The following is a 1,153,433-nucleotide window of genomic DNA, read 5'->3' as shown; positions in this document are numbered from 1 at the left end:
GTTTTTACGCATTTTTTTTTTTTAACTCTTTCTGTTGGTCAAATAGCGGCTGGATCCTCCATCTTTATATTATTTATTATATTTTTATTAGGCCTTCTTTATGCTCTTAGTGCCACTTAACCCCTTTCCAACCTCGTCAGTAATACTACGTAGCTGCGCCCTGGACCTATAGGGCCAGCTACGTACTATTACGCGAGCGGTGATCGCGCCCGCACACAAGCTGTGTGGGGCGATTGCCGCTGGGTGTCAGCTGATTATTACAGTTGACACCCAGTGCTGTGTGCCAGGAGCGGTCCCGCACCGCTCACGGCACATTAACCCCCGCAATGCTGCGATCGAAGTCAATCGCAGCATTGCGGAGGCAAGAGCGATACTCACCTCCTCCACCGGCGTCTGAGTCAGATCCCGGGTGTTGTCATGATGACCCGAAGTCGTCATGACAACATCCGGGTCACCAGAAGGCAGGAAGTTACTTTGATCATGCGCAGTGCATAACCAAAGTAACTTCTCCCGATGCAGATGTGATATCCTGTATAGCACAGGGAAGCTGCTGCATTACTGTGCTATACAGGCGATCTGAAAGTTAAAAGTGAAAGTCCCATGGTGGGACATAGTGTAAAAGTTAAAAAAGAATCAGTAAGTGGAAAAAAAAAAAAAATTTAGTAAAAATATTAAAAAAAAAAATGAACAAAAATAATCCCCCAAAAATAAAAATATAATGTACCCATCAATAAATATTATGAAAAAAAAAACAAAATAATAAAAGTACACATATTTGGTATTGCCGTGTCCGGAACGACCTGACCTATAAAAAACTATCCCACTAGTTAACCCCTTTAGTTAACACGGTAAAAAAAAAAAAATAAACGAAGCAAAAAACGATGCTTTATCATCAATACCACCAAACAAAAAATGGAATAAAACGTAATAAAAAAAACAAATGTAAATAAAAATGGTACCGCTGAAAACATCATCTTGTCCCGCAAAAAACAAGCCACCATACAGCTCCATTAGCCAAAAAATAAAAAAGTTATAGCTCTCAGAATAAAGCGATGCAAAAACAATTTTTTCTTCTAGAAAATTGTTTTTATTGTGTAAAAGCGCCAAAGCATAAAAAAAAGATATAAATGTGGTACCGCTGTAAACTCACTGAACCGAAGAATAACGCTGCATTTCACCACATGCGGAACGGCATAAAAAAAAAAACAATTCCTGAATTGTTGGTTTTTGCTTATTCTGTCTCCCAAAAATCGGAATAGAAGGCGATCAAAAAAGTCACGTGCCCGAAAAAACAAGTTGTCACATGACTGTCAGCCAAAATATGGAAAAATTATAGCTCTCAAAATATGGGCATGCAAAAACTAGTCTTTGCAAAAAAATGCGTCTTTTAGTGTGTGACAGCTGTCAATCATAAAAACCCGGTATCGCTGTAATCGCACAAACCCGAAGAATAAAGTCGTCTAATCACTTATGCCGCATGAAGAACGGCGTAAAAAATAAACTCTAGGGTTAGGGTTGTACTAGGGTTAGGGGTGTGCTAAGGTTAGGGTTGGGATTTTTTCAAAAGTAAAGAAAAAAAAAATGATGATGATATGGCGACCAGTGCTTGCTACTTGAACTTGAATCGGGTGCTCAGGTATGCACCGAGTATCCTGTGTGCTCGAGTGACATGCTCGAGTCCCCGCCCCATATGCTTTCCGGCCAAAAAAAAAACAACTCATGGGGATTGCCTGCCATGCACGAGTGATCCCCGCATGTTTTTTTCTCGGTGTCTAATAACCATGAAACATACGGGGCGGGGACTCGAGGATGTCACTTGAGCAGCCGCGATACATGGAGCATACCAGAGTACCCGATGCAAACTCAAATAGCGAGCACTTGAGCTTAAGATTAATGACAACTTATTCAATATGATGATCTAATGTTATCAAATTCTGTCGTACCTCTGGGTTCAAAATGTTCACTATACCCCTTGATAAAATCCTTGAGAGGTGTAGCTTCCAAAATGGGGTCACTTGTGGAGCATTTCCACTATTTAGGCACATCAGGGACTTTCCAAACGCAACATGGCGTCCGCTCTCAATTCCAGCCAATTTTGCGTTCAAACAGTCACACAATGCTCGTTGTTCCCTTCTGAACCCTGCCGTGTGCCCAAACACTGTATTTTCCCCACATATCGGGTATCTGCGTACTCCTGAGAAATTGCACAAAAGTTTTCGGGCTCCATTTTCTCCTCTTACCCTTGTGAAAATAAAAAATTGGGGGCCAAAACATAATTTTTTAGGAAAAAGTTAGATTTTTTTTTATTTTTACGGCTCAATGTTATAAACTTCTGTGAAGCACCTGGGGGTTCAATGGTGCTCAGCACACATCTACATAAGTTCCCTGAGGGGTCTAGTTTCCAAAATGGTGTCACTTGTGGAGGGTTTCCACCGTTTACGGACATCAGGGGCTCCCCAAACACGACATGGCGTCCGCTAATTATTCAAGCAAATTTTACAGTCAAAAAGTCAAATGGCACTCCTTCCCTTCCGAACCCTGCCGTGCGCCCAAACAGTGGTTTTTCCCACATATGGGGTATCTGTGTGCTCAGGGGAAATTGCACAACAAATTTTGGGGTAAATTTTTTCCTGTTACCCCTGTGAAAATAAAAAAAATTGGGTCTAAAGTAACATTTTTGTGAAAAAAAAATAAATGCTCATTTTTTTCTTCCACATTTCAAAAATTCCTGTGAAGCACCTGAAGGGTTAATAAGCTTCTTGAATGTGGTTTTGAGCACTTTGAGGGGTGCAGTTTTTAGAATGGTGTCTCTTTTGGGCATTTTCTGTCATAAAGGCCCCTCAAAGTCACTTCAAATGTGATGTGGTCCCTAAAAAATATTGTTTTATGAATTTTGTTGGAAAAAAAAAATAAAAAAAATAAAAAATCGCTGATCAAATTTTAACCCTTATAGCGCACTAATAAAAAAAATTTTTGGTTCCAAAATTGTGCTGATGTAAAGTAGACATGTGGGAAATGTTATTTATTAACTATTTTGTGTGACATATTTCTCTGATTTAAGGGCATGAAAATTAAAATTTTGAAAATTGTGAAATCGGAAATTTGGCGAAAATTTTGAAAATTTCACAAATAAACGCAAGTGATATAGAAGAAATTTTACCACTATCATGAAGTACAATATATCACGAAAAAACAAACTCAGAATCAGGGGGATCCGTTGAAGAGTTTCAGAGTAATTACCTCAAAGTGACAGTGGTCAGAATTGTAAAAATTGGCCTGGACATTAACGTGCAAACCACCCTGGGGGGTAAAGGAGTTAATGCCTCTTGGGACATCTTACCCTATTTCACGTTTACAATTTTCGGTATCTCTAATTTACTTAATAGATGCAGAAATGGTGTAGAAAATCTGCAACTTCAAAAACTCACCAAATACTTATCGTGGGAACGTAGCCTTAAAAGGGTTTGTCCGGCCTTGGGGTACAAGTTTGCAGTTACTGTTTGTGACTGCAGACTTGTTAATTCTCACAGCACACGCACTGCTCACTGTGAGGATTCTCCGGTGCTGGAAGCAGATATTTATGTCACCGCAAGGATGTGATTTGTATACTTCCAGCCAAATTCCAACTAGACATGTAAGGCCTCACTTGCATCGAATGATACCGTGCGCGTCTAACAAATTTGCGCGCCTGCAAATAACATACTTGCAGTCACGCACCCGCAGCAGCCGGAGAATCCTCAGTGCGCACGCTATGAGGATCCACTAGTCTGCATATACATAGAGTGAGTGCAGACTTGTACCCGAAGGTTGGAAAACCCCTTTAAGGTAAAGTAGACTATATCTTTATCTGCCAAAGACACCTTTCCTTATGTTTATGCCAATTGAAGTAAAGGAAATTATTTTAAATTCCCAAATTGGTCTTTAAAAAAAAAAAAAAGAAAGAAATTTTATATTCACATTAAGTATACAACACTAGCTACAGTATATAATAAGCCAAAAAATAGGGGACAGTAATACGGACCTGTCCCTGTATTGTTTATTAGGGCAAAGTTCCCAACGACTATTGCGCAGTTATCCAATGTAGAGACAGGTCAATTCGTAGGAGTGATACCAGTGTATTGCCTCTGCCATCTAAGAAGTGCCATCCGGAGCACTGTGCACTCATAAGACAGAACATGAATCCTAATGTGTAATGTATACACTGCTAGGATTCTGCTCTTGTTGCCTATTCCAGTGGCCATTATTTGACCTCAAATATGCGATTTCCATAGTTGTAGTCACATGCAGACTAGAGTCTTGGCCTCTTCAATGAATAGATTGTATTGAGAGACATGAAGAATCTAGTCAACACATAACAGTGCAAAATCACATACTTGGGTCTCGTGAAGAAAGACCGCAGGATTTGGCTAGTGAAGCTGAATCCTAGCAATGTATATATTTCACACCAATGAAAATTTCCTCATAGTGGACAACCTCTTAACTTATAATCTAGCAGATTGCTGCATATGTTATCAGCTGTGCCTCTTCATGGGATAATTACGTTCCGTCCACTAGGGGCATAGTGGATGCTCTTTTTGTATGAGAGGGAGGCAGAACATTAAGGACAATACAGCAGCACATATAAAACATTATTTTGTGCCTTTGAAGCTGGATATTATGACGCAAATTTGTTTTATTCATGCTTGTATAATATTAGCCATGTTTTACTCCTTAATTCATAACATATAGGAGTATATTGTAAAAAATTAATTTGACCTTACATACAATAATGAGGGGACTTCAGTTAATTTTTCCCTTTAAAGGGAACCTGTCATGTCCAAAAAACACCATTAACCTGCACGTATGGGGTTAATCTGCAGATAATTCACGTTATGAGGCAGTGCGGCCGCTGCACTGAAAGCTTGGGTGGAAATTAATTGTACTCCTTATGGCAGCCTTGGGCTTTCATTCATGGAGGCAGGGCTACAGTCACCGCTCAGTACTTAGTGAGCGATGGCTGGAAGCACACCCTCAGCACAAACAGACAGCTGGCTCAGCACTGAAGCACTCCTAAGCCGGCTGTCAGCCAGTGCTGAGGAGTGGCTATAGCCGCTGCTTACTATGTACTAAGCTGTGACTGTAGCCGCACCTCTATGACTGAAAAGTCGAGGCTGCTGGGAGGAATAAGGTTAATTTCCTCCTGGTCGCTAGGCTTTCAGTGTGGCAGCTGCACGGCTTTACAACACTATTAACCTGCAGAGTAACCCCATATCTGCAGGTTAACTGCATTTGGGAACATGCCAGTTTCTCTTTAACAGTTATGCACAAAAGTGGCTGACATCTTGACATCAGGGCCAACTGCACTTGGTCAATTATTAACAGCAATGAAGCACTGAGGGTCTCCTGACTTGAACTCAAGAGCCTTACTGGCATACAGTGGTGTGAAAAAGTGTTTGCCCCCTTCCTGATTTCTTATTCTTTTGCATGTTTGTTACACTTAAATGTTTCAGATCACAAAACAAATTTAAATATTAGACAAAGATATCACAAGTAAACACAAAATGCAGTTCTTAAATGAAGGTCTTTATTACTAAAAGAAAGAAATCCAAACCTACAGGGCCCTGTGAGAAAAAGTGATTGCCCCCTAAACCTAATAACTGGTTGGGCCACCCTTAGCAGCAACAACTGCAATCAAGTGTTTGCGATAACTGGTAATGAGTCTTTTACAACGTTTTGGAGGAATTTTGGTCCACTCATCTTTGCAAAATTGTTGCAATTCAATTCAGCTACACTGGAGGGTTTCCAAGCATGAATTGCCTTTTAAAGGTCATGCTACTGAATCTCAATCAGATTAAGGTCAGGACTTTGACTAGGCCACTCCAAAGTCTTAATTTTGTTTTTCTTAAGCCATTCAGAGGTGGACTTGCTGGTATGTTTTGGATCATTGTCCTGCTGCCAAGAGAGCTTCTGCTTGAGGTCACGAAACAGATGGCCGGACATTCTCCTTCAGGATTTTTGGGTAGACAGCAGAATTCATGGTTCCAGTTACCACAGCAAGTCTTCCAGGTCCTGAAGCAGCAAAACAGCCCCAGACTATCACACTACCACCACTATATTTTACTGTTTGTATGATGTTCGTTTTCTGAAATGCTGTGTTACTTCTATGCCAGATGTAATGAGACATACACCTTTCAAAAAGTTCTCAACTTTTGCCTCATCAGTCCACAGAGTATTCTCCAAAAAGTCTTGGCAATCATCAAGAGGTTTTCTGGCAAAACTGAGATGAGCCATTAAGTTTTTTTTGCTCAGCAGTGGTTTTAGTTTTAGAACTCTACCATGCATGCCATTTTGCCCAGTCTCTTTCTTATAGTGAAGTCATGAACACTGACCTTAACTAAGGCAAGTCAGACTTCTTTGGATGTTGTTGTGAGGTCTTTTGTGACCTCTTGGATGATTCATCGCTGCGCTCTTGGGGTTATTTTGGTCGGCCGGCCACTCCTGGGAAGGTTCACCACTGTTCCTTGTTTTCGCCATTTGTGGATAATGGCTCTCACTGTGGTTCACTGGAGTCCCAAAGCTTTAGAAATAGCTTTATAACATTCCAGACTGATAGATCTCAATTACTTTGTTTCTCATTTGTTCCTGAATTTCTTTGGATTATAGCATGATATCTAGCTTTTGAGGATCTTTTGGTCTACTTCACTTTGTCAGGCAGGTCCTATTTAAAGGGATTTTCCCACAAACAAAAGTTCATTTTAAATCAATGGCTGTGTCTGACCGTATGTGGAACATGGTCTCATCATACCACATCTCCAGGGCAGGGGAGGAAGCAAAAAATTATACTGACATTACAGCAGGGGATCGCAGAGGATTCATTTTGTGAGGTAAAATATGCCTGTTTTAAAACAATATTTTACCTCACAAAATGAATCTGCAGAGTTTGGGACAGGAGACTAGTGACCAGTCAGTGTTCCATAATATAAGCACAGACTTCAAAACATGGATGTGTGAAACGGACTTTGCGTTTTATAGACTATAAGCCTATATAGGAAGATTTGTGCCTAAATTTAAGAATACAGTCTTGATATCCAAATTGCTCTGGAAGGTAGAAAAGACAAATATCTCTTTCCCAGATTTATGGAAACGTGCATCGATTTGTGCATCTTGATAATATAAAAGACTTGGCTGGAGCTAACTTCAGGCTACTATTATTTTGATAGGCCCATATTTATTTTTTATTTTGCATATGAGGCACAAGTCACTTAAAGGGAACCTGTCTCCTCAGAAAAGGCTATTTATTCTATTCTATCAGTGCCGAGCCGGCTGTCAAAGTGCCGGGGCATGCTTACCTCTACCGCTCACAGTATAGTGAATAGTGCTGTGAGCAGCGACTGATCGCTCCCTGCTCCACCCCTATGACACAAATACGGTGGCTCCTGGGAGGAAAGAAGTTCATTTTCTCCCGGTAGCCACACTTTCATTAAGATATCCATGAAGCATTGTAATATTATTTACCTGCAGATAAACCCTATGTCTGCAGGTAAATAGCAATTTCCAACGTGATATGTTCCCTTTTAGGATGACTCTGGTGCCCAAAAGAGTATTATATCAGTTAGTGATCCCATTAAAAGGAGCTGTCAGCAGTCCTAACATGTTAACGTAAAGATTTGCACTCACCATAATATAACGTTTCTGGGGCAATGTTTAATTATGCTACTTATTTGTTATTCCTCCTGGACATATATGAAAAACTGACAACTGGGTGTTAACGTTCACTTAGACAATGGGGTATTTCCCTGCACATCTAGACAATGACCACTTTTTGCTGCTATCCTCAGACTCGACGTCAATTAGTATAACACAGTTTTAAGTAAAAAAAAGCCCCATAATTATTTATTCATAGGGAATACCCTTAGGCTGTGTTCACACATGTTGTGTTTTGCTGCATATTTTGCAGCAGATTTTTATGCAAATTTTCAGCTGCGTCTTGCAGTACCAGCAAAGTCTATGAGAAACCAGAATTCTATGTTCACACATGTTGCTTTTTGTTTGCTGCGTATCTTCTGCCTTGCTTGCGTTTTTTGGAAAATAGAGCGTGTCACTTCTTTCAGCGTTTTTTCACCCATAGAAAGTAATGAAGTAAAAAAAATGCTGCAAAAACGCTGCAAAAAATGCTGCAAAAACGCTGCAAAAAATGCAGCAGAAAACGGACATGCCTTTTGGATGGCAAACTAGAATGAGGTTCTTTTTTTTCACAGAACTTTATGTACATGCCTAAATAGAGACAGGAGGACAGTGAAAAAAACGCTGCAAAAACGCATCAAAACAACGCAGGAAAACGTGCATTTTTGAAGCAGTTCTTTTCCTGCCAGAGAAAAGTTGTCAGCAGATTTAGCTGCAGAAAAAAAACACAACGTGTGTGAACATAGTCCCAACAGACTTATCAGGAGAGCAGACAGGTTGTCTCTAATAATATTACATCAGGGAATTGTTATCCATTCACATAATCATCAAGCACCAAATCAAAGCTGTGGCAAGAGATAGCAAAAATGTAGCAGCATATTACAATGCCCAATTACACATACTTAATAAAAAATGGAGAAGTCGGAGCAGATCGAAACTTCAACATTGTTAGACAATTCACATGCACATTTGCACTTTGAGCTAATTTATGAGAAGATGAATTAAAGGAGACTTTGACATCATTTAAGACCAGATGGCAGGAAAAGTATGCAGATTATTGCCTTAATGTGTCTTGTCAGTGGTAAATCACTTGCATGCAGTTACTGGATATACATAATACATGGCTGCTTATGACATCTGAAATCTCCTCTTCCTCATTTGCCTCACATGATGGGGATCCTCAGCTGACATCGCTCATAATGTTCTTTTTACCACATTCCCTTCAATATGTCTGGGTTATTTCAAAAGTGAATTCTTTTTTAACACGCTGATGGCTAGATCATTAATATACGGCATACACAGGCAGAACCCTTTTATTAAAAACAAAGAAGCAAAGGTCATGTTTCATATTTAGCAATGCCATTTACTAAGGGGAAGCAGATCACATCATATCCAGGATCTTGTATATGAACAGACTCCAGAGGACAAGGTTATCAGTGGGAAATATTGATTAAAATCGTTAGGCTATACCCGCTGATTCACTTCTCTGCTCTTTTCCTCACTTCGACTCAATGTGACATTTTACAAATCAAAGATGTGCAGAGCTGTAATTGCGGTCTCAGAGAGAGACATAGATAATTCCTAGCAAGACACAGATTCTCCTTTGGCACCAATTTATCAAGCTCTCCATGGTAAGTTTGACCACACAACATGGGATTTATTAACTATTCCAGATACTGGCAGGCAGAACAGCACAGCTTCAGAACGGAAATTCTAGAAATGCAAAGTTCTTCCCACGGTGAATCTATCTCTCTGCAGACTTACCATAAAACTGCCCAGCTTCCTTAGAATGGAGGAACTTGTTTTTCTGATTGTTAGTAACACTAATTTACAGGTCACAGTGATAATGTGTTCAAATTACCTAATGACCTACAGTAGTGTTCAAAATAATAGCAGTCCAATATGACTAACCAGATTAATCACTGTTTTGGTAGAAATTATATTATGTTGGTACAGTAGATTCTAAGAAAACCAACAGACTCCGCATTCATGATCTGCATGTTTTTGTGTCTGTGTATTTGAATAATTAATTGTACGGGGTGTGTTCAAAATAATAGCAGTGTGGAGTTCAATTAGTGAGGTCAACCATTCTGTGAAGAAACGTGTGAATCAGGTGGCCCTTATTTAAGGGTGAAGCCAGCACATGTTGTATATGCATTTCTCCTTGAAAGCCTGAGAAGTATGGGTCATTTGAGACATTGTTCAGAAGAACAGCGTACTTTGATTAACCCCTTTCCGACCTTATCAGTAATAGTACGTAGCTGCGCCCTGGGCCTTATGAATCAGCTATGTACTGTTACGCGTAATATAATCGAGCCGCACACAAGCGGTGCGGGGCGATCGCCACTAGGTGTCAGCTGATTGTCACACCTGACACCTGGTGCTATGTGCCAGGAGCAGTCCCGGACCACTGCTGGCACATTAACCAATGCAATGCTGTGATCAAAGTCGATCGCAGCATTGCGGGGGCAAGCAGAGGTAAGCACCGGTACTCGCCTCCTCTGCCGGTGTCCCGTGCTGTCTGCGGCGGCTCCCGGATGTTGTCATGGTGACCCAATGTCGTCATGACAACATCCGGGTCACCAGACAGCAGGAAGTTACTTTGGTCATGCGCAGTGCATGACCAAAGTAACTTCTCCCTGTGTGCAGCGCTGACAGGCTGCATAGCAAAGGGAGCTGCTGCTCTCTATGCTATACAGCTGATCAGGCTGCAAAAAGTGAAAGTCCCATAGTGGTACAAAGTGTAAAAGTAAAAAAAGTGTCAAAATAAAAAAAATAGTAAAAATATAAAAAAAGAAATTGAAAAAAATAATCCCCAAAAAATAAAAATATATTGTACCCATAATATTTATTTATAAAAAAAAATAAACCAATAAAAAGTACACATATTTGGTATCGCTGCGCCCGGAACAAGCCGACCTATAAAATTGTCTCACTAGTTAACCCCTTTAGTGAACACGGTAAAAAAAGAAACAATGCTTTATCATACCGCCAAACAAAAAATGGAATAAAACGCGATCAAAAAGACAAATGCAAATAAAAATGGTACTGCTGAAAACGTCTTCTAGTCCAGCAAAAAACAAGCCACCATACAGCTCCATCAGCCGAAAAATAAAAAATTTATAGCTCTCAGAATAAAGCGATACAAAAAAAAAAAAATTTTCTATAGTTTTTAGGCTGCGTTCACACATTGCGTATTTCCCTGTGTTTTTTTACGCGCGCGTATTTTCCTGCGTTTTTTTACGCAGGTAAAAAAAAGCACCTCCATTCAGACACTGCGTTTTTTTACGGAGGTGCAGGAGAAATGAAGTGTGACGAGCATGGACACCTGTATGTAATGTAATGTATGTATGTAATGTAATGTATGTGTCTGTGTGTCGTGTGTGTACTGTCTGTGTCTATGTGTCGTGAGTGTGAGTGTCCCCCTAGCAGTGTATGTACAGACATCTTCTGGCTGCAGTACATACACTGCTTAAGTTATTAAAAGAAAAAAACTATGGATACTCACCTATCCGATGGATGGGAGAGGCGTCCGGTCCGGTCCTGCGGTTTCCAGCATCTGCCGTGAAGCGATCAGCTGACCGGCCGGTTACAAGTCGGTTAGCTAACAGGTGATCGCTTCACCGACAGATGATGGAAGCGCGGGATCGGAGCGGACGCCTCTCCCATCCATCGGATAGGTGAGTATCCATAGTTTGTCCTGCGCCTCCGTAAAAAAGCGCTGGAATTACGCAGTGTGTGAACACCGTTGCGTAATTCCAGTGCTTATAATGGGCACAATAGGGAGAAAGCGCAGGACGCAGCTGCGTAAAGAATTGACATGTCAATTCTTTACGCAGCTGCGCTTTCGCGTTGCGTAAAATCACACAGTGTCTGAACGGCAAAGTGAATTTCCCATTCACTTTGCTGGCAGACACAAGGCACATTGCGTATTTCCATGCTTTTTTTACGCTGCGTATTTTCCTGCTTTTTTTACCTGCGTTTTTTTAAGCAGGTAAAAAAATCACCTCCATTCACACACTGCATAAAAAAGCGCAGCAAAAAACGCAGTGTGAAAATGAAGGGTGACATGTGTACTGTCTGTGTGTCCTGTGTGTGTCCCTAGCAGTGTATGTACAGACTATGGATACTCACCTACCCGATGGATGAGAGATGAGTCTGCTCTGTCCCGCGCTTGCAGCATCTGCCGTGAAGCGATCAGCAGACTGTCAGCTGACCGGCTAGTAATCAGCTGACCGGAAGCCGGTTACAAGCCGGTTAGCTAACAGCTGATCAGCTCACAGGCAGATGCTGGAAGCGCGGGATTGGAGTGGACCAGACCGGACGCCTCTCCCCTGACATCGGGTAGGTGAGTATCCATCCTGCGCCCCCGTAAAAAAGCGATGGAATTACGCAGTGTGTGAACACCGCTGCGTAATTCCATCGCTTATAAAGGGCACAATAGAGAGAAAGCGCAGGACGCAGCTGCGTAAAGAAATGACATGCCAATTCTTTACGCAGCTGCGCTTTCCCGCTGCGTAAAATTACACAGTGTCTGAACGGCAAAGTGAATTTCCCATTCACTTTGCTGGCAGACACAAAGCACATTGCGTATTTTCAAAAAGTGCGCGCAAAAAAGTGCGCAAAAATACGCAATGTGTGATCGCAGCCTTAATGTGTAAAAGCGCCAAAACATAAAAAAAAACAATATAAATGTGGTACCACTGTAATCGCACTGAACCGAAGAATTAAGTCATCTAATCACTTATACGGCGTGAGGAACGGCGTAAAAAACAAACTCTAGGGTTAGGGTTGTGCTAGGGCTAGGGTTGGGGTAAGGTTTGTGTTGGGGTTGGGATTCTTACAAAATTAAAGAAAAAAAAATGGACGACAATATGGCTAACAGTGTTGAGCGCAAGTGCGCACTACTTGAATTTGCATCGGGTGCTCGGGTATGCACAGAGTATCGCAGGTGCTCGAGTCTCTGCCACATATGTTTTGCAGCGGTTACACAGCCAAAAAAACCTTGCGGGGATTGCCTGCCATGCACGAGCGATCCCCGCATGGTTTTTTTTTGGGTGTCTAATAATCGTGAAACATGTGGGTCGGGGACTCGAGCATGTCACTTGAGCACCCGAGATACACAGTGCATACCCGAGCACCCAATGCAAACAAGTAGCTAGCACTTGCGCTCAAGACTAATGACAACTTATTCAATATGATGACCTAATGTTATCAAATTCTGTGTCATACCTCTGAGTTCAAAATGTTCACTATACCCCTTGATAAAATCCTTGAGGAGTCTAGTTCCCAAAATGGAGTCACTTGTGGGGGGTTTCTACTGTTTAGGCGCATCAGGGGATCTCCAAAATCAACATGACGTCCACTAATTATTCAAGCAAATTTTACATTCAAAAAGTCACACAGTGCTCCTTCCCTTCTGAACCCTGCCGTGCGCTCAAACAGTGTATTTTCCCCACATATGGGGTATTGTCATATTCAGGAGAAATTGCAGTTTTCAGGGTCCATTTTCTCCTCTTACCTTTGTGAAAAAAAAATAAAAATTGTGGCTAAAACATCATTTTTGTGGAAAAAAATAGATTTTTTTATTTTTACGGCTCAATGTTATAAACTTATGTGAAACACTTGGGGGTCTAGTTTCTAAAATGGTGTCACTCGTGGGAGGTTTCCACTGTTTAGGCGCATCAGGGGCTCTCCAAACGCAACATGGCGTCCGCTAATTATTCAAGTAAATTTTACATTCAAAAAGTTAAGTGGCGCTCCTTTCATTCCGAACCCTGCCTTGCGCCCATAAAGTGGATTTCTCTCACATATGGGCTTACTCAGGAGAAATTGCACAACAAATGGTATGGTGCAATTTCTCCTCTTACCCTTATGAAAATGCAAAATTGGGGGCTGAAAAACATTTTTGTGGGAAAAATGTGAAAATGTTATTTTTATGGCTCAATGTTATAAACTTCTGTGAAGCACCTGGGGGTTCAGGGTGCTCACCACACATCTAGATAAGTTCCCTGAAGGGTCTAGTTTCCAAAATGGTGTCACTTATGGGGGGTTTCCACTGTTTAGGCACATCATGGGCTCCCAAAACTCTCCTTCCCTTCCGAACTCTGCCGTGCGCCCAAACATTGGTTTTCCCCCACATATAGGGTATCGGCGTGCTCAGGGGGAATTGCACAACAAATTTTAGGGTCCATTTTTTAATGATACCCTTGCAAAAATAAAAAAATTGGGGTCTAAATTAACATTTAAAAAAAAAAAATGATCATTTTTTTCTTTCACATTCCAAAAATTCCTGTGACGCACCTGAAGGGTTAATAAACTTCTTGAATGTGGTTTTGAGCACCTTGAGGGGTGCAGTTTTTAGAATGGTGTCACTTTTGGGTATTTTCTGTCATAAAGGCCCCTCAAAGTCACTTCAAATGTGATGTGGTCCCTAAAAAAATGGTTTTGTAAATTTATTGTAAAAATGAGAAATCACTGGTTAACTTTTAACCCTTATAGCTCCCTAACAAAAAAAAATTTTGGTTCCAAAATTGTGCTGATGTAAATTAGACATGTGGGAAATGTTATTTATTAACTATTTTGTGTGACATATTTCTCTGATTTAAGGGCATGAAAATTCAAAGTTTGAAAATTGCAAAATTTTCGCCAAGTTTCCATTTTTTTTTTAATTTTTTTATTTTTTTTTACAAATAAACTCAAGTGATATCGAATAAATTTTACCGCTAACATGAAGTACAATATTTCATGACAAAACAATCTCAGAATCAGTGGGATCCGTTAAAGCGTAATTACCTCAAAGTGAGAGTGGTCAAAATTGTAAAAATTGGCCTGGTCATTAACGTGCAAACCCCCTTTGGGGGTAAACGGGTTAAAAAGTAGATTGGAGAGGGTAAAACATATAAAGAAGTGCAGACAATGATAGGCTCTTCAGCTAAAATGATCTCCAATGCTTTAAAATGGAAAGCAAAACCAGAGAGACGCAGGAAAAAATGGAAGACTACCATTCGAATGGAGCGAAGAATAGCCAGAATGGCAAAGGCTCAGCCAATGATCTGCTCCAGGATGATCAAAGACAGTCTCAAGTTACCTGTGAGTACTGTGACTGTTAGAAGTCACCTGTGTAAAGCTAATATCTTACCAAGACGACCCCACAAAGTTCCACTGTTAAAAAAGACATGTACTGAAGCGGATACAGTTTGCCAGAGAACACATCAACTGGACAAAAGAGAAATGGAGAAACATTTTATGGACTGATGAAAGTAAAGTTGTTCTTTTTGGGTCCAAGTGCTGCAGACAGTTAGTCAGACGTCCCCCAAACTCTGCACTGAAGCCACAGTACACTCTGAAGACAGTGAAGCATGATGGTGCAAGCATCATGATATGGCCATGTTTCTCTTACTATGGTGCCGGACACATTTACCACATACCAGGGATCATGGACCAGTTTGCATATATTAAAATACTTGAAGAGGTCATGTTGCCTTACACTGAAGAGGATATGTCCTTGAAATGGGTGTTTCAAAAAGACTGACTGTAAACACACCAGTAAACGAGCAAAATGTTGGTTCCAGTTCAACAAAATTGAGGTTATGGAGTGGCCAGCCCAATCCCCAGACCTGAATCCAATAGAACACTTGTGGGGTGAAATAAAAAAATATGTTTCTGAGGCAAAGCCAACAAATTCCATAAAATTGTGGGATGTAGTCAAAGCATCCTGGGCTGGAATAACAGTTGACAGGTGCCAGAAGTAGGTTGACTCTATGCAACATACAGGTGCATCTCACAAAATTAGAATATCATCAAAAAGTTAATTTATTTCAGTTCAATACAAAAAGTAAAACTCATATTATATAGAGTCATTACAAACAGAGTGATCTATTTCAAGTGTTTATTTCTGTTATTGTTGATGATTATGGCTTACAGCCAATGAAAACACAAAATTCATTATCTCAGTAAATTAAAATTATTAACAAAAAACTTCCAAAGGCTTCCTAAGCATTTAAAAAAGGCCCCTTAGTCTGTTTCAGTAGACTCCACGATCATGGGGATGACTGCTGACTTGACAGATGTCCAGAAGGCAGTTACTGACACACTCCACAACGTCCCAGAGTACCAATTTTCATTTGGAAATCAAGGTCCCAGAGTCTGGAGGAAGAGTGGGGAGGCACACAATCCAAGCTGCTCGAAGTCTAGCGTGAAGTTTCCACAATCAGTGATGGTTTGGGGAGCCATGTCATCTGCTGGTGTAGGTCCACAGTGTTTTATCAAGACCAAAAACAGCGCAGCAGTCTACCAGGACATTTTAGAGCGCTTCATGCTTCCCTCTGCCGACAAGCTTTTTGGAGATGGAAATTTCATTCTCCAGAAGGACTTGGCACCAGTCCACACTGCCAAAAGTACCAATACCTGGTTTACAAACAGTATCACTGTGCTTGATTGGCCAGCAAACTCGCCTGACCTTAACCCCATAGAGAATCTATGGGGTATTGTCAAGTGGAAGATGAGACACCAGACCCAACAATTCAGACAAGCTGAAGGCTGCTATCAAAGCAACCTGGGCTTCCATAACACCTCAGCGGTGCCACAGGCTGATCACCTCCATGCCACGCCACATTGATGCAGTAATTGATGCAAAAGGAGCCCCAACCAAGTATTGAGTGCATTTACTGAACATACATTTCAGTAGGACAACATTTCGGATTTTCAAAACATTTTTCAAGCTGTTAAAAAGTATTCTAATTTACTGAGATAATGACTTTTGTGTTATCATTGGCTGTAAGCCATAATCATCAACATTAACAGAAATAAACACTTGAAATAGATCACACTGTTTGTAATGACTATATAATATATGAGTTTCACTTTTTGTATTGAAGAACGGAAATAAATTAACTTTTTGATGATATTCTAATTTTGTGAGATGCACCTGTAGATGTGAAGTAGTTCTAAAAATAACTGTGGGTATACAACTAAATATTAGGTCAGTGATTCACAGCAATGCTAAATCCTCAAAAAAAGAGCACATATTGTGAGTTTGTAAAGACAAATGCAGACACTGCTATTAATTTGAACACTACTTTATAGACATTTATCATTTAAACAGAAAAAACTGACCGGCATTTCCAAGACAAGAAATAGGTGTGTACAGGTGCTTACTAGGAGCAGCTACCTCCATATACAACTAAAAAAGTGCACTGGAAGTGCCGGTCAGTTTTTTCTGTTTCTATGTTTAGGCTTTGACTGAGTACTCCACCTCTAGGCCACAGGCGGCTTTAATTGCAGCAGAATCTTACTTTCACACACATAAGCAGACGTATGTCTCTTAGAGAGGAGTTCACATTGGTAGGGTCCTGGTATTTTGAGAAGCGCCTTATTGTGGCTACCAGGTACACATGAATTGGCCAATTTATGTGCTAAGATTTCTCATTTATTTCTATTTTTCTAGAGCATTAATGCTATTCAAATTTATTATAGTTCATGTTCGCATACTTAGCGTTGCAGTGTGCTGCTTTGTTTCTTAGTTATTTAGACATCATTATTTCATTTTAGTTTTCTAATTCAGCCACAGTTTGCAACCTATCCATCTCATATCTATCCATTTATATCTCATATCCATTTCCTATCTAAATACAGTTGAAACCAAAAGTTTACATACACTATATAAAAAGACCCACATGCATGTTTTCTCTCAATATCTGACATGAACTCAGAATAAACCTTTCCCGTTTTAGGTCAATTAGGATTACCATAATTTTTAATATTTGCCAAAAGCCAGAATATGAGAGAGAGAGAATGTTTTAAGGAATTTTTATTACTTACTGCAAAGTCAAAAGTTTACATATTAATGAAATGTATTTGGTACCATTGCCCTTAAACTGAATGACTTGGGTCAAACGTTTGGAATATCCTTCCACAAACTTCTCACAATAGTTGGTCGGAATTTGGGCCCATTCCTCCTTCCAAAACTGGTGTAACTGATCCAGGTTTGTAGGTCGCCTTGCTTGCACCTGCCTTTTCAGCTTTACCCATAAATTTTCAATAGGATTGAGATCAAGGCTTTGTGATGGCCACTCCAAAACATTGACTTTGTTACACTTAAGCCACTTTGTTACCATTTTGGCAGTATGCGTCGGGTCATTGTCCATTTGGAAGACCCATTTCCGCCCAAGCTTTAACTTCCTGGATGTTGTCTTGAAATGTTGCTTCAGTATTGCCACATAATTTTCTTTGCTCATGATGCCATCTATTTTGTGAAGTGCACCAGTCCTTCCTGCAGCAAAACAACCCCACAACATGATGCTGCCACCGCCGTGTTTCACAGTTGGGATGGTGTTCTTAGGCTTCCAAGCTTCTCCCTTTTTCCTCCAAATGTAACAATGGTCATTATGCCAAAAAAGTTCAATTTTAGTTTCATTAGACCACAGGACGTCTCCAAAAATTAAAGTCTTTGTTCCTGTGTGAATTTGCAAACATTAATCTGGCTTTTTTTATGTTTCTTTTGGATTAATGGCTTCTTCCTGGCAGAGTGGCCTTTTGGCCCATGTTGATACAGTACTTGTTTCACTGTTGTTATTGAGACAATCTTACCAGTTTCCGCCATCATCTTCACAAGGTCTTTTGCTTTTGTCCTTGGGTTGATATGCACATGTCGGACCAAAGCAAGTTCATCTCTTGGACACAGAACCAGTCTTCTTCCTGAGTGGTATGATGGCTGGACATTCCCATCTTGTTTGTACTTGCGTATAATTGTTTGCACAGAAGAACGAGGCAGCTTCAGGTGTCTTGAAATTGTACCCAAGGAGGGGCCAGACTTGTGCAAGTTCACAATTCTCTTCCTGATATACAGAGTAACATAGTCTTCCTTCAATCTTAAAAACTAAGTCCATCTAGTTCAACCCATAGCCTAACATGTTGATCCAGAGGAAGGCAAAAAAAAAAACCATGTGGCAAACACTAAGCTCCACATTGGGGAAAAAAATTCCTTCCCGACTCCATACGACAATCAGACTAGTTCCCTGGATCAACGCCCTATCAAGGAATCTAGTATTTATAACCTGTAATATTATACTTTTCAAGAATGGCATCCATGTCCTTCTTAAATTTTAACAGTGAATCACTCATTACAACATCATGCGGCAGAGAGTTCCATAGTCTCACTGCTCTTACAGTAAAGAATCCCAGTCTGTGATTATGACTAAACCTTCTTTCCTCCAGATGTAGAATATGCCCCCTTGTCCCCGTCTCAGGCCTCAGAGTAAAAAGATCAGTAGAAAGGTCTTTGTACTGTCCACTCATATACTTGTACATAGTAATAAGACCACCCCTAAGCCTTCTTTTTTCCACAGTAAATAACCCCAAGTGTAATAATAACCTGTCTTGGTATTGCAGACCCCCCAGTCCTCTAATAACCTTGGTCGCTCTTCTCTGTACCCGCTCTAGTTCAGCTATGTCTTTCTTATTCACCGGAGACCAGAACTGTACACAGTATTCTAAGTGTGGTCGCACTAGTGACTTGTATAGAGGTAAAATTATGTTCTCCTCATGAGCATCTGTGCCTCTTTTAATGCATCCCATTAATTTGCCTTTGCAGCAGCTGCCTGACACTGGCCACTAAACGTGAGCTTGTCGTCCACCAATACACCCAGGTCTTTTTCAGTTACTTTTTTGCCCAGTGTTTTACAATTAAGCATATAATTATACATTTTATTTCCTCTGCCCAAGTGCATTACCTTACATTTATCCCCATTAAAGCTCATTTGCCATTTATCAGCCCAAGCTTCTAGTTTATATAGATCCTCCTGTAATATAAAATTGTCCTCCTCTGTATTGATTACCCTGCAGAGTTTAGTGTCATCTGCAAATATTGAAATATTACTCTGTATGCCCCCTACAAGGTCATTGATAAATATGTTAAAAAGAAGGGGACCCAATACTGACCCCTGTGGTACCCCACTGTTAACCGAGACCCAGTCTGAGTGTTTTCCATTAATAACCACCCTTTGTTTCCTATCACTGAGCCAATTCTTAACCCACATACATATAATTTTCCCCTATTCCCATTGTTCTCATTTTATGTATCAACCTTTTGTGTGGAACCGTATCAAAAGCTTTTGGAAAAGTATCAAAAGCTTTTGGCTGATTTCTTTAGACTTTCCCATGATGCAACATAAAGCAGCAGTGTGTTTCAGGTGTGCATTAAAATACATACATGTGTCTCTAACTCAGATATTGCCAAACCACCTATCAGAAGCTTCCAAACACATGCCATCGTCAAATGGGCAGTCTAGAATTGCTTAAAGGCATAGTAATCTTAGTGTATGTAAACTTTTGACTTTGCAGTAAGTAATAAAAATGCCTTAAAACATTCTCTCTCTCTCATTATTCAGGCATTTGGCAAATATTAAAAATTATGGTAATCCTAATTGACAAAATGGGAAAGGGTTATTCTGATTTCATGTCAGATATTGAGAAAAACATGCATATGTGTCTTTTTATATTGTGTATGTAAACTTATGGTTTCAACTGTATATCTGTCTCATATCTAGCTATATCTTATATTTAAATATGTCTCATATCTGTCTCCTATTGTCTCCATCTCATATCAAATTCAAAGAAGCTTCATTGGCAGGACTAAAGACACATTTGTTTAGTCAAAGCAATTTTAAAGTAGGGATAGGGACTGTGGGGATGATGCGGAGGTGCTAAAGGAACGATGGATGGGGGCACATCCAGGGGGGGCGAAGGAAGTCCATGGAACATCAGTTCTGTTTCTCACAGCCTATGGCATGCGCTCACATGCTGTGCTGCTTTATCGGTTGCACGCTCTTCTTACCCCAGCAGGATATGTTTGCTCTCCTCCTTCATGGAGCTGAAATCCAGGAAGAGATTGGAGAGTTTCCTGCAGTTAGAGTGTCCCTCACTGGTGATTATTTGGTGCAGTGTAGAAGGAAGTGGGTCTCATTATCCAGGTCACAGTGTGTGCACAGTGTCTTCCCTGGGATTGCAACTGTCTGTGCCGGCCTGATTCAATGGCCAGACTGTGGGCATCGAGTATATAATGGCTCAGGATCTTGTGGCCCAGGAGGTTCTACAGATATGGGGCCAGTCTGTAGTCTCTCTGTAAACTCCAGTACATGATCAGTTTCTTTGAGATGATGATATTGTTTCTTTAGTCACTGACACCTCTCCAGGGTCACATCTACCATGTTCCTGGTTCTGGCATTTGTCAGGCTGCTGTAATTGGTATTTTGGCCAGGTTGGATTTGGGTGAGCTGTTCCAGGCGTCCTGGTTCGTGTGGCCCACCTACATGTAATAGGACTTTATGGTGATGGGAGCGTGGACAGCTACTATGTAGGTGAGCTTGGTATGACTGTGTCCTCTTCATAACTGCTAGGTGTAGAGGGAATCTGCCCAGCTCAACCTGACAGGCACTGTTGGACGTGCTCCGATAGACCTGGAGAAGGTGCTTACAGAATTCCAAGTGGAATATTTCTGTTGGGCTGGAATTCAATCTTGACCAGGCTGGGTATGTGTGAGGGCCACAGACTTCACGCTGCAGTATAAGAGGATTGTGATGATGATGGCATCAAAGATTTAGAGCCAGACCCTCACTAGGAGCTTCAGATTGTTGAGTTTCCTTAAGATGGCATAGAAGGTTTTGAAGGGCCTTGTCCTTCAGGGTCTCTATGGTTTGTTTGAAGCTCCGTGACTGGTAAATTTCCAGGTCCAGGTAGGTGTATTTATCCATTCCTGTAAATGCGCAGTGAATGAAGGGTGCTGGTCCAATCTGGTCTTTTTCCTCTGGAACACCATGATGTTGGTTTTCTTTGGGTTGATCAGTAGTGCCCATGTGGAGCTGAATTTCTCCAAGATTTCAGGTTATCTTGGAGGCCTTTCCATCTGTTTCATAACTATCTTATACCCATCTCATATCTACCTATCTATCTATGCTATCATATATCTGACTACTCTATCGATTATCTGCAGTGCATTGAAAAGGTATTGTTACCCTGTTAACTTTCCCACATTTTTTCACGCCACACCCACAAACGTAAAATGGATTTTATGTGATATACTAACACAACATAGCAAGCATTTGTGAAGTGTAAAGGAAATGATACATGGCTTTATAAATATTTTAAAAATATAAATCTGAAAGTTGTGACATGCATTTGTATTCAGCCCCCTTTAGTTAATACTTTGTAAGACCACCTTCCGCTGTGATTACTGCTGCAAGTGTTTTAGGGTATGTCTCTACCAGCTTTGCACATCTAGAGGATGACATTTTGCCCATTCTTCTCTGCAAATTAGCTCTAGCTCAGTGAGATTGGATGGTTCAGCATCGGTGAACAGGAATTTTCAAGTCTTGCCAACACATGTGTATCCTTCTAAACCATTACATTGTCGTTCTGGCAGTATGTTTAGGTGCAGTGTACTGCTGGAAGGAAAACCTAAGCCCTAGTCTCAAGTCTTTTGCCACCTTTAACAGGTTTTCCTTCAGGATTGCCCGGTGATTAGCTCCATCCATCTTCCGCTCAACTCCAATCAGCTTCCCTATCCCTGCTGAAGAAAAGCATCCAAACAGCATCATGCTACCACCACATGACTTTGTGGGTGGTGTTTTCAGAGTGATGTGCAGTGTTAGTTTTCTGCATTTAGCCCAAAATGTTCTACTTTTGTCTCATCTGACCAGAGCACTTTCTTTCATATGCTAGCTGTGTCCACTACATGACGTTTTGCAAATTGCAAACAAGACTTTTTATGTCTTGCTTTCAAAAATGGCTTTTTTCTTTCTTGCCACTCTTCCATAAAAGACAGATTTGTGGATTATGCGACAAATAGTTGTCCTGTGGACATATTCTCTTAACTGAATTGAGATATCTGCAGCTCCTCCAGAGTGACCACTGGCCTCTGGCTGCTTCTCTAATTAGTGCTGTCCGTTTAGGTAGACGGTCAAGTCTTGGTAAGTTTGCAGCTGTACCCTACTCCTTCCATTTTTAGATTATGGATTCAACAGTGCTCCGTGAGATTTTCAGAGTTTAGGCTATTTTTATAACCTACCCCTGCTTTACTATTCTCCACAACTTTATTCCTGACCGGTTTGGTGTGCTCTTTTCGGTGTGGATTTTCATAAAATAATAATGATGCTGTTTGATCCCTAATGTTCTCAAACAAACCTCTGAGGCCTTCACAGAAGAGCTGTTATACGGAGAATAAATGATACACAGGTGGGCTCAATTTACTAAATTATGTGACTTCTTGAAGCAATTGGTTACTCGGAATTTTACTTAGGAGTATCAGACTACAGGGGAATGAATACAAATGCATGTCACAATTTTCAGATTTATATTTTTAAAATTATTAGAAAACCATGCACCATTCCGTTTTACACTTCACAAATATTTGCTACTTTGCGTTGGTGTATCACATAAAATCCAAATAAAAAAACATTTAAGTTTGTGGATGTAATATAAAAAAACTGCGGAAAAGATCAAGGCACTGTATCTTTCTCATATATATCCATTTCACATCTCTGTCTCATATCTATTTATCTCATATATACAGTGGTGTGTAAAAATGTTTGCAACCTTCCTGATTTCTTATTCTTTTGCATGTTTATCACACTTAAATGTTTCAGATCACAAAACAAATTTAAATATTAGACAAAGATAACAATTAAACTCAAAATGCAGTTTTTAAATGAAGGTCTTTATTATTAAGGGAATAAGAAATCCAAACCTACAGGGCCCGGTGTGAAAAAGGGATTGCCCTCTCAACCTAATAACTGGTTGGGCCACCCTTAGCAGCAACAACTACAATCAAGCATTTGCGATAACTTGGTAATGAGTCTTTTACAATGCTCTGGAGGAATTTTGGCCCACTCATTTTTGCAAAATTGCTGTAATTCAGCCACATTGGAGGGTTTCTGAGCAAGAAACTTTTTTAAGATCATGCCACAGAATCACAATCGGATTAAGGTCAGGAATTCGACTAGGCCACTCCAAAGTCTTAATTTTGTATTTCTTAAGCCATTCAGAGGTGGACTTGCTGGTGTGTTTTGGATCATTATCTTGCTGCATTAACCAAGTGCGCTTCAAAGGTCACGAACAGATGGCCGGACATGCTCCTTCAGGATTTTTTGGTAGACAGCAGAATTCATGATTCCATTTACCACAGCAAGTCTTCCAGGTCCTGAAGCAGCAAAACAGCCTCATACCATCTCACTACCACCACCATATTTTAATGCTATGATTTTCCATTTGTGAAATGCGGTGTTACTTCTACGCCAGATGTAATGGGATTTACACCTTCCAAAAAGTTCAACTTTTGTCTCGTCAGTCCACAGAGTATTCTCCCAAAAGTCTTGGCAATCATCAAGAGGTTTTCTGCCAAAACAGAGATGAGCCTTTATGTTCTTTTTGCTCAGCAGTGGTTTTCATCTTGCAACTCTGCATTTTGCCCAGTCTCTTTCTTATGGTGGAAGCGTGAACAGTGAACTTAACTGAGGCAAGTGAGGTCTGCAGTTCTTTGGATGTTGTTGTGGGGACTTTTGTGACCTCTATGATGAGTTGTCGCTGTGCTCTTGGGAAGGTTCACGACTGTTTCATGCTTTCACCATTTGTGGATAATGGCTCTCACTGTGGTTCGCTGGAGTCCCAAAGCTTTAGAAAAGCATTTATAACCTTTTCCAGACTGATAGATCTCAATTACTTTGTTGCTCATGTGTTCCTGAATTTCTTTGAATTGTAGCATGATGTCTAGCTTTTGAGGATCTTTTGGTCTACTTCGCTTTGTCAGGCAGGTCCTATTTAAGTGATTTCTTGATTGAGATCAGGTGTGGCAGTAATCAGTCCTGTGTGTAGCTAGGGAAATAGAACTCAGCTTCCCAATGATGTGATAAACCACAGTTGATTAATGTTTTAAGGTGGTGGCAATCACTTTTTTTTTTTCACAGGGACCTGTAGGTTTGGATTTCTACTTCCATTAATAATATAAAGACCTTAATTTAAAAACTGCATTTTGCATTTACTTGTGTTATCTTTATCTAATATTTACATTTATTTTGTGATCTGAAACATTTAAGTATGACGAACATGCAAAAGAATAAGAAATCAGGAAGGGGCAAACACTTTCACACCACTGCATCTATTTTACCACTTAGCTATCTGACTAATCTATCACATATCTATCAAACCTGCACTTCCTCTACAGGCATCACTCACTCTTGGCAAGCCATTGTTGTCAATCAACAGAGAGGAAGACAGACAAATAGAAAACCTATGGGTGGAACAGTGCACTGAGCACCCTAATTAGCATATCTGATCAAACTACATTTTATGGAAAACAGAGAAGCAATTAGAAAATTAAAAGTATGCTTTTATAGGGCATACATCCATTACCAGGCTAACTGCTTACTTTAAACTATCAGTTTGGGATGAAAGACTCATTTGAACATTTTCAAACAAATACCTACTTTATAATACACTATCTGGTCTTTACTCCATTTACATGAATCTACTCCACCCTTAATGACTTCCTTCATAGATAAGACTTAATTTACTGTGCAAAAGTTCATGTTATGTTATTATCAACAAACTTTGCAAAAATCAATAGTAAGCAAATGAAAGAAACTTTGTATTCTATCTCATGGGAGGAATCGGCTTCCTTCCCTACTTATAAGCCACTTCTCCGTCGTACCTCCTCAACTTACCATTCACATTGAACAGCAGCTAAAAAAACATCTTGGTAAAAACAAGATGGACAGCCAGCTCATTGAAGTATCAAATTATAGCTGCCTTTAGAAGTCTATGGAGAGCAGAGGGTTGGGAGGGAGGAGCAAGGAAAGGCAAGACTGGCAAAAATAGATCGTATTGCACCTTCCTAGTATTTAGTTTTTTATTATTTTACTTGCTTATATAGCACCATTAATTCCACAGCACTTTACAGACATCATCATCACTGTCCATACAATCTAAATTCCTTATCGGTAGGTCTTTGGAGTATGGGAGGAAACTGGAGTACCCGGGGAAACTCATGGGGAGATCATATAAATGACGTCGCACATGTTGTCCTTGGAGGGACTTGAACCCATGACTGAAGTGCTGCAAGTCAGCAGTGGTAACCACTGTGCACCCGTGCTGTCCAAGTTCACACCCATGCTGTCCAAGTTCACACCCATGCTAGATTCAGAGCAACATTGCCCAGTACTACCAGGGCTGTGGAGTCGGTAAGCCAAACCTCTGACTCCGACTCCCTCATACATGGCTCATGTTTAACCCCTTTACAGCCTGGGGCGTAATAGTACGCACCAGGCTGTCACCCCCTGTTCAGCACAGGCTCCAGCGCTGAGCCCACACTGAACCGGGCACGTCAGCTGATTTATACAGCTGACATGTGCCCGCAACAGCTGCAAGTGTAATCGCCATCCACCCGCGGCTGTTAACATGTTAAATGCTGCTGTCAATCTCTGATAGCGGCATTTAACAGCGCTGCGCCGGAAGCGCGTCACTTACCCCGCCCCGGAAGCGCGTCCCTTACCCCGCCCATCGGTGACCCATTGGATGGGCATGACAACCCTGGGTCTGCAGCAGACTCCAGTGGTTGTCATGTACTGCTCGCTATGAGCGCCACCTAGTGGTCGGCGCTCATATCACAGGAGCATTTCTGCTACAAAGAGGTGATCTGTTCATCACCTTTATGTAGCAGAGGCGATCGGACAGTTGCTGCTTCCAGTCTCCTATGGAGACTATAGAAGCAAGCAAAAAGTGTAAAAAAAAAAAATATGTTTTTGAAAATATTAAACAAATATAAAAGTTTAAATCACCCCCCTTTCACCCCATTCAAAATAAAATAATAATAAAAAAAAACACATACACATTTGCTATCGCAGAGTTCAGAATCGCCAGATCTATCAATATAAAAAAAGAATTAATCCAATCGGTAAACGGCGCAACGAGAAAAAAGAATCTAAACGCCAGAATTACGTTTTTTTGGTCGCCGCAACATTGCAATAAAATGCAATAACGGGTGAGCAAAACATTGGATCTACCCCAAAATGGTATCAATAAAAACTTCAGCTCGGCGCGCAAAAAATAAGCCCTCACCCGGCCCCAGATCCTGAAAAATTGAGATGCTATGGGTCTTGGAAAATGGAGCCATTTTTTTTTTTTGTTCGTTTGTTTGAAAGAAACTTTGGATTTTTTTTTCACCACTTAAATAAAAATGAACCTATACATGTTTGGTATCTTCGAACTCGTAATGACCTGGAGAAAAATAATGGCAGGTCAGTTTTAGCATTCAGTGAACATGGTAAAAAAAATGTAAAAAAACACATCTATGGTACTGCACTTCTTTTGCAATTTCACCGCACTTGAAATTTTTTTCCCGTTTTCCCGTACAAGATATGGTAAAACCAGTAATGTCGTTCAAAAGTACAACTCGTCCCGCAAAAAATAAGCCCTTATACGGCCATATTGACTAAAAAATAAAAATGCTATGGCTCTGGGAACAAGGGGAGCAAAAAAGGAAAATGCAAAAGCGGAAAATCCCAGGGTCCTTAAGGGGTCAAGTTCAAGTGATACATTTACTGTAGTAAAATGCTAACATCAGGCTTTTAATCATTATTATGATACAATAATCAAGCTATTTAGATAGAACATAAAATATAATTATTGGAATACAATTTTAGAACAAAAAAACTTTTGCATATTTACAATTAATTATACACTATGCAGTAAGTGGAAAAAAACAGTTTTCAACAAAAACGTACTGAACAACATTTGTGCAGTCTATGAATTTGTTCTGAGAAATATTATAGCCTCCATCAGATCCTCCTTCATAGATGACCTCAAATCTGACCTAATTATTTTAAGGCTAGAGAACAACCTCTCTACACTAACTTGGGTTGGTCACAAAGCAGTAACCACATGGGCAACTTCTTAAACAATTTCAGGGTATAAAGGAATTGCCTCGTGCACAGTCAGTTTTGATGAACGATTGAACTCTTCTACTTCTTTGAGAGCTAGTGAAAAATTTTGTAATTCTACAACTGCCCCTTGTCCAGCACATATCTTCAAGATGGAATCGATTTTAGAGGTTCTGGCAGCAATAGCCAATTTCCTCACTTTGCTAATCAGAGTTGCAACATGTCCCTCTTGCAGACCCTCTCTTATTGCCAGCTGCAGCGTGAGCACAATACAGCGCTTGTGATGAATAGGAAAGAGGTGTGAAGTAGCTTCAACCAGATCATCTAATTGTAAATAGATATTACTACAGAAGAACAGCAAAATGATTGTCTGTTCCTCCGTTATGGGAACAGGACTGTAGCCTTCCATCCAGGGCTGTGGAGTCAGTAAGCCAAACCTTCGACTCCGACTCATCAATTTCCATGACACCAACTCCGAGACTCCGACTCCCTCATACATGGCTCATGTTTAAGTGATAAATTCACAGTAGGACAGCTAAAAGTCTAGACCCTTAGATCAGGAATAGGACAGACATTTGTAGGTCATTTCAGAACTTTCCCAGATTCTTATGAAAAAATATTCCTCACAAACTGCATTGAACTGCTATACCCAATTTATTATATATTTTAGTAGTCGGTCCATTTTATACCGACTCCAACTCCACCAAAATGGGCACCGACTCTGACTCCACAGCCCTGCTTCTATCTCCAACATATTGAATCTGAAATGTTCTTCTAGCTGCTGTTCACCTTCATTATTCTCATTAATCAGTTTATTTGTACTTATCTTGTTTGAAGCATTATCAGTTATAATAGCAAGAACCTGTTCTTCTTTGTTCTTAATCCTGCTTTCCTGTTCACTCCAACAGTTCTGAGATGAGTGCAGGTATTCTTTCCCTGTGTGTTTGTTTTTTCCCCTCATCTGTAGAGGAGGAGCTTCACTTCCATTTTATACCGACTCGGACTCCACCAAAATGGACACGGACAGACTCCACAGCCCTGAGTACTACTGACTGCTGTTTAATGTCCTTCATTCTGCCGTTTTTCAGCATCAGCTTGTATAGAAACTGGAAAGCAGGAAACCCTCCTGTCTGTGTACTGTGTAAGGGAGACATTATAAAGACGAGCTCAAAGACAACTGGGGCTATGTGCCCACGATGCAGAAATGCTCCGGAGTTTTTCCTGAGCGTTTCTGCATCTACCTGGCACAAAAAACGCATGTGAATTGAACATGCGTTTTTCCTGCCAGGGACAACCGGAAGTGAAGCGTTCTTCACATGCATTTCCACATGCGGGTTGTCAAGAGCTTTCCAAGCGATTTTAGCATCACTTGGAAAGTGCTTGACAACTTGGTCACACTATATAAATCCATGCAACCGGCATTAAAAAAAAAAATATATATATATATATATATACTTACCTTCTGATGGCCCCCGGTGTCCTTGTCTTGGCTTGATGGCAGCTCGAGGTAGACTAAAGGACCTGCTGACGTCAGCGGTCGCGTGACCCGTCACATGACTAAATTACATCATCGCAGGTCCTTTAGTCTACCGCGAGCTGCCGGCAAGCCGAGACAAACACACCGGGGGCCATCAAAAGGTAAGTATAATATTTATTTTATTCTATTTTTTACAGGTACTATGGTACCTGGGTCCGGAGGAGAGTCTCCTCTTCTCCAAACCCGGGTACCATCCGCATATTGAAACGCATGGAATCCGCATGTACAGATTCAGTGATGCGGATTCCATGCGTTCCAATGCAAGTCAATGGAGGCGAAAACGCAGCGCTTCCGCAAAATAATTGGTAGTGCTGCGGATTTTTCCGCAATGATAACCAGCAGCCGAAATTTCCACAGCACATGCGGATTATCATTGAGGAACATGGCAGACCTTCTACCAAGTGTTTTTTAAGCGTTTCTGCAGCGGAATTGCCGCTGCGGAAACGCTTAAAAAACGCATAGTGGGCACACAGCTTGGGAATTAGAATTAGGGCACTAGCAAAAATGGAAGATAAGGTATAAAAATTGTCCAGAACTAGTGATATTCCTCAAGTACTGTATACAGACACACCAGATTATCTTTGGAAGACATTTTAAATCACAGGTACATTTTAAGGCCCTTTGAAGCTGAAAATTTGCCTTCTACATGAATTATTAGCCTATATAGTCAGAGCAGCGATAAGTCAGTGGACAAGCAGATGCTCATTTGTTGGGTAACAGCAATGTTTATACATCCTAAAATAAATTTTTGTTAACAGCATTTCTTCCTGTGTAATCAGGAGGATATTGTGCCGACAACATGCAAACTGTATGAGGACACCACCATCTTATTACCCATCATTCGTATCCATACAGGTTACATCAATTTGTGTAAAATATACTTCAAAAAGAAACCACAATCAACTTATCAAACAGTCAATTGGTATTTGTTATAGGCAGAAATATTATTGTGTAAATTAGCTTTTACTGGGTAAGAAGGTCAAGAAAGTTTTTATTTCCCCATATCGGGATCCATTCCCATTTTTTAATGAATCCTAATATGCAAGTCATATAGTTAGTGCCAGCAACAAAATTTAAGCTCTTTAAAGAGATTCAAAATGTATGCAAAATGATTTCAGTAGCACTTTGCCAATGCCTCTGTAGCACAAGCTTACAGTGCACTTTAAAGAAGCAAACAAACTACTAGACTGAAAATAAAGAATGTTTAGTAAAATATGTAGAAACTTCAAGAACAGAAATGTAAATCTTAAGACAGTAATGAATTTAGATTACGACTTGTAACATCTACCGGAATGTAGTAGGAATCCTACTAATTATGTTGTTTATAAAGTAAAAAACACTTTGCACATAGAAATAGAAATGGTTAATTATAGCTGCTGGAGACCAATATTGTTCCGCTAACACAATCCTGTTTAAATCTGATCACCGAGTGTTTTTTTTTCTTTTATGTCAGAATGCAATTGTGTTTGTCCGTTCCACTTCTCTTTCATCTGAATGGGAAGCAGGGATAATGGCATTTGATGCAGGCAGGTGTTGTCCTTGCTTCAATATACAGATTCTATTTCCCAGGGAGACAGGTTTCATTTCATTATATCACAAGCTTATTATAATACGCTGATTAAGGCGCACTGGAAAGCCTGCAAAGCCGGTTTATCTCTAGGCAAGTTTACAGGTTGTTCTTGTAGACACTAAGAATTATATGCAACAAAACAAAATCATTGCCCTATGGAAAATATGACTTCAAAGCTTCTCAAATCCTGTGTAAGCAGAAAAAAAGATGGTCATGGATATATGTTTACTAGGTGAGAGTCTTACAAGACAAAAGGAATAAAACTGGATATGTGTGTGTCTCAGCCAAAGTAAGAGTAGCACACTTGACTCTATAAACATTTCACTAAAAGTTATGCCTAGTAAAATACATGAAGAAAGAATGGAGATAATATCTCAACAAGAAACTTTATGAGGTCATACTAAACTATGTCCTTACACTGGAAGTAAGCTAAATGCTCGTTCTTCATGATGGGACAAAAAGCACCAATGAGCATTCAATGTTTGTAATGTGGATCTGCTGATATTCCAACTGCCTTTACCCATTGCCTGTGAAGTAGCCATAATGGCGAAACTGGAGAATCAGCGGATTTGCCTTAATCCCAAAATCTTATGGGTACCTGCTATCCCAGCATGGAGAACAAATGTAGATTGGTGATTTAACAACTACTTTTGTTACTGGTTGACATAATATTGCTTTTGCAGTTACGTACCAGTTGGTGCAGTAGCCGTATGTTTATTTCTAGTAAAGTGCAGAAGGATTCCATAAAGAGAGAATAATTCTAGACTTTATAAGTTTCATCAAACAACGAGAAAATGTAAATCTATATCTATCTAGTTATTTAGACGTACAAACCTATTGTTGTAGAAGGATGTCTGTGTGTATGTCACGAAGAGAATTTAGGGACAAAGCGAAGGAAAGCAAGACATTAGGTGAACATTATGAAATAAAAATGTCCTACATTTTAAAAGGACTTACAAAAGCATTCCTGTCATTGAAGATATGTCATTTGTTTGACGTCTTTCCTACGGCATTTCACAGGTCATAGCATCATTCTGTTAAACAGTATACTTTTTCCCACACTGCTGTCAGTGCACCACCTGCTCCACGCACAAAATAAGGTTTACAGGGGACTGTACAGCATGTCTACTCACGGAAATAAAATAATAAAAGATGTGGAAATCAAACATTTTGAGTAATGAGATGCTTTCAAGGGCTGCAAGACGTGATGTAAAAGCACATGTGCAAGGTAGAGACACAGGAGTTCTGGAAGTGCTTGTCTTAAGCAACAGCTAAGAAAATGATAGCCACAGTGTGGTGCAGGCAAGAAGAAAGGAGAAAAAGGAAGAATTGCATATTCGTGACCACCTATAGTTTGTGCCTCTAGTGGACATTGCTAGCAAAAACTGATTTTTACAAATTGGGCCATGGAGAACAATGTAATAAATAAAAGTGTTGAGTGGTCTTATCTGAGTATTCTCGGCGTGCTCGGCTACTATGTTTGCCTCCCCGCGGCTGCATGTATAAGGCGGTAGAAAGATGCAACACATGCAGGGACTGCCTAACTGACTACAGCCAGAAACCAGGCAGCCACAGGGATATAAACATAGTAGCCGAGCACGCCAAAAAAACTCGGATAACACCGAGCATGCGCGGATAGCACATTATCCGAGCACATTCGCTCAACACTAGTAAATAACTATGGATTGGAAAGGAGCATTTAAGTCAAATAATCAATTAAATTATAGACAGAAATAATCTGAGGTTTATATATATATATATATATATATATATATATATATATATATATATATATATATATATATATATATATATATATATATATATATATATATATATATATGAGCTACATTTATCTCAGTGGAAAAAATACTACCAGAGATACTGAATCCCTGTACAATAAGGCACAATTACTATAACTATTGAAATAATTGAAGCTTTATTTAGGTTTCAAATATATAAAATAAATTTTATAAAAAAAAGTAAAGGCATCCCAAAATTTAGCGGACAGATATGTCAGGTCTCAAAATAAAAATCAGTATATTCTCCAAAACTACAATAGGATAATGATAGATAAAAGGTGATGGAACTCTATAGATGAATTAATAAAGTGCTATAGTGGTTACAAGAATTTTACCTATTTCATTTCTCTTATGTATCGTAAAGTACAATGCCACAGTAACAAATGGGATAGGGAGGAAATCTGTGTATCAGTAAATAAAGTGCAAGTGCCTTTCTAGTTACAAGAGTTCAATAACTTTAGTTTATATAACCTCCTTGATTACTATGGACAGCCTAAAGTATGATTCAGTAGGATAAACAAGAGTAATCACATTTTGTTGCTTACTATTGTAGCAAGAAAGGCCTGTGTATACCTGGGCTACCACCCCGACTACGCGGTTTCGTCAGATTTTCCAAAGAGGCGTATCTGTGCCTTCTTGTACAGGGATTCAGTATCTCTGGTAGTGTTTTTTCATTAGTATCTTGGAGGTGTTTTGCATAAACTTATGACTTAATGTGCTAATCTAGTTAGCTCAGTGGGAATACCTGTTTAAAGGGTATGGGTCAGCGGATTCCTGGTGTCCGAACCAAGGGCACCATGGATCAGAGACCAGCTCCACTATGTTTTATGAAGTGTGTATGTGGCTTGGAAATTGTTGCATTATTTGCTATTGATATATGCCAAATATCAAACACCACAACCAATGTAGAGCTGTGAAAAAACCCCAGCATTTTTTCAGATATTTTTTTGTAATAGTTGAACTTTATTCCATAACCACCATGTGGAAAATAAACTGTCCTGTAGCAATAATATTTCAAATCAATTTTTACATTCTGTATGGGCACTTTTCTACACAAATTTTAGGATTCCTATCCCGTGTTACCTATAGTATGAAAGTCCTAATCTGCATTCTTTACTGTGATCATGGAAATATGAGCATAGAAATAGCCTGTGACCTAGTTGTCACAGCTTAGATAGGCTCAGCTTATGTAAGGTGCCCCAGCGAGGTAGTCGTGGGCGAGCTTTAGCCCCCTCTCGCTCTGGCACCCTACAGACAATACGTGTCCTGCCTCTGATGTGTGGCTGTGTACGTGGGGCTCTCCACTTACTTCAAACAATCCGATCGCGGCTGTCTCCAGGCATTTCTCTTCTGGGACCAGGGCAGCAATAAATTCAGAGGACACGAGGTTCTTAACCAGAACTTGAACTTTACTTGGGGAAGAGGAATATGTACAATATTTACAGGCAGATATAATGGATAAGGCCCGACAGGTTATTATCTCTCTCACAGGCGCTGTCAACTTCTTCAGCCCTGGTTCCCTCTTTAAGTGAAGCATCTGTGTGACTCTAATCTCTAGCCCAAGAGACTCTTCTGCAATACCAACAGTGATCTGGATCCGATATCTCTCCCCCACGTCTTAGCCTGGAGTCCTATTTATCTTCCTCTGCTTCCTGCAGACTAGAAGTGCCCTGGGTCCTCACTACCTCTGATGAGTTTCTCCGGCCAGCTAACAGGACTCTTGCTCTTGCGTAGGGAGACTTTTACACTGGTGATCCCACTGTCTGAGGGTATGGAGCTCCCGTCTACCCTAGCAGCCAATATATATTCAGGCTGCCCGTAAGGTTCATTGTCCTATCTCTTACTGAAGAATCACTTCCTAAACCTTGAAACTAACAGAGATTTTATTAATGTGCCCACCCTCGGTGAGCTGTCATCACACAGCATTAACTCATCACTGTCTGTAACACTGCTAGCAGACTCAACCTGACATCTGCACCCAGGACAGTGGCATCTTGTGGCTGTTTACAGGTACTGCAGCCCATGAGGAATTATGCCAGGAACAAGCGCTATATCATTCAAGGCTTGATCAGGGCACTAAGTTCCCACTCTACTCTACTGACTGGACCACTAAAGCTAACCCCATAGCTTGGTCTACCAACAGTTCAGAGAAGTCTAATTACGGGAACACTTTCTTTAACTACTTCAGTGCCAAAGGAAGGCTACGTCCTTCCCCACTATTACACCTACATAACACCTACATAACACACAGGGCATTTAGCTTTGTCTGCATTTTATTACACTGGTATACAGTGATTTTGGTGCCAAAGATGTCTGAACCGTTTTATATTAAGTTTATGGTGCTGATTAAAGGGGTTGTGCGGTACTTTAGATTAGCCCTCCGTGTATCCCCCTCGGGGTCCCTAAGACTTTTTGTAAATACCTTCCGTTGCAAATAATGCCTGTGAGCGGCGCTATCGGAGGCTGCTCACAGGCATCACGTGACCCCGCGCTGACATCACGACAAGTGAGGCGTGACTCAGCGCTGGGGTCTGCGTGGTGGCTGCTGGGTTGTGGGCGGGGTTACCCCCCGCGTCACACCCGGCATCATCGCGCGCTTTCTAATGAATGGGGAGAGGCATGTAACCCCACCCACAGCCTGGCATCCACCTGGAACCAGGAAGATCATGACCACCAGCTGCTGCCAGCACTCATCGTGATATCAGAGGATATCAGCCGTGGGTCACGTGATGCCTGTGAGCGGCCACCGATAGCGCCACTCACAGGCATTATCAACAGCAGAAGGTACAGTATTTACAAAAAGTCTTAGGGACCTGGGGGGGGATACAAGGTGGGGGGTAATATAAAGTACCATACAACCCCTTTAAGAATATGACTTTGGTTTAGCCAGATTGGCTCTAGTTCCTGAGATATTTAATAATTAATTACAAGCCAGAATAGTTGCTTTTATAGCATTTTGCATTTTAAGCCTACAAATTGAAATACAAAGTAATTCTAGGGGATATTTCATTACCTAAGACACTGTTAAAGAGTCAAAAGACCAAAAGATAAGGCATTTGTTATCACACAAGTTGCATTTGGGGAATGCATTATTTTCATGGATGAATTATCTCAAAAGATAAAACCAATTCAGCAAAAGTAATGGGATTTTTTAAATCAGCGCCCTCAAAATAATAATAATAATTTTTTTTTTGTTTGTAGACCTGTGTCATACAGGGTCTTAACCCCTTAGTGACGGAGCTAACTTTAATCTTAAAGACCCAGACAAATTTTAGAATTCTAACCAGTGTCACTTTATGTAGTAATAACTCTGGAACGCTTTAATGAATCCAACTGATTCTGAAATTGTTTTTTTCGGGACATATTGTACTTTATGATAATGGTAAAATTTGTTTGATATGAATTTTGGCTGCATACCCTTTCTTCCTGCATGCACACACGCACGCACAACAGAGCCAAGCATGCATGTGTATGGGGATCATTTGAAATAGTTTTCATTCAACTATCTTGAGAGTCTTTGAACATGGACTACTTGTTTCAAATTGGACTTTGGTTAGTATCCTTCCTACCTTTACGTTTGTTTCTTTCCTAACATTGAGATGTAGAATTTAATATTTCATTTCTGACATGGTAAGGCTGCGTGCCCACGATGCGTTTTTGGTGCGTATTTGCAGCGCGTAAACGCTCCAGAAACGCAATGCATACCTTATCCCATGACTTCCTGTGACATTCTGCAAGTTCTGTGCACATGGTAGGGATTTTTTTTGCGACGATTTTACTTGCAGAAAAAATACGGACATGACCAATTCTTGTGCGTTTCTGCATGCGTATTTGCCTATACAATGCATTGGAAAAACGCATGGCAAATACGCATGCAAATATGCATGTAAAAAAAAACATGCGTTTTTCTGCCAAGGAGATTCAGAAATGCTCAGGAAAATTTCTGCTTCATTTCTGCATAGTGGGCACTAAGCCTAAAGTATTCATGGTTGCATAAACTAAGGTAAGACATTTTAGTCTAGAGGCCACCATGTTTTTTTCACTGTGAAATGCTGTATTTGTCTTCCATCTGATTTCCAGCAGATATAATGGACATTGTGTTCTCCATGAACTTTACCCTTCTGACTCTTATGTCTATGGAACATTATAACAGCTCCTCTTTGTTCCCTTATACTTTTCCTATTACTGTACATGGGACATCTGACTGAGTGATTTACTGACTAATAGATTAACAAATAAATTGTAAAATACAGTTTTTTTGTAAAATTCAGTTTTTTTCTTTTTTTAAATAATAGTAGTTTCTATACGGAGTAAGCCAAATCCACATAAGACTGCCATATCCCAAAGGACATTATTAGTGCATCTGTCTGATGACAGCCAATAACGAACTTCAAATGCCTTGATTTTGTCAGATGATCCACCACACTGGAAATAAATCCAAATCTTTGTAATGTGGAAATCTAAAATCGCCATTAAAATGGCCAGGAATGACTAAAATCTCAGTAGAATCATTCACTCAATCTTTGCCAATTTTAACTGGAGGAAGATGATAAATAGCAATTTTAGATTAAATTATCTAAATTCATCAAATCTGTCATGACTATTGTAAGATTTCCATGACACTCGTAGGTCTTTTTTTTTTTTTTAAGATGGCTTTTATAAATACAGTAGCGTTTTAAGAACCCCGCTGAGGGTCAAAAAAGCAATACAGCCAAAATGTAATTAGATTTTCCCAAACAGCGCATAAAATAGGTGCTTGGGGAAAATTACCTTTGACTGCCCTGGGTAGAACAAATCTCATTAAAATGTGCCTTATGTTCTGTATTCTATATACACTGCACAGCTCCCCCATTTGGATTCCAAAATTTTGGTTCAGGAAAATGCATAACATCTTTAGAGATCTGGTATGGAAAAAAAGGAATATCTAGGATTAAACTTGAAAAACTAGTTACCCAAAGATCAGGGGGGATTAGCATTGAAGCATACTTCTTGGCCTCTCAATTTTTTATAGGATGGGCTCTGGAGGGAACAAAAAGGTGGGGGCACTAGTGTTGAAATTTGGAGGAATGGGGGACACAACTTGCTGGAGCTCTTGGAAACCAATAAATGTAGCAACTTTTTTATCACCCAAGCCTGTTTTCACCTTCATGACCAGACCAAATTTTACAATTCTGACCAGTGTCACTTTTAGTGGTAATAACTCTAGTGGTAATAACTTCAATGGATCCAATCATTTCTGAGACTTGTTTTTTCGTGACACATTGTACTTCATAAGAGTGGTAAAATTTGTTTGATATCACTTACGTTTATTTGTGAAAACATTTTTTAAATTTGGTCAAAATTTTTGCAAATTTTCAAACTTTTAATTTTTATGCCCTTAAACCAGAGAATTAGGTCACACAAAATCGTTAATAAATAACAGTACCCACATGTCTACTTTCCATCAGCACAATTTTTGAAACAAGTTTTTTTTGTTCAAAGTCAGAAGGGTTAAAAATTGACCAGCAATTTTTCATTTTTCCAACAAAATCATTTTTCTTTTTTTTTTTAGGAACCACATCACATTTGAAGTAACTTTGAGGGGCCTATATGACGGTAAATACCCTAAAGTGACACCATTGTAAAAACTGTACCCCTCAAAGTACTCAAAACCACATTAAAGAAGTTTATTAACTCTTCAGGTGCTTCACAGGAATTAATGGAATTAATGAACACTTTACTTTTTATTTCCACCAAAAATTTACCTTACACCTATTTTTTTTTATTTTCACAAGGGTAAAAGGAGAAATTGCGCACCAAACTGTGGGGCCCATTTTCTCTTGAGTACTCCAAATACCCCATATGTGGGGGAAAACTACTGTTTGGGCGCACAGCAGGACTCAAAGGAAGGAGTGACGTTTTGGAACACAGACTTTGATGGAATGGTTTGCGGGAGTTATATGGAGTTTGGAGAAACCATGATGTATCTAAACAGTGAAAACCTCCCACAAGTGACTCCATTTTGGAAACTAGACATTTATCTAGACATGTGGTGAGCATCTTGAACCCACAGGTGCTTCACAGAGTTTTACAATGTTGATCTGTGAGAATTTTTCCCACAAAAATGTAGTTTTAGCCCCAATTGTTTTTCATTTTCACAAGGGTAGAAGGAAAATGGGCCCCAAATTTGCTGTGCAATTCTCCTGAGTACCCATATGTGGTCGAAAACTACTTTTAAGGCACAATGCAAAGCTCAAAAGGGAAAAAGTGCCATATTGGAGTTGAGATTTTGCTGGAACAGTTTGAGGGTGCCAGGTCACATTGGCAGAGCCCCTGAAGTGCCAGAACAGCAGAACCCCCCCCCCCCCATAACTGAAAGCATTTTACAAACTATACCTCCCATTGTAGGGGTGCAGGGATCATATTGATACCACAGGTGTGTCACAGAATTTTACCATTGGGCAGTGTAGAAAAAATAATTGCATTTTTACCACCAACATTTTGTTTTAGCCCCAGATTTTACATTTGCACACGGGAAATGGGTAAAAATTGCACCAAAATGTGTTTCTGGTGCACTCAATAGCTTTAATTTTCCTCCTGTTGTGACATCGGCAATACTCCAAATGTACTCTCATCCCTCAGCTAAAATTAAAATCAACAATTTCCTCTCTAAACCTTTTACCATCCATAATGGAACTAGGCAAGCCAGCCCCCTTTCACCACCTTTATTTATTATGGTGATGGAACCCTTGATCCATTAATTTATGTGAGGACAGTGGGAGTCAATATAGATGGCATCCACCATAAAACCATGGCCTTCGCTGATGACCTTCTCATCTCAATGACAACCTCCACAAAGGGATCCCGGCCCTTATGCAGATTCTAGACAAATATGGTTCCTTGTCCAACTTCAAAATAAATCTTTCCAAATCTGAAGCACTGTGAAAAAACATACCAATACACACCATAAACCGCTTTAAAACCCTATTCCTGTTCAGGTGGCCAGAAAGTCACATCACTTATTTGGGCATCAAGATTAGTGCATCTTATAAAGATTTATTTAAACTTAACTATAAACCTCTTCTTGTTACAGTCCCAGACCTCATCAAGAAATGGAGGGCTCCTAGTCCTCATCTCTCTTGGTTTGGTAGAAAAACCTAATTAAAAGCATTCTTTTACCCAAATTAATTTACCTTTTTCAAATGCTTCCCATTTCTCTGTCCAAAACATACTTATCCAAAATTAACTCACTCTTTTTTTAATTACATTTGGAACAAACACCGACCAAGACTGAACTCTCTAACTTTATCGCTTCCCAATAGATCGGGCGGTATGGGAGTACCCAATATCCATAAATACTACTAAGCCGCCATACTCTCTAGAACTACGGATTGGATCAGAGAACTGGGGAAGAAGCTATCCATAGAAGAACATATGTCACCTATACCACTGCGTTCAATAATACTGTCTAACCTCATTTTAACACATAAAATTACATTTCACAACCAACTAACCCACATGACGGTCAAACGTTGGTTAACAGTCGCTGACTCTTTTGCTCCCCTCCTATCTCCATTATCTCGAGCACAGGACTTCCTCACCCCAAGCTTAGGCAAACCCAAATCACTTAATACAGAAAGACATATAGAAACCTCCCCCTTAATAGATCAATTACTGAAGGATGGCTCCTTCATCACCTTCCAAGAAATGATATCCTTGCCTACAATGTCCAACTTTAATTTTCTTCATTCCAAATCCTTAAAAATGGCAATTCATCAAGCCTTGATAAAGGGAGATCCCTCTAGACCACTCACTGCTTATGAATCTCTATGCGCACAAACAAACCCGCCAAAGAAAATCCTCTCTTCTCTCTATAACATCTTACTCTTGAAGGATATTTCTCAGAAGAGAGCATTCTTGTTAAAAATTGGAAAAAGAGTTAGGTATCTCTTTTACTGGTTCCCAAATCAAACAAATATATAATTTCTCACATGGTCCTTCACAATGTGTCAGGGTTCAAGAGAATTCCTATAAAATAATGTCAATGGTACACAACACCCATCCAGACTCATAAATGGTTTTCTACTACCCCAGACCTTTGTTGGAGGTTTGAAAAAGATAAGGGATCATACTTACACATATGGTGGAATTGCCCGGTTATTCAAAGATTCTGGAAAATGATAGCTCAAACCCTATTTGAATTACTACACATACCTGACCTTAACCGCTGAACACATTCTTAAACCTCCCAATTAAATCGGACAAAAAGTTTCCATCTAAATTAGTCTCTTTTGTTCTATCACAGGGTAAGCTGTTCATACCACCTCTTTGGCGTACACCTGATTTATCAAGCAAGAAGCAATTGCTTCTAAAAATCGACCAATTATTCCAAACTGAACAACTGGCAGCCTTGTCAATGCAAAATCTCACCTCCTTTTATCGGGTTTGGACTCCTTGGCAGAAATTTAGAAACTCCGCCTCCTACCTATCCCTCTATCACAAACATTTTAATATATGCTATTTTTTTTTTTTAACCTCTTCATACAGTGACTGGACCTTTCCCCCATCCCTCCACCCTCTTCACTTTCCTCTCTCATTCTCTTTCTCCTACCTTGTCTATCCCCCCTTTTATATCCAAGTTTTCTCTCTCCTTATTACCCAGTTGATTTTTTGATTCTCATTTCTTTTTTACGCATCCTTATTCTTGTTTTTCTTATATTGTCATTACTTATATATAGAGACAATTACGTCTCTCTTTTATGTTATACATTGATCATATATTCAAATTGCATCATCTGTATTACTATGTTTTGCTGCAATCTTCATGACAAATCCATGTACATACATTTCAAATATTTAAAATTTGTTGTACACTTTTCTTTATCCGATTTGATTCGGATTGAAAAATGTGTGTATGTTATTTATCTGTTATGTCTATTTCTTCAATAAATAAAACATTGAAAATAAAACAAAATGTGTTTCTGGTGAATGTAGAAATACCCCATATGTGGTTGTACAGTACTGCTTGGCCACACGGCGACACTCGGGAGGGACGGAGCGTTATTAGCCTCCTGGAGCGCAGATTTTCCTAGAATAGTTTGCAGACTCCATATACAAAGCCCCTAAGTGCTAAAACAGCAGAATCCCCTTCAAGTGATCCCATTTTGGAAATTATACCCCTCTGGGAATTTATCTACAGGTGTAGTGACGATTTTGACTCCATGGGCGTTTTCCAGCAGTGGATGCTGCTGAGTGGAAATTGCAAACTGCCATTGCAGTGCCCCGTATGTTGTAGTGCCCAGCACTTTATGCCCAACTTGTGCATCTGGAGACACGCACCTGTAAATTAGGCAGGCTCTCATTGCTACTGAAATGCTAAACATGTGGACGCTAAATATGGTTAAGGGACACTGTGAGGCTCAGAAGGGAGGCGACATTTGGATTTCAGAGATCAGAATTTGCTGAATTACTTTTGGGGGGCTAGGAGCCATTCAGCTTTTCCAGAGCCTTTGTACTACTAGTAACATGGAAGCCCCCTATATTTCCGTTAACAGATGACAGACCTGAGTGTGGTCTTGCTTTTTTGTGGATTGATTTGAAGCTTTTATTAGGAACATTTTACTTGACATATTGGATCACATTTATCCTGCGCTCTATGCTGAGCATTTGCATCTAAATCTCCAAGTGACGAGAGTCAGATGAAACCTCCCGAGGGATCCATTCACTATAAATAGGCAGAAGACTTATTTTTGGCTCCATCTGGCCTCTGTTCAGAGTTGTCCTTCTGTTCAGAAGTTTTCAAAACTGTGGCGGACTGCGTTTTTATGCACGCCTAAAAAGACGGACACCGCCGGATCATAGGCCAGACGGCTTCTACAGTGCCTCCATCTGCCTCATTATAAGGACTCTTCTGCCGGGGGGTTCTGTCTGAATCGCGTATTTCAGAGATTTACACGGAAACCCCAGTTTTATTCACATTCATTTTGTTGATCGTGTTTTATGCCACTTTTTGTTCGGTGGTATGATTAAAAAGCATAGTTTTTCCACTTTTTTTTTTTTTTTGGGGGGGGGGGGGGGGGGGGTCAAACACTTGATCATGCTGGAATTTATTTGCCAGGGACAGTTTTTGGCCATGAACAATTCTATGTTGCCTTTTCAAGATTAAGGAGAAGAGCAGATTTGACAATGTTTTAGATCCCCCTTGCAGGGAAGTTTAGTGAAAAACAGTGACAATGTATTTACCCAGAAAGCTGTTTAATCATGAAATATTTTAATAACATGAGCGAACAATAAAAAAAAAAAAGCTTAGGAAACAATCCATCAATGTCTACGAAAGTAGGCCAGTTGGGCAACACACAAAGAAACCTCTACATTGGTTTATCCTGGGTATTTTGTGTTTCCAAAACAGCTGATGCCTTTGCATTACAACTATTATTACTATTTACTAATTGCATTAAATAGTTTTCGTGAGCATGGATATTTCTATATTTATGGATTGCAGTCGTTGTCCTAGGACAAGAATGCTGCCCTTAATTGGATGCATTGTCTATTACCGTCACCGTCCTGGGACCAGCCATCTACAAGTACGGTATATACCTGGATGGGTATTGCATCTTCAAGATGTGCTACTTGAAAACCTTCGTTATTAATCTACCTTAAATAATCACTAACACTGGGTTAACTTGACACTGATACAATGAATATAATATTATGAAGAGGAGATACATTTTCATATTTGACAAAAGTAATGAATATATTAAAGTTAAAATTTTGTAAAAATATTGTTAAAAATGATAGTTTTTGTTCTTTATATAGATTTTGTCGTGCGTAGACAGAATGGTCTAGTTACTGGTATATAAAATGCTAAAAAGTAGACTTCACATACATCATAATGTGGCAGTTAACATGCTGGTCTGACGCACATAATTACCGTGGATAAGTTAATGAAGCATAAAGACTGGATATAAAGCATCAGAGAACTGGTACAGTTCATGTTCATACAGGCTCATGCACAAGAGGAAGGCTACCCACTCCTTCCTTCAGGAGAAGGAAGCCAGATAACAAAATATAAATGAGTTCTTATCTTCTCACAATAAACTAATTTAATGATGCGTCTGGGCAAAGGTCACAAAAGCCCAGTGAAGGAAGCTTAACACAGCTGCCTAATCTCTGTTCTGCAGGATGACATTTGCCAACTCTGAAACTCCAGTTAATCTCCCAGTAAAGAAAATAACCATCTCCTGCTCTGATTCCAGTTGTTTGGCTTTCCACATGACTGCTATATCACATGAAACTTCATATGAACTATGCAAAATACCTATGTTATCTCTTTTGAGACTAATGCTGGTTATTGGTCTGGTTTTCTGTGCCCTATGTTCCAATCCAATATCATTTAATGCCATTGATAATCTCAAAGCTGAGATTTATCAAACCGGACTTTTATACAGTGCTTGCACTTCACAGAATTTGCAGGCTGATTGCTTTTTACTTCTGCTCCCTTAGAGCGGAGCGGTGGTAGGACCCGATAAACAGTGCTGGCATCGGGGCATTGTCTAGTAGGAATAGGAGGCATCCTGTACAGTCACTGGCTCAGGCTGCTGCTCTGTCTATACCTGATAATACAGTGGGACTGATTTGGATTAGCTGCTAGGCATATGCACATTTCCATTTCATACTTGGGAGAGCATGTCAGGATCATTTCCATTATAGCATCAAGAATGGTAATAAACTATAAGAAACTTAGTGAAAATGATTCCACTTGTGTCGAACACTGTCGGGTGGCAGTGGTATCTGTTGGGCAAAGGATCCATCACAGCTTTAAGGCTGAGTTCACAAGATGCGTTTTTAATGCGTTTCCGCGGCGCTTTTGCAGATGCGGAAACGCCGCGGAAACGCATTAAAAACTCATGGTAAAAGGGCAGCAATGTTCCCCAATTGAAATCCGCATGTGCTGTGCCCATGATGCGGATTTCTCCGCAGCGTAAACGCTGCGCTCAAAAATCCGCAGCATGTCAATTAATTTTGCGTAAACGCGGCGTTTTTGCCGCCATTGACTTGCATTAGAACGCGCCAATTCCGCAAGACTGCATTTGTACTTGCGTTATTGGCGCGTTCTAATGTGCGGATGGTACCCGGGTGTGGAGGAGAGGAGAGTCTCATCCACACCCAGGTACCATTAAAAGCTGTAAAAAAAGAATAAAATAAAAAATAAATGTATATTTACCTTCTGTCGGCCCGCGCACCACTACTGCTAGGTTCCCGGCACTTGGCAGTGAGTTGAAGGACCTGTGCTGACGTCAGAGTCATGTGACGGGTCACGTGACGCTGACGTCGGTAGGTCTTTCAATTCAAAGTTGCCAGCGAGGGAGAACGGATTGAGCAGGACAGCGCGGGCCATCGGAGGGTAAAGTATACATTTATTTTTTATTTTTACCATTCTCTCGGGTCACACTATATAAATCCATGCCGGTTGCATGGATTTATATAGTGTGACCTAGTCGTCAAGCACTTTCGAGGTGATGCTAAAATCGCCTGGAAAGCGCTTGTCAATCCACATGCGGAAACGCATGTGGAAACGCATGTGAATCCGCATGTATTCTGCAGGAAAAACGCATGCACAATCTGCATGCGTTTTTTCTGCCAGGGAGATGCAGAAATGATGCAGAAATTTTCTGCTTCATTTCTGCATCGTGTGCACATACCCTTAAAAGAATGTCTCAGCAGATTTATGCCATGTAAATCGGACAGCAGCATGATGTAGGGGCAGAGACCCTGATCCAGCGATGTATCACATAGTTTACTCGGTGCAGCAGTTATAATATTCACAGTTTTCTCTGGTGCAGTTCTAGCAGAGCTCAGTTATCGAGCTGTATATAACCCACGACACAGCTTTCTGTTTACATTGTATAGTGACAGAGAGCTACTACTCAGTGCTGGGAGCGTGGTTGGACCAAGTAAGCTGACCTCTTGATAATCTGCTGATAAAATACTGATTGTACTGAAAAAGCAAAATACAGCCTAGTAAATGTCACATCGCAGTAATTGGAGTCTCTGATCCTACAGATTACATAGCAAAAACCTGCTGACAGATTCCCTTTAACTCAGTTTTCTGCTTCTATGACCGAACCGAAATGTTGAATTTACAAAGTGGATGTAAATATACAAAGACCATCTCTTTTGAAATTCTGCTGTAAATTGACCACATAAGTGTTTAGAAAAAGACACATGGCTAAGAGAAGTCATACAAGGAGCCAAATTTATTAATGCATCATTCTGATAAAAGTGTTGCAATGTTCAGCATACATGCCAGCCCTTAAGTTGCTGGACAGGTACAGCCAAAATGGACTCTAAACCACTTAGAACATTAGAAATGCACCAAAAATATCAGCCTCACAGACCCTTGTAGCGAGGCCTAGATTTTCAGATCTAGCTAGGTGTGACCTACATCTAATAGGCTTCAAAGCTGGCAGCACATGGAATGTGTCACATGTAGTGTTGAGCGAGTATGTTCTGTCTGAGTATGCCAGGGCCGAGCTCAGAGTAGTTACAGCTGCTCGGTGTCATGTTTGAATCGCTCCCGTGTGCATGATTTGCAACGGTTTGACAGCTTTATTACATGTGAGGAATGTGTAAGAAATAGACATTCCATACATGTAACTAAAACGGTCAAACAGTCGCAAATCATGCACACGGGAGCGATTCAAACATATCACCGAGCAGCTATAAATACTCGGAGCTCGGCCCGAGCGTACTCGGAAAAAGGGTTAACAGAACATACTCGCTCAACACTAGTCACATGATAATGGTGAATGTTATCAAATTAAGAAGTGTAAAGGAGACGCCAACCTCTGTCACTAAGTACACTATGGAAACAGAGCTTACAGTCTGACTTCCATCCGTATCATTCCACTGCAACTGCCCTGACTAAAGTCACCAATGACCACCTAACTACTAAATCAAAACGACACTACTCTGTCCTCCTCCTCCTAGACCTGTCCTCTGCCTTCAACACAGTGGACTATTCCCTCTTACTACAGACTCATCTCTTGGCATCACAGACTTGGCCCTATCTTGGATCTCCTCATACCTAACAGACCGGACCATTCATTCAGAGTCTACCACTCACACACCACCTCCTCATCATCATCTTGCCCCCTTTCTGTTGGTGTCCCCCAAGGTTCAGTTCTAGTACCCCTGCTCTTCTCCATCTACACCTTCGGCCTGGGACAGCTCAGAGTCCCAGAACTTTCAGTATCATCTCTATGCTGATGACACACAGATTTACCTCTGTGGACCCGATATCACCTCCTTACTAACCAGAATCCCACAATGTCTGTCCGCTATTTAATCTTTCTGCTCTGCTAGATTTCTAAAACGTGACATGGATAAAACAGAATTCATCATCTTTAGCCCATCTCACTTAACCCCTCCCAACAGACCTATCCATCAGAGTTAATGGCTGCTCAATCTTCCCCCAGTCCCGCAACCGCACTGTATCGGGGTAACCCTGGACTCTGACCCTCCTTCAAACCCCATGTCTAAGCCCTTTACACCTCCTGCAGACTAACTCAAAAATATCTCTGTAAATTCCTTAATCAAGAATCTGCAAAAACACTAGTCCATGCTCTCATCATCTTCCACCTCGACTACTGCAACCTCTTGCTTTAGTTGCCTCCACTCTAACACCCCTCCAATCTATCCTAAACTCCGCTGCCCGACTAATCCACCTATCCCCCCACTATTCCCCAGCCTCTCCTCTCTGTCAAGCCCTTCACTGGCTCTATATTGCCCAAAGACTCCAGTTCAAAACCCTAACCATGGCATACAAATCCATTCACAACTTGTCTCCTCCATACATCTGTGATCTAGTCTCCTGGTACTTACCTGAAGGCAAACTCTGATCCTCACAAAATCTCCTGCTCTACTCCCCTCTTATCACCTCTTCCCACAATTGCATACAAGATTTCTCCCATGCATCCACCCCTACTCTGGAACTCTCTACCCCAACACATCAGACTCTCGTCTACCGTGGAAACCTTCAATAGGATCCTGAAGACCCACCTCTTCTGACAAGCCTACAACCTGAAATAATCCTCGCTCCACCATACCGCTGCACGACCAGCTCTACCCTCACCCATCCCTTGTAGACTGTGAGCCCTCACGAGCAGGGTCCTCTTTCCTCCTGTACCAGTTGGTGACCTGTATTGTTCATGATTATTTAACTTGTTTCTTTATAATGTATACCCCTTTTGACATGTAAAGCGCCAAAAAATAAAATGTAAAATAAAAAATAAATAAATGTAAAATAAAAATAAAATAAAAAATAAATGGCGCTACAGTAATTAATAATAACAGAGTGGATTCATTTAGATTAATAGGAACATGAGAATAAAGAGGTTTGGATATGGTACCTTAATCTTCATCTGAAAACAAAAAGAAGAGATTCCTAGCGCCACTATACCATGACCGCAAACATTGGTTTTTTTTTATAAGTGAGTATAGTTTTCGAGGAAAACCACTGAGGAAAAAAGCAGGGCTGTAGAGGAAAGAGGGTCTAGATCAAAGATAAAATAAAGCTCCCTTATGGTGCTTTACAGGAACCGGTCATTATCTTTTACTTACTTAGCCAAACAAGATATTCTGCCTTGAACTGAAAAGGGGCAAACACTCTGAAACACAAGTCTGCAAATTAAGTTTCTGTTTGTGTTTTTTATCTCAAGTCATGTGACATGGCTCTCAAAGGGGGTCGATATTAACTTTTATAATTGCTACATCTAATAGGTGGCACTAGAGTTCTAGTCCTCTTCCTCTCTCAAGAGGCTATTTGTATACTTATAGAAGTATTGATATGGCTGTCAGGGGCGTACATAGGAATCATGGGGCCCCATAGCAGAAGTTCTAATTGGGCCCCCCCCCCCTCCTGGGCTCCCCCTCCCCCCCCAAAAAATGTAAACCTCACAACTTTCCAGCCTTTACGTAATTTTCTTCCTGCTGAAGTCCTAGATTCCTTTTTTTCTTTGCCCCATAAAGTGTGATGCCAACAAAGGTGTCCCCCAAACTCAGTATGATACCCCCATGGTGAATTCCTCCACATGCGCAGTATAATGACCCTACTGTACCTCACCTCAACTGCCCTGGCAAAGTATGGTGACCCCAACACAGTATGATCCTCCAACTGTGACCCCCACACAGCCCTCCATGCAGTATAATGGGCCTATATACAGTATAATGGCCCCGCACAAACCTTCACACTCTACATAGTATAATGCACTCGCCATGGTCCTCCACACAGTATATTGCACTCCCCATGGTCCTCAGCACAGTATATTGCACTCCCCATGGTCCTGTATGCAGTATAATGTAGCCCCCCATAGGATAAAAATGCAGCTCCCACCATAGGGTAAAAATGCAGCCCCCACCATAGGGTAAAAATGCAGCCCCCACCATAGGGTAAAAATGCAGCCCCCACCATAGGGTAAAAATGCAGCCCCCACCATAGGGTAAAAATGCAGCCCCAGTCCTCCAGTATTATCAGTACTCACTGATTTAAAAATAAATACATACTTACCGCTCCTCGTTCCCTGCTGCTTCAGTCTCTGCAGCGCGTCTCTGTCATCACCTCAGCAGCTGCCAGCTCCACTGTCTGACAGAGTGTGGCGCGTCATCATGCCGCTGCGTCAGACGCAGAGGAGGAATGATGAGAGAGGGAGTGTCACATGACGCAGAGAAATATAGGTTTACAACACAGGACCCAGCCTGCCTCCTCATCCTTCACATATTCAAACATGCGCACACACACAGTACGCAGACATGCACACCGGCACACACACAGTACGCAGACATGCACACCTGCACACACACAGTACGCAGACATGCCCACCTGCACACACACAGTACGCAGACATGCACGCACACGGTAAGCAAACATACACACACATGCACATGGTACACAGATATGCACACATACAATAAGCAGACACGTGCATACAGACATACATACATATTTGAACACATTCTTAAAAACACATAAAACAGACAAATATATACACACAGTCATACACATATGTGGCACCCCAGGGGTCTGGTTTCTACAGTAACGGCAATGTTATGTCTGAGAGCAGGTGGGAGGTCTCTTGGTCAGGGATCCTGTGCATGCCACACCTCCTGCCCAGTCCTGGGAGGGGAAGAACTTCCCCTATATAAACCTAGGGCTGAGGCAGGGTTGGGGAGTAGAGAAGAAGTAGAGACAGAGAAGAGAAGCTGTGATGAACCTGTAGCCGCCATCTTGGTAATGATAAATCATATCCAGGGATGGCCACACTTCAGCAGCCCCCACCCTTGGGACCTTCTGTTAAAACGTCAACTAGATAGTTTCCCCCCATCCAGGCTCCTGTAAGATAAGAAGCCTACTTAACACTTGAATGCTAGGAGCTTCAAAGACTTCGAGAGGAAACACAGCCAGCAGGGGGGGGTGCGTCGTCTATCTGTACCTGACCATTTGTCCCATAGGACTAGTTTCTTTGTCTGTCACAAGCATGGAGGCATAAGATATAGAAACATGAATAGTACACGCATGTTGCGTGGGATGGGCCAATAAAAAAATATCACGGCGTCCCGGAGCCATTGCGCACACAAGCCTCCGCGGTAGACGTTTGTACGTGCTCTGGAAGCCAAGATATAGCGCGGAGCCATTCCTGAGGACCGTATGGTATCATAATTGATATCAAAAGGTCGGTTACGGCGGCCCGAATCCGTGGGAACCCCTGTGGGTATCCTGAGACCATCCCAGAAGAAGTTATTGGGTTCCTTAGAATTTGGGCTTCTGATCGAAGTTAGACCTGAGGGTGGAGACTGAGCCAGCTGACCTCACCAGCCGTGGGCGGGACGGGGCAGGTAAGATAGCAGGACAGACAAGAGACAAGTCAGTCTTGACCCAAGAGTGGTGTGCTGAACATCTGAGCACCAGCTGAGGCCACCAAGGGGAGGAGCAGTTTGACCATGCGGTGGTAGGCCTCAGCCTGTAACAAAGAACCGTGCCTGCGATCGCAGAATCCTCTCCCTGCGTCACAAGAAAATCAAGAAACCGGTAACTGATATGCTGTGGTGATTCTGTGTGTTGTATTCCATTGTTGTATAGTTTAGCCTGACCTTATACCTGTGTATATTTAGTTGTATATCGTGTATCTAGTGTATTATTATAATCAATTACCTCAAGTAATTGTGGGCCTGCCTTTTATTCTGCATAACGAACGCACGTCCGTGTGAGCTCGGCTCAAGCCAAAAACGCTACCCAGGGTTGGTTCCTGACCCGATATAGGCCCATTCACGGACTGGGCGTATATCTAAAATAGGGACTGGTGGCAGCATACCAACTGGGGATTGGGGAAGGCTGGTAGTGACGGTCGGAGGTTCAGATATATATATTCCTGGCGCGGCCAAGGAAGATATATATACCGCCCTCACTACAGAGGGCCCCGATACCCAGTAGGTTACAGGACAGTCTCCCTGGCGACCGCTTATCCTAGGTGCAGTTCCTTGACTGACCTGAGGCTAAGAGGGCGCTAGCGAGTTGTGCTGTGTAGTGACGTTACGGTTTAGTGACGTTGAAGGGATAACACACTACCGTGTTCCCTGCGCTGGTTGCAGCTTCCTGGCACTACTTTCTCTAGGTGCAGTACCTTGACTGACCTGAGAGGTAAGGGGGCGCCAGAGAGCTGCACCCACCGGCCGGCTTTCATCACATTGGTGGCAGAGCGGTGGGATTGCAGAATAATAGTGTTGTGGGACCCCTACTCCCAGGCACTAAAGACTGCCAGTGGTAACTTCCACTGCTGGAGTCTTAAGGTCAGCCCAACGTTAGACGGTCAGGCTAAAAGTATAACAAGGTGTGTGCAAACTCAGGGTTGCAGCGGTGTCTGTTACCAAGATGGCAGACGGCACCAGGAGCAAGACCCTGCAGGAGGCTAATGCTACGGTCCGTGTGGCAGGAGGGGAGGACATTGTTACTCATGGCGAGGAGGAGTCCAGCCCGGGCACCTCAGGGAGCCAGTCCCCAGTATACGGTCCCGCAGTGGGCTGCCCACCACCTACCCAGCCCAGCCTGTCCAGATCACAAGCCCTTTTACAAGCGGCTATGGCAAGTCTCCAGTCTCATGGCGATGCCGTCTACAAAACCCTCCTGGCAGCATCAGAGAAGGCAGCGGAGGAGGAGCGCGAAGCTGCGGAGCGCCGGGAGGCTGCGGAGCGTGCAGAGCGGGCTGCGGAGCGTGCAGAGCGAGCTGCGGAGCGCCAGCACCAACTGGACCTGGCCCAGCGGGGGCTTCCGCTAGAGCAACCAACCCATCAGGAGACCAAGTCGTCCAAAGTCCGAGCTGAGGACTTCCCTCTACTGGAGAAGGATGGGGACCTGGACTCCTTTCTGGTGGCATTTGAACGGACCTGTCTTCAGCACCATCTGGCCCGGGATCAGTGGGCCAGATACCTGACCCCCCGTTTGAGGGGTAAGTCCCTGGATGCCTTGGGGGACTTACCTGCCGGGGAGGTACAGAACTACGACTGCATCAAGCGGGCCCTGATCCGGCAGTACAACCTCACTCCCGAGTCGTACCGCCAGAAGTTCCGGAGCCTGCTGCGTGGCCCCAAGGACACCTGGACCGATCATATGCGGGCGCTGTTGAGAGCCGCAGAGCACTGGACCTCGGGTCTAGCGCTTACTACCCGCCAGGAGGTCCAGGAACTGTTCGTCACGGAGCAGTTCTTGTGGAACTGCCCAGAGGACCTCCGACAGTTCCTCCGTGACCGAAAACCAACAGGGGCTTCTGCTACAGCCGCCCTGGCAGACGAGTATGCCAATAACAGGGCGCCTGAGCTGAAGAAGTCTGCCAGCAGCACCTGGAGAGGGGGTAAGCCCAGTCATGCCCCTGTTTCCCCGGCCCCTAGAACACAAGGGGTGTATCCCCCTGTTGCCCTCTCCAGGCAAGGACCAGACGTAAGACGTTGTCATCTATGCAACAAACCAGGACACTTTAGGGCTGAGTGTCCCCAGCGCCAAAAGACCCCATCCCAGTCCCAGAGAGCGCCCAATGTTTTGTGTGTGGGAGGGGGTGGTGGTAGGTCCCTGGACAACATCCAACCCGTCACCATAGGCCGTTCTGCGGTCATGGGACTGCGGGACACGGGCGCTGAACGAACACTGGTACGGCCTGAGGTGGTGTCCCCCCAGGACTTGGTACCAGGAAAGACTCTTTCCGTCTCCGGGGTTGGAGGCGTGGAGCCGGCACTTCCCGTTGCCATGGTGTATTTGGACTGGGGTGCCGGAAGGGGGATGCGGGAGGTGGGAGTAACGCCAAATATTCCCGCAAATGTTTTATTAGGGACCGACTTGGGGCGTCTAGTATCGCAGTATGTACCCTCTGAACCCCCAAGTTCGGCCCCCCAAGAGTGTATTGATTTGTCTGCTGCTAATGCCAACCATGTTGTATGTAGTGTGTGTCCTGCTGAGGAGGAGGGAGTGAAACCTGAGGGTAACACCTGCACAGACACAACACAAACAGGGTTAGTGAAAGCAGGTGGGGAGTGTGGGGATGCCCGCAGAGGTGCTCAGCCGGCGTGCCGTGACCTCTTGTCCTCCGGTGAGGGAGGGGGCGGGCAGGATTCTGTAGAGGGAAGCTCAGGGATGGAGAGGGGGGCAGCTACCGGCAGTGTAGGGCTCCCAGGGGTATCCAGGCTGCTGAGTATAGGCCCACTGCAGGGGGAGGAACAGGCCATGGGAGGTGGGGGTGTCCCAAGAGAGGAGCCGCCAGGTAAGACCCCAGGGCAGGAGTTCCCCACATCCGAGATGTCCAAAGGCCTAGGAAGCCTGCCTGATCGGGCGGCTTGGTCAGAAACAGAGGGGAAGCAGGCACTACCCACGGTCACAGCGGTCATAGCCGCTGTCACCAGGAGTGGGAGCGCCGGAGCCCAAGGAGCCTTGCAGAGGTCCGACGGCTTCCCCACTTCTGACCAAGTGTCTGCCGGGTCAGACAGCGGCCAGGTGACATGCCCGGAGGGGCTGACAGAGGATGTGGCAGTTTCGTCGATTCTGGCCACATCAAGTCAGGAATTTCAGGCTGCGTTGGAAGCAGACGACAGCCTGAAAGCTCTCAAGGAACAGGCGGCACAGCCTCCCATGGAGTCAGACTGCGAGCGGGTGGTCTGGGACCAGGGACGGCTGTACCGGGTAACGGTCCAGCAGGGTTCACCGGAGGCGTGGCCCAGGGACCGACAGTTAGTGGTACCCTATCCGTTCAGGGCGGAATTGTTGCGGATCGCACACGAGATTCCGATGGCCGGACACCTAGGGATCGCTAAAACCAAGGCCAGGATAGCTCAGCATTTCTACTGGCCTGGGATGGGAGCCGCGGTGGGTGCCTACTGCCGTTCGTGTGACACCTGTCAGAGGGTGGGGAAGGCGGGGCCGCGCCCCAAAGCCCCACTGGTAACTCTGCCAATCATCGAAGAGCCTTTCTCGAGGGTTGCTGTGGACCTTATTGGACCTCTGTCCACTCCCAGCCACTCCGGGAAATGCTTCATACTCACGGTAGTGGACTATGCCACCCGGTACCCGGAAGCGGTAGCTTTGTCGTCCATTCGGGCCGACAAGGTGGCTACCGCCTTACTGGAGATCTTCTCCAGAGTGGGTTTCCCCCAAGAAATGCTCACCGACCGAGGGACCCAGTTCATGTCGCGGCTGATGGAGTCCCTCTGTAAGCAAATGCAGGTGCAACATCTGGTGGCCAGCCCGTATCACCCACAGACTAATGGCCTGTGTGAGCGGTTCAATGGCACCTTAAAGCAGATGCTTAAGATGTTGGTCGACTCCCACGGGAGAGACTGGGAGCGTTACCTCCCACACCTCCTATTTGCTTACCGGGAGGTTCCGCAGGCCTCAACGGGGTTCTCCCCCTTTGAGCTCCTGTACGGGCGACGGGTACGGGGCCCCCTGGCTCTGGTGAAGGAAGCATGGGAAGGGGATTTGGCCACCCCCGAGGTGTCGGTCATCGAGTATGTCGTGCGCCACCGGGACAGGATGATGGCCTTGGCAAAGCTGGTGCAGGACAATATGGCCCAGGCCCAGGCCGACCAGAAGCGGTGGTACGACCAGAATGCTTGTGAGAGGACCTACCAGGTGGGTCAAAAGGTGTGGGTACTGGTCCCCGTACCACAGAACAAGCTTCAGGCAGCCTGGGAAGGTCCCTACTTCGTGCACCAGAAACTCAACGCCGTCACCTATCTGGTCACCCTGGATCACGCCCGTGGAAGGAGGAAGGCCTTCCACGTGAACATGATGAAGGCTCATCATGAGCGGGAAGCGACTGCCCACCCAGTGTGCAACCTTCCCGAGGAAGGAGAGGTAGAAACCCTCCTGGATCTGCTCACCCAAGCCAAGGCGGGTGGGTCCATCGAGGATGTGGGGGTTGGCCACCAGCTCACGGAGGACCAACGGTCCCAGCTGGGGACCACCCTGCACCCCTTCCGGGGGCTGTTCAGCAGCCTGCCCGGAAGGACTGAGATGGCTGTCCACGACGTGGACACTGGCGATCACCCGCCGATCCGGCGTTCAGCATATCGGGTCTCTTTCGAGGTGCAGGGAAACATGCGCCAAGAGATAGACGAGATGCTGAAGCTGGGGGTGATCCAGGCATCCAGCAGCGCGTGGGCCTCGCCTGTAGTCCTCGTACCAAAGAAGGACCGAACTACACGGTTCTGCGTGGACTACCGGGGGCTCAACGCTGTAACGGCCACCGATGCGTTCCCCATACCACGCATCGATGACCTGCTCGATCGGATGGCCGGGGCTAAGTACCTGACCATCATGGATCTGAGCCGGGGGTACTGGCAGATTCCTCTGACCCCCGCGGCAAGGGAACGCTCTGCCTTTATCACCCCTTTTGGACTGTACGAGTCCACAGTGATGCCATTCGGCATGAAGAATGCCCCTGCCACTTTTCAGCGGATGGTCAATACGCTGCTTGAGGGACTTGAAGGGTACGCGGCTGCGTACTTGGACGATATTGCAGTCTTCAGTCCCACTTGGGAGGATCACCTAGAGCACCTGCGGCAGGTGCTCGGTCGGATCCACCGGGCAGGCTTGACCATCAAGCCGGAAAAGTGCCAGCTGGGCATGAGTGAGGTCCTCTACCTGGGTCACCGGGTAGGCGGGGGGGTTCTGAAGCCAGAACCGGGGAAAGTGGATGCCATCGCATCCTGGCCCACTCCTAGGACCAAAAAGCAGGTGATGTCCTTCTTGGGGACCGCCGGGTACTATAGGAGGTTCGTCCCACACTATAGCACCCTGGCCAAGCCCCTGACGGACCTCACCAAGAAGAAGCTGCCCGTCGCAGTCGACTGGACAGTCGCCTGCGAGACAGCTTTCGGGGCACTCAAGGCCGCCCTAAGTAGCTCCCCTGTACTGCAAGCTGCCGACTTCGACCGGCCGTTTGTGGTACAGACCGACGCCAGTGACTTTGGCCTCGGTGCTGTGCTAAGTCAGGTCAACACGACAGGCCAGGAACATCCTGTCTTGTACCTGAGCAGGAAGCTACTGCCCCGGGAGGTGGCTTACTCCACGGTGGAAAAAGAATGCCTGGCAATTGTATGGGCCCTGCAGCGTCTGCAGCCCTACTTGTACGGGAGCCATTTCACCGTGGAGACGGACCACAACCCCCTCAGCTGGTTACACACGGTCTCTGGGTCGAATGGCAGGTTGCTACGCTGGAGCCTCGCTCTCCAGCAGTACCACTTCTCCATTCGCCACAGAAGAGGCCGTGACCACGGTAACGCTGACGGGTTATCCCGGCAAGGGGAGGGTGCAGAAGGACGCACGGGGGAACACAGGAATGTGCTACCCCCTCGCGCCCTCGTATAGGGGGAGGTGTGATGAACCTGTAGCCGCCATCTTGGTAATGATAAATCATATCCAGGGATGGCCACACTTCAGCAGCCCCCACCCTTGGGACCTTCTGTTAAAACGTCAACTAGATAGTTTCCCCCCATCCAGGCTCCTGTAAGATAAGAAGCCTACTTAACACTTGAATGCTAGGAGCTTCAAAGACTTCGAGAGGAAACACAGCCAGCAGGGGGGGGTGCGTCGTCTATCTGTACCTGACCATTTGTCCCATAGGACTAGTTTCTTTGTCTGTCACAAGCATGGAGGCATAAGATATAGAAACATGAATAGTACACGCATGTTGCGTGGGATGGGCCAATAAAAAAATATCACGGCGTCCCGGAGCCATTGCGCACACAAGCCTCCGCGGTAGACGTTTGTACGTGCTCTGGAAGCCAAGATATAGCGCGGAGCCATTCCTGAGGACCGTATGGTATCATAATTGATATCAAAAGGTCGGTTACGGCGGCCCGAATCCGTGGGAACCCCTGTGGGTATCCTGAGACCATCCCAGAAGAAGTTATTGGGTTCCTTAGAATTTGGGCTTCTGATCGAAGTTAGACCTGAGGGTGGAGACTGAGCCAGCTGACCTCACCAGCCGTGGGCGGGACGGGGCAGGTAAGATAGCAGGACAGACAAGAGACAAGTCAGTCTTGACCCAAGAGTGGTGTGCTGAACATCTGAGCACCAGCTGAGGCCACCAAGGGGAGGAGCAGTTTGACCATGCGGTGGTAGGCCTCAGCCTGTAACAAAGAACCGTGCCTGCGATCGCAGAATCCTCTCCCTGCGTCACAAGAAAATCAAGAAACCGGTAACTGATATGCTGTGGTGATTCTGTGTGTTGTATTCCATTGTTGTATAGTTTAGCCTGACCTTATACCTGTGTATATTTAGTTGTATATCGTGTATCTAGTGTATTATTATAATCAATTACCTCAAGTAATTGTGGGCCTGCCTTTTATTCTGCATAACGAACGCACGTCCGTGTGAGCTCGGCTCAAGCCAAAAACGCTACCCAGGGTTGGTTCCTGACCCGATATAGGCCCATTCACGGACTGGGCGTATATCTAAAATAGGGACTGGTGGCAGCATACCAACTGGGGATTGGGGAAGGCTGGTAGTGACGGTCGGAGGTTCAGATATATATATTCCTGGCGCGGCCAAGGAAGATATATATACCGCCCTCACTACAGAGGGCCCCGATACCCAGTAGGTTACAGGACAGTCTCCCTGGCGACCGCTTATCCTAGGTGCAGTTCCTTGACTGACCTGAGGCTAAGAGGGCGCTAGCGAGTTGTGCTGTGTAGTGACGTTACGGTTTAGTGACGTTGAAGGGATAACACACTACCGTGTTCCCTGCGCTGGTTGCAGCTTCCTGGCACTACTTTCTCTAGGTGCAGTACCTTGACTGACCTGAGAGGTAAGGGGGCGCCAGAGAGCTGCACCCACCGGCCGGCTTTCATCACAGAAGCAGCATAGGAAGAAACAACAGGAGCTCTGTGGGAGCAGTACTACAAAGAGTCAGGGGCTGGCAGCTGCAGAGCTCGCCCTGACTGAGAAGCTATCACCGGACCCGGAGTCCGAGGCTGTGGGGACTAACTCCTATCCAGCAGCAGAAACCGACCGGCAGGGGAATTCAGGTCCTCTGGCCAAGAAACCCGAAGGCACGGTCACACGCGTGGGACCAGCACCGCCGTCGTGGAGCGGAAGCTACTAGAAGGCCCCGAGTCACCGGCCATACGGGTGAGCACCACACGGTACACTCAGGGACGTGGGCTACTTATACCCGCCTCTAGCAAGGTAGCCAGAAGAGTACAGTTAGTTTGGGAGGCCTACAACTCCGCCTGGCCAGGGGAGATCCCATCTGCTCAAGGACTGACCAGGCCCCAATCGCTAGCCAGTACTCCGGGAGGGTCTATCTTTGTCACCAGTAAAGACCCTGAACTACACCGTACCGTCTCCGAGTGGTTCCTGCTACCCCCATCATCCACGTCGGCTGCCCTGAGGCCATACCCCTCCCGTTGGGGGTGATACTATCACGCTGCACAATCCTACCACCGGCCTCAGCGGTCTGCCCTGCAGCGGCAGCTCCTTCGCTGCATTCAACGGGTGGCGTAGTCGTACAACATCTACCACTAATACAGCGCCATGGTCCTGCACCATCAGGGGGGCCCACTTGCCGTCGGGGCCCGGGCCGCTTCCACAGCATTTGTGTAGGACCTCTGGCGCTGCTTGATTGCCGACACTTCACCTGACATGGCCGTGCCCAGTGCGATGTGCCACTGTGTCTGGTAGTAATGACGGGGCAGGGGCGATGCACACAGCCACACAGCACACGGCCATGTCAGGTGAAATGCCGGCAATCAAGCAGCACCAGAGGTCCTACACAAATGCTGTGGAAGCGGCCCGGTTCCCGACGGCAAGTGAGCCCCTCTGATGGTCCAGGGTCCCGGTACCTGCCTGGGTGCTGGCGCCGGCCCTGCATATGTGAATATATGGATGTACCCACAGATAAATACATGGGCATCACATACACATATGTACACAAATACATAGACATGACATATTACACACTTCTATACAAACATATTAGACATTCTATATTTATAACCACACATTGCACATGGACTTACCCTTTCTGTAGATGGCTGCACATGATGCAGGTTCTTCCATCTTCTCTATAATGTAGCCTCCCTTCCTCCTTGGGCCCGACTGCAGAGCTCTCTTGGTGTAATTGCAGGGCAGGAGGGGGAGAGCAGAGCAGGGGAGGGGGCAGGGAGAGCAATGGCCATACTGTAAGCTGGCTCTGTGCTCAGCTGGTGGGCGGAGCCTCCTCTCCTTCTCTGCACTGCAGCTGGGGAGTCACCCTCTGCTGCCCAGGATGCACAAGTTTTACAGAGCGGATTTCATCTCCCGACTCCGGGCCCTGATGGCTCACGGGCCCCATAGCGGCTGCGTGGTCTGCATCTATGGACTGTACGCCATTGATGGCTGTATAGAACCTTGTCACTGTATAGAACCTTGTCACCAATAAAAAATAATACCTTTTTTTTGTAGAAATTCGATGTGTCAGTCATGAGGAATCTAGTCAAATGCAAATCAGGCAAGAAGTGCATTGAAGGAACAGTGAAGAGGTGTTTCAAAGTCACACCATTGTTTCTATTTCATACTTTTTTTTTTTTTTTATAATCAGAGTGTAAGTATAAATCGATCTTACAATCTCAATGGTCAAACTTGCATCACTTTTATCATGATGTAAAAGATCCAAATATGGGAACTTGTGGATGAGGTGGTGTATCAGAGACTGAACGGCCACACCTGGATGACGTTTCGAGGGTCCACCCCCTTCCCTTCCTCAAGCACACAACTTGTTGAGATAATCTTCCTTAAAAAACGTAAGGATACTTGATACCCAGCACCAACATAATAAATGATATATATATATATATATATATATATATATATATATATATATATATATATATATATATATATATATATATATATATATATATATATATATATATATATATATATATATATATATACACACACATACACATATATATATCTACAGTATATTCAAAGTATTCTAACTTTCTTGTATTAATATGCAAATATTTACTGCCACTATCACTGCAATATTTCAGGTGCAGGATAACTGCACTGCGAGTGCAGAGTTCTATAAAAACACACTAAAGTTGCAATTTTTCTTCATGCCCTTAGCTAACTGTATTTAAAGAGTAGTATTCAATTTACTTCTCGTTGTAATAATTTTCTTGAAGCTGTAGAGAATTATAACTTTGATTTCCTCCAAAATCATACATTTCAAATCAAAAGATTTATGTCTAGATTCCCAAAAATGTCTTGCGACAGTAGTCTCATTAAAGGGGAGGTCCAAAATATTAATTTTCATCCTAAATCCCTATCTATTTAATGCCAATACTAATCTATTTTCTTATAAACTTTAATTAAAAATTCCCTATCCATCCCTAAATACACAATCTATCTGCTTTTCTATTTATTTTTCCCCACTTCCTTTCTGATGACGCTTTGGTTGAGAATCCCAGTGCATGCTGGGATACTCAAATGAAGCATTGTCAGGAGGTGGAGGCTGTAGTCACTGTCACAGACCCTGCCCCTCCCTGAAGTGAAACATTATCTGTGACTTGTTTCAGGGGCTGGGCTAGTCCTTTCTCTGTCACTGTGTGATGTGCACAATGACCGCACGCACACTCTCTCGCCGACTCAGTTCAGTAGTAACAAGCCGGTAACAGAGTGCACATTGTAAGAATAACTGGCGTGCAGAGGCTAGCGCCGCCCGGCAAGTGATGTCACTGAGATTCTCAAACGAAGTGTCATTAAAGAAGGAAATTGAAAAACAAAAAGTAAAGCAATTAGATAGTGTAATTCGGGAAAGATGGGAAATTTTTAATTAAAGTATATTATAAAATAGATTAGATTATGGCATTAAATAGATAGGCATTTAGTATGAAAATTGATTCGTATTTAGGACCACATCTTTAAACTGTTTAACAGTTGTTTCTCCCTCCTTCATCTATCTGTGATTTTTTCTTTTTTTCATCAAAACAGCCTTATAGCTGATTGGTGTTGTGCAAGACTTATTTTGATTGGTCTTGAAGTATGGCCCATGTATCTAATCCCACAACGGCATTTTAAAAAGAAAATCATATTGCTATTAGCTACTAATCTCCTAAGCTTAAACTATGAAAAAATTAAGATCGCTAGCTAATGAGTTGGTAAAAGCAGATATTTTGACACCCAAACTATCTAAATAAGTATTTCTTCGGTGCTGTTCGTGCCAAAATTGTAATTCCATTGATTTTATCACATAGTGTACTGGAAAACGGGAAGAAAATCCCAAGTGCAGTGAAATTGCAAACACCCAGCAATTCTGACATTGCTTTTTGGGAATTGTTTCTACGGCGTACATTAGGTGGTAAAAATGATCTAGCAATATGATTCTTCTTATCAGTACGATTACAACAATACCAAGATTGTCCAATTTTTTATTATTATTTTAGTAGTGAAAACAAAAATTTGGGTAAAAAAAAAATTAAAAATTAAAGTCGCCATTTTCCGAGGCCCATAACATTTTAAATTTTCAGTCAATGGAGTTGTCTAAGGGCTTTTTTTTTGCGGGGCAAGACAATGTTTGTATTAATACCATTTTTGGATAGATATGACGTTTTGATCGCTTCTTAAGGCATTTCTTTGTGGTGTTCCGGCAAGCAAAAACCCCACAATTTTGGCGTTTTGAATTATTTTTCTGTTTGCAGTGTTTAAATTGTGTATCTTGATAGATCTGATTTTTATGGACTTGGATAGAGATAGAGAGAGAGAGAGAGATACACATATATATACACACATACAAAGCTCTGTGATGACATCCATTGAGGTCTGCAACAGACCACTAGCTCTCATTGCAACCTCTCAGCGCCCCATGATCACGTCGCGGGTCAGCCAATAGGTGCATGGAACGATGCGCCCCCATACCGGCACACTTTTAATGCCGCTGTCAGAGATTAACAGTTGCATTTAACAGGTTAATAGTCGCAGGCAGAGCCCCGCACCACTCGTGGCTGAAAAAGGCAGATCCTGGCTGTGTTTCACAGCCATTATCAGCAGGGTATATACATGTATGGCGGATTTAGGGAAGAAGTTAAAAAACACTTTTGGGAATCTAGACCTAAATCTTTTGACTTGAAATGTATAACTCTGGAGTGAATCACAAATTATAATTTTGCACAACTTCAAAAGGAAATTATTAGTATATTGGATATAATCTTTACATATAAATACAGTTAGCCCTAAAGCATGAATGAAAATTGCAACTTCAGTGTGTTTTTATTGAACTCCGCATTCACAGTGCGATTATCCTGCACCTGAAATAGCGCAGTGATCGTGGCAGTAGATAACAGTATATTAATGTGAGAAAGTTAGAATACTTTGAATATAAATGGAGCTTTTATTATGACAAAGAAAGAAATTTTATTGTCACCATGTGCAACAAGTTTAATTCGTTCTATAATCTTTTTAAAGACTTGTCTCAGGAATAGTGCTGGGTATCACACGGTGTTCACTTTTAAAAGGAAGGCTATGAGGACATGATGCGTGCTTGAGAAAGGGGGTGGAACGTCTCTGATATGGTGCCTCTACCCGACCTGAAATTTTTGGCTCACACCTTTGAAATCCTAACCATCTGGAAAAGCAGAATTCTGTTTGTGTAAGAAGTGTGGACTGGACTGTCGCGTTCCTATCCCTGAAGAACCAATCGCGTCATGTATATAGTGACCTGCATCTTTTGTATATATTGTGTCATGTGAAATTTGCCTATGTAATGTGTAGCAATGTATAATGTAGGATGTGATATCATAGTATAGCCTAGGGCGAGACATATCGTAGGATTTAGGACATGAGATAGGTAGGATAAGATGGTGACTATAGTTAGGTAGTGACATTAGGGTAAGGATATAGTTAATGTTTGGGACTAGCCCATAGTGGGGGGGGGACTTACTATTAGGGAAAGAGAAGACTTCCTGTAGATAGATAGGGACAAGTTCAAGTTAAAGTAGGAAGTGTCTGTGAGCAGTGCTGCCATTTGGGTGAACTACTACGAAAAGGAGACTAAGGGACAAGGGAGTAGCGCGACCTGGATATTGCTGAAGACTAGACAGAGTGACCTTCCACCTTGAAGTGTTCCTTGGATAGGACGACTTGTCACAAGAAACCCTGAGCTTACTAAACGATGAAGGTAACGGGCCTAAACAGGACTGAGTTTGTAGGACTAGTGGGAGTCCCGACCGGTAGATCCAGGGTGACAGCGGTTCCACATCCTATTTCTTCCACTACTGAGCATGTAGAGAGACGTGCTGATCAGGACTGTGGCGACAAGCAGGCTGTGACGAAGTTGGGCAAAACAGTGTGCTTCACCGGCCATGGAGTAGATTACAGTGGAAGGATACTGTGTGTATAAAAATGCTTTACACTGTGACAGAAACCATAAGACTTTGTACTCCCTACCCCTTGTACATAACCCTTACCAAGTTATCGTTCAGTAAAGACTGTTTTAGATCGGGAGTTTCCTTTATCGAACTCAGAAACCTATGGTCCTGGCCAGCCAACACCATCGGCTACAGGCGGCCTGCACGAGCGCAAAGCCCTCAGAGCACCAACACCCAGCCAGGACCCACTCTTTATTGTAGAATGTCGGGAGGTGACAAGAGAAGACGAGTGCCTCACCTGCGGCTAACGGCCCCGCACCACACTATATCTGCGCAACATTTTTTTTCCAGGAATCTTGGGTTCATTGTAGAACCTAAAGACCAGTTGACCAGCACAGATGATCACGACAGAAACAAACATCTGGAATTTTTTTAATTTATCTCCTCTTATATATGAACTGGCTAATAAACAATTAAAGATGTTGTCCGGTCCAAACCGCTAAGTCTGCAGTCACTCTGTGTGACTGCAGACTTGTGAATCCCCCCCAGTGCAGACACTGTGCACTGCGGAGATTCGCCGGTTTCAGAACCGGGAACAGAGGATATGTATGGGTTATACAAACCCCAGGCCAGTGGGTGCGGCCTCGCTCCATACATTTGAATGGAGAAAAGGCTGCACCCTGTCTAGTGATGCGGCCGTCTAGTGTATGGAGAGCGAGGCCATGCCACTGGCCGGCGGTATGTATAACTCATACATATCCTCCATTCCCGGGTCTGAAACCGGTGATCCCCACAGCGCACAGTGAATGAGCTGAGGGGATTCATAAGTCTGCAGTGACACAGAGCGACTGCAGTCTTATCAGTTTGGACCGGACAACACCTTTAAAATACAAATAGTAGCCTACAAGTAAAATTGTCTTTTCACGTTTTATACATAGTTCATAACATGAAGCTAAAATTGTCCAATGTTACAAAAGAAAAAAACCCATAACAATAATTTCCGGTGGCAAGTAGCATTATTGTATGACTAGTAGCAGCATTAGTTGTTAGGGAGTCAGTCTAGAAATCCAACTACACTTACCCATACAAGAAGTATAAGATTGCTCTTCACGGCTCCACAGTAACCCAGCATGCCCACTATGATAAGGAAACAACACACAGCAACCATCACAGGGTGGAACACAGGGAAGTAGATGAGAAGAACCGCATCCTCCACTCTAGAATGATAAGCCAGATGCAACGGGGTAATACAACGGTGTAGTATCAAAAGAAACAGCCAAAAGGAAAGCCAAAATATTCAAAAAGAAAACAAAAATGGAAATTCAGACTATTCTAAACTGACTTTGCTTGTTTTTTGTAAAAAAAAAGCGTCTTTCAGATCATCCCTAAATAGTTTCAATGTTAAATCCGCAACTTTTAAAAAATTCAATGTATTTTCTTTATCATATAAAAGCTGTATACACGTTTACAGACAGTTTTTAGCGCTCCAAAGCAGATAAAATAAAAAAAGCAGCAACTTCACAACTTGTATTTTGAAAAAAATATTTTACCATTTTGTATCTAGAGCTCCTACGTATATGGTATCCATGTAAGGCTATGTTCACATGTGGCATTTTTGCAGTGTTTTTTTTTCTGCATCCAAAACCTTCACTCTTGGCAGTAAAAAAGCTGTGTATAAAACGCAAAAAAATAGCTCAATTTGTGCAACTTTTTTTTTTTGCTGCATTTTACAGGTGGATTACATGTGTGATTTGCCTACAGTACATGTTAATAAAAGTTAGCTTTATTTACCAAAAATGCAGCACAAATGTTATGCTGTCTTTTTTTCAGAATTTTTACACTTTCATTATTTTCTTTGGGAAAAAAAAAAGCAAATACGCTGAAAGAATTGACACTGCAGATTTTCAAAAACGCAGCAGTGCTCAAATTCATGACTACCAACATAAAGAGCATAAATTCTCAAATAATAATCACTGGAAACACACCTGAACTATGGATACCCCCAAAAGAAACAATAGGTACAGTACAGACCAAAAGTTTGGACACACCTCATTTAAAGATTTTTCTGTATTTTCATGACTTTGAAAATTGTACATTCACACTGAAGGCATCAAAACTATGAATTAACACATGTGGAATTATATACTTAACAAAAAAAAGTGTGAAACAACTGAAAATATGTCTTATATTCTAGGTTCTTCAAAGTAGCCACCTTTTGCTTTGATTACTGCTTTGCACACTCTTGGCATTCTCTTGATGAGCTTCAAGAGGTAGTCACCGGAAATGCTTTTCACTTCACAGGTGTGCCCTGTCAGGTTTAATAAGTGGGATTTCTTGCCTTATAAATGAGGTTGGGACCATCAGTTGTGTTGTGCAGAAGTCTGGTGGATACACAGCTGATAGTCCTACTGAATAGACTGTTAGAATTTGTATTATGGCAAGAAAAAAGCAGAAAAGTAAAGAAAAACGAATGGCCATCATTCCTTTAAGAAATGAAGATCAGTCAGTCCGAAAAATTGGGAAAACTTTGAAAGTGTCCCCAAGTGCAGTTGCAAAAACCATCAAGCGCTACAAAGAAACTGGCTCACATGAGGACCGCCCGAGGAAAGGAAGACCAAGAGTCACCTCTACTTCTGAGGATAAGTTTATCCAAGTCACCAGCCTCAGAAAACGCAGGTTAACACCAGCTCAGATTAGAGACCAGGTCAATGCCACACAGAGTTCTAGCAGCAGACACATCTCTTCAACAACTGTTGAAGAGAGGAGACTTTTTGCAGCAGGCCTTCATGGTAAAATAGCTGCTAGGAAACCACTGCTAAGGACAGGCAACAAGCAGAAGAGACTTGTTTGGGCTAAAGAACACAAGGAATGGACATTAGACCAGTGGAAATCTGTGCTTTGGTCTGATGAGTCCAAATTTGAGATCTTTGGTACCAACCACCATGTCTTTGTGCGACGCAGAAAAGGTGAACGGATGGACTCTACATGCCTGGTTCCAACCGTGAAGCATGGAGGAGGTGTGATGGTGTGGGGGTGCTTTGCTGGGGACACTGTTGGGGATTTATTCAAAATTGAAGGCATACTGAACCAGCATGGCTACCACAGCATCTTGCAGCGGCATGCTATTCCATCCGGTTTGCGTTTAGTTGGACCATCATTTATTTTTCAACAGGACAATGACCCCAAACACATCTCCAGGCTGTGTAAGGGCTATTTGACCAAGGAGGAGAGTGATTGGGTGCTACGCCAGATGACCTGGCCTCCACAGTCACCAGACCTGAACCCAATCGAGATGGTTTGGGGTGAGCTGGATTGCAGAGTGAAGGCAAAAGGGCCAACAAGTGCTAAGCATCTCTGGGAACTCCTTCAAGATTGTTGAAGACCATTTCCGGTGATTACCTCTTGAAGCTCATCAAGAGAATGCCAAGAGTGTGCAAAGCAGTCATCAAAGCAAAAGGTGGTTACTTTGAAGAACCTAGAATATAAGACATATTTTCAGTTGTTTCACACTTTTTTGTTAAGTATATAATTCCACATGTGTAAATTCATAGTTTTGATGCCTTCAGTGTGAATGTACAATTTTCATAGTCATGAAAATACAGAAAAATCTTTAAATGAGAAGGTGTGTCCAAACTTTTGGTCTGTACTGTATATGCAGTGTCAAAGTCTTTAAGTTTATTGAAAATCACCAATAAAAACAAATATATGCTCCAGACGCCCCCTGATGAAGCAAGGGTGAAATGTACATTGGGGCACTAGGACCACATATCACACCAATCTGCAATATATGCAAGTTATTTCATTGGTATTTTCCTGCATTCAAAATGATTCATACTATCAGTTTAAACAAGTTAGAATCTTGCGCCATGCAATATATATCTGTAGCCATTGAGGCTTTGATTTTTGGGCGTTGTTGAATAATATCTTAAAATAAATACTTGGACTGTCTGTGATTTAACACTATTGAAACTAGACATAACCATGTAAATTTATTATGTGATCCTCCATTGAATTGCTCTGTTGAGTCTAGATTTGTTTTTATTGGTGATTTTCAATAAAAGTTTAATAATTTTAGAGACTGCATATGTGGCGCCCCTGAGGATTCGACCGCCACAGGGATGCTGCACTTCCTTGATGGAGTGTGCTGTTCCTCCTCTGAGGTAAGAACAGTGTGATGGTCAGGACTCCGCCTCCACGTCCAACACCACATTTCTCCACCAGAGGGGGCTAGAATGCACTAGGTGCTGCCCTCCTGGTTACCGGGAGACTGGGGAACCAAGAGCTAGGGGAAACATTTAGTGGGTGAGGATGGAGGACTCACATTTTAGTGCCACTTAATATTTCATATTTAATACACAGTCATCTTGGTTCATGGTCTTTTGATGGTTCTTTTGACTGTTCTTTTTACGTGATCACCCTCCCTGAGAGTGGATCCTGTGTGGACCTGCAGAGGACGGAGTCACGGCCCTCGTACCTTAGCCTTGGGGTTGAGGGGCAGGTTGCAGATAATGAATGTCTCAGCCCGGTCAAGGACCATGATCAAGAAGGCCCGGAGCTTAAGAGTGTAGCTCCATAGCAAATGGATCCCAGGGAGGATGCAGACGGAGCGGTGTACGCCACCTGTCCTCGCCACCTGATATAATCAGAGGGAGTCTGGCTGCAAGAGGGGTACCGGCCCCCGACCTTGCTACTCCACGTCCTGGTCGGGAAAGCCCGGTAGGCCCTGAGGATCCCATCGGGTATCGGAAGGAGCGGAGCTGCCACCCGTGCCCTTTTTCTGAGTGAAGTTCAGAGGGAGACCCGGCCTTTCTACACATACGCAGACAGGAAAGGATAAGGTCTGTAGTTCAGGAACACTCTGGTGCGGGGTCCTGATCTAATGCTGGACTTACTCGGAGGTTGTCGGACCCCCGTACCTGGTGACCGCAGAACTCCGCGAGGAGCAGGGAGTCGCCTTCCTTCTGCCATCTCTTGTGTGGGTAAAGCCTTGGAAGTTCACCCCTATGGCCTCTGGACTCTTTATTCTGCGCTACACCGCATTACGCAGCACCTGGTCTCCTCTACTACTACTACCCCCTCCATCCTGTTTCGCTGCCCTGAGACCTTGCTCCGCCTGTGGGGAGTAGTAACATCTACGGCCGCTATACCACCATGCCTCAGCGGACTGAAGCGGCGCTGGTGGCCCTTCACCAGGTGCCAGAGGTGGCGTAGTCGTAACCAGCCACTCAAACAGGATAAGCCCATACCATCCTTTTTAAATTGTGACGGCCCTGAGCACGGAGCGGGTCCGGGCCACGTCTGCACCCCATCTCTCCATCTTAGGACCCGACTCCGAGTCCCCCATCTCCCAGGGTAAACAAAAAGTGCTTTCGAGTAGAGGCGTCACACATACACCTATTGTTTCTTTTGGCGGTATCCAGTGCTCAAATTCAGTCAGGAAAAAAAAAAAAAGATGTGCGTGCATGACATTTCTGAAATCTCAGAGATTCTGCTGGTAATGTAAAATGCAGCAGATTTTCTGCAGAAAAAAGGGGAGAGACAGCAAAAACATCACGTGTGAACATTGCCCAAGACAACTTGTATATAGGCAGTGTATAGCACAATCCTTTAGTCATACTGTCCTCCATCTGTCCTTCATTCTAATGAATGTATGTTTGCAATTAGTAGAGGAGAGATGAAAAGGACAATTTAGGCTAAGTGCCCACGATGCAGATTTGAAGCAGAAATTTCCTGAGCGTTTTTGTCTCTCCTTTCCAGAAAAAACGCATGTAAAAACTGCATTTTTACATGCGCTTTAAGCGTTTTTGAGCATCAATGAATTATTTTTGGAGCTAAATAAAGTTGGTGGGACATTGCTTAAGCCCTTGGAATACCTTAAGAACTAGGGTGAGTATATTGGTTCACTTAAATGATTAAAGAATGGGTCTGTAGTATTTCAAATAAAGTGTTTACACTGTGTCTGCGTGTTTCTTTAATTTGTTTGGTCATGAAAAGGTCTGATTGACACCTTGACATCACCAAACAAAAGAGTTAGTCCCGTTCACCCAATCTTCATTAGCATTTCTATTCACATAATTTATGCGGCTGCTGTGAGACGTTTTTTTTTTTTTTTTTTTTTTTTTTTTTTAGCCTGGGAATGTGCCACTAGACAAACATTTTCCCTGGCCATAACTAACATCTCACAGCTGGTTCCTTAGCCCCTACGTCCCACCTCCCCGATCAGCACTCAGCAGCGCTTTGCACACAACGTATTTATGCTGCGTCCAAAACGCAGAGTTATAATGCCGCACTTTTGTTGTCGGTAAATGTGAATCCACCGCATATGACGACACTTCAATCGGTCAAAATCTGCAGCGGAGACTAGCATGTCCGCTACAGAAATTCACATACTGCGGGTGAGTTTGGGTACGTGGCCACGGTCAGGAGTCGCTGCAGGTTTGATGCTGCGTGTTTATACAGCGTCAAACCCGCAGCGTCCAGATGTTACAGCATAGTGGTTGGGATCTCTAGAAAACAAATGTCCACTATGCGTGCATCGGAGGCTGCGAATCACCCGCGGACACTGACATGCGGTGCGTCTTTCAGGACCGCAGCAAGTCGAATTCTCTTGTGCAGTCGCTAGTCTACACAACAGAAATTTGACCACTAGAAAGTAATGAATGTGGTAAATCTGCATGGTTCAATGAACACATGTGGATTTACCAGCGTTCAATAGAATGCAACGTTTTGGACGCAGCAAAAATTTGCGTCCAAAGCGGTGCTGTGTCTGAATTATGGGCACAAAGCCTAAAATAAAAAAAAAAAAAAAGGCGTGGGATCCCGCGTCATTTTTATAATCAGCAGAGGAAAAGCTGACCGCTGGGGGCTGATATTAGTAGCCGCGGAAGGGGCCATTACTCAACAATGTTCCATGGCTATTAATATCAGCCCACAGCTGTTAGTTTGGCCTTTACTGGCTAGATTACAGTGGGACCCCAGAAAAAATTGATGTGGGGTTCCCCTATAAAATCTAGCCAGCAAAGGTTAAACTAGACAGCTGCGGGCTGATACTAATAGCCAGGGAAGGGGCCATGAATACTAGCCCCCCTCCGTGGCTATTAATATGGCACCTCAGCAGTCCCAGAAATGGCGCATCCATAAGATGCGCCAAATCTGGCGTTTAGCCTCGCTCTTCCACGCTGCCCTGTAGCGGTGGCAGGGGGTAATGGGGTTGGGGTTCACGTCAGCCTTGTATTGGTGGCTGACGTGAGGCCCAGGTTAGTAATGGAGGGCGTGTATAAGACGCCCCCATTACTAAACGCGTAGTAAATTGGTCGGCGCATTTTCAATAAAAGACATGGCCAGAATAAAAAATTTTAATGAAATAAAACAGACATGGTTCTACAATTTTTTTTTAATTTTTTTTTTTTTTATTACCCGCCTCCGTGAAGCCCTCGATCTCCTGAAAAAAAAACAACAATATTCCTCACCTGTACGCCGTCAATGACGTAATCCACGTAACACCAAGGTCCCAATACGATCCAGATCATTTCTACAGCTGTGACATCAGCAATCACTGATGTCACAGCTGTAGAATACAACACTGTATACTGACAGGGGTGTAAAATTACCCCGTCAGTATACAGAGCTGCAAGGGGTCACTGGGGTTCATTAGCTGAAGATCAGCTTATGAGCCCCGGTGAGATAGAGAGAGTGGGAAAATTCTTGTGAATCTTCCCACGCTCAGCATGAGCCGATTGGTCTCATGACCAATCAGCTGATAACCGGCTTCAGCAATCAGCTGATCGGTCGTGAGACCATCAGCTGATTGCTGCGGCACTGATCACCTGATGGAAAAAACGCCGCGGAAACGCATAAAAACAGCATCGTGGGCACACAGCCTTAGACTGCTTCAAATATTGGGTAGGCAAGTTTAAGGGGTTGTCGACTGTCTAGATACTGATGGTCTGGCCTTGATACAGCTTATCAGATTGGCTTAGCACCTCCACAGGTCAGCTGTGTGCAGCTGCAGGAATGGTTGGATGTAAACAGTGTGCAGAGACGGATGGGCAGTACCCTGTACACTGTGTAGTGGCCGTTCTCAGGTAGTGCAGCTCAGCTCCTCTGCACTTCAATAGGAACTGAGTTACAGTACCTGATAGCGGGCACTAAACAGTGTAGAGGGCTGTGTCATACACAAATCTCAATTCTTAACAAAGACAAATATACAAATCAGTAAACAAAATATCAATGAACAAATGCTGGTTCAAGCTGGAAAGACAACCTTTAGCTCTTGACTTTGGTGCTGATCACATGTGTGTTGTGGCCTTCATTCATAACGGAAGGCACAATGCTCTTTAATGAATCCCCATGATGCCCTATGGTTTTCATTGTTTTTATGGCAAGAACATTGCTGCATTCAGCCTTGGACAGTTAAAAATAGCCATATTCTTCTTCTTTTAGCATTTACTAACTAGCACTAGCACACAGACTGTACACACTATATTGTGATATTATTTAAAGAGTAGCAGTCACCTCTTTTATGCGTCTAGTGTTCTATTAACCATATTAACCTATTGACCGCATACAAATCCAATATTGCGATGTGCACTTGTTATTTTCCTACTGCAGCACATAATATAACTGGAAGCTAAAAGTACATTATAGAAACTACAATTAGATCCAGTCAATTAGTCTGCACATTACAATGCGAAAATAAACAGAAAACAATTTCCAACTGCATGGATGAAGGGAGACGATCAAAAGAAGCCGACCATCACAGCATATTTCGTAACTGCAGCGCAAAAGCCGCTTTATACTAAGCAGAAGATATTTCATGCGGAAATTGCCTCAACTGTACTACTGGCTATGCTTAAAGAAAATACAGAAGTGCCAAAAAGCGGAGACTTCTCCAGGGGGATCTGAATGGCCCTGGTGCTATCAGCCCTTTCTCTTTTGAAGTTACTTGGTAGGATGATTAGGAAGTGCTTACCTTGTTTCAGCAGTCAGCGTAAGTACATTATTTATGTAGTCTCTCATCCAAGCGGAAACTCCCAAAACGCATATCGACATCAGCTAAAGCAAACAGAGAAGATGTTATTAGCATGTATAGTGCCACACACAGGCAATCCGCTGCGTGCAGCCATGCTCTATCCTCCAGGATACGTCCCCACGGTGGAAGCTAACACTTGTCATTTCGGGCACCTATTTTACATTTCATTGTCTATTCAATCACGGATAAGACCAAAAAAAAAAACAATAAATGTATGCTAGTGGAGAAAAGAGACGGCACTAAACCCAATAAAATTATTAAATTGGCATAAAGAAAAATAACTACAGATATTTAACTAATATAACTACAGCAGCTTTGCATCTAATAAATAAAATCAAGTTACAAAGATATTTTGTGATTAATTATGCCACAATATTTTCCAATTGTGTATTAGGTAATGAACAGGTAATAGATTAGCAATAATAATAATCAGCAAAAATTAGCTGTGCAGACATATGATTATAATCCCCTACAACCAGAATGCACAACAGACAATAATGAAAATCAAAAAAACTTTATTGAATAAAATTAGACATACAAATATAGGATAGTACAGGATCCAACAGGTGTTGTATATAGGGTAAAGTGCCAAGGTAAATAAATAAACAAATACGCACGATCATGGGGATATGTATAATATTGTACAGATGGCAATTAATGTTTAAAACATGAGATACCCATGAAAATGTATTTAAATTTCCACATGGTGGGTAAATGCAGACAAGACCACAAAATGCATGTTATCAATATAAATAAATTAATATATTCAAAGGCTCAAAAGTGGAAATATAGAGAAAAAGAGGAGGAACTCTTCAAAATGTGTGTAAACCACAAAATAGTGGAATGAACAATCGTAATTATTTCCCCTAGTGGTGAAAAGGTAAAGTGACAGTGCAAATAAAGTGCAGGTATGCAAAAAAAAAAAATAAATGAAGAGAGAACAGTTCATGGAATAAAATAAAGTACCCACAATTTGAGCAATGATCCCCTCATATGATAGGAAGGGGAGCAGGTAACGGATGAAATGAGATGAACATGCTTACCACCGGTGTATAGGCACTGAACACCGCATATCCCGACGCGCGTTTCGCCTTTGCTGGCTTATAAGCTAACTATCAGGATGTCGAGACCAAACCTCATTGTTGCACACACCAGAGGTCACTGGAGCGGAAGTCACAGTGACTGCACGGCGCCTGCGCACTAGAGCACACCAGTAAAATAGGGCAGGGAGAAAAAAACGCTCCTAAAGTGATCGGGGCATGCACAGGATGTGCGTATCTAGAGCGCACGTCACAGGGTCCTGTGACGTGCAGGGGAGGGGGGGGAATGTTTAAATTAAGTAGGTAGGCGGGCATTTCTTGGCATCCCCCCCCCCATCGCCAAGCCTAGGAAAACGGATTTTTATAAAAAGATATATCAAAGCAAGCAGACCTCTAATATGGGCCATACAGGTATGTATAGATTTACATTTCTATCACCTGTATGCCCATATTAGAGGTCTGAAAAGTCCCAGGGGGTGACAGATTCCCTTTAAAGCAAATGTCCAGTAAGGTGTTCAAAGAAGATATATAAGCCAGTATCTATAGGTAATGCTCACCAGATCTTGCTTCATGACTTATTCTAAGGATCGGTGAGTGATATCCTAGTCTTGGCCAACCGCTTTAAACATTCATGGCCTTTTCTCAGTCCGGGACAATTGCTATAATACCTACAGTGGGGTATATTAGTATATCTTTGAGCTTTAGTAATCAGAAGGTAGCTATTCTGATAGGCAATACATATTTTAAATAAACTTACACTTTAACATTAAAGAAAACTTGTCATATGATTTATGGTGCCTGTAGCACTAATCACAGCATTAATCAGAGACCAGCTCCTGCATTACAAACACATATGCTTTACTCTGAAACACTGGGGCATGCAAGAGAATAACATAAATTAATTAAAAGCGCGATCGGCAACGAGATTAACAGTTCAAAAAGTTTGTGCCTGCCGGCTTCTCCCCGACCGCTACGCTAGACTGGCATATCATGTGACAGGTTCCCTTTGACAATATCACAAGTGCACAAACTTATTTTGCGACTTAAACAAAATAGTTATTTTCCAGAAAGCCTTAGCATTTCTTACAGCAGACAGCATAGCCAACAGAATCTTTTTCTTTATATATAAAACATCAAGTACTAATGTCATCCCTCCTGTAAAAAGTGTAAATATTCACAGACTGGTACAAACACACGGCAACAGCAATCTGCCTTTGTTTTTACTTTGTTCTTTTCAGAACTAAAGGCGGCTTCTCATTTTTCAGATATAACACTTCCTTCCAGTACATTAAAAAACCTCAGGCACTTTTACCAGAATTTTGGGAATTGCTTAAAGAGGTTCTGTCATCTGATTTCACAATGTAAGACATAATGAGGTGTGCTCTTTTTTAAAATCTATTTTAAAAATTACTGAATAATTTTTCTTCACCCCTTCCTGATTTATGATGTACTAGTACGTCACATGTCTGGTCTGAGTCTTTGATGCCAGCTCAGAAACAGAGATTGCATAATTCCCGACAAATGATGGTTTTGTCACATAGCAATCGTCTACAGTACCTTTAATAGCAGCAAGGGTAGAGGTGCTGTTAATCACTTAAATGTCACTATCAATATCTGACAGAGGCATATACAGTGCACAGCTCCGAGGGCACACTGTTCCACGAGCCCATTGACCCAACAGTCCAGAAATGCCAGCATAGTCCGTAAAAATAAGGCACTTTTTTGCCCTGTCAGTAAAAAAAAATGTAAGGCGTTCGTGATTTTTTTTTAAGCTGAAGAAACATACAGATTATTTTGACTGTAATTATCATCACTTCACAGTTTTCAATGAACGCATCTGATTTCTTCATATCAGAATTATGGGCTGTAGACATGGATCACTTATAATCATAATGATTTATCATAGTTTTCCAATGTTTCTGTAAAAAAAAAACAAATAGTCTGTCTGTGATTTTCTGGTAACCTGTCAAGAAAAATTATAAAAGTAAAAGTTGGCAACCCGGCCTCCCATGACACAGGCCTACTGAATGCCACAATGAAGGTCCTAAGAAAACCAGGCTGTGGTTGGCATTCATAGTAGACTACGATTTTTACTATATAATGCAATAATATGGTATTATTGTATATAGTACAAATGATCAGATGTTTGCAGGATCAAAAGACTAAAAAAATTAAAAAATTGTATTTAAAAATTAAAACTATTAAAACTATATAGCAAATGTGAGTTTTCCCTCATTAAAAATAAAAAATAAGCAAATTTGGTATTGCCAAATCCGTAAAAGTCTGGTCTATCAAAATATAAATTTACTAGCTATTGGGCCCGCTCTACGCCCAGGTGGCGAGCATTTTTATTGGTATATGGTCTCCCATGCGGTATGTGCTGCACCCATCATGGTATTTGTGCTGCCCCCATCCTGGTATTTGTGCTCCCTAATCCTGCTCCCCCATCCTGTTATGTGCTGCCCTCATCCCTATCCTGGTATGCATGGTACCCCTCATCCCTATCCTGGTATGCTTGACCCCTCATCCCTATCCTGGTATGCATGACCCCCCCCCAGATCCCTATCCTGGTATGCAGGGTACCCCTCACCCCTCAATCCTGGTATGCATAGCACCCCTCACCCCTCCTCAATCCTAGTATGCATGGCACCCCTCTTCCCCCAATGCATCAATAACAAGAGTCCATGCATTTGTGTGGACTGCTTTGTTTGAAGGAAAAAATGGACATGTGAACGGCCCCACAGACTGTCATTAGTATGAGTTCTACAGTAATCATGTGTTGTGCATATGTGACAAGCAGAAGTAGTGCTGTTGCTTCCAAAGCATCCAGCAACTGTTACAAACAACACAAGCACAGGAGACAGGAAGTGTTGTGCTTCAGAAGCATCCAGCAACTAGAGGGGTTAACACAGTCACAGGAGAAGGGGAGTGTTTTAACAGAGCCCCAGGGGGATTGTGGGGAACTTGTTATTGTAGTCTGGCTGAAGCCGAAGAGAAAGGTGGTGTGTTATCTGGATCTGACAGAAGGCAACTGAACAGGATTCAGATCAGGAGAGAAACTAAATACAGGTCAGATAAACTCCCTGAACTAACAGTGCAGAGTATTTTCGGGCAGGAAGATAGGGACTGGAAGGAATTGTGTCACAGGGATCATCTCCCTCATCAAACCCTCCCCCCTCCATCTCCATGTAGGATAAAGAATGATGTACTATTGTGACATTGTGAAGAAAAAGCCTGTGGTTGTGTATGAATAGAAGTATGCTGGTAAGAGATCTAAACTATCCTGAATTATGCTACTGAAGAGACTGTAATACTGTGTCTTGTGAAGAAACTACTGTATTATTACTGGAGCCGGTTGCTCAAGAAACTCAGACTGTACTGTAATGAAGATTGTTGCGGTAATATCCCTGAATTGCACTGGCCGTTCTTCAGATTAAATTCCACTGTTAAACTGTTGAAAAAGACTCTTGTCAGATGTGTCTGGTCAGCAATTGAATCTATTGTGTGCCTGAGAGAAGCTTCAGCCTATGGTCTCCCTGAGTAACAGTTCCCTCCAGGATTCCAAAGAATTCATGAAACCCGTCTCCCCCTTTCTGAACCCAGCGGCGTGCGTGTATCACACAGGACAATACAACTGCAGCACTGTGAAAAAAAACTTGTGAGAAGCAGTGATAAAGTGGATCTGGAGAAGTAAGGAATCTAGCAGGTAAGTAATGCTTATTGTGGGATTTCTTTGTCCAAGTTTCTTCTATCTTGGATAGCCTCTTAAAATGCATCTGGCTGCAAGGAAAAAGCAAAAAACAAAAAAAAAAAAAAACAAAGTTAAACACAAAATATAATGTCTGCAAAACTGGCCTAACAATAGGTTTTCTGCCTCCAGGAAGTAGTTCTTCGACAGCTTTTATAACTATGTAATATCTTATAGGCTGCTGTTTATGTCACTGGGGCATTCAGAAACTTCTCTGGCATATCTCATGTGTTTCTAGGTAAAAAAAGAAGGTTGATCGCATTGATTGTGGCACTGTGTGTGAGAGGTTGTTTGATTCCCATCCTAAATGGATAGCTATATGGAAAATTAAAAGGGAATCTCTTAGAATGATCCAGTTCCCTAAACGGTTTATATGTTGCTCTCTGGCAGGTAAAGCATTATTAACCTTTACTGATGCTCACTGACTGAGAAAACGTGTTGTCGTAAGAAAATGAGGCTGAAGTGCTCTGGGAGTGTCAAAGCACTTCCCAAGCCTCTTCCTCCTTGACTATTCACCACCTAGACCAACCTTCTTCTGCTTGACTGACTGGCTATATAGTCAAGCTTGAGAGCTATCAGTCAAGCAGAGAAAGGTGGGTCTGGGTGGGGAATGAAGCCAGGGAGACAAGCTGGGGAAGTGGTTTGACACTCCCAGAGCACTGTAGCCTCATTTGAATATGAATTAATACTCAATGACAAAAAAAGTGCTGTAACAGATTCCATCAGTGAAGGTTAATAAATGACATTATCTTCTAGTGAGCAGTATAATCATATAAACAGTTCATGGGGCTAGATTGTTCTGACAGATTCCCTTTAACTTTCCTTGGAGAAATCCAATTAGGATTGCAGCCAATGACCGGCCTCAGCAGTGTTGCGCCATGTACCTTGGCAGCACCACCGAGGTCAGTGATTGTCATTTTCTACAACACAAACTGCCAAAGAAAAAAACATGGCACTTGTGGTAAGGAGGTGCTCAAGTAGGATCTAGTCCTGTAATATGGTGCCACTCAAATATGATGAAGAAGTAGAATTTTATTAGACAACTGCAATCCAGGACAAGACGCCGTTTCAGTCTAAACAGTAAACCTTCATCAGTTTACGGATTGCACAGGAGAATATGCTTGACTTCAGGTAAACGAGCTAAGATGAACATGTGGCGTCCACCGCAGTGTGGAGTGAAAAGGTGTGAAAAATTATTGATATTTCACAACAGTACCTGCTTTTGCCCCTATTTTGTCTGTTCTTAGTCAACCACTTTATCCCCTTCACCACCCAAGCCTGTTTTCACCTTCCAGACCAGGCAAATTTTTAAAATTCTGAACGGTGTTACTTTATGAGGTAATAACTCTGTTACACTTCAACATAGACCAGTGAATCTGAGACTGTTTTTTGTGACACATTGTACTTATTGTTGGTAGTAAATTTTGGTCAATATAATTTGCGTATATGAAAATATCGAACGTATTTGACAAAAAATTTGAAAATTTAGCAATTTTTAAACTTTACATTTTTATGCCCTTTAACTAGATAGTTACACAACATAAAATAGTTAATAAATAAAATTTACCACGTCTACTTTACAGATGCCCATTTAGAGAAGAAGTTGCCTTGACGAGATAACTCCTTTATGTTTCAAATGATAGTCACTTTCTCAAATGAATGGTATGAGTTTTGGATAATTGACCCCCAAACAGTCTCTAGGTAGGGCATCTTACTTTTGGAGTGTCCTAATAAGCAGCTTTAAATAGAATTCTACTGAGCATTAACCCCTTGCTTGACTCAAGGTAATAGAGCCAAGATGAACATGTGGCATCCACCGCAGTGTGGAGTGAAAAGGCGTGAAAAATCATTATTGATATTTCACGACAGTACCTGCTTTTGCCCCTATTTTGTCTGTTCTTAGTCAACCACTTTATCCCCTTCACCACCCAGCCTGTTTTCACCTTCCTGACCAGACCAATTCGGACCAGTGTCACTTTAAGAGGTAATAACTCTGGAAAGCTACAACATAACCCAGTTATTCTGAGGATGTCTTTTCGTGACTAGTGTTGAGCATTCAGATACTGAAATATCGGGTATCGGCCGATATTCGCGGTATCGGAATTCCGATACTTAATTCCGATACTTTTACTATATCGAATACCGGAATCGGAAGTTCCCATAATGCCTGCGCTCTGCAGTGTCTCTGAAGTATGACAAGCTGGATGGCAGCGCTCAGCTGCGATCTAACCCGTCATCAGAATGCCATCCCAGCGTGGGAGAATTCTCCTGATTGTTTAAAAGCCGGCGGGCGGTAAAAAGCCGCCGGCTTTTAAACCATCACACAGCCCCATACTGCTTCCCCGCAGCCTCCCACCCCGATCCTCCGCTCCCCTCATCCTGATCGTAAGTTAGGACCGGGCGGGGAGCGCAGCACCAAGGAGCGAGGAGCGAAGGACCCGGGCGGGGAAGCCGGCAGTGAAAAGACTTCACCGCCGGCTTTCCCGTTCTGTGCTGCGCTTTCCCGCTGGTTATTTCAAATGAACAGCTGAGGTATCAGGTGATGCTGATCAGCTGTTCATTTGAAGTAGCCGCGGTGCTCTCAGAGGGTTCATGTGAGTTCATGCTTGACTGCATTGCATGAACTCACATGAACTTTCCCACGGCAGCACAGGTCAGCCTCACCTCCCAGACCATCAGCCCGTCATGATTGGTGTGTGCGCGGTGTCTGTGCGATGTCTGCGGGTGTGTGCGTGCAGGCAGACATAGGCCGATGTGACACTACTACTCCCATCGGCCTATGTCTGTCCCCCGTCCACTCGTGCCCAGCAAGATCAGCTCGATGGGAGCAGTAGTTCCCATCAGCCTGATCCTGCTATTTAAATTGCCCTACTGTGTCCCCAATAAATTTTAAATACATGTCATTGGTGGCCAGTGGTTACCTAAAATAAATTAGTTCATACATTACCTGTCCCCGCCGATTGCCACCTAAAATAAAGTAAAAAATAAAAAACTACACCTATACTCACCTAGACACCTAATTCCCCGAAGCCATCGATCTCCTGTAATAAAATGTAAAATAATAAACCACAACCTTATCCTTACCCCTCCGTAGTAGTCCACGAGTGTCCCACGATGATCTCCAGTTTAGAGCAGCCACATAGAATGTGACCGCTCTGAACCGCTGCCGCCGCTAGAATGATGGGGCCGTAAAGCAGCCCCGTCATTGCATAAGCGAGTTCACCGGAGTTCAAGCAGCGCTGCTCCGGTTAGCTGCTTTACGGCCCTGCTGTATCGTGAGAAATTCCCACGGTACAGCAGTGCCGTAAAGGAGGTCTCGGGAGCAGCGCTGACTGAATGCACTCCGGTGACCTCAGTCAGGGCTCACGCTGCCGGGAGCGGACGTGTTCCCGGCAGCGTAAGCTTACAGCAGCCATGCACAGCTGTCACCATCTCCAGATGTGACAGCTGTGCATGGGAAATCAGCGCAGGAACGTGGACAGGTAACTATTTTTTTTAGTAAACTAAGAATTAAATAAAATGGTGTGTTTTATTTCAAATAAATTATTTTTTTCTGGGTGTAGTGTGTGTTTTCTTTTTAACACTTTGTAGGTTAGTAATGGGGGTGTCTTATAGACGCCCATAATTACTAACCTGGGCTTCATGGAAGCTGGCGCTGACATGAACCCCACCACTATTACCCCCTGCCACCGCACCAAGGCAGCGTGGAAGAGCGAGGCAAAGCGCCAAAATTGGCGCATCCTACGGCATAAAGATGAGCCGAGTCTCTCACGCTCACCGCATGCGTAGGAAAATTCTCCCACGCTGTCAGTGACGTGCATGAGGTGAGCTGAGTTCATTGTCGGCTCATCTGGATGCCGTCACAGCCAGACACTGAGGAGCGCAAGCATGCCTGCGCTTCTCAGTGTCCGCGGGATGACAGGCTGGATGGCAGCGTTCTGCTGCGGTCCAGCCTGTCATCTCGATTTAGCAGAGCTGAAGCTGTCCTGGGAACCATGGGAAGGTAAGGATGATGTTGCTTTATTATTTTTCTTTTATTGCAGGAGATCGTTAGCTTCAGCTAGAATGGGCGTGAAGGTAAGTATGGTTTAATTTAGAACAATAAAGAATTGTGTGTTTATTTCAATTAAAGGATTTTATTCTGGGTGTGTGTGTTTTTTTTTAACTTTGACTATGGGGTTAGTAATGGGGGTGTCTTATAGACGCCTCTCCATTACTAACCTGGGCTTGATGTCAGCTGGCATTATAAGCTGACATCAACCCCAACCCTATTACCCCACTGCCACCGCTACAGGGCAGTGGGAAGAGCGAGGCTAAGTGCCAGAATTGACGCATCCTATGGATGCGCCATTTCTGGGGCGGCTGACGGCTGGTGTTTCTAGCCTGGGAGGGGGCCAATATTCATGGCACCCTTCCTGGGCTATTAATATCAGCCCCCAGCTGTCTGCCTAGCCTTTGCTAGCTATTAAAATAGGGGGGACCCCACGTCATTTTTTGGGGGGGGTCCCCCATTTTAATAGATAGTAAAGGCTAGGTATTCAGCTGGGGGCTGATATTAGTAGCCGGGGGAGCTCCGTGGGTATTACCCCCTTCCCAGGCTTCAAACATCTGCCCCAGCCGTCTGCTTAACCTCCGCTAGAGACTAAAATTACGGGGAACCCCACGCCAATTTTTTTTTAAATAAATCCTTTATTTTAACACTAAATGACAAGTACAGTAATCAACACTATCACTGTACTTCATATATATGTGACTGACATGTTTCTATCTATCTAATCTATGTGTGATTCTCTATTCTTTCTATTCTAAATTGTCGGGTACAGATGCTGAATTGCCGGCCGGCTTTTCTTAAAGAGACGGTGCATGAAAACACTAATATTTTTTTTAATAAATCCTTTACACTAAATGACAAGTACAGTAAGCAACACTGTCACTGTACTTCATATATATGTGACTGACATGTTTCTATCTATCTAATCTATGTGTGAAGCTCTATTCTTTCTGTTCTAAATTGTCGGGTACCGGTGTATGCCGCTGCTGAATTGCCGGCTTTTCATGTTTCACTGTGAGCACTGTTCCCATCGATTTGGGCAACCACCTCCCCCAGTACATTCTGCATTATTGTTAGTTGTTTTCCTTCATGTAGAATTAACCTACAAGGAAAGAAAGGGTTTATTTTCATTCCGATATTTGTGTCCCATTGACTTGCATTGGTTTCCGGTATCGGAATCGGCGATATCCGATACTTTTTGGGTATCGGCCCGATCCAATCCGATCCGATATTTCCTGATATCGGAAGGTATCGCTCAACACTATTCGTGACATGCTGTACTTCAAGATAGCAGTTTAGGTCAATATGATTTGCGTTTATTTCTGAAAATATTGAAGATTCTACAAAAAATATTTTTTTTAACATTTCCAATCTTCAAACTTTGAATATTTAGTCTCTTAAACCAGATAGTTATGCCACACAAAATAGATAATAAATAACATTTACCGAATGTCTACTTCACATCAGTGTAATTTCTGAAACAATCTTTTTTTTGCTAGGAAGTTAGAAGGGTTAAAAGTTTATCAGCAATTTCTAATTTTTCCAACAAAATTTACAAAACCAATTTTAATTTAGGGGCCACATCACATTTGAAGTGACTAAGTGGTCTAGGTGACAGAAAATACCCAAAAGTGACACCCGCTTAAAAACTACACACCTCAAAGTGCTCTAAACCACAGTCAAGAAGTTTAATTAACCCTTAGGGGGCTTCACAGAACTTAAAGCAACGTGAAAGGAAAAAAATACAATTTTACTTTTTACCCTCAAAAACGTTGTTCAGTCACAAATTTTAAATTTTCAAAAGGGTAACAGGAGTAAATGAAACATAAAATTTGTTGCGCAGTTTCTCCTGAGTTGATGGATACTCCACATGTGGAGGAAAACCACTGTTTGAGCGCACGGCAGGGCTCAGAAGGGAATGAGCAACATTTGACTTTTGGAGTGCAAAATTGGCTGGAATCGATAGACGCAATGTCTCTAGGCACATCAGGGGCTCTGCCAACAACAGTGGAAGCCGCCCACAAATAACCCCATTTTGGAAACTACACCCCTTCAAGGAATTTATCTAGAGGTGTGGTGAGCACATTGAACCCGCAAGTGCTTCACAGTACAATTTGTTGTGCAATTTCTCCTGAGTACACTGAATATCGCCGTATCGCGTTTGCAGAGCTCCTGATGAGCCAAACCAGCGGAAACCCCCGACAAGTAACCCTATTTTGGAAACCACACCTCTTGATGAATTTATCTAGGGGTGTAGTGAGCATTTTTAACCCTCAGGGGATTGACAGAATTGTATAACATTGGGCTGAGTCAATGGAAAATTCAATTTTTTCCACTAAAATGTTGCAATGGCCCCAACTTTTCAATTTTCAAAACGGATAATAGGAGAAAATGAACAGCACAATTTGTTACGAAATGTCTCCTAAGTATGACACATATGTGGTCATAAACTACTTTTGAGGCACAGTGCAAAGCTAAGACGGGAAGGAGCGCCATATTGGAGTTCAGATTTTGCTGTAATGGTTTGAGGGTGCCATGACCCACTGGAAGTTCATGGAGTCCCTTAGGTGCCAGAACAGCAGACCCCCCCCCCCCCATAAGTGACCCCATTTTACAAACTACACCTCTCAATGAATTCATTTAAGGGTGCAGTGATCACATTGACACCACAGGTGTGTGTGTTTATACCATTGGGCAGTGAAGAAAAAAATATTAAATTTTTGCCACAAAAATTATATTTTTTTCACAAGGGAAAGTGGATAAAAATAATACTACATGTGTCACAATTTCTGCTGAACGTTGCAATATCCCATATATGGCTGTATAGAACTGCATAGCGACACGGCAAGACTCGGGAGAGAAGGAGCGCTATTTGACTCTTGGAGAACAAATTATTGTAGAATGGATTGCAGACTCCATATACAGAGCCCCTAAGTAGAATCCCCCTTAACAGACACCATTTTGGAAATTACACCCCTCTAGGAATTTAGCTACAGGTATAGTGACTATTTTGACTCCATGAGTGTTTTCCAGAAACAAGCAGCAGTGGATGTTGCTGAGGGAAAATTGAAAATCTGCCATTGTAGTGACCGTACATTGTAGTCCCCATACATTGTGCCCGGCTCATGCTTCTGGAGACATGGACCCCATAAATTAAGCTCTTATTGCTACAAAAATGCCAAACGATGATGTTAAATGCACACTGTAGGACTCAGAAGGGAGGTGGGCATTTGGATTTGGGAGCGCAGAATTTGCAGGATTTGTTTTGGGGAGAAAAGGGGGTGGGGAGCCATAGAGCTTTTCTAGAGCCTTTGTGCTACCAGTAACATGGAAGCCACGTATATTTTAATAGACAGATGAAGGACCCGAGTGGGGACTTGGATTTTTTGTGAATTGAGTTGAAGCATTTATTGGGAGCATTTTACGCAATATTTTGGATCACATTAATCCTGCGCTCTACACTGAGCACTTACACATTGCGTATTCCATCTAAATCTTCAAATGACGTGATTCAGATGAAACCCCCGAGGGAAGTATTCACTGTAGTGAGGCAGGAGAATTACTCTGGATTCTGTTTGGCTGCTGTTCAGCGGTGTACAAAACTGTGGTAGACCTTGCTTTTATACCCACCTAAAAATACGGACACTGCTGGATCATAGGCCACTGCGTTCACAGTCTCTCCATCTGCCTCATTATAGGGAATCTTCCGCCGTAGGTTCCGTCTAAATCACGTATTTGAGTGTTTTACACGGAAACCCCAGAGTGAGCGCTCAGTGAAGAGCACAGGATAAATGCGATTTTCGTGTGAGCACAACTCTTATGCCTACATGATCACCATAATGCAAGGTTACGTCAGAAGTCGTGAACCCTTTCCCAACCTATGACGTAAACTTACATCAAAGGTTGTGAAGGGATTAAAGTTTATGTTGAAATATTAAATGCACGTTTATCATCAGTGAGATTTTTTCAAAACACAGAGGGTCAGATTTATTATTGCATTTGCACCTGTCTTTTGTCCATTTTTTTGTATTTTGAGCCATTTTTGGTTTCTGCCAAATTAATTTTTCCACTTGCTCCTATTTTGAAGTCTATTTTATATGTGAAAACCTTTTTTTTTTAAGTTAGGCTCTGAGGGCAAAGTTCAGATGGTTTTGCCCGATTCTTAATTTGTGACTTTTCATACTTAGTAACAAATGTATTTCAAACCCCCCATGGAGTGATTTTACGTGCGGAAGATATTGTGGCACAATTTTTGCACCATTTTGCAAGATGTGTGAGTTTTTGCTTTAAAAATTAGCAAAAAAAGGATAAAGACAAAAATAAAGACCAATTTTGACTTAAGACGTATAGGTACATCATAGGTCGTGTATCCCCTTTTGATGCAGGCTTCAATGCTGAGCCTGCATCTTTTCCCCCACATGACAGCTGATTTGATCAGGTGTCATGTGCCCCTAACAGCCGCAAATGGAATCACAATCCACCCGTGGCTGATAACATGTTAAATGCCCCCATCAATCTCTGACAGTGGCATTTAACATGATCGCGCCGGAAGAGAGTCACAAACCCCACCCCTTGGCGCCCCTGTCCCATGATCAAGGGGCGTTGATGGGTTGGCATGACAACCCGAGGTCTGCAGAAGACATGCTTGTCATTGCTGATCTGCTATGAACGCCGGCCCGTGGCAGGCGTTCATAGAAGATGATGATTTTTGCTACACATAGCAGGGCGATCAGACGACTGCAGCTTCAAGTCTCTTAAGGAGACTATTGTAACAAGTAAAAATTCTAAAAAAAAAAAAAAGTTTTTAATATAATTTAAAACATATAAAAGTTCAAATTACCCCTCTTTTGTACCATTCAAAATAAAAATTATAAAGAAAAAACACACGTTTGGTATCGCTGCGTTCAGAAAGGCCCAATTTTTCAAAATATAAGAATAACTAATCCAATCGGTAAACGGCGTAACAAGAAAAAAAATCAAAAAGCCAGAATTACTTTTTTTGGGCTGCTGCAACATTGCAATAAAATGCAATAACAGGCGATCAAAACATCATATCTACCCCAAAATGGTATAAATAAAAACGTCAGCTCAGCAGGCAAAAAATAAGCCATCAGCCAGCAAAAATCTGGCGCAAAAAAAAAAATATCACAAGACCAAAAGGAAAGTGACTTTACCCATCATTTGCTCGTTTTTTAGAGTGGGCTTTTTTTTCTGCCATTTTTCTCACAGGTTTCTTTATAGGAGTTGAAAATGGATAAAAAATATTTGTTACAACTTTAGATAAATATAAATGCCATTAAAAACTAACATACTGATAGCACTTTTACTATGAGAAAAAAATTTGATTCAAGATAAAAGAGGGTCACAAATCACAGCGCACTCGCGGCCTCGGGCCCATGTGAAGGATATGTGCGATTTCCATTGGACTCAACTACAGATATCATCTACACATGCTCGGCCATAGCAGGAGAAGCCTGACTAGACAGTTAGAATCAAATCAGAGGACCAGTGATCAGGCTACATAAGTATGCCTGATATAAAAAAAAGGAAATTTCTGGAAGTGAATTCTATTTTAAGAGAATACAATTTTTCCAAGATCTTAAAGATAGAATGGATTTTTTATTAAGGTAAAACCCCTTTAAAGGAGTAAGAAGCAAAATCAAGTTCCCATTGTTACTGTGAGGTACATTGAAGTCTTTCATGAATTTTATATATTGTGGAGAACGAAAAAATAATAGAAAATGTCTGACTCCGATGGGGGCCATAAAGCCAGCAGAAACACTTAGCATTCTTTCTGGAGAGCATTAAATTTCCGAGATCGCTTTTTTAAAGTATCAATCTGGAAAAAGAAAAATCTTCGGGGGTGGACATTATTTTTCTATTTCTTTGCAGGAAAAAAAAAAAGATAATTATACGTATTGGGCTCGTTTCCTTGTGTTTTCTTTTAAATTAGTTCACATTCAGAAATAATGTATTGAAACCAGTGTGATCAGCTGAGCTCAGCAGGAGCCGAGGGTTGGCTATGGATTTCTGCTCGACAGTTGTCATCAGTAAGAGAGTGATGTTGTGCTTTATTAAATGTCTCTGCTCTGTAGGGAAAGAGGATCAACTGTACTGATCCCCAAATGCAATCGCTTCCCATCTAATTATTTTTAGTTATAATGCAAATCATTTTAAAGACTTTCCTTCGTAATAGAACTCGGGATACTTTAGAAAGCCGTGTTACACCTAATGCTGCTACTTCTCATTAAACAGATTACCGTAGAGCTTTTCTGATATGTGCTACAAAGACTGTAGGGATGTGTGTGTTCGTCTGTTCATAATGGATATTCTAAAACTTTGTTCTGTTTCTCAAGTAGTGTATGCCAAGTTCAACGCTTTTGTTTAACTAGTCTTATAGGAATAATATGTAACGTTTATAATGATTTAGAATATAAATATTCCAGGAAAGAAAGCAAACGTGTAAAGTTTGAAAAAACTATATACATTTTACACTTTAAGGGTATGTTCACACAAGGCAATCCTGCTGTTTTTACCATAATTTATCCAAAAAGAAATTCAAAACATACCATTTGAGAAAGACTTTGTGATATTTAGTATGCAGCATTTGAGAAAGAGGGGCACAATTGGAACAATAATCAGGTCATCTATAACAACATGTTATTAAGTCATAGGTGATAAATGCGCACTTAGATCAGGGGTCGGGAACCATTTTCCAGCCATGGGCCATTTGGATTTTTACAACAATATTCCGGAGCCGTACTAAATTATCAACTTTAAAATGATCCTGGTACAGTAAGTTGGTCAAACAATTAATTCACCCCTAATGTGATGGCTGGAGCTGCTTCTCTTTGGTGAGATTGTGATGTTAGGTAGTATGGATGATATTGCTACTTGTAACTGCTTTTTCAGACTGGCATCAGTCTGGAGCGAAGGCGACTTTTTGAGATCAATTTTATAAAGAAATCGCAGCAGTAGTCATTTCAAACACAGTTTTAGATTACACTACATGTCTCTTCAAGGTGGAAAATGTAATACTGCTTATGTGGGACTGGTACATATACATCACATAGGACACAACTGGACTGGAGTATATACATCACAGGAGACACTTGGGCTGGAGTATACAGAACAGGAGATATTGGGGCTGGAGCATATATTCATCACAGGAGGCATTGAGGCTGGTGTGGACATCACAGGTGGCATTGGACCTAGAGCATATATACATCACAGGAAACATTGGGGCTTGAGCCTATATACATCACAGGAGGCATTGGGGCTGGAGCCTATATACATCATAGGTGACATTGGGGATGGAGCCTATATACATCACAGGAAACATTGCGGATGGAGCCTATATACAGTACAGACCAAAAGTTTGGACACACCTTCTCATTTAAAGAAGTTTCTGTATTTTCATGACTATGAAAATTGTACATTCACACTGAAGGCATCAAAACTATGAATTAACACATGTGGAATTATATACTTAACAAAAAAGTGTGAAACAACTGAAAATATGTCTTATATTCTAGGTTCTTCAAAGTAGCCACCTTTTGCTTTGATGACTGCTTTGCACACTCTTGGCATTCTCTTGATGAGCTTCAAGAGGTAGTCACCGGAAATGGTCTTCCAACAATCTTGAAGGAGTTCCCAGAGATGCTTAGCACTTGTTGGCCCTTTTGCCTTCACTCTGCGGTCCAGCTCACCCCAAACCATCTCGATTGGGTTCAGGTCTGGTGACTGTGGAGGCCAGGTCATCTGGCGTAGCACCCCATCACTCTCCTTCTTGGTCAAATAGCCCTTACACAGCCTGGAGGTGTGTTTGGGGTCATTGTCCTGTTGAAAAATAAATGATGGTCCAACTAAACGCAAACCGGATGGAATAGCATGCCGCTGCAAGATGCTGTGGTAGCCATGCTTGTTCAGTATGCCTTCAATTTTGAATAAATCCACAACAGTGTCACCAGCAAAGCACCCCCACACCATCACACCTCGTCCTCCATGCTTCACGGTGGGAATCAGGCATGTAGAGTCCATCCGTTTACCTTTTCTGCGTCGCACAAAGACACGGTGGTTGGAACCAAAGATCTCAAATTTGGACTCATCAGACCAAAGCACAGATTTCCACTGGTCTAATGTCCATTCCTTGTGTTCTTTAGCCCAAACAAGTCTCTTCTGCTTGTTGCCTGTCCTTAGCAGTGGTTTCCTAGCAGCTATTTTACCATGAAGGCCTGCTGCACAAAGTCTCCTCTTAACAGTTGTTGAAGAGATGTGTCTGCTGCTAGAACTCTGTGTGGCATTGACCTGGTCTCTAATCTGAGCTGCTGTTAACCTGAGATTTCTGAGGCTGGTGACTTGGATAAACTTATCCTCAGAAGCAGAGGTGATTCTTGGTCTTCCTTTCCTGGGGCGGCCTTAATGTGAGCCAGTTTCTTTGTAGCGCTTGATGGTTTTTGCAACTGCAATTGGTGACACTTTCAAAGTTTGCCCAATTTTTCGGACTGACTGACCTTCATTTCTTAAAGTAATGATGGCCACTCGTTTTTCTTTACTTAGCAGCTTTTTTCTTGCCATAATACAAATTTTAACAGTCTATTCAGTAGGACTATCAGCTGTTTATCCACCTTACTTCTGCACAACACAACTGATGGTCCCAACCCCATTTATAAGGCAAGAAATCCCACTTATTAAACCTGACAGGGCACACCTGTGAAGTGAAAACCATTTCCGGTGACTACCTCTTGAAGCTCATCAAGAGAATGCCAAGAGGGTGCAAAGCAGTCATCAAAGCAAAAGGTGGTTACTTTGAAGAACCTAGAATATAAGACATATTTTCAGTTGTTTCACACTTTTTTGTTAAGTATATAATTCCACATGTGTTAATTCATAGTTTTGATGCCTTCAGTGTGAATGTACAATTTTCAAAGTCATGAAAATACAGAAAAATCTTTAAATGAGAAGGTGCCCAAACTTTTGGTCTGTACTGTACATCACAGGAGGCATTGGGGCTGGAGCCTATATACATCACAGGAGGCATTGGGGCTGGAGCCTATATACATCACAGGAGGCATTGGGGCTGGAGCCTATATACATCACAGGAGGCATTGGGGCTGGAGCCTATATACATCACAGGAGGCATTGGGGCTGGAGCCTATGTACATCACATGAGGCATTGGGGCGGGAGCCTATGTACATCACAGGAGGCATTGGGGCGGGAGCCTATGTACATCACAGGAGGCATTGGGGCGGGAGCCTATATGCATCACAGGAGGCATTGGGGCAGGAGCCTATATACATCACAGGAGACATTGGGGCGGGAGCCTATATACATCACAGGAGGCATTGGGGCTGGAGCCTATATACATCACAGGAGGCATTGGGGCTGGAGCCTATATACATCACAGGAGGCATTGGGGCTGGAGCCTATATACATCACAGGAGGCATTGGGGCTGGAGCCTATATACATCACAGGAGGCATTGGGGCTGGAGCCTATATACATCACAGGAGGCATTGGGGCTGGAGCCTATATACATCACAGGAGGCATTGGGGCTGGAGCCTATATACATCACAGGAGACATTGGGGCTGGAGCATATATGCATCACAGGAGATATTGGGGCGGGAGCCTATATACATCACAGGAGATATTGGGGCGGGAGCCTATATACGGTACATCACAGGAGACATTGAGGTTGGCCAGCATCAAGACAACAATAGTGAACGCTGTGTGAGCATGATCGCAGTGCAGGAAGGGTTTAAATGGCCGTCAGCTGGCAAAGTCGGCCCATACACTGCTGTCCCCGGGAATCTTTCTGGGGGGCCAGAGAAAAGGTCATCTTTTTGAGGGCTGGGGGTTCCCACTCCTGACTTAAATGATCACTTTGATACACTTAATACTGTAATTTTACACTTTATTGTATTCTTTATTTTTTATATTGTGCTATTCCAGAGCGCCAACTGTGGCTTTAATATTATTGAATTTTTTTTAAAGTATGATAGAGTGTACACCATGTATTGTATACTGTTACATGTGGCAGTTTACCGTATTATCGTTTGTAATGTGTGTACCAATTCCTGCTCTTTAGCTGTCCGTTTGCCTCGGTTTTGCAATAAATCATAACTTTTCCTGTATTCTGGTGTCTGGCCTTCAATGTGCTTGTTATCCATTTTCTCTTATTTTGTGGGGCTATATTGAAATTAAGTTTGAACAACACCTTATATAGAATTTTGGCGGTTCGATTATATTTATACATTGGTCAGGTGATAAAATTATATTACATATTCTCTTCAAAAACAAATAAAATCACACACAGTGGTCAGACTTGTAAAATTTGCCCTGGTCAGAAAGATGAAAACAGGCTTCGGGGCGAAGGGGTTAATAAAGATATGGATTCCCTTCTGCACCACAACCAACACACATGTAATTTTTTTGGGAGGAGGTAGAAGACAGATTCCCTTTCCATCAAACTGCCCAATATTTAAATTTCACCTACACCATATTATCTGTTTGCGTACAAACCGAGAGGATCCCATACACATTGGATAGTTGGCTGATCCTGCGGAAATCTGCAAGTTGGCCAACTTTAAATGAACGTGCCTTTACAGACACAAACTTTCTGAAACTACCAACATTTGTAACTTTTAAGGTGGCAGCAGGCCATTTTCCAATTTCCACCAATAGTTAATGTATATGGACAACTTTATATAGATACAAATTGACTGTGCTACTGCATGTACACAAATCCTGCATTTTATATAGCAAATTGTCACACTGTGTTCTCACCAGTAATGCATGTCTAAACAGAGGTTATATTAAGTCACAGACTCCAGTCACTCTTCTTTGCACAGTATACAATGATCATTACAATTCTCTCACCAATAAACTATTTCTTTCTTGCTCCAGTGATTCCACATACGTGGCTGCATTCTGCTGAATCAAGGACCTTTCACTAAAACCAATGGAAATAAATAAAAGTGCCTCCTCAATGCCCAGATTTCCTGCTGTTCTGCTCTACTGGAAATGACTATATTATAAAGAATCTTTAAGAAAATCGGATTATACTATAATTCAATGTATTGTCTGTGGTTTAAAGAAAACACAACACAGGCAGAACTAAACTAAGCAAAGTAGACATATCCTTTCTTGTGTGAGTCAAACCAGACATTAAGTAAATGTATCACAAATCACAAGCAAATAGCCTTGCAAGTGATATGCCCAGCGTCAGACAATAACCAGGGACAGAGCTGCAGAAAAGAAATGTATATACAATGTACATTGAAGCAGATTCCAATGTATCAACAAGGAGCTATTTCTTTTAATGAAATAACGCTATCACACATTGGGCAAACATACTATATGCTAAAAATTAGATCAAGACTTGGCTATTTTTCCACTTAATGACCAGGCACAATTTTTCCTTTTTAAGAGCTCTAAAATAATTTTTTTCAGATATTCAAATAGTTTTCATGACATTTTTATATTTATTTTTTACGGTTATTGAGGTAGAATATAAAAAAAAAAATTGCGTGTCTATTTTTGATATATTTTACATTTTTTCCAACAACTTAGGACCACTAGAATACATTTTAAATGGTGTTCCCTTTTCGTACCATCACTAAAATCGGCAGAGCCACTGAGCTCAGTGATTGGCCTTCACGAAGGGGGCGATGCTCACAGGATTCTCTGGGGCATGTCTTTGGACTGCTCTGCATTATTACCCTGTGAGGAACACCCCCGCTGTAAAGACCATAAAATTACTACCAAATAAAAAGGCCCACACCTCTAAAACAGCACAGCGGCTTTAAAAGAAAAGAAAAATAGTGAAGCAGTGGAAAAAAAACAAGAGCAAAAACTTTTCCCTTTTGACCAGGTGACCGGTTCTGTTTAAGTAATGAAGCTCTTCACCTGGAGAAATCTGATTCACACTCTGACCTTTAGTTATAATTTCTCAAGCCACCAAATGTTTTTCGCTGGTTTGAAAAATTATTATATAAATATATTTAAAGAAATCTTATCTTGGGACTAATACAAGTGCAGTAATGCAAAGTATCCACAAAGTTACTTATAATATTACTATTATGTAATAACTAGACACTATAAACAATTTTTTCACTTCTTAATGATTAGTCCGCAGGCTCACAGCTAGCACTCTTCTGTATCTGCGCCTATGAACACCACTTACTGCTTAGATACAATATAGTTATACTGAAGCTGAGTAAATTTGAGAACACATTGCATTAATTATATTGAAATGATACCAAGTTATAGCCTGTAAAGTAGTCCAGAGTTATATTTAGAGTTTTGGTGGTTATCACTGAAAACAGTGAAGAGGCAATAATGTGAACCATGACCAAGAAAGCACTCACCGCAGGCTGTTGGTCTTAGAATCCTTTAATACAGATCATGGAAACACGTAAGCGGTGGACACGGGGGATGGGGGTGAAGGAGGACGACAGCAGTTTCGCGCAGACCCGTAGAAGAGAGACTCACTGCACGAAATGGCCATCGTCCTCCTTCACCCCCGGCATCATGGTTTATAATTATTGTATCTGTGGAAGAACCACCATATACAGGCATTTAGTAGCCATCGTTCCCATAAGGGCCACAGGAGTCAAATGGTAAATATAGAAACTGGTGCTGGATTAGCTTCACCTGCCTGAATACAAGTCAAGAGTAGTGTTGAGCGAATTTGTTCAACATTTCAAATTCGGGTTCGTGTTCGGGGTTCTGGCTTGTTCGCGCCGCAAAAAATCAGCTTCGCCCATGAACATCCCTGATTTGCCATGCTCCGGGATAACAGTGTGAACAAGCCAGAACCCCGAACACAAACCCAAATTTGAAATGCTGAACAAATTCGCTCAACACTAGTCAAGAGGCAATTATCACAGGTCTGCAAGGGCGGCTAAGACCTGGACACCTAACTTTCCTGACACTGCTTCCACCATTCCTCCCTTGACAAAAGCATCAACAGGCAAAAACGTCAGTTCCTAATCTCTATCTCATTGGTCAGAATTTATTAAATATTACTTATTCAGCAATTTTTTGGAGCATCTTCATTCTTCAGTGCCGAAGTCGTTATCCTGTTATTTAGACGTATGTCTGTCTTCTGTGCACGAAATCATCACGGTTGAGCAGATGTTCTATTTTGCTAAAACAATGGCATGCATCACAGACTACAATGGTAAATACGATTTTCAGATGGAAAATACATTTATTGTGCTTTCATTCATGGTTGGGCTCCTGAAGTGGATACTTGTTAACTAACAGAAGTGGAATCCTAACTAAACAGAAGTAAAATGACAGTATACCTGTGAGGACAAGCTTCTGGCACACTGGACTAAATCTGACACCAAGTTTTTGCTACCTAATATGAGAGCAGCATGATGTAGAGACAGAGACCCTGATTTAAGCATTATGTTACTGGGCTGCTTGCTGTAGTTTTGAAAATCACCCTGCAGATAAAACTGTGATTTTATCACTTGAGGACTAGTGTTGCCATGTAGTCCTCCATATTCATGAGCTCTGCATAACCCCACTCCCACCACTGATTGTGCATAGGCAGAAAGCTGCCAATTAGCCTCAAATATGCATATACGGTCAAAAATCATGCATGACAGAGCAAACTGTCTGCGTCATTACAGTCAATGGCCCTTAAATGCAAATGCCCGAATTAGGTTTTGCGGGGATTCAGATGTAAGTGCCGATGGAGCAAATGAACGTAGGGGGAAGATATGATGTGAATATAGCCTATGTTAGACCAATTAATCAGCAGGTATTAGCTTTTACACCAAAACTATATTATCTGTTACAGTATATAGTATACACTGTCCTGATGGGCAGTTTTACAGCCATGATTGCATATGTGTTTTGACCAGGGCTGTGGAGTCTGTAAGCCAAACCTCTGACTCCCTCATACATGGCTCATGTTTAAGTGATGAATTTACTGTAGCACAGATTCATCTCCGCTAAAAGTCTAGACCCTTAGATCAGGAATAGGACCGACATTTATAGGACATTTCATAACTTTACCAAATTCTTATGAAAAAAATATTCCCCATAAACTGCATTGAACTACTGTACCCAATTCATTATATATTTTAGGAGCTGGAGTCGGTCCATTTGATACCGACTCCTTCTCCACGACTCAGATTCCACAGCCCTGGTTTTGGCAAGCCTTTCTTAGTATTGGTTCACTGACCTTAAGATTATATTTTTCGACACAAAAAAGGAGCGCCTGGTCATAAAAATTATCTAAATAATCTATACTACACAAAACCAGTTGTAAACAATGGGTGAACTTCAAGTGACTCTAAAGTTAGCAGGTTATGAACTTTGTAACTTATACATAATGATAAGCCGCACTAAATCTTCCAGCAGAATAAAAATACTCCTTTTTTTCCATGTATAAAAGAGTATTTTGAGCTTGGAAGGAGTGTATTAATTGTGGTGATTTAGTTGCAGGCATACGGTATTGATGACCTATTTACAGAATAGGTCATCAATAGCAGATCAGTGAGGACACCCGGCGGCCCCCCACTGTGCAGCTGGTTTTCGCTCTGGCGTCGATCAGATGTAAACACTTCGAACGGAGCTGCTGAGCGTAGCTCTGATCGAGGTGTAGCAGCTGCTACCGGGTACTGCAGCACAGCTTTCATATAAAAGAAGAGAAGCTGCACTGCAGTGTCCGATCAGTGCTAGTCAGTGTGGATGCTTGGTATCAAATCCCCACTGATCTGCAGAGAAGTCGTCAATAACATATGCAGATATAGTGCCTTCACAACATATGGGCCAATGTGAACCTAAAAACTCCCTATTTATACAGATAAAAACTAGAGATTGATAAGACTTCCCATTGTGCACATTAGGCAATTTATATTTTTGATGATTTTATTATTGAACAACTACAGTGCTGTCAGACAATCCAAAAGGTTATTAAACCTGAATATTTGAGAATGTAAAAGTGAGGTTTTATCTTTCTTAGGAGAGTGTGTATGTGCATAATTATTGGGCAATTATTAGTATGCAGAATTATTATGCACTTAAACAAAAAATGTAAATTTTCCTATTTCAATTGTTTATTTTCGTCTGTTAAAGCGAAAGTAATAACCAAACAACTCAAAATGTACAAAAATACATTTCTGACATTTAAAAAAATATCAGTGACCAATATAGTCACCCTGCTGTTCAATAACAGTCATAAAGCCTTCCAGCCATGGAGTCTGTCAGTTTCTTAATCTGTTGACGATCAACTTTTTGGGCAGCACCAACCACAGCCTCCCACTGTTCAGAGAGGTGTATTGTTTTCCTTCACCATAAATCTTCCATTTAAGAAGATCCCACAAGTTCTCTATAGAGCTTAGGTCAGGTGAGGAAGGGGGCCAGCCATGTTATTATTCTTCCATCTTTAAGGCCTTTACTTGCTAGCCAAGAAGTTGAAAACTTTGATGCATGCAATGGAGCATTGTCCTGCATGCAAATATTGGTTTTCTTGAAAGATGCATACTTTTTCATGTACCGCTTTTTAAATAAACTGTCTTCCAAAAACTCGCAGTAGGTTTGAAAGTTGATCTCGAGTCAGTCTCAAACTCGAAAAAGTCCCACTAGTTAATCTTTAATACTACCAGCCCATAGCCATACAACATATCTACCTTGCTGGCATGTGAGTCGACGTGGAGGTCTGTTCCCGTTAGTGATCCATCCATCTGGTCTGTTAAGAGTCCATCTCACCTCAACAGTCAAAAAAAAAAAACCTGTCTTCAGATATTTCTTGGCCCAGTCTTGATGTTTCCACTTCTGTGTCTTGTTCAGTGGCGGTCAGGCTTCAGGTCTTCCATAGCTTGGACATGTCTCTGAGCACTGAACACTCTGTACCCTTTATATATTGTAGCTAAGCTATAGACACAGATCACAGCTCTAGCCTAATGGAGATGAGCTTAAAGAGAATGTGTCAGCAGGATTTAGCACTATAAAGTACAGACATGGCAGTAATGGCACTTTTATGCTGAATAAATTGATACCTGCAGTGAAGAAATCCGATCAGCGGTTGTTGTTTAATCAGTCTCTAAAGTTTTCTTCTAATGATAAATCTATGCATCGGGGCGGGCCTAGGGGGTAGGGTCTTCTCCTGGTCCTTAGCCCCACCACCGGCCTCCTGTGTTTCTTTTACAGGTAACTGATTATTCAGTGACCTGCCTACTTTTTCAAATTCTGCGCCACCACTGCAGTCATTGTGGAGGGGGCGTGTGCGCAGTGTGATTCCAAAACCGGTCGTCAGGCCTTCAATAAAATGTCGCCGTAAGTGACGCATGCGCAGATCGAGATTTTAGCTCAATGAAGACGCCATTGAGCTGTAATCTCGACCTGCCGTGGAATCAAACAGTGCAGGCGCCCCCACCTCAATGACGGCAGCGGTGGCGCAGAATTTCAAAAAGGAGGCAGGTCTCCATAGGCCTCAGAGAATAATAAACGTAATATGTAACAATTGAAAAAAATCATTATACTCACCACATCACAAAGTTTACTTCTCTGGCCTCTCGGCTCCTTACCGCCACCTGACCATATCCTTGTCACAGCTTCAGGCTACCATCAGCTGCACTGAAATCTCCAGGCCTCTTATGCTAGGCTGGGGCTTCTGGGTTTGGTAGGCCTGGGAGGGCTTTGTGCATGCACCTGCAGAGGTTACAGCCAACGCCGAGACGTCATAATGTTTAGTTTTTTAGTATTTTTTAACGTTTTTATGGACTTTTGCAGTTATACAAAATGGTGCTCAGTGTCCACAATTTTGAGAAATCAGTGCAGAATTGAATTACAAAAAAAAAAAATTGGGGCAAAAGCGGATTTTTTGTAAAAATTCAAGCACAATTCAATTCCAATCAAATTTATTCACTCATCTCTAGCATAGCTTAAAGATAAGGCCTGAGACGAGTCCTGTTACCAGGAAAGAAAGTGGCCAGTTTTTGCTCTTATGTCATTTCTGCTGCTCCATGAGCATTTATGTTTTTATTTTATTTTTTTTTAAATGCGCCATACAGTTCCAGATAGTTGGGCCTTTTATTTAGCGTACCCAAAATGCAAATTTTTGTCCTCCTTACCATGAGGGATTGTCTTTAGGCTGCTCAGAATTATTACCTTGTAAGAAAATCACATCAACATCCCATCACGCTGCAACTGTACTGCGGATAAAAAAAAAAATATTTGAAAAAATAAAAAATACTACTCAGAAGGGTAGTGGAGATAAAATAAAAGCGAAAACTGGAAAAATTATTTTTCATTCTTCTCCAAAAATCACGAACGGACAACTTTTTTTTTATGGACACTTTTTTTTATTTTATTAACGGCCTTCAGCTCGATCTCTAGCCATGGTGACTTGATGGATGAATGCTCTACAGGAAGATCGATATTGTGCAAGCCTAGATAGGTCCACCAGGGTTTTCTCTGTTTTCTTGCTTGCGTTCAGCCATCAAGTTGCTGGTCTTTCTCTTCGCCTAGTTCATTCTATTCTTCCAACCATGATGTCCTTCTCTTCATATAAGGTGTCCAAAGTCGGCAAATTATTAAGATAAGTGATATATGTCTACAGCCCATAACTCCTATATATTCAGACAGTAGTACCTTTGCTGTGAACTGTAAAAGGGTGATATGTACAGTCATAATAATCTGTACAAGTTTCTTCAGCTTCAAAAAAAAAAAAAAAAATCACGGACACGTCAATTTTTTTTTTACGGACAGTGCAGCAACAAAGAAAAAAAAATTGCAATTCTGGAGTTCCAATTTTTTTCCTCTTTCTTTAAAGTGTTTACTTTCTTTAGAACTTTATTACTGAGCCAGGAAAAGTGGGGTGGTTAATTATAAACAGTGGCTTGCAACAGTATTCACCCCCTTGGCTTTTTACCCATTTTGTTACATTACAACCTCTGTTAAAATATTTTTGTAATCCGATTTGCGTGTGATGAATCAGCACTAAATAGTCTAAGTTGGTGAAGTAAAGTGAGATAAATATAGGCATAAATTTCATTTATGGGATCAAATAACTAAAAATTGGCATGTACAAATGTATTCACCCCTTTTGCTATGAAGACCCTAAAAATTTCTGGTGCGAGCAATTACCTTCATAAGTCAAATGTTTAGTGAAAGGAAGTTCACCTGTGTGCAATCTAAGTGTTACATGGTCTGTTAGTATACACACACCTTTTCAGAAAGGCCACAGAGGCTGCAACACCATTAAGAAAAAGGCACCACTAACCAAACAACACCATGAAGACCAAGGAGATCTCCAAACAAGCCAGGGACAAAGTTGTTGAGAAGTACAAGTAAGGGTTGGGTTCTAAAAAAATATCCCAAATCTATGATGATTCCCCAGAGCATCATCAAATCAATTATCATCAAAAGGAAAGAACATAGTACCACAACAAACCTGCCAAGAGAGGGTCGGCCACCAAAACGCTCAGCCTGGGTATGGATGCCATTAATCAGAGAGGCATCACAGAGACCAAAAGGTAACCCTGAAGGAGCTGCAAAGTTTCCAAGCAAAGACTGGATTATCTATCCATATGACCACAATAAGCCATACACTCCATAGAGGTGACCTTTATGGAAGAGTGGGCAGAAAAAAAGTCTTTACTTACCCCCAAAAAATTGGAAGGCTCATTTTGACTTTGCCAAAAGACATGTGGGAGACTCCTCAAATGTATGGATGAAAGCGCTGTGATCAGATAACAACAAAATTGAACTTTTTGGCTACCAAGGTAAACGCTATATCTGGGGCCAAACAAAACACAGCTCACCGTCCCAAAAAACACCATCCCCATAGTAAAATATGGTGGAGGCAGCATCACACTGTGGTGCTGATCTTCGGCAGCAGGGACAGAGAAAATGGTCCAAGTTGAGGGGAAGATGTATGGTGGGAAATATAGGGATATTCTTGAGCAAAACCTGTTTCAGTCTGCCAGTGATTTGAGACAGGGACTGAGGTTCACCTTCCAACAAAATAATGACCCAAAGCATAATGCCAAAGCAACGCTTGAGTGGTTTAAGAGGAAACCTATAAATGTTGTGGAATGGCCTAGTCAAAGCCCAGACCTTAAAACCAATTGTCAATCTGTAGTCACCAGAAGAAACCATCTAACTTGAAGGAGCTGGAGCAGTTTTGCCTTGAATAATGGGCAAAAATCCCAGTGGCAAGATGTGGAAAGCTCAGAGACTTATCCAAAGCGACTTGCAGCTGTAATTACCACAAAAGGAGGCTCTACAAAGTACCTACCTTAGGGGGGTGAATAGTTATGCACATTGAAGTTTTAAGCTTTGTTCACAAAAAAAGAAAACCAAATGTTCAAAGTTGTAGGCATGTTCTTTACATGAACTGATGCAAACCCCCCCAAAAAGTGAAATTCTAGATTGTGCGGTAGCAAAACGCAAAAAATGGCAAGGGGGGGGTGGGGAGGGGGGTGAATGAATACTTTTGCAAGAGCTATACATGTATACACACACAGGATTATTTTATAGTCTCCTAAGGGAACTTGACCCAGAGATTGTTTGTTCTATATACTGCAATAATACAGAGGTATTTTAGTAAAACCCACAAGTAACAACAGCTGAAAATCAGGACTCTCTGAAAACTAGCGGTGTGGCTGTTTCGAGATGCAAAATAAGGAGGCACTTGAAGAAAAATGGGATGCATGGTCGAGTCGCCAGAAGAAAGCCATTACTGTGAAAATGCCACAAAGTATCTCACCTACAATATGCTAAACTGCACAGAGACAAGCCTCAAAACTTCTGGAACAAGGTAATTTGGAGTGGTGAGACCAAAATTGAACTTTTTGGCCACAACCATAAATGTTACATTTGGAGAGAGGTCAACAAGGCCTATGGTGAAAGGAACACCATTCCTACAGTAAAGCACGGAGGAGGATCGCTGATGTTTTAGGGATGTGTGAGCTACAAAAGCACAGGAAACTTGGTAAAAGTTGAAGGAAAGATGGAGGCTTTTTGCCAAGAAGAAATATCTGAGAAAATAAAGAACCTCATCCACAACTACCACAAAAGACTTCAAGCTGCCATTGATGTTAGAGGGGGCAATACACGGTATTAAGAACTGGGATATGTGAAATTTTGATCAGGGCCATTTGGATGTTTTTGGTTGTCATTAAGATTTAAAAAGAGAAAACACAGTAGTTTGGCAATAAATGGCTTCATCCAACCAATAACCATGAGTGGAGTAAAAGTTTTTTTGTTATCATTCATATTCTCTGAACCAAGGCCAAAAAAGGAAAAATTCTGCCGGGGTATGTAAACTTTTTAGCACAACTGTATCTCTCAGGCAACATCCTCCCCATATTCTGGAAGCGATCATTAACAAAGTGATAAAAGATGATTTATCAACAAAAAGACATCTGATATGAGGCATACAAGTAGGACTGTTTTCAGCAGGGAATGTGGTGACAGATTCCCTTTAAAGAGTTGGTCTGGCACCTAAAATGAATTATCTAATTATCTTTACACCCTAACAACTTTTTAAATTTGCTTTATTATTACACAATTCACTACACTTTTCCCTATTTAGCTAATCCCTAAATGTGTTTTTTTTCCTGTGACGTTTCGTTTGAGAAAAGGCTCAAATGTGATGTCAAAGGAGGCAGGTGCTGCACTGACTCCTGGCAGCGCCCATCGCCCCTCTTGGAACAGGACGTCACAAGGAGCAGCGCTGCACTTACTAGTTTTTTGCATCGAGGCCCCCTGTGAAGATGTCCTGGATACTGGTGATTGATTCAGTGGGAGATGCGAGTGCAGTGCTGGCTCTCTGTTTCTATCTCAGCCGTCGTAGGATCCATGAAAGACGACGTCATCAGGGGGTGGAGATAGAAGCAGTATTGTATACCAGCGCCGCCCTACAGCTTCTAGCACCACCCTCAAATAAGCAGTCATCAGGGAATGGTGATAGAAGCAGAGAGTGACACTAGTGCCTCCCATGATGACAATTTGTTTGAGGGTGGTGCTAGAAGCTGTGGGCAGTGCTGGTGTAACACACTGCTCCCTTGATGATGACTTATTTGAGGGCGGTGCTGATGTCACTCACTGCTTTGATCTCCGCCCCCTAACAACATTTTCTTTGACAGAAGCGATGGAGATAGAAGCAGAGGGATGGCTCTGCACTCACATTTCCCAGAGCGTCCATCACCCAGGATGTCTTCAAAGGGTAATGCAAGAAACTAGTCAGCAACTGCAGCTGCTGCTCCCTATGTGGTCTTGCTCCAGGAGGGGCGATGGACGCTGTGGGGAGTGAGTGCAGTCCCAGCCTCCTCTGACATCATGTTTGAGACTCCTCTCAAACGAAACATCACAGGAAAGAGAGAAAAAAAAGCATTTAAAGATTAGGTAGATTAGGAGAAATGTAGGGAATTGTGTAATAAAGGAAATTACAAAAGTGGTTAGGGTGTAAAGACAACTAATAAGAAAATACATTTTAGCTGCCAGCCCACAACTTTGACACCTAATATAAGATATAATTCCAATACGTCAAGTCCATGCTTAATAAATGTACTTGATAGTACTTTGTACCTCTCTGCCACTAAGATGATGCATCTTGTGTCCTTGCTCCATTTACAAATATATGTTACCAAAATAAATAATCAGTGACATGAAAAAACTGTTCCTACATATACCAGATATTGCCTGCTGAAGAAAATTTTAGGGGGATATACAAATACACGGGGGACTTTATTATGAATGACATTTCATAAGAGGTGCCTATTTCATTCACACCTATTAACACAATAAAGTGTATTGCTGTCCATCCAGGTTGCAGAAACTTATATCCATCCACACCAGGTATAGCATTGTGTATATTTGCACTATAATTTACTTCAATTTATAGTGTAAATTATATTTAATTCACCTCTGATAAAACCCCACACCTTTAGAAAAAAAGGCCAAAAAAAAAAATTGTGCAAATGGCTGGTGTGAAATAATCTCGGGTTTTGTCATCCACAGTTCTGGCGCGCAGTGCTTAATAACTTCCTCGCACTGTGCACTCCTGTAAACCATACATTCAAAACATTTTTCCTGGAATAAACTGTATCTTACCACGGAAAATTATAGTAACTCTCAAAACATACTGTTATTATTATTGGCCTCAACGTTCAGGGTTAAACAAGCACAATCCAGTCCAGATAAGAAGAAATGCTTTTCTCATTAAACCAGCGAGGATGTGCTTCCTACCAATGAATGACATGGACAAGGACAGCAGAACCCAGTTCTCTTGGGATTTTTTTTTTTTTAAACCCTGCACAATGTTAATAATGGAACAAAGAGTAGCTCATAGTTATCTCAGCTGTTTGGAACTACAAACGCCAGCATTCACTTTCAGTAGACTTTTACCATCTTGCATGCCAATGGAAAGTCCTACTCTATCACTTTCAAATGAATGCAGTCGAGGGCTTGATCAGGGTCTGAATATTCATTTCACACTTAAGAAGTTAATGAATAATTCTAGCTATGGCTGTAGAGCATATGACTGGGACCATTTAGGAGGATGATGAAAGAAACATACTGCTTCTATAATTCCAGGGCAGTTATTTATCACCCTTTCCCTTTGATAAAGGAGAAAAAAGCTGGCACGAGAAATGGCACATGCGGCAGCAGTGGATATTGATCAAAGGAGCTACTAGAAGACAACCCTTAGATCTTCGGAAAATACATAGTAATCCTGCTAAATGAATTCATGCTTAGCTGTGCCCTTTGGTGCTTGCTCTCTTGGCCAGCTGTAACCCGAGTCGAGGCATTGCCACCTGCTTGACGAACTGGAACTGCCTGGCCCTCTTGACTCACCCAGAAAAGCAAATTGAGGGCGTAGAGGAGGCAGCGCAGGCACTTCACAGAGTCCTCTCTGGCCATTGTGCAATCTCGCAGGAGAAAGCCCCATCCTTTCACCACTTCATCCTCTCCAGGGACTACCGCAGGTTCAGAGCACTTCAAAAAAGAAAGAGGAGGAAAAGGATCAGCTTGCAAATAATTATATGACTTGTAGCACATGAAAGACAAGATCATTTTATCCAGAAGAGTGCGTAACGCTGCTGCATACCCCAGCCAGACACTACACTGCAGCTCTTATTTATAGACGTCTCTCTGTAATTCTACATCATTAATATCTGCACAGAAGTTATAACTCAAAAAGTTAATCAATCATTTTATCTTTGCATTACAGAATAATAAATCTCACTTTCTGAATTATTCCAGGATTGAGTCTTAGGTTTGGGATAATAACGTCAGGATCATTATAAAGTTGTACATTTGCATACGGAGGAATGCGGCAATTTAGGTTGATCATCAAAATCTCTCCTTTTACTAGTAGAACTTTCCTCATGATTTAGGTGACAATGTGATAGATATGGTCACCTAAGTAATGCGGCCTATTATGTCAGACACAGACAGGTAAGGTTATATGGTCACGACACCTTTTATCCCAGCAGAAGAGCCGCCAGGTTTTTCTATGCAATGCTGCTTCAGGAATAAGCTGGAGGTCATTTTTCTCAAGCGGTTTCACTGCCAGCTTTGCTGTGGTTTTTTGCAGCTTCTCTTCTTTGTACTTTCCAACATAAGGGCAGGTGCAGACGAGGGTATTTTCAGTCCAAGTGTGATCCGACAGAACATCGGATCACATTCAGACAAATGTTAGCCTATGGGGCCATGTACATTTCAGATTTTTTTCCTCACACCAAGCTGGACTGAGAAAAAAAAAAATTGCTGAATGCTCAAGTTTGATCCAATATTCAGATCGCACTCAGCCATGCAAGTCAATGAGTCTGTGGAAAACATCAGACTGCACTTGGACGACATTTGAGTGCAGTCCTATTTCTTCGGACTGACACAATGGAGAAGATGGAGAATTTTTTTTCTCCATTTTCTCCTCATCCAAAATTATAGGATCACACTATACTAACTATGACCAAACTCTGATCAGAGCTTGATCAGAGTGTGATTTCCATAAATGACCTGATTCTCTTGGATAAGAGCATACACGGTCGTCTGCACGTGCCCAAAGGGCGAGAATGAACAAGCTATATCTTTTGATTCACTTGGAATTTTTTTCACATCACATGGAATTTTTCAGTCTATTATACGTCTATTAAATGTATTCAGCCCACATACAGCTCTGTTGAAGGAAAAATAAAAAAAAAAGTTATGGCTCTTTGAAGAAGAGGCGGAAAGAATGAAGGTGCAAAAACTAAAATAGTCTGCATCCTTTAGGGGTTAAAGAGCCAAAATAGACGCTGCAATAATTAGCATTTTGATTGTATCTGTATCAGATTGTATCTGAACTTATTACCAGATTACATATAAAAACTGTGATCATAAGTAATAAGTGTGTGATAAGCACCCTCTTGTCCGGCCTCTTACTCTGCTCCTTCCATTATTGTAGGCAAGATATACTTCAAGACACAAGCCTGCGGGCACGTTGGGATAGTCGATGGTATAACCACACAGTGAAATAGGAGTAAGATGTATTATAACAGTAATACACACATAAAAATATAATATGTCATGAAGCTCACTAATAAATTATAGGATAGTGATAATTAAAGGAAAGTGATAATTAAATGGGAAGGTTTTTCCCATATACAGTAGGGTCAGTATTCTAGAATGCTGTATATATGTCCCCAATCTGCTCTGCATAACACACAAAAAGAGCTTTTATTATACTCACCCATAGGGCGGTCTGGCCTGATGGGTGTCGCTGGTCTTGATCTGGCGCCTCCTCTCTTCTTGCAATCGCTGTCCTCGTTCTTGCTTCTTGAGGATAACGCATCCAACATCATTCACACAGTGTTCTCCATGGGGCTCCTGCGCAGGCGCACTTCTCCCTGCATTGCCGAGGGCAGAGCACAGTACTGTAATGTGCATGAGCAGGGAAAGGCCAGAGCGCTGCGGTGCATGCGCACTAGAATACTGTGCTCTGCCCTTTGCACGGCAGAGAGAAGTGAGCCTGGTCACGAGCGCGTTAGAGGACACCATATGGATGAAGTAGGAAGCGACACCCGCATGAAGCAAGGAGGACAGCGTTTGCAAAAAGAGAGGAGGAGCCATAAGCGAGTATAATAAAAGGTATTTTTTTTGTGTTATGCAGAACGGATTGGGGACAGATCCAGATTTCTAGAATGCTGTATATGAGGGTTTACATGTGCTGGCCCTACTTTATATAGGAAAAACCTGGTGCCAGGTTCCCTTTGAGTGTTTTACTCATACCATTTAAAAAGTCCAAATTGTGACTTTTAGGCTGAGTTCACACGATGCGTATTTAATGCGTTTCCGCTCAAAAATCCGCAGCATGTCAATTAATTTTGCGTAAACGCGGCGTTTTCGCCGCCATTGACTTGCATTAGAACACGCCAATTCCGCAAGACTACATTTGTACTTGCGTTATTGGCGCGTTCTAATGTGCGGATGCTACCCGGGTGTGGAGGAGAGGAGAGTCTCATCCACACCCAGGTACCATTAAAAAAGCTGTAAAAAAAGGAATAAAATAAAAAATATATATATATACTTACCATCTGTCGGCCCGCGCAGCGCTCCTGCTTGGTTCCCGGCACTTGCAGTGAGTTGAAGGACCTGCGCTGACGTCAGAGTCATGTGACGGGTCACGTGACGCTGACGTCGGCAGGTCTTTCAATTCAAAGTTGCCGGCAGCCGGGAGAACGGAGTGTAAAGCAGGACAGAGCGGGCCATCGGAGGTAAGTATATACACTCTCTCGGGTCACACTATATAAATCCATGCTGTTTGCATGGATTTATATAGTGTGACCTAGTTGTCAAGCACTTTCCAGGTGATGCTAAAATCGCCTGGAAAGCGCTTGTCAATCTACATGCGGAAACGCATGTGGATCCGCATGTATTCCGCAGGAAAAACGCATGCACAATCTGCATGCATTTTTTCTGCCAGGGAGATGCAGAAATTTTCTGCTTCATTTCTGCATCGTGTGCACATACCCTTAAGGCGGATGTTTTCAATGGAGCTGTAATAAGGCTGCATAAAGATGAATGAGCCAGTAACCCTATACGCTTCTACACTGTGTTCCGAATTATTGTGCAAATAATATTTTCTCAGATTTTCCCAAATTACCTATATGAATTGCAGTCATTGTAATTTTCCAGTCAAATAACTATTAGAGTACAATTGAAAGGTTTTTGTACAAACTGCCTATGATAACAGTATATTTTTTAAAAAATAAAACACTCAAACTGCACTCAAAATGCATGTTCCAAATTATTATGCACAGCAGAGTTTTCAACCTTTTCATTTTAATAAAGAACAAAAAAATGGTCATTTTTTAAATTCTAAGCATTAGCAGGTTATTACAAACTGAAATCAAACAGTTTTCAACTCAAAACTTTATTCTAGGTGATGTAACATTTGCACATAGGACCCCTTGTTCGAAAGGAGCTTCTGAACTCTCTCGTCCATTGAATTTGTCAGGTTTTGGATGGTTTCTGCTTCAATTGTTTTGCATGAGGACAGAATACCCTCCCAGAGCTGTTGCTTAGATGTGAACTGCCTCCCACCATCACAGACACTCCTTTTGATGATGCTCCAGAGGTTCTCAATGGGGTTGAGGTCAGGGGAGCATGGGGGCCACACCATAAATTTGTCCCCTTTTATGCCCATATCAGCCAGAGATGCAGATGTGTTATGTGCAGCATGAGACGGTGCATTATCATGCATGAAAATTATCTTGCTGTGGAATGCACAGTTTTTCTTCTTGAGCCATGGCAGGAAGTGCTGTTTGAGAAACTCCACATACATTATGGAGTTCATCTTTACCCCTTCAGGGATCATAAAGGGGCCGACAATCTCTCTCCCCATGATTCCAGCCCAAAACATTACTCCACCTCCTCCTTGTTGGCGCTGTAGCCGTGTTTGCATGGGGTGTCCATCAAGCAGCCATCCTCCACTCCATCCATCTGGACCATCGAGCGTTGCACGGCACTCATCGGTGAACAAAACAGTTTTGAAGTCAGTCTTCATGTATTGTTTGGCCCACTGGAGCCGTTTCTGCTTGTGTGCAGTGGATAGAGGAGGTCGACAGGATGGCTTACGCACAGCTGCAAACCTCTGAAGGACCCTGCATCTTGTTGTTCGGGGGACGTTGGAGGCACCAGCAGCTTCAAAAACTTGTCTGCTGCTATGACAAGGCTTTTTTGCCGCTGCTCTTTTAAACTGACGTAATTGCCTGTAGGAAAGAGTCCTCAATTTTCCCTTATCAGCACGCACACGTGTGTACTGTGAATCAGCTACATACTTCTTGATTGTGCGATGATCAGGATGAAGTGTCTTGGCAATGTTGATTGTAGTCATGCCTTAACCTAAACACTCCACAATTTGTTGCTTCTCAGCAGCCGACACATCCTTTTTCTTTCCCATTTTGCCAGAAAATGTAGGCTGCTTAATAATGTGGGACAGCCTTCTTAAGTAGTCTTGCCTTTCATTGGACACACCTGCCAAACTAATTAGCACAGGTGTCTGCAATTGCTTACAGTGATATAAAGAGCCCTGACACACATCACCATCAATGAGTTTAACTGACAAACAAACAAATTCTTCCCTTATCACTCCTAAACACTTTTTGCATAATAATTTGGAACACAGTGTAATTTCAAAATTGTGGTAGTATGTAGCATTCAGACTCCGTATTACTTCTAGGGAAGAACATCTCTGTACAACATACAGGCTCTGTGCTGAGGTCTCTGCTGGTGCTTCCCTTATTCACAATAATGCAGACATTTTACCATAACTCGCTTTTTAGAACAAAACAGATTTATTTTATCATTCTACACACTTACGTACTGTGTATATTTTCTACACATCACTAGACAACAAGGAACAAAATTGGCCATCGGCTAGTATATTTTCCATAAGCAGGCAGTGTAATATGAATGCAATAAGGAAACCCTGCAGCAGACCATTATATTTAACAGGAAGTACAAGCGAGATAAAGTTCACTGGACATAGGATTCACTATTGGGGACATTTTCTGCTCTATTAACTTAATGTGATTGCACGTCACATAATTCACAACACAGGATGCAAAGTAGCACAATACCGCACCTATGCATCCAGATGGAAAAGGAACAAGCGGTTAAATTGTATTATGAATAAACCTAACTGTAGAACTTCAGGGCATATTCACGTGTTAGATTTGTTGCAATAAGTTTTACAAATCAGGTTAATTATTCTGTTGCTTTCTTTCGGTGGCAAGCACATATGTATGTTTTGCAGGCCTCATTTAAAAGAATGGAATAGCTGAAAAAAGTCAGCAACAAATCTGCCACGTGTGAATATACCTTCATATCTCCCCCACCACAGAATAGGTTATGTCAGCAATAAAAATATTTTAGATTGCAAAATTATTTCTAGGCAAAAGCAAGTTATAATAAAATAAATTACAGGTTAGACTTTCCCACTCCATGAAGTGCTAAAAGGGTATGTGCTCACGACGCTGCAGAACAGCGGCACCACTTTCACCCTCATTATTCAAAGGAGCGGCCGCATTTTATTTTTCATATGCAGACTTTCCCCATAGATGTTAATCTATGGAGAAAGTCCACTAGCGGACCCTCAAGAAAAATTGACATGCTGCAGAACTGATTTGGAAAGGCACAGGTGCGTGCCTTTCCAAATCAAGTCCTATCAGTTTAATTAAACACAGCTGGACTCCAATGAAGGAGTAGAACCATCTCAAGGAGGATCACAAGGAAATGGACAGCATGTGACTTAAATATGAGTGTCTGAGCAAAGGGGAATACTTATGACCTTGTGATATTTCAATTTTTCTTTTTTAATAAATTTGCAAAAATTTCTACATTTCTTTTTTTTCAGTCAAGATGGGGTGCAGAGTGTACATTAATGAGAAAAAAAATGAACTTTTTAGAATTTACCAAATGGCTGCAATGAAACAAGGAGTGAAAAATTTAAAGGGGTCTGAATACTTTCTGTACCCACTGTATGTTATTCAATAGAGAAACAAAGGAATCTAGACCTGCCAAACATCACACTGATGACACTCTTGGCATACTCTCACACTATAGAACTCCATACATAACTCCATACGTAGGGCACAGTATACACCTGAAAACTTCATATATCGGCATATACACCTGATGTATGTACTGACAAGATATGGTGTAAAGGAAAAACAAAAATATTGTGCATATGGCATTATTAAATATTTATCCATCCATACATTTTGAACAAATACTTGTACAAAGACAGACAGCTCCAGAGTCTATGAACACACACTAAGGCTATGTGCCCACGATGCAGAAATGCTGCAGATTTTTTCTGCATCTCCCTGGCAGGTAAAACGCATGCTGATTTTACATGCATTTTTCCTGCCAGGTAGAAGCGTTTGTCAAGCGTTTTTGCATACATTTCTGCATGCGGGTTATCAAGCGCTTTTCCAAGCGATTTTAGCATCACTTGGAAAGTGCTTGACAACTTGGTCACACTATATAAATTCATGCAACAGGCATGTATTTACATAGTGTGACCAAGTTAATAGTTAAAAAAAAGAACAAAAATGGTAAAAATTAAACATTATACTTTCCTTCCAATGGCCCCCGGTCGCGTGACCTGTCACATGACTAAATGATATCAATGCAGGTCCTTTTAGACCATCGCGAGCAGTGCAAGAGACAGGACGCACCGGGGACCATCGGAAGGTAAGTATATGTTTATTTTTTATTTTAAATTCTTTTTTTTTTAACAGGTTCTATGGTACCCAGGTCTGGAGGAGAGTCTCCTCTTCTCCAGACCCGGGTACCATCTGCACATTGAATCGCTTAATATCCGCATGTTCACATGTAGTCATGCCGATATTAAGCGATTCAATGAAAGTCAATGGTGGCAATTACGCTGCGTATCCACAAAATTAATGGACATGCTGCGGATTTTTACGCAATGATAATCCGCAGCGGAAATTTCTGCAGCATGTGCACAGCACATGTGGATTATCATTGGGGAACATGGGGCACGTATTACCAAGCGTTTTTTAAGTGTTTTCGCTGCAGAAATTCCGGGGCAAAAACGCTTGAAAAACACATAGTGGGCACGCAGCCTAAGCATGAGGTTTCATTAATTCACATCACTTCGCATGAACTGTTACATTTTCTGCACAAAAACCGCAGGATTTACATTATATGGAAACATGGCCTTAGGGATATACACACACATACATACACAGTTGAAACCAGAAGTTTACATACACTATATAAATTATGATTACAATAAGCCAGTAAGTTAAAGCTTGGGCGGAAATGGGTCTTCCAAATGGACAATGACCCGAAGCATACTGCCAAAATGGTAAAGTGGCTTAAGTGTAACAAAGTCCATAGTTTGGAGTAGCCATCATAAAGCCCTGATCTCAATCCTATTGAAAATTTATGTGCAGAGTGCCGCAGGCTGAGGGGGTGCCGCAGGTTACCGCGGTGCCTGTGCAGAGTGCCGCAGGCTACCTCGGTGCCTGTGCAGAGTGCCGCAGGCTACCTCGGTGCCTGTGCAGAGTGCCGCAGGCTACCTCGGTGCCTGTGCAGAGTGCCGCAGGCTACCTCGGTGCCTGTGCAGAGTGCCGCAGGCTACCTCGGTGCCTGTGCAGAGTGCCGCAGGCTACCTCGGTGCCTGTGCAGAGTGACGCAGGCTACCTCGGTGCCTGTGCAGAGTGACGCAGGCTACCTCGGTGCCTGTGCAGAGTGACGCAGGCTGAGGGGGTGCCGCAGGTTACCTCGGTGCCTGTGCAGGCTGAGGGGGTGCCGCAGGTTACCTCGGTGCCTGTGCAGGCTGAGGGGGTGCCGCAGGTTACCTCGGTGCCTGTGCAGGCTGAGGGGGTGCCGCAGGTTACCTCGGTGCCTGTGCAGGCTGAGGGGGTGCCGCAGGTTACCTCGGTGCCTGTGCAGGGTGCCCGCTCCGCTGTCACAGCCCTGTGCCGGTTGTGTGAGGCTAGCTGGGCTGTGCACTTTCGGAATGCCGGCTCCTCCAGCCGGGGGCTGTGACCTGCAGCCATTTGTGTCTGCAGCTGTGGCGGAATACAAGCTCAGACACTTTCACACTCTGCACTGAGCGCTCATTCATTAGCTGCGCTATCTCTGCTGCCAGCACCAGCAGGAATGCGACCCTCCGTGTACATGCAGTGACTGGCACAGTACTCCGGCACTTCTCCACCAGTGACAGCTTCCCAGCCTACCCCCGTCCCACACAACTGTGACAACTCCACGTGCATTACCTGATCAGTGCGCTGCTGATAGAAGAACTCTGTGCTTCTCCCCCGTGTGCAGAGAGCCGCATCTCTCTACCTTTCCTGTACGGAGCAGAGTCTTCTGCAGAGCTCTCAGCTGCTCCAAACTCTGCCAAGTCCCAACAGCAGGGAAAGTAGTGCATCGCGCATGCGCGGCCGGCCTCCCACAGTCAGGGTTGGTGCTGTCAGACATTTGATAACTCTAGGAATAACTCACCCCGGGACTCTGCCTCTTACTGGGCACAGCACGATTTCCCACATGCATGCATATGTTTCACAATACTGACACTAGACTTCCAGGAATAGCTTTCTAAACTGCTGCTGGAAATGCATTTGTGAAGTTTATTCTGACATGGAGGTGTCCTGCTGTGGCCACCCGGGGTAGTAGTCATATCAGGAAGGCATCATAACCATAATGCATATTATTGGAGGAGATAAAGTACTAGAAAAAAACAGGCAACAACCTAAAACTCCAGCTTTCATTGACTTCATTTCTATCACGCAGAGTCCACTTGTCTTTCTATCCCCCCACAGTCTAGTGGATCAGACACGAGTGCTTTTCACACGGGGCAATAATAACCCATAGGATTGCAAAACCCGTCGTTCACAACCATTTTCAGTCCAAACACATCCATGATCACTTTCAATGATTGAATTGTTTTTTGCAGCCTTTAAAATTATCTTATGTAGTCAGCACATCCATTCGTGTTAACAGGCACCTGTGTGCAGCAGCAGTAGATAGCTTTATATATGTAATATATATAAAGATTACCTCTACTGTACACAGGTGCCTGTTTACACAAATAGTTAGATCATGTATTTATATAGATAAATATTTATATACTCTTCTCAACAATGAAATTGCAGTATTAACAAGGAAAAGTCGTGGAATTATGGAAATCACAACATTGATAAATTTGTTGTGCAAATTATGAAAAAATGGGGGGGGGGAATTAAAAACATCTCCATTTATTTAGTATAGAGTATGAGCACCACGTGCCAAAAAACATGCCCTTACACACCTTGGCATACTAGCAATGAGGTTATTAATGGTTGTCTGAAGAGTATTCACACAATGAATGCACTTGAGAAATCATCAAAATCCACTGCTGGCAGTTCTCATTCAAATTTTCGACCAATGGCCTCCCAGATGTGCTCAATAGGAGATAATTCCAGAGACGCTGCAGGCCATGGTAGTATGTTTAGTGCATGCAGGATGCTCACAGTAACACAAACAACATGTAACCTGGCGTTGTCATGTTGAAGAAAACTCCTGGGACACTCTGGAGAAATGTCCGTACGTCTAGTTCCATGATTGATCCATTTTATACTGCAAGTGAAATTCAGCATCACATACCAAGTCTGCGGCACCAGACAGTATCTATTAAAGGAAGGAAGGCATGTGTTTAACTTTAGGCTATGAGCGAGACACTAAAACTTTGTTCCAGTACTTATTGCTTGTTTGGTACTCGTTGACTAAGCTCGAACTTATCGGTGTTGGTTGCCTCACAACACGCTACCCTGTCCGGCAGAAACAAAGGCTCATGCATTAGTCAATCAGTAGCTCTTGCTCTGTTCACATCTTATTAGAGTCAGGCAGGAGAGAAAGAACACCTGACATGCAGGCGCCCAATCTTTTACTTATTTATGTAACTCACTTACATAGCACCATTAATTCCACAGTGCTTTACAGACATTGTCATCACTGTCCCCATTGGGGCTCACAAACTAGATTCTCCATCAGTATGTCTTTGGTTTGCAGGAGGAAACCGGAGAACCCGGAGGAAACCCACAAAAACACGGGGAAAACATACAAACAGTCTGCACAGAATGACTACAAATTTGGTATCACCATAATTGACCTGCAGAATTATATTGCCAGGTCAATTTTACTGTATTTGGGTCAGTATTTTTTCTCAGGAGTGGGAGACAAAACCAGGTGAGGAACAATCAGAGAGAAGGTATAATAGAAACAAGTGCACCAATTCTGCATTTATCACCCACTCTTGGTTTTGGCTCCCACTCCTGAAAAAAAATACTGAGCGAATACTGATAGTGGGGCCGTGGCCTTAGGCAGGTTTCACACGTCCGTATATTTCCGGTACAGGAAAAACCATACAGCTCCATCAGCCCCCCCAAAAAAAGTTATAGCTCTCAGAATAAAGCTATACAAAAAAAATATTTTTTCTATAAAATAGTTTTTATTGTGTAAATGCGCCAAAACGTAAAAAAACTATATAAATGTGGTACCACTTCTGACCCAAAGAATAAAGCTGCCTTATCAGTTTCACCACACACGGAACGGCATAAGAAAAGAAACAGAAGAAAACAATTCCTGAATTGTTGGCTTTTGTTTATTCTGCCTCCCAAAAATCGGAATAGAAAGCAATCAAAAAATGTCATATGCCTGAAAATGGTATCAATAAAAATGTCAACTTGTCCCGCAAAAATCAAGCCATCACATGACTCTGTCGGTCGAAATATTGAAAAATTATAGCTCTCAAAATATGGCGATGCAAAAACTAGTCTTTGCAAAAAAAAGGGTTTTTTAGCATGTGACAGCTGTCAATCATAAAAACCAGATATGAATTTGGAATCGCTGTAAAGTCGTCTAATCACTTATTCCGCACGAAGAAAGGCGTTAAAAATAATTGTGGTAAAATTGTGGTAAAATTTCTTCGATATCACTTGCGTTTATTTGTGAAAAAAATGGAAAATTTAGAAAATTTTGCAATTTTCAAAATTTGAATTTTTATGCCCTTAAATCAGAGAGATATGTCACACAAAAAAGTTAATAAATAACATCTCCCACAAGTCTACTTTATATCAGCACAATTTTGGAACCAAATTTTTTTTTTTATTAGGGAACTATAAGGGTTAAAAGTTGTCCAGCGATTTCTCATTTTTCCAAGAAAATTTACAAAACCATTTTTTTAGGGACCACATCACATTTCAAGTCACTTTGAGGGGTCTTTATGACAGAAAATACCCAAAAGTGACACCATTCTAAAAACTGCACCCCTCAAGGTGCTCGAAACAACATTCAAGAACTTTATTAACCCTTCAGGTGCTTCACAGGAATTTTTGGAATGTGGAAGAAAAAAATTAACATTTAATTTTTTTCACAAAAATGTTACTTTAGACCCAATTTTTTTATTTTCGCAGGGGTAACAGGAAAAAATGGACCCAAAAATTTGTTGTGCAATTTTCCCTGAGCACGCAGATACCCCATATGTGGGAAAAAAAACTGTTTGGATGCACGGCAGGGTTCGGAAGGGAAGGAGCGCCATTTGACTTTTTGAATGTAAAATTTGCTTGAATAATTAGCGGATGCCATGTTGCGTTTGGAGAGCCCCTGATGTGCCTAAACAGTGGAAACCCCCCACAAGTGACACCATATTGGAAACTAGACCCCTCAGGGAACTTATCTAGATGTGTGGTGAGCACCTTGAATCCCCAGGTGCTTCACAGAAGTTTATAACATTCAGCCATAAAAATAACATTTTCACATTTTTCCCACAAAAATGTTTTTCAGCCCCCAATTTTGCATTTTCATAAAGGTAACAGGAGAAATTGTACCATGCAGTTTGTTGTGAATTTTTTCCTGAGTAAGCAGATACCCCATATGTAGGGGAAAACCACTGTTTGGGCGCACAGCAGGGTTCGGAAGGGAAGGAGCGCCATTTGACATTTTGAATGTAAAATTTGCTTGAATAATTAGCAGACGACATGTTGCATTTGGAGAGCCCCTGATGTGCCTAAACAGTGGAAACCCCCCACAAGTGACACCATTTTGGAAACTAGACCCCTCAGGGAACTTATCTAGATGTGTGGTGAGCACCCTGAAGCCCCAAGTGTTTTACAGAAGTTTATAACATGGAGCCGTGAAAATAAAAAAATCAAACGTTTTCCACAAAAATTATGTTTTAGCCCCAATTTTTTTATTTTCACAAGGGTAAGAGGAGAAAATGGACCCCAAAAACTTTTGTGCAATTTCTCATGAGTACGCCAATACCCCATATGTGGGGAAAATACAGTGTTTCTGCGCACGGCAGAGTTCAGAAGGGAAGGAGCACTGTGTGACTTTTTGAACGCAAAATTGGCTGGAATTGAGAGAAGACGCCATGTCGCGTTTGGAGAGCCCCTGATGTGCCTAAATAGTGGAAACCCCCCACAAGTGACCCCATTTTGGAAACTACACCCCTCAAGGATTTTATCAAAGGGTATAGTGAACATTTTGAACCCAGAGGTACTACACAGAATTTGATAACATTAGGTCATCATATTGAATAAGATGTCATTAGTCTTGAGCGCAAGTGCTCGCTACTTGAGTTTGCATCGGGTACTCAGGTATGCACCATGTATCGTGGGTGCTCGAGTGACATGCTCGAGTCCCCGCCCGCATGTTTCACGGTTATTAGACACCCAAAAAAAAAACATGCGGGGATCGCTCGTGCATGGCAGGCAATCCCCTCGAGTTTTTTTTGGACGCGAAGCATATGGGGCGGAGACTCGAGCATGTCACTCAAGCACCCGCGATACTCAGTGCATACCTGAGCACCCGATGCAAACTCAAGTAGTGAGCACTTGCGCTCAACACTAGTCACCATATTGTCATCTTTTTTTGTTTTTGTTTTTTTTTACTTTTGAAAAAAATCCCAACCCATAACCCTAGCCCAACCTTAGCCCATCCCTAACCCTAGCCCAACCCTAACCCCAACCCTAGCCTAACCCTAACCCCAACCCTAATCCTAGCCCAACCCTAATCCTGGCCCAACCCTAACCCTAGCCCAACCCAAACCCCAACCCCAACCCTAACCCCAACCCTAGCCCAACCCTAACCGTAATCCCAACCCTAACCCTAACCCGAGAGTTTATTTTTTAAGCCATTCCTCATGCGGTATAAGTGATTAGACGACTTTATTCTTCGGATCGGTGCGATTACAGCGATACCAGAATCATATCGGGTTTTTATGATTGACAGCTGTCACACAGTAAAAGACGCATTTTTTTGTAAAATCTAGTGTTTGCATCGCCATATTTTGAGAGCTATAATTTTTCCATATTTTGGCCGACAGAGTCATGTGACGGCTTTTTTTTGCGGGATGAGTTGATGTTTTTACTGATGCCATTTTCAGGCACGTGACATTTTTTGATCGCTTTCTATTCCGATTTTTGGGAGGCAGAATAAACAAAAACCAACAATTCAGGAATTGTTTTTTTTTTTAATTTTTATGCTGTTCTGTGTGTGGTAAAATTTATAAGATTAGAACATACCACAGACTAGTCCGCATAATCATGCAGCTACTGCACCACCTCAATAGGGAGACTTATGGACAAATAACAAAGGACAACGCAAAGGCAACTGAACAGAATGATCAAGGAAAAAATAGCGAAATAAAGCCCATAAACATTGCTTAGGTATAAAAATATGTAAATTTTATTAAATATATCTTAATTAAAAATCCATCAAATTACATAAGGAGAATCCAACACCGATAACCATGTGCAAAAAAAGAAAAAAGAAGAACGGACATATCACACAGCCAGCCCTTATGGCTTAACAACATTATCAATAGTTGAATTAAGATGCTCCAATCCGTCACACTACTCTAATATTCTCCTGCATCTAGAGTAGTTTATACGTCATGATTTCATATATGGATAAAGTATGTAGCTACCTTAAATGCGGGAAGCCAGGAGCATGCCAACAGCTGGGTGGTGTATATCCACCCCAACGCATGTTTCGGTGAACCTTCGTCAGGGGGTATGTGTCTGTGTCAATGTGATCCCTTTTTAAATGCACCCACGCCAATCACCACGTGTATAGAATGACCGGATGTCCATAGTCTAATCCATTAGTCTGAGGACCTTTGATGACGCTAGCCGCTTCACGATGGGCGGGGCGGCCCGCGGCGTCGGCATCACGTGACGCCGCGTCACGGTCAGCTGACCGTGGCGCAGGTCCTCGCGGTGAGATGCCGAGGGCCGGGGGGGCGCGCCTCCAGCATGACGCGCAAGCATACTTCGGTCCCCAGAGTAACAATCTGGGAACGAATCATATGGATTAACATAATTATACCATGCCTAAACCTAAGCCACAATAAAGCCATGGTTATATCATACCCATCGACCCAAAAGCCAGGCTAGCTTACCTACGGATCGATCAAGTAGGTCAGATCCCTAAACATATATCTGCACATAAGATCAAGGGAAGATGTAATGTAATATACATACAGTACAGACCAAAAGTTTGGACACACCTTCTCATTTAAACATTTTTCTGTATTTTCATGAAAATTGTACATTCACACTGAAGGCATCAAAACTATGAATTAACACATGTGGAATTATATACTTAACAAAAAAGTGTGAAACAACTGAAAATATGTCTTATATTCTAGGTTCTTCAAAGTTGCCACCTTTTGCTTTGATGACTGCTTTGCACACTCTTGGCATTCTCTTGATGAGCTTCAAGAGGTAGTCACCGAAAATGGTTTACACTTCACAGGTGTGCCCTGTCAGGTTTAATAAGTGGGATTTCTTGCCTTATAAATGGGGTTGGGACCATCAGTTCTGTTGTGCAGAAGTCAGGTGGATACACAGCTGATAGTCCTACTGAATAGACTGTTAGAATTTGTTTTATGGCAAGAAAAAAGCAGCTAAGTAAAGAAAAACTAGTGGCCATCATTATTTTAAGAAATTAAGGTCAGACCAGGTCAATGCCACACAGAGTTCTAGCAGCAGACACATCTCTACAACAACTGTTAAGGGAGACTTTGTGCAGCAGGCCTTCATGGTAAAATAGCTGCTAGGAAACCACTGCTAAGGACAGGCAACAAGCAGAAGAGACTTGTTTGGGCTAAAGATCACAAGGAATGGACATTAGACCAGTGGAAATCTGTGCTTTGGCCTGATGAGTCCAAATTTGAGATCTTTGGTTCCAACCACCGTGTCTTTGTGCGACGCAGAAAAGGTGAACGGATGGACTCTACATGCCTGGTTCCCACCGTGAAGCATGGAGGAGGAGGTGTGATGGTGTGGGAGTTCTTTGCTGGTGACACTGTTGGGGATTTATTCAAAATTGAAGGCATACTGAACCAGCATGGCTACCACAGCATCTTGCAGCGGCATGCTATTCCATCCGGTTTGCGTTTAGTTGGACCATCATTTATTTTTCAACAGGACAATGACCCCAAACACACCTCCAGGCTGTGTAAGGGCTATTTGACCAAGAAGGAGAGTGATGGGGTGCTACGCCAGATGACCTGGCCTCCACAGTCACCAGACCTGAACCCAATCGAGATGGTTTGGGGTGAGCTGGATTGCAGAGTGAAGGCAAAAGGGCCAACAAGTGCTAAGCATCTCTGGGAACTCCTTCAAGATTGTTGGAAGACCATTTCCGGTGACTACCTCTTGAAGCTCATCAAGAGAATGCAAAGAGTGTGCAAAGCAGTCATCAAAGCAAAAGGTGGCTACTTTGAAGAACCTAGAATATAAGACATATTTTCAGTTGTTTCACACTTTTTTGTTAAGTATATAATTCCACATGTGTTAATTCATAGTTTTGATGCCTTCAGTGTGAATGTACAATTTTCATAGTCATGAAAATATAGAAAAATCTGTAAATGAGAAGGTGTGTCCAAACTTTTGGTCTGTACTGTATATTGTAACAAATACAAGTAATACAGATTTTGACAATTAAGTCATTGTACAATAATAAATATTAATAGTTTACCACACACATAGAGATCTTTATCAGAAATAATACCTAACACTACATAATATAGTGTCAGTAATTACATGTTTATAATGTTACAGTCCTCGATCTTGCAGCATTAATACTTCATAGTAGCTTGGACTTTTTAGCTCTATTGGGTAGTTGCAGATATAGGTATCTTCTTAATTGTAATACGTAACATGCATAATGACGACTCCCACATAATATGCAATTGAATAGTAGAATAATGGCATCCATAATACCCCACTCCAAATGTGACAATTAGGAGATCAAAAAACCTACGTGACTATTTGGTACGTAGTCATTATCAAGATACGTCAGAAAGGACTTTTATTGATGGGGTTGGTCCTGCGCCCTGGATGCAGGCCGTGTGGACGATGTTTAGCATGCCCAAATGTTGACCATGTTACTCAATTTTATGATTCATCAGGCTCTAAGACCTATGAGATCCGCAAACGTATTGATTGTACATCTAGGTATATCATATATTTTGCAACATGTCCCTGCGGACTCATATATGTGGGTCTAACTTCTCGACAGTTTAAAGTAAAGATCTGAGAACACGTATTGGGCATTCAGGCAGCAGTCGGCCACTCGGATGCGTCCACGCTCAGGACCATACCCCGTCATTTTAAATTGCATCACGATTGCGATAGTACACAACTTAAAGTTAGAGGCATAGATCAACTTGGTAATACCACACGAGGTGGAAAGGCAAACCAACGTTTGGCTCAATTAGAAGCTTGCTGGATTTGGATCTTGGATACCGTTCATCCCAAGGGACTTAATGAACATTTGAGCTTCGTCCCATTTTTGTGATCACCCACTGCAAATATATGTGCATAATTGAATTGTTGTTTTTTAAGTGTTTTTAATTATGTTTTCCTTTTTAATTATCCCTAGATGTTAACGCGTTTATCTACATGCCTCACTTTGATTTATTATGGATGCCATTATTCTACTATTTATTTGCATATTATGTGGGAGTCGTCATTATGCATGTTACGTATTACAATTAAGAAGATACCTATATCTGCAACTACCCAATAGAGCTAAAAAGTCCAAGCTACTATGAAGTATTAAAGCTGCAAGATCGAGGACTGTAACATTATAAACATGTAATTATTGACACTATATTATGTAGTGTTAGGTATTATTCCTGATAAAGATCTCTAGGTGTGTGGTAAACTATTAATATTTATTATTGTACAATGACTTAATTGTCAAAATCTGTATTACTTGTATTTGTTACAATATATGTATGTTACATTACATCTTCGCTTGATCTTATGTGCAGATATATGTTTAGGGATCTGACCTACTTGATCGATCCGTAGGTAAGCTAGCCTGGCTTTTGGGTCGATGGGTATGATATAACCATGGCTTTATTGTGGCTTAGGTTTAGGCATGGTATAATTATGTTAATCCATATGATTCATTCCCAGACTGTTACTCTGGGGACTGAAGTATGCTTGCGCGTCATGCTGGAGGCACGCCCCCCGGCCCTCGGCATCTCACTGTGAGGACCTGCGCCACGGTCAGCTGACCGTGACGCGGGCGTCACGTGATGCCGACGCCGTGGGCCGCCCCGCCCATCGTCACGCTCATCAAAGGTCCTCAGACTAATGGATTAGACTATGGACATCCGGTCGTTCTATACACGTGGTGATTAGCGTGGGTGCATTTAAAAAGGGATCACATTGACACAGACACATACCCCCTGACAAAGGTTCGCCGAAACGCACGTTGGGGTGGATATACACCACCCAGCTGTTGGCACACTCCTGGCTTTCCGCATTTAAGGTAGCTACATACTTTATACATACATGAAATCATGACGTATAAACTACTCTAGATGCAGGAGAATATTAGAGTAGTGTGACGGATTGGAGCATATTAATTCAACTATTGATAATATTGTTAAGCCATAAGGGCTGGCTGTGTGATATGTCCGTTCTTCTTTTTTCTTTTTTTGCACATGGTTATCGGTGTTGGATTCTCCTTATGTAATTTGATGGATTTTTAATTAAGATATATTTAATAAAATTTACATATTTTTATACCTAAGTAATGTTTATGGACTTTATGTCGCTATTTTTTCCTTGATCAGTCTAAAATTTATAAGGTAGCTTTATTCTTCAGGTCAGTATGTTTACAGCGTTACCACATTTATATTGTTTTTCTATGTTTTGTTTTTACACAATAAAAGCTATTTTATAGAAAAAATTATTTTTTTGCATCGCTTTATTCTGAGAGCTATAATTTTTTTATTTTTCAGCTGATGGAGCTGTATGGCGGCTTGTTTTTTTTTGCGGGACAAGATGACATTTTCATCGGTACCATTTTTATTTATATTCGTCTTTTTGATCACGTATTATTCCATTTTTTGTTTGGCGGTATGATGATAAAGCATTGTTTTTTGCTTCGTTTTTAATTTATTTTTTTTACCGTGTTCACTAAAGGGGTTAACTAGTGGGACAGTTTTATAGGTCAGATCGTTCCAGATGCGGCAATATCAAATATGTGTAGTTTTATTGTTTTTTTTTCATAATAATATTTATTGATGGATACATTATATTTTTATTTTTGGTGGATTATTATATATGTATTTTTTAAATATTTTAACAATTTTTTTTTTTTTCACTTTCTGACACTTTTTTTTTACTTTTATTCTTTGTCCCACTATGGGACTTTCACTTTTTTATTCTGATCGCCTGTATAGCACAGGAATGCAGCACCATCCCTGTGCTATACAGGCTGTCAGTGCTGCAGATGCAGAAGATATTTTGGTCATGCACTGCGCATGACCAAAATATCTTCCTGCTGTCTGGTGACCCGGATGTTGTCATGACGACATCGTGTCGTCATGGCAACATCCAGGAAGCCGCGGCAGACAGCGCTGGAGGCCGGCAGGAGAGTTGAGTATCCCGATCACCTCCCCTTGCCACCGCAATGCTGCGATCGACTTCCATCGCAGCATTGCGGGGATTAATGTGTCGGGAGCGGTGCGGGACTGCTCCCAGCACATAGCAGCGGGTGTCAATTGTGACAATCAGCTGACACCCGGTTGCGATCGTGCCCGCACAGCCTGTGTGCGGGCGTGATCGCAAAGATGTATTAATATGTATCAGGCTCTTAAAGCCCAGGGCGCAGATATGTATTAATACGTCTTGGGCTTTAAAGGGGTTAACATCAGTGGGGGCAAGCAAAGCTCCACCCACGGCTGCTAGAGGCAGATGATTAAATAACACAACATCATCTGGGGGTGCGAGCTAAGGCCACGGCCCCATTATCAGTATTTGGTCAGTATTCTTTCTCAGGAGTGGGAGCCAAAACCAGATGACGAACAATCAGATAAAAGGTATAATAGAAACAAGACACCAATCCTGCATTTATCACCCACTCCTGGTTTTGACTCCCAGTCCTGAGAAAAAAATACTGACCGAATACTGACCAAATACTGATAGTGGGGCTGTGGCTTTAGGCCGGAGACACACCAGCGTATCACATCCGATGCGAGTAGAGTACATGTACTTTAGACAAGTGCTGTACATGTAAAGTCCTCGTTGTTAAGGGATTAATGTCCATAATGGATACGTTGCATAACTTATGCAAGTGGAAGCAGAGGGACACGGTTGATTATTATGGAATCTTTCTGGGTTCTGTTATGTTTCCGTTTTCAAAATGGTAGAAAAAGTGCATCATGCAGAAGGTTTTTTTTTCATTCTAAAAACTGACAGATAGCAGAATCCAAACAGACACCATAATATAATCAATGTGGTCCTTTTGTTTCTGTTTGCCTCCGTTATACTGTACATGATATAGATAAATTCTGTTTCTTCTAAACAGAACAGACAAAAGGAATGTCCAAATGTAGGTATAAACTATTCTTGTAGTGTAGTGGTATTGTTTGGTGACTTTTTTATTATAATATCAATGTAATTATTTAGAGCTGTATTATCACAAACAGAAAATTCTTATAGCTACAGTGCTGAGCATAAATGAGTACACCCCCTTTGAAAAGTAAGATTTTAATATCTCACTGAGCACAAGAACAATTTTCAAAATTATTGGCAAGACGACATTTTGTTAACACATAAGATGAAAGTAAGGTTAATAACATAACTTTCATTACAAAATCTTATAGGGAACCTGTCAAGCCAGGTTTTCCCCATAAAAAGTAAGGCCAGCACCTGTAAGCCTTCATACACAGTATTCTAGGATGCTGTATATACAGTGGGGAAAATAAGTATTTGATACATTGCCGATTTTGCAAGTTTTCCCAAAGAATGAAACTGTTGCCAGAATTAACAGATTTAAAAAAGGTAGCATGGCCAAGCGGTCTAAGTCGCTGGATGTAGGCTCCAGTCTTTTGAGGTAGTAATGGCTGACACTATAACAACTTTCAAAAAAGGGCTGGATGATTTCCTTGATACACATAACATTGTGGGTTACAGTTAAATTACACAAAATGTACATTTGGGGGAGGAAGGTTGAAGTTGAGGGACATAGGTCTTTATTCAACCTAAGTTACCTAGAAGTCTGTAATCTTTATCATAGGTACACTTCAACTGTGAGAGACGGAATCTTAAAAAAAAAAATTACATTGTATGATTTTTACATAATTCAATTTCATTTTATTGCATTAAATAAGTATTTGATCACATACCAACCAGCAAGAATTCTGGCTCTCACAGACCTGTTAGTTTTTCTTTAAGAAGCCTTTCTACTCTGCACTCATTACCTGTATTAATTGCACCTGTTTGAACCAAAGAGCTGTCTAAGGATGCCAGGGACAAAACTGTAGACCTGCACAAGGCTGGGATGGACTAGAGGACAATAGGAAAGCAGCTTGGTGAGAAGGTAACAACTGTTTGCACAATCATTAGAAAATGGAAGAAACACAAGATGACTGTCAATCTTCCTCGGTCTGGGGCTCCATGCATGATCTTGCCTTGTGGGGTAAGGATGATTCTGAGAAAGGTCAGGAATCAGCCCAGAACCACATCGGAGGACCTGGTCAATGACCTGAATAGAGCTGGGTCCACAGTCTCAAATATTACCATTAGTAACACACTACACTGTCATGGATTAAAATCTTGCAGGGCACGCAAGGTCCCCCTGCTCATGCCAGCACATGTCCAGGCCCATTCGAAGTTCACCAATGAATATCTGAATGATCCAGAGGAGGCATAGGAGTAGGTCATGTGGTCAGATGAGACCAAATTAGAACTCTTTGGTGTCAACTACACTCGTAGTGTTTGGAGGAAGAAGAAGGATGAGTACAACCCCAAGAACACCGCCCCAACCATGAAGCATGTTTGAGTATACATTATACTTTGGGGGTGCTTTTCTGCAAAGGGGACAGGACGACTGCACCATATTGAAGGGAGGTTGGGTCATGTATTGTAAGATTTTGTCCAACAACCTCCTTCCCTCAGTAAGAGCATTGAAGATGGGTCATGGCTGGGTTTTCCAACATGACAGTGACCCGAAACTCACAGCCAGGTCAACTTAGGAGTGGCTACATAAGAAGCATTTCATGTCCTGGAGTGGCCTAGCCAGTCTCCAGACCTGAACCCAATAGAAAATCTTTGGAGGTAGCTGAAACTCAATGTTGCCCAGCATCAGCCCCGAAACCTGAAAGATCTGGAGAAGATCTGTATGGAGGAGTGGGCCAAAATCCCTGCTGCAGTGTGTGCAAACTTGGTCAAGAACTACTGAAAACTTCCGACCTCTGTAGTGACAAACAAATATTTCTGTACCAAATATTAAGTTCTCTTTTTCTATTGTATCAAATACTTATTTGATGCAATAAAATGCAAATTAATTATGTAAAAATGATACAATGTGATTTTCTGGTTTTTATTTTTAGATTTTGTCTCTCACAGTTGAAGTGTATCTACGATAAAAATTACAGGCCTCTCCATTCTTTGTAGGTGGGAAAACTTGCAAAATCGGCAGTGTATCAAATATTTATTTTCCCCACTGTAGGTGTTACATCAAAGTCACCGCTGCAGTCTTCGGCAACCTCATAGTTACACAACAACTGCAAATTAGCCCCTCTGTTTGGTCTTACCCTAAGGCCACTTTGACAAGGCAGTAAATTGGTCAGTATTCTTCATTAACATTTATAAGACAAAACCAGTGGGGGACCATAAATGGAGAAATAGCAATAGATCTGCTCTTGATTTTGCAGCTCATTTGCAGCCTACACTAGGCTATCACATTTGATTGGATCACAACGAATATTTCTGCAAGCCATTAACTTCAGTCTACTGGAGAGAAGCATACCCACAGCAAGATGCTGCAACTATTATGTTTTACACACGGGGTCAAAATTGTTGGTACCCCTCGTTTAATCAAAGAAAAACCCACAATGGTCACAGAAATAACTTGAATCTGACAAAAGTAATAATAAACTAAATCTATGAAAATGAACACATGAAAGTCAGACATTGCTTTTCAACCCTGCTTCCACAGAATTTTTTAAAAAATAGGCCTGGACAGAAATGATGGTACCCCTGAAAATAATGTGTCAAAAGGGACATGTTAAATCAACAATGATGTGAGAGGGAGCATCTGAGCTCTGTGACGTCTCAGTGCAGAGGGCATGATGACATCACTACAGTGCGGCCTCTGTGCCGAACAGTGCAGAGAGTCAGAAGACGCTGAGGAGACCAGAGCAGCGGGGGAACGTGGAGAGGTATTTGATTATTTATTTTTTATGTATGGATCAATATATGGGTCCATTATACTGTATGGAGCAATATATGAGGCCCATTAAACTGTATGGTGCAATATATGGGGCCCATTATACTGTATGGAGCAAAATATAGGGCCCATTATACTGTATGGAGGACTATGTTGGGCCCATTATACTGTATTTAGTAATATATGGGGCTCATTATACTGTATGAGACAATATATGGGGCCCATTATAGTGTGTAGAGCACTATGTGGTACCCATTATACTGTATGGAGCAATATATGGGGCCATTATACTATATGGAGCAATTTATGGGGCACATTATATTTTATGGAGAAATATATGGGCTCCATGATACTATATGGAGCACTATATGGTACCCATAATACTGTATGGAGCACTATGTGGTGCCCATAATACTGTATGGAGGACTATGTGGGCCCATAATACTGTATGGAGGACTATGTGGTGCCCATAATACTGTATGGAGGACTATGTGGTGCCCATAATACTGTATGGAGGACTATGTGGTACCTATAATACTGTATGGAGGACTATGTAGTACCTATAATACTGTATGGAGGACTATGTGATACCTATAATACTGTATGGAGGACTATGTGTTACCTATAATACTGTATATTAAAGTCTATGTGGTGCTCATAATACTGTATGGAGGACTATGTGGTGCCCATAATACTGTATGGAGGACTATGTGGTACCTATAATACTGTATGGAGGACTATGTCGTACCTATAATACTGTATGGAAGACTATGAGTTGCTCATAATACTTAAAGGGGCCCACTGAGACTCTTTCGCCCAGGGTGCACGAAAACCTGGGGCTGGCCATGAGACTCCCTCTTATGTAATAATCTACACAAATGCAATAAGTCATAAAAGTCATAAGACGGGAGTAACACACCAAAAATTGATTTGTATGTAGTAACAAGGACAGCTCTAAACTATATATTCTGCAGATTATAAAAAATAATTATATTCATGTAAATTGTATCGGTTGGGAAAGGCACATTCATTTTTTTGGCTTTGCATGAAATTACTATTTAAAATAAGTTATTACTTGTGTCACTTAAATGGGTTGTCCACTACTCGGACAGCCCTTTCTGAATCCTTGGGTTTCCCCCCAGTAAAATAATAACACCTATACTCATCTCAAGTGCTGGAGACGTTCCTGCGGTGATGGCACTGACTCTCCTTGGGCTCGCGGGCCATTTTTATCCAATCAGTGCTGGCTTCACTTTCTTCAGACAAATCAAGACATCAGGAAGAAGTCAGAACTGCTGCTGTCCTCTCACTTCCTCCGGTTGTAAATTACGTCAATAGAAAAGGAGAGTGAAGCTGCTGCTGATTGGACGCAGAGATTGCTTGACGTAACATTGCTATGTCACGCAAGCCCCTGTGAGCCAGAGCCGACATCGATGGAACGGCGCCGGCACCTGAGGTGAGTATAATTGTTATTATTTTAGTGCAGGATAACAGAAGGGGTTGTTTGCCTACTGGACAACTCCTTTTATGGCCCTAATAATCTCAAATAAAAGAAAAAAAATAGAAAAATCAGCACTCACCATTTAATTAAAAATAGTGTCCTTTATTTTACGTGGTGGGACAATCCTTTTAGAAAAGTAGGGGGAGTGGGGAGATGGATCAGGACAACAGCCATTTCGCGCCTATCCAAGCGCTTCTGCGGGTCCAAGATACTTCCAAGCTGGAAACTTGACTGCGCATGCGCCGGGAGCAGCTCGTCATAGCACATGCGCAGTGAAGCTGGAAAGTACACAGCCTCACTGCGCAGACGCGGGGAGCCACTCATCATAGCACATGCGCGGCTTGCAGCGTTGGAAGCTTTACTGCCTGGCTGTGATACTGTGCAAGCGCCCCACAACTTCAGTGCTCGCCGGAAGCAAAATTTAAATACGTGGGCGGCGCCAGCACTGACTGAATGCTGTGCCCGCCCATTACTGAATGTGAGAATCACACCCCTATGACTGAACACGCAGGTATGATTATAAGTACATAACATGTTATGTCCTCATTATTTTACCACTAATTTTAATTAAAAAAGCGTGTTAGTGATGCACATTGCATCAATAACAACGCTATGGAGGCAGTTTAAATATCAGATAAGACATGACAGGTTCCCTTAAAAGTGGTTGTCCCACGAACGAAAGTAAATTTTAATCAATAGATCTTGGAATAATAATAACTTCCACAATTGGATGTGTTTAAATATAATGTTCCTGTGCTGAGATAATCCTATAAATGTTCCTCTGTGTAATGGCTGTGTCTGACTGTGTATGGAACATGGCCTGATCATACCACAACTCCTGAGCAGGGGAGGAAGCAAAATAGTATACAGACAGGGCAGCACTGGATCACAGCTGATTCATTTTTGAGGTAAAACATTTCCCAGCCTGTTTTTAAACAATGTTTTTCTTCAAAGAAAGAATCAGCTGTGATCCCATGCTGTAATGTCTGCATATGCAGATTATAATGAGGGCAATCTGGGCTATCGCCTGGGGCCCGAGGCTCCAGGCGGCCCATGAATTTCCCCCATTATCATTCGCAATCCCATGTGCCAAGTCACCACTGGGGGCCCGCGGCCGCAGGCAGCTTGAATGATGCTGAGCCCGCCCTGCCGCATGACGTCAAGCAGAGCGGAACCAGCATACACAGCGCGAGCGGCCGGGCGAGTCTATTTAACAGTTATGCCCACTCACGTCACGACGCAGCCTCTCCTAGCCAGCCGCCGTGGCCGCATATTGTCACTATCACGCGCAGATGCTGTGCCCGCCCTGCCTCATGACGTCAGGCAGAGCGGGAATGGCCCCAGGTACCATCTGGAGCACAGCATCGGGGGCACGGGAGCAAGGTGAGTATGTGTTGTGTGCTCATACAGTATGAGCTATGGGGGCTCATACTGTATATAACCAGGTATGGAGGCTCATACTGTATATAACCAGCTATGGGGGGCTCATATTGTATATGTTATGATCTGCAACATGTACTAATGAAAGATTGGGGAAGGCTGTCCCTACAGTAAGACTATGCTGAATCCCTACGATGTAGCGGGCAGCCTGTTCCTTGTGAACAGACCCGCCTTAGTCCTCGGCTAGTCTGAACGAAGACCTATAGAATTAAGGGAGGGGTCCCTAAATGAACTAAGGACTGGGACAAAAATGGGACACCTCCTTAACAGAAGTTGTTGCAGAGCACAAAAGACAAACTGACAAAAAGTACTAAAGGTCCCAGAGGACCAAGCGAACTGACAGAGATAGGCACCGAAGCACCTGGCTAGAAAGACAGTCAAACAACATTGAAGTCCAGCAAAGCCAGAAGGGCGGAGCAGGAATATATAGGCAGATGGTCACATGACCGCAAAACACAAGATAGCAAAAACTAACAGGAGGGTTCTAACAGTACCCTCTCTTCTATGAGGATCATCCAGGCCCAGGCCTATCAAGAAACCTGGGGAAAGCTTTAACAAGCCTAGGAGCAGACACATCATCCGTCCTTACCCAGGAGTTGTCTTCGGGACCGAAACCCTTCCAGGAGACAAGATACTGTAATTTTCCTCTATGCCATATAGAATTCAAAATACGAGAAATTTCATATTCGCCATCTTCCACCACAGGAGGAACTGTGACAGTGGCGTTTCTATTAGATAAGTCAGCCTTTTTCTACAAGGAAACATGAAACACAGGATTAATCTTCCAGGAAGTAGGGACATTCAACCTAACAGCAGACGGGTTAACAACCTGAAGCACTTTAAATGGACCCACAAACTTAGGACCCAGTTTTTTAGAAGGAATCCTCAACTGCAGGTTCTTCGAGGACAACCAAACCATGTCACCCACAGTAAACAAAACCTCTTTACGTTTCCTGTCAAAATACTTCTTGGACTTCTTGTTAGCCTCTTGCAGGTTACAATGTACATTAGTCCAAACTCTCTCCAAATCACCGGAAAAATTCTCCTCCTCCGGTACCGCCGACCCCAAATTGGAGAACGAACCAAAAGACAGATGTCTCCCAGTACAACAAAAAAATTGTATGATGTATGATTGTTAAGAGCAAATTCTGCGAGAGGCAGAAACTCAGACCACACCTCTTGATTGTCTGCCACAAAACAATGCAAAAACTGTTCAACATCCTGGTTCTTTCTTTCAGCCTGTCCATTCGACTCCGGATGATAACCAGATGAAAATGACAAATGGACTCCCAACCTGTCACAAAAAGCACGCCAAAAGCGAGCCACAAACTGAGGTCCTCTATCAGAAACAATATCCGTGGGAACGCCATGGAGCTTGACAATCTCCTTAACAAACGCCTTAGCGAGTGTCTTGGCGCAGGGCAACTTAATGAATGGAACCAAATGACACATCTTACTAAAACGGTCCACGACCACCCAGATGACAGTAAAACCCTCGGACACAGGAAGATCAGTAATAAAATCCATAGTGAGATGCGTCTAAGGCGCACTAGGAACCTCCAGAGGGCAAAGCAACCCCGCAGCAGGAGTATGTGAAGCCTTTGACCTAGCACACACAGTACACTGACGCACCGACTTGATGCCTTCCTTCTGCCATCCAGGCCACCAAAAACTGCGACTGATAAGTCTCTTAGTCTCCGAAACTCCTGGATGATCTGCCAACCGAGACTCATGACACTCCACAAACAAATCTCTCCTAAAGGCTCTAGGCATGAACAACCTCCCATGGGGAGTGTTAGATGGAGCATCATCTTGAGCATTCAGAATCCCATTCTCCAAAACGGAGTCCAAAGCCGCCACCACAACTCCTTTCTGTAAAATGATTTCCTCCTCCTCGGCACCGACTGTAGGAGAGAAGCTGCGAGATAAAGCATCGGCTTTAACATTCTTAGAACCAGGGATATAGGTAACAGAAAAATGAAACCTAGAAAAAAAAAGTGCCCACCTAGCTTGACGGGCATTCAAGCGCTTAGCAGCATCCAGATAGATCAAATTCTTATGATCTGTGAACACCTGAATAGAAATCTAGCGCCTTCCAAAAAATGACGCCAGTGTTCAAACGCAAGTTTAATAGCCAGCAACTCCCAATTTCCAACATCATAATTCAGTTCGGTTTCAGAAAATTTTTTCGAAAAGAAGGCACAAGGATGTACTCCACCCTTGTTCTCTTGAGACAAAACTGCTCCGACCCCCACTGATGAAGCATCGACCTCGACCAAAAAAGGCTTGGTCTCATCAGGCTGTATAAGGATAGGGGCAAAACTGAACCTCTCTTTGAGATACTCAAACGCTTCAATGGCCTCAGTAGTCCACTGGGCCGTATTCGCACCTTTCCTGGTGAGATCGGTTAGAGGTTTAACAATTACAGAAAAATTCTTAATGCATTTCCAGTAATAATTGGCAAAACCCAAAAATCTCTGTATAGATTTCAAACCAATAAGCCTAGGCCATTCCTGCACAGCCTGAACCTTCACAGGGTCCATCTCAAAGCCCTCGCTGGAGACAATGAAGCCCAAAAAACTAATTTTATGCACAGCGAACTCACATTTCTCCAGCTTAGCAAAGAGTGAATTATCACTCAATAACTGCAAAACTTCACGTATGCTCTGCCAATGGGACTCGAGATCTGGTGAATAAATCAAAATGTCATCCAAATACACAACCACATTCTTACCAATCAAAGGTCTCAGGATGTCATTAATAAGGTTCTGAAAAAATGCAGGTGCATTGGTAAGACCAAAAGGCCACACCAGATTCTCAAAATGACCTACCGGAGTGTTAAAAGCCGTTTTCCATTCATCATCCTCCTTCACACGTAACAAATTGTATGCCCCCCGGAGATCAATTTTGGAGAACCACTTGGCTCCCACTAACTGGTTAAACAAGTCAGGAATTAACGGCAATGGGTAGGAATTGCGTACGGTAATCTTATTAATTTCACGAAAATCCAGACATGGACGTAAACCGCCGTCCTTTTTTTTAACAAAGAAGAATCCAACTGCCACAGGTGACATAGAAGGTCTAATGTGACCCGCAGCCAGGCTAGTCTGTATGTACTCCTCCAAGGCCTTTCTTTCAGGGATAGTCAGATTAAACAAGTGACTTTTGGGAAGAGTAGCACCTGGAACAAACTCAATGGCGCAATCATAATCCCTATGAGGAGGTAAAACTTGCGACTCCTCTTCCGAAAAAACCCTCCAAAAATCTTGAATAGGTACCGGTGATTCCCCTTTTTCCACAGCCGCAATGCGACCATTACAACATTGATCATAGCACTTCGGACTCCAAGACTTAATCACATTAGTAGACCAGTCCAATAAAGGATTGTGCAGTCTTAACCAAGGCAACCCTAGAACAACTGTAGAGGGCAAATTATCCAAAACAACCAAGTCCAAAATTTCTTGGTGACCTCCATTGATAGTGAGAGGAAATGCAGCAGTCTTGTGAGTAATACATTTCAAAGGAGTGTTGTCAATTGCAACCACAGAAATAGGTGATGACAAAGGTTTGGATTTCAATTTAAGGTTTTCCAAAAACCCTTTATCAATCACATTAAGTGTTGAACCACAATCCACAAATACCTGAAATTCAATCAAATCTCCCTGCAGAGTAGTACTCCCAGAAAGAAACACTCCTGCAGAGCGTAAACAAGCTATATGGGCGTAACTGACCCTTTTTTTTTCTTTACTTAAACGACGCTCACAATACTTAATCAAATGGTCAGCTTTACCACAATAAAGACACAAACCCTCGGCGAATCTCCGATCTCTTTCCTGAGAGCGGAGTGACATCACCCCAACCTCCATTGGTTCTCCGCTGTCAGAGCAGATTTTCTGGGAACTAGGACCTGAAGTTACAGGAGTTTTTACATCATTAACGCTGGACCTCAGGCTCCTGTCCACACGAACAGCTAACTGCATAGCTTCCTGCAGAGTCTCAGGTGCAAGGAATGCAATTAGCAAATCCTTAACCCTTTCACTCAGACCAGCAAGAAATAAACATCTCAGCGCAGAATCATTCCATTTAACTTCTGAGGCCCATCTCCTGAAGTGTGTGCAATAATTTTTAACATCATCTGACCCCTGATTCAAACGTCTAAGTTCTGATTCAGCAGATGAGATTCGATCAGGATCGTCATATAATAGCCCCATAGCAGAAAAAAATTCTTCAACAGAACTTAAACACGGATCATTAGGTTGGAGAGAAAAGGCCCACCCCTGTGGTTCTTTGCGCAAAAGTGACATAATAAAACCAATGCGCTGTGATTCATTCCCAGAGGATCTTGGTCTCAAACGAAAATATAACAAACAAGCATTTTTAAAGGAAAAAAAAAGATTGCTGTTTACCATAAAAAACATCAGGCAGTCCTACCTTGGGTTTGACAAAATGCGCTCCAGGACAGCTACTCACGTGTTGCTGAAGCTCGGCCACCTCCAGAGACAATACCTGCAGGCGTTGAGCCAAATCCTGGACGGAAACCATACTGATCCCCGAATTTCTTTCCTTTTAGTTTTTTTTGGGCTGGACTTACTGTTATGATCTGCAACATGTACTAAGGAAAGATACGGGAAGGCTGTCCCTACAGTAAGACTAAGCTGAATCCCTACGATATAGCGGGCAACCTGTTCCTTGTGAACAGACCCGCCTTAGTCCTCGGCTAGTCTGAACGAAGACCTATAGAATTAAGGGAGGGGTCCCTAAATGAACTAAGGACTGGGACAAAAATGGGACACCTCCTTAACAGAAGTTGTTGCAGAGCACACAAGACAAACTGACAAAAAGTACTAGAGGTCCCAAAGGACCAAGCGAACTGACAGAGATAGGCACCGAAGCACCTGGCTGGAAAGACAGTCAAACAACACTGAAGTCCAGCAAAGCCAGAAGGGCGGAGCTAGAATATATAGACAGATGGTCACGTGACCGCAAAACACAAGGTAGCAAAAACTAACAGGAGGGTTCTAACAGTATATAACCAACTATGGGGGCTCATACTGTATATAACCAGCTTTGGGGGGCTCATACTGTATATAATCAGCTATGGGGGCTCATACTGTATATAACCAGCTATGGAGGCTCATACTGTATATAGCCAGCTATGGGGGGCTCACATTGTATATAACCAGCTATGGGGGCTCATACTGTATATAACCAGCTATGGGGACTCACATTGTATATAACCAGATATTGGGGGGCTCATACTGTATATAACCAACTATGGGGGTTCATACTGTATATAACCAGCTATGGGGGGCTCATACTGTATATAACCAGCTATGGGGGGCTCATACTGTATATAACCAACTATGGGGGCTCATACTGTATATCACTAGCTATAGGGGAGGCTCATACTGTATATAACCAGCTATGGGGGGCTCATACTGTATATAGGGGGATGTCAGCATACTTAATAGTGCTCAATATTAAGTTATACAATTAATGTAAACAAATAATTACAATTAATATGTTAATATTAATTTTGAGCACAATGAATTTCAGTCTATTGGTGCGGCCTCCACAACAGTCACGGTCTCTCATGTGGCCCCTTGGGAAAATTTATCTCCCACTCCTGCTCTATTTTGTATAACGCTATGTTATGTATAATGCTGTACACAAGGGAAAAATTTGCGCTATCTGCTTTTTTTTCTATATCTACAGATATGCACCAAACCACCTGTGTGTTGCTCACATGACCTATCACATGATTTATCAAAGGGGATCATGTGACATGTCACGTGACACGTCATGTGACACATCAAGTACCTGGGGGGGGGATGCCTGCCTTCTAAGCTGCCTGGGGCCCTGGCTACTCTTAAGCCACCCCTTAATGTCTGTATATTCTCTTTTGCTTCCTCCCCTGCCCAGGAGCTGTGGTATGACCAGACCATATCCCTGTACGGTCAGACACAGCCATTACACAGTACACAGCAGGGGCACATTTATAAGATTATCTCAGCACAGGAACATTTTATTTAAATACATGCAATTGTGGAACTTATTATCATTCCAAGAACTATTGATTAAAATATTTTTTTGTATGTGGGAAAACCCCTTTAATTCACTGCTCTTATCTCAGTAATTCATTTGTAAACCTGTCAGATGAAGGAGCCTCTGTGCTCTGAAACTTGCAAATATAATTTTCTGGTTAGCCAATAAAGGTATCACTCCTAGAATAATTTAGATTTTTTGGGGGGGCATAAAAGTATTTACATCAACTAGTTAAAGGCAGAGATGAATGTGGATTGGATTATCAGTTCACTGAGAGATCAAGTTACAACTGCTCCCATAGAAGTCTATGAAGAGGGAGGAGGAATAGGATGGATCAGATGCAGAAAGAGAGCGAGGCATGGAGACATTGCTGTTGCTTCTAATAAGTGTTCTATTGTTTCATAATAGTAGATAGAATGTCCTTCATCTATATGCGACAGATATGGCAGCAGAGTCTCCTCTTTTCTTTGTCTTCCGTGTATGGGAGACATAATAACAGCTAATCCCAGCTCTCTGGAGCTTGGGAAAAACGAAATAATTAAGGTGCCTGCATAGGAGAAAATTGCTTAAAAATGGAAAATACAAGTCATATAATGGTCACAAATAAAGTCATTACTAAAATACACATAGATTCTAAAAAGTAACCTGAAACGAGTTACACATCAATCTCTTCCCGATAGGCACTTACATGTATGTCACATGTCGGCTGTGGGTGTATGGAGCTGGTTTAGTAGTTCAGTCTGCTTTGTACATTGTGGGTGCTTGCTGTATTATACAGCTGACAGTAGTAACCCCACACAGGATGCTATGAATTGCCCTAATGTTGCCCATCACCAACTGACAACTCTCCATCCACTGATATAACCACTTTCTATATACCAATGTGTTGCAGTGTAATGTTGAAGCAAGCACAGGTTCAAGTCCCCTGTGGGAACTTCAAAAATATGTACAAAAAACAGTAAAGATTAAAAGAAAAAATATTGAAAACAAATAAAAAAAATAAAGGTTACAAAAACACCAGAAATGCTGTTTTTTCAGTCACTTCACCCCTATAAACATGGAATAAAAAGTCATATGTACCCCAAAATTGTACCAAAACAACAGCAACTCGTTCTAAAAATAAAAAAACAAGCCCTCACATAGTTACATCACTGAAAGAATAAAAAGTCAACTATGGGTCTCAAAAAATGGCAACACAAACCAATTTTTTTAAAGTTATACATTTTTTAAAAGCAGTAAAATAAAAAAATAAATAAAAACTTGGTATTGCCATAATCGTACAGACCTGAGCATAAAGTTATCGGGTCATTATTACACCCAAGTGGTTTTTACATCATTTCACCCCCCCCCCCATAGAATTTGTTTTACTTTTTTTAGTACATTATATAGTGTGAATGGTGTCCTCAAAAACTACAACTTGTCCCATGAAAAACAATTCTATGTCGACGTAAAAATAAAAAAAAAATGTATGGCTCGTGGAAGAAGGAGAGAAAAAAATAAAAGTGCAAAAGCGAAAATTGGCCACAGAGGGAAGGGGGTAAGAGTGGGCAACTCAGGGATCAGGTGATCTATATATATAATTGTCTTATCCCACCTGTCTGTCTGTCTGTCTTTCTGTCTGTCTGTCTGTCCTGGAAATCCTGCGTCGCTCATTGGTCCGGCAGCGGCCAATCAGCGCCGCGGGATTTCTGAAAAAAGATGGCAGCCGTTAGCAGCTCATCTGCGGGACGGAGATGCAGCCGGGAGAGGACCAGCGCGAGGCACTCATCTCCCGGCCGATAGCAGCAGAAGGACCTCGACCTGCGGGTCGGGATACTTCTGCTGCGAGCGGCCGCTCATCTCCCAGCTGCTCGCAGCGGAAGTAGCCGTACAGGCAGCGGCGCTGACATCCTTGCGGCTAAGGAGTCAAGGGAGGATCAGGGAGCGGCGCTGCGGGTTGGGATACTTCTGCTGCGAGCAGTCGCTGATCTCCCGGCTTCTCGCTGCAGAAGTAGCCGCACAGGCAGCGCCGCTCCCCGATCCTCACCGATACAATTCCGCTCCCCGGTCCTCACCAATACGATTCGCTGATTGGTCGCGCTCTCCGCCCGTTACCAATCAGTGATCTTCGCGCTAAAGGTAAACACTGCTCTGCTGATTGGTCGCGGCCGCTGCCCGCGACCAATCACTGATTTGGGCGCCACATTTAAATAGCGGCCGCGACCAATCACCGATCTTGGCGCCACATTTAAACACTGCTGTGCTGATTGGTCGCGGACGCTGCCCGCGACCAATCAGCGATCTTGCCGACACATTTAAACACTGCTGTGCTGATAGGGCGCGGACGCCAGCCGCGACCAATCAGCGAGATTGGCGCCAAATTTAAACAACGCTCTGCTGATTGGTCTCGGCTGCCAGCCGCGACCAATCAGCGAGATTGGCGCCAAATTTAAACAACACTCTGCTGATTGGTCGCGGCTGCCACCCGCGAACAATCAGCGAGATTGGCGCCAAATTTAAACAACGCTCTGCTGATTGGGCACGGCTGCCAGCCGTGACAAATCAGCGAGATTGGCGCAAAATTTAAACAACGCTCTGCTGATTGGTCGCGGACTCCAGCCGCGACCATTCAGCGAGATTGCCGCCAAATTTAAACAACGCTTTGCTGATTGATCGCGGACGCCAGCCGCGACCAATCAGCGAGATTGGCGCCAAATTTAAGCAACGCTCTGCTGATTGGTCGCCGACGGCAGCCGCGACCAATCAGCGAGATTGGCGACAAATTTAAACAACGCTCTGCTGATTGGTTGCGGCCGCCGGAGGACCGAGGAGTGGCGCCGCCGGTCAGGATGCTTCTGCTGCGAGCGGCCGCTCATCTCCCAGCTGCTCGCAGCGGAAGTACCCGCACAGGCAGCGCCGCTCCCCGGCGAATAATCAGCGATATGGGCGGCAAATTCAAACCCCGCTCTGCTGATTGGTCGCGACCGCCGTGCGCGACCAATCAGCGATTTTGGCGCAAACTTTAAACCCCGCTCTGCTGATTGGTTGCGGTCGCCGGCCGCGACCAATCAGCAGTATTGGCGCAAAATTTAAACACCGCTCTGCTGATTAGTCGCGGTCGCCGGCCGCGACCAATCAGCAATATTGGCGCCAAATTTTAACAACGCTCTGCTGATTAGTCGCAACCACCGGCCGTGACCAATCAGCGATATTGGCGCCAAATTTAAACACCGCTTTGCTGATTGGTGGCGGTGGCCGTCCGCGACCAAGTAGCGATATTGGCGCAAAATTTTAACACCGCTCTGCTGATTGGTCGCGGTTGCCGGCCGCAAATAATCAGCATTATTGGCGCCAAATTTAAACACCGCTCTGCTGATTGGTCGTGGCCGTGACCAATCAGAATTATTGGTGCCAAATTTATGGGTGGAGATACATTCGGCAAAAAACAATAATAAAATTATCATAGGAGTCTGTTATAAACCACCAAATATAGCAGAAGCCACGGAAAGTCTATTAATGAGACAAATAGACGAAGTAGCAAAAAATAACGAGGTGATTATTATGGGGGACTTCAACTACCCCGATATAGACTGGGAAACCGAAAGCTGTAGATCTCAGAAAGGAAACAGGTTTCTGTCAATTATCAAATACAATTATTTGTCACAACTTGTGCAGGAACCAACTAGAGGGACGGCCCTTTTAGACTTAATATTAACTAACAGGCCAGACAGAATAACTGAGGTGCAGGTCGGGGAGCACCTGGGAAATAGTGACCACAACATTATACAATTCCACATGTGCTTCAGTAGGGTGCCCAGCAAGGGAGTCACAAAAACACTGAACTTCAGGAGGGCAAAGTTTGATCAGCTAAGAGATGCCCTTCACCTTATAGACTGGGATAGTATCTTTAGTAATAGGAGCACGGATAGAAAATGGGAAATTTTCAAAACAGTCCTACATAGTCACTGTAGAAGGTACATACCTTATGGGAATAAAAGGGCTAGGAATAGGAGGAAGCCAATGTGGCTAAATAAGGAAGTCAAGAGGGCAATGAAAAACAAAAAAAGGGCTTTCGGTAAACTTAAACAAGACGGCAGCGAGGAAGCGCTAATATCTTATAGGGAAAAAAACAAAATCTGTAAGAAACAAATAAGAATAGCAAAAGAGGAGACAGAGAGACTAATTGCCAAGGAAAGTAAAACGAATCCCAAACTGTTCTTTAACTATATAAACAGTAAAAGGATTAAAACTGATGGCGTTGGCCCATTGAAAAATAACCTGGGTAAAATCATAGAGGGCGATGAGGGTAAAGCAAACCTACTCAATGGCTTCTTCTCCACTGTTTTCACAAAAGAAAACAATTTATCGGAGGAAATGCAGAGTGATAAAGTAAACCCTCCGCTAAATATCACCCACCTAACCCAGGAGGAAGTTCAGAAACGCCTAAATAATATCAAAATAGACAAGTCACCAGGCCCAGATGGCATACACCCCCGGGTACTAAAAGAATTAAGTAATGTGATAGACAGACCGCTGTATCTTATATTCAAGCACTCTTTATGGACAGGGACTGTCCCACTAGACTGGCGCCAAGCAAATGTGGTACCAATATTCAAAAAGGGGTCTAAAAGTGACCCTGGGAACTATAGACCAGTCAGCTTAACGTCTGTTGTGGGTAAATTGTTTGAAGGATTTCTTAGAGATGCTATTGTAGAATATCTTAATGATAATAACTGTCTAACTCCATATCAACATGGATTCATGAGGGATCGCTCCTGCCAAACAAACCTGATCGCCTTCTACGAGGAGGTGAGCTCACAGCTGGACCGGGGAGAGTCAGTGGATGTTGTATACCTTGACTTCTCCAAAGCGTTTGATTCCGTGCCACACAAAAGGTTGGTATATAAAATGAGAATGCTTGGTCTGGGGGATAATGTGTGCAAGTGGGTAAATAGCTGGCTGAGTGTAACGGGTCTGGGAGGCGGAACCTCTGGGCTACTATACAAGGGAGCTGTCCTTGTAAGGGAGCGGGTGGCGACCAGGCAGGCAGTCACAGCAGGTGACCGGGACAGTCTCTGGGTGTACGGGCAGGAGGTCAGGCAAGTGATCAGGGCAGTCTCTGGAAGAACGGGCTGGAGGTCACGGCAAGTGACCGGGGCAGTCTCTGGAAGAACGGGCTGGAGGTCACGGCAAGTGACCGGGGCAGTCTCTAGGTAAAGGGTAGGTACGACCTGTGATGGCTGAACCTCCAGGTAGGCTAGCAAGGCAGATGGAGGATGTGTGCTCCCAGGTGAGCAAGCGAGAGTCTCTGGAATAGCAGGTGGTCACAGCACGTGACAGCGGAGCCTCCAGGTAGGCAAGCAGGCAGGTAGCGGAGAAGCGCTCCCAGGTGAGCGGGCAAGAGTCTCTGGAATAGCTGGTGGTCCCAGCACGTGACAGCGGAGCCCCCGGGCAGGCAAGCAGGCAGGTAGCGGAGAAGCGCTCCCAGGTGAGCGGGCAAGAGTCTGGAATAGCTGGTGGTCACAGCACGTGACAGCGGAGCCTCCGGGCAGGCAAGCAGGCAGGTAGCGGAGAAGCGCTCCCAGGTGAGCGGGCAAGAGTCTGGAATAGCTGGTGGTCACAGCACGTGACAGCGGAGCCTCTGGGCAGGCAAGCAGGCAGCTAGCGGAGAAGCGCTCCCAGGTGAGCGGGCAAGCTGGTCCATAGACAGACTGACCGGAGTTGTAAGGCAGACCGTCGGACCTCAGGCAAGCAGGCAGGTAGCTGATGTGCGCTCCCAGGTGAGCGGGCAAGTTGGTCCTTAGACAGACTGACCGGAGTTGTAAGGCAGACCGTCGGACCTCAGGCAGGCAGGCAGGTAACAGGAAATCAGGCAGGATTAGGACAGCAAGCTGGCAGGAATCTGGCAGGTAACTGGCAGGTAACTGGCAACGGGACCTGAGGGCTGAAGCAGAGTAGAACGGTGCAACAACATTGCTCGGGCACCTCCATTTTGGAGGAGGTGCCTTATATATGGTAAAGTCCTCCGGCCATTGGCCGGGGACTCCTTAGGACGGCGCGCGCGGCCCCTTTAAGAGGGAGGGAGGGCGCGCGCGCGCGCCCTAAGCACAGTGGCCGGGAAGGAGCGCGCGCTGCCAGCAGAGCGGGAGAGGGACGCCGGGCACGGAGCAGAGCGGTGAGGGGAACAGCGTCCCTGCCTAGCAGAGGGCAGGGACGCCGGCACTACAGTACCCCCCCCTTTAGGCCCCCCCTTTTTTAGGCCAGATAGAAATTTAGCTAGGATGAGAGGGGCATGGATGTTCTCCCGGGGCTCCCACGTTCTCTCCTCAGGACCAAACCCCTTCCAATCTACCAGAAAAAAGGTCTTTCCTCTTACCCTTTTGGTGGCAAGAATGTTCTCTACCTCAAACTCGTCCTCAGCAGAAACCGGAGCAGGAGGCGTACCTGTAGACTTGGAAAAAGAGTTAAGCACCACGGGTTTGAGGAGAGATACATGGAAGGAGTTAGGGATCCGTAAGTTGGCCGGGAGTTTCAATTTATAGGCCACCGGGTTGATCTGACTGATGACCTCCAGAGGACCGATGAACCGAGGCCCTAACTTGTAAGAAGGTATCTTGAGTCGAACATATTTAGATGAGAGCCAGACTTTATCTCCTGGACGAAATTGTGGAGGATCCAGGCGTTTTTTGTCAGCGTGTCTTTTCATACGCTCGGATGACAGAAGGAGTGCGGACCGGGTACTCTCCCATATGGAGGAAAATTTGCTAACGAGAGATTCCGCAGCCGGGTTGTCCACAGAGGTGGAGACAGGAAAAGGAATCCGAGGATGCTGACCAAAGACTACAAAAAACGGGGATTTGGAGGAGGATTCGCTCTCGTGATTATTATAAGAGAACTCGGCCCATGGTAGGAGATCCACCCAGTCAGAATGGTGGGCATTAACGAAGTGCCGGAGGTAACTGGTCAGGTTCTGATTGATCCGCTCCACTTGACCATTGGACTGTGGGTGGTAAGCGGAAGAGAAGTCCAGGGTGACGTCTAGTAGTTTACAAGTGGCTCTCCAGAAACGTGAGGTGAACTGTACCCCACGATCCGACACGATGTGGAGGGGCAGGCCATGAAGACGGAAGATGTGGCGGATAAAGTCTTTAGCCAGCTCGGGTGCAGACGGAAGGCCTGGCAGGGGAATAAAGTGAGCCATCTTGGAAAAGCGGTCAGCGACCACCCAAATGACCGTACAACCGGCAGAGACGGGGAGATCAGTTATAAAGTCCATTGCTATATGCTGCCAGGGGGCAGCAGGTACAGGAAGCGGAAGGAGGCGTCCGGCTGGCAGATGTCTCGGGACTTTGTTGCGGGCGCAGGACACACAGGCAGAAACAAAGTCTATTATGTCCTTGTGCAGGGTAGGCCACCAATAGTGCCGGGCAATAAGCTGGAGGGTCTTTTTCTGACCGGCGTGGCCAGCTAGTTTAGACGAATGGCCCCAGTGTAGGATCTTCTCCCGATCAGGTACTGAAACAAACGTCTTACCGGGAGGGAGACGATTTAGACTCACGGGAGCCACCTGCATTACTCTGGCGGGATCGATGATATGTTTAGGTTCTTCCTCGAGATCGGACACCAGAAAGGATCGGGACAAGGCGTCTGCTTTGACGTTTTTGTCAGCCGGGCGAAAATGAAGAACAAAATCAAAGCGAGCAAAAAACAAGGACCACCGGGCTTGGCGCGGGTTAAGTCTCTGGGCATGCTGGAGGTAAGCCAAGTTCTTGTGGTCAGTGTAAATTATTACCGGATGAAGAGCCCCCTCGAGTAGGCAACGCCACTCCTCCAACGCCAGCTTGATGGCCAATAACTCTCGGTCTCCTATGGAATAGTTGCGCTCAGAAGAGGAGAAGAGTTTGGAGAAGAAGCCACAAGTTACCATTCTCCCGGAAGATGATTTTTGAGTAAGTACCGCTCCGGCTCCAGAGGAGGAGGCGTCAACTTCCAGGAAGAACTGCTTGTTGCCGTCCGGGCGATGCAGCACCGGGGCGGAAGAGAAGGCCTGTTTTAGGGAAAGAAAGGCCTCCTCTGCTTCGGGCGGCCACTCTTTGGGATTAGTACCCTTACGGGTGAGCGCGGAAATTGGGGCAGTCCGGGAAGAGAAGTGCGGGATGAAGAGGCGGTAATAGTTGGCAAAGCCCAGGAACCGTTGAATAGCCTTCAACCCCTCTGGTCGGGGCCATTTCTCGATGGCAGACAGTTTCTCAGGATCCATTTGTAGGCCGGTCTGAGAGATAATGTAGCCCAGAAACGGAAGCGAGGTCTGCTCAAAGAGGCACTTCTCATATTTAGCGTAGAGATGTTTCTGCCTGAGCCTGAGCAGGACCTGACGAACATCCCTCCGGTGAGTCTGGAGATCCAGAGAGAAGACCAAGATGTCGTCCAGGTACACCACTACGCAGGAGTAGAGAAGGTCCCGGAAGATGTCATTGACCAACTCTTGAAAGACGGCAGGAGCGTTACAGAGGCCAAAGGGCATTACCAGATATTCATAGTGGCCGTCCCGGGTGTTGAATGCCGTCTTCCATTCATCCCCCTGACGGATACGAACCAGGTTGTACGCCCCACGGAGGTCCAGTTTGGTGAAGATTCTAGCCCCCCTCAGACGATCAAATAACTCCGGAAAGAGCGGAAGGGGGTACTTATTCTTCACCGTGATCTGGTTAAGGCCTCTATAGTCTATACAGGGACGGAGAGAGCCGTCCTTCTTTTTGACGAAAAAGAAGCCTGCTCCCGCCGGGGAGGTAGATTTCCGGATGAATCCCCTGGCCAGATTCTCCTCAATATATTCGGACATCGACCGGGTCTCAGCAGCGGATAATGGATAAATACGCCCACGGGGAGGAGAAGTACCAGGTAACAGGTCGATAGGGCAGTCGTATGGTCTATGAGGGGGTAGTGTCTCTGCCTCCTTTTAATTAAAGACATCAGCATAAGACCAATAAGGAATCGGAAGTCCAGGTAGATTAGCTGGGGTAGGAGAAGGACGAACGGGATGAACGGGAACCAGACAGGTCTTATGGCAGCCCTGTCCCCAGCGAAGGACTTCTCCGGTCTGCCAGTCAAGAACGGGTGCATGTTTCTGGAGCCAAGGTAGGCCTAGCAAGAGGGCGTGAGAGAGTCCAGGCAGAACATGGAAGGAAATACTTTCAGAATGCAGCATTCCCACCTGCAGAGTAATGGATTCGGTGATGAGTTGGATGGGGCGTGGTAAGAGCCCCCCATCCACGGCAGCAACAGACAAGGGTACAGCCAGAGGTTTGGTGAGGATGCGGTATTTCTCTACCAGGGACTGTGAAATAAGATTCCCGGCTGCTCCAGAGTCCAGTTGGGCTAGTTCGAAATAACGGTTCTCCCCGTAGACGATTGAAACTGACAACAGCAGGGATGGAGAGGATTTATTCTTGTCTAGGTGGACCTCTCTGAGCGAACCTAGACACAGGCGTTTCCCGACCTCTCCGGGCAGGCACGGATCCGGTGCTCCTTACTGCCACAGTAGAAGCAGGTCCCCTCGGCACGGCGTAAGTCCTGACGGGTCTTGACCATCTTGGTCTGGTCGACCTGCATAGGCTCAGGAGGGTGTACCTGGTTAGAGACAGAAGGAGTGACGGGTTTCTGAAAAGTAGGAGCTAGACGTGGTAACCTCCTCTCACGGGTGACCTCTCTGGCACGCTCCTGGAACCGTAGGTCAATCCGGGTGGCAAGAGTTATTAAGTCATCGAGAGTGGTAGGAATGTCCCGACCGGCAAGTTCATCTTTAATACGGCCGGACAGACCCTCCCAGAAGACGGAAACCAGAGCGTCGTTATCCCAGGCCAGCTCCGAGGCAAGGGTACGGAACCGTATGGCATATTGGCCCACGGTGAGACTTTCCTGACGGAGGCGTAGCAACAATGATGCGGATGAGGTCTTTCGTCCGGGTTCGTCGAAGACTTTCCGGAAAGCCGTGAGAAAAGCAGGCAAGTTGGACACCAGGGGGTCTCCTCTCTCCCATAGAGGATTTAGCCAGGCCAGGGCCTCCCCGGTGAGATGGGACATGATGAATGCAATTTTGGCTCGGTCGGAGTTAAACTGGTGGGACAATAGTTCAAAGTGCAGGGTGCACTGATTTATGAAGCCCCGAGCCTGGGCTGAGTCGCCTCCGAAGCGAGGAGGTGCAGAAAGCCGAGGTCCGGGGTAGGATATCATGGTGTTAGTGGACAGCGGAGCTGCCGGATTGCGAGACATGGCACTGGCGGAGGTTGTTGGTGGAGCAGTCAGAGTGTCCAGGCGAGTATTGACATTCCGCAGGTGACCCAGGATGGACTCCTGTTGGGACCTTTGACGGGACAGTTCATGACACAGGTCCGAGAGCGAGGGAGCTTGGGTGCCACCGGGTTCCATGGCCCGAGCAAACTGTAACGGGTCTGGGAGGCGGAACCTCTGGGCTACTATACAAGGGAGCGGTCCTTGTAAGGGAGCGGGTGGCGACCAGGCAGGCAGTCACAGCAGGTGACCGGGACAGTCTCTGGGTGTACGGGCAGGAGGTCACGGCAAGTGATCAGGGCAGTCTCTGGAAGAACGGGCTGGAGGTCACGGCAAGTGACCGGGGCAGTCTCTGGAAGAACGGGCTGGAGGTCACTGCAAGTGACCGGGGCAGTCTCTAGGTAAAGGGTAGGTACGACCTGTGATGGCTGAACCTCCAGGTAGGCTAGCAAGGCAGATGGAGGATGTGTGCTCCCAGGTGAGCAAGCGAGAGTCTCTGGAATAGCAGGTGGTCACAGCACGTGACGGCGGAGCCTCCAGGTAGGCAAGCAGGCAGGTAGCGGAGAAGCGCTCCCAGGTGAGCGGGCAAGAGTCTCTGGAATAGCTGGTGGTCCCAGCACGTGACAGCGGAGCCCCCGGGCAGGCAAGCAGGCAGGTAGCGGAGAAGCGCTCCCAGGTGAGCGGGCAAGAGTCTGGAATAGCTGGTGGTCACAGCACGTGACAGCGGAGCCTCCGGGCAGGCAAGCAGGCAGGTAGCGGAGAAGCGCTCCCAGGTGAGCGGGCAAGAGTCTGGAATAGCTGGTGGTCACAGCACGTGACAGCGGAGCCTCTGGGCAGGCAAGCAGGCAGGTAGCGGAGAAGCGCTCCCAGGTGAGCGGGCAAGCTGGTCCATAGACAGACTGACCGGAGTTGTAAGGCAGACCGTCGGACCTCAGGCAAGCAGGCAGGTAGCTGATGTGCGCTCCCAAGTGAGCGGGCAAGTTGGTCCTTAGACAGACTGACCGGAGTTGTAAGGCAGACCGTCGGACCTCAGGCAGGCAGGCAGGTAACAGGAAATCAGGCAGGATTAGGACAGCAAGCTGGCAGGAATCTGGCAGGTAACTGGCAGGTAACTGGCAACGGGACCTGAGGGCTGAAGCAGAGTAGAACGGTGCAACAACATTGCTCGGGCACCTCCATTTTGGAGGAGGTGCCTTATATATGGTAAAGTCCTCCGGCCATTGGCCGGGGACTCCTTAGGACGGCGTGCGCGGCCCCTTTAAGAGGGAGGGAGGGCGCGCGCGCGCGCCCTAAGCACAGTGGCCGGGAAGGAGCGCGCGCTGCCAGCAGAGCGGGAGAGGGACGCCGGGCACGGAGCAGAGCGGTGAGGGGAACAGCGTCCCTGCCTAGCAGAGGGCAGGGACGCCGGCACTACACTGAGTGATAGAAAGCAGAGGGTGGTTATCAATGGAGTAAGCTCAGGGTGTGTCAGGGTTACGTTCGCTGCCCGCGACCAATCAGCATTATTGGCGCCAAATTTAAACCCCGCTCTGCTGATTAGTCGCGACCGCCGGCCGTGACCAATCTGCGATATAGCCGCCAAATTTTAAAACCGCTTTGGTGATTGGTCACGGTTGCCGGCCTCGACCAATCAGCGATTTTGGCGCCAAATTTAAACACCGCTCTGCTGATTGCACCCGGTCGGCCGCATACATATTCTAGAATACCCGATGCATTAGAATCGGGCCACCATCTAGTATATAATAATGCACAGAGGTTTTTAGTACTAATATAAGTAGTTGGGAGAGCCATGATCGGACTATAACTATATATTGGGAATAAATGAGGAAAATAGGTCTTACTAGAATGAAACAGGCGACTGCAGAAAGAATATTTTATTTATAGTTTTCAGAAGTTTACTTTTGCTCTGTCTGCCCATCCTGTAACACTAGTGTCCTACTTATCTGAAGTTCATCTTGCTTTATCTATTTATATCCATTCTGAAAATGGGGTTTAAATAGTTTTTTTCTGTAGATCCTCATCCTCTCTCTGTGCAAACAGTGAAATTCATTTCCATCAGAATTATTGAAAATGACTTTAGGAAGCTCAAGTCACTTTCTGACACAGTCATCAAATATTTAGTTAAAAATATAATGGGTGTAGTGGAGAAACAGTTCAGGTGGTGTCCGCCCAGCCAGCTTTTCAGCTCTTCTTTTATAAGTATTTTATGGTAAGCTTTTTGTTTTGTACATGCACTTAGCCCTGAGACTGTGGCTATTGAATTGTCATATGCTGAGAATCTCCTGTACAGTGAGTTTAGAAAAAAGTATCAGATGTCCCATCATTGTACACCACATTCATCTAAGACAGGGGTGGGCGATTCATTTTACCGAGGGGCCACAAGAGAGACCGTGACTGTTGTGGAGGGCCAAATCTATGGGCTGAAATTAATTCTGCTCAATATTAATATATTAATTATAAAATTATTAATTGTATCACTTAAAGCGTAACCATAGTACACATGAACATAAGAAGCTTAGTAATATATCTTATCTGAGAAATCAGAGATGAGAGCTGCTACGGATATAATTCTATGTAGATAGGAGGAGGGAGGAGCGAGAGGTAACTGCCATCTCCTACCTCAGTATTGGGAAAGTTTGTCTTCACTGAATCCAGATTTTACCTCAGAATTGAGAATTTTGATAACGACTGATCAATTCTGGCAGAGAAAGAAGCACATTTCTCTAATAAGATATATTACTAAGTTGTCTATTTTCATGTGTACTATTGATTTATGAAATAAAAATTAAAACAACGGTTACGCTTTAAGTGATTTAACAATATTAATTGTAATATAGTAATATTAATATTGAGCAGAATTGAGGATGCAGACATCCCCCTATATACCATGAGCCTGCACACAACCCCCCTATATGCTATATGAGCCCACACACAGCCCCATACATACAGTTAGAGCCCACACCCCGCCCAATACATACAGTGTGAGCACCCACACAGCCTCTCTATATACAGTATGAGACCACACATAATCCCCTATATACAGCATGAGATCCGATATAGCCCCCTGTATACAGTGTGAGCTGCTGCATATCCCTCTACATACAGTGTAAGTGCCCACATAGCCTCTCTATATACAGAATGAGCCCCCACATAGCCCCTTATGTACAGTATGAGCACCCACATAGCCTCTCAATATACAGTGAGACTCCCACATATTCCCCTATATACAGTATGAGCCCCCACATAGCCTCCTATATAAAGTATGAGCACCACATAGCCCCAATTTATAGTATGAGCCCAATATAGCCTCTCTATATACAGTATGAGCCCTCACATAGCCCCCTATATATCGTAAGAGCCTCAATATAACCTCCTATATACAGCATGAGCCTCCACATAGTCTCCTATATACAGTATGAGCCCCCACATAGCCTTCTATATACATGTAAACATCCCATACACATATAAAAAACAACAACATATGCTTACCTCACTCCTGTTCCCCTGGTACTCTGCTCCAGTCTCTTGTGCACTGACTCTCTGCACAGCAGACGCAATGAACTATAGCGCTACAGAGTGCTACTTTATTTGTTCGTTATATATAGAGATGGCTTCTCTTAGTAAGCACCTGCACACAGCAGTTTTCTGTTTTGGAAGTGAAGGTTAGTCTGTTGACATTGGTATACATAGGCTTTCTGACTGGGCACTCCACCCCTAAGCGGTTTTAATTATAGCAGGATCCTACCTTCCCATATACATGTAGACTTCAGTCTAAGAGAGGATTCAAACTAGGCAGGTTTCCAGCAACGAGAGCCGCCTTACCGTGGCAACCAGGTACACATGAATTGGCCAATTTATGCTCTAAGAATTCTCATTTATTTCTATTTTCTAGAGCAGTAATGCAATTAAAATTTCATATATTTCATGTTTGCTGTAACATACCTGGCGGCGTACTTTCATAGTGCACCATCTCCCACTATGCAAGATCGCAATCTTAGCCTTCAGTCCAGTTTGTAAGCCGTGCTCCTGTTCATACTGTGGGCATGCTCTGGTCTGACTGCTTAGGGCGGCGGCCCCGTTACTTCCTGCTTCTTATAGCTGCTGTGGGCGCACCCCTATTGCGTCTCCAGCCTATTGCTGTGAGTCTCTGGATATTTAAACCCCCTCCACCCAGTAGGAGGTGCCTGAGCAACACCTTCACTCAGTTTGTCTTTGCATTCTGTATTGCCAGGTCTTGTCACCTCTGTCTTCTAGTCTGTTTCCGCCACTCTGGGGACTGTATTCCCAGACTGGCTCCTGTATCTCTTTCAGTAGCAGTTCCTGTCTGAACTGTACCCTAGCCTGTTTGTCCGCCATTCTGGGGGCTGTATATCCAGACTCTCTCCTGTACCTCTTGCAGTAGCAGTTCCTGTCTGAACTGTACCCTAGCCTGTTTGTCCACCATTCTTGGGGCTGTATACCCAGACTCTCTCCTGTATCTCTTGCAGTAGCAGTTCCTGTCTGAACAGTATCCTAGCCTGTTACCTGTTTTGTCTCTATGTCCGTACCCTCCCTTTCTCCTGCATTGTCTGAACCTGCACCTAATTCCTACTCGTTGTCTCTCTACTTCTGTTGTGAGTTTAGAGTCCACTCGCTACTTCATTGCAAGTACCTTGTGTTTATCTGGTTCTGCTTGTCCCTTCCAGTCTGTTCAGTGTGAACAGAGCCCTGTCCTCTCTGCTCTGCCTTGCTGACCGCTCCGGCGGTTCCTTCCTGCTCTGCCTTGCTCACCGCTCCGGCGGTTCCTTCCTGCTCTGCCTTGCTCACCGCTCCGGCGGTTCCTTCCTGCTCTGCCTTGCTCAACGCTCCGGCGGTTCCTCCCTGCTCTGCCTTGCTCACCGCTCCGGTGGTTCCTCCCTGCTCTGCCTTGCTCACCGCTCCGGCGGTTCCTCCCTTCTCCGCCTTGCTCACCACTCCAGCAGTTCCTCCCTGCTCTGCCTTGCTCACCGCTCCGGCGGTTCCTCCCTGCTCTGCCTTGCTCACCGCTCCGGCGGTTCCTCCCTGCTCTGCCTTGCTCACCGCTCTGGTGGTTCCTCCCTGCTCTGCCTTGCTCACTGCTCCGGCGGTTCCTCTCTGCTCTGCCTTGCTCACCGCTCCGGCGGTTCCTTTCTGCTCTGCCTTGCTCACCGCTCCGGCGGTTCCTCTCTGCTCTGCCTTGCTCATCGCTCCGGCGGTTCCTCTCTGCTCTGCCTTGCTCACCGCTCCGGTGGTTCCTCTCTGCTCTGCCTTGCTCACCGCTCCGGCGGTTCCTCTCTGCTCTGCCTTGCTCACCGCTCCGGCGGTTCCTCTCTGCTCTGCCTTGCTCACCGCATCTGCGGTTCTGTTCCTGAATCCCAGTCTGTACTGGACCCTATCCTGCCTGTGCTCCAACCTGCTAATACCCCCCCTGTCTGCATACCAGCCGTGCTTGCCAGTATCCACCTGTCTGCATACCAGCTGTGCTTGCCAGTATCCACCTGTCTGCATACCAGCTATGCCTGCCAATACCCACCTGTCTGTATGCCAGCCTAACCTGCCTGCTCCTGCATTCCCCGGTGCGGGCCAACAGCTGTGACCGGGGTCTGACCTGGAGTCGCACCTGGTCCCTCTGCTCAGTTCCTCTTTGGTTCACGGAGTCGTTAGCCTCCGTGCGACCTTGGTCGGATCGGGTAGATACTTAGTTACGCCCCTCCAGGCACTCCTCGGTTCATGGTACAGTGGGATCACTAAATCACGCACACGCCAGTCAGCCCGGGCGTGTGCGTAACAGTTTGCTCAGGCCATGGTTCCCGTTGTGCCCCACTGCCCTTCGCTCTCAGAGGCATTTTGAGTCCGTGTCCAGCGAATACGTGCATTAAAAAAAAAATAATAATAATTTTCTCAAGCTATGGCCCAGGCAATTTATGCACAAGCCCAAATGGATCTATCAGCACTCGTTCCTGCGGATTCGCCACGGTACTATGGGAATCCAAAATGAAGCCGTGCGTTTGTGGAGCTGCATTTCAAGTTCTATGCTCACTATTTTCCTACAGATCGGGTTAAAGTGGCATTTATGATGTCCTATCTAGCGGGTGATGCCTTGAAGTGGATCACCCCCCTTTGGGAAGCATGGGATCCTATCATCTTTGACCTGCAGGCCTTCCTGGTGGCCTTTCTAATGGTCTTCGATGACCCTAATCCTGAAGCCTCTGCTAAAGCTTCCCTTCCCAATATCCCGGAGCAGCCCCGATGGGTAATGTGTGTGGGTAGCCTACCAGTCCTCCAGCCCGAAAAGACTGCTGCCCACCCAGAATCCACACAGGGTGACTATGCTCCACAGAATACTTCTCTTCCCAACCTCAAGAGACAGTCCAGACGTGCAAGGCGTAGAGGTAAACCGTCACGCCAGGTTCTGTCCTCCCAAAGACCTCCTGTTCCCCAGCCTGTAGAGGCAGCTTTCCGCACAGAATCCATGAAGGATGACTATGTTCATCAGGCAAAGCAGAAGCCAGAACTCAGTCACAAAATCGGATTGCGGTCCCGCTGCGGTGGTCTGGGACCCCCTGACGGTCTTTGTCCAGCGAAGGTTGGAGTATCCCAAGACATTAATCCTGTAAGAGAGGCTGCCCTTGGCATTAGTGTTTCCTCTCCACAGATGACCATGACTGTCTCCATGACAAGTGAAGGCCTCGGATTAACCGGAAGTTTCAGGCTTAAAGCCTTGAATAGTCGGTGTCTGATTCCCCTCTGACAACTCCAGAAGCCCGGTTTGGGCATTGTCAGCAGAAGGACGAGCCCTACTCAGAAACAGTCAAAATATGTCTGTACAAATTAAGCTCCAGATTGGAGCATTACACATGAAGAAGTTCACATTCCAGGTGCTGACTGACTTACCCATAGGTCGTCCAGAGCCGAGAGATCTTGTGCCCGCTCAGGTCTGGAGATCCTGCATGGGGTATCCTGGGGGACTGCTAAGGTACAAGGGGTATCCAGTCCCCATATCTTCAGGACAGTCAGCAGTTTCTTCTTCTTCACCAGATCTTCTAGTCGCTGACTCGCTGTGCGCTAAAGTCTCCGAAGGAAGAGAAGCGGAGGCGATGTCCCCACACAGTCTCGACGATTGTACCAATAATCTGGCTTCAGGTACCGTCCCACCTTACAGACATGTTATCCTTGAAACCAGATTGAAGATGGTCCCTAAGCAAGGACCCTCCATCTCTAATAAATCTGGTCTCAAGTCCATAAAGGCGGTACCTACCTCCAAGTCTCTGGCGCCCTCCAACCAGGCGGAGGAACCCCAGTTGCCTCCTGAATCCTCCGGGGTGCTATTTCATAATAAATGGAGAGAGACTTTTCTGCACCCTGTACCTTGTTCTTCGCCCACTTCTTCCAGTAAGCCTGGCAAAGTGAACTCTGAAGCAGTGATTACCCCCGAGTCTCTGCACCCCTCCAACCAGGCGGAGGACCTCCAGTTGTCTCCTGAATTCCCCGGGGTGCTACCTGATAAACAGAGAGAGACTTTTCTACACCGGTACCTGGTACGCCACCCACCTCTTCCAGTAAGCTTGGCAAAGTGTATGTCATGGCGGTGGTTACCCCCGAGTCTCTGCACCCCTCCAACCAGGTGGAGGACCTCCAGTTGTCTCGTGAATCCACCAGGGTGCTACCTGATAACAAATGGAGAGAGACTTTCTTGTGTGCTGTTCCTGGTACTTCACCCACTTCATCTGTTACTGACTATGGCTCGATGGGAGGAAGCATCCTATTCACGAAGGTGATGAGACCAGTTTCGTTTCCTCTAGTGGACAGAAGAAGTAATCCTCTTGAAAAGAAGGATTGGCCTCCAAATTCTCTACAGATGACCCTTGCAGGCTTGAAGAAGAGGGGGCGTAAGGGGGGGGGTACTGTAACATACCTGGCGGCGTACTTGCATAGTGCACCATCTCCCACTATGCAAGATCGCAATCTTAGCCTTCAGTCCAGTTTGTAAGCCGTGCTCCTGTTCATACTGTGGGCATGCTCTGGTCTGACTGCTTAGGGCGGCGGCCCGGTTACTTCCTGCTTCTTATAGCTGCTGTGGGCGCACCCCTATTGCGTCTCCAGCCTATTGCTGTGAGTCTCTGGATATTTAAACCCCCTCCACCCAGTAGGAGGTGCCTGAGCAACACCTTCACTCAGTTTGTCTTTGCATTCTGTATAGCCAGGTCCTGTCCTGTTACCTCTGTCTTCTAGTCTGTTTCCGCCACTCTGGGGACTGTATTCCCAGACTGGCTCCTGTATCTCTTTCAGTAGCAGTTCCTGTCTGAACTGTACCCTAGCCTGTTTGTCCGCCATTCTGGGGGCTGTATACCCAGACTCTCTCCTGTATCTCTTGCAGTAACAGTTCCTGTCAGAACTGTACCCTAGCCTGTTTGTCCGCCATTCTTGGGGCTGTATACCCAGACTCTCTCCTGTATCTCTTGCAGTAGCAGTTCCTGTCTGAACTGTACCCAGCCTGTTTGTCCGCCATTCTTGGGGCTGTATACCCAGACTTTCTCCTGTATCTCTTGCAGTAGCAGTTCCTGTCTGAACTGTACTCTAGCCTGTTTGTCTGCCATTCTTGGGGCTGTATACCCAGACTCTTTCCTGTATCTCTTGCAGTAGCAGTTCCTGTCTGAACTGTACCCTAGCCTGTTTGTCTGCCATTCTTGGGGCTGTATACCCAGACTCTCTCCTGTATCTCTTGCAGTAGCAGTTCCTGTCTGAACTGTATCCTAGCCTGTTACCTATTTTGTCTCTATGTCCGTACCCTCCCTTTCTCCTGCATTGTCTGAACCTGCACCTAACTCCTACTTGTTGTCTCTGTACTTCTGTTGTGAGTTTAGAGTCCACTCGCTACTTCATTGCAAGTACCTTGTGTGTATCTGGTTCTGCTTATCCCTTCCAGTCTGTTCAGTGTGAACAGAACCCTGTCCTTCCTGCTCTGCCTTGCTCACCGCTCCGGCGGTTCCTTCCTGCTCTGCCTTGCTCACCGCTCCGGCAGTTCCTTCCTGCTCTGCCTTGCTCACCGCTCCGGCGGTTCCTCTCTGCTATGCCTTGCTCACCGCTCCTGTGGTTCCTCTCTGCTCTGCCTTGCTCACCGCTCCGGCGGTTCCTCCCTGCTCTGCCTTGTTCACCGCTCCGGCGGTTCCGCTCTGCTCTGCCTGTCTACCACATCTGCGGTTCTGTTCCTGAATCCCAGTCTGTACAGGACCCTATCCTGCCTGTGCTCCAACCTGCTAATACCCCCCCCTGTCTGCAAACCAGCCGTGCTTGCCAGCACCCACCTGTTTGCATACCAGCCGTGCTTGCTAGTATCTACCAATCTGCATACCAGCCGTGCCTGCCAATACCCACCTGTCTGTATGCCAGCCTAACCTGCCTGTTCCTGCATTCCCCGGTGTGGGCCAACAGTTGTGACCGGGGTCAGACCTGGAGTCGCACCTGGTCCCTCTGCTCGGTTCCTCCTTGGTTCACAGAGTCGTTAGCCGCAGTGCGACCTTGGTTGGATCAGGTAGATACTTAGTTACGCCCCTCCAGGCACTCCTCGGTTCATGGTACAGTGGGATCACTAAATCACGCACACGCCAGTCAGCCCGGGCGTGTGCGTAACATTTGCATACTATAGTGCTACTTTATTTGTTAGTTATATATGGAGATGGCTACTCTTAGTAAGCACCTGTACACACCTGTTTTCATTTTGGAAGTGATGGTCAGTCTTTTGATATTTGTATACATAGGTGTGAAGACCCTGGGTCTTCCGTGGGCGTAACACTACTCAGACAACACAGGGTGAGGGTAAAACAGCCTGGCAATACTTTATTAAACCACAAAGCGGACAATAAAACACATAGAATAGTCCCAGCAAATACCCAAGATGGTACAACATTACAAAGTCTTGCCCGCCTGGGATAGAACAGCTGCGACTTTGGAGACTTCCAGGGCCGACTACCTCAACTTCTTTGTTCCACCCTGGTCTCTCCAAAATGTATCCATGTCTCTCTGATGGTCAATAGAGCAGATCTGAATCTTTCCAGTCAGGGCCGGTACCCTTAGGCTATAATCATGTAGAATTCTAATCTGTGTCTCTTTGGGTAATGCCATGCAATCCATCTGCTGTCCTGAAGGATGTCTCTCATTCTCCTTGTAAAGTCTTTCAAATGCTCCTTGATTCTGCTTGCAGCACTACAGACATCACTGTTTAAAGTCTCTCTGCTACAGAAGCACATGTCCTTTTTAAGTACACATCCACAGGTCAAGGGTCATTAGTCACAAGTAAGTGGTAAAGGTGCAGGGCTCACCTATCATTGTTTGAGCTAATCTATTTACATAGTTGGTATCACAGGGGCTGTAATAAACCTCTAGCTAGCTTTTAGTACAATTGGTCATTAGCATAGTAAACATGATTGTTTCCAAAGGAATAGAATTCAACATTCAGGGTTATACAATTACTGGTGTTCTTATTGACCAGACACAAATACACAAAGATAATAGAGTGTTGCTCTTGGATTAACAAATCTAAATGTCTGACTTTTTAAGATTTTAGGCTGTATCGTCACAATAGGCTTTCTGACTGAGCATTCCACCCATCAGCATCAGGCGGTTTTAATTATAGCAGGATCCTACCTTTCTACATGTAGACTTCAGTCTAATGCCACAGCCCCTGTACACACCGGTTTACTGTTTTGGAAGTGACAGTCAGTTCTTTTGATATTTGAGAATTGATCAGTCATTATCAAAATTCTGAATTCTGAGGCAAAATCTTTATTCAGTGAAGACGGACTTTCCCATTACTGAGATAGGAGATGGCGGCTGCTACTGAGGAGATTCTATGTAGTCAGGAGGGAGGAGGTTTGCCTCTAGCTCTTCCCTCCTCTCGTCTACATAATTATATCCGTAGCAGCTGCCATCTCCTACCTCAGTAATAGAACAGTGTGTCTTCACTGAATGCACATTTTACCTCAATTTTAATAATGACTGATTAATTCTAGCAGAGAAAGAGGTAGATTTCTCTGATAAGATATATTACAAGGCTGCTTATTTTCATGTAATAAAAATTAAAACTGTTATGTTTTAAGTGATACAATTAATATTCCTATAATTAATATAGCAATATTAACCCCTTTAAAGCCCATGACGTTCTAATACGCATCAGTGCCCTGGGCTTTAAGAGCCTGACCCGTATTAGTACGTCATCGCGATCGCGCGCGCACACAGGCTGTGCGGGCGCGATCGCCGCCGGGTGTCAGCTGATTGTCACAGCTGACCCCCAGGGCTATGTGCAGGGAGCCGTCCCGCACCACTCCCAGCACATTGACCCCTGCAATGCTGCGATCGAAGTCGATCGCAGCATTGCGGTGGCAAGGGGAGGTGATCGGTATACTCACCTCCTCTTCCGGCCTCTAGCGCTGTCTGCCGCGGCTTCCCGGGTGTTGCCATGACGACCCGATGTCTTCATGACAACATCCGGGTCACCAGACAGCAGGAAGATTGTTTGGACATGCGCAGTGCATCTCTAAACTATCTTCTCCCTGTCCAGCGCTGACTGCCTGCATGGCACAGGGATGGTGCTGCATTCCTGTGCCATGCAGGCGATCAGAATAAAAAAAGTGAAAGTCCCATAGTGGGACAAAGTAAAAAAACTCCCAAAAAGTGAAAAAAAAATAAAATTGTAAAAATATAAAAAAAAAATAAAAAAAAGAATCCACTAAAAATAAAAATATAATGTACCCATCAATAAATATTATTATGAAAAAAAAACAAACAAACAATAAAAGTACACATATTTGGTATCGCCGCGTCCGTAACGACCTGGTCTATAAAACTGTTCCACTAGTTAACCCCTTCAGTGAACACGGTAAAAAAATAAAATAAAAAACAAAGCAAAAAACAATGCTTTACCATCATACCGCCAAACAAAAAATGGAATAACACGCGATCAAAAAGACGAATATAGATAAAAATGGTACCGCTAAAAACGTCATCTCGTCCCGCAAAAAACAAGCCACTATACAGCTCCATTATATGAAAAATCAAAAAGTTACAGCTCTCAGAATAAAGCGATGCAAAAGAATAATTTTTTCAATAAAATAGCTTTTACTGTGTAAAAGCGCCAAAACATAAAAAACGATATAAACGTGGTACCGCTGTAAACGTACTGACCGGAAGAATAAAGCTACCTTATCAATTTTACCACACCCGGAGCAGAATAAAAAAATGTAAAAAAACACAATTCCTGAATTGTTGGTTTTTGTTTATTCTGCCTCCCAAAAATAGGAATAGAAAGCGATCAAAAAATGTCACGTGCCTGAAAATGGCACCAATAAAAACATCAACTCATCCCGCAAAAAACAAACTGTCACATGACTCTGTCGGCCAAAATATGGCAATGCAAAAACTAGATTTTACAAAATATGTGTCTTTTAGTGTGTGACAGCAGTCAATCATAAAAACCCGATATGATTCTGGTATCGCTGTAATCGCACCGACCCGAAGAATAAAGTAATCTCATCACTTATACCGCACGAGGAACGGCGTAAAAAAATAAACGCTAGGGTTGGGGTTGTGCTAATGTTAGGGTTGGGGTTGTTTTTTTTTTCCAAAAAAAGATGACGATATGGCGACTAGTGTTGAGCGTAAGTGCTCGCTACTTGAGTTTGCATCGGGTGCTCGGGTATGCACTGAGTATTGCGGGTGCTCGAGTCTCCGCCCCATATGCTTCACGGCCAAAAAAAACCTCGCGGGGATTGCCTGCCATGCACGAGCGATCCCTGCATGTTTTTTTTGGGGTGTCTAATAACCGTGAAACATGCGGGCGGGGACTCGAGCATTTCACTTGAGCACCCGTGATACATGGTGCATACCTGAGTACCCGATGCAAACTCAAGTAGCGAGCACTTGCGCTCAAGAGTAATGACAACTTATTCAATATGATGACCTAATGTTATCAAATTCTGTGTCGTACCTCTGGGTTCAAAATGTTCACTATACCCCTTAATAAAATCCTTGAGGGGTATAGTTTCCAAAATGGGGTCACTTGTGGGGGAGCTCCACTGTTTAGGCACATCAGGGGCTCTCCAAACGCGATATGGTGTCCGCTAACAAATTGAATGGAAAATCGGCTCAAATTATTAGCGGACACCATGTTGCGTTTGGAGAGCCCCTGTGTGCCTAAACATTGGAGCTCCCCCACAAGTGACCCCATTTTGGAAACTAGACCACCCAAGGCACCTATCTAGATGCATAGTGAGCACTTGGAACCCCCAGGTGCTTCACAAATTGATTCGTAAAAATGAAAAAGTGTTTTTTTTTCCACTTTTTAATTTTTACAAATCAATTTGTGAAGCACCTGGGGGATCCAAGCACTCACTATGCATCTAGATAGGTGCCTTGGGGGGTCTAGTTTCCAAAATGGGGTCACTTGTGGGGGAGTTCCAATGTTTAGGCACACAGGGGCTCTCCAAACGCAACATGGTGTCCGCTAACAATTTGAGCCGATTTTCCATTCAATTTGTTAGTGGACACCATGTCGCGTTTGGAGAGCCCCTGATGTGCCTAAACAGTGGAGCTCCCCCACAAGTGACCCCATTTTGGAAACTAGGCTCCCCAAGGCACCAATCTAGATGCATAGTGAGCACTTGGAACCCTCAGGTGCTTCACAAATTGATTCGTAAAAATGAAAAAGTGGAAAAAAAAATACTTTTTCATTTTTACGAATCAATTTGTGAAGCACCTAGGGGTTCCAAGTTCTCACTATGCATCTAGATAGGTGCCTTGGGGGGGTCTAGTTTCCAAAATGGGGTCACTTGTGGGGGGGTTTCCACTGTTTAGGCACATCAGGGGCTCTCCAAACGCAACATGGCGTCCGCTAATTATTCAAGCAAATTTTACAATCAAAAAGTCAAATGGCGCTCCTTCCCTTCTGAGCCCTGCCGTGCGCCCAAACAGTGGTTTATAAAGTTCTTGAATGTGGTTTTGAGCACTTTGAGGGGTGCAGTTTTTAGAATGGTGTCACTTTTGGGTATTTTCTGTCATAAAGACCTCTCAAAGTGACTTCAAATGTGATGTGGTCCCTAAAAAAATGGATTTGTAAATTTTGTTGGAAAAATGAGAAATCGCTGATCAACTTTTAACCCTTATAGCTCCCTAACAAAAAAAAATTTGGTTCCAAAATTGTGCTGATGTAAAGTAGACATGTGGGAAATGTTATTTATTAACTCTTTTGTGTGACATATCTCTCTGATTTAAGGGCATAAAAATTCAAATGTTGAAAATTGCAAAATTTTCAAACTTTTTGCCAAATTTCTGTTTTTTTCACAAATAAACGCAAGTGATATTGGAGAAATTTTACCACAATCATGAAGTACAATATGTCACGAAAAAACAGTCTCAGAATCAGGGGGATCCGTTGAAGCGTTCCAGAGTAATTACCTCATAAAGTGACAGTGGTCAGAATTGTAAAAATTGGCCTGGTCATTAACGTGCAAACCACCCTCGGGGGTAAAGGGGTTAATATTGAGCAGAATTGAGGATGCAGACATCCCCCTATATACCGTATGGGCACGCACACAGCCCCCCTATATGTGCCCACACACAGCCCCATATATACCATTAGAGCCCACACACAGCCCCTTACATACAGTATGAGCACCCACATAGCCCCTCTATATACAGTATGAGACCACACATAATCCCCTATATACAGCATGAGATCCGACACAGCCCCCTGTATACAGTGTGAGCCGCCGTATAGCTACTCTATATACAGTATGAGCCCCCTCATAGCCCCATATATACAGTAAGAGCACCCACATAGCCCTCTACATACAGTGTGAGCACCCACATAGCCTCTCTATGTTCATTATGAGCACGCATATAGCCTCTCTATATACAGTATGAGCCCTCATATAGCCCCCTGTATACAGTATGAGCTCCCACATAGTCTCCTATATAAAGTATGAACCCCACATAGCATCAATATACTGTATGAGCCCCAGATAGCCTCTCTATATACAGTAAGAGCCCCCATATATCCTCCTATATACAGTATGAGCCCTCACATAGCCAGCTAAATACACTATGAGCCCCCACATAGTCTCCTATATACACTATGAGCCTCCACACAGCCTTCTAAATACATGGAAACATCCCATACACATATGAAAAAAAAAACCCAAAAACAACACATATTTACCTCATTCCCATTCCCCCGTTACTCTGCTCCAGTCTCCTGTGCACTGACTCTCCGCACGGCAGACACAATGAAGTGACATTATCGTGTCTGCTTTCTCCGTTATACACACTGATTGGTGGAAGAAGGAACCGATAGCTCCATCCTCCACCAATGTATTCACTGCTGTCTAAATCCCGAGGATGCGGATAGTGGTCACAGTGGGCGACGATGGGCAGACGGCGGATGAGGGCATGGTGCAGCCCGTGGGCCACTGTTTCAGCCCTTTGGCTATCTCGGCCATGGAATGGAACAGCCAGAGGGCCGGATGGGGCCCACAGACCGCACTGTGCCCAACTATGATCTAAGATGTTAAATATATATATGGGCAGCATGGTGGCTAAGTGGTTAGTGCTGCAGCCTTGCAGCACTGGGGTCCTGGGTTCAAATCCCACCAAGGACAACATCTGCATGGAGGTTGTATGTTCTCCCTGTGTTTACATGAGTTTCCTCCAGGTTCTCCAGTTTCCTCACACATTCCAAAGACCTACTGATAGGGAATGTAGATTGTTAGCCCCAATGTGGAACGTGATGATGATGTCTGTAAATTGTAAAGCGCTGCAGAATATGTTGGCACTATATAAATAAAAATATTATTATATCATTCTTGATAGTAGTGACAGTCATTATGTTGTTCAAGCATTTTACTAAGATTTAGTCATCTAGTAGACATTTTATGAGACCAGCTGTTTGTCTTCTGTAACAATGGCTGACATAATGCCCCAATATATAGGTTGAAGGGGATGTCCAAAATATCCACTCTGTGACAGTCACACGTTCAGTATTTCACATCAGTATTTGTAAGCCAAAATCAGGAGTGGGTAAAAAATGCAGAAGTGGTGACGTGTTTCTATTATACTTTTCCTCTGGCTTTGGTTTACAAATACTGATGTAAAATACTGACCAAATACTGAACATGTGACCGTGGCCTTACTCATTTGGAGAATATCCTCCATTGTTCAAGCGATGTCATTCTAGTGATCCTGATGGTCTTTGTAAACTGTCATGCAGTTGTGATATGCTGACAATGTGCCTGTGATTCCTGCAGAAAGTCAATGTCTTCAATGATTGGCATGTGACCGCTGATGACTAGTGTGATAGATCCATTTTTAAAAAGATCCCATCGAAGCATTGAGAAAAGAGGAAGAGAAAGTGGTCAGCATACAAGAATACAAATCACATATCAGAGATCACGCGTTGACTGCTGGAACTGTGAAACATAACATACATTACATTCTTAGGATTGCCAATGTTACACTCCCCCACAAGTTTTTACTTCACTCGGAATATCCCCTTTAGGCTATGTTCCCACTATGAGTTTTCGTTGAATTTTTCACGTTGCATATTTTTGTTGCAGCAATATTGTAGCATCTTACAATTCCAGTAGAGAGGATGTAATTTATAGAAATCGAATGCCCACTGTGATTTTTATTAAAGGAGTTGTCCACTACTTTCACATTGATGCCCTATCGGTAGGCTAGGGCATCAATGTATGATCGGCCGGGGTCACGCACCCGGCATACCCGCTGATCAGCCATTAGAAGTGCCGGCGGCTGTAGGCCGGAAATCCTTACCTGCGGTGCTTGGCCGTCCATCTGTAGTGGCCGCAGTGGGGTTCTACACATCCGCCTCCCATTCAATTGAATAGGAGGCGGATGTGCAGTAAGCACGGCCACTATAACTTGACGGCCAAGCACCACAGGTAAGCACTTCCTGCCTGCGGCCGCCGGCACCAGTAACAGCTGTTCGGCGGGGATGCCAGGTGCGGGACCCTGGCCGATCATACATTGATGCCCTATCCTATGGATAGGGCATCAATGTGAAAGTAGTGGACAACCCCTTTAAGCAGAGTAAACTGACTTGTGGTGCATGTTTGAAATATGCAAAATGTCACTTTCTCTTGTAGGTACGCTGATTTTAACGTGTGGATTTTCTCCATAAGATTGCATTAGATGCAGAAAATCTGTAGGTAAAGAAAAAAAACACACTAATAACACGTCATTTGCATATGACTGCATCTCTAAATTTTGGCAAAGCTAAATACTAGTAAGTATAAAAATCAAAGCAGTTTTATATAAAACATGACACACCAAAAGGAGACTCAAGACGCAGTGTCAAAAACACGATAAAAATGCATGTAAAAAAATGCAGTAAAAAATTAAATGAGAAAACGTGAGTAACTTAATTTACCTAATAGATGCAGAGAAATGGTGCAGAAAATCTGCAGCATCAAAAACTCACCAAATACTTATCATAGGAATGTAGCCTTAATGCCCCAATAACAGGCCACAATTTTAAGGTTGCGTGCCCACGATCAGGAATAGCAGCATTTTGGACGCAGCATATTTTCGCTGCGTCTAAACGCTGCATTCTATTTGGTGTATAACAAGCAAAGCTCATAGTGCAGTACAATGGATAGAGCAAAAATAAAGATTCTACCCCTGAGGAAGCCACTAGGCAGGTGGCGAAACGCGTGAGACTCTTCACCATCTTTATTTTTGCTCCATCCATTGGACTGCACTACGAACTTTCTTATTATACACCAAGGTTTTTTTTGACCAGAGATCAGGATTGTGTCTGTATTCAGCAATCTTCATATCTATATCATCATACTATCCACAGAGGATAGCTGTTCATTATTTTCTTTACCATTGCTCTATTTGATCATTAGTGGGGTTTTGGTATGATATGATCCCATTGGTATTCAGTAGTGCCCTTATTTACTTTTTCTCACACTATTCTAAAGATAGGTCATCAACATCCTCACTAATCAGCCATTATTGGTGTCGGCGGCTGCCGCCGGCCGGAAGTACTTACTAGCTGAACTGCTCTGTTTTCTGGTAGTTCAAATCAATAGGAGGCGGATGTACAGTACCCGGCATCCAATATTAGAAGACGGCAAGCTAAGCAAGTGAGAACTTCCGGCTGGAGACGCCACCACTGATAATGGCTGATCGGCGGGGGTGACGGGTGTTGGACCCTGACCAATCATCAATGTTAAAGTAGTGGACAACCTGTTTAAGACCCAGAATGGAAATCTGTCGCACTGTGTGAATGCACTTTAATTGTCTGGATTGATGACAGACATTTCACAGCAGGGCACATATCCATGTAATGGTTTTGCTGCGTTTTGGCTGTTGCTGTATTCTTCATGTAGTAGAACAAAACTCAGCCCACATTTGAGGGCAAATTATTCTGTGTGTGTTCAGGGTATTCTGCTTCATATGTTAGTCCCAACATGGTTCCACAGGGTGTGGACCTAAATGGCTGTGGGGTTGGTTTATCCAAGTGGTTGTGTCTTCCTTAATAAAATATAAAATAAATAAAAAAGACGCAGTATTACTTAAAAAAACTGTTTTATTGAAGTAAAAGAAATATCTCTCTACAACAAAGTTGTCCTATAATTTTGAGAACTCGGGGATATAAACATAAATGTAACACAATATTGTATTTACAATAGCAGAAAATAATCCAACCTCACCATGTAGCCCAGGGATGGCAAACTCAAACACACAGAGTGCCAAAATTAAAAACTTGGACAAAGTCAGGGCCAACCAGTATACACGATAATGGACCCCACAAAGTCCTCCATACAGAATAATGGACCCCATATAGTCCTCCATACAGTATTATGGGTACTACATAGTCCTCCATACAGAATAATAGCCCCACTTAGGGGTGGTGGTTCTGGTGTCGCGGGCCAAATAAAACCACCCTGCGGGCCAGAGTTTGGCATGTATGGTGCAGTCCCTGCATTAAGCTATTAAGAAACCTGTCCTTGGCAAGTTAGGCATGGCTTACAACAGCAGAAACCCCAGATCTGGGAAAGTCGATAGATAGGATCCATTTGATGGTAAATATTATTTTTGCATTTATATAAAAACAACATTATGGGTCAATTCAAGATAATTCTAACTAGTGCACGAGTGATTTTTCACTCGGCCTTGGGTCTGTGTGTAAGAAATTCACAGCATGCACTAGTCCCATCTGTTTTTTGCATGAAACATTGCTAGATTAAGATCATGTTCACACGTTCAGTATCTGGTCAGTATTTTACATTGTATTTGTAAGCCTAAACCAGGAGTGGGTGATAAATACAGAAGTGGTGACGTGTTTCTATTATACTTTTCCTCTGATTGTTCCACTCTTGATTTTGGTGTACAAATACTGATGTAAAATACTGACCAAATCCTGAACATCTGCACATGGACTTAAAGGAAATCTATCAGTAGGATCAATCCTCCTAAGCCGTCTGTATGTGAATGTAGGTCATAGGAAACTGAATATAATGATACCTTGATATCTTCGATCTGATGTCTTACTTCACAGAAAGCCATGTTTATGTTTTACTTATATGTAAATGAGCTGTTTCAGGCTATGGGCAGGGCATAGATCTCCCTGAAAATTTGCCTCCAGAGCTTATAATTAGGGAGAGATACCAGTGTGATGTGTGATGGCCGTTCTCTGCTCTCCTGATCTCACTGCAGAGCTGTGTGTGATTATACCTGACACATCTGCAGGTTCCTCTCAGCTTCCAGCCTCACAGGCAGACGGGGCTGCAATATTGTCGTAATACAGCAGAGTTGGGAGAGCTACAGCTGCTAACGTGTTTGTTATGAGATAGTTCAGTTCTACAGTTCTTTATCAGTTACATGTCTCACAATGGTAACTCACCATTTCATAAAAAATAAGCTCTGGAGGCAGATTCTCATGCAGATCTGTGTCTGGCCCATAGATCTTAACAGCTCATTTACATATAAGAAATACATGGATTTCTCTGGAATAAAGGCACCGTCACACTAAGCGAGATCTCTGAGTCACAAGTTCTGTGACGCAACAGCGACCTCAGTAGCGATCTCGCTTTGTGTGACAAGTAGCGACCAGGCCCCTGCTGTGAAATCACTGGTTGTGTCGGAAAGGTCTGGACCTTTTTTTGATCGTTGAAATCCCGCTTTCATAGTCAAGAAAATATAGAAAAATCTTTAAATGAGAAGGTGCGTCCAAACTTTTGGTCTGTACTGTACATACGTGTACTCATATGTATACAGATACATCCATATACACATACATATTCAGATACATAAAAATCTACATATATACACACATACAGTACAGACCAAAAGTTTGGACACACCTTCTCATTTAAAGATTTTTTTGTATTTTCATGACTATGACAATTGTACATTCACACTGAAGGCATCAAAACTATGAATTAACGCATGTGGAATTATATACTTAACAAAAAAGTGTGAAACAACTGAAAATATGTCTTATATTCTAGGTTCTTCAAAGGAGCCACCTTTTGCTTTGATGACAGCTTTGCACACTCTTGGCACTCTCTTGATAAGCTTCAAGAGGTAATCACCGGAAATGGTCTTCCAACAATCTTGAAGGAGTTCCCAGAGATGCTTAGCACTTGTGGGCCCTTTTGCCTTCACTCTGCAGTCCATCTCACCCCAAACCATCTCGATTGGGTTCAGGTCTGGTGACCGTGGAGGCCAGCTCATCTGGCGTAGCACCCCATCACTCTCCTTCTTGGTCAAATAGCCCTTACACAGCCTGGAGGTGTGTTTGGGGTCATTGTCCTGTTGAAAAATAAATGATGGTCCAACTAAATGCAAACCGGATGGAATAGCATGCCGCTGCAAGATGCTGTGGTAGCCATGCTGGTCCAGTATGCCTTCAATTTTGAACAGTGTCAACAGTAAAGCACCCCCACACCATCACACCTCCTCCTCCATGCTTCACGGTGGGAACCAGGCATGTAGAGTCCACCCGTTCACCTTTTCTGCGTCGCACAAAGACACGGTGGTTGGAACCAATGATCTCAAATTTGGACTCATCAGACCAAAGCACAGATTTCCACTGGTCTAATGTCCATTCCTTGTGTTCTTTAGCCCAAACAAGTCTCTTCTGCTTGTTGCCTGTCCTTAGCAGTGGTTTCCTAGCAGCTATTTTACCACGAAGGCCTGCTGCACAAAGTCTCCTCTTAACAGTTGTTGTAGAGATGTGTCTGCTGCTAGAACTCTGTGTGGCATTGACCTGGTCTCTAATCTGAGCTGCTATTAACCTGCGATTTCTGAGGCTGGTGACTCGGATAAACTTATCCTCAGAAGCAGAGGTGACTCTTGGTCTTCCTTTCCTGGGGCGGTCCTCATGTGAGCCAGTTTCTTTGTAGCGCTTGATGGTTTTTGCAACTGCACTTGGGGACACTTTCAAAGTTTTCCCAATTTTTCGGACTGACTGATCTTCATTTCTTAAAGTAATGATGGCCACTAATTTTTCTTTACTTAGCTGCTTTTTTCTTGCCATAATACAAATTCTAACAGTCTATTCAGTAGGACTATCAGCTGTGTATCCACCTGACTTCTGCACAACACAACTGATGGTCCCAACCCCATTTACAAGGCAAGAAATCCCACTTATTAAACCTGACAGGGCCCACCTGTGAAGTGAAAACCATTTCCGGTGACTACCTCTTGAATTTCATCAAGAGAATGCCAAGAGTGTGCAAAGCAGTCATCAAAGCAAAAGGTGGCTACTTTGAAGAACCTAGAATATAAGACATATTTTCAGTTGTTTCACACATTTTTGTTAAGCATATAATTCCACATGTGTTAATTCATAGTTTTGATGCCTTCAGTGTGAATGTACAATTTTCAACGTCATGAAAATACAGAAAAATCTTTAAATGAGAAGGTGTGTCCAAACTTTTGGTTTGTACTGTATATACAGATACCTACATATACACATACATAGTCACAGACATACAAGTATGCATACCTATCTAAAAATATAGATATATATCCATACATAAAACCACCAACACACCAGTCTTCCCGTGTGACCAGAGACGCTGTATTAATCATCATTTTTTCGAACGCAGCAGCGTCTCCAGTCTGATGGAGATACTCTGAATTCAGGCTGCTTCCTTCGCGCACGCAGTAGCATCCTCTAATAAGCCGCGCCCCACTATGGGCGACGTTGATGCGTCATGGGCGTAGTTTATGGCGTTGATGCATCGTGGGCGGGTTTTAAGACGTTGTTGCGGCCTAGCTTGTCAGGAGAGGCGGCAACATGGCGGCCAGGAGACGGGCAGCTCCATGGGGGGATGCAGAGGTGCACTACCTGATAGCACAGCTGGATGTCAGGGACTATGAGTGCCATGAGCACCCAGGACATCCAGTGCTCCATAAGCAGGCTGTGCTGCGGACGATAAGTCGGGGCCTGGCCCGAAGATTTGGGGTTCAGCGCTCCAGTACCCAGATCCGAAAGAAGCTGGCAGATCTGAGGTACAGATCTAGTGACCGCATCACCAGAATCCGGTCACAGACCCTGCCCCATCGTGGTGAGTGGTGTTAACATAGGTTAGCACAGTATATGGTAGCACATTGGTTACAACTGTAATTACAGTGCAGTACCTCAGGTATGTAATAAGTTATTGTTTCTCCAATAACCCCCCACGACAGCACCAAAGAAGGAGGATGTCACCCCACCCTAATATGGACAGGAAACACAAAGAGGTTAAATAGCCCCTCCCTCCAGTGTTTTTTCCTGTCCCTATTGGGATGAAGAGGTCATCCAGGGTGCTCTGTGCCGGCGGCAGACACCCAGTATACTTTTAAGCCGGGCAGCTGGGAACAGGCAGTTTTTTTTCTCCTCCCCTTATGCTGCTCCCGTCTCCTCCGGGACTCGGGACCCCTATCTCCACCGAGTCCGCGCCTGCGGGTAAGGTCCGATGGGTGTTGGGCTGGAGGCCTCCTCGAGCTCTCCAGCCCCGCTCCTCCCCCCTCTCAAGGCGGCCTCCGGCGGTCTCCATAGTGGAGAGACGCGCGCTGGATCCCGGAAGTGACGCGGACCGCCGATAACGTCACTTCCGGTGTGCGTTCCAACCTGGAACGCAAGAACTTAGGAAGAGGCCGGAAGTGACGTGGGACGCCGGAAAAGGGTCCCCCAGGTCACTTCCGGATCTCTCAGCAGCAAAAAAAAAAAAAAAAAAAAGAGAATAAATAAATAACCCCGCAGGTGATCGCAGGTGTTCCTGCTTCACCAATTGGACCAAAGGGAAGGAGCCTTGCCACCCCCCACCCCAGGGAAAGAGGGAGAGCGCTTAGTCGAGTCGCCTATATAAGAGCCCTGGACTGAAGACATCTAAGGTAGGACCTAATCCGTTTTGTATTCTTACACTGGATGGTCAGGAATTTACCTTCTCCATGTCTGCGGAGCCCAGCGCAATTCCAGTCCCAGTAAGTCTGGCACTGGGGGTCCTTTCCTAGGTGCAGGTTAGAATTGATACATAAATTACCCTTCTCCCTCTTTTTTAGGGGGACAAGGATCCTGCACCAGGAAATAAATCTAGCCGGAAATGTGCTATATGTTCAAAAAAAATTATCTTCTTCAAGCAAAAGATATTTATGCCAGAAATGCACGGAGAAGATTATTAGGGAAGAGCAGCCGTCCCTCATAGACGAAATTAAAGGGATAGTCCGTCAGGAGGTTCAGTCTTCATTGGCCTCCTTTTCCCGATCTACTTCTGATTCGCCTCCAAAAGCTAAAAAGAGGAAGATTTCCCTGGAAGAAAAAAGAGACTCAGACTCCCAGGATGAAGTATCCCTTCCAGAAGAACTTATAGAGGAAGGTGAACTCAGCCCAGCAGAGGAAGGTCTGGAAAATAAGAAATATTATTTTTCAATGGAATTTATGGAAGACCTCCTCTCGGCAGTAAGAAGAACAATGGAAGTGGAAGAAGAGAAGCCCACTAGATCAGTCCAGGAAGAGATGTTCGGTGGTCTCCGCTCAAAGAAAAAGATGGTGTTCCCGATACATAAAAACATTCAGGATCTAATCCTGGACGAATGGGAAAATTCTGAAAGACGACTGAATACACCAGCAGAATTGAAAGACAGGTTTCAGATAGATGAAGAGACCTCAAAATGTTGGACCGAGATACCTAAGGTCGATATTCAGGTGGCAAGAGTCGCTAAAAAGACAGTATTGCCATTCGAGGACTCGTCGCAACTAAAGGATCCTCTGGACCGCAAGATGGACAGCCTTCTCAGAAAATCCTGGGAAACATCAGCAGTCCTTCTGAACACAAACGTAGTCTCCACGTGTGTTGCACGGTCCATGTCAAGATGGCTCAACCAGCTTGAAGAGCATCTGGCTATGGGCACATCCAGAGAGGAGATACAAGCTTCCCTACCTTTACTGCAGAAGGCCACTGACTTTCTGGCGGATGCTTCAGCAGAATCTGTGAGGGTAACCGCCAGGGCCGCAGTCCTATCAAACTCCACAAGGTGAGCACTATGGCTGAAATCGTGGAACAGTGACGTGGCCTCTAAAATAAAACTTTGTTCCATTCCCTTTAAGGGAGAATATATGTTTGGCCAGGCCCTTGACGACCTCCTGGAGAAGGCGGCTGATAAAAAGAAATCCCTGCCTGAACCCAGACACTACATGAAGACCCCCTTGGGAACAGAATCCCCAGTACAAGGGGAAAGGCAAGTCCGGTCGATGGAGCTACCCCAAAGGGGGGAAAGATAGGAATAATTTTTTCCCAAAAGGACAGCGACAACAGAAGCGGTGATGCCAGAGTAGTGGGGGGACGAATCATGAAATACTTTCCCCAATGGCAAAAGATCTGCTCCAGTCAATGGGTCTTGAAGGTAATTCAAAAAGGGGTAAAGATCGAATTCTCCTCATATCCTCCAAGAAAAGTAAGGATAACTCGTCTAACCTCCCCGAGATTAAAGACCGCACTGATGTCCAGCCTAAAAAACCTACTATCCTTGGGGGCTATTTCACCGGTCCCAAAAACAGAAAGACACACAGGCCACTATTCACGCCTGTTCATGATAAGGAAACCAAACGGCACCTACAGAATAATAATAAATCTGAAACCCCTAAACCAATACATCATCTACAGAAGATTCAAAATGGAGTCCATCAGATCAGCAGTTCCCTTGATAGGACAAGGATATGTGATGGCAACCATCGACTTACAGGACGCATACTATCACGTCCCTATACATCCAACATACTGGAAATTTCTAAGGTTTGCGGTGGTTCAAGAAGATCAGACATTACATTTTCAATTCAACGTATTGCCGTTTCGGGATATCCGCAGCACCGAGTATATTTACCAAAATTATGTCAGAGGTAGTGGCTTCAATCAGAAAAGAAAAAATCTGCATCATTCCCTACCTTAACGACTTCTTACTAGTAGGTCCCTCAGTGGAAGCACTTCAGGAAGATCTGCAGAGAACAATCCAAATCCTGACCACCCTAGGGTGGTTGATAAATCATCAAAAGTCAGACCTGGTCCCTGCCACAGAAAAAAAGTTCCTGGGTGTTCTACTAGACTCCGCCAGACAAACCTCCTTCCTACCAAAGGACAAACAGATACTTTTGAGATCCAAGATATAGAATCTGAAGACCCTGAACAGGGTGTCCCTAAGGTTTGCCATGTCAACCCTCGGCTCCATGACAGCCTGCATCCAATCCGTAGCCTGGGCCCAGGCTCACACCAGGGTATTGCAAACCCATATTCTTGCACAGTGGGGCAGATCCCCAGACTCCCTAAACAGGAAGATCATGATCCCTCATTATGTGAAAACATCCCTGTCATGGTGGCTCAGCCCAAGAAACCTAGGAACAGGGGTTCCATGGTCTCAGTTCCCTCTGGTAACAGTCACGGTAGATGCCAGCAAGATAGGATGGGAAGCTGTCATTGCTCAAACTCCTTTCCAAGGGGTCTGGACAGAAGAGACCAGCAGGAGATCCTCCAACTTTCGCGAGTTAAAGGCAGTAGAGGAGGCACTCAAAATGTCGGCTCCAATCATTTCGGGCAAACACGTAAAAGTCTATTCAGACAACATGACTACCGGAGCTCACCTGTCCCATCAAGGGAGTACAAGATACGAGAATCTAAAAAGTATCTCAGCAAGAATATTCTTCTGGGCGGAAAGACATCTTCGTTCCTTATCAGGTCTGCACATAAAAGGCTCAGACAATATCCAGGCTGATTTTCTGAGCAGAAGGAATATCCATCTGAGGGAATGGGAGCTGGACTCAGACATTTTCCACATGCTGACCAGACAATGGGGTCGTCTGGAGGTGGACCTCTTTGCAAGACGCCAGAACACCAAGGCAGAAAAATACTTCTCCCTAGATCCAGATGACGTATGCCTGAGGATCGATGCATTCGCTCACCCGTGGCGTTTCCATCTGGCTTACGCTTTTCCCCCAATTCCTTTGCTACCCAGGACCTTACAGAAAGTAAGGACCGAAGAGGTCAAAATAATTTTGATAGCCCCACTTTGGCCCAAAAGGAGCTGGTTCTGTGCACTGAACAGTTTAAGCATAGAAGGACCTCTCATTTTGCCAGCAATCAAAAACCTTCTCCATCAGGGTCCAATAATCCATCCAGATCCAGAGAACCTCCATCTAGCGGCCTGGCTTCTGAGTTCACAATCCTGAAGGCAAAAGGACTCTCAGACCGAGTAATTCATACCCTACAAAAAAGTAGGAAACAAATCACAAACTCCATATACAGCAAGATATGGAAGACCTTCCTAACATGGTATAAACCAAATGTACCAGATCTTCGGCATCCTGACATGACCCAAATCTTGGATTTTCTACAAGAGAGGCTGGAAAAAGGCCTTAAACCCAGCAGTTCAGATCGCGGCGCTAAGTATCTATTTTGACCAGAGCCTAGCCGAACACCGATGGGTAAAAAGGTTCATGACAGCAGCTACTCGTCTGCGTCCCAGAATAATCAACCACATTCCCTCCTGGGATCTTAATATCGTCCTTAAAGGTCTGACGCTACCACCGTTTGAACCTTTGGCCTCAATAGAGCTGGATAAATTAGCCTGGAAAACAACATTTCTAGTAGCGATTACCACTGCCAGGAGAGTGGGAGAAATCCAGGCCTTTTCGGTGAATGACCCATATCTGAGAATCCTGGATGATAGGATTATTCTACAACTGGGCCCATCTTTCTTGCCAAAGGTAGTCTCAGACTTTCATAGATCTCAGGAAATAATTCTGCCTTCCTTTTGTCAAAACCCAAAAATAAAAGGGAAGAAGAATTCCATACTTTGGACGTAAAGCGGGTTGTTCTTCACTACCTCCAAAAGACAGAGGCCTGGAGGAAGGATCAGAACCTCTTTATTCAGCCATCTGGTCAGAACAGAGGGAAGAAGGTCTCAAAGGTGACCATCGCTACTTGGATCAAGAAAGCAATTGTGGAATCATATCAAATCCAGAATTTCTCACCACCAGAGAAACTGAAAGCACACTCTACTAGAGCCATGTCCGTCTCCTGGGCAGAAAAGGCTAGCGCTTCCCTCAAGCAGATATGTAGAGCAGCTACATGGTCCTCGGTCCATACCTTCACCAAGCATTACAAACTTAATTTAATGCCATTAAAGACTTGGCCTTTGGGCGGAAAGTGCTTCAGGCCATTGTCCCTCCCTAAACATGAGTCTTTGGTACTCCTCCTTTGGTGCTGTCATGGGGGGGTTATTGGAGAAAATAGAATTAGACTTACCGGTAATTCGGTTTCTAATAACCCACCACGACAGCACTGGTAATTCCCTCCCAGGCTTGGTTAGCCAATCATTTAATATGAATAAATATAATTTGAAGCATCCATACTTGTGTGGTCCTTTATAAAAACACTGGAGGGAGGATGAGGGAGGGGCTATTTAACCTCTTTGTGTTTCCTGTCACTATTAGGGTGGGGTGACATCCTCCTTCTTTGGTGCTGTCGTGGTGGGTTATTAGAAACCGAATTACCGGTAAGTCTAATTCTATTTTCTCCAGCACCTGCACACCCGGAGCCCCAGCAGGAGTCACCTGCTGATCCAGAGCCCCAGCAGGAGTCACCTGCTGACCCGGAGCCCCAGCAGGAGTCACCTACAGGCTCGCAAGCATCACTCCGTGATATGGGTGTAGCTTTGTCTTCCGGTAATTCTTTCACATAAAATAAGGTCCATACAACTTGGAAAGTATAGGGCTGTCATGTACTATGAAGTGTTGTGTCTTTCCCTAGCCGGTGATGCCAGAGGATCCGGGTGGTCCATCAGCTCATCATCACCCGAGCAAACCGAAAACCGTAAGTGTTAAATAACAAACATGTACCTGTTAATTAGATGAATGTACAGAATTATTCGTCTTAAGTTTTACCATTCCCTCCGTAGAAATCCCTACATTAGACGACCTCCTGGCGTCACAGCGGACACTAACAGAAGCAGTCCAACAGCACAGAGTGATGCTGGCAAGGTTTGTGGCGGCCCAACAGCGGTGCGGCAGCCACTAACTTTTTTGTTTTTTGTTGTTACTATATTTTTTTTTTTTGTTGTTATAAAAAAAGTTAAAGTTTATATCCGCTGTTGTGTACGCTGTTACAAACAAATAACATGTTTCATCACTCACACCCATTATATGTATGCATCTGTATAGATGCACCCAGTCCATTACCCCGCCTAGTAGACCTGCTAATAACTATATGCTGAATTCAGTAAAGCAGGCTGCAAGTTTTAATCCAAAAAACATTTTTATTAAGAACAAATATTTTAATAAATAAACAATTAAATTAACTATTAAATAAACAATAACTTAACAATTTAAACATTAAACTTAAACCCTAAGAGTAAAACGTCATTAAAGATCTTGATATTGGTTTTCTGCATTCAAAAATCATTGCCTGGGCGAAGAAGACAGTTCTGCAAGGAAAGAATGAGAAAACCTGGGATATTGTAGGGGGGGGGATGGCAAGCGGCAGGTTTTGCTGAGGTACAATCTGTCGCACTGGTGTGCTATGCAGTGGCTCAGGCATTTGGGTCCATGACTGCCTTGCACAAGGATCACGGTCGATCCTACTATGTACAGTTGACATTTCATCCAGTTGACCGGCTGCCGCTTTACTTAAAGGCTCGAAAATGACCCTTTCGGCATGGATCCTCTGTGTGTCATCCAGCTTCTGAAGTCGATTAGCGGCGAAGTTGGCAAAGCTGTCCATGCCGGTCTTGGTCTGCTGGCTTAAAATTTGCTTTGCCAAAGAGACTAGCTCTGTTGATGGCGACAAGGTGGTCTCTCTTTTACGTGAATTGATTATTCGCCGAGGTACAGTAGCTGAGTTGAGGGTGTAGGGTCTTCACTCGACCCCTCAGTAGCCTCCGCCAGCCTAGGTTCATCACCCAGGATGTCGTCACTTGTTGTGGTTGACAGATCTTGCTGATGTTGCTGCGGGAACAGAAAATTAATGTTAAAGCTAAACCCAAAAATTATTTTACAACATCCAGCACCACACCACAGAAATGTGTTGGCATTGGATATATCATGACCAGCATGGGTAAACGTGCACTGGAAATAAATGTGAGGGGAAGCACTAGCAGTACAGGATATGAAATGTCATTTAACGGTATGAGAACTGAGTGGGGTGAAAATAGTAAAGGAGTGTACTTATCTGAACTGGAAGGGATAACTTTTGTAAACTGCAGAATTAAGCAGGTAAAACATTAGTTAATATTTTCTATTCAACTATGACATGTACATACCAAGTTTAAATGCTATTTACAGGGAAGCACGCAAAGAAGGTACTTAGATCTCCAACAGGGGTGTCAGTCGGGATCACAGGGTCTTGATCCAGGGTCTGCCGCATTGAAGATACTATTGTGCGCGGCAGCTCCTGGTCACGGGTGAAGCCAAGCAAGTCATAGTACCATAACAAAGGCACATAAACCTCATCTGTGCCGGCACCAGACTTAATTGACGTCTCCACCTTGTTCAGCTCTTTTTTATAGACTGTGCGAAGACCCTGGATCTTTTTCCGAACAACAGTCTCATCCACCTTCTCGCAGGGATTATGCTGCTTAACCCCTTAAGGACCGGAGCATTTTCCGTTTTTGCGTTTTCGTTTTTTGCTCCCCTTGTTCCCAGAGCCATAGCGTTTTTATTTTTTAGTCAATATGGCCATGTGAGGGCTTATTTTTTGCGGGACGAGTTGTACTTTTCAACGCCATTACTAGTTTTACCATATTGTGTACAGGAAAAAAATTCCAAGCTGGTTACTGAAAACTAGATGGTGGTCCGATTCTAACGCATCGGGTATTCTAGAATATGTATGCGGCCGACCGACCGCAACCAATCAGCAGAGCGGTGTTTAAATTTGGCACCAATATCGCTGATTGGTCGCGGCCGCGACCAATCAGTGAACCGTGTTAGTGAGGACCGGGGAGCGGCGCTGCCTGTGTGGGTACTTCCGCTGCGAGCAGCCGGGAGATGACAGGCTAGCGCCGGTCATCTCCCGGCTGCATCGCCGCTGACCTCCATGCGGCTACCGTCGGGAGATCAGCGGCTAGGGCCGCTGATCTCTCGACGGCAAGTGTGAAGGGAGGACCGGGGAGCGAGGCCGCCGGTCGGGGTACTTCTGGTGCGAGCAGCCGGGAGATGACCAGCTAGCACCGGTCATCTCCTGGCTGCGTCGCCGCTGATTTCCCGACGGTGGCCTGCGTGTTTCAAATCCGGCGCCAATTCGCAGCCGGGCTGCGCCAATCAACGCACCGTGTTAGTGAGGACCGGGGACCGGTGCTGCCTGTGCGGGTCATCTCCCGGCTGCATCGCCGCTGACCTCCATGCGGCTACCTTCGGGAGATGTGAAGGGAGGATCGGGGAGCGGTGCCGCCTAGGCCGCCGGTCGGGGTACTTCTGCTGCGGCAGATGAGCCGCTAATGGCCGCCATCTTGTTCTAAAATCCCGCGTCGATGATTGGCCGCGGCCGGACCAATCAGTGATGCGGGATTTCCAGGATGGACAGACAGACGGGATTAGTCGATTATATAGTAGATAGGGGGGACGCCACGTCATTTTTTTTTTTAAATTATTTAATAGGTTTAATAAGACTAAACACATAGGCACTAACAGATGCTACTTTATTACATGTAGGCTTGTGACATTAAATTTCTACATGACATCTATCTATTCAATCTATTCTATTCTGAACTATTCTGACGGTTCGCGCTGTGAATTTACTGTGCTTGGCTAATGAAATGTCTGCTTTCCTTTGAGATGTGTGCGTAAAAATTGAATGGACGCGAATGGTCCATGTGCCGTGTAAATTTTTTCTCGGACCCATTGACTTGCATTGGCGAGTGTGATCAGATTCTCGCATCCACTCGTAGCAGGCTGCAATTTTTTCCTCAGTCCGATTAGATCGGAGGAAAAAACTCACAGATGACCGCTGACTCATTTAATAACATTGGTCAGAGTGCAATGCAATGTTTTCTCGCATTGCACTTGTCCGATTTATACGCTCATGTTAGCGAGCCCTAAGGCTGTATGCCCATATTTTCACTGCATCAAAAACACAGCGCCTTACAGTTACATCAAAGTGGTTGGGATAGACACTGTGTTCCAAATTATTATGCAAATAATATTTTCTCAGATTTTCCCAAATTACCTATATGAATTGCAGTCATTGTAATTTTCCAGTCAAATAACTATTAGAGTACAATTGAAAGGTTTTTGTACAAACTGCCTATGATAACAGTATATTTTTAAAAAAATAAAACACTCAAACTGCACTCAAAATGCAAGTTCCAAATTATTATGCACAGCAGAGTTTTCAACCTTTTCATTTTAATAAAGTACAAAAAAATGGTCATTCTTGAAATTTACAGCATTAGCAGGTTATTACAAACTGAAATCAAACAGTTTTCAACTCAAAACTTTATTCTAGGTGATGTTACATTTGCACATAGGACCCCTTGTTCGAAAGGAGCTTCTGAACTCTCTCGTCCATTGAATTTGTCAGGTTTTGGATGGTTTCTGCTTCAATTGTTTTGCATGAGGACAGAATACCCTCCCAGAGCTGTTGCTTAGATGTGAAATGCCTCCCGCCATCATAGACACTCCTTTTGATGATGCTCCAGAGGTTATCAATGGGGTTGAGGTCAGGGGAGCATGGGGGCCACACCATAAGTTTGTCCCATTTTATGCCCATAGCAGCCAGAGATGCAGATGTGTTATGTGCAGCATGAGACGGTGCATTATCATGCATCAAAATGATCTTGCTGCGGAATGCACGGTTCTTCTTCATGAACCATGGCAGGAAGTGATGTTTGAGAAACTCCACATACATTATGGAGTTCATCTTTACCCCTTCAGGAATCCTAAAGGGGCCGACAATCTCTCTCCCCATGATTCCAGCCCAAAACATTACTTCACCTCCTCCTTGTTGGCACCGTAGCCGTGTTTGCATGGTGTGTCCATCAACCAGCCATCCTCCACTCCATCCATCTGGACCATCGAGCGTTGCACGGCACTCGTCGGTGAACAAAACAGTTTTGAAGTCAGTCTTCATGTATTGTTTGGCCCACTGGAGCCGTTTCTGCCTGTGTGCAGTGGATAGAGGAGGTCGACAGGATGGCTTACGCACAGCTGCAAACCTCTGAAGGACCCTGCATCTTGTTGTTCGGGGGACGTTGGAGGCACCAGCAGCTTCAAAAACTTGTCTGCTGCTATGACAAGGCTTTTTTGCCGCTGCTCTTTTAACCTGACGTAATTGCCTGTAGGAAAGAGTCCTCAATTTTCCCTTATCAGCACGCACACGTGTGTACTGTGAGTCAGCTACATACTTCTTGATTGTGCGATGATCAGGATGAAGTGTCTTGGCAATGTTGATTGTAATCATGCCTTGACCTAAACACTCCACAATTTGTTGCTTCTCAGCAGCCGACACATCCTTTTTCTTTCCCATATAGCCAGAAAATGTAGGCTGCTTAATAATGTGGGACAGCCTTCTTAAGTAGTCTTGCCTTTCATTGGACACACCTGCCAAACTATCTAGCACAGGTGTCTGCAATTGCTTACAGTGATATAAAGAGCCCTGACACACATCACCATCAATGAGTTTAACTGACAAACAAACAAATTCTTACCTTATCACTCCTAAACACTTTTTGCATAATAATTTGGAATACAGTGTATAGAAATCTCATGCCCATTGTGCATTTATTTTACTCAGCGTAAACTGACCTGCGGCAACATGTCAATTTCTCTTGCGAGTACGCTGAGTTTTATATGCAAAATTTTCCCATAGATTTACATTAGATTCGGACAATCCGTAGGTAAAAAACGCACATGAGTTTTTAGTGCTTCTCCACAGTGGAAAAACATCAAAAATGCATGTAATCTGTACATATGACTGTATTAATAAAGTTTTGATAAAACCAAATACCAGGTAGTACCAAAAACAAAGCAGCTTTATTTATAACATGACATAGCAACAAGAGACAAAAACCACAGCGTGAAAAACTCGATAAAAATGCATGCACAAAAACCAAACTTAAAAATGCAAGCAACCATATTTACTTAAAGGGGTATTCCGATCTCCAAGATCCTATCCCAATTTGTAGTAGGTGTAATAACAATAATATTAGCAAATGCCTCCAATTAGAAATGTAGTATAGTTTTTCTGATTTGCTATGTCTCTTTCCTCATGTGCAGGTATGGTAGGACCTTAGGTATCCATGGTTACAACCACCGATATAGTAACAATTATTTAGCTAGTTGCTAGTGGTCGTAACCATAGATACATAAGGTCCTGCAATTCCTGCACATGAGTAAACAGACATAGCGAATCAGAAAAACTATACTACATTTCTAATTAGAGGTATTTGCTAATATTATTATTATAACACCTACTACATATTGGGATAGGATCTTGGAGATGGGAATACCTCTTTAACCGCTTCCCGACTGCCCACTGTATATAAACGTCGGCGCTGCCTGGGCTCTGTGCAGCGCCGACGTTTATAAACGGTTGGTGGTCCTGCAGCGCTCAGGACCCCCAGGGTCCTGCAGGTGCTGCAGTTGCGGCTCAGATCAGTAACAGTGACAGGGGACATCATCGGGACCTGATTGGATCAGGTCCCAATGATGTTAACCCTTTGCTATCTTCTAGATGCCACGATCTATAGTGATCGCGGCATTTAGAAGATAGTGAGAGGAGAGGGGGTCATCCACTTACCTCTCCGACGGCCCCCTGATGTCCGACAGGACCTGCTGTTGTCATGGCAGCCGGAGGTCACATGACCGCCTCCTGGTCTGCCAAGTACGGTGTCCTGCTAGACTCAGCCTGCAGCTGAAGTCTAGCAGGAGACACTGACAGTATGAAACTGTCAGCAAAGCTCTCATGCAATTCAATGCATCTCTATTGCATTGCATGAGAACAGTAATTAGAAAAATAAAAATTAACCCCTTTCCAACCCATGACGTCTTAGTACGCACATTTGCGTACCCCCCGTTCAGTGAGGGCTGCTGCGCTGAGTCCTCACTGAACCGAGCACATGTCAGCTGATTCTTACAGCTGACATGTGCCCGCAACAGCCGCGGGTGGAATCGCGATCCACCCGCGGCTGTTAACATGTTAAATGCCGCTGTCAATCTCCGACAGCGGCATTTAACGCGCGCTTCCGGGTAGCGCTTCATAAGCCCCGCCCATCGGCGACCCCGTCACGTGATCGCGGGTCACCGATGGGTGGGCATGACAACCCAGGGTCTGCAGCAGACGCCTGTGGTTGTCATGATCTGGTCGCTATGAGCGCCACCTAGTGGTCGGCGCTCATAGCACAAGACCATTTCTGCTGCATGCAGGGGATCTGCTCGTCTCCTGTATGTAGCAGAGACGATCAGACAACTGCTGCTTCTAGTCTCCTATGGAGACTATTGAAGCATGCAGTAAGTGAAAAAAAAAAAGTTTTTAAAAATATAAAAAAATATAAAAGTTTAAATCACCCCCCTTTCACCCCATTCAAAATAAAATATATATATAAAAAAAAACTACATAGACATATTTGGTATCGCCGCGTTCAGAATCGCCCCATTTATCAATATAAAAAAAGAATTAATCCGATCGGTAAACGGTGTAACGAGAAAAAAATTCTAAACGCCAGAATTAAGTTTTTTGGTCGCCGCAAAATTGCAATAACGGGCGATCAAAACATCGGATCTACCCCAAAATGTTATCAATAAAAACGTCAGCCCGGCGCACAAAAAATAAGCCCTCACCCAGCCCCAGATCACGAAAAATGGAGACGCTACAGGTCTCGGAAAATGGTGCTATTTTTTTTTTTTTTTTTTTTTTACCAAATTTTGGAATTTTTTTTCACCACTTAAATATAAAAGAACCTATACATGTTTGGTGTCTACAAACTCGTAATGACCTGGAGAATAAGAATGGCAGGTCAGTTTTAGCATTCAGTGAACGTGGTAAAAAAATAAAATAAAAAACAACTGTTGTATTGCACTTTTTTTGAAATTTTACCGCACTTGGAATTTTTTCCCCGTTTTACCGTACACGATATGGTAAAACTAGTAATGGCGTTGAAAAGTACAACTCGTCCCGCAAAAAATAAGCCCCCACACGGCCATATTGACCAAAAAATAAAAACGCTATGGCTCTGGGAACAAGGGGAGCAAAAAACGAAAAAGCAAAAACGACAAAACCCAAGATTGCGAAAGGGTTAATGTCCCATAGAGGGACTAAGTAAAAATGTAAAAAAAAAGTCTAAAAAATGTTTTCAAACTGATAAAAACAAAAAACAAAAACACAAGATAAATAAAAATTGTTATGCACACGCCCGGGCTAAGCGGCGTGTGCGTGTGATTGGTAGTGATTCCACTGGACCGTGCTGGAGAGTGAATGCCTGGAGGGGCGTGACTAGGTATTCACCCGATCCGACCAGGGTCGCACGACGGCATACGACGCCAGTGCACCAAGGAGGAACCGAGCAGAGGGACCAGGTGCTACTCCAGGACAGACCCCGGACACGGCTGTTGACCCACACAGGGGAATACAGGAACAGGCTGGTAGGCTGGCACACAGACTGGTGGGTATAGGCAGGCACGACTGGTATGCAGGCAGGCGGGTATGCAGGCAGGGGGGTAAAGACAAGCACAGCTAGAGTGCAGACAGGGAGGCACTAGCAGGTAGGAACACAGGCGGGATAGGACCCAGTACACACCGGGACTCAGGAACAATACAGGCAGAGGGTTACAGGCAAGCACAGCTAGAGTGCAGACAAGGCAGAGCAGGGAGGACAGGGCTCTGTTCACACGGAACAGACAGGAAGGGAAAGACAGAGCCAGATACTCACACAGTACTTGCAGAGACAACAAGCAGGAGTTAGGTACGAGTTCAGACTCTGCAGAAAAAGGAAGGGAACGGACATAGAGGCAAAACAGGTAAAGGAGAGGAGAGAGTTCAGACTGGAACTGAGTGTACGGAGGAGACCGACACTGCAGAGGGATACAGGAGCGGGTCTGGGAATACGGCCCCCAGAGAGGCGGAACGAACAGGCAAGGAGCGTGTTCAGACAGGACAGACCAGACACAGGAGCGGGTCTAGGAAATCGGCCACTAGAAGGCGGAACGAACAGGCAAGGAGCGTGTTCAGACAGGACAGACCAGACACAGGAGCGGGTCTAGGAAATCGGCCACTAGAAGGCGAGAGGAACAGGCTAGGAGCAAGTTCAGACAGGTCAGACAAGATACAGGAACGGGTCTAGGTAATCGGCCCCTAGAAGGCAGGAGGAACAGGCTAGGAGCGTGTTCAGACAGGACAGACAAGAGAACACAGAAAGGACTCAGTTCAGACACGGGAGCTGATACCGCAAAGCAGGAGACATACAGGACTCAGTTCAGACACGGGAGCTGATACAAAAAGCAGGAGACAAGAGACGGGACCTGGCACCTTCAGAGTGCAAGCACACACTGAAGGAAACACTATGCTCAGGCAGGGATAGAAGGGAGCTGCTGAGCTATATACCAAGTGACAGACAGCAATAGGCTGAGGACGCACAAGGGGTGTGACCCACAGCAGGTACAAAAGGCAGGAAGTGATCGGGCGCCGCCCTTAAGCAGCAGAAACAGACACAAACAGACAGCATGGAGGGAAGCCAGAGAGACATTCTGGACAGGAGATCAAGTGCGCCCTCTTGCACAGTGGGAGATGGACCACCATGCAAGGACGCCGCCAGGTATGTTACAGTACCTCCCCCCTTACGCCCCCTCTTCTTCAGGCCTGCCAGAATCTTCCGCAGGGAATTCGAGGACCAGTCGTTCACTGGGTTGGAGGGGGACAGAGACTTAAGGGTAATCTCTGCTTCGAGGTACATCTTGTCAAGCTCACAGGAAGAAATAGACGGGTTATCAGGTACATAATGAGGAAAAGTCACTGTCTCTTTGTTATCTGGTGGTATCCCGGAGGATTCAGGAAACAACTGGAGGTCCTCCGCCGGGTCAGAAGAGTGCAGAGGCTCAGAGAAAACAACTGCTTCAGAGTACACTAGGTCGGACTCACTGGAGGAAGCAGGCGAGGTATCGGGTACCGAGTATAGGAAAGTCTCTGTCCATTCACCACCAGGTGGCACCCCGAAGGGTTCTGGAGACAGCTGGCGGTTCTCCGCCTGGTCAGAGGGGTGTAGAGACTCACGGGTAACCTCTGCTTCAGAGTACACTAGGTCGGACTCACTGGACGAAGCAAGCGAGGTATCAGATCCAGGATATAGGAAAGTCTCTGTCCATTCACCACCAGGTGGCACCCCGAAGGATTCTGAACACAACTGGAGGTCCTCCGCCTGGTCGGAGGGGTGTAGAGACTCAGGAGTAACCTCTGCTTCGGAGTACACTAGGTTGGACTCACTGGACGAAGCGAGCGAGGTATCAGGTACAGAGTATAGGAGAGTCTCTGTCCTTTCGCTACCAGGTAGCACCCCGAAGGGTTCAGGAGACAACTGGAGATCCTCCGCCTGGTCGGAGGGGTGTAGAGACTCGGAGGTAACTACCACTTTGGGGTACCCATTGTCAGGCTCACAGGACGAAGCGGACAAAGTATTGAGTACCGGGTGTAGAGAAGTCTCTCTCCATTTGTCATCGAGTGGTATCCCGGAGGGTTCAGGAGGCAACAGGGGATCCTCCGCCAGGTAGTAGAGGTGCACAGACTCTGAGGTAACCACAGCTTTGGAGCATCCTTGGACATGCACACCGGTTAAAGAGAAAGAAGCATCTGATGCCGGGTGCAGGAAGTTCTCCTGTGTGGAGTCTGGATGGGCAGAAGTCTCTTCGGCCAGGAGAACTGGTGCACTACCCACGCACATTACCCATTGGGGTTTCTCCGGGATACAGGGAGATGAAGCTTCAGTAGGGACTTCAAGGTTGGGGTCAGGAGGTCTCAGGGAGGACAGACCCTGGCGTGACGGCTTGCCTCTAAGTCTAGCACGTCTGGACTGCCTCTTGAGTTTGAGAGAAGTATTCCGGAAAGCGTAGTCACCCTGTGAGGATTCTGGGTGGGCAGTAGTCTCATTGGGCTGGAGGACTATTGCGCTACCCACACACATTACCCGTCGGGGCTGCTCCGGGATATTGGGAAGTGAAGCTTCAGCAGGGGCTTCAGAGTTAGGGTCCTCGAAGACCATACGAAAGGCCACCAGGAAGGCCTGCAGGTCAAGGATGACAGGATCCCATGCTTCCCATAGGGGGGTGACCCATTGCAAGGCATCACCCGCTAGGTAGTCAATCATAAAGGCCACTTTAGCCCAATCGGAAGGAAAATAGAGAGGGTAGGCCTTAAAGTGTAGCATGCATTGCTCCACAAATGCACGACACTGTCTTGGATCCCCATAGTAACGTGGCGGATCCGCAGGAACGAGGGCTGATAGATCCATCTGGACGGGTGCGTAATTCGCCTGGAACTCAGCTAAAGGGGGAAAAAAAATTTATTTATTTTATTTTAATGCATGTATTCGCTGGAAAAACTTCTCAAAGAGCGAAGGCCGTGGGGCTCAACGGGAACCATGGCCTGAGCATGCTGTTATGCACACGCCCGGGCTAAGCGGCGTGTGCGTGTGATTGGTAGTGATTCCACTGGACCGTGCCGGAGAGTGAATGCCTGGAGGGGCGTGACTAGGTATTCACCCGATCCGACCAGGGTCGCACGACGGCATACGACGCCAGTGCACCAAGGAGGAACCGAGCAGAGGGACCAGGTGCTACTCCAGGACAGACCCCGGACACGGCTGTTGACCCACACAGGGGAATACAGGAACAGGCTGGTAGGCTGGCACACAGACTGGTGGGTATAGGCAGGCACGACTGGTATGCAGGCAGGCGGGTATGCAGGCAGGGGGGTAAAGACAAGCACAGCTAGAGTGCAGACAGGGAGGCACTAGCAGGTAGGAACACAGGCGGGATAGGACCCAGTACACACCGGGACTCAGGAACAATACAGGCAGAGGGTTACAGGCAAGCACAGCTAGAGTGCAGACAAGGCAGAGCAGGGAGGACAGGGCTCTGTTCACACGGAACAGACAGGAAGGGAAAGACAGAGCCAGATACTCACACAGTACTTGCAGAGACAACAAGCAGGAGTTAGGTACGAGTTCAGACTCTGCAGAAAAAGGAAGGGAACGGACATAGAGGCAAAACAGGTAAAGGAGAGGAGAGAGTTCAGACTGGAACTGAGTGTACGGAGGAGACCGACACTGCAGAGGGATACAGGAGCGGGTCTGGGAATACGGCCCCCAGAGAGGCGGAACGAACAGGCAAGGAGCGTGTTCAGACAGGACAGACCAGACACAGGAGCGGGTCTAGGAAATCGGCCACTAGAAGGCGAGAGGAACAGGCTAGGAGCGAGTTCAGACAGGTCAGACAAGATACAGGAACGGGTCTAGGTAATCGGCCCCTAGAAGGCAGGAGGAACAGGCTAGGAGCGTGTTCAGACAGGACAGACAAGAGAACACAGAAAGGACTCAGTTCAGACACGGGAGCTGATACCGCAAAGCAGGAGACATACAGGACTCAGTTCAGACACGGGAGCTGATACAAAAAGCAGGAGACAAGAGACGGGACCTGGCACCTTCAGAGTGCAAGCACACACTGAAGGAAACACTATGCTCAGGCAGGGATAGAAGGGAGCTGCTGTGCTATATACCAAGTGACAGACAGCAATAGGCTGAGGACGCACAAGGGGTGTGACCCACAGCAGGTACAAAAGGCAGGAAGTGATCGGGCGCCGCCCTTAAGCAGCAGAAACAGACACAAACAGACAGCATGGAGGGAAGCCAGAGAGACATTCTGGACAGGAGATCAAGTGCGCCCTCTTGCACAGTGGGAGATGGACCACCATGCAAGGACGCCGCCAGGTATGTTACAAAAATAAATAAAATATTAAACCAATAAATCCGTATATTTATGCAAAAACAAAAATAGTACACATATTTGGTATCGCCGCGTCCAAAACAACCCGGTCTATAAAACTGTCACACTAATTAACTCCTTCTGTGCATACCGTAATAAAAATAAATAAAACACGGAGCAAAAAACTGTGCTTTTCATCATATCGCCAAACAAAAAGTGGAATAAAATGCGATCAAAAAGCAAAATGGAAATAAAAATGGTACCGCTGAAAACGTCATCTTGTGCCGCAAAAAAAAGTCGCCATACAGCTCCATCAGCCGAAAAATAAAGTTATAGCTCTCAGAATAAAGCAATGCAAAAAAAATATTTTTTCTATAAAATTGTTTTATTGTGTAAAAGCGCCAAAACATAAAAAAAATACGGTAAGTGTAGTATCGCTGTAAACGTACTGACCCGAAGAATAACGCTGCCTGATCACTTTTACCACACGCAGAACGGCATAAAAAAAACCCTCAAAAAACAATTCCTGAATTGTTGGTTTTTGTTAATGTTACCTCCCAAAAAATGGAATAGAAAGCGATCAAAAAATGTCACGTACTCAAAAATGGTACCAATGAAATGTCAACTCGTCCCCAAAAAACAAGCCGTCATGTGACTCTGTCGGCCGAAATATGGAAAAATTATAGCTCTCAAAATATGGCGGTGCAAAAACTAGATTTTGCAAAAAAAAGCGTCTTTTAGTGTGTGACAGCTGTCAGTCATAAAAACCCGATATAAATCTGGTATCGAAGTAATCGCACCGACCCGAAGAATAAAGTAATCTTATCAGTTATGCCACACGAGGAACAGCATAAAAAATAAATAAAACCAATTCTTCACCTGCTACTGATTTGTTTATTATGTCTCCAAAAGATTGCAGTAAGGCTCTGCTCACATTTATCCTGCGCTCTGCGCTGAGCACTTACACCAGAGTTTCCGTGTAAATCTCTGAAATACGTGACTCATGACGGAATATTCCCTGTAATGAGGCAGATATAGGTCACTGTGGATGCCAACTGGCCTGTGATCCCATGGGGTAAGTTTTTTTAGACATGCATAAAAGTGCGGTTGGCCACAGTTTGGTGCACTTCTGAAAAAAAGGACACCGCTAAACAGAGCCAAGACGGAGTCCAGAGTAACTCTGCTGCCTCATTTCAGTGAATGGATCCCACAGGGGTTTCATCTGAATTACATCATTTGGAAATTTAGATGGAAACCCAGATGTAAGTGCTCAGCATAGAGCGCCGAATAAATGTTATATAAAATGTTCCCAATAAAAGCTTCAACTCAGTCCTCAAAACAAAGCTAGTTCCCACTCAGGTCCGTTATCTGTTAAAAATATAAGGGACTTCCAAGTTACTGGTAGCAGAAAGGCTCTGGAAAAGCAAAATGGCCCTTGCCCCCCAAAAGAAATTCAGAAAATTTTGTGCTCCCAAATCCAAATGCCTATTCTACAATAATTTGTTCTCCAATTGTCAAATAGCGCTCCGTCCCTCCCAGATCTCGCCGTATGGCTAAGCGGTACAATACAGCCACATATGGGGTATTGCCACATTTAGAAGAAATTGTGTGACGCATTTCGGCACCATTTTTACCCATTGCCCTGTGTGAAAATGTAAAATCTGAGGGTAAAACATTTATTTGTGATAAAAATATAATTATGTTTTCTTCACTGCCCAATGGTATAAATTTAAAAATTAAAAAATACTCACTACTTCCCTAGATGAATTCCTTGAGAAGTGTAGTTTACAAAATGGGGTCACTAGTCGGGGTTTCTGCTGTTTCGGCATGTCAGCAACTCTTCAAATGTGACATGGTGTCTACAACCTATCCCAGCCAACATAGCACTCCTTTCTCTTCCGAACCCTGCCGTACACCAAAGCAGTGGTTTTCCCCCACATATGGGGTATCGGCGTACTCAGGAGAAATTGCTCAACAAATTTCATGGTGCAATTTCTCCTGTTATCCTTATAGTAATGCAAAATTAGGGGATGAAAAACATTTTTTGTGGGAAAAATGTGAACATTTTATTTTTACGGCTCAATATTAGAAACTTCTGTGAAGCAGCTGGAGGTGCAAGGTGCTCACCACACATCTAGATAAGTTCCCTAAGGGGTCTAGTTTCCAAAATGGTGTCACTTGTGGGGGGTTCCCACTGTTTAGGCACATCAGGGGCTCCCCAAACGCGACACAGCGTCCGGTAATTATTCAAACAAATTTTACATACAGAAAGTCAAATGGCGCTCCTTCCCTTCCGAACCCTGCAGTGTACCCAAACAGTGGTTTTCCCTCACATATGGGGTATCAGCGTGTTCATGAGAAATTGCGCTACAAATTGTGTATTCCATTTTTTTCCTGTTACCCTTGTGAAAATAAAAAAATTGGGTCTAAAGTAACATTTTCGTGAAAAAAAGTTAAATGTTCATTGTTTTCTTCCACATTCCAAAAATTCCCGTGAAACACCTGAAGGGTTAATAAACTTCTTGAATGTGGTTTTGAGCACCTTGAGGGGTGCAGTTTTTAGAATGGTGTCACTTTTGGATATTTTCTGTCATAAAGGCCCCTCAAAGTCACTTCAAATAAGATGTGGTCCCTAAAAAAATGTTTTTGTAAATTTTGTTGGAAAAATGAGAAATTGCTGGTCAACTTTTAACCCTTAGAACGTCCTAACAAAAAAAAATGTTGGTTCCAAAATTGTGCTGATGTAAAGTAGACATGTGGGAAATGTTATTTATTAACTATTTTGTGTGACATATCTCTCTGATTTAAGGGCATGAAAATTCAAAGTTTGAAAATTGTAAAATTTTAAAAATTTTCGCCAAGTTTCCAATTTTTTCACAAATAAACGCAAGTAATATCGAAGAAATTTTACCACTATCATGAAGTACAATATATCACGAAAAAAAAAATCTCAGAATCAGGGGGATCCGTTGAAGCGTTCCAGAGTAATTACTTCATAAATTGACAGTGGTCAGAATTGTAAAAATTGGCCCGGTCAAGAAGGCGAAAACGGGCTCTGGAACGAAGTGGTTAAGGCCACGTACGCACATTGTGTATTTGGTCAGTATATTACATCAGTATGTGTAAGCTAAAATCAGGAGTGGCGCAATCAGAGGAAAAGTATAATAGAAACACGTCACCACTTCTGTATTTATCACCCACTCCTGGTTCTGGCTTACAAATACTGAGGTAAAATACTGAACATGTGAATGTGGCCCAAGTTTGTTGGGTTTTACACTTGTTTTTTTATGTGTTTTACAGGTGTTTTTGCTGTATTATTTGGTGCATTTTCCAGGGGGATTTAATGTGTGCTTTTGTCAACAGTATATGTTAATAAAGTTTGTTAACAGTATATGTTAATAAAGTTTGTTAAAAGAAAAAAGATGTGGGCAAAAATGCTGCAAATATGCAAAAAGGCTGAAACAAGTCGTATGCTGCATTTTGGCATAAACACAGCAGAGCTCCAAAAAAAGTCGAAAAAAGAAGCAGTGTGTACACGAGATTTCAATACTTTGCTGGTACTGTAAAGTGCTGCGTATTTTATGCACTAGATATGCGGCTTAGGATCAACCCTTCCAAGATGTCTATATAGGCATGTCGGTCATAGGAAGCTGAATAAAATGATACCTTGATAATTGCGATCCGATGTCGTATTCCAGAGATATCCACGCTTTCTCATATGTAAATGAGCGGTTCCTTACTATGGGTCGGGCACTGATCAGTATTTGAATCTGCCTCCAGATTAGAACCTGTCACCAGGTTTTCCACATGTAAAGTACGGCCACCACCATTAACATATAGCTTTTACAGTATGGTAGAATGCTGTAAAATGGTCCCCAATCCAGTCTGCAGATTTAAAAAAAATAGCATTTATTATATTTACAGACAGGGCAGTCCGGTCCTATTGGCGTCTCTGATCTTGATCCGGTGCCTCCTCTCTTCTTATCACTGTCCTCCTGTCCTGCTTCGTGTGGATGACACATCTCACGTCATCCACACAGTGTCCTCCATCACGTTCCTGCGCAGGTGTATTTCTTTCTGCCCTGCTGAGGACAGAGCAAAGCACTGTAGTGCGCAATGTGCCGGCTTTACTTCCAGGTCATAGGTGCTCTTTGGCCTTTCCCGGCTCATGGGTATTACAGTACTGCGATCTACCATCGGCAGAGTAGATAGAAGTGCGCCTGGCAGGGGCGTGATGAAGGAAACTGTGTGGATGACGTAGGACACATCATCCACACGTAGCAGGGAATGAGGGAAGTCCATCGGACTGGACCACCCCATCTGTAACAAAACTAAAAGCTATTTTTTTAAATCTGCAGACTGGACTGGGGACTCTTTTTTTTTAAGCATTGTTGTAAAAGAGAACCTAATGGTGGTGGTCGTACTTTATATGGGAAAACCTGGTGACAGGTTCCCTATGAATGAAAGCAGGCAGTACTAGTTTCTACTGTAAAGGATATTGCAGCACAGAGCCAATCAGCCTTGTGCATCTACACTGCCAGAACCACTGAGCTCAGCGATTGGCTGCAGGGGTCATATGCACTGAAGTCATGATGACGCAACCACTGCAGCCTGTCACCATGGACCAAAGCAGCGGACGGAGGGTGTCACTTATGTTTTTTACCTATGAAAATGGAAAACTCCTTTAAGACATTATTTTGTATTAATACATTATTTTATCACAATTTCCAAGAACTTGTTGAATACAGATATACAGTAAGAGATGTGAGTGCTCGGGTGAATAGCTGCCATCTTCAGAGCCTGTGGGAGCTGGAGACCGCTGCAATAGTGAGGCAGTGGCCGGTGACAGCGCTCTGTAGTGAGGTATAGAGGCCGATGACGGCGCAGTGTAATGAGGTATAGCGGACGGTGACGGCGCTGTGTAGTGAGGTGTAGTGAGGTATAGTGGCCGGTGACACCACGGTGTAGTGAGGCATAGCGGCCGGTGACAGTGTAGCGAGGTATAGCGGCCGGTGGCGGCGCTGCGTAGTGAGGTATAGCGGCCGGTGACGGCGCTGTGTAGTGAGGTATAGAGGCCGGTGACGGCGCTGTGTAGTGAGGTATAGTGGCCGGTGACGGCGCTGTGTAGTGAGGTATAGTGGCCGGTGACGGCGCTGTGTAGTGAGGTATAGTGGCCGGTGACGGCGCTGTGTAGTGAGGTATAATGGCCGATGACAGCGCTGTGTAGTGAGGTATAGTGGCCGGTGGCGGCGCTGTGTAGTGAGGTATAGTGGCCGGTGACACCGCTGTGTAGTGAGGTATAGTGGCCGGTGACACCGCTGTGTAGTGAGGTATAGTGGCCGGTGACACCGCTGTGTAGTGAGGTATAGTGGCCGGTGACACCGCTGTGTAGTGAGGTTTAGTGGCCGGTGACGGCGCTGTGTAGTGAGGTATAGTGGCCGGTGGCGTCGCTGTGTAGTGAGGTATAGTGGCCGGTGGCGTCGCTGTGTAGTGAGGTATAGTGGCCGGTGGCGGCGCTGTGTAGTGGGGTATAGTGGCCGGTGACACCGCTGTGTAGTGAGGTATAGTGGCCGGTGACACCGCTGTGTAGTGAGGTATAGTGGCCGGTGACACCGCTGTGCAGTGAGGTATAGTGGGCGGTGGTGGCGCTGTGTAGTGAGATATAGAGGCCGGTGGTGGCGCGGTGTAGTGAGGTATAGTGGCCGGTGACGGCGCTGTGTAGTGAGGTATATAGGCCGGTGGCGGCGCTGTGTAGTGAGGTATAGAGGCCGGTGACGGCGCTGTGTAGTGAGGTATAGTGGCCGGTGGCGGCGCTGCGTAGTGAAGTATAGTGGCCGGTGGCGGCGCTGTGTAGTGAGGTATAGTGGCCCGTGACGGCGCTATGCAGTGAGGTATAGTGGCCGGTGGCGGCGCTGCGTAGTGAGGTATAGTGGCCGGTGGCGGCGCTGTGTAGTGAGGTATAGTGGCCGGTGGCGGCGCTGTGTAGTGAGGTATAGTGGCCGGTGGCGGCGCTGCGTAGTGAGGTATAGTCATAGGCGGATTATAATTAGGGCAATCCGGGTGACCGCCCGGGGCCCCGAGCCTGCAGAGGCCCCGCGGCTCCGGGCGGGGTGTCTAATGCCGGATTGCCCTCATTATATGTGCGGGCCGCCGCGGCACATACCGGTAGCAGTGGCGGGAGGGGGGGCCCGGGAGGGGGGGCCCCGTACCGCTCCCCCAGCAGCAGCCGCCGCTACTTCTTCATCGGCCGGGCCAGCACTGCAGCAGTTAACTTCCCTGTGCTAGCCCGGCCGTGTCACTGCTAGGAGACACGGCCCTGTGCGCGGCTGTGTCTCCTAGCTGTGACGTCACGCAGTGCGCGCCCGGCCTGCACTGCTACTTACCACGGGAGAGGAGCAGGAGGACTGGAGCCGAGCCGGGGGATGGTGAGTGAGTGTGTGTGTGTGTGTATGTATGCGTGTGGGCAGATGTCATTGTGTGATGTCTGTTTGTGTGTGTATGTCTGTGTGTGTGTGGGCAGATGTCATTGTGTGATGTGTATGTGTGTGGGCAGATGTCATTGTGTGATGTGTATGTGTGTAGGCAGATGTCATTGTGTGATGTCTGTTTGTGTGTGGGGGGGGTAGATGTCATTGTGTGATGTCTGTTTGTGTGTGTGGGGGGGCAGATGTCATTGTGTGATGTGTGTGTGTGGGCAGATGTCATTGTGTGATGTCTGTTTGTGTGATGTCTGTGTGTGTGTGTGTGGCAAGATGTCATTGTGTGATGTCTGTTTGTGTGTGTGTGTGTGGGCAGATGTCATTGTGTGATGTCTGTTTGTGTGTGTGTGTGTGGGCAGATGTCATTGTGTGATGTCTGTTTGTGTGTGTGTGTAGGCAGATGTCATTGTGTGATGTCTGTGTGTGTGTGTAGGCAGATGTCATTGTGTGATGTCTGTTTGTGTGTGTGTGTGTGTGTAGGCAGATGTCATTGTGTGATGTCTGTTTGTGTGTGTGTGTGTGTAGGCAGATGTCATTGTGTGATGTCTGTTTGTGTGTGTGTGTGTGGGCAGATGTCATTGTGTGATGTCTGTTTGTATGTGTGTGTAGGCAGATGTCATTGTGTGATGTCTGTTTGTGTGTGTGTGTGTAGGCAGATGTCATTGTGTGATGTCTGTTTGTGTGTGTGTATGTGTGTGTAGGCAGATGTCATTGTGTGATGTCTGTGTGTGTGTGGGCAGATGTCATTGTGTGATGTCTGTTTGTGTGTGTGTGGGCAGATGTCATTGTGTGATGTCGGTTTGTATGTGTTTGTGTGTGGGCAGATATCATTGTGTCATGTCTGTTTGTATGTGTGTGTGGGCAGATATCATTGTGTCATGTCTGTTTATATGTATTTTTGTGTTTCAAATGTGTATATGTCTGTATATGTTTGTGTGTGTGCATGACTGCGTGCGGCCTCCTGCTGAGTATAGTTGGCGCCGTGCGGCCTCCTGCTGTATCTGGGGGGGGGCGCCGTGCGGCCCCCCGCTGTGTACAGATGGCTACGTGTGGCCCCCCGCTGTGTATAGATGGCTACATGCGCCCCCCCGCTATGTATAGATGGCGCCGTGCGGCCCCCCGCCGTGTATTGATGGCGCCGTGCGGCCCCCTGCTGTGTAGACATGGCGCCGTGAGGCTCCCCGCTGTGTATAGATGGCTACGTGCGGCCTCCCGCTAAGTATAGATGGCGCTGTGCAGCCTCCTGCTGTCTCTGGGGGGGCGCCGTGCGGCCTCCCGCTGTGTATAGATGGCTACGTGCGGCCTCCCGCTGAGTATAGATTGCGCTGTGCGGCCTCCTGCTGTCTCTGGGGGGGTGCCGTGCGGCCTCCTGCTGTGTATAGATGGCTATGTGCGGCCTCCCGCTGAGTATAGATGGCGCTGTGCGGCCTCCTGCTGTCTCTGGGGGGGGGGGCGCCGTGCGGCCTCCCGCTGTGTATAGATGGCTACGTGCGGCCTCCCGCTGAGTAAAGATTGCGCTGTGCGGCCTCCTGCTGTCTCTGGGGGGGGTGCCGTGCGGCCTCCCGCTGTGTATAGATGGCTACGTGCGGCCTCCCGCTGAGTATAGATTGCGCTGTGCGGCTTCCTGCTGTCTCTGGGGGGGGGTGCCGTGCGGCCTCCCGCTGTGTATAGATGGCTATGTGCGGCCTCCCGCTGAGTATAGATGGCGCTGTGCGGCCTCCTGCTGTCTCTGGGGGGGTGCCGTGCGGCCTCCTGCTGTGTATAGATAGCTATGTGCGGCCTCCCGCTGAGTATAGATGGCGCTGTGCGGCCTCCTGCTGTCTCTGGGGGGGGGCGCCGTGCGGCCTCCCGCTGTGTATAGATGGCTACGTGCGGCCTCCCGCTGAGTATAGATTGCGCTGTGCGGCCTCCTGCTGTCTCTGGGGGGGGGCGCCGTGCGGCCTCCCGCTGTGTATAGATGGCTACGTGCGGCCTCCCGCTGAGTATAGATTGCGCTGTGCGGCCTCCTGCTGTCTCTGGGGGGGGTGCCGTGCGGCCTCCCGCTGTGTATAGATGGCTATGTGCGGCCTCCCGCTGAGTATAGATGGCACTGTGCGGCCTCCTGCTGTCTCTGGGGGGGCGCCGTGCGGCCTCCCGCTGTGTATAGATGGCTACGTGCGGCCTCCCGCTGAGTATAGATTGCGCTGTGCGGCCTCCTGCTGTCTCTGGGGGGGTGCCGTGCGGCCTCCTGCTGTGTATAGATGGCTATGTGCGGCCTCCCGCTGAGTATAGATGGCGCTGTGCGGCCTCCTGCTGTCTCTGGGGGGGGGGCGCCGTGCGGCCTCCCGCTGTGTATAGATGGCTACGTGCGGCCTCCCGCTGAGTAAAGATTGCGCTGTGCGGCCTCCTGCTGTCTCTGGGGGGGGTGCCGTGCGGCCTCCCGCTGTGTATAGATGGCTACGTGCGGCCTCCCGCTGAGTATAGATTGCGCTGTGCGGCTTCCTGCTGTCTCTGGGGGGGGGTGCCGTGCGGCCTCCCGCTGTGTATAGATGGCTATGTGCGGCCTCCCGCTGAGTATAGATGGCGCTGTGCGGCCTCCTGCTGTCTCTGGGGGGGTGCCGTGCGGCCTCCTGCTGTGTATAGATAGCTATGTGCGGCCTCCCGCTGAGTATAGATGGCGCTGTGCGGCCTCCTGCTGTCTCTGGGGGGGGGCGCCGTGCGGCCTCCCGCTGTGTATAGATGGCTACGTGCGGCCTCCCGCTGAGTATAGATTGCGCTGTGCGGCCTCCTGCTGTCTCTGGGGGGGGGCGCCGTGCGGCCTCCCGCTGTGTATAGATGGCTACGTGCGGCCTCCCGCTGAGTATAGATTGCGCTGTGCGGCCTCCTGCTGTCTCTGGGGGGGGTGCCGTGCGGCCTCCCGCTGTGTATAGATGGCTATGTGCGGCCTCCCGCTGAGTATAGATGGCACTGTGCGGCCTCCTGCTGTCTCTGGGGGGGGCGCCGTGCGGCCTCCTGCTGTGTATAGATGGCAACGTGCGGTCTCCCGCTGAGTATAGATGGCGCTGTGCGGCCTCCTGCTGTCTCTGGGGGGAGCGCCGTGCAGCATCTATACTCAGCAGGAGGCCGCACGTAGCCATCTATACACGTATACTCAGCAGGAGGCCGCACGTAGCCATCTATACACAGCGGGAGGCCGCACGGCACCATCTATACACAGCGGGAGGCCGCACGGCGCCATCTATACACAGCGGGAGGCCGCACGGCGCCATCTATACACAGCGGGAGGCCGCACGGCGCCATCTATACACAGCGGGAGGCCGCATGGCGCCATCTATACACAGCGGGAGTCTCAGTGCTTTGCAAGAGCAGTCAATAAATTCTGCTTGACTAATTCTGAGCACCATAAAGTCTGGTTCGCTTCTAACCTGCTGTCTTCATTTTGAGCTTGCTGAATTCTATCTCATTTACTGTCATTCGAGACTATGCCTTTGCTGGTCTCTTTCACCTTGAATACCTGTAAGTGCTCCACTTAATGTCATATTTTTGATTCTGTTCTTCTTCATCTTTTGGCATGTGAAATTGTATGAGCAAGTATTCATATGAATTTATGACCTACTTAAACCTTGGAGGACCTTAAATTTTATTCAATCAAATTTTTTTCCAGTTTAAAACTATGGGACATATATGTGCCTTGGTCCTCAAAGGGTTTTTAAAGGGGCTGCAAACATAAATACGAAAAAAATAATTCAATTAGTGCTTTTTGTGTTCATTTAATTTTTATTTGAAGTCCATTTTTTTTCATATACCTTGAAATTAAGCCCTACCCCATGGAATGAAGCCCTACCTACATGACATCTGAGAGCTACATGGATCCCGCTTGTGAGGTGCCTGTCCGTCACTACTATTCAGTTTTAGGGTCCACTCACTAAGCCATATATTCTCTCATGCAAGAGAATAGGGCCAATTATGCTAATGACACTCGGCTCAAACTCAGAGCTTCAACTGAGTGTGATCCGATTCTCTCGCAGCACAGATATGGAGAAGATGGAGAACTTACTTTCTCCATCTTCTCCATAGTCTCTGTGAGTGTTCATCGGACTGCACTTGGATGACATCCGAGTGCAGTCTAATGTTTTACGTGCACCCATAGACTTGTATGGGTGCACATGGTCCGAATATCGAATGAGATTATTTTCTCATGCCAATAATCGCACAGTCCCATAGTATAACATAGGGCCGAGTCCTATCCGATAAAACATCACATAGCATTCGGCCGTGTTATACGACAGTGTGAGCGAGCCCTTAGAGTCAAGGAATATTTACATGCAGATGATGATATTACTCTCCAAGTGTATATTTTTTTAGGCGAGTTCATAGTAAATGCTTTGCCTTTTTGACATGTGATCAACTAAAGAACAAGAAAGATTTAGGACCTCCCCTATAGAGAAACGGAAAATAGTTTGGAGGACTTGCATGTCCTTTTTTATTTATTATGAGAAAATCATAAAAGATCCCGTTTTTTCACCATGCTGTGACTTTCTGCTGAGGGAGAGGGAGAGCGCTGCCCTATTCAGAGTCTGTAATAAGACCTGCTGACAAAAGTGTTGAAGATACAGTCTAATGTGAATTAACAATGAAAAAAAGTTAATTTCACAAATGGCTTGTATTTTTTTTAATACAAACCTTTTTGTGTTTACAGCTCCTTTAAAGGGAATCTGTCATCAGGTTTTTGCCACCTAATCTGAGAGCAGCATAATGTAGGGTTAGAGGCACTGATTCCAGTAATGTGTCACTTACTGGGCTGCTTAGTGTTGTTTTGATAAAATCATTGATTTGTCAGAAGGTAATTATCACTAGATGACTAGTAAGTTCTGTAGGACCCCACCCCCATCACTGATCAGTAGATTTCTGTGTACACTGAGCATGGGCAGAAAGCTGCCAATCAGTGGTGTGGGTGGGGCTATACAGAGCGCAGCATTCAGAGAGCTGCTAGATCTGCAGCAGATAAAACGGTGATTTTCTCAAAATGACAACAAGCAGCTGAAAAAGTGACACATCTCTGGAATCAGGGTATCTGCCCCAATATTGTGCTGCTCTCAGATGAGGCAGCACAATTAATATTGTGGCAAATTAATTTCCCGTGAACTATCACAGGGGATCATGTGACATGTCACGTGATAAATCAGGTAGGTGTGTGTGTGTGTGTGTGTGTGTGTGTGGGGGACGCGCCTTCTAAACTGCCCGGGGCCCTTGCTATTCTTAATCCACCCCTGGGTATAGTGGTAGGTGGCGGCGCTGCGTAGTGAGGTATAGTGGCCGGTGGCGGCGCTGTGTAGTGAGGTATAGTGGCCGGTGGCAGCGCTGTGTAGTGAGGTATAGTGGCCGGTGGCGGCGCTGCGTAGTGAGGTATAGTGGCCGGTGGCGGCGCTGCGTAGTGAGGTATAGTGGCCGGTGGCGGCGCTGTGTAGTGAGGTATAGTGGCCGGTGGCGGCGCTGTGCAGTGAGGTATAGTGGCCGGTGGCGGCGCTGTGCAGTGAGGTATAGTGGCCGGTGGCGGCGCTGTGCAGTGAGGTATAGTGGCCGGTGGCGGCGCTGTGCAGTGAGGTATAGTGGCCGGCGACGGCGCTGTGTAGTGAGGTATAGTGGCCGGTGGCGGCGCTGCGTAGTGAGGTATAGTGGCCGGTGACACCGCGGTATAGTGGTCGGTGGCGGCGCTGTGTAGTGAGGTATAGTGGCCGGTGGCGGCGCTGTGTAGTGAGGTACAGTGGCCGGTGGCGGCGCTGCGTAGTGAGGTATAGTGGCCGGTGGCGACGCTGCGTAGTGAGGTATAGTGGCCGGTGGCGGCGCTGTGTAGTGAGGTATAGTGGCTGGTGACACCGCGGTGTAGTGAGGTATAGTGGTCGGCGGCAGCGCTGCGTAGTGAGGTATAGCGGCCGGCGACGGCGCTGCGTAGTGAGGTATAGCGGCCGGTGACGGCGCTGCGTAGTGAGGTATAGCGGCCGGTGACGGCGCTGCGTAGTGAGGTATAGCGGCCGGTGACGGCGCTGCGTAGTGAGGTATAGCGGCCGGTGACGGCGCTGCGTAGTGAGGTATAGCGGCCGGTGACGGCGCTGCGTAGTGAGGTATAGCGGCCGGTGGCGGCGCTGCGTAGTGAGGTATAGCGGCCGGTGGCGGCGCTGCGTAGTGAGGTATAGCGGCCGGTGACGGCGCTGCGTAGTGAGGTATAGCGGCCGGTGGCGGCGCTGCGTAGTGAGGTATAGCGGCCGGTGGCGGCGCTGCGTAGTGAGGTATAGCGGCCGGTGACGGCGCTGCGTAGTGAGGTATAGCGGCCGGTGGCGGCGCTGCGTAGTGAGGTATAGCGGCCGGTGGCGGCGCTGCGTAGTGAGGTATAGCGGCCGGTGGCGGCGCTGCGTAGTGAGGTATAGCGGCCGGTGACGGCGCTGCGTAGTGAGGTATAGCGGCCGGTGGCGGCGCTGCGTAGTGAGGTATAGCGGCCGGTGGCGGCGCTGCGTAGTGAGGTATAGTGGCCGGTGGCGGCGCTGCGTAGTGAGGTATAGTGGCCGGTGGCGGCGCTGCGTAGTGAGGTATAGTGGCCGGTGGCGGCGCTGCGTAGTGAGGTATAGTGGCCGGTGGCGGCGCTGCGTAGTGAGGTATAGAGGCCGGTGGCGGCGCTGCGTAGTGAGGTATAGCGGCCGGTGGCGGCGCTGCGTAGTGAGGTATAGCGGCCGGTGACGGCGCTGCGTAGTGAGGTATAGCGGCCGGTGGCGGCGCTGCGTAGTGAGGTATAGCGGCCGGTGACGGCGCTGCGTAGTGAGGTATAGTGGCCGGTGGCGGCGCTGCGTAGTGAGGTATAGTGGCCGGTGGCGGCGCTGCGTAGTGAGGTATAGTGGCCGGTGGCGGCGCTGCGTAGTGAGGTATAGCGGCCGGTGGCGGCGCTGCGTAGTGAGGTATAGCGGCCGGTGGCGGCGCTGCGTAGTGAGGTATAGCGGCCGGTGGCGGCGCTGCGTAGTGAGGTATAGTGGCCGGTGGCGGCGCTGCGTAGTGAGGTATAGTGGCCGGTGGCGGCGCTGCGTAGTGAGGTATAGTGGCCGGTGGCGGCGCTGCGTAGTGAGGTATAGTGGCCGGTGGCGGCGCTGCGTAGTGAGGTATAGTGGCCGGTGGCGGCGCTGCGTAGTGAGGTATAGCGGCCGGTGACGGCGCTGCGTAGTGAGGTATAGTGGCCGGTGGCGGCGCTGCGTAGTGAGGTATAGTGGCCGGTGGCGGCGCTGCGTAGTGAGGTATAGTGGCCGGTGGCGGCGCTGCGTAGTGAGGTATAGTGGCCGGTGGCGGCGCTGCGTAGTGAGGTATAGTGGCCGGTGGCGGCGCTGCGTAGTGAGGTATAGTGGCCGGTGGCGGCGCTGCCTGCCTCTTCCAGTCTACAGAGGTTTATGTCGAGGGCAGCGCGCGCTCAGCTCTAATTGATGAAATACACTTCCCAGATCTCCCCGCGCCAGCTGACGTCATCGCTCCTCGGAGCCTATCAGATCGTCCGCTGGCCGCCTCCTCGTCTCGCCCAGTGTTTTGTTGCTGCTGAGTAGGCGCCATTTTGACTCGCAGTAATAAACGGCAGCTGTTGTTTCTGTGGTGACTTGAGAGGGAAAGATGCTGTACCTGGAGGATTACCTGGAGAGTGAGTGTGCCGCCGTGCGCCGGGACCGTCCGCCGTGCGGTGCGGAGCGGGTTGTGACTGTTGACGGAGCTGCCTAATAACTGCCCTCTCCCCCTCCTGTCTCTCCGCAGTGATCGAGCAGCTTCCCATGGATCTGCGCGACAGGTTTACGGAAATGAGGGAGATGGACTTGCAGGTGCAGAGTACGTGATCACCTCCAGCCGTTGTCTCCCCGCGAGCAGCGCCGTGTACCTTGCACTCGTGCTGCAAGTGTGTATTGTGCCCTGTATGTACAGCCAGTGTGTGTGTGCCGGCGGGATCTGTCATATCAAGGCTCGGCAGCAGGGGGCAGTGTATACAGCCAGAATCCGTCATACCAGAGCTCTGCAGCAGGGGGCAGTGTATACAGCCAGGATCCGTCATACCAGAGCTCTGCAGCAGGGGGCAGTGTATACAGCCAGGATCCGTCATACCAGAGCTCTGCAGCAGGGGGCAGTGTATACAGCCAGGATCCGTCATACCAGGGCGGAGGGGGGCAGTGTATACAGCCAGGATCCGGCATACCAGAGCGGGGGGGCAGTGTATACAGCCAGGATCCGGCATACCAGAGTGGGGGGGGGGGGGGGGGGCAGTGTATACAGCCAGGATCCGGCATACCAGAGCGGGGGGGGGGGGGGCAGTGTATACAGCCAGGATCCGGCATACCAGAGCGGGGGGGGGGGGGGCAGTGTATACAGCCAGGATCCGGCATACCAGAGCGGGGGGGGGGGGGGGGCAGTGTATACAGCCAGGATCCGGCATACCAGAGCGGGGGGGGGGGGGGGGGCAGTGTATACAGCCAGGATCCGGCATACCAGAGCAGGGGGGGGGGGGGGGGCAGTGTATACAGCCAGGATCCGGCATACCAGAGCGGGGGGGGGACAGTGTATACAGCCAGGATCCGTCATACCAGAGCGGGGGGGCAGTGTATACAGCCAGGATCCGTCATACCAGAGTGGGGGGGGGGGCAGTGTATACAGCCAGGATCCGGCATACCAGAGCGGGGGGGGGGGGGGGGGGGGGGGGCAGTGTATACAGCCAGGATCCGGCATACCAGAGCAGGGGGGGGGGGGGGGGCAGTGTATACAGCCAGGATCCGGCATACCAGAGCGGGGGGGGGACAGTGTATACAGCCAGGATCCGTCATACCAGAGCGGGGGGGCAGTGTATACAGCCAGGATCCGTCATACCAGAGTGGGGGGGGGGGCAGTGTATACAGCCAGGATCCGTCATACCAGAGCGGGGGGGGGGCAGTGTATACAGCCAGGATCCGTCATACCAGAGCGGGGGGGCAGTGTATACAGCCAGGATCCGTCATACCAGAGCGGGGGGGCAGTGTATACAGCCTGGATCCGTCATACCAGAGCGGGGGGGCAGTTTATACAGCCAGGATCCGTCATACCAGAGCGGGGGGGCAGTGTATACAGCCAGGATCCGGCATACCAGAGCGGGGGGGGGGGGGGGCAGTGTATACAGCCAGGATCCGGCATACCAGAGCAGGGGGGGGGGGGGCAGTGTATACAGCCAGGATCCGGCATACCAGAGCGGGGGGGGGGGACAGTGTATACAGCCAGGATCCGTCATACCAGAGCGGGGGGGCAGTGTATACAGCCAGGATCCGTCATACCAGAGTGGGGGGGGGGGCAGTGTATACAGCCAGGATCCGTCATACCAGAGCGGGGGGGGGGCAGTGTATACAGCCAGGATCCGTCATACCAGAGCGGGGGGGGGGCAGTGTATACAGCCAGGATCCGTCATACCAGAGCGGGGGGGCAGTGTATACAGCCAGGATCCGTCATACCAGAGCGGGGGGGCAGTGTATACAGCCTGGATCCGTCATACCAGAGCGGGGGGGCAGTTTATACAGCCAGGATCCGTCATACCAGAGCGGGGGGGCAGTGTATACAGCCAGGATCCGTCATACCAGAGCGGGGGGGGGGGGGGGGAGGGTGGCAGTGTATACAGCCAGGATCCGTCATACCAGAGCGGGGGGGCAGTGTATACAGCCAGGATCCGTCATACCAGAGCGGGGGGGGGGGGGGAGGGTGGCAGTGTATACAGCCAGGATCCGTCATACCAGAGCGGAGGAGCAGTGTATACAGCCAGGATCCGGCATACCAGAGCGGGGGGGGCAGTGTATACAGCCAGGATCCGGCATACCAGAGCGGAGGAGCAGTGTATACAGCCAGGATCCGGCATACCAGAGCGGGGGGGCAGTGTATACAGCCAGGATCCGGCATACCAGAGCGGGGGGGCAGTGTATACAGCCAGGATCCGGCATACCAGAGCGGGGGGGCAGTGTATACAGCCAGGATCCGGCATACCAGAGCTGGGGGGGCAGTGTATACAGCCAGGATCCGGCATACCAGAGCGGGGGGGGCAGTGTATACAGCCAGGATCCGGCATACCAGAGCGGGGGGGGGGGCAGTGTATACAGCCAGGATCCGGCATACCAGAGCGGGGGGGGCAGTGTATACAGCCAGGATCCGGCATACCAGAGCGGGGGGGGCAGTGTATACAGCCAGGATCCGGCATACCAGAGCGGGGGGGGCAGTGTATACAGCCAGGATCCGGCATACCAGAGCGGGGGGGGCAGTGTATACAGCCAGGATCTGGCATACCAGAGCGGGGGGGGCAGTGTATACAGCCAGGATCCGTCATACCAGAGCGGGGGGGGGCAGTGTATACAGCCAGGATCCGTCATACCAGACCGGGGGGGCAGTGTATACAGCCAGGATCCGGCATACCAGAGCGGGGGGGGCAGTGTATACAGCCAGGATCCGGCATACCAGAGCTCTGCAGCATGGGGCAGTGTATACTGCCAGGATCTGTTATACCAGAGCTCTGCAGCAGGGGGCAGTGTATACTGCCAGAATCCGTCATACCAGAGCGGGGGGGGCAGTGTATACAGCCAGAATCCGTCATACCAGAGCGGGGGGGGGGGCAGTGTATACAGCCAGGATCCGGCATACCAGAGCGGGGGGGGGGGGGGGGGGCAGTGTATACAGCCAGGATCCGTCATACCAGAGCGGGGGGGGGGACAGTGTATACAGCCAGGATCCGTCATACCAGAGCGGGGGGGCAGTGTATACAGCCAGGATCCGTCATACCAGAGCGGGGGGGGGGACAGTGTATACAGCCAGGATCCGTCATACCAGAGCGGGGGGGCAGTGTATACAGCCAGGATCCGTCATACCAGAGCGGGGGGGGGGGCAGTGTATACAGCCAGGATCCGTCATACCAGAGCGGGGGGGGGGGGGCAGTGTATACAGCCAGGATCCGGCATACCAGAGCGGGGGGGGACGACAGTGTATACAGCCAGGATCCGTCATACCAGAGCGGGGGGGCAGTGTATACAGCCAGGATCCGTCATACCAGAGCGGGGGGGGGACAGTGTATACAGCCAGGATCCGTCATACCAGAGCGGGGGGGCAGTGTATACAGCCAGGATCCGTCATACCAGAGCGGGGGGGGGGGCAGTGTATACAGCCAGGATCCGTCATACCAGAGCGGGGGGGGGGGGCAGTGTATACAGCCAGGATCCGGCATACCAGAGCGGGGGGGGGGCAGTGTATACAGCCAGGATCCGGCATACCAGAGCGGGGGGGGGGGGCAGTGTATACAGCCAGGATCCGGCATACCAGAGCGGGGGGGGGGGCAGTGTATACAGCCAGGATCCGTCATACCAGAGCGGGGGGGCAGTGTATACAGCCAGGATCCGTCATACCAGAGCGGGGGGGCAGTGTATACAGCCAGGATCCGTCATACCAGAGCGGGGGGGGGGCAGTGTATACAGCCAGGATCCGTCATACCAGAGCGGGGGGGGGCAGTGTATACAGCCAGGATCCGTCATACCAGAGCGGGGGGGCAGTGTATACAGCCAGGATCCGTCATACCAGAGCGGGGGGGCAGTGTATACAGCCTGGATCCGTCATACCAGAGCGGGGGGGCAGTTTATACAGCCAGGATCCGTCATACCAGAGCGGGGGGGCAGTGTATACAGCCAGGATCCGTCATACCAGAGCGGGGGGGGGGGGAGGGTGGCAGTGTATACAGCCAGGATCCGTCATACCAGAGCGGAGGGGCAGTGTATACAGCCAGGATCCGGCATACCAGAGCGGGGGGGGCAGTGTATACAGCCAGGATCCGGCATACCAGAGCGGAGGAGCAGTGTATACAGCCAGGATCCGGCATACCAGAGCGGGGGGGCAGTGTATACAGCCAGGATCCGGCATACCAGAGCGGGGGGGCAGTGTATACAGCCAGGATCCGGCATACCAGAGCGGGGGGGGCAGTGTATACAGCCAGGATCCGGCATACCAGAGCGGGGGGGGCAGTGTATACAGCCAGGATCCGGCATACCAGAGCGGGGGGGGGCAGTGTATACAGCCAGGATCCGGCATACCAGAGCGGGGGGGGCAGTGTATACAGCCAGGATCCGGCATACCAGAGCGGGGGGGGCAGTGTATACAGCCAGGATCCGGCATACCAGAGCGGGGGGGGGCAGTGTATACAGCCAGGATCCGGCATACCAGAGCGGGGGGGGCAGTGTATACAGCCAGGATCTGGCATACCAGAGCGGGGGGGGCAGTGTATACAGCCAGGATCCGTCATACCAGAGCGGGGGGGGGCAGTGTATACAGCCAGGATCCGTCATACCAGACCGGGGGGGCAGTGTATACAGCCAGGATCCGGCATACCAGAGCGGGGGGGCAGTGTATACAGCCAGGATCCGGCATACCAGAGCTCTGCAGCATGGGGCAGTGTATACTGCCAGGATCTGTTATACCAGAGCTCTGCAGCAGGGGGCAGTGTATACTGCCAGAATCCGTCATACCAGAGCGGGGGGGGCAGTGTATACAGCCAGAATCCGTCATACCAGAGCTCGGCAGCAGGGGGGCAGTGTATACAGCCAGGATCCGGCATACCAGTGCGGGGGGGGGGGGGGGCAGTGTATACAGCCAGGATCCGGCATACCAGAGCGGGGGGGCAGTGTATACAGCCAGGATCCGTCATACCAGAGCGGGGGGGCAGTGTATACAGCCAGGATCCGTCATATCAGAGCGGAGGAGCAGTGTATACAGCCAGGATCCGGCATACCAGAGCGGGGGGGCAGTGTATACAGCCAGGATCCGGCATACCAGAGCGGGGGGGCAGTGTATACAGCCAGGATCCGGCATACCAGTGCGGGGGGGGGTGGCAGTGTATACAGCCAGGATCCGGCATACCAGAGCGGGGGGGCAGTGTATACAGCCAGGATCCGGCATACCAGAGCGGAGGGGCAGTGTATACAGCCAGGATCCGGCATACCAGTGCGGGGGGGGGGTCAGTGTATACAGCCAGGATCCGGCATACCAGAGCGGGGGGGGCAGTGTATACAGCCAGGATCCGGCATACCAGACCGGGGGGGCAGTGTATACAGCCAGGATCCGGCATACCAGAGCGGGGGGGGCAGTGTATACAGCCAGGATCCGGCATACCAGAGCTCTGCAGCATGGGGCAGTGTATACTGCCAGGATCTGTTATACCAGAGCTCTGCAGCAGGGGGCAGTGTATACTGCCAGAATCCGTCATACCAGAGCGGGGGGGGGCAGTGTATACAGCCAGAATCCGTCATACCAGAGCTCGGCAGCAGGGGGGCAGTGTATACAGCCAGGATCCGGCATACCAGTGCGGGGGGGGGGGCAGTGTATACAGCCAGGATCCGGCATACCAGAGCGGGGGGGCAGTGTATACAGCCAGGATCCGGCATACCAGAGCGGAGGGGCAGTGTATACAGCCAGGATCCGGCATACCAGTGCGGGGGGGGGGTCAGTGTATACAGCCAGGATCCGGCATACCAGAGCGGGGGGGCAGTGTATACAGCCAGGATCCGGCATACCAGACCGGGGGGGCAGTGTATACAGCCAGGATCTGGCATACCAGAGCGGGGGGGTCAGTGTATACAGCCAGGATCCGGCATACCAGAGCGGGGGGGGCAGTGTATACAGCCAGGATCCGGCATACCAGAGCTCTGCAGCATGGGGCAGTGTATACTGCCAGGATCTGTTATACCAGAGCTCTGCAGCAGGGGGCAGTGTATACTGCCAGAATCCGTCATACCAGAGCGGGGGGGGCAGTGTATACAGCCAGAATCCGTCATACCAGAGCTCGGCAGCAGGGGGGCAGTGTATACAGCCAGGATCCGGCATACCAGTGCGGGTGCGGGGGGGGGGGGGGGGGCAGTGTATACAGCCAGGATCCGGCATACCAGAGCGGGGGGGCAGTGTATACAGCCAGGATCCGGCATACCAGAGCGGAGGGGCAGTGTATACAGCCAGGATCCGGCATACCAGTGCGGGGGGGGGGTCAGTGTATACAGCCAGGATCCGGCATACCAGTGCGGGGGGGGGGGGCAGTGTATACAGCCAGGATCCGGCATACCAGAGCGGGGGGGCAGTGTATACAGCCAGGATCCGGCATACCAGAGCGGAGGGGCAGTGTATACAGCCAGGATCCGGCATACCAGTGCGGGGGGGGGGTCAGTGTATACAGCCAGGATCCGGCATACCAGAGCTCGGCAGCAGGGGGGCAGTGTATACAGCCAGGATCCGGCATACCAGTGCGGGGGGGGGGGGGGGGCAGTGTATACAGCCAGGATCCGGCATACCAGAGCGGGGGGGGCAGTGTATACGGCCAGGATCCGTCATACCAGAGCGTGGGGGCAGTGTATACAGCCAGGATCCGTCATACCAGAGCGGAGGAGCAGTGTATACAGCCAGGATCCGGCATACCAGAGCGGGGGGGCAGTGTATACAGCCAGGATCCGGCATACCAGAGCGGGGGGGCAGTGTATACAGCCAGGATCCGGCATACCAGAGCGGGGGGGCAGTGTATACAGCCAGGATCCGGCATACCAGTGCGGGGGGGGGGTGGCAGTGTATACAGCCAGGATCCGGCATACCAGAGCGGGGGGGCAGTGTATACAGCCAGGATCCGGCATACCAGAGCGGAGGGGCAGTGTATACAGCCAGGATCCGGCATACCAGTGCGGGGGGGGGGGTCAGTGTATACAGCCAGGATCCGGCATACCAGAGCGGGGGGGCAGTGTATACAGCCAGGATCCGGCATACCAGAGCGGGGGGGGGGGGGCAGTGTATACAGCCAGGATCCGGCATACCAGAGCGGGGGGGGGGGGGCAGTGTATACAGCCAGGATCCGGCATACCAGAGCAGGGGGGGCAGTGTATACAGCCAGGATCCGGCATACCAGTGCGGGGGTGGGGCAGTGTATACAGCCAGGATCCGGCATACCAGAGCGGGGGGGGGCAGTGTATACAGCCAGGATCCGGCATACCAGAGCTCTGCAGCATGGGGCAGTGTATACTGCCAGAATCCGTCATACCAGAACCGGGTGGCAGTGTATACAGCCAGAATCCGTCATACCAGAGCGGGGGGCAGTGTATACAGCCAGGATCCGGCATACCAGAGCGGGGGGGGGGGCAGTGTATACAGCCAGGATCCGGCATACCAGAGCGGGGGGGGCAGTGTATACAGCCAGGATCCGGCATACCAGAGCGGGGGGGGGCAGTGTATACAGCCAGGATCCGGCATACCAGAGCTCTGCAGCATGGGGCAGTGTATACTGCCAGAATCCGTCATACCAGAACCGGGTGGCAGTGTATACAGCCAGAATCCGTCATACCAGAGCGGGGGGGCAGTGTATACAGCCAGAATCCGTCATACCAGAGCTCGGCAGCAGGGGGGCAGTGTATACAGCCAGGATCCGGCATACCAGAGCGGGGGGGGGCAGTGTATACAGCCAGGATCCGGCATACCAGAGCGGGGGGGGGCAGTGTATACAGCCAGGATCCGGCATACCAGAGCGGAGGGGCAGTGTATACAGCCTGGATCCGGCATACCAGAGCGGAGGGGCAGTGTATACAGCCAGAATCCGTCATACCAGAGCTGGGGGGCAGTGTATACAGCCAGAATCCGTCATACCAGAGCGGGGGGGCAGTGTATACAGCCAGAATCCGTCATACCAGAGCGGGGGGGCAGTGTATACAGCCAGGATCCGGCATACCAGAGCTCGGCAGCAGGGGGGCAGTGTATACTGCCAGGATCTGTTATACCAGAGCTCTGCAGCAGGGGGCAGTGTATACTGCCAGAATCCGTCATACCAGAGCGGAGGGGCATTGTATACAGCCAGAATCCGTCATACCAGGGCTGGGGGGCAGTGTATACAGCCAGAATCCGTCATACCAGAGCGGGGGGGCAGTGTATACAGCCAGAATCCGTCATACCAGAGCGGGGGGGCAGTGTATACAGCCAGAATCCGTCATACCAGAGCTGGGGGGCAGTGTATACAGCCAGGATCCGTCATACCAGAGCGGGGGGGCAGTGTATACAGCCAGAATCCGTCATACCAGAGCGGGGGGGCAGTGTATACAGCCAGAATCCGTCATACCAGAGCGGGGGGGCAGTGTATACAGCCAGAATCCGTCATGCCAGAGCGGGGGGGCAGTGTATACAGCCAGAATCCGTCATACCAGAGCGGGGGGGCAGTGTATACAGCCAGAATCCGTCATACCAGAGCTGGGGGGCAGTGTATACAGCCAGGATCCGTCATACCAGAGCTCGGCAGCAGGGGGGCAGTGTGTATGTACGGCCAGGATCTGTCATACCAGAGCTGGGCAGCAGGGGTGCAGTGTATACAGCCAGGATCCGTCATACCAGAGCTTGGCAGCAGGGGTGCAGTGTATACAACCAGAATCTGTCATACCAGAGCTGGGCAGCAGGGGGACAGTGTGTATGTACAGCCAGGATCTATCATATCAACGCTCGACAGCAGGGGGCAGTGTGTAGATACAGCCGGGATCCGTCATACCAGAGCTTGGCAGCAGGGGCCAGTGTGTATGTACAGCCAGGATCTGTCATTCCGGGGCTCAGCAGCAGGGGGCGGTGTATAGCATTTACATACAGTCAGGACATGTCCTGCCATCTCAGCAGTGCTCCAATCTCTGAACACCAGTCATTCATCTGCTACACAAGTGTCACAGATTCCGTCTGATCCCATAGACTTTAATGAGAGTCGACTGGTTAATGGCTAGAATAATCTATGCTGCCCTCTTTTGTCCCCCAAAGAATTATAAGGGTGGTCACTTTGAGTTGATGATTTTATATTTAGAAATATCCAATTTTAAATATAATGACACAGTATAATAGACTTACACTAAGGTCAGCCAAGCATAATGTGCACTACATGGTGGGGAAGAAAAGGATCGGCATAGTAAGTCTAAACACGTCTGATTATTGATTCTCAGGAGAGAGGCTGCTGATGGACCCCTCAGGCAGTGCCTCCGTCCCCTCACTGAGGACACATGCACACTTGGCCCAGCACAGTGTCGGCTTTAGTTCTTCCTGAGTGAGATGCTGCCTGGTCACATTTCTGCTGGTCGCTATTGTAAGTAGTTTGTGACTCTGTAGGACGTGTAAGGACACGCCGTACTGACTCAGGGAATGGAAACGATGCAAATCATACATTTCCAGGAGGAGTAACAGAGAGCTAACACACAATACAGAGTCCTCAGTAAAGATGCTTGGCATTCTGTCCAATACAAGTCTGGAGATCTGCCGGCTTCTTTTGCTTTCCTTCCACTCCTCACATTCTTAACTGCATCTTTCACTGGTAACGCTATTTTAAAACCTGAGATTTTTCTTCATGCTGTGAAATATTTTTTAATGCAGATGCCATGGACCAGTTGGAGCAACGCGTTGGTGAGTTCTTTGCCAATGCTAAGAAGAATAAGCCAGAATGGAGGGAAGAACAGATGACCTCTATCAAAAAAGTAAGTTCTCTCCCTGTCTTTCTTAACCTTCAGCTTTTCACATAGGTTGTAGGTTCTAGTAAGTAAGCGGAGTTCGGTGTACTGCTGATTAGCTTCATTCACGTGCAGGCTAGACTCCCGCATTATTGGTAGAGGACATGTGCGTAATAGCTGCGACTGCTGCATCAGTCCTGGCATTATGTGTAGACGCGGCTTCATCGGTGCTGCTCACACAATGATGCAGAAGTGCCCTGGGCCGACAGTTTTTGTGTATAATAAAGGCATCAATGCACAGGGCATCACAAAATAAGGATGCAAAAACCAGGTGACTGTGCTAACCTGGTGTCTTTCTACTGATTGTAAAACAGTGAACACCTGGATTAAATGGGTTTTCTAGTTTCAGAAAACCTCTGTCCCCATGTGGCATATTGTTTAAGAAAAACAAACTGTGCTTTACTCACTCTCCTTGGGTCCAGCACTGGGTGTCTGTAACTGCTCCCAGTGTCTGTCATTGTCTGCAGGGGAGACGTCACATTGACAACAGCCAGTCTGTGATCCCTGTGATTTGTGTAGTCTGCACAGGCATAGTTACCGAGCTCAGGGATTGGCCGCAGCAATTTGACTTGGGCATAGCTGAATCTAATGTGTTACAAGTGTCTAATCAATGAAGAGTTGTTATTAAATAATCCCATCTGTTAAAGAAAGTGCTATGTGTAACATGCTGATCTGTAAGAGTACATTATTATTTTTTTTCTTCAGGATTATTTCAAAGCTCTGGAAGATGCTGATGAGAAAGTACAATTAGCAAATCAGATTTATGATTTGGTAAGTAAAGACTGAAAAATAATAAAACTACAAATATTTATTAAAGGGATTAGCCTTTAACAATATTGCCGTACCCGGCACCTTTCTTTTTGAACAGATGCCATACCTAGAGTATGCTGCCTTTAAAGAGAACCTGACATCTGACACATACTGCCCAATCCATGGGTACCGTGTATCAGACACTGGCCGTATCACTCAGCCAGGTGTGTTGACTCTGAAATGCTGCTGCTTTAAAAGATGCCCAGGAACAAAGCCGCACATGTAACTAGTTGAGAAGGCCAGTCCCTGCGGCTGCTCCACACCTGCTCCTCTTGAGCAATGGATCGCTCCCTGCTTGGCATCGGGGGACGAGCCACATTGGAGACTAGTAAACCCGCAGGTTTGTGCATAGTTCCCACCCCCACCCGAAGTGACAGGTTTCTCACTACATATGGATATAGGGAGAGACCTGTCAGTCACTGGAAGTGGGCAGGTAGCATCCACTGGAGACCTGCCTGTCTGACTAGTCTCCAGTGTGGATCGGTCCCCGGCGGCTTTTAAAATGTTTTTCTCTGAAACTCCATCCACAGCGTTTCAGAGTCGAGCATACTTGGCTGAGTTCATAGATGATGGTACACGTGACTTGGGCAGCAAGTATCAGCTGTCAGGTTGTCTTTTAAGGGAAAAAAAATTTGCAACTAAAAAAAATATTCATTATTACTTTTCTATAACTTCCTATGGATTTTAACTTTCAGACATTGTGGCTTGAGGTGCATAAGTGTGGCGCCCCCCCCCCCCCTTCCATCCCAGTGGGGCTAATTTGCTAAAGCTCTCCAAGGGCTTGTTCAGATGAGTCCAGGAAAATGGCCTTGTAGCTCTCCTGCCCTCCCCTTGTATCTCCTTGGTCTCTTGTCTCAGTGACTTGCCTTTCCTGACCAAGATCTCTCTCAAGCACAGCCCGACGCACTGACTGCTTTTGTGAGGTCGCTGAGACATGAATGATCTGCCACCTAATCTGAGAGCAGCACAATGTAGCTACAGGGACTTCAATTCTAACAATATGTCACTCACTGGGCTGCTTGCTCTAGTTTTCTTAAAATCACTGTTTGATCATCAGGAGATTATCACGAGGGGACTAGTAAATCTGCTGCCATGTAGTTCTCCATATTCATGGTCGGCACTGTGCAAAGCAGGGCCGTGGAGTCGGTAAGCCAAACCTGCGACTTCTCAATTTCCCTGACTCCACAGCCCGGCCTCACTACTGAGCGTGTACATAAAGTGCAGCACAAATTCATCTCAACTAAAAGCCCAGATCCTTCGATCAGGAACAGAACAGACATTTATAGATCATTTCATAACTTTCCCAAATTCTTATGAAAACATTTACAGCACATCCTGCATTGTACTACTGTACCAATTTATTATATATTTTAGGAGTCAGTCTGTGCTGTACCTGCAGCAGAGCACCATTCGTTTGGAGGGATGGATATTTTTTTTTTTATTAAATATACTGTTACAGAAGGCTGTACTGATAATCCTGAGGAGCAGTTGGTTTTATAGGTTTTTCATGTCTCGTGATGCCATTATTAAAGGTCCATTTTGTTGTAACTAATTTCTTTGTCATGATTTCTGTTACAGGTAGATCGACATCTGAGAAAACTAGACCAAGAACTGGCTAAATTCAAAATGGAGCTGGAAGCTGATAATGCAGGAATAACAGAAATACTGGAAAGACGTACGTACCCGATCATAATTATATTGATTTTATGCTGATATTATTTGAACAATTTTGCCCCTATGTTCTCAGAATAAAGGAACCAGTTTCAGGTAAAAATACCTGCAGGTTCTGTTACAATTTACAAAACGTTTGTCAATTTGCTAAAATAATGAGACTTACCAGAAGAAATATTCCTAATGTGTCATTAACAGGGACAGATTTCGGGCCATTAAACGAGCGTCAGTCAGCTACATACAAGTAATTTACTGGCTTTTTTACACATCCTGATGAGACAGAACAAAATATAGTATCATATTATCAGCAGCGCATGTCGTGTTTACACTGGGCGATGTGCTGCCTATAACAATGAGATAGAGATATATAATTTTTTTTTTTTTTGCCAGCACAGTCAACTTGATCAGCTGATGAACGGTTTGCTCGTTTGTTGGTTGATTGCAGGCATGTTTTCATTGGCAGATAATCGCAAACAAGCATTTATATATTCTCAGGTTTTCCAATTTTCTACTTTTTTTTTATGTATATTTGAAAGGGGTTGTGCAAACGTAGTCCTCTGGGTGTCTGATGTTCAGTTTGTAGTGTTTTCTCTCCAATCCCAATGACCGATCAGATGAGAGTATGTGTTTGATGGTCTCTCTAATAGTCTTGAAGCCATCTATTATCCTCTATCCCAAGTCCTCAGATACAGGACAAAGGCAGAGGTTGCAATGTGGTGGTGATTTCATGACCTTTCTCATTCCCATTTCTGTTCACTTAAGATGGTGTGTAAATCCATATTACAATTCCTGTTATTGATGTGGGCATTGTGACAGTAGTTGGCACTCTTTTGGCTTAGTCAAGAATCCAGGAAAGAAAGTACCAGCTGTTCTCTGAATTTTTGCTTCGTGGTCACAATTGGCCCATATTCTTAGACTACTGCAGGCATCTGCAATATTGTAGAGGAAAAATTAAAGGGGTATTCCCATCTCCAAGATCCTATCCCAATATGTAGTAGGTGTAATAATATTAGTAAATGCCTCCAAATAGAAATGTAGTATAGTTTTTCTGTTTCGCTATATCTCTTTCCTCATGTGCAGGCATTGCAGGACCTTAGGTATCCATGGTTACGACCACTAGCAGCTAGCTAACTGTGACTTTATCAGTGGACATAACCATGGATACCTAGGGTCCTGCAATGCCTGTACATGAAGAAAGAGACATAGCGAATCAAAAAAACTATATTACATTTCTAATTGGAGGTATTTGCTAATATTATTATTATCACACCTACTACATATTGGGATAGGATCTTGGAGATGAGAATACCCCTTTAAGTTTTTAGTTTGATTCAGTCTTTATAATTTCTCAGTTGTTACAGTATCCTTAAATTGCCTTTTTTTATTTTATTGATTTTCTGTAGGGTCTTTGGAATTGGACACGCCAACACAACCTGTCAACAATCACCATGCACATTCCCATTCTACAAGTGAAAGTAAGTATCAAGCAAGTACATGATTTATTATTTTTTTTTTTTAAATATCTTCGCCTTTACATAGACCGTCTGTCTGTTTCTAGAGAGAAAGCACAATCCATCATCCCATCATTCTACTACAGACCATGTGCCAGAGAAGAAATTTAAGTCTGAGGCATTGCTGTCAACTCTTACATCTGATGCTTCCAAAGAAAACACTCCAGGCCAGTATTATTATTTAGCAGTGTAAGACAGTACACTTATGAAACTAGGGAGATCACCCCTAACCAAGTAGTTATGTTATCTAGTATTTGTGGTGTTCTGATGTCTATTTTATGAAAGGTTTGGAACACATGATGTTAGTTATTATATTTTCACTTGGTTCCCAAAGCATTTTTAACCCTTAAAACCACCAGAATCAAAACTGATGCACAAATTGTCATAATTCTAGGCAATATCAAATCTGCAGACTTAAAGTGGTATTTTAATCTCCAAGATCCTATCCTGATATATAGTAGGTGTAGTCATAGTAATAATAATATTCGCAAATGCCTCCAACTAGAAATGTAATATAGTTCTTCTGATTAGCTATGTTGCTTACCCCATGCTCAGGGCATTGCAGTAGCTTGGGTATCCATGGTTACGACAACTAACAGCTAACTGTCACTAATATGAGTTGTCATAACCATGGATACCTAAGCTACTGCAATGCCCTGCACATGAAGTAAGAGACATAGCTAATCCGAAGAACTAAACCATTCATTTTATCATGTGATGCACTGGAAAGCAGGGAAAATAATCCAAGAGCATTAAAATTGCAAAAAAAGTAAAATTCAACAATTGATTTTTATTTGCCATGTTCATTACATGGTAAAACTGACCTGGCAATATGATTCTCCCGGTCAGTACGAGTACGCAGATGCCAAACATATAGTGTTTTTTTTTTTTTTTGTTTGTTTCCCCCCCCCCCCACTTTTAACTGGATTTGTTAGTCCCCTCTGGGGACTTGAAGCTGCAATCGTCCGATTGCTTGTACTCTACAGCGCAGTGCTTCAGCACTGTTATATATAGCGGAAATCATGATCTATGAACCCCACCTAAATGCTGGCTTTCACAGGCGAATCATCATGACAAGCAGAGAGGTCTTCAGCACACCCCCGGCTGTCATGGCAACCCATAGGCATGAGCACATTGAATGACGTGCACCCACCCACCGATGTACGATAAATGCCAATCAGAGATTGACAGGGACATAACACATAACGTAATTGTACGTCATATGTTGTGAAGGGGTTAAAGGAAATCTATCATCAAGTTTTTGCTACCCTATTTGAGACCAGCACGATGTAGGGGGAGAGACCCTGATTCCAGTGATGTCACTTGTAGTTTTCTTTATAAAATCTGTGTTCTCTTCTGCAGATCTACTAGTTCTCTGAATGCTGAGCTCTGTATAACCCTGCCCTCACCACTGATTGCCAGCTTCCTGTGTACATTGCTTGGGCAGAAAGCTGCCAGTCAGTGGTGGGTGTGGGATTACACAAGGCTCGCGAGTATTGAGGACTACATGACCACAAGATTACTAGTCCTCTAGTGGTGATTTCCTGCTTATGAACTAGTGATTTTATGGACACTACAGCATGCAGCCCAGTAAATGACACAGCGCTGGAATCTGGTTCTCTGCCTGTATAATATTCTGCTCTTGGGTTAGGTGGGAAAAACATGGTGACAGATTCCTTTTAAGTATCTGAAATTCCTCTATTTCACGGTCATTGTTACGGTTGTTTCACAATTGCAGTGTGATTATGCTGAACACTTTTTGGTTAAACCTTATTTTTATGTTGTTTTTTTTCCTCCCTATGACAGGTTGTAGGAATAACATGGCTGCTTCAGCCACCACTAATGTTTACAATGTGACCTCCTCCCAGCCGCTTGCATCCTACAACCTTGGCTCACTCTCCGCCGGAGCCGCAGCTGGGGCAGGAGCTGGTGCTATCACAATGGCAGCTGCTCAGGCGGTACAGGCGACTGCACAGGTCAGCTTTCCTGCTTTTCATACCATTATTTTATGCCGCCATCATAAAAGGTTGATTTCATGACGCTATTGTATCGGTACACAGATGAAAGAGGGTAGAAGAACTTCCAGCATGAAAGCTAGTTATGAAGCATTTAAAAATAATGACTTCCAGCTCGGGAGAGAGTTTTTGTCTAGGGACTCGACAAGTTACTCCTCTTCAGCACTGGCTTCCACACTGACTCAGACATTGACGTCTTCGGCCACAACAGATTCACGAAGTGGACGGAAAAACAAGTGAGTTTTCATTTAATAATTTCAGTTTGTCTTGGTTGATGTGCAGCTCTGCTAAAATGATAATGAAAGCTAAGATGCAAATAGTGAATCCTGAAAAGTACATCTCAGAATCTGCAAATGGCAGAAGTAATTTATATTTATTACTGCCCTCAGATTATTTTCTAGGAATGTACATTTCTTTAGGCACTAATAAAGTTGGCTAATACATCTCACTTTATCCCCCCTCCACCCACACTGGCATATGAAGAGCCAGTCGTAGTAAATCTACCCCTATAATGTTTCTGATATACGATTGTGACTGATTATATTTGCTTTTTCTTCCCTTTTTTTAAGGAGCAGCAATAAATCATCAAGCCAGCAGTCATCATCCTCTTCATCCTCCTCTTCTCTATCTTCATGCTCGTCATCATCCGCTTTAGCCCATGAACTGTCTCACCAACAGACAGCAGCTATTCCAGAAACGGATTCTAATAACCAGGTTGATTGGACATATGATCCAAATGAGCCCCGTTATTGCATTTGTAATCAGGTCAGTAAATTACTGCAGTGGTAAATATGGCAAGAATTATTACATCTACATTAATGCAGGTTGGTTATAAAGAGCCATTCTAGTACAGATTTGATAGTATAAAGCTCATTTCAGCCAGCTGTAATATGGATGCACCTCCCACACTAGTGTTTCTGACGATCATAGGTTCTATGATGATTCAGGTTTGTTTCAGAGTAGTATTGCATTATGAAATTGACATAACTTGTTCCAATCAAGTACCCTTTTTTCACCCAAGCATAAAATCAGATCTCCGGAGGTCCGCTTGGATCCCAACTAATCGCCAGATCTGGGCACTTTTATTCTCATTTAAATAGTGTCAGTGTGCATGCTCAACCGACGCTCCATTCGTTCTCTATGGGATTGCTAGAGTGCTTAGTTTTTTTTTGGGATGGCCCATAGAGAATGAATGGAGTGGCAGTCGAGCATTTGGACTTCTGCTCCATTCTAACGAAGATGAAAATCTCCATTCTGGCGATCGGTGGAAGTCCTGGCCCCATAGTTATCATTGTTGCTTTGTTACCTGTTTCTATGATTTGTAGTTACCAATGAATCGCTTTGTGCAACCATGATCCAGGTCAGGGCTCTCTGGTCATGGACAGGAGTTGCTTGAATTTCCTGAACTTTTGGGTTCCTTGGTGTGTGGTTGGATTCTCCAGCTTGGCATCATATGAGTGACATCTCGTCAGCCAAAGCCTGGGATCCCGGAGGGTAAGGAAATTTGCTCACCTCCTGTCCACGGCCAGAGAGCACTGACCTTGGACCATGGACTGGAGTTGCACAAAGCGATCACCTCATCACTTAATTGTAACTGTCCAGTGCGTCTAAAATAATACAAAAAAATGCTGAACTTGCACAAATGAATCAATTTTTAATATCCGTTTTTGTACTTTAGACGTATCTCCATAGTTAGACTACGGGCAAGTCAGTATGACTATGGGCTTAGTCTTCAGTTATGGAGATGGATTGCTTCATTTTAGATGCACTGGAAGAATAAAGATAATTGTTTCAGAAGGTGACCTACTCTTCCAGGACATGTTGACTAAGTTCCAATAATTGGTTGGTTTCTGGGTAAAATCCTACCTACATTTGAACTTTGCCACTTTTACACAGTTTTTGATGTCCATAATTCACAGTTAAAATGAAAAAATCAGGCTGCACTCCAATAATACCAAAACTAAAGTGGACTTTACTTAGTCCTTGTGGCATGGCAACGTTTCTGTTGCAGTGAACCTTTTTCAAGCAGCACTGTTTTAAAAAGGCTCACTGCCACCGAAACGTCGCCATGCCACAAGGACTAAGTAAAGTCCACTTTAGTTTTGGTATTATTGGAGTGCAGCCTGATTTTTGTTTCACCTTTACATATTTTGCAAAACTGAATATTTTGCTTGGGAGGCCTTGTACCCACTACTTTTATGTTACTAGTGCCCTGTTCCAATTTTCTGTTCCATAATTCACAGTAGCTGTTCAGTTCTCTTTTATTCATCAAGTTGTGAATCTCGTGTTCTAGGTCTCCTATGGTGAAATGGTGGGCTGTGATAACCAAGATGTAAGTATTCCTACTTTCTTATATTCAGCCAAACTTGTACAGTGTTTATTCTGGGAAATATTGGTGTCTCTGGTATGCATTTTATATGGAGGTAGATTCCCAAATAAAAAATTTTAGAATTAATGCTGTTTTTTTTCCTCTTTAATATATGTGTAGTTTGCTTGCTTCCTGTGTAAATCCCAAACTGCTTCTAGTATCACTTGGCATCTATTTTCTGTTTCAGTGTCCAATTGAATGGTTCCATTATGGATGTGTTGGATTATCTGAAGCCCCTAAGGGCAAATGGTATTGCCCACAGTGTACCGCTGCTATGAAGAGGAGAGGAAGCCGACACAAATAGCAGTCATATGGACTTTAACATCAATGCAAAGGCTTTTTAATATGATGTAACATGTTACAAGAGTCGGATTGCTTTGTCACCTGGTGTACTGACCCAAATACTACTCCAGTGGCTCAGCATCTCAAGATTTGTATGTATTGAATCACATTTCTGTCCTGAAAGGATTTCAATGTAGTTTTTTTTCCAATTTCAGTTTACATTTCTATATTTGAGATGTCTCTTGCACGAAATTCCAGGCTACGTATAAAGAATCTCCTCCCGCCAGAGTATGCCGTCATTTTTACACTTTGTAAACATGTTTGTTTCCTTTTGAAACAAATTTCAGCTGGCTGATGAAATGGTTGTTTTTGGGCTGGCATCCATTGTGTACAACATATTTCATTATTTAATATGTCGTGTGGAATAAAATATTAGCAAAATGTACTACACAAACTATAGTGTAGTTATTGTCCTTTTTTATCAGATGTAACTTTTGTTATATGGTAGATACATTGGTAAATAAAGCGACGCATTTTTTTTTTATTACATGTTAATCTGGAAAGTCTGGGTTTATGTTACATTCTTGATGACTTTGTTCTGTTTATTAAACCAGATTAGCAACAGATCATATTATATGGCCCATTTGATAAATAATACCTTACTCCAACTAATTCCTAAATATATAAAATATAGCATTTTATATAACCTCAAATACTTGCTATACTAATAACAGCAGTCTGAATAATGAAATATATATCACTAGAGAACACTAGCATCTATGTAATGTTTTATCACTGCTGGATTCTTAGATAGTCTTGTCACTGTAGTAATATACTGTTATCTGAGCAGTGTCTACAATGTCATCATGTCTGCAGTACACACAGATAATAGAATGACTTTTATTTGCAGATAATAACAATAAGATCACTGCCACCCTGACATGTTTCACCGCATCAGCGGCATTAAAGATCTGAAGGTCTATGGCTTTTATCAACGTTGTGATCCCTCCCATATAGTAAACCACAATAGCATTGTCTCCAAAGTTAGTTGACATTGGCTGATGACTAATCATCTTATAACATGTATGGAGGCTCGTCTTGTGACACAAACATCTGGTTTGCCTCTATTAGGCTGTGTGCCCACAATGCGTTTTTTTAAGCGTTTCTGCAGCGGCAATTCCGCTGCAGAAACGCTTAAAAAAACGCTTTGTAGAAGGTCTGCCATGTTCCCCAATGATTATCCGCATGTGCTGTGCACATGCTGCGGAAATTTCCGCTGCGGATTATCATTGCGGAAAAATCCGCAGCACTACCAATTATTTTGCGGAATCGCGGCATTTTCGCCGCCATTGACTTGCATTGGACCGCATTACATCCGCATCACTGCATCTGCAGATGTGGATACCATACGGTTCAATGTACGGATGGTACCCGGGTTTGGAGAAGTGGAGACTCTCCTCCGGGTACCATAGTACCTGTAAAAAAATAAATAAAAAAAAAAAAAAATACATTATACTTTCCTTCTGATGGCCCCCGGTCTCCATAGCGATGCGTCCTGGCTTGCCAGCAGCTCACGATGGTCTAAAAAGGACCTGCCATGACGTAATTTAGTCATGTGACGGGTCACGCAACCGCTGACGACGGTCGCGTGACCGTCACATGACTAAATGACATCATGGCAGGTCCTTTTAGTCTACCGCGAGCTGCCGGCAAGCTAAGGCAGATAGGATAAGGACACCGGGGGCCATCAGAAGGTAAGTATGTTTATTTTTTACCATTCTTTTACGGTCACACTATATAAATCCATGCTGTTTGCATGGATTTATATAGTGTGACCAAGTTGTCAAGCACTTTCCAAGTGATGTTAAAATCGCTTGGAAAGCGCATGACAACCCGCATGCAGAAATGCATGCAAAAACGCTTCACTTCTGCTTGTCCCTGGCAGGAAAAAACGCATGTACAATCCGCATGCGTTTTTTCTGCCAGGGAAATGCAGAAACGCTCAGGAAAAATCCAGAGCATTTCTGCATCGTGGGCACACACAACTTTTTGGTGATAGCCTTGGAATTATCTTCTTCTCATCAGACGAGAGCATCTTATTTCTCATAGTCTGGGAGTCCTTCATGTGTTTTTGAGCAAACTCTATACGGGCTTTCAGATGTCTTGTACTGAGGAGAGGCCTCCGTCGGGCCACTGTGCTATAAAGGCCCGACTGGTGGAGGGCTGTAGTGATAGTTGACTTTGTGGAACTTTCTCCCATCTCCCTACTGCATCTCTGGAGCTGGTAACCATGATAAACATCGGATTACTAGGGGCACACGCGCACCTAGTAACCCGCTGTTTATCATGGTTACCATTCTGCTACAGTGAGCGGGAGGTTACCGCTCACTTTAGCAGGCTCGTAACCATGATAAACAGCGGGTTACTAAGTGCGCGTGTGCCCCTAGTAATCCGATGTTTATCATGGTTACCAGCCTGATCGCTGCTCCTGCTGGTCACACACAGCGATGTGTGCTGACCAGCAGGAGAGCAACGACCAAAAAATGGTCCAGGACACTTTGCAACGATCAGCGACCTCACAAGCAGGGGCCTGATCGTTGTAAAGTGTCACACATAGCGACATCGCTGGTGAGGTCGCTGTTGTGTCACCAAAACCGTGATACAGCAGCGATCTCGCTAGCGATCTCTCTATGTGAGACGGGGGCTTTAGATTTCACTTCCAAATCACTTGGTTAATTAAGAGGTTTAAATATGTGCATCTTTTGGGTAGATGAAAGTGTGTAAATTGCATATCCCATTATTTTTAGAAGAATTGAACAGAATTAGAAAAACATGACCGCTTTCTTCCAAATATGCCACACCTACTCACAACATGTGTGGTTTTGGAGTTCAGTCCCATGTGTGCCGCTGCTTTTTGAAACAAGCCATATGTTTGTGATCATGAGCAAACTCTTTAAGGATTGTAGGCTTTATTCTTACTCTTTTAAACTTTTAATGTGTTTAAAGGGAATCTGTCACCACTTTTAAAGGAAACCTGTCATCAGGATTTAGCCCTAAAAACTAAAGACATTGCTATAATGGCGTTGTGATTCTGTTGTGAAGGGATCCGCTCAGTGGCTGCTGAACACTCGCCTTTATGAAGTTTTCAGAAAATGTCTTGTGTGCTTCAGGGCGGGACGTGGGGACAGGGTCTTTTTCTCGTTCTCTGCAACCCCACCAGCATCCTTTTTCTTGTGCAGTTCACTGATTATTATCTCAGCACTGTCGCCATCATTGTGTGGGTGGCGCGTGCGCAATGGGAGCCGGCCCCTGTGTCCAGGACTTCAATAAATTGCAGGCGGAGCATGCACAGCTCGAGATTTCGGCCTGCAACTGGGTTGGAAGTCATCCAAGCTTGCTTCCTCTGTCCCCTGCCGCCAACAACAGAGAGAGAATTATCATCCTCTTCATCTCCTGAATGTTGCCCGCCCATCACCTGTTCCTCCTCGTCGTCCTCAATTTGTTCTTCGGCTCCTGCACCTTCACTAACAGTTTGTCTGGTACCATGAGCCCCCCTCGATCGCTGTAATCTACCCTCCCATGGCACCTGTGTGTGCAGCGACAGTCTGGAACTTAGAGATATTGTTATCTGGGACCACCGCCTCTGACAGACTTTTCAAAGTGTGCTCCATCATGTAGATGACCAGAATAGTGATGCTGATGACAGCATTGTCAGCGCTAACCATCTTAGTAGCCACTTCGAAACTCTGCAGAAGTCCTTCAACTCCGCAAGCTTGATTTTCACCATATCCGTACTGCATTGACCCAGGCTATGCAAAATGACATACTGTACAAGGGCTTGTCGCTGCTGCCACAGTCACTGCAACGTGCAGAATGGAATTTCACCTTGTCAGCACATCGCATATCAACCGGTTAACCAGTATGCCTAAAGACCTCTGTAGCAAAGCAAGTCTATGACCCGTGGGGTGAGAACAGCAGAAGTGAGCACACAGCGACTGTGCTTTCTGCAGCAGTGCATCCAGGCCGAGATAGTACAGCAATTTCTCTGCCACTATCAGGTTGAGGACGTGAGCCATGCAAGACACGTGGGGGAGGTTTCCCCGATATAGGGCAGCTACCAGGTTCGCATCTTTATTGCACACAGCATTCCCTGTCTCCAGGTTCAGTGGAGACAACCATTGCTCAAACTCGGCCTGAATAAGCTATCCACAACTCTTGAGCTGTGTGACTGCGATCTCCAAGGCATATTAATTTAAACACTGCCTGATTGCAGTGAGCCCTGGCTGTGCAGTACGGAGGTGGTGGGGATTCTCAGACTAACACATGTTGATGGTACATGTGCCGGTTTATGCATGTAGTAGTCAAATTATTGCAATTTTTGCATTTACGTTTTGCCAGAGTAGTTTTTTTTACAATGTTGACTGATAATGTGTGTTGGGTCAACCAATGGGATCTACAACCTCATCGTCATCCTCAATGTTCTCCCACTCCTCGTCCTGAGAGTCATCCTCCTTTTCTTGCCCTGACAGCACAGTACAGTCTGCATCAGCCTCAGGTATCTGAGTCTCATCAAGATCACCTCCACACCTGGGGTTAACGTCTGGTGATGAGGGTCTGGATTTTGCTCGGACCCTACTTCGTCCGGCCCCTGATCCAACTAAAAAAAAAAATTCGGCATCGGTGCAGAATCTTTCCTCCTCTTGATGTAGAATATGTGAACAACTCTGCAGACTCGCCCATCTGTGGCTCCCCATAGTCTGTTGGGCAGCTGGAGAGTTGTGAGGCGGGGTGAAACAAGGGTAATTGGGGTGCCACCTCTGAGGACTCTACTTTGTGTAATGTTGAGGTGGAGGAAGAGGAGGAGGCGCCACTTGATGCCATCCACTGCAGCACATGCTCTTTTTGTCCCTCATCTACAATGCGTACCGCTGCCAAAGAAGGGGAGTCGTATAGCCCATCAAGTAACACAAGTTGTCAAAATGCTGCGCAATTATACTTTTTGTACTCTGGGTCAATTGATTCCACTTTTCCTGGTGTCTGCCCCTAATTGAGCTGTTTTGGCAGCTTTTGGGCCCCCCTAAAGGTGTTGTCTATACATTTTGGTTTTGCCTCCCATTGAATTCAATGGGGTTCGGATATGTTCGGCGAACATCGGGACGTTTGCCGATCCGAATCTTGAAAGGCTCGCTCATTTCTACTCATGACAATACCCTAGAGAGAGAGGATCTGCCCTTCAAGGACAAGGAAATTACAGAATAAAAGGAAGTAACCTCTCCAAACGCATTAGTTTCCAGTCCTTGAAGAGGGAACCCACACCTGGCGGCGGTCACAGCAGTAGGTGTCAGCCCAGCAGTGGTGGTCAACCAGTGAGTTTACTCTAGAATGGATGAGTCCCTAGCATCCAGAGGAGTTTAGAAAAATTGATTCCTCGTCCTAATCCGGTATTTGAAAGCTAAATGACCACTGTAAATGTGCTCCTTATGATGGGGGTTTTTGTTATATTTTTGTATGATAAACCTATGAAGTGCATCTCAAAAACTAAGCACAGGGAATGTGTGTTATGTAGATTGAAGCACCAAGTACATGGGAGTAAAAAATGTTTTTTTGTCGCCCCCCCACCCTCCTCCTCCATACAGGACTGTCAATCTGTGAAGAATCCCCTTCATTTGCTTTGGATATTAGATTAAGGCAGAGGTTAAAATTCCCTTAAAACCCTAATCCACCCTAAGTGCCCACGATGCAGAAATGCTGCATATTTTTTCCGCATCTCCCTGGCAGGAAAAACGCATGTGGATTTTACATGCGTTTTTTTGCCAGGTAGAAGCGTTTGTCAAGCGATTTTACATGCATTTCTGCATGCGGGTTATCAAGCTCTTTTCCAAGCGATTTTAGCATCACTTGGAAAGTGCTTGACAACTTGGTCACACTATATAAATCCATGCAACCAGCATGGATTTATATAGTTTGACCAAGTAATAGTTAAAAAAAAGAATAAAAATGGTAAAAAATAAAGATTATACTTACCTTCCGACGGCCCCCGGTGTTTTCTCCGCTGCGTCCGGTCTGTTGTATGGGACGTTAGCGGTTGCGTGACCTGTCACATGACTAAATGACGTCATAGCAGGTCGTTTCACACCACCGCGACCCATACAACAGACCAGACGGAGCGGAGAAAACACCGGGGGCCATTGGAAGGTAAGTATAATCTTTATTTTTTATTTTAAATTCTTTTTTTAACAGGTTCTATGGTACCTGAGTCTGGAGGAGAGCCTCCTCTTCTCCAGACCCGGGTACCACCCGCACATAGAATCGCATAATATCCGTATGTGCAAATGTGCTGACACGGATAATATGCGTTTCAATGCAAGTCAATGGCGGAAATTATTCTGCGTGTCCGCAAAATTAATGGACATGCTTATTTTTCCGCAATGATAATACGCAGCGGAAATTTCCGCAGCATGTGCGCAGCACATGCAGATTATCATTGGGGACCATGGGGCACGTATTACCAAGCGTTTTTTAAGCGTCTTCGCTGCGGAAATTCCGCAGCAAAAACACTTGAAAAACGCATAGTGGGCACGCAGCCAAAAGAGCAAACAACATGGATTTATATAGTGTGACCCGAGAGAATGTCAAAAAATAAATATATACTTACCCTCCGATGGCACACTCTGTCTTGCTTCGCTCAGTCCCTGCTGAATCACATGACTCTGACGTCAGCGCAGGTCCTTCATTCCATCGCGAAGTGCCGGGAAGCAAGGAGGAGCGCAGCGCGGGCCGCCAGAAGGTAAGTATACATTTATTTTGTATTTTATTCTTTTTTTACAGCTTTTTTAATGGTACCTGACTCCTCTCCTCTACACCCGGGTACCATCCGCACATTAGAACGCGCCAATTCCGCAAGTACAGATGCAGTCTTGCGGAATTGGCGCGTTCTAATGCAAGTCAATGACGGCGAAAACGCAGCACTTCCGCAAAATAATTGGTAGTGCTGCGTTTTTTTCCGCAATGATAATCCGCAGCGGAAATTTCCGCAGCATCTGCATAGCACATGCGGATTATCATTGGGGGACATGGCAGGCCTTCTACCATGCGTTTTTTTAAGCGTTTCTGCAGCGTTTTTGCCGCTGCGGAAACGCTTAAAAAACGCATCGTGGGCACACAGCCTTAAAGTTTGCTCAACAACATTAAGACAAGCCTGTGAAATACTGACAGAACATAGTCTGGTCATATGAGACCAAAATTGAACTCTTTGGATGCCATAATACACACGATGTTTGAAGGACAAAAAGGCACTGCATATTACCCCCAAAACACCATACCAACAGTGAAGCTTGAAGGTGGGAACATCATGGTGTGTGGCTGTTGTTCAGCATACGGCACTGGCAAACTTCATATAATTGAAGGAAGGATGAATGGACAAATGTACCAAAACATTCTTGATAAAAATCTGTTACCATCTACCAGGATGATGAAGATTAAACAAGGGTGTGGAAGAATGAGCCAAAATTACACCTGAGCCATGCATGCGACTAGTTTATCCATACAGAAGGCGTCTTGAAGCTGTCATCACCAACAAAGGCTTTTGTGCAAAGTATTTAATACATTTCAGTAAGGGTGTTCGAAACTTTTCCCCTGTTTCATTTCTCATTATTACACATAATTTAATTTATGGACATCTATGTTTTGATTTCTTTACATGTGTGGATTGGATGGGTTGTTACCAACATATGCAGTGACTACAAGGGCTACCAAAAATTTGGACGCACCCCAATACCCCTTTGAAGCGACATAGAGGAGGGCCTCAGTAAAATAAAAAGTTCCCATTATAAAGGAGTGGGTCTCCAATAGTGGTGTAATGCCCATGCAGTGACTGCAAGGGCTGCCAAAATTTGGGAAAAACCCCAATAACAATTTAAAGACACATAGAGGTGGGGCTCAGCAGCGACATGTTCCTATTAGAAAGGAGCGAGTCTGCTATACAGTTATAGGGTATGCAGTGAGTCCAACGGCTGCCAAAATTTAGAAAATACCCCAATAACGATTTAAAGACACATAGAGCTGGACAAAGTAACGACATGTTCCCATTAGAAAGGAGTGGGTCTCCCATACTGTTATTTCTTATGCAGTGACTGCAACTTCTGCCAAAAATTTGGAGGAACTCCAATGCCCCTTGCAAGAGACGTAGAGGTCAGAGGGCCTCATGAAAACAATTTTCCCATTATTAGGAAGTGGGTCTCCCCATACTGTTTGCCTATGCAGTGAATGCAATGGCTGCCAAAAATTTGAAGGAACTCCAATGCCCCTTGCAAGAGATGTAGAGGTCGAATAGCTTCCTGAAAACAATGTTCTCATTATTAGGAAGTGGGTTTCCCATACTTTTTGCCTTTGCAGTGAATGCAATGGCTGCAAAAAATTTGGAGGAACGCCAATGCCCCTTGCAAGAGACGTAGAGGTCGGAGGGCCTACTGAAAACAATTTTCCCATTATTAGGAAGTGGGTCTCCCATACTGTTTGCCTATGCAGTGAATGCAATGGCTGCCAAAAATTTGATGGAACTCCAATGCCCCTTGCAAGAGACGTAGACATCGAATAGCTTCCTGAAAACAATGCTCCCATTATTAGGAAGTGGGTCTCCCATACTGTTTGCCTATGCAGTATATGCAACAGCTGCCAAAAATTTGGAGGAACTCCAATACCCCTTGCAAGAGACGTAGAAGTCGGAGAGCCTCCTGAAAACAATGTTCCCATTATTAGGAAGTGGGTCTCACATACTGTTTGCCTATGCAGTGAATGCAATGGCTGCCAAAAATTTGAAGGAACTCCAATGCCCCTTGCAAGAGATGTAGAGGTCGAATAGCTTCCTGAAAACAATGTTCTCATTATTAGGAAGTGGGTTTCCCATACTTTTTGCCTTTGCAGTGAATGCAATGGCTGCCAAAAATTTGGAGGAACGCCAATGCCCCTTGCAAGAGACGTAGAGGTCGGAGGGCCTACTGAAAACAATTTTCCCATTATTAGGAAGTGGGTCTCCCATACTGTTTGCCTATGCAGTGAATGCAATGGCTGCCAAAAATTTGATGGAACTCCAATGCCCCTTGCAAGAGACGTAGAGATCGAATAGCTTCCTGAAAACAATGCTCCCATTATTAGGAAGTGGGTCTCCCATACTGTTTGCCTATGCAATATATGCAACAGCTGCCCAAAATTTGGAGGAACTCCAATACCCCTTGCAAGAGACGTAGAAGTCGGAGAGCCTCCTGAAAACAATGTTCCCATTGTTAGGAAGTGGGTCTCCCATACTGTTTGCCTATGCAGTGAATGCAACGGCTGCCAAAAATTTGGAGGAACTCCAATGCCCCTTGCAAGAGACATAGATATGGTGATATGGTAGATATTGTGATTTGGTGGTGGAGGATGAAGAGGACAAGAGTAAATAGACAAAATCAGGAAGCGTATACCCATGTCTGGATGTGAAGACAGAGGTGCATGGGAATAGAGTTAGACCTCCCCAAAAAAAGACACTGTATTTGAGTTTATGTTATGCTGCAATCATTCGCTGGTGTTGAGAAGTCTGGCCCAATCCAGCCCTTGTTCATTTTTATAAGAGTCCGCCTGTTAGTATTTTCAGTTGACAGGTGGATGCACATATTGGTTATAATTCCACCGGCGGCACTAAAACCCCACTCTGACAAAACGCTAGTGGCAGGGCAGGCCAGGACCTCCAAGGTATAGAGAGCCAGTTCATGCCACGTGTCCAGCTTGGATGCCCAATAATTATAAGGCACAGAGAAATCATGGAGGATGTTAGTACGGTCAGCAAGGTAGTCCCTCAGCATCTTCCGAAACTTTTCCCTCCTTGTGAGAGTACCCCGCGCCTCAGGGCCTGTGCGATGGGAGGGTCTGAGAAAACTGTCCCAGAACTTTGACAGGGTTCCCTTGCCTCTGCTGGATTGCATTTGTGTCTTCCTCGCCTGTACTCCTTGGTTGTCCATTGAACTGTGACCTCTGCCGCCAGCGTTTTCAGATGGGAATTTTTTTAATAATTCCGCAACAAGGGCATTCTGGTACTGCCCCATTTTATTAGGCCTGTCCGGCGTGGGAATAAGAGACAGAAAGTTCTCCTTGTAGCATGGGTCTAGAAGTGTCACCAACCAGTATTGACTGTCACCTAAAATTTGGACAACACGAGGGTCACAGGAAAAGCAGCGTAATATAAACTCAGCCATGTGTGTCAGACTGCTAACAGGCAAGACTTCCGTGTCCTCACCAGGAGGATGACTGACCATGGTCTCCTCCTCAATCTCCTCTTCCTCCTCAATCTCCTCTTCCTCCTCACTGTCCTCAGGCCATCCACCCTGAACAGACGGTATGACAGTTGTGCATGTAATACCATCTATAGCGCAGGAAACTAGTTCCTGTTCTTCCTCCTCCTCCTCTTCCTCATTGTCAACCAATCCACGTTGGGATGAGATGAGGCTGGGCTGTGTGGAATCACCCTGTATGGTTCCTTGCTCCATTTCATCGTGCTCCGCCTGCAATGCATCCTCTTTTATTGTGAGCAGAGAGCATTTCAGAAAACAGAAGTGGGATGGTGATGCTAATTATGGCGTCACCGCCGCTCACCATTCTGGTGGAGTCCTCAAAGTTTTGGAGGATGGTACATATGTCTGACATCCATGTCCACTCCTGAGGTCTTAGGTGTGGAGTCTGACCTGAATACCGATGGCCTTGTTGATGCTGTAGTCAACAACTGCCCTCTTCTGCTCACAAATCCTTCCCAACATCTGCAATGCAGAGTTCCAACGTGTGGGGACATTGCACACCAGTCCGTGAGCTGGAAGCTGCTGAAGCAAGGCAAGGGCAGCGAAAGCTGTAGCTGACTTTCTAAAATGGGCACACACGCGGCGTACTTTGACAAGGAGATCCGGATAGGTTTTGAGAAACCGCTGAACCACGAGGTTAAGCACATGGGCCAGGCATGGTACGTGTGTGAACTTGCCTCGCCTCAGAGCCGCCACCAGGTTCTGGCCATTGTCACACATGACCATGCCTGGCTGTAGGGTAAGCGGTGTCAGCCACAGATCTGCCTGCTCTTTCAGAGCTGTCCACAACTCTTCAGCGTTGTGTGGTTTGTCACCTAAACATATTAGCTTTAGCACAGCCTGTTGCCGCTGTCCGACTGGGTCTCGGCTTCCAGTATATTAACCCAGTGTGCCGTCAGCGAGATGTACCATCCCTGCCCACAAGCACTTGTCCACGTGTCCGTAGTTAGGTGGACTTTCCCAGTAACTGCGTTGTTGAGGGCACGGCTAATGTTGTAGAACACGTGCTCGTGTAATGCGGGGACGGCACACTGGGAGAAATAGTGGCGGCTGGGTACCGAGTACCGAGGGACGCTCGCCACCATCAGGTTGCGGAAAGCTTCCGTCTCCACGAGCTCAAAAGGCAACATTTCGAGCACAAGAATTCCCGAAATGTGTGAATTTAGCAGTGTGGCCTGTGGGGCTTTGGCTGCGTATTTGCGCTTGCGTTCCAAGGACTGGGGTAGGGACAACTGAACCCTGTGCTGGGACAAGGACATGCTTGCTGATGGTGCTAGTTGAGAGTGTACAACGACAGGTGCAGGGCGGGAGGCATCTTTGCATGCTCTGTGGACATGGGATTGGCGTGCACGCACAACAGCGGAAGAAGCTGTGATGTCACCCGCAGACACTGTTTCTGGACCCTGGGGTTTGGCCCACTTAGTCTGGTGCTTTGCTGCCATGTGCCTGATCATGCTGGTAGTGGTCAGGCTGATAGTTTTGCTACCTCTGCTGATGCTGGCCTGGCAGGTGGTGCAAATGGCCTTTTTGGGGTTATCTGCAGAGTCTTTAAAAAAACAACCAGACTCGGGAAGACCTAACAGTTGTACTGGCAACTTCCGTCATGTTGGCGTTACTGGGAATGCTTTCCTGCCTTGTGTCTGCAGCCATCACACTGCTTCTTCCTGCCTGTTGTGGTGCTAGGCCTCCCTCCCCGTGTGCTGCTGTCCTCGCTCTGCATGTGCCCTTGCCAGGTTGGGTCAGTTACTATATCATCCACCACTTTGTCTTCCACTTCCGTACCCTGATCCTCCTGACTTTCTGGCAATTGTGTCTCATCATCATCATCCACCTCTTGCGATAGTAATTGCACTTTCCCACCGTTGCCTTCGTGTGACTGTGGCTGCTCAGATATTTGGGCATCGCTACACGCGCTGTTCTCCTCTTGACTCGCTTGAAGCTGGCCAGGCGAGAGGCCCGAATCTACAAATGGAAAAGTGAACAGCTCTTCTGAGTGTCCAAGGGTGGAATCAGTTGTCTCTGGGCACTCAGCATGGTGGGAGGAAGGAGGATCAGGGTGAGGAATATTCGGTCCAGACTCTAGGCTACTGAGACTTGATCATGTCGAAGACAGGGTGATGGTGGTGGTGGCAAAGTGACTGAAAGCATTATCTGCTCTCCAACCAACAACCTTTTGACACTGCTCTGGGTACAATAGTGGCGTGCTGCGGTCCCCTAGCAATTGGGACAGGAAGGTCGAGCGACAAGATGTGGGTGTTTGTTGTGGCACAATTTCAGCTTGCCCACGGCCACGTTCTCAGCCTCTGCATGCACCATCACGTCCACTTCCCCGTCCCTTGCCACGCACCTTTCCCATTTTAAATGGATGACAATATTTTCCACGTTCACTAGAAATGGCTGATTTTGGAACGCTGTTATATGTGATACGTCTGACAGAGAACCACGGTTTTAAATAGCGCGCCTGTAGTTTACTAATACTATTCTTCACAGAGATCTAGTGTGAATAGCTTGACCGACACACTGCAACGAAATGGAAATGGAAGGCAGAAATGGCTGATTTTGGAATGCTGTTATATGTGATACATCTGACAGAGAACCACAGTTTTAAATAGCAGGCCTGTAGTTTTCTAATACTATTCTTCACAGAGACCTTGTGTAAATAGCTTGACCGACACACTGCAACAAAATGGAAAAAGAGGCCAATATTTTCCACATTCAGTTCAAATTTCTGGATTTTTATTGCTGTAATATGTAAAGATCTGGCTGTATTCTGCAGTGCTAACAAGCAAATGGAGAAGAAAAATGGTAAATAACCAGGATTAAGAAAAAATAATTTTGCCCTGACCCCTGATACCTGGGGCTATGTCTACAAATATTTGTCACAGCAGGATCACTCAGAAGTTGAACATGCAATGGACCCTCTTGTGCTTTAGCATGCACTGCAGTCTGTCACATAGCCTGCCTGCCTTGGTTTTGTAAGCAAATAACCAGGATTAAGATAAAAAAAAAAATTTGCCATGGCCCCTGATACCTGGGGCTATGTCTACAAATATCTGTAAGAACAGCAGCAGGAATGTGCTATGGACCCTCTTGCACTATATGCACTGCAGTCTGTCACATACACTGTGTGCCTGCCTAACTTCTGCTATCACCACTGAATATATGCAGCTCCATTAGTCCTCAGAAGGACTGTTAGTTCAGATGGATATATATATATGTTGTGGAATACCTATACTAACTATAAACAAGCAAATCTCTCCCTGACTCAGCAGCAGCTCTCCCTACTCTGCCTGGTTCCGGGGTAGACTGTGACGAGCATAGCGGCTCCAGGTCTTATATAGACCTGATGACGCTGAGCGGCCAGCCAATCACTGTAATGCCCACAACCAACATGGCTACGGCATTACAGTGCGTGGCAGGCAATCCCTGCATGTTCATTGGCTCTCTAAAGAGTGCCAAACATGCAGGGCGGGGGACCCGATTTCTTGCCCAAGCAACCCGGAAATACTCACCGAGCACCGAGCTTGTCGAGCACCGTGATGCTCGGGCAAGTACCGAGCAGTGGCGAGCACGTTCGCTCATCACTAGTAATTATTCAAAACTTATTTTTTTTCTCTTAAAATGAGATGTTTTAAATTGTAATAAAAAGGAAATTCTTAACTATGTTATATTCTACTGGAAGATCAAAACAAGGACTATTAAATTAATAAGGAAGAGCTTCATGATGTCAACTATAGAACTGAAAAACACCAATTCATAGTCTTAATAATTTTTCCATTTTACTCTTCAAGTAAACTGCAAAATCTTCCATTACAAGTTTAGATGCCTACCTTTTGTGAAAATCCAGGGAGCTGATGAATTTCCAAAAGTCATGGCGGAATGGGTAGCCAGACTAAGGTAGAGCTCCATAACTATTGTTTCTTATTTCAACAATGTCTTCATTGTTGCTCCTTCTAGAGAAGAGCTTTTAGATTTTCCAAAGATAAAGTTGTTTATCAATCCTTGGACTGGATTATTGACTGGGAGAAATCAGATCTGTTCCCAAACTCAAGAAGACTCAACATCTGACACAAAACCTTTAGGGTGTGTGCCCACAATGAGTAATACTAGCATTCTGGACGCAGCTGCTTTTTTCACTGCTTCCAAAACGCTGCTTTGTACAGTACAAGCACAGTGAATGGGAATAACAGAAATCTCATTCCCACTATGCTTTTTTATGTTGCATAAGATCACTTGTGGTGCAGATTTCCAAGCCGCAGCATGTCAATGTCCCTTGTGGGAACGCTCAGTCTTGTGTGCGGAATTTCCTCATAGACTTGCATTAGATGGGGAAAATCCGCAGTAAAATAAAAAGCTCATGTGTTGTAAGTGCATTAACGCTGGTGTTTTTAGCCTGGTTTAACCTAATAAATGAATAATTTAAAAAAATGACGTGGGGTGCCCCATATAAGCCCATACAGCTGTGGACTTATATTATAAGGCTAGGAAGATCCCTGCTTATTGGAGCCTTTCCAGACTAAAAATAAAAGCCCGCAGGCACCCCAGAATTGGCGCATCACATGAGATGAGCCAATTCTGGCACTTTGCCTTTCTCTTCCCGATTGCCCTGGTCCGGTGGCAATCGGGGAATGGTAGATGGGGTTGATAACAGCTGTGTTTTGTCAAAAATCATAGCTGGCATCAATCCCTGGGGTTAATAATAGAGAGGTGTCTATCAGATAAAAAATAAAAAAAACCTTGCAGGTCTGCAGTAATTCACCGAATCCGATGTAGTCCAGAAATGGATATCTGAAATACATGAAAAGACAGAAATAAACAGTCCCTCGTTCACCGATTTATTTGTAAAAATGTTCCCAGGAAGCTTCGATGTAGTCCACGTTCCCCGAATCTTGCTCCGGCGACTGTGAATAGCAGTAAAGTGACCGCTATTCACAAGCACTGAGTAGTGACTGTAATACTGTAAGGGTTGTTTGTATTTAAGTGGTGTAATTTACTGGGTGGGTTTTTGTATACAGGTCCCTCAAAGGCACTTAAGAATTGAGTTGTTCCCTAAAAAAATAAGTTTCTGCAAGTTCATTGAAATTTTTAAAAATTATTTCTAAACTTATAAGCCTTCTAATGTCCCCCCCAAAATAAGTGGATGTGCAAAAATGGATGCCAACAAAGTAAACATATGGCATATGTCATTTATAAACTATTTTGTCTGCTATGACTTTGTTTTTTTGGGCAGTCACATTAAAAGTTTGGAAAGTGCAATATTTTTCTTACATTTTTTTCAAAAATGTAAGATTTTTGTATAATAAATTTAAGACATATTGACCTAAATTTACTATTAACATAAAGTACAATATGTCATGAAAAAACACTCTCCAAAGCAGAGGGCGGAAGTAATAACATTCCAAAGTTATTGCTATATAAAATGACACATACCAGATTTTTGGTCTTTAGAATTTTGATGATTTGATAAAGATATATAAAATGTAGACATAGGCTTAGGTGGTATGTATGTACTCTGCACGTGTTAAACTTTTATTTTAAGGAACTGTGTTGTTTCTGTTTGAGTCACACTATTAGCCACTCATATCAATTTGCTTGCCCATTTTACAAAAAACTTCACTTTGTTACAAAATTGCATGAAGGTGCCTGGGTGTATAAAGCTCTGAGTGGCATTTTGACCATGTGGCAGGTGTCTACTTTCAGAAAATATTTAGGTAATGGGGGTTAATATAATTTTTTTGTAATTTTGGCTTTACAGTTAGGTCCATATATATTTGGACAGAGACAACATTTTTCTAATTTTGGTTCTAGACATTACCACAATGAATTTTAAACAAAACAATTCAGATGCAGTTGAAGTTCAGACTTTCAGCTTTCATTTGAGGGTATCCACATTAAAATTGGATGAAGGGTTTAGGAGTTTCAGCTCCTTAACATGTGCCACCCTGTTTTTAAAGGGACCAAAAGTAATTGGACAGATTAAATAATTGTAAATAAAATGTTCATTTCTAGTACTTCGTTGAAAACCCTTTGTTGGCAATGACTGCCTGAAGTCTTGAACTCATGGACATCACCAGACGCTGTGTTTCCTCCTTTTTGATGCTCTGCCAGGCCTTCACTGCGGTAGTTTTCAGTTGCTGTTTGTTTGTGGGCCTTTCTGTCTGAAGTTTAGTCTTTAACAAGTGAAATACATTCTCAATTGGGTTGAGATCAGGTGACTGACTTGGCTATTCAAGAATATTCCACTTCTTTGCTTTAATAAACTCCTGGGTTGCTTTGGTTTTATGTTTTGGGTCATTGTCCATCTGTAGTATGAAACGACGACCAATCAGTTTGACTGCATTTGGCTGGATCTGAGCACACAGTATGGCTCTGAAGACATCAGAATTCATTTGGCTGCTTCTGTCCTGTGTCACATAATCAATACACACTAGTGACCCAGTGCCACTGGCAGCCATGCATGCCCAAGCCATCACACTGCCTCCGCCGTGTTTTACAGATGATGTGGTATGCTTTGGATCATGAGCTGTACCATGCCTTTGCCATACTTTTCTCTTTCCATCATTCTGGTAGAGGTTGATCTTGGTTTCATCTGTCCAAAGAATGTTCTTCCAGAACTGTGCAGGCTTTTTTAGATGTTTTTTTAGCAAAGTCCAGTCTAGCCTTTTTATTCTTGATGCTTATGAGTGGCTTGCACCGTGCAGTGAACCCTCTGTATTTACTTTCATGCAGTCTTCTCTTTATGGTAGATTTGGATATTGATACGCCTACCTCCTGGAGAGTGTTGTTCACTTGGTTGGCTGTTGTGAAGGGGTTTCTCTTCACCATGGAGATTATTCTGCGATCATCCACCACTGTTATCTTCCATGGGCGCCCAGGTCTTTTTGCATTGATGAGTTCACCAGTGCTTTCTTTCTTTCTCAGGATGTACCAAACTATAGATTTTGCCACTCCTAATATTGTAGCAATTTCTCGGATGGGTTTTTTCTGTTTTTGCAGCTTAAGGATGGCTTGTTTCACCTGCATGGAGAGCTCCTTTGACCGCATGTTTACTTCACAGCAAAACCTTCCAAATGCAAGCACCACACCTCAAATCAACTCCAGGCCTTTTATGTGCTAAATTGAGAATGACATAACGAAGGGATTGCCCACCCCTGTCCATGAAATAGCCTTGGAGTCAATTGTCCAAATACTTTTGGTCCCTTTAAAAACAGGGTGGCACATGTTAAGGAGCTGAAACTCCTAAACCCTTCATCCAATTTTAATGTGGATACCCTCAAATGAAAGCTGAAAGTCTGAACTTCAACTGCATCTGAATTGTTTTGTTTAAAATTCATTGTGGTAATGTCTAGAACCAAAATTAGAAAAATGTTGTCTCTGTCCAAATATATATGGACCTAACTGTATTTGTATACTTCAAAGGGGCGAAAATGTTATGGCTATCAGAGACACAAAGTGTCAAGAAACCCAGGGCTGTGAAAAAAGTTAAAGACCTCCTACTAAGATGAATAACCAGTCTGATCTGCAAATCACATGTTCCAGTGCAAGAAGAGCCAAGTACATCCAATATATTGTTTTTGAGAAAATAATCAGGATAAGTAATTTTACTCATTTAAATCCCTGCTCATTCTATACTTAATAGTCATGTGGGCGGTCATATTCAGTGATGGCTTGAATAGGGCAGCTTTCTGGATTCCAAAACATAAAGTAGTGGGGATTTTAATTGAAAAAAATACAAGTTATACTGAATGTTGGCCCTAAAAAAGTGCATATCAACATTCTCCCATTGCAGTCAATGTGACAGGTTCACTTATTTTGACTGTTCATAACCGGTCATGCTCAGATAAATTCAGTTTCTGTGTCTTATATCATTAGATGCTGTACATTTTATATGCAGCAAAATGTTACATCTACTAGTTGTCATTATGTTGTACTGATTGCCTTACTCCAGTATACTTAACAGTTTCTACTTTATTAATGTGTACATAAAATATCTCAGACTGAATCCAAAAGGTGATTTTAGTATTTCCAGTGCTTGCGTTATTATTCTTCACTGTTGTGTATAATATGTAGTAAAGTGAACGCAGCTGGTATGATGTCATTTCCTTACATCCTCTACTGGCAGTGCGCATAGTAAAGCCTTGCCATACTCCTCTTCTATTACACTAACAGGTTTCAGGTTTGCAAAAACATGAAAAAAAGTTAATGCAAAATCATCTATCGATATACTTGACAACAACAATCCTTACATTCATCATAGCATACCGGCAAGGAACAAAGATATCTCTCGAAAAATGCCCCACTAGCACCTCCTATATTCATATACCTACAACTTTTTATTAATCCAGTCTAATATTGATTTCACATTAGAAATGAAAATATTTTGCAAATTCCCATGTACACAAACCCAAAGTTAGAAATTGAGAGACTTTTCGGATGGTGTTTCCAAGTTTCCATCCCATTTACCTTCTCAGTAGTAGAGGGAAACAGTCAATTTGGCACTGCTGGAGAGTATGCAGGAGTAAGAAGCATCAAGACAGACTCTTTATTGCATACATGTTTCACCGCCTCCACCAGGTACTTTACCCAACCACTGTGATCAATAACTAATGGATGCTGATTGTTCTTTACCCCATAGACTTTAACAGACTAAAGAAAAATATCTTAAAAATTATATCAAGTGGAAATATTTGCTTCTATATTTAGTTTCCTTTTTGTGCAACTTGTTCTGTTTTCCGTTCCCACGTCTTAGTTTGCTTGCTTTTGTAAAGTGTTGTGCATGGTGAAAAGACAAAACATATCTTAGTAACCACCAATACACCTTTTTAGGCAATAGCGGTCAATAGCGATCCCCTTTGGATTCCTTCTGAGTGGGTGTCAGTTGTATAGAGTTACCATATTTAGTAAACGGATCACTGTATCTAGAGTAAGGCTAAAACACAAAAAATTACATTTTTTTTTTAATTATGCACTATAATAAAGGTACTCATGAATTCAAATTCAACTGACTCTTTAATATTTAGTGTTTCTTAGATTCTGCTAGATCCATGTGCCTAAATAAAGCAGCCAATGCAAATCTGATCATTTAAGCAATGAGAGCAATATGGTTTCATTCCTTAGGAACCTTGTATTCCAATTACGAGGATATCATTCATACATGTTAACCATAGAGCAATCTTAGTGATACATAAATTCTGCCAGCCTCTATAAGAACACTATCGTATCCTCCCACCAGCCCAGGTACAGATTGGCATTTGATGGTGTATGTAGACTCACCATCATGGTGCTCATAACCAGCTTTGTGGGTGACCCCTCTTGTATTCTTGTTGAAATGCAGATTCTTAAACAGGAACATAATTTGTGTATACAGTACATGTTACAAATGTTCCACAGGATATGTGATAAGTCCAATCACGATGACAGAGGTCCCCGAGCTTCCTGCAAATGGAGTGGTAGAACACACATGTGGCCACCACTCCATTTATTGTCTGAAATATAGCTCTCAAATATGTAGGCATAAATTGATAGTTAACATGAAAACAAGAAACTGTGATATAAAGAATACCGCATTGGCTTATCCTTTCTGTAAATATTCAAGAACCCCCACTTTTACCAACATATCTGTCAACTAAGCTAAGAGATAGGATTCAACAGGAGTGGAGAGAAAATATCAACTTTAACACTTAACGACAACCGATACGCATTAAAACGGCAGCCACTAAAGGGTCTTATTCCGTCATTGCCGTTTTAAAACGGCGATCGGGAATAAGGGTATAGCACCTCCCAGAGTCGGAAAATCTGCTACCGATGGTAGCTGAGACCCTGGAGAATATGATCAGGGCTGGATTTTCCTGTCCCCGATCACGTGATCGCCGTAATTCAGTGAATACCGGAGATTGACAGGAAAAAAAAAACTGTGCCCAGTATTAAAATCATTTCTCTCTTCTGACATGATATACATGTCAAAGGAGAGAGAAATAATGTCCCCCGAGTTCCTCCTGGTACCTCCGCCATCCCCCAGTCCCTCCTGCGCCATCCCCAGGACCTCTGCGTCATCTTCCTGAAAAAAAAATGGCGAACACATGTGCAGTTCGCCAGCTGAGATCTCCTGGCCCGTGATAGACCCTATCACAGTGATAAAAAGCCAAAAAATAGTAAATCAAATCCCCCTTTGTCATCCCCTTAGTTAGATAAAAATGATGAAATTATTTTTAAATTTTTTTCGATTCTTTGCCATTGGAGTTAGGGTTTGGGTTAAGGTTGTGATAGGGTTGTGTTAGGGTTGGGGTTGTGTTAGGGTGGGGGTTGGGGCTAGGGTTTAGGTTAGGGTTGGAGTTAGGATTGGGGGTTTTTCAAAAGTAAAAAAAAAAAATAACGATGTGGCGACTAGTGTTGAGCGCAAGTGCTTGCTACTCGAGTTTGCATCGGGTGCTCCCAGTTACTCGAATGGCATGCTCGTGTGCCCACCCCACATGTTTTGCGGCTTTTAGACTGCCAAAAAAAACACGCGGGAATTTCCTGCCATACACGGGCCATCCTAGCATTTTTGGGGGGTATCTAACAACCGCGAAACATGCGGGATGGGGACTCGAGCATGTCACTCGAGCACCCTGTGATACTTGGTGCATACCCACACACCTGATGCAAACTCAAGTAGCGAGCACTTGCGTTCAACACTAATGATGACATATTCAATATGATGTCCTAATGTTATCAAATTCTGTGTAGTACCTTTGGGTTCAAAATTCTCATTATACCCCTTGATAAAATCCGTGAGGGGCGTAGTTTCCAAAATGGGGTCAGTTGTGGGGTGTTTCTGCTGTTTAGGCACCTTAGGGGCCCTGCAAATGCTACATGGTGCCCACCGTCTCTTTCAGTCAAATTTGTGTTCCAAAATTCAAATATTGCTCCTTCCTCTCCAAGCCCTGCGATTAGTCCAAACATAACTTTTTGACTACATGTGGGGTATCGCCACGCTCGTAAGAAAAATTTGGGGTTAAAGCAAGATTTTTGTGAAATAAATGTACTTTTTCATTATGACGACCTAATGTTGTCAAATTCTGTCGTACCTGTGGTTTCAAAATGCTTACTATACCCTTGGATATAATCCTTGAGGGGTGTAGTTTGCAAAATGGTGTCACTTGTGGAGGGGTTTCCACTCTTTAGGCACATCAGGGGCTCTCCAAAGACAACATGGTGTCTGCTCTCAATTCCAGCCAATTTTGCGTTCAAAAAGTCAAACGGTGCTCCTTCCTTCTGAGCCCTGCCGTGCAGCCAAACAGTAGTTTCCCCCACATATATGGGGTATCGGCTTGCTCAGGAGCAAATTTTGGTGTCCATTTTCTTTTGTTACTCTTGTGAAAATAAAAAAAATTTGGGTTAAAGTAAAATTTTTGTGAAAAAAAGTTGAATGTTCATTTTTTCCTTCCACATTGCTTCAGTTCCTGTAAAGCACCTGAAGAGTTAATAAACTTCTTGAATGTGGTTTTGAGCACCATGAGGGTGCAGTTTTTAGAATGGTGTCACTTTTGGGTATTTTATGTCATATAGACCCCCCAAAGTCACTTCAAATGTGATGTGGTGCTTAAAAAATTGGTTTTGAAATGTTTAAAGTGTAAAGTACACATGTGGGAAATGCTATTTATTAACTATTTTGTGTGAGATAACTCTCTGATTTAAGGACATAAAAATTAAAAGTTTGAAAATTGTGAAATCTTCCAAATTTTCACCAAATTTCTGATTTTTTTCACAAATAAACACAAGTCATATCAAACAAATTTTACCACTGTCATTTATTTATTTTACTCACTTATATAGCGCCATTAATTCCGCAGTGCTTTACATACATTATCGTCGCTGTCCCCATCGGGGCTCATAAACTAAATTCCTTATCAGTATGTCTTTGGAGTGTAGGAAGAAACTGGAGAACCCAGAGGAAACCCACGCAAACACGGGGAGAACATACAAACTCCTTGCAGATGCTGTTCTTTGTGGGATTTGCTAACCACTGAGCCACCATGAAGTACAATGTTATGAAAAAACTATCTTACAATCTGTGGGATCTGTTGAAGCTTTCAAAAGTTATTACCACATAAAGTGATACTGGTCAGAATTGTAAAATTTGGCTTGGTCATTAAGGTCAAAATTGGCTTCGTCACTAAGGGGTTAAATGAGCAAGAGACGGAAAAACACTCAAAAGCAAAGATTAGAATAATTTTGATAATTTAAACTGCAAAATATTTAAAGGGTTATCCAGGACTTTTTTATTTTTAACTATGGGCAAACTACCTGCCTGTTCTATCTGGCATCAGCTCAGTGCGGTCATGGCTCAAAGGTGTCAATAGAGCAGCTCTTCCTCTTCCAGGGTTCTCTGTCAAAAGGGCGTGACTGCTAACATCATGCTGATTGACAGGTACCTTCCTGCAGGCATACTGTCGATCACCCTGACATCAGCAGTCATGCCCTGTCAACAGAGCAGAGTGGAAGAGAAGCAGCTGATCTATCATTTTCTGCTGGTGATTCAGCTGCTACACATCAACAGAGCAGCTCTTTTTCTTCCTGGCTGCTCTGTCAATGGGGTGTTACTGCCGACGTCATGCTGATTCACAGTTGGTTCCCTGCAGTTAGGCACCTGGGAGCTAGCTGTCAATCGGCATGATGTCGGCTGTCACTCCCCATCAACAGAGCAGCCAGAAAGAAGAGCTTCTCTGTTGACGTGGAGCAGCTGAATCATCAACAGCACAGAATCTGCTGCTCTGTCAATGTGACGTCACTGGAAGCTGCTGAATCGCCGGCAAGAGTGATCTGTGACCACTCTGTGCTTGTGGAGATTGACAGCGGGCAGGTGGATACCTGCCTGTTAATACGTATGCTCATAGTAAAAAAAATAGTCCCAGATAGCCCCTTTAAGCGGGTTGTCCAGAACAGGACAACCCCTTCTTAAATGCTCCAGTGCTTCAAATAAAAAAACATACTCATTTCCTGGACCATCGATGATGGCACTATATTATGTGTGTGAGCACTGCTGCCTATCAGCGGACACTAAGGTTCTGCACCCATCACTGTTTGTGTCATTACAGTTTATGGCTAATGGATTCTGTCTGAATCCCATTTTTCATGTATTCAGAAGAAAACCTTGAATGCACTACAAAGCCGTAGCATGAACGGATTCTTATATTTGTGCTGTGCCATTCCTATTATTCCATCTGAATATTAATGAATAAATTGACACGGGGTGTTTTATTTTCCACTTGTCAGAGGGGTGTGTCCCTACACATTCAGCTCATTTATTCCATACATGTATACAAGAGGAACTTGTCAACTCTGTCAGAGGCCACAGGCTCAAAAATCTACCCCGGACAGTCTTGGCACATGCCACTCTGGCTGACAGATTCCAGAGGAACCCCGACCTTTATCCTTAAACCCCTGTAAAGGGATCTGGTCTTACAACGGGGTCCACAGAATGGCTGCCGGCTGAAGAAGTGAACCAGAGATGAGAGGTCGTCACACAGGGTCAATACCAAGAAGTCACATCAGGGATAAAATCAGGAGGCAAGCTGGTAGACCAAATACAAGCGGAGGTCAAACAACAGAATATGCAAAATAGCACACAGGAGCAAGAAATCACAGAGACATGTCTAGCTGAAACTAACTAAATAACTAGCAGCTAGAGACTGTTTGCTGGGATCTATAATATAACGGGAGATGCATGTCTCTGTCTGAAGCCTTTATAGACTGCGCAAGCGCGACACGCCTGCGCAGTCTGGCTCCAGACAGAAGAACGCATGGAGCCGTTACAGGTAAGAGGAGTGTATGGCGCCGGAGATCGCAGTATGCGTAGACACTGAATGCATACCGCAATCTCCGGCGCCATACTTACTTGACTGGGAGGAGCGTTGCCGCGGCTCCTCTCTTCGCTGGAGACCGGGGCAGGAGTGAGGCGTCGGAATCGGCACATGCGCATAGGGCTATCCGGTGCCATTTTACTGAAGACATATTTGCAGTGTGTCTTCAGCAAAATGGCGCCGGACAAGGCCGTATGGGCATGCGCGTTCTCCGGTGCCACACTCCTCCCCCGGCCTCTGGCAGAACAGGACACAGCAGGGGAAGAAAGGTGAGTATAAGTGTTTATTTTTTTGCATGTGTGTGCAGCGTGAAAGGGATGAGGGGTGCCATACATACCAGGATTGGGGGGTGAGGGGGCCACACATACCAGGATTGGGGGGTGAGGGGACCATGCATACCAGGATTGGGGGGTGAGGGGACCATGCATAACAGGATTGTGGGGTGAGGGGATTATGCATACCAGGATGAGGGGTACCACACATACCAGGATTGGGGGGTGAGGGGACCATGCATACCAGGATTGGGGGGTGAGGGGACCATGCATACCAGGATTGGGGGGTGAGGGGTACCACACATACCAGGATTGGGGGTGAGGGGACCATGCATACCAGGATGAGGGGTACCACACATACCATTATTGGGGGGTGAGGGGACCATGCATGCCAGGATTGGGGGGTGACAGGACCATACATACCAGGATTGGGGGTGAGGGGACCATGTACACCAGGATTGGGGGGTGACGGGTACCACACATACCAGGATTAGGGGGTGAGGGGACCATGCATACCAGGATGAGGGGTACCACACATACCAGGATTGGGGGGTGATGGGACCATGCATAGCAGGATTGGGGGGTGAGGGGACCATGCATACCAGGATTGGGGGGTGAGGGGACCATACATACCAGGACTGGGGAGTGAGGGGCCATGCATACCAGGATTGGGGGGTGAAGGGTGCCATGCATACCAGAATAGCGATGATGGGTACCATACATACAAGGATAGGAATGCGGGGTACCATGCATACTAGGATGATGGATGGGGTGCCATGCATACCAGGATGAGGGGTATCATGCATACCAGAATAGGTATGAGGGGTACCATGCATACCAGGATAAGGGATTGGGTGCCATGCATACCAGGATAGGGATGAGGGTGCCATGCATACTAGGATGAGGAATGGGGTGCCATGCATACCAGGATGAGGGGTACCATACATACCAGGATAGGGATGAGGGGTATGATACATACCAGGATGAGGGATGGGGTGCCATGCATACCAGGATTGGGGGATGAGTGATGCCATGCATACCAGGATGAGGGATTGGGTACCATAAATACCAGGATTGGGGGATGAGGAGTGCCATACATACCAGGATAAGGGATATGGTGCCATGCATACCAGGATGAGGAATGGGTTGCCATGCATACCAGGATTGGGGGATGAGTGGTGCCATGCATACCAGGATGAGGGATTGGGTACCATACATACCAGGATTGGGGATGAGGGGTGCCATGCATACCAAGATTGGGGATGAGGGGTGCCATGCATACCAGGATTGGGGGTGAGGGGTGCCATGCATACCAGGATTGGGATGAGGGGTGCAATATATACCAGATTTGAATGAGGGGTGCCATGCATACCAGGATTGGGGATGAAAAGTGCCACGCATACCAGGATAGGGGATGAGGGGTACCATGCATACCAGGATAGGGGATGAGGGGTACCATGCATACCAGGATTGGGGATGAGGGGTGCCATGCATACCAGGATTGGGGATCAGGGGTGCCATGCATACCAGGATTGGGGATCAGGGGTGCCATGCATACCAGGATTGTGGATGAGGGAGCCATGCATACCAGGATTGGGGATGAGGGAGCCATGCATACCAGGATTGGGATTGAGGGGGCCATACATACCAGGATAGGGATGTGGGGGGGCCATGCATACCAGGATGAGGGGCCATGCATACCAGGACAGGAATGAGGGGTACCATGCATACTAGGATAGGGATGTGGGGGGCCATGCATAACAGGATTCGGATGAGGGGCCTTGCATACCAGGATAGGGATGAGGGGTACCATGTATACCAGGATAGGGATGAGGGGTACCATGTATACCAGGATTGGGGATGAGGGGCCCATGCATACCAGGATTGGGTATGAGGGAGCCATGCATACCAGGATTGGGGATGAGGGGTGCCATGCATACCAGGATTGGGTATGAGGGAGCCATGCATACCAGGATTGGGGATGAGGGAGCCATGCATACCAGGATTGGGGATGAGGGGTGCCATGCATACCAGGACTGGGGATGAGGGGTGCCATGCATACCAGGATTGGGGTTGAGGGGTGCCATGCATACCAGGATTGGGGATGAGGGGTGCCATGCATACCAGGATTGGGGATGAGGGGTGCCATGCATACCAGGATAGGGATGTGGGGGGGCTATGCATACCAGGATTCGGTTGAGGGGCCATGCATACCAGGATAGGAATGAGGGGTACTATGCATACCAGGATGAGGTATGGGGTGCCATGCATACCAGTATAGGGATGAGGAGTGAATTGCTTGTCAGGATGTGGGTGAGGGGCCCATGCATACTAGGATGAGGGATACCATACATACCAGGATAGGGATGAGGGATGGGGTACCATGCATACCAGGATGAGGTATGGTGTGCCCTGCATACCAGGATAGGGATGAGGAGTACCACACATACCAGGATTGGGGATGAGGGGTGCCACACATACCAGGATTGGGGGTGAGGGGTGCCATGCATACCAGGATTGGGGATGAGGGGTGCTATGCATACCAGGATTGGGGGTGAGGGGTGCCATGCATACCAGGATTGGGGGTGAGGGATGCCATGCATACCAGGATTGGGGGTGAGGGGTGCCATGCATTCCAGTATTGGGAGTGAAGGGTGCCATGCATACCAGGATAGGGATGAGGGGTGCCATGCATTACAGGATAGGGATGAGGGGTGCCATGCATACCAGGATTGGGGATGAGGGTGCCATGCATTACAGGATAGGGATGAGGGGTGCCATGCATACCAGGATAGGAATGAGGGGTACCATGCATACCAGGATAGGAATGTGGGGGCCATGCATACCAGGATTCGGATGAGGGGTCATGCATACCAGGATAGGGATGAGGGGTACCATGCATACCAAGATGAGGTATGGGGTGCCATGCTTAGCAGGATAGGGATGAGGAGTGCCATGCTTACTAGGATGGGGACTAGGGGTGCCATGCGTACCAGGATGTGGGTGAGGGGCCCATGCATACCAGGATTGGGGATTCCATACATACCAGGATAGGGATGAGGGATGGGGTACCATGCATACCAGGATGAGGTATGGGGTGCCATGCATACCAGGATAGGGATGAGGAATACCACACATACCAGGATTGGGGATGAGGGGTGCCACGCATACCAGGATTGGGGGTGAGCGGTGCCATGCATACCAGGATTGGGGGTGAGGGGTGCCATGCATACCAGGATTGGGGTGAGGGGTGCCATGCATACCAGGACTAGGGGTGAGGGATGCCATGCATACCAGGATTGGGGGTGAGGGATGCCATGCATACAAGGATTGGTGGTGAGGGATGCCATGCATACAAGGATTGGGGGTGAGGGGTGCTATGCATTCCAGTATTGGGAGTGAAGGGTGCCATGCATACCAGGATTGGGGTGAAGGGTGCCATGCATACCAGGATTAGGGGTGAGGGATGCCATGCATACCTGGATTGGGGGTGAGGGATGCCATGCATACCAGGATTGGGGATGAGGGAGCCATGCATACCAGGATTGGGGATGAGGGGTGCCATGCATACCAGGATTGTGTATGAGGGAGCCATGCATACCAGGATTGGGGATGTGGGAGCCATGCATACCCTGGATTGGGGATGAGGGGTGCCATGCATACCAGGACTGGGGATGAGGGGTGCCATGCATACCAGGATTGGGGATGAGGGGTGCCATGCATACCAGGATTGGGGATGAGGGGTGCCATGCTTACCATGATTGGGTATGAGGGAGCCATGCATACCAGGATTGGGGATGAGGGAGCCATGCATACCAGGATTGGGGATGAGGGGTGCCATGCATACCAGGACTGGGGATGAGGGGTGCCATGCATACCAGGATTGGGGATGAGGGGTGCCATGCATACCAGGTTTGCGGATGAGGGGTGCCATGCATACCAGGATTGGGGATGAGGGGTGCCATGTATACCAGGAATGGGGATGAGGGGTACCATGCATACCAGGATAGTGATGTTGGGGGGCTATACATACCAGGATTTGGTTGAGGGTCCATGCATACCAGGATAGGAATGAGGGGTACTATGCATACCAGGATAGGGATGTTGGGGGGCCATGCATACCAGGATGAGAGATGGGGTGACATGCATACCAGTATAGGGATGAGGAGTGCCATGATTACCAGGATGTGGGTGAGGGGCCCATGCATACTAGGATGAGGGATACCATACATACCATGATAGGGATGAGGGATGGGGTACCATGCATACCAGGATGAGGTATGGGGTGTCATGCATACCAGTATAGGGATCAGGAGTGCCATGCTTACCAGGATGTGGGTGAGGGGCCCATGCATACTAGGATGAGGGATACCATACATACCATGATAGGGATGAGGGATGGAGTACCATGCATACCAGGATGAGGTATTGTGTGCCATGCATACCAGGATAGGGATGAGGAGTACCACACATACCAGGATTGGGGATGAGGGGTGCCACACATACCAGGATTGGGGGTGAGGGGTGCCACACATACCAGGATTAGGGATGAGGGGTGCCATGCATTCCAGTATTGGGAGTGAAGGGTGCCATGCATACCAGGATAGGGATGAGGGGTGCCATGCATTATAGGATAGGGATGAGGGGTGCCATGCATACCAGGATTGGGGATGAGGGGGCCATGCATACCAGGATAGGGATGAGGGGTGCCATGCATACCAAGATAGGAATGTGGGGGGCCATGCATACCAGGATTCGGATGAGGGGCCATGGATACCAGGATAGAGATGAGGGGTACCATACATATCAAGAAGAGGTATGGGGTGCCATGCATACCAGGATAGGGATGAGGAGTGCCATGCTTACTAGGATGGGGCTAGGGGTGCCATGCATACCAGTATGTGGGTGAGGGGCCCATGCATACCAGGATGAGGGATTCCATACATACCAGGATAGGGATGAGGAGTACCACACATACCAGGATTGGGGATGAGGGGTGCCATTCATACCAGGATTGGGGGTGAGGGGTGCCATGCATACCAGGATTGGAGATGAGGGGTGCCATGCATACCAGGATTGGGGTGAGGGGTGCCGTGCATACCAGGATTAGGGGTGAGGGATGTCATGTATATCAGGATTGGGGGTGAGGGATGCCATGCATACAAGGATTGGGGGTGAGGGGTGCTATGCATTCCTGTATTGGGAGTGAAGGGTGCCATGCATACCAGGATTGGAGATGAGGGGTGCCATGCATACCAGGATTGGGGTGAGGGGTGCCGTGCATACCAGGATTAGGGGTGAGGGATGCCATGTATATCAGGATTGGGGGTGAAGAATACCATGCATACAAGGATTGGGGGTGAGGGGTGCTATGCATTTCAGTATTGGGAGTGAGTGAATGGTGCCATGCATACCAGGATAGGGATGAGGGGTGCCATGCATTACAGGATAGGGATGAGGGGTGCCATGCATACCAGGATAGGAATGAGGGGTGCCATGCATACCAGGATAGGATGATGGGGACAGGGTGGGGGCAGCACAAATACCAGGAGGGGGGCAGCACAAACCAGCATGGGAGACCATATGCCAATAAAAATGCTCACCACCCGGGCGTAGAACGGGTTCAATAGCTAGTTTATATATAAGGAGAACTGTCCATGGCTGCCAGCAGAGAGCTAATCACATTCCAGCTCACTGCAGCAAAACACAGGTGGACAGGAAAGGGATAACTTGTTCCAGCAACTAGTCTCCCACATGCTGCCAATGTTCAGCAGTAACCGTGGTGTTAGTGCGGCACCGCCTAGCAATCAGTGCAGGGGTTGCAGCAGTATGTTCAGACACAGATGTGATAAAACTGCAGACAGCTTTAAAAAAACATGATACAAAATTAGTCACGAAAAGAGACAAATCAGGAGAGCTAACAGATCCTTATTAACTTTATTAAATTATTCAAAGGTGTGTTTGTATCTAGTTTTCATAAATATTTACATTTGCACATAATTCTTTATTCAGTAAGCAGCGTAATGACAACTGAAACTTTCTTCCTAGAACGTTACAATGGAAATGTCATGAAAATGTGCAGCATGTGTAATCCAAACAGCAATGGCAGCTGTATTAACCAGACACAAAGCTCCTTTTCCAGCGAGCCTGTGCACACTTCTATTGGAAACATCTGGATGTAATTTAATTTCGGAGTAGAATAATAATAAAAGCAATACTCGATTTAAAGCTTGAAAGTTTGCGACTAGTTAGCAAATTCTTTCCTCGCTGACTTGTGGATAAACCCTAAACTGCATTATTATTATTATCCTGTAGTTCCTGTGCTGGGACAACCCCACCCAAAAAGAAAGCAAGTCTTTCATTTATGATGCCTGTGGTCCAAGAGCTGAGATATGTGTGTGTGTATGTGCAGTGTTTGTGCTAGTCTGGAGGGGTGCATACATCAGCAGCCCATCAGGGGATAGACCAGAAGGTCCTGCTAGCGGACAGAGAGGACTTTGGAAGTAAACTCTACATTTCCACTAAGCTGAAGATAGAGAGTAAACTTTGCCACGCTCAGCTATTTTTACTCCTACTGTAATATGGATACAGATGTGAAACACTTCTGCTTCTGAACCTCCCAGTTTGAGATGATGAAGGACACTCAACATACAGGTCCCATGCAAACTTAATGAAGTTGGAAGAGTTTGGAATACTTTATCATTTAAGAAAAGTTAACCTCTGCTGGGTCAAGTTTCTGCCTGACTGCGTATGCAGGGAAGATGGAAGCTGGGTGCTGATAATAGGGACCCATGCTTGATCACATCACTATGTTGTCTAAAAGAGGTCTAAGCGAAGTGGTGGAGTAGAGGACATGGGCTGGAGACGCAGGTATTGCCCTAGTCCAGTATTTATTGCTCTCTTTGTGGCACTATGTGTCTTCTATCAGTGCCTGTCTCTGTTTTGGAAAAGCACATCATGGACTAAGGATTGTGACATAAGGAGAAGTTTGGGTCTCCTGGAGGTTGCCACAAAGAACAAGGAATGCCTCTGTACGTGGAATAGCATAGTCACAAAGATAAAGAATGTGAGTGGACTGTCTTTTCATTTTAAGACACAGTAATGCTTGCTAATTTGTATTTTCGTTGCAGTTATCAGTTTTGTATCTTGCATGCTATTAAATGATTCTACATACAGTAAAGTAATTGGCTAGCTAAAGGGGTTGTCCTTGAAACAAAAAATGCATAAATACAATATCCCTGTAATGAATTTATGAATTTATATACAATAATTGCATGATAATTTTTAAGATTCACAAAGGTTCAATGATCTTATTATGTTATGCATCTTGTATAAAGCAGTTTTCATGTAAGGGTATGTGCACACACGTTGTGTTTTTTCTGCACGTTTTCTGCACCAAAATCTGCATGAAATCTGCTGATAACTTTTCTCTGGCAGGAGATTAGCTGCGTCAAAAACGCAGGTTTAGCTGCGTTTTTTGTTGCGTTTTTGCAGCGTTTTTTTCACTGTCCTTCTGTCTCTATTTAGTAATGCACATAAAGTTCTGTGAAAAAAAAAGAATCCCATTCTATTTTGCCATCAAAAACGCTGCAAATACGCAGCAAAATACGCAGGTGCGTTTTTTGGTGTGTTTTTGCTGCGTATTTGTAGCGTTTTTTCATCCCCCCATTACTTCCTATGGGTGAAAAAACGCTGAAAAAACGCTGAAAGAAGTGACATGTCTCTTCTTTCAGCGTTTTTCTAATCACTGAAAATACGCGGCAAACAAAAAGCAATATGTGTGAACAGAGAATTCTGGTTTCTCATAGACTTTGCTGGTACTGCAAGACGCAGCTGAAAATTTACATAAAAACCTGCAGCAAAATACGCAGCAAAACACAACATGTGTGCACTTACCCTAAGGATGATAACGTTTCTGTATTTTTTTTTTGCCTTTATTTTATTAAGCTCAGTTGAGTTAGGAACAGATATATTATTATCACTAGTATGCTTTGTATAAAAAGCATGTAAGGTGAATTGTTTAAAGGATGCAGAAGCGGACAAAGACAAAAGAGGGCCCCTGTGCAAACAATATATGGGCTCTTCGCAGTCCAATAGCTCTTCATAAAACACAATACCTCCTGCTTTGGCGGTTACGGTTGTCCCCTTACCTCTTGGGCCCATGTACGGCTGCACAGGTTGCACCAATGGCATGTTCACCCCCGGAAGGATTTCAAGCACAGCCCACTTCATGGTAGGAGCTCTGACTAGTTGCAGGAGATTTCAGATTTCAGGGGCAGTCCTGCCATTGCTAAGTAGAGTGTATGGAAAAATGTCAATCACGCTCATGGGGGGAGTGAGTATAGGAACCGAGCCAGGACTACTCTGGAGAAAGCGATGCCATGTCGGAATAGTCAATTTACATGTAGGATGTTCATACTGTAGGTTTGGCTACTGTAGGTTTAGTGCTGAGATTCATCTGACAGTTTGAGAATATGATTACAGATTGTCTTAACCTCTATGCTTAGCTAGTTCTCTGTCTGCTGAGCATACTCACTAACCTGCGCTACTGTGGGGTCAATGGCCTCGCAGCTGATAAACCACGCTAAAAATCACAGCAGTCAGAGTCTCCTAGCTACTGCACTCATGTCCCATTAAATCAAAATGTCAGTGTTGGTGTCGGTTATTGCATGTAGTCATGTCTAGAGATTATTTTCCACTTTTATGCTGTGTTACAAGACTATTGACTGAGAATGATAATAGTATTAAGGAAAAGCAGAGACATTTTCCAGCATAATCAGTCAGATTGCATCTTTTATTGTTGGTTGCTTTGGGTATCATGAGCATTTGTATTTGATTGAACTTGGATTCATCCAACCACAACTGTCACGGGTGTGTCAGGTATGACAGACAATCGTTCTGGATCCGGCTGTAGAAGGTCACTACGCTTGGCATTGCAGACACCTTCTTGATCCTCTCGTCTCTGTAGTATAGTTATATCCTTCTCCCTTTAAGACCCAGCAGCTACCTCCACCTTGTGCTGCACACTGATTGACACACTCTTGCTTGGTAGTTAAAGACTCTCAGTTTCTGCCAGAGTGCTGGCAGTCGGCTAGTCTCGTCTTTGGTGCCCTTGGAGGACAGTTGGCATTATCTCTCTGGTATCTGTTCAAGCTAAGTGTATCCCCTTTGTTTGTTTACCTTGTTGTCTTTAGTTTGTAGTGGGGCCCGACTAGTGCTCAACCCATCCCTTCCCTATCTAGGGCCAAGCTCTAGGGACATTCAGGGTTTAGGTTCCTTCTCGGCGATAGTAGCAGAACCTATATAGGGACGATAGGGTAGGCAAGGTGATATTAGATCTGCCTAGGGGTCTCCACTCCCCCTTTCCCTAGTTGTTCGGCTCCCTTCCCCCTCTTCCCGTCGTTGTACACTTATTCCTTCCCTCACGTTGCGTGACATTATCACCGGCCATGCATAAAAAAGAAAAAACAAACAAACCGGACACGTGTTTTTTTTGTGTGTGGTTTTTTTTTGGGGCTGTGGTTTTGTTTTTTTTCTTCTCCCTTGGTTCATGGATCCCATTGCAATGCTGGCAGAGCAGCTGCACAAGCTGTCTCTGGAGGTGACTGACCTCTGCTCTGAGGTTCAGTAGCAGCAGCGGCTGCAGGTCCCTAATGTTGGGGTCTCTGCGGGTAGGCTTGAACCTAAAGTTGCCCTCCTGGACAGGTTTTCAGGAGGTAGGGACAATTTTTTTGTGTTCAAGGAAGCTTGCAAATTGTATTTTAAACATTGTTCTTACTCCTCTTGAGATGAGGAGCAGCGAGTGGGGATTGTGATCTCGCTGTTGCAAGGTGATCCTCAATCCTGAGCTTTCTCTTTGCTGCAGGGTTCTGTTTGTCTCCAGTCAGTGGATGTTTTTTGGGGGCTCTAGCCCTCATCTATGATGATCTTGACCATATCTCCTTGGCTGAGTCTAGGCTGCGTCACCTTCAGCAGGGGAATCGGTCAGTGGAGACGTATAGCTCCGAATTCCGCAGATGGGCAACCGATACCAAATGGAATGACCTGGCTCTTAGAAGCCAATTTTGTCAGGGCCTTACTGAAAGATTGAACGATGCCTTGAAGGTGTATGAAACCCCAGGGGGCTTGGAGGCTGCCATGTCATTGGCTATACGTGTTGATAGACGCCTGCAAGATAGGTGGGTGAGAGGACCTTCTCCAGGGCCCTCTTTTCGGGGTAATGGCCTTTTGTCGGGGGGGTGGGGGTGCTCTGGGGGTGAACCAGTATTGGTGGAGGTGGAAGAACCCATGCAGAAAGGGGGTGCCTCTGCATCATATGTTTCCCCTGAGATCTACAAAAGAAGGGCGTGTGTTTTTTTGTGGAAAAAAGGCACAGTTTATTGGGGCCTGTACCTCCATTCCTAAGCAAAATGAAGACTTATTAACCCTTGGTAGTCTGGAGTTGGATAATCAGAGGGTGTATTTGTCGTCAACCTGCAGTTCTTGGTTTGTCCTGACAGCAGAGGTGGTGCTAGAGAGCAGGACTGAGAAAACTTCTGTGTTTGTAGACAGTGGAGCTGGAGTCAGCATGGTTGATGCTGAGTTTGTGAGAATTCATGGGCTTGCTTGCTGTACTGTAGCTAAGCCGATTGCTATTTTTGCCATCGACTCAGCGCCACTTGCACACAAAGCTCTGACTCAGATTGTACATAATGTAAGACTGAAGGTGGAGTCTGTTCATTGTGAGATAATTCCTTGTTACGTCTGGGGACGGCCTCCCCACTCCAATTGTACTTGGTCTATCGTGGTTGGTGAAACATAAGCCGATTGTGGATTGGCAATCCAGAGAGATTATTGCATGGGGAGATTACTGACATGAGAACTGTTTAAACATTTCCCTTTCTGCAGTCTCTACAGAGACCTTACCTGTGTTTTTATCTGATTTTGAGAACGTTTTTCCTGAGAAGGGGTGTCAGGATTTGCCTCCTCATCGTGCATATGACTGTCCTATTACCCTGACCCCCAGAACTAAACTACCAAAGTCCAGACTGTATAATCTTTCTGGCCCTGAGAGACAAGCCATGAAGGATTTCATTGCGGAAAGTCTAGAAAAGGGACATATCAGACCATCATCTTCGCCCCTGGTGGCAGGGTTCTTCTTCGCGAAAGATGGCGGTCTCCGTCCCTGTTAAGATTTCCAGGAATTGAATCAAATTACCATCCGAGATCCATACCCTCTTCCTCTGATTCCAGGTTGTGGGAGCTAAGGTATTCTGCAAGTTGCATTTAAGGGGAGCCTACAATCTTGTTAAAATCAGAGAAATGGATGAATGAAAAACAGCGTTCAATACCCCTGAGGGGCATTTCGAGAGTTTGGTTATGCCTTTTGGTCTGACCAATGCACCTACGGTGTTCCAGCATTTCATAAATTATATTTTCCATCATTTGGTGGGAGTTTTGTGGAGGTCTATCTGGATGATATTTTGGTTTACTCACCTGATTTTGAGATACATCGGGGGCATGTTAAACAGGTATTTCAGATACTAAGGGATAACAAACTATATGCCAAACTAGAAAAATGTGTTTTCGCTGTCCAGGAGGAGCAGTTTTCGAGGTACCTGTTGTCATCTTTGGGTTTTTGGATGGATCCGGAGAAGATCCGTGCTGTCCTTGATTGGGACCGTCCCGAGAATCTGAAGGCTTTACAGCGTTTTCTGGGCTTTACTAATTTTTACCAGAAATGTATCCAAAATTATTCGGTAATTGTGTGACCCCTCACTGACATGACAAGGAAGGGTCTGATTTTTCTAAATGGTCGAATGCCGCCCTGCAGGCTTTTCCCTCCCTAAAGAGTTGTTTTGCCACAGCACCTATACTCAGTCAACCCTATGTTTCTCAATCTTTTATCATTGAAGTTGATGTGTCGGAGGTGGGGATTGGGGCTGTGTTATCTCAGGGTCTGTCCCCAAGTAAATGGCATCCATGCGCTTTCTTTTCCTAGAAATTATCTTCAGCTGATAGAAATTATGACGTGGGAATAGGGAGCTTTTGGCGATTAGATTGGCGTTCGAAGAATGGCAACATTGGTTGGAGGGGGCTGTCCATCTTATTACTGTTATCACAAACCATAAGAACCTGTCATATCTTCAATCAGCTAAACGTCTCAACCCTAGGCAAGCCAGATGGTCCCTGTTTTTAACTAGGTTCAATTTTGTTGTCACTTTTCATCCAGGGGTCAAAAATGTCAAGGCAGATGCTTTGCCCTGGAGATTCCCTGGTGGCGGTGACCATGAGAACCCTGCCCCGATATTACAGAAGGGGGTAGTCATTTTGGCATTATATCCTGAACTGGAGGGTGAGGTTTTGGAAGCTCAGGGGATACCCTGCCTCCTGCCCTTCAGGAAGGTTATTTGTACCATCTAATCTGCGCCGCAAAGTAAATAAGGAACATCATAACTCTGTGCTTGCTGGGCATCCAGGTGGTAAGGCAATCGCGGACCTCCTGTCTCGTCATTTTTGGTGGCCAGGGTTGCATCGCCATGTGATTGAACACGTATCTGCTTGTAGTATTTGCGCGCGTTCTAAGGTTTCGCATACTCGTCTGTCTGGTACTCTTTTTCCGCTACCTATCCCTAGCAGGCCATGGACACACTTGTCCATGGATTTTATTACTGACCTACCGGTTTGTGCAGGCAAAACGGTGGTTTTGGTAGTTGTAGATAGGTTCAGTAAAGTGATTCACTTTGTCGTATTACCTGCACTTCCAAATGGCAAAACACTTGCTCAGGTGTTCATAAATAAGATTGTGAAGCTTCTGGGGGTTCCCTCCGATGTGGTGTCAGATCGGGGATCCCAGCTTTCCAAGTTCTGAAAGTCATTCTGTTCTTGAATGGGGGTGCAGCTGTCCTTTTCCTCTGCCTTCCACCCTCAGTCTAATGGATAGACCGAGCGCATCAATCAGAATTTGGAGACCTACCTCAGGTGTTTCATCTCCGAAAATCAGGAGGATTGGACATCCTACTTACCGCTGGCAGAATTTGCCATTAGTAATCATCGTCAAGAATCCACTGGTAGGTCACTGTTCTTTTGTGCATACGGTTACCATCCACAGTTTTAGTGGGGGAGGAGCTTCGGGAGTTCCTGAGGAGGAACGTTTAGCTTCATCGCTCTCCTCGATGTGCATGAGGTTCTGAGTAATTTAAAGATCATGGGAGACAGATATAAATGTATGGCTGACAGAAAACGCTTGCCAGGTCCGGACCTGAATGTGAATGACTTTGTGTGGTTGTCTTCCAAGTATAAGATTGAAAGTTCCGTCTTAGAAGTTGGGACCTAGGTTTATTGGTCCCTATAGAATAACCACCGTCATTAACCCAGCAGCGTTTCGTCTTGAGCTTCCTCAGGCCCTTAAGGTCCACAATGTTTTCCACAGGTCCTTACTCAAGAAATATGTGGAAGCTCTTGAGCCCTCACCTCTACTGCAGCCCCCAGTAATGGTTGATGGTAATCTGGAGTTTCAGATTTAGAGGATTGTAGGTTCTCATCTCCAACGTCGTTCTCTACAATACTTGGTGCACTGGAAGGGTTATGGTCCAGAGAGGAGGTGGGTTTCAGCATCAGAGGTGAAAGCGCCCAGGTTGCTTCATTTCCCAGCTCTTATCCTGAGAAACCTGATCCTGAGTGTTAGGAGGCCAATCGTAGAGGGAGGGTACTGTCACGGGTGTGTCAGATGTGACAGACAGTCGCCCTGCAGTTTATTGCAGAAGATCTCTTCGTTTGGCATTACAGACACCTTCTTAGCTGTTTTACTCTAAGATCCAGTGGCTACCTCCTTCCTGCTAACTGACACCCTGGCCTGGGTGTTTAAATAGTTTGCAGCAGGAAGGTGCCGGTGATACTCACGTTTTCCTGTGAATGCTTGGAGCTCTCATACTGCTATCTTCCTCTGTGGTGCTAGGAGGACGCTTGGAGTTATTTCTCTGAAGTTGGCTAAAGCTAAGCTACTTTCCCTCGTGTTTGTCTCCCTTGTTGTCTTTAGTCGTTAGTGGGGATCGACTAGTGCTCATTCCTCCTTCCCTATTCAGGGCTAAGTGCCAGGGAAATACAGGGTTTAGGTTCGCGTGCGGCGATTGATGAAGAATCAATATAGGAACGTTAGTGGAGACAGGGTGATATAAGATCAGCCTAGGAGGTCTCCACTCCTCCCTTTCACTAGAGTCTGGGCTCCCTTTTCCCCTTCCCTTTGTGTTGCACTTAGTCTTTCACACACCTTGCATGACAAGCAGCAGCTGTACTGGCTAGGGGCTGGCCGCGGTGTGCTGTAGCAGCTGACGTACTGGCTAGACACCGGCCGCGGTGAACAGTAGCAGCCGCTGTACTGGTTAGGGGTTTGCCGCTGTGCGCAGTAGCTGCAGATGTACTGGCTAGTGGCCGGCCGCGGCACTTTTGCACCCCGCTTCCTCTTTTGCTATGTAGCTGAGGTAACATGACCACCACCTCTTCCTCCAAATTGCCCACATCACTTGGATGGCCTTGATTCCATGTTGGGTCTAGGACCTCATCATCTCCTATCGTATCATCGCACCTCTCCAGTGTGTCCTTAACTCTGCTGCCCTACTAATCCATTTCTGTCTTCGCTACTTCTTCGCTTCTCCCCTCTGCAAATCTATTCATTGTGTCCCAATTCCTCATTATATCCACTTCAAACTACTTACAGTGACCTACAAAGCCATCCAATATTTGTCTCCCCCATATAGCTCTGAACTAATCTCCCGATATCTCCCTCCACGTAATCTCTGGTCCTCCCAAGACCTCCTTCTCTCCTCCACAATTGTACGTTCCTCATCCAATCGCTTGCAAGACTTCTCCCGATTATCCCCCAGCCTGTAGAATTTGAAAACCCATCTCTTCAGAACAGTTTACAGCCTGTAATGACACCGCTGCCACCTCACCACTACCAGAGCTGCCGCCTCACCCACACTGGAGCTGCTGCAACCCCCGAACCTACGGTCTCCTTCTCCATTATCTTGTAGAATGTAAGGCCACAAGGATAGAGTCCTCTCCCTTCTGTACCTGTCTGTCACTATTAGTTGATTCTTTGTCATTTCTATTTGTTTTGCATGTAACCCCCTCCTCATGTACATCACCATAGAATCAATGGTGCTCTAAACACAAATAATAATAACCCCCCCGCATGATGTTCTACTCAGTCCTCACCCCTGTCCTCCTTGCTGGTTTACACACAGCAGAAAGCTGCAGCAGTTTGCAACTGTGTTTCATCACCATCCTTATCAGAGAAGTGCTGCAGGGGACTACTGACCGTTTGCCCTACCCTTCCCATGTACTCATTCTCAAACAAAACAAGTGGTTTGGCATCAGTGCACTCAATCTCTTCCACTTTTGGATCAGGACCAGGTGGATGGCCCACGGAATCACAGCCAGCAGAGTCATCAAAAAGCAGAAATGACTGCTGCATGACGTGGGGCTCAGACTGCTTGCCTGATTTGTAAGTTGGTGAGGTGGAAGACAGATGCCCATGGGCCGCTGGTGCAAAATCTGAGCTTTCTACAGGGGACCAGGTGGAAGACAAAGCAAAGGAACTGAAGGCACTCTCAGCTATCAAATATAAAACCACCTCTACTTGTTTTGGCTTCACCATTCATCCAGCGGTACTCGGGCCTACAAAATTACACAGAACGTACTGTCGCCTGCGTGCACCAGGGGAAGGTGTTTCACTTGGGCACGTAGCAGGCACAGATCAACCACGTCCTCTCTCTCCCTGCAGCAGCTACACCACCACCAGCAGCAACACGGCCATGTCACCTATTTGATGCTCTCCTCATTCTTTGCACTCCAAAAAAGTGCAGAGTATTACACGGCCTGTGTACAGAGAGAGGGTGACCAGAAGATTATTACACTGCCTGTATACAGAGTGCCCCCACAGAGCCTCCAAAAATAAATAAAAAGGAGATGCAAAAACATTGTTGGCTACCTCCGCCTCTTCCACCTACAACGCCACGTCCACCTCCTCCTGTACTTGGACTTCCGCTTCCTGGTTCAAGATGATTATTATAACTTTTTTTTCATTCCATGTCATTTTAAGTCATTTTCCTATCCACATTTGTTTGCACGGCAATTGTCCTGCTCTAACCCCCATTTTGCTTCCTTTTGCAGTCCCCTAGCACTTACTATGACCATTTTACAGCCATTTTAAAACACCAAAGTTTTGGTCCCCATTGACTTCCATTGGGTTCGGGGTCAAGTTTGGATACCGAACTTTGAACTACAGTTCGGCTGAACCAGATGAACCCGAACATCCACAGCTCAGCTTATCCCTAGCTATTGGTCTTGGAAAATGGTGACAAAAATGAAAAGAAATTTTCAGAAATTTCCATATTTTTCACCATTTAAATTAAAAAAAATTACAAGTTTAGTAAAGCCATAGCAGAACTCACCTGTAGAATCAAATTTCAGGTCATTTTTACCGAACAATGAACATCTTAAAAAAACAACCCAAAAGACAATTGTGGAAATGCATTTTTTTACAATTTTACAGCACTTGGAATTTGCATTGGGCTAAATATATAATAAATATATAATGTAGGGATTCAAGCTCTCTGGAAGCCATTAGGGTACAAACGGGCATCGGATTCTTGTGTCAAACAGTGTAAGATTCATTATACTTTATAAACTTCCATAATGCACAAATGAGAAACAAATAACAAAAACAATCCTTTCACTCAGTAGGCAAAATATTTCAAAACGCTCTCACTTATTTAGTTTTATGTCCCAGGCTCAAATTCCGGTCCAATAAAAAATCCTCTCAGGACTTAGATCACCGAGGCCAGCCACCTCAATGACACATATCTGCCATCCAGTGAATGTACTAATATGCTCTATGCCCAAAGCCGAGGGGCTGGGCACCTTCTGTCACCAAACAATCAACCCTTGACAGGGCATCAGTGTTCCAATGTAGCTTTCCAGGTCTATGCACTATATGAAAATTGAAATCATGCAGAGTCAAAAACCATTGAGTTACCCTGGCATTGTTCCCCTTTTTCTCCCTCATCCACCTTAGTGGGGCATGGTCCGATACCAGCATAAAACTTCAGCTCAACAGGTAGTATCTCAAAAGTCCAATGCTCATTTGATGGCCAGGCATTCTTTTTCTACAATTGAATATTTTTTTTCACACGGGGTAAGCTTTTGACTCAAGTAAATTATTAGGTGTTTCTCTCCATTGATCTCTTGAGACATGACAGCTCCTAGCCTGACATCCAAAGCATCTTGGAGAAGTTCGGTTATACTGTACCTACACAGGCTGCCTACAGAGGACTAGTTTGAGCTCCTGAAAGTCCCCCTCAGCTTCTGGAGACCATTTAGCCATCACTGATTTTGTTCTCTTTAGGAGATTGGTTAGAGGGACTGCAATCATGGCAAAATTAGGGACAAACTTCTTGTAGTAGCCCCCAATTCCCAGTAATTCTCTGATCTGCATTTTCATGAGGGGTCATGGCCAGTCCTGTTTTGCCTCCATCCCATGGCGCATTTTTTGGATTAATAGTAAAGCCAGCTTTCCTTAGGGCATCAAAAATTGCCTGGACTTCCCCAATCCCGGCTGAAGATTTTTATTTATTTTTTATTTATTTTACTCACTTATATAGCGCCATTAATTTCACAGCGCTTTACAGACATTATCAACAGAATGATGCGTCCCCCTGCCTGCCCATGTTAAATGCTGATGTCAAAGATTGACATCAGCATTAAACAGGTTAACAGTTACGAGTGGAGCTTGAAAAGTAGGCCGCTGCATACTTGTCGTGACGGGCTAGGACCCGGTCCATGGCGCTCTGAAAAGTCCCTGCAACGCAAAAGGCATCCTGACATATTGCTAACAACCCTTTGGCATTGAGAAGGCCGTCTTTTTCTTGGATAGGTGAAGCTGCCAGTATCCTTTTGTGAGATTTAGGGTGGTGATGTACCGACCTAGCCCTAGCCTTTCAATAAGCTCATCTGCCCAGGGCATTGGGTAGGCATCAAAATTAGAAACCTCATTGAGTTTTCCATAGTCATTACAGAATCTCAATTCCCCATATGATTTTGGAAATAACACTATGGGGCTTGACCACCTACTCTTGGATTCCTCATTTACCTCCCAGGTTCAGCATCCGTGTCACCTCCTTTGAGATTACCTCCTCGCAGACTTCTGGAATCCTGTAGGGTTTTAAATTGAACCAAACATGAGGCTCAGTGAGAACCTCATGTTCAATAACCCGAGTGAGACCTGGGAGCTCCTAGAACATGTCCATAGTTTGGTGTAACAACTCCCAACACTGCTGTTTTTGGGAGGGTGACAAAGTTTCTGCCACCTTGACATCTCCAATGTTGGTTTCTGAATTGGCCAACAAGCAAGGAGTTTTGAAAGTCTGCCTCTCTTTCCAGGATGTTATTAGGATGGCATGATATATCTGGAAGGGCTTCCTTTTTCCCTGTTTGGTGTATTTTGTAATTGACATCTCCCACCTTTTCTATTACTTCATAGGGTACCTGCCGCTTGGCAAGGAACTTGCTCTCCGCTGTAGGCACTAACACAAGTACTCCACCCCCCAGCGTAAACTGTCCTGTTATACACCCGGGACTGTGTTTCCTGTGCCCTGAGGAGATGCTCATTTACAGTTGGCTTAACTTTGACCATCTTCTCCTGCATCTGAGCCATGTTCTATTATGCTTTTGTAGGGCTTGTTCTCAGTTTCCCACATTTCGTTTTCTACATCCAGGAGTCCCTGGGGATATCAGCCATACAGTAGCTCAAATGGGGAAAATCCTATTAAGGCTTGTGGAACTCCCCTGATAGAGAAAAATAGGTAGGGTAAAATACAGTCCCAATCCCTACCGTCCTTCTCTACCACCCTCTCAAAATTAGACAGAAAACTTTTTTTTTCGCTCACTGTTCACCTCACACAGTTACTGTCACTGTGGCAGGTGGGAGGTGCTATCTCCCTGACCCAGGCAATTTCTGCCAAGAAAGCTATCTGCTGCTGCTGATCTTGTTGCTACTGTTGCAAAAACTGTTGCTGCTACTGCTGCTGAAATTGTTGCTGCTGCCGCTGCATTCTGGCCTGGACTAGTTGCTTAACAAGCTCCTCCATGCATATAGACAGTGTTTGAACTGCTGTAGCTGACTTTACCCGGGACATTCAATCTTTACACTGCAATCACCTGTGCTGTTTATGACTTCATGTTTGTATTATACGCCAATTGTAAGGATTCAAGCTCTCTGGCAGCCTTTAGGGTATTTCATAAATGTTCACAGCACTTAAATGAAAAAAACAACAGCCTTTTTGTGACACAAACGAATATCAAAAACAGTCCTTTCACTGGGTAGGCAAAATATTTCACAATGGTCTCACCCATTTAGTTTTATGTCTACCTTTCAGGCTCTGGCAGAGACTGTCTACCATTTTTCCTCTGCAAATACCACAGACACTGCTGAGCTAACCCAGCTGCTTGATATTAGATGAGCAAACCCCGGACTGGAGTTTATGGGGGTGACCTTTCCCACCCAGGCTCTTTTGATCACTCCTAAATCCTGGATCCAAAATCCTGTCCACTAAAAATCCTTTCATAACCTGTTGTTTCTGGTGTACTTTCTTCCGGGACTTACAGTACAGACAAAAAGTTTGGACACACCATCTCATTTAAAGATTTTTCTGTATTTTCATGACTATGAAAATTGTACATTCACACTGAAGGCATCAAAACTATCAATTAACACATGTGGAATTATATACTTAAAAAAGTGTGAAACAACTGAAAATATGTCTTATATTCTAGGTTCTTCAAAGTAGCCACCTTTTGCTTTGATGACTGCTTTGCACACTCTTGGCATTCTCTTGATGAGCTTCAAGAGGTAGTCACCGGAAATGGTTTTCACTTCACAGGTGTGCCCTGTCAGGTTTAATAAGTGGGATTTCTTGCCTTATAAATGGGGTTGGGACCATCAGTTGTGTTGTGCAGAAGTCAGGTGGATACACAGCTGATAGTCCTACTGAATAGACTGTTAGCTGCTTTTTTCTTGCCATAATACAAATTCTAAGTAAAGAAAAACGAGTGGCCATCATTACTTTAAGAAATGAAGGTCAGTCAGTGCGAAAAATTGGGAAAACTTTGAAAGTGTCCCCAAGTGCAGTTGCAAAAACCATCAAGCGCTACAAAGAAACTGGCTCACATGAGGACCGCCCCAGGAAAGGAAGACCAAGAGTCACCTGTGCTCCTGAGGATAAGTTTATCCGAGTCACCAGCCTCAGAAATCGCAGGTTAACAGCAGCTCAGATTAGAGACCAGGTCAATGCCACACAGAGTTCTAGCAGCAGACACATCTCTACAACAACTGTTAAGAGGAGACTTTGTGCAGCAGGCCTTCATGGTAAAATAGCTGCTAGGAAACCACTGCTAAGGACAGGCAACAAGCAGAAGAGACTTGTTTTGGCTAAAGAACACAAGGAATGGACATTAGACCAGTGGAAATCTGTGCTTTGGTCTGATGAGTCCAAATTTGAGATCTTTGGTTCCAACACCGAGTCTTTGTGCGACGCAGAAAAGGTGAACGGATGGACTCTACATGCCTGGTTCCCACCGTGAAGCATGGAGGAGGAGGTGTGATGGTGTGGGGGTGCTTTGCTGGTGACACTGTTGGGGATTTATTCAAAATTGAAGGCAAACTGAACCAGCATGGCTACCACAGCATCTTGCAGCGGAATGCTATTCCATCCGGTTTGCGTTTAGAATATAAGACATATTTTCAGTTGTTTCACACTTTTTTGTTAAGTATATAATTCCACATGTGTTAATTCATAGTTGTGATGCCTTCAGTGTGAATGTACAATTTTCATAGTCAAGAAAATACAGAAAAATCTTTAAATGAGAAGGTGTGTCCAAACTTTTGGTCTGTACTGTACATCCCTGAGGCCAGCCACCTCCGTGACACATTCCTGCCACCCAGTAATTTACCTCCTGCTTTCCTACAACACATAGTGAATTACTGCCCAGGATCCTGAGGCTAGAACCCACATCTGCAAATTATCACAACCCTGGGTCAACTTTTATACACACTATATTTGCAGAAGTATTGGGAAACCTACTTATTACATATTCAGGAGCTTTTATAACTTCTGATTCCAATCCACATGCATTATTATAGAGTTGGTCTCAACTTTGCAGGTCAGACACTGATGTTGGATGAGAGGGCCTGCCTTGCAATATCTGTTCTAGTTCATCCCAAAAGTATTTGATGGGGTTTTGGTCAGGGCTCTATGCAGCCCTGGCAAGTTCTTTTAAACCAAACTCACCCAACCATACCTTTACGGTCCTCACTTTGTGCACTGGGCACAGTCATGTTGGAATAGTAAAGGGCCTTTCACAAACTGTTCCCACAAAGTTGAAAGCATGTAATTGTCCAAAATGTCTTAGTATGCTGAAGTATTAAGAATTTGCTTTACTGGAAATAAGGTGCCTAGACAGTAGTGTAGCTACCGGAGGGGCAAGGAGTGCGGGCACCCTGGGTCCCCCGCTCAAATGGGTCCACCCGGAGCTACGCTACCCTTAACTGTATCGGTGTATGCCGAGATCATTAAAATGGGATCTAAATCTGCACATGTGCCGTCTTAGGCAGCCATTTTCCTGCAGCCCTCCACTCCTGCCTCACCACACCAGCAACATTTTCTTGAAGCTCAGGGCTTGCACCGCAGGAACACCCCCTCCTCCCAGCCCAGGGACCACAGCATCACCCCACTCCTGCCTCGCTGCCGGCTTCCTACAGCAGCGACCCTGCCACCTGTGACCCCGCTCCACCCCTGCCGCCCCCCCAGTAAGCTAAATTTGGACGATAAGACGGACCTTCATTTTAACATTTAACATTTTTTATATTCCTCCTCCAAAATTTTGGGTGTGTCTTATGGTCCGTTGCATTTTGTGGTCCGAAATATACGGTAATTATTTATGTACATACGTGGTCAAAATTGTTGGTACCCCTCGTTTAATGAAAGAAAAACACACAATGGTCACAGAAATAACTTGAATCTGACAAAAGTAATAATAAATTAAAAATCTATGAAAATGAACAAATGAAAGTCAGACATTGCTTTTCAACCCTGCTTCCACAGAATATTTCAAAACATTAAACTCATGAAATAGGCCTGGACAGAAATGATGGTACTCTTAACTTAATATTTTGTTGAACAACCTTTTGAGGCAATCACTGCAATCAAACGATTCCTGTAACCGTCAATGAGATTTCTGCACCTCTCGACAGGTATTTTGGCCCACTCCTCATGAGCAAACTGCTCCAGTGTCTCGTGTTTGAAGGTTGCCTTTTCCAGACTACATGTTTCAGCTCTTTCCAAAGATGCTCAATAGGATTTAGGTCAGGGCTCATAGAAGGCCACTCCAGAATAGTCCAATGTTTTCCTCTTAGCCATTCTTGGGTGTTTTTAGCTCTGTGTTTTGGGTCATTATCCTGTTGCAAGACCAATGACCTGCGACTGAAACCAAGCTTTCTGACGCTGGGTAGCACATTTCTCTCTAGAATCCCTTGATAGTCTTGAGATTTCATTGTACCCTGCACAGATTCAAGACACCCTGTGCCAGATGCAGCAAAGCAGCCCCAGAAAATAACAGAGCCTCCTTCATGTTTCACAGTAGGGACAGTGTTCTTTTCCTGATATGCTTCATTTTTCCATCTGTGAACATAGAGCTGATGTGCTTTGCCAAAAAGTTCCATTTTTGTCTCATCTGCCCATAGGACATTCTCCCAGAAGCTTTGTGGCTTGTCAACATGTAGCTTGGCAAATTCCAGTCTGGCTTTTTTATGATTTTTTTTCAACAATGGTGTTATCCTTGGTTGTCTCCCATGAAGTCCACTTTGAATCAAACAAAGACGGATGGTGTGATCTGACACTGATGTTCCTTGAGCTTGAAGTTCACCTTTAATCTCTTTAGAAGTTATCCTGGGCTCTTTTGTTACCATTCGTATTATCCGTCTCTTTGATTTGTCATCAATTTTCCTCTTGCGGCCACGTCCAGGGAGGTTGACTACAGTCCCATGGATCTTAAATTTCTGAATAACATGTGCAACTGTAGTCACAGGAACATCAAGCTGCTTGGAGATGGTCTTATAACCTTTACCTTTATAAATGTTTTTTCCCAGCAATATGCGCTCCTGAAGGATGATGATGGAGCTTGATATTCGGATTCAAAGAATTTTTATTTCAAACTAAAAATTCTTTGAATCCGAATATCAAGTTCCATCATCATCCTTCAGGAGCGCATATTGCTGGGAAAAAACATTTACAAAGTGGTATTGCCTATGAAAGCTCTGTCTAGTGCTCTCATCAGCTCCCAGATTTCTGCAGCAAACTGAATGGAAAGAGGAATGGAGTGATCCACTGATTGGATTTACATGCTTTACCTCAAGATACCAAATAGGTGAGTGGATTTATACTGAGTATATACCCTTGGAATCTAACTACTACACTTAGAAGCCTGCGCTTCCTATTTTCTCTCCCTACAATCCCCTCTTGTTTCAACCTTTACCTTTAACATGCTTGTCTATAATTTTCTTTCTAATCTCTTGAGACAACTCTTTCCTTCGCTTCCTCTCATCCATGTTGAGTGTGGTACACACCATGTCACCAAACAGCACAGTGAGTATCTGTAGCCCTATATACAGGTCCACTGACTGATTACAAGATTGTAGACACCTGTGTTGCTAATTAGCGGACACAACTTGATTTAACATGTCCCTTTTGTCACATTATTTTCAGGGGTACCATCATTTCTGTCCAGGCCTATTTCATGAGTTTAATTTTTTTTTAAATTCTGTGGATGCAGGATTGAAAAGCAATGTCTGACTTTCATTTGTTCATTTTCATAGATTTTACATTTTTTATTACTTTTGTCAGATTCAAGTTATTTCTGTGACCATTTTGGGTTTTTCTTTCATTAAACGAGGGGTACCAACAATTTTGACCACGTGTGTATATTCTCTTTTTATATTCTGGAGTGGTGACTCTCTTTCATTTTCTTTCATTTGTACTACTTACCTTTCCAGCTTTTTGTTGAACCGGTCTTAACTGTTCGGGCGAATTTGATCAATTTGCAATCTGATTTGTGCAAACCGCCAAAAACATGACTGCTGCTTTTTTACACATTGCAGAAGATTGCATCAGTCACAGAAGGTCTATATTACCTCAGGCACAACCGTGCAGCCTTCCCCCAAAGTGCCTTGTGAATAATACAGAAATCCAATTGATAGGAGAGATAGGAGAGGTGCCTTTGGCCCGCATCAGTGCCAGACTCAGTGTGATTAATCAGTGATATGGTGTAGCTGGCATCTCTCCTACAGTATTTGAAAGCAGAAACAAAACAGCAAAATATTTTTACAGGAAAAAAAATCTCAAATCAGTGTCACACAGTGTGAATGCTTGTGACAAAAAAACTGAGTTTTTTCATTTCTTGTGCAGTAATTTTTCTGAAAGGGAATAATTATTTATTAAATATGCAAAAGAAAATTATGTAAACTTAAGATGCTTAACTGCAATTTGATTACTTGCAAAGTGTGCATGTCTTGAACAATTTTTTTTTACATATCTGTTTTACATACATCATCAAATTTTACATCCATACACGCCACACCAATAGTGTTCTCTTTTGCAGGTGCTATTTTTTTTCTTTATGCACCTACCTAGCATTTCTTATTTTGTAATTTTTGGGAAGGGGGTTGAATTTTGTTGAAAGTGAAGAGCATTATGGAATATATGGCACATCACTTATCTCAGTCACAGTAGAATGATGTTACCTTTAACAGTGACACCGTCAGTTTGAGTTAGTGATCTACATAGAACGGTCTGCCTGATCACAGATGACACTAAGAGATAATTTTTGGACCTTTTTAAATTGTAAAAATAAATTGAAAAGTCTGTCTGTGCACTACGTTATTAAATGGGATGTTTGTTGCTATCCTTCATTTTTCACGTTGAGGTCACTTTGACATTACTAAGGCTGTGTTTGCATTAAAAAGATTGACAGGGTTGGATACAGTCTTAGGAAACCTCAGGGTGTTATACATATGTTTTCAAAGCAATTAAAGTACATATGATTTGCTGCAAATTTATTCACCTGAAATCAAACTTTTTGGATAAATTTGCCGAAACCTGCCTCTTTGAATTTTAAAAGATTAATTAATCTCTAATATACATATTTTTATTTTTTATTTTTTGTTACAGGTGTAATTCTGTGTTATTGAGTTACTTAAAACCAGTGAGCATAGGCACCGGGGTTTTGAAATATTGAAGATTCTTGAAACTGTTTTATAAACAAGAAAGAACAAATGGCAATGATACTTAGCTGCTGACACTGTGAAAATGTTCCCTTGTACTGTTCACACCTCATTTAGATATGATGCCAAACTGTTCTGTAATAAAAGCAATATGCGGACAGGCAATTAATTGTCTGCTTTCATGTCACTGAAAATTATTGAGCTCTAAATCACTCTTGCTATGTGTTATGCTCCTCTTTATACTTCAAATAAATAACATTTATAGTCCAAGGCTTTTTCCTAGACTTAATGCTTTGGAACAAAATTGGCAGTCATTTCCATCTTTTTGGGAGAAATGATTTATTAAATTGCTATGATAAGTTAAAAAAATCTAGTGAGATGTATTTTTAATGCAACCTGCTTGAAATCAGTATCATTCTGAACCCCCGGATCTTCTCTGTTGAAGGACAGGAAATAGAGCTTGAATTCCAGTCATCTCAACTTTAGCCTTCAGTATTGCTGCTGCCTGCCAGAATAACTCAAATTTTAGCTTAGTTTAGAAATAGCTATGAAATAAAATGCCATTAATATGATATCATTATGAGCCATGCCTGTAAGGTCTATGCTACTCTGGAAATTATGTGACATTTAATTTACAAAAATATACTTAAAAATAATGATAAAGTAAAATACACTGCTCAAAAAATAAAGAGAACACTTAAACAACACAATGTAACTCCAAGTCAATAACACTTCTGTGAAATCTACCTGTCCAGTTATGAAGCAACACTGATTGTGAATCAATTTCTCCTGCTGTTGTGCAAATGGAACAGACAACTGGTAGAAATGATAGGCAATTAGCAAGATACCCCCTATAAAGGAGTGGTTCTGCAGGTGGTGACCACAGACCATTTCTCTGTTCTCATCCTTTTTGGCTGTTGTTTTGGTCACTTTTTCATTTTGCCATTGCTCTCACTCCTATAGGTACAGTAGCATGAGGCGGTGTCTGCAGTACAACCCACAGAAGTTGCTCAGGTAGTGCAGTTCATCCAGGATGGCACATTAGTGTGAGCTGTGGCAAGAAGGGTATCTGTGTCTTTCAGCACAGTGTCCAGAGCATAGAACAGATACCAGGAGATGTGGAGGGAGCCATAGGAGGGCAACAATCCAGCAGCAGGACCGTTACCTCCTCCTTTGTGCAAGGAGAAACAGGAGGAGCAGTGCCAGAGCCCTGCAAAATGACCTCCAACAGGCCACAATTGTGCATGTGTCTGCCCAAACGGTTAGAAACCGACTCCATGAGGGTGGTATGAGGGCCCAACGTCCACAGATGGGGGTTGTGCTCACATCCCAACACGTGCAGGACGCTTGGCATTTGCTACAGAACACCAGGATTGGCAATGTCGCCACTGGTGCCCTGTGCTCTTCACAGATGAAAGCTGGTTCACACTGAGCACATGTGACAGACGTGACAGAGTCTGGAGATGCCGTGGAGAGCGATCTGCTGCCTGAAAAATCCTTCAGCATGACCGGTTTGGCAGTGGGTCAGTAATGGTGTGTGGTGCATTTCTTTGGAGGGCCGCACAGCCCTCCATGTGCTCGTCAGAAGTAGCCTGACTGCCATTAGGTACCGAGATGAGGTTCTCAGACCCCTTATGAGACCATATGCTGGTGTGGTTGGCCCTGGGTTCCTCCTAATGCCAGACAATGCCAGACCTCATGTGGCTGGAGTGTGTCAGCAGTTCCTGCAAAATGAAGCCATTGAAGCTATAGACTGGCCTGCCCATTCCCCAGACCTGAATCCGATTGAGCACATCTGGGACATCATGTCTCGCTCCATCCACCAATGTCACGTTGCACCACAGACTGTCCAGGAGTTGGCGGATGCTTTAGTCCAGGTCTGGGAGGAGATCCCACAGGAGATCATCCACAACCTCATCAGGAGCATGCCCAGGCATTGTAGGGAGGTCATACAGGCACGTGGAGGCCACACACAATATTGATCCTCATTTTGACTTGTTTTAAGGATATTATATCAAAGTTGGATCAGCCTGTAGTGTGTTTTTCTACTTTAATTTTGGGGGTGACTCCAAATCCAGGCCTCCATTGGTTAATAAATTTGATTTCCATTGATGATTTTTGTGTGATTTTGTTGTCAGCACATTCAACTTTGTACAGAACAAAGTATTCAATGAGAATATTTCATTCATTCAGATCTAGGATGTGCTATTTCAGTGTTCCCTTTATTTTTTTGAGCAGTGTATATAAATATACAGTCAATTTATAAGCAGCAGAAAAACACAATATTACTTGCCATAAGGCTGTATTTATTTCATAGCTTTAGGGTCCTATTTGTACAATTTTCAGTAAAGTTTGGAAGCAAATTTTTATGGTGATTATAAATTGGATATTGGATTAACAATAGTAGCAAAAACAGCACTTCTTATAGAAGTGGTAACATTTTGTTTGTTAGTAGTAGTTAGTTCAACAGTAATGCCGAACCAGTATATTTTTCATTACTATGTTATTTAATCTTTAAACTAAATGTTAAATAGCATAATAGTTAAATTACTGGAGCTAAGATAAAAAAAATGAAAAAAAAAATGAAAATTATTCACTTTTATACACATTCTTATTTTTAGACTTTTATACTATATTTCTCCTATGTTTATGTTTGTATTTTTATTTATTTTGTTTTTTTTTCTATCTAAGTTTGACTCCAAGCAAAAATAAAAATGCATAGTTGTTGGCCAGATTTGTGGAGTTATAAATTTAAAGGGGTTGACATTTTAATCAATAGATCTTTGAATAATAATAGTTTCCACAATTGGATGTGTTTAAATAAAATGTTCCTGTGCTAAGATAATCTTATGAAGGTGCCCCTGCTGTGTACTGTGTAATGGCTGTGTCTGACCATACAGGAACATGGTCTGATCATACCACATCTCCTGGACAGGAAAAGAGTATACAGACATTACAGCAGGGGATCACAGCTGATTCTTTCTATGAGGTAAAACATTTCCCTTCCTGTTTTTAAGCTCATGTTTTACCTCAAAGAAAGAATTAGCTGTTTAAATGAACTTTGTATGTGGAAAACCCCTTTAATTTTTCCGAACCAGGCCATTTTGAAGACTTCTCACTGTCCTTAATTGATCGCAGCTTCGGCTGAACTGGGCAACAAAATGGAACAGATGTATATATATAATGTGACAAAGTCACTGGTAAAGTGCTGGAGGGGAGGTATGTTTCACTGAGGCTATTAGCTTCAGTGATTTGAAATCCAGAAATCTAACTAAGTGTTGCAAGGGGTTAAGCAGCCATTTTAAAAGAGCTGGGTTTTTGTGAAGGACCATAGAGTGGGTGGGGGGCGTTCATCATATCTCCACCCCAGGGTGTGGTCTGGGCTTTAAATAGATGGCCTGTTGAGACAGTGTTCAGTAGATCTGGAGAGCCTAACTCCAGATAGGAGATGCTTGTGTTGAGCTAACCTGAACCATGTGGAGTTGGTAAACTCTGAGCGGGCAGATCCCCACTACCGCAAGGACTGTGCTTGGTGTGACTTTTTGGTTTTGTTTGTCCTCCTTTTTTGCCCAAAGGGCCATGTTTATTTTTACTTCACTTCACTTCATTTTACTTCACTATTTTTACTTATTATTATTATTATTACTTAACCATGGTTTATGATGCCTGTATAATAAACCAGGGAAGAATTTAAAGAGACAGTGTTCCTGTGTCTACCTCCGTGTACAGCTGAGTGAGCCGATCTACGACAATATATATCAAAAGGCATCAAAACTATGAATTAACACATGTGGAATTATATACTTAACAAAAAAGTGTGAAGCAACTGAAAATATGTCTTATATTCTAGGTTCTTCAAAGTAGCCACCTTTTGCTTTGATGACTGCTTTGCACACTCTTGGCATTCTCTTGATGAGCTTCAAGAGGTAGTCACCAGAAATGGTTTTCACTTCACAGGTGTGCCCTGTCAGGTTTAAAAAGCCTCAGAAATCACAGGTTAACAGCAGCTCAGATTAGAGACCAGGTCAATGCCACATAGAGTTCTAGCGTCAGACACATCTCTTCAACAACTGTTAAGAGGAGACTTTGTGCAGCAGGCCTTCATGGTAAAATAGCTGCTAGGAAACCACTTATGGGACAGGCAACAAGCAGAAGAGACTTGTTTGGACTAAAGAACACAAGGAATGGACATTAGACCAGTGGAAATCTGTGCTTTGGTCTGATGAGTCCAAATTTGAGATCTTTGGTTCCAACCACCATGTCTTTGTGCGATGCAGAAAAGGTGAACAGATGGACTCTACATGCCTGGTTCCCACCGTGAAGCATGGAGGAGGAGGTGTGATGGTGTGGGGTGCTTTGCTGGTGACACTGTTGAGAATTTATTCAAAATTGAAGGCATACTGAACCAGCATGGCTACCACAGCATCTTGCAGCGGCATGCTATTCCATCCGGTTTGCGTTTAGTTGGACCATCATTTATTCTTCAACAGGACAATGACCCCAAACACACCTCCAGGCTGTGTAAGGACTATTTGACCAAGAAGGAGAGTGATGGGGTGCTACGCCAGATGACCTGGCCTTCACAGTCACCAGACCTGAACCCAATCGAGATGGTTTGGGGTGAGCTGGACCGCAGAGTGAAGGCAAAAGGGCCAACAAGTGCTAAGCATCTCTGGGAACTCCTTCAAGATTGTTGGAAGACCATTTCCGGTGACTACCTCTTGAAGCTCATCAAGAGAATGCCAAGAGTGTGCAAAGCAGTCATCAAAGCAAAAGGAGGCTACTTTGAAGAACCTAGAATATGACATATTTTCAGTTGTTTCACACTTTTTTGTTAAGTATATAATTCCACATGTGTTAATTCATAGTTTTGATGCCTTCAGTGTGAATGTACAATTTTCATAGTCTTGAAAATACAGAAAAATCTTTAAATGAGAAGGTGTGTCCAAACTTTTGGTCTGTACTGTATATATTTATTTGTTGTCTTGTTTTGAACAATCCATGCTTAATGCACATATTTGCTTCCTTACTGTCATTGGATTTCAGTCTACTTTTGTCATAAATGAGAACTAAGTTGAATAATTTTACACTGTTTTTTTTTTTTAATTCACCAGGATTAGATTCCTATAGGTACCATAGCTATAAATATAAATTGCATGGGAGGCAAGTCGTTATGTGTAAATGTTAGCGAGAAAGATAAATTGTAGAAAAGAACTTGGCTGAAAGGTTATTTTGATCCTTGCATTTTTTCAGTCCCTAAAAGACTATAATTTAATTTGGCAGATTTGGTTAAATTCTTACTGTAAGGATTGTGGAGAGGTGACGGGAAGGTATGTGGTCCACTAACTGCATGCAATCATTTGTATAGACGTTCTTCTGACACAATGCTTCCAACTGTTCTGAAAAATAAAAGTGCTTTCACGGCAACAGAAAGTTATAGCTGCGAAGGACAGCTCTGTCTGTAAGTCATGGTAATATGTCCTCAACTGTTTTCACAATGTAAGATGTAAAGATCATAGAGGGCAAAATAAGATGCAGCAGAGCCTCATGTAAAAAGCAGTTTAGTAGGATGATCTTATGAGAATATTGCCTTCGATACTCTCAGGAATACAACTGGCAATATAAAATGTGTAGGATTGCTGTGAGTCTTGGAAGGAAGCTCAAAGAAAACGTGGCTAGTTGTTGCCCTATAAATAAGATATTGACAACTGCAAAAATAAAATCAAGATGAATATTGTTATGGCCTAGATGACCTACCTCATATGGACCTTTAGGGTATCAGGGGCTCACTTGGGAGGGTCTCTTGCCATGAGCAGATCATTTACTACTCATGTGAGCTGTTATCTTCCATAAACCAGGCCAAAAAGGGTCATGGATGCAATCACCTGATAGTCTGGTATCTAGTTGTATCGCAGCAGCCTGAGGGGGGCAGATTAAAGACAGGACTATAGCTGCTGTAAAGGACCCTGCATTATATGAACAGTCCGTTTATGTCATAAGTCAACGTGTAATGCTTCATTTCCGCTGCAGAATGTGACACTGGAGAATCAGCTCCCTCAAAGACTACAGCTGAGCTCTTTGGATCCCACCAGTAATGTTCATTTATTTTCATAAACTTTTTAATGAAAAGTAGATTTTTCTTATTTTCCCTCCTCTTGTAAATATATGAAATTTAACATTACATGTCTGACATTTACAATATTGTAAGAGCATATCATTTGCTAGCAGGTAGCACTAGCACATGGTTAATGCATGGTATTAGGAGCCTGTAATTAGCTATGGTAATTCATTATAAGGATTACAAAATAAACATGTTATGTGGATATGATAAGATCTTGGGAAAAGAAAAAGAGGTATATGTCCAAGCTGAAAAGAACAAGACAGTGGATGGAAACAAGCATAGTAGTGAGAACTAGTGTTGAGCCACCCCCGTAGTGTTAGGGTTCGGTTCGGTTCGTCGAACACCGGGATGTTCGAGGAACTGTTCGTCGAACTGTTCGTCGAACACCTTAGAACACCGTCGAACACCGTTAAAACCAATGGCAGGCAAACAAAAACACATAGAAACACATACAAAACACCTGCAAAGGTGTCCAAAAGCTGACAAACTGCTCAGAAGACACTCTCTTTAAAAAAGCCGGCCGGCAAATTCAGCAGCGGCATACACCGGTACCCGACAATTTAGACAAGAAGGAATAGAGCACATAGATTAGATAGATAGAAACATGTCAGTCACACATATAAGAAGCACAGTGACAGTGTTGGTTACTGCACTTGTCATTTAGTGTAAAGGATTTATTAAAAAAAAATTAGTGTTTTCATGCACCGTCTCTTTAAAAAAGCCGGCCGGCAATTCAGCATCTGTACCCGACAATTTAGAACAGAAAGAATAGAGCTTCACACATAGATTAGATAGATAGAAACATGTCAGTCACATATATAATAAGTACAGTGACAGTGTTGCTTACTGTACTTGTCATTTAGTGTAAAGGATTTATTTAAAAAAATAATAGTGTTTTCATGCACCGTCTCTTTAAAAAAGCCGGCCGGCAATTCAGCAGCGGTACCCGACAATTTAGAACAGAAAGATAGAGCATCACACATAGATTAGATAGATAGAAACATGTCAGTCACATTTATAATAAGTACAGTAACAGTGTTGGTTACTGTACTTGTCATTTAGTGTTAAAATAAAGGATTTATTAAAATAAAAATTGGCGTGGGATCCCCCATAATTTTAGGCTCTAGCGGAGGTTAAGCAGACGGCTGGGGCAGATGTTTGAAGCCTCGGAAGGGGGTAATACCCACGGAGCTTACCAGGCTACTAATATCAGCCCCCAGCTGAATACTTAGCCTTTACTAGCTATTAAAATGGGGGACCCCCCCAAAAAAATGACGTGGGGTCCCCCCTATTTTAATAGCTAGCAAAGGCTAGGCAGACAGCTGGGGGCTGATATTAATAGCTCAGGAAGGGTGCCATGAATATTGGCCCCCTCCCAGGCTAGAAACACCAGCCGTCAGCCGCCCCAGAAATGGCGCATCCATAGGATGCGCCAATTCTGGCACTTAGCCTCGCTCTTCCCACTGCCCTGTAGCGGTGGCAGTGGGGTAATAGGGCTGGGGTTGATGTCAGCTTATAATGCCAGCTGACATCAAGCCCAGGTTAGTAATGGAGAGGCGTCTATAAGACACCTCCATTACTAACCCCATAGTCAAAGTTAAAAAAAACACAAACACCCAGAATAAAGTCCTTTAATTGAAATAAACACACAATTCTTTATTCCAGCTGGGGGCTGGAATCCGCAGCGCAGGGAGGCCCAAGCTTTCTTGGCCACCCCCGCTGCAAATTGCAGTCCGCAGCCACCCCGGAAAATGGCGCGTTCATAGAAGCGCCATCTTCTGGCGCTGTACCCAACTCATCCAGGGCCCTGATGCGGTGGCTCACTGGGTAATAAAGGGGTTAGGGCCAGCTTGGCATTATCAGCTGGCCCTAAGCCCGAAATTCATGGGGGCACGCCAATATTAGACATGACCACCATGAATTTCTAGTAAAGTATTTAAAAAAAACACAACACCCAGAAAAAAGTCCTTTAATTGAAATAAACACACAATTCTTTATTGTTCTAAATTAAACCATACTTACCATCACGCCCATTCCAGCTGAAGCCAACGATCTCCTGAAATAAAAGAAAAATAATAAAGCAACATCATCCTTACCTTTCCATGGTTCCCATGACAGCTTCAGCTCTGCTACATCGAGATGACAGGCTGGACCGCAGCAGAACGCTGCCATCCAGCCTGTCATCCCGCAGACACTGAGAAGCGCAGGCTTGCTTGCGCTCCACAGTGTCTCTCTGTGAGGGCATCCAGATGAGCCGAGTTAATGTCCAATGAACTCGGCTCACCTCATGCACGTCACTGACAGCGTGGGAAAATTCTCCTGCACTCAGCGCTTCAGCGTGGGAGAATTCTCACACTGAAGCGCTGAGTGCAGGAGAATTCTCCCACGCTGTCAGTGACGTGCAGGAGGTGAGCTGAGTTCATTGGACATGAGCTCACCTTATGCACGTCACTGACAGCATGGGAAAATTCTCCTGCACTCAGCGCTTCAGCGTGGGAGAATTCTCACGCTGAAGCGCTGAGTGCAGGAGAATTCTCCCACGCTGTCAGTGACGTGCAGGAGGTGAGCTGAGTTCATTGGACATGAGCTCACCTTATGCACGTCACTGACAGCGTGGGAGAATTCTCCTGCACTCACCGCTTCAGCGTGAGAATTTTCCCACGCTGTCAGTGACGTGCATGAGGTGAGCCGAGTTCATTGGACATGAACTCGGCTCATCTGGATGCCGTCACAGAGAGACGCTGAGCAGCGCAAGCAAGCCTGCGCTTCTCAGTGTCTGCGGGATGACAGGCTGGATGGCAGCTTTCTGCTGCGGTCCAGCCTGTCATCTCGATGTAGCAGAGCTGAAGCTGTCGTGGGAACCATGGGAAGGTAAGGATTATGTTGCTTTATTATTTTTCTTTTATTGCAGGGGATCGTTGGCTTCAGCTGGAATGGGCGTGATTGTAAGTATGGTTTAATTTAGAACAATAAAGAATTGTGTCTTTATTTCAATTAAAGGACTTTATTCTGGGTGTTTGTGTTTTTTTTTAACTTTGACTATGGGGTTAGTAATGGGGGTGTCTTATAGACGCCTCTCCATTACTAACCTGGGCTTGATGTCAGCTGGCATTATAAGCTGACATCAACCCCAGCCCTATTACCCCACTGCCACCGCTACAGGGCAGTGGGAAGAGCGAGGCTAAGTGCCAGAATTGGCGCATCCTATGGATGTGCCATTTCTGGGGCGGCTGACGGCTGGTGTTTCTAGCCTGGGAGGGGGCCAATATTCATCACACCCTTCCTGGGCTATTAATATCAGCCCCCAGCTGTCTGCCTAGCCTTTGCTAGCTATTAAAATAGGGGGGACCCCACGTCAATTTTTTGGGGGGTCCCCCATTTTAATAGCTAGTAAAGGCTAGGCATTCAGCTGGGGGCTGATATTAGTAGCCTGGGAAGCTCCGTGGGTATTACCCCTTCCCAGGCTTCAAACATCTGCCCCAGCCGTCTGCTTAACCTCCGCTAGAGACTAAAATTATGGGGGATCCCACGCCAATTTTTTTTAAATAAATCCTTTATTTTAACACTAAATGACAAGTACAGTAATCAACACTGTCACTGTACTTCATATATATGTGACTGACATGTTTCTATCTATCTAATCTATGTGTGATGATCTATTGCTTCCATTCTAAATTGTCGGGTACAGATGCTGAAATGCCGGCCGGCTTTTTTAAAGAGACGGTGCATAAAAACACTATTATTTTTTTTAATAAATCCTTTACACTAAATGGCAAGTACAGTAATCAACACTGTCACTGTACTTCTTATATATGTGACTGACATGTTTCTATCTATCTAATCTATGTGTGATTCTCTATTCCTTCTATTCTAAATTGTCGGGTACCGCTGCTGAATTGCCGGCCGGCTTTTTTAAAGAGACGGTGCATGAAAACACTAATATTTTTTTTTATAAATCCTTTACACTAAATGGCAAGTACAGTAATCAACACTGTCACTGTACTTCTTATATATGTGACTGACATGTTTCTATCTATCTAATCTATGTGTGATGCTCTATTCTTTCGGTTCTAAATTGTCGGGTACCGGTGTACCGCTGCTGAATTGCCGGCTTTTCATGTTTCACTGTGAGCACAGTTCCCATCGATTTGGGCAATCACTCTAATGCCACAACCACCATGGCTGTGGCATTACAGTGAGTGGCAGACAATCCCTGCATGATTGGTGCTCTAAATAGCGCCAGACATGCAGGACACGCTTTTGGTGCACGAACAGTTATCGAACATAACCTCGAACAGCCGAATTTTTTGCAAATCGTTCGGGTTCGTCGAACAACTCGAACACCGCCCAAAACAGCTCGAATTTGAGATTGGCGAACAGTTCTAGTCGAACACCGCTCATCTCTAGTGAGAACGTGTGCTTGCATACTGTATGTATATTGTGGAATATGCCATGGACATTTTAATCAGGATTATCAAAACTATATCACTATAAATGGTGTCCATTTAGCATTATAGAGAAAAAAAGGATCCTCCAGTGTTGAAGCAGGTAAGTATAGTATAAGGCTGAGTTCACACGATGCGTATTTAATGCGTTTCCGCGGCGTTTTTGCAGCTGCGTAAACGCCGCGGAAACGCATGAAAAACGCATGGTAGAAGGGCAGCAATGTTCCCCAATTGAAATCCGCATCTGCTGTGCCCATGATGCGGATTTTTCCGCAGCTAAACGCTGCGCTCAAAAATCCGCAGCATGTCAATTAATTTTGCGTAAACGCGGCGTTTTCGCCGCCATTGACTTGCATTAGAACGCGCCAATTCCGCAAGACTGCATTTGTACTTGCGTTATTGGCGCGTTCTAATGTGCGGATGGTACCCGGGTGTGGTGGACAGGAGACTCTCCTCCACACCCAGGTACCATTAAAAAAGCTGTAAAACAAGAATAAAATAAAAAATAAATATATACTTACCTTCTGTCGGCCCGCGTAGCGCTCCTGCTTGGTTCCCGGCACTTTGCAGTGAGTTGTAGGACCTGCGCTGACGTCAGAGTCATGTGATGGGTCACGTGACGCTGACGTCGGCAGGTCTTAAAATTCAAAGTTGCCGGCAGCCGGGAGAACGGAGTGAGCAGGACAGCGCGGGCCATCGGAGGTAAGTATATACACTCTCTCGGGTCACACTATATAAATCCATGCCGTTTGCATGGATTTATATAGTGTGACCTAGTTGTCAAGCACTTTCCAGGTGATGCTAAAATCGCCTGGAAAGCGCTTGTCAATCCACATGCGGAAACGCATGTGAATCCGCATGTATTCCGCAGGAAAAACGCATGCACAATCTGCATGCGTTTTTTCTGCCAGGGAGATGCAGAAATGATGCAGAAATTTTCTGCTTCATTTCTGCATCGTGTGCACATACCCTAAAACTTCACATTAATTTATACATTAAAAGTATGACGGTTCCTCTGTTCACATAGTAAACCTACGCGTTTTGGCTACCAAAAACCATGAGTATGGCTCTGTAGCTGAAACGCGTAGGTTTACTATGTGAACAGTGGAACCGCCATACTCTTAGTGTATAAATAAATGTGAAGTTTTATACTATACCTACCTGCTTCAACACTGGAGGATCCTTTTCCCTCTTCATGATTGTTGCGCCTTGACCTGGGCGGCTCCATGCTATGGCTACACCGTGATTACTTCCACAGCGCACTTGGTGAGCTGACTCTCCTCATCTTCCCTCCACTCTACTGGATAGTAGGTATTACAGGTATTTTCACTTGCCTCAGTATGCATAGAATATAGTATACTAGGAACCTGGTATTGTAATTTACAGCATAATCAAGTAGTTATATATCTTTTACAAAACATAATACATGTTAATCTTTTTACTTTATTAGTATGAAGAGAGATTTAAGAAGAAACCTCTTTCTAATCTGAAGGAAATGATCATGTTGCATATTTATCAGTCTATTGGGATTAAAGAATCTACCCTGTACAAGCGGGTCCTAACAAAACTGGAGTACAGAATCCACCAGTTTGCAGATGTTGACAGCATCAAAGCATTTTTCACACACAACCAAAAGACGCTGGGTAAGTAAATCACTGTTAAAGAGTTGTTCTGGTTGGTAGTATGATGTCTGATAAAAGACTTTTATCTTGTGTAGAAAGGCAGGAGATAAAGTCCTGAATGGCAGGTATGTGTTACTGAGATGATTTTGGGTCCTGGATTTAGGAGCGACCAAAAAAACGTGGGTCGGAAGGGTCACTCCCATAATCCAGTCCGGGTCTTACAGGCCTAATAACTGGCAGCTGGGAATAGCTGGCTAGTCTATGCTAGAGACTGAGAAGTGTCTGTAACACCAAGATGGTGAGACCATTTGATTTACTTGGCAATACATCTGACAAACATCGTACACACAAAATATTGTTTCCAAACATGGATTCTTGGTTAACCACACATAAACGTGTGTTTGAAAATGAATACAGACTATCAGCAAAGTTAAACTTTTGTGATCCATGAGTCATGCTAGGTTATCAGGGACATATTAATATCCATAGTATAAATCCACAATAAATGCGTAATACAGAAAATATTGTCAGTGTTGTATCAGAAGAACAAATCAGTAATAGTTATGGCCCAAATTGAACTTCATGAGACAGCGTCGGATACTGATGACCGAGATACGGATCATCAGTATCCGAATGTTTACCATATCGGTGGTCATTTAGTGCCACCGGTCGGTCAATGTAAACGGAGCCTTATTGTTGCTGGATCTGGATTATTTGACATTGGTGGTATTCTTGTGTCCCTGACCTTGGATTGTGCTCAGTGAATTGCATAATACCAAATTTTTGCTTGCCTGACTCTTCTCTGGATCATTCTCTAAAGCCGAATATCTTTGCCAACTAGTTAGACTGTCCAGAACATGTAGATCCTCAGGCATATATTTGATGACCCTGGGTAAATTCGTATTAACATCTAGTGGCCCCCATACGCATTGTAATAAATTCAGCTAAATTCACAGATATAAACAGCTATCAAGGGTATGGGAGCTCCGAACAACTGATTGTCGGGGGGGTGTCAGGCATGTTTAATTTGGACTACCAATTGCTTTGTTCTTCCTGAGATAAGCCGCTGACAGACATGTCTGGTGACAGCTCTCTTATGGAGAACAGAGGAGCCCTTGGCCAAGCGAGTGCTCCTGTGTACAGCACAGCCGGTTGAGATGGCTGTCGGCCACACAATCCACCGAAAATAATTTCATATGTTACCTAATCATCACTGATAGCCGTTTCACCACTTGCTTCTATATATGTCAAAATGCATAGTAATTGCAAAGTCTGTAAAAGGTCATAAGTGAAGCCATCAGATTCCTACAGTTCGCTTTCAAAAACAAAAAGTTATTCAACATAATGTGTAAATTTATGGGAATCTGCAGTACACTCAATACAAGTTAAGGAGGGAAAACGCCTCTTGTATTTATTTTTTGTCTCCGGATTTGACTTGAAACGTTTGTTATCTTTCAGTTTCTTGTTAGAGTCCTATTTTGGAATCCGTTTAGACTGGATTGATGCCAGTAGTTTTAGTAAAGGCTTATATGGAAAATGTCTCAGAATTCCACAAGCTTTATAGTTAGTAGGCTGAAGTTACTATCTCCGATGTGTGAGGATTTATAAAGAATTGTATCTGTATACATCACTGTTCTCATATGATGTTTCCTATTAATAAATAAATCTCCTTGTGTAGTAGCAGCAGAAAGAAAAGCTGTATGCATGATGTTTCCAGCGTGGAAGAAAATTGCTTGGTATAGATTCTGATCCTTCTGCTTGGAAACAGACTTCTCACGGAAACTATTTTTGGATGGTCACAATAATATAACCCTTGGATGACCGTAATAATATTAGTTTTGGATGCAAGTAGAACTCTCACAGGGCAGATACACATGATGAACTGCAGACTATAATCTAAAATCAATTTGTTTTCTAGGTTATGGGCATGAACTTGTAAAACACAAATAAATATCCCAATTCATAAGAAAGCAGCTAATGACCTGCACAAATACACATAAAACCACTTGTCTAATATTGTGCAGACCCCATGTGTACCCCAAAACAACTCTGTAGAAAAACATGAGGTTATGGTGGTGCTGTAGTGGTGAGTACTATGGTGGTGGTATGGTGGCACCAGTTTAAATGCCCGTTCGGGGGTTGAGCGGGTTAGATATGAATAGTAAAACAAGGGAATAATCGGTGCACTATCAGATGAGAGTGTGGAAACACAGCAGCTGAATAGAAATACCTTTATTTGAAGTCTTCAGAACCACAAACTTTTTTTGGACTCCAGACCGGAGCCTTCTGAAGACTTCAAATAAAGGTATCTATACACCTGCTGTGTTTCCACACGCCTATCTGACAGCGCACCAATATTCCCTTGTTTTACTGCCCAAAACAACTCTGTCCTATTAAGGCATGTGCTACACAAGACCAGTGGGTGTTTTTTGTCGTCTTTGGCCCCTGAGACATCAGCAACAGATCCTTTATGTCCCGAGTTGTGAGGTGCGGCCTCCATAGAGGTATTGGACTGTTTTTTTCTAGCACATGCCAAAGAAGCTTTGATGGTCACGTCAACACCTTTAACTCTCTGTGATGTTCTTAAAACCATTTCTGAACAATATTTTGCAGGTGTATTGTCCTGCTAAGAGAGGTCACTGGCATTTGTAATATTTGGACAGGTGGTTCATGTGGCATGTTAAAAGAACTAGAGCATCACACTATGTTGTTTTGGCTTGCCTTGTTCCTAGAGAGCACCCTGAAGCCATCCCTTACCAAAGTGAGAGGCGCAAATGTGGCGCCCTGCTGCACATTGGTGCCACAGAACCCAGAAGGGTGCATGGATGGACTTCTCCACAAGAGGCCCTCACACATTCACACACCTCCACCCTACCACCTCAGACCAGCAGAGGGAGCCCGTTAGGGATATATATAGGGAGGGTGGAGTTAGGCAGCTGAGTTCAGTTTCAGTTTAGTGTTCAAGGACAGAGAGGAACACAGCTCAGAGTTGAGCAGAGAGAGCATGCTGATGCTCAGAGAGCAGCACGCTTGCTGCCGTGCTTAGGCGAGCCAAGGCCTACAGCATGTGTGAAGGCCTAGTGAGGGCCTTGAGTGGGCCGAAGGCGAGAGGAGAAGTAAGAAGTAGCGAGGGGGCAGAGGAGCATACCAGGCTCACCCCGATATATATACCAGACACCGGGTCCACGCCTACAGGGACTCCTTATACCCAGTAGGAACCACCGGAACCCCTGGAGGACTACAGGTCCCAGGTTTACCAAATGCTGACTACAGTACCAGGGCTAGGAGTCACGGAGGCCCCAGCGTCCAGGGAGAGTGATCTTCAAGAGAAGGCCCTACCACCAGGTCAGCAGGTGTGAAGAGAGACAGTAACCAAGCTAGGCCTAGTTCCAGGCAGGCCAGAAGCTTAGCGAATAAAGCAACGGATCAGGAGGCCCTATACCCGCTCACTGGGGAGAGTCCAAAAGTGCGCCCTTTGCCTGGAGTACTCTGGACCGTGCCTGCAACATCACCAGTAAAGGTACTGAAGCTTACCACCGTGTGAGTGTCCGTCTTTCCTCCGGGACCGTCCTGCCGTCTCTCCCCTGCACCACCATCCATTACACCCCACGCTGCCCTGGAGCTAGCTCTACCTGTGGAGAGCCATACTATCCCTGCTGCCATAACACCAGCTCCAGAGGACTGCTCCGCAGCGGCGGCACCCTTTTGCCACATCCCACAGGTGGCGTCACGAACTTTCCAAATCCCCTATATATATTTCCCCTTTTTACTGACCGCCCTGGGTCACGGACCGGGCCAGCCACCATGATATCCCCCCAGCAACCAGAGGCCTGGCTGCAGAGTGCCCCACGGCCCAGGGGGCGCGTCACACACACCACGCCAACCACGATATAATAGAAAATGCTCATCTTCCTACTCTAGGTGCTTTTAGCTGTGGGCAGGGTTCAGTTGGGGACTTCTGACCAGTCTGTAGCTATTTACCCTTTGTCCAGCAAGCAGTGATACACTGCATGTTCTGACATCTTTCTGCCCCACGGCCCAGGGGGCGCGTCAGCTTTGGCGTCACAAAAAGGATTGCGTGCCCGTTGCCACCGGGTACTGTGCGCCTTAAAAAAGACTGTAATACTCACTGTGGTGAAGGTTTCCCGCCATCTTCCTGTCACCACGTGGGAAGAAGAGGGGCGTAACCGCTGGAATCGGAGAGGCGTAACCGCTGGAAGTGCGCGATGCCCAGAACACGCCCCGCCCCTGACGTCGAACCAGGAAGCGTCAGGTCCTGGAAGGAGTCCAGAGGATGCTCTGACGTCAGACGCGAGTGACGCAAGGTCCTGGAAGAAGACCGTCGACCGCGGAGCTGCGGCCTACCTGATAAAGAAAGTGAAGAAGGTAGGCTCCGGTTCACTAGGGGGGCGCAACCATGGCCGAGGACCAGCAAACCGCCGGAGCACCGGTTAACGATCCTGATGTCCAACCTGCGCCCGGCCCTGCACAGGCCGGAGCGGCCGCTCCACCAGCAGGGGTCGTGACTCCGTTGATACCCGTGGCCCTGCCGTATATCCCTGGAGCGAAATGGCTTCCCCAGTATAATCGCAAACCAGACACCCTGTCCGGATTCAAGAGAAAAATATGCGGTGTGCTGGACATGTATTCTATGACCGGTAAACAGAGAGCTGCCGTTGTGCTGGGACAATTGATTGGTGCCGTAGAGCAGGAAGCTGAAACCTGGCCAGCCGCAGACCAGGAATCAGTATCCATCATCTTTAAGAGACTGCAAACTGTGTTTGAAAACCGCACTGAGACAGATCTCTGGATGAGGTTCTACCACTGTGGCCAGAAACCTGAGGACAGTGTCCGGGACTACGCCTGGCGCGTACAGGAAGCCCTGCGGGCCCTGAAACAGGTTAGTCCAGCCAACATACAAAATGAAAATAAAATGCTGACGGAACAGTTCATCCGAGGGTTGAGGTCCCAGGAGGAGAGCAGAACTGTACGGTGGTGGGCCTTAGACCATCCAGATGCCACCCTAGTGCCCGCAGCACCCACTGCTCCTTCATTAACGGCTGAAACAAAGATGCAAACCGTGCCTCCTAGTGAGCTGGACAGCCTACGCTCTGAAGTGCGTCAGCTAAGTAAAACCCTGGCCACTGTCCTGAGCACCCTGCAGCTACAGGAGGAGCCCGAGCCGGAAGGAAGGATACTACTCGCCGACAGCCCTGAGGATGTCCCCTAGATGAGAAGAAGAAGGAGGACAATGCCACCCCGGAGGAGGACAACGCCACCCCGTGGGAGGACCCACGACCAACGTCGTCCTCCAGGAGAGTTCATCTGCTATCGCTGCCAGAAGGTAGGCCACACAGCGCGGAACTGTCCTTTAAACGAGCAAACCCTGGGGCTGAGGGCCGACACCCAGGCGTAAAGCAAGCAGGCCCATCAAGCTGGTACCATCGGTTCGTGGGAGGAAGACCTTTCCTGTCCATTGTGCTGGATGGCATCGCGACACCTGCCCTGCTGGACACTGGATCTCAGGTAACCATCATGCCTGATGTCCTCTACAAATGGTTCTGGTCCATAGACGAACTCCAGCCGCCAGCCCCGAACCTCTCCGTATATATGCCTCTAACGGCCTTCCTCTTAACCTAGTAGGGGTTAAGGACGTGACAATGAAGGTGGGGAGAGCAGAACTAAAGGACCAAGGACTGATTGTAGTGGAGTCTAATCCTGGTGATACAGACTTGTATATGATACTTGGTACAAATATTGTCGGTAACTGTTTGGGAGAAGTGTTGTTTTTGCTCCAACAGATTGCTGACACCGCCAAACCAGGGCAGAGGAGGGTGCTCCAGAAAGAGAGTCGAGCCCTTATGTACCAGCAACAGGTAAAGCTATCAGGTGGTGAAATTGGTAATGTACGGGTGACAGACCCGATAACCATTGTGATTCCCCCAATGAGTGAAATGCTGATTTGGTGTAGAGCAGTAATAGGTCTCAAAGGACAGAACTATCAGGCGGTAGTGGAGCCCATTAGTTCGGAGCACAGACCTACACTCTTAATTGCCAGAGGGGTGGTTGATATACGCAATGGGAGGGTACCCTTACGACTCCTAAATTATGGGGAGGATGAAGTTAAATTACCAAGATATGCCACTGTTGCCAGGTTGTATACTGTGGATAACAACGCCATACACACAGTCGAATCCTTGACCCCACCAGATACAGTGGAGGACAATGACTCCGAAGCTCAGTTGGAGGATTGGTGTCAACAGCTCCATGTTGGGACTGACGCCACTCCTGTCCATCAAAAACAAGGAGTATACAGGGTGGTCCAGGAATACGAACAGGTATTCAGCAAACACCCACTTGATTTAGGGAGGATTAAAGGGGTACAACACTATATACCCACAGGTGACCATCCACCAGAACGTTACAGGCCAATCCCACCAGCACACTACCAGAAAGCGAAGGAAATGTTGCATGACATGAGGAAGGCAGGGGTAATAAGAGATAGCTGTAGCCCCTGGGCAGCTCCCCTGGTCCTGGTCAGGAAAAAGGATGGAAGCATGAGGATGTGTGTAGATTACAGACAGGTAAATCGCATAACACATAAAGATGCATACCCTTTGCCCCATATAGAGGAATCCCTGGCTGCATTAAAGTCTGCAAATTACATCTCTACAATTGACCTCACTAGTGGGTACTGGCAAGTAGCAGTTGCTGAGGAGGACCGGGAGAAGACGGCCTTCACTACCCCGATGGGACTCTGCGAGTTCAACAGTATGCCGTTCGGACTCTGCAACGCCCCTGGAACGTTCCAGAGATTGATAGAGTGCTGTTTGGGACACCGTAACTTCGAGACCGTGCTGCTATACCTGGATGACGTGATAGTGTACTCCAAGACGTATGAGGACCATTTGAAGCACCTGGCGGAGGTATTTGAAGCATTGTCCCGGTATGGGATGAAATTGAAGCCTTCCAAGTGCCACCTGCTCAAACGGAAGGTTCAGTACCTGGGGCACATCGTCAGTCCAGAAGGAGTAGCACCAGACCCGGAGAAGGTCACTGCCATCCAGAAATGGCCGGAAACGAAGAATCTCAAGGAGGTACGTCAGTTCCTTGGACTGGTCGGGTATTACCGGAGGTTTGTGAAGGACTACACCAAGAAGACAGCGCCTTTGCAAGATCTCCTGGTAGGACAGTCCCACAGAGGCAAGAACCCCCCCCTTCCAGTGGGGTAAAGAACTGGCTGAGTCCTTTGCAGTGATGAAAGAGATCCTGACTGGCGAAGAAATCCTGGCCTACCCTGACTACAACCAGCCATTCCTGCTGTACACTGATGCCAGCAACGAGGGACTAGGAGCTGTGTTAAGTCAGAAGCAGTATGGCAAAGAGAAGGTGATTGCCTATGCCAGCAGGAAGCTCCGTCCGACCGAGAGGAATCCAGAAAACTATAGCTCCTTCAAGTTGGAGCTCCTGGCCTTGGTCTGGGCCATCACTGAACGATTCAAGCACTACTTGGCCTCCAGTAAGTTCACGGCTTACACTGACAACAACCCCTTGACGCATCTAGAGACAGCCAAGTTGGGAGCCATGGAACAGCGTTGGATGGCCCGGCTGTCAAACTATCAGATCACCATCAAGTACCGGGCAGGCCACAAGAACGCCAACGCCGATGCCTAACCAGAATGCCTCACCAGTCGGACACTGAAGAAGAAGTGGATGACCTGGAGGAGATTGAGCTACCTGCCTTCCACACAAATGGGATGGTCCACGAGCAGCGCACCTCCAGGAGGTATCGTGGTAAGACATTAAACCCCTTACCCCATCACAGTTGGAAGGAGACACAGGACAGCGACCCAGTTGTCAGCCGTATCAAAGAACTGATAACCCAGGAAGGTTCCTCCCTGGAGAAGGACACTTCTCCACAAGCCAAGCAACTGTGGAATGAGAGAAGCCGGCTGTTCATCTATAGAGAGAAGCTGTGCCGAAGGTATGTCAACCCAAGGACCCATGAGATGGTGTGGCAGATCGTAGTGCCCAGGACAGACATCCAGATGGTGTTGGAGGCCTACCACGATCAAGCAGGGCACTTTGGCTGGAAGAAGCTGGAAACCCTCCTGAAGAATCAGTTTTATTTGGGTTGGAATGCTTAGTTCCATAGAGAGGTGGTGCCGGGATTGTGGACCCTGTAGTCTCGGAAGAAAAGACAACAGCAGCCAGAAGGCACCCCTGCAGTCCATCAAGACAACCCAGCCCCTGGAGATCGTCGCCTTGGATCATGTCAAGCTGTCACCCAGCAGGTCAGGCTACTCGTATGCCCTGACCATGGTGGATCACTACTCCCGGTTCCTGGTGGTAGCCCCCGTCAAGGATCTGACGGCGGAAACTGCAGTTAGGACGTTTCAAGCATACTTCTGCAGGCCCCATGGATACCCAGATAAGGTGCTGACGGATCAAGGCCCTGCCTTTGAAGCCGAGCTGTTCAAAGAGTTTTGCCATCTGTACGGGTGTAAGAAGATCCGGACTACACCGTACCACCCCCAAACCAATGGGTTATGGGAAAATATGAATAACATAGTCATCGACCTGTTGAAGACCTTACCTCTAGAAGAAAGAAACCAGTGGCCAGACAAGCTACCTGACCTGGTAGATCTGTACAATCACATACCTGTGAGTTCCACCAATTGTACTCCAGCGTACCTCATGAGAGCAAGACCCGGAAAGTTGCCCATGGACCTGGAGCTTAGAGTGGTAGAGCGAGAAGCAGATATGTCCACTGAAGACTGGGATGTGACCCGACAGGAGCAGTACAAGAGAGTACAGGCCTGTGTCGAAGACAGTCTAAGTAGGGTGAGAGATAAGCAGGAAGCACAGTACAACAAGAGTGCACCAGTCGAACCCTTGACACCTGGAGAAGTTGTGCTGAAACGAAAGAGAAGAAGCCACAAGCTTGACGACCAGTGAGAAAGGGAACCTTACACTGTGTTGAATTCCAGATTCAACAATAGAAAAACCTGTCTAATAAACAAAGACGGAGGAAGAACAACTGCAACGGTATCGAGAGACCATCTGAAGTTGTGCCCAAGTCCGCTGAAGCCCCAGGAGGAAGTGCCTCTCACCGTACCGGAGGAGCCTAAAGAAGAAGTACTCCATACTATCTTAGGAGATTTCCCGGCAGATTGGCCTCAACTGGATGGAGCAGTATTAATACATGTGCTACACTTCTACCAACAGCCAGAAGACTCTCCACTGCAAGTAGGACCTGTAAGTGCCCCAGAAGAGCCTGCTCAGGAAGAATCCCCGGAAGAAGGATCACCGGTAGAAGCAGAGCCAGTAGGCCCAGTAACCAATGTACTTGCCAGTCCCGTAGAGAGGTTAAGGCAGTCTTGCAGTCCACCAACACATAGAGCTGAGAATAGCGCAAGCATCCACACTACACACATTCCAGTACTACGTAGGTCATCGCGTAGCACAAAAGGCCAGACCCCTGTCAGGTATAGAGAGTGAATAGAGAAACACTGACAGTGTAAATAGTTACCCAGCAGGGTATTGCATAATGTTTATTGTATAAACTGAAATTAACTATATGTGTTTATTTAATCACCCGTAAGGGTATATATAAAGGACTCAGTAGCTGAGGACTGTGAGCAGCCCAAAAACTGTCATGTACATAGTTGCACTCCCTGGAGTGCCCCTTTTAAGTGACCACAGAACAAAAACCCGTTTGACGTGGCCGAAGACGTGGTCCAGCACCTGGATCACCTATGCCCTATAGGGCCTACGTTGAGGGTTTTCAGGCGGGTCCCTCATGTTCCTTCATCGGTGAAATGGACACCAGGTTACGGGACTTACCGTGACTTAATTAATGTTATTCATAATTGATATTATTGTATTATAATGTTACCTGTAACGTTAAAGAAAAGTGCCTCCCATAAATGGAAGAAATGTTATTGGTTAACCTGTTTTGAGAAAAAATGCTTCAGTCCAGGAGTACTGAGTTTTACTAGGGGGGAATGTGGCGCCCTGCTGCGCATTGGTGCCACAGAACCCAGAAGGGTGCATGGATGGACTTCTCCACAAGAGGCCCTCACACATTCACACACCTCCACCCTACCACATCAGACCAGCAGAAGGAGCCCGTTAGGGATATATATAGGGAGGGTGGAGCTAGGCAGCTGAGTTCAGTTTCAGTTTAGTGTTCAGAGACAGAGAGGAACACAGCTCAGAGTTGAGCAGAGAGAGCGCGCTGACGCTCAGAGAGCAGCACGCTGGCTGCTGTGCTTAGGCGAGCCAAGGCCTACAGCACGTGTGAAGGCCTAGTCAGGGCCTTGAGAGGGCCGAAGGCGAGAGGAGAAGGAAGAAGTAGCGAGGGGGCAGAGGAGCATACCAGGCTCACCCCGATATATATACCGGACACCGGGTCCGCGCCTACAGGGACTCCTTATACCCAGTAGGAACCACAGGAACCCTTAGAGGACTACAGGTCACAGGTTTACCAAATGCTGACTACAGTACCAGGGCTAGGAGTCACGGAGGCCCCAGCGTCCAGGGAGAGTGATCTCCAAGAGAAGGCCCTACCACGAGGTCAGCAGGTGCGAAGAGAGACAGTAACCAAGCGAGGCCTAGTTCCAGGCAGGCCAGAAGCTTAGCGAGTAAAGCAACAGATCAGGAGGCCCTATACCCGCTCACTGGGGAGAGTCCAAAAGTGCGCCCTTTGCCTGGAGTACCCTGGACCGTGCCTGCAACATCACCAGTAAAGGTACTGAAGCTTACCCCCGTGTGAGTGTCCGTCTTTCCTCCGGGACCGTCCTGCCGTCTCTCCCCTGCACCACCATCCATTATACCCCACGCTGCCCTGGAGCTAGCTCTACCTGTGGAGAGCCATACTATCCCTGCTGCCATAACACCAGCTCCAGAGGACTGCTCCGCAGCGGCGGCACCCTTTTGCCACATCCCACAGGTGGCGTCACGAACTTTCCAAATCCCCTATATATATTTCCCCTTTTTACTGACCGCCCTGGGTCACGGACCGGGCCAGCCACCATGATATCCCCCCAGCAACCAGAGGCCTGGCTGCAGAGTGCCCCACGGCCCAGGGGGCGCGTCACACACACCACGCCAACCACGATATAATAGAAAATGCTCATCTTCCTACTCTAGGTGCTTTTAGCTGTGGGCAGGGTTCAGTTGGGGACTTCTGACCAGTCTGTAGCTATTTACCCTTTGTCCAGCAAGCAGTGATACACTGCATGTTCTGACATCTTTTATTGTAGCCAGTTTTACATTTGTTATGTCTTTACACTTACCCATATTTTACGCTTTCAACACATCAACTTTTAAAAAACCCTCCTATCTTACTGCCTAATATATCTCACCCTATACCATTGTAACAACATAATATTATACATCAATAGCTTATTGTTATGTTATAGGAATATAGTATACTTTGCGATAATGGAGATTCACTACCTATAGATGAATGGCAACACTGTGGCTCTTCCAAGTTGTGTTAAAAGTTGCAGAATTACTCAATAAGTAATCTGAATATTTTTCTATGGGGAAAAGGGTATGTAAGCAATATTACGACCATCATAAAAACTAATTTAGATTCTCGCGGTAGTCCCAATTTTGCTTGGAATAATTTTTTTTTCATAGGGAAACATTTAGGTTTCAATGTGGTCACGATAATCTCGCAGATCTATTGTCACTTGCAGGTGCTGGTATATAACTGTAGACTGCTATCCATCCATGCAGTTTGGTCTTCCACGCAATGGCGGTTTTGTTTAACTTGGAAGTACAGGTATTATGTAGTGAAGGTATAATAAAAAAATGTCAATTTCACATGAACTTTATTATTAGAGCACATAACCCTATGAATATGTATTTTTGAAAGGTACATACAGTCAATAATTTTCCTAAATACTTTATTACTTATATACTGTAGACTTTGTTATATTCAGATTAATTTTAGCTTTACCTAATACCACAAAACATATTTGAGAACAGATGATTTTATAGATATATAAATTGTTTTTTATGCAGTCGTTCATTAAGGGGTGAACCCTTATGCACAACGCGGTCTTTTACATCAGTATTTGTAAGCCAAGACCAGTAGTGTAGCAAACACACAGAAAAGGTAGAATAGAAAGATTTACAATCCGTCCAACAGAAATAAAGAAATAGGTGGCACTCACCACTTATGATAATCTCTTTTTCAAATAAATTATTGTTTCAAAAAGAAGCAAAATGTATACTCCAGACCCCCGGGGGCATCGGGACCATTTTAAAGGCAGAAACTATCTCAATGTGTTTTTTTAAGCTTGGCTTTATATTTTTTTTTGTATAATTTTGTAACACAATGTAACATTTATGGTTACTGTGGTGTTGGATTGTATAAGGACTTATAAGAAAAAATGACGCAGTCAAGCCCAAAGAAGCGTAAAGAGATGCTAAAGTGCCATTGCCTGTGGCGCGCCTTGCTAATATCCCCTGGTCTGATTTTATTGCTTCTATTAATTTATACAATTAAAGTAGAAGTTATTACTTTATGTGGTCAGTGCTATCTATTTCATTCTTTCTTTAGACTGTATGGCAGAGCACCTCTGATATCATTAGTGTTGGTTGTCTACTTGACTTTTTATTTTTTCTGGACAGTTTATCAAAAAATCATGGATAGAGAATTTTTATGGAAACATTGGAAAACCAAAATAAATCATTATGATTATAAGTGATCCACATCTACAGCCCATAAATCTGCTATGAAGACATTATCTGCTGTAACAATGCTACTCACTTGGGAGCGATGTGAGGTATCACAGGAACCATTTCTATTTAAAAGTCCGGGTGGTTTATTTCACTCCTCATAAACCACATCACAGGAAACTCAAATACAGCCCTTGTCCAGCACAAAGTGAAACATAAATCAAAAGTCCATACAATAGTGCTGGTTTGCCCGCTTGGGTTAGAGTCCAGCTTCTTAGTCCTTTAGCAAAGCCACACAGTCCAGGAGGTCTACACACCTCCATACACAGGAACCATGTGTGAGATGAACAGGTCCCATTTTACAATGTGAACCACATAAAGGGGTGGAGATATGGTGAGCAGCTGTCCCTCCATAACTCTTCCGGTGCACACATTAAGACCTGGCCCTATCATGGCCGATTAACTCCTCTTAGTACTATGTGTGCTAGAGTATTACTCTAGGTTTTGCATCAGAGAGGACATCCACCTCTGTGATACATATCTCCCATGTGCTATGTGACTGGCAGCCACCTTACACTGCCTTCACTCTGAACTGTTAAACGATGATAATTACAGTCATTAAAAATCTGTATAAGTTTATAAGTTGCTTCAACTTCAAAAAAATCATGGACGCCTTAAATTTTTTTTCTATGGACAGGGCAAAAAAGTGTCTTATTTTTATGGACTGTCCTGGAATTTTTGGATGACTGGCAACCTTGTGATAGCACTCATTAGTGGAGTAAGCATGTAAAAGTTGCTCCATGTTCATGAATGGGAGAGACAGTAGAGCCAAGTGAAACTCTGTCGTTTGGATTATAATGGAAGATTGGCACTTCTTCCATGTTTTGGACCCACTTCCATCTTTGGTCTATATATATCAAATACTGACTAAAATACCACTGTGTGAAAGTAAGCAAAAAAAGTTTTTACTGTGTAATTTACATAGTTCATCACTGTCCTATCATTTTTGCTTCCAGTTTAAAAGAATGCAAATTAGAAATATAGATCACTTGTATGCCAAAGGCAAAAGGTTCTCGAAGCCAAGCTCACTCCAGAAGGGTCATGGTTAGGCTGGCTTTTAATGTATAAGCAATGCTATCAATCACTATAATGTAGAATATAGGTCGTAATACAACGTGGCATCCTCAGTGTCAGGCAAGATAGCTTCTTCAGTGACAATACCTAATAAAGAACTTTGTTTAATTTAATAGAGGAGGTATTATAGAAAATTCTCCATAGTGATCATTTATCAGTATAAATGGATAGTTCATCAAATCCTAACAGCACATTATATTTGGGGCTGACACTCCTAAACCTCTGGCTGGCTGTTTAAGTCTCTATAAATTACAGGTAAATGTATGATTGACCTTAACATTCTTTTGCTGACGACTTACAGGGCCTTGGTGTGGAATTCATATTTTAGATTAGAATTGAATTATATGTTTATGGATTAATTTTACATTCAATAACCATAGGTAATTTCAGCACAAATGCAGGGCAGAGGTTTTGGAAGCAAGTTGAAACATTAATGGTTTATAGAAATTATTGCCACTAATATATGACTACAATTATTACATGCTTCCAGACAAAATGAAAGCTTTAGGCTATGTTCACACATCATGGTTTTTTCAGCGTTTTTAGCTGCAGATTTTTATGTAAATTTTCAGCTGCGTTTTGCAGTACCAGCAAAGTCCATGAGAAGCCAGAATTCTCTGTTCACACATCATGTTTTTTTTTGTTCCGTATTTTGTGCCTTGCTTGTCTTTTTGGAAAATAGAGCATGTCACTTCTTTCAGCATTTTTTACAGCGTTTTTTCAGTGTTTTTTCACCCATAGGAAGTATTGGGTGGTGAAAAAAAAGCTGAAAAACGCTGAAAAAATGCACCAAAATTTACATCAGCATTTTTTCAGTGTTTTTGATGGCAAAATAGAATGGGGTTATTTTTTTTTTTTACACAAATTTATGTACATGCATAAATAGAGACAGACCGTGAAAGAAATGCTGAAAAAACACACCAAAAATGCATTAAAAAAGCACCAAAACTGCAAGAAAAATACTGATCAAAATGCCCCTGAAGATAAAGTTTTGCTGCAGATTTGTGATGCAAAAAAACCATGATGTGTGAACATAGCCTTAATGTGTTACTGATTCTTGTACAGTAACTTTATGGTCTCTCCTCTAAGTTCAACTGTTTCTGCTCAAGACCTCACCCAAATTTTGTTTCTAGGATCTCTTGCGGCTAAAATTGTCTGCCATATTTACTTTTAAGAAATTTGCAGTTAAAATGGTTATCTCATCAGGATATCTCACTTAACACCTATACACCTTAGAGAGGTATCTCTCCCGTCTCCTCCCTACATATGAATTACTGGCCAAAAGTTAATATGTTCTCTATGGGGGGACAGAATAAGCCACTGCCAGTCTCATCAGGTATCCACTTATCTAATTTAAGAACAGATTTCACCAAAAACTGAATGTAGCCCTAGCATTAGTTGATAGATGATGTCAGTGGAGAGGCAGGAGACCCCACCCATACATATCAGATGGCCAACCCAACCAGTTCAGCTGAAGTCAGTGGATGGGATCCCTTATTGTTCAGCTATCGTCTAGAGATACAACTGGTCCTATTACACAACACCCATGTTGTGTATGAATGATGGTCTTTTAGCACATGGTTGTAAGAATTATTCACTCTAGTATCTTTCCACACTTTCTCGCCCCACCTTCTATCACAGTGATATGCCCAAACAGGGAATATGAAAACAGGATGTCTTCTTAACAGAACTGTTCAGTGTGAACCATCATCTAGCATCTATGCTCGCTCTCTACCCTCTTTCTCTCTTCCTCACTCTCTACTCTCTTTCTCTCTCTCTCCTCTCTCTGTATCCCGTGCCTTTCTCTCTGTCTCTCTCTCCTTCCCCTTTCTCCTTTCTCTCTATCCTCTCCTTTCTCCCTCTCCTCTTGCCATATTCTCTATCTCCCTCACCCTCTCCCTATCCCTCTCAATCTCCCTCTCTCTCCTTTCTCTGCCTCCTCTTTCTTTCTCTCCTCCACCTTTCTCCCCTCACTCTGTTTCTTTCTTGTCTTTCTATCCACTCTCTCTCTCTTTCTCTATCTTTCTTCTCTCTTTCTTTCTTCTCTTTCTTTCTCTTTACTCTGTTTCTCTCTGTTTCTCTCCCCTCTCTTTTTCTCTCTCTTTCTCCCCTTTCTCTTTCTCTATCTTTCATCTCTTTCTTTCTCTTTACTCTGTTTCTCTCTGTTTCTCTCCCCTCTCTTTTTCTCTCTCTCTTTCTCCCCTTTCTCTTTCTCTATCTTTCTTCTCTTTCTTTCTCTTTACTCTTTTTCTCTCTCTTTCTCTCCCCCCTCTCTCTCTGTCTCTTTCTCCTATTTCCATGCTTTATTTACAGCTCTGGCCATACTAGAAAATTATCATTAACCTCCTTCTGCTGATCCTGTTTCAGTCTATACAGCAAAGCTAACAAATGAACTGAATAAACAGGAAATGTCAGCCTATTGCGATTATTCTAGTTGACAGGGTGTAATAATTAAAGATTTTTAAAGTGGTTAGCTACATAAATATAATTTAATAATATATACTGTATATGTTTTATTTTCAACTATAATAAAAACCTAGAAAATATGTAATTTTTTGATGCTACAGTCAAAGAATTATGCCTCTGAATGATAAACTGATCTGAGTGGTATTTTTCTACTGTTACTAGTTTTAAAGGTGAGCTAATATTATGCAGTTACCGAATGGAAATCTCTGAATGAACTGATCATTATAATAGGGAAATAGGAGTATATACAATTGCAACAAGTTCAGTTCTGCCAACCTTTATGCCCCATGTTATTAATAAATCATGAAGGTCACACAAGCAGAAACCATGATGAAAAGAAAGGAAAAGTAATAAATTAACTGAGTGTCTATCCAGCTACTTTTTGGAGACTTTTTATTTTTACAGTCATTAGATTCAAATATGATCTTCTGGTGACCTCCACGATTTTTCAGTTTCCTTTTCTTTCCCTGGCTAGAGAAAACAAAAGCCCTGTGTCTTGTCTGGCTTCCTCCAGATGACTTGAGCTGGATTGTAGAAATCATATCCACATGTTATTTACTGATGCTTGCATGGAAATAAAACCTAGTTGTTAAGATCTAATCTATTGTGGTGGTAAAAGTAGCCAAAATCTGACAACATTTTACTTTGTTCTTCATCATAAAGCTCACATTTAACGTCTGTCTTGACTTGCTCTTCATCGTTTGTATAAAGACGTTCAATATAATAACTAGTGTTGAGCGAGCATGCTGACACCGCTCAGTACTCGCCCGAGCATCTCACTACTCGGGATGTTTGGTGAGCACCGAGCATTTCCGGGTTACTCGGGCGGGAGCTAGGGTCTCTGCCCTGCATGTTTGGCGCTCTTTACAGAGCCAATGAACATGCAGGGATTGCCAGCCAGTCACTGTAATTCCGCAGCCATGTTGGTTGTGGGCATTACAGTGATTGGCTGGCCGCACAGCGTCACCTCGAGTATTTAAAACCGAGCACCGCCATCTTGGACGCAGTCGCTCCAGATCAGACGGTGTAGGGAGAGTGCTGCTGAGCTAGGGAGAGATTTATACTGCAAAATAGGTAGTGTAGGGTCTCTAAAGCCTGCAAAATCAAACAAACAGTCCTTCTCAGGACTAATATCCATCCCAGATATCAGGCAGGCAGGCTGTATAGGAAACGCAGTGGTTATACCAACAAACATTACAGTCCTGTGTGTTGCTGCTTTTCAAATTGCTAGACTTAGCCCCAGGTCTCAGGGGCCAGTAAAAATCCTTTTTTTTTCATCTAAATCCTCTTTTTTCTTTTTTTCCTCAGTCAGACTGTACAAATACCCATCTTATTAACCTTTTGGTATTTTTTCCATGAACAAAAAAAAATTGATTGTCTCTGTGAGTGTTCAGACACCAATGTATCTGTTTAAAAGAGTCTGGTGTAGGCCAGATAACTAGAACTGTGGTTTTGCAGTTCCACGGTTCAAATCTCTGTATTATCCACTTTTTTGCCTTTTTTGCATAAAAATAAAACATTTTGAGTGCCTCGTTGACTGTTCAGACACAAATATATCTGTTTAAAAGAGTCTTGTGTAGGCCAGATAACTAGAACTGTGGTTTTTCTCTTCCACAGTTCAAATCAGGGTGTAATCCACCTTTTTGCATAAAAAAAAACAGTGGTGATGGTGCGTGCAGAGAACGGGGCCGTGGCCAAGGTGGAAATGTGCCACAACCAACAGCCACATCTTCTCGCTCCGAGTTCTTGACCGAATTACTAGGGAAGCACACAACAGCACCACTATTGTGAACTGATCAGTGTGAACAGGTTATTAATTGGATAGCAGATAATACTTTCAGTCACCTGGGCACCACCACCTCCAGTCTGTCTTCCACACGGTCAAGTGTTAGTAGCCGTGAGTCTCGACTGCATACTCCTCCTCACCCTGATGCTCCTTCCTCCCACCATGCCAAGTGTCGTCAGACAGCAACTGATCCCACAGTTGGACACTGAAGAGCTGTTCACTGGTCCATTTCCAAATTTGGGCCCCTCGCCTGCTCCGCTTGAAGTGGTGGAAGAGGAGATCCTATGTAGCGATGGCCAAATGTTTGAACAGCCACGGCCACAGGAAGGCGACGCTTGCAATTTGTCACAAGAGGTGGACGATGACGAGACACAATTGCCGCGAAGTGAGGAGGAGGACCGTGGTGCGGAAGTGGAAGAGGAGGAGGTGGTGGATGATCTAGTAACTGACCCAACGTGGCAGGAGGACACGCAGAGCGAGGCCAGCAACACACAGGGGGAGGGAGGCAGAATACCCCAACAGGCAGGAAGAAGCAGTGTGGTGGCCGCAGACAGAAGGCGGTCAACTGCTCCCCGTAACACCAACATGAGGGATGTTGCCAGTACAACTGGTAGGTCTTCCAGAGTCTGGAATTTTTTTAAAGACTCTGCTGATAACCCCAAAAAGGCCATTTGTACCACCTGCCAGGCCAGCATCAGCAGGGGTGACAAAACTACCAGTCTGACCACCACCAGCATGATCAGGCACATGTCAGCAAAGCACCCGACTTTGTGGGGTGAACCCCAGGGTCCACGACCAGTGTCAGCGGGTGTCACCACTGCTGTTGTGCGTGTAAGAGAACCCCCAGTTGTGCGTGCAAGGCAATCCCCTGTCCATACTGCATGCAAAGTTGCCCCCTCCTCTCAGTCTTCACTTGTTATGGCAGTTTCTCAAGAAACAGCATCAACGTCCACGACCACATCCCACCGCAGCGTTCAATTGTCCATATCCCAGACCTTTGAACGAAAGCGCAAATTCGCAGCCAACGCCCCACAGGCCACAGTCCTAAATTCGCACATTTCACGACTGCTTGCGTTGGAAATGCTGCTTTTTAGGCTGGTGGAGACGGAATCCTTCCGCAACCTTGTGGCGGTGGCCGTCCCTCGGTACTCGGTCCCCAGCCGACACTATTTTGCCCCATGTGCCATCCCCGCACCACACAAGCACGTGTCCCAAAACATCTGCAGTACCCTCAACAACGCAGTTACTGGGAGAGTCCACCTGACAACGGACATGTGGACAAGTGCTTGTGGCCACCAGGGACGGTACATCTCCCTGACGGCACACTGGGTAAACATAGTGGAAGCCGGGACCCAGTCGGACCTTGGGACGGAACACATCCTCCCCACACCGAGGATTGCGGGCCCTATGTCAGTCAGAGTTGCCCCCACAGTGTACAGTTCCTGCGCATCATCCTCCTCCTCCTCCTCATGTTCAGCCTCCATCTCAGATATCACCACATCAGTTACAAGCTGGAAGCACTGCAGTACTGCCTCAGCCAAGCGGCAACAGGCAGTGCTGAAACTCATAAGCTTAGGTGATAAACCTCACACTGCTTGTGAGTTGTAGACAGCTGTGAAAGAGCAGGCAGATTTCTGGCTGAGACTGCTGAACCTACATCCAGGCATGGTCATGTGTGACAATGGCCGTAACCTGGTGGCGGCTCTGAGGCGAGGCGAGATCACACACGTACCATGCCTGACTCATGTGCTTAACCTCGTGGTTCAGCGGTTTCTTAAATCGTACCCCGAGTTGCCAGATCTGCTCGTCAAAGTACGCCGCCTGTCAGCTCATTTTCGGAAGTCGGCTACAGCTTCCGCCGCCCTTGCTGTGTTGCAGCAGCGTTTGCAGCTTCTGGCACACCGACTGGTGTGTGATGTCCCCACACGTTGGAACGCTACCCTCCACATGTTGCAAAGGATTTGTGAGCAGAAGAGAGCAGTTGTGGAGTACCAGCTGCAACAAGGCCGTTGATATTCAGGTCAGACTCCACACATAAGACCTCAGGAGTGGACCTGGATGTCTGACATATGTACCATCCTGACAAACTTTGAGGAGTCCACCAAGATGGTGAGTGGCAATGACGCCATCATTAGCGTCAGCATCCCACTTGTCTGTCTTTTGCAACGCTCTCTGCAAAGAATTAAAGAGGATGTATTGCAGCCAGAGTATGATGAGATGGATCAAGAAGCCGTAGTGGGCGATTACACACAGCCCAGCCTCATCTCATCCCAACGTGCATTGGGGGACAATGAGGGAGAGGAGGAGGAAGAACAGGAGCTGGTATCATGCGCTGTAGACGGTAGTACCTGTATAGCTGTCATACCGTCGGTTCAGCGTGGGTGGCCTGAGGACAGGGGGGAGGAGGAGGAGGAGAGCATGGTCAGTCGTCATCTTGGTGAGGACACGGAAGTCTTGCCTGTTACCAGTCTGGCACGCATAGCTGACTTTATGTTACGCTGCCTTAACCGTGACCCTCGCGTTGTCAAAATGTTGGGTGACAGTCATTACTGGTTGGTGACACTTTTAGACCCCCGCTACAAGGAGAACTTTCACTCTCTTATTCCTGAGGTGGAGAGGTCTACAAAAATGGGGCAGTACCAGAAGGCCCTTGCTTCAGAACTGTTAAAAAAATTCCCATCTGAACAAGCTAGCGATAGAGGTCACAGTTCGTTGCCCAACCAAGGCGTACAGGTGAGAGAGACGCAACTCCTATCCAGCAGAGGCAGGGGAACACTGTCAACGTTCTGGGAGAGTTTTCTGAGACCCGCCCAGCTTACAGGCCCTGAGACGCGGGGTACTCTCATAAGGAGTGGAAAGTTTCAAAAGATGGTGAAGGAGTACCTTGCCGACCGTACCAGCGTCCTTCGTGATTCCTCTGTGCCTTTTAATCATTGGGTATCCAAGCTGGACACTTGGAATGAACTCGCTCTGTACGCCTTGGAGGTCCTGGCCTGCCCTGCCGCTAGCGTGTTATCGGAGCGTGTTTTTAGTGCCGCTTGGGGAATTATAACTGATAAGTGCACTCGCCTGTCAACTGACAATGGTGACAAGCTGACCCTTATCAAAATGAACTAGGGCTGGATTGGGCCAGACTTCTCATTACCACCAAATGACAGCAGAGTAACATAAAGTCAAATCCACTGTGTTATTTCGGGAGGTGTATTCCCATGCACAGCTTCACACCCACACATGGGTATACGCTTTGTCATTTAGGCTGTTTTTTTGCTCTTCTCCTTATCCTCAGCCTCCACCACTATACCACCAGGGTGACCGTGTTGCCAACATTGCAAGTTCCTCCGTCCTAATTTTTGACAGCTTTTGCTTGGAAGGCATAGGTAAAGACTATGGGAGACCCACTCCCCACTAATGGGAATAATGTTTTTAATATGCTGTACTGCATGGCTCTTGTAAGGGGCATTAAAATCGTCTCGTTAAACCACTCTGAACTCCACGTCTCTTCCAAGGGGCATTAAAACCATCTTGTTAAGCTACTGTGACCTCCACGTCTCTTCAAAGGGGCATTAAAACTGTCTTGTTAAGCTACTGTGACCTCCACATCTCTTCCAAGAGGCATTGGTATTGTCTTTTTATTCCACTGTAACCTCCACCTCTCTTCCAAGAGGCATTGATATTGTCTTTTCATTCCACTGGGACCTCCACCACTCTTCCAAGGGGCATTAAAACTGTCTTGTTAAACCACTCTGAACTCCACGTCTCTTCCAAGGGGCATTAAAACAGTCTTGTTAAGCTACTGTGACCTCCACGTCTCTTCCAAGGGGCATTAAAACCATCTTGTTATGCTACTGTGACCTCCACGTCTCTTCCAAGGGGCATTAAAACCGTCTTGTTAAACCACTCTGAACTCCACGTCTCTTCCAAGGGGCATTAAAACCGTCTTGTTAAGCTACTGTGACCTTCATGTCTCTTCCAAGGGGCATTAAAACCATCTTGTTAAGCTACTGTGACCTCCACGTCTCTTCCAAGGGGCATTGATATTGTCTTTTTATTCCACTGCGACCTCCACCACTCTTCCAAGGGGCATTGATATTGTCTTTTTATTCCGCTGTAACCTCCACCACTCTTCCAAGGGGCATTGATATTGTCTTTTTATTCCACTGGGACCTCCACCACTCTTCCAAGGGGCATTAAAATCATCTTGTTAAACCACTCTGAACTCCACGTCTCTTCCAAGGGGCATTAAAACCGTCTTGTAAAGCTACTGTGACCTCCACCTCTCTTCCAAGGGGCATTAAAACCATCTTGTTAAACCACTCTGAACTCCATGTCTCTTCCAAGGGGCATTAAAACCGTCTTGTTAAGCTACTGTGACCTCCATGTCTCTTCCAAGGGGCATTAAAACCGTCTTGTTAAACCACTCTGAACTCCACGTCTCTTCCAAGGGGCATTAAAACCGTCTTGTTAAGCTACTGGGACCTCCAACACTCTTCCAAGGGGCATTAAAACCGTCTTGTTAAACCACTCTGAACTCCACGTCTCTTCCAAGGGGCATTAAAACAGTCTTGTTAAGCTACTATGACCTTCACCTCTCTTCCAAGGGGCATTAAAACCATCTTGTTAAACCACTCTGAACTCCATGTCTCATCCAAGGGGCATTAAAACCATCTTGTTAAGCTACTGTGACCTCCATGTCTCTTCCAATGGGCATTAAAACCGTCTTGTTAAGCTACTGTGACCTCCAAGTCTCTTCCAAGGGGCATCGATATTGTCTTTTTATTCCACTGCGACCCCCACCACTCTTCCAAGGGGCATTGATATTGTCTTTTTATTCCACTGTAACCTCCACCTCTCTTCCAAGAGGCATTGATATTGTCTTTTCATTCCACTGGGACCTCCACCACTCTTCCAAGGGGCATTAAAACTGTCTTGTTAAACCACTCTGAACTCCACGTCTCTTCCAAGGGGCATTAAAACAGTTTTGTTAAGCTACTGTGACCTCCACGTCTCTTCCAAGGGGCATTAAAACCGTCTTGTTATGCTACTGTGACCTCCACGTCTCTTCCAAGGGGCATTAAAACCGTCTTGTTAAACCACTCTGAACTCCACGTCTCTTCCAAGGGGCATTAAAACCATCTTGTTAAGCTACTGTGACCTTCATGTCTCTTCCAAGGGGCATTAAAACCATCTTGTTAAGCTACTGTGACCTCCACGTCTCTTCCAAGGGGCATTGATATTGTCTTTTTATTCCACTGCGACCTCCACCACTCTTCCAAGGGGCATTGATATTGTCTTTTTATTCCACTGTAACCTCCACCACTCTTCCAAGGGGCATTGATATTGTCTTTTTATTCCACTGGGACCTCCACCACTCTTCCAAGGGGCATTAAAATCATCTTGTTAAACCACTCCGAACTCCACGTCTCTTCCAAGGGGCATTAAAACCGTCTTGTAAAGCTACTGTGACCTCCACCTCTCTTCCAAGGGGCATTAAAACCATCTTGTTAAACCACTCTGAACTCCATGTCTCTTCCAAGGGGCATTAAAACCGTCTTGTTAAGCTACTGTGACCTCCATGTCTCTTCCAAGGGGCATTAAAACCGTCTTGTTAAACCACTCTGAACTCCACGTCTCTTCCAAGGGGCATTAAAACCGTCTTGTTAAGCTACTGGGACCTCCAACACTCTTCCAAGGGGCATTAAAACCGTCTTGTTAAACCACTCTGAACTCCACGTCTCTTCCAAGGGGCATTAAAACAGTCTTGTTAAGCTACTGTGACCTTCACCTCTCTTCCAAGGGGCATTAAAACCATCTTGTTAAACCACTCTGAACTCCATGTCTCATCCAAGGGGCATTAAAACCGTCTTGTTAAGCTACTGTGATCTCCATGTCTCTTCCAATGGGCATTAAAACCGTCTTGTTAAGCTACTGTGACCTACACGTCTCTTCCAAGGGGCATTAAAACCGTCTTGTTAAACCACTCTGAACTCCACGTCTCTTCCAAGGGGTATTAAAACCATTTTGTTAAACCACTCTGAACTCCATGTCTCTTCCAAGGGGCATTAAAACCATCTTGTTAAGCTACTGTGACCTCCATATCTCTTCCAAGGGGCATTGATATTGTCTTTTTATTCCACTGCGACCTCCACCACTCTTCCAAGGGGCATTGATAATGTCTTTTTATTCCACTGTAACCTCCACCACTCTTCCAAGGGGCATTGATATTGTCTTTTTATTCCACTGGGAACTCCACCACTCTTCCAAGGGGCATTAAAACTGTCTTGTTATGCTACTGTGACCTCCACGTCTCTTCCAAGGGGCATTAAAACCATCTTGTTAAACCACTCTGAACTCCACGTCTCTTCCAAGGGGCATTAAAACCGTCTTGTTATGCTACTGTGACCTCCACGTCTCTTCCAAGGGGCATTAAAACCATCTTGTTAAACCACTCTGAACTCCACAGCTCTTCTAAGGGGCATTGAAATGTTGTTTTTAATTACCTCTAACCTCCACGACTTTTCCAACGGGCATTGCATTTCCTCCTAATATTAGTCAGCTTTTGCTTTTCAATGCATAGGCGAACACTAAGGGAGACCCACTCCCCAATAATGGGTAGAAGGTTTTTTGTACGCTGTAATCCACGTCTGTTTCAAGGGGCATTGTAGTTCCTCATAATTTTTGGAAAGCCTTCCATTCACTGCTTAGGCCAACAGTGTACAGGAGACCCAGTTGCTATAAATGGAAAAAACGGTTTAGTTAAGGCCCTCTGACCTCCATGTCACTTCCAAGGGGCATTGGAGTGCCTCAAAATTTTTGGTAGGCATTGCACTCACTGTATGCCCTATAACTGTGTAGCCGAACCGCTCCTTTTGGTACAGAAACATATCCTACAAGACATGTGTGGTTGACTGGCATGATATTGATGTGAATGGTCCCTGTTCCTCCTGCTCTTTGTCCTTTGCCACCACCTCATCCATCATTCATCACCTGAAGCTTTGCTTTAACGGGAGTCATAGAACTGGGATAGTAGCAGGAAAACATCCAGCAATCCTCGGAGGAGGTAGGATATGTGCCAAAACGCTGACCACCTCAGGCCTAGCCGCTACTACATACATGCGCTTGCATTCCAAGGAACAGAAAGCTAAGGAGATGGATGGCCTCATGATCATGAATAATTTACTCGTTGTGTAGGAGGTCGACCACTGCTGCTGTCTACCTTCTGAACTTTGTGTTGAAGTCTGATTGACCCAGGACCCGCAATCCTCTATGTCTGGAGGATGTGTTGCATCCCAGTGTCCAACTGTGTCCTGGCTTCCACAATATTAACCCAGTGTGAAGGCGTCAGTGAGATGGACCATCCCTGGCCATATTCACTTGTCCACGTGTTTGTGGTTAGGCTATCCTTCCCACTAAATGCACTGGAGAGGGCACAGGTAATGTTTTGGTATGCACATGTAACGGGTCTGGGAGGCGGAACCTCTGAGCAACTATACAAGGGGGCGGTCCTTGTAAGGAAGCGGGTGGCTCCCAGGGAAGACGGGCAGGTAATCACAGCAAGTGACAGGGACAGTCTCTGGGTAGAAGGGCAGGTAGTCACGGCAAGTGACAGGGACAGTCTCTGAGTAGAAGGGCAGGTAGTCACGGCAAGTGACAGGGACAGTCTCTGGGTAGAAGGACGGGTACTCACGGCAAGTGACAGGGACAGTCTCTGGACAGGCAGGTGGTCACGGCTAGTGACGGCAGAGCCTCCAGGTAGGCTAGCAGGCAAGTAGCAGGTGAGCGCTCCTAGGTGAGCAGGCGAGAGTCTCTGGACAGGCAGGTGGTCACGGCAAGTGACGGCAGAGCCTCCAGGTAGGCTAGCAGGCAGGTAGCAGATGAGCGCTCCCAGGTGAGCAGACAAGAGTCTCTGGACAGGCAGGTGGTCACGGCAAGTGACGGCGGAGCCTCCAGGTAGTCTAGCAGGCAGGTAGCAGATGAGCGCTCCCAGGTGAGCGGGCAGGCTGGTCCATAGACAGACTGACAGGTGTCGGAAGGCAGACCGTCGGACCGCAGGCTTGCAAGCAGGTAAACGGATATCTGGCAGGTATCAAGCAGGAATCTGGCAGGTGACTGGCAGGTAACAGGCAGGAATCTGGCAGGTGACTGGCAGGTAACAGGCAGGAATCTGGCAGGTGACTGGCAGGTAACTGGAAACGGGAACTGAGAGCTGAAGCAGAGTGAAGGCTTTGCAACAACATTGCTCAGGCACCTCCATTTTGGAGGAGGTGCCTTATATATGGTGAAGTCCTCCGGCCATTGGCCGGGGACTCCTTAGGACGGCTGCCAGCAGAGCGGGAGGAAGACGCCGGGCACAGAGCGGAGAGGTGAGGGGAACAGCGTCCCTGCCTAGCACGAGGCAGGGACGCCGACGCTACAGTACCCCCCCTTTAGGCCCCCCCCTTTTTTAGGCCAGAGAGAAATTTATCAAGGATGAGAGGGGCATGGATGTTCTCCCGGGGCTCCCACGTTCTCTCCTCAGGACCAAACCCCTTCCAATCTACCAGAAAAAAGGTTTTTCCTCTTACCCTTTTGGTGGCCAGAATGTTCTCTACCTCAAACTCGTTCTCAGCGGAAACCGGAGCAGGAGGCGTACCTGTAGACTTGGAAAAAGAGTTAAGTACCACGGGTTTGAGGAGAGATACATGGAAGGAGTTAGGGATCCGTAAGTTGGCCGGGAGTTTTAATTTATAGGCCACCGGGTTGATCTGTTTGATAACTTCCAGTGGGCCGATGAACCGAGGCCCTAACTTGTAGGAGGGAATCTTGAGCCGGACATATTTGGACGAGAGCCAGACTTTATCTCCAGGACGGAATTGTGGAGGATCCAGGCGTTTCTTGTCAGCGTGTTTTTTCATCCGTTCGGACGACTGAAGGAGTGCGGATCGGGTACTCTCCCAAATGGAGGAGAATTCGCGAACGAGAGATTCCGCAGCTGGATTGTCCACCGAGGTGGAGACGGGAAATGGGATCCGAGGATGCTGACCGAAGACTACAAAAAATGGGGATTTGGAGGAAGATTCGCTCTCGTGATTATTGTAAGAGAACTCGGCCCATGGTAGGAGATCCACCCAGTCCGAATGGTGGGCATTAACGAAGTGCCGGAGGTAACTGGTCAGGTTCTGATTGATCCGCTCCACTTGACCATTGGACTGTGGATGGTAAGCGGAAGAGAAGTCCAGAGTGACGTCAAGCAACTTACATGTGGCTCTCCAGAAGCGTGAGGTGAACTGAACCCCACGATCTGACACGATGTGGAGGGGCAGGCCATGGAGACGGAAGATGTGGCGGATAAAGTCTTTAGCCAGTTCTGGTGCAGACTGGAGACCCGGCAGGGGAATGAAGTGCGCCATCTTGGAGAAGCGATCAGCGACCACCCAAATGACCGTACAACCAGCAGAGACAGGAAGATCCGTTATAAAGTCCATAGCAATATGCTGTCACGGGGCAGCAGGTACTGGAAGAGGAAGAAGGCGACCGGCTGGCAGGTGTCTCGGAACTTTGTTGCGGGCGCAGGACACACAGGCAGAAACAAAGTCTATTACATCCTTGTACAGGGTAGGCCACCAGTAATGCCGGGTAATGAGCTGGAGGGTCTTTTTCTGACCGGCGTGGCCAGCTAGCTTAGACGAGTGACCCCAGTGTAGGACCTTCTTCTGATCAGGTACAGTTACAAACGTCTTACCGGGAGGGAGACGATTTAGATTCACGGGAGCCACTTGCATTACTCTGGCGGGATCAATGATGTGCTTAGGTTCCTCCTCTAGATCAGATACCAGGAAGGATCGGGACAAGGCGTCAATGACAAGGCTTTGATGTTTTTGTCTGCCGGGCGAAAATGAAGAACAAAATCAAAGCGGGCAAAAAACAAGGACCACCGGGCTTGGCGCGGGTTAAGTCTCTGGGCGCTCTGAAGGTAAGCCAAGTTCTTGTGGTCCGTGTAAATTATTACCGGGTGAAGAGCCACCTCGAGCAGGTAACGCCACTCCTCCAGTGCCAGCTTAATGGCTAACAATTCACGATCTCCAATAGAATAGTTGCGCTCAGAAGAGGAGAAGAGTTTGGAGAAAAAGACGCAGGTTACCATTCTTCCGGAAGATGACTTTTGGGTAAGTACCGCCCCGGCTCCGGAGGAGGAAGCGTCAACTTCTAGGAAGAATTGTTTGTTGCCGTCCGGACGATGCAGCACCGGGGCGGAGGAGAAGGCCTGTTTTAAGGAAAGAAAGGCCTCCTCAGCTTCGGGCGGCCATCTTCTGGGATTAGTACCCTTACGGGTGAGCGCAGAGATAGGGGCAGTCCGGGAAGAGAAGTGCGGTATGAAGAGGCGGTAATAGTTGGCGAAGCCCAGGAACCGCTGAATAGCCTTCAACCCCTCTGGTCGGGGCCACTTCTGGATGGCAGACAGTTTCTCAGGATCCATTTGTAGGCCGGTCTGAGAGATTATGTAGCCCAGAAATGGAAGAGAGGTCTGCTCAAAGATGCACTTCTCATATTTAGCGTAGAGGTGGTTCTGCCTGAGCCTGAGCAGGACCTGTCGAACATCCATCCGGTGAGTAGGAAGGTCCGGAGAGAAGACCAAGATGTCGTCCAGGTACACCACCACGCAGGAGTAGAGAAGGTCACGGAAGATGTCATTGACCAACTCTTGAAAGACGGCAGAAGCGTTACAGAGACCGAAGGGCATTACAAGGTACTCATAGTGGCCGTCCCGGGTGTTGAATGCCGTCTTCCACTCATCCCCCTGACGGATACGGACCAGGTTATACGCCCCACGGAGATCCAGTTTGGTGAAGATTCTAGCCCCCCTCAGGCGGTCAAATAATTCAGGAATGAGCGGGAGGGGGTATTTATTCTTCACTGTAATCTGGTTAAGGCCTCTATAATCTATACATGGACGGAGTGAGCCGTCCTTCTTTTTGACGAAGAAGAAGCCTGCTCCCGCCGGGGAGGTAGATTTCCGGATAAATCCCCGGGCCAGATTCTCCTCAATATATTCTGACATGGACCGGGTCTCCGCTGCGGACAAAGGGTAGATACGCCCACGGGGAGGAGTAGAGCCGGGTATCAGGTCGATTGGACAATCGTTTGGTCTATGAGGGGGTAATGTCTCTGCTTCTTTTTTATTGAAGACATCCGCATAAGACCAATAGGGAACCGGTAGACCGGGTAGACTGACTGGGGTAGGAGAAGGACGAGCAGGATGAACGGGAACTAGACAAGTCCTATGGCAGTCCTGTCCCCAGCGAAGGACTTCTCCGGTCTGCCAGTCAAGCACGGGTGCATGTTTCTGGAGCCAAGGTAGGCCTAACAAGAGTGCGTGAGAGAGTCCAGGCAGAACATGAAAGGAGATGCTCTCAGAATGCAGCATTCCCACCTGCAGAGTTATGGATTCGGTGATGAGTTGGATGGGATGTGGTAAGAGGCCCCCATCCACGGCGGCGACAGATAAAGGTACGGCCAGAGGTTTGGTGGGAATGCGGTATTTCTCTACCAGAGACTGAGAAATGAGATTTCCAGCAGCTCCTGAGTCAAGTTGAGCCAGTTCGAAATAGCGGTTCTCTCCGCGGGTGATAGAGACTGACAGCATCAGAGATGGAGAGGGTTTACTTTTGTCTAGGGCGACCTCTCTGAGCGATCCTAGACACAGGCGTTTCCCGACCTCTCTGGGCAGGAACGGATCCGGTGCTCCTTACTGCCACAGTAGAAGCAGCTCCCCTCGGCACGGCGTAAGTCTTGACGGGTTTTGACCATCTTGGTCTGGTCGACCTGCATAGGCTCAGGTGAGTGTGCCTGGGGAGTAATGGAGGGAGTGACGGGTTTCTGGAAGGTGGGGGCTAGACGTGGAAACCTCCTCTCACGGGTGACCTCTTTGGCGCGCTCCTGGAATCGGATGTCAATCCGGGTGGCAAGTGTTATTAAGTCGTCGAGAGTGGTAGGAATGTCCCGACCGGCGAGTTCATCTTTAATACGGCCGGACAGACCCTGCCAGAAGACAGACACCAGAGCGTCGTTATCCCAGGCCAGCTCCGAAGCAAGGGTACGGAACCGTATGGCATATTGGCCCACGGTGAGATCTCCTTGACGGAGGCGTAGCAGAGACGATGCGGATGAGGTCTTCCATCCGGGTTCGTCGAAGACTTTCCGGAAAGCCGTGAGAAAGGCTGGCAGGTCGGACACCAGGGGATCTCCTCTCTCCCACAGAGGATTTAGCCAAGCCAGAGCCTCCCCTGTGAGGTGGGACATGATAAAGGCTACTTTGGACCGGTCGGAGATAAACTGGTGGGACAAGAGTTCAAAGTACAGGGTGCACTGGTTTATGAAGCCCCGAGCTTGAGCGGAGTCACCTCCGAAACGAGGAGGTGCGGAAAACCGGGGTCCGGGACAGGATACCATGGTATTGGTGGGCAGCGGCGCTGCCGGGTTGCGAGTCATGACACTAGCGGTGGTTGCAGGTGGAGCAGACAGAGTGTCCAGGCGAGAGTTGACACTCCGCAGGTGACTCAGGATGGACTCCTGTTGGGACCTCTGACGGGACAGTTCATGACATAGGTCCGAGAGCGAGGGAGCTTGGGTGCCACCGGATTCCATGGCCCGAGCAAACTGTAACGGGTCTGGGAGGCGGAACCTCTGAGCAACTATACAAGGGGGCGGTCCTTGTAAGGAAGCGGGTGGCTCCCAGGGAAGACGGGCAGGTAATCACGGCAAGTGACAGGGACAGTCTCTGGGTAGAAGGGCAGGTAGTCACGGCAAGTGACAGGGACAGTCTCTGGGTAGAAGGGCAGGTAGTCACGGCAAGTGACAGGGACAGTCTCTGGGTAGAAGGACGGGTACTCACGGCAAGTGACAGGGACAGTCTCTGGACAGGCAGGTGGTCACGGCTAGTGACGGCAGAGCCTCCAGGTAGGCTAGCAGGCAGGTAGCAGATGAGTGCTCCCAGGTGAGCAGACAAGAGTCTCTGGACAGGCAGGTGGTCACGGCAAGTGACGGCGGAGCCTCCAGGTAGGCTAGCAGGCAGGTAGCAGATGAGCGCTCCCAGGTGAGCAGACAAGAGTCTCTGGACAGGCAGGTGGTCACGGCAAGTGACGGCGGAGCCTCCAGGTAGGCTAGCAGGCAGGTAGCAGATGAGCGCTCCCAGGTGAGCGGGCAGGCTGGTCCATAGACAGATTGACAGGTGTCGGAAGGCAGACCGTCGGACCGCAGGCTTGCAAGCAGGTAAACGGATATCTGGCAGGTATCAAGCAGGAATCTGGCAGGTGACTGGCAGGTAACAGGCAGGAATCTGGCAGGTGACTGGCAGGTAACAGGCAGGAATCTGGCAGGTGACTGGCAGGTAACTGGAAACGGGACCTGAGGGCTGAAGCAGAGTGAAGGCTTTGCAACAACATTGCTCGGGCACCTCCATTTTGGAGGAGGTGCCTTATATATGGTGAAGTCCTCCGGCCATTGGCCGGGGACTCTTTAGGACGGTGCGCGCGGCCCCTTTAAGAGAGGGGGAGCGCGCGCGCGCGCCCTAAGCACCATGGCCGGGAAGCAGCGCGCGCTGCAAGCAGAGCGGGAGGAAGACGCCGGGCACAGAGTGGAGAGGTGAGGGGAACAGCGTCCCTGCCTAGCAGGAGGCAGGGACGCCGACGCTACAGCGCACTTGTGTATAATTTGCACCGGGATAAATAGGGGCGGCTGGGGACCGTTTATGGACACCTGGCCGCCGGGCGGCTGGGGATTGAGTATGGATACCAGGCCGCCAACTCAGCCATGACGTGGTGGCCTGATTCCGCCTCCACATGCCTAAAAGGCCCAATTTCAAGTGCAAGCAAGCAGTATGGTATTGCAGCCTGGGGGTGGGTGGGTGGCAGGCTGCATACTTGCGCTTGCATTGCAAGGAATGGGGGAGGTACAATTGAACACTGCCCTGGGACAAGAACTTGCACGGGGATAGTTGCAAATCTGCATCTTCTGATGCGGCAAGGATCACTTCTGATGGGCATACTTTTAGGCAGTGACCTGGGGGTCAGAAATGCTTCCTGGGGCGATGCCCATGCTGTCCCCATGTCATTTGAGCACTGTCACTATCGTTTTGGGCACTTTTTAGGCTTTCTACAGACTGGGGTGCCGCCGCAAAAATGCTCGGGTCTCCCATAGACTAACATTGGGCTCGTTGCTCGGGTCGAGCACCCAAGTATCACGGTGAGCTCGGCCCGAGCTTCAAGCACCCGAGCATTTTAGTGCTCGCTCAACACTAATAATAACAGAACCAGTGCTTAGTGATTCAGTTCTTGAATTAAAGGGGTTTACTGGAACACACTAGTGGTTATTTAGTGGCACCTGCTTATCATGGGAGACAAACTATAATACATGACAGCGACACACAAACAATGTGCGGAGTTTTGGTGTCCCACTTCATAAATTTCTTACATCTGCCTGCTGCCAGAGCAAATATCATTTGATCAAGGGAAGGTGAGGGTGTGTTTGGTCGGGCTGAGTGTTGGACCTCCACCAATCTCATATTGGTGACCTATCCTAAGGTATACTACACTGTCAATCTTATATAGCATTTAGCATTATATGCAGTAAGTGTTATATATAGTACTGTGCAAAAGTCTTAAGCAGATGCATAAAAAGTTTATTTTTATATTTAACAAAATGCAATGTGCCTAAAGAGAAATCTAAATCAAATCAATATTTCATGTGAACACTCTCTTTGCAATACCATCATAGAGGCGACTCATTGGCTCCAAATTTATTCTGCGGTGGGACAATGACCCCAATCACACAGTCAATATCATGAAGACCTATTTTCAGCATGAAGAAGAACAAGGAGGCCTGGAAGTGATTATGTGGCATCCATGAGCCCTGAACTCAACATTATCGAGTCTATCTGGGATTACATGAAAAAAAAACAGAAGGATTTAAACAAGCCTACATCCACAGAAGATCTCTGGTTAGTTCTCCAAGTTGTTTGGAACAACCTCCCTGCCAAGTTCCTTCAAAAACTACAAGTGTACCTACAAGAATTAATAGTTTGATACTATTTTAAGGGTAAAAGGTGGTCACGCCATACATTGATTTGATTTACATACCTCATCTATATATATACAGTGAAGGAAATAATTATTTGATCTCTTGCTGTTTTTGTCATGAACAGTCTATACTTTTAAGGGTAGGTTAATTTTAACATTGAGAGATAGAATATCCCCCAAAAAATCAAGAAAATCACATTGTATAAATTAGATAAATTTATTTGCATTTTGCAGTAAGAAATCAGAAATAAATATTTACATACTAACATAGTAACGTAGGTTGAATAAAGGCCAAGTTCAACCTTTCTCCCCCAATTGTACTCCCCATACCAACACTACACTAACTTACTGGAACATCCCCTACAAACGATTATGAGTTCTGGCTCCTACCGACCAGTTAGATGCTCCTAATCAACTCGTTACCTGCATTAAATACAGCTGTCTTAGGCTGTGTGCCCACGTAGCATTTTTCAAGCGTATATGCTGCGGAATTTCCGCAGCGTAAACGCTTGAAAAACGCATGTATATCCGCACCCCATGGTCCCCAATGGGATTCCGCAAGTTCTATGCACATGCTGCGGATTTTTCCGCAGCGTTTATGCCGCGTTCAAAAATCCGCAGCATGTCATTTAATTTTGCGTTTCCGCAAGCGGAATTGCCTTTGTCCAATGCATAAAAAACGCAAGGCAATTCCGCATGTGGAAAACGCGTGATAAACGCGCGAAAAATGCGCGATAAACGCGTGCGGAATTCCGCATGCGTTTTTCCGGGAGAGGACTTGCATTTATGCAGCAGAAATTTTCTGCTTCATAAATGCAACGTGGGCACATAGCCTTACATAGTAACCTGTATAAAAGACTCCTGTCCACAGACTCAATCAGTCAGACTCTAACCTCTACAACATGGGCAAGACCAAAGAGCTTTCTAAGGATGTCAGGATCATAGACCTGCGCAAAGCTGGAATGGGCTACAAAACCATAAGTAAGACGTTGGGTGAGAAGGAGAAAACTGTTGGTGCAATAGTAAGAAAATGGAAGAAATACAAAATGACTGTCAATCGACATCGATCTGGGGCATCATGCAAAATCTCACCTCGTGGAGTATCCTTGATCATGAGGAAGGTGAGAGATCAGCCTAAAACTACACAGGGGGGAACTTGTTAATGATCTCAAGCAGGGCCGGCTCCAGGTTTTTCTGGGCCCCGGGCGAAAGAGTCTCAGTGGCCCCTTTAACACATACCACGATTCATGATGCACAGATACTGCAGAGAAATATATATATATATATATATATATATTGTACAATGCAAAGATTTCACTTCTTACATTACATGAGTGATATCTATTGTAAATTCCACAATAGCTCAGAAACCAGCGAATCGCTCCACACAGTATACTGGCGCCCATATAAGGCTCCATACGGAATACTGGCCCCCATATAACGCTTCATACAGAATACTGGCCCCCATATAAGGCCCCATAAGGAATACTGGCCCCCATATAAGGCCCCATGCGGAATACTGACCCCCATATAAGGCTCCATGCGGAATACTGACCCCCATATAAGGCTCCATGCGGAATACTGACCCCCATATAAGGCTCCATGCAGAATACTGACCAAATATAAGGCTCCATGCGGAATACTGACCCCCATATAAGGCTCCATGCGGAATACTGACCCCCATATAAGGCTCCATGCGGAATACTGGCCCCCATATAAGGGTCCATACAGAATACTGGCCCCCATATAACGCTCCATACAGGATACTGGTCCCCTTATAAAGCTCCATACAGGATACTGGCCCCCATACAATGCTGCATGCAGGCTGTTACCCCCCACATAATGCCCCATACAGGCTGTCCCCCCCTTATAATGCTATAAGGCTCCATACGGAATACTGGCCCCCATATAAGGCTCCATATGGAATACTGGCCCCCATATAAGGCTCCATATGGAATACTGGCCCCCATATAAGGCTCCATATGGAATACTGGCCCCCATATGGAATACTGGCCCCCATATAAGGCTCCATACGGAATACTGGCTTCCATATAAGGCTCCATACGGAATACTGGCCCCCATATAAGGCTCCATACAGAATACTGGCCCCCATATAACGCTCCATACAGGATACTGGTCCCCTTATAAAGCTCCATACAGGATACTGGCCCCCATATAACGCTCCATACAGGATACTGGTCCCCTTATAAAACTACATACAGGATACTGGCCCCCATATAACGCTCCATACAGGATACCGGTCCCCTTATAACGCTCCATACAGGATACTGGCCCCCATATAATGCTGCATGCAGGCTGTTACCCCCCACATAATGCCCCATACAGGCTGTCCCCCCCTTATAATGCCGCATGCAGGCTGTCCCCCCCTTATAATGCCCCATGCAGGCTGTCACCCCTCCTCTTTATAATGCCCCATGCAGGATGTCCCCCCCTCTCTTTATAATGCCCCATGCAGGATGCCCCCCACCCTCTTTATAATGCCCCATGCAGGCTGTTCCCCACCTTATAATGCCCCATGCAGGCTGTCACCCCCCCTCTTTATAATGCCCCATGCAGGATGTCCCCCCTTCTCTTTATAATGCCCCATGCAGGCTGTCACCCCTCCTCTTTATAATGCCCCATGCAGGATGTCCCCCCCTCTCTTTATACTGCCCCATGCAGGCTGTTCCTCACCTTATAATGCCCCATGCAGGCTGTCACCCCTCCTCTTTATAATGCCCCATGCAGGATGTCCCCCCCTCTCTTTATACTGCCCCATGCAGGCTGTTCCTCACCTTATAATGCCCCATGCAGGATGTTCCCCCCTCTCTTTATACTGCCCCATGCCTCCATACATTAAAAAAAAAAAATCAAATACTCACCTCCCTTCTCCTCACCTGCTACCAACCGCCCGCTGCCCGCTGTCCACTGCTCGGGTCCGGGTCTCCAGCGTTGTCGGCGTCTTCCCGCTCAGCGCTCCCTGTGACGGCTCAGGGGAGGGCGCGGTGTAAAGGCGTCACCGCGCCCTCTGACCTGAGACGTCACAGGGAGCGCAGAGCAGGAAGACAGCTGATCTGCGGAGGCACGGGGAGAGGTAAGTATCCGGCTGCCGGGGCCCTGAGCAAACGGCGGAGAAGGGCGGGCGCTGGCACTGCTCTCCTCCGCCCATAGCCCAGCGGGGTGCGCGACCGCCAGTGGGCCCCTCTGCCTGCTCAGGGCCCCGGCATTTGCCCGGGTGCGCCGGGTGCTGACGCCGGCCCTGATCTCAAGGCAGCTGGAACCACAGTCACCAAGAAAACCATTGGTAACACATTACGCCTTAAAGGTTTAAAATCCTTCAGTGCCTGCAAGGTCCCCCTGCTCAAGAAGGCACATGTGCAGGCCCGTCTGAAGTATGCTAATGCACACCTGGATGATTCTGTGAGTTATTGGGAGAAGGTGCTGTGGTCAGATGAGACAAAAATTGAGCTCTTTGGCATTAATTCAACTCGTCGTGTTTGGAGGAAGAGAAATGCTGCCTATGACCCAAAGAACACCGTCCCCACTGTCAAGCATGGAGGTGGAAACATTATGTTTTGGGGGTGTTTCTCTGCTAAGGGCACAGGACTACTTCACTGCATCAATGAGAGAATGGATGGAGCAATGTACCGTAAAATCCTGAGTTGAAGCTCTGAGTTGCCAAGCGACAGCCTCAAAATCTTAATGATTTAGAGATGATCTGCAAAGAGGAGTGGACCAAAATTCCTCCTGACATGTGCGCAATCCTCATCATCAACTACAAAAAACATCTGACTGCTGTGCTTGCCAACAAGGTGTTGTTTGCCAGAGGAATCAAATACTTATTTCTCACTGCAAAATCAAAATAAATTTATCTAATTTATACAATTTGATTTCTTGATTTGTTTTTGGATATTCTATCTGTCAATGTTAAAATTAACCTACCCTTAAAATTATAGCCTGTTCATGTCTTTGTCAGTGGGCAAACTTACAAAAACAGCAAGGGATCAAATAATTATTTCCTTCACTGTATATAAACATATATACACATATACATACAGCGGGGAAAATAAGTATTTGATACACTGCCGACTTTGCAAGTTTTCCCACTTACAAAGAATGGAGAGGTCTGTAATTTTTATCGTAGGTTCACTTCAACTGTGAGAGACAGAATCTTAAAAAAAATGTCCTGAAAATCACATTGTATGATTTTCACATAATTAATTTGCATTTTATTGCATGAAATAAGTAATTGATACAATAGAAAAACAGAACTTAATATTTGGTACAGAAACCTTTGTTTGCAATTATAGAGGTCAGACCTTTCCTGTAGTTTTTGACCAAGTTTGCACACACTGTAGCAGGGATTTTGGCCCACTACTCCATACAGATCCTTCTCCAGATCTTTCAGGTTTCGGGGCTGTTGCTGGGCATGATGAGTTTCAGCTCCCTCCAAGGATTTTCTATTGGGTTCAGGCCTGGAGACTGGCTAGGCCACTCCAGGACCTTGCAATGCTTCTTATGGAGCCACTCCTTAGTTGCCCTGGCTGTGTGTTTTGGGTCATTGTCATGCTTGAAGACCCAGCCACGACCCATCTTAAATGCTCTTACTGAGGGAAGGAGGTTGTTGGCCAAAATCTCGCAATAAATGACCCCATCCATCCACCCTTCAATGCGATGCAGTCGTCCTGTCCTCTTTGCATAAAAGCACCCCCAAAGTATGATATTTCCTCCACCATGCTTCAAGGTTGGGATGGTCTTCTTGGGGTTGTACTCATCCTTCTTTTTCCTCCAAACATGGCAAGTGGAGTTGATACCAAAAAGTTCTATTTTGGTCTCATCTGACCACATGACCTTCTCACATGCCTCCTCTGGATCATCCAGATGGTCATTGGCGAACTTCAAATGGGCCTGGACATGTGCTGGCTCTCTTCAGGTCATTGAACAGGTCCTCCAATGTAGTTCTGGGCTGATTCCTGACCTTTCTCAGAATCATCCTTACCCCACGAGGTGAGATCTTGCATGGAGCCCCAGACCAAGGAAGATTGACCGTCACCTTGTGTTTCTTCCATTTTCTCACCAAGCTGCTTGCCTATTGTCCTGTAGCCCATCCCCGCCTTGTGCAGGTCTACAATTTTGTCCCTGGTGTCCTTACACAGCTCTTTGGTCTTGGCCATGATGGAGAGGTTGGAGTGTGATTGATTGAGTGTGTGGACAGGTGTCTTTTAAACCGGTAACGAGTTCAAACAGGTGCAATTAATACAAGTAATGAGTGCAAAGTAGGAGGGCTTCTTAGAGAAAAACTAACAGGTCAGAGACAGAATTCTTTCTGGTTGGTAGGTGATCAAATACTTATTTAATACAATAAAATGCAATTTACTTATTTAAAAATCACACAATGTGATTTTCTAGTTTTTTTTTAAGATTCTGTCTCTCACAGTTGAAGTGTACCTATGATGAAAATTACAGACTTCTCCATTCTTTGTAGGTGGGAAAACTTGCAAAATTGGCAGTGGATCAAACACTTATTTTCCCCATATATATATTATACGTGTGTGTATTATGGTGTATATACTGTGCTTCAGGTCTCACTAATAATGCATAGATGAGTGACATAGTTGACTTATATACAGATATCTTTTACAACATGCACTGAATCAATATTATTCTAACATATTTTTTATTCCTGTTTTAAGGAAGAGATGCCCTTATATATATCTCATTAAATAAAAGTATGGAGGCAAGATGTGAGGAAAGGCGAGAACTTTTGGAATTTGCACACTTTACAATAGTAAGTACTTTACAATAATTGTTGCAGATTTTGTGACCTAAGCTGAGTTTATATAAACAAAATATCATATTTTTATCATGTCAGTATAGAGCAGGGGTCATCAACTAAGTCTTGAAAATAAGCAAACATCAGATTATTGTGAAATTCAGCATAAATGTGAGTAGAAATATACAATCAGACTTAATGAAATATAGTCCTTATTAAATATAATGCTTGGCACAGATGTAAATAATAGAAGCAGGAGCAAGAAACTAATAGAATATTCTGTGCATGGAACTGGCAGTCTTGCGGTCAATGTCTTCCTGGACCACAGCAGTCAAACGCAACCCCACTAAAGCCCAGTGTGGGTGATGGGTGGTGATGACTAGGCAGCTAGTACAGTAGGTGCATTTTCTCATTGGGTATGATGCAGTGCGGATTGGGCTTTGTTAGAGCTTGATTTAAAAGATGTGCTGCAACGTGTGCCAAGTGAAACCTTGTTTATTAGTGTTTTCTTGGCGGTAACTATTGGTATTTTACAATTATCCATGCAGTACTGCATTCAAAGGCATTTTCATCCTACAGCTGTCCAATAATGTAAATATTAAGGGACATCTGAGCAGATTACAGGCCTAATTTTTATATCTTTCTAAAATTATCTAACAATAAGAAGCACTACATTTTATCGAGTTTGATCTGAGATAATAGCAAGGCAGTATTATATGTCCCTGGATTCCTGAGTGAGGACTTGTCAATATTCAGGAACTGTAATGTTCCTAAGTTAATCATAAACACTAAGCTAAGAGTCAGGAGTTGTCAGAGGTGGAGAAAGTCATTTACACTAGTGGCAGCTTCAGACAGAATTCTACATCTTGTCTCTGGTGCCTTTATGCTTCTTGATTCCTACCTAATTGTCTCCTCTCTCTAGTTGTTGATAATATATAACTTGAGGCACATATTTCAAAACATGTTTGTGTGGCTATGGTAGGTTTACCATACAGCAATTCTATTACAGTGACTTTTTCCAATGGAGAATTAAAGGGGTTGTCTACTATTGGACAGCTCCAGCTTAGTTAATTCCGGACCTCAATTAAAATAAAAAACAGTGGATACTCCCCCCCCCCCTCAAGCAATGGTGCAATTCCAGCTATGTCAGCGTCACTATTCCCGGACGTTATGTGACATTGTGTTGTTACATGAAGGCTGCAGCCAATGAGTTGCCGCTATTTGGCTGCAGCTCATCAATATTCCGTCATGGCGGAAGTGTGCTCTGATGAAATAATAATAATGATGATGATGATGATGATGATGATGATGATGATGATGATGATGATGATGAAGAAACATGAGCAATTAGAATACATATAAATCTGTGGGGTCAGTTCTAGCATTTAAAAACTACAAAGAGCTGAATAGAACGTGTAACAAAGTAATCAAATCAGTTAAAGTAGAAAATAAATGGCAGATAGCCAAGTAAAGCTAGACAAATCCCAAGAAATTCGTTATGTATATAAATACCAAAAAACTAAGATGGGTCCACTAAATAATGGTAATGGGGAGTTGGTCAATGAGGATCAAGAGGAGATAGTATTATTAAATTGGTTCTTTAACTCTGTGTTTACCAAAGAAAATAGGGCACTGGATGTTGTTAACCCCAGTGTTCTGAATAGGTCAACTAATGTACTCAGTAGCCTAAATGTGTACGTGTACGATTAGGATAAATATCACATGCAACTATGAATCACCAGGGCTGCCACCAGGAATTTCAGGGCCCCATACTGGCAAAATTTTTGGGACCCCTTGAGACTTTGGACAGGCTCCACCCCAGCTCTGCCTCCACCCCTCAAACCTTCCACAGTCCTGCCTCCCACTCTTGGAAAAACTCCACTTCTGCACCACGTCCTAACCAATCACACATTAACAGTTCCCATTGAACACCATATCAGATACATAGCCAGCAGCTTTTGTTTTGGCCACAACATTTTTAAGCTTGCCACCACTAAAAGGTAAAATCTTTTGGCAGAGTCCTACTCTACTCTAACCTTTTAAAAATTTCTTAAAATATACAATACTCTTTTTAGGTATATTTTTATTTATTTTTATTTAAGGGAATGTGTCACAAATTTTTTAAAATGACCAATAATACCACATACAAGGGACAAAACCTTCACACCATGGCCGGACCACATATTACCACCACATAGTGACCGAACAATACCACATACAAGGCACAAATGCCACCACACCATGACCAGACCTCATATTACCACAACACAGTGACCAAATAATACCACATACAAGGGACAAAAACCGTTACACCATGGCCGTACCACATATTACCACCACATAGTGACCGAATAATGCCACATACAAGTAACAAATACCACTACACCATGACCAAACCACATATTACCACCACATAGAGACTGAATAGTACCACATACAAGGAACAAATACCGCCACACCATGATTAGACCACATATTACCACCTCATGGTGACCGAATAATACCACATACAGGGGACAAATACCACCGTACCATGGCCAGACCACATATTACCAACATATAGTGACCGAATACTACAATACTGATCATTAATAAAAAAAACCACAATACTAATATTACCATAAATGCCATTATACACAGGAGCTCTGTACATAGTATACAATGTATAGTGTCAGTGTACAGGTAATACAGTAACTCACTAGTGACATACACAAGAGCTCTGTAAATAATGTCAGTGTACAGGTAATACTAGAATCACCAGTGACATTATACCCAGGAGCTCTGTATATATATAGTGCATAGTGTACAGGTAATACAGGAATCACCGATTTCATTATACACAGGAGCTCTGTATATAGTATACAGTGTATAGTGTCAGTATACAGGTAACACACTGACTCACCTGTGACATCTCTAGTTGAAGTCCTTAATCTTCGCTTTACTTCTTCAAACAACACAGACCGTTCAGATCGCCATCACTTCTTCCAGCCACGACTCGTCTCTGCAGAAAATAACACACAGTTACCTAGAGCACCGCTTCCAGAGCACATTCCCCACTTTTTCAGCAACTTCTACACTATGCAGCTGAATACATATGTGCACCCACCATTAATATATAATTAATTATTATGCAACCCACCATTCCAAATATAAATTGTAATCCACCACTGTGCCCCCACTAACTATAAATAGCCACTTTCCCCACCCAATAAATATATAAATTAATTAGCACCTGTACTCTTTCCCCAATTCAATACCAGTCAGACTCCTGCATCCTCAATGCCCCCCACTCTGTAACTCTTGCTCCCCCGATTCATTATATTTGCATGCCCCCCTCCGCCCCAATTCATTATGTCATGTCCTCCCCCCCACCCTCTATTCATTATCAACTGCTCTCATCCACCCTCAATTCATCATCATTTCGTCTCCCCCACACTCAATACAGCATCATTTACTCTCCCTCACACTAAATCCATCATTTACTCTCCCCCACCCTCAATTCATCATAATTTGCTGTCCCCCACCCTACACCCTTAATTCATTATCATTTGCTCTCCCCACCTTCAATACATAATCCATTACTTTCCCCGACCCTCAATTCATCATCATTTACTGTCCCCCATCCACCAGTCTCAACACATCATCATTTACCCCCCTCAATTCATCACTATTTGTTGTCCTCCACCCCCCACCCTCAGTTCATTATCATTTGCTGTCTTCTACCCTCAATTCATCATTTGCTCTCCCCATCCCCCACCTTCAGTTCATCATTTTCTGTCCCCCACCCCAATTCATCATTATTTGCGTCCCCCCACCTTAATACATCATCATTTATTGTCCCCTGTCCCCCACCCTCAATTCATCATCATTTGCTTCACCCACACCCATTTAAGTCATTTTATAAAAAAAAAAAAAGTTTTTCATAATTACCTCTCATACTATCCTCTGCAGCTCCACTTCTGGTATCCTGGCGCATGTACATGCCTGCGCAATGACATTATCATGTAGGCGCCGTCACCAGCACGTCACAGAAAAGGTGGAGGGAGCCGAAGGTAGCGCACCGGCGCCCAACACATTATTATACCCTGGGGCTCAGTGACCAGAAGCAAAAGAGGGGGCCCCCCTCTTTGCTTCTGCTCTCCGGGCCTCATACACCAGTAAGGGCAGTAATTCCCTGATGATGGCCTTGTGGATCACACAATCACATACAGATGGCTCCTATAAAAAATTTTGTATTATATAATGGAACACAATCACAGTGCAGAATAATAATGGGAGCTAATTGCCTTATAATAGAATACATTAACCTCTAAAGGTTGGAAAGTACAACTTATAATTGAGGTGTATCATCTAAGGATTGTGACCTTGGGAAATCACAGTAGCAGAAGGCATTAATAATCTGATAGTTATTGCAAATAAGTTAATATTAATCCTCATAGATCTATCGAAGCAGATTCAATGACTTCCAAGATGCATAAGGCCTAGAACACAACTTGGCCCTGGTGGCCAATGCATTGATTGTGACGGTACACTGACTGTTAGGCAAACACCATTTGTATTACTGCCGAGTGTCTTTTTGTCTGCCTTCCCAGCACCTTTTCCTCTGACCACAGTTAGGGTTCTGGGACGTTATTCTTGTTTCATTTATTTTCAGTTCTCCTTAGTTTTCCCTCTCTCCCTTTTATGAACGTGCTTTAAGTTTTCTCACCTTGGGTATTAGTGTCCACCTGCACACTTTCCTCTCCCCTTGTTAGCAGTGTGTAGTGGCCTCCCCTCTGGTTCCTCAGGAGGTACGAGAAACCCCTCATAGGCCTTTTAGGGAGTTAGATCCGAGGTGGTGTTGTTAGTTGTGCGGCTAGGCATTGTCTAGTTTGTGCAGCGACCAGTAGGGTGAGGGTGCGGATTCTCTTTGTAATAGGTCTTCTTTATTTCTTTTTACCCATATGTAAGTGTGTCACATTCATAAAAGACCTGTTTTCAACCACCATTGGATCCATATTGCCTCTTACTACTGTGATTTCCCTCTGGGTCATGACCCTTAGATGATAGTTGGACATGGTTATCTACGTAGATATGGTCCTTTATGGAACTGTGCGTTCCATAGTTATACATAGTTATCTAAATGTAGCTATGGTCCAAGTGAAGTTTGTTTTTTTGCCTTTGATGCTGGAAAATCAAAACATGGTCGCGTCCACAGAGAAGATCAGTGGTATATGCCCAGTTGGTTAAAGGCAAAATCTGCAGCATTATTACCAGGTGGCATGTCTTTACAATGGAGGGTCACAGAAAAAAAATGAAAAAAATGCTCCAAACTCAGTGGTGCAGCATCAATTGGAGAAGGTACTAAGTTTAAAAGAAAAACGGAGTGGCAAGCCAATCGAACCGGCAGGAGCACCTCCATATCCTATATTACAAACTGTAATTACACTGTTGAAAATACACAGTGGTCTGAAGATCCATGATGATGTAGAACATCGTCAATGTGAAGTCTGTTGCTTTTTATATTTGTAAACTTCTTATGGGAAGGTCAAAGTGACTGCATGCTACTGGAGCGGTTAGGAAGATAAGACGGCTGGTTAGCAGCTAAGTATTAACTGTAGAAATACCTCAATGTTAAATATCTTACATTATGTAATAATGTTTAAGCATCCAGCTTTTTGGACAACTCTTTGGAAAATAAATCTGCTTCTAATTTTGCAAGATTATGGGTGTGACTGGGTCATAGGAAGGAAAATATGATTAATCTAATGTCTTAGTGAAAACACTTTTACATTAGTCACTTGTAAAGAAAATGTAACTGTTCAACGGAGAAAAGGCGTCTACCGTATGTACAGTATCTTCCAGGATAGATCAACTTTGTCCCCCCCCCATTCTTATCACTGACTTCAGATAAAACTAACCTTCGGGTCAGAGGCTCTTTTTCCCATTCATTAATAGATTTAGGCCTGATTCTTTATTGCATTTTCTCTTTTTTATCTTGTTTTTGGAGTTCTTTGGCTGTTTTATCCAGTCCAAACCCTGAAGTGATTTTCTGTACACCAGTAATTGTGGCAGAAATTGTACGCCATTTTTTGAAAGATGCGACTATTCTGTTGCAAAACAGGTCAAGGACAAAAATAAAGACTTTTTGTTTCTTTCGTCATATTGAAGAATTTGACCCAAAAATCACTGCCAAATACCACAAAGCAAAAAAGAAAAGTGACTTAAGGTAGTAAGTGTTTCTATATTAAATACAGTAATTTATGTTTACTCCTAGTTAATTACATTATGTACATTTTTAATACTTCTGTGATTGACTTGCAATACTTTACGTGCTGCAGTTTTCATATTTTGCTTTGCCTTTGCTGGGAAGCCCCCATACACCTGTTGGAGAATATGGTGCAGGTAATGAATAGTGTTGAGCCACCCCCGTAGTGTTCGAGTTCGGTTCGGTTCGTCGAACACCCGTGTGTTCGCCGAACTGTTCGTCGAACTGTTCGTCGAACACCTTCGAACACCGTTAAAACCAATGGCAGGCAAACAAAAACACATAGAAACACATAGAAAACACCTTCAAAGGTGTCCAAAAGCTGACAAACTGCTCAGAAGACATAACTAACACATGGAAAAGTGACAAGTACATATAGTCATGCGAAAATAAAAGAGGTGGAGGAGTAAAAGGAGGGGGAGACACAGATATAGGCATGTCATGCCCTTCTAAAATCCAAAAAGTGAGAAGCCGACACGGCCAGTCCGCTCCTGCCCGTGCCACCTCCGTGTCGCCGGGTTTGTGCCAGAGCCGCGGTGAACCCTGACGGCCAGCGCCCCTCTCCCAATACTGGTGCCTGTCCGCTGGTGGGTCGAGCGAGCCCCCCTGTGGTGGAGGCAGCTCTAAGCTTTTTAATTTAAATTGTCTCTCTAATTTGAATGAATACACTTTAAATCCATTTACAAGGATCTATTGGAGGGCAAGTCTCATGCCAGCAGCCGCGGTAATTCCAGCTCCAGTAGCGTCCACTAAAGCTGCTGCAGTTAAAAAGCTTTTATAAGGATCGAGCTCGGCTGTCCACCGCAAGGCATCCTACTGCCAGTCCCAGCCCTTATGCCTTGGGGTGCCTCCTGATGCTCTTCACTAAGTATCCCATGGTCCCGAAGCATTTCCTTTGAAAAAATTAAGTGTCTAAACTACAGGTGGTGTAGCTTGCTTAACAGCCGGGATAATCCGCTGACTAGCAGACACTGCTACTAGGCACAAAGTATTTCCTGGGCTAGATGCAGTTAAAAATTTGTAATTAGATACTCTCGTTGGATGCTGAGAAAGCATTCCATAGAGTCTCCTGGCACGCCATATATGATTCTCTTAAAAAGCTTGGGGTAGGGGTCTAGGGGACCCTTTTATAGCCAAAATCACGGCCCTGTATCGCAATACGTCACCTAGGCTGAAGATAAATGGAACTGTAGCACCCTGAGGGCTCGGTTGCTACAGACGTATTGCACCTCACCCAGAGGTGTGATATCTCACTCTCAGGTAAGGATGGAGTGTGGATCAGGACCCGACACCTGCATGCATTACACCACATTGCCGTGGGGCAGGGCGACCAATATGCCCCTGAGATGGGCACGACAGTCCCTGGCTGGAGTGGGGGGAGGGAACACTGAGGAAGGGGAACCCTGTAGTGCAGGAGCAGGGAGGAAGCAGTTCCTGGGTGCATTGAGAAGGGAGTATAAAAGGTGGGCACCATCTTAGTTCAGTGCAGAGAAGTCTGAGCAGAAGTGGCAGGGAGCAGGGGCTCTGCATGAGCTCTGCTCCGGAGGCGGGCCTAGTAACAGAGGCCCAGGCCTGGAAGAGGGAGAAGGAAGGAAGAGGAGCGGAGAAGGCTCCAGGAACGAGGAATGAAGGGATCCCAGGGGTGCGGACGGGCGAGTCGCCACCGCACGCCCGAATCCACCTGCGTGGAGGGGTCAGGCCAAAGGGGGAGACCGGTCCCCGAACTAGTGGAGGCAGGAAACGACCCTCAGCTAGAAACCGGAGGCTCTGACATTTTATGTGGCGCAGCCCCTCGCTACACCCGCTAGGAAAGCACCACATAGGGTCAGGGAAACTGGCGCCAAGTTTACCAAGAGGAGGCCCGAGGCAGCCGGACAGAAGTGTTGGTAAGAAAGGCCAGACAAAGGACACACAAAGGGGGTCCTGTGAAGTGCTCCAAAGTTATCTGGGAGTTGTCTGAGCCCCTCACCTGGTGAGCACAGTACGACGTGGGCAGCCGTTACCTGCAGACGTGGTCTGGATAATAAGAACTGTGAGTAAAGGCCCTGGACTGCATCACTGACTCCGTGTCATTACTGCTGCTGCCCTGCACCATCACCCCCATCCTCCGCATACACTGCCCTGAGGCTATACTCCTCCCGTGGGGAGTTATGCTACGCTCTGCTGCACCCACAACACCAGCCTCAGCGGTCTGCCCTGTAGCGGCGGTTCACTCTGACCGCAATCCACGGGTGGCGTAGTCGGACATTTAAACATCAAAACCAAATAAATAGTTCCGCCACTGGTTTGACCGCCCTGAGCCACGGAACCTGGTCGCCGCCACGAAGACTACAACCACCAGCATCCACCAAAAAGGGTCCGGCTCCGGGTGTCCCAAGGCCCAGGGGGTGCGTCAGAACATTTTCATCACCTTTCACAATCACCAATGGGACAAGGCAGGGATGTCCTCTGTCCCCTCTCTTATACATCCTAGTGACGGAGCACCTGCTCTCATCAATTCGCCATAACCCCAATATTAGGTGGATTGAGGTGGGAGGCACCGAGTACAAGTGCTCTCTATTTCCTGATGATGTCCTAGTATATATCACTCAATCACATATATCCATCCCTGCTGTTATGGCTGAAATAGATCACTTTGTTACATGGTAAAATTTTAAAATCAATGCAGCGAAGTCTGAGGCCCTCGATGTCTCCCTCCCCAAATCCATATAGGATTCCATCCAGTCCAACTTTCCCTTTGCCTGGCCCTCACAGGGTATCAAATACTTAGGAATTCCTATTCATAGAGACCTCTCCCATATATGTTATCTTAATTTTGGGCCCTTTATTGAACAATTCCATACAGACCACGGTTGGCAAGTTAGAACTGTAAGATTCACTACGTGAACCATTGGTGTTTTGTGGAAAAGCACATGTACACTGCGTTCCAAATTATTATGCAAAAAGTGTTTAGGAGTGATAAGGGAAGAATTTGTTTGTTTGTCAGTTAAACTCATTGATGGTGATGTGTGTCAGGGCTCTTTATATCACTGTAAGCAATTGCAGACACCTGTGCTAATTAGTTTGGCAGGTGTGTCCAATGAAAGGCAAGACTACTTAAGAAGGCTCTCTCACATTATTAAGCAGCCTACATTTTCTGCCAAAATGGGAAAGAAAAAGGATGTGTCGGCTGCTGAGAAGCAACAAATTGTGGAGTGTTTAGGTCAAGGCATGACTACAATCAACATTGTGCGATGATCAGGATGAAGTGTCTTGGCAATCAAGAAGTATGTAGCTGATTCACAGTACACACGTGTGCGTGCTGATAAGGGCAAATTGAGGACTCTTTCCTGCAGGCAATTACGTCAGGTTGAAAGAGCAGCGGCAAAAAAGCCTTGTCATAGCAGCAGACAAGTTTTTGAAGCTGCTTGTGCCTCCAACGTCCCCCGAACAACAAGATGCAGGGTCCTTCAGAGGTTTGCAGCTGTGCATACGCCATCCTGTCGACCTCCTCTATCCACTTCACACAAGCAGAAACGGCTCCAGTGGGCCAAACATTACATGAAGACTGATTTCAAAACTGTTTTGTTCACGGATGAGTGCCGTGCAGCGCTCGATGGTCAAGATGGATGGAGTGGAGGATGGCTGGTTGATGGACACCCCACGCAAACACGGCTACAGCGCCAACAAGGAGGAGGTGGAGTAATGTTTTGGGCTGGAATCATGGGGAGAGAGATTGTCGGCCCCTTTAGGATCCCTGAAGGCGCTAAAGATGAACTCCATAATGTATGTGGATTTTCTCAAACAGCACTTCCTGCCATGGTTCAAGAAGAAGAACCGTGTATTTCACAGCAAGATCATTTTTCTGCATGATAATGCACCATCTCATGCTGCACATAAAACATCTGCATCTCTGGCTGATATGGGCATAAAAGGGGACAAACTTATGGTGTGACCCCCATGCTCCCCTGACCTCTACCCCATTCAGAACCTTTGGAGCATCATTAAAAGGAGTGTCTATGATGGCGGGAGGCAGTTCACATCTAAGCAACAGCTCTGGGAGGGTATTCTGTCCTCATGCAAAACAATTGAAGCAGAAACCATCCAAAACCTGACAAATTCAATGGACGAGAGAGTTCAGAAGCTCCTTTCGAACAAGGGGTCCTATGTGAAAATGTAACATCACCTAGAATAAAGTTTTGAGTTGAAAACTGTTTGATTTCAGTTTCTAACAACCTGCTAATGCTTATAATTTCAAAAATGACCATTTTTTTGGTCTTTATTAAAATGAAAAGGTTGATCGAAAAGTTTGGGGGATCTAAGAGTGTGGCAACCCAGTAGTCATGATTACTTCGAATTCTGACAATATGAGGGTCATGCTGCAGGTAGTGCAGCAAGAAGGCACTTATGTGTCTTGCGCATCTCGGAGCCCCAAAATTATTTTCCGGGCTAGATGCAGCTAAAAATTATTTTTAATTTTAAATCTGATGGAGCTTATTATAGATGGCCTAATAGGATCAGTGCTGCACACTGCTACAAAGCCCAAATTATTTTCCAGTCAAGATACAGATAAACATGATTAGTAATTTGAAAGCTTAAAACGGTTGGTAGGGTGATTTTAACCAATCATCAAGCTTTTACTCTCCCCAGGATGACACAGGGGTAGAAAAGTCGTTTCGGATCCATGATTTGTTCATCTTTATGAACGTGAGTCTGTCTACATTATCAGTGGAGAGCCGCGTGCGCTTATCTGTCAGCACACCACCAGCAGCGCTGAACACACGTTCAGACAGAACGCTGGCTGCGGGGCATGACAAGATCTCCAAGGCGTAAGTGGCTAGCTCCGGCCATTTATCCAGATTGGAAGCCCAAAAAGAGCAAGGGTCCAGTGACACAGTCGTGGCTTCAATATTTACTTGGAGATACTCCTGTACCATCGTCTCTAGGCGTTGACTATGTGTCAGACTTCTTGTCTCCTGTGGCCTTGCAAAGGATGGGCTAAAAAAGTGGTGAAATGATTCCGCAAAATTGATGTTACCAGCAGATACTGTGGTTCTGTTACGGTTTGAGTGCTGAACACTTGACGGTCCCACGGTTGGCAAGTTGGAACTGTGAGATTCACTACGTGCACCACTGGTGTTTTGTGGAAAAGCACATGTAAGATTCTGCAACAGTCTCTGCTGATACTCCTGCATGCGTGCATCCCTTTCTATGGCAGGAATAATTTCGGCAAATTTACTTTTGTACCGGGGATCTAACAGTGTGGCAACCCAGTAGTCAGGATTATTTCTAATTCTCACAATTCGAGGGTCATGTTGCAGGTAGTGCAGCAAGAAGGCACTCATGTGTGTTGCGCATCCAGGAGCACCAAGTCCCTGTTGTGTTGGTGGCGAGGTAACAATCATGCTTCCTTCCTCTGTCCTCTCCCCCCAACCTCGCACAACAGAAATGTGATCAAGGTCTCCCTCATCTGATGAGTCTTCCATCAGTTCGTCCTCCACTTCTTCCTGGGCTCCTGCACCTTCCTCACTAGTTTGGCTGCTACCATGCGCCCTGGTAAAACCATCTCCCCCACCCTCACATGCCTGCCACCTTGGTGCTGCCGACCGTCTGGACCTTGCAGATGTTAGCCCTTCCGCATACAACTCCTCCTCCTCTACTTCCTCCACCTCCTCTTGTGCCACCACCTGACTCCGAATTCTGTTTAACATGTGCTCCAGCATGTAAATCACCGGAATAGTCATGCTGATAATGGCATCATCAGCACTAAACATCTTCGTCGCCATTTCAAAACTGTGCAGAAGGGTGCATAGGTCCCTGATCTGAGACCACTCCTCCAGCGTGATTTGCCCCGCCTCTGGATCTCGTTGGCCCAGGCTATACGTCAGAACGTATTGCACCAGGGCTTGTCGGTGCTGCCACAGTCGCTGCAACATGTGCAGAGTTGAATTCCACCGGGTAGGCACATCGCATTTTAGCCGGTGAAGTGGCAGGCCCAACGACTTCTGTAGAGATGTAAGTCGCTGAGCTGCGGGATGCGAACGGCGTAAGTGAGCACACAGCGACCGTGCCCTCTGCAGAAGGCCATCTAGTCTGTGATAGTGGGCTAAAAATTGCTGGACAACCAGGTTCAACACGTGAGCCATACAAGGCACGTGTGTGACATTGCCCCGGCGAAGGGCCGCACCCAGGTTTGCAGCATTGTCGCACACGGCCTTCCCTGGTTTCAGGTCCAGTGGAGACAGCCATTCATGAAATTGGTTCTCCAGAGCTGACCACAACTCCTCAGCTGTGTGACTCACATTTCCCAGACATTTCAAAGTAAAAACCGCCTGATGACGTTGAGCCCTACTGCCAGCATAGTAAGGAGGTGTGCAGGATCCCTTCTGCGCAGTTAGAAAGCTTGTGGCATGACCAGACAGGCTTTGGGTGCAGGTGGAAGACCGAGAGGAGGTTGAGGAGGCAGAAGCAGTGGAGGAACTTTGACATAAAGAGGATTGACGCACAACTCGTGGGGACGGCAAGACTTGGACAGCAGCCCCTTGTCCTGCTGTCACCATAGTTACCCAGTGCCCAGTCAGTCAGGCCTGACAGGAAGTGGTGGAGGCGGAGCCTGCCGTGTGCTGCAAGAGTTGTGCTGTGTGTGGAGAGAGCTCCTGGGAAGGGAGGAGAGCCAGGCGGAGGTGACCGAGCGGACCGGGAGGACCAGTAGGAGGCGACCGGAGGGACGAGCGCAAGAGAGCGCTGTGGCAGCGTGCAGTGCCGGCCAGCGGAAGGTGCCAGGTGGTGGTGATCAGGAGGACCGGTAAGAGGCGACCGGAGGGACAAGCGCGCTGTGATAGCGTGCAGCGTCCCTAGAGGAGGTGAGTGAGGGGCAGGAGGTCGCGATAAGCGGCCCTACTGAACCCAAGTGTGTACTGTACTGTATTGTATTTGTATCTGTATCTGTATTGTAATTGTATTGTATTCCCTAGTCCATATTTAATTGATTACCCCCCCGTCCATATTTAAATTGATTCCCCTGAACACCCCCGTCCATATTTAACTGATCCCTCTGACCACATTAAATTGACCCCCCCGTCCTCATTTAATTGATCCCCGACCACCCCCGTCCATATTAAAGTGATCCCCCTGACCACATTTAAATGATTGACCCCCCCAGCCCATAATTGATTGATCCCCCTTGTCCTATTTAATAGATTCCCCTTGTCCACTTTTACTCATCCCCAGTCCCTATCTATTTGCCTTATCCCCCACCATATTTAATTAACCCCTGTCCATAATTAATTGATTCCCCAGACCACAATTAATTATTTCCCCAGTCCATATTTATTGATATTATTGATACTTATTGATCCCCAGTCCTTAGTTAATTGACCCACCGTCCATACCTATTTGCTTTACCCCCCATCCTATTTAATTAAACCCCCTGTCCATAATTAATTGATTGATTCCCTAGTCCACAATTAATTATTTCCCCAGTCCATACTTATTGATCCCAGTCCATAGTTAATTGACACACCGTCCATACTTAATTAATCCACCTGACCCACTCAGCTGATCCCCCGTCCATACTTAATTGATACTTAATTGATCCCCCGTCCATACTTAACTGATCCCGCGCCGATATCTAATCGATACACTTGCACATCCCTAATTGATCCCCGTCCATACACCTATATATAAATAATTGTGTTTTGTACTTGTACATATATACTGACTGTATCCCCATATTTAGAATGACGTCCATGTTGGCCGGAGCCGTGCAGTGTACATCTTGCGCAATGTATGCATTCCCTGAGCTACCGCTCAGGGATCCATACTGCTGCGAGAGATGTGAGCATATCGTGCACTTGGAAGCCCAAATCCTGGATCTAAGTGCTCAGATAGCGGTACTGAGGAGCATCGACAACATGGAACGGAGTTTGCTGCTCACCGAGCAGACACTCAATGGGTCAACACTGGGGGTGGAGCTTAGTGGGGAAGCGCAGGCTGAACAGGCAGGGAGCTGGGTAACAGTTAGAAGGGATAGAGGGAAGAAGTATAGGAAGGCTGGTTCAGAACCGGCATTATTGGAGCACGACAGATCCTCTGACCGCCGGGGGAGTGTATGCTCCAGTAATGAGGGGGAGGGGGGAAGTGTAGGGCAGGCTAGACAGGTCCTGGTAGTGGGTGACTCTATTATTAGGGGGACAGACAGGGCAATCTGTCACAAAGACCGGGATCGCCGAACGGTGTGCTGCCTCCCTGGCGCTCGAGTCCGGCACATTGCGGATCGGGTTGACAGGTTACTGGGTGGGGCTGGCGAAGACCCAGCGGTCATGGTCCACATTGGCACCAATGACAAAGTGAGTGGTAGATGGAGGGTCCTTAAAAATGATTTCAGGGATCTAGGTAGGAAGCTTAGGGCAAGGACCTCCAAGGTAGTTTTCTCAGAAATACTACCAATCCCGCGAGCCACACAGGAGCGCCAACGGGAGGTTAGGGAGGTGAATAAGTGGCTAAAGAGTTGGTGCAAGGCAGAAGGGTTTGGGTTCATGGAGAACTGGGCCGACTTCGCTGTCGGCTACAGGCTCTACCGTAGGGACGGGCTGCACCTCAATGGGGAGGGTGCAGCGGTGCTGGGGAAGAAGATGGCTAATAGGTTGGAGGAGTTTTTAAACTAGAGACGGGGGGGGGAAACCAAGGAAATAGGTGGGATGTGAGGCAAGCAAGGGGGAAGGGGAGAAGTGAATATAATGAGGGTGGAGAGGGGGGTGGGGATAGTACAGTTAGATCGTTAGAGAAGAATAGGATGCTAAATAACCCCAAAGTTTTATCTTGCATGCTGACCAACGCAAGAAGCCTGACCAATAAGGCGGATGAGCTGCGGGCGCTTATATCGGAGGAGAGGTATGACATCGTAGGTATAACAGAGACTTGGCTAGATGATAGCTACGACTGGGCGGTAAATTTAACAGATTATAGTTTATTTAGAAGGGACCGGAAACAGGGGAAGGGCGGAGGAGTCTGCTTATATGTAAGGTCACGTCTAAAGCCCAGACTAAGGGAAGATATAGGAGAGGGAGAAGAGGGGGTCGAGTCCATGTGGGTAGAGATAGAGGGGGCAAAAAATAATAATAAAATATTACTGGGGGTCTGCTATAAGCCACCTAATATAACAGAGGAGAATGAGAAACTGCTATTAGGACAAATAGACAAAGTAGCAAAACATAATGAGGTGATTGTAATGGGGGATTTCAACTACCCGGATATTGACTGGGAAACAGAAACCTGTAGATCGCAGAAAGGAAAAAGGTTCTTGACAAATATCAAGGATAATTATCTCTCCCAACTAGTGCAGGAACCAACGAGAGGGAAGGCCGTGTTGGACTTAATATTGACTAATAGGCCTGATAGAATAACTGAGGTACAGATAGGGGGGCACCTAGGTAATAGCGATCATAATATTATCGACTTCAAAATGCCCTTCAGTAGGGTTATCAATAAGGGAACAACAAAAACATTAAACTTTAGGAGGGCGAAGTTTGATCAGCTGAAAGAAAACCTTCAACTTATAGACTGGGACAAAGTTCTTAATCAAGGAAATACGAATAGTAAATGGGAAACCTTCAAAAGAATTCTGAATACTCAGTGCGAGAGGTATATACCGTATGGGAATAAAAGGGCCAGAAATAAGAGGAAACCAATATGGTTGAATAAGAACGTAAAAGGGGCGTTAAATAGCAAAAAAGAGGCATTCAAGAGATTAAAACAGGAAAACAGTAAGGAGGCACTAATGTGTTACAAGGAAAAAACGAGAACCTGCAAAAAACAAATAAAAATAGCAAAGGAGGAAACAGAGAGACGTATTGCTAGGGAAAGTAGATCAAATCCCAAACTGTTCTTTACGTATATAAATAGTAAAAGGATTAAATCGAATAATATTGGACCGATAAAAAGTGATGAAGGCAAAATCATAGAGAAAGATGAGGATAAAGCTAATCTATTAAATAAATTTTTTTCGTCAACTTTCACAAAGGAAAAAGAACTAACAGGCGAAATGAGAAGTGACAAGCTTAATCCTCCACTAAGTATGACAAATCTAACCCAAGCTGGGGTACAGAAACGCCTCAGTAACATTAAAATAAACAAATCACCAGGACCTGATGGCATACACCCACGGGTACTAAGGGAACTAAGTAATGTGATAGACAGACCCTTATATCTTATATTTAAGGACTCTGTTGAGACTGGGTCTGTACCACTTGATTGGCGACAGGCGAATGTAGTGCCAATATTCAAAAAGGGAGCAAAAAGTGACGCCGGAAACTATCGGCCGGTGAGTCTGACGTCCGTTGTGGGCAAAATTTTTGAAGGCTTTATTAATGAGGCAATCATGGAGCATCTTGATGCTAATAATCTATTAACCCCGAACCAACATGGATTCATGAGGAATCGCTCCTGCCAAACAAACCTGATTGACTTCTACGAGGAGGTTAGCTCTCGAGTAGATCAGGGGGAACCAGTGGATGTCGTGTATCTCGACTTCTCAAAAGCGTTCGATAGCGTGCCACATAATAGGTTGGTATACAAAATGAGAATGATGGGGCTGGGGGAAAATGTCTGCAAGTGGGTAGCTAACTGGCTAAAGGATAGAAGGCAGAGGGTGGTTATAAATGGAATATACTCAGATTGTGTAAGCGTCACTAGTGGGGTACCACAGGGGTCTGTACTAGGCCCAATGTTATTTAATATCTTTATTAATGACATAGTCAACGGGATAAATAGTAAAATATCAATATTTGCAGATGACACAAAGTTATGTAAAACAATTAATACAAAAGAGGATAGTGAAGACCTACAGAGGGATTTGGATAAGCTGGGTAGGTGGAGCATTAAATGGCAAATGAGGTTTAACGAGGAGAAATGTAAGGTCATACATATGGGAAGGAAAAATGGAAGTCACCAGTACTCACTGAATGGGAAATCATTGGGGAATTCAGAGATGGAGAAGGACTTGGGCATCTTGATTGATAGCAAACTAAATTGGAGTGCCCAAAGTCAGGCCGCTGCTGTAAGGGCAAACAGGGTAATGGGATGTATCAGAAGAGGTATAGCTGCAAAGGATGAGAACATTGTTCTTCCACTGTACAAAGCACTGGTCAGACCACACTTGGAATACTGTGCTCAGTTATGGGCCCCAATATATAGAAAGGATATAAATGAGCTTGAAAAGGTACAAAGGAGGGCAACAAAATTAATAAGGGGAATGGAGGGACTGCAATACCCAGAGAGGTTGGCAAAACTAGGACTATTCAGCCTGGAAAAGAGAAGGTTGAGGGGGGACATAATAAATGTGTACAAATATGTTAGGGGACAGTATAGAGACCTTGCCCGGGATTTGTTCAAAAGGAGGGATATTACGGTAACAAGAGGGCACTCGCTAAGACTGGAAGAGAAAAGGTTTCAGCACCAGCATAGGAAGGGGTTCTTTACGGTAAGAGCAGTGAGAATATGGAATTCACTGAGTGAGGAGACGGTAATGTCGGATTCACTACACCAGTTCAAGCGGGGACTGGATGCTTTTCTAGATACCAGGCAGATTTCTGCATATACTTAAAAATAAAATAAAATAGTAGGTTGATACAGGGATTTATTCTGACTGCTGGTTTCAGAGTCGGGAGGGAATTTTTCCTCAGGTGAAGATTGGCTAAATCATTTGGGGTTTTTGCCCTCCTCTGGATCAACTTTAGCAATTACAGAACTAACAGGTCGAACTTGATGGACGCAAGTCTTTATTCGGCTTTACTAACTATGTAACTATGTAACGCCCCTGTCCATGCCTACTCGTCCAAGTGTCTGTGGTGAAATGCACCCTGTCACACACAGAGTTTCTCAAAGAAGCGGTGATGTTGTGTGCGACATGCTGGTGGAGCACAGGCACACCTTTCTTTGAGAAGTAGTGCCGACTGGGCATCTGGTACTGGGGCACTGCGACGGACATAAGGTCTCGAAAATCCTCTGTGTCCACCAGGCGGAAAGGCAGCATTTCTGTAGCCAAGAGCTTGCAGATGGTGAAATTCAACCTCTTAGCTTTCTCATGGCTAGGAGGAAATGGTCTTTTACTTGTCCACATCTGAGGGACCGAGGGCTGGCTATTGTGCTTAGACGGGGTTGATAAGGGTGTCCCCGGCAAACTGCCGGTCTGTGAGGAAGATGCAGGCGGACATGTTAGGTTGCCTTGATCCAAAGGTGGTGCTATCGATGTCGGACAGCGCTCAACACCAGCTGGTGTTACCACCTCCAAAGAAAATGATGACCTGCCAATCACGCTGGCTGTTGCGGGTAAAGAGGTGGCAGGTCTGCGCCCCAAAACAGGTGTGACTGCTGTCCCCCCAGTCACAGAGGATGAAGAGGCCGCGGATGCACAAGATATGGCAGACGGTGGTTGGCCCGGCCGGCTAGGCCGCATTGTAGCACACTGAGCTTCCCACTGCAACTTATGCTTCATGTCCATGTGCCGGTTCATGCATGAAGTACTCAAACTATGTATTTTTTGGCCTCTACTTAGCTTTTGCTGACAAATGTTACAGATAACACGAGTTGGGTCATCTTTATCGATCTGAAAAAATGCCCAGGCTATGCAAGGCTTAGCACCCATGCGACCTGAAGAGCCACCACGACTTGTGGTGAGAGGCAGAGTTGTGTTTGAGGATGCAGTTGTTGACGTGCTTCCAGTACTACGTCTCTGTCCAGGAAGGCACAACCTGACCTCGTCGTCACTAGCATCTTCCTCCACCTCCTCTGCTGACCTCATCTCTTGGCTGACTGTGGGTTGACAGTAAGTGGGATCTCCAACCTCATCATCATCACCCTGTGTGTTATCACACCCGTCGTCCTCAGAGCCAACCTGTTCCTGCCCTGACAAAAAACTAAAGTTGTCGCTCCAATCAGGTATTTGAGTCTTATCATCGTCTTCCTCATTGTCTCCACCAACAGGAGTTACAGTTTGGGAATGAGGGTCTACATTATGGTCAGAACCTTCTGCGTCTGGTCCTGGATCCGACTCATAAAGATTCTGGGCATCAGTGCAGATCATTTCCTCGTCTGGATTCACAGAAGCGCTGGAGTCGACCTCTGATTCCCAGGCTATAGTATGAGTAAACAGCTCTGCAGACTCAACCATCTGTTCTACCTCATACTCAGACGGGCAGCTGGAGATTTGGGAGCTGTGAGGAAGCAAGTGCGATTTGGGTGACACCTTTGAGGACTGGAGTATTTGTGATGTTGAAGTTGATGTGGAGGAGAGCCCACTTAAAGGAGCACTTGATATCCGTTGAAGCACCTGCTGTTTTTGTGCCTCATCTGGAATTTGTAGCGATTGGCGTGGCCGTAAGAAAGGGATCTTATCACATTGTCCGCTAAAAGAAGTAGACATTTTAGTTTGGCTGGAAGATGGTCTTTCTTCTGCAGATGTTACTGTTGCTTTAACACCTACCCCACGGACACAACCTTTTTTCCCCTTCCCAACACGCCTATTCCCCTTTCCACCAGCAGCAGGCCTTTTTCCACTCATTTTGGTGGTTAACTAATTCACAACTCTGGAGTTGTTTGCACAAAAAAACAATGCATGGTAACCGAGCAGAGCTGAGTGGCCAAACTGTGGTATTAGGCCAAAACTATTGGCTGGGTTAGATGCAGAAAAAAATTATATTCAATTTGCAACCTGATGGAGGTCAGTATAGATGGACTAATACAACAAGTCCCACACACAGCTAGAAGCCCAATATTTTTTCAGAGGTAGATGCAGAAAAAAATATATTCAGTTTGCAACCTGATGGAGGTCAGTATAGATGGACTAATACAACAAGTCCCACACACAGCTAGAAGCCCAATATTTTTTCAGAGGTAGATGCAGAAAAAAATATATTCAGTTTGCAACCTGATGGAGGTCAGTATAGATGGACTAATACAACAAGTCCCACACACAGCTAGAAGCCCAAATATTTTTTCAGAGGTACTGTAGATGCAGATAAAAATTATTTTTAATTTGCAACCTGATGGAGGTCAGTATAGATGGACTAATAGAGAAAGTCCGACACACTACTAGAAGGCCAAATATTTTTTCAGAGCTAGATGCAAAAAAAAATTATATTCAGTTTGCAACCTGATGGAGGTCTGTATAGATGGATTAATAGAACAAGTCCCACACACAGCTAGAAGCCCAATATTTTTTCAGAGGTAGATGCAGAAAAAAATATATTCAGTTTGCAAGCTGATGGAGGTCAGTATAGATGGACTAACAGAGAAAGTCCCACACACTACTAGAAGGCCAAATATTTTTTCAGAGCTAGATGCAGAAAAAAATTATATTCAGTTTGCAACCTGATGGAGGTCTGTATAGATGGATTAATAGAACAAGACCCACACACAGCTAGAAGCCCAATATTTTTTCAGAGGTAGATGCAGAAAAAAATATATTCAGTTTGCAACCTGATGGAGGTCAGTATAGATGGACTAATACAACAAGTCCCACACACAGCTAGAAGCCCAATATTTTTTCAGAGGTAGATGCAGAAAAAAATATATTCAGTTTGCAACCTGATGGAGGTCAGTATAGGTGGACTAATAGAACAAGTCCCACACACTGCTAGAAGGCCAAATATTTTTTCAGAGCTAGATGCATAAAAAAATTAGATTCAGTTTGCAACCTGATGGAGGTCAGTATAGATGGACTAATAGAATGATGCTATGCCCAAAAGATTTTACTTCACTAGGTGCAGTAAAAAAATTGGTATTCTATACACAGGTGGTGTATCTTGCAACACAGATAGGCTACTCCACTGACTAACACACTCTGCAATAGGCCAAAAAGGATTAGCTTTGCTAGATTAAGCCAAATGCTGTGAAAAAAACTTGCACAGCACTGGCACAGACCTGCCTGGCAAAAACTGATAGGAACTGATGTAACCTAGTCCTGAAAAGGACTCCAATTACAATTAGTCTTTACTCCCACAATCTATCTATTTAAGAGCACAGACCTCCCTGATAAAAGTCGTAGGAAATGCTGTGACCTAGTCCTTAAAAGGACTGCAATCACAACTATTCCCTACTCCCAAGCTATCTGTAGATTTGTGCGAAAATTGGCTTGAAATTAACAAGGTATAGCGCACACAGCAACAGCGGTGCCGTCTAACACGCAGCTGCAGCAGTGAGAAAATGGTGGCGACGGGGAAAATGGCTTGGTCTTATAGGGCAAGGACATGTGACATACACTGCCAATGACACATGCCCTTGCTTGTGTGAAAAAAAGCAGTTCGCTCCGTGTGTGCGCTGCTGATAGGCTGACAGATTTCACCTCCCCACTGCAAATGCGGGAAAGAGAAAAAAAAATGGAGATCTTCATTGTTCCTGCAGAGATCCATCCCCTGCCCCTCCCCCCACCCCGCTGTACACTCAAACTGCGTATTAACATTAATTTTCATCATTACTGAGAAAAAATCCAGTTATGATTTTGGTGCATGAACAGTTATCGAACATAACCTCGAACAGCCAAATTTTTCTCAAATTGTTCGTGTTCGCCGAACGGCTCGAACACCGCCCAAAACAGCTCGAATTTGAGATTGGCGAACAGTTCGAGTAGAACACCGCTCATCTCTAGTAATGAACAATGACTGGGTTTACTTACAGTTACCCAATGATGACATTTCTTTTTTGAAAAGTGACAAACTTTATTAAATTAGTCGCAATTTGTGGAACATGTCCATTTCAGCATTCTCCAAACACCCAGCTCTTTGCACATTGCCAGCCTTAGGCTAGGGTCACACGAGCGTAGAGTCTCTTGTCCTAGAGAATCGAAATGATTATGGTAATGACACTCTGATCAAACTCTGATCCGAGTTCAATCAGTGTCAGCTTGGCACAGTTAAGGAGGAGATGGAGAACAAAATTTTTACATCTTCTCCATTGTGTGAATCCGCGGAAATTGGACTGCACTCATATGTCACCTGAGTGCAGTTCGATGATTTCCACGCACCTATAGACTTGAATAAGTGTGTGCCATCTGGTTTGTGATTAATTTCTCATTCCAAACTGGTATTGGACAATGTCTACTTTCAATATGTTTCAAAGAAATGGCATACACTTCCTTTTCTCCCATGAGGCGTTTTTCAAAACCTCTTAGGCCACGCGCATTTGTTGAGTATTTGGTGAGTTTTTTACCTCAGTATTTGTACATCAAAATCTGGTGAGGAACAATCAGAGAAAAAGTATTATAGAAACAGGTCGCCACTTCTGTATTTCTTACCTACTCCTGGTTTTGGCTTACAAATACTGATGTGAAATACTGAACAAATACTGAATGTGTGAACGTGGCCTTAAGAAAGAAAAGCTCAAAAAGCCTTCTCATTTGAACAGCAAAGTGGATTGCATATAAAAATGAATTGGAATAGTTTTCCAAGAGTTTTTGAGAAGGATTTTGTAGCGTTTCCATTCAATCTTCTGAAAATACCCAGTGTGAACATACCACTTTGGCTCTGTATGCAACTCCCAGTCACTCCTTGGTCTTTAAGGGAGGAGGCTTCACTACAGTTAGTCACCGACATTAAAGAAGCACTCCTCCCATAAAAGTTTTTATCCTCTTAATATATTGCAGTCATCATGTTATATAGCACCTTGTACTTACAATTGATCATTTTGCATTTCTACCCAGCTATTTCTTCTGTTTTCCATTAGGTTTATGATATCACGTGATTAAAAACAGACTAGCTGAATCCTTCTAAGCTTTTTGTAGAAACCGGAGGTCGATTTTCCCTGTATTAAAGAAACTAGGGAACAATAGCGCAAATAGGGTGATAGCCATGAAACAAAGGGTGAAAAAGGCGGGTGTATGCTCACCTTCTTTTGTTGCAATTGCTACAATGAAGACACTTGAACAGCTGCTGCAGACCGTGGGTCATAGACCATAAGAATAATGGAAGGAAATAGACAGCTTTCCTGCGCTGTTGTCAATATCCCACAAAGGATAGCGGAGAATCAATAGGATCAAAAATATTTGTTTATTCCGTGGCATGTATATACGCGTTTCGAGGTACTCCAACCTCGTCTTCATGTATGTGGTTGTTTCCTGAGGACAAGGTTGGAGTACCTCGAAACACGTAGATCCATACCACGGAATAAACAAATATTTTTTATCCTATTGATTCTCCGCTATGCTTTGTGGGATATTGACAACAGCTCAAGAAAGCTGTCTATCTCCTTCCAATTTTGCCTGTATGACTCATGAGTCACTGCAAACGTCCCTGGCAGGACGGACAAGTGAGCAGCTTGGTCAGGAGTAGAGATGAGCGGTGTTCGACTAGAACTGTTCGCCAATCTCAAATTCGAGCTGTTTTGGGCGGTGTTCGAGTTGTTCGACGAACCCGAACGATTTGCAAAAAATTCGGCTGTTCGAGGTTATGTTCGATAACTGTTCGTGCACCAAAAGCGTGTCCTGCATGTCTGGCGCTATTTAGAGCACCAATCATGCAGGGATTGTCTGCCACTCACTGTAATGCCACAGCCATGGAGGTTGTGGCATTACAGTGATTGCCCAAATCGATGGGAACAGTGCCAACAGTGAAACATGAAAAGCCGGCAATTCAGCAGCGGCATACACCGGTACCCGACAATTTAGAACCGAAAGAATAGAGCTTCACACATAGATTAGATAGATATAAACATGTCAGCCACATATATACGAAGTACAGTGAAAGTGCTGCTTACTGTACTTGTCATTTAGCGTAAAGGATTTATCAAAAAAAATAATAGTGTTTTCATGCACCGTCTCTTTAAAAAAGCCGGCCGGCAATTCAGCAGCGGTACCCGACAATTTAGAACAGAAAGAATAGAGCTTCACACATAGATTAGATAGATAGAAACATGTCAGTCAACTATATATGAAGTACAGTGACAGTGTTGCTTACTGTACTTGTCATTTAGTGTAAAGGATTTATTAAAAAAAATAATAGTGTTTTCATGCACCGTCTCTTTAAGAAAGCCGGCCGGCAATTCAGCATCTGTACCCGACAATTTATAACAGACAGAATAGAGCTTCACACATAGATTAGATAGATAGAAACATGTCAGTCACATATATATGAAGTACAGTAATAGTGTTGGTTACTGTACTTGTCATTTAGTATTAAAATAAAGGATTTATTATTAAAAAAATTGGCGTGGGGTTCCCCTTAATTTTAGGCTCTAGCGGAGGTTAAGCAGACAGCTGGGGCAGATGTTTGAAGCCTGGGAAATAATTAAGAAAAAAAGGCCTTCCCTATATTGTTGTGTCCGGCCAGGTACAAATAGGCAGCTGGTGGTTGGGGGCAGCCCGTTCCTGCCTGCTGTACCTGGCTGGACACAAATATAGTGCGAAGCCCCACGTCAATTTTTTTTAAATTATTTCATGAATTTCCTGAAATAATTTAAAAAAATTGAAGTGGGGCTTCGCACTATATTTGTGTCCAGCCAGGTACAGCAGGCAGGAACGGGCTGCCCCCAACCACCAGCTGCCTATTTGTACCTGGCCGGACACAACAATATAGGGAAGCCCTTTTTTCTTAATTATTTCATGAAATAATTTAAAGAAAATTGACGTGGGGCTTCGCCCTGTTTTTGTGTCCAGCCAGGTACAACTAGGCAGCTGGGGGCTGGAATCCGCAGCGCAGGGAGGCCCAAGCTTTCTGGGCCACCCCCGCTGCAAATTGCAGTCGGCAGCCACCCCGGAAAATGGCGCGTTCATAGAAGCGCCATCTTCTGGCGCTGTACCCAACTCATCCAGGGCCCTGATGCGGTGGCTCACTGGGTAATAAAGGGGTTAGGGCCAGCTTGGCATTATCAGCTGGCCCTAAGCCCAAAATTCATGGGGTCACGCCAATATTAGACATGACCACCATGAATTTCTAGTAAAGTATTTAAAAAAAACACAACACCCAGAAAAAAGTCCTTTAATTGAAATAAACACACAATTCTTTATTGTTCTAAATTAAACCATACTTACCGTCACGCCCATTCTAGCTGAAGCCAACAATCTCCTGAAATAAAAGAAAAATAATAAAGCAACATCATCCTTACCTTTCCATGGTTCCCATGACAGCTTCAGCTCTGCTACATCGAGATGACAGACTGGACCGCAGCAGAACGCTGCCATCCAGCCTGTCATCCCGCAGACACTGAGAAGCGCAGGCTTGCTTGCGCTCCACAGTGTCTCTCTGTGAGGGCATCCAGATGAGCCGAGTTAATGTCCAATGAACTCGGCTCACCTCATGCACGTCACTGACAGCGTGGGAAAATTCTCCTGCACTCAGCGCTTCAGCGTGGGAGAATTCTCACACTGAAGCGCTGAGTGCAGGAGAATTCTCCCACGCTGTCAGTGACGTGCAGGAGGTGAGCTGAGTTCATTGGACATGAGCTCACCTTATGCACGTCACTGACAGCGTGGGAAAATTCTCCTGCACTCAGCGCTTCAGCGTGGGAGAATTCTCACGCTGAAGCGCTGAGTGCAGGAGAATTCTCCCACGCTGTCAGTGACGTGCAGGAGGTGAGCTGAGTTCATTGGACATGAGCTCACCTTATGCACGTCACTGACAGCGTGGGAGAATTCTCCTGCACTCAGCGCTTCAGCGTGAGAATTTTCCCACGCTGTCAGTGACGTGCATGAGGTGCGCCGAGTTCATTGGACATGAACTCGTCTCATCTTTATGCCGTCACAGCCAGACACTGCAGAGCGCAAGCATGCCTGCGCTTCTCAGTGTCTGCGGGATGACAGGCTGGATGGCAGCGTTCTGCTGCGGTCCAGCCTGTCATCTCGATGTAGCAGAGCTGAAGCTGTCGTGGGAACCATGGAAAGGTAAGGATGAGGTTGCTTTATTATTTTTCTTTTATTGCAGGAGATCGTTGGCTTCAGCTGGAATGGGCGTGATGGTAAGTATGGTTTAATTTAGAACAATAAAGGATTGTGTCTTTATTTCAATTAAAGGACTTTATTCTGGGTGTTTGTGTTTTCTTTTAACTTTGACTATGGGGTTAGTAATGGGGGTGTCTTATAGACGCCTCTCCATTACTAACCTGGGCTTGATGTCAGCTGGCATTATAAGCTGACATCAACCCCAGCCCTATTACCCCCTGCCACCGCTACAGGGCAGCGTGGAAGAGCGAGGCTAAGTGCCAGAATTGGCGCATCCTATGAATGCGCCATTTCTGGGGCGGCTGACGGCTGGTGTTTCTAGCCTGGGAGGGGGCCAATATTCATGGCTCCCTTCCTGGGCTATTAATATCAGCCCCCAGCTGTCTGCCTAGCCTTTGCTAGCTATTAAATTAGGGGGGACCCCTCGTCATTTTTTTGGGGGGGTCCCCCATTTTAATAGCTAGTAAAGGCTATGTATTCAGCTGGGGGCTCATATTAGTAGCCTGGGAAGCTCCGTGGGTATTACCCCCTTCCCAGGCTTCAAACATCTGCCCCAGCTGTCTGCTTAACCTCCGCTAGAGCCTAAAATTAAGGGGAACCCCACGCCAATTTTTTTTAATAATAAATCCTTTATTTTAATACTAAATGACAAGTACAGTAACCAACACTATCACTGTACTTCATATATATGTGACTGACATGTTTCTATCTATCTAATCTATGTGTGAAGCTCTATTCTGTCTGTTATAAATTGTCGGGTACAGATGCTGTATTGCCGGCCGGCTTTTTTAAAGAGACAGTGCATGAAAACACTATTATATTTTTTAATAAATCCTTTACACTAAATGACAAGTACAGTAAGCAACACTGTCACTGTACTTCATATATATGTGACTGACATGTTTCTATCTATCTAATCTATGTGTGAGGCTCTATTCCTTCTTGTCTAAATTGTCGGGTACCGGTGTATGCCGCTGCTGAATTGCCGGCCGGCTTTTTTAAAGAAAGCGTCTTCTGAGCAGTTTGTCAGCTTTTGGACACCTTTGAAGGTGTTTTCTATGTGTTTCTATGTGTTTTTGTTTGCCTGCCATTGGTTTTAACGGTGTTCGACGGTGTTCTAAGGTGTTCGACGAACAGTTCGACGAACAGTTCCTCGAACATCCCGGTGTTCGACGAACCGAACCGAACCCGAACACTACGGGGGTGGCTCAACACTAGTCAGGAGTTGAAGAGAGGAATGATTTCTGCAGGGAAAAGAGACTTCCTGTTTTTACATAGAGCAGAGAAAAGAGAAGAAATAGCTGGGTAGAAAGGCAAAATGAGCAATTGTAAGAATACAGTGCTGTATAATATGATTGCAATATATTATGAGGATAAAAAACTTTGATGAGAGTGCTTCTTTAAACAATTATGGCTTCTTAAATGGCCAGTGGCGCTAATTACTGTTGTCATCAGCCAATGTCGTTGTTTTATAACGATCTCCCCCCTGCCAAGCAACAAGGTCCATTTGGTTCCAGTATTTTGCTAAGGTGTTGTCTGGCCTGATTTCCTTTTTACTAACCCGGCTTGCATATTTCCCTACCTTTTTTTTGTCTGACCAAATGCTGCCAGCCATCAGCCTTGTTCAAGCTGACTACGAATTCTACCTGCCTGCTTGGTACTGGGACTTGATGTTTTCAGGTCAGCTAGAATGACTTCTCCAGTTAGCGACTAGGGAATTCCCAAGTTGGGACCCCGTTACAGGAGTTACAAGTATACAATTTCCAATCCTTTAGTGACCCTGCATGTGGATCTCTTTGCCAGCAGATAATATTTATTCTGTGTTGCTGCATTATGGATGTTTCCAGTTGCAGTTGCTGGTTCATACTCTTAAAGAAACGGTGCATATTTATACTTGAACTCAAATGGTGTAGGTCATCGGGAGATCTAGATGCAGTACTCCAGTTGCCTAAGGTGTTGGGGACATGCCTGTTTGTATATACTCAGCTGTGTATAGTTAGAAAAAAAATTCGGGAAGTGGCCCAATGGTTGCAAAGACCAACAGAGGTGCAGACCTCCCAACTTTTGAAGAATAGAAAGAGGGACATATCATGGGCGCGCTTAGCGCAACCCGGCAAATTTTGGCCACACCCCAATTCACACCCATTTACCATTTCTTTCTACCCCGAGAGATGTCAGAGGGTCGGTGATAGTGAAGGACATTCAGATGGCTGAGACTGCACGGGACTGCAAATCCGGGACTGTCTGCTGTATGTGGGACAGTAGGGACTAGATATCAAGAAAAAAAATACAAGAAAACAAATGTCGTTGCATTTTTAAGTAGAGAATCAAAGCTTTTCTGTAATATTAAAAATGCGGATTCACATCTGCACCAAAAACGCATCAAATATGGGGGAACACACATAAAAGAAATGCAGCAAAAAGAAGAAGATTGTTATTGCATCATTTGGTGCGGACACCTGCAGAAGAAAAGCCGTAGAAAAAACGCAGCACTTACACTACGTGTGAACACGACCTCAGCATTATATTTTTATTACATTTTTTATGATTTTAATAGAGAAAAAATAACAATCACGCAATATTTTTACACCATTTACCGATCCCTATAAATAATCTGATCACTGTGTTGTGCGGGTCGTTATGATTACAAGGCACAAAATATATCTGTGTTATTTGCTGATTCGTGGTGTTCATTATTTTTTAATAAAGAAAATATAAATAAAACGCTATTGTAATTGTTTTTCATTATATTTTAGTAATTTTCTAGGAAGAAAAAAAAATATTTTACTCTCTCTAGAATCCAGGGACATTGAAATTCACTGCTGTTTACAATGTCTCAGTACAATCTGCCAAATTCTCCTATGCTTATACTTGTGGGCTGTGGCTCCCAGCTAGAGCTGCTGCCTGAGAACATGGAGATGTGAGTTCGAGTACAGGTGAGACTGGATCACAGGCGAAGGAGAAGGGTGAATATAGAATTTAAGATTGCTCTGAGTGGGAAAAAAAAGATAATCTTGTAGTTATGATACATTTTAATGGCTAACAAATATAAAATAAATTATGTTGCAAAGCAAGCTTTCGATACTTCTCTTCCTCAGGCATGGTATAGCAAAGTATCTGAAGAAACACAAACTCGCATGAGAGAATCATAGAACACGCTCGGAGAAGACAGAGAACTTAATTTCTCCATCTTCTCTATTGACTTTGCGAGTACGTCCGCACTTAGATGTCATCCGAGTGCAGTCCGATGTTTCATGCGCACCCATAGACTTATATGGGAGTGTGTGAGCTGAGTCTCGCAGCCACTCACTGTATGCTGTGATTGTTTTTTAATGTTGAATCAGCATGAGAAAAAAATTACTGATCTGAACTGGCCAAAGAATAACATTAATAAAACATCACATAGCACTTGGCCATGGTATACGCTTGTGTGAGCGAGCCCTTATGGTGTATGTGTTCTTGAAAGGCAGCTACTTCTCCCAGCAAAAACAGATGATTTTCAAAGTTTAAGCTGCAGATGGGCCAACCCTTCCAAGGCCCAGTTCACACATAGCATATTTTGTGCTTTTTGAAGGGGCAAAATACAATTTCCAAATATGCACATGTTCAACAGAATCAGGCTAAGGGACAATGAAGTTAACTCGCTAATGACCTGTGACGTACATTTTCGTTGTAGGTGACCATTAAAGCTGGCTCAGGAGCTAAACCTGCTTCACGCTAAGCAGATGTCAGCTTGTATTAACCTTCATACCAGGCATATGTAGGTGCCTTTTGAGGTAGTCTATTTTGGATTTTGAAGTGTGTTTAGGATCATTATCCATTTGTAGAAGCCATCCTCTTTTCATCTTCAGCTTTTTTACAGATGGTGTTATGTTTGCATCAAGAAATTGTTGAAATTTAATTGAATCCATTCTTCCCAATAGTTTACCCCCACATATGGGGTATTTGCGTACTCAAAAGAAATTGCAGAGCAAATTTTTGGGTTCCATTTCCTCCCGTTACCCTTGTGAAAATAAAAAACTTGGGACTAAAATAACATTTTTTGTGGGAAAAATTAGATTTTTTTATTTTCATGGCTTTATGTTATAAATGTTTGTGAAGCACCTGGGGGCTCATGGTGCTCTCCACACATCTAAATAATTTCCCTGAGGGTTCTAGTCTCCAAAATGGGGTCACTTGTGGGGGGTTTCCACTGTTTAGGCATGTGAGGACCTGGCCACTTGCTAAATACTTTTCCAGCACTGACCACCCATTTTCATCGATCTTATTTTTGTATTTTGTTATCTAAGGGGTAACAATTCTCCTTGTGGAGAGTGACATACCGGCTCTGGCATGCCAAGGTAAGGAGACTTATTCACCGTGCAATGCTCCTCTGGGAAATTTAACATGCAAATTGCCTCTTCAGAGAAAAAGAGGACTTGAACTCTATAGCGCCACCTATTGGAAGCAGCAATCCTACAAGTCACAATCAACCCTTTAACGAGTCGTGCAATATGACTTAGGTAAAAGCTGGTGTGTCACTCTCCATAAGGAGAAACGTTACCCCTGAGACCTCAGTCCAGAGCCTCTCACCTAGCCAAATCAGAGCTCATACTTTGCACTGATGAGGGCCAACAGCCTGAAACATTGTGTGTACAAATTGAGATTCTGATTTGGCTTTTATCCTAAGTCATATTGCACAACTCGTTAAAGGGTTGATTGTGACGTGTAGGATTGCTACTTCCAATAGGTGGCGCTATAGAGTACAAGTCCTCTTTTTCTCTGAAGAGGCAATTTGTGTATTTTGTTAGAAATTTGCTTGCTGTGTTTTGTTAGTGATTTGTTTGCTCATCGGTTCAACCTCAGGTATCAATTCCATTCAGTGACCTTATATCAGGGTCCTTGGGCCATTGTTCTTTCAGCCAACGGACCCCTTATGTAGATGGAAAGAGTGGACACAGTGGAGCCTTCACCACAAGAGGTCTTGCATGCAGTCTCATGTTAAAGTAAATGCTTAAGGTGGAGGGTGTCATCACTTCTGACCTTTGGAGGGGGCTGACCCCAGGGAGGAAAACAGACACATGCTTTAGTAAGAAGTTGTGTGGAAGGACATTGAAGGAAGAGGATGGAGACCGTGGACTTGGAAGGATGGTTGGATAAACGTTACCATGGATTTAAACTTTCTTAAAAGGACTGCTGCTGCTGGATACTTGTGCTTTAATCCTTTTATCTGCCGTCTAGAGGATCATGGACTGTGGCTACAGACTATATTAGCGGAGATACGAAATCTGTGGGCCAACCAAAAGTTGGGAGACAGTGAATATGGCCTTATACAAAGCCAGTGGAACTACTGAACCCAGATTGGGAATTTAAGGACTGAGAGAACAGTATTTGGGCCATTCTCCTGGAATTGCTTTATTACCATGGCTGTGATTAATAAAATATTGTTGCATCATTAACCTGCCTAGGTGATTACTTACAACCCACAACCTCAGATATCTACATGGCACATCAGGGGCTCTCCAAACATGACATGGCATCCTCTAATTAGTCCAACAATTTTTACATTCAAAAAGTCAAATGGTGCTCCTTCCCTTCCGAGCCCTGCTGTACACCCAAACAGTGGTTTTCCCACACATATGGGGTATCGGCATACTCAGGAGAAATTGCACAACTAATTTCGGGGTCTATTTTCTCTTGTTACCCTTGCAAAACTAAAACATTTGGGTCTAAAATAATTATTTTGTGAAAAAAGGTTAAATGTTAATTTTTTCCTTCCACATTCCAAAAATTCATGTGAAGCACCTGAAGGGTTAATGAACTTCTTGAATGTGGTTTTGGGCACCTTGAGGGGTGCAGTTTTTAGAATAATGTCACTTTTGGGTATTTTCTGCCATATAGACTCCTTAAAGTCACTTCAAATGTGATGTGGTCCCTAAAAAAACGGTTTTGTAAATTTTGTTGAAAAGTTAGAAATCGCTGGTCAACTTTTAACCCTTATAACTTCTTAACAAAAAAAATATGTTTCAAAAATTGTGCTGATGTAAAGTGGACATGTGGCAAATGTTATTTATTAACTATTTTATGTGACATACCGTAACTCTGAGATTTAAGAGCATAAAAATTAAAAGTTTGAAAATTGCAAAACTTTCAAAATTTTTCACCAAATTTCAATTTCTTTCACAAATAATATCGAAGAAATTTTACCAATATCATGAAGTTCAATATGTCACAAAAACAGTCTCAGAATCAGTGGGATCCGTTGAAGCGTTCCAGAGTTATTACCTCATAAAGTGTAAAATTTGGCCTGGTCATGAAGGTGAAAACAGGCTTGGGAGGTGAAGGGGTTAAAGGAACCCTTTTATTTTATTCCATATTGCCTTCTAATTTATGATCTAAAGGAAAACACTGGACGCTGTACTGAAATTCCTAACAGCGATAAACTTCCAGTTCCAAGTCACCACCTGACCCAATAGGAATTAGAGCGCTGACAGCAGGGAATTTTAACATTTTGCAATTAGATTTTTGTTCCAAAAATGCTATGTCCACAAATGCTTTTGTTCACATTAATGGCAAAGCTACTAAAAATGGAGCTGCATGGAGTTGTCCGAACTCTACCACCCCTGTCTAAATGCCTTATTTGAGTATATGATTGTGAGGATGGGAAAAACAGCTGATTGCTCAGGGTTTTAACTTCCAGACCTATAACATTCCGCATTTAAGTAAGATGGAACCACACCTGTAACACACATGGCATATTACAACGCCCAGATGTGCATATTTTCCATAGAATCAAATTGAGGAACTTTTCTTAGAAAAGTCTTTCTGTTACAGAACCATCCTGAAAATCACAGCAATGGACACATCACACAAGGCTTCTTGCTATAATTTTATTTATATCTTTATTTTTGAGGGGGTAGGGGGTTAATCGTCCACATCTTAATGCTACTGCAACCAGTTCCAACATGTTTGAATGTCCTTGACTACTTGGACTGGTCCCCTTCAAGCTCTCAGGCTCCAGTGACACAAGAAGGCTCAGGTGTAGAAATGTACACATTTTATACCAGTTGTGATGTTATGTGTTTTGTGATGCCACTTGTTACGGTTAAATTAATTCTAAAAATATATATATTGGGAGTTAAAGTAGCTTTTGATAATTTTACATACTGTTGTTATAATTATTTGTAGGTGTTAAGTCATGTCATGCTTTGCTTCCTCCTACCCTGCACCTTATATACAGTTTATTACAAAGGTGGACACAGATAGTGGAACGCCCCTGTGCAAGAAAAGCATATGGATCCATTAAATTCGAATAATGATGGCCTGACAGAAGCCATTTGCTAATTTTAAGGTGAAAGTGGAAAGCTTTACCTCTTGGGCCACTGTGCGGATGCACATGTTGAACCAACGGTATATCTGCCCCTGATTATTATAATAATGTACACCACCAATTCCAAAAAAGTTGGGACGCTGTGCAAAATTTAAGGAAAACAATAATGTCATGATCTGAAAATCTCTGATAGCCATATTTTATTTACAATAGAACTTAGAACACAGGTCAGAAGTTGAAAGTTAGATTTTTTTTCATTTAATTAAAAAAATATATATTTAGGAGAAGCCGATGGGTAGTAACACATTTCGAAAAGTTGGAACAGTTGACAAAAAATTGTAAAAGTAAATGGTATTAATAAAAATAGCTGGAGGGTCAATTTTCAACAAAGTTATATGACTGTATAAAAAAAGCCTATTAGAGAAGTAGAGCCTCTCAGAAGCAAAAATGGTTTAGAGGATCTCCAATCTCTGAACAATTGCGTCTAAACATTGTGGAACAATGTCAGAAAAATGTTCCTCAATGTAAAATTGCAAAGACTTTGGATATCTCACCATCTGCAGTATATAACATAATCCAAAAATTAATAGATTCTGGAAAATTCCACATGCACAAGGGACAAAGCCGACGGTCAATATTGAATGTTTGTGCTCTATGTCGTGGCACTGCATTAAAAACAGGCCTGATTCGGTCATGCAAATTACTGCATGGGCTCAGGAATACTTCCAGAAATCATTGTATGTGAACACAGTTTGATGTGCAATTTCAAATGTAAGTTAAAACTATCAGGCAGAGCAAAGCCATATACAGTGGCATGCAAAAATTTGGGCATCCCTTGTCAAAATTACTGTTATTGTACGGTTAAGCAAGTTGAAAATGAAATGATCTCTAAAAGGGCTAAAGTTAAAGATGACACATTTCCTTTGTATTTTAGGCAAAAAAAATAAATATTTTCATCTTTTACATTTTAGAAATGACAAAAAGGAAAATGTGCCTATGGAAAAGTTTGGGCACTCTTCATAGTTAGTACCTAGTAGTACCCCATTTGATAATATCACAGCTTGTAAACACTTTTTGTAGCCAGCCTAGAGTCATTCAATTTTTGTTTGAAGGATTTTTATCCATTCTTCCTTGGAAAATTCTCACAGTACTGTGAGATTCCTGGTTCGTCTTTCATGCACTGCTATTTTGAGGTCTAGCCACAGATTTTCAATGATGTTCAGATCAGGGGACTTGTAAAACCTTCAGCTGGTGCCTTTTGAGGTAGTCTATTACGGATTTGATGTGTGATTAGGATTATTATTATTATTTATTATTATAGCGCCATTTATTCCATGGCACTTTACATGTGAAATGGGGTATACATAGCAAATACGCTTACAATAATCTTGAACAAAATGAGTCAGCAACTGGTACAGGAGGAGAGAGGACCCTGCCCGCGAGGGCTCACAATCTACAAGGGGTGGGTGAGGATACAGTAGGTGGGGGTAGAGCTGGTTGTGCAGCGGTATGGTGGAGCGATGGTTACTGCAGATTGTACCCTTGTCGGAAGAGGTGGGTCTTCAGGTTCCTTTTGAAGGTTTCCACGGTAGGCAAGAGTCTGATATGTTGGGGTAGAGAGTTCCAGAGTAGGGGGGATGCACGGGAGAAGTCTTGTATGCGATTGTGGGAAGAAGAGATAAGAGGGGAGTAGAGAAGGAGATCTTGGGAGGATCGGAGGTTGCGTGCAGGTAAGTACCGGAAGACTAGGTCACACATATATGGAAGAGACAGGTTGTGGATAGCTTTGTATGCCAAGGTTAGGGTCTTGAACTTGAGTCTCTGGGCAATGGGGAGCCAGTGAAGGGATTGACAGAGAGGAGAGGCCGGGAAATAGCAGGGGACAGGTGGATTAGTCGGGCAGCAGAGTTTAGGATAGATTGGAGGAGTACAAGAGTGTTAGAAGGGAAGCCACAGAGCAGGAGGTTACAGTAGTCAAGGCGGGAGATGATAAGGGCATGCACTAGTGTTTTTGCAGAGTCTTTGCTGAAGAATGTGCGGATCCGGGAAATATTTCTGAGTTGGAGTTGGCAGGAAGTGGAGATGGCTTGGATATGTGGTTTGAAGGAGAGATCAGAGTCCAGGATTACACCGAGGCAGCGAGCTTGTGTTACTGGGGAGAGTGGGCAGTCAATAACTTTGATGGATAGGTCAGTTAGGGAGGTTGAGTGAGGTGGGGGAAAGGTGATGAATTCAGTTTTGTACATGTTAAGCTTTAGAAATCTGGCTGAGAAGAAGGATGAAATAGCGGACAGACATTGTGGGATTCTTGTTAGTAAGGAGGAGATATCGGGTCCAGAGAGGTAGATCTGTGTGTCATCAGCATAGAGGTGATACTGAAAGCCGTGAGACTCTATGAGCTGTCCCAGGCGGTGGTGAGGTGTGATTTGGAGAGTAAAGAGGAAACTTGATCTTCTGTAATGGTGGAGAAGCTGGTTTTGGAGGAGGAGGGTTGGGTAGATATGAGTAGGGGCTGTGGGGACTTAAGGCAAATGCTTTGTCTGATCGTGTCAATCTTCTGCTTGAAGAATGAGGCAAAGTCTTCGGCAATGAGAGGAGAGGGAGGAGGCACTGGGGGATGGAGGAGAGAATTGAAAGTGTTGAATAGCTGTTTAGGGTTGTGAGACAGGGAGGAAATGAGAGATAAGAAATAAGTTTGTTTTGCTGCAGTGAGTGTGGACTTGAAAATGGTGAGGTATTGTTTGAATGCGATGAAGTGCTCATTGGAGTGTGACCTTTTCCATCTTCGCTCAGCAACTCTGGAGGCCCGTCACAGTTCTTTAGTCCGGTTGGTGTGCCAGGGTTGATCATTATCCATTTGTAGAAGCAATCCTCTTTTCAACTTCAGCTTTTTAACAGATGGTGTTATGTTTGCATCAAAAATTTATTGAAATTTCATTGAATCCATTCTTCTCTCTTCCCGTGAAATGTTCCCTGTGCCATTGGCTGCAACACAACCCCAAAGCATGATTGATCCACCCCCATGCTTAATGGTTGGCAAGATGTTCTTTTCCTGAAATTCTGTGCCCTTTTTCTCCACACATACCTTTGATCATTGTGGCCAAAGAGTTCTATTTAATTCCTCATCAGTCCACAGGATTTGTTTCCAAAATGCATCAGGCTTGTTTAGATGTTCTTTTGCATACTTCTGATGCTGAATTTTATGGTGAAGATGCATGAGAGGTTTTCTTCTGATGACTTTTCCATGAAGGCCATATTTGTGCAGGTGTCGCTGAACCGTAGAACAATGTACCACAACTCCAGAGTCTGCTAAATCTTTTTGAAGGTCCACACCAGGGGTCTTAAACATGCGGCCCGAGGGCCGCATGCGGCCCCTGAGGCTGCTTAATGTGGCCCGCAGGCACCGGAGCCCCTGTAATTATTGCAGCCTGGTCCTGAGGGCCGTTGAAGTCAGCGATTCTTTTCAGTTGAATGTTCTACAAGTTAGGGACCAGGATGAGCCATTACTACAAGATGGGGACCGGGATGGGTACATTACTACAAGATGGGACCCAGGATGGGCACATTACTACAAGATAGGGCCCAGGATGGGCACATTACTACAAGATGGGGCCCAGGATGTGCACATTACTACAAGATGGGGCCCAGGATGTGCACATTACTACAAGATGGGGCCCAGGATGGGGGACATTACTACTAGATACGAACAATGATGGGGACATTACCACAAGATGAGGAAACTACTACAAGATGGGGCCCGCGAAGGGCACATTACTACAAGATGGGGCCCAGGATGGGGAACATTACTACAAGATACGAACAATGATGGGGACATTACCACAAGATGGGGAAACTACTACAAGATGGGGCCCGGGATGGGCACATTACTACAAGATGGGGCCCAGGATGGGCACGTTACTACAAGATGGGGCCCAAGATGGGCACATTACTACAAGATGGGGCCCAGGATGGGCACATTACTACAAGATGGGGCCCAGGATGGGCACATTACTACCAGATCGGCCCAGGATGGGCACATTACTACAAGATGAGGCCCAGGATGGGCACATTACTACAAGATGGGGTCCAGGATGGGCACATTACTACAAGATGGGGCCCAAGATGGGCACATTATTACAAGATGGGGCCCAAGATGGGCACATTACTACAAGATGAGGCCCAGGATGGGCACATTACTACAAGATGGGGCCCAGGATGGGCACATTACTACAAGATGGGGACCAGGATGGGGGACATTACTACAAGATGGGGACCAGGATGGGCACATTGCTACAAGATGGGGACCAGGATGGGGGACATTACTACAAGATGCGGACAAGGATGGGGACATTACCACGAGATGGGGAAACTACTACAAGATGCGGACATTACTATAAGAAGTTGGTCAGAATTACTATATGGTGCAAAATGTAAGAAAAAAAATCACTGTATGTGGCCAATTAGGGGACACAAAAAGGAAATAAAAATTGTAAAAACTGTAAAACTATAAACTTGTAAAAGCTATAAAACTGTACCATAGCCCATAAAATGAATGCCATGTAAAAGAATAAAATAAAAAAGCCAAAAATGTAAAAAAAAAATCCAAAAGTTGTATATAAAAGACAATATAGTATCATTAAAAATTTCATATCATTCTGCAAAGAATGCGGCCCTTCAAATACACATTTTTTCTACAGCCCATATACTTAGCAGAGTTTGAGATCCCTGGTCTACACTGTTCACATTTACTGCCAATTCTTAATTACATTTCGAACTGAGTAAAGGGCAACTTGAAAACGCTTTGCTATCTTCTTATAGTCTTCTCCTGCTTTGTGGGCCTCCACCATTTTCATTCCCAGAGTGCTAGGCAGCTACTTAGAAGAGCCCAAGGCTACTATTTTTTGGCACAAGGTTAGAGGAGGCTGGGTTTTTAAAAAACTGGGAAATTTGCATCACCTGGCCCTTCCTAATGATCATAATGAACAAGCCATAACCCTAACAGGCTAATTAAGGTCTGAAACCTTGTTCAAAGTTATCTGAGCACACAAATCTCCAAGGGTGCCCAAACTTTTGCATCAACCCATTTTCCTTTTTGTTATTTTCAAAAAATATTTTCAAAAAATGACAATATATTTTTTTTTTGCCTAAAATACAAAGGAAATGTGTCATCTTTAACTTTACGCCTTTTGGAGATCATTTCATCTTCAACTTGCTTAACTGTTTACAATAACAGTAATTTTGACGAGGGGTGCCCAAACTTTTACATGCCACTGTATCAACACAATCCAGAAATGCTGCTGGGCCAAAGTTCATTTAAAATGGACTAAGGCAAAATGAAAAATTGTTCTGTGGTCAGATAAATCAAAATGTGAAACTTTTTATGGAAACCACGGACCCCGTGTCCTGCAGACTCAAAAGGAGAGCAACCATCCAGCTTGTTATCAGTTCTGTGTTCAAAAGCCTGCAGCTCTAATGATATGGGGTTGCATTAGTGTCTATGGCATGGGCAGCTTGTACATCTTGAAAGGCACTAGCAATGCTGAGCATTATGTAGAAGTTTAAGAACAACATATTCTCCCATTGAGACAACATTTATTTCATGCAAGGCCGTGCATATTACAACCAGACAAAACTAAATCACATACTGCATCCATCACAACAGCATGGCTCTGCAGGAAAAGAGTTTGCGTGATGACCTGGCCACCTGCAGACCAGATCTTTCACCAATGGAAAACATTTGGAGCATTATGAAATGAAAAATACATCAAAGATGACCCAGGACTGTTGAGCAGCTAGACTTCTATGTCAGGCAAGAATGGGACAATATTCCTCTTCCAAAACTCAAGCAATTGGTATCCTCAATTCCCAGCCGTTTACAGACTTGTAAAACAAGAGAGGATGCTACACAATGATAGACATAGCATTATCTCAACTTTTTTGAGATGTGCTGCTGTCATCAATTTCTAAATCAGCTATTTTTTCTAATGGAAAAATGTGTAACTTTCTACTACTGATATGTGTTCTAGGTTCTCTTGGGAAAAATATGGCTATAAGAGACCTCCAAATCATTGCATTATTGTTTTCTAAACATTTTAGTAGACCGCATTCCATTTTTTGGGGGATTTGAGTGGTATTATATATATACAGTGCCTGCGAGTAGTATTCAACCCCCTGCAGATTTAGCTGGCTTGATAAGATGCAAATAAGTTAGAGCCTTCAAACTGCAAACGAGAGTAGGTTTTATGAACAGAAGCATAAATCTTACAAACCAAAAAGTTATGTTGCTCAGTTGAATTTTATTAAATTTTAAACATAAAAGTGTGGGTCAATTATTATACAACCCCTATGTTTAATATTTTGTGGAATAACCCTTGTTTGCAATTACAGCTAATAATTGTCTTTTATAAGACCTGATCAGGCCGGCACAGGTCTGTGGAGTTATCTTGGCCCACTCCTCCATGCAGATCTTCTCCAAGTTATCTAGGTTCTTTGGGTGTCTCATGTGGACTTTATTCTTGAGCTCCTTCCACAAGTTTTCAATTGGGTTAAGGTCAGGAGACTGACTAGGCCACTCCAACACCTTGACTTTTTCCCTATTGAACCAGGCCTTGGTTTTCTTGGCTGTGTGCTTTGGGTCGTTGTCTTGTTGGAAGATGAAATTACGACCCATCTTAAGATCCTTGATGGAGGAGCGGAGGTTCTTGGCCAAAATCTCCAGGTAGGCCGTGCTATCCATCTTCCCATGGATGCGGACCAGATGGCCAGGCCCCTTGGCAGAGAAACAGTCCCACAGCATGATGCTGCCACCACCATGCTTGACTGTAGGGATGGTATTCTTGGGGTCGTATGCTGTGCCATCCAGTCTCCAAACGTCACGTGTGTGGTTGGCACCAAAGATCTCGATCTTGGTCTCATTAGACCATAGAACCTTGAACCAGTCTGTCTCAGAGTCCTCCAAGTAATCATGAGCAAACTGTAGACGAGCCTTGACATGACGCTTTGAAAGTAAAGGTACCTTACGGGCTCGTCTGGAACGGAGACCATTGCGGTGGAGTACGTTACTTATGGTATTGACTGAAACCAATGTCCCCACTGCCATGAGATCTTCCCGGAGCTCCTTCCTTGTTGTCCTTGGGTTAGCCTTGACTCTTCGGACAAGCCTGGCCTCGGCACGGGAGGACACTTTCAAAGGCTGTCCTGGCCGTGGAAGGCTAACAGTAGCTCCATAAGCCTTCCACTTACGGATGATGCTCCCAACAGTGGAGACAGGTAGGCACAACTCCTTGGAAAGGGTTTTGTACCCCTTGCCAGCCTTGTGACCCTCCACGATCTTGTCTCTGATGGCCTTGGAATGCTCCTTTGTCTTTCCCATGTTGACCATGTCTGAGTGCTGTTCACAAGTTTGGGGAGGGTCTTAAATAGTCAGGAAAGGTTGGCAAAAGAGATCTTTAATCCACACATGTGAAGCTCATTATTCTTGGTGCCTGAACTACTTCTTAATACTTTAAGGGGACCAAACAGAATTCTGGGGGTTGAATAATAAATGACACTCAGAATTAACTTTTTACGTTTAAAAAAAAAAAAAAAAAAAAAAATTGCTGCAGTGCATTTCCCACTTCCAGGCTGATCTACAGTACAAATGTCACAATGCCAAGTTAATTCCGCATGTGTCAACCAGCTAAATCTGCAGGGGGTTGAATACTACTTGTAGGCACTGTATATATATATATATATATATATATATATATATATATATATATATATATATATATATACAGTACAGACCAAAAGTTTGGACACACCTTCTCATTTAAAGATTTTTCTGTATTTTCATGACTATGAAAATTGTACATTCACACTGAAGGCATCAAAACTATGAATTAGCACATGTGGAATTATATACTTAACAAAAAAGTGTGAAACAACTGAAAATATGTCTTATATTCTAGGTTCTTCAAAGTAGCCACCTTTTGCTTTGATGACTGCTTTGCACACTCTTGGCATTCTCTTGATGAGCTTCAAGTGGTAGTCACCGGAAATGGTTTTCACTTCACAGGTGTGCCCTGTCAGGTTTAATAAGTGGGATTTCTTGCCTTATAAATGGGGTTGGGACCATCAGTTGTGTTGTGCAGAAGTCAGGTGGACACACAGCTGATAGTCCTACTGAATAGACTGTTAGAATTTGTATTATGGCAAGAAAAAAGCAGCTAAGTAAAGAAAAACGAGTGGCCATCATTACTTTAAGAAATGAAGGTCAGTCAGTCCGAAAAATTGGGAAAACTTTGAAAGTGTCCCCAAGTGCAGTTGCAAAAACAAAGAAACTGGCTCACATGAGGACCGCCCCAGGAAAGGAAGACCAAGAGTCACCTCTGCTTCTGAGGATAAGTTTATCCGAGTCTCCAGCCTCAGAAATCGCAGGTTAACAGCAGCTCAGATTAGAGACCAGGTCAATGCCACACAGAGTTCTAGCAGCAGACACATCTCTTCAACAACTGTTAAGAGGAGACTTTGTGCAGCAGGCCTTCATGGTAAAATAGCTGCTAGGAAACCACTGCTAAGGACAGGCAACAAGCAGAAGAGACTTGTTTGGGCTAAAGAACACAAGGAATGGACATTAGACCAGTGGAAATCTTTGGTTTGGTCTGATGAGTCCAAATTTGAGATCTTTGGTTCCAACCACCGTGTCTTTGTGCGACGCAGAAAAGGAGAAACGATGGACTCTACATGCCTGGTTCCCACTGTGAAGCATGGAGGAGGAAGTGTGATGGTGTGGGGGTGCTTTGCTGGTGACACTGTTGGGGATTTATTCAAAATTGAAGGCAGACTGAACCAGCATGGCTACCACAGCATCTTGCTATTCCATCCGGTTTGCGTTTAGTTGGACCATCATTTATTTTACAACAGGACAATGACCCCAAACACACCTCCAGGCTGTGTAAGGGCTATTTGACCAAGAAGGAGAGTGATGGGGTGCTACGCCAGATGACCTGGCCTCCACAGTCACCAGACCTGAACCCAATTGAGATGGTTTGGGGTGAGCTGGACCGCAGAGTGAAGGCAAAAGGGCCAACAAGTGCTAAGCATCTCTGGGAACTCCTTCAAGATTGTTGGAAGACCATTTCCGGTGACTACCTCTTGAAGCTCATCAAGAGAATGCCAAGAGTGTGCAAAGCAGTCATCAAAGCAAAAGGTGGCTACTTTGAAGAACCTAGAATATAAGACATATTTTCAGTTGTTTCACACTTTTTTGTTAAGTATATAATTCCACATGTGTTAATTCATAGTTTTGATGCCTTCAGTGTGAATGTACAATTTTTATAGTCATGAAAATACAGAAAAATCTTTAAATGAGAAGGTGTGTCCAAACTTTTGGTCTGTACTGTATATATATATATATATATATATATATATAATAGCCTCTGGATAATAAGTTTAAGTAGAGATCACTGCACAATTGTGTATACACTGAGATACTATTAGGTGCCTAGCAGTCTACACTCCCTGACAGAAGTTATGACGCTTATCCATGTTATGTAAATAAAAGCTTATAACCCGACGTTAAATTCATCCATTGGTTTTATAAATTACTCTTTTGAAAGCTGAAAATAAATAAATTGGCATCAATTCTGAAATATTGATCATTTAATGAACACAGAATGGTCAGATTTTGGCAAGACAAAAGTTTTGTCGCCTGGTCATATAATGCACCCAATCCTAGTTTACATCCTCACCAGTGCTCAGTAAATGATCGGTTAATTAGTGGGTGTGTATAAAAAGAAACCCAGCACCCCAGACCTTTACTTGAACTGCAACTTGAGCTCTGACAACATGCCAAAAATCCACCCTGCGACCAAAGCCTGGATTATCAAGAGGCTGAAGACCAGATCCACTGCAGAGGTGGCTGGCACCTTTAATGTGTCTCAGCGTCAAGTACAAACAATTAAAAAAAGATTTGAAGAGACTGGAGATGTGTTTGACAAGCCCAGGTCCAGCAGACCCCGCAAGACAACTGCTCTGGAGGAACGTTTGTTGGTTAGAAAATCCAAAACAAGTCCCTCTTCCACTGCAGCAGAGTTCCAACAGGCCTGGTCACCTCAAGTCCTTGTGTCAACTAGAACAGTTTGTAGGATTCTGTCTCTAAATGACCTCCATGGTCGAATCAGTGCCCAGAAGCCAGCACTAAACGAAAGGCAAATAAAAAACCGTGTGGCATTTGCAAAGTCCCACTGCCTGCTAAACAGATGGACGCTGGAAAAGTGGCAGAAGGTGGATTTCTCTGATGAATCTTCAGTAGAATTACACCACAGCCGCCAAAAATACTGCAGGAGACCTACTGGAGCCCGTATGGATCCAAAATACACCCAGAAAACAGTTAATTTTGGTGGTGGAAAGATCATGGTCTGGGGTTACATTCAGTATGGGGGTGTGCAAAACATTTGCAAGGTGGAAGACAATATCAATAGCCTAAAATATCAAGAAGTATTAGCTACCTCTTACATTCCAAATCATAAAAGGGGTCAAATTCTGCAGCAGGATGGTGCTCCATCTCATACATCCATCTCTACAACAAAGTTCCTCCAGGCAAAAAAGATCAAGGTGCTTAAGGACTGGCCAGCCCAGTCACCAGACATGAACATCATTGAGCATGTTTGGGGTAGGATGAAAGAGGAAGCTTGGAAGACAAAACCAAAGAATCTAGATGAACTCTGGGAGGCATGTAAGACTGCATTCTTTGCTATTCCTGATGACTTCATTAATAAATTGTATGAATCATTGTTGAACCGCATGGATGCAGTCCTTCAAGCTCATGGAAGTCACACAAAATATTAAATATGACTCTAATAACACCACAACTACATTCACCAATGTTATGCAACATATATTTGTATTTTAAGATAATTATTTGTTTGAATATTACATTACTTTCTGTGGGCGACAAAACTTTTGTCTTGCCAAAATCTGACCATTCTGTGTTCATTAAATGATCAATATTTCAGCATTGATGCCAATTTATTTTCTTAACCTAAACCAAATTTGGGAGGGTTTCAGCTTTCAAAAGAGTAATTTATAAAACCAATGGATGAATTTAACGTCAGGTTATATGCTTTTAGTTACATAACATGGATAAGCGACATAACTTCTGTCAGGGAGTGTATGTTTGCATGCCACCAATTGTAATCTCCAATTAGGCTGAGTTGACATAATGCGGTCTTAATGCGTTTCCGCAGCTTTTTCTCCGCCGCGGAATCGCATTAAAACCGCTTGGTAATAGGTCTGCCATGTAGAGCAATGATAATCCACATGTGCTATGCACATGATGCGGAAATTTCCTCTGCGGATTATCATTGCGACACAAACCGCAGCACAACCAATTCAGGCGCGATTTCGTGGCAAAATCGCGCCCATTGACTTGCATTTAGTCGCAGCAAACCTGCATGTATAATATCTATACATGCAGATTTGCTGCATTTCAATTTAAAACCACAGGCGCAAAATCGCGCCAGAATCGCGCCGCGGCTGGTACCCGGGTCGGGAGAGGAGACTGCTACTCCTCTCATCCGACCGCTGCTCTGGCTGATAACAGCGAGAGCAGCGTGGATGGGAGAAGCAGCAGCCTGTTCCCCCCCAGCCCGCGTGCCAGCGCCAGTAAAAAAAATAATAAAAAAGTGAAAATTAAAAAAAAACCTTCATATTCACCTGTCCGGCGGCCCCCGGTCTCCTCCTCGGTGATGCTTCTGACGCGCCCCCTGGGCCGTGTGGGGAACCCGGAACCGGGCCTTTTGTGGGATGCTGGGGGTTGTAGTCACCGTGGCGATGACCCGGTCCCGTGGCTCAGGGTGGTCAAACCAGTGGCAGTCTATGGAGGTGGTTTTCATTATTTTCAAATGTCCGACTACGCCACCCGTGGATTGCGGTCAGAGTGAACCGCCGCTGCAGGGCAGACCGCTGGGGCTGCTGTTGGTGAGCAGCACAGGAATGGTATAACTCCCCACGGGAGGAGTGTAGCCCCAGGGCAGTGTAGGTGGATGATGGGGGTGATGGTGCGCGGGAATAATAACTCAGAGTCTCTGTAATGCAGTCCAGGATCTTTACTCACAGTTCGTTATTCCATGTTACTCCGGCCGGCTGTAACTTCCCGCGTCGCACCATGTTCACCAGGTGAGGGGGCTCGGTCAACTCCCAGATAATTTTGGAGCGCTTCGCAGGACCCCCTTTGCGTATCCTTCCACTGGCCTGTCATACCCCACCAATGACCACGCTTCTGTCCGGCTGCCTCGTGCCTTCTCTGGGTAAACCTCGGCGCCAGTTTCCCTGACCCTATGTGGTGCCTTCCTAGCGGGTGTAGCGAGGGGCTGCGCCACATGAAATGTCACAGCCTCCGGTTTCTAGCTGAGGGTAGTTCCCCCGCCTCCACCAGTTTCGGGGACCGGTCTCCCCCTTGGCCTGACACCTCTACGCAGGCAGATGCGGGCTAATGGTGGCTACCAGCCGGTCCACACCCCTGGGGTCCCTTCTTTCCTCTATGTTCCTGGAGCCTCCTCCGCTCCTCTTCATTTCTTCTCCCCCAACTCTCTCTCTCTCTCTTCAGTGCTGACTGGGCCTCACAGGCTAGACCCGCGTCCGGAGCAGAGCTCCACAGAGTCCTGCTCTGTCACATCTTCTCTCTCTGAACTCAACTCTGATCTAAGATGGTGCCCACCTTTTGTACCTCCCTCTAGGTGCACCCAGGAACTGCTTCCTCCCTGCTCCTGAACTACAGGGTTCCCCCTTCCACGGTGTTCCCTCCCCCCACTCCAGCCAGGGACAGGGACTGTCGCGCTCTACTTGGAGCATATCGGTCGCCCTGCCCCCCGGAAATGTGGTGTAATGCATGCAGGTGTCGGGGTCCTGATCCACACTCCATCCTTACCTGAGAGTGAGATATCACAGCTCTGGATGAGGTGCAATACTTCTGTAGCAACCGAGCCCCCAGGGTGCTACACTTCCTCTTCGGTGGATTGCGGTACATTGCAGGGCACGGGCTTGCGCCCCGCAGTGTACTTCCAGGACCTGCGGTGACGTCACTGATCACCTGATGGTCACGCGACTCCAACCCCATTATCCTCTGCCACTGCTACAGGGCCGTGTGGAAGAGCGAGGCTAAGCGCCAGATTTTGCACATCTTATGGATGCGCCATTTCTGGGACTGCTGAGGGGTGATATTAATAGCCGCGGAGCGGGCTAGTATCCATGGCCCCTATCCTGGCTATTAATATCAGCCTGCAGCTGTCTAGTTTAGCTTTTGCTGGCTAGATTTTATAGGGGGACCCCACATCAATTTTTTTCTAGTGTCCCCCTGTAATCTAGCCAGTAAAGGCTAAACAAACAGCTGTGGGCTGATATTAATAGCCAGGGAACATTTTTGGCTAATGGCCTCTTCCGTGGCTACTAATATCAGCCCCCAGCGGTCGGCTTTCCCTCTGCTGGTTATAAAAAGGACGTGGGAGCCCACGTCATTTTTTTCTTTTTATTTTAGGCTTTGTGTCCATAATTCAGACGTAGTAGTGCTTTGGATGCAAATTTTTGCTGTGTCCAAAACGTTGCATTCTATTGAACGCAGGTAAATCCACATGTGTTCACTGAACCATGCAGATTTACCGCATTCAATACATTCTAGTGCTCAAATTTCTGTTGTGGAGACTAGGGACTCCACAAGAGAATTTGACATGCTGCAGTCCTGAAAGACGCGCCTCATGTCAGTGTCCACCAGTGATTTGCAGCCTCTGATGCACGCATAGTGAACATGGGATTTCTAGAGATCCCATCCACTATACTGTAACATCTGGATGCTGCGGGTTTGGCGCTGTATATACACTTGTAAATTTCAAAAGCGTCCTTAAATATATATACCATTTAGCACTTCAACATTTCAAATGCTTATACACTATACTCATTGGATACTGCTATCCAATGAGTTCAAGAAGTGACACACATGTGTTTGAATAAAATATACATTTTATTAATAATTTTTTAAAAACCATATATTAAAACAGAAAGGAAGTAAAAAGTACACTGGGGCATAATCATTAATGCATTTTTATAATATTAGGCACAATTGGACTATAGTCTAAACAAGAGAGAGGTATAGATGTGCTGAAGTAGAATCATATGTAGATATAACAATCCCTCTACAATAGGAGATTACTGCATAAAGGGTAAATATCTAAATTGTGACTACAGAGAGTCTATACTGCAGATAATCACCATTGAGGGGAAAAGTCACCACATATATAATTGAAAACAATAGTCAAAATATTACTGCCATCAGTTCCTCATAAAGTACAAGACATGAAGTTTATATCCTGTATTAATTTCTACACCAAATTGCTCTATGTTATTTATCAGCCATATCCTCATGCCACATAGGTGAGCAGAATGATGAGCGAAGGCTATCTCCTCACGCTAATAAGAATACATTGCTTATATACATGACCAAAGTCAAAGAGGCTATTTACCTAATGTAATTGCTTGATGTAGACCTGCTCCTCAGTGCAGCCCCGACGCGCACGTTTTCGCCCTGTTTGCTTCTTCCGGGGGCTCTGTATATACACGCAGCAGCTCCTGATCGTGGCCACGTACCCAAACTCGCCCGCAGCATGTCAATTTCTGTAGTGGACACGCTAGTCTCCACTGCAGATTTTGACCGATTGAAGTGTCATTATATGCAGTGGATTCACATGTACCGATAACAAAAGTGCGGCATTAGAACACCGCATTTTGGATGCAGCATAAATACGTTGTGTCCAAAGCGTTGCTAAGTGCTGATCGGGGGGACGTAGCTGCTAATGAACCAGTTGTGAGATGTTATTTAATGGCCAGGGAAATGATTGCCTAGTGGAACCTTCCCAGGCTAAAAAAAAACAGCTCACAGCAGTCGCATAAATTACATGAATAGAAATGCTAATGAAGATTGGGTGAATGGGACTAGCTGACACCCAGCTCTGTGTCAATCAGACCTTTTCATGACCAAACAAAGTAAAGAAACACATAGACACAGTGTAAACACTTTATTTAAAATACAACAGACACATTCTTTAATCATTTAAATGAACCAATATACTCACCACAGTTCTTATTGTAATTCAAGGGCTTAAGCAATGTCCCACCAACTTTATTTAGCTCCAAAAATCATTCATTGATGCTCAAAAACGCTTAAAAAAGCATGTAAAAATGCGTCAAAAACTCATGTAAATCCACATGCGTTTTTTTCTGCCAGAGAGAGGCAAAAACACTCAGGAAATTTCTGCTTCAATTCCTGAACATGTTCACATACCCTTAGAGGTAAGATTCAAAAGGTCGCCACATATCTGTTCATAGATTGGTTAAGCCTTTATACCAGGGATGGGGAACCTTTTTTCCTGCCAATGGACATTTGGATTTTTATATAACCTTATTCGCGGACCCCATACAAAATCATTAACTTAAAAATTAGCCTTCAATACTTGATCAAACATTTAATTAACTCACTCCTAATGTGATGGTTGTAACTGCTTCTCTTTGGTGAGACGTTTGATGTTAGATGGTATTGATTATGTTGCTACTCACAATTGCTTATCCAGGCTTGTGTCGGTCTGGAGTGCAGTTGACTCTTTGTGATAAGTTTTGTAAAGAAATGCTTGTAGCAGTAAGTTGTTCCAAACACAAATGGATATTACACTGCTGGTCTCCTCATAGTTGGAAATTCATCACAGCTTGCATAATATTTCTAGAACTCAAGCAGTGGGAGGTCTGCTGTACACATCACATAGGGGACACAGAGACTGCTGTCTACACATCACATAGGATACACTGAGGCTTTCCCGAATATACATAACATAAGATATACTTGGACTGGTATAAATTCATCACACAGGATACACTTAGACTGCTATATATACATCACATAGGAGACACTGAGACTGCTGAATATACATTACATATTATACACTGAGAGTGCTGTATATTCATCACATAGGAGACACTGAGAATTGCTGTATATACAGTGAAGGAAATAATTATTTGATCCCTTGCTGTTTTGTAAGTTTGCCCACTGACGAAGACATGAACAGTCTATAATTTTAAGGGTAGGTTAATTTTAACATTGAGAGATAGAATATCCCCCCAAAAAATAAAAAAAATCACACTGTATAAATTAGATAAATGTATTTGCATTTTGCAGTGAGAAATAAGTATTTGATCCCCTACAAACCATTATGAGTTCTGGCTCCTACAGACCAGTTAGACGCTCCTAATCAACTCATTACCTGCATTAAAGACAGTTGTCTTACATAGTCACCTGTATAAAAGACTCCTGTCCACAGACTCAATCAGTCAGACTCTAACCTCTACAACATGGGCAAGACCAAAGAGCTTTCTAAGGATGTCAGGGACAAGATCATAGACCTGCACAAAGCTGAAATGGGCTACAATATCATAAGTAAGACGTTGGGTGAGAAGGAGACAACTGTTGGTGCAATAGGAAGAAAATGGAAGAAATACAAAATGACTGTCAATCGACATCGATCTGGGGCACCATGCAAAATCTCACCTCATGGAGTATCCTTGATCATGAGGAAGGTGAGAGATCAGCCTAAAACTACACGGTGGGAACTTGTTAATGATCTCAAGGCAGCTTGGACCACAGTCACCAAGAAAACCATTGGTAACACATTACGCCTTAAAGGTTTAAAATCCTGCAGTGCCCGCAATGTCCCCCTGCTCAAGAAGGCACATGTGCAGGCCCATCTGAAGTTTGCTAATGAACACCTGGATGATTCTGTGAGTTATTGGGAGAAGGTGCTGTGGTCAGATGAGACAAAAATGTAGCTGTTTGGCATTAATTCAACTTGCCGTGTTTGGAGGAAGAGAAGTGCTGCCTATGACCCAAAGAACACCATCCCCACTGTCAAGCATGGAGGTGGAAACATTATGTTTTGGGGATGTACTGTAAAATCCTGAGTGACAACCTCCTTCCCTCCACCAGGACATTTAAAATGGGTCGTGGCTGGGTCTTCCAGCAAGACAATGATCCAAAACATACAGCCAAGGCAACAAAGGAGTAGCTCAAACAGAAGCTCATTAAGGTCATGGAGTGTCCTAGCCAGTCTCCAGACCTTAATCCCATAGAAAACTTATGGAGTGAGTTGAAGCTCCGAGTTGCCAAGCGACAGCCTCAAAATCTGAATGATTTAGAGATGATCTGCAAAGAGGAGTGGACCAAAATTCCTTCTGACATGTGCGCAACCCTCATCATCAACTGCAAAAAACGTCTGACTGCTGTGCTTGCCAGCAAGGGTTTTGCCACCAAGTATTAAATGTTGTTTGCCAGAGGAATCAAATACTTATTTCTCACTGCAAAATGCAAATAAATGTATCTATTTTATACAATGTGTTTTTCTTGATTTTTTTTGGGATATTCTATCTCTCAATGTTAAAATTAACCTACCCTTAAAATTGTAGACTTTTCATGTCTTTGTCAGTGGGCAAACTTACAAAAACAGCAAGGGATCAAATAATTATTTCCTTCACTGTACATTACATAGGATACACTAGTACTGCTGCATATATATCACATAGGAGACACTGGGGCTGGTGTATATTAAACATTACATAGGAAACACTGGGAACGGTGTATATACATCACAAATTATACATTGAGACTTCTGTATATACATCATATAGGATTCTCTGGGACTGCTGTATACATCACATAGGAGACACTGGGACTAGTGTATATACATCACATAAGAGATACTGGGACTGCTGTATTTACATCATATAGGAGACACTAGGACTGGTGTATATAAATCACATAGGAGACACTGAGACTGCTGTATATACATCTCATACGATACACTGGGACTGCTTTATTTACATCACATAACAGACACATAGGATACACTGGGACGGGTGTATATACATCACATAGGATTCACTGGGACTGCTGTATACATCACATAGGAGACATTGGGACTGCTGTATACATCACATAGGAGACACTGGGACTGCTGTATATACATCAGAAAATATACAGTGCAACTGCTGTATATACTTCATAAAAGACACTGCGACTGCTGACTTCATCATTAGGAAGAGGACAGGAGTGCAGAGCATGCTTACTCCATCCATAATGTTATCCTTAGTTGCATGTGCTGCAGTGTTTTTTTAGTGAACACAGTGTTCAGTGTGCAGTCTTCAGTAGTGAACACTGCATGTTCGTGCTCGCTCGCAGTGTAAGGAAGAATTAAAGGTCCGACAGCCGCTAAAACGGTACCCATGGCCCAAGCACTGGAGTCACTGGAAATCTGCCCGAGGGCTGAAAGAAATGTCACCTCACTCCTGCTTTATACAACACTATTTCTGGCCATTTCTGAAATGTCAAGATGGTCACAGGGCTTTATGAACACTTTGTAAACATTTTCTGAACACTATTGTGCACACTGTCTTCCCAACTGAAAGTCTGTTTTTTAATGTCAACTCAAATGGCGTCAGCTGTCCTGTTTCTAGAGCGGGTTTCCATTGCAATTGTCTTAGAGGTAATGAAATCATGAAATATATTACTTTGCAGTACGCTAATGGAAAACATGTAAGAGACACTCTTTAAACTGTCACTTATTATAAATGCAACTCTGTTACTAAATAGAAATATAAAAGTTCCTGGCATCTTCTCTGAAACCTTACTATCTTTACATTTCTTTTACATAATGTGCAATATTCTATTCAGCAATAATCTGAACTGACTCATTGACTTCATACAAGGATTCAAAAAGACCTAAATAAATTGGAGCAGTGGGCAGCAACTAACAGAATGGTTTTTAACAGGGAAAAATGCAAAGTACTACATCTGGGCAATAAAAATGAAAAAAGCATATACAGAATGGGAGGAATAGAGCTAAGCAACAGTACATGTGAAAAAGACTTAGGTAATAGATCATAGACTGAACATGAGTCAACAGTGTGATGCAGCAGCAAAAAAGGCAAATACAATTCTGGGATGTATTAACAGAAGCATACAGTCTAGATCACGTGAAGTCATTATCGCACTTTACTCCTCTTTGGTCAGACCTCATCTGGAATACTGTGTCCAGTTTTGGGCACCACATTTTAAAAATGTCAGTACAAACTGGAGCAAGTTCAGAGAAGAGCGACCAGAATGGTGACCGGTCTGCAAACCATGTCCTATGAGGAACGGTTACAGGATTTGGGAATGTTTAGCCTGCAAAAAAGAAGACTGAGAGGAGACTTAATAGCTGTCTACAAATATCTCAAGGGCTGTCACATTGTAGAAGGATCATCTTTATTCTCATTTTCACAAGGAAAGACTAGAAGCAATGGGATGAAACTGAATGGGAGGAGACACAGATTAGATATTAGAAAAAACTTTTTGACAGTGAGGGTGATCAATGAGTGGAACAGGCGGTCACGAGAGGTGGTGAGTTCCCCTTCAATGGACGTCTTCAAACAGAGGCTGGACAGACATCTGTCTGAGATGACTTAGTGAATCCTGCTTTGAGCAGGGGGTTGAACCAGATGACCCAGGAGGTCCCTTACAACCCTACCATTCTATGATTCTATGATATATTCGTGTTACCTTCCATTGCTATCATGTCTATGATAATGAAGTGAACACTGTTACTTGTCCGCCACTCATTGTTTCCTAGGGACGAAGTGAGTGACAGCTCAGCTACCCAATAGATGGCAGGGGCGCACTGGGCTGTCAGTATTGTGAATGGTTTATAGATTGAAGAACGGCACTGCTTTAGAATATGGTGCACGGATAGGATCCCATTCCATTCAATATAGAAATACACTAGAATCCGGCACTCATATGCAGGTATTTATTGGTAATTACAGTATCGTGTATATACAATTCATCGACGTTTCGGTCTCTATGACCTTCTTCAGTTTATACACTAAAGATCATTTCAAGTATGCATAAATGATTAAATGATAATATGTATATATAGAGATTCCGGCTCAACAGGACTCAAGCGACAGCCCTTTATATGATCACAGGTTCCAATAGTATTAAATGTAAGGTGCATTGGTGACACTTGTAGTAGAAGGGGCGGAAACGAGTCTAAGGTCTCCCCATGGATATGGATCAGGGTTCCAAGAGTCAGGAGAGGATGACTCTGTGGCATGTGGAGCCGTTACGGAAGCGCCGTCCGTACAGAGGAAACAGTGTAGGCGCGGGATCCGGATGGGAACTGCACGTCACAGGGCCCTATGATTTGCAGGGGAGGTGGGGTGAGTATGGAAATAGGGCTAGTAGGCGGGCATTTCTTGGCGTATGGGGAACGCGAAGCTTAGCTTTTTTTATTAAATTATTTGTGCTATTACACAGCAACCATGTTGGCCGGAGCCGTGCAGTGTACATCTTGCGCAATGTATGCATTCCCTGAGCTATGTGTGGGGGAACCCAGAAGCTCAGGAAATTTGCTCCATTCCTGTCCACGGCCAGAGAGCACTGACATGGATCTACTCATCTCTAGATAGGGGATAACTTTCTTATAGCTTGTGATCCCAGCAGTAAAACCAGCAGTGATTCCAAACATGGGGCTTTGGACCCAGCAGTTGGGCTCTGCAGAACATTGTTTGGAAAGTAGCGAGGAAATAAGTCACTGCTAGTGTTGAGCGAACATGCTCGACACTGCTCGGTACTCGCCCGAGCATCACGCTACTCGGGATGTTCGGCGAGCACCGAGCATTTCCGGGTTACTCGGGCGGGAGCTCGGGTCTCCGCCCTGAATGTTTGGCGCTCTTTACAGAGCCAATGAACATGCAGGGATTGCCAGCCAGTCACTGTAATGCTACAGCCATGTTGGTTGTGGGCATTACAGTGATTGGCTGGCCGCACAGCGTCACCTCGAGTATTTAAAACGGGGCGCCGCCATCTTGGACACAGTCGCTCCGGATTAGACAGTGTAGGGACAGCGCTGCTGATTTAGGGAGAGATATAAACTGCGAAATAGTTAGTGTAGGGTCTGTAAAGGCTGCCAGAACAAACAAACAGTCCTTTTCAGGACTAATATCCATCCCAGATACCAGGCAGGCAGGCTGTATAGGAGACACAGTGGTTATACCAGCAAACGCTGCATTACAGTCCTGTGTGGTCCTGTTGCTGAAATTGCTGGACTTAGCACCAGGTGTCGGGGGCCAGGAAAAATCCTTTTTTTTTTCATCTAAATCCTCCTTTTTTTTTCCTCCTTCACACTGTACAAATACCCGTCTTATTAACTTTTTGGTGTGTCCCCCCCTCCCCCAAAAAAAGGCGTGTCTCTGATTTTTCAGACACAAATATAACTGTTGAAAATAGTCTGATGTAGGCTAGAGAAACAGAAGTGTTGTTTTGCACTTCCACGGTTCAAACCTCTGTATTATCCATTTTGGGCCATTTGTATCTAAAAAAAAAAACAGTTTGAGTGTGTCGCTCACTGTTCAGCCGCAAATATCTCTATTTAAAAAGTGTGGTATACCCCAGTAAACAATAACTGTGGTTTTGCCATCCCACGGTAAAAAATCTCTATTATTCAGCTTTTGGTAGTTTTTTCCGTAAAGAAAAACAGTAGTGTCTCCTGACTGTTGTGACACAAAAATATATCTGTTAAAAATAGTCTTGTGTAGGCCCGACATCCCAGTGTGGTTTCGCACTTCCACGGGTCAAATCGCTGTACTATCCAGTTTTGGGCCTTTGGTATCTAAAAAAAAAAAAAAGCAGTTTGAGTGTGTCGCTCACTGTTCAGCCGCAAATATCTCTATTTAAAAAAGTGTGGTATACCCCAGTAAACAATAACTGTGGTTTTGCCATCCCACGGTAAAATATCTCTATTATTCAGGTTTTGGTATTTTTTTCCGTAAAGAAAAACAGTAGTGTCTCCTGACTGTTGTGACACAAAAATATATCTGTTGAAAATAGTCTTGTGTAGGCCCGACATCCCAGTGTGGTTTCGCAGTTCCACGGGTCAAATAGCTGTACTATCCAGTTTTGGGCCTTTGGTATCTAAAAAAAAAGCAGTTTGAGTGTGTCGCTCACTGTTCAGCCGCAAATATCTCTATTTAAAAAAGTATGGTATACCCCAGTAAACAATAACTGTGGTTTTGCCATCCCACGGTAAAAAATCTCTATTATTCAGCTTTTGGTAGTTTTTTCCGTAAAGAAAAACAGTAGTGTCTCCTGACTGTTGTGACACAAAAATATATCTGTTGAAAATAGTCTTGTGTAGGCCCGACATCCCAGTGTGGTTTCGCAGTTCCACGGGTCAAATCGCTGTACTATCCAGTTTTGGGCCTTTGGTATCTAAAAAAAAAAGCAGTTTGAGTGTGTCGCTCACTGTTCAGCCGCAAATATCTCTATTTAAAAAAGTGTGGTATACCCCAGTAAACAATAACTGTGGTTTTGCCATCCCACGGTAAAAAATCTCTATTATTCAGCTTTTGGTAGTTTTTTCCGTAAAGAAAAACAGTAGTGTCTCCTGACTGTTGTGACACAAAAATATATCTGTTGAAAATAGTCTTGTGTAGGCCCGACATCCCAGTGTGGTTTCGCAGTTCCACGGGTCAAATCGCTGTACTATCCAGTTTTGGGCCTTTGGTATCTAAAAAAAAAGCAGTTTGAGTGTGTCGTTCACTGTTCAGCCGCAAATATCTCTATTTAAAAAAGTGTGGTATACCCCAGTAAACAATAACTGTGGTTTTCCTCTTCCACGATTCTAATCTACTCTTTATTACCCTTTTTCTATTGATAGTGCAAGTGTAAGCTATTTTACTTCATTTACAATGGGCAAGGCGCGTGGCAAGGGACGTGGAAGTGGACGTTCTGGTGATGGTTCGTGCAGAGGACGGGGCTGTGGCCAAGGTGAAAATGTGCCACAACCAACAGCCACATCTTCTCGCTCCCACTTCTTGACCGAATTACTAGGGAAGCACAGAACAACACCAGTATTGAGAACTGATCAGTGTGAACAGGTTATTAATTGGATAGCAGATAATACTTCCAGTTACCTGGGCACCACCACCTCCGGTCTGTCTTCCACACGGTCAACTCTTAGTAGCCGTGAGTCTCGACCGCATACTACTCCTCCCCCTGATGCTCCTTCCTCCCACCATGCCGAGTGTCGTCAGACAGCAACTGATCCCACACTTGGACACTCTGAAGAGCTGTTCACTGGTCCATTTCCATATTTGGGCCCCTCGCCTGATACGCTTGAAGTGGTGGAAGAGCAGATCCCATGTTGCGATGACCAAATATTTGAACAGCCGCGGCCACAGGAAGTCGACGTTGGCAATCTGTCACAAGAGGTGGACGATGACGAGACACAATTGCCAGGAAGTGGAAGAGGAGGAGGTGGTGGATGATCTAGTAACTGACCCAACGTGGAAGGAGGACATGCAGAGTGAGGCCAGCAGCACACAGGGGGAGGGAGGCAGAGTACCCCAACAGGCAGGAAGAAGCAGTGTGGTGGCCGCAGACAGAAGGCAGGCAACCGTTCCCCGTAACACCAACACGAGGGACGTTGCCAGTACAAGCGGTAGGTCTTCCAGAGTCTGGAATTTTTTTAAAGACTCTGCTGATAACCCCAAAAAGGCCATATGTTCCACCTGCCATGCCAGCATCAGCAGGGGTGACAAAACTACCAGCCTGACCACCACCAGCATGATCAGGCACATGGCAGCCAAGCACCCGACTTTGTGGGGCGAAACCCAGGGTCCACGACCAGTGTCAGCGGGTGTCACCACTGCTTCTTCCACTGTTGTGCGTGCAATAGAACCCCCTGTTGTGTGTGCAAGGCAATCCCCTGTCCATACTGCATGTAAAGATGCCCCCTCCTCTCAGTCTTCACTTGTTATGGCAGTTTCTCAAGAAACAGCATCAACGTCCACGTTCACGTCCCACCGCAGCGTTCAATTTTCCATATCCCAGACCTTTGAACGAAAGCGGAAATTCGCAGCTAACGCCCCACAGGCCACAGTCCTAAATTCGCACATTTCACGACTGCTTGCATTGGAAATGCTGCCTTTTAGGCTGGTGGAGACGGAATCCTTCCGCAATCTTATGGTGGTGGCCGTCCCTCGGTACTCGGTCCCCAGCCGACACTATTTTGCCCGGTGTGCCATCCCCGCACTGCACAAGCACGTGTCCCAAAGCATCTGCCGTGCCCTCAACAATGCAGTTACTGGGAGAGTCCACCTGACAACGGACACGTGGACAAGTGCTTGTGGCCAGGGACGGTACATCTCTCTGACGGCACACTGGGTAAACATAGTGGAAGCCGGGACCCAGTCGGACCTTGGGACGGAACACATCCTCCCCACACCGAGGATTGCGGGCCCTATGTCAGTCAGAGTTGCCCCCACGGTGTACAGCTCCTGCGCATCCTCCTCCTCCTCCTCCTCATGTTCAGCCTCCATCTCAGATATCACCACATCAGTTACAAGCTGGAAGCATTGCAGTTCTGCCTCCGCCAAGCGGCAACAGGCTGTGCTGAAACACATAAGCTTAGGTGATAAACCTCACACTGCTTGTGAGTTGTGGACAGCTGTGAAAGAGCAGGCAGATCTGTGGCTGAGACCGCTGAACCTACATCCCTGCATGGTCGTGTGTGACAATGGCCGTAACCTGGTGGCGGCTCTGAGGCGAGGTGAGATCACACACGTACCATGCCTGGCTCATGTGCATAACCTCGTGGTTCAGCGGTTTCTTAAATCGTACCCCGAGTTGCCAGATCTGCTCGTGAAAGTACGCCGCCTGTCAGCTCATTTTCGCAAGTCGGCTACAGCTTCCGCCGCCCTTGCTGTGTTGCAGCAGCGTTTGCAGCTTCCGGCACACCGACTGGTGTGTGATGCAAAGGATTTGTGAGCAGAAGAGAGCAGTTGTGGAGTACCAGCTGCAACAAGGCCGTCGATATTCAGGTCAGACTCCACACATAAGACCTCAGGAGTGGACCTGGATGTCTGACATATGTACCATCCTGACAAACTTTGAGGAGGCCACCAAGATGGTGAGTGGCGATGACGCCATCATTAGTGTCAGCATCCCACTTGTCTGTCTTTTGCAACGCTCTCTGCAGAGAATTAAAGAGGAGGCATTGCAGCCAGAGTGTGATGAGATGGATCAAGAAGCCGTAGCGGGCGATTACACACAGCCCAGCCTCATCTCATCCCAACGTGCATTGGGGGACAATGAGGGAGAGGAGGAGGAGGAGGAGGAAGAACAGGAGCTGCTATCATGCGTTGTAGACGGTAGTACCTGTACAAGTGTCATACCGTCGGTTCAGCGTGGGTGGCCTGAGGACAGGGGGGAGGGGGAAGAGGAGGAGGAGGAGGAAGAGGAGGAGAGCATGGTCAGTCGTCATCTTGGTGAGGACACGGAAATCTTGCCCGTTACCAGTCTGGCACGCATGACTGACTTTATGTTACGCTGCCTTAACCGTGACCCTCGCGTTGTCAAAATGTTGGGTGACAGTCATTACTGGTTGGTGACACTTGTAGACCCCCGCTACAAGGAGAACTTTCACTCTCTTATTCCTGAGGTGGAGAGGTCTACAAAAATGGGGCAATACCAGAAGGCCCTTGCTGCAGAACTCTTAAAAAAATTCCCATCTGAACATGCTAGCGGCAGAGGTCACAGTTCGTTGACCAACTAAGGCGTACAGGCGAGAGAGATGCAACTCCAATCCAGCAGAGGCAGGGGAACACTGTCAACGTTCTGGGACAGTTTTCTGACACCCGCCCAGCTTACAGGCCCTGAGGCGCGGGGTACTCTCACAAGGAGTGGAAAGTTTCAAAGGATGGTGAGGGAGTACCTTTCCGATCGTACCAGCGTCCTCCGTGATTCCTCTGTGCCTTTTAATTATTGGGTATCCAAGCTGGACACTTGGAATGAACTCGCTCTCTACGCCTTGGAGGTCCTGGCCTGCCCTGCCGCTAGCGTGTTATCGGAGCGTGTTTTTAGTGCCGCTCGGGGAATTATAACTGATAAGCGCCCTCACCTGTCAACTGACAATGGTGACAAGCTGACCCTTATCAAAATGAACAAGGGCTGGATTGGGCCAGACTTCTCATCACCACCAAATGACAGCAGAGTAACATAAAGTCAAATCCACTGTGTTATTTCGGGAGGTGTATTCCCATGCACAGCTTCACACCCACACATGGGTATACGCTTCCTAATTTCGGCTGTTTAATCTTCTTCTCCTTATCCTCAGCCTGCACCACAACTATACCACCAGGGTGCCAGCATTGCAAGTTCCTCCATCCTTATTTTTGGCAGCTTTTGCTTGCAAGTCATAAGCAAATACTATGGGACACCCACTCCCCAATAATGGGACTTATGTTTGTAATATGCTGTACTGCATGGCTCTTGTAAGGGGCATTGCAAGTTGCTCCGTCCTAATTTTTGGCAGATTTTGCTTGGAAAGCATAAGCAAATACTATGGGACACCCACTCCCCAATAATGGGACTTATGTTTGTAATATGCTGTACTGCATGGCTCTTGTAAGGGGCATTGCAAGTTGCTCCGTCCTAATTTTTGGCAGCTTTTGCTGGGAAAGCATAAGCAAATACTATGGGACACCCACTCCCCAATAATGGGACTTATGTTTGTAATATGCTGTACTGCATGGCTCTTGTAAGGGGCATTGCAAGTTGCTCCGTCCTAATTTTTGGCAGCTTTTGCTGGGAAAGCATAAGCAAATACTATGGGACACCCACTCCCCAATAATGGGACTTATGTTTGTAATATGCTGTACTGCATGGCTCTTGTAAGGGGCAATGCAAGTTGCTCCGTCCTAATTTTTGGCAGCTTTTGCTTGGAAAGCATAAGCAAATACTATGGGACACCCACTCCCCAATAATGGGAGTTATGTTTGTAATATGCTGTACTGCATGGCTCTTGTAAGGGGCATTGCAAGTTGCTCCGTCCTAATTTTTGGCAGCTTTTGCTGGGAAAGCATAAGCAAATACTATGGGACACCCACTCCCCAATAATGGGACTTATGTTTGTAATATGCTGTACTGCATGGCTCTTGTAAGGGGCAATGCAAGTTGCTCCGTCCTAATTTTTGGCAGCTTTTGCTTGCAAGGCATAAGCAAATACTATGGGACACCCACTCCCCAATAATGGGACTTATGTTTGTAATATGCTGTACTGCATGGCTCTTGTAAGGGGCAATGCAAGTTGCTCCGTCCTAATTTTTGGCAGCTTTTGCTTGGAAAGCATAAGCAAATACTATGGGACACCCACTCCCCAATAATGGGAGTTATGTTTGTAATATGCTGTACTGCATGGCTCTTGTAAGGGGCATTGCAAGTTGCTCCGTCCTAATTTTTGGCAGCTTTTGCTGGGAAAGCATAAGCAAATACTATGGGACACCCACTCCCCAATAATGGGACTTATGTTTGTAATATGCTGTACTGCATGGCTCTTGTAAGGGGCAATGCAAGTTGCTCCGTCCTAATTTTTGGCAGCTTTTGCTTGGAAAGCATAAGCAAATACTATGGGACACCCACTCCCCAATAATGGGACTTATGTTTGTAATATGCTTTACTGCATGGCTCTTGTAAGGGGCATTGCAAGTTGCTCCGTCCTAATTTTTGGCAGCTTTTGCTGGGAAAGCATAAGCAAATACTATGGGACACCCACTCCCCAATAATGGGACTTATGTTTGTAATATGCTGTACTGCATGGCTCTTGTAAGGGGCATTGCAAGTTGCTCCGTCCTAATTTTTGGCAGCTTTTGCTGGGAAAGCATAAGCAAATACTATGGGACACCCACTCCCCAATAATGGGACTTATGTTTGTAATATGCTGTACTGCATGGCTCTTGTAAGGGGCAATGCAAGTTGCTCCGTCCTAATTTTTGGCAGCTTTTGCTTGGAAAGCATAAGCAAATACTATGGGACACCCACTCCCCAATAATGGGAGTTATGTTTGTAATATGCTGTACTGCATGGCTCTTGTAAGGGGCATTGCAAGTTGCTCCGTCCTAATTTTTGGCAGCTTTTGCTGGGAAAGCATAAGCAAATACTATGGGACACCCACTCCCCAATAATGGGACTTATGTTTGTAATATGCTGTACTGCATGGCTCTTGTAAGGGGCAATGCAAGTTGCTCCGTCCTAATTTTTGGCAGCTTTTGCTTGGAAAGCATAAGCAAATACTATGAGACACCCACTCCCCAATAATGGGAGTTATGTTTGTAATATGCTGTACTGCATGGCTCTTGTAAGGGGCATTGCAAGTTGCTCCGTCCTAATTTTTGGCAGCTTTTGCTGGGAAAGCATAAGCAAATACTATGGGACACCCACTCCCCATTAATGGGACTTATGTTTGTAATATGCTGTACTGCATGGCTCTTGTAAGGGGCAATGCAAGTTGCTCCGTCCTAATTTTTGGCAGCTTTTGCTTGCAAGGCATAAGCAAATACTATGGGACACCCACTCCCCAATAATGGGACTTATGTTTGTAATATGCTGTACTGCATGGCTCTTGTAAGGGGCAATGCAAGTTGCTCCGTCCTAATTTTTGGCAGCTTTTGATTGGAAAGCATAAGCAAATACTATGGGACACCCACTCCCCAATAATGGGAGTTATGTTTGTAATATGCTGTACTGCATGGCTCTTGTAAGGGGCATTGCAAGTTGCTCCGTCCTAATTTTTGGCAGCTTTTGCTGGGAAAGCATAAGCAAATACTATGGGACACCCACTCCCCAATAATGGGACTTATGTTTGTAATATGCTGTACTGCATGGCTCTTGTAAGGGGCAATGCAAGTTGCTCCGTCCTAATTTTTGGCAGCTTTTGCTTGGAAAGCATAAGCAAATACTATGGGACACCCACTCCCCAATAATGGGACTTATGTTTGTAATATGCTTTACTGCATGGCTCTTGTAAGGGGCATTGCAAGTTGCTCCGTCCTAATTTTTGGCAGCTTTTGCTGGGAAAGCATAAGCAAATACTATGGGACACCCACTCCCCAATAATGGGACTTATGTTTGTAATATGCTGTACTGCATGGCTCTTGTAAGGGGCATTGCAAGTTGCTCCGTCCTAATTTTTGGCAGCTTTTGCTGGGAAAGCATAAGCAAATACTATGGGACACCCACTCCCCAATAATGGGACTTATGTTTGTAATATGCTGTACTGCATGGCTCTTGTAAGGGGCAATGCAAGTTGCTCCGTCCTAATTTTTGGCAGCTTTTGCTTGGAAAGCATAAGCAAATACTATGGGACACCCACTCCCCAATAATGGGAGTTATGTTTGTAATATGCTGTACTGCATGGCTCTTGTAAGGGGCATTGCAAGTTGCTCCGTCCTAATTTTTGGCAGCTTTTGCTGGGAAAGCATAAGCAAATACTATGGGACACCCACTCCCCAATAATGGGACTTATGTTTGTAATATGCTGTACTGCATGGCTCTTGTAAGGGGCATTGCAAGTTGCTCCGTCCTAATTTTTGGCAGCTTTTGCTGGGAAAGCATAAGCAAATACTATGGGACACCCACTCCCCAATAATGGGACTTATGTTTGTAATATTCTGTACTGCATGGCTCTTGTAAGGGGCATTGCAAGTTGCTCCGTCCTAATTTTTGGCAGCTTTTGCTGGGAAAGCATAAGCAAATACCATCGGACACCCACTCCCCAATAATGGGACTTATGTTTGTAATATGCTGTACTGCATGGCTCTTGTAAGGGGCATTGCAAGTTGCTCCGTCCTAATTTTTGGCAGCTTTTGCTGGGAAAGCATAAGCAAATACTATGGGACACCCACTCCCCAATAATGGGACTTATGTTTGTAATATGCTGTACTGCATGGCTCTTGTAAGGGGCATTGCAAGTTGCTCCATCCTAATTTTTGGCAGCTTTTGCTGGGAAAGCATAAGCAAATACCATGGGACACCCACTCCCCAATAATGGGACTTATGTTTGTAATATGCTGTACTGCATGTGACGTGCCCCCTGGGCCATGTGTACACGTGTGTGGGATACCCGGTGCCGGGTCTCTGGGGTCTGTAGTCTCCGTGGCAGTGACCCGGTCCCGTGGCTCAGGCTGGTCAAACCAGTGGCAGTCTTTCTTAGGTTTTGAGGTTAATTGTCCGACTGCGCCACCCGTGGATTGCGGTCAGGGAGTACCACCGCTGCGAGGCAGACCGCTGAGGCTGGTGTTGTGTGCGCAGCATAGAATGGGATAGCTCCCCTTGGGAGGAGTATAGCCTCAGGGCAGTGAGTGTGGATGATGGGGGTGATGGTGCAAGAGCGCAGCAGGAATGACTCAGAGTCTTTGCAGTGCAGTTCAGGGTCTTTACTGATGATTATAAGGTAGACCCTCCTGGGAGTACTAGCTAGCATAAGAGGCCTGGTCAGTCTGTGAGCAAGCAGGAGTTCCCCTGGCCAGGTGGAGTTGTAGGCCTCCCCGTCTGTCTGCACTCTTCCTGGCTACCTTGCTGTAAGCGGGTAGAAGTAGCCCACGTCCCTGAGTGTACCGTGTAGTGCTCACCCGTATGGCTGGTGACTTGGGGCCTTCTGTTAGCCTCCACTCCACGACGGCGGTGCTGGTCCCTTGCTTGTGACTGAGCCTCCAGGCTTCTATGGCCAGAGGACCTGAAATCCCCTGCCGGCTGGTTTCTGCTGCTGGATATATAAGTCCTCACAGCTTCGGACTCCTGTGTCCGGTTCCTATTGTCTTCTGCCAGGGCGAGCTCTGCTCAGCTTCCAGCCCCTGGTCTTTAGCTCCTAGCTCCTACAGAGCTCCTTGCTGTTACTTTCCCTTGCTCTCACTCTCACTCTGACTCTGACTGTTCTCTGACTCACTCAACCCCGCCCCAGATCCAGTTTATAAGGGCAGAATTCTCCAGTCCCAGGATTGGGGCAGGAGGATGTTGCATGTTTAAGGGATCCTGACCAGGAAACCTCCCACTTGATCTCTGACGTAATATCTCTATTACTGTGGTGACCAGACCCCTGGGGTGCCACACATGGCTCTTGTAAGGGGCATTGCAGTTCCTCATAATTTTTGGAAAGCCTTCCATTCACTGCTTAGGCCAACAGTGCACGGGAGACCCAGTTGCTATAAATGGAAAAAAAGGTTTAGTTAACGCCCTCTGACCTCCATGTCATTTCCAAGGGGCATTGGAGTGGCTCGAAATTTTTGGTAGGCATTGCACTCACTGTATGCCCTATAACTGTGTAGCCGAACCGCTCCTTTTGTTACAGAAACATATCCTACAAGACATATCTGGTTGACTGGCCTGATATTGATGTGAATGGTCCCTGTTCCTCCTGCTCTTTCTCCTTTGCCACTACCTCATCCATCATTTATCACCTGAAGCTTTGTTTTAACGGGAGTCATAGAACTTGGATAGTAGCAGGAAAACATCCAGCAATCCTCGGAGGAGGTAGGATATGCGCCAAAACGCTGACCACCTCAGGCCTAGCCGCTACTACATACATGCGCTTGCATTACAACAAAACAAAGCAGATGCTAACTTCTATCATCCTCATCATGCTCCTCACCTTGGCACTCTCAACTCCCGTGATGGAGAAGCCAGGACCCACCGGAGGAGTCTGATAGTCCGGTGGGCTCGGCCAATGCTGCCCTAAAGCAGGCCAGGCTAAGAAAAGTGTGGGAAAGTTTACCGGGACAAATAGGGGTGGCTGGGGACCGAGTATGGACACCCGGCCACCCCCTGGAGGCTGGAGAGCAAGCGGGGACACCCGGCCACCAGGCGGCTGGGGACTGAGTATGGATACCAGGCTGCCGACACAGCCATGGCGTGGTGGCCAGATTCCGCCTCCACATGCCTAAAAGGCCCAATTTAAAGTGCAAGCAAGCAAGCAGTATGGTATTGCAGCCTGGGGGTGGGTGGGTGGCAGGCTGCATACTTGCGCTTGCATTGCAAGGAATGGGAGAGGTACAATTGAACACTGCCCTGGGACAAGGACTTGAATGGGGATAGTTGCAAGTCTGCAACGACAGGTGCAAGGTGGGAGGCATCTTCGCATGTACCATGAACAGGGGTTTGGCATGCACACACTACAGCGGAATAGGCTCTCCTTCCCACTAAATGCACTGGGGAGGGCACAGGTAATGTTTTGGTATACGCGCTTAATCTTATGTATAAGGCACACCAGGACAAATATGGGCGGCTGGGGACTGAGTATGGATACCTCGCTGCCGAAGCAGCCATGAGGTAGTGGCCAGCTTCGGCCTCCTCCAAACTAAAAGGCCCCATTTCAAGTGCAAGCTAGCAGTATGGAATTGCAGTCTGGGGGTGGGTGGGTGGCGGGCTGCACACTTACACTTGCATTAAAAGAAAACATAGCAGATGCTAACTTCTGTCATCATCATCATGCTCCTCACCTTGGCACTCTCAACTCCACAGATGGAGAAGTCAGGGCCCACCGGAGGAGTCTGGTTCTCTGGTGGGCTCGTCCAATGCTGCCTAAAGCCGGCCAGGCTAAGAAAAGTGTGTGGGGGGATGTTCCAAGGAGAAATAGGGGCGGCTGGGGACCGTTTATGGACACCCGGCTGCCCCCAGGCGGCTGGGGACCGTGTGTGGACACCCGGCCGCGGGGCAGCTGGGGACCGAGTATGGACACCCGGCCGCCGGGCGGCTGGGGACTGAGTATGGATTCCAGGCCGCCAACACAGCCATGACGTGGTGGCCAGATTCCGCCTCCACATGCCTAAAAGGCCCAATTTAAAGTTCAAGCAAGCAAGCAGTATGGTATTGCAGCCTGGGGGTGGGTGGGTGGCAGGCTGCATACTTGAGCTTGTATTGCAAGGAATGGGGGAGGTACAATTGAACACTGCCCTGGGACTAGAACTTGCATGGGGATAGTTGCAAGTCTGCATCTTCTGATGCGGTAAGGATCACTTATGATGGGCACACTTTTAGACAGTGACCTGGGAGTCAGAGATGCTTCCAGGGGTCTTCCCCATGCTGTTCCCTTGTCTTTTCAGCACTTTATGCATGTGTCACACAGCACATGGCCAGATAAGGCTGTAAAATGTTAAAATTACATTTCCCGGTGAATGCATTTGTCATAGTTGAAAGCAATACAAAAGTGGAAAAACGCATAAAAAATGCTACTTGTGAACATAGCCGAAGGTGTGGAGGAGTATTTTTGTTTTAGGTAATTTATTTTAACTTATACACAAGTCTTTACCCTGGAAAGGATGTTCCTTAACATATTTCACAGGAAAAAAGTTTCACTTTCGTTTTTGAACGTTTTATTGTGAGCCTGTAAAAGTGGCTTAATACCTCTGACCACGTTGTTGACAGCAGTGACCTGGGGATCAGAAATGCTTCCTGGGGTGATCCCCATGCTGTCCCCATGTCATTTGAGCACTGTCACTATCGTTTTGGGCACTTGTTAGGCTTTTAAAAGACTGCCGGTGGTGCCACCGCAAAAATGCTCGAGTTTCCCATAGACTAACATTGGGCTCGTTGCTCGGGTCGAGCACCCGAGTATCACGGCGAGCTCGGCCCGAGCTTCGAGCACCCAAGCATTTTAGTGCTCGCTCAACACTAGTCACTGCCAGAGGAGTCAGACAGCAGAACTGTCAGAGCACGCAGTAGCTCGGCTGAGCCAAGCATTCATTTGTATATGAGAGTAAGGAGAAATGGCTTGCCTATGCCACTTAAGTAAAATTTTAGGGCCCCCTTGAGACTCTGCCCAAGCTTCACCCCTGCTCCGCCTCCATCCCGCAAATCTTCCCCAGTCCCACCGCCCACTCTTGGAAAAACTCCACTTCTACATCACGTCCTCACCAATCACACATTAACAGTTCAACACCAGATCACATACATAGCCAGCAGCTTTTGTTTTGGCGAAAAGATTTTTTTAAGCCACCACCATGACAAGGAGAGACTTCTGGCCAGGCCCTACTCTACTCTAACCTATTAAACATTTCTTATAATACCCAATATTCTTTTTAGGTATATTTTTATTAATGGAAATGCATCACATACATTTTTTAAAATGACCAATGACCAATAATACCACATACAAGGGACAAATACCGCCACACTGTGACCAGATCACATATTACCACCACATAGTGACCGAACAATACCACATACAAGGAACAAATACCACCACACCGTGACCAGATCACATATTACCACCACATAGTGACCAAATAATACCACATACTAGGGACAAATACCACCACTCTATGACCAGATTACATATTACCACCACATAGTGACCGAATAATAACACATACAAGGGACAAATACTGCCACATTGTGACAAGATCACATATTACCACCATATAGTGACCGAATACTACCACATACAAGGGACAAATACCGCTACACCGTGACCAGATCACATATTACCACCACATAGTGACCGAATACTACAATACTGATCACTAATAAAAAAACAAATACTAATATTACCATAAGTACCATTATACACAGGAGCTCTGTACATAGTATACAGTGTATAGTGTCAGTGTACAGGTAACACACTGATTCACCGGTGACATCTCTAGTTGAAGTCTTTCATCTTTGCTTTTCCTCTTCATCCAGCGCAGATTGCCATCACTTCTTCCAGCCAAGACTCGTCTCTGCATAAAATAACACAGTTATCTAGAGCAGCTTACAGAGCACATTCCCCAATATTGCCCCAACTTCTACACTACACTAGATGAAGAAAAAAAAGCGACATAGTGCCACCCTGCACAGTAACAGGATCCCCCCTCACTGAAAACAGTATCCTCAAAAATAAAATACATCACAACAGTAATAATATCCATAATTAGCCAATTAGCCCCTACTGTAATATCCCACATCCTGCCCCCATTATTTCCATCCTGTCCTCATTGTCTCCATCCTGCCCCCAATGTTCCTATTCTGCCCCATGTCTCCATTCTGCCTCCATGTCTCCATTCTGCCTCCATGTTTCCATTCCGCCCCCATGTCTCCCATTTTGCCCCATGTCTCCATTCTGCCGCCATGTTTCCATTCTGCCCCCATGTCTCCCATTTTGCCCCATGTTTCCATTCTACCCCCATGTCTCCCATTCTGCCCCATGCCTCCCATTCTGCCCCATGTTTCCATTCTGCCCCCATTTCTCCATCCTGCCCCCATGTCCTCATTCTGCCCCCCATGTTTCCATCCTGCCCAAAATGTCTCTGATTCTGCTCCAATATTTCACATTCTGCCCCTATGTCTCCCATTTTGCCCCCATGTTTCCATTCTGCTCCATGTTTTCATTCTGCCCCCATGTTTCCATCCTGCCCCCATGTCCCCCATTCTGCCCCCCCTGTTTCCATCCTGCCCCAATGTCTCCCATTCTGCCCGATGTTTCCATTCTGCCCTCAAAGTTCCCCGTTTCACATTATGCCCCCATGTTTCACATTCTGCCCCATGTTTCGATCCTGCCCCCAATGTCTCCCATTCCACCCTCAATGTTTCACATTCTGCCCCCATGTCTCCCATTCTGCTGCCATGTCTCCCATTCTGCCCTTGTCTCCATTCTGCCCCCATGTCTCTCATTCTGCCCCCCATGTCTCCCATTCTGCCATGTTTCACATTCTGCTCCCATGTTTCACATTTTTCCCCCCATGTTTCCATTCTGCACCCCATGCTTCCATTCTGCCCCCATGTCTGCCCCATGTCTCCATTGTGCTCCCCCATGTCTCAATTCTGCTCCCCCATGTCTCCATTCTGACCCCCCATGTCTCCCATTCTGTCCCCATATGTCTCCATTCTGCCCCCCCCCATGTTTCACATTCTGCCCCCAATGTCTCCATTCTGACTCCAAAGTCTACCATTCTGCTTCTGTGTTTCACATTCTGCCCCCATGATGCGGCTTTAAAAAAAAAAAAAAGTTTCTTCTTACCTTGCTGCTTTCCAGCGGAGCCGGTCTGTCCAATCACCGGGAGCACGATCGCTGGCACAGGACAGTGACGTCATATGCCAGAGACGTGTGTGCCGACGTCAGCCGCCGGCCTGTAATTGGCTGGTGGCTGTTAACTATTGCCGTGACGTTAACTATTGACTCACGTTCACTGAACTAGCAGAATGCTGCCGCTGGGGCCCCCTCTACTCACCGGGCCCCATACGTCAGTAAGGGCAGTAATGTCCTGATGGCGGCCCTGTATATATATATATATATGTATGTGTATATATATACGTATGTATGTGTGTATATATATATATATATATATATATATATATATATATATATATATATGTTTACTGTACAGATCAAAAGTTTGGACACACCTCATTTAAAAATTTTTCTGTATTTTCATGACTATGAAAATTGTACATTCACACTGAAGGCATCAAAACTATGAATTAACACATGTGTAATTTTATACTTAACAAAAAAGTGTGAAACAACTGAAAATATGTCTTATATTCTAGGTTCTTCAAAGTAGCCACCTTTTGCTTTGATGACTGCTTAGCACACTCTTGGCATTCTCTTGATGAGCTTCAAGAGAGTCACCGGAAATTGGCTTCCAACAATCTTGAAGGAGTTCCCAGAGGTGCTTGGCACTTGTTGACCCTTTTGCCTTCACTCTGCGGTCCAGCTCACCCCAAACCATCTCAATTGGGTTCAGGTCTGGTGACTGTGGAGGCCAGGTCATCTGGCGTAGCACCCCATCACTCTCCTTCTTGGTCAAATAGCCCTTACACAGCCTGGAGGTGTGTTTGGGGTCATTGTCCTGTTGAAAAATAAATGATGGTCCAACTAAACGCAAACCGGATGGAATAGCATGCCGCTGCAAGATGCTGTGGTAGCCATGCTGGTTCAGTATGCCTTCAATTTTGAATAAATCCCCAACAGTGTCACCAGCAAAGCACCCCCACACCATCACACCTCCTCCTCCATTCTTCACGGTGGGAACCAGGCATGTAGAGTCCATCCGTTCACCTTTTCTGTGTCGCACAAAGACACGGTAGTTGGAACCAAAGATCTCAAATTTGGACTCATCAGACCAAAGCACAGATTTCCACTGGTCTAATGTCCATTCCTTGTGTTCTTTAGCCCAAAAAGTCTCTTCTGCTTGTTGCCTGTCCTTAGCAGTGGTTTCCTAGCAGCTATTTTACCATGAAGGCCTGCTGCACAAAGTCTGCTCTTAACAGTTGTTGTAGAGATGTGTCTGCTGCTAGAACTCTGTGTGGCATTGACCTGGTCTCTGATCTGAGCTGCTGTTAACCTGCGATTTCTGAGACTGGTGACTCGGATAAACTTATCCTCAGAAGCAGAGGTAACTCTTGGTCTTCCTTTCCTGGGGCGGTCCTCATGTGAGCCAGTTTCTTTGTAGCGCTTGATGGTTTTTGCAACTGCACTTGGGGACACTTTCAAAGTTTGCCCAATTTTTCAGACTGACTGACCTCCATTTCTTAAAGTAATGATGGCCACTCGTTTTTCTTTACGTAGCTGCTTTTTTCTTGCCATAATACAAATTCTAACAGTCTATTCAGTAGGACTATCAGCTGTGTATCCACCAGACTTCTGCACAACACAACTGATGGTCCCAACCCCATTTATAAGGCAAGAATTCCCACTTATTAAACCTGACAGGGCACACCTGTGAAGTGAAAACAATTTCCGGTGACTACCTCTTGAAGCTCATCAAGAGAATGCCAAGAGTGTGCAAAGCAGTCTTCAAAGCAAAAAGTGGCTACTTTGAAGAACCTAGAATATAAGACATATTTTCAGTTGTTTCACACTTTTTTGTTAATTAACACATGTGGAATTATATACTTAATAGGTTTGATGCCTTCAGTGTGAATGTACAATTTTCATAGTCATGAAAATACAGAAAAATCTTTAAATGAGAAGGTGTGTCCAAACTTTTGGTCTGTACTGTATATTATAATGCATTTATGTATGTGTGTGTGTATATATGTATATCACACACATACACGTAGAATATACCCATATACTTTATATACAGTCATGGCCAAAAGTTTTGAGAATGACACCAAAATTATATTTTCACATGATCTGCTGGCCTCTGTTTTTTATTAGTGTTTGTCTGATGTATATATCACATACAGAAATATAATTGCAATCATATTATGAGTACCAATAGGTTATATTGACAGTTAGAATGAGTTAATGCAGCAAGTCAATATTTGCAGTGTTGCCCCTTCTTCTTCAAGACCTCTGTAATTCTCCCTGGCATACTCTCAATCAACTTTTGGACCAAATCCTGACTGATAGCAGTCCATTCTTGCATAATCAATGCTTGCATTTTGCCAGAATTTGTTGGTTTTTGTTTGTCCACCCGTCTCTTGATGATTGACCACAAGTTCTCAATGGGATTAAGATCTGGGGAGTTTCCAGGCCATGGACCCCAAATCTCTATGTTTTGTTCCATGAGCCATTTAGTTATCACCTTTGCTTTATGGCAAGGTGCTCCATCATGCTGGAAAAGGCATTTTTGGGCGCCAAACTGCTCTTGGACGGTTGGGAGAAGTTGCTCTTGGAGGACATTCTGGTACCATTCTTTATTCATGGCTGTGTTTTTAGGCAAGACTGTGAGTGAGCCGATTCCCTTGGCTGAGAAGCAACCCCACACATGAATGGTTTCAGGATGCTTTACAGTTGGCATGAGACAAGACTGGTGGTAGCGTTCACCTCTTCTTCTCCGAATAAGCTGTTTTCCAGATGTCCCAAACAATCGAAAAGGGGATTCATCAGAGAAAATGACTTTGCCCCAGTCCTCAGCAGTCCACTCCCTGTACCTTTTGCAGAATATCAGTCGGTCCCTGATGTTTTTTCTGGAGAGAAGTGGCTTCTTTGCTGCTCTCCTTGAAACCAGCCCTTGCTCAAAGAGTCTCCGCCTCACAGTGCGTGCAGAAGCACTCACACCAGCCTGCTGCCATTCCTGAGCAAGCTCGGCACTGCTGGTAGTCCGATCCCGCAGCTGAAACAGTTTTAAGATACGGTCCTGGCGCTTGCTGGTCTTTCTTGGGCGCCCTGGAGCCTTTTTGACAACAATGGAAGCTCTCTCCTTGAAGCTCTTGATGATGCGATAGATTGTTGACTGAGGTGCAATCTTTGTAGCTGCGATACTCTTCCCTGTTAGGCCATTTTTGTGCAGTGCAATGATGGCTGCACGTGTTTCTTTAGAGATAACCATGGTTAACTGAAGAGAAACAATGATACCAAGAACCAGCCTCCTTTTAAAGTGTCCAGTGATGTCATTCTTACTTAATCATGACTGATTGATCGCCAGCCCTGTCCTCATCAACATCCACACCTGTGTTAATGGATCAATCACTAAAACGATGTTAGCTGCTCCTTTTAAGGCAGGACTGCAATGATGTTGAAATGTGTTTTGGGGGTTAAAGTTCATTTTCTGGGCAAATATTGACTTTGCAAGTACAGTAATTGCTGTTAAGCTGATCACTCTTTGACATTCAGGAGTATATGCAAATTGTCATTACAAAAAATGAAGCAGTAAACTTTGGAAAAATTACTATTTGTCTCATTCTCAATACTTTTGGCCATGACTGTATATGCTATATATATATGTGTGTATAATTGATCTTTATGAGTATTTATTGTAACTGTGTATATTTATATATATAATACACAGGTATAGCGTGTATGTTACAGGTACAGTATTTATATACAGACTTCACTGCATGAGAGGTAGGGTCAGGCACAGGGATCAGTCCCAGCCTAGATTCATCACAGCAGCAGTGACAGGAGGCCATCCAGTCAGAGATTAGAATCCATGATATGATGACCTTGTGCTCAGAGCTCCATGCTGATGAGCTGTGTGGCTGAGAAACCTGATCCTGCATTGAGGAGCATGAAGCTCTGAACACACAAAGTCACTATATCAGTGTAATCTCAGACTCTGCGACCATCCTGCTGGGATAAAGCTGACAGGCAGCAGGAAGCATTCTCACCTCCATCAGTAGAAGAGTCCTTGGGTGAATGAGGGAGAACATGCCGTTCTGCACAGGCTGGAGGATGGGAGGAGGCTCTTTGGTTGCAGTCTGAGGAGAGCAGTAGCCAGGAGGAGGAGCAGCCTGATTGCCTGGACTGAGACGCTGGCTTGTGAGTGTAATAGTGGGGAAGGACGTAGCCTTCCCTTGGCACTGAAGTAGTTAAAGGAAGTGTTCCTGTAGTTAGACCTCTCTGAACTGTTGGTAGGCCAAGCTAAGGGGTTAGCTTCAGTGGTCCAGTCAGTAGAGTAGAGGGGAAACTTAGTGCCCTGATCAGGCCTTGAGTGTTATAGAGCTTGTTCCTGGCATAATTCCTTGTGGGCTGCAGTACCTGTAATCAGTCACAAGATGCCACTGTCCTAGGTGCAGATGTCAGGTTGAGTCTGCTAGCAGTGTTCCAGACAGTGATGGGGTTAATGCTGTGTGATGGCAGCCCACAGAGGGTGGGCACTTTAGGAAAGTCCCTGCTTAGTTTCCAGAAGTAGGAAGTGATGAGTAGTAAGAGATAGGACAGTGAACTGTACGGGCAGCCTGACTATATGGTGGCTGCTAGGGTAGACGGGAGCTCCATACCCTCAGACAGTGGGATCACCAGTGTAAAAGTCTCCCTACGCAAGAGTCCTGTTAGCCGGCCGGAGAAACTGAACAGAGGTATTGAGGATCCGGGGCACTTCTAGTCTGCAGGAAGCAGAGGAAGATAAATAGGACTCCAGGCTAAGACGTGGGGGAGATATTGGATCCGGAACACTGTTGGTATTGCAGAAGAATCTCTTGGGCTAGAGATTAGAGTCACAGAGATGCTTCACTTAAAGAGGGAACCAGGGCTGAAGATGTTGCTAGTGCCTGTGAAGGAGATAATAACCTGTCGGGCCTTATCCATTATATCTGCCCGTAAATACTGTACATATTCCTTTTTCCCAAGTAAAGTCCAAGTTATGGTTAAGAACCTCGTGTCCTCTGAATTTATTGCTGCCCTGGTCCCAGAAGAGAAATGCCTGGAGACAGCCGCGATCGGATGGTTTGAAGTAGGTGGGGAGCCCCACATACACAGCCACACATCAGAGGGAGGACACGAATTGTTTGTAGGGTGCCAGAGCGAGAGGGGGCTACAGCTCGCCCACGACTACCTCGCTGAGGCACCTTACATGAGTTCAGCTGATCTACACAGCATTGCTGTAGCAACCTACCAATGCTCCTGTCCTGATTCGCGGGCCAAATATAATCAGCCTGCGGGCCTGATTTGGCCCACGGTCCAGAGTTTAACACATATGCTCTAACCAAATCCTCTTCTCTCCAATCCATTCTGAATGCAGCAGCCATGGTCATATTTCTATCAGTCCGCTTCACCGATGCCTCTACCCTGTGGCAGTCATTGCACTGGTTACTCATTCGCTACAGTCCAATATAAACTCCTCTTTCTCACCCACAAAGCTCTCCACAGTTCTCCTCCCTCATTTCTGTCTATCGCCCCTCCCATGCCCTCTGTTCTGCAACTAATCTAAGACTAACATCCTCCATAATCCGAACCTCGCACCTCTTGCTCCAAGACTTCTCTCATGGTGCGCCAGTATACTGGAATGCACTACCCCAAATGATCCGACATATATCTAGCCCCCATGTTTTCAAGCGTGCTTTAAAAACATATCTGTTTAGACAAGCCTATCACCTCAACTCATTAAACTAACTCTCCCCTGTTCCTTCCTTCTAAATGTTAATCAAAATCTGCTCCTTCCTATTTATCTGTCTCCACATCCTCCATGCACCCAGTAGCACACAGTAACTGCACTCAGTCAGTTCCTGGTTGATGTCCAGATCATGCAGCTTAATATGAATACCCTTATTACAATAATGATGGCTGGATCATACATAACAGAATGTTCTACCTATGTGTCCCCCTTTTTCCTTATAGATTGTAAGCTTGCGAGCAGGGCCCTCACTCCTCCTGTAACTGTTGAAATGTGTTAGTCTGTGTGCCCACGATGCGTTTTTTAAGCGTTTCCGCAGCGGCAAAAATGCTGCAGAAATGCTTAAAAATGCATGGTAGAAGGCCTGCCATGTTTCCCAATGATAATCTGCATGTGCTGTGCACATGCTGCGGAAATTTCCGCTGCGGATTATCATTGCGGAAAAAAACGCAGCACTAGCAATTATTTTGCGGAAGCGCTGCGTTTTCGCCACCATTGACTTGCATTAGAACGCATGTATTCCGCTTCACTAGATAAGGACATGCGGAATGCATTGCGTTCAATGTGCGGATGGTACCCAGGTCTAGAGAAGAGGATACTCTCCTCCGGACCCGGGTACCATAGAAAACTGTAAAAAAAAAAAGAATAAAATAAAAAATAAAGATTATATTTACCTTCTGGCGGCCCCCGCTGCACTCGTCCTTTCATGCCGGCAAATCGAGATGGACTGAAGGACCTGCGCTGACGTCATAGTCATGTGACGGGTCACGCGACGCTGACATCGGCAGGTCCTTCAGTGTACCGCTGCCGGCAAGGGAGAACGGAGGGAAGCAAGACACTGGGGGCCATCAGAGGGTAAGTATATATTTATTTTTTTATTTTTTACTATTCTTTCGGTCACAGTATATAAATCCATGCCGTTTGCATGGATTTATATAGTGTGACCAAGTTGACAAGCACTTTCCAAGTGATGCTAAAATCGCTTGGAAAGCGCTTGTCAACCCGCATGCGGAAATGCAAGTGAAGAACGCTTCACTTCCGCATGTCCCTGGCAGGAAAACGCATGTACAATCCGCATACGTTTTTTTCTGCCAGGGAGATGCAGAAACGCTCAGGAAAAAATCCTGAGCATTTCTGCATCATGGGCACATAGCCTTACATTGTATTGTCTTTATTGTCTGCACATGTCCCCGCTTAATTGTAAAGTGCTGCGGAATATGTTGGCGCAAAGCATAGCAAAGCCACCCAATCAAGGGCTGGGGTGTGCTTGACTGTTTCCACACAAATTTAGTATTGCCCAGCAGCACAATCACAAGTTGGGCCTGCTGGGTTCCTCCAGGCGTTATCCTTTCAGGATGATCGCCTGAATATTTAGCTGGCTGGCAACGGTCAAACCATTGTCAGTCGTACCTTTGCTCATTGGAGTGCGTACCTTGCGCTTTTGTGTTTTGCTGTTCTGATCTTTTGCTGCTTGACCTTGGACCTTGCCTTTGACTATTCGTTTGCCTAGCCCCCCTCTCTCGATCCGCACAGGTTTGGACTGCTGACTTCGGATTGTGACCTGTTTACTCTTTTTGTCTTGCCCTTCATCCTTTAGGCTATGTGCCCACGTAGCAGATTTGATGCAGAGCGTTTTCGCCTCTCTCTGGCAGAAAAAAAACGCATGCAGATTTACATGTGTTTTTTCTGCCAGAGAGAAGCGTTTTTTCAGTGTTTTTACATGCGTTTTCGCATTCGTTTTTTCAAGCAGTTTTCCAAGCGATTTTGAGCATCACTTGGAAAAGTGCTTGACAAGTTTGTCACACTATATAAATCCATGAAACCGGCATGGATTTATATAGTGTGACCAAGTAATAGTTAAAAAAAAAGAATAAGAATGGTAGAAAATAAAAAATAAAGATTATACTCACCTTCCGTTGTCTTCCCGGTGTCATCTCTGCTGCGTCCGGTCTCTTGCAATGCTCGCGCTGTTGTGAAGGACACATGACTCAGTGATGTCATGGCAGGTCCTTCACAACGGCGCGAGCATTGCAAGAGACCGGACGGCGTGGACAAAACACCGGGAGGACATCGGAAGGTGAGTATAAACTTTATTTTTTTATTTTAAATTCTTTTTTTTTACAAATTCTATGGTACCCAGGTCTGAATGAGAGTCTCCTCTTCTCCAGACTTGGGTTCCATCCGCACATTAGAATGCGCCAATTACGGAAGTACAGATGCAGTCTTGCGGAATTGGCGCGTTCTAATGCAAGTCAATGGCGGCGATTACGCTGCGTGTCCGCAAAATGAATGGATATGCTGCGTACTTTTGAGCGCAGCATAAACGCTGAGGAAAAATCCGCAGCATGGGCATTGAAAGTGCGGAATTGCATTGGAGACCATGGGGGAAGGTTTACCAAGCGTTTCCCAAGCGTTTACGCTGCGGAAATTCCGCAGTGTAAACGCTTGAAAAACGCATCGTGGCCACACAGCCTTAATGTATACTCTTGGTTTTTGACTCCAGACTTCTTGACTCCCCTATCTCACAGCTTGTCCGTGAGAAGTGACGATAGCCAGTGTCACAACTACGATGACTACCGAATTAGTGTAATATTAAAAGGACTCTATAATAAGAAAATGAGCTATTGTTTCAATCAGATTTTTATGTTAAATGTTCTTTTCAAACATTTTTAGCAATGTTTCTTCTTAACATATCAAATTTTGCAATAAAAATAGAAACCTTTCAATTTTCACACTGATCACTGAAGCTTTCTTATATTCAAACTTCCTGTTTCAGGAAGCAACACATGTACATAACTACAGTGGCCAGACCCCGATCCTATCTCTTGAAGTGTTTAATGAGCATTTGCAAAGATCATTGTGAAATTAAGGGGAGCAGGGTCAGGTATGACATCCCCTATTGCGATTGTTGGTGGATTCTGTGTAATCAGCTGTGAATAAAGATGTTCCCCTTCATTATAATCCTGCCCATGATAATAAGGAGCCTGGCTGAAGTATGATTCTAAAAAAGGCTCAGCAGTTATTGTGTGATAATTATAACATTACTAATTTTGTTTATTTAATAAGGATCATGAAAAAAAATCCAAATTTGTTTAAAAAATACATGTAACCCAAAAACTTAATTTAAAGGGAACATGTCCCTATGAAAATACGGTGCAATCTGCAGGCACTCCTTCTCTATAACATAGTGCCTGCAGATTGGTCTGCATTTTCATGGTGACAGGTTCCCTTTAAACAATAGGTAATTTTCTGATGACAGTTTTCCTTTAAATCTTAGTGTACAGTATGAAAATTGCAAGATTTTTAACTTATTTTCCATATAGATACTGTAGTGATATAGGAAATGGAAAATAAAAAGTTTTGAAAAATGTATTTAACATAAAAACTTGAATGAAGCACTAATTTGTAGAAACATTCCCTAAAATTGCCTTCTCAATCATGTTCCAATTTGCAAAAGTTTGTGAATTTCACTTGATTTAATGTACAACACATTGGGACCTCCTTAGGTATACAGCGTTAGAGTATATTCAACTTTGTTCTATTTTGTGAAAGCACGTTTGCATTTCAGCTGAGAGTCATACCTCTTGGGCAATAAACATAATTTTATTTGTGTAAAGCAGTCAGTACATTAGTAAACTAAGCATGTGAGCCGGTTATCATAGCACAGCGTTCTTACTGGGATAATAGGTCAATTCATCCTTGTTGGGGCTGTGTCCCATAAAGATAATTCTGTGAATGTCAGTCACAGGACAGGAAGCCAGAAGTGCTGTTTTTTTTTGTTAGATCAATAATAAAACTTCATTTTAATTCAGAGAATTGAGATCAGAAATCTATTTTTCTTTATTACAAGATAGGTTTTAAAGATCTAGAGGCTAGAGCTAGTCATTCTCACACTGACATTCCAAATGTTTCTTAAACTGTCTCTGTGGGAATAACATAAATGTTTTTTTGCAGTTCTAAACTATATATGAAGAGTAAAGATGATCAAATCTGCGGAGATTAGAATTTGGCAAATCACTCAAATTTAACAGTGAAATTCGATTTGCATTGATACAGACTGATAATGATCTGGGGTCTCGGAGTATAAAACATGTAGGATCTAAAAAATTATAAAATTAAAACCTTACTGCTCATCTGCTGCTCAGCACCTGGTCACATCATGCGACGCAGCAGCACTACGAGCAGTGACATCAGAGGCCTACTCGGACCTGGAAGCCCTGCGACTGGGGAAGGGGAAAAGGATAGGTGAACTGGATAGTGGGCTACAGGGGTAACAGGACAGTTGAGCGGTGAGGTGAGTATTTTTTTTTAACCTGTTGCTGGTTAAAAAAAATAGTTAGCCACCATTTTGCTGAATTTGCTAGGAGCAAAATTGAAAAAAAAAAATCAGTATTCAAAAGAATACATATTTTTGTAAAATTCAGGGAGAATTCAATTCTATTCAAATAAATTTGCACATCTATAATGAAGAGTTATAGTTTAGAACATACAGATTTATTTTTGTATCATAGTATAGCCATTTAAAAATTGCCAGGTTTATGCTGCCTCATATGAGACCAACAGAAAATAGGGGCAGAGACCTTGATTAGAGCAACGTATCACACAAATGCTGTAGTTTTGATAAAATATTTTTGCACAGTATAGGCAGAATGTTGTCAATCAATGACACTGATGGGGTTAAAACAGTGGTATCAGAACTAATGCAAGAATCCAAGTAATGAACACACCAATGGAATTAGGGTTCCCGACTCTATTTTATGCAGAAACAATGTAACACAGGCAACAAGTGGAAAACAAATGCCTAGTTTGCAATTACTAAAAATACAGAAAAAAATGTTGCCCCTATTTTTTGATGCCTTAAGATTGAGAAACATAAGCATAGTAACAGATCCCTTTCCTCCTCCTTTAGACAGCTTATCTGCCACAGGCCCTGAACTGAACAGTAATATTTTTGAAGATTTGCCAATCTTTAGGAACCCTTAAAGGGATTTTCCCATGAACAAAGTACATTTTAATCATTATATTTTGGAATAAAAATAAGTTCCACAATCGGATATGTTAAAAAAAATGTTCCTGTGCTGAGATAATCTTATAAATGTTCCCCTTCTGTGTACTGTGTAATGTCTGTGTCTGACCGTGCAGGAACATGGTCTGATCATACCACATCTCCTGGCCGGGGAGGAAAGTATATAGATATTACAGCAGGGGATTGCAAATGATTATTTTTGTGAGGCAAAATATTTTACTGTCTTTCTGTGAGGCAATGTTTTATCTCACAGAAAGAATCAGTTGCGACCCTCTGCTGTAATGTCTGTATACTCTCTTTTCCTTCCAGCCCAGGAGCTGTGGTACGATCAGACCATGTTCCGTACATGATGAGATAGCCATTACACAGTACACAGCAGGGGCACATTTATAAGATTATCTCAGCACAGGAACATTATTATATCACATCCAATTGTGGAAATGATTATAACTGAAAGATCTATTGATTAAAATGTTGCTAAAAATTAACTTTGTTCGTGGGAAATCCAGTCAAAATCTATCAACTACCCTGATATATTTGGGAAGTAGAAACCGATTGACAATAATAAAAGACAATTACCTTTCACAACTGGTCCAGGTACCAACAAGGGAAGGGTGAAGGGGGGAAACTCCTATATGTAATTCTAACCAACAGGCCAGACAGTTCGGTTTGGGGGTCATTTGGATATTAGTGATCACAAAATAATATATTTTCACATATCTTTTAATAAAATGTATAGTAGAGGGGCTACAAGGATACTAAATTTCAGTAAGGCCAATTTACAACAACAAGAGATGATCTTAGTGCCATAAACTGGGACAATGTTCTTGAAAATAAAAGTACACAAAGCAAATGGGACACTTTTATAAGATTCCTGAATAGGACATGTGCACCACGGACAGACATACCATTGGTGCAACTTGAGCAGTTATACAGGAGCCCAAGAGGTGAGAGGTTCCACTTCCACCCCCAAAGCTGCTGGAATTGTGCATTATGATATGCTATTGTAGTGCAAAGGGCTTATGTATTATTCTTGCACAGGCAATAGTTCTGTCTGTGTCAGCTCCTGCTTTAAATGTTAAGTGTAGATAAATGTAAGGTTATGTACTTGTACCGAGGAAATATAATGTTCAATTATGTACTACGTGGCAAAACATTGGGTAAAACTGTCACCGAAAAAGATTTGTATGTATTGGTGGACAACAAACTCAGCTATAATGACCAGTGCCAGGCAGCTGCTACCAAGACAAATACAATCATGGGTTTCATTAAAAGAGGTAGAAATGCTCATGACAAAGACATAGTTTTGCCTCTATACGAGTCACTAGTCTGGTTGCACTTAGACTACTGTGTCCATTTTGGGCCAGTATATATGAAGGACATAGTTGAACTACACTGTTGAGAATTATTTGGCAAGTTGTATTTTAGAGGATTATTTTTATTATTGATCAACAACTATGTTCTCAATCAACCCAAAAGACTCATAAATATCCAAGCTTAATATTTTTGGAAGTTGGAGTGTTTTTTTTTTCGATTTGGCTATCTTAGGAGGATATCTGTTTGTGCAGGTAACTATTACTGTGCAGAATTATTAGGCAACTTAATAAAAACCAAATATAATCCCATCTCACTTGTTTATTTTCACCAGGTAAACCAATATCAGTGCACAAAATTTAGAAATAAACATTTCTGACATGCAAAAACAAAATCCAAAAAAATTAGTGATGAATATAGCCACCTTTCTTTATGATGACACCCTTCCATCCATAGATTCTGTCAGTTGCTTGATCTGTTTTTGATCAACATTGCATGCAGCAGCCACCACAGCCTCCCAGACACTGTTCCGAGAGGTGTACTGTTTTCCCTCCCTGTAGATCTCACATTTTATGATGGACCACAGGTTCTCTATGGGGTTCAGATCAGGTGAACAAGGGGGCCATGTCATTATTTTTTCTTCTTTTAGACCTTTACTGTCCAGCCACGCTGTGGAGTAGTTGGATGCATGTGATTGAGCATTGTCCTGCATGAAAATCATGTTTTTCTTGAACGATACCGACTTCTTCCTGTACCACTGCTTGAAGAAGTTGTCTTCCAGAAACTGGCAGTAGGTCTGGGAGTTGAGCTTCACTCCATCCTCAACCCGAAAAGGACCCACAAATTCAGCTTTGATGATACCAGCCCATACCAGTACCCCACCTCCACCTTGCTGGCGTCTGAGTCGGAGTGGAGCTCTCTGCCCTTTACTGATCCAGCCTCTGGTCCATCAATCTGGCCCATCAAGAGTCACTCTCATTTCATCAGCCCATAAAACCTTTCAAAAATCAGTCTTAAGATATTTCTTGGCCCATTCTTGACGTTTTATCTTATGTTTCTTGTTCAAAGGTGGTCGTTTTTCAGCCTTCCTTACCTTGGCCATTTCCCTGAGTATCGCACACCTTGTGCTTTTTGATACTCCAGTAACGTTATAGCTCTGATATATGGTAAAACTGGTGGCGAATGGCATCTTGCCATCTTTACGCTTGATTTTCCTCAATTCATAGGCAGTTATTTTGCGCCTTTTTTGGCCAACACGCTTCTTGCGACCCTGTTGGCTATTTGCCATGAAACGCTTGATTGTTCGGTGATCACGCTTCAAAAGTTTGGAAATTTCAAGACTGCTGCATCCCTCTGCAAGACATCTCACAATTTTGGACTTTTCACAGCCCGTCAAATCTCTCTTCTGACCCATTTTGCCCAAGGAAAGGAAGTTGCCTAATAATTAAGCACACCTTATATAGGGTGTTGATGTCATTAGTCAACACCCCTCCTCATTACAGAGATGCACATCACCAGATTTACTTAATTGGTAGTTGGCTCTCAAGCCTATGCAGCTTGGAGTAGGACAGCATGTATAAAAAGTATCATGTGATCAAAATACTCATTTGCCTAATAATTCTGCACACAGTGTAGAGCGGATGTAAGGTTATTGAGGAAATGGGTTTATATCAAATGGGTTTATTCTGTTTGTAAAAACTAATGCTTTGGCGCATTTTTATTACAATGTACACATATATCAAATAAAAAAAATAAGCCAAAGCATATGTTGGTATAAGTGCAATGAATAGGTCTGCATTCACACTGTGGCTATTAAACAAGCAGAACCCAAGATAAAAACAAAATGAGCAATTACTCTGTACAAAAGTCCTCCTCTGCCCTTATCTATTTAGCTGTTTGCTGACAGATAGTGAAGTGAACTACAAGAATTAGGTACTGTCACGATCGAGTACACCTTTTTTGATCAAAATAGTGCTAACTAAGTACCCTATGTTATTTACATGTACTATTACTATTCACTTATTTATTACAGGGTATTGGCTCATTTTGTTTTTATCTTAGGTTCTGAATGTATAAATATATGAAGGGACAGTACCTGGATCTTTCTAATGATGTTTTTACACCTAGGCCTGCAATGATGACAGCAGAAGCATCCTCTACATCAGGGATGTCAAACTTAAGTACACAGAGGGCCAAAATTAAAAACTTGGACAAAGTCGCCAGCCAACCTTGATATTTATTAAAAAAATGTGTACAATTAAAGAAGTTTTTCCTTATCATCTAATATGGAAACAAACTTAAAGGGGCTGTCCCACAAACAAAGTAGATTTTAATTAATAAATCTTAAGAGACAGACCACATGACCGGAACATTGGGTATTTCCTCGCAGGCAGGGCATACAAAGAAATCATGTGGCCTTATAGCAGAAGTTCTAATTGGGCCCAGTCCCCTTCAAAAAAGCACCTTAATACTCGGTGGGGTAACAGAAGAGCATAGCTCACAACTTTACTGCTCTTCCAAAGCAATTTTCCTCCAATTGAAGCCCCTTGATTGCCCTTTCTTTGCTCCCATAAAGTATGATGCCAAGACCCTGTATGATGATCCTACTGTACCCCCCTCAATTCCCCTAGCAAAGTATGGTGACCCTAACACAGTATTATGCCTCAACTGTGATCCCCATACAGCCCTCTATACAGTATAATGGGGCCCCATATAGTCCTCCATTCAGAATAATTGGCCCCACATAGTCCACTTTATGGCATTGCGGGCCAAATATAATCACCTTGAGGGCCAGATTTGGCCCGCGGGCCAGAGTTTGACATGTATGCTCTACATCTAGAGAAAAGAATGTTTAATTCGAATAATCACAGGCAGCAAATCCTTACTGTAAGAGCAGTGAGACTATGGAACTGTCAGGATTTATGTTGCCCTTCTACAGTTTGACCACTAGTGGCCACTATTCACTTTAATATTGTGCTGCAGTTTCACTCCTTACCACTGGAGGTTGCTGTAGTGTTCTGCAATTGCCCTTTACCAAGATGGCGGAGTCTGAATCTATGGAATCCATCTTGTTCCCTGTTTGGGCCTACTTAAAGCCGCATGGATCTCTCCCTCATTGCTTGAGTATTGTGTCTAGCTGTTAGCCTAGTTTTAGTTTCCATTCTTACCCAGACTTTTCTATTCATCTACAGATGATTGTTTCCTACAAGTCTTTGCTATCTCCAAGAACTTTTACTACCGCTTGCTGTCCCTGCTTGTGCTCCTTCGGCCATTGGTTTCCAGCAGTACTGCGCCTGTATCGTAACAGGAACATGATGATGTAATGGTTGATTCACTACAAAAGTACAAGAAGGGCTTGGATGCCTTTTTTGAAAAATATAATATTACAGGTTATGTTACTGTGATGGGACATTGATCCATGGAACTAGTCTGATTGCCGTATGTGGAGTCGGGAAGGAATTATCCTCTAATATGGGGCAATTAGCATCTGCCTCATGGGGTTATTGCCTTCCTTTGGATCAGCATGATATGTTATAGGTTAATCTCAATTCATTTATGTCTACTTTCAACCTTAAAACAACCAAACTATGAATCGCTCTGCTTTGTCTCAGCATGGCTCATGTGTTTCAAATATTGATGACATAGCCGCTTTGAATTGATCCCATATTTATTGGCTGTCCAGCTCACTATTGATTTGAGGAGTAAACCAATCACACAATATATAGTGAATAACAGCCATGAAATGCTGCTGAGACATAGACAACAGAGACTAATAAATTCTGAGCCAACTACTTTTACACATTCTGACAGTGCTCTGTAGAAACCCTGTAGTTTATTTATTTCCTTTCAACATAGAATAGATATATAGACCTGATGACTTTTATCTTTATCTGGTACTCTATTGTTACATTATAGGAATAACAAAATGAACATTTGCTTGATGACTGTTAGCATTGTTGTATTGTATTCCGTGGTGGAGCACTGGGATGTGGTATGCTGTGCGGCTGTCAGGTTGCAAAGTAGTGAGTACCAATAGAGTCTAATTTATCTGCTGTGTATGGCAGTTACAGTACAGTCTAAGATCTGACTGATCGCGGTTGACACAACCATATCCCTGACTGCAAGCAAAGACTTGGAATGCTAAGATGTGCATAACCTCACCCGCATCACTAATTGTCAGCTTTCTGTGTACAATGTATATTGACAGAAAGCTGCTAATCAGTGGTAGGCGTGTGGTTGGACCAGGAGGCACGGGACACCTAGTCCTCTAATGATAATCTCCTACTGATAAAACTGATAGTGATTTTATTGAAACAGCAATACACAGCCTAGTAAGTGACACATTGGTGGCATCAGGGTCTTTGCCCCTACATCATGCTTCTCTCAGATTACATAGCAAAAACGTAGTGACAGATTCACTTTAAAGAAATTTGTAATTTTCCGTTTCTAGGAGCGCACCACTCCCCAGCCTTCTGAGTTCCTGACTTCTGGGTGGGGGGTGCGCACTCCTGCTTGACTGACAGCTTCATTGCGCTGCTGGCTGGAAATGTACACTGCTGATGCTGCTATGTCTGGCAGTTTTACCTCTTCAAGTGCTGTGGCATTAAAGCTGGTCTGGATCCGGAGCTAACAGCATGATCCAGCTCCAGGGTAGTGCTTGGAATCTCAATTGGAAAGAGCTTGTAAGCACTGCGCTTGTTTGCCCACAACTGCTACATAATAGTCGTGGCAGGTCCCCCAAATAATTGGCAATATCAGGAGAGGAGAGACAAATTTTTATAATTTTAATATATTGTGAACTGAAAACATTAAAGAATAATCAAACATTACCTACCAAGTTGCACCTGGGAAGAGTTTATGCCATACGTAACAGAAGTAAAACCGCAGCGCCAAGTGTTGTGCTGCGGAAGATGTAAAAGTTGGGTACTTAAGGCTTCATTCAGACGTCCATGAATCATGTACGTGCTATACCGCGGGGTCCCCGCTGCTCCCAGTGTCTGACATTGGCTGCAGTCTTGACATCCTGTCTACAGTAAGTAAAACATGGTTTATTTTTTTATAACAAACTGCACCCGGAGACTGGTATTTTCTGAAAGAGGACAATTCCTTTAACCTTGTAATGGGTAAAAGAAGCTTTGAAGATTCACTGGTGAATGACTAATGATAAACACTGACGCACTGACCAAACACTGATGATAAATACTGACGCACTGACCAAACACTGATGATAAATACTGATGCACTGACCAAACACTGATGATAAATACTGACGCACTGACCAAACACTGATGATAAATACTGATGCACTGACCAAACACTGATGATAAATACTGATGCACTGACCAAACACTGATGATAAATACTGATGCACTGACCAAACACTGATGGTAAACACTGACGCACTGACCAAACACTGATGGCAAAGACTGACACACTGACCAAACACTGATGGTAAACACTGACGCACTGACCAAACACTGATGATAAATACTGATGCACTGACCAAACACTGATGGTAAACACTGACGCACTGACCAAACACTGATGGCAAATACTGACACACTGACCAAACACTGATGGTAAACACTGACGCACTGACCAAACACTGATGATAAATACTGACGCACTGACCAAACACTGATGATAAATACTGATGCACTGACCAAACACTGGTGGTAAACACTGACGCACTGACCAAACACTGATGGCAAATACTGACACACTGACCAAACACTGATGGTAAACACTGACGCACTGACCAAACACTGATGATAAATACTGATGCACTGACCAAACACTGATGGTAAACACTGACGCACTGACCAAACACTGATGATAAATACTGATGCACTGACCAAACACTGATGGTAAACACTGACACCCTGACCAAACACTGATGATAAGAACTGACCCACTGACCAAACACTGATGGTAAACACTGACACCCTGACCAAACACTGATGATAAGAACTGACACACTGACCAAACACTGATGGTAAACACTGACGCACTGACCAAACACTGATGATAAATACTGATGCACTGACCAAACACTGATGGTAAACACTGACGCACTGACCAAACACTGATGGTAAATACTGATGCACTGACCAAACACTGATGATAAATACTGATGCACTGACCAAACACTGATGGTAAACACTGACACACTGACCAAACACTAATGGTAAACACTGACGCGCTGACCAAACACTGATGGCAAATACTGACACACTGACCAGACACTGATGGTAAATACTGACACACTGACCAAACACTGATGGCAAATATTGACACACTGACCAGACACTGATGATAAATACTGACACACTGACCAAACACTGATGGCAAATACTGACACACTGACCAAGCACTGATGATAAATACTGACGCACTGACCAAACACTGATGGTAAATACTGACGCACTGACCAAACACTGATGATAAATACTGACGCACTGACCAAACACTGATGGTAAATACTGACACACTGACCAAACACTGATGGCAAATACTGACACACTGACCAGACACTGATGGCAAATACTGACACACTGATCAAACACTGATGGTAAATACTGACACACTGACCAAACACTTATGATAAATACTGACGCACTGACCAAACAATGATGGTAAATACTGATGCACTGACCAAACACTGATGGTAAATACTGACGCACTGACCAAACACTGATGGTAAATAATGACACACTGACCAAACACTGATGGTAAATACTGACACACTGACCAAACACTGATGGTAAATACTGATGCACTGACCAAACACTGATGATAAATACTGATGCACTGACCAAACACTGATGATAAATACTGATGCACTGACCAAACACTGATGGTAAACACTGACGCACTGACCAAACACTGATGGCAAAGACTGACACACTGACCAAACACTGATGGTAAACACTGACGCACTGACCAAACACTGATGATAAATACTGATGCACTGACCAAACACTGATGGTAAACACTGACGCACTGACCAAACACTGATGGCAAATACTGACACACTGACCAAACACTGATGGTAAACACTGACGCACTGACCAAACACTGATGATAAATACTGACGCACTGACCAAACACTGATGATAAATACTGATGCACTGACCAAACACTGGTGGTAAACACTGACGCACTGACCAAACACTGATGGCAAATACTGACACACTGACCAAACACTGATGGTAAACACTGACGCACTGACCAAACACTGATGATAAATACTGATGCACTGACCAAACACTGATGGTAAACACTGACGCACTGACCAAACACTGATGATAAATACTGATGCACTGACCAAACACTGATGGTAAACACTGACACCCTGACCAAACACTGATGATAAGAACTGACCCACTGACCAAACACTGATGGTAAACACTGACACCCTGACCAAACACTGATGATAAGAACTGACACACTGACCAAACACTGATGGTAAACACTGACGCACTGACCAAACACTGATGATAAATACTGATGCACTGACCAAACACTGATGGTAAACACTGACGCACTGACCAAACACTGATGGTAAATACTGATGCACTGACCAAACACTGATGATAAATACTGATGCACTGACCAAACACTGATGGTAAACACTGACACACTGACCAAACACTAATGGTAAACACTGACGCGCTGACCAAACACTGATGGCAAATACTGACACACTGACCAGACACTGATGGTAAATACTGACACACTGACCAAACACTGATGGCAAATATTGACACACTGACCAGACACTGATGATAAATACTGACACACTGACCAAACACTGATGGCAAATACTGACACACTGACCAAGCACTGATGATAAATACTGACGCACTGACCAAACACTGATGGTAAATACTGACGCACTGACCAAACACTGATGATAAATACTGACGCACTGACCAAACACTGATGGTAAATACTGACACACTGACCAAACACTGATGGCAAATACTGACACACTGACCAGACACTGATGGCAAATACTGACACACTGATCAAACACTGATGGTAAATACTGACACACTGACCAAACACTTATGATAAATACTGACGCACTGACCAAACAATGATGGTAAATACTGATGCACTGACCAAACACTGATGGTAAATACTGACGCACTGACCAAACACTGATGGTAAATAATGACACACTGACCAAACACTGATGGTAAATACTGACACACTGACCAAACACTGATGGTAAATACTGATGCACTGACCAAACACTGATGGTAAATACTGACACACTGACCAAACACTGATGGCAAATACTGACGCACTGACCAAACACTGATGGTAAATACTGACACACTGACCAAACACTGATGGTAAACACTGACACACTGACCAAACACTGATGGTAAACACTGACCAAACACTGATGATAAGAACTAACACACTGACCAAACACTGATGGTAAATACTGACACACTGACCAAGCACTAATGGTAAACACTGACACACTGACCAAACACTGATGGTAAAAACTGGCACACTGGCCAAACACTAATGGTAAATAATGACACACTGACCAAACACTGATGGTAAATACTGACACACTGACCAAACACTGATGATAAATACTGACGCACTGACCAAACACTTATGGTAAATACTGATGCACTGACCAAACACTGATGGTAAATACTGATGCACTGACCAAACACTGATGGTAAATAATGACACACTGACCAAACACTGATGGTAAATACTGACACACTGACCAAACACTGATGGTAAATACTGACACACTGACCAAACACTGATGATAAACAGTGACACACTGACCAAACACTGATGGTAAACACTGACCAAACACTGATGATAAGAACTGACACACTGACCAAACACTGATGTTAAATACTGACGCACTGACCAAACACTGATGGTAAATACTGACACACTGACCAAACACTGATGGCAAATACTGATGCACTGACCAAACACTGATGGTAAACACTGACGCACTGACCAAACACTGATGGTAAATACTGACACACTGACCAAACACTGATGGTAAATACTGACACACTGACCAAACACTGATGGTAAACACTGACACACTGACCAAACACTGATGGTAAATACTGACACACTGACCAAACACTGATGATAAACACTGACACACTGACCAAACACTGATGGTAAACACTGACACACTGACCAAACACTGATGGTAAATACTGACACACTGACCAAACACTGATGATAAACACTGACACACTGACCAAACACTGATGGTAAACACTGACCAAACACTGATGATAAGAACTGACACACTGGCCAAACACTAATGGTAAATAATGACACACTGACCAAACACTAATGGTAAATAATGACACACTGACCAAACACTGATGATAATAACTGACACACTGACCAAACACTGATGGTAAATAATGACACACTGACCAAACACTGATGGTAAATACTGACACACTGACCAAGCACTGATGGTAAAAACTGACACACTGACCAAACACTGATGATAAGAACTGACACACTGACCAAACACTGATGGTAAACACTGACGCACTGACCAAACACTGATGATAAATACTGATGCACTGACCAAACACTGATGATAAATACTGACGCACTGACCAAACACTGATGATAAATACTGATGCACTGACCAAACACTGATGATAAATACTGATGCACTGACCAAACACTGATGATAAATACTGATGCACTGACCAAACACTGATGGTAAACACTGACGCACTGACCAAACACTGATGGCAAAGACTGACACACTGACCAAACACTGATGGTAAACACTGACGCACTGACCAAACACTGATGATAAATACTGATGCACTGACCAAACACTGATGGTAAACACTGACGCACTGACCAAACACTGATGGCAAATACTGACACACTGACCAAACACTGATGGTAAACACTGACGCACTGACCAAACACTGATGATAAATACTGACGCACTGACCAAACACTGATGATAAATACTGATGCACTGACCAAACACTGGTGGTAAACACTGACGCACTGACCAAACACTGATGGCAAATACTGACACACTGACCAAACACTGATGGTAAACACTGACGCACTGACCAAACACTGATGATAAATACTGATGCACTGACCAAACACTGATGGTAAACACTGACGCACTGACCAAACACTGATGATAAATACTGATGCACTGACCAAACACTGATGGTAAACACTGACACCCTGACCAAACACTGATGATAAGAACTGACACACTGACCAAACACTGATGGTAAACACTGACACCCTGACCAAACACTGATGATAAGAACTGACACACTGACCAAACACTGATGGTAAACACTGACGCACTGACCAAACACTGATGATAAATACTGATGCACTGACCAAACACTGATGGTAAACACTGACGCACTGACCAAACACTGATGGTAAATACTGATGCACTGACCAAACACTGATGATAAATACTGATGCACTGACCAAACACTGATGGTAAACACTGACACACTGACCAAACACTAATGGTAAACACTGACGCGCTGACCAAACACTGATGGCAAATACTGACACACTGACCAGACACTGATGGTAAATACTGACACACTGACCAAACACTGATGGCAAATATTGACACACTGACCAGACACTGATGATAAATACTGACACACTGACCAAACACTGATGGCAAATACTGACACACTGACCAAGCACTGATGATAAATACTGACGCACTGACCAAACACTGATGGTAAATACTGACGCACTGACCAAACACTGATGATAAATACTGACGCACTGACCAAACACTGATGGTAAATACTGACACACTGACCAAACACTGATGGCAAATACTGACACACTGACCAGACACTGATGGCAAATACTGACACACTGACCAAACACTGATGGTAAATACTGACACACTGACCAAACACTTATGATAAATACTGACGCACTGACCAAACAATGATGGTAAATACTGATGCACTGACCAAACACTGATGGTAAATACTGACGCACTGACCAAACACTGATGGTAAATAATGACACACTGACCAAACACTGATGGTAAATACTGACACACTGACCAAACACTGATGGTAAATACTGATGCACTGACCAAACACTGATGGTAAATACTGACACACTGACCAAACACTGATGGCAAATACTGACGCACTGACCAAACACTGATGGTAAATACTGACACACTGACCAAACACTGATGGTAAACACTGACACACTGACCAAACACTGATGGTAAACACTGACCAAACACTGATGATAAGAACTAACACACTGACCAAACACTGATGGTAAATACTGACACACTGACCAAGCACTAATGGTAAACACTGACACACTGACCAAACACTGATGGTAAAAACTGGCACACTGGCCAAACACTAATGGTAAATAATGACACACTGACCAAACACTGATGGTAAATACTGACACACTGACCAAACACTGATGATAAATACTGACGCACTGACCAAACACTTATGGTAAATACTGATGCACTGACCAAACACTGATGGTAAATACTGATGCACTGACCAAACACTGATGGTAAATAATGACACACTGACCAAACACTGATGGTAAATACTGACACACTGACCAAACACTGATGTTAAATACTGACGCACTGACCAAACACTGATGGTAAATACTGACACACTGACCAAACACTGATGGCAAATACTGATGCACTGACCAAACACTGATGGTAAACACTGATGCACTGACCAAACACTGATGGTAAATACTGACACACTGACCAAACACTGATGGTAAATACTGACACACTGACCAAACACTGATGGTAAACACTGACACACTGACCAAACACTGATGGTAAATACTGATACACTGACCAAACACTGATGATAAACACTGACACACTGACCAAACACTGATGGTAAACACTGACCAAACACTGATGATAAGAACTGACACACTGACCAAACACTGATGATAAACAGTGACACACTGACCAAACACTGATGGTAAACACTGACCAAACACTGATGATAAGAACTGACACACTGACCAAACACTGATGTTAAATACTGACGCACTGACCAAACACTGATGGTAAATACTGACACACTGACCAAACACTGATGGCAAATACTGATGCACTGACCAAACACTGATGGTAAACACTGACGCACTGACCAAACACTGATGGTAAATACTGACACACTGACCAAACACTGATGGTAAATACTGACACACTGACCAAACACTGATGGTAAACACTGACACACTGACCAAACACTGATGGTAAATACTGACACACTGACCAAACACTGATGATAAACACTGACACACTGACCAAACACTGATGGTAAACACTGACACACTGACCAAACACTGATGGTAAATACTGACACACTGACCAAACACTGATGATAAACACTGACACACTGACCAAACACTGATGGTAAACACTGACCAAACACTGATGATAAGAACTGACACACTGGCCAAACACTAATGGTAAATAATGACACACTGACCAAACACTAATGGTAAATAATGACACACTGACCAAACACTGATGATAATAACTGACACACTGACCAAACACTGATGGTAAATAATGACACACTGACCAAACACTGATGGTAAATACTGACACACTGACCAAGCACTGATGGTAAAAACTGACACACTGACCAAACACTGATGATAAGAACTGACACACTGACCAAACACTGATGGTAAACACTGACGCACTGACCAAACACTGATGATAAATACTGATGCACTGACCAAACACTGATGGTAAACACTGACGCACTGACCAAACACTGATGGTAAATACTGATGCACTGACCAAACACTGATGATAAATACTGATGCACTGACCAAACACTGATGGTAAATACTGACACACTGACCAAACACTGATGATAAACACTGACACACTGACCAAACACTGATGGTAAACACTGACCAAACACTGATGATAAGAACTGACACACTGACCAAACACTGATGATAAACACTGACACACTGACCAAACACTGATGGTAAACACTGACCAAACACTGATGATAAGAACTGACACACTGACCAAACACTGATGTTAAATACTGACGCACTGACCAAACACTGATGGTAAATACTGACACACTGACCAAACACTGATGGCAAATACTGATGCACTGACCAAACACTGATGGTAAACACTGATGCACTGACCAAACACTGATGGTAAATACTGACACACTGACCAAACACTGATGGTAAATACTGACACACTGACCAAACACTGATGGTAAACACTGACACACTGACCAAACACTGATGGTAAATACTGACACACTGACCAAACACTGATGATAAACACTGACACACTGACCAAACACTGATGGTAAACACTGACCAAACACTGATGATAAGAACTGACACACTGGCCAAACACTAATAGTAAATAATGACACACTGACCAAACACTGATGATAATAACTGACACACTGACCAAACACTGATGGTAAATAATGACACACTGACCAAACACTGATGGTAAATACTGACACACTGACCAAGCACTGATGGTAAAAACTGACACACTGACCAAACACTGATGATAAGAACTGACACACTGACCAAACACTGATGGTAAACACTGACGCACTGACCAAACACTGATGATAAATACTGATGCACTGACCAAACACTGATGGTAAACACTGACGCACTGACCAAACACTGATGGTAAATACTGATGCACTGACCAAACACTGATGATAAATACTGATGCACTGACCAAACACTGATGGTAAACACTGACACACTGACCAAACACTAATGGTAAACACTGACGCGCTGACCAAACACTGATGGCAAATACTGACACACTGACCAGACACTGATGGTAAATACTGACACACTGACCAAACACTGATGGCAAATATTGACACACTGACCAGACACTGATGATAAATACTGACACACTGACCAAACACTGATGGCAAATACTGACACACTGACCAAGCACTGATGATAAATACTGACGCACTGACCAAACACTGATGGTAAATACTGACGCACTGACCAAACACTGATGATAAATACTGACGCACTGACCAAACACTGATGGTAAATACTGACACACTGACCAAACACTGATGGCAAATACTGACACACTGACCAGACACTGATGGCAAATACTGACACACTGACCAAACACTGATGGTAAATACTGACACACTGACCAAACACTTATGATAAATACTGACGCACTGACCAAACAATGATGGTAAATACTGATGCACTGACCAAACACTGATGGTAAATACTGACGCACTGGCCAAACACTGATGGTAAATAATGACACACTGACCAAACACTGATGGTAAATACTGACACACTGACCAAACACTGATGGTAAATACTGATGCACTGACCAAACACTGATGGTAAATACTGACACACTGACCAAACACTGATGGCAAATACTGACGCACTGACCAAACACTGATGGTAAACACTGACGCACTGACCAAACACTGATGATAAATACTGATGCACTGACCAAACACTGATGGTAAACACTGACGCACTGACCAAACACTGATGGTAAATACTGATGCACTGACCAAACACTGATGATAAATACTGATGCACTGACCAAACACTGATGGTAAATACTGACACACTGACCAAACACTGATGATAAACACTGACACACTGACCAAACACTGATGGTAAACACTGACCAAACACTGATGATAAGAACTGACACACTGACCAAACACTGATGATAAACACTGACACACTGACCAAACACTGATGGTAAACACTGACCAAACACTGATGATAAGAACTGACACACTGACCAAACACTGATGTTAAATACTGACGCACTGACCAAACACTGATGGTAAATACTGACACACTGACCAAACACTGATGGCAAATACTGATGCACTGACCAAACACTGATGGTAAACACTGATGCACTGACCAAACACTGATGGTAAATACTGACACACTGACCAAACACTGATGGTAAATACTGACACACTGACCAAACACTGATGGTAAACACTGACACACTGACCAAACACTGATGGTAAATACTGACACACTGACCAAACACTGATGATAAACACTGACACACTGACCAAACACTGATGGTAAACACTGACCAAACACTGATGATAAGAACTGACACACTGGCCAAACACTAATAGTAAATAATGACACACTGACCAAACACTAATGGTAAATAATGACACACTGACCAAACACTGATGATAATAACTGACACACTGACCAAACACTGATGGTAAATAATGACACACTGACCAAACACTGATGGTAAATACTGACACACTGACCAAGCACTGATGGTAAAAACTGACACACTGACCAAACACTGATGATAAGAACTGACACACTGACCAAACACTGATGGTAAACACTGACGCACTGACCAAACACTGATGATAAATACTGATGCACTGACCAAACACTGATGGTAAACACTGACGCACTGACCAAACACTGATGGTAAATACTGATGCACTGACCAAACACTGATGATAAATACTGATGCACTGACCAAACACTGATGGTAAACACTGACACACTGACCAAACACTAATGGTAAACACTGACGCGCTGACCAAACACTGATGGCAAATACTGACACACTGACCAGACACTGATGGTAAATACTGACACACTGACCAAACACTGATGGCAAATATTGACACACTGACCAGACACTGATGATAAATACTGACACACTGACCAAACACTGATGGCAAATACTGACACACTGACCAAGCACTGATGATAAATACTGACGCACTGACCAAACACTGATGGTAAATACTGACGCACTGACCAAACACTGATGATAAATACTGACGCACTGACCAAACACTGATGGTAAATACTGACACACTGACCAAACACTGATGGCAAATACTGACACACTGACCAGACACTGATGGCAAATACTGACACACTGACCAAACACTGATGGTAAATACTGACACACTGACCAAACACTTATGATAAATACTGACGCACTGACCAAACAATGATGGTAAATACTGATGCACTGACCAAACACTGATGGTAAATACTGACGCACTGGCCAAACACTGATGGTAAATAATGACACACTGACCAAACACTGATGGTAAATACTGACACACTGACCAAACACTGATGGTAAATACTGATGCACTGACCAAACACTGATGGTAAATACTGACACACTGACCAAACACTGATGGCAAATACTGACGCACTGACCAAACACTGATGGTAAATACTGACACACTGACCAAACACTGATGGTAAACACTGACACACTGACCAAACACTGATGGTAAACACTGACCAAACACTGATGATAAGAACTAACACACTGACCAAACACTGATGGTAAATACTGACACACTGACCAAGCACTAATGGTAAACACTGACACACTGACCAAACACTGATGGTAAAAACTGGCACACTGGCCAAACACTAATGGTAAATAATGACACACTGACCAAACACTGATGGTAAATACTGACACACTGACCAAACACTGATGATAAATACTGACGCACTGACCAAACACTTATGGTAAATACTGATGCACTGACCAAACACTGATGGTAAATACTGATGCACTGACCAAACACTGATGGTAAATAATGACACACTGACCAAACACTGATGGTAAATACTGACACACTGACCAAACACTGATGGTAAATACTGACACACTGACCAAACACTGATGATAAACAGTGACACACTGACCAAACACTGATGGTAAACACTGACCAAACACTGATGATAAGAACTGACACACTGACCAAACACTGATGTTAAATACTGACGCACTGACCAAACACTGATGGTAAATACTGACACACTGACCAAACACTGATGGCAAATACTGATGCACTGACCAAACACTGATGGTAAACACTGACGCACTGACCAAACACTGATGGTAAATACTGACACACTGACCAAACACTGATGGTAAATACTGACACACTGACCAAACACTGATGGTAAACACTGACACACTGACCAAACACTGATGGTAAATACTGACACACTGACCAAACACTGATGATAAACACTGACACACTGACCAAACACTGATGGTAAACACTGACACACTGACCAAACACTGATGGTAAATACTGACACACTGACCAAACACTGATGATAAACACTGACACACTGACCAAACACTGATGGTAAACACTGACCAAACACTGATGATAAGAACTGACACACTGGCCAAACACTAATGGTAAATAATGACACACTGACCAAACACTAATGGTAAATAATGACACACTGACCAAACACTGATGATAATAACTGACACACTGACCAAACACTGATGGTAAATAATGACACACTGACCAAACACTGATGGTAAATACTGACACACTGACCAAGCACTGATGGTAAAAACTGACACACTGACCAAACACTGATGATAAGAACTGACACACTGACCAAACACTGATGGTAAACACTGACGCACTGACCAAACACTGATGATAAATACTGATGCACTGACCAAACACTGATGATAAATACTGACGCACTGACCAAACACTGATGATAAATACTGATGCACTGACCAAACACTGATGATAAATACTGATGCACTGACCAAACACTGATGATAAATACTGATGCACTGACCAAACACTGATGGTAAACACTGACGCACTGACCAAACACTGATGGCAAAGACTGACACACTGACCAAACACTGATGGTAAACACTGACGCACTGACCAAACACTGATGATAAATACTGATGCACTGACCAAACACTGATGGTAAACACTGACGCACTGACCAAACACTGATGGCAAATACTGACACACTGACCAAACACTGATGGTAAACACTGACGCACTGACCAAACACTGATGATAAATACTGACGCACTGACCAAACACTGATGATAAATACTGATGCACTGACCAAACACTGGTGGTAAACACTGACGCACTGACCAAACACTGATGGCAAATACTGACACACTGACCAAACACTGATGGTAAACACTGACGCACTGACCAAACACTGATGATAAATACTGATGCACTGACCAAACACTGATGGTAAACACTGACGCACTGACCAAACACTGATGATAAATACTGATGCACTGACCAAACACTGATGGTAAACACTGACACCCTGACCAAACACTGATGATAAGAACTGACACACTGACCAAACACTGATGGTAAACACTGACACCCTGACCAAACACTGATGATAAGAACTGACACACTGACCAAACACTGATGGTAAACACTGACGCACTGACCAAACACTGATGATAAATACTGATGCACTGACCAAACACTGATGGTAAACACTGACGCACTGACCAAACACTGATGGTAAATACTGATGCACTGACCAAACACTGATGATAAATACTGATGCACTGACCAAACACTGATGGTAAACACTGACACACTGACCAAACACTAATGGTAAACACTGACGCGCTGACCAAACACTGATGGCAAATACTGACACACTGACCAGACACTGATGGTAAATACTGACACACTGACCAAACACTGATGGCAAATATTGACACACTGACCAGACACTGATGATAAATACTGACACACTGACCAAACACTGATGGCAAATACTGACACACTGACCAAGCACTGATGATAAATACTGACGCACTGACCAAACACTGATGGTAAATACTGACGCACTGACCAAACACTGATGATAAATACTGACGCACTGACCAAACACTGATGGTAAATACTGACACACTGACCAAACACTGATGGCAAATACTGACACACTGACCAGACACTGATGGCAAATACTGACACACTGACCAAACACTGATGGTAAATACTGACACACTGACCAAACACTTATGATAAATACTGACGCACTGACCAAACAATGATGGTAAATACTGATGCACTGACCAAACACTGATGGTAAATACTGACGCACTGACCAAACACTGATGGTAAATAATGACACACTGACCAAACACTGATGGTAAATACTGACACACTGACCAAACACTGATGGTAAATACTGATGCACTGACCAAACACTGATGGTAAATACTGACACACTGACCAAACACTGATGGCAAATACTGACGCACTGACCAAACACTGATGGTAAATACTGACACACTGACCAAACACTGATGGTAAACACTGACACACTGACCAAACACTGATGGTAAACACTGACCAAACACTGATGATAAGAACTAACACACTGACCAAACACTGATGGTAAATACTGACACACTGACCAAGCACTAATGGTAAACACTGACACACTGACCAAACACTGATGGTAAAAACTGGCACACTGGCCAAACACTAATGGTAAATAATGACACACTGACCAAACACTGATGGTAAATACTGACACACTGACCAAACACTGATGATAAATACTGACGCACTGACCAAACACTTATGGTAAATACTGATGCACTGACCAAACACTGATGGTAAATACTGATGCACTGACCAAACACTGATGGTAAATAATGACACACTGACCAAACACTGATGGTAAATACTGACACACTGACCAAACACTGATGTTAAATACTGACGCACTGACCAAACACTGATGGTAAATACTGACACACTGACCAAACACTGATGGCAAATACTGATGCACTGACCAAACACTGATGGTAAACACTGATGCACTGACCAAACACTGATGGTAAATACTGACACACTGACCAAACACTGATGGTAAATACTGACACACTGACCAAACACTGATGGTAAACACTGACACACTGACCAAACACTGATGGTAAATACTGATACACTGACCAAACACTGATGATAAACACTGACACACTGACCAAACACTGATGGTAAACACTGACCAAACACTGATGATAAGAACTGACACACTGACCAAACACTGATGATAAACAGTGACACACTGACCAAACACTGATGGTAAACACTGACCAAACACTGATGATAAGAACTGACACACTGACCAAACACTGATGTTAAATACTGACGCACTGACCAAACACTGATGGTAAATACTGACACACTGACCAAACACTGATGGCAAATACTGATGCACTGACCAAACACTGATGGTAAACACTGACGCACTGACCAAACACTGATGGTAAATACTGACACACTGACCAAACACTGATGGTAAATACTGACACACTGACCAAACACTGATGGTAAACACTGACACACTGACCAAACACTGATGGTAAATACTGACACACTGACCAAACACTGATGATAAACACTGACACACTGACCAAACACTGATGGTAAACACTGACACACTGACCAAACACTGATGGTAAATACTGACACACTGACCAAACACTGATGATAAACACTGACACACTGACCAAACACTGATGGTAAACACTGACCAAACACTGATGATAAGAACTGACACACTGGCCAAACACTAATGGTAAATAATGACACACTGACCAAACACTAATGGTAAATAATGACACACTGACCAAACACTGATGATAATAACTGACACACTGACCAAACACTGATGGTAAATAATGACACACTGACCAAACACTGATGGTAAATACTGACACACTGACCAAGCACTGATGGTAAAAACTGACACACTGACCAAACACTGATGATAAGAACTGACACACTGACCAAACACTGATGGTAAACACTGACGCACTGACCAAACACTGATGATAAATACTGATGCACTGACCAAACACTGATGGTAAACACTGACGCACTGACCAAACACTGATGGTAAATACTGATGCACTGACCAAACACTGATGATAAATACTGATGCACTGACCAAACACTGATGGTAAATACTGACACACTGACCAAACACTGATGATAAACACTGACACACTGACCAAACACTGATGGTAAACACTGACCAAACACTGATGATAAGAACTGACACACTGACCAAACACTGATGATAAACACTGACACACTGACCAAACACTGATGGTAAACACTGACCAAACACTGATGATAAGAACTGACACACTGACCAAACACTGATGTTAAATACTGACGCACTGACCAAACACTGATGGTAAATACTGACACACTGACCAAACACTGATGGCAAATACTGATGCACTGACCAAACACTGATGGTAAACACTGATGCACTGACCAAACACTGATGGTAAATACTGACACACTGACCAAACACTGATGGTAAATACTGACACACTGACCAAACACTGATGGTAAACACTGACACACTGACCAAACACTAATGGTAAATACTGACACACTGACCAAACACTGATGATAAACACTGACACACTGACCAAACACTGATGGTAAACACTGACCAAACACTGATGATAAGAACTGACACACTGGCCAAACACTAATAGTAAATAATGACACACTGACCAAACACTGATGATAATAACTGACACACTGACCAAACACTGATGGTAAATAATGACACACTGACCAAACACTGATGGTAAATACTGACACACTGACCAAGCACTGATGGTAAAAACTGACACACTGACCAAACACTGATGATAAGAACTGACACACTGACCAAACACTGATGGTAAACACTGACGCACTGACCAAACACTGATGATAAATACTGATGCACTGACCAAACACTGATGGTAAACACTGACGCACTGACCAAACACTGATGGTAAATACTGATGCACTGACCAAACACTGATGATAAATACTGATGCACTGACCAAACACTGATGGTAAACACTGACACACTGACCAAACACTAATGGTAAACACTGACGCGCTGACCAAACACTGATGGCAAATACTGACACACTGACCAGACACTGATGGTAAATACTGACACACTGACCAAACACTGATGGCAAATATTGACACACTGACCAGACACTGATGATAAATACTGACACACTGACCAAACACTGATGGCAAATACTGACACACTGACCAAGCACTGATGATAAATACTGACGCACTGACCAAACACTGATGGTAAATACTGACGCACTGACCAAACACTGATGATAAATACTGACGCACTGACCAAACACTGATGGTAAATACTGACACACTGACCAAACACTGATGGCAAATACTGACACACTGACCAGACACTGATGGCAAATACTGACACACTGACCAAACACTGATGGTAAATACTGACACACTGACCAAACACTTATGATAAATACTGACGCACTGACCAAACAATGATGGTAAATACTGATGCACTGACCAAACACTGATGGTAAATACTGACGCACTGGCCAAACACTGATGGTAAATAATGACACACTGACCAAACACTGATGGTAAATACTGACACACTGACCAAACACTGATGGTAAATACTGATGCACTGACCAAACACTGATGGTAAATACTGACACACTGACCAAACACTGATGGCAAATACTGACGCACTGACCAAACACTGATGGTAAACACTGACGCACTGACCAAACACTGATGATAAATACTGATGCACTGACCAAACACTGATGGTAAACACTGACGCACTGACCAAACACTGATGGTAAATACTGATGCACTGACCAAACACTGATGATAAATACTGATGCACTGACCAAACACTGATGGTAAATACTGACACACTGACCAAACACTGATGATAAACACTGACACACTGACCAAACACTGATGGTAAACACTGACCAAACACTGATGATAAGAACTGACACACTGACCAAACACTGATGATAAACACTGACACACTGACCAAACACTGATGGTAAACACTGACCAAACACTGATGATAAGAACTGACACACTGACCAAACACTGATGTTAAATACTGACGCACTGACCAAACACTGATGGTAAATACTGACACACTGACCAAACACTGATGGCAAATACTGATGCACTGACCAAACACTGATGGTAAACACTGATGCACTGACCAAACACTGATGGTAAATACTGACACACTGACCAAACACTGATGGTAAATACTGACACACTGACCAAACACTGATGGTAAACACTGACACACTGACCAAACACTGATGGTAAATACTGACACACTGACCAAACACTGATGATAAACACTGACACACTGACCAAACACTGATGGTAAACACTGACCAAACACTGATGATAAGAACTGACACACTGGCCAAACACTAATAGTAAATAATGACACACTGACCAAACACTAATGGTAAATAATGACACACTGACCAAACACTGATGATAATAACTGACACACTGACCAAACACTGATGGTAAATAATGACACACTGACCAAACACTGATGGTAAATACTGACACACTGACCAAGCACTGATGGTAAAAACTGACACACTGACCAAACACTGATGATAAGAACTGACACACTGACCAAACACTGATGGTAAACACTGACGCACTGACCAAACACTGATGATAAATACTGATGCACTGACCAAACACTGATGGTAAACACTGACGCACTGACCAAACACTGATGGTAAATACTGATGCACTGACCAAACACTGATGATAAATACTGATGCACTGACCAAACACTGATGGTAAACACTGACACACTGACCAAACACTAATGGTAAACACTGACGCGCTGACCAAACACTGATGGCAAATACTGACACACTGACCAGACACTGATGGTAAATACTGACACACTGACCAAACACTGATGGCAAATATTGACACACTGACCAGACACTGATGATAAATACTGACACACTGACCAAACACTGATGGCAAATACTGACACACTGACCAAGCACTGATGATAAATACTGACGCACTGACCAAACACTGATGGTAAATACTGACGCACTGACCAAACACTGATGATAAATACTGACGCACTGACCAAACACTGATGGTAAATACTGACACACTGACCAAACACTGATGGCAAATACTGACACACTGACCAGACACTGATGGCAAATACTGACACACTGACCAAACACTGATGGTAAATACTGACACACTGACCAAACACTTATGATAAATACTGACGCACTGACCAAACAATGATGGTAAATACTGATGCACTGACCAAACACTGATGGTAAATACTGACGCACTGGCCAAACACTGATGGTAAATAATGACACACTGACCAAACACTGATGGTAAATACTGACACACTGACCAAACACTGATGGTAAATACTGATGCACTGACCAAACACTGATGGTAAATACTGACACACTGACCAAACACTGATGGCAAATACTGACGCACTGACCAAACACTGATGGTAAACACTGACGCACTGACCAAACACTGATGGTAAATACTGACACACTGACCAAACACTGATGGTAAACACTGACACACTGACCAAACACTGATGGTAAATACTGACACACTGACCAAACACTGATGGTAAACACTGACACACTGACCAAACACTGATGGTAAACACTGACCAAACACTGATGATAAGAACTGACACACTGACCAAACACTGATGGTAAATACTGACACACTGACCAAGCACTAATGGTAAACACTGACACACTGACCAAACACTGATGGTAAAAACTGGCACACTGGCCAAACACTAATGGTAAATAATGACACACTGACCAAACACTGATGGTAAATACTGACACACTGACCAAACACTGATGATAAATACTGACGCACTGACCAAACACTGATGGTAAATACTGATGCACTGACCAAACACTGATGGTAAATACTGACGCACTGACCAAACACTGATGGTAAATAATGACACACTGACCAAACACTGATGGTAAATACTGACACACTGACCAAACACTGATGTTAAATACTGACGCACTGACCAAACACTGATGGTAAATACTGACACACTGACCAAACACTGATGGCAAATACTGACGCACTGACCAAACACTGATGGTAAACACTGACGCACTGACCAAACACTGATGGTAAATACTGACACACTGACCAAACACTGATGGTAAACACTGACACACTGACCAAACACTGATGGTAAATACTGACACACTGACCAAACACTGATGATAAACACTGACACACTGACCAAACACTGATGGTAAACACTGACCAAACACTGTTGATAAGAACTGACACACTGACCAAACACTGATGGTAAATACTGACGCACTGACCAAACACTGATGGTAAAAACTGACTCACTGACCAAGCACTGATGAAAACCGGATTCAAAACACTGATGAACAACAATCTGTGTTTTTACGTGCAAAAATGATCACGAACGTCTGAATGAGGCCTTACTGATCAGCTGGTCCTTTGGAGTAAAATGTTTTATTTATTCATATGCCTGTGAGTCCGTGCATTGCTGCATCATTTCCCTGCCCAATGTCCACTGCTTTAGCCCATCATCCACTTTCATCACATAACCAGTGGTAACAGAGAAGTAAGAGAGTGGTAAGGAATGGAGGATGGAGATCCATGACTTATATGATATCCTTTGTGTGACAGATCCCATTGCCTTATAATGAAGCTGTCAGGTATCATGTGAGAAATAAGGGTTAGGCTGGGGTCCCACTAGTGTGTGGCATTGGATGTGATATGGTAATGACACTCGGCTCCTGCTCTGCCACGAGCAGGAGCCGAGTGTCAGTGCTCCGTGCTCCTATTATCTTGCACAGAGAGGATCACAGCACAGCTGCGGAGGGGACTGAGACATCAATTTCTCTATCTCCTCTGTTGCTGGCGTCAGCAGGAATCGCATTGCACTCGGGTGTTATCCGAGTGCAGTGTGATGTTTCACACGCACCCATAGGCTTATATGGGTGTGTGCAATCCGAATCCAGCATGCTGTGATTTTTTTTCAGCCCGATCGCGATTCGATCGGAGCTGGAAAAAAAATGCCACTGAGCACACCATCATAGGATTAAATTGGTCCAAATGCAATCCGATGTTTTATCAGATTGCATTCGTCCGATTTAATTGCAAGTGAGAGTGAGCCCTTACAGATATACACTGTATAATAGCACATTAACCTGATGGAATCATGATGTCAGTGTGAACGCAGCCAAAGGTCATTGTATAATATGGAAAAAAAACAAGTCAGTGGAAGAATTCCTTTAAAAAAAACAAGTTATTGTTCCATTAGCTTCATGCTTGTTACATATTGATGCCACTCTAAAAGTTGTCAGAGTAGAAAGAATGAAGATGTATAGTATTACAAGAGAGTAAAAATGGAGAAAAGCAGGGGACGAGCATTGCCCATGGTCTTTAATACCCACCTGTTTTATAACACAGGCATTTCATATTTTGCAGGTGAATCTACTGCCACAAATGATGCAGACATTATGCATGAAGGATGAGATCTGTCGGCTGGCTGCACATTTCCCAGGTATACAGCGACATAAAACATTTCCCTTTCGAGATTCAACTGTTTGTATTATTCAATGATACTTGAAAAAGAAGCTTTAGCAGCGTCTCATTCCTCTTAAATATGTAAGAATCACTGAGCAAATACAGAATATAAAGTGTTTGAAAGCAATCCAGCAAAGCCTTCATGTACTGCTCTATCAGCTTCATTGTTTTGCATTACACGCCCCAAAAAATCCCTCTAAAGCAATGCAAATGTCATTGTTCCTTAACTGGATTCTCCACTATTAGACAACCTCAGATTAATCAATTCAAGACCCCTTATATACTAAAAAACGTGTATGGTCACCTCCTGCAGAGGCGCCGATCCAGTGTTGTCAACTCCGCTGTTCCTGGAGAGTGACATTATTGTGTCCTGTGCAGGCTGCAGCCAGTCACCGGCCGCTCTTTGGCTGCAGCTCATCCATATTCTGTCCGGGCGGCCGTCCACTCTGATGGACTAGTAAAGGCTGCAGCTGATGAGTGGCCGCTCACTGGCTACAACCTGAGTTCACTCTTCGGGAACTACGGCGCTGACATAGCTGGAATGGTGCCTCTGCAGGAGGTGTGCATACACTGTTTTTATATTAATTATGGTCCTGAATTGATTAAACTGAGGATGGCCAGTAGTGCACAACCCCTTTAAATTATTTATATTTTAGTTTTATATTGCTTCAATGCATAGGAAATGATAAGAGAAACAAACTACACACACTGTTCAGGTGGGCCTACATTCACGTATCACTTTGTCTATTCCCTAAATGTATGAATAGTGTGGTAAGAAAGACACCTTACAACGGAAACAAAATGTGCCAACATAACCAAAACGAGACCTGGTACATCATTTCTGTACATTTGGCAAAGCTCAAATTATTCTAAACTCAGTAATGCACCGTTATGTTTCATCTGGTAAGGTGGATCTTTGAAACCCTTGGTCCTGATAAGTAGTTGTTATGCAGCAGAGAGTGATGACAGGGAGGTCGGATGGAACAATGGAAGCCGAGGGGGCAGAGAGGAAACGGGATTTAATGAAGCAGATTAGACTCAACGATGAGATGAACTGCACAACATGTGGCTGATCTGACTTAGCAATATAGCAAAGCTGAGTTTGTCTCAGAGTCCAATGCAGAGCTGGCAGTGGTATAGCAGAATTGATGTAATGATTTAGCAGAGCTGAGTTTATCAGAGAGTCCAATGCCAAGCTGGCAGTGGTATAGCAAAATTGATGTCATGATTTAGCAGAACAGCGTTTGTCACAGAATCCAATACAAAGCTGGTAGCGGTATAGCAGAATTGATGTAATAATTTAGCAGAGCTGAGTTTGTCTTAGAGTCCAATGCAAAGCTGGCAGCGGTGCAGAAGAGTTGGTTCAGCTACATAGAAGAGCTAAGTTTGTCACAGAGTCCAATACAAAGCTGGCAGTGGTATAGCAGAATTGATGTAATGATTTAGCAGAGCTGAGTTTGTCTCAGAGCCACAAATATTCAGAGCTGGATTTGTCACTCTTTTAAATCCAGGAGAAGGAACATACATTATATGTAAGTCATACAAACCCATGGGTTTTAGCAAGACTGGGTGACCATCTTGTGTGTATGAGGATGTTGGGCACTTTGAAGTTAAGCATGCCCAATCCTTTTTTTTCTCAGGGCTGATAAGCCACAGCCTGAAGTGTCTGACAGTGTCTTATTCCCTCCTCCCTATTGAAAAACAATGAACACTCAGTTGTGCATGCAGCACCAGTATGGTGCGGTCCTGAGGAAGAGCTGTCAGCAGAATAAGTGTTTGGCTACGGCCCCACTATCAGTATTTGGTCAGTATTTTACATCAGTATTTGTAAGCTAAAACCAGGAGTGGGTGATAAATACAGAAGTGGTGACGTGTTTCTATTATACTTTTCCTCTGATTGTTCCACTCCTGATTTTGGCTTACAAATACTGATGTAAAATACTGACCGAATACTGATTGTATAAATGTCGCCTTATCTGAAGTATATATTCAGCCTTCGGCTGTGTACATATAGTTACATATAGTTTATAAGGCCGAAAAAAGACAAGCGTCCATCCAGTTCAGCCTATTTCTTGTGCACTGCAGCTATTCCGCAGCGTTGATCCAGGGGAAGGCAACAAAAAACCATGCGGTATAGGCCAATTTACTTCATTGAGGAAAAATTCACTTCCCGACACCAATCTGGCAGTCAGATTAAATCCCTGGATTAATTAACTAAGCATAAGATGTAATTTTATTGTTCTCAAGAAAGGCGTCCAGGCCTCTCTTGAACTCTTTAAGTGAGTTGGACATCACCACTTCCTCTCCCAGAGAGTTCCAGAGTCTCACGGCTCTGACCGTAAAGAATCCCCTTCTATGCTGGTGCAGGAACCTCCTTTCCTCCAGACGCATAGTGTGCCCCCTCATCTTTGTCACCATCCTTGGTATAAACAGGTCATGGGAGAGATCTCTGTACTGCCCCCTGATGTATTTATACATGTTTATGAGGTCTCCCCTAAGCCTTCTCTTTTCCAACGTAAATAGGCCTAATTTTGACAACCTCTCTGGGTATTCTAGTCCCTCCATTCCATTTATTACCTTAGTCGCCCTCCTTTGTACCCTCTCTAGCTCCAATATGTCTTTCCTGAGCACCGGAGCCCAGAACTGTGCACAATATTCTAAGTGCGGCCTTACCAGCGCTTTATACAGAGGAAGAACAATGTTCTCATCATATGCCCATATTCCTCTTCTGATGCATGCCATGACTCTATTTGCCTTCGCAGCTGCTGCCTGACACTGGGCACTCCAATTTAATTTGCTGTTAACCAAGACGCCCAGGTCCTTCTCCATGTCAGATTTCCCCAACGGTTTCCCATTTAATATGTATGGGTGACTGCTGTTTTTCTTTCCCATGTGCATGACCTTACATTTATCGGCATTGAACCCCATTTGCCATTTTTTGGCCCAACTCCCCAATTTATCTAAATCCTCCTGTAGCTGTGCCCTATCATCATCTGTATTAACTACTTTACAAAGTTTAGTATCATCTGCAAATATTGCTATTTTACTATGCAACCCTTCCACTAGATCATTAATAAATATATTAAATAATATAGGGCCCAAGACAGACCCTTGAGGCACCCCGCTAGTAACCCTGACACCCCCTGAGCTTACTCCATTGATAACCACCCTCTGCTTTCTATCACTCAGCCAGCTATTTACCCACTTGCACACATTATCCCCCAGACCAAGCATTCTCATTTTATATACCAACCTTTTGTGTGGCACGGTATCAAACACTTTGGAGAAGTCAAGGTATACAACATCCACTGACTCTCCCCGGTCCAGCTGTGAGCTCACCTCCTCGTAGAAGGCGATCAGGTTTGTTTGGCAGGAGCGATCCCTCATGAATCCATGTTGATATGGAGTTAGACAGTTATTATCATTAAGATATTCTACAATAGCATCTCTAAGAAATCCTTCAAACAATTTACCCACAACAGACGTTAAGCTGACTGGTCTATAGTTCCCAGGGTCACTTTTAGACCCCTTTTTGAATATTGGTACCACATTTGCTTGGCGCCAGTCTAGTGGGACAGTCCCTGTCCATAAAGAGTGCTTGAATATAAGATACAGCGGTCTGTCTATCACATTACTTAATTATTTTAGTACCCGGGGGTGTATGCCATCTGGGCCTGGTGACTTGTCTATTTTGATATTATTTAGGCGTTTCTGAACTTCCTCCTGGGTTAGGTGGGTGATATTTAGCGGAGGGTTTACTTTATTACTTTGCATTTCCTCCAATAAATTGTTTTCTTTTGTGAAAACAGTGGAGAAGAAGCTATTGAGTAGGTTTGCTTTACCCTCATCGCCCTCTATGATTTTACCCAGGTTATTTTTCAATGGGCCAACGCCATCAGTTTTAATCCTTTTACTGTTTATATAGTTAAAGAACAGTTTGGGATTCGTTTTACTTTCCTTGGCAATTAGTCTCTCTGTCTCCTCTTTTGCTATTCTTATTTGTTTCTTACAGATTTTGTTTTTTTCCCTATAAGATATTAGCGCTTCCTCGCTGCCGTCTTGTTTAAGTTTACCGAAAGCCCTTTTTTTGTTTTTCATTGCCCTCTTGACTTCCTTATTTACTGTAATGACAACTTGCAAAACATTACATGTGGATGGGGTTTTGATATAGTGGAAAAATCAAAGAAGATATCGGAGCATGCTGAGGATTTTGTTTTTGAAAAGCTTCAGATTTCCATCACGGATTTCACCCTTCTAATACATCAAGTAAAATCCTTAGCTAATGCCAGTTCAATCCGCGATATTGCTGTGGATTCACTGTGAGTTTCACTGCAGATACAAGGCAGAAAGAGTACATTATATGTTGTCTTAGCACTAGGTCACTATACTGCACCCACAAATAGAGCAGTTTGTTCAGTAATGCCCATGGTTCTTTTCTGAAACCGATTATACGCATTCTATAACAAGATTAAAAAGTCTTTCATAAATCTGTCACTTCCGCCTATTTTCTCTGGAGCTCATTATATGTTGCTTGTAAGCTCATTATATGTTGTTAAATGTGGCCCTACAATATTACACCAAAGAGCCCCTTTATTAGTTCTGGGATTAAGGGTGACTTGGAATATCTCTTATAGCAGTCTTTCTGTTGACTCTTCCTTATGTATGAAAACTGATGCTATCAACTAAGGGATTAGTCCATTCATAGTAACTGATTGCTCTGGCTTTTAGTAATCTAATAGCTATCATGAACATAATAATCCACAATTGTCCTGCATTTAGCCGTACAGATTGAATTCAAAGGCTTTCTGCACAAACTACATAAATATAAAAGCAGATTTGTCTAATAGATATTCAGAATTCTATTCTCAGTGTCATAAAGTTAAAATCCATTGTCGACTGAGACAAACACAAATGAAGTATGACGCCTGTTGGGTTTAACAGTGCAGAGATGACCTTCCGACTCCATGATGAAATGTACTTTTCAGCAGAATGATGAAATTTGGCAATGATGAGCCCATATTCAGGCTGTATTTATAGGAAAGGGTTTTGTTATGGCTTGAACAATAAATATTCTGCAAGCTCTTGTCTGCCACCTGCTGGCCTTTCAGAAAATGCAGTGAAAAAAATGTTCCTATATAGGGAGATGAATAGATAAATTATAATTTACTGTCAGCTATAGGGTATGTGATTATGTGATTGTGTGAAATCACAATCTTTTCTATACAATATTACAGTTTGTATGTTTATGTGTTTGTTTGTTTGTTGTTACAAATAATAAACTGATACTGGGTTTTTCCATCTACAGTTATGTAGATGCTGCATTAAATTTAAGTTCAAGGTTATGCTCACACAATAGGAATATTTATCAACATTTTTTTTAATTCTTATTAATTGCAAGCTTAGACTAGACAGTCTTAAAATGCATCAAATTTATCAAAGTGTGTCATGTTGCTTGACAAATTTATCTAATTTTAAGTCTGTCTAGTCTAGATTTACGCCACCTGTTAGTTGGGAGCATGGTGTCCCCTGTTATGCCATGTCCTGTTTCAGATAAGACCCACAAAGAAAGCGCAAAAAGTTTGTAAAAACATACCATAAAAATGGTGCAGGACATGCAAGACAGATTCATAATTATAATCCATTATTTTCAAATGGAAAAAATCTGTGCTGTCTGAACAGTGATGTGTATTTCCTATAGCTCTTATTGGGAGAAGGATTACACACTGTTCAAGCTTTGCAGATTTTTTTGCATCTTTGAAGATCATGTCATTGAAAAAATTAAGGCGACAAGTCAACTATTTAGGCTGATTCCATGCAGAAGAACTGGCAAAGACCACATATGAAATATACCCATTATATGGGGCTAATCTGCTTGTCTGCTCTGTGGCATCCCAAACTGCCCATCCATGGCAGAAATCAGTAATTCAGTTTTGCAGGTGCTGTAGGAAAGGAGGACATATTTGGCAAAACATTCATTGGGAAATAACAAGAAAATAAATCAGTGTAATAAAAAGTAATCCCAAAAAGTTCCTCTAAGGCAGGGATGGGGAACCTTTTTTTCGGCCAAGGGCCATTTGGATATTTATACCAGAATTCGGGGGCCGTACAAAATTATTAACTTGAAATTTTTCCTGCTATATTTGCATATACATCACAGGAGGGGCTGGGAGCATATATATCACAGGAGGGGCTGAGGGCATATACAGTACAGACCAAAAGTTTGGACACACCTTCTCATTTTAAGATTTTTCTGTATTTTCTTGACTATGAAAATTGTACATTCACACTGAAGGCATCAAAACTATGAATTAACACATGTGGAATTATATACTTAACAAAAAAGTGTGAAACAACTGAAACTATGTCTTATATTCTAGGTTCTTCAAAGTAGCCACCTTTTGCTTTGATGACTGCTTTGCACAATCTTGGCATTCTCTTGATGAGCTTAAAGTGGTGGTCACCGGAAATGGTTTTCACTTCACAGGTGTACCCTGTCAGGTTTAATAAGTGGGATTTCTTGCCTTATGAATGAGGTTGGGACCATCAGTTGTGTTGTGCAGAAGTTTGGTGGATACACAGCTGATAGTCCTACTGAATAGACTGTTAGAATTTGTATTATGGCAAGAAAAAAGCAGCTAAGTAAAGAAAAACTAGTGGCCATCATTACTTTAAGAAATGAAGGTCAGTCAGTCTGAAAAATTGGGAAAACTTTGAAAGTGTCCCCGAGTGCAGTTGCAAAAACCATCAAGCGCTACAAAGAAACTGGCTCACATGAAGACCGCCCCAGGAAAGGAAGACCAAGAGTCACCTCTGCTTCTGAGGATAAGTTTATCCGAGTCACCAGCCTCAGAAATCACAGGATAACAGCAGCTCAAATTAGAGACCAGGTCAATGCCACACAGAGTTCTAGCAGCAGACACATCTCTTCAACAACTGTTAAGAGGAGACTTTGTGCAGCAGGCCTTCATGGTAAAATAGCTGCTAGGAAACCACTGCTAAGGACAGGCAGCAAGCAGAAGAGACTTGTTTGGGCTAAAGAACACAAGGAATGGACATTAGACCAGTGGAAATCTGTGCTTTGGTCTGATGAGTCCAAATTTGAGATCTTTGGTTCCAACCACCGTGTCTTTGTGCGACGCAGAAAAGGTAAATGGATGGACTCTACATGCCTGGTTCCAACCGTAAAGCATGGAGGAGGAGGTATGATGGTGTGGGGGTGCTTTGCTGGTGACACTGTTGGGGATTTATTCAAAATTGAAGGCATACTGAACCAGCATGGCTACCACAGCATCTTGCAGCGGCATGCTATTCCATCCGGTTTGCGTTTAATTGGACCATCATTTATTTTTCAACAGGACAATGACCCCAAACACACCTCCAGGCTGTGTAAGGGCTATTTGACCAAGAGGGAGAGTGATGGGGTGCTACGCCAGATGACCTGGCTTCCACAGTCACCAGACCTGAACCCAATCGAGGTGGTTCAGGGGTGAGTTGGACCGCAGAGTGAAGGCAAAAGAGCCAACAAGTGCTAATGACGCACCCCCTGGGCCTGTGCTGTGCAGGGGAACCCGGAACCGGATCGCTGAGATGCTGGGGGTTGTAGTCTCCGTGTGGCGGTGACCCGGTCCGTGCCCAGGGTGGTCAAACTAAGTGGCAGTTATTGGTATGATGGTATTAGTGTCCGACTACGCCACCCGTTGAATGCGGCTATGAAGCCGCCGCTGCAGGGCAGTCCGCTGAGGCCGGTGGTACGGATGTGCAGCGTGGATGGTATAACCCCCAACGGGAGGGGTATGGCCTCAGGGCAGAGGATGAGGTTGATGTTGGGAGTGATGGTGTGGATGTCCCAGCACTAATGGTGCGACAAGGAAGCACGGAGACGCGAGGGTACAGTTCAGGGCCTTTACTGATGGTACAAGGCAAATTCCCCCGGGAGTACTGGCTAGTAGTTGGGGCCTGGTTAGTCTGCGAGTAAGCCGGAGTTCCCCTGGCCAGGTGGAGTTGTAGGCCTTCCCGTTAGTCTGTACCCTTCCTGGCTACCCTGCTTTCGGCGGTTACAAGTAGCCCACGTCCCTGGGTATACCGTGTGGTGCTCACCCGTATGGCTGGTGACCTGGGGCCTCCTGTTAGCCTCCGCTCTGGGATGGCGGTGCTGGTCCCTTCGTTGTGACTGAGCCTCCGGGCTTTTATGGCCAGAGGACCTGGAATCCCCTGCCGGATGGATTCTGCTGCTGGGGATATCTTAGTCCCCACAGCCTCGGACTCCTGTGTCCGGTTTTAGTACCTTCTCCCAGGGCGAGCTCTGCACAGCTCCAGCCCCTGGCGCTTCTCCTTGGCTCCTACAGAGCTCCTGATGTCTATCTGTCCCTGTTTCTGCGTGTCCAGACCAGACTCCGTCTCTGTCTGGAACTCCTCTCTCTAACCCTGCCTCAGCCCCAGTTTATATAGGGGAAGTTCTTCCCCTCCCAGGACTGGGCAGGAGGTGTGGCATGCTTAGGATTCCTGCCCAGGAGACCTCCCACCTGCTCACAGACGTAATACTGCTATTACTGTGGAAACCAGACCCCTGGGGTGCCACATTCCCCCCTAGTGAAATTTAGTACTCCCGGACTAAACATAACAGGGTATAAACAATAACAATTAAATACATGAGATGGTCACGGCGTGTCCGTAACCGGGAAGCAATAAGGGTGTCCATTTCACCAAAGAACAGGGAGCCGTAACCAGGTAGGGGTCTGTCCTGCCCCGAGTCTTTAACAGTCTGTAGTCCATTCCTGGGTTACGCTCCAAACATATTTACAACAGAGTTCCGGTTACTCACTGTCCATAACCTGTCAGTCCATATAAAGAAACCTGTAGCTGAAAAACATAATTAGCAACGGCTACAACAAAACAGGTAAACATAAAATAGTTAAAGCAACTAGCCAACTTAGATTCTCCAACGTACGGGCATCTGGCCTCTGGTAACCCTAGTGGACCTACGGAGCTCACTAACTGGTCCTGCACTACAGGGTGTAGGAGGTGTTATGGGCAGGCTGGGCAGCTTTCTGCGCACTCTTTGGCTCACTAGGGGCACGGCAGGCTCACTACTAGCAGAGGGTTGATCCTCCTGTACTGCTGGTGTGGACTCTTCTGCCTCTTGGGTCGGCTGCTCTTCCAGCTCTCCTGGTTCCTCTGTAGGCACTTGCGGGGCTGGCTGGAGAAAGGTGAGGACAGGTACCACGACAGCACCGTTTACTTGTGTCCAAGACCGGGGGAAGTCTCCGAGTACAGTCCTGATCATTTCTTCCCTTTCCTCTGCGGGTCGAGGGTTTTCTTGATCTTCTTCTTCAGGGTTTTGCAGCTGCTCGGGACACTTCTTCAGGTGGTCTCTGGAGACAACGGCTGTGGTTTCTCCTCCATCCTTACTGATCACGCAAATCTTTGGGTTCTCATGGCTTGATGGCAGTACGGTGTACGGGTCCTTCTCCCACTGGTCGTCCAACTTGTGGAGCCGTCTTTTCCTCTTCAAGACCTGCTCTCCAGGTACCAGGGGAACAGTGGGAGCATACTGATTATAAGCCCTCTCTTGCCGCTCTCTAGCTTGAGACAGACTTCGCTCCACGCTCTCCTGCACTTTCCGATACTGCTGCTGCCGTCCTGTATCCCAGTCTGCCTCTGGCGAGGTGTCCTCGGGCGTCAGGACTCCCATATCCAGGTCGATAGGCAGCTTACCAGGTCTCGCTCTCATTAGGTAAGCCGGGGTACAGTTGGTAGAACCTACAGGGATGTGGTTGTATAGGTCCACCAGATCAGGCAGCTTCTCAGGCCACATACTGCGTTCTTCCAGGGGCAATGTTTTCAGGAGGTCTATTACCACCTGGTTCATCTTCTCGCAGAGTCCATTAGTTTGTGGGTGATAGGGCATTGTTCTTATCTTCGTGCAGCCATACAGGTTGCAGAACTCCTGGAAGACTTCTGCTTCGAAGGCTGGCCCTTGGTCTGTCAGCACTTGGTCCGGGTACCCGTGTGGACGGCAGAAGTGCTACTGGAAGGCTCTAGCTGCTGTTTGAGCCGTTAAGTCCTTGACCGGGACCACCACCAGGAACCGGGAGTAATGATCTACGATTGTGAGGGCGTAGACATACCCAGATCTGCTTGGAGCCAGTTTCACATGGTCCAGGGCTACCAGTTCCAGTGGCTGTCGGGTGATGATGGGCTGCAAGGGAGTCTTCTAGCTGGCACGGTCCTTCCTTCTTAGGTGGCACGGTCCACAGTCTCTGCACCACCTCTCGATGGCTCCTCTCATGCCTACCCAGTAGAACCGCTCACGCAATAAGAACTCCAGCTTCTTCCACCCGAAATGTCCTGCTCCATTGTGGTACGCCTCCAGAATCATAGCCGCGTCTCGTCTGGGGACCACTACCTGCCAGGTCAACTCATGTGTTCGAGAGTTAACCATTCTCCGGCACAACTTCTCCCTCTAGAGGAACAGCCTACTTTTCTCCTTCCACAGTTGCTTAGTCTCCTCTGGGGCGTCTGGGTCCAGACTGGCATCGGCTTGGGTCAGCATTTCCTTCACCAGACGGACTGCGGGATCACTGTCTTGCGTCTCCGCCCAGTTGTAGTGGGGCAAGGGATTGAACGTCGCGGAGCGCCTGTCCTTCACACGGTGGGAATACAGGGTAATCCCATGACGGTGGAACGCAGGGAGCTCAACTTCTTCCAGATCTTCTGGATCTTCCCCTACGTCCGGTAAGTTCGGCATTCTAGACAGGGCATCCGCCTTGGCATTGGAGCGTCCTGCCCGGTATTTGATGGTGAATTCAAAGTTGGACAGGCGAGCCATCCATCTCTGTTCCAGAGCACCGAGCCTTGCAGTGTCCAGGTGTGTCAACGGGTTGTTATCCGTGTACACGATGAATTTGGAGGAGGCAAGGTAATGCTTGAAACGTTCGGTCACTGCCCACACTACTGCCAGGAACTCCAGCTTGAATGAGCTATAATTCTCAGGGTTCCTCTCGGTGGGTCGTAGCTTTCGGCTAGCGTAAGCGATTACCCGTTCTTTTCCTTGCTGGATCTGGGACAGCACGGCTCCTAGCCCGATGTTGCTTGCGTCCGTGTGGAGGATAAAGGGCTGGCTGTTGTCTGGATATGCCAGGATTTCATCCCCCGTGAGGGCCATCTTCAGCTGGCAAAAGGACTCCTCTTCCAGCTTTTCCCACCTGAAGGGCGGCTTCTGGTTTTTGGCTTTTCGAGATTGACCTATCAGGAGGTCCTGCATAAGGGCTGCCATTTTGGTGAAACTGGGAATGAATCTTCGGTAGTAGCCTACCAACCCGAGGAACTGCCGCACTTCCTTTATGCTGGAGGGTCTTGGCCAGTCCTTAATCACGGTGATCTTATCAGGGTCAGGAGCCACTCCGTCAGCACTCACCACGTGTCCCAGGTATTGCACCTTTGGTTTCAGGAGGTGACACTTGGAGGGTTTCACCTTTAGGCCGTAGTTTGCCAGAGCTTCGAACACTTCTGCCAGGTGTTTCAGGTGGTCCTCGTAGGTCTTGGAATAGACGATGACATTGTCCAGGTATAACAGGACCGTCTCGAAGTTCCGGTGTCCCAGACAGCATTCCATCAACCGTTGGAAGGTTCCTGGTGCGTTGCAGAGCCCGAACGGCATACAGTTAAATTCGCTGAGACCCATCGGGGTGGTGAATGCGGTCTTCTCCCGGTCTGCCTCTGCTACAGGAACCTGCCAGTACCCGCTAGTGAGATCCAAAGTAGAGAAGAAGTTAGCAGATTTTAATGCAGCTAAGGACTCTTCTATCCTTGGTAACGGGTACGCATCTTTGTGTGTGATACGGTTGACCTTCCTGTAGTCTACACACATTCTCATAGTGTTGTCCTTCTTTTTCACTAAGACTAGTGGAGCTGCCCAGGGGCTCTACAGCTGTCCCTGATTACCCCAGCCTCCTTCATGTCTCTAAGCATCCCCTTGGCGTGTTGGTAGTGTGCAGGGGGTACGGGTCGGTATCTCTCCTTTATGGGAGGATGGTCTCCCGTGGGGATGTGGTGTTCTACCCCCTTTACTCGCCCGAAGTCTAACGGGTGTTTACTAAACACTCTCTCGTACTCTTGAACCACCCGATAGACTCCTTGTTTCTGGTGTGAGGGAGTGGAGTCAGTACCCAGATGTAGTTGCTGACACCAGTCCTCCATTGGTTTCTTAGAGCCATTACCTTCCTCTGGTTGAGATGGAGGCAAGGGTTCCACGGCCTGTACAGAATTCTGGTTTATGGTGAACAATTTAGCTAGCGTGGCATACCGGGGCAGGTGTACTTCTCTCTCACCGATATTTATGATGCGAACGGGCACCCTCCCATGGCGTACATCGACCACCCCCCGTGCTGTCAAAATGGTGGGCCTACTGTCTGAGTAGACGGGTTCTACCATTGCTTGGTAGTCTCTACCTCTTAGACCAATAGCTGCCCGGCACCAAATCATCATCTCACTTTTTGGGGGCATGGCAATAGGGAACGGGTCACACATTCTCACACTACCTATCTCACCACCAGATAGTTCCACCTGTTGCCGCTTCATCAGTGCCCGGATCTCTTTTTGGAGCACACGCTGCTGGCCGGAACTGGCGTTCTTGGCAACCTGCTGTAAAATGAGAATCACCTCTGCAAGACAATTTTCAATTACATTGGTTCCCAGGGTGATTCTAGGGTGACTCTCATGACGGTCGATGTCCACTATAATCAGTCCTTGTGCCGCTAGTTCGACTTTACCGATTTTAATGGTCACCTCCTTGAATCCCACCTGCAGCACGGGCTGACCATTGCTGGCGATGATACTCAGGTCGTCGTCTGGGTAGCGGGTTATGTCCGAATCATTCCAGTACTGCTTGAAGAGCACGTACGGGATGGTGGTGACCTGTGACCCAGTGTCTAGTAGGGCACTCATAGGAATGCCATCCAGTACCACAGGCAAGATTGGACGTCCCCCTACGTATTTATCACGCCAGTTTGATGGGCCTGATGGTCTTATGCCTGGGGGTTGGCCCTCTACCCCAGGTTGTGCCCGTTTAAATGACAGTACCTTGCCACATGTCCGGGTTGATTGCAGCGGCGGCAAATAGGTCGTCCGTCCTCGTTGTATCGATCGCTGGGTCTTCCTCTGGCCGGTGGGGTCCTCCTTGGTCGGCGCCACGGGATGTCCTCCGGTCCGGATGCCAGCTCGATCTTCCCTGCAGTAGAAACCTGTAAAGACTGCACAGTTCGGGTTAGCGCGGCAACGCTTTTAGTTAGCTCTTGGACCTGATGGTGCAGGTCTGTAGCTGGGTCATTGTTTAAAGCCTGCGCATCAGCTCCCACAGGCCCTGCAGACAAGGGCGCCGTCTCCTGGTGATAAGTGATAGCAGGGCGCCTGTGGGTCACAGCGCCACCTGGTGCCGGTTCTCGGAGCACCCGGATGGCTCTGTCCTTGAACTGTGCAAAGTCCAGGTCAGGGTCCTGTAAGGCCATTGCCCGCAACTGGGTTCGGTGGGCATTGCACAGTAGACCCTCAATGAATTGTTCAGTCAACTGCTTATCTTCATTTCCCACGCTGTCAGGGTCTGCCTGCTTAATGGCTCTCAGGGCCTCTTGTAGGTTTAGAGCATAGTCTCTTATACTCTCATGTGCCCGTTGTTTGCACCCATAAAATCTTAGTTTTATTTCGGCTGAGGTGCGGGTGTCAAATGTGTCTTTCAGCCGGGTTAGTATGTCTCTGACAGTCCTCTTCCTCCCAGGTGGCCAGGACTTTACCTCCCTTTGGGCTGCCCCGATTAATTGGGCCACCAGGATGCTCACTTTTTGCGCCTCCGTGAGGGGATACACCTGGAAGAGGCTATCCAGCCTTTCTCTGAAGTCATTTAGGGTATGTGACTCCCCTGAGTACTGGGGTAGCCAGGCTGCCCCCGGGATATAGGGCATGGTGAATGGCATGACTGCTGCAGCGGTTGCGCTGGCGGTGGCTGTGGCAGTGGAGCTCCCCTCGGTGTCCGGCATCCTCCTCCCCCCTAGTGGACCGTGGCCTACCTTGCGATGCTCTTCTTCCGTAGGCCGCGGCTCCGCAGTCGATCGTCGGGGTTGAGGACCTGGCGTCGCGCTCCGATGACGTCAGCGTCGCTCTTCCTCCCTTCCAGGACCTTGCGCAGCGTCAGCGTGGGGCGGAGCTTCGGATCTCGCGCGCTTTCGGCGTCCACGCCCCTCTTCTTCCTGCTCGGCGTCCCGAAGATGGCGTCCGATGGCGGGAAGCAGCTGCGGATGGCGGGAAGAAGGCAGAAGACGGCGGGAAACGGTCCAAGATGGCGTCTGATGGCGGGAATCGGCTCAGGATGGCGGGAAACGACTCCGGACGGCAGGAAACTTCACCACAGGTAAGTATAAAAGTCTCTTTTTCAGGCACGCAGTACCCGGTGGTTGCGGGCACGAAATCCTGCCGACTACGCCAAAGTTGACGCACCCCCTGGGCCTGTGCTGTGCAGGGGAACCCGGAACCGGATCACTGAGATGCTGGGGGTTGTAGTCTCCATGTGGCGGTGACCCGGTCCGTGCCCAGGGTGGTCAAACTAAGTGGCAGTTATTGGTATGATGGTATTAGTGTCCGACTACGCCACCCGTTGAATGCGGCTATGAAGCCGCCGCTGCAGGGCAGTCCGCTGAGGCCGGTGGTACGGATGTGCAGCGTGGATGGTATAACCCCCAACGGGAGGGGTATGGCCTCAGGGCAGAGGATGAGGTTGATGTTGGGAGTGATGGTGTGGATGTCCCAGCACTAATGGTGCGACAAGGAAGCACGGAGACGCGAGGGTACAGTTCAGGGCCTTTACTGATGGTACAACGCAAATTCCCCCGGGAGTACTGGCTAGTAGTTGGGGCCTGGTTAGTCTGCGAGTAAGCTGGAGTTCCCCTGGCCAGGTGGAGTTGTAGGCCTTCCCGTTAGTCTGTACCCTTCCTGGCTACCCTGCTTTCGGCGGTTACAAGTAGCCCACGTCCCTGGGTATACCGTGTGGTGCTCACCCGTATGGCTGGTGACCTGGGGCCTCCTGTTAGCCTCCGCTCTGGGATGGCGGTGCTGGTCCCTTCGTTGTGACTGAGCCTCCGGGCTTTTATGGCCAGAGGACCTGGAATCCCCTGCCGGATGGATTCTGCTGCTGGGTATATCTTAGTCCCCACAGCCTCGGACTCCTGTGTCCGGTTTTAGTACCTTCTCCCAGGGCGAGCTCTGCACAGCTCCAGCCCCTGGCGCTTCTCCTTGGCTCCTACAGAGCTCCTGATGTCTATCTGTCCCTGTTTCTGCGTGTCCAGACCAGACTCCGTCTCTGTCTGGAACTCCTCTCTCTAACCCTGCCTCAGCCCCAGTTTATATAGGGGAAGTTCTTCCCCTCCCAGGACTGGGCAGGAGGTGTGGCATGCTTAGGATTCCTGCCCAGGAGACCTCCCACCTGCTCACAGACGTAATACTGCTATTACTGTGGAAACCAGCCACACTAAGAATCTCTGGGAACTCCTTCAAGATTGTTGGAAGACCATTTCCGGTGACTACCACTTGAAGCTCATCAAGAGAATGCCAAGAGTTTGCAACGCAGTCATCAAAGCAAAAGGAGGCTACTTTGAAGAAACTAGAATATAAGACATATTTTCAGTTGTGTCACAGTTTTTTGTTAAATATATAATTCCACATGTGTTAATCCATAGTTTTGATGTCTTCAGTGTGAATGTACAATTTTCATAGTCATGAAAATACAGAAAAATCTTAAAATGAGAAGGTGTGTCCAAACTTTTGATCTGTACTGTACATCACACTAGATGCCAGGGCATATACATTACAGCAGATGCCAATGCATATATATAACAGGAGGGGCTGTGGGCATATACATTACAGGAAGGACTGGGGGCATATACATCACAGGAGATGCTGGGGCACATACATCACAGGAGGGGCTGGGGCATATGCATCACAGAAGACGCCAGAGCACATGCATTACAAGAGACAACTGGGTATATACATTACAGGAGGGGCCAGGGCATATACATTGCAGGAAGAACTGGGGGCATATACATCACCGGAGGGGCTGTGGGCATATACATCATGTACATCACAGGAGATGACGGGGCATATATATTACAGGAGATGCGGAGTATACACATTACATTACAGGAGGGGCTGGGGGTATATACATTACGTGAGGGGCTGGGGGTATATACATTACAGGAAGGGCTGAGGGAATAGCTGGGGGAATATACATCACAGGAGGGACTGGGGCAAATAAATCACAGGAAGGGCTGGGGCATCTACATCACAAGAGATGCTGGGGGCACATACATCACAGGAGGTGCTGGGGGCACATACATCACAGGATATTCCAGGGCATATACATCACAGGAGGGGCTTGGGCTGCCGCTGCTGTTGTTATGGTCAGTGGGACTGGAGCGCAGAGTGCGCTGGCTCTGCCCACATAGGATGTCCTGACGCTGGCATACGTCAGCCATAATCTTCCATTGCATGCAAGGCAGCATTCAGTAGTAAACGCTGCATGTGCATGCACGCAGTGCCAGGAGTAATTAAAGGGACGGTGCCCGGCATTTTTCTGGCCATCGGCCCGAGCTCTGAGATCACCGGTCTGAGCACTGCGGTCCCCGGGAATCTGCCTTGGGGCTAGAGAAAAGGAAGTGGGGCAGAGGTTCCCCACCACTGCTCTAAGGAGTTGAGCCCAATGTAAGTCAATAGGAAACTCAAGCATTTTCCCGGCGGCACCCCCCCCCCCCCCCGGAGGTCTGGAGGGGGCCTAAAAATTGGTCAAATTGATGGAAACAGTGCTCAAATTACATAGAAACAGCATGGGGAAGACCCCTGGAAGCCTGGAAGCATCTTAGACTCCCAGGTCACTGCTGTGAACAATGTTGTCAGAGTATTACACCACTTTTACAGACTGATAATAAAACATACAAAAACAAAGCAAAAATGGATTTTCCTGGAAAAAATGTTAAGAAATATTCTTTCCAGGGTAATGACATATATAAGGCAAAATAAATAACCAAAAACAAAAATGCTCCTGCACACCTTGGGCTATGTTCACATGTAGATTTTTTGAGGTTTTCTTGAACTTTTGCATTTCTTTCAACGGTGAAAAATACATTCACCAGTAAATGTAATTTTAACATTTTATTACCTTATCTGACCATGTGGTGTATGAGACATGATCAGACACATCCGGAATGAACACTCATTTCCAGCTGATAATACAATCTAGCTCAGAGTATGTAATTATAAATTAGTCAGAGTGCATGGAAAATATCAAGTAATGCACTGTGGAAGAGATGTATTCGACGATAATGAACAACACTCATCTCCAACTGATATTACCTTGTACCTGTCCCTATTGTAAATGCAGCCAGTATCAATAGGGAATAGAATACATTTCTTTTGCAGCAGCAGTACATAGACAATAATACCTGGCTGGATGGGTGTAATACGATATCCATACTGCAATAACTCACCCGTAAATTAATTTCAGATAAGAGAGTTAATATTGTAGAATGTATCGATTTGAATTGACCTTCCCATTAAGGAGTGGCTCTCCTATACTGTTATTGCGTATATGTTATAATAACCCCGGTGGCTCTAGAAACAATCTCTGACAAAATGCTAGCGGCCAGGACCTCCAAGGTGTAGAGAGACAGTTCATGCCACATGCCAGCTTAGATACCCAATAGTTATAAGGCACAAAGGAATCACGGAGGATGCTGATATGGTCGGCAAGGTACTCCTTCAACATCTTCCAAAACTTTTCCCTCCTTGTCAGAGTACCCCGCACATCATGGCCTGGGCCCTGGGAGGGTCTGAGAAAACTGTCCCAGACCTTTGACAGAGTTCCCCTGCCTCTGCTGCATCTTGTTTGTGTCTCCCTCTCCTTTACTCCTTGGTTGTCTAAGAAACTGTGTCATCTACCGCCAGTGTTGTCAGCTGTGAATTTTTTAAATAATTATTATTTAACAAGGGTCTTCTGGTACTGCAACATTTTATTAGACCTCTCCGCCACGGAAAGGAGAGATAAACAGTTCTCCTTGTAGTGCGGGTCTAGAAGTGTGACCAACCATTAATTACTGTCGCCCAAAATGCGTACAACGCTAGGATCACGGGAAAGGCAGTGGAACATAAAGTTAGCCATGTGTGCCAGACTGCCAACTGCCAAGACTTCGCTGTTCCCACCAAGAGGACAACTGTCCATGTTCTACTCCTCATCCTCCTCCTGGTCTTCCTCCTCATTCTCCCTCTCCTCAGGCCATCCACGCTGAACAGAGGGTATGAATGTTGTGTGGGTAGTACCATCTGTAGCACATGGAACCAGCTCCTGTTCCTCCTCCTCTTCCTTCTCCTCCTCATTATTACCCAATCCACGTTGAGATGAGGCTGGGCTGTGTAGCATCACCCTGTATAGTTCCTTGCTCCATCTCATTGTGTTCTGCCTGCAATGCCTCCTCTGTAATTGTGAGCAGCGAGCGTTTCAGTAGACAGAGAATAGGGATGGTGATGCTAATTGTGGTGTCATCGCCGCTCACCATCTTGGTGGAGTCCTCTAAGTTTTGGAGGATGACACAGATGTCAGACATCCATGCCCACGCATCAGCTCTTATATACGGACGTTGACCTGAATACGGACGGGCGTGATGAAGATGGTACTCAACAACTGCCCTCTGCTGCTCACAATCCTACCCAACAAATGCAATGTTGAGCTCCAATGCATGGTGACATCGCACACCAGTCGGTGAGCTGGAAGCTGCAAACACTGCTGAAGCACGGCGAGGGTGGTGGAAGCTGTTGCTGACTTTCTGAAATGGGCACACACCCGGCGTACTTTGACAAGCAGCCCTGGCAGATCCTGGTAGGTTTTCAGGAACCGCTGAACCACTAGGTTGAGCACATGGGCCAGGCATGGTATATGTGCAAGGTTGCCAAGCTTCAGAGCCACCACCAGGTTCTGGCCATTGTCACACATGACCATACCTGACTGTAGGTTCAGCGGTGACAGTCACAGATCAGCTTGATCTGTTACAGCTTTCAAAAACTCTGCAGCAGTGTGCAGTTTGTCCCCTAATCATATTAGCTTCAGGACAGCCTTTTGCCACTTGGCCGAGGCAGTGCTGCAGTGCGCCCAGCTTCCGACTGATGTGGTCATTTCGAAGATGGAGGCTGAAGAGGAGGAGGAGGAGGTGCAGGAGCTGTCGAATGTGGGGGTAACCCTGATTGACCCAGGGCCCACAATCCTCAGCATCGGATGGACATGTTCCGTCCCATGGTCCCATTGGGTCCTGGCTTCCTAAATATTAACCCAATGTGCCGTCAGTGAGATGTACCATCCCTGATCACAAGCACTTGTCCATGTGTCCATGGTTAGGTGGACTTTCCCAGTAACTGCGTTGGTGAAGGCATGGGTAATGTTCTGGGACATGTGCTTGTGTAAAGCGGGCATGGCACACTGGGAAAATAGTGGCGGCTGGGTACCGAGTACCAAGGGATGGCCACCGCCATGAGGTTGCGAAAAACTTGCGTCTACTAAAAGACAACATTTCCAGTGCAAGCAGTTGAGAAATGTGGCAGTTTAGTGTTGTGGACTGTGGGTGGTTGGCTGCGTATTTGCGCTTGCGTTCAAAGGACTGGGTTAGGGACAACTGAACGCTACGCTGGGAAAAGGACGTGGACATGGTTGCTGACGGTGATGGTTGCAAGTGTGCAATGCCATGTGCAGGGTGGGAGGCATCTTTGCCTGCATCATGGATGGAGGCTTGGCGTGCACGTACAACAGGGGAAGAGGCAGTGGTGTCACCCGCAGATACTGTTTCTGGACCCTGGCATTCGGCCCAACTAGTCGGGTGCTTTGCTGTCATGTGCTCGAGCATTCTGGTGGTGGTCAGGCTGGTAGTTTTGCCGCCCCTGCTGATGCAGGCATGGCAGATGTTGCAAATGGCCTTTTTGGGGTTAACTAAACAGTCTTTAAAAAAGAGCCAGACTCGGGAAGACCTAACAGTTGGACTGGCAACATTCCTGATATTGGTGTTTTGGGAAACAGTTGCCCGCGTTGTGTCTGTGGCCCTCCACTGCTTCTTCCTGCCTGCTGTGGTGCTACGCCTCCCTCCCCCTCTGTGCTGCTGTCCTCTCTATGCATCACCTTGCCAGGTTGGGTCAGTGACTTCATCGTCTGCCACATCGTCTTCAACGTACACACCCTGGGCCTCCTCCTGACTTGCTGGCAATTATATCTCATCATCATTATTCACCTCTTGCGACAGTAATTGCACTTTCCCACCATCATCTTTGTGAGACCATGGCTGCTCAAATATTCGGGCATCGCTACATGCGATCTCCTCTTGCCCCGCTTGAAGCGGGCCAGGCGAGAGGCCAGAATCTATAAATGGAAATATAAACAGCTCTTCAGAGTGTCCAAGTCTGGGATCACTTGTCTTCGGGTGCTCGGCATGGTGGGAGGAAGGAAGATCAGGGTGAGGAATATGTGGTCCATAATCATGGCTACTGAGACTGGACCGTGTGGAAGACAGGGTGGTGGTGGTGGTGGCAAACTGACTGGAAGCATTATCTGCTATCCAACCAACAACCTGTTCACACTGCACCGGCTTAAAGAGTGATGTTCCGTGGCCCCCTAGAAATTGGGACAGGAAGGTAGGTCGACATGATGTGGGTGTTTGTTGTGCTCCCTCACCAGGCACAGTTTCATCTTGCCCATGGCCTCGGCCTCTGCGTGTGCCATCAGCATCACGTCCACTTCCCCGTCCCTTGCTACGTGCCTTGCCCATTTTAAAAGGACTATAATATTTTGCAGCTCGCAAAAAAAATCAGGATTAATACCGCAGTATTTCATCACGTCTGATAACCAATTCTTTTGCCCAGTGAGGGTATAGCGATGTTATTGGTCAGCGAACAAGTGTAAATATATTTTTGACACACAAGCAGCAGACTTTAAATGCAGTATAATATTTTGCAGCTTGCAAAAAAAAAATCAGGATTAATACCGCATTATTTGATCACGTCTGATTACCAATTCTTTTGCCCAGTGAGCGTATAGCGATGATATTGGTCAGCGAACAAGTGTGAATATATTTTTGATATGCAAGTAGCAGACTTTAAATGCAGTATAATCTTTTGCAGCTTGCAAAAAAGATCAGGATTAATACCGCAGTATTTGATCACGTCTGATAGCCAATTTTTTTTAGGCAGTGCCGGTATTGCGGTGCTATTGGTCAGCGAACAAGTGTGAATATATTTTGGACACACAAGTAGCGGACTTTAAATGGAGTATAATATTTTGCAGCTTGCAAAAAAAATTAGGATTAATACCGCAGTGTTTGATCATGTCTGATGACCAATTTTTTTTCCCAGTGAGGGTATAGCGATGCTATTGGTCAGCGAACAAGTGTGAATATATTTTTGACACACAAGTAGCAGACTTTAAATGGAGTATAAACTTTTGCAGAATGCAAAAAAAAACAGGATTAATACTGCAGTAATATTTGACCACCTGAGATGATGGACAAGTTTCTCTTCTTCCACAATGCATCAATGCAAGTCAAATCAACCAAATCTGGCTGTATGCTGCTAACAAGCAAATGGTACAGAAAAAATGGTGTATTATATTGTTTTTCACCAAAATTAGCAGGATTAAGAGCAAAAAGAATATTATCAGCCCTGATATCTAGGACTATTGATAGGAGTTCCAGCAGCAGAAAGAACGTGCAATGGACCCTATTCTGTACTATACTAGTTCTCCACAAACTCTGCCTGTCTTGTGCTATCAGCAGGACTAAAATTTTTTACAGACTTAGTTCTTAGAAGGACTGTTAGAGTAGATTTATAATAATGGTCTATGCAAATTGCCTCTTCAGAGAAAAAGAGAACTTGTACTCTATAGCGCCACCTATTGGAAGTAGCAATCCTACAAGTCACAATCAACCCTTTAACGAGTCGTGCAATATGACTTAGGATAAAAGCCAAATCAGAATCTCAAGTTGCAGACACGGTGTTTCGGGCTGTTGGCCCTCGTCAGTGCAAAGTATGAGATCTGATTTGGCTAGATGAGAGGCTCTGGACTGAGGTCTAAGGGGTAGCGTTTCTCCTTATGGAGAGTGACACACCAGCTCTGACACGTCAAGGTAAGGAGACTTATTCGCCATGCAATGCTCCTCTGGGAAATTTAATATGCAAATTGCCTCTTCAGAGAAAAATAATAGTGGTCTGGAATTTCTGTTTAAAATAACCGCCAATTCTCTCCCTCGCTCAGGTGCAGCACTCCCTACTCTGTGTCTTTGATCGGTAGACTGTGATGAGCATGGGGTCCTGGGTCTTATATAGTCCCGATGACGCTATGCGGCCAGCCAATCACTGTAATGCCACAACCAACATGGCTACGGCATTACAATGACTGTCACGCAATCCCTGCATAGTAATTGGCTGCCTAAAATACGCCCAACATGCTGGGAGGGGACTCGAGCTCCCGCCCGAGCATTTCAAAATTACTCGCCGAGAACCGAGCATCTCAAGCACTGTGATACCTGGCAATAATAGCTAATGGCCAGGAATTAGAATGGCCAGAAAATAAAAAATAAGTTGTCCTTATATATAGAAATGACACATTACAAATTTCCTTAATTGTTTTTAATCTTATGTCTATGTCCCTATAGCACTACAGAATTTTTCAATGTGTACATATCGTCCTGAAGAATCAAGGGACAGAAAAATAACCTCCGCTGATTTTCAGTCAAGCAGTGACAAAAAGAACAATCAATACTTAACCACTCCAGGCATGAACCAGCTATTTGAGAGTCTATACCAGTAGGTATTACTTTTATTTATGTATTATGCTTTGCTTATATAGCACCATCATATTCCGCAGCGCTCTACACTGTCCCCATTGGGGCTCACAATCTAGATTCCCTATCAGTATGTCTTTGGAGTGTAGGAGGAAACCGGAGAACCCGGGGGAAACCCACACAAACACAGGGAGAACATACAAACTCCCTGCAGATGTTGTCCTTGGTGGGATTTGAACCCAGCACCCCAGCGTTGCGAGGCTGCAGTGCTAACCATTTTTTATGGAAATTATTTATCAATTTCTTATTACTGTCATCATTCAAAAGTATATGCATGCAGGCAGGATTAAAAGTACTGTCAGAGGTATCTTTGTTATGGCTGTAATTTCTTTTCACTTTTTTTAATTGACTGATAAAATGACTGAAAGACGTATATTTTCAAGGAATTTTCTGCAGTATCCAGCTGCACATTAAATGGAGGTGCGCTTTGCAACTCATTCCAATATGTTTATATACCTGGTGGCCACTGGAGCAAATTACAGCTTATCACTATGTGTGTATGTGGGGGGGTGGGGGTTCAGGTGTAGGACCCCCATCAATCTAATATTGATGACCTATGCCTTGGTGGGGAGGGGTCATCAATTTGTTTTGCCCAGGCAGCACCTTTAACTTTCAGCTGTGTTGAAGTTACTTAAAGGGAACACAGTCTAATCATACCACATCTCCAGGGCAGGGGAGGAAGCAAAAGAGTATACAGATATTACAGCAGGGGATCGCAGAGGATTCATTTTCTGAGGTAAAATATTGTTTAAAAACAGAAAATGAATCCTCTGTGATCCCCTGCTGTAATGTCTGTATTGTCATTTGCTTCCTCCCCTGCCCAGGAGTTGTGGTATGTTCCATACATGGTCAGAGACAGCCAATTATTAGAATGAACTTTTGTTTGTGGGAAAACCCCTTTAAAGGGGTTTTTCCACGAACAAAGTACGTTTTAATCAATAGATCTTGGAATGTTAATAATTTGCACAATAATATTATAAATATGTAGCTGCTATGCGTTGTGTTATTTGCTGTGTCCAACCATGTAAAGATGCTGCAGTTCCTGGTCACGCATGCACAGGTTCTAACCAGGAAACCCAGCAGGCATTCTCAGCTGTTGGTTTGTGTGAGGGAACACATTTAGCTTCCTTTTTGTTTTATCACAGGAACAAGTGTTTTTGCTATGTCACCAGTCTTGTCACCACATTCTAAATCAAGTCAGTGACATAATAGCTCAGCAGCCAGCTCGTACATCACTGACTAGATGTTTCATCAGCTCTCAGCGCTGGTGACACAGCAGAAACAAAGGCTCCTATGATAAAATAAGCAGGCAGGGAAATGTGTTCACACACACAAGTGATATGTTAGTAAAAAAACAACAAAATATTGCCAAACATTTTTAACCCCTTCACGACGAGTGGCGTACATGTACGGCACATGGCGTGTTGTTCCCTTTGGCGTGGGCTCCGGTGATAAGCTCGCACCTTTCCGGGGACATGACAGCTGATCTAATCAGCTGTCATGTGCCCCTAATAGCCACAGGTGGAATCACAATCCACACGCTGCTGTTAGCATGTTAAATGGCGCTGTCAATCTCTGACTAGTCCCGCCTATTGGCACCCATGTCACATGACCGCGGGTCACCAATGGGTTGGCAAAACAACTCAGAGTCTGCAGGAGACCCCTGCGGTTGTCATTGTCAGGATGCTGAGAGCGCCAGCGGTCGGCGCTCATAGTAAGTGAGCATTTCTGTGAGCAACTGTGGAATTGCACTTTTTTTGCAATTTCATGGCACTTGGAACTTTTTTACCATTTTCCAGTACATGATATGGTAAAACCAGTGGTGTCGTTCAAAAGTACAACTTGTCCCACATAAAATAAGCTTTCACAAGGCCATATTGACAAAAAATAAAAAAGTTATGGCTCTGGGAAGAAGGGGAGCAAAAAACAAAAGCACAAAAACGGAAAATGGTCCAGGGGTGAAGGGGTTAACCAAGTCTTTGCGATCGCGCCCGCACACAGGCTGTGCGGGCGCGATTGCCGCAGGGTGTCAGCTGATTGTCACAGCTGACACCCGGTACTATGTGCAGGGAGCGGTCCCGCACCTCTCCCGGCACATTAACCCCCGCAATGCTGCGATTGAAATCGATCGCAGCATTGCTGTGGCAAGGGGAGGTGATCGCAATACTCGCCTCCTCTTCCGGCCTCCAGCGCTGTCTGCCGCGGCTTCCCGGATGTTGCCATGATGACCCAATGTCGTTATGACAACATCTGGGTCACCAGACAGCAGGAAGATAGTTTGGTCATGCGCAGTGCATGACCAAACTATCCTCTCCCTGTGCACCGCTGACAGCCTGCATAGCACAGGTATGGTGCTCCATTCCTGTGCTATGCAGGCGATCGGAATAAAAAAGTGAAAGTCCCATAGTGGGACAAAGTATAAAAGTAAAAAAAGTGTCAGAAAATGTAAAAAAAATAAATAAAAAAAAAATTGTAAAAATATAAAAAAAAATATAAAAAAGATAATCCACCAAAAATAAAAATATAATGTACCCATCAATAAATATTATTATGAAAAAACAAACAAACAATAAAAGTACACATATTTGGTATCGCTGCGTCCGGAACGACCTGTCCTATAAAACTGTACCACTAGTTAACCCCTTCAGTGAACACGGTAAAAAATAAAAATAAAAAACGAAGCAAAAAACAATGCTTTATCATCATACCGCCAAACAAAAAATGGAATAAGACGCGATCAAAAAGACAAATATAAATAAAAATTATACCACTGAAAATGTCATCTTGTCCCGCAAAAAACAAGGTGCCATACAGCTCCATCAGCCGAAAAATAAAAAAGTTATAGCTCTCAGAATAAAGCGATGCAAAAAAATATTTTTTTCTATAAAATTGCTTTTATTATGTAAAAGCGCCAAAACATAGAAAAACTATATAAATGTGGTACCGCTGTAAACGTACTGACCCGAATAATAATACCATATGCGGAACAGAATCAAAGAATAAAAAGAAAAACAATTCCTGAATTGTTGGTTTTTGTTTATTCTGCCTCCCAAAAATCGGAATAGAAAGCGATCAAAAAATGTCATGTGCCTGAAAATGGCACCAATAAAAACGTCAACTCATCCCACAAAGAGCAAGCTGTCACATGACTCTGGCAGCCAAAATATGGAAAAATTATAGCTCTCAAAATATGGCGATGCAAAAACTAGATTTTACAAAAAGATGTGTCTTTTAGTGTGTGACAGCTGTCAATCATAAAAACCTGATATGATTCTGGTATCGCTGTAATCGCACTGACTCGAAGAATAAAGTCGTCTAATCACTTATACCGCACGAGGAATGGCGTAAAAAATAAACTCTAGGGTTAGGGTTGGGGTTAAGTTTGGGGTTGGGCTAGGGTTGGGGTTAGGGTTGGGCTAGGGTTAGGGTTAGGGTTGGGCTAGGGTTAGGGTTGGGATTTTTTTCAAAAGTAAAAAAAAAAAGATGACGATATGGCAACTAGTGTTGAGCGCAAGTGCTCGCTACTTGAGTTTGCATCGGGTGCTCGGGTATACACTGAGTATCGCAGGTGATCGAGTGACATGCTCGAGTCTCCGCCACATATGCTTTGCGGCGAAAAAAACCTCACGGGGATTGCCTGCCATGCACGACCGATCCCCACATGTATTTTTGGGTGTCTAATAACCGTGAAACATGCGGACGGGGATTCGAGCATGTCACTCGAGCACTCGTGATACGTGGTGCATACCTGAGTACCTGATGCAAACACAAGTAGCGAGCACTTGCACTCAAGACTAATGACAACTTATTCAATATGATGACCTAATGTTATCAAATTCTGTGTCGTACCTCTGGGTTCAAAATGTTCACTATACCCCTTGATAAAATCCTTGAGGGGTGTAGTTTCCAAAATGAGGTCACTTGTGGGGGGTTTCCACTATTTAGGCACATCAGGGGCTCTCCAAACGCGACATGGCGTCCGTTCTCGATTCCAGCCAATTTTGCATTCAAAAAGTCACACAGTGCTCCTTCCCTTCTGAACTTTGCCGTGCGCCCAAACACTGTATTTTCCCCACATATGGGGTATTGGCGTACTCAGGAGAAATTGCACAAAAGTTTTTGAGGTCCATTTTCTCCTCTTACGCTTGTGAAAATAAAAAAATTGGGGCTAAAACATTTTTGTGGAAAAGTTTGATTTTTTTATTTTCACGGCTCCATGTTATAAACTTCTGTGAAACACCTGGGGGTTCAAGGTGCTCACCACATATCTAGATAAGTTCCCTGAGGGGTCTAGTTTCCAAAATGGTGTCACTTGTGGGGGGTTTCCATTGTTTAGGCACATCAGGGGCTCTCCAAACGCAACATGTCGTCTGCTAATTATTCAAGCAAATTTTACATTCAAAAAGTCAAATGGCGCTCCTTCCCTTCCGAACCCCGCCGTGCGCCCCAACAGTGTTTTTTCCCCACATATGGGGTATCTGCGTGCCCAGGGGAAATTGCACAACAAAGTTTGGTGTCCATTTTTTCCTGTTACCTCTGCAAAAATAAAATAAAATTGGGTCTAAAGTAACATTTTTGTGAAAAAAAGGTAAATGTTCATTTTTTTCTTCCACATTCCAAAATTTCCTGTGAAGCACCTGAAGGGTTAATAAAGTTCTTGAATGTGGTTTTGAGCACCTTGAGGGGTACAGTTTTTAGAATGGTGTCACTTTTGGGCATTTTCTGTCATAAAGACCCCTCAAAGTGACTTCAAATGTGATGTGGTCCCTAAAAAAATGGTTTTGTAAATTTTGTTGGAAAAATGAGAAATCGCTGGTCAACTTTTAACCCTTATAGCTCCCTAATAAAAAAAAATTTAGTTCCAAAATTATGCTGATGTAAAGTAAACATGTGGGAAATGTTATTTATTAACTATTTTGTGTGACATATCACTCTGATTTAAGGGCATAAAAATTTAAATTTTGAAAATTGCAAAATTTTCTACATTTTCGCCAAACTTTCATTTTTAGCACAAATAAACGCAAGTGATATCGAAGAAATTTTACCACTATCATGAAGTACAATATGTCTCGAAAAAACAATCTCAGAATCAGGGGGATCCGTTGAAGCGTTCCAGAGTAATTACCTCATAAAGTGACAGTGGTCAGAATTGTAAAAATTGGCCTGGTCATTAACGTGCAAACCACCCTGGGGGGTAAAGGGGTTAAAGAATATATTTTTAATACAAAGACATGATTTTAATAATAGGTAATTTTGTGCTGATAGCTTCCTTGTAAAAGGGTTATGCATGATTTAAAAAAGGGCAAGAAATGTGTTAAAATAAAATAACCATTACTCCCCAATTCAAACCACTTCTGTTCTAGCACATGAGAATAGGGACATTGGAGCAGAGGCAGATTATATATGTGCGATATGGTTGTTTTATTATCTTAACACATTTCCTACCCTTTCAGCCACAAAAAAAAAATATTGGACAACTCCTTTAACTTTAATAGCATAAAAATAGAATATTTGTTGCAAAATACCACTTGCTGGAATGAAGCGACAGCATGCTGTGAAAATGCCTCACAACTTAGATTCCTGATGAATTCATGACTTCATCTTTTCCAGGTAGGAAGGTCTTTGATTGTAGTATAAATCTTAGTGATGTGCCACCTATGGGTATGATGAGACAATTACTTTATATAGAGGAAATAAGTGACAGCTAATATCTACCATACTTTGTTTCAGAAATATAAAAGTCTACCACTATCACCATGATCATCATCATCATCACCCATTTCAGGACTTTCCAGTGATTCGGACATTTGTTTTGATCACATCCCTGTCACCACTGCGTGCATTTATTCACTCCATGGCGCTGGTGCAGACTGAGCCAAAGAAACTATTTGCTCCAATGCAGGTATTATATATAATATGACTATATAGATTGCATTATAGAAATAATATATTATTATATTACTTTTTTTTTTAATCAGAGGAAAACTAACCACTATAGCATCTAATGTACAAATGCCGTGCAGAGAGAATGACTCTAGTATTTAATGAGGTTGCTGACAATAAATCATGTAAAATTTATGCCATAAAGAACAATATTTTCACATTTTTATTGTCCAAGGAACTTCCATAGAAAGGTACACATATGTTTAAAAAATGTACTTGAAGTTTCTAAACTGCTTGTCTTTAAACTATTCTTCCTTCATATTGTTTGCTTTGTGTAATCTCTTTGTTTTCACAACTATATGTATTTATTTCTTAATACTTTCAAAATGAGTAATATAAAATGGTTTGTTTCCTGCTGCAGTACCACATGCTGGCAGTAGGTGGTACTAAAGTCTCACATGATTGTTATGTGTGCATAAATTGTCTTAGGTCGAAGTTTTCCTTTTCCTGTCATTTACTGTATGTTTTAGGCCCTTCTCTGAGTCATGTTTCTACTTTTAACAGCTGCTGTAAACTTTGCCTGAACCATTTTAGACTTTCAGTTGTCAGCTAATGTGCTACAGTGGCATGTAAAAGTTTGGGCACCCCAGGTCAAAATTACTGTTATTGTGAATAGTTAAATATTTTAGGCAAAAAAAAAAAAAAAAAAATTGTAATTTTTTACATTTTAAAAATTATAAAAAGGAAAATGGGCCGATACAAAAGTTTGGGCACCGTTGGAGATTTGTGTGCCAGATAACTCTGACCAAGGTTTCAGACCTTAATTAGCCTATTAGGATAATGGCTTGTTCACTATCATTGTTAGGAAAGGCCAGGTGATGCAATTTCCCAGCTTTATAAAAACCCAGCCTCCTCTAACCTTATGACAAAAAACAGCAGCCATGGGTTCTTCCAAGCAGCTGCCTAGCACTCTGAAAATGAAAATGTCAGAGGCCCACAAAGAAGAAGAAGGCTATAAGAAGATAGCAAAGCGTTTTCAAGTTTCCCCTTCCTCAGTTCGAAAGAACTGTATTTTTCGGATTATAAGACGCAATTTTTATCCCCCAAATTTTGAAGAAAAATGGGGGGGTGTCTTATAATCCGAAAATAGCTTACCTGGGATGGTGGCTGCGGTGGAGCGGGGTCCCTGGAGGCTGGCCGCTGCTGCAGGAAGCTGGGGGTGGCAGTAGAAGTGGGATGTTTTTGCTGGCCCCTGCTTGGAGAAGGGGGTATTCAGCGGTGCGAGGCTGCGGTAGGGCCTGGGCTTTCACAAAATATTGGTGCACTTCTCATCCTTTTCACTGCAGTGGACTTTGGGATAATGGTCCCCGGAGGCGGAGCATGCTCAAATTGAGACCTCGGATCTTAAGCTCTCGTCTCCCGAGATCTCGTCTTTCGAGATCTCAATCTGTGCATGCGCCGTCTTCAGTGGCCTTTTTCCCGAAGTCCACTGCATTGAAAAGGATAGGAAGTGCGGGGACTCCCATCATTTTCTGAAAGTCAGGAGCCCGCTGCAGCCTCGCACTGCCGGACACCCCCTGTTCCCTGCTCGGGACCTGCAGCATCGCCCCACTTCTGCCGCCGCCAGCTTCCTGCAGCAGCGACCCTGCCTCTTGGGATCCCTCTCCACCGCAGCCACCCCTCCCAAGGTAAGCTACCGTAAAATGGGACTATAAGACACACCACCATTTCATTAAAACATTTTTTTTCCTATTGTCCTCCCCAAAATTGCTGATGAGTCTTATGGTCCAATGCATCTTATAGTCTGCAAAATACGGTAATTAAGAAATGGCAGTTAACAGGAACAGTGGAGGTCAAGATAAGGTCTGGAAGACCATGAAAAATATCAGTGAGAGCTGCTTGTAGGATTGCTAGAGAGGCAAATCAGAATCCCCGCTTGACTGCAAAAGACATTCGGAAAGATTTAGCAGACTCTGGAGTTGTGGTACATGGTTCTACTGTTCAGAGATACCAGTACAAACATAGCCTTCATGGGAGAGTCATCAGAAGAAAACCTCTCCTGCGTCCTCACCATAAAATTCAGCGTCACAAGTATGCATGTAAACAAGCCTGATGCATTTTGAAAACAAGTCCTGTGGACCAATGAGGTTAAAATAAAACTCTTTGGCCACAATGTGGTATGTGTGGAGAAAAAAGGGCACAGAATTTCAGGAAAAGAACATCTAGCCAACCAATAAGCATGAGGGTGGATCAATCATGCTTTTGGGGTTGTGCTGCAGCCAATGGCACAGGGAACATTTAACGGGTAGAGGGAAAAATGGATTCAATGAAATTTCAACAAATTCTTGATGCAAACATAACACCATCTGTAAAAAAGCTGAAATTGGAAAGAGGATGACTTCTACAAATGGATAATGATCCTAAACACATGTCAAAATCCACAATAGACTACCTCAAAAGGCACAAGCTGAAGGTTTTACAATGGCCCTCACAGTCCCCTGATCTGAACATCATTGAAAATCTGTGGCTAGACTTCAAAATAGCAGTGCATGCAAGATGACCCAGAAATCTCACAGAACTGGAAGAATTTTTCAAGAAGGAATGGACAAAAATTCCTCAAACAAGAATTGAATGACTCTTTGTCTGGCTACAAAAAGAGTTTACAAGCTGTGATACTTGCAAAAGGGGGTTCTAGTAGGTACTAACCATGCAGCGTGCACAAACTTTTGCATCTGCCCACTTATGTTTTTGCAATTTTTAAAATGTAAAAGATTAAAATATATATATACTGTATTTGCCTAAAATACAAAGGAAATGTGTCATCTTTAACTTTAGCCCTTTCAGAGATCATTTCATCTTCAACTTGATTAACTGTTCACAATAACAGTAATTTTAACCAGGGGAGCCCAAACTTTTACATACCACTGTATATGTGAAATTTATGAATGAACTACTCATAAACTTAGTTACCTGTTGTTTAATATCAATAAAGGCAGCTCTGCTTTGTATGAGAGAGTGTAAATTTTAGAGTTAGGTTTGTTTTTTGTCTGAGTGCTGCCATATTAGTGTCCCAATAATGTAGTAGTGCACTAAAGTGCTTAAATAATACATCCACACAGTGCCAATGACAGATGGAATAATTGATTTTTAGAATATAAACTGCATACATTATTAAACAGACCTCTTAGACCTGATGAGGCTGGAGTACTTACTATGACAATCCATGTCAGAGAGCCTAAAGAGTGAAAAAGCTTATGATTCCAAGGGTATTCAGTCTCCAACTTCCCCAAATGCTCATTTTAATTGCATAAACGATGAAATAGGATTTTAGAGACAATGTAACATGGATTTTCAAAATAAGTACATCAACCTTATCAGGTCAACAAGATCTATTTAATTATGTATGCAGAAAGTGGCGGAACATGACTCATGACTCATACAGGGAGAATTGACCTCCTGTTTCTACATAGAGCTTAGAAGGATTCAGCTAGTCAGTTTTTAATCACGTGATGTCATAGACCTAACGGAAAACAGAAGAATTAACTGGGTAGAAAGGCAAAATGAGCAATTGTAAGTGCACAGTGCTACTGTATTTAATATGAAGACTGCAATATATTAAGAGAATACAAATTTTGATGAGAGTGCTTCTTTAATGTCAGTTTTATCATTCCATTTGAACAAAAATGAAAAGATCTGGCATAGTAGTAGTGTAAAAAGAACTGAAATTAAAAGATCTTCATGTCAAGGTCCTTTACAATAAGCATAGTGCATTCTGCAGTTTTATAAGCACAACTAAAGAAAATCTGTAGAGATCAAGCATCACTTTACCTTTGATTTGACCGTTTTAGTAATCTAGTTTGATTATCAATGAATAATAAAAGAGGACCTGTCACCAGATTTCATGATAAAAACGGAATACATTTTTATATTGATCTCTTAGACATGATGAGGTTGGTATACTTATTTTGAAAATCCTTGTCAGAATGGGTGTATAATCCTGATATTAAAATGAGCATTTTATGAGTCCAACTATAGAATGAAATCAGTCATGAGTAGTGTTGAGCATTCCGATACTGAAATATCGGGTATCGACCGATATTCGCGGTATCGGAGTTCCGATACTGAGTTCTGATACTTTTACAATATCGAATACCGGAATCGGAAGTTCCCATAATGCCTGCGCTCTGCAGTGTCTCTGAAGGATGACAAGCTGGATGGCAGCGCTCAGCTGCGATCCAGCCTCTTATCAGAATGCCATCCCAGCGAGGGAGAATTCTCCTACTCAAGCGCTGACATTACATTATCTCCCTTACATTACAATTAAATGGAATAGCAGGAATTAATATTTTTTTAAGACGTTAATGCCACAGCCATGGTTGTTGTGGCATTACAGCGGTTGCCCAAATCGATGGGAACAGTGCTCACAGTGAAACATGAAAAGCCGGCAATTCATCAGCGGCATATACCGGTACCCGACAATTTAGAACAGAAAGAATAGAGCTTCACACATAGATTAGATAGATACAAACATGTCAGTCACATATATAAAAAGTACAGTGACAGTGTTGGTTACTGTACTTGTCATTTAGTGTTAAAATAAAGGATTTATTAAAAAAAATAATAGTGTTTTCATGCACTGTCTCTTTAAAAAAGCCGTCCGGCAATTCAGCATCGGTACCTGACAATTTAGAACAGAAAGAATAGAGCTTCACACATAGATTAGATAGATAGAAACATGTCAGTCACATATATAAGAAGTACAGTGACAGTGTTGGTTACTGTACTTGTCATTTAGTGTTAAAATAAAGTATTTATTAAAAAAAAAATTGGCGTGGGGTTCCCCTAATTTTAGTCTCTAGCGGAGGTTAAGCAGACGGCTGGGGCAGATGTTTGAAGCCTGGGAAGGGGGTAATACCCACGGAGCTTCCCAGGCTACTAATATCAACCCCCAGCTGAATACCTAGCCTTTACTATCTATTAAAATGGGGGACCCCCAAAAAAATGACGTGGGGTCCCCCCTATTTTAATAGCTAGCAATGGCTAGGCAGACAGCTGGGGGCTGATATTAATAGCCCAGGAAGGGTGCCATGAATATTGGCCCCCTCCCAGGCTAGAAACACCAGCCGTCAGCCGCCCCAGAAATGGCGCATCCATAGGATGCGCCAATTCTGGCACTTAGCCTCGCTCTTTCCACTGCCCTGTAGCGGTGGCAGTGGGATAATAGGGCTGGGGTTGATGTCAGCTTATAATGCCAGCTGACATCAAGCCCATGTTAGTAATGGAGAGGCGTCTATAAGACACCCCCATTACTAACCTCATAGTCAAAGTTTAAAAAAAACACAAACACCCAGAATAAAGTCCTTTAATTGAAATAAACACACAATTCTTTATTGTTCTAAATTAAACCATACCTACCGTCACGCTCATTCCAGCTGAAGCCAACGATCTCCTGCAATAAAAGTAAAATAATAAAGCAACATCATCCTTACCTTTCCATGGTTCCCAGGACGGCTTCAGCTCTGCTACATTCACATGACAGGCTGGATCGCAGCAGAAAGCTGCCATCCAGCCTGTCATGCCGCAGGCAGACACTGAGAAGCGCAGGCATGCTTGCGCTCCTAAGTGTCAGGCTGTGACGGCATCCAGATGAGCCGACAATGAACTCAGCTCACCTCATGCACGTCACTGACAGCGTGGGGGAATTCTCCTGCGCATGCGGTGAGCGTGAGAGACTCGGCTCATCTGGATGCCGTCACAGCCTGACACTTAGGAGCGCAAGCATGCCTGCGCTTCTCAGTGTCTGCCTGCGGCATGACAGGCTGGATGGCAGCTTTCTGCTGCGATCCAGCCTGTTATCTCGATGTAGCAGAGCTGGAGCTGTCCTGGGAACCATCGAAAGGTAAGGATGATGTTGGTTTATTATTTTTCTTTTATTGCAGGAGATCATTGGCTTCAGCTGGAATGGGCGTGATGGTAGGTATGGTTTAATTTAGAACAATAAAGAATTGTGTGTTTATTTCAATTAAAGGACTTTATTCTGGGTGTTGTGTTTTTTTTAAATACTTTACTAGAAATTCATGGCGGTCATGTCTAATATTGGCGTGACCCCATGAATTTCAGGCTTAGGGCCTGCTGACAATACCAAGCTGGCCCTAACCCCTTTATTACCCAGTGAGCCACCGCACCAGGGCCCTGGATGAGTTGGGTACAGCGCCAGAAGATGGCGCTTCTATGAACGTGCCATTTTCCGGGGTGGCTGCGGACTGCAATTTGCAGCCGGGGGGGCCCAGAAAGCTTGGGCCTCCCTGCGCTGCAGATTCCAGCCCCCAGCTGCCTAGTTGTACCTGGCTGGACACAAAAATAGGGCGAAGCCCCACTTATTTTTGTTTTCTAATTATTTCATGAAATTCATGAAATAATTAAGAAAAAAAGGGCTTCCCTATATTGTTGTGTCCAACCAGGTACAAATAGGCAGCTGGTGGTTGGGGGGCAGCCCGTTCCTGCCTGCTGTACCTGGCTGGACACAAATATAGTGCGAAGCCCCACGTCAATTTTTTTTAATTATTTCAGGAAATTCATGAAATAATTAAAAAAAAAATGATGTGGGGCTTCGCCCTATATTTGTGTCCAGCCAGGTACAGCAGGCAGGAACGGGGTGCCCCCAACCACCAGCTGCCTATTTGTACCTGGCCGGACACAACAATATAGGGCAGACCTTTTTTTTTTTAATTATTTCATGAATTTCATGAAATAATTTTAAAAAAATTGACATGGGGCTTCGCACTATATTTGTGTCCAGTCAGGTACAGCAGGCAGGAACGGGCTGCCCCCAACCACCAGCTGCCTATTTGTACCTGGCCGGACACAACAATATAGGGAAGCCCTTTTTTTTAAAATTATTTCATGAAATAAGTAAAAAAAAATTGACGTGGGGCTTCGCACTATATTTGTGTCCAGCCAGGTACAGCAGGCAGGAACGGGCTGCCCCCAACCACCAGCTGCCTATTTGTACCTGGTTGGACACAACAATATAGGGAAGCCCTTTTTTTCTTAATTATTTCATGAATTTCATGAAATAATTAAAAAAAAAAAATACGTGGGGCTTCGCCCTATTTTTGTGTCCAGCCAGGTACAACTAGGCAGCTGGGGGCTGGACTCTGCAGCGCAGGGAGATTCAAGCTTTCTGCCCCCCCCCCCCCCCCGCTGCAAATTGCAGTCCGCAGCCACCCCGGAAAATGGCGCATTCATAGAAGCACCATCTTCTGGCACTGTATCCAACTCATCCAGGGCTCTGGTGCGGTGGCTCACTGGGTAATAAAGGGGTTATGGCCAGCTTGGTATTGTCAGCAGGCCCTAAGCCTGAAATTCATGGGGTCACGCCAATATTAGACATGACCGCCATGAATTTCTAGTAAAGTATTTAAAAAAAACACCCAGAATAAAGTCCTTTAATTGAAATAAACACACAATTCTTTATTGTTCTAAATTAAACCATACCTACCGTCACGCACATTCCAGCTGAAGCCAACGATCTCCTGCAATAAAAGAAAAATAATAAACCAACATCATCCTTACCTTTCGATGGTTCCCACGACAGCTCCAGCTCTGCTACATCGAGATGACAGGCTGGATCGCAGCAGAAAGCTGCCATCCAGCTTGCCATGCCGCAGGCAGACACTGAGAAGCGCAGGCATGCTTGCGCTCCTCAGTGTCAGGCTGTGACGGCATCCAGATGAGCCGAGTCTCTCACGCTCACCGCATGCGCAGGAGAATTCTCCCACGCTGTCAGTAACGTGCATGAGGTGAGCTGAGTTCATTGTCGGCTCATCGAAAGGTAAGGATGATGTTGGTTTATTATTTTACTTTTATTGCAGAAGACATTGGCTTCAGCTGGAATGGGCGTGACGGTAAGTATGGTTTAATTTAGAACAATAAAGAATTGTGTGTTTATTTCAATTAAGGGACTTTATTCTGGGTGTTTGTGTTTTTTTTAACTTTCACTATGGGGTTAGTAATGGGGGTGTCTTATAGACGCCTCTCCATTACTAACCTGGGCTTGATGTCAGCTGGCATTATAAGCTGACATCAACCCCAACCCTATTACCCCACTGCCACCGCTACAGGGCAGTGGGAAGAGCAAGGCTAAGTGCCAGAATTGACGCATCCTATGGATGCGCCATTTCTGGGACGGCTGACGGCTGGTGTTTCTAGCCTGGGAGGGGGCCAATATTCATGGCACCCTTCCTGGGCTATTAATATCAGCCCCCAGCTATCGGCCTAGCCTTTGCTAGCTATTAAAATAGGGGGGACCCCATGTCATTTTTTGGGGGGTCCCCCATTTTAATAGCTAGTAAAGGCTAGGTATTCAGCTGGGGGCTGATATTAGTAGCCTGGGAAGCTCTGTGGGTATTACTCCCTTCCCAGGCTTCAAACATCTGCCCCAGCCGTCTGCTTAACCTCCGCAAGAGACTAAAATTACGGGGAACCCCACGCTAATTTTTTTTTTAATAAATCCTTTATTTTAACACTAAATGACAAGTACAGTAACCAACACTGTCACTGTACTTATATATGTGACTGACATGTTTCTATCTATTTAATCTATGTGTGATGCTCTATCTTTCTGTTCTAAATTGTCGGGTACCGCTGCTGAATTGCCGGCCGGCTTTTTTAAAGAGACGGTGCATGAAAACACTATTATTTTTTTAAATAAATCCTTTAACACTAAATGACAAGTACAGTAACCCACACTGTCACTGTACTTCTTATATATGTGACTGACATGTTTCTATCTATCTAATCTATGTGTGATGCTCTATCTTTCTGTTCTAAATTGTCGGGTACCGCTGCTGAATTGCCGGCCGGCTTTTTTAAAGAGACGGTGCATGAAAACACTATTATTTTTTTTAATAAATCCTTTAACACTAAATGACAAGTACAGTAACCCACACTGTCACTGTACTTCTTATATATGTGACTGACATGTTTCTATCTATCTAATCTATGTGTGATGCTCTATCTTTCTGTTCTAAATTGTCGGGTACCGCTGCTGAATTGCCGGACGGCTTTTTTAAAGAGACGGTGCATGAAAACACTATTATTTTTTTTAATAAATCCTTTATTTTAACACTAAATGACAAGTACAGTAACCCACACTGTCACTGTACTTATTATATATGTGGCTGACATGTTTATATCTATCTAATCTATGTGTGAAGCTCTATTCTTTCTGTTCTAAATTGTCGGGTACCGGTGTATGCCGCTGCTGAATTGCCGGCTTTTCATGTTTCACTGTGAGCACTGTTCCCATCGATTTGGGCAACCACCTCCCCCAATACATTGTACATTATTGTTAGTTTTCCTTCATGTAGAATTAACCTACTAGGAAAGAAAGGGTTTATTTTCATTCCGATATTTGTGTCCCATTGACTTGCATTGGTTTCCGGTATCGGAATCGGCGATATCCGATACTTTTTGAGTATCGGCGCGATCCAATCCGATCCGATATTTCCTGATATCGGAAGGTATCGCTCAACACTAGTCATGAGTCTTAGTGGATTCAGCCTTTACCCAGCCATCCACCCAGCCTAACTGGCAGCTGCAGGTTGTATACTTATTTCTCATTGCAAAATGCAAATAAATGTATCTAATTTATACAATGTGATTTTCTTGATTTTTTGGGGATATTCTATCTCTCAATGTTAAAATTAACCTACCCTCAAAATTATAGACTGTTCATGTCTTTGTCAGTGGGCAAACTTACAAAAACAGCAAGGGATCAAATACTTATTTCCCCCACTGTATATATTCTTCATAGGGCGCTGAGTAGAGTAGAAGGTTACAATTGTGCAATACAGCTGCCAGCGAGGGACTATAGTTTGTTTCTGTGACTCACTGACAGAATTATTTATTGTACTAAGCCCTGTTCTGTTTTCTGTACATGCTGAAAATGGCCACCGCATGGCGCTCCTCTAACCTGTAAGAGGATGGTATCAATCATCACAGATGGCTGTTCAGATCTTGAATTAGATCTGGGTGAATCTAGAAATGTTTTAGTTTAGCGGAACCCTGAAAATGTTTATTGAACACCTTGAATACACTTGTCTACTTTACAGCCACCAGGTGTCTCTGTCAGAGTAGATATTGCATACACCATTGTACTTTGGTTGAAAAAGAGTGGTCTGAACATTTTTTAAAGTAAACTTCTTGAGTATTAAATTTAAAAAAAATGTAATTATCATGAAAAACCATCATCAATCATTCCTTATTCAAGTATAATTATAACTCTTTAATCCCTTTAGGACAAAACCAATTTGTTCTTCAGTAGTGAATACCTTTTTCTTTTTTCATCTTGGCATTTCGGATTGTACCTTCTATAGGTACCATTTGGGGTTCATACATCTTCATTTAATCTTTATGAATATAATTTCTGGCGGACGAGCAAACAACATATTCCAAAATGCCCAACGCACAGAGTATCTAGAATTTTATAAAAGATTCTGTCTAGAGATGAGTGAATTGAACAGTGGAGAATCAAAGTCACGTTGAATTTCCTGAAATTTGCGGTTTCAAACCAATTTGAATATTTTCAGATTTGATTTGAAGTTTGCGAAAAAAAAAAACTTGTCAAACACCATTTCCCAAACTGTGGAAGCATCAAAGAGCAGGCTAATGTCATTTTGCATGGCCACGCAGACCTCCCTATAATGCCCTACAGCTATGACATCTAGCGGATTCTCATACCTTGTACAGTGGTGGTCTGTATCTGGGCCATCAGAAATCAGCGGTTCCCAGTGTAGCACAGTTTGTACGGCAGAGTCATTTTCCATCTCCAGAGGCCTAGGGCAAGTTTCTCACTCCTATAGAGTGTAAGCTATTATAGTCAGCAGGGTTCGCTCTCTCTTTCTCGATCTTTCCTGTAGTGTGTAAGCTCTTATGGTAAGCGGGGTCCTCTCTCTGTCTCTATCTTTCCTGTAGTCTGTAAGCTCTTATGGTAAGCGGGGTCCTCTCTCTGTCTCTATCTTTCCTGTAGTCTGTAAGCTCTTATGGTAAGCGGGGTCCTCTCTCTTTCTCTATCTTTCCTGTAGTGTGTAAACTCTTATGGTAAGCGGGGTCCTCTCTCTTTTCTCTCCACCCCATGTATTTTATATCTAGACTTGAAGTCAGCAAGCTCTTTAGCCCTTTGGATTTTACCTTTGAAATTTCTAATGTCCAGGCTTAATTTGAAAGAGTAACTTTCATTTTAATTTTTCTTTCATTAGTCAATAGTACACATAAGCATAAAAAACATTGTAATATATGCTTGAGAAATCTGATTCTTTAACTCACAATTCATGGGTAAAATCTGTATTCAGTGAAACCAGTGAAAACAGATTTCCACATTACTGAGATTTGAGATGGCAGTTGGTGCTTGTAAAATTCTATGAAGAAGAGAGAGAGGAAGAGGCAGGAGCTAGAGGCAAACACAGACATTCTGCTTCAAGTTCTCATGAAACGGCAGTTACAGTTCTCCATAGTACTTTATGGAAAAGTCTGTACTCACTGAAGACAGATTTTACCTGTGAATTGAGAATTTTTAAATGAATGATCGATCAGTTCAATGGGAGTAAGAAGCAGATTTCTCTGATAAGATATATTATAAAGTTTCTTATTTTCAATATTTATGGAAAAAAAAGTTAAAACGATGTTATCTCTTTAATGGTGCACCCATATAGTAAGGCTGAGCATCTCTGAACTTAAGGCCAATAAGTAGACTCCTAAAAAATCTACACACCACTGTTAAAATGCCAGGTTTATGTCTTGTAAAGAAATCATATCAAGAAGAATCCTTTCAAAACTATTTTCACATCTAATGTCACTCAGAATCTGTATAATTCAGTTGAAAAATAAGCTAAAATCTTTTCTGGTGGAAAAATAAAAGTAAAAAACTAAAATAATGTGGCTGCATAAGTAAGCACATTCTTAAACTAATACTTAATTATAGTATCCTTTCAATTTATGATAGCAATCTGTCTTTATGGGTAGGAGTCTATTATTATGGCACATCTAGAATTGGCAATCTTTGCTCACTTTTCTTTGCAATAATGCTCCAAATCTTTCAGATTGCAAGTGCATCTCCTGTGTACAGACCTATTTAGGTCAACCAATAGATTTTCAACTGGATTCAGGCCTGGGCTCTGGCTGGGCCATTCCAAAACTTTGATCTTCTTCTGGTGAAAACATTCTTTTGTAGATTTGGAGGTATGTTTAGGATCATTGTCATGCTGAAAGGTGAAATTCATCTTTATCTTCAACTTTTTAGCAGAGGCCTGAAGGTTTTCATGCAAAATCAACAGACATTTGTAACTGTTCATAATTTCCTCCACCTTAACTAAAACTCACATTCCAGCTGCCGCACACAAAGCATAATGCTGCCTCCACCATGCTTCACTTGGGGTGTGGTGTTCTTTTGGTGATTCTCAGTGTTGGCTTTGCAAAAAACATACCTTTTGGAATTATGGCCAAAAAGTTCAACTTTAATCTCATCAGGCCATAACCTATTTTCCCACTTGATGTATATTTTGGCAAAACATAGTCATTCTTGGATGTTTTTCTTTGTAAAAATAGGCTTCTATTTTGCCACCCGACCCTACTCCAGACCTATGAAGTATGAAGAATACGAAGATTGTTGTCACATGCATTACATAGCCAATATGTGCTAGAAAGTCCTGCAACTCCTTTAATGTTTCTGTAGGCCTTTTGGACCAGTTTATTTCTTGTTTTTTTTAATCAATTTTTGAGGGATGTCCAGTTCTAGGTAATGTTACAGTTGTGACAAATTTTAAACCACTTGTTTATTGCAGTGTTACATGGAATATCTATCTACTGCCTTGGAATTTTTTATCTACCCTTATCGTGATTGATAACTTTCAGCAATGAGATCCCGCTGTTTACAGACCATGGCTTTCACTGTAAAATGCAACTAAGAAAATGTCAGGAAAAGCCTACTAGAACAGCTAAACTTTATATGGAGTTAATCAGAGTCTCTTTAAGGGAGAACTAATTAGATAAGAACTATGGGCATGACACTGATCTGCATGAGAATCTGCCTCCTGAGCTTATTTTAAATAAAAGGGGGAGTTACCAGTGTGAGACATGTAATTAACACAGAACAGTAGAACTGAACTTTGTCTTCTTGCAAGCACATTTTTGCAGCTCTCACAGCTGTGCTGTATTGCAACAATATTACAACCCTGTCTGCCTATGAGATAGAAGCTGAAGCTCTGCAGTGAGATCAGGAGAGCAGAGAGTGGCCATTACATGTTTCACTGGTAACTCACCTTTTTATATAAAATAAGCTCTGGAGGCAGATTCCCATGCAGATCAGTGTCCGGCCCATAGTCCAAAACAGCTCATTTACATATAAGAAAAACATGGATATCTCTGGAGTAAGACATCAGATCGCAGATATCAAGGTATCATTTTATTTAACTTCCTGTGACCTACATTCCCATATAGATTGCTTAGGAGGGTTGATCCTACTGATAGATTCCCTTTAATACAAACCTTAAAATGTAACTGTACAGATAAAAATGGTCTAAGTGGGCCATATCTATCAAACATAGTACCTTGTGGTCTCACTTTGTAGTCATAGCCCTCTCTTCCCCGCTTCATGTGATCCCCAGTTCCACAAATCCCATAGTGCACAACTAGGACTAGTTTATATGACTGCAGCCCTATACTCTGACCTGGGCCCGTACCATTTTTGCTAATCGACCTCCTTACAGCTAATCTCTGCAGCCACGCACATTTCTCTATATTGATATACAGTTTAATGAACACGTAGTTTGTGCTTTTGTTCCCTTTCCTAACTGAGGAAGTATTTTAGAGTATTTCCTTTCATCGGATGCCAGAAGAATGTAAAAATGAATATCTTAACAATTTCAAGTGCCTGACCAATTAATTAAACATTCAGTTATTTGCCCAGAAGCAAAACAATTATCACTGATCCAAAACAAATGTTAAGAATGTTTATAGTCTTAGATCATAAATAACCACAGCAGGGTAAAAAGAGCACGAACTCCAAGGAAGTCCGTCAGACGTCGGGCTACCTGCTTTAATGTATGACTTCCTTTCTTCTTTCCTCCTTATCATGTTTCTCAGCCATGCAGTATCTGGCGTGATCGATCTGTCTTAAGCCGTATCAACTCCTTCAGTGTTGTCATTTCACTGGACTCTACTAGTGTAAAAATGCCAAGGGATTGCTATGTGGTGATGTAGTTCAGACCACAGTATAGAATTTCAAGCAAATAACACTGAAAGTGTGGTGGTAATTGTATTGTATCTTCCTGGCGGAGCACTTAAGTGGCAAGTTGTTTTGTAAGTATCGTCTTACGGGAATTGTCTTGGAATCTGGAGACGGTTGATGACGGGAGGTTTGCAGGGTGTGAATGTGGAAAGTGATCGTGTTGCAGGAGAGTCGTCTTCTAAGTAGAGGTGCATGTGATTGACACTTTGTGAGGTGATAAATGGCAGAAAACGGCATCAATTAATCAGGGTAAATATCTTGATTTGAAATCTTCTCAATTTTCTAGTAAAAAAATGTTTGGTAATTATGTTACTCCCATCACAGCTTCACACGTTTTATCGACATTTCTTCAAGTCAGATTCTCCATTACAAGCATTTAACGCCTTAAAGGAGACGATAAGCAAATTGTTACTTACCTTGGAGGTGATAAGTGAAGCAGCTGCTACAGGACACAATTCATGGAGCAGGTAAATGAAACACGGGGATGTTTGTTCTCCCCAAGAAACACAGTTCTGTAACATAGTGTAATGTTATGTTTATCTACAAAGTGTAAGTATAAGGCCCTGTTCACACTGTGTTTTCGGCAGAGTGTACAGGTCACTCTGTCCCCCGACAGGGCCATAGTCTGCAATGGCATGAACGTGTCCGTCTGTTCAGGTGGGCACAGAAATAACTACGTTTAGAAAAAAACACAAACTGAGATCATTTGAGCTTGTGCCATTGCAGTCTTTGGCCCCATCAGTGGTCTGTCTGAATCCATTTTGTAGGGGGATTCAGACAAAATTATTCAAACGCACTGCTGAAGTACAGTGTGTACACAGGACTTAAGGCAATGACATAGCTGTGATCATTGTTTTTTTTTCCCACTATTTGTGTAAAAGTCATATTCAGCTTAATGCAGTTATAGTGGTGAAATACCACCATGAGAAGGCAATGGTAGGCTATGGTAAACAGGTTAATGAATCTGTAGTATAAGTAAAATTAATGTTATTCCCTTATATGCCCCATTAATCAAAACACATATATTTATAATGCCCCTCTAAGTGCTTACTCAACCCCTCCACTAATAACCGCCACCCAAAATGCTCTTGTGTGCGGAAACCCCCAAAAATAAAACTTATAGTTACCTAATTTGATCCCCCAAAGTCCATAGCCACAGAGTCTTCTTCTGAGTCTTCTTCTGTCTTTGCATGTAAGAAAGGGCAGTGCATTGGTGTCAGCCTGAGCCCGGATGCTTACTGGGGTCTACAAGTCTGAGGATGGGGGGACAGAGAGCCTGTGGCTCCCTGCTTTACCACAGGATCAAATATGTTGACACTGATATAGTTTAAAGTGGCCCTTGCCAGAGAAATGGACGACCAGGCCACAAGTCTGGGGGGAAATTCCAGATTTTTAGCAGTGGTGGCGCACCTGTATCTATCTATATTTTGCTCTATGATTTATTAAGAATAAAGTTATTTTCAAATTTGCTACCTTCTACCTTCACCGCCACAAGTAAAAATCATATCAGAGCTCAAGCCTCTATTTGGCCTTCTTCTGTCTGTCCATATTTTGATTGACTCCTTCACTCCTGAGTCTGTTTTCACCTTCATGACCAGGCTAAATTTTACAATTCTGACCACTGTCACTTTATGAGGCAATAGCTCGGGAACGCTTCATCGAATCCCACTGAATCTGAGATTGTTTTTTTGTGACATATTGTACTTCATGATAGTGGTAACATTTGTTTGATATCACTTGCGTTTATTTGTGAAAATATTGGAAATTTGGCGAAAATTTAGAAAATTTCGCAATTTTCAAACATTTTTCATTTTTATGTCCTTAAATCAGAGAATTATGTAACACAAAAGAGTTAATAATTTTCCACTAGAATTCTGAAACTACAATTACTAGACGGACATCAGTAAAAACAAATTACTGAGCGCCCGCAACTATCTGACGCTAATTTACAGCACAGTGACCGTCCTGCAACGTTTCAAAGCTGGAATGAGGAAGTGCAGGGCGGTCAACGGGAGGTCACACCGCATGTCTGCTCACTGATTGGTGCGATCGACGTCATCGTCTAATCACACCAATCAGTGCTGGGGCTGCTGACGCTGGGGTCTCCTAGCACTAGCCTATGATCGGTGCTGTTACAGCACCGATCATAGCTGGACCTCAGTGTTTCAGGCAGTTTCATTGCCTGAAGCACTGAAATTGCTGTGATGGCTGTTCAGAATTGAATATCAGATCACAGCGATCATAGTTGCGAGGGGGGCAGCACCACCCCCTGTGGTGACGAGTCTTGGTGCCCTGCTGTCAGAAACAGCAGGTATCTTCATGCGATCACCATGCGCTTAGTCATGGTGGTTGCATGAATAACATGACGTATATATACTGCATTGGTCTGGAACCCCTTCCCCTCCATGACATATAGATACATCTAATGTCGTGAATGGGTTTAAAGAGTTTACTGAACTACTGATTTTTTTTTACTTTAGGTACTGAAGACACTAATGATGGTCTTCATCCAATCTCCATAAAAAACAGCTCATTACTATAATCCTATACTCTTGTACTCTTGTTGCCTGAAATTACATAATACACAAATGTAATTGATCCTGGTCATTCGTAAGCCATACAATATATTGTAACCTTCATTTTCACAAGATTTATCATCAAACGTGACATGCAGTAAGCCAGTAACTCTTTAATGAACTAGTGGAAAAAATATGATTTTGCCATATGAGGTTTGCATGCATTTACTTGTAAAGTACTGAAAAATATATACAGGCGCTACAAAAAGCAGCAGAAATAAATACATATATTAATTTACTGCTTTCTATATGTATATATTACAGCCCATTTGCTGCTCTTCTCAGAACATTCCAGTATAAATATGATTGAATGGCAAATAAATTGATGGATGATTGATAACTTATTAAAAAAAATTTCAAATGTGTTTTGACACCAGGGAGCAATGAAAGTACACACTACATTCATGCTCAGTCTTGCAATTAATTTTGTATTATTCATTCCTTTTTAAGTTCCATTAGTGCTTTCTTCACCAAAGGATGAATGATATGGAACACATTTGTGGCTTGGGGTTCAGATATTCAAACATGTCCTAGGGTATTCAGTAATACATATTTTGGATTCCCTACTAGTAACATATGTGGATTCATCTCTGGTTTACCAATATGATAGATGCGCTTGTGGTCTAATGACGAAATTTATAAAACATTCACTATTGGCAAGACCCGAGGATAGGCCGGTGGTACAGAGTTCTCATCTCTAGCTGTTCAGCCCTAGCATTAACCATACAATTTATGATCAATTCTTTATTTGTGTCCAAATATCTGGGATTCTTTATCCATAACGAAAAAGATCTCACTCTATATCTTTATTCCTCAGTATTCACAGAATTCAATGATCCCTAATTTTAAATAATTGGCCCAAAAACTGGTCATGCTGTATATCTGTTTACTTAGATCACAGTTATTATTACTCTGTTATCACCTTTACAATTATTCTCCATGAAAGCTGTCATCAGAAAATGACCTATTGTTTAGATCAGATTTTTGTGTTGTATGTATTTTTTTAAAACATTTTTGGGAATATTTTTTTTAATATTGCGATCTTTATTAAAATAATAAATATTCATCTTGCAATTTTCACTCCGGCTTTTTTTTAGACCTTTACTTCTTGTGCTTTTTGGAATAATTTTTAGCAGACTCCTTACTATGCTGAAATTGCAGAATATTTATAATCTTAGAAGAAACTATAAATGCTGGTAACTATGTATATATGTACTGTATATGTCTCGCATTATATAACTGCTAATCTGAATGATTTCAGGTGCAGTGAATGCTTTCAGCTCTTAACTCTTGACATTGGATACAGCAGTGCTTCTCGTCCTTCCGTGCTTGAGGTCAGTGCTAGACTTCCATCTGTATGTTGAAGTTAAAGTGAGTCTAATTTCCTGTGAGCTCTGTTAACACGTAAATCACTCCAGTGTTATGCAGGATTTACACAAGCTAATCACATACTCTGTATAAGTCACTTCTATGTTGTTGTATCTATACCGTAACATGGCTTTCACAGGGCTTATTCTTAATCTGGAAGACTGATTTCATAAAAATAAGTTGAGTCATGCTTCTAGGTTTGTGAAAAGTGTAATGGTTTGGATGAATGATGAAAATATTCAGTTAAATATGGCATTATAAAGGAAACAACAAACAATTAAAGCCCAGCTAGGGATTCTGTATATATTCTGACAAAACGGGTAAAGATAAAAAAGAAATAATCCTACTGAAACTTCTTGACATATAATAAAATAATAAATATCCCTCGTCTCCCTGTCTAGGTAGTGCAAGTGAGCCAGCTGACCATCTAATGTGTATGGGCACTGACTTCCCGTGAGAGATGATGTAGAAGAGAGAAGGATCAGCCAATTTAAAGCGTTTTTTTTTATTGCAGCGCTGGAGTGGTGCTACTAATTTAAGTTCCCTGACCGTAGTCTCATACTTTCCAGCCGCCATTATCAGCTCTTCCCGGCGCTGCTCCTGTTAGTCTCCAGCAGTTTGTGACCTGCCAGAGTGTTTTCTGGAGCAATCCGGAAGTCACAACTCATTGTAAGTCTATGAGAGTCAGAACAAGGGTGTCATAGACTTACATTGTGACCATTACATCTAGCTTTCGGTCATTCAGAAGTAGCAGTCGCTAGATGGCGGTGCGGTACTGGAGCGGTGCCAGGAACAGCTGAAACTGGCGGCTGGTAACAGTAATACTAGGCTCAAGGAACTTAGATTAGTAACACCACTCCAACGGTGAAATAAAATAAATCAGGAGTGGTGCTTTGAATTGAAAGAATTAATCTTGGAGATGAGTTTTCCCCGATCCTCTTTAAAAACCTATAGGGCCCAATTCATTTTGATCGGTGTTGTTCATGCTGGTCTTGATGAGGGGGTGTGTTGGAGTCAGATGCTCCTGATTCATGAAGAGGTGCACGCCTTTTCATGAATCTGGAGCGTCTGACGAGTGGTGTGCGCCTCTTTGCGCCACACAAGAAATCTCATTCCAGTCAGGCCCCGGTCCTGCCCCTGCTCCACCGATTTTGGTGGAGCTGGGAGAAAACTGCTGTCATGAAGTCGCCAAAAGTCACAAAATTTAGACGCAACTAAGAGTTCTGGTGTGAACTCTGGTGTAAAAGCTTTATGAATGGGGCCCACAAAGATTGTGTATGAGGGGAACTGGGAGATTTAGCCATTGGCTGAACGAGCATCTCATTTGTACCAGCAAGTTTAGTGTTTCTAGTTTTATTTAATCCGCTGCATGTGCCAGTATACCTTTATTCATTATAAGTTGCTAGAATTGCACTGCATTATTTACACTTTCCTTTGAATATTCTAATTTCTGGTCGTCTTGATTTCTAGCTTTAGAATTTGATAAAGTGTTAATGTTCATGGACACCCCAGGTTAGGATTTACTGGCCTTTTCACTTATTGTGATCATTCCTGAACTGCAAACAAAACTGTTATTAAATGCGTCATTAGCAAATGTACCCAACCACGTCTTCTCCTTATTGTGAGAATGGAACGGCCATTCAATATGTTTACATTCCTATTGTCCTATGATGGCTAGGACATAGTGGCTTGATGGACCCTCATCATTGCCTGAGGGTTAAAGAGGAATATTCACATGTTCAGAAAGGTAACATTCAATTTCAATCCTAAACAGATTCATGTCACTTTCATTACTGCATGAATGAAAACGCATTAATCATTGTTGTTTATGGTAGGGACTTAACCATCTCTAATGAAAATGACTGTCTTTTAAACTTATGCTGGTCTGATGTTCCATTAATGGTACACTTGCCTAAGTAATCCAGTCCAATGGTTTTGACAAAAAAAATGCATAGAGGTAAAAATTGTCTTAATTCATTGGGAACTCATTCTTAATGCACCCGACTATCCACAGTCATTTGTAATCACATTTCACGCTTTGATATGGTCGTCCATCAGACTAAGTGACTAACTCTGCTCTACTACATCTATAAATCACCTTTCACATAGGGATATATAGGCCAGAATTTTGCATCAGTAAATGAAAGCCAAGACTAGAAGTGGAACCAAAAAACACGATGGAAATATTTTCATCTCTTTCATTTATTGGACCTACTCTGGCCCTGGTTTAAAAATACTGGTACAAAACACAGACCCAAATACTGCAGTATAAAAGTGGCTTATTGGAATATTCCTCAAACATGTTATCTAAGTCTAAAAGTCATAGGAAACTGTATCTAATCACTTGATGTATACAAATGTAATATTTTTTTGTAAAAATCAATTGTATATTATTAGTCTCAATTTAATTTCATCTTCTTATGTACATTACGAGTGTCTTATTTTTTTACTTTTTTTTTGTCATATTTTTTCCTTTGTTTTACTAATTGTCTCTTCAGACAAGAATCAGGATAATCACTTACATGTAGGTAAACACAAGAAGAGATCTAACATTGCGAGGAATTGTTATAGGAAACATATGAGAACATTGTATAACATTTTTTAAAATCAGATTCTTTAATTAAACATCATTTAAATAATAATATCAACAACAAATTATACGGCGGTCCTGCATAAATCACAAAAACAGAAAGAAAGTGATTTCCCCACCGGACCACAAGTCCTGTAACTACTTTTATAGGGAGAAACTGAAGAGTATCTTCTGTGGTATATAATGACATTACTATATGTCCAAGAATAAATCCATATGGTACAATGTACCAACGGAGGTTATCATCCAGCCAATGTCCATTTATACTATTTATATTGAGCCTAGGAAGGGAAAGTTAGCTTAGTGGGCATGTACAAATAGTTTTTCCAACAGTAGGATGCTAGATGGTAGACCAGGGGTATTAATCCATGGACCCCAAATGTTTTCAAACTTTTTCATCACATTTCTTTTTTTATACACAGTCTTTTCTAAAGCCCATTCCATTAAGAAATTCACCAGTAGATGGAGGAATAGATTGTATCCAATGGGAAGCAACAGTTTTTCTAGCGGTGTCCAATATTTTGGATATACCAATTGTTGCCGGGTCCTCCTCAGGAAGATCTGATAAAATACCCAATATGCAGAGTTTAAGCTCTGGGTTCATTGCTATGTCATAAATTCTATTAATTATATCTAGAATATCATTCAAGAACAAGCCAATATTGCTGCATTTCCACATAATGTGCATGAGATGGACATTAGGTAAATCACATCTCGGACTGTTAGAATTTTGCCTTACAAATTACATCAATACTGTGAAGAAATTTTGGAGTTTAATATTTCCCACGGAGCAATTATATTTGCGATAACCTTTGTGCTTCAGAAAGGGAGAGAAGAAGCGTTAAAAGGGTTGTCCACTACTAGGACAACCCCATCTTGAACTAAATGTTTTGCCCCAGTAAAATAAAAAAACCTATAATCACCTCCCATGCTGGCGCTTTTCCAGCAGTGTCAGCACTCGAGGTCCCTGTGATATGGTGGAATGACACGTGATTCCGGGTGCCCAATCAGCACTCACGTCACTGTCTCTGCCTTCATACGAAATTGTAACTGAAAAGGAAATCAGAGATCAGCTGCAGCCCGGACTTCCTCTTCATGTTCAAAGCATACAAAGGTGGGGACAGGGACGCCAGCACTGATTGGGCGCCAGGCACCACGTGTCATTCCACCGCATCACAGACCCGGGACCGCGAGTGCCGACACTACTGGAACAGAGCCAGCACTGGAGGTGAGTATAGGTTTTTTTATTTTATCGAGGACGAACATTTAGTTCAAGAATGGGTTGTCCTAGTAGTGGACAACCCCTTTAAGCTTAGTATATAATTCAATTGACCCTCCATGATTGCACCTACATTAGGTTCCCATTGAGATTTAATACTAAGAGGGAACTTATTTAAACATGCATTTAGCAGAAATTTGTATAGATAAGAGAGATGAGACCTGTCGTTGCTCCATCTCCTCTAACACAATCAGCCATAGCGTTTATGGCAAATGGCCAGGTCATTGTATGATATTTTTATTGTATAATGTGTAATTATTTGTGGATACAATAAAATAGCATAAAGTTATTATTAATGGCATTTTTTCAAATGTGTTAAGGTATTTTCACTCATCACATTTTTGCACAGTTTTTACCTTCTATTTTCTGTTAGTTTTTGTCTTGAAAAATATAGCATGTTACTGTCCCAGGAAAGTGAAAGAGATTTCTGAAATCTATAAATATGTAAAAAGAATACCATGCGCTGAAACCGTAGGGGTATGGTAGTACTAAAATTACAGTAAAGGGTAATGGCGATAATATGAATAATAGCTCAAGGAGTTAGATAAAAATATGCACAATTTATTGATTGATTTTTTTAAAATTTTTAAATGGGAAATAAAATCAGAGTAAAATCAAAGGATTTGCTGCAGAGGAAACCCTTTGGAGATATGGGAATAGAGGGTGGGGTTCATTCGTAGTTTCATGGCGGGAGATGTCCTTAGTTATCTGGTGGTTTTGGCAGAGCCTGGGGTACGGTTATCCCCTAGAGGAGAAAGAAATGCAAGAGTTCTAAGTATATAGAGTGATGGTCCGGATACCTGAAGATGGAAATAATAGTTACCTCACTGTCGCCAGTGGAGATGATAGATGGAGTAGCTTGGTTAGAGAGACCTTTTCCGGAGAACTAAGGAGGGAAGAGGGTAGAAGAATAAGAGTAAAGAGACACAATAGGTGAAGTGTATGACACAGCCCTTAAAGATTGGTATGTACCTGTTAGTGGCTGCTGGTAAAGTATGGGGGTGTCCTTTTGCTGGGGGATGGATGAACTTCAGATGCTGAAAAATTGGAAGACAGAGGTTGTGGGGATAAGGAGTATGAGATAAGTTGCAATTAGAGGGAATAAGGTATTTACTTATGTCTAAACTGTGAGTCTGTTAGACTGTGGTTCTTGTGTCTCTCAGTTGGTCAGGTTGGGCTGCATGACAAAAAGCTTTAGCAGTGACGGTTTATGAGAGCATAAACACGACCTGCTGGAGTGCTAGAAGTGTGCCCAGACCCAGGTTTGGGGTAGCTGTAGGAGTTGAGCACATTAAGGCTCAGGAGAGAACAGTCCAATATCCCCTGGTAGCGTTAGTGGGGGATAATAAGATACAGAAGTCTTATGGTTTAGACGAGCACCCCCTGGAGCGTAGAGGGTATGAGTTGTGCCTGTTTGAATGCACCACAATGCAGAGGCTCTGTGGATTAACTCATGATTCCTGGAGTAGGAGTGTTGCTGTTGTGGTGAGCGGCGGCTCATGAAGCGCTGAGAAGAGGATGGGGATGAGATGGCAGGAGGCAGTCTTCACTGGTTCACTTATCATACTGTCGTCCAGGTCCTTCGGGATCCTGTGTTCAGGTGGTAGGAGGTGCGCTGGAACCGGCGTGGTAGCGCCATGTGGCGGGCATGCTTCTAAAGGTTCCAGAGAGTGGATGGAGGTGGTGGTGGGGAGAGGGGAGGAGCAGAGTCCCGGCCAGTGGCTCAATGCTTCCCGCTTTCTTCCGGCGTCAGTACGATGGTGCACGTTTGCAGGACCTATGTGATGCTAGGTCACGTGGTAGCTCACGGGGTACATACCAGTATGGAAGCCTGTAAGGACCAAAAAACCTACGCGTTTCGGAAACAGCGGTTTTCTTCCTCAGGGTTCTGAGGAAACCGCTGTTTCAAAAATGGGTAGGCTTTTTGCTCTCATAAACCGTCACTGCTAAAGCTTTTTCTCATACAGCTCAGCCTGACCAACTGAGAGACACAAGAACCACAGTCTAACAGACTCACAGTTTAGACATAGGTAAATACCTTACTCCCTCAAATTGCAACTTATCTTACCCTCCTTAACTTACTTATCCTGATTCCCCACAACCACTGTGTTCTCCAATTTTTCAGCATCTGAAGTTCATTCATTCACCAGCAAAAGGACACCCCCATACTTTACCAGCAGCCACTAACAGGTACATACCAATCTTTAAGGGCTGTGTCATACACTTCACCTATTGTGTCTCTTTACTCTTATTCTTCTACCCTCTTCCCTCTTTAGTTCTCCGGGAAAAGGTCTCTCTAACCAAGCTACTCCATCTATCATCTCCACTGGCGACAGTGAGGTAACTATTGTTTCCATCTTCAGGTATCCGGACCATCACTCTGTATACTTAGGACTCTTGCATTTCTTTCTCCTCTAGGGGATGACCGTACCCCAGGCTCTGCCAAAACCACCAGATAACTAAGGACATCTCCCGCCATGAAACTACGAAGGAACCCCACCCTCTATTCCCATATCTCCAAAGGGTTTCCTCTGCAACAAATCCTTTGATTTTACTCTGATTTTATTTCCCACTTATATTTTTTATAAAATGAACCAATAAATTGTGCATGTTTTTTTCTAACTCCTTGGCCTATCTATTATTCACATTATCGCCATTACCCTTTACTGCAATTTTAGTACTACCATACCCCTACAGTTCCAGCGCATGGTACTCTTTTTACTTATTTATTAATTTTATTCCTCTGACAACCAGCGGTAGTTGTCTGTACCAGCAGCAGGAACAATTAGGGTAACCCAGTAGCGCCACTATTTTCTATACTTATTTATTGATTTATGAAATCTCACACAAATGTTGCTCATTTTTTTCCTTGCAGATTTGAAGCAGTTTCAAATATGCATCATGTCAATTCTTTCAATGTTTAGGCAGCAATTCTCACCCATTCTAATGAATAGAGAAAAAAGCATAACATGGCATAAAAATGCATACAAAAACGCAGGATTTTTATGCCATGCTTTTCCTACCAGGAAACGTATTTTTGATGCAGAAATGTCTGCAGCAAATATTTAACATGTGCACATACCCTTATGATTACTGGAAATAATATCGCACATAACAGTGAAGTTAGATAAATATAGAATATATTTAGCAAGAATGTATGATGTGCCAAGGGAAGGTGAAATTTATTTTAGTGTAGCAATAGAGAATTGAAAAATGATCTTCATTCTGTCGGAGAAGGGGTTTTTGCTCTTTACACTCTCCTCAAGTTCTTGGAGAATACACATATACACATTTCTTACTAGAATAATGGACACTTATAAGTACCATTACTAAGTAATTCCACAAATAAACTAGAGAAAAAAGTATATCTCCTTAGGATATCAAGTATCCACTTCTAAACAATCCAAGCTTAAAGAGTAACTGTCCTTTTCATAAATCAATAGTGCACATCAAAATAAGAACTTTTGTGATATATTTTATCAGAGAAATCTGCTTTTTTCTGCAGCATGACTGAATCGATCATTCTCAAAATTCTTAATGCTTGGGTAAAATCTGTATTCAGTGAAGACAGATTTTTACATTACTGAGATACGAGATGATACTTAGTACAGATAAGATTTTATGGAGAAGGGAGGGAGTAGGAGGAGAGAAGAGCTAGAAGCAGAGCCTCTCCCCCTCCTCAATCCTCCCGTCTACATAGAAATCTTATCAGTAGTAACTGCCATCTCCTATCTCAGTAATGTTAAAATCTGTCTTCACTGAATACAGATTTTTTCTGTGAATTGAGTATTTTGGAAATGAATGATCAGTCCTGGTGGAGAAATAAGCAAATTTCTCTTATAAGTTAGATTATAAATTTTCTTATTTTCATGTGTACTACTGATTTGTGAAATAAAAATGAAAACATGGTGGGTAGCACAGTGGCTCAGTGGTTAGCACTGCAGCCTTGCAGAGCTGGAGTCCTGGGTTCAAATCCAACCAAGGACAAACATCTGCAAGGAGTTTGTATGTTCTCCCCATGTTTGCCTGGGTTTCCTCCAGGCTCTCCAGTTTTCTCCCACACTCCAAAGACATGCTGATAGGGAAATTAGCTTGTGAGCCCCAATGGGGACAGTGCCAATAATGTCTGTAAAGCGCTGTGGAATTAATGGTGCTATATAAGTAAGTAAAATAAATAACTAAATTAAAACAATGGTTACTCTTTAAGGTTGGGGCTTCATACAAACCCATTGTAGAGCATGTCCATGCAGTTTTAACGAGCGTTTCATACAAGTATCTACTATTTGTAGGAAGTTATGGCGCACTTGCTTTAAACCTGCAACACTACATAATATCTACTTGTAGCCAAATCCAAGAGATAAATTAACAATTGCTATACATGAAAATATAGGTAAAAAAATAAAGTTTTGTTAAAGGGATGCTACACTTGCTTATTTTCACTTCACCATTCCTGTTTTGCATGTGTTTGCATTTTCTGACCTAACGTTCACACGTTCAGTATTTGGTCAGTATTTTACACCAGTATTTGTAACATAAAACCAGGAGTGGAACAATCAGAGAAAAAGTATAATAGAAACACGTCACCACTTCTGTATTTATCACCCACTCCTGGTTTTAGCTTAGAAATACTGATTCAAAATACTGACCAAATACTGAACATGTGAACTTGGCCTTAGAAGTCATTATTTGTAGTCACGTGCAACATTAGGAGTCCGCATTACATTACATCAGTGCCACCCTTCACCTCCCAGCACTCTGACACAGGTTGAAGTAGCCATGGGCAGTGCTGTTGATGTCTCCAAATGTATTTTGGCTGAGAACACAATTCTAATAAAACAGGGGAGATAAATCCATCATACTAAATGATCTCAGATTCAGTTATATATAAATCATCAGAAATGAGCCCCGATGGGATTTCTTTATTATTCTCACAGCTGCAGAATTGCTTAGTTATAGTCTATGAAATAGAATCAGATTTATCTAATAAAAAATAGTTTGGGTCCTGAATAGTTTCCAGGATGATGGTGTGGGAAAAGACAGAGACCACAATGGGCGCTGCTATTTTCCATTGTGAAATGGATTTCACAAACCATTTAAACCAGAACAATTGTCAAAATATGTTCAATATTTATTAACCCTTTTACAACCTTGGACGTATAGGTACTTCCAAGGTCATCTCCCCCCTTTCGATGCGGGCTCTGGCGCTGAGCCCACATCTTTCCCGGCGATCCGCTCGCAGCTGTTGACATATTAAACGCAACTGTCAAACTCCGACAGCGGCATTTAAAGTGGCCGCGCTGGAAGCTCTTCATAAGACCCACCCATTGGCGCGCCTGTCACATGATCACAGGCATGACAACCCGGGGTCTGCAGGAGACCCATGTGGTTGTCATAGCCGATTTGCTATGAGTGCTGCCCAGCGGTCGTCGTTCATAGCAGATGAGGATTTTTGTTAAACATAGCAGGGCTAAAGCCTGCTATATGTAACACAGGCGATCAGATGATCGCAGCTTCTAGTCTCCCATGGAGACTATTGGAGCATGTAAAAAGTAAAAAAAAAGTTTTTAAAAATATTAAAAAAGTAAAAAAATATAAAAGTTCAAATCACCCCCTTTTCGCCCCATTCAAAATAAAACTACTGTATTTTTCGGACTATAAGACGCACTGGACCATAAGACGCCCCTAGGTTGGGCGCTCCCCACGCTCCCCTGGGCGTGGGGAGCAGTGAATACTAATTTTCTTTGCAGGGGGCACAGTGTAGGATGCAGCAGCTGGCTACTGCCTCCTGTGCCCCGCTCCTCCACCACTGCAGCTCCCACCACACACCCCACCACACACAACCATAGTGTATATACATATATATATATATATATATATATATCTATCGGACTATAAGACGCACCCCCCACTATCCTCCAAAATTTTGGAGGAAAAAAGTGTGTCTTATAGTCCAAAAATATGGTATATATATATATATATATATATATATAAAAATTAAAAATACACATATTTGATATTGCCGCATTCTGAATTGCCCGATCTATCAATATATAAAAATAATTAATCCAATCGATAAACGGCGTAACAAGAAAAAAATCAAAATACCACAATTACGTTTTTTTGTCATCGCAACATTGAATGCAATAACGGGTGATCAAAACATTTTATCTATCTCAAAATGGTGTCAATAAAAACATTAGCTTGGCGCACAAAAAATAAGCCATCGCTCAGCCTCCCAAAAAAAGGAGATGCTACAGCTCTTGGAAAATGGCGCCATTTTTTTTTTTTTACAAAATTTATATATTTTTTTACACCACTTAAAAAAAAAATAACCTATACATGTTTTGTATCTACAAACACATTATGACTAGTGTTGAGCGATACCTTCCGATATCGGGAAATATCGGATCGGATTGGATCGGACCGATACCCAAAAAATATCGGATATCGCCGATTCCGATACCGGAAACCAATGCAAGTCAATGGGACACAAATATCGGAATGAAAATAAACCCTTTCTTTCCTTGTAGGTTAATTCTACATGAAGGAAAACAACTAAGAATAATGTAGAATGTATTACATGAAAAGCCAGAAATTCAGCAGCGGCATACACCAGTACCCGACAATTTAGAACAGAAAGAATAGAGCATCACACATAGATTAGATAGATAGAAACATGTCAGTCACATATATAAGGAATACAGTGACAGTGTTGGTTACTGTACTTGTCATTTAGTGCTAAAGGATTTATTTAAAAAATTAATAGTGTTTTCATGCACCGTCTCTTTAAAAAAGTCGGCCAGCAATTGAGCGACAATTTAGAATAGAAAGAATATAGCATCACACATAGATTAGATAGATAAAAACATGTCAGTCACATATATAAGAAGTACAGTGACAGTGTTGCTTACTGTACTTGTCATTTAGTGTTAAAGGACTTATTAAAAAAAATAATAGTGTTTTCGTGCACCGTCTCTTTAAAAAAGCCGGCCTGCAATTCAGCAACGGTACCCGACAATTTATAACAGAAAGAATAGAGCATCACACATAGATTAGCTAGATAGAAACATGTCAGTCAAATATATAAGAAGTACAGTGATAGTGTTGATTACTGTACTTGTCATATAGTGTTAAAATAAAGGATTTATTAAAAAAAAGAATTGGCATGGGGTTCCCCGTAATTTTAGTCTCTAGCGGAGGTTAAGCAGACGGCTGGGGCAGATGTTTGAAGCCTGGGATGGGGGTAATACCCACGGAGCTTCCCAGGCTACTAATATCAGCCCCCAGCTGAATACCTAGCCTTTACTAGCTATTAAAAAGGGGGACCCCCCCAAAAAATGACATGGGGTCCCCCTTATTTTAATAGCTAGCAAAGGCTAGGCAGACAGCAGGGGGCTGATATTAATAGCCCAGGAAGGGTGCCATGAATATTGGCCCCCTCCCAGGCTAGAAACACCAGCCGTCAGCCGCCCCAGAAATGGCACTTAGCCTCGCTCTTCCCACTGCCCTGTAGCGGTGGTAGTGGGGTAATAGGGCTGGGGTTGATGTCAGCTTATAATGCCAGCTGACATCAAGCCTAGGTTAATAATGGAGAGGCGTCTATAAGACACCCCCATTACTAACCTCATAGTCAAAGTTAAAAAAAAAACACAAACTCCCAGAATAAAGTCCTTTAATTGAAATAAACACACAATTCTTTATTATTCTAAATTAAACCATACTTACCATCACGCCCATTCCAGCTGAAGCCAATGTCTTCTGCAATAAAAGTAAAATAATAAAGCAACCTCATCCTTACCTTTCCATGGTTCCCAGGACGGCTCCAGCTCTGCTACATTCACATGACAGGCTGGATCGCAGCCAAAAGCTGCCATCCAGCTTGCCATGCCACAGACACTGAAAAGCGCAGGCATGATTGCGTTCCTCAGTGTCTGGCTGTGACGGCATAAAGATGAGCCGAGGTCATGTCCAATGAACTCAGCTCACCTCATGCACGTCACTGACAGCGTGGGAAAATTCTCCTGCGCATGCGGTGAGAGTGAAAGAATTCTCCTGCTGAAGCGCTGACCGCAGGAGAATTTTCCCATGCTGAGAGTGACGTGCATGAGGTGAACTCATGTCCAATGAACTCAGCTCACCTCATGCACGTCACTGACAGCGTGGGAGAATTCTCCTGCGCTCAGCGCTTGAGCAGGAGAATTCTCCCACACTGGGATGGCATTGAGATGACAGGCTGGATCGCAGCTGAACGCTGCCATCCAGCTTGTCATCCTTCAGAGACACTGCAGAGCGCAAGCATGCCTGCGCTTCTCAGTGTCTGCGGCATGGCAAGCTGGATGGCAGAGCTCAGCTGCGATCCAGCCTGTCATCTCATTGCCATCCCAGCGTGGGAGAATTCTCCTGCTCAAGCGATGAGCGCAGGAGAATTTTCCCACGCTGTCAGTGACATGCATGAGGTGAGCTGAGTTCATTGGACATGAACTCGGCTCATCTGGATGCCGTCACAGCCAGACACTGAGGAGCGCAAGCATGCCTGCGCTTCTCAGTGTCTGCAGCATGGCAAGCTGGATGACAGCTTTCGGCTTTATTATTTTAATTTTATTGCAGAAGACATTGGCTTCAGCTGGAATGGGCGTGATGGTAAGTATGGTCTAATTTAGAACATTAAAAAATTGTGTGTTTATTTCAATTAAAGGACTTTATTCTCGGTGTTGTGTTTTTTTAAATGCTTTACTAGAAATTCATGGCGTTCATGTCTAATATTGGCGTGACCCCATGAATTTCGGGCTTAGGGCCAGCTGATAATGCCAAGCTGGCCCTAACCCCTTTATTACCCGGTGAGCCACTGCACCAGGGTCCTGGATGAGTTGGGTACAGCGCCAGAAGATGGAGCTTCTATGAACGCGCCATTTTCTGGGGTGGCTGCGGACTGCAATTTTCAGCGGGGGGGGGGGGGGCCCAGAAAGCTTGGGCTTCCCTGCGCTGCGGCTTCCAGCCCCCAGCTGCCTAGTTGTACCTGGCTGGACACAAAAATATGGCAAAGCCCCATGTATTTTTTTTTAAAATTATTTCATGAAATTCATGAAATAATTTAAAAAATAGGGCTTCCCTATATTGTTGTGTCCGGCCAGGTACAAATAGGCATCTGGTGGTTGGGGGCAGCCCGTTCCTGAATGCTGTACCTGGGTGGCATACAAAAATATGGCGAAGCCCACGTCAAAATTTTTGGGAAAAATTAATTAAAAAATAATAATAAAAAATAATAATTTAGGGACTGCATCTTTATTAACCCCTCACGTGGAGGGATTAATAAAGATGCAGTCCCTAAATGTGTTTTTTTTTAAAAAAATGTATTGAATTTTTCACCAAAAATTTGACGTGGCCTTCGCCATATTTTTGTGTCCAGCCAGGTACAGCAGGCAGGAACGGGCTGCCCCCAAACCCCAGATGCCTATTTGTACCTGGCTGGAAACAAAAATACAGGGAAGCCCTTTTTTTAATTATTTCATGAATTTCATGAAATAATTTCAAAAAAATTGCCGTGGGGCTTTGCCCTATTTTTGTGTCCAGCCAGGTACAGCAGGCAGGAACGGGTTGCCCCCAAACCCCAGATGGCTATTTGTACCTGGCCGGACACAACAATATAGGGAAGCCCTTTTTTTTTAAATTATTTCATGAATTTCATGAAATAATTTAAAAAAAAATACGTGGGGCTTCACCCTATTTTTGTGTCCAGCCAGGTACATCCAGGCAGCTGGGGGCTGGAATCCGCAGCGCAGGGAGGCCCAAGCTTTCTGCCCCCCCCCCCCGCTGCAAATTGCAGTCCGCAGCCACCCCAGAAAATGGCGCGTTCATAGAAGCGCCATCTTCTGGCGCTGTACCCAACTCATCCAGGGCCCTGGTGTGGTGGCTCACTGCGTAATAAAGGGGTTATTGCCAGCTTGGCATTATCAGCTGGCCCTAAGCCCGAAATTCATGGGGTCACGCCAATATTAGACATAACCGCCATGAATTTCTAGTAAAGTATTTAAAAAAAACACAACACCCAGAATAAAGTCCTTTAATTGAAATAAACACACAATTTTTTAATGTTCTAAATTAAACCATACTTACCATCACGCCCATTCCAGATGAAGCCAATGTCTTCTGCAATAAAAGTAAAATAATAAAGCAACCTCATCCTTACCTTTCCAATGTTCCCAGGACGGCTCCAGCTCTGCTACATTCACATGACAGGCTGGATCGCAGGCAAAAGCTGCCATTCCGCTTTCTATGCCGCAGATACTGAGAAGCGCAGGCATGCTTGCGCTCCTCAGTGTCTCTGAAGGATGACAAGCTGGATGGCAGCGTTCAGCTGCGATCCAGCCTGTCATCTCAATGCCATCCCAGCGTGGGAGAATTCTCCTGCTCAAGCGCTGAGCGCAGGAGAATTCTCCCACGCTGTCAGTGACGTGCATGAGGTGAGCTGAGTTCATTGGACATGAGCTCACCTCATGCACATCACTGATAGCATGGGAGAATTCTCCTGCGCTCAGCGCTTCAGCAGGAGAATTCTTTCACGCTCACCGCATGCGCAGGACAATTCTCCCACGTTGTCAGTGACGTGCATGAGGTGAGCTGAGTTCATTGGACATGAACTCGTCTCATCTGGATGCCGTCACAGCCAGACACTGAGGAGCGCAAGCATGCCTGCGCTTCTCAGTGTCTGCGACATGGCAAGCTGGATGGCAGCTTTCGGCTGCGATCCAGCCTGTCATGTGAATGTAGCAGAGCTGGAGGCATCGTGGGAACCATGGAAAGGTAAGGATGAGGTTGGTTTATTATTTTACTTTTATTGCAGAAGACATTGGCTTCAGCTGGAATGGGCGTGATGGTAAGTATGGTTCAATTTAGAACAATAAAGAATTGTGTGTTTATTTCAATTAAAGGACTTTATTCTGGGAGTTTGTGTTTTTTTTTTTACTTTGACTATGGGGTTAGTAATGGGGGTGTCTTATAGACGCCTCTCCATTACTAACCTGGGCTTGATGTCAGCTGGCATTATAAGCTGACATCAACCCCAACCCTATTACCCCACTGCCACTGCTACAGGGCAGTGGGAAGAGCGAGGCTAAGTGCCAGAATTGGTGCATCCATAGGATGCGCCATTTCTGGGGCGGCTGACGGCTGGTGTTTCTAGCCTGGGAGGGGGCCAATATTCATGGCACCCTTCCTGGGCTATTAATATCAGCCCCCAGCTGTCTGCCTAGCCTTTGCTAGCTATTAAATTAGGGGGGACCCCACGTCATTTTTTTGGGGGGTCCCCCATTTTAATAGATAGTAAAGGCTAGGTATTCAGCTGGGGGCTTATATTAGTAGCCTGGGAAGCTCCGTGGGTATTACCCCTTCCCAGGCTTCAAACATCTGCCCCAGCCGTCTGCTTAACCTCTGCTAGAGACTAAAATTACGGGGAACCCCACGCCAATTTTTTTTTTAATAAATCCTTTATTTTAACACTAAATGACAAGTACAGTAATCAACACTATCAATGTACTTCTTATATATGTGACTGACATGTTTCTCTGTATCTAATCTATGTGTGATGCTCTATTCTTTCTATTCTAAATTGTCGGGTACCGATGCTGAATTGCCGGCCGGCTTTTTTAAAGAGACGGTGCATGAAAACACTATTATTTTTTTTAATAAATCCTTTAACACTAAATGACAAGTACAGTAAGCTGAGCGCTGCCATCCAGCTTGTCATCCTTCAGAGACACTGCAGAGCGCAGGCATTATGGGAACTTCCGATTCCGGTATTCAATATTCTAAAAGTATCGGAACTCAGTATCGGAACTCCGATACCGCGAAGATCGGTCGATACCCGATATTTCAGTATCGGAATGCTCAACACTAATTATGACCTGGGGAATCATAATGGCAGGTCTTTATGAGGTTTGAGGTTTTAGTATTCAGTGAACATGGTAAAAAAAACACACACAAAAAATTGTGGAATTGCACTTTTTTTGCAATTTCACCGCACTTAGAATGTTTTCCCATTTTCCAGTACACGATATGGTATAACAAATGGTGTCGTTCAAAAGTACAACTTGTCCCGCAAAAAATAAGCCCTCACATGGCCATATTGACCGAAAAATAAAAAAATTATGCCTCTGGAAATAGGGGAGCAAAAAACGAAAACGCAAAAACGGAAAAACCCAAGGTGGTAAAGGCTTTAAAGATGCCGTATTAAGAGGGAGTACAACCTAAATTAACCTAAATTAATAGATAATCAAGGCCACAATGACTAATGGCCCATTCTCAACCCACAAGCGTCGATGGAAATATACAAGTCGGTTGGTGCTGGTTCACTGGCCTGTTTAAATGAGTTGACCAAAACTAATGGGAACAGAATGATCGTTAGTGCGACTGTTTTGTCTGTTTACTGTTCACACCGGGCTATGGTTAGGAATGATTTTTATGCTGATATAAATGCTCTGATCACATTGAACCCCCCTGATTCAACCCCCCTCTTTTTCAAGTATATATATAATAGTTCATTTGCTCTTATCCTGTTTTATGAACCCTTACCATTAGCGTTGGTGTGACTGGTCCATTGGCTAAGTCAATAATCTGTGGCCTCTGGATGGGAGTCTTGAGAACCACCCCTTACATCTTCTTTTGTTTAGCCATCCTACAAATCAGCCAGCTAATCAAAAGAAGAGCCAAGGTTTTATATTATTATTTTGAGCTTTAGTTACACTTAACATGGAGCAACTAACCATGGCTGCTATCACTATAGAGAGACAGGTCATGTTATGAAAATAGGACTGAAGAAAGTTGTGGTAGCATATTCAGCATCCATATATATTTGTCCCTGATCACATAGTAAACACATCACCTGAATTGTATAGCTATATCTTGCTTTTAATGTACAACACTGTCATTATTAATACATATATAAAATGTATTTCTTTGACTGCAAAATATGAAATCTGTAAATGCTAGTATCCCCAGCTTTTTCAAACACTTTTTAAAAGCCTTAATTCGCCAATAATTAACTTTTAGAATTATACAGTCTTACAGTTACTTGTAGTAAAATGAATTGTATAGATTGCACATTTTCATATTCCTTCTGTATAGTGTTCCTTTAAGGGGTTGGTCCGAAGGCAAAGTCATTTTTATGCTAAGTCCCCCAAAGGCTGCGGCGCCCATCCGCACTGCTGCAGCTCCGGTCCTCTGTGCGGCTCCTCACCACCTGGACCACCGGTAAGTGCGGTGCCGCCGTCCCCGTCCTCCACACCCCGCCACTGCTGCAGGCCCGACCGCGGCCTGGCCTGCTCCCTTCTGGACTCCCATACCTGCGCCTGGCCCCCCGCAGTGCTACAGAGCTGTGGGCTGCGGAGGGCAATCGGTGCTCCCACAGGGTCCACCGCAGCACCCCAGCTGAGGACCAAGTGGAACGGCCAGCGCTGCCCTCGGGACCCTCCACAGCGGTACGGGACCGTGGGCTGTGCGGGGATCGACGGCGCCGCCTTCGGTGTCCTACCCTATCGGCCCCGGCCTAGCGTGGAACCCACTGCCCCACGACAGCTCCGAGCCCATAGACTGTGCAGCGGACCCCCCACACTGGCCTGCCCCACAGCTGCCCACACCGCAGCCAAGACCATCCAGTCAGGACCCTAGGCCGCACCGGGCCCCCAGCCACATCTGGCCACACCTGTCTTTGCCGGCCCGGACTGCACTGTACCCCAGGCTACATTGGGCCCAGCCACACCTGGCCCCTGGCTACACCTGCCTGCGCCGGCCCCGACCGCACCGAGCCCCCCGACCGCGCCTCAGCTACGCCTGGCCCACCCGCAGGTTCAGGCCCCTAGCTGCAACGTGCCCCTGAATGGACTGGGCCCTCGGCTTCACAGGACCCGACCGCACCTGACTCCCCACCACACCAGGCCCCTGGCCGCAACGAACCCCCTCTGGCCGCCTCTGACCCTGCTGGCCGCCTCTGACCCTGCTGGCCACCTCTGACCCTGCTGGCCGCCTCCGAACCTGCTGGCCGCCTCTGACCCTGCTGGCTGCCTCCCATCCTGCCTCCCACCCTGCTGCCTGCACTAACCCTGCCAGCCGCTCCTAAGCCCCTGGCTGCTTCATCCTGCTCCCGGCTGCATCATCCTATCCTCGGCTGCATCACCTGCACCATCCTATCCTCGGCTGCATCACCTGCATCATCCCATCCTCGGCTACACCATCCCATCCTCGGCTACACCATCCCATCCTCGGCTGCATCATCCCATCCTCGGCTGCGTCATCCCATCCTCGGCTGCGCCATCCTATCCCTCGGCTGCACCATCCCATCCTCGGCTGCATCATCCCATCCTCGGCCGCATCATCCCATCCTCGGCCGCATCATCACATCTTCGGCTGCATCATCACATCCTCGGTTGCATCATCCCATCCTCGGCCGCATCATCATCCCTCCCTCGGCTGCATCATCCCATCCTCGGCTGCATCACCATCCCATCCTCGGCTGCATCATCCCATCCTCGGCTGCACCTTCCCATCCTCGGCTGCCTCTTCCCACCATCGGCTGCTTCACTTCATCCTCAGCTGCCTCCTCACACCTCGGCTGCATCACCTCACCCCGGCTACATCACCTAATCTCTGACTGCATCATCCCACCACGACTGCATCACCTCATCTCCGGCTGCTTCATCTCATCCCCGCTGCATCACCTCACCTCCAGTTGCCTCATCTCATCCCTGCCGCATCACCCCACCCCTGCCATATCATCCTATCCCCAGCCGAACCCTCTCATCCAGGCTCCATAACCTCGTCCACGGCTGCTGCATCTCCCCCGGCTACTTCACTTTCATCTCTACCCCGGCTGCTTGTACCTCTCCCCCGGACAGCAACTCATCCCTGAACTGCTCCCCATCCCTGATCGCATCCTATCCCCCAGCACCACCTCTCATGCGGCCACCAATCCCCCACTAGGACTCACCCCACCTACACCGCTCCCGGGCTGCCTCCCATCCCTGTCACCTCTCGCCCACTACCCACCCCAGCAATGTTCCCGCTTCTTCTCACCCTCACTCCCATCCTTCTCCACTTCCTACTACCCCCACACATCACTCCTCCCCAATAATGAACTGCTCATCTCTCCCCCCATCCTACCTTCTCACCTCACCCTCTCCTCTGAACTGTTCCTCCATTTTCAACCCTCCACCTCCAAACAAACACGCCCGACACGCAAGCTCTCCTGCCTGCACCTTCTCACCCTCTCCCTGCTCCTCCTAATTGCGGGTGACATCTCCCATAATCCCGGCCCACCCCATCACACCACCCCCTCACTCCCACGACATATAACCAACCCCCGTATCCTCAACAACCTCAGACCCATACCTCCTGCCCCTGATTCCCCAGTCTCCCTTCCGGGCGCCCTCTGGAACACCCGCACAGTCTGCAATAAACTTCCATACATCCACGACCTCTTCATCTCCAAACAACTCTCCTTCCTCGGCATCACGGAAACCTGGCTCACCCCCTCTGACACAACCTCCCCCGCCGCCCTCTCCTACGGTGGGCTTACATTTTCCCACACCCCCTGCCCCAACAACACCCGCGGTGGAGGCGTTGGCCTGCTCCTGGCCAATACGTGCTCCTTCATCCCGATTATGCCGCCCCCCTCCTACCCCCTCCCCTCCTTCGAGGCACACTCCGTGCGCATCTTCTCCCCCTGCAACCTCCAACTGGCAGTTATCTACCGTCCCCCAGGATCCCCTTCCTCCTTCTTCGACCACTTCACAACCTGGCTCCTCCACCTCCTCTCCCCTGACATCCCCACCATCATCATGGGTGACTTCAATATCCCCGTTGACACCCCCTGCACCGCCGCCTCCAGACTCCTATCCCTAACCTCCTCCCTCGGTCTCTCCCAATGGACCTCATCCGCCACACACACCGACGGTCACACACTGGACCTTGTCTTCACCCGCCTCTGTTCCCTCGCTGACCTCGAAAACTCACCTCTCACCCTATCTGAGCACAACCTACTGAACTTCTCCTCCCTCTCCCCCACTCTATGATAAACCCCTCCCCGCTCACTCCACCACCCCCACAGAAACCTCAAACTCATCGACTTCCACTCACTCTCTGAGTCCCTCCTCCCTCTCTCCGACCTAGCTTCTTCCCAGGACGCCGCCGCCGCCACCCTCTACAACACCACCCTCACCACAGCCCTCGACCAAGCTGCCCCGCTCTCACACGTCACAACCCGTGCACACAGACACCCCTGGCTAACACCCCTCACGAAAAAACTTCGGCAGACGTCTAGAGTGGCTGAGCGAAAATGGAAGAAATCCCACTCCGCCGAACACCTCACCCTGTTCAACAGTCCCTCACCGCCTTCAAGACCGCTCTCACGAATGCAAAACATGACTACTTCTCCTCCCTAATAACCACCCTATCCCGCAACCCCAAGCAACTTTTCAGTACCTTCAACTCCCTACTCCGTCCCCCTGCACCCCCCCTCGCCTCTCATCTCAGCCGATGACTTTGCCACCTTCTTCAAGGACAAAATCGACAAAATCAGACAAACCTTCGACCTACAAGCCGCTCAGCCCCCCACCCACACCGCCCAGCCCCCCTCACCCAAACGTAGTTTCTCCCCCATGACAGAAGACCTCCTGTCCTCTCTACTAACTCACTCACACCTCACCACCTGTGCCCTCGACCCCCTCCCACCTCATCCCTAACCTCACCACAGTCCTCATCCCCGCCCTAACCCATCTCTTCAACCTATCACTTAAATCCGGCACTTTCCCTTCATCCTTCAAGCACGCCACAATCACACCCATCCTCAAAAAACCGTCCCTTGACCCTGCAATAGTCTCCAACTACCGCCCGATATCCCTCCTCCCCTTTGCCTCAAAATTACTTGAACAGCACGTTCATGCCGAGCTGTCCTCCCACCTCTCCTCCTCCTCCCTCTTCGACCGTCTCCAATCTGGCTTCTGACCCCACCACTCCACCGAATCAGCCCTAACTAAAGTCACCAACGACCTATTGACCGCCAAGAGCAAGCGACACTACTCAGTCCTCCTTCTCCTCGACCTCTCCACCGCCTTCGACACAGTCGACCACCCCCTCCTACTCCACATCCTAGAATCCCTTGGCATCACTGACCTAGCCCTCTCAAGGATCTCCTCCTACCTAACGGACCGGACTTTCAGTGTCACCCACTCCCACACCTCATCCTCGCCCCATCCCCTTTCTGTTGGAGTTCCCCAAGGCTCAGTCCTGGGACCACTACTCTTCTCCACTTACACACTTGGCCTGGGGAAGCTCATCGAATCCCACAGCCTCCAATACCACCTCTACGCTGACGACACCCAGCTCTACCTGTCTGGCCCCGACATTTCCGCCCTACTAGCCAAAATTCCCCAATGCCTATCCGCCATCTCATCCTTCTTCTCCGCTCGCTTCCTCAAACTCAACATGGACAAGACCGAGATAATCGTCTTCCCCCCAACCGCTCCCCCCAGGTCCACAACCTATCCATCACAATCAACGACTGCACCCTCTCACCCGTCTCCCACGCCAAGTGCCTCGGGGTAATCCTTGACTCCGAGCTCTCCTTCAAGCCCCACATCGAAGCCCTCGCCACCGCCTGCCGACTCCAACTGAGGAACATTGCCCGAATCCGCTCGTTCCTTGACCAGGACTCGGCAAAAACGCTTATCCACGCCCTCATCATCTCCCGTCTCAATTACTGCAACCCCCTGCTCACTGGCCTCCCCGCTTCTTCCCTTGCACCCCTCCGCACCATCCTCAATTCCGCTGCCCGACTCATCCACCTATCTCCCCGTTTCACCCCCGCCTCACCCCTCTGCCAAGCCCTCCACTGGCTCCCCATTGCCCTGAGATCACGGTTCAAAACCCTAACCCTAACATACAAGGCCATACACAACCTGTCCCCTCCCTACATCTCCGACCTTTTCTCCAGATATGTCCCCCCGCGTGATCTCCGCTCCTCTCAAGAACTTCTCTTTTTCTCCCCTCTCATTTCCTCCTCCCACAACCGCCTGCAAGACTTCTCTCGTGCCTCCACCATACTCTGGAACTCTCTCCCCCATCACATCCGACACTCCCCTACCCTGGGAACCTTCAAGAAAAACCTAAAGACCCACCTCTTCCTTCAGGCCTACAGCCCACACTGAGACCCATCCACCTCACTTTCTCACCCTCTCCTCTCCCCTTCCTCCTGTATCCCCATCCACCCCCCATAGACTGTGAGCCCGTGTGGACAGGACCCCCTACCCTACTGTACCAGTGCGCCTCGTTTGATGTCTCGTGTTCATGTCCCCGTCGGCCCCTACACTTGTAAAGCGCCATGGAACCTAATGGCGCTATATAAATATTTAATAATAATAATAATAATAATAAAAAATCCCTATCTATTTTTTGGAATAATCTAAACTTTTATGTTACGGATCCGGGTGGTGGAACCTCTGTGCTGCGGTGCAAGGAGGGACAAGAGGGGCGTAACTAGGTATCCACTCGGACTGACCAAGGTCGCACGGCGGCTCAATCGACTCCATGAACCAGGGAAGGACCGAGCTGAGGGACCAGGTGCTACTCTCGACCAGTCCTTGTATGAGAGCAGTTGACTCCAACGGCACAGAAGGCAGGGACTGGCCGGTACAGCAGATGAGCACGGCAGACAGGCTGACGGGTGATCCAGGAAGACGGACTAGCAGACACCTCATGTAACAGGCAGGAGCCTCCAGGTAGGCTGGCTGGTAGGCACGGGTAGGCAGGCAAGCCTGGCCCATAGACAGGCTGGCGGGTTTGGACCGTAGGCAGACCGTCGGGCTGGAGAGTGTACTTGGCTGGCGGAGACAGGTAGACAGACTGGCAGACTGGACTGGTACTCAGGCTGGCGGACTGGACTGGTTGTCAGGCTGGCGGACTGGACTGGTAGTCAGACTGATAGACTGGACTGGTAGTCAGACTAGCAGCGGGACCTGAGGGCTGAAGCAGAGTTTAGAATACAGAGCTACAACCTTGCACGGGCACCTCCATTTTGGAGGAGGTGCCTTTTATATGAGAGGTCCTCCGGCCATTGGCCGGGGACTCCTTACGACGGCGCGCGGCCCCTTTAAGAGGGAGGGAGCGCACCCTAAGCACAGTGCTCGGGAAGCTGCACGCATCGGCAGCAGCAGCAGGAGGGCCGGAAGACGCTGGGCCAGGAGCACGGCGGCAAGGGGGACGGCGTCTCTGCCTGTCAGGGGGCAGAGACGCCGATGCTACATTTTATAATATACAGTACAGACCAAAAGTTTGGACACACCTTCTCATTTAAAGATTTTTCTGTATTTTCACGACTATGAAAATTGTACATTCACACTGAAGGCATCAAAACTATGAATTAACACATGTGGAATTATATACTTAACAAAAAAGTGTGAAACAACTGAAAATATGTCTTATATTCTAGGTTCTTCAAAGTAGCCACCTTTTGCTTTGATGACTGCTTTGCACACTCTTGGCATTCTCTTGATGAGCTTCAAGAGGTAGTCACCGGAAATGGTCTTCCAACAATCTTGAATGAGTTCCCAGAGATGCTTAGCACTTGTTGGCCCTTTTGCCTTCACTCTGCGGTCCAGCTCACCCCAAACCATCTCGATTGGGTTCTGGTCTGGTGACTGTGGAGGCCAGGTCATCTGGCGTAGCACCCCATCACTCTCCCTCTTGGTCAAATAGCCCTTACACAGCCTGGAGGTGTGTTTGGGGTCATTTTCCTGTTGAAAAATAAATGATGGTCCAACTAAACGCAAACGGGATGGAATAGCATGCCGCTGCAAGATGCTGTGGTAGCCATGCTGGTTCAGTATGCCTTCAATTTTGAATAAATCCCCCACAGTGTCACCAGCAAAGCACCCCCACACCATCACACCTCCTCCTCCATGCTCCTTCATGCTTCACGGTGGGAACCAGGCATGTAGAGTCCATCCGTTCACCTTTTCTGCTTCGCACAAAGACACGATGGTTGGAACCAAAGGTCTCAAATTTGGACTCATCAGACCAAAGCACAGATTTCCACTGGTCTAATGTCCATTCCTTGTGTTCTTTAGCCCAAACAAGTCTCTTCTGCTTGCTGCCTGTCCTTAGCAGTGGTTTCCTAGCAGCTATTTTACCATGAAGGCCTGCTGCACAAAGTCTCCTCTTAACAGTTGTTGAAGAGATGTGTCTGCTGCTAGAACTCTGTGTGGCATTAATCTAATCTGAGCTGCTGTTAACCTGCTATTTCTGAGGCTGGTGACTCGGATAAACTTATCCTCAGAAGCAGAGGTGACTCTTGGTCTTCCTTTCCTGGGGCGGTCCTCATGTGAGCCAGTTTCTTTGTAGCGCTTGATGGTTTTTGCAACTGCACTTGGGGACACTTTCAAAGTTTGCCCAATTTTTCGGACTGACTGACCTTCATTTCTTAAAGTAATGACGTTCACTCATTTTTCTTTACTTATCTGCTTTTTTCTTGCCATAATACAAATTCTAACAGTCTATTCAGTAGGACTATCAGCTGTGTATCCACCAGACTTCTGCACAACACAACTGATGGTCCCAACCCCATTTATAAGGCAAGAAATCCCACTTATTAAACCTGACAGGGCACACCTGTGAAGTGAAAACCATTTCCGGTGACTACCTCTTGAAGCTCATCAAGAGAATGCCAAGAGTGTGCAAAGCAGTCATCAAAACAAAAGGTGGCTACTTTGAAGAACCTAGAATATAAGACATATTTTCAGTTGTTTCACACTTTTTTGTTAAGTATATAATTCCACATGTATTAATTCATAGTTTTGATGCCTTCAGTGTGAATGTACAATTTTCATAGTCAAGAAAATACAGAAAAATCTTTAACTGAGAAGGTGTGTCCAAACTTTTGGTCTGTACTGTACATGCATTAAAAATTCCCTAACTACACTTCCCTAACTATACTTCCCTCACTACTCCTTTTCTTTTTTTTTTCCATACTTCCTTTCTGATGACATTTAGTTTGAGAATCCCAGTGCATGCTACATACACGGCTCTGCTACACGCCCATAGATATAAACAGCCCTGCTACATGCACATAGACATACACGGCTCTGTAACATGCACATAGACAAACGCGGCTCTGTTAAATGCACATAGACATACATGGCTCTGCTACATGCACATAGACATATACGGCTCTGATATATACACATAGACATACACTGCTCTGTTAAATGCATGTAGACATACATGGCTCTGCTACATGTGACTCGCCCAGGGGGAATATAGGGGACTCGTTACCCGGGCCTTTACCTTCTGTGGGATTCACAGCAGTCGGCTCCTGGGCCCGTCCTCTGGGGTCACTCTTTAAAAGGGGGTTTTTGTTAACAGTTTGTCTCGTGACGCCACCTGTGGTTCCCGGTAATGAGTACCGGCGCTGCTGCAGACCTCCGGGGGTGATGGGATGGTAGCTGGGATGTTTCTGCTCCCCACAGGTGGAGCGGGCCCCCGGGGCAGGGTAGTTGCAGATGGTAATGCTGGGCGTTGTAGTGCAGGCGCGGTAGCGTAATGGAAATAACTGACAGAGACAGTGGAGTGCAGTCATCCGAGTTTACTCACAGTTCTTTTTAGGTTCCTCGGGTACACTGTCCAGGTGTCAGACTCCCGCGTTGCACTGCGTTTGCCAGGCAGGGGTTCAGCACTCCTTCAGGTATATTAGAAGCACTTAGCGGGAACCCCTGCCTTTATGTTCCTTCTTTGGCCGACTTCCAGTGCTGGGTCTTCTCCCTCCTGCCCTGCGCTCCCCACACACAGTCCCGATCGGGTGCTCTGAGATCCCTCTGGGCAACCTGGAGTTCCCGGACCTACTTGGTGCCCTTCACGGCGGCTAGCGTGAGGTTGTGGCAACTGCACCATGGAAGTGCAGAAGCCTCCATTTTTTCCAGCCGAGACCTGGAGTAACGCGGCTGGTCCAGGGACCGGTTCCCTTCCTGCGGCCTGATCCCTCTGACGCCTGGCAGATTCGGGCGTACGGGTGCCGTCCTGCACTCACCGTACCCCCTGGGATCCCTTCTGTTACTGGAGCATTCCTCCCTTCCTCCCCTCCTGCTCCTGGGCTTCCATCTTACTAGGCCCCACTCTGGAGCAGAGCTCCTGAAGAGACTCTGCTCCCCTCCTCTCCTCTTGCTGCCACTTACTTACTGCACTGCACTGCACTCTAAGATGGCTCCCCCTTTTTATACACCTCCTATTCACGTGCTCCCCTGTTCTACGTCCTCCACCCACACCCACTACTGGTTCCCCCTCACTTTTGGTTCCCCCCACTCCAGCCAGGGACGGGGCAGCAAAAGAAGTGCATAATGCCCTTCCAGCCGGCCTGGAGTAGTGTAGTGTTGAATGCGGGTGTTGGGGTCCCGGGCAGTACTCCATCCTTACCTTAAAGAAGAAGATGCCACACCTCTGGGTGAGGTGCAGTACCTCTGTGGCGACTGAACCCTCAGGGGCGCCACACATGCACACAGACATACACGGGTCAGCTACATGCACATAGACATACACAGCTCTTCTACATGCACATAGATATACACAGCTCTGCTACATGCCCATAGACATACACAGCTCTGTTACATGCCCATATACATAAAATCAGATTGGTTTACAGCTATCCTCCAGTATAAAAGACAACAGTGTAACTATATTCAATAATAGATCAACATCAAAGATTTTGCTAAATGGTTCTTACACCACTAAATACTAAATATGAGTCTTGTGCTCTATATGCAAATTTTGCAAGGATTAAGAGCTAAATTTATTTTTCCAAGGTAAGAGAACAAGTTATGTCCGATGATCTAAGCACGGATGGCTACACTACTATGGAAGCCATATTAGAAGATGCACTACATTTTGTATTATACAACCACTCATCCAGTGTGCTAGAGGTGATGGAAAAAGCACAAACCTGTCTTTCAATAAAGGTAAGTCTTTAATTAAAGTGTTCTTTACATTACATTTACAGCTTTGAAGCACTGCCATGAAAGTTTTTATTCTCTTAATATATTGTAAACATCATATTATACAGCACTGTGTACTTAATTGCTCATTTTCCCTTCTACCCACTTAATTCTTCGTTTTCCATTAGATCTATGACATTACATGATTAAAAGCTGACTCACTGAATGCTTCTAAGCTATATGGAGAAACAGAAGGTCAATTCTCCCTGCATGAGTCATAAGTCGCTGCAAAAGTCCCTGACAGGGGGAAATGGGAACAGCTTGGTCAGGAGTTGAAGAAGGGAATGATTTCTGCAGGGACAAGAGACTTCCTGTTTCTACATAGAGCAGAGTAAAGAGAAGAATGTACTGGGTAAAAAGGTAAAATTAGCAATTACAGTGCAATATATGATGATTGCAATAAATTAAGAGGATAAAAACTTTGATGGGAGTGCTTATATTATGGGTAAATTTGTTTCATATTTGAATAAATACATACATTTTTTTATGATTTTAAAGTATAATTTTTTACCAATTTGCCCAATTGTTTTTTATAATGATTTGTATAAGCGCTTTGTGTTATGCTTTATGGGTCTTCTATCCTCTGTTCACTTATTATGTATTGTACTCCGCTAGTCTTATAGCTAATCTTTCATGTTTTGTACATTAGATACCATTTATAATGAATATCTCTCAATAAATTAAATAAAAACATGTTTCTGCATTTCATTAATGTGAGGCCACAAGACATTGCATTCAGCTGTCTGCATGTATTACTGTTAAATGATATATTCTACAAGCGCAGAACCCCTAATGAATTTTATCAGGACACACTGATGAAATTCTTTAAAAATTTGGAACATGGACATGGAAAATGAGAAACTTTATAAACAGGTTTACATTCATTAATATTAATATATATGTTGTCATTTTTTAGAACACTTGCTGGATGGACTCCATTCTTGATCTTACATGGGAACAAGTGGATAACTTATGTTCTTTACTACTGGAGCAAACAAAACTGGGAAAATTTGAGATGGTATTGTATTTTTGTTTAACATTAGTCATGCCAGTAGAATTGATTGCTGCAAGTGTCGTTATAGCAGAGTTTTCCACATGCATCGCCAAAATAGTTATCTAACAATACTGTTAATTTCCATTATTGATTAAACAAGTAGTAAGTGTTTTTCAGGTCAACGGTTTAGAACAGTCTGTATATTAAAGCATCATATCTATAGCAGGTGAAATAAGTATTGAACATGTCACCAATTTTCTAAGTAAATATATTTCTAAAGGTGCTATTGACATGAAATTCTCACCAGATGTCGGTAACAACCCATTCAATTCATACAGCCAAAGAAATCAAATCATAGATGTCCATAAATTAAGTTATGTGTAATAATGAGCAATGACACAGGGAAAAAGCATTGAACACATAAAGCAAGAGAGGTGCAAAAAGCAATGGATAGTCATAACACCAGCTGAAATCTATCAGTAATTAGAAAGCAATCCTGCCACTTAGTGAAAAATAATATCAGCTGGTTCAACTGATGGTTTATAAAAAGATGTCTCATTACCAAGGTGCCACACAAGAAAGATCTAATGAGGGGTAAAACCAGTGAGCTGTCTCAAGACCTTTGCAACCTGATTGTTGCAAATTGAACAGAGAATTTCTAACTTCTGAAGGTTCCAGTGAGCACTGTTGTGGTCATAATATAGAAGTGGAAAGAACATCATTTCACCATAAACCGGCCACGACCAGGTGCTTCCCGCAAGATTTCAGACATAGGAGTAAAAAGAATTATCAGAAGAGTTGTCCAAAAGCCAAGGGCCACCTGTGGAAAGCTACAGAAAGAACTAGAATCAGCAGGTACAATTGTTTCAAAGAAAACCACAAGTAATGCACTAAACCTCCATGGCCTGTATGCATGCTCACCATGCAAGATTCCATTGCTGAACAAAAAGCATGTTCAAGCGTGTTTAAAGTTTGCTCAACAACATTTAAACAAGCTTGTGAAATATTAGGAAATTATAGTCTGGTCAGGTGAGACAAAAAATAAACCCTTTTAATGCCATAACACACACCATGTTTGGAGGCCAAAACTGCATATCACCCCAAAAACATCATACCAAATGCACAGCTAAGTAAACTCTCAACTGGTTTCAGAGACTGAGAAAATAAAGCTGCTAGAATGGCCCAGCCAAACACCTGACCTGAATCCAATAGAAAAATTTAAGGAAGGTACTAAAGCTCAGAGTTCATAGAAGGAGCCCAGGGAAGCTTCAGGATTTGAAGAGTGTTTGTGTGAAAAAATGGGCCAAAATTACACCTGAGCAATGCATGCGACTAGTTTCTCCATATAGGAGGTGTCTTGAAGCTGTTATCACCAATGAAAGCTTTTGTAAGAAGTATTAAATAAATTTCAGTAAGTGTGTTCAATACTTTTTTACTGTGTCATTTCTCATTATTACACATAATTTATAGACATCTATGGATTGATTTCTTTGCCTGTGTGGATTGGATGGGTTGTCACCGACATCTGGTGAGAATTTCCTGTCAGTAGCATCTTTAGAAATATATTTACTTATTGGTGACATGCTCAATACTTATATCACCCGCGGTATACAGTGGGTACGGAAAGTATTCAGACCCCTTTAAATTTTTCACTCTTTGTTTCATTGCAGCCATTTGGTAAATTCTAAAAAGTTCATTTTTTTCTCATTAATGTACACTCTGCACCCCATCTTGACTGAAAAAAACAGAAATGTAGAAGTTTTTGCAAATTTATTAAAAAAGAAAAACTGAAATATCACATAGTCATAAGTATTCAGACCCTTTGCTCAGTATTGAGTAGAAGCACCCTGTTGAGCTAGTACAGCCATGAGTCATTTTGGGAATGATGCAACAAGTTCTTCACACCTGGATTTGTGGATCCTCTGCCATTCTTCCTTGCAGATCCTCTCCAGTTCCGTCAGGTTGGATGGTGAACGATGGTGGACAGCCATTTTCAGGTCTCTCCAGAGATGCTCAATTGGGTTTAGGTCAGGGCTCTGGCTTGGCCAGTCAAGAATGGTCACAGAGTTGTTCTGAAGCCACTCCTTTGTTATTTTAGCTGTGTGCGTAGGTTCATTGTCTTGTTGGAAGGTGAACCTTCGGCCAAGTCTGAGGTCCAAAGCACTCTGGAAGAGGTTTTCATCCAGGATATCTCTGTACTTGGCCGCATTCATGTTTCCTTCAATTGCAACCAGTCGTCCTGTTTCTGCAGCTGAAAACCACCCCCATAGCATGATGTTGCCACCACCATGTTTCACTGTTGGGGTTGTATTGGGCAAATGATGAGCAGTGCCTGGTTTTCTCCACACATACTGCTTAGAATTATCACCAAAAAGGTCTATATTCGTCTCATCAGACCAGAGAATCTTATTTCTCATAGACTGGGAGTCCTTCATGTGTTTTTGAGCAAACTCTATGCGGGCTTTCATATGTCTTGCACTGAGGAGAGGCTTCCGTCAGGCCACTCTGCCATAAAGGCCCAACTGGTGGAGGGCTGCAGTGATAGTTGACTTTGTGGAACTTTCTCTCATCTCCCTACTGCATCTCTGGAGCTCAGCTACAATTATCTTGGGGTTCTTCTTTACCTCTCTCACCAAGGCTCTTCTCCCACGATTGCTCAGTTTGGCTGGACGGCCAGGTCTAGGAAAACTTCTGGTGGTCCCAAACTTCTTCCATTTAAGGATTATGGAGGCCACTGGGCTCTTAGGAACCTTGAGTAATACAGAAATTCTTTTGTAACCTTGGCCAGATCTGTGCCTTGCCACAATTCTGTCTCTGAGCTCCCTGAGCATTTCTTTTGAGCTCATGATTCTCATTTGGTCTGACATACACTGTGAGCTGTGAGGTCTTATATAGACAGGTGTGTGCCTTTCCAAATCAAGTCCTATCAGTTTAATTAAACAAAGCTGGACTCCAATGAAGGAGTAGAACCATCTCAAGGAGGATCACAAGGAAATGGACAGCATGTGACTTAAATATGATTGTCTGAGCAAAGGGTCTGAATACTTATGACCATGTGATATTTCAGTTTTTCTTTTTTAATAAATATGCAAACATTTCTACATTTCTGGGTTTTTTTTCAGTCAAGATGGGGTGCAGAGTCTACTTTAATGAGAAAAAAATGAACTTTTTAGAATTTACCAAATGGCTGCAATGAAACAAAGAGTGAAAAATGTAAAAGGGTCTGAATACTTTCCGTATCCACTGTATATGCCAAATATGTCCTCTTACCTGGTGCAAACTTGCCAGGGTGCAAACTGTAACCTTTGCATTTCCTGTGCTCATACCCCTCATAACAGCCAACTCGACTTTTACATTAGAATATAGCTGCAGAAAGCCATATCAATTTAACCAAAAGAATATTGCTTTAAGGCAACGTTCACACGGTGAGTATTTGGTCAGTATTTTACATCAGTATTTGTAAGCCAAAACCAGGAGTGGGTGATAAATACAGAAGTGTCCTCTGATTGTTCCACTCCTGGTTTTGGCTTACAAATACTGATGTAAAATACTGACCAAATACAGCCTTTTTGTACAGCAGGGAACTGCTAAGGTTTGAGACATTGGATAAGTGTATGGAATCCAGAATTTCAATGTGTGAATATGATTACTGTTATAAAAAAGGCAGGACTGTTCTGTTCTGTTAGTGGTTTGCATTGTCAGAAATGTTGCCTGAACGTCGGTTGAGTTGTAGAAATGGAAGCAGTAAATGTGGATCTATAATGCAAAATCCTACTAGCGGTTTTTCTTTGTGACACTGAGTAGGTATAAAACTCAGGCAAGGGACAAAAGAATTACAGACTGGAGTCCACATAATCAACTCCCCTTAGTATTCTGATTCACCAAATTACATTATAGTCAGGCTCGGACTGTCCCATAAGGGAACAGATGAATCTCCTGGTGGGCCCCCCCACCCTTTACATGAGCAGTAGTTGACGCAATGTACTTGATTCACCATGTCCAGATAAAGTAAGTATCTAATTATTCATTTAACAAACAATCCAGTGTATTATAATTATATCAGAGGTATATAAGAATAATATAAGAATAATGTATTATTTGAATGCAGATAAACAGTATGCCCCTAAAGTCAATATTACTGGTGGGCCCATGGCGCCCCAGTCCGACACTGACTGTAGTGAACCCATTTCAGTTTTTGCGACAGTCTGATTACGACTACGTGCAAACATCATCTTAAAGCTACTGTTATCGATTGATCCAATTTTTATTTAGTCTTAATCTGAAGTAGCAATTAGATCACTTATGTACTTAAGACAAAATGTTAGCTAAAACTGTTGGACCATTTCTTTTTTTTCGTAAGGATCCTTCAACATAAGTGGAAGGCTGTTCACGTGGGAATAATTCATATGGGGTGTGAAAATGTGAAAATATTTTTTCTAAATATAACAGCCCTTAAGATTTTTTTCAAAAAAATGTATGTTGTTCAGTCAACTTCTACCTCAGATCAAGAACAGATCAGCTTGTGTGTTGAACCTACTGAAACTGGTGATATACATATGCTTTTACTTATCAGATAAATCCAAAATTGTGCTGAGTTCCTATTAGTTTTCCTGAAAGCACCCTTATGGTAAAGCTCCAAATCAACAACCATGTGGGCTTCATTAATACCTCATATAATAAAAAAGTGATTTACTATAAATTTAGTTATGTACATTGCCCAATGACTGATTTACTAATAAATCCCAAAAAGAACATAGAGATATATTTTCTTTTATATAGATGTGTTCCAAGTTCTCCATTCCATTTTTGCATCACATATTTATAATGCTCCTGTTAACAGGACACTTGTGGAGTGATGTTGAACTCTTCACCGGCTCAGACACAATCATCAGTACATTATTAGCAAATACTTGGCTGATGATGGCAGTGATTAAAAACAGAGTGCTCAGGCAACACTGCCATTAATTTTCTGATGATATCCCACATATCTTTCAGCTAAATGATGAAGACGGGGCAGAAGAACAAAACTAATTATGTAATGAATGAACGCAAGGCCAGGCCAGTTACAACAGACAACTGCTATAACTCTTGAATCACCCTTAACGAAACCCAGACTGAATAAAAATAATGCAATGTATCTTAAAGAGGTCCTTTCCAGTAAAATATTGTCATGCCATGTCATGACCAGCTTATTATAGAATAACATGTATATCAAACTGCTGAAAAATGTCAGAAACTCTACCTGTACTCTGGGCATATTCTAATAATTACCAATGATTAGAGATAAGTGGATTGCTTCTTGCAACCCCGGTCCATAGTCCAGGTCAGTGCTCTCTGGCCATGGACTGGAGCTGCACAAATTTCCTGAGCTTCTAGGTTCCCAGAGCAGTGTTTGATTTTCTGGTCTGGCGTGACGTCATCTGTGTGACGTGTGGCACACAGGTGACATCTCGCCAGCCTGGCAAATCATAAGCCTAGCCAGAGGGTAATAAAATTCGCACAGCTCCTTATCCAGAGAGCACTAACCTGGACCATGGACCAGGGTTGTTTGAAGCAATCCACTCACCTCACATCAATGATGAGTCTGATCGCTTGCTGTTGGCCTGTTGCTTGTTAGTCTGACAGATACACCGCAGGCCTTGATACTGCTAGATCCCGGTTGTCCCTGTTTGGACCCCGCAGCTTGGACCCCTTCGACCTATGTGGATTGAACATAGCCTATACATCTAATAAAGGGTTTTCACCCAAAACGTTACCATAATATTGTACTTACCATGATGTAATCAATGGATATGAAATAATGACAATAAATCCTATTTGAAACAGCTCCAAGTGCTTTTAGGTGTGCAGTTCCTTCACTCTGTCTACTATTAGCAGACATTTTGTCTGAAGTCCATTTAGCTTTACATGGGTTGTCTGAGAATAACCAAAAATGATGGTAGAAAATGTAATAAAGTATAAAATAAATCTTCCTCAATAATAAATTCCCTTGGCAATCTAGCACCAGCTTTTGTTTTCATTCGAACACTGATGATGTGCGGCTCTGGCCCAGTGATCCCATGGCACACTCATTGGCTTTACCATTGCAGTACAAGAGCAAGACAGTTCTGCATTGACCTAAGAGCGTAATCTGAAAAATGTTAGAAAAGTGCCATCTGACAACATCGTTATAGGCTGTCTAAGCCTAGCATCCAAAATGTCAGATATGGCTCTGAAGTGCTCTTATCAATGCTGGATTGGTCTTTGCCCAAACATCTGATGTGCATTACTCAATATGTCATATGGTGTAAATAAATATTATAAATTTTATAGCAATTGTTAAAAACTGACATGTTCTATACTTTACAGCTTTATCCTTCCGATTCTGTTCAAGTAAAAGCATTAAGACATGACATTTATCACAGAACTGACCTTAGGGAAAATCTTGGCTCGATCCTGGCAGTACATGAACTGCTCTCTGACTTGTATGAATGTTTACAGTCCTTTCAAAAAAAATATTTGACTAACAGGTAAGTTGGTCCATGTTGCTATTTTGGAAAACTTCAGTTTTATATATACATTTTTTTCTAAGCCATATACAAAATAACTTTCCATACTTTGTGTTTTAGAACTAACTCAATATTTTTCAATGTGGGTTCACAATGTAGCTTGATATCACTGGTTAGATTACTCTTCAAATCAGTCGTTAACTTGTTGGCGGAATACGTGATATAATATACTTCTGTCTCCTGTCATTAAATACAATCTTTCCAATTTTAACAATCAAGTAAGGCTGGAAATTTTATAAAATGCTATATGGAATATTGGTACAGTTGGCTTGAGTCTTAAAAAAATGATAATGAGACGGTATTTTGTATAAACTGCTTTATGTTCTGAACTTGTGCCTGGTGCTCTAGATGGTACTGGTTTTATTATATCATGATACTTTTCTTTTTTCTTAGCTATTTTATATATATTCCATTTGCTACTTTAATGCAGGAGTGTTTGCTGCTAGAGTAAAAGTTACTTTTAAAGCCTATTTCCAGTTAAAATGTATTAATTCCCCTTGGATTCTCTAAGAAAGTGTTTATCGTGCTGGAGATACAATACATTGGTGTATAGTCTTTGGGTTGTCTTCCAGTGCTTTATAATTTTGCTGCTTTTATCTGATTTGCCATGTTTTTATAGAAATATTTATTTCCTATGTTTTTTTCATTTATAATTATTATACTTTGAAAAAATTCTTTGGATTATTCCATGTATGTCACAGTTACTTTAGTAGTACAGAGAGTTCTGTAACAAGTCTGCTGCGTGTGAATATATTCTTATATTTCCTGTGAAAGGTGTGTTGCAATTGTCACCATTGTACTATTGTATAAGGGACTTAGGGCCTGATTCAATAAGACTAGCGTTGTGTACACCAGTCTTAATGATCTGAACCACTGGAGTGAGATGCACCTAATTCATTAAGAGGCACAGGCCACTTAAAGAGTTAGGTGCATCTTATAACTGGTGTATGCCACCTCCATGTTACTCCAGTCAGTACATTTCTGGAAAAATTTGCACCACTAAAGTAGCATTCATTTTTATGTATTAGAGGTGTGGGCTTAACCATTTTCTGTACCATCCATGCTCTGCCCATTTTGGTGAAGCTGGCCGCGACTCTTGTAAAAATTACAAAAGTCTTTACATTTTTTGCATAAAACATTTGAGACATTCTAAGGTGTTTTAGATTAGAAAACTGGCAAAAAGGCTCCTTAAAGATTGATATTGGATTTGTGATCTTTATGTACACCCAGGAGGAGTATTTAACCTTTGAAAGTCGCTGCTGTTTTGTTTCCTAACTCTGGAGTTTTATTTGCAGGCAAAAATTTCAAAACACAGAAGAAAATGAATTGGCTTTTGTTTCAAGACAAATGGAAAGGAAATCAGGTTTGCATACATTCCCCTTCTTTGTACGTTTCTCTAAAAGTATATATGCAGGCAGTGATAATGGTACCATAAAAAGCTACATAATTTCTACACTGTGAGGAAAGAAAGCAGAACTTACTCGAGTCTCGGCATTGCTGCTAATTCAGTTGTGGTTGTTAGTGGGATAATTTGTGATTCAAAACTGGATCCACATTTGAGGGTTAATAGCAACAAAAAATTTGTAAATACAAATAATTTTTCACATTTTATTATGTAAAGTAGTGGTACAGGTTTCTGTGAAATGTATGCATACATTGCTCTTTATTAGAGATGAGCAAACCCGAACTGCAAAATTCAGGGTTTGTATCGGTCACCTAGTGTCTAGTGCTGAACTCCGAACACGGATTTCTCCCGTTTTAGTGTTCGGAGTTTGGATGTTCAATAAAGCTTGTTGAAAGGTGGCAGCGCAGCCAATCAACAAGCTTTTCAGCTGTGGGCACTTCCGCCGCCACCACAACCATGCCGAGTATGGGCAAAGCTGTGATTGACTGGCGCACCATGTGACCCAGCCTGTATAACTGCCGGATCACGGGTGGAGATGCCATTCTGATCTGACTAGCGTAGGGACAGGATGCAGCTCGAGTGAGGGACAGTGTTAGGTTCTGTGGGTGTAGTCTGCAAAACAGCCTGTGTGTGTACTCTGAAAAACAGCCCCTGTGGTGGTACTCTGCACCCGTCGCTGTGGGGTTACTCTGCACCCGTCTCTGTTGAGGTACTCTGCAAAACAGCCTCTGTGGGTGTACTCTGCACGCATCTCGATGGGGGTACTCTGTACCCGTCTCTGTAGGGGTACTCTACACCCGTCTCTGTGGGACTACTCTGCACCCGTCTCTGTGGGGCTACTCTGAACCCGTCTTTGTTGGAGTACCCTGCAAAACAGACTCTGTGGGTGTACTCTGCAAAACAGCCTGTCTGGGTGTACTCTCCAAAACAGCCTTCATGGGGGTACTCTGCACCTGTCTCTGTATGGGTACTCTGCACCTGTCTCTGTGGGGTTACTCTGCACCCGTCTCTGTGGGGGTACTCTGCACCCGACTCTGTGGGGGTACTTTGCACCCGTTTCGGTAGGGGTACTCTGCACCCGTCTCTTTGGGGGCATTCTGCACCCATTTCTGTTGGGGTATTTTGCAGTGTTAGATTGGATGGCTGAGAGTGTCTCCAGTTCCTTCGCTTTGTCTTCCTCCTGGTCCCCTGCTGAAAGTGCAGAGTTTGCACTTGCGGCCCATGGGCATCTGTCTTCCACCTCACTCCCTTGCAAATCAGGCAAGCAGTCTGAGCCCAAAGTTATGCAGCAGTCGCTTCTGCCTTTTGATGACTTTTCTGGCTGTCGCTCTGTGGGACATCCACCTGGCCTTGCCCCACAAGTGGAAGAGGTTGAGTACACTGTGGCCAACCACTTGTTCAGTTTGAGGATGAGTATGTGGGAGGGATAGTGCAAACGGTTAGTGGCCCACCGCAGCACATCTCTGATGATGGTGACGAAATACAGGTGCCAACTGCTGCAGCTTTCTGCAGACCGGCAAGGAGTGCAGGGGTGAGGAGAGGGTGGAAGATGATGTGGTCCTAGACCCCACATTGACTGAAGGCCATCTCGGTGACATTGGCAGATCAGAGGAAGAGGAAGTGGTGGTCACACAGCCCCAGCTGCACAGCAGAAGAGGGAGCAGGGTGCAAAAGCACAGTGGCCGGCCTCCAGCCAGTACGTCGGCTGCTATTGGCAACCGAGCCAACGAATTGAGCACACCAAAACCAGTTCAAAGAAGCTCCCTGGTGTGGCATTTCTTCAGGCAATGTGCTGACGACAAGACATGGGTGATTTGCACTCTGTACCGTCAGAGCCTGAAGCGATGCATAAATGTTCTTAACCTCAGCACCACCTGCGTGACGAAGCATCTGAATGCAACGCACGAGCTGCAGTGGCATACACACATGAAAAAAACAGATCTGAGGCTCCTCCTGCTCCCTCTTCTGCTGCGGTCTCGGCCTCTTTCTCATGCTCACGAGCAACTAGGCCACCTGGCTCCCCGCAAAGAGAGGATGTGACAGCACTACCACCAGCAGTGTCAACGAGCATGTCCACACCGTCCTATGGAAGCTTTCAGCTGTCTATCCCCCAAACATTGGAGAGAAAAATGAAGTACCACCCTACCCACACACAAGCTCTGGTCCTGAATGACACATTTCAAAATTCCTGGCCTTTGAAATGCTTCCATTCCTGCTGGTGGAGATGGACTCTTTTAAAAAACTTATGGCGATGGCTGTCCCACAGTACATGGTCCCCAGCCGCTACTTCTTCTTCGAACATGTTGCAGACAAAGTCAAGTGTGCACTGCGCAATGCCATCAGTGGCAATATCCACATAACCACCGATACGTGGACCAGTAAGTACGGGCAAGAACGTTATATCTCCGTAACTGCCCACTGGGTAAATGCAGTGACTGCTGGGCCTGAGGTGGAAAGTGTTTTGGAGCATGTCCTACCACTACCAAGGATTGCTGGATGTTTCTCTGTCCATATTGCCTCCTACTCTGCTTCCTCCACCACCTTCTCATTTGGTCACAGTAAGACCTGCACCACCAATTTCAGCACAGCCATGGGGAAACAACAGCAGGCTGTTCTGAAACTCATCTGTTTATGGGAAAAATCCCACACCGCGCAGGAGCTGTGGATGGGGATCAAACAACAGACCAATAAGTGGTTGGTGCCGCTGAACCTCAAGCCCGGCCAGCTGGTGTGTGATAACAGGTGAAATCTGGTAGCAGCTCTGGGCCTAGCTGGATTGACGCACATCCCTTGCCTGGCACATATGCTGAATTTGGTGGTGCAGAACTTCCTTAAAAATTGCCTCAAGATATCAGAGTTGCTGCAGAAAGTGTGGGCCGTCTGTGTGCACTTTCAGCATTCTCACTCTGCTGTTGTTCGCCTGTTTGTGCTGCAATGTCACTTCCTGCTCACTGCCTCATGTGCATTGTACCCGCAAGATAGTACTCCACCTTGCATATGCTGGAGAGAGTGTGCGAACAGCAGCAGGCGATAGTGGAGTTTCAGCTGCAGCACGCACAATTATTTACAAGAAGCAGTTTTTGGGCTGCGCATAGTCCTCAGCCACAAAGTTCTTGATGTACCCTTACGGGTAATTAGAGGCCAACAAGAAAAGTGTCCATATCACTTAAATTGTCCATTATAAGGCAAAACATAAGTTAATAAATACATACAGTACAGACCAAAAGTTTGGACACACCTTCTCATTTAAAGATTTTTCTGTATTTTCATGACTATGAAAATTGTACGTTCACACTGAAGGCATCAAAACTATGAATTAACACATGTGGAATTATATACTTAACAAAAAAGTGTGAAACAACTGAAAATATGTCTTATATTCTAGGTTCTTCAAAGTAGCCACCTTTTGCTTTGATGACTGCTTTGCACACTCTTGGCATTCTCTTGATGAGCTTCAAGAGGTAGTCACCGGAAATGGTCTTCCAACAATCTTGAAGGAGTTCCCAGAGATGCTTAGCACTTGTTGGCCCTTTTGCCTTCACTCTGCGGTCCAGCTCACCCCAAACCATCTCGATTGGGTTCAGGTCTGGTGACTGTGGAGGCCAGGTCATCTGGCGTAGCACCCCATCACTCTCCTTCTTGGTCAAATAGCCCTTACACAGCCCGGAGGTGTGTTTGGGGTCATTGTCCTGTTGAAAAGTAAATGATGGTCCAACTAAACGCAAACCGGATGCCGCTGCAAGATGCTGTGGTAGCCATGCTGGTTCAGTATGCCTTCAGTTTTGAATAAATCCCCAACAGTGTCACCAGCAAAGCACCCCCACACCATCACACCTCCTCCTCCATGCTTCACGGTGGGAACCAGGCATGTAGAGTCCATCCGTTCTCCTTTTCTGCGTCGAACAAAGACACGGTGGTTGGAACCAAAGATCTCAAATTAGGACTCATCAGACCAAAGCACAGATTTCCACTGGTCTAATGTCCATTCCTTGTGTTCTTTAGCCCAAACAAGTCTCTTCTGCTTGTTGCCTGTCCTTAGCAGTGGTTTCCTAGCAGCTATTTTACCATGAAGGCCTGCTGCACAAAGTCTCCTCTTAACAGTTGTTGTAGAGATGTGTCTGCTGCTAGAACTCTGTGTGGCATTGACCTGGGCTCTAATCTGAGCTGCTGTTAACCTGCGATTTCTGAGGCTGGTGACTGGGATAAACTTATCCTCAGAAGCAGAGGTGACTCTTGGTCTTCCTTTCCTGGGGCGGTCCTCATGTGAGCCAGTTTCTTTGTAGCGCTTGATGGTTTTTGCAACTGCACTTGGGGACACTTTCAAAGTTTGCCCAATTTTTCGGACTGACTGACCTTCATTTCTTAAAGAAATGATGGCCACTCGTTTTTCTTTACTTATCTGCTTTTTTCTTGCCATAATGCAAATTCTAACAGCCTATTCAGTAGGACTATCAGCTGTGTATCCACCAGACTTCTGCACAACACAACTGATGGTCCCAACCCCATTTATAAGGCAAGAAATCCCACTTCTTAAATCGGACTGGTCACACCTGTGAAGTGAAAACCATTTCCGGTGACTACCTCTTGAAGCTCATCAAGAGAATGCCGAGAGTGTGCAAAGCAGTCATCAAAGCAAAAGGTGGCTACTTTGAAGAACCTAGAATATAAGACATATTTTCAGTTGTTTCACACTTTTTTGTTAAGTATATAATTCCACATGTGTTAATTCATAGTTTTGATGCCTTCAGTGTGAATGTACAATTTTCATAGTCATGAAAATACAGAAAAATCTTTAAATGAGAAGGTGTGTCCAAACTTTTGGTCTGTACTGTATATGAAAATACACAATATAATACCCCAGGGGCAACTATTTACACTGTCAGAGTTTCCTTCTTTACTCTCTGTATCTGACAGGGGTCTGACCTCGTGTGCTGCTTGTCGATCTGCGTAGTACAGGAGTGTGGGTGGATTGTAAAACTGCCTTAACCGCTCTATGGGACTGGCAAGTGTACCATTGGCTGGGCCTTCTTGCTCTGCTCCAACCGGGGATTCTTCTTGAGCAGGCTCTTCTGAAGCACTTACAAGTTCTACTTGCTGTGGAGGGTCTTCTGGCTGTTGAAAGAAGTGGATCACAGGGATTATTACTGCTCCTCCTAGTTGAGGCCAATTTGCTGGGAAATCTCCTAAATCAGTATGGAGTACTGCTTCTTTAGGCTCCTCCGGTACGGTGAGAGGCACTTCTTCTTGGGGCTTTAGCAGGTCTGGACACAACTTCAGATGGTCTCTAGATACCGTTGCAGTCGTTATTCCTCCGTCTCTACTAATTAGGCTGGTCTTCCTATTATCGAATCTTGAATTTAACACCGTGTAGGGTTCTCTCTCCCGCTGGTCATCAAGTTTGTGGTTTCTCCTTTTCCTTTTTAACACCACTTCTCCTGGTGTGAAGGGTTCTGCGGGCGCACTTTTATTGTAGTGGGCTTCCTGCTTGTCCCTTACCCGAGTGAGACTGTCTTCGACACAGGTGTTGTCCTCAGTGGACATATCTGCTTCTGGTTCTACTACACCAAGCTCCAGGTCCATGGGCAACTTCCCGGGTCTTGCTCGCATGAGATATGCTGGAGTACAATTGGTGGAACTCACAGGTATGTGGTTGTACAGATCTACCAGGTCAGGTAGTAGGTCTGGCCACTGATTTCTCTCCTTTAGTGGTAAGGTCTTCAGCAGGTCGATGACGATGTTATTCATCTTTTCACAGAGACCGTTGGTTTGGGGGTGGTACGGTGTAGTCCTGATCTTTTTACACTCGTACAGATGGCAGAACTCCTTGAACAGTTCGGCTTCAAAGGCTGGGCCTTAATCCGTCAGCACCTGCTCCGGGTATCCATGGGGCCTGCAGAAGTACGCCTGAAATGTCTTCGCTGCAGTTTCTGCCGTCAGATCCTTGACGGGGGCGACCACCAGGAACCGGGAGTAGTGATCCACCATGGTCAGGGCATAGGAATATCCTGACCTGCTGGGTGACAGCTTGACATGATCCAGGGCCACGATCTCCAGGGGACGGGTCATCTTGATGAGTTGCAGGGGTGCCTTCTGGCTGCTGTAGTCTTTTCTTCTGAGGCTACAGCGTCCACAATTCCGGCACCACCTCTCAATGGAACTGCGCATTCCTACCCAATGAAACCGACACTTCAGCAGGGTTTCTAGCTTCTTCCAGCCAAAGTGCCCCGCCTGATCGTGGTAGGCTTCCAACACCATCTGGTTGTTTGTCTTGGGCACCACTATCTGCCGTACCATCTCATGGGTTTTGGGGTTGACGTACCTCCGGCACAGCTTCTCTCTATAGATGAACAGCCGGCTCTTCTCATTCCACAGCTGCTTGGCTTGTAGAGACGCGTCCTTCTCCAGGGAGGAACCTTCCTGGGTTATCAGCTCTTTGATACGGCTGACAACTGGGTCGCTGTCCTGGGTCTCCTTCCAGCTGTGGTGAGGCAGGGGGTTTAACGTCTTACCGCGATGCCCGGTACTTAATAGTGAATTGGTAGTTTGACAGCCGAGCCATCCATCGTTGCTCCATGGCTCCTAACTTGGCTGTTTCTAGATGAGTCAAGGGGTTGTTATCAGTGAAGGCAGTGAATTTACTGGAGGCTAGATAGTGCTTGAACCGCTCGGTGATGGCCCAGACCAGGGCCAGGAACTCTAACTTGAAGCTGCTATAGTTCTCTGGGTTCCTCTCGGTCGGGCGGAGCTTCCTGTTTGCATAGGCGATCACCTTCTCTTTGCCATTCTGCTTCTGACTCAGTACAGCTCCTAATCCTTCTTTGCTGGCATCAGTGTACAGCAGGAACGGTTGGCTGTAGTCAGGGTAGGCTAGGATCTCTTCGCCGGTCAGGATCTCCTTCATCACATTGAAGGATTCAGCTTGCTCCTTACCCCACTGGAACAGTGGATTTCTGCCTCTGGGGGACTGTCCCACCAGGAGATCTTGCAAAGGCGCTGCTTTCTTGGTATAGTCCTTCACAAACCTCCGGTAATACCCGACTAGTCCCAGGAACTGACGTACCTCCTTGAGGCTCTTCGGCTCCGGCCATTTCTGGATGGCAGTGACCTTCTCCGGGACTGGTGCTACTCCCTCTGGACTAACGATGTGCCCCAGGTACTGTACCTTTCGCTTGAGAAGGTGCCACTTTGAGGGCTTCAGCTTCATCCCATACCGGGACAGCGACTCAAATACCTCCGCCAGGTGCTTCAAGTGGTCCTCATACGTTTTGGAGTACACTATCACGTCATCAAGGTATAGTAGTACAGTCTCGAAGTTGCGGTGTCCCAGTCAGCACTCCATCAATCTCTGGAACATTCCGGGGGCGTTGCAGAGTCCAAACGGCATACTATTGAACTCGCAGAGTCCCATCGGGGTGGTGAAGGCCGTCTTCTCCCGATCCTCCTCAGCAACAGCTACTTGCCAGTACCCACTAGTGAGGTCAAGGGTGGAGAAGTAATTTGCAGAATTTAAGGCAGCCAGGGATTCCTCTATACGTGGTAAAGGGTATGCATCTTTGTGTGTTATGCGATTTACTTGTCTGTAATCTACACACATCCTCATGCTTCCGTCCTTTTTCCTGACTAGAACTAGGGGAGCTGCCCAGGGACTACAACTATCCCTTACTACCCCTGCCTTCTTCATGTCGTGCAACATCTCCTTCACCTTCTGGTAGTGTGCTGGTGGTATAGGCCTGTAACGTTCTTTGATGGGTGGATGGTCACCTGTGGGGATATGGTGTTGAACCCCCTTAATCCTCCCAAAGTCAAGTGGGTGTTTACTGAATACCTGCTCGTATTCCTGAACCACCCGATGTACACCCTGCTTCTGATGGGCAGGAGTGGTGTCTGTCCCAACATGGAGCTGTTGACACCAATCCTCCACCTGGGTTGCTGGGTCATTATTCTCCACTTCGTCTGGTGAGCTTAAGGACTCCGCCGTGTGTATGGAGTTGTTATTTACTGTGTACAGTTTGGCAACAGTGGTGTAGCGTGGTAATCTAACCTCATCCTCCCCATAGTTTAGGAGGCGTACGGGCACCCTCCCATTGCGTACATCCACTACCCCTCTGGCAGTCAAGAGTGTAGGCCTATGTTCCGAGCTAAGGGGCTCTACTACCGCCTGGTAGCTCCGTCCTTTGAGACCTATTGCTGCTCTACACCAAATCAGCATTTCACTCATCGGGGGAATCACAATGGGTACCGTGTCTGTCACCCGTACATTACCAATTTTACCACCTGATAGCTTTACCTGTTGCTGGTACATAAGGGCTTGAATCTCTTTCTGCAGCGCCCTTCTGTGCCCTGGTCTGGCAGTGTCAGCCATCTGTTGGAGCAAGAACAACACTTCTCCCAAACAGTTGCTAACAACATTTGTGCCAAGCACCATATACAAATCTGTATCATCAGGATTAGTGTCTACTACAATTAGTCCCTGGTCCTTCAGTTCCACTCTTCCCACCTTTACTGCCACATCCTTAACCCCGACTAGGTTAAGGGGGAGGCCGTTTGAGGCATACACGGAAAGATTGGGATCTGGCGGGTGAAGTTCGTCTATGGACCAGAACCTTTTGTAGAGGATGTCAGGCATGATGGTTACCTGAGATACTGTGTCCAGCAGAGCAGGTGTCGCGATGCCGTCCAGCATGATGGACAGGAAAGGTCTTCCTCCCACGAACCTGCTGTACCAGTTTGATGGGCCTGGGGGGTCTACTCCTGGGTGTCGGCCCTCGGCCCCTGGGTTTTCTCGTTTAAAGGACTGCTCTGGACGGCGTGGCCTGTCTTGTGGCAGCGGTGGCAGACAGGGTCTTTCGGCGGGTGGCGTTGGTCGCTGGTCCTCCCAGGGGGTGGCGTTGTACTCCTCCTCCTTCTCATCCAGGGGACATCCTCAGGGCTGTCGGCTAGCAGGATCCTTCCTTCTGCCTCGGGCTCCGTCCGCAGCTGCAGGGCACTCAATACAGTGGTCTGGGTTTTGCTCAACTGATGCACTTCAGAGCGCAGGCTGTCCAGCTCACTAGGGGACGTTGCTGGAACCTTGGCTTCAGCAGCCACCGGGGAAAAGATGGACGCTGCAGGCACTGGGGTGGCCCCTCCCTGGTAACATTGGATAGCAGTTGTCTCCAGGGGCTGCAGTCCTTTCATAGCCATGTCCTTAAGGGTGTCAAAGGTGGCATCTGGATGATCCAGGGACCACCAACGCACAGTCCTGCTCTCCTCTTGGGACCTCAGTCCCCGGATAAACTGTTCCTTCAGCATTTTATTTTCATTATTGATGCTGGTTGGACTAACCTGTTTCAGAGCTCGCAGGGCCCCTTGTAAACGCCAGGCATAGTCCCGAATACTGTCCTCCGGTTGCTGAGAGAAATTGTAGAACCTCATCCGAAGGTCTGTCTCAGTACGATTCTTAAAGACAGTCTGTAACTTTTTCAAGATTTCGGACACTGACTCCTGGTCTGCGGTCGACCAGGTTTCTACTTCTCGCTCCGCAGCACCAGTCAATTGTCCCAATACTACAGCGGCTCTTTGCTTGCCTGTCATAGAGTACATGTCCAGTATACCGCATATTTTCCTTTTAAATCCAGACAGGGTATCTGGTTTGCCGCTGTACTGGGGGAGCCACTTCGCTCCAGGGATGTACGGTAGGACCATGGGTATGACAGGGGTTACCAGCTCTGCTGGTGGAGCGGCTGCTTCGGCCTGCTCGGCGCCGAGCGCAGGTTGAGCATCAGGGCGGTTAACCGGTATTCCGGCGTTGTGCTGTTCTTCGGACATTCTGGCGCCCCCCTAGCGAACCGTGGCCTACCTTCTTTTCTTCCGGTAGGCCGCAGCTCCGCAGGTGACATTCTTCTTCAGGACCTTGCGTCGCTTGCGTCCTACGCCAGAGCGCTCACCGGCGCTCCTTCCAGGACCTGGCGCTGCGTCAGTGCGTGGGACGTGCCCTGGGTTTCACGTGGTTACACCCTTCTTCTTCCCACGAAGCAACAGGAAAAATGGCGGACCATGGCGGGAAACTTCTGAAATGGCGGGAAATCTTCACCACAGTAAGTTTTACAGTCTTTTAAGGCGCACAGTACCCGGTGGCAACGGGCACAACTCCTTCCATTGCCACGGGCATGCAATCCTGTTCGTGACGCCAGTTAGAGAGATGTGGCACCCAGGGGATGGGGACTACTCGGCGCCCAGGCCTTGATGCCAGGTCTTGGTGGATGTCGCGGTGGTCGGCTCCCGGGCCCGTACCCTGGGGTCTGTCTTAAAAAAAAGGGGAAATGAAATGTCAAAGTTTGTGGCGCCACCTGTGGTGTCTGGTGAGGGTCACCAGCGCTGCGTCAGTCCGCTGAGGCCGGTGTTGTGGCAGCTTAGATGGTATCGCTCCCCACAGGTGGAGCAGGGCCTCAGGGCAGCATAGGAGGGGGGATGCAGGACAGAGGGGACCCAGCCGGGTCATAGCAAGAATGGGAGCACACAAGAAAGTCACTTCTGTACCTTTACTGGAATTAGTTCAGGGACACCCCGGAGCACTGTAGGGTGAGGGGTGCATGTCCGGATTCTCCCCAGTGAGCGGGTGTACGGCCTCCTGTTTCTTGCCTCTCTGTAGTAAGTTTCTGACCTCCCTGGAGCTAGGCCTAACTTGGTTTCTGTCCTGCACCGGCTGACCTTGTGGTAGGGCCTTCTTTTGGAGAGCACTCTCCCAGCTTGCGGGACCTGCGTGACTCCTGGCTCTGTTACGTATCAGCTCTTGGGTGATCCTGGGACCTGAAGTCTTCCAGGGGTCTCCGGTTGTCTCTACAGGGGGGTATACTGCCCTGTAGACGCGGACCCCGTGTCCGGTAGATGCTTTCTGGGGTGAGCTGGTAAAGCTCCTCTGCCCCCAATGCTATTCACTCCTCTAGCCTTCGGCCTACTCGGGCCCTCACTAGGCTATACACACTGGCAGTTAGCTGGCTGCCTCTTCTGCCGCTCTCTGAGCGTCGGCAACGCTCCTAGCTCACTAACCTGAGCTGCTTGAGTCTAGACTAGCAGGAGCCTCGTGCTCCGCTGCTGAACCTTTAGCTGTGTTCTCTAGACTGCAAACTGAAACTAGACTGAGCTCCACAGCAGACTGACCTGTTTCTGTGTCTCACTCTGCAGGAACTGCTAGGCTCTGGCTCGACTGCACTGACTCCTTCTGTGTCTGAGCAGGAACTCCCTAGCTGCTCTGTACTCTAGCAGGCTAGGAACTGAACTGCCTAGCTCCACCTTCCCTTTTTATATCCCTATCCGGGCTCCCTCTGGTGGTCTGAGGTGGAAGGTGGAGGTGTGTGAATGCTACGAGGGCCTCTTGTGCAGGAATCCGTCCATGCATCCCTCAAGGATCTGTGGCACTAATGCGCAGCAGGGCGCCACAATCAGACCATGTTCCAGCATGGTAAAACACCGCCATTACACAGTACACAGCAGGGGCACAGTTATTAGATTATCTCAACACAGGAACATTTCATTTAAACACATCCATTATCTCATGGAGTACTTTACATTATTATTCCAAGATCTATTAATTAAAATCAACTTTAAAATTAAATTTGTTCATGGGAAAACACCTTTAAGTCATTTCCTTATCCACATTTGTTTGCAGGGCAAATGTCCTGTACTTACCCCTATTTTGCTTCCTTTTGCAGCCCCCTAGCCCTTATTACGACCATTTTGCAGCCATTTTACACCACAAGAGTTTGGGTACCTATTGACTTCTATGGGATTCAGGGTTCGCGTTCAAGTTCTGGTAGAGATCTAGTAACCGAACCGAACTTTGGTCTGCAGTTCGGTTGAATCCGACGAACCCGAACATCCGTTGGTTCGCTCATATGTACTCTTTATCACTTCCTTTTCATTTTGTAAGTAATAGTGTCCTGTGTGCGTGCAGTAGTAGAACCCTTTTTTGCATTTCTGATGACTTATACACAAGTTTGATACATCCAGATGTGTAAATGAATACAGATTTCCTTTATATCATTTCAATCCATTCAGTTTCAGATCAGTGTTTGTTTTAAAGGCAGCTAAAATCAAACCAGTGTCATAGAAACTAGTCCTTGGGTATCATTCATTTATAATGATTTCCAGAGCTGTAGTCTTACTGAACTGGTGTGAACTTTGTGCTTTACAGATGCATTTACTGATAAAATGTTGGAGAGCATCAATTTTATCTTCTTACTGAATCTCTAAATTGATGTGACTGTTCGAGTGTAAGAACTATGGTAGGATCATCACTATGGCATGACAGAATTTTGCTAAAGTGCTCTAGCATCTGTATAGAAATATCAACAACACATATACACTGCAAAATGAGTAATTCTCATTCTAATTCTAATATATCCATCCCTTGTTTTCGGCATGTTAGTTCATATACTGTTCCCTTTGCTTTTTACATTGGAGTTCTTTTTTTTTAAATATAGAACTACCATCTACATTTCAGTTCTAATATTTTTATTTTAGATAGTTTTACATAATATTTACTTGATGGTTTATCCTTCCAGTAGTCATTAATATATGATTTGTAGGTGTTTTAACACTGCTACGGCCCGATGCTCATTGAAGTACTGTAGCCCATTGACAGCAGTGATTCTTTGCCATATTCCTTTTCCTTGAATGGACAGATATTCATTTCCAGGCACTTACAGCTGAAACCAGAAGTTTACATACACTATATAAAAAGACACATATGCATGTTTTTTGCTCATCTGTACAAACAATTATACGCAAGTACAATCAAGATGGAAATGTCCAGCCATCATACCGCTCAGGAAGGAGAAGGGTTCTGTGTTCCAGAGATGAACGTGCTTTTGTCCGACATGTGCATATCAACCCAAGGACAAAAGCAAAAGACCTTGTGAAGATGATGGCGGAAGCTGATAAGATTGTGTCAATAGCCACACTGAAAGGAGTACTGTATCAACATGGGCTGAAAGGCCACTCTGCCAGGAAGAAGCCATTACTCCAAAACAAAAGTAAAAAAGCCAGATTAATGTTTGCAAATGTACACAGTAACAAAGACCTTAATTGTTGGAGACATGTCCTGTGGTCTGATGAAACTAAAATGGAACTTTTTGGACATAATGACCATCGTTACGTTTGGAGAAAAAAGGAAGAAGCTTGGAAGCCTAAGAACACCATCCCAACTGTAAAACATGGAGGTGACAACATCATGTTGTGGGGTTGTTTTGCTGCATGAGGGACTGGTGCACTTCACAAAATAGATGGCATCATGAGAAAAGAAGATTATGTGGCAATACTGAAGCAACATCTCAAGACATCAGCCAGGAAGTTAAAGCTTGGGTGGAAATGGGTCTTCCAGATGAATAATGACCCAAAGCATACTGCCAAAAAGGTAACAAAGTGGCTTAAGGATAACAAAGTCAATGTTTTGGAGTGGCCATCATAAAGCCCTGATCTCAATCGTATTGAAAATTTATGGGCAAAGCTGAAAAGGCAGGTGCGAGCAATGTGACCTACAAACCTGGATTAGTTACACCAGTTTTGTCAGGAGGAATGGGCCCAAATTCCGACCAACTATTGTGAGAAGCTTGTGGAAGGATATCCCAAATGTTTGACACAAGTCATTTAGTTTAAGGGCAATGGTACCAAATACTAATGAAATGTATGTAATTTTTTGACTTTGCAGTAAATAATAAAAATGCCTTCTGGTATTTGGCAAATATTAAAAATTATGGTAATCCTAATGGACCTAAAATGGGAAAGATTTATTCTAATTTCATGTCAGATATTGAGAAAAACATGCATATGTGTCTTTTTACACAATGTATGTAAACTTCTGGTTTCAACTGTACATGCTCATATTGTTGTGGCTGTTTTGGATACTACTGAAATATTAGTTCCATTTACTCATGAAATACAGCCTCCTGACATAATGTGAGCGAGGAGTATTCAGTGATCAGATAAACATAGATGGTTAAATACTGTGCTTTATTCACACCTTATAATGGCCAGCTCTCCTCTCATTTGGTGCATTTACAGTTAGGTCCATATATATTTGGACAGAGACAACATTTTTCTAATTTTTGTTCTAGACTAGTGTTGAGCCACCCCCGTAGTGTTCGAGTTCGGTTCGGTTCGTCGAACTGTTCGTCGAACACCTTCGAACACCGTTAAAACCAATGGCAGGCAAACAAAAACACATAGAAACACATAGAAAACACCTTCAAAGGTGTCCAAAAGCTGACAAACTGCTCAGAAGACATAACTAACACATGGAAAAGTGACAAGTACATATAGTCATGCGAAAAGAAAAGAGGTGGAGGAGTAAAAGGAGGGGGAGACACAGATATAGGCATGTCATGCCCTTCTAGTGAATCCTGCTTTGAGCAGGGGGTTGGACCAGATGACCCAGGAGGTCCCTTCCAACTCTACCATTCTATGATTCTATGATTCTATGATTCTAAAATCCAAAAAGTGAGAAGCCGACACGGCCAGTCCGTTCCTGCCTGTGCCACCTCCGTGTCGCCGGGTTTGTGCCAGAGCCGCGGTGGACCCTGACGGCCAGCCCCCCTCTCCCAATACTGGTGCCTGTCCGCTGGTGGGTCGAGCGAGCCCCCCTGTGGTGGAGGCAGCTCTAAGCTTTTTAATTTAAATTGCCTCTCTAATTTGAATGAATACACTTTAAATCCTTTTACAAGGATCTATTGAAGGGCAAATCTCATGCTAGCAGCCGCGTAATTCCAGCTCCAGTAGCGTCCACTAAAGCTGCTGCAGTTAAAAAGCTTTTATAAGGATCGAGCTCGGCTGTCCACCGCAAGGCGTCCTACCGCCAGACCCAGCCCCTATGCCTTGGGGTGCCTCCTGATGCTCTTCACTGAGTACCCCGTGGTCCCTAAGCATTTCCTTTGAAAAAATTAAGTGTCCAAACTACAGGTGGTGTAGCTTGCTTAACAGCCGGGATAATCCGCTGACTAGCAGACACTGCTACTAGGCACAAAGTATTTCCTGGGCTAGATGCAGTTAAAAATTTGTAATTAGATACTCTCGTTGGATGCTGAGAAAGCATTCCATAGAGTCTCCTGGCACGCCATATATTATTCTCTTAAAAAGCTTGGGGTAGGGGTCTAGGAGACCCTTTTATAGCCAAAATCACGGCCCTGTATCGCAATGCGTCACCTAGGCTGAAGATAAATGGAACTGTAGCACCCCGAGGGCTCGGTTGCTGCAGAGGTATTGCACCTCACCCAGAGGTGTGATATCTCACTCTCAGGTAAGGATGGAGTGTGGATCAGGACCCCGACACCTGCATGCATTACACCACATTGCCGTGGGGCAGGGCGACCAATATGCCCCTGAGATGGGCACGACAGTCCCTGTCCCTGGCTGGAGTGGGGAGAGGGAACACTGAGGAAGGGGAACCCTGTAGTGCAGGAGCAGGGAGGAAGCAGTTCCTGGGTGCATTGAGAAGGGAATATAAAAGGTGGGCACCATCTTAGTTCAGTGCAGAGAAGTCTGAGCAGAAGTGACAGGGAGCAGGGGCTCTGCATGAGCTCTGCTCCAGAGACGGGCCTAGTAACAGAGGCCCAGGCCTGGAAGAGGGAGAAGGAAGGAAGAGGAGCGGAGAAGGCTCCAGGAACGAGGAACGACGGGATCCCAGGGGTGTGGACGGGCGAGTCGCCACCGCACGCCCGAATCCACCTGCGTGGAGGGGTCAGGACAAAGGGGGAGACCGGTCCCCGAAACTAGTGGAGGCGGGAAACGACCCTCAGCTAGAAACCGGAGGCTGTGACATTTTATGTGGCACAGCCCCTCGCTACACCCGCTAGGAGGGCAGCACATAGAGTCAGGGAAACTGGCGCCAAGTTTACCAAGAGGAGGCCCGAGGCAGCCGGACAGAAGGGTTGGTAAGAAAGGCCAGACAAAGGACACACAAAGGGGGTCCTGTGAAGCGCTCCAAAGTTATCTGGGAGTTGTCTGAGCCCCTCACCTGGTGAGCACAGTACGACGTGGGCAGCCGTTACCTGCAGAAGTGGTCTGGATAATAAGAACTGTGAGTAAAGGCCCTGGACTGCATCACTGACTCCGTATCGTTACTGCTGCTGCCCTTCACCATCACCCCCATCCTCCGCATACACTGCCCTGAGGCTATACTCCTCCCGTGGGGAGTTATGCTACGCTCTGCTGCACCCACAACACCAGCCTCAACGGTCTGCCCTGCAGCGGCGGTTCACTCTGACCGCAATCCACGGGTGGCGTAGTCGGACATTTAAACATCAAAACCACATAAATAGTTCCGCCACTGGTTTGACCGCCCTGAGCCACGGAACCGGGTCGCCGCCACGGAGACTACAACCACCAGCATCCACCAAAAAGGGTCCGGCTCCGGATGTCCCAAGGCCCAGGGGGCGCGTCAGAACATTTTCATCACCTTTCATAATCACCAGTGGGACAAGGCAGGGATGTCCTCTGTCCCCTCTCTTATACATCCTAGTGACAGAGCACCTGCTCTCATCAATTCGCCATAACCCCAATATTAGGTGGATTGAGGTGGGAGGCACCGAGTACAAGTGCTCTGCATTTGCTGATGATGTCAATCACATATATCCATCAGCAGGCTGTTATGGCTGAAATAGATCACTTTGTTACATGGTCAAATTTTAAAATCAAAACAGCGAAGTCTGAGGCCCTCGATGTCTCCTTCCCCAAATCCATACAGGATTCCATCCAGTCCAACTTTCCCTTTGCCTGGCCCTCACAGGGTATCAAATTCTTAGTAATTCCTATTCATAGAGACCTCTCCCGTCTATGTTATCTTAATTTTGGGCCCTTTATTGAACAACTCCATACAGACCACGGTTGGCAAGTTAGAACTGTAAGATTCACTACGTGAACCACTGGTGCTTTGTGGAAAAGCACATGTACACTGTGTTCCAAATTATTATGCAAAAAGTGTTTAGGAGTGATAAGGGAAGAATTTGTTTGTTTGTCAGTTAAACTCATTGATGGTGATGTGTGTCAGGGCTCTTTATATCACTGTAAGCAATTGCAGACACCTGTGCTAATTAGTTTGGCAGGTGTGTCCAATGAACGGCAAGACTACTTAAGAAGGCTGTCCCACATTATTAAGCAGCCTACATTTTCTGCCAAAATGGGAAAGAAAAAGGATGTGTCGGCTGCTGAGAAGCAACAAATTGTGGAGTGTTTAGGTCAAGGCATGACTACAATCAACATTGTGCGATGATCAGGATGAAGTGTCTTGGCAATCAAGAAGTATGTAGCTGATTCACAGTACACACATGTGCGTGCTGATAAGGGCAAATTGAGGACTCTTTCCTACAGGCAATTACGTCAGGTTAAAAGAGCAGCGGCAAAAAAGCCTTGTCATAGCAGCAGACAAGTTTTTGAAGCTGCTGGTGCCTCCAACATCCCCCGAACAACAAGATGCAGGGTCCTTCAGAGGTTTGCAGCTGTGCGTACGCCATCCTGTCGACCTCCTCTATCCACTGCACACAAGCAGAAACGGCTCCAGTGGGCCAAACATTACATGAAGACTGATTTCAAAACTGTTTTGTTCACGGATGAGTGCCGTGCAACGCTCGATGGTCCAGATGGATGAAGTGGAGGATGGCTGTTTGATGGACACCCCACGCAAACACGGCCACAGCGCCAACAAGGAGGAGGTGGAGTAATGTTTTTGGCTGGAATCTTGGGGAGAGAGATTGTCAGCCCCTTTAGGATCCCTGAAGGGGTAAAGATGAACTCCATAATGTATGTGGAGTTTCTCAAACAGCACTTCCTGCCATGGTTCAAGAAGAAGAACCGTGTATTCCACAGCAAGATCATTTTCATGCATGATAATGCACCGTCTCATGCTGCACATAACACATCTGCATCTCTGGCTGATATGGGCATAAAAGGGGACAAACTTATGGTGTGACCCCCATGCTCCCCTGACCTGTACCCCATTCAGAACCTCTGGAGCATCATCAAAAGGAGTGTCTATGATGGCGGGAGGCAGTTCACATCTAAGCAACAGCTCTGGGAGGGTATTCTGTCCTCATGCAAAACAATTGAAGCAGAAACCATCCAAAACCTGACAAATTCAATGGACGAGAGAGTTCAGAAGCTCCTTTCGAACAAGGGGTCCTATGTGCAAATGTAACATCACCTAGAATAAAGTTTTGAGTTGAAAACTGTTTGATTTCAGTTTCTAATAACCTGCTAATGCTTATAATTTCAAAAATGACCATTTGTTTGGTCTTTATTAAAATGAAAAGGTTGATCGAAGAGTGTGGGGGATCTAAGAGTGTGGCAACCCAGTAGTCAGGATTACTTCGAATTCTGACAATCTGAGGGTCATGTTGCAGGTAGTGCAGCAAGAAGGCACTTATGTGTCTTGCGCATCTCGGAGCCCCAAAATTATTTTCCGGGCTAGATGCACCTAAAAATTATTATTAATTTTAAATCTGGTGGAGCTTAGTATAGATGGCCTGATAGAATCAGTACTGCACACTGCTACAAAGCCCAAATTATTTTTCAGCCAAGATACAGATAAACATGATTAGTAATTTTAAATCTGGTGGATCTTAGTATAGATGGCCTAATAGAATCAGTACTGCACACTGCTACAAAGCCCAAATTATTTTCCAGCCAAGATACAGATAAACATGATAAGTAATTTGAAAGCTTAAAACGGTTGGTGAGGTGATTTTAACCAATCATCAAGCTTTTACTCTCCCCAGGATGACACAGGGGTAGAAAAGTCGTTTCGGATCCATGATTTGCGAGTCTGTCTACAGACAGAACGCTGGCTGCGGGGCATGACAAGATCTCCAAGGCGTAAGTGGCGAGCTCCAGCCATTTATCCAGATTGGAAGCCCAAAAAGAACAAGGGTCCAGTGACACAGTCATGGCTTCAATGTTTACTTGGAGATACTCCTGTACCATCGTCTCTAGGCGTTGACTATGTGTCAGACTTCTTGTCTCCTGTGGCCTTGCAAAGGATGAGCTAAAAGAGTGGTGAAATGATTCCGCAAAATTGATGTTACCAGCAGATACTGTGTTTCTGTTACGATTTGAGTGCTGAACACTCGACGGTCCCACGGTTGGCAAGTTGGAACTGTGAGATTTACTACGTGCACCACTGGTGTTTTGTGGAAAAGCACATGTAAGATTCTGCAACAGTCTCTGCTGATACTCCTGTATGCGTGCATCCCTTTCTATGGCAGGAATTATTTCTGCAAATTTACTTTTGTACCGGGGATCTAACAGTGTGGCAACCCAGTAGTCAGGATTATTTCTAATTCTCCCAATTCGAGGGTCATGTTGCAGGTAGTGCAGCAAGAAGGCACTCATGTGTCTTGCGCATCCAGGAGCACCAAGTCCCTGTTGTGTTGGTGGCGAGGTAACAATCATGCTTCCTTCCTCTGTCCTCTCCCCCCAACCTCGCACAACAGAAATGTGATCAAGGTCTCCCTCATCTGATGAGTCTTCCATCAGTTCGTCCTCCACTTCTTCCTGGGCTCCTGCACCTTCCTCACTAGTTTGGCTGCTACCATGCACCCTGGTAAAACCATCTCCTCCACCCTCACATGCCTGCCGCCTTGGTGCTGCCGACCGCCTGGACCTTGCAGATGTTAGCCCTTCCGCATACAACTCCTCCTCCTCTACTTCCTCCACCTCCTCTTGTGCCACCACCTGACTCCGAATTCTGTTTAACATGTGCTCCAGCATGTAAATCACCGGAATAGTCATGCTGATAATGGCATCGTCAGCACTAAACATCTTCGTCGCCATTTCAAAACTGTGCAGAAGGGTGCATAGGTCCCTGATCTGAGACCACTCCTCCAGCGTGATTTGCTCCACCTCTGGATCCCGTTGGCCCAGGCTATACGTCAGAACGTATTGCACCAGGGCTTGTCGGTGCTGCCACAGTCGCTGCAACATGTGCAGAGTTGAATTCCACCGGGTAGGCACATCGCATTTTAGCCGGTGAAGTGGCAGGCCCAACGACTTCTGTAGAGATGTAAGTCGCTGAGCTACGGGATGCGAACAGCGGAAGTGAGCACACAGCGACCGTGCCCTCTGCAGAAGGCCATCTAGTTCAGGATAGTGGGCTAAAAATTGCTGGACAACCAGGTTCAACACGTGAGCCATACAAGGCACGTGTGTGACATTGCCCCGGCGAAGGGCCGGACCCAGGTTTGCAGCATTGTCGCACACGGCCTTCCCTGGTTTCAGGTCCAGTGGAGACAACCATTCATGAAATTGGTTCTCCAGAGCTGACCACAACTCCTCAGCTGTGTGACTCACATTTCCCAGACATTTCAAAGTAAAAACCGCCTCATGACGTTGAGCCCTACTGCCAGCATAGTAGGGAGGTGTGCAGGATCCCTTCTGCGCAGTTAGAAAGCTTGTGGCATGACCAGACAGGCTTTGGGTGCAGGTGGAGGACCGAGAGGAGGTTGAGGAGGCAGAAGCAGTGGAGGAACTTTGACATAAAGAGGATTGACGCACAACTCGTGGGGACGGCAAGACTTGGACAGCAGCCCCTTGTCCTGCTGTCACCATAGTTACCCAGTGCCCAGTCAGCGACATGTAACGCCCCTGTCCATGCCTACTCGTCCAAGTGTCTGTGGTGAAATGCACCCTGTCACACACAGAGTTTCTCAAAGAAGCGGTGATGTTGTGTGCGACATGCTGGTGGAGCGCAGCACACCTTTCTTTGAGAAGTAGTGCCGACTGGGCATCTGGTACTGGGGCACTGCGACGGACATAAGGTCTCGAAAATCCTCTGTGTCCACCAGGCGGAAAGGCAGCATTTCTGTAGCCAAGAGCTTGCAGATGGTGAAATTCAACCTCTTAGCTTTCTCATGGCTAGGAGGAAATGGTCTTTTACTTGTCCACATCTGAGGGACTGAGGGCTGGCTGTTGTGCTTAGACGGGGTTGAGAAGGGTGTCCCCGGCAAACTGCTGGTCTGTGAGGAAGATGCAGGAGGAAATGTTAGGTTGCCTTGATCCAAAGGTGGTGCTATCGATGTCGGACAGCGCTGAACACCAGCTGGTGTTACCACCTCCAAAGAAAATGATGACCTGCCAATCACGCTGGCTGTTGCGGGTAAAGAGGTGGCAGGTCTGTTTCCCAAAACAGGTGTGACTGCTGTCCCCCCAGTCACAGAGGATGAAGAGGCTGCGGATGCACAAGATGTGGCAGACGGCGGTTGGCCCGGCCGGCTAGGCCGCATTGTAGCACAGTGAGCTTCCCACTGCAACTTATGCTTCATGTCCATGTGCCGGTTCATGCATGAAGTACTCAAACTATGTATTTTTTGACCTCTACTTAGCTTCTGCTGACAAATGTTACAGATAACATGAGTTGGGTCATCTTTATCGATCTGAAAAAATGCCCAGGCTATGCAAGGCTTAGCACCCATGCGACTTGAAGAGCCACCACGACTTGTGGTCAGAGGCAGAGTTGTGTTTGAGGATGCAGTTGTTGATGTGCTTCCAGTACTACGTCTCTGTCCAGGAAGGCGCAACCTGACCTCGTCGTCACTAGCATCCTCCTCCACCTCCTCTGCTGACCTCATCTCTTGGCTGACTGTGGGTTGACAGTAAGTGGGATCTCCAACCTCATCATCATCACCCTGTGTGTTATCACACCCGTCATCCTCAGAGCCCTGACAAAAAACTAAAGTTGTCGCTCCAATCAGGTATTTGAGTCTCATCATCGTCTTCCTCATTGTCTCCACCAACAGGAATTACAGTTTGGGAATGAGCGTCTACATTATGCTCAGAACCTTCTGCGTCTGGTCCTGGATCCGACTCATAAAGATTCTGGGCATCAGTGCAGATCATTTCCTCGTCTGGATTCACAGAAGCTCTGGAGCCGACCTCTGATTCCCAGGCTATAGTATGAGTAAACAGCTCTGCAGACTCAACCATCTGTTCTACCTCATACTCAGACGGGCAGCTGGAGATTTGGGAGCTGTGAAGAAGCAAGTGCGATTGGGGTGACACCTCTGAGGACTGGAGTATTTGTGATATTGAAGTTGATGTGGAGGAGAGCCCATTTAAAGGAGCACTTGATATCCATTGAAACACCTGCTGTTTTTGTGCCTCATCTGGAATTTGTAGCGATTGGCGTGGCCGTAAGAAAGGGATCTTATCACATTGTCCGCTAAAAGAAGTAGACATTTTAGTTTTGCTGGAAGATGGTCTTTCTTCTGCAGATGTTACTGTTGCTTTAACACCTACTCCACGGACACAACCTTTTTTCCCCTTCCCAACACGCCTATTCCCCTTTCCACCAGCAGCAGGCCTTTTTCCACTCATTTTGGTGGTTAACTAATTCACAACTCTGGAGTTGTTTGCACAAAAAAACAATGGATGGGAACCGAGCAGAGCTGAGTGGCCAAACTGTGGTATTAGGCCAAAACTATTGTCTGGGTTAGATGCAGAAAAAAATTATATTCAGTTTGCAACCTGATGGAGGTCAGTATAGATGGACTAATAGAACAAGTCCCACACACTGCTAGAAGGCCAAATATTTTTTCAGAGCTAGATGCAGAAAAAAAGTATATTCAATTTGCCACCTGATGGAGGTCAGTATAGATGGACTAATAGAACAAGTCCCACACACTGCTAGAAGGCCAAATATTTTTTCAGAGCTAGATGCAGAAAAAAATTATATTCAATTTGCAACCTGATGGAGGTCAGTATAGATGGACTAATAGAACAAGTCCCACACACTGCTAGAAGGCCAAATATTTTTTCAGAGCTAGATGCAGAAAAAAATTATATTCAATTTGCAACCTGATGGAGGTCAGTATAGATGGACTAATAGAACAAGTCCCACACACTGCTAGAAGGCCAAATATTTTTTCAGAGCTAGATGCAGAAAAAAATTATATTCAGTTTGCAACCTGATGGAGGTCAGTATAGATGGACTAATAGAACAAATCCCACACACTGCTAGAAGCCAAAATATTTTTTCAGAGCTAGATGCAGCAAAAAATTATATTCAATTTGCAACCTGATGGAGGTCAGTATAGATGGACTAATAGAACAAGTCCCACACACTGCTAGAAGGCCAAATATTTTTTCAGAGCTAGATGCAGAAAAAAATTATATTCAATTTGCAACGTGATGGAGGTCAGTATAGATGGAATAATAGAATGATGCTATGCCCAAAAGGTTTTACTTCACTAGGTGCAGTAAAAAAATTGGTATTCTATACACAGGTGGTGTAGCTTGCAACACAGATAGGCTACTCCACTGACTAACACACTCTGCAATAGTCCAAAAAGGATTAGCTTTGCTAGATTTAGCCAAATGCTGTGAAAAAAACTTGCACAGCACTGGCACAGACCTGCCTGGCAAAAACTGATAGGAACGATGTAACTTAGTCCTGAAAAGGACTGCAATTACAATTAGTCTTTACTCCCACAACCTATCTATTTAAGAGCACAGACCTGCCTGATAAAAGTCGTAGGAAATGCTGTAACCTAGTCCTTAAAAGGACTGCAATCACAACTATTCCCTACTCCCAAGCTATCTGTAGATTTGTGCGAAAATTGGCTTGAAATTAACAAGGTATAGCGCACACAGCAACAGTCGTGCCGTCTAACACGCAGCTGCAGCAGTGAGAAAATGGTGGCGACGGGGAAAATGGCTGGGTCTTATAGGGCAAGGACATGTGACATACACTGCCAATGACACATGCCCTTGCTTGTGTGAAAAAAAGGACTTCGCTCCGTGTGTGCGCTGCTGATAGGCTGACAGATTGCACCTCCCCACTGTAAATGCGGGAAAGAGAAAAAAAAAATGGAGATCTTCATTATTCCTGCAGAGATCCATCCCCTGCCCCTCCCCCCGCCCCGCTGTACACTCAAACTGCGTATTAACATTAATTTTCATCATTACTGAGAAAAAATCCAGTTATGATTTTGGTGCACGAACAGTTATCGAACATAACCTCGAACAGCCAAATTTTTTTAAAATCGTTCGTGTTCGCCGAACACCGCCCAAAACAGCTCGAATTTGAGATTGGCGAACAGTTCGAGTCGAACAATGCTCATCTCTATTCTAGACATCACCACAATGAATTTTAAACAAAACAATTCAGATGCAGTTGAAGTTCAGACTTTCAGCTTTCATTTGTGGGTATCCACATTAAAATTGGATGAAGGGATTAGGAGTTTCAGCTCCTTAACATGTTCCACCCTGTTTTTAAAGGGACCAAAAGTATTTGGACAATTGACTCCAAGGCTATTTCATGGACAGGTGTGGACAATCCCTTCGTTATGTCATTCTCAATTAAGCAAATAAAAAGCCTGGAGTTGATTTGAGGTATGGTGCTTGCATTTGGAAGGTTTTGCTGTGAAGTAAACATGCGGTCAAAGGAGCTCTCCATGCAGGTGAAACAAGCCATCCTTAAGCTGCAAAAACAGAAAAAACCCATCCGAGAAATTGCTACAATATTAGGAGTGGCAAAATCTACAGTTTGGTACATCCTGAGAAAGAAAAAAAAGCACTGGTGAACTCATCAATGCAAAAAGACCTGGGCACCCATGGAAGACAACAGAGGTGGATGATCGCAGAATAATCTCCATGGTGAAGAGAAACACCTTTACAACAGCCAACCAAGTGAACAACACTCTCCAGGAGGTAGGCGTATCAATTTCCAAATCTACCATAAAGAGAAGACTGCATGAAAGTAAATACAGAGGGTTCACTGCATGGTGCAAGCCACTCATAAGCATCAAGAATAAAAAGGCTAGACTGGACTTTGCTAAAAAACATCTTAAAAAGCCAGCACAGTTCTGGAAGAACATTCTTTGGACAGATGAAACCAAGATCAACCTCTACCAGAATGATGGAAAGAGAAAAGTATGGCAAAGGCGTGGTACAGCTCATGATCCAAAGCATACCACATCATCTGTAAAACACGGCGGAGGCAGTGTGATGGCTTGGGCATGCATGGCTGCCAGTGGCGCTGGGTCACTAGTGTTTATTGATGATGTGACACAGGACAGAAGCAGCCGAATGAATTCTGATGTCTTCAGAGCCATACTGTGTGCTCAGATCCAGCCAAATGCAGCCAAACAGATTGGTCGTCGTTTCAAACTACAGATGGACAATGACCCAAAACATAAAGCCAAAGCAACCCAGGAGTTTATTAAAGCAAAGAAGTGAAATATTCTTGAATGGCCAAGTCAGTCACCTGATCTCAACCCAATTGAGCATGCATTTCACTTGTTAAAGACTAAACTTCAGATAGAAAGGCCCACAAACAAACAGCAACTGAAAACCACTGCAGTGAAGGCCTGGCAGATCATCAAAAAGGAGGAAACACAGATTCTGGTGATGTCCATGAGTTCAAGACTTCAGGCAGTCATTGCCAACAATGGGTTTTCAACCAAGTACTAGAAATGAACATTTTATTTACAATTATTTAATCTGTCGAATTACTTTTGGTCCCTTTAAAAACAGGGTGGCACATGTTAAGGAGCTGAAACTCCTAAACCCTTCATCCAATTTTAATGTGGATACCCTCAAATGAAAGCTGAAAGTCTGAACTTCAACTGCATCTGAATTGTTTTGTTTAAAATTCATTGTGGTAATGTCTAGAACCAAAATTAGAAAAATGTTGTCTGCCCAAATATATATGGACCTAACTGTATATTGGGTCCTGGTTATAGGTGGACCAGACTAATGTCTAAGGCTTTGTGCCCACGATGCAGAAATGCTCAGGATTTTTTCCTGAGCGTTTCTGCATCTCCCTGCCAGAAAAAACGCATGCGGATTGTACATGCGTTTTTCCTGCCAGGGACATGCGGATGTGAAGTGTTCTCCACATGCATTTCTGCATGTGGGTTGTCAAGCGCTTTCCAAGCGATTTTAGCATCACTTGGAAAGTGCTTGTCAACTTGGTCACACTATATAGTGTGACCTTAAAGAATGGTATAAAATAAAAAATAAATCTATACTTACCTTCTGATGGCCCCCGGAGTCTTTATTCGCTCCGTCCTTGCTTGCTGGCAGCTCGCGGTACAGGACCTGCCGTCACATGACTAAATGACGTCAGCTCAGGTCCTTCAGTCCACCGTGAGTTGCCGGCAAGTGAAGACAAGCGCACCGCTGGCCATCAGAAGGTAAGTATAATATTTATTTTTTATTTTATTCTTTTTTTCACAGGTTCTATGGTACCCGGGTCCGGAGGAGAGTCTCCTCTCCTCCAGACCCGGGTACCATCCGCACATTGAAACGCATGGATTCCGCATGTACAGATGCAGTGATGCGTAATCCAATGCAAGTCAATGGCGTCGAAAACGCAGCGCTTCCGCAAAATAATTGGTAGTGAAGCGTTTTTTTCCGCAATGGTAATCCGCAGCGGAGATTCCCGCAGCATATGCGCAGCACATGCGGATTATCATTGGGGAACATGGCAGGCCTTCTACCATGCGTTTTTTAAGCGTTTCTGCAGCGTTTTTGCCGCTGCGGAAACGCTTAAAAAACGCATCGTGGGCACACAGACTAAAGGAGTTGAGCATGAAACAACAAGTTTACTGATTGTAAGAGGCAGCAATTCACAGCTGATGCTGTACAGATTTTCTGAATCACTTCCAAAGACTAATTCGGGCATTAAAAGAAGGAGCTAGCCATAGCACACAATCAAGTAACTGCACCATTTAGTGTAGGTTAAAAATCTAAAGTAATTGATTTATTGCAAACAGTTAGCTCTTCAAAGGTGATCTGGACTAGGAATTATAAATGCATAAATAGCACCCTGGTCTGCTGTGTTTTAAACTGTATTAGTTATGCATACTGTAAATTATACTGTATATCATGCTGTATTTAATAACTTTTGTAAGATTCTTTAATAGACTTAGTGTCCTTTTTACTTTTGCAGAGACAAGAAAGTGGACAAACTGCAGTAATGGTAAGCATAGTGGGCTATTCCAACCTATTGTCTATGGGAAGTAAGATGAAATCAAATGAATGTGATTGATCAGAAATTCTAAACACAGATTGTAGACAAAGATGGTGCTGTTTCTGGGGAAAAAAAACAATGTTCTTCTTTAATCATTCCAGTACAGCTAAGGCCAGGTTAGCACTTTTGTTAAAGGGAATCTGTCAGGTAATTTTTGCTTACTCTACTAATAGTATCCTGAAATAGGGCTTGGGCAGCCCTTTCAGGATATGTAACGTTTATTGCTGTATGTTGCCCAGTTTATTGTCGCAAGTCAAGAGTATGCTAATGCCAAATTAATATTCACTCCTTCTCTGCCCATAATCCCATCCACCCCTCTGCCGGTGTCAATGATTCAGTCAGGCTGCCGTATGCCCGAGGATCGCATCACAAGCCTCTGACTGGCCATTTGCTCTCCTGACCTAAGAGTGACAGCTGCATAGAAATACATGCTGTCACGCTCAAGTCAGAGAGAAGACGGCGAGCCTCAGGATTGCGATGCGCTCCTCGGGCGAGTAACTCATCATTCTGACAGAATCAATGTGTTACGGATTCGGGTGGTGGAACCCCTGTGCTTCGGTGCAAGGAGGAACCAGAGGGACGTGACTAAGTGCCTACTCGGCCTGACCAAGTCCGCACGGTGGCTTAATCGACTCTGTGAACCAGGGAGGGACCAAGCAGGGGGACCAGATGCCGCTCTGGGACCGACCTTGTGTGAGAGCAGGTGACTCCCACGGGTCAGATGGCAGGAACTAACCAGTACAGTTGATGCGCTCGGCAGGAAGGCTGACGGGTTGTCCGGATAGATAAGCTGGCTGGTTCGGCAGATAGCCAGATGGGTGCTCCTGGTAGGCAAGCTGGCGGGCACGACAGGTAACAGGTAGGTGCTCCAGGTAGGCTGGCGGGCAGGCATGACAGGTAACAGGCAGGTGCTCCAGGTAGGCAGGCTGGCATGCACTACAGGTAACTGGCAGGTGCTTCCAGGTAAGCAGGCTGGCGGGCACGGTAGGTAACTGGCAGGCAGACTGGCGAGCAGGACTGACAGGCAGACTGGTGGGCAGGACTGACAGGCAGACTGAAGGGCAGGACTGACAGGCAGCGGGACCTGAAGGCTGAAGCAAGTGTTAGCACACAGAAAAACTACTTTGCACAGGCACCTCCATATTGGAGGAGGTGCTTTAAATAGGGGAAGTCCTCCGGCCATTGGCCGGGGACATTTTAGGCGCGTGCCCTAAGCACAGTGCCCGGGAAGCTGCGCGCAGTGCGCGCCACAGTAGCTGCGGGACGGGAGCCGGAAGACGCCGGACCAGGACCGTGGTGGTGAGGGGAACGGCGTCTCTGCCCGGCAGGAGGCAGAGACGCCGATGCTACCCAATGACGCTGGCACAGAGCATTATAGATGTCTTTCAGTTTTGCGGCGTGTTTACAACTCCTGCTTTTCCCGCTCACTATGCACTGAGCGGTGATAGTGAGCGGTGACTGAAGCCGTGACAGCCCACCACTATGGCTAAAAGCCCAAGGCTGTTGGGAGGAATAAAGCTCATTTCCTCCTGGCAGCAGGGCTCTCAATGCGGGTGCCGAGCAAATTCAGAACACTGGATAAATGAGCTAAAAATGAATAATTAAAAATGAATAATTAAAAGACATTTTATTAATATAAAATCATACAACTAAAATTGATAAAATATAATTTGGGATGCTGCTGCGGGAGAGAGAGAGGCGCACAGAGGAAGTTTCCAATATCAGATGCCGCGGTCTAGATACAATGCGCAGTCATGAGTATTGGCGACACCTGTGAAGAGAATCTTACCTCCGGTAAGTGCACAGTCCGTACGTAGCGTCTCCCGCAGCAGCCGCAACAGTATCACGCTGCTACAAGGGTCCGCTAGGAGCAATTTATGCCCGCACTACCTATGCAGCTATCTGGCAGTCCTGGAAATAGGGCCATACTATATTGACTGAACATACTCTCCATATATCTGCAAGGATCCATGCGGATCCCCCCATCATAAACCACCGCCTCCGAAGGAGGAAGCCCATTTTATGTAATACCTTACCAGCCTATTATATACCACCGCACATACGATCAGGTACTAGTATTATCATATCAATAGGCACTTTGCCACAAACACACCCCTATACCCTATCAAATAACGGTTGTACCTTTCATATTCCAGTGTCCAGCACTTCTGCACTTTAATTATCCTCAGTCTCCTGAGACTTCTAAAGGACATCACGCAGAACCCTCACCAACTAGGTAAATATTCTCTACCCAATCAGGATATTGTTTTTAATACTCCTTCCACCCACAGTCCCCCTTCTGAACCTATTGCACAGCTCTGCAACACCAGGCACTATTACGGGGACTTTCCTCTCACTACCCCATAAGGGTAAGTACCGCACGTGCTTATACTTAGGCCTCTTATCAGGATTAACCACTATCCTCATATCTAAAAAAACTTCCTCCCTCTATCTAGGGCCTACCACCAACCACCACTAGCTCCAAATCTATAGAACCACTCCTAGCAACAGGACTTAAACTCATCAAGTCGATGATATACTCAACTCTTTAGCATCGGAGGACAAATCATTCTTCTATTTTGTCCCAAATTATATTTCATCAATTTTAGTTGTATGATTTTATATTAATAAAGTGTGTTTTAATTATTCATTTTTAATTATTCATTTTTAGCTCATTTACCAGCAGTTCAGCGCGAATTCAACATATAATATTTATTTATCCTATCCCCTGGGCAAACTGTGGTTTTGCCTCCGAATTCGCAGCAGTCCTGCTGGCAAGATTGTTCCACCGCCACTGTCACATATTCCCTCAACTTCAGAACACTATTAACCTGCAGATTAACCCTGCAATTGTGGTAAATGCAAATACAGATTTAAATACAATTTCCTAATGTACAAATTTAAAAGTGCACCTACTTGCTGAAACAGAAGAAACATGGTTGCACCTGGACGGAAAGTAAAGGCGTACTGTGAAAATGGTTGATGGGGTGCGCTGATACACTGAAGTCCTACTACAGAAGAAATGCTGCTGCAGAACACAGGCAGTCTAATACAGGCTACTAGCAAGGGCTATTGGGTTTCGCTTTAAAGAGGACCTTTCATGTTGAGTATACAGTCTGGTCTGCAGGCATTTTTATATTTAACAAGAGGTAAACGAATATATAGGTTGACTGGAAAAGATTCAGTATAACTTTTAATTTATGAATATATTCTGAGCCTGGGTGTTTTGTGAGCGGTCCTAATCAGTACCTAATACATTGTTATCTCTGTATGCACACTTTTACATGGTACATTGTCAGTCACTGAGTGAGCATATGTTGACTATTAATAATGTAAATACTATTAACTATTTAATTGGACTCCCCTCAAAGGGTATCCTTAGATAGACAGCATAAAAATGCACGTTTGACAGAATCAATGACGCTGGCGCAGAGGGGTGGGTGGGATTATAGGCGGGAGAGGAGTCAATATTAATTTTGCATTTACATGCGCGCTGGTTAGCCAAGCGTATGTAAATGCATAATGAAAATTCACCCCTTCCCCCACCCATAATCCTGCTGACCCCTCTCGCCGGCGTCACTGATTCAGTCAGACTGCCATATTACTCACCCGAGTATCGCATCACAATCCTGAGGCTGGCCGACTTCTCTCCAGACTTGAGCGTGACAGAATGTATTTCTATGCAGCTGTCATGCTCAGGTCAGGATAGCACATGGGCCGTCCAAGGATTGCAATGCGATCCTCGGGCATACGGCAGTCTGACTGAATCATTGACACCGGCAGAGCGGTGGGATTATAGAATGGGGAAGGGGTGAATATTCATTTGACATTAACATACACTTGACTTGCCGATGCGTGACAATTAATTTTCAGGGGCTTACAGCTAGACAACGGGGCCATGTACAGCAATAAACATTACATATCCTGAAAGGGCTTTCCAAGCCCTATTTCGAGATAGTATTAGTAGGGTATGCAAAAATGGCCTGAAATATTCCCTTTAAAGTATCCATTATTATGCTCAGTCACATATTCCATCATGTTTGCTGGAAGAAAAAGGACAATGATGACTTCTAGAACGGAAACCAAACAGACCCCAATAAAGTGAATGAGGCCCATCTGGCGCCATTTGTATCCCTTATAGGACAGATGCATTGTTTTGCTGAAGTCCCTATAACAGAAAAATGGTATGTTGAACGTTATTGTAAATCCATCATTAGAAAATTAATGTAGACCTTTGACTGGTTGTCCAGGAAAAAAGGACACTTCTGAATATTTTTGCACAAACTAATGCAATCAAGGGCATGAACAGCACAGTGGGCAGCACAATGGCTCAGTGGTCTGCACTAGAGATAATCAGATATTTTGAAATTAAAATTTGACAGGTTCAGTTTTTCCCAAAAATTTGATTTACAGTAAATACATTTGTAAATACATTTGTCGCAAATAGCAGGTACTCTAATAGCACAGAAAAGAAAGTGTATAATATTCTTGGGTCTTACAGGACTGTATACAACCCCTTTCAATATCTTTAATGCAAAAATAGCCTTAGTAATATCAAAGTGACCTCACCATAGAAACAGATGGCAACCAATAGTCTATTTACTAACACAGTGCACTGACAGATTTTCCATGTTTTTTTAAATTGAAAAAAAAAACAGTCCAAAAATAATCCCTCTTAGTCATTTGTGATCAGACAGACAATTCTGTGCAGAACACTCAAACTGACGGTGTCCCTGTTAGAGGTAACATCATACTGCTTTAACTGAGATAAGTGATGTACCATAATGCACTCTGCTGCCACCCCACTAATATGCTTGTCAGAGGCAAAGGAGGTCAATTGTGGCCTGCATTTGGTTATACTATTGCCTGGACAGCTGGAGCCAGTGATGATGGTGCATCTACTGCTGCTAAGCTGTGGTATGGGTAATTTTTCCTTTTTCATTAACCTGTCCATTACTATTTCTACTTTTCTTTCACCATACATTTTATACAAATCTTTAACTTTTGACAATCTTTTCAACCCCAATTGTTAAACTTTGCCAAAAGGAAATAAGAAATGCTAGGTAGATAGGTACATGTACAGAAATCAAATTGGACTAATAAAGCAGGTGTGCAAAAATAGACATGCACAGTGCTACATCTACTTTTTTATTTTTTTGTCCTATTTTTATAGGAGTGCTGAAGACCAGCCGAGCACACCACTCTGCTATCTCCGGTGATCCCATAAAAAATAAATGGAGAGGCAGTATGTATAATATTCCACAACTCCATTCAATTGGGGCTCAATGGGTCTTGTAATCAGTGGGGGTCCTAGCAGTCCAAACCCAAGTGATTGGGAAGTTATCCCCTATTCGATGGATAAGGGATAACTTCTAAACTTCAGAATACCTCTATGTTATTGCACTGATGCGCAGTATACACACGTGGTCAAAATTGTTGGTACCCCTCGTTTAATGAAAGAAAAACCCACAATGGTCACAGAAATAACTTGAATCTGACAAAAGTAATAATAAATTCAAAATCTATGAAAATGAACAAATGAAAGTCAGTCATTGCTTTTCAACCCTGCTTCCACAGAATTTTTATAAAAATTAAACTCCTGAAATAGGCCTGGACAGAAATGATGGTACTCTTAACTTAATACTTTGGTGAACAACCTTTTGAGTCAATCACTGCAATCAAACGATTTCTGTAACTGTCAATGAGACTTCTGTACCTCTCGACAGGTATTTTGGCCCACTCCTCATGAGCAAACTGCTCTAGTTGTCTCGTGTTTGAAGGTTTCCTTTTCCAGACGGCATGTTTCAGCTCGTTCCAAAGATGCTCAATAGGATTTAGGTCAGGGCTCATATAAGGCCACTTCAGAATAGTCCAATGTTTTCCTCTTAGCCATTCTTGGGTGTTTTTAGCTGTGTGTTTTGGGTCATTATCTTGTTGCAAGACCCATGGACCTGCGACTGAGGCCAAGCTTTCTGACCCTGGGCAGCACATTTCTCTCTAGAATCCCTTGATAGTCTTGAGATTTCATTGTACCCTGCACAAATTCAAGACACCCTGTGCCAGATGCAGCAAAGCAGGCCCAGATCATAACAGAGCCTCCTCCGTGTTTCACAGTAGGGACACCGTTCTTTTCTTGATATGCTTCATTTTCCATCTGTGAACATAGAGCTGATGTGACTTGCCAAAAACTTACATTTTTGTCTCATCTGTCCATAGGACATTCTCCCAGAAGCTTTGTGGCTTGTCAACATGTAGTTTGGCAAATTTCAGTCTGGCGTTTTTATGATTTTTTTTCAACAATGGTGTTCTCCTTTGTCGTCTCCCATGAAGTCCACTTTGGATCAAACAATGACGGATGGTGCCACCTGACACTGATGTTCCTTGAGCTTGAAGTTCACCTTTAATCTCTTTAGAAGTTATCCTGGGCTCTTTTGTTACCATTCGTATTATCCATCTCTTTGATTTGCCATCAATTTTCCTCCTGCGGCCACGTCCAGAGGTTGGCAACAGTCCCATGGATCTTAAATTTCTGAATAATATGTGCAACTGTAGTCACAGGAACATCAAGCTGCTTGGAGATGGTCTTATAACCTTTACCTTTAACATGCTTGTCTATAATTTTCTTTCTAATCTCCTGAGACAACTCTTTCCTTTGCGGCCTCTGGTCCATGTTAAGTGTGGTACACACCATGTCACCAAACAGCACAGTGAGTATCTGAAGCCCTATATACAGGCCCACTGACTGATTTACAAGATTGAAGACACCTGTGATGCTAATTAGTGGACACAACTTGATTAAACATGTCCCTTTTGTCACATTATTTTCAGGAGTACCATCATTTCTGTCCAGGTCTATTTCATGAGTTTAATTTTTTTAAAAATTCTGTGGATGCAGGGTTGAAAAGCAATGTCTGACTTTCATTTGTTCATTTTCATAGATTTTGAATTCAATATTAATTTTGTCAGATTCAAGTTATTTCTGTGACCATTGTGGGTTTTTCTTTCATTAAACGAGGGGTACCAACAATTTTGACCACGTGTGTATTTCTATCTGTACAATTATAATGGAAAATATTTGCTGCTTAGGTTTTCTTTCTTGCTCTATCCTATAGTTGATGGTATATTTATATGTAAATATCGCTGCTGTTTTGCAGATAGCTTACTTATGTCTTACATGCCAGGGTTAATTGCTGTATTCAAGGAACAAATGCTGTCAAGCCATGTTATATTTCTTATAATACCAACTCATCGCTCCTTTGTGTCTTGGAACAGATAATGATACACTATCTTACATCAGTGGTATCTTCAGCTATCCACCTCTGGACTTGACTCCTGAATTCAACCCAAAGATGAAAGACTACTATGCAGAGCTGCCATTTGATGTAGTGACAGTAGAAATTGGAACAGAGCCTGCAAACTGCAATAGCCAAGTTCACCTGGATGACAAAAATGGACCACGGTAAGCAATGATAGCAGAAGTCAGAATGAAAAACAAATAATGTGGTTTTTTTTTGTTAGCCTCCACTATTTTAGATATAATATTTAGATTATATGCTCAAAATACTAACTAAGAAGTCCTATGCAGCTGCAGTAAAGGAAAATGTACATACTGACATAATGTATAATCCATCTTAAGTGAGTTTATGCTCAAGCTGCATTTTTGTTTTACATAGAGATGCAAAACTCCCTCAGTACATTAAAGGGAATCTGTGATGTGAAAAAGCAATATTATAATCTGCAGGTTTAAAGTGTTCTAAGCTGCCCAGCACCAACACTGAGAGCCCCGTTGCTGGGAGGAAATTATCTTTATTCCTCCCAACAGCCTTAGGCTTTCAGCCATAGGGGTGGGCTGGTATGACTTCAGTCACCACCCACTATCTCCACTCAGTGCATAGAGAGCGGCAGCTGTAACCATGCCCTAGCACTGACTGACAGCCGGCTCAGCATTATTGATGGCTGTCAGTCAGTTTCGGGGCGTGGTTACAACTCCCGCTTTTGCCGCTCACTATGCACTGAGCGGTGATAGTGAGCGGTGACTGAAGCCATGACAGCCCACCACTATGACTAAAAGTCCATAGCTGTTGGGAGGAATAAAGTTAATTTCCTCCCGGCAGCAGGGCTCTCAATGCGGGCGCCGAGCAGCTTCACAACACTATTAACCTGCAGATTAACCCTGCAATTGTGGTAAATGGAAATACAGATTTAAATGCAATTTCCTAGTATACAAGTTTAAAAGTGCACTGAAGTCCTGCTACAGAAGAAATGCTGCTGCAGAACACAGGCAGTCTAATACAGGCTACTAGCAAGGGCTATTGGGTTTCGCTTTAAAGAGGACCTTTCATGTTGAGTATACAGTCTGGTCTGCAGGCATTTTTGTATTTAACAAGAGGTAAACGAATATATAGGTTGACTGGAAAAGATTCAGTATAACTTTTAATTTATGAATATATTCTGAGCCTGGGTGTTCAGTCAGCAGTCCTAATCAGTACCTAATACATTGCTATCTTTGTGTAGCACCCCGAGGGCTCGGCTGCTACAGGGGTATTGCACCTCAAACCAGAGGTGTGGTATTCCACTCCCGGGTAAGGATGGAGTGTGGGCCAGGACTCAGTAAGCTGCATGCACCACACACACCCCATTTCCGAGGGACAGCTCAACGGTGCTCCCACTAGACAGAAGTGCAGGCACAACAGCATCTGTCCCTGGCTGGAGTGGGGAGGGGGTGGAATACCCAGTGGTGTAGGAGCAGATAGGGGTGGGACTCTGGGCAAAGGTAGGAGCCCATTGGTTGCTAGTCACCTGGGCTCACACATAGAGGGAGGTATATAAGGTGGGCACCATCTTAGAACAGTGTTCAGTCTGAGAGAGGAAGTGACAGAGCAGGGCCTCTGTGGAGCTCTGCTCCGGAGGCGGGCCTAGCCTGTGAGGCCAGAGCCAGCAGAAAAGACAGGAACAGAAAGGAAAGGAAGAAAGGAACAGAACACCAAGAGAGGCCCAGAGACACGAAGGCAGAAGGAACCTTAAGGACCCAGGAGATTGCGGGTGACGGGTTGGCAGAACAGGGTACCGGATCCCAAATTGGTGGAGGCGACTAATCCTCAGCCAAAGACCGGCGGTCGTGACTATATCTCGGTGCGACCCCTCACTACACCTACCAGGAAGGCACACCATATAGGGTCAGGGACGCAGAGATCAGCGTGCCCAGAGAAGGCCCGAGGCAGCCGGACAAACGTAGAGTCACTGGTGGGGCACGGCCAGAGAAAGGAAGAGAAGGGAGCCCTGTGCCACGCTCTGGAATTGCCTGGGAGTTGGTCGAGCCCCTTGCCTGGTGGACGCAGCACGGCTTGGGCAGTCACCGCCGGTACCGAGGTAACTAGGACCAGTAAAGAACTGTGAGTAAAGCATTGGAAACTGCAACCACACGTCTCTGTGTTTCATCGCCGCACCAGCACCATTAGTACTGGGACGCTCACACCATCACTCCCATCATCCACACTAGCTGCCCTGAGGCAATATTTCTCCCGTGGGGAGTTATCCCATACTCGGCTGCGCAAACTACATCAGCCTCAGCGGTCTGCAGCACTGCGGCGGTCCCCACTGACCGCAATCCACGGGTGGCGTAGTCGGACACTTATTATAACACCAATAGACTGCCACTGGTTTGACCGCCCTGGGCACGGACCGGGTCACCGCCACGGAGGACTACAACCCCCAGCGATCCGGCTCCGGGTATCCCCCTGCACAGCACAGGCCCAGGGGGCGCGTCATTTGTATGCACACTTTTGCATGGTATGTTGTCAGTCACTGAGTGAGCATATGTTGACTATTAATAATGTAAATACTATTAACTATTTAATTGGACTCTTCTTAAAGGGTATTCTTAGATAGACAGCATAAAAATATGCACATTTGCAAGTGACATACATACCTTTTCTATCTGCTGTCATTCTCCTGCAGTGAGAACTTTTATCTTACATAGTGCATAGATTGGTGCCAAGGAGACTGACCAGAGCCTGACTGAGTGTGCACATCTAAATTCCAAGTAGAGGAATTCATCAGATCCAACTATTCATTTCCATAGAGCAGTTAGACAGATGCTCACCTCACCGTCTCTGCCACCTTATGATCCAAAGCTGCTGTTATCCGTACTGCAAAATCACAATCCACAACCCCCACCATGGGCAGTTTCAAGACTTGTTCTCCTAATCACTGCTTTTACTCTCCCAAGCCATGTGCTTGTTCAAAGGCCCTGTTATCTCGACATTCAAACATAATGATAAAAGTGTAGACTTCAGAACAAACACTGACAGACCATTAATGTGTCGCAGGAGCAGTGGAAGAAATGTACTGAACTAGAACTTTCACTCAAGAAGGATTACCCGCCCCCCAGCAACAATGAAGTGAAAGTGACTGGAGAACTGTGTGCTGCTCAAGACACAACCTGAGAATAACCCTTTAAGAAGCCATGTGTTACGCATGTGGTTTGTGAAACCACTGTGCCATGGTCTGGGGAGATCTTGGAGGGGCATAACTAAGAGAACACCTGGTTCTTCACTAGAGCCCCTGATAGTGTGATTAGACTTGAACCCAGATGGAAGCCAGGTGCTACTGCAGGACGGACCCTCGGCGCCATGGCAACTGAACCCAAACTGGACAGTGAAGCAGGGTCGGCCAGGAACTGGTTAGCAGGAGGGTACGGCTGATAGACACGTGCTGGATCAGGCACAAGCAGGACTGGTACATGAACACGGGACAGCCACAGGTACGGGATCACAGATGCAGGTTCACAAGTGCTGGTTCAGACTGGGCAGGTGAGGTTAGCAGCACAGGTGCGGATCAGATGAATCAGGACTAGACACAGGCAGAGCGGATTTGGGTACAGGAAGAGCAGGACGCACTAGAACAGGTGCAGACAGGTGCAGAGTACACTGGTATGGGGAGCTTACAACCAGGCAGCAGCAAGAATACCGATTACTAGAAGTTGCTAAGGCACCTTCCAATATGGGAGGATGCCTTATAAGTCAAACGCCTTTCAGCTATTGGCTGGGGATGTTTTTAACAGCACGTGCTGGCCCTTTAAGAGGCAGGATGCGCGCTCACTCCCTAAGCACACTCCCAGGAGACCTGCCTGCTATGTGCCGATCCTGGGAGGAAGCAGACGCTGGGTGAGCACAGATAGGTACGTTAACACGCCGGCGTCCCTGCAGGGGGAAGGAAGGGTGATGCTGTAACACCATGCCATTATTGAGACCTTTAATTGGGCATCACAGACAATTTTGATATATGGAAAGCTAATATTTTTCTGAGTTATAACTTAGAACAAGATATTTGAAATAATATATTCAGATGAGAACTTTGGAGTATGTTCTTGGTTAAAATAAAATAATTTTTCATCATCTAATCTGTTTTCAAAAGGAGATAATGTTCATGTATATTGTTACTTGCCAGTACTATACAGAATATGACTTATAAATCTGTTTTGGCACATGTATGCGATCCATTCCTGATCATTTACACAAGCAATATGATCATGCAGTTAGCTAAGTAACAGCACTCCATGCCAAGCAGCAGCAGCTGCAAAGTAGTTCAAATTTAAAGGTGCATAAAAAGAGAAATCCGCAAAACTTTTCAACTATTTTTTTTAAAGAAATTGAGATTCAATTTCATATTACCTGTCGCTTCCAAAGATTTTGACAAGGTTTACTAGTGATGTGTAATTTTTTTACAAATGTGTATTGCCTAGTTTGCTATCATTATCATGCTGTCATTAATTCTTTAGTTTGAGAGCATAGTTGAAAGACATCTTATATTTTGACTTTATTCAGAAAATCAGCAAAAGCGGCAGTTGATTCACTTACATGCTTTCCACATTAGTTTTGATATTTGTGTAAGATTGTTCACATTTTCCATGACACCAACCAAAGATTTAGAAGCGGTTAATCAATTTGCCAATCTGTTTTGTGTTAATCTAAACTATGGGATTCAACAACAAAAATAATGTACACAACATTAGGAAAATAGTTTTATCTGGCAATAACATTGTGTTTTCTGAGCATTTATATCAATGGGATGTTTTGTTAAAATAAACACTAAATATAAACTTCGATACAGGTCTATACTTGTGCTTTTTTTCTGTATATCTTGTACATTATAGTTCTTGAAGAACAGGAGTGCACAACATTTTTTGTCAAACTGCCACATTGTCATACTGAACCAATCCGAGGGCCATAAAAAATGTAAAGGGCACTTACATGAATACATCACCAGAACCACTGTCAGTGCATGTATTCATTAACAGAATCAAGTTTTATGTTTTTGAGGAGAATTTGGAGAGTTTCTGCTCAGTTCCTGCTCTAAAAACTCATGGTAAACTAAAAATAACATTACATTGAGTTTTGGGGGCAGAAACTGAGCACAAACCCTCCAAATCCTCCTCAAAACTCCAAGCTTTGAGGAGTTTTGATTTTTACAATAGCAATGTAGCATATCATCTGATCAGGTATGGATTGCTACATGTGTACAAGAACACAACCACCGTCAGTACATAAATCCATTGTTACGGGGCCGGGTGGTGGAACCTCTGTGCCGAGGTGCAAGGAGGGACCCAGAGGGCCGTGACTAAGTATCCACCCGAACCGACCCTGGTCGTACTGCAGCTAACGTCACCGTGACCAGGGAGGATCCAGGCTGAGGGACCAGGTGCTACTCTGGGGACGACCTTGTAAGAGAGCAGGTGGCTCCCACGGGTCAGATGGCTGGGATTGACCGGTATGGCGGATGGACACGGCAAGCAGGCGGAAGTCTCTGGTAGCTGGCAGGTGGACACAGTTCAAGAAAGCAGGGCAGGTAGCAGTCTATAGGTTTTACCAGGAAGATGGTCTCAACAAGTGACGGCAGGATCTCCAGGCAGGCTGGCAGGAAACAGGCAGGTGCTCCCAGGTGAGCGGGCAGACAGACGAGGCGGGTAACTGGCAGGTAACTGGTGGGCGCTCCCAGGTGAGCGGGCAGACAGACGAGGCAGGTAACAGTCAGGTTACTGGTGGACGCTCCCAGGTGAGCGGTCTGACAGACGAGGCAGGTAACAGTCAGGTTACTGGTGGACGCTCCCAGGTGAGCGATCTGACTGACGAGGCAGGTAATAGTCAGGTAACTGGTGGACGCTCCCAGGTGAACGGTCAAACAGACAAGGCAAGTAACAGGCTGGCAGGCAGGACGAGGAATCAGGCTAGCAGCGGAACCTGAGGGCTGAAGCACAGGTGAGACACAGTGCAAACAACTTTGCTCGGGCACCTCCATTTTGGAGGAGGTGCCTTATATATGGGAAGTCCTCCGGCAATTGGCCGGGGACCCCTTAGGACGACGCGCGCGGCCCCTTTAAGAGAGAGGGAGCGCGCGCGCGCCCTAAGCACAGTGCCTGGGAAGGAGCGCGCCGGCAGCAGCGAGGGAAGGAGCGCAGGAGGACGCCGCGTGCTGAACAGGAAGGTGAGAGGGACGGCGTCTCTGCCTAGCAGGAGGCAGAGACGCCGATGCTACATCCATCACCAGAAGCACCATCAGTTCATAAATCCAGCATCAGAACCACTATCAGTACATGAATCCAGCACCAAAACCTATGTCGGTACGTGAATCCAGCACCAGAACCATAGTAAGCACATGAATTCAGCACGAGAACCACCATCAGTACATGAATGTTGCACCAAGCTTAGTTCAGCGATCAATTGAAATGTCAGGTCAGCCCCATGTACACTTGTTTTGCATGAACCTGTAACCTTAACAATGGTAAGGAGATGCTGGGATTTGTTGTTTACAGCCATTATCAGACTGCTCGCCATACAGGAACCACTACTGATTAGATATAGTCATTATCACAAATAAATATTTACACATAAGTATCTTACAAATGACATCTCCTCTGACTGAAGTTGTTCCCATCCCCTGTGACTCCATATATGTAGTACAGATGCTTAATGAGATTTCATGCACACAGCTCAAGTCTGCAGACTTCCATCTTCTATGGTCTTCTGCTGCACATCCTGAAACGGTACCCTTAAAATTATGAAGTATGATTATAATACCCTTTGAATAAAAATATCTCCAAAGTTATGTCCCTGATTAAATAACTGCTCCTGACTGTACTTCCTAGATAAAATATGACCCCCACACTGTCCCTCTTATAATAATATTTTAATTGATACATGGCCTCCACATTTTCCCCTCTTTCAAATTCTAACCAACACACTGTCCTTCCTTATAATTTATAATCTCCACAATTTCCTCATTTATGAATAACAACCACAACACTGTCCTCCCTTCTAAACTATAACTGCCATGTAGTCCTTCTTTATTAACCATGGCCTTCACATTATCCTCCCTCATGCTATCCCCATCTTCAGTGTCGCCCCACGGTGCTCCTTTCCACTGTCTCCTCACGCTACAACTCTCCATACTGTCCTACCATACTCCCACCTTTCCATACTGTAATCCCTCCCCCTTATACTGTCCCCTCAAGCTCCTATATTCCCATAATGCCTCACTCCATACTGGCCACACTACATAATGTCCCCCCACACTGCCCCTCCTCTCCATACTGCTTCTCACTCTCCATAATGTCTCTCCACGCTACCACCTCTCCATTCTGTCACCCTCATGCTGCTCCACTCCATTGCTGTCCCCCTACACTATCCCCACTTCATAATGTCCCCCTCACTGTCACTCTCCATAGTATCTCTCCACACTGCCCCTCTCCATAAAATCCCTCCTACACACAGCCCCTCTTTTCTGTGCCTTGTCTCACAATTTTCCCCTCACTGTCCCATAATGTGGCATATATTCAATCTTTGACTCCTCATAGAGCACTTTCCATAACCCGTTGTCTCCACCACCTCTGTAGCACTGCAATGATAGCAGCAGTGTGATGAGTTCAGCAGCGTGATGATCTCAGGGCAGGGAGCTGATGAGTGCTTTTTTGTCACGCCTTTCATATTTTCAAATGCATTTACATCTCAAAGATGCAGATGTGGCGCCCCTGAGGGTTCAGTCACCACAGAGGTACTGCATCTCACCCAGAGGTGTGGTATCTCACTCTCAGGTAAGGAAGGAGTACTGCCCGGGACCCTAACACCTGCATCCAACACATTCCACTTCAGTGGGAGCAGGGCGAGATTGCTCCAAAGGGAGAGCACAGTCCCTGGTCCCTAGCTGAAGGGTGGAACTATGTAGTGGGTGTGGGTGGAGGAAGTAGATTGTGGGAGGGGAGTCCAGTCAGAGCAGCGAGTCAGTCAGTGGAGTTGAAGGGAGCAGGAGCTCTGCAGGAGCTCTGCTCAGGAGGAGGGCCTGATGAGAGGCCCAGAACTGGAGAGAGAGAGAGAGGAGCAGGAGAAGGCTCCAGGAGAAACGAGGAGGGGACCCCAGGGGTACGGGCAGTGCTGAAGGCCACCCATATGCCCGAATCTACCAGGAGGTGGAGGGGTCAGGCCGCTCAAAGGGGACCGGTCCCTCAACTAGCGGAGTACTTTATGACTCAACTAGAAACCGGAGGCTGCAGTATTTTAAGTCCTGCAGCCAACAGTCCATATCAGTCTCACCAAGAAGGTAGCCATAGAGGACCCAGGGGACGGGACAGACGTCGCCCGACAAGGCCCGCGGTGTAGGAAGATGACCAGAGAGAGAGAACACACAGAAGGGGGTCCCGCTAAGTACTCCGGAGATATCTGAGGGTTGGCTGAACCCCTCCCTGAGTAAAAGCAGCACGACGAGGGAAGTTACACTGGTACCTGTAACTTGGATTGCAACAACCGTGAGTAAAAGCCCTGAAGACTGCATCCCACTGCCTCTGTCCGGTATTGCTGCTGCGCCATCACCCCTGCACTACAACGCCCAGCATCACCTATAACATCTACAACATCTCTACTCTGCTCTGGAGCTAAGCTCTACCTGTGGAGAGCCAAACCAACTCGGCTGCATTAAACACCAGCTCCAGAGGACCTGCTCGCAGTGGCGGCTCCTATAGCCGCATATCGCAGGTGGCGTCACGAACTTTATACATAAAAACTACAAAATTCCCCTTTTTTTTACTGACCTCCCTGGGTCACGGACCGGGTCACCGCCACTGTTACATCTCCCCTAGCAATGACCGGCCCGGCACCGAGTACCCCACGGCCCAGGGGGCGCATCACAGACACATTTATATAATGGAGGTGTATGCACAAATATTAAGGCTTTTTCAGATCTTTTTATTTATTTGCATTGCAATTGCCATTTTATTGTCTTTACTCAGTTACACCATCTTTTTAGCACTAAAAGTCAAGAATCCATTAAAAAGTTGCAAAAATTGTGCCAAATTTAAAACTCCTCCAGAAACCTTACTCAAGGCAGGAAATGCAGTAGGATGCAACATTTGGTAAACATTGCCTTTCATGAATCTGTCTAAAACATTTGGGTAAATTTGTTGAGGAAAAAAAAAAGACAGATATTCGCAAATCGTGTAGAGAATAAGGTGCAAATACTAAAGCCACTAAAAAGGAGCAACTTACTCCAGAAAAGTTGAGAATCAGCAAGGATGAATTGGGGCCTAAGTCTTTAGAAGAGTCCATGTTTGGCACTAAAGTCTGCATTCACTCTGTCACTTCAGGCTTGTGAATCCTCACAGTGTGCACAGTGCACACTCTCAAGATTCTCTAGCGCTGGGAGTGGGCAATCATGTGATTGCAAGTATGTGATATGCATACTCCCGACCACATTCTGAATAGACGTGCACAGCCTCGCGCAATATAAGTTAATACAGCAAGGCCATGCATGTCTAATGGGAATATGGCTGGAAGTATGAATACTTGCGGCCGCACAACCACCTAGTTTTCCGTCGGTGCGCAGTGCACATTGTGAGGATTCACCAGTCTGCTGTCATATAGAGTGACTGCAGACATTCGTGCCATACCTGAACACACTTGAAATATAGGAATACTAAATATTCCTACTACACAACCTTCTAGTTCCCTTCCAGGTCTGAGCTTTTCATTAAAAAAAAATCACTATCTCTGGCTGTAAGGAAATGCAATAAAATTTAAATGGGCTCACTACACAAAAGACAAAAACTCTAGTGAAGACCATGAAAGTATTTTATCCAAATGCCATGTAGAGGAAGCAATCAACTTGTTTGCAAAATTGTAAGTACACCATTGCATAATAAAAAGATCTGGTATACATTTCTTCATAGTCAAAAGACTTGGCATGTGCAATTCATAATGACATCAAGATGAATACATTTCTGAGTGCTACTGATATTTCAACAATATCTAAGAAAAAAAAAGTAAAAGTATTTCTATTAATTTTGGCAGTTCTGGCTAGTGAGACAATCCAATGGAAAGGTGCACATCAATAATTCTTTCTATATACTATCTGTACTTATGCCGTCTTGTCTACTTGTTTAGGATCTTTGGAACACATGCAAGGAAATCATTTTCTTGTTAATTTTCAATTATATTGTGTTTTTTTAATGTCCAGAAGTACCTTGGTTGGCATATAGTACAGTATGTCCTTGCTTGTTATGATGCAAGGAAATCATTTCTATGATTTAATTTTCAATTATATTGTGTTTTTTAATATCCAGAAGTACCTTGATTGGACATATGGTATGTCCTTACTTGTATTGCTTAGCTTAGGGCATATTATGTGATGGGCATACTGCCTTGTCATATCTGTAAACTAATAAATGATAAAAGTGTGTCAAAGGCTATAGCAAAGCTTACAAGAACACAAATATTCCTCCCCAAAAATAGAGGCACATGTTTTGGATTACTTGAGGCAGTACTGGCTTATTGTCAGTATAACTTTAGAACATCGCCAGAAAAGTACCAAAATTTGCACTTTCAGTGCTCCATGGGTAGAATTTGAACAAATATGTTAATTCGCGTAGTTTAAGTTTTAATTTTAGGCAGTAATTTGGAATTAGGTGCAAAATGATCTAAAATCAAATAATATATTAGTAAACAAGACATACATGTTTGCTTTGACTTTTTACCTTTATCACTCAATGTAAAATTAAAATATAAGTGACATGGTAATTAAAACATGTCCTGTGACAACGTCCCAGAACTTAACAGGTTATAACAGGTATTAAAGCTGAAAATACAAACGTAACTCACCATATCTAATATTTTCTGAATAATGTTTAAATGTTATTTTTTTCTAGCATTGCAAAATACCCGCTTGGACTCGGAACAAATCACATCACTTTACATGTTACTGATGATTCTTCACAAACACCAGTATTATTAAGAAGCTATAGGATAACTATCTATCGAGAAGATCGTCCAAGTCTGCCTTTATTTGACCACTACAAAATGTGTGGATTTGTACAGGTACAGATTGATTTTTATTCTGTATATAAGTATTTTGAAGTTTTCAGAATCAGCCGACTTGTGCAACTCTGCTAAATTCACACCCATAGATTTAACTGCGTTTAAAGCAGAAATTTCGGCTTTATATCTGCGCTATGAAAGTACAGCATGTGACAGCTATAGGTTTATACCCCCTGTAGCCAAACCCAAACAAAGAATTTTGCCTTTTGGCTACTAGGAGCTCTGAAGGAATATACCGGACCCTTAGTTTACTAGATCCCTAGTGTGACAAGAGATTAAGGAATATTACTTTATACAAGTAAAGAAGTCCATGTAAATAGAGCTACGCTACGCTGAATATTCAAACCCTTAATAAAGCATTATTTTAGCAGGAAGACACAGTCACCAGTGCCACCACTGATGTTGCTATGTGGTCACTGTCATTGATGGTAGGGTCAAAAACTAAGCACTACTAGATAATAGCCTTTTTCATGGATAGCAGTCAAACCTGATTCACTATAGCAGGACGACATTCATGTAGTCTAGTGCTTTGCAAATTGTGAAGTGACCTTACTGGCCTACATATTGTAATGTCTCAGTTGAGAATGCAGATTTCACAGGAAAGGCACATGCTTTTCTATGACAACAGTAATCTCTGATTAAAAAAGCAATTGATTAATTTTGTTGTTTTTTTTTGTCTTGTCGTACAAAGTTTGTGATACAAATTAAAGGTAAGCTGACTTTAGTTTTTTAGATAATACATTAACTTTGACCAACAGTGAAGCCAAGGCATCATCTTGTCATGGCCGATGAAGCCTGTGTAAAAAAACTTGAGATTCACTGATTTAGTGTACGACCCCAATTGCCAAAAAGTTGGGACACTGTAAAATGTGATCAAAAAAAGAACGTAATTTGGAAATCTCTTACAGCCAATGAAAGTAAGCTGACTGGACACGATTTTGATAAACTGCAATGGGCCTTCAAAATAAAAAAAGACTTATACTTGCCTTACCGCGTACCTCTACGGCTTCTCTGCTTTTCACTGCTCCAAATCAGGTCATCTTCTTATCACTGTGGCTGAGTGCTGAAACCCCAGGCCTTTTCACGCTAGGCCAGGACATTCTGCTCCTATGAAGGCCAGGACGTTTCCATGCATGGTCACGCAAGGGCACGGTGCATGTCGGGATTTCATTATGATTTTGTGATGTTACTCGCGCTTAAGCAGAAACATCTCAGGCCTCATCAGAGCCAGAAGTCCCGGCCTAGCAAGAAGAGGCCCTGGGTTTCAGCGCTCAGTGACGGTGAAAAGAAGATGTGCTGATGACTTTATGGGGGACTGTGAAGAATGGAGGGGCAGAGAAGTGAGGGTAATTTTCTAAAAAGTCACATGACTGTCTATAAAAAGAGCATGTTAGAGGCAGCAGAGTTTCTCAGGAGCAAAGATAATCAGAGGTTCACCAATCTGTGAATAACTGTTTAAAAATAGTGGAACAATTTCAGAAAAATGGTTCTCAATGTCAAATTGCAAAAACTTGGAATGTCCCACCATCTATAGCATATAACATCATTAAAAGATTCAGAGATTCTGGAGAAATCCATGTGCACAAGGCCAATGGTCAATATTGATGCACATGATCTACAGGCCCGCAAGCGTCAACAAATTAAAAAAACAGGCATGATTTGGTCATGTAAATCACTGCATAGGCTCAATAAAACTTCCAGAAATCATTGTCTGTGTACACAGTTCCAGTTGTACAATTAACAAATGCAAGTTAAAGGAAACCTGTCATGTGAAAAAATGCTATTAACCTGTGGATATGGGGTTAATCTGCAGGTTAATAGCGTCCTGAAGCCATGGGTACCCGCACTGAAAGCCCAGAAGCTGAGAGGAAATTAATTTTATTCCTCCCGACAGCCTCTGGCTTCCAGTCATAGAGGCACAGCCGGAGTGGTACGGTCACCGGTCAGTACATAGTGAGCGGTGGCTGAAACCACGCCCCAGCTTTGACTGACAGCCAGCTCAGAAGTGCATCAGTATAGAGTCATCTGTCAGTCAGTGCGAGGTGCTCTCTTACAGCTTACAATGCACTGAGAGGTGACTGTAGCCATGCCACCAGTGCCTCTGTAGCACCCCGAGGACTCGGCTGCTACAGGTGTATTGCACCTCAAACCAGAGGTGTGGTATTCCACTCCCGGGTAAGGATGGAGTGTGGGACCGAGCTCAGTAGCTGCATGCACTACACTCATCCCATTTCCGGGGGACAGAACAACGGTACTCCCACTAGGTAGATGTGCAGGTACGACAGCGTCTGTCCCTGGCTGGAGTGGGAGGGGGGGAAGAACATCCCAGTTGTGTAGGGGCAGACAGGGGAGGGACTCTGGGCATAGGAAGGAGCCCATTGGGTGCTAGTCACCTGGGCTCGGGTGTCAGAGGGAGTATAAGAGGTGGGCACCATCTTAAGACAGGGTCTGTTCTGAGGGAGAGTTCAGCCAGAGAGGGCTGACAGGGAGCTGTGGCTCCGGCTGGGCCCAGCTCCAGGGCCAGGCCTGAAGCGCAGAGAAAGAGGAAGAAGAGGAAAAACCCAGTGAAAGGCCCAGAGACACAAGCAGAGGGAACCCTGAGATCCCACAAGTGAACTAAGACGGGTGAAGGGTTGGCAGAAGAGGGTACCGGATCCCAAACTGGTGGAGGCTAAACATCCTTAGCCAGGAACCGGAGGTCGTGGACAAGTTTTGGCGCGACCCCTCACCATATCCACCAGGAAGGCAAACCACGCATAGGGTCAGGGAAGCCGGGAAAGGTTTCGCCACCAAAAGACACGAGGGAGCCGGACAAAGGTGGGTCCCTGGTGAGGACGGCCCGTAGGAAGGAATAGAGGGGAGCTTGGGACCACGCTCTGGAACTGCCTGGGGGTTGGCCGAGTCCCGCACCTGGTGGACGCAGCATGGCTCGGGTGGTCACTGCTGGCCGAAGTGACCGGAGCAACACCTGTGAGTAAAAGCCTTGAAACTGCACCACACGTCTCTGAGCTTCCTTGCTGCACCATCACTACCACTATCTTCCACATCTGCTGCCCTGAGGTCATACCCCTCCCGTTGGGGGTTCTACCAGCTACGCTGCACAATCTTACCACCGGCCTCAGCGGTCTGCCCTGCAGCGGCGGCTTCATAGCCGCATTCAACGGGTGGCGTAGTCGAACATTCTAACATCTACTGCTATACTAAGCCGCTCAGTTTGACTCCCTGGGCACGGACCGGGTCACCGCCACGAGACTACTACCCCCATCTGATCCGGCTCCGGGTAAGCCCCCGTGTGCGCGATGCCGCACGACACAGCAGGCCCAGGGGCGCGTCACCTCCATGCCTGAAAGCCAAAGGCTGCAAGGAGGAATAAAGTTAATTTCCTCCCAGCAGCCAGGGTTTCAGTGTGGCAGCAGTTTGACTTCAGAACACTATTAACCTGCAGATTTACCCCATATCTGCAGGTTAATAGTGTTTTTTTCACATGACAGCTTCCCTTTAAAGTTCTAACATGCAAAGAACTAGTCATATATCAGCACAATCAGAAACGCTGCTGCATTCTCTAGGTCAGAGATCACAGAAATTCTTTACGGAAATCATGGATGATGTGTCTTGTGGACTCAAGAGGAGAGGAACCGTCCAGTTTGTTTTCAGCACACAGCAGAAAAGTCAGCATTTCTGATGGTATGGGGCTGCATTAGTGTCTATGGCATGGGCAGCTTACACATGTAGAAAGGCACTATCACTGCTGAGCGTTATGTATAGGTTTTAGAACAACATATGCTTCCATCCTAACGTCTATTCTAGGGAAGACTTTACATATTTTACCAATAAAATTCTAAACCACATACTGCAGCAATCACAGTAGCATGGCTTCACAAAAAAGGAGTTTGGGTGATGAACTGGTCGCTGCAGTCCAGATCTTTCACCAACAGAAAATATTTGGCGCATTTTTAAATAAAAAATCCGGCAAAGACGACCCAAGTCTGTTGAGCAGCTAGGATCCTACATCAGACGAGAATGGGACAACATTCCTCTCCAAAAACTCCAGTGATTGGTCTCCTCACTTCTCACAGCTTTACAGACTGTTGTAAAAAGAAGAGGGGATGCTTCACAATGGTAGACTTGGCCGGGTCCCAACTTTTTTCAGATGTGTTGCTGTCATCAATTTCTAATTGAGTTAATTTTGTTTCAGATGAAATGGAAAAATGTCTAACTTTCTGCTTCTGACACGTGTTGTGAATAAAATATGGCTATAACAGATTTCCAAATCATTGCATTCGTTTCCTTACTATTGACACAGCATCCCAACGTTTTTGGAATTGGGGTTGTATGAATCTACCTGTGGAAATGCATGCATTCCAGCACAGTTTTATCAATGCAGTATGTATTGTACAAACATTTATAACTAAAATCATATGAGTATCATTAATACAGAGTAGTTCTTTCTACAATAAGTTCCTAAGATATTGAAAATGTATTTTCTCTTTATCTTTAATATTACAAAGGCTGAGGGGAGTTTCTCTTCAATGCAGAGCTACAGAAGGCACAGAATGCCATTTATTGCAACTGCTGTCAGCAAATTGGATTCAGTCCACATTTTAAGCTCGCCTAGGTAATATCTTTGTCTATGCTCTGTCCACATGAGGTGAAGACTCTGGAAATGGCCAAGTGAGCTGTGCTCTGCTGTTACAAAGTTGCAAAAACAGCGTAGCACAATCCTGTTTACTTCTATGAGAGTTTCAGAAACAGCATCGAGCAGTCCGCTTGGCTGTACCCATAGCTCTGACTACGTCTACTTGGTGCATAGACTCAGACATTCCCTTACAAAAAGAAAAAGTTTTCTATCCAGCTCACCTTGTGGTTAGTGTTCCTCGAGAGGAGCAAGGACTGGAAACCTGTGTTGGCAGCAGGGTAGAATAATTGCAGGAGAAAAGGGGGCATCCAGCACCAATTCCAGGGAAGTGAGTTTAAAAACTGAAGTTTATTCAAACATGATTAAAAAAATATCATATTAAAAAATAGCGCTTTTCAGGGGCATGCACATCTGACGCGTTTCGAACTGTGTTCTTATTCATAGTGTGACATAGTATGGCGCTAGATGTTAGTTAATAGTGTGGACCATAGGAAATGACGTAGATGAATCACTGATACTTCATGGATATGTGTGAGCGTGATAGAAAGTGTTTCTCAATAATAGATATTCATCAAATCATTCTTTATATTCATACCATTTGGCATTCTGCTGTTTCATTTTAAAATCCATGAAGCTTCTTTATATCTCAAACTACTCCATCTATCCCCACCTCTCTTAGGCGGAGGAATTTTCTCTATAGCATTAACCCTTAAATGGCTGACATCTCCTTTGTATTGTTTGAGAAAGTATTGGGAGGCACCAGAGAGACTGAGAGTAGTGTGATTTTATGCATCATACAAGTCTCCAGAAATGTGTTTTCGCAGTGTTCTTGGGGTACAACCAACATACTGTATTTCGCTTGTTCACAAGTAATAACATATACCACGTAAGAGCAGCTACAAGTCATAAAATTATTAAATTTATATTCTCTGTTGTAAGTTGCGGCAATTCATTTTTTGGTGTTGTACATAAAAGGACACGGTCCACACTTTTTTCGTCCGCATTTATGCGACCCGCTGGTGGACAACCAATTTCTATTGGCATTGCTTCTACCGTTGTTTGTGTGGTCACTGGGTGAAACTAGGTTGCCAATTGTAGTGCCTCGTTTGGACACAAATTTACGGCCTTTTTCAAAGATATTTTTAAGCGTCTTTCCTGTATATAAAATAGAAAGATTTCTTTTAACAATGTTAATAATTTGCTAATAATCAGCACTGTAGCTGGTGGAAAATGTCACAGGCTGGTTGTTGGTGGAGTAATTGGTTTTAGTTTGAGTCAGGTACTCCATTCTGGAATTAGCTTTTTATTTGGCTTCATTTAACACCTGATGAGAGTATCCATGTTTTTGAAATCGTGATTTAATAGTGGAACATTCTGTATCATAATCGTCCTGTAAGATACAACAATGCTTTGCCCTGACATATTCACCTACTGGTAAATTATGTACTACATGTCTCGGGTGGCAGCTTGTGGCAAACAGTAATGAATTACCCGCAGGCTTTCAATAGAGTACACATTTAACATTTCCATTATCGATGTCACCGTACATGAATATATCTAGTGTCCCATACCCTGATGATGCCGCATCTGCGGTGAAACATGTTGGGGGGACGTGTGCTATAGTGTGTGATTGTCCTATTCTGTTAAAAAGTTGGTGACTTCCCAGGCGTCACCCACAACCAACAGAGGAATATACCTTATCAGAGGATAATGAACAGATTAGGGACAATATTTTAGGTTAACCTGCAGTAATTTTGATTGAGCAAAAAATTAAAGTTATATTTTATGACTTACTAGTGAGGGATTCTATTGAGGGGTTTGTCCCCTTTTTTGTTAATATGTGATATATTCCTCCAAAGTCATTCCTTTCCTGTCCCAGGTTGTTGCTACCCCTTCTGAGAGCAGCATAATATAGAGGCAGTGACTCGTATTCCAGTGATGTGTCACTTACTGGGCTGCTTGCTGTCATTTTGATAAAATCACTCTTATCTGCTGTAGATCTAGCTGTTCTCTGAATGCTGAGCTTTATATACCCCCATCACTGATTGACAGCTTTCTGTCTATGTACAGTGATATTTGTTAGCTTCTCTCAGATTAGGTGGAAAAAACCTGGTGACAGATTCCCTTTAATAACTATACGTCTTTAATGATTTTTATTTACATAGTAACATGATATTAAATAATTACTAATGTTATGATTTAGGGCACCACACATTTCTAATCACTTCCAAACATATGGGAGATGTGTCTTTTTGATCATCTGACATGTCAAATGGTGAATAATGATTTATATTTTTTATTCATCAATGTAAGTTACATCTTGTAAGTAAACCAAAGCTTAGCACGAGTCTGTCGAAAACTTGAAAGTTCCTCATGATTTTACTCATGAAGTGTTTACTTTCATTTGTTTAAACGCATTAATCAAGACCCCCGGCATTAAAGATTGATGTATGTTGTTTACCGGTTAGGAGAATTGCACATATGTACACACAGGTGTAATTATGTCATTTAGTTGTGCACATATGTTATACGTTCACTAGTGTTGTAGCTAAGACAAGTCTAAGGTTATTGTGCAGAAATGTGATGCTATTAACAATGTCCATACAATCTACTATTTATAATTAATAATTACTGAATGGATACAAGTAACCATCAGATTAACTCAGGGCCATTCTTAGGATAGAGGGAGCCATGTGCCATACATATTCCTTTTTTGAAGTCCGTATTTGACGTACCATATAGTGCCTATAAAATATGTGATACAACACTATCAATAAACTAAAGAATGAGACAACATACTTGTAATGCCCTGGATATCATGCCCTGTGGTGTATCCCTTTCATTATTCACAGATTAAAGGCCCTATGACACCTGGATTGCACAGGACATACTGGTATTTACAGGCCAAATTAGCAATTTCGCAAATTAGATGGCTTAAAGGGGCTTTCTATTTTTAAATTGTAAGAGCACAAAGACTGGCCTCATTGAAAATTGCATAATAATCATTAATTAACCCCTATTCAAACACAACTTCTCCATTTATCCCATTGGTGTTGGTTGCTGCAGCAATATCACAACTACTGCACATGAATTCTGCAGCCAATCATTGTGCTCAGTGGTCAAGTCATGGTCAATGGTATGAGACATTCACTTTAATGTTTCCCGTAAACAACAGCTCAACGTTAACTGAGCCTGCTCATTTTTGTGGGATTGGACGATAATAAAATGTATGAGGACCTTTTCACTTTTTCCTGATGGTAAATGTTAGGTGAAAAGAAGATTGAGCATGTTAAGCCCTCCATAAACATTAGATAGCTGCTGGCTGGCCAAATGATTATTCGGCCAACAACTATCTGTCCCGACTCCTCCATATTCAAGAGAGTTGCTTCCAGACTTCTCTTGTTTTGGCTTATCTCCCAGAGAACAAAAGGATCGGCCATTGGAAATTCAACAATCCCTCTCTCCCTCTACGTCATCTGTTAGGAGAGAGTCAGGAAGCTCCCATACATAATAGTCTGCCTGCCGATCTCCCTGATATCAGTGGGTTCAGCTGACTTTAGTCTAATGTTTATGGGGACCTTTAGGCTATGTGCCCACGATGCAGAAATGCTCTGGATTTTTTCCTGAGCGTTTCTGCATCTCCCTGGCAGAAAAAAACGCATGCGGATTGTACATGTGTTTTTCATGCCAGGGACATGCGGAAATGAAGCGGTCTTCACATGCATTTCCGCATGCGGGTGTCAAGCGCTTTCCAAGCGATTTTAGCATCACTTGGAACGTGCTTGACAACTTCGTCACACTATATAAATCCATGCAAACAGCATGTATTTATATAGTGTGACCCGAGCGAATGGTTAAAAATAAAAAAATAAACCTATACTTACCTTCTGATGGCCCCCGAGTCTTGCTGCGCTCCTGTGCTGGCTGCGGGCAGCTCGCGGTGCTCTGTACTGAAGGACCTGCCGTCACATGACTGTGACGTCACCGCAGGTCCTACAGATCTGCCCGCGATCTGTCGGCAAGCACAGAGAAGGAGTCCGGGGGCCGTCGGAAGGTGAATATAATCTTTATTTTTTATTTTATTCTTTTTTTTTACAGCTTTTAATGGTACCTGGGTGTGGAGGAGAGTCTCCTGTCCACCACACCCGGGTACCATCCGCACATTAGAACGCGCCAATTACGCAAGTACAGATGCAGTCTTGCGGAATTGGCGTGTTCTAATGCAAGTCAATAGTGGCGAAAACGCAGTGCTTCCGCAAAATTAATGGACATGCTGCGGATTTTTGAGCGCAGCATAAACACTGCGGAAAAATCCGCAGCATGTGCATTGAAAGTGCGGAATTGCATTGGAGACCATGGGGGAAGGTTTACCAAGCGTTTCCCAAGCGTTTACGCTGCGGAAATTCCGCAGCGTAAACGCTTGAAAAACGCATCGTGGGCACACAGCCTTAGATTTTAACATGCACAATCTTTTGTTATCTTGGGGAATAAGATTCTGACAAGTTGAGCAGGTTACTTCTAGCCCTATCTCTGTGGAAATAAACATCCACACTTCATGACGCTAAGAGACTATTAAGACAGGTTGACAATAGTGAAGGAACATTCCTTGTAATGCTCGTTATCAGATTTTTGGCCTGTCTATACAGGCTGGCAATCATTCATACTTTTTATTGAGTGATTGGATTGTTCATGCCAGCAATAAAATTATTGTTCTCAGCAGCACATCATCCTATCTAAATATGCCTTGTGCTACCAATGGCTCATATGCACATAGGACACTCATATTCAGAATTCAGGTCAGCCTGTCTATACAGGCTGGTAAATGACTGCCGATTGCTTCTATGTAGCCTATCAGCGGCCCCTATGCAGCATAAGCCTTTGGATAACATCTAATGCAGGAGATAGGTGGCGGACAAAAAAGCCCAATAGAGTCTTATACAACAAAAGTGGTGTAAAAGCAGGGAAATTGCTCACCTGGTACAGTTGTGTACCACACAACAAGAAAGGAGCTTGGGTAAATCAGCTTCTGCAGATCCACAAGTAAATGAACCAGGGAAAGGGACAGAAGTATAGATACTATGTGGTTCCTCTGCGCTGCTAAAGAAGATCCAAGGGAAAATTCTAGGAGACACTATAAGACTTTACGCATTTTATTATCAACGCGTTTCGAAGTCATATGACTTTTTCATCAGAATATAAGCCTGACTATGGTTACATACTGATGAAGAAGTCAGATGAATTCGAAACGAGTTGATTGTAAAACTGCATCAAATTTTATAGTATCTCCTGGAACTTTCCTTTGGATCTTCTTCAGCAGCGCTGAGGAACCACATATTATCCATACTTCTGTACCTTTGGATGACATCTGTCTCCTCTGGTGACAGACTCTCTTGCCTGTTATTTCTCATGCAATTCATCCAACTTTTTTTTACAACTCTGTGTCTGTTATTCCTTATTCCCCTTGTCAGTGGGGTGTTTTCCTACATTCTGACACTATCAATCAGTGCAATGTCAGACTTTGTATAGGCATGCCGTATTCACAGGAGGATTGGTAACAACTAGTTAATTTATTTTCCAAAATAATTACGGCGGAACATGAACAATGCTAACTTGATGTACCGTATATTGGAATATATGAAAACTATTTGTGCTAACACTACTGGACACAACTACCAATTTACTGAACACCCAATACAGTTTATATATTGGAATATGCATAATTCTAAAAACATGAAATTTACTGACGATGTCTTTATGAGGATTATGTAACTGTGTGCTTTGGGGAGATATCACAATGCAAAGGCTTGCACTTATCCGCAGCAACATATGGGCTTTGTATGTTGATGGCTAAATCTAGATTCTGTTTTACAATGAAACAGTTATTATTAGCATTTATTGTGGAAAGGTATGTACCAAGCTGTGTGTTCGTTCTAAAATTGGTTACTAGCAATAAAGCCATGTTACATTGTATCAATACCTCTCACAGATCACTCTTTTAATGTGGCACCTGTCGCATCAGTGAGAGGGTAAATAAATGGGAGGGTTCCCTTCTGACACTTAAACGGGCTCAACTGGTATCATGCTTATGGAGGAAAAGGTCATTGACAGCAGTGTGGCCTTTCTCACAGTAGGCTTTAGTTAAATTTCTAATCCAAATACTTTTTCTAACTTTCTTTTATGTTTAATCCCATTACGTTCTTCAAGTTTCATTGCAAGTTGATACTGTGTTGAAGGTTACAATACAAAGACAGATCTAGGGATGTCGACTCCAGCCTTCTAACAATTCTCATGCATTTCAGTAATCCTGGATTAAGTTCAAGGCTATTCATATAAAAAGTGTGTGGCTCCTAGTAATGTCAGCATGAAGGGTACTAAAGATTGTCCTTGCTCCAGTCACACTTCCCAATCGATTCAGTATGACAAAACTAAATAGAATTTAACGACAAATTATATGTTATCTGTTTATGATGATGAAATATGTTTCCAAAACAATTTAAAAAAATGTAATTTTGATTATTTAAAATAATTATAAAGCAAATTACTGTTTAGAATCAATCAAACGAAAATCATTTTATCATGTTAACACTTGCATATTTCTTTTACAAATTTCGGTTACTGAAAAAACTTGTAGCGCAACCATCGTTTGAATTTTTATTTCATAAATCCATTGTACACATGGAAATAAGAAACTTTGTAACATATCTTATCAGAGAAATGTGTTTCTTTCTCTTGCAGACTTTCCCATTACTGAGATATGAGATGAGAACTTCTACTGATAAGATTCTATGTAGAAGGAGGGAGGAGGAAGGAGGAAATCTGCCTCTAACTTGTACTCCCCCCCACATAGAGTCTTACCATCAACAACTGTCCACCTCTTATCTCAGTAATGGGAAAGTCTGTCTTCACTAAATACAGATTTTACCTCAGAATTGAGATCTAAGGGGTAACGTTTCTTCTTGTGGAAAGTGACAAGCCAGGCCTGGCATGTCAGAGTGAGAAGACTTACCATATTTTGTGGATTATAAGATGCATCGGTTTATAAGACGCACCCCAAAATTTGGGGAAGAAAATAGGAAACAAATGGTATTTAATAAACCGGTGCGTATTATAATCAGCTTACCTAGGTTGGGGTTGCGTTGGTAGAGCGGGGCCCCAGGGTTGCCGCTGGCTGAGGGAGGAGATGCTGAGGAGGCAGGAGATGCTGCGGAGGCAGGAGATGCTGCGGAGGCTGGACAGGGTGTTCGGAGGCAGGAGTCGGAAGGTAGCTGCGGGCCCTATGCTGTCTGCCAAGTTCTGCTGGAGGCGTTCGGTGGTGCAGGGACTCCGCCAACATTTTGTGGAAGCCGGAGCCCCGCACCTTCCATATTGTCCATACTCTGTGCAGAGATCTCAATCTGAGCATGCGCTGCCTCTGGTAGCCATTTTCCCAGAGTCCACAGCATAGGACTGTTTGGAAGGTGCGGGGCTCCGGCTTCCACAAAATGTTGGCAGAGCCACCGCACCAGCGAATACCTCCAGCAGAACTTTGCAGATAGCATGGGGCCCACAGCCATCTTCCGACTCCTGCCTCTGAACACCCTGTCCTGCCTCCGTAACATCTCCTGTCTCTGTAGCATCTCCTGCCTTGCCAGCAGCAACCTTGGGACCCCGCTCCACCGCAGCTGGTAAGGTGATTTCGCTTTGTAAGACGCACCCCTATGTACCCCCCAAATCTGGGGGAAAAAAGGTGAGTGTTATAAAGCAAAAAATACGGTATATACGTGATAAATGCTCCTCTGGGAAATTAAATATGCAAATTGCCTCTTCAGAGAGCAAAAGAACTGGAGCCACCTATTGGAGGTAGCAATCCTAAAAGTTAATATTGACCCTTTAACAAGCTTTGCCATATGACTTAGGATAAAAGCCAAATCAGAATCTCAATTTGCAGACACAGTGTTTCGGGGTATTGCCCCCCATCAGTGCAAAGTATGAGATCTGATTTGGCTAGGTGAGAGGTTTAAGACTTGGATCTAAGGGGTAATGTTTCTCCTTGTGGAGAGTGACAAGCCAGGCCTGGCATGTCAGATTGAGGAGACTTATATATGCCATGCATGCTCCTCCAGGAAATGAAATATGCAAGTTGCCTCTTCAGAGAGGAAGAGAACTAGAACTCTAGTGCCACCTATTAGAAGTAGCAATCCTAAATGTCATATGGCAAGGCTCGATAAAGGGTCGATGTTGACTTTTAGGATTGCTACTTCCAATAAGTGGCACTAGAGTTCTTGTTCTCTTCCTCTCTGAAGAGGCAATTTGCATGTTTAACACCCCAGAATTGAGAATGAATGATCAGTTCAGGAGGAGAAAGAAGCAGATTTCTCTGATAAGGTATATTACAAAGTTTCTTATTTTAATGTGTACTATTGATTTATGAAATAAAAATTAAAATTACGGTTATTAGACATAAGCGGATCTGGTTGTTTCTAAAGCCTGTGCATGGATTCCTGCAAGCTCCATTTTGGTTTATGAGATAGTCACAGAAATGTTCACAATAAATCTGTCGCGTACAAACAGATTGTCCCAAAAATTCAATCAAACATATCTTAAAGGTCATTTTTTTGGTGGTCTGAAAGCTATGATCTCCCCCCATCTTAAGAAAGAACTGGCCCCAATTCCAATTCTGAAAGCAGAGCGGTATCTGCACATCGGAGGCCATACCATAGGTACAATTTGTACAGCCGCACAAGGGTCCAAAAGGTAAGGAGGCCACTTCTACCTCCAAAGCAGCCAGCAGCTTCTGTCACAGACACATTATGAGAAGCTATTGACCTGCGAAAGGCCCATGTACTGGTCTTACACAGAGGTCCTCTACTGTCTGTGTCTGTATCTGCTGCACATAAATGGTCCCCCTACTAAAACGTGTGAGAATTGCAATAACACTTTACATGAGAGTAGGAACAGCCTCATCTACCCTTAAAACATTGGTATTAGCCTGACTTGGAATCAGTGGTGGTTTTCTTGGTTGTTATAGCTTGACTGATCAGACTTTTATGACAAATTTGATTAGCAAAAATCAATGTTTTATGGCAAAAAAGACAACTCTGAGCAGACTAAAGAATATTTGTTTACATCTAATTATGAAGAGTCCGGGTATGATGAATAAGATCTGACATTGAGGCTTATTTGACTATAGGCATGATTAGTATATGCTAAGACTTAATCATGCAGTACCTGGTGTAAACTGCAAATTCTGTCTTGCTGACAGGTATACCATGAAGAACCTATTCCCAGGTCCAGTTTATAACACGGACACATATGTCCATTAACTGTATTCATTCTACTCCGCCAGAACTGACTGTAATGCTCAAAACATGTACAAAGGTTAAACTTAACTTCATTATTCACAAATACCTTTTTGACAAAGTTTGCTAAAGTGGAATAGGTGATAGTAACACGAACAGAGATGGATTTCGCCAAACCAAAAAATATCTTTTCTAACAAGGTCAAGAATATAAGCGATTGATGGGAAAAATATTAAAAAAAATAAACCCCCCAAAAAACAAAAATGAAACACTGTTTACCACAATGCATTTCTCGTCATCTTCAGAAAAGGTATTTTGTTTTATCCCCCTTCTTTCTTTTATAATCCTTTTTATTATATCATGTATAATTTACTAAATATTTTATATGATTACTTTATGATCTAAAATACAATATAATCTCCATTGTTTAACCCAAATACACTATGATCAATACAATACCATTCTATACAATAATTGATCCTTGTGATGTAATCCATAGGATTTCCATAGAGATCCAGCATTGTGGGCAACCCAACCAGGATGCCTGATCTCATAAAATTTGTTCAGGGCATGTCGTAACATTATCTTAGAAAAAGAATGTAACCTAATTTTTGGCATGTGAAAGCTCACTGCATAGGAATCTATAGGAGTTACAGAAAAAGACAAATTCCATGAGCTCAGCATCTACACTTATTGGAAGTGGCTAACATAAATGGCAGCTCATAGGTGATAAACGTCCAGGTGGTCCACTTTCTACTCTGCAGTGACATTCTAAAACATCACTGCATAATAGAGCAGCTACACACAATCATGTAGTTGCGGGAGCGCATAGCTGTCAGACACAGCCAGACTTCCCATAGAGAAGGCACAGATGGTTAAACAAGAGCTGTGTTTACAATTACAGGGAGCGCTAACAATGCTTCCGGCTCCCGACCCAGCGATCATGTAATCGCTGAGTATATGGAGGGATCAAGAGCTGCTGGGTCCTAGGAGACACAGTCAGCTCTGCTATGCATCCAGGAGGCTGAATTTCTCCTGTAACTGAGGCTAATAAGCAAGCCCCCCAATTACAGGGGGAAATCAGGTTAAAAAAATGTATTTAAATGGTAAAATGCTCCCAAAAGGTCTGTTTTGACCTTATGGGGGCGCAATATGTGCAATAAATGAAAATTCAATAAATATATAAGTAAATAAAAGCAGGAAAAATAAATCAGTAAAAAAGACACTGCCCATCCAAATACAGTCCAAATACAGTAGCTGTTACTAGACAGCCCCTATAAAAAAAGATTTGATATATAACATTAGTAACAAAACGGGGAACAAATTTTAAAATGTATTTCAGATTTCAGTGGTCCTTTGTGGTTATTAAAAAAGTGAAAAACAGATACATATTTCCTTTATTTTCCAACCAATTTTAGCAAAAAGACCAAAAGAAGCGAGTATGAAAATGATAAAAATTACACCCCATATATTGTGAAAAAAAAGATAAAAAAAAATATTTCACTACCCAATCGAAAAAAAAAAAATTAGACTCTTTAAATGACATGTTTGAAAAAAAAAGTGTCTGGTCAGGAATGGGCCTAGTCTTGAACTAGAAAAGGAGGTTAAGTTCCATTCTCCTAGTCAGAGTCCCAGAGATGGGTTCCCCACATATGCCATAAATGATTAGGAAGGGAATAACTCTTTAAAATCACCTGTCTTATAGTTCTAGTTTATGAGTACTCATAGTGAAAAGTTTAGTCTTGAGGTACAGTCTTTCTAATATTATAAAAAAGAATAACTGCAGATCATAGTTTGTATTCATTTTTCACGCTGATTCCATTTTGACATGCCTGCATTCGTAGAAGAATGACACATAAGATGCATACTTGGTCCTAATTCGCTATGAAAGCCAGAAGAGTGTTTGTTATTGAAGCTGTCTGACCATCACACCCAAAAATGTAATTCAGATGATTATCTATATTCCCAATAAACCTTGTGACCTATTGCAGTGTGTTTGATGTCTGCTTGCTTAAAGTGACTAATAAGAGTGATAGACAGATTAACCTAGAGGTCATTAAATTGGAAATCATTAAAGCAGATGTAAAGCTTCAGGAAAGATTTTCAGCTCTTTTTCTTTAGCTTAGCAGAGAAGCACCAAGTCTTAAGTGCTAGGTTGCCAGTGTGTGGTGTACTAAGGATGTATCATCTGTGAAGTGGTGCTGATAAACTGGAAAACACTTATGGTAATGTATTTGTATTGTGCTAGTTGGTTGGTCCGTAGATTCAAAAGCAAATTCTGTTTTTCAAAACAGAATTCTTGTTGTTCCAAAAAAATTCAAAACTTATCATTGTTGTGTTAGTGTATGTTCACATAATGCTTTGGCTACAAATATGTAACTGTTGAGGTAACTGCAAATAATAGTATTACTAATAGTGATGGGCGAGCACTAAAATGCTCGGGTACTCATTGCTCGGGTAGAGTAAATTGGAGTACTTGGGTGCTTGAGCCGAGCAACGAGCCCAATGTAAGTCTATGGGAAACTCGAGCATTTTTCAGGCGGCTCCCCCCGGCGGTCTGGAGATGGCCTAAAAATTGCCCAAATCGATGGGAACAGTGCTCAAATGATATGGGAACAGCATGGGGAAGTCCCCTGGAAGCATTTCTGACTCCCAGGTCACTGCTGTCAACAACGTTGTCAGAGGTATTACGCCACTTTTACGGACTCACAATAAAACATACATAAACGAAACCAAAATGCATTTTTCTGGGAAATATGGTAAGGAACATCCTTTCCAGGGCAATGAATTGTATATGAGGCAAAATAATTGCATTGCTTTCAACAAAGACAAATGCATTCACTGGGAAATGTCATTTTAACATTTTACAACATTATCTGGCCATGTGGTATGTGACACATCATCAGACACATCCTGTTTCATTTATGATGGAGAGACTCTGAAAGTCACAAAGCCTACCAATCCAACTAATAACCTTTTCACACTGCTCTGTGTTCAATAGTGGTGTTCTGCTTTCCTGTATTAATTGGGACAGGAAGGTCAAGCAAGAAGATGTGGGTGTTTGTTGTGGCACAATTTTAGCTAGTCCACGGCCTCGTCCTCTGCGTGCACCATCATCTCCATCACGTCCACTTCCCCATCCCTTGCCACGTGCCTTGCCCATTTTAAATTGAAGACAGTATTTTCCACGTTCACTACAAATGACTGGTTGTGAACCGCAGTGATATGTGATACGTGTGACGGAAAACCACAGTTTTAAATAGCTGGCCTGTAGGTAACTATTTTTTAACAGTGACCTCGTGTCAATAACTTTGCTGATACATTGCAACAAAATTTCAATGGAGGCCAGAAATGGCCGAATTTTCAGCGCACTTATATGTGATCCGTGTGACGGACAAACCACAGTTTTAAATAGCTGACCTGTAGGTAACTGTTTTTAACAGCGACTTCATGTCAATAACTTTGCTGGCACACTGCAACATAATTTCAATGGAGGGCAGAAATGGCAGAATTTTCAGCACACTTATATGTAATCTATGTGACGGACAAACCACAGTTTTAAATAGCTGGCCTGTAGGTAACTATTTTTAACAGCGACCTCGTGTCGTGTCAATAACTTCGCTGACACACTACAACAAAATTTCAATGGAGGCCAGAAATGGCAGAATTTTCAGCGCACTTATATGTGATCCATGTGACGGACAAACCACAGTTTTAAATAGTTGGCCTGTAGGTAACTATTTTTAAAAGCAACCTTGTGTCAAGAACTTTGCTGACACACTGCAACAAAATTTCAATGAAGGCCAGAAATGGCAGAATTTTCAGCGCACTTATATGTGATCCGTGTGACGGACAAACCACAGTTTTAAATAGCTGGCCTGTAGGTAACTATTTTTAACAGCGACCTCCTATCAATAACTTCGCTGACACACTGCAAGAAAATTTCAATAAAGGGCAGAAATGGCAGAATTTTCAGCCCACTTATATATGATCTGTGTGACGGACAAACCACAGTTTTAAATAGATGGATTTTTAGCGCTGTAATATGGAAAGGATCTGGCTGTATTCTGCAATGCCAACAAGCAAATGGAGCAGAAAAATGGTGTTCTCTGGATTGCTTTTTAAGAAAATAATCAGGATTAAGATCCAAAAAAAAATTATTCCTGGCCCCTGATACTTGGGGCTATTTCTAGAAATATCTGTAAAAGCACCAGCAGACAGAACTGGAATGGACCCTCTTGTTATATGAGGAACCAGGAAGATCCAGCTGAACAAATCTTCTAAAATCCATATTTTATTGGGTCATGCAAAAAATATTAAAAGTCCACCTTGGAGAGGAACAGCAAACGCGTTTCGAACTATAAGTTCTTAATCATTGCATAGCAAAAAAACAGCAAGGAAGTGGTATTTATATGTCATGTCCTGCTATGCACCTGTTCTAAGCTAGGTTAATCAAAAATTTAAACACACATACCATATTAAAACCGTATAGCATAGAAACAATGCATATAAATGTGAATAATCCAAGAGAAAAAAAAAAAGAACATAAACATAATAATCTATAAATAATCACTCATAATGATACATCAAATCATGTCTAATATTTAAACCTGCTGGTACACGTGTATTTAAAGTATAAATCCACCAACTTTCTCTATTAAAGAGTTTTCTCCTATGATCACCCCCTCTATGAGGTTTCAACACTTTTTCTATGCCCGTTACTATAAATGTTGAAGTATCTCCATTATGGCATAACGAAAAATGTCTTGATGCTGCAGAACACCTGATACTTCATTTATTATCTGCATCTGATAAATGCCATCTGATGCGTTTTTTCAAGGGAGTACACGTACATCCCACGTATTGGAGACAGCACGCACTGCATGAAATAATATATATGACATAAGTAGTGTTACAATTAATAAAATTTTTTATGTTATATTTTATATTGGTAGAAAAAGATGTAAAAGTCGCTGCATTTTTAACATGGCTGCAGCAAGTGCAAATGGAGTGACCACATTTATAAAAACCAGTTGTGTGTAGCCAGGTACTAGAATTAGAAGGATCTTGTTTGAGAAAAAGACTAGGGGATAAAGGATCACCCAAAGTAGGTGCCTTATGAGCTGTGAACCTAACTGGTGTCAGTAGTACTTCTCTCAATTTGGGATCTGTAGAAAGCATAGGAAGATATTTGTTAATAATATTTTTGATCATAGAAAATTGGTTGCTATACTGAGAGACAAAGGTGACCTGGTTGGATCCATTCACACCATCTGAAGGGTGATTACTGAATTTTGTTCCAATCGTAGACTATCAGCCAGACATTACCCCAAATGGACTTTAAAAAGAGCATACAACATAGTTAGCTCCAAAAACAGGAGTGATATGATTGGAAGAGTATCAGAGTATATGAGGAATATGATACTTAGGACAACTGCAAGTATAAGTATTACTAAGTTATGGAATGTCTCAGACTGGAAAAAGTTACCCTAATATTTCAGCTAGACCAGCAACTATACACTAAGCTACAAGGGATATTGTTCATTAGGCAACAAATTAATTCTATATTAACTATAATATCATCCTAGGCCTCAAGACATTTTCTATGTGTATAAAGTGGTTACAGAAAGTATTCAGACCCCTTTAAATTGTTCACTCTTTGTTTCATTGCACCATTTGGTAAAATCTAAAAAGTTCATTTTTTTTCTCGTTAAAGTACAATCTGCATACAATCTTGACTGAAAAAAATCAGAAATGTAGAAATTTTTGCAAATTTATTAAAAAAGAAAAACTGAAATACCACATGGTCATAAGTATTCAGACCCTTTGCTCAGACATTCATATTTAAGTCACATGCTGTCCATTTCCTTGTGATCCTCCTTGAGATGGTTCTACTCCTTCATTGGAGTCCAGCTGTGTTTAATTAAACTGATAGGACTTGATTTGGAAAGGCACACACCTGTCTATATAAGACCTCACAGCTCACAGTGCATGTCAGACCAGATGAGAATCATGAGTTCAAAGGAACTGCCCATGGAGCTGGAGCTCAGAAAAAGAATTGTGGCAAGGCACATATCTGGCCAAGGTTATAAAAGAAAAGAATTTTTGCATTACTCAAGGTTCCTAAGAGCACAATAGCCTCCATAATCCTTAAATGGAAGAAGTTTGGGACCACCAGAAGTCTTCCTAGACCTGGCCGTCCAGCCAAACTGAGCAATCGTGGGCGAAGAGCCTTGGTGAAAGAGGTAAAGGAGAACCTTAAGATCACTGTTGCTGAGCTCCAGAGATGCAGCAGGGAGATGGGAGAAAGTTTCCCACTGCAGCCCTCCACCAGTCGGGCCTTTATGGCAGAGTGGCCCGACGGAAGCCTCTATTCAGTGCAAGACATATGAAAACCTGCACAGAGTTTGCTCAAAAACACACGAAGGACTCCCAGACTATGAGCAATAAGATTCTCTGGTCTGATGAGATGAAGATAGAACTTTTTGGTGATAATTCTAAGCGGCATGTGTGGAGAAAACCAGGCACTGCTCATCACCTGCCCAATACAACCCCAACAGTGAAACATGGTGGTGGCAGCATCATGCTATGGGGTTGTTTTTCAGCTGCAAGGACAGGACGACTGGTTACAATTGAAGGAAACATGAATGCGGCCAAGTACAGAGATATCCTGGATGAAAACCTCTTCCAGAGTGCTCTGGACCTCAGACTTGACCGAAGGTTCACCTTCCACCAAGACAATGACTCTAAGCACACAGCTAAAATAACAAAGGAGTCGCTTCAGAACAACTCATTGACCATTCTTGACTGGCCCAGCCAGAGCCCTGACCTAAATCCAATTGAGAGACCTGAAAATGACTGTCCACCAACATTCACCATCCATCCTGACGGAACTGGAGAGAATCTGCAAGGAAGAATGTCAGAGGATCCCAGAAATCCAGGTGTGAAAAACTTGTTGCATCATTCCCAAGAAGACTCATGGCTGTACTAGCTCAAAAGGGTGCTTCTACTCAATACTGAGCAAAGGGTCTGAATACTTATGACCATGTGATATTTCAGTTTTTCTTTTTTATTAAATGTGCAAAAATTTCTACATTTCTGGGTTTTTTTTCAGTTAAGATGAGATAAAGAGTGTAATTTAATGAGATAATAAAATCAACATTTTAGAATTTTCCAAATGGCTGCAATGAAACAAAGAGTGAAACATTTAACCCCTTAAGCCCCGCGGGTGGTTTGCACGTTAATGACCGGGCCAATTTTTACAATTCTGACCACTGTCACTTTATGAGGTAATTACTCTGGAACGCTTCAACGGATCCCCCCGATTCTGAGATTGTTTTTTTCATGACATATTGTACTTCATGATTGTGGAAAAATTTCTTCGATATCACTTGCGTTTATTTGTGAAAAAAATGGAAATTTGGTGAAAATTTTGAAAATTTAGCAATTTTCAAAATTTGAATTTTTAAGCCCTGAAATCAGAGCGATATGTCACACAAAAGAGTTAATAAATAACATTTCCCACATGTCTACTTTACATCAGCACAATTTTGGAACCAAAATTTTTTTTGTTAGGGAGCTATAAGGGTTAAAAGTTGACCAGCGATTTCTCATTTTTCCAACAAAATTTATAAAACCATTTTTTTAGGGACCACATCACATTTGAAGTCACTTGGAGAGGTCTTTATGACAGAAAATACCCAAAAGTGACACCATTCTAAAAACTGCACCCCTCAAGGTGCTCAAAACCACATTCAAGAACTTTATTAACCCTTCAGGTGCTTCACAGGAATTTTTTGAATGTGGAAGAAAAAAATGAACATTTAACTTTTTTCACAAAAATGTTACTTTAGACCCAATTTTTTTTATTTTCACAGGGGTAACAAAAAAAAATGGACCCCAAAATTTGTTGAGCAATTTCCCCTGGGCACGCAGATACCCAATATTTGGGGAAGAAACACTGTTTGGGCGCACGGCAGGGCTCGGAAGGGAAGGAGCGCCATTTGACTTTTTGATTGTAAAATTTGCTTGAATAATTAGCGGACGCCATGTTGTGTTTGGAGAGCCCATGTGTGCCCAAACTTTGGAGCTCCCCCACAAGTGACCCCATTTTGGAAACTAGACCCCCCAAGGCACCTTTATAGATGCATAGTGAGCACTTGGAACCCCCAGGTGCTTCACAAATTGATTCGTAATAATGGAAAAGTGAAAAAAAAAATCACTTTTTCATTTTTATGAATCAATTTGTGAAGCACCTGGGGTTCCAAGTGCTCACTATGCATCTAGATAGGTGCCTTGGGGGGTCTAGTTTCCAAAATGGGGTCACTTGTGGGGGAGCTCCAATGTTTGGGCACACAGGGACTCTCTAAATACAACATGGTATCCGCTAACAAATTGAATGGAAAATCGGCTCAAATTGTTAGCGGACACCACATTGCGTTTGGAGAGCCCCTCTGTGCCCAAACTTTGGAGCTCCCCCACAAGTGACCCCATTTTGGAAACTAGACCCCCCAAGGCACCTTTCTAGATGTATAGTGAGCACTTGGAACCCCCAGGTGCTTCACAAATTGATTCATAAAAATGAAAAAGTGTTTTTTTTTCACTTTTTCATTATTACGAATCAATTTGTGAAGCACCTGGGGGTTCCAAGTGCTCACTATGCATCTAGAAAGGTGCCTTGGGGGGTCTAGTTTCCAAAATGGGGTCACTTGTGGGGGAGCTCCAATGTTTGGGCACACAGGGACTCTCTAAATGCAACATGGTATCCGCTAACAAATTGAGCCGATTTTCCATTCAATTTGTTAGCGGATACCATGTTGCATTTAGAGAGTCCCTGTGTGCCCAAACATTGGAGCTCCCCCACAAGTGACCCCATTTTGGAAACTAGACCCCCCAAGGCACCTTTCTAGATGCATAGTGAGCACTTGGAACCCCCAGGTGCTTCACGAATTGATTCGTAAAAATGAAAAAGTGAAAAAAAAAACACTTTTTCATTTTTATGAATCAATTTGTGAAGCACCTGGGGTTCCAAGTGCTCACTATGAATCTAGAAAGGTGCCTTGGGGGGTCTAGTTTCCAAAATGGGGTCACTTGTGGGGGAGCTCCAATGTTTGGGCACACAGGGACTCTCCAAATGCAACATGATATCCGCTAACAAATTGTCGGCTCAATTTGTTAGCGGATATCATGTTGCATTTGGAGAGTCCCTGTGTGCCCAAACATTGGAGCTCCCCCACAAGTGACCCCATTTTGGAAACTAGACCCCCCAAGGCACCTATCTAGATTCATAATGAGCACTTGGAACCCCAGGTGCTTCACAAATTGATTCATAAAAATGAAAGTGTTTTTTTTTTCACTTTTTCATTTTTACGAATCAATTTGTGAAGCACCTGGGGGTTCCAAGTGCTCACTATGCATCTAGAAAGGTGCCTTGGGGGGTCTAGTTTCCAAAATGGGGTCATTTGTGGGGGAGCTCCAATGTTTGGGCACACAGGGACTCTCCAAATGCAACATGATATCCGCTAACAATTTGAGCCGATTTTCCATTCAATTTGTTAGCGGACACCATGTCGCGTTTCGAGAGCCCGTGATGTGCCTAAACAGTGGAGCTCCCCCACAAGTGTCCCCATTTTGGAAACTATACCCCTCAAGGATTTTATTAAGGTGTATAGTGAACATTTTGAACCCAGAGGTACGGCACAGAATTTGTTTACATTAGGTCATCATATTGAATAAGTTGTCATTATTCTTGAGCGCAAGTGCTCGCTACTTGAGTTTGCATCGGGTACTCAGGTATGCACCATGTACAGCGTGTGCTTGAGTGACATGCTCGAGTCCCTGCTCCGCATGTTTCACGGTTATTAGACACCCAAAAAAAAACATGCGGGGATCGCTCGTGCATGGCAGGCAATCCCCGTAAAGTTTTTTGGCCGCGAAGCATATGGGGCAGAGACTCGAGCATGTCACTCAAATACCCACGATACTCAATGCATACCAGAGCACCCGATGCAAACTCAAGTAGCGAGCACTTGCTCTCAACACTAGTCGCCATATCGTCATCTTTTTTTCTTACTTTTGAAAAAAATCCCAACCCCAGCCCTAACCCTAGCACAACCCTAGCCCTAGCACAACCCTAGCCCTAGCACAACCCTAGCCCTAGCACAACCCTAGCCCCAGCACAACCCTAGCCCCAGCACAACCCTAGCCCCAGCACAACCCTAGCCCAAAACCCAGCCCTAACCCTAGCCCAATCCTAACCTAAGAGTATATTTTTGACGCCGTTCCTTGTGCGGTATAAGTGATTAGACGACTTTATTCTTCGGGTCGGTGTGATTACAGCAATGCCAGAATCATATGGGGTTTTTATGACTGACAGCTGTCACACACTAAAAGACGCATTTTTTGTAAAATCTAGTTTTTGCATCGCCATATTTTGAGAGCTATAATTTTTCCAGATTTTGGCAGACAGTCATGTGACGGCTCGTTTTTTGCGGGATGACTTGACGTTGTTATTGGTGCCATTTTCAGGCACGTGACATTTTTTGATCGCTTTCTATTCCGATTTTTGGGAGGCAGAATAAACAAAAACCAACAATTCAGGAATTGTTTTTTTTTCTTTTTTTTACTCTGTTCCGCGTGTGGTAAAATTGATGAGGTAGCTTTATTCTTCGGGTCAGTACGTTTACAGCGGTACCACATTTGTATCATTTTTCTATGTTTTGGCGCTTATACACAATAAAAGCTATTTTATAGAAAAAAATATTTTTTAGCATCGCTTTATTCTGAGAGCTATAACTTTTTTATTTTTCGGCTGATGGAGCTGTATGGCGGCTTGTTTTTTGCGGGACGAGATGACGTTTTCAGCGGTATCATTTTTATTTATATGCGTCTTTTTGTTCGCGTGTTATTCCACTTTTTGTTTGGCAGTATGGTGATAAAGCATTGTTTTTTGCTTCGTTTTTTTTTTTTTTTTTTTTACCGTGTTCACTGAAGGGGTTAACTAGTGGGACAGTTTTATAGGTCAGGTTGTTCCGGACGCGGCGATACCAAATATGTGTACTTTTATTGTTTTATTTTTTTTTATAATAATATTTATTGATGGGTACATTATATTTTTATTTTTGGTGTATTATTTTTTTTATTTTTTTATAATATTTTTGCACATTTTTTTTTTTTTTTTCACTTTCAGACAGTTTGTACACTTTATTACTTTGTCCCACTCTGGGACTTTCACTTTTTTTTCTGATCGCCTGCATGGCACAGGAATGGAGCACCATCCCTATGCCATGAAGGCTGTCAGAAGTGCACAGTGTGAAGATTGCTTGGAGATGCACTGCGCATGTCCAAGCAATCTTCCTGCTCTCTGGTGACCCGGATGTTGTCATGACGACATCGGGTCGTCATGGCAACACCCGGGAAGCCTTTGCAGACTGCGCTGGAAGCCGGAAGAGGAGGTGAGTATCGCCGATCACCTCCCCTTGCCCCCGCAATGCCGCGATCGATTTCGATCGACTTCGATCGCAGCATAGCGGGGGTTAATGTGCTGGGAGCGGTGCAGGACCGCTCCCTGCACATAGTACCGGGTGTCAGCTGTGACAATCAGCTGACACCCGGCGGCGATCGCGCCCGCACAGCCTGTGTGCGCGCGCGATCGCGATGACGTACTAATACGGGTCTGGGTCTTAAGTCCCAGGGCACAGACGCGTATTAGTACGTCAAATGTTGTTAAGGGGTTAAAGGGGTCTGAATACTTTCCGTACCCACTGTACATTTTTTTACAGCCACTATAGAAGAAAATGCATATTATTTAAAGACCAGCAAAAACAGAGTATAAAAATATATATCGAATATGTATAGTGTTTGTTGGGTCTTTCCTGGTAAGATTAAAGTTGGTAGTAGTAACAAATGGAATTATGAGCTGAAATTAACTATCCCTCCTTGGGTTCAGCACTGAATCTCCATGTCTGTTATTGTCTGCAGTGCTGATGTCATGTGAACAGGCACTGCTGCCAATCACCGTGCTCAGTGGCTCTGAGCAGCTCATGCAATGCCCATTTATTGGCTATCTGCCCTGCAAACAATACCAGACATTGGGAGAAGCAGAGTAGACTCAGCATTAGACCTGGTGGAACAGTTTGTTCGTTTTTTAAACAAACTGCAGTTGGAGGACACAGGTTTTCCAAAAGCAGAAAACCCCTTTAAAACTGGATTATGGCAGTTATGTGTTTAAGTAAATTTATCGCTCTTTACTCATTTCCAAGCTTCCTAAATATCCACTCTCAAGTGGTGCATAAAGAGTTAACAAGTTATGAAATATATACTATACGAAGATCAGGGAAGACTTCAGCCATTCTGACTTTTTTTCTTGCACATTACTCAAGCAGCTTGCTTGAAATGAGATTTGTGGCCTAATTGAATGCTTATCCAGAAATGTAATTATCAGAATGATTAGTGAGTGGAATACATTAAAGCGATTATGTTTGTTGTACAGAGACCTGTGAGAAAAAGTGCCTGTGGCTCTTTACATTAGCTCTTAACTCAGACCCAGCACTCCAAGGAAAAGAAATGGAGGCTGTCAGAGCTTAGTAATGATTATAAGGAATAATTTTAGTCTAAGAAGTCTATTAGGGCCTAAAACCTCTTTTTGTGTAATAAATGGACCTTGATACAAAGAAGCCTCTTTGAACATACAGCAAGCAGCAAACCATTGAACTCACAGTCATGGAATAGAGATTACCGCGAAGTGTATGTAACCATTGCTGCTCCTTAATATAACGTCTACAACATACTGTATATACAGCGGATGAAATAAGTATTGAACACGTCACCAATTTTCTAAGTAAGTATATTTCTAAAGCTGTTAATGATATGATATTGTCACCAGATGTCTGTAACTACCCATCCGAAACATACAGACAAAGAAATCAAACCATAGATGTTCATAAATTAAGTTATGTGTAATAATGAGAAATGACACAGGAATAAGGTATTGAACACATGAAGAAAGGGATGTGCAAAAAGCCATGGAAAGTCATGATACCAGCGGAAATCTATCAGTAATTACAAAGTAATCCTGTCACTTAATGAGACATAATATCAGCTGGTTCAACTGATGGCCTATAAAAAGGTGTCTCATTACCAAGGTGCCACACAAGAAACATTTCATGATGGGTAAAGCCAGTGAGCTGTCTCAAGACTTTTGCAACCTTATTGTTGCAAAACATACTGAGGCATTGGTTACAGAAGAATTTCTAAACTACTGAAGGAAGGTTCCAGTGAGCATTGTTGGGGCCATAATCCAGAAGCAGAAAAAACATCATTTCACCCTAAACCGGCCACAACTTAGATGCTTCCTGCAAGATTTCAGACAGAGGAGTGAAAATAATTATCAGAAGAGTTGTCCAAAAGCCAAGGATCACCCGTGGAGAGCTACAGAAAGATCTGGAATCAACAGGTACAATTGTTTCAAAGAAAATAAAAATAATGCACCTAAGCATGCACGCTCACCACGCAAGACTCCATTGCAGAAAAAAAAGCATGTTCAAGAGCTTTTAAAGTTTGCTCAACGACATTTAGACAAGCCTGTGAAATAATGGGAGAATATAGTGTGGTCAGATGAGACCAAAATTAAACTCTTTGGATACCGTAATACACACCATGTTTGGAGGCTAAAAGGCACTGCATATCACCCCAAAAACACCGTACCAACAGTGAAGCTTGGAGGTGGGATGGTGTGGGGTTGTTTTTCAGCATAGAGCACTGGCATACTTCATATAATTGAAACAAGGATGAATGGACAAATGTACTGAGACATTCTTCAACAAAATCTGATGCAATCTACCAGGATGATAGAGATGAAACGAGGGTGGAGATTTCAGCAAGACAATGATCCCAAACACACAGCCAAGAAAACTCTCAATTAGTTTCAGAGAAAGAAAATAAAGCTGCTAGAATGATGCAGACTATTACCTAACCAGACTCCAATAGAAATTTTATGGAAGGAACTAAAGCTCAGAGTACATAGGAGCCCATGGGACCTTCAGGATGTGAAGAGTCAGTGTGGAAGAATGGGCCAAAATCACACCTGTGCAATGCATGTGTTATGATCTGCAACAAGTACTAAGGAAAGAAAGGGGAAATAAATGTATCCACCAGACTTCTGCACAACACAACTGATGGTCCCAACCCCATTTATAAGGCAAGAAATCCCACTTATTAAACCTGACAGGGCACACCTGTGAAGTGAAAACCATTTCCGGTGACTACCTCTTGAAGCTCATCAAGAGAATGCCAAGAGTGTGCAAAGCAGTCATCAAAGCTAAAGGTGGCTACTTTGAAGAACCTAGAATATAAGACATTTTCAGTTGTTTCACACTTTTTTGTTAAGTATATAATTCCACATGTGTTAATTCATAGTTTTGATGCCTTCAGTGTGAATGCACAATTTTCATAATCATGAAAATACAGATAAATCTTTAAATGAGAAGGTGTGTCCAAACTTTTGGTCTGTACTGTATATATATATATGCATATATACAGTGCATTGTGAAAGTATTTGGCCCCCTTGAACTTTTCTACCATTTGCCACATTTCTGGCTTCAAACATAAAGATATAAAATTCTATTTTTTGGGGGAAGAATCAACAACAAGTGGGACACAATCGTGAAGTGAAACGAAATTTATTGGATATTTTAAACTTTTTAAAAAAAAATAAAAAATGAAAAGTGGGGTGTGCAATATTATTCGGCCCCTTTACTTTCAGTGCAGCAAACTCACTCCAGAAGTTCAGTGAGGATCTGTGAATGATCCAATGTTGTCCTAAATGACTGGTAATGATAAATGATAAATAGAATCCACCTGTGTGTAATCAAGTCTCCGTATAAATGCACCTTCTCTGTGATAGTCTCATGGTTCTGTTTCAAGTGCAGAGAGCATCACGCAGATCAAGGAACACACCAGGCAGGTCCGAGATACTGTTGTGGCAAAGTTTAAAGCCGGATTTGGATGCAAAAAGATTTCCCAAGTTTTAAACATCTCAAGGAGCACTGTGCAAGTGATCATATTGAAATGGAAGGAGTATCAGACCACTGCAAATCTACCAAGACCCGGCCGTCCCTCTAAACTTTCATCTCTAACAAGGAGAAGACTGATCAGAGATGCAGCCAAAAGACCCATGATCATTCTGGATGAACTGCAGAGATCTACAGCTGAGGTGGGAGAGTCTTACTATAGGACAACAATCAGTCGTACACTGCACAAATCTGGCCTTTATGGAAGAGTGGCAAGAAGAAAGCCATTTCTCAAAGATATCCATAAAAAGTCTTGTTTGAAGTTTGCCACAAGCCACCTGGGAGACGCACCAAACATGTGGAATAAGGTGCTCTGGTCAGATGAAACAAAAATCGAACTTTTCGGCCACAATGCAAAACGACATGTTTGGCGTAAAAGCAACACAGCTCATCACCCTCAAAACACCATCCGCACTGTCAAACATGGTGGTGGCAGCATCATGGTTTGGGCTTGCTTTTCTTCAGCAGGGACAGGGAAGATGGTTAAAATTGATGGGAAGATGGACGGAGCCAAATACAGGACCATTCTGGAAGAAAACCTGCTGGAGTCTGCAAAAGACCTGAGACTGGAACGGAGATTTATCTTCCAACAAGACAATGATCCCAAACATAAAGCAAAATCTACAATGGAATGGTTCAAAAATAAACGTATCCAGGTGTTAGAATGGCCAAGTCAAAGTCCAGACCTGAATCATATCGAGAGTCAGTGGAAAGAGCTGAAAACTGCTGTTCACAAACGCCCTCCATTCAACCTCAATGAGCTCGAGCTGTTTTGCAAGGAAGAATGGGCAAGAATTTCAGCCTATCGATGTGAAAAACTGATAGAGACATACCCCAAGCGACTTGCAGCTGTAATCCCAGCAAAAGGTGGCACTACAAAGTATTAACTCAAGAGGGCTGAATAATATTGCACGCCCCACTTTTAATTTTTTGTTTTTTTTAAAAGTTAAAAATATCCAATAAATTTCGTTCCACTTCACGATTGTGTCCCACTTGTTGTTGATTCTTCCCCCAAAAATTAGAATCTTATATCTTTATGTTTGAAGCCAGAAATGTGGCAAAAGGTAGAAAAGTTCAAGGGGGCCAAATATTTTCACAATGCACTGTGTATATGTATATCTTTTATTTTTGCACTCTTAAAATTTAATCACTAAACCCTTATAGTATATCAATATGGGCTCAGTTCATAGGCAGCCGATGCATTAAAGATTTAATTTGGACTATACAGAGACTGGATCAACATAAAATTAAGGAAAGATTTTTAGAGAGCAAAAATAAAAGATATATTTTAATGTAGGAAGATTTGATAGGGTATCTTTTTGCCAGAAAGGGTAACTATTGAAACGTTCCTAATAATACTGTATTTTATTACACAGCAGTTATAACTAGAGATGAGCGTTGTTCTACTCGAACTGTTTGCCAATCTCAAATTCGAGCTGTTTTGGGCGGTGTTCGAGCCGGTCGGCGAACACGAACAATTTGAGAAAAATTCGGCTGTTCGAGGTTATGTTCGATAACTGTTCGTGCACCAAAATCATAACTGGATTTTTTCTCAGTAATGATAAAAATTAATGTTAATACGCAGTTTGAGTGTACAGCGGGGCGGGGGGAGGGGCAGGGGATGGATCTCTGCAGGAACAATGAAGATCTCCATTTTTTTTTCTCTTTCCCGCATTTGCAGTGGGGAGGTGCAATCTGTCAGCCTATCAGCAGCGCACACACGGAGCGAAGTGCTTTTTTTCACACAAGCAAGGGCATGTGTCATTGGCAGTGTATGTCACATGTCCTTGCCCTATAAGACCAAGCCATTTTCCCCGTCGCCACCATTTTCTCACTGCTGCAGCTGCGTGTTAGACGGCACCGCTGTTGCTGTGTGCGCTATACCTTGTTAATTTCAAGCCAATTTTCGCACAAATATACAGATAGCTTGGGAGTAGGGAATAGTTGTGATTGCAGTCCTTTTAAGGACTAGGTTACAGCATTTCCTACGACTTTTATCAGGCAGGTCTGTGCTCTTAAATAGATAGATTGTGGGAGTAAAGACTAATTGTAATTGGAGTCCTTTTCAGGACTAGGTTACATCAGTTCCTATCAGTTTTTGCCAGGCAGGTCTGTGCCAGTGCTGTGCAAGTTTTTTTCACAGCATTTGGCTGAATCTAGCAAAGCAAATCCTTTTTGGCCTATTGCAGAGTGTGTTAGTCAGTGGAGTAGCCTATCTGTGTTGCAAGATATACCACCTGTGTATAGAATACCAATTTTTTTACTGCACCTAGTGAAGTAAAATCTTTTGGGCATAGCATCATTCTATTAGTCCATCTGTACTGACCTCCATCAGGTTGCAAACTGAATATAATTTTTTTATGCATCTAGCTCTGAAAAAATATTTGGGCTTCTAGCGGTGTGTGGGACTTGGTCTATTAGTCCATCTATACTGACCTCCATCAGGTTGCAAATTAAAAATAATTTTTTTCTGCATCTAGCTCTGAAAAAATATTTGGGCTTCTAGCAGTGTGTGGGACTTGGTCTATTAGTCCATCTATACTGACCTCCATCAGGTTGCAAATTAAAAATAATTTTTTTCTGCATCTAGCTCTGAAAAAATATTTGGGCTTCTAGCAGTGTGTGGGACTTGGTCTATTATAATGTCCATCTATACTGACCTCCATCAGGTTGCAAATTAAAAATAATTTTTTTCTTCATTTATCTCTGAAAAAATATTTGGGCTTCTAGCAGCGTGTGGGACTTGTTCTATTAGTCCATCTATACTGACCTCCATCAGGTTGCAAATTAAAAATAATTTTTTTCTGCATGTAGCTCTGAAAAAATATTTGGGCTTCTAGCAGTGTGTGGGACTTGGTCTATTAGTCCATCTATACTGACCTCCATCAGGTTGCAAATTAAAAATAATTTTTTTCTGCATGTAGCTCTGAAAAAATATTTGGGCTTCTAGCAGTGTGTGGGACTTGGTCTATTAGTCCATCTATACTGACCTCCATCAGGTTGCAAATTGAATAAAAAAATTTTCTGCATCTAGCTCTGAAAAAATATTTGGGCTTCTAGCAGTGTGTGGGACTTGGTCTATTAGTCCATCTATACTGACCTCCATCAGGTTGCAAATTGAATAAAAAAAATTTCTGCATCTAGCTCTGAAAAAATATTTGGGCTTCTAGCGGTGTGTGGGACTTGGTCTATTAGTCCATCTATACTGACCTCCATCAGGTTGCAAATTAAAAATAATTTTTTTCTGCATCTAGCTCTGAAAAAATATTTGGGCTTCTAGCAGTGTGTGGGACTTGGTCTATTAGTCCATCTATACTGACCTCCATCAGGTTGCAAATTAAAAATAATTTTTTTCTGCATCTAGCTCTGAAAAAATATTTGGGCTTCTAGCAGTGTGTGGGACTTGGTCTATTAGTCCATCTATACTGACCTCCATCAGGTTGCAAATTAAAAATAATTTTTTTCTTCATTTATCTCTGAAAAAATATTTGGGCTTCTAGCAGCGTGTGGGACTTGTTCTATTAGTCCATCTATACTGACCTCCATCAGGTTGCAAGTTAAAAATAATTTTTTTCTGCATCTAGCTCTGAAAAAATATTTGGGCTTCTAGCAGTGTGTGGGACTTGGTCTATTAGTCCATCTATACTGACCTCCATCAGGTTGCAAATTAAAAATAATTTTTTTCTGCATCTAGCTCTGAAAAAATATTTGGGCTTCTAGCGGTGTGTGGGACTTGGTCTATTAGTCCATCTATACTGACCTCCATCAGGTTGCAAATTAAAAATAATTTTTTTCTGCATCTAGCTCTGAAAAAATATTTGGGCTTCTAGCAGTGTGTGGGACTTGGTCTATTAGTCCATCTATACTGACCTCCATCAGGTTGCAAATTAAAAATAATTTTTTTCTGCAACTAGCTCTGAAAAAATATTTGGGCTTCTAGCAGTGTGTGGGACTTGGTCTATTAGTCCATCTATACTGACCTCCATCAGGTTGCAAATTAAAAATATTTTTTTTCTTCATTTATCTCTGAAAAAATATTTGGGCTTCTAGCAGCGTGTGGGACTTGTTCTATTAGTCCATCTATACTGACCTCCATCAGGTTGCAAATTAAAAATAAGTTTTTTCTGCATCTAGCTCTGAAAAAATATTTGGGCTTCTAGCAGTGTGTGGGACTTGGTCTATTAGTCCATCTATACTGACCTCCATCAGGTTGCAAATTAAAAATAATTTTTTTCTGCATCTAGCTCTGAAAAAATATTTGGGCTTCTAGCGGTGTGTGGGACTTGGTCTATTAGTCCATCTATACTGACCTCCATCAGGTTGCAAATTAAAAATAATTTTTTTCTGCATCTAGCTCTGAAAAAAAATTTGGGCTTCTAGCAGTGTGTGGGACTTGGTCTATTAGTCCATCTATACTGACCTCCATCAGGTTGCAAATTAAAAATAATTTTTTTCTGCATCTAGCTCTGAAAAAATATTTGGGCTTCTAGCAGTGTGTGGGACTTGGTCTATTAGTCCATCTATACTGACCTCCATCAGGTTGCAAATTAAAAATAATTTTTTTCTGCATCTAGCTCTGAAAAAATATTTGGGCTTCTAGCAGTGTGTGGGACTTGGTCTATTAGTCCATCTATACTGACCTCCATCAGGTTGCAAATTAAAAATAATTTTTTTCTTCATTTATCTCTGAAAAAATATTTGGGCTTCTAGCAGCGTGTGGGACTTGTTCTATTAGTCCATCTATACTGACCTCCATCAGGTTGCAAATTAAAAATAATTTTTTTCTGCATCTAGCCCAGCCAATAGTTTTGGCCTAATACCACAGTTTGGCCACTCAGCTCTGCTCGGTTACCATCCATTGTTTTTTTGTGCAAACAACTCCAGAGTTGTGAATTAGTTAACCACCAAAATGAGTGGAAAAAGGCCTGCTGCTGGTGGAAAGGGGAATAGGCGTGTTGGGAAGGGGAAAAAAGTTTGTGTCCGTGGGGTAGGTGCAGAAGAAAGACCATCTTCCAGCCAAACTAAAATGTCTACTTCTTTTAGCGGACAATGTGATAAGATCCCTTTCTTACGGCCACGCCAATCGCTACAAATTCCAGATGAGGCACAAAAACAGCAGGTGCTTCAACGGATATCAAGTGCTCCTTTAAGTGGGCTCTCCTCCACATCAACTTCAACATCACAAATACTCCAGTCCTCAAAGGTGTCACCCAAATCGCACTTGCTTCCTCACAGCTCCCAAATCTCCAGCTGCCCGTCTGAGTATGAGGTAGAACAGATGGTTGAGTCTGCAGAGCTGTTTACTCATACTATAGCCTGGGAATCAGAGGTCGACTCCAGCGCTTCTGTGAATCCAGACGAGGAAATGATCTGCACTGATGCCCAGAATCTTTATGAGTCGGATCCAGGACCAGACGCAGAAGGTTCTGACCATAATGTAGACCCTCATTCCCAAACTGTAACTCCTGTTGGTGGAGACAATGAGGAAGACGATGATAAGACTCAAATACCTGATTGGAGCGACAACTTTAGTTTTTTGTCAGGGCAGGAACAGGTTGGCTCTGAGGACGACGGGTGTGATAACGCACAGGGTGATGATGATGAGGTCGGAGATCCCACTTACTGTCAACCCACAGTCAGCCAAGAGATGAGGTCAGCAGAGGAGGTGGAGGAAGATGCTAGTGACGACGAGGTCAGGTTGCGCCTTCCTGGACAGAGACGTAGTACTGGAAGCACGTCAACAACTGCATCCTCAAACACAACTCTGCCTCTCACCACAAGTCGTGGTGGCTCTTCAGGTCGCATGGGTGCTAAGCCTTGCATAGCCTGGGCATTTTTTCAGATCGATAAAGATGACCCAACTCGTGTTATCTGTAACATTTGTCAGCAAAAGCTAAGTAGAGGCCAAAAAATACATAGTTTGAGTACTTCATGCATGAACCGGCACATGGACATGAAGCATAAGTTGCAGTGGGAAGCTCAGTGTGCTACAATGCGGCCTAGCCGGCCGGGCCAATCACCGTCTGCCATATCTTGTGCATCCGCGGCCTCTTCATCCTCTGTGACTGGGGGGACAGCAGTCACACCTGTTTTGGGGCGCAGACCTGCCACCTCTTTACCCGCAACAGCCAGCGTGATTGGCAGGTCATCATTTTCTTTGGAGGTGGTAACACCAGCTGGTGTTGAGCGCTGTCCGACATCGATAGCACCACCTTTGGATCAAGGCAACCTAACATGTCCACCTGCATCTTCCTCACAGACTGGCAGTTTGCCGGGGACACCCTTATCAACCCCGTCTAAGCACAATAGCCAGCCCTCGGTCCCTCAGATGTGGACAAGTAAAAGACCATTTCCTCCTAGCCATGAGAAAGCTAAGAGGTTGAATTTCACCATCTGCAAGCTCTTGGCTACAGAAATGCTGCCTTTCCGCCTGGTGGACACAGAGGATTTTCGAGACCTTATGTCCGTCGCAGTGCCCCAGTACCAGATGCCCAGTCGGCACTACTTCTCAAAGAAAGGTGTGCCTGCGCTCCACCAGCATGTCGCACACAACATCACCGCTTCTTTGAGAAACTCTGTGTGTGACAGGGTGCATTTCACCACAGACACTTGGACGAGTAGGCATGGACAGGGGCGTTACATGTCGCTGACTGGGCACTGGGTAACTATGGTGACAGCAGGACAAGGGGCTGCTGTCCAAGTCTTGCCGTCCCCACGAGTTGTGCGTCAATCCTCTTTATGTCAAAGTTCCTCCACTGCTTCTGCCTCCTCAACCTCCTCTCGGTCTTCCACCTGCACCCAAAGCCTGTCTGGTCATGCCACAAGCTTTCTAACTGCGCAGAAGGGATCCTGCACACCTCCTTACTATGCTGGCAGTAGGGCTCAACGTCATCAGGCGGTTTTTACATTGAAATGTCTGGGAAATGTGAGTCACACAGCTGAGGAGTTGTGGTCAGCTCTGGAGAACCAATTTCATGAATGGTTGTCTCCACTGGACCTGAAACCAGGGAAGGCCGTGTGCGACAATGCTGCAAACCTGGGTGCGGCCCTTCGCCGGGGCAATGTCACACACGTGCCTTGTATGGCTCACGTGTTGAACCTGGTTGTCCAGCAATTTTTAGCCCACTATCCCAGACTAGATGGCCTTCTGCAGAGGGCACGGTCGCTGTGTGCTCACTTCCGCCGTTCGCATCCCGCAGCTCAGCGACTTACATCTCTACAGAAGTCGTTGGGCCTGCCACTTCACCGGCTAAAATGCGATGTGTCTACCCGGTGGAATTCAACTCTGCACATGTTGCAGCGACTGTGGCAGCACCGACAAGCCCTGGTGCAATACGTTCTGACGTATAGCCTGGGCCAACGAGATTCAGAGGTGGGGCAAATCACGCTGGAGGAGTGGTCTCAGATCAGGAACCTATGCACCCTTCTCCACAGTTTTGAAATGGCGACGAAGATGTTTAGTGCTGACGATGCCATTATCAGCATGACTATTCCGGTGATTTACATGCTGGAGCACATGTTAAACAGAATTCGGAGTCAGGTGGTGGCACAAGAGGAGGTGGAAGAAGTAGAGGAGGAGGAGTTGTATGCGGAAGGGCTAACATCTGCAAGGTCCAGACGGTCGGCAGCACCAAGGCGACAGGCATGTGAGGGTGGGGGAGATGGTTTTACCAGGGCGCATGGTAGCAGCCAAACTAGTGAGGAAGGTGCAGGAGCCCAGGAAGAAGTGGAGGACGAACTGATGGAAGACTCATCAGATGAGGGAGACCTTGATCACATTTCTGTTGTGCGAGGTTGGGGGGAGAGGACAGAGGAAGGAAGCATGATTGTTACCTCGCCACCAACACAACAGGGACTTGGTGCTCCTGGATGCGCAACACACATGAGTGCCTTCTTGCTGCACTACCTGCAACATGACCCTCGAATTGTGAGAATTAGAAATAATCCTGACTACTGGGTTGCCACACTGTTAGATCCCCGGTACAAAAGTAAATTTGCAGAAATTATTCCTGCCATAGAAAGGGATGCACGCATGCAGGAGTATCAGCAGAGACTGTTGCAGAATCTTACATGTGCTTTTCCACAAAATACCAGTGGTGCACGTAGTGAATCTCACAGTTCCAACTTGCCAACCGTGGGACCGTCAAGTGTTCAGCACTCAAACCGTAACAGAACCACAGTATCTGCTGGTAACATCAATTTTGCGGAATCATTTCACCACTTTTTTAGCCCATCCTTTGCAAGGCCACAGGAGACAAGAAGTCTGACACATAGTCAACGCCTAGAGACGATGGTACAGGAGTATCTCCAAGTAAACATTGAAGCCACGACTGTGTCACTGGACCCTTGCTCTTTTTGGACTACCAATCTGGATAAATGGCCGGAGCTAGCCACTTACGCCTTGGAGATCTTGTCATGCCCCGCAGCCAGCGTTCTGTCTGAACGTGTGTTCAGCGCTGCTGGTGGTGTGCTGACAGATAAGCGCACGCGGCTCTCCACTGATAATGTAGACAGACTCACGTTCATAAAGATGAACAAATCATGGATCCGAAACGACTTTTCTACCCCTGTGTCATCCTGGGGAGAGTAAAAGCTTGATGATTGGTTAAAATCACCCTACCAACCGTTTTAAGCTTTCAAATTACTAATCATGTTTATCTGTATCTTGACTGGAAAATAATTTGGGCTTTGTAGCAGTGTGCAGCACTGATCCTATTAGGCCATCTATAATAAGCTTCACCAGATTTAAAATTAAAAATAATTTTTAGCTGCATCTAGCCCGGAAAATAATTTTGGGGCTCCGAGATGCGCAAGACACATAAGTGCCTTCTTGCTGCACTACCTGCAGCATGACCCTCATATTGTCAGAATTCGAAGTAATCATGACTACTGGGTTGCCACACTCTTAGATCCCCCAAACTTTTCGATCAACCTTTTCATTTTAATAAAGACCAAAAAAATGGTCATTTTTGAAATTATAAGCATTAGCAGGTTGTTAGAAACTGAAATCAAACAGTTTTCAACTCAAAACTTTATTCTAGGTGATGTTACATTTTCACATAGGACCCCTTGTTCGAAAGGAGCTTCTGAACTCTCTCGTCCATTGAATTTGTCAGGTTTTGGATGGTTTCTGCTTCAATTGTTTTGCATGAGGACAGAATACCCTCCCAGAGCTGTTGCTTAGATGTGAACTGCCTCCCGCCATCATAGACACTCCTTTTAATGATGCTCCAAAGGTTCTGAATGGGGAAGAGGTCAGGGGAGCATGGGGGTCACACCATAAGTTTGTCCCCTTTTATGCCCATATCAGCCAGAGATGCAGATGTTTTATGTGCAGCATGAGATGGTGCATTATCATGCAGAAAAATGATCTTGCTGTGAAATACACGGTTCTTCTTCTTGAACCATGGCAGGAAGTGCTGTTTGAGAAAATCCACATACATTATGGAGTTCATCTTTAGCGCCTTCAGGGATCCTAAAGGGGCCGACAATCTCTCTCCCCATGATTCCAGCCCAAAACATTACTCCACCTCCTCCTTGTTGGCGCTGTAGCCGTGTTTGCGTGGGGTGTCCATCAACCAGCCATCCTCCACTCCATTCATCTGGACCATCGAGCGCTGCACGGCACTCATCCGTGAACAAAACAGTTTTGAAATCAGTCTTCATGTAATGTTTGGCCCACTGGAGCCGTTTCTGCTTGTGTGAAGTGGATAGAGGAGGTCGACAGGATGGCATATGCACAGCTGCAAACCTCTGAAGGACCCTGCATCTTGTTGTTCGGGGGACGTTGGAGGCACAAGCAGCTTCAAAAACTTGTCTGCTGCTATGACAAGGCTTTTTTGCCGCTGCTGTTTCAACCTGACGTAATTGCCTGTAGGAAAGAGTCCTCAATTTGCCCTTATCAGCACGCACACGTGTGTACTGTGAATCAGCTACATACTTCTTGATTGCCAAGACACTTCATCCTGATCATCGCACAATGTTGATTGTAGTCATGCCTTGACCTAAACACTCCACAATTTGTTGCTTCTCAGCAGCCGACACATCCTTTTTCTTTCCCATTTTGGCAGAAAATGTAGGCTGCTTAATAATGTGAGAGAGCCTTCTTAAGTAGTCTTGCCTTTCATTGGACACACCTGCCAAACTAATTAGCACAGGTGTCTGCAATTGCTTACAGTGATATAAAGAGCCCTGACACACATCACCATCAATGAGTTTAACTGACAAACAAACAAATTCTTCCCTTATCACTCCTAAACACTTTTTGCATAATAATTTGGAACGCGGTGTACATGTGCTTTTCCACAAAACACCAGTGGTTCACGTAGTGAATCTTACAGTTCTAACTTGCCAACCGTGGTCTGTATGGAATTGTTCAATAAAGGGCCCAAAATTAAGATAACATAGATGGGAGAGGTCTCTATGAATAGGAATTCCTAAGTATTTGATACCCTGTGAGGGCCAGGCAAAGGGAAAGTTGGACTGGATGGAATCCTATATGGATTTAGGGAGGGAGACATCGAGGGCCTCAGACTTCGCTGCATTGATTTTAAAATTTTACCATGTAACAAAGTGATCTATTTCAGCCATAACAGCAGGGATGGATATATGTGATTGAGTGATATATACTAGGACATCATCAGCAAATAGAGAGCACTTGTACTCGGTGCCTCCCACCTCAATCCACCTAATATTGGGGTTATGGCGAATTGATGAGAGCAGGTGCTCCGTCACTAGGATGTATAAGAGAAGGGACAGAGGACATCCCTGCCTTGTCCCATTGGTGATTGTGAAAGGTGATGAAAATGTTCTGACGCACCCCCTGGGCCTTGGGACACCCGGAGCCGGACACTTTTTGGTGGATGCTGGTGGTTGTAGTCTTCGTGGCGGCGATCCGGTTCCGTGGCTCAGGGCGGTCAAACCAGTGGCGGAACTATTTATGTGGTTTTGATGTTTAAATGTCCGACTACGCCACCCGTGGATTGCGGTCAGAGTGAACCGCCGCTACAGGGCAGACCGCTAAGGCTGGTGTTGTGGGTGCAGCAGAGCGTAGCATAACTCCCCACGGGAGGAGTATAGCCTCAGGGCAGTGTATGCGGAGGATGGGGGTGATGGTGCAGGGCAGCAGCAGTAACGACACGGAGTCAGTGATGCAGTTCAGGGCCTTTACTCACAGTTCTTATTATCCAGACCACGTCTGCAGGTAACGGCTGCCCACGTCGTACTGTGCTCACCAGGTGAGGGGCTCAGACAACTCCCAGATAACTTTGGAGCGCTTCACAGGACCCCCTTTGTGTGTCCTTTGTCTGGCCTTTCTTACCAACACTTCTGTCCGGCTGCCTCGGGCCTCCTCTTGGTAAACTTGGCGCCAGTTTCCCTGACCCTATGTGGTGCCTTCCTAGCGGGTGGAGCAAGGGGCTGCGCCACATAAAATGTCAGAGCCTCCGGTTTCTAGCTGAGGGTCGTTTCCTGCCTCCACTAGTTCGGGGACCGGTCTCCCCCTTTGGCCTGACCCCTCCACGCAGGTGGATTCGGGCGTGCGGTGGCGACTCGCCCGTCCGCACCCCTGGGATCCCTTCATTCCTTGTTCCTGGAGCCTTCTCCGCTCCTCTTCCTTCCTTCTCCCTCTTGCAGGCCTGGGCCTCTGTTACTAGGCCCGCCTCCGGAGCAGAGCTCATGCAGAGCCCCTGCTCCCTGCCACTTCTGCTCAGACTTCTCTGCACTGAACTAAGATGGTGCCCACCTTTTATACTCCCTTCTCAATGCACCCAGGAACTGCTTCCTCCCTGCTCCTGCACTGCAGGGTTCCCCTTCCTCAGTGTTCCCTCCCCCCACTCCAGCCAGGGACAGGGACTGTCGTGCCCATCTCAGGGGCATATTGGTCGCCCTGCCCCACGGCAATGTGGTGTAATGCATGCAGGTGTCGGGTCCTGATCCACACTCCATCCTTATCTGAGAGTGAGATATCACACCTCTGGGTGAGGTGCAATACGTCTGTAGCAACCGAGCCCTCGGTGCTACAGTTCCATTTATCTTCAGCCTAGGTGACGTATTGTGATACAGGGCCGTGATTTTGGCTATAAAAGGGTCCCCTAGACCCCTACCCCAAGCTTTTTAAGAGAATCATATATGGCGTGCCAGGAGACTCTATGGAATGCTTTCTCAGCATCCAACGAGAGTATCTACTTACAAATTTTTAACTGCATCTAGCCCAGGAAATACTTTGTGCCTAGTAGCAGTGTCTGCTAGTCAGCGGATTATCCCGGCTGTTAAGCAAGCTACACCACCTGTAGTTTGGACACTTAATTTTTTCAAAGGAAATGCTTCGGGACCACGGGATACTCAGTGAAGAGCATCAGGAGGCACCCCAAGGCATAGGGGCTGGGACTGGCACTAGGATGCCTTGCGGTGGACAGCCGAGCTCGATCCTTATAAAAGCTTTTTAACTGCAGCAGCTTTAGTGGACGCTACTGGAGCTGGAATTACGCGGCTGCTGGCATGAGACTTGCCCTCCAATAGATCCTTGTAAATGGATTTAAAGTGTATTCATTCAAATTAGAGGGACAATTTAAATTAAAAAGCTTAGAGCTGCCTCCACCACAGGGGGGCTCTCTCGACCCACCAGCGGACAGGCACCAGTATTGGGAGAGGGGGGCTGGCCGTCAGGGTTCACCGCGGCTCTGGCACAAACCCGGCGACACGGAGGTGGCACGGGCAGGAGCGGACTGGCCGTCTCGGCTTCTCACTTTTTGGATTTTAGAAGGGCATGACATGCCTATATCTGTGTCTCCCCCTCCTTTTACTCCTCCACCTCTTTTCTTTTCGCATGACTATATGTACTTGTCACTTTTCCATGTGTTAGTTGTGTCTTCTGAGCAGTTTGTCAGCTTTTGGACACCTTTGAAGGTGTTTTCTATGTGTTTCTATGTGTTTTTGTTTGCCTGCCATTGGTTTTAACGGTGTTCGAAGGTGTTCGACGAACAGTTCGACGAACAGTTCGGCGAACACACGGGTGTTCGACGAACCGAACCGAACTCGAACACTACGGGGGTGGCTCAACACTAGTTATAACTGCGCAACCATTTTAAGTGATATTGTCACATGTGTGTATAGCTCCTGCCACAGTTACCCAAATGATAGCCCTGTCCAAACATTTTCAGCATAGCCACATATGTTAAGCTTGTGACCTTATCTGGTCCCGTTTGAGAATTACCAGGATTGACTTTCTTTTGTCATTTTAATCATAATCTGGTTATTTTTTTGTCAGTTTTGGAGTAGATGTTAAGTGTCTGATGAAGGCATGAGCAGGTTACTTATCGCGCCTTGCATTTTCAGCTTAGCTAGCGCATTATACCAAACCATCTTTGTGTTTTGTAAGAGCTGTGGCATGTATGAGAACTCATACTGGTTAAAGCTAGACTATGAATGAGAAAATATGGGATCTATTAACTAACAGTCCAGGAATGTATATGTAAGCACAAGTGGGGGGTAAGGTCATTTATTCCAAGAAGGATCACTTGACCTTTTAATCTAGTTAGAAATCCATTTACATACCTTTACATATCACATAGAACTAGACAGCTCAAACCACCAGTAAATCATTGGCCTCGACCAGTGCATTAGCTATAAGGAATGATCTTTTGGAACGTATTTTCATTTATTTTATTCCATGACATTTTTTTTTTGCAGGTGACTTCAGCATGGCAGGTGCAAATAATGTTAACCTAAAAGTTTAGTTGTAGAGATTTCTTTAGGTGTTCTGTTCTTCCTTTGCATCTTGCAGAAATCTATGTTATCGCCACCAAAACAATCAGTTGTAGAAATGGCTACAACAAATCTTCTGTGTGAATATTCCAAAAGGACACCCAAATACCTCTTTTAGAAGCATTTTTCACAAAAATTAGTTTGAGGTATGGAGCATAATATGAAAATGTCTACACTACACATTTAGTTTTTTGGGATTTAGTTTGCATTTAGGAACAAAGTGCAGCACACTGAAAGTATCACATTTTCAGGTGTATTTTCCATATGCTCTTCAGCATAACATTGAAAACTGTAATTAGTAATTAATTAATTAATTAATTAATTAATTAAATAAATACCCAAAGATCTAACATAACATCTACACTTTATATGCATGAAGTGAAATGTAAAAGTTTGGGCACTTCTGGGCAAAATTACTGTTATTGTGAACAGTTAAGCAAGTCGAACTTGAAATGATCTCAAAAAAGGCCTACAGTTAAAAATGACACATTTTCTTTGTAGATGAGACAAAAAATATATATATATTTTCATCTTTTACATTTTAAAAATTACAAAAAGGAAAATGGGCAGATGCAAAAGTTTGTGCACCCTGCATGGTTAGTAGTAGCACTACCTTTTGAAAGTATCACAGCTTGTAAACTGTTTTTGTAACCAGACAAGAGTCTTTCAATTCTTATTTGAGGGATTTTCATCCATTCTTCCTTGGAAAATTCTTCCAGTTCTGTGAGGTTCCTGGGTTGTTTTGCATGCACTGCTGTTTTGAGGTCTAGCCAGATTTGCAATGATGTCCAGATCAGTTGACTGTGAAGGCCATTGTAATACCTTCAGCTTGCTCCTTTTGAGGTAGCCTATTGTGGATTTTGACATGTGTTTAGGATCATTATCCATTTCTAAAAGCCATTCTATTTTCAACTTCAGCATTTCTACAGATGGTGTTATGTTTGCATTAAGAATTAGTTGAAATTTAATTGAATCCATTGTTCCCTCTACTCATGAAATGTTACCTGTACCATTGGCTGCAACTCAACCCCAAAGCATGATTGATCCACCCCCATGCTTAATGGATGGTGAGATGTTCTTTTCCTGAAATTCTGTGTCCTTTTTTCTCCACACATATCTTTGACCACTGAGGCCAAAGAGTTCTGTTTTAACCTCATTGGTCCAGAGGACTTGTTTCCAAACTGCATCAGGCTTGTTTAGATGTTCTTTTGCATACTTCTGAAGCTGATTTTTATGGTGAGGATGCAGGAGAGGTTTTCTTCTGATTATTCTTCCACGAAGGCCATATTTATGCAAGTGTCTCTTAACAGTAGAACAATGTACCTCAACTCCAAAGTCTGCTAAATCTTTCTGAAGGTCTTTTGCAGTCAAGCAGGGGTTATGATTTGCCTCTCTAGTAATCCTATGAGCAGCTCCCACTGAAATTTTGCTTGGTCTTCCAGACCTTATCTTGACCTCCACTGTTTCTTTTAACTGCCAGTTCTTAATTACATTTCAAACTGAGGAAAGGGCAACTTGAAAAACGCCTTGCTATTTTCTTATAGCCTTCTCCTGCTTTGTGGGCCTCCGCCATTTTCATTTTCAGAGTGCTAGGCAGCTTCTTAGATGAACCCATGGCTGCTGTTTTTTTGGCATAAGGTTAGAGGAGGCTGGGTTTTTATAAAGCTGGGAAATTTGCATCACCTGGCCTTTCCTAACGATGATAGTGAACAAGCCACAACCCTAACAGGCTAATTAAGGTCTGAAACCTTGGCCAAAGTTATCTGAGCACACAAATCTCCAAGGGTGCCCAAACTTTTGCATTGGCCCATTTTCCTTTTTGTAATTTTCAAAATGTAAAACATTACAATATATATATATACAGTACAGACCAAAAGTTTGGACACACCTTCTCATTTAAAGATTTTTCTGTATTTTCATGACTATGAAAATTGTACATTCACACTGAAGGCATCAAAACTATGAATTAACACATGTGGAATTATATACTTAACAAAAAAGTGTGAAACAACTGAAAATATGTCTTATATTCTAGGTTCTTCAAAGTAGCCACCTTTTGCTTTGATGACTGCTTTGCACACTCTTGGCATTCTCTTGATGAGCTTCAAGAGGTAGTCACCGGAAATGGTCTTCCAACAATCTTGAAGGTGTTCCCAGAGATGCTTAGCACTTGTTGGCCCTTTTGCCTTCACTCTGCGGTCCAGCTCACCCCAAACCATCTCGATTGGGTTCAGGTCTGGTGACTGTGGAGGCCAGGTCATCTGGCGTAGCACCCCATCACTCTCCTCCTTGGTCAAATAGCCCTTACACAGCCTGGAGGTGTGTTTGGGGTCATTGTCCTGTTCAAAAATAAATGATGGTCCAACTAAACGCAAACCGGATAGAATAGCATGCCGCTGCTAGATGCTGTGGTAGCCATGCTGGTTCAGTATGACTTCAGTTTTGAATAAATCCTCAACAGTGTCACCAGCAAAGCACCCCCACACCATCACACCTCCTCCTCCATGCTTCACGGTGGGAACCAGGTAGAGTCCATCCGTTCACCTTTGCTGCGTCGCACAAAGACACAATGGTTGGAACCAAAGATCTCAAATTTGGACTCATCAGACCAAAGCACAGATTTCCACTGGTCTAATGTCCATTCCTTGTGTTCTTTAGCCCAAACAAGTCTCTTCTGCTTGTTGCCTGTCCTTAGCAGTGGTTTCCTAGCAGCTATTTTACCATGAAGGCCTGCTGCACAAAGTCTCCTCTTAACAGTTGTTGAAGAGATGTCTCTGCTACTAGAACTCTGTGTGGCATTGACCTGGTCTCTTATCTGAGCTGCTGTTAACCTGCGATTTCTGAGGCTGGTGACTCGGATAAACTTATCCTCAGAAGCAGAGGTGACTCTTGGTCTTCTTTTCCTGGGGCGGTCCTCATGTGAGCCAGTTTCTTTGTAGCGCTTGATGGTTTTTTCAACTGCACTCGGGGACACTTTCAAAGTTTTCCCAATTTTTCGGACTGACTGACCTTCATTTCTTAAAGTAATGATGGCCACTAGTTTTTCTTTTCTTAGCTGCTTTTTTCTTGCCATAATACAAATTCTAACAGGCTATTCAGTAGGACTATCAGCTGTGTATCCACCAGACTTCTGCACAACACAACTGATGGTCCCAGCCCCATTTATAAGGCAAGAAATCCCACTTATTAAACCTGACAGGGCACACCTGTGAAGTGAAAACCATTTCCGGTGACTACCTCTTGAAGCTCATCAAGAGAATGCCAAGAGTGTGCAAAGCAGTCATCAAAGCAAAAGGTGGCTACTTTGAAGAACCTAGAATATAAGACATATTTTCAGTTGTTTCACACTTTTTTGTTAAGTATATAATTCCACATGTGTTAATTCAAAGTTTTGATGCCTTCAGTGTGAATGTACAATTTTCATAGTCAAGAAAATACAGAAAAATGTGTAAATGAGAAGGTGTGTCCAAACTTCTGGTTTGTACTGTATATATATATATATATATATATATATATATATATATATAATATATATATATATATATAATTTTTTTTTTGCCTAAAATACAAAAGAAATTTGTCGTCTTTAACTTTGGCCCTTTTAGAGATCATTTCATCTTCAACTTGTTTAACAGTTCACAATAAGTAATTTTGACCCAGGGTACCCAAACTTTTACATGCCACTATATATTACCTCTGACATACTGTAGTCGTGACTCTAAGAATTCAGGTTCCCGTGTAAATTTGAATGAACTCTCTGGCCTTTGCTGTGCCACGTTTGCACATGGAGGCAACCCACCTTTTCTAAACATATTTGGCTCATGCAGGCAGCCATGTTACATCTCTGTAGAAGCCATTTTTTTCACAGCTTCATAACTGGCACCCAAAGAAGCCTATGAGGTGATACTGAAAAGGTGCCCTTATACACAAGTGTTCATTTGTATCTCTCATGACTCTCCAATACAAATGAATGCTTAACTTATCAAAGGAGTAAGTGTTTCAATTCAAACTGTTCAATCCTTATCTTCTCCAACATCATCTGTGGGCCAGTAGTCATGAGACCCCAGTACACATTATATGGTCTACCTATTCTTATGAAATCAGTGGGTTCCGCTAGCTTTAAAGTGGTTTTCTGGGCTTTTTATGCTGTTGATCCATTATTAAGATGCTATGAATATGCTGTTTTCAGCTCCAGGGTTAGACGGATGTACCGGACATTGTGAACAGAGCCGAAGCAACACATTCATGTGTAGTAACTGTTGACAGGAATTGCAGCTCAGTTCCTATTCAGGCTGGCCAACACCATTATTTCAATGTGTATGGGGGGCTTTTACATCCTATGTCTCTGATTTCATATAGTGGCCTATGTCACACAGTGGGATGGGCAGTACTAAACCTTCTATTTTTCTGTTCGTGCAAGTCTTGTAACCTTTTCTACAGCTTTTGAATACAGCAATCACTCCCAATAAAATACAGCACTAGTTCCAATATAATGTATTTATTTATCAAGTTAAATGTGTATTATGACAACAGATGAGCGACATCTTGGGCCACATTTGTGAGGTTCTCTACCAAATTGCTGCTAGTTGCCTCTGAACCTCTCAACATAGAGAAAGTTCCCAATTATGGAGCTGTTCTTATAGATTTCATTCTCAATGTTGTTAGGGGAGAGTATTTATGTACAGTGTGTACAGTTATGTTTCTTGGGTGAACCCCTCTGAAGTAATGTATCCGATTAGTACTGAATTGAACATAAAAAAATCTTGGTATGCCTTGATATGAAATCAAAAACCTATTGAGTTACAGTAGGGTTCCATAAATGTCTATGGGCATTTTATTTTGGCTCCATACAACTTGAAAGTTTTGTGGAATCATAATACACTCCTGTGCCTTGGCCATTAAAGTAATGTTTCACTTGGTTATAGATAAGTTTGTTATAAATATTGTTCCATATTTTCTTGGCATCTGATCAGCCTGTTGAGCAATATCTTGAAATAACTTTTTGCCCCCAGAAAGCATTCATAAACATTTTATCATCATAGTATATCTGTTCCTTCTTTTGTGAAATGGTTTTCTCTTGCTGTATGGGAAACACATAGATACACAAGTAAGAAGTCAGGAGGGGACGTATATCAAAACACTGGAATTTGATAACTAGCTTGTTGAAAGTTTTTATTCTCGTACTTTGGTTTGCATCATGATTACAAGTCAGATATATACATGATTCATTATCTGATCCTCCTGTAGACAATACAAAAATTTGCAGCATTCGTAAATAACATAGAAAAATATTTGTATGGCTTTATATATTCCATATGTTTTGAAATAATGTAGGACCAGATTCACATGCATGTTCATCCCTACCAATTAATATACAGTTATGTCCAGAAATACTTGGCAGTGACCGAATCTTCGTGATTTGGGCTCTGCATGCCACTAACTTTTTATTTAAAATGAACCTGTCACCAGGTTTTTCCCATATAAAGTAGGGCTAGCCCCTGCATGCCCTCATATACTTCATTTTAGAATGCTGTATATAAATCCCAAATATACTCTGCATAACACAAAAAATGGCTTTTATTATACTCACCAACGGCGCAGTCCAGTTCGATGGGTGTCGCTAGTCTTGATCCAGTGCCTCCTCTCTCCCCCTGCAACCGCCGTCCTCCTTCTTGCATCATGTGTGTGGATGATACATCCTAAGTCATCCACACAGTGTCCTTCATCATGCTCCTGTGCAGGCACACTTCTCTCTGCCTTACCGAGGGCAGAGCAAAGTACTGTAAGGGTCAAGCGTGGGGAAAGGGCAATTGAAGTGTAGACTTTCAGATTTAATTAAAGGGGTTGAACAAAAATATCCTGTGAAACGTTTAAGAATTGCAACCATTTTTCTACAAAGCCTCTGCATTTCAGAGGCTCAAAAGCAATTGGTCAGATTAACTTTGCCATTAATAAAATGTTACTTTTTAATACTTTGTAGAGAATCCTTTGCAGGCAATGACTGCCTGAAGTCTGGAAGCCATGGATATCACCAAACACAGAGTTTCCTCCTTTGTGATGCTTCGCCAGGCCTTTACACCTGATGACTTCAGTTGTTGATTGTTTGTCTTTCTGCCTTAAGTTTTGTCGCAAGCATGTGAAATGCATGCTCGATGGGGTTGAGAAAAACTCCTAGGTTGCTTTAGCAGTGTGTTTTGGGTCACCTGTACTGTGAAGTGCCGTCCAATCAACCTTGCTGCATTTGGTTGAATCTGAGTAGAAAGTATTTCCCCGTACACTTCAGAATTAATCCGGCTACTTCTGTCTTCAGTCACATCTAGTGTTGAGCGATACCTTCCGATATCAGGAAATATCGGATCGGATTGGATCGGGCCGATACCCAAAAAGTATCGGATATCGCCGATTCCGATACCGGAAACCAATGCAAGTCAATGGGACACAAATATCGGAATGAAAATAAACCCTTTCTTTCCTTGTAGGTTAATTCTACATGAAGGAAAACAACTAACAATAATGTAGAATGTATTGGGGGAGGTGGTTGCCCAATCGATGGGAACAGTGCTCACAGTGAAACATGAAAAGCCGGCAATTCAGCAGCGGCATACACCGGTACCCGACAATTTATAACAGAAAGAATAGAGCTTCACACATAGATTAGATAGATAGAAACATGTCAGTCACATATATATGAAGTACAGTGACAGTGTTGCTTACTGTACTTGTCATTTAGTGTTAAAGGATTTATAAAAAAAAATATTAGTGTTTTCATGCACCGTCTCTTTAAAAAAGCCGGCCGGCAATTCAGCAGCGGTACCCGACAATTTAGAATAGAAAGAATAGAGAATCACACATAGATTAGATAGATAGAAACATGTCAGTCACATATATATGAAGTACAGTGACAGTGTTGCTTACTGTACTTGTCATTTAGTGTAAAGGATTTATTTAAAAAAATATTAGTGTTTTCATGCACCGTCTCTTTAAAAAAGCCGGCCGGCAATTCAGCATCTGTACCCGACAATTTAGAATAGAAAGAATAGAGAATCACACATAGATTAGATAGATAGAAACATGTCAGTCACATATATAATAAGTACAGTGACAGTGTTGATTACTGTACTTGTCATTTAGTGTTAAAATAAAGGATTTATTTAAAAAAAAATTGGCGTGGGGTTCCCCCTAATTTTAGTCTCTAGCGGAGGTTAAGCAGACGGCTGGGGCAGATGTTTGAAGCCTGGGAAGGGGGTAATACCCACGGAGCTTCCCAGGCTACTAATATCAGCCCCCAGCTGAATACCTAGCCTTTATTAGCTATTAAAATGGGGGACCCCCCCAAAAACATGACGTGGGGTCCCCCCTATTTTAATAGCTTGCAAAGGCTAGGCAGACAGCTGGGGGCTGATATTAATAGCCCAGGAAGGGTGCCATGAATATTGGCCCCCTCCCAGACTAGAAACACCAGCCGTCAGCCGCCCCAGAAATGGCGCATCCATAGGATGCGCCAATTCTGGCACTTGGCCTCGCTCTTCCCACTGCCCTGTAGCGGTGGCAGTGGGGTAATAGGACTGGGGTTGATGTCAGCTTATAACGCCAACTGACATCAAGCCCAGGTTAGTAATGGAGAGGCGTCTATAAGACACCCCCATTACTAACCCCATAGTCAAAGTTAAAAAAAAACACAAACACCCAGAATAAAATCCTTTAATTGAAATAACACACAATTCTTTATTGTTCTAAATTAAACCATACTTACCGTCACACCCATTCCAGCTGAAGCCAACGATCTCCTGCAATAAAAATAAAATAATAAAGCAACATCATCCTTACCTTCCCATGGTTCCCAGGACAGCTTCAGCTCTGCTACATCGAGATGACATGCTGGACCGCAGCAGAACGCTGCCATCCAGCCTGTCATCCCGCGGACACTGAGAAGCGTAGGCATGCTTGCTCTTCTCAGTGTCTGGCTGTGACGGCATCCAGATGAGCAGACAATGAACTCAGCTCACCTCATGCACGTCACTGACAGCGTGGGAGAATTATCCTGCGCATGCGTTGAGCGTGAGAGACTCGGCTCATCGGGATGCGGTCACAGCCTGACACTGAGGAGCGCAAGCATGCCTGCGCTTCTCAGTGTCTGCGGGATGACGGGCTGGATGGCAGCGTTCTGCAGGTCCAGCCTGTCATCTCGATGTAGCAGAGCTGAACCTGTCCTGGGAACCATGGAAAGGTAAGGATGATGTTGCTTTATTATTTTACTTTTATTGCAGGAGATCGTTGGCTTCAGCTGGAATGGGCGTGATGGTAAGTATGGTTTAATTTAGAACAATAAAGAATTGTGTGTTTATTTCAATTAAAGGACTTTATTCTCGGTGTTGTGTTTTTTTTTTAAATACTTTACTAGAAATTCATGGCGGTCATGTCTAATATTGGCGTGACCCCATGAATTTCGGGCTTAGGGCCAGCTGATAATGCCAAGCTGGCCCTAACCCCTTTATTACCCAGTGAGCCACCGCACCAGGGCCCTGGATGAGTTGGGTACAGCGCCGGAAGATGGCGCTTCTATGAACGCACCATTTTCCGGGGTGGCTGCGGACTGCAATTTGCAGCGGGGGGGGGGGGGGGGGCAGAAAGCTTGGGCCTCCCTGCGCTGCAGATTCCAGCCCCCAGCTGCCTAGTTGTACCTGGCTGGACACAAAAATAGGGCGAAGCCCTACGTATTTTTTTTTTTAAATTATTTCATGAAATTCATGAAATAATTAAGAAAAAAAGGGCTTCCCTATATTGTTGTGTCCGGCCAGGTACAAATAGGCAGCTGGTGGTTGGGGGCAGCCCGTTCCTGCCTGCTGTACCTGGCTGGACACAAATATAGTGCGAAGCCCCACGTCAATTTTTTTTCAATTATTTCATGAAATAATTTAAAAAAAAAAGGGCTTCCCTTTATTGTTGTGTCCGGCCAGGTACAAATAGGCAGCTGGTGGTTGGGGGCAGCCCGTTCCTGCCTGCTGTACCTGGCTAGACACAAATATAGTGCGAAGCCCCACGTCAATTTTTTTTAAATTATTTCATGAAATAATTTAAAAAAAAAAGGGCTTCCCTTTATTGTTGTGTCCGGCCAGGTACAAATAGGCAGCTGGTGGTTGGGGGCAGCCCGTTCCTGCCTGCTGTACCTGGCTGGACACAAATATAGTGCGAAGCCCCACGTCAATTTTTTTTAAATTATTTCATGAAATAATTTAAAAAAAAAAGGGCTTCCCTTTATTGTTGTGTCCGGCCAGGTACAAATAGGCAGCTGGTGGTTGGGGGCAGCCCGTTCCTGCCTGCTGTACCTGGCTGGACACAAATATAGGGTGAAGCCCCACATCAATTTTTTTTAAATTATTTCATGAATTTCCTGAAATAATTAAAAAAAATTGACGTGGGGCTTCGCCCTATATTTGTGTCCAGCCAGGTACAGCAGGCAGGAACGGGCTGCCCCCAACCATCAGCTGCCTATTTGTACCTGGTTGGACACAACAATATAGGGAAGACCTTTTTTTCTTTATTATTTCATGAATTTCATGAAATAATTTAAAAAAAAAATACGTGGGGCTTCGCCCTATTTTTGTGTCCAGCCAGGTACAACTAGGCAGCTGGGGGATGGAATCTGCAGCGCAGGGAGGCCCAAGCTTTCTGCCCCCCCAGCTGCAAATTGCAGTCCGCAGCCACCCCGGAAAATGGCGCGTTCATAGAAGCTGGATGCTGTACCTGGCTGGCATACAAAAATATGGCAAAGCCCACGTCAAAATTTTTGGGAAAAATTAATTAAAAAATAAATAATAATTTAGGGACTGCGTCTTTATTAACTCCTCAAATGTCATTTAGTGTTAAAATAAAGGATTTATTTAAAAAAAAATTGGCGTGGGATCCCCCATAATTTTAGTCTCTAGCGGAGGTTAAGCCGACGGCTGGGGCAGATGTTTGAAGCCTGGGAAGGGGGTAATACCCACGGAGCTTCCCAGACTACTAATATCAGCCCCCAGCTGAATACCTAGTCTTTACTAGTTATTAAAATGGGGGACCCCCCCTAAAAAACGACGTGTGGTCCCCCCTATTTTAATAGCCAGCAAAGGCTAGGCAGACAGCTCGGGGCTGATATTAATAGCCCAGGAAGGGTGCCATGAATATTGGCCCCCTCCCAGGCTAGAAACACCAGCCCTCAGCCACCTCAGAAATGGCGCATCCATAGGATGCGCCAATTCTGGCACTTAGCCTCGCTCTTCCACGCTGCCCTGGTGCGGTGGCAGGGGGTAATAGGGTTGGGGTTCATGTCAGCGCCAGCTGCCATGAAGCCCAGGTTAGTAATGATGGGCGTCTATAAGACACCCCCATTACTAATCTACAAAGTGTTAAAAAGAAAAAAACACACTACACCCAGAAAAAAACAATTTATTTGAAATAAAACACACCATTTTATTTAATTCTTAGTTTACTAAAAAAAATAGTTACCTGTCCACGTTCCTGCGCTGATCTGCCATGCACAGCTGTCACATCTGGAGATGGTGACAGCTGTGCATGGCTGCTGTAAGCTCACGCTGCCGGGAACACATCCGCTCCCGGCAGCGGGAGCCCCTGACTGAGGTCACCGGAGTGCATTCAGGCAGCGCAGCTCCGGAGACCTCCTTTACGGCACTGCTGTACCGTGGGAATTTCTCACGATACAGCAGGGCCGTAAAGGAGCTAACCGGAGCAGCGCTGCCTGAACTCCGGCGAACCCGCTTATGCAGTGACGGGGCTGCTTTACGGCCCAGTCATTCTAGCGGCGGCAGCGGTTCAGAGCGGTCACATTTTATGTGGCTGCTCTAAACTGGAGATCTTCGTGGGACACTCGTGGACTACTACGGAGGGGTAAGGATAAAGTTGTGGTTTATTATTTTAGATTTTATTACAGGAGATCGATGGCTTCGGGGAATTAGGTGTCTAGGTGAGTATAGGTGTATTTTTTTATTTTTTACTTTATTTTAGGTGGCGATCGGCGGGGACAGGTAATGTATAAACTAATTTATTGTAGGTAACCACTGGCCACCAATGAAGTGTATTTAAAATTTATTGGGGACACAGTAGGGCAATTTAAATAGCAGGATCAGGCTGATGGGAACTACTGCTCCCATCAAGCTGATCCTGCTGGCACGAGTGGACGGGGGACAGACATAGGCCGATGGGAGTAGTAGTGTCACATCGGCCTATGTCTGCCTGCACGCACACACCACCCAGACATCGCACAGACACCGCGCACACCCGCAGACATCGCACAGACACCGCGCACACACCCGCAGACATCGCACAGACACCGCACACACTCGCAGACATCGCACAGACACCGCACACACCCTCAGACATCGCGCACACACTAATCATGATGGGCTGATGGTCTGGGAGGTGTGGCTGACCTGTGCGGCCGTGGGAAAGTTCATGTGAGTTCATGCAATGCAGTCAAGCATGACCTCACATGAACCCTCTGAGGGCACCGCGGCTACTTCAAATGAACAGCTGATCAGCATCACCTGATACCTCAGCTGTTCATTTGAAATAACCGGCGGGAAAGCGCAGCACAGAACGGGAAAGCCGGCGGTGAAGTCTTTTCACTGCCGGCTTCCCCGCCCGGGTCCTTCGCTCCCCGCTCCTTGGTGCTGTGCTCCCCGCCCGGTCCTAACTTACGATCGGGATGGGAGGTGGCGAAGGGAGCGGAGGATCGGGGTCGGAGGCTGCGGGGAAGCAGCATGGGGCTGTGTGATTGTTTAAAAGCAGGCGGCTTTTTACCACCCGCCGGCTTTTTAACAATCAGGAGAATTCTCTCACGCTGTGATGGCATTCTGATGACAGGCTGGATCGCAGCTGAGCGCTGCCATCCAGCTTGTCATCCTTCAGAGACACTGCAGAGCGCAGGCATTATGGGAACTTCCGATTCCGGTATTCGATATTGTAAAAGTATCGGAATTAAGTATCGGAATTCCGATACCGCGAATATCGGCCGATACCCGATATTTCAGTATCGGAATGCTCAACACTAGTCACATCATCAATGAACACTAGTGACCAAGTGCCATTGGAACTCTTGCATGCCCATGCCATCGCACTGCCTCCACCATGTTTTACAGAGGATGTGGTGTGCTTTGGATCATGAGCCTTTCCAAGCCTTCTCCATACTTTCTTCTTCCCATCATTTTGATACACGTTGATTTTAGTTTTAGTTACATCTGTCCAAAGAATGCTTTTCAAAAACTCGGCTGGCTCCTTTAGATGTTTTTAAGGCCAAGTCTAATCTGACCTTTCTATTTTTAAAGCTGATTAATGGTTTACAACTTGTGGTGAAACCTCTGTATTTGCTCTCATAAAGTCTACTCTTTAATACTGAAACACTTACTTCCTGGAGCATGTTCTTCTCTTGAGTGGATATTGTGAAAGGGTTTTTCTTCACCATTAAAAGGATTCTACTATCATCCACCACTGTTGCCTTCTGTGGACGTCCAAGCCTACTTGAAATTTTTGCAGAATGTCATATACAAATTGCCTCTTCAGAGAAAAAGGGGACTTGTATTCTATAGCACCACCTATTGGAAGCAGCAATCCTACAAGTCACAATCAACCCTTTAACGAGTCGTGCAATATAACTTAGGATAAAAGCCAAATCAGAATCTCAATTTGCAGACACGGTGTTTCGGGCTGTTTGTGTTATGATCTGCTACAAGCACTAAGGAAAAACAGGAGATCTGTCCCTACAATAGAACTAAACTGGATCCCTACGATGTAACGGGGAACCTGATCCTGCGATCAGACCCGCTAAAGTCCTCAGCTAGTCTGTACGAAGACCTATAGATGCAAGGGAGGGATCCCTACAAGAACTAGGGACTGGGATAAAGTTGGACACCTCCTAGCAGAAATTGTAGCAGTAAAAGACAAACACACAACATAGAACATAGAGGTCTGAAGACCTAGCAAAACTAACAGAGAAAGGTAACAGAGCACCAAGCTAGCTCAAGAGTAGAAATTACAATGAAGTCCAGCAAGGCCAGGAGGGCGGAGCCGGATTAAATAGGCAAAAAAGGTCATGTGACCAGCAAACTAGAAAAAAAACAACAGGAGAGTTCTAACAGTACCCCCTCTTCTAAGAGGATCCTCCGGATCCCCTAGGCCCGGGCTTATCAGGAAACCTCCTGTGAAACGCTCTGACAAGTCTGGAAGCAGAAACATCATCCGCCCTCACCCATGAGTTATCCTCGGGTCCGAAACCCTTCCAAGCGACGAGATACTGCAAACTCCCTCTATACCGTCTAGAATTTAGGATGCGGGAAATTTCATATTCCCCGTCCTCCACCACCGGAGGAACAGTGGCAGATGCGTCACCCACCGACACATCAGCTCTTTTCAACAGAGAAACATGAAACACCGGATTAATCTTCCAGGAGGTAGGAACCTCCAACCTAACAGCAGATTGGTTAACTATCTGATGCACCTTAAAGGGCCCTACAAACTTGGGACCCAATTTTTTAGAAGGAATCCTCAATTGCAGATTCCTAGAGGACAACCAAACCATGTCACCAATAGCAAACGAAACCTCTTGCCGTTTCCTATCAAAGTACCTCTTAGATTTTTTGTTAGCCTCCTGAAGATTATCACGCACATCCGTCCAAACTCTCTCCAAATCACCGGAAAAACTCTCCTCCTCAGGCACAGCCGATACCAATTTGGAGAATGACCCAAAAGACGGATGTCTCCCAGAACAACAAAAAAAAGGCGAACACCCAGCAGAAGAGGATGTATGGTTGTTAAGAGCAAATTCAGCAAGTGGCAGAAACTCAGACCACCCCTCTTGATTGTCTGCCACAAAGCAACGCAAGAACTGCTCAACATCCTGGTTCTTTCTTTCTGTCTGGCCATTAGACTCAGGATGATATCCGGATGAAAACGACAAATGAACTCCCAACCTGTCACAAAAGGCACGCCAAAAATGAGCCACGAACTGAGGTCCCCTATCAGAAACAATGTCAGTAGGAACGCCATGTAGTCTGACAATTTCCTTGACAAAGGCCTTAGCCAGTGTCTTAGCGCAAGGCAGTTTGATGAAGGGAACCAAGTGACACATCTTGCTAAAATGGTCCACGACCACCCAGATGACCGTGAAACCTTCAGAGGGGGGAAGGTCAGTAATAAAGTCCATGGCCAGATGTGTCCAAGGTGCACTAGGAACCTCCAGAGGGCAAAGCAACCCTGCAGCAGGAGCATGCGAAGACTTAGATGTAGCACACACAGTACATTGACGCACCCACTTAATGACTTCCTTCTGCCATCCAGGCCACCAAAAACTGCGACCCACAAGTCTCTTGGTCTCAGAAATTCCTGGATGACCTGCCAACCGAGACTCATGACACTCAACAAACAAATCTCTCCTAAAGGTCCTAGGCACAAACAACCTCCCATGGGGAGTGTTAGATGGGGCATTCTCCTGAGCTTTAAGAATCTCATCCTCCAAAACAGAGTCCAAAGCAGCAATTACAACACCTTCTTGTAAAATGCTCTCCTCCTCCTCCTCAGCACTGACCATGGGAGAAAAGCTGCGAGACAAAGCATCCGCTTTAACATTCTTGGTACCCGGGATGTAAGTAACGGAAAAATTAAACCACGAGAAAAAAAGTGCCCACCTAGCCTGACGGGCATTCAAGCGCTTGGCAGCATCAAGATAGATCAGATTTTTATGATCAGTGAAAACCTGAATGGGAAATTCAGCACCTTCCAAGAGATGACGCCAGTGTTCAAATGCAAGTTTAATAGCCAGCAATTCCCGATTACCAATATCGTAATTAAGTTCAGTCTCAGAAAAAATTTTTGAAAAAAAGGCACAGGGATGTACTCCATCCTTGCTTTCCTGAGACAACACCGCACCGACCCCCACAGAAGAAGCATCAACCTCAACCAAAAACGGCTTAGTCACATCAGGCTGCATAAGGATGGGAGCAGAGGTGAACCTCTCCTTTACAAACACAAAAGCTTCAATGGCCTCAGAAGTCCACTGAACCGCATTAGCACCTTTCCTGGTGAGATCGGTCAGCGGTTTGACAATAATAGAAATTTTTTTTATGAATTTTCTGTAATAATTGGCGAAACCCAAAAACCTCTGTATCGATTTCAAACCAATAGGCCTAGGCCATTCCTGCACAGCTTGAACTTTAACTGGGTCCATCTCAAAACCTTCACTGGAGATAATGTAACCCAAAAAACTAATTCTCTGTACAGCGAACTCACATTTCTCTAGCTTAGCAAAAAGCGAATTGTCCATTAATAACTGTAAAACCTCACGTACGCTCCGCCAATGAGACTCCAGATCAGGCGAATAAATCAGAATGTCATCCAAATACACAACCACATTTTTGCCGATCAAAGGTCTAAGGATGTCATTAATAAGATTCTGAAAAAATGCTGGAGCATTGGTAAGACCAAAAGGCATAACCAGATTCTCAAAATGACCCACAGGAGTGTTAAAAGCAGTCTTCCATTCATCACCCTCCTTCATGCGCAACAAATTGTATGCCCCCCGGAGATCAATTTTAGAGAACCACTTGGCCCCAACTAACTGGTTAAACAAATCAGGAATCAATGGCAGTGGGTAAGGATTGCGTACAGTAATTTTATTAATCTCACGAAAGTCCAGACAAGGACGTAAACCGCCATCTTTTTTTTTTTACAAAAAAAAATCCAACAGCCACAGGAGACTTGGAAGGCCTAATGTGACCGGCGGCCAAGCTTGTCTGTATGTATTCCTCCAAAGCCTTTCTCTCAGGAATAGTAAGATTAAATAAACGACTTTTAGGAAGAGTCGCTCCAGGGACAAATTCAATGGTACAATCATAGTCTCTATGGGGAGGCAAAATTTGTGACTCCTCCTCAGAAAAAACTCTCCAAAAATCCTGAATAGGTACAGGTAATTCCCCTTTTTCCACTGCAGCAATACGTCCGTTACAACACTTGTCATAACATTTAGGGCTCCAGGACTTAATTTCATTGGTAGACCAATCCAGTACAGGATTGTGCAATTTTAACCAGGGCAACCCCAAAATTACTGGAGAAGGCAAATTATTTAATACTACCAAATCCAAATTCTCTTGATGAATACCATTAATAGTGAGGGGAAATTCACAGACCTTGTGAGTAACACTCTTCAAGGGAGAACCATCAACAGAAACCACAGCAATAGGGGATGACAAAGGTTTAGGTTTTAATTTAAGTTTTTCCAAGAATCCCCCATCAATCACATTCAGAGTAGAACCACAATCCACAAATACCCGAAATTGACTGACCATTTTTTTTCTTTGTTCATACACAGTTCTTAATGAAATGACCAGAATTTCCGCAATAGAAGCACAAACCTCCGGAAAGCCTGCGGTCTTTTTCCTGAGAGCGGGGTGCCATCGCCCCAATCTCCATCGGCTCTCCTTTGTCAGCACAGACCCTCTCAAGACTCGGAGCTGACATGGCAGAGGATTTACTCTCATTAACCCTTGCACGCAGTCTCCTGTCCACCCGTATAGCTAATTGCATTGCCTCCTGCAAGTTTCCAGGTGTGGGATAAGCAATCAGCAAATCCTTAACCCTTTCACCTAGTCCTGCAAGAAACAAACTTTTCAAAGCTGAATCGTTCCAGCCCACCTGGGCAGACCACCGACGGAAGTGAGAACAATATTTTTCCACATTACCTGATCCCTGCCTCAGATGTCTCAATTCAGACTCAGCAGATGAGACACGATCAGGATCATCGTACAACAAACCCAAAGCAGAAAAAAAACTATCCACTGATCTAAAGCACGGATCACTAGGTTGGAGAGAAAAGGCCCATCCCTGAGGATCTTGGCGCAAAAGTGACATTATGAACCCTATGCGCTGTGATTCATCACCAGATGATCTGGGTCTTAAATGAAAATACAATAAACAAGCATTTTTAAAAGAAAAAAAATCTTGTTGTTCACCAAAAAATAGATCAGGCAGACATACCTTTGGCTCCACAAAATGTGCTCCAGAACAGCTACTCATGTGTTGTTGGAGCTCGGCCACCTCCAGAGAGAGTCCCTGCAAGCGTTGAGCCAAATCTTGAACCGAGACCATGATGGAAACTGGAGGTCTTTCCTTAGAGAATTTTTTTTTTTTTAGGCTGTACTTACTGTTATGATCTGCTACAAGCACTAAGGAAAGACAGGAGATCTGTCCCTACAATAGAACTAAACTGGATCCCTACGATGTAACGGGGAACCTGATCCTGCGATCAGACCCGCTAAAGTCCTCAGCTAGTCTGTACGAAGACCTATAGATGCAAGGGAGGGATCCCTACAAGAACTAGGGACTGGGATAAAGTTGTACACCTTCTAGCAGAAATTGTAGCAGTAAAAGACAAACACACAACATAGAACATAGAGGTCTGAAGACCTAGCAAAACTAACAAAGGTAACAGAGCACCAAGCTAGCTCAAGAGTAGAAATTACAATGAAGTCCAGCAAGGCCAGGAGGGCAGAGCCGGATTAAATAGGCAAAAAAGGTCATGTGACCAGCAAACTAGAAAAAAACCAACAGGGGAGTTCTAACAGTTTGCCCTCGTCAGTGCAAAGTATGAGAACTGATTTGGCTAGGTGAGAGGCTCTGGACTGAGGTCTAAGGGGTAACATTTCTCCATATGGAGAATGACACACCGGCTCTGGCACGTCAAGGTAAGGAGGCTTATTCGCCATGCAATGCTCCTCTGGGAAATTTAATATGCAAATTGCCTCTTCAGAGAAAAAGAGGACTTGTACTCTATAGCTCCACCTATTGGAAGCAGCAATAAAGAGCCCTGCAGAATGTCACAAACTGTTGATTTGGCCACTCCTAACATTTCTGCTATCTCTCTGATGAATTTCTTAATTTTTTTTTCAGCCTAAGGATAGTCTGTTTGTCTTCCATTGAGAGCTCTTTTGACTGTATGTTGTAGGTTAACAGCAAAAGCTTCCAAATGCAAATGCCACACCTGGAATTAGCTCAGGTCCTTTCATCTGTTTAATTGAATATGGATTATGCATGGGCCCATGCAGCCCATTAAAGAGCTTTTGAGATAATTGTCCAATTACTTTAGGTCCCTTTAAAAAGAAGCAGCTACATATTAAAGATCTGTAATTCCTAAACCCTTACTCCAATTAAGATGTGAATACCCTCATATTAAATCTGAGAGTCTGCACTTTAAACCCATATTGATTATATAACTGTATCTTGAATATGTTTTTGTAAACAGCTACAATACTAAAACTTCACTTCGCTGTCCAAATATTTCTGAACCTAACTGTATACAGTACACTCATGAGAAAAACTAAGTACACCGTGTTTGAATACTATTCTTTTATGTATGAGGGCTTGATAAATGAAATCAGGTACATAAAAGGTCTTGATCCCTAAATGCTATTTATATGTTGTGCATATCCTTCATGAGTACAGTACATGTAACTTTGTGCTCCATGATGCATATGTACGTCATGCATGATGCAGCTTCTAAAATGATGTGATCAGCGGGGCCCTTGCTGTAACTGCTAGTATCATTGTTCTCCCTCTGTCAGCCCATTGGTACCAGTGCAGCTCAATCGTAGGGCCACCATGTTTGACATTGGCCTCCAGAGGCAGGGATCTGAAAGGCAACCTGTCATCAAGTCTCTTTGGGGAACGAATAAACATTGTAAGAAAAAGTAAATTTACTCTCCCAAAAATCCCAATTTTTTCCAATAAAAAAATAGTTTTATTTAGAAAAAATAAGCATCCTTTAAAACAACACATATTTGGTGTGGCTACATACATAAAGATGTACACTATGTCATTATTAATTATTATTATAATTGTCATTATTTATGCTGCATGGCGAATGATGCAAACATTTTAAAAAAAAACAATGAAATAAGTGCAATTTTTTTTTCATTCCACCTTACAAAATATGTCATAAAAAGTGATCAAAATGTTGTATATATCCAAAAATAGTACTAGCTACATAAAAAAATATATAAATTGGGTATCACTCTAATAGTATTGACCCATATAGTAAAACTATTCCATTATTTGTCATGAAAATGGAATGACAAGTTGAGTGTATCTAAAAACGACAACAGTGAAAAATACAGCTTATCTTGTAAAAAATAAGCCATCATACAACTCAGTGTATGAAAAGATAAAAAAAGTAATGGGAATATGCCAACTCCCCCAAAAAATAATGAAAAAAAAAATGTTTTTGATCTAATAGTAACACAGAACAGAAAAAAACTACATAAATATGGTATTACCATTAATGTATTGACTTGCAGAATATATTATATTAAAATCCAGAATTACTATTTCTTTTGTACATCCCAATTTACAAAAAGTGTAATAAAAAGTGATCGAAAAGTCGTATTTACCCAAAATGATAGTACTGAAAAGTACATCTTTTAACTCGAAAATCGGCCCTCACACAGCTCCTTTAATGAAGGAACGTATAGCTCTTGGAAAGTGATGACACAAAACCAAATTTTTTTTTCAAACAGTTTATTGTACAAAATTCATAAAACTTAAGTAAAACTACTTAAATTTGGTATCACCATAATTGTACTGACCCACAGAATAAAGGCACATAGAGCGCGCTTTGCTTCATCCTGGCCTCGTCTGCCTGTGCACTGCGCCGCAGGTTTCTATTGTGCAGGCGTTGGGGAGTCACTGTCACTTCCTGGCACCTGTGCAATAGAACCCTGCGGCGCAGTGCACGTAGAGACGGGGCCGGGGTGACGCAAAGGGCGCTCTATGTGAGCGGCGCTTTGCGCATGCCCGGGTAGTCAGGGAGCACAGTGCAAGTCACAGGACCTGGAATTAAGGGGAGGGGGGAATATGGTAATTAAGCATATCGGCGGGGATTTGGGGGAATAATAAGCACATAGGCGGGGATTGCTTGGCCAAGCCTGTACAAAATAGAATTGGTTAAAGCGCTTTTCTCTGCAATCAAACCTCTACTATGGGCCATACAGGTATGTATAGATTTACTTTTCTATACCCTGTATGCCCATAGTAGAGGTCTGATAACTCCAAAGTGGTGACCGATTCCCTTTAAAAAGTCAAAAAACAGCATAATTGCTATTTTTTTGTATGAAGATTTAATAAAAATTAGGTAATAAGGTATATGTTACCCAAAAAGTTGCCACTGACAAATCCAACTCATGCCGCAAAATAATGAGTCCTCTCACAGCTAAACTTCCGAAAAAATAATATTGCTCCTGAAATGAGAAAATGAAAAGCAGAAATAAAGCATGCTTTGTCCCAAAGGCCTAAAATGGGCTAGTCTTAAGGGGTTAAAATTAGGTAAATACAACCTCAAATGAACATCACATGACAAATTATACTGTGTTATTAATTATTTAACCACAATTAGTCCAAAATGTTTAAGCAGTGTGTGACAAATTAAGTATATCTCATGAATCAATAGCTTGTGGAACCCCCTCTAGCAGCTATAACTTGAAGTAATTGTTTTTTGGATAGCATTATCAGTCTCTCACATCATTTTGGAGGAATTTTGGCCCACTCTTCACATCTTAAGTTCAATAAGGTTTGTGGGCATTCGTTTATGCACATCTCTTGTGTGAAGTCTTGACTTTGACTTGGCAATTGCAACACCTTAATTCTTTGAATTTTGCCCATTCTGATGTAGAATTGCTGATGTCCCTGAGATCATTGTCCTGTTGCGTGCCCCGTCTCATGCTGCACATAAAACATCTGCATCTCTGGCTGCTGTGGGCATAAAAGGGGACAAACTTATGGTGTGGCCCCCATGCTCCCCTGACCTCAACCCCATTGAGAACCTCTGGAACATCATCAAAAGGAGTGTCTATGATGGCGGGAGGCAGTTCACATCTAAGCAACAGCTCTGGGAGGGTATTCTGTCCTCATGCAAAACAATTGGAAGCAGAAACCATCCAAAACCTGACAAATTCAATGGACGAGAGAGTTCAGAAGCTCCTTTCGAACAAGGGGTCCTATGTGCAAATGTAACATCACCTAGAATAAAGTTTTGAGTTGAAAACTGTTTGATTTCAGTTTGTAATAACCTGCTAATGCTTATAATTTCAAAAATGACCATTTTTTTGCTCTTTATTAAAATGAAAAGGTTGAAAACTCTGATGTGCATAATAAATTTGAACATGCATTTTGAGTGCAGTTTGAGTTTTTTATTTTTTTTAAAATATACTGTTATAGGCAGTTTGTACAAAAACCTTTCAATTGTACTCTAATAGTTATTTGACTGGAAAATTACAATGACTGCAATTCATATAGGTAATTTGGGAAAATCTGAGAAAATATTATTTGCATAATAATTTGGAACACAGTGTATATAAATCCATGCAACCGGCAACCGGCATGGATTTATATAGTGTGACCAAGTAATAGTTAAAAAAAAAGAATAAGAATGGTAAAAAATAAAAAATAAAGATTATACTTACCTTCCGATGGCCCCTGGTGTTTTCTCCGCCATGTCCTGTGTCCCCGTGTCTCACGGTGGTCTAAAAGGACCTGTGGTGATGTCATTTAGTCATGTGACAGGTCACGCGACCCCCGGACGTAGCGGAGAAAACACTGGGGCCATCGGAAAGTGAGTATAATCTTTATTTTTTATTTTAAATTCTTTTTTTAACAGGTTCTATGGTACCCAGGTCTGGAGGAGAGTCTCCTCTTCTCCAGACCCGGGTACCATCTGCACATAGAATCGCTTAATATCCGCTTGTGCACATGTAGTGATGCGGATATCAAGCGTTTCAATGCAAGTCAATGGTGGCAATTACGCTGCGTGTCCTCAAAATTAATGGACATGCTGCGGATTTTTCAGCAATGACAATCCGCAGCGGAAATTTCCGCAGCATGTGCACAGCACTTGCGGATTATCATTGGGGAACATGGGGCACGTATTACCAAGCGTTTTTTAAGCGTTTTCGCTGCGGAAATTCCGCGGCAAAAACGCTTGAAAAACGCATAGTGGGCACTCAGCCTTAGGTAAGACTAGTAATATCCCATACATTTTCTGCTGAGTCCACCAAAATTGGTAAGTTCACACCTCTTCTATGTTAATATGTATGGCCTTCCCATTTACAGTTCAGTTAAAAAAAATAATTGATTTTTAAAGGCATGGTGGGGCTTTTGAACTGTAGCCTGCCACATTTGTGCTGTTTTGGGGTAGCTGTTGCTATGCTATTGCTACGCTATAGCTCTTACCTCATGTACAGGGCATTGCAGTAGCTTAGATATTCATGGTTACGACCACATACCCTGACACTATTTATTTTGGTTCTCAAATATAGTGTAAACAAAACTGTTTCCATTCACTGGCAGCAAGAAGAGATCTTAAAAATGCTAAGAAATTGAAACTTATTTTAGAAAGTTTCAGTACATTTTATTATACAAGGCAGTTTTCTACTTTAAAAAAATCCATGTCCCCAGACACAGTTTTTTTTTTTTTTAAACTGTCCTTTACTCACCATCTCCAGGTCCAGCGTTGAGTCTTTGCCACTGCTCCCAGTGTCTGTTAATGCCTGCAGCACTAATGACATGCCAGCATTTCTACAGCCAATCAGTGAGCTCAGTGGCTCTGCCCAAGCTGAGGGCACCACCCATTGAGCTCCATTATTGGCTGCAGTGCTGTCAATGTGACATCAGCATTGCACACAGTAGGGCAGCAACGGAGACATAGCACTGGACCTGGGTAGGGCAAGTAAAGCTCAGTTTGTTAGTTATTTCAAGCAAGTTGTGCCTGAACATGTGGATTTTCTGAAAGCAGAAACACCTTTAATCTTTAACAATATAAAAACAATATACAACTGGAAAGTCCCTTTAAAACTCCAGGTTGCTCAACCCTAGCTTTGTGTCTTAATTATATTTGTCTCCTATAATGTGCTGTAATTGCACAAATAACATATGACAATGCTTATCTAGTGCAGGATTGTCCAAGTGTGGTTGTTATTTAAGAGTAACACAAACCAGAGAAAGCGGAGTGATAATTGAGCGTAATATAATGTATGAGACATGATATGAAAAGTCAGCACCATCACATTCATGGTTGCTCAACTCATTTTCACACTATTACATATCAATAGGGAAAATATGTTCTGTGATTAAGTTAATGTCAGGTTTATATAGAGCCTTCTCAATATACACTTTTTCCCATACTAAAATGATGCCAACCCTTCGTTAGACCTCTAAGCAGCTTTGTAAATCAGAAAGGGGTTAACCATGTCTCGCACCATATGTACATAATTGATGAGTTTTGTTGACAGCAGGCTCAGACTGTCCTCCTTGTCTTTTTCCAACCTGATAACTTTGTTTCTTTGTCAGTGATCAATATCAAGTAGGTATATCCCATATTTCATCCACATCAAGCTGGAAATCTTGTGCTATCACCATTCACATAAATGTGAATTTCACACTGTTGGACCATGAAATATGGACATGCGCTAGCCTCTAGATGAAAGGCTATGATGACAACGATGGGACATCATTAAAGAAGCACTCCCACCAAAATGTTTATCCTCTTAATATATTGCAATCATCATATTATATGGCACTGTGTACTTACAATTGCTCATTTTGCCTTTCTACACAGTTAATTCTCCTCTTTTTCAGCTAGTCTAAAAACTGACTAGCTGAATCCTTCTAAGCTCTATGTAGAATCAGGAGGTCAATTCTCCCTGCATGAGTCATGAGTCACTGCAAAAGTCTATGGTAGAGGGGAGGAAGCAGCTGGGTCAGGAGTTGAGGGGGATGACTCTGCAGGGAAAAGAGATTTCCTGTTTCTACATAGAGCAGAGAAAAGAGAAGAATTACGGTAGCTGGGTAGAAAGGCAAAATAACCAATTGTAAGTATACTGTGCTATATAATATGATGATTGCAATATATTAAGAGGATAAAAAATTTAATGGGAGGAGTGCTTCATTAATATCACAGGCAAAAGAGCTGGGCAGTAGTCGCCAGAGCCATTTCAAGCCCACCCATCTGGCCAATCAGCAATGATTTACATATGGTCGATGATACAGTTATATGAAAAAGTTTGGGCACCCCTATTAATCTTAAGCTTAATGTTTTATAAAAATTGGTGTTTTTGCAACAGCTATTTCAGTTTGATATATGTAATAACTGTTGGACACAGTAATGTTTCTGCCTTGAAATGAGGTTTATTGTACTAACAGAAAATGTGCAATCTGCATTCAAACAAAATTTGACAGGTGCATAAGTATGGGCACCTCACCAGAAAAGTGACCTTAATATTTAGTAGATCCTCCTTTTGCAAAAATAACAGGTATTTTTGACCATTCCTCTTTACAAAACAATTCCAGTTCGGTTAAGTTTGATGGTCGCCGAGCATGGACAGCCCTCTTCAAATGATCCCACAGATGTTCAATGATATTCAGGTCTGGGGACTGGGATGGCCATTGCAGAACATTGTAATTGTTCCTCTGCATGAATGCCTGAGTAGATTTGGAGCGGTGTTTTGGATCATTGTCTTGCTGAAAGATCCATCCCCTGCGTAACTTCAACTTTGTCACTGATTCTTGAACATTATTGTCAAGAATCTGCTGATACTGAGTGGAATCCATGCGTCCCTCAACTTTAACAAGATTCCTGGTGCCAGCATTGGCCACACAGCCCCAAAGCATGATGGAACCTCCACCAAATTTTACTGTGGGTAGCAAGTGTTTTTCTTGGAACGCTGTGTTTTTTGCCGCCATGCATAACGCCTTTTTGTATGACCAAACAACTCAATCTTGGTTTCATCAGTCCACAGGACCTTCTTCCAAAAAGAAATTGGCTTCTCCAAATGTGCTTTTGCATACCTCAGCCAACTCTGTTTGTGGCGTGCTTGCAGAAACGGCTTCTTTCGCATCACTCTCCCATACAGCTTCTCCTTGTGCAAAGTGCGTTGTATAGTTGACCGATGCACAGTGACACCATCTGCAGCAAGTTTATGCTGCAGCTCTCTGGAGGTGGTCTGAGGATTGTCCTTGACTGATCTCACCATTCTTCTTCTCTGCCTTTCTGATGTTTTTCTTGGCCTGCCACTTCTGGCCTTAACAAGAACTGTCCCTGTGTTCTTCCATTTCCTTACTATGTTCCTCACAGTGGAAACTGACAGGTTAAATCGCTGAGACAGCTTTTTGTATCCTTCCCTGAACAACTATGTTGAATAATCTTTGTTTTCAGATCATTTGACAGTTGTTTTGAGGAGCCCATGATGCCACTCTTCAGAGGAGATTCAAACAGGAGAACAACTTGCAAGTGGCCACTTTAAGTAGCTTTTCTCATGATTGCATACACCTGGCTATGAAGTTCAAAGCTCAATGAGGTTACAAAACCAAAAAAAGTGCTTTAGTAAGTCAGTAAAAAGTAGGTAGGAGTATTTAAAACAAGAAAATGATAAGGGTGCCCATACTTATGCACCTGTCAAATTTTGTTTGAATGCAGATTGCACATTTTCTGTTAGTACAATAAACCTCATTTCAAGGCAGAAACGTTACTGTGTCCAACAGTTATTACATATAGCAAACTGAAATAGCTGTTGCAAAAACACCAATTTTTATAAAACATTAAGCTTAAGATTAATAGAGGTGCCCAAACTTTTTCATATAACTGTATATATAAAGTGAATTTTCTTTGGTATACAGTGCTGCGATGGTGAATTGAGGGCACATTTAGAAAACTGTTTAGAGAGCTAATTTATTCATTATGCTTACTTATATAGAGACCTTAATTCCACATCATCATCACTGTCCCCATTGGCGCTCACAGTCTAAATTCCCTATCAGTATGTCTTTGGAGTGTGGGATGTGGGAGGAAACCGGAACTAACAGGGATTGCTGCAGTTTAATATTAGGGAAGCTTGATGACAGGCATATTAACTACTTCCATATCTAGCATGGATACAGTTCTAACTATACAATGTTCACAGAAATCATGAGTGGGATCATCAATGCCTTCAATACTCAAAACAATTTATTTATTGTGAATTTCATCTATAATGTGTTTCAGAACAGTGAAAAAATCTATCTGATACTATTCCTTGAAGGGTTTTATTCAGTTTCTTTACTAAACTGTGTTTCGCTGTACCCTAGAGGAAGGCCACAACACAACTAGAGGATGAGGTAACACCAGACTTGCGCACTATGACAGTGTGCAACTACATAGATACTATGTAAATATATAGTCACGTGTGGTCAGTGTGGTATAATAAGAATTTTTGCTGCTTATGTGTTCAGAGTCATATCTGTAATATGGATGTAAATCCATATGAGGAACGGTTGCAGGATTTGGGAATGTTTAGCTTGCAAAAAAGAAGACTGAGAGGAGACTTAATAGCTGTCTACAAATATGTCAAGGGCTGTCACATTGAAGAAGGATCATCTTTATTCTCATTTGCACAAGGAAAGACTAGAAGCAATGGGATGAAACTAAATGGGAGGAGACACAGATTAGATATTGGAAAAAACTTTTTGACAGTTAGGGTGATTAATGAGTGGAACAGGCTGCCACGAGAGGTGGTGAGTTCCCCTTCAATGGACGTCTTCAAACAGAGGCTGGACAGACATCTGTCTGAGATGATTTAGTGAATCCTGCTTTGAGCAGGGGGTTAGACCAGATGACCCAGGAGGTCCCTTCCAACTCTACCATTCTATGATTCTATGATTCTATGAAATCAGATTACTTATAATATTTTTATTTTCCAATTAACAAAGTTTTGGTTGTCTGTATTTTTTGGCGGTCATCTGGAAAAAAAACCAAAAACATAGGATGGTAATCCCTAGTGATCTTGCCACCAGCACAGCATTGTTGTCTTCATGCTTATTCCATTTATGTTACCTGAGCCTTTTTTGTGCCTGTCTATGAAGATGTGTATGTCTAGTTAACACTATTTGCGGTATATAGTTTTTGAGGCCCTGTCATTCCCTTGGTCATCATTAAAAGTTTATTCTCAAGTTCTTAAATGGGTAAAATTGCAAAGGGCTTGAAAAGACAAGCAACTTTACAATGTACCTCTTATTAACAATCTTCTCTAGTCTCAAAACCAGAAGAATTTTTAATTTTGTTTTGCAATATTCAATTTTAGATTACTGGCCACTGCTGCAGTTAATCTGTGGTGTCAATTTAGGCAAGAAGCACAGCGCTTACATGCTCTTTCCAATAGGGATTGTAAGAACTGCTCTGAAGTTGGCCAGATTGCTGCATCTGGCCAGCTACAGTACAGGGCCGCCATCAGGGAATTACTGCCCTTACTGGCATATGGGGCCTGGGGAACAGAAGGGGCCCGGACAAGGCCCCCCTCTGCTCACCGGGCCCCAGGGACAGGATTCTGCCGGTTCAGTAACTGAATGTGCGTCCTGGGACGTTGGACCACAGCCAGGTAAGGCTGGAAGAAGTGATGGTGGCCTGCGCTGGATGGAGAAGAATAGGACCTCAACTACAGATGTCACTGGTAAGTCAGTGTGTTACCTATACACTATATAGTATATATGGAGCTCCTGTGTGTAATGTCACTGGTGATCCCTGTATTATGTGTACACTATATACAGAGCTCGTGTGTATAAAGTTATTGGTGATAACTGTATTACTTGTACACTGACACTATACACTGTATACTATGTACAGAGCTCCTGTGTATAATGGCACTTATGGTAATATTAGCATTGTGTTTTTTTTTATTAATGATCAGTATTGTAGTATTCGGTCACTATGTGATGGTAATATGTGATTTGGTCATGGTGTGTGGGTATTTGTTCCTTGTATATGTTATTATTTGGTCACTATGTGGTGGTAATATGTGGTCTGGTCATGGTGAGGCATATTTGTTCCTTGAATGTGGTATTATTCGATCACTATGTGGTGATAATATGTGATGTGGTTGTGTTGTGGCAGTATTTGTCCCTTGTATATGGTATTATTCGGTCACTATGTGGTGGTAATATGTAGTCTAGTCATGGTGTGGTTGTATTTGTCCCTAGTATGTTGTATCATTGGTCACTATGTGGTGGTAATATGTGGTCCAGCCGTGGTGGTATTTGTTCCTTGTATGTGGTATTATTTGGTCACTATGAGGTGATAATATGTGGCATGGTCATGGTGTGGTGGTATTTGTTCCTTGTATGTGGTATTATCCGATCACTATGTGGTGGTAATATGCAGTCTGGTCATGGAGTGACTGTATTTCTCCCTTGTACATAGTATTATTCAGTCACTATGTGGTCGTAATATGTGGTCCGGCCATGATGTGATGGTATTTGTCCCTTGTATGTAATATTATTCGGTCACTATTTGGTGGTAATATGGCGTTTGGTCATGGTGTGACAGCATTTGTTCCATGTATGTGGTATTATTCAGTCACTATGCGGTGGTAATATGTGGTCTGGCCATGGTGTGTGTCAGGTATTCCACAGGGACGAGACTACATAATATCTCGCTGTTGCTGTCACTCTGTTAAGATTTCGCCAGGGATACGCTAATCGCTACATAGGTATCGGCAAGCGACCAGTGAGCGTATGGCATCACACCTCCGGATTCCAATGCATGGAATATGTGTATACACCCCCCGTACGGTCACTGTCAGCTTCACAATAGCCCAATTAATATTATTCTCTGCCACCACCATCCAGATTTTAAATATAATACAGGCCTGGGCGGACGCCTGCGTTCTGGTAGTGTATATGGCTTCGGGGGAGGGAACGATTACAGGACAAAAGAAACAGAACTATTAAATTTTACATTCAATCCAAAAGGGAGGCAGTGTTATGAAAAATATACAAGATTTTACAAAAGGGGACAATACAATACATAGGCAGTTACACAAAATAATAAGGATTAAAGAAGAAACTTACTCTATACAGTTCGCAGGGACGCATCAGCATAGGTGGAGGAGGGGATCCCCGATTTGAGCGTTATCGAACGCGATCCGTTGCTTATAGTATCTATACCCCCTGGCAAAGAATATGAATCAATCTTCAGTTGGCTCTTTTATGCCTAAGGGGAGATCTGCTCACACGCCCCCCATGCTGACATCATGGGGCTGGTCTCCAGCCTGCACATTTTATTTAAGATACCTGGTTTTTGGGATAACTTATCGCTGGTTGATCCCAGAAGCCAAAAAGTGATACCATATTTTCTATTATGATTTTACCTTCATTTAGAAACCACACATGGCGTAGTTATGATCTGCTATTTTGTTACTTCTGCGCCACAGCCCCCCGGAGAGGCTTACGGCTACGAAAAAAAAGCATCCTGTTCTTTGGCTGACCCTGCCACTAAAAATATGGGTCCCATCATTATCAGGATTATGGAATTTTCAATATTCCATATTTCGTATCGGTGCCCAATAGTCTGGAGATTTTGGTTAAATTCTCTTTGAAGTCCTGGGAATGAAACTTCAACAGTTACGTGTAAATTTATGCAAGCTGGTGTCTAATCGTCCCCTGCCTCGCCAGGGGAAAACACACTTGCATTTTAAGTAGGTTGGTGGCATCTCTTGTGTGCCAGCTTTTGTTTAAGCTACTTCGGCTGTGGGTGATAATATGCAGTGAGACAGATGCTGGACTGTCAGCTCTCCTCTTGTGACAAATGGGGGCTAAGGGAGGGGTGAAGAGGGGCTTCGGAGAAATGGTTAATATTTTCAATATTTCTCAATATTTCCCTGACAGTGTAACAGTATTTATTCCTTTTATGTGGTATTATTCAGTCACTATGTGGTGGTAATATATGGTCTGGTCATGGTGTGACAGTAATTGTCCCTTGTATGTGGTATTATAGGTCATTTTAAAAAATGTATGTTTCACATTCCCTTAAATAAAAATAAAGAAAAATAAACCTAAAAAGAGTATTGGGTATTTTAAGAAATGTTTAATAGGTTAGAGTAGAGTAGGGCTCTGCCAAAAGAGTCTACCTTGTCGTGGTGGTGGCTTAAAAAATCTTTACGTTAAAACAAAAGCTGCTGGCTATGTATGTAATCTGGTGTTCGATGTGAACTGTTAATGTGTGATTGGTGATAACATGGTGCAGAAGTGGAGTTTTTCCAAGAGTGAGTGGTGGGACTGTGAAAGATTCGAGGTGTGGAAGCCGAGCTGGGGTAGAGCTTGGGTGGACTCTCAAGGGGGCCCGAAAATTTTGCCAGTATAGGGCCCTGAAATTCCTGGTGGCAGCCCTGCTTCCGTAACCCAGAGCTTCTCCATTGATGAAGAGGCAAAGCTTCCTCACTAGTGTTGAGCGATACCTTCCGATATCGGGAAATATCGGATCGGATTGGATCGGACCGATACCGAAAAAGTATCGGATATCGCCGATTCCGATACCGGAAACCAATGCAAGTCAATGGGACAGAAATATCGGAATGAAAATAAACCCTTTCTTTCCTTGTAGGTTAATTCTACATGAAGGAAAACAACTAAGAATAATGTAGAATGTATTGGGGGAGGTGGGGGAGACAATAAAGGCATAGAGGTTTAGCCCAATCAAATAGAATAGCAGGAATTAATATTTTTTTTTAAGACGTTCTGAGTTACGGAAATATTGACTATGTTAAGTATTTTTATATTTTGTCAGATATTTATGTTTCACTACTGCTATGCTCTTCACCTTCTTTTTTACTTCTCCCACACTTTTTCCTTCATCATCCTCAGCATCTTTTTCATCCACTTCTTCACCTTCTTCATCTTCTTCTTCTTCACCTTCTTCGTATTATTCTTTTTTTTTACATTCTTCATATTCTACTTCTTCATCTTCTTCATCTTCTTCTTCTTCATCATATTCTTATTTGTGGCAGGCATTCCTGTAGTTGTTATCTATAAAAGGTTGGACATTACACCTTTCGTTCTGCCCGTCACAAAAGATTTACAACAGGATTTGTCCGCGTTCAGTTTGGCCTGCAGCAGCAGGTCTTTTCCAGGGGCACCACGAAGAGGAACGGACTCACCCTCATACACTGCTTAGTCATCTTCTGCTTATAATTTAGATATTATCTTTTGCTCTGATTTTTAGTCTTATGCTTAATGTTCTTCCGCTTTTTGTTCTGCAGCTTCTTGTATTTCTGCTTCTTGGTTTTCTGTCTCTTGTTCTTCTGTATCTTGGTGCTTGTCTTCTCTTCTTTGTCCTCTTGGTCAACTTCTTCAGGGTCATCTTCTTGGTCTTCTTCGGGGTGGTCTTCAGGGTCGTCTTCTTCGGGGGTCCTCGTCTTCGGGGTCCTCGTCTTCTTCGGGTTGGTCTTCTGGGTCCTCGTCTTTGGGGTCCTCGTCTTCTTCGGGGTGGTCTTCAGGGTCCTCGTCTTCTTCAGGGTGGTCTTCAGGGTCCTCGTCTTCAGGGTCGTCGTCTTCGGGGTCCTCGTCTTCTTAGGGTTGGTCTTCAGGGTCCTCGTCTTCAGGGTCCTCGTCAGGGAGATCTAGAGTGATTACCAAGAACCATTTCAAAAAGCTTGAACTTGGAAATGTAGCAGAAGGTACAAGAAAGCTGAGGAACTACCGAGGACCAGCTGACGGTACTGGAACCCGGATGGGTAGCAGAAGGTACCCATGTAAAAAAAAGTTCAAGGCCGCGAGCCGGCCGCAGTTACCAAAACCCACAGTCCTACAGGGGGTGCTTGTCCTATTGGCACTATGGAACCAGCCTTCATTGCCAGATCCCGCAGCCCACATAGGAGTCACCTAAACTGCAGGCACCATAGAGTCGGCTAACCCGACCGCAACACGACAGGACAACTCATTGGAGGCAAAGTGACGTTCACACTACCCGGAAACAGCTGGCGTGCTGGAACCAGGCTGGGCAGGAGGGAGTACCCGTGCCAAAGTCACTGCCGAGAACGAGCTGACGGTACTGGAATCCGGATGGGTAGTAGAAGGTACAAGAGCAAATGGAACTACCGAGGACCAGCTGACGGTACTGGAACCCGGATGGGTAGCAGAAGGTACAAGAGCCAATGGAACTGCCGAAGACCAGCTGACGGTACTGGAACTCGGTTACTAAGCAGGAGGTACCTGTGCCAGAAAGCACTACCAAGGACCAGCAGACATTGGTGGAACTTGGATACCGAGAAGGAGGCACCTAATCCAAAGGCACTGCCGAGAACCAGCTGACGGTACTGGAACCCGGATGGGTAGCAGAAGGTACCCATGTAAAAAAAAGTTCAAGGCCGCGAGCCGGCCGCAGTTACCAAAACCCACAGTCCTACAGGGGGTGCTTGTCCTATTGGCACTATGGAACCAGCCTTCATTGCCAGATCCCGCAGCCCACATAGGAGTCACCTAAACTGCAGGCACCATAGAGTCGGCTAACCCGACCGCAACACGACAGGACAACGCATTGGAGGCAAAGTGACGTTGACACTACCCTGAAACAGCTGGCGTGCTGGAACCAGGCTGGGCAGGAGGGAGTACCCGTGCCAAAGTCACTGCCGAGAACCAGCTGACGGTACTGGAACCCGGATGGGTAGTAGAAGGTACAAGAGCAAATGGAACTACCGAGGACCAGCTGACGGTACTGGAACCCGGATGGGTAGCAGAAGGTACAAGAGCCAATGGAACTGCCGAAGACCAGCTGACGGTACTGGAACTTGGTTACTAAGCAGGAGGTACCTGTGCCAGAAAGCACTACCAAGGACCAGCAGACGTTGGTGGAACTTGGATACCGAGAAGGAGGCACCTAATCCAAAGGCACTGCCGAGAACCAGCTGACGGTACTGGAACCCGGATGGGTAGCAGAAGGTACCCATGTAAAAAAAAGTTCAAGGCCGCGAGCCAGCCGCAGTTACCAAAACCCACAGTCCTACAGGGGGTGCTTGTCCTATTGGCACTATGGAACCAGCCTTCATTGCCAGATCCCGCAGCCCACATAGGAGTCACCTAAACTGCAGGCACCATAGAGTCGGCTAACCCGACCGCAACACGACAGGACAACGCATTGGAGGCAAAGTGACGTTGACACTACCCGGAAACAGCTGGCGTGCTGGAACCAGGCTGGGCAGGAGGGAGTACCCGTGCCAAAGTCACTGCCGAGAACCAGCTGACGGTACTGGAACCCGGATGGGTAGTAGAAGGTACAAGAGCAAATGGAACTACCGAGGACCAGCTGATGGTACTGGAACCCGGATGGGTAGCAGAAGGTACAAGAGCCAATGGAACTGCCGAAGACCAGCTGACGGTACTGGAACTCGGTTACTAAGCAGGAGGTACCTGTGCCAGAAAGCACTACCAAGGACCAGCAGACGTTGGTGGAACTTGGATACCGAGAAGGAGGCACCTAATCCAAAGGCACTGCCGAGAACCAGCTGACGGTACTGGAACCCGGATGGGTAGCAGAAGGTACCCATGTAAAAAAAAGTTCAAGGCCGCGAGCCGGCCGCAGTTACCAAAACCCACAGTCCTACAGGGGGTGCTTGTCCTATTGGCACTATGGAACCAGCCTTCATTGCCAGATCCCGCAGCCCACATAGGAGTCACCTAAACTGCAGGCACCATAGAGTCGGCTAACCCGACCGCAACACGACAGGACAACGCATTGGAGGCAAAGTGACGTTGACACTACCCGGAAACAGCTGGCGTGCTGGAACCAGGCTGGGCAGGAGGGAGTACCCGTGCCAAAGCCACTGCCGAGAACCAGCTGACGGTACTGGAACCCGGATGGGTAGTAGAAGGTACAAGAGCAAATGGAACTACCGAGGACCAGCTGATGGTACTGGAACCCGGATGGGTAGCAGAAGGTACAAGAGCCAATGGAACTGCCGAAGACCAGCTGACGGTACTGGAACTCGGTTACTAAGCAGGAGGTACCTGTGCCAGAAAGCACTACCAAGGACCAGCAGACGTTGGTGGAACTTGGATACCGAGAAGGAGGCACCTAATCCACAGGCACTGCCGAGAACCAGCTGACGGTACTGGAACCCGGATGGGTAGCAGAAGGTACCCATGTAAAAAAAGTTCAAGGCCGCGAGCCGGCCGCAGTTACCAAAACCTACAGTCCTACAGGGGGTGCTTGTCCTATTGGCACTATGGAACCAGCCTTCATTGCCAGATCCCGCAGTCCACATAGGAGTCACCTAAACTGCAGGCACCATAGAGTCGGCTAACCCGACCGCAACACGACAGGACAACGCAGTGGAGGCAAAGTGACGTTGACACTACCCGGCAACAGCTGGCGTGCTGGAACCAGGCTGGGCAGGAGGGAGTACCCGTGCCAAAGTCACTGCCGAGAACCAGCTGACGGTACTGGAACCCGGATGGGTAGTAGAAGGTACAAGAGCAAATGGAACTACCGAGAACCAGCTGGCGGTGCTGGAACCTAGGGTAAATACTAAAAACAGAGTGGAGCCAGAGGTGTAATTGGAGCAAGTTTTAAATCCGTAGTACAGTGGATGTGGACAAAGCAGGAGAATTTGCCGGACACACAGCTGGGGATCAGCTGACGTTACTGAACCCCAATAACACTGGAGCAAGCGTTGACTGTGCAGACGGCACTTCTGAGCAGCAACTAGCGGTATTGGAGCCCAGGGTAAATACTAAAAACAGAGGAGCCAGAGGTGTATTTGGAGGAGGTTTTAAATCCGTAGTACAGTGGATGTGGACAAAGCAGGAGAAATTGCCGGACACACAGCTGGGGATCAGCTGACGTTACTGAACCCCAATAACACTGGAGCAAGCGTTGACTGTGCAGACGGCACTTCTGAGCAGCAACTAGCGGTATTGGAGCCCAGGGTAAATACTAAAAACAGAGGAGCCAGAGGTGTATTTGGAGGAGGTTTTAAATCCGTAGTACAGTGGATGTGGACAAAGCAGGAGAATTTGCCGGACACACAGCTGGGGATCAGCTGACGTTACTGAACCCGAATAACACTGGAGCAAGCGCTGACTGTGCAGACGGCACTTCTGAGCAGCAACTAGCGGTATTGGAGCCCAGGGTAAATACTAAAAACAGAGGAGCCAGAGGTGTATTTGGAGGAGGTTTTAAATCCGTAGTACAGTGGATGTGGACAAAGCAGGAGAATTTGCCGGACAGACAGTTGGGGATCAGCTGACGTTACTGAACCCCAATAACACGGCAGCAAGTGTTGACTGTGCAGACGGCACTTCCGAGCGCCAACTGGCAGTGTTGGAGCTCAGGGATAATACTGAAAACAGAGGAGCCAGAGGTGTAATTGGAGCAACTTTAAAATCTGTAGTAGTGAGAATGTGGACAGAGCAGGAGAAATTGCCGTCCGCACAACAGGGGAACAGCTGACGTTACTGAACCCCAATAACACGGCAGCAAGTGTTGACTGTGCAGACGGCACTTCCGAGCGCCAACTGGCGGTGTTGGAGCTCAGGGATAATACTGAAAACAGAGGAGCCAGAGGTGTAATTGGAGCAACTTTAAAATCTGTAGTAGTGAGAATGTGGACAGAGCAGGAGAAATTGCCGTCCGCACAGCAGGGGAACAGCTGACGTTACTGAACCCCAATAACACGGCAGCAAGTGTTGACTGTGCAGACGGCACTTCCGAGCGCCAACTGGCGGTGTTGGAGCTCAGGGATAATACTGAAAACAGAGGAGCCAGAGGTGTAATTGGAGCAACTTTAAAATCTTTAGTAGTGAGAATGTGGACAGAGCAGGAGAAATTGCCGTCCGCACAGCAGGGGAACAGCTGACGTTACTGAACCCCAATAACACGGCAGCAAGTGTTGACTGTGCAGACGGCACTTCCGAGCGCCAACTGGCGGTGTTGGAGCTCAGGGATAATACTGAAAACAGAGGAGCCAGATGTGTAATTGGAGCAACTTTAAAATCTGTAGTAGTGAGAATGTGGACAGAGCAGGAGAAATTGCCGTCCGCACAGCAGGGGAACAGCTGACGTTACTGAACCCCAATAACACGGCAGCAAGTGTTGACTGTGCAGACGGCATTTCCGATCGCCAACTGGCGGTGTTGGAGCTCAGGGATAATACTGAAAACAGAGGAGCCAGAGGTGTAATTGGAGCAACTTTAAAATCTGTAGTAGTGAGAATGTGGACAGAGCAGGAGAAATTGCCGTCCGCACAGCAGGGGAACAGCTGACGTTACTGAACCCCAATAACACGGCAGCAAGTGTTGACTGTGCAGACGGCACTTCCGAGCGCCAACTGGCGGTGTTGGAGCTCAGGGATAATACTGAAAACAGAGGAGCCAGAGGTGTAATTGGAGCAACTTTAAAATCTGTAGTAGTGAGAATGTGGACAGAGCAGGAGAAATTGCCGTCCGCACAGCAGGGGAACAGCTGACGTTACTGAACCCCAATAACACGGCAGCAAGTGTTGACTGTGCAGACGGCACTTCCGATCGCCAACTGGCGGTGTTGGAGCTCAGGGATAATACTGAAAACAGAGGAGCCAGAGGTGTAATTGGAGCAACTTTAAAATCTGTAGTAGTGAGAATGTGGACAGAGCAGGAGAAATTGCCGTCCGCACAGCAGGGGAACAGCTGACGTTACTGAACCCCAATAACACGGCAGCAAGTGTTGACTGTGCAGACGGCACTTCCGAGCGCCAACTGGCGGTGTTGGAGCTCAGGGATAATACTGAAAACAGAGGAGCCAGAGGTGTAATTGGAGCAACTTTAAAATCTGTAGTAGTGAGAATGTGGACAGAGCAGGAGAAATTGCCGTCCGCACAGCAGGGGAACAGCTGACGTTACTGAACCCCAATAACACGGCAGCAAGTGTTGACTGTGCAGACGGCACTTCCAAGCGCCAACTGGCGGTGTTGGAGCTCAGGGATTACAGTTCAGGTGGTAGAAACATGAACACAACAGGAGACCTGGATACTGTTGCCAACCAATTATTTATTCTGGAAGAGGACTGGCAAATCCATGAGAGATCCAGGCCTTGTTCATTTTGAGAAAAGTAAGCCGGTCAACGTTATCGGAGGATAGTTGCATGCGACGGTCTGTTAGTACACCACCTGCGGCACTAAAGACGCGTTCCGATAATACACTAGCAGCAGGGCAAGCTAGCACCTCCAATGCATACTGACTAAGCTCTGGCCATGTATCCAGCTTACAGACCCAAAACTTGAAGGGAGAAGAGCAGTCTGGGAGTACACTAAGAGGGCAAGACATGTAGTCTGTCACCATCTGACGGAAACGTTGCCTCCAGCTGACTGGAGCCGTCTGTGATGGTGTAGACATTTGTGGCGGCGGGGACACAAAACTTTGCCACATTTTGGCCATACTGGTCTTGCCTTGTGCTGAGGCGCTGCTTCTGCTCCCTCTTTGTGCAGAGCTTCCTCCACTGCCTCGACGCACTGAGCTGCTTTGTAAAGCACTAGCAGCACTGCTCTCGGTTGGAATGGAGAACATGATGGAATGCACCAGTGCGTCTTGGTACTCCCGCATTTTACGCTCCCGGTTCAACGGTGTTATGAGGCTTTGTAAGTTGTCCCGGTAGCGAGGATCTAGGAGGGTGGACACCCAATAATCAGTCGTGTTGAGAATGTGGGCGATGCGGCGGTCGTTTCTCAGGCACTGCAGCATGAAATCAACCATGTGCTGCAGACTGCCAACTGGCCAAGAAACGCTGTCCCCTGCTTGAGGCGTGATCTCTGCCTGCTCTGCATCACCCCACCCTCGCTCTAGATACTGACTACTAGAGCATTGTGTACCTCCCTCCTCTGGACAGATGTCCTCCTCATCCATTGACTCCTCCTCATCCTCCTCACAAAGTGTCCCCTGCCTAGGCCTTTGTGAGGAACCACGTTGCGCAGACTGTAGAGAAGCAGATGGCATTTGTGACTCCTCATCCTCCACCTCTTCCAAAACCTCGTCCCTTAGTGCTTGCAGTTTTTTTCAAGCAGGCAGATAAGGGGGATAGTCATGCTGACTAGTGCATCATCTGCACTCGCCATCCGCGTGGAATAATCGAAGGCACGCAAAACGTGGCAAATGTCCTTCATAAAGGCCCACTCAGTGGTGGTGAAGTGTGAACGGCGCGCACTGCGACTTGTTTGCGCCTGCTGCAGCTGGTACTCCATTACTGCTGCCTGCTGCTCACACAACCTCTCCAACATATGTAACGTTGAATTCCACCTGGTGGGTAGGTCACATATGATGCGATGTTCCGGAAGACGTAATCAGCGCTGCAGAGCTGCAATGCGTGATCTTGCATTGCTGGAACGCCGCAAGTGAGCGCACTCTATGCGGACCTTGTGAAGCAGTGCATCAAGATCCGGAGAGTCCCTCAAAAAACTCTGCACGACCAAGTTGAGCACATGTGCCAGACATGGGATGTAAGTGAGGTTGCCTAGGCCCAGAGCTGCCACCAGATTTCGGCCATTGTCACACACTACCATGCCTGGCTGGAGATTCGCTGGCACAAACCACACGTCGCTCTGCTGCTTGATGGCATTCCAGAGCTCCTGCGCTGTGTGGCTTCGATTCCCCAAAGAAATTAATTTTAATACGGCCTGTTGACGTTTGGCCACGGATGTGCTCATATTGGTCACCATAACAGGTAACCGTTCACGGGTCGATGTGGAGGTAGACCGTGACGGCTCCTGCAGCGCTGATTCAGAGGAACTGGAGTATGAGGAGGAGTCAATGTGTACAGACTGGATTCCTGCAATCCTTGGAGTTGGCAGAACACGTACAGCGCCACTCTCAAGATCTGTACCCGGCTCCACAACATTTACCCAATGGGCAGTGAGGGAAAGGTATCGTCCCTGTCCATGCTTACTGGTCCACGCATCGGTGGTCAGGTGGACCTTGCTACTGACGGCGTTTTGTAGCGCATGTTTAATTTTTCCCTCCACATGATGTTGCAGGGCAGGGACGGCTTGCCTGCTGAAATAAAATCGGCTGGGCACGTTGTATTGTGGGACTGCCAATGCCATAAAGTTACGGAATGTGTCAGTCTCCACCAGCCTGAATGATAGCATTTCAAGGGCCAGTAGTTTAGCAATGCCAGCATTCAGAGCCTGTGCTCGGGGGTGGTTTGCCGAGTATGGGCGCCTTTTCTCCCATGCCTGTGCTAACGATGGCTGTAGACTGGCCTGGGAGTGTGAGGATGACTGGGAAAGTGGTGCTGTGGGTGGAATTACACTGTGTCTCTGTACAACAGTGCCAGAGATTCTTCCATGGCGATCCTGTGAGGAAGCCGAACCAGCTGTGTGTGAGCTGGAGGAAGAGGCTACAACACGAGCTGAAGAGGTGGTAGGTGGCGCTGTAGGTTGGCCTAGGTCTTCAGTGTGTTTTTGTAACTCCACCACGTGCTTGGTCCGCACATGTTTCCACATATTTGTGGTATTGAGGTTGCTGACACTTTTCCCTCTTTTCACCTTCTGATTACATAGCTTGCATTTGACAAAGCAAATGTCATCTGCAACTGTGTCAAAAAAGGACCAGGCACTGCAAGTCTTGGGAGCGCCCGCTTTGGATTTTTGAAGAGCCATGCTCCTAATGGGTGCCGAAGTGGAGGCTACAGGCAACCAAGTCTGCCCCCTCCCTCTCCCTCCTTTTTGGGCTGTTCGGGGAATCTCTTCCTCAGAGCTGCTCCCACCACCTTCCTGTCCCTCACGCCATGATGGGTCAAGGACCTCATCATCTACACCACCCTCTTCAAACAACTGCTTCTCCTGGGTAGTCTCGACAGCACAGTACGCACCAGAAAGTGGCACCTGAGTCTCATCATCAGATGCGTACTGAGGTGTGCTGCTGACCATAGGCACTGGCCCACCCGCCTCTTCAGATTCAGAGAGACAAAACGGTTGCGCATCACTGCATACTACCTCTTCTTCAAATTCTAGAATTCTGCTTGGCTGGCCCCCTCTTTCCAAGCCAAGAGATTCAGAGAACAGAAGTAGAGATGGCTCCTGTCCAGGGCTCTCTGACTGCCTGGGCAATTTGGCAGGTGGTGAAGAGACAGATGGGTGCTCTTCAGTGCTCAGGACCTGAGAGGATCTGGAACTAATTGAAGTCGATGCGTTAGCTGCCATCCATCCGACAACGGCTTCAATTTGGTCCTCGCGCAGCAGTGGGGTACGGCTAGCTCCTACAAAGCTGCGCATAAAGGACTGTTCCCTGGTAAAACTGGGGGATGCTGAGTCACTGGTGCCCGCAGCAGGCACAGAATCCCCACGTCCTCTCCCTGCAGGCACAGAATCCTCACGTCCTCTCCCTGCAGAAACTCCACGCCCACGCCCACGACCACATGCCTTACTCCCTGCCTTCTTCATCTTGGTAGACTGATAAAGATAGGCAGAAAAGTACTAAGGGCTTAGTGTGCTTATTCCTGAACAGCTGCTAACAGGTATAAGAAACACTAATTTTATAAAGTGTGGACTAGACTTTAATATGAGCTAATGTGGCCTACACAACTGTAAAGTGGAGTGTTTGGTGAACTTTATTTAGTTTTTTTTTGTCACAAAAAGACACTGGATGTGCCTAAAGATGTAATAACGATAGTATCACAAACTTTTTGTAGCTATTACAATGTAGGAAGGTAACCTACAATGCAATAGATGAGGCTGCAAAAAATAGGCTAATACTAATCTGGCTGGGGCTGCAGGGCCCAATGCTGCAGAAAGGCTCCTCTAACTACTCCTATATAGTGTGTTTGGAACCAATTTAGCTGAATACGGATGGAACCACCACACTAATAGGAGAAATCAGGAAAAATTATGAATTGGCAAAAAAGGACAATGTATGAGGCAGTGACACACACTGAGTGCACTACAACCAGACGTGGTTGAAGCACACACTACAGGGTGAGCTGCACTCACACACCAGACCTTGCAGACAGCGGTGAACAGTACAGATGCAGAGCACTGTGCACTAGCGCTGCAAGACCAAAAAAAATTCTCTATCTACTCCTATATAGTGTGTTTGGAACCAATTTAGCTGAATACGGATGGAACCACCACACTAATAGGAGATATCAGGAAAAATTATGAATTGGCAAAAAAGGACAATGTATGAGGCAGTGACACACACTGAGTGCACTACAACCAGACGTGGTTGAAGCACACACTACAGGGTGAGCTGCACTCACACACAGAGACCTTGCAGAAAGCGGTGAACAGCACAGAGAACTGTGCACTAGCGCTGCAAGGCACAGCGATTTATAAAGTAGCTTGGGTAAAGCAGAATAGACCAAATAGGTAGCTAAAACTGTCCCTCAGAACAACAGCATCCTATCCCTAACTGAATTCACAGCAGAGTGAGCTCAAAATGGCGGCGGCGGCTTTTATAGTGCATCATGACATCATTTCAGCAGCCAATCACAGCCATGCCATTAGTTAAGATGCCTACATGCCTAACAGGATGTGCCCACACTTCTTAGGATCCTCATTGGCTGAATAAAATGAAAATGGCTCATTGCATTATGGGAACTTCCGATTCCGGTATACGATATTGCAAAAGTATCGGAATTAAGTATCGGAATTCCGATACCGCGAATATCGGCCGATACCCGATATTTCAGTATCGGAATGCTCAACACTATTCCTCACATATCCACATTGGTGAGCTTATAGTTTGGGCTAGCTGCATAGCTCTGACGATCATTTGAATCACTGTTTCCTAAACTCCACTCCTCATAGTATTGCACAGGTGAGAGAATTCCTCATGCATTGATGATACTTCCTCCACCTGTGCAAATCAGGGATGTTCGTGGGCGGAGACGATTTTTTGGCGTGAACAAGCCGGAACCCCGAACACGAACCCGAAATTGAAATGCCGAACAAATTTGCTCAACACTAAACATGAGCTGTTGGCAGCTGTGAGGACTAGAGTTTGGGAAACACTGGTCTGAATCAATAAGGAGCACCGCAACAACTGACAAGCAGGGAGTTGGGAGGCAGAGGAGTGGGGCACTCCTGAACAATGAACGTGAGACAACCCTTTTAAGTAAAAAGCTTTAATAGTGACTACTTGACTCACTGCACATACAGTACGTACATAAATACTGCTAAAGCAATTTGAGTATTGATGAGTTAATAAGCTGCATTTTGTAAGTTAGTTAGGCTAAGTAAACACTACCATAACTACAGTATGTACTCACTGTAGGACGCACACACTCAGAACATATATGCCCGACACTGGTCACAGTCAGCATGGATGCTTAGGATTCTATCCACCGTAGGGACCAATTGTAAAAAAAACCATATATCACATGAAAAATGTTTTTTTTACAGTAGCCCTCTGCTTAGGAAAGTACAGTCTGCTGCACTGTACTATACAGTAAGACAAAAAATATTCAGGCACACACTTCTGCTGTTATGATCTGCAGCATGTACTAAGGAAAGATAGGGGAAAGCTGTCCCTACAGTAAGACTAAGCTGAATCCCTACAATGTAGCGGGCTGCCTGTTCCTAGCGAACAGACCCACCTTAGTCCTCGGCTAGTCTGAACGAAGACCTATAGCATTAAGGGAGGGGTCCCTAAAAGAACTAAGGACTGGGACAAAAAATGGGACACCTCCTAAACAGAGAAGTTGTTGCAGAACACAAAAAGACCAACTGACAAAGGGTACTAGAGGTCCTAGAAGGACCAAGCAAACTGACAGAGAAAGGCACCGAAGCACCAGGCTAGAGAAACAGGGACCAATTGTAAAAAAAAACATATATCACATGAAAAATGTTTTATTTACAGTAGCCCTCTGCTTAGGAAAGTACAGTCTGCTGCACTGTACTATACAGTAAGACAAATAATATTCAGGCACACACTTCTGCTGTTATGATCTGAAACATGTACTAAGGAAAGATAGGGGAAAGCTGTCCCTACAGTAAGACTAAGCTGAATCTCTATGATCAAAATTATGTTAATTAAATACCCTTTATTATTTATTATTATTTTTGCACTGTGCTATTTATACATCTAATTTCAGTAATTTGGGTATTTTTCTTGTTCTTGGTTTTTCTCTGTTTAATGGCCTTGTGTGAACATGCATTTACATTTTGATGGACATCAACTTACGTTTCAGTTCAGACCTTCAGGTTGAATCCCTACGATGTAGCGGGCTGCCTGTTCCTAGCGAACAGACCCGCCTTAGTCCTCGGCTAGTCTGAACGAAGACCTATAGCATTAAGGGAGGGGTCCCTAAAAGAACTAAGGACTGGGACAAAAAATGGGACGCCTCCTAAACAGAGAAGTTGTTGCAGAACACAAAAAGACAAACTGACAAAAGGTACTAGAGGTCCCAGAAGGACCAAGCGAACTGACAGAGAAAGGCACCGAAGCACCAGGCTAGAGAAACAGTCAAACACTGAAGTCCAGCACAGCCAGAAGGGCGGAGCTGGAATATAAAGGCAGATAGTCACATGACCGCAAAACACAAGATGGAAAAAACAAACAGGAGGGTTCTAACAGTACCCCCTCTTTTATGAGGATCCTCTGGATCCTCCAGGCCCAGGCCTATCCCCTGAAGTGTGTGCAATAATTTTCAACATCACCTGACCCCTGATTCAAATGCCTGAGTTCTGCCTCCGCAGATGAGATTCGATCAGGATCGTCATATAATAGCTCCATAGCAGAAAAAAATTCTTCAACAGACCTTAAACACTGATCATTAGGTTGGAGAGAAAAGGCCCACACCTGTGGTTCATTGCGCAAAAGTGACATAATAAAACCAATGCGCTGTAATTCATTCCCTGAGGACCTTGGTCTCAAATGAAAATATAACAAACAAGCATTTTTAAAGGAAAAAAAATCTTGCTGTTTACCATAAAAAACATCAGGCAGTCCTACCTTGGGTTCGACAAAATGCGCTCCAGAACAGCTACTCACGTGTTGCTGAAGCTCAGCCACCTCCAGAGACAATCCCTGCAGGCGTTGAGCCAAATCCTGGATGGAAACCATACTGATCCCCGAATTTCTTTCCTTTTAATTTTTTGGGCTGGACTTACTGTTATGATCTGCAACATGTACTAAGGAAAGATAGGGGAAAGCTGTCCCTACAGTAAGACTAAGCTGAATCCCTACGATGTAGCGGGCTGCCTGTTCCTAGCGAACAGACCCGCCTTAGTCCTCGGCTAGTCTGAACGAAGACCTATAGCATTAAGGGAGGGGTCCCTAAAAGAACTAAGGACTGGTACAAAAAATGGGACACCTCCTAAACAGAGCACAAACAGATAGAGTTGCAGAACACAAAAAGACAAACTGACAAAAGGTACTAGAGGTCCCAGAAGGACCAAGCGAAATGACAGAGAAAGGCACCGAAGCACCAGGCTAGAGAAACAGTCAAACACTGAAGTCCAGCACAGCCAGAAGGGCTGAGCTGGAATATAAAGGCAGATGGTCACATGACCGCAAAACACAAGATGGAAAAAACAAACAGGAGGGTTCTAACATCTGCTCTCTGTCTGATGATGGCAATGTTACAGTATACATTGAGAATAGCTTCCCACATACAGTACAGACCAAAAATTTGGACACACCTTCTCATTTAAAGATTTTTCTGTATTTTCATGACTATGAAAATTGTAAATTCACACTGAACGCATCAAAGCTATGAATTAACACATGTGGAATTATATACATAACAAAAAAGTGTGAAACAACTGAAAATATGTCTTTTATTCTAGGTTCTTCAAAGTAGCCACCTTTTTCTTTGATGACTGCTTTGCACACTCTTGGCATTCTCTTGATGAGCTTCAAGAGGTAGTCACCGGAAATGGTTTTCACTTCACAGGTGTGCCCTGTCAGGTTTAATAAGTGGGATTTCTTGCCTTATAAATGGGGTTGGGACCATCAGTTGTGTTGTGCAGAAGTCAGGTGGATACACAGCTGATAGTCCTACTGAATAGACTGTTAGAATTTGTATTATGGCAAGAAAAAAAGCAGCTAAGTAAAGAAAAACGAGTGGCCATCATTACTTTAAGAAATGAAGGTCAGTCAGTCAGTAAAATTGGGCAAACTTTGAAAGTGTCCCCAAGTGCAGTTGCATAAACCATCAAGCGCTACAAAGACACTGGCTCACATGGGGACCGCCCCAGGAAAGGAAGACCAAGAGTCACCTCTGCTTCTGAGGATAAATTTATCCGAGTCACCAGCCTCTGAAATCGCAGGTTAACAGCAGCTCAGATTAGAGACCAGGTCAATGCCACACAGAGTTCTAGCAGCAGACACATCTCTTCAACAACTGTTAAGAGGAGACTTTGTGCAGCAGGCCTTCATGGTAAAATAGCTGCTAGGAAACCACTGCTAAGGACAGGCAACAAGCAGAAGAGACTTGTTTGCGCTAAAGAACACAAGGAATGGACATTAGACCAGTGGAAATCTGTGCTTTGGTCTGATGAGTCCAAATTTGAGATCGTTGGTTCCAACCACCGTGTCTTTGTATGACGCAGAAAAGGTGAACGGATGGACTCTACATGCCTGGTTCCCACCGTGAAGCATGGAGGAGGAGGTGTGATGGTGTGGGGGTGCTTTGCTGGTGACACTGTTGGGGATTTATTCAAAATTGAAGGCATACTGAACCAGCATGGCTACCACCACAGCATCTTGCAGCGGCATGCTATTCCATCCGGTTTGCGTTTAGTTGGACTATCATTTATTTTTCAACAGGACAATAACCCCAAACACACCTCCAGGCTGTGTAAGGGCTATTTGACCAAGAGATAGAGTGATGGGGTGCTACGCCAGATGACCTGGCCTCCACAGTCACCAGACCTGAACCCAATCGAGATGGTTTGGGGTGAGCTGGACCACAGAGTGAAGGCAAAAGGGCAAAAAGTGCTAAGCATCTCTGGGAACTCCTTCAAGATTGTTGGAAGACCATTTCCGGTGACTACCTCTTGAAGCTCATCAAGAGAATGCCAAGAGTGTGCAAAGCAGTCATCAAAGCAAAAGGTGGCTACTTTGAAGAACCTAGAATATAAGACATATTTTCAGTTGTTTCACACTTTTTTGTTAAGTATATAATTCCACATGTGTTAATTCATAGTTTTGATGCCTTCAGTGTGAATGTACAATTTTCATAGTCATGAAAATACAGAAAAATCTTTAAATGAGAAGGCGTGTCCAAATTTTTGGTCTGTACTGTATACTGTAGACCAATTGCGCAGACACAGTGTACACTTAGCGTTACTTTAAAGAACCACTCCAATGCTGGAGTGGTGCTTTAAACGTAAGTCCCTTGCCCCCAGTCATATACTCACCCTCTGGTGTCTTCACCATTTTTCGGCGCTGCTCTGGTCCCGCGGCTCAATATTATGAGAGCAGTTTCTGACTGCCCGGAAGTTAGAAGCTCTTAATGCAAATCTATGAGACCCAGAAAGAGGCCAGAGCAAGGCTCTCATAGACTTACATTGAGTAGTGACCTCCAGCTCCTCCAGCAACCACTGGAGCTGCCAGCAAGTCACAAACTGCAGGTGACGGACTGGAGCGGTGGTGAAAACAGATGAAAACACCGGAAGGTGAGTATCAGACAGGGGGCAGGGGACTTGGATTTTAAGCACCACTCCAGCGATGAAATAAAAAAAAACACTGGAGTGGTGCTTTAATAAATAAGTCATAAAACGATCAGTCAGCAGAGTTTAGTCTGCTTGTTGACAGTTTCCATTTAGCAACAGGACATTTCTTTCTGCACAGCACACAGTAAAAACAGACAATGAATAAGTAAAAGCTACTAAATGTCGTATCATTTTTGCTGAACACAAGTGTTTCTTCCTCTTGATTTTTAAGAGACACATCTACATAATATTGCATGCCATCCCAGCATCACATAGAGGTTCAGAAGTACAAAACTCATGAAATTCATAGTTTGTCTTGTCAGCAATATATCGCTTGGCACACAAACAAGAACTGTTCTGTGGTATGCTGTTTCCTGAAACATGACCCAAATCTGTCATAGATTTCATTATTGGACGCATTCATTTTGAATTGCATTTCAACTACTAACCACTCCTAGGAATGATACACAATGAAGTATGTCATGCTGCCTGGACCTAATTATGGATCCAGATATACTTCATAACAGGCGATTGCCTTGTAGGATCTTAAACAATCATTGCGTTCAGAGCTGTCCAGCGGGAGCTTCATAGAAAGATTATTAGTGATGAGCGAGCACTAAAATGCTCGGGTATTCGTTGCTTGGGTCGAGCTAATTGGAATTCTCGGGTGCTCGATCCAAGCAACGAGCCCAGTGTAAGTCTATGGGAAACTTGAGCATTTTTCAGGCGGCTCTCCCAGGCGGTCGGCAGAGGGCCTAAAAATTGCCCAAATCGATGGAAACAGTGCTCAAATTACATGGGGACAGCATGGGGAAGACCCCTGGAAGCATTTCTGACTCCCAGGTCACTGCTGTCAACAACGTTATCAGAGGTATTATGCCACTTTTACGGACTCACAATTAAACATACCAAAACGAAACCAAAATGGATTTTCCTGTGAAATATGTTAAGGAACATACTTTCTGGGGTAATGACTTGTATATAAGGCAAAATAAATAACCAAAACCAAGAATACTCCTCCACACCTTGGGCTATGTTCACGCGTAGCGTTTTTGATGCGTTTTTGCACTTTTGCATTGCTTTCAACAAAGACAAATGCATTCACTGGGAAATGTCATTTTAACACTTTACAACCTTATCTGGCCATGTGGTGTGTGACACATCATCAGACACATGCATACAGTGCTGAATAGACATGGGAACAGCATGGGGAAGACCTCTGGAGGCATTTCTGACTCCCAGGTCACTGCCTAAAAGTGTGCCTATCATAAGTGATCCTTGGTGCATGCAAAGATGCCTCCCGCCATGCACCTGTCGTTGCAGACTTGCAACAATCACCGTCCACGTCCTTGTCCCAGTGCAGCGTTCAGTTGTCTCTACCCCATTCCTTGGAATGCAAGTGCAAGTATGCAGCCAGCCACCCACCCACCCACAGGCTGCAATACTATACTGCCAAATTTTTGACAGCTGCTTGCACTTGAATTATGGCCTTTTAAGCTCGTGGAGGCAGAAGCTTTTCACAACCTCATGCCGGCGGCGGCCGGGTGTCCATACTCGGTCCCCAGCCGCCACTATTTCTCCCGGTGTCGCCTCCGCCTTCCACAAGCATGGGTCCCACAACATTACCCGGCCCGCCCCAGTGCACTAACTGGGAAGGACCGCCTAACCACAAACACGTGGACATGTGAATGTGGCCAGGGACGGTACGGAGCCAGTCCACAACTTTTTTGCTGAGAGTTGTATTTAGCTCGGTGAAAGGACTGGCATAGAGGGAAATCGTATCTACTCCGGCAGTCATTTCTCCGTCACCAGGGTCCACCCATTGTCACACACAACCATGCCTGGCTGTATGTTCAGTGGTGAGAGCCACAGATCAGGCTGCTGTGTTACAGCTTTCAACAACTCTGCAGCGCTGGGCGGTTTGTCAATTAAGCATTAAGCATGTTATCTTCAGCACAGCCTGTTGCCGCTTGGCCAAGGCAGTGCTGCAGTGCTGTCAGCTTGTGACTGATGTGGTCATTTCGGAGATGGAGGAGGAGGTGCATGAGCTGAACAATGTGATTACATTGAGATTAAATTGGTGACGCTGTTTTTTATACTAAAGAAAGATCCTATTGTTTTGGTTTTTTTTACATTATTTTTTAAGACAAATGCATTCACCGGGAAATGTCATTTTAACATTTTACAACCTTATCTGGCAATGTGGTGTGTGACACATCCTGTTTTATTTATGATGGAGGGACTCTGAAAGTCATAAAGCCTATTTTTATAGGGACATCAGACGGCCCTTACTATTCTTAAAAGGCCAGCAGTCGGCCCTAGCTATTGTTAGAGAGCCATCAGCCGGTTATGCTTTGTTGTTCCCATTATTAACAAGTGGGTCTCCTATACTGTTATTGCGTATCCAGTGACTGCAAGGGCTGCTAAAAATTTGGACGCAACCCAATACCCTTTGAACAGACATAGAGGAGGGTCTCAGTAAAAAAAATGTTCCCATTATAACGGAGCTGGTCTCCTATAGTGGTAATGCCCATGCTGTGACTGCAGGGGCTGCCCAAATTTGGGAAAAACCCCACTAAGAATTTAAAGACACACATAGCAGGGCCACAGTAACAAGGTACGACATGTTCCCATTAGAAAGGAGAAGGTCTGCTATACAGTTATAGGGTATGCAGTGAGTCCAACGGCTGACCAATTTTAAGGAAAAACCCCACTAAGAATTTAAAGACACACAGAGCAGGGCCACAGTAACAAGTACGACATGTTCCCATTAGAAAGGAGAGGGTCTGCTATACAGTTATAGGGTATGCAGAGAGTCCAACGGCTGACCAATTTTAGGAAAAACCCCACTAACAATTTAAAGACACACAGAGCAGGGCCGCAGTAACAAGTACGACATGTTCCCATTAGAAAGCAGAGGGTCTTCTATACAGTTATAGGGTATGCAGTGAGTTCAACGGCTGACCAAATTTAGGAAAAACCCCACTAAGAATTTAAAGACACATAGAGCAGGGCCACAGTAACAAAGTACGACATGTTCCCATTAGAAAGGAGAGGGTCTGCTATACAGTTATAGGGTATGCAGTGAGTCCAACGGCTGACCAATTTTAGGAAAAACCCCACTAAGAATTTAAAGACAAATAGAGCAGGGCCACAGTAACAACAAATTCCCATTAGAAAGGAGAGAGTCTCCCATAATGTTGGCCTATGCAGTGAATGCAAGGGCTGCCAAAAATTTGGAGGCACTTCAATGCCCCTTGGAAGAGACGTGGAGGAGGGCCTCATAAAAAAATGTTCCCATTAGAAAGGAGCAGGCCTCCTATACTTGTAATGCCCATGCACTAAGTGTATGGGCTGACAAACATTTACCCCTGGGGGGTATACATGAACATACTGTATAAAAAAATTTTTTTACGGGCATCATAAACACCCTTTAAAAAAATGATGTGGGTGTTGCATCACGGACCACGGTCACCCTGGTGATATGGTGGTGGAGGATGAGGAGAAGGAGGAGGACAAGAGCAAATAGCCAAAGTCAGGAAGCGTATACCCATGTGTGGATGTGAAAATGTGCATGGGAATACACCTCCCAAGAAAAGACACTGGATTTGAGTTTATGTTACGCTGCTATCATTCTGTGGTGTTGAGAAGTCGGGCCCAATTCAGGCCTTGTTCATTTTTATAAGAGTCAGCCAGTCAGCATTTTCAGTTGACAGGCGGATGTGCTTATCAGTTATAATTCCATCAGCGGCACTAAAAACCCGCTCTGATAAAACGCTGGCGGCAGGGCAGACCAGGACCTCCATGGCATAGAGAGCCCGTTCATTCCACATATCCAGCTTGGATACCCAATAATTATAAGGCACAGCGGAATCACAGAGGACGTTGGTATGGTCGGCAAGGTACTCCCTCAGCATCTTCCCAAACTTTGCACTCCTTGTGAGAGTACTCCGTGCCTCAAGGCCTGTGCGATGGGAGGGTCTGAGAAAACTCTCCCAGAACTTTGACAGTGTTCCCCTGCCTCTGCTGGATTGAAGTTGTGTCTCTCTCGCCTGTACTCCTTGGTTGTCCAGTGAAGTGTGCCCTCTGCCGCCAGCGTTTTCAGATGGGAATTTTTTTAATAGTTCCGCAACAAGGGCTTCTGGTACAGCCCCATTTTTGTAGACCTGTCCGCCTCAGGAATAAGAAATATAAAGTTCTACCTGTAGCGTGGGTCTAGAAGTGTCACCAACCAGTAATGACTGTCACCCAAAATTTTGAGAACTCGAGGGTCATGGGAAAGGCAGCGTAACATAAACTCAGCCATGCGTGCCAGACTACTAACAGGCAAGACTTCCGTGTCCTCACCAAGAGGATGACTGACTATGCTCTCCTCCTCCTCCTCTCTGTCCTCTGGCCATCCACGCTGAACAGACGGTATGACAGCTGTGCAGGTAGTACCGTCTATAGTGCATGAAACTAGCTCATGTCCTTCCTCCTCCTCCTCCTCTTCCTCATTGTCACCCAATCCACGTTGGGATGAGATGAGGCTTGGCTGTGTGTAATCACCCTGTATGGTTCCTTGCTCCATCTCATTGTGCTCCGCCTGCAATACATCCTCCTTGATTGTGAGCAGAGAGTGTTTCAGAAGACAGAGAAGCGGGATGGTGATGCTAATTATGGCGTCATCGCCGCTCACCATCTTGGTGGAGTCCTCAAAGTTTTGGAAGATGGTACATATGTCTAACATCCATGTCCACTCCTGAGGTCTTATGTGTGGAGTTTGAACTGAATACCGACGGCCTTGTTGATGCTGGTACTCAACAACTGCCCTCTTCTGCTCACAAATCCTTCCCAACATCTGCATTGTAGAGTTACAACGCATGGGGACATCCCACACCAGTCTGTGAGCCGAAAGCTGCAAACGCTGCTGAAACACTGCAAGGGCGGCGGAATCTGTAGCTGACTTTCTAAAATGGGCACACAGGCGGCGTACTTTAACAAGCAGATCCGGCAGCTCCGGGTAGGATTTGAGAAACCACTGAACCACGAGGTTAAGCACATGGGCCAGGCATAGTACGTGTGTGAGCTCGCCTAAGAGCCGCCACCAGATTCCGGCCATTGTCACACACGACCATGCCTGGCTGTAGGTTCAGCGGTGTGAGCCACAGATCTTCCTGCTCTTTCAGAGCTGTCCACAACTCTTCAGCATTGTGCGGTTTTTCACCTAAGCATATTAGCTTCAGCACAGCCTGTTGCCGCTTGGCCGAGGCAGTGCTGCAGTGCTTCCAGCTTGTGACTGATGTGGTCATTTCGGAGATGGAGGCTTAAGAGGAGGAGGGGGCTGAGGAGGATGAGGTGCAGGAGCTGTAGACCGTGGGGGCAACTCTGATTGACCTAGGGCCCGCAATCCTTGGCGTCGGGAGGAAGTGTTCCGTCCCAAGGTCCGACTGGGTCCCGGCTTCCACTATTTTAACCCAGTGTGCCGTCAGCGAGATGTACCATACCTGCTCACAAGCACTTGTCCACGTGTCCGTGGTTAGGTGGACTTTACCGGTAACTGCGTTGTTGAGGACACGGCTAATGTTTTGGGACACGTGCTTGTGTAATGCGGGGATGGCACACCAGGAGAAATAGTGGCGGCTGAAGACCAAGTACCGAGGGATGGCCGCCGCCATCAGGTTGCGGAATGCTACCATGTCCTCGAGCCTAAAAGGCAACATTTCGAGCGCAAGCAGTCGTGAAATGTTAGAATTTAGTAGTGTGGCCTGTGGGGCGTTGGCTGCATATTTGCGCTTGCGTTCCAAGGACTGGGGTATGGACAACTGAATGCTGCGCTGGGACACGGACATGGACGTGCTTCCTGATGCTGCTACTTGAGAGTGTGCAACGACAGGTGCAGGGCAGGAGGCATCTTCGCATGCACCATGGATAGGGGATTGGCTTGCATGCACAACAGTGGAAGGAGCAATGGTGCCACCCACAGACACTGTTCCTGGACCCTGGGGTTCGGCCCACAAAGACGGGTGCTTTGCTGCCATGTGCCTGATCATGCTGGTGGTGGTCAGGCTGGTCGTTTTGCCACCCCTGCTGATGCTGGCCTGGCAGGTGGTGCAAATGGCCTTTTTGGGGTTATCAACAGAATCTTTAAAAAATAACTAGACTTGGGAAGACCTAACAGTTGTACTGGCAACTTCCTTCGTGTTGGTGTTACCGGGAACGGTTGCCTGCCTTCTGTCTGCGGCCACCACACTGCTTCTTCCTGCCTGTTGGGGTGATCTGCCTCCCTCCCCCTGTGTGCTGCTGTCCTCGCTCTGCATGTCCTCCTGCAAGATTGGGTCTGTTACTATATCATCCACCACCTCGTCTTCCACTTCTGCACTCTGGTCCTCCTCTTGACTTTCTGGCAATTGTGTCTCATCATTGTCCACCTCTTGTGACACTTTCCCACCGTCGCCTTCACGTGACCGTGGCTGCTCAAATATTTGGGCATCACTACACGCGATCTCCTCTTGCCCCGCTTCAAGTGGACCGGGCCAGAGGCCCGAATCTATAAATGGAAAAGTGAACAGCTCTTCAGAGCACTTGGGCACTTGGCATGGTGGGAGGAAGGAGGATCAGGGTGAGGAATATGCAGTCCAGACTCACGGCTACTGAGATTTGATCGTGTGGAAGACAGGGTGTTAGTGGTGGTGGTGGCAAAGTGACTGGAAGTGTGGCACCCCAGGGGTCTGGTTACCACAGTAAAAGAAATATTACGTCTGAGAGCAAGTGGGAGGTTTCTCTGGTCAGGAGCCCTAAGCATGCAACACCGCCCGCCCAGACCTGGGAGGGGAGGAATCTGCCCTTATAAACTGGGTCTGGGGCGGGATTAGGTGAGTCAGAGCCTGGAGACAGTTCCAGACACAGGGAAAGTGTCAGCAAGGAGCTCTATAGGAGCAGGAGCGAGTGCCAGGGGCTGGAAGCTAGATAGCTCGCCCTGGCTGAAGACATTAAGACCGGACACGGAGTCCGAGGCTGTGGGGACATCCAGGTCCAGCAGCAGAATCCAACCGGCAGGGGATTCCATGTCCTCTGGCCAGAGAAGCCCGGAGGCACTGTCACAAGCAAGGGACCAGCACCGCCATCGTGAAGCGGAGGCTAACAGAAGGCTCCAAGTCGCCGGCCGTACGGGTGAGCACCACACGGTATACTCAGGGACGTGGGCTACTTCTACCCGCACACAGCAAGGTAGCCAGGAAAGAGTACAGATAGGCGGGGAGGCCTACAACTCCACCTGGCCAGGGGAGATCCTGCTAGCTCTCAGACTGACAAGGCCTCTACTGCTAGCCAGTACTCCCAGGAGGGTCTGCTTTATAACATCAGTAAAGACCCTGAACTGCACTGCACGGACTCTGAGTTATTCCTGCTGCGCTCGTGCACCATCACTCCCATCATCCACACTAACTGCCCTGAGGCTATATTCCTCCCCGTGGGGAGTCATCCCGTTCTTAGCTGCACACACAACACCGGCCTCAGCGGTCTGCCTTGCAGCGGCGGTCCCCACTGACCGCAATCCACGGGTGGCGTAGTCGGACTATTATCTCACTAATAAGACTGCCACTGAATTGACCACCCTGGGCACGGACCGGGTCGGCGCCACGGAGATTACAACCCCCAGCGATCCGGCTCCGGGTATTCCCTGCACAACACAGGCCCAGGGGGCGCGTCAACTTTGGCGTAGTCGGCAGGATTCAAACCAACCCGCCCCAACGGGTATTGCGTGCCTGAAAAAAAAAAAGACTTTTGCACTTACCTGAGAGAAGTTTCTCGCCGTCCGGAGTCGTTTCCCGCCATCGGACGCCATCTTGGGTCGTTTCCCGCCATCTTCTGCAGTCTTCCCGCCATCCGCAGCCGATTCCCGCCATCGGACGCCATCTTCGGGACGCTGCGCGGGAAGAAGAGGGGCGTGGACGCTGAAAGCGCGCGAGATCCGAAGCTCCGCCCCACGCGCTGACGCTGCGCAAGGTCCTGGAAGGGAGAGGGAGCGACGCTGACGTCACAGGAGCGCGATGCAAGGTCCTCAACCCCGACGATCGACTGCGGAGCCGCGGCCTATGGAAGAAGAGCATCGCAAGGTAGGCCACGGTCCACTAGGGGGGAAGGAGGATGTCGGATACCGAAGGGAGCTCCACCGCCACACCAGCCGCCAGCGCAACCGCTGCTGCGGTCATGCCATTCACCATGCCCTATATCCCGGGGGCAACCTGGCTACCCCAGTACTCAGGGGAGTCACATACCCTAAGTGACTTTAGGGAAAGACTGGATAGCCTCTTCCAGGTATACCCCCTCACGGAAGAGCAAAAAGTGAGCATCCTGGTGGCCCAGTTAATCGGGGCAGCCCAAAGGGAGGTAAAGTCCTGGCCACCTAGGAAGAAGAGGACTGTCAGAGAAATATTAGCCCGGCTGAAAGACACATTTGATACCCGAACCTCAGCCGAAATAAAGCTCAGATTTTACGGGTGCAAACAACGGGCACATGAAAGTATAAGAGACTATGCTCTAAACCTACAAGAGGCCCTGAGAGCCATTAAGCAGGCAGACCCTGACAGCGTGGGGAATGAAGACAAGCTGTTGACCGAACAATTTATTGAGGGTCTACTGTGCAATGCCCACCGAACCCAGTTGCGGGCAATGGCTTTACAGGACCCTGACCTGGACTTTGCACAGTTCAAGGACAGAGCCATCCGGGTGCTCCGAGAACCGGCACCAGGTGGCGCTGTGACCCACAGGCGCCCTGCTATCACTTATCACCAGGACATGGCGCCCTTGTCTGCAGGGCCTGTGGGAGCTGATGCGCAGGCTTTGAACAATAACCCGGCTACAGACCAGCACCATCAGATCCAAGAGCTGACTAAGAGCGTTGCCGCGCTAACCAGAACTGTGCAGTCTTTACCGGTCTCTTCTCCAGAAAAGATCCAGCTGGCATCCGGACCGGAGGACGTCCCGTGGCGCCGACTGAGGAGGATCCCACCGTCCAGAGGAAGACACAGCGACCGATACAACGAGGACGGACAACCCATCTGCCGCCGCTGCAATCAACCCGGACATATGGCAAGGTACTGTCATTTAAACGGGCACAACCTGGGGTAGAGGGCCAACCCCCAGGCAGGAGATCATCAGGCCCATCGAACTGGCATGATAAATACGTAGGGGGACGTCCGGACTTGCCTGTGGTACTGGATGGCATTCCTATGAGTGCCCTACTAGACACTGGGTCACAGGTGACTACCATCCCGTACGTGCTCTTCAAGCGGTACTGGAATGACTCGGACATAACCCGCTACCCAGATGACGACCTGAGCATTATCGCCAGCAATGGTCAGCCCGTGCCACAGATAGGATTTAAAGAGGTGACCATCAAGGTCGGTAAGGTTGAACTGCCGGCACAAAGACTGATCATTGTGGACATTGAGCGTCGCGAGAGTCACCCAAAAATAACCCTAGGTACTAACGTAATCGAAAACTGTCTTGCAGAGGTGATTCTTATTTTGCAACAGGTTGCCAAGAACACCAGTTACAGCCAGCAGCGTGTCCTCCAAAAAGAGATCCGGGCACTGATGAAACGGCAACAGGTGGAACTATCTGGTGGTGAGATTGGTAGCGTGAGAATTTGTGACCCGTTCCCTATTGCCATGCCCCCGAAAAGTGAGATGATGATTTGGTGCCGGGCAGCTATTGGTCTAAGAGGTAGAGACTACCAAGCAATGGTAGAACCCGTCTACTCAGACAGTAGGCCCACCATTTTGACAGCACGGGGGGTGGTCGATGTACGCCATGGGAGGGTGCCCGTCCGCATCATAAATATCGGGGAGAGAGAAGTATACCTGCCCCGGTATGCCACGCTAGCCAAATTGTTCACCATCAACCAGAACTCTGTACAGGCCGTGGAACCCTTGCCTCCATCTCAACCAGAGGAAGGTAACGGCTCTAAGAAACCAATGGAGGACTGGTGTCAGCAACTGCATTTGGGTACTGACTCCACTCCCTCACACCAAAAACAGGGAGTCTATCGGGTGGTTCAAGAGTACGAGAGAGTGTTTAGTAAACACCCGCTGGACTTCGGGCGAGTAAAGGGGGTAGAACATCACATACCCACAGGAGACCATCCTCCCATAAAGGAGAGATACCGACCCGTACCCCCTGCACACTATCAACACGCCAAGGGGATGCTAAAAGACATGAAGGAGGCTGGGGTAATTAGGGACAGCTGTAGCCCCTGGGCAGCTCCACTAGTCCTAGTGAAAAAGAAAGACAACACCATGAGAATGTGTGTAGACTACAGGAAGGTCAACCGTATCACACACAAAGATGCGTACCCGTTACCAAGGATAGAAGAGTCCTTAGCTGCATTAAAATCTGCTAACTTCTTCTCTACTTTGGATCTCACTAGCGGGTACTGGCAGGTTCCTGTAGCAGAGGCGGACCGGGAGAATACCACATTCACCACCCCGATGGGACTCAGCGAATTTAACTGTATGCCGTTCGGGCTCTGCAACGCACCAGGAACCTTCCAACAGTTGATGGAATGCTGTCTGGGACACCGGAACTTCGAGACGGTCCTATTATACCTGGACGATGTCATCATCTATTCCAAGACCTATGAGGACCACCTGGAACACCTGGCAGAAGTGTTTGAAGCCCTGGCAAACTATGGCCTAAAGGTAAAACCCTCAAAGTGTCATCTACTGAAGCCAAAGGTACAGTACCTGGGACACGTGGTGAGTGCTGACAGAGTAGCCCCTGACCCTGACAAGATCACCGTGATTAAGGACTGGCCAAGACCATCCAGCATAAAGGAAGTGCGGCAGTTCCTCGGGTTGGTAGGCTACTACCGAAGATTCATTCCTGGTTTTACCAAGAAGGCAGCTCCTATGCAGGACCTCCTGATAGGCCAGTCCAGGAAGGCCAAAAACCAGAAGCCACCCTTCAGATGGAAAAAGCTGGAAGAGGAGTCATTCCGCCAGCTGAAGATGGCCCTCACGGGGGATGAAATCCTGGCGTACCCTGATTACAGCCAGCCCTTTATCCTCCACACGGACGCAAGCAACATCGGGCTAGGAGCTGTACTGTCCCAGATCCAGCAGGGGAGAGAACGGGTAATTGCTTACGCCAGCCGAAAACTGCGACCCACGTTTAAGCTAGAGTTCCTGGCAGTGGTGTGGGCGGTAACCGAGCGTTTTAAGCATTACCTTGCCTCTTCCAGGTTCATCGTGTACACGGACAACAACCCGTTGACACACCTGGACACTGTAAGACTGGGTGCCCTGGAGCAGAGATGGATGGCCCACCTGTCCAATTATGAGTTCATGATCAAATACCGGGCAGGACGCTCCAATACCAACGCGGACGCCCTGTCCAGGATGCCAAACCTACCGGACGGAGGGGAAGATCCAGAAGAACTGGAAGAGGTCGAACTCCCTGCGTTCCACCGTCATGGGATTACCCAGTATTCCCACCATGTGAGGGGCCAGCGATCCGCTACGTTCAACCCCTTACCCCACTACAACCCCCAGCGAACCGGCTCTGGGTATTCCCTGCACAACACAGGCCCAGGGGGCGCGTCAGAAGCATTATCCGCTATCCAACCAACAACCTTTTGACACTGCTCTGGGTTCAATAGTGGTGTGCTGTGGTCCCCTAGAAATTGGACAGGAAGGTCAGGCGAGAAGATGTGGGTGTTTGTTGTGGCACAATTTCTGCTTGCCCACGGCCTTGTCCTCGGCCTCTGCATGCACCATTACCATCACGTCCAGTTCCCCGTCCCTTGCCACCTGCCTTGCCCATTTTAAATGGAGGACAGTATCTTCCTCGCTCACTACAAATGACTGAGTTTGGAGCGAACTTATATGTGATCCATGTGACGGAGAAAACAGAGTTTTAAATACCTGGCCTGTAGGTAAGTAGTTTATACAGCAAACTGCTGTGAATTGCTTCACTGACACACTGAAAGAAATTTTTAATGGAGGCCAGAAATGGCAGTATTTTCTGACAACATATATGTGATAGAGAAAACAGAGTTTTAAATACCTGGCCTGTAGGTAATTATTTTGAACAGCAAACTGCTGTGAAATGCTTCACTGACACACTAAAGGAAATTTTTAATGGAGGCCAGAAATGGCAGTATTTTCTGACAACGTATATGTGATCCGTGTGACGGAGAAAACAGAGTTTTAAATACCTGGCGTGTAGGTAATTAGTTTAAACAGCAAACTGCTGTGAATTGCTTCACTGACACACTGAAAGAAATTTTTAATGGAGGTCAGAAATGGCAGTATTTTCTGACAACGTATATGTGATCCGCTTGACGGAGAAAACTCAGTTTTAAATAGCTGGATTTCTAGCGCTGTAATATGGAAAGGACCTGGCTGTATTCTGCAGTGCCAACAAGCAAATGGCGCAGAAAAACTGTGTTCTCTGGATTGCTTTTTAAGCAAATAATGAGGATTAAGATTCAAATAAAAGTATTCCTGGCCCCTGAGACCTGGGCCTTTATATAGAAATATCTAACAGCAGCAGAAGGCAGAATTGGAATGGAGCCTCTTGTCCTATATGCACTGCAGTCTGCTATATACCCTGCCTGCCTGCCTATATACACTGCCTGCCTGATATCTCTGCAGATGGATTAGTTAGTCCTCAAAAGGACTGTTTGTTAAGATGGATATGTGTAATGTACGGTTTTTCTCCCTACACTACCTAATACACAAGCAAATCTCTCCCTGACGCAGCAGCACCTCTCCCTACACAAGCAAATGGCGGCGCAGAAAAACTGTGTTCTCTGGATTGCTTTTTAAGCAAATAATGAGGATTAAGATCCAAAGAAAAGTATTCCTGGCACCTGAGACCTGGTACTTTGTATAGAAATATCTAACAGCAGCAGAAGGCAGAATTAAAATGGAGCCTCTTGTGCTATATGTACTGCAGTCTGCTATATACACTGCCTGCCTATACACCCTGCCTGCCTGATATCTCTGCAGATGGATTAGTCCTCAAAAGGACTGTTTGTTAAGATGGATATGTGTAATGTACGTTATTTCTCCCTACACTACCTAATACACAAGTAAATCTCTCCCTGACGCAGCGGCACCTCTCCCTAGACTGTCTGATTCCGGAGTGACTGTGACGAGCATGGCGGCGCCAGGTCTGATATAGACCCGATGACGCTATGCTTCCAGCCAATCACTGTAATGCCCACAACCAACATGGCTGCGGCATTACAGTGCATGGCAGGCGACCAATCAGCGAGCCGTGTTAGTGAGGACTGGAGAGTGTGTTTAAATTTGACGCCAAAATCGCTGATTAGTCGCGGTCGGTGGTTGCGACTAATCAGCAGAGCGGGGTTTAAATTTGGCGCCAATACTGCTGATTGGTCGCGGTCGCCGGCAGCGACCAATCAGCAGAGCGGTGTTTAAATTTGGCGCCAATAATGCTGATTAGTCGCGGCCGGCATCCGCGACCAATTAGCAGAGCGGGGTTTAAATTTGGCGCCAAAATCGCTGATTGGTGGCGGCCGGCGGCCTCGACCAATCAGCAGAGCGTTGTTTAAATTTGGCGCCAATCTCGCTGATTGGTCGTGGTAGGCTGGCAGCGACCAATCAGCAGAGCATTGTTTAAATTTGGCGCCAATGTCGCTGATTGGTCGCAGCTGGCGGCCGCGACCAATCAGCAGAGCGCTGTTTAAATTTGGCGCCAATCTCGCTGATTGGTTGCGGCTGGTGGCCGCCACGAATCAGCAGAGCGGTGTTTAAATTTGGCGCCAATCTCGCTGATTGGTCGTGGCCGCGACCAATCAGCAGAGCATTGTTTAAATTTGGTGCCAAAATTGCTGATTGGTCGCGACCAATCAGCAGAGCGGTGTTTGAATATGGCGCCAATCTAGCTGATTTGTCGCGGCTGGCGGCCGCGACCAATCAGCAGAGCGGTGTTTAAATTTGGCGCCAATTTGGCGCCAATCTCGCTGATTGGTCGCGGGCAGCGTCCGCGACCAATCAGTACAGCAGTGTTTAAATGTGGCGCCAAGATCGGTGATTGGTCGCGGCCGCTATTTAAATGTGGCGCCCAAATCGGTGATTGGTCGCGGGGCAGCTGCCGCGACCAATCAGCACAGCGGTGTTTAACTTTTGCGCCAAGATCACTGAATGGTCGCGGTCTCTGGCCGCGACCAATCAGTGAATCGTATTGGTGAGGACCGGGGAGCGGAATCGTATTGGTGAGGACCGGGGAGATTCGCTGCCTGTGCGGCTACTTCCGCTGCGAGAAGCCGGGAGATGAGCGACTGCTCGCAGCAGAAGTCTCCCGACCCGCAGCGCCGCTCCCCGGTCCTCCCTTGACACCCTAGCCACATGGATGTCAGTGCCGCTGCCTGTGCGGCTACTTCTGCTGCGAGAAGCCGGGAGATGAGCGGCTGCTCGCAGCAGAAGTATCCCGACCCGCAGAGCCGCTCCCCGATCCTCCCTTCCGCATGGAGGTCAGCGGCGCCGGCGGTCGAGGTCCTTCTGCTGCTACCGGCCGGGAGATGAGCGCCTCGCGCCGGTCATCTCCCGGCTGCATCTCCGTCCCGCAGATGAGCCGCTAACGGCCGCCATCTTTTTTCTGAAATCCCGCGTCGCTGATTGGCCGCTGCCGGACCAATGAGCGACGCGGGATTTCCTGGACAGACAGACAGACGGGATAAGACGATTATATATATAGATTCTGGGCAGGCAAACCACAAACCACCAATATTTTGGAAATTCTCTTTTGCAAGTTTATTATTAAATATGGGCAAAATAATTACTGCAATAACATTTTGTCCTCCATGTTGTTTTATATACTGCACGTGTTACACTGCAAGGCGTTTGTATGTTCTCCCCGTGTTTGCGTGGGTTTTCTCCGGTTTCTTCCCACACTCCAAAGACATACTCAGATTTAGATTGTGAGTCCCAATGGGGACAGTGATGGTTATGTCTGTAAACTGCTGCAGAATTTCAATGGCGCTATATAAGTGAGCATAATAAATAAATAATAAGTAATACGGTGCCAGTGTGAAGTACATAGAAGGAATGCGGCATGTGATGCTGTCTGACACATGCAACACATGAGAGAAAACTCTGTGTGCTGCTGATGTCCTTGGCTATAAAATGAAGGGGCCTATTGGTTATTATGGGCTTAATATTTGGAATATGTGTCATACAGATCCTTATTATGACATTCGATGTGGCTTTGTTCCCACAGTGTAAACCTGAATAATTTTTACATGATTAAAGGAGTTTTCCACATTTAAAAAAAGTAGTAGCCAAATGATAGCCCAGCATTGCCTCATCCCATTGCTTCTGTCTCTGTGTTTTTGTTGCAGCAGTAACGTCACATTGACATTGCACAACACCGCTGCAGCTAATCACTGAGCTCCATGGCTCATGCTATCTACATCAGCACAGACGCTAAGCTCAATGACTGGCTGCAACAGTAACGTGTGCAGTTGACCTTTGCCAACATCTGACGTACCTGTACATCAAAGTAGGTAGGTGTTCTCTCAAGATGATGTACAGATACATCACGGTGATCATATGGACAGATGACCTGTGCCTGGCGCAATTTCTTCAGGAGCTCAGCTTAACTGACAGCCAAGCTTCTCAAACAACACCCAAGCCCAATGTCAGCATTATCCTTAACGGTTCAACCCTTTAGATGCCGCTGTCGTTGGCATCCCACTGTGGCCATGGTCTGCCAGGTGTGGTGATTTGTTAGGCCCTGCCATATACAGCGTCAACCAGACCTCCTGCTATACAAAAGTATTGCAGAGGATTAGGCCAGGTTTAGAAAGCTGTACTACAACTCAGGCTGGTCACGTGGAGGTGACTGGCTCCGTGTGCCGCTCTGTATGTTTGTCTACATAGTGGAGAAGAGCAGAACATGCCTGCTATTTACATGAGCTAGTCTGGTCTTTAAGTTGGACCAAAATAGTAAATGCTGGAATTTTTTTCTACGCATCCTGTTGATCCGTGTGGAAAAATGGCCACGTGCCTGACACACTGGCTATAATGGGTGCATGTGTTCTCCTTATGTGGTCCGTTGTTCACATGGACAGCACACATACATGTAATACGCTGGTGTGAACAACATTTAGACCAGCCATCAGACAAGTGAAAGTTGAAGTCACATAATGGGATTAAGTAAAAATGTAAAAAAGGACAGATATTTTTAAGCAGAGGGCATTTTAATAACACTGTTATTTTTAAGAACAGCAGAGAAAAGGGACCCCTGCAGAGAATTGCTGTGGATGTGAAAAGTCATCATGGCATCTCAACAAGATAGAGACAAAAACAAACAACTCAGTCAGAGAAGATGTCACCTATAAGGTACCTGGATGTAAATGTCTATGACGCGCCCCCTGGGCCTGTGTTGTGCAGGGGAACCCGGAACCGGGCCTGTTTTAGAATGCTGGGGGTTGTAGTCTCCGTGTGGCAGTGACCCGGTCCGTGCCCAGGGTGGTCAAACCAGTGGCAGTCTTAATGTATAGCAAATGTCCGACTACGCCACCCGTGGATTGCGGTCAGTGGGGACCGCCGCTGCGCTGCCGACCGCTGAGGCTGATGTTGTTTGCGCAGCCGAGTATGGAATAACTCCTCACGGGAGAAGTATTGCCTCAGGGCAGCTAATGTGAGAGATGATGGGAGTGATGGTGTGAGGGTCCCAGTGCTAATGGTGCTGGTGGGGCAAGGAATCACAGAGACGTGAGGTGCAGTTCAGGGTCTTTACTGATGGTACAAGGCAGACCCTCCCGGGAGTACTGGCTAGTATAAGGGGCCTGGTCAGTCTGCGAGCAAGCAGGAGTTCCCCTGGCCAGGTGGAGTTATAGGCCTCCCCGTTTATCTGCACTCTTCCTGGCTACCTTGCTGTCAGCGGTTACAAGTAGCCCACGTCCCTGAGTATACCGTGTGGTGCTCACCCGTATGGCTGGTGACTTGGGGCCTTCTGTTAGCCTCCGCTCCTGGATGGCGGCGCTGGTCCCTTCTTTGTGACTGAGCCTCCGGGCTTCTATGGCCAGAGGACCTGGAATCCCCTGCCGGCTGGTTTCTGCTGCTGGGTATATATCAGTCCCCACAGCCTCGGACTCCTGTGTCCGGTTTTAGTAACTTCAGCCAGGGCAAGCTATATCTCTGCTCACAGCCCCTGGCCTTCTGCCTCTGTTCCTACAGAGCTCCTGTTCTCACTTTCCCTCTCCAGGCTCTGACTGCTCTGCTTGTTCTGCAGGCTCTGTCTCTGTCTGCAGCTTCACTCACTAATCCCGCCCCAGACCCAGTTTATAAGGGCAGATTCCTCCCCTCCCAGGTCTGGGTGGGCAGTGTTGCATGCTTAGGGCTCCTGACCAGAGAAACCTCCCACTTGCTCTCAGACATAATATCTCTATTACTGTGGCAACCAGACCCCTGGGGTGTCACATTCCCCCCTAGTAAATTTTAGTACTCCGGGACTAAACACATTTTTAAAACATAATAACAGGGTATAAACAATAATACGATAACATATTTACAAGAAGCTTTAGTTCTTTAAAGGTCACGGCGTGTCCGCAACCGGGTGTCCATATCACCCAAGGTGAAGTTTTTGAAACAAGAGGGGGTCCATGTCACCCAAGGTGAAACTTTAAGCGAAGTAGGGGACCTGTCCAAAGCAAACCCCTTGCGTTGGCCTTGGGCGTGGCTGCAAGGGTAGACTAACTACTTTGGGCCGCAAGGAGGCCACGCCAGACAGGTTTTCTCTTCCGCGGCCATCTTCGCAAGAGGCACCAAGGTGCAACTATCTACAAAACTGTTCCGGTTATCCAGCGTCCATAACCTGTTAGTCCATAAAAATCTGCAGGGTAACTGAGAAACATAATTAATAACAGGCAACAAACATAAACCATAAACAGTGAGCAGATAAATTCACAGTGCATTAGTTTAGATTCTCCAGCGAGCGGGCATCTGACCTCTAGTGACTCTAGTGAACCTACGGAGCTCACTAACTGGTTCTGCACTACAGGGTGTAGGAGGTGTTATGGGTAAGCTGGGCAGCTGTCTGTGCACTCTTTGGCTCACTAGGGGCACGGCAGGCTCACTACTAGCAGAGGGTTGATCCTCCTGTACTGCTGGTGTGGACTCTTCTGCCTCTTGGGCCGGCTGCTCTTCCAGCTCTACCGGTTCCTCTGTAGGCACTTGCGTTGCTGGCTGGAGAAAGGTGAGGACGGGTACCACAACAGCGCCGTTTACTTGTGTCCAAGACCGGGGGAAGTCTCCGAGTATGGTACTGATCATTTCTTCCCTTTCCTCTGCGGGTTGAGGGTTTCCTTGATCTTCTTCAGGGCTTTGCAGCTGCTCTGGACACTTCTTCAGGTGGTCTCTGGAGACAATGGCTGTGGTTTCTCCTCCATCCTTACTGATTACGCAGATTTTTGGGTTCTCATGGCTTGATGGCAGTATGGTGTACGGGTCCTTCTCCCACTGGTCGTCCAACTTGTGGAGCCGCCTCTTCCTCTTCAAGACCTGCTCTCCAGGTACCAGGGGAACAGCGGGAGCATACTGGTTATAAGCCTTCTCTTGCCTTTCTCTAGCTTGAGACAGACTTCGCTCGACGCTCTCCTGTACTTTCCGATACTGCTGCAGCCGTTCTGTATCCCAGTCTGCCTCTGGCGAGGTGTCCTCAGGCGTCAGGACTCCCATATCCAGGTCAATAGGCAGCTTACCAGGTCTTGCTCTCATTAGGTAAGCCGGGGTACAGTTGGTGGAACCTACAGGGATATGGTTATACAGGTCCACCAGATCGGGCAGTTTCTCAGGCCACAGACTGCGTTCTTCCAGGGGCAATGTTTTTAGCAGATCTATCACCACCTGGTTCATCTTCTCGCAGAGTCCATTGGTTTGAGGGTGATAGGGCGTTGTTCTTATCTTCTTGCAGCCATACAGGTTGCAGAACTCCTGGAAGACCTCTGCTTCGAAGGCTGGTCCTTGGTCTGTCAACACTTGGTCCGGGTACCCGTGTGGACGGCAGAAGTGCTGCTGGAAGGCTCTAGCTGCTGTTTGAGCCGTTAAATCCTTGACCGGGACCACCACCAGGAACCGGGAGTAATGATCTACGATTGTGAGGGCGTAGACATACCCAGATCTGCTTGGAGCTAGTTTCACATGGTCCAGGGCTACAAGTTCCAGTGGCTGTCTGGTGATGATGGGCTGCAGGGGAGTCTTCTGGCTGGCTCGGTCTTTTCTTCTCAGGTGGCACGGGCCACAGTCTCTGCACCACCTCTCGATGGCTCCTCTCATGCCTACCCAGTAGAACCATTCACGCAACAAGAACTCCAGCTTCTTCCATCCGAAATGCCCTGCTCCGTTGTGGTATGCCTCCAGAACCATAGCCGCGTCTAGTCTTGGGACCACTACCTGCCAGGTCAACTCATGTGTTCGAGAGTTAACCATTCTCCGGCACAGCTTCTCCCTGTAGAGGAACAGCTTACTTTTCTCCTTCCACAGTTTTTTGGTCTCCTCCGGAGCATCTGGGTCAAGACGGGCATCGGCCTGGGTCAGCATTTCCTTCACCAAATGGACTGCGGGATCACTGTCTTGCGTCTCCGCCCAGTTGTAGTGGGGCAAGGGATTGAACGTCACGGAGCGCCTGTCCTTCACACGGTGGGAATACAGGGTAATCCCATGACGGTGGAACGCAGGGAGCTCAACTTCTTCCAGATCTTCTGGATCTTCCCCTACGTCCGGTAAGTTCGGCATTCTAGACAGGGCATCCGCGTTGGCATTTGAGCGTCCTGCCCGGTATTTGATGGTGAATTCAAAGTTGGACAGGCGGGCCATCCATCTCTGTTCCAGGGCACCGAGCCTTGCAGTGTCCAGGTGTGTCAACGGGTTGTTATCCGTGTACACGGTGAATTTGGAGGAGGCAAGGTAATGCTTGAAACGTTCGGTCACTGCCCACACTACTGCCAGGAACTCCAGCTTGAATGAGCTATAATTCTCAGGGTTCCTCTCCGTGGGCCGTAGCTTTCGGCTGGCGTAAGCGATTACCCGTTCTTTCCCTTGCTGGATCTGGGACGATTTTGCTTGCGTCCGTGTGGAGGATAAAAGGCTGGCTGTAGTCTGGATATGCCAGGATTTAATCCCCTGTGAGGGCCATCTTCAGCTGGCAGAAGGACTCCTCTTCCAGCTTTTCCCACCTAAAGGGCGGCTTCTGGTTTTTGGCTTTCCGAGATTGACCTATCAGGAGGTCCTGCATAGGGGCTGCCATTTTGGTGAAACCGGGAATGAATCTTCGGTAGTAGCCTACCAACCCGAGGAACTGCCGCACTTCCTTTATGCTGGAGGGTCTTGGCCAGTCCTTAATCACGGTGATCTTATCAGGGTCAGGAGCCACTCCGTCAGCACTCACCACGTGTCCCAGGTATTGCACCTTTGGTTTCAGGAGGTGACACTTGGAGGGTTTCACCTTTAGGCCGTAGTTTGCCAGAGCTTCGAACACTTCTGCCAGGTGTTTCAGGTGGTCCTCGTAGGTCTTGGAATAGACGATGACATCGTCCAGGTATAACAGGACCGTCTCGAAGTTCCGGTGTCCCAGACAGCATTCCATCAACCGTTGGAAGGTTCCTGGTGCGTTGCAGAGCCCGAACGGCATACAGTTAAATTCGCTGAGACCCATCGGGGTGGTGAATGCGGTCTTCTCCCGGTCCGCCTCTGCTACAGGAACCTGCCAGTACCCGCTAGTGAGATCCAAAGTAGAGAAGAAGTTAGCAGATTTTAATGCAGCTAAGGACTCTTCTATCCTTGGTAACGGGTACGCATCTTTGTGTGTGATACGGTTGACCTTCCTGTAGTCTACACACATTCTCATGGTGTTGTCTTTCTTTTTCACTAAGACTAGTGGAGCTGCCCAGGGGCTACAGCTGTCCCTGATTACCCCAGCCTCCTTCATGTCTCTAAGCATCCCCTTGGCGTGTTGGTAGTGTGCCGGGGGTACGGGTCGGTATCTCTCCTTTATGGGAGGATGGTCTCCCGTGGGGATGTGGTGTTCTACCCCCTTTACTCGCCCGAAGTCTAGCGGGTGTTTACTAAACACTCTCTCGTACTCTCGAACCACCCGATAGACTCCCTGTTTCTGGTGTGAGGGAGTGGAGTCAGTACCCAAATGCAGTTGCTGACACCAGTCCTCCATTGGTTTCTTAGAGCCGTTACCTTCCTCTGGTTGAGATGGAGGCAAGGGTTCCACGGCCTGTACAGAGTTCTGGTTGATGGTGAACAATTTGGCTAGTGTGGCATACCGGGGCAGGTGTACTTCTCTCTCCCCGATATTTATGATGCGAACGGGCACCCTCCCATGGCGTACATCGACCACCCCCCGTGCTGTCAAAATGGTGGGCCTACTGTCTGAGTAGACGGGTTCTACCATTGCTTGGTAGTCTCTACCTCTTAGACCAATAGCTGCCCGGCACCAAATCATCATCTCACTTTTTGGGGGCATGGCAATAGGGAACGGGTCACACATTCTCACGCTACCTATCTCACCACCAGATAGTTCCACCTGTTGCCGCTTCATCAGTGCCCGGATCTCTTTTTGGAGCACACGCTGCTGGCCGGAACTGGCGTTCTTGGCAACCTGCTGTAAAATGAGAATCACCTCTGCAAGACAATTTTCAATCACATTAGTTCCCAAGGTTATTCTAGGGTGACTCTCATGACGGTCTATGTCCACTATAATCAGTCCTTGTGCCGCCAGTTCGACTTTACCGATCTTAATGGTCACCTCTTTGAATCCCACCTGCGGCACGGGCTGACCATTGCTGGCGATGATACTCAGGTCGTCATCTGGGTAGCGGGTTATGTCCGAGTCATTCCAGTACTGTTTAAAGAGCACGTACGGGATGGTGGTCACCTGTGACCCAGTGACTAGTAGGGCACTCATAGGAATGCCATCCAGTACCACAGGCAAGATTGGACGTCCCCCTACGTATTTATCACGCCAGTTTGATGGGCCTGATGGTCTTATGCCTGGGGGTTGGCCCTCTACCCCAGGTTGTGCCCGTTTAAATGACAGTACCTTGCCACATGTCCGGGTTGATTGCTGCGGCGGCAGATGGGTCGTCCGTCCTCGTTGTATCTGTCGCTGGGTCTTCCTCTGGCCGGTGGGGTCCTCCTCAGTCGGCGCCACGGGACGTCCTCCGGTCCGGATGCCAGCTGAATCTTTCCTGGAGAAGAGACCTGTAAAGACTGCACAGTTCTGGTTAGCGCGGCAACGCTCTTAGTCAGCTCTTGGACCTGATGGTACAGGTCAGTAGCCGGGTCACTGTTTAAAGCCTGCGCATCAGCTCCAACAGGCCCTGCAGACAAGGGCGCCGTCTCCTGGTGGTAAGTGATAGCAGGGGGCCTGTGGGTCACAGCGCCACCTGGTGCCGGTTCTCGGAGCACCCGGATGGCTCTGTCCTTGAACTGTGCAAAGTCCAGGTCAGGGTCCTGTAAGGCCATTGCCCGCAACTGGGTTCGGTGGGCATTGCACAATAGACCCTCAATAAATTGTTCAGTCAACAGCTTATCTTCATTTCCCACGCTGTCAGGGTCTGACTGCTTAATGGCTCTCAGGGCCTCTTGTAGGTTTAGAGCATAGTCTCTTATACTCTCATGTGCCCGCTGTTTACACCCGTAAAATCTGAGCTTTATTTCGGCTGAGGTGCGGGTATCAAATGTGTCTTTCAGCCGGGCTAGTATTTCTCTGACAGTCCTCTTCCTCCCAGGTGGCCAGGACTTTAACTCCCTTTGGGCTGCCCCGATTAATTGGGCCACCAGGATGCTCACTTTTTGCTCTTCTGTGAGGGGGTACACCTGGAAGAGGCTATCCAGTCTTTCTCTAAAGTCATTTAGAGTATGTGACTCCCCTGAGTACTGGGGTAGCCAGGTTGCCCCCGGTATATTGGGCATGGTGAATGGCATGACTGCTGCAGCGGTTGCGCTGGCGGTGGCTGTGGCAGTGGAGCTCCCCTCGGTATCCGGCATCCTCCTCCCCCCTAGTGGACCGTGGCCTACCTTGCGATGCTCTTCTTCCGTAGGCCGCGGCTCCGCAGTCGATCGTCGGGGTTGAGGACCTGGCGTCGCGCTCCGATGACGTCAGCGTCGCTCTTCCTCCCTTCCAGGACCTTGCGCAGTGTCAGAGCGTGGGGCGGAGCTTCGGATCTCACGCGCTTTCGGCGTCCACGCCCCTCTTCTTCCCGTGCGGCGTCCCGAAGATGGCGTCCGAAGGCGGGAAGCAGCTGCGGATGGCGGGAAGAAGGCAGAAGACAGCGGGAAACGGTCCAAGATGGCGTCTGATAGCGGGAATCGGCTCCGGATGGCGGGAAACGACTCCGGACGGCGGGAAACTTCACCACAGATAAGTATAAAAGTCTCTTTTTCAGGCACACAGTACCCGGTGGTTGTGGGCACGAAATCCTGCCGACTACGCCAAAGTTGACGCGCCCCCTGGGCCTGTGTTGTGCAGGGGAACCCGGTACCGGGCCTGTTGTAGAATGCTGGGGGTTGTAGTCTCCGTGTGGCGGTGACTCGGTCCGTGCCCAGGGTGGTCAAACCAGTGGCAGTCTTAATGTATAGCAAATGTCCGACTACGCCACCCGTGGATTGCGGTCAGTGGGGACCGCCGCTGCGCTGCCGACCGCTGAGGCTGATGTTGTTTGCGCAGCCGAGTATGGGATAACTCCCCACGGGAGAAGTATTGCCTCAGGGCAGCTAATGTGAGAGATGATGGGAGTGATGGTGTGAGGGTCCCAGTGCTAATGGTGCTGGTGGGGCAAGGAATCACAGAGACGTGAGGTGCAGTTCAGGGTCTTTACTGATGGTACAAGGCAGACCCTCCCGGGAGTACTGGCTAGTATAAGGGGCCTGGTCAGTCTGCGAGCAAGCAGGAGTTCCCCTGGCCAGGTGGAGTTGTAGGCCTCCCCGTTTATCTGCACTCTTCCTGGCTACCTTGCTGTCAGCGGTTACAAGTAGCCCACGTCCCTGAGTATACCGTGTGGTGCTCACCCGTATGGCTGGTGACTTGGGGCCTTCTGTTAGCCTCCGCTCCTGGATGGCGGCGCTGGTCCCTTCTTTGTGACTGAGCCTCCGGGCTTCTATGGCCAGAGGACCTGGAATCCCCTGCCGGCTGGTTTCTGCTGCTGGGTATATATCAGTCCCCACAGCCTCGGACTCCTGTGTCCGGTTTTAGTAACTTCAGCCAGGGCAAGCTATATCTCTGCTCACAGCCCCTGGCCTTCTGCCTCTGTTCCTACAGAGCTCCTGTTCTCACTTTCCCTCTCCAGGCTCTGACTGCTCTGCTTGTTCTGCAGGCTCTGTCTCTGTCTGCAGCTTCACTCACTAATCCCGCCCCAGACCCAGTTTATAAGGGCAGATTCCTCCCCTCCCAGGTCTGGGTGGGCAGTGTTGCATGCTTAGGGCTCCTGACCAGAGAAACCTCCCACTTGCTCTCAGTCATAATATCTCTATTACTGTGGCAACCAGACCCCTGGGGTGTCACATTTACATGTTAATACTGACTACATCTCATCTGTACTGTGGTTCCTGTATCGTCTGCTGTCTGATAATGACTGATAACAACAACTCCCAGCATCCCCTTACCATTGTTAAAGACACACTGGCAGATGTAGGTTCATGAGATACACATGGACAGTTGAAACAAGAAGTTTTCATACACTATATAAAAAGACACATTTGCATGTTTTTCTCAATATCTGACATGAAATCAGAATAAACCTTTCCTGTTTTAGGTTAGTTAGGATTACCATAATTTTTAATATTAGTTAAGTACCAGAATAATGAGAGAGAATGTTTTAAGGCATTTTTATTACTTACTGCAAAGTCAAAAGCTGATATACATTTCATTAGTATTTGGTACCATTCAGTAGCGTAACTACCGGGGGGACAGAGGGGGTGGTCGGGGGGCCGGGTCCAGCATCGGGCTCCCCTGCCTGTCACCGCTGCAAGTTAACTGATAAGAGAAGGAGCGTGACGCTCCCTCTCCCATCAGTCCCCCCTCTGCGTCTGACGTCAATGACGTCATCACCTGGCGCCCGGCCGCTGTGCTGAAGATGTGTGCGGTCCGGGTGCCCGGAGCACTGAGGGAACGAGGAGGAGAGGTGTTTATTTATTTATTTTTCCTATTGGGGGGTATTATGCTACAGACTGCCTATGCGGGGGATTATGCACCGGACTCTGCCTATGAGGGGATTATACTATATAAAGGACTAGCTGGTGCATTATACTATTTGCAGACTATTTATACAGTGTGGGGATTACAGTTAGGGTCATACAGTATGGGAGATAATGTGGGGTCTTTGCACAGTGTGGGGGCCATCATACAGTGTGGGAGATAATGTGGGGTCTTGGCACAGTGTGGTGGCAATTATACAGTGTGGGAGATAATGTGGGCAGTCCAGAATTGTTTAAAGGCATAGTAATCTTAGTGTATGTAAGCTTTTGACTTTGCAGTAAGTAATAAAAAAGCCTTAAAACATTCTCTCTCTCTCATTATTCTGGCATTTGGCAAATATTCTCATGATGTATTCATGTACTGATTATGGTTCTGATGATGCATTCTTTTACTGATGGAGCTTCTGGTGACGCATTAATGTACTGATGGTGGTTATAATGACCTATTTATTAATTGATGATGGTTTTGGTGCTGTTTTTATGTACTATTGATGGCTCTGGTGTTCTATTTATGTATTGATGATGATTTTGGCTTCATATTCATTTAATGATGATGATTCTGGTGATGAGTTACACCAACAGAACATGCATCACTGCATGAATACATCAAAAGAACCACCATCTATAAATGAATATGTCACCAGGACCACTAAGAGTACAGGATTATGGCACCATAACCACCATCAGTTTTGTTGCAAACTGTATTTGTCGCATGACGGACTTAAAATCCATCCAATGTATCACTTTATCTATAATGGGGTCTGTTTAGTTACCGTTAGTGTATCTGACAAATACTGGACACCTTAATTGGAACATGATCAAACAATGAATAATTCTATATCTAACTTTGAAAATACACTTCCTGTTGAGCCTCACCCCTAAAATACACCACTTTTTTAACTTTTGCTGGTATTTATAGATGAAAAAAAGTAACAATTCTAGGGGAAGGGGTCATCAGAGCAGGAGTAAGCATTAGGGGACCTGTTACCTTAGTTTCTGACCTATTCCTATATTTTGCGGTTGAGGGTTCATCGGGGTGTGGGGTATTATCACTGGCTTCATCTGCCTATGACACCAAAATACCTTGTCCCAGCCTTGTGTGTATATATGGCATTACTGTAGTGGTCAGAGTCCTCTTAACAATTTATGGGGTGCATGTCTCCAGAAGCACAAGCCAAGCACAAGGTATTGGGCATATTTGCAATCTTCACTGTGCAACACCATCTGCATGCTTATTTCTGGAAATATCTGTGGGTTCAAAATAGTCACTGTACCTATAGATGGATTGCTAGAGGGGTGTAATTTCCATAATCAGGCCACTTGTGGGGCAAGGAGTTTCTGCTCTGGTACAAGTGTGTCTCTGTAAATGGAGATAACAAACTAATCCAACCAAATCTGCACTGCTGTAGTCAAACAGCGCTCCTTCCCTTCTGAATCCTGCCGTGTGCCTTTGCAGTAGTTTTAGACCACATTTTTCTCCTATGACCCATGAGAAAATGGAAACTCTGGGGCTAAAACAATTATTAAGTGGAAAACTTGTATAATTTTTATCTTCATGTCCGTTTGTAAAATTGGGTAATTTTTTAGGTGGTGCTGCCGATGTGGCACCTCATGTTCTCTGCAAATGTGACATGGCGTCCGCAACACACTCCAGCAAAAGCTGCACTCTGAAATGAAAATCCTACGCTTTTGAACCCTGAAATGTACCCAAAGTGTACCCAAAAATGTCATAAAATTTTGGCATATCTTACATGAGTATGTACTATCGCTTAATGATTAGTGTGGTCTGACCTCTGGGATCGCTACCAATCTTGATATTGAAGAGGCTGCAATGCTGGTGTAGTGCTGTGTCCACTTCATAGTTTTGCATTGAACAGCAGTACCACTGCCACCCGCTGGCACAACTTAAAGAAGCACTCCCATCTATATATTTTTTTTATTAAATGTGAGTATATGTGCATGTAATGCAGTGTGAGTGTATTGATTTATTCACCTTCCACCGCCTTCCCTGGGATCCAGTGCCGTTCTGCACCACTTCTTAATGACGTCAACGCAATTACGACTAGCTGGCTCAGTCTATACTCTATATACGCTAGGCAAAAGCCGGAAGTCTCTTTTACATTGTAAGTCTATGAAGCCTAGTTTTGATGCTCCATAGATTTACATTGTAAAAGCAGAATGCAGCGTTACCCAGAGAATCTGCAGAGCGGTGACGTTACTGAGAAAAGGAGAAGAATGGCGCAGGACACCGGAGAGCAGCGATAGGGGAGTATATTAAAACACTTCTACACAAATTTAATAAAAAAAAATATATAGATGGGAGACTTTTTTAATGGTCAATATGTTACATTTTATTTACATGATTCATGTGAACAAACACTCTTTTAAGTTTGTATGGATTTATTATTGCTGTTATCAGTCATTGTCTGATGGAAACGGAATATTGTCTCAAATGTGTAACAGCAGTATGTAGGTGTAATGGAAAGGACTGGTGGAAAATAATAGACACAGTTGTTTCTTTTTAAAATGAAACAGGTGTTGTGGGTGAAGAGAGATTCAATGGGGCGGAGAGCAGCAGGATTGTGTGGGGGCGCCTGACATACTGGTGATTGATATATGTATTAGACACGGGAGCCTGCTATATACACACATGGGTGGGGTACAAAACAGAAAGCAGTACAATTGTTAGTATTGATTTATGTGAAGATAAGGTTTGTGTGGGTGTTGGGATAAGTCTTCATATTTTAATCATATAACAGGGCAGTCTAAAGGTGACCAAAGATGTTAAATAACTTTTAGCCAAATGCTCTTTCAACCAACAGATATTTTTCTCAACACCCCCATAAACATGCACGCTATGGTAATTTGTTGAGTTTACACTAAAAGGATCTGGCATGCCTATCAGTATTAAGCTATATTTGTTTGATGAGTTATTGACTTGCAAACATGCTTCATGTGTGTTTGCATCTCTGCAACTCTAACAGTAAGGTGGCCATACACATTAGATAGCTGTTGGTCAATTGTTTTGCTGAAAACTATCTACAAAATACATGTACACACTTGGGCCCCAATTCATCATATGCGGTTTTTTTTTAAGTCACTTTCCTTTTTTGTCTTGTGATATTAGTTGTTGTTTTTGAAGTCAAATTCTTCAAAATAGCGTCAAAAATGGTATTTTATTCTGTCTTGAACTGTTTTTCCGACTTTTGGCGCCAAAAGTCTCACATTTTACAAAATGCCACAAAAACTGTGCCAAAATACTTGTGTTCTCACAAATACACAACGGGGGGAAACGGAATGAAGTTGCACCAAGTATTGCAATTTTTTAAAAAGCAATTGATGACTTAAGCGAAAACATCCACACATAAAGTGGATAAAAGTGGAAAAAATGAAATAGGTGAGCAAATAGAAATTAGACTTCAAAAATTAAGCTTATAGAATAAGGATTTGGGTGCAAAAAAACCACATAAAACTAGACAAAAACAGGCGCAAAGACAATGATGAATCAGGGCCTTGGTGTTCTCTGTAGAAAGAGGGGAATAAACTGCTGCCTTACACCTCCAGTAGCGTCTGCCTGAGAGGAAAAGGATCAGGTAGTTGTAATCCACTTACCCAGCCCTTATCTTTGTGAAAGGTGAAGAGTTAAGTGGCCCCAATAGAAAACAGAAAAATAGTCCATAATTGAATCAAGAAATATATCTGAAATAACAACTTTCATAAACATTAGAGTTGACTGAATCTTTTAAAATTTCAATTTGCCAAGTTTTTCCAAAAACTTAGTGGTATTTCAATTACCCTAAAACGGTGTGTTTTAGGGTATCCTTAGACCCTATCCAACTCCTTAAATTTTTGTAATGCAAATGCAGCCTTACTAATATTAAAGTAGTCACAGGGGGGCCAACGGGTGTATGGAATATTGCACCCTCTTGATGCTACTGTGAATGCCACTGTCAGAGATTGCCAGCAGCAATTAATAGGTTACACCAGCAGAAGGAGCTCAGCTCCACCCATGGCTGTTAAAGGCAGATGATGACCAAATAACACAGCGATCATCAGCTGGAAATGGTGCTGGCGTAGCTCCTGAGAATGCTCAATACACTCACTCCTGATGGGCGCTGTACCTATTTGGCACACGTCGTGAAGGGGTTGTGGTATATTTCTCTGAAATACTGGTGCATTTAACTGGCTGCAATCATGCAAACCAGGCTCTGATTCATGCTGCAGAATGAATCAGGTGGCAGGTTTCCTTTAAATCGATGGTTTGTTACTACCGAGTTACCATCTGTTTCTATGGTGAGGTCACTTTGTCATTACTAAGGATGTATTTGCGTTAAATAAAATGAAGGGGTTGGATACAGTCCAATGACAAAGATTCCATTTAATAACAGTGCACTGACAGACTTTTAATTTTTTTTATTAACCCCTTACTTACCGGGGACGTATTAGTACGCATATTTGCGTACCCCCCGTTCAGTGAGGGCTGCTGCGCTGAGCCCTCACTGAACGGAGCACATGTCAGCTGATTCTTACAGCTGACATGTGCCCGCAACAGCCGTGGGTGGAATCGCGATCCACCCGCGGCTGTTAACCAGTTAAATGCTGCTGTCAATCTCCGACAGCAGCATTTAACGCGCGCTTCCGGGTAGCGCGTCATAAGCCCCGCCCACCGGCGACCCCGTCACGTGATCGCGGGTCGCCGATGGGTGTGCATGACAACCCAGGGTCTGCAGCAGACGCCTGTGGTTGTCATGATCTTGTCGCTATGAGCGCCACCTAGTGGTCGGCGCTCATAGCACAGGACCATTTCTGCTGTATGCAGGGGACCTGCTCGTCCCCTGTATGTAGCAGAGGCGATCGGATAGTTGCTGCTTCTAGTCTCCTATGGAGACTATAGAAGCATGCAAAAAGTAAAAAAAAAAAGTTTTTAAAAATATAAAAAAAAATAAAAAAATATAAAAGTTTAAATCACCTCCCTTTCGCCCCATTCAAAATAAAATATATAAAAAAAAAACCCACATACACATATTTGGTATCGCCGCGTTCAGAATCGCCCGATCTATCAATATAAAAAAAGAATTATTCCGATCGGTAAACGGCGTAGTGAGAAAAAAATTCTAAACGGCAGAATTACGTTTTTTGGTCGCCGCAAAATTGCAATAAAATGCAATAACGGGCGATCAAAACATCGGATCTACCCCAAATGTTATCAATAAAAACGTCAGCCTGGCACGCAAAAAATAAGCCATCAACCAGCCCCAGATCACGAAAAATGGAGACGCTACGGGTCTTAGAAAATGGCGCTATTTTTTTATTTTTTTTTTTACCAAATTTTGGAATTTTTTTTCACCACTTAAATATAAAAGAACCTATACATGTTTGGTGTCTATGAACTCGTAATGACCTGTAGAATAAGAAGGGCAGGTCAGTTTTAGCATTCAGTTAACATGGTAAAAAAAATAAATAAAAAACAACTGTGGTATTGCACTTTTTTTGCAATTTTACCGCACTTGGAATTTTTTTCCCGTTTTCCCGTACAGGATATGATAAAACTAGTAATGGCGTTGAAAAGTACAACTCGTCCCGCAAAAAATAAGCCCTCACATGGCCATATTGACCAAAAAATAAAAACGCTATGGCTCTGGGAACAAGGGGAGCAAAAACGAAAATGCAAAAACGAAAAATGCTCCGGGGCTTAAGGGGTTAATAAAAAAACAGCTTTGTGCAGAACACTAACTCAACACTATAATTAACTTTTGACAATCTTTTCAACCCAAATTATTCAGCCCTTGTCAAAAAAGACATAATAAGAAATGCTAGGTGGGTAGGTAAATAGCTACACATACAGAAAGCCTGCTACCCTACACACCCTTCTAAAAAACAAATCACACTTTCACCCCATCCAAGAATATTCAGAGGCCCTCAATACTTTTGAAAAAAATGTTATTGACGACATCCGTCAACTCAATGATAAGAAGTGTGCTAGATACAAGAAAAATCTCACCATACCTGAACTAACCGCCATGAAAAATTTACAACAAAACAATAACATAGTCATTCGCCCAGCAGACAAGGGAGGTGGCCTAGTCATCCTAGACTATGAATACTACCACAGAGAGTCACTAAGACTCCTGAGTGACCCACAGACATACCAAATCATTCCCCACGACCCAACCAACACCTACCTACAGGAATTGAAAACTCTAACGAATAAAGGACTGGAGGCAGGTTTCCTTACGAAGGACGAGTATGAGTATGTCAATTTTCCACATACAAGATTAGCTGCTTTTTACCACCTACCAAAAATTCATAAGGACCAAAAAAACCCACCAGGGAGACCTATCATCTCAGGAATACAATGCCTTACTGCGAACCTCTCTAGACTAGTGGATCACCACCTCCAGGACCTGGTGCCCCTATTACCATCCCACCTTAAGGACAGCAAACATACTATCCAAATATTAAATCAAATCTCATGGCAAAAAAACTATATCTTAGGAACATTAGATATCACCTCGCTATACACTAACATCCAGCACAAAAAGGGATGCGAGGCCTCCCACCGTTTTCTATTAGAAAAAATGTCAACCGAACAAAGTCTATTCATCACGGAATGTATGGCCTTCATCCTCACCCATAACTACTTTGTTTATCAGGGGAACTACTACTCCCAGCAGTGGGGCACCGCCATGGGAACAAGGTTCGCGCCTAGCTACGCTAACCTTTATGTAGGTGAGTGGGAAGCCACAGCCATCCACCCAGGTGGAGTCCTACACGCGGGCCTGGTCCTATGGCGGCGCTTCATAGATGACATACTCTTCATATGGTTAGGTGACCAACCCTCCCTTGACCAATTTTTATTAAATATAAATACTAATGACTACTTCCTACATTTTACATCAACTACCAGCACCCAAACGGTGAACTTTCTGGACCTAAAAATTTATATTGAGGATAACCATATCCGCACCCGCACATACTGTAAACCAACAGATACTAACGGATACATACCACTGGACAGCTGCCACCTTCCAAATTGGCTACTCAATGTTCCCCGTAGCCAATTTATACGACTACATAGGAACTGTTCTAAGGGTCCAGACTTTGAAGAAGAGGCCGACCAACTAACTAAGAAGTTCATTGAAAAAGGATATAACGCAAAATTCCTGAAAGATACGGTAAATTTGGTAGCCAAAATACCACAAGAAAACCTCTTGGGGATACCTAATGAAAATAAAAAAACCCTATATGAAAAATCGGTGAAACACCAGTTAAATATTCCAATAATCACACCATACTGCTCCAATACTCACCTGTTCAGTAAAATTGTCACTAAACACTGGCACATACTTAGGGATGATAAAATAATCGGAGGACTACTTACTGACAAACCAAAATTCATATACAAAAGAGCACGGAACCTAGGAAACATCATAGCCCCAACTATAAGCAATTGCCAACAACCCAACCAACCACACACCCCCTTTCAACAAAAAATTAAAGGTTTTTTTCCGTGCAAAAAATGTAAAATGTGCAAAACATTAAAAATACCCAAACAAGGTACTGTCAGTCACGGACTTGAGACATACCCCATTGAGGACTTTATCACATGTACCACTACAGGGGTGATATATAGTATACTATGCCCATGCAAAAAAATGTATGTGGGGAGAACGAAACGACCTATGAACGTCAGAATTAATGAACATCTAAGAAATATAAAAAACAAATATATCGGACACCCACTATCCAAACACTATATGGAGAAACATAAAGGATGCCCCAATGGGACCCAGATCACAGGGATCCAAATTGTGCCGAAACATTGGAGATCGGGTGATTTTATCAAAACTATGTCTAGAACAGAAAGTAAATGGATTTTTCAATTAAACACCCTCAAACCCAGAGGACTCAATAGCGAAATCGAATTATTTGCATTTACTGACTGACAGACGCACTCATGATTGACAGGCACCTATAGGACTACGCCCCCATCATGCTATATAAAGGTGCCATAGCGCTGTGTGGGACTATCCCTGAAGAAGAAAGCTGAGTCTTTCGAAACGCGTTGGAGACTGCCCCACTACAGCCACCGTATCCTGAGCGTCACGTGGCATCACGTGACCCAGGTCCTCAAGCGCTCTCTGCAGGGAGCATACTTGTATCTATATCCGGAAGACGCGGGAAGCGGTAGTCACCGGCCGGGACTCCGCTCTCGCTCCGGATCCAGGAAACCCCTGCCCGCCTCACCAGACAGCGGTACACCCTGGACGACCGATCGCCACAACACCCACGTAAGGCCACCTAACTGTGAGTATACTGTACGTCACACCGTCTCCCTCTGACCATTAACTATACTCCTTGACCTCCCCCCAGAACTACCTACCTCTACCAGGGGCGATTTCTCTAAGACGGTACCATCCACTTCCGTGCCCCACTGGACATACTGGACCAGAGGCTTTAAGCCACCACCAGCTCACTACTATTTTATCAGGAATACATTAGGATAACACCAAATACCAAGCGACCCAGGTAATCAACAACCACTTATTCCTCCTGAGCCTCATCTCTGCCCAATTCTTAATACTGTACTCCCATTTACAGGTGAACACTAATGCATTAATACTACCTGTGGAACCCTACGGCAATTTTAATACCAGACTCTTCTGGGCCACTTACAACCAAACCTCCATCTCCCCACTATTTCAGACCAGTATACCCAACCCACCACCCTCTCACTGGTCTCACCTATCCACCTGTTATCCTTCATAGGTACCACCTTCATTGGAACCAAACCATCGAGTAGTTTAACTAACCCCCCAACAGGTCGCATCCCTACTACTTGATCGACCAATTGGACCCAGGAGCACGACCCCATACACAGGTACTAAGGCCTCTACATTGTACCATAATACTGTATCACACCAGCTTCTCATGATATATGATATATGATACACTAACCATAGGTATTTACCTGAGGACCGCCTGAGACGACCCACCCGATCATCTCTACCCATCTGATCAGGTAATATTGCATTCACACCACCTCAAAAATTCCCCCATCACCACTTCTTCAAATATCCTAACCACCCACTCCTTCTCCCTACAGGTCCTCCTACTCTGAGCTACACAGAGGATCTATTTGAACCCAGCAATATTGTTTCCTCAGGATCGCTGCTTCGCTATACACACCCCAGTGTGTGCTTTTTAGACTCTAGACCCCCTATTTTTATCCATTTTTAAGCCCTTACTCGTAAAAGCCCCCCTCCTTATATATTCTCTATATATTTTTTATTTATATTTTAAGCCTTGATATCCTAATAAAGACCCACTTTTTAACTTCCAGCACCTCTCTCTGTGTCTGTATCCCTCCCCCCAAGCGCGAATTACTACTTGTCATATTGATATCTTTACTCATTGACACATAGTGGTTTGTGTCTCCCAAATTCGCTGCTGCAAATTGACTAGCCTGCTAGCGCCTCCTTACTCGTACCATAATGAATTATACTGGCGAAAACTTCTTGCCTAGATGTGGTGTTTTACCTATGCATTAAAAAATGGAAATGTAGCAGAATGACCATAATATTACTGTACATTTTCCTATAACCCTTTGTGAAATCTTTATGAACAGATAACCATTCATAGACTTTATTCCAACAAGAGATTAATGATGTCTTTTATAATTCTGAAAATATTTATTTTGATGAAAAATATAGTTTAGAGTTTTGTAAAATTAGACCTGAAAATGGATATGTTCCTAAATAAATAATTCAGTTGTCACAGAATATCACCATGTAGAAATTCTGTGCAGTGTGTGTCATTTATTTTAGAGTATTTTAAGATAAAGCCTAATATTTTCGATGCTCTATTAATTCCTCGGAAATGCAGTAGTAATATGTTCAGGTGTTTCTACTTAAAAGTTAAGGCTCAGATTAACATGTCATGCGTAGTGGAATGATATGGATGTCCTTTTAAGTGACTTGCTGTTAGAAGGTATTTCTTATGTCTTGAACTTCAAAGTATCATATTTTTAACCACTGCCGCATTAACAAGGATATAGCATGAATAATACATCCATGCAAGTATGCCGCACATGTGTTTTATGAAGAACTCTGGCAGACTGTAGCATGCTAACTTTAAAAGCAGTTGAGTGATATGACCCACAGAACTTTGATGTCCTGTTTGCACTCTGCATTAAGGCTTTGAAATGTTATGTATTTGCCCCAACAGAGTGCCATTTCATTTAATTAACATTTACATTGAATATGTGAATCTGAGTGCTTGAAAGTGTGACATTCAAACATAAATCACAGACAACAAGCTCTGTTGCATATTCAATAATTTTATTCTTTAAGTCCAAGTTCACACTTTTATTTTTTTTTCCTTTGCAACTAATCTAAAGTGATACATTTTTTTTTTCAAAAATTGATCTCCCATTGAGGACGGTGATAATTTTATCTTGATAAGTCTTTTTTATCACAAATGAGAAAGAGAAATGAACAATTTCAGTTCAAGTTGCATAAAAATTAATTGAATCTTTATTCAATCCAATATGATTTTTTTCTTACACAAATGCATAATCCAGTTAAAAATATAATAACCCATTTTGACAAATGAATCTTATGAAGAGTATGCCAGTATAATGATCTATGCACTTGCAACCCGTACATATAAACTGGATGCAGGTGGTCCGGTCAAAATCGATAAGTCTGCAGTCACTCTGTGAGATCTGTGTGACTGCAGACTTATGAATCCCCTCAGTGCACGCCCTGGATTCGCTGGTTTCTAAGCCAGGACAATTAGAATTGACAAGCATCGGTGTAATTATAATGGGAACAGTGGTTGCAGTCGAACACGGACACTAATGCCTAGGGGAGCCCAAAAGATCACTTTGGCCCATATGTTCTATTACAGACCCATGATAGTTGGGGGCCCTGCTGGAAATTTTGTATAGGGACCCATGAGCTTAAGTTGCGCGAATGTTCCCAAGTCTCTAGTAATATGAGTGCTTGCACTGGCTGCCATTATAGACCTTTAGCATCCTATAGCTATCTTATCCTGTACCGTACAGTAGACTATAAAATGACTACTTGCTTATTTGTCAGTTAAATAAGATGTCTGAACGATATATAAAATGTCATGTGCATACTTTTTTTATAAAACAAACTGTAAAATTAAAATAACAGACTATTTTTATTTTCATACAAGATAGTAGTGAAAGGGTTATCTGCGACTTTGTTTTTTTTTATATACATCTAAGAAGTTACCAGCAGATATTTGCAAACTACATCTCTGTTCTGCCCTGCGACATTTCTCTCAGCTCAGGTGGTAATTCTTTGGCTTCATTTGACTTCATGTTAACAGAATAGCTCTTTCTCTTCCGGTCTGCTCTATCGACATGGAGTCACGGCTGACGTCATGTTCATTGACAGCTGGCTCCCAGTAGATAGGCAGCTGAGAGCCAGCTATCAATCAGGATGACAGCAGCAATATCCCTTCGAGAGAGCAGAGTGGAAGAGAAGGAACTTCTCTGTTGACATGATGTCATTGGAAGCAGAAGATTCATTGGCATGAGCAGCCAATAACCGTTCTAAGCTGGAACAGGGTAGAACGGGCAGGTAGTGAGCAACTACCTGCCGGTAAGTCATTAGCCTGTTCACAGAAAATAACAAAGTCCCAGATAAGCCCTTTATTTAACATTGGTCACTCTTATATTGAGAATAAAATATATGACAAAGCTTTGGGCAGTGTTTTGATTTCTAAATAACAATAAAAGTTGGTGGACAATGCAATGAAAATGATTATTTTGCTGACTCAGGTAGTGCTGGCCACCATAAGGCAGCCAAAGCCCAACCATTGTTAGAACGATGGCATTTGTCATGTTGCAATTCAGCTATGAAATGCAATATCCCATCCCAGTAGACTTCAGGTGTAGCTGGAATATAACTTCACTTATGATATCTGGAGAAATAGATGTGTTTTTTTTTCCTTTTTTCTTTTCTGCCAGATTACCAGATTTTCAATAAAAATAAGTGGTGTAAAGAGACTGAAAGAGTAAAACATCTGCTGTAAAACAAACATGCAAATTTGCTTTAGAAGAATCAGATTGCCTATTGACATCAGCTGCAGTGCACATGTTACCCTGCGGCTTCTGAATATTTAGCAAATAAGTGAACATGTGCAAAGTATGTGCTATACTTTATTTACAGAATGCATTAAGATTCCAGAAAAAAAAAAATAAAAAAAATGTAAATGCCTACTTTCTAAATTATCTACCAATTTACTGTGCTGGAAATATAGAGTTTTTGTTCTGAAGCTTCCAGCACACATTTTGCATTGCTTTATGTTAGAAAACACTAATTGGCCGAAATGCGTAATGTGAGAGAGGAGAGAGAGAAAAGAGAGAGATAGAGAGAGAGGACTGAGGGGGGTTAATATTGCCCTCCTTGTTAGTCAGTGTGTGAAGAATAAAAAAGGCTGCTATTAAATAAATATATTTGTCAGATCAATCAATTCAGTCACAATGACTGACTATACAGCTACAGCACTTCCCTGTACATCACTTGAATCTTTGGATTACCATTCACAGACTATTACTTCCATTTTCAATGTGCTTCAGCACTCAAAGTAATACACTATAACCAGATTAGACTTTTTTTTTATCCCTATGTGCCCTCTGACCTCCTATCTCTACACTGTATAAACATAAAATGGCACTCCATGGCTGGCCCCCATCTTTTATACTACCTGTGGTAGCCCCCCTGATTCATAGCGCTAGACCATGTCATGTGATAACAGCAAGGGAATATTGTGAAGTCCGCGCGGCTATACATGGTGCTATTAACCCACTCCCTGAGCTTTCAGCTGTATGTGAAATGGCATTTTGGGGGAGTGATTCTCATGAATTAAATCACAGGGTGTTCAATTTTGCAGGGATCTGAAGATTTCAGAAAATTTGACTCAAAGTCAATCCTCCACGGATCAATCCGCTCATCTCTAGGTTTGACCAATTATTAAATCCACAGGACACCGTCACAGGTTAAAGGGGTTGTACAATTTCATAGAAAAATTTCCCAGAGACGTGTGTCGTCTGAATTGGCTGCAGTGGTCTTATATTGTAGAAGGGATTACACCTCTGCAACCCTGTCAACAGGGAGAGGTGATTCAATGTATGAGGGTTCATTTCATTACACTTCTTTTGCCCAATCTTGTTCTCTTAAAGTTACCGTTCTCTCAGTCCTCATTACGCTTTTGCTCCCTCCTTACCACTGTCCTACCTCCCAGCTGTAAAAATTCTCTTCTCCTTTTTCCCTGTCAATGCATTTGGCAAGAGATACACGTGTATTATTAGGATTTCTTTTGAATATGGGGCAGAACAAGGTGTGCCAACAGCCAGTACCCAAACAGGGTCATATTTTCATATTTTATATGAAGTTTCAGTGCCAAGTTATCTCTACAAATGAATACCTCTATGGAGCAGTCTCAAATCTGCTTGGGGCAAGGGCTTAGAAGTCTATAGAGTAAAGCCTAAAGTGGTTTTCTAGTATTTAAAAAATGGTTAAATTCAGTAAATGCAATAAAATAATTATTTTATTAAAAATATTAATAAAAAAAATTACCTGACGAATCATCATTCCTGTGCTACCTGCTTGTCTCTGTGTATTTCTGCAGCTATCATGTACTGGCTATGCACATGAATGCTACAGCTAATCACTGGTCTCGTCAGTCTTGTGCCAGCCACCGCAGCATCACTGCCGCAGTCTCTGCCCCCCCACCCCTGAAATGAAGCATCATCAATGACCTCTGTTTCAGGGGCTGGTCTAGTCCCTGCTCTACTGAGCATGCATTGGTTTTCAATTCCAATGGGTGTTCAGTAGGATCTTCTCACTGTGCACTCTTCTGATCACAGCTAGCGAGAGAGCGCAATATCACTGTGCACTGAGAAGAAGTGACAAGCAGGGAAGAGAGCGCATTGGTCTCTGCTGACTTGTTCTTTACTTACAATGTGCAATGACAGTGCGCTCTTGCCGGCTCATCATTTCTGATCAGAGACAGTGAGAGAGCGCATTGTCACTCTGCACTGAGAAGAGCAGTGAACAGTGACAAGATCCTGCTGAGCATCCATCGGACTTGCCCAACCCCTAAAACGGAGGTCATTGATGACGTTTCATTTGAGGGAGGGAGCAGAGGCTACAGCAGTGACCGCAACCTCTGCCACCTGATGATGACTAGTTTGAGTATCCCAACATGCACTGGGATTCTCAAACAAAAGGTCATGAAGGAGGAAGTAGTAAAAAAATACAGCTGTTCATTAATGAAGGATAAGGACTTTTTAATTAAACTATATTAGAAAAAAAGATCAGATTGTGACATTAAATAGATAGAGATTTCGGTTTAGAAGAAAATTTAGTTTCAGTGCACCCCTTTAATAGCTGAGTAGTGAATGTTTCGTTGTTTTATGGCTTTGCAGAGTCATATGATTAAAGGGTGCACGAATGTAAGGTGTATAATACAAATCTGTGCTATGATTCTGTATTCTTTGCAGTATATAATGTACAGAGTTGCATTGCAGCAATAATAATCACAAAAGTCTTGTAAAATGATTGTACTCACATAACAAAATTACAGAAATGGCAAAATTATGTATTATAAAAATGATTGTTGGCATTATTAAAATCATCGAGGAGGCTTTGTATAACAGACTAAAAGTGCAATTTATGCACAGTCTATTACCTCTGTGTGAGTTACATTAACAGTTTTGCTCCAACTACAAATTACACTGGTGAGTTTAAATGATCGTTCTCGTTACATGCAGAGCGCTGTGTGATAGTATGTTGCTTATGTCGGAATGCTTTTTATGTGCCTTGTGCTAACATCTGATACCCCAAATGACTCAGCATTTACTATGTTGTGTCCCGAGCCTGACTTCTGAATTCTTAAAAACTTTCCCCTTGTGAAGTTTCCAGCACCGCGGCCAGAACAGCTTGCGCTGTCTTGAATGGTTTGTAAGGTCTTTAATTAACTCTAGTGGTTTTCGATGAGATAGGAAACTGTTTTAATATCAGCTCTTTGTAGAACAGTGTTCAATGGGCAGATATTTTTGCAAAAGTTTTCTTTTATAAAATTAACTTGCACGAGAATGTTGCCGCATATTTATGCCATTCAACATGGCTGCAAAAATTCAGGAATCCGACACTCTATTCTGTAAGTTTTATTGAATCAGACTAGTGTACAGATAAAATGTTTCGGTTATCTGACCTTCATCAGTTACACACTATAGAAACCAAAAAGTATCCGAAAAAAACAATTTAATATCTCGATCTAACATAAAGGACTAGTGTACATAAAAAATAAATAAAGCAGAACAATTATGCAATACTGCACAAATCATGCAAAAATGAAATACAGATACAGCCATGATGTAGATATTTATCTAAGTAATTCATATAGATTCAGGAAAATTCATAAACAAGGCATAAGAGAATCTGGATCTTTATATTTCAAACAGTAGCCTACAGAAAAAATTAATATTAAATGATTGGAGCCTGTGTATGAACTAAAACACCCCTGTGTGTAGAGTATATGAGAATAGAATGAGATGAGGTCCATAATGCCCACTTTAATGTGTGATCATTTCTTTGCAGTTCAAATATCAATTGTAATGCTGTCACTGATCATGTTCAAACAGATTACAGGAAACCAAGGTGCAGTCTAACTTGGAATTTACATATGCCAGAGGGAACCAAGCCTGTAAGCCGAGCGCAGGGTAGCGACGTCTGACACTAGGGTGACCAGCCCGTGTAATGAATAGCACCGTTGGTAGACATTAAATATGTGTGCACACGCCAAGTTCCGGTTTGCGGGACCGGAAGTGACTATTTTCTAATGGATATTGCAATAATCAGATCTGTATGCGCTCGTGAGTCACATGTATCCGTATTTGATTTTTGTATGATTTGTGCATTTTTGCATAAATTGTTCTGCCTTATTTATTTTTTATGTACACTAGTCCTTTATGTCAGATTGAGATGTTAATTTTTTTTTCATATACTTTTTTGTTTCTATACTGTGTAACTGATGAAGGTCAGATGACCGAAACATTTTATCTATAAACTAGTTTGATTCAAAAAAGCATACAGAATAGATTGCCAGATTCCTGAATTTTTGTATCTTAAGGGTTGGGACACTATCCGTGCACCTACAAAGATCAGAGTGCCGTTCTTCTTCTGGTGAGAGGCATGCACATCCATGGCTAGCTCACCATACATTCCCCAAGTGAATGCAGGAACAATATCTCATCTTATGGGTGACTCACACTTAGGAGATTTGCGAGAAAACTACCAACAGTGTCAACATATGATAGATAGAAATTTTAGGTTGAATTTATAGATAGCTGTTATTTATATTTGTTTTGCAAGAATGTCATTATATGGCATTATTTTTCTAGATATTTTTTTCAACTATTTTCGGTGTAAAAAAATGCAACATATTGGTCTACACAGAATTAAGAAATCAGTATAAACATTTGATGGCCTTTTTTTCCTCAATGAGATTTGTTAAAATTGTCTGCGTTTTTCCAATAAATTTCACTGCTCCCACATGTGTTCTAGGAAAACTGAGTAAAAAATCAATATGGAGGTGGCCACTAAGAGCAGTTATGTAGAGGGCACCATTCCCTCTATGGTCCCCCTACAATTTAAGGTAAATTTTACATGCCTGACATTCATGGTCCGAGTACGGACCGCGATGTGCACACCAGTAGGGTGTCTCTTGATCCAAACTGAACAGACTTATTAATGTATGAAGATGTTGAGTTCAGGTCAGGAGACCCTCGGACGATCCAAACATCTGGAATTAGTCTATGACTTATGGGCGTGTGAGCCTAGACATGTACTAAGTAAGTGCTGAGTGCTCAATAGAGCTCCAAAGAAAGACAAAACCTGACAGGCAGAGAGATATTTAACTCCTGTAATGAGTGGGACATCCTGTAATCCCAAAAATAGTCTAGATCAGACCCAGGACCTAAATCACATATAACAGCTACATAACTAAGGTACAAAAATGAAAAAAAATAATGTTCATTATCAGCTGGACAAAAGCTCTAAAAAACATATAGATCACACAGGACACTAATTGAAAACCAGCAAAGAGGTGAAGGAACACAGCAATAAATGTTAGTCATTCAGCAAACAATAATGAGGAACTTCAAGGATTAATCCCTTGACTAAATATGGATAATGCAATTGTAGACGTGGACAATATCATCATATAGTATAAAAAGCCCAAAATATATCCACTTATTTAGAGATAAAAGTAAAATGATGGTGTTCAGTAGAAATGAGCATATCGATCTGCGGAGGATAGAGTTTGAGTTGAAGTTCCTGAAATTCACAGTTTCACACAAGTTCAAACATTTTGAGATTCACAACAAACAAAAAAAAACTTGCCGCTCAACCATTTCTTACACTGCTGAGCCTTCATGGAGCGCGCAAATGCCTTTTTTTCTTTTTTATTGGCCGAGCAGGTCTCCCCAATAATAGCCTGCAGCTATGACATCTAGCGGATTATCATGTATTGTACATGGTGGTGGTCAGTACCTGGACTATCTCAGATTAGGGGTTACTAGTAGAGCACATTTGAATGGCTTGTCTTATGGTCAGCAGAGTGCACACTTTCTCTCTTCGGTAGTATGTAAGCAGGGTCCTCTCTCTTTTCTTTAGAGTATAAGCTCTTATGGCCAGCAGGGTCCTCTCTCTCTCTTCTGTAGAGTGTAAGCTCTTATGGTCAGTGGGGTTCTCTCTCTCTTCTGTAGAGTGTAAGCTCTTATGGCCAGCAGGGTCCTCTCTCTCATCTGTAGAGTATAAGCTCTTATGCTCAGCGGGGTCCTCTCTCTTTTCTTTAGAGTATAAGCTCTTATGGTCAGCAGGGTCCTCTCTCTCTCTTCTGTAGAGTGTAAGCTCTTTTGATCAGAGGGTTCCTCTCTCTCCTCTCCTCCATGTGTATTTTCTGAGCAATTGCAAGCTTTCCAATGTTGAGATTTGCACAAACTTATTCTCCACAAATCAGTTTTTTGTGAAAAATAGTTGAAGCTGGCAAATTTAGATTTGAAAAGATCTGCTCACCTCTATTGCTCATAATAGATAGTCTGTATTTTGTAAGGTAATATCGTGGTCATCCCACACTAGTCATCAAAGCCATGGATAAGCCACAACCTGGATGAGCAAAGAGCTAAAACATGTAGAGTGGATACAGACGCCTGTAATCCAAGTTAAGGGTCATTGCTACGTTTCCTCCACCTTATCCTCATAAGCTCGATTCGCCTACGCTTCTTCAGGCAGCTTGACAGATTGTTTGAAAAACTACTATTTTATCTCTAATATAATAGAATACATGGTAATAATATTTATCATGTGTCACGTATAATGTCTACCAAGTCTGAAGCTCCTAATACTACTGAAGAGTATAGTGAATAGATTGAATTTCTGTGCCCATGAAAGAATTTCAATAAGCACAGTAATGCCTTTTGTACAATCACTTATAAAATACCCGTGATGTTCTGTTAATAGTTAATAAACCACACACTGCTTTTTACTATGATTTATTGCAGTGGATAAAAATGTCTAAACCACATAAAAGCACATTTCATCTTAAGAAAGAAGTGAACCATCCTCTAACTGCACACTGTAATCTTCCCTTGGAAGAATGATCAATGATAACTAAGCACTGACATTACGATTTCATTGTTGATAAAGATTGATGGATGGGAAATCGTCCACTTCTACAATACATTTACTCATCAGGAATCTTAATTTATAGATGAAGTAATCAGTGGCCTCATCTTATGTTAGAAGTAGAGTGTAGCTGGGATTACTCCAACAGTCTACCTGCCTATAGACATATATCACGGTCTGACCACAATCCTCTGAAACAATAACCATTTTATTATGGATACATTTTAAACAATATTATTACTTTTAAATAGTTTGCTTTTTTTGGCATGTTCAGCAATTCTATATATTAGTGAGGCATTACTGTTGATATGGTAGACTTTTAGAGGTTTGCCATTATGAATGTATATAAAAATCTTCGGAGCCCCTAGCAAACTTTGAAAATGCCCCCCTGTCCCACCCAATATCTTAAATACTTCTGAGAGTTATTTAAAATTTCCATTTTTTCAAGTAATACAGGAAATTGTTTCAAGATCTTTATTCAAGAGCACATTGCTCCCATGTCCATCTTACCAGGGTGAGTTAGCAATAGACTGCTGAATGATTGGGACCAGGGCAATGTGGCGCCACTGGCCCAAACTGTGCACTCTCCAATGCTACTTTGCCACTGCAGGTTCAGAAGAGCATAGGGTCACTGAGGCTGTCAGGATCCAGTGATCCTGCCAGATTCGGAGCATCGCTTGTAAGCTCTAAAGCAAAGATAATGCAAGATTTGCAATTCTTGCCTAAGAGATTTGTCACTTCTGTTAGACTGCAGAGGTGGCTGGTAATCTAGGCAAGTACTACATTCTGTAATGGGGCCGTTAATGCAGGGTACTACTATGATTGACGTATGTGGTGTCGGGAAGGAATTTGTCCCCTAATATGGAGCAAATAGCATCTGCCCCGTGGGGTTATTGTCTTCCTGTATAACTTGATGGACTTATGTCTACCTCAAACATTGAAAATCATGAAACTTTGAAGTACTTGAATATCTTAAGAGTATATTACTACATTATAAGCAGTTTTCCTAAAAGACCGTTGTTTCTTGACGTTGACTTATTTTGGCAGATCCACTGTATTTTGTCATTTTTTTGGCTTAAAAAGTTGAGAAATATAAGTACAAATCACATATGCACTAAAAATTGTGCAGCTTTTTGCCCCTTTGCAATGGGCACACCATTTCGACAAAGTTTAACAAAAAAGTACACAAGGGGTTGGACCTGGAATGGACATCCAATTTACTATTTAATAGGATATTATTCCAGCAGGCATTTCTTCAAGATTGTCTTAAGAAATCCCAGCCTTGATGACTTCTCACCTTTGTTCCATATATGTAGCATTTATACGTGTAGCAACTTCTTTAATTATTATTTATAATGATGATGATTTAAAGATTTTTATATTCTCTTTTTCCAAGTATAGTGATATGTTCTCAAATCCCACCTGAGATTAAACTAAAGACACAACAGGCAGAATAAAATCCATTTTTTTTAAACAGAGTACAGATATGAAGTCTCTTGCCAACATCTTAAGAAAACCTAATATATTCTTGTGTCAAGATTTTAATTTGCACCATACTTTAGGTCTAAAACATTTAAATAACCCTATGAATAATGTATGTAATATAGGCTAAATTGTAATCTTTAACCTGGATTGAAAATCTCCCCAGTGGCAAGTACAAATACACTTTTCTGGTTAAGCAATTTATAAAATATAGCCTTGATTTGCTCATGAGCCACAATTTTACTTAACTAAAAGTTTTAGAAAAGAACATAGTTAGCGGTATTCAGCTATAAGGTCATGGATAAAATGCCACAAAGAACTCTACAAGGAGCTTGTATATTCTCCCCGGGTTCTTCGGTTTCCTCCCTCACTCCAAATACATACAGATAGTGAATGTAGATTGTGAGCCCCAATGGGGACAGTGATGATAGTGTATATAGAGTGTGCGGAATATGCTGGCGCTATATAAGTGAGTAAAATAAATAATGACCAAACATGGCATAAACCTTACAACCTTGCCCATCATAATCGTATCTTTCTATGGGAAATTCTCTTCCAGGCCAGGAAGACTATAGACCTCAGGTGGATGGAGAATAGAACCCCTTCTTTTTCCCAATGGAAGAATTTAATTAATATGAAAATTCCCTATGAAAGTTTGGTATACAAAAATAGAGGATTCTCTCAAAAATTTACTAAAGCGTTGGGTGGATGTTGTGCATCTCCTAGGACCTCCTATCCTTCTAAACACCCTCAGGTCCCACCTGCCTTCTGACCTTGGTAGAGCGATCTCAAATTCTGATTCCTGATGCTGGAGAGGAGTTGGGTCCTGAGCTGAGGATATATACAGTACAGACCAAAAGTTTGGACGCACCTTCTCATTTAAAGATTTTTCTGTATTTTCATGACTATGAAAATTGTACATTCACGCTGAAGGCATCAAAACTATGAATTAACACATGTGGAATTATATGCTTAACAAAAAAGTGTGAAACAACTGAAAATATGTCTTATATTCTAGGTTCTTCAAAGTAGCCACCTTTTGCTTTGATGACTGCTTTGCACACTCTTGGCATTCTCTTGATGAGCTTCAAGAGATAGTCACCGGAAATGGTTTTCACTTCACAGGTGTGTCCTGTCAGGTTTAATAAGTGGGATTTCTTGCCTTATAAATGGGGTTGGGACCATCAGTTGTGTTGTGCAGAAGTCTGGTGGATACACAGCTGATAGTCCTACTGAATAGACTGTTAGAATTTGTATTATGGCAAGAAAAAAGCAGCTAAGTAAAGAAAAACGAGTGGCCATCATTACTTTAAGAAATGAAGGTCAGTCAGTGCGAAAAATTGGGAAAACTTTGAAAGTGTCCCCAAGTGCAGTTGCAAAAACCATCAAGCGCTACAAAGAAACTGGCTCACATGAGGACCACCACAGGAAAGGAACACCAAGAGTCACCTCTGCTTCTGAGGATAAGTTTATCCGAGTCACCAGCCTCAGAAATCGCAGGTTAACAGCAGCTCAGATTAGAGACCAGGTCAATGCCACACAGAGTTCTAGCAGCAGACACATCTCTTCAACAACTGTTAAGAGGAGACTTTGTGCAACAGGCCTTCATGGTAAAATAGCTGCTAGGAATCCACTGCTAAGGACAGGCAACAAGCAGAAGAGACTTGTTTAGGCTAAAGAACACAAGGAATGGACATTAGACCAGTGGAAATCTGTGCTTTGGTCTGATGAGTTCAAATTTGAGATCTTTGGTTCCAAGCACCGTGTCTTTGTGCGACACAGAAAAGGTGAATGGATGGACTCTACATGCCTGGTTCCAACCGTGAAGCATGGAGGAGGTGGTGTGATGGTGTGGGGGTGCTTTGCTGGTGACACTGTTGGGGATTATTCAAAATTGAAGGCATACTGAACCAGCATGGCTACCACAGCATCTTGCAGCGGCATGCTATTCCATCCGGTTTGCGTTTAGTTGGACCATCATTTATTTTTCAACAGGACAATGACCCCAAACACACCTCCAGGCTGTGTAAGGGCTATTTGACCAAGAACGAGAGTGATGGGGTGCTACGCCAGATGACCTGGCCTACACAGTCACCAGACCTGAACCCAATCGAGATGGTTTGGGGTGAGCTGGACCGCAGAGTGAAGGCAAAAGGGCCAACAAGTGCTAAGTATCTCTGGGAACTCCTTCAAGATTGTTGGAAGACCATTTCCGGTCACTACCTCTTGAAGCTCATCAAGATAATGCCAAGAGTGTGCAAAGCAGTCATCAAAGCAAAAGGTGGCTACTTTGAAGAACCTAGAATATAAGACATATTTTCAGTTGTTTCACATTTTTTTGTTAAGTATATAATTCCGCATGTGTTAATTAGAGATGAGCGGTGTTCGACTAGAACTGTTCGCCAATCTCAAATTCGAGCTGTTTTGGGCGATGTTCGAGTTGTTCGACGAACCCGAACGATTTGCAAAAAATTCGGCTGTTCGAGGTTATGTTCGATAACTGTTGGTGCACCAAAAGCGTGTCCTGCATGTCTGGCGCTATTTAGAGCACCAATCATGCAGGGATTGTCTGCCACTCACTGTAATGCCACAGCCATGGTGGTTGTGGCATTACAGTGATTGCCCAAATCGATGGGAACAGTGCCAACAGTGAAACATGAAAAGCCGGCAATTCAGCAGCGGCATACACCTGTACCCGACAATTTAGAACCGAAAGAATAGAGCTTCACACATAGATTAGATAGATATAAACATGTCAGCCACATATATACGAAGTACAGTGAAAGTGCTGCTTACTGTACTTGTCATTTAGCGTAAAGGATTTATCAAAAAAAATAATAGTGTTTTCATGCACCGTCTCTTTAAAAAAGCCGGCCGGCAATTCAGCAGCGGTACCCGACAATTTAGAATAGAAGGAATAGAGAATCACACATAGATTAGATAGATAGAAACATGTCAGTCACATATATATGAAGTACAGTGATAGTGTTGATTACTGTACTTGTCATTTAGTGTAAAGGATTTATTTAAAAAAATAATAGTGTTTTCATGCACTGTCTCTTTAAAAAAGCCGGCCGGCAATTCAGCAGCGGTACCCGACAATTTATAACAGACAGAATAGAGCATCATACATAGATTAGATAGATAGAAACATGTCAGCCACATATATACGAAGTACAGTGACAGTGTTGCTTACTGTACTTGTCATTTAGCGTAAAGGATTTATCAAAAAAAATAATAGTGTTTTCATGCACCGTCTCTTTAAAAAAGCCGGCCGGCAATTCAGCAGCGGTACCCGACAATTTATAACAGACAGAATAGAGCTTCACACATAGATTAGATAGATAGAAACATGTCAGTCACATATATATGAAGTACAGTGATAGTGTTGGTTACTGTACTTGTCATTTAGTATTAAAATAAAGGATTTATTATTAAAAAAATTGGCGTGGGGTTCCCCTTAATTTTAGGCTCTAGCGGAGGTTAAGCAGACGGCTGGGGCAGATGTTTGAAGCCTGGGAAGGGGGTAATACCCACGGAGCTTCCCAGGCTACTAATATCAGCCCCCAGCTGAATACATAGCCTTTACTAGCTATTAAAATGGGGGACCACCCAAAAAAAATGACGTGGGGTCCCCCCTAATTTAATAGCTAGCAAAGGCTAGGCAGACAGCTGGGGGCTGATATTAATAGCCCAGGAAGGGAGCCATGAATATTGGCCCCCTCCCAGGCTAGAAACACCAGCCGTCAGCCGCCCCAGAAATGGCGCATTCATAGGATGCGCCAATTCTGGCACTTAGCCTCGCTCTTCCACGCTGCCCTGGTGCGGTGGCAGGGGGTAATAGGGTTGGGGTTGATGTCAGCTTATAATGCCAGCTGACATCAAGCCCAGGTTAGTAATGGAGAGGCGTCTATAAGACACCCCCATTACTAACCCCATAGTCAAAGTTAAAAAAAGCACAAACACCCAGAATAAAGTCCTTTAATTGAAATAAAGACACAATCCTTTATTGTTCTAAATTAAACCATACTTACCGTCACGCCCATTCCAGCTGAAGCCAACGATCTCCTGCAATAAAAGAAAAATAATAAAGCAACCTCATCCTTACCTTTCCATGGTTCCCACGACAGCTTCAGCTCTGCTACATCGAGATGACAGGCTGGACCGCAGCAGAACGCTGCCATCCAGCCTCTCATCCCGCAGACACTGAGAAGCGCAGGCTTGCTTGCGCTGCTCAGCGTCTCTCTGTGACGACATCCAGATGAGCCGAGTTCATGTCCAATGAACTCGGCTCACCTCATGCACGTCACTGACAGCGTGGGAAAATTCTCAAGCTGAAGCGGTGAGTGCAGGAGAATTCTCCCACGCTGTCAGTGACGTGCATAAGGTGAGCTCATGTCCAATGAACTCAGCTCACCTCCTGCACGTCACTGACAGCGTGGGAGAATTCTCCTGCACTCAGCGCTTCAGCGTGAGAATTCTCCCGCTGAAGCGCTGAGTGCAGGAGAATTTTCCCACGCTGTCAGTGACGTGCATAAGGTGAGCTCATGTCCAATGAACTCAGCTCACCTCCTGCACGTCACTGACAGCGTGGGAGAATTCTCCTGCACTCAGCGCTTCAGTGTGAGAATTCTCCCACGCTGAAGCGCTGAGTGCAGGAGAATTTTCCCACGCTGTCAGTGACGTGCATGAGGTGAGCCGAGTTCATTGGACATTAACTCGGCTCATCTGGATGCCCTCACAGAGAGACACTGTGGAGCGCAAGCAAGCCTGCGCTTCTCAGTGTCTGCGGGATGACAGGCTGGATGGCAGCGTTCTGCAGCGGTCCAGCCTGTCATCTCGATGTAGCAGAGCTGAAGCTGTCATGGGAACCATGGAAAGGTAAGGATGATGTTGCTTTATTATTTTTCTTTTATTTCAGGAGATCGTTGGCTTCAGCTGGAATGGGCGTGATGGTAAGTATGGTTTAATTTAGAACAATAAAGAATTGTGTGTTTATTTCAATTAAAGGACTTTTTTCTGGGTGTTGTGTTTTTTTTAAATACTTTACTAGAAATTCATGGTGGTCATGTCTAATATTGGCGTGACCCCATGAATTTCGGGCTTAGGGCCAGCTGATAATGCCAAGCTGGCCCTAACCCCTTTATTACCCAGTGAGCCACCGCATCAGGGCCCTGGATGAGTTGGGTACAGCGCCAGAAGATGGCGCTTCTATGAACGCGCCATTTTCCGGGGTGGCTGCGGACTGCAATTTGCAGCGGGGGTGGCCCAGAAAGCTTGGGCCTCCCTGCGCTGCGGATTCCAGCCCCCAGCTGCCTAGTTGTACCTGGCTGGACACAAAAACAGGGCGAAGCCCCACGTCAATTTTCTTTAAATTATTTCATGAAATAATTAAGAAAAAAAAGGGCTTCCCTATATTGTTGTGTCCGGCCAGGTACAAATAGGCAGCTGGTGGTTGGGGGCAGCCCGTTCCTGCCTGCTGTACCTGGCTGGACACAAATATAGTGCGAAGCCCCACGTAAATTTTTTTTTAATTATTTCATGAATTTCCTGAAATAATTTAAAAAAATTGAAGTGGGGCTTCGCACTATATTTGTGTCCAGCCAGGTACAGCAGGCAGGAACGGGCTGCCCCCATCCACCAGCTGCCTATTTGTACCTGGCCGGACACAACAATATAGGGAAGCCCTTTTTTTCTTAATTATTTCATGAAATAATTAAAAAAAATTGAAGTGGGGCTTCGCACTATATTTGTGTCCAGCCAGGTACAACTAGGCAGCTGGGGGCTGGAATCTGCAGCGCAGGGAGGCCCAAGCTTTCTGGGCCCCCCCCCGCTACAAATTGCAGTCCGCAGCCACCCCGGAAAATGGCGCGTTCATAGAAGCGCCATCTTCTGGCGCTGTACCCAACTCATCCAGGGCCCTGGTGCGGTGGCTCACTGGGTAATAAAGGGGTTAGGGCCAGCTTGGTATTATCAGCTGGCCCCAAGCCCAAAATTCATGGGGTCACGCCAGTATTAGACATGACCGCCATGAATTTCTAGTAAAGTATTTTAAAAAAACACAACACCCAGAATAAAGTCCTTTAATTGAAATAAAGACACAATTCTTTATTGTTCTAAATTAAACCATACTTACCATCACACCCATTCCAGCTGAAGCCAACGATCTCCTGCAATAAAAGAAAAATAATAAACCAACCTCATCCTTACCTTTCCATGGTTCCCACGACAGCTTCAGCTCTGCTACATCGAGATGACAGGCTGGACCGCAGCAGAACGCTGCCATCCAGTCTGTCATCCCGCAGACACTGAGAAGCGCAGGCATGCTTGCGCTCCTCACTGTCTCGCTGTGACGGCATCCAGATGAGCCGAGGTCATGTCCAATGAACTCGGCTCACCTCATGCACGTCACTGACAGCGTGGGAAAATTCTCACGCTGAAGTGCTGAGTGCAGGAGAATTCTCCCACGCTGTCAGTGATGTGCATGAGGTGAGCTCATGTCCAATGAACTCAGCTCACCTCCTGCACGTCACTGACAGCGTGGGAAAATTCTCCTGCAATCAGCGCTTCAGCGTGAGAATTTTCCCACGCTGTCAGTGACGTGCATGAGGTGAGCCGAGTTCATTGGACATGAACTCGGCTCATCTGGATGTCGTCACAGAGAGACGCTGAGCAGCGCAAGCAAGCCTGCGCTTCTCAGTGTCTGCGGGATGACAGGCTGGATGGCAGCGTTCTGCTGCGGTCCAGCCTGTCATCTCGATGTAGCAGAGCTGAAGCTGTCGTGGGAACCATGGAAAGGTAAGGATGAGGTTGCTTTATTATTTTTCTTTTATTGCAGGAGATCGTTGGCTTCAGCTGGAATGGGCGTGATGGTAAGTATGGTTTAATTTAGAACAATAAAGGATTGTGTCTTTATTTCAATTAAAGGACTTTATTCTGGGTGTTTGTGTTTTTTTTAACTTTGACTATGGGGTTAGTAATGGGGGTGTCTTATAGACGCCTCTCCATTACTAACCTGGGCTTGATGTCAGCTGGCATTATAAGCTGACATCAACCCCAACCCTATTACCCCCTGCCACCGCACCAGGGCAGCGTGGAAGAGCGAGGCTAAGTGCCAGAATTGGCGCATCCTATGAATGCGCCATTTCTGGGGCGGCTGACGGCTGGTGTTTCTAGCCTGGGAGGGGGCCAATATTCATGGCTCCCTTCCTGGGCTATTAATATCAGCCCCCAGCTGTCTGCCTAGCCTTTGCTAGCTATTAAATTAGGGGGGACCCCACGTCATTTTTTTTGGGGGGTCCCCCATTTTAATAGCTAGTAAAGGCTATGTATTCAGCTGGGGGCTGATATTAGTAGCCTGGGAAGCTCCGTGGGTATTACCCCCTTCCCAGGCTTCAAACATCTGCCCCAGCCGTCTGCTTAACCTCCGCTAGAGCCTAAAATTAAGGGGAACCCCACGCCAATTTTTTTAATAATAAATCCTTTATTTTAATACTAAATGACAAGTACAGTAACCAACACTATCACTGTACTTCATATATATGTGACTGACATGTTTCTATCTATCTAATCTATGTGTGATGCTCTATCTTTCTGTTCTAAATTGTCGGGTACCGCTGCTGAATTGCCGGCCGGCTTTTTTAAAGAGACAGTGCATGAAAACACTATTATTTTTTTAAATAAATCCTTTACACTAAATGACAAGTACAGTAAGCAACACTATCACTGTACTTATTATATATGTGACTGACATGTTTCTATCTATCTAATCTATGTGTGAAGCTCTATTCTTTCTGTTCTAAATTGTCGGGTACAGATGCTGAATTGCCGGCCGGCTTTTTTAAAGAGACGGTGCATGAAAACACTAATATTTTTTTTAATAAATCCTTTACACTAAATGACAAGTGCAGTAACCAACACTGTCACTGTGCTTCTTATATGTGTGACTGACATGTTTCTATCTATCTAATCTATGTGTGATGCTCTATTCCTTCTTGTCTAAATTGTCGGGTACCGGTGTATGCCGCTGCTGAATTTGCCGGCCGGCTTTTTTAAAGAGAGTGTCTTCTGAGCAGTTTGTCAGCTTTTGGACACCTTTGCAGGTGTTTTCTATGTGTTTCTATGTGTTTTTGTTTGCCTGCCATTGGTTTTAACGGTGTTCGACGGTGTTCTAAGGTGTTCGACGAACAGTTCGACGAACAGTTCCTCGAACATCCCGGTGTTCGACGAACCGAACCGAACCCGAACACTACGGGGGTGGCTCAACACTAGTGTTAATTCATAGTTTTGATGCCTTCAGCGTGAATGTACAATTTTCATAGTCATGAAAATACAGAAAAATCTTTAAATGAGAAGGTGCGTCCAAATGTTTGGTCTGTACTGTAGATATCACGATATTGATTTTGCAGTTGTATAGAGGTTATGTATGTTTATTTACAGTTTTACATTGAATACAAGTATCCTGTAAGTGTTGAGTTTACAAGAATGAACACCATGAATCCATTATGTACCTTTCTGTATTTGATTTGTTGTATATTTAAATAAAGAGTTCAATAAAATGTTGTTAAAAAAAACAACTAAAAACACATAATAGGAATAAGATCCTGCAAATGAAGCTTGATGATGGTTTACAGTTAGAGATAGCATAAGGCTACGTTCACACATTGCGCTTTTGGTGTGGCTTTTTTCTGCAGCAAAACCTGCTCTCTTGGCAGTAAAGTTACTGCCTCAAAAAAGCAGGTTTTCCTGGGATTTAGCTGCATTTTTTGCTGCGTTCTTCGTGCAGTTTTTACTGTAGTTTTGTCATTTGTCTCTTGTGCATGCTGATAAAGTTTAGTGGCAAAAAAAATAACCTAATTCAACCCCCTCAGGTTTTGGCACCGAAAACGCAGCAAAACCTGATACCTGTTTTTTTTGCTGCATTTTTGCACTACCGCTTTCTATGGATGAAAAACGCTGCAAAAACACTGAAAAAAATGCCGAAAGAAGTGACATACTGCATTTGGCGAAAACGCAGCTCTATGACAAAACAGTCAGTATAAAAACAAACTATGTGCATGAGATTTCTGAATTCTCATAGACTTTGCTGGTACTGTAAAATGCAGCTGAAAATTTGCATAAATTACACACCAAAAACGCATTGTGTGAAGATAAAGCAATAGATTCGCTACATTTTACACTAGCTGGCTCTTTAATGTTAATTAATTTTTATCCTATTAATATATTGCAGTCCTCATATTATATAGCACTGTGTACTTACAATTACTCATTTTGCCTTTCTACCCAGATAATTCTTCTCTTTTCCATTAAGTCTATAATATCACATGATTAGAAACTGACTAGCTGAATCCTTCTAAGCTTTTTGTAGAAACCGGAGGTCAAATCTCCCTGTATGAGTCACGAGTCACTGCAAAAGGAGTTGGAGGGGAATGATAAATGCAGGGACTAAACACTTCCTGTTTCTACATAGAGCAGAAAATAGAGAAGAATTAGCTGAGCATAAAGGCAAAACTAGCAATTATAAGTACACAGTGCTGTATAATATGACAACTGCAATATTTTAAAAGGATAAGAACTTTGATGGGAGGAGTTCTTCTTTAAAGACGCAGAGTCACTTTAAATAGCTTGTTCTCTTTGAATATAATTGTATTATAAATAAATTGTGGATTCCAACTTACATTATAAAGTAAAATACTATAACCGGTATAAAATAAGCATCGAAACAACTAAATCACAATGTGATAATATTATTGTATGAAGGTGAATATAACAATCAGCTCCGGAAGTTTAATAAGGCTATGTTCACCCATCATGTTTTTTTTAGCGTATTTTTTCTACAACAAAACCTGATCTCTTGCCAGGAGGTTGTTCAGGATTTTTCTTGCTTTTTTGATTGTTTTTTGGTGCGTTTTTTCACTGTTTTTTTCACTGTCCTTTTGTCTCTTTTATGCATGTACATAAAGTTCAGTAAAAAAAAAATCTCATTCTGGTTTTGGTACAAAAACCGCCGAAAAACCACTGAAAAACCTGACACCTGCATTTTTGATGCGTTTTTATAGCGTTTTTTTCACCAGCCATTACTTCCAATGGATGAAAAAACGCTGAAAAAATGCTGAAAGAAGTGACATGCTCTATTTTGCAAAAAAAAAAACAAAGCACAAAATCCTGAACAAAAAAAAAACGTGTGCATGAAATTTCTGGAATCTCATAGACTTTGCTGGTACTGTAAAACGCAGCTGAAAATTTGCATTAAAAAACGCTGAAAAAAATGATGTGTGAATATAGCCTAATGCTTGAATGGCATACGTGTTTCCTTGCAAAGAGGAAATCAATCATTTATAACTGTAATATGTTATGACTGTGAATGTTCTCCTCTTTACAGCAATGTAATATAATTACTAAGTATTTCTTTGTATCATATGAAACACCTATGTAATATGTATTAGACACAGGTTTCTTGTTCTAATGGGGTAGCATATGATGTAACTTTTCATTTGCCCCAGACACATTAGAATTGGTGTTAAAATATGAGGCTCCAGGGTTTTCAGAAACAGACACTGTGAAGAACTGTCTAATCATTTATGTTCTTTTACGTCCTTCTCATCTTTGCTTTGATTGACACTTTGTAAATATGCTCGGGGTCAGAGAGCCTTTCATCTTCTGGAAAAGTTACAGAGTTGTTGATGGTATTACACTCTATTTGGTGACTTCACAGTTACATAAAATGTTAACTGCATGTTGGCTGTAGATGTCAGTTTCCTAATCCTTTCACTAAATGACCTCTCTACAAATATTGATATTAAATATTACTGTATGCTATATTACTGTGTTACTGTATGCTACTCAACTAAATACCTTTTTTAACGACAGCCTCCATATTAACAATATTTTTGATCAAAGTAAGAGGCATGTTTTTCTGTATAATTGAAAGTGAATTCTTGCAAAGTGTGCCATTGTATATGGTCAAAATGATACATGCGTGTTTGGCATGCATTGATTTGCTGCAATTGTTCAATTGTTTGACAATAGAACTATAGCTGTAGAAAAATGCAAAGGCATTACTGGACACAAAAACGTCAGATTGTTTTTTACAGACTTTTATACTTTCTTTGAATTTATTGGTAAAAGCACCACATAAATGGCAAATTTTGCATTCAAAAAGTCAAATGGCGCTTCTTCACTTCCAAGCCCTGCCATGCGCCCAAACAGTAGTTTTCCTCCACATATTGGGTATCAGCGTACTCAGGAGAAATTGCACAACAAATGGCATGGTGCAATTTCTACTGTTACTGAACATTCCAGATTATGGTGGCTCAGTGGTTAGCACTGTTGCCTTACAGCGCTGGAGTTCTGGGTTCAAGCCCCACCATGGATAAAATCTGCAAGGACTTTGTATGTTCTCCCCATGTTTACATGGGTTTCCTCCAGGTACTCCAGTTTAATCCCAGATACCAAAGGCATATTAATAGAGAATTTAGATTGTGAGGACAATGTTGTAGACATAAATGGTGCTATATAAGTGAGTAAAATGAATACTATATAAAAATCAGTAAATGAAATGCATTTTGACTATTTTCATAATATTTTCACCAAGTTCTTGAAGACCTACTTTTGTAAAACAGGAATAAAGGAAAATCAAAAAGAGTAACACACAGTAACAGGTCAAAATAAACACCCCATCTTCACATTCTGATTTTGCAAACAAGACTCTAATTTTTCACAAGCTATGCCTAAGGCTCTATTCACATTGGTGTCATGGCTTCCGAGTTAAACTAAAACCAGAAAGCAGTGCTGGACCTGATGCACAACAAACATCGTCAGCAACTGATGGATCTCAAGGCTAATAATAATGCCATTAAAACCTGTAGGTCCATCAAGGTCTCCTCCATTGGGGCGGATAAAGCATAGCAAACAGAACCTCTGATGCCGATGTGAAAATTGTCTTATCTTAGGTTCTCTACTATCTGATGCTATCCTATATTGTATTTAAGTGAGCATGCTTTTTTAGCATATTTTTTTATCTGTTTTCAGAACTTTAGGCAATCTTCAATAAACATAACCTTAAATTGTTACTTGTGAGCATTAAAGGATATTCCTATCAAGTGAATAGTCTTAGTTCTCTGTATATCTATGTGGCTGAGAGAATCGCAGTCAACTTAGCAAGAGACAGAGGCAAGTCTGCTTTAGGCCACATTCACACTATCAGTATTTGGTCAGTTTTTTACATCAGTATTTGTAAGCCAAAACCAGTAGTGGATGTTAAATACAGAAGTGGTGATGTGTTTCTATTACACTTTCCCTGTGATTCTTCCTCTCCTGATTTTGGCTTCAAATACTGATGTAAAATACTGACCAAATATTAAACATGTGAACGTGGCCTTAGTCTGTTTTAGTGCTATGCCATGACTTTATAACATAGGAATAACCTTTAAACTGGCCAATTTGTAAATCTCCTTTCATATGTTCCATTTTTTATAAGAAATTAAAAAAAGTTCAAATGATTTTCAGTAACTTTTCTAGCCTAAAAAGTGTAATAATCAGAAATGTACTTAAAAAAAAGAGTTGTCACAATCTTCCTCTGGCTAATATGCTTCTACATTAATCAGGATACATTAGAAATTTTCTTTTTGTGTAACAATAGGTTGAAGAAATGAGTTCAATCCTTGAGTGCAAAATGGGGAAACTGGAATTGTTCATTTGTTAACCCTAGAACGCATACCTGGGGCCTCGCAGGCCCGCCCTGTTAATTGTTTTCTATTTTCTGCAAGATTACTTTAGTTAGAATTTTGAAACTCTAGGTATTCCTCAGGTATATAGTTGTTTGTCATTTTTGTTTGAGTTATGCCATGTTATTTGCACACGGGCCTAAAAGGCCCCAGGTACGTGAAAAAGTAGATTTTTATGGTCATGCGTTCTAGGGTTAAAGTGGTCACTCAGTTTTATACAAATATGGCTTTTTAACCAGATGAGAAAATGTAAAAAAAAAAAATTTCATATACTTACATAGTGATTTGTATAATATTTCTGCACTTCATAACAGCAGTTATACGCGCTGCAATGTGCTCCGTAAATGTACTGTATACTGTAGATGCCCTTATCTATCAAATTTGAATCCAGTTAATTCAAATAAAACAAAGACATAACAAAATTGTCCTAGGACTTAAATGTCTATATGAGATAACTGACACAAAAAAAATCAGCAAACAGCTATCTTTCCTAACTTCCTGATAAACCCAAACCTTCTGGGTGTCCATGCTGTTTCGAATAAAATATGGAGCATACAGTAGGTCTCAGCTATACACCTCCGGCATTGCTTGACTCAGAGTAATGGTGGGTTAGGCATTCATGAAATGTCATAGACTATCTAGTACATGTCTAATACCTCATCAATACCCCTGTAGCCCTGTGAAGGCCTCCTGCTACCCACAGATCAATGGTGTAAATGTAGCACCCTGAGGATTCGGCTGCTACAGGGGTATTGCACCTCAACCCAGAGGTGTGATATTCCACTCCCGGGTAAGGAAGGAGTGTGGAACTGAGCTCAGATAGACTGCATGCACTACATACATCCCATTCCAGAGGAGCAGGCCGACGGTACTCCCACTTAGAAATGTGCAGGTACAACCGAGCCTGTTCCTGGCTGGAGTGGGAGGGGGGTGGTACATCCCATGTAGTGTAGGGGCAGATAGGGGGAGCAGTCTGGGTAGTGATAGGAGCTCATTGGGTGCTGGTCACCTGAGCTCACACATAGAGGGTGTATATAAGGTGGGCACCAACTTAGATCAGGGTCAGACGCTGAGAACAAGTCAGTTGGAGAGGAGAGAGAAGGAAACAGCAGCCCTGGAGAGAGAGAGAGTGGAGCAAAGAAAGACCCAGAGGGGGAAGACTGAAGGGACCCAAGAACCCAAATTAGAGCACCGGGTGAGGAGTCAGCAAGAGGGTACCGGAACCCAAGCTGGTGGGGGCAAAGACATTCCCCAGCCAGAGACCGGAGACCGTGGGCAGTGTCTGTCACGGTCACCCACCACATTCACCCCGAAGGCACACCACATGAAGGGTCAGGGAACCCAGGGCCAAGGGTGTCCCAAAAGAAGGCCCGAGGGAGCTGGACCTAGGTGAATCACTGGTGGGGACGGCTGAAGAAAGGACAGAGGGAGAGCTCAGGGCCACGCTCTGGACTTGTTTGGGGGTTGGCCGGATCCAGGACCTGGTGGACGCAGCACGGCTCGGGTGGTCACTAGCAGCTGGAGTGACCAGTACAACATCAGCAGTAAGTAAACACCCTTAACTGCACAACCCGAGTCTGTCTTCATTGCCGGCTGCATCGCACCACCACAACCCCCATCCTCTGCGCCTGTCCCCTCTGAGGCTATACCCCTCCCGTTGGGGGTTATCTCACCAAGCTGCGCACCCACCATCAGCCTCAGCGGACCCTGCAGCAGCGGCGGCCACAGTGACCGCATCACAACGGGTGGCGTAGTCGACACAAAAGAACTTTAGTAACATCTGTAAAGCTGCCACATAACACTTAGCTTGACGCCCTGGGCACGGGACCGGGTCACAGCCGCTCGGAGACTACAACCCCCCCCATCTGATCCGGTGCCGGGTATTCCCCTCAAAAAGGAATATGTCCCAGGGGGCGCGTCAACTTTGGCGTAGTCGGCAGGATTACGTGCCCGCAACACCCGGGTACTGCGTGCCTGAAGAAAAGTGCAAGTTTACCTCAGAAAGAAGACTCCTGCCGGTTCCGGAGGGTCCACGCCATCGGACTCCATCACCAGTCGTTTCCCGCCGATTGTCCGCCATTTCCAGCTTGTTCCCGCCATCTGCAGAGTTTCCCGCCACTGGGCGACGCTTCCCGCCAAAACCGCAGATTTCCCGCCTTGGAAGAGCAGCGGACGCCATTATGGGCGTGCCAAAGGAGGGCAAGAGGCCACCTCCCATCGTGGGCCAGGACAGAAAATGGCGCCAAAAGTGGAAACCGCCCCCACCAACAGAGACTGTGATGCTGGAGGTGTCTGTCAGCGTGAAAGAACTCCCCCTGGAGCTGACAGTCACCGAGTTGCCCCGGGACCGCCCTCGAAGTGGGAGGAGACGAAAGAGAAGAGAAAAGATGGGTGTCGCTTGGAGCAGTCTGGAGCGAGCGCACCCGGAGGCAAGAGGTCTAACAAGGGGTAGCGGAGAAGCTCACCCGGAGATGGAAAGAAAGCAGAACAGCACCGGCCCGCTGGCCAGGAGTCTGCTAGAGACCGAGGAAGGAGGGCAGAGCAGCACCGGCCCGCTGGCCAGGAGCCTGCCGGAAGCCGAGCAGAGCAGCACCGACCCGATGGTCAGGAGCCTGCTAGAGTCCACAACCCCGCTAGGTCTAGCGGAGATCCTAGCGCAGCTCCCCCGAGACCGGGAGTGTGCACAAACTGCCCTGGAGGGCCTCGCAAGGAGGATGGCCCGGGTACAGCGTGAGATACTGGCGGAGTGGAGCCGGGAGATGACCCAGCAAGCAGAGACCAGTCAACGGAGCACGCTACCCTGGAAGAGGAAGCAGACCGCCTCTGAGGATGGCGCAGGAGGACCCAAGGCCGGAGACGGCGCCGAGGAGGGAGCCGAACGCGTGGAGGCAGGTAAAGGGGACGCCTATACCCCAAGCCGTGACACCGCTCACCTGCCCCAGCTCCCCGTCGCAGAGCCCGAAAGTCCCCCTGCTGTGCCCGTAGCCGCCACGTCACCGCTATGGACTAGGCCCCGACCGGAAGCCGCCGCAGCGACCCCTGTGACGTCACGCGCCTCGACCCGGAGCGTGACAAAGCAGGAAATACCACCAGCCTGGTCGCAAGGCCTAGTACCCCCGGGCGCCGCATCACCAACAGCGCCCCCTACCTCCGCGGAGCCTCCGGCCTGGCCGCAAGGCCAGGTAGCCCAGGGTGCCGCCGTCCTAACGGTGCCCTTCACCTTCCAGGTGCCCCAGGCCTGGCCGCAAGGCCTGGGCAACCCGGGCGCTAACACCACCGCGCCCATCACCAGAGGACCCGGACGGGTCTGAAGTTCAAAGAGCAGGAGGAAGACGCCGTTGAGTGCGGCAGAGCAGGAGCTGTAAATAAGTTACCCCATGGGGGTATAGAGAAACTGAAACTGTTGCTGCTAAAATAGTCCCCGTTGGGACCAGTGAACTGTTACCCGTTAACCCCTTCATCCTACAGGCCGAGGACTGAGAGCGGCCAACTTTCCCTGTATATAGTTGCGCGTCCTAAAGCGCCCCCTACCGGTTTTATAAGAAAACCAGATTTTTCTAAGAGACTGTCGCACTTTTCCCGGACACACGTTGCACAGTGTCCGGAGGAGGAACCAGAGACAAGAGAAGTCTACGAGAATGTTTATATAAAAAGTTTTATATATATATAATGTTGATATGTTTTATATGTTCATATAAAAATTTTGTATGTTTTGGTGTTTTATGTCTTACAGCCCGAGGACGTGCTGTGATTTACCAGGGGGGAATGTAGCACCCTGAGGATTCGGCTGCTACAGGGGTATTGCACCTCAACCCAGAGGTGTGATATTCCACTCCCGGGTAAGGAAGGAGTGTGGAACTGAGCTCAGATAGACTGCATGCACTACATACATCCCATTCCAGAGGAGCAGGCCGACGGTACTCCCACTTAGAAATGTGCAGGTACAACCGAGCCTGTTCCTGGCTGGAGTGGGAGGGGGGTGGTACATCCCATGTAGTGTAGGGGCAGATAGGGGGAGCAGTCTGGGTAGTGATAGGAGCTCATTGGGTGCTGGTCACCTGAGCTCACACATAGAGGGTGTATATAAGGTGGGCACCAACTTAGATCAGGGTCAGACGCTGAGAACAAGTCAGTTGGAGAGGAGAGAGAAGGAAACAGCAGCCCTGGAGAGAGAGAGAGTGGAGCAAAGAAAGACCCAGAGGGGGAAGACTGAAGGGACCCAAGAACCCAAATTAGAGCACCGGGTGAGGAGTCAGCAAGAGGGTACCGGAACCCAAGCTGGTGGGGGCAAAGACATTCCCCAGCCAGAGACCGGAGACCGTGGGCAGTGTCTGTCACGGTCACCCACCACATTCACCCCGAAGGCACACCACATGAAGGGTCAGGGAACCCAGGGCCAAGGGTGTCCCAAAAGAAGGCCCGAGGGAGCTGGACCTAGGTGAATCACTGGTGGGGACGGCTGAAGAAAGGACAGAGGGAGAGCTCAGGGCCACGCTCTGGACTTGTTTGGGGGTTGGCCGGATCCAGGACCTGGTGGACGCAGCACGGCTCGGGTGGTCACTAGCAGCTGGAGTGACCAGTACAACATCAGCAGTAAGTAAACACCCTTAACTGCACAACCCGAGTCTGTCTTCATTGCCGGCTGCATCGCACCACCACAACCCCCATCCTCTGCGCCTGTCCCCTCTGAGGCTATACCCCTCCCGTTGGGGGTTATCTCACCAAGCTGCGCACCCACCATCAGCCTCAGCGGACCCTGCAGCAGCGGCGGCCACAGTGACCGCATCACAACGGGTGGCGTAGTCGACACAAAAGAACTTTAGTAACATCTGTAAAGCTGCCACATAACACTTAGCTTGACGCCCTGGGCACGGGACCGGGTCACAGCCGCTCGGAGACTACAACCCCCCCCCATCTGATCCGGTGCCGGGTATTCCCCTCAAAAAGGAATATGTCCCAGGGGGCGCGTCATAAACACTGTATGGCAATAGCAGTCATGATGGCGAAAGTCATGTGGGTAATGACATGAAATCTTCCGTGGCTCTGTCCTCTTCTGCGAAGATGTTGATAGCACTATGTATGCACGCACAGATACATGCGGCAGAATCATCTGTGTCTACAGAGCCACTGAATGCTTGCAATAACTATGTAGAAAAGGACTGATTTGTGGAAGCCGTTAAGAGATCATGATTGCTACGGATGTCACAGCCATTATGATTGCTATCCCAGTCCAGTGTTAACATAACAGATGAGGTGCAGTAGGGGGCCTTAGAGAAACACTCTAGCTATTTTTTTCCATCTTTGCATCACTCACATCCTGAGTATCTGTCACACTGTGCACTTCTTTTATTCATATTATACTTGTTATGGGGACATCTCTGAAAAGGGCAACTACAGACAAACTTTGTACTGGTCTATCAGGTCCCAGGGGCTTTCACCCTATAACCTCTGTACAGAGATGTGGACTTACAAAGGGACCCTGGCTAAGACCTCAGAGAAGACACTTGCCGTTGGTGCAGGCTGGCAGGAAGAATCGTCAGGTAGCTGGTTCAGAACCAGGAGGTTACTATATCCTATTATCAATCCCATGATGTATCATTACAGCATCACATTGACAGGTATAGCCAGGATCATCTCTGCAGCTGAGAGGATTCTATGATTATCCTTTCCTCTATATGCTCCTAAAAATAAGGAGGAGGTGTGTAATCGTCATCAGTAACTGTTATATGAGTGTCTCTGCCCACATGTGGGGTGTGTGGAAGTTTCATCACACAGGAAGTTCTGGGAATTGAGATGGTGTCCTCTTTGAGGGACCAAGAACACATTTAATTAACATGGGGTCACCATGAGATTACATGATCTAAAGAAAGAATTCATGAATTTTCAGATCGAAAAAAACAAGGAAATAAAGTAATGCTAGCTGAATAGCTGAATTGCACATATAGTGTTGACTAGTCATATAACAGTTACAAAAGAAAATCACTGGACTGCTACATTAACATCACATGGTGGTAGACGGAGGAGGGTTTTTATGACTGCTCAGCTCGTACCGAACAGTTTAAGACAAATTAAAAATGTGGCCAAAACTAAAGGCATGACTATAATGGCGCTGTGATGTTGAATAATATGATACCTGATGTGTAGGGATCTGCTCAGTGGTTGCTGAATACTAATACTCACCTTATGAAGTTTTCAGAAAATGACGTATTGTGTGCTCCAGTGTGCTTCAGGGCGGGACATGGGAGCAGGGTCTTCTTCTTGTTCTCCACACCCCCACCAGCCTCCTCTGTTTCTTGTGCAGATCACTGATTATTCAGTGACCTGCCTCCTTTTTAAAATTCGGCACCGCCACTGCTATCATTGTGTGGGCGGCGCGTGCGTAGTGGGAGCCAGCGTCCGCCCACACAATGGCGGCAGCAGCGGCGTGGATTCTTAAAAAGGAGACAGGTCACTGAATAATCAGTGATCTGCACAAGAAATAGAGGAGGCTGGAGGGGGTGTGGAGAGCAAGAAGACCCTGCCCCCACATCCCGCCCTGAAGCACACAAGACGTAATTTTCTGAAAACTTCATAAGGTGAGTATTCAGCAGCCACTGAGCGGATTCCTTCACATCAGGTATCATATTACTCAGCATCACAGCGTCATTATAGCCATGCCTTTAGTTTATAGGGCTAAATCCTGCGGACAGGTTCTCTTTAACTCAGCAGCCTAAACTGGGCCATATTTATCAATGCAATTACGCTTATACGTATCTTAGATTAATGCAATATTTATCATGCCTCCAAATAATTATTGTATTACTCATAAAGTGGACAACTAACTTACTACAGACTTCTGCCACTCTTGACAACAAACAAGTGACAGCGGCCATCGTACCGGTGTCGGGAATATGCCATGTGTTACAGTACAGTTCATTGCTGATCAGAGGAGTAACAGTAATGCCCTATAGAGCATTACTATGATATCAACAGATAGTGAATTCAGAATAATTATTATGACATCTGTTACTTGGATTTGAAGTAGTCTGTACTTAATTTTCCCTCTCCCTTTACATCTTCCACAATGTTCACCTCAGCAGTAAGTGAAGGTGTCCCCTGATCGCAGGGATCCAGGCTATCTGCTACCCTTGTACTCTCTTGGTGCTGGTATGTCACTCAGTGGTTTCTGTACTATGGAATTAACATGTGGATAAAATGAGTCACAATAGAGCTACAAAGGTCGAAAGAAATTTCCAAAAGTAGTTTTATCTTTATCCTATGTTGGGATCCATCTCTATTTTTTATAATTGGTTATATATTTGAGCATCACATCATGTTATGGAAAACATAGATATGAAAGATTTATAATAGATATGTCGGACTGATGAGTCAATACAGGTTATAAAGCCATATAAGAGAAACATCATTTGTAAATATAAAGTAAAGTTGCAAATAGCGGAGCTATAGCTGGAAACCTTATCATAATCATCTACAGTAACTTATCAATGTAATAATAATAAATTGTAACATGGGGAAAGGGAAATGGGTGAGGGAGATGAGGAACTGAGAAAATAGGGCGAGGCGTATGGGGAACAAGTCCAAAGAGCTTTAGGAAGAGAAGTGGAGTATGATCCATTGCTATTTCAAGGGATTATTTACTTTCACTAAAAACCAGGATCAAGGCTGCTTACTCTGAAAATTAAAATTACAAAACAAGCTGTCCTTACCTACCATGACCTTGCCATGCAAGTTGGTAATCTTGAGCCCAGTGCTTGGCTGCGGCAGTGATGTACTGTAGACATGACATCAGCAATGCAGCCTTGTCAACAAACACCGGCAGGGAGAAGGACCAAGGCACATAAGTACAGCTCAGTCTTAAATTTTATAGCATAATTAGTCCTGGCCTTAGCTTTTAATGAAACCAGACAACTGCTTTAAGGCCAGAAAAAAGGAATGTTAATGTAAATTGAGCTTACCTTATGTCTTGGTAAAATAGGCTCAATTAGTTTATTTTCAGCTGAATGTAAAGAAACGAAAAAAGTCTTATTGCACTTGATAGTTTGCCTTTTTCTTTCTTTCTTTCTCCCTTTTTTTTCTTTCTATGTCTTTTATAATATATATATATTATATTCTCTGAAAATAAAGAAAAAGCATTGTTTAAGTGTAGTTAGGATTGTGGCCTTCATAATTATAGCAGGATTACAGCAGGATAGACATATTCCTGAGCACAAGTATGAACAAGAAAATCCCTGTTAAGTTGTCCTGTAGCACTTTGTTGAGAGCAGTCACAAGCCATTTAGGAATTTGAGGATGTTGTGTGAAACCCTGTGCAAATTGTTTCTATGTGAGGGCAAAACTGTCTGATGTTAATGTTAGTTGGAGTAGCACTGCTAAATATCTACACAGCGTGCCCAGACCCTGTGGCTCCAAGCGCACATCGCAGTTGGATAGTAGACAGTCCTTCGCCTCTGTATTTCAATATACAATTTGACAGTTGGCTTTTCTACCCCCAGGAACAATTAATTATACAAAGAAGTTATAATAAATAGATTAAGCACGTTGCTTTTTATTTTTAATCTGTTAAAATATGTACAGTGGTGTAAACCATAGGGACTGTAAAAATACAAAATAATTAACTGCCTTTGGTCATTTTCCAGTTTATCCTTAATACCTGTAATATATTGGTCTATACTTGAATGGTGACTTAGTGTACATAGAGTATACAGTGTAGCCAGAGTGGAGGGTTATGCATGTGATACATCACTCTGTTGTGTCTTAGGTTATACTAACCTCACACATTGGGATGCAAACAAGGTGTAGAGCCAAGTCAATATGCCCACCCCCACTTTAGGTTACTGAGTCTCTAAGTAACTTCCTAAACTACTTATTTCTGCCATGTTTCTGAAGAGCCAGAATTTCATACAATCAAATGAAAGTTTGGTTTGATGTCACTTTTAGGACTATTTTAGGGTAATACATTATATCATGGCATAAAATATGGTTACTTAAATATCTGAATCCTGACCTTTTTCAAGTGGAACTTATTACAATAATAACCTGACGCGCCCCCAGGACCGTGGGGTACTCGGCAGCCGGGCCTCTGGTTGCCGGGGGATATCACGGTGGCTGGCACGGTCCGTGACCCAGGGCGGTCAGTAAAAAGGGGGATAATTATAAGGGATTTAAGTGTTCGTGACGCCACCCGTGGATCGCGGCTAGAGGGAGCCGCCGCTGCGGAGCAGTCCTCTGGAGCTGGTGTTACGGCAGCAGGGATGGTGTGGCTCTCCACGGGTAGAGCTAGCTCCAGGGCAGTGTAAGATGGTGTGGTGGTTGCGCTGGGCATTGTAGTGCAGGGAGGGAATGATGGCGCGGACAACAATACTGGACAGAGGCGGTGCAGTGCAGTCATCCGTGTCTTTACTCACAGTTCTTTATTTCCACAGGGTGCACTGTCAGCTTACAGCCTCCCACGTCGCGCTGCGTTCACCTGACAGGGGTCCAGCTCTTCCTCAGGAGATTTAGGAATGCCTGACAGAACCCCACTTTCTCGTGTTTCTCTCTAGACCGACTTCACACTGGGTCTTTCTCCCTCCTGCCCTGCGCTGCCCACTCTCAATCCCACTCGGGTGCTCTGAAGTCCTTCCTGTACGTCGGATCCCGGACCTGCTTGACCTTCCTGGGGATTATAATGCGGCTCACGATACCTCTGTCTTCTGGCAGATGCGGGGCGTACGGGTGCCTTCCTGCACTTGCCATACCCCCTAGGATCCCTTCTTAGAACGGAGCCTACTCCTCTGCTCCCCTCCTGGGCCTCCAGACTTGGCCCTACTTGTGGAGCAGAGCTCCTAATGAGACTCTGCTCCCGGACTGTTCTTCTGAACTGTCCTGAGCTGTTCTTCTGAACTGCTCTCCTCTTCTGATCTCACTTCATCTTATCTGCCACCCTAAGATGGCTTCCCTATTTTATACTCCTACCAAAGTGCTTCCTTAAACTACTTCCTCCTCCCACACCCACTACTGGTTCCCCCTACCTTTGGGTTCCCCCCACTCCAGCCAGGGTCAGGGCTCAGCAGCTGCGCTCTGCATGTTGCCCCTCCAGCCGGCCTGGAGTAGTGTAGTGTTGGATGCAGGTGTTGGGGTTCTGGGCAGCACTCCCTCCTTACCTGAGAGAAGAGAGACACCACACCTCTGGGTGAGGTGCAGTACCTCTGTGGCGACTGAACCCTCAGGGGCGCAACACTCCCCCCCCCCCGGTAAAACACAGCACATCCGCGGGCTGGAACAAAGCAAAACAGGGATATATTGACATGCAAAAAATTTTAGATGCACCACATATAAGATCATAAAATATAAAATTTCTTCCCTTTATGGGAGGCACATCGCTTCAACGTTACAGGTTATTGTTACACTATAAAAACATTTTTAATAACACAGATTCTGTAACAGGATGTTCTTTTTGCTCTTTAAACTGGTGGTACCCTTAAGGGTGACTATTTACAGTTTTTAGTCCCACCTACTGGACTAGTAGTGGGGGCCCCCGCCTGGGGTACTTCTGGTTCTTGCTGGACCCAGCCGGGTCATCAGCTATATCCTGCGGGGGGGTGTCCTCGATCACGCGGCACACTTGTAGGGCGTACCACCCGCGTTCCCCGTGGTGCCGAGTGCAAGTGACACGGTCACCGGGGCACAAGTTCTGGTCGGGATGGCCCTGTTCCAGGTGGGGCTCAACATCCTGCCGATTTACAAAAATGTCTCTGTCGAACTGGGGAAGCCATTTTGCTCTGGGGATGTACGGCAGGGCCATGGGCATGACTGGAATCGCGACCCCTGCCGGTGGGGTGGCTGCTCCGGTCTGTGCAGCGCCGGGCGCAGGTTGGGCATCAGGAGCGTTAGCCGGTGCTCCAGCGGCTTGCTGGTCGTCGGCCATGGTTGCGCCCCCCTAGTGAACCGGAGCCTACCTTCTTCACTTTCTTTTTCAGGTAGGCCGCAGCTCCACGGGCGACGGTCTTCTTCCAGGACCTTGCGTTGCTCACTTCTGATGTCAGAGCGTCCTCTGGGCTCCTTCCAGGACCTTACGCTTCCTGGTTCGACGTCAGGGGCGGGGTATGTCCTGGGCTTCGAGCGCTTCCAGCGGTTACGCCACTCTGATTCCCGCGGTTACGACCCTCTTCTTCCCGTGCGGTAACAGGAAGATAGCGGACAATGGCGGGAAATCTCGGGAATGGCGGGAAAACTTCACCACAGTGAGTATTACAGTCTCTCAAGGCGCACAGTACCCTGTGTCAACGGGCACGGAATCCTGTTCGTGATGCCAAAACATGACGCGCCCCCAGGGCAGTGGGGTGCTGGGCAGCCGGGCCTCTGGTTGCTGGGGGATATCACGGTGGCTGGCCCGGTCCGTGACCCAGGGCGGTCAGTAAAAAGGGGGATAATTATAAGGGATTTAAGTGTTCGTGACGCCACCCGTGGATCACGGCTAGAGGGAGCCGCCGCTGCGGAGCAGTCCTCTGGAGCTGGTGTTACGGCAGCAGGGATGGTGTGGCTCTCCACGGGTAGAGCTAGCTCCAGGGCAGTGTAAGATGGTGTGGTGGTTGCGCTGGGCGTTGTAGTGCAGGGAAGGAATGATGGCGCGGACGAAATAACTGGACAGAGGCGGTGCAGTGCAGTCATCCGTGTCTTTACTCACAGTTCTTTAGTTCCACAGGGTGCACTGTCAGCTTACAGCCTCCCATGTCACGCTGCGTTCACCAGACAGGGGTCCAGCTCTTCCTCAGGGATTTTTAGGAATGCCTGACAGAACCCCACTTTCTCATGTTCCTCTCTAGACCGACTTCACACTGGGTCTTTCTCCCTCCTGCCCTGCGCTGCCCACTCTCAATCCCGCTCGGGTGCTCTGAAGTCCTTCCTGTACGTTGGATCCCAGACCTGCTTGACCCTCCTGGGGATTAGAATGCGGCTCACGATACCTCTGTCTTCTGGCAGATGCGGGACGTACGGGTGCCTTCCTGCACTCGCCGTACCCCCTAGGATCCCTTCTTAGAACGGAGCCTACTCCTCTGCTCCCCTCCTGGGCCTCCAGACTTGGCCCTACTTGTGGAGCAGAGCTCCTAAAGAGACTCTGCTCCCGGACTGCTCTTCTGAACTGTCCCCCCACTCCAGCCAGGGTCAGGGCTCAGCAGCAGCATGTTGCCCCTCCAGCTGGCCTGCAGTAGTGTAGTGTTGGATGCAGGTGTTGGGGTTCTAGGCAGCACTCCCTCCTTACCTGAGAGAAGAGAGACACCACACCTCTGGGTGAGGTGCAGTACCTCTGTGGCGACTGAACCCTCAGGGGCACCACAAACCTGCCACAGGAATTTCACAATCCCTGTAATCTAATTCTTAGGCTTTTATGAGATTTCCTATTAGTAAAGTGATGGGAGAGGAGGCCGACAGTGGCAAAAGAGTGAGGAGTGTCGCCGGATCAGTTGTGGAAGGGTAAGTATCACACTGACACAGTTCCTGACCTCAGTGGGCATTACTTTTAAGTCAGAATAGTGGGTGTCTACTTTTTCCTTCCTATGGACGACCTGTTTATGATTGGACAGTGTCTTAGTGGTATTAAAGTAGACACAGAACTAAACTACCGTGAATAAAATGCCCAGTTGAACGATAAAAGATTCCTCATCAGAGGAATCTTTAAATGAAGTAGAGAAAAAAAATGTTTTTATGGACATTCCTGCTACTATGTGCATGACTGTAAAGTTTAGAAGGCAAAATTTTGAAATTTGGTGAAATTCAGCTTTTTAAATGTTTTTTTATTTTTACATTTTTTACTTTTTATAAAGTAACACAATCTGTGTTACATTCATAGGCGGATTATAATGAGGGCAATCCGGTCTACCGACTGGGGCCCCGAGCCTGCAGGGGGCCCGCGGCTCCGGGCGCGGTGTCTAATGCCGGATTGCCCTCATTATATGTGTGGGCCGCCGCGGCACATATCGGTAGCAGTGGCGGGAGGGGGGGCCCCGGACCGCTCCCCCAGCAGCGGCGCACGGCCGCTACTTCTTCATCGGCCGGGCCAGCACTGCAGCAATTAACTTCCCTGTGCTGGCCCGGCCGCGTCACTGCTAGGAGACATGGCCCTGTGCGCGGTCGTGTCTCCTAGCTGTGACGTCACGCAGTGCGCGCCTGGCCTGCACTGCTGCAACGGAGAAGTCAGAGCAGGCAGGAGGAATGGAGCCGGGGGATGGTGAGTCTGTGTGTGTATGTGTGTATGTGTATGTGTGTGTGTGTGTGTGTGTGTGTGTGCAGGCAGATATCATTGTGTGATGTCTGTTTATATGTATGTTTGTGCTTCAAATGTGTTTATGCGTGTATGTATATGTCTGTATATGTTTGTGTGTGTGCGTGACTGCATGCGTGACTGCGTGCGGCCTCCTGCTGAGTATAGATGGTGCCGTGCGGCGCCCTGCTGTGTATAGATGGCGCCGTGCAGCCCCCTGCTGTGTATAGATGGCGCCGTGCGGCCTCCTGCTGTGTATAGATGGTGCCGTGCGGCCTCCTGCTGTGTATAGATGGCACCGTGCGGCCTCCTGCTGTGTAGAGATGGCGCCGTGTGGCCTCCTGCTGTGTATAGATGGTGCCGTGCGGCCCCCTGCTGTGTATAGATGGCGCCGTGCGGTCCCCTGCTGTGTATAGATGGCGCCATGCGGCCTCCTGCTGTGTATAGATGGCGCCGTGCGGCCCCCTGCTGTGTATAGATGGCTACGTGTGGCCTCCTGCTGTGTATAGATGGTGCCGTGCGGCCTCCTGCTGTGTATAGATGACGCCGTGCGGCTTCCTGCTGTGTATAGATGGCGCCGTGCAGCCCCTTGCTGTGTATAGATGGCGCCGTGCGGCCCCCTGCTGTGTATAGATGGCGCCATGCGGCCCCCTGCTGTGTATAGATGGCGCCGTGCGGCCTCCTGCTGTGTATAGATGGCGCCGTGTGGCCTCCTGCTGTGTATAGATGGTGCCCTGCGGCCTCCTGCTGTGTATAGATGGCGCCGTGCGGCCTCCAGCTGTGTATAGATGGCGCCGTGCGGCCTCCTTCTATGTATAGATGGCGCCGTGCGGCCTCCTGCTGTGTATAGATGGCGCCGTGCGGCCCCCTGCTGTGTATAGATGGCTACGTGCGGCCTCCTGTTGAGTATAGATTGCGCCGTGCGTCCTCCTGCTGTGTATAGATGGCGCCGTGTGGCCTCCTGCTGTGTATAGATGACTACGTGCGGCCTCCCGCTGTGTATAGATGGCGCCGTGCGGCCTCCTGCTGTGTATAGATGGTGCCGTGCGGCCTCCTGCTGTGTATAGATGTCGCCGTGCGGCCTCCTGCTGTGTATAGATGGCGCCATGCGGCCTCCTGCTGTGTATAGATGGCTACGTGTGGCCTCCTGCTGTGTATAGATGGTGCCGTGCGGCCTCCTGCTGTGTATAGATGGCGCCGTGCGGCCCCCTGCTGTGTATAGATGGCTACGTGTGGCCTCCTGCTGTGTATAGATGGTGCCGTGCGGCCTCCTGCTGTGTATAGATGACGCCGTGCGGCTTCCTGCTGTGTATAGATGGCGCCGTGCAGCCCCTTGCTGTGTATAGATGGCGCCGTGCGGCCCCCTGCTGTGTATAGATGGCGCCATGCGGCCCCCTGCTGTGTATAGATGGCGCCGTGCGGCCTCCTGCTGTGTATAGATGGCGCCGTGTGGCCTCCTGCTGTGTATAGATGGTGCCCTGCGGCCTCCTGCTGTGTATAGATGGCGCCGTGCGGCCTCCAGCTGTGTATAGATGGCGCCGTGCGGCCTCCTTCTATGTATAGATGGCGCCGTGCGGCCTCCTGCTGTGTATAGATGGCGCCGTGCGGCCCCCTGCTGTGTATAGATGGCTACGTGCGGCCTCCTGTTGAGTATAGATTGCGCCGTGCGTCCTCCTGCTGTGTATAGATGGCGCCGTGTGGCCTCCTGCTGTGTATAGATGACTACGTGCGGCCTCCCGCTGTGTATAGATGGCGCCGTGCGGCCTCCTGCTGTGTATAGATGGTGCCGTGCGGCCTCCTGCTGTGTATAGATGTCGCCGTGCGGCCTCCTGCTGTGTATAGATGGCGCCATGCGGCCTCCTGCTGTGTATAGATGGCACTGTGCGGCCTCCCGCTGTGTATAGATGGCTACGTGCGGCCTCCTGTTGTCTCTGGGGGGGCGTCGTGCGGCCCCCTGCTGTGCATAGATGGTACCGTGCGGCCTCCTGCTGTGTATAGATGGCGCCGTGAGGCCTCCTGCTGTGTATAGATGGCGCCGTGCGGCCTCCTGCTGTGTATAGATGGCGCCGTGCAGCCTCCTGCTGTGTATAGATGGCTACGTGCGGCCTCCTGCTGAGTATAGATGGCGCCGTGCGGCCTCCTGCTGTGTATAGATGGTGCCGTGCGGCCTCCTGCTGTGTATAGATGGCGCCGTGCGGCCTCCTGCTGTGTATAGATGGCTACGTGTGGCCTCCTGCTGAGTATAGATGGCGCCGTGCGGCCTCCTGCTGTCTCTGGGGGGGGCGCCGTGCGGCCTCCCGCTGTGTATAGATGGCGCCGTGCGGCCTCCTGCTGTGTATAGATGGCTACGTGCGGCCTCCTGCTGAGTATAGATGGCGCAGTGCGGCCTCCTGCTGTCTCTGGGGGGTGCGCCGTCCGGCGTCCTGCTGTGTATAGATGGTGTTATGCACACGCCCCGACTGACTGGCGTGTGCGGGTGTTGTGGTTCCACTGGACCATGGACCGGAAAGTGCCTGGAGGGGCGTGACTAAGTATCTGGCCGATCCGACCAAGGTGGCACGACGGCATATGACGCCAGTGCACCAGGGAGAAACCGGGCAGAGGGACCAGGTGCTACTCCAGGTCAAACTCCGGACACGGGGGTTGACCCACACTGGGATTACTGGAACAGGCAGGTTAGGCTGGCACAGACTGGTGGATGTAAGCAAACACAGCAGGTATGCAGATGGGTGGATGCAGGCGAGTATGCAGGCAGGGAGGTACTGGCCGAAAGGACGGGCTGGAGCACAGAGAGGTTAAGACCCAGTACAGACTGGGTCACAGAACCGCAGATGCGGTAGACAACCACAGCAGAGAGGGAACGCCCAAAGCGGTGGGCAAGAACAGAGCAGGACGGGGCTGCAGGAGCAGCGAGCACAAGCAGGGCAGGACAGGACTGCCGGAGCAGCGGGCAGAAGCAGGGCAGAGCGGAAACCGCAGAAGCAGTAAGCAAGATAAGAGCAGAGCAGAAACCGCAGGAGCGGCAAGCAAGGCAGGAGCAGAGCGGACTCCGCAGAGCGGTAAACAAGGCAGGAGCAGAGCAGAAACCGCAAGAGCGGCAAGCTAAGCAGGAGCAGAGCGGACACCGCAGAGCGGTAAACAAGGCAGGAGCAGAGCAGAAACCGCAAGAGCGGCAAGCTAAGCAGGAGCAGAGCGGACACCGCAGAGCGGTAAACAAGGCAGGAGCAGAGCAGAAACCGCAAGAGCGGCAAGCTAAGCAGGAGCAGAGCGGACACCGCAGAGCGGTAAACAAGGCAGGAGCAGAGCAGAAACCGCAAGAGCGGCAAGCTAAGCAGGAGCAGAACGGACACCGCAGAGCGGTAAACAAGGCAGGAGCAGAGCAGAAACCGCAAGAGCGGCAAGCTAAGCAGGAGCAGAGCGGACACCGCAGAGCGGTAAACAAGGCAGGAGCAGAGCAGAAACCGCAAGAGCGGCAAGCTAAGCAGGAGCAGAGCGGACACCGCAGAGCGGCAAACAAGGCAGGAGCAGAGCAGAAACCGCAAGAGCGGCAAGCTAAGCAGGAGCAGAGCGGACACCGCAGAGCGGTAAACAAGGCAGGAGCAGAGCAGAAACCGCAAGAGCGGCAAGCTAAGCAGGAGCAGAGCGGACACCGCAGAGCGGTAAACAAGGCAGGAGCAGAGCAGAAACCGCAAGAGCGGCAAGCTAAGCAGGAGCAGAGCGGACACCGCAGAGCGGTAAACAAGGCAAGGGGATAGGACTCTGTTCACAAAGAACAGACGGAGAAGGAAAGGCAGAACCAGAAGCACGCACAGTACTTACATAGAAGTAGCGAGCATACACTAAATTCACAACAGAGGTACAGAGACGACGAGGAGGAATTTAGGAGCGGGTTCAGACTCTGCAGAAAGACGCAGAAAACAGACATAGAGGGAAAAGGGAGACAAGGTTAAAGTAGAAACGAGGCACAGACAACAGGGAACAGAGGAACGGGAACAGAGACAGCAAGGCAGGAACACAAACAGGACTCTGTTCAGACGGGAACAGATACCGCAAGGCAGGGACACAAACAGGACTCTGTTCAGACGGGAACAGATACCGCAAGGCAGAGACACAAACAGGACTCTGTTCAGACGGGAACAGATACCGCAAGGCAGAGACACAAACAGGACTCTGTTCAGACGGGAACAGATACCGCAAGGCACAGGCAGGCAGATCTAGGAATACAGCCCCTAGAAGGCGAAAGAACAGGCAAGAAGCGTGTTCACAAGAACAGACCACAGTTCAGACACAGAACTGGAAAACAGGCAGGAAAACAGGATAGGACCTGGCATGTCAGAGACAAAAAGCCAACTGACAAGAAACAATGCTCAGGCGCCATCTTGAGGAAGAAGGTGGTATAAATACCCAAAGATGGACAGCAATAGGCTGAAGGTGCAACAGGGGCGTGTCCGCAGCAGGTACAAGAAACAGGAAGTTCAGCGGGCGTCGTCCTATGCAGCCAAAGTGGAGCAGAGCAGAGCACAAGGAAAGAAGCCAGACCAGGAAGCCGGGCGGGAGATGAAGTCCGCGATCCCGCACGATGAGAGACGGAACACCACGCAAGAACTCCGCCAGGTATGCTACAGATGGCACTGTGCGGCCTCCCGCTGTGTATAGATGGCTACGTGCGGCCTCCCGCTGTGTATAGATGGCACCGTGCAGCCTCCCGCTGTGTATAGATGGCTACGTGTGCTCAATATTGAGTCATACAATTAATGTAAGGCTATGTGCCCACGATACAGAAATGCGGATTTTACATGCGGATTGTATATGCGGATTTTACATGCGGATTGTACATGCGTTTTCCTGCCAAGGACATGCGGATGTGAAGCGTTCTTCACTTGCATTTCCGCATGCGGGTTGACAAGCGCTTTCCAAGCGATTTTAGCATCACTTGGAAAGTGCTTGACAACTTGGTTACACTATATAAATCCATGCAACCAGCATGGATTTATATAGTGTGACCGTAAAAGAATGGTAAAAAGTAAAAAAGATATACTTACCTTCTGATGGCCTGCCGACCTCAGCGGTCGCGTGACCCGTCACATGACTAAATGACGTCACGGCAGGTCCTTTTCAGACCATCGCGAGCTGCCGGAAAGCCAGGACGCATCGGATAAAGACACCAGGGGCTATCAGAAGGTAAGTATAATATTTATTTTTTATTTTATTCTTTTTTTACAGGTTCTATGGTACCCAGGTCCGGAGGAGAGGCTCCTGTCCTCCACACCCGGGTACCATCTGCACATTGAAACGCATGGATTCCGCATCTACAGATGCAGGGATGCGGATTCCATGCGTTCTAATGCAAGTCAATGGCAGCGAAAACGCTGCGCTTCCGCAAAATAATTGGTAATGCTGCGGATTTTTCCGCAATGATAATCCGCAGCAGAAATTTCCGCAGCATGTACACAGCACATGCGGATTATCATTGGGGAACATGGCAGACCTTCTACAAAGCGTTTTTTAAGCGTTTCTGCAGCGGAATTGCCGCTGCGGAAACGCTTAAAAAACGCATAGTGGGCACACAGCCTAAAAAAAAATATTATAATTAATATTGTGCCAAATTAATTTCACGTGAACTATCACATGATCTATCACAGGGGATCATGTGACATGTCACATGATAAATCAGGTGTGTGTGTGTGTGTGGGGGGGGGGTCGCGCCTTCTAAACTGCCCGGGGCCCTTGCTACTCTTAATCCACCCCTGGTTACATTAAATATAAAACTCTTTCAATTTTCATACTGACCACTAGGGCTTTTTTAGACCTCTATTTCCTTTTTTTTTCCAGGAAAATAACACATGTACATAGTCACAATGGTCAGAGCCTGATATCTTTTGTATTGAAGCAGAGTCAGGTGTAGCATAGCCTATTGTGAATGCTGGCTCCAGTATTATCAGCTGGGATTAGAGATGTTACCTGTCATAGTAATCCTGCTGCAGATAATATGGAGCTTCACTGCAAGCTCTTCCTGAAGAGGCAAGAGATATGAGTCTAAAAAATCCCCACTGGTCAGTGTGAAAATTGCAGGATTGGTAATTTTTTTAATAAAAGATCACGATATAAAAAGTTGACAAAAATGTTTTAAAAATCTATGTAACACAATAACCTGATTTTTTTTAATATCTTCACTTTAAATAGTAGCTATCAGTTATAAAATTTTCCAATTGGCAGTTACCTTCAGGATTTAAGTAGTTGGTTTGATCTAACAAACGTATCAACTCCAACCACAAATGCTGCATCAGAACAATTCACTTTGAGAGTATTTGCACATTTTCTTTAGGATGTAATAAGTAGAACATGACATTTGTTAGCCATTTGAGGCTTAGTTCTTGGATTGTGCGTCATTTTCTTTATCTGTGTTAAAAGTACGTAGTGGCATATATTCCAAACTAGTGCATATACCTTGTAGACCCCCAAACACAAACATTCATTTTTCTTTTGGTCAACAGAACTCTGATGGAGGTCTCATGTAGTGAAAAATAGGATTGTGAACACACATGGTGCATTCAGACACACAATGGACCAGCAGAGTATGTGAGGATTGTGTACATGCCATCATCCATCCAATTTGTTAGGGTTAGTTAGTAGCTACACATAGTAATAGAGTGTATACATGATGTCATTTACTTGCTGGAAAAAGAATTGACCAAGACATCGCTGGGCAAGGGAGACTTTGTAATTATGGTTCTTGATATTAAGGTTTTACATAAAGTACTGTATATTCAACAGATGGATAATATAGCCACAATCCCGAAAATGAAAACAAATGTACAAGTATTTTTGTTGTCTGGATTTTAGAAATTATTCCTGGTTATAATATAAAACATGCAAGTAATCTTCTCGCTAACACGGCTGAGAACTACAGAAAACAATTACAAATTGGATAATTCATATAACCCAAAATGGAGCAGAGATGTTTAATCACCAAAACTACATTTTTACACAATAGAATAGCTATAATCGGCTTAACATACGGCAGACAATTTTCCTCAGTATTAACAACATATAGCAGCCACGAGGTATCTCTTAAAATATAGCCTTTAATAAATCTCTAAAAAAAGAGTATATAGTAAATACCTCCAAAATTCGATACCAGTCCTCAATTAAATCTTGTTTATAACCAAATTGAGAAATACTACCTCTAGAAATATCAAAACAAGAAGCAGAGGATGCCAGGTAATAACAAAAATAGTTCTAAAACACGTAATGCCTAGACCGCCCTATTAGAATGCAAACATATGACTTACAAAAAGGCCAATAATTTCCAACAAATCCTGGCCAGTAAATGAAAAACATACAGTGTTATCAAATATTAGTGACATGTGTGGATCTCACCCATTTTTTGTGCATGTGGGCATCATTCGGGTTTCTTCATCCCCTTCAGTCCATTGGTTCCTTAGGAGAAAATCTACCCTGTCGTGCCCCTGGTGTTAGCTCCCGCCCTAACAAGGGCAGTACCCAAATATGTCCTAACAATGTCACCCACAAAGGGAGGGATCTTTAATATTTGATAACACTGTATGTTAGGATTTGACCAGGATTTGTTGGAAATTATTGGCCTTTTTGTAAGTCATATGTTTGCATTCTAATAGGGCGGTCTAGGCATTACGTGTTTTAGAACTATTTTTGTTATTACCTGGCATCCTCTGCTTCTTGTTTTGATATTTCTAGAGGTAGTATTTCTCAATTTGGTTATAAACAAGATTTAATTGAGGACTGGTATCGAATTTTGGAGGTATTTACTATATACTCTTTTTTTAGAGATTTATTAAAGGTTATATTTTAAGAGATACCTCGTGGGTGCTATACATTTTGACACAAGCAAAAATTTCTAATAATATATTTGCGATCACTGATCAGTTTGGATTTTATATACTTTAATTTGTACTACTGTAGCATGACAATTAAATATATTTATTAGATCTTTCTCATCCTATTTTATAGGATTGCGGGTTGATTATTTATGCCGATGAGCCATGTGGATTACTGGACATTCCAAATGAAACAATTTTTGGACTTTCATATGCATATCAAAAAAAGTGTGAGACGGGAGATGCCAAAGGTATTTGCAACTGCATGCCATGAAACTGTAGTTATTTTTCAAAGCACTATTTTCAATGTACTTTATCTTTCTAAATTAGACTTTGTAAGTAAGGTTTATGAAAATGTAATATGATGGGAGAAGGGATGAGTACTAAATACAAATAATAGGATGAACACTTCACCCCTTCACGACATATGATGTACCTGTACGCCATATGTCATATACCTGCCTTTGATGCAGGCTCGCACGCTGAGCCCGCATCTTTCCTAGTAGATGATGGCTGATTTAATCACCATGTGCAAGGTATTGCAGTAGCTTAGGTTTTATTGCTTTATGTTTTTCTTATTTTAACCTGATTTTATTATTTCCTTTTTTTATTGGTTAATTGTTTATTTTTTATGTACAGATTCTTTATATGTCTTTTTCACATATGGAGACTCGTCCCAATATTGGGCCTTTCACTTCCCTTCTCATGAAACCACTTCTGGGAGAAATACTCATCTTCATGACCTGTTCTTTTTTGTATAACGGAATGCCTGAACAAGAACATTGATGTATCTGGCATTGTGTATGTTCCCTATTCATGCTTTCTCCTTCTCAATAAATGATTTATGCACTTACATACACTGCACTTTTATTTCTTGCTTTTCTTTTTTCCCTATAATTATATGTGTGAGGAGTAGAGATGAGTGACTGTTTGAATATTCGATTCAGATTACGATCGCCGAATTTGTGATATTCGACGATTTACATTACCAAATGTTATAGGATTCAATGGGGGGGGACAAAAAAAATGCATACGAAACACATTAAGACCAGCCCAAAAGCTGCCAAAAGATATCAAATTAGGGGTAGATACCTGGAAAGTGCCATCAATTGACCCAGAGTACAAGTACTATAATTATTATTACTATTACAGCGACATTTATTCCATGGCACATTACATGTCAAAAGGGGTCACCAACTGGTACAAGAAGAGAGAGGACCCTGCCCACCAGGGCGCACAAACAATCTACAAGGGATGGGTGAGGATACAGTAGGTCAGGGTTCAGCTAGTCGTGCAACGCTATGCTGGATCGAGGGTTACCGCAGATTGTACGCTTGCCACAAGAAGTGGATCTTCAGCTTCCTTTTCATGGTTTCCACGACAGGCGACAGTCTGATGTGTTGGGGTACAATGTTATCACAGTAGGGGAGATGCATGGGACTAATCTGTCGAGAGCCTAAATCATGTTAAGCTTCCAGGAGCTCACAACTGAGCATATTAACCCCTGCACCGATTAATATGAAGGCGTAAGGCTTCTTTTTAATGACTGCAGGAGTGGGAGGAATCAGACGCTGCAGTCTTCTGGCTCCTCTCTGTCACAGTAAATCTGTGACACCTTGCAAGCTTCAACACAATGTTCACAAGGTAGACAGCAGCTGTGGTCGGTCTCCTAGACAACGAGCTAACTCCATTATGATGATAGAGGACAACATCTGCAAGTAGTTTGTATTTTCTCACCTTGTTTGCAGGGGTTTCCTTCACGTTCTCCTGTTACCTCCTCAGTAAAAAAACAGCCATACAGGAGTGTTCACAAATCAAAAAATTAGGGCCTGACACCACCATTTCCGTGGCCAACCGATTGGAGATGGGGGATTTCCACCTCTTAGCTTTGTCATGTGTGGGATGAAGCAATTTTTTACGTGACCACAAATGCGGGACCGAGGGCTGGCAGCGGTGCTGAGAGAGGGCGGAGAAATGGACAAACTGCTGGACTGTCAGTGAGGTGCAGGGGGACATGTTACAGTGGATTGAGAAACGTGTGGTGTGCTCGGTGAAACAAACACAGCATGCATGTCCGCTTCCGTTACAGCTGACGGGCTCTCCCTCAACCTGACTGGAGCAGGTAGAGAAGCAGAGGCTCTGCAGTGGGAGACCTGCGTGCCAATACTTGGCATGGTAACAGAGGAGGAGGAAGAAGCAGCAGATGCGGTTGATGAGGGAAGCTGATGGTTGTTGAGGTCCGCTGGTCCGCATTTTAGCGCAGTGAGATTGCTAGAGTAACGCATGTTGATTGCGCATGTGAAGGTTCATGCATGTAGTAGTCAAATTATTGCACTTTTTCCCTCTACTGAGTTTTTTCTTGCAAAGTTTTCAGATAACGTGAGTTGGCTCATCCTTTGTGGTCTCAAAAAAGAACAAGGCTAGGAAACCCTTGCCGCCCCTGCGAACTGCAGACCAGCGACAGCTGCTGGTCACTGCCACGGCTGTGGCTAAAGATGTAGTGCTTGTCGTGCTTGCATCACTCCGTGTCTGCGCCATAAGATGCAATGTAACCTCCTCATCTTCCTCCTCCACCTCCTCAGATGATCTACTCAGCTGCGTGCTTCTGGGTTCACACCATGTTGGATGTGCAACCTCATCATCATCCAATGTGATATCCTATTCCTCGCCCTCAGTCACCCTCCTCTTCTTCTTGCCCTGACAGCACAGTACAGTCAAGGGTCAGGAAGCTGCTCGGACCCAACCATTTTTTTTCCCCCTGTGTGGAGAAGAATATCTGCCCCAAACAATTTTAAGCTGAGATGCAGTCTGCTTTGTATACCCATGTTGAGTTTATCAGGTCTGTGTACCCCTGTGTGGAGATAAATATCTGCACCAAAAAGTTATTTTCACTGGAGTATAACTATTGTAAAAGAGACCAAAACCTCTTCCACTGCAGCCAACCCAGCACATGGAGACCTAATCAGGAGTGTTCACATTTCCCTAAATTAGGGCCTAATACCACCAAAGTGGCATCAATTTCAGTACAGTAGAAATTGTACAATTAGGAACGACACCTCTTCCCTACAGCCAACACAATAGATGGAGACCCAATCAGGACTGTTCCCATTTGAAAACATTTGGGCCTAAAACCACCAAAGTGGCTTCAATTTCACTAGAGTATAAGTAGTATAATGTAGACCGACACCTCTTCCACTACAGCCAGTCCAATAGATGGAGACCCAATCAGGATTCCCCACATTTCCAAAATTTACTGTCAGACACCAACAATGTTGCATCAATTTCAGTAGAGTAGAAGTTGTACAATTAGAAACGACACTTCTTCTCCAACAGCCAGCACAGTAGATGGAGACACAATCAGAAATGTTCCCATTTGAAAACATTTGGGCCTAAAACCACCGACGTGGCATCAATTTCACTAGCGTATAAGTAGTATAATGGGGACTGACACCTCTTCCACTACGGCCAGCCCAATAGATGGAGACCCAATCAGGATTCCCCACATTTCCAAATATTAGGGCCTAAAACCTGCAGCTGCAGCAAGAGCAGGCACACAAGCCATATCACAGACTGCAATTCCGCAAGATCAATGCAGCACACTAAAAACTACAACATCGCCTACTCTGTTCAGTCTGCAATTGGGGTGAAAAAGTCCTTTGAGATCCATGACTTGTTCATCTTGATGATAGTTAGGCGGTCAGCACTTTCATGGGACAGCCAGGTGCACTTATCCATCAGGACACCACCAGCAGCGCTGAGCACACATTCTGAGAGAACACTGGCTGCCGGGCATAATAAAACATCCAAGGCGTGACAGGCGAGCTCAGGCCATTCATCTATTTTTGAAGACCAATATGTAAAAGGGTCAAAATCCTCACTGATGGTATTCGTACTGAGCTCTAGATAGTCCTCCACCATCCTCTTCAGTCGTTCTCCACGTGTCAGACTTGTACTCTGCTGTGCTGGTGCATGAGCTGGTCTAAAAAATGTGTGAAAGGACTCACAGAAATTGCTTCTGCCACTTTCTCTGCTGCTGCTAATGTTTTGGCATTGACAAACTAACGTGCCAGAGGTTGAAAGACTTCAGCTGCGATGCACACTGTGTGCCTCAGTCCTATCTTGGGTAAAAGGTCTATTAAGGTTGCTTAAAAGCTTGTTTCGATACTCCAACATTAGCGTGTCCCTTTCCAGGGCGGGAAGCATCTGGCAAAACTTATTCTTATAACGTGGATCTAACAGAGTGGCAACCCAGTAGTCAGCATTATTTTGAATCCTAACTATACGAAGATCATGTTGCAGAAAGTGCAGCAAGAAGGCACTCATATGTCAGGATCTTCTAGGTGGTCCAAAGCCAGACTCTATTGTTGGCTGCGTAACACTGATGCATGTTTCCTCCGTCCCCTCCTGCCAACCACGTTCAACAGAGAGGGGATGATTATTCTCTTCATCTTCTGACTGTTGCTCGCCCATCACCTCTTCCTCCTCCATTTGTTCCTCAGCTCTTGCACCTTCACTAACAGTATGTCTGGTATCAACAAACCCCCTCGATCGCAGGAAGCCACAGTCACTTGGCATCCGCCTGTGTGACGACAGTCTGGAACTTTGAGACATTCTTATCCCTTCCACATCCTCCTCTTCTTCTGGGACAACCACCTCCTGCCGCACGCTATTGAAAGTCTTCTCCAGCATGTAGATGACCGGAATTGTGACACTGATGACGGCATTGTCAGCGCTAACTAATTTAGTAGCCATTTCAAAACTGTTCAGAAGGGTGCAGAGGTCCTTAATCTGTTCCCATCCCTTAAACGTGATATGCCCCACGTCCGTACTGCATTGGCTTAGGCTATACGACATGACATACTGCGTCAGGGCTCATTGCTGCTGCCGCTCTCGCTGCAACATGTGCAGAGTGGAATTCCACCGTGTCGGCACATAGCATATCAACCTGTTAACTGGGATGGAGAAAGACCTCTGTATCGATGCAAGTCAATGACATGAGGGATGCGAATGACGGAAGTGAGCACACAGCTTCCGTACTTTCTGAAGCAGCTCATCCAGGCCGGAATAGTGGCAGAGAAATCGCTGTACCACCAGGTTGAGGACGTGAGCCATGCGAGGCACATGTGTGAGTTCGCCTCAGCGTGGGGCTGCCAACTTAATACATGTGAGGCATGCTTAAGAAACAAGCATTCTTCACATGTATTAAAGCTGTCAAACAGTCGCAAATCATGCACATGGCAGTGATTCAAACATATCACCGAGTACGCTGAAGATATTCGGTACTCGCCCGAGCATACTCGCAAAAAGGGTTAACCGAATATACTCGCTCATCACTAGATAGGACTTGATGGTGTTGGTTCACTAGTGCTTTCACTAACATTACCACCTAGCCCACATATAACTTAAACACCAAGCCGATTCCACCAGGACCTCTCTTTTTCACACTCATGTTGCTCAGATACTGTAGTAGGAGCATGCTATTAGCAAAACAAAAATAGATTTTTCCTCTGCAACAGCTCTGCACACACCTGAATTTCAGCAGCACTAAATGACAAGGTAAGATATGGCTTGCTGTATAACGTTACTAACCGAACAAAGTATTTTTTTTACTGTGGATGATGCCTATATAACATAGGAGATTTTCTTCAAACGATTTCAAACTGAGATGTTCCTGCTGTATAGTGTTAAAAACCGAACAAAGTATTTTTTTTACTGGCGATGACGCCTGTATAACATAGGAGATATTCTCCAAACTATTTCAAACTGAGATGTCCCTGCTGTATAACGTTAGGAACCAAAGTATTTTTTTTACTGTGGATGAGGCCTGTATAACATAAGAAATATTCTCCAAACTATTTCAAACTGAGATGTCCCTGCTGTATAACGTTAGGAACCGAACAAAGTATTTTTTTTACTGTGGATGACGCCTGTATAATATAAGAGATATACTCCAAACTATTTAAAACTCAGATCTAGGCTGCTGTATAACATTAACAACAGCAAAAAATAGATTTTTTTGACTCTGCACAAGCTCTGAATACAGCTGAATTTCACTGCCACTAAAAGCACTAGGTGGCTTATAGCAGAGTGTAACACGTCTGTGACACAAAAAAATCTTTGGTGGACTGTAGCTAGCAACAGAAAATATCTATTTTTTTGCTCTGAAAACAGTTGAATTTTACCGCCATTAATAGCACTAGGTGGCTTATATCAGCGTGTAACACATCTGCGACACAAAAATATCTTTGGTGGACTGTGGCTAGCAACCGCGAAAAAAATATTTGTTTTACTGTGCATAAAGCTGAAGTTCATCCACCAAAAAAATGACAAACTGGGTAACACAGCTTGCACTATCATATTAGCAAATTAAAATAAGTTTTTTGTGCTCTGCACTCAGAAGCTCTGCACTGATAAGCTCTGCAGATAGCTGAATTTCAACCCCACAAAAACAAAAAGTGGCCTACAAGGGCTTGCTAGCTTTATCACATTAGCAAGTGCAAAAATAGATTGAAGGTCTGCATGGAGCACAGTACAACCGATGCACAGCACAGTTCTGAGCCATAGACCCTGCTCTTTGTGTGCAAATCTCAGTAATTGCACAAAAAACAAAAAAAAGGCTGCAAGGTTGATTGAACAGGTGCAGAGCACAGGACTCATCTACACTATCTGACTTCCACAGAAGCGCCCATCTATCTAGCTAATATCTCTCATTACACAGGACACTCAGCAGCATCTATCTCCTTCAGAGACATGCATAAAATAGCGCTGAGGGAACATCGACGGTTTTTATATGGGGAGGACACGTGATTTCAACAGCCAATTGCAGAAGCCCTTGTGTCTGGAACACTCTGGATGCTTCCTGCGCTCTGATTGGCTAGCCGCGCTTTCCTGACTTAAAGTTACTGCCAACAGGAAGGAAAAAAAAAAAAACAGTGCGCCGCTGATCTGACCTGTTCTGAGCTTTCACCAGCCCCCACACTCATCTGCCACGTCTCCCCGCTCATCATGCGCAAGCACTATGGTAGCAAAACTGTAAAAAATGCAGTAGTTGCCCCGCAATCACGTAACCACGTTAATTCACCGAACGTTACCAATTTTCACGAATTTAACAAATTTTCTTTCCGATCATGAATACGAATGTGCCACATTTGTGTCGAACTTAACATTTGAGATCGGATGTTGAATATATTCGCTAATCACTAGTGAGGAGCTGCCCATTTACTAAAGACTTTTCCAGCACGAAGCACCGATTCTCTTTGATCTTATTGTTGTGTTTACTTAGTGACTTCTTAGTGATTTCTTGCTGTGTTTAATTGTTCTGCTTGCTCGTCAGTATGTGCACTAATTTCACTTGTAAAGTGTCCAGCATTCCAGTAATGGAGCTGCTAACCATTGTTCAAACAGCGACTAGGCCCTTTGTGTGAGTGTTGAAAATAGATCCGGCGAAGCCGTCACCACAAGGAGTCTCACATGCAGACCCAGGTGATGGGTTTGACCTGAGAAAAATACCTCCACCAATGCACACTTAGCTTTGGGTGAGAGCAGTTCTGCCCATTTAGGGGGCTGATTCCAGTAAAGGAGAAAAGAAGCCACATGGTTAGTGGGGAGTTGGTGGAATGTCGTCGAAGGGATAGGATCTAGTCTGAGGACCTGGACCATAGATGGATTGATGGCTTATGGAGTAGAGATTGGCTGCTGACTGAGCTGAATAAACGTGCTACAGTTGTGGGATCTGTCATCTGGATTTGACAAACTTTCTTAAAGGACTGTTGCTACTGGTTACCTTTGTGTGTGTCTATCGTTTTATCTGTCATATGGAGGATTGTGGACTGTGACTACAGACTATACTGGCTGGAGATGCGAAATCTGTGGGCCAACAAAAAGTTGGGGGACAGTGAGTATCGCTTGACACAAAGGCAGTGGAACTACCGCCCTGGGGAGGGGATCTTGTGGACTGACACAATTGTATTTTTTACATTTACCTGGAATTGTTGTATTATCATGGATGTAAGGAATAAAATATTGTTGCATCGTTATCCAGTCTAAGTAATTATTAAAACCCACAATCTCAGATCTTATTTTTTCATATAATCTTGTTATGCACTGCTTACACTATATATAATTGTGGATACAGTTACATATCTATAATATAATCGTACAAGAGTCCCTCTGTCTGAAGTCTCTATAGCCTGCGCAAGCGTGACACACCTGCGCAGTATGGTAGTCTGGCTCCAGACAGAAGAACGCATGGAGCCATTACAGGTAAGAGGAGTGTGTATGGCGCCGGAGATCGCGGTATGCATAGGCACTGAACACATACCGCGATCTCTGGCTCCATACTTACCTGACCGGGAGGAGCTTTGCCGTGGCGCCTCTCTTCTTGCCGTAGACCGGGGCAGGGGTGAAGGCATCGGAATCTGCGCATGCGCATAGCGCTATCCAGCGCCATTTTACTGAAGACACATTTGCAGTGTTTCTTCAGCAAAATGGCGACGGCCAGCGTGGTATGGGTACGCACCTACTCCGGCGCCACACTCCTCCCCCGGCCTCCGGCAGAACAGGACACAGCAGCGCTGGAGCACAGGGAAGAAAGGGATGAGGGGTGCCATACATACCAGGATTGGGGGATGAGGGGGCCACACATACCAGAATTGGGGAATGAGGGGGCCACACATACCAGGATTGGGGAATGAGGGGTACCATACATACCAGGATTGAGTAGTGAGGGGTACCATGCATACCAGGATTTTGGGGTGAGGGGACCATGCATACCAGGATTGGGGGTGAGGGGACCATGCATACCAGGGTAGGGATGAGGGGTACCATGTATACCAGGATTGGGGGATGAGGGGTACCATGCATACCAGGATTGGGGGATGAGGGGTACCATGCATACCAGGATTGGGGGGTGAGGGGACCATGCATATGAGGATTGGGGGGTGAGGGGTTCCATGCATACTAGCATTGGGGATGAGGGGTGCCATGCATACCAGCATTGGGGATGAGGAGTGCCATGCATACCAGGATTGAGGGGTGAGGGGTACCATGCATACCAGGATTGGGGAGTGAGGGGTACCATGAATACCAGCATTGGGGATGAGGAGTACCATGCATACCAGGATAGGAATGCGGAGTACCATGCATACCAGAATGAGGGGTACCATGCATGCCAGAATAGGGATGAGGGGTACCATGCATACCAGAATAGGAATATGTGGTGCCATGCATACCAGGATTGGAGGATGAGGAGTGCCATGCATACCAGGATAGGGATGAGGGGGCCATACATACCAGGATTGGGGATGAGGGGTGCCATGCATATCAGCATTAGGGGATGAGGAGGCCATATATACCAGGATTGGGGGATGAGGGGTGCCATACATACCAGAATTGGGATGAGGGGTACCATACATACCAGAATAGGGATGTGGGGTACCATGCATACCAGGATGAGGGATGGAGTGCCATGCATACCAGGATGAGGCATGGGGTGCCATGCATACCAGGATGAGGGGTACCATACATTCCAGAATAGGGATGAGGGGTACCATGCATACCAGGATAGGAATGTGGGGTACCATGTATACCAGGATGAGGGATGGAGTGCCATGCATACCAGGATTGAGGGATTAGGAGACCATACATACCAGAATTGGGATGAGGGGTGCCATGTATACCAGGATGAGGGGTACCATACATACCAGAATAGGGATGCGGGGTACCATGCATACCAGGATGAGGGATGGGGTGCCATGCATACCAGGATGAGGGGTACCATACATACCAGGATAGGGATGAGGAGTGCCATGCATACCAGGATTGGGAATGAGGGGTACCATGCATACCAGGATTGAGGATGAGGAAGCCATGCATAGCAGGATGAGGGATTTGGTACCATACATACCAGGATTGGGGAATGAGGGGTGCCATGCTTACCAGGATTGGGGATGAGGAGTGCCATGCATACCAGGATTGGGGATGAGGGGTGCCATGCATACCAGGATTGGGGATGAGGGGTGCCCATACATAGCAGGATTGGGGATGAGGGGTGCCATGCATAGCAGGATTGGTGATGAGGGGCGCCATGCATAGAGGGATTGGGGATGAGGAGTGCCATGCATACCAGGATTTGGGATGAGGGGTGCCTTGCATACCAGGATTTGGGATGAGGGGTGCCATGCATACCAGGATAGGGATGAGGGGTACCATGCATACCAGGGTAGGGATCTGGGGGGGCCATGCATCCCAGAATTCGGATGAGGGCCATGCATACCAGGATAGGGATGAGGAGTTCCATGTATACCAGGATAGGGATGAGGGGTACCATGCATACCAGGATGAGAGATGGGGTGCCATGCATACCAGGATAGGGATGAGGGGTACCATGGATACCAGGATGAGGGGTACCATACATACCAAGATAGGGATGAGGGATGGGGTACCATGTATACCAGGATTGGGTATGAGGGAGCTATGCATACCAGGATGAGGGGCGCCATGCATGCCAGGATTGGGATGAGGGGTGCCATGCATACCAGGATTGGGGATGAGGGGTGCCATGCATACCAGGATTGGGGCTGAGGGGTGCCATGCATACAGGATTGGGGTTTAGGGGTTCCATGCATACCAGGATTGGGGGTGAGGGGTGCCATGCATACCAGGATTGGGGATGAGGGGTGCCATGCATACCAGGATTGGGGTTGAGGGGTGCCATGCATACCAGGATTGGGAGTGAGGGGTGCCATGCATACCAGGATTGGGGATGAGGGGTGCAATGCATACCAGGATTAGTGGTGAGGGGTGCCATGCATACCAGGATTGGGGGTGAGGGGTGCCATGCATACCAGGATTGTGGGTGAGGGGTGCCATGCATACCAGGATAGGGATGAGGTGTGCCATACATGCCAGGATAGGGATGAGGGCAGCACATAACAGGATGGGGGAACAGGATTGGGGAGCACAAATGCCTGGATGGGGGCAGCACAAATACCAGAATGGGGGCAGCACAAATACCAGAATGGGGGCAGCACAAATACCAGGATGGGGGCAGCACATACCAGAATGGGAGACCATATACCAATAAAAATGCTCACCACCCGGCATAGAACAGGCTCAATAGCTAGTACATATATATATATATATATATATATATATATAATATTATGTATTTGTTTTTGCATGCCCGCATAATTAATTTTTACATTCCACCCCCTTTTTTTCTAACAATTTGCACTTCATATATTATTGGACACTATATCATACTGTACATACCCTCCTTCTTTTCAGCAGTGCACTTTAATATGCTTATCCTTCACAGACACCTCTACACTTTATGCACGTCACATTTTTTACATTTTTTATATATTCTTTTCATATGACTTAATTCTGCTCATTACCAAAAAGTAGTGAAAGAGTAATACTAATTCAAAAATGTTATTTTATTAGATAAATAGCAAAAATAAATGTTAAACTGAAATTTTGATGACTTTAAAAAGTAATCAGGAATGAAATGTGGAGGGAGATAAGGAGAAAATGAACATAGTGTATTAAACGTTTGTTCTTACTCTATTCACAGAGGAAAATTTAATGTCAAGTGAAATGCAGAGGGGAAAAGTAAACTTTCCATTAAATGTAACCTGTCTCACCTTATTAAAATAGATGAACTGGCGATAAGCAAATGTGGCGCTGATATAAAAAGAGGGTCAAAAAGTCACCCCAAAAAATGCTAATCCTGTAAATTTGAACTCCTTTGGGGGTATAAAATATTTGAAGGTTTTATAAAAGATGCTATCCTGGAATACATCAGTGAAAATATATGTAGAACTTTATACGAGCATAGATTAATGAGTGATCAGACCAGTCTACCAAATCTGATTGGCTTTTATGAGGGGGTAAGTTTTAGTCTGAACAGGTTGGAGAGATTTGCTCTGGTAGACAGCAGCAGGCACGCAGTAATGAGACAACACACAGGCTAAACTTCGGAGTTTTATTCACACTTTAAAGAGCAGGTGGCAGAAAGGGAAAAAAACAACATAAATGTACTCCAACTTGGAGAACTACCAGTCTCAGACTCACCCTTGCATGGGACGGGCTTAACTAAGCGGCCGCCTGGTCATAAGTAGTGATGTGGTTAGTTGCAGGCCACAAGTGACCACCAGGTGCCATTCCCAGGGTTGCTTGAATCTTTGTCACAGACCTTTCCAGCATGTATCCAAACAGCAACACAAATTCAGGCTCACTCAAGCCTAGCTCCTCACACACTGAGATTTCCCCCCTAAATGGCTTATGCAGGCTTGATTGCTGCCGCTGTGTATGTCAGGTGTTGCGCTGAAAACCTGGAGAGTTAGGGAAAATCCAGGCTACATTTTTTCTTGCTGGGAGAAATATACCTTACATCCAGTACTACACCTTTCGCTGCACCACATACCTCCCTCCTTTGTTGAACCCTATGGGGGTGGACACATGTCATACAGTGGACTCTGGATAGGGCATCCGCATTCCCCAGCAGTCTGCCTGCCCGATGTTCCACTGAAAACTTGAAAGTTTGGAGGGACAGAAACCACCTCGTGACTCGCGCATTCCTCTCCTTAGCTTAACTCATCCACATAAGAAGGGAATGATCGGTCACCAAACGAAATGTCCTCCCGAGCAAGTAATAGCGGAGAGACTCAACTGCCCACTTACTGGCCAGGCACTCTCTCTCTACTATACTGTACCTTGTTTCCGCTGGGGAAAGCTTCCGGCTCAGGAAACTAACGGGATGCTCTTCCCCATTAACCTCTTGAGACAGCACCGCACCAAAACCTATCTCCGAGGAATCGGTCTGCACAGTGAACTCCCTTTTGAAATTTGGTGTAACCAGAACCAGTGAATCACACAGTATAGACTTTAATTTTACAAAAGCCTCCTCTGTCTGATCATTCCAGCGGACCATCACGGACTTTCTCCCTTGCAAGCAGTCTGTTAAAGGAGCTTACAAGGTGGCAAAGTTGGGAATAAATCGCCTGTAATATCCCACTAAACCTAGAAAAGCTCTCACCTGCTTTGTTGTGAGGGGATGGGGCCAGTTCTGAATCGCCTGTACTTTGTTTACTTAGGGTTTGAGGACTCTTCTCCCAATCACATAACCCAAGTACCGAGCTTTTTCCAACCCTATGGAACATTTCTTTGAGTTGGCGGTTAGCCCTGCTTGTCAGAGGGAATCTATTACCGCCTGTACCTTTGGTATGTGACTTTCCCAGTCTGCACTGTACACAACAATGTCATCGAGATAGGCTGAGACATAACGGCGATGGGGACGGAGAATAATATCCATTAACCACTGGAACGTCGCCGGCGCGCCATGAAAACCAAAGGGTAATACTTTATACTGGAATAGCCCGTCGGGCATCACAAAGGCCGTTTTTTCCTTAGCCGCCTCCGTTAGGGGCACCTGCCAGTGCCCTTTTGTGAGGTTAAGTTTTCTGAAGTCATTACAGAACCGTAGCGTCCCATCAGGATCAGGTATTATTACTATTGGGCTAGCCCACTCACTTTGGGACTCTTCAATGATACCTAACTGCAGCATAGTTTTCACCTCCTCTGAGATAGCTTGTCGCCGAGCCTCAGGCACGCTATATGGCTTTAGTCAGATTTTGGCCTGGGGCTCCGTGATAATGTCATGTTGGATTAGGGAGGTACGTCCAGGGAGTTCAGAGAAAACATCTGTATTTCGGCTAACGAACTCCCGGGCCTCCTGAACCTGTTTAGGAGACAAAGTATCCGCTATCTTAACTATGGTGGAGGCCCCTCTCAACATCCCCTGAGGTAATGGAGCCTTCTCTGCAGGAAATGCAGGCAGCGGACTATCCCCGCCAGGGTGGTCTCTATCTTTCCATGGTTTAAGCAAATTTATATGGTAGACCTGCTCTGGCTTCCTCCGTGCTGGTTGGTGTACCTTGTAGTTTACTGGTCCCACCTTCTCCATTATCTCGTAGGGCCCCTGCCACCTTACAAGGAACTTGCTATCTACTGTAGGCACAAGTACCAACACCCGATCCCCCGGACTAAAGGTTCTTACCCGAGCCTCCCGGTTATAGACCCGACTCTGAGACTGTTGTGCCGCCTCCATATGTTCCCGGACCAGTGGTAGGACTGTCTCCATTCTTTCCTGCATTTTTGCATAATGTTCTATGACACTCTTGTGTGGGGTTGGTTGGTTTTCCCAAGCCTCTTTGGCGATATTGAGCAAGCCCCGGGGATGCCAGCCATACAATAGTTTGAAGGGTGAGAAGCCCGAAGATGCCTGGGGCACCTTCCGCACTGCTAACAACAAATATGGCAGTAAGAGATCCCAGTCCTTCCCATCTTTGGAGACTGTTTTTTTTAGCATGCTCTTTAATGTCTTATTGAACCTTTCTGCCATGCCATCTGTTTGGGGATGATAGACTGATGTGCGCAACTGTTTAACATTTAACAAGCGGGCAGAGTTCTTTCATACTTTTTGACATAAAGGGGGTTCACTGGTTTGTTAAAATCTCATGAGGAATCCCCACCCAAGAGAACATACCCATGAGTTCTTTTGCTATGAGTTTAGCTGACGTATGGCGCAGCGGAACTGCTTCAGGATATCGGGTGGCATAATCTAGAATTACCAGAATATGTTGGTGACCCCTTGCCGACTTATTGACAGGGCCAACCAGATCCTTTGCCACTCTTTCGAAAAGGTACCTCTATAATTGGCAGAGGCACAAAAGGACTCCAAAAGTGTGTCTGGGGACTGGTTACCTGGCACACTGGACAGGAATTACAATACCGTTTAACTTCTTCATGGACTCCTAGGCAGTAAAACCGCTGCAAAATTTGGCCTAGGGTTTTCTTTTGGCCCAAATGCCCACCCAGTACATGCGCATGCGCTATGTCCATTACCAGCCTATGATATGCCTGTGGTACTAGTAATTGCTCTATCATTTCCCCACGTATTTTCTCGACTCGATACAACAAGTCTCGGGTCACCTCAAAACATGGCAACACTGTGGCTGCTCCAGGTTGTTGGGGTTCCCCATTAATAAACAGCACATTTTCCCTGGCCCGTGCCAAAGTAGGGTCTCAGAGTTGCGCCGTACCAAAATTGTCGTCTGAGACATTTAAGTCTGACAATTCAGGTCCCGGCGGCAAGTCTTCCACGTCTCCAGCCAACACGTCTATGGGAGAATTTTCCCCCTCCTCCATCAAAGTTGAGGTTACCCCTACCGCCAGCACCTCTTCCCCGGGGCCACCAGGTTCATACCCCACTTCTGGAGGATGTAACCTGGCTGCCACCAGTGTCGGCGGTTGTTCACTGGGTGGGGCAACTGTTGGCCAAAGTACAGAAAATAAAGGAAAGTCTCTTCCAAGTGTCAGTTCATAATGTAAATTAATCACAACCCCCACCTCGTGGCACCACCTCCCCACTGGCATGTTTATCACCACTAGTGCAGTAGGATAGTCTCTTAAGTCCCCATGTATTCATAACACCCCAATTTTCTGACCAGTGTACTTGCTAGTTTGTACTAGGTTGGCTCGTACCAGAGTCACGAGACTCCGAGTCCAGTAGGGCCACAGCCGGGGTGCCCTCCACATCAACCTTACATAAATGTCCATTACTGGGACCCCCTGGGTGCCAGTCACGCAAATCCGTTCGACATAATGGGATTGGCGGTACCCAAAGTTTGTGTCCATGGGCTCAGCCAAGTGGGGGCAGTCGGCTCTCAAATGACCTGGCTCCTGGCACTGCCAGAAGACTATAGGGCCCCTTTCTTCCCAAGAAAAGTCTTGAGCGGCCCTCCTGGGCTCCGCTCGCCGGGTCAGGGGTGGGGACTTAGGGGTCCTTCCCGTCACCTTCCAGGGAGTCCCTCCCTGGAGCTCTTTGGTAGCCTCATATCGTTCAATAAGGTCCACCATCTGGAGCGCATCAGTAGGGGACGCCTGACCCACCCAGGATTGGAGGGAGTGGGGCAAAGTCCTCCAAAATTTATCAGTCACTATGTGGTCCAGCATGGCCTTGGGAGACAGTACCTCGGGCTGCAACCACTTTTGTATTAAATATAACAAGTCATAATATTGGGACCGAGCTGGCTTGGAGGGGTTAAACTCCCACTGATGTACCCGCTGGGCCCGGACTAACACATTTACCCCAAGACGTGCCAGTATCTCACCCTTGACGATCGTGTAGTCTGCCATCTTCTCAGGGGGTAGGTCCTGATAGGCTTTCATAGGTCCTGGCGCCAGAAACGGAGCAATGACTTCTGCCCATTGGTCCCGTGGTAGTCTCTCCCTCTCAGCCACCCTTTTGAATATCTCCTGATACGTCTCGACGTCATCAGATTTCTCCATTTTAGGGATCGCTGTATGAACCGCTCTCCGAACATCATGGATTCCCCGTGGAGTTCCTGTTGTCTGCGATGTCATGATGTGCTGTATTAACAACTGGTTTGTTTCCTGCTGCTGTTGATTAAATATCAGCTGCTGTTGTGTGGCTACCTGCTGCTGCTGCATAGCCCGCTGCTGCTGTTGCATGGCCTCCATAAGCACTTTTAGTGTGGCCTCCGTTTCTGCAGATTTCCCCAACTGGGTCTGCGCCACTCCTTTCACCCAGGACATAAAACTGGAGCCCAGAGCAAAAAAAACGAAAACAAAAACAGAGCTGGCCTCACTGCGTTGCCCGCATTCTCCAACCAATTGTAGGGATTTGCTCTGGTAGGCAGCGGCAGGCACGCAGTAATGAGGCAACACACAGGCTTAAAGTCCAAACTTCAGTGTTTTATTTACACTTTAAAGAGCAGGTGGCAGAAAGGGAAAAAAACAACGTAAATGCTCTCCAACTTGGAGAACCACTGGTCTCAGACCCACCCTTCCATGGGATGGGCTTAACTAAGCGGCCTCCTGGTCACCACTAGTGATCTGGTTAGTTGCAGGCCACAGGTGACCACCAGGTGCCATTCCCAGGGTTGCTTGAATCTTTGTCACAGACCTTTCCAGCATGTATCCAAACAGCAACACAAATGCAGGCTCACTCAAGCCTAGCTCCTCACACACTGAGATTTCCCCCCTAACTGGCTTATGCAGGCTTGATTGCTACAGCTGTGTATGTCAGATGTTGCGCTGAAAGCCCGGAGAGTTAGGGAAAATCCAGGCTACATTTTATCTTACTGGGAGAAATATACCTTCCATTCAGTACTACACCCTTCACCACAAGGTCTGGGTCACTGGATTGAGCTGCAGCTGTAAGGGAGCATCCACTACATCTGGAGGAAAGAGGATTTCTACAGCGAAGGCTAGTGATTATTTCCTGTAAGAGCAGTGACTCTGTGAAAGTCTCAGCCAGGTGTTGTTATCATGGGTAATTCATTGAAAAGGATCTAGCATATTTGGCTGACTATAAGACCATAAGACACACCCCAAATTTTGGAGAGGAAAATAGAAAACATTTTTTTAAACAAAATGGTGGTGCGTCTTATAGTCTCATTTTACAGTAGCTTTCAGCGGCGGTGGAGCAGGGTCACAGGAGGCAAGGTCGCTACTTCAGGAGGCCGGTGGCGGCAGGAGTATGGCGAGGAGTAGTTGTCTCGGCGCTGTGAGGCTGCGGGCCCTGGGCTCTACTAAGATGTCAGCGCTGGGCGGAGTCCCCTTCCCATTGATTTCCCTGCTTTGGGAAAATGGCTGCCAGAAGCAGAGCATGCTCATATTGAGATCTCGGGACATCGGTACACTGATGATTTAATAACTGAGTCTCCCTCAAATATGCTGAACTATAAAAAGCTGACAGCTGAAGTATCTAGCAGAATTGCCCAAAATATATAAAAGATTCTGGAACAAGCCACCCAAGCCTCCCTAAACTGCTAACAGGGAGAACTAAGTAATCACAAAGGCAGAAAAGAGAAGCTGGAGCAGCGAGTTCTGCACTTAGAGGGAGATAAGGTACAAATTAAATGTTATCTTAAAAAGACCTCTACAGAAACATAACACTTTATAGAAAAGGTTCAAGACCTGGAGAATCGTTACAGACTTAGTAACCTGAGACTAGTGGGGCTAATGGAGTCGGTTCCCGCCTAGGAACTTCAAAGATTTTGCGAAAGTGACTTACCCCTATCTTTGGGACTTAGCCACAGCTGTAGAGTCAAGAGATCTCACCAAGTCACTCATTAAGGCCACGTAAAGTTATAATGAAGTTTCTAGATTATAATGACTAATCAGACATAATGAGGGAAAAGATCCCATCCTCTGGAAATTAAGGGAATAAAAAGCTTGTTATTTGAGGAGTACTCTGCTGACGTTGCAAAATGCAGGAGAGCCTTCAGCAAAGTGTGCTCAACCATGTTCCAATCAAAATAAAGGTTTATGCTCCAATACCCAGCCACTCTCAAGATCTTCCAGGAGAATGGAGAAATTATCACTTACAAGTCGCCCCCATGATTTTTAATCGGATGTGGAGATACTCCTGCTCAACTCTGGGTCATCGAGACAAGACGGTCAAAATGCAAACAGAAAGAACCGTAAGGAAGATAAACCCTACTCAAAACCAAAATCCCAAAGTATACTGAGACCTCGCAGCAGATCACCCTCTTGGACAACCACCAATGAACACAAGGCGGTATTTTTCTTTCTCCACTTGGCCGGATTAGGTTGCAAATGCTAGGGACCCTTTTTTTTCTCTCTCTCTCAGTTAAATGGAGAATAAGCACCTATCTTGCAATGCATACAGTAGCTGGAGACACATTATGCTCTTTAATATTATAAATGACTATCAGGGGCTGGTAAGAGGATAAGCTCCTATCTTGAGTTCCTTTTACATATATCTATAGCAAAGTTGATATGCTTTGTACAACATGTTGGCGATTGCATAGACAGAGACGCGGTGTCACGGGGATACCGCAACAGAGTGGGGTCAGACGATTGCAGCGTCTGATGACACATACACCTGCGGTAGTTAGAACGGCTTCAGCATCCTTTTAGCAGTTCTGTCTTTCTTTGCTCTGGTGCTGCAAGGGTTAAACTGCTTAGTTGGACTCCTGGAGTTTTCTGTCTGTGGTTGTATCAGCTCTTCTGAGTTTGTTACTCATCGCAGGTATAAGAACCCTCATTCTTGCTTCTGAACTTGCCGGTGATAGTTAACCACTACCTGGTTTGAAGTTGAAGGAGAGTTTCAGTGTTTGAAGCAGGTTGTTGGAGTGTTTATCAGGAAATTTCTGAGTGGAGTTGGTTTGTGTGTTTTTCTCGCTATCCTCTCACATTTGGTTCATTCCTCCTGTACCTCCCCTGATTTCCACTGTTTGTTTTGTGAGTGTATTTATATGATTCTAGTTTCCTTTTACCACTGTCTGTTTACCCCTGTCCATCTGGTTTGTGTTATCACATATGCTTTTGTCCCAAACCTTCCTGGGTGGGAAGCAAGCAGATAAGTGTTTTAATGGGAGCATAGCAACGTACGAGACCTTGGCATCTCCACCCTCTGGGGTAACTCGGGGGACAGGGATAGCCTAGTTACTCTGCAGCGATTCTCTACTTTTTCTCTCACCGTACCAGAAAAAAAGAGAAAAACAAAATACTTTTGGTAGTATGAATTATAACATAAGACACTTTACTGTAGCGTATTAATAGTTGAATTCCCAACCTTCTCCCTCCTCCCCCTTTTTTTTTCCATTTCTTTTTTCTCTTCCCAGTCCCCCCTCTTTAGGTGTCCTCAGCGGCTGATCCTAGTCCATTCCTTGTGACCACTATCATAGAGAAAACATAACATGAACGTCATATCATGAAATGTAAAAGGCCTTAGTTCGCATAACAAAAGAAAAAACAATTATAAGATATCTCAAACGGTTCTCATCGATCTTGTTTTCCTCCAAGCAAGAGACTCACTTAAAAGAGGTAGATTTCTTTAGACTTAATTGATTTTGGGTAAGTGGGGTCTTGGGATCAGCCGCTCAGGATAGGCATGCAGGGATATTGATACTATCCCACAAACGTTTGCATAAACCTTGCTGTCCCAGGAACATGACTAGCAGGGGTGCTGGATTCATAATACCATAGAGCTTGGTGGGTAATGTACAGTAATTAAAATGCATATGGTCCAAATGGTTCCAATAGAAGTTTCTTTACTGAACTAGAGCAAAAAGTACTTATAGACAGTTCTCCATTGATAATCATTGAGCATGCCAGCAATACAGTTAACAATGTCAGGGAAGACAGGAAGAGTCTTACTTCGCTGCCTACAAGGGGGGTGGTGGTTCTTCCTGCCTTTTTAGAACATACAGGTTTAACGGATGTGTGGAGGTGACTAGTGGCTACACTGTTATGATAAGGAATTTATCCATTTTTCACATGTTCACTGTTCTTGGTCAAGGATTCATTACATCCTAGCATCAGATAATATACCAAATAGACTAAATCAAATTGAAATCCAAGACATGATCATATCTGAACACGCTTCAATAGTTATGGAACTAACTGACATTTTTGTTAGAGAATCAGATTATGTATAGAGGTTTCCAGCTTTCCTCACAAAGTTTGTGTGTCCACGATGCGTTTTTTAAGCGTTTCCGCAGCGGCAAAAACGCTGCAGAAACGCTTAAAGAACGCATGATAGAAGGCCTGCCATGTTCCCCAATGATAATCCGCATGTGCTGTGCACATGCTGCGGAAATTTCCGCTGCGGATTATCATTGCGGAAAAAAAAGCAGCACTAGCAATTATTTTGCGGAAGTGCTGCGTTTTCGCCGTCATTGACTTGCATTAGAACGCGCCAATTCCGCAAGACTGCATCTGTACTTGCGTAATTGGCGCGTTCTAATGTGCGGATGGTACGGGGGGTAGAGGAGAGGAGAGTCTCATCCACACCCAGATACCCTAAAAGCTGTAAAAAAAAGAATAAAATAAAAAATAAATATTATATTCACCTTCCAACGGCCCCCGGACTCCTTCCCTTGGCTGGCTGCCGGCATTCGCACAGGACTGAAGGACCTGCAGTGATGTCACAGTCATGTGACTGCAGGTCTTTTAGTACAGCGTACGACGAAGCCGGCAGCCAGCACAGGAGTGCAGCAAGACTGCAGGGGCCATCGGAGGGTAAGTATATATTTATTTTTTTATATTTTGACATTCTCTCGGATCACACTATATAAATCTATGCTGTTTGCATGGATATATATAGGGTGGCCAAGTTGACAAGCACTTTTCCAAGTGATGCTAAAATCGCCTGGAAAGCGCTTGACAACCCGCATGCGGAAATGCAAGTGAAGAACGCTTCACATCCGCATGTCCCTGGCAGGAAAACGCATGTACAATCCGCATGTACAATCCGCATGTACAATCCGCATGCGTTTTTTTCTGCCAGGGAGATGCAGCAGCGCTCAGGAAAAAATCCTGAGCATTTCTGCATCGTGGGCACATAGCCAAAAGCTGATGGGTTTATTGACACATTGCGTGGTTGGTGGAGGAAATTCGAATGGGATAATAAAGAGCCTGAGTCCAAACCAGCTCTATTTTGGAAAATGGCAAGACAGGAATTGAGATCTGAATAGATAGGAGGGAACAACTATACCGCTCTAAACATGAAGCTGAATTTTTTTGGTTTGGTAATAAGGCAGGAAAAATGATGGCAAAATTAGCATAGGGTCACAATTTCATGTCTTCGATAGTCAGGCTTAGGGATAACCAGGGGGAAAAATTCCTCTGATCCTTAAAAAAACAAATACTATACTACAAAACTACAATAGTAAATTATACCACAGCTCCCTGTAGATATACTGTAATAGAAAGAAAACATTTTCTTCAGATCCTGTCCCTCTCTAAAATGACACAAGAGCAGCAAGACATCATTAATACTGACATAATGAAAGAGGATGTACAACAAACCATAAAATACATTCATAATGAAAAAGCCTTGGGTCCAGGTGCCTACAGTAGACAAAGCCCTGAGGGAACAGATCTCCCCAATACTTACCACGAATTATAATGATATCCTTCATACAGGTGTCATCCCAGATAGGCTCAAGGTACCCTATATAAAATTACTACCGAAACAAGGGAAAGATTCCATAGACACGGGCTCTTATATACCCATCTCCCTAATCTCCCTAATTGACCAGGACAAAAAAATCCTTTCCAAAATAACGGCAGACCGTCTAGCTTGCCTTCTCCCACACCTGGTGGGCCCAGCACAGGTAGGATTTGTAAAGAGAAGGGCGGCAGTGACGAACTTATATAATAGAGGTTCCAGAGAATCATCCCTAGTCTTTAGTAAAAGGGGCTGTGCCCTATATCATGATAATAAACTCAATTTGAACATTTAACAAGAACGGAGAACACTGAGTTTGAAAATATTAAAAAATCCATATTTTATTTAATATATAGTTAAAACATTTTTGCATTCCTAATTACAGATATATAGAACATGAAGCAAAACAGTGCAGAAATCCAGTGTATGGGCTAGGAGTAGAATCTACCCAGTATCTAATATAGGGTTGTAATATCATCCACCTTTGAATAAACAGGGAGCAGTTTAGGGGGATGGAAGATACTGTAAGCTATTAGGTAAATCTTGTAAAGTTGGTCTATATACAGTTATATGAAAAAGTTTGGGCACCCCTATTAATCTTAAGCTTAATGTTTTATAAAAATTGGTGTTTTTGCAACAGCTATTTCAGTTTGATCTATGTAATAACTGTTGGACACAGTAATGTTTCTGCCTTGAAATGAGGTTTATTGTACTAACAGAAAATGTGCAATCTGCATTCAAACAAAATTTGACAGGTGCATAAGTATGGGCACCTCACCAGAAAAGTGACATTAATATTTAGTAGATCCTCCTTTTGCAAAAATAACAGCCTCTAGTCGCTTCCTGTAGCTTTTAATGAGTTCCTGGATCCTGGACCCTTGAAGCAATGACTGCCTATGTAATACAGCTTATTAAGTCCCCAGAGTACATGCAAGTGCATACAACTCCACTGACCATAATATGTCTGGCAATAGATAGAATAATTATTTACCCATTGTTAGGCATTGCAGCAGACCTCCAGCCCAGGACCCCGAATGCGAGCTTTCGCTCTTATGCTTCCTCAGGGGGCGTTCAAACTTGACGAACTTATGTAAGGTTCTGACGGTTCTAGATGAGGTAAGGCACCGCCCACAACCAGGGGAGAGACCAGCTTTAATAGCCGTAGATGCTAAAAAAGCTTTTGATAATGTGAGTTGGGAATGGTTGGGGGCGGTTCTAGACTTAAAGGGGTTTTCCCACAAACAAAAGTTCATTTTAATCAATAAATCTTGGAATAATAATAACTTCCACAATTATATGTGTTTAAATAAAATGTTCCTGTGCTGAGATAATCTTATAAATGTGCCCCTGCTGTGTACTGTGTAATGGCTGTGTCTGACCGTACAGAAACATGGTCTGATTATACCACATCTCCTGGGCAGGGGAGGAAGCAAAAGAGTATACTGCTGACATTACAGCAGGGGATCACAGCTGATTCTTTCTTTGAAGCAAAACATTGTTTAAAAACAGGCAGGGAAATGTTTTACCTCGCAGAAAGAATCAGTTGTGATCCCATGATGTAATGTCTGTATACTCTCTTGCTTCCTCCCCTGTCCAGGAGATGTGGCATGATCTGACCATGTTCCTGCACGGTCAGACACAGCCATTACACAGTACACAGCAGGAGAACATTTATAAGATTATCTCAGCACAGGGACATTTTATTTAAACACATCCAATTGTGGAAGTTATTATTATTCCAAAATCTATTGATTAAAATGAACTTTTGTTCTAGGGAAAACCCTTTTAATGAATATCAAAAGTAATTTTAGGATGTTTCTGGGGGAGTCTATAACAACCCTGCAGCCAGAGTGTATATACCTGGGTTCCAATCTGACCCCTTTCCCCTGCAAAAGGGGACCTGCCAAGGTTGCCAAATGTCACTGTTATTATTTGATCTGGCATTTGAACCTCTAGCCCGATTTATAGAGAAGTCAGACCTAATTTCTGGTGTAAGGCTGGGCGCTAAAGTTATAAAAATTGCTCTCTTTGCAGATGACATTATATTATTTCTGTTTCGACCAATGGAGCAGTTGACACATATCTTTCAATTTATACAGAATTTATTTTGAGTAATAACAACAAGAGCAATAGGGTTTTCTTCAAGTAACAATGAGGAGACCAAAGGCAATGATACTCACCTGGTGTACAACCATTGACAATGCTCAAGGCTGCTGCAAACCCACGGCTAAGGTAACATCAGAAATGGAATAGAAGGGTTAATTCTGCACTGCTGGTAATTATAGATAGAAAGAAAGAACAAAATCCAGGAATGTGGAATTAACCCTTTTATTCTATGTCTGATGCAGGCTATAAGATTTACATAGCTAAAAGTGAATTCTTGGAGTTGGGAGAAAAATATAATTGGGATAGATGAGAGAAGCTAGGTCTAAATTTACACACCTCTAAATCTTCTATTATTTATTTGTGAATTAAGACAGGAAGGTGCCCAGAACAATGATACTCCATGAATTTCTCCCCGCTAATTGATAAGACTATAGGGGAACTTAAAAAATCGCATCACCTACCACTTTCTCTTCCAGGAAGATATCACTTGGTTAAAATGATTAGTTTTGCTAGACTCTTGTACCCCCTTCAAACATTACCATTACTGTTAAAACATTCAGACATTGATAAACTAAATAAAGTCTTCTCTCATTTTATCTGGGCCAGTAAAAGGCCTAGAATTTCATTGCAAAAATGAATGTTACCCAGAAGAGAAGGAGGGGGGGGGGTGAACTTCCCAAACATTTGGGCCTATAACATAGCAAGCCTGTTCAGACATGTGGTGGATTGGCTACATAATACAAACAATTATTCTAATGTAACTTTAGAGAGACAATTTGCAGCACCATGGGACTTATTGGTCCTCCTCCATGCAAAACAAGCTAAACTTCTTTAAAAGGTTAAACCTTCTCTATTATCGGAAAACAACGCGTGCTGCAAAATAGTTAGAAAAGCATTTCTTCTACTATTTCAAATATCTAAACATATTCCAATTCTTAATCACCCAGAATTTCTCCACAGGACAGAACCCACTTATATTCTTCGATCAACCACCAATGGTCAGAGAAAAGCAGGAGATATTATCCATACGGAAGAGAAAAGATGGCTCAAACCACAAGAAATTATGGACAAATTTCACATAGATAACAATCATTTTCTACATGTCCTACAAGTTCACTCTTTTTGTTCTTCTAGGCTTCACTCATTAGATAAAGAAGCCATACAACATACTCGACATTATAATTAGAGATGAGCGTTGTTCTACTCGAACTGTTCGCCAATCTCAAATTCGAGCTGTTTTGGGCGGTGTTCGAGCCGTTCGGCGAACACGAACAATTTGAGAAAAATTCGGCTGTTCGAGGTTATGTTCGATAACTGTTCGTGCACCAAAATCATAACTGGATTTTTTCTCAGTAATGATGAAAATTAATGTTAATACGCAGTTTGAGTGTACAGCGGGGCGGGGGGAGGGGCAGGGGATGGATCTCTGCAGGAACAATGAAGATCTCCATTTTTTTTCTCTTTCCCGCATTTGCAGTGGGGAGGTGCAATCTGTCAGCCTATCAGCAGCGCACACACGGAGCGAAGTGCTTTTTTTCACACAAGCAAGGGCATGTGTGATTGGCAGTGTATGTCACATGTCCTTGCCCTATAAGACCAAGCCATTTTCCCCGTCGCCACCATTTTCTCACTGCTGCAGCTGCGTGTTAGACGGCACCGCTGTTGCTGTGTGCGCTATACCTTGTTAATTTCAAGCCAATTTTCGCACAAATATACAGATAGCTTGGGAGTAGGGAATAGTTGTGATTGCAGTCCTTTTAAGGACTAGGTTACAGCATTTCCTATGACTTTTATCAGGCAGGTCTGTGCTCTTAAATAGATAGATTGTGGGAGTAAAGACTAATTGTAATTGGAGTCCTTTTCAGGACTAGGTTACATCAGTTCCTATCAGTTTTTGCCAGGCAGGTCTGTGCCAGTGCTGTGCAAGTTTTTTTCACAGCATTTGGCTGAATCTAGAAAAGCTAATCCTTTTTGGCCTATTGCAGAGTGTGTTAGTCAGTGGAGTAGCCTATCTGTGTTGCAAGATATACCACCTGTGTATAGAATACCAATTTTTTTACTGCACCTAGTGAAGTAAAATCTTTTGGGCATAGCATCATTCTATTAGTCCATCTATACTGACCTCCATCAGGTTGCAAACTGAATATAATTTTTTTCTGCATCTAGCTCTGAAAAAATATTTGGGCTTCTAGCAGTGTGTGGGACTTGGTCTATTAGTCCATCTATACTGACCTCCATCAGGTTGCAAATTAAAAATAATTTTTTTCTTCATTTAGCTCTGAAAAAATATTTGGGCTTCTAGCAGTGTGTGGGACTTGTTCTATTAGTCCTTCTATACTGACCTCCAGCAGGTTGCAAATTGAATATAATTTTTTTCTGCATCTAGCTCTGAAAAAATATTTGGGCTTCTAGCGGTGTGTGGGACTTGGTCTATTAGTCCATCTATACTGACCTCCATCAGGTTGCAAATTAAAAATAATTTTTTTCTGCATCTAGCTCTGAAAAAATATTTGGGCTTCTAGCAGTGTGTGGGACTTGGTCTATTAGTCCATCTATACTGACCTCCATCAGGTTGCAAACTGAATAAAAAATTTTTCTGCATCTAGCTCTGAAAAAATATTTGGGCTTCTAGCGGTGTGTGGGACTTGGTCTATTAGTCCATCTATACTGACCTCCATCAGGTTGCAAATTAAAAATAATTTTTTTCTGCATCTAGCTCTGAAAAAATATTTGGGCTTCTAGCAGTGTGTGGGACTTGGTCTATTAGTCCATCTATACTGACCTCCATCAGGTTGCAAATTAAAAATAATTTTTTTCTGCATCTAGCTCTGAAAAAATATTTGGGCTTCTAGCAGTGTGTGGGACTTGGTCTATTAGTCCATCTATACTGACCTCCATCAGGTTGCAAATTGAATAAAAAAATTTTCTGCATCTAGCTCTGAAAAAATATTTGGGCTTCTAGCGGTGTGTGGGACTTGGTCTATTAGTCCATCTATACTGACCTCCATCAGGTTGCAAATTAAAAATAATTTTTTTCTGCATCTAGCTCTGAAAAAATATTTGGGCTTCTAGCAGTGTGTGGGACTTGGTCTATTAGTCCATCTATACTGACCTCCATCAGGTTGCAAATTAAAAATAATTTTTTTCTGCATCTAGCTCTGAAAAAATATTTGGGCTTCTAGCGGTGTGTGGGACTTGGTCTATTAGTCCATCTATACTGACCTCCATCAGGTTGCAAATTAAAAATAATTTTTTTCTGCATCTAACCCAGCCAATAGTTTTGGCCTAATACCACAGTTTGGCCACTCAGCTCTGCTCGGTTACCATCCATTGTTTTTTTGTGCAAACAACTCCAGAGTTGTGAATTAGTTAACCACCAAAATGAGTGGAAAAAGGCCTGCTGCTGGTGGAAAGGGGAATAGGCGTGTTGGGAAGGGGAAAAAAGGTTGTGTCCGTGGGGTAGGTGCAGAAGAAAGACCATCTTCCAGCCAAACTAAAATGTCTACTTCTTTTAGCGGACAATGTGATAAGATCCCTTTCTTACGGCCACGCCAATCGCTACAAATTCCAGATGAGGCACAAAAACAGCAGGTGCTTCAACGGATATCAAGTGCTCCTTTAAGTGGGCTCTCCTCCACATCAACTTCAACATCACAAATACTCCAGTCCTCAAAGGTGTCACCCAAATCGCACTTGCTTCCTCACAGCTCCCAAATCTCCAGCTGCCCGTCTGAGTATGAGGTAGAACAGATGGTTGAGTCTGCAGAGCTGTTTACTCATACTATAGCCTGGGAATCAGAGGTCGACTCCAGCGCTTCTGTGAATCCAGACGAGGAAATGATCTGCACTGATGCCCAGAATCTTTATGAGTCGGATCCAGGACCAGACGCAGAAGGTTCTGACCATAATGTAGACCCTCATTCCCAAACTGTAACTCCTGTTGGTGGAGACAATGAGGAAGACGATGATAAGACTCAAATACCTGATTGGAGCGACAACTTTAGTTTTTTGTCAGGGCAGGAACAGGTTGGCTCTGAGGACGACGGGTGTGATAACGCACAGGGTGATGATGATGAGGTCGGAGATCCCACTTACTGTCAACCCACAGTCAGCCAAGAGATGAGGTCAGCAGAGGAGGTGGAGGAAGATGCTAGTGACGACGAGGTCAGGTTGCGCCTTCCTGGACAGAGACGTAGTACTGGAAGCACGTCAACAACTGCATCCTCAAACACAACTCTGCCTCTCACCACAAGTCGTGGTGGCTCTTCAGGTCGCATGGGTGCTAAGCCTTGCATAGCCTGGGCATTTTTTCAGATCGATAAAGATGACCCAACTCGTGTTATCTGTAACATTTGTCAGCAAAAGCTAAGTAGAGGCCAAAAAATACATAGTTTGAGTACTTCATGCATGAACCGGCACATGGACATGAAGCATAAGTTGCAGTGGGAAGCTCAGTGTGCTACAATGCGGTCTAGCCGGCCGGGCCAACCACCGTCTGCCATATCTTGTGCATCCGCGGCCTCTTCATCCTCTGTGACTGGGGGGACAGCAGTCACACCTGTTTTGGGGCGCAGACCTGCCACCTCTTTACCCGCAACAGCCAGCGTGATTGGCAGGTCATCATTTTCTTTGGAGGTGGTAACACCAGCTGGTCTTGAGCGCTGTCCGACATCGATAGCACCACCTTTGGATCAAGGCAACCTAACATGTCCGCCTGCATCTTCCTCACAGACCGGCAGTTTACCGGGGACACCCTTATCAACCCCGTCTAAGCACAATAGCCAGCCCTCGGTCCCTCAGATGTGGACAAGTAAAAGACCATTTCCTCCTAGCCATGAGAAAGCTAAGAGGTTGAATTTCACCATCTGCAAGCTCTTGGCTACAGAAATGCTGCCTTTCCGCCTGGTGGACACAGAGGATTTTCGAGACCTTATGTCCGTCGCAGTGCCCCAGTACCAGATGCCCAGTCGGCACTACTTCTCAAAGAAAGGTGTGCCTGCGCTCCACCAGCATGTCGCACACAACATCACCGCTTCTTTGAGAAACTCTGTGTGTGACAGGGTGCATTTCACCACAGACACTTGGACGAGTAGGCATGGACAGGGGCGTTACATGTCGCTGACTGGGCACTGGGTAACTATGGTGACAGCAGGACAAGGGGCTGCTGTCCAAGTCTTGCCGTCCCCACGAGTTGTGCGTCAATCCTCTTTATGTCATTTTTCCTCCACTGCTTCTGCCTCCTCAACCTCCTCTCGGTCTTCCACCTGCACCCAAAGCCTGTCTGGTCATGCCACAAGCTTTCTAACTGCGCAGAAGGGATCCTGCACACCTCCTTACTATGCTGGCAGTAGGGCTCAACGTCATCAGGCGGTTTTTACATTGAAATGTCTGGGAAATGTGAGTCACACAGCTGAGGAGTTGTGGTCAGCTCTGGAGAACCAATTTCATGAATGGTTGTCTCCACTGGACCTGAAACCAGGGAAGGCCGTGTGCGACAATGCTGCAAACCTGGGTGCGGCCCTTCGCCGGGGCAATGTCACACACGTGCCTTGTATGGCTCACGTGTTGAACCTGGTTGTCCAGCAATTTTTAGCCCACTATCCCAGACTAGATGGCCTTCTGCAGAGGGCACGGTCGCTGTGTGCTCACTTCCGCCGTTCGCATCCCGCAGCTCAGCGACTTACATCTCTACAGAAGTCGTTGGGCCTGCCACTTCACCGGCTAAAATGCGATGTGCCTACCCGGTGGAATTCAACTCTGCACATGTTGCAGCGACTGTGGCAGCACCGACAAGCCCTGGTGCAATACGTTCTGACGTATAGCCTGGGCCAACGAGATTCAGAGGTGGGGCAAATCACGCTGGAGGAGTGGTCTCAGATCAGGGACCTATGCACCCTTCTGCACAGTTTTGAAATGGCGACGAAGATGTTTAGTGCTGACGATGCCATTATCAGCATGACTATTCCGGTGATTTACATGCTGGAGCACATGTTAAACAGAATTCGGAGTCAGGTGGTGGCACAAGAGGAGGTGGAGGAAGTAGAGGAGGAGGAGTTGTATGCGGAAGGGCTAACATCTGCAAGGTCCAGACGGTCGGCAGCACCAGGGCGGCAGGCATGTGAGGGTGGGGGAGATGATTTTACCAGGGCGCATGGTAGCAGCCAAACTAGTGAGGAAGGTGCAGGAGCCCAGGAAGAAGTGGAGGACGAACTGATGGAAGACTCATCAGATGAGGGAGACCTTGATCACATTTCTGTTGTGCGAGGTTGGGGGGAGAGGACAGAGGAAGGAAGCATGATTGTTACCTCGCCACCAACACAACAGGGACTTGGTGCTCCTGGATGCGCAACACACATGAGTGCCTTCTTGCTGCACTACCTGCAACATGACCCTCGAATTGTGAGAATTAGAAATAATCCTGACTACTGGGTTGCCACACTGTTAGATCCCCGGTACAAAAGTAAATTTGCAGAAATTATTCCTGCCATAGAAAGGGATGCACGCATGCAGGAGTATCAGCAGAGACTGTTGCAGAATCTTACATGTGCTTTTCCACAAAATACCAGTGGTGCACGTAGTGAATCTCACAGTTCCAACTTGCCAACCGTGGGACCGTCAAGTGTTCAGCACTCAAACCGTAACAGAACCACAGTATCTGCTGGTAACATCAATTTTGCGGAATCATTTCACCACTTTTTTAGCCCATCCTTTGCAAGGCCACAGGAGACAAGAAGTCTGACACATAGTCAACGCTTAGAGACGATGGTACAGGAGTATCTCCAAGTAAACATTGAAGCCACGACTGTGTCACTGGACCCTTGCTCTTTTTGGGCTTCCAATCTGGATAAATGGCCGGAGCTAGCCACTTACGCCTTGGAGATCTTGTCATGCCCCGCAGCCAGCGTTCTGTCTGAACGTGTGTTCAGCACTGCTGGTGGTGTGCTGACAGATAAGCGCACGCGGCTCTCCACTGATAATGTAGACAGACTCACGTTCATAAAGATGAACAAATCATGGATCCGAAACGACTTTTCTACCCCTGTGTCATCCTGGGGAGAGTAAAAGTTTGATGATTGGTTAAAATCACCCTACCAACCGTTTTAAGCTTTCAAATTACTAATCATGTTTATCTGTATCTTGACTGGAAAATAATTTGGGCTTTGTAGCAGTGTGCAGCACTGATCCTATTAGGCCATCTATAATAAGCTTCACCAGATTTAAAATTAAAAATAATTTTTAGCTGCATCTAGCCCGGAAAATAATTTTGGGGCTCCGAGATGCGCAAGACACATAAGTGCCTTCTTGCTGCACTACCTGCAGCATGACCCTCATATTGTCAGAATTCGAAGTAATCATGACTACTGGGTTGCCACACTCTTAGATCCCCCAAACTTTTCGATCAACCTTTTCATTTTAATAAAGACCAAAAAAATGGTCATTTTTGAAATTATAAGCATTAGCAGGTTGTTAGAAACTGAAATCAAACAGTTTTCAACTCAAAACTTTATTCTAGGTGATGTTACATTTTCACATAGGACCCCTTGTTCGAAAGGAGCTTCTGAACTCTCTCGTCCATTGAATTTGTCAGGTTTTGGATGGTTTCTGCTTCAATTGTTTTGCATGAGGACAGAATACCCTCCCAGAGCTGTTGCTTAGATGTGAACTGCCTCCCGCCATCATAGACACTCCTTTTAATGATGCTCCAAAGGTTCTGAATGGGGTAGAGGTCAGGGGAGCATGGGGGTCACACCATAAGTTTGTCCCCTTTTATGCCCATATCAGCCAGAGATGCAGATGTTTTATGTGCAGCATGAGATGGTGCATTATCATGCAGAAAAATGATCTTGCTGTGAAATACACGGTTCTTCTTCTTGAACCATGGCAGGAAGTGCTGTTTGAGAAAATCCACATACATTATGGAGTTCATCTTTAGCGCCTTCAGGGATCCTAAAGGGGCCGACAATCTCTCTCCCCATGATTCCAGCCCAAAACATTACTCCACCTCCTCCTTGTTGGCGCTGTAGCCGTGTTTGCGTGGGGTGTCCATCAACCAGCCATCCTCCACTCCATTCATCTGGACCATCGAGCGCTGCACGGCACTCATCCGTGAACAAAACAGTTTTGAAATCAGTCTTCATGTAATGTTTGGCCCACTGGAGCCGTTTCTGCTTGTGTGAAGTGGATAGAGGAGGTCGACAGGATGGCGTATGCACAGCTGCAAACCTCTGAAGGACCCTGCATCTTGTTGTTCGGGGGACGTTGGAGGCACAAGCAGCTTCAAAAACTTGTCTGCTGCTATGACAAGGCTTTTTTGCCGCTGCTCTTTCAACCTGACGTAATTGCCTGTAGGAAAGAGTCCTCAATTTGCCCTTATCAGCACGCACACGTGTGTACTGTGAATCAGCTACATACTTCTTGATTGCCAAGACACTTCATCCTGATCATCGCACAATGTTGATTGTAGTCATGCCTTGACCTAAACACTCCACAATTTGTTGCTTCTCAGCAGCCGACACATCCTTTTTCTTTCCCATTTTGGCAGAAAATGTAGGCTGCTTAATAATGTGAGAGAGCCTTCTTAAGTAGTCTTGCCTTTCATTGGACACACCTGCCAAACTAATTAGCACAGGTGTCTGCAATTGCTTACAGTGATATAAAGAGCCCTGACACACATCACCATCAATGAGTTTAAGTGACAAACAAACAAATTCTTCCCTTATCACTCCTAAACACTTTTTGCATAATAATTTGGAACGCGGTGTACATGTGCTTTTCCACAAAACACCAGTGGTTCACGTAGTGAATCTTACAGTTCTAACTTGCCAACCGTGGTCTGTATGGAATTGTTCAATAAAGGGCCCAAAATTAAGATAACATAGATGGGAGAGGTCTCTATGAATAGGAATTCCTAAGTATTTGATACCCTGTGAGGGCCAGGCAAAGGGAAAGTTGGACTGGATGGAATCCTATATGGATTTAGGAAGGGAGACATCGAGGGCCTCAGACTTCGCTGCATTGATTTTAAAATTTTACCATGTAACAAAGTGATCTATTTCAGCCATAACAGCAGGGATGGATATATGTGATTGAGTGATATATACTAGGACATCATCAGCAAATAGAGAGCACTTGTACTCGGTGCCTCCCACCTCAATCCACCTAATATTGGGGTTATGGCGAATTGATGAGAGCAGGTGCTCCGTCACTAGGATGTATAAGAGAGGGGACAGAGGACATCCCTGCCTTGTCCCATTGGTGATTGTGAAAGGTGATGAAAATGTTCTGACGTACCCCCTGGGCCTTGGGACACCCGGAGCCGGACCCTTTTTGGTGGATGCTGGTGGTTGTAGTCTTCGTGGCGGCGATCCGGTTCCGTGGCTCAGGGCGGTCAAACCAGTGGCGGAACTATTTATGTGGTTTTGATGTTTAAATGTCCGACTACGCCACCCGTGGATTGCGGTCAGAGTGAACCGCCGCTACAGGGCAGACCGCTAAGGCTGGTGTTGTGGGTGCAGCAGAGCGTAGCATAACTCCCCACGGGAGGAGTATAGCCTCAGGGCAGTGTATGCGGAGGATGGGGGTGATGGTGCAGGGCAGCAGCAGTAACGACACGGAGTCAGTGATGCAGTTCAGGGCCTTTACTCACAGTTCTTATTATCCAGACCACGTCTGCAGGTAACGGCTGCCCACGTCGTACTGTGCTCACCAGGTGAGGGGCTCAGACAACTCCCAGATAACTTTGGAGCGCTTCACAGGACCCCCTTTGTGTGTCCTTTGTCTGGCCTTTCTTACCAACACTTCTGTCCGGCTGCCTCGGGCCTCCTCTTGGTAAACTTGGCGCCAGTTTCCCTGACCCTATGTGGTGCCTTCCTAGCGGGTGGAGCAAGGGGCTGCGCCACATAAAATGTCAGAGCCTCCGGTTTCTAGCTGAGGGTCGTTTCCTGCCTCTACTAGTTCGGGGACCGGTCTCCCCCTTTGGCCTGACCCCTCCACGCAGGTGGATTCGGGCGTGCGGTGGCGACTCGCCCGTCCGCACCCCTGGGATCCCTTCATTCCTCGTTCCTGGAGCCTTCTCCGCTCCTCTTCCTTCCTTCTCCCTCTTGCAGGCCTGGGCCTCTGTTACTAGGCCCGCCTCCGGAGCAGAGCTCATGCAGAGCCCCTGCTCCCTGCCACTTCTGCTCAGACTTCTCTGCACTGAACTAAGATGGTGCCCACCTTTTATACTCCCTTCTCAATGCACACAGGAACTGCTTCCTCCCTGCTCCTGCACTGCAGGGTTCCCCTTCCTCAGTGTTCCCTCCCCCCACTCCAGCCAGGGACAGGGACTGTCGTGCCCATCTCAGGGGCATATTGGTCGCCCTGCCCCACGGCAATGTGGTGTAATGCATGCAGGTGTCGGGTCCTGATCCACACTCCATCCTTATCTGAGAGTGAGATATCACACCTCTGGGTGAGGTGCAATACGTCTGTAGCAACCGAGCCCTCGGTGCTACAGTTCCATTTATCTTCAGCCTAGGTGACGTATTGTGATACAGGGCCGTGATTTTGGCTATAAAAGGGTCCCCTAGACCCCTACCCCAAGCTTTTTAAGAGAATCATATATGGCGTGCCAGGAGACTCTATGGAATGCTTTCTCAGCATCCAACGAGAGTATCTACTTACAAATTTTTAACTGCATCTAGCCCAGGAAATACTTTGTGCCTAGTAGCAGTGTCTGCTAGTCAGCGGATTATCCCGGCTGTTAAGCAAGCTACACCACCTGTAGTTTGGACACTTAATTTTTTCAAAGGAAATGCTTCGGGACCACGGGATACTTAGTGAAGAGCATCAGGAGGCACCCCAAGGCATAGGGGCTGGGACTGGCACTAGGATGCCTTGCGGTGGACAGCCGAGCTCGATCCTTATAAAAGCTTTTTAACTGCAGCAGCTTTAGTGGACGCTACTGGAGCTGGAATTACGCGGCTGCTGGCATGAGACTTGCCCTCCAATAGATCCTTGTAAATGGATTTAAAGTGTATTCATTCAAATTAGAGGGACAATTTAAATTAAAAAGCTTAGAGCTGCCTCCACCACAGGGGGGCTCTCTCGACCCACCAGCGGACAGGCACCAGTATTGGGAGAGGGGGGCTGGCCGTCAGGGTTCACCGCGGCTCTGGCACAAACCCGGCGACACGGAGGTGGCACGGGCAGGAGCGGACTGGCCGTCTCGGCTTCTCACTTTTTGGATTTTAGAAGGGCATGACATGCCTATATCTGTGTCTCCCCCTCCTTTTACTCCTCCACCTCTTTTCTTTTCGCATGACTATATGTACTTGTCACTTTTCCATGTGTTAGTTGTGTCTTCTGAGCAGTTTGTCAGCTTTTGGACACCTTTGAAGGTGTTTTCTATGTGTTTCTATGTGTTTTTGTTTGCCTGCCATTGGTTTTAACGGTGTTCGAAGGTGTTCGACGAACAGTTCGACGAACAGTTCGGCGAACACACGGGTGTTCGACGAACCGAACCGAACTCGAACACTACGGGGGTGGCTCAACACTAATTATAATAGGACAAAATACCCACAAAGTAAATATATCTTCCGTCTACAATAACAAAGCATATATTTCTGACACTAGATCCCAATAGACTCTTCAGAACCTGGGAACGATGGTCGGGTGACATGAACACAGCAGAGTTGATTTTACAAGGATGGGAGTGTGTGGGAAAAAATATACTAAATGAAAAATGTCTTGAAACCTATTTTAAACTAATGCATGCAGCCCTATATGGCTTTAATATTCTACCATCACCCAATTTCCCTGGTAGGATAATAGAATGCCCTAAATGTAATACTTTGTCTACAAACTTAAGGCATGGGTTATGGGAATATGCAGCCTCTACTAAATACTGGGGCAGGGTCATATCTCATATAAAAGCTTATTGGAGATTTCACTTGCCATTGGAGCCGCAAGCCCTGCTTTTCCGTCAACTGAGACCCCCTGTGGAACAGAGACAGGGGAATACTGAAAGGATGCCTATATACATGCATTTTTGATAGTGGCATTAATTGTTTAATGAATGGCTTAAAAAGGTCAAACTGAACAATGAAATGTTGGTATGCTAAATGAAACACCTATTGGGTATCAAACTTATGGAAACAGACAGAAACAAAGAAATAATGGCAAAAAAGGTTTTCCCTCTCTGGAAAAGTTTTATTGCTTTTTATTATGATGCTGATGAAATAATAAACATGGTCAGGCTGTTTCAACACACAGAATGCTATTGCCTAGAACAGTATTCCCTAACTCCAGTCCTCAAGACCCACCAACAGGTCATGTTTTCAGGATTTCCTTAGTATTACACAGGTGATGGAATTACTGCCTGTGCAGGTGATGTGATTATCACCTGGGCAATACTAAGGAAATCCAGAAAACATGACCTGTTGGTGGGCCTTGAGGACAGGAGTTGGGGAGCACTGACCTAGAAGTTCTGGGAGGTACTTTAGGGGTTTTCAAAGTTCCACTTTCTGATTATTGGAATGTACGAACCTGTATATCTCACATATGTATGCAAAATAAAGTGCTCCCCTCTCTTCTTCCTGTCTCATCACTTCTTTTTTCCCTCTCCTCTCCTTCCACCCTTCCATCTCCTCTTCTTCCACCCTTCCGTCTTTCGATGTAAAAGGTTATAAATTCAATTGGTTTGCCAAATTATACTCAGGTTACGATACACTTCTATGTCCTAAATATCAGCTGATGTACTAAACTATATTTTGTATTGTATTTGTTTGAATGTTAATGTAACATCCCTGGCGGCGTGCTGGCATGGCTTACCATCTCCCACCATGCAAGACCGCCAACCTACCTATCAGTCCAGGCTGCACACTTTGCTCCAGTACTTGCTGTGTGCATGTCTCTTGTCTGATTGCTTAGGGTGGTGGTGCGGTTACTGCCTGATTCTTAAAGTTACAGTGTGCGCACTCCTAATGCGTCCCCAGTCTATTGCTGTGAGTCACTGGATACATAAACCCCCTCCACCCAGTAGGAGGTGCCTGAGCAACACTTTCTTTCAGTGTGTTCTGTGCAACTGAGTTGCCAGGTCCTGTCCTGTATCTTGTCGGTTTCCGCCACCCTGGGGACTGTATACCCAGGCCTGTTACCTGTATCTGTGAATTCTAGTCCGTTCCGCCACCCTGGGGGCTGTATACCCAAGGCCTGTTACCTGTATCTGTGACTTATAGTCTGTTCCACCACCCTGGGAGCTGTATACCCAGGCCCGTTACCTGTATCTGTGACTACTAGTCTGTTTCCGCCACCCTGGGGGCTGAGTTCCCAGGCTCGTTCCTGTGTCTTGTTCCGGGTTCAGTTCCTGTCTGAACTGTGTCCTAGCTCTTTACCTGTTTGTCTCTATGTCCGTACCTTCCCTTTTCCTGCAGTGTCTGACCTTGCACCTAACTCCAACTCGTTGTCTCTGTACTTCTGTTTGTGAGTTTTGTGTCCACTCACTACTTCATTGTAAGTACCTTGTGTGTATCTGGTTCTGCTTGTCCCGTTTACCTGCCTCCATATCTACCTCCTGTGTTCTAACTATCTTCCTGTGTTTCCCAGTCTGTTCCATGTGAACAGAGCCCTGTCCTGTCTGCCTGCACCTTCTGCTCTGCGGTTTCGTTCTGCTCTGTACTACTCCGCTTGTTCCTCCGCACCTGCGGTTTCGCTCTGCTCTGTTCTGCCTCGCTTGTCCTCCGCACCGGCGGTTTCGCTCTGCTCTGCTTGTCCTCCGCACCTGCGTTTTCGCTCTCCTCTGCTTGTCCACCGCACCTGCGGTTTCACTCTGCCCCGCTTGTCCTCTGCACCTGCGGTTTCGCTCTGCTCTGCTTGTCCACTGCACCTGCGGTTTCGCTCTGCTCTGCTTGTCTACCGTACCTGCAGTTTCGCTCTGCTCTGCTTGTCCACCGCACCTGAGGTTTTGCTCTGCTCTGCTTGTCCACCGCACCTGCGGTTTCTCTCTGCTCTGCTTGTCCACCGCACCTGCGGTTTCGCTCTGCTCTGCTTGTCCTCCGCACCTGCTTTTTCGCTCTGCTCTGCTTGTCCTCTGCACCTGCGGTTTCGCTCTGCCCTGCTTGTCCTCCGCACCTGCGGTTTCGCTCTGCTCTGCTCCGCTTGTCCTCCACGCCTGCGGTTCTGCTCTGCTTTTCCACCACACCTGCGGCTCTGTTCCTGTATCCCCTGTACTGGTCCCTATCCAGCCTGCGTTCCTACCTGCCAGTACCTGCCTGTCTGCATACAAGCCGTGCCTGCCAGTACCCGCCTGTCTGCATACCAGCAGTACCTGCCCGTTCCTGCATTCCCCGGTGTGGGTCAACAGCTGTGACCGGGGTCTGACCTGGAGTAGCACCTGGGTCACCTCCCATGTCCCTCCCCAGACCACGGAGTCGATTAAGCTGCCATGTGCTCGTGGTCGGATCTGGCGAGGCCCCTAGTCATGCCCCTCCAGGCACTCCTCAGTTCGTGGCCCAATGGGACCACTAACCACGCTCACGCCAGTCAGTTCGGGCATCAGCGTAACAGTTAAATTAGGATATTAAAAAAAGCAGCTGTGTCAATAAGAAAAGAAAACTTTAGGCTACGCTTTCATGCAGGGTAAATGCTGTGTTTTTTTCCACTGCATTTTTTTGTGAAAAAAATCTGCTGTGTTTAACTGTCCAAATAAAGTGGATGTGATTTCATGAAAACTCCTGCCCACTGTATGTCTAAAGATGCTGTTAAACTGTGCATTATTTGATGCGTTTTTTTCCCTCTATGGGATTGTTAGGGGAGCCTGAATAAAAATGCATGTGCTAAAAACTTTATTCGTAGAATCAAAAGCTTTTCTGTACTAAAAAAAGCCACAAAAAATGCAAGATATATGGCATCAGCGTCATGACCACTGATATACTGCCAAAAGTGGCAGACAATATGATCACTATGGGTTTCCTGAGTTGGGGGCACTGTCATCCCCATCCATTATCTCTATTTCAATGGTATCAGCATCTTCATACAGATACAGTTGAATACAATGGTGGAACAGGGAGCCATCAGCTCCCTGTTCCACCATTCAGCTTGTTCATTTGTGTATCAGTTCAGCAGGCCCAATGACATCACTAGAACGCACCTGCTGTGCTGAGGTTCTGTCCACATGCAGAACAGACCAGAGCAGCGCAGGGAGTCCATTTTTTTAATTTTTTTAAACTCTACTTGTGTTGGAGGTCAAATTGTTCGAATTCGCTGAGAACCTTCGAATTTCAGGAAACTCGACTCAAAGTCAATACACAGCAGATCGCTCCGCTCATCTTTACTATGTATAGATTTACTCTATCTATAAATATTCATGGACTACTTCATAGAAATGTGAAATCTGTAGAATACAGTAAATGATATAATTACATATCATATTACATTAATATATTACATTTCCTATATGGAAGCTGGAACCTTAGAATTTGTAATAGTTGAATATGTTTTTGTACTTTGTGCAGGTCTTTGGTTGGTGCCTTGTTTGAGCTGCTCGGACAACCGCACATGTGACTGGAGGGCAATATCATGGCAGCCCTATAAATGTCACCATCCAGTATTACAGAATCATGAGTTACAGCATTGTTTGATGGATAGAAAGGTATTTTGTTTAAGCATTATGTTTCATTATTCCAATACTTTATACTATACTGTTAATGTTCAATTACAAATTTACAATGCTACCGATCTGATAAAGATTAAGTGAAGGAAGCCCTTGTTTCTAGATTTAAACAATGTGAGACAGCCCATGAATAAATACTGCAAATTAAGAAGACACTCTATATTAGCAAGTTACTTATTTGCTGACAATTAACCTTTATTTACTAGGACATGGAAAAGAAGGCTAAATCAAGTATAGAGTGTAACGGCAGAATTGTGTGTCTTCAGAATATTACCAGTCGTAAAAGACTTATGTGGAAATTGTGACATCAATTGCATTTGTATGTTAAAAGCCACTGAATTGTTACAGCTACATACTTTAAAAGTTCAGGTTCAAGTAAATAATTGCATTTGTGCCTAAGTTCATTTTCCTCGTAAATGTATACTGCTGCCATGCTCACTTATTGTGTTTGCCTTGCAAAGTTCAACCTATAAAACAGTCTACATATGGAAAATAAAAAATCCAACTTATTGACATGTCAATGAAAGGAACAAGTGAAAATTAAGGATTTGTTGATATTTACTTTGAGTTAAAGGGATTGTTTAGTGAAAACAAGTTATCACCTATCCCAAGGATAGGTAATAACTTTATGATCGGTGGGCGTCTATCTGCTGCATCCTGACCTGATTGGAAGAATGGGAAATAGTTATCCCTGTTGAAATGAAGTGACAGTGCGCATACTCAAACCCTGCTCCATTCATTCCCTATGGGGCCGTGGAGTGCTGCAGTCTTCTTTTTCTGGCAGCCCATAGAGAATAAATGGAGTGATGGTCTGATGTCTATCGCTTCATTCAGTAACGGGCATAAAAGTGCCACATCAGGGATAAAAATTCCTGTTCTGCCAATTGGTGTTGGTCCCCATGGTGAGACTCCCACAGATCATAAAGTTATCACCTATACTGTGGATAAATAATAACTTATTTTCACTGGACAACCCCTGTAATTAAGACACTTTATCATAAGTGAAATCCAAAGCACATCCATATTCAACCAGATCAATTTAGAATTTTTGATTTAAATTTAATATAAACGTGCGCTGTCTGGAAAAACTAGGTTAAATACATTAAGTTGGTTGCATGTATGTATTATCATAGCATTGCATGTTTTAACTGTTTCATGGTGCTTGGTGGGAGCTTAGAACCTAAGTACAGTTTTATTATGCAAATAGATTCCACTTTGTAGAAGTTGGCTAATGAACCACATGTGCTTATGTTTATCAAAGAAACTCAAAATCAAGATGGAAAAATGAATCCGTGAAACTTAAAACCTAATGTGCATTCATCCATACAGAGCAGTGGGCAGATCAGATAACATTTATTAGTAAATAACAATGCTTCTCAAGGAACAGTCCGCTTCATTAGTTGTACTTCCGTACAAGTCCATTATTTTTTCCTTTGATTTGGACATCATGGCCCCGGGAAAACATGAAGCCCTACAACTACAAAGTAGTTCTTCATTTCAGACAACTGATTTATTTGAACTGATATTTGCACTGTGACTTTCAGTAAACTTTAATTGGGCTCTCACATACCACTTACTGTCTGGTCACTTGTCCCTTGACCACTTCACGATCTTAGACGTGGTTGGGAAGTATGGATACGCAATGCATGATCTAATTAACTTGTGTCAGTGCAGCACTCACAGTTATCAAGCAAAAAAGTAAAAAAAAAGTAAAAATATTTCTTCAAAAATCACAAAATAATAATAAATATATATATATATATATACACAGTACAGACCAAAAGTTTGGACACACCTCATTTAAAGATTTTTCTGTATTTTCATGATTTTGAAAATTGTACATTCACACTGAAGGCATCAAAACTATGAATTAACACATGTGGAATTATATACTTAACAAAAAAGTGCCCTGTCAGGTTTAATAAGTGGGATTTCTTGCCTTATAAATGGGGTTGGGACCATCAGTTGTGTTGTGCAGAAGTCTGGTGGATACACAGCTGATAGTCCTACTGAATAGACTGTTAGAATTTGTATTATGGCAAGAAAAAAGCAGCTAAGTAAAGAAAACGAAAACGAGTGGCCATCATTACTTTAAGAAATGAAGGTCAGTCAGCCCAAAAAATTGGGCACACTTTGAAAGTGTCCCCAAGTGCAGTTGCAAAAACCATCAAGCGCTACAAAGAAACTGGCTCACATGAGGACCGCCCCAGGAAAGGAAGACCAAGAGTCACCTCTGCTTCTGAGGATAAGTTTATCCGAGTCACCAGCCTCAGAAATTGCAGGTTAACAGCAGCTCAGATTAGAGACCAGGTCAATGCCACACAGAGTTCTAGCAGCAGACACATCTCTTCAACAACTGTTAAGAGGAGACTTTGTGCAGCAGGCCTTCATGGTAAAATAGCTGCTAGGAAACCACTGCTAAAGACAGGCAACAAGCAGAAGAGACTTGTTTGGGCTAAAGAACACAAGGAATGGACATTAGACCAGTAGAAATCTGTGCTTTGGTCTGATGAGTCCAAATTTGAGATCTTTGGTTCCAACCATTGTGTCTTTGTGCGACGCAGAAAAGGTGAACGCATGGACTCTACATGCCTGGTTCCCACCGTGAAGCATGGAGGAGGAGGTGTGATGGTGTGGGGGTGCTTTGCTGGTGACACTGTTGGGGATTTATTCAAAATTTAAGGCATACTGAACCAGCATGGCTACCACAGCTTCTTGCAGCGGCATGCTATTCCATCCGGTTTGCGTTTAGTTGGACCATCATTTATTTTTCAACAGGACAATGACCCCAAACACACCTCCAGGCTGTGTTAGGGCTATTTGACCAAGAAGGAGAGTGATGGGGTGCTACGCCAGATGACCTGGCCTCCACAGTCACCAGACCTGAACCCAATCGAGATGGTTTGGGGTGAGCTGGACCGCAGAGTGAAGGCAAAAGGGCCAACAAGTGCTAAGCATCTCTGGGAACTCCTTCAAGATTTTTGGAAGACCATTTCCGGTGACTACCTCTTGAAGCTCATCAAGAGAATGCCAAGAGTGTGCAAAGCAATCATCAAAGCAAAAGGTAGCTACTTTGAAGAACCTAGAATATAAGACACATTTTCAGTTGTTTCACACTTTTTTGTTAAGTATATAATTCCACATGTGTTAATTCATAGTTTTGATGCCTTCAGTGTGAATGTACAATTTTCATAGTCATGAAAATACAGAAAAATCTTTAAATGAGAAGGTGTGTCCAAACTTTTGGTCTGTACTGTATATGTATATATATATATATATATATATATATATATATATATATATATACACACACACACACACATATGTATATATATATATATATATATATTTATATATATATATATATAATGCGCAGGGTGGGCCATTTATATGGATACACCTAAATAAAATGGGAATGGTTGGTGATATCAACTTCCTGTTTGTGGCACATTAGTATATGGGAGGGGGAAAACTTTTCCAGATGGGTGGTGACCAGGGTGGCTATTTCGAAGTCGGCCATTTTGGATCCAACTTTATTTTTTTCAATGGGAAGAGGGCTATGTGACACATCAAACTTATTGAGAATTTCATAAGAAAAACAATGGTGTGCTTGGTTTTAACGTAACTTTATTCTTTCATGAGTTATTTCCAAGCTTCTCTTTGTTTACAGCCATTGACATGTCGCAGAGGTTAACTCGTGAGGAGCGGATAGAAATTGTGTTGATGTTTGGTGAACGCAGTACCTGGGTCATTGCAGCAGATTTCAATGCAAGACTCCCTACGAGACCACCCATCTCCCATGCTACAGTTAGCAAACTGCTTGCCAAATTTCATGAAACAGGTTCAGTGTTGTACTTGCCAAAATGTGGACGCAAGAAAACTGTCACTAATGAAGAAATATCAGTGGCTGTCCTAGCTTCATTCAGCAAGAGCCCACAGCATAGCTCTCACTGCATGTCACTGGAGAGTGGCATCAGTCGAACATCCCTTCAGCGGGTATTAGCTACTCACGAATGGCACCCTTACATAATCCAGCTGCTGCAGCGTCTCAACGAGGATGACCCAGATCGGAGCACTGAATTTGCAGAATAGGCAAAACAAAAACTGGAACAGGACCCTCAGTTTACACAGAACATTATGTTCAGTGATGAGGCAAACTTTTTTGAAAATGGTGAAGTTAACAAACAAAACCACCGCTATTGGTCTGACACTAACGCACAGTGTATAGATCCCTCCATGACTGTTGGAACACAAAAATTGATGGTATGGTGTGGTATATGGGGTACAAAGACAGTGGGGCCATTCTTCATCAATGGAAACCTCAATGCCACTGGATATCTGATATTGCTACATGATGATGTGTTGCCCTCTTTATGCACTGAAGATGGCACGTTCCCTGAGTTTTTCCAACAAGATGGTGCACCACCACACTATGGGTGTCAGGCCCGAGCATTCCTACATGAACAGTTTCCTGGAAAGTGGATTGGCCATCGTGGGCCAGTTGAATGGCAACCAAGGTCTCCCGATCAGACCCCCTTAGACTTTTATCTTTGGGGTCATCTGAAGGCAATTGTCTATGCTGTGAAGATACGAGATGTGCAGCATCTGAAACAACGGATACTGGAAGCTTGTGCTAGCATTTCTTCTGTGGTGTTGCTATCAGTGTGTCAAGAGTGGGAGAAGAGGGTTACATTGACAAACCAATACAATGGGCAGCACTTTGAACACATTTTATAAGTGGTCATCAACTTGTAAATAACTTATAAAAGAATAAAGTTACGTTAAAACCAAGCACACCATTGATTTTCTTATGAAATTCTCAATAAGTTTGATGTGTCACATGACCCTCTTCCCAGTGAAAAAAATAAAGTTGGATCCAAAATGGCTGACTCAAAATGGCCACCAAGGTCACTACCCATCTGAAAAAGTATTCCCCCTCCCATATACTAATGTGCCACAAAAAGGAAGTTGATATCACCAACCATTCCCATTTTATTTAGGTGTATCCATATAAATGGCCCACCCTCTATATTGTATCCTTAAATAAATAGTTACATGAAAAAAAAAGGCAAAAGAAAGTACACATATTTGGTATCACCGCATCCAGAATGACCCGATCTATAAAACTGTCCCACTAGTTAACCCCTTCAGTGAACACCGTAAAAAAAACGAGGCAAAAAAACGCCGAACAAAAAGTGTAATAAAACGCAATCAAAAAGATGAATGTAAATAAAAATGGTATTGCTGAAAACACCATCTTGTAACTCTCAGAATAAAGCGATGCAAAAATAATTTTTTTTTCTATAAAATAGTTTTTATTGTGTAAAAGCGCCAAAACATAAAAAAATAATATAAATGTGGTATCGCTGTAATCATACTGACCCGAAGAATACTGTCTTATCAATTTTTACCACACGAGGAATGGCATAAAAACCACCTCCCAAAAAAAAAATTCCTGAATTGCTAGTTATTGCTCATTTTGCCTCCCAAAAATCGAAAGCGATCTCAAAATGTCATGTACCCGAAAATGGAGCCAACAAAAATGGCAACTCATCCCGCAAAAAAGAATCCTGTCTGCATAAATATGGAAAAATGATAGATCTCAAAATATGGTGATGCAAAAACTATTTTTTGCAAAAAAAATCATCTTTCAGTGTGTGGCAGCAGCCAAACGTAAAAACCAATATAAATCTGGTATCACTGTAATTGCTCCGACACAAAGAATAAAGTCATCTAATCACTTATACCGCATGAGGAACGGCATAAAAAATAAATAAAACCAATTCTTCACCTGTTGTTGATTTGTTCATTCTGCCTTCCAAACATTGCAGTAAGGTTCGGCTCACATTTATCCTGCACTCTGTGCTGAGCGCTTTGACCGGCGTTTCCGTGTAAATCTCTGAAATACGTGATTCAATGGAACACATGGCGGAAGATTCCCTGTAATGAGGCAAATGGAGGCACTGTGGACGCCGTCTAGCCCATGATCTGGCAGTGTCCTTCTTTTTTAGGCATGCATAAAAGTGCCATTTGCCACAATTAAGTGCACCTCTGAAAAGAAGGACACCGCCGAACAGAGGCCAGATGGAGAACAGAGTAACTCTGCTGCCTCATTCTAATAAATGGATCCCTCAGGGGTTTCATCTGAATCACATCATTCGGAGATTTAGATGGAAACCCTGATATAAGTGCTCAGCGTAGAGCGCCGGATAAATGTGATTCCAAACATTCTGTAAAATGTTCCCAATAAAAGTTTCAACTCAATCCATAAAAAAAGCAAGTCCCACTCAGGTCCATCATCAGTTAATGGAAAAATAGGGGGCTTCCACGTTAATGTTAGCACAAAGGCTCTGAAAAGCACTATGGCTACTCAGCCCCCAAAAGAAATCCAACGAATTCTGCACTCCCAAATCCAAATGCCCCCCACCCTTCTGAGCCCCATAGTGTGCCTAAACCACATTTACCGTCCACTTGTTTGGCATTTCTGAAGCGATGAGAGCCCGCTTAACTTACAGGTGCTTGTCTTCACAAGCACGAGCTGGGCATAACGTACTGGGCACTACAATGCAGTAAGCACTACAATAGCAGATTTGCAATTTTCAGCAACATCCACTGCTGCTTGTTTCTGGAAAACATTCATGGAGTCAAAATCATTACTACACTAGTAGATAAATTCCCAAAAGGGTGTAATTTACAAAATGGGGTAACTTGAGGGGGTATTCTGCTCTTCTAGCACTTAGGGGCTCTGTATATGGAATCTGCAAACTATTCTATGAAAATCTGCGCTCCAGGAGCCTAATAGCGCTCTGTCCCTCCAGAGTCTCGCCGTGTGTCTAAGCAATACGGTACAGCAATACTATACAGCTACATATGGGGTATTTCCACGTTCAAAAGAAATTCTGTGACCAATTTTGGTGCCATTTTTAGTCATTTCCCCTCATGAAAATGTAAAATCTGGGGCTAAAATATTTTTTTTGTGGTAAAAATGTAATTATTTTTTCTTCACTGCCCAATGGTATAAAATTGTCAATATGATCACTGCACTTTAAGATGAATTCATTGAGAGGTGTAGTTTGTAAAATGGGGCTCTCCCAGTGGGTTATGGCACCCGCAAACCATAAAAGTAAAATCTGCACTTAATTCTGGTGCTCCTTCCCTTCTGAGTTTAGCACTGTGCCTCAAAAGTAGTTCAAGATTACATGTAGGGTATTGGCGTACAAAAAACTGAAAGAAATTTCAGAAAAAACTGAGAAGTCCAATTTTTCCTATTAGCCCTTATAAAAATTAAAAATTTGGGGCTAAAACATTTTAGCAGCAAAAATTAAATTATTCTTTCTTCACCACCCAATGGCATAAATTTATATGAGGCACATGTGGTGTCAACATACTCACTGCACCCCTAGATGAATTCATTGAGAGGTTTAGTTTGTAAAATTACGTCACTTATGGGGGGTTTCTGCTGTTCTGGCACTTCAGAAGCTCTGCCAAAGTGACATGGCACCCTCAAACCATTTCAGAAACATTTGAACTCCAATACGGTGCTTCTTCCCTTCTGAGCTTTGCACTGTGCCTCAAAAGTCAGCTTGACCACATATGGGGTATCAGTGTACCCAGGAGAAATTTCACAACAAATTGTATGGTCCATTTTGCTCCTGTTACCCTTGTGAAAATGAAAAATTTGGTACAAAACCAACATTTTTGCACAAAAAAATATTTTTCCATTTTCACAGTTCAACATTATAAACTTCTGTGAAGGCACCTGGGGGTTCAATGTGCTCACTATATATCTAGATACATTCCTTGGGGCTTCTATTTTTCAAACTGGGGTCACTTGTGTGGGTTTTTTTTTCACTGTTTAGGCACATTAGGGGTTCTCCGAAAGCGACATGGCGTCCACTAATGATTCCAGCTAATTTTGCATTCAAAAAGTCAAATGGCGCTCTTTCTCTCCCGAGCCCTGCCGTGCGCCCAAACAGTAGTTTTTCCCTGCAAATGGGGTATCAGCGTAATCAGCAGAAATTTCACAACAAAATGTATGGTCCATTTTTTACTTCTTCCCTTGCGAATATGCAAAATTTGGGGCTAAAATATCATTTTTGTGGCAATAGTGTGATTTTTTTATTTTCACGGCTCTACGTTATAAACTTCTGTGAAGCACCTATGGGTTCAAAGTTCTCACCACACATCTAGATACATTTCTTGAGGGGTCTAGTTTCCAAAATGGGGTCACTTTGGGGGATTTCCACTATTTAGGCACATCTGGGGCTCTCCATATGCAACATGGCGTCTGCTCTTGATTCTAGCAATTTTTGTGTACAAAAAGTCAAAAGGTGCTCCTTCCCTTCTGAGCCCTGCTGTGCGCCAAAACAGTAGTTTTTTCCTACAAATTTGGTATCAACGTACTCATGAGAGATTGTACAACAAATTTTGGGTCCATTTTCTCCTGTTACCCTTGTGTAAATGAAACATTTGGGCAGGGGCGGACACTGACAGCTTGGGGCCCCTGTGAAAGAAATGTGTATGGGCCCCCTTCCTTTTATTGCGACAAAGCTACAGATATATACAGTACAGACCAAAAGTTTGGACACACCTTCTCATTTAAAGGTTTTTATGTATTTTCATGACTATGAAAATTGTACATTCACACTGAAGACATCAAAACTATGAATTACCAAATGTGGAATTATATACTTAACAAAAAAGTGTGAAACAACTGAGAATATGTCTTAAATTCTAGGTTCTTCAAAGTAGCCACCTTTTGCTTTGATGACTGCTTTGCACACTCTTGGCATTCTCTTGATGAGCTTCAAGAGGTAGTCACTGGAAATGGTTTTCACTTCACAGGTGTGCCCTGTCAGGTTTCATAAGTGGGATTTCTTGCCTTATAAATGGAGTTGGGACCATCAGTTGTGTTGTGCAGAAGTCTAGTGGATACACAGCTGATATTCCTACTGAATAGACTGTTAGAATTTGTATTATGGCAAGAAAAAAGCAGCTAAGTAAAGGAAAACGAGTGGCCATCATTACTTTAAGAAATGTAGGTCAGTCAGTGTGAAAAATTGGGAAAACTTTGAAAAAGTCCCCAAGTGCAGTTGCAAAAACCATCAAGCGCTACAAAGAAACTGGCTCACATGAGGACCGCCCAAGGAAAGGAAGACCAAGAGTCACCTCTGCTTCTGAGGATAAGTTTATCCGAGTCACCAGCCTCAGAAATCACAGGTTAACAGCAGCTCAGATTAGAGACCAGGTCAATGCCACACAGAGTTCTAGCAGCAGACACATCTCTTCAACAACTGTTAAGAGGAGACTTTGTGCAGCAGGCCTTCATGGTAAAATAGCTACTAGGAAACCACTGCTAAGGACAGGCAACAAGCAGAAGATACTTGTTTGGGCTAAAGAACACAAGGAATGGACATTAGACCAGTGGAAATCTTTGCTTTGGTCTGATGAGTCCAAATTTGAGATCTTTGGTTCCAACCACCGTGTCTTTGTGCGACGCAGAAAAGGTGAACGGATGGACTCTACATGCCTGGTTCCCACCGTGAAGCATGGAGGAGGAGGTGTGGTGGTGTGGCGGTGCTTTGCTGGTGACACTGTTGGGGATTTATTTAAAATTTAAGGCATACTGAACCAGCATGGCTACCACAGCATCTTGCAGCGGCATGCTATTCCATCCGGTTTGCGTTTAGTTGGACCATCATTTATTTTTCAACAGGACGATGACCCCAAACACACCTCCAGGCTGTGTAAGGGCTATTTGACCAAGAAGGAGAGTGATGGGGTGCTACGCCAGATGACTTGGCCTCCACAGTCACCAGACCTGAACCCAATTGAGATGGTTTGGGGTGAGCTGGACCGCAGAGTGAAGGCAAAAGGCCAACAAGTGCTAAGCATCTCTGGGAACTCCTTCAAGATTGTTGGAAGACCATTTCCGGTGACTACCTCTGGAACCTCATCAAGAGAATGCCAAGAGTGTGCAAATCAGTCATCAAAGCAAAAGGTGGCTACTTTGAAGAGCCTAGAATATAAGACATATTTTCAGTTGTTTCACACTTTTTTGTTAAGTATATAATTCCACATGTGTTAATTCATAGTTTTGATGCCTTCAGTGTGAATGTACAATTTTCATAGTCATGAAAATACAGAAAAATCTTTAAATGAGAAGGTGTGTCCAAACTTTTGGTCTGTACTGTATATATAGCCACACACACACACACATATATATATATATATACCATATTTTTTGGACCATAAGACGCATTTTTTTCCTCCCAAATTTTGGAGGAAAATGGGGGGTGCGTCTTATAGTCCGAATGTTGGGGGGGGTGTATATATATACGGGGTGTGGGGGAAGCAGTAGCGGTGGAGGAGCGGGGCACAGGAGGCAGCAGCTACCTGCTGCAGCCTACACTGTCCCTGCTGCTAAAGAAAATGAATATTCACTGCTCCCCACGCCCTGAATATTCATGCTCCTTAAAAGCGGCACAAGCGCGGCTCCTGCTGCTGCCCGAATCGCGTGTGCCCGCTGTTAAAGGGCATGAATATTCAACCTCTCTCCACGCCCATGGGAGTGGAGAGGGGTGAATATTCATGCCCTTTAATGAGCGGGCACACATGGTAGCCGGCAGCAGCAGGAGCAGCAGGCTCCGCTGTGTGCCGGCTATGAAGGAGAGTGAAGTCACGCCGGGACTGTGTGCGCGGGGAGCTGTGACTTCTGGCAGTTGATCTCTCCATGTGAGCCGCGCATGGCAGTGATGTCATGCAGGGCTCACATGGAGAAATCAGTGCAGGCAGGACGCAGCGCTGGAGGAGAGAAGAAAGGTGAGTATGAGTGTTTATTTTTTTTTGTATGTGCATCTTGATGGGGATTAGGGGGACCATGCATACCAGGACAGGGATTAGGGGTGTCATGCATAACAGGATAAAGATGAGGGGGCCATGCATACCAGGACAGGGATGAGGGGTGCCATACATACCAGGACAGGGATTAGGGGTGCCATGCATACCAGGACAGGGATTAGGGGTGCCATGCATAACAGGATAAGGATGAGGGGTGCCATGCATACCAGGACAGGGATGAGGGACGCCATGCATAACAGGATAAAGATGAGGGGTGTCATGCATACCAGGATAGGGATGAGGGGTGCCATGCATACCAGGATAGGGATGAGGGGTGCCATGCATACCAGGATAGGGATGAGGGGTGCCATGCATACCAGGATAGGGATGAGGGGTGCCATGCATACCAGGATAGAGATGAGGGGTGCCATGCATACCAGGATAGAGATGAGGGGTGCCATGCATACCAGGATAGGGATGAGGGGTGCCATGCATACCCGGACAGGGATGAGGGGTACCATGCATACCAGGATAGGGATGAGGGGTGCCATGCATACCAAGATAGGGATGAGGGGTGCCATGCATACCAGGATAGGGATGAGGGGTGCCATGCATACCAGGATAGGGATGAGGGGTGCCATATATACCAGGATAGGGATGAGGGGTGCCATGCATACCAGGATAAAGATGAGGGGTGCCATGCATACCAGGATTGGGGATGAGGGGTGCCATGCATACCAGGATTTGGGATGAGGGGTGCCATGCATACCAGGATAAGGATGAGGGGTGCCATGCATACCAGGATAAGGATGAGCGGTGCCATGCATACCAGGATTGGGGATGAGGGGTGCCATGCATACCAGGATGGAGGGGTGCCAGGCATACCAGGATGGGGACCATGTATTAAAGGAAGGGGGGGGGCATATATACCAGGATGGGGGATATTGTCAGAATTGGAGGACATTACCCCTATACCAGTGTCAGCAGAAGACCCCTCCCCCTTAAAAGTGCATCATGACCACATTTTTTGCTTAAATTTTTTTTTTATTATTTTCCTCTTCTAAAACCTAGGTGCGTCTTATAGTCCGAAAAATACGGTATATATATATATATATATATATATATATATGTATATATATATATATGTACCATATTTTTCGGACTTTAAGATGCACCTTGCATAGTTTATATACTAAGGGACTGTGCTATACATAATAAGGCTACATTCTTGTATCCGTGTGCAGTGTCGGTGTGCTGCCCGATTTTATAGATGCAATGAGCATGTCCTATTCTGATCCTCAAAATCGGATCAGAACAGGACATTCTCTGACCCTAACAGATCTCATTCTCAGATCCGTGATAGTCACAGATGTGTGAATTAATCTATAAAACTCTACAAGTCTTTGTGCTGTCTAATAAAAAAATCTGGCAGCACACGGACATTTCACACAAATGTGAGAATGCAGCCTATGGGATTTTACATGTAACATTATCACTTCATGTCACACAGTGCAGATACAGAATAATACACTGCTCAAAAAAATAAAGGGAACACTTAAACAACAGAATATAACTCCAGGTAAATCAAACTTCTGTGAAATCAAACTGTCCACTTAGGAAGCAACACTGATTGATAATTAATTTCACATGCTGTTGTGCAAATGGAATAGACAATAGATGGAAATTATTGGCAATTATCAAGACACCCTCAATAAAGGAGTGGTTCTGCAGGTGGTGACCACAGACCACATCTCAGTACCAATGCTTTCTGGCTGATGTTTTGGTCACTTTTGAATGTTGGTTGTGCTTTCACACTCGTGGTAGCATGAGACGGACTCTACAACCCACAGAAGTTGCTCAGGTAGTGCAGCTCATCCAGCATGGCACATCAATGTGAGCTGTGGCAAGAAGGTTTGCTGTGTCTGTCAGCGTAGTGTCCAGAGGCTGGAGGCGCTACCAGGAGACAGGCCAGTACACCAGGAGATGTGGCGGGGGCCATAGGAGGGTAACAACCCAGCAGCAGGATCGCTACCTCTGCCTTTGTACAAGGAGGAACAGGAGGAGCACTGCCAGAGCCCTGCAAATTGACCTCCATCAGGCCACAAATGTGCATGTGTCTGCACAAAGGGTTAGTAACCGACTCCATGAGGGTGGTATGAGGGCTCGACGTCCATAGATGGGGGTTGTGCTCACAGCCCAATACCTTGCAGAACGCTTGGCATTTGCCACAGAACACCAGGATTGGCAAAGTCACCACTGGTGCCCTGTGCTCTTCACAGATGAAAGCAGGTTCACACTGAGCACATGTGACAGACATGACAGAGTCTGGAGACGCCATGGAGTGGGATCTGCTGCCTGCAACATCCTTCAGCATGACCGATTTGGCAGTGGGTCAGTAATGGTGTGGGATGGCATTTCTTTGGAGGGCCGCACAGCCCTCCATGTGCTCGCCAGAGGTAGCCTGACTGCCATTAGGTACCAAGATGAGATCCTCAGACTCCTTGTGAGACCATATGCTGGCGCGGTTGGCCCTGGGTTCCTCCTAATGCAGGACAATGCCAGACCTCATGTGGCTGGACTGTGTCAGCAGTTCCTGCAAGATGAAGGCATTGAAGCTATGGACTGGCCTGCCCATTCCCCAGACCTGAATCTGATTGAGCACATCTGGGACTTTATGTCTCGCTCCATCCACCAACGTCACGTTGCACCACAGACTGTCCAGGAGTTGGCGGATGCTTTAGTCCAGGTCTGGGAGGAGATCCCACAGGAGACAATCCACAACCTCATCAGGAGCATGCCGTTGTCGGGAGGTCATACAGGCATGTGGAGGCCACACACAATACTGAGCCTCATTTTGACTTGTTTTAAGGACATTACATCAAAGTTGGATCAGCCTGTAGTGTGTTTTTCCACTTTAATTTTTGGGGTGACTCCAAATCCAGGCCTCCATTGGTTAATAAATTTGATTTCCATTGATGATTTTTGTGTGATTTTGTTGTCAGCACATTTAACTTTGTACAGAACAAAGTATTCAATGAGAATATTTCATTCATTCAGATCTAGGATGTGTTATTTGAGTGTTCCCTTTTTTTTGAGCAGTGTATTTACATCCAGGCACTTTCTGCTGACATCTCATCTGATCAGAGTCGGTTTCTGCTGCTTCTTCTCCATCTGGTCAGACCTTCATGTCGATATCTCCCAGCCACGACTCGTCTTGTCACAATGTGCCAGCCTAGAAAATACCAAGGTCTCATATATTATATACATACATGTGTCTCAACCACACTTTGGAGGTGGGAGAAGACGTTATCAGGTACTGAGCATCCTCCGCCACATCCCAATTCATTGCAAGCCCCTGACAGCATCTTCTCCCACCTTTCAATTCATTATTAAGTGTCCTATGCATCTTACCCATATCATTGCTCTCCTCCCATCTTTGTTCTTCCACACCACACCTGTGTCCTCTCCCCCACCCTATCATTGTTCTCCCACACACCCCTATCATTGCTGTCCCACACACCCCCATCATTGCTGTCCCACACTCCCCCATCATTGCTCTCCCACACCCCTCCATCATTGCTGTCCCACACCACCTCCATCATTGCTGTCCCACACCAACCCCATCATTGCCGTCCCACACCACCCCCATCATTGCCGTCCCACACCACCCCCATTGTTGCTGTCCCACACCACCCCCATTGTTGCTGTCGCACACCACCCCCATCATTGCTGTCCCACACCACCCCATCACTGCTGTCCCATACCACCCCCATCATTGCTGTCACACACCACCCCCCCATCATTGCTGTCCCACACCACTCCCATCATTGCTCTCCCCGTCACCCTCATCATTGCTCTCCCCCATCACCGTTATCATTTCTCTCCCCCATCACCCCCATCATTGCTCTCCCCCATCATCGCTCTCCCAACATCACCCCCATCATTTCTCTCCCCATCACCGTCATCACTTCTCTCCACCATCACCCTCATTTCTCTCCCCATCATCCTCATCATTGCTGTCCCCCATCATTCTCATCATTGTTCTCTCCCCATCATCCTCATCATTGCTTTCCCCCCATCACCCCCATCATTGCTGTCTCCCATCATCCTCATCATTGCTGTCCCCATCACACTCATCATTGCTCTCCCCATCATCCTCATCCTTACTGTCCCCCATCATTGCTCTCCCCCCATCATTGCTGTCTCCCCATCACTCTCATCATTGCTCTCCCCCCATCATTGCTTTCCCCCGTCATTACCCCAATGTATTGGATAAAATAAAAAAAACAACTTAACTCTCAGCCCACTCCCCTGCAGCATCGTTCTCACCAGCAACTTTCTCCCTAACACAGGTGCGCTCTGCTTGCTGATGTCATCAAGCAGCGCCCGTCTATGTAACACAGAAAGCGAAGGGCTCCGCCATTTTTTCCTATAGGCAGCGGAGCTGCAGGGATTGCTACTTGCCCGCCGCACAGGATGAGGGCAATCTGCCCATGGGCCCCCGTGAGCTTCGGGCTCTGAGAAACTGGCCAGATTGCCCTCATTATTATCCACCCTGCAAGGGCCCCCCTGCACCGCCGGGCCCTGGTGCACCTGCTCCGGCTGCACTGGCGGTAGCTCCACCCCTGCATTTGGGGCTAAAAGAACATTTTTTGTGAAAAAAAAGTAAAATGTTAATTTTTTCCTTCCATATTCCATTAATTCCTGTGAAGCACCTGAAGGGTTAATAAACTTCTTGAATGTGGTTTTGAGGACTTTGAGGGGTGCAGTTTTTAGAATGGTATCTCTTCGGGGTAATTTCTGTTCTACAGGCCCACCAAAGTCACTTCAAATGTTATGTGATCCCTAAAAAAATGGTTTTGTAAATTTTATTGTAAAAATGAGAAATTGCTGGTCAACTTTGAACCCTTCTAACTTCCTAACAAAAAAAAAGTTATGTTTCAAAAATTATGCAGATGTAAAGTAGACATATGGGAAATGTTATTTATTTATTATTTTGTGTATTTTCATAAACATATGCAAATCAAAACACCAAATTTTACCACTATCACAAAGCACAATATATCACGAAAAACAGTCTCAAAATCACTGGGATCCATTGACGCATTCCAGAGTTATTACCTCATAAAATGATACTAGTCAGATTTAAAAAATTAAGGACAAAATTAGCTCCGTCACTAAGCGGTTAAAGATGATCCTTACATACAAGATACACTTGAGCTTTGTGTTGACCTTTTTTAAAGCCCCTGGTTGGAAAACTTTCCATTACAGGCATTAAAAGTTGCTATTGATACAGGTTCTATTGCAATTTACGTGGTTTTGTCACAGTACAATTGACACATTGTTTTTTTTGCGATATTCCCAATTAATCAATTACCACTAATAACAAACAGGACATGCTTCATGCTTACAAAACATGCAACATCCCTATAAGGCTATGTGCCCACGTTGCATTTATGAAGCAGAAAATTTTTTCTGCATAAATGCAAGTCCTCTCCCGGAAAAACGCATGCGGAATTCCGCACGCGTTTATCGCGCATTTTTCGCGCGTTTATCACGCGTTTTCCACATGCGGAATTGCCTTGCGTTTTTTATGCATTGGACAAAGGCAATTCCGCTTGCGGAAACGCAAAATTAAATGACATGCTGCGGATTTTTGAACGCGGCATAAACGCTGCGGAAAAATCCGCAGCATGTGCATAGAACTTGCGGAATCCCATTGGGGACCATGGGTTGCGGATATACATGCGTTTTTCAAGCGTTTACGCTGCGGAAATTCCGCAGCATATACGCTTGAAAAATGCTACGTGGGCACACAGCCTAATTGTTTCAGCCACACTTTGTAAACAGGAACTTACAAGACCTGAAGACCAAGGGTCAGCAGTGGAATCCAACATAATCTGAATATAAACCCACACCAGTCAGCGTAATGAATTCACCCCATCCATATGGTCATATTATGACTTTGTACACTCTCCCAGCTGTACAGAGTGCTACTGTTAGGTTATGAATTAATAAAAAAATAAACCTTGCCATGTTTCACTGTATTACGTTTTAATGGTTCAGTAGAATACCAGTATGGGAAAACACTGTCACAGAAAACTCTCCTGTAAATATGGCCTAATGGGTCTACAGGGCAAAACTTGGTTAATTATGCAGTATGGTTTTTTTTTTTTAATTTCAAGATTATTTTCATTGGAGATTCCACAAACAGAGGAATGATGTATTATCTGATGGAGAAAGTAAATGGAAGTCTAGAAGACTGGCAGAAAACTCATGGCATGAAATTCTATACCAACATAAACAGTGGGAGAACAACTATTAGTTACTCCTACTATCCACAGTTTTGGATTGACATCAGAAAACGACCAACTTTTGAAGAAGCACTGGTCAAACTCATTAAAAGGTAAAGGTGACCTCATTTCATAAAGGGTATTATTTACTTACGGTGCTTAGAACCAACATATTTTGAAGTTCTGTACAAAGATTCTTATTACTCAAATTCCTACCTGTCCACGCTCTTTTGAAATCACTAAACATAAACACTTAACCTATTTATGTGTTTTTAGAGTATGGGAACAAATGTACTAACAGGAAACCTTCAAAACATGGAGAGATCATACAAACTTAACTGCAACAGTGCTAGCCACTGATCCATTAGGTACACTGCACAAAGGTCAACTTATGATGTCATATTATGAAATACATGTTCAGGAACTATTAGGCTACGTTCCTACGTCAAGTGTATGGTGCATTTTTTATGTTGTAGACTTTCTGCAGCAATTCTGCACCTACAGTGGCTATAGAAAGTCTACAAACCCCAGGTTTTTGTCATGTAAAATATTATACCATGAAGAATCATTTCAGAACTTTTAACATCTTTAATGTCAAAACTAAAATAATGTGGTTGCATAAGTGTGAACACCCTCTTATAATTAGGGATGTAATTGTGTTCAGAATTAGCCAATCACACTTAAACTCATGTTAGACTGTAGTCAGTACACAGCTGCCTTAATTGAAAGTGATTCTGATTAACTCTATTAAATTGTTCTAATAGGATTTTCCTAACATTTTCTTAGTTGAATTTTAAAGCAAAAGCCATAATCCATAAACAGCTTACAACACAGCAAACGGGTTTCATTGTTAAAAGTTATCGGTCAGGACAAGGGTAGTCTTTTCAATGGCGTTAGATATACCATGGAACACTGTGAAGACAGTTATCAAGAAGTGACTCTGATGATGCTACAATGCTGTAGCGATACACAGGGGGACTTACATCAACAGCGACTCCCTTCTCTGGGTCTCCCTGATATTAATACCCTCATCAAGAGGGTCACCAAGAAGTTTCTTAAAGTTCGCACAACAGGGACATTACCTAGAGCTGGACGTCCCTCTAAAAGTTGATGAAAAGACAAAAAGAAAATTGGGTCGGGAGGTTGCCAAGAAGTGCACAGCATTATTAAAGGAGCTGCAGGAATATCTGATAAGAACGTGTAGTATACTGAATGAGACTACAATAGCTGGTATTTTTCATATGTCTGGCCTGTGGGGTAGGGTGTCAAAGAGGAAGCCCTAGCTTACAAAGAAAAACATCCAAGCCCTTTTATGTTTTGCAAAAACCTACATCAAGTCTGCCGAAAGCATGTAGTAAAATGTGTTATGGCCTGATGAGATCAAGGGTGCACCTTTTGGCTGTAATTTAAAAATATATATTTTTCGCAAAGTCAACATCATGCATCATCAAAACAGCACCATATCCATAGTGAAGAATGGTGGAGGCAGCATTATGCTTTGCGGTTGTTTTTCGACACCTAGAACTGGGGCTTTAGTCAAGGTGGAGGAGATTATGAACAGTTTCAAAAATCTGTCAATTTTGCAACAAAACCTTCAGGCATCTATTGAAAAGCTACAGATGAAGATGAAAAGGAATTTCCTTTTAGCTCAACGACCCTAACCATACCTCCAAATTATCAAAAGAATGGCTTCGCCAGAAGAAGTTCAAGGCTATGGAATGACCCAGCCAGAACTCAGTTCTGAATCCAACTGAAAATCTGTGGGTCCAATTGAAAATCTGTGGGTTGACCTGAAGAGGGCACTATACACTGGAGATGCCCTTGTAATCTGACAGATTTAGAGCATTACAGCAAGGAAGAGTAGGCAAAAGATTGCCAATTATAGTTGTCACATACTGAGATACTCCTACCCAAAAAGACTGAATGCTGTCATAACTTCAAAGGGTATTTCAGCAAAGTGTTAGTTTGACGGTGTATATATTTATGCAATCACATTATTTTAGTTCTTTATTTTTTTTCAACCCAAAAAGATTTCAGTTTATTTTTCAATTTAATTGTACAGACATTAAAGCTTGAAAAAGTTCTCAAAGGATTCTTCTTGGTATGATTTTTTTACATGACAAAAACCTGCCATTTTAACAGAGGTGTGTAGACTTTTTATATCCACTCTATTAGCTAGATTAGGTTTTGTTTAATTTTGTTTTGAGTGCATTTTCTTTTAACATACGTTATTATTGAATTTTTGACATTGCAGTTTTTTTCTCATTTTGGCATGCTTTAAATAAAGCTGCTTTCTTTTTAATACTTATTGGTATTTGGCTTTGACAATACTTTATTGATACAGTCAGGCTCGGAGTGGCCAACAAGAGAACAGGTGAATCCCCCGGTGTGCCTCTGTGAGTATGTGACGCCTCTTACTCGAAAAAGCCCTTTAGTTTACCCTGGGAGATGGGGGACTCGGAGTCGGGCCCTGTGATGGAGAGATGGGGTGCAGCTGTGGCCCGGACCTGCCCCGTGCTCAGCGCCGTCACATTAAAAAGGATGGTGTGGGCTTATCCGGGTTGAGTGGCTGATTTACGACTACGCCACCTGTGGCACCTGGTGAAGGCCACCAGCGCCGCTGCAGTCCGCTGAGGCATGGTGTTATGGCGGCCAGAGTTATTACTACTCCCCACAGGCGGAGCAGGGCCTCAGGGCAGAGGGACAGGATGGAGGGGGTAGTAGTAGAGGAGAACGGGCGCCGCGTCGTGCGGTGTAGCACAGAATAAACAGTCCGGAGGCCATAGGGGTGAACTTCCAAGGCTTTACTCACTTTAGAGATGGCAGAAGGAAGGCGACTCCCTGCTCCCCACGGAGTCCTGCGGTCACCAGGGACAGGGGTCCGACAACCTCCGAGTAAGTCCAGCGTTCAATCGGGACCCTACACCAGAGTGTTCCTGAACTACAGACCGAATCCTTTCCTGTCCGTGTGTGTGCAAATAGGCCGGGTCTCCCTCTGAGCTCCTCTCACAACTAGGGCACGGGTGGCAGCTCCGCTCCGTCCGATACCTGGTGGGATCCTCAGGGCCTACCGGGCTTTCCCGACCAGGACATGGAGTAGCAAGGTCGGGTGTCGGGGGCCGGTACCCCTCTTGCAGCCGGACTCCCTCTGAATATATCAGCATGGCGAGGACAGGTGGCGTACACCGCTCCGTCTGCATCCTGCCTGGGATCCATTTGCTGTGGAGCCACACTCTTAAGCTCCAGGCCTTCTTGGTCCTGGTCCTTGACCGGGTCGAGACATTCCTTGTCTACAACCTACCCCTCGTCCCAAGGCCGGTTCATGAGGGCTGTGTCTCTATCCGATGCGGGCCCACACAGGATCCGCGTTGGGGTGAGAGATCACAGTCCACTCAGCAATTGACAGCATAGAGACAGTCAAAGAGCGATTGAAGACAGTCAAAGACCCAAAACCCAAGATGGCTTTTTATTAAATATGAAATTTAAAGTGTAACTAACTTGTAAGTCCTCCACCCTCACCCACTAACTGGTTCCCCCAACTCTTGGTTCCCCAGTCTCCCTGTAACCAGGGGAGCAGCACCTAGTGCATACTAGCTCCCTCTGGCGGAGAAATGTGATGTTGGATGCATAGGGTGGGTCACGACTATCACACTGTTCTTACCTCAGAGGAGGAACACTACACTCCATTAGAGAAGTGCAGCATCCCTGTGGCGGTCGAACCCTCAGGGCCGCCACAAGTACGCCCCACATGTCCTTACAAGAATAGTAATTTTCACATTATCACTTAATGCAACATGAACAGACAAAAGCAGCATCTCATTGTTCATTTATCAAACTACCAGTTTCCAAATTTCAAAAACGCACTGCAGGTCAGTTTATGCAGAGTGAAAAAGAAGACACACAGTGGGCATGAGATTTCTTTAAATCTTGTCCACTTTGCTGAAACAGCAAGATACTGTATTTTTTGAGTAGCAAAAATATGCAGTATCAAAATGCACTGTAGCAAAGCCAGGTAGCCTAGGGCTAAATCCTAGCTCTACAGGTTCTGATTAGATCACCTATCTAGCCCTGCATATAACCAGGCAAATTGTTCTCATTAGTCAGTCATCAGCTCAGGGAAGCTGACCAGACTGGATGTGTCTTGGATTTAAAGAGAGAGACAGGCCAGAATCTCTCCGAGAAGAGACTGCACAGGCCATGTGCAGAGACCCACAATTATCAGTGGTTGCTATGGGCAATAGCTATTTTGTTTGACCAAGCTGGGGCTAGCTCAGGGTCTATTCTTTTTAGTTAGCGCCGGAAAGGCTAAGGACTTATGTTTATAAGTTTGTTTTGGTGCTGTGCAATCTCTGGAAAGCAATAAAAGCTGCACATATTTGGACCAAAACTGCATTGCCTGTGTGAACGCTACCTAATGCCTACCAGAAAGAGTGAATCGTTACAGCACAAAAGACTTATTGTGGGAGCTTAACCTTACATTGACAAAATATATATTGGTGGCAAAATATAGTTATTGGTACATAATGCATATTAAGTTATAAAATTATATATTGATTGTACTTTATTTACATAAATAGTATAAATGACTTTTATTTTATTATTTCATTCAGATGTTTATTGCTTTTCATAACATTCAGTATAACAATGTTTCCACTTGTAGGAAGTACACCAATTGCAAACTGGAACGGCTTATATACTGTGTTAATAAGAAAAAATGACTTTTATTTTTCTCTTAGATCTCATCCTCTTCAGAATACAAATCAGACCATACTTGTTGTAGGTGGAGTACAATGGCTCAACACGGATCACCTACGGATTATTCAAAGAGTGTTGAAGAGGTAACACCGAGTTAAAGAACAAGATGGTTTTATGTTCTAGCCAAATCTGAGTATATAGTGGGATTTAACCTGTACCTCTAGTAATACAGAAAAAATCTAATATTGCAGGGTTTGCACTATAATTGTTTACCTAAATAACTTTCATAAGCGATTTTGCCCTCAATAGCAGCTTGGACTGATAGAGATCTGGGCACTCTTCTAGGTCTCTGTCTACAGCGCTGTATATTACATTCTACAGCGGTGGAGACATAAATGTAGGAGACAGCACAGCCAGGGCATACTGCTATGTGAGAAAAATAATTAAGTGGAAATGATTTAAAAGTATTGTACTTAGAAATAATACATATGTGATTGAAGATTATGAAACAAGTAAAAAAATCTAACTAATGGCCAGTATATGATAGTGTTCTAGTGTAGACGGCAGCATTTTATCACAGGTAACATACATAGTAACATAGTAACATAGTAACATAGTTTTTAAGGTTGAAGGAAGACTAAGTCCATCTAGTTCAACCCATAGCCTAACATGTTGATCCAGAGGAAGGCAAAAAAAACATGTGGCAACACTAAGCTCCACATTGGGGAAAAAAATTCCTTCCCGACTCCATACGACAATCAGACTAGTTCACTGGGTCAACGCCCTATCAAGGAATCTAGTATATATAACCTTTAATATTATACTTTTCAAGAAAGGCATCCATGCCCTACTTAAATTTTAGTAGTGAATCACTCATTACAACATCAAGAGGCAAAGAGTTCCATAGTCTCACTGCTCTTACAGTAAAGAATCCGCGTCTGTGATTATGATTAAACCTTCTTTCCTCCAGACGTAGAAGATGCCCCATTGTCCCCGTCTCAGGCCTCAGAGTAAAAAGATCAGTAGAAAGGTCTTTGTACTGTCCCCTTATATACTTGTACATAGTAATAAGATCACCCCTAAGCCTTCGTTTTTCCAAAGTAAATAACCCCAAGTGTAATAGCCTGTTTTGGTTTTGCAGACCCCCCAGTCCTCTAATAACCTTGGTTGCTCTTCTCGGCACCTGCTCTAGTTCAGCTATGTCTTTCTTATACACCGGAGACCAGAACTGTATACAGTATTCTAAGTGTGGTCGCACTAGTGATTTGTATAGAGGTAAAATTATGTTCTTTTTCAGTGACAGTTTTGCCCAGTGATTTACAATTAAGCATATAATTATACATTTTATTTCCTCTGCCCAAGTGCATTACCTTACATTTATCCCCATTAAAGCTCATTTGCCATTTATTAGCCCAACCTTCTAGTTTACATAGATCCTCCTGTAATATAAAATTGTCTTCCTCTGTATTGATTACCCTGCAGAGTTTAGTGTCATCTGCAAATATTGAAATACTACTCTGTATGCCCCCTACAAGGTCATTAATAAATATGTTAAAAAGAAGCGGGCCCAATACTGACCCCTGTGGTACCCCACTGTTAACCGAGACCCAGTCTGAGTGTGTTCCATTAATAACCACCCTTTGTTTCCTATCACTGAGCCAGTTCTTAACCCACTTAACCACTTACATATTTTTTCCTCTATCCCCATTGTTCTCATTTTATGTATCAACCTTTTGTGTGGAACCGTATCAAAAGCTTTTGAAAAGTCCATATACACAACATCCACTGAATTTCCTTTGAAATGCTTACTCTAATATATAGATAAATTTCTATTGGTAAGACCTTATGGACATGGCGGTATTTGAGATGTGCATTACATGGATCCCGAATATGACAATGTTTCGACCCTTATCACACGTCTGAGTCTTTGTCAATGATGTTTGCAACCAAGTATATTTTTCACTTGAATGCTCTGAAATTTCAGAGAAAAGACCCATATAAGGACCATAACCGGAGACCAGACGAGTCCGGCTTCGCCTCTAGTCGGCTTTTCCCAGCGCTACTCTGGGAGATTGCCAAGTCTTTCCCAAATGTATACAGAGGGAGAGACCAGTAAATAACCTCTAGAAAGGCTGAGAAGAGTCAAACAGGGGCGGCACTGAGCTACTCTGACTTTAGTCCACATGAATCCCATAACAGGTTCCCTTTCAGTTGCTTGTCAAAGATCCCTGGGATGGTCAAAACATCATCACTGTTTTTCATATCTATTGACACCTATATGGATGAGGTCAACTTTTTGTGTTTTATGACACTGGTCCACTCGGAGGTTTTCACATTATGATTGCTGCTTCCTATTGTGACCAAAATATTGAGAAGAACTGAGTGTGCTGTAGATCATGTTTCTTTTTCTCTAATCTCTGTATTCATTTAATGGTACCATTGTTTTATTGTGTTTCCCTAGGGAAAATCTATTGAATATATTGGTAATTATTAAGTCTATAGGGATGGGTTTCCATCTTCCTGTTCATGGAATTCGTTCACTATCACCTGTAAGTAGAAAATACTATACCTGACATTTAATATCTTTTTCTGTTTTGCATAACAAGTGTATAAGTACGGTTTCATTTAAGTGTATATGTTATACACTTATCAAGACATTTATCATGGATCATAAAAAAATGCAAAATTATGATAACATGCAACTTGATCTTAGACTATAGTACTATGCGACTACTTGAGTTGGCTACACAAATATTCATATAGTATATTGTATATATCTTTCAGCTAAGGACATAATGATAAAAATCCCCCATCAATTGTTATGCTGTGACCATAGGAAAGCCAGGGAAGAGGGAGCCTATACTGTCCCTTAATCTAGGGAGACCCTAGTCTATCCCTAACCCCGGGGTTACCCCTGAAGGTGGATATGCTTGGGTCTTGTACCTCTCTGTGCTCTTACGAAATCCTACTCAGCTCCCACCCTCCCCACAGGGAGGAAAGGGGAAGGAGTAAAAGGATAACACCGGCTGGACGCGGACAGACAGAGGGAAACCAAGGCACAATCAAACAACAGACACAGAGGATAAAATACAAAGGGAAAATGGGTGCACAGTAAAGAGGCAGAAAAATAACAAAAAAAAACGGCAAAAGGGAAAGGTAGAGGTATTCACAACAAACCGCATCTCAAGACGACAAGAGCGACTCTCCAGAACACTTTCTCCAATGAAGCCAGGGACAGAATGAAAATTCTATTGCTCACATGGAGGGAAGCAAGAGACAGGTTTATATAATGGAAGGGTGTGGTTCCAATAAGCAGCACAGTGAATAGATCACCAGGAACTCTAAACCCTTTCCATGCCACAATAAACCTATTAACTCATGAATGGCCATGTAGATTTAAAGAGGGCATGTGCTCAGCTAGTTGCTGTGATTTTCTAATCTCCGATGTACCACAGCTCCCAACAGAATGTGGCACATTCATGACATCAATATGAAAAGAATTTTGTAGAGTGGATTAATCTAATATTGAAACCTAGAAATGAGCATTAAACATGATCACAAACCACCCACAAATATTAAAATTCAAATATAATTTTATCAGACAATATTAACAAAATATGTATACATTTAAAAGTAGTATCTTTAAAGATGATCAAGTAGATGGAAAATGGACCACATAGCAAGCATTATCCTCAAGCATACATATGTATAAGTTCAATCCGCTCCCAAATTTGCTAAGGCAAAGTGCCAGTGCAAACAATGGGGCAAACGAATAAACAGTAGCGTCTGATTGAAGTATACTTACTGCTTACTCGTGTTATGTGTAATATGGCGTTCACTCCAAGTTGGCATTTACAAATATTTCAACAGTAGCAGTGTGGAATACAGGGGGGAATGAGAATCTCATCACATGCTCCAAAATAATTTTCTAAGACAAAAGTGTGTTTTCAAAACCTCTGTAGAAGGCACAATGCAAGCGTTATCATGTACCAACCTAATTGCAAAACCTCTTGATTGAAAATAATGAAGAGTCCAAAATCATCACTGATAATACTAAAGAGACTTATTTCAAGCAACAGCATAAAAGGAGTAACAGGAGAGGTAGGAATGACCTGTAATTAACCAATGAGCTCTCTAACAATCAGTAACACATTGTTGTTACAAGTAGTCTGTGACCACAGAATAATTGTTGAAATACAATACAGGCACTCGGTGCACCCTTAGCATGGCTAATCATTTAAGTGCACCTTCCCTCCTACTTGTTTTCCTTCTATCTCTGCCCTTCTCCGGTTCTATTAAGCCAGAGCTGTCAATCAAAGAAAGGGGGGAGGGTGGATATAGAGGAAAGCAAGAAGGTGGGAAGGTGCACTGAACTGTTTGGTCATGCCAATGAGGCTCCGAGCACCTGTACTTGGTTTCAACAGTTATTCTGTGATGACAGAGTGCCTCTCAGAACATTAAGAAGTTGTGTGAGCCAGTCATTATACAAAATTCTTGGAATCCATAGAATCCCAGAAACCTGCTACATCAAAAATAAATACGTAAACCTACAAATATATCCCAATACTTACACAACCAATGTAACTAAGTAAATAATATCACTGAAAACATACACAACAATAATTTAAATGCACATTAATAGGGTTTTACAAAGATATAGGTAGTGTAAAATGGCCACCGGACATGTCTTTGAGGGGAGATATGTATCGCTGAGGTTGGCAACTTCAGTGATGTAAAACCAGAAAAGCATGCTTTTGGAGACCAAGTGTCTGTGGCTGGAGGTGTGGAGACCTCCAGAGTGTTTGTGCCAAAAAGACACTGACCATGACCGTGAGCAGGTGAACCCACCATATTGTATTGGACTGTTTATTTTCTGTTTTTGTTACACTGTGGCGGACAAGGCTTTCTTTTGTTTACTTCTGAAAGTGTGGTTTATGCAGCATAATAAACCTGCCTTGGACATTTTAAAGAGACAGTGTCCCGTGCCTACCTCTAACGCGGCTAAGTGAGTACCGAACCCTACAATTAGTGCTAGAAGCACAGGTACAAATTCCAAGGGGCAGTGTGACTTCTTCAAGAAATTGTTTATGTCCTGGGTGAAGGCCGCCGCCAGGGACGTCCGGCAGCATGGAGGAGCTGATTAAGCAACTGGTGCAGGCTAACCCCCAGCAGCAGCAGTGGCAACAGCAGCATCAGATGCAACAACTACAGCACAAGCAGCAGATGGAGCTCCTGGCCGAGGTGAACCGTGGCAGGGCAACCGCCTCACCCCCTACTCCAGGTGATGACTCTAACGTGAGGAAGACGGTAAGGAGAGCAATGCTAAAGACGACCACGGGTGATGATGTTGAGGCATTCCTGACTGTCTTTGAGAGGGTGGCGAAATGGGAGAAATTGCCTCCGGAGCAGTGGGCGCCATATTTAACAGGGGAGCCGCAGAAGGCCTATTATGACATGGCCTTCCAGGATGCAAAGGAGTACGCCAAATTGAAAAATGAGATTATGGCGCGCTTGGGAGTGACTCTGACTGTCAAGGCGCAACGGGTGCACCACTGGGCCTATTGCAATGACAAACCTCCCCGGTCCCAGATGTCCAAAAGTTGTTGCAACCTGAATCTTCCTTCCCAGCACAAATGGTTGAGAAAGTTGTCATGGACAGGTTCATATGTATGGCAATGCTGAAGCATTGTCGAGGGTCCACTGTATGTTAGCAGAAGGTGTCAAGCCCCACAGCTTTGGGCAGAGGGGGGGGGTATGTAAAATGGCCACCGGACATGTCCTTGAGGGGAGATATGTATCACTGAGGTTGGCAACTTCAGTGATGTAAAACCAGAAAAGCATGCTCCAGCACAAGTAGTGCTGAGAGTGTTAATTAGGTGTATCAGGGCTGTTTTTTTCGAGCAGTCATAAGAGATGGAGGGGATTGGCTGCTCACATATCCCCACCCCCAGGGCGTGTGTATAAAATGGAGACCAAGTGTCTCATTCAGTGTCTGTGCCAAAAAGACACTGACCATGACCGTGAGCAGGTGACCCCGCCATATTGTATTGGACTGTTTATTTTCTGTTTTTGTTACACTGTGCCGGAAAAAGGCTTTCTTTTGTTTACTTCTGAAAGTGCGGTTTATGCAGCATAATAAACCTGTCTTGGACATTTTAAAGAGACAGTGTCCCGTGCCTACCTCTAACGCGGCTAAGTGAGTACCAAACCCTGCAGTAGTTAATGACAAATGAACATCAGTAAAATTTATGTTGCTTGTATTTTACCATAATGTTTCACAGTGAAAATATTTATTGGTAATAAATATAAAGATATCCTTGCATATGCAGACTTGTTAAGCTTGAAAACTGCTTTGGTGATGCTTTCTGTGTCGGGATTTCTTTAATCCATTTGAATTGTAGCTTAAAAATAAGAAAAATGGGGAAATAATCAGTACTGACAAGTCTTATTTTTTATGGAAAATGGTTTAACACATTATCATATTTTACCCATCTAGTAAAAGAAAGATACATTGGGGCAGATGCATCTTACAGTTTTTGGCAGTATTCTAGTGTAGATCTGTTTGAAATTTCTCAAAATTTGGTGACTTTGGCTCATTTTACGTGAGTCCTGGCCAGCCCCAGAAACTTTTTGAAAAGTTGGCTTAGCTTGGGCGGGACAGGGCTTGGCTAAGCACACCCAACAAATTCATCATATGTTACACCACAAAAGTGATGTAAATAACAATATAAATGTATGCCAGTCTAGGCCTGATGTACAATTCTGGCAAGTGAGCATGACAATTGAAAGATGCATCAAATTAATTAACCCCCTTCCCAGCATTCGACGTACTTGTGTATTATTTTAGCTGAGGTGTTTCAGGACATGAAAATACCAGTACCTCTAGGTGATCATGCTGGCACATGAACTGTGGCCGCCGTGATAATAGCAAGAGCACAATCCAGTCACACTGACTCTGCTGGTCCAGCACCTCCCTCTCACTTGAATATTTGTATTATTATTCACAGACTGAGAGCACCACTCCCATTCTCCCATTTCAATGTTTTTCAGTGCTGCAATAGTACTCTATTCTAGGCCTTTATATCTGCTATTTGTAATGATGAGCTGTGCGCTGTGATCTCCTATCCCTCAGCTGTAAAATACAAAAATGGCTGCTGCCTTCCCTGTCTTATCTTTTATAGTCTCTGTGAGAATCCCTCCTGATTGGCTGCATTAGACCATGTGATGTGATAGTTGCATGGCATTATAGGGAAGCCTGCATGGCCGTGTCTTGCATCATGACTCTACTCTCTGGCAGATGTCATCTTCAGCAATGTGTGAAATGGTGCTGGACATTTTATTTTTTTATTTTTGCAATTTGTGCAAACTTTGAGCACATTATGCAAATTTTCTGGGTCCTGTGAATGTCAGGAAATTTGATTCAAAGCTGATTCGCTGCAGATCCATCTACTCATCTCTAATAAATTTATATGTTTCCAAACTTCAAGATGTCTATAGAGCAGTCCAGGTCCACTGATGCTTCCATCTTTACCATGGGCTGCTTAGATATCTACTGTATATCTCAGTCTTATGTGACCTGGTTGGCTCATTGCTGTCTTAAATAGAAATTGATGTTGTAAATAAAATATGTAGTGGCATGGCTTAAAAAAGTGAAAACCATCAAGAAATGCTCCTGCATTATCCAAAATGAAGGGGATAGATTTGATCGGCACCCACTGGAACTGTGGAAAAGTATGCAAAAATACATTTGTCTAAGCTTTGGCCTGTGCTGAGTTATGTTAGACATTACAAGAGTTCAGAATGGAGATGTCTGTCTGGTTTGAATACAAGTTGTGGGTTCATAAAAGGGAGTAGAAGAGTTTATAGCAATATTAATGAAAGTAGATATTCAGTTTAAGCCCTTAAAATTAAATGAAAGTACCAACAGAATACTGACTAATGGTCCATAGAAGAATAATTCCACAGTGACATGTTTACAGACTAACCCTACAATGGACAAAACGCTGCACATCTGGAGATAAAAAGGCGTATGTTCCATGCCTGTTCCCAATTCCCTTACAGTACACAGTCTCCTGGATTGGTTCCGGTTTCTGTCACAGATCATCTTATCAGATGCAATGTCAGCTGATGTAATTCATTTATATAGTTACAGCACAACATTACAGAACACGCTTTACTGGTGCAACGTACAGCATAAACATCCAATGAAGCTGGCATACTAGAACCAGCCTCCAAAAGTGAGTGGTGCCATTATTTATACACTCTGCATGTATATAGCCGATGTGGTATAACTGAACTTGGCCCATCACACTGATTACTTGTACAATATAATGATTATTAATATAATATTAGTGCAAACTGTTTTACTATATTCTGGGTTGGATTTAACTGTAGGCATACTTGTCAACTGGGAGGAAACATATTGCACACAGAAACATTTTTGTATGTAGCCATGCGCCCTCCATGCCCCATTCGCGCTCCTTTGACGCACCCTGAATGTGCATTTGGATGATGTTAAAGTTTCCCAAAATATACTTTCTGGGAGATTTTAGGATGATTTGTCATATGGGAGTTTTTCCAACCCTTCGAGCGAGGAGTCCAATGGAGTTGGCAAGTATGCCTACAGGTACATACAAGACATAGAGGGTGGCCTATTTAATAGGCAGCATTTTATATGCTATACAATTCATGCCTATAGCCTCCTCACATGTATATCCAGTACTGACTGTAGCATATATATATATATACAGTACAGACCAAAAGTTTGGACACACCTTCTCATTTAAAGATTTTTCTGTATTTTCTTGACTATGAAAATTGTACATTCACACTGAAGGCATCAAAACTATGAATTAATACATGTGGAATTATATACTTAACAAAAAAGTGTGAAACAACTGAAAATATGTCTTATATTCTAGGTTCTTCAAAGTAGCCACCTTTTGATTTGATGACTGCTTTGCACACTCTTGGCATTCTCTTGATGAGCTTCAAGAGCTTCATAGTTTTGATGCCTTCAATGTGAATGTACAATTTTCATAGTCAAGAAAATACATAAAAATCTTTAAATGAGAAGGTGTGTCCAAACTTTTGGTCTGTACTGTATAAATAAATATATATATATATATATATATATATATACATTTATTCCTACCCTCAGCCAGGTTCAGTCGCTACCCTTTCCCTTCATGTGTGTCTGTGGCATCCTCCTGAAAATGAGCACCCAGAGGTTGCTCCAACTCACCCAAACTTCATCACTTCTAACCATAGTGAAACAAAAAGGAATGATTGAATGGTCTACATCAATTGTGACTCTTTGTTTGCATTAGGGATAGTATTTTTCCTAAGATACTTTTACCTACTTTAACATTTTCTTCTTGCAATTAGTTGTGTCTGGCTCAGGGATTTATTAGTAGGATATATAACACTCCTAAGTTCAACAACCTCTTTATCATTTACAAACTTCTCTTGGTCTATTGGTAATTGACGCCGTTTTGAAAAATGACTTATTTAATATCTTATTTTTGAGCCTGCAGTTAAAAATTAGCCTCTTAATATGACCCCACTAAAATCCATAATCAGACCACCAACATTTTACCCAAACATCTCCGTTATTGAAATTTTGCTGCAGATCTTTTTACTGCATAATACAAGCCGTGAGGCAAACCGAATCCATGTGGCATATATCAAAATGATTTTCATATGTTGTATATTTCAATGTAAAATATAAGTCTGTGTTACAAGTCAGTAGTAATCTAAGCCACATGTTCAACATTTGAGCGCTGTACATTTGCTAGACAGGCTATCTAGCATTTATATAATCATGTCAATTCAAATACGTCTTAAAGGGTTAACATCTGACAGTACAGTCATCAAATAAAAAAATAAAAAAATGATTGCAGACTGTTGCACGGCTTATATTTTATAACATGGCATTGTAATTCTGCCCATATGTATAACACTGGCTTTGCTCCATGTGTACAGAAAAGTGGTCACATAACGCATCCAAGGTGACTAGCAGACATATTCCCGACGCTGTCTGCTCAGTATGACCAAACAACCACACAGTAAACACACCAAGAATGTCTCCATTCAGGAGAATTACATCACTTTAAGTGATACCAAATTACATGGCATTAAGCAAGCCCTAAACTGTCTCCTTAGGCACACACATATATATGACCTATGTATAACTACTATATAGTCTGGATGGAGATATAATCAGCAATCCATGGCTCTATGCTAAATACATTACATGTATTATGTCTGTGCCTCGCTTTCTGACCTGAACATCACGGGTGACGATGAAACAGTAGAGGTAAGTCTAGCTGATGTCAGTATGTCTGCCGCATGTGATTAGGTTTCTGCATTGCAACATTTTGACTTTCCGTAAACCATATGTTTAATAGTTTTTGGTTTGCTGTGCATTCATGAAAAAAATAGCATATCGTAGGAAAACCAACAAATAAAGTATCACTCTGTAGCGCTATAGCATGCAAACATATATTTGATATCGTAGAAAAAAATATGAAATTCATTTTATATCTTTATGAAGTACAAATAAATATTTATTTTGCATTTCTATAGTAAGAAATTTATACTGTATACATTCACATCAGCTTTAGCACTCGTGAAGCAAGGAATACCCCATAGCTTGGATTTCCTTAACCCTGGAAAAAGGTTTAGTCCTATATCTAAGGACTCGTGCAGAGGAGCAGATTATATTGAAGTGTGCTGTGCGAGTAAAAATCGATGGATCATCCGTAACGCATCTGATATTTACGAATAAATTGCCATTAATTACCTAGGAAAATGTATCTGATCATGTATATTTTAAAATGTTGATGTGTATACGGATGCCATACGGATGTCACATGGATAGCAGACGGATGACAATACGTCTCTGTTTTCTGGATGAAAATCGGACAGTCTTTTATACTCTGGTCTGAACCTGGCCTATAGGCAATATATTAGGCAAAGAGGCATATCAACACCATATTCTTTCCTGGAACCCAGCATGCATGATCCAGTAGCCCTGTTCTAGATACATCCCAACATCAGACGCACACACCAAGACCAGTTGTAGTTCCAGTTTTGAACACTTTTCAAAGTTAAAGTTGAACTTTTGAAAGATTCAACCATCACTGCATATGCTTACACACCTAATCAAACTGTTCTCCAGATGATGAGCCTACCGTCAAATTAATTGACATAAAAGTAAAATACTTTCCTTATCTTAGTCTGGCAAATATCTATAGGTCCATGGGAATATCTGAGGACTCGATATTGCATTACATTCACTTTTTAAGAGAATCAGTACTGTTACATATGGATATGGTGACTGGAATATCAATTACATTTTTGCAGACACTTTAGGATCACATAATTTGCTTGGTAATATGTTGTGCTATGTCTGTGACATTTTGATTGCAACCACACCACCAGGAAAACATACAATATCTGAAACAGAGATCACATTGCTTGGAGGAATCAGAACTAAAGCGTACCCAGACAAATATCAGCCTATGTTGTCGGAAGAATAACTAGGATTATACTTTAGAACAGACACCATAAAAACATTTAAAAGGACAAAGGAAAAATTATGTTGTCATCTTACCTTCTTTACATTGTCGTAACTTGGACTTTACAGAGAAATAAATGCAAATTATTCACACTGCTGTTTAGAGAAAACCATAAGCAAAACATTATTTGCAGATGTACTGTTAGAAACATTCAAAAGAATGAAGCAAGAAAAGAGAGTTATGAAATATGAAGATGCGATCTTTAACATGTTACAGTAATATTGCCAAATCTATGCTTCATGAATATGCCAAGCTTAAAAAATAACAGCAATAATAAGATATTGTAATTCTAGGGTAGCTTGAGATAAACAAAGTGGAGGTAGTTTTTTTTGGTATAGTGGAGTATAGAATCCAGAAGTCATCGGCTTTTTAACTGTTGGATGAACTTGTCCGTATCCGCTTCTGTCTCTAGCTCCTCTCTCACCCTCCCCTATCCATAGACTTTTATAAACAGCAACTGTCATGTCATGTCTCGGTTCTGAACGGAAAATCTGGCTTCTCTAAAAACAGATTTTACCAAAGAATCTGCTAATCATCATGAAATGAATTCACGTGTTATCATCTGTTTATGTAATTTGTTATGCACATCACCCTTAGCTGGTCCAGATCTCTGCTGATGGCATACTGATATGTCAGATGTCACTAGGGTATCGTTGTAGTAGTGCTCTAGGTACAACACATAATGATCACATTGAAATCCTACATATTGCAGCACATTGGGCAAACGTTTCCTTGGTCTTCAAAAATGTAATGTTATCAGAGGACACAGATATTTGGGATGACAAATAGTGTTGGAGTGATTTCTGTTGGATAAGTCTCTTCAGCGTCAGCAATCACCCAACAGCAGAGGGAAAAAAAACTAAAACCCTGGTTCTGTTTACCCAGTAACCAATGGAAAGACCAGTAATTGGAAGCATATTCAAAATCAGAAGCATGTATTACAAGCCCTGAAGATACACACTGTAGACTAGATCCCAACACAAATGTTGACATCTTGTGAACAGGCTTGAAGATTTCCATCTGGTATCTGTTCTAGTCACATCATACCACTTGACAGGTAGAAATCTTTCTTTTTATGTCTGATGTGATTGTGACATCTGGGATGCTTTTATTTATTGCTAATTAGGGAAAATCCCATCACAAACTCCGACAAAACTAATTCCATGAATCCACTGAAGGTCATCCGCTTCTTCCTGTACAGAGGACTGGAGACAGCGCTGATTGTCTGATCAGAGAATTTGCTGACATCTCTATTCTCTCATTTCCAGAATCAATTTGTTTACTGCCAGGCTAAGTACATTTTACAATGTTGCAACTTTTGGGTATTGATTGTACATTTCATTTTACAGACATTCTTTTTCCTCATTTTACAGATTAGTTTGTCTAAAAAATGTCTTATCCCTTCAACAATGATCAATGTAACTCTTTAAGTGATATCATGAGCTTTTACTGTTCTTAAAGGAGTTCTCCAATTAAAAAAAAGAAATAATTTCATTATGAAGAAAATCAGTATTCTAGGAGCCTTTGAGCATGAGCAGTAATAAGCTTCACTGCTGTGACCTGCAGATATCTTACAATACGTTGCAGCCATTTTATTGTGCTACAGATTACCTCCCTATACAAACAAATGTTATTTCCTAAAGAAAGGTCACTAGGAATGTATTCATAAACACTAGAGATCAGTGAATCTTTTGAAATTTGAATTTGCCAGCTTTGACAAATCATTTAAAAAAATTGATTTGCAGCAATTCGATTTTTCGGGAATTGAAAGTATAGCTCCAAGCCTCAAATAGCCATGAATAGATGTGTATGACACTCTGAGGTCTATCAAGACTATTTCCAATCCTTTTCAAGCTCTTTAACACGAAGAGGAACCTGTAATGAAGCTCTGTTTATGATATCTTGGCAGCTCTTAATAGGGCTTCTACAGAAAGGTTTTGCCCAAGCCATTCAATTTAGAAGCTCTCAGGAGAATAATAGCCTTCACCCTTTAACCCCTATACAGGGATCTGGACTTATGCAGGGCCTCTGGGTTATGTGCATGGAGTGACTGCTGGCCAGTGGAGTTAGATAGTGGAGAGAAGGGTCCCCAAGCCGGGTCATTACCAGAAAGTCAGAGACAGAATTGTGAGACTTGCAGTTAGAAGTTAGCTGCTGAGAGATTAAAAGGGGTATTCCCATCTCCAATATCCTATCCCAATATGGAGTATGTGTAATAATAATAATATTAGCAAATACCTACAATTAGAAATATAGTATAGTTTTTCTGATTCACTATGTGTCTTTTTTCATATGCAGGCAATGCAGGACCTTAGGTATCCATGGTTATGATCACCGATATAGTGACAGTAAGCTAGTTGCTAGTGGTCGTAACCATGGATACCTAAGGTCCTGCAATGTAAACCGTAAATTCCGGTCATGCAAATACCACTCTCCACCAAAAAGATATTAATTATACATTCTTTTAAGAGCTTATGAAGACAACTCATTTTTAAAGGGAACCAGTCATCTGATTCATGTTGCCCAAACCACAGGAAGCATGAATCAGAGTCTGACTGTACAATTGCAGCCATGTATAATTACTTCTGGAATACTTCAGAGTTTCAGAGAAAATATCCTTTAACCCCTTCCCAACATTGGATATAGAGTTTAGAGTAACTCTGCTGCATCATTATAGTGAATGGATCCCTCAGGGGTTTCATCAGAATCCCGTCATTTATAGATTTAGAATAAAATCTCCACTCAGTCTCCACTCAGGTCCATCACCTTTCAATGGAAATATAAGGGTTTCCACATTACTGGTAGCACAAAGGTTCTGGAAAAGCACTACAATTTCTCACCTCCCAAAAGAATCCAGCAAATTTTGTGCTTACAAATCCAAATGTCCCCCTCCCTTCTGAGCCCCACAGTGAGCTTAAACCACATTCAGTGTCCACATATTTGGCATTTCTGTTGCAATAAGATACCGCTTAATTTCTGAGTGTATGTCTCCAGACACACAAGCTGGGAATAATGTATGGGCATTACAACATACTGGGCACTACAATGCACTGGACACTACAATGTATGGGCAATACATTGGCAGATTTGTAATTTTCACTCAGCAACATCCACTGCTGCTTGTTTCTGGAAAACACATGGAGTCAAAATTGTCACTATACCTGTGGATAAATTCCCAGAGAGGTATAATTTCCAAATTGGGGTCATGTCATGGGTGTGTCAGAAGTGATAGACAGTCGACCTGCAGTTGGTTGCAGAAGATCTCTTCGTTTGGCATTAGAGACACCTTCTTAGCTGTCTCACTCTAGGAACCAGCGGCTACCTCCCTCTTGCTAATTGACACCCAGGCCTGGGTGTTTAAATACTTGCTGTTTGCTATAGGGAGGTGCTGGTTATATTCACTTATTCTCTTGTGAAGGCTTGGAGCTGTTGCAGTCTGCTTACTTCCTCTTTTGTGCTTTGAGGACGTTAGAAGTAATCTCTCTAAAGTCGGCTCAAGCTAAGTTACTTTTCCCCATGTTTGTCTCCTTTGTTGTCTTTAATTGTTAGTGGGGACTGACTAGTGCTCATCCCCCCTTCCCTATCCAGGGCGAAGCGCTAGGGAAATACAGCGTTTAGGTTCCTGTGCGGCGATTGGTGAGGAACCAATATAGGGACGATAGGGGAGACAGGGTGATATCAGATCAGCCTACGAGGTCTCCACTCCCCCTTTCCCTAGAGTCTGGACTTCCTTCCCCTCTTCCCTTTGTGTTGCACTTAGTCTTTCCCACACCTTGCGTGACAGGTCACTTGAGTGGGGATTCTATGCTTCTGGTACTTAGGGACTTTGTATGTGGAGTCCGCAAACTATTCTTCGAAAATGTTCTCCAAGAGACAAATAGTGCTCTTTCCCTCCCCAGTCTCGCCGTGTGGCTAAGCAGTACTGTACAGCCACACATAGGGTATTGCCATGTTTAGCAGAAATTGTGTGACACATTTTGGTGCCAATTTTACCTATTTCCCCATGTGAAAATATAAAATCTGGGGCTAAAAAAAAATTTTGGTGGTAAAAATTTAATTATTTTTTCTTCATTTCCCAATGGTATAAATTTTTATGACACACCCGTGGTCTCAATATAATCACTGCCCCCTTAGATGAATTCATTGAGAAGTGTAAATTGTAAAATGGAAGCACTTATGGGGTGGTCCTGCTGTTCTGGCACCTCAGAGGCTCTTCCACTGGGTCATGGCACCTGCATATCATAACAGCAAAATCTGCACTATAATATGGTGCTCCTTCCCTTCTAATCTTTTCACTGTGTCTGAAAGGTAGTTCCCAGTTACATGTAGGGTATTGGTGCACTAAAAAAAAATTGAATAACAAACTGAGAGGTCCATTTTTTTAAATTAACCCTTATAAAAATTAAAAACTTGGGGCTAAGACAAAATTTTAGTGGTAAAAATGTAATTATTCTTTCTTCACAGCTTAATGGTATAAAATTCTGTGAGACACATGTGGTTTCAACATACTAACTGCACCCCTAGATTAATTTATTGGGAGATGCAGTTTGGGATTAGTGTTGAGCCACCCCCGTAGTGTTCGAGTTCGGTTCGGTTCGTCGAACACCCGTGTGTTCGCCGAACTGTTCGTCGAACTGTTCGTCGAACACCTTCGAACACCGTTAAAACCAATGGCAGGCAAACAAAAACACATAGAAACACATAGAAAACACCTTCAAAGGTGTCCAAAAGCTGACAAACTGCTCAGAAGACACAACTAACACATGGAAAAGTGACAAGTACATATAGTCATGCGAAAAGAAAAGAGGTGGAGGAGTAAAAGGAGGGGGAGACACAGATATAGGCATGTCATGCCCTTCTAAAATCCAAAAAGTGAGAAGCCGAGACGGCCAGTCCGCTCCTGCCCGTGCCACCTCCGTGTCGCCGGGTTTGTGCCAGAGCCGCGGTGAACCCTGACGGCCAGCCCCCCTCTCCCAATACTGGTGCCTGTCCGCTGGTGGGTCGAGAGAGCCCCCCTGTGGTGGAGGCAGCTCTAAGCTTTTTAATTTAAATTGTCCCTCTAATTTGAATGAATACACTTTAAATCCATTTACAAGGATCTATTGGAGGGCAAGTTTCATGCCAGCAGCCGCGTAATTCCAGCTCCAGTAGCGTCCACTAAAGCTGCTGCAGTTAAAAAGCTTTTATAAGGATCGAGCTCGGCTGTCCACCGCAAGGCATCCTAGTGCCAGTCCCAGCCCCTATGCCTTGGGGTGCCTCCTGATGCTCTTCACTAAGTATCCCGTGGTCCCGAAGCATTTCCTTTGAAAAAATTAAGTGTCCAAACTACAGGTGGTGTAGCTTGCTTAACAGCCGGGATAATCCGCTGACTAGCAGACACTGCTACTAGGCACAAAGTATTTCCTGGGCTAGATGCAGTTAAAAATTTGTAAGTAGATACTCTCGTTGGATGCTGAGAAAGCATTCCATAGAGTCTCCTGGCACGCCATATATGATTCTCTTAAAAAGCTTGGGGTAGGGGTCTAGGGGACCCTTTTATAGCCAAAATCACGGCCCTGTATCACAATACGTCACCTAGGCTGAAGATAAATGGAACTGTAGCACCGAGGGCTCGGTTGCTACAGACGTATTGCACCTCACCCAGAGGTGTGATATCTCACTCTCAGATAAGGATGGAGTGTGGATCAGGACCCGACACCTGCATGCATTACACCACATTGCCGTGGGGCAGGGCGACCAATATGCCCCTGAGATGGGCACGACAGTCCCTGTCCCTGGCTGGAGTGGGGGGAGGGAACACTGAGGAAGGGGAACCCTGCAGTGCAGGAGCAGGGAGGAAGCAGTTCCTGGGTGCATTGAGAAGGGAGTATAAAAGGTGGGCACCATCTTAGTTCAGTGCAGAGAAGTCTGAGCAGAAATGGCAGGGAGCAGGGGCTCTGCATGAGCTCTGCTCCGGAGGCGGGCCTAGTAACAGAGGCCCAGGCCTGCAAGAGGGAGAAGGAAGGAAGAGGAGCGGAGAAGGCTCCAGGAACGAGGAATGAAGGGATCCCAGGGGTGCGGACGGGCGAGTCGCCACCGCACGCCCGAATCCACCTGCGTGGAGGGGTCAGGCCAAAGGGGGAGACCGGTCCCCGAACTAGTGGAGGCAGGAAACGACCCTCAGCTAGAAACCGGAGGCTCTGACATTTTATGTGGCGCAGCCCCTTGCTCCACCCGCTAGGAAGGCACCACATAGGGTCAGGGAAACTGGCGCCAAGTTTACCAAGAGGAGGCCCGAGGCAGCCGGACAGAAGTGTTGGTAAGAAAGGCCAGACAAAGGACACACAAAGGGGGTCCTGTGAAGCGCTCCAAAGTTATCTGGGAGTTGTCTGAGCCCCTCACCTGGTGAGCACAGTACGACGTGGGCAGCCGTTACCTGCAGACGTGGTCTGGATAATAAGAACTGTGAGTAAAGGCCCTGAACTGCATCACTGACTCCGTGTCGTTACTGCTGCTGCCCTGCACCATCACCCCCATCCTCCGCATACACTGCCCTGAGGCTATACTCCTCCCGTGGGGAGTTATGCTACGCTCTGCTGCACCCACAACACCAGCCTTAGCGGTCTGCCCTGTAGCGGCGGTTCACTCTGACCGCAATCCACGGGTGGCGTAGTCGGACATTTAAACATCAAAACCACATAAATAGTTCCGCCACTGGTTTGACCGCCCTGAGCCACGGAACCGGATCGCCGCCACGAAGACTACAACCACCAGCATCCACCAAAAAGTGTCCGGCTCCGGGTGTCCCAAGGCCCAGGGGGTGCGTCAGAACATTTTCATCACCTTTCACAATCACCAATGGGACAAGGCAGGGATGTCCTCTGTCCCCTCTCTTATACATCCTAGTGACGGAGCACCTGCTCTCATCAATTCGCCATAACCCCAATATTAGGTGGATTGAGGTGGGAGGCACCGAGTACAAGTGCTCTCTATTTGCTGATGATGTCCTAGTATATATCACTCAATCACATATATCCATCCCTGCTGTTATGGCTGAAATAGATCACTTTGTTACATGGTAAAATTTTAAAATCAATGCAGCGAAGTCTGAGGCCCTCGATGTCTCCCTCCCTAAATCCATATAGGATTCCATCCAGTCCAACTTTCCCTTTGCCTGGCCCTCACAGGGTATCAAATACTTAGGAATTCCTATTCATAGAGACCTCTCCCATCTATGTTATCTTAATTTTGGGCCCTTTATTGAACAATTCCATACAGACCACGGTTGGCAAGTTAGAACTGTAAGATTCACTACGTGAACCACTGGTGTTTTGTGGAAAAGCACATGTACACCGCGTTCCAAATTATTATGCAAAAAGTGTTTAGGAGTGATAAGGGAAGAATTTGTTTGTTTGTCAGTTAAACTCATTGATGGTGATGTGTGTCAGGGCTCTTTATATCACTGTAAGCAATTGCAGACACCTGTGCTAATTAGTTTGGCAGGTGTGTCCAATGAAAGGCAAGACTACTTAAGAAGGCTCTCTCACATTATTAAGCAGCCTACATTTTCTGCCAAAATGGGAAAGAAAAAGGATGTGTCGGCTGCTGAGAAGCAACAAATTGTGGAGTGTTTAGGTCAAGGCATGACTACAATCAACATTGTGCGATGATCAGGATGAAGTGTCTTGGCAATCAAGAAGTATGTAGCTGATTCACAGTACACACGTGTGCGTGCTGATAAGGGCAAATTGAGGACTCTTTCCTACAGGCAATTACGTCAGGTTGAAACAGCAGCGGCAAAAAAGCCTTGTCATAGCAGCAGACAAGTTTTTGAAGCTGCTTGTGCCTCCAACGTCCCCCGAACAACAAGATGCAGGGTCCTTCAGAGGTTTGCAGCTGTGCATATGCCATCCTGTCGACCTCCTCTATCCACTTCACACAAGCAGAAACGGCTCCAGTGGGCCAAACATTACATGAAGACTGATTTCAAAACTGTTTTGTTCACGGATGAGTGCCGTGCAGCGCTCGATGGTCCAGATGAATGGAGTGGAGGATGGCTGGTTGATGGACACCCCACGCAAACACGGCTACAGCGCCAACAAGGAGGAGGTGGAGTAATGTTTTGGGCTGGAATCATGGGGAGAGAGATTGTCGGCCCCTTTAGGATCCCTGAAGGCGCTAAAGATGAACTCCATAATGTATGTAGATTTTCTCAAACAGCACTTCCTGCCATGGTTCAAGAAGAAGAACCGTGTATTTCACAGCAAGATCATTTTTCTGCATGATAATGCACCATCTCATGCTGCACATAAAACATCTGCATCTCTGGCTGATATGGGCATAAAAGGGGACAAACTTATGGTGTGACCCCCATGCTCCCCTGACCTCTACCCCATTCAGAACCTTTGGAGCATCATTAAAAGGAGTGTCTATGATGGCGGGAGGCAGTTCACATCTAAGCAACAGCTCTGGGAGGGTATTCTGTCCTCATGCAAAACAATTGAAGCAGAAACCATCCAAAACCTGACAAATTCAATGGACGAGAGAGTTCAGAAGCTCCTTTCGAACAAGGGGTCCTATGTGAAAATGTAACATCACCTAGAATAAAGTTTTGAGTTGAAAACTGTTTGATTTCAGTTTCTAACAACCTGCTAATGCTTATAATTTCAAAAATGACCATTTTTTTGGTCTTTATTAAAATGAAAAGGTTGATCGAAAAGTTTGGGGGATCTAAGAGTGTGGCAACCCAGTAGTCATGATTACTTCGAATTCTGACAATATGAGGGTCATGCTGCAGGTAGTGCAGCAAGAAGGCACTTATGTGTCTTGCGCATCTCGGAGCCCCAAAATTATTTTCCGGGCTAGATGCAGCTAAAAATTATTTTTAATTTTAAATCTGGTGAAGCTTATTATAGATGGCCTAATAGGATCAGTGCTGCACACTGCTACAAAGCCCAAATTATTTTCCAGTCAAGATACAGATAAACATGATTAGTAATTTGAAAGCTTAAAACGGTTGGTAGGGTGATTTTAACCAATCATCAAGCTTTTACTCTCCCCAGGATGACACAGGGGTAGAAAAGTCGTTTCGGATCCATGATTTGTTCATCTTTATGAACGTGAGTCTGTCTACATTATCAGTGGAGAGCCGCGTGCGCTTATCTGTCAGCACACCACCAGCAGCGCTGAACACACGTTCAGACAGAACGCTGGCTGCGGGGCATGACAAGATCTCCAAGGCGTAAGTGGCTAGCTCCGGCCATTTATCCAGATTGGAAGCCCAAAAAGAGCAAGGGTCCAGTGACACAGTCGTGGCTTCAATGTTTACTTGGAGATACTCCTGTACCATCGTCTCTAGGCGTTGACTATGTGTCAGACTTCTTGTCTCCTGTGGCCTTGCAAAGGATGGGCTAAAAAAGTGGTGAAATGATTCCGCAAAATTGATGTTACCAGCAGATACTGTGGTTCTGTTACGGTTTGAGTGCTGAACACTTGACGGTCCCACGGTTGGCAAGTTGGAACTGTGAGATTCACTACGTGCACCACTGGTATTTTGTGGAAAAGCACATGTAAGATTCTGCAACAGTCTCTGCTGATACTCCTGCATGCGTGCATCCCTTTCTATGGCAGGAATAATTTCTGCAAATTTATTTTTGTACCGGGGATCTAACAGTGTGGCAACCCAGTAGTCAGGATTATTTCTAATTCTCACAATTCGAGGGTCATGTTGCAGGTAGTGCAGCAAGAAGGCACTCATGTGTGTTGCGCATCCAGGAGCACCAAGTCCCTGTTGTGTTGGTGGCGAGGTAACAATCATGCTTCCTTCCTCTGTCCTCTCCCCCCAACCTCGCACAACAGAAATGTGATCAAGGTCTCCCTCATCTGATGAGTCTTCCATCAGTTCGTCCTCCACTTCTTCCTGGGCTCCTGCACCTTCCTCACTAGTTTGGCTGCTACCATGCGCCCTGGTAAAACCATCTCCCCCACCCTCACCTGCCTGCCGCCTTGGTGCTGCCGACCGTCTGGACCTTGCAGATGTTAGCCCTTCCGCATACAACTCCTCCTCCTCTACTTCCTCCACCTCCTCTTGTGCCACCACCTGACTCCGAATTCTGTTTAACATGTGCTCCAGCATGTAAATCACCGGAATAGTCATGCTGATAATGGCATCGTCAGCACTAAACATCTTCGTCGCCATTTCAAAACTGTGCAGAAGGGTGCATAGGTTCCTGATCTGAGACCACTCCTCCAGCGTGATTTGCCCCACCTCTGAATCTCGTTGGCCCAGGCTATACGTCAGAACGTATTGCACCAGGGCTTGTCGGTGCTGCCACAGTCGCTGCAACATGTGCAGAGTTGAATTCCACCGGGTAGGCACATCGCATTTTAGCCGGTGAAGTGGCAGGCCCAACGACTTCTGTAGAGATGTAAGTCGCTGAGCTGCGGGATGCGAACGGCGGAAGTGAGCACACAGCGACCGTGCCCTCTGCAGAAGGCCATCTAGTCTGGGATAGTGGGCTAAAAATTGCTGGACAACCAGGTTCAACACGTGAGCCATACAAGGCACGTGTGTGACATTGCTCCGGCGAAGGGCCGCACCCAGGTTTGCAGCATTGTCGCACACGGCCTTCCCTGGTTTCAGGTCCAGTGGAGACAACCATTCATGAAATTGGTTCTCCAGAGCTGACCACAACTCCTCAGCTGTGTGACTCACATTTCCCAGACATTTCAATGTAAAAACCGCCTGATGACGTTGAGCCCTACTGCCAGCATAGTAAGGAGGTGTGCAGGATCCCTTCTGCGCAGTTAGAAAGCTTGTGGCATGACCAGACAGGCTTTGGGTGCAGGTGGAAGACCGAGAGGAGGTTGAGGAGGCAGAAGCAGTGGAGGAACTTTGACATAAAGAGGATTGACGCACAACTCGTGGGGACGGCAAGACTTGGACAGCAGCCCCTTGTCCTGCTGTCACCATAGTTACCCAGTGCCCAGTCAGCGACATGTAACGCCCCTGTCCATGCCTACTCGTCCAAGTGTCTGTGGTGAAATGCACCCTGTCACACACAGAGTTTCTCAAAGAAGCGGTGATGTTGTGTGCGACATGCTGGTGGAGCGCAGGCACACCTTTCTTTGAGAAGTAGTGCCGACTGGGCATCTGGTACTGGGGCACTGCGACGGACATAAGGTCTCGAAAATCCTCTGTGTCCACCAGGCGGAAAGGCAGCATTTCTGTAGCCAAGAGCTTGCAGATGGTGAAATTCAACCTCTTAGCTTTCTCATGGCTAGGAGGAAATGGTCTTTTACTTGTCCACATCTGAGGGACCGAGGGCTGGCTATTGTGCTTAGACGGGGTTGATAAGGGTGTCCCCGGCAAACTGCCGGTCTGTGAGGAAGATGCAGGCGGACATGTTAGGTTGCCTTGATCCAAAGGTGGTGCTATCGATGTCGGACAGCGCTCAACACCAGCTGGTGTTACCACCTCCAAAGAAAATGATGACCTGCCAATCACGCTGGCTGTTGCGGGTAAAGAGGTGGCAGGTCTGCGCCCCAAAACAGGTGTGACTGCTGTCCCCCAGTCACAGAGGATGAAGAGGCCGCGGATGCACAAGATATGGCAGACGGTGATTGGCCCGGCCGGCTAGGCCGCATTGTAGCACACTGAGCTTCCCACTGCAACTTATGCTTCATGTCCATGTGCCGGTTCATGCATGAAGTACTCAAACTATGTATTTTTTGGCCTCTACTTAGCTTTTGCTGACAAATGTTACAGATAACACGAGTTGGGTCATCTTTATCGATCTGAAAAAATGCCCAGGCTATGCAAGGCTTAGCACCCATGCGACCTGAAGAGCCACCACGACTTGTGGTGAGAGGCAGAGTTGTGTTTGAGGATGCAGTTGTTGACGTGCTTCCAGTACTACGTCTCTGTCCAGGAAGGCGCAACCTGACCTCGTCGTCACTAGCATCTTCCTCCACCTCCTCTGCTGACCTCATCTCTTGGCTGACTGTGGGTTGACAGTAAGTGGGATCTCCGACCTCATCATCATCACCCTGTGCGTTATCACACCCGTCGTCCTCAGAGCCAACCTGTTCCTGCCCTGACAAAAAACTAAAGTTGTCGCTCCAATCAGGTATTTGAGTCTTATCATCGTCTTCCTCATTGTCTCCACCAACAGGAGTTACAGTTTGGGAATGAGGGTCTACATTATGGTCAGAACCTTCTGCGTCTGGTCCTGGATCCGACTCATAAAGATTCTGGGCATCAGTGCAGATCATTTCCTCGTCTGGATTCACAGAAGCGCTGGAGTCGACCTCTGATTCCCAGGCTATAGTATGAGTAAACAGCTCTGCAGACTCAACCATCTGTTCTACCTCATACTCAGACGGGCAGCTGGAGATTTGGGAGCTGTGAGGAAGCAAGTGCGATTTGGGTGACACCTTTGAGGACTGGAGTATTTGTGATGTTGAAGTTGATGTGGAGGAGAGCCCACTTAAAGGAGCACTTGATATCCGTTGAAGCACCTGCTGTTTTTGTGCCTCATCTGGAATTTGTAGCGATTGGCGTGGCCGTAAGAAAGGGATCTTATCACATTGTCCGCTAAAAGAAGTAGACATTTTAGTTTGGCTGGAAGATGATCTTTCTTCTGCACCTACCCCACAGACACAACCTTTTTTCCCCTTCCCAACACGCCTATTCCCCTTTCCACCAGCAGCAGGCCTTTTTCCACTCATTTTGGTGGTTAACTAATTCACAACTCTGGAGTTGTTTGCAGAAAAAAACAATGGATGGTAACCGAGCAGAGCTGAGTGGCCAAACTGTGGTATTAGGCCAAAACTATTGGCTGGGCTAGATGCAGAAAAAAATTATTTTTAATTTGCAACCTGATGGAGGTCAGTATAGATGGACTAATAGACCAAGTCCCACACACTGCTAGAAGCCCAAATATTTTTTCAGAGCTAGATGCAGAAAAAAATTATTTTTAATTTGCAACCTGATGGAGGTCAGTATAGATGGACTAATAGACCAAGTCCCACACACCGCTAGAAGCCCAAATATTTTTTCAGAGCTAGATGCAGAAAATTTTTTTATTCAATTTGCAACCTGATGGAGGTCAGTATAGATGGACTAATAGACCAAGTCCCACACACTGCTAGAAGCCCAAATATTTTTTCAGAGCTAGATGCAGAAATTTTTTTTATTCAATTTGCAACCTGATGGAGGTCAGTATAGATGGACTAATAGACCAAGTCCCACACACTGCTAGAAGCCCAAATATTTTTTCAGAGCTAGATGCAGAAAAAAATTATTTTTAATTTGCAACCTGATGGAGGTCAGTATAGATGGACTAATAGACCAAGTCCCACACACTGCTAGAAGCCCAAATATTTTTTCAGAGCTAGATGCAGAAAAAAATTATTTTTAATTTGCAACCTGATGGAGGTCAGTATAGATGGACTAATAGAACAAGTCCCACACGCTGCTAGAAGCCCAAATATTTTTTCAGAGATAAATGAAGAAAAAAATTATTTTTAATTTGCAACCTGATGGAGGTCAGTATAGATGGACTAATAGACCAAGTCCCACACACTGCTAGAAGCCCAAATATTTTTTCAGAGCTAGATGCAGAAAAAAATTATTTTTAATTTGCAACCTGATGGAGGTCAGTATAGATGGACTAATAGACCAAGTCCCACACACTGCTAGAAGCCCAAATATTTTTTCAGAGCTAGATGCAGAAAAAAATTATTTTTAATTTGCAACCTGATGGAGGTCAGTATAGATGGACTAATAGACCAAGTCCCACACACCGCTAGAAGCCCAAATATTTTTTCAGAGCTAGATGCAGAAAAAAATTATATTCAGTTTGCAACCTGATGGAGGTCAGTATAGATGGACTAATAGAATGATGCTATGCCCAAAAGATTTTACTTCACTAGGTGCAGTAAAAAAATTGGTATTCTATACACAGGTGGTATATCTTGCAACACAGATAGGCTACTCCACTGACTAACACACTCTGCAATAGGCCAAAAAGGATTAGCTTTGCTAGATTCAGCCAAATGCTGTGAAAAAAACTTGCACAGCACTGGCACAGACCTGCCTGGCAAAAACTGATAGGAACTGATGTAACCTAGTCCTGAAAAGGACTCCAATTACAATTAGTCTTTACTCCCACAATCTATCTATTTAAGAGCACAGACCTGCCTGATAAAAGTCGTAGGAAATGCTGTAACCTAGTCCTTAAAAGGACTGCAATCACAACTATTCCCTACTCCCAAGCTATCTGTATATTTGTGCGAAAATTGGCTTGAAATTAACAAGGTATAGCGCACACAGCAACAGCGGTGCCGTCTAACACGCAGCTGCAGCAGTGAGAAAATGGTGGCGACGGGGAAAATGGCTTGGTCTTATAGGGCAAGGACATGTGACATACACTGCCAATCACACATGCCCTTGCTTGTGTGAAAAAAAGCACTTCGCTCCGTGTGTGCGCTGCTGATAGGCTGACAGATTGCACCTCCCCACTGCAAATGCGGGAAAGAGAAAAAAAAATGGAGATCTTCATTGTTCCTGCAGAGATCCATCCCCTGCCCCTCCCCCCGCCCCGCTGTACACTCAAACTGCGTATTAACATTAATTTTCATCATTACTGAGAAAAAATCCAGTTATGATTTTGGTGCACGAACAGTTATCGAACATAACCTCGAACAGCCGAATTTTTCTCAAATTGTTCGTGTTCGCCGACCGGCTCGAACACCGCCCAAAACAGCTCGAATTTGAGATTGGCGAACAGTTCGAGTAGAACAACGCTCATCTCTATTTGGGATATAGTTTGTAAAATCTCACTTATTGAGGGGTTCTGCTGTTCTGGAACATCAGAGGCTCTGCTAATGTGACATTGCACCCTCAAACCATTCCAGCAAAATCTGGAACTCAAATATGGTGCTATTTCCCTTCTGAGCTTTGCACTGTGCCTCAAAAGTAGTTTTGGGCCACATATGGGCTATTGGTGTACTCAGGAGAAATTGCACAAATAATGTAACCATTCATTTTCTTCTATTATCACTTTTGAAAATTAAAAAATTGGGACTAAAGCAACATTTTAGTGGAAAAAATGGTAATTTTCCATTTACTCAGGCCAATGTTATACAATTCTGTGAATCGCCTGAGGATTAAAAATGCTCACTACACCCCTAGATGAATTTCTCGAGAGGTATAATTTCCAAAATGGGATCACCTGTGGGGGTTCCTGCTGTTTTGGCAGGTCAGGGGTTCTTCAAATGTGATATGGCATATGCAATCTATTTCAGCCGAAATTGAACTCCAGAATTCAGTTGGCGCTCCTTCCCCTTCGAGCCCTTCTGAGCCCAAACCATAGTTTTCCACCAAACATGAGGTATCAGTGTACTCAAGAGAAATTGCACAAAAAAATATTGGGGTCCATTTTGTGCTGTTACCCTTTTTAAAATGAAAAATTTGGGGCTAAATCAACATTCTTATGGGAAAAATTAATGTTTTTCATTTTCATGGCTCAATAATATTATAAAATTCTGTGAAGCACCTGTGGAATCAAGGTGCTCACCTTATCTCTAGATAAGTTTCTTGAAGGGCATAGTTTCCAAAATGGGGTCACTTGTGGGAGGTTTCCACTGTTTAGGCACATCAGGGGCTCAGGAAATGCAACATGGCACCTGCTATCTATTCCAGCGAATTTTGCACTCCAAAAGTGAAATGGTGCTCTTGGAGCCCAGCCGTGCGCCCAAACAGTAGTTTTCCACCAAATATGAGGTACTCAGGAGAAATTCCACAACAAATTGTATGGCTCATTTTCTCATGTTACCCTTGTGAAAATGAAAAATTTTAGGCTAAAGCAAACTTTTTGTGAGAAAAATTAAAATTTTCATTTTTGCCTTACACATTACTTTAATTTCTGTGAAGCACATAAAGGGTTAATAAACTATTTGAATATGGTTTTCAGCAGTTTGAGGGGTGCAGATTTTTAAAATGCTGTCACCTTTGAGTAATTTGTGTCACATTGGCCCCTCAAAATCACTTCAAATGTCATGTAGTCCCTAAAAAAATAGATTTTGTAAATTTTGTTGGAAAAATTAAAAATTTCTGATGAACTTTTATCCCTTCTAACTTACAAACAAAAACAAAATTATGTTACAAAAATTATGCTGCTGTAAAGTAGACATGTGGTAAATGTTATTTATTATCTATTTTGTGTGGTATAACTATTTATTTTAAGGACATAAAAATTCAGAGCTTGAAAATTGCAAATTTTTGATATTTTCATAAATAAATGCAAATCATATCGACCAAAATGTACCACTACCATGAAGTACAATATGTCACGAAAAAACAGTCTGAGAATTACTGGGACATGTTGAAGCATTTCAGAGTTATTACCTTATAAAGTGACGCTGGTCAGAATTGTACAATATTAGAAAACGATCTGGATAAGATGACTGCTTGGGTATACAATTGACAAATGAGATTTAATGTTAATAAATGTAGAGTAATGCACCTAGGAAGGAGTAATCCTACTGCTGCATATACATTAAATGGGAGTGTACTCGGGACTACAGAACGGGCATTCGAAGGACTTGGGCATTCTGGTTACAAGTAAGCTGAGCAGCAGTACTCAATGTCAAGCAGCAACTGCAAAAGCAAACAAGATTTTAGGGTGAATAAAAAGAGAGATAAAATCCTCTGATCCCAATGTATTGTTATCCCTTTATAGATCACTTGTGAGGCCACATCTAGAATATGGGATACAGTTTTGGGGTCCACATTTTAAAAAGGATATTCAGAAGTTAGAGTCAGTGGCCTCTCATATGATGAGTGGGTGGAAAAGTTGAGCTTGTTTAGCTTAGAAAAACGACTCCTCAGAGGAGATCTCATTTACATGTACAAATATATGTGTGGTCAGTACAAAGGATTATCACATGACTTATTCCTACCAAAGACCATACTAAGGATTAGGGAACACTCATTAGGGTCGAAGAAGGCGATTCCATCAGCTAAATAGGAAAGGGTTATTTTCAGTTAGAGCAGTCATACTGTGGAATGCCTACCACAAGAGGTAGTGATGGCTGACACCTTAACAGCTTTTATAAAGGGGCTGGATGATTTCCTCAGTGCACAACATTGTGGGTTATAGTTAAATTAGTGACAAATTGTACAATTGGGGGAGGAAGGTTGAACTTGATGGAACTTGGTCTTTTTTCAACCTATGTAACTATGAAACTATATGTAACTATATAAAATTTGACCTAGTCAGAAAAGTGAAAACAGGGTCAGGGGTGAAGGAGTAAAACATCGTAGCCGTTGATGAGACTAGTCTAGCTTTGCTCCCTACCGGCTCTTCCCAGAGCTTCTAGAGTCGATTAACAGGTCTATCCTATAGCGACAGGCTTATCAATGAAATCAAGAGGAGTTGGGAAGAGCCGACTGAAGATGGCACAAGACTAGTCTCGTCTCCGACTATGGTCCTTGGCTGGATACTTAAAGCATATTTTCTCTGATACGCCAGAGCATTTCAGAGAAAAATATAACAGGCTGCAATCATGCAGCCAGGATTTGATTCATGCTGCGCAAGGCTTAGGCAGCAAGAGTCAGGTGACAGGTTCCCTTTGAAAATAAACCAATGCGATGATCAGCTCATTGTAATGGGCCTTAACTTCTTTTACACCTAGTGATCTGCTGTTATCGTCAGGGTAAGCCACGTCTAAGGCTAGCTATTTTCTACAGGATAAATGTAGTACTGTAGCATGCATGTTAGCCATACATATGAATACAATCAAGTGCATCCAAACAATACATGGAAAGGCAGAGTCTTACAATGTGGCTTTCTATTCTGGCACATACCTGTGAATTTTGAATGGGTCGCCCATTTTGCCCTAAAGGTTGTTAGAATACGATTTCTTGTTGTGAGACAACCCCTTTAAATTCACAATAATGTGAATAGTTCTCTGTTCTATCAATGATATTCCTATGCCCAAGCTATCTCTTGACTTAAAGAGTTATTACCATCTTCATAAATGGGTGTCAGACTGCTTTTAAATTACAAGCACTTTTATATTGTGCTTATAAGTAGGGTTGAGCGTACCCGTTGAAGTTTGGGTTCTAGTACATGACCTGAACTTTATTCCAAAGTTTGGTTCTGGTGCCAGAACTGTACCCAAACTTGAACCAGAACCCGAACCCCATTGAAAACAATGAGGACCCAAACTTTTGAGCTGGAAATTCTCTCTCTCTCTGCAACGGACTTAAGAACATTGCAACGGATTTCCGGGAGAAGTCCATGTTCGGCGTTTAGCACCGGACACTGACTGTCCAGTACGAACCACAAACTTTTAATAACTTTATAAGCACTGTTTGAAACTAGATCTCTGGAGCATGCTGTTACCTCCTAAGTGCAATGCTTACAAGTTAGACAGAAGCAGTGGTCGGTCTCCTAAGCAACGAACTGTAAACAAAAGTTTTAAAATCTCAAGAACGTCTTCAAATTTTACTAAGCAGTAAATTGCAGTTAACTTACAAGCTCTATCTGATAATGTCAATCTATGAAGATGTGATTAACCATTAAAATAAATTATGAGCAATGCATGGCTTTCTGTTCCATAACTGTATCCAAGAGTTACAGCATCTCTTTTTTTTTGTAATTTTCAATACAGATCCAAATAAGTCAGTTATCTGATGAAAATAGTCTCATCCTGAAGACAGCTAAACTATATGGTTATGAAGTAGTCGATACATTCAGTATTACTATGGGGCGTTATAAGGAATTCCTGCAAGGAAAATGTGGCTGTCACTTTCATGAGGTATTTATCATTTTCATGTTCCCTCTTACAATGTTGGATTGATTGTGTACAAATAATTCAATAGGTTCACATATTGATGGCAGCATATAACAATATTTCTATCAGATATGTCATATCGTTAGATCAGAGGCCGTATTGAATGAGGGCACTCGTGCATTTCTATAATCTCAATTAATTTGGGTATAGATGGCTCACCCTGGCACCTCTAAAAATAAAGAACTAGATCCCCTCATTCCCAAGATCATTGGAGGCCCAACTACAAGACCTCTACTAACCGAATGTCTCATCATGACATGGCTGATTATTATAAGATATAAGATTAGATAATAATCAGTACTTAATAAATAGGTAAATTACATTATACAAAAAAATTAATTACACAAATAAGAAAATTGTCACTCTATTACTCTGTGTTTCTGTGACACTTATGTGCATGCCTATTAGAGGTATTTTCACACTTTAGACATTTAGGTACATCTGCCTACAATTTGAAGAGGTTTTTACCAAATTTGGACGTTATCCCCTATCCATAGTATAGTGGATAACTTTGTGGTCTCCGGGGGTCTCACTGGTGGTATCCTCCCCATTCCTGAGAATGATGCTTTGAAGAGCCCAGTTTGAATGGAGCGAAAGTCAGACATGTCACCTCCGCTCCATTAGTTTTTAATGGGCCGGCTGAAGATAGCCGGGTCTTGAGTTTGGCTGATCTTTGGCACTCCCATCAAGAATTAATGGAACAGAGGTGCGCATGTTTGACTTCCACTCCACTTAGATGGGGCTCTTCAGAGCCTCATTTTTAGGATCGGTGATGCTCCAAGCGGTCCGACCTTCAATAATTAGAAACGAATGCCCTATTTTGAGATCAGAAGCTAATGTCAAAACTTGGTGCAAACACTTTAAGAAAAGGAGAAAAGTTTAGTGTTGATACTGTTCTCTCTATAATCTAGTGAACATTGGGGTCTCGCCTCAAGGTCTCAGCCAGATGATATTTTCTGCTCTAACACTATAAAATGTAAGGCAATATCTTATGATGCACCATCCCATTAAATGAGATTACATAGCTGTTGGACTTGTCAATGTGCAGGTCATTACAGAGCATGGATCAGTGCAAACAACACTTTCTACAGAAGTCACTCGCTAAGATACACAGATTTAGGAAGTCCAAGTCACTGAACATATTTGTAGTGTGCACCCTTTCCTAAGGCCACATGTTCACCACACAGAAAATGCATCAACGCCAGCTGTCCTAGCCTATTACTGCTGACGCTGCAGGAATGTGAGTAATGACAATCTATACGTGACAATCTCAGTGGTTTTGTGAACGATGCTGAGCGTAAACATGTGAGATAGAGAAAGCCCAAGCTAGCACTGTGATGTGCCTACACGTAATTGTGCTGTGTCCAAAAATCAGAACCGGCACAGCTAATGTAAGTCGCAGGTTGCAACAGATTACCAAGTATACCAGATAGTATCAGAGCCTCTCAAAATATTAGGACACCTTATAGACGTCTGGCAGAGCAGGCATGACCCTTTTAAAGCTGTTAGTCTGTTGGACTGAAAATCTGTTGCTGAAGGGAAATCCAGATTTCTGGAGAAAAGGAGGTCATAGTGACGCGCCCCTGGGCCTGTGTCGCGCTGCGTTGCGCACGCAGGAGCTTACCCGGAGCCGGATCTGTTGAGGGTTGTAGTCTCGTGGCGGTGATCCGGTCCGTGCCCAGGGAGTCAAACTAAGTGGCGCTGTATTTAGCAGTAGATGTAGGACGACTATGCCACCCGTTGAATGCAGCTTTGGAGCCGCCGCTGCAGGGCAGACCGCTGAGGCCGGTGGTGAGATTATGCAGCGTGGTGGTATAACCCCCAACGGGAGGGGTATGGCCTCAGGGCAGCCGACGTGGATGATGGGGGTAGCAGGAACCACTCGGAGACGGTACTGTGTAGTTCAGGGTCTTTACTGGTGACAAAGATAGACCCTCCCGGAGTACTGGCTAGCGATTGGGGCCTGGTCAGTCCTTGAGCAGATGGGATCTCCCCTGGCCAGGCGGAGTTGTAGGCCTCCCAAACTAACTGTACTCTTCTGGCTACCTTGCTAGAGGCGGGTATAAGTAGCCCACGTCCCTGAGTGTACCGTGTGGTGCTCACCCGTATGGCCGGTGACTCGGGGCCTTCGGGTTTCTGGGCCAGAGGACCTGCAATCCCCTGCCGGTCGGTTTCTGCTGCTGGATAGGAGTTAGTTCCCACAGCCTCGGACTCCGGGTCCGGTGATAACTTCTCAGTCAGGGCGAGCTCTGCAGCTGCCAGCCCCTGACTCCTTGTAACACTGCTCCCACAGAGCTCCTGATGTTCTGTTCCTATATTTGCTTCTTTTCTCTGTCTCTACTTCTTCTCTACTCACTCACCCTGCCTCAGCCCTAGGTTTATATAGGGGAAGTTCTTCCCCTCCCAGGACTGGGCAGGAGGTGTGGCATGCATAGGATCCCTGACCAAGAGACCTCCCACCTGCTCTCAGACGTAATATCTCTATCACTGTGGCAACCAGACCCCTGGGGTGTCACATTCCCCCCTAGTGAAATTTAGTACTCCGGGACTAAACATATTTTTGGAAAAACATAACAAGGTATAACAATAACAATACAATAAGAAAACACATAAAGATGGTTACGGCGTGTCCGCAACCAGGTGCAGTTTTGAAGAAAAGCAAGGTGTCCATTTCACCAAAACAGGGAGACGTAACCAGGTAGGGGTCTGTCCTACCCCGAGTCCTTAACAGTCTTTAGTCCGTCCTGGGTTACGCTCCAACTATGTACAAAGGATTCCCGGTAAATTCACCAAGGACTCCTAAAAATAACTAGAAACACATAATTATTTACAAGTAACAGACAGGTGATCACAAATAAAACAATTTAAACACTTCAAATCCTCCAACGTGCGGGTAACTGGCCTCTAGTGGCCCTAGTGGACCTACGGAGCTGACTGTCTAGCCCTGAACTACAGGGTGTAGGAGCTGTCAAGGGTAAACTGGGCAGCTGTCTACCGGCTCTTTGGCTCACTAGGGGTACGGCAGGCTCACTATAAGCAGAGGGTTGATCCTCCTGTTCTGCTTGTGTGGAGTCTTCTGCCTCCTGGACCGGCTGCTCTTCCAGCTCTACCTGTCGCTCCGTAGGTGCTTGGGATGCTGGTTGGAGGAACGTGAGGACGGGTACCACAACTGCGCCATTGACTTGAGTCCAAGACCGAGGGAAGTCTCCGAGCACAGTACTAACCATGTCTTCCCTTTCCTCTACGGGTCGAGGGTCTTCTTGTTCCTCTTCAGGGTTCCGTAGCTGTTCGGGACACTTCTTCAGGTGATCCCGGGATACAATGGTCGTGGTTTCCCCTCCGTCTTTACTGATGGTACAGACCTTTGGGTTGTCGTGGCTTGAGGGCAGTACGGTGTACGGGTCCTTCTCCCACTGGTCGTCCAACTTGTGGAGCCGTCTTTTTCTCTTCAAGACCTGCTCTCCGGGTACCAGGGGAACAGCGGGAGCATACTGGTTGTAAGTTTTCTCTTGTCTTTCCCTAGCCTGACAGAGACTTCGCTCCACGCTCTCCTGTACCCTCCGGTACTGCTGCTGCCTCTCTGTGTCCCAGTCTGCTTCTGGTGAAGTGTCCTCGGGTGTCAGGACTCCCATTTCCAGGTCAACAGGTAACTTACCAGGTCTCGCCCTCATTAGGTAAGCCGGGGTACAGTTGGTGGAACCTACCGGGATGTGGTTGTATAGGTCCACCAGATCGGGCAGCTTCTCAGGCCACAGACCGCGTTCTTCCAGGGGCAATGTTTTCAGAAGATCCATTACCATCTGGTTCATTTTCTCACAAAGTCCATTAGTTTGCGGATGATAGGGTGTCGTCCTTATCTTCCGGCAGCCATACAGAGTGCAGAATTCTTGGAAGACCTCCGCTTCAAAGGCAGGTCCCTGGTCTGTCAACACTTGGTCCGGGTACCCGTGTGGACGGCAGAAATGCTGCTGGAAGGCTCTAGCTGCTGTTCGAGCTGTTAAGTCCTTGACGGGGACGACAACCAAGAACCGGGAGTAGTGATCCACGATGGTTAGTGCGTAGACGTAGCCACTTCTGCTTGGGGTCAGTTTTACATGATCCAAGGCTACCAGTTCCAATGGCTGCCGGGTGATGATGGACTGCAGGGGAGTCTTCTGGCTGGCACGGTCCTTCCTTCTTAGGTTGCACGGGCCACAGTCTCTGCACCACCTCTCGATGGTTCCCCTCATGCCTACCCAGTGGAACCGCTCGCGCAGCAGGAACTCCAGCTTCTTCCATCCGAAGTGTCCAGCCCCGTCATGGTATGCCTCCATCACCATGGCTGCGTCTCTTCGTGGCACCACTACTTGCCAGATTAGTTCATGCGTCCGGGAGTTAACCATTCTGCGGCACAACTTCCCCTTGTAAAGGAACAGTCTACTCTTTTCTGCCCACAGTTGCTTGGCTTCCTCCGGAGCATCTGGGTCAAGGCGAGCCTCTGGCCGAGTCAGCATCTCCTTCACCAGCCGGACGGCAGGGTCACTGTCTTGCGTTTCCGCCCAGTTGTAGTGAGGTAAGGGGTTAAGCGTAGCGTCTTGCTTACTCCTTACCCGATGGGAATACTGGATAGTCCCATGATGGTGAAACGCGGGGAGTTCGACTTCTTCCAGTCCCTCTGGATCTTCTCCTACGTCCGGTAGGTTTGGCATCCTGGACAGGGCGTCCGCGTTGGTATTGGAGCGTCCTGCCCGGTATTTGATGGTGAACTCGTAGTTGGACAGGCGGGCCATCCATCTCTGCTCTAGGGCACCGAGTCTTGCCGTGTCCAGGTGTGTCAACGGGTTGTTATCCGTGTACACGACGAACCGGGAAGAAGCGAGGTAGTGCTTAAAGCGTTCGGTGACTGCCCACACCACTGCCAGGAACTCTAGCTTGAATGAGCTGTAATTCTCAGGGTTTCTTTCGGTGGGTCGCAGTTTTCGGCTGGCGTAAGCGATTACTCGCTCTTTCCCCTGCTGGATCTGGGACAGCACGGCTCCTAGCCCGATGTTACTTGCGTCGGTGTAGAGGATAAAGGGCTGGCTGTAATCCGGGTACGCCAGGATTTCATCCCCCGTGAGGGCCATCTTCAGCTGGCGGAAGGACTCTTCTTCCAACTTCTCCCATCTGAAGGGCGGCTTCTGGTTCTTGGCCTTCCGGGACTGGCCTATCAGGAGGTCCTGCATAGGAGCTGCCTTTTTGGTGAAACCGGGGATGAACCTGCGGTAGTAGCCTACCAACCCGAGGAACTGCCGCACTTCCTTTACACTGGAGGGACTTGGCCATTCCTTAATTGCGGTGATCTTATCAGGGTCGGGAGCCACTCCGTCAGCGCTCACCACGTGTCCCAGGTACTGCACCTTTGGTTTCAGGAGGTGACACTTGGAGGGTTTCACCTTTAGGCCGTAGCTTGCCAGAGCTTCGAACACTTCCGCCAGGTGTTTCAGGTGGTCCTCATAAGTCTTAGAATATACGATGACATCGTCCAGGTACAACAGGACCGTCTCGAAGTTTCTGTGGCCCAGACAGCACTCCATTAATCGTTGGAAGGTTCCTGGTGCGTTGCAGAGTCCGAACGGCATGCAGGTAAACTCGCTAAGTCCCATCGGGGTGGTGAATGCGGTCTTCTCCCGGTCCGCCTCTGCTACAGGAACGTGCCAGTACCCGCTAGTGAGATCCAAGGTAGAGAAGAAGTTAGCAGATCTTAAAGCAGCCAAAGACTCCTCTATCCTTGGTAAGGGGTACGCATCCTTGTGTGTGATACGGTTGATTTTCCGGTAATCTACACACATCCTCATGGTGTTGTCTTTCTTTTTGACTAAGACTAGTGGAGCTGCCCAGGGGCTACAGCTATCCCTGATCACCCCAGCCTCCTTCATGTCTCTAAGCATCCCCTTGGCGTGTTGGTAGTGTGCAGGGGGTACGGGTCGATACCTCTCTTTTATGGGAGGATGGTCTCCCGTGGGGATGTGGTGTTCTACCCCCTTGACTCGCCCGAAGTCTAACGGGTGTTTACTAAACACTCTCTCGTACTCTTGAACCACCCGATAGACTCCCTGTTTCTGGTGTGAGGGAGTGGAGTCAGTACCCAAATGTAGTTGCTGACACCAGTCCTCCATTGTTTTCTTAGAGCCGTTACCTTCCTCCGGGTGAGATGGAGGCAAGGGTTCCACAGATTGTATAGCATTTTGGTTAATGGTATATAATTTGGCTAGCGTGGCATACCGGGGCAGGTACACTTCCCTCTTCCCGATATTGATTATGCGAACGGGCACCCTCCCATGGCGTACATTAACCACCCCCCGTGCTGTCAAGATGGTGGGCCTACTGTCTGAGTAAACTGGTTCTACCATTGCCTGGTAATCTCTACCTCTCAGACCAATAGCTGCCCGGCACCAAATCATCATTTCACTTTTTGGGGGCATGGCAATAGGGAAAGGGTCACACATTCTCACGCTACCAATCTCACCGCCGGAGAGTTCCACCTGTTGCCGTCGCATCAGTGCCCGGATCTCTTTTTGGAGCACTCGCTGCTCGCCGGAGCTGGCGTTCTTGGCAACCTGCTGTAAAAGGAAAATCACCTCTGCAAGACAATTTTCAATTACATTAGTTCCTAGAGTTATCTTTGGGTGACTCTCGTGTTTGTCAATGTCTACAATGATCAGTCCCTGTGCTGCCAGTTCAACTCTACCAATTTTAATGGTCACCTCTTTAAATCCGATCTGTGGCACGGGCTGACCATTGCTGGCGATGATACTCAAGTCGTCGTCAGGGTAGCGGGTAATATCCGAGTCATTCCAGTACTGCTTGAAGAGCACGTACGGGATGGTGGTGACCTGTGACCCGGTGTCCAGTAGGGCACTCATAGGAATGCCATCCAGTACCACAGGCAAGACTGGACGTCCTCCCACATATTTGTCGCGCCAGTTCGATGGGCCTGATGATCTTTTTCCTAGGGGTTGGCCCTCTACCCTAGGTTGTGCCAGTTTAAAGGACAGTACCTTGCCATATGTCTGGGTTGATTACAGCGGCGGCAGATGGGTCGTCCGTCCTCGTTGTATCGGTCGCTGGGTCTTCCTCTGGCCGGTGGGGTCCTCCTTGGTCGACGCCACGGGATGTCCTCCGGTCCGGATGCCAGCTGGATCTTCCCTGGAGTGGAAACCTGTAAAGACTGCACAGTTCGGGTTAGCGCAGCAACGCTTTTAGCTAGCTCTTGGACCTGATGGTGCAGGTCTGGAGCCGAGTCATTGTTCAAAGCCTGCGCATCAGCTCCCACAGGCCCTGCCGACAAGGGCGCCGCCTCCTGGTGGTAAGTGGTAGTGGGGCGTCTGTGGGTCACAACGCCACCTGGTGCCGGTTCTCGGAGCACCCGGATGGCTCTGTCCTTGAACTGTGCAAATCCCAGATGAGGGTCCTGTAAGGCCATTGCCCGCAACTGGGTTCGGTGGGCATTGCAATATAAACCCTCTATAAATTGTTCAGTTAACAGCCTGTCCTCGTCTCCCACGCCGTCAGGGTCGGTCTGCTTAATGGCTCTCAGGGCCTCTTGTAGGTTCAGGGCATAGTCCCTTATACTCTCATGTGCCCGCTGTTTGCACCCGTAGAATCTAAGCTTGATCTCGGCTGAGGTGCGGGTATCAAAGGTGTCCCTCAGCCGGGTTAGTATCCCTGCGACAGTCCTCCCCCCAGGTGGCCAGGACTTTACCTCCCTTTGGGCTGCCCCGGTTAATTGGGCCACCAGGATGCTCACTTTTTGCTCTTCTGTGAGGGGGTACACCTGGAAGAGGCTATCCAGTTTTTCTCTAAAGTCCTGCAGGGTATGTGACTCCCCTGAGTACTGGGGTAGCCAGGCTGCCCCCGGGATATAGGGCATGGTGAAAGGCATGACCGCAACAGCGGTGGCGCTGGCGGGGGTTGGAGCGGTGAAGCTCTCCTCCGTATCCGACATCCTTCTCCCCCCTAGTGGACCGTGGCCTACCTTGCGATGATCCTCTTCCGTAGGCCGCGGCTCTGCAGTGGATCGTCAGGGTTGAGGACCTTCCGTCGCGCTCCTGTGACGTCGGCATCTGCTGGGCTCCTTCCAGGACCTTACGCAACGTCCGGACGTGAGGCGGGGCTTCAGTTCTCGCACGCTTTCGGAGTCCACGCCCCTCTTCTTCCCGCGCGGCGTCCTCAAGATGGCGTCCAACGGCGGGAAAACTCCACGGATGGCGGGAAGAAGGCCGAAGATGGCGCCGGATGGCGGGAAAACTCCACCGATGGCGGGAAGAAAGCGGAAGATGGCGCCGGATGGCGGGAATCTTCACCACGGGTAAGTTTTCACAGTCTTTTTCAGGAACGCAGTACCCGGTGGTTGCGGGCACGAAATCCTGCCGACTACGCCAAAAGTTGACGCGCCCCTGGGCCTGTGTCGCGCTGCGTTGCGCACGCAGGAGCTTACCCGGAGCCGGATCTGTTGAGGGTTGTAGTCTCGTGGCGGTGATCCGGTCCGTGCCCAGGGAGTCAAACTAAGTGGCGCTGTATTTAGCAGTAGATGTAGGACGACTACGCCACCCGTTGAATGCAGCTTTGGAGCCGCCGCTGCAGGGCAGACCGCTGAGGCCGGTGGTGAGATTATGCAGCGTGGTGGTATAACCCCCAACGGGAGGGGTATGGCCTCAGGGCAGCCGACGTGGATGATGGGGGTAGCAGGAACCACTCGGAGACGGTACTGTGTAGTTCAGGGTCTTTACTGGTGACAAAGATAGACCCTCCCGGAGTACTGGCTAGCGATTGGGGCCTGGTCAGTCCTTGAGCAGATGGGATCTCCCCTGGCCAGGCGGAGTTGTAGGCCTCCCAAACTAACTGTACTCTTCTGGCTACCTTGCTAGAGGCGGGTATAAGTAGCCCACGTCCCTGAGTGTACCGTGTGGTGCTCACCCGTATGGCCGGTGACTCGGGGCCTTCGGGTTTCTGGGCCAGAGGGCCTGCAATCCCCTGCCGGTCGGTTTCTGCTGCTGGATAGGAGTTAGTTCCCACAGCCTCGGACTCCGGGTCCGGTGATAACTTCTCAGTCAGGGCGAGCTCTGCAGCTGCCAGCCCCTGACTCCTTGTAACACTGCTCCCACAGAGCTCCTGATGTTCTGTTCCTATATTTGCTTCTTTTCTCTGTCTCTACTTCTTCTCTACTCACTCACCCTGCCTCAGCCCTAGGTTTATATAGGGGAAGTTCTTCCCCTCCCAGGACTGGGCAGGAGGTGTGGCATGCACAGGATCCCTGACCAAAGGACCTCCCACCTGCTCTCAGACGTAATATCTCTATCACTGTGGCAACCAGACCCCTGGGGTGTCACAATAGTATGTTACTTCCTAGTGGTATGTAGAGGTGCCGATGGCTGCTCTTTTTGGCAAGCATGCATATTGGGGCACACTTTGACCACAATTGTAATGGGAGTACTCTGTGGTTGCCGCTCATCTCTTTGGCTGTCACTCTTAACTTAAGTCTCATCCTGAGACTGACAGTAACAGTCTTGATACATGAATGTAAGAATGAAGAAAGGCTTAAATAGCGTTAAAAGATTTATCTGAGAGTTAAAGGGGTTGTCCACCTCTGGGGAAATGTTGTTTTACTTAAATGCATTTAGTATTATACAATCATCTTTGCAACTGGGTTTTATTAAAGCAGCACTCGAATGTTTGTTTTTTTTATTTCAGTGCTGGAGTGGTGCTAATAATCTAAGTTCCCAATCCCTGCCCCTAGTATTATAATCACCAGCCGCCGTCTTCATCTGTTATTGGTGACGCACCGGTCGGTCTTCTGCAGGTTGTGACCAGCCGGATCACTCCAGTGTTTGAACGAGGCTCTCATAGACTTACACTGAGAGCTTGTGACCATTACCTCTGACTTGTGGTCAGTCAGGAACTGCGGTCACAAGATAGCAGCGAAAGATCGGTGCGGCGCTGGGAACAGATGAAGATGGCAGCTGGTAAGTATAATACTAGGGTTATGGAACTTAGATTAGCTTCACCACTGCAGCGCTGAAATACTAAAAAAACAAAGGAGTGGTGCTTTAAAAATTTTGTTCTGTTTGGCTTTTACAGGCTCTTTGTCTCCCTGCACATCCTACTTTGATGTTTTCTGTGGTTAGAAATCATCTGAGAACAAGTCAGTAAAAGACAGATAAAAGAGTTACAAACTCTCTCATCAGACCATCAAAACTAGCTCACTGACAGATACTCAGATAACTCATTCTGCAGTCAAAAACAGAGACTGCAAAACAGAGACTATAGAAGTCAAACAAGGAATACAATTTTAAAAATGCAAAATGTTTTTTTAGCCCAAAGTACATGCATTTAAATATAAAAAAACTGACCCCAAAGGTGGCCAACCCCTTGAAAGAAACAACTGCCACTCCTGCACCGATACCCAGGTGGACCCCCGTGTTCACTTTCCAGAAGCAATGATGTGTCATACTGGAGACTGGTTGCAATGTGTTGTTCCCTGCTGCCAGGTTTTTGTTTTCTGTTTTGTTTTGTTTTTTTAACCCTTGGATAACCCCTTTAAATTTGTGAAATGAGCCGTGCTAATCAGGTGCAGTTGTCGCTTTTCTTTCCAGGGTGTCTAGAGCAAACGTCTGTACAATAAATTGGCATTTAAGACATGATAATTTTAAACAGCCGTTATCTATAATGCTGGATTTAGCCTCAAGGGATTATTTCAATTTTATCTCAAGATGATGATAATGATGATGTTGATGGCCAGATAATTAAATGAATAAATAGGCCACAGTGCTGGTTATGGGTTCCAACAATCTGCACAACTGTCTTTAATTAGTGTCGTGTTCAGAATAGGAGAGTGTTGTTTCTTAATAGTAGTTGAAGTTAGTCTAAACCTTGTCATAGCAGGTGACAAATGAAGTTACGATTATAGTTGAGTGAAAAGAATCACAGAACACCTTCATGACATTGCGCTGGGCCTACTAATCAGATGTGGCGCTATTGATGTCAGCACATTTAAAGGAGTTGTGCAGGACTATTCCATTTTTTTACTATGGACCTAAGAACTAACAGGCAGGTAGTTGCTAAATACCTGCCTGTTGTACTCGGCACCGATCTCTGCCGGAAAAAAGTGGTTACCGACCACTCCTGACGTGATGCAGCATCTCCATGTCAACAGAGCAGTTCTTCTTCTTCCGCGCTGCTCTGTTAACTGGGCGTGACTGCCCACGTCATGCCGATTGACAGCCAGCTCCTGACAGTTAGCCAGTGGGATGTCGGCAGTCAATCATCATGACGTCGGCAGTCACGGACTGTCAACAGAGCAGAGCGGAAGAGAAACTGCTGCTCTGTTGACATGACCATAGCGGGAGCAGCTAACTCGCCGGCAGGAGTGGTTTGTGACTACTCTAAGCTGGCAGAGATCGGCACTGGGCACAACAGATAGGTAGTTAGCAACTGCCTATTAGTTCTTATGCCCATCATAAAAAATTATATAATCCTGGATTACCCCTTAAGAGGTTAACAGTGCTTTGGTCCAGCGGCCATGAACTTCCAACATGGTCATGAATCTTTTTGCTCAACTCTAGTTACAATGAGTAGCTGTTAAACTATGAGCGTCTTTTTCAGACAGATTCCACCTGGTCAGAAACCATTGGTATAGACAATGGGAAGCAGCTCTCTTCTAATCATGTCTTTCCATAATAATAAAATATTTAGAAATCCATCTGTACTTGGCACTTACTACTCAATAATTTCCTAACAGGCACAGAAGGGTTAAAGAAAACAACTGTGACTTATCTTATGTTTCCATTCTTCCATTTAGGTTGTGAAATCCCATGAAGAAAAAGAAAAGAAAATGAAGCTAATGAAGAACTACACAATTGGTGACAAAATATTCCCCCTAGTTCATGACAATTTGTCACAGTTATCACAATATCATGTTCAGGGTCCAGTGAATCAGGTTTATTCCGAAATCCTTCTCAGCCGAATGTGTACGTGAGCAAGGAACTAGACAGGAGACTTATACTACAGCCCGATATCTCCCTGTACTGCAGGGTGCAGACTGAGCAGACTATAAGCTTCACCAGTTGGAGGATACAGTCACTACCGGAATCTGCACGTACACAGGGGTCATCCCTCATACAGTTCTTCTCTGCCCGGTGATGGAGTGCAGTGTCTGACAGTTTTACATATTATCAATGGTATTATAAAAGGTTCATCTGCTTCATCTGCTGGAACACCTATTACTTTTGCTTTGGTGGTAATATTAATGATTGTTGCAATAACTTGAGAACAATACACGTCTAGCAGTTCAAATGCACAATGTTTTCCATATTACAAATGTAGGGAAAAAGTGTTCATATTATGAAAGATATACGGTACTTGTGTTATGCCCCTTTCCAATGTTCCCACCATTTAATAAATGTAGAACCTTTTAGGCCTAAAGGTGCTGTTCACCACTGTACAACCACTTCCTGCACACTTACCTCCTGGACCACCGCCGCATCTCCAATGCTGGTGCTGTGTCTCTGGTAGGTAAGTAGCCACTTATGGTATGCAGCCTTTCTCTATTCCTTCAGAGTAGAAGTCTGCTCTGGCACAATAATGAAGACTACAGACAATTATCGGCTATTGATTGGCTGCAGCGGTCATATGACATAATAATGACTCCCAAGAGGCACAGTGGAGGAGCAGAATTGGTCCAGTAGGTAAGTTTTAATTTTTTTTCTGCAGGCTGATGCTATTAAGAAAGAAACATTTTTTATGGAGTTTTTTTTTTTTAACAAAAGCAAAGTGGATTCAAAAGCAATGGGAAATCTGAATGAATGCCTTAAAGGGAAGTTATAATTAGAAAATGACTTATTATTTAAAACGTGTTTTTATGTTACATGTATTTTTACGATCTTTCTTAAAAAACAAAAATAGTGCAATTGACACAATGGCTAATGGAGCTTTCTAGAGTCATACTGGGTGTCCTTTCAGGAAGAGTTTACAGGAGTTTTCTTATCAGTAGAGGCATGAATACAATGGCGGGTAACATTTCTATACTCAGCTGATAATATAGATGTAAGGAGATGGACATAGTGCCTACAGGCGCCCTTGAAGACACGCGTATTATTGTAATGTGTTATCTGTATCGTGACATGCGTTATTGGTGTCAGTGTTGCATTCTGCCCGACAGTAGGGAGAGTTAGAGTTAATAGCTTGGACCAGCCCAGAGTTGGTGGGGCTAAAGTGAAGGGACAGAGACAGTTTCTTGTCAGGAGTTCAGATAGGGCTAAGCCTGCAGTGAAAGCAGACCCAAGGTCTGACTAGTCTGCAGAGCCACGTGACGTGGGTGTCCCTGACGTCAACAGAGACCGAGGCAGTGGAGAGCAAGATCCAGAATAGAGACGAGGAAAAGCGACAGAAAGAAAGAGTGATGCACTGGAGAAGGGTCCTTGGACAGGATGCCTAACAGTACATCCCCCGAGTTTTAAACTCCGAGAGGTAACAAGCCAGGACGGAACAGGAAATGTGAGATGAAGAGAGTTCCCCGGGTAGTAGTTCCAAAGCGTCAGCAGGCAGAGAAGCTAAGTAACGGCCATAGTGGCAAACAAGCTCCCCTAGGGGAAAGAAGGACACGTAATTGCGGGGTGAGGGCAGGACTCTCACTTACTGAACTGTAGTCTGTGCTGGGTTGTGATAAAGGTGGAGGAATTTGGGGACAGAAGCAAGTAAGCCTAGAAGAGTTAGAGAGATTATGTGTGAAGATACTCCATCTAGTAAAGGAAACACTCATGAAGTTTTGCACCCACTATCTATTGTACAAAATTCCCACCAAGTTACTGTTCAGTAAAAAATTGTTTATTGTTGACTGGTGGTCTTCCTCATTGAACCTCTCAACATCTGGTCCTGCCCAGCCGAAGTCACCGACATCACACAGCCTGCAAGGGCGTAGCGCCCCCATAGACAAAGTCCACACACCCAGCCAGAACCCCAATCTTCATGTAGTGTGCTGGGGCATAAAAGATGAGTAGCTTGCCTATGGCAACCGCACCACATTACACAGGATTCACCAATCACAATAGCTGATGTCACAGCTGACCTTGCTCCCCCTCCCTTCACAATGTCTTTTGCATAGGTTCATTAGAAACCTTAATACTAACAATGAGCACTAGGTTGAGCATTTGTGTGTTATCTATGTGGAGATCAGAGGAAAGCATTGCCAGCAGGGGCATACATAGAAATCATGGGACCCAATAGCAGAAGTCCCAATTGGACATCCTCCTCCTCCCAACCCCCACCCCCCAAAAAAAAGTTGAAAAAATATTTGTCAGAGTAGGCAAGCCATAATCACAGAAGGTTACAGTATCTCCCAACTTTTCAAGACAGAGAGACAGAGAGAGGGACATACAGTATAGTGCACTATGATCTTTCAAGTTTCCCAAATGATGCCAATAAAAATGCCCCACAGTTCCACAACACAGTATAAGGGCCCGCACTGTGCCACAACAGAGTATGAGGGCCTCCACAGTCTCAAAACACAGTATGATGGCCCCCTGCAGCCCTCCACACAGCGTAAAGCCCACTACAGCTCTCCACACAGTATAATGGCACACCACAGCCCTCCACAAAGTCTAATGACCCCACACAGCCCTCCTACACAGTATGATCATTCCTTCATCAAACTCCCCCACACAAAATAATGATCCCAAAGCCCCAAACACAGTTTGCTTAGCCAGACTATCCTCCCACACTTTATGATTGCTCCACATAACCCTACAGACAGTATGATGACCCCCACAGTCCCATAACACAGTATGAGGGCTCCACAGTCCCATAACACAGATGATAGCACCCCACAGCCTTCTATGCAGTTTAATTGCCCCACACAGCCCTCCCACACAGTATGATCACCCCCACATCACCTCATCCATACACAGTATTATGGATCCTAGAGCCTCACACACAGTATGATCACCTCCACAATCACCCAATATACAGCTGATGGTTCTCAAAGCTCCCCACAGTTTACGATGGCCCCATATTACCCTACACGTAGTATGATGGCCCCACAGTATATCCTTCATGCACAGTATATCCCCGTACAATGTACTCTATGATAATAATAATAGTAGAAAAAAAACCTACTCACCTTTGCTGCTCTCCCACAGCTTGTGTTCTGAAGCTCCGCAGAGCATAGCGATGTAGTGACGTCATTGCACCTGCTGCGCTGAAACGTCAGAGCACAGACGCAGAGTGAATAATGGAACAAGGAGCTGACAGCAAAATGTTCCATCATTGTTTTCAACTATATTTGCATCCAGATACTGTTGAAAGTGTGGTGCCAGGTGATGGAGGGGGGCACTTGTCACATTCACGGTCCCCATAGCAGTCTCATGGTTCGTAGCTATTAGTGGTATGCCACTGGTTACCAGATTTTTCTGGGTGTAACTTGTCTGCCTGAAGAACAAAAGGACAAAGTATTTTCATTCAGATTGCCAGATTGTTATATTTCCAAACAGTATCTGTGGGGAGAAAGTTATGAAGCCATATACACATTAGGTGGTCGATCAGAGCAGGCCGAATTGGTGGGTTCGACTGGCTACAATTTAATGTGTATGGAGGCCTTTAGGGCTTTAAACTTTTTTTTCTGTTGGATTGACTTCTGGCTTTGGCTAAAAAAAAGACATCAAAAACTGTGTGATTTCAATGCAACACATGCCATCTTTGAGGACTACAAATTCATAGTGCAGGATATATAAAGCCAACAAGGTTAGGTACAAGCACAACTAGAAAATGACCTGAATGCAACCAATTATCTCTCTGTATATTATATGTAAATAAAATGTGTACTAGAAATGTGTATGGGGATAAACATTACAGTTTTATAATAGTCTGTATATTTTTTCCCTTTATGAGGTGGTATGAAAGAGGGTCTAATTGTGTAATTAGACCTAAATGGCTAACATTTTGTGATCAGATGTAAAATGCCCATATAGTCTCCAATTACCTGGTATTGTACAACATAAAACAAAGCCATTTTGTCTACTTCATTAGCCAATTGACTAGTAAATAACAGAACGCAGCTGGTGAGAGATTTGTGGCTAGTTTCGTGTTTCAATTCTGTCAATTCTGACTATTATTGTACTGTATCTGTAAAATTAAATGTACGATTAAAAGCAAATGTATGAGATCAGAGTTGATTTTGTCTCATAAAGATCAATAAATATATAATTCACAGATAAAAACATGAGTGTCGAGTCCCGTTCCCTACATGCACAGTCACTTTTTATTATAGTCTACAAAGGGTGCAGACACAACCACATCAGGATATTCAGATGTTTCTGTAAATCCCACAGTCCATATTGTAAGGATCATCTGCGTAAACCAGCCCCCTTCTCTATCTCTGAAGCAGCCATGTTGGAGTATGGGTTTGCTACTGAACTAAGGCCAGTCAGTCAGAGGCCTTCCATCACTTCACTGACGCAAGAAGGGGGAAGACGCTCTCTGCTGTGGAGACACCAATGTGGAACCGGTGCGCCTTTATATTAAAAAAAATATTAGCAAAATTAATTTATTTCTGCACTGATACAAAACCATTTATTTAGCGGTTTCTTTGTCTCATAAAAATAATTTCTATACATGTGTCCTCCCCTCACAAAAACCTACTCTGGAGCGCTCTCTCTAAACCAGAACAGGGAGCTGCTCTGTTAGGCTCGAGCTGTCCATGTATTACATGGAAATAGGGATCTGAATGACCACCATGTAATGACACATTACCATTACCCTGCAGTAAATGCACAGTTTATGTATCTTCTTATCTTACGTCATTGATGTTTAAAGGGGTTATCCGGGACTTTGGTTATTTTTTTTGCATGGAGCTAAGAACTTACTGTTTGGTAGTTGATAACTACCTGCCTGTGCTGCTTGCTGACAACCTCTGCAGACTCAGGCGGTGACTCTCATGCTTCCTTTGAGCTCACATTAACAGAACAGCTCCTTCTCTTCCGCTCTGCTCTGTTAATGGGGAGTCATTGCTAACGTCATGCTGATTGCCTGCCGGTTCCCAGCAATGACATCGGTAGAGACTCCCTTTCGACTGAGCAGAGCGTAAGAGAGGAAGCTGCTCTGTTGTGAGATCACCAGAAACAGAAAAGAGGGAGAGAGGAGTCTGTGACCGCTCTGAGCCAGCAGAGATCATCGCCATGCAGAACAGGCAGGTAGTGCCATTAAGTTCTTAGTAATATATGAAAAAATAAGTAAAGTCCCAGATTATCCCTATAACATTAAAAATTAATTCCACTTGCAATTCTCTGCCTGACCACAAGGTTTGCTGTTTGTAAAACATATGATTGTCTCTAATTGTAATAAAATCTACTGTTATTCAAAGGAGTTGGACATTGCCATGTATTTTCGCAATGACAAGCGATAATCATATAAAGTATGCTATGTCGTATTGACCTTCCATTTAAATGAATCACAGTTAAAAGGATTTTTTTTATTGCAATTTTTTTTTCTCGATGTGTTTTTTGCCTTTAGCAGTCACTTATTGTAACATGACATATGTTGCCTTAATACTAATAGCATTATTTATTGGTGTAAGTATATATTTAAAGGATTATTTTATTTTGGAAACAGAATAAAGAGGCCCCTGCGGCATCTGCTGTATACTTGGAAGGAATCGTTTGACTGCTACATGCTTTCAGGTTTGACATCTTCCCTACTGCAAAGACAAAGATTAAAGAAGTGATTTATCAAATTCTGCCAGCTGCCTTTAAATGTTACATTTAGTAATCTTAAGTGCCTGCGGACCTCAGCAAGTATCTGTGACCTTTAATGGTATGCATCTAAGGTGTGATGGCCTCTGCCCGCTTATATCTCTGTCTGTCCACTATGTCTGGGTGACTGATGCTCCCGCTGAGCTATTCTTCTAATGCATTCATAGTGATGCCAGTATCATCAACCTTTAATAAATTATGTAAATCCTTGGTATTTACTTACTATTCTGCTTTGATGGCATTCCCCTCCAGCTGCCAAAATATTGTATTCACTTTCATATTGTGAATGCCCTGAAGGATTTTTCTACAATATTAAAATAAGTCTTTAACACCTTTCATCACTCATCAGAAACATATTTATTTCATGAATTTAAATAAGAAAACATTTTCAAGAAATTCCACTCTCAGGTTGATGTATGGATTTTTTAAATAGCTTGTACTTATTAGATGTACATCAAGTTTGTACCAAAATGCAATAGGATTCTGTGGGGCAGAGTAATCATTGATTACTGACATTTACTGAGAGCAGAGCATAAAAACAGCAGAGAATTTATGGAAATTCTCTCATTTTATTCATATCAGGTCTTTTCCCATGTGTATAAATCAACTTCTGAGCTTTGATTGCTTCTCTTACTTTTTAGGGCACATTTACCATGTGTGCTTTTATTTTGTCCTATACCCAAATACTGGCAAAAAATGAAACAATGAGCCATAACGTTGGAACCACATTGAAGGCACAGAGAGATGAAGTGAATAACATTGAATATCTCATGACCAAAAAGTTGGACAAATTAGGCAGCATGTGAGGTGTCAGCTCTTGAAGATGATGTATTGAGAGCAGGAAAATGGACAAGAGTAAAGGTTTGTTCACACAGACCAACCAGCGGCACTAAATGATCGCCGATTGGTAAACATCTACCGATTGGCAGGATTTTAATATCCTGTTTACACAGGGAAACCACAGTAAACGATATGCGCTGAACAATCTGTAGGAGATCACTCAGGGCGCCTAGGCTGCCAATGTTCTCAGAAGAACGAGTCTTGTTTACACAGGTCGATGCACCGCCAAGAACAATGATCTTTTGCTCATTTATTGGGTGGTTGGGACCCTGTTTAGACTGCAAGATTATCTTGAAGGCTCATTCACAATAATCTTTCAAGGCAGTTAATAATCTTTCAAGGCAGATTAAAGGGGTTGTCGCTTGAACAAAGTACATTTTAATTAATAAATCTTGGAATAAATAACATGTTCCACAATTAGATGTATTACACAGCGTTCTAAATTAATATCCAAATTGTATTTAAGTGTCATAAAGGTTTAAAATTTAGTTTTTCAAATAAACTCATGAATAGTATGGTGTCTTTGGCTCTTTGGATCACTGCAATAAATCTCAAACACCTGTGATAATTAGTTCGTCAGGTGAGCCCAATAAAAGAAAAACTACTTAAGAAGGAATGTTCCACATTATTAAGCAGGCCACAGATTTCAAGCAATATGGAAAAGAAAAGGGATTAGTGATGAGCGAACTTGAACTGTAAAGTTTGGGGTTCGTACCGGATTTCTAGTGTCCGGTGCTGAATCCTTCTCCTGGAAGTCCGTTTTACAGTTTGGGGAGAAGAGAGAGCTCCAAAGTTCGGTTCCCTATTGCTTTCTATGGGGTTTGGGTTTTGGTAGAGTTCTGGTACCCGAACTGAACTTTGGAATAAAGTTCGGTCGAACCCGATGAACAATAACCCCCATGGGTCCTCTCTAAAAGGGATCTCTCTGCTGCCGAAAAGCATCAAATAGTGCAATGCCTTGGACAAAGTATGAAAACATTAGATATTTTATGAAAACTTAAGCGTGATCATCGTACTGTGAAGAGATTTGTGGCTGATGCAAAGCACAGACAGACAGGTTAGTGCTGATAAAGGAGTGATAAGGAAGGTTTCTGACAGAAAAATTAATCTCATTAAGAGAGCAGCTGCTAAAATACCATTACAAAGTAGCAAAAAGGTATTGCATTTGAAACTGCTGGTGTTTCTGGAGTCCCATGAACCTCAAGGTGTGGGATCCCCCAGAGGTTTGCAGTTGTGCATAAACCTACTATTCGGCCACCCAAAACAGTGATCACAAGAAGAAATGGTTGCAGTGAGTCCAGATGTACAGTTATGCTCAAAAGTTTACATACCCTGGCAGAAATTTTCCTTTCTTGGCCTTGTTTCAGAGAATATGAATTATAACAAAAAATATTTTTCTCCACTCATGGTTATTAATTAGGTGAAGCCATTTATTGTCAAACTACTGTGTTTCTCTTTTTAAATCTTAATGACAACCAAAAGCATCCAAATGACCCTGATCAAAAGTTCACATACCCTGGTGATTTTGACCTGATAACTAGAGATGAGCGTTGTTCTACTCAAACTGTTCGCCAATCTCAAATTCGAGCTGTTTTGGGCGGTGTTCGAGCCGTTCGGCGAACACGAACAATTTGAGAAAAATTCGGCTGTTCGAGGTTATGTTCGATAACTGTTCGTGCACCAAAATCATAACTGGATTTTTTCTCAGTAATGATGAAAATTAATGTTAATACGCAGTTTGAGTGTACAGCGGGGTGGGGGGAGGGGCAGGGGATGGATCTCTGCAGGAACAATGAAGATCTCCATTTTTTTTTCTCTTTCCCGCATTTACAGTGGGGAGGTGCAATCTGTCAGCCTATCAGCAGCGCACACACGGAGCGAAGTGCTTTTTTCACACAAGCAAGGGCATGTGTCATTGGCAGTGTATGTCACATGTCCTTGCCCTATAAGACCAAGCCATTTTCCCCGTCGCCACCATTTTCTCACTGCTGCAGCTGCGTGTTAGACGGCACCGCTGTTGCTGTGTGCGCTATACCTTGTTAATTTCAAGCCAATTTTCGCACAAATCTACAGATAGCTTGGGAGTAGGGAATAGTTGTGATTGCAGTCCTTTTAAGGACTAGGTTACAGCATTTCCTACGACTTTTATCAGGGAGGTCTGTGCTCTTAAATAGATCGGTTGTGGGAGTAAAGACTAATTGTAATTGCAGTCCTTTTCAGGACTAGGTTACATGAGTTCCTATCAGTTTTTGCCAGGCAGGTCTGTGCCAGTGCTGTGCAAGTTTTTTTCACAGCATTTGGCTGAATCTAGCAAAGCTAATCCTTTTTGGCCTATTGCAGAGTGTGTTAGTCAGTGGAGTAGCCTATCTGTGTTGCAAGATATACCACCTGTGTATAGAATACCAATTTTTTTACTGCACCTAGTGAAGTAAAATCTTTTGGGCATAGCATCATTCTATTAGTCCATCTATACTGACCTCCATCAGGTTGCAAATTAAAACTAATTTTTATCTGCATCTACAGTACCTCTGAAAAAATATTTGGGCTTCTAGCAGTGTGTGGGACTTGTTCTATTAGTCCATCTATACTGACCTCCATCAGGTTGCAAACTGAATATAGTTTTTTCTGCATCTACCTCTGAAAAAATATTGGGCTTCTAGCTGTGTGTGGGTCTTGTTCTATTAATCCATCTATACTGACCTCCATCAGGTTGCAAACTGAATATATTTTTTTCTGCATCTACCTCTGAAAAAATATTTGGCCTTCTAGTAGTGTGTCGGACTTTCTCTATTAGTCCATCTATACTGACCTCCATCAGGTTGCAAATTAAAACTAATTTTTATCTGCATCTACAGTACCTCTGAAAAAATATTTGGGCTTCTAGCAGTGTGTGGGACTTGTTCTATTAGTCCATCTATACTGACCTCCATCAGGTTGCAAACTGAATATAGTTTTTTCTGCATCTACCTCTGAAAAAATATTGGGCTTCTAGCTGTGTGTGGGTCTTGTTCTATTAATCCATCTATACTGACCTCCATCAGATTGCAAACTGAATATATTTTTTTCTGCATCTACCTCTGAAAAAATATTTGGCCTTCTAGTAGTGTGTCGGACTTTCTCTATTAGTCCATCTATACTGACCTCCATCAGGTTGCAAACTGAATATAATTTTTTTCTGCATCTAGCTCTGAAAAAATATTTGGCCTTCTAGTAGTGTGTCAGACTTTCTCTATTAGTCCATCTATACTGACCTCCATCAGGTTGCAAATTAAAACTAATTTTTATCTGCATCTACAGTACCTCTGAAAAAATATTTGGGTTTCTAGCAGTGTGTGGGACTTGTTCTATTAGTCCATCTATACTGACCTCCATCAGGTTGCAAACTGAATATAGTTTTTTCTGCATCTACCTCTGAAAAAATATTGGGCTTCTAGCTGTGTGTGGGTCTTGTTCTATTAATCCATCTATACTGACCTCCATCAGGTTGCAAACTGAATATATTTTTTTCTGCATCTACCTCTGAAAAAATATTTGGCCTTCTAGTAGTGTGTCGGACTTTCTCTATTAGTCCATCTATACTGACCTCCATCAGGTTGCAAATTCAAAATAATTTTTTTCTGCATCTAACCCAGCCAATAGTTTTGGCCTAATACCACAGTTTGGCCACTCAGCTCTGCTCGGTTACCATCCATTGTTTTTTTGTGCAAACAACTCCAGAGTTGTGAATTAGTTAACCACCAAAATGAGTGGAAAAAGGCCTGCTGCTGGTGGAAAGGGGAATAGGCGTGTTGGGAAGGGGAAAAAAGGTTGTGTCCGTGGGGTAGGTGTTAAAGCAACAGTAACATCTGCAGAAGAAAGATCATCTTCCAGCCAAACTAAAATGTCTACTTCTTTTAGCGGACAATGTGATAAGATCCCTTTCTTACGGCCACGCCAATCGCTACAAATTCCAGATGAGGCACAAAAACAGCAGGTGCTTCAACGGATATCAAGTGCTCCTTTAAGTGGGCTCTCCTCCACATCAACTTCAACATCACAAATACTCCAGTCCTCAAAGGTGTCACCCAAATCGCACTTGCTTCCTCACAGCTCCCAAATCTCCAGCTGCCCGTCTGAGTATGAGGTAGAACAGATGGTTGAGTCTGCAGAGCTGTTTACTCATACTATAGCCTGGGAATCAGAGGTCGACTCCAGCGCTTCTGTGAATCCAGACGAGGAAATGATCTGCACTGATGCCCAGAATCTTTATGAGTCGGATCCAGGACCAGACGCAGAAGGTTCTGACCATAATGTAGACCCTCATTCCCAAACTGTAACTCCTGTTGGTGGAGACAATGAGGAAGACGATGATAAGACTCAAATACCTGATTGGAGCGACAACTTTAGTTTTTTGTCAGGGCAGGAACAGGTTGGCTCTGAGGACGACGGGTGTGATAACGCACAGGGTGATGATGATGAGGTCGGAGATCCCACTTACTGTCAACCCACAGTCAGCCAAGAGATGAGGTCAGCAGAGGAGGTGGAGGAAGATGCTAGTGACGACGAGGTCAGGTTGCACCTTCCTGGACAGAGACGTAGTACTGGAAGCACGTCAACAACTGCATCCTCAAACACAACTCTGCCTCTCACCACAAGTCGTGGTGGCTCTTCAGGTCGCATGGGTGCTAAGCCTTGCATAGCCTGGGCATTTTTTCAGATCAATAAAGATGACCCAACTCGTGTTATCTGTAACATTTGTCAGCAAAAGCTAAGTAGAGGCCAAAAAATACATAGTTTGAGTACTTCATGCATGAACCGGCACATGGACATGAAGCATAAGTTGCAGTGGGAAGCTCAGTGTGCTACAATGCGGCCTAGCCGGCCGGGCCAACCACCGTCTGCCATATCTTGTGCATCCGCGGCCTCTTCATCCTCTGTGACTGGGGGGACAGCAGTCACACCTGTTTTGGGGCGCAGACCTGCCACCTCTTTACCCGCAACAGCCAGCGTGATTGGCAGGTCATCATTTTCTTTGGAGGTGGTAACACCAGCTGGTGTTGAGCGCTGTCCGACATCGATAGCACCACCTTTGGATGAAGGCAACCTAACATGTCCGCCTGCATCTTCCTCACAGACCGGCAGTTTGCCGGGGACACCCTTATCAACCCCGTCTAAGCACAATAGCCAGCCCTCGGTCCCTCAGATGTGGACAAGTAAAAGACCATTTCCTCCTAGCCATGAGAAAGCTAAGAGGTTGAATTTCACCATCTGCAAGCTCTTGACTACAGAAATGCTGCCTTTCCGCCTGGTGGACACAGAGGATTTTCGAGACCTTATGTCCGTCGCAGTGCCCCAGTACCAGATGCCCAGTCGGCACTACTTCTCAAAGAAAGGTGTGCCTGCGCTCCACCAGCATGTCGCACACAACATCACCGCTTCTTTGAGAAACTCTGTGTGTGACAGGGTGCATTTCACCACAGACACTTGGACGAGTAGGCATGGACAGGGGCATTACATGTCGCTGACTGGGCACTGGGTAACTATGGTGACAGCAGGACAAGGGGCTGCTGTCCAAGTCTTGCCGTCCCCACGAGTTGTGCGTCAATCCTCTTTATGTCAAAGTTCTTCCACTGCTTCTGCCTCCTCAACCTCCTCTCGGTCTTCCACCTGCACCCAAAGCCTGTCTGGTCATGCCACAAGCTTTCTAACTGCGCAGAAGGGATCCTGCACACCTCCTTACTATGCTGGCAGTAGGGCTCAACGTCATCAAGCGGTTTTTACATTGAAATGTCTGGGAAATGTGAGTCACACAGCTGAGGAGTTGTGGTCAGCTCTGGAGAACCAATTTCATGAATGGTTGTCTCCACTGGACCTGAAACCAGGGAAGGCCGTGTGCGACAATGCTGCAAACCTGGGTGCGGCCCTTCGCCGGGGCAATGTCACACACGTGCCTTGTATGGCTCACGTGTTGAACCTGGTTGTCCAGCAATTTTTAGCCCACTATCCCAGACTAGATGGCCTTCTGCAGAGGGCACGGTCGCTGTGTGCTCACTTCCGCCGTTCGCATCCCGCAGCTCAGCGACTTACATCTCTACAGAAGTCGTTGGGCCTGCCACTTCACCGGCTAAAATGCGATGTGCCTACCCGGTGGAATTCAACTCTGCACATGTTGCAGCGACTGTGGCAGCACCGACAAGCCCTGGTGCAATACGTTCTGACGTATAGCCTGGGCCAACGAGATTCAGAGGTGGGGCAAATCACGCTGGAGGAGTGGTCTCAGATCAGGGACCTATGCACCCTTCTGCACAGTTTTGAAATGGCGACGAAGATGTTTAGTGCTGACGATGCCATTATCAGCATGACTATTCCGGTGATTTACATGCTGGAGCACATGTTAAACAGAATTCGGAGTCAGGTGGTGGCACAAGAGGAGGTGGAGGAAGTAGAGGAGGAGGAGTTGTATGCGGAAGGGCTAACATCTGCAAGGTCCAGAAGGTCGGCAGCACCAAGGCGGCAGGCATGTGAGGGTGGGGGAGATGGTTTTACCAGGGCGCATGGTAGCAGCCAAACTAGTGAGGAAGGTGCAGGAGCCCAGGAAGAAGTGGAGGACGAACTGATGGAAGACTCATCAGATGAGGGAGACCTTGATCACATTTCTGTTGTGCGAGGTTGGGGGGAGAGGACAGAGGAAGGAAGCATGATTGTTACCTCTCCACCAACACAACAGGGACTTGGTGCTCCTGGATGCGCAACACACATGAGTGCCTTCTTGCTGCACTACCTGCAACATGACCCTCGAATTGTGAGAATTAGAAATAATCCTGACTACTGGGTTGCCACACTGTTAGATCCCCGGTACAAAAGTAAATTTGCAGAAATTATTCCTGCCATAGAAAGGGATGCACGCATGCAGGAGTATCAGCAGAGACTGTTGCAGAATCTTACATGTGCTTTTCCACAAAATACCAGTGGTGCACGTAGTGAATCTCACAGTTCCAACTTGCCAACCGTGGGACCGTCAAGTGTTCAGCACTCAAACCGTAACAGAACCACAGTATCTGCTGGTAACATCAATTTTGCGGAATCATTTCAGCACTTTTTTAGCCCATCCTTTGCAAGGCCACAGGAGACAAGAAGTCTGACACATAGTCAACGCCTAGAGACGATGGTACAGGAGTATCTCCAAGTAAACATTGAAGCCACGACTGTGTCACTGGACCCTTGCTCTTTTTGGGCTTCCAATCTGGATAAATGGCCGGAGCTAGCCACTTACGCCTTGGAGATCTTGTCATGCCCCGCAGCCAGCGTTCTGTCTGAACGTGTGTTCAGCGCTGCTGGTGGTGTGCTGACAGATAAGCGCACGCGGCTCTCCACTGATAATGTAGACAGACTCACGTTCATAAAGATGAACAAATCATGGATCCGAAACGACTTTTCTACCCCTGTGTCATCCTGGGGAGTGTAAAAGCTTGATGATTGGTTAAAATCACCCTACCAAACGTTTTAAGCTTTCAAATTACTAATCATGTTTATCTGTATCTTGACTGGAAAATAATTTGGGCTTTGTAGCAGTGTGCAGCACTGATCCTATTAGGCCATCTATAATAAGCTCCACCAGATTTAAAATTAAAAATAATTTTTAGCTGCATCTAGCCCGGAAAATAATTTTGGGGCTCCGAGATGCGCAAGACACATAAGTGCCTTCTTGCTGCACTACCTGCAGCATGACCCTCATATTATCAGAATTCGAAGTAATCATGACTACTGGGTTGCCACACTCTTAGATCCCCCAAACTTTTCGATCAACCTTTTCATTTTAATAAAGACCAAAAAAATGGTCATTTTTGAAATTATAAGCATTAGCAGGTTGTTAGAAACTGAAATCAAACAGTTTTCAACTCAAAACTTTATTCTAGGTGATGTTACATTTTCACATAGGACCCCTTGTTCGAAAGGAGCTTCTGAACTCTCTCGTCCATTGAATTTGTCAGGTTTTGGATGGTTTCTGCTTCAATTGTTTTGCATGAGGACAGAATACCCTCCCAGAGCTGTTGCTTAGATGTGAACTGCCTCCCGCCATCATAGACACTCCTTTTAATGATGCTCCAAAGGTTCTGAATGGGGTAGAGGTCAGGGGAGCATGGGGGTCACACCATAAGTTTGTCCCCTTTTATGCCCATATCAGCCAGAGATGCAGATGTTTTATGTGCAGCATGAGATGGTGCATTATCATGCAGAAAAATGATCTTGCTGTGAAATACACGGTTCTTCTTCTTGAACCATGGCAGGAAGTGCTGTTTGAGAAAATCCACATACATTATGGAGTTCATCTTTAGCGCCTTCAGGGATCCTAAAGGGGCCGACAATCTCTCTCCCCATGATTCCAGCCCAAAACATTACTCCACCTCCTCCTTGTTGGCGCTGTAGCCGTGTTTGCGTGGGGTGTCCATCAACCAGCCATCCTCCACTCCATCCATCTGGACCATCGAGCGCTGCACGGCACTCATCCGTGAACAAAACAGTTTTGAAATCAGTCAACATGTAATGTTTGGCCCACTGGAGCCGTTTCTGCTTGTGTGAAGTGGATAGAGGAGGTCGACAGGATGGCGTATGCACAGCTGCAAACCTCTGAAGGACCCTGCATCTTGTTGTTCGGGGGACGTTGGAGGCACAAGCAGCTTCAAAAACTTGTCTGCTGCTATGACAAGGCTTTTTTGCCGCTGCTCTTTCAACCTGACGTAATTGCCTGTAGGAAAGAGTCCTCAATTTGCCCTTATCAGCACGCACACGTGTGTACTGTGAATCAGCTACATACTTCTTGATTGCCAAGACACTTCATCCTGATCATCGCACAATGTTGATTGTAGTCATGCCTTGACCTAAACACTCCACAATTTGTTGCTTCTCAGCAGCCGACACATCCTTTTTCTTTCCCATTTTGGCAGAAAATGTAGGCTGCTTAATAATGTGAGAGAGCCTTCTTAAGTAGTCTTGCCTTTCATTGGACACACCTGCCAAACTAATTAGCACAGGTGTCTGCAATTGCTTACAGTGATATAAAGAGCCCTGACACACATCACCATCAATGAGTTTAACTGACAAACAAACAAATTCTTCCCTTATCACTCCTAAACACTTTTTGCATAATAATTTGGAACGCGGTGTACATGTGCTTTTCCACAAAACACCAGCGGTTCACGTAGTGAATCTTACAGTTCTAACTTGCCAACCGTGGTCTGTATGGAATTGTTCAATAAAGGGCCCAAAATTAAGATAACATAGATGGGAGAGGTCTCTATGAATAGGAATTCCTAAGTATTTGATACCCTGTGAGGGCCAGGCAAAGGGAAAGTTGGACTGGATGGAATCCTATATGGATTTGGGGAGGGAGACATCGAGGGCCTCAGACTTCGCTGCATTGATTTTAAAATTTTACCATGTAACAAAATGATCTATTTCAGCCATAACAGCATGGATGGATATATGTGATTGAGTGATATATACTAGGACATCATCAGCAAATAGAGAGCACTTGTACTCGGTGCCTCCCACCTCAATCCACCTAATATTGGGGTTATGGCGAATTGATGAGAGCAGGTGCTCCGTCACTAGGATGTATAAGAGAGGGGACAGAGGACATCCCTGCCTTGTCCCATTGGTGATTGTGAAAGGTGATGAAAATGTTCTGACGCACCCCCTGGGCCTTGGGACACCCGGAGCCGGACCCTTTTTGGTGGATGCTGGTGGTTGTAGTCTTCGTGGCGGCGACCCGGTTCCGTGGCTCAGGGCGGTCAAACCAGTGGCGGAACTATTTATGTGGTTTTGATGTTTAAATGTCCGACTACGCCACCCGTGGATTGCGGTCAGAGTGAACCGCCGCTACAGGGCAGACCGCTGAGGCTGGTGTTGTGGGTGCAGCAGACCGTAGCATAACTCCCCACGGGAGGAGTATAGCCTCAGGGCAGTGTATGCGGAGGATGGGGGTGATGGTGCAGGGCAGCAGCAGTAACGACACGGAGTCAGTGATGCAGTCCAGGGCCTTTACTCACAGTTCTTATTATCCAGACCACGTCTGCAGGTAACGGCTGCCCACGTCGTACTGTGCTCACCGGGTGAGGGGCTCAGACAACTCCCAGATAACTTTGGAGCACTTCACAGGACCCCCTTTGTGTGTCCTTTGTCTGGCCTTTCTTACCAACACTTCTGTCCGGCTGCCTCGGGCCTCCTCTTGGTAAACTTGGCGCCAGTTTCCCTGACCCTATGTGGTGCCTTCCTAGCGGGTGTAGCGAGGGGCTGCGCCACATAAAATGTCAGAGCCTCCGGTTTCTAGCTGAGGGTCGTTTCCTGCCTCCACTAGTTCGGGGACCGGTCTCCCCCTTTGGCCTGACCCCTCCACGCAGGTGGATTCGGGCGTGCGGTGGCGACTCGCCCGTCCGCACCCCTGGGATCCCTTCATTCCTCGTTCCTGGAGCCTTCTCCGCTCCTCTTCCTTCCTTCTCCCTCTTCCAGGCCTGGGCCTCTGTTACTAGGCCCGCCTCCGGAGCAGAGCTCATGCAGAGCCCCTGCTCCCTGCCACTTCTGCTCAGACTTCTCTGCACTGAACTAAGATGGTGCCCACCTTTTATACTCCCTTCTCAATGCACCCAGGAACTGCTTCCTCCCTGCTCCTGCACTACAGGGTTCCCCTTCCTCAGTGTTCCCTCCCCCCACTCCAGCCAGGGACAGGGACTGTCGTGCCCATCTCAGGGGCATATTGGTCGCCCTGCCCCACGGCAATGTGGTGTAATGCATGCAGGTGTCGGGTCCTGATCCACACTCCATCCTTACCTGAGAGTGAGATATCACACCTCTGGGTGAGGTGCAATACGTCTGTAGCAACCGAGCCCTCAGGGTGCTACAGTTCCATTTATCTTCAGCCTAGGTGACGTATTGCGATACAGGGCCGTGATTTTGGCTATAAAAGGGTCCCCTAGACCCCTACCCCAAGCTTTTTAAGAGAATCATATATGGCGTGCCAGGAGACTCTATGGAATGCTTTCTCAGCATCCAACGAGAGTATCTAATTACAAATTTTTAACTGCATCTAGCCCAGGAAATACTTTGTGCCTAGTAGCAGTGTCTGCTAGTCAGCGGATTATCCCGGCTGTTAAGCAAGCTACACCACCTGTAGTTTAGACAATTAATTTTTTCAAAGGAAATGCTTCGGGACCATGGGATACTCAGTGAAGAGCATCAGGAGGCACCCCAAGGCATAGGGGCTGGGACTGGCAGTAGGATGCCTTGCGGTGGACAGCCGAGCTCGATCCTTATAAAAGCTTTTTAACTGCAGCAGCTTTAGTGGACGCTACTGGAGCTGGAATTACGCGGCTGCTGGCATGAGACTTGCCCTCCAATAGATCCTTGTAAATGGATTTAAAGTGTATTCATTCAAATTAGAGAGACAATTTAAATTAAAAAGCTTAGAGCTGCCTCCACCACAGGGGGGCTCGCTCGACCCACCAGCGGACAGGCACCAGTATTGGGAGAGGGGGGCTGGCCATCAGGGTTCACCGCGGCTCTGGCACAAACCCGGCGACACGGAGGTGGCACGGGCAGGAGCGGACTGGCCGTGTCGGCTTCTCACTTTTTGGATTTTAGAAGGGCATGACATGCCTATATCTGTGTCTCCCCCTCCTTTTACTCCTCCACCTCTTTTATTTTCGTATGACTATATGTACTTGTCACTTTTCCATGTGTTAGTTGTGTCTTCTGAGCAGTTTGTCAGCTTTTGGACACCTTTGAAGGTGTTTTCTATGTGTTTCTATGTGTTTTTGTTTGCCTGCCATTGGTTTTAACGGTGTTCGAAGGTGTTCGACGAACAGTTCGACGAACAGTTCGGCGAACACACGGGTGTTCGACGAACCGAACCGAACTCGAACACTACGGGGGTGGCTCAACACTACTGATAACTTGCCCAGAATTTGACACAAATGGGTTTGAATGCCTACTAAAGGTAACATCCTCACCTGTGACCTGATTGTTTGTAATCAGTGTGTGTACATAAAAGCTGAGTGAGTTTCTGGGATCCAGACCGACTCTTGCATCTTTCATCCAGCCACTGATGTTTCTGGATTGTGAGTCACGGGGAAAGAAAAAGAATTGACAGCAGATCTACGGGAAAATGTAGTTGAACTGTATAAAACAGGAAAGGGATCCAAAAAAATATCCAAGGAATTGATAATGCCAGTCAGCAGCGTTCAAACTGTGACTAACAAATGTAAAATCAGGGGCTCTGTAAAAACCAAACCACGGTCAGGTAGACCAACAAAGATTTCGACCATAACTGCCAGGAACATTGTTCGGGATGCAACGAAAAACCCACAAATAACATCAGCTGAAATTCAGGACTCTCTGAAAACTAGAGGTGTGGCTGTTTAAAGATGCACAATAAGGAGGCACTTAAAGAAAAATGGGCTGCATGGTTGAGTCGCCAGAAGAAAGCCATTAATGCGCAAATGCCACAAAGTATCTCACCTACAATACGCCAAACAGCACAGAGACAAGCCTCAAAACTTCAGGAACAAGGTAATTTAGAGTGATGAGACCAAAATTGAACTTTTTGGCCACAACCAAAAGCGTTACATTTGGAGAGAGGTCAACAAGGCCTATGATGAAAGGAACACCATTCTACAGTAAAGCACAGAGGTGGATCGCTGATGTTTTTGGGATGTGTGAGCTACAAAGGTACAGGAAACTTAGTAAAAGTTGAAGGAAAGATGAATGCAGCACGTTATCAGCAAATACTGGATGCAAATTTGCACTCATCAGCCCGGAAGCTGCGCATGGGACATACTTGGACGTTCCAACATGACAGCAATCCAAAACACAAGGCCAAGTCAACCTGTCATTGGCTACAGCAGAACAAAGTGAAGATTCTGGAGTGGCCATCTCAGTCTCCTGACCTCAATATCATTGAGCCACTATGGAGAGATCTCAAGCGCGCAGTTCATGCTAAACAGCACAGGAATTTACAGGAACTGGAGGCTTTTTGCCAAGAAGAATGGGCTGCTTTACCATCTGAGAAATTAAAGAACCTCATCCACAACTACCACAAAAGACTTCAAGCTGTCATTGATGTTAGAGGGGGCAATACACGGTATTAAGAACTGGGGTATGTGAACTTTTGATCAGGGTCATTTGGATGTTTTTGGTTGTCATTAAGATTTAAAAAGAGAAAACACAGTAGTTTGACAATAAATGGCTTCGCCCAACCAATAACCATGAGTGGAGAAAAAGTTTTTTTGTTATCATTCATATTCTCTGAAACAAGGCCAAGTAAGGAAAAATTCTGCCAGTGTATGTAAACTTTTGAGCACAACTGTACATGAAGACTAATTTTAAAACAGTCTTGTTTACTGATGATGGATGGTCCAGATGGATGGAGTAGTGGATGGTTGATGGATGGCCACCGTGTCCCAACAAGGCTGCGACATCAGCAAGGAGATGGCGGAGTCATGTATTGGGCCGGAATCATGGGGAGAGAGGTAGTAGGCCCCTTTAAAGTCCCCGGAGGTGTGAAAATGACCTCTACAAAGTATATAGAGTTTCTGACTGAGCACTTTCTTCCATGGTACAAAATGAATAACTGTGCCATCCATAGTAAAATCATCTTCGTGTATCTCATGCTGCAATTAATACCTCTGAGTCATTGGTTGCTATGGGAATAAAAAGAGAGAATCTCATGGTGTGGCCACTATCCTCCCCTTACCTCAACCCTATTGAAAATCTCTTGGAGTCTCTTAAAGCAAAAGATCCATGAAGGTGGGGGCAGTTCACATCAAAACAGCAGCTCTGGGAGGCTATTCTTACATCCTACAAAGAAATCCAAGTAGAAACTATCCAAAAACTCACAAGGAAAGACTAGAAGCAATGGGATGAAACTAAATGGGAGGAGACACAGATTAGATATTAGAAAAAACTTTTTGACAGTTAGGGTGATTAATAAGTGGAACAGGCTGCCACTAGAGGTGGTGAGTTCCCCTTCAATGGACGTCTTCAAACAGAGGCTGGACAGACATCTGTCTGAGATGGTTTAGTGAATCCTGCTTTGAGCAGGGGGTTGGACCAGATGACCCAGGAGGTCCCTTCCAACTCTACCATTCTATGATTCTATGATTCTATGATTCTAAGTCCAAAGAATGCAAGAATTGTGAAGGTGATATCAAAGAAGGGGTACTATGTTAACATATATGGTAACTTGGCCTGTTAAGATGTTTTTGATTGAAAAAGCTTTTGATTACAGTAAATGTGACCCTTTAATGCGGCAAATTCCGCAAATTACCATTTTCATTTTTTTTCAACCTATAAAATGTTTGGAAACTCTGTTGTTTATAATAATTTGTAACAGTGCATTTTGAGCTTTCTTAGGTTTGAAAAAAATACTGTTATCATTGGGAGGTTTGGCCAATAAAATTTTGATTTATACTCTAACGATTGATGATTTGAACATTCTACCGATTTATCAACAGATACAGTGGGTACAGAAAGCATTCAGACCCCTTTAACTTTTTCACTCTTTGTTTCATTTCAGCCATTTGATAAATTCTAAAAAGTTCATTTTTTTCTCATTAAAGTACACTCTGCACCCCATCTTGACTGAAAAAAACAGAAATGTAAATTTTGAAAATTTATTAAAAAAGAGAAACTGAAATATCACATAAGTATTCAGACCCTTTGCTCAGTATTGAGTAGAAGCACCCTTTTGAGCTAGTACAGCCATGAGTCTTCTTAGGAATGATGCAACAAGTTTTTCACACCTGGATTTGGGGATCCTCTGTCATTCTTCCTTGCAGATCCTCTTCAGTTCCGTCAGGTTGGATGGTGAACGTTGGTGGACAGCCATTTTCAGGTATCTCCAGAGATGCTCAATTGGGTTTAGGTCAGGGCTCTGGGTTGGCCAGTCAAGAATGGTCAAAGAGTTGTTCTAAAGCCACTCCTTTGTTATTTTAGCTGTGTGCTTAGGGTCATTGTCTTGTTTCGGTCAAGTCTGAGGTCCAGGGCACTCTGGAAGAGGTTTTCATCCAGGATATCTCTATACTTGGCAGCATTCATGTTTCTTTCAATTGCAACCAGTCGTCCTGTCCCTGCAGCTGAAAAACACCCCCATAGCATGATGTTGCCACCTCCATGTTTCACTGTTGGGATTGTATTGGGCAGGTAATGAGCAGTGCCTGGTTTTCTCCACACATACCGCTTAGAATTATCACCAAAAAGTTCTATCTTCGTCTCATCAGACCAGAGAATCTTATTTCTCATAGTGTGGGAGTCCTTCATGTGTTTTTGAGCAAACTCTATGCTGGCTTTCATATGTCTTGCACTGAGGAGAGGCTTCCGTCGAGCCACTCTGCCATAAAGGCCCGACTGGTGGAGGGCTGCAGTGATAGTCGACTTTGTGGAACTTTCTCCTATCTCCCTACTGCATCTCTGGAGCTCAACTACAGTGATCTTGGAGTTCTTCTTTACCTCTCTCACCAAGCCTCTTCTCCCACGATTGCTCAGTTTGGCTGGACGGCCAGGTCTAAGAAGACTTCTGGTGGTCCCAAACTTCTTCCATTTAAGGATTATGGAGGCCACTGTGCTCTTAGGAACCTTGAGTAATGCAGAAATTCTTTTATAACCTTCGCCAGATCTGTGCCTTGCCACAATTCTGTTTCTGAGCTCCTTGGGCAGTTCCTTTGAGCTCATGATTCTCATTTGGTCTGACATGTACTGTGAGCTGTGAGGTCTTATATAGACAGGTGTGTGCCTTTCCAAATCAAGTCCTATCAGTTTAATCAAACACAGCTGGACTCCAATGAAGAAGTAGAACCATCTCAAGGGGGATCACAAGGAAATGGACAGCATGTGACTTAAATATGAGTGTCTGAGCAAAGGGTCTGAATACTTATGACCATGTGATATTTCAGTTTTTCTTTTTTAATAAATTTGCAAAACTTTCTACATTTCTGTTTTTTTCAGTCAAGATGGGGTGCAAAGTATACTTTGATGAGAAAAAAATTAACTTTTTAGAATTTACCAAATGGCTGCAATGAAACAAAGAGTGAAAAATTTAAAGGATACTTTCCATACCCACTGTATATATACTTGGTATGATGCTAGATCTAAATTAATATTCTAACATTATGTCATAGATATCTGAAGGACTATGGTTTAAGATCAACGTCAACATAGATAACAAAACATATAAAAGATATGGCAAGAACTGATAATAAATAATAGAATTAACTTTATTAAAGAAAATATGAAAAATAACACACATGAAATCTAAAATGGCAAGTGGTGATCAGTGGTTATAGCCAATATAGGGCACCACTGATTGGCATACATACATGATTTATAATAATTAGTAATACATGATACAGAAATAGAACTATCCTAACAAACTGCAGTTGATTAAAAAAGGAAATAAATAAGGGTAAATAGGTACAATACTTCTAACATCCATGAATACAAGTAAAGTGCAAAGTGCAAAAATATTATTCACTGGGGGAGTCGACTCCCCTAGATGAAGGCATGCGGGTAGGGAAGTGGCACCATCGTTTGGCATACACATGTAAGTTACCATCTCTGCGGTTTATAACTCTACCCATTGTCTGTCAGTTGGGGTATTATTGTTTATCCATAGTGAATAATATTTTTGCACTTTGCACTTTACTTGTATTCATGGATTTTAGCAGTATTGTACCTATTTACCCTTATTTATTTCCTTTTTTAATCAACTGCAGTTTGTTAGGATAGTTGTATTTCTGTATCATGTATTACTAATTATTATAAATCATGTATGTATGCCAATCTGTGGTGCCCTATATTGGCTATAACCACTGATCCACCACTTGCCATTTTATATTTCATGTGTGTTGTTTTTAATATTTTCTTTAATAAAGTTAATTCTATTATTTATTATCAGTTCTTAGCACGTCTTTTCTTTTATATGTTTTATTAAATTGATTAATTTGTATCGAACATTTAGGAAAATCAGAGAAAAATAGCATTTGCACAATAATTTGCAACGCGGCGTAAAAAATGTTCCTGTGCTGAGAAAATCTTATATGTTTGACCCTGCTGTGTACTGTGTAATGGCTGTATCCAACCATGTAAAGCTGCTCCAGTTCACTGTCGGCATATACCACGGCTTCTGGCCAGGGGAGGAATCATAAGTCTCTCATGATAAGTGAGCATAGAGAAGAAAGTGCAGGGGCTTGCAGTTGTTACTTTCTGAGGTATCCCATTTCCCTGTCTGCTTTATCACAGGAGTAAGTGTTCAGTCCTGTGAACTCATCATAAATCAAGTCACTTACACATAAGCTCAACAGCCACTGGAGCTCCTATGTCACTAATTTGCTTTATGATGAGCTCAGTAAGCTGGAGCTGCAGCAGAAATACTCACTCTTGTGTTATGTCAGGTAGGACAATGAGTTTCCTCAGGCAAGGAAATGGGTTACCTCAGAAAGCAGCAGTTGTGAGCCCCTGCTGTTTTGTCTGTATACTCACTTATCAGAATTAACTCATGTTTCCCCCTGGGCCAGAAGCTGTGGTTTGTGCAGACCATGAACTGGAGCAACTTTGCATGGCCGGCAAAAAACACTAATAACACAGCAGGAGCACATATATAAGAGTATCTCAGCACAGGAACATTTTTTCTAACAGATCTAATGTAAATATTGGAACTTATTATTATTCCAAGATCTATTGATTAAAATGTATTTTTTTTGTGGGGCAACCCCTGAACCCAGGATCTGTGCAACATGGGTCAACTTGTAATGGCTAGATGCCTGTGTCAGAGAATCTCTCTTTAAAACAGAAGGTCTTGATGGGTGTTTCTGGTATGGATTAGTTAGTACACTACCTACCAAAGTTGGAAAGGAAAGGCAAATTATGGTCTTAATCCAAGATCTGTGAGATGTTCTGGAAGTCCATAGCCATGAAGGCCCTATCGCACAGTTGAAGCACAACATAGCTCTTATCCTGTATCAAGACCCTTTTTTACTTCTACTGAAATCTATAGTTTCCTTATTCTGCTAAAATCAGTTACTTTTTTTTACACATGAGATTAACTTGAATAATAAAAATTGCATCCAACAACAGTTAGCATGAAATGGTTTTTCCTATGGGGTTGCATGTAGCTGTGTCCTAAGACTAGTGTCAAAAGATGTCCACAGCACTTTTATGACCAACAGGCAGCCATTACATTACATGTAGGCCTAGTTTTGTTGTGTACTGAATACATCTCTGCTGCTCTGTGAACATCCCATATAACCTTTTCTAAAAGCTTCAGGTGTACAGAAGAGCCTGAGATTATCATCATTGCTGGTCTATGGGCTTTTTGCAGATTCCCAGAGAACAGTATCTCTCCCAATAACTGTAGTACCCATTTAAGATAATATTATTTTGTGTCTCATGGAATACAATGGATTAAGTAATGATATATTAAATTGTTGATCTCACATTTTCTGTTCAGGATCGCACTGCCCCCCCAATCTCCACAAACTGACTTTCTAATTGCTCCTAGTTGATTGATAATTTAGGTCAGTGGTATCATTGCACCAGTAGCCTAAACTGTGCTCAGTATGTGACTATTTGCCATGGTTTTATGGGCCATAATCAAGCAGATGTCACAATTTAGACAATTGAAAATGTTCATACTCACAAGGATTTATTGCTACAATGTGATATAACTTCCCATACGTTCTTTGCTTGTGTATAGTGAGAATCAGGCAGGTCCTGTTAGGCCTGTGAAGACAAGGAGTTGAAAATCATTTGCTAAATAGCCAGGGGCCATTATATAGTTTTAGGAGAACATTTTCCATCTGCTTTGACTTATCTAAACCCCACCAATGTGTTCTGCATTTCATTCAAGTAGTTAATTGTAGGGTGAGAAGGGAAACTTGTGTCTAGGATCAGCAGTCTCCGCAAGATTATTGAGAGATCAGCCTGCCTGAGTTCCCACATAGAGCTTACAATTAATCTCTCCATAGGGAGCGACAAAGGAACATATAGTACTTCAATGGGCAGCTTACTAGTTGTAGAGTCCTTCAGTAGGCTATAATACCAATGCCCTGGAGAAGACTAGGCACTGCAATTTTAGAGGAGAGAAAAAGTAAAGTAAGATATGTTTAGCCATGCAAATCCATGGTTATGTCTAAAATTGTAAGTTGTACTATAGAGGAAAGAATTATGTTGAATATACTGGGAGTCAGTGGTGTAACTAGATGAGACCCGTTGCAAAATTTGGACCTTCGTGTTGGTCAGATGTATGGGCCCTTGTAACGTTCTAAATCCTATAATGACATATATGTTGCCTCCCCTTCCCTATTAGGTAGTAATGTCCCCCATCCTAGGCCCCGTCCAGGTATATTCCAGGCCCCATCCTGATATATTTGTCTCCCATCTTGGGCTCATCCAAGTATATATGTCCCCCATTCTGGGCCCTATCCTGGTATATATTTCCCCATCCTGGGCACACCCTGGTATATACCGTATATATGGAATATATGTCTACCATCCTGGTATATACGTATGTCCCCCATCCTGATATATATGTCCCTAATCCAGGGCCCATACTGGTATATATGGTCCCCATTCTGGTGTATATGTCTCCCATCCTGGTGTATATGACCCCCATCCTTGTATATATGTCTCTTATCCTGGGCTCATCCTGGTATATATGTCCCCGTTCTGCCACTGTTCTGTTCTTTACTGCAATAAAAAAATAAATGATTTTACTCACCTTCCTCCATTCCCACGAAGCATGGCATCCTCTTCTGTAGCCAGCACAGAAGCCTGCAGCTGACTTCAGCATGTAAGTGAAGGGAAGCGCATGACGTCACTGCCATACGCAGCCAATGGCTTGCACGTCGACGTCAGCTGCCGACCTCTGATTGGCCAATGGCGTGTTTTGCCATGCACAGACCTGGCGGGTCTCTGCGCAGCAATGCATTTCAGGTGAATGTGAGTCCTCGGACACATTTGTAGCTGAAATATGCGCTGGCATCAGCGGGCCCCCTCCACCTCTGGGCCCGGTCACACACTATGCAACCGCGATCGTTAAGCTCCTGCTGGGAGTAAGCAATGAAAGTTCCTATGAATGACAGCAAAGATCTTGCACACGATGAAGAATTGTTAGAAACAACCTGCTTAAATTTAGAAACTAGAGATGAGCGAACGTGCTCGCCACTACTCGGTACTCGTCCAAGCATCACTGTGCTTGACAAGCTCGGCATTCGGTGAGTATTTCCGGGGTTGCTAGAGGGAAGCTCTGGTCCCCGCCCTGCATGTTTGGCACTCTTTAGAGAGCCAATGAACATGCAGGGATTGCCTGCCACGCACTGTAATGCCGCAGCCATGCTGGTTGTGATATTACAGTAATTGGCTGGCCGCATAGCATCATCAGGTCTATACAAGATACAGTCTAACCCGGAAACAGGGAGAGTTGCTGCGTGAGGGAGAGATTTGCTTGTTTATTAGTTAGTGTAGGTATTCCACAACATATCTATATATCCATCTAAACTAACAGTCCTTCTGAAGACTAATCCAGCTGCATAAATTCAGTGGTGATTGCAGGAGTTAGGCAGGCAGAGAAATTTGGGAACACTATACAGCACAATAGTGTCCATTGCACGTTCTATCTGCTCCTGCTGTTACAGATATCCGTAGACATAGCCCCAGATATCAGGGGCCAGGGCTAATTTTTTTTAATCTTAATCCTGATTATTTGCTTAAAAAGCAAGGCAGGCAGGGTTTGTGGCAGGGCATACAGCACAAGAGGGTCCATTGCACGTTCTGTCTGATCCTGCTGTTACAGATATTTGTAGACATAGCCCCAGATATCAGGGACCAGGGCTAAATTTTTTTTTTATTTTAATCCTGATTATTTGCTTAAAAAGCAATCCAGAGTACACCATTTTTCTGCTCCATTTGCTTGTTAGCACTGCAGAATACAGCCAGATCATTTCCATATTACAGCAAAAAAAATCCAGAAATTTAGAGTAAACGTGGAAAATATTGACCTCCATTTACAGTTTGTTGCAGTGTGTCAGTGAAGCTATTCACATGTGCTTGCTGTGAAGTATAGTAAACTACAAGCCCGCTATTTAAAACCGTGGTTGTCCGTCAGATGTATCACATATAAGGCTATGTGCCCACGTTGCATTTATGAAGCAGAAAATTTCTGCTGCATAAATGCAAGTTCTCTCCCGGAAAAACGCATGCGGAATTCCGCACGCGTTTATCGCGCATTTTTCGCGCGTTTTCCACATACGGAATTGCCTTGCGTTTTTTATGCATTGGACAAAGGCAATTCCGCTTGCGGAAACGCAAAATTAAATGACATGCTGCGGATTTTTGAACGCGGCATAAACGCTGCGGAAAAATCCGCAGCATGTGCATAGAACTTGCGGAATCCCATTGGGGACCATGGGGTGCGGATATACATGCGTTTTTCAAGCGTTTACGCTGCGGAAATTCCGCAGCATATACGCTTGAAAAATGCTACGTGGGCACACAGCCTAACTGCGGTCCAAATGCAGCCATTTCTGTCTTCCATTTACAGTTTGTTGCAGTGTGTCAATGAAGCTATTCACACGTGCTTGCTGTGAAGAATAGTAAACTACAGGGCAGCTATTTAAAACCGTGGTTGTCCATCAGATGTATCACATAACTGCAGTCAAAATTCAGCCATTTCTGTCCTCCATTTACAGTTTGTTGCAGTGTATCAGTGAAGCTATTCACACGTGCTGGCTGTGAAGTTTAGTAAACTACAGGGCAGCTATTTAAAACCGTTGTTGTCCGTCAGTCGTATCACATATAACTGCGGTTCAAATCCAGCCATTTGTAGTGAACATGGAAAATATTGTCCTCCATTTAAAATGAGCAAGGCGCATGGCAAGGGACGGGGAAGTGGACGTGATGATGATGGTGCATGCACAGGCCGAGGGCATGGGCAAGCTGAAATTGTGCCACAACAAACACCCACATATTGTCTCTCGACCTTCCTGTCTCAATTACTAGAGGACCACAGAACACCACTATTGAACACAGAGCAATGTCAAAAGTTTGTTGGTTGGATAGCAGATAATTCTTCCAGTCACTTTGCCACCACCACCACCACCCGGTCTTCCACACAGTCAAGTCTCAGTTACAGTGAGTCTGGACCACATATTCCTTACCTTGATCCTCCTGCCTCCCACCATGCCGAGTGCCCAGATACAACTGATCCCACACTTTGACACGCCGAAGAGCTGTTTGCTTTTCCATTTATAGATTCAGGCCTCTCGCCTGGCCAGCTTCAAGCGGGGCAAGAGGAGAATGCATGTAGCGATGCCCAAATATTTGAGCAGCCGCCGTCACATGAAGGCGATGGTGGGAAAGTGCGAGTACTGTCACAAGAGGTGGATTATGATGATGATGAGACACAATTGCCAGAAAGTCAGGAGGAGGACCAGAGTTGCTGAAGTGGAAGACGAGGTGGTGGATGATGAAGTCACTGACCCAACCTGGCAGGGGGACATGCAGAGCGAGGACAGCAGCACAAAGGGGGAAGGAGGCATAGCGCCACAACAGGCAGGGACAAGCAGTGTGGTGGCCACAGACATAAGGCGGGCAACTGCTCCCCAGAACACCAACACGATGGAAGTTGCCAGTACAAATGTTAGGTCTTCCCGAGTCTGGTTGGTTTTTAAAGACTCTGCAGGTAACCACAAAAAGGCCATTTGCACCACCTGCCAGGACAGCATCAGCAGGGGTAGCAAAACTAGCAGCCTGACCACCACCAGCATGATCAGGCAAATACTCAGCCGACGCCCCACAGGCCACACTACTAAACTCACACATTTAGCAAATGCTTGCGCTCTAAATGTTGCCTTTTAGGCTCGTGGAGACGGAAGCTTTCCGCAACCTGATGGCAGTGCCCGTCCCTCAGTACTTGGTCCCCAGCCGCCACTATTTCTCCCGGTGTGCCGTCCCCGCATTACAATAGCGCGTGTCCCAGAACATTAGCCATGCCCTCAACAACGCAGTTACTGGGAAGATCCACCTAACCACGGACACGTGGACATGTGCTTGTGGTCAGGGACGGTACATCTCGTTGACGGCACACTGGGTTAATATAGTGGAAGCCGGGACCCAGTTGGACATTGGGATGGAACACATCCTCCTGACGTCAAGGATTGTGGGCCCAGGGTCAATCAGGTTGCCCCCACATTCTATAGCTCCTGCACCTCCTCCTCCTCTTCATCCTCCATCTCCGAAATGACCACATCAATCACAAGCCGGAAGCACTGCAGCACTGCCTCAGCCAAGTGGAAACAGGCTGTGCTGAAGCTAATATGCTTAGGTGATAAACCGCACACGGCTGAAGAGTTGTGGACAGCTCTGAAAGAGCATGCAGATCTGTGACTGACACCGCTGACCCTACAGCCAGGCATGGTCGTGTGTGACAATGGCCGGCACCTGGTGGCGGCTCTGAAGCGAGGCAAGCTCACACACGTACCATGCCTGGCCCATGTGCTTAACCTTGTGGTTCAGCGGTTTCTCAAAACCTACCCGGATCTGCTTGTCAAAGTACGCCACGTGTGTGCCCATTTTAGAAAGTCAGCTACAGCTTCCACCGTCCTTGTCATGCTTCAGCAGCGATTGCAGCTTCCAGCTCACCGACTGGTGTGCGATGTCCCCACACGTTGGAATTCAACATTGCAGATGTTGGGAAGGATTTGTGAGCAGTATAAGGCAGTTGTTGACTACCAGCATCAACACGGCCTTTGGTATTCAGGTCAGCCTCCACACATAAGACCTCAGGAGTGGGCATGGATGTCAGACGTCTGTGCTATCCTCCAAGACTTTGAGGACTCCATCAAGATGGTGATTGGCGATGATGCCATAATTAGCATCACCATCCCGTTGTCTGTCTTCTGAAATGCTCACTGCTCACAATTAAAGAGGAGGCATTGCAGGGGGAGCACGATGAGATGGAGCAAGGAACCATACAGGGTAATTCCATACAGCCCAGCTTCATCTCATCCCAACATAGATTGGGTGACAATGAGGAAGAGGAGGAGGAAGAACAGGAGCTAGTTTCCTGCGCTATAAACGGTACTACCCGCACAACTGTCACACCGTCTGTTCAGCGTGGATGGCCTGAGGAGAGGGAGGAGAAGGATGAGGAGGAGAGCATGGTCAGTTGTCCTCTTGGTGAGGACACGTAACTCTTACCTGATAGCAGTTTGGCACACATGGCTGAGTTTATGCTACGCTGCCTTTCCCGTGACCCTCGCATTCTCCAAATTTTGGGTGACAGTCATTACTGGTTGGTGACACTTTTAGACCCACGCTACAAGGAGAACTTTCTATCTCTTATTCCCGTGGCGGACAGATCTGCTAAAATGGGGCAGTTCCAGAAAGCTCTTGTTGCGGAATTATTAAAAAAATTCCCATCAGAAAATACTGGCAGCAGAGGTTACAGTTCGTTGGACAACAAAGGAGTACAGGCGAGAGAGACACAACTTCAATCCAGCAGATGCAGGGAAACACTGTCAAAGTTCTGGGACAGTTTTCTCAGACCCTACCATCGCACAAACCCTGATGCGCAGGGTAGTCTCACAAGGAGGGAAAAGTTTGGGAAGATGCTAAAGGAGTATGTTTCCGACCATATCAACATGATTCCTCTGTGCCTCATAATTATTGGGTATACAAGCTGTACACGTGGCATGAACTGGCTCTCTACGCCTTGGAGGTCCTGGCCTGCCCTGCCGCTAGCGTTTTGTCAGAATGGGCTTTTAGTGCCGCCAAGGGAATTATAACTGATAGGCGCATCCGCCTGTCAACTGAAAATGCTGACAGGCTGGATTGGGCCAGACTTCTCAACACCACCAATTGATAGCAGCGTAACATAAACTCAAATACAGTGTCTTTTTTTTGGGAGGTCTAACTCTATTCCCATGCACCTCTGTCTTCACACCCAGACATGGGTATATGCTTCATGATTTTGTCTATTTGCTCTTGTCCTCCTCCTTCGCCTCATCCTCATCCTCCACCACCATATCACCACCATATATACAATATCACCATATCTACGTCTCTTGCAAGGGGCATTGGAGTGCCTCCAAATTTTTGCCAGTTGTTGCATCCACTGCATAGGCAAACAGTATGGGAGACCCACTTCCTAATAATGGGAATATTTTTTTCATGAGGCCCTCCTCTACGTCTCTTGCAAGGGGCATTGGAGTGCCTCCAAATTTTTGGCAGCCGTTGCATTCACTGCATAGGCAAACAGTATGGGAGACCCACTTCCTAATAATGGGGATCATTTTTTTCATGAGGTATTGTGATGCGTCGAAAATTTAGGCAGCCTTTGCAGTCACTGCATACGCAATAACTATAGCAGAACCGCTTCTTTCTAATGGGAACATGTCGTTACTGAGGCACACCTATATGTGTCTTTAAATTGGTATTGGGTTTTTTCCCAAATTTTGGCAGCCGTTGTACTCACTGCATACCTTATAACTGTATAGCAGAAACGCTCCTTTCTAATGGGAGCATGTTGTTACTGAGGCACACCTCTATGTGTCTTTAAATTGGTATTGGGGTTTTTCTCAAATTTTGGCAGCCGATGCAGTCACTACATACGCAATAACAGTATAGGAGACCTACTCGTTAATAATGGGAACAACAAAGCATAGCCTACTGATGGCCCTCTAACAATAGCGAGGGCCAACTGCTGGCCCTTTAAGAATAGTAAGGGCCGCCTGATGGCCCTATAAAAATAGGCTTTGTGACTTTCAGAGTCCCTCCTTAACCCCTTAATAACATCTGACGTACTAATACGCGTCTGTGCCCTGGGACTTAAGAGCCAGACCCGTATTAGTACGTCATCGCGCGCGCACACAGGCTGTGCGGGCGCGATCGCCGCCCGGTGTCAGCTGATTGTCACAGCTGACACCCGGTACTATGTGCAGGGAGCGGTCCTGCACCGCTCCCAGCACATTAACCCCCGCGATGCTGCGATCGAAGTCGATCATGGCATTGCGGGGGCAAGGGGAGGTGATCGGCAATACTCACCTCCTCTTCCGGCTTCCAGCGCAGTCTGCAAAGGCTTCCCGGGTGTTGCCATGACGACCCGATGTCGTCATGACAACATCCGGGTCACCAGAGAGCAGGAAGATTGCTTGGACATGCGCAGTGCATCTCCAAGCAATCTTCACACTGTGCACTTCTGACAGCCTTCATGGCATAGGGATGGTGCTCCATTCCTGTGCCATGCAGGCGATCAGAAAATAAAAAGTGAAAGTCCCAGAGTGGGACAAAGTAATAAAGTGTATAAACTGTGGGAAAGTGGAAAAAAAAAAAAAAATGTGCAAAAATATTATAAAAAAATAAAAAAATAATACACCAAAAATAAAAATATAATGTACCCATCAATAAATATTATTATAAAAAAAAAAAAAAAAAACAATAAAAGTACACATATTTGGTATCGCCGCGTCCGGAACAACCTGACCTATAAAACTGTCCCACTAGTTAACCCCTTCAGTGAACACGGTAAAAAAAAAAAAAAAAAAACGAAGCAAAAAACAATGCTTTATCACATACCGCCAAACAAAAAGTGGAATAACACGCGATCAAAAAGACGTATATAAATAAAAATGATACCGCTGAAAACGTCATCTCGTCCCGCAAAAAACAAGCCACAATACAGCTCCATCAGCCGAAAAATAAAAAAGTTATAGCTCTCAGAATAAAGCGATACTAAAAAATATTTTTTTCTATAAAATAGCTTTTATTGTGTATAAGCGCCAAAACATAGAAAAATTATACAAATGTGGTACCGCTGTAAACATACTGACCCGAAGAATGAAGCTACCTCATCAATTTTACCACACGCGGAACAGAATTAAAAAAAAAAAAAAAAAACAATTCCTGAATTGTTGGTTTTTGTTTATTCTGCCTCCCAAAAATCGGAATAGAAAGCGATCAAAAAATGTCAGGTGCCCGAAAATGGCACCAATAACAACGTCAAGTCATCCCGCAAAAAATGAGCCATCGCATGACTGTCTGCCAAAATCTGGAAAAATTATAGCTCTCAAAATATGGCGATGCAAAAACTAGATTTTACAAAAAATGCGTCTTTTAGTGTGTGACAGCTGTCAGTCATAAAAACCCCATATGATTCTGGCATTGCTGTAATCACACCGACCCGAAGAATAAAGTCGTCTAATCACTTATACCGCACAAGGAACGGCGTCAAAAATAAACTCTTGGGTTAGGATTGGGCTAGGGTTAGGGCTGGGTTTGGGGCTAGGGTTGTGCTGGGGCTAGGGTTGTGCTGGGGCTAGGGTTGTGCTGGGGCTAGGGTTGTGCTAGGGCTAGGGTTGTGCTAGGGTTAGGGCTGGGGTTGGGATTTTTTTCAAAAGTAAGAAAAAAAGATGACGATATGGCGACTAGTGTTGAGAGCAAGTGCTCGCTACTTGAGTTTGGATCGGGTGCTCTGGCATGCATTGAGTATCGTGGGTATTTGAGTGACATGCTCGAGTCTCTGCCCCATATGCTTCGCGGCCAAAAAACTTTACGGGGATTGCCTGCCATGCACGAGCGATCCCCGCATGTTTTTTTTTGGGTGTCTAATAACCGTGAAACATGCGGAGCAGGGACTCGAGCATGTCACTCGAGCACACGCTGTACATGGTGCATACCTGAGTACCCGATGCAAACTCAAGTAGCGAGCACTTGCGCTCAAGAATAATGACAACTTATTCAATATGATGACCTAATGTAAACAAATTCTGTGCCGTACCTCTGGGTTCAAAATGTTCACTATACACCTTAATAAAATCCTTGAGGGGTATAGTTTCCAAAATGGGAACACTTGAGGGGGAGCTCCACTGTTTAGGCACATCACGGGCTCTCCAAACGCGACATGGTGTCCGCTAACAAATTGAATGGAAAATCGGCTCAAATTGTTAGCGGACGCCATGTTGCGTTTGGAGAGCCCTGTGTGCCCAAACATTGGAGCTCCCCCACAAGTGACCCCATTTTGGAAACTAGACCCCCCAAGGCACCTATCTAGATGCATAGTGAGCACTTGGAACCCCCAGGTGCTTCACAAATTGATTCGTAAAAATGAAAAAGTGAAAAAAAAAACACTTTTTCATTTTTATGAATCAATTTGTGAAGCACCTGGGGTTCCAAGTGCTCACTATGAATCTAGATAGGTGCCTTGGGGGTCTAGTTTCCAAAATGGGGTCACTTGTGGGGGAGCTCCAATGTTTGGGCACACAGGGACTCTCTAAATGCAACATGGTATCCGCTAACAAATTGAATGGAAAATCGGCTCAAATTGTTAGCGGACACCACATTGCGTTTGGAGAGCCCCTGTGCCCAAACTTTGGAGCTCCCCCACAAGTGACCCCATTTTGGAAACTAGACCCCCCAAGGCACCTTTCTAGATGCATAGTGAGCACTTGGAACCCCCAGGTGCTTCACAAATTGATTTGTAATAATGAAAAAGTGAAAAAAAAAACACTTTTTCATTTTTATGAATCAATTTGTGAAGCACCTGGGGTTCCAAGTGCTCACTATGAATCTAGATAGGTGCCTTGGGGGGTCTAGTTTCCAAAATGGGGTCACTTGTGGGGGAGCTCCAATGTTTGGGCACACAGGGGCTCTCCAAACCTGACATGGCATCTGCTCTCGATTCCAGCGAATTTTGCATTCAAAAAGTCAAATGGCGCTCCTTCCCTTCCGAGCTCTGCCGTGCACCAAAACAGTGGGTTTTCCCCACATATGGGGTATCAGTGTGCTCAGGATAAAATGCACATCAAATTTTGTGGTCCATTTTCTCTTGTTACCTTTGTGAAAATAAAATAAATTGGGTCTGAAGTTAAATTTTTGCAAAATAAAAGTTAAATGTTAATTTTTTCCTTCCACATTTCTTCAGTTCCTGTGAAGTACTTCTTGAATGTGGTTTTGAGAACTTTGATGGGTGAAGTTTTTAGAATGGTGTCACTTTTGCGTATTTTCTATCATATAGACCCCTCAAAGTCACTTCAATTGTGATGTGGTACCTAAAAAAATGATTTTGTAATTTTTGTTGGAAAAATGAGAAAAAGCTGGTCAACTTTTAACCCTTATAACTTACTAACCAAAAAAAAAAATTGTTTAAAAAAATGTGCTGATGTAAAGTAGACAAGTGGGAAATGTTATTTATTAACTATTTTGTGTGACGTAACTCTTTGATTTAAGGGCATAAGAATTCAAAGTTTGAAAATTGCAAAATTTCTAAATTTTCCCCAAACTTACATTTTTTTTACAAGTAAATGCAAGTCATATCGAAGAAATTTTACCACTATCATGAAGTACAATATGTTACGAAAAAACAATCTCAGAATCAGTGGGATCCGTTGAAGCGTTCCAGAGTTATTACCTCATAAAGTGACACTGACCAGAATTTTAAAATTTGCCTTGGTCATTAAGGACATAATTGGCTCAGTCACTAAGGGGTTAATCACAGTGACACAGTGACATCTCTGTGCTGATAGTGGTCACTGACAACTGACTGGCATGGCTAGAGATGTGGGGACCAATTTCAGTGGTCCCCACTCTCTAATTGCTGTGATCGGTCAGTCAATCTGACTAACCGATCACCGCCTGGAGCTCGGCTCAGCTGACAGCCGAGCTCCTGAGGTATCAAGGCATTTAGAAGGTTGTGAGAGGGAGGGGGCTCCCTTTCTCATCCTCATAGGCAACCCTGCGACAAAACCATGGGGTGCCGAGGGTTGTCATGACATCCAGAAGTCAAACAATGACCTCCTTCTGTGCCAGGTACGGTGGCCTGTGAGACCCAGCCATAGGCAGGGTGTTGCAGGCGTTCTGTCAGTGTAGTCTCACAGGTCTCATGCATTGCAGTGTTGGTGTTGTTAGAACCCTCCTGTTTGTTTTTTTCCATCTTGTGTTTTGCGGTCATGTGACCATTTGCCTTTATATTCCAGCTCCGCCCTTTTGGCTGTGCTGGACTTCAGTGTTGTTTGACTGTTTCTCTAGCCAGGTGCTTCTGTGCCTTTCTCTGTCAGTTTGCTTGGTCCTTCTGGGACCTCTAGTACTTTTTTGTCAGTTTGTCTTTTCGTGTTCTGCAAATACTTTTCTGTTTAGGAGGTGTCCCATTTTTGTCCCAGTCCTTAGTTCTTTTAGGGACCCCTCCCTTAATGCTATAGGTCTTCGTTCAGACTAGCCGAGGACTAAGGTGGGTCTGTTCGCTAGGAACAGGCAGCCCGCTACATCGTAGGGATACAGGTTAGTCTTACTGTAGGGACAGCTTTCCCCTATCTTTCCTTAGTTCATGTTGCAGATCATAACAGTAAGTCCAGTCCAAAAAACTAAAAGGAAAGAAATTCGGGGATCAGTATGGTTTCCGTCCAGGATTTGGCTCAACGCCTGCAGGGATTGTCTCTGGAGGTGGCCGAGCTTCAGAAACACGTGAGTAGCTGTTTTGGAGCGCATTTTGTCGAACCCAAGGCAGGACTGCCTGATGTTTTTATATGGTAAACAGCAAGATTTTTTTCCTTTAAAAATGCTTGTTTGTTATATTTTCGTTTGAGACGAAGATCCTCTGGGAATGAATCACAGCGCATTGGTTTTATTATGTCACTTTTGCGCAATGAACCACAGGGTGGGCCTTTTCTCTCCAACCTAATGATCCGTGTTTAAGGTCTGTTGAAGAATTTTTTTCTGCTGTGGGGCTGTTATATGATGATCCTGATCGAATCTCATCTGCTGAGGCAGAACTCAGGCGTTTGAATCAGGGGTCAGGTGATGTTGAAAATTATTGCACACACTTCAGGAGATGGGCCTCAGAAGTTAAATGGAATGATCCTGCGCTGAAATGTTTATTTCTTGCTGGTCTGAGTGAAAGGGTTAAGGATCTGCTAATTGCATTCCCTGCACCTGAGACTTTTCAGGATGCTATGCAATTAGCTGTTCATGTGGACAGGAGACTGAGGTCCAGGGTGAATGAGGTAAAGACTTCTGTAATGTCAGTTCCTAGTCCCCAGAAAATCTGCTCTGATGGCGGAGAACCGATGGAGGTTGGGGCGAAGTCTCTCCCCTCTCAGGAAAGAGACCGGAGGTTCGCTGAGGGATTGTGTCTTTATTGTGGTAAAGCTGACCATTTGAGTAAGTATTGTGAGCTTCGTTTAAGTAAAGAAAAAAAAAGGTCAGGTACGCCCGTATAGCATGTTTACGCTCTGCAGGAGTATTTCTTTCAGGGAATACTACTTTGCAGGAAAATTTGATTGAATTTCAGGTATTTGTGGTTTGTGGTTCAACACTTAATGTGATTGATAAAGGGTTTTTGGAAAAACTTAAATTGAGATCCAAACCTTTGCTATCACCTATTTCTGTGATTGCAATTGATAACACTCCCTTGAAATGTATTACTCACAAGGTTGCTGCATTTCCCCTCACTATCAATGGAGTTCACCAAGAAATTTTGGACTTGGTTGTATTAGATAATTTACCCTCTCTGGTCGTTCTAGGTTTGCCTTGGTTAAAACTGCACAATCTTTTACTGGACTGGTCTACTAATGTGATTAAGTCTTGGAGTCCGAAGTGCTATGATAAATGTTGTAATGGTCGCATTGCGGCTGTGGAAAAAGGGGAATTACCGGTACCTATTCAAGATTTTTGGAGGGTTTTTTCGGAGGAGGAGTCGCAAGTTTTACCTCCTCATAGGGATTATGATTGCGCCATTGAGTTTGTTCCGGGAGCTACTCTTCCCAAGAGTCGCTTGTTTAATCTGACTATCCCTGAAAGAAAGGCCTTGGAGGAGTAAATACAGACTAGCCTGGCTGCTGGTCACATTAGACCTTCTAAGTCGCCTGTGGCAGTTGGATTTTTCTTTGTTAAAAAAAAGGATGGGGGTTTACGTCCATGTCTGGATTTTCGTGAAATTAATAAGACTACCGTACGCAATTCCTACCCATTGCTGTTAATTCCTGACTTGTTTAACCAGTTGGTGGGGGCCAAGTGGTTCTCTAAAATTGATCTCCGCGGGGCATACAATTTGTTACGAGTGAAGGAGGGTGATGAATGGAAAACTGCTTTTAACACTCAGGTAGGTCATTTTGAGAATCGGTGATGCCTTTTGGTCTTACCAATGCACCTGCATTTTTTCAGAACCTTATTAATGACATCCTGAGACCTTTGATTGGTAAGAATGTGGTTGTGTATTTAGATGACATTTTGATTTATTCACCAGATCTAGAGTCCCATTGGCAGAGTGTACGTGAAGTTTTTCAGTTATTGAGTGATAATTCACTCTCTGCTAAGCTGGAGAAATGTGAGTTCGCTGTGCAGAAAATTAGTCTTTAGGGCTACATTGTCTCCAGCGAGGGCTTTGAGATGGACCAGGTGAAGGTTCGGGCTGTGCAGGAATGGCCTAGGCCTATTGGTTTGAAATCTATACAGAGATTTTTGGGTTTTGCCAATTATTACAGGAAATTCATTAAGAATTTTTCTGTAATTGTTAAGCCTCTACCCGATCTCACCAGGAAAGGTGCGAATACGGTCCAGTGGACTACTGAGGCCATTGAAGAGTTTAAGTATCTCAAAGAGAGGTTCAGTTCTGCCCCTATCCTTTTGCAACCTGATGAGACCAAGCCTTTTTTGGTCGAGGTCGATGCTTCATCGGTGGGGATCGGAGCAGTTTTGTCTCAGGAGAACAAGGGTGGAGTACATCCTTGTGACTTCTTTTCGAAAAAAAATTCAGAAACCGAACTGAATTATGATGTTGGAAATCGGGAGTTGCTGGCTATTAAACTCCGTTTGAACATTGGCGTCATTTTTTGGAAGGCGCTAGATTTCCTATTCAGGTGTTCACAGATTATAACAATTTGATCTATCTGGATGCTGCCAAGCGCTTGAATGCCCGTCAAGCTAGGTGGGCACTTTTTTTTTCTCGATTTCATTTTTCTGTTACCCATATCCCTGGTACTAAGAATGTTAAAGCCGATGCTTTATCTCACAGCTTCTCTCCTACGGTCGGTGTCGGGGAGGAGGAGAGCATTTTACAGAAAGGAGCTGTGGTGGCGGCATTGGACTCCGTTTTGGAGAATGGGATTCTAAAAGCTCAAGATGATGCTCCATCTAACACTCCCCATGGGAGGTTGTTCGTGTCTAGAACCTTTAGGAGAGATTTGTTTGTGGAGTGTCATGAGTCTCGGTTGGCAGGTCATCCAGGAATTTTGGAGACTAAGAGACTTATCAGTCGCAGTTTTTGGTGGCCTGGATTGCAGAAGGAAGTCATCAAGTGGGTGTGTCAATGTACTGTGTGTGCTAGGTCAAAGGCTTCACATACTCCTGCTGCGGGGTTGCTTTGCCCTCTGGAGGTTCCTAGTGCGCCTTGGACGCATCTCACAATGGATTTTATTACTGATCTTCCTGTGTCCGAGGGTTTTACTGTCATCTGGGTGGTCGTGGACCGTTTTAGTAAGATGTGTCATTTGGTTCCATTCATTAAGTTGCCCTGCGCCAAGACACTCGCTAAGGCTTTCCCCTATCTTTCCTTAGTATATGTTGCAGATCATAACAGTGGCTGCCTCTAGGACCCAGCAGGTACCTTCCTCTGGCTAATTAGCTCCTTGGTCTGGGTGTATAAATACCTGCTGTGTATCAGAGGGAGGTGCCAGCGATATTCATTACTACTTGTGAAGGCTTTAGGAAGAGGAGTACTTTGTCATCTCTGGAGCTTGAGGACGTGTGCGCATTTGTCTGGAGTCGTCTAAAGCTAAGCAATTTCCCCCTGTTTGTGTATCCTTGTTGTCTATAGTGTTTAGTGGAGATCGACTATTGCTCATCTCCTCCTTTCCCTAGCCACAGCCATACACCAGGGAAAGACAGGGCAAGGCATGCGTGCGGTGATTGGTGAAGAGCCAATACAGGGACATTAGGGGAGACAGGGTGACGCTAGATCAACCTAGGAGGTCTTCACTTCCCCCTTTCCCTAGAGTCTGGGCTCCCTTTCCCTCTTCCCTTTGTGTTGCACTAAGTCTTTCCCACACCTTGCGTGACAGTCACACACTAAAAAAACCTTTTTTTATAACAAAAATAAGTTCATCGCCATATTTTGAGAGCTATAATCTTTTTATTTTTCTGCGTCAGAGTCATGTGAGGGCTTGTTTTTTGTGGGATGAGATGAAGTTTTTTGGCAACATTTTTGGACACATAATATTTTTTAATATTCCGATGTTTGGGAGGCAGAATGAACAAAAACCAGCAACTCAGAGATTGTTTTTTTTGTTTTTTTATGCCGTTCACAGTGTGGTAAAAATGGCATGGCAGCTTTGGCATGGCGATATCAAATGTGTACTTTTTTTGGTTACTTTTGTTTTTACATAAATATGTGCATTTATTGATGTAATAATTTTTGTTCTTTATTTTATGTTTTTTGTTTTCTTTTATATTTTTTCAATCATTTTAACTTTTTTAAACTTCAGTTTAAACTGGTCTCATGCATTGCAATACACCTGTTATGATCTGCAACATGAACTTAGGAAAGATAGGGGAAAGCTTTCCCTACAGTAAGACTGAAGCTGAAACCCTACGATGTAGCGGGCTGCCTGTTCATAGCGAACAGACCCGCCTTAGTCCTCGGCTAGTCTGAACGAAGACCTATAGCATTAAGGGAGGGGTCCCTAAAAGAACTAAGGACTGGGACAAAAAAGGGACACCTCCTAAACAGAAAAGTAGTTGCAGAACACAAAAAGACAAACTGACAAAAAAGTACTAGAGGTCCCAGAAGGACCAAGCGAACTGACAGAGAAAGGCACCGAAGCACCTGGCTAGAGAAACAGTCAAACAACACTGAAGTCCAGCACAGCCAAAAGGGCGGAGCTAGAATATAAAGGCAGATGGTCACGTGACCGTAAAAACACAAGATGGAAAAAACAAACAGGAGGGTTCTAACAGTACCCCCTCTTTTATGAGGATCCTCTGGATCCTCCAGTCCCAGGCCTATCCGGAAACCTCTTGTGGAAAGCCTTAACAAACCTAGGAGCAGAGACATCATCCGTCCTTACCCAGGAGTTGTCTTCGGGACCAAAACCCTTGCAGGAGATGAGATACTGTAATCTCCCTCTATGCCATCTAGAACTCAAGATACGAGAAATTTCATATTCTCCGTCTTCCACCACAGGAGGAACTGTGACAGTGGCGTCCCTATCAGATACATCAGCCTTTTTCAACAAGGAAACATAAAACACAGGATTAATCTTCCAGGAAGTAGGGACATGCAACCTAACAGCAGACGGGTTAACAACCTGAAGCACTTTAAATGGACCCACAAACTTAGGACCCTGTTTTTTTAGAGGGAATCCTCAACCGCAGGTTCTTTGAGGACAACCAAACCATGTCACCCACAGTAAACAAAACCTCCTTACGTTTCCTGTCAAAATACTTCTTGGACTTCTTGTTAGCCTCTTGAAGGTTGCAACGCACATTAGTCCAAACTCTCTCCAAATCACCGGAAAAATTCTCCTCCTCCGGCACCGCCGACCCCAATTTGGAGAACAAACCAGAAGACGGATGTCTCCCAGTACAACAAAAAAAGGAGAACACCCAGCAGAGGAGGATGTATGATTGTTAAGAGCAAAAACTGCGAGAGGCAGAAACTCAGACCACACCTCTTGATTGTCTGCCACAAAACAACGCAAAAACTGTTCAACATCCTGGTTCTTTCTTTCAGTCTGTCCATTAGACTTAGGATGATAACCAGACGAAAATGACAAATGGACTCCCAACCTGTCACAAAAAGCACGCCAAAAGCGAGCGACAAACTGAGGTCCTTTATCAGAAACAATATCCGTGGGAACGCCATGGAGCTTGACAATCTCCTTAACAAATGCCTTAGCAAGTGTCTTGGCACAGGGCAACTTAATGAATGGAACCAAATGACACATCTTACTAAAACGGTCCACGACCACCCATATGACAGTAAAACCCTCGGACACAGGAAGATCAGTAATAAAATCCATTGTGAGATGCGTCCAAGGGGCACTAGGAACCTCCAGAGGGCAAAGCAACCCCGCAGCAGGAGTATGTGAAGCCTTTGACCTAGCACACACAGTACATTGACGCACCCCACTTGATGACTTCCCTCTGCCATCTAGGCCACCAAAAACTGCGACTGATAAGTCTCTTAGTCTCCGAAATTCCTGGATGACCTGCCAACCGAGACTCATGACGCTCCACAAACAAATCTCTCCTAAAGGTTCTAGGCACAAACAACCTCCCATGGGGAGTGTTAGATGGAGCATCATCTTGAGCTTTCAGAATCCCATTCTCCAACACAGAGTCCAATGCTGCCACCACAACTCCTTTCGGTAAAATGCTCTTCTCCTCCTCGGCACCGACCGTAGGAGAGAAGCTGTGAGATAAAGCATCGGCTTTAACATTCTTAGTACGAGGGATATAGGTAACAGAAAAATGAAGCCGAGAAAAAAAAAGTGCCCACCTAGCTTGACGGGCATAAAAAGTGCCCACCTAGCTTGACGGGAATTCAAGTGCTTGGCAGTATCCAGATAGATCAAATTCTTATGATCTGTGAAAACCTGAATAGGAAATCTAGCGCCTTCCAAAAAATGACGCCAATGTTCAAACGCGAGTTTAATAGCCAGCAACTCCCGATTTCCAACATCATAATTCAGTTCGGTTTCCAAAATTTTTTTCGAAAAGAAGGCACAAGGATGTACTCCACCCTTGTTCTCCTGAGACGAAACTGCTCCGACCCCTACCGATGAAACATCGACCTCGACCAAAAAAGGCTTGCTCTCATCAGGCTGCATAAGGATAGGGGCAGAACTGAACCTCTCTTTGAGATACTCAAACGCTTAAATGGCCTCAGTAGTCCACTGGGCCGTATTTGCACCTTTCCTCCTGAGAACGGTTAGAGGTTTAACAATTACAGAAAAATTCTTAATGAATTTCCTGTAATAATTGGCAAAACCCAAAAATCTCTGTATAGATTTCAAACCAATAGGCCTAGGCCATTCCTGCACAGCCTGAACCTTCACAGGTTCCATCTCAAAGCCCTCACTGGAGACAATGTAGCCCAAAAAACTAATTTTCTGCACAGCGAACTCACATTTCTCCAGCTTAGCAAAGAGTGAATTATCACTCAATAACTGCAAGACTTCACGCACACTCTGCCAATGGGACTCCAGATCTGGCGAATAAATCAAAATGTCATCCAAATACACAACCACATGCTTACCAATCAAAGGTCTCAGGATGTCATTAATAAGGTTCTGAAAAAATGCAGGTGCATTGGTAAGACCAAAAGGCATCACCAGATTCTCAAAATGACCTACCGGCGTGTTAAAAGGAGTTTTCCATTCATCACCCTCCTTCACTCGTAACAAATTGTATGCCTCCCGGAGATCAATTTTAGAGAACCACTTCTGAAGCCCATCTTCTAAAGTGTGTGCAATAATTTTCAACATCACCTGACCCCTGATTCAAACGCCTGAGTTCTGCCTCAGCAGATGAGATTCTATCAGGATCGTCATATAATAGACCCATAGCCGAAAAAAATTCTTCTACAGACCTTAAGCATGGATTATTAGGTTGGAGAGAAAAGGTCCACCCCTGTGGTTCCTTGCGCAAAAGTGACATAATAAAACTAATACGCTCATTCCCAGAGGACATTGGTCTCAAACGAAAATATAACAAACAAGTATTCTTAAAGGAAAAAAAGTCTTGCTGTTTACCATATAAAAACATCAGGCAGTCCTACCTTGGGTTCCACAAAATGCACTCCAGAACAGCTACTCACGTGTTGCTGGAGCTCGGCCACCTCCAGAGACAATCCCTGCAAGCGTTGAACCAAAACTTGGACGGAAGCCATACTGATCCCCGAATTTCTTTCCTTTAGTTTTTTTTTTTTGGGCTGGACTTACTGTTATGATCTGCAACATGTACTAAGGAAAGATAAGGGAAAACTGTCCCTACAGTAAGACTAACCTGAATCCCTACGATGTAGCGGGCAGCCTGTTCATAGCGAACAGACCCCCCTTAGTCCTCAGCTAGTCTGAACGAAAACCTATAGCATGAGGGGAGGGGTCCCTAAAAGAACTAAGGACTGGAACAAAAATGGGACACCTCCTAAACAGAGAAGTTGTTGCAGAACACAAAAAGACAAACAGACAAAAAGGTACTAGAGGTCCAGAAGGACCAAGCGAACTGACAGAGATAGGCACCGAAGCACCAGGCTAGAAAGACAGTAAAACAACACTGAAGTCCAGCATAGCCAAAAGGGCGGAGCTGGAATATAAAGGCCGGTGGTCACGTGACCACAAAACACAAGATGGAAAAAACAAACAGGAGGGTTCTAACAGCCTCTAAGAAGATGTCTGTAATGCCAAATGTAGAGATCTCCTGTAACCAACTGAAGGGCGACTGTCTCTCACTTCTGACACAACCCAACCATGACAGTGACAGTAGCAAAACCTAAAAAAACTATATAAATCTGGTATCGCTGTAATCTCCCCGACCCGACAAATAAAGTCGTCTAATCGCTTATACCACACGGTGAACGGTGTAAAAAATAAATAAAACCAATTCTTCATCTGCTGTTGATTTGTTCATTTTACCTCCCAAAGATCAGAGTAAGGCTCAGATCACATTTATTCTGTGCTCTATTCTGAGCGCTTACACTGGGGTTTCTGTTTACATCTCTGAAATACATGATTCAGACTGAACCCCCGTCGGAAGATTCCCTATAATGAGGCAGATGGAGACACGGTGGACTCTATACACTATAAACTAAAGGCATGGCTATAATAGTGCTGTGATGCTAATTAATATGATACCTGATGTGAAGAGATCCACTCAGTGGCTGCTGAATACTCGCCTTATGAAGCTTTCAGAAAATTACATCTTCTATGCTCCAGTGTACTTTGGGGTGGGACATGGGAGCAGGGTCTTCTTGTCATTCTCCGTCCCGCTACCAGCCTCCTCTGTTTCTTGTACAAGTCACTGATTATTCAGTGACCTGTCTCCTTTTAAAAATTCCATGCCGCCACCCTCATTGTGTGGGCAGCACGTGCACAGTGGGAGCCGGACATCTTGATCCGCGCATGCGCCGCCTCGGCGCCATTTTATTGCACATAGGACGCTGGCTCCCACTGCGCACAAGCCGCCCACACAATGCAGTGCTGGCAGCGGCGTGGAATTATAAAAAGGAGGCAGTTCACTGAATAATCAGTGACCTGCACAAGAAACAGAAGAGACTGGGGGGGCGAAGAACGAGAAGAAGATCCTGCGCCCACATCCTGCCCTGAAGCACACAAGACGTAATTTTCTAAAAACGTCATAAGGTGATGTGATGATACAGCCTATAATCTTAATAAGCCAGATGTTTAGATTTGTTAATCCAAGAGAAATACACTATTATCTTGGTGTTGACTTGAAAATGCATGTGTATTTATGTGACTGGTCAAGAAGAACAGACCAGTATTTGTATAACCCTGATTGTTGTCTCCTCTTTGATTCTGAAACAATGATGTTGATTAAAGAGCCCCCTACTATATCAACTATGTAAATAGATTAGCTCAAACAATGATAGCAGAGCCATGTGAGTAATGCCCTCCCTAACCCATTCCCTGTAAATGTGTACTTGCATGGACAACTGTAACTATTATAAGGGGCATGTGCTTCTGTAGCAGGGAGACTTGACACAGATATTGGGAAGAGACTTTACAAGGAGAATCAAAGATCAGACTCTCACACCATCAGCTTGGTAGGATGGCTTTACCCAAAGAGACACAGATTTGGATTCTAAATGATTCTAGTCTAAGGGTATATAGCTCTGACTGGAAAGATATGGATCTGCTACATTGACCATCAGAGAGACCATGGATACATTTGGGGAGACCAGGTGGGGACAATGAAGTCACCTGGCCCCATGGATACATGGATATGTTGTTTGTGGTTGCCAGATGGGACCCTCCGGTCACCTGGAACCCATGGAGACATTCAGAGAAGCTAGATTGGGACCAGCCGGTCATCTGGCCCCATGGAAACACTCAGAGAGGCCAGGGTGGGACCCTCAGGTCTCCTGGCCTTATACCTCGATGGACTGCTAGCTTCCTAAGCTTGCCACTACCTTCTCTCTGTGGGGGCCAGCCAGAAGCGGGGGGCCATTGGTTAAGGTAGTTGGCCCTGGAAGTCCCAAAGTCACAGCTGTTTATCCCAGGTGGGCAGAGCGGAAGGGTGAGACTGTGTAATGCTGTACCATCTTGGGTATTTGCTGGAACTGTTCTGTGTTTATTGTCTGTTTTGTAGTTCAATAAAGTAATGCCATGCTGTTTTACCCACACCCTGTGTTGTCTGAGTGTTTTTACGCCCACGGAAGACCCCGGGTCTTCACAGGTGAGTATTCAGCAGCCACTGAGTGGGTCACTTCACATCAGGTATCATATTAATCAGCATCACAGTGCCATTACAATCATGGCTTTAGTTTATATGGCTAAATCCTGCTGACAGGGTCGCTTTAAGCGTGCATTTTGCGTGGTCGGCCACAGTTATGTGCACCTCTTAAAAGCCGAACAGAGGTCACACAGAGTCTAGAGTATCTCTGCTGCCTCTTTATAATGAATGGTATTCCTCTGGGGTTTCATCTGAATCATGTATTTTCTAGATTTAGATGGAAGCCCCGATGTAAGTGCTCAGCGTAGAGCGCAGGATAAATACCAACTGATCCAAAATGTCTGCACCCCAAAATGCCACCAATAAAAGCTTTTACTCAACCCACAAAAAACAAGTCCCCATTAAAGTCCGTCATCTGTTAAAAAATAAAGGGCATGTCGACATTACTGGTAGTGCAAAGGCTCTGGAAAAGTGATGTGACTCCCACCAAAAGAAATCTAGTGAAATGTGAGTTCCCAAATCCAAATGCCCCATCTTACTGAGCCCCACAGTGTGCATAAACTGCAGTTAGCATCCACATGTTTGGCATTACTGTAGTGAGCAGAGCCGACTTAATTTACGGGGTGCGTGTCTCCAGAAGCACAAGCTGGCTACAATGTATGTGTTATGATCTGCAAACATGAACTAAGGAAAGAATGGGAAAGCTTTCCCTACAGTAAGACTAAGCTGAATCCCTACGATGTAGCGGGCTGCCTGTTCCTAGCGAACAGACGCGCCTTAGTCCTAGGCTAATCTGAACGAAGACCTATAGAATAAAGGGAAGGGGTCCCTAAAAGAACTAAGGACTGGAACAAAAATGGGACACCTCCTGAACAGAGAAAGTTGTTGCAGAAAACAAAAGATAAACTGACAAAAGGTACTAGAGGTCCCAAAGGACCAAGCAAACTGAGAGATATAGGCACCGAAGCACCTGGCTAGCAAAACAGTCAAACAACACTGAAGTCCAGTACAGCCAAAAAGGCGGAGCTGGAATATAAAGGCAGATGGTCACGTGACCGCAAAACACAAGATGGAAAAAACAAACAGGAGGGTTCTAACAGTATGGAAACTACAATCCATGGGCACTGCAATGTATGGGCACTATAATGTACTGGGCACTACAATGTCATATTTACCTTTTCATTCTGCAACGTCCACTGCTGCTTGTTTCTGGAAAACACACATGGAGTCAAAATTATCACTCCACCTGTATATGAATCCCCAGAGAGGTTTAAATTCCAAATTGGGGTCAATTGAGGGAGGTTTCTGCTCTTCTGGCACTTAGGGGCTCCGTATATGGAGTCCACAAACTATTCTATGAAAATTTGTTCTCCAAGAGTCAAATAGCGCTCTTTCCCTTCTGAGTCTCGCCGTGTGGCCAAACAGTACTTTACAGCCACATATGGGGTATTGCCACATTCGCGAGAAATTGTGTAACAAATTATGTGGTAATTTTTACCTATTTCCCCTTGTGAAAAGGTCAAATCTGGGGCTAAAACAATATTAAAGAGGTAAAAATGTTATTATTCTTTCTTTACCACCCAATGGTATAACATTTTATGAAACACATGTGGTATTAATATGCTCACTGCACCACTATTTGATTTCATTAAGAGATGTGGTTTTTAAAATGAGATCACTTATGGGACATCTTGCTGTCCCGACTCCCGACACCTCAGGTGCACTACCAATGTGACATGGCACCCCCAATCCATTCCAGGCAAATCTGCACTCTGATATGGCACTACTTCCCTTCTGAGCTTAGCACTGTTCCTAAAGAGTAGTTTTTGATCAAATATTGGGTATTTCCGAACTTAGCAGACATTGTGTAACAGATTTTCTGGTCCATTTTCTCCTATTAGCCTTTTTGAAAATTAAAAACTTTAACTTTTCATTTTCACTGTGTTAAACAATTCTGTGAAATACCTGTGGGTTTAAAATGCTCACTATACGCTTAGAGGAATTTTTTGAGAGCTGTAGTTTCAAAAATGGGGTCACTTGTGAGGGTTTCTGTTGTTTTAGAGCCTTGGTGGCTCTCCAAATGCGACATGGCATCAGCAATTTATTCCAGATAATTTTGCACTCCAAAACTCAAATAGCACTCCTTCCCTTCTGAGTTCTTCCATGTGCCTAAACAAGAGATTCTGACCACATATGGGATATCCCTGTACTCAGAAGACATTGCAGAATAATGATGTGGTCCATTTTCTCCTGTTATTGTTGAGAAAATGAAAAATTTGCAGCTAAAATAACATTTTTGGGGGGAAAAAAATTGAATTTTTAATTTTCATGGTTCAATGTGGGTTCAAGATGCTCACCACACTTCTAGATAAATTCATTTAGGGGTGACTTATGGGGGTTTCCACTGTTTAGGCATTTCACGGTCTCTACAAATGTGACATAGCATCTGCGATCTATTCCAGCCAATTTTTACGCTCCAGAAATCAAATGGTGCTCCTTCCCTTCTGAGCCCTGCCGCGTGCCAAAACAATAGTTTTCCATCACATATGTGGTATCAGTGTACTCAGTAGAAAGTGCACAACAAATTGTAACATCCACTTTCTCTTGTTACCCTTGTGAAAATGAGAAATTTGGGGCTGAAACAACATTTTCATGGGAAAAATTATTTTTTCCATTTTTACAACTCAACATTATAAAATTATGTGAAGCACCTTTGGGATCAATGTGCTCACCACACACCACACATCTAGATAAATTCCCTGATGTGTGTAGTTTCCAAAATGGGGTCACTTGTTGGGGGTTTCCGCTGTTTAGGAACATCAGGGGCTCATTAAACAAGACATGGCTTTCAGTACTGATTCCAGACAATTTTGCGATCCAAAAGTCAAATTGTGCTCCTTCCCTTCCAAGCCCTGCTCTGTGCCCAAACAGTAGTTTTCCACCACATATGGGGTATCGGTGTACTCAGAAGAAATTGGTCCATTTTCAAATGTTACCCTTGTGAAAATGAAAAATTTGGGAAAAATCAACATGTCTGTGGGAAAAATTAAAATTTTCATTTTTTCCTACTACATTGTTTTAAATCCTGTGATGCACCTAAAGTGTTAATATACTTCTTGAATGTGGTTTGAGCACCTTGAGGAGTGCAGTCTTTTAAATGGTGTCACTTTTGGGTAGGCCCCTCAAAGTCACTTCAAATATACTGTGGTGGTTAAAAAATAGGTTTTGTAAAGGTTGTTGGAAAAATTAATTATTAACTTTTAACCCTCCTAACTTGTTAACAAAAAAAAATCTGTTTAAAATTAATGCTAATGTAAAGTAGACATATGGAAAATACTATTTATTAACTTTTTGTGTGGTATAGCTATCTGATTCAATGGCATAAAATTTCAAAGTTTGCAAATTGTGAAATTTTCTAGTTTTTGTTACATTTTTTGATATTTTCATAAATAAACACAAATCATATTGACCAAAATTTACCACTTACGTGAAGTACCACATGTCACAAAAAACACTCTCAGAGTCACTGGGATATGTTGAAGAATTCCAGAATTATTACCTCATAAAGTGATGCATGTCCGATTTTAAAAATGAGGCCCAGTAATTAACGTACAAAGTGGCTCAGTCTTTAAGTCTCTCTTTTGATCTTCAGTGACCAACTTCCTGTTACCATTATCTAGGAGACCCACCTTTTTTGTATTTTACACATTTAAAGAATTTCTTGGGATTTGTCTTGCTTTCCTTGGCTACCTGCTGCACATTTTCTGAATTATTTATCTGATTTGATTACTTTGTTACAGATTCTGTTCTAATCTTTGTACTGCTGAAAGGCTAAAGCTGACCCTTCAAATTTATATATTCTAATAGCCTTTTTTTAATCATTAATAATCTTCTTATCTGTAGGTGTAAGCCATGTGGGGTTTAATTTTAGTCATTGCGACAGGGTCACTGGCAGACTATGTGAAGGGAGATATGTGTCACAGAGGTTGCTGTCTTCCGTGATGTGAAACCCAGAAGCTTGTCTCCAGAATGCTAAGTGCTGAAGAGGTTAATCAGAGATGTTTGGGTTGGGTTTATGTGAGTGGTTGTAAGAGATGGGTGGGACGGACACTCACCATATCTCCACCTCAAGGGTGTGGCTGGAGAAGTTAAATCTCCAGCTACTGTTTTTTTTTCTGGTTGGAGACCAGGAAATCTCCAGTGTGAATCTTCAGGGAGAGCTGAAGTTTGGGAAAACCTTAGCAGGCGAATCCTGCATGCATATGGATAGTGCTATACTTTATCTTTTTGTTTGTCGCTATGCCAGCAAGGCCGTGTGTTATGATAGGCTACAAGCACTAATGAAAGACAGGAGATCTGTCCCTACAATAGAACTAAGCTAGATCCCTACGATGTAACGGGGAACCTGATCCTGCGATCAGACCCACTAAAGTCCTCAGCTAGTCTGAACGAAGACCTATAGATGTGAGGGAGGGATCCCTACAAGAACTAGGGACTGGGAGAAAGATGGACACCTCCTAGCTGAAAATGTAGCAGTAAAAAGACAAACACACAACATAGAACATAAAGGTCAAAAGACCTAGCTAAACTGACTGAGAAAGGTTACAAAGCACCTGGCTAGCTTAAGAGTAGAAGTTACAATGAAGTCCAGCATGGCCAGAAGGGCGGAGCAGGATTAAATAGGCAAAAAGGTCATGTGACCAGCAAAATAGAAAAAACCTAACAGGAGAGTTCTAACACCGTGTTTATTTTGTTAAATCTGTAGTACTTTATGCTGTATTGAATAAACCTGCAAATAATAATGTTCCCGTGTCTACCTCTGGAAGCAGCCAAGTGAGTCAATCTACCACAATTGGTGTGTTGAATGCATGCAAGATTCCAGGAACACGTGTAGCTGTCAGAGAAAATGTTATATGTCCTGGGTAAAGCCCGCCAGCCAGCTAGTGATGTCCGGCAACATGGAGGAGCTAATCAAGCATCTGGTCCAAAGACAACAGCAACAGCACCAGCAGCACCTGCAGCAGCTATAGCAGCACCGAGAGCAGCAGCAGCAAGCCCAGCAGGAAACCACCAAGCCATTGCTACAACAGATTCAATTGCAGCAGCAAGTGCAGCAGCAGCACTAACAGGAGCACACATATGGGGGGCATCCCAATCCCGTTGAGAGTCCTGTTATTAAGGATGTGGTCTGTTGGCGATGTCACAATCCTGTCATATGTCCCCTGAACCTATGGACTGCAGCCTAGGCTGGCGTTGTTCCTATTATGCTGATCCGGCCAGTAGTGTGGACTGTCAACCTGGCAGGGGCCGCAGGCATGTGCCGTGTCCATTAATGGGGTGAAGGTGCTTGGACTGTTGGACTCGGGGAGTCTGGTGACCCTAATCAATGCTACCCTTCCCCACCAGTTGATCCCTGACAAAACTGTGGGAGTTCACTGTATCCACGGGGATGCCAAGGACTACCATGTGGCCAGAGTAAGCATCATATTGGGGCCCGATTTTTCCTTATTTTGGGACTTATGAGAAAAGGGGGCTGTATCGAATGTCCCAGATAAAAGCCAAACCCCTCGGGATAAGTTCTCCCTGTGTGTTCTTGCCGGGGAAGAGGACAATACAGTGACTGAGGAGGTCAACCTCCCTGAGTTAGACGTGTCCGAAGAGAGCTTTGGGACTTCACAAGTTCGGGATCTGACATTAAAGGGGGAATTTGACAATGTTACAGTTGGTAATAGGGTTGCTCAAGAGCTGGGGGCAGACACCAGATTCCCACACTTTGCGGTTCAGGGGGAGTTGTTGTATTGGGTAACCAAACTAACGTGTGGTGACGTATTGGAGCAGTTGTTGGTTCCAGGACTCTACCGGAGGTGGGTGTTAGACATGGCCCATTCGCAAGTTCTGTTGAGACATCTGGGGGTCAAGAAAACTCAGGAGAGGATAATGCGGAGGTTCTATTGGCCCAGATGTTATCGGGAGATTCTAGATTATTGTAGGTTCTGCCCCACCTGCAAGATAACCTCCCCCTCTTCTCACTTCCGTAGTCCCCTAGTCCCGTTACCTGTGATAGAGGTCCTCTTTGAGAGGATTGCCATGGACCTAGTGGGTCCCTTAGGTAAATCAGCATGGGTACACCAATACATCCTGGTCATGGACTATGCAACCCGGTACCCAGAAGCGGTACCACTAAGGAACTTGTCGAGCAGGAGTATAGCCCAGGAACTTGTCTATATTTTTGCCAGGACCGGCCTGCCAAAGGAAATATTGACTGACCAGGGAACCCCCTTCATGAGCAAGGTGATGAAGGAACTGTGTAAGGTCCTCCAGGTTGCCCAGCTTCGAGCCTCTGTTTACCATCTGCAGACGGACGGCCTAGTGGAGCGCTTTAATAAGACCTTAAAGGCGATGCTCAAGAAGGTCTTTGAGAAGGATGGTAGAGACTGGGGCTACCTGCTTCTGTTCCTGCTATTCTCAATCAGGGAAGTTCCTCAAGCCTCTACTGGCTTCTCCCCGTTCGAGCTACCGTATGGTCGACATCCGCGAGGGCTCCTGGATATTGCCAAGGAAGCCGGGGAAGCCAAGTTAACACCCTACCAAAGCATCATAGAGCATGTCGCCCAGATGCAGGAGAGAATGGCGAAAGTGATGTCTATCATGAAGGCACATCTCCTCCAGGCACAGGAGGCACAGGCAAGGGTGTATAACCGATTAGCAAGGCTGAGGCAGTTCCAGCCTGGGGACCACGTTTTGGTGCTTATCCCCAGAGTCGAGAGCAAGTTCCTGGCCAAGTGGCAAGGCCCGTATGAGGTGGTGGAGAAACTCAGCGTAGTTAATTACAAAGTCCACCAGCCAGGCCAAAAAAAGACACACCAGGAATATCATGTGGATTTGCTCAAACCGTGGCGAGATCCTTGCCTTGGAGCCAGTCCCGAAGCGAAAGTGGAGGATGTCACGATAGCGGAGACTCTATTGGAAGCCCAGAAGAAACAGTGTAGAGAACTGCTGCAGTGGAACCGTGACCTGTTCTCAGAGTTACCAGGGTGTACGCAGGTGGTGGAACATGACGTGCTGACAGATCCGCACATAAGAGTGAGCCTGAAGCCCTATAGGTTACCCGAAGCATGCCGTGAGGCGATATCAACCAAGGTGAAGAGGATGTTAGACCTCAGCGTGATCGAAGAGTCAAAGAGCGGATGGTCGAGTCCCATCGTTCTCGTGCCAAAGCACAACAGGGAGTGGAGGTTTTGCAACGACTACCGCAGGCTGAATGAAGTATCCAAGTGTGACGCATACCCGATGCCCCAAGGTACATTACCATCCTAGACCTGACGAAGGGCTACTAGCAGATTCCCATGTCCCAGAGGGCCAAGGAGAAGACGGCTATCTCGACACCTGATGGGTGTTTACAGTACACTAGAATGCCTTTCGGACTGCAGGGGGCCCGAGCCACCTTCCAGAGGGTCATAGATTGGATCCTAGCTTCACATAAGAAATATGCCACAGGCTACCTTGATGACATTGTGGTCTTTAGCCACGACTGTGGTAGTCTTGTACCAAAGGTACAGGCGATTCTGGATTCTCTGAGAAAGGTGGGGATTACTATAAATCCAAAAAAATGTTCCATTGGGAAGGAAGAAGCCAAGTACTTAGGCTATATCATCGGCAGAAGCGAAATTAAGCCTCAAGTAAACAAGATTGAGGCAATCCAGAAGTGGCCGCAACCGCTCTCCAAGAAGCAGGTGAGGGTGTTTCTTGAAATTGTGAGATATTACCGGCAATTTATCCAAAATTTCGCCATCATGGCCGCACCACTGACAGATCTTCTTAAAGGCACCAAGTCAACTATGGCCAAATGGACAGCTGAAATGGAAATGGCATTCCAAGAGCTGAAGCTGGCACTGTGTAATCAGGCAGTTTTGGAAGCACCGGACTTTAATAAAGAATTTGTGGTCCAGACAGATGCTTCAGAAGTTGGCTTAGGAGCCATGCTGTCTCAAGAAATAAATGGGGAGGAACATCCCATCCTGTATCTGAGCAGGAAGTTCTCTTTCTGTGAGAAAAACTACGTTATTGTTGAGAGAGAATGCTTAGCCATAAAATAGGCCGTAGATACGCTGAAATATTACCTACTAGGCTGGAAGTTTAAATTAGTGTCAGACCATGCCCCTCTGAGATAGTTAAGGGAAAAAAAGGGTAAGAATGCCTGGGTGACTAGGTGGTTCTTAGGTCTCCAGGACTTTAGTTTTCACGTAGAACAAAGACCGAGAAAGTTACACGGTAATGCGGATGCCCTCCCTGGAACTCACTGCTTAGTGTCTGAAGGTGCCAAAACCCCCGGCTTTGGGCAGAGGGGGGATATGTGACAGGGTCACTGGCGATATACGTGAGGGGAGATATGTCATCAAGGTTGCTATCTTCTATGATGTGAAACGCAGAAACTTTTCTCCAGCATGTTCGGTGCTGAAGAGGTTAATCAGCCATGTTTGGGTTGGGTGTTTTGTGAGTGGTTGTAAGAGATGGTTGGATTAGCCACTAACCATATCTCCACCTCAAGGGTGTGGCTGGAAAAGATAAATTTCCAGCTACTGAGTTTTTTTTGTTGTTTTCTGGTTGGAGACCAAGAAGTCTCTTGTGTGGAACGTCAAGGAGAGCTGAAGTTTGGGATAACAAATCCCACATGCATATGGACTGCTATACTTTATATTTTTGTTTTCCGTTATGCTAGCAAGGCAGTGTTTATTTTGTTAAACCTGCAGTACTTTATGCCGTATTGAATAAACCTGCAGATGAAAATGTTACTGTGTCTACCTGTGGAAGCAGCCAAATGAGTCAATCTACCACATCATCTACAGTGTTGTTCACCATTATTGGCACCCCCTTCATTTTTTCATAGATCTTCAGAAATAAATGGAAATGTACCAAAGTTATATCTTCAGGATTTTTTAATTAGTGGTCCTGTTACTGTAAAAGTCAGAAGGCTGGTAAAACCTAGGATTTACCGGTCAATCTGGACATTTACCGAGGCTGTCGGTAAAAGCTCAAAATGAAAAGTAAAATTGGACTTTTACCTGTGAAGTCTTGGTAAATGTTAACATTTACAGTCGAGCGTGGTAAAAGTCAGAAATATCAGGTGTGAAGATGGAACATCTGACTTTAACCAAGCGCAGTTGGTAAATGTGCACATTTACCACGGCTTCTTGGTAAATGTAGCTGAGAAGGGTGTAAGCGCAGTTGGTAAATGTGCACATTAAAATGTAGCTGAGAAGGGTGTAAGCGCAGTTGGTAAATGTGCACATTTACCACGGCTTCTTGGTAAATGTAGCTGAGAAGGGTGCAATAAAAAGTGTAAGCCACCGCGGGAAAGGTGTCTGATTAGGCAGATACGGCGAGGAAATGGAGAACACAGTGGGAAAGGTGTCTGATTAGGCAGATACGGCGAGGAAATGGAGGACACAGTGTTCAAAGTTTTTATAAATGTAATAAGAGTAAATGGGGAAAATATGGTAATAACAATGAACAAAATCTGCTACCCTGTAAGGTATCTGCTACCCTGTAACGTATGTACGTTCTATATATACAGATGTCAATCCTGACTATCCTATGATTATTGTTCCGATCATACAAAAAGTGCCCACTTCCCGCTAACATACAACCACTAACCCCACACTAAAATATGCAAAAGAGAACGTCCTATGAATCTTAGGGTATCAGTGTTCCGCAGCACCCTCTCACAAAAAGTTACAAGAAGTACACACGCTGCCGGTGTAGTAGTGTATAAATTGTCCTGTACTTAGCTTCCTGTAGAGCGCAGAGTCCAAAGTCTTTCCAAGGGCCCTTTGCAAGGTGGACGCTAACACCGCTCACACGATTTACCGTTGCCGCGCCAATGTGGTAGAACCAGAAGATATGCAGATAAGATCTGAGCCGGAGTTGCTGGGTGCCATGAACGGTCTGTTCCACCCGAGCACCGTAGTCTCTGATCAGGGGAATCGGAAGACAGCGCATTCCGAGAAAAGGCTGGAAGGAAACAGCGCAACAGCCCTGTCTGGGCTCAGTCTAGTCAGCACAGCACCAGTCCTTTCACTCTCCCTAAAATAGCTCCTGCCTCAAGTCCTAGTTTTCTGGGGTTCTCTTCTTAGATTGCTGCCCAATCACTGCCTGAAGAAAATCACTAACTCATCAATGGCAGTGTTAGACCAGTAGATGGTGCTGTTGTACAGTCTTTCACACAATGCTGAGTAACCCTATTACAAAAGAACATGGGATTCTTGCCAAGCAGTGTGGGTAAATGGGCGTACTTCCTGTTTGTGTCCTCATGCTGGACGACTGCCTGAGTGTTTTGCAAGCTGCACACACTGCTCAAAGCTGCATAGCCGACTGCCTGTCAAAGCTGCACAGGCACTAGCTGATTGTCAGATCATGAGTGAGGAAATGAAAGATCGTTTTTCGGAGCTCTTGAATGAAGTGGTGGAGAAAAAGCGAGATAATAATTTTTATCTCACGGACGATAAATACGAGAATATATTGAAAGAAGTGAAGGAGGCTAAGGTGGTGGTACCTAAACAGAGTATTCACTACAGGCGTTTGAAGAGGTACGACATCATGACCGTCGGAAGTGATGAAAAGTTAATTGCACCAATCTCGTGTGAAAAAGACAACGTGTTGCATTACGTTCGGTGTGCAGAACTCTTTAGTGTCATTCATAATGCGCACATCAGTACCGGCCACGGAGGGCGGACCAAGATCCTAAAGGAGGTGCACCGTAAGTTCAAAAATGTCACAACGGAGTCAATAGTTATTTATCTGTGACTCTGCCAGCCATGCCAGAAAAACAGAAGATTACCAAAAAAGACCTTGTTGTGAAACCCATCCTACACAGTGAAATGAATTCTCGTGCTCAAGTCAATCTCATTGACATGCAATCCAATTGTGATAATGATTTCAAGTTCATATTCGTCTATCAAGACCACGTCACTAAATTTGTTCTTCTACGTGCTTTATGCACTAAAAGAGCAGAAGAGGTTGCGTACCACCTCCTTGACATTTTTTCCACTTTTGGTGCCCCGTGCATTCTGCATTCTGATAATGGGAGGGAATTTTGTAACAAGGTCATACAGAGTTTGTGTGCGATGTGGCCTGATATGAAAATAGTGCATGGTAAACCAAGACACAGCCAGTCCCAAGGCTCCGTGGAAAGAGCAAATCAAGACATTGAAAACATGTTGTCAACGTGGATGGAAACAAATAAGACACCCAAGTGGTCTGAGGGCCTTCGCTTTGTACAAGCAATGAAAAATAGAGCATACCATGAGGGAATAAAATGCTTGCCCTATGAAGCTATGTTCGGAGTACCAATGCAGATGGGTCTAGCTACCTCCAAAATTCCTAGTGATGGGATCAGAAATCTCTCTTCAGAAGAAGATCTTGAAAAAATGTTTGTTGGTTTGCAAGAGGAAGCTAGTGATCCGACATCACCAACAGAAGTCGAAGGGTCAGATGAATCTAACTTTCATCACACGTTAGCACCAGCAGCAGAAGCTTCGGATGAATCCAACTGTCATCAGCTGTTCACAACGGAAGGAGAAGCTTTGGACTTATCCAACTGTCCGCACACCTTAACAGCACATGAAACTCCACCAATTTTGCCATCCAAGAATAATGAAGACCTAAAAGAAAAAAGTGTCGAGTCAAAGCCTTCTAAGAAAGATGGAGAACTTCATGATGATCAGCAACCTGACGTTTTGATTTTGCATACAATCAATAGAAGAATTGGTGCGGTCAGAAGAGTTCGAAAAGCTGCAAGAGAAGGACTTGAAACACAGGCAAAGAAAATGTTGAAATGTTCCAGTCAAAAATTACCCAAACCTAACATTGGACAGAACATCAGAATCAGAATTCCAGACGCCGACCGTTCAAAAATGGACCCTAAGTCGATCATTGCGATTATTATAAAAAAAAGAAGATGACTTCTACCAAGTGGGGACTACCGCTGGGATCCTAAATGCATTATATTATCGCAATCAGTTCACCATCTGTCAGGAAAATTTCATAGGATTGCAGGATGTGAAAAAAGATCAGATCAGCCTTCGCACGGCGGTTTCCCAACAATCGTTGGTGGGAGGTCAGGGATTGAAGAAATGCAACTGTTTAAAGAAGTGCCTAAACAAGAAATGTGTTTGCAGGCTGGCAAAAATGAAGTGCCATTCAAAGTGTCACAATTCCCAACCGTGTTGCAACAAATAGGTCCTCTTTTGTGTTTGTTGTATGTCTTTTTCATTGAGATGAAAAATGAAGTGCAATTTAACGGGTCACAATTAGAGTTGAGTGGATAGCTGGATATCCGTCTATCCGTACGGATAAGACCGAGATCCGAGTGGATCCGGATCCTATCCGTGTCCCATATAAGTCTATGGGACAACTATCTATGTGCAGGGACATCCCTCCTGCGTCACCAGTGATGCGGGGGAGACTCCCTGCACGCCGGTGGGCATCCCTGCCGTCACCAGTGATGGTGGGGACTCGGCCGGGGCATACCTGAGCGAGGAGATCCTCGCTGCGTCACAACAGTAGGAACTCCCCGCCCACTAGGGTCATCCCGCCCTCTGGCCGGACCCCCCTTCTCCGCCACTTAAAGATCACTACTTACCGGAGACTACCAGAGGCTTCCCAGGTCTCGTCGGCCGGCCGCATCCTCCTTCTTCCGGGTCACATGACTGCATACGTCACCACGAAAGTGACAGGTGCATAAGTCATGTGACACGAGTTGTCACATAACTTACGCATGCGTCACTTGCGTGGTGACGTATGCAGTCATGTGACCCGGAAGGAGAACGTGGACGACGAGACCTGGGAAACCTCCGGTAAGTAGCAATTTAGCTTTATACCTGTCTGCCCTGCACACTCACACCATCCATGCCTTCCGATGATGCATAAAACATGCATTATCGGAAAGGCACGGATATATCCGACAGAAATCGGGATTATCCGTATCCGTACAGCCCGTTATCCGCTCTGATAACGGGTCTGGACGGATCTATCCGCTTATCCCTAGTCACAATTACAGAATTACATAGTTTTGAAGTTGCGTTATTCTTGTATTTGCGTTAATTTGACATTTTTGAGAAGTATTTTCCTACATAAATGTTTCCTATTTGAATTCAGAATTACATAGTTTTGAAGTTGCGTTATTCTTGTATTTGCGGTAATTTGTCATTTTTAAGAAGTATTTTCCTACATAAATGTTTTCTATTTGCATTTTCCTATTTGCATTCAGAATTACATAGTTTTGAAGTTGCGTTATTCTTGTATTTGCAGTAATTTGTCATTTTTGAGAAGTATTTTCCTGCATAAATGTTTTCTATTTGCATTTTCCTATTTGTATTTGTTCATTTGCATTTGCATTTTGAAGAATAAAAATATTTCTAACGATTAAGGCCTTCATCAGAGTCGGAAATTGCGTTTAGTTAACTTTTACCACCATCATCTGCTGGTAAGAGTCAGAATTCTGTGACTCAAAGTTACTTTTACCAACACATGCTGGTAGTTACTTTTACTAACACATGCTGGTAGTTACTTTTACCAACACATGCTGGTAAATGTAAAGATTTCCAATTCGCCCAGGTAAAAGTCCAAAATCGTTCGTTTATATGGAATACATCTGACTTTTACCAACGCTGTTGAGAAATGTTAAGATTTACCAAGACTTCACCGGTAAAAGTCCAATTTTACTTTTCATTTTGAGCTTTTACCGACGGCCTCGGTAAATGTCCAGATTGACCGGTAAATCCTAGGTTTTACCGGCCTTCTGACTTTTACAGTAACAGTCTAAAGTAATACAACAATAAAACATTGTTTTTCAACTTCCAAGTTGCAGTTTCAAAGAAAAAAAAGAATAAACATCATGTACAGCAATAAAGGCGCCCCTAATTAATACTTGGTTGCACACCCTTTGGCATTACTGACCGCCTTCAAACATTTCTTGTAGCCATCTATAAGCTTCTTGCACTTCTCAGCTGGAATTTTCTCCCACTTTTCCTTTGCAGTTTGTTCAAGCTCTTCAATGTTTGCAGGGTTCTTTTTCCTAATGGCAGATTTCAGCTCACACCAAAGATTTTCAATGGGATTAAGGACAGGACTCATTGCTGGCCATTTTAAAACGGTCCATTTTTTTCTTTTTCAACTATTCCTGTGTACTTTTGGATGTGTGCTTTGGGTCATTGTCTTGCTGGAGGACCCATGATCTTCGACTCAAACCAAGTTTTCTTACTCTGGTTAGGACATTTTGCTCTAAAATCTCTTGATAATTCTCTGATTTCATGATTCCTGTGATACGGTCAAGGCTTCCAGTACCAGACGCAGCATAGCAACTCCACAGCATTATGGCTCCTCCACCATGCTTAACTGTTGGAAAGGTGTTCTTTTCCTTATAAGCTTCATTGCGCCACATGTAAACAAACTGTTGCTTTGCATTGCCAAAAAGCTCTATTTTTGTTTCATCTGTCCACAGAACATTTTCCCAGAAGGATTGTGGTTTGTCAAGGTACTCTTTAGCACAGATCAGTCGTTCCTTTTTATGTCTTTTCTTCAGCAATGGTTTCTTCCTTGGCCTTCGCTCATAAAGCTCTGCTTCGTTTAGTGTGTGGCGTATGGTACTTGTTGAAACCATGAACCCAGACTGTCCAGGTTGGCTTTCAGGTCTTTGGATGTTTGAAGTGGTGTTTTTTCCACCATTTGCACCGACCTTTAAAGGCATCTCTTGTCAATTTTCCTCTTTCCCCACAAGTCCAGGGAGGTTCTTGACGGTTTCATGCTTTGCAAACTTCTTAATAACATTGCGCACTGTTGAAACTGGGATACCAAGGTCTTTGGAGATGGCCTTATACCCTTTGGAAGTCTTGTGTTTGCTAATAACAGCAGTTCTGATGTCATCAGACAGCTTCTTTGTCTTCACCATTGTGACAAAGGAATAGGGCCTACCATGGGGCTTTTTAAAACACTGAAGTCATCATTCATTGGCTAATTCATGTAACATGGGCATCGGCAATTAATCACAGGTGAATCTCTTTTGGGATTTACCACAAACGAGTCAAAATGTGTTTCCATACTAAATTGATATAAATGGTGCCAATATCAGTGACACAATTCAAGCTTTAGGTTTTTCTATTTTTTCCTCCTATTGTTTCTTGTTTTAAATTATTGTTTATCATTTGCTCTTTTGTATTTAACATGAGTGATCTATACAAAAAAACCGTTTCACTTCATTCATTTTTTTCAGGAGATATTCCATATTATGTAGTTAAACTTCATAAGTGCCAATAACATTGAGCAGGACTGTATACTTGTTACCTATAGGAATACATTTTGCAGTCTGATTGACCAATATAGACTTAAAGCACTACTATTTGTCATTTGTATTTCTATCTCTATGTGCTATCAGCTGCTGACAGCATTGCCTCTTGTCAGGTCTTCCATAAAATTAGCTTACAACAAGCTGAGGAATTTTCTTCCCTTTGCAGTTGAAGCAGAACCATGATCTCAGTCAATATCGGTGTAGTTAAAATCTCCAATAATCACTACTGTACCACACTGTATAACCCGCAACATCTGATTATGCAGCCAACCCTTCAACTCCTGTGATGTAGGGTTCTATAGAATATACTAAATCTCAATTTTTCAGTATTTACTTCTCTTTGTAATTCCACCCACAAGGTTTTAACTTCCACACAATCGTCTTCCCCTATTGCCTCTGCCACAACTCTCCTTTACTATTTGAACTGTCTTTCCAAAAGCACATAAAACCAGTAATATTTAAAGCCCTATCATGTGAAGAGTCCAATCATGTTTCAGTAACACCAACTACACAAATGTGTCCCTCCAGTACCAAGGCCTCCTGGAATTTGTAAATATTCACTTTAAGTTTCCCTCCAGTATATTCATTACCACATAAAATGTACGCTGTTTCTTTTTTTGACAGATAAAAATCTTCCCTGTATCCATATCAGAGTTTATCCCATCGATAGCTAATATGTAAATTCTGAGATGAAAATTAACTCAAAATGCCAGTGTGTGTATACATTTTTATTGTTGGGGAAAAATGTGATACTAATTTTGTGTTACTTATTTTGCATGATTATAAACCTAATAGTGGTATTCTGCAGGAGGTTAAAATATATTTGGTATAGGGCTTTCAGTCATACCTGGGTCCTGCAATCTATGGGAGGCCAAAAGGTCCCTGTTGGTGACTTGAAAAGACCAGTTCAATCAAAGACCTGTTAAAGTTGGGGGCCTGGTTGGAGAATTTGCAATGGGTCCCACAATCTTTATGTAATACCATCAGTATTCTGCACATAGAGAAATGCTGGAAGGACACGGAGCATATCTCTCCACACCATGCTTTCTCCTATGTGACATAATGTAACTAGCTTCCATGGCATTTGCCTGAAAGCAAAAAGGAAAGGTTCTGAATTTGGCCCCTAGTCATAGCGCTAACTCTAAGTGGTAGGTGAGACGACAAAGGGTCAATCTGGCCACTGGTGCGGGGGGGGGGGTGAATTATTATTAATTATGCCAGACATACTGTTCCTTTGTTGAGTAGGTAAAGGGACTTGTTCATTTGTGGAATGCCTGCTGATTATGTATTGCATCAACCCCCTGCAGTGTACTAGTCTGCACAATTTGGAGGACAAATATGCAGTCTAATTGAACAATCGAACAATGAGGGATTACCTCCCCCCATCTTCCTCCAATCCTGTGGGATATAAAAGGGGTCTAGCCTCTATCTCCTCTATCTCCTCGCTGTGGGTGCCCGCCAAAAGCGGGGTGCTACTGGTTTGGTTAGTTGGCAACAGATGCCCCAAAGTCGCAGAGGTTCTAATCCTCAGCAAGCCAGCGGAATGGTGAGACTCATCTTGTGTACTTGCTGGGAATGTACTATATGATGTTGACTGTTGATGATCCAATAAAGTCATACCGGAGTGTGGTACTAAGCATTAAATTTGTATTTTCAACATGAAAAGAGGATTAAGCTGCTGCTAGACTCCACTGGCAGTGGCTTATCTCCCCTGAAAATAAAAGCATTGATCATTGAAATCGAGTAGGGACACCCCATATACACCAGATGATTGGCCAATATTGATGGGTTCAACCATCTCTCATCTAATGTACATGGGCATTGGCTTTTTGAATGTAGATCCACAGATTGGAGGCGGGAAATGGTTATTTAGATCATCACTTTTCTTATGTCTTCCCACCTATAGGTGACACTTTTACGTAAGAATGGCACTGTTGCATTGTTTTGTGATCTTTTATAAATGAGTTTATTATAAGCAGAAACATTTTGTTCTTTGGCATGAAGTACCATCTTGTAGCATCCTCATTAACAGAAACGTCTTGTAGGAGCTGATTCCCCCTAGCATTGATAAATCCCACTGTGTGGTTAGAGGATCTGACTGCACAGCATCCTGATAATGTGACATGTATAGTCTTTGTGTATTGTTCATTCAGTTTCTAGTCTGTGTTTGCAGACCAGCAGCACAAAGCTCGGGTTAGAGAAGCTGTCATTCTGCAGTGGGACCTATGCACCCTCCCACTATAACTCCTGGACTTGCAGGCCAATAGGAGTTATCCCTATGGATGCATTGTTATTCCTTACACTTCTGGCCAATCACATGAAGAATTCCATTGTAACGAAACTCAGTGTGCTGGGGGATTGGCAAAAGTACATATAATCAAAGAGAGGGATCTCACCTAAAGCAGAAGGACTGGTCCTCCTTGTCCCCATTCATCTAAGGCAGCATCCAAACATCTGATATCCAGTCATTATTACATCCTGCAATGACTGCGGAGAGGAGGCAGACATACTGAAGTCATATCTGTATTAAATATACCATTTACCAAGTCTACTGAAGCTGGAGGAATAAATGTGCAGGAGATGGAGAAGGCGACTTCGGTTGGACTATGTCATATTTGTGTCCTCCTGACTATATTCATGGCTATGTTTCCATGCTCACAAGGAAACTGGATGTAGGTACCTTTTCTTTTCCCTTCGTTGCTTTGATGTACAAGTAATGCACTTTTATTGCACATTGAGGCTTTTCTTTCTGTTGCACAGTGTTTCAGTGGTGCCTGCAATGAAGTGCTGCACATCTGTATACACCATGCTGAGAAATATCTTCTGCTAATTATTACTGCCAGGTCCCTTGTGCTGAGGTCTCCTTCATTCTGTATATCCAGTCTCACTGTTTACACATCAGCTTTCCAGCTATTAGACAGAATAATACACAGCATTTCCCTATGCAAGTTCCAATTCCCATGCAAAAAGAACCTTCTCTTCTGTGCACATCTGGAGTCTACAAACAAAAAATGACACTTCTCAAATGTGTTTACAGGCGGCTCTGAAATATGATAAACACATTGAATTCAAGATTCAGTCTGTCAAAATACCGAGCTGATCCCCTGGGGTTCATTCATAAATCTGTATAGCTGCACTAATCTGCATAGGATATTTGTAATTTGGGGTAAATCTCATACCTGGTGAACCCATTCACTGACTTTATCTAAATGGGGAAATATTGTATATTATACAATTTCTATTTTGCATCCACTTTTAAAATGTAAAGTCCAAAATAAATGTGTGTATATATATATATATATATATATATATATATATATATATATATATATATATATATATACATATATATATATGATAGGTATTTTCATGTATTTTATATCTATATATCCATATGTGTATATATATATATATTCTAGCTATCATCTCATATCTATCTATGGTATATATCTATCATCTATTTATTTATTTATTTATCTATCTAGCTATTATATATCTATTATCTATCTAGCATTGCATATCCATATATCTATATATCTATCTATCAATCCTCTACCTATCTATATATTCTATCTAGCATCTCATAGCTATCTATTTATCTATCATCTCATATCTATCTATGGTATCTATCTATCATCCAATATCTATCATTATCTATCTATCTATCTATCTATCTATCTATCTATCTATCTATCTATCTATCTATCATCCAATATCTATCATCTCATATCTATCTATCTATCTATCTATCTATCTATCTATCTATCTATCTATCTATCTATCTATCTATCTATCTATGGTATCTATCACATATCTATCTATGGTATCTATCTATCATCCAATATCTATCATTATCTATCTATCTATCTATCTATCTATCTATCTATCTATCATGTCATATTTATCTATCTATCTATGTATCTCTCTATCTACACATAACAAGATGTATAGCACAGTACTAAACTAGCATCAAAACTGATACAAGGAGGCTGCACTCATATACCAGTACCATGGAGTATAAATTTCACCATCCAGCTGTCTCCTAGTTATTTGTTACATGTCTTTTGATTCTGGATTAACTAGATTACTATGTGATGTTGTGATACCTTATCTGGACCATGTCTTTTATGTATTTTCTAAGCCTCTAGATTCTTTCAGCATTTGTTAGCTCATGTGCGCTGTTTTCCATTTGTTTCTTTGTTCTCCCTTTTGATGCAGAATTTTTAAAGATGTGCCAAGCAAGGCTATACATATTTCCGTAGCTTTGTTCTTCGCAGTGGCTTATCTTCCCCCATGGTTTGTAGTCATTGGTAGATATTGTCATAAATATCATGGCACATTCCCACTGCTCGTTAGTAAATTGTCCGCATGTTATCACCAAGGTCTGAAGAATTCAGGGTTATATTTAAGTAGAACTAAACCATTATTTGAGAAATTCTGGATATTCTGGATGCTTTTAGGGGAATGCCAGAAGAATAAAGGGCAATTTATTAATTTTAATAAGTTTTGTGGAATTCAATGAATTTGTAAAATGCCCACATTATATCTGAGAGTGAAGATGTGTTATAGTTGAACAATTGCTACGTGAGCAGTGACCACTTTCATGCTGTCTGGTAATGTAATATTGTGTAGATGTTTCAGTGACAACACATTTCCATAATTTTAATATATAGGATTAAGATATAGTTAGTGCTTCATAGGAATGAACATTGTGTACTAGTAATAATTTCCCATTTTTAGGGTATTTTTAAACATACTGATGACAGTTTTGGGCTCTAGTTCGCTAGTAAGCACGGAAAGCATTTTTTACGTGAAGTTTCCTACGACACAATAATCTAAAATCATATTAATCTAAAATGATGTGCAGCAATTGGTGAATAAGTCCTATCTGACTTATATAAGCATACTTCAATCATCGAGGCCTGATTCTTAGGATTCTTGATGATTTGTAGCTCTACAGCAGCTGGAAAGTCTTCATTTGTCTCTCATTGCCATGCGGCGTAGTAAATTTCCAGACACTTTACTCGGTGGGCCTCTTTCCATTCATCATAACATTTAACGCTAAATGGATTATGGATGCAAACCTACACTATATAAGCCAATATGCTAGATGGTGCTAAGAATCTTTATGTTTAGTCGTTATGGTTTTCGGGGGATGCGTCATTTGCACAAGAAGATCTGTGCTCATAGGCTGGGTATTTGATGAAAAATCAGGTAGTAGTAGTGATAGTGGGTAATAAATATGGTAGGTCACAGTAATCTAGCGTACATACTGTAGATATGAAGAGGAAAAATATGTCTATCACAATTAGCCACCACCCCGTAAACTGCATACAACTTATTGTCTAGAGTTCTCAGCTGGAGTTACAGAAAGAAAAAGTTTTGACCAAGACAGAGCTGTAAAATGTAGTAACTTTGCCCGAAAAGCGGAAAAGAAAGGATGTTAAAATCCAGAGAGACTGTGCTAAGAATGCAGTGTCATTAGGTCAGTGCCATGAAGAGGACAGAGACCTTTATGGAATGAGGACCACAGAAAGGAGTTTTGCAACTTCAACAAATAAAACATAACTAAACATCTTGTCAGGTTGTTATTTATACATTGTAACACATTTATTGATATATTATATGACATGCATAAAGTACATCGAGATGCTAGGTACTAATATATATATAAAACATATAGCAGTAAATTATACAATACACCATTGTCCATCCATCCAGTAAACCTGAATTTTAATCTTAATTGTAATTTGGATATGACTTTCTGTCATCAAGGAAAAAATATGGTTCCTTGAACTAGGTCTGTATCTTAATATATTGGTCATTTTAAAGTGTTTTGTTTGCTCCTCCTCTGTGATATCTAGCTCCAAAAATGTCGGGTGTTTCAGCTTTAACCATCAGTGTTTTATCATTAATTACAAAGCTTCTATCCATTACAAAGTAATTCACAGACAGCACACCGATTGCAAATTGGCGCCATTTGTGTGCGGTACATGGTTTTCACGGATCCATAGACTTGGATGGGTTATTTTGATACGAGACTCCGGTCAAAAATAGACATACAGTTCACAAACAAAAACACGGACATGTGAACTTCTCCATAGACGTTAATGACTACGTGTTCTGTTTGTGAAAATCACGTATAGAACAAGTCCATGAAGGATGGACGTCTGAATGAAGCCTTCTGCCGTCTGCCCCATTCAGATGTCCATGATTTTTCACATAAGCAAGAAAGGTCCGAGTTTCATCAGTTTTTTTTAACCCATTTTCATCAGGGATTGTTCCGTTATTCCCATTTTACTAGCATTGTATTAGCAGTGATTTTCACTGATGAAAACAAAATTGCAACATTTTCCCTATCCACTACAATGTTAATCATAGAAAGCACACTGACTGCACACTGATGCCATCCAAGTGCTGTCCATGATTTTATGCACCCATAGACTTGGAAGGGTAAATTTGAGCCATTTTTTGGATTAAAAATGGACATGCCTCTGAGAAATTTCTATAAACCCCAACATGGAGCATGGCAGTCATGAACACAGAGTATGCCAATGAGCAAAGCTGGAAAGGACTTTTATAAAGCTATGGCACGAGATGACATTAATCAAGGAATAAATGTGTTTCTGTGGTGTTAGGTCTTCATGAATAAAGACTACCCTCTGACAGCTGACAGTTATTAGTTTGATGGTCAGATAATTAGTGCTGGCTGCAGTGGAGACTTTGCATTAGCTGTAAACATAATGCAGTCCGCATGCAGTTGTATCGTCTACTACTTCAACCATGATGCATAGAAAATACTCTATTCTTGATTAAAAACATTGTGCACTGCAAAATATCTCATTTACCAAATTCTAGCTCACTGCACGATTAGTAGACAAAATTCGCTTTTTATGGCAAATATGATAAAATCCTTCATATAAAGCTAAATAAACATGGGTGTATTAAAAATTGTCTTATTTTCATTATTATTATTTGCATTCATTTGCATTGTCATCCGTGTGGCATCCATTTTTATACATCAGCAGTAAGCAAAATTTACAAGACCAAAATCAGTTTCCTATGTTAAAAATGGCAATGTATCCATAAAAATTGGATGCTTTATATTTTATCCATATGGGATCTAATTCTTTTGCACACCGATCGACTTGAACAAGCAATTTTCATCTGAAATACGGAGACGACTAGTGCATGCTATTATTTTATTTTTACGTGAAAAAAAAAGGGTAACTGAACAGCCCTATTGAATAACTTTTTTTTAGATACAGCATTTGAATAGAAAATACAGTTATGTCAACGTAGCCTAAGGCTATGTGCCCACGATGCAGAAATGCTCCGGATTTTTTCTGAGCGTTTCTGAATCTCCCTGGCAGAAAAAACGCATGCGGATTGTACATGTGGATTGTACATGCGGATTGTACATGCGGATTTTACATGTGTTTTCCTGCCAGAGACATGCGGAAGTGAAGCGTTTTGATCATGCGATTTCGCATGCGGGTTGTCAAGCACTTTCCAAACGATTTTAGCATTACTTGGAAAAGTGCTTGACAACCTGTTCACACTATATAAATCCATGCAACCGATATGGATTTTATATAGTGTGACCAAGTTAGTTAAAAAAAAGAATAAAAATGGTAAAAAAAAAACAAAAACATATACTCACCTTCCGATAGCCCCCGGTCTCCTTCTCAGATGCATCCGGTCTTCCAGGTGTCTCGCGGTGGTGTAAAAGGACCTTCCATGACGTAATTTAGTCATGTGACAGGTTACGCGACTGCCGACGTCAGCGGTCGCGTGACCTGTCACATGACTGAATGACGTCATGGAAGGTCCTTTTACTCCATCGCGAGCCACCGGGGAGCCAAGACGTACAGGATAGAAGACCGGGGGACATAATGTATAATGTTTTTTTTTTATTATTTTAAATTCTTTTTTACCATCCGCACATTGAATCTCTTAATATCCGCATGTGCACATGTAGTCATGCGGATATTAAGCGATTCAATGCAAGTCACTGGCGGCGAAAACGCTGCGATTACGCAAAATAATTGGTAGTGCTGCGGATTTTTCCACAATGATAATCTGCAGCGGAAATTTCCACAGCATGTTCGGATTATCATTGGGGAACGTGGCAGGCCTTCTACCATGCGTTTCTGCGTCAGAATTGTTGCTGCGGAAACGCTTAAAAAACGCATAGTGGGCACACAGCCTAAATGCAAATTAAGGAAATTTCTCAGTTACTGTATGCGCCAACATATTGCACAGCACTGTATCCACCATATTTACCAATATAAGTCCTTGTTGATGGTGGACTAAGTTGCCTATTCCCAGACCAAAATTATGTAATGTTAAATGTTTTTAAAATATGTTGTCTTACACTATGTGAACGTTTATGGCATATCGACAGTATAGCCCATAAATGTCCAATAGATGGTCAGCGATTTTTTGAGCTCCAATATACAGTGGCATGAAAAAGTTTGGGCACCCCCGGTCAAAATTACTGTTATTGGGAACATTTAAAGGGGTTGTGCGGTACTTTATATTACCCCCCATGTATCTCCCCCAGGTCCTTAAGACTTTTTGTAAATACATTCTGCTGTTGATAATGCCTGTGAACGGCGCTACCGGTGGCCGCTCACAGGCATCACGTGACCCCCGCGCCGACGTCACGACAAGTGAGGCATGACTCAGCGCTGGGGTTCCCGCGGTGGCTGCTGGGTTGTGGGCGGGGTTACACCCCGCGTCACACCCGGCATCCACCGCGTGCTTTCCCAATGAATGGGGGGAGGCAGAGCGCGCGATGGATGCCGGGTGTGACGCGGGGGGTAACCCTGCCCACAGCCTGGCATCCACCTGGAACCAGGAAGATTGTGACTCCCGGTTGCTGCCAGCACTTGTCGTGACATCAGAGACGGCTGCAGCTGGGGGTCACGAGATGCCTGTGAGCGGCCAATGATAGCGCCGCTCACAGGCATTATCAACAGCAGAAGGTATTTACAAAAAGTATTAGGGACCTGGGGGGGGTATACATGGGGGGGTAATCTAAAGTACCGCACTACCCCTTTAAGCGAGTTGAAGATGAAATGATCTCTAAGATGCTTAATGTTAAAGATGACACATTTCCTTTGAATTTTAGGCAAATAAATACATATGTTTTAATCTTTTACATTTTAAAAAATACAAAAAAGAAAATGAGCCAATGCAAAAGTTTGGGCACCCTTGGAGATTTATGTGCTCGGATAACTTTGACCAAGGTTTCAGACCTTAATTAGCCTGTTAGGGTTATGGCTTGTTCACCATCATCGTTAGGAAAGGTCAGGTGATGCAAATTTCCCAAGGTCGGGTTATTGTAGCGACAGGAGTCGCCACCCTGCGAGTTGCCAGAGGCTCATCTGCCTCTCAGGCACAGGCTTATGCTTGAAACAAAAAAAGCCAGATACGCATATGCTGTATGTTTGAATCTCTCTGAATCTATTTGAACCATTTAGTGTATAACTGATGAAGGTCAAATGACCGAAACGTTTTGTACACTATCTTCACGCTGTAAATAAATTCACTAAACTGAGTCCCAGATACTTGGACTTTTTTGTGTATAACGGGTTGGGACGCTATTCGTGCACCTAGAAACAATATAGGAGTGCTGTCCTTCTCCCTTAGCAAATTTCCCAGCTTTATAAAAACCCAATCTCCTATAACCTTGTGCCAAAAAACAGCAGCCATTGGTTCCTCTAAGCAGCTGCCTAGCACTCTGAACATTAAAATGGTGGAGGCCCACAAAGCAGGAGAATGCTATAAGAATATAGCAAAAATGTTTTCAAGTTGCCCTTTCCTCAGTTCAAAATGTAATTAAGAAATGGCAGAATTAACAGGAACAGTGGAGGCCAAGATAATGTCTGGAAGACTATGCAAAATCTCAGTGAGAGCTGCTTGTAGGATTGCTAGGGAGGCAAATCGAAACCCCCGCATGACTGCAAAAGACCTTCAGAAAGATTTAGCAGACTCTGGAGTTGTGGTACATTGTTCTACTGTTCAGAGACACCTGCACAAACCTGGCCTTCATGGAAGAGTCATCAGAAGAAAACCTCTCCTGCATCCTCACCATAAAATTCAGTATCAAAAGTATGCAAAAGAACATCTAAACGAGCCTCATACATTTTGGAAACAAGTCCTGTGGACCGATGAGGTTAAAATAGAACTCTTTGGTCACAATGATCAAAGGTATGTGTGGAGAAAAAAGGGCACAGAATTTCAGAAAAAGAACATCTAGCCAACCAATAAGCATGAGGGTGGATCAATCATGCTTTGGGGTTGTGCTGCAGCCAATTGCACAGGGAACATTTCACAGGTAGAGGGAAGAATGGATTCAATGAAATTTCAACAAATTCTTGATGCAAACATAACACCATCTATAAAAAAGCTGAAGTTACAAAGAGAGTGGCTACTACAAATGGATAATGATCCTAAACACACGTCAAAATCCACAATAGACTACCTCAAAAGGAGCAAGCTGAAGGTTTTACTGACAACAAAATCACACAAAAATCATCAATGGAAATCAAATTTATTAACCAATGGAGGCCTGGATTTGGAGTCACCCCCAAAATAAAAGTGGAAAAACACACTACAGGCTGATCCAACGTTGATGTAATGTCCTTAAAACAAGTCAAAATGAGGCTCAGTATTGTGTGTGGCCTCCACGTGCCAGTATGACTTCCCTACAATGCCTGGGCATGCTCCTGATGAGGTTGCGGATGGTCTCCTGTGGGATCTCCTCCCAGACCTAGACTAAAGCATCCGCCAACTCCTGGACAGTCTGTGGTGCAATGTGACGTTGGTGGATGGAGCGAGACATGATGTCCCAGATGTGCTCAATCGGATTCACGTCTGGAGAATGGGCGGGCCAGTCCATAGCTTCAATGCCTTCATCTTGCAGGAACTGCTGACACACTCCAGGCACATGAGGTCTGGCATTGTCCTGCATTAGGAGGAATACAGGGCCAACCGCACCAGCATATGGTCTCACAAGGGGTTTGAGGATCTCATCTCGGTACCTAATGGCAATCAGGCTACCTCTGGCGAGCACATGGAGGGCTGTGCGGCCCTCCAAAGAAATGCCATCCCACACCATTACTGACCCACTGCCAAACTGGTCATGTTGAACCATGTTGCAGGCAGCAGATCGCTCTCCACGGCGTCTCCAGACTCTGTCACATCTGTCACATGTTCAGTGTGAACCTGCTTTCATCTGTGAAGAGCACAGGCCCTCATACCACCCTCATGGAGTCGGTTTGTAACCATTTGTGCAGACGCATGCACATTTGTGTAATTAGAAAAATATGGATATATAGGTCCATTGAATATATTATAAGGAGTTACCCACAAGAATCAATACCTATTAATGTATCTCCTTCATTAGTTTCAAATATTATATAAAATAGTCATATTCATTCATATTTGATCAATACTTTTATTAAATCACAGCAGACAGAAAAGTGATAAAAAAATCTTCATTATGCCCATAAAAACATTTAAAACCCTTTCGGGCAATGTGGTATACATATATAGCCTAAGGCACATAGATTAAACCATTAACATCACATATTGACAATATTTAAACACAAAATCTTTCTAATGTTGTAGATTAGATTGTGTACACCATAATGTTCTGTGCACTATTAAGTCAATAAATATATATCATGGTAAAGATTAGCTTATTATATTTAGTAAAGCATTACATAATCAATCAACAGATATATACCAAGGTAAAAGTTAGCTTATTATATCCAATAGAGCATTGCATGATCAATCATATGGGTTGCCACATTGTCTTGTACCCCAATGCAGTGCTATATTAAACATTTGTATACCTTAGTAAACAGTTAATATATTATATTCAAATAGATCATTATATTACCAACCATGTGGCACATTGCCCGAAAGGGTTTTAAATGTTTTTATGGGCATAATGAAGATTTTTTTATCACTTTTCTGTCTGCTGTGATTTAATAAAAGTATTGATCAAATATGAATGAATATGACTATTTTATATAATATTTGAAACTAATGAAGGAGATACATTAATGGGTATTGATTCTTGTGGGTAACTCCTTATAATATATTCAATGGACCTATATATCCATATTTTTCTAATTACCTCTGTGTTTTGTGTGGATTCAGGATCCAATATGGACTTTCGCAGTCGCGATGCAAACTGGGCTACACAGCTGGTGGAAATGTTTGGTAATGAATACCGCATGGGATCGGATCCTCCTATGCAACAATGTCATGAGTTGGAAACAAATTTAAAGAAACTACTCTATAAACGAACAAAAGCTTGGTGGAATAAAGCTACACTTGAACAATATTTAAGCAAAGATACTACACCTAGAGGCTTACGTGTTCAGGTATATCCAGCATTTTCAGTGGAAGATGATATTTTTATAAAAAGATGGGAAGATGCATGTAAACTTTGCTCCCGTACTATGATAGAGCTCCTAATCGGCTTAGATAAGAAATTAATAGAAAATCTTGAAATTGAAATAGAGGACGCTCAAAAAGAACTGAGATCTAAAGCCTCAAAGGAAGCCTTAGAAATATTTGAGAAGGAATTAAGCAACGAGTATGGAAAATGGGAGACAGATATTAAAAATCTTAAAATGAAGAAATATCAGCGTGATATTACAGATTATCAAAAGGACAGAGTGTTTAAATGGCATCAAGGTCATAGGAATTTTCGAGCACGATCAATATCTAGAAATGACTCTATCTCTTCTAATGAAAGCAACTCTGCGGTTCGTTTTTTAGTCAAACGTTCAGCCACAGAGGACGATCCAGGTCCAGAAAAAGGAAAACGAATGGAAACCAGAAATTTTACCAGCGCCAAAAAAAAGACAGGAGCGCCCTGGAGGGAACAATTGAAAAAGACGAGCTAAAGGTAATTAACTTATCGGATAAAATACTAACAAATGATCAGATCGAAGTTTTGAGTAAGGGGTTAACTTTTTCCCCTGTCTCAAACTATGATCAATTCACGGCAATTAAGGACATAAATCTATTCAGTCGTAAATTACTTCTTAAAAAACACTTCTCCAAATCGGACGACACTTTCCTCAGGGAGGCGTCGACCGAAGAAAGAGAAGCAGTTCATATACTTGAATCACTTCTTGATGAGCAAAATGGGGATATTGGGGATGATCCTAAGTTCCCACCATTCATTAAGAAAAAATCAACAATGTGTCCTCCCTTGTCCGCCTGTCCAGTGATTGAGATGTTTACAAAATTAGTCACTGAGGAGCTGAGACATCTACCGAATAAACGTACACATGACAATTTAAGTTTGGGTCAGAGAACTGCACTTTATGAATTAAGAAATATGACGGACATAGTGATAAAAAGAGCGGACAAGGGAGGAAATATTGTCATTTGGCCGACTATTAAATATGAAAAGGAGGCTAATAGACAGTTGAACAATAAAATATGTTACAGGAAACTGGAAAAAAACCCAATAGTATCTTTTAGTAAAGAACTGATGATAATTTTGGATACAGCTTTACAAAAAAATATCATCCCTAAATCAATATATGATGGTCTTGTTGTTTCAAACCCAGTAATACCCACCCTATACTTCTTACCCAAAATTCACAAAGACATTGCTGACCCTCCAGGCAGACCTATTGTCTCGGGCAACAATAGTCTTTGTGAACCAATATGCAAATTTTTGGATTATTATCTAAAACCCCTTATGCAAAACTTACCATCTTACATTAGGGACTCCACAGATCTGCTGATAAGATTACAGGATGTCTCCTTAGATCAGGATGTCATCATGGTGACTGCGGACATCGAGTCTCTTTATACCTCAATTAGACATGAGGATGGACTGAAAGCAGTAGAATTCTTTCTAAAATCTACACACCTGGATCCCCATTTGACTGTATTAATTTTACAATTGCTTGATTTTGTGTTAAAACATAATTTCTTCCTATTTAAAGATCGAATGTATCTACAGGAGAGAGGCACTGCAATGGGGGCGTCTTGTGCGCCCGCTTATGCGTGCCTCTTTCTTGGATACTGGGAGCATAACATTATTTTCCCAGCAGCAGAAAATGGTGCAGTCCAAATGTGGGTGAGATTCATAGATGATCTTTTCATCATATGGCAAGGTGAGGAAACAGTCTTGGAGAAATTCCTCCAGGACTTAAACATCAATATGTATAATATCAAGTTGACATATGCCTCGAGCTCTGAGGAAATTGACTTTCTAGATTTGAAAATTAAAAGGGAGGAAAACGGCAGGCTATCCACAGATATCTATAGGAAAAACACGGCTGTGAATGCTATTCTTAATGCCAAATCGTCTCATCCTCCTCAGGTCATTAGATCTATACCGACTGGTCAGTTCCTCAGGGCTCGACGCATCTGCTCAACTGATGCTTTGTTCGAAAAACAAGCAATAGACTTGACAAGGAGATTCGATGCCCGCAGCTACAGAAATGATGTCATCCTGAGGGGATATCAAAGAGCTAAAATGACTAGCAGAAATGAACTTTTAAAACCTAAAATTAAAAAGCAAGATCAAAATGTGAGATTCATTACCCCTTATCATGGTCAATGGAGGGAAATGTATGGGATTATTAATAAATACTGGCCTATTCTTCTATCCGATCCTACACTAAACCAATTTATTTCAAAAAAACCCTCAATAACCCCAAAACGATCAAAAACATTAACAGATATTTTGGTGAGAAGTCATTACATCCCCCCAAAACCGCAAAATATATTCACTGCCAATATTACCTATAGACAGGAATGCTTTTCTTGCGGTTCATGTGGGGCTTGCCCCCAGATTGATAGGACAAAGGAATTTTTTGATTCCACAAAAAAGAAGATATTTAAAATCTCTGAATTCATTAACTGTCGGTCCACAGGAATAATCTACTGGGCAATTTGCCCATGTGATCTAATTTATATAGGACTAACATCTCGAGAATTCAGAGTAAGGATTTTGGAGCATATCAAAGATATAAAAAATGCGAAAAAATGTGATAAACCTGAGGAAATTGTTTTTTTAAAAAATATACCAAAGCATTTCAAGGAATGTCATAATGGCAACTGGAGACTATTACGCTTCAGGGGTATTGATAAAATCAATCTGGGAGCGAGAGGGGGAAACCTTAAGAAAATGCTTGAACAAAGAGAGACCAAATGGATAACTATTCTGAACACGATTAAGCCCAAAGGGTTAAATGACTTGACAAGCTTTGTTTCATTTTTGTGACTTATGACATTGTTGCTACTATGATCGAAAATGAGGATTACTGATATATATGTGTAATACAAATATGTTTTGTACATGTATGAGAAATATAAGTATGGTATAAGATATTATAAAATATTGATTGTACTGATGGATTGATCTATGTGGTATCTATATGATTATAGACTGCAGGTTAAATATTGCAAATATTAAGTAGAGGAATATAATGGGCTAATAATATGACTTGAGCAATAATGTAAGACAATGTAAATATATGGATAACTTTATACCTGTCCTTAAAATCTATCTGTTTTAAATTAGAGCTTGACATGATATGCACTACCTGAATATGGAGGAAAATCTAATTTCATATAAAAGACAAGTGCACTAAATAAAGAAGAACAAAAAAGAAAGAGAAAACAAAGAAAAAGATATGAAAAAGAGAAAAAGACATCTTTAGAAGACAAGATTTAATAATAGATATATAAGACATACCACATTTAAATGATTAAAATAGATATTGTCGATCTTTTCTGTGGAAATTGTATAATGTTGGGCTAGAAGGCAAGATGTGAATAGCTAAGGGCAAATTTTGCCCATTTGCAAAATGGTGGTAGACTATCTATGGTGGTGCGCGCCCCCGCCGCGTCATACTGTCCTCGCCCCCAGCGCTCGGCGTCCAATTAGAGGTTTCAACACGCGCGCATGCGCGGTGGAACTTCCGGAACGCCGACCGCGGTGGGTGACGCATTATGGGCGATGGGAGCGCGCCACAACACACACCGGTGATATTGGATAGGTATTAATAGTAATTATGCCTTATTAGGCAACATTGTTGTGTGGGACTGGTGATTTGCCAGACCCTTTGGCCCATTAAAAAGTTGGGCTACTTTATAATCTGCTGGCACTATGCTTCAATACCCCCTGAGGAAGCAATATACGCGACACGCGCGTTGGGGTGCTGGACAATGTGGTAGCCTTTAATATGGCACATGGTTGGTAATATAATGATCTATTTGAATATAATATATTAACTGTTTACTAAGGTATACAAATGTTTAATATAGCACTGCATTGGGGTACAAGACAATGTGGCAACCCATATGATTGATCATGCAATGCTCTATTGGATATAATAAGCTAACTTTTACCTTGGTATATATCTGTTGATTGATTATGTAATGCTTTACTAAATATAATAAGCTAATCTTTACCATGATATATATTTATTGACTTAATAGTGCACAGAACATTATGGTGTACACAATCTAATCTACAACATTAGAAAGATTTTGTGTTTAAATATTGTCAATATGTGATGTTAATGGTTTAATCTATGTGCCTTAGGCTATATATGTATACCACATTGCCCGAAAGGGTTTTAAATGTTTTTATGGGCATAATGAAGATTTTTTTATCACTTTTCTGTCTGCTGTGATTTAATAAAAGTATTGATCAAATATGAATGAATATGACTATTTTATATAATATTTGAAACTAATGAAAGAGATACATTAATGGGCATGCACATTTGTGGCCTGCTGGAGGTCATTTTGCAGGGCTCTGGCAGTGCTCCTCCTGTTCCTCCTTGCACAAAGGTGGAGGTAGCGGTCCTGCTGCTGGGTTGTTGCCCTCCTTCGGCCCCCTGCACGTCTCCTGGTGTACTGGCCTGTCTCCTGGTAGCACCTCCAGCCTCTGGACACTACGCTGACAGACACAGCAAACCTTCTTGCCACAGCTCGCATTGATGTGCCATCCTGGATGAGCTGCACTAACTGAGCAACTTCTGTGGGTTGTAGAGTCCGTCTCATGCTACCACGAGTGTGAAAGCACAACCAACATTCAGAAGTGACCAAAATATCAGCCAGAAAGCATTGGTACTGAGATGTGGTCGGTGGTTCCCACCTGCAGAACCACTCCTTTATTGAGGGTGTCTTGATAATTGCCAATAATTTCCATCTATTGTCTATTCCATTTGCACAACAGCATGTGAAATTGATTGTCAATCAGTGTTGCTTCCTAAGTGGACAGTTTGATTTCACTGAAGTTTGATTTACTTGGAGTTATATTCTGTTGTGTAAGTGTTCCCTTTATTTTTTTGAGCAGTGTATATTATAAACAAGGTAAAATAAAGGTTTGAAACTCCATAACCATGTATTATTTCTCATTGCAGGTGGCTTGGTGTCACATCTTTTGGGGTCCCAGAAAAGTTGGGTTGCTCCAACCTTCCCTTAAATTTACGACAAAAAGATATGTGTAAAAAGAAGCCATATTTGTTGTCCAGCATCCGTGAGGGAGCCAGGTTGGGAATCCAGGAGTGCAGGAACCAGTTCAAACATGAAAGGTGGAACTGCTCTATTTCCCCCACTATGTACTCATCTAGCTCATCATTCTCACTCTCATTCCTGTCATCCTCATTAGCATCAGCTCATTCAGTCTTTGGATATGAACTGAGCAGTGGTAAGTTTTTATTCTTAATAGTTATCATTATACATTGTATAAAAATGTCATCTCCAGAACTCAGAATTTGCTTCATCTTAGTCACATGAACCTAAAGTTCTGTAAGTAATGCTACTGCCAACAATACTTTTATTATTACTATGTGAGTAATGGACAAGTTCTCACTTCTCTTAACCCCTTCACGCCATGGCCATTTTCCAACTTTGTTTATTCCTCCCCTTCTTCCCAGAGCCATACGTTTTTTATATTCTTGTCAATATAGCTGTATGAGGGTTTGTTTTTTGCGGGATGAGTTGTACTTTTGAAAGGCACGATTTATTTTACCATGTATTGTACTGAAAAATGGAAAAAAAAATCGAAGAACGGTGAAATTGCAAACAAAGTGCAATTCCACAATTGTTTTTCGGGTTTTTTAATTACCATGTTCATTATATGATGAAACTAACCCGACGATATGAATCCCCAGGTTAGTACGAGGAAGGAGATACCATACTGACCTGGGGATATTTAAGTGGTGAAAAGAATTCCAAAATTTGAATGAAAAAACGTTTTCGTGTTTGGCACCATTTTCCGAGACCCATAGCATTTGTTCGGGATCAGAGTTGGGTGGCTTATTTTTACACCCTGAGCTGATGTTTTTATTGATACCATTTTGAGGTAGATACAATGTTTTGATCACCTTTTCTTGCATTTTATTTCAATGTTGCGGGGGCAAAAAACCATAATTCTTGCGTTTATGTATTTTTTTCTTGTTACACCATTTACCTATCTGATTAATTTACTTTATATGTTGATAGATTGTACATTTCTGAACACAGCGATACCAAATACATGTTTTGTTTTTCAGATTTTTAAAAACTTTTTTTCTCACTTTTTACTGTATGTAACAGTCCCCATAGGAGACCTGAAGCTGCAATTGTCTGTGCTACCCATAGCAGGGTTTCAGCACTGCTCTGTATTGCAGAAATCACAGTCTCCTATGAACATCGGCCACGAGCAGGTGTTCACAAGAGTATCGTCAGGGGCTGGCTGGCCAATTTTGGCCTAGGGGGCAAGCATACAGCAGTGGCCCATGAGCACAGCCTCACTGCGCAGGCGCGGGACCGGACATGTAGAAATGCGCATGCGCCCCACAATAATAGCGCTTGCCAGGAGCAATATTCAAATATGTGACTGAATGTGGCGCCGCCCCTGACTGAATAGCAGGATCACACCCCTATGACTGAATACGAGCAGGTAGGACAAAGTATATATAATGTTATAAAATCATTATAATACCATCAATTTTAATGAAAAAAGCTTGATAGTGATGCACATTGCATCACTGACAAATCAATGGGGGCAGTATAAATAGTAGCTAGGACGTGACAGGTTCCCTTTAAAGCTAGGGATATCAAATTCAAATACCTACAGGGCCAAAGTTCAAAGCTTGGACAGAGTCGCGGACCAACTTTGATATTTATTAAAAAATATGTCTACAATTGAGGAAGTTTTTCTCTATCAAATATAACGATTAATTTAAAAATTATAGTGGAATATTATAATATGTTATGTAAAAGCAGTAAAAAGCATTTGGCCCAATGGCCTAATTTAAATATGTAATTTAACAGAGGATAAAAATCCTTGAATGAAACAGATAATTATGTATGATGCAAACAAAAGTGCCCCTAAACACAGTATGACACCCCCACAGTGAATTCCTCCACACTCACAGTATGATGATCCTACTGTACCCCTCCCCTTCAATCAGAGAATGGTGACCCCATCACAGTATGATTCTCCAACTGTAATCCCCACACAGTCCTCCATACAGTATAATGGGTCCCACATAGTCCTCCATACAGAATAATGGGCCTCACATAGTCCTTCATACAGTATAATGGCCCCACATAGTCCCCCATACAGTATAATGGCCCCACATTATCCTCCATACAGTATGATTGGCCCCACATAGTTCTCCATACAGAATAATGGCCCCCACATAGTCCTCCATACAGAATAATGGGCCCACATAGTCCTCCACACAGTATAATGGCCCCACATAGTCCTCCATACAGAATAATGGGCCCCACATTGTCCTCCATACAGTATAATGGACCCACATAGTCCTCCATACAGAATAATGGGCCCACATAGTTCTCCATACAGTATAATGGCCCCACATAGTCCTCCATAAAGTATAAGGGTCCCACATAGTCCTCCATACAGTATAATGGCTCCACATAGTCCTGCATACAGTATAATGGACCCCGCATTGTCCTCCATACAGAATAATGGGGCCCCGCATAGTGCTTCATACTGTATACATGGCCCAGCATAGTGCACCATACTGTATACATGGTAGCCCTGCATGGTGCTCCGTACTGTATATATGGCCCCGCATAGTGCTCCGTACTGTATACATGGCCCCACACAGTGCTCCATACAATATACATGGGCCTGCATAGTGCTCCGTACTGTATATATGGCCCGGCATAGTGCTCCGTACTGTATATATGGCCCCGCATGGTGCTCCGTACTGTATATATGGCCCCATATGGTGCTCCATACTTTATACATGGCCCCGCATAGTGCTCCGCACTGTATACATGGCCACGCATAGTGCTCCGTACTGTATATAAGGCCCCGCATAGTGCTCCATACTGTATATAAGGCCCCGCATAGTGCTCCGTATTGTATACACGGCCCCAGAAAGTGCTCTGTACTGTATACATGGCCCCGCATGGTGCTCTGTACTGTATATATGGCCACCGCACAGTGCTTCATACTGTATACAGGGCCCCGCATAGTGCTCCATATTGTATATATGGCCCTGCATAGTGCTCCGTATTGTATACACGGCCCCAGAAAGTGCTCTGTACTGTATACATGGCCCCGCATGGTGCTCTGTACTGTATATATGGCCACCGCATAGTGCTTCATACTGTATACAGGGCCCCGCATAGTGCTCCATATTATATATATGGCCCTGCATAGTGCTCCGTATTGTATATATGGCCCCGCATAGTGCTCCATACTGTAAAAAGGGTCCCGCATAGTGCTCCATACTGTATATATGGCCCTGCACAGTGCTCTGTATTGTATATAGGGCCTTGCATAGTGCTCCGTACTGTTTACAGGGCCCCGCATAGTGCTCCGTACTGTATATATGGCCCCGCATAGTGCTTCGTACTGTATATATGGCCCCGCATAGTGCTCCGTATTGTATATATGACCCTGCATAGTGCTCCGGACTGTATACATGGCCCCGCATAGTGCTGTGTACTGTATATATGGCCCCGCATAGTGCTTCGTACTGTATATATGGCCCCGCATGGTGCTCCGTACTGTATATATGGCCCCGCATGGTGCTCCATATTGTATATATGCCCCTAGATAGTGCTCCGTATTGTATATATGGCCCTGCATAGTGCTCCATATTGTATATATGGCCCTGCAGGTGGCGGGCCACCCCGTCAGGCCGCGCGCCCTCCCATCAGGCCGCACACCCTGATGGGAGGGCGCGTGCAGAGGAGAGTGGCAGCGGCAGTATTGCAGCCGAGGCGATGACTGACGGCCGGGCGGCCCAAAACCGCTGCTGGAGGACCGGCCTGGGGGGCAATTGCCCCTCTGCCACCTGGACCAGCCCACCCCTGAGTATTGTAATGAAAGGCACGGGGGTCTTCAACAGATCCCTGGCTGTCATGGCAACCTATCCGCTGCCCCACCTGATCACGTAAACGGGGTGCCAATGGGTGGGATTTGTGATGTGTTCCTGGCTGACACGTGTTAAATCCCACTGTCAGAGATTGACAGCAAGATTTAACTGGTTAACAGCCGTGGGTGGATCTCCGATACAGCCGCGGCTGTTAAAGGCATATGGCAGTTGATTAAATCAGCAGTCATGTGAGGGGAAAGATGTGGGCTCAGCGCCGGCGCCTGCATCAAAGTCAGGGACATGACATATGACATAAATATACATCATATGTCGTGAAGGGGTTAAAAGGGAACATGTCATCTTGGAAAAAGTTCTTTACCTGCAGATATTGGGATAATCTGCAGGTTAATAGTGTGACAATACTGTCTGGCCACCTTACTGAAAGTGTGGCTACCGCGAGAATATGAACTTATTTCTTCCTAGAAGCCGCCGACTTTCAGTCATAGAGGTGTGCACAGAGCAATTACAGTCACTGCTCATGGTATAATGAACGGCAGCTATAAGCATGCCACGGCAAGTTGACAGCCGTCTCTCCAACTCATCTGTGTCCCCATGACTAGAAGCTGGTGGCTCCCACAAAGAAATAAGTTACTTTTCTTCCAGTATCTGCACTATCAGTAAGGTGGCCAGGCAGCACTGGAATCCTATTTACCTGCAGAATAACACTTTATCTCCAGGTAAATAGGGTATTCTGAGATGACAGGTTCCTTTTAAAGGGGGCATATACATTATAAAGGAGATTACCAAGATGTGAGTATCAAATGCTTGAATTTTTTAGGCCGGGTCACATTGGCGTAGATTCTCTCATTCGAGAAAATCAGACCGATTAAGCTAATGAAACTTGGCTCAAACTTTGTCAGAGTTTTAGCCGAGTGTCATCTTAGTGTGATCGGATATTATTGCATGAGAAAATCACAGCACAGGTGTCTGAGTCCTCGGATGTCGGACTGCACTTGGATGACCACGGAACTCTAACTATATCCAGGAAGCAGTCACTTGCCCTAACAATAAGGCCTTCCAACTATGGGCTAGTCCTAAATATTAACGTTATCTTTCCCTAATACCTAATTACCTAAACTACCATCAACTATCTATCCCTATGCTACCTATCCTATACACTATGTCCTACATTTATCTTAAATCACAACATAACTCACATGACACAATACATGCAAAGATGCAGGACACTAATCACACAGAACGTGATTGGTGTCCTCAGGGGTAGGAACGCTGCAGCATAGTCCAACATCCTTACATTCCTACCCTCTCTAATGATGGTCGTCTTCAACCATCCAAACACCTGGAAGACACTAATGCACATAAAACACATAACAGACTCTTTTCCTCTGGCCGACACAGACCCCAGTCTCACTAGGTTTGGACCCCAGAAACAAGAGTTCAAGTTCTTTTCACTTTTAGACCCTCAGGCCAACACAACTGTGGCCAAACAATCCATGGCTCAGCCACTTCAACCCGGCTGGGAGATTGGGTCATCCTTCCCACCCTCCCCCAAAACATGTGATCAGGACATGGATTACCCATCCATGGTCAACAGAAAGGAATCCCAGATAAATGTACAACAAGCACTGTACGAGCCTCAGCATCTGACTCCGTTTACTTTGCGGGGATCGTTTCCCTTTTTTCTCCTGGCGATCCCATCCTCCCAGACACCTGTCTTGGGTGAGCTGCATCTCCCAGCACTGGCGGAGTTCTCGATGTGTGGACATTAACGAATGCCCCAGCCATGACCTGGATGACAACCGAGGGAATTCTCCAGTATTCTGTGGTTGAGGCTTCAGGATGACTGACCTCAAATACCTCCTCCCAGTCTCCATTCTCCACTATGGTCAAGCAGAGCTCCGTTCCTCATAAATCAAACAGACCGCATACCATATGTGACGACCATCCATTTTCAGGAACCGGACTCACGCGCCTGTCATGAGGTCATACTGCCCTAGCGGCAGATATTCCATATTCACCATTCCCATTCTTCTCTCCACATATACATTGTGGTTAGTTCCAAACTCCCAAATGAACCCATGACCCTGATGGTTTAAGACCCCTTAGATCATTGGCAACCCGCCAGACTCTCATTATTCTCCTCTCGGTCTTCGAAAAACCCTGATATGAATGCCGTGTCCTGCCTTTGGGCTCCTTCTGACTGGTGCAGCCAACCTGCCCTGGGTCCCTGCCCTCTTCTGCAAAGGAGCTAGCCACCTCCATGTTCTCGGCTCCTCCTCCTGTCATCAGGTGCTCATACCATTATGCCATCATGTCACACAGCTGTTTTCTCTTTGACTTACAATCCTCGAATGGCGTTGTCTCTTCCGCCTCCTGAGGCCCATCATGGTCCTGTCTTTCACTGGATGGAGTCCGCCCAGACTCTCCATCCCATTTCTCAAATGTCCTTGACCATTTTCTTGGGCCACACCTTACTGGAAGGATCATCTCCTTCCACCTTACTCTGTGACGATGGTCACTTCCTGCTAAGGGCTGGCGCTTGTGATTGCAGAGCTCTCTTCTGTAGGCATACCTGATGAAGGGCTGGATACCGCTTTGCGCTCTTTTGCCTCCATCACACCCACGATGGGTGCTGTTTTGCATCACTCACCGCCATCTTACAGTCCTTGCTCAGTTCCTTAGATTTAGACGGCTCAATGGTCACCATCTTTCCAGTCACTTGAGTCTTTGCACTGCATTGCTCTCTTAGATGCAAGACTCGTTTCTGATGACTACACCAAGTGTAGTGCAGCACGGATTGGTAGCCGTGGGTGAGGCACTCGTCTTCTTTTATGCCCCGGCATGCTACATGAAAGTGTGGGTCCTGGCTGGGTGTGTGGACTTGTGTTGTGAGGTCATCACGCCCAGCACTGCTCATGTTACCTCTAAACTCTAACTCTCACAAACTATAGACGGCTTCGAAGCAGTCACTTGCCCTAACACTAAAGCCCTCCACTATGGACTAGTCCCAAACATTAACTCTATCTTACCCTAATGTCATTACATTACCTAAACTACCATCAACTATCTATCCCTATACTATCTATCCTATACACCATGTCCTACATTATACATCCTATACTGTACATTACTAACATTACTTAGCTTACATTATATATTACAACACAGTTCACATGACACAAAATATACAAAGACACAGGGCACTATTCACACACAATGCGATTGGTGTCCTCAGGGGTAGGAACGCTGCAGCATAGTCCACCATCCTTACACGCATGATCAGAATTTCGACGCCACTCGCAGCATGCTGCAATTTTTTTCTCATGCAGAATCGGCATGAGAAAAAAATAGCAGACCTGCACTGCCCCATAGTATAACATTGGGCCTAGTGTTATCCAATAAAACATCAGATAGCACTCAGCTGTATCATACGCTCATGTGAGCGAGCCCTTACTCAGATCATTGCATGAGCTAAATAAAGTGTGAGCTGAATGTTTAGCCCTGGTGCAAGTCCTCTAATATACATATCTCCTAACACATTTTAATATTTGTAACCAATAATCTAAATTTTAGGATAATTCTTGTGCTGAGGGGTTATAGAAGCTGGAGGGGTAAGCTGTATTTTCCTTTTTGGGGATTTATGCATTTCCTTTTCTACAAAGGGTGGTGGGGTACAGGGATATGTTGTCTGCACCAGCAAGAGACAACCCTGATTAAAGTATAACAAAGCTGTCAATAAAAAAGTTTACTACAGTACCATGCATATATAGTACGGATGTATAATGTAAAAATCATATTCAGTCAGAATACAGATATTATTCCCTGTATCAACTGGAAAAGGTTTAAAAAGGTTTGACATATTATTTCGCAGCCACTTTCTTTTAAATTCGTTAAAACAACACTAATCTGCTGTGGCTACCCTGGGAACTGTTAGTAGAGTCCTGCATGTGGTTAAAAAGAGGGTATTTTTCCAATAAAAATACAGCTTAGCTTGAGGAAACCGCAGTGTGATCTAATTGCAGCGTAAGGCAAACATTGAAAACTCGGGAGACTTGAGAACAATTATAAATGAAAGAATTCACATACAGAATTCACAGGATCTCTCATTAGACTTTCTGGACTTTTTCAGTTTAAATGTAATGGATTTTATTACTTAAAGTATCATATGAATAATTTCTTAAAGGAATGAATAAGTGGGAGCATACACTATACAAGTGCTTACAATTGGTCCCCAGGGACTGAACTTGTGCACTAAAGCAATGAGAGAGTTACGGTGACAGGAATCTAATGGTAATGTGTGGCCTTAGTATTGATTTGCATACTGTTATTCGCTTCAAGGGATTTTCTAATTTTATTAATAGGATAACCATCAACATGGGATCAGTGGGGGTCTGACCCTCCACACCTTCACCAATTAGCTGTCTATGCATTTTATTATGCATACTTAATAAAAACAATTAAAAAAGTGGAAAGGGAACACTCCAAATAAAATCCATTTAAGTGATCCATATATACAATTTCATATCTCGGAATGTATAAATAAATCACATAATATAAGTAGTTTCATTCATTGATTTACCCCTTGAGGAAGCAGAGACGAAACGTAAGTCAGGCATAGATAGCAGCAGAGTCGTGGTCTGGTAAATATCACCTTATCCTTAATATGGTCTACAATATTATACTTTACAAGAACTAATCCCACAATGCCTCAGCACATAATAAACTAAGCACTTAAGGACTAATGGCTCTGTATTTTTAATAGGGGTACATCATGCCTTATGTACCATATGTATTGATTATTCGTTGTGTAAAAGTACCTGGTATTTTCAGTTTAAATTTCACATTTTTTACTTACCTTGCACTATGCACCTTATTTAAAATGGGATTTAATTGATTCAATGAACCTGTGATGCTACTTACAGTGCAGACCAAAAGTTTGGACACACCTTCTCATTTAAAGATTTTTTTGTATTTTCATGACTATGAAAATTGTACATTGAAACTGAAGGCATCAAAACTATGAATTAACACATGTGGAATTATATACTTAACAAAAAAGTGTGAAACAACTGAAAATATGTCTTATATTCTTGGTTCTTCACAGTAGCCACCTTTTGCTTTGATGACTGCTTTGCACACTCTTGGCATTCTCTTGATGAGCTTCAAGAGGTAGTTACCGGAAATGGTCTTCCAACAATCTTGAAGGAGTTCCCAGAGATGCTTAGCACTTGTTAGCCCTTTTGCCTTCACTCTGCGGTCCAGCTCACCCCAAATCATCTCGATTGGTTTCAGGTCTGGTGACTGTGGAGGCCAGGTCATCTGATGTAGCACCCCATCACTCTCCTTCTTGGTCAAATAGCTCTTACACAGCCTGGAGGTGTGTTTGGGGTCATTGTCCTTTTGAAAAATAAATGATGGTCCAACTAAACGCAAACCGGATGGAATAGCATGCCGCTGCAAGATGCTGTGGTAGCCATGCTGGTTCAGTATGCCTTCAATTTTGAATAAATGCCCAATAGTGTCACAAGCAAATCAATCCCACACCATCACACCTCCTCCTCCATGCTTCACGGTGGGAACCAGGCATGTAGAGTCTATCCGTTCACCTTTTCTGCGTCGCACAAAGACACGGTGGTTGGAACCAAAGCTCTCAAATTTGGACTCATCAGACCAAAGCACAGATTTCCACTGGTCTAATGTCCATTCCTTGTGTTCTTTAGCCCAAACAAGTCTCTTCTGCTTGTTGCCTCCTTAGCAGTGGTTTCCTAGCAGCTATTTTACCATGAAGGCCTGCTGCACAAAGTCTCCTCTTAACAGTTATTGAAGAGATGTGTCTGCTGCTAGAACTCTGTGTGGCATTGACCTGGTCTCTAATCTGAGCTGCTGTTAACCTGCGATTTCTGAGGCTGGTGACTCGGATAAACTTATCCTCAGAAGCAGAGGTGACACTTGGTCTTCCTTTCCTGGGGCAGTCTTCATGTGAGCTAGTTTCTTTGTAGCGCTTGATGGTTTTTGCAACTGCACTTGGGAACACTTTCAAAGTTTGCCCAATTTTTCACACTGACTGACCTTCATTTCTTTAAGTAATGATGGTCACTCGTTTTTCTTTACTTAGCTGCTTTTTTTCTTGCCATAATACAAATTCTAACAGTCTATTCAGTAGGACTATCAGCTGTGTATCCACCAGACTTCTGCACAACACAACTGATGGTCCCAACCCCATTTATAAGGCAAGAAATCCCACTTATTAAACCTGACAGGGCACACCTGTGAAGTGAAAACCATTTCCGGTGACTACCTCTTGAAGCTCATCAAGAGAATGCCAAGAGTGTGCAAAGCAGTCATCAAAGCAAAAGGTGGCTACTTTGAAGAACCTAGAATATAAGACATATTTTCAGTTGTTTCACACTTTTTTGTTAAGTATATAATTCCACATGTATTAATTCATAGTTTTGATGCCTTCGGTGTGAATGTACAATTTTCATAGTCATGAAAATACAGAAAAATATTTAAATGAGAAGGTGGGTCCAAACTTTTGGTCTGTACTGTATATTATGTTACTGTTTGTACATACCCAGACTTAAAATTGTATATACTGTGTGAACCACTTACCCTTTAAGATGATCTTGTTCACTTTACACTTTTTTAATTGATTTTATTGAATATGCATAATAAAATATATTTTTATGTATCATGTTAGTGGGTGTTGGCTGTTTTTTGTTGGATGTACTGTATAATTGTCATTGACAACCACATCAAATAGAATTTTGTGTTCTTACCGAAGCTCTATGGCTTTGGCCATCTTTGTAGGTTCTAAATATCCTTCATTGTATACCAGGCAGAGCTCCAAACATTTAGTAGTGGCTGTGGCTGGTATTGCATTTTACTACAGCTTTGTGCCATGGAAGTGAATGGGATGAGCTGCAATACCATGGTCCCTTCCAACAGCTGATCTGAGAGGGTGATAAGAGTTGGACACTACTGATTTTTTTACTGCTTTTGGACAATCTGTAGATAATAAACATCTGGGCGGTTCGTGTTCTACTCTGCATTGACACTAAACAGGCACTTACAGTGCTTCTTCCTCTGGATCTAGTGATCTTGTGATCATTGGTTGTAAAGAGGGAGCAGAAGCCAGCTGCTGGGTCCTGGGAGACCAGGTAAGTTCTGCTATACAGTCAGGAAGATGAATTTCCAGTATAACTAGACCTAATATACGAGCCCTAGTTAGAGGAAATCATAAAAAAGTATTTAAATGTTGAAATGCCCCCTATTGGTCTTTTATGAACTTATCCATGGCACAATATGAGAAATAAATGAAGGATAAACAAATAAATAGAAGCTGTTGTCAATCCAAATCAGTGTTACTAGTCTGCCTCTGTTGAAAAAAAAAACATGTTTGATATAAAAATAATGTTATGGAAAAAGGAACAAGGTTTAAAATTCATTTTAATGGTCCCTTTTAGTACTAAAAAAATGAGAAAATCTGACATGTATTTCTTTCATTTTTCCCACCAATAATGAGAGTATGCAACTTACATAAAAATTAGGCTCCATATACAGTGCTGGCCAAAAGTATTGGCACCCCTGCAATTCTGTCAGATAATACTCAGTTTCTTCCTGAAAATGATTGCAATCACAAATTCTTTGGTATTATTCTCTTCATTTAATTTGTCTTCAATGAAAAAAACACAAAAAGAATTGTCCTAAAGCCAAATTGGATATAATTCCACACCAAACCTAAAAAAGGGGGTGGACAAAAGTATTGGCACCCTTTGAAAAATCATGTGATGCTTCTCTAATTCGTGTAATTAACAGCACCTGTAACTTACCTGTGGCACCTAACAGGTGTTGGCAATAACTAAATCACACTTGCAGCCAGTTAACATGGATTAAAGTTGACTCAACCTCTGTCCTGTGTCCTTGTGTGTACCACATTGAGCATGGAGAAAAGAAAGAAGACAAAAGAACTGTCTGAGGACTTGAGAAACCAAATTGTTAGGAAGCATGAGCAATCTCAAGGCTACAAGTCCATCTCCAAAGACCTGAATGTTCCTGTGTCTTCCGTGTGCTGTGTCATCAAGAAGTTTAAAGCCCATGGCACTGTGGCTAACCTCCCTAGATGTGGACGGAAAAGAAAAATTGACGAGAGATTTCAACGCAAGATTGTGCGGATGGTGGATAAAGAACCTCGACTAACATCCAAACAAGTTCAAGCTGCCCTGGAGTCCGAGGGTACAACAGTGTCAACCCGTACTATCCGTCGACGTCTGAATGAAAAGGGACTGTATGGTAGGATACCCAGGAAGACCCCACTTCTTACCCCGAGACATAAAAAACCCAGGCTGGAGTTTGCCAAAACTTACCTGAGAAAGCCTAAAACATTTTGGAAGAATGTTCTCTGGTCAGATGAGACAAAAGTAGAGCTTTTTGGGAAAAAGCATCAACATAGAGTGTACAGGAAAAAAAAAGAGGCATTCAAAGAAAAGAACACAGTCCCTACAGTCAAACATGGCGGAGGTTCCCTGATGTTTTGGGGTTGCTTTGCTGCCTCTGGCACTGGACTGCTTGACCGTGTGCATGGCATTATAAAGTCTGAAGACTACCAACAAATTTTGCAGCATAATGTAGGGCCCAGTGTGAGAAAGCTGGGTCTCCCTCAGAGGTCATGGGTCTTCCAGCAGGACAATGACTCAAAACACACTTCCAAAAGCACTATAAAATGGTTTGAGAGAAAGCACTGGAGACTTCTAAGGTGGCCAGCAATGAGTCCAGACCTGAATCCCATAGAACACCTGTGGAGAGATCTCAAAATGGCAGTTTGGAGAAGGCACCCTTCAAATATCAGGGACCTGGAGCAGTTTGCCAAAGAAGAATGGTCTACAATTCCAGCAGAGCATTGTAAGAAACTCATTGATGGTTACCGGAAGCGGTTGTTCGCAGTTATTTTGGCTAAAGGTTGTGCAACCAAGTATTAGGCTGAGGGTGCCAATACTTTTGTCCGGCCCTATTTTGGAGTTTTGTGTGAAATGAACAATGATTTGATTTTTGCTTCATTCTCTTTTGTGTTTTTTCCTTGCAAGCAAATTAAATGAAGATAATAAGACCAAAGAATTTGTGATTGCCATCATTTTCAGGAAGAAACTGAGCATTATCTGACAGAATTGCAGGGGTGCCAATACTTTTGGCCAGCACTGTATAACAAAAAAATATGCAAAAATGATTTGAATATTTGAACGAGAAAATATTTCATAGTACTTCAAACTGCACATAGGAAAAAAAACGAAAATGTGCCTCGTCAGTAATGGGGGTAAATGGTCTGGTCTTGAATTAGTTAAAGTCCTTCATAGAGGCTATGGAAGGAGGTTTATATACTCCACATGAATACTAACCTTGCAGAACAACGGTTGTACGTGAGTACCGGACAGCAGCTTGGAAACCATATGTATTCAGACTGAGATGAATGACATCCAGTCTACTCTACTGTTAAGATTTCTTCTTGATTATGCTGCGAACCCATGACAAAGGAAAATCAAGATCTCTGGAGATGGACTTGTAACCTTGACGTTCATATTGTTCACAAATTTTGGTTCTCAAGTCCTCAGAATGTTCTCTTCTCCTCTTACTGTTCTCCATGCTTTGTGTGGCATACACAGACATACAATGCAAAGATTGAGTCAACTTCTCCCCTTTTTATCTAGTTTGAGGTGTGATTTTCATATTGCCGACACCAGTTACTTGCCACAGGTGAGTTTGAACAAGCATCACATGCTTGAAACAAAGTTGATGAGCTTCAAGAGGTAGTCACCGGAAATGGTTTTCACTTCACAGGTGTGCCCTGTCAGGTTTAATAAGTGAGATTTCTTGCCTGATGAATGGGGTTGAGACCATCAGTTGTGTTGTGAAGAAGTCAGGTGGATACACAGCTGATAGTCCTACTGAATAGACTGTTAGAATTTGTATTATGGCAATAAAAAAGCAGCTAAGTAAAAAAAAACGAGTGGCCATCATTACTTTAAGAAATGAAGGTCAGTCAGTCCGAAAAATTGGGCAAACTTTGAAAGTGTCCCCAAGTGCAGTTGCAAAAACCATCAAGCGCTACAAAGAAACTGACTCACATGAGGACCACCCCAGGAAAGGAAGACCAAGAATCACCTCTGCTTCTGAGGATAAGTTTATCCGAGTCACCAGCCTCAGAAATCGCAGGTTAACAGCAGCTCAGATTAGAGACCAGGTCAATGCCACACAGAGTTCTAGCAGCAGACACATCTCTACAACAACTGTTAAGAGGAGACTTTGTGCAGCAGGCCTTCATGGTAAAATAGCTGCTAGGAAACCACTGCTAAGGACAGGCAACAAGCAGAAGAGACTTGTTTGGGCTAAAGAACACAAAGAATGGACATTAGACAAGTGGAAATCTGTGCTTTGGTCTGATGAGTCCAATTTTGAGATCTTTGGTTCCAACCACCGTGTCTTTGTGCGACGCAGAAAAGGTGAACGGATGGACTCTACATGCCTGGTTCCCACCGTGAATCATGGAGGAGGAGGTGTGATGGTGTGGGGGTGCTTTGCTGGTGACACTATTGGGCATTTATTCAAAATTGGGACAATGAACCCAAACACACCTCCAGGCTGTGTAAGGGCTATTTGACCAAGAAGGAGAGTGATGGCGTGCTACGCCAGATGACCTGGCCTCCACAGTCACCAGACCTGAACCCAATCGAGCTGGACCGCAGAGTGAAGGCAAAAGGGCCAACAAGTGCTAAGCATCTCTGAGAACTACTTCAAGATTGTTGGAAGACCATTTCCGGTGACTACCTCTTGAAGCTCATCAAGAGAATGCCAAGAGTGTGCAAAGCAGTCATCAAAGCAAAAGGTGGCTACTTTGAAGAACCTAGAATATAAGACATATTTTCAGTTGTTTCACACTTTTTTGTTAAGTATATAATTCCACATGTGTTAATTCATAGTTTTGATGCCTTCAGTGTGAATGTACAATTATCATAGTCATGAAAATACAGAAAAATCTTTAAATGAGAAGGTGTGTCCAAACTTTTGGTCTGTACTGTATATATATATCTATATGCACATGACTTTCTGTACTCGAATAAATAAAGACAGGTTTACTGTATAAATAGAAGTGAAATTACAAAACAAGATGGTGTCTTTTATGATTTCTGTAAACTTAGCATATATAGCTTAAAAGCAGACTAGCACAAATGAATAATTTGGATGACTGCATACATGTATGTAGAACATGTACCACAGAGGAAGCAAGTGATGGACTGGCCCACCAGGTGGCCTGATCATTCTATGGTTGGCTAAAGGCTTCCTATTCCAAAACTGTATCTATATCTATTCATCTGGCTCCACATCCTCCATGCACCAAATAGCTCACGGTAACTGTCCTTAGACCGACAGATACTGGCTGATGACCATGTTCTACCTACTGTGTGTCCCCCCATTTCCATGTAGATTGTGAGCTTGCGAGCAGGGCTCTCACTCCTCTTGTAACTGTTGAAATGTGATACATTATATTGTTTATATTGTCTGTACATGTCCCTGCTTAATTTTAAAGTGCTGCGGAATATGTTGGCGCTATATAAATAAAAATTATTATTATTATTGTTTTACATTCAATGGAGAATGATTGTGAATGTTCAAAGGGCCACTTATCAAAGGTTCTACACTTGGGGACATCTTTTTACTGTTAGAAGGGTACTGTGACAAAACATGATCCAAAGGTGTCATGCTACAATCTGTGGACATCCTGGTAGTAGGTGTTCAGTTCTCCTGCAATGTCATCTTCCATGTACTTAATATTTATAACACTGGTACTTATGTTCTGCCATTAATAATTGCTCAGACCATTTCTTACCTACCTTTATTCTAGGAACTAAAGAAACTGCATTCATCTCTGCAGTGACAGCAGCAGGTCTAGTGCACTCCATCACCAGGTCGTGTAGTGCTGGTAATATGACCGAATGTTCCTGCGACACAAGCCTTCAGAATGGTGGATCAGCCAGCGAGGGATGGCATTGGGGAGGCTGCTCAGATAATCTTCAGTATGGAATGTGGTTCAGCAGGAAATTCCTTGATGCCCCCTATAAAAATACAACTGGACAGGAATCCGATATTGTTAGTGCAATGCACCTGCACAATAATGAGGCTGGGAGGCTGGTGAGTAGAATAAAAACAACGCTGATACTTATAGCTATGATGATGATGAGTTATTATAGACTTTTATATACAGTATAGTTAAGTACCAGGCTAAATTATTGCTTGAGAAGGCTGCTGTCTGATCTTTCAAATTTTTGAGAAGAAAGGGAAAGCAGAACAAAGAATAACAAGTATAAATAATGCTGCCTTAGTTACTAAACCCTGAAAACGCCCGTCGTAAAGGCCCAGTTATACTAGCCAATCATCATAATGATTTACTAGTTTCTGCACAATCATAATGATTATTAATTAATTTGAGTGTAGGGTCAGATGGGCCGATCACCAAACAGTTAAGAGCAGCCGCATTGATAGTAAGTAATCAGTTTACATTGTACATGCACCTCCCATAATCTATTTTACAACTGCTGCAGTTTTCAGGAAGCAGACGACTCTTAGGTGGGCACAGATTACTATGTCTGACCCAAAACCAAGAGAAAAACCCTATAAAAGATAACCTTTATTTGAGTTCTTTTAAAATCATGACGCTTTGTATACTCCCCCATCCAGTGCAGTGACATCATTGTGCAGCCTGTGACAGGACGTCGACATCCTTTGCAGCTGTGGGACCCTTTGATGGGCTGGCGGCTTGCACAGTTAGTATGGAGCTGTATGAATAGCAGCGGAGCAGAGAGAAGCCTACTGGCTGCCACTGCACCAATCAGTGCTCACACTGCACAAGAGAGGGAGAAGCAAAGTGATTCTTCTTCCTGCGCTCTCTGCTGAGCACTGTAGACAGTTCCCTGAGTGCTCTGTCTCATCCGTCCCCCCATCCCTGCCTGAAATACGCCAATATGTACATCCCATTTGGCAGGAGACTGCAAAGAAGATTTTTTTCCAACAGTGGGAAATATGAATTTGTTGTGAATTATTAAAAGCAGAGTAGTGCAGATTACTAGATGTTGGAAGTTTTAGGGAAGGTTTTATAAGTCAGCCCTACATGCATTAATATTACAAACTAATCTATAGAATTAGCAGACACGTCAACATAGTATTAATGGTTTAGTTGGCAAGTAGCTCACTTTATCTGGATCAGCAGGACATATTTGCCATTTTTATAAACATATTTTACTGTAAATAGATTAGAAAAATATGTATAAAATATATGTGCGTGTATGTATATATATATATATATATATATATACAGTTGTGCTCAAAAGTTTACATACCCCGGCAGAATTTTTCCTTTCTTGGCCTTGTTTCAGAGAATATGAATGGTAACAAAATAACTTTTTCTCCACTCATGGTTATTGAGAGGTACTTGAAGAAAAATGGGCTGCATGGTCGATTCACCAGAAGAAAGCCATTACTGCGCAAATGCCACAAAGTATCTCGCCTACAATACACTAAACAGCGCAGAGACAAGCCTCAAAACTTCTGGAACATGGTAATTCGGAGTGATGAGACTAAAATTTAACTTTTTGGCCACAACAATAAAGGTTACATTTGGAGAGAGGTCAACAAGGCCTATGATGAAAGGAACACCATTCCAACAGTAAAGCACGGAGGTGGATCGCTGATATTTTGGGGATGTGTGAGCTACAAAGGCACAGGGAACTTGGTGAAAGTTGAAAGAAAGATGAATGCAGCATGTTATCAGCAAATATTGGAGGCAAATTTGCACTCATCAGCCCAGAAGCTGCGCATGCGACGTACTTGGATGTTCCAACAAGACAACGATCCAAAACACAAGGCCAAGTCGACCTGTCATTGTTTACAGCAGAACAAAGTGAAGATTCTTGAGTGGCCATTTCAGTCTCCTGACCTCAATATCATTGAGCCACTCTGGGAAGATCACTTGTCCACGTGTTTGTGGTTAGGCTGTCCTCCAAATAGGGGCGGCTGGGGACCGTTTATGGACACCCGGCCGCCCCCAGGCGGCTGGGGACCGTGTGTGGGCACCTGGCCGCCCCCTGGCAGCTGGGGACCAAGCGTGGACACCCGGCCTCTGGGCGGCTGGGGACTAAGTATGGATACTAGGCCAGTTCATGCTAGACGGCCCAGGAATTTACAGGAACTGGAGGCTTTTTGCCAAGAAGAATGGGCATCTTTACTATCTGAGAAATTAAAGAACCTCATCCACAACTACCACAAAAGACTTCAAGCTGACATTTATGTTAGAGGGGGCAATACACGGTATTAAGAACTGAGGTATGTGATCTTTTGATCAGATTTAAGAACTTTAAGATTTAAAAAGAGAAAACACAGTAGTTTGACAATAAATGGCTTCACTCAACCAATAACCATGAGTAGAGAAAAAGTTTTTTGTTATCATTCATATTCTCTGAAACAAGGCCAAAAAAGGAAAAATTCTGCCGGGGTATGTAAATATATATGCATATGTTTTTCTTTTAAAGTTACCTTTTCATGTATAAATAGTGGTAAAATAGTATCTTGATTTGGACATACTCTTTATGTCCCGCAAATCCCATAATTGTATCTGTAATTTTATGTGTGTATCAGGGTGTATTTTACGTCTGTTGCCTGTGTTATGTAAACTGTGGCCAGCGTAGTATATGACTAGAGTACATGCTACATCAGCAAGTTGTTAATGCCTGTCGAAAATGTCACAGAGTAGAAATTTAGAAGTTAAATGCACTGTTCTTATTTCATACTGCAGAAAAGATTTGCTTCTCATGATTGTGGATCTCTTTCATTAGGCGGTGACAAAGCTGATGACAGTGGACTGTCGCTGTCATGGAGTGTCCGGTTCCTGTGCTGTGAAAACATGTTGGAAATCTATGTCTTCATTTGAAAAGATTGGAAATTATTTAAAGGATAAATATGAAAATAGTGTTCAGATATCAGACCGAATGAAGCGCAAAGTCCGCAGGAAAGAGAAGAATCATCGGAAGATACCAATCAGGAAAGAGGACCTTGTTTACACCAACAGATCCCCTAATTATTGTGTAGAAGATCAAAAGCTTGGAATATCTGGGACCCATGGTCGAGAATGCAACCGTACCTCGGAGGGACCAGATGGCTGTAATCTGCTGTGCTGTGGGAGGGGGTATAACACGCATGTAGTCAGACACGTGGAGAGATGCGAGTGTAAATTTGTGTGGTGCTGCTATGTGCGCTGCAGACGATGTGAAAGTATGACTGATGTTCATACTTGCAAGTGAACATGAAAATAAATGACCTATGTAGTTAGATAACCAGATAAATAAGAATCTATTTATTCTATGTCAAGCAAGTTACTAGTCCTACTGGTTGTAAATTGGCTTGACATGACAACACCATTAACCATATGGCAAGACACCCCAACAATTTTAACAGTGGGACACACTTGGTGATGTAAGGAGATGGTGAAAAAAAAGTCTGATTAAAACTGAATCACCATAAAGTACATCTGAGTTCTACAATACTGAGGAAACTAGTAGATTATAGACAGGTGGAAGAGACTTTGGGAATGATTTGGGAAAACAGGCATGGAATGGAAATGTTACACATAGCAATAAATCCAGATAAAACATTAAAAAATAAGTAAAGATATGATGCTAGTGGCAATTCCTTCAGTTTTACTAAGCATCTGTTTTCCCAAATAGGATCCGCTATAATCCGGATTCTTAAAATAATTGTATTCATAAATGAGATATTTCAAATTAGGAACGTTTTATATAATATAGCACTATGTTCACATTGCCTTTATGGCTCGGTGCAACTTCTGTAGTAGCTCCCAGACCATACACTAAACAAATCAATAGGTCCCTATATTCTGCCATACAAATTTTTAACTTCACAATGAAAAGCATAGTCAATAGTGCTTCTCTGCAGAGACCAGAGACCTAAAAACCTACATACACACGTGGTCAAAATTGTTGGTACCCCTCGTTTTATGAAAGAAAAACCCACAATGGTCACAGAAATAACTTGAATCTGACAAAAGTAATAATGAATTAAAAATCTATGAAAATGAACAAATGAAAGTCAGACATTGCTTTTCAACCCTGCTTCCACAGAATTAAAAAAAAAATTAAACTCATGACATAGGCCTGGACAGAAATGATGGTACCCCTAAAAATAATATGACAAAAGGGACATGTTAAATCAAGTTGTGTCCACTAATTAGCATCACAGGTGTCTTGTAATCATTCAGTGGGCCTGTATATAGGGCTACAGATACTCACTGTGCTGTTTGGTGACATGGCGTGTACCACACTCAACATGGACCAGAGGCCGCAAAGGAAAGAGTTGTCTCAGGAGATTAGAAAGAAAATTATAGACAAGCATGTTAAATGTAAAGGTTATAAGACCATCTCCAAGCAGTTTGATGTTCCTGTGACTACAGGTGCACATATTATTCAGAAATTTAAGATCCATGGGACTGTTGCCAACCTCCCTGGACGTGGCTGCAGGAGGAAAATTGATGACAAATCAAAGAGACGGATAAAACGAATGGTAACAAAAGAGCCCAGGATAACTTCTAAAGAGATTAGAGGTGAACTTTAAGCTCAAGGAACATCAGTGTCAGATCGCACCATCCGTCATTGTTTGATTCAAAATGGACTTCATGGGAGACGACCAATGAGAACACGATTGTTGAAAAAAAATCATAAAAAAATGGAATTTGCCAAACTACATGTTGACAAGCCACAAAGCTTCTGGGAGAATGTTCTATGGACATATGAGACAAAAATGGAAGTTTTTGGCAAGTCACATCAGCTCTATGTTCACAGATGGAAAAATGAAGCATATCAAGAAAAGAACACTGTCCCTACTGTGAAACATGGAGGAGGCTCTATTATGTTCTGGGGCTGCTTTGCTGCATCTGGCACAGGGTGTCTTGAATCTGTGCAGGGTACAATGAAATCTCAAGACTATCAAGGGATTCTAGAGCGAAATGTGCTGCCCAGTGTCAGAAAGCTTGGTCTCAGTTGCAGGTCATGGGTCTTGCAACAGGATAATGACCCAAAACACACAGCTAAAAACACCCAAGAATGGCTTAGAGGAAAACATCGGACTATTCTGAAGTGGCCTTCTATGAGCCCTGACCTAAATCCTATTGAGCATCTTTGGAAAGAGCTGAAACATGGAAAAGGCAACCTTCAAACACGAGACAACTAGAGCAGTTTGCTCATGAGTAGTGGGCCAAAATACCTGTCGAGAGGTACAGAAGTCTCATTGACAGTTATAGAAATCGTTTGATTGCAGTGATTGCCTCAAAAGGTTGTTCAACAAAATATTAAGTTAAGAGTACCATTATTTCTGTCCAGGCCTATTTCATGAGTTTATTTATTTTTTTAATTCTGTGGAAGCAGGGTTGAAAAGCAATGTCTGACTTTCATTTGTTCATTTTCATAGATTTTTAATTTATTATTACTTTTGTCAGATTCAAGTTATTTCTGTGACAATTGTGGGTTTTTCTTTCATTACCAACAATTTTGAGAATGTGTGCATGTATACATTATTTTTAACACAGGAGCCTATGGGAGACATATGGCACTATATGTTTATACAGTAGAGTACGTCCAAGCTTTCTGTCTGAGATCTATGTCAGGAAATCCTTCCGACCTATACCCATGAAGGAAGGCTCAAATGTGATGTGAACAGAACCTAAATTGGTTGTTAATTTTGCAAAATGATGTAAGATTAATTTTAGTCTTACACAGGGATTAATCCCCATTCGTTCAATCTGCTGCACTTTTTCTTTATGATACTAGTACACATATATACATATATACAGTACATACAGTATACATATATACAATTTGGCTGACGTATATAAGCACTGCTAGGCATTATGCTGCCATATCGTGATGCTATCATATACTGCATATGTATAGACCATTCATGTGTATGTATATATAAATATATATATATACATACATACAGTATACAGTAGTACCATGATATGGCAGCATAATGCATAGCAGTGCTTCTATACAACCTCAGCCAAACTAGCACAATTGTGTGTAAATATTGTCTCCCAAAAATACTGAGCTCCTTGCCCAGAGCAAACATAATGCTGCCATTTGGTGCCTAGAAAATATAGAGCTATATAATACAAATAATATAGACTTATGTCTTAATAACATTGTTATCAAATGGCCATGTCATATTGTCACTGAATGCATAAATAATACAACATGGAAGTGTTTTTGCACATGCTATAGAAACACACATGAATAATCATTAAATAAATACTGAAATGTACAACACATGGACACCTAGAACATTCACACACACATAAATGTTCACTACATGCATTCACACGTACTGATTACTATGTACTGTATGTGTACACACAATGGTATACATACACTCTGGACAGTACAGATGCTGAGATGATGGTGGAGGCAGTGGCAGCACAGTTGAACAATGCAAGGACACATTTTAAAAAGGACCTGTCACTTGTCGTAAATATGTAATTTTATCATTTGGTGTAAATATCGCTGTTCTCCTGAATCTTGAATTGTTTATTTTCTGTTCTAGTCTTATTAATCAACTGGGCATGGTCCTCAGGAAGATATCCATAAAGAAAAATTACCCTACTTGGCTAAAAAGACTAGATTTACATACAAGAAAAAATGGGGAACATCTGAGGAACAGAAAGGCACATTTAAACCATGTAAAATAAAATGACATATTTATGACTGGACAGTCAATGACAAGTCCAAGAGCAGCAAACTACGAATTGGAAATATGAGGTAGTTAAGCTCATTTGCACATAATCTTTGGGAGGAAGTGCAGTAATCACTTGGTTTACTTAAAGAATGTAATAAAATGGCGCCTGTCATGTAATTCAGATAGCAGCCTGTCCAAGTCACCTGTCAGGATGAGCTGAAGTCTAAAGAAACAGAGCTTCTGAGACCTATGTCTCAATGACAGAGGAGCTGCATTGTTAACACTCATACCAGTGAGCTTCCGGAGAAGTGTGTGACATCAGAACAAAGCTTCTCACTTAGTGTGAACTAAGAGTTTTTTGTCCAGGGTCAGTCCCCCATGCTCAGTAAACCGAGAAATGTATTTCTTCTCCAGTCACAGCCCTTCTATAGCAGCTCCAATATGTGTGCACAGGTCTCGGGAGCTATGTTTCCTCATACTGCAGCCTGTCCAGACACCTGACTAAGACGGGATGCCATTTGAATTACGTGATGGGAACCATTTTATTGCATTCTTTGAGAACCCCTTTAAGCTGTGATTGGTACCTCTAGGAAGCATAATGCTCATTGGCTTAGTATGTAGTGCAGCAGTGCCTAAAGATTCCTACCTCTGCTTAGGTAAACCTGTTGATTGCTGCACTTACATACCCAAAAGACTATATGCAATCAAGTTTTGTCGCTAGATTCCTGATCAAGAGATGCAATGAATTTTCTTAATAAAAAAAAAAATGTAAAAGACAAAATCAATATATTAACTGCAGCCTGCTGTATTCTGCCACCCTAGGCAATGGCCTTGTTGTAGAAACTGCAATGAACTTACACATTGATTGGTAAAAGAAAGTATGTGCAAATGGATAAAAAAGAAAGGAAATTGTTTTAACTCAGAGGCAAATCACAAGTCAATTAAACAGTAAAAGCCATTTTGTATATATAAATTAAATTTTATTTTGTTAAAGGGTATATATTAGGGTTTTATACTAAAGGTGTACATTTTGTAAATACTTAAATTATACAGTTCTCGCACTGGCTAGTAATCTGATTGCTTGTATGGTATATATATATATACATACTTGTGTTTTAAAATTGAGAATTTCAAATCCTTTCAATCAAAAAAAGCACTAAAACAAAGAGAAGTATCATTATTATCGATACATTTTATCACACAAGTTTTTATATATTGTAAAATACATATAACATTTATTATAACTGATTCTATAGTTGATGTGTATTTTTTTACATTTTCATTAAATTTTTGGGTGAAGATTAAACTGTGTTGTTTTTTGTCTTTTCAGCAGTTAAAGAAAAATGTCTATGGTTATAAATCCACAGCTGATAGTAGTTCAGTAGATACAGGGCATTTTTGCTCCAATTTGATTGAACTTAAATTCAAAATTGGATTAACACAGTCACATAACATAGTAAGATTATTTTATTATTAATATTTATTATTAAAGCACCATTTATTCCATGACACTTTACATGTGAAAAAGAGGTATACGTAGCAAGTACACTTACAATAATCTTGAACAAAACGAGTCAGCGACTGGTACAGAAGGAGAGAGGACCCTACCCGAGAGGGCTCACAATCTACAAGAAAGGGTGAGGATACAGTAGGTGGGGGTACAGCTGGTCGTGCAGCGATATGGTGGAGCGGTGGTTACTGCAGGTTGTAGGCTTGTCGTAAGAGGTGGGTCTTCAGGTTCCTTTTGAAGGTTTCCACGGTAGGTGAAAGTCTGGAACTCTGTACCCCAAAATATCAGAGTAGGGGGGATGCACGGAAGATGTCTGGGTTTGTGCTAGGTTAGAATTCTCTGTAACTGTCATATTAATTTTAATTTAAAAAATCAATAGTACACACGGAAATAAGAAACTTTGTAATATATCTTATCAGAGAAATCTGCTTCTTTTTCCTCCTGGACTGATCATTCAGTCTGAAAATTCTCATTTTCCGTGTAAAATCTGTATTCAGTGAAGACAGAATGTTACATTACTGAGATAGGAGATGGCAGCTGCTGCTGATAAGATGTAATATACAGTAGATGACAAAAGATTTTATATAGAGTAGATGACAAAGACCAATATAAGTCTGTAGGTCAGTGAAAAACATGTACAGCACAAGGATGCTATCCGTGTGCCATCTGTGTGCTATCCGCGTGTAATATTTCAAAGTATAGGAGACATTTTGTACTTTATATCTTTCTTTATCCATCAGTGAAAAACACTGATGACACTAATGTGAAATAGGCATACTGATGGTAAAAACGGATACATTGATGACATACTGATGAACAACACTGATGACACTGGTACCATTTTTTCATGTACGTGTTTAAACACGGATGTGTGAATGAGGCCTTAAGAAGACCTTTCCTGTGCCTTCTCCATGTAAGTCAAACCTGAACTACTCACCACCACACTGATTTTTTATTTTTAGGAAGGCTGAGGTCATGTTTTCATTATACGGGGGCAAAAAATGTGCAGTATTCTACACAAATAAAAATACTTGATCTATCACAAGACCTCTCTCCCAAAGGAGCACCACCCCCCACACACCCAAAAGAAAAACCTTTCTCCGTTTTAATAATTTATTTTACTCACTTATATAGCGCCATTAATTCCTCAGCGCTTTACAGACATTATTGGCACTGTCCCCAATGGGGCTCACAATCTACATTCCCTATCAATATGTCTTTGGAGTGTGGGAGAAAACCGGAGAACTCAGGAAAAGCATACAAACTCCTTGCAGATCTTGTCCTTGGTGGGATTTGAACCCAGGACCCCAGTGCTGCAAGGCTGAAGTGCTAACCACTGAGCCACTGTGCTACCTTGTCCTTTACATATATTATATATATCTGTCCATTACTAGAAGGGGACTGACAAATACCTGATAAGAACTGCTACTATGCTTGGCTTGATCTTAGCCCTCTACATGCACACTGGACAGAATAGCCATGGTTTTTATACTGTATATTTTGTGAAGAAAAATCTACAGCATAATACAATACCAGCAAAGTATAGCTATTTCACCAAATCTCATCTGCAATGTAGAGATTTTCTGTGTGGAATTCGACATGTGGTAAAAGTTTGTAAATTGCAGCACGTCAGTTCTTTTTGCAGATTTACGTTTTGGATTTCCCCAACTTCAATGTAGAGAGGTAAAATCTGAGCTGCAAATCAGCATCAAAATCTAAATTTTTTAGTGTGCTGGATCCATTTTTGGTCCGTGTATCAGATTTTACAATTCTTGAGGCATCCGTTTTTCTTGAATGAAGTAAAACATTGTTTAGCTTCTCTCACCTATTAAACAGTAAACTACGAACAGCACACGGATGACATCCATGTGCTGTCCATTTTTTTCATTCACAAGGTCATTGATTGGAGAATTTGATTCCCAACACAACTCAAAGTTGGATGTGTCTGGCACAACAAAAAAAAAAAGAGGTGAATAGGCACAGTGATTGTAATGAGTTTGTGATCTCGCTGTAAAAATAACAGCTAACACATGTACCAAGAAAAATGATGTGTAGAAAAGCTCTCACAGGCAGTACTGGATTTACATCACAGGAACTTGTGGCCACGGATTGTCTGGCACCTTAATTGGGTTTTCCAGGCCTTATATAAAATAAACAAAGAGCTACTTCTATATTAAAGGGGTTGTCCTGCCTTATAATATTAATGACCTACACCTTAGAACAGGTCTTCATTATCAGATTGGTTAGGGTCTGACACCCAGAGCCCCCATTGACCAGCTGTTCAAAACAGTCTCTCACCCAACCAATCTTATATGGGTGAGCTACGCTAAGCATAGAATAGGTCATCAACGTAAAGCTGGACAACCACTGTAATATTTTTAAAAGATTGTAGTCACCTTTTTCTTGTCCATATGTCCAGAGTTTTATGTAATCATTTTTACTCACTGTAACTGGCACATGACTATTTCAACCAGTCACTTGCCATGATGGTTATGTCAGTAAGTATGGCACATGGCCACTGCTGACCGTGATAGGCAGGAGCTGTAGCAGCTCTCATAAAGAAAAGAATAATGCACAGTGTTTCTCACATTTAGCGCCCTCTACTGCCTACGTGATCACCTAACATACAAAGTGACCCAAAAGTAGGGACAATAAAATTTATCACAACAGATTATAGGAGTATAAATACACACAACAAAAGAAGTCATGGTATCTGCTGTCATGGTGATTTTTCCATTTGCTGCAGTAATCTTGTATGGCTTCCATATTCTCACCCGTGAGATCAAAGTACCGATGCCGCTGACTACAGAGCAAGATATTATGTGGCTAAAGTTTGTATAGTAAATCTGCCCCAGTAGTTTTGGAGCTTACCTCAGCATGCTGGTCTCATAACCTCATTAGAGAGGACATTAAACACTAATGAATTCCAAAATGGAGTCCATTTGTTATGACGCGCCCCCAGGGCCGTGGGGTACTCGGCAGCCGGGCCTATGGATGCTGGTGGGGGATATCACGGTGGCCGGCCCGGTCCGTGGCCCAGGGCGGTCAACAAAAAGGGGAATATTATTTATATGGGGTTTTGTAGTTTTTGGAAGTGTTCGTGACGCCACCTGTGGAATGCGTCCAAAGGGAGTCGCCGCTGCGGAGCAGTCCTCTGAAGCTGATGTTACTGCAGCAGGGATGGTGTGGCTCTCCACAGGAAGAGCTAGCTCCAGGGCAGTGTAGATTGTGTTGGTTGCGCTGGGCGTTGTAGTGCAGGGGGAAAGATGGTGCAGCTGAAATAATGGACGGAGGCAGTGCGGTGCAGTCATCCGAGTCTTTACTCACAGTTCTTATGTAAGTTCCACAGGTGCACTGTACGGGTGCCAGCCTCCCACGTCGCGCTGCGTTCACCAGACCAAGAGTTCAGCTCTTCCTCAGGTAGTTTAGGAGCACCTGATGGAACCCCGCTTTCTTGTGTTCCTCTCTAGACCGTCTTCATGCTGGGTCTTCTCCCTCCTGCCCTGTGCTTCCCCACTCTCAGTCCCGCTCGGGTGCTCTGAAGTCCCTCCTGTCTTTCTGGAGTTCCCGGACCTGCTTGACCCTCAAGGAGATTAGAATGAGGCTTTGGCTACTGAACTATAAAAGCCAGAAGCCTCCGGTTTTTCCAGCCGAGACCTGGAGTAACACGGCTGGTCCAGGGGCCGGTCCCCTTCTTGCGGCCTACAATCCCTCTGTCTTCTGACAGATTCGGGGCGTACGGGTGCCGTCCTGCACTCGCCGTACCCCCTGGGATCCCTTTACTAGAATGGAGCCTTCCTCCTCTGCTCCCCTCCTGGGCCTCTAGCACTGGGCCCTACTTGTGGAGCAGAGCTCCTAAAGAGACTCTGCCCCCAAACTGTCCTCTCTCACTCATCTACTCAACTGACCTCTCCATTCTATTCTGCCACCCTAAGATGGCTTCCCATTATATACCTCCTTCTATGGTGCTCCCCTAAACTGCTTCCTCCACCCACACCCACTACTGGTTCCCCCTACCTCTGGGTTCCCCCCACTCCAGCCAGGGACAGGGCTCAGCACTGCGCATACATCTTGCCCTTCCAGCCGGCCTGGAGCAGTGTAGTGTTGGATGCAGGTGTTGGGGTTCCGGGCAGCACTCCTTCCTTACCTGAGAGAAGGAGACACCACACCTCTGGGTGAGGTGCAGTACCTCTGTGGCAACTGAACCCTCAGGGGCGCCACAGTTACATGGTCACAAACTCAATAGAACATTATAACAAAAAACACAGGCATACAGTATATAGGAAGCCCAGGACATATATAGAAGTGCCGGGCTTGCCATATATGCCTGTGTTTTTTGTTATCATTAGAGAGGACAGCCTGAGCTAGGTGACTGTCGTAAATGATAGGATACAGCTCCTTCCTTCTTATCTGGTACATTGGTGCACTCAGCTACAAAGCTCCAATCACAAGTCTGCTTTATATCAGTGAGGCACCTCTTAGCTGTTGGTAAGGTGCCTCTAATTCTAGGTGAGATGCCCCAATCTGTTGGTAAAGTGCCACTAACTCTAGGTGAGATGCCCCCAAACTGTTGTAAGGTGCCTCTAATTCTAGGTGAGGCGCCCCCTAGCTGTTGGTAAGGTGATTCTCACTCTAAGTGAGATGCCCCCAAGCTGTTGGTAAGGTGCCTCTAATTCTAGGGGAGACGCCCCCTAGCTGTTGGTAAGGTGATTCTAACTCTAGATGAGACGCCCCCAAGCTGTTGGTGAGGCGCCTACTAGCTATTGGTGAGAGGCGCACTAGATATTAGTAAGGTGCCTCTGGTTGTTGGTGAGGTGCCCCCTAGCTGTTGGTGCGGCAGTTTACACGGGTGTGATTGTAAGCTGAACAAGCCTTTCTATTTACTGCAGTCTTCTCTGGTTTAACAACAGAAATAACAAATTTTGTAGTTATTTTTCTGTCGCACAGAATATAGGAGAGAAATAAAAGGCAAATTGGGAATGACTTGAAATTTTTGCATGGACATCCACTAGAAACGGTGAGGCCCTGGGACTATCATTGCTTGTCTGGTAAGGCACAAGTCTTAGCCCTGGTCTGTCTAATGAGGCCTAATACAAAAAGTTTGAGAAGCCCTGCTTTATAAAACACATAAGAGTCTCATGGACCAAAGTGTTGTGCTGTGACCCTAGGAACCAGTGGTATGGGTCCCTCTGGATGTATGATGTTATTCTCTTCAGATGTTTCCCAGTCAGGTGGCATACTCAATGACGGTACAGGAACCCCAGATCTATGCAGTATACAAGGAAGATCTCAGTCCACGTTAGGAAAATAAAATGTCCTAGACAATGATCTGATAAAATGGTTGAGAACTACACTGCTCAAAAAAATAAAGGGAACACTTAAACAACAGAATATAACTCCAAGTAAATCAAACTTCTGTGAAATCAAACTGTCCAGTTAGGAAGCAACACTTATTGACAATCAATTTCACATGCTGTTGTACAAATGGAATAGACAATAGATGGAAATTATTGGCAATTATCAAGACACCCTCAATAAAGGAGTGGTTCTGCAGGTGGGGACCACAGACCACATCTCAGTACCAATGCTTTCTGGCTGATGTTTTGATCACTTTTGAAAGTTGGTTGTGCTTTCACACTTGTGGTAGCATGAGACGGACTCTACAACCTACAGAAGTTGCTTAGGTAGTGCAGCTCATCCAGGATGGAACATCAATGCAAGCTTTGGCAAGAAGGTTTGCTGTGTCTGTCAGCGTAGTGTCCAGAGGCTGGAGGTGCTACCAGGAGACAGGCCAGTACACCAGGAAACATGGAGGGGGCCGTAGGAGGACAACAACCCAGCAGCAGGACCGCTACCTCCGCCTTTGTGCAAGGAGAAACAGGAGCACTGCCAGAGCCCTGCAAAATGACCTCCAGCAGGCCACAAATGTGCATGTGTCTTCACAAACGGTTAGAAACCGACTCCACGAGGGTGGTATGAGGGCCTAACGTCCACAGATGGGGGTTGTGGTCACAGCCCAACACAGTGCAGGACGCTTGGCATTTGCCACAGAACACCAGGATTGGCAAAGTCACCACTGGAGCCCTGTGCTCTTCACAGATGAAAGCAGGTTCACACTGAGCACATGTGACAGAGCCAGGAGACGCCGTGGAGAGCGATCTGCTGCCTGCAACATCCTTCAGCATGACCGGTTTGGCAGTGGGACAGTAATGGTGTGGGGTGGCATTTCTTTGGAGGGCCGCACAGCCCTCCATGTGCTCGCCAGAGGTAGCCTGAGTGCCATTAGGTACCCAGATTGAGAATCTCATCTGGGTACCTAATGGCAGAGATTCTCAGACCCCTTGTGAGACCATATGCTGGTGCAGTTGACCCTGGGTTCCTCCTAATGCAGGACAATGCCAGACCTCATGTGGCTGGAGTGTGTCAGCAGTTCCTGCAAGATGAAGGCATAGAAGCTATGGACTGGCCCACCCGTTCCCCTGACCTGAATCCGATTGAGCACATCTGGGACATCATGTCTCGCTCCATCCACCAACGTCACGTTGCACCACAGACTGTCCAGGAGTTGGTGGATGCTTTAGTCCAGGTCTGGGAGGAGATCCCACAGGAGACCATCCGCAACCTCATCAGGAGCATGCCCAGGCATTGTAGGGAGGTCATACAGGCATGTGGAGGCCACACACAATACTGAGCCTCATTTTGACTTGTTTTAAGGACATTACATCAAAGTTGGATCATCCTGTAGTGTGTTTTTCCACCTACTTTAATTTTGGGGGTGACTCCAAATCCAGGCCTCCATTGGTTAATAAATTTTATTTACATAGTTAGTAAAGCCGAATAAAGACTTGCATCCATCAAGTTCGACCTGTTAGTTCTGTAATTGCTAAAGTTGATCCAGAGGAGGGCAAAAACCCCAAATGATTTAGCCAATCTTCACCTGAGGAAAAATTCCCTCCCGACTCTGAAACCAGCAGTCAGAATAAATCCCTGTATCAACCTACTATTTTATTCTATTTTTAAGTATATGCAGAAATCTGCCTGGTATCTAGAAAAGCATCCAGTCCCCGCTTGAACTGGTTTAGTGAATCCGACATTACCGTCTCCTCACTCAGTGAATTCCATATTCTCACTGCTCTTACCGTAAAGAACCCCTTCCTATGCTGGTGCTGAAACCTTTTCTCTTCCAGTCTTAGTGAATGCCCTCTTGTTACCGTAATATCCCTCCTTTTGAACAAATCACGGGCAAGGTCTCTATACTGTCCCCTAACATATTTGTACACATTTATTATGTCCCCCCTCAACCTTCTCTTTTCCAGGCTGAATAGTCCTAGTTTTGCCAACCTCTCTGGGTATTGCAGTCCCTCCATTTCCCTTATTAATTTTGTTGCCCTCCTTTGTACCTTTTCAAGCTCATTTATATCCTTTCTATATATTGGGGCCCATAACTGAGCACAGTATTCCAAGTGTGGTCTGACCAGTGCTCTGTACAGTGGAAGAACAATGTTCTCATCCTTTGCAGCTATACCTCTTCTGATACATCCCATTACCCTGTTTGCCCTTACAGCAGCGGCCTGACTTTGGGCACTCCAATTTAGTTTGCTATCAATCAAGATGCCCAAGTCCTTCTCCATCTCTGAATTCCCCAATGATTTCCCATTCAGTGAGTACTGGTGACTTCCATTTTTCCTTCCCATATGTATGACCTTACATTTCTCCTCGTTAAACCTCATTTGCCATTTAATGCTCCACCTACCCAGCTTATCCAAATCCCTCTGTAGGTCTTCACTATCCTCTTTTGTATTAATTGTTTTACATAACTTTGTGTCATCTGCAAATATTGATATTTTACTATTTATCCCGTTGACTATGTCGTTAATAAAGATATTAAATAACATTGGGCCTAGTACAGACCCCTGTGGTACCCCACTAGTGACGCTTACCCAATCTGAGTATATTCCATTTATAACCACCCTCTGCCTTCTATCCTTTAGCCAGTTAGCTACCCACTTGCAGACATTTTCCCCCAGCCCCATCATTCTCATTTTGTATACCAACCTATTATGTGGCACGCTATCGAACGCTTTTGAGAAGTCGAGATACACGACATCCACTGGTTCCCCCTGATCTACTCGAGAGCTAACCTCCTCGTAGAAGTCAATCAGGTTTGTTTGGCAGGAACGATTCCTCATGAATCCATGTTGGTTCGGGGTTAATAGATTATTAGCATCAAGATGCTCCATGATTGCCTCATTAATAAAGCCTTCAAAAATTTTGCCCACAACGGACGTCAGACTCACCGGCCGATAGTTTCCGGCGTCACTTTTCGCTCCCTTTTTGAATATTGGCACTACATTCGCCTGTCGCCAATCAAGTGGTACAGACCCAGTCTCAACAGAGTCCTTAAATATAAGATATAACGGTCTGTCTATCACATTACTTAGTTCCCTTAGTACCCGTGGGTGTATGCCATCAGGTCCTGGTGATTTGTTTATTTTAATGTTACTGAGGCGTTTCTGTACCCCAGCTTGGGTTAGATTTGTCATACTTAGTGGAGGATTAAGCTTGTCACTTCTCATTTCTCCTGTTAGTTCTTTTTCCTTTGTGAAAGTTGACGAAAAAAATTTATTTAATAGATTAGCTTTATCCTCATCTTTCTCTATGATTTTGCCTTCATCACTTTTTATCGGTCCAATATTATTTGATTTAATCCTTTTACTATTTATATACGTAAAGAACAGTTTGGGATTTGATCTACTTTCCCTAGCAATACGTCTCTCTGTTTCCTCCTTCGCTATTTTTATTTGTTTTTTGCAGGTTCTCGTTTTTTCCTTGTAACACATTAGTGCCTCCTTGCTGTTTTCCTGTTTTAATCTCTTGAATGCCTCTTTTTTGCTATTTAACGCCCCTTTTACGTTCTTATTCAACCATATTGGTTTCCTCTTATTTCTGGCCCTTTTATTCCCATACGGTATATACCTCTCGCACTGAGTATTCAGAATTCTTTTGAAGGTTTCCCATTTACTATTCGTATTTCCTTGATTAAGAACTTTGTCCCAGTCTATAAGTTGAAGGTTTTCTTTCAGCTGATCAAACTTCGCCCTCCTAAAGTTTAATGTTTTAGTTGTTCCCTTATTGATAACCCTACTGAAGGGCATTTTGAAATTGATAATATTATGATCGCTATTACCTGGGTGCCCCCCTATCTGTACCTCAGTTATTCTATCAGGCCTATTAGTCAATATTAAGTCCAACACGGCCTTCCCTCTCGTTGGTTCCTGCACTAGTTGGGAGAGATAATTATCCTTGATATTTGTCAAGAACCTTTTTCCTTTCTGCGATCTACAGGTTTCTGTTTCCCAGTCAATATCCGGGTAGTTGAAGTCCCCCATTACAATCACCTCATTATGTTTTGCTACTTTGTCTATTTGTCCTAATAGCAGTTTCTCATTCTCCTCTGTTATATTGGGTGGCTTATAGCAGACCCCCAGTAATATTTTATTATTATTTTTTGCCCCCTCTATCTCTACCCACATGGACTCGACCCCCTCTTCTCCCTCTCCTATATCTTCCCTTAGTCTGGGCTTTAGACGTGACTTTACATATAAGCAGACTCCTCCGCCCTTCCCCTGTTTCCGGTCCCTTCTAAATAAACTATAATCTGTTAAATTTACCGCCCAGTCGTAGCTATCGTCTAGCCAAGTCTCTGTTATACCTACGATGTCATACCTCTCCTCCGATATAAGCGCCCGCAGCTCATCCGCCTTATTGGTCAGGCTTCTTGCGTTGGTCAGCATGCAAGATAAAACTTTGGGGTTATTTAGCATCCTATTCTTCTCTAACGATCTAACTATACTATCCCCACCCCCCTCTCCACCCTCATTATATTCACTTCTCCCCTTCCCCCTTGCTTGCCTCACATCCCACCTATTTCCTTGGTTTCCCCCCCCCGTCTCTAGTTTAAAAACTCCTCCAACCTATTAGCCATCTTCTTCCCCAGCACCGCTGCACCCTCCCCATTGAGGTGCAGCCCGTCCCTACGGTAGAGCCTGTAGCCGACAGCGAAGTCGGCCCAGTTCTCCATGAACCCAAACCCTTCTGCCTTGCACCAACTCTTTAGCCACTTATTCACCTCCCTAACCTCCCGTTGGCGCTCCTGTGTGGCTCGTGGGATTGGTAGTATTTCTGAGAAAACTACCTTGGAGGTCCTTGCCATAAGCTTCCTACCTAGATCCCTGAAATCATTTTTAAGGACCCTCCATCTACCACTCACTTTGTCATTGGTGCCAATGTGGACCATGACCGCTGGGTCTTCGCCAGCCCCACCCAGTAACCTGTCAACCCGATCCGCGATGTGCCGGACTCGAGCGCCAGGGAGGCAGCACACCGTTCGGCGATCCCGGTCTTTGTGACAGATTGCCCTGTCCATTTCCATTGATGATTTTTGTGTGATTTTGTTGTCAGCACATTCAACTTTTTACAGAACAAAGTATTCAATGAAAATATTTCATTCATTCAGATGTAGGATCTGTTATTTGAGTGTTCCCTTTATTTTTTTTGAGCAGTGTATATAGAAGTGGCAGCAGGTGTTCAGTTTATTAGGTACATCAGTGTAAAGCAGAGACAAGAGTTTGATGGTTACAAGTGGTGGCATAGAACTTGCACAACAGGAATCAGAAACACAGCATATATAACTTGTACTCTCTCGTTACCTTATTTCTGCCTGTCTACAGCCCACTTCTGTAGTAGTAGTACCTGTGCCCCAACCTCGTCAGCCTATGCTTCCAGGATTGGCTTACACATTGCCTCATTCAGCCTGCCAATCTCTGGCTGTCCTGGGCCCCACAACCCACAGCTCTACATCTGGCTTCAGGCAGTACTCACTACAGCTGGACTCCCTTCTATAATGCTCACTTCTCAGTGTTAAGAACCTTCCAGCCGTGTCTGGGTAAATCCGCCACGTCTCCAGTTACTTTTCAGCTTGCCACATCTGCAGTCTTCCTGTTACACATACTACAGTAATTAACTCACTTCCTTATCTCCTCCAAAACTAGTGTTTCGTCTACTTGGACAAAACCATGGAGACTCCTGCTGATAGGCCAAATCAGTCACCTAACAGGTGACCGGCGGGGGACACGATGCGGAGATTGAAGGACTGGTGCCAGTCCAGGAGGTAAGTATAGCATTTTTACACTTTGTAATGCACCCTGGTGTGATTTAGAAGGGGTGTCTAGAATTACACAACCTCTTTAAGGCCAAGGAATATGGTAGTGATACGCTTTACCATTATAAGATGGGCAAACTGCACTCAAGCCATTACATTTTCCAAATGTATAAACAATTAGAAGTGTGATTTGTATATCTCTGATGTACAACCAAGGTAACACTTTATGCTCAACTGGCTTTACACCAATAACAAAAAATCCATGAACCTTTTTGGTCATTATTGATGAACTGTCTAGCTTTACACTTTGAGGCAGGTTTATAAAATTATTTATGAATTTTCGGACATTAATACACTGAAAAATATGGCATTTGTGAACATATATTTTCCAAGACTTTAGGCACTTTCTGAACTACAAAATTGAAGTTAAGCACTACACCTGGCCTTTACCTGGAGAGCCCTTTCACAAATAAGATACACTTAGCACCAGTACGATATTTTATATATTAAGTTGCCTTTGTGTTTTCCAGGCCATATATAAAAAAAAATTGCGTAAAAAAACTTTCATAGAAACCATTCTGATCATTTGTTATTTGACGCAAGAAAAAAAGATCAACTATAGATCAGTGATACATGTGGATATAAAAAGGAAGAATCAGAATATACATATTTGTGCTACCACAAGTGATTATTTAGTCCTATACTGCCCCCTGGTGAACACAAGAGAGATATCACAGGTCAACAATAAATTGTTTGTGCACATTGTTTAACCCTTTCCATCTGCATTCAGTTTATGGAATTTCATTATTTTTTGCACTGACAGACATAATGAGGGCTTGTTTTTTGCAGGACAAGATGTAGTTATTCATTTTACTATATAAAGTAAGGGAGAATGGCAAAATAAAACACGAGGGTGGTGAAATGGTGTATAAAAAGGCATTTCCTTCATTGTTTTATGGGTTTTGTTTTTACAGTGTTCATTGTACACTAAAAATGACCGTGAAAGATGATTCTCAGCATCAGACAATTACGGTAATACTAAAGATGTACTGTTTTTTACCATTTGATTGACTTAAAAAAAAAAATTAGAATTTTGTAAAAAAAAAATATATTACGGTAGTTTGTGTCGTAATTTTTTGAGACCTATAAACGTATTATATTACCATTAATGGAGCTGTGTGAAGGCTTGTTTTTTGCGTGGTGAGCTGGTGTTTTAATATCGAATTTTGTGGTACTATTTTTTGATTGTTTCTTATCGCATTTTTTAGTGTTATTGCGGTGACTGAAAAGCTGCAATTGTGGAATTTTGATTTTCTTCTTGTAACAGCATTTACCAATTGGCTTAATTAATTATTGATTTTGATAGATTGGACTTTTCTGGACACAATGATACCAAATATGTATATTTTTATTTTTTACATTCGTGTATCGTTAAATTGTGAATTGTCATTCAAATTTTATCTATTTTTTTTAATTTTGTTTATATTTTTAAAAACTTTTTTTTCTACTTTGTTAGTCCTCTTAGAGGATATGAACTAGAGTTTGAAGCTGGAGATCACATGACAGGCACAGAAGGTGGGGGGTGGGGTGACTGTAATCTTCACTGCAATCGCTTCATGGGGAAGGGCATTTGAATGCCACGGTCTGTGATTGAAAGCGGCATTTAAAGGGAATATGTCAGTAGGATCAACCCTCCTAAACAATCTATATGAACACCCAGGTCATAGGAAGCTGAACAAAATGCTACATTGATATTGGCAATCAATCCTACTGACAGATTCCGTTTAAGCTGTTAACCTGCAGAATAATCGCTTTAGAAAAGGACCAACTTGCACAACTGAAAGTGCGGCAACTGGGAGAAAATGAACTTTATTCCTACCAAGAGATGCTGACTTACAATGACAGGACATTGAACTGGAAATGAAGGATTTGCTGATCTTTTAATATGGCAAATATTAGGAATTTTTGGTAGAGTGGATGGCTAGAAGCATAGTAACAGGCATCCTTTAAATTGATAGTCGCCATGATGAAGTCCTTCACTATTAGGGGGATGGAGAACTTTATGGACTCCATCTGGAATTGCCTGTAAGTAATAAAATGGTTTACGGGTTGCAGATTACCATGTACAGGTGTTTCTCACAAAATTAGAATATCATCAAAAAGTTAATTTATTTCAGTTCTTCAATACAAAAAGTGAAACTCATATTATATATAGTCATTACAAACAGAGTGATCTATTTCAAGTGTTTACTTCTGTTAATGTTGATGATTATGGCTTACAGCCAATGAAAGCACAAAAGTCATTATCTCAGTAAATTAGAATACTTTATAACAACAGCTTGAAACAATGCAGACGAGCTGAAGGTTACTATCAAAGCAACCTGGGCTTCCATAACACCTCAGCAGTGCCACAGGCTGATCACCTCCATGCCACGCCGCATTGATGCAGTAATTGATGCAAAAGGAGCCCCGACCAAGTATTGAGTGAATTTACTGAACATACATTTCAGTAGGCCAACATTTAGAATTTTAAAATCAGTTTTCAAGCTGGTGTTATAAAGTATTCTAATTAAATGACATAATGACTGTTGTGTTTTCATTAGCTGTAAGCCATAATCATCAACATTAACAGAAATAAACACTTGAAATAGATCACACTGTTTGTAATGACTCTATATAATATATGAGTTTCACTTTTTTGTATTGAAGAACTGAAATAAATTAACTTTTTGATGATATTCTAATTTAGTGAGAAGCACCTGTACGTCCCACTGGGTTTAATCATTAGGAACAGACTAGAGTCATGTCCCAAATTTTGTTCTGTCAATGGGACTGAACTCTTAAGCATGATTAAGATTTCCTGAAGTCCCGATATCAGAGAACCCTGCTGTGACGCAAGTTACTACTTACGGACACGCTGTGAGGTGGAGAAGTCAGGGAGTCCAAGGTCAAAAGCCAGGAGGGTACGCCATAAACAGAGGTGTGAGGCAAAGGCATAATTGGGTCACAGTCTGGGGTCAGAATTTCAAGAAAATAGCAGATCAAGACAAAGGGGTTAGGTAAATGGATGGTACAAGGCAAAACCAAGGCCAGTCAGCAAAAGATCAAAATACAGAACTCCAAGCACAGAGCAAACTCACACCAAAAAGAGCAGATCTACAACTGGCAGAGACAAGAGGCAGACAGCCAGCTAAATAGCCATGGAATCATTCCGAACAGGAGACACCTATAGAAAGCCCAGCACATCCCGACCCTGACTGGGTTACTGGACTGTCACTCACCACACTGACAGCTCAGCACGCCCTAGCTTCAGATTGGACACTGAGCTGTTTCTCACGATACTGACAACTCAGCACACCCCTGCCCCAGATTGGACAGATGAGCTGCCTCTCACCACATTGCGAGGAGGAATAGTGACACCTGCAACTTTTGAGTTGGTGGGGATGTCACTTTTAATGTTTGGGGAGGATAAGAGGAAAATACAATCTTGAACTCGTGTGGATTTCAGAATCCACTGATTTGAAGACATATTCTTCAATTGAAGATTAAATTCTGCTTAATTACTATATTGGAGTCACTGTTTGTCCAGGTTGGGACAGTTCGGATTAAGGAGAATTTTTTTCTGCCGTGTCCTCCTATAGGATAGCTCCATCATCCTATTTTCCACTGAAGTGGAGAGTATGGTTGTGCTAGGGAGGAAATCAATTTTCTATACGGAGGATAATAAGAGTTCTTTTTTTCAACACTTTCTCATGCAGAATGTCTAGCTGGTTCAAATACATATTCTCCCTAGAAGGTTTTTGGGCAGAAATTAGACTTCTACAACCCCTGGCAAAAATTATGGAATCACCGGGCTCGGAGGATGTTCATTCAGTTGTTTGATGTTGTTGAAAAAAAGCAGATCACAGACATGGCACAAAACTAAAGTCATTTCAAATGTCAACTTTAGGGCTTTAAGAAACACTAAAAGAAATCAAGAAAAGAAATGTGGTACTCAGTAAGGGTAATTTTTTTCAGACCAAGCAGAGGGAAAAAATTATGGAATCACTCAATTCTGATGAAAAAATTATGGAATCATGAAAAACAAACACACAAAAGAACACTCCAATACATCACTAGTATTCTGTTGCACCACCTCTGGCTTTAATAAAAGCTTGCAGTTGCTGAGGCATGGACTTAATGAGTGACGAACAGTACTCTTCATCAATCTGGCTCCAACTTTCTCTGATTGCTGTTGCCAGATCAGGTTTGCAGGTTGGAGCCTTGTCATGGACCATTTTCTTCAACTTCCACCAAAGATTTTCAATTGGATTGAGATCAGGACTATTTGCAGGCCATGACATTGACCTTACGTGTCTTCTTTCAAGGAATGTTTTCACAGTTTTTGCTCTATGGCAGGATGCATTATCATCTTGAAAAATGATGTCATTATCCCCAAACATCCTATCAATTGATGGGATAAGAAAACTGTCCAAAATATCAATGTAAACTTGGGCATTTATTGAAGATGTAATGACAGCCATCTCCCCAGTGCCTTTACCTGACATGCAGCCCTATATCATCAATGACTGTGGAAATTTGCATGTTCTCTTCATGGGGTCATCTTTATAAATCTCATTGGAACGGCACCAAACAAAAGTTCCAGCATCATCACCTTGCCCAATGCAGATTCGCGATTCATCACTGAATATGACTTTCATCCAGTCATCCACAGTCCACGATTGCTTTTCCTTAGCCCATTGTAACCTTGTTTTTTTCTGTTTAGGCGTTAATGATGGCTTTTGTTTAGCTTATGCTTTTGTTTAGCTTTTCTGTATGTAAATCCCATTTCCTTTAGGCGGTTTCTTACAGTTCGGTCATAGACATTGACTCCAGTTTCCTCCCATTCATTCCTCATTTGTTTTGTTGTGCATTTCCTGTTTTGGAGACTAATTGCTTTAACTTTCCGGTCTTGATGCTTTGATGTCTTCCTTGGTCTACCAGTATGTTTGCCTTTAACAACCTTCCCATGTTGTTTGTATTTGGTCCAGATTTTAGACACAGCTGACTGTGAACAACCAACATCTTTTGCAACATTGCGTGATGATTTACCTTCTTTTAAGAGTTTGATAATCCTCTCCTTTGTTTCAATTGACATCTCTCGTGTTGGAGCCATGATTCATGTCAGTCCACTTGGTGCAACAGCTCTCCAAGGTGTGATCACTCCTTTTTAGTAGCAGACTAACAAGCAGATCTAATTTGATGCAGGTGTTCGTTTTGGAAATGAAAATTTACAGGGTGATTCCATAACTATTTCCTCAGAATTGAGTGATTCCATAATTTTTTCCCCTCTGCTTGGTCTGAAAAAAATTACCCTTACTGAGTACCACATTTTTTTTCTTGATTTCTTTTAGTGTTTCTTAAAGCCATAAAGTTGCCATTTGAAATGACTTTAGTTTTGTGCCATGTCTGTGATCTGCTTTTTTTCAACAACATTAAACAACTGAATGAACATCCTCCGAGCCTGGTGATTCCATAATTTTTGCCAAGGGTTGTATAAAATGTCTCCCGGCCTCATTTTAAAGCATAAGGCTCATCTTGCAATGTTGGACAGTACTGATGATCTAGCAGTAGACTCTAGCAGATTCAGCTGAGGCATGTGCTAAGAATCCTGTGCCTTTTACAAGTAATGATTCTATCCTTAGTTTTTGGGGTAGGATTCTTGGCACCAGGATCAGAGTGTGAGGAAGAAGCACCTTCAGTTTTAGGCATAGTGAACAGTAGATAAGTGTTCAGTCCCACCTCTGAGTTGTCCTCTGTTGGTGTTACTTACAAGCAGTAACCAGGACTCAATGCAGCATCAAACAATGAAGGAGGAGTCTCCTCGTAGTCTGCCCCAACATAGCAAGGTGTCTGGGGTAACAAAAGCGAAGCTAATCTTCCATCAGCTGGCAATCCTCACCCCCCAGAAGTAAATCACAGTAGTAGCCCGGAACCAGAAATACGTTTCACCGTGCACAGCGTGAAACACAACCAGAAGTGATGTAACCCTGATGTCAGGGAGTAGTGAATCAGGCCAAATCTGGAAGCAGACAGCTGAGGGTGAGGGCTGCTTGGAGGAGACACAGGCAGGGGAGCTCAAGCCTGGTTAAAAGCAATCTTTTTTTTTTTTTTTTTTTTTTTTTTTTTTTAGCAATGGTGCAGGAGAGATGAATAAGGTGCCAAAATCCATACGGGAATCTTATAAAGGTGGAGGGTGACCTTAGCTGCCCAGCGAGAGAAACGCTTTAAAACTACAGAATCTGATACCAGCCAGAGAGCACTGCTAGATAAAAAGATTTTCTGGCACTTCCATCTATAAAATTCATCTTTTTATAAGAAATTAATTTAAAAATAGGAGGATCCATCATGAGGTTTCTGGCAAACACTACGCTCTTAGTCATAGGAATATTCATATAAATTTTATAGATGGATGTGGCAGAAAATCTATTTTTCTTCTTCGGTTCTACAATAGTGGAGCTTCAACCAGCAGGAATTGGCACCTATTCGGAGACTGTTTTTTCAAGACACATTGTACTTCATGATAGTGGTAAATTTACGTCGATTTTTGTTGCGTTTATTAGTGAAAATATCAGAATTTTGGAGAAAATTTTGCAATTTTCAAATATTCATTTTTATGCCCTTAATCCAGACAGCTATATCACAGAAAATAGTTAATAAATAACATTTACCACATGTCTACTTTACATCAGCATCAATTTTGAAACATTTTTTTGTTAGGAAATTAGAAGGGTTAAAAGTTTATCTGCAATTTCTCATTTTTGCAACAAAATTTACAAAAGCAATTCTCAAAGTGCTCAAAACACATTCAAGAAGTTTATTAACCCTTTTGGTGCTTCACAGGAATTGATGCAATGTGGAAGGAAAACGTGAAAATGTTACTTTTTCTCACAAAAATGTTGCTTTAGCCTCAAATTTTCAAAAGGGTAACATAAGAAAATAGACAATACAATTTGTTGTGCAATTTCTTCTAAGTACGCCGATACACCATATGTGGTGGAAAATACTGTTTGGGGCACTGCAGCGCTCGGAAAGGAAGGAGCACTATTTGACTCTTTGAACGCAAAATTGATAGTAGACGCCATGTCATGTTTGCAGAGCCTCTGATGTGCCTAACCAGTGGAAACCCCTTACAAGTGACTGCATTTTGGAAACTAGAACTTATCTAGATGTGTGGTCAGCACCTTGAACCCCCCAGGTGTTTCACAGAATTTTATAACCTTAAGCTGTGAAAATGAAAATACATTTTTCCCACAAAAATGTTGGTTTTGCCCCAAGTTTTTCATTTTCACAAGTATAACAGGAGAAAATGGATCATACAATTTGTTGTGCAATTTCTCCTGAGAACACAGATACCCCACATACGGTAGAAAACTACTGTATGAGCACACAGCAGGGCTCAGAAGGGAAGGAGCACCAATTGAATTCTGGAGCACAATTTTGGCTAGAATAGATTGCGGATGCCATGTCATATTTGAAGAGACCCTGACATGTCAAAACAGTAGAAACCTGCCCGCGTTACAACATTTTGGAAACTACGCCTCTTGAGGAATTCATATAGGGGTGTAGTGAGCATTTTCAACCTTCAGGCGATTCACAGAATTGTATAACATTAGGCAGAGTCAACGGAAAATTACCATTTTTTTTCCCCACTAAAATGTTACTTTGGCCTCAAGTTTTTAATTTTCAAAAGGGATAATCGGAGAAAATGAACGATTCAATTTGTTACACAATTTTGTCCTGAGTACGCCAATACCCCCCAAATGTGGTCCAAAACTACTTTCGAGGCACAGTGCAAAGCTCAGAAGCTCAGAAGGGAAGAAGCGCCATATTGTAATATGCTGGAATGGTTTGTGGTTGCCATAACCCACTGGAAGAGCCTTTGAGGTTCCAGAAACCCCCCTTAGTGAACCCCAATTACAAACTACACCTCTCAATGAATTCATCTAAGGGTGCATGATGATATTAACACCACAGGTATGTCACAGAATTTTATACCATTGGGCAGTAAAGGATAAACAATTGCATTTTTGCCAGAAAAAAATTTTTTTGCCTCAAATGTTACATTTTCACACAGGGAAATGGGTAAAAATGGCACCAAAATTTGTCACACAATTTCTGCTGAACGTGGAAATACCCCATATGTGGCAGTACAGTACTGCTTAGCCATACGGTGAATCTCGGGAGGAAAGAAGTGCAATTTGACTCTTGGAGAACAAAATAGTAGAATAGTTTGTGGACTCCATATACAGAGCCCTTAAGTGCCAGAAGAGCAGAATCCCCCTCAAGTGACCATATTTTTTAAATTAGATCCCTCTGGAAATTTACCAACAGGTGTAGTGACGATTTTGACTCCATTGGTGGTTTACAGAAACCAGCAGTTTTGGATATTGCCGAGTGAAAATCTGCTATTGTAGAGACCGGTACGTTAGATTGTGCTTCTGGAGCCATACAGTCGTAAATTAAGCAGGCTCTCATGTCTACAGAAACGCCAAACATGTGGACGCTAAATGTGATTTAGGTACACTATGGAGCTCAGAGGTTAGGGAGGCATTTGGATTTGGGAGAGCAAAATTTTTTTAATTTCTTTTTGGGGGCGAGGAGCCATAGCGCTTTTCCAGAGACTTTGTGCTACCAGTAACATGGAAGCCCCCTATATTTCCATTGACAGATGACGGACTTAAGTGGGGACTTCCTTTTTTTGTGGATTGAGTTGAAGCTTTTATTGAGAACATTTTACATAACATGTAGGATCACATTTATCCTGCGCTCTACACTGAGCACTTACTTTGGGGTTTCCATCTAAATATCCGAATAACGTGACTCAGATGAAACCCCTGAGGGATCCATTCACTATAGTGAGGCACCAGAGTTACTATGGACTCCGTCTGGCCTCTATTCAGCGGTGTCCTTTTCAGAAGTGCACAAAACTGTGGCAGACTGCGCTTTTGTAGAGGGGAGCACACGGGGCCGCTACCATCACGCTGTGTGCCGGAACTATCTTTTCTTCGCCCAATGCCCCCTCTACTATTAAGGACTGAAACCGGAGTGTGTATTGCAACGGAGGATTTGCTGTACTCACTGTTACACCGTTCATGACACAGACTTCAAGCAAGACAGGAGATCGTAGATCCGGGTTAACAGACTCACTTTTACTGTGCAATTCTTCCATACACGGCTGCAGTATACAGATCAAGACAAGTTCTTTGGTTAGTGAAGTACCCTTGGTAATGTGCCTTTCCAATGTTTGCTCTCTTCCCTTCCTGAAATCCATCATTATCCACTTCTTCTGGGACCCAGCTAAGAATCTCCCCTCTAGGGATACAGAGGCCTCGCCTTGAGCACCTTTGACAGGCCATGAGCCTAGGACTGTGCCGGCGTCCAGATTCAGTCTCAAATGTATTCTCATTCTGTTCTGATAACTTGCACTAGTAAAACACTTCTTCACTGCGGTCACTGCTAATGGAGTCTGTTTTCCTGTCTGCTCCGTCTTCCTCCACACTCAGTCTCTCTCGCTCTGTACATGGGACAGAACCTACACCGGCCCTCTGCAAATGGGTCTTCAACCCAGGGATGGAGTGGCCTAACACAGGCCTCCCCTAACGGCAGGCATACATTGCATAATGCTCCTCACTACTCACTCTCCCCCAACTGTCTGCAACCCAGAAATGATTTTATATAAAACTGCTCTGATGCTGTACCTCCTCCCAGCTAATAATGTAACCCCTGTCTTAACGCTCTAGTGTCTAAGCAGTGTAGTGTACTAAATCCCTATCTATTGTATAGTTCCCCCTGTGGGCAGACCTCCCGCATCCCAGGGACAGCCTTAGGCAAAGCCTATGGGAAAACCAGCATACAATAATCTGCCATAGGGATTTCACAGCAAACACTATCATAAATCACATAAACATATAACAAATATAAAACAATTAACAACCCCTCCTTGACCCGAAGTCTTCATCACACAGCAGCCCCCTACACTTTTATGCACACCTAAAACAACAGATACCGCCGGATCACTGGCCAGACGGCATTCACAGAGCCTCCATCTGTCTCATCGGGAATTCCGTCTGAATCGCGTATTTCAGAGATTTACACGGAAACCCCGGTGTAAGTGCTCAGCATAGAACGCAGGATAAATGTGCGCAGAGCCTTACTGTGATCTTGGGGAGGCAAAATGAACAAATCAACAGCAGGTCAAGAATTAGTTTTATTTATTTTTTACGCCGGTTCCTCGTGCGGTATAAGTGATTAGACTACTTTATTCTTAGGGTCGGTGCGATTACAGTGACACCAGATTTATGCAGTTTTTTTTTTATGTTTGACTGCTATTAAGCACTAAAAAAAAATGCTTTTGTTGCATCGCCATATTTTGAGAGCTATAATTTTCTATATTTTTGCTGAGAGTCATGTGAGGGCTTGTTTTTTTCAAAATTTGGGGTTTTTATTGGTACCATTTTCGGGCACATTAAATTTTTGGATTGCTTCCTATTTAAATTTTTGGGAGGCAGAATGAACAAAAAACAACAATTGATAAATTGCTTTTTTGTTTTTTATGCCATTCGCTGTGTGGTAAAAGTGATAAGACAGCTTTATTCTTCGGGTCAGTACGATTACAGTGATAGCACATTTATATAATGTTTTACGGCTTTTACTCAATAAAAACTACTTTACAGAAAAAAAGAATGGTTTTTGCATCACTAAATTCTGAGACTATAACTTTTTTATTTTTCCACTGATGGAGCTGTATGGCGGTTTGTTTTTTGCGGGACAAGATGATGTTTTCAGTGATATCATTTTTATTTACATTCAAATTTTTGATCATGTTAACTCCAGTTTTTTTTGGGCGGTATGATGAAAAAACATTTTTTGCCATGTTTTTTATGGAGTTCACTGAAGGGGTTATTGTGTGACAGTTTATAGATCGGCTCGTTATGGACGATGCCAAATATGTGTATATTTTGTTTTTTTACATAAATATACCTATTTATTGGTAAAATATATTTTGCATTCTTTATTATTTTGTGATTTTTAAAAATAATTTTGCAATTTTTTTTCATCTACTTTTCCCTCTATGGGACTAACTTTTATTACTCTGATCATTGGTATAATGCATTGCAATGCATTATACCGGTCAGTGCTGCACTGACAGAACACCTTTTAGACCATGGTCCAGAGAGGCTACTGTAGCTGGCAGACCAGGAGGTCGGTGTGACGACCTCAGGTGGCCATGGCAACAATCTGCCGATTGACGGGGAAGCCGATCATGTGGGAGAGCGGGCACTGCTCCTGGCTATGACCAACGGGCTCGGCTATCACTTAAGCCGAGCTCCTGGTGGTGATCATGTGGGAACTGCTCCTGTGCCTGCATGATCGCCATGACGTAAATTTATATCACTTTGTGGGAACTCCTTCCCGACCATGATGTAAACTTAGATCAAATGTCTTGAAGGGGTTAAAGAAAACTGCTGACTTTTTTCAGCTCAGCTCTTGATTACCTTTGCACTGTAATACTTCTATTAGTAGAAACTGATGGCTTATCAGCAGGGAAATTCCTATGCAAAGATTGGGATACCTATGGGCTAGACAAATAAAAATAAGAACAACAAAGTACATTATTTTAGTTTATTAAAATATTGTCTAATAGTGCAGTCAGTTAAAAAAAACGTCAAACAAAACTATATGTGTATATGAACAAGGCAAGCAGTATTGCTTTTCATCAACCTTTTTAATGTGAAAATGTAAATTTAATAATTTATGTTAAAAAAAATATATTGACCTCTTGCTGTTTTTTTTTCTCATGTATCTAAACTAGCCTAGCATCAGACGGTCATTAGTGAGCGGTTTCATACAAGAGGCAAAACATGTTTACTAAGGGGTTGCCTAGTGAAAAGAAGTTATAACTTGGGTAATAAAATATAAATCAGTAGGTATTTGTAAATTGGGCCCCCATCGATTGGAAGATCAGGGCACTTTTATCTCTGTTATAATGGAGCAACAGTGCACATATTCGACTGCCGCTCCATTTATTCTACTTGGCGACTGCCAGAAAGGGTGCTCGGCAGTCAAGAGAAATTTAATGGTGTGCCAGTCAAGTATGCGCACCACCGCATCCTTCTAACAGAGCTATAGGTGACCGATCAGTGGGGGTCCCAGCAGTATGACCATTTTTAATCTATAAGTTATCACCTATTCTCTGGACAACTCCCATTAATGATGTAAATAAATGACATGCTTTCAAATCACTAAGGCAGACACACCGATCAGCCATAACACTTAAACCAATAAAGAACATTGACCACCTTGTTGCTATTGTAACTGTGAAAGAGGGTCACAGCATCTGTAAAAAAAAAAAAAAAAAGGACGGGTCTTTTGGTTTGTACCTAGTATGCAGTGGTTAGTACCTACCAGAAATGGTCCAAGGAAGGCCAACAGTGACAAGGTTATGAGTGCCCAAGACTGACTGATATATGTGTGGGGGAACAAAGGCTAGGCTACTTGTACTACAACAGCTTTTCTGTGAGATCGGACTAAATTGCTGGAAAAATTAATGATGGCTATGATAGAAAGGTGTCAGAACATAATGTGTAATGCAGCTTGTAGGGTATGACCTACATTGTCAATCTCTGTTCACTGCTGAAAGTGCCTACAATGGATGTGTGGTCATCATAACTGGCCATGGAATATTGGAAGATTGTGTCCTGGATGGATTAGGTTTTCTTTTACATCATGTGGGCAGTTGGGGTTGGATGGCACCAGGCTGGACTGTCAAAAGAAGTCCAGTTAGTGGAGAATGTGTAAGGATCTAGGAAATTTGGGAAACCTTGGGTCTTAGCATTCATGTGGATGTTCCTTTGAATAACATTGCTGTAGACCAAACGTATTCCTTCATGGTAATGGTATTAGCTAATATCAAAGGCTTCTTTATATTAGGATAATGTCTCCTGCCACACTTCAGATATTGTTCAGGAATATAAAAAAAAGACCATAACAGAGTTCAAAGAATTGTTTTGATGTACAATTTCTCAGAACCTAGTCTGAATTACTGATCTGTTGGATGAGCGGGAAAAACAAGACTATGGTTGAGGCCAAATCTCGCAACTTACAGGACATAAAAGATGTGCTGCGAACACCCTGGTGCCCGATACCACGGGACCCCATCAGAGGTCTTGTGACGTTCAGGCCTCGATAGGTCACAAGGGTGACCTATACATATACAATATTAGAAAGGTGGGTTTAATGTTATGGCTGGTGCGTGCGTAGTATATACAACAATAGGAACATACATTGGTGTAAAAGGTCCATGGTAGTTTTTGCTACTTCTCGTCATGAAGGTTTATAAGGTCACATAGACAGTGAATATCATACTGCATGCTGTAGCAGATTCCCACTGCTCAGAGATTATTACTATATAACAAATGTATTGGTACACCCTGGAATGTGTCTTTTTATTCTAAAAATATGAAACCTTATACATCAGACTTGCACGTTAACATTGAATTTTACCACTGACAAACGCGTATGACATTTGCTAAAGTTCCAGAATAGCTGATGACAATCAATACAATGTTGTAAAATTAATGACCATAAAATACTGCACAAACACTCAATCATTCTCACACGAGACTAAAAGTAAAGCTCCAACATCAATGCTTTGACATTATTGCACAGTAGGAAAAGATTGCTGCTTATTTACTGGAAAATGGTCCTGAAAATCCAAAAAGCTTTTGTTTTTTTTAATAGAAATGTCATTAGTAAATAGGTCCTCTATAGACAACAAAAAAATGGAAACAAACTTACAAACATTTCTTAAAATTCTAATAGAAAAATGACAATGCAGACTGAACTGTATGCGACAGCAATGGTGCAAAACCTTATCCCAGATTTTATAAAACGCAGTCTATAGATGTACAGCCAAAACAATCCTTCTGAAAAATCTTTGGTGGAATAAAGAAAGTCCAATGGAAAAAAAAAGCTATTTTGTTGAAGAAAAAGACCAGGAACAGTGCAGACCTTCGCATCTTATTCCAGTAGGTACTATCAAGACAGACCCCATCGCAGTCCCAACATGGGTTCCAAAATATTCATTATATCTTCTATTATTTCTGCTGTTTTTACAAAAAATACCCATTTGTATAAGCAATAAATAAATTTCATGTAGGATCATGCTCACATCAACAATGATGAATGGAACTGTTCAGTATTTTATTACTTTGTTGGCTGTTAAAAAAGGCATTCCTATCCAAGTCCATAGTAATATTGTGGCCTAATCTATTCAGTCATTCTGCTTCTGAGGAATGCATCCTTCCATTTCCACCACTTCAGGCCACCCTTCATATTTGTTGGTATCCTTATTGTTCTTTATGTGCTGAAGGCAAAAATAAAAAAACATCACAGTTATTTAAATTTAAAAAAAAAATAAAAATATTGGATAATATTTCTAAGGGTTTTCCATTTATAAAAAAACATGGCCCCAATGCGTTTACACATAAAATAAACACAGCAGGTTCACTACAGTGAACATCATCTCTGCAGCCAATCGCTAAGCTCAGTGGCTTGTGCGGTCTGCATCGGCAGAGCTGCTGAGCTCAGTGATTGGCTGCAGAGGTGATATGCACTGGTGACGTCACCGCTACAGAGAACATCATCTCTGCAACCAATCGCTAACCTTAGTAGCTCGTGCGGTCTGCATTGGCAGAGCTGCTGAGCTCAGTGATTGGCTGCAGAGGTGATATGCACTGGTGACGTCACTGCTACAGAGAACATCATCTTTGCAACCAATCGCTAAGCTCAGTGGCTCGTGCGGTCTGCATTGGCAGAGCTGCTGAGCTCAGTGATTGGCTGCAGAGGTGATATGCACTGGTGACGTCACCGCTACAGAGAACATCATCTCTGCAACCAATCGCTAACCTTAGTAGCTCGTGCGGTCTGCATCGGCAGAGCTGCTGAGCTCAGTGATTGGCTGCAGAGGTGATATGCACTGGTGACGTCACTGCTACAGAGAACATCATCTTTGCAACCAATCGCTAAGCTCAGTGGCTCGTGCGGTCTGCATTGGCAGAGCTGCTGAGCTCAGTGATTGGCTGCAGAGGTGATATGCACTGCAGTAGTGACATCACCAGTGTAACTAGTAAACAGAGACTGGAGTAGCAGCGGACATCCAGGGCAGGATCCCGGAGAAGAGGATTATCTGCTGCATTTGTTATTTTACATGTACTGAAACGTTTTGGGACTATGCTTCTAAAAAGTGGAAAAATCTGTTAAGTTTAAGCATAAGAAAAACAAAAGTGTGTTAGTGTTCTGCGCCGTGATTTTTAACCAACAAGGACACATGTAAATGGAATGTGCGTTATCCTCAAGTCGACATGAGTTTGCCCAGTGCAAAAACATTGTACAAATAGAACATAAAAAAAAAGATCGCCAGAAATACAAAAGTATTGCAATGAATTATCCCAAATAATCAAAAGTTCCTGTCGGAGAATGAAAAAATGTTTAATGCAAATGTTTACATTTTTTTTAAATTATTATTAAAATAAAACAAAAAATAATAAGATTACGTGGGATTTTGCTGCATTAGTTTTACCCTTCATCATGATGCTTTATGGCAGGGTTTGGTTTCTGATTTTTCTTAATACGAATTTGAGCACTCTTACCTGCTCAAATGGACTTTTCGTTTTGATGCCTTTTCCACCAACAAAGACCCAGTTGTCTCTGAAGCTCAGAGAGTTGATAACTGTGCTGCCGAGTTCAGAAATCAGTTTCCGTGCTTCGTCATTCAATCTGTAATTTGTTACACATAAGACTGAATAAGTAAAGGTAAAGTATATGATATTAAAGCCCCACTCCAGCGGTTTTGTTATTGCAGCACTGGAGTGGTGCTACTTATGTAAGGTCGCTGCCCCTAGTTTTATACTTAGCAGCTGCCGTCTCACTCCAGTATTTGAAAAGTGACCTCCGGCTCGCTCCAGCAATGCAGGTCTACGAGAGCCAGAACGAGACTGTCATAGACTTACACTGAGAGCTTGTGACCGTTACCAGACTTCCGGTCAGTCAGACGTTGCTGTCACAGTACGGTGGCACGGGACCAAAGCGGTACGGGGAAGGGCTGTAGACGGCAGGAGGAGAGTATAATATTAGGTGAAGGGATCTTACACAAAAAAAAAAAAAAAAAAAGCAGTGGAGTGGTGCCAGGTCCAGCCACTATAAAATGAGCTATGTATTAGACTTTTCAAGAGGTCATGAGTGATTGCAGTTAAAAAAAACAAAAAGCTTTATTAAACCTTTTTAAATTGGTAAAATGAATCTATATATTAAATGCGGTCATATTCCTTCATTACGTATACTAAATTCTGAAAGAAAAAAAGAACAAACTTTCAGCAGCTTCTCTCTTCTAGTATAATGGGATCATTCCAAAGAAACGAAAGTATAAAAAAAAAAAAATTCCCTAAAATGTACAATATATTTATATATATACACACACATACATATATATACACATACATATATACATACACACACATAGATATATATAGATATATACATATATATACATATATATATATATTTATTACACACATATACACACACATATATATATTTTTTTTTTTAAATGTCCAAAACTACTACATAAAACTAAGGCAACAGTAGAGGTGAGGGGAAGGAATCTGCTCCTCGTAGAATGTAACTTTTTGAGAGCATCCAGGTTGCCTCCACTTTTCCTACATTAACAGTCACATGCCCTAGTGAAGGGGTAATGAAAAATGATTATAGAAACTGCTCAGAAGTCATAAGTACACAAGTAATGTGCATCTGTGCCGGAAAAAAGGGGTAGAGATTAGACTGTTCTGAGAGGTGATGAGAAAACCTTCAATCCGTCTTCAAGAACCAAGTCGTTTTGGACAGAGATGAAAAAATAATTTAGAACCGAGGTGCCAAGCGCTTCTGTGCCTGCAGCTTATGGGCCTTTGATACATCTCTAGGCCATCAGTGCATCTAAGGAAGGATTATCATGTAGGAAGATCACAAGGTCACCCTCTGCAGCGGCCAAAAAAAATAAGATTTACTCTCCAACTGGGAGCAATGTTACTGATATAGCTATAAGATAGTTTTATGTGGTCCTGTCCCATATGAACCGGTAATGGAATAAATCAAATATTATACATATTTATATACAAATTCTGAGAGTACACAAGTCCCGAATGAAAGGTGCGTGACATTCAATTCTGGACCAAAATTATCCACTGCCCATGTGTAACCAAGTTCTCCCCTACACTGTTAAATACATAGATTTCTTTGCGCCTATTTTTTGTCTAGTTTTGTGTGTATTTCGCTTTTTTCTTTGCCCCCAATTCATTATTCTATTTGCACCTTTTTCTAAGCCCATTTTATATCTGCTCGCCTGTTTTAGTTTTGTTTTCCGCTTAATAGACGGCGTTTTGTGATTCCAGATGTTTTCTCCCGATTCATCAATTGCGACTTTTTAAAAAAAAAAAAAAAAAAAAAACAAACGCAAAAATTGGTGCAACAGTACACCACTCTACCCTGAGGTATTTTTTCAGCAATTTTTGTTTTATTTTGCAAAATGCGTGACTTTTTGCACTAAAAAGTAAAAAAAAAAGCTCAAGACAGAAAAAAAAGCACAATTTTTTTTACAAATTCAAGAATTGCATGAGCCATTTGAAGAATTTGGCGCAAAAAATGTCAGCTAATGACACAAGACAAAAAAAGAACAGAGACTTAAAAACAAACAAAAAAAGCACGTTAAATGATGAATCTGGGCCCAAGTTTCTTTTTTGCCATTATCCTTCCCTATTTGCCCACATACTAGAAGGGAGAAGCTGTGCTAACAAAATGCTGCAGATTGGTACCTGTCTAGGAACGGTGAAGGGGTATTATTTTACTACCAATCCATGCAAAACAACGAGAAGAGACAAATATCCCCAAATTTTCTATATAATAATCTATATTGACATAAGTGTTTAAAAATATCATGTGGGGAGGGGACAAGCACCTCGACAATTCATATTGTTTATAAGTTGTCCCAATGTTAAAGTGTAACTGTCGTTTTAAATTTTTATTTCAGAAATCAATAGTGCAGATGAAAATAAGCAACTTTGTGAATCTGCTTCTTTCTCCGCTAGGACTGATCACTCATTTTCAAAATCCTTAATTCACAGGTAAAACCTGTATTCAGTGAAGACAGACTTTCCCATTATTGAGGTAGGAGATGGCAGCTGCTACTGATAATATATGTAGATGGTGAAAACGATGGAGGATCCTTGCCACTAGCTCCTCCCTCCTCCATAGAATCTTATCAGTAACAGCTGCCATCTCCTATCTCAGTAATGGGAAAGTCTGTCTTCACTGAATACTGATTTTACCTCAGAATTGAGAATTTTGAAAACTATTAATCAGCCCAGGAGGAGAAAGAAGCAGATTTCTCTCAGAAGATATATCACAAAGTTTCTAATTTTCATGTGTATTATTGATTTAAGAATTAAAACAATGGTTATGCTTTAAGCTGCTGAAACTTAAAAAGGGAAACAGATCGAGATGTGGTTTTGGCAAGTACAGCCCATCTAATATGTCTGTAGGTTCAAGGACTATCTACCAAAGATATCCCAAACTGCTCGATGAGTGACAAGTCCGGAGACATTGCAGGCCATGGTTGCACATTTAGGCCACGCAGGCTGCTCACAGGAGAGCAACATGCAGTTTGTAGTTCGGTTGAAATACAGTTCCTGGGACACTTTTACTTTATCTCGTGAAGGCCTCTTCTTAGCATTGCCCGCGTGGTTTCAACCAATCTCCATCATTGTTTCGAAGACAAAAGCAGGAGTCATCACTGAAGAGGACAGACCTCATTTCCAGGCTCCATTGCCATCTTGCTCTGCACAATGATAGACTTTGAGAATAGTGGCGTGAGGTCAATGGAATACCTGTAGCTGGACGTCTGCCACGTCGCCCAGTGTTGTGCAAATGTCTTCTGATTATTTGTATGGATACCGTTTGTCAATTTAAGCTGGTTATGTGATAGCAATATCACTTGCACTGCAGAATGGTTTGCCATATGTCATTCTTCTAATTTCATGAGACCACGTAGGTAATGCCATGAAGAGGCCTTCACGAGAGAATGTCTCATCGGTCCTATTCCTGGAATTATGGTATACGGTAACACATTGTATGGTAGCCGGACCCTTGAATCTTCATTCTAAGTGCACTAACAGCTCGGTATTATATTGAATTGATGGAGGAACCAGTGGTACGGCCATTTCAACAAAGTGTCCCAGGAACTGTTTTTCAACACGAGAAAATCAAGCCGCATGTTGCTCATGCAACTGAGAGCAGCGGCGTGGCCTAAACGTACTACCATGGCCAGTGGTGTCTCTGGATTTGCCTTCCATCAAGCACACATGGGACGTCATTGGTCAGCAATTACAAAGGGAGCTGCCAGCAGTGAATCTTGATGATGTTTTTGCCCATGAGCATTTATCATGGCAGAACATTCCTCAGATCATTAATAACCTCATTGATAGAATGCTAAGGAGTCTAAGTTCTGCACGTGGTGCTCATGCTGGGTACTGAATAAATAAAGAAGTTTTGAAAATTTTGCTTTAATCATTTGCATATCATTAATATGTCTTTTGGTCTTGTGCTTTGCAATTTCAATGCTGAGGACTGTATCTGCTCAAATATGTATAATCTCACTTTCTAAGGATTGATAGGGTTGTACTGCCATCTGCTGCTTATTCATTACTACTGCACTGTTATTTGCTAATGATACAATTTGATGTTGGATTTCTTGTTCTCCACATTTGAGCTCTACTGAAAAGCTTTTTTTTTTTTTAAAACTTGCCATCTCAGACTTTGCAGTATTGCTCTAGCATCTAAAATTCTGCACTGTAAGTATCTTGCATTGTGTGCGCCTTTTTGTGTACTCTGCTATGTTTTTCTATCACCACTGTCCTAAGTCATATCTATCTATACAGAGTTTTTATAGATGACATGTTTGGATGAGAAGGGAAGTGATGACATTGTCCTGCAGAGCCCCAATATCTATGTCATTGAGTCTTTCTGGGATTACATGAAAAGACATGAGAATTAGAATAAGCCTACATCCACAGAAGATCTGTGGTCAGTTCTCCACAATGTTTGGAACAAGCTCCAGCTGAGTTTCTTCCAAACCTGAGTACAAGTATACCTAGAAGAATTGATGCTGTTTTAAAGGCAAAGATGATCACACCAAATCTTGATGTGATTCTGATTTCTCTTTTGCTCATACACTTTACATTTTGTTAATAAAGGATAATAAACTATTAACACTCCGATTTATCAAAAGCATTCTTACTGTTCCCACACAGTAACTTTTGCACAGTACTGTATGCATATTTATATATCTATAGATATCTATCTAGTAAAAAATTGGAATAGCACCATATATATTCTAGGTCCTGGGTGCAAGGCCCCCAAAAGTAAATATCCGTTTGCAATAATAATATCCCAAAAAAAAAGCAGGCAGCACTCCAAAAATTCTTTTGTGAAAACAAGCAACCTTTGTCAATCTATATATCTATGTATATATAGATATATATACACACAACTGGATCCAGGGCAGGCAGCAGTAATGTCATAGTTTCACAAGCCGGATCGCTGTGACTTAGGATTGGCTGCAGCAGTCAGATGACTGAGCTGGGTGTCATCATAAAACATCAGATGACATGCTACTGAAGTCATGTGAGTGCTGCAGCCAATCACAGGCAGCAGATTTCCTGTAGTTAATGGAATAGTAACATCACAGCTTACTGTATCCGCACATATCATGGAGCGGCGTGCGCTGGATCCACGTGGGCGCAGATAGGTGTGTAGAACAGAAATCGAATTGTTTTACATATCCCGTCCCCAGGGCAAAATTATATTTTGACTGGATTACCCCCTTAAGTTTGACACTTACTTTGTTGCTCCGTCATCATAGGTCGCCATACAAACTATTGTTCCATCTGGAATCTTCTTCAGGAATTCAATAAAGGGGGCTACATCTAGAAAATATACAATACAGAAATCAAAGCTTGAAATGAGGAGTCGTTCGTAAAAAGGCTTCCGTCAGATGAGACTGATAAAGTTACAGGGGTCTTCAAGGCAGAGAAGGAAAAAAAAAAGTCTGTAGTCTCTATGTGACTGCAGACTGACAGATGGTGACAGTGTGCGGTGTCATAATTCCCTGTATTCTCAGTGCGAGTAGGAGGTCAAGTATGCGATTTGTCTAGTTGTGCCGACTAGGCTCTTCTCCATGTCTCTCGCTGTTTTATTGAGAGAAGCAGATCAGAATCTAGTCAGCACTTGACTGCAAGTATGCAAATCACATATAAGACGGTCACATACAGGGAAATTGTGACAGTGTACACATTGCACAATGTCACGATTCAGCAGTCTGCAGCAAACAAAGCAACTGCAGACTTTTCTCCTCAGTCTGGAAAACCCCTTTAATACCAATAATTAAAACACAGTAGCTTGTGCTCCTCATCTGCATCCGTTCATAACAGAAGGTAGAACTAGGGCAGTGCAGACAAAAATTGGGGTGATAAATGTCATTGTTTTTTGGGATACGTAGCATACCAGAGCCATGCAGGATACTTTAGGATTGAATGGTCAAGGCACACCTCCATGTAAGAGCGCGCTCATACACCATTTTAAAGTGTTCATTTGCCAGATTTGCTCACAATACTTATCAGACATATCCATAGGCCCAGTGTCACTGGTCGGTTAACCTTTTCTCTTCTGTATGGAATAGTGCAATTAAACCATAGACCATGTGGTACACAGTTTTTTGATACCATAGGGAGACTGAGCGACACATGCCACTGTACTCGCAGTGTGAAAACAGCCTTGAAATGGTTTCATTGCATAAGTTTAAGAACCTTTGTTCTAAAGTGGTTACATAAAGCAGATCTGTCACAAGATTTCATAATATAGACAACATATATTCTTAAATAGATCATAAACCTGATGAGGCTGGCATACTTACATTTAAATAACATTTAAATTGGCATTTTGAATTCATATTTAGCTAAAACTCTTGTTTTAACTTTGAGGATTGTTCACCATTCTGAATTTTAGAAGTATACCAGCCTCATCAGGTCTAAGGTATCTATTTACAGTGATTTAATCTGTTTTTACTGAGAATTTGGTGACAGATCTGTTTTAATTTTTACATTATGCTTTACAGTTTGAAGTAGACGCACAAACTGTGTCTTAGTAAGAGATAAGATTGACTTCTAGAACAAATACATTTAAAGGGGTTTTCTACTTAGAAATAGTAGACTAACAGCAAATACTCCACCCCCCCCCCCCACACACACACCAGGTCCAGTTTTAGCTCTCTGCCACTGCGGCTTCGGTCTCAGTGTTTTGGCAACAGCTGTGATGTCATGTTGACAGTTCACATTACCGCTGCAGCCAATCAAAGGACTCAGAGGCTCTGCCCACATAGATGACACTAGTCACCAAACTTAGTGATTGGCTGCAGTGGTGATGAACACTGTCGAATCGACGTCACCAATGCAGCCAAAACACTGAGACTGGAGCAGTGGCGGAGAGCCGATGCTGGAAAGGAAGAGGGTAAGTGCCTATTCTGCTTGTTATGTTAGGTACTGTATATAAAAACGTCTGGGATTCAGTTTTGTTAAAGTGAAAAACCACTTTAATGAAAAAATAATAATTTGAAAAACTTATCAGACAAGGAAAACACCTTATCTTATGAGATCTCCATCAATCTATTATTTACAGATTACACAAGTAAACTTACCCACAAAGGCCCTGTCCACATCTGCATTGTGTTTCCTATTTTATAAAGGAACATCACGATGTAATGCTAGATCAGTCATATGACAATTACCACCCGCGTCCCACGGAGCCAATAGACTCAATGCTCCACTGTAGTCCACTGACAAAATATGCGAGTCTCCAGTCCATGGTAAACATGGCATAACTTGGCCCTTTCCCAATTAACTGATTTATAAGAAGCTAAATTGTAAAGATTTTAAAGAATGAACTTTTTCTTTTTTTTTTAAAAAACCAATACCTTACCTCCACCCCACAGGTCATAATACTTTGTTTCAATTACTTCTCCAGTTTTCCCTAAAAAGATAAAAATGATCATATTAAAGCGCTTCCATATATAAAAGGTTAAGAGTATAAAGTATATGTGACGCCCAGCTGTGCTTGGTATCACAGATCCTAGAAGGGTGTATTGAAGGATTCCTCCACAAGAGGCCCCCATAACCATTCACACATCTCCACCTTCCACCTCAGACCACCAGAGGGAGCTCCTTAGGGAGATATATAATGGAAGGTGGAGCCAGGCAGCAGTCCAGTCTAGCTGTGGCTAGAATCGAGTACAGTCTGGATTAGCAGTGAGTCCAGTACAGCCTGAGAGGAGTTACCTCAGAGGACAAAAGTCTGTTCCTGCTCCTGCAATTGCTATCCTGCAGTGGAGCTTATCCAGATCAAGACTCTGTGTTGCTCAGAGAGGTGAGCTTTCGGTGTGCGGGCGCCATAAGATCGGTGAAGAGCAGCACGCTGCCATTAGTGTGAGTAGCCTATTGAGGGTCCGAGTAGGCCGAAGGCAAAAGGAGTAGAGAGTTAGTTCATAGGGGGCAGAGGAGCTTAACTAGCTCACCCCGAAGAAGCAGTTACCGGGATCTCCACGACCCAGTAAGATAAACCGGAATCCCTGGAGAACTACAAGTCCCAGGATCGCTAAAGTGCTGATACGTACCAGAGCCAGGAGACACATAGGCCCCATAGGTCAGGAGCGTGCACTCCAAGAGAAGGCCCTACCACAAGGTCAGCCAGCGCAGGACAGAGACAAAGTTAGGCCTAGCTCCAGGCAGGTCAGAAACTTATTACGCAGCAGCAAGAACCAGGAGGCCCAAAACCTGCTCATTGGGAAGGATCCGGACATACACCCTTCACCCTACAGTGCTCCGGGACGTGCCTGAATTTCCATCAGTAAAAGGTACTGAAGTGACTATTGTGTCCGTCCCTGTTCTTGCTCTGACCCGGTGGGGTCTCTTTGTCCTGCATACCCCGTCCATACCCTGCCCTGAGGCCTAGCTGCACCTGTGGGGAGCCATACCATCTAGCTGCCTTATCACCGGCCTCAGTGGACTGCGCAGCGCTGGTGAATATCATCAGAAACCATAGGTGGCGTCACGAACTTTTATAAACTTAACATCTATCAACGCCTTTTTAAAGAGAGACCCCAGAGTACGTGCCCGGGAGAAGACCACCACGACCACCTTAAGGCTAAAGGCCCGGGTAACCGAGTCATCCCCCATCCCCTGGGCTTGTCATATACAGTTATTAATAGTATTTACTTTTCTGCTGATATTTGGGGGGAAAATGTAGGGACAAAAATGAGGTGTATTTTTCACAATTTTATTTTATTTTTTTACAAGCCAGAAAGACAGGTCAACTCATTTAAATTGCGTTCAGCTTTCCGTAGAATTTATTTTTATATATACAGACAAGTTGTTTTTTTTTAGACTGGGGAGGGGCTAAAAATAGCGATTCTGACTGGCAGTAGCTTATTTAATTTAATTTAGTTTTTCTTTTATTTCACACATTGTGTCCCTCTGTAAGGTCATAAATGTTAGTGTGGAAATTTCAACATATAAATACATTTTTAGATTGCATATTTCCCCTGTAACTGGGGATAGCATATTAGTTCCAGGTACAAGTTAAATCCAGCATCCTGTGCGAACAAAAGAGCTGATTTGAGTGTTAGGACCCAGCAATTACTGCTCTGTCCCATTAGAGCTTCCTATACTGTATACATTTACTGACTGTGGTGGACTAACTATGCTAAAAATTAACCTTTATTATGATACATTAAAAACATATATATCCACCGTACCCAACATGCAGTCTATCCAATCTGAACTTTTTTTATGGGACATATTTTGGATACTAATAATAAAAAATCATTTGTGCATATTCTTATTCTATAGGTAAATATTGCTATACTTTGTTACGGTACTAGCTTTGGTTCCTTCACACAGATCTTAATAATCCGAGATCGTTCAACCTTGTGTACATCTATCACAAATGACCCCAACGTGCACATTATTTTGTTCCCTAAATTTCGGTTATCCAGAGGACTAAATGATTTCCCCCACAGATAGAATGTTTCCTAACCTAGCAATTCCTCACATGGCTGATACATGGTACTGCCCTCATTGGAGCTCCTAATATTAATGGATTGCGCTTTTGTTGCTCAGTGTTCCTAAGCTGCAAAAGCTGATAATTACCGAACTGTAAATATTTACTGTTGAGCACCAGGTGATTACTTTGTCACCCCTCTATTGCTTCTACAGTACCGCCGATCTAATCCTCCAGGGTTCTTTATTGCTGAACTCCATTAACTACATTCTTTATTGCTGAACTCCATGAACTACACTTATTCACCTCAACGCATTTCACCCATTCATTATTCATTTAGCACAGGAGCTTTTACTCCCGGCCATGATGCGGCTCTGTGGATAACAGAAATTTAACAGAAACAAAATCTGTTCAAGGGCCAAATAGCAATGGTTTAACAACAAATAATTGGTATAGTACTGGAACACTGAGTAATTCTAGATGATTGCTGAGCATCTGAATTGAGGGCAAAGTGCAATAATAAGCAAACAATTATATTGATATCCATACACTGAGAATATATTTCTTGCCACAAAGATAATGTGCACGTTGGGATAATTTTTTGATGGATGTGCACAAGTTTGAATGATCTCACATTATTAGGATCTGTCTGAAGGAACCCATTTACCTATAGAATAAAAGTATACACAAATGATTTTTTATTATTAGTATCCAAAATCTGTCCCAAGAAAAAGGTTCAGATTGGATAGAATGCAAGTTTAGTATGTTTGATATATGGATTTTTAATGCATCATAATAAAGGTTCATTTTTAGCATAGTTAGTCCACCAGAGTCAGTAAATTTAATTTATTTAGTGTACATTTTTTTTGGAGTATAGAGGTCCTCAATCAGTGATTACTTCTTATACTCTATGCACAGAGATTGTTAAGTAGTTATCATCTGTCGGGGGAGAGAGTTGAGAGGCCATCATGCACATTAGATGATCGTCCAGTCCCAACAAAATTGGAGGGTTTGCGCACCATTAGTCTAATGTGTATGAGAGCCTTTACTGTCTGGGGAAGCCAAAAGACTGGAAATTTGTGAGAACATCAGAAAAAAGTAAAACGCTGATTACCTCTCTCAGACTCCACAAAAGCTAGATCCCAAACTGTGAAATGTTGGGTACACCTAAACAAGACAACTCATTTGTAATAGCTAAAACAGTAATCACCTACCATTCACCAAAGCAGTGTTAATGCCTCGTCCAACATTGTTCTTCACACCACTCATCAAACTATAGAAAGAAAGAAAAATCTGCATAAGACTACGTTCACACTTCACACAAACGTATTTCATATGAATGTTTTTCCAAAAGGACCAAAAGTCAATGGAGGAAAAAAAAAGTAAATAAATCTCACCCAAAGATTTCAAAGGGTGCAGAAAAAAACAGATCCACTGCAATAATTAGCATACGAAACTGTATTTGGCTTTGTACGGTTTTCAACGTATTCATGTATAAAAACAGATAATAAAAATGGACAAATGGATGAAAAAAAATTAAGACAACTACAGACTAGGTTTCATATGCTTGTGTGAACTTCGCCTAAGAAGATGCAGTAAAATATTATTGTGCTAACATTTTCCTAGGCAACATGGGATCACATAAGTCTCTGTAGTCAAGGAAGAAAGTATGAAGGAGTACAGTTATACATAGAATTAAAGAAGTTGTCCGGTATTTTTTTTAAATTGCCCAATGTATTCAGCATGTGGGCATAAGTATATTTGCAAATACCTTGTGTTACTGATACTGCCTGTGAGCGGCACTATCCTTGGCCGCTCACAGGCAGCACTTGACCCACCCGCTGACGTCAGGACAAGTGAGGCGTGACTCAGCGCTGGGTTCCCCGCGGTGGCTGCTGGGTTGTGGGCGGGGTTACCCCCTGCGTCACACCCAGCATACACCGCGCGCTTTCCCAATGAATGGGGAGAGGTAGAGCACACGGTGAATGTCGGGTGTGATGCAGGGGAATAACCCCACCCACCGGTGGAACGCAGAAGAGGGATCCCCGGCTGCAGCCTGGACTTGTCGTGACGTCAACAGATGTCAGAGCCGGCTGCAGCCGAGGGTCACGTGATGCCTGTGAGCGGCCAGTGATGGCGCCACTCACAGGCATTATCAACAAACGGAAGGTAATTACAGAGATACTTATGCCCACATGCTGAATACATTGGGCAACTTAAAAAAGTACCAGACAACCCCTTTAATCACACAGCTGTTAGAAAAGGCAGCAATGAAAAGCTATTCTTACACAACATCATCCACACAGATCTTGGGCCCAACAACATTAGCTGCTCCACTTGAAATCTTGAAGGCAAAATGCTTCTCTGGGCAAATCTTTGAAATACCACATCGGTATCTTGGTGCTTTAGTTGCTGCATGGAAAATTCATGGGTTAATTTAATATGTACTGCTATAACCACTTTATATGAAAAGTATTAAATAGAGCAGATTTTGAAGGTTGTTGGAGTTTCCATCTAACCTACTCTTAAAAATTATCAATTTTCGGAATGGTTACCCATGTTGATGAAGATAAATGAGCAGAAGTAATTTTTTACCTTTGTGAAATAGCTAGAAAGAGATTTTATAACTCTTAAGACAGTGAAAATGTTACAAATTGGGGCTGGTGTTTTTTCTTTTTTTCCTTTCTCCCAGTAGGGTTGATGCTATTTATTGTGATGAAGTACCGTATATCATTTGTACTTTTTTTTTTTTTTTTTTGTTAAAAAAGAAAGTGTATAAGTATATCCACCATCACTGATTCCAGTATGGGGACAGCATAATTCTAAATCTTTCTCATGAGTAATTTTATGCATGAAACTAAACTCTCTACACAGAGACTACACATAGTGACTGCTAGAAGCTTCAGGACCACTAGGCAGCACATATAGTCTTCAAGGGCATAGCCTGCCAAAGAGTGCCCATGGGGTGGCGACATCTCTCGATACTGCGCAGTGGTCCTGGTGCTCTTGAGGTCTACTCCTTAGAGAGTGACAAGGTAAGCTTTTTAGTAAGCACTCCAAAGTAATGAGAGTCTGGATCCAAAGCCCATGTTTTAGAAGAGCAACCACTATTCTGTTTTACTTTGCGATGTTTGAGGGAACTAGTATTTTTCTTACAGTGTTTTGTGGGTTCTTACATGTTGCTAATGGGTACTAGCATTAAGGAAGGGGGTGAGAGAAATGGGTTTGCAGGAAAAACGCATTCATGTGCTGCTCTGCTCTCCTGTACTAATGAGGACCATATTCACCACAAGCACCATAAGAGTACTAGAATATGAAGCATGTGAGCACTGCGGCAAGCTCAGGGTGGAGCTCACTGGGGTTCCATGATGGTTTTCGTCACAGTTGTATGCCTAGCTATTCTTGCTTTCATCAGTGACATAAATAATGGAAGCCCCCAATGAAGGCATAACATAGGAATATGGTAATAATGAAGAAAACATCAATACTGTCCAATTCCTAGATGGTACAAATTTATACTATAAGGTCTTAAAATGTGCCAGATTTATCAGTGGTTCCTGCTGTTTAACAAATCTAATTGTAACCCCTTAATGACCGCCAATAAGACTTAAAACTGACCTGCGATAGAGACTTGCATCGTCTGATGGGTGACAATCCAGCAGCTATCAGTTGCACACTGTAGCTGACAACTTGCTGCATCAGCCCTGATCAGTGTTGGCACCTACAATGGACATTTAACCCCTTAAATACAGCTGTCAATAGTGACAACAGCATCTAAATGGTTAACATGTGGGGGGCTCCCTCTTTAACCCCACAAGCACTCTGAGGTCTTGATCGTGTGGTCCTGATGTTTGACATGGCAATTCATGGCCTTAGAGTCTGCTGGCTATAGTGGTCAGAAGGTATAAACATTTAGATGGTAACATTTTTTTTTTATTATTCCTGTCACGTCACTTTGCATTAATTCCTGAAAAGCACCTGCAGGGTTAATAAAATACCTAAAAGCCATTTTGAATACGTTGAGGGGTGCTGTTTTTAAAATGGTATCACTTTTGGGGATTTCCAGTATATAGGACCTTCAGTCACTGCAAAACTGAATAGGTGCCTAAAAAAATAAGTTTTGTAAATTTCCTTGAAAAAAAATGAAAAATTACTGCTACATTTTTAAACCTTCTAAAACGTTAACAAAATAAAACAACATTTTACAAATGGAGCCGATATAAAGCAGACATGAGGGAAATGTGATTTATTAATGTTTTTGTGTGGTATGGCTAGCTGGATTAAAGGGACAATCAAAGTGTGAAAATTGCACATTTTTTTTTAAAGTTTTGACACATTTCTGATGTTTTTATAAATAAAACACAAAACCTAAATTTACCATTATCATAAAGTATAATGTGTCACAAAAAAAAACAATATCAAAATCGCTGGGATATGTTGAAGCGCTCCAGAGTTATTACTACATAAAGTAACACCGGTCAGATTTAAAAAAATTGGCTTGGTCATTAAGGGGTTAAGACTGTCTAGTCTAAGCTATCACCCCACCTATTAGTTGGTGAACTTTGTGCCAGAGATGTGCACCACATTTTTGGCGCATTGTGTTGCCACAGTTAGGCCACCCTCCTTTTCCAGGAAGCCAGACTTTTTCAACTGAGCCATGCCTCCTTCTCTGGAAAGTCAGAAAAATATATCTGAAATACCATACATAAACATGGTGCAAGTCAGGAAGGTTTTTCTTTTGGGGGTGAAGGAGGGGGTATTAAATTACACCAGAATGGTGGAGCATTAGGCTTTTAGCTTGATCATTATGGTTTGGTGGTCTTCCCTGATGCCATTGTAAATGCATCTCTCAGCAATGGTTCCTTTAGGCTGTGTGCCCACGTAGCATTTTTCAAGCGTATATGCTGCGGAATTTCCGCAGCGTAAACGCTTGAAAAACGCATGTATATCTGCACCCCATGGTCCCCAATGGGATTCCGCAAGTTCTATGCACATGCTGCGGATTTTTCCGCAGCGTTTATGCCGCGTTCAAAAATCCGCAGCATGTCATTTAATTTTGCGTTTCCGCAAGCGGAATTGCCTTTGTCCAATGCATAAAAAACGCAAGGCAATTCCGCATGTGGAAAACGCGTGATAAACGCGCGAAAAATGCGCGATAAACGCGTGCGGAACTCCGCATGCGTTTTTCCGGGAGAGGACTTGCATTTATGCAGCAGAAATTTTCTGCTTCATAAATGCAACGTGGGCACATAGCCTTATAATGAAATACTAAACAGTAGAGTACATCATCCTTTGTATGACCTGAAGATAAAATCCAATGTAAACGTCTACTTACTAGGATGTGCAACAATGTCCAGCTGTGACCTGGCTAAAAGAAGAGGAGCAACACAAAAACAACTGTCAGTAGAGAAAGCAGAAAAAGGGAAATCAAAATATAACTTGTCTGCAGAGCATTATTTCTATTCAGTATGAAGACGGCCATATAAGTTAGCTTAATGCAGGCAGCTCCTGCCAATATCTGCAGGATTCACCGAGAACGTCTACAATTTATATAGGGGCCTCAAGACTGCAGAGAATTCTTCTATTGTCTAGCAGCAGCTTGTATGTTCTAGCCTATTAAAATAAACATGCAGGTACCGCTAATTTCATCATGCGTGTTTATGGAGCGCTTGGCAATTTTCTTTCATTAACTACAATGAAAATAGAAAACGCCCACTCCATGAAAATGCAATTTATACATTAGAATCAAAATTATATTAAGACCACATTCACACTTGCATTTGCCTGTTCTGATTTTAGGAACAGACTGAAAGAATATCCAAAACAGATCTTTGCATAACTTAAAGGGAATCTGTCAGAAGGTTTTTGCTGCCTCATCGGAGACCAGTGTAATGTAGGTAAAAAGACCCTGAATCCAATGATGTATCACTTAGATTACTAGGTGCAGCCGTTCTGGAACAATCAGAGCTTTTAGATTTAGAATGAAGCAGAGCTGAGAAAGCTAACCCCGCCCACACCAGGCTCTCCACATACAAAGTCCATAGACAGTGAGAGGCTTATCACAGGGGAGGGGGCGTCGCCGGACTAGGGTTGTCCAGCAATGTTAATTTCTTAGTGATAAATCCTTCACCGTAAGTAAACAGCATGCACTTTAACAAGTGACACGTGCCTGAATTCTGTGTTTCAGCCTCTATCTCCTGCTGTCTTCAGATTGCATAGCAAAAACCTGCTGACAGATTCCCTTTAAGGAAATGTAAGTATATGGACCCCATTCTTTTAGTATGAGGTCTGTATTGAGTTCTGTTAAGTGTCCATTTTTACAACAGAAGAAAAAGAGCATGATGCAGAACTTTTTCTTCCATTCTAAAACTGAACACATAATGGAACCCAAACTGATGCCATAATCAATCTGGGCTGCCTGCTCTGTTGCCTTTGGATATACAATGGATCAGTTTGGACATTCATTTCTTTTCTCTTTTTCTTAAAAAAGAACAAATGAACTGTAAAAACACAAGTGTGAATGTAGCCTTAAGGAATAAGCATTAAAAAATACACTAAACTGATATGAAAAGTAAAAAAAAAAGCAAGTCACTTAAAAACCTGTAATTAAAAAAGCTCCCATTGTTGTTATCAGTTTCCTGATGCTTCATAACTTACTTGTACAAAGAAAACCATGGAAATCCCTATGTATTTACATTCTTAAAAAGTATTTTCCAATTTACAATTAAAGAAGCAGTCCCATCAAGATTATATAATATATTGCAATCATCATATTATATAGCACTGTGCACTTACAATTGCTCATTTTGCCTTTCTATCCAGTTAATTCTTCTCTTTTACATTAGGTCTAAGACATCACGTGATTAAAAGCTGACTAGCTGAATCCTTCTAAGCTCTATATAGTAACAGTAGGTCACTTCTCCCTGCATGAGTCATAAGTCACTGCAAAAGGGTGAGGAGGGAGCACCTGAGTCAGGAGCTGAAGACAGGAATGATAAATGCAGGGATAAGAGACTTCCTGTTTCTACATAGAGCAGAGAAAAGAGAAGAATTAGCTGAGCATAAAGGCAAAAGCAATTGAAAGTACACAGTGCTATATAATATGATGATTGCAATATATAAACCCCTTTACAAGATTTGTGCTAATAGTACGTCAATGTGCCCTGGGCCTACTGGACCAGGGATGTACTATTAAGCAGAATGCGATTGCGCCCGCACACAAGCGGTGCGGGGAGATCGCCGCCGGGTGTCAGCTGTAACTATGTGCAGGGAGCGGTCCAGCACTGATCCTGGCGCATTAACCCCCCACAATGCTGCGATCGAAGTCGATCACAGCATTGCGGGGGCAAGAGGAGGTAAGCGCTGATACTTACCTCCTCTCCAGGGTCCCGCTGGTGTCTGTGGTGCCGGGTGTTATCATGGCGACTCGATGTCGTGGTGACAACATCCGGGTCACCAGGAGGCAGGCGGTTACTTTGGTCATGCGCAGTGCATGACCAAAGTATCTTCTGCCTCTGCTGCTGTGACAGCCTGTATAGCACAGGGATGCTGCTGCATTCCTGTGCTATACAGGCGACCTGAATGTAAAAAGTGAAAGTCCCATCGTGGGACTATGTGTAAAAGTCCAAAAAGTGAATAAATAAATAAATTGTAAAAAATCTATAAAAAAAAAAAAAATGAAAAAATAAAAATATAATGTACCCATCAATAAATATTTTTATGAAAAAAAAAACAACAATAAAAGTACACATATTTGGTATTAAAGCGTCCGGAACGACCTGACCTATAAAACTGTCCCACTAGTTAAGCCCTTTAGTGAACACAATAAAAAAATAAATGAAAAGGGGAGCAAAAAGCGGTGGTTTATCATAAAACCAACAAACAAAAAATGGAATAAAACGCGATAAAAAAAACGAATGGAAATAAAAATGGTACCGCTGAAAACGTCATCTTGTCCCGCAAAAAACAAGCCGCCATACAGCTCCATCAGCAGAAAAATAAAGTTATAGCTTTCAGAATAAAGCGATGCAAAAAAAATTATTTTTTTTATAAAATAGTTTTTATTGTATAAAAGCGTCAAAACATTAAACAACAATATAAATGGGGTATCGCTGTAAACGTACTGACCAGAAGAATAACGCTGCCTCATCAATTTCACCACAAGCGGGACGGCATAAAAAAAAACAAACAAAAAAAACACAATTCCTGAATTGTTGGGGTTTGTTTATTCTTCCTCCCAAAAATCGGAATAGAAAGTGATCAAAAAACGTCACGTGCCTGAAAATGGTACCAATAAAAACGTCAACTTGTCCCGCAAAAAATAAGCCATCACATGTCTCTGTCGGCCGAAATAAGGAAAAATGATAGCTCTCAAAATATGGCGATGCAAAAACTAGTCTTTGCAAAAAAAAAGTTTTTTTTAGTGTGTGACAGCTGTCAATCATAAAAACCCGATATGAATCTGGCATCACTGTAATCGCACCGACCCGAAGAATAAAGTCGTCTAAAAACACTTATACCGCACGAAGAATGGGGTAAAAAATAAACTCTAGTGTTAGGGTTGGAATTATTTCAAAAGTAAAAAAAAAAAAATGATGACGATATGGCGACTAGTGTTGAGCGCAAGTGCTCGCTACTTGAATTTGCATCGGGTGCTCGGGTATGCACTGAGTATAGCGGGTGCTCGAGTCTCCCTAGATTCTTTGTGGCCAAAAAAAACTTGTGGGGATTGCCTGCCATGCACGAGCGATCCTCGCATGTTTTTTTCTGGGTGTCTAATAACCGTGAAACATGCGGGCAGGGACTTGAGCATGTCACTCGAGCACCCGCGATACATGGAGCATACCCGAGTACCCGATGCAAACTCAAGAAGCGAACACTTGCGCTCAAGACTAATGACAACTTATTCAATAAGATGACCTAATGTTATCAATTTCTGTGTCATACCTCTGGGTTCAAAATGTTCACTATACCCCTTGATAAAATCCTTGAGGCATGTAGTTTCCAAAATGGTCACTTGTGGAGGGTTTCCATTGTTTAGGAACATCAGGGGCTCTCCAAACGCGACATGGAGTCAGCTAATTATTCAAGCAAATTTTACATTGAAAAATTCAAATGGTGCTCTTTCCCTTCCGAACTCAGCAGTGTGCCCAAACAGTGATTTTCTGCCACATATGCGGTATCTGCTTACTCAGGAGAAATTGCACAACAAATGGTGTGCCGCAATTTCTCCAGTTACCCTTATGAAAATGCAAAATTTTGGGCTGAAAAACATTTTTGTGGGAAAAATGTGAAAATTTTATTATTACAGCTCAATGTTATAAACTTCTGTGAAGCACCTGGGGGTTTAAGGTGCTCACCAAACATGTAGATAGGTTCTCTGAGGTTGCGTGCACACTATGCGTTTTAAAAGCGTTTTTGCCGTATAATTTCCACAGCGAAAACGCTTAAAAAATCGCTTGGCAACACGTGCCCCATGGTCCCTAATGATAATCCGCATGTACTGTGCACATGCTGCGGAAATTTCCGCTGCGGATTATCATTGCGAAAAAATCTGCAGCATTTCCATTATTTTTGCGGAAACACGGCATAATTGCCGCCATTGACTTTCATTGAATCGCTTAATATCTGAATGACTACATGTGCACATGCGGATATTAAGCGATTCAATGTGCAGATGGTACCCGGGTCTGGAGAAGAGAAGACTCTCCTCCAGACCCGGGTACCATAGTACCTTTTAAAAAAAAGAATTTAAAATAAAAAATATACATTATACTCACCTTCTGACGGCCCCCAGTCTTCTCTCCGGTGCGTCCTGACCCCCCGGTGGCTCGTCATGGTGTAAAAGGACCCTTCATGACGTCATTTAGTCACGTGACAGGTCAAGCGACCGCTGACCTCGGCGGTCGCATGACCTGTCACATGACTAAATGACATCATGGAAGGTCCTTTTACACCACCGCGAGCCGCCCAAGACACCAGACGCACCAGAGAGAAGACCGGGGGCCATCAGAAGGTAAGAATAATGTATTTTTATATTTTTTTTTTTTACCATTTTTAATCTTTTTTTAACTATTAACTTGGTCCCACTATATAAATCCATGCCGGTTGCATGGATTTATATAGTGTGACCAAGTTGTCAAGCACTTTTCCAAATGATGATAAAATCGCTCGGGGTTAAAATGGTTAAAGGAAATCTGTCACCCCCTGGGAGATATCAGACTGCTACTATGGGCATATAGGGTATAGAAAAATAAATCTATACATACCTGTATGACCCATGGTTGAGGTCTGATTGCAGAGAAAAGTAGTTTTATCTTTTTGATTTTCAACAAACTTGGCGTCCAGGAGACGCCAAGCAATGCCCGCCTATCTGATTATTATTCCCCTAAATCGCCGCCTATCAGCCTAGTTACCTTTCTCACTCCCTCCCCCGCACGACACAGGGCGCTGTGACATGCGCTTTCCTTCCTCACCCCCCGGCGCATGCGCAAAGCACGGCACTTATAGACCGCACTTTGTTTCCTCCCGGCTGGGATTGTATGAGCACAGTGCCACAGAAAACCTTCTTGTTATGGGCCGGGAGTCACCGGAGCCGAAGTCACAGTGACTCCCTGGCGCCTGCGCAATAGAGCACTGCGGCACTGTGCTCAGGCAAACCCGGTCGGGAGGAAACTAAGCAGAGTCTATAAGAGCCGCACTTTGCGCATGCGCCGGGGGGTGAGGAAGGAAAGCGCACGTCACAGTGCCCTGTGTCGTGTGGGGGAGTGAGTGAAAATGGTAACTAGGCTGATAGGCGGCGATTTAGGGGAATAATAATCAGATAGGCGGGCATTGCTTGGCGTCCCCCGGACACCAAGCCTGTTGAAAACCAAAAAGATAAAACTACTTTTCTCTGAAATCAGACCTCAACCACGGGCCATACAGGTATGTATAGATTTACTTTTCTATACCCTATATGCCCATAGTAGCAGTCTGATAACTCCAAAGTGGTGACAGATTCCCTTTAAGAGGATAAAAACTTTTATGGGAGTGCTTCTTTAATCAGATGAGTAAATGATTACAGTTAGTACATGCTGCATGTGACATACAGGCATTATAGTACAAAAACAATGGAGCTTAAAGTTCAAATCTAAGCAGGAAATGGTAAAATCTAAACTGCACCTACGTACAAGTAATAAATGTTTACACAATGACTCGTAAGTATCTTATAAAACGGGATAGTATCACCTTTAATATTTTTTATTTCCTTGTAGAGTCACATTCTTAAATGCTGGTCCATGTAAAGAAATGGACCAGAAGAATGCAGCGCAATTAATGTGTAGTGGCCGCTTTCTGTTTCTGCAGGAGAGCAGACCTGCAGTACCCGGCAGCAGCTGCTACACACTGATTGGAGCTCTGCAGAGCAGCTCGGTTCCATGTGTCTACATTCGGCAGCCACTGGAGCTAATAACAGTTGACCGGTGGGGGGCCAGGCGTTAGATCCTCACCAATCTAATACGGATAACCATCCTAAGGAAGGTCATCAACATCATACCACTGGAGAACCCCTTTAACTACAGATGGAGCAGGAAATTATATTCAATGGACCGTTCCTACACATTTACTACAGGAAGAGTAGCTGTAAGCGGTAAAAAAAAAATAAAAAAAAATCAGTGTTCGGAATAAAACTTATTTCAGAAACACACCAGATATTCTCCCAGCTGATGAGACAAGCGGAGCTATTACTTACCCAAAAATTTTCCTAAATTTGAATCCATCTTTATTTCAAATACTTGAGATATGATGTAAAAGGTTAATAAAAATGCTGCTAAGGCCACAATATACTTCACTGCACCTAAAAGTAATACAAAACAACAAGTTTGATGTAAAACAGCCCAACTGCACCAATTTACAGTAAGGACACAATGACTCCTTTCTGAATTCTTGCTATGAAAGACCCATAAACCAGTGTTTGAATAATTGATGGATGCTAACTGTTTCCCTGTATGATTGTGTAAATATGTTCTAATAAACATACTATTTGTGCAGTACAATTAAGTAGAACACATGGCTTTACTGTTTACAGCCAGCAGAGGGCACTGCTGTGATCTTCCTACTACTATAGAAGAATATGCCAGTAATACATTTTATCACATGTTAACCCGCTATGTGTGGTCCATCCATAGGCACCTACCAAGCAAAGTATAATAGAAGTACAAAGATCATCAATAAAACATTACACCAAACTTAATTATTAACCTCTTCCAGACATAAGAGATTTTCCGCTTTATTTTTTTCTCTCCCTTTCTCCCAAGAGCCATATCTGTTCTATTTTTTCGTCCACGTAGATGTATGATGGCTAGTTTGTTTTCGGGACGAGTTGTAGTTTTAAGTGACACCATTTGTTTTATCATATGCTCCTAAAAAATAAGACAAAAACTCCAAAAAACTAAAGTGGAGATATTGCACAAAAAAACCTCTGAAATAGTTTTTTAGAGTTATTTTTACGGCATTCATTGTGCGATAACAATAACTTGGGCATTATGATTTTTGTGCAGCCATGTTCTGAGACAGTAACGGCTTCATTTTTTGGCTGATCAAGTGGCATGAGAACTTGTTTTTTGCACACTGAGAAGAAGTTTTTATTGAGTAGATATGTGGGGTTTGGATCGCACATTATTGCATTTTTAAACAAAACACACAAAATCCCACAATTCTGGTGTTTCGATTTTTTTTCTTGTTACTCTATTTATCTAACGGATTAGTTTGATATTTTGATAGATTGGACTTTTATGGACGCGATGATACCAAATATGCTTAAATTTAGTTTTAGATCTTTATTTTCAACAAGGTAAAAGGGGGTGAGTTCGAACTTTTAATTATTTTTCTTTTTTAACTTTCTACTGTATTTTTTAGTCCCTTTAGGGGACTTGAACATGTGATCTTCTGATATACTGCAATACTAGTATATTGATGTAGGCTAAAGCCGAACCGCGCGTCAGGGTGGGCGCCACACAGGTTCCCTGGACCACACAGGTACTGTTTACCCAATTTTTGGGTCACAATATTGCTTCTAGATATGAACTTAGATTTAGCATAAGTAGTTATATAATAATCTAACAAATAGCCTTTGGTGACAATATCACTGCATATAAATCCTATAATATTATTATGCTGCTGTTTTCACCAATTTTTTTAAATATTGCACTGGTCCTTTTAGCCTCTGCATGCAGACAATTTTTGCTCTATATCCTTCTATATAGTCCAGATTGTTGATATACCATGTATTGACGATTTTTTGGTCTTATAGATGTGGTATCTTGTGTTGGATCCAGGAGTTATCATATTGTACTGACATTGATTGTGTTTTATTTTTTGTGTGTGTGTGCGCCTATCTCTACAGTGTTACCCTTTTCCTCAAACTATGTATTCAATAAAGGGTTTTTAAATTTTGTAATTTAGACATGGTTCTTCTGTATGGGTTTTTTGGTATATTGCAGTATATAGCAAAAGTCACGGTCTACTGTGTAGCCCAGCGTGTAGCACTGTGAAAACACTCATGGGGTGCTCAGCAGAACTTGGCAATCCCATCAGCACCCTGCAATTGTGTCAAGAGGGGGTGGGGTGATGGGCGTTTAGAAAGGGGCATCCCCAGTAAAAGCAGCAGTCAGAGATAAGCAGTATCATTTAACAGGTCAACAGCAGCAGGAGGACTTCAGCTTCACCCACGGCTGTTGGAATGAGATGATGGCTGAATAACACAGCCGGTTCCTGAGCCTGCCTCAAAAGAAGGAGACCAGACAAATGACGTAATAGCACATCATTTCGGGAGGGAGTTAATGCAGGATACCTCCTGCTTATGATTGGTCAACCTCATGCAGGTGAAAAAGCACACGCCCCTAGAGTATCTCTGGCAACGCCCAGTTGAACTATAACAAATTATAACAAAACTTTACAAGCTAATATTTCCACAACAGAAGAGAAATTAATAACAACTACATTTTATTCAGCTCAGCAGCCAGTATTCCTTGATGTGACCTGTTTAACATACTCACATGGGTGAAAGGTCCTCTTCTGTCCAGTAGCGGACAAGCTTTTTAGTTTGTTTCTGCGGGGATTCTTGCAAGGCAATTGGAGTACTGTACAGAAATGTTAGCAGCCACAACATATCTAAATCATTTGTACTTGTTCTGTATAGTATATTGTGAAACAATATAATATGCTGACGTCATTAATGAAGAGTAGAGATCTAGGCTAAAGCTACAGAGTTATGGCCACATGACTTAATGGTGATGAATGTGGTTGAGACAACAAATTACCCTGACTTTTGGCAGACGCTCAGACCGGCTGAATTTCTGTCCAACTGCATTTACTATTAAGGGCATTCGCTCACGTGTCTTTGTTAAGGAGCACGCACCTCTTCTGCCTCCAGGCTTCTTGCTTGTGGAAAGCCAACGCGCTCCTGATGGATGACAGCTCGCAGTGGCAGCATGGCCTAGCCAATGGTCTGAACTATGTATGGGCAGCTAAATGAGCTCTGTTCATTATGCTTCCCTCGGCTCAGCAGTCTGCTAGCCTTTTTCCACTCATTTGCCTAAAGACTGACTGGTTATAGAGGTCATGCTCTGACCGCAACAAAAGAAGAGGGGAGGCCGGTGGGAAACCCAGGCAGCAGAACGGAGTGGCATGGCACTGGTAGGCGAGTATCTTACACCACGCTGGGCCAAATGGTAAAATGAAAAAAAAAAAGGGGTGGACAGTTATGTGAACTAGGCTAAAATGACAAAACAGGTTCCGTATGAAGCTACATTACCTGAAACCAGGCATCATTAAACACAACACAAAACATAACAGATCATTTAGGGACTCAATGACAACAGTCTGCCAACTCACAAATCTACTAACCTGCCACCCTCATGATTGACAAGGACGAGGTAACGTTCTCTGCACCAGCCTGAAACATTAAAATGAGAAAGATGTCAATTATACAAAAAAACAGAATACGGATCTTTTTATTTTGTGGAAACAAAATGTTCTACAAATCCTGCCACTTCTCTTACAGGGAACCTATCAAGTACCCCCTGCCTCCCTATCTGCTTTCATTACAAGAGAGCCCTATTCCAGCATTTCCAGCATGTCCTTCATATCCCAGACACGTGTTATTTGTGAAAAATCAACTTATATTGCGTTCATCTGATAAATGCAAATTACCTAGCACTAGTCCAAGGGCAGCCATTTCTCCCCACAACAGTCTATCCTCCAATGCTGTAGGCATCATTAAAGAAGCACTCCTCCCATCAAAGTTTTTATCCTCTTACTATATTGCAATCATCATATTATATAGCACTGTGCACTTACAATTGCTCATTTTGCCTTTCTACCCAGCTAATTCTTCTCTTTTTTCTGCTCTATGTAGAAACAGGAAGTCTCTTGTCCCGGCATGTATCATTCAACTCTTGACCCAGCTGCTCCCTCCTCCATAGTGTCAGGGCCTTTTGCAGTGACTTATAAGTCACACTGGGAGAATTGACCTCTTGTTTCTGCATAGAGCTTAGAAGGATTCAGCTAGTCAGTTTTTAATCATGTGATGTCATAGACCTAATGGAAAAGAGAAAAATTAGCTGTGAAGAAAGGCAAAATGAGCAATTGTAAGTACACAGTGCCATATAATATGATGAGTGCATTATATAAAGAGGATAGAAATTTTAATGGGAGGAGTGCTTCTTTAATGTTCTCCTCACTTCCCAAAGTATCCTCGCAGTTCACAAAATCTTGAGCATGTGCATGAATTGCTTCCTCCCTGAGTATGCTCTCCCCGGCATCACTGGCACACTGTGCAGGAAGGGAAAGGCACACACTGCATCATTATGTAAGATTTCAGGCACTGCAAGGATGCTCCACCCCCGATCTAGTGCCAGGCAATTTTAGGGAATTTACCTTATGCCAAGAATATAATTTATTTTTGAGCACATAACATTTCTTTTGGACATCCAGCGCATGCTTGGAATGCTAGCACAGGACTGTCTATTGTAGCGTTTCCCAAACTCCGTCCTCACGACTACCCCAATCTATCTCCTGGGCAATACTAAGGAAATCCTGAAAACATGACGTGTCGGGGGCCGTGAGGACTGGCGTCTGGGAAACACTGCTCTACTGTAATAGTTGAAGCTTCGAAGGCTTAAATTAATTTAATAAAAATACTTTCAAGAAACCCTTTGGTGAATCCGTAACATTATATTAAGTAATAAACAGTTCTATAATAGTAATAGAATACTTGTGTTTGTATAGCAAGCTATTATACTAGAATACAGGCCGCAGAATGTTTGGGAAGGTGGCGTCCCTATGGCTTCATAGACTATTGTTACAGCACGCTATTTGGAGAGAATGGTTCCAGTAACAAGTGTACTGTAAGGAAATAAAGGAACTGCAAATCGCTTACATTAAAATTATCTTACAATTTTACTCCCATGGCTGACCATATCTAATACAGTCACTGCTGCCCATAGCTTTTAATGATCTTTGCTGATAAAAATAGCAATTATATGAGAAACCAACAGGTTTAAAAGGCAGCAGGTTTGACAACAGGTTCTTAACCATCTCCTTTGATGGTGTGCTGCACTGAAGCAAATGGCACAACACTGCAGATCTGACCATCTCTTTCCCCTATGCTGAATGGATTCAGCCGAATATATCAACATTGTAAGGCTAATGTCATTTTTGGTCATGTGGATGGATGGAATGAGAGTTTTGGAAGCCACATATTCCCTGGGTGTAGAGTTCTGCTACTTAAAAAGTGTTTGCCCAACTGTTTGCAACTCTCTTATTAACTTCTCCAAGAGTCATATTGGCACATGCTCTCCAATCCATTCATTCTACAACTTAAAGGGAATCTGTCAGGTAATTTTTGCGTACTCTATTAATAGTATCCTGAAATAGGGCTTGGGCAGCCCTTTCAGGATATGTAACGTTTATTGCAGTATGGGGCCCCACTGTATTGCTCTAAGCCCCGGAAAATTTATAGTTGGGCACCAACTAGTCAAGCATATCTGAATGCAAAATGAATATTCACCCCTTCATCCGCCAATAATCCCGCTCACCCCTCTGTGCCGGCATCAGTGATGCAGTCAGACTGCCATATGCCCGAGGATCGCATCACAATCTTCGGACTAGCCGTCTGCTCTCCTTACCAGAGTGTGACAACTGCATAACTAATCATTCCATAGTATCTCACAAGTTGATATGATCTTTGCACAAAACTTTACTTCTAGAAAAGTGTCCTTTCAAATGAGTGCACAAGTAAGGTGTCAATGTCATTTCTTTCACAGTCAAAACCTGCTAAATTAGTATGTGTCAATAAACTTATCACTCTGGAGCAGGACTTTAAGCCTGTTATCTAGAAAAACAGGTCTATATCTGCACAGCAGATGTAGATAAGATACTTTATGGTTTTGCACTTACTGTAGGTACTGGGACAGGTAACCTTCACACAACAGAGATAAGACTGATGTCTACATCTAAAGGAAGCCTGTCTACAACAGATCTAGGAGTGCTAGCAGAGGGAAGAAAATGGAGCGTGATCTAAAGAAACAGACTTTGTAATTGTTCTATAGAGGTTTTGGAAAATAAAGAATATATGACTGACGGCTCGCTAGTTCTGTGGATAAAATACATAGCAATGTGTGTTCATTTGGAATAATGACGGTCATAGTAACCATATGAAGAACACAAAGTGCATCAGAACCCACAGAGCACAAATAATGTGACTGCTTGAATTCTGAAGATACATCCAACTCTTGGAAGCCTTCAAGATTTTGTAGGTTATTAACCACTTTCGACTGAGACCAATCTTGTTTTTGCGCTCTCCTGTTTACAAGTGCCATAACTTTTTCTTTTTTTAAAATCAAGCTGCATGAGGGCCTGACATCATTCACTTAACCATATAATGTACTGGAAAAAAAAAACAAGTGGTGTGAAACTTTGAGAAAAAAAAACCTTTCAACAAATGTTTTTTGGGGTTTTATTTTTATGGCATTCATTGTGTGCTAAAAATGGCCTGCTAACATGATCCTTCAGAACAGTAGGATAATCACAAGTTTATTTTAATAATTCTGCGCTCTTAAAGGGAATCTGTTAACAGTTTTTTGTTACATAATCTGAGCACAGCATGGAGTAGGGGTTAAAACCCAGATTTCAACAATGTGTTACATGTCCAACTGTGTGCTGTTTAGTTAAACTGAAGGTTTAATCACCTTGTATTAACATTGATGTGACGAGCTGGTCTGAGCCCTGGTCTGACTCCACCCCCTTCTGTGATAAGCAGCTCAGTGTCTATAAAGAGAGCCTGGTGTGGGCAGGGTTAGATTTCTCAGCTCTGCTGCAATGTTAAACCTAAGAGCTCTAATTGTGTCAGAATGGTTGTACCCAGTAAACTAAGTGATATATCGTTGTATCGCTGTAGCAGTAGCTTGTTCGCCTCCTGCTGCGTCAGGACCAGGTGTTTGGTTACGTCCTCCATGCTGCCGGACGTCGCTGGCTGGCAGCCTTTACCCAGGACATATAAAGTTCTCTGTAGCATCTAAACGTGTTCCTGGAACACCTACTGTGGTATTGTGGCTCAGCAGCTCACTTGTCTGCTATTGGGGTAGACAAAGGAACACTTGAGGTTAAAGTCTGTGGCTGGTTTATTGCTTCTTAAACCAGAGAAAACAAAACAGCTCTTTCTGGCTCCAGCCTTGTGGGGAACAACAAATTCCAGCTCACACATTGGAGATTCAGACTGGAGACTTCCTTGCCTACAATAGCAATCTTTGCGATACATATCTCCCCTCACATACATTGCCAGTGACCCTGTCACAATATACACACACACACGTATATAGACATATACACACACACACACACAGTAAATACTAGCCTGTCTCTTCTTCAGTTCCTCTAGACTTCTGCAGTTAAAAGACCTTTGGTGATATCATATAACCATGATGTCACCAAAGATCATTAAAGGGGTATTCCCATCTCCAAGATCCTATCCCAATATGTAGTAGGTGTGATAATAATAATATTAGCAAATATCTCCAATTAGAAATGTAGTATATTTTTTCTGATTTGCTATGTCTTTTTCCTCATGTGCAGGCATCGCAGGACCTTAGGTATCCATGGTTACGTCCACTGATAAAGTCACAGTTAGTTAGCTAGTTGCTAGTGGTCGTAACCATGGATACCTAAGGTCCTGCGATGCCTGCACATGAGGAAAGAGAGATAGTGAATCAAAAATACTATACTACATTTCTAACTGAAGGTATTTGCTAATATTATTATTATTACACCTACTACATATTGGGATAGGATCTTGGAGATGGGAATACCCCTTTAAGCAGTCTTAACCTCGGAATAGAAACGCTGAGGGCCCCTAAGAGTGGGGACCCTGAGAAATTGCATAGTATGCCACCTCCCCCCACTAATGCTGGCCTTGACTGTAACGAGGGCTTATTTTTGGAGCAGATCTTATATTTTAAGTATACGCCAAAAATTCTGTAAAATCATGCTTATTTTTGGGGAAACACAGTACTAGGTATTATACTATGCCATCACATAGCGAATTCCTTGTATAAAAGTAACGAAAATATTAAAAAGACCATTGGGACAATGGAATTTCGTTCTATTTAAACATAACTGATGTGTAGAAAAATGACAAATTGAACCAGATGGTGATACATATGTGGGAGGATTTACTAAGATAAATGTGTCAAAAATTTGGTCTTACATGCCTTGCATGTCATTTGATGTGCTTTATACACGATGTTCGGAGGAAGACCATGGTTTATCAGAATGAGGAATGGTGTGCTGAGAAGGGCTGTGTGCTACAGTTGCACCAATATTTTTGTACCAAAGTGAGCTAACTCAGGGTTCCCCAACTCCAGTCCTCAAGGCCCACCAACAGGTCATGTTTTCAGGATTTCCTTAGTATTACACAGGTGATAATTGCATCACCTGCACAGGCAATAATTCCATCACCTGTGCAATACTAAGGAAATCCTGAAAACATGACCTGTTGGTGGGCCTTGAGGACTGGAGTTGGAGAACCCTGAGCTAACTAATAGGTGGTACAAAATTAAACTGCATTTACCTTCTCTCCGTGACTTCGCGTTTTTCGCGTTATTGTTTTTCCTCCCCTTATTCCAAGAGCCATAACTTTTTTATTTTTCCATCCCCATAGCCATTTGAGGGCTTGTTTTTTGCGGAACGAGTTGTACTTTTGAATGACACCACTCATTTTGTCACGTGATGCACTGGAAAGCAGTTAAACTATTTCAAATGCTTTGAAATTCTAAAAAAAAAATTCCACATTTGTTTTTTTATTTACCATGTTCACTATATGGTAAAATTGATCTGGCAATATGATTCTCCAAGTCAGTACGAGTATATAAATACCAAACATGTAGTGGTGAAAGGAAATGTGGAATAAATGTAATAAAAATAAAAAAACATTGCTCATGTCGCCATTTTCAGTTTTCATTTTTCGGGATCTGAGGCTATGTGAGGGCTTATTATTTGCGCCCTTAGCTGACGTTTTTACTGATACCATTTTGGGGTAGATATGATGTTTTGATTTTTTTGTCTTTTATTGCATTTTATTGCAATGTAATTCAGGCATTTTTTTCTCTCATTACGCTGTTTGCGGTTCAGATTAATTTATTTTATACTTTGATAGATCGGATTTTTACGAACGATACCAAATGTGTATTTTTTTTAAATAATTTTATTTTTATTGGGGCAAAAGGGGGCAATTTGAACTTGTTTTTTATTTTTTTATATTTTGAAAAACTTTTTTCCCTCACTTTTTACTATATTTTATAGTCCCGAGGCGACTTGAAGCTGCAATTATCTGATGTTTTGTGCATTATAGCAGTGCATCAGCACTGATATGGATAGCTAAAATCACACTATCCTATGAACGCCGGCCACGGGCCGGCATTCATAGGAGTGTCGTAATTACAGGCACGGTGGTCAGCAGCAGACCCCAGCTCTCATGACAAACCATCGGCAGCCCGCAAACACATGACTGGTTAACAGCCGCGGGCGGAGCACAATCCATCCTTTAGGCTTTAAAGGCATATGATGGCTGATTAAATCAGTCATCACATGCGGGGAAAGATGTGGGCTCTGTGTCCGAGCCCACATCAAAGGCAGGGACACAGCTTTTGACATAAATGTACGTCAAAGGTTGTGAAGGGGTTTAAGAATGTTAAACAGTTTGCATCATTTGACGCTGTCTGCCTGTGTAAACAGGATATTAAATGACCGCCGATCAATAAATATTTATCGATCAGTGGTTATTTAGTGCCACCGGTAAGTCAGTGTAAGTGGACCTTCAGGGAGGGTATGTGCACATATTTAGTATTTGCTGCAGAAATCTCTGCACCAAATCCTGCAGCTAACAGTCCCAGCAAAATGAATGAGATTTGTGAAGTCTCATGCACACATTGCTTATGAAACTGCTTCAAATTAAGGAAACAAATATCTGCAGCATGTCAATTCTTTCAGTAGTTTTCCACCCATTCAAATCAATAAGGAAAAATGCATCACAAATGAATCAAAGATGCATCAAAAACGCATGTATTTTACGCAGCATTTTTCCTCCTGTTTTTTATTGAAGAAATTTCTGCTGCAAATACTTATGTGCACATAGCCTGAAACTGCGCAGCATTCTCCAAGCAAAGTGAATGAGTTTTCTGGCCTCTAACCCGTACAATTATTTGTTTCTTGCAGATTTGAAGCAGTTTCAAATCTGCTGCATGTCAATTCAGCAATTTTGCAGCACTTCTCAACCAAAAAATATAAAAAATGAAAGCAAAAACATGTTTCTTATACAGCTTTTTTCCTGCCAAGAGACACATTTTTGCTGCAAAAATGTCTACAGCAAATACTTAGTGTGTGCACATATCCCAAGACTACCTAGTCTATGCTTATACTGTCTAAATGTTAGAGTAAAATCAGCCCCGAACTCGCTTTCTAATACACTCTTAATTTGTACAGAAAATAAACTGAAAATCTTAATATCATTATGGGGACAGCCATCTGGCCTTAACTGCTAATAAAGGCGTTATCCACTACTTTCATATGGACCTCTCCATCTCCCTAACCATGGGAGATGGTGTTGAGACATCTGGCGCCGGCCGGTATACAGTTGACGGACATGTGCCATGTAGCTACTCAACTGATCACATTCGGCTACTAGTGGCACCGGGAGTCGCATCCCCACCGATTTGATATTGAAGACCTATTCTAAGAACTAGATGGTGGCCCGATTTTAACGCATCGGGTATTCTAGAATAAGTATGCGGCCAACCGGGCGCAATCAGCAGAGCGGTATTTAAATTTGGAGTCAATAATGGTGATTGGTCACGGCCGCGACCAATCAGCAGAGCGGTGTTTAAATTTGGCGACAATATCGCTGATTAGTCGCGGCCGGTGGTTGCGACTAATCAGCAGAGCGAGGTTTAAATTTGGCGCCAATACTGCTGATTAGTCGCAGCCGGCGACCGCGACCAATCAGCACAGCAGTGTTTAAATGTGGCGCCAAGATCGGTGATTGGTCACGGCCGCTATTTAAATGTGGCGCCCAAATCGGTGATTGGTCGCGGCCGCTGTCAGCACGGCGGTGTTTAAATTTTGCGCCAAGATCACTGATTGGTCGGGTGCGGAGACCGCGACCAATCAGCGAATCGTATTGGTGAGGACCGGGGAGCGGAATCGTATTGGTGAGGACCGGGGAGCGCCGCTGCCTGTGCGGCTACTTCCGCTGCGAGAAGCCGGGACATGAGCGACTGCTTGCAGCAGACGTATCCCGACCCGCAGCGCCGCTCCCCGGTTCTCCCTTGACACCCTAGCCGCTGATCTCCCGACAGTAGCCGCATGGTGTTACTAAGGTCCGGACATTTGTGTTCAAAATCGCTGATTGGTCGTGGGCGCTGCGCGCGACCAATCACCGATTTGGGCGCCACATTTAAATATCGGCCGCGACCAATCGCCGATCTTGGCGCCATATTTAAACACCGCTGTGCTGATTGGTCGCGGACGCTGCCCGCGACCAATCACCAATTTGGGCGCCACATTTAAATAGCGTCCGCGACCAATCAGCACAGCGGTGTTTAAATGTGTCTGCAAGATCAGTGATTGGTCGCGGCCGAAGATCGCGTCCAATCACCGATTTGTGCGCCACATTTAAATAGCGGGCGTGACCAATCACCGATCTAGCAGAGACATTTAAACACCGCTGTGCTGATTGGTCGCCGACGCTGCCCGCGACCAATCACCGATTTGGGCGCCACATTTAAATAGCGTCTGCCACCAATCAGCACAGCGGTGTTTAAATGTGTCTGCAAGATCGGTGATTGGTCGTGGGCGCTATTTAAATGTGACGCCCAAATCGGTGATTGGTCGCGGGCAGCGGCCGCGACCAATCAGCACAGCGGTGTTTAACTTTTGGGCCAAGATCAGTGATTGGTTGCGGCGAGAGATCGCGACCAATCATCGTATCGTATTGGTGAGGACCGGGGAGCGCCGATGCCTGTGCGGCTACTTCCGCTGCGAGAACCTGAGACATGAGCGGGCGTTCACAGCAGAAGTATCCCGACCCGCAGCGCCGCTCCTCGGTCCTCCCTTGACACCCTAGCCGCATGGATGTCAACGCCGCTGCCTGTACAACTACTTCCGCTGCAAGAACCCGGGACATGAGCGGGCGCTCGCAGCAGAAGTATCCCGCCCCACAGCACCGCTCCCCGGTCCTCGCTTGACACCCTAGCCGCATGGAGCTCAGCGTCGCCGGCGGTCGGGAGATGAGCGCCTCGCGCCGGTCATCTCCCGGCTGCATCATCGCTGAGCTCCGTCCCGCAGATGAGCCGCTAACGGCCGCCATCTTTTTTCAGAAATCCCGCGGCGCTGATTGGCCGCTGCCGGACCAATGAGCGACGCAGGATTTCCAGGACAGATAGACAGACAGACAGATGGGATAAGACGATTTTATATATATATATATATATATATATATATATATATATATATAGATAGTTCATGTTTGAATTCTGTTAAAGGGCTTGTCAACTACTTTTATTTTGATGATTTACAGCAGTCACATGGTCAAAGATGAAAACGGCCTGGATATCCGCATGGCTGAGTTCTCTAGGCATGCTTTGTGATCTATGCATTGGTGATTGTGCAGGTAAATAAGCAGCACCTATAATGAATAGCAGATCCCATATGTCCATATCTGCAAAACCTCATTGTTTGCATAAATACTTAGTGTTTAGAATCAATTATAAGCTCTGGATACGATTCTTTGCCAGAGAAAACAATATTGTACACTTTAGGAACCAGTTGGTCAACTCCCAGAGTTATAGTATCTTCTGAAGTGAGTAATAACTTTCATAGACATTAGTAATAGATAGTGATGGGTAAAATGCGATTTTTTTGGTGAGCCGGCTCTTTTGGATCGGCTCACCAAAAAGAGCCGGCTCTTTTGGCTCCGAAAATGGCTCTTCATTTCCTATTACCTTTGGCTTTAAATTTGAAGCCAATTTCTGGTATGTTTTAACCCATGATTAGTAAAAATCTACACATGTGCCAATTTATGACATAAAACAGAATAGTTTCCAGAATAACCAGATTTTATATTATTTGCTGTAAAAACTTTAACAAACACAAAATGAACATGCAAAATACCAACAAGATACTAATTATCAGTGCCACATTTTAAAGCTACCTTCACACTTGGCGAGTTCGCTGTGGGCTGTCTGCTGCAAACAGTCTGCAGCAAAACTGCAGTGTCAAATGTCGCATCTGCATCCAGGCGGATTTAGATAAGGAATTTGCTGCGGAATTCACCCGTCCATTGACTGCAATGAATTTCGCATATCGGATATTCAGCACATACTGACATGCTGCTGAAGCCAATTTCACACCTCATGTCAGATTCTGAATTTTTCCACGAAGTGAGAATGTGTTTTGAATAAAAACCATTGCCACTGTTGGCTTCTGTAAATGCCATGGAATTTCCACGCTGATGATCTGCATGGAAACTCCGCTGCAAATCCACAAAGTGTGAAGGCAGCCTAAAATTGTCTTTAGGGCCCATTGGATAGATAAACTAAGTGCCATAGCTTGGATGGACTGATTCAGTTTATTTCTTCTGTTATTATCTGTTTTGGAAAAGACTGTTTTTTTGGTGTCCCATCAAGGACCAATGTCTTTTGCCATCACTAATATAATGTCATTAAAGGGGTTGGATCACATGGGCATTAGTGCCATTAATTGAAGAGAACTTTTTAAAATAGGTATATTCTCCATATACTTATTTTAAAAATTCTGCTTCAATCCTGCTGGTATTCCATAAAAACCTATGTAACTGTTTACATGGGTTTCCATGGAAGTTGTCCTGTGCCGGAGCCCTATTCAGCAAAAGACACACAGAATGCGACCATGTTGTCGGCCAGCGCTCGCTGACTGACCGCATGGACCATTCAGCACCCGAGCCTGCGATCCAGTGATGCTCAATCCAGTGATGGTATGTTTGCAGAGGAGATCCTTATCTGCCCTGCCCATATGCATCGCTGGATCATTTGTTCTCTTCCATTCAAGTGAATGAGAGAGAACAAGGGACGCACATTTACATCCGCTGTTTCTCCCTCGCTCAGCGAGGATTTACAAGCTGGCGGTAAATAACTATAATCAGGCTAAATCCAGATGTCAGTGTTTCTTTAATAAAGTGCCTGACTGCTGCTTGCTTGTCACAGATTGAAGGGGGCGGGGCTGTGAGTCAGTGCTATGTGCGGCAGCAGGAGGAGCAGGCATTCTCAGTCTCCTGGATAAGATCAGAGTGACTACTGCCGGGAGGGGCGGGGCCAGAGGGGACTGACTGTGGAACGTGAACTGGCAAAGAGCCGTTTAAATTTCAATTGGCTCCCTGCCAGGAGCCGACTCATATGATTCACTATAAAGAGCCGGCTCGTTCAGGAGCTACCCATCACTAGTAATAGATAACCGAGAAAGTTGGAAGCTTCTTTTAAAGTGCAGTCTCACCAAGAAAAAAATAATTTAGTTTTAGATCACATTTACAATACAAGTCATTTAAAACAAAATGATCCTGTGTAAAAACTGCTGTTACATACTTGTCATGGTGCCTGCCCCCCTGGTATTCTTTCACAGGTGTCATACTAAGATTTTGGATAGGTAATAAACTGCAGATTGTTTGGGGCACCACAGATCAAGAGTCCTGAATCCCCTATTTGAATGGAGAAGCGTTTAAGACTCCATTTACATTTGAGGATGTGTGAAATTAAAAAAAATAAATAAATCACAAGTCAGCAACTTGTCTGCTGACTAGCAGTCGCTTAATTACCTGCAGACTGGCAGTCGCTTAATTACCTGCAGACTGGCAGTCGCTTAATTACCTGCAGACTGGCAGTCGCTTAATTACCTGCAGACTGGCAGTCGCTTACAAACAGAACGTTCTTCCAATGCTCACCAAGTGTGCTATAATAGATCGTTCAGTGCACATAGGTTGCCATTGTTCTCGACAGTGCAAGTCTTGTTTACACAGGACGATGCGCTGCCAAGAACGATGATCTTTTGTGCAAACCAAAATATAAGTGTCTATCATGGTTGTAAATTTTGTATTCTTTGAACAACCTCTTTTTAAAAAGTTATCTAAAGGTGTAAACTTGTGGAGCAGATGGGAGACCCACACCATAAAGGGAGTCTATCAGCACAGATTGACTGTTATAACAAAGTACAGGTGCTCAGTGCACCCTTGGTATGGCCAACATGTAAGTGCACCTTACTACTTAGTTGCTTTCTATCTCCACCCTTCACTGATTCTATAAAGCCAGAACTGCCAAACAAAAAAATGGAGGCCTGAAGATACAGGGGAAAAAAAGTAGGTTGGAAGGTGCAATTAAATGTTTGACCATGCCATGGTGCACCAAGTCCCTTTTACAACTACGGTATGTAATTACAATATCCATACACACACAGCTCGCTTCTAAGTCATCTGAATGGTGCCATAGCAGTGAACAGTGAGCGCACTGGAATAACTCACTGATCCTTGACCATCACCCTGCTCATCACACACACTGAAACGCTGCACAGAAGGATGTCCATCAGGAAGCAGGGGGAGTGACTGCAGCCCATACACTACCGTGTTTCTCCAGAAAGAAGACTGGGTCTTATATTATTTTTTGCTCCGAAAGATGGGTTAGGGCTTATTTTCAGAGGATGTCCTTTCTTTTCCCCGTGAACAACAATCCACATTTATTCTTTAACAGGAAAATTAACATTTATTCAAATGTGATCACACACACACACACACACACACACACACACACACCAGCCTGTCTCCTCTTTAGTTCCTCTAGACTCCTGCAGTTGAAGGACTTTTGGTGACAAAAAAAGGGGTGACCAAAGGGGCGGTCATGTCCAAATCAATTAGTCTGCAGTCACTCTGTATGACTGCAGACTTATGAATCAACTTAGAGCATGCACTGTGAGCTGTGGGGGATTCACCGGTTTCTGATCTGGGACCGGAGCGCGTTCTACATACTCCCGGCCCGTCTAGTTGGCGTGGCCTCACTCCATGCACTTATATTGAGCCAGGCAGCACCCCTTCTAGTGACGCAGCCAGCCAGTGGGCGTGGCCGACTAGAGGGCGCAAACTCGCTCTATACAAGTTTATGGAAGCGAAGCCCACTGGTTGGGAGTATGTATAACTCACACATACCCTCCAATGCCGGGTCAAAAATCTGTGAACCCCCACAACGCACAGGGAGTGCGCTGGGGAGATCCGTAAGTCTGCAGTCACAGAGAGTGACTGCACACTTATCAATTTGGATCGGATAACCCCTTTAAGCAATTTTAAACTCATAATAGAAATGATAGGAGCCGCTTTTAATAGTGGGGACCCTGGGCAGTTGACCAGCCCCCCCTCCCTCGCTCAAATGCTAGTCCTGACTGTAACTAGGGCTTATTTTTGGAGTAGGGCTTATATTTCAAACATACTCCAAAAATCCAGTAAAGTCATGCTAGAGCTTATTTCCAGGGCAGGTCTTTGCAGCAATGGGGAGAGTATCATTTTATTTTTTCTGCACTTCCAATTCAACAGCAGAACAGGTTTAAGACAGTATTCACATGCAAATTACCACTATGGCCCTAAGTAAATACAGGGTGTGTTTTTTTTCTTACAGGTTCCGTTTTATCATCCACACTTTAAAAATGTTATGTCTAGCACAATCACACAGAGAAAATGAATTTGTAAAGGTGGGAAACCCCTTGGCTATACCGGTAGACTGGCCTTGTTTTATGCAGAAGTCTAAACACAGTACTCTTCTGTTTTATGGTATCAGGCTTCTGATAGATGAAAACACAAGTTATTTCCACCCTCATAACCATGGCAGTAGATGTACTTTAGCAAACAGGCACAAGCTAAAACTTGTAGTAAAGCTGGAACCTTCTGCACCTTAGGCTCATTCATACCTCTGATACAAGACTCTGAGCAATACACTTCGTGCTAAAAACGGGATTACATCCTGTATTGTGCAAACATAAAAAACCTGTCCCAAAATATTATCAAGTGTTGCTATTACATACAACGGAGCCATGCTGGAAGAGAGGTGATACACAATTAAAAAAAAAAAAAAAATTCTTCTCACCAGACAAGGATTAGAATCTTGATAAATAAGTAAAAGTTAAGATTGAACACGTCATCTGGTTTGTAAAACAATGAGCTGTGAAGGAGTAACGGCTGGACAGCTAATGCATCCATGTATTTATTTATTATGCAGCGCCATTAATTCCACAGTGCTTTACAGACATTATCGGCACTTTCCACATTGGGGCTCACGACCTGGAGAAGCCGGAGGAAACCCACGCAAACAAGGGGAGAACATACAGACTCCTTGCAGATGATGTCCTTGGTTGGATTAGAACACAGGACCCCAGTGCTGCAAAGCTGCAGTGCTAACCGCTGAGCCACCGTGCTGCCCAGTATCAACTCATTGTGAGAGACTAATCAATAGTGTCAGTGTACAAGATGGCAAATTGAGCCAAAATTAACAAAATGGGACAAAATAAATATATTCAAATATATATTTACTACAATTAGAGCTACGTGATAGACATATTGCTTCCTAAGTCTCCCCTTGGACTGCTGCGGGGAAATAACTGATTAGCCCTGATTCTAGGACGTTTCTATCATGATGTATAAAGGTTACAAAGTCACTGGAATCTGCAATAGCAACATAATACAAATGACAAATACAAATTGAAATTGTGACAAAGCTCTCGTTAAAAAGATCCATTCACTTTTAGCAGTGTCTTTTATTGGAAACGACTTAAACCCTTCCCAACATGGACAATTTACGTTTTTCCTCTCCATCCAAAAAAACCGCAATTCTGATATTGTTTTTTTGGTGATTGTTTTCAAGGCGAACATTGTGTGGTAAAAAAAACAAATGGACTGGCAATACTATTCTCCTCCTCAGTATGGTTACGGCGGTACCAAACGTGTCCAGTTTTTTTATTATTTCAGTTGTGGCATTATTTGAGACCTGTAATGCTTTCAGTTTTGGACAATAGAGCTGTGTGAGAGGACGGTCTTTAAATTCCATTTTGATCACTTCTTAAAGCATCTGCGCATCACGGGAGTGCCGATGGGCGCACAGAATGACGTGCCTACATGCCTGTGTACTGTTAATGCTGCTGTCAGAGTTTGACAGCAGCATTTAACAAGTTAACAGTCACGGGCAGGGCTCCACTCCACACGCAACTGTTAGCTTACGTTTCCATGAGCTTTAAGAGAGTTCTTGACGCTGCAGAATTTCTGCACCATTTCCGTACTTCGTGTATAAATTCGGTGACTTGTGGTTTTTCATTGCGCTTTTTTATAACGTATTTTTTTTATCTCTTTTTGGGGTATCATGCTTTAAATAAAGTGGCTTTGTCTTTTATACTTCCTGGTATTTGGTTTTGCCAAAATTTTATTAACATACTTGGGCGCAGATTACGTGCATAATGTGTTTCCGCTACGGAAAAGAGCAATAACTGCACGTGCATTTTTTACCTGCAGATGGGGAAAATCTGCACAGAAAACTCAGCGTACCCACAAGAGAAGTTGACACGCTGTGGATTTGAAACCCGCACTGCAGGTCAGTTTATGTGAGTAAAAAAAATAAAATAGCACATTGGGCAGGAGATTTCTATAAATCCCATCCACTTTGCTGGAACTGTAAGATGCTGCGTTTTTGATGCCGCAAATATACGCAGCGTCAAAAACGCACCAATCGTGGAAAGTAGCATTATGGGCAGGTCCTGGCTATAACACACAGCTATTACATGCTGGGTATGGGGAACGAGCTCACCCAGTGACCCTGCTCCATACACCTGCTACCGAATTGTGTCGTACATGTACGGTGGGTGTCAGTAAGGGGTTAAATAGAACCGTTGCTTCCAAGTATTACATTTTTTTTAAAAATCCCGTCATACAGATCCAAATATATGGGCTTCTATTTTTACTGATAATTGTTATGGTCGTTGCCATGAAGTTATATTTTCGCTGCGGCCACTCCGTCCCGTCATCGGGGCGGTACAGGTAGCTATGCAGTGAATGCACTGTAATCACTCCTGGGCACATTGACAGCCAGCTCTGTACACAGACGCTATACAGCAGGGGGTCAATGTGTCGGGAAGGGATTACAGCCGGGTGCACTGTGTAGTGAGCACTGACTGTTAGGCCGGTTTCACACGTCTGTATATTTCCGGTACCAGAGAAATCCGTGTTACACGTGTGGCAACCGTGTGCCGCATCAGGATCACACTGTATCCTCCGCTGTAATCCTCTGAAAGCTAATGCCGAGGAGCTGGGGAGAAGGACTCCTGCAGCGAGCAGGCCCTGGACCTCTGCTGAGCTCAGGAGAGGTGTCCTGTTACTCACTGAGCGCAGCTCCAGGGCCACTTGCTGCAGCGGCTCATTCTCCCCGGCTCCTCTGCTGATCGGTTGCATGGATTACAGCAGGGGACACTTAGGACAGGTGAGTATATGGATTTTTTATTTTAATCTTATTTTTAATTTATTTTAGAAATTCTTAGAAAAAGAGTTTTGAAGATCTCCTGCACAGTATGCCAAGTTGTCAAGCTCGGTACCCACTGTGAGCCATCCCTCTTGATTGATGTGGGTGAAGCCCCCTACATGTTCACACATGGCCATTAGACTGTTAGGTGCTTAGTAGCACGGAACACTTTTGTAGTTCTTTTTTTTATAAAAGTATGCCAGACTGCAATACATACGTTCTTCGAAAGCAGAGCAATGCCTAACAACAAGGTGGTGCCAGTTTTGAATCCAGGTATCATTTTACAACCAGCTATTTTCTCCCCTATCAGAATAACCATTTAGAAGCAGCTTAGCCCTATTCTCGGAGATGAACCCTTTAAAAGCAGTTATGCCCTCCTATAGCAAAGTAACAACCCTTCAGAAGCAGCCATGGTCTCCCCTCATATTAAGACTTTATAAGCAGCTATACTTTCCTGTACCAGAATAACCTTTTAGATGCAGTTAAACTCTATTTTAGCAGATCAATCCTTTACAATGAGTTCTGCCCTCTTTGTGCAGGTAAACTTTTACAAACAGCCATGTTTGCCTCTTTTAGCTGGTCAGCATAATACACAGGGACTGCTTATTACAGGTCTTATAAAATACCAATATTTTGTATGTAGTCAATAGCAGGCTCGTACTTGGAGGTGATGATACTTTTTCACAATTTGGGTTTCAAATTGCCATTGGGTGGCATTAGTTGATTAATTCATAATATTTGAGATTTGGTTACATCAAATTCGCAAATAAAATAGGTCAATCGATTTCCTGGTGGATTTTATGGACCAGCACCTCTTTAAAAACAAACAATATATAATTGATGGGTCACGCTAACTAAGTCCCACCAGATCTGAACACAAAGCTCACATTTGCCATGCAGTTTGCTCTAAAATGCTTTATTTCAGCTGTAGCTCTGCAAGATTGGAATTGAGCACTTGCGGTCAAACCCCCACACATAACGCAGGTGATCAACACAAAATGGTCATGGAACACTACGTTTATCATTTGTTTTTAGGTTTAAGCAGATTATCTTGGAACCACTGTTTGCTAATCTTCAGGAATTTCTGCAAGTTCTGGAACGGGCTCGTAAATATTCTGCAGGGAACAAAGGGGCTAATTTCCATCTAAAGTCTTCTATTTTTTGACTGGTGTACAACTAAGGAACCAAAGGGTCAAGGCTTCGTAATCTTTTGTGCTACTGCAAACATGGCAGAACTAAAAGTTTTCTGTTGCAGCCAGTTGTCTTACTGCCACACACAGGACAGAGAGGAGGGGGATCTGACAGACCTCCTGAGATACAGAGAATATTTCTTTATACATTTTTCACTGCTGATTGACAGCAACCAGACTGACTGACTGGGCTCTTTCCCAAAAATTCATGACATAGATGGTTTAGGTCACTTACCAAAGTATCAATGTTGTGATTATATGCACAGTATACTATTCACTTAAACCACACTTTTAAATACTGGATATAGCGATTTAAAACAAAAGAACATTACATACATCATTGACAAGTGAGAAAAAAGTTGTACGAGTTTTCTCGATGAAACTCATTAAAAAAATGTTTTATACGGTTGTGTGAACTTCACCCAAGTAAGAGAACATGGTCAACTGCTAAATGCATGAATTGCACCACAATGTTTAACTGGGGTTTTCTTGCTTTAAAATGTAATACCTCAAATGCTTGAAAATGGCAAAACCATAATTTATCTGCTGTTGTTCCAACACTACTTCTCTGCTAATCTTTGTTGAGATTACTACAGTGGTGACATCATGACTAGAGCACGTGACTGCTGCAGCCAATCACTGGGCTCAGTGGTTTTGTGCGATCTACAGTACAGATCAAAAGTTTGGACACACCTACTCATTTAAAGATTTTTCTGTATTTTCTTGACTATGAAAATTATACATTCACTCTGAAGGCATCAAAACTATGAAGTAACACATGTGGAATTATATACTTAACAAAAAAGTGTGAAACAACTGAAAATATGTCATATTCTAGGTTCTTCAAAGTAGCCACCTTTTGCTTTGACGACTGCTTTGCACACTCTTGGCATTCTCTTGATGAGCTTCAAGAGGTAGTCACCGGAAATGGTCTTCCAACAATCTTGAAGGAGTTCCCAGAGATGCTTAGCACTTGTTGGCCCTTTTGCCTTCACTCTGCGGTCCAGCTCACCCCAAACCATCTCGATTTGGGTTCAGGTCTGGTGACTGTGGAGGCCAGGTCATCTGGCGTAGCACCCCATCACTCTCCTTCTTGGTCAAATAGCCTTTACACAGCCTGGAGGTGTGTTTGGGGTCATTGTCCTGTTGAAAAATAAATGATGGTCCAACTAAACGCAAACCGGATGTAATAGCATGCCGCTACAAGATGCTGTGGTAGCCATGCTGGTTCAGTATGCCTTCAATTTTGAATAAATCCCCAACAGTGTCACCAGCAAAGCACCCCCACACCATCACACCTCCTCCTCCATGCTTCACAGTGGGAACCAGGCATGTAGAGTCCATCCGTTCACCTTATCTGCGTCGCACAAAGACACGGTGGTTGGAATCAAAGATCTCAAATTTGGACTCATCAGACCAAAGCACAGATTTCACTGGTCTAATGTCCATTCGTTGTGTTCTTTAGCCCAAACAAGTCTCTTCTGCTTGTTGCCTGTCCTTAGCAGTGGTTTCATAGCAGCTATTTTACCATGAAGGCCTGCTGCACAACGTCTCCTCTTAACAGTTGTTGAAGAGATGTGTCTGCTGCTAGAACTCTGTGTGGCATTGACGTGGTCTCTAATCTGAGCTGCAGTTAACCTGCGATTTCTGAGGCTGGTGACTCGGATAAACTTATCCTCAGAAGCAGAGGTGACTCTTGGTCTTCCTTTCTTGGGGCGGTCCTCATGTGAGCCAGTTTCTTTGTAGCGCTTGATGGTTTTTGCAACTGCACTTGGGGACACTTTCAAAGTTTTCCCAATTTTTCGGACTGACTGACCTTCATTTCTTAAAGTAATGATGGCCACTCATTTTTCTTTACTTAGCTGCTTTTTTCTTGCCATAAAACAAATTCTAACAGTCTATTCAGTAGGACTATCAGCTGTGTATCCACCAAACTTCTGCACAACACAACTGATGGTCCCAACCCCATTTATAAGGCAAGAAATCCCACTTATTAATCCTGACAGGGCACACATGTGAAGTGAAAACCATTTCCGGTGACTACCTCTTGAACCTCATCAAGAGAATGCCAAGAGTGTGCAAAGCAGTCATCAAAGCAAAAGGTGGCTACTTTGAAGAACCTAGAATATAAGACATATTTTCAGTTGTTTCACACTTTTTTGTTAAGTATATAATTCCACATGTGTTAATTCATAGTTTTGATGCCTTCAGTGTGAATGTACAATTTTCATAATCATGAAAATACAGGAAAATCTTTAAATGAGAAGGTGTGTCCAAACTTTTGGTCTGTACTGTACCTCGGTGACTACAGAGCTCATGTGGCGTAGTAATGACGTCATTGCTGTAGCCTATCAAAGACTGTCTGCGAACAAAGAAAAACAAGATTCAGACCCAACCTCCATGTAGCCATTGAGTATAATGAGGGAATAATTAGTCTCACTTTTAGATTAGGTCAACAAGTAGATTGCATCTACAGGTTTTTGCCAGAATTCTGGTATAAAACTATTTGAAGTATCATAACATTTTTGTGAAATCTGTGGTTGCACAAAAATTTGGAAACTTTTGGCATTTTTACGCGTCTCAGCCAGCTCCATGAAGTTGGCAAAGCTTACACAGAAGGGGATAAGGCTGACAAATTCCTCATAATTCACTCCCCAAAGGTGGCGTAAATGATAACAGACATGCACTTCAGTCCCTATGTTTAGCAGTGGCGCACTGCAGCTGAAAGATGCTTGCTTCTTATTGACTTTGATGCATCTTAATCCAGCGGAAAGCTCATCAAGACTGGAGTGCACAACACCATTCTGGGATGTATTATGCAGAAGCATAGAGTCTAGATCACATGACGTAATTATCCCCCTCTACTCCTCCTCGGTCAGACCTCATCTGGAATACTGTGTCCAGTTCTGGGCGCCACATTTAAAAAAAAAGACATTGAAAAACTGGAGCAAGTTCAGAGAAGAGCTACCAGGATGGTGAGTGGACTGCAAACTATGTCCTACGAGGAACAGTTAAAGGACCTGGGAATGTTTAGCTTGCAAAAAAGAAAGCTATGAGATTTAAAGGGGTTTTCCCATGGACAAAAGTTAATTTTAGTCAATAGATTTTGGAATAATAATAAGTTCCACAATTGGATGTGTTTAAATAAAGTGTCCTTGTGCTGAGATAATAAAAAAATATATAAATGTTCCCCTGCTGTGTGCTGTGTAATGGCTGTGTCTGACTGTACAGGAACATGGTCTGATCATACCACAGATCTTGAGCAGGTTAGGGGGGGCTGAGTATACAGACATTACAGCAGGGGATCACAGTAAAACATTTTCTGCCAGTTTTTAAACAATGTTTTACTTCAAAGAAATAATCATTTCCGATCCAGTGCTGTAATATTAAAATTAACTTTTGTTTGTGGGAAAACCCCTTTAACCCCTTAATAACATCTGACGTACTAATACGCGTCTGTGCGCTGGGACTTAAGAGCCAGACCCGTATTAGTACGTCATCGCGATCGCGCGCGCACACAGGCTGTGCGGGCGCGATCGCCGCCGGGTGTCAGCTGATTGTCACAGCTGACACCCGATACTATGTGCAGGGAGCGGTCCTGCACCGCTCCCAGCACATTAACCCCTGCGATGCTGCGATCGAAGTCGATCGAAGTCGATTGCGGCATTGTAGGGGCAAGGGGAGGTGATCGCCGATACTCACCTCCTCTTCCGGCTTCCAGCGCAGTCTGCAAAGGCTTCCCGGGTGTTGCCATGACGACCCGATGTCATCATGACAACATCCGGGTCACCAGACAGCAGGAAGATTGTTTGGACATGCGCAGTGCATCTCCAAACAATCTTCACACTGTGCACCGCTGATAGCCTGCATGGCATAGGGATGGTGCTGCATTCCTGTGCCATGCAGGCGATCAGAGAAAAAAAAGTGAAAGTCCCAGAGTGGGACAAAGTAATAAAGTGTATAAACTGTCTGAAAGTGAAAAAAAATAAAAATAAAAAAAATAATCCACCAAAAATAAAAATAATATAATGTACCCATCAATAAATATTATTCTAAAAAACAAAAAAAAAATAAAAGTACACATATTTGCTATCGCCGCGTCCGGAGCAACCTGACCTATAAAACTGTCCCACTAGTTAACCCCTTCAGTGAACACGGTAAAAAAAAAAAAAAAAACGAAGCAAAAAACAATGCTTTATCACCATACCGCCAAACAAAAAGTGGAATAACACGCGATCAAAAAGACGCATATAAATAAAAATGGTACCGCTGAAAAAGTCATCTCGTCCCGCAAAAAAAAAGCCGCCATATAGCTCAATCAGCCGAAAAATAAAAAAGTTATAGCTCTCAGAATAAAGCGATGCTAAAAAATATTTTTTTCTATAAAATAGCTTTTATTGTGTATAAGCGCCAAAACATAGAAAAATGATACAAATGTGGTACCGCTGTAAACGTACTGACCCGAAGAATAAAGCTACCTTATCAATTTTACAACACGCGGAACAGAATAAAAAAAAAAAAAAATCCTGAATTGTTGGTTTTTGTTTATTCTGCCTCCCAAAAATCGGAATAGAAAGCGATCAAAAAATGTCACGTGCCTGAAAATGGCACCAATAACAACGTCAAGTCATCCCGCAAAAAACGAGCCATCACATGACTGTCTGCCAAAATCTGGAAAAATTATAGCTCTCAAAATATGGCGATGCAAAAACTAGATTTTACAAAAAATGCGTCTTTTAGTGTGTGACAGCTGTCAGTCATAAAAACCCCATATGATTCTGGCATTGCTGTAATCACACCGACCTGAAGAATAAAGTCGTCTAATCACTTATACCGCACAAGGAACGGCATCAAAAATAAACTCTTGGGTTAGGATTAGGCTAGGGTTAGGGCTGGGTTTGGGGCTAGGGTTGTGCTGGGGCTAGGGTTGTGCTAGAGCTAGGGTTGTGCTAGGGTTAGGGCTGGGGTTGGGATTTTTTTCAAAAGTAAGAAAAAAAGATCACGATATGGCGACTAGTGTTGAGCGCAAGTGCTCGCTACTTGAGTTTGCATCAGGTGCTCTGGTATGCATTGAGTATCATGGGTATTTGAGTGACATGCTCGAGTCTCTGCCCCATATGCTTCGCGGCCAAAAAAACTTTACGGGGATTGCCTGCCATGCACGAGCGATCCCTGCATGTTTTTTTTTGGGTGTCTAATAACCGTGAAACATGCGGAGCAGGGACTCGAGCATGTCACTCGAGCACACGCTGTACATGGTGCATACCTGAGTACCCGATGCAAACTCAAGTAGCGAGCACTTGCGCTCAAGAATAATGACAACTTATTCAATATGATGACCTAATGTAAACAAATTCTGTGCCGTACCTCTGGGTTCAAAATGTTCACTATACACCTTAATAAAATCCTTGAGGGGTATAGTTTCCAAAATGGGGACACTTGTGGGGGAGCTCCACTGTTTAGGCACATCACGGGCTCTCCAAACGCGACATGGTGTCCGCTAACGAATTGAATGGAAAATCGGCTCAAATTGTTAGCGGACGCCATGTTGCGTTTGGAGAGCCCCTGTGTGCCCAAACATTGGAGCTCCCCCACAAGTGACCCCATTTTAGAAACTAGACCCCCCAAGGCACCTTTCTAGATGCATAGTGAGCACTTGGAACCCCCAGGTGCTTCACAAATTGATTCGTAAAAATGAAAAAGTGAAAAAAAAAAACTTTTTCATTTTTATGAATCAATTTGTGAAGCACCTGGGGTTCCAAGTGCTCACTATGCATCTAGATAGGTGCCTTGGGGGGTCTAGTTTCCAAAATGGGGTCACTTGTGGGGGAGCTCCAATGTTTGGGCACACAGGGACTCTCCAAACGCAACATGGTGTCCGCTAACAATTTGAGCCGACAATTTGTTAGCGGATATCATGTTGCATTTGGAGAGTCCCTGTGTGCCCAAACATTGGAGCTCCCCCACAAGTGACCCCATTTTGGAAACTAGACCCCCCAAGGCACCTATCTAGATGCATAGTGAGCACTTGGAACCCCAGGTGCTTCACAAATTGATTCATAAAAATGAAAAAGTGTTTTTTTTTCACTTTTTCATTTTTACGAATCAATTTGTGAAGCACCTGGGGGTTCCAAGTGCTCACTATGCATCTAGAAAGGTGCCTTGGGGGGTCTAGTTTCTAAAATGGGGTCACTTGTGGGGGAGCTCCAAAGTTTGGGCACAGAGGGGCTCTCCAAACGCAACATGGTGTCCGCTAACAATTTGAGCCGATTTTCCATTCAATTTGTTAGCGGATACCATGTTGCATTTGGAGAGTCCCTGTGTGCCCAAACATTGGAGCTCCCCCACAAGTGACCCCATTTTGGAAACTAGACCCCCCAAGGCACCTATCTAGATGCATAGTGAGCACTTGGAACCCCCAGGTGCTTCACAAATTGATTCGTAAAAATGAAAAAGTGTTTTTTTTTTCACTTTTTAATTTTTACGAATCAATTTGTGAAGCACCTGGGGGTTCCAAGTGCTCACTATGCATCTAGAAAGGTGCCTTGGGGGGTCTAGTTTCCAAAATGGGGTCACTTGTGGGGGAGCTCCAAAGTTTGGGCACACAGGGGCTCTCCAAACACAACATGGCGTCCGCTAATTATTCAAGCAAATTTTACAATCAAAAAGTCAAATGGCGCTCCTTCCCTTCCGAGCCCTGCCGTGCGCCCAAACAGTGTTTTTTCCTCAAATATTGGGTATCTGCGTGCCCAGGGGAAATTGCACAACAATTTTTGGGGTCCATTTTTTCTTGTTACCCCTGTGAAAATAAAAAAAATTGGGTCTAAAGTAACATTTTTGTGAAAAAAGTTAAATGTTCATTTTTTTCTTCCACATTCAAAAAATTCCTGTGAAGCACCTGAAGGGTTAATAAAGTTCTTGAATGTGGTTTTGAGCACCTTGAGGGGTGCAGTTTTTAGAATGGTGTCACTTTTGGGCATTTTCTGTCATAAAGACCTCTCAAAGTGACTTCAAATGTGATGTGGTCCCTAAAAAAATGGTTTTGTAAATTTTGTTGGAAAAATGAGAAATCGCTGGTCAACTTTTAACCCTTATAGCTCCCTAACAAAAAAAAATTTTGGTTCCAAAATTATGCTGATGTAAAGTACACATGTGGGAAATGTTATTTATTAACTCTTTTGTGTGACATATCTCTCTGATTTCAGGGCTTAAAAATTAAAATTTTGAAAATTGCAAAATTTTCAAAATTTTCACCAAATTTCCATTTTGTTCACAAATAAACGCAAGTGATATCGAAGAAATTTTTCCACAATCATGAAGTACAATATGTCACGAAAAAACAATCTCAGAATCAGGGGGATCTGTTGAAGCGTTCCAGAGAAATTACCTCATAAAGTGACAGTGGTCAGAATTGTAAAAATTGGCCTGGTCATTAACGTGCAAACCACCCTCGGGGCTTAAGGGGTTAATAGCTGTCTACAAATATCAGAAGGGATGTCATACTGTAGATGGATCATCCATATTCTCATTTGCACATGGAAACACGAGAAGCAATGGGATGAAACTGAAAGGGAGAAGATACAGATTATTTATTAGAAAAAAACTTTTTGACATTGAGGATGATCAATGAGTGGAACAGGCGGCCACGAGAGGTGGTGAGTTCTCCTTCAATGGAAGTCTTCAAACAGAGGCTGGGCAGACATCTGTCTGAGATGGTTTAGTGAATCCTGCATTGAGCAGGGAGTTGGACCAGATGACCCAGGAGGTCCCTTACAACCCTAACATTCTAGGATTCCTGGTGAATTGGGGCCTTCATGTAATCTTATATAAATAAAAATGTAAATGTTTGTTTGTTCAAAATCTTAAATCTCCGAAAGTTGTTCATTCACCGATTGCTTTGAAATTTTGAAACAACGTTGCATTAAAATACACGCATGTTTTTATATGCCTACTATGTTTTTATATACCAGCTGTTGGACGTAAATGCAAAAGCGAGAGGGGGGGTGTTAAGAGATCAGTCCCAGGCTGACACTCCCAGGCCGCCCGGCATTCTCCCCACTTAGTCACATCTCATTCATAAACCCTTCTTCCTCTCCTTCATTCGCCCCAGCCGCTGCCTGTGCTCTGCTACCTTCATGTCCCCCGTGGGGGTTGGGGGAAAGGGGAATGATGAGACCGTCTGTTCGAAGCCGAAAGACGCTGCTGCTCATCACCACCACCGCCTGAGAGGCGCTGAGATCTGGCTGGTACCGGCCCGGGACATGTCAAGAGGATCACCCCCTCCTCCTCCTGTCACATTCCCTCTGTACTGGGGAATTGCATAACCAGCAATCCCTGACATGAACGGCTCCATTGTGACACCTGACAGCAGGTACTGACCTCTTTAGTGACCTGTGCAGAGTACAGGCCTGCAGGGGTCACAGGGTACAGGCTGTCACCATGCCAGCCTGATGGGCACAACTATCAACAGCGCCAGAATTGCCCCATCTGATATATATATATATATATATATATATATATATATATATATAAATAAAAATGTAAGTATATCTGAACGTTGCATTCGAATACACGCATGTTTTTATATACCAGTTGTTGGACGTAAAAGCAACACACGCCGTGCGCTTTCTCTTTTCTTTGTTTTCCATTAAACCAGACTGAGCCACAGCAACGCGTGGCCGGGGACAGCTAGTAGAGAATAAGGACAGAGACACACTTCCATATAGCTCACATGGTCTGGCCGGCACCTCTCCTGACCTGAGCATGACAGCATGAATAATTTCTTTGCAGCTGGCAAGCTCAGGTCAGGAGAGGTGCCGGCCAGTACGAGGTTTATGATGCGATCCTCCCATGAGAAATACAGCAGTGTGTCTCTGCCCTAAGATTTAGCGCCTCCTAATCCCAAGAAATATAAAATGTAACATGCAAATAAGATGGTAACAAGGCATAGAGGTTCTATTTTATGGCTTTTCAATGTTATAGTAACTATGTGGAGGAATGCTCTTTAGCACAAAAGGAAAGAAAAAAGGCCAATGGCAATTTGACTAAAGCAAGAAATCATGCAAAGCAGGCAAAAAGTCCACCTGCAGTTAGGATAGCTGGCCAGCAATAAAGGCTCAGCAGAGCTGCGAGTACTAACTATACTGTGAAAAACCAGCTAGTTCCCAGAGAATGTGCTCCCTAGCTTGATGTATGGACGCTGCCATCATTTCTGGTATGACAGATGCTTGAGTTATAGCAGTGATAGGCACGGTTGCTCTATGGACAGATGTTTAGTGCAGTTTTGGCCTTGTGTAAAAAAAAATACTTACATTTTCTATAATTCGAATCAAGAACAACCTGACTGATCCGTGCTGGCAGCAACGTACAATGCAACCAGTCTGTAGGTGAACTCTATTCTAGATCACATGTCGTTATGCAGAACATTGGTTATAGAATATGGAAGAAATGTACAGTACAGACCAAAAGTTTGGACACATCTTCTCATTTAAAGAAATTTCTGTATTTTCATGACTATGAAAATTGTACATTCACACTGAAGGCATCAAAACTATGAATTAACACATGTGGAATTATATACTTAACAAAAAAGTGTTGAACAACTGAAAATATGTCTTATATTCTAGGTTCTTCAAAGAAGCCACCTTTAGCTTTGATGACTGCTTTGCACGCTCTTGGCATTCTCTTGATGAGCTTCAAGAGGTAGTCACCGGAAATGGTCTTCCAACAATCTTGAAGGAGTTCCCAGAGATGCTTAGCACTTGTTGGCCCTTTTGCCTTCACTCTGCGGTCCAGCTCACCCCAAACCATCTCGATTGGGTTCAGGTCTGGTGACTGTGGAGGCCAGGTCATCTGGCGTAGCACCCCATCACTCACTCCTCAAATATATAATAAATTGGGTTCAGTAGATCAATGCAGATTGTGGGGAATATTTTTTCATAGGAATTTGGGAAAGTTATGAAATGTCCTATAAATGGCTGTTCTATTCCTGATCTAAGGCTACATTCACACACAGCGTTTTTGCTGCGTTTTTTGAGGATACGTTTTTCAGTTTTAAAAGCACATCAGCTTTTAAAAAAACCGCATCACCTGAAAGGTTTTTGAGCTCATAGATAATGTTTTCAATAGCAAAAGCAGATTAGTAAAACGCGGAACAAACTGACATGCTCATACTTTGTGAGGATCCGTTTTTGAGCCCAAAAACGGATCCTCACAAAACGATGTGTCTGAATGTCATATCTTGAAACCCATTGACTTTGCTGGGATGCCCAGAGACACTGCATTTTACTGCAAAAAACAGATCCGCAAAAACGCTGTGTGTGAATCATGGCCGTAACCAGCAAGGGGCAGGGGGGGCAGCTAGGGGCCCCTAGAAGCAGGGGCACGCACCTATCAAAACTCACTTGTATGCTGCAGTGCTCCCGTCCTGCACTGGCTCCAGCCTGCAGGGGGCAATCTCCCCTCCTCTGTCCAGTCTTCTGCCGTCTTCACCAGAGAGAGGAGGGGGAGGGGTGCCTGCTCTGCACAGGATCCGATTCCTGGGCCCCAAGCAGGAGAAAATGAAAGTACTACTGCTCATCTTTGTCACAGGAAGGTAACTAATGCTAATATTGTAGGTGATTATTATGTGCTCTCTGTACAATGTGTGTGAACTATATTTGCAATATGCGCAATGTACTATTTAATGTCTGTAGCTGTCATCTGTCTATCACACTCTATCCCTCCATCCATCCCTCCCTCCAGCTATCCATCATTATATTCTATCTAAATATCTTGATTATTGTATCATAAAAATGATTTAATGTCTGATGTTCACATTGTACTACAATAATTTTTTCACTTAAATATAAGCAATATATGTGGGAGACGGAGTCGGTGTAAGGGAAACTGAGGAGTCGGAGTCGCAGGTTTGGCTTACCGACTCCACAGCCCTGCCTACAACCTAATATGATGATCCAGAGGAAGGCAACACTCCCAGGTTTGCCCTACCACTTATATGTAGAACAGCAATGTGGAGGTGACGTTTTGAAAGCTTAATTGGCATTGTCTACACAAGGTCCAGAATTTCAGGAGGACAAGGTAAATTTCAACAATACCACACCTCTTAAACAACGTTAGGCCTCATTCAGACGTCTGAATTTCTAGTATGTGTGGTATTAGCTTTTTATCATGGATACCATACGTACCCATCTATGGTGTTATTCACAGTGTTTTTCACACATGGATGACACACTGATGGTGAAAACAGACACACGGATGACACACTGATGGTGAAAACAGACACACGGATGACACACTGATGGTGAAAACAGACACACGGATAAAACACTGATGGTGAAAACAGACACACGGATAAAACACTGATGATGAAAACAGACACACTGACGACACACTCATGGTGAAAATAGACACAACGATGATGAAAACAGACATGCAGATGACACTGATAATAATGGACACACTGATGGTAAAAACAGACACACTGATGGTAAAAACAGACACACTGATGACACATTGATCGTAAAAACAGACACACGGATGACACACTGATGGTGAAAACAGGCACATGGATGATAAAAACAGACATACTGATGACACACTGATGCAAAACATTGACAACACCGGTACCAGTTTTTCACTGAGATGTTTAAACACTGAGGTGTGAATGAGACTAAGTGTCTTCCATCCACTTTTATATGTGCCTTTAGCATTTGTAAGCCAAAAAAAGGAGTGGGTCTAAAACATTGAAAAAGAGCAAATCTTTCCATTAGACTACTTCTCTGTGTAGGTTTCACTTAGTTTATTTTTGGCTAACTGACATGAACAGGGAAATGTATAATGTGAAGATTTGCATCACTTTGCTTCACATTTACTGCTGGGTTTGGCCTACAGACACTGATGTAATATACAGATTTGTGAAAGCAGACGCAGGCCGGGGTCATAAGACTGGTTTCTGTAAGTATGCTGCCTGTGTGCACTCAGACTCAGACAGCAGACTGACCCATATTAGTTTGGGACTTTCGGTCATTGTGGGGGAGAAAAAATCTGGTATATTTTAGGATTCAATGAATCAAATCTAAAAAAAACAAACCACTAATTAAATATGCAAGTATGAATAAGCCTAAACCTACTTCTGGGCTTTAAAGAAACATTCAAGTTAAAGGGCACATGTAATCAGAAAAGATCCTAGTTACTTACCGGTAACGGGATTTTACAGAGCCCATGACAGCACCACCTGAGAGAGGGTATCCGCCCACCAAGGACAGGAACCTACTGAATAAAAAGGCGGTACCTCTCCTCCGCATCAGTTTTTTGTTTCAGAGCATGAGAGGGCCTCCGAAGACAGGTTAATACATAACCACCACCTCAACATATGTACTAAACACCTTAAAAAAAGTGCACACCAAAGTGATAAAGGGGAGGGAATTAATAGGGTGCTGTCATGGGCTCTGTAAAATCCCGTTACCGGTAAGTAACTAGGATCTTTTCCCCTTCTCCCATGACAGCACCACCTGAGAGATTTATAGAGATTAAATACCAGAGGGAGGGATCACCGCTTGCAACACCCTTCTACCAAAGGACAGATCAGTAGAAGAGGAAAGGTCAAGACGGTAATGTTTGTAAAATGTAGCAGGGGATGACCAAGTTGCCGCCTTACATATAATGTCGATGGGCACATCCGCCTTCTCAGCCCAGGAAGCAGCTACCGCTCTGGTGGAATGGGCCTTCAGGTTCTCAGGAACCGGCAGATTGCTAGAAGAGTAGGCTAAGGTAATAGTATCCCTGACCCATCTAGCTATGGTCCCCCTTGTAACCTTAAGTCCTTTCCTAGCCCCCTGAAAGGATATAAATAAAGCGTCACTCTTTCTCCAGGCTTTTGTCACTTCCAAATACTGGACTAACACCCTCCTAACATCTAAGGTGTGAAGCTTACATTCCTCAGAATCCCTAGGGTTAGGATAGAAGGAAGGGAGAGTGATTACTTGCGTCCTATGGAACTTGGAGGCTACCTTTGGAAGATAGGCCGGGTCTGGTCTTAAGATTACTCTATCCATACATACTTGAGTGAATGGATGGTTAACGGATAGTGCGTGTAAGTCACTGACTCTACGAGCTGATGTCAGGGCCACCAACAGCGCAGTCTTTAAAGTTAAGATTTTTTCTGAAACCTTCTCTAAGGGCTCGAAGGGAGATTTGGTTAATGCTTCCAGAACTAAATTAAGGTCCCAAGGAGGCATTCTTGGAACAGGAATAGGTCTGGATCTATGACAGGCTTTAATAAATCTAATGATCCATCTATTTGCTGCCAAGTCATAATTATACAGTGCCCCCAGAGCCGATACCTGTACCTTAAGAGTACTGGTGGCTAGTCCCATGTTTAACCCCTTCTGGAGGAATTCTAGTATGGCCTCAATAGGAACCCTCCCTTTGGCAGACTGACCCGAGGTAGACAAGAACTTAGCCCAGGTTCTACCATAGATTCTAGTTGTTATCGGCTTTCTACTTGCTAGAAGGGTAGTAACAAGATCTGGAGAAAACCCCCTTTGCGTCAATAGCGACCTCTCAAAATCCAAGCCGTCAAATGCAGGCCCGCTCTTTGGGGATGACAGACTGGGCCCTGCCTGAGGAGATCCGGGATGTCCGGAAGAACCCATGGATCTGCTTGGGACATTCTCTTCATCCAAGTGAACCATGGTCTCTTGGGCCAGAACGGGGCGATCTATATAACCCTCGCCCGTTCCTCACGGATCTTCCTCAGGATAGTAGGGATCAGTACTAAAGGGGGAAAGGCATAAGCTAGAGTGAAATCCCACTGAATCTGCAGCGCGTCCACCGCAAACGCCCCCTCTTTTGGATTCAGGGAGCAAAAGGTTTCGGTCTTCCGATTGTGTCTGTTTGCAAACAGATCTATCTGGGGCTGTCCCCACCGATCCACAATCTGCTGAAAAACGGCTGGATTCAACTCCCACTCTACTTGTTTCAAGATGTGACGACTCAAGAAATCGGCCTTTATGTTCTCTTCCCCTTTTATATGCAGTGCCGAGAGCGTAACCAGCCGACTCTCGGCAAACCTGAAGATCTGATCCGCTATTAACATCAGAGGGAGAGACCTGGTACCCCCCTGATGATTGATGTAGGCGACTGTTGATCTGTTGTCTGACATTATCCTGACGTGAGGACCCTGAAGAACAGAACTGAATTCTTTTAGCGCGTTTCTGGCTGCCAACAGCTCTTTCATGTTGGAAGAGAGGCTTGTCTCGCTGTCCGACCAGAGGCCTTGTACAGAACGATCCCTTAGGTGAGCTCCCCAACCTTCCGCACTTGCGTCTGTTGTAATTGTATCCGACACCTGGAAGGTCCAAGGAACCCCCAAAGATAGGTTGACCGGAGATGTCCACCAGTCCAGGGAGTTGATCACAACATTTGGAAGAGATATTTTCCCATTCAGGCGACCTTTGAGCCGCCTGTCCGCTGCCAGAATCTCCTGTTGAAGACATCTGGAATGGTGCTGGGCCCACTGAACCGCCGGAATGCAAGACGTCATTGTACCCAACAGAGACATTGCACTCCTCAGGGTGATGGTCGGATTGCTGACAATCTGAGATGTTAGGGATCTGATCTTCAGTTTCTTTTCCTCTGGCAGAAGACAGGTTTGGTTTTCCGAGTCCAGAATGAGACCCAGGAAAGACTGAACCCTCTTTGGTTCCAGCCTTGACTTCTCCAGATTTAACAGCCAACCTAGGCGTCTTAGACTGGCCATGACGTCCGCCAGGGCTAGAGCACAGAGTTGACTTGATCTGCCCACTACTAAGAAGTCGTCCAGATAAGGGATGACTAAAATATCTCTTTCCCTCAAGTGCGCTGTGACCTCCAGAATGATTTTTGTGAAGACTCTCGGCGCCATGGAAATGCCAAAGGGAAGAGCTGCGAACTGAAAATGCCTTACGTGCCTGCCGAATTGTACAGCTACTCTTAGAAACTGTTGATGATCTGGCAAAATCGGGACGTGGTAGTAGGCGTCCTTCAGATCGAGGACGCACATAAAACAGTCCGGAAATAACATCTTTATGGCTGATTTTATTGTTTCCATCTTGAAAGGCCTGTAGATTAAATGGTCGTTCAGTCTCTTTAAGTTCGCAATGGTCCTGAAGGAGCCGTCCGGCTTCTTTATTAGGAAGAGGGTCGAATAGAATCCTCTTCCTTGCTCGGGTGCAGGTGTTTCCACCAGAACTCCTTTCCTGAGCAGAGAGAGAACTTCCTGCTGTAAGGCTATCTGTTCCGCTAAACCTCTGGGGGCTGATATTTTGACAGTGTTCTTGGGCCTGCTCTTGAACTCTAGTGTGAGCCCCCTCCTGATTATCCCTAAGATCCAAGAATTGGATGAAATTTTCTTCCAGGCAGGCAGGAAGTGGGACAATCTTCCTCCCACCTGGGGGGAACTGTCACTTAGGGGCTTTCTTATTCTCGGAGGAGGGACCCCCAAACATGAAGCCTCTGCTATACGGCTTTCGGTCTTTCCAGCTACCTTGGTCTCTGGGAGCTTTACTGCGGCTGTATTTTCTCTTCCGAAAGGAACTGTTAAATCGGGAACTAGACACCGTGGGAAATCCATGTTTTTTGTCTGCGGCTTTATCTAGGATGTCATCTAGACCTTTGCCGAACAAGAAGTCCCCCTCACAAGGGATTGAGCACAGTTTAGACTTTGACTGCACATCCCCTGGCCAGCTCTTGAGCCATAGCGCCCTACGGGCTGCATTAGAGAGGTTTACAGACCGGGCAGCCAGCCTAACTGAATCTGCCGATGCATCTGCCAGGAATGCAGCCGCTCCCTGCACAAGAGGAAGGTCTGATAGAATTTTCTCCCTGGACACATTCCCCCTGATCTGGTCTTCCAATTGTTGAAGCCAGATCATCATAGATCTAGCAGTGCAGGTTGCTGCTACTGCCGGTTTAAGGGCCCCTGCTGACGACTCCCAGGTTTGCTTAAGGAAGGACTCCGCTTTTTTATCCAGCGGGTCTTTTAAGGCTCCTAAATCCTCAAAGGGCAGAGTGGATTTTTTTGAAGATTTTGAAATGGCCACGTCAATCTTAGGGGTTTTGTCCCATTTAGCCGCATCCTCATCCTCAAAGGGGTACCTCCGCTTAGAGGATGACGGCAGCTGACCCTTCCTCTCCGGTTTCTTCCATTCCCTTTCTATCAGAGATTTAATCCTGTCATTGACCGGGAATGAGCGTCTCCTCCTTTGGTCTAAGCCCCCGAACATAACATCCTGGACTGTTCTGGGCACTTTGGTATCGGTAATACCCATAGTCCCTCTGACGGCTTTAACTAGTCTCTCAGTATTATCAACCGAAAAACAAGGTCTGCCCCCCCCATTATCATCCGAAGACTCCGATGACGATGAGGAGTGATTAGAGGAGGAAGGCAGTTCTCTCGTAAAACGGGACTCCACTGATTCCTCTGATTCTGAAGAAACTAGTTTTCGCTTCTTCTTTTTGAGTGAGGTTAAGCCTCTTAAAGACTCTCTGACCTCTGTCTGGATTAGATCCTTTAATTCTAAGAAAACCTGGGGGACTCCTCTGCAATGGTTTTCTGAATACAGTCTGAGCATAGGTTTTTGGCATAGGAGGTGGGAAGACCGATTTTGCATAAAGCACACTCCCTGTTTTTATTTTTAGCACTACACTTCTTCGCCTCCAGCCCCAAGAAATAAAAGGAGAAGAAGGAGGAAAAGAGAGAGAGAGAGAGAGAGAGAGAAGAGCACATTATTCAAGGTGAGACTTTCATGAAGATCACTCACCACACTGCCGTTCAGACTAGGGTACCGGAGGCGGTGGTTGCCGTTCACATGAGGGCTCCCATCTGGCGGAGGTGGACTGACGAAGTCTTTTCTGACCAGTCTTGCCGGAACTCGTACGCCCCTCACTGCTGTGACTTTGTCGATGGGAAGATTCCCGTTCCATTTGTTTGAGCTGCTTGCGCTGCTTTGATGGCTGTGGCTGCTGCTGTACTTCCTGTGGCGGTGACAGCTGCTGCCCAGGTGACTGCGGTTCCTCATTCATCATGGCGGGGATCCATCCTGATTGCTCCCCATCCTTAAAAGCAGTAGGGCTCCACCTCCTTTAGGCTCCTCCCCTTCCGGCAGCGTGCTCATCTCTCTTTTTCTTTTTTTTTTAAATTTTAGCCAGCTGGCGCGCTACCCGCAGATCCACCTGCCTCTGCGAGTGCGCAGCCCAGCGGCACCCGGCGCGCTTGCAGCGGGATGACAGCTTCCCACCCGCGCATGCGCAGACCCGGTTTCCGGCGCACTCCGTGATAGGGCGCGTCAGCACCCCGCGCGTGCGCAGCCCGGACTTCCGGCGCGCTCCGTGACAGGGTGCGACGCGACCCCCACGTGCGCAGCCCGGAAGACCTGCCGGCCGGCGCGCTCAGTTCATCTTTGCGAGGCGCAGGCCCCGGCGCACGCGGGGAGGCATCTAAAGGAAAACAGCACCTCCTCCCCACACGCAGACCCGGGCAGCAGCCAGACGGGCTGGGAACAGGGACCATCTGCTGCTTCCACGGCCTCCAGGCTGCACCGTCCATAATCCAGGTACGTGAGGTACCACCTGGTGAGGCTCCCATCAGGGACAGGAACCAAAAACTGATGCGGAGGAGAGGTACCGCCTTTTTATTCAGTAGGTTCCTGTCCTTGGTGGGCGGATACCCTCTCTCAGGTGGTGCTGTCATGGGAGAAGGGGAAAAAGTGGTATTTACCAGCAAACATAGTTCTAATCCTCAGGTAAATGCCATTTCAAACATATGTGGCAGTCCTAACTGGATGTTCAGCTGCAGGGAGAAGTCAAAGTTATGGTCTCCCTGCAGCTGCAAAGTGCCAGGCATCAGTCTTGCACCAGTCAACACACTAATCATCCCCCTGATCCTTGAGTGACAGCCTGCTCTGCAGCGTGTGGGCTGAACAGATGTCAGCCAAGGTGCAGGACATATTGCAGTGTGTTCCCTGTCCCCAGTGCAAACCATATGACTGGAAGCAAGCGGCTGCAGGGAGAATATAACTTAATTTTCTCCCTGCAGCTGCACATTTAATTAAATTGCCACATGTTTAAAATGATAATTACCTGCAGATTTCCACTATGGCTTCACATATATACTGCTTTTACTGATGGCAAATCCTCTTTAACCCCTTTCTGACGTGGGGTTGTACTAATACGTATCTGCGCCCTGGGCCTATTGGACCAGATACGTATTAATATGCCCTGGCGATCGCGCCCACACAGAGGCTGTGCTGGCGTGATCGCCGCCGGGTGTCAGCTGATTGTCACAGCTGACACCCGGTACTATGCGCTAGGAGCGGTGCGGCACATTAACCCCTGAAATGCTACGATCGAAGTCGATCACAGCATTTCCGGTGCAACCACCGGTAAGAGCGCGCCTCTTACCTGCTATACAGCGTCCCGTGCTGTGTATGCCGGGCCCGGATAGTTGCTATGGTGACCCGATGTCGTCATGCGACATCCGGGTCACCAGGCATCAGCAAGATAGGTAGATCGTGCTCAGTGCACAATCTACCTAGATTGTGTATGCAGGGGCTGACAGCCTGCACAGCATAGGGGATGATGCTTCATCCTTATGCTGTGCAAGCGATCAGCCTGCGAAGAATGAAAGTCCCATAGTGGAACAAAGTGCAAAAGTTTAAAAAAAAAAAAAAAAAGTATCAGAAAGTGATGAAAAAGAAAAAAAAAAAAAAAAATTGTAAAAATATTTTTAAAAAATAAAAAAAATAAACCAAAAAAATAAAAATATACTGTACCCATAAATAATTATAATGAAAAAAACAAACCATAAAAGTACTCATATTTAGTATCACCGTGTCTGTAACAACCTGACCTATAAAACTGTCCCACTAGTTAATCCCTTCAGTGAACACGGTAAAAAAAATAAAAAACGAAGCAAAAAACGATGCTTTATCATCATACCGCCAAACAAAAATGGAATAAAATGCAATCTAAAAGACAAATGTAAATAAAAATGATACAGCTGAAAACGTCATCTTGTCCCGCAAAAAACAAGCTGCCATACAGCTCCATCAGTAGAAAAATAAAAAAGTTATAGCTCTCAGAATAAAGCTATACAAAAAAATTATTTTTTCTATAAAATGGTTTATTGTATAAAAGTGCCAAAACATAAAAAAAAAATAGATATCTGGTACTGCTGTAAACATACTGACTGAATAAAGCTGCCTTATCAATTTTACCACACGCAGAACGGCATAAAAAAAAAAACAAACAAACAAAACAATTCCTGAATTGTTGGTTTTGGTTTATTCTGCCTCTAGAAAATCAGAATAGTAAGCGATCAAAAAATGTCATGTGCCCGAAAATGGTACCAATAAAAAGGTCAACTTGTCCCGCAAAAAACAAACCATCACTCTTTCGGCCGAAATATCAAAAAATTATAGGTCTCCAAATTACTCTTTAAAAAAAAAGGTTTTTTTAGTGTGTGACAGCTGTCAATCATAAAAACCCGATATGATTCTGGTATTGCTGTAATCGCACCGACCAGAAAAATAAAGTCGTCTAATAACTTATACCGCCTGAGGAAAGGCGTAAAAAATAAACTCTAGGGTTAGGTTTGTGCTAGCGCTAGGGTTGTGTTAGGGTTGGGATTTTTTAAAAGTAAGGAAAAGAAAATAATGACGATATGGCGACTAGTGTTGAGCGCATGTGCTCACTACTTGAGTTTGCATGGGGTGCTGGGGAATGCACCGAGTATCGGGGGTGCTCGAGTGACAAGCTTGAGTCTCTGCCCCATATGTTTCGCGGCTGTTATACAGTCAAATAAACCTCGCGGAGATTGCCTGCCATGCACAAGCGATCCCCGCATGTTTTTTTTTGGGTGTCCAATAACCGTGAAACATGCGGGGCAGGGACTCGAGCATGTCACTTGAGCACCCGCGTTACATGGTGCATACCCGAGTACCCGATGCAAACTCAAGTAGCGAGCACTTGCGCTCAAGACTAATGACAACTTATTCAATATGATGATCTAATGTTATCAAATTCTATGTCGTACCTCTGGGTTCAAAATATTCACTATACCCCTAGATAAAATCCTTGAGGGGTGTAGCTTCCAAAATGGGGTCACTTGTGGGGGGTTTCCACTGTTTAGGTGCTCCGGGGGCTTTCCAAATGCAACATAGCATCAGCTCTTGATTCCAGACAATTTTGCGTTCAAAAAGTCACACAGTGCTCCTTCCCTTCTGAACCCTGCCGAGCTCCTAAACAGTGTATTTTCCCCACATATGGGGAATCAACATATTCAGGAGAAATTGCACAACAGTTTTTGTGGTCCATTTCTCCTCTTACCCTTGTGAAAATAAAAAAAATTGGGGTTAAAAAATCATTTTTGTGGAAAAAGATTGATTTTGTTTATTTTCATGGCTCTATGTTATAAACTTCTGTGAAGTACCTGGGGGTTCATGGTACTCACCACACATCTAGATAAGTTCCCTGAGGGGTCTAGTTTCCAAAATGGTGTCACTTGTGGGGGGTTTCCACATCAGGAGCTCCCCAAACGCGACATGGCGTCCGCTAATTCAAGCAAATTTTACATTCAAAACGTCAAATGGCGCTCCTTCCCTTCCGAACCCTGCCGTGCACTCAAACAGCAGTTTTCTCCCACATATGGGGTATCAGCTTACTCAGGAGAAATTGCACAAGTGGCATGGTGCAATTTCTCCGGTTACCCTTATGAAAATGCAAAATTGGGGGCTAAAAAACATTTTTGTGGGAAAAATGCGAACATTTTATTTTTACAGCTCATTGTTATAAACTTCTGTGAAGCACATGGGGGTTCAAGGTGCTCACCACACATCTAGATAAGTTCCCAAAATGGTGTCACTTGTAGGGGGTTTCCACTGTTTAGGCACATCAGGGGCTCCCCAAACGCGACATGACGTTTGCGAATTATTCAAGCAAATTTTACATTCAGAAAGTCAAATGGCGCTCCTTCCCTACCGTGTGCCTAAACAGTGTTTTTTCCCCACATATGGGTTATCTGCATGCTCAGGAGAAATTGCACAACAAATTTAGGGGTCCATTTTTTCCTGTTACTGTTGCAAAAATAAAAAAAATTGGGTCTAAATTAACATTTTTTTTGAATAAAAAAAAAAGTTCATTTTTTAATTCCACATTCCAAAAATTCTTGCGAAGCACCTGAAGGGTTAATAAACTTCTTCAATGTGGTTTTGAGCACCTTGAGGGATGCAGATTTTAGAATGGTGTCACTTTTGGGTATTTCTGTCATAAAGGCCACTCAAAGTCACTTCAAATGTGATGTGGTCCCTAAAAAAATGGTTTTGTAAATTTTGTTGGAAAAATGAGAAATCACTGGTCAACTTTTAACCCTTATAACTTCCTAACCCCCAAAAAAAATTTGTTCCAAAATTGTGCTGATGTAAAGCAGACATATGGGAAATGTTATTTATTAATATTTTGTGTGACATATCTCTCGGATTTAAGGGCATGAAATTTTGAAAATCGCAACATTTTCAAAATTTTTGCCAAATTTCTGATTATTTCACAAATAAAAGCAAGTGATATTGAAGAAATTTCACCACTATGATGAAGTACAATATGTCATGAAAAAAAATCTCAGAATCAGCAGGATCCGTTGAAGCGTTTCAGAGTAATTACCTCATAAAGTGACAGTGGTCAGAATTGTAAAAATTGGCCTGGTCATTAACGTGCAAACCACCCTGGGGGGCAATTGGGTTAAGGAAGCTGGAGTCATGGGAAGTCGGACATCTCATGGATGCTTTCCACTGTTAAGTAAATATTCAACACCTCAAAATCAGAAAGGTTCTTAAGTTTTACCCTCAAAAAACATTTTGGCATGTCTTCATACTGTTAATACCTATTGTGTGTGGTCAGAGACATATTACTGTAGCTTTCGGACTGAACACCTCGGCCCCAAACTGTGCATACTCAGGTTATTGGTCTTGTCCACAATCTCATGCCATTTAGGGCTTATCTGTCAGCTGAACACATAATTTGACATTAGCTTACAGGGTCGCATGTCTAGTAGCCAAAAAGGCAAATAAAAAGTTCATTGAATTCTTATGCATGCTTATATAGTGTGATCAAGACTCATGGAACAAATGCTGCGTCCAAACAATACAAATAACAATCCCACTGCTGGTAATAATGGACATTGAGTGTCCTCAGAACAAAATGATTAAGTGCAAAGTGATATAGTGCAAAAACACATACAAAAAGTATATAGATAAGTCTATAACATCTGTATCCAAGCTAATCAGGCCCTATGATAAAGGCTATGAAAAATACCCGGCCTGACAGCTGAGGTTGGCACCCTAGGTAAAGATGGCGAAATGGCGCCCCCGCTCCTCGGCAGCTCTCCCTCTCTGGCCCTAATTGGCCCTACTACTATGTTGCATCACAATTCGATGCAGCCTCCTCAATTAGGGAAAGAAAATAGAATACAAAAAATTAAAGACTTATCTCAGATGAACATCATGGATGCAATCATGGTTGTAGATCCCATAAATAGCCTCAAAGGCAAGCCTCGCTGCGTTTCCCCATTGACTGGTTCCTCAGGAGGCAAAAAAGATGTGTGGTAAATCCACAAGGATATCTGTTACAGCCAGATCATAGCTCCGTATTGATGACACAGTGAGTTGTCATGAGGGCTGGGATGAATGATTCAACCCTCTCTCGCATAGCCCATATATGTACAAAATACTCCTCCGAGCCTCCCATTACGTTATTGGAGTGGATTTGGAACATCTGATATCACCTGCATAGGTAAAAATTCTACCCCCCAGCAATAGTCTCCATGCGGCCTGCATTGTGCTCTCAGGGTGCGTTCCAGCTGCTGAAGCGCTAAACTTTCGTTTTTGCGACGTCACTTCCGGAGAGCATCTCATATGCGTTCCACGTCGTGGAACGCACAGGCAAATATGGATTGCATCACTTCCATATATGTTCATGCCACTTCCATACATGTCCATTCTCTGCCCTCTATTTCACTGTGTAATCGCAAGGATAGATTGGGTGGTTTGCTTGTTATGTGAAGCGCCTTGAATGCGCAGATCGAAAGTGACGCAATCCATATTTGCCTGTGAGATGTGCTCCGGAACGGACGTCGCGAAACCGGAAGTTTAGCGCTTCAGCAGCTGGAACGTACTCTGAGAGCACAATGCAGGCCGCATGGAGATTAATACTGGAGGGTAGGATTTTTACCTATGCAGGTGATATCAGGTGTTCCAAATCCACTCCAATAACGTAATGGGAGGTTGGGAGGAGTATTTTGTACATATATGGGCTATATGAGAGAGGGGTGAATCATTCATCCCAGCCCTCATGACAACTCAGTGTCATCAATACGGAGCTATGATATCTGGCTGTAACAGATATCTGCTTCTAGTCTCCTATGAAGACAATAGAGGCAAGCAAAAAGTGGAAAAAATGTTTTTAAAAATATTAAAAAATATATAAACGTTTAAATCACCCCCCTTTCGCCCCATTCAAAATAAAATGATAAAAATAAAATGCAATAACGGGCGATCAAAACATCGGATCTACCCCAAAATGGTATCAATAAAAACTTCAGCTCAGCGCGCAAAAAATAAGCCCTCACCCGGCCCTAGATCCCAAAAAATGGCGCTTTTTTTTTTTAGCAAACTTTGGAATTTTTTTTCATCACTTAAATAAAAAAGAACCTATACATGTTTGGTGTCTACAAACTCGCAATGACCTGGAAAATAACAATGGCAGGTCAGTTTTAGCATTCAGTGAACGTGGTAAAAAAAATAAAAAAAAAAAAACATCTGTGGTATCGCACTATTTTTGCAATTTCACCGCACTTGAATTTTTTTCCCCGTTTTCCCGTACACGATATGGTAAAACCAGTAATGTCGTTCACAAGTAAAACTCATCCCGCAAAAAATAAGCCCTCACACGGCCATATTGACCAAAAAATAAAAAAGCTATGGCTCTGGGAACAAGGGGAGCAAAAAACGAAAATGCAAAAACGGAAAATCCCAGGGTTGCGAAGGGGTTAAAGATAATCAGGCTTACCATTTTGGAGTGGAGAAATCTATTCCAGTGACATCCTCTGATTTAGAGTCATCAGACACTGATAGATCAGAGAGAAGTGACTATACATCCTTTAGGGGCAGACATAACAGACAGAGATGGGGAAACAGGGAAGTGGGTTATGGACGGAGGAACTTTCAAAGAGACAGGACATACATGGGGGGGAATATATACAAGCAGGTCACCATCCCCCTCAAATGGATTATCATCCCCCTCCTCTGCGTCCTCTTTTTTTAGAACAGGACACCCTCAGAAAATACCCGTTAAGGAACAGACTCCACTGAATAGGAACCAGATAATTAATTTATCAGGGTACACTCTGAGTGATACAGAAATGAAGGTTTTACAAAAGGGATTATCTTTTGTGCCCACTAATCGCTTTGTTTCCAATGGGTCAAAGATATAAACCTTTTTGGTCGTAAATTGAAGAGGAAGAAATTTTTTAGAGCACACAACAGGGAGGAGTGTAGGGCGTTGGGTATCACAGAGGAGGATATGGAAACTTTGAATACCCTTGTTGAACTAGAGAGGGATAATATGAGAGGAAGAGGAACTGGCCCTTTTACTAACTTGAAGAACACCAGTAAAAAGATGCCGCCACTGGGTGATTTTTCAAGTGTTGGCATTTTTTTTTAACCTTGTTGAAAGAGATCTTTGCAGAATTTCAGGTACAAATGGTGGTGACCCATCCAATCTTACTGAAAGAGAGGAATTTGCACTTAAATCACTTGAAGATAATAAACCGATAGTCATCAAGGCATCCGATAAAGGGGGCAACCTGGTCATAATGGACCACCAGCAGTACCTCACTGTGTGCAATACTATTCTAAGTGACAAGGATACTTATGAGATATTACCCGGTGACCCCTTAACTAAGTATAAAGAAACTCTCACAAGAATTGTGTAAGTTGCTTTTTCAGAAAAACTAATATCAAAAAATGAATTTGATTTTCTTCTTCCACCTTTCCCTCTGACGCCAACGTTCTATACTCTTCCCAAAGTGCATAAAGGTTTTTTCCCCTCTAAAAGGTCATCCAATAGTGTCAGGAAAGGACAGTCTCACATAAAATAGTGGTATTTACATTGACCGAATTCTCAGACCGTATGTTTCTACACTTTCCTCATACATTAAAGTTAGTACTGATTTCTCGAAAAAACTTGAAGGGGCTTCAGTCAATACCAATGTAATTTTAGCCTCAATAGACGTTGAAACCCTATATAGTAATATACTTCATGATGCGGGCATGTTTGCAGTGGACCATTATTTGAGATCTAGAGCTATTGAATGTGATAAACAGTCAATTTACCGTCAAACTTCTTGAATTTGTTCTGACACACAACTATTTCCTCTTCAATGGGAAAAACTTCCACCAGCTCAGGGGTACTGTGATGGGGAGCCCCTGTGCCCCCTCATATGCCAACATCTTCCTGGGCTGGTGGGAGGAAACCCACATTTTTGGAGAGGAAGTAAAATGGTGGCACAGTAAGATCATGTTGTGGGTCAGATTCATAGATGATATCTTTGTTTTATGGACTGGTTCAAATGGAGAACTTATGGATTTTGTGATGAGCATTAACAACAATGAGGTGGGACTGAAGTTTACCTCAGAATCAAATCAGACTATGTTCGCATTTTTGGATTTGGTGGTGATGAAGGATGGGAAGGGATTCTTAAAAACAGTTACGCATCGAAAACCCACAGCTTTAAATAGCCTTTTAAGGTTTGATAGTCACCACCCTGTTGCTCTTAAAAAAGGTATACCTAAAGGGCAGTTTCTCCGTATCCAAAGAAACTGCTCTGAGATGACAGATTTCTATAGACAATCCTCTGATCTCAAACAGAGGTTCAGAGAGAGGGGTTACCCTGCACATTTATTACAGGAAGCATGTCATTTTGCAGGTAACTGCAAGAGAGAGTCTCTGCTGCAAGGAAGAGACAAAAAAGATAGTGGAGTCACTAGATTAATAGGGACGATTGACAACAAAAATGAACAAGTATTTAAGATACTTAGCAAAATGTCCAAATGTTTCCTATCAGACCCTGATCTGAGGGGTAGTATTTCGGAATCCCCGAGTTTCACTTTTAGAAAAGGACGGTCAATTAGAGATCGGATTGTCCATAGTTTCTATCAAAAAACAAATAGGGGTGCTACGTGGTTGGACAGAAAAATCTGTGGCTTTTTCAGGTGTAATGATTGCAAAATGTGTGATTGGATGACCACCGGAAAATCCTTTAAAAGTGCTCCTACGGGAAGGACCTTTTTCTTGCGGGATTTTTCCAACTGTAAAACTGAGGGATTGGTCTATAAAGCTACTTGTACGTGCCCATTTGACTATGTAGGGAAAACAACAAGAGAATTTAGATGGAGGGTGGGGGAGCACATCTGGGCGACATATGCCATAAAAGAGATCCCCCCCCCAGCTAAACACATTAATGGGGTCCATCATGGTAATAGCAAAGATATTTCGTTCAATGTGATAGAGGTAGTTAGGTGCAATATAAGGAAAGGTGACCATAATAAACAAATACTTAAAAAAGAAAATGAATGGATTTTTAGATTACAAAGTCTATCACATAGGGGATTAAAGAACAATTGTCCTTTGCCCCATTTTTGTAAGATGGGGACTGAGCTGAGTTTGCGTTATGTGCTGGGAATGATGACCATGTTTGTAATTAATTACTGCCATAATCTAGGGGTTGTCCATGTTTTGGGCACTCATATCATATTGTAATATTATATCTTTATCTTACCATCTCTTGTTTAGCTAATCCACAAGTATATTTGAACTGATTTTTTATGTCAGAGATTCAGAATGCTTCCATGCTTATTATACATTAAAATCCTGTATCTGATTGGATTTAGAGTATGTTGTATTTGATAATAATCCTTTTGGATGTCTGTATGCTATCTTCTTTGTAGCCTTTTGTATGGTTCCTGGTCTCTATGGGGTATATGCTTGTGTGTATTAGTCCCCTTTGGGAGTTTGATCTCTGGTTATGTCCATCCCCAGCCCTCCTCTGCCTCTGTCTGCATCCATACATGTCCATTCTCAGCCCTCTATTTCAATAATCGCAAGGATAGATTGGGTGGTTTGCTTGTTATGTGAAGCGCCTTGAATGCGCAGACCGGAAGTGATGCAATCCTATTTCCCTGTGCATTCCACGATGTGGAACGCATATGAGATGCGCTCCGGAGGTGACGTCGCGAAACCGGAAGTTTAGCGCTTCAGCAGCTGGAACGCACGCTGAGAGCACAATGCAGGCCGCATGGAGACTAGGGGGGCCATTTTGCCATCTTTACCTAGGGTGCCAACCTCCGCTGTCAGGCAGGGTATTTTTCATAGCCTTTATCATAGGGCCTGATTAGCTTGGATATGGATGTTATAGACTTATCTATATATTTTTTGTATGTGTTTTTGCACTATATCACTTTGCACTTAATCACTTTGTTCTGAGGACACTCAACGTCCTTTATTACCAGTAGTGGGATTGTTATTTGTATTGATTGGACACAACATTTGTTCTGAGTCTTGATCTCACTATATAGGCATGCATAAGAATTGAGTGACAAGATATGGCTTTTTGTGTCCTGTAGGTTGGATATTTGTGTGTTAGTCCGTATTTGAAAAATTATCTAATAAAGTATAGATTTTTATTTTTTTTGAGGGTTCATGTTAACCTTATTCTATCCCTCAAAACAAGTTATAGAAATTGTTTACTTACTAATAGGATTTTTGAAAGAACATGGTGGATTAACAGTTATGAGGCCAGCATGAGAGCTCCGCACTTGCACCTCCTTTACCATATGCAAATATACACAGCAACCTGTCAATTAGCAGCCTAGTGGGCGGGAGAACACTCTACTTATGAATGCAATGGACTCACTCCCATTAGGGCTACTGTGAGCCAATAAGCATTTTTTGTACTAATTTGGCTATTGGGAGCAGGAATTTTTAGGGTATGTGCACACGGTGCGTATTTGCTGCGGTTTTGACACTGCAGAATTTCTGCACCATTTCCGCACCCAATATGCAAATTAGGTTAACAGCGGTTTTTACATGCGGTTTTCCGCATGTGTTTTTCATGTCTCCATGTTGAAATTCGCAGTTTCAGAGAATAGTTTTTTTTTAAAACAAAACTTTATTGATCATCATGTAGCGTTTTTGTGTGCATTCCCGCTGCGGAAACGCTATTGAAACACACATGTGGTTTTTACGCATGCGGATTTTCCTTATCTAGTGCAAGTCTATGGGGAAAATCCGCATGAGCTTCCGCAAGAGAAAAGAAGCGCCTCATGTCAGTTTCCGCAGGGTGCACAAAAACGTATAGTGGGCATGGAATTTCTAGAAATCCCATCCACGATGCTGTAACATCTGACTGCTGCGGTTTTGATGCTGCATATTCCTCACCGTGTGCACATACCCTTACAGTGGTGTGAAAAAGTGTTTGCCCCCTTCCTGATTTCTTATTCTTTTGCATGTTTGTTACACTTAAATGTTTCACATCACAAAACAAATTTAAATATTAGACAAAGATAAAATAAGTAAACACAAAATGCAGTTTTTAAAAGAAGGTCTTTATTATGAAGGGAAAAAGAAATCCAAACCTACCGGGCGTAGGTTTGGATAAAGTGATTGCCCCCCTCCGCCCCTTAAAACATAATTAACTGTAGTTTATCACATCTTTGGGAAGCTGAATTCTATTTCCCTAGCCACCCACAGGCCTGATTACTGCCACACCTGTTATCAATCAAGAAATCACTTAACTAAGACCTGCCTGACAAGGTGAAGTAGACCAAAAGATCCTCAAAAGCCAGAAATCCTGCTGCGATCCAAAGAAATTCAGGAACAAATGAGAAACAAAGTAATTGAGATCTATCAGTCTGAAAAAGGTTATAAAGCCATCTCCAAAGCTTTGGGACTCCAGCGAACCACAGTGAGAACCATTATCCACAAATGGCAAAAACATGGAACAGTGGTGAACCTGCCCAGAAGTGGCAGGCCGACCAAAATTACCCCAAGAGTGCAGTGACGACTCATTCAAGAGGACACAAAAGACCCCACAACAACATCCAAAGAACTGAAGGCCCCACTTGCCTCAATGTCAGTGTTCTTGACTCCACCGTAAGAAAGAGACTGGGTAAAAATGGCATGAATAGCAGAGTTTCAAGACGAAAACCACAGCTGAGCAAAAAACAAAGGCTCGTCTCAGTTTTGTCAGAAAACATCTTGATGATCACCAAGACTTTTGGGAGAATACTCTATGGATAGACAAGACAAAAGTTGAACTTTTTGCAAGATGAAAGTCCCATTACATGTGCCGTAGAAGTAACACAGCATTTCAAAAAAATGAACATCATACCAACAGTAAAATATGGTGGTGGTATTGTGATGGTCTGGGGCATCAGCATCTTGACGACTTGCTGTGGTAAATGGAACCATGAATTCTGCTGTCTACCAAAAATCCTGAAGCAGAATGTCTGGCCATCTGTTCGTGACCTCAAGCTTAAGGGCATTTGGGTTATGCAGCAGGACAATGATCTAAAATACATCAGTAAGTCCACTTCTGAATGGCTTAAGAAAAACAAAATTAAGACTCTGGAGTGGCCTAGTCAAAGTTCTAACCTTAATCCGATTGAGATGTTGTGGCATGACCTTAAAAAGGCGATTCATGCTCGGAAACCCTTTAATGTGGCTAAATTACAACTATTTTGCAAAGATGAATGGACCAAAATTCCTCCAGAGTGTTGTAAAAGACTCATTGCCAGTTATTGCAAACGCTTGATTACAGTTGTTGTGCCCAACCAGGTATTAGGTTTAGGGGGCAATCACTTTTTCACACAGGGCCCTGTAGGTTTGGATTTCTTTTTCCCTTACTAATAAAGACGTTCATTTAAAAACTGCATTTTGTGTTTACTTGTGTTATCTTTGTTTAATATTTAAATTTGTTTTGTGATGTGAAACATTTAAGTGTAACAAACATGCAAAAGAATAAGAAATCAGGAAGGGGACAAACACTTTTTCACACCACTGTATGTGTAATAAGCTGTCCTTAAGTAGGGCAGAATATTTTGCTTTACTGTTGTTTTCCAATGTCCTCTTAGCCCTGTCCCCACTTTTCCCAGCAGCAGCCTCCTGCTGATGAGTCAGTATGGCGATTGTCATGTTTATATATCGATATCAGCATTTTCATCTACAAAATATAAAGATGGCCAATTATACAGTGCTGCAGTAGCGTCACTTCTGATAATGGATGGAAATAATAAGCATATCAGTGGTGATAGCAGATGATAACAGAGCTCTTACTCCACTGTATTCAACGAGAAAAAAAACTGAATATTAGGGTTTTAATCTCTTTAGGATGAGTTTGCATTAAGAAATGATTCAATTGAATTCAATTGGGGTGATTAGGGCAGCCAATTCTCTACTGAGTGTCCGGCTATACACTGAGTGCTTGTCTGCGGTATAGACCCATACCATGTAGTAACAAAGTTGCAACTGTAAATCGAGAGAACTAAAGACAAAAGGTGAAGAACACAAGGCATTTGTCAACAATATAGGTAGACTGGAAAAGTATGCACACATGTCCTTACCTCGTTGCGTTCAGAAAGTCAAAACCAGGAGAGTAAAAGGTAATATTCTTCCCAGCAGAAATTGTGACGTGTCACGTTATATGCTGTGGTGAAAGAACAGAATAATAAATCTGTTAGTTATATGGAGAGGAACATTTCCTAAGACCTGGTTTCCACCGATAGGTGCAGCAAGACGCTGGAGGAAACCGATGTAAGAACTGATCATATAGTTCTTTATGGGATTGTTTACATTCATTGACTCTCCGAGGAGCTGGATTGCCGGCACCCCAATAGTCATGAGACGAGCATGCCCGCTGCATCGCTGAGACCACAGTCATGAGATGAGGAGGATAGCATGCCTGCTGCATTGCTGAGACCAGTCATGAGATGAGGAAGCGAGCATGCCTGCTGCGTTGCTGAGACCAGTCATGAGATGGGGAAGCGAGCATGCCCGCTGCATCACTGAGACCACAGTCATGAGATGAGGGGAAGAGCATGCCCGCTGCATCGCTGAGACACAGTCATGAGAAGAGGAGGATAGCATGCCCGCTGCATCGCTGAGACCACAATCATGAGATGAGGAGGCGAGCATGCCCGCTGCATCACTGAGACCACAGTCATGAGAAGAGGATAGCATGCCCGCTGCATCGCTGAGACCACAGTCATGAGATGAGGAGGATAGCATGCCCGCTGCATCACTGAGACCACAGTCATGAGAAGAGGATAGCATGCCCGCTGCATCGCTGAGACCACAGTCATGAGATGAGGAGGATAGCATGCCCGCTGCATCGCTGAGACCACAGTCATGAGATGAGGAGGATAGCATGCCTGCTGCATCGCTGAGACCACAGTCATGAGATGAGGAGGATAGCATGCCCGCTGCATCACTGAGACCACAGTCATGAGATGAGGAGGCGAGCATGCCCGCTGCATCGCTGAGACCAATCATGAGATGAGGAGGATAGCATGTCCGCTGCATCGCTGAGACCACAGTCATGAGATCAGGAGGAGAGCATGCCTGCTGCTGGTTTATGGGACTGACAGGCATGCACAGAGCTGCACTCGTCAGCGTCTTAGGCAATGCAGCGAGTGGTAGGGCATGATCTTCCTCCGCTCCAGTCAAACAGCAGACATGGGAACCTGTTCTAGTGATCATGGTGTGGCCAGATTTCAAAGATGTGACACATCACTTAAGCGAGAGGGGATACGTTTTGATTATGGGACAACCCCTTTAAAACAAGTTCAACTCATGCTCTGTTACAAGGAGGAAGGACACGGAGATAAGAATGTTTCTAAAGTAGTTCATCTTATTACACAATAACCTAACTGGTGACACAAGAAAATACACACTTGCAGGCAGTGATGAACTCCGGAATGAGAGAGTTAAAACTGTATAGGCGTAACCCGTCTAAAGTGACATGTCTCGGATGTGCCTAAAATATCTCTGCACTTGAGCAAGCGTGTCATTGTTTAACCAAAAGCAAATAGTACATGCCTGGTGGCTGAGCGGGCACTGGTACCTCGTGCCATAGGAGTTAAAGGTGACCTGACTGCTGATACATGCTGGGCGAACCACAGGTAGCACGTATCAGACACCGGATCTGTCATTTCAGACAGGTACTCTGACACAATGTGCGATTTCAGAGAAAACATTCATTTAAAAGTCACCTGGGTACCATGCTGCTGGGGCGATTAGTCTAAAAGGCCGGTCCCTGGCAGCTACTCCCTGCTCCACACTCTTGACTGACAGGTATCCCCTGACATGTGTGCGTGGACCTGTCACTGAATGAGTGCTGTGATGGGAAGGGAGGAAGGGGAACTCGCCGGGACAGAGTAATCACCCCAGCAGCATGGTTCCCAGACGGCTTTTAAATTAATGTTTTCTCTGATGTTTCCACAAGATGTCAGAGTAAAACATACCTGGCTGAAATGACAGGGCTGTTGTATGGTGCATGCTGCCTGTGGTTCACATGCACCCTGGCACAGCGCCAGTGCTGCACCGTACGGGCTCTCAGATTCCACATATACAGAGTCCCTCCTAGAACAAGTACCTGATTGGGACTCATGTTTTCGGTTTCTCACCATCTTATGATCTCTGCTTTCACTGAGCACACATATTTTTGGTTAAAAGAATTTTGTAATCTTAGTGATAGAATAGATCATTACTGACTTGGTGGGTGTCCAACTGTCAGGACTTAGGGGTTAGGCCCAACTACAGCTCCGGCTCAGAGCTTTGTGGGTCGCCAGAAGTTCTATTGAGAACTTTGGTTCAGATTGGCAGAAATCACTGATATCACAACCTTACGGATCAAAATGTTATGGCACATGATGGGAATTGCGAAACACCTCAAGGTTATAGTAATGCACAAGCGGCAAAACTGCTACACTAAAAAGCACAAGAAAGGGACCTTAGCCACTGACATGCTATGGATAGCCAGACAATAGCTGGTAACCCATACATACCAGCTTGGCAAGACTGAACAGGTTGGAAGACAGATCTCAGACAAATCAGTAAAGTGAGCTCTTTTTGGGGGGAATCAGACCACAGTCTGCTGTTAGTCACAGTGAACTAGTGTAAAATAGCTTGAAAAAGTTGCAGGTTTTTAATCTTTGTGAAAATAATCTCTTTCAAATGTGTAAGCCATAAAGCCAGTGTCTGATCTATTATTGGCAAGGGGATTTCCAGGTCTCAATCTCAGAGCCCAAAAAGCTGAAGGAATGCAGCTCCATCATCTCCTTTCTCGTGGAAATAGATGAAGCCATGATCGACTTGGAAAGCGGCCTTTGCTCACACACAAATCACAGCTTGCACTATGCCAGTCTGCTGTACAGACGATAGAGCAGCAGCTGCTGCACCGGCCTGTGATGGGGACGAGACATTGAACATGCCAGTGTCCGATATAGTCATTCCAAATCCCCCCATTTTCCAATTCCTGGGAAGCCCCTTAGTTACCACGTACCCACTGTACTTGTTCCATTCATACTGACGGTATGCATTTATCTGCAGACCACTGGCAGATCAGAGGATTTTAGTGCGATCTGCTGTCATTTTTTAGTGTCTGACAGATCTCAGACATTTAGCAGATCTCACTAATGTTGTTGATCTACCAGTGATCCGCAGATAAATCGCTCATGTAATCGACCACCAGTCTAGGGCAACTAGGCAGCTTTAGTCTCAGAACTGAAAAAAATAAATAAAAAGTGTGCGATGTGTCTACATCTGGTGCCTGGTCCTGAGTGGTGACAGACTGTGACAGACATGACAGGAGAGCGGATGCCGCACATTACTACGGAGCAGCCTGCAGGCTCGGATTTATGGTCACAGTGACGTTGGTTACATAAATGTAAAGAGCCCTCAGTGATCAATCACTTCACTTTTTTTTAATTTCTGGCAAACGGAAGGTGAGATCTGGTCGGTGGCTAGAAGTACACATATAGGAGAGTTAGGGGTAAATGGTACAGAAAGTTGTAATAGATGTGCCCACTAAGCTGGCACTGCCACCCTGTCCACCATGTAGGGTGAGATGTAGATGGTCCTGCCTGTGACAGCCTGTCCTGCCCCTTAGAGGGGCTGATCAGTAGCAGTCCCTTGGTATGGTCCTGTGCCAGGCACTCACTATGCCTTGGTTACTCAAGTGGCACTGACCCTTCCTGTGACCTCTGCCCCATCCAATGTCCTGGGAGGTCAGTGTGTACACTGTCTCCGCGTTACCGCAGCGTCACTCCAGCTGTACGGGGCACAATGTCAGGATGACACAGACAGCAGGGCCGCTCCGAGCACAGCTGTCACCATGACGCTCTGATAGCGCCGAAACATGGCCGCAAAGCGCTGAGCAGACGTACTAACCTCCCGGAGCGCTCCCCCGGCGACCGACCAGCATCCAGCAAGTGATCAAGCGCTACTGATCAGCTACAACAAACTACAAGGTCCATCAGGCTTTGCGGCGGCAACCGGAAGTGGCAGGCTCCTTGAAAGCTTTATTGATGCAGAAACATCTCCCTCTGGGCACAGTGCACACAGCTCTCTGCTGATGCTTCCACCTCATCCAGATTAGCACACAGGCGGCTATTCTTTCAGAAAGAAAAGGTTTCCGCCATTTTGAGGCAGAAGTATAACGTGAGAAGAGCAAAGCACATAAAACAGTTACAGCTTGTAAGGGAGATAAGAGGCGAGGGGCCAATGGCTGCTACAAGGAGGCCCCCAAAGGAGTGGGAAAGGAAAGGTTGTTGGAGTGGGAGGGCTGGTGGTCTCTTCCTGGTAGTAATGCCAGTCTATGGGTCTCCCCCATGGTACCAGCATCCTGGCGTGGGCACCGACGGGCGACAATGGCCCAGTTAATAGTGGCCAGTGACGGGCAGCAAATGTTTGTTTCATCTTCATAAATGTGTAACATTGCAGACTGCTTGTAAAAAGAACAAACTTTGCAATTTACCGCTTATTAAAGGCTTGTAAAAGACAGTGGTATTTATAAACCTATAGTTTATAGCACGTTGCCAAGATAACCGCCCACCACTGTAGTTTATCAGCGAAGGCGAGTTTCCTAAGCACATGTAAGGGCTGCTCTGAAGTTGACCAGATCCCTGGATCCCAAAAATGGAGCATTTCCTGAAGTGGTTTTGTTCTAGAAAAACCCATCTGTTTTATCTGCCTCCGAAAAAAAAAACCCTCTAGGAAATTACTGAAAGATTTACAAGACGCTTAATTGGCGATGATTTTGGTAGCATAAATCTCATAAAACGTGACAAAACCAATGCGTTATCAAGAACATTTGTAAAAAGAAAAAACCTGCCTTGAAACGCATCTTCAGCTCAAATACGATGCTGGAAAAATGAGAGTGTTACATAGTTACATAGTTTATAAGGCCGAAAAAAGACAAGCGTCCATCCAGTTCAGCCTATTTCTTGTGCACTGCAGCTATTCCGCAGCGTTGATCCAGGGGAAGGCAACAAAAAACCATGAGGTATAGGCCAATTTACATCACTGAGGAAAAATTCACTTCCCGACACCAATCTGGCAGTAAGATTAAATCCCTGGATTAATTAACTAAGCATAAGATGTAATTTTATTGTTCTCAAGAAAGGCGTCCAGGCCTCTCTTGAACTCTTTAAGTGAGTTGGACATCACCACTTCCTCTCCCAGAGAGTTCCAGAGTCTCACGGCTCTGACCGTAAAGAATCCCCTTCTATGCTGGTGCAGGAACCTCCTTTCCTCCAGACGCATAGTGTGCCCCCTCGTCTTTGTCACCATCCTTGGTATAAACAGGTCATGGGAGAGATCTCTGTACTGCCCCCTGATGTATTTATACATGTTTATGAGGTCTCCCCTAAGCCTTCTCTTTTCCAATGTAAATAGGCCTAATTTTGACAACCTCTCTGGGTATTCTAGTCCCTCCATTCCCTTTATTACCTTAGTCGCCCTCCTTTGTACCCTCTCTAGCTCCAATATGTCTTTCCTGAGCACCGGAGCCCAGAACTGTGCACAATATTCTAAGTGCGGCCTTACCAGCGCTTTATACAGAGGAAGAACAATGTTCTCATCATATGCCCCTATTCCTCTTCTGATGCATGCCATGACTCTATTTGCCTTCGCAGCTGCTGCCTGAGCAGAACAATACGGTATATACAATTACATGTCATAAAAAAGAATAACGAAAGAGAAGTGTAATGTTGCAGGAATGGCTCTTATCTTTATGGAGGGAAGCACTTTGATTGGGAAAATGGAACACTCTCAAAGCGAACTATGTGTTCCAGAAATGAACAATAAAAAAGTAAGAAAATAGGTTGAAAAGGAGCGCTTCTGAGGAGGGAAAGAAAAACCAACAAAACACACTAAATACATATCTTCAATGTGGACAACTTTGTTACAGCTCAATCAGCCTGCTGCTACCAGGTCCAGACAGATGTATGTCCTCTGGAGTAAACAAGATACTGTATAAAATGATTGACAGCAAACAGATCTTAAAAAATGTGAGGAAAAGTAAATTATAAAATTATGTAACGTCTGTATCCAAATAATATGTATTTGTTTAAGCCAGAATGCCATATTATAAAAAATCTGAAACATTTTACTAAAATTGAAACTATATTCTCATGAGAAAGTCACTCCTATTATACCAAAGTACATGCGGTGTAACAGAACACATTCCAACACTGTCATACACACTGCCATACACATTGTGATACATACTGCAACACAGTTATTCTGTCATACACACTGTCATACACATTGTGATACATACTCTAACACACACTGTTATACTGTCATACACATTGTGACGTACACTGCCAAAGACACTGCCATACACATTGTGATACATACTGCAATACACACTGTTATGCTGTTATACACACTGTCGTACACATTGTGATACATATTGCAATACACACTTATGCTGTTTGTACACATTGTGATACATACTGCAATACACACTGTTATGCTGTCTTACAAACTGGTGTACATACTGCCATACACATTGTCATACTGCCATACACATTATTATACACACTATCGTAGACACTGTTATGCATAAAATCATATACATGGTGATACCCACTGATACATACTATCATACACACTGTCATGTACAATGTGATGCATATTATCATACATATGGTGATGCACACTGTGATACATACTGTGCTACACACGGTGATACATATTATCATACATACGGTGACGCTCATTGTGATGCATACTATCATACATACGGTGATGCACATTGTGATACATACGGTGATGCACACTGTGATATATCATATGACGCGCCCCCTGGGCCTGTGTTGTGCAGGGAATACCCGGAGCAGGATCGCTGGGAGTTGTAGTCTTCGTGTTGCTGACCCGGTCCGTGCCGAGGGTGGTCAATCCAGTGGAAGTCTTAGTGTAATAACAAGTGTCCGACTACGCCACCCGTGGATTGCGGTCAGTGGGGACCGCCGCTGCGCTGCAGACCGCTGAGGCTGATGCTGTATGCGCAGCCAAGTATGGAATAACTCCCCACGGGAGAAGTATTGCCTCAGGGCAGCTAATGTGGATGATGAGAGTGATGGTGTGAGCGTCCCAGTACTGATGGTGCTGGTGCGGCGATGAAACACAGAGACATGTGGTTGCAGTTTCCAATGCTTTACTCACAGTTCTTTACTGGTCCTAGTCACCTCGGTACCGGCGGTGACTGCCCAAGCCGTGCTGCGTCCACCAGGCAAGGAGCTCGACCAACTCCCAGGCAATTCCAGAGCGTGGCACAGGGCTCCCTTCTCTTCCCTTCTCTGGCCGTCCCCACCAGTGACCCACCTTTGTCCAGCTTCCCTCGGGCCTTCTCTTGGCGAAACCTATCTCCGGTTTCCCTGACCCTATGTGGTATGGCTTCCTGGTGGATGTAGTGAGGGGTCGCACCAAGTTGTGGTCACAACCTCCGGTCTTTGGCTGAGGAATTTATTGCCTCCACCAATTTGGGTTCCGGTACCCTGTTCTGCCAACCCGTCACCCGCAATCTCCTGGGCCTATGGGGTTCCTTCTGTCCTCGTGTCTCTGGGCCTTTCTCTGTGTTCCTGTTCCTTTCTTACTTTCCTTTCTGTTTCTGTTCCTTCCTTCTGGCTCCGGCCTTCACCCTAGGCCTGCCTCGTGGAGCTGGGCCCAGACTGAGCCACAGCTCCCTGTCAGCCCTCTCTGGCTGAACTCCTTCTCTCACTGAACTGAACTCTGTCCTAAGATGGTACCCACCTTATATACCTCCCTCTATGTGTGTGCCCAGGTGACTAGCAACCAATGGGCTCCTACCTATGCCCAGAGACCCACCCCTATCTGCTCCAATGCCACTGGGTTTTCCTTCCCCTCCCCACTCCAGACAGGGTCAGATGCTGTCGTGCCTGCACTCCTGTCTCGTGGGAGCACCGTTGACCTGTCCCTCGGAAATGGGGTGTGTGTGGTGCATGCAGCCTACCGAGTCCTGGTCCACACTGCATACTTACCCGAGAGTGGAATATCACACCTCTGGTTTGAGGTGCAATACCCCTGTAGCAGCCGAGCCCTCGGGGTGCTACATTCCCCCCTGGTAAATCACAGCATGCCCTCGGGCTGGAAAAGAATAAAAACAATTTAAAACATACAAATTTTTAAAGTGCACTCGCATATAAGACATTAACTATTTACTCATCCCTTTATGGGAGGTACTCTTCTCTGTTTAACGTTACTGGTATAAAACATTATAAAGCATCTTACTAATGGCACCGGAACTCTTTTATAAAACACTATATAAACTTTGGCATTTCTAGTTTAGCAGCATATCAAACTTTTTCAGTATTAAACATTGTCAAGCAAAACATTCTTCCACAAACACATTCTTGTGTTCTGGCCGCTGTGCAACTTGCGACCAGGTAAAGGTGCAACAGTCCAGTTAATCTTGAGGTAGACGTTGCAGTTTTTGTATAAAACCAGTAGGGGGCGCTTTAAAAAGTGCAACTATTTACAAGGGTGGCCGCTCTCAGTCCTCGGCCAGTGGGGATAGGGGAATGGCTGCTCACAGTCCTCAGCCTGGTAAAGAAGGGGGTAACTTGGCGTGTAACAGTCCTTTAACAGTTCCACATTAGTCCCAACGGGGACCACACTTCAATCAGTAACAGTTCTCATACCCCGACGGGTAACTATTTACAGTTGTGCACTGTCACCTTTCAGTGGCGACGTCCTCCTTGCTCTTCCGGGTAATCTTCAGGTCCGTGCACCCTCAGGGTACTCAGTGTCTGGGCGGTACTGCAGTTCCTCCTCCGTGAGCCGGTGAACGTGGAGGGCGTACGGTCCCGTGGCACCCTTGTGCCGGGTGAAGGTGACCACATCACCCGGGTAGAGATCGCGTCCGCGGTGTCCCTCCGGCAGGTGGCTCTCGACGTCCCTGCGGGTGACAAAGACGTCGCCGGGGGTTCTATGGTCCCTGATAAAGCCCCAGCCATGCTCCAGCTGGAACTTTATTACGGTCCCGTTGACTCGGGGACCGCGGGCGGCTCGGGGGTCTTGTCGGGCCCTGCGCTTCTGCTCCGCGCTCCGGGCCTGCAGCTGTTCCTCTCGGATCCGCCTCTCCCGCCGTTTCCTCTCAAATACCCCCAGCTGTTGACGGTAGCTCTCCTCGTGCCGGGCTGCGTCCGCCCGGGTCTCCTGGGTGAACCCCATGAGATTCTCACCGGTGGGATCCCAGGCAAATTGAGCGTCCTCCAGCGGGAGCTGAGCGATTTTGGCGGGTCCGGAGCCGGGATCAGAGGCTCATGCAGGGGTTGTTCTCTCCGGAGACGGGGGTTGACGTACTCCGGTGGCCACACGAAGGGCAGCCCGTCCGGGCTGGTATGTTGCGCAAAGAGGTCTGCGCCCAGGGGTGGCACCACGGGCCTCGGTCGGGGAGCAGCGCCCGGGGGCACTCGGCCTTGCGACCAGGCCGGGGAATTTCCGGTTGGGCCTGGGGGTGGCACTGTTGAGGAAGAGAGCGCTGGAGGGGCAGCGGCGTCCGGGTTCACCAGGCCTTGCGACCAGGCCGGTGGTACTTCCTCTTTTGCCGTGCCCGGGGTCGAGGGGCGTGGCACGGAACAAGGCGTGACCGCAGCTCCTGCCGCTTGAGGCCTAGTTGGGAGCAGTGGCGGCGCGACAATGGTAGTGGTGAGTAGGGCTCCGGGCTCTGCGACGGGAGGCTGGGGCAGGCTTGCAGCTGCTGGGCTCGGGGTGGTGACGTCCCCATTACCTGCCTCAGTCCTCGCGGCTCCCTCCGCGGCGTCGTCTCCGGCCTTCGTCCCTCCTGCACCATCCTCGGAGGCAGGCGTGCTCCAGGTTGCGGGTGGCGCCTCCTGCTGGCGGGTTCCAGCCTGCCGGGCCATCTCTCTTCCCCACTCGGCCAGCGCCTTCTGCTGCGCTCTTACCATCCTCCGGTCCAAGTCCTCCAGCGCAGCTCGCGCGCAGTCCGGGTCTCTGGGCAGCTGTGCCAGCAATTCCGTTAAGCTGCAAGGTGGCTCTGCTTGCAGCAGGCTGCGGGCCAGGGTGCTGGTGGGGTTCGTTGCTCCCTCCATCTCCGGGTGCAGCAGGTCCAGACTGATCTAAGCCGCACCCGGCCCCACAGTTTTCTTTCCTATCCGCCCCCATGGGGGGTGGTCTTGGGGGCATCTGCTGACAATCACCTTTAGGGGCAGCCCCCCCACGTTGATGGACATCTTCACTGCTGCATTCTTAGCTGGTGGGGGCGGGCTCCTTCTTTGGCGCCATTCTGGGACCTGGCCCACGATGGGAGGTGGCTTCCTGTTGTCTTTTGGCGCGCACATTATGGAGCTTGTTCTTCTGGGGCGGGCGCCATCTTTAACACAATAAAACAGTCTCTTTTCAGGAGCGCAATACCCTTTTGTGGCGGGTTGGTAAAAATCCTGCCGACTACGCCAAAAGATGACGCGCCCCCTGGGCCTGTGTTGTGCACGGAATACCCGGAGCCGGATCGCTGGGAGTTGTAGACTTCGTGGTGCTGACCCGGTCCGTGCCCAGGGTGGTCAATCCAGTGGAAGTCTTAGTGTAATAACAAGTGTCCGACTACGCCACCCGTGGATTGCGGTCAGTGGGGACCGCCGCTGCGCTGCAGACCGCTGAGGCTGATGCTGTATGCTCAGCCAAGTATGGAATAACTCCCCACAGGAGAAGTATTGCCTCAGGGCAGCTAATGTGGATGATGAGAGTGATGGTGTGAGCGTCCCAGTACTGATGGTGCTGGTGCGGCGATGAAACACAGAGACATGTGGTTGCAGTTTCCAATGCTTTACTCACAGTTCTTTACTGGTCCTAGTCACCTCGGTACCGGCGGTGACTGCCCAAGCCGTGCTGCGTCCACCAGGCAAGGGGCTCGACCAACTCCCAGGCAATTCCAGAGCGTGGCACAGGGCTCCCTTCTCTTCCTTTCTCTGGCCGTCCCCACCAGTGACCCACCTTTGTCCAGCTTCCCTCGGGCCTTCTCTTGGCGAAACCTATCTCCGGTTTCCCTGACCCTATGTGGTATGCCTTCCTGGTGGATGTAGTGAGGGGTCGCACCAAGTTGTGGTCACAACCTCCGGTCTTTGGCTGAGGAATTTATTGCCTCCACCAATTTGGGTTCCGGTACCCTGTTCTGCCAACCCGTCACCCGCAATCTCCTGGGCCTATGGGGTTCCTTCTGTCCTCGTGTCTCTGGGCCTTTCTCTGTGTTCCTGTTCCTTTCTTACTTTCCTTTCTGTTTCTGTTCCTTCCTTCTGGCTCCGGCCTTCACCCTAGGCCTGCCTCGTGGAGCTGGGCCCAGACTGAGCCACAGCTCCCTGTCAGCCCTCTCTGGCTGAACTCCTTCTCTCACTGAACTGAACTCTGTCCTAAGATGGTGCCCACCTTATATACCTCCCTCTATGTGTGAGCCCAGGTGACTAGCAACCAATGGGCTCCTACCTATGCCCAGAGACCCACCCCTATCTGCTCCAACGCCACTGGGTTTTCCTTCCCCTCCCCACTCCAGACAGGGACAGATGCTGTCGTGCCTGCACTCCTGTCTCGTGGGAGCACCGTTGACCTGTCCCTCGGAAATGGGGTGTGTGTGGTGCATGCTGCCTAACGAGTCTTGGTCCATACTCCATCCTTACCCGGGAGTGGAATATCACACCTCTGGTTTGAGGTGCAATACCCCTGTAGCAGCCAAGCCCTCGGGGTGCTACACATACATACGATGACACTCATTGTGATACATACTATCATACATACAGTGATGCATACTGTGATACATACTATCATACATACAGTGATAGACACTATGATACATACTATCATACACACAGTGATACATACTGTGATACACACTATCTTATACATGATGATACAGACTGTGATACATACTATCATACACACTATGATACACACTGTCATGCACACTGATATTTGCTGTCATACACATTGTGATACATACTATCATACACAAGGTGATACACACTATCATACACACGGTGATACATACTGATATACGCTGCCATACACATTGTGATACATACTATCATGCACACTGTGATACATGCTATCATACACACGGTGATACACACTGATATACGCTGTCATACACACGGTGATGCATACTATCGTACACAAGGTGATACACACTATCATACACACGGTGATACATACTGATATACACTGTAATACACATTGCGATACATACTATCATGCACACTGTGATACATGCTATCATACACACGGTGATACACACTGATATACGCTGTCATACTCACGGTGATACATACTATCATATACAAGGTGATACACACTATCATACACATGGTGATACATACTGATATACGCTGTCATACAAATTGCGATACATACTATCATGCACACTGTGATACATGCTATCATACACACGGTGATACACACTGATATACGCTGTCATACACACGGTGATACATACTAATATTACTGGATAGCCCAGCCTGCCCCGAAGCAATGATGCTGTTACTGCTACATATTGTCATCTAAAACCAGAAAAGTCAGGAACTGACTGCATAACTCGTATCCTGATTCTCGAGGCTTACAGAGGTAACAATGGAGCATACTGGTGTGAAACTACATCTTCTAGGAGAAACCATATACATGTATTGTACACACACGTGTATCTGCAATGATGAAATAGTATAAACATGAAAATATGGTCACTACTACTACATATAACGCATAATACCGTAACCTTTCAGCAGAAATATCAGGTTTCCATATTTTTAGCTCCCAACTGAATACAATTACAAATACGGGACCCAGCATTTCAGCCATGTGCATTTGGGAATGTTGTAAGATTTCTTGAGATCTCACATTTGGTAAAGTGTTTTTCTATGTAAAGAGCTACAGGTATCATTAGAATGCAATCACAGCAATAAGCCATATTTACTGATACAAGTACAAGATCCCAGCAGGGCGTTATACGGGAAGGTCGCAGAGGGCCAAAATAGCGATGGACAGTCACTTATCATTTATTAGGCAGATGGCTGCATCAAAACCACATCCAAAAAACAGCATGTTAGAAGCGGGTGTGTATTATACAGGTGAAACATGAATGAAATGTGTGTCACCTATAAAAAAGCGGAATCTGATTACACCCAAAGGGTCTGCTCAGACATCGCGGTTACGCTGTACTTCTTACTGCTTTGCCAAGAACCCCAACTCCCAAACTGCTTCTTGCCATGCTCCAGCAGCTATCACTAATGAAGCTTATTAAAGCCATGTGAATTTTGAGGGCAAACTATGGTACAAGATAAGAACCAACTGATGCGGTGGATAAACCCTAAAGCTTCTATAAGGTGCTAGTCACATGGCTACTTGGGATGTAGCAGGTTGGTTCATTAATTAACACTATTCATAAGTCATAACCAGGGCTGTGGAGTCGGAGTCGTGGAGTCGGAGTCTGTGTCCATTTTGGTGGAGTCGGTATAAAATGGACCGACTCCAACTCCTAAAATATATAATGAATTGGGTACAGTAATTCAATGCAGTTTGTGGGGAATATTTTTTTCATGAGAATTTGGGAAAGTTATGAAATGTCCTATTCCTGATCTAAGGGTCTAGACTTTTAGCTGAGATGAATCTGTGCTACAGTAAATTTATCACTTAAACATGAGCCATATATGAGGGAGTTGGAGTCGTGGAGTCGGTGTCATGGAAATTGAGGAGTCGGAGTCGTAGGTCTGGCTTACCGACTCCACATACCTGGTCATAACATGAAATTCTTAACTTGCCCATAGACGTAAGCAAAGGCTCAGTCAATGGTCAGCTCTTCCTCAACTTTCCCATAAACCCGCGCGTTTGGATTAGAGTATGCATGTGCTATGTGATAATAACAGGAGAATATCTTATTGCCAAATACTTCGGACAATGTTTATCTCTTGGAAAAATACAGTTTTAATAAACTACAATACAATTTATGTTGCTTCCTCCAACATCAGACAGTTAGACCGCCTGCATATGCATCAGATGGCCAGAAGATCCCACCAAAAGTACTTCTTCTGATGTGTAGGGCCTGCTTTGTAAGAAGATGGGTTGTTTTGGCAATATCATGGTTACACAACAAACTTTAAGAAGTAAATAAGGAATACAGAGATATTCTTTATATTGCTTAATATAAAGTACACTAAGAACTCGTCATCACCCAACCCTGCTGAGCAAATAGAACAATGATTCAAAATGTCAGGTAAAGAGCAAGGTGTTACAAATCTCCTGTGCTGGAAACTCTGTGTCATGTTTCACTGTTTGCTTTCTACAACAGTTACTAACTCATTGACCCAGGGCTGCTATTGTTGCTTCTTCCTATAATTCATAATTCTTTTTCAGTTTCCTTACTTACTGAAGTGTATCACAGCTGACACATTTTTCTCAGTATGGGCTCGTTCAGACAAAAGTATTAAATGTCCATATGCTAAAAAGGTAGTGTACAAACACAGCACATAGGCCAATGCAAGTCAGTGTGGGAGTTCACATTTTACATATTGACTCACAGCATGAACTACTTTGATCCGTTTTTCTAATCAGACTCGCAGATTATGTCATAAAAAAAGGACCACATACAGGTTAGCATCCACATGTTATGCATTTTTTATCAATCTATTGCAATTAGTAAATGGAATCTGTCATCAGGGTTTTGCTACCTAATCTGAGAGCAGCTTGATGTAGGGGCAGAGACCCTGATTCCAGCGAAATGTCGCTTGTGTATTTAGTGTGCTTTTTATAAAATAATTGTTTCATCAGTAGGAGATTATCACTAGAAGACTACTTGGCCTGCTGCCAGGTAGTCCATCCCTGCCCCCACCACCGATTGGCAACTTTCTATCTACACTGTGCATAGGCAGAAACCTGCCAATCAGTGGTACAGTACAGACCAAAAGTTTGGACACACCTTCTCATTTAAAGATTTTTCGGTATTTTCATGACTATGAAAATTGTACATTCACACTGAAGGCATCAAAACTATGAATTAACACATGCGGAATTATATACTTAACAAAAAAATGTGAAACAACTGAAAATATGTCTTATATTCTAGGTTCTTCAAAGTAGCCACCTTTTGCTTTGATGACTGTTTTGCACACTCTTGGCATTCTCTTGATGAGCTTCAAGAGGTAGTCACCGGAAATGGTCTTCCAACAATCTTGAAGGAGTTCCCAGAGATGCTTAGCACTTGTTGGCCCTTTTGCCTTCACTCTGCTGTCCAGCTCACCCCAAACCATCTCGATTGGGTTCAGGTCTGGTGACTGTGGAGGCCAGGTCATCTGGCGTAGCACCCAATCATTCTCCTGCTTGGTCAAATAGCCCTTACACAGCCTGGAGGTGTGTTTGGGGTCATTGTCCTGTTGAAAAATAAATGATGGTCCAACTAAACGCAAACCGGATGGAATAGCATGCCGCTGCAAGATGCTGTGGTAGCCATGCTGGTTCAGTATGCCTTCAATTTTGAATAAATCCCCAACAGTGTCACCAGCAAAGCACCCCCACACCATCACACCTGCTCCTCCATGCTTCACGGTGGGAACCAGGCATGTAGAGTCCATCCGTTCACCTTTTCTGTGTCGCACAAAGACACTGTGGTTGGAACCAAAGATCTCAAATTTGGACTCATCAGACCAAAGCACATATTTCTACTGGTCTAATGTCCATTCCTTGTGTTCTTTAGCCCAAACAAGTCTCTTCTGCTTGTTGCCTTAGCAGTGGTTTCCTAGCAGCTATTTTACCATGAAGTCCTGCTGCACAATGTCTTCTCTTAACAGTTGTTGTAGAGATGTGTCTGCTGCTAGAACTCTGTGTGGCATTGACCTGGTCTCTAATCTGAGCTTCTGTTAACCTGCGATTTCTGAGGCTGGTGACTCGGATAAACTTATCCTCAGAAGCAGAGGTGACTCTTGGTCTTCCTTTCCGGGGGCGGTCCTCATGTGAGCCAGTTTCTTTGTAGCGCTTGATGGTTTTTGCAACTGCACTTGGGGACACTTTCAAAGTTTTCCCAATTTTTCGCACTGACTGACCTTCATTTCTTAAAGTAATGATGGCCACTCGTTTTTCTTTACTTAGCTGCTTTTTTCTTGCCATAATACAAATTCTAACAGTCTATTCAGTAGGACTATCAGCTGTGTATCCACCAGACTTCTGCACAACACAACTGATGGTCCCAACCTTATTTATTAGGCAAGAAATCCCACTTATTAAACCTGACAGGGCACACCTGTGAAGTGAAAACCATTTCCGGTGACTACCTCTTGAAGCTCATCAAGAGAATGCCAAGAGTGTGCAAAGCAGTCATCAAAGCAAAAGGTGGCTACTTTGAAGAACCTAGAATATAAGACATATTTTCAATTGTTTCACACTTTTTTGTTAAGTATATAATTCCACATGTGTTAATTCATAGTTTTGATGCCTTCAGTGTGAATGTACAATTTTCATAGTCATGAAAATACCGAAAGAAGGTGTGTCCAAACTTTTGGTCTGTACTGTATGTGCGGGATTATTCACAGCTCAGCATTCTGACAACTGCTTGATCTGTAGGAGATAAAACAGTTTTTAATAAAAACAGCAGCAACCGGTAAAGCAAGTGACACATCGCTGGAATCAGGGTCTCTGTTCCTACAACATGCTTCTCTCAGATTACATAGCAAAAACCTGGTGACAGATTCCCTTTAAGATAGAAAATGTAGGAACTGTATTTGACCTATTATTACATTTTAAAATGTGGATGTATACAATGGATGCAATACGGTTGTCATACAGAGAAAAATACTGACATACGGCTACCATACTGATGGCAGTCTGATAATACTGATGAAAAATTGTCTGTTTCATTTGGACGAAAAACTGCCAATTTTGCATAGATCATCTGAACCATGCGTAAGGCCTTATTAAGACATCTGAGTATGAACCGTAATGCACTTACTAATAAATAAGTAACAAAGCTGATTATTCTACTGATATTTACAAAAGCCTGATTATGCAGATTATTATCTGCTCAACCATCATTTTTAATTTTTTTCGTCATCTTCCTACATCACACAAATTATTATGTAGTTCCAAAAAAAAATTGTAATGTATTTTGTTACACATCGTGTGTATGTATAACTTTGACAATAAAGGACGCTTCTAATAATAAATCAGAAATTTAGGTGCCATAATACTTAGGCTATGTGCCCACGATGCAGAAATGCTGCAGATTCTTTCCGCATCTCCCTGGCAGGAAAAACGAATGCTGATTTTACATGCATTTTTCCTGCCAGTTAGAAGCGTTTGTCAAGCGTTTTTGCATACATTTCTGCATGCTGGTTATCAAGCGCTTTTCCAAGCGATTTTAGCATCACTTGGAAAGTGCTTGTCAACTTGGTCACACTATATAAATCCATGCAACCGGCATGGATTTATATAGTGTGACCAAGTTATAGTTGAAAAAAAGAATAAAAATGGTAAAAAATAATCTGATGGCCCCCGGTCTTTTCTCCCCTGCGTCCAGTCTCTTATACGGCTCACGGTAGTGTGAAAGGACCTTTCATGACGTCATTTAGTCATGTGACAGGTCACGCAACCGCTGACATCAGCGGTCACGTGACCTTTTAGACCATCACGAACTGCCGGGGAGCCAGGACGCATCGCTATGGAGACCGGGGGACATCGGAAGGGCGGTATAATGTTTATTTTTTATTTTAAATCCTTTTTTAACAGGTTCTATGGTACCCGGGTCTGGAGGAGTCTCCTCTTCTCCAGACCATCCGCACATTGAATCGCTTCATATCCGCATGTGCACATGTAGTCATGTGGATATTAAGCGATTCAATGCAAGTCAATGGCGGCGATTGCGCTGCGTGTCCGCAAAATTAATGGACATGCTGCGTATTTTTCCAGAATGATTATCCGCAGCGGAAATTTCCACAGCATGTGCACAGCACATGCGGATTATCATTGGGGACCATGGGGCACGTATTACCAAGCGTTTTTGTAAGCGTTTTCGCTGCGGAAATTCCGCTGCAAAAACGCTTGAAAATGCATAGTAGGCACGCAGCCTTATAGTAAGCTTTTATTGCAGATTAGTTCAGTCCTTCTCTATTGCTCCAGCAGCACCGATACCCATGCTACACGCCCCTGCAACTGACTGCAAGGATCCAACAGAACCCAGTAGTCAGCACCAAACCACACTATGCAGCTTAAAGGGGTTGTCCGGCCTTAGGCTAGTAGTCTGAAGTCACTCTATAGGCTGGACAACCCACTTAAATTGTATTATTATGGAAGCTGCAAACTTTACACATTTAAATAACCTAAAACTAGACCAAATAGTCAGAACTTGTTCAAAATTTATCCCAAGGGCTCTGGCTGCGTGATAAATTTGGCACATTGTGCTGCTTATGTTGGCTACTTTTCTTTATACAACCTATTGGTTGACTTACTTTTAGACCAATATATTGCACCAAAAGTTAGGCGAAATTTGAAGCCTTTTGAGACTTTTCTAGTGACGACCCTTACTTTTCAAAATTGTCTAGTGATGTGAAGAAATGTTTGAAACACATAATCGATCTGGCCAAGTAATGTACAATAAGTAGCTCCCCACCAAATTGTTGAAAGGGAATCTGTCACCCCCTGGCTCGTATCTGACCTGTAATATGGGCATACAGGTTATAAAAATGTAAATCTATACCTACCTGTATGCCTCATATTAGAGGTCTTGTTGCTATGAAATTTGTTTTTATTCAATCAGGTTTCTGATGGCTTGCAGGCCCGGGGACTGGAAGAAATCCCTGCCTCTTGTTTGAATTACCATGTTTCCCCCCTCCCCTGCATGTCACAGTGCCCTGTGATGTGCAGTTGCAGCAGCCAAATCCATGCACTGTGACAAGCAGGAGAGGGGGGAAACATTGTAATTCACATTGTAATTCACACAAGAGGCAGGGATTTCTTGAACTTTGAATTTTCATGTTCTTAAATCACACAAAATAGTTAATAAATAACATTTCCCACATGTCTACTTTACATCAGCACAATTTTGGAACCAAAATTTTTTTTTTTTTAGGGAGTTATAAGGGTTAAAAGTTGACCGGCGATTTCTCATTTTTACAACAAAATTTACAAAAGCTTTTTTTTTTAGGGACCACATCACATTTGAAGTCAATTTGAGGGGTCTATATGACAGAAAATACCCCAAAGTGACATCATTCTAAAAACTGAACCCCTCAAGGTGCTCAAAACCACATTCAAGAAGTTTATTAATCCTTCATGTGCTTCACAGCAATTAATTGAACGTGAAAGGAAAAAATGAACATTTAACTTTTTTTCACTAAAATTTAAATTTAGACCCCAATTTTTTTATTTTCACGAGGGTAACTGTAAAGGGAAGTGTCCCAGGTTCATGTACAGTATATATGTATCTGCATGCTAGCCATGTATATACATGTATATATTGGCCCCACATCTCCCCATGTGTTTAGGCCCAATCCCCATCTGTCCCCCATCACAGTGTGTTTGCTGCTGTTGGGGGAGGATCCAATAGAATATCCAGCCATGTGCTAATGTTACGGATCCGGGTGGTGGAACCTCTGTGCTGGGATACAAGGAGGGACCAGAGGGGCGTAACTAAGCACCTACTCGGACCGACCCTGGCCACATGGCGGCTTAGTCGACTCCATGAACCAAGGAGGGACTGGGCAGGGGAGCCAGGTGCCACTCTGGGACCGACCTCGTGTGAGAGTAGGTGACTCCCACGGGTCAGGTGGCTGAGGCTGACAGGTACAGCGACAGGTAGCTTGACGGGTGATCCGGGTAGGCAAGCAGGCAGGTACGGCTGGTAGTCAGACAGGTGATCCGGGTAGACAAGCAGGCAAATACGACAGGTAACCTGACAGGTGATCCAGGTAGGCAAGCCGGCGGGCACGGCAGATAGAAAGGCTGGCGGGCACGGCTGACAGACAGGCTAGCGGGCACGGCTGAAAGGTAGGCTGGCGGGCACGGCTGATAGACAGGCTGGTGGGCACGGCTGATAGACAGGCTGGCGGGCACTGGATCCTGAGGGCTGAGGAGAGTGTTAGCACGCAAACAACAACCTTGCACAGGCACCTCCATATTGGAGGAGGTGCTTAATATAGGAGTTGTCCTCCGGCCATTGGCCGGGGACTCTTTAGGACGGTGCGCACGGCCCCTTTAAGAGGGAGCGCACGCGCGCCCTAGTCACAGTGCCCGGGAAGCTGCGCTCGGTGTGCGCCACAGCAGCAGCAGGAGCAGGGGAGCTGGAGGATGTCGGACCGGGACCGCGGCGGTGAGGGGAACGGCGTCTCTGCCCGGCAGGAGGCAGAGACGCCAACGCTACAGTACCCCCCTCTTTACGCCCCCTCTTCTTTAGGCACGCAAGAAATTTTTCAAGAAGACGAGGGGCATGAATGTTCTCCCTGGGCTCCCAAGATCTCTCCTCAGGACCAAACCCCTTCCAATCCACAAGAAAGAAAGTCTATCCTCTTACCCTCTTGATGGCCAAAATTTTCTCTACGTCAAAGACGTCCTCAGCGGAGACTGGAGCTGGAGCGGTACCTGGATCGTCAGAGAAAGAATTAAGGACAACATGTTTGAGGAGAGACATGTGAAAGGAGTTGGGAATCCGTAAGGAGGCCGGGAGTTTCAGCTTGTAAGCCACTGGATTTATTTGGTTCAGAATCTCGAACGGACCGATGAACCGCTGACCCAACTTATATAATGTATGAAACGGAGGGAAAGAGGGGGAGAGTCAGCTCACCAGAATGCAGTCTGTAGATCCTCTGTCCAGAGATCCTCGCAGGGAGTCGCCTTGGCTCGGGTCGGTGCAATGAAGAGAAAAGAGGAAAATCTCCAGCGTAGGATAAAGTTGAGTAAATATATGAAACAGGGAGGGAAAGAGGGGGAGTGTCAGCTCACCAGAATGCAGTCTGTAGATCCTCTGTCCAGAGAACTTTATCCTACGCTGGAGATTTTCCTCTTTCAACTTATATGATGGTATCTTGAGACGGACATATTTGGATGAGAACCAGACTTTGTCCCCCGGGCGTAATTGAGGCGGATCCAGACGTCTCTTACCAGCATGCTTCTTCATCCACTCGGAGGACTGAAGAAGCGCAGATCTAGTGTCCTCCCAAATCATGGAAAATTCACTGACGAGAGACTCCGCGGTAGGATTGTCCACTGAAACGGAGACGGGAAACGGAATCCGGAGGTGTTAACCGTAGACCACAAAAAACGGAGACTTAGCAGAGGATTCACTCACATGTTTGTTATAGGAGAACTCGGCCCAGGGCAGGAGCTCCACCCAATCGCTATGGTGAGCGTTGACAAAGTGCCGAAGAAAGCTGGTAAGGATCTGATTGATACGTTCCACTTGACCATTGGACTGAGGATGATAGGCAGAAGAGAAATCCAAAGAGACATCCAGCAGCTTGCATGTGGCTCTCCAAAAGCGAGAAGTGAACTGAACTCCTCGGTCCGAGACAATGTGGAGGGGTAAGCCGTGGAGACGAAAGATGTGATGGATAAAGTCCTTAGCCAGCACAGGTGCAGACGGAAGACCAGGCAGAGGAATGAAGTGAGCCATCTTGGAGAAGAGGTCGGCGACCACCCAAATGACAGTACAACCGGCCGATACCGGGAGATCCGTGATAATATCCATTGCAATATGTTGCCACGGAGCGGAAGGCACGGGAAGAGGAAGGAGACGACCGGTGGGAAGGTGCCTAGGTATCTTGTTACGGGCACAAGAGGAACAAGCCGCGACAAAATCCTCAACATCCTTGCGCAGGTTGGGCCACCAAAAGTGCAGGGCAATGAGCAGAAGTGTCTTCCTCTGGCCGCCATGGCCAGCCAGTTTGGACGAATGGCCCCAGATTAAGACAAAGGTCTTACCAGGAGGTAGATGAGGCAGGTCAAACGGAGCAACAGTTATTATTCTGGAGGGGTCAATGATGTGAAGAGGCTCCTCTTCCAGGTCGGAAGACAGAAAAGAGCGGGATAGAGCGTCGGCCTTAATGTCCTTGTCTGCCGGGCGGTAATGGAGATTGAAGCAGAATCGAGCAAAGAACAAAGACCATCTGGCCTGGGCGGTCTGCAAATACGCGAGGTTTTTATGGTCAGTGTAGACGACCACCGGGTGCAGAGCCCCCTCAAGCAAGTAGCACTACTCCTCCAGCGCTAGTTTGATGGCCAGCAGTTCTTGATCTCCTATGGAGTAATTACGCTCGGCCGGAAAGAAAAGTTTGGAGAAGAAGCCGCAGGTCACCATTCGCCCGGACGAGGAATTCTGAGTGAGCACTACTCCGGCTACGGAGGAAGAGGCATCAACCTCCAGGAAGAACTGTTTATTGCCATCAGGATGGTGTAGCACTGGAGCGGAGGAGAAGGCTTGTTTAAGAGAGACAAAGGCATTCTCGGTCTTGGGAGACCACTTCCTGGGATTTGCTCCCTTACGGGTAAGAGCAGAGATGGGAGCTGTCCGGGAGGAGAAATGAGGAATGAAGAGGCGGTAATAGTTGGCGAATCCCAGAAACCGCTGAGTAGCCTTCAATCCCTCAGGGGCCACTTTAAGACGGCAGACACCTTCTCGGGATCCATCCGCAGTCCGGTCTCCGAGATGATATACCCCAGAAATGGCAGGGAGGTCTGCTCAAAGAGGCATTTCTCGTACTTAGCATACAGGCGATTCTTCCGGAGCCTCAGCAGTACCGGACGAACATCCCTCCAGTGAGAGGGCAGATCAGGAGAGAACACCAAGATATCGTCCACGTACACCACCATGCAGGAATACAGGAGATCTCGAAAGATATCGTTTACCAACTCCTGGAAGATGGCTGGAGCATTACAGAGAACGAAGGGCATCATTCGGTACTCGTAGTGACCATCCCGGGTGTTGAATGCCGTCTTCCACTCGTCTCCCTGGCGGATCTGGACCAGATTGTACACCCCACGCAGGTCAAGCTTAGTGAAGACTTTTGCACCCTTAGGCGGTCAAACAGCTCCGAGATGAGAGGCAGGGGGTACTTGTTCTTGATGGTAATCTGGTTTAGGCCCCTATAGTCGATACAAGGACGGAGAGAGCCGTCCTTCTTCTTGACGAAGAAGAATCCTGCTCCAGCCGGAGAGGTGGAGTTCTGGATAAATCCCCTAGCAAGATTTTGTTCAATATATTCAGACATGGCATGGGTCTCGGCCAGCGACAAGGGGTAGATTCACCCACGAGGAGGTGATGCACCAGGTATTAGGTAGATGGGGCAATCATACGGCCTATGAGGTGGTAGTGTCTCTGCCTCCTTTTTATCAAAAACGTCCACATAGGACCAGTAAGGTGCTGGCAGGTCAGGTAGGTTAGCCGGAGTAGACGGGGGTCGAGCAGAACAAACTGGAACCAGGCAGGTCTTATGGCATTCCTGACCCCAAAGGAGCACCTCTCCCGAGCTCCAATTCAGGATGGGCTCATGTCTCTGTAACCAAGGCAGGCCAAGCAAGATGGGATGAGAGAGACCGGACAGTACGTAAAAGGAGATCTTCTCCGAGTGCAGCATCTCCACCTGAAGAGTTACCGGCTCAGTGACCAACAGGATGGTTTCAGGGAGAAGCTTTCCATCCACAGATGAAACTGCTAAAGGATCCACCAGACGTATGGTAGGAATCTGAAAATGCTCCACAATGGCCTGTTGGATGAGATTCCAAGCGGCTCCGGAATCCAGATGGGCAGTCTCGAAGAAGCGGGCCTCACCACTGGTAACGGAAACGGACAGAGTCAAGGGCGGAGAGGAAGAACTCTTGCCTAGGACGACCTCTCCGAGCGGTCCTAGACACTGGAGTTTCCCGGTCTCGCCGGGCAAGAGCAGATCTGATGCTCAATATTGCCACAATAGAAGCAACTCCCCTCGGCACAACGAGTCTTCTGGCGAGACTTGACCATCTTGACTTGGTCAATTTGCATCGGCTCTGGAGAAGACACCCGGGGGAGTGCAGGTTGCGAGACTGGACTTTGGAAGACGGGAGCGAGGCGCGGAGGTTTGCTCTCACGGGTCATCTCCTTTGCGCTTTCCAGGAAACGGATGTCAATCCGGGTTCCTAATGACACCAGGTCATCCAGGGAGGGAGGTATGTCACGACCGGCTAGCTCATCCTTGATCCGTCCGGAAAGGCCCTCCCAAAAAGTGGATACCAGGGCCTCATTGTTCCAGCCAAGTTCAGATGCGAGGGTTCGGAAACGTATGGCATACTGGCCCACAGTGAGACTCCCTTGGCGGAGTCGGAGAAGTGAGGAGGCAGTAGAAGATTTTTGTCCGGGCTCATCAAACACCTTCCGGAAGGCCGCGAGGAAAGCCTGAAGATTGGACACCAGGGGATCCCCTCTCTCCCACAGAGGGTTAAGCCACGCAAATGCCACTCCGGTGAGGTGAGACATGATGAACGCCACCTTGGCCCAGTCGGAGGTGAACTGGTGTGCCAGGAGTTCAAAGTGCAGCGTGCACTGATTTATGAAGCCCCGACATAGGGCCGGGTGACCACCATAACGTGGAGGAGCAGCTAGCTGGGGTCCAAAGCCGGTTGCCACAGCGCCACTGGGTTGAGGTACTGCCAGAGCGGGCGCCGTTCGGTTAGAGGCGGACATAGTCGGGGTGGACAGCACGTCCAGGCAGGAGTTGACTGTCTGCAGGTAGAACAGGATAGTATCCTGTTGGGCTCTCTGGCGAGAGACTTCTTGGTACAGGTCCGAGAGCAAAGGAGCCTGGGAGCCACCGGATTCCATGGCCTGTGCAAACTGTTACTTGTCCGGGTGGTGGAACCTCTGTGCTGGGATACAAGGAGGGACCAGAGGGGCATAACTAAGCGCCTACTCGGACTGACCCTGGCCACACAGCGGCTTAGTCGACTCCGTGAACCAAGGAGGGATCGGGCAGGGGAGCCAGGTGCCACTCTGGGACTGACCTCTTGTGAAAGCAGGCGACTCTCACGGGTCAGGTGGCTGAGGCTGACAGGCTCAGCGGCAGGTAGCTTGATGGGTGATCCGAGTAGGCAAGCAGGCGGATACGGCAGGTAACTTGACAGGTGATCCGGGTAGGCAAGCCGGCGGGCACAGCAGGTAGACAGGCTGGCGGGCACGGCAGATAGACCGGCTGGCGGTCACGGCTGACAGGCAGGCTGGCGGGCATGGCTGAAAGATAGGCTGGCGGGCATGGCTGATAGACAGGCTGGCGGGCAAGGCTGATAAGCTGGCGGGCACGGCTGACAGACAGACTGGCGGGTACTGGAACCTGAGGGGTGAGGAGAGTGTTAGCACACAAACAACAACCTTGCACAGGCACCTCCATATTCGAGGAGGTTCTTAATATAGGAGTGGTCCTCCGGCCATTGGCCGGGGACTCTTTAGGACGGCGCACGCGGCCCCTTTAAGAGGGAGGGAGCGCGCGCCCTAAGCACAGCGCCCGGGAAGCTGCGCGCAGTGCACGCCACAGCAGCAGCAGGATCAGGGGAGCTGGAGGACGCCGGACCGGGACTGCGACAGTGAGGGGAACAACGTCTCTGCCCGGCAGGAGGCAGAGACGCCGACGCTACAGCTAAAACAGGTTTTGCTAGTATGGTTGGACATGAACAAAGACCTTAGCCAGTGGGTGGGGAATAATGCATCATTTCCTGTCACATGAAGCTGGACACTTCCTGGGCTTAATAGCCCCAGAACTAGCCATGTGGCTCTCTCTTTGACTGGATGGAAACAGGACAAACACATGGCTGAGTATCTCTCTTCCCCTGAAACTCCCTTACTTACTAGGCCCTGCATACATAGGGATAGTTAGTTAATGTTAGATGGGAGGGGTGCTTATAGGATGTAACATGGTGGAAAATATATTAGGTAATTGGGAATTGTATATCCATCTTGTGTGCTATTGTTATTATTGTGTACTGTGTTAGTGTGATAAATAGTAGTATTTACTGTAGACTTGTGTGTAATAAATACCTTTTATTAGTACACTGTTTTGTCAGTTAGTATATAAGGCACAGATAACATTAAGGCATAACTTAGTGGATATTAATTATTAATAGTCAAGTTTGATGGTAATAATTAATATCTGACCTCAATAGAGGTGTAGGAGAGTTCCCCCATTAATAAATGGTATTTTTGGAGGGAAACCCGTCCTTTAAGAGTAACAGGAGAAATTGGAACCCAAAAGTTGTTGTGCAATTTCTCCTGAGTACGCTGATACCCCATATGTGGGGGAAAGCCATTGTTTGGGCGCATGGCAGGGCTTGGAAGGAAAGGAGCGCCATTTGACAGTTTCAATGCAAAACTCGCTGGAATTGACAGCGGACCCCATGTCTCGTTTGGAGTGATCCTGATGTGCCTAAACAGTGGAAACCTCCCACAAGTGATGCCATTTTGCAAACTAGACCCCTTAAGGAACTTATTTAGATGTGTGGTGAGCACTTTGAACCCCCAAGTGTTTTGCAAAAGTTTATGACGTAGAGCCGTGAAAAAAACAACATTTTTTTCCACAAAAACGATCTTTTAGTCGCAATTTTTTTATTTTCACAAGGGTAACAGGAGAAATTGGACCCCAAAAGTTGTTGTGCAATTTCTCCTGAGTACGCTGATACCCCATATGTGGGGGAAAGCCATTGTTTGGGCACACGGCAGGGCTCAGAAGGGAAGGAGTGATGCAACACAATTCGGAATGCAGACTTTGATGGAATGGGCTGCAGGCGTCATGTCACGTTTTCAGAGTCCCTGATGTGCCTAAACAATGGAAATGCCCAACAAGTGACCCCTTTTTGGAAACTGGAACCCCAATGAATTTATCTAGATGTGTGGTGAGCACCTTGAACCCCCAGGTGCTTCACAGAAAATTATAATGTTGTAACATTTTTCCACAAAAATATAAAATAAAAATATTTTTACAAGGGTAACAGGAGAAAGTGGACCTCAAAATCTGTTGTGCAATTTCTCCTGAGTACTCTGATACCCCATGTGTTGGATAAAACTACTGTTTGGTCGCATGTCAGGGCTCGGAAGGAGCAACACAATTCGGAATGCAGACTTTGATGGAATTGTCTGTGGGCGTAATGTCACGTTTTCAGAGCCCCTGATGTGCCTAAACAGTGGAAATGCCCAATAAGTGCCCTCTTTTTGTAACTGGTACATGAATTTTGAATTCTATAATGTATTGTCATACGTCAGTTGTGTAGGACAACCTGAAGAACACTACACAATAGACGTAGGACAACCTGACGAACACTACGTCAGTTGTGTAGTGTTCGTCAGGTTATCATACGTCAGAAATTAATGTAGTAGTCCATGGAGGTATGGCACATTTGAAGCATTCTTTCATGCATAGGCCAGGTTTGTCGGGGCAGGTGTCACATTGATAAATGGTGTCCTTGTGTATTCCCCTTTTATAACACACTCTGCACTGCTTCTTTTGTGACTTATCTTTTTTTCCGCTGTGAGGGATCTGTCCCGGGAAATGTTGGCCTGGTACAATTCGAGGTCCTTCAGTTCCGGAAGTCCTGGGGCCCGCTCCGTCACCACTGCCAAATATCACGGCCTTGATCACTACATCCCGGAACTGAAGGTACGACATAGAAGTGTGGCCTGCACATCGTGATAGAAGGAAAACGTTGTGCATTGCCATCTGTACGATGTGCACGGCCAACTTCTTGTACCACACTTTGGCCTTTCTCAAAGCACTTTATGGCTGGAGGACTTGATCAGAGAGATCAAATCCCCCCATGTACTTGTTGTACTCCACTGCACAGTCTGTCTGGTTTGATGACCTGTGTAGTGGAATCTCATACAGTGCTGAGGGTGCTGCCATCAGCATGTATGGTGGTCAAGAACAGAACATCCCTCTTGTCCTTGTACTTGAACACCAGAAGGTGGTCGCTGCATTGGGCTTTGCTCTCACCCCTTCAGAGCAGCTGCCCAATTAGCATCTTTGGGAGGCCTCTCTGATTTCTGCGGACAGTACCACAGGCTGCGGTACCTCACGCAGAGAGGGACTTGAAGAGAGGGACACTGGTTTAAAAGTTATCCATGTACAGGTGATAACCTTTATCCAGCAGTGGGTGCACCAAATCCCACACAATTTTCCCACCCACTCCTTGAACAGGGGGGCATTCAGGGGGTTCAATTCGGGAGTACTTCCCTTCGTAAACTCTAAACTTGTGAGTGTACCCTGAGGTACTCTCACACAGTTTATACAGCTTGATTCCGTACCTGGTCCTCTTACTGGGCAGGTACTGCCGGAATCCAAGTCGCCCCTTAAAAGCGATTAAGGACTAATCCACGCAGATGTCCCTTTGGAGCATGTACACTTCAGCAAACTTGTTGTTAAAGTGCTCTATGACCGGCTGAACTTTGAAAAGACAATCAAAGTTCGGGTCATCGCGTGCAGGACACTTTGCATTATCGTTGTAATGCAAGAACTTGTGGATGGCCTCAAAACGTTTCCGGGTCATGACCATTCAGAACACTGGAGTGTTATACAAAACGTCAACACTCCAGTATTGTCAAACTTCTGGATCCCCATATGAAGGACCAGGCCCCAAAACGTCATCATTTCTACTGCGTTTACATGAGACCAGTTAGAAAATGATGAAGCGGGGTTTTGTTCCAAAAATTGATGAGCGTACAAATTAGTTTGGCCCACTATGAAGGTTTACAAAATCCTCAGAGAAAAAGACTTTGAAAAAGTCTATTCTGTGAGGCCAGTGGTGTCAAACTTGATTCCTGATTCCGCCACAAAATTAGGAATCAGTGGCTCATAATTTCGGGGGGGCGAGGTCCATACGGGGTCAGTAGTGGGGGCACTTGGTTCATCTTCTCTCCTGGGACGACTGCGTGGCGGTCCAGCAGCACCTGAGGAGGAAGAAGAGGAGGAAGACGACGAGGAGTCGGAAAAATAAAGAAATTGGGCATCATCTCCCTCACTGTCAGTATCGGAGGCAAGAAAAGCATATGCCTCCTCCGCTGAATGTATGTGGTGCTTGTGTATCAGTACTTTATTTAGAGTGTGTGTGTGTCAGTGTGCTTAGTGTAAACTTTTTTTTTTCTGAAAATAAAAGATAAAAAAAGGAACAACCGTAGGTGGTGCAAACAGAGAGCACGAGTGCGGATTGGTGAACTATGTCACTGATCAACGCTTCGCGGCTGCTGGATGTGCACACGGATGTGGTGCAAAGGTGGGGGAGTGTAAAACAGTGAGCACGAGTGCGGATCAGAGATCTGTGGTCACTGATCAGCGCTCGGCCGCTGCAGGAGGCACGACACAGTGTGACGGACAAAAGTCGAGCGATCAAGTACTGATCAAGTAATGATCAGCACTTGGTGGCAGAAAGGGGGATGGGAAGGAGGAGAGGGGGATTGGGGTGGATGAAGAGGGATCAAAAAATCCTATTTACAGTTGTCTTCTTTCAGATGTCTTCTGTCAGATATCTTCTCTAGCAGCAGCAAGAGCGGCGATTGTGGTGTCACAGGCTTCTGTGGCACTGCAAGGCCCAGCATGGCACACAATCGGACGGCGTGACCTCCCTCTACAAAAGAAAAAAGGTTAGTGGCAAAAAATTTGTAAAGTAGCGAGTGCGAGTGCTGATCGGTGATTTATCTCACGATCAAAACTCGGCAGCTGCTGGATGCACGCGTGGAGGTGGTGGAAAGTGGGGGTAGGGGAGGGGATGGACAAGGACAAAAAAAAGTCCTGGAAAGCAGCGAGCACGGACTTTGATCAGTGACGTAGTCACTGGTCAGCGCTCGCCCACTGCAAGTCGCGCGGAAAAAAAAATTGGGGAAGGGGGATTGGGGTGGGAAGGAGGGGGAGGGAGGAGAGGGGGATTGGGGTGGATGAGGGGAGATCAGAGATGGACTTACCAAAGTCTTCTCTGTTCTTCTTTCAGCAGCAAGGTCAAGCTCTAGAGCAGGATCTGGAGCAGGCGCAGGCTCTGGAGCAGAATCCGAGCAGCAGCAGGGGACCAGCGACAGCAGCCGGAGACCGGAGCAGCAGATCCAGCAGGATCAGCAACTGGAGCAGGTGAGAGAAAGGTCTTGTGGTGTCACAGATGCTCCTGTGGCACCACAAGGTCCAGCACAGAGATCAGCAGTGTGACGGCTCTGTAGAAATCCTCACCAAGTGTGAGGAGCTGCAGGGCGGTCACAGGGGGGTGATAGGGTGGTGACAGGCAGGTCACTGGCCAGTCAGCACCCGGTCACCTCCCGGTCAGGCACTCTGATTGGTGCGATCAATGTCACCCCTCAGCCCCAATCCTGATATGCATGACACCCCTCATCCTGGTATGCAAGGCACCCCTCATCCCCAATCCTGGTATGTATGGCCCCCTCATCGCTATTCTGGTATGTATGGCACCCCTCATCGCTATCACGCTGCACACACACAAAAAAATAAACATTTATACTCACCTTTCTTCCCTGTGCCCCAGCGCTGCGTCCCGTTCTGCCGGAGGCCGGGGGAGGAGTGTGGCGCCGGAGTACGCGTGTGCCCATACCGCGCTGCAAATGTGTCTTCAGATAAATGGCGTCGGACAGCGTGCTATGCGCATGCTCTGATTCCGACACCACACTCCTGCTCCGGCCTCTGGCCAGAACAGAGGCGCTGCGGCAACGCCCCTCCCGGTCAGGTAAGTATGTCCGTATGGCGCCAGAGATCGCTGTATGCTTTCAATGGCTATGCATATCGCGATCTCCGGCGCCATACACTCCTCTTACCTGTAACGGTTGGATGTCATCTTCTGCTTGGAGCCAGACTGTGCAGGCGCGTCGCGCTTGCGCAGTCTATAGAGGCTTCGGACAGAGGGACGCATCTAGCGTTATATTATAGATTGTCTCTATACAGACGCCATGCCTGACTGTGCACTTAGTCAAAATAGAGTCCGTCAGCCCAAGCTGACATATTTAATTAAATGTATTGCCTTGTAGGGAATATAGCCACTATAAAAATCATGCCTTCACTCTTTAGGAGAGCGTCACACAGCTGTATAACATGGACAAGGATCACAACGCAATGCCCGGACTGGCCGTCGGCTCTCCCGACCTGAGCGTGACAGCTGCATAGAAATACATGCTGTCACACTCCAGTCGGGAAAGCCAATGGCCAGTCCGAGCATTGTGTTGCAATTAAGGTGCTTGTTGCACCCCTACCATAGCAGATGCGCCGTTCTTACACCGCTCCCCCAACTTGTATTTGCATGCAGCTGCCTCTCACTTTTTAATTGACAGCTCGCTACGTAACTACTTACAGAATTATAGAGGAGCGGCTGCATGAGAAAGGAGCAGATTGCAGTTAGTGTGTGTAGTGTGTATGTTTTTGGTTTTGTTTTTATGGTGTTCATTGTACAGTATACATATATCCTGGCAGCATGTTTTTTTTCCAGGTCAATTTCAGTGATACCAAACTTGCAAAAAAAAATGGTTTGTGCCCCCATTTTTGAGACCCATATCATTTTCAATTTTTGATCAGTAGAGCTGTGCGAGGTCTTGTTCTTTGTGTGATGTGCTGCGGTTTTCATTGATACAATTCTGGGGAATATACGGTTCAGTGTTTATACTGGATTTTTTAGGGAGGTGTGGTGACTGAAAAAACACAATTTCAGCATTTCTATTTTATTCTCTTTACGGATTTTACCGTACAGGTTAATTAATTATATATTTTGATAGTTTGTGCTTTTATTGGTGTTGATACTAAATATGTTGATTTCTTTATATTAATGAAAAAAGGGATGATTTGAATTTTTACATTCTTTCATTTTTATTTCCAAAATTTATTTTTTTACATTTTTACCTTATTTTATTGTTTGTTCAATATAATGTAATACTGCTGTATTGCAGTATGTAGGGAAAATTGCATAATCCTATGATGAAGACAAGAGCATTAAGATGGCAGCCACAGAGGCCTTCAGCAGTAGCAGTCAGTGATTGACAGCAGCATTTAAATGGTTAAAGGGAACCTGTTACCAGGTTTCCCCATATAAAGTACAGCCACCACCATTAGGGTCTTTTTAACAGCATACTGGAATGCTGTAAAAAAAAGTCTCCAATTCAGTCTGCAGATACCAAAAAATAGCTTTTATTATTCTTACAGACTGCGCAGTTCGGTCCGATGGTCACTCCTTTTAAGATGCAGACTAACAAGCAGATCTAATTTGATGCAGGTGTTAATTTTGGAAATGAAAATTTACAGGGTGATTCCATAATTTTTTCCTCAGAATTGAGTGATTCCATAATTTTTTTTGAAAAAAAATTACCCTTCCTGAGTACCACATTTTTTATCTTGATTTCTTTTAGTGCTTCTTAAAGCCATAAAGTTGCCATTTGAAATGACTTTAGTGTTTTGCCATGTCTGTGATCTGCTTTTTTTCAACAACATTAAACAACTGAATGAACATCCTCCGAGCCCGGTGATTCCATAATTTTTGCCAGGGGTTGTACATAGTTACATAGGTTGAATAAAGACCTAGGTCCATTACGTTCAACCTTCCTCCCCCAATTGTACATTTTGTCACTAATTTAACTATAACCCACAATGTTATGTGTATCGAGGAAATCATCCAGCCATTTTTTTAAAAGCTGCTATAGTGTCTGCCATTACTACCTCTTGTGGTAGGGAATTCCACAGTCCGACTGCTCTAACTGTAAAGAACCCTTTCCTGTTTAGCTGCCAGAATCGCCTTTTTTCCACCCGTAATGAGTGCCCCCTGGTCCTTAGTATAGTCTTTGAAAGGAATAATTCATGTGCTAGTCCTTTGTACTGACAACACATATATTTATACATGTAAATGAGATCCCCTCTGAGGCGTCATTTTTCTAAGCTAAACAAGCTCAACTTTTTCAACCTCTCATCATATTAGAGGCCTTCCATCCCTTGCAATAAGCTAGTTGCCGTCTTTGAACTGACTCTAACTTCTGAATATCCTTTTTAAAATGTGGAGCCCAAAACTGGATCCCATATTCCAAGCAGATTCGGGCTGTGTAACACAGCTCTGATCTGCTGGGTATAGTGAGATATCATCTCCTGAGCCCACTCCATACATGGAGGCTGGTGTTGGACTTGAGGTTACGTCTTAGGCTATGTGCCCACGATGCAGAAATGAAGCAGAAAATTTCTGCAGCATTTCTGCATCTCCCTGGCAGAAAAAACGCATGCAGATTGTGCATGCGTTTTTCCTGCAGAATACATGCGGATCCACATGCGGGTTCACATGCGTTTCCGCATGCAGATTGACAAGCACTTTCCAGGCGATAGCATCACTTGGAAAGTGCTTGACAACTAGGTCACACTGTATAAATCCATGCAAACGGCATGGATTTATACAGTGTGACCGTAAAAAATGAAAACAAATAAAGCTATACTCACCCCCGAGGCCCCGGTATGTGCTGCAGCGCTCGTTCCTGTCTGGTTCCCGGCTGCCGGCATATCGCGAGACAGAGCGGTGAAGGGCCTGCGATCACATGACTGTGACGTCACCGCAGGTCCTCAAGCGATGCCGGCATTCAGAGAGAAGCCGCCGGACAGGTGAATATAACTTTATTTGTTATTTTATTCTTTTTTTACAGGTACAATGGTACCCAGGTCTGGAGGAGAGTCTCCTCTCCTCCAGAACTGGGTACCATCCGCACATAGAGACGCATAGAAGCCGCTTGTACAAATGTAAAGTCGCTTTTTCTATGCGTTTCAATGCAAGTCAATGGCGGGAGTTCCGCTGCGCTTCCGCAAAATTAAATGACATGCTGCGGATTTTTGTACGCAGCATAAACGCTGCAGAAAAATCCGCAGCATGTGCATAGAACATGCGGAATCCCCTTGGGGACCATGGGGTGCGGATTACCTAGCGTTTAACAAGCGTTTACGCTGCGGAAATTCCGCAGCATAAACGCTTGAAAAACGCTACGTGGGCACCCAGCCTTATATCGGGAAGGGGGCTAATAAACTATTAGGTTAAGTTCCCACAATGAGATTTTATGAGTTTTTGATGCTGTGCATTTTCACTGTGCAAAGAATTCACTGTCTTACAGTTGCAGCAAAGTGAATGGGATTTATAGGTACTTTATTTAATTGCCGCTGTGCTTCTTTTTTACTCCATGTAAACTGACCTGCGGTTCATGTTTGTAATCTGCAACACGTCAATTTCTATTGCGGATACGCTGAGTTTTATGTGCATATCTTCTCCATAGAATTACATTAGATGTGGAAAATCTGCAGGTAAATAACTTTTATGTGTTTTTAGTGCTTTTCCACAGCAGAAACTCACTTAAAAAGCATGTGATCCACACATAAATGTATCAATAAACTTTTGTCAAAGTCAAATACCACGAAGTACCAAAAACAAAACAGCTGAATTTAAAACATAACCAGGCATAAAATGAAAGACACCTGCGCTAAAAACCTTCAGAGAAGGACAGCCTATGGAAGAAAACATAATGCATAATTTGCATATCCATAATTTGCAGATTTTATATACATTTTTAAATATATATCTTCTTTGCTTTTAGTTTTGAGTTTGTTTGCTAATAAATTATGTTTGTACATGTTTTATGTACATTTATTTTGTCATTATATATTTGTTGTTATTTAACCTTAATCTAGCTAATCTGCTGCAGGACAGGGACACAAAAGCCACTAGGTATAGCGAGTTAACAGTCTCCTCTGATGAAGGAAACCGAGTTTTCCGAAACATGTAAGGACTAGGACTGGCAGATCACACTGGCTTCCGTCCTCTGTGTCTGTGTGACGTCACCCGCTTCTGTACCTGTTACCGCATTTTTTTTTTTGCTTTCAGGCACGCCACCGGCTGGGGCTGCCTGGTCGATATATTGTACCTCTACTTGCTTTTTTATTAATTTATTATACATTGCTTATAAATAAATAATAAATAAAAATTTCGCCAAAGACCCCCGTACGCCAACTCTTCTTTCAAGTACTGTAGATGCAACTAAGAACTTTGCTGGACTACATATCCGTGACTAGGGTAATTACCTACTTTGTGTGTGTTTTTTTTACTATGTCTGTTGAGTTTTTTAACATGTAACTGGATACATATTGGCAATTATGCTATGATGGCAGGGTGGGCAAATTAGGCTCGTCTCCATACTTCAATTTTTAGAAATCACCTATTTGCAGCCTGGTCTGTCACCTACCACAAATATACCTATTGTGCTGTTGATATATACATAAAAGTTTTTTTTCACAATTTAGCACACTTGTTGTGGGTCCTACATGTTCTTGGGAAGGACATATTAGGTCAAAGGTATATATACCTATTTATGGATTGTTTGAGTGTATGTTATTTAAAACATGACATACCAAAAAGAGACAAAACACAGCATCAAAAAGGTGTAAAAACTGATAAAAACACATATAATCCGCACATGAATACACTGTATGCAGAATTATTAGGCAAGTTGTATTTTAGAGAATTATTTTTATTATTGATCAAGAACTATGTTCTCAATCAACCCAAAAGGATCATAAATATCCAAGCTTAATATTTTTGGAAGTTGGAGTGGGGTTTTCTTAGATTTGGCTATCTTAGGAGGATATCTGTTTGTGCAGGTAACTATTACTGTGCAGAATTATTAGGCAACTTAATAAAAACCAAATATAATCCCATCTCACTTGTTTATTTTCACCAGGTAAACCAATATCAGTGCACAAAATTTAGAAATAAACGTTTCTGACATGCAAAAACAAAACCCCCCAAAAATAGTGATCAGTATAGCCACCTTTCTTTATGATGACACTCAACAGCCTTCCATCCATAGATTTTGTCAGTTGCTTGATCTGTTTTCAATCAGCAGCCACCACAGCCTCCCAGACACTGTTCCGAGAGGTGTACTGTTTTCCCTCCCTGTAGATCTCACATTTTATGATGGACCACAGGTTCTCTATGGGGTTCAGATCAGATGAACAGGGGGGCCATGTCATTATTTTTTCTTCTTTTAGACCTTTACTGGCCAGCCACACTGTGGAGTATTTGGATGCATGTGATGGAGCATTGTCCTGCATGAAAATCATGTTTTCCTTGAATGATACCGACTTCTTCCTGTACCACTGCTTGAAGAAGTTGTCTTCCAGAAACTGGCAGTAGGTCTGGGAGTTGAGCTTCACTCCATCCTCAACCCGAAAAGGTCCCACAAGTTGATCTTTGATGATACCAGCCCATACCAGTACCCCACCTCCACCTTGCTGGCGTCTGAGTCGGAGTGGAGCTCTCTGCCCTTTAGTGATCCTGCCTCTGGCCCATCCATCTGACCCATGAAGAGTCACTCTCATTTCATCAGTCCATAAAACCTTTGAAAAATCAGTCTTAAGATATTTCTTGGCCCATTCTTGACGTTTTATCTTATGTTTCTTGTTCAAAGGTGGTCGTTTTTCAGCCTTCCTTACATTGGCCATGTCCCTGAGTATCGCACACCTTGTGCTTTTTGATACTCCAGTAACGTTGCAGCTCTGAAATATGGCAAAACTGGTGGCGAATGGCATCTTGGCAGCTTCACGCTTGATTTTCCTCAATTCATGGGCAGTTATTTTGCGCCTTTTTTGGCCAACACGCTTCTTGCGACCCTGTTGGCTATTTGTCATGAAACGCTTGATTGTTCGGTGATCACGCTTCAAAAGTTTGGAAATTTCAAGACTGCTGCATCCCTCTGCAAGACATCTCACAATTTTGGACTTTTCAGAGCCCGTCAAATCTCTCTTATGACCCATTTTGCCAAACGAAAGGAAGTTGCCTAATAATTAAGCACACCTTATATAGGGTGTTGATGTCATTAATCAACACCCCTTCTTATTACAGAGATGCACATCACCAGATTTACTTAATTGGTAGTTGGCTCTCAAGCCTATGCAGCTTTGAGTAGGACAACATGTATAAAAAGTATCATGTGATCAAAATACTCATTTGCCTAATAATTCTGCACACAGTGTATATCAATAAAGTTTTGTCAAAGCCAAATTCCAGGAAGTAACATAAACATCACATACCAACAAGAGACAAAATGTGCAACGTCAAAAATTTGACACACGCTGCTGTACTGACTAGAGATGAGCAAATGTTTCAATATTCGATTCGGATTATGATCATCGAATTTGCAATATTCGCCGATTTATTCGTCGAATGATTGTCGAACATTACCGAACGCCATAGGATTCAATGGGGGAACAAAAAAAAACACATACACAACACCTTAAAACCAACCCAAAAGCTGCCAAAACACATCAAATTAGGGGTAGACACCTGGAAAGTACCATCAATTGACCCAGAGTACTAGTACTATAATTATTACTATTACAGCGACATTTATTCCGTGGAGCGTTACATGTCAAAAGGGGTCACCGACTGGTAGAAGAGGAGAGAGGACCCTGCCCGCAAGGGCACATAAACAATCTACGAGGGATGGGTGAGGATACAGTGGGTCAGGGTACAGCTAGTCGTGCAGCGGTATGCAGGAGTGAGGCTTACCGCAGATTGTACGCTTGTCACAAGAAGTGGGTCTTCAGCTTCCTTTTCAAGGTTTGCACGGTAGGTGAGAATCTGATGTGTTGGGGTACAGCAATACACAGTAGCGGAGATGCACGGGACAAATCACGTATGCGATCGTGACAAGAAGAGATAAGAGGTAAGTAGAGAAGGAGATCTTGAAAGGACGGGAAGTTGCGTGCAGGTAACTAGAACAGGGAGACTAGGTCACACATGTATGGAGGAGGAGACAGGTTTTTAATGGGTTGGTATGTCAAAGTTAGGCTTTTCAACTGGAGTCTCTGGGCAACTGGGAGCCAGCACAGGGATTGACAGAGGGGAGAAGCCTGAGAAATAGCAGGGTGACAGGTGGATTAATCGGCCAGCACAGTTTAGGATAGATTGAAGGGGTGCGAGAGTAGTAGAAGGGAGGCCACACAGCAGGAGCTTGTAGTAGTCGAGGCGGGAGATGATGAGGGTGTGCACTGGTGTTTTTCTACATTCATGGTTGAGGAATGTGCGGATTCCGAGATACTTTGGAGTTGGAGTCAGCAGCAAGTGGAAAGGGCTTGGATCTGATGTTTGAAGGACAGATCAGAGTCAAGCTTGCGGGATTAGGGAGATTGGGCAGCCATTCAATTTGATAGATAGGTCAGTTGGGGGGGTGAATGAGATGGTGGAAAGATGATGCATTCTGTTTTATCCATGTTAATTTTTATAAATCTAGCAGAGAAGAAAGATGAAATACAGGACACACATTGGGGGATTCTGGTTAGTAAGGAGGTGATATCAGGTCCAGAGAGGTAGATCTGTGTGTAATTAGCATAGAGGTGATACTGAAAGCCGTGAGACCATGAGCTGTCCCAGGCCAAACGTGTAGATGGAGAAGAGCCTGGGTCCTACAACTGAACCTTAGGGGACATCAACACATAGGGTGAAATGAGGAGGTGGTGTGTGAGTGGGAAACACTGAATGTCCTGTCAGTTATTTATGAAAAGATCCAAGACAGGGCCAAGTCTGCAATGCCGAGAGATGAGAGTCTGTAGTAAGAGCGTATGGTCTACTGTGTCGAAGGCAGATGACAGGTCTAGGAGGAGGAAGACAGAGTAGTCTGGCTTGGATTAGTTAGTTAGTAGGTTGTTGGTGACTTTAGTCAGTGCAGTTTCAGTGGAATGGTGAGGTCGGAAGCCTGATTGTAAGCGGTCAAAGAGGGAGCAGGAAGAGAGGTGGGAGGACAGTTCAAAATAGATGTGTTGATCCAGTAGTCTGGAGGCATAGTGGAGAAGTGAGATGGGGCGATAGCTAAACATAGGATGGGTTAAGGGAGGGCTTTTGGAGGATGAGTGTCATCGAGGTATGTTTGAATCATGATGGGAAGATGCAAGTTTTTAGTGACAGGTAGAAGAGGAGGGTTAGGCTTGGGATGAAGACTACGGTACGGTTTGGAATAAGGTGGGATGGTATTAGGTCAAGTTCACAGGTGGTGAGATGTGATTTGGAAAGTAAAGATGATCTTCCTTGATGGCGGAGAGGTTGGTTTTGGAGGAGGAGAGTTGAGTCGTTATGAGAGAGAAGAGGCTGTTGGGACTTTAAGCAAAAGCTTTGCCCTATATTGTCAATCTTCTTCTTGAAGAATGAGGCTAAGTCTTCAGCTGAGATGAGAGGAGAGGGAGCTTGTGGGCAGAGGAGGGACTTGAAAGTACTGAATAGCTGTTTAGGGTTGTGAGATACGTATGATATGAGAGATGAGAAGTAGGTTTGTTTTGCTGCAGTGAGCAATTGTGCAGCATTTTGAAAACTTCTGTTACTGGACTCCACTCCCTTTCTTTGGCAGTCGCACTGTGGTACGCCTTGTAGATGAAGGGCAGGAAGAACATGTGCTCCAGTAGATGACAAGCGCTGCATTAAGTGGCCTCTGCTCCTTTTCCTCCACCTTAACATCACACACAGTACAGTCCATAGAGATGCCACCCCAATTACCCTTGTTTTCACCCACGTCACAACTCTCCAACTGGCCAACTGACTATGGGGAAGCACAGATGGGCGAGTCTGCAGAGCTGTTCACACATTCTATTCCGGGGTATCAGAGGTCGGATCAAAAGCTTCATAGACTCAAGAGGGGGAAAGCATGTGTAGAGATGCCCAAATTTTTTTTCAGTTGATCCGGGCCCGGACGAAGTAGGGTCCGAGAAGAATCCAAACCCTCGTCACCAGATGTTAACTCCTGGGGGGGGCATGGGTGGGTTGGAGAAAGAAATAAATACACACCAGAACATGGAGAACTAAACTAATATACAACATGCAGCATCGGCATCCCTGCCCTCTGCTAGGCAGGGACGCCGTCCCTCTCACCTCCGCGCTCCTCACGTGGGTCCCTCCAGCGCTCCTGTCTCTGTCGGCGCAGCGGCGTCCCTGCCCCATGTCAGACAGGGACATCGTCTCTCTCGCCCCCCCAGCTCCTGGCGCGGCTTCTCCCTGCGCTCCGTTCCCTGCTGTGGCAGGCGCGCGTTCCTCCTCCAGCAGAGTGCTTAGGGCGCGCGCGTGCACCCCCCCTCTTAAGGGGACAGCGCGCGTCTTCCAAAAAAGTCCCCGGCCAATGGCCAGAGGACTTCCCACATTTAAGGCACCGAGCAACAGTTGTCGCACTGTGTCTTCACCTCTGCTTCAGCCCTCAGGTCCCTCTGCTAGCCTGACTAGTCCAGCCTGACTCCTGCCTGTCACCTGTCTGCTTCCTGGAAGTACCTGCCAGCTCTCGCTGAGTTTATCTACCTGCTTATCCGGAAGCGCCCGCCAGCACCTGCCGCGGCTATCCACCTGCTTACCCGGAAGCACCTGCCAGTACCAGCCGTGTCTATCTGCCCGCTGGGTTGAAGGTACCTGCCGTCTACCCAGAGATTGTCCCCGTCACTTGCCATGACCGCCTGCCTGCTTACCCAGAGACTGTCCCCGTCACTTGCCATGACAGCCTGCCTGCTTACCCAGAGACTGTCCCCGTCACTTGCCGTGACCACCTGCCTGTCTACCCAGAGACTGTCCCCGTCACTTGCCGTGACCACCTGCCTGCTTACCCAGAGACTGTCCCCGTCACTTGCTGTGACTACCTGCTTACCTTCCCTGAGAGTCACCCGCTTCCTTACAAGGACTTCCCCTTTGTATTGCAGCTCAGAGGTTCCACCTCCCGGATCCGTTACAGTTTGCTCGGGCCATGCTCGGGTAGCACCCAAGCTCCCTCGCTCTCGGACCTATGCCATGAACTATCCCGTCAGAGGTCCCAACAGGAGTCCATCCTGAGCCACCTGCGTAATGTTAACTCCCGCCTGGACACTCTGACTGCCTCATCGGGACCTGCTTCCTGTCACACGACTCCTACCCCGGCATCGTCGCTGCCCATCAATACCATGGCATCCTTTCCCGGTCCCCGCCTATCCGCCCCGCCTCGTTTTGGTGGAGACCCCGGTCTGGCACGAGGCTTCATTAACCAGTGCACCCTGCACTTCGAACTTTTGGCACACCAATTCACCTCCGACCGGGCCAAAGTGGCCTTCATCATGTCCCATCTCACTGGGGAGGCACTGGCTTGGCTAAATCCCCTATGGGAGAGAGGAGACCCCCTGGTGTCCAACCTGCCAGCCTTTCTCACGGCTTTCCGGAAAGTCTTCGACGAACCAGGACGAAAGACCTCATCCGACTCCTCTCTGCTACGCCTCCGCCAGGGGAGTCTCACCGTGGGCCCATATGCCATACGGTTCCGTACCCTTGCTTCCGAGCTTGCCTGGGATAACGAGGCCCTGGTGTCCGTCTTCTGGGAAGGCCTATCCGGCCGGATTAAAGATGAACTCGCCGGTCGGGACATTCCTACCTCCCTGGATGACATAGTAACACTTGCCACAAAGATTGACATCCGGTTCCAGGAGCGTACCAAAGAGGTCACCCGTGAGAGGAGGTTTCCCCGCCTTGCTCCCACTTTCCTGAGACCCGTCTCTTCCTCTGTAACTCCCCGGGCGCACTCGCCAGAGCCCATGCAGCTCGACCAGACCAAGATGGTCAAAACCCGTCAAGAGTCACGCCGTGCCGAGGGGAGTTGTTTCTACTGTGGCAGTAAGGAGCACTGGATCCATTCCTGCCCGGAGAGGCTGGGAAACGCCAGTGTCTAGGATCGCTCGGAGAGGTCGTCCTAGACAAAAGTAAACCCCCTCCATCTCTGATGCTGTCGGTCTCTATCATCTGCGGGGAGAACCGCTACTTTGAACTAGCTCAACTCGATTCTGGAGCTGCCGGAAACCTCATTTCCCAGTCCCTGGTAGAGAAATACCGCATTCCCACTAAACCTTTGGCTGAACTCTTATCTGTTGCCTCCCTGGATGGAGGGCTCTTACCACTAACCATCCAACTCATCACCGAACCCATAACTCTGCAGGTGGGAATGCTGCACTCTGAGAGGATCTTCTTCCATGTTCTACCTGGACTCTCTCACGCCCTTTTGTTAGGCCTTCCTTGGCTCCAGAAACATGCACCCATGCTGAATTGGCAGACCGGAGAAGTCCTTCGCTGGGGGCAGGACTGTCATAAGACTTGTTTAGTTCCTGTTCGTCCTGCTCGTCCTTCTCCTACTCCAGCCAATCTATCCGGCCTACCGGTTCCTTATTGGTCTTATGCTGATATTTTCAACAAGAAAGAAGCAGAGACATTACCCCCCCATAGACCATACAATTGCCCAATCGACCTGGTACCCGGCGCTACTCCACCCCGTGGGCGCATTTACCCGTTGTCCGCTGCCGAGACCCGGGCCATGTCTGAATATATCGAGGAAAATCTGGCCCGGGGATTTATCCGGAAATCTACCTCCCCGGCGGGAGCAGGCTTCTTCTTCGTTAAAAAGAAGGATGGCTCACTCCGTCCCTGTATAGACTATAGAGGTCTTAATCAGATCACGGTGAAGAATAAATACCCCCTTCCGCTCATTCCTGAATTATTTGACCGTCTGAGGGGTGCCAGAATCTTCACCAAGCTGGATCTCCGTGGAGCGTATAACTTGGTCCGTATCCGCCGGAGGGATGAATGGAAGACGGCATTCAACACCCGGGATGGCCACTATGAATACCTCGTAATGCCCTTCGGCCTCTGTAATGCTCCCGCCGTCTTTCAAGAGTTGGTCAATGACATCTTCCGTGACCTTCTCTACTCCTGCGTGGTGGTGTATCTGGACAACATCTTGATCTTCTCTCCGGATCTTCCCACACACCGGAGGGACGTTCGTCCAGTCCTGCTCAGGCTCAGGCAGAACCACCTCTACGCAAAATTTGGGAAGTGCCTCTTTGAGCAGTCCTCGCTTCCATTTCTGGGCTACGTCATCTCCCAGACCGGCCTACGAATGGATCCTGAGAAACTTTCTGCCATCCTGAAGTGGCCCCGACCGGAGGGGTTGAAGGCTAATCAGCGGTTCCTGGGCTTCGCCAATTACTACCGCCTCTTCATTCCGCACTTCTCTTCCCGGACTGCCCCTATCTCCGCGCTCACCCGTAAGGGCGCTAGTCCCAAAGAATGGCCGCCCGAGGCTGAAGAGGCCTTCCTTTCTTTGAAACAAGCTTTCTCCTCCGCTTCTGTGCTGCACCGTCCGGACTGCACCAAACAATTCTTCTTAGAAGTAGATGCTTCCTCCTCCGGAGCCGGAGCGGTACTCACCCAAAAGTCGCCATCCGGGAGAATGGTGACCTGCGGCTTCTTCTCCAAACTCTTCTCCTCGTCTGAGCGCAATTATTCTATAGGAGACCGAGAATTGTTAGCCGTTAAATTGGCACTGGAGGAGTGGTTTTACCTGCTCGAGCGGGCTCTTCACCAGGTAATAATTTATATGGACCACAAAAACTTGGCTTACCTCCAGAGTGCCCAAAGACTTAACCCGCTCCAGGCCCGGTGGTCCTTGTTCTTCGCCCGCTTTGATTTCATTCTTCATTTCTGCCCGGCAGACAAAAATATCAAAGCCGATGCCTTGTCCCGATCCTTTCTGTTCTCCGATCTAAAGGAGGAGCCTAAGCACATCATCGACCCCGCCAAGGTAACGCAAGTGGCTCCCTTGGATCTGAATCGTCTTCCACCTGGTAAGACGTTCGTGACAGTACCTGATCGAGAGAAGGTTCTGCACTGGGGACATTCGTCTAAGCTAGCCGGCCATGCTGGCCAAAAGAAGACCCTCCAGCTTATTGCCCGGCATTACTGATGGCCTACCCTGCGCAAGGAGGTAATAGACTTTGTCTCGGCCTGTGCGTCCTGCACCCGCAACAAGGTTCCTAGACATCTGCCAGCTGGCCGCCTTCTGCCTCTTCCCGTACCTGCTGCCCCGTGGCAGCATATAGCCATGGACTTTATAACGGATCTCCCTGTCTCTGCTGGTTGTACGGTCATTTGGGTGGTCGCTGATCGCTTCTCTAAAATGGCCCACTTCATTCCCCTGCCGGGTCTTCCGTCTGCATCTGAGTTGGCTAGGGACTTTATTCATCATATTTTCCGTCTCCATGGTCTTCCTCTCCACATCGTGTCCGATCGAGGGGTTCAGTTCACCTCTCGCTTCTGGAGAGCCACGTGTAAATTGCTGGGGGTCACCTTGGACTTCTCTTCTGCTTATCACCCACAGTCCAATGGTCAAGTAGAGCGGATCAACCAAATCTTAACCAGTTACCTCCGGCACTTTGTTAATGCCCACCATTCCGATTGGGTGGATCTTTTACCGTGGGCCGAATTCTCCTACAATAATCACGAGAGCGAATCCTCTTCCAAATCCCCGTTTTTTACAGTCTACGACCAACATCCCCAGATCCCGTTTTCCGTCCCGTGGACAACCAAGCCGCTGAATCTCTTGTTAGCGAATTCTCCACCATTTGGGAGAGCACCAGATCCGCACTTCTTCAGTCCTTCGAGCGGATGAAGAGACGTCTGGATCCGCCCCAATTCCGTCCTGGAGATAAGGTCTGGCTCTCATCCAAATTCGTCCGGCTCAAGATTCCTTCCTACAAGTTAGGGCCCCGGTTCATCGGCCCACTGGAAGTTATCAAGCAAATCAACCCGGTGGCCTATAAATTGAAACTCCCGGCCAACTTGCGGATCCCCAACTCCTTCCATGTATCTCTCCTCAAACCCGTGGTACTTAACTCTTTTTCCAAGTCTTCAGGTACGCTTCCTGCTCCGGTTTTCGCTGAAAACGAGTTTGAGGTAGAGAGCATTCTGGCCACCAAGAGGGTAAGAGGAAAGACCTTTTTTCTAGTGGATTGGAAGGGGTTTGGTCCTGAGGAGAGAACGTGGGAGCCCCGGGAGAACATCCATGCCCCGCTCATCCTTGATAAATTTCTTTCTGGCCTAAAGAGGAGGGGGCGTAAGGGGGGGGGTACTGTAGCATCGGCGTCCCTGCCCTCTGCTAGGCAGGGACGCTGTCCCTCTCACCTCCGCGCTCCTCACGTGGGTCCCTCCAGCGCTCCTGTCTCTGTCGGCACAGCGGTGTCCCTGCCCCATGTCAGACAGGGACACTTTCTCTCTCGCCCCCCGGCTCCTGGTGCGGCTTCTCCCTGCGCTCCGTTCCCTGCTGTGGCCGGCGCGCGTTCCTCCTCCAGCAGAGTGCTTAGGGCGCGCGAGTGCGCGCACTCCCCCCCTCTTAAAGGAACGGCGCGCGTCTTCCTAAAAAATCCCCGGCCAATGGCCAGAGGACTTCCACATTTAAGGCACCTCCTCCAAAATGGAGGTGCCCGAGCAACAGTTGTCACACTGTGTCTTCACCTCTGCTTCAGCCCTCAGGTCCCTCTGCTAGCCTGACTAGTCCAGCCTGATTCCTGCCTGTCACCTGTCTGCTTCCTGGAAGTACCTGCCAGCTCTCGCTGAGTTTATCTACCTGCTTATCTGGAAGCGCCCGCCAGCACCTGCCGCTGCTATCCACCTGCTTATCCGGAAGCGTCCGCCAGCACCTGCTGCGGCTATCCACCTGCTTATCGGTAAGCGCCCGCCAGCACCTGCCGCGGCTATCCACCTGCTTACCCGGAAGCACCTGCCAGTACCAGCCGTGTCTATCTGCCCGCTGGGTTGAAGGTACCTGCCGTCTACCCAGAGACTGTCGCCGTCACTTGCCATGACCGCCTGCCTGCTTACCCAGAGACTGTCCCCGTCACTTGCCGTGACCACCTGCCTGTCTACCCAGAGACTGTCCCCGTCACTTGCCGTGACCACCTGCCTGCTTACCCAGAGACTGTCCCCGTCACTTGCCGTGACCGCCTGCCTGCTTACCCAGAGACTGTCCCCGTCATTTGCCGTGACCACCTGCCTGTCTACCCAGAGACTGTCCCCGTCACTTGCCGTGACCACCTGCCTGCTTACCCAGAGACTGTCCCCGTCACTTGCTGTGACTACCTGCTTGCCTTCCCTGGGATTCACCCGCTTCCTTACAAGGACTTCCCCTTTGTATTGCAGCTCAGAGGTTCCACCTCCCGGATCCGTTACACAACAGGGGTTGGAAAACTAAACTACTAAACAGTTAAGGTTGGAGAATTAAACAAATACACATCAGAACATGGAGAACTAAAGTAATAGAAAACAGGGGTTACAGAACTAAACTACTAAACAGCTAAGGTTGGAGAATGAAACAAATACACACTAGAACATGGAGAACTAAAGTAATTGAAAACAGGGGTTTGAGAACTAAACTAATAAGACAACAGGGGTTGGAAAACTAACCTACTAAACAGCTAGAGTTGGAGAACGAAACCACTACACACCAGGGGATGGAGAACTAGACCACTAGACACCAAGGTGTCACTAGACAGCAAGTGTTGGAATACCCAAGGTTTGCGGGACAAACCTCTGTATCTAACACTTCCTCCAGTGCTTCTGCATCCTCTAGGGCCTCCACCTGCACCCTCAACCTCTGCCTTACTGAGACACACATTCCAACAGTGCAGAGACAATCCCCCCACCTCCGTACTGCGCAGCCAGGTCTCACCGCAATCAGGCAATCAGGCAAAATTAATATGCCTTGGAGATCGCAGTCATACAGCTGAAGAGTTGTGGACAGCTCTCCAGGCCGAGTTTGAGCAATGGCTGTCTGCACTGAACCTGGAGCACGGGAAGGCCGCATGCAATAACGGTGCAAACCAGGTGGCGGCCCTACGCCGGGGCAACCTCACACATGTGCCTTGCATGGTTTGCATCCTCAACCTGATGGTACAGCAATTTCTCTGCCACTATCCCGGCCTGGATCTATAAAAATGAGCAGGATCTTTAGTATAAAAGCCAGACTACTAGACAAAGAGCAAACTCCTTCATGATGGTAGAGGCCACCATCTCCTTAGCTTGCTGATACTTTTCTGTGGGAATGAGCTTGTCTCCAACCAGCCAGGAATATCCAGTGAATGGCACACCACGGTTTGGTATTAGCACCCAGTACCAGAAGCAAAGACATCCACAATTTCCATACCTGTATTTCATCTTTCTTCTCTGCTAGATTTATACAAATTAACATGGATAAAACAGAATGCATCATCTTTAAACCATCTCATTCACCACCCCCCCAACTGACCTATCTATCAAAGTGAATGGCTGCCCAATCTCCCTAGTCCCGCAAGCTTGACTCTGTTCACTACAGTGGAAATTGTAGAATTAAGAACGACACATCTTCCCCTAAAGCCAACCCAGTAGATGGAGACTCAATCAGAAGTGTTTACATTTCCCTAAATTAGGGCCTAACACCACTAAAGTGGCATGAATTTCACCAGAGTAGAAGTAGTTTAATGGAGACAAAATCCTCTTCTACTACAGCCAAACCCAATAGATGGAGACCCAATCAGGAGTGTTTACATTTAAAAAAAAGGAGGACCTGAAACCTCCAAAGTGGCATGAATTTCACCAGAGTAGAAATAGTTTAATGGAGACAGAAACCTCTTCTACTACAGCCAAACCTAATAGATGGAGACCCTATCAGGATTCTCCACATTTCCAAAAATTAGTGGCCGACACCAACAAAGTGGCATCAATTTCACCAGAGTAGAAGTAGTTTAATGGAGACCGAAACCTCTTCCACTACAGCCAACCCAATAGATGAAGACACAATCAGGAGTGTTCACATTTAAAAAAATGAGGGCCTAAAACCTCCAAAGTGGCATGAATTTCACTAGAGTTTCAGTAGTATAATGGGGACTGACACCACTTCCACTACAGCCAACCCAATAGATGGAGACCCAATTAGGATTCCCCACATTTCCAAAAATTAATGGCAGACACCAGCAAAGTGGCATCAATTTCACCAGAGTAAAAGTAGTTTAATGGAGATAGAAACCTCTTCCACTACAGCCAAACCCAATTAATGGAGACCAAATCAGGATTCTCCACATTTCCAAAAATTAGTGGCAGATACCAGCAAAGTGGCATTCATTTCACTACAGTAGAAATTGTAGAATTAGGAACTAAAACCTCTTCCACTACAGCCAACCTAGCAGATGGAGACTCAATCAGGAGTGCACCATCCTCTCCAGTCGTTCACCACGTGTCAGACTTGTACTCTGTTGTGCAGGTGCACGAGCTGGTCTAAAAAATGTGTGAAAGGACTCACAGAAATTGCTTCTGCCATTTACACTACTGCTGCTAATATTTTGTCATTGATGAATTGACGTGCCGGAGGTTGTAAGTGTAGAGCTGCGATGAACTCTGTGTGCCTCACTGCTGGCTTGGGGAAAACCTATCTTAAGGTTGTGTAAAAGCGTGTTTCGATACTCCAGCATTTGCGGGTCCCTTTCGAGGGCGGGAAGGATCTGGCAAAATTAACTCTTATAACATGGGTCTAACAGAGTGGCAACCCAGTCGTCAGCACTATTTTGAATCATAACTATACGGGGATCATGTTGCAGATAGTGCAGCAAGAACGCACTCATATGTCGGCCTCTTTCCTGAGGTTCAAGCCCATGCTGTGTTGGTGGCTGGGTAATTCTGATGCTTGTTTCCTCCGTCTTCACCAGCCAAACATGAACAGAGAGGGGATGATTATCCTATTCATGTTCTGACTGTTGCTCGCCCATCACCTCTTCCATTTGTTCCTCGCCTTCATTAACACCTTCACTAATAGTTTCCCTAGTATCGCCAACCCCCCTCGATCGCAATGAACAACCCTCCCCTAGCACCCTGAGATGTCCCCTATGTTAGTAACAGAACAAAGTATTTGTTTTAGTGTGAATGAGGCCTGTATAACATAGGAGATATGCTACGAACAATTTCAAACTGAGATATCCCCTGCTGTATAACATTAGGAATCAAAAAAAGTATTTTTTTTACTGTGGATGAGGCCTGTATAACATAGAATATATGCTCCAACATATTTCAAACTCAGATCTAGCCTGATGTATCATGTTAGTCACAGTAAAAAATAGATTTATTTACTCTGCATAAGCTCTGCATACAGCTGAATTTCATCACCACTAAAATAGTATGTGGCTTTTAGCAAAGTGTATCACATTTGTGACACCAAAAAATCTTTTGTGGACTCTGACTAGCAACAGAAAAAATATATTTTTTTACTCTGAAAACAGCTGAAGTTCACTGCCACTAACGTAGTAGCTGACGTATAGCAGATTGTATGACGTTTGCCACACAAAAAAATCTTTGGTGGATTGTGGCTAGCCACAGAAAAAATCTATTTTTTTAGTCTGAAAACAGTTGAATTTCACCGCCACTAAAAGCACTAGGTGGCTTATAGCAGAGTGTAACACATCTGCGGCACAAAAAAAAATCTTTGGTGGACTGTGGCTAGCAACAGAAAAAAAATTTTACGCTGAAATTCACTGCCACTAACGTAGTAGCTGACGTATAGCAGAGTGTATGACATTTGCCACACAAAAAAAAAATCTTTGGTGGTCTCTGCTTAGCAAGATAAAAAAAAAATTTTTTTTTACTCTGAAAACAACTGAGGTACACTGCCACTAAGATAGTAGGTGGCTTTTAGCAGACTGTATGAAAAGGAAATATCTAATACATTTTTTAAAAGATCCAACTCATTATTATAATTAAATCTAAATCGAATTAGTTTAAAGTAAATCTTTGACTGTGGAGCAAGTGCAATGAAGCGTTAGGTATAAAATCCTTTAAAAAATAATGGAATTCATCCAAATGATGCAACGGTACAATAGTCAACATTGTTAATGTGTGGTGCTAAGCAAAGAGCCTTCACAATGACAACTAGGGAAGCTGTTATCTAGTTGCACATTGCCCAGCCAAATAAATTTTACTTTACAGTTCATGTTGCTGAGTGAAGCAAATGCTAATATAAACTTATCTGGTTTGAAGAAAATCCAGTGTTTGTTTCTTGGTAAGCCTGCTGCTGCGAGAACGTCTATCCTAGGAGACGGCGATTGTGCTACCCGATTATGCCAAAGGGGAAATTGCACTGCAAATATTGTTTTACAGCTTGACTTCACTGAGATTTGTATACGCTGAAACATTCTTAAAGGGAACCGGTCATGTCAATTTCCTCTACTAAAATGCCACCAATGCCGTACAAGTCATGTAAAGTGCATCCCTAATGTGTCTATAAAGCCAAACGCCCCAGAATATGTGTAAAAATTCATCAAAGCAATTTTGCCAGAATTCTGGTGTAAATTGGTTTGAAAAGTCACTAAGTTATGGCAAACTCAGAGATGCGCAAGCATTTTTCGACTTTTTACGTTTTACGCAAATTTTTCCTAGCTATGCCATAATACGCAGTGCTGGGTGCGGCAGGGGCATGATGCCATGGCGTATTTAATTGATGATGAGCTGTGACGTTGCTTTCTCCAGTAAGCGACTGGTATAAGTTCTTTGGCGTGGCACACAGAGGCCCATGCTCCTGGTCTGTCGCTCCTGATTAGTTAAGAGGTGTGTACTTCTTCATGAATCATGAGTGTCTGACTCCAGCATGCCCCCTCATCAAGACCAGCGAGAAAATGAACTGTCTTGATGAATAAGGATCTTAACCCTTACTTACCTTCTATATTATCCCTGGCTTCCCGTTATTTGCGTGGCTATTGCTTCAATCACACTCCTCCAGCCACTTAGAAGGTCCACTACAGTTTGATAGATGAGCATATCAATTGAGATGCCATGGCTTGGACTCTAGTCTATCCCTCCATGACAACTGGTCACCTGTACACAGGCATTTTGAGTGCTTCTGGCACTTGCCCTGTGACATCAGGATGTCGTAGCATGATGCATATCATGAAGTGAAGACCGCCTGCCATAGTGGACTAGACTGTGGACCAGGGCAGCGCAAATCGAATTACTTATCTCTAGTAGACATTCCATCTAATTTTATCTCCTGTTTTAAAGGTGAATTTGGCATTTGAGCCTCTACTATGTTATGTAGCTATTCTTTTTCAAAATTTTTCCTGGCTTTATTGGCAGATGCCTCCTTGACCTTTAATCTCATTGTCCCATGAAGACAGATCCTATTCATATGTTGTGCTCATCTGAATGCCAAGACATGTAAGATTACATTTCCTCTTTTCTCAGGGAAATTAGCTGTAACTTGGTTCCATACGAGGATGTCTCTGATAAAATAACAAACCTTTAACAGAATTTTTTACCAACCCAAGTATATGGTGTATGTATGTATGTATGCAGTGTGTAGGTGGGTTATAGTTTTTTATTGAAGTTAAGAGGCAGCACACAAAAAAAACATACAAATGGTAAATCGGTGTATGATTTACAGCTCCTGCACTCCCTTATATCATAAATCTGTGCTGTAAATGTATATTTAGAGCCAAGGACAGAATTAGATCCTGTGAGATCAGAAAAGACCTTCTTAAAGTAGGCTTTGGAAAACGGCTTACCTGATCTTATAGGGTGAGTTTCAATCTCATCTTTGGTCTAAAAATAACATCCTGTTGTGTGCATGAGCCATAATACATACAATGGAAATACAGAAAGCAGAGATTTAGGTGTGTGCTTAGTCCACCTTAGAGTACATAGTTTAACCACTTCACACCAAACCTGTTTTCACCTTCCGGACCAGGCCAATTTTTTCAATTTAACCAGTATTACACATTGTACTTTAAGTTAGTGGTCAACTTAGGTCGATATTTTTTGTGTGTATTTGTGAAAATGGAATTTTGGCAACAATTTTTTAAATTTGACAATTTTAAAACTTTTAATTTTTATGTCCTTAAACCAGATGGTTATATAAAAATAGTTAATAAATAACATTTCCCATATCTCTACTTTATATCACCATAATTTTTGAAACATAATTTATTTTTGTTATGACTGTAGAAGGGTTAAAAGTTTATCAGCAATTTCTCATTTTTCCAAAAACATTTACAAAACCATTTTTTTTTAGGTACCACATCACATTTGAAGTTACTTTGAGGGTCCTATATGACAGAAAATACCCAAAAGTGACACCATTTAAAAATTGCACCCCTCAAAGTGCTCAAAACCACATTCAATAAGTTTATTAACTCTTCAGGTGCCTCATAAGAATTAAAGCAATGTTGAAGAAAAAAATGAAAATTTTAATTTTTCCCTTAAAAATGTTGATTTAGCCCCAAATTTGGCATTTTCACAAGGGTAACAGGAGAAATTGGACAGTATTGTTTGTTGTCCAATTTCTCCTAAATACGTCAAAACTAGTGATGAGCGAGCACTAAAATGCTCGGGTGCTTGTTGCTCGGGTCGAGCAAATTGGAATGCTCGGGTACGCGACCCGAGCAGCAAGCCCAATGTAAGTCTATGGGAAACTCGAGTATTTTTCCGGGGTCTGCCTAAAAATTGCCCAAATCGATGGGAACAGTGCTCAAATGACATGGGAACAGCATGGGGAAGACCCCTGGAAGCATCTATGACTCCCAGGTCACCGCTGTGAACAATGTTGTCAGAGTATTATGCCACTTTAACAGATTCACAATAAAATATACAAAAACGAAACTAAAATGGATTTTTCTGGAAAAAATGTTATGGAACATCCTTTCCAGGGTAATGACTTGTATATAAGGCAAAATAAATAAGCAAAAACAAAAATGATCCTCCACACCTTGGGTTATGTTCACATGTAGTGTTTTTAATGCATTTTTGCACTTTTGCATTGGTTTCAAAGGTGAGAAATACATCACCAGTAAATGTAATTTTAACATTTTACTACCTTATCTGGCCATGTGGTGTGTGAGACATTATCAGACACATCCTGTTTCATTTATGAAAGAGGGAAAATGAAAGTCACAAAGCCTATTTTTATAGGGCCATCAGGCGGCCCTTACTATTCTTAAAGGGCCAGCAGTTGCCCCTCACTATTGTTAAAGCTGGCTATGCTTTGTTGTTCCCATTATTAAGGAGCGGGTCTCCTACAGTTTTATAGCATATGCAGTGACTGCAAGGGCTGCCCAAAATTTGGAACAATCCCAATACTCCTTTGAAGAGACATAGAGGGCCTAATTTAAAAAAATAATTCCCATTATTAAAGAGCAGGTCTCCTATACTGTTATTGTGTATGCAGTGACTGAAAGGGCTGCCCAAATTTTGGAAAAACCCCAGTACCAATTTGAAGAGACATAGAGGAGGCCCTCATAAACAAAATGTTCCCATTATTAAGGAGCGGGTGTCCTATACTGTTATTGCGTATGCAGTGACTGCAACGGCTGCCTAAATTTTTTACGCATCCCAATACCCCTTTGAAGATACGTAGAGGAAGGCCTCAGTAGCAAAATGTTCCCATTATAAAGAAGTGATTCTGCTATACAATTATTGCGTATGCAATGGCTGCCTAAATTTAGGAAAAATGCCAATACCAATTTAAAGACAAATAGAGGAGGGCCTCATTAACAAAATGTTTCCATTATAAAGGAGCGGTTCTGCTATTCAGTTATTTCGTATGCAGTGACTGCAATGGCTGCCTACATTTAGGAAAAGCCTCAATACCAATTTAAAGACACAGAGGAGGGCCTCAAGTACAAAATGTTCACATTAGAATGGAGCGGGTCTCCTATACTGTTTTTGCATAAGTAGTAACTGCAAGGGCTGCCAAAAATTTGGACACAAACCAATGCCCCTTGGAAGAGTCGTAGAGGAGGGCCTCATTAAAAAAATGTTCCCATTATAAAGGAGCGGGTCTCCTATACTTGTAATGCATATGCATTAAGTGCAAGGACTGAAAAACATTTAACCCTGGGGGGTATACATGAACATACTGTATAACAAACATTTCCTACGGGCATCATAAACACCTTTGTGGGTGTTGCATCACAGTCACCCTGGTGATATGGTGGTGGAAGATGAGGAGAAGGAGGAGGATGACAGAAAATAGACAAAATCACCCTTGTCTGGGTGTGAAGACCTCCCAAAAAAAGACACTGGATTTCAGTTTATGTTCCACTGCTATCATTCTGTGGTGTTGAGAAGTGTGGCCCAATCCAGCCCTTGTTCATTTTTATAAGAGTCAGCCTGTCAGCATTTTCAGTTGACAGGCGGATGCGCCTATCAGTTATAATTCCCTTGGCGGCACTAAAAACCCGCTCTGACAAAAGGCTAGCGGCGGGGCAGGCCAGGACATCCAAGGCATAGAGTGCCAGTTCATGCCACGTGTCCAGCTTGGATACCCAATAATTATAAGGCACAGAGGAATCACGGAGGACGTTGGTACAGTCGGCAAGGTACTCCTTCAACATCTTCGTAAAATTATCCCTCCTTGTGAGAGTACCCCGCGCATCAGGGCCTGTGCGATGGGAGGGTCTGAGAAAACTCTCCCAGACCTTTGACAGTGTTCCCCTGCCTCTGCTGGATCGTATTTGTGTCTCTCTCGCCTGTACTCCTCGGTTGTCCAGCGAACTGTGACCTCTGCCGCCAGCGTTCTCAGATGGGAATTTTTTAATGTATTCCGCAACAAGGGCCTTCAGGTACTGCCCCATTTTAGTAGATCTGTCCGCCGCGGAAACTATATAGAAAGTTCTCCTTGTAGCATGGGTCTAGAAGTGTCACCAACCAGTAATGACTGTCACCCAAAATTTGGAGAATGCGAGGGTCACGGGAAAGGCAGGGTAACATAAACTCAGCCATGCGTGCCAGACTGCTAACAGGCAAGACTTCTGTGTCCTCACCAAGAGGATGACTGAGTATGCTCTCATCCTCCTCCCTCTCCTCAGGCCTTCCACGCTGAACAGATGGTATGACAGTTGTGTTGGTAGTATAGTCTATAGCGCAGGAAACTAGGTCGTGTTTTTCCTCCTCCTCCTCTTCCTCATTGTCACCCAAATCCACGTTGGGATGAGATGTGGCTGGGCTGTGTGTAATCACCCTGTATGGTTCCTTGCTCCATATCATCGTGCTCCGCCTGCAATGCCTCCTCTTTAATTGTGAGCAGCAATCATTTCAGAAGACAGAGAAGCGGGATGTTGACGCTAATTATGGCGCCATCGCCGCTCACCATCTTGGTGGAGTCCTCAAAGTTTTGGAGGACGGCTCAGATGTCTGACATCCATGCCCCCTACTGAGCTCTTATGTGCGGAGGCTGACCTGAATGCCGACGGACGTTTTGAAGCTGGTACTCAACAACTGCACTGTGCTGCTCACCAATCCTTCCCAACATATGCAACATTGAGTTCCAATGCATGGGGACATTGCACATCAGTTGGTGAGCTGGAAGCTGCAAATGCTGCTGAAGCACGGCAAGGGCGGCGGAAACTGTAGCTGACTTTCTAAAATGGGCACACGCGTGGCGTACTTTGACAAGCAGATCCGGGTAGGTTTTGAGAAACTGCTGAACCAGTAGGTTGAGCACATGGATCAGGCATGGTACGTGTGTGAGCTCACCTCACTTCAGAGCCACCACCAGGTTCCAGCCATTGTCAAACATGACCATGCCTGGCTGTAGGTCAGATCTGCCTGCTCTTTCTGAGCTGTCCGTAACTCTTCAGCGGTGTGCGGTTTGTCACCTAAGCATATTAGCTTCAGCACAGCCGTTGCCGCTTGGCCGAGGCAGTGCTGCAGTGCTTCCAGCTTCCGACTCATGTCATCATTTCGGAGATGGAGGCTGAAGAGGAGGAGGTGCAGGAGCAGTAGAATGTGGAGGAAACCCTGATTGACCCAGGGTCTGCAATCCATGGCGTCGGGAGGACGTGTTCCGTCCCAAGGTCCGACTATTAACCCAGTATGCCGTCAGCGAGATGTACGTCCCTGCCCACAATCACTTGTCCAAAGTGTTTGTGGTTAGGTGGACCTTCCCAGTAACTGCATTGTTGAGGGCACGGCTAGAGTTCTGGGACACGTGCTTATGTAATGCGGGGACGGCACACCGGGAGAAATAGTGGCAGCTGGGGACTGAGTACCAAGGGACGGCCGCCGCCAGAAGGTTGCGGAAAGCTTCCATCTCCACGAGCCTAAAAGGCAAAATTTCGAGCGCAAGCATTCGCGAAATGTGAGTTTAGTAGTGTGGCTTGTGGGGCATTGGCTGCGTATTTGCGCTTGCATTCCAAGGACTGGGGTAGGGACAACTGAACACTGCTCTGGGGCAAGGATTTGAACGTGGTTGTTGTTGGTGGTAGTTGTGAGTGTGCAACAACAGGTGCAGGGCGGAAGGCATCTTCACCCATGGACAAGAGATTGGCGTGCATGCACAACAGCGGAACAAGCAGTGGTGTCACCCGCAGACTCTGTTTCTGGACCCTGGCGTTCGGCCCACCTAGTCGGGTGCTTTGCTGTCGTGCCTGAGTATGCTGGTGGTGGTCAGGTTGGTAGTTTAGCTACCCCTGCTGATGCTGGCCTGGCACATGTTTCAAATGGCCTTTTTGGGGTTATCTGGACAGTCTTTAAAAAACAACCACACTCGGGAAGTACTAACAGTTGTACTGGCAACTTCCGTCGTGTTGGTGTTCCAGGGAACAGTTGCCTGCCTTGTGTCTGTGGCCAACACTCTGCTTGTTCCTGCCTATTGTGGTACTATGCCTCCCTTCCCCTGTGTGCTGCTGTCCTCTCTCTGCATGTCACCTTGCCCAGTTGGGTCAGTGACTTGATCGTCCACCACCTCGTCTTCCACTTCCGCACCCTGGTTCTCCTCCTGACTTTCTGGCAATTGTGTCTCATCATCATCCACCTCTTGCGACAGTAATTCCACATTCCCACCATCGCCTTTGTGTGACCGTGGCTGCTCAAATATTTGGGCATCTCTTCTTGCCCCGCTTGAAACTGGCCGGGCGAGAGGCCCGAATCTATAAGTGGTAAAGTAAACAGCTCTTCGGAGTGTCCAAGTGTGGGAACAGTTGTCTCCGGGCACTCGGCATGGTGGACGGAAGGAGGATCAGGGTGAGGAATATGCGGTCCAGACTCACGGCTACTGAGACTTGACCGTGTGGAACACAGGGTGGTGGTGGTGGCGGCAAAGTGGCTGGAAGCATTATCTGCTATCCAACCAACAACCTTTTTACACTGCTCTGGGTTCAATAGTGGTGTGCTGAGGTCCCCTAGTAATTGAGACCGGACGGTCGGGCGACAAGATGTGGGTGCTTGTTGTGGCACAATTTCAGCTTGCCCACGAGCATGCACCATCACATCCACTTCCCCGTCCCTTGCCACGCGCCTTGCCCATTTTAAATGGAGGATAATATTTTGCACGGTCCCTACAAATTGCTGGATTTGTACCGCAGTAATATGTGATACATCTGACGGTCGCCCACGGTTTTAAATACTGGCCTTGTAGTTTCTTATTATTGGCAGCGACCACGTGTGAATAGCTTCACCAAAACACAGCTGCTTAACTGTAAAAGAAGGATAATATTTTGCACAGTCCCTACAAATTGCTGGATTTGTACCGCAGTAATATAGGATCATGTCTGATGATGGAAAAGATCTGGCTGTATTCTGCGGTGCTAACAAGCACATGGAGCAGTAAAATGTTGGACTATTACTTTTTAAGAAAATAATCAGGATTAAGAGCAAAAAAAAAAAAGCCCTGATATCTAGTCCAATGGTTATCTGTAACAGGCAGCAGCAGCAGACAAAACGTGCAATGGACATTATTGTGCTGTATAGTGTTCACAAATTTCTCTGCCTGCCTAACTCCTGCTATCACCATTGAATATATAGCAGAGGTGACAGACAGACAGTCGCCCTGCAGTTGGTTGCAGGAGATCTCTACGTTTGGCATTACAGACATCTTCTTAGAGGCTGTCTCTAGGACCCAGTGGCTACCTCCCTCTGGCTAATTAACACCCTGCCTGGGTGTATAAATACCTGCTGTGTTTCAGAGGGAGGTGCCGGCGATATTCATTAGTACTTGTGAAGGCTTTAGCAAGAGCAGCACTTCATCCTCTCTGGAACTTGAGGGTGTGTGCGCATTTGTCTGGATTCATCTAAAGCTAGGCAATTTCCCCCTGTTTGTCCACCTTTGTTGTCTATAGTGTTTAGTGGAGATCAACTAGTGCTCATCTCCTCCCTTCCCTAGCCTTAGCTATACAACATCTGGAAGGAGTTTGTATGTTCTCCCCGTGTTTGCGTGAGTTTCCTCCGGGCTCTCCGGTTTTCTCCCACACTGCAAAGACATACTGATAGGAAATGTAAATTGTGAACCCCAATGGGGACAGTGCCCATAATTTCTGTAAACCGCTGTGGAATTAATGGCGCTATATAAGTGAGTAAAATAAATAAATAAATACACCAGGGAAAGACAGAGCGAGGCACGTGTGCGGCGATTGGTGAAGAGCCAATACAAGGATATTAGGGGAGACAGGGTGACACTAGATTAGCCTAGGAGGTCTCCACTTTCCCCCTTTCCCTAGAGTCTGGGCTCCCTTTCCCTCTTCACTTTGTGTTGCACTAAGTCTTTCCCACACCTTGCGTGACATCATGCAGCTGGATTAGTCCACAGCACCTCTCCCTTCTCTGCCTGTCTGAAGGTTAGACTGTGACGAGCATAGTGTCACCATGTCTTATATAGACCCGATGACGTTATGAGGCCAACCAATCACTGTAATACCAGAACCAAGATGACTATGGCATTACAGTGAGTGGCAGACAATCTCTGCATGTTCACTGGCTCTCTAAAGATCACCAAAATTGCTCCCGCCCGAGCATCCCAGAAATACGAGCTGAGCATCTCAAGCAGTGAGATGCTCGGGCGAGTACCGAGCAGTGATGAGCACGTTCGCTCATCACTAGTCAATACCCTATATGTGGTGGAAACTACTGTTTGGTGCGTGTCAGCGCTTGGAAAGGACGGAGCAACATTTGACTTTTGGAGTGCAAAATTGGCTGGAATCAATAGAGGACACCATGTCGTGTTTGCAGAGCCCCTGATGTGCTTGAACAGTGGAAACCCCCCACAAGTGACCCAATTTGTAAACTATACCCCTCAAAGAACCAATCTACAGTTGTGGAAAGAACATTAAACCCACAGGGGCTTCACAGAATTTTGCAACATAGAGCCGCAAAAATGAAAAAATACATTTTCCAACAAAAAAGTTGCGTCAGCCTCAAGGTTTTCATTTTTCCAAGGGTTACGGAAGAAACTAGACCATACAATTTGTCGTGCAATTTCTCCTGACTACAACAATACCCCATATGTGGTAGAAAACTACTATTTGGGTGCACGGCAGGGCTTGGAAGGGAAGGAGTGCCAATTGACTTGGAGTGCAAAATTGACTGGAATAGATAGCAGACACCATGTTGCGTTTGCAGAATCCCTGATGTGCCTAAACAGTAGTAACCTCCCACAAGTGACCACAAATTGGAAACTATACCTCTTGAGGAATTCATCTCGGGTGTAGTGAGCATTTTTAACCCCTTTACAACCCAAGGTGGTTTGCACGTTAATGACCAGGCCAATTTTTACAATTCTGACCACTGTCACTTTATGAGGTAATTACTCTGGAACGCTTTAACGGATCCCCCTGATTCTGAGATTGTTTTTTCGTGACATATTGTACTTCATGATTGTGGTTAAATTTCTTTCGATATCACTTGCGTTTATTTGTGAAAAAAAACAGAAATTTGGCGAAAATTTTGCAATTTTCAAAATTTAAATTTTGATGCCCTTAAATCAGAGAGATATGTCACACAAAATAGTTAATGAATAACATTTCTCACATGTCTACTTTACATCAGCACAATTTTGGAACCAACATTTTTTTTATTAGGGAGCTATAAGGGTTTAGAGATGATCAGCGATTTCTCATTTTTTCAACAAAATTTACAAAACCATTTTTTAGGGACCACATCACATTTGAAGTCACTTTGAGGGGTCTTTATGACAGAAAATACCCAATAGTGTCACCATTCTAAAAACTGCACCCCTCAAGGTGCTCAAAACCACATTCAAGAACTTTATTAACCCTTCAGGTGCTTCACAGGAATTTTTGGAATGTGGAAGAAAAAAATGAACATTTAACTTTTTTCACAAAAATGTTACTTTAGACCAATTTTTTTTTATTTTCGCAGGGGTAACAGGAAAAAATGGACCCCAAAATTTGTTGTGCAATTTCCTCTGGGACCGCAGATACCCCATATGTGGGGAAAAACCACTGATGGGCGCACGGCAGGGTTCGGAAGGGAAGGAGTGCCATTTGACTTTTTAATTGTAAAATTTGCTTGAATAATTAGCGGACGCCATGTTGCATTTGGGGAGCCCCTGATGTGCCTAAACAGTGGAAACTAGAGTCCTCAGGGAACTTATATAGATGTGTGGTGAGCACTTTGAACCCCCAGGTGCTTCACAAAAGTTTATAACATTGAGCCATAAAAATAACATTTTCACATTTTTCCCACAAAAATATTTTTCAGCCCCCAATTTTGCATTTTCATAAGGGTAACAGGAGAAATAGCACCATGCAATTTGTTGTGCAATTTCTCCTAAGTAAGCAGATACCCCATATGTGGGGGAAAACCACTGCTTGGGCATACGGCAGGGTTCGGAAGGGAAAGAGCACCATTTGACTTTTTGAATGTAAAATTTGCTTGAATAATTAGCGGATGTGCCCCTGATGTGCCTAAACAGTGGAAACCCCCCAAAAGTGACACCATTTTGGAAACTAGACCCTTCAGGGAACTTATCTAGATGTGTGGTGAGCACCCTGAACCCCCAAGTCCTTTACAGAAGTTTATAACATGGAGTCGTTAAAATAAAAAAATCAAACTTTTTCCACAAAAATTATGTTTTAGCCCCAATTGTTTTATTTTCACAAGGGTAAGAGGAGAAAATGAACCCCAAAAACTTTTCTGTAATTTCTCCTGAGTATGCCAATACCCCATATGTGGGAAAAATACAGTGTTTGGGGGCACGGCAGAGTTCAGAAGGGAAGGAGCACTGTGTGAGTTTTTGAAGGCAAAATTGTCTGGAATCGAGAGTGGACACCATGTCGCGATTGGAGAGCCCCTGATGTGCCTAAATAGTGAAGATGGAAGAGGAACATGTCACTCTCCGCAAGGAGAAACGTTACCCCTCGGATACCGGTCTGATGCCTCTCACCTAGCCAAACCAGAATTCGCACTTTGCACTGACGAGGAGCAGTACCCTGAAACACTGTGTCTGCAAATTGAGTTTCTGGTTCTGGCTTTTATCCTAAGTCATGTGACTAGGCTCCTTAAAGGGTCAATATTGACTTTTCGGATTACTATGTCCTATAGGTGGCACTAGAGTTTTTTTTTTTTTTTTATTTGCTAAATCAATAGTACACATGAAAATAAGCAACTTTGTATCATGTCTTATCAAAGAAATTTGGTTCTTTCTCTTCCTGGACTGATCTCTAACTCATTTCAGGTGGTCCATGCGTGCAGCTTCATCAAGTGAAGCTTTAAAGTGCACATTTTAAATATACCAGAAATGTAACAGAAGTGAACAGACGGTAAGAGCTACAATTGTCTACTAACTAAACCTCTTTTTTAATTTTTCAACAATTTATTTTCATCATGCTTACATATGCTCTTATAATTATTGCTCCACTAATCCATAACGCACCAATCAAATATTTCTCCTTTTACCTCTCCACCTGACCTCATCTGCAGACCTGTTCCTAAATCTCAGATCCCTGCCTCTAAAACATAAAACAAGTGGTGCACTCTCTATTTCCCACTTGCTTGCTCTCTCTTTGCTTCTCCTTACTGCATGCGATATATCTCCCAATTCTGGGCCTCTACAGCTAATACCCACAATTATTTCTCCCTGTTATCACTCCCCAAGTATTAAAAACTACTGCAGAATCTCCAACATAAAACCAACTCACTTGATCCCCACTCCACAGCTCCCTCTCTCCGGAGCACTTTAGAATGCCCGTTCCATCTGCAGTAAGCTCCATGTCATTTATAACCTTTGTACCTCTCTCAATCTATCCTTCCTGGGCCTCACCGAAACATGACTGACACCATCCGACACAGCATCCCCTACTGTGTTGTGTTACAGTTGCCTTCACTTCACTCACACTCCTCTCTCTGGCAATAGACATAGTGGAGGAGTGGGTCTCCTCCTTTCTAACAATTGTACCTTCAATCCTATTTCACCTTTATCCTCCCTTCTTTTGAAGTGCAGTCTGTCTTTATCCACTCTCCCTCCAACCTCCAAGTGGCCGTCATATACCGACCCCCGGTCTGGCCACTGCCTTTATTGACCCTCTCTCCACCTGACTTCTACACTTTCTCTCTACCGACCTTCCCAACATCATCATCAGTGACTTCGACATCCCCACTGGCACCAACCAGTCGGCAGCTTCCAAATTCCTGTCACTTGCTTCAACCTTTGGTCTTACACAATGGTCCTCCATATTCACCTACACAGACGGACTTACATTAGACCACACATTTCAAACTCTGGCCCCCGAACCAAATCTGGCTCGCAGGGTGGTTATATTTGGCCTGCAACGCCGACACCGTCCCTGCTCTCCGCCCGGCATCGCACTTTCAACTGTATCTGCAACCAGGTTGCCGATATAGTTGAAAGCAACGATGGAGGAGAGGGCGTCACATGACATTCCCTCCGCCATCATTCTCACTCTGCATTTGACATCTCAGCGTAACTGGATGACATCACTATTTCATGAGCAGTAGAGAACTTTATAACACACGCTGAGGAGACCAGAGCAGTGAGGGGACTGGGAGAGGGTTTTTTTTAAATGCGGGGTCCATTATTTTGTATAGAGGATTATATAGGGCCATTATACTGCATGGATAGCTATGTGGGGCCATTATACAGTATTGAGGGCCATGTGAGCTTTATTATACTGTATGGAGGACTATGTGTGGCTCATCATACTGTATGGAAGACTATGTGTGACCCATTATACTGTATAGTGGACTATGTGGGGCCTATTATTCTTTATGGAAGACTATGTGAGGCCACTATTCTGTATGAAGGACTATGTGGGAACCATTATACTGTATGGAGGACTATGTGGGGCCCATTATACTGTATGGAAGACTATGTGGGGCCCATTATACTGTGTTGAGGGCTGTGTGGGGATCACAGTTGGGGCATCATACTGTGTTGTAGTCACCGTATTTGCGTGTGAAGGGTATTGTGGAAAAATTCACTGTGTGGGTATCACACTATTTTTGGGGAACACTTTTGTTGACATCATAAATTATTATCTGTATTATTTATTAATTCAAGGTTTTTTATCCTTTGTTATTGCATATTTAAATTATGATATTGAGCTAAATGCTTTTTACTGCTCTTACATAAAATATTATATTATTCCAGTATTCTCCATTTGTGATTATGTGTTTATTTTATTCTATGATCTATTAATTAAAATATACTTTGTTCGTGGGACAACCCCTTTCAGTTTGTTTCCATGTGAAAAGGTTTATCGTTATATTTGATGATAAGGAAAAACTTTTTCAATTGTAGACATTTTTTTTAATAAATATCAAAATTGGTTTGCGACTTTCTCCAAGTTTCTAATTTTGGCCCTCTGTGTATTTGAGTTTTACTTTCCTGCATTGGACCTTATATTCACCTGCTTTGGTTCCCTGTCTAACCTTACAGTCTCATCCTTGTCCTTTCCACCAGCCCTTCAAGTCCAGCAGCTAGCACACCCCCGCAGAAAACTTGCACACCTAGACATTGACACACTCTCTGACTCTCTTCTACCGCTATCCTACGTATCTTCACTCCACGACACAGACAGCGCTACAGTTTTCTACAATGCCGCTCTTGCATCAGCTATTGACTCGGTTTCCCCTCTTGTGCATGGCAGAGTGCGACGAATCAATAGAAAACCCTGGCGCACCAACCTAACTGAAATGCTTTGGCAAGAGTCCAGGACTGAGGAGCAGCACAAGCCACCACATTCAAACAAGCAACTTTCACATTCCAGTCAGTCTTCACCTCTACTTCACAACTCTCATATCTTCTTTATCACCTAACCCCAAACAGATATTCAACACTTTTAATTCCCTCCTCTGCTTGTCCATGCCCCCTCCGACGTCCCTCATTTCTGCAGAAGACTTTGCCACACATTTCAAAAACTAGATCAACCAAATCAGGCAAGTCTTTATTGCTCAACCACCACAACCTTCCTCCCCACCATTAATGAAGGAAAGCTTACTCATCTCCTCTCCAAATTCCACCTCACCACTTGTGCACTTGACCCCATCCTACCTCCTCCCCAACCTCACCACCATGCTTATCTCGGCCCTAACCCATCTCTTTATCTTATTATTAACTTCTAATACCTTCTCTTCTGCTTTAAAACCTGCAACAATCACATCTATCATGAAGAAGCCATCTGTGGCGCCCCTGAGGGTTCAGTCGCCACAGAGGTACTGCACCTCACCCAGAGTTGTGGCATCTCATTCTCTCAGGTAAGGATGGAGTGCTGCCCAGGACCCTAACACCCGCACTCAACACTACACTACTCCAGGCCGGCTGGAAGGGCAATATGCACGGCTTTCTGCTGGCCCCGTCCCTGTCTAGAGGAGTGGGGGGAACCAAAGTGAGGGGGAACCATGTAGTGGGTGTGGGTGGAGGACGCAGATCAGGGGAGCACTTAAAGAAGATATATATATATATTATAGGGAAGCCATCTTTAGGGAGTTGAGCGGAGAGAGAGAGAGTGTGAGGACGTAGGGAGCAGAGGCTCTTCAGGAGCTCTGCTCGGGAGGCAGGCTTGGCCTGTCATGCCCAAGACTGAGAGAGGAGGAAGGCTCCAAGAACTGAAGGGATCCCAGGGGGTACGGTGAGTGCAGGACGGCACCCGTACGCCCGAATCTGCCAGGCGGTAGAGGGATCAGGCCGCAAGAAGGGAACCGGTCCCTGGACTAGCCGAGTTACTTTAAGTCTCAGCTAGAAAACCGTAGGCTTCTGCACTTTCAAGGTGCAGTTGCCACATCCGCACCTAAGCCGCCGAAAAGGGCACCAAGTAAGGTCCGGGAACTCCAAGTTGCCCAGAGGGATCCCAAGGTACCTGATCGGGACTTTGTGTGGCGGGGCGCAGGGCAGGAGGGAGAGACCCAGCGCGGGAAGTCGGCTAAGAAAGGAACATACAGAGAGGGGTCCCTTTAAGCGCTCGAGATACTTGAGGGAGTGCTGAACTCCTGCCTGGTAAATGCAGCGCGACGTGGGAGACTGTCACCTGTACAGTGCAACTTGGGGAACCTAATGACTGTGAGTAAACTTGGATGACTGCACCCCACTGTTTCTGTCAGTTATTGCTACCACCTTATCGCTCCTGCACTACAACGCCCAGCATCACCATCTGCACCTACAGTGCCCTGGAGCTGAGCTCTGCCTGTGGAGAGCAGCATCAACCCAGCTGCCCTAACATCCGCTCCAGAGGTCTGCAGCAGCGCTGGTACTCATTACCAGGAACCACAGGTGGCGTCACGAGACAAAAACTATTATTCATCCCTTCAAGCAACAACCCCCCCCCCCCTTTTTAAGAGTGACCCCAGGGTACGGGCCCGGGAGCCGACCGCCGTGACATCCCAAGAAGGTAAAGGACCGGGTACCAAGTCCCCCATAACCCCCTGGGCGAATCACATCCCTTGACCTATCGTCCCCTATCGCTGCTCCCTTTTGCCTCCAGACTCTTTGAACAACATGTCTATGTCAAACTTTCCTCACACCTCTCATCCACCTCATTCTTTGACAACCTACAATCTAATCTGGCTTCTGTTTCCCACCACTCCACAGAAACTGCCTGTAGCATCGGCGTCTCTGCCCCGTTCTAGGCAGAGAATCCGTCCCTCTCACCTCCCCGCTCCTGGCGCGGCGTCCTCCAGCGCTGCTCTCCCCGCTGCTTCCGGCACGCGCTCCTTCCCCGGCAGTGTGCTTAGGGCGCGCGCGCGCTCCCCCTCTCTTAAAGGGACCGCGCGCGCCGTCCTAAGGAGTCCCCGGCCAATTGCCGGAGGACCTCCCATATAAAAGGCACCTCCTCCAAAATGGAGGTGCCCGAGCAATGTTGTAGCACTGTTCACTACTCTGCTTCAGCCCTCAGGTCCCGTTGCCAGTTACCTGCCAGATACCTGCCAGATTCCTGCCAGTCTGCTGTCTAATTCCTGCCTGATATCCTGCTACCTGCCTGCTAGCCTGAGGTCCGACGGTCTGCCTTACTACTCCTGTCAGTCTGTCTAAGGACCAGCTTGCCCGCTCACCTGGGAGCGCACATCAACTACCTGCCTGCTTGCCTGAGGTCCGACGGTCTGCCTTCCAACTCTTGTCAGTCTGTCTATGGACCAGCTTGCCCGCTCACCTGGGAGCGCACATCTGCTACCTGCCTGCTAGCCTACCTGGAGGCTCTGCCGTCACGTGCTGTGACCACCTGCCTGTGCAGTGACTCCTGCCCGCTCACCTGGGAGCGCTCATCTGCTGCCTGTCTGCTAGCCTACCTGGAGGCTCTGCCGTCACGTGCTGTGACCACCCGCCTGTCCAGAGACTTCTGCCCGCTCACCTGGGAGCGCTCATCTGCCGCCTGTCTGTTGGTCTTCCTGGAGGCTCCGCCGTCACATGCTGTGACCACCCGTTTATCCAGAGACTCTCGCCTGCTCACCTGGGAGCTCACGTCTACCATCAGCCGCCACAGGTCGTACCAACCCTTTACCCAGAGACTGCCCCGGTCACTTGCCGTGACCATCTGCCCGTTCACCCAGAGACTGCCCCGGTCACTTGCCGTGACCATCTGCCCGTTCACCCAGAGACTGCCCCGGTCACTTGCCGTGACCATCTGCCCGTTCATCCACAGACTGCCCCGGTCACTTGCCGTGACCTCCTGCCCGTTCTTCTAGAGACTGTCCCGGTCACCTGCTGTGACTGCCTGCCTGGTCGCCACCCGCTCCCTTACAAGGACCGCCCCCTTGTATAGTAGCTCAGAGGTTCCGCCTCCCAGACCCGTTACAGTTTGCTCGGGCCATGGAACCCGGTGGCACCCAAGCTCCCTCACTCTCGGACCTGTGTCATGAACTGTCCCGTCAGAGGTCCCAACAGGAGTCCATCCTGGGTCACCTGCGGAATGTCAATTCTCGCCTGGACACTCTGACTGCTCTGCCTGCAACCACCGCCAGTGCCATGACTCGCAATCCGGCAGCTCCACTGCCCACTAATAACATGGTATCCTACCCCGGACCCCGGTTTTCTGCACCTCCTCGTTTCGGAGGCGACTCCGCCCAGGCTCGGGGCTTCATAAATCAGTGCACCCTGCACTTTGAACTCCTGTCTCACCAGTTTAACTCCGACAGGGCCAAAATTGCCTTCATCATGTCCCATCTCACCGGAGAGGCCCTGGCCTGGCTAAATCCTCTATGGGAGAGAGGAGACCCCCTGGTGTCCGACTTGCCTGCCTTTCTCACGGCTTTCCGGAAAGTCTTCGACGAACCCGGACGGAAGACCTCATCCGCATCATCTCTGCTACGCCTCCATCAGGGAAGTCTCACCGTGGGCCAATATGCCATACGGTTCCGTACCCTTGCCTCGGAGCTGGCCTGGGATAATGACGCTCTGGTTTCCGTCTTCTGGGAGGGTCTGTCCGGCCATATAAAAGATGAACTTGCCGGTCGGGATATTCCTACCACTCTCGATGACCTAATAACTCTTGCCACCCGGATTGACCTGCGGTTCCAGGAGCGTGCCAAAGAGGTCACCCGTGAGAGGAGGTTTCCACGTCTAGCTCCTACTTTTTAGAAACCCGTCACTCCCTCCGTCTCTCCTCAGCTACACTCTCCTGAGCCTATGCAGGTCGACCAGACCAAGATGGTCGGTTCTCGCCAAGAATCTCGCCGAGCCGAGGGAAGCTGTTTCTATTGTGGCAGTATGAAGCACTTCATCCGTTCCTGCCCGGAAAAGCCGGGAAACGCCAGTGTCTAGGACCACTCGGAGAGGTCGTCCTAGACAAAAGTAAGCCCTCTCCGTCTCTGACCTTACCGGTCTCTATTGCTTGGGGAGAAAACCGTCTCTTTGAACTCGCCCATCTGGATTCTGGAGCTGCTGGAAACCTCATCTCCCAGTCTCTGGTAGAGAGATACCATATTCCCACCAAGTCCCTGGCTGAACCATTGTCAGTCGCCTCCGTGGATGGAAGACTTCTCTCGGAGACCATCCTGCTCGTCACCGAACCCATAACCCTGCAGGTGGGAATGCTGCACTCTGAGGAGATCTCATTCCATGTGCTGTCCGGACTTTCTCACTCCCTGTTGCTAGGTCTACCTTGGCTCCAGACACATGAACCCGTATTGAACTGGCGGTCCGGTGAAGTACTCCGATGGGGTCCTGACTGCCATAGGACCTGCCTGGTCCCGGTCCGTCCACTTCGCCCTCAGCCTACTCCAGCTAACTTACCTGGTCTCCCGGCTCCCTACTGGCCCTATGCGGACGTCTTCGGTAAGAAGGAAGCTGAGACGTTGCCACCCCATAGGCCATACGATTGCCCGATCGACCTGGTACCTGGCACCACTCCTCCCCGTGGGCGTATCTACCCGTTGTCTGCAGCCGAGACCCGAGCCATGTCTGAGTACATTGAAGAGAATCTGGCTAGAGGATTTATCCGAAAATCTACCTCCCCGGCTGGAGCCGGATTCTTCTTTGTCAAAAAGAAAGACGGCTCGCTACGTCCCTGTATTGACTACAGAGGACTCAATCTCATCACGGTAAAAAACAAATATCCCCTGCCACTCATCTCCGAATTGTTTGACCGTCTCAAGGGCGCCAGGATCTTCTCCAAGCTGGATCTACGAGGAGCGTATAATCTGGTCCATATCCGTCAAGGAGACGAGTGGAAGACGGCATTCAATACCCGGGACGGTCACTACGAGTACCTTGTGATGCCCTTCGGTCTCTGTAATGCTCCCGCGGTCTTTCAGGAACTAGTCAACGACATCTTCCGTGACCTCCTGTACTCCTGTGTAGTGGTATACCTGGACGATATCTTGGTCTTCTCTCCGGATCTCCCCACACACCGGAGGGATGTTCGTCAGGTCCTGCTTAGGCTTCGGCAGAACCACCTTTACGCCAAATACGAGAAGTGCCTCTTCGATCAGACCTCCCTTCCGTTCTTGGGCTATGTCATCTCCCAAACAGGTCTGCAAATGGATCCCGAGAAGCTCTCTTCCGTTCTAAAATGGCCTCGTCCTGAAGGTTTGAAGGCGATACAGCGATTCCTGGGCTTCGCTAATTATTATCGTCTTTTCATCCCACACTTCTCGTCTCGGACTGCTCCCATATCTGCACTTACCCGTAAGGGGGCTAACCCCAGAACATGGTCGCCTGAAGCCGAGGAGGCCTTCCTTTCCCTAAAGAAAGCCTTCGCCTCTGCTCCCGTCCTGCACCGTCCGGACTGTAATAAACAATTCTACCTGGAGGTTGATGCCTCCTCTTCCGGAGCCAGAGCGGTGCTCACCCAGAAGTCTTCTACTGGGAGAATGGTAACGTGCGGCTTCTTCTCCAAAATCTTCTCCTCGTCGGAGCGCAACTACTCCATTGTAGACCGGGAATTGCTAGCCATCAAATTGGCACTGGGAGAGTGGCGCTATCTGCTTGAAGGGGCTCTCTATCCGGTAATTATCTACACGGATCACAAAAACCTGGCATATCTCCAAAATGCCCAGAGACTCAATCCTCGCCAGGCCCGGTGGTCGTTGTTTTTTGCCCGCTTCGACTTCATTCTTCATTTCCGTCCGGCGGACAAGAACGTCAAAGCTGATGCCTTGTCCCGGTCCTTCCTGTCCTCCGATCAAGAGGAGGAACCTACGCACATCATCGACTCCTCCAAGGTGATGAATGTGGCCCCCTTGGATCTGACTCGTCTTCCACCCGGTAAGACGTTCGTAGCTGTGCCAGATCGGGAGAGGGTTCTTCGCTGGGGACATTCTTCTAAACTAGCTGGCCATGCTGGCCAAAAGAAGACCTTCCAACTTATTACCCGGCATTACTGGTGGCCTACCCTGCGTAAGGACGTGGTAGACTTCGTCGCGGCCTGTTCTTCCTGTGCCCGTAACAAAGTTCCCCGACATCTACCTGCCGGCCATCTCCTGCCCCTTCCCGTACCTGCTGCTCCTTGGCAACACATCGCTATGGACTTTATCACCGACCTTCCAGTTTCTGCCGGTTGCACTGTCATTTGGGTTGTCGCTGACCGTTTTTCTAAGATGGCCCACTTCATTCCCCTGCCTGGTCTTCCGTCTGCACCCGAGCTGGCTAAAGACTTTATCCGCCACATCTTCCGTCTCCATGGTCTGCCCCTCCACATCGTGTCGGATCGTGGGGTTCAGTTCACCTCTCGCTTCTGGAGAGCCACATGTAAGCTGCTGGACATTACCCTGGATTTCTCCTCCGCTTACCACCCTCAGTCCAATGGTCAAGTGGAGCGGATCAATCAGATCTTGTCCAGCTACCTCCGGCACTTCGTTGATGCTCACCACTCGGACTGGGTGGATCTCCTACCATGGGCCGAGTTCTCTTATAACAACCATGAGAGCGAGTCCTCTTCCAAATCCCCGTTCTTTATAGTCGGTGGCCAACATCCCCGGATTCCACTTCCTGTCTCCGTTTCTGTGGACAACCCTGCTGCGGAGTCTCTTGTCAGCGAATTTTCTACTATTTGGGAGAGCACCAGGTCCGCTCTTCTTCTCTCCTCTGAGCGGATGAAGAGATATGCTGATAAGAGACGTCTGGATCCGCCCCAATTCCGTCCGGGAGACAAGGTTTGGCTCTCATCCAAATATGTGCGGCTCAAAATACCCTCCTACAAGTTGGGTCCTCGATTCATCGGCCCCTTCGAAGTCCTCAGGCAAATTAACCCTGTGGCCTACAAATTAAAACTCCCGGCCACCCTACGGATCCCCAACTCCTTCCACGTATCTCTCCTCAAACCCGTTGTCTTTAACTTTTTTTCCAAAAATCCAGGTGCCCCTCCTGCTCCGGTTTCCGCTGATGACATCTTTGAGGTAGAGAGTATTCTGGCCTCCAAGAGGGTAAGAGGAAAAACCTTTTTTCTGGTAGATTGGAAGGGGTTTGGTCCTGAGGAGAGAACTTGGGAACCCAGGGAGAACATCAACGCCCCGCTTCTCCTTGAGAAATTTCTTTCTGGCCAAAAAAAGAGGGGGCCTAAAGGGGGGGGTACTGTAGCATCGGCGTCTCTGCCCCGTTCTAGGCAGAGACGCCGTCCCTCTCACCTCCCCGCTCCTGGCGCGGCGTCCTCCAGCGCTGCTCTCCCCGCTGCTTCTGGCACGCGCTCCTTCCCCGGCAGTGTGCTTAGGGCGCGCGCGCTCCCCCTCTCTTAAAGGGACCGCGCGCGCCGTCCTAAGGAGTCCCCGGCCAATTGCCGGAGGACCTCCCATATAAAAGGCACCTCCTCCAAAATGGAGGTGCCCGAGCAATGTTGTAGCACTGTTCACTACTCTGCTTCAGCCCTCAGGTCCCGTTGCCAGTTACCTGCCAGATACCTGCCAGATTCCTGCCAGTCTGCTGTCTAATTCCTGCCTGATATCCTGCTACCTGCCTGCTAGCCTGAGGTCCGACGGTCTGCCTTACTACTCCTGTCAGTCTGTCTAAGGACCAGCTTGCCCGCTCACCTGGGAGCGCACATCAACTACCTGCCTGCTTGCCTGAGGTCCGACGGTCTGCCTTCCAACTCTTGTCAGTCTGTCTATGGACCAGCTTGCCCGCTCACCTGGGAGCGCACATCTGCTACCTGCCTGCTAGCCTACCTGGAGGCTCTGCCGTCACGTGCTGTGACCACCTGCCTGTCCAGTGACTCCTGCCCGCTCACCTGGGAGCGCTCATCTGCTGCCTGTCTGCTAGCCTACCTGGAGGCTCTGCCGTCACGTGCTGTGACCACCCGCCTGTCCAGAGACTTCTGCCCGCTCACCTGGGAGCACTCATCTGCCGCCTGTCTGTTGGTCTTCCTGGAGGCTCCGCCGTCACATGCTGTGACCACCCGTTTATCCAGAGACTCTCGCCTGCTCACCTGGGAGCTCACGTCTACCATCAGCCGCCACAGGTCGTACCAACCCTTTACCCAGAGACTGCCCCGGTCACTTGCCGTGACCATCTGCCCGTTCACCCAGAGATTGCCCCGGTCACTTGCCGTGACCATCTGCCCGTTCACCCAGAGACTGCCCCGGTCACTTGCCGTGACCATCTGCCCATTCATCCAGAGACTGCCCCGGTCACTTGCCGTGACCTCCTGCCCGTTCTTCTAGAGACTGTCCCGGTCACCTGCTGTGACTGCCTGCCTGGTCGCCACCCGCTCCCTTACAAGGACCGCCCCCTTGTATAGTAGCTCAGAGGTTCCGCCTCCCAGACCCGTTACACTGCCCTTACCAAAATTACTAATGACTTAGTTACTGCCAAAGCTAACAGACAATTCTCTATACTCCTCCTTCTAGACCTGTCCTCTGCCTTTGGAAAATTAATATTGTATAAAGGAATAGCACACAAAGAATAGGCACAATAGGGAATGTTTTTTGAATGATTTAGTTTTCTGCCCTGGTATCCCCAAAATGTTTTTACACTGCAGAGTGAATTATAACAACATTTCGGGCAATGTACCCATCAGCTTCTGAATAGGTTATACGTGGATTGTCCTTCTTGGATGAAAAAATGCAATAATCCACTTGTACCAGTTTATGAAGGGAATCACTGGGCTGTCTCTGGATCTAGAGAGAGTGTGGAAATTACTATTGCCTATAAGAGAAGGAACCCAGTGGATGTAGAGGAATGCGGTTCCTTCTCCTATGGGCCGTAGTAATTTCCACACTCTCGCTCGATCAAAAAGATATATAAAATAGATGAAGTATAGCATGCACTACTCCAGCCACTCTAATTTACAGATGAAATCAGAACAGCAGCTCCTGCACCGGTCTGTGATATGGACGAGACGTAAAAAACACGCCAATGTTCGATACAGTGATTCAAACCCATTTCCTTCCCATTTTCCACATCTCCTCATTTTGTCCTTCCTGGGGAGCCCCTATATCTACCCCATGCCCACTGTCCTTGATCCATTCATAAAGAAAGGAGATATTTATCAATAGATTATTGCCAGACTCAGTATTTTAGTGATACCTGCTGTCAGCAGATCTAAAAAATGAAGGTAATTTATAAATAATCCGCAGATGAAGCCCTCATGTACTGTACATGACCACCAGGCTAACACATGACCGCCAGTCTAGGGCACAACCACTTTTAGGCTAGAGTAACCTGACAGCTTTGGTCTTAGAACTGAAAGAAAATGTGTGTGATGTGACTTCTTCTTAGCTGTGACACACATGTCAGGAGAGTGGATGCCGCACATAACAATGTATCCCGCAGGCTTGGATTTATGGTAACAGTAATGTAATGACCAATCACAGCCCACAGTGACCAATCAGATCACTTTTTAGCATTCTGTAAAATGGAAGATGATATCTGGTTGATTGCTAGAAGTACACATATGGGAGATTTATGTCTAAATTGTACAAAAAGTTGACATAGATGTACCGACTAAGCTGGAACTATCACACTGTCGGCCATGTAGAATGATATGTAGTTGGATCCTGGCTATAGCATACTGTCCTGCACCTTAGAGGGGTTGATCAGTAGCAGTCTCATGCTATGATACTATGCCAGGCTCTTACCTGACACCTGGGTAACACTATGCCTTGGTTACCGAGGTGGCACTGACCCATCCTGTGACCTCTGCGCCATCCACGTGTAATGTCCTGGGAGGTCAGTGTGTACACAGTCTCCGCGTTACCGCAGCGTCACTCCAGCTGTACGGTGCACAATGTCAGGATGACACAGACAGCAGGGCCGCTCCGAGCACAGCTGTCACCATGACGCTCTGATAGCGCGGAAACATGGCCGAATTGAAACATGACAATTTCTATTGTGATTATTGCTAAGTTTTCTGTGCGTACTTTCCACATATAATTGCATTAGATATGGAAATATCTGCAGGTAAAAAACGCATATGCATTTTTAATATGCTTCAACACTTAATATGTTTAAGTGTATATAATCCACACTTGAATGGATCAATAAAGTTTACTCAAAGCCATATACCAGGACGTATCACAAACCAGGCAGCTTTATTTAAAACATTACATATCAAAAAGAGACAAAAACCCTGGTGTCAAGAACACGATACAAAAACGCAATTAAAAAAATATCAAGTAATCTAATTTATTTAATAAGTGCAGAAATGCTGCAGAAAATCTGCAAGATCAAAAACTCATCACATACTCTTCATGGGAACGTAGTCTAATGCTATTAACACAGTGAGAAGTGCTAATCGAGAGCTGTTTCAAGTGTTAAGCCTAATGGCGTCATTAAGTAGTAAATTGGCATACTTGTTTTCACCCAACAAATCTAAATAGGACTTGATCTATTACAAAAGTAGCTTCAAGATTAAACATGCATATATTTGTTACAAGAACTACAAATTTCAGGCCACACATTCAGGTTTTCTTTAGGTTTTTGATGCTGGTGCTGTAGTGGATTAAAAAAAGAGCAACAGTAGTCTTTATTTCTCTTTTTCTTTATTTCTCACCACATGTTAGCTTTAAAACCAGAGCTGTAAAAAACCTAGTTCTGATCTACTTCTGAAATTACATAAAATTATGTGCATTGATATAGTAAGACTTCCTACCACAGTCACCACATTGAAGCCCCCCTGCTGCTTATGGAGCTCTCAACATGGCAGCTACATTCTTTCCTGGGCAAGTGCCGATTGTGAGAAACTGATCAGCGCATATCCGCGCATGCGCAGAACTCTTTCAGCACCAGAGCAGAAGAGGACGCGGCTTGGTGAGGAAGTCTCGTAACACCCAGAAATTCACAGGGGAAGATGGCCAAGGTCCTCATTATTGAAAAATCAAAAAAAAAAAAAAGTTTTTCCTAAGGATATGTGTACACGTTAAGTTTTTTAATTAGAATTTTCTGCACCAAAAACCAGATTACACATGTTTTTGATGTGTTTTTACTTTTCTTTTTTCCCCCATTCATTTGAAAGGGGGAAAAACATTCCAAAAACGCTGAAAGAATTGACATGCTGCAAGTTTGAAAAAAGGCTTTAATGGTTCAAATCTGCATGGAGAAAATAATGTGCATGAGATTTCAGTCCCAAAGATAAGTAAAATCATAAAGAAGTTACGGGTTGAAAACACAGGGCAGTAGATATAGAGAAAGTGCTGTATCTGGAGAGGGTGATTATAACTGTGGCTATTTTTTCTATGTCGGCAAGTGTGTGATAAAACTTAAAGAAGTAAGAAGTTGTCCACTACTTTATATGAAGCCCCCAATGTATCTCCCCATGGCCCAGAAGTGTTTTTGTAAATACCTTGCGGTGCCTTTTCAGCGCTATCGCTGGCCGCTCACAGGCATCACGTGACCCGTCACTGATGTCACGTCAAGTGAGGCGTGACATCAGTGACGTGCTCCCCGCGGTGGATGCTGGGCTGTGGGCGGGGTTACCCTGTGCGTCACACCCGCATCCACCGCGCATTTTCCCAGTGAATGTGGAGAGAGAGAGCACGCGGTGGATGCTGGGTGTGACGTGATGGGTAACCCCGCCCACAGCCCAGCATCCACTTGTGGAAAGCAGAAGTGAGTACCCCAGCCGGAACTTGACGTGACATCATCAGTTACCATGAAGCTATGGACAACATTGTAGTAAAATGGAGATCATGAACACAATTCTCTCACTTATATAAAACCAGTGGCACACTGCTAACAGTGGCAGGCCATGGGGCAGGTCTTTGGCCAATGAGTTGGAGGTGCCCAATGCCGATTGGTGATGCACTGTAATCCCCCACTTAGCATCTGGATTTGAAGAGTTTCTGCATACCTAGGGTGCAAACACTGTTGAATACAGTGGAGAAAAGGACACCGTCAGCTCTCTGTTCCACCATTTAGCCTTAGTATCTGTGTCTCAGAGTAACAAGTGTGATGACATCATTAGATTGCACCTGCTGCACAGAGCCTCAGTCCACATGCTGCACAGACCAGAACAGCACATTAGTGGAATGGAGCTTTTTTTATTTTGCTATCATACTATGTTTTAGGACTTTGGGGGCCATCATACTGTGTAGGAGGTGGAGGCTGGGATGCCTTCATAGTGTGTGTGGGCCATTATATTCTGTGTGGGAGCCCTCATACTGTGTGGGATGGCTGTAAAGGCATCATACTATCTGGGATGGCTTTGGGGACCACTGTTTGAAGGGGGGGCTGGTGTGCTCTCATGGTGTGTATGGGGGCTGTTTGGCCATCATAATGTGTTTAGGGGGCTGTTTGGCCATCATACTGTGTGGTGGATCTGTAGGGTCAATAATACTGTGTGGGGGGCATCATACTGTGGGGGGGAGGGTCTTTGGGGCATCACACTGTGTGGAGGCCTATGTGAGCCATCATGCTACGTGGAGACCATCTTACTATTGAGGACCCTCATCTTGTGGTGGGGGGCTGTGGAGGCATCATGCTGTCTAGTGTCTAGGGTTGTTTTGAGGGCCATTATACTATGTGTGGGTGGAGATTGTGTGGCCATCATATTGTGTGGGGGCCTTAATACGGTGTGGCGCACTGGGGGCCATTATACCGTGTGGCAAGCTGTGTGGCCATGCTGTGTGGGGTGCTGTGGGAGCCATAATGCTGTGGAGGGCTTTGGACCCCTCATATTGTGTGGTTAGACTGTGTGGACATCATACTATAGGGGGGCTGGGAGCATCCTACTGTTTGGGGTGACTGTGGGGTCATCATACTGTGTGGGGATCATTGTGGGGGCATCATGCTGTATGTAATGTTACTGTGGAGACCTCATAATGAGTGTGAGTGAACTTTGGGAGTATTATATTGTATTGGGAGGACTGTGGTAACATGATATTGTGTTAAAGGGGTTGTGCAAAATATATTTTTTTAGCTACGAATTGATTGAAAATAATAAACATTGGCGTACTCACTTTCCAGTGCCCCCGTGCCTCCAGCGCAGGCCACTCTGGAAGTCATCACTGGTTCCGGAAGCAGTATATGCCTCATTCAGAAGTCCCAGAACTGCTGCAGGCTGTCCAGGCTGCAGAGGTCAGAACACTAGAAGATTGCATCATCAGATGTTTCTCCAATGACCTCTACAGACAATTACAAGTTGCAGTGGGGCTGGGACTTCCAAACTAAGCATATACTGCTTCCAGAGCTGGCTGAGTCAATCCATGCCTACAAAAAAATAATTTTCTGTCTGACAACTTCATTCAGGGCACAATAGGGGGCCTCAAACTTTGCTGGGAGCACTGTAGCAATATCATACTGTGTTAGGGGCAATGAGGGGGCATCATACTTTGTTGAGCGGGCATTTTGGTTGACATTTATTCTATAGGGAACATGAAAGTAATATTGTAGTGGGTAAGAAAACTAAAAGGTGCTTTAGTACAATTACTGTGCATGTGCCACAATATATGGCTTTCTCCTAGTCATTCTCTGTCTCTTAAAATTTGGATGTATGCCCTTCTGTGATTGCCTATGCACTGTGACTCTGCCGTGTGCCTGCTCTGCCAAATAACATTTTGAGGGGGATGTGGAGGAGATGGGCCTTGTTAGAACTTTTGCTATGGTGCCCCATTATTTCTATATACACCAATGCATAAAGCATTTCTTTTTTTGTTAATCCACACATTTTTTTCTTATTATTTTTTGCCACTCTTTGGCTTCATATCCATATTTTTCCAAAGGAATAAGGCACTGCTTCTTAGTAACCGAATGTAATCTTACTGCATTTAAGTCACAAGAGGATGGTGACTATTTGTGACTGCGACCTGGTACTATATGGTGTTATAGCACCACCTATAGATACTATGTGTAATTTCATATTTAGGTTGAATGTATACGTTACATACAGTGGGTACGGAAAGTATTCAGACCCCTTTAAATTTTTCACTCTTTGTTTCATTGCAGCCATTTGGTAAATTCTAAAAAGTTCATTTTTTTCTCATTAAAGTACACTCTGCACCCCATCTTGACTGAAAAAAAACTGAATTGTAGAAATTTTTGCAAGACTTATATACTTATTCACATAGACTTATATACAGCATTCCAGAATGCTGTAACACAGGGCTGAAAGGTGGTGGCCGTAGGTTATATGGGAAAAGCCTGGTGACAGGTTTCCTTTAAATAAGTTTCAGTAAGCGTGTTCAATACTTTTTCCGTGTCATCATCATTGTTTCTCATACACATAACTTAATTTATAGACATCTATGGTTTGATTTCTTTGCCTGTGTGGATTGGATGGGTTGTTACTGATATCTGGTGAAAATTTCATGTCAATAGAAAGGCTTGAGAAAGACTTCAAATGACAAGCTGAAATATCGCATGTATCTGTGTGAATAAAGTCCACTCTTTTCACTGATTTCCATGCGAGTGCTGCCTCCAGTCTCTCTCTCTCGCTCTTTTTAAACATTATATATATATATATATATATATATATATATATATATATATATATATATAATGTTATATAATGATATATAATCTACATTTCTGGGGGGTTTTCAGTCAAGATAGGGTGCAGAGTGTACTTTAATGAGAAAAAAAATTAACTTTTTAGAATTTACCAAATGGCTGCAATGAAACAAAGAGTGAAAAATTTAAAGGGGTCTGAATATTTTCCATACCCACTGTACAATGTACTGTGGCACTTACACAGTTATTTAGCCCATACTGAAGCCCCTAAGTGTTCTTGTCCATTATGATATCTCTTCTATGAGCCCCCATAGATAAATGCCCACAAAAATGGCCCCATACAGAATGATGTTCCCACATTCATGCACCTACACAGCATGATAGCCTTGCAATCCCCACACAGTAATGGTCACCCTAGCCCCCCACACACAGTATGTTGGTCACTATAGTCCCCCTCACATTATGATGGTCACCTCAGCCCCCTAAATAGTATGATGGTCACCACAGCCCCCCACACATTATGATGAGCATATACCAAATAAAAATGCTCTCCATCTGTGCATAGAACGGGTTCAATAGCTACTAATGTATGTCACAATATAGCTTTTCCATGGTAAAAATGGGTATGAAACCTGGCGAATTTGAATTTTAAAAAATTCAATCATCCTTAAAGTACACCACAATAAAGTATACCACAATATAGCTTCTTCATGGTAAAAATGGATATGCTGATTTTACAGCTCACATTTAGTATCGACTAGGATTGAACTAAAAACTAGAACAAAAATTAGCTTGCCACAGCACCATATTAATAAAATCTTTAGAACGTTAAGTTTGTGATACGCTTACCTGTTAGTGTTGTCCATGAAGGAACAGCAACTTGTAAATAGCTTAAATATTAAAAAGCTGTTGCTGGTCTGACTTCATCAGAGTCTTGGTAATAGTACAAAATGCCTTGGTAAAAAGAATGAGTCTTAGGGTCTGTTCAGATAAATGTATTTCCATTTGCAAACAGTTTGGCACACAAAGAATATACCAATGTACCACACACTGAGCGTTGCAAGTTAATGTTCAGACATATGTAACAAAAATCACTGCAGATGCAATACTCTGATCCATTTTTGGATCAGGCTTGCCTATTAAACTCAATGGGTGTGTAAAATGACATATGGACACAATATGTATGGTATCTGTTGTTCACGAATCCATTGCATTTATTAACATAGAAAACTGTATGTGGCCTTGTGTCATTTTTTAGCTTTTTGATGTGTAAATTAATATATTTGATATTGATGACATGTTGATGCCAAAAATAGACATACACATGAAAAATTTTTGTTTTTTATGGATGAAAATCAAACTATTTTTCATACAGATGTCTGAAAAAGTAGTGAGGTATTGGTACAGCTGCAACTAAATGCATTGTATACATTCAATAAATGACTTAAAGTGGTTTTCTGATGAACGAAAGTTGATTTAATCATTAGACCTTGGACTACTAATAAGTTCCACAATTTCAAGAGCTCATCAAGAGAATGCCAAGAGTGTGCAAAGCAGTCATCAAAGCAAAAGGTGGCTACTTTGAAGAACCTAGAATATAAGACATATTTTCAGTTGTTTCACACTTTTTTGTTAAGTATATAATTCCACATGTGTTAATTCATAGTTTTGATGCCTTCAGTGTGAATGTACAATTTCCAAAGTCATGAAAATAGAGAAAAATCTTTAAATGAGAAGATGTGTCCAAACTTTTGGTCTGTACTGTACTTTGGTCTGCTTGTGTAAACAGGCAAATAACTGCAGATCTGTAAAAGTTATCGGAAGTTGTATTGTGCCACTGGTTGGACAATGAAAATGGACCTTCATTGTACTAACAATAGAAAATAAAGATTTCTACATTACTTCCAGACACATAGGAGTCCGATTCATTTTTTAGCTACAGTATATCCACATTTATGGTCCATTTAGATGTGCAGATAATAATTATAGTTCAAATGCGAATAATAATAATAATAATCTTTATTTTTATATATTCCGCAGCACTTTGCATACATTATCATCGCTATTCCCATTGGGACTCACAATCTAAATTCCCTATCAGTATGTCTTTGGAGTCTTTGCTAATGAGTACTTGTTAGGCATAACTGTGTAAACAGGTCTTAAAACTTTGGGATTTGTATAAAAATGCTCATTGTTCTTCCTTTATGCGAGGAAAAAAGAATGTTGGCAGTAAATTGTTCAATGTAAATGTAAATTGCATGATCTGTCATCAGTATGTTACATGATACTAAGATGTGGTTAACCCAAATGCAGTAACTGAGAACAAGTCACTTGTCAGCAAAGATGAGTGAATCGATTACATGCAAATTAAATACCTGTTTGATTTTTATAAATAGGAAAAACTGGAATAAAAATAAAGCGCAAATAGGGTTTTATCCGAGTAGCTAACGGGAGACGAAAGGCAAAGGTACTCACCTGGTGTGGTTGCGTATCCACAACCACTAAAAGGCTCAAGGCTGCTGCGGACTCGCGGCTTGGAAAACAAGTAATTAGAATATTACGGTTAATTCTGCGCTGCCGGTATTGAAGAATAGAACGATATCCAGGTAAGCGGTTTATTAGTCAACGCGTTTCGAAGTTCAAAACTTCTTCATCAGGACAAACCACTGTGACTGTTGACTAATAAACCGCTTTCCTGCATCTCTGTCACCCTAGGAATGAGGAGAACCCAGCGTATAACGATGGGAAAAGGGGAGGGAGCCCTACAAATAGGGAAAGGGAGATCTAACAACAAACCCTGACTCCCCTATAGACCCTAAATTGCTTCTGCATCTATCGCCAAGCAGGACGCCTGGCCCTAGCTGACCCTAAGGCTAGGCCCTAGGTAGGGAGCGGGAGGGGTGAGCACTAAGTCAGCCCCACTACAAACTAAAGTACACACAGGGGAAACAAACAGAGGAATACACTTAGCTCCAAGATGACACCGAAGAAAGTATGGCAACAATCCACGAAGGAACTCCAAGGTAATTCTGGTCGACTATTAGAATCCCAGGACTGAATAGGTAAAAACACGCTTTCACCAGCAACTCTCTGAGGTTCTGAGTGTATTTAAGGACATGGCAAGAAAGTGCTGATTACCAGCAGAAAGGTGAGGATACCTCAGGGTCCTAAAGGGAAAGGTATAATCCCCAAGCAAGGTGAGGATCACCGCTGGGTTCAACAGAGAGAGGAATCCTAAAGGGATTAGGGATTATTGTTGTAAATCCAAACGCAGCGACCTTCTGCAGCCGGACACCGTATGACTGTCTGTCAACCTTGACACACCCGTGACACCACCCCTCAGAAGGGGACAAAACAGAGTTAAACAGTTGAAGAAACGTGGGGCATTTTGGATTTTCTAACTTCAAACTCTAGACCCAAAAGGTTTGAACAGAGACTATGACATGGTGAGTTTTCTTTGAGACCATGAGATAACACTCAGGATGTCTGGATGCTGATCTCTTAATGAATGTAATAACTGTCTATTAATGTTGAATTTTTGTCATTATAATTAACACTGTTGTGTGGATATTTGCATCCAGTTCACATTTTTCTGCTGCCTCTGCCAGATATTAGTGAGATTACTAATACTTTTTTCTCTTTCTAACAGAACTGATAGACACTTACCATTCACCATCCCCATCCTGGGCACCTATGGTATAGCATGGGCTCTCCTACTACTATCCTCGTCCTCTTTTATTCTGCTTAAAATTCCCCTTAATAGTGTAGTATACAATATACACATATAGAATATAGGGCATAACACCATTGACATCTTCTTCTAGTGTCATATCTCCCTAGCCCATTGTAATTCTATAAACATGCAGTCCCCTCTGCCCACTAGGAACCAGCCGGCTCTGTGTGAGACAGCTGAAGCCTAGTGGCCCTTTACTGTACTGGGATAAAGCCACAACCCTCGCCTGATCCAGCGGTAGAGACTAAACCCAAGTGGTCTAAAGGATCTCTGCTGACGTCATGCCCATGCTATTTGATGATATCACCGGAAGGGGCGGGGCCTCTTTCTCCATTGCATACTTGATGCCAGGAAGTCGCGTTCTTCTGCTGAGGCTGTAGAGACATGACACTAAGGAACTGAGGGGTTTTGGGGGTGCAGATAAGTGGATGTTCCTGCATGGAGGCTGCACAGGGAACAGGGGGATTTTGTATCTGTGGGGAAGGAGGAGGTGCTGTTACTTGCCTGGGCCTTTGTGCTGTGGGTCATATTGTTTGTAGGGGCGGCATGCTGGGGGGGTGCTGTTACTTGTATAGGGCTGCGTGCTGGGGGTCTGCGTGGGGAAGGAGGTGGTCCTGTTACTGGCATGGGTCTGCGTGGGGAAGGAGGGGTCCTGTTACTTGCATGGGGCTGCATGCTGGAGGTATGCATGGGGAAGGAGGGGGTCCTGTGACTTGCATGGGGCTGCTTACTTGGGGTCTGCATGGGGAAGGATGGGGTCCTGTTATTTGCATGGGGCTACGTGCTTTGGGTCTGCGTAGGGAAGAAGGGGGTCCTGTTACTTGCATGGCGCTGTGTGCTGGGGGTCTGCGTAAGGAAGAAGTGGGTGCTGGTATTAGCTTGGGGCTGCGTGCTTAGGATCTATGTGGGGAAGGAGAGGATCTGTTACTTACATGGGGCTGCGTGGGGAAAAAAGGGGTCCTGTTACTTGCGTGGGGCTGCGTTCTTTGGGTCTGCATGGGGAAGGAGGGGTGCTGGTATTCGCCTGGGGCTACGTGCTGGGGTTCTACTTGGGGAATGAAGGGGTGCTGTTACTTGCATGGGGCTGCATTCTTGAGGTCTGCGAGGGGACGGAGAGGGTCCTGTTACTTGCATGGCGCTGTGTGCTGGGGTCTGCGTGGGGCAGGAGGGGGTGCTGTTACTTGCGTGGGCTGCATGATGGGAGTCTGTGTAGGAAAGGAGGGGGTGCTGGTACTCGCATGGGGCTGCATGCTGGGGGTCAGCGTGGGGATGGAGGTGGTGCTGTTATTTGCATGTGGCTTGGTGTCTGCGTGGGAAAGGAGGGGGTGCTGGTACTAACATGGGGCTGTGTGCTGGGGGTCTATGTGGGAATGGAGGGGTTGCTAGTACTCGCGTGAGGCTGCGTGCTGGAGGTCTGTGTGGAGAAGGAGAGGGTCCAGTTACCTGCATGGGGCTGCGTGCTGGGGGTCTGTGTGGGGAAGGAGGGGGTGTTGTTACTTGCGTGGGTCTGCATGTTGGGGGTCTACATGGGTTAAGAGGGGGTCCTGTTACTTGCGTGGGGCTGTGTGCTGGGGGTCTGCGTTGGGAAGGAGGGGGTGCTGTTACTTGCTTGGGGCTGGGGGTCTGAGATCTACGTGGGGAAGGATGGGGTGCTGGTACTGCAGTATGGCAGCGTGCTAGGGGTCTGTGTGGGGAAAGAGGAGGCACTGTTACTTGCGTGGTGCTGGGGGTCCCGTGTGTTTCCCCCACTCTTTCCCGTGTCTGTTTCCCCCACTCTTCCCCGTGTCTGTTTCCCCCACTCTTCCCCGTGTCTGTTTCCCCCCCAGGAGGAGCAGGAGGAGTGATGGAAGCACAAATCCATATAGGGAGAGCAGCTGCCTAGGCAAATCAAGGATTAGCTTCTGCCCTATAAAAAAGCCCCACCCTTGTGGATAAACTGAAAGGTTACGGCTGAGATTAACCCCTCAAGTTGCTGACCTGCTGAATATAGTAAAACCTACAAAAGACATGAGATATATTTTTTGTCTTTTGTAGGTTTTGCTTCTTTTTGCTAGTGTGAACATGCTCCTAGTACTTGCATGTGTTCCATCTTAGACCTCAGTTTACATTGCTTGGTTTCTTGTCTAGTTTGCATTCTGTGCAATTTAAGGGTGTGGCATCCCCTTTGTTGAGCTGATTAGTATATATGTAGCTTACCATGGGCCTGGGTGGTCTGGAGTTGGGACCCGGTCCTATTTGTCTACCCTTTTATATGCATTACTTCAACTTTGATATACAGTAAGGTTTTTAATATAGACAGTATAGGTACCGTCCCAATTTAGGGTCACCTTGCCGCTGGTGGGACGGCTTGTATACTTTTTTTGATCAAAAATAGTTCACTAAGTACCCTATATTTATTATGCAACTTTGCTTTACATTTATATATAATGATGGTAGGGTATGAGATATATTTTTTGTCTTTTGTAGGTTTTGCTTCTTTTTGCTAGTGTGAACATGCTCCTAGTACTTGCATGTGTTCCATCTTAGACCTCAGTTCACATTGCTTGGTTTCCTGCTGAATATAGTGCAAGGGATGAGAATAAAGGGGGAGGAAAGATCCCAAACTAAAATCACTGACAAATATCCCCAGTCCAGGACCCCGTCCCTATAATGTCTGTGGTCCATTAGACTGACACCATGTAACTTTTTTGTGGACAGAGTCCGCCACAGCTTTATTCATATGAATGTTAACCAATACTGTAATTCTTTCTCTTTAACCAAACACTCGAGCTGAAGCGGTATACACCAGTGGACTCCCGGTGGGCAAGTCAGTCTTCAGATCGTTCAATAAACCTCCACTGGCTTCTGCTCCAAGGGTGCTGAGTTGCCTGGTAGTCTCTCAAAATAAGGTTTTTACCGCAACTAGATTGCAAATTTTGTTCTGCCTATAGGGTACCATGATACTCCAACCTCCCCCACCCAGCTTGGGGTCAGTGGGTAATGGGGGTTGGAGAGTTGGATTTGTGTCCCCTCAAGCAGTTTTCACAGTGTTTATTTTCCTCGACTCCTGACAGTGTTGGCATAGCTGCAGGCTCCCTTGCTGCCTGTTTTCTCCTATCCTTGCACTATTCCTTTCCTCGGCAAACATCCAGACAGAAGACCTAGGTGCCTTCTGTCACCATTGCCATTTGGGGACACCGCATAGTTTCACAGCTCCTGAATCTTTTCTGTTAGTAATATGTGCCCTCTTGGGTCTATTTTCATTACAGGCACCCTATCATCATGCTGGGAGCCCCACAGGCCGCCTCCTGTGGTCATTTCAGCTTGGGGAGACATCTCTCCTTCAGGGACATCTGGATGGCTCACATGGACACCACCTCCCTGACCCTGGTATATCTCAGGGTTACAAGGTGAAATGCCCACGAGTGGCAGGGCGTATACTCACGCTCTTGTGTCTGCTAATGTATTCAATCATAAGGAATTTTATGGTAAATACAGAAATCACATTTTTCAACAATTTTTACAACTAAAGCGCGGGGGACTCGGGTACAAAAGGTGTTTGTTTTCATTGGCCTTAATGTCCAACTTGGCTTTATTCTACGTATTGTTTTGTAAAGTTCATTGTTCTACAGTTGTATGTATAAATATATTTATATCTGTTTCCTTTTTGTTATATAAATAATTCTATGTGTTTTAATAAAACTGTATGAGAACTATGGGCTGAATTTTCATTTCCAGAATTATAAATCTTGGTGTGATATTAGTGAAGAGAAACTGCAGGTGGATCTGTATCAGAGCGTTCACACATTGCGATTTGTTGGAGAAACGATCTGCAGCAAAGTCCTAACATGTAGACCCGCACTAAATCCTTCAGATATCACCGACAATTTCTTTTGTCTTCAGCAGCAACCTTTAACCCCTTTCTGACATGTGTCGTACTATTAAGACACATGTCGGGCACACCTTTCCGGGTACGTGTCAGCTGATCTGTACAGCTATCATGTGTCCCTAATAGCTGCGGGTGGAGTCGCGATCCACCCACAGTTGTTAACTAGTTAAATGTCAATCTCTGACAGCGGCATTTAACTCGCGCTTACAGGAAGCGCGTCACTAATGCCGCCCATCGACACCCGTGTCACATGACAGCGGGTCGCCGATGGGTTGGCATGACATCCCGGGGTCTGCAGGAGACCCCTGCGGTTGTTATTGCCAGATGGCTATGAGCGCCGACTGCAAGTGAGCATTTCTGCTACACACAGGCGATCTGATCATTGCCTGTGTGTAGCAGAGGCAATCAGATAATTGCAGCTTCTAGTCTCCCATGGGAGACTATTGAAGCATGCAAAAAGTAAAAAGATGCTTAAAAAAAGAAATATTATATATATATATTTATATACATATATATAAAAAGTTTAAATCACCCCCCTTTCGCCCCATTCAACATAAAACAAACAAAAAATTAAATATACATATTTGGTATCGTCGCGTTCAGAATCGCCCGATCTATCAATATATAAAAAGAATCTGATCGGTACATGGCGTAAAGAGAAAAAAAATCAAAACGCTAGTATTACGTTTTTTTGGTCACCGCAACATTGCAATAAAATGCAATAACGGGCGATCAAAACATCGGATGTACCCGAAAATGGAAACAATAAAAACGTCAGCTCGGTGCGCAAAAATAAGTCCCCCCTCGGCCCCAGATCACAAAAAACTGAGACACTACGGGTCTCGGAAAATAGCACCAATTTTTTTTAACAAACTTTGGATGTTTTTTTCACCACTGAAATAAAAAAGAACCTCTACATGGCATCTACAAACTCGTAATGACCTGGAGAATCATAATGGCAGGTCAGTTTTAGCATTTAGTTTGAACATGGTAAAAAAAACACTTTGGAATTTCAGTTTTTTTGTAATTTCACCGCACTTGGAATTTTTTTACCGGTTTCCAGTACACAATATGGTAAAACCAATGGTGACGTTCAAAAGTACAACTTGTCCCGCAAAAAATGAGCCCTCATATGGCCATTATGACCAAAAAATAAAAAAGTTATTGTACTGGAAAGAATGGGAGAAAAAAATGAAAAGTGAAAATGGCCCGGTCATGAAGGGGTTAAAAAACGAACAAAAACACACTGGCTAATGTGACTTGGCTTTGCATGTGGCCCATACAGCCTGGTTAGCCATCCAGGTCATATATGAGGCTAAACATTTTTTGACAGATTTTTTTTGTTTGTAATGAGGCATTTTCGTAAAGTTGCTTTCGCTGAGGGACTGATTGCTTGTGCTGCCGCTGTTCTATAGGACAGAATCTGGCAGAGGTCACATTACATAATTTACAGAGCGGTAAAAGTGCACCTCTTACAAATTTTATACCAAAAAATTGCCATAGACATCAAATGTCAAAGAACGGATGGTCCTCCGTATAAATAAAGCAAAGGACCGTCCACACACAAGCTGCTCAATCAAAGCATAGAAGAGAGGAGTAGAAGTCAGCAAATTGTTGCAAAAATGTATTCGTATTTTATTAATTATAAAAAACCCACAAAGTAGAGTACAGACAAGGAGGTAATGCCAGATGGTGGGGTGCATCGAGGTAGGATAAGCAAATGATAAATTCACAACATTTCAAAAGAAGACACAATTGCACAATGCCCTATGGCCCAAATATATAATCACATATTCCGTATACAATGTCATAGCTAGGCTATTGTCAAGAAATGTGTCATGTATCAATTGAAGGTAGAGGGAAAATTGTGTGAATATTGAAGGTTCTTCCTCAATTAGGCTGTATAGAAGACACAAATAAATGGGAAAGGAGCATATGCTAAATGGTCAGGGCAAAATGATTGCTGTTAAATAAAGACTTATAATCAGCTCACTAGAATCCATTCAAGATGAAAGGTGATTTACAGCGGTGAAATTGAGGATTACCTATCCAAGATGCATAGCAAGTCACAGGGGGAGAGAGTGTGAGGAGGACATGGCTCAGGGTCTCTATATACCCATGCTGAATAAAGGAGGTCCGGTCACGTGGCCGGCGTGACGCGCACCTAGAAGTGGCCAGCTAAACCAAGGGGTGCGTCACACAGACCACATGACGAGGGGGTGAGTGAAGCAGCACTTATTCAGCATGGGTATATAGTGCACATGCTCAATCTGACCTCCATTATCACCCTACGGGGCTCTCCAGCGATGTTGTTTTTTTTCTGGCAGCCACATAGCAACGGTCACATCCAACCTACTTCTTAAGGCGCGTTTCAGACATCCGTGTTTCCAGTATGTGTGGTGTCTGTTTCCACACGTACTGGAGACACTGACACACGTAGACCCATTTTAATGAATCGGTCTGTGCACATGTCAGTGTTTCCTCGGACCGTGTGTCATTGGGCAAAACACGCTGTCATGTCGGTTTTTTTCTCGCAGCACTGGTCGCAAAACTTCCTGCACAGGTGCACAGTGATGATGTGTGTCATCAGTGTGACACGTACCGGCGTTTGGGAATTAGTGTACAGTTAGCGCTGTTCCCAAGCGCCGGGTGCTGAACGCTGACCTCATCATTGTCCCCTGCTTGCGCTGCGCTGTAGTATTCAGCCCCCGCTGTGTCCAGCAAGTGTAAAAATAAGAATAAAGTAAAAAAAATCCTTATCCTCACCTGTCCTAAGTGTCCCACGCTGTAATCCACCTGACCGCTCACAATGAGGAGCCGGGGAGAATGACTCACTGCAGCGAGCGAGCCCTCAACCTCCACTGAGCTTAGTGAGTGACAGGACACCAGCTTAGCGGTGGTCCAGGGCCCGCTCGCTGCATTCAGTCATTCTCCCCGGCGTGAGCGGTCAGGTGGATTACAGTGGGGGACATCTTCAGACAGGTGAATATAAGGATTTTTTAAATGTTATTCTTATTTTTACACCAAGACACAGCGGGAGCGTAATACTACTCTCATCATTGTCCCTTGCTAGCGCTGATCGCAGCGAAAGCAGGCGACAATGATGAGGGCAGCATTGAGCACCCGGCGCTTGGGAACAGCGCTCACTGTACGCTGATTCAAGGCGCCAGTACTTGTGATACTGCTGCGGCACATGGCTGCCACACGTATCACACACACGGGACACTGAAATCTCCAGTACTGTTTTTTCCAGTATCGGAAATATCCGGATGTGTGACAGAGACCTAATTCTGTAATTCCCCATTTTTCCAAGCAGTGTGAGTCGGACACTCATTGATCAGCAAGTTTTCACCTATCTCTTGGATCGGTGGTAACTTGTTTTCACTACACAAACCCTTTAAGACCCATAACCACCCAATCCCTACAATCCTTTGGTTGACAGCTCTCTCATGACTATCATACAGGAGTGCTTAGCCTTGTGTTCTTGTGCTGTCTATTAGAGAGCAGGTGTCGAGCTCCTCTGGTGGCAGTTTATCTTCAGAGAGAACAAGAGGATCAACTACTGGAATTCCAATGCGCCGGATCATTCTCTCCCCTGACATCGGTTATCAAGGGAGAGGCAGGAAGCCCCAATACACGTCAGATTGTTGGCTGATCCTGCCGGCTTTTGCTTTTAGTGTATGGAAGCCTTAGGCTACATTCACACATTGCGTATTTTTGCGCACTTTTTTGCGTGCGCTTTTTCAAAATACGCAATGTGCCTTGTGTCTGCCGGCAAAGTGAATGGGAAATTCACTTTGCCGTTCAGACACTGTTTAATTTTACGCAGCGCGAAAGCGCAGCTGCGTAAAGAATTGACGTGTCAATTCTTTACGCACCGCGACCTGCGCTTTCTCACATATTGTGCCCATTATAAGCGATGGAATTACGCAGCGGTGTTCACACACTGCGTAATTCCAGCGCTTTTTTACGGAGGCGCAGGAGAAACTATGGATGGGAGAGGCGTCCGGTCCAGTCCCGCGGCTTCCAGCATCTGCCGGTGAAGCGATCAGACAGTTGTAGTCAGCGCATTAAATAAATGAAAAAAAAAACGTCGTGGACTCCCCCCATATATTTTATCCCCTTAGTGACCAAGCCAATTTTGACCTTAAAGGGAATCTGTCACCCGCTGGGACTTATCTGACCTACCAATATGGGCATACAGGTGATAGAAATGTAAATCTATACCTACCTGTATGCCTCATATTAGAGGTCTTGTTGCTGTGAAATTTCTTTTTATTCATTCTGATTTCTGATGGCTTGCGGGCCCTGGGCCTGGAAGAAATCCCTGCCTCCTGTATTACTTATAATGTTTCCCCCCTCCCCTGCACGTCACAGTGCCCTGTGACGTGCATTTGCGGCAGCCAAATCCCGCGCCTGCGCACTTCACATTTTGCAGAAGGCGCACTTCTTACTCCCGTGTTTGGTCATAGTACTGCAGGGATCTTGTGCGCAGGCGCCTTCAAGTCTCTGTGACTTCCCGGTCCGGGATTTGGCCGCCGAAACTGCATGTCACAGGGCACCTTGACGTGCAGTGGAGTGGGGAAACATTATAAATCACACAGGAGGCGGGGATTTCTTCCAGGGACTGGAACACATCAGAAACCATAATGAATAAGAAGACATTTCACAGCAATAAGACTTCTAATATGAGGAATACAGGTATGAATAGATTTACATTTCTGTCACCTGTATGCCCATCTTAGTAGGTCAGATAAGTCCCAAGGGGTAACAGATTCCCCTTAATGACCAAACCAATTTTTACAATTCTGACCAGGGTAAGTTTGTGAGGTACTAACCCTGGAACGCTTCAACAGAGACTGTTTTTTCGGGACATATTGTCCTTCATGGTAGTGGTAAAATTTGTTCAATATGACTTGCGTTTATTGGCGAAAATGTTGCAAATTTTCAAATTTGAATTCTTATGCCCTTAAATCAGAGTTATGTCACACAAAATAGTTAATAAATAACATTTCCCACATGTCTACTTTACATCAGCACAATTTTTGAAACTATTTTTTTTTTCTTGTTAGGAAGTTATAATGGTTAAATGTTGACCTGCGATTTCTCATTTTCCCAACAAAATTTACAAAACAATTTTTTTTAGGAACCACATCACATTTGAAGTGATTTTTAGGGGTCTATATGACTGAAAATACCCATAAGTGACACCATTCTAAAAACTGCATCCCTCAAGGTGCTAAAAACCACATTAATATTATTATTATTATTATAGTGCCATTTATTCCATGGCGCTTTACATGTGAAAAAAGGGGTATACCTACAAAAACAATTACAATGATCTTTAACAAAATGTGACGGCGACTGGTACAGGAGGAGCGAGGACCCTGTCCGTGAGGGCTCACAGTCTACAAGGGATGGGTGAGGATACAGTAGGTGAGGGTAGAGCTAGTCGTTCAGCGGTATGGTGGAGCAATGGTTACTGCAGGTTGTAGGCTTTTTGGAAGAGGTAAGTGAGTCTTCAGGTTCCTTTTGAAGGTTTCCGTGGTGGGCGAGAGTCTGGTGTGTTTGGGTAGAGAGTTCCAGAGTAGTGTGGACGCACGGCAGAAATTTTGTATGCGATTGTGGGAAGAGGAGATAAGAGTGGAGTAGAGTAGGAGATCTTGTTAGGATCGGAGGTTGCATGCAGGTATGTCCCGGGAGACTAAGTCACAGATATATAAAGGAGACAGGTTGTGGATGGCTTTGGGCTTTGTATGCCGTGGTTAGGGTTTTGAACTGGAATCTTTGGGTAATGGGGAGCCAGTAAAGGGATTGACAGAGAGGTGAGGCTAGGGAATAGCGTAGGGACAGGTGGATTAGTCGGGCAGCAGAGTTTAGGATAGATTGGAGAGGTGCAAGAGTGTTAGAGGGGAGGCCACAGAGAAGGAGGTTGCAGTAGTCGAGGCGGGAGATGATGAGGATGTGCACTAGTGTTTTTGCAAATTCGTGGTTGAGGAATGTGCAGAACCTGGAGATATTTTTGAGTTGGAGTCGGCAGGAAGTGGAAAGGGCTTGGATATGTGGTTTGAAGGAGAGATCAGATTCCAGGGTTACCCCAAGGCAGCAAGCTTGCGGGACTGGGGAGAGTGAGCAGCCATTGACGTTGATAGATAGGTCAGATGGGGGGGTGATAAATGAGGTGGAGGAAAGATGATAAATTCTGTTTTATCCTTGTTAAGTTTTAGAAATCTAGCAGAGAAGAAGGATGCGATAGCGGACAGACAGTATGGGATTTTGGTTAGTAGGGAGGAGATATCGGGTCCAGAGAGGTAGAACGGTGTGTCATTAGCACAGATGACACACAGATCAAGAAGTTTATTAACCCTTCAGGTGCTTCATTTTTTCCTTCCACATTGCTTTAGTTCATGTGAACATTTAACTTTTTTCACAATTTTTTTTTACTACAGACCAAAATTTTTTTATTTTCACAAGGGTAACAAGAGAAAATGGACCACAAAATTTGTTGTGCAATTTCTCCTGAGCATGCCAATACTCCATATGTAGGGGGAAAACTACTGTTTGGGCGCACGGCAGAGCTCGGAAGGGAAGGAGCACTGTTTGACTTTTTGAATGCAAAAAAGGCTGGAATTGAGAAAAGACGCCATGTCACATTTGGAGAGCCCCTGATGTGCCTAAACAATGGAAACCCCCCACAAGTGACCCCATTTTGAAAACTAGACCCCTCAACATTTTATCCAGGGGTATAGTGAGAATTTTGAACCCGCAGGTACTACACAGAATTTGATAACATTAGGTAGTCATATGGAAAATTCTCATTTTTTTTTTACGAAAATGTTGTTTTAACCCCAAATTTGTAATTTTCACAATGGATAGTAGGTGAAACGAACTCTATAATTTGTTACGCATTTTCTCCCTAACACGATGATACCCCATATGTGGTCAAAAACTTCTTATTGGGCACATGGCAGGGCTAGGAAAGGGCTATTTGTATGGAATAAAATGTGAATGCCATGTCACATTTGGATAGCCCCTGACATGCAAAAACAGCAGAAGGGCTGTGGAGTCGGAGTCATGGAGTCGGAGTACATTTTGGTAGAGTCGGAATCGGAGTCGGTATAAAATGGACCGACTCCAACTCCTAAAATATATAATAAATTGGGTACAGTAGTTCAATGCAGTTTATGGGGAATATTTTTTTCATGAGAATTTTGGAAACTTATGAAATGTCTGTCCTATTCCTGATTAAGGGTCTAGACTTTTAGCTGAGATTAATCTGTGCTACAGTAAATTTATCACTTAAACATGAGCCATGTATGAGGGAGTCTGAGTCGGTGTCATGAAAATTGAGGAGTCGGAGTTAGAGTCGGAGGTTTGGCTTACCGACTCCACAGCCCTGGCGGAAACCCCCCAAAAGTGACCCTATTTCGGAAACTAGACCCCTCAAGAAATTCATTTAGGGATATACTGAGCAGTTTTACCCTACAAGTGATTCACAAAGCTTTCTAACATTTAGATGAGAGAACAAAAAATAGTTTTTTTCCACTAAAATACTGTTTTAGCACCAAATTTATAATTTACCTGAGTGTTAATGGGAGAAATTGGACCCCAATTTCTCCCGAATGTGGCAGTACCCCATATGTGGCTGTACATACACTACTGTTTGAGCACACAGCAGGGGTCGGATGGGAAGGAGCGCTACTTTACTTTTAGAACGCAGATTTTGTTTGAATAGATTGTGGGCTCCATTAGCTGAGCCCTTGAGGTGCCAGAACAGCAGAATCCACCACAAGTGACCCCATATTAGAAACTTTACTGCCTAAGAAAGCACAGATTTTGCTAGAATGCGACATTTGCGGAGCCCCAAAGTTGGCAGAACAGCAGAAAAAAACAAAAGTGACCCCATTGTAGAAATTGCACCTCTCAATGAATTTATCTATGGCTGCAGTTACTATTCTGTGACATCCATGCCAGGCTTTTTTTCTGGAGAATTGCAAATATGCCCGTTTAGTGCCCATACATTGTGACCAGCTTGTGATTCAGGAGACACGCACCCCGTAAATTGTGCTCTCTCCACACTACAATAATGCCAAACATGTGGCCGCTTACTGTGATTTAGGCACAGTGGGGCTTAAAAGGAGTGGGGCATTTGGATTTGGGAGCGCAGAATTCACTGGATTTTATTTGCGGAAGCCATGTCGCTTTTCCAGAGTCTTCCTATAGTTCCAGAGACAGATGATGGACCTGAGTGGGGGCTGGTTTTGTGCGGGATTAATTGGGATTTTTTATTGGTAACATTTTGGGGTACATAATATTTTTATTGTATTATAGAATATATTATTCTGGCATTTGGCAAATATTAAAATTTATGGTAATCCTAATTGACCTAAAATGGGAAAGGTTTATTCTGACTTCATGTCAGATATTGAGAAAAACATGCATATGTGTCTTTTTATATAGTGTATGTAAACTTCGTGTTTCAACTGTAGATAAGTTCCTTGAGGGGTCTGGTTTCCAAAATGCTGTCACTTGTGGGGGGTTTCTACTGTTTAGGCACATCAGGGGCTCCCCAAACGTGGCATGGCGTCCGCTAATTATTCAAGCAAATTTTACATTCGTAAAGTCAAATGGCGCTCCTTCCCTTCCGTGCCCTGCCGTGTGCCCAAACACTGGTTCCCCCCCCCCCACATATGGGGTATCGGCATACTCAGGAAAAACTGAACAACAAATTGCATGGTGCAATTTCTCCTGTTACCCTTATGAAAATGCAAAATTGGGGGCTGAAATACATTTTTGTGGGAAAAATGTAAAAGTTTTATTTTTACGGCTCAATGTTATAAACTTCTGTGGGTTCAAGGTGTTCACCACACATCTAGATAAATTCCCTGACGGGTTTAGTTTCCAAAATGGTGTCACTTGTAGGAGGTTTCCACTGTTTAGGCACATCAGGGGCTCCCCAAACGCGACATGGTGTCCGCTAATTATTCCAACAAATTTTACATTTAAAAAGTCAAATGGCGCTCCCTTCCCTTCTGAGCCCTGCCGTGTGTCCAAACAGTGTTTTTTCCCCACATATGGGGTATCTGCATGCTCAGGAGAAATTTCACAACAAATTTTGGGGTCCATTTTTCCTGTTACCATTGTGAAAATAAAAAAATTGGGTCTAAATGTAACATTTTTGTGAAAAAAATAAATTATCATTTTTTTTCTTGCACATTTCAAAAATTTCTGTGAAGCAGCTGAAGGGTTAATAAAATTCTTGAATGTGGTTTTGAGCACCTTGAGGGGTGCAGTTTTTGGAATGGTGTCACTTTTGAGTATTTTCTGTCATAAAGGCCCCTCAAAGTCACTTCAAATGTGATGTGGTCCCTAAAAAAAATATTTTGGAAATTTTGTTGGAAAAATGAGAAATCGCTGGTCAACTTTTAACCCTTATAACTTCCTAACAAAAAAAAAAATTGGGTTCAAAATTGTGCTGATGTAAAGTAGAAATGTGGGAATTGCCCCACACTCACACAAACACACTCACACAAATCAACTGGCACTCCTTCCCTTCCGAGCCCTGCCATGCGCCCAAACAGTGTTTTTCCCCCACATATGGGGTATCTGCATACAAATGGTATGGGGCAATTTCTCCTGTTACTCTTATGAAAATGCAAAATTGGGGGCTAAAAAACATTTTTTGGGGAAAAATGTGTAAAATTGCATTTTTACGGCTCAATGTTATAAACTTCTGTGAAGCACCTTGGGTTTAAGGTGCTCACCACACATCTAGATAAGTTCCCTGAGGGGTCTAGTTTCCAAAATGGTGTCATTTGTGGGGGGGTTTCCACTGTTTACCTCTTTGTGAACTGGCCAGCTGTGAACTGCGTTAACTTTAGGGAGAAAACAGCAGAGTTTCTGTAAATTTGTCTTCAAATATGTATATGTACATATGCCTGTATGTGTACTTATCTGTGTATATTTTTGTATATGTGCGTGTCTCCGTGTCCATGTCTGCGTATTGTATGTGTGCATGTCTGTGTATGGGGGAATGCTTGTCTACATACCGTGTGTGTGCATGTCTTACTTCTGTATGTGTGCATGTTTGCGTACTGTACATCACGTCTGCGTCCTTTGTGTGTGCATAACTCACTCATTGACACACACATGTACACACTCCCCTCCACACACTCTCCGACTCTTTTTCTCTTTCTTGCACGCACAACCATTCTCTCACACTCTCCTACACACACTCTCTCACACAAACTCACTATCACACGCGCACACTCACTCACACAAAACACTCTCACACACACTGTCTCACACACCTCTCACACAGACACAAAAACACACACATACACACTCTCCTACACATTCTAATTCACACTGTCTCTCACACACACTATCACGCACACACACACATTGTCTATCAAACACTGTCATGCACACACTCTCACATGCACTCACTATCACGTATGCATACATTATCTCACACAAGCACGCTCGCACAAGCACTCTCAGACCAACACGATCACAATCTCACACAAACACGCTCATACAACACTCACAAAAAGACGCTCAAACAAGCACGCTCACACAAGCATGGTCACACAAACACGCTCGCACAAACACAAACGATTGTTTGATAGGTAAACATCACATGTAGAGTTTCCAAGATATACCTTCCAGCTACTTTATCTAAATTAGAAGCAAATTGTTTGAAGATTACTTCTACCTAAATGGCAGAAAACGCATCTATCTTGGTGATGGATAGGACAGCTTGAGGGGATATGGAGGAGGCTGTTTTTTTGATAGGTGTAATTTAAACATTTTGCTAATAATTTATGAAAAGTATCAGGTTTTACTAACTATTGAACTCACCTTAATTTAAAACACACCCCAGGTTTAGATAGTAACAAAATAGGAAAAATACTTTTGCAACTAATTTAAATTTCCTGGAGGTGTAAATTTGGGAAGGATTTGATAATACTAACTTTACAGACACACTTTCACATACTGTCTCTCACACAAGCACACTCACATGAGCATACAAGCACACTCACTCAAACACAAAAACACTCACCTATACACACTCACACAAACACCCTGACACAAGCAAGCTGACACAACACTCTCACACAAGCACGTTGACACAACACTCTCACACAAGCACGCTGAAACAACACTCTCACACAAGCACGCTCATACAAACACGCTCAAACACTCTCACGCTCACACAAACACTCTGACCCAAGCACGCTCACACAAACACTGACACAACCACTCTGACACAAACACGCTCACACAAACACTGACACGCTCACACTCACACAAGCACTCTGACACAAGCACGCTCACACTCACACGCTCACTCTCACGCTCACACAAACACGCTCACACTCACTCTCACGCTCACACAAACACTGACACAAACACGCTCACACAAACACTGACACGGTCACACTCTCACGCTCACACTCACATAAGCACTCTGACACAAGCACGCTCAGACTCATGCTCACGCTCTCACGCTCACAAACACTCTGACACTCTCACGCTCACACTCTCATGCTCGCTCTCGCGCTCACATGCTCTCACGCTCTTGCGCGCTCACGTTCTCGCGCACTCACGCTCACACAAACACTCTGACACAAGCACGCTCTCATGCTCACACTCTCTCGCTCATACGCTCTCTCTCGCTCACACTCTCTCGCTCACACTCTCACGCTCAGACGCTCACGCTCACTCACGCTCTCACTCTGACACAAGCACGCTCACACTCTCACGCTCTCACAAACACTCTGACACAAGCATGCTCACACAAACACTCTTGACACTCTCACGCTCACACTCTCACAAACAGTCTGACACAAGCACAATCTCACGCTCACACTCTCACGCTCACACTCTCACACTCACACTCTCTTGCTCAAACTCTCTCGCTCACACTCTCTCACTCACACTCTCTCACTCACACGCTCGCACGCTCACTCTCACTCCCACACGCTCACGCTCTCACACGCTCTCACTCACGCTCTCACTCTAACACAAGCACGCTCACACTCTCACTCTCACACAAACACTCTGACACAAACACGCTGTCACACTCACGCTCACACAAACACTCTGACACAAGCATGCTCTCACACTCTCACTCTCACACAAACACTCTGACACTGTCACTTTCACACTCTCATGCTCACTCTCGCGCTCACACGCTCTCGCGCGCTCACACTGTCGCACGCTCACACAAGCACTGACACAAGCACGCTCTCACGCTCACACTATCTCGCTCACATGCTCTCTCTCGCTCACACTCTCTCGCTCACTGTCTCGCTCACACTCTCATGCTCAGACGCTCACGCTCTCACTCTGACACAAGCACGCTCACACTCTCACGCTCTCACAAACACTCTGACACAAGCACGCTCACACTCTCACGCTCTCACAAACACTGACACAAGCACGCTCACACAAACACTCTGACACTCTCACGCTCACACTCTCATGCACTCACAGTCTGACACAAGCACGCTCACACTCTCACGCTCCCACTCTGACACAAGCACGTTCATGCTCACACTCTCACGCTCACACTCTCACGCTCACACTCTCTCACTCACACTCTCTCACTCACATGCTCGCATGCTCACTCTCACGCCCACACGCTCACGCTCTCACACGCTCTCACTCATGCTCTCACTCTGACACAAGCACGCTCACACTCTCACGCTCTCACAAACACTCTGACACTCTCATGCTCACACAAACACTCTGACACAAACACACTGTCACACTCTCACGCTCACACAAACACTGACACAAGCATGCTCTCACACTCTCATGCTCACACAAACACTGACACAAACACTCTGACACACACTCTCACACAAACACTGACACTCTCACGCTCACACAAACACTCTGACACAAACACGCTGTCACTCTCACACTCTCATGCTTACACTCTCACGCTCACACAAACACTGACACAAACACGGTCACACAAATGCTCTGACACTCTCACGCTCACACTCTCACATAAGCACTCTGACACAAGCACGCTCAGACTCATGCTCACGCTCTCACGCTCACACAAACACTCTGACACTCTCACGCCCACATTCATGCTCACTCTCACGCTCTCGTGCTCACACGCTCTTGCACGCTCATGCTCTCTCGCTCACGCTCTCTCGCTCACACTCTCACTCACGCTTTCACTCTCACTCACGCTCTCACACTCTCATGCTCACACTCTCTCACTCACACTCTCTCACGCTCGCACGCTCACGCTCGCACACTTTCACTCACGCTCTCACTCTGACACAAGCACGCTCATACTCTCACGCTCACACTCTCATGCTCACGCTCATGCTCTCACACTCTCATGCTCACACTCTCACGCTCACACTCTCACTCACACGCTAGCATGCTCACTCTCACGCCCTCACTCTCGCGCTCACATTCTCACGCTCTCACAAACACTCTGACACAAGCATGCTCACACAAACACTCTGACACTCTCATGCTCACACAAACACTCTGACACAAACACGCTGTCACACTCACACTCTCACACAAACACTGACTCAAGCATGCTCACACTCTCACGCTCACACAAACACTGACACAAACACTCTGACACAAACATGCTCACACAAACACTCTGACACTCTCACGCTCACACTCTCACGCTCACACACTCACACTCTCACAAACACTGACACAAACACGCTCAGACAAACACTCTGACACTCTCATGCTCACGCTCTCTCGGTCACACACTCACGCTCACACTCTCACTCTCACACTCTCACCTAAGCACTCTGACACAAGCACGCTCAGACTCATGCTCACGCTCTCACGCTCACACAAACACTGACACTCTCACGCTCACACTTTCATGCTCACACTCTCACTCTCACACAAACACTCTGACACTGTCACTTTCACACTCATGCTTACTCTCACGCTCTCGCGCTCACACGCTCTCGCGCACTCACGCTCACTCATGCTCACGCTCTCTCGCTCACGCTCTCGCTCACTCATGCTCATGCTCTCTCGCTCACGCTCTCTTGCTCACACTCGCTCACACTCTCATGCTCACACTCTCATGCTCACACTCTCACTCTGACACAAGCACGCTCAGACTCTCATGCTCACACTCTCGCTCACACACTCTCGCTCACACGCTCTTTCGCTCACACTCTCGCTCACACTTTCTCACGCTAGCACTCTTACGATCACAACTCACGCTCACACTCACAGGATCACACTCACATGCTCACACTCTCACGCTTACACTCTCTCACTCACACTCTCTCACTCAAACGCTCACACGCTCATGCCCACACGCTCTCACACGCTCTCACTCACGCTCTCACTCTGACACAAGCACGTTCACACTCTCACAAACACTAACACAAGCATGCTCACACAAACACTCTGACACTCTCATGGTCACACAAACACTGACACACTCACGCTCACACAAACACTCTCTCGCTCACACAAACACTCTGACACTCTCACGCTCACACAAACACTGACACGCTCACACTCTCACGCTCTCATGCTCACACAAACACTCTGACACAAGAACGCTCAGACTCACACGCTCACACTCACGCTCTCGCTCACGCTCTCACGCTCACGCTCTCTTGCTCACACTCTCTCGCTCACACTCTCTTGCTCACACTCTCACTCAGTCTCACGCTCACACTCTCACTCACGCTCTCACTCTGACACAAGCATGCTCTCACGCTTTCTCTGACACAAGCACGCTCACACTCTCATGCTCACACTCTCACGCTCACACTCTGACACAAGCACGCTCAGACTAACGCTCTCACTCACGCTCACACGCTCACTCACGCTCTCACTCTGACACAAGCACACTCACCCTCACGCTCACACCCTCACGCTCTCACACTCACGCTCTCACACTCACGCTCTCACACAAGCACGCTCACACTCACGGTCTTGCTCTTACACTCTCACTCACACTCTCACGCTCACACAAACACTGACGCGCTCACGCTCTCGCGATCTCACGCTCAAGCACGTACACTCTCACACGCTCACACTCTCATGCTCACACTCACACTGTCATGCTCTCATGCTCACACAAACACTCTGACACAAGCACGCTCACACTCTCATGCTCACTCTTTCTCACACACTCTCGCTCACGCTCTCTTTGTCACACTCACGCTCACACAAACACGCTGACACTCTCACGCTCACACAAACACTCTGACACAAGCACGCTCTCGCTCACGCTCACTCTCACACACTCACAAAAGCACTCTGACACAAGTGCTCTCATGCTCACACTCTCACGCTCACACAAACACTGACTTGCTCACATGCTCATGCAAACACTCTCACACGCTCACACAAACACTCACGCTCACACAAACAGTCTGACACTCACACAAACGCTGACACAAGCACGCTCACACTCTCACACAAACACTCTGACACAAGCATGCTCACAAACACTCTGACACTCTCACGCTCACACAAACACTCTGACACACTCACACTCTGACGTTCACACAAACACTCTGACGCTCACACAAACACTCTGACGCTCACACAAACACTCTGAAACAAGCACACTCACACTCTCACGCTCACACAAACACGCTCGCACAAACACACAAACCCTCTCGCACAAACGATTGTTTGATAGGCAAACATCACATCTAGAGTTTTCAAGATATATCTTCCAGCTACTTTATCTAAATTAGAAGCAAATTGTTTGAAGATTACTACTACCTAAATGGCAGAAAACGCATCTATCTTGGTGACGGATAGGACAGCTTGAGGGGATATGGAGGAGGCTGTTTTTTGATAGGTGTAATTTAAACGTTTTGCTAATAATTTATGGAAAGTATCAGATTTTACTAACTATTGAACTCACCTTAATTTAAAACACACCCCAGGTTTAGATAGTAACAAAATAGGAAAAATACTTTTGCAACTAATTTCCTGGGGGTGTAAATTTGGGAAGGATTTGATAATACTAACTTTACACACACACTTTCACATACTGTCTCTCACACAAGCACACTCACTCACATGAGCACACAAGCACACTCACTCAAACACAAAAACACTCACCTATACACACTCACACAAACACCCTGATACAAGCAAGCTGACACAACACTCTCACACAAGCACGCTGACACAACACTCTCAAACACGCTCACACAAAAACTCTGACACAAGCACGCTCACACACTCTGACACAAACACGCTCGCACAAACACTGACACGCTCACACTCTCACACAAGCACTCTGACACAAGCACGCTCAGACTCATGCTCATGCTCTCACACTCACACAAACAGTCTGACACAAGCACGCTCACACTCTCACGCTCACACAAACACTCTGACACTCTCACGCTCACACTCTTACGCTCACACATAAGCACTCTGACACAAGCACGCTCAAACTCATGCTCACGCTCTCATGCTCACACAAACACTCTGACACTCTCATGCTCACTCTCACGCTCACATAAATACTTACACAAACACTCTGACAGAAACACGCTCACACAAACACTCTGACACTCACGCTCACACTCTCACGCTCACACAAACACTGACACAAACACTCTGACACAAACACCCTCACACAAACACTCTGACACTCTCACGCTCACACTTTAATGCTCACTCTCACACTTTAATGCTCACACTCTTATGCTCACACACTCTGACACTGTCACTCTCACACTCTCATGCTCACTCTCACGCTCACACGCTCTCACGCTCACACAAACACTCTGACACAAGCACGCTCAGACTCTCACACTCTCACACTCACTCACACGCTCTCTCACTCTCTCGCTCACACTCTCTCACGCTCGCACGCTCACTCTCGCACGCTCACGCGCGCACGCTCGCACGCTCACTCATGCTCTAATGCTCTCTCACGCTCTCACTCTGACACACGCATGCTCACACTCACGCACTCACGCTCACACTCTCACGCACTCACAAACACTCTGACACAAGCACGCTCACACTCTCACTCTGACACAAGCACGTTCATGCTCACGCTCACACTCTCACACTCTCGCTCACGCTCTCTCGCTCACGCTCTCTCGCTCACACGCTCGCACGCTCACTCACACGCTCACGCTCTCACACACTCTTACTCACGCTCTCACTCTGACACAAACACGCTCACACAAACACGCTCACTCACACAACACTCACACTCTCACACGCTCACACTCACATGCTCACACTCTCACATGCTCACACTCTCACACGCTCACACAACACTCTCAGACAACACTCTCACACAACACTCTCACACAACACTCTTACACAAACACTCTCACACAAACCCTCTTACATTACATGCTCACACAAACCCTCTCACATTACACGCTCCCACAGACCCTCCCACAAACTCTCCCACAAACACGCTTCCACTAACACGTTCCTACTCTCCCACAAACCCTCTCACACAAACACAATCACACAAACACGTTCACACTCACACGCTGACACAACCACGCTCGCACAACCACGCTCACATTCTCACACAAACACGCTCACACAAACACGCTCACAACACTCACAGAACGCTCACACAACACACACACTCTCATACAACACTCATAGAAACACGCTCATACTCTCATACAAGTCAACTGGCACTCCTTCCCTTCTGAGCTCTGCCATGCGCCCAAACAGTGTTTTTCCCCCACATATGGGGTATCTGCTTACTCAGGAGAAATTGCACAACAAATGGTATGGGGCAATTTCTCCTGTTACCCTTATGAAAATGCAAAATTGGGGCTTAAAAACATTTTTTGGGGGGAAAATGTGAAAATTTTATTTTTATGGCTCAATGTTATAAACTTCTGTGAAGCACCTTGAGGTTTAAGGTGCTCACCACACATCTAGATAAGTTCTCTGAGGGGTCTATTTTCCAAAATGGTGTAATTTGTGGGGGGTTTCCACTGTTTACTTCTATGTGAACTGGCCAGCTGTGAACAGCGTTAACCTTAGGGAGTTCACAGCAGAGTTTCTGTAAATTTGTCTTCAAATATGTATATGTACGTATGCCTGTATGTGTATTTATCTGTGTATATTTTTGTATATGTGCATGTCTCCGTGTCCATGTCTGCGTATTGTATGTGTACATATCTGTGTACCATGTGCATGTCTACATACCGTGTGTGTGCATGTCTGCCTTCCGTATGCGTGCATGTTTGTGTACCGTACGTCACGTCTGCGTCCTGTGTGTGCATAACTCTCACTCACTGACACATACTCTCACACACTGTCCGATTTTCTTTTTCTCTTTCTTGCACGCACAAACATTCTTTCACACTCAACTACACACACACACTCACTATCATGTGCACGCACATCCATTCTCTCACACTCTCCTACACACACTCTCAGACATACTCTCTCACACAAACTCACTATCACACGTGCACACACACTCACACAAATACACTGTCTCACAAACACTGTCTCACGCACCTACACTCTCACAAAGTCACAAAAACACACACATACACACTCTCCTACACATTCTAATTCACACTGTCTCTCACACACACTATCACGCACACACACATTGTCTATCAAAGACTGTCATGCACACACTCTCACATACACACCCTCTCTCACACACTCACTATCATGCATGCATACACTATCTCACAGACTCTCTCACAAGCACTCTCGCACAAACGATTGCCTATCCAACAAACATCACATGTAGAGTTTGCAAAATATACCTTCCTGCTACTTTATCTAAATTAGAAGCAAATTGTTTGAAGATTACTTCTACCTAAATGGCAGAAAACACATCTATCTTGGTGATGGATAGGACAGCTAGAGGGGATATGGAGGATAGGTGTAATTTAAACATTTTGCTAATAATTTATGGAAAGTATCAGATTTTTATAACTATTGAACTCACCTTAATTTAAAACACACCCCAGGTTTAGATAGTTGCAAAAGTATTTTACCTATTTTGTTACTAATTTAAATTTCCAGGAGGTGTAAATTTGGGAAGGATTTGATAATACTAACTTTATACACACACACACACACACACACACACACACACACTCTTTCACATACTGTCTCTCACAAACACACACTCACTCACTCACATGAACAAGCACACTCACTCAAACACACAAACACGCTCACACAAACACGCTCACCCTCTCACACAAATACGCTCACACAAACACGCTCACACAAACACTCTCACACAAACACTCTCACACAAGCACACTCACACAAGCACACTCACACAAACACCATTACACACTCGCACACTGACACAAACACGCTGACACAAACATTCTCACGCAAGCATGCTCATTCAAACACGCTGACACAAACACACTCACACAAGCATGCTCACACAAACACATAAACACGCTCACACAAACACGCTCACACACACGCTCACTTTCACACAAACCTTCTCACACAAACACTCTCACAAACACGTTCCCGCACAAATACACTCCCGCACAAACACGCTCCCGCACAAACACGCTCACACAAACATGCTCACTTTTCACACAAACCCTCTCACACAAACCCTCTCACACAAACCCGCTCACACAAACACGCTCACATACAAACAGGCTCCTGCACAAACACACTCACACAAACACGCTCACTTTCACACACGCTCACTTTCACACAAACACGCTGACACAAACATGCTGACACAAACATGCTCACACAAGCACGCTCACACAAACACACTCACAAACACGCTCACACACTCTCACTCACACACGCTCTCAGTCTCACGCAAACATGCTGACCCAATCACGCTGACACAAACACTCTGACACAAACACGCTCACACAAACACGCTCACACAAACACACTCACACAAACACGCTCACACAAACACTCACACAACACTCACACAACACTCACACAGCACTCACACAACACTCATTCAACACTCAAACAATCACAATCTCACGCAAACACTCTGACACAAACACGCTCACACTAACACTCACACACTCTCGCTCACACACATGCTCACAATCTCACGCAAACATGCTGACCCATTCACTCTCACACAAACACGCTGACACAAACACTCACACAAACACTCTCACACAAACACTCACAAAAGCACGCTCACACAAACACACTCACACAATCACAATCTCACGCAAACACTCTGACACAAACACCCTCGCACAAACACGCTCACACTAACACTCACACTAACACTCACACACTCTCGCTCACACACACGCTCACAATCTCATGTAAACATGCTGACCCAAACACGCTGACCCAATCACTATCACACAAACACTCTCGCACAAACACTCTCGCACAAACACACTAACACAAATGCTGACGTAAACACGCTCACAGAAACACGCTCACACAAACACACACACAACACTCTCACAAAAACCCGTTCACACAAAGACGCTTACACAAACACACTCACACAAACACGTTCACAATTTCACACAAACACCCTTGCACAAACACCCTTGCACAAGCACCCTCGCACAAACACGCTCACAAAAGCACTCACACAAGCATGCTCACACTCTCACACAAACCCTCTTACACAATACTCAAAAAAGCACGCTCACACGTACACCCGCTCACATAAACACCCTCGCACAAACACCCTCGCACAAACACCCTCGCAGAAACACTCACACAAGCATGCTCACAATCTCACACAAACCCTCTCACACAACACTCAAAAAAGCACGCTCACGCGTACACGTGCTCGCACAAACCCGCTCACACAAACCCGCTCACACAAACCCGCTCACACAAACCCGCTTACACAAACCCGCTCACACAAACGCCCACAAATACTCTCACACAAACACGTTCACACAAACATGCGCGCACAAACACTCTCACAAAAACACACAACCACTCACATAAACACACATACACAAGCATGCTCACACAAACACGCACACACTCTCACACAAACCCTCTCACACAACACTCAAAAAAGCACGCTCACACGTACACGCTCTCACACAAACCGGCTCACACAAACCCGTTCACACAAACCTGCTCACACTCTCACACAAACACTCACACAAACACTCTCACACAATCACGCTGACACAATCACGCTCACACAGTCACGCTCACACTCTCACACAAACCCGCTACAAGCCCACACAAACACGCTCACACAAACACGCTCACACAAACACGCTCACTCAAACACGCTCACTCAAACACGCTCACACAAACACGCTCACACAAACACGCTCATACAAACACGCTCACTCAAACACGCTCACTCAAACACGCTCACTCAAACACGCTCACACAAACACGCTTACACTGTCTCTCTAACCCTCTCACAGAAACACTCTCACACAACACGCTCACACAACCACTCTCACACAAACACAAACACTTTTACAGACACACTTACTCACACACACACTTGCACATACACTCTTGGATAAACATAAACACACAAGCACACTCACAGAAACACGGTCACACAAACACGCTCACACAAACACTCTCACACAAACACGCTCACACAAACACGCTCACACAAACACGTTCACACAAACCAGCCCACACAAACCCGCCCACACAAACCCGCCCACACAAACACACTGTAACATCCCTGGTGGCGTGCTTGCATGGTGCACCACCTCCCACCATGCAAGACCGCAATCTTACCTGTCAGTCCATGCTGCACTCTTTGCTCCAGTACCTGCTCTGTCCATGTCTCTTGTCTGATTGCTTAGGGCATCGGTGCAGCTTTCTGCTTGTTTCTTATAGCTACTGTGTGCACAGTCCTAATGCATCCACAGCCTGTTGCTGTGAGTCACTGGATACTTAAACCCCCTCCAGTAGGAGGTGCCTGAGAAACACTTTCACTCAGTTCATCCTTTGCAACTGAAGGTGCCAGGTCCTGTCCTGACTCTAGTCTGTCCGCCACCCTGAGGGCCGAGTACCCAGGGCCACTACCTGTATCTCTTACTTCTAGTCTGTTTCCTCCACCGTGGGGGCTGAGTACCCAGGCTCGTTCCTGTATCTTGTTCCCGGTTCAGTTCCTGTCTGAACAGTGTCATAGCCCGTTCCTTGTTTCTCTCTATGTCCATACCTTCCCTTTGCCTGCAGTGTCTGAACCTGCACCTAACTCCAACTCGTTATCTCTGTACTTCTGTTTGTGAGTTTTGTGTCCACTCGCTACTTCATTGTAAGTACCTTGTGTGTATCTGGTTCTGCTTGTCCCCTTTCCCTGCCTCCGTATGTACCTCCTGTGTTCTAACCATCTTCCTGTATTTTCCAGTCTGTTCCATGTGAACAGAGCCCTGTCCTGTCTGCCTTCACCTTCTGCTCTGTTCTGCTCTGCTTGTTTACCGATCCGGCGGTTCCGCTCTGCTCCGCTTGTTTACCGCACCTGCGGTTCTGCTCCGCTCCGCTTGTTCACCGCTCTGGCGGTTTTGCTCCTCTCTGCTTGCTCTCCGCACCCGTGGTTTTTCTCTGCTCTGCTGGTTCACCGCGCCTGCGGTTTTGCTCCGCTCTGCTGGTTCACTGCGCCTGCAGTTTTGCTCCGCTTTGCTTGTTCACCGCCCCGGCGGTTCCGCTCTGCTCCACTTGTTTACCGCACCTGCGGTTTTGCTCCGCTCTGCTTGTTTACCGCTCCTGCGGTTCTATTCTGCTCTGCTTGTTCACCGCTCTGACGGTTCCGCTCTGCTTTGCTTGTTTACCGCACCTGCGGTTTTGCTCCGCTCTGCTTGTTCACCGCACCTGTGGTTTTGCTACTCTCTGCTTGCTCACCACACCTGTGGGTTTGCTACTCTCTGCTTGCTCACCGCACCTGCGGTTTTGCTCCGCTCTGCTTGCTCACCGCACCTGCGGTTTTGCTACGCTCTGCTTGTTCACCGCATCTGCGGTTTCGCCCTGCTCTGTTTGCTCACCGCTCCGGCGGTTCTGCTCTGCTTGTTCACCGCATCTGTGGTCTCGCTCTGCTCTGCTGTCCACCGCACCTGCGGCTCCGTTCCTTTGTCCCAGTCTGAACTGGTCTCTATCCTACCTGCGTTCCTACCTGCCAGTACCCGCCAGTCTGCATACCAGCCGTGCCTGCCAGTGCCCACCTGTCTGCATGCCAGCCGAGCCTGCCAGTCACCTCCTGTCTGCATACCAGCCGTGCCTGCCAATACCCACCTGTCTTCATACCAGCCGTGCCAGCCAGTACCCACCTGTCTGTATACCAGTCTAACCTGCCTGTTCCTGCATTCCCCAGTGTGGGTCAACAGCTGTGACCGGGGTCTGACCTGGAGTAGCACCTGGTCCCTCTGCTCGGTTCCTCCCTGGTTCACGGAGTCGACTGAGCCACCGTGTGACCTTGGACGGACCGAGTTGATACTTAGTTACGCCCCTCCAGGCACTCCTTGGATCATGGTACAGTGGGATCACTAATCACACTCACGGCAGTCAGTCCGGGCGCGAGCGTAACAGTTTGCTCAGGCCATGGTTCCCGTTGAGCCCCACGGCCCTTTGCTCTCAGAGACATTTTGAATCCTTGTCTGGCGAATACGTGCACCAAGAAAAAATTTTTTTCATTTTTTTTCTCAAGCTGTGGCCCAGGCGATCTACGCACCAGCTCAAATGGATCTATCAGCACTTGTTCCTGCGGATCCACCACGGTACCATGGGGATCCAAAACGAAGCCGTGCATTTGTGGAGCAATGCATGCTGCATTTCAAATTCTATGCTCTCTATTTTCCTACCGATTGGGTTAAAGTAGCATTCATGATGTCCTACCTAGCGGGTGATGCCTTGAAATGGATCACCCCCCTATGGGAAGCATGGGATCCTATCGTCTCTGACCTGCAGGCCTTGCTGGTGGCCTTTCTAATGGTCTTCGATGACCCTTATCCTGAAGCTTCTGCTAAAGCTTCCCTTCCCAATATCCTGGAGCAGCCCCGATGGGTAATGTGTGTAGGTAGCCTACCAGTTCTCCAGCCTGAAGAGACTGCTGCCCACACAGAATCCACACAGGATGACAATGCTCCACAGAATACTTCCCTTCCCAACCTCAAGAGGCAGTCCAGACGTGCAAGGCGTAGAGGTAAACCGTCACACCAGGTTCTGTCCTCCCAAAGACCTCCTGTTCCCCAGCCTGTAGAGGCAGCTATCCGCACAGAATCCATGAAGGACTATGTTCGTCAGGCAAAGCAGAGGCCGGAACTCAGTCACAAAATTGGATTGCGGTCCCGCTGCGGTTGTTTGGGACCCCCTGACGATCTTTGTCCAGGGAAGGTTGGAGAATCCCAAGACATTAGGCCTGTAGGAGAGGCTGCCCTTGGCGTTAGTGTTTCCTCTCCTCAGATGACCTTGACTGTATCCGTGGCAAGTGAAGGCCTCGGATTAACCAGAAGTTTCGGGCTTAAAGCCTTGAAGAGTCGGTGTCTGATTCCCATCCGACAACTCCAGAAGCCGGTTTGGGCATTGTCAGCAGAAGGACGAGCCCTACTCAGAAACAGTCAAAATATGTCTGTACAAATTAAGCTCCAGATTGGAGCATTACACATGAAGAAGTTCACATTCCAGGTGCTGTCTGGTTTACCAACAGGTCGTCCAGAGCCGTGAGATCTTGTGCCCGCTCAGGTCTGGAGATCCTGTATGGTGTTTCCTTGGGGACTGCTGAGGTGCAAGAGGTGTCCAGTCCCCATATCTTCAGAACAAGTCAGCAGTTTCTTCTTCTTCACCAGATCTGCTAGTTGCTGACTCGCTGTGCGCTGAAGTCTCCGAAGGAAGGGAAGCGGAGGCATTGTTCCCACACAGTCTCGACGACTGTACCAATGATCTGGCTTTAGGCACCACCCCGCCTCGCAGACATGTCATCTCAGAAACCAGACTGAAGTTGGTTACCTAATCAAGGATCCTCCATCTCTAACAAATCTGGCAATAAGTCCATCAAGGCGGTGGTTACCTCAAAGTCTCTGCACCCCTCCAACCAGGTGGAGGACCTCCAGTTGCCTCCTGAATCCTCTGGGGTGCTATCTGATAACAAATGGAGAGAGACTTTTCTGCACCCTGTACCTGGTACTTCGCCCACTTCATTCAGTAAGTTTTGCAAAGTGTACGTCAAGGCGGTGGTTACCCCCGAGTCTCTGCACCCCTCCAACCCGGTGGAGGATCTCCAGTTGTCCCGTGAATCCTTTGGGGTGCTACCCAATATTAATAAGTGGAGAGATACTTTCCTGTGTCCTGTTCCTGGTACCTCGCCCACTTCATCTGTTGCTGAGGATGGCCCGAAGGAAGGAAGCATCCTAGTTACCAAGATGAGACCAGCTTTGTTCCCTCTAGTGGACAGAAGAGGAAATCTTCTTGAGGAGAAGGATCGGCCTCCAAATTCTTTGCAGAAAATCCTTACTCACACACACACTTGCACATACACTCTTGGATAAACACACTCACACTCTCAGTGATACTCTTAGGCTGTGTGCCCACGATGCGTTTTTTTAATAGTTTTTACAGCGGCAATTCTGCTGCAGAAACGCTTAAAAAATGCTTGGTAGAAGGCCTGCCATGTTCCCCAATGATAATCCGCATGTGCTCTGCACATGCTGCGGAAATTTCCCCTGCAGATTGTCATTGCGGAAAAAAACGCAGCACTACCAATTATTTTGCAGAAGCGCTGCATTTTCGCCGCCATTGACTTGCATTGGAACTCATGGATTACGCATCACTGCATCTGTAGATGCGCATTCCATGCGTTTCAATGTGCGGATGGTACCCGGGTCTGGAGGTGAGGAGGCTGTCCTCCGGATCCGGGTACCATAGAACCTGTAAAAAAAAGAATAAAATAAAAAATAAACATTATACTTACCTTCTGACGGCCCCCCGGTGTGCTTGTCTTCGCTTGCCGGCAGATCGCGGTGGACTGAAGGACCTGTGCTGACGTCATTTAGTCATGTGACGGCAGGTCCTTCAGTGCACCGCGAGCTGCCGGCAAGCCAGGACGGATCAAATAAAGACTCCAGGGGCCATCAGAAGGTAAGTATAGATTTATTTTTTTATTTTTTACCATTCTTTACGGTCGCACTATATAAATCCATGCCGTTTGCATGGATATATATAGTGTGACCAAGTTGTCAAGCACTTTCCAAGTGATGCTAAAATCGCTTGGAAAGCGCTTGTCAACCCGCATGCGGAAATGCATGTGAAGAACGCTTCATTTCCGCTTGTCCCTGGCAGGAAAAACGCATGTACAATCCGCATGCGTTTTTTTCTGCCAGGGAGATGCAGAAATGCTCAGGAAAAAATCCGGAGCATTTCTGCATCGTGGGCACATAGCCTTACACACTCACTGACAAACATACTCTCACACAAACACACTGACACACACACACTCTTACACACACAGACTCTTACAAACACTCTTACACACAATCTTACACTGACAAATATGCTCTTACACAAACACTCTCACACCAGCTTTCTCTCACACAAACTATCACTGACACACACACACTCTTACCAAATATAGATATTGTTCAAGGAGTCAATGCACCAGTCTTTACATTTATAATATACGTGTCCTGAAATTCTCAGATATGCGTATTTTTAGAAATATCCAGATACGAAAAAAAAAAATTCTTAATAAAAGGAGTGATGTCCCAGAACTCAAATTAATAACAACTGTTTATCAACAACAGCAATAATCCATGAAACAAGGGTGTATATAGAACATCATGAATATCAATTGTCTATGCATAAGCATGATACTTATCGTTTGTATCTTTAGCATCTGATATATAAACCACAGCTCCCAACGCATTTCCCCCCTCTATTTCAAGGGGTTCATCATTGGAAAGGTTTCAAATTGATAGACAGAATGGCCAATATTGCTTAGGTCCCACTGGATAATTGATGCTTAAGTGTTACCTAGATATACCAAGGATAAATCTGAAGCCAACCCTAAATGATCATAACCCACTTCACCAATTTTTAATGGCATAACCCCCTCTACTCAATTAGTGGCCCTGAATTCATGCTTCCGTGTTGCTAATGCGCTCCATACTGATGCACACGTGACCGGAAGTCACCAATCACATGTTTAAAAAGATCCTAATGTATTAACTCTATTATGGCCTTATATTCGCAACCTACAACAAAAGTGTATGCTAATAACCACTCATCAAACCAGTTCAAGCTTTCTAATGGTATACACTAGGGATGTCCTCTTTCACCCTTGCTTTTTGCGCTAGTGATTGAGCCATTGGTGAAGCAAATTCGTATGAACTCTAAAATCAAAGGTATACTCATTAATTTTGATCAATATAAGATTTGTCTATTTGCAGACAATATTATTTTATCTCTGTCAGACCCACTAAATTCTATTAGGGAAGTAAACAGCATTTTACAAGAATTTGCAAATGTGGCATTTTATAAAATAAATTCAGTAAAGTCTAATATCCTTCATTATAATATAGACAACCAAATTTAAGAGCTAATAAAAAATGAATACAGTTATAAATGGCAAAACGAGGAAGTAACATACTTAGATATATTCCTAGTAAAACCCATTAATAACATTATTGAGGTAAACTTAGGAAATATTCCATTTATTTTATTATAATGATTGATATCTTCTTGGAAAATTTTATACATAATTGCTGTCCACCGCGCTGGTCCACTGAGGTCAGGGAATAACAAGGAGAAAGGTAACATAGTTAAAAAACTGTCTATTTGATTGTATTTAAAAGTTGCCAAGGATATAAGGTAAAATTACAGAAGCACATTCAGTTCGTTGTTGCACAGGGGACCGTAAAAGGAAGATTATGAGACCTCTAAGGGATCCAGAGCCTACATATACCTGTGAAGAGTAAAGAGCCTGTTAGTAGCTGATTATGGGTGACCATGCGAGTCACCCATAACCTGAGTCAAGATAGCGCAACTGTAGTCTGTATACTCTATGTTCGGAGGGTAGTGTACGTCCCTCGCCAGTGCAGTGATGACCAGACTAAAAACAAATGATACTTTGTTAGAGAGTACTGTTAGCTAGATATTAATAAGACTTGAGCTTTGTGAGTGATTACCTGGTTAGTTGATTTTGATGATTTCTACCTGTGGTCCAGACGTTCTGGATGAACCAAATGTAATGTTGGGGCTTTAAGAGTATTGTTCTATAGGGACTAAGATATATGATTAAGCACTATATTAATGAGATTACACATGGGCAAATAGGAGTGGGCTATAACACCGAAATTAATTTATGTATATACAATTACCCATTCAATGTAAATTGGCATGAGCAGTGGTGATATAGCTGGTAATTAGGGCTTAATTTCTTAGGCCCTAGATATCTTGAGTAACTTGCCCTTGATTGAACACTGTTTGGTTTTGATGGTTTCTAGCTTTGGTCCAGACGTCCCCAATGGACCAGATGTAATATGGGGATGCGAGAAGTATTGCCCTGTAGGGACTAAGATAAATTAAATGAATAAGCACTAGATTAATGGAAATGCTTATGGGCAAATAAAGATGGGTATTAAGACCAGAGTTGATGCAAATGCAAATAATTACCAATTTGCTATAAGCTAGCCTGAATAGTAGTGGTAGAGTTGGCTATAAGGGCTTGCTTGCTTAGGCAGCTTTGCCCTTGATGCTTTGGTTGACTGTGCCCTTGGTTGAGCACAGGTTGACTAGTGTTGCTTTTCGGACTGACTGACCTTCATTTCTTAAAGTAATGATGGCAACTCGTTTTTCTTAACTGCTTTTTTCTTGCCATAATACAAATTCTAACAGTCTATTCAGTAGGACTATCAACTGTGTATCCACCTGACTTCTGCACAACACAACTGATAGTCCCAACCCCATTTATAAGGCAAGAAATCCCACTTATTAAACCTGACAGGGCACACCTGTGAAGTGAAAACCAATTCCGGTGACTACCTCTTGAAGCTCATCAAGAGAATGCCAAAAGTGTGCAAAGCAGTCATCAAAGCAAAAGGTGGCTACTTTGAAGAACCTATAATATAAGACATACTTTCAGTTGTTTCACACTTTTTTGTTAAGTATATAATTCCACGTGTGTTAATTCATAGTTTTGATGCCTTAAGTGTGAATGTACAATTTTCAAAGTCATGAAAATACAGAAAAATCTTTAAATGAGAAGGTGTGTCCAAACTTTTGGTCTGTACTGTAGGTGAATGATTGAAGGAATCAGCCTAGGTTTTCGGCCTTGATCCTATTACCACAAGTGCTGTGGTATCGGGGGGGGGGGGGAGTCAGCAGGCTCTAGTAGGCGTTAAAATCACTCTATGGTAGTCCGATAGAACAGATAGTGCTGGGAGTAGACTTCTTATGGAGGAGTTGCATATATCATATATCTTAGTCCCTATAGGACAATACTCTTAAAGTCCCAACATTACATCTGGTTCATCCAGGACGTCTGGACCACAGGTAGAAATCATCAAAATCAACTAATCAGGTAATTACTCACAAAGCTCAAGTCTTATTAATATCTAGCTAACAGTACTCTCTAGCAAAGTATCATTTGTTTTTAGTCTGGTTATCACTGCACTTTGGAGGAGGACGTACACTACCCTCTGAACATAGAGCAACTGTAGTCTGTATAATCTATCTTGACTCTGGTACAGACCGACCAATTCCAATTAGTAAACTCTGCATGGTCACCCATAACCAGCTACTAACAGGCTCTATACTCTTCACAGGTATCCGTAGGCTCAGAATCCCTTAGAAGTCCCATAATCTTCCCTCTACGGTCCCCTGTGCAACAATGAACTGAATCTTCTTCTGTATTTTTACCTTATATCCTTGGCGATTTTTAAATACAATCAAATAAACAGTTTCTTAACTACATTACCTTTCTCCTCGTTATTCCCTGGCCTCAGTGGACCAGCGTGGTGGATACCAATTATATCATTTTCTTATTTCTGCACGGGGTATATGGTGCCCCCCACCACTCGCTGCAGACTCACTTTGTGTACTTATCAGCTCCCCTAGCTTGTTCTTCTGTTATAATAAAATAGACTTAACATGGCTAAGAAAAATCCTTTTAAAGTGGTAACCTTACTGAAAATTTTGTATATATTTAGAACTATCCCTTTAATTATTCAACAAAAAGGGTTTAACAAAATACAATAGTTAATAAATAAGTTTGTATGGAGCAACAAGAAACCGAGAGTTTCTAAAGCTACTCTAATGAAAAATAATAAACGAGGAGGTTTTGAACTCCCTAACATACTTAGCTACTATATAACAAATTTACTTAAATAATGACAGAACTGGTTAATGAATAATTGAAATAATAGGTGGGGGGGAATTGAAATCTCTCTTAATAATAACACGTCTCTTAAATTATTATTGATAAAATACATAAAAAATCCTCGTCTGAAAATTCCAGTATACGCAACTATTAAATGTACTCTGATGGCATGGAAAAATGTAGCTAATTTACATAAAAAACTGAAACCAAGCAAATATGACCATTTAAATAACATTAACCTTTCTATTTTAGCACTTTTTAATAACTTTTCCATTCCCCACATTTGGAAAGATCTAGGTATTAATAAAATAAAACAGGTACATAATGACAAAGTCACTGGTATTGTGTGAGAAGGGAGGTATGTGTCCCTGAGACAGCCTCAGTGATGTAAAAACATGCAAGTAATCCTGCACATGTAGGTGCTGAGAGAGTTAATAGAACCACATTTACAAGGGAATGTTTTCAGTGAAGTGCAGGGAGGGACGTTATCCACCATCCCTCCAATCGGGGGAGTGTCTGGGCTTTAAATAGCCAGCCCTGACACTCAGGTGTGTTCAGTACCTGGGGAAATTTTACTCCAGGAAGAAGCTAGCAGGGGCTGTGCTGAACCTGTGTGTGGCTAATTGTGAGTGGCCAGACCGGACTGTGCTGCAAGTTTTGTATTTTGTTTTGTCTCTTTAGCCGAATGGGCTGTGTTTTCTTTGTGGACTCTTAGTCTCGCACTTCTATCTTTAGGCACAGAGTTCATTCCAAAAATATGAGTATAATCATACACATTTTTGTAGTTGTCAAAAATTTAATTGCGTTTAATTGGAGAACTTCCACTATCCCTTTGATCTCCCAAATTATAGATAAAGTATCCCTACACAATTTATACAAATATATTAATGCCAAAATAAACAACTCTTTACACAAATATTATAATAAATGGAACTTTTGGAATGAACAATTTCCCCTCCAATAGGAATTCTGACACAATTATATATATATATATATATATATATATATATATATATATATATATATATATATATTGTTTGAATATATTATCTTTGTTAATTATACTACTAGAGACTGTTAATTTAAATCTTTTTGTTCTATCTTTTGAATACACAATTATTTTAATATGTTATCTTAATTCTTTATGCATAACACATAATGCAAAAGCATGTATATCCCCTTAGTGACCACCAATATGTATTTTTATTGACCGACCTGCGATATAAGAGACTGGCATATTCTTATAGGCGACAATCCAGCAGCTGTCAGCTGTACTCTATAGCTGACAACTTGCGGCATCAGCCACGATCAGTGTTGGAACCGACTATGGCCGTTTAACCCCTTAAATGCTGCTGTCAATAATGACTGCATCATCTAGTTGGTTAATAGAGTGTGGGGGCTCCCTCTTTAACCCAATCAACACCTTGAGATCTTGATCATGTGGTCCTGAGGTTTGCCATGGCAATTCATGACCAAATAATGGCCTAAAAGTCTGCTGGCTATAGCGGCCTGTTCAGCAGTAGAGATGAGCGGTGTTCGACTAGAACTGTTCGCCAATCTCAAATTCGAGCTGTTTTGGGCGGTGTTCGAGTTGTTTGACGAACCCGAACGATTTGCAAAAAATTCGGCTGTTCGAGGTTATGTTCGATAACTGTTCGTGCACCAAAAGCGTGTCCTGCATGTCTGGCGCTATTTAGAGCACCAATCATGCAGGGATTGTCTGCCACTCACTGTAATGCCACAGCCATGGTGGTTGTGGCATTACAGTGATTGCCCAAATCGATGGGAACAGTGCTCACAGTGAAACATGAAAAGCCGGCAATTCAGCAGCGGCATACACCGGTACCCGACAATTTAGAACCGAAAGAATAGAGCTTCACACATAGATTAGATAGATAGAAACATGTCAGCCACATATATATGAAGTACAGTGACAGTGTTGCTTACTGTACTTGTCATTTAGTGTAAAGGATTTATCAAAAAAAATAATAGTGTTTTCATGCACCGTCTCTTTAAAAAAGCCGGCCGGCAATTCAGCAGCGGTACCCGACAATTTGGAATAGAAAGAATAGAGAATCACACATAGATTAGATAGATATAAACATGTCAGTCACATATATATGAAGTACAGTGACAGTGTTGCTTACTGTACTTGTCATTTAGTGTAAAGGATTTATTAAAAAAAATAATAGTGTTTTCATGCACTGTCTCTTTAAAAAAGCCGGCCGGCAATTCAGCATCTGTACCCGACAATTTAGAATAGAAGGAATAGAGCATCACACATAGATTAGATAGATAGAAACATGTCAGTCACATATATAAGAAGTACAGTGATAGTGTTGATTACTGTACTTGTCATTTAGTGTTAAAATAAAGGAATTATTTAAAAAAAAATTGGCGTGGGGTTCCCCTTAATTTTAGGCTCTAGCGGAGGTTAAGCAGACGGCTGGGGCAGATGTTTGAAGCCTGGGAAGGGGGTAATACCCACGGAGCTTCCCAGGCTACTAATATCAGCCCCCAGCGGAATACCTAGCCTTTACTAGCTATTAAAATGGGGGACCCCCCAAAAAAATGACGTGGGGTCCCCCCTATTTTAATAGCTAGCAAAGGCTAGGCAGACAGCTGGGGGCTGATATTAATAGCCCAGGAAGGGTACCATGAATATTGGCCCCCTCCCAGGCTAGAAACACCAGCCGTCAGCCGCCCCAGAAATGGCGCATCCATAGGATGCGCCAATTCTGGCACTTAGCCTCGCTCTTCCCACTGCCCTGTAGCGGTGGCAGTGGGGTAATAGGGCTGGGGTTGATGTCAGCTTATAATGCCAGCTGACATCAAGCCCAGGTTAGTAATGGAGAGGCGTCTATAAGACACCCCCATTACTAACCCCATAGTCAAAGTTAAAAAAAAAACACAAACACCCAGAATAAAGTCCTTTAATTGAAATAAAGACACAATCCTTTATTGTTCTAAATTAAACCATACCTACCATCACGCCCATTCCAGCTGAAGCCAACGATCTCCTGCAATAAAAGTAAAATAATAAAGCAACCTCATCCTTACCTTTCCATGGTTCCCACGATGGCTCCAGCTCTGCTACATCGAGATGACAGGCTGGACCGCAGCAGAACGCTGCCATCCAGCCTGTCATCCCGCAGACACTGAGAAGCGCAGGCATGCTTGCGCTCCTCAGTGTCTGGCTGTGACGGCATCCAGATGAGCCGAGGTCATGTCCAATGAACTCAGCTCACCTCATGTACGTCACTGACAGCGTGGAAGAATTCTCCTGCACTCAGCGCTTCAGCGTGAGAATTCTCCCACGCTGTCAGTGACGTACATGAGGTCAGCTGAGTTCAATGGACATGAATGAGCTCACCTCATGCACGTCACTGACAGCGTGGGAGAATTCTCACGCTGAAGCGCTGAGTGCAGGAGAATTTTCCCACGCTGTCAGTGACGTGCATGAGGTGAGCTCATTCATGTCCATTGAACTCAGCTGACCTCATGTACGTCACTGACAGCGTGGGAGAATTCTCACGCTGAAGCGCTGAGTGCAGGAGAATTCTTCCACGCTGTCAGTGACGTACATGAGGTGAGCTGAGTTCATTGGACATGACCTCGGCTCATCTGGATGCCGTCACAGCCAGACACTGAGGAGCGCAAGCATGCCTGCGCTTCTCAGTGTCTGCGGGATGACAGGCTGGATGGCAGCGTTCTGCTGCGGTCCAGCCTGTCATCTCGATGTAGCAGAGCTGGAGCCATCGTGGGAACCATGGAAAGGTAAGGATGAGGTTGCTTTATTATTTTACTTTTATTGCAGGAGATCGTTGGCTTCAGCTGGAATGGGCGTGATGGTAAGTATGGTTTAATTTAGAACAATAAAGAATTGTGTGTTTATTTCAATTAAAGGACTTTTTTCTGGGTGTTGTGTTTTTTTTAAATACTTTACTAGAAATTCATAGTGGTCATGTCTAATATTGGCGTGACCCCATGAATTTCGGGCTTAGGGCCAGCTGATAATGCCAAGCTGGCCCTAACCCCTTTATTACCCAGTGAGCCACCGCACCAGGGCCCTGGATGAGTTGGGTACAGCGCCAGAAGATGGCGCTTCTATGAATGCGCCATTTTCCGGGGTGGCTGCGGACTGCAATTTGCAGCGGGTGGGGCCCAGAAAGCTTGGGCCTCCCTGCGCTGCAGATTCCAGCCCCCAGTTGCCTAGTTGTACCTGGCTGGACACAAAAATAGGGCGAAGCCCCACGTATTTTTTTTTTAAATTATTTCATGAAATTCATGAAATAATTAAGAAAAAAATGGCTTCCCTACATTGTTGTGTCCGGCCAGGTACAAATAGGCAGCTGGTGGTTGGGGGCAGTCCGTTCCTGCCTGCTGTACCTGTCTGGACACAAATATAGTGCGAAGCCCCACGTCAATTTTTTTTAAAATTATTTCATGAAACTAGATGGTGGCCCGATTCTAACGCATCGGGTATTCTAGAATATGTATGCGGCAGACCCGGCGCAATCAGCAGAGCGGTGTTTAAATTTGGCGCCAAAATCGCTGACTGGTCGCGGCCAGCAACCGCGACCAATCAGCAAAGCGGTGTTGAAATTTGGCGACTATATCACTGATTGGTCACGGCCGGCGGTCGCGAATAATCAGCAGAGCGGGGTTTAAATTTTGCGCCAATAATGCTGATAGGTTGTGGTCGCGACCAATCAGCAAAGCGGTGTTTAAATTTGGCGCCAATAATGGTGATTGGTTACGACCTCGACCATTCAGCAGAGCGGTGTTTAAATTTGGCGGCAACAATGTTGATTAGTCGCGGCCGGCGGTCGCGACCAATCAGCAGAGCGGGGTTTAAATTTGGCGCCAATAATGCTGATTGGTCGCAATCGCCGGCCGCGACCAATCAGCAGAGCGGTGTTTAAATTTGGCGTCAAAATCGCTGATTGGTCGCGGAAGGCAACTGTGACCAATCAGCAGAGCGGGGTTTAAATTTGGCGCCAATACTGCTGATTGGTCGCGGCCGGCAACCGTGACCAATCAGCCGAGCAGGGTTTAAATTTGGCGCCAATACTACTGATTGGTCACGGACGGCGACCGCGATCAATCAGCAGAGCGGTGTTTAAATTTGGCGCCAATAATGCTGATTAGTCACGGCCTGCATCCGCGACCAATTAGCAGAGCGGGGT

The 1,153,433-nt window shown here is 44.4% G+C and overlaps 5 protein-coding genes across 8 annotated transcripts in view; 3 read left to right on the top strand and 2 right to left on the bottom strand.

Annotated features, from left to right (window-relative positions):
- TSPAN12 (tetraspanin 12) overlaps positions 1-112,660 on the bottom strand; it is a 256,980-nt gene extending 144,320 nt beyond the window's left edge. Inside the window, exons 1-4 of one of the 2 annotated variants that reach the window (XM_073652070.1) lie at positions 112,507-112,660; positions 104,066-104,206; positions 72,341-72,423; positions 64,451-64,586 (exon numbers count right to left, since the gene is read on the bottom strand). In XM_073652070.1, the coding sequence (XP_073508171.1) occupies positions 64,451-64,586; positions 72,341-72,423; positions 104,066-104,131 (285 nt within the window). In that variant the 5' untranslated portion in view covers positions 104,132-104,206; positions 112,507-112,660. Of the gene's footprint in view, positions 1-64,450; positions 64,587-72,340; positions 72,424-73,997; positions 74,109-104,065; positions 104,207-112,506 lie in introns of those variants that run through there. The other variant, XM_073652071.1, reaches the window with a different exon arrangement.
- An 87,989-nt stretch (positions 112,661-200,649) lies between these two features.
- Positions 200,650-219,884, top strand: ING3 (inhibitor of growth family member 3). The gene is made up of 12 exons (XM_073652069.1): positions 200,650-200,805; positions 200,916-200,987; positions 210,552-210,652; positions 211,391-211,456; positions 213,074-213,170; positions 214,570-214,641; positions 214,725-214,844; positions 216,484-216,653; positions 216,738-216,928; positions 217,262-217,457; positions 218,986-219,024; positions 219,248-219,884. Exons 1-12 carry the CDS (start codon positions 200,778-200,780, stop codon positions 219,362-219,364), a joined length of 1,269 nt encoding a protein of 422 aa, XP_073508170.1. The 5' UTR covers positions 200,650-200,777; the 3' UTR covers positions 219,365-219,884.
- A 30,156-nt stretch (positions 219,885-250,040) lies between these two features.
- CPED1 (cadherin like and PC-esterase domain containing 1) lies at positions 250,041-831,287 on the top strand. 2 transcript variants are annotated; one of them, XM_073652067.1, is made up of 23 exons: positions 250,041-250,846; positions 281,109-281,301; positions 320,106-320,200; positions 427,946-428,021; positions 450,763-450,913; positions 456,682-456,853; positions 471,446-471,588; positions 474,959-475,031; positions 492,054-492,179; positions 501,770-501,922; positions 502,875-502,976; positions 509,301-509,461; positions 510,796-510,863; positions 537,820-537,849; positions 545,173-545,359; positions 556,088-556,256; positions 724,838-724,955; positions 764,311-764,447; positions 781,493-781,713; positions 786,337-786,438; positions 788,757-788,844; positions 816,538-816,684; positions 828,539-831,287. In XM_073652067.1, the coding sequence occupies exons 1-23, from the start codon at positions 250,634-250,636 to the stop codon at positions 828,713-828,715; spliced, it is 3,102 nt and encodes a 1,033-aa protein (XP_073508168.1). In that variant the 5' UTR covers positions 250,041-250,633; the 3' UTR covers positions 828,716-831,287. The 2 variants fall into 2 exon arrangements, with proteins under 2 accessions (XP_073508168.1, XP_073508169.1); XM_073652068.1 differs by lacking the exon at positions 492,054-492,179 and having other exon boundaries at positions 250,068-250,846.
- A 61,953-nt stretch (positions 831,288-893,240) lies between these two features.
- WNT16 (Wnt family member 16) lies at positions 893,241-928,509 on the top strand. Its single transcript, XM_073652066.1, has 4 exons — positions 893,241-893,756; positions 908,514-908,800; positions 924,352-924,638; positions 927,335-928,509. Exons 1-4 carry the CDS (start codon positions 893,665-893,667, stop codon positions 927,797-927,799), a joined length of 1,131 nt encoding a protein of 376 aa, XP_073508167.1. The 5' UTR covers positions 893,241-893,664; the 3' UTR covers positions 927,800-928,509.
- Positions 928,510-955,562: 27,053 nt separating this feature from the next.
- On the bottom strand, positions 955,563-1,036,081 carry FAM3C (FAM3 metabolism regulating signaling molecule C). Of its 2 annotated transcripts, XM_073652064.1 has the most exons (11): positions 1,035,933-1,036,081; positions 1,032,107-1,032,189; positions 983,996-984,044; positions 980,841-980,945; positions 974,445-974,477; positions 971,398-971,521; positions 970,324-970,382; positions 967,034-967,084; positions 964,902-964,986; positions 959,605-959,731; positions 955,563-958,319 (listed from the first exon to the last, which is right to left on the bottom strand). In XM_073652064.1, exons 3-11 carry the CDS (start codon positions 984,006-984,008, stop codon positions 958,227-958,229), a joined length of 690 nt encoding a protein of 229 aa, XP_073508165.1. In that variant the 5' UTR covers positions 984,009-984,044; positions 1,032,107-1,032,189; positions 1,035,933-1,036,081; the 3' UTR covers positions 955,563-958,226. The 2 variants fall into 2 exon arrangements, with proteins under 2 accessions (XP_073508165.1, XP_073508166.1); XM_073652065.1 differs by lacking the exons at positions 1,032,107-1,032,189; positions 1,035,933-1,036,081 and adding an exon at positions 986,188-986,272.
- Between the last annotated feature and the right edge of the window lie 117,352 nt (positions 1,036,082-1,153,433).

This window comes from Phyllobates terribilis, unplaced genomic scaffold (genome assembly GCF_046119375.1).
Source record: "Phyllobates terribilis strain yellow unplaced genomic scaffold, ASM4611937v1 Scaffold_11__3_contigs__length_659146591, whole genome shotgun sequence".
Taxonomy (NCBI): domain Eukaryota; kingdom Metazoa; phylum Chordata; class Amphibia; order Anura; family Dendrobatidae; genus Phyllobates; species Phyllobates terribilis.
The sequence above is the reverse complement of the archived record's forward strand: the minus strand, read 5'-3'. Positions and strand labels throughout refer to the sequence as shown.

Excerpts from the sequence above, each read along its gene's own strand:
- FAM3C (XM_073652064.1), bottom strand. Across the intron at positions 974,478-980,840 it reads AAATTTAGGAAAATTTTTGG|CCAGGTCACAGCTGGACATT; the intron begins GTAAGTAATAGC and ends CTCTTCTTTTAG. Across the intron at positions 959,732-964,901 it reads TATGATGACGGAGCAACAAA|ATTGAATGACGAAGCACGGA; the intron begins GTAAGTGTCAAA and ends AACAAATTACAG.
- WNT16 (XM_073652066.1), top strand. The coding sequence starts at position 893,665 with ATGGAGAAGGCGACTTCGGTTGGACTATGTCATATTTGTGTCCTCCTG. Across the intron at positions 908,801-924,351 it reads TGGATATGAACTGAGCAGTG|GAACTAAAGAAACTGCATTC; the intron begins GTAAGTTTTTAT and ends CCTTTATTCTAG. Across the intron at positions 924,639-927,334 it reads ATAATGAGGCTGGGAGGCTG|GCGGTGACAAAGCTGATGAC; the intron begins GTGAGTAGAATA and ends CTCTTTCATTAG.
- CPED1 (XM_073652067.1), top strand. The coding sequence starts at position 250,634 with ATGGGCTGGAGACGCAGGTATTGCCCTAGTCCAGTATTTATTGCTCTC. Across the intron at positions 450,914-456,681 it reads CTATTTGAGAGTCTATACCA|AAATATAAAAGTCTACCACT; the intron begins GTAGGTATTACT and ends ACTTTGTTTCAG. Across the intron at positions 545,360-556,087 it reads GATGACAAAAATGGACCACG|CATTGCAAAATACCCGCTTG; the intron begins GTAAGCAATGAT and ends ATTTTTTTCTAG.
- ING3 (XM_073652069.1), top strand. The coding sequence starts at position 200,778 with ATGCTGTACCTGGAGGATTACCTGGAGA. Across the intron at positions 213,171-214,569 it reads AACAGAAATACTGGAAAGAC|GGTCTTTGGAATTGGACACG; the intron begins GTACGTACCCGA and ends GATTTTCTGTAG. Across the intron at positions 217,458-218,985 it reads GTTATTGCATTTGTAATCAG|GTCTCCTATGGTGAAATGGT; the intron begins GTCAGTAAATTA and ends CTCGTGTTCTAG.